The 1,103,084-nt window shown below is 36.7% G+C and overlaps 142 protein-coding genes, 6 long non-coding RNA genes, 6 other non-coding genes and 4 pseudogenes across 251 annotated transcripts in view; 75 read left to right on the plus strand and 83 right to left on the minus strand.

Moving 5' to 3' along the window:
• Positions 1-378: 378 nt before the first annotated feature.
• LOC111780075 (rho GTPase-activating protein 7) lies at positions 379-18,189 on the minus strand. The gene is made up of 22 exons (XM_023660352.2): positions 17,611-18,189; positions 14,474-14,510; positions 13,615-13,691; positions 12,055-12,125; positions 11,893-11,971; positions 11,650-11,794; positions 11,406-11,525; positions 10,261-10,338; positions 10,073-10,128; positions 9,920-9,989; positions 9,597-9,684; positions 8,371-8,614; positions 7,737-7,958; positions 6,563-6,892; positions 5,502-5,551; positions 4,453-4,513; positions 4,291-4,374; positions 3,841-3,954; positions 3,583-3,752; positions 1,410-1,479; positions 1,003-1,206; positions 379-915 (listed from the first exon to the last, which is right to left on the minus strand). The coding sequence occupies exons 1-22, from the start codon at positions 17,662-17,664 to the stop codon at positions 727-729; spliced, it is 2,613 nt and encodes an 870-aa protein (XP_023516120.2). The 5' UTR covers positions 17,665-18,189; the 3' UTR covers positions 379-726.
• A 2,469-nt stretch (positions 18,190-20,658) lies between these two features.
• Positions 20,659-24,907, minus strand: LOC111780689 (uncharacterized). Of its 3 annotated transcripts, XM_087119410.1 has the most exons (3): positions 22,493-24,906; positions 20,943-21,527; positions 20,659-20,870 (listed from the first exon to the last, which is right to left on the minus strand). In XM_087119410.1, the coding sequence occupies exon 1, from the start codon at positions 24,760-24,762 to the stop codon at positions 22,567-22,569; it is 2,196 nt and encodes a 731-aa protein (XP_086975536.1). In that variant the 5' UTR covers positions 24,763-24,906; the 3' UTR covers positions 20,659-20,870; positions 20,943-21,527; positions 22,493-22,566. The 3 variants fall into 3 exon arrangements, with proteins under 3 accessions (XP_086975536.1, XP_023516929.2, XP_023516928.2); XM_023661161.2 differs by having other exon boundaries at positions 20,659-21,519; positions 22,493-24,907; XM_023661160.2 differs by having other exon boundaries at positions 20,659-21,527.
• Positions 24,908-26,527: 1,620 nt separating this feature from the next.
• On the plus strand, positions 26,528-38,249 carry LOC111780214 (protein CASP). The gene is made up of 19 exons (XM_023660547.2): positions 26,528-26,841; positions 27,290-27,400; positions 27,504-27,682; positions 28,137-28,286; positions 29,645-29,733; positions 30,317-30,426; positions 30,682-30,776; positions 31,313-31,368; positions 32,908-33,073; positions 33,413-33,505; positions 34,398-34,526; positions 34,725-34,844; positions 35,190-35,267; positions 36,140-36,247; positions 36,364-36,507; positions 36,607-36,708; positions 37,042-37,121; positions 37,735-37,827; positions 37,924-38,249. The coding sequence occupies exons 1-19, from the start codon at positions 26,748-26,750 to the stop codon at positions 37,982-37,984; spliced, it is 2,058 nt and encodes a 685-aa protein (XP_023516315.2). The 5' UTR covers positions 26,528-26,747; the 3' UTR covers positions 37,985-38,249.
• Positions 38,250-40,671: 2,422 nt separating this feature from the next.
• Positions 40,672-42,768, minus strand: LOC111780216 (heat stress transcription factor B-4d-like). Its single transcript, XM_023660548.2, has 2 exons — positions 42,396-42,768; positions 40,672-41,317 (listed from the first exon to the last, which is right to left on the minus strand). The coding sequence occupies exons 1-2, from the start codon at positions 42,675-42,677 to the stop codon at positions 40,793-40,795; spliced, it is 807 nt and encodes a 268-aa protein (XP_023516316.2). The 5' UTR covers positions 42,678-42,768; the 3' UTR covers positions 40,672-40,792.
• A 3,592-nt stretch (positions 42,769-46,360) lies between these two features.
• LOC111780343 (tubulin beta-6 chain) lies at positions 46,361-49,998 on the minus strand. The gene is made up of 4 exons (XM_023660716.2): positions 49,814-49,998; positions 49,028-49,428; positions 48,017-48,286; positions 46,361-47,225 (listed from the first exon to the last, which is right to left on the minus strand). Exons 2-4 carry the CDS (start codon positions 49,419-49,421, stop codon positions 46,549-46,551), a joined length of 1,341 nt encoding a protein of 446 aa, XP_023516484.1. The 5' UTR covers positions 49,422-49,428; positions 49,814-49,998; the 3' UTR covers positions 46,361-46,548.
• Positions 49,999-53,710: 3,712 nt separating this feature from the next.
• LOC111780407 (E3 ubiquitin-protein ligase RHF2A) lies at positions 53,711-60,067 on the plus strand. Of its 5 annotated transcripts, none has more exons than XM_023660790.2 (8): positions 53,711-53,872; positions 54,459-54,599; positions 54,683-54,729; positions 58,431-58,493; positions 58,574-58,682; positions 58,769-59,151; positions 59,253-59,345; positions 59,447-60,067. In XM_023660790.2, exons 1-8 carry the CDS (start codon positions 53,867-53,869, stop codon positions 59,760-59,762), a joined length of 1,158 nt encoding a protein of 385 aa, XP_023516558.2. In that variant the 5' UTR covers positions 53,711-53,866; the 3' UTR covers positions 59,763-60,067. The 5 variants fall into 5 exon arrangements, with proteins under 5 accessions (XP_023516558.2, XP_023516560.2, XP_023516561.2 ...); XM_023660792.2 differs by having other exon boundaries at positions 53,712-53,872; positions 59,262-59,345; XM_023660793.2 differs by lacking the exon at positions 53,711-53,872 and adding an exon at positions 54,079-54,215.
• A 5,371-nt stretch (positions 60,068-65,438) lies between these two features.
• LOC111780523 (fasciclin-like arabinogalactan protein 17) lies at positions 65,439-69,448 on the plus strand. The gene is made up of 3 exons (XM_023660948.2): positions 65,439-66,856; positions 68,188-68,291; positions 69,053-69,448. Exons 1-2 carry the CDS (start codon positions 65,530-65,532, stop codon positions 68,259-68,261), a joined length of 1,401 nt encoding a protein of 466 aa, XP_023516716.2. The 5' UTR covers positions 65,439-65,529; the 3' UTR covers positions 68,262-68,291; positions 69,053-69,448.
• An 838-nt stretch (positions 69,449-70,286) lies between these two features.
• Positions 70,287-72,779, minus strand: LOC111779580 (succinate dehydrogenase subunit 6, mitochondrial). Its single transcript, XM_023659646.2, has 3 exons — positions 72,480-72,779; positions 71,407-71,509; positions 70,287-70,773 (listed from the first exon to the last, which is right to left on the minus strand). Exons 1-3 carry the CDS (start codon positions 72,663-72,665, stop codon positions 70,619-70,621), a joined length of 444 nt encoding a protein of 147 aa, XP_023515414.2. The 5' UTR covers positions 72,666-72,779; the 3' UTR covers positions 70,287-70,618.
• Positions 72,780-74,638: 1,859 nt separating this feature from the next.
• Positions 74,639-78,847, minus strand: LOC111780406 (IQ domain-containing protein IQM2). Of its 2 annotated transcripts, XM_023660789.2 has the most exons (9): positions 78,655-78,845; positions 77,204-77,690; positions 77,017-77,131; positions 76,861-76,926; positions 76,675-76,763; positions 76,502-76,592; positions 76,170-76,409; positions 75,483-75,584; positions 74,640-75,389 (listed from the first exon to the last, which is right to left on the minus strand). In XM_023660789.2, exons 2-9 carry the CDS (start codon positions 77,647-77,649, stop codon positions 74,763-74,765), a joined length of 1,776 nt encoding a protein of 591 aa, XP_023516557.2. In that variant the 5' UTR covers positions 77,650-77,690; positions 78,655-78,845; the 3' UTR covers positions 74,640-74,762. The 2 variants fall into 2 exon arrangements, with proteins under 2 accessions (XP_086975533.1, XP_023516557.2); XM_087119407.1 differs by having other exon boundaries at positions 74,639-75,389; positions 77,017-77,690; positions 78,655-78,847.
• A 9,214-nt stretch (positions 78,848-88,061) lies between these two features.
• Positions 88,062-97,672, minus strand: LOC111780605 (3-hydroxyisobutyryl-CoA hydrolase-like protein 1, mitochondrial). Of its 3 annotated transcripts, none has more exons than XR_002812864.2 (15): positions 97,256-97,672; positions 97,099-97,179; positions 96,914-96,982; positions 96,682-96,745; positions 95,858-95,937; positions 95,061-95,144; positions 93,554-93,638; positions 91,849-91,934; positions 91,643-91,764; positions 91,031-91,091; positions 90,758-90,856; positions 90,449-90,550; positions 90,331-90,372; positions 89,188-89,483; positions 88,062-88,080 (listed from the first exon to the last, which is right to left on the minus strand). XR_002812864.2 is itself a non-coding variant. In XM_023661045.2 (14 exons), exons 1-14 carry the CDS (start codon positions 97,382-97,384, stop codon positions 89,364-89,366), a joined length of 1,224 nt encoding a protein of 407 aa, XP_023516813.2. In that variant the 5' UTR covers positions 97,385-97,672; the 3' UTR covers positions 88,928-89,363. The 3 variants fall into 3 exon arrangements, 1 of the variants encoding a protein (XP_023516813.2); XR_002812863.2 differs by lacking the exon at positions 88,062-88,080 and adding an exon at positions 88,134-88,641; XM_023661045.2 differs by lacking the exon at positions 88,062-88,080 and having other exon boundaries at positions 88,928-89,483.
• Positions 97,673-99,615: 1,943 nt separating this feature from the next.
• Positions 99,616-103,286, plus strand: SCL33 (SC35-like splicing factor 33). Of its 2 annotated transcripts, none has more exons than XM_087119801.1 (6): positions 99,616-99,776; positions 100,042-100,237; positions 101,545-101,622; positions 102,336-102,500; positions 102,572-102,763; positions 102,848-103,286. In XM_087119801.1, exons 2-6 carry the CDS (start codon positions 100,092-100,094, stop codon positions 103,011-103,013), a joined length of 747 nt encoding a protein of 248 aa, XP_086975927.1. In that variant the 5' UTR covers positions 99,616-99,776; positions 100,042-100,091; the 3' UTR covers positions 103,014-103,286. The 2 variants fall into 2 exon arrangements, with proteins under 2 accessions (XP_086975927.1, XP_023516498.1); XM_023660730.2 differs by having other exon boundaries at positions 102,584-102,763.
• Positions 103,287-104,278: 992 nt separating this feature from the next.
• LOC111780620 (glucan endo-1,3-beta-glucosidase 4) lies at positions 104,279-109,082 on the plus strand. Of its 5 annotated transcripts, XM_023661061.2 has the most exons (6): positions 104,279-104,626; positions 104,778-104,827; positions 105,786-105,948; positions 106,056-107,300; positions 108,620-108,647; positions 108,735-109,082. In XM_023661061.2, the coding sequence occupies exons 3-6, from the start codon at positions 105,885-105,887 to the stop codon at positions 108,877-108,879; spliced, it is 1,482 nt and encodes a 493-aa protein (XP_023516829.2). In that variant the 5' UTR covers positions 104,279-104,626; positions 104,778-104,827; positions 105,786-105,884; the 3' UTR covers positions 108,880-109,082. The 5 variants fall into 5 exon arrangements, with proteins under 5 accessions (XP_023516829.2, XP_023516832.2, XP_086975504.1 ...); XM_023661064.2 differs by lacking the exon at positions 104,778-104,827 and having other exon boundaries at positions 104,279-104,621; XM_087119378.1 differs by lacking the exon at positions 104,778-104,827 and having other exon boundaries at positions 104,279-104,530.
• Positions 109,083-111,996: 2,914 nt separating this feature from the next.
• On the plus strand, positions 111,997-113,446 carry LOC111780524 (putative polyamine transporter At3g13620 pseudogene; annotated as a pseudogene).
• Positions 113,447-114,294: 848 nt separating this feature from the next.
• Positions 114,295-116,759, plus strand: LOC111780609 (Lipase/lipooxygenase, PLAT/LH2 family protein). The gene is made up of 4 exons (XM_023661050.2): positions 114,295-114,445; positions 114,688-114,900; positions 115,367-115,756; positions 115,853-116,759. The coding sequence occupies exons 2-4, from the start codon at positions 114,699-114,701 to the stop codon at positions 116,533-116,535; spliced, it is 1,275 nt and encodes a 424-aa protein (XP_023516818.2). The 5' UTR covers positions 114,295-114,445; positions 114,688-114,698; the 3' UTR covers positions 116,536-116,759.
• Positions 116,760-117,237: 478 nt separating this feature from the next.
• Positions 117,238-118,648, minus strand: LOC111780610 (uncharacterized). Its single transcript, XM_087119395.1, has 2 exons — positions 118,108-118,648; positions 117,238-117,373 (listed from the first exon to the last, which is right to left on the minus strand). Exon 1 carries the CDS (start codon positions 118,601-118,603, stop codon positions 118,109-118,111), a length of 495 nt encoding a protein of 164 aa, XP_086975521.1. The 5' UTR covers positions 118,604-118,648; the 3' UTR covers positions 117,238-117,373; position 118,108.
• Positions 118,649-120,314: 1,666 nt separating this feature from the next.
• On the minus strand, positions 120,315-121,642 carry LOC111779738 (photosystem I chlorophyll a/b-binding protein 3-1, chloroplastic). Its single transcript, XM_023659859.2, has 3 exons — positions 121,414-121,642; positions 121,125-121,186; positions 120,315-121,035 (listed from the first exon to the last, which is right to left on the minus strand). The coding sequence occupies exons 1-3, from the start codon at positions 121,555-121,557 to the stop codon at positions 120,420-120,422; spliced, it is 822 nt and encodes a 273-aa protein (XP_023515627.2). The 5' UTR covers positions 121,558-121,642; the 3' UTR covers positions 120,315-120,419.
• Positions 121,643-122,999: 1,357 nt separating this feature from the next.
• LOC111780688 (aluminum-activated malate transporter 2-like) lies at positions 123,000-126,261 on the minus strand. Its single transcript, XM_023661159.2, has 6 exons — positions 125,953-126,261; positions 125,731-125,871; positions 124,979-125,251; positions 124,779-124,888; positions 124,529-124,675; positions 123,000-123,577 (listed from the first exon to the last, which is right to left on the minus strand). The coding sequence occupies exons 1-6, from the start codon at positions 126,236-126,238 to the stop codon at positions 123,113-123,115; spliced, it is 1,422 nt and encodes a 473-aa protein (XP_023516927.2). The 5' UTR covers positions 126,239-126,261; the 3' UTR covers positions 123,000-123,112.
• A 5,040-nt stretch (positions 126,262-131,301) lies between these two features.
• Positions 131,302-134,869, minus strand: LOC111779739 (aluminum-activated malate transporter 2). The gene is made up of 5 exons (XM_023659860.2): positions 134,488-134,869; positions 134,264-134,404; positions 132,527-132,799; positions 132,061-132,299; positions 131,302-131,945 (listed from the first exon to the last, which is right to left on the minus strand). The coding sequence occupies exons 1-5, from the start codon at positions 134,759-134,761 to the stop codon at positions 131,520-131,522; spliced, it is 1,353 nt and encodes a 450-aa protein (XP_023515628.2). The 5' UTR covers positions 134,762-134,869; the 3' UTR covers positions 131,302-131,519.
• Positions 134,870-138,732: 3,863 nt separating this feature from the next.
• Positions 138,733-142,405, minus strand: LOC111780735 (aluminum-activated malate transporter 2-like). The gene is made up of 6 exons (XM_087119750.1): positions 142,107-142,405; positions 141,003-141,143; positions 140,579-140,851; positions 139,631-139,743; positions 139,397-139,543; positions 138,733-139,300 (listed from the first exon to the last, which is right to left on the minus strand). Exons 1-6 carry the CDS (start codon positions 142,372-142,374, stop codon positions 138,884-138,886), a joined length of 1,359 nt encoding a protein of 452 aa, XP_086975876.1. The 5' UTR covers positions 142,375-142,405; the 3' UTR covers positions 138,733-138,883.
• Positions 142,406-148,861: 6,456 nt separating this feature from the next.
• On the minus strand, positions 148,862-156,499 carry LOC111780090 (transcription factor LHW). The gene is made up of 10 exons (XM_023660368.2): positions 155,761-156,499; positions 153,654-153,866; positions 153,480-153,561; positions 152,342-152,383; positions 152,192-152,251; positions 150,172-151,950; positions 149,978-150,079; positions 149,680-149,820; positions 149,482-149,607; positions 148,862-149,380 (listed from the first exon to the last, which is right to left on the minus strand). Exons 1-10 carry the CDS (start codon positions 155,853-155,855, stop codon positions 149,198-149,200), a joined length of 2,823 nt encoding a protein of 940 aa, XP_023516136.2. The 5' UTR covers positions 155,856-156,499; the 3' UTR covers positions 148,862-149,197.
• Positions 156,500-173,245: 16,746 nt separating this feature from the next.
• Positions 173,246-178,786, plus strand: LOC111780573 (uncharacterized). The gene is given in 8 exon segments (XM_023661003.2): positions 173,246-173,632; positions 173,831-173,922; positions 174,169-174,225; positions 176,010-176,282; positions 176,729-176,890; positions 177,602-177,691; positions 178,275-178,465; positions 178,467-178,786. Coding segments are annotated over 8 exon segments (1,161 nt in total). The 5' UTR covers positions 173,246-173,351; the 3' UTR covers positions 178,482-178,786.
• A 7,769-nt stretch (positions 178,787-186,555) lies between these two features.
• On the plus strand, positions 186,556-187,984 carry LOC111780617 (E3 ubiquitin-protein ligase PUB24 pseudogene; annotated as a pseudogene).
• Positions 187,985-190,630: 2,646 nt separating this feature from the next.
• Positions 190,631-192,703, minus strand: LOC111780661 (E3 ubiquitin-protein ligase PUB22-like). The gene is made up of 2 exons (XM_023661128.2): positions 192,208-192,703; positions 190,631-191,591 (listed from the first exon to the last, which is right to left on the minus strand). Exons 1-2 carry the CDS (start codon positions 192,601-192,603, stop codon positions 190,785-190,787), a joined length of 1,203 nt encoding a protein of 400 aa, XP_023516896.2. The 5' UTR covers positions 192,604-192,703; the 3' UTR covers positions 190,631-190,784.
• Positions 192,704-197,337: 4,634 nt separating this feature from the next.
• On the plus strand, positions 197,338-203,895 carry LOC111780733 (uncharacterized). Its single transcript, XM_023661220.2, has 9 exons — positions 197,338-197,655; positions 200,636-200,726; positions 200,831-200,891; positions 201,016-201,093; positions 201,861-201,934; positions 202,596-202,709; positions 202,791-202,898; positions 203,463-203,501; positions 203,594-203,895. The coding sequence occupies exons 1-9, from the start codon at positions 197,552-197,554 to the stop codon at positions 203,678-203,680; spliced, it is 756 nt and encodes a 251-aa protein (XP_023516988.1). The 5' UTR covers positions 197,338-197,551; the 3' UTR covers positions 203,681-203,895.
• Positions 203,896-206,829: 2,934 nt separating this feature from the next.
• LOC111779740 (serine/threonine-protein phosphatase BSL3) lies at positions 206,830-220,487 on the plus strand. The gene is made up of 23 exons (XM_023659861.2): positions 206,830-206,992; positions 207,074-207,906; positions 208,929-208,989; positions 209,079-209,157; positions 209,267-209,346; positions 209,428-209,522; positions 211,226-211,325; positions 212,395-212,464; positions 213,222-213,323; positions 213,405-213,486; positions 213,907-214,086; positions 214,349-214,622; positions 214,712-214,955; positions 215,064-215,234; positions 215,747-215,985; positions 217,332-217,416; positions 217,524-217,622; positions 217,722-217,921; positions 218,017-218,092; positions 219,114-219,249; positions 219,318-219,457; positions 219,538-219,804; positions 220,268-220,487. Exons 2-22 carry the CDS (start codon positions 207,471-207,473, stop codon positions 219,619-219,621), a joined length of 3,033 nt encoding a protein of 1,010 aa, XP_023515629.2. The 5' UTR covers positions 206,830-206,992; positions 207,074-207,470; the 3' UTR covers positions 219,622-219,804; positions 220,268-220,487.
• Positions 220,488-224,257: 3,770 nt separating this feature from the next.
• LOC111779742 (Core-2/I-branching beta-1,6-N-acetylglucosaminyltransferase family protein) lies at positions 224,258-227,160 on the minus strand. The gene is made up of 2 exons (XM_023659862.2): positions 225,638-227,160; positions 224,258-224,692 (listed from the first exon to the last, which is right to left on the minus strand). The coding sequence occupies exon 1, from the start codon at positions 226,733-226,735 to the stop codon at positions 225,650-225,652; it is 1,086 nt and encodes a 361-aa protein (XP_023515630.1). The 5' UTR covers positions 226,736-227,160; the 3' UTR covers positions 224,258-224,692; positions 225,638-225,649.
• Positions 227,161-229,498: 2,338 nt separating this feature from the next.
• Positions 229,499-237,999, minus strand: LOC111780431 (protein IQ-DOMAIN 5). Of its 9 annotated transcripts, none has more exons than XM_087119387.1 (8): positions 237,794-237,998; positions 237,125-237,214; positions 236,119-236,250; positions 234,745-234,990; positions 233,518-233,745; positions 232,151-232,264; positions 230,626-231,118; positions 229,499-229,894 (listed from the first exon to the last, which is right to left on the minus strand). In XM_087119387.1, exons 3-8 carry the CDS (start codon positions 236,203-236,205, stop codon positions 229,782-229,784), a joined length of 1,281 nt encoding a protein of 426 aa, XP_086975513.1. In that variant the 5' UTR covers positions 236,206-236,250; positions 237,125-237,214; positions 237,794-237,998; the 3' UTR covers positions 229,499-229,781. The 9 variants fall into 9 exon arrangements, with proteins under 9 accessions (XP_086975513.1, XP_086975514.1, XP_086975512.1 ...); XM_087119388.1 differs by having other exon boundaries at positions 236,119-236,298; XM_087119386.1 differs by having other exon boundaries at positions 236,119-236,298; positions 237,102-237,214.
• Positions 238,000-239,625: 1,626 nt separating this feature from the next.
• Positions 239,626-242,908, minus strand: LOC111779647 (dnaJ protein homolog). Its single transcript, XM_023659740.2, has 6 exons — positions 242,590-242,908; positions 241,899-242,061; positions 241,488-241,626; positions 241,128-241,404; positions 240,847-241,045; positions 239,626-240,187 (listed from the first exon to the last, which is right to left on the minus strand). The coding sequence occupies exons 1-6, from the start codon at positions 242,737-242,739 to the stop codon at positions 239,865-239,867; spliced, it is 1,251 nt and encodes a 416-aa protein (XP_023515508.2). The 5' UTR covers positions 242,740-242,908; the 3' UTR covers positions 239,626-239,864.
• Positions 242,909-243,981: 1,073 nt separating this feature from the next.
• On the minus strand, positions 243,982-247,119 carry LOC111779648 (thaumatin-like protein 1b). 3 transcript variants are annotated; one of them, XM_023659743.2, is made up of 3 exons: positions 246,831-247,119; positions 246,615-246,746; positions 243,982-245,392 (listed from the first exon to the last, which is right to left on the minus strand). In XM_023659743.2, exons 1-3 carry the CDS (start codon positions 246,919-246,921, stop codon positions 244,716-244,718), a joined length of 900 nt encoding a protein of 299 aa, XP_023515511.2. In that variant the 5' UTR covers positions 246,922-247,119; the 3' UTR covers positions 243,982-244,715. The 3 variants fall into 3 exon arrangements, with proteins under 3 accessions (XP_023515511.2, XP_086975520.1, XP_086975519.1); XM_087119394.1 differs by having other exon boundaries at positions 246,615-246,743; positions 246,849-247,118; XM_087119393.1 differs by having other exon boundaries at positions 246,615-246,743; positions 246,831-247,114.
• A 963-nt stretch (positions 247,120-248,082) lies between these two features.
• LOC111779620 (TORTIFOLIA1-like protein 2) lies at positions 248,083-255,515 on the plus strand. Its single transcript, XM_023659705.2, has 8 exons — positions 248,083-248,555; positions 249,211-249,874; positions 250,644-250,838; positions 250,943-251,045; positions 251,124-251,776; positions 252,732-253,418; positions 254,287-254,452; positions 255,060-255,515. Exons 2-8 carry the CDS (start codon positions 249,221-249,223, stop codon positions 255,071-255,073), a joined length of 2,472 nt encoding a protein of 823 aa, XP_023515473.2. The 5' UTR covers positions 248,083-248,555; positions 249,211-249,220; the 3' UTR covers positions 255,074-255,515.
• A 742-nt stretch (positions 255,516-256,257) lies between these two features.
• Positions 256,258-260,422, plus strand: CYP716A1 (cytochrome P450, family 716, subfamily A, polypeptide 1). The gene is made up of 4 exons (XM_023661080.2): positions 256,258-256,864; positions 256,982-257,400; positions 258,638-258,825; positions 260,007-260,422. The coding sequence occupies exons 1-4, from the start codon at positions 256,329-256,331 to the stop codon at positions 260,313-260,315; spliced, it is 1,452 nt and encodes a 483-aa protein (XP_023516848.2). The 5' UTR covers positions 256,258-256,328; the 3' UTR covers positions 260,316-260,422.
• A 1,534-nt stretch (positions 260,423-261,956) lies between these two features.
• LOC111779777 (uncharacterized) lies at positions 261,957-281,196 on the minus strand. The gene is made up of 27 exons (XM_023659917.2): positions 281,037-281,196; positions 280,669-280,953; positions 280,425-280,484; positions 280,249-280,341; positions 278,965-279,193; positions 278,013-278,116; positions 275,776-275,838; positions 274,193-274,293; positions 273,099-273,193; positions 272,946-272,966; positions 271,949-272,044; positions 271,744-271,864; positions 271,438-271,578; positions 271,118-271,314; positions 270,134-270,405; positions 269,797-269,898; positions 268,043-268,219; positions 267,740-267,928; positions 266,983-267,224; positions 266,735-266,881; positions 265,487-265,703; positions 264,793-264,921; positions 264,549-264,689; positions 264,089-264,148; positions 263,835-264,008; positions 262,981-263,040; positions 261,957-262,566 (listed from the first exon to the last, which is right to left on the minus strand). Exons 1-27 carry the CDS (start codon positions 281,040-281,042, stop codon positions 262,492-262,494), a joined length of 3,597 nt encoding a protein of 1,198 aa, XP_023515685.2. The 5' UTR covers positions 281,043-281,196; the 3' UTR covers positions 261,957-262,491.
• Positions 276,542-278,006, minus strand: LOC147787335 (uncharacterized). Its single transcript, XR_015413660.1, has 2 exons — positions 276,755-278,006; positions 276,542-276,663 (listed from the first exon to the last, which is right to left on the minus strand). It is a non-coding gene; the product is annotated as an uncharacterized LOC147787335 (long non-coding RNA).
• A 4,299-nt stretch (positions 281,197-285,495) lies between the features above and the next one.
• Positions 285,496-294,792, minus strand: LOC111780169 (YTH domain-containing protein ECT4). 5 transcript variants are annotated; one of them, XR_015413793.1, is made up of 9 exons: positions 294,568-294,791; positions 293,862-293,899; positions 293,579-293,750; positions 291,187-291,266; positions 290,692-291,096; positions 288,743-289,276; positions 287,929-288,141; positions 286,663-287,127; positions 285,496-285,882 (listed from the first exon to the last, which is right to left on the minus strand). XR_015413793.1 is itself a non-coding variant. In XM_023660493.2 (8 exons), exons 1-8 carry the CDS (start codon positions 294,605-294,607, stop codon positions 286,819-286,821), a joined length of 1,791 nt encoding a protein of 596 aa, XP_023516261.2. In that variant the 5' UTR covers positions 294,608-294,791; the 3' UTR covers positions 286,214-286,818. The 5 variants fall into 5 exon arrangements, 4 of the variants coding, with proteins under 4 accessions (XP_023516261.2, XP_023516262.2, XP_086975847.1 ...); XM_023660493.2 differs by lacking the exon at positions 285,496-285,882 and having other exon boundaries at positions 286,214-287,127; XM_023660494.2 differs by lacking the exon at positions 285,496-285,882 and having other exon boundaries at positions 286,214-287,127; positions 293,862-293,928.
• A 4,131-nt stretch (positions 294,793-298,923) lies between these two features.
• LOC111780163 (glucan endo-1,3-beta-glucosidase 6) lies at positions 298,924-303,319 on the plus strand. The gene is made up of 2 exons (XM_023660487.2): positions 298,924-299,667; positions 302,078-303,319. The coding sequence occupies exons 1-2, from the start codon at positions 299,315-299,317 to the stop codon at positions 303,195-303,197; spliced, it is 1,473 nt and encodes a 490-aa protein (XP_023516255.1). The 5' UTR covers positions 298,924-299,314; the 3' UTR covers positions 303,198-303,319.
• A 2,037-nt stretch (positions 303,320-305,356) lies between these two features.
• On the plus strand, positions 305,357-313,032 carry LOC111780164 (aspartic proteinase 39). Its single transcript, XM_087119507.1, has 10 exons — positions 305,357-305,733; positions 307,566-307,695; positions 307,804-308,051; positions 308,865-309,089; positions 310,265-310,427; positions 310,521-310,594; positions 311,455-311,545; positions 311,671-311,746; positions 311,838-311,909; positions 312,637-313,032. Exons 1-10 carry the CDS (start codon positions 305,522-305,524, stop codon positions 312,780-312,782), a joined length of 1,437 nt encoding a protein of 478 aa, XP_086975633.1. The 5' UTR covers positions 305,357-305,521; the 3' UTR covers positions 312,783-313,032.
• Positions 313,033-313,832: 800 nt separating this feature from the next.
• Positions 313,833-315,601, plus strand: LOC111780166 (thioredoxin F-type, chloroplastic). Its single transcript, XM_023660489.2, has 3 exons — positions 313,833-314,168; positions 315,001-315,100; positions 315,173-315,601. Exons 1-3 carry the CDS (start codon positions 313,861-313,863, stop codon positions 315,305-315,307), a joined length of 543 nt encoding a protein of 180 aa, XP_023516257.2. The 5' UTR covers positions 313,833-313,860; the 3' UTR covers positions 315,308-315,601.
• A 1,573-nt stretch (positions 315,602-317,174) lies between these two features.
• Positions 317,175-320,320, minus strand: LOC111780167 (acyl carrier protein 2, mitochondrial). Its single transcript, XM_023660490.2, has 2 exons — positions 320,054-320,320; positions 317,175-317,617 (listed from the first exon to the last, which is right to left on the minus strand). Exons 1-2 carry the CDS (start codon positions 320,264-320,266, stop codon positions 317,441-317,443), a joined length of 390 nt encoding a protein of 129 aa, XP_023516258.1. The 5' UTR covers positions 320,267-320,320; the 3' UTR covers positions 317,175-317,440.
• An 839-nt stretch (positions 320,321-321,159) lies between these two features.
• Positions 321,160-347,065, plus strand: LOC111780168 (uncharacterized). The gene is made up of 25 exons (XM_023660491.2): positions 321,160-321,349; positions 324,671-324,794; positions 324,921-324,983; positions 325,929-326,030; positions 326,131-326,299; positions 326,482-326,580; positions 326,720-326,869; positions 329,502-329,541; positions 332,954-333,011; positions 333,108-333,190; positions 333,305-333,403; positions 333,502-333,617; positions 333,693-333,811; positions 335,598-335,668; positions 337,968-338,073; positions 338,509-338,648; positions 338,787-338,945; positions 339,021-339,124; positions 340,315-340,484; positions 342,570-342,759; positions 343,960-344,059; positions 345,185-345,353; positions 345,541-345,623; positions 345,708-345,784; positions 346,406-347,065. Exons 1-25 carry the CDS (start codon positions 321,266-321,268, stop codon positions 346,575-346,577), a joined length of 2,847 nt encoding a protein of 948 aa, XP_023516259.2. The 5' UTR covers positions 321,160-321,265; the 3' UTR covers positions 346,578-347,065.
• Positions 347,066-348,547: 1,482 nt separating this feature from the next.
• LOC111779547 (uncharacterized) lies at positions 348,548-352,385 on the minus strand. The gene is made up of 6 exons (XM_023659608.2): positions 351,849-352,385; positions 351,148-351,201; positions 350,951-351,031; positions 350,313-350,382; positions 350,067-350,155; positions 348,548-349,007 (listed from the first exon to the last, which is right to left on the minus strand). The coding sequence occupies exons 1-6, from the start codon at positions 352,020-352,022 to the stop codon at positions 348,873-348,875; spliced, it is 603 nt and encodes a 200-aa protein (XP_023515376.2). The 5' UTR covers positions 352,023-352,385; the 3' UTR covers positions 348,548-348,872.
• A 2,936-nt stretch (positions 352,386-355,321) lies between these two features.
• LOC111780491 (protein HEADING DATE 3A) lies at positions 355,322-358,848 on the minus strand. Its single transcript, XM_023660912.2, has 4 exons — positions 358,427-358,848; positions 358,283-358,344; positions 355,925-355,965; positions 355,322-355,755 (listed from the first exon to the last, which is right to left on the minus strand). Exons 1-4 carry the CDS (start codon positions 358,622-358,624, stop codon positions 355,514-355,516), a joined length of 543 nt encoding a protein of 180 aa, XP_023516680.2. The 5' UTR covers positions 358,625-358,848; the 3' UTR covers positions 355,322-355,513.
• Positions 358,849-360,493: 1,645 nt separating this feature from the next.
• On the minus strand, positions 360,494-363,941 carry LOC111779574 (polygalacturonase-like). The gene is made up of 4 exons (XM_023659637.2): positions 363,429-363,941; positions 362,375-362,664; positions 362,035-362,263; positions 360,494-360,990 (listed from the first exon to the last, which is right to left on the minus strand). Exons 1-4 carry the CDS (start codon positions 363,924-363,926, stop codon positions 360,769-360,771), a joined length of 1,239 nt encoding a protein of 412 aa, XP_023515405.2. The 5' UTR covers positions 363,927-363,941; the 3' UTR covers positions 360,494-360,768.
• Positions 363,942-367,060: 3,119 nt separating this feature from the next.
• LOC111779695 (acetolactate synthase small subunit 1, chloroplastic) lies at positions 367,061-382,970 on the minus strand. Of its 3 annotated transcripts, XR_015413647.1 has the most exons (13): positions 382,694-382,970; positions 381,168-381,381; positions 379,246-379,329; positions 378,865-378,933; positions 378,369-378,452; positions 377,280-377,429; positions 372,493-372,579; positions 372,212-372,316; positions 371,999-372,121; positions 368,783-368,935; positions 367,812-367,878; positions 367,394-367,511; positions 367,061-367,309 (listed from the first exon to the last, which is right to left on the minus strand). XR_015413647.1 is itself a non-coding variant. In XM_023659812.2 (12 exons), the coding sequence occupies exons 1-12, from the start codon at positions 382,918-382,920 to the stop codon at positions 367,226-367,228; spliced, it is 1,446 nt and encodes a 481-aa protein (XP_023515580.2). In that variant the 5' UTR covers positions 382,921-382,970; the 3' UTR covers positions 367,061-367,225. The 3 variants fall into 3 exon arrangements, 2 of the variants coding, with proteins under 2 accessions (XP_023515580.2, XP_086975645.1); XM_023659812.2 differs by lacking the exon at positions 367,394-367,511 and having other exon boundaries at positions 367,813-367,878; XM_087119519.1 differs by lacking the exons at positions 367,394-367,511; positions 372,493-372,579 and having other exon boundaries at positions 367,813-367,878.
• Positions 382,971-384,464: 1,494 nt separating this feature from the next.
• LOC111780179 (ER membrane protein complex subunit-like protein) lies at positions 384,465-391,471 on the minus strand. Its single transcript, XM_023660508.2, has 8 exons — positions 391,121-391,471; positions 390,061-390,123; positions 389,841-389,942; positions 388,563-388,610; positions 387,614-387,685; positions 386,311-386,369; positions 384,995-385,085; positions 384,465-384,911 (listed from the first exon to the last, which is right to left on the minus strand). Exons 1-8 carry the CDS (start codon positions 391,421-391,423, stop codon positions 384,738-384,740), a joined length of 912 nt encoding a protein of 303 aa, XP_023516276.1. The 5' UTR covers positions 391,424-391,471; the 3' UTR covers positions 384,465-384,737.
• Positions 391,472-392,447: 976 nt separating this feature from the next.
• LOC111780033 (type II inositol polyphosphate 5-phosphatase 15) lies at positions 392,448-402,092 on the minus strand. Of its 2 annotated transcripts, none has more exons than XM_023660289.2 (11): positions 400,890-402,092; positions 400,549-400,798; positions 399,125-399,917; positions 398,359-398,483; positions 396,292-396,376; positions 395,214-395,379; positions 395,080-395,120; positions 394,701-394,968; positions 394,202-394,325; positions 393,104-393,467; positions 392,448-393,021 (listed from the first exon to the last, which is right to left on the minus strand). In XM_023660289.2, exons 1-11 carry the CDS (start codon positions 401,719-401,721, stop codon positions 392,665-392,667), a joined length of 3,405 nt encoding a protein of 1,134 aa, XP_023516057.2. In that variant the 5' UTR covers positions 401,722-402,092; the 3' UTR covers positions 392,448-392,664. The 2 variants fall into 2 exon arrangements, with proteins under 2 accessions (XP_023516057.2, XP_023516058.2); XM_023660290.2 differs by having other exon boundaries at positions 400,549-400,783; positions 400,857-400,996.
• Positions 402,093-405,286: 3,194 nt separating this feature from the next.
• On the minus strand, positions 405,287-461,019 carry LOC111780422 (vacuolar protein sorting-associated protein, putative (DUF1162)). 2 transcript variants are annotated; one of them, XM_087119671.1, is made up of 47 exons: positions 460,614-461,019; positions 458,167-458,244; positions 455,301-455,413; positions 452,860-452,953; positions 449,210-449,253; positions 448,707-448,775; positions 447,339-447,400; positions 443,563-443,755; positions 441,236-441,304; positions 441,069-441,148; positions 439,308-439,457; positions 438,469-438,532; positions 435,797-435,898; positions 433,206-433,400; positions 433,013-433,140; positions 431,208-431,358; positions 429,137-429,229; positions 428,928-429,029; positions 428,211-428,269; positions 427,988-428,087; positions 425,497-425,682; positions 425,293-425,409; positions 423,896-424,179; positions 422,014-423,566; positions 420,709-421,916; positions 418,344-418,472; positions 416,919-417,074; positions 415,719-416,330; positions 415,574-415,645; positions 415,015-415,464; positions 414,244-414,415; positions 413,407-414,166; positions 413,196-413,312; positions 412,258-412,528; positions 411,348-411,461; positions 411,175-411,258; positions 410,578-410,628; positions 410,082-410,243; positions 409,679-409,995; positions 409,260-409,601; positions 409,116-409,179; positions 408,428-408,574; positions 407,311-407,415; positions 407,110-407,220; positions 406,928-407,032; positions 406,280-406,349; positions 405,287-406,206 (listed from the first exon to the last, which is right to left on the minus strand). In XM_087119671.1, exons 1-47 carry the CDS (start codon positions 460,708-460,710, stop codon positions 405,497-405,499), a joined length of 10,512 nt encoding a protein of 3,503 aa, XP_086975797.1. In that variant the 5' UTR covers positions 460,711-461,019; the 3' UTR covers positions 405,287-405,496. The 2 variants fall into 2 exon arrangements, with proteins under 2 accessions (XP_086975797.1, XP_023516590.2); XM_023660822.2 differs by lacking the exons at positions 438,469-438,532; positions 439,308-439,457; positions 441,069-441,148; ... (7 more) ...; positions 458,167-458,244; positions 460,614-461,019 and having other exon boundaries at positions 433,206-433,386.
• Positions 461,020-465,262: 4,243 nt separating this feature from the next.
• Positions 465,263-466,323, plus strand: LOC111780721 (metalloendoproteinase 1-like). The gene has a single exon (XM_023661202.2). It carries the CDS (start codon positions 465,263-465,265, stop codon positions 466,220-466,222), a length of 960 nt encoding a protein of 319 aa, XP_023516970.2. The 3' UTR covers positions 466,223-466,323.
• Positions 466,324-467,321: 998 nt separating this feature from the next.
• Positions 467,322-480,012, plus strand: DCL2 (dicer-like 2). Of its 5 annotated transcripts, none has more exons than XM_023660311.2 (22): positions 467,322-467,565; positions 467,864-467,949; positions 468,100-468,277; positions 468,768-468,881; positions 468,987-469,121; positions 470,412-470,496; positions 470,651-470,715; positions 471,166-471,306; positions 472,657-472,785; positions 472,855-472,984; positions 473,086-473,188; positions 473,538-473,733; positions 473,817-473,977; positions 474,133-474,348; positions 474,443-474,657; positions 474,763-475,456; positions 475,658-475,761; positions 475,869-476,062; positions 476,994-477,203; positions 477,301-477,711; positions 477,798-478,076; positions 479,441-480,012. In XM_023660311.2, the coding sequence occupies exons 2-22, from the start codon at positions 467,885-467,887 to the stop codon at positions 479,792-479,794; spliced, it is 4,179 nt and encodes a 1,392-aa protein (XP_023516079.2). In that variant the 5' UTR covers positions 467,322-467,565; positions 467,864-467,884; the 3' UTR covers positions 479,795-480,012. The 5 variants fall into 5 exon arrangements, with proteins under 5 accessions (XP_023516079.2, XP_023516080.2, XP_023516078.2 ...); XM_023660312.2 differs by lacking the exon at positions 467,322-467,565 and adding an exon at positions 467,625-467,645; XM_023660310.2 differs by lacking the exon at positions 467,322-467,565 and adding an exon at positions 467,644-467,759.
• Positions 480,013-481,123: 1,111 nt separating this feature from the next.
• On the plus strand, positions 481,124-481,997 carry LOC111780050 (protein TIC 20-II, chloroplastic). Its single transcript, XM_023660314.2, has one exon. It carries the CDS (start codon positions 481,179-481,181, stop codon positions 481,809-481,811), a length of 633 nt encoding a protein of 210 aa, XP_023516082.2. The 5' UTR covers positions 481,124-481,178; the 3' UTR covers positions 481,812-481,997.
• Positions 481,998-483,110: 1,113 nt separating this feature from the next.
• On the plus strand, positions 483,111-489,763 carry LOC111779683 (phosphoglycolate phosphatase 1A, chloroplastic). 2 transcript variants are annotated; one of them, XM_023659792.2, is made up of 11 exons: positions 483,129-483,695; positions 485,121-485,188; positions 485,365-485,457; positions 485,524-485,595; positions 486,315-486,386; positions 486,566-486,625; positions 487,690-487,742; positions 487,874-487,971; positions 488,049-488,148; positions 488,952-489,055; positions 489,428-489,763. In XM_023659792.2, the coding sequence occupies exons 1-11, from the start codon at positions 483,392-483,394 to the stop codon at positions 489,532-489,534; spliced, it is 1,131 nt and encodes a 376-aa protein (XP_023515560.1). In that variant the 5' UTR covers positions 483,129-483,391; the 3' UTR covers positions 489,535-489,763. The 2 variants fall into 2 exon arrangements, with proteins under 2 accessions (XP_086975799.1, XP_023515560.1); XM_087119673.1 differs by lacking the exon at positions 488,952-489,055 and having other exon boundaries at positions 483,111-483,695.
• A 423-nt stretch (positions 489,764-490,186) lies between these two features.
• On the minus strand, positions 490,187-496,172 carry LOC111779681 (riboflavin biosynthesis protein PYRR, chloroplastic). The gene is made up of 9 exons (XM_023659791.2): positions 495,703-496,172; positions 494,213-494,347; positions 494,033-494,132; positions 492,870-492,995; positions 492,450-492,793; positions 492,261-492,380; positions 491,582-491,827; positions 490,742-490,867; positions 490,187-490,617 (listed from the first exon to the last, which is right to left on the minus strand). The coding sequence occupies exons 1-9, from the start codon at positions 496,096-496,098 to the stop codon at positions 490,390-490,392; spliced, it is 1,821 nt and encodes a 606-aa protein (XP_023515559.2). The 5' UTR covers positions 496,099-496,172; the 3' UTR covers positions 490,187-490,389.
• A 2,919-nt stretch (positions 496,173-499,091) lies between these two features.
• LOC111780326 (basic leucine zipper/W2 domain protein) lies at positions 499,092-502,580 on the minus strand. Its single transcript, XM_023660699.2, has 2 exons — positions 502,288-502,580; positions 499,092-499,248 (listed from the first exon to the last, which is right to left on the minus strand). Exon 1 carries the CDS (start codon positions 502,526-502,528, stop codon positions 502,322-502,324), a length of 207 nt encoding a protein of 68 aa, XP_023516467.2. The 5' UTR covers positions 502,529-502,580; the 3' UTR covers positions 499,092-499,248; positions 502,288-502,321.
• On the minus strand, positions 501,167-501,238 carry TRNAQ-UUG (transfer RNA glutamine (anticodon UUG)). Its single transcript has one exon. It is a non-coding gene; the product is annotated as a tRNA-Gln (tRNA).
• Positions 502,581-505,155: 2,575 nt separating the features above from the next.
• Positions 505,156-508,349, plus strand: LOC111780067 (isopentenyl-diphosphate Delta-isomerase I). Its single transcript, XM_023660340.2, has 6 exons — positions 505,156-505,384; positions 506,994-507,049; positions 507,168-507,259; positions 507,504-507,606; positions 507,694-507,831; positions 507,900-508,349. The coding sequence occupies exons 1-6, from the start codon at positions 505,320-505,322 to the stop codon at positions 508,151-508,153; spliced, it is 708 nt and encodes a 235-aa protein (XP_023516108.1). The 5' UTR covers positions 505,156-505,319; the 3' UTR covers positions 508,154-508,349.
• An 812-nt stretch (positions 508,350-509,161) lies between these two features.
• On the plus strand, positions 509,162-511,795 carry LOC111779697 (putative 4-hydroxy-4-methyl-2-oxoglutarate aldolase 2). Of its 2 annotated transcripts, none has more exons than XM_023659814.2 (2): positions 509,162-509,319; positions 511,013-511,795. In XM_023659814.2, the coding sequence occupies exon 2, from the start codon at positions 511,026-511,028 to the stop codon at positions 511,524-511,526; it is 501 nt and encodes a 166-aa protein (XP_023515582.1). In that variant the 5' UTR covers positions 509,162-509,319; positions 511,013-511,025; the 3' UTR covers positions 511,527-511,795. The 2 variants fall into 2 exon arrangements, with proteins under 2 accessions (XP_023515582.1, XP_023515583.1); XM_023659815.2 differs by having other exon boundaries at positions 509,190-509,319; positions 510,983-511,795.
• Positions 511,796-514,329: 2,534 nt separating this feature from the next.
• On the plus strand, positions 514,330-522,219 carry LOC111780196 (WRKY transcription factor SUSIBA2). Of its 4 annotated transcripts, none has more exons than XM_087119483.1 (8): positions 514,330-514,422; positions 514,494-514,897; positions 515,906-516,085; positions 518,210-519,096; positions 519,582-519,740; positions 520,068-520,972; positions 521,097-521,210; positions 521,393-522,219. In XM_087119483.1, exons 2-6 carry the CDS (start codon positions 514,613-514,615, stop codon positions 520,789-520,791), a joined length of 2,235 nt encoding a protein of 744 aa, XP_086975609.1. In that variant the 5' UTR covers positions 514,330-514,422; positions 514,494-514,612; the 3' UTR covers positions 520,792-520,972; positions 521,097-521,210; positions 521,393-522,219. The 4 variants fall into 4 exon arrangements, with proteins under 4 accessions (XP_086975609.1, XP_023516297.2, XP_086975610.1 ...); XM_087119484.1 differs by having other exon boundaries at positions 514,336-514,493; positions 514,566-514,897; XM_023660529.2 differs by having other exon boundaries at positions 514,333-514,897.
• Positions 522,220-522,643: 424 nt separating this feature from the next.
• On the minus strand, positions 522,644-525,275 carry LOC111780149 (protein METHYLENE BLUE SENSITIVITY 1-like). Of its 7 annotated transcripts, none has more exons than XR_002812808.2 (3): positions 524,729-525,275; positions 524,236-524,332; positions 522,644-523,055 (listed from the first exon to the last, which is right to left on the minus strand). XR_002812808.2 is itself a non-coding variant. In XM_023660465.2 (2 exons), exon 1 carries the CDS (start codon positions 525,081-525,083, stop codon positions 524,766-524,768), a length of 318 nt encoding a protein of 105 aa, XP_023516233.1. In that variant the 5' UTR covers positions 525,084-525,275; the 3' UTR covers positions 522,644-524,332; positions 524,729-524,765. The 7 variants fall into 7 exon arrangements, 1 of the variants encoding a protein (XP_023516233.1); XR_002812807.2 differs by having other exon boundaries at positions 522,644-523,697; XR_015413618.1 differs by having other exon boundaries at positions 524,708-525,275.
• Positions 525,276-527,774: 2,499 nt separating this feature from the next.
• LOC111780322 (inositol diphosphatase DSP3) lies at positions 527,775-530,548 on the minus strand. Its single transcript, XM_087119592.1, has 6 exons — positions 530,428-530,548; positions 530,171-530,382; positions 529,605-529,698; positions 529,454-529,511; positions 529,289-529,332; positions 527,775-528,363 (listed from the first exon to the last, which is right to left on the minus strand). The coding sequence occupies exons 2-6, from the start codon at positions 530,317-530,319 to the stop codon at positions 528,106-528,108; spliced, it is 603 nt and encodes a 200-aa protein (XP_086975718.1). The 5' UTR covers positions 530,320-530,382; positions 530,428-530,548; the 3' UTR covers positions 527,775-528,105.
• Positions 530,549-539,587: 9,039 nt separating this feature from the next.
• On the plus strand, positions 539,588-545,638 carry LOC111779989 (zinc finger CCCH domain-containing protein ZFN-like). Its single transcript, XM_023660215.2, has 8 exons — positions 539,588-540,181; positions 542,232-542,389; positions 542,814-542,876; positions 543,656-543,775; positions 543,886-544,173; positions 544,467-544,511; positions 544,603-544,767; positions 544,901-545,638. Exons 1-8 carry the CDS (start codon positions 540,088-540,090, stop codon positions 545,198-545,200), a joined length of 1,233 nt encoding a protein of 410 aa, XP_023515983.2. The 5' UTR covers positions 539,588-540,087; the 3' UTR covers positions 545,201-545,638.
• A 3,931-nt stretch (positions 545,639-549,569) lies between these two features.
• Positions 549,570-550,455, plus strand: LOC111780251 (uncharacterized). Its single transcript, XM_087119658.1, has 2 exons — positions 549,570-549,946; positions 550,041-550,455. Exons 1-2 carry the CDS (start codon positions 549,854-549,856, stop codon positions 550,290-550,292), a joined length of 345 nt encoding a protein of 114 aa, XP_086975784.1. The 5' UTR covers positions 549,570-549,853; the 3' UTR covers positions 550,293-550,455.
• A 3,031-nt stretch (positions 550,456-553,486) lies between these two features.
• LOC111780008 (uncharacterized) lies at positions 553,487-559,010 on the minus strand. The gene is made up of 14 exons (XM_023660246.2): positions 558,783-559,010; positions 558,382-558,504; positions 557,679-557,735; positions 557,453-557,560; positions 557,139-557,222; positions 556,929-557,047; positions 556,734-556,835; positions 555,512-555,628; positions 555,255-555,323; positions 555,071-555,137; positions 554,919-554,972; positions 554,746-554,835; positions 554,595-554,633; positions 553,487-553,930 (listed from the first exon to the last, which is right to left on the minus strand). Exons 1-14 carry the CDS (start codon positions 558,798-558,800, stop codon positions 553,808-553,810), a joined length of 1,170 nt encoding a protein of 389 aa, XP_023516014.2. The 5' UTR covers positions 558,801-559,010; the 3' UTR covers positions 553,487-553,807.
• A 4,057-nt stretch (positions 559,011-563,067) lies between these two features.
• Positions 563,068-569,571, plus strand: PRORP1 (proteinaceous RNase P 1). The gene is made up of 7 exons (XM_023660247.2): positions 563,068-563,354; positions 564,845-566,109; positions 567,266-567,355; positions 567,432-567,613; positions 568,120-568,240; positions 569,000-569,068; positions 569,155-569,571. The coding sequence occupies exons 2-7, from the start codon at positions 564,916-564,918 to the stop codon at positions 569,260-569,262; spliced, it is 1,764 nt and encodes a 587-aa protein (XP_023516015.2). The 5' UTR covers positions 563,068-563,354; positions 564,845-564,915; the 3' UTR covers positions 569,263-569,571.
• A 382-nt stretch (positions 569,572-569,953) lies between these two features.
• Positions 569,954-572,786, plus strand: CLV2 (Leucine-rich repeat (LRR) family protein). Of its 2 annotated transcripts, none has more exons than XM_023660248.2 (2): positions 569,954-570,249; positions 570,317-572,786. In XM_023660248.2, exon 2 carries the CDS (start codon positions 570,395-570,397, stop codon positions 572,657-572,659), a length of 2,265 nt encoding a protein of 754 aa, XP_023516016.2. In that variant the 5' UTR covers positions 569,954-570,249; positions 570,317-570,394; the 3' UTR covers positions 572,660-572,786. The 2 variants fall into 2 exon arrangements, with proteins under 2 accessions (XP_023516016.2, XP_023516017.2); XM_023660249.2 differs by having other exon boundaries at positions 570,372-572,786.
• Positions 572,787-573,370: 584 nt separating this feature from the next.
• Positions 573,371-578,972, minus strand: LOC111780011 (protein TRIGALACTOSYLDIACYLGLYCEROL 3, chloroplastic). 3 transcript variants are annotated; one of them, XM_023660252.2, is made up of 10 exons: positions 578,425-578,972; positions 577,957-578,085; positions 577,135-577,230; positions 576,950-577,027; positions 576,151-576,212; positions 575,941-576,016; positions 575,620-575,727; positions 574,390-574,565; positions 574,203-574,287; positions 573,371-573,653 (listed from the first exon to the last, which is right to left on the minus strand). In XM_023660252.2, exons 1-10 carry the CDS (start codon positions 578,608-578,610, stop codon positions 573,615-573,617), a joined length of 1,035 nt encoding a protein of 344 aa, XP_023516020.2. In that variant the 5' UTR covers positions 578,611-578,972; the 3' UTR covers positions 573,371-573,614. The 3 variants fall into 3 exon arrangements, with proteins under 3 accessions (XP_023516020.2, XP_023516019.2, XP_023516021.2); XM_023660251.2 differs by having other exon boundaries at positions 578,413-578,972; XM_023660253.2 differs by lacking the exon at positions 577,957-578,085 and having other exon boundaries at positions 578,413-578,972.
• A 1,336-nt stretch (positions 578,973-580,308) lies between these two features.
• On the minus strand, positions 580,309-583,054 carry LOC111780012 (S-adenosyl-L-methionine-dependent methyltransferases superfamily protein). Of its 2 annotated transcripts, none has more exons than XM_023660255.2 (3): positions 582,544-583,054; positions 582,008-582,461; positions 580,309-581,344 (listed from the first exon to the last, which is right to left on the minus strand). In XM_023660255.2, exons 2-3 carry the CDS (start codon positions 582,352-582,354, stop codon positions 580,690-580,692), a joined length of 1,002 nt encoding a protein of 333 aa, XP_023516023.2. In that variant the 5' UTR covers positions 582,355-582,461; positions 582,544-583,054; the 3' UTR covers positions 580,309-580,689. The 2 variants fall into 2 exon arrangements, with proteins under 2 accessions (XP_023516023.2, XP_023516022.2); XM_023660254.2 differs by having other exon boundaries at positions 582,540-583,054.
• A 985-nt stretch (positions 583,055-584,039) lies between these two features.
• LOC111780013 (putative glucan endo-1,3-beta-glucosidase BG1) lies at positions 584,040-585,787 on the plus strand. The gene is made up of 2 exons (XM_023660256.2): positions 584,040-584,168; positions 584,765-585,787. Exons 1-2 carry the CDS (start codon positions 584,081-584,083, stop codon positions 585,712-585,714), a joined length of 1,038 nt encoding a protein of 345 aa, XP_023516024.2. The 5' UTR covers positions 584,040-584,080; the 3' UTR covers positions 585,715-585,787.
• Positions 585,788-589,316: 3,529 nt separating this feature from the next.
• Positions 589,317-591,027, plus strand: LOC111780014 (glucan endo-1,3-beta-glucosidase, basic isoform-like). The gene is made up of 2 exons (XM_023660257.2): positions 589,317-589,400; positions 590,007-591,027. The coding sequence occupies exons 1-2, from the start codon at positions 589,331-589,333 to the stop codon at positions 590,948-590,950; spliced, it is 1,014 nt and encodes a 337-aa protein (XP_023516025.2). The 5' UTR covers positions 589,317-589,330; the 3' UTR covers positions 590,951-591,027.
• Positions 591,028-591,532: 505 nt separating this feature from the next.
• Positions 591,533-592,591, plus strand: LOC147787337 (uncharacterized). Its single transcript, XR_015413861.1, has 2 exons — positions 591,533-591,759; positions 591,939-592,591. It is a non-coding gene; the product is annotated as an uncharacterized LOC147787337 (long non-coding RNA).
• Positions 592,592-592,934: 343 nt separating this feature from the next.
• On the minus strand, positions 592,935-596,970 carry LOC111780017 (S-adenosyl-L-methionine-dependent methyltransferases superfamily protein). 3 transcript variants are annotated; one of them, XM_087119767.1, is made up of 5 exons: positions 596,816-596,970; positions 595,984-596,439; positions 595,648-595,892; positions 595,327-595,549; positions 592,935-593,081 (listed from the first exon to the last, which is right to left on the minus strand). In XM_087119767.1, exons 2-5 carry the CDS (start codon positions 596,430-596,432, stop codon positions 593,033-593,035), a joined length of 966 nt encoding a protein of 321 aa, XP_086975893.1. In that variant the 5' UTR covers positions 596,433-596,439; positions 596,816-596,970; the 3' UTR covers positions 592,935-593,032. The 3 variants fall into 3 exon arrangements, with proteins under 3 accessions (XP_086975893.1, XP_023516030.2, XP_023516031.2); XM_023660262.2 differs by having other exon boundaries at positions 592,936-593,081; positions 595,984-596,475; XM_023660263.2 differs by lacking the exon at positions 592,935-593,081 and having other exon boundaries at positions 595,216-595,549; positions 595,984-596,475.
• Positions 593,177-595,082, plus strand: LOC111780015 (uncharacterized). 2 transcript variants are annotated; one of them, XM_023660259.2, is made up of 4 exons: positions 593,177-593,364; positions 593,448-594,199; positions 594,312-594,523; positions 594,744-594,839. In XM_023660259.2, the coding sequence occupies exons 1-4, from the start codon at positions 593,336-593,338 to the stop codon at positions 594,750-594,752; spliced, it is 1,002 nt and encodes a 333-aa protein (XP_023516027.2). In that variant the 5' UTR covers positions 593,177-593,335; the 3' UTR covers positions 594,753-594,839. The 2 variants fall into 2 exon arrangements, with proteins under 2 accessions (XP_023516027.2, XP_023516026.2); XM_023660258.2 differs by having other exon boundaries at positions 593,181-593,364; positions 594,734-595,082.
• Positions 596,971-611,441: 14,471 nt separating the features above from the next.
• Positions 611,442-613,757, plus strand: LOC147787338 (uncharacterized). Its single transcript, XR_015413849.1, has 4 exons — positions 611,442-611,661; positions 611,740-611,821; positions 612,310-612,389; positions 613,427-613,757. It is a non-coding gene; the product is annotated as an uncharacterized LOC147787338 (long non-coding RNA).
• A 6,482-nt stretch (positions 613,758-620,239) lies between these two features.
• Positions 620,240-621,530, plus strand: LOC111780527 (aluminum-activated malate transporter 2 pseudogene; annotated as a pseudogene).
• A 3,149-nt stretch (positions 621,531-624,679) lies between these two features.
• Positions 624,680-626,313, plus strand: LOC111779640 (xyloglucan endotransglucosylase/hydrolase protein 2-like). Its single transcript, XM_023659733.2, has 4 exons — positions 624,680-624,896; positions 625,235-625,299; positions 625,638-625,840; positions 625,947-626,313. Exons 1-4 carry the CDS (start codon positions 624,680-624,682, stop codon positions 626,311-626,313), a joined length of 852 nt encoding a protein of 283 aa, XP_023515501.2.
• Positions 626,314-627,347: 1,034 nt separating this feature from the next.
• Positions 627,348-632,945, minus strand: LOC111780301 (pumilio homolog 12). 6 transcript variants are annotated; one of them, XM_023660674.2, is made up of 7 exons: positions 632,521-632,776; positions 631,499-632,154; positions 630,525-631,411; positions 630,291-630,453; positions 629,679-629,842; positions 628,973-629,231; positions 627,348-627,930 (listed from the first exon to the last, which is right to left on the minus strand). In XM_023660674.2, the coding sequence occupies exons 2-7, from the start codon at positions 632,009-632,011 to the stop codon at positions 627,823-627,825; spliced, it is 2,094 nt and encodes a 697-aa protein (XP_023516442.2). In that variant the 5' UTR covers positions 632,012-632,154; positions 632,521-632,776; the 3' UTR covers positions 627,348-627,822. The 6 variants fall into 6 exon arrangements, with proteins under 6 accessions (XP_023516442.2, XP_023516440.2, XP_023516436.2 ...); XM_023660672.2 differs by lacking the exon at positions 632,521-632,776 and adding an exon at positions 632,811-632,945 and having other exon boundaries at positions 630,525-632,083; XM_023660668.2 differs by lacking the exon at positions 632,521-632,776 and adding an exon at positions 632,811-632,937 and having other exon boundaries at positions 630,525-632,154.
• A 1,631-nt stretch (positions 632,946-634,576) lies between these two features.
• Positions 634,577-638,280, minus strand: LOC111779775 (putative pumilio homolog 8, chloroplastic). Its single transcript, XM_023659913.2, has 6 exons — positions 637,966-638,280; positions 636,059-637,536; positions 635,829-635,991; positions 635,593-635,756; positions 635,244-635,523; positions 634,577-635,145 (listed from the first exon to the last, which is right to left on the minus strand). The coding sequence occupies exons 2-6, from the start codon at positions 637,507-637,509 to the stop codon at positions 635,038-635,040; spliced, it is 2,166 nt and encodes a 721-aa protein (XP_023515681.2). The 5' UTR covers positions 637,510-637,536; positions 637,966-638,280; the 3' UTR covers positions 634,577-635,037.
• A 2,002-nt stretch (positions 638,281-640,282) lies between these two features.
• LOC111779776 (ruBisCO large subunit-binding protein subunit beta, chloroplastic) lies at positions 640,283-645,723 on the minus strand. Its single transcript, XM_023659915.2, has 14 exons — positions 645,530-645,723; positions 644,528-644,772; positions 644,304-644,429; positions 643,860-643,997; positions 643,688-643,783; positions 643,359-643,601; positions 643,035-643,269; positions 642,769-642,938; positions 642,586-642,663; positions 642,430-642,501; positions 642,182-642,286; positions 641,958-642,050; positions 641,771-641,863; positions 640,283-640,637 (listed from the first exon to the last, which is right to left on the minus strand). The coding sequence occupies exons 2-14, from the start codon at positions 644,765-644,767 to the stop codon at positions 640,500-640,502; spliced, it is 1,827 nt and encodes a 608-aa protein (XP_023515683.2). The 5' UTR covers positions 644,768-644,772; positions 645,530-645,723; the 3' UTR covers positions 640,283-640,499.
• Positions 645,724-646,212: 489 nt separating this feature from the next.
• On the minus strand, positions 646,213-649,116 carry LOC111779617 (putative serine/threonine-protein kinase PBL16). 2 transcript variants are annotated; one of them, XM_023659701.2, is made up of 6 exons: positions 648,448-649,116; positions 647,676-647,983; positions 647,447-647,594; positions 647,082-647,218; positions 646,845-646,968; positions 646,213-646,742 (listed from the first exon to the last, which is right to left on the minus strand). In XM_023659701.2, the coding sequence occupies exons 1-6, from the start codon at positions 648,509-648,511 to the stop codon at positions 646,375-646,377; spliced, it is 1,149 nt and encodes a 382-aa protein (XP_023515469.1). In that variant the 5' UTR covers positions 648,512-649,116; the 3' UTR covers positions 646,213-646,374. The 2 variants fall into 2 exon arrangements, with proteins under 2 accessions (XP_023515469.1, XP_023515470.1); XM_023659702.2 differs by having other exon boundaries at positions 647,459-647,594; positions 648,448-649,107.
• Positions 649,117-653,628: 4,512 nt separating this feature from the next.
• Positions 653,629-657,779, plus strand: LOC111779643 (YTH domain-containing protein ECT4). Its single transcript, XM_023659735.2, has 9 exons — positions 653,629-653,958; positions 654,515-654,588; positions 654,763-654,913; positions 655,019-655,092; positions 655,178-655,777; positions 655,863-656,453; positions 656,543-656,755; positions 656,833-656,979; positions 657,057-657,779. Exons 1-9 carry the CDS (start codon positions 653,925-653,927, stop codon positions 657,264-657,266), a joined length of 2,094 nt encoding a protein of 697 aa, XP_023515503.2. The 5' UTR covers positions 653,629-653,924; the 3' UTR covers positions 657,267-657,779.
• A 2,034-nt stretch (positions 657,780-659,813) lies between these two features.
• On the plus strand, positions 659,814-665,193 carry LOC111779935 (2-oxoisovalerate dehydrogenase subunit beta 1, mitochondrial). 2 transcript variants are annotated; one of them, XM_023660137.2, is made up of 13 exons: positions 659,814-660,174; positions 660,846-660,957; positions 661,096-661,131; positions 661,230-661,289; positions 661,370-661,427; positions 661,525-661,622; positions 662,352-662,441; positions 662,521-662,589; positions 662,688-662,774; positions 663,438-663,533; positions 663,635-663,712; positions 664,790-664,876; positions 664,966-665,193. In XM_023660137.2, exons 1-13 carry the CDS (start codon positions 660,011-660,013, stop codon positions 664,999-665,001), a joined length of 1,071 nt encoding a protein of 356 aa, XP_023515905.2. In that variant the 5' UTR covers positions 659,814-660,010; the 3' UTR covers positions 665,002-665,193. The 2 variants fall into 2 exon arrangements, with proteins under 2 accessions (XP_023515905.2, XP_023515907.2); XM_023660139.2 differs by having other exon boundaries at positions 660,033-660,174; positions 661,238-661,289.
• A 692-nt stretch (positions 665,194-665,885) lies between these two features.
• Positions 665,886-672,176, minus strand: LOC111779936 (TATA-box-binding protein). The gene is made up of 10 exons (XM_023660140.2): positions 671,929-672,176; positions 671,351-671,443; positions 669,872-669,959; positions 669,619-669,690; positions 668,863-668,913; positions 668,183-668,227; positions 667,736-667,828; positions 667,298-667,399; positions 666,527-666,600; positions 665,886-666,355 (listed from the first exon to the last, which is right to left on the minus strand). Coding segments are annotated over exons 2-10 (603 nt in total). The 5' UTR covers positions 671,428-671,443; positions 671,929-672,176; the 3' UTR covers positions 665,886-666,354.
• Positions 672,177-672,962: 786 nt separating this feature from the next.
• Positions 672,963-680,229, plus strand: LOC111780615 (chromosome-associated kinesin). The gene is made up of 8 exons (XM_023661056.2): positions 672,963-673,299; positions 674,466-674,532; positions 675,381-675,458; positions 677,032-677,084; positions 677,278-677,414; positions 677,494-677,558; positions 679,504-679,562; positions 679,868-680,229. Exons 1-8 carry the CDS (start codon positions 673,123-673,125, stop codon positions 679,955-679,957), a joined length of 726 nt encoding a protein of 241 aa, XP_023516824.2. The 5' UTR covers positions 672,963-673,122; the 3' UTR covers positions 679,958-680,229.
• Positions 680,230-681,849: 1,620 nt separating this feature from the next.
• LOC111780750 (small nucleolar RNA SNORD24) lies at positions 681,850-681,934 on the minus strand. The gene has a single exon (XR_002812892.1). It is a non-coding gene; the product is annotated as a small nucleolar RNA SNORD24 (small nucleolar RNA).
• A 105-nt stretch (positions 681,935-682,039) lies between these two features.
• LOC111780751 (small nucleolar RNA R12) lies at positions 682,040-682,114 on the minus strand. Its single transcript, XR_002812893.1, has one exon. It is a non-coding gene; the product is annotated as a small nucleolar RNA R12 (small nucleolar RNA).
• A 1,491-nt stretch (positions 682,115-683,605) lies between these two features.
• On the minus strand, positions 683,606-685,847 carry LOC111779727 (Pentatricopeptide repeat (PPR) superfamily protein). The gene has a single exon (XM_023659848.2). The coding sequence runs from the start codon at positions 685,799-685,801 to the stop codon at positions 684,155-684,157; it is 1,647 nt and encodes a 548-aa protein (XP_023515616.2). The 5' UTR covers positions 685,802-685,847; the 3' UTR covers positions 683,606-684,154.
• A 1,171-nt stretch (positions 685,848-687,018) lies between these two features.
• Positions 687,019-691,262, plus strand: LOC111780198 (transcription factor Pur-alpha 1). The gene is made up of 5 exons (XM_023660532.2): positions 687,019-687,783; positions 687,885-687,932; positions 690,181-690,321; positions 690,426-690,668; positions 690,802-691,262. Exons 1-5 carry the CDS (start codon positions 687,448-687,450, stop codon positions 690,952-690,954), a joined length of 921 nt encoding a protein of 306 aa, XP_023516300.1. The 5' UTR covers positions 687,019-687,447; the 3' UTR covers positions 690,955-691,262.
• A 1,354-nt stretch (positions 691,263-692,616) lies between these two features.
• Positions 692,617-696,882, plus strand: LOC111779608 (protein FATTY ACID EXPORT 2, chloroplastic). Its single transcript, XM_023659687.2, has 4 exons — positions 692,617-692,809; positions 692,960-693,229; positions 693,384-693,518; positions 696,532-696,882. Exons 1-4 carry the CDS (start codon positions 692,686-692,688, stop codon positions 696,669-696,671), a joined length of 669 nt encoding a protein of 222 aa, XP_023515455.1. The 5' UTR covers positions 692,617-692,685; the 3' UTR covers positions 696,672-696,882.
• An 810-nt stretch (positions 696,883-697,692) lies between these two features.
• LOC111780717 (uncharacterized) lies at positions 697,693-701,492 on the plus strand. Of its 2 annotated transcripts, none has more exons than XM_023661194.2 (10): positions 697,693-698,067; positions 698,217-698,273; positions 698,370-698,437; positions 699,408-699,624; positions 699,702-699,796; positions 700,033-700,081; positions 700,172-700,231; positions 700,763-700,813; positions 700,912-700,990; positions 701,199-701,492. In XM_023661194.2, the coding sequence occupies exons 1-10, from the start codon at positions 697,987-697,989 to the stop codon at positions 701,267-701,269; spliced, it is 828 nt and encodes a 275-aa protein (XP_023516962.2). In that variant the 5' UTR covers positions 697,693-697,986; the 3' UTR covers positions 701,270-701,492. The 2 variants fall into 2 exon arrangements, with proteins under 2 accessions (XP_023516962.2, XP_023516961.2); XM_023661193.2 differs by having other exon boundaries at positions 697,703-698,067; positions 699,699-699,796.
• Positions 701,493-703,939: 2,447 nt separating this feature from the next.
• Positions 703,940-708,859, plus strand: LOC111780197 (uncharacterized). The gene is made up of 7 exons (XM_023660531.2): positions 703,940-704,397; positions 704,674-705,124; positions 705,525-705,622; positions 705,735-705,759; positions 708,015-708,135; positions 708,220-708,354; positions 708,434-708,859. The coding sequence occupies exons 2-7, from the start codon at positions 704,758-704,760 to the stop codon at positions 708,639-708,641; spliced, it is 954 nt and encodes a 317-aa protein (XP_023516299.2). The 5' UTR covers positions 703,940-704,397; positions 704,674-704,757; the 3' UTR covers positions 708,642-708,859.
• Positions 708,860-710,273: 1,414 nt separating this feature from the next.
• LOC111780162 (alpha-aminoadipic semialdehyde synthase) lies at positions 710,274-725,820 on the minus strand. 3 transcript variants are annotated; one of them, XM_023660485.2, is made up of 26 exons: positions 725,661-725,820; positions 725,488-725,558; positions 724,765-725,021; positions 724,577-724,663; positions 724,365-724,494; positions 723,744-723,917; positions 722,734-722,816; positions 721,721-721,837; positions 721,073-721,148; positions 719,880-720,051; positions 719,541-719,637; positions 719,139-719,305; positions 718,711-718,765; positions 718,469-718,609; positions 717,500-717,844; positions 717,217-717,297; positions 716,994-717,059; positions 715,312-715,429; positions 714,860-714,989; positions 713,610-713,689; positions 713,177-713,335; positions 712,639-712,870; positions 712,430-712,538; positions 711,228-711,389; positions 711,061-711,130; positions 710,274-710,668 (listed from the first exon to the last, which is right to left on the minus strand). In XM_023660485.2, the coding sequence occupies exons 3-26, from the start codon at positions 725,011-725,013 to the stop codon at positions 710,613-710,615; spliced, it is 3,156 nt and encodes a 1,051-aa protein (XP_023516253.2). In that variant the 5' UTR covers positions 725,014-725,021; positions 725,488-725,558; positions 725,661-725,820; the 3' UTR covers positions 710,274-710,612. The 3 variants fall into 3 exon arrangements, with proteins under 3 accessions (XP_023516253.2, XP_086975658.1, XP_086975657.1); XM_087119532.1 differs by lacking the exons at positions 724,365-724,494; positions 724,765-725,021; positions 725,488-725,558; positions 725,661-725,820 and having other exon boundaries at positions 724,577-724,654; XM_087119531.1 differs by lacking the exons at positions 710,274-710,668; positions 711,061-711,130; positions 711,228-711,389; positions 712,430-712,538 and having other exon boundaries at positions 712,802-713,071.
• Positions 725,821-727,890: 2,070 nt separating this feature from the next.
• RAD51 (RAS associated with diabetes protein 51) lies at positions 727,891-730,838 on the plus strand. Its single transcript, XM_023659781.2, has 9 exons — positions 727,891-728,165; positions 728,421-728,565; positions 728,648-728,758; positions 728,858-728,949; positions 729,047-729,141; positions 729,224-729,337; positions 730,021-730,150; positions 730,236-730,357; positions 730,468-730,838. The coding sequence occupies exons 1-9, from the start codon at positions 728,076-728,078 to the stop codon at positions 730,589-730,591; spliced, it is 1,023 nt and encodes a 340-aa protein (XP_023515549.1). The 5' UTR covers positions 727,891-728,075; the 3' UTR covers positions 730,592-730,838.
• Positions 730,839-731,433: 595 nt separating this feature from the next.
• On the minus strand, positions 731,434-734,406 carry LOC111780712 (uncharacterized). The gene is made up of 5 exons (XM_023661189.2): positions 734,246-734,406; positions 733,133-734,014; positions 732,775-732,975; positions 732,362-732,557; positions 731,434-731,884 (listed from the first exon to the last, which is right to left on the minus strand). Exons 2-5 carry the CDS (start codon positions 733,964-733,966, stop codon positions 731,703-731,705), a joined length of 1,413 nt encoding a protein of 470 aa, XP_023516957.2. The 5' UTR covers positions 733,967-734,014; positions 734,246-734,406; the 3' UTR covers positions 731,434-731,702.
• A 2,178-nt stretch (positions 734,407-736,584) lies between these two features.
• LOC111780742 (eukaryotic translation initiation factor 3 subunit K) lies at positions 736,585-739,469 on the minus strand. The gene is made up of 8 exons (XM_023661231.2): positions 739,224-739,469; positions 739,018-739,074; positions 738,605-738,655; positions 738,435-738,497; positions 738,061-738,111; positions 737,889-737,955; positions 737,648-737,730; positions 736,585-737,019 (listed from the first exon to the last, which is right to left on the minus strand). The coding sequence occupies exons 1-8, from the start codon at positions 739,344-739,346 to the stop codon at positions 736,816-736,818; spliced, it is 699 nt and encodes a 232-aa protein (XP_023516999.1). The 5' UTR covers positions 739,347-739,469; the 3' UTR covers positions 736,585-736,815.
• A 6,048-nt stretch (positions 739,470-745,517) lies between these two features.
• Positions 745,518-749,149, plus strand: LOC111779778 (sucrose synthase). Its single transcript, XM_023659918.2, has 12 exons — positions 745,518-745,659; positions 745,751-745,877; positions 745,959-746,110; positions 746,202-746,394; positions 746,463-746,798; positions 746,883-746,978; positions 747,088-747,261; positions 747,358-747,474; positions 747,569-747,735; positions 747,811-748,599; positions 748,677-748,815; positions 748,896-749,149. The coding sequence occupies exons 1-12, from the start codon at positions 745,562-745,564 to the stop codon at positions 748,926-748,928; spliced, it is 2,421 nt and encodes an 806-aa protein (XP_023515686.2). The 5' UTR covers positions 745,518-745,561; the 3' UTR covers positions 748,929-749,149.
• On the minus strand, positions 749,049-749,490 carry LOC111779781 (uncharacterized). The gene is made up of 2 exons (XR_002812735.2): positions 749,356-749,490; positions 749,049-749,171 (listed from the first exon to the last, which is right to left on the minus strand). It is a non-coding gene; the product is annotated as an uncharacterized LOC111779781 (long non-coding RNA).
• Positions 749,491-749,583: 93 nt separating this feature from the next.
• LOC111779779 (pentatricopeptide repeat-containing protein At5g66520 pseudogene) lies at positions 749,584-752,422 on the plus strand (annotated as a pseudogene). Its single transcript, XR_015413614.1, has 2 exons — positions 749,584-749,802; positions 750,283-752,422. The product of XR_015413614.1 is annotated as a pentatricopeptide repeat-containing protein At5g66520 pseudogene (transcript).
• Positions 752,423-757,136: 4,714 nt separating this feature from the next.
• LOC111780199 (putative flavin-containing monooxygenase 1) lies at positions 757,137-760,057 on the plus strand. The gene is made up of 5 exons (XM_023660533.2): positions 757,137-757,619; positions 757,749-757,989; positions 758,059-758,240; positions 758,695-759,044; positions 759,618-760,057. Exons 1-5 carry the CDS (start codon positions 757,188-757,190, stop codon positions 759,973-759,975), a joined length of 1,563 nt encoding a protein of 520 aa, XP_023516301.2. The 5' UTR covers positions 757,137-757,187; the 3' UTR covers positions 759,976-760,057.
• Positions 760,058-761,626: 1,569 nt separating this feature from the next.
• On the minus strand, positions 761,627-765,225 carry LOC111779751 (putative pectinesterase 63). Its single transcript, XM_023659874.2, has 4 exons — positions 764,626-765,225; positions 763,364-763,570; positions 762,151-762,389; positions 761,627-762,053 (listed from the first exon to the last, which is right to left on the minus strand). The coding sequence occupies exons 1-4, from the start codon at positions 765,163-765,165 to the stop codon at positions 761,861-761,863; spliced, it is 1,179 nt and encodes a 392-aa protein (XP_023515642.2). The 5' UTR covers positions 765,166-765,225; the 3' UTR covers positions 761,627-761,860.
• Positions 765,226-769,157: 3,932 nt separating this feature from the next.
• LOC111780359 (Plant invertase/pectin methylesterase inhibitor superfamily protein) lies at positions 769,158-770,048 on the plus strand. The gene has a single exon (XM_023660735.2). It carries the CDS (start codon positions 769,241-769,243, stop codon positions 769,844-769,846), a length of 606 nt encoding a protein of 201 aa, XP_023516503.1. The 5' UTR covers positions 769,158-769,240; the 3' UTR covers positions 769,847-770,048.
• Positions 770,049-772,094: 2,046 nt separating this feature from the next.
• Positions 772,095-781,490, plus strand: LOC111779931 (ARM repeat superfamily protein). Its single transcript, XM_023660134.2, has 18 exons — positions 772,095-772,803; positions 772,964-773,483; positions 773,587-773,847; positions 773,984-774,075; positions 774,938-775,147; positions 775,229-775,630; positions 775,872-776,047; positions 776,191-776,290; positions 776,431-776,487; positions 776,760-776,894; positions 777,005-777,076; positions 778,716-778,829; positions 778,984-779,145; positions 779,224-779,352; positions 779,439-779,540; positions 779,652-779,722; positions 780,393-780,557; positions 780,653-781,490. Exons 1-18 carry the CDS (start codon positions 772,303-772,305, stop codon positions 781,245-781,247), a joined length of 3,864 nt encoding a protein of 1,287 aa, XP_023515902.2. The 5' UTR covers positions 772,095-772,302; the 3' UTR covers positions 781,248-781,490.
• A 652-nt stretch (positions 781,491-782,142) lies between these two features.
• LOC111779985 (3-oxoacyl-[acyl-carrier-protein] synthase II, chloroplastic) lies at positions 782,143-791,947 on the minus strand. 4 transcript variants are annotated; one of them, XM_087119567.1, is made up of 15 exons: positions 791,724-791,947; positions 791,292-791,479; positions 790,053-790,258; positions 789,771-789,974; positions 789,367-789,477; positions 789,152-789,247; positions 788,243-788,288; positions 788,075-788,154; positions 787,597-787,665; positions 787,250-787,334; positions 783,508-783,662; positions 783,348-783,428; positions 783,068-783,127; positions 782,769-782,931; positions 782,143-782,678 (listed from the first exon to the last, which is right to left on the minus strand). In XM_087119567.1, exons 1-14 carry the CDS (start codon positions 791,786-791,788, stop codon positions 782,815-782,817), a joined length of 1,563 nt encoding a protein of 520 aa, XP_086975693.1. In that variant the 5' UTR covers positions 791,789-791,947; the 3' UTR covers positions 782,143-782,678; positions 782,769-782,814. The 4 variants fall into 4 exon arrangements, with proteins under 4 accessions (XP_086975693.1, XP_023515973.1, XP_023515974.1 ...); XM_023660205.2 differs by having other exon boundaries at positions 782,143-782,494; positions 791,292-791,947; XM_023660206.2 differs by having other exon boundaries at positions 791,292-791,947.
• A 2,443-nt stretch (positions 791,948-794,390) lies between these two features.
• On the minus strand, positions 794,391-799,483 carry LOC111780744 (uncharacterized). 2 transcript variants are annotated; one of them, XM_023661234.2, is made up of 8 exons: positions 799,148-799,483; positions 798,144-798,454; positions 797,755-797,848; positions 795,560-795,678; positions 795,429-795,491; positions 795,259-795,354; positions 795,113-795,170; positions 794,391-794,684 (listed from the first exon to the last, which is right to left on the minus strand). In XM_023661234.2, exons 2-7 carry the CDS (start codon positions 798,447-798,449, stop codon positions 795,114-795,116), a joined length of 735 nt encoding a protein of 244 aa, XP_023517002.1. In that variant the 5' UTR covers positions 798,450-798,454; positions 799,148-799,483; the 3' UTR covers positions 794,391-794,684; position 795,113. The 2 variants fall into 2 exon arrangements, with proteins under 2 accessions (XP_023517002.1, XP_023517001.1); XM_023661233.2 differs by having other exon boundaries at positions 798,144-798,449; positions 799,148-799,470.
• Positions 799,484-800,525: 1,042 nt separating this feature from the next.
• LOC111780628 (20 kDa chaperonin, chloroplastic) lies at positions 800,526-802,785 on the minus strand. Of its 2 annotated transcripts, none has more exons than XM_023661076.1 (6): positions 802,646-802,785; positions 802,265-802,452; positions 801,541-801,720; positions 801,301-801,456; positions 800,939-801,016; positions 800,526-800,848 (listed from the first exon to the last, which is right to left on the minus strand). In XM_023661076.1, the coding sequence occupies exons 2-6, from the start codon at positions 802,442-802,444 to the stop codon at positions 800,675-800,677; spliced, it is 768 nt and encodes a 255-aa protein (XP_023516844.1). In that variant the 5' UTR covers positions 802,445-802,452; positions 802,646-802,785; the 3' UTR covers positions 800,526-800,674. The 2 variants fall into 2 exon arrangements, with proteins under 2 accessions (XP_023516844.1, XP_023516845.1); XM_023661077.2 differs by having other exon boundaries at positions 802,265-802,457; positions 802,646-802,783.
• Positions 802,786-805,816: 3,031 nt separating this feature from the next.
• On the plus strand, positions 805,817-806,628 carry LOC111780565 (ethylene-responsive transcription factor ERF017). The gene has a single exon (XM_023660992.2). It carries the CDS (start codon positions 805,880-805,882, stop codon positions 806,489-806,491), a length of 612 nt encoding a protein of 203 aa, XP_023516760.2. The 5' UTR covers positions 805,817-805,879; the 3' UTR covers positions 806,492-806,628.
• A 5,108-nt stretch (positions 806,629-811,736) lies between these two features.
• Positions 811,737-812,813, plus strand: LOC111780208 (FCS-Like Zinc finger 13-like). The gene is made up of 2 exons (XM_023660543.2): positions 811,737-812,406; positions 812,494-812,813. The coding sequence occupies exons 1-2, from the start codon at positions 811,829-811,831 to the stop codon at positions 812,651-812,653; spliced, it is 738 nt and encodes a 245-aa protein (XP_023516311.2). The 5' UTR covers positions 811,737-811,828; the 3' UTR covers positions 812,654-812,813.
• A 1,293-nt stretch (positions 812,814-814,106) lies between these two features.
• LOC111780210 (uncharacterized) lies at positions 814,107-815,003 on the minus strand. Its single transcript, XR_002812817.2, has 2 exons — positions 814,862-815,003; positions 814,107-814,458 (listed from the first exon to the last, which is right to left on the minus strand). It is a non-coding gene; the product is annotated as an uncharacterized LOC111780210 (long non-coding RNA).
• LOC111780209 (olee1-like protein) lies at positions 814,394-815,227 on the plus strand. The gene is made up of 2 exons (XM_023660544.2): positions 814,394-814,550; positions 814,773-815,227. The coding sequence occupies exons 1-2, from the start codon at positions 814,394-814,396 to the stop codon at positions 815,114-815,116; spliced, it is 501 nt and encodes a 166-aa protein (XP_023516312.1). The 3' UTR covers positions 815,117-815,227.
• A 1,834-nt stretch (positions 815,228-817,061) lies between these two features.
• LOC111780267 (protein TIFY 10a) lies at positions 817,062-818,450 on the minus strand. The gene is made up of 5 exons (XM_023660621.2): positions 818,170-818,450; positions 817,971-818,079; positions 817,610-817,890; positions 817,435-817,492; positions 817,062-817,363 (listed from the first exon to the last, which is right to left on the minus strand). The coding sequence occupies exons 1-5, from the start codon at positions 818,306-818,308 to the stop codon at positions 817,273-817,275; spliced, it is 678 nt and encodes a 225-aa protein (XP_023516389.2). The 5' UTR covers positions 818,309-818,450; the 3' UTR covers positions 817,062-817,272.
• A 2,031-nt stretch (positions 818,451-820,481) lies between these two features.
• Positions 820,482-825,464, minus strand: LOC111779549 (putative polygalacturonase). Its single transcript, XM_087119375.1, has 5 exons — positions 824,703-825,464; positions 822,977-823,097; positions 822,427-822,675; positions 821,302-821,455; positions 820,482-821,192 (listed from the first exon to the last, which is right to left on the minus strand). Exons 1-5 carry the CDS (start codon positions 825,132-825,134, stop codon positions 820,667-820,669), a joined length of 1,482 nt encoding a protein of 493 aa, XP_086975501.1. The 5' UTR covers positions 825,135-825,464; the 3' UTR covers positions 820,482-820,666.
• Positions 825,465-828,275: 2,811 nt separating this feature from the next.
• LOC111791925 (U2 spliceosomal RNA) lies at positions 828,276-828,471 on the minus strand. The gene has a single exon (XR_002814713.2). It is a non-coding gene; the product is annotated as a U2 spliceosomal RNA (small nuclear RNA).
• A 978-nt stretch (positions 828,472-829,449) lies between these two features.
• On the minus strand, positions 829,450-829,646 carry LOC147787339 (U2 spliceosomal RNA). The gene has a single exon (XR_015414087.1). It is a non-coding gene; the product is annotated as a U2 spliceosomal RNA (small nuclear RNA).
• Positions 829,647-830,713: 1,067 nt separating this feature from the next.
• On the plus strand, positions 830,714-833,417 carry LOC111780099 (ubiquinone biosynthesis COQ9-like protein). Its single transcript, XM_023660384.2, has 6 exons — positions 830,714-831,110; positions 831,412-831,519; positions 832,228-832,389; positions 832,487-832,658; positions 832,893-832,966; positions 833,071-833,417. Exons 1-6 carry the CDS (start codon positions 830,778-830,780, stop codon positions 833,149-833,151), a joined length of 930 nt encoding a protein of 309 aa, XP_023516152.2. The 5' UTR covers positions 830,714-830,777; the 3' UTR covers positions 833,152-833,417.
• An 835-nt stretch (positions 833,418-834,252) lies between these two features.
• LOC111780100 (protein NEGATIVE GRAVITROPIC RESPONSE OF ROOTS) lies at positions 834,253-836,646 on the minus strand. The gene is made up of 4 exons (XR_015413675.1): positions 836,149-836,646; positions 835,980-836,055; positions 835,043-835,862; positions 834,253-834,955 (listed from the first exon to the last, which is right to left on the minus strand). It is a non-coding gene; the product is annotated as a protein NEGATIVE GRAVITROPIC RESPONSE OF ROOTS (transcript).
• Positions 836,647-837,672: 1,026 nt separating this feature from the next.
• Positions 837,673-843,413, minus strand: LOC111780098 (uncharacterized). The gene is made up of 13 exons (XM_023660383.2): positions 842,784-843,413; positions 842,347-842,502; positions 842,030-842,242; positions 841,864-841,953; positions 841,630-841,743; positions 841,286-841,555; positions 840,027-840,189; positions 839,778-839,855; positions 839,150-839,250; positions 838,854-839,024; positions 838,689-838,763; positions 838,424-838,525; positions 837,673-838,331 (listed from the first exon to the last, which is right to left on the minus strand). The coding sequence occupies exons 1-13, from the start codon at positions 843,171-843,173 to the stop codon at positions 837,987-837,989; spliced, it is 2,268 nt and encodes a 755-aa protein (XP_023516151.2). The 5' UTR covers positions 843,174-843,413; the 3' UTR covers positions 837,673-837,986.
• Positions 843,414-845,212: 1,799 nt separating this feature from the next.
• Positions 845,213-847,992, plus strand: LOC111780101 (uncharacterized). The gene is made up of 5 exons (XM_087119506.1): positions 845,213-845,274; positions 845,393-845,492; positions 845,612-845,671; positions 847,320-847,520; positions 847,661-847,992. Exons 1-4 carry the CDS (start codon positions 845,228-845,230, stop codon positions 847,482-847,484), a joined length of 372 nt encoding a protein of 123 aa, XP_086975632.1. The 5' UTR covers positions 845,213-845,227; the 3' UTR covers positions 847,485-847,520; positions 847,661-847,992.
• Positions 847,993-849,100: 1,108 nt separating this feature from the next.
• On the plus strand, positions 849,101-851,086 carry LOC111780103 (uncharacterized). Its single transcript, XM_023660388.2, has one exon. It carries the CDS (start codon positions 850,322-850,324, stop codon positions 850,784-850,786), a length of 465 nt encoding a protein of 154 aa, XP_023516156.1. The 5' UTR covers positions 849,101-850,321; the 3' UTR covers positions 850,787-851,086.
• A 1,114-nt stretch (positions 851,087-852,200) lies between these two features.
• LOC111780104 (cation/calcium exchanger 3) lies at positions 852,201-854,922 on the plus strand. 2 transcript variants are annotated; one of them, XM_023660389.2, is made up of 2 exons: positions 852,201-852,342; positions 852,473-854,922. In XM_023660389.2, the coding sequence occupies exon 2, from the start codon at positions 852,724-852,726 to the stop codon at positions 854,668-854,670; it is 1,947 nt and encodes a 648-aa protein (XP_023516157.2). In that variant the 5' UTR covers positions 852,201-852,342; positions 852,473-852,723; the 3' UTR covers positions 854,671-854,922. The 2 variants fall into 2 exon arrangements, with proteins under 2 accessions (XP_023516157.2, XP_023516158.2); XM_023660390.2 differs by having other exon boundaries at positions 852,530-854,922.
• A 600-nt stretch (positions 854,923-855,522) lies between these two features.
• LOC111780107 (protein LURP-one-related 6-like) lies at positions 855,523-857,429 on the minus strand. The gene is made up of 3 exons (XM_023660397.2): positions 857,214-857,429; positions 856,837-857,085; positions 855,523-855,857 (listed from the first exon to the last, which is right to left on the minus strand). Exons 1-3 carry the CDS (start codon positions 857,427-857,429, stop codon positions 855,717-855,719), a joined length of 606 nt encoding a protein of 201 aa, XP_023516165.1. The 3' UTR covers positions 855,523-855,716.
• Positions 855,854-866,977, plus strand: LOC111780106 (guanine nucleotide-binding protein subunit gamma 3). Of its 4 annotated transcripts, XM_087119726.1 has the most exons (9): positions 855,854-856,052; positions 859,961-860,151; positions 860,259-860,303; positions 861,024-861,194; positions 861,481-861,533; positions 861,673-861,717; positions 861,806-861,850; positions 861,943-862,252; positions 866,439-866,977. In XM_087119726.1, exons 4-9 carry the CDS (start codon positions 861,048-861,050, stop codon positions 866,448-866,450), a joined length of 612 nt encoding a protein of 203 aa, XP_086975852.1. In that variant the 5' UTR covers positions 855,854-856,052; positions 859,961-860,151; positions 860,259-860,303; positions 861,024-861,047; the 3' UTR covers positions 866,451-866,977. The 4 variants fall into 4 exon arrangements, with proteins under 4 accessions (XP_086975852.1, XP_023516161.2, XP_023516163.2 ...); XM_023660393.2 differs by lacking the exon at positions 866,439-866,977 and having other exon boundaries at positions 861,943-862,408; XM_023660395.2 differs by lacking the exons at positions 860,259-860,303; positions 866,439-866,977 and having other exon boundaries at positions 861,943-862,408.
• LOC111780105 (Subtilase family protein) lies at positions 862,563-865,453 on the minus strand. Its single transcript, XM_023660391.2, has 2 exons — positions 863,629-865,453; positions 862,563-863,545 (listed from the first exon to the last, which is right to left on the minus strand). The coding sequence occupies exons 1-2, from the start codon at positions 865,253-865,255 to the stop codon at positions 862,881-862,883; spliced, it is 2,292 nt and encodes a 763-aa protein (XP_023516159.2). The 5' UTR covers positions 865,256-865,453; the 3' UTR covers positions 862,563-862,880.
• A 5,892-nt stretch (positions 866,978-872,869) lies between the features above and the next one.
• Positions 872,870-874,286, plus strand: LOC111779645 (RING-box protein 1a). The gene is made up of 5 exons (XM_023659736.2): positions 872,870-873,103; positions 873,219-873,269; positions 873,393-873,452; positions 873,842-873,913; positions 874,002-874,286. Exons 1-5 carry the CDS (start codon positions 872,971-872,973, stop codon positions 874,037-874,039), a joined length of 354 nt encoding a protein of 117 aa, XP_023515504.1. The 5' UTR covers positions 872,870-872,970; the 3' UTR covers positions 874,040-874,286.
• A 2,090-nt stretch (positions 874,287-876,376) lies between these two features.
• On the minus strand, positions 876,377-879,019 carry LOC111780469 (serine/threonine-protein kinase RIPK). The gene is made up of 4 exons (XM_023660889.2): positions 878,606-879,019; positions 877,553-877,688; positions 877,169-877,429; positions 876,377-877,087 (listed from the first exon to the last, which is right to left on the minus strand). Exons 1-4 carry the CDS (start codon positions 878,981-878,983, stop codon positions 876,519-876,521), a joined length of 1,344 nt encoding a protein of 447 aa, XP_023516657.2. The 5' UTR covers positions 878,984-879,019; the 3' UTR covers positions 876,377-876,518.
• A 6,626-nt stretch (positions 879,020-885,645) lies between these two features.
• Positions 885,646-888,758, plus strand: LOC111780306 (thiol protease aleurain-like). Its single transcript, XM_023660677.2, has 8 exons — positions 885,646-885,919; positions 886,035-886,156; positions 886,406-886,521; positions 887,000-887,073; positions 887,156-887,420; positions 887,516-887,647; positions 887,771-887,906; positions 888,471-888,758. Exons 1-8 carry the CDS (start codon positions 885,732-885,734, stop codon positions 888,506-888,508), a joined length of 1,071 nt encoding a protein of 356 aa, XP_023516445.1. The 5' UTR covers positions 885,646-885,731; the 3' UTR covers positions 888,509-888,758.
• A 1,709-nt stretch (positions 888,759-890,467) lies between these two features.
• LOC111780659 (protein FIP1) lies at positions 890,468-897,524 on the plus strand. Its single transcript, XM_087119746.1, has 14 exons — positions 890,468-890,731; positions 890,960-891,051; positions 891,194-891,298; positions 891,604-891,653; positions 892,032-892,098; positions 892,235-892,307; positions 892,752-892,807; positions 893,207-893,303; positions 894,237-894,321; positions 894,438-894,500; positions 895,382-895,441; positions 896,771-896,863; positions 896,945-897,007; positions 897,097-897,524. Exons 1-14 carry the CDS (start codon positions 890,487-890,489, stop codon positions 897,208-897,210), a joined length of 1,263 nt encoding a protein of 420 aa, XP_086975872.1. The 5' UTR covers positions 890,468-890,486; the 3' UTR covers positions 897,211-897,524.
• A 2,248-nt stretch (positions 897,525-899,772) lies between these two features.
• On the plus strand, positions 899,773-901,002 carry LOC111780404 (uncharacterized). Its single transcript, XM_023660787.2, has 2 exons — positions 899,773-900,397; positions 900,491-901,002. The coding sequence occupies exons 1-2, from the start codon at positions 899,822-899,824 to the stop codon at positions 900,836-900,838; spliced, it is 924 nt and encodes a 307-aa protein (XP_023516555.2). The 5' UTR covers positions 899,773-899,821; the 3' UTR covers positions 900,839-901,002.
• Positions 901,003-902,777: 1,775 nt separating this feature from the next.
• ORG4 (OBP3-responsive protein 4 (ORG4)) lies at positions 902,778-905,104 on the plus strand. The gene is made up of 5 exons (XM_023659801.2): positions 902,778-902,922; positions 903,089-903,236; positions 904,272-904,424; positions 904,504-904,679; positions 904,758-905,104. The coding sequence occupies exons 2-5, from the start codon at positions 903,105-903,107 to the stop codon at positions 904,867-904,869; spliced, it is 573 nt and encodes a 190-aa protein (XP_023515569.1). The 5' UTR covers positions 902,778-902,922; positions 903,089-903,104; the 3' UTR covers positions 904,870-905,104.
• Positions 905,105-905,344: 240 nt separating this feature from the next.
• On the minus strand, positions 905,345-910,102 carry LOC111780530 (F-box/LRR protein). The gene is made up of 6 exons (XM_023660955.2): positions 908,102-910,102; positions 907,260-907,693; positions 907,020-907,181; positions 906,373-906,448; positions 905,942-906,097; positions 905,345-905,808 (listed from the first exon to the last, which is right to left on the minus strand). The coding sequence occupies exons 1-6, from the start codon at positions 909,905-909,907 to the stop codon at positions 905,692-905,694; spliced, it is 2,751 nt and encodes a 916-aa protein (XP_023516723.2). The 5' UTR covers positions 909,908-910,102; the 3' UTR covers positions 905,345-905,691.
• Positions 910,103-910,759: 657 nt separating this feature from the next.
• On the minus strand, positions 910,760-913,654 carry LOC111780745 (12-oxophytodienoate reductase 3). Its single transcript, XM_023661235.2, has 5 exons — positions 913,465-913,654; positions 913,149-913,289; positions 912,566-912,696; positions 911,729-911,911; positions 910,760-911,609 (listed from the first exon to the last, which is right to left on the minus strand). Exons 1-5 carry the CDS (start codon positions 913,542-913,544, stop codon positions 910,948-910,950), a joined length of 1,197 nt encoding a protein of 398 aa, XP_023517003.2. The 5' UTR covers positions 913,545-913,654; the 3' UTR covers positions 910,760-910,947.
• A 1,818-nt stretch (positions 913,655-915,472) lies between these two features.
• LOC111780094 (uncharacterized) lies at positions 915,473-916,749 on the minus strand. Its single transcript, XR_002812795.2, has 2 exons — positions 915,914-916,749; positions 915,473-915,843 (listed from the first exon to the last, which is right to left on the minus strand). It is a non-coding gene; the product is annotated as an uncharacterized LOC111780094 (long non-coding RNA).
• Positions 916,750-916,876: 127 nt separating this feature from the next.
• LOC111780092 (growth-regulating factor 1) lies at positions 916,877-918,587 on the plus strand. The gene is made up of 3 exons (XM_023660372.2): positions 916,877-917,396; positions 917,461-917,845; positions 917,929-918,587. The coding sequence occupies exons 1-3, from the start codon at positions 917,213-917,215 to the stop codon at positions 918,350-918,352; spliced, it is 993 nt and encodes a 330-aa protein (XP_023516140.2). The 5' UTR covers positions 916,877-917,212; the 3' UTR covers positions 918,353-918,587.
• Positions 918,588-919,234: 647 nt separating this feature from the next.
• LOC111780091 (protein CTR9 homolog) lies at positions 919,235-930,397 on the minus strand. 2 transcript variants are annotated; one of them, XM_023660369.2, is made up of 24 exons: positions 930,117-930,397; positions 928,345-928,411; positions 927,987-928,181; positions 927,710-927,810; positions 927,125-927,178; positions 926,832-926,948; positions 926,669-926,732; positions 926,346-926,560; positions 926,184-926,268; positions 925,906-926,006; positions 925,689-925,781; positions 924,781-924,849; positions 924,565-924,657; positions 924,187-924,453; positions 924,026-924,106; positions 923,784-923,942; positions 923,434-923,529; positions 922,840-922,941; positions 922,632-922,739; positions 922,300-922,524; positions 920,997-921,263; positions 920,810-920,881; positions 920,123-920,440; positions 919,235-919,811 (listed from the first exon to the last, which is right to left on the minus strand). In XM_023660369.2, exons 1-24 carry the CDS (start codon positions 930,255-930,257, stop codon positions 919,668-919,670), a joined length of 3,234 nt encoding a protein of 1,077 aa, XP_023516137.2. In that variant the 5' UTR covers positions 930,258-930,397; the 3' UTR covers positions 919,235-919,667. The 2 variants fall into 2 exon arrangements, with proteins under 2 accessions (XP_023516137.2, XP_023516138.2); XM_023660370.2 differs by lacking the exons at positions 928,345-928,411; positions 930,117-930,397 and having other exon boundaries at positions 927,710-927,845; positions 927,987-928,126.
• A 1,406-nt stretch (positions 930,398-931,803) lies between these two features.
• LOC111780093 (protein PLASTID MOVEMENT IMPAIRED 1-RELATED 1) lies at positions 931,804-942,434 on the minus strand. Of its 2 annotated transcripts, XM_087119589.1 has the most exons (18): positions 942,136-942,434; positions 940,510-940,576; positions 940,154-940,348; positions 939,873-939,973; positions 939,261-939,314; positions 938,967-939,083; positions 938,804-938,867; positions 938,481-938,695; positions 938,318-938,402; positions 937,986-938,086; positions 937,771-937,863; positions 936,825-936,893; positions 936,564-936,656; positions 936,187-936,453; positions 936,037-936,117; positions 935,793-935,951; positions 933,260-935,571; positions 931,804-933,162 (listed from the first exon to the last, which is right to left on the minus strand). In XM_087119589.1, exons 1-18 carry the CDS (start codon positions 942,274-942,276, stop codon positions 931,983-931,985), a joined length of 5,394 nt encoding a protein of 1,797 aa, XP_086975715.1. In that variant the 5' UTR covers positions 942,277-942,434; the 3' UTR covers positions 931,804-931,982. The 2 variants fall into 2 exon arrangements, with proteins under 2 accessions (XP_086975715.1, XP_086975716.1); XM_087119590.1 differs by lacking the exons at positions 940,154-940,348; positions 940,510-940,576; positions 942,136-942,434 and having other exon boundaries at positions 939,878-939,973.
• A 4,452-nt stretch (positions 942,435-946,886) lies between these two features.
• LOC111779607 (RNA polymerase III RPC4) lies at positions 946,887-951,404 on the plus strand. Of its 2 annotated transcripts, XR_002812708.2 has the most exons (13): positions 946,887-946,980; positions 947,942-948,016; positions 948,099-948,154; positions 948,240-948,297; positions 948,414-948,453; positions 949,234-949,329; positions 949,435-949,481; positions 949,589-949,649; positions 949,873-949,964; positions 950,042-950,266; positions 950,533-950,807; positions 951,195-951,275; positions 951,359-951,404. XR_002812708.2 is itself a non-coding variant. In XM_023659686.2 (11 exons), the coding sequence occupies exons 2-11, from the start codon at positions 947,972-947,974 to the stop codon at positions 950,680-950,682; spliced, it is 870 nt and encodes a 289-aa protein (XP_023515454.1). In that variant the 5' UTR covers positions 946,887-946,980; positions 947,942-947,971; the 3' UTR covers positions 950,683-950,956. The 2 variants fall into 2 exon arrangements, 1 of the variants encoding a protein (XP_023515454.1); XM_023659686.2 differs by lacking the exons at positions 951,195-951,275; positions 951,359-951,404 and having other exon boundaries at positions 950,533-950,956.
• On the minus strand, positions 950,974-954,219 carry LOC111779606 (cytochrome P450 CYP72A616). The gene is made up of 5 exons (XM_023659684.2): positions 953,814-954,219; positions 953,041-953,261; positions 952,707-952,951; positions 951,736-952,111; positions 950,974-951,621 (listed from the first exon to the last, which is right to left on the minus strand). Exons 1-5 carry the CDS (start codon positions 954,145-954,147, stop codon positions 951,196-951,198), a joined length of 1,602 nt encoding a protein of 533 aa, XP_023515452.2. The 5' UTR covers positions 954,148-954,219; the 3' UTR covers positions 950,974-951,195.
• A 4,648-nt stretch (positions 954,220-958,867) lies between these two features.
• On the plus strand, positions 958,868-960,775 carry LOC111780667 (protein ELF4-LIKE 4). Of its 3 annotated transcripts, none has more exons than XM_023661134.2 (2): positions 958,868-959,146; positions 960,101-960,775. In XM_023661134.2, exon 2 carries the CDS (start codon positions 960,135-960,137, stop codon positions 960,477-960,479), a length of 345 nt encoding a protein of 114 aa, XP_023516902.1. In that variant the 5' UTR covers positions 958,868-959,146; positions 960,101-960,134; the 3' UTR covers positions 960,480-960,775. The 3 variants fall into 3 exon arrangements, with proteins under 3 accessions (XP_023516902.1, XP_023516903.1, XP_023516901.1); XM_023661135.2 differs by having other exon boundaries at positions 960,116-960,775; XM_023661133.2 differs by having other exon boundaries at positions 958,869-959,146; positions 960,096-960,775.
• Positions 960,776-965,692: 4,917 nt separating this feature from the next.
• LOC111780616 (uncharacterized) lies at positions 965,693-966,401 on the minus strand. Its single transcript, XM_087119433.1, has one exon. The coding sequence runs from the start codon at positions 966,216-966,218 to the stop codon at positions 965,838-965,840; it is 381 nt and encodes a 126-aa protein (XP_086975559.1). The 5' UTR covers positions 966,219-966,401; the 3' UTR covers positions 965,693-965,837.
• Positions 966,402-967,063: 662 nt separating this feature from the next.
• On the minus strand, positions 967,064-970,576 carry LOC111779746 (mechanosensitive ion channel protein 10). 3 transcript variants are annotated; one of them, XM_087119445.1, is made up of 6 exons: positions 968,691-970,576; positions 968,473-968,596; positions 968,278-968,376; positions 968,061-968,180; positions 967,787-967,989; positions 967,064-967,620 (listed from the first exon to the last, which is right to left on the minus strand). In XM_087119445.1, the coding sequence occupies exons 1-6, from the start codon at positions 970,100-970,102 to the stop codon at positions 967,344-967,346; spliced, it is 2,235 nt and encodes a 744-aa protein (XP_086975571.1). In that variant the 5' UTR covers positions 970,103-970,576; the 3' UTR covers positions 967,064-967,343. The 3 variants fall into 3 exon arrangements, with proteins under 3 accessions (XP_086975571.1, XP_086975572.1, XP_086975570.1); XM_087119446.1 differs by having other exon boundaries at positions 967,065-967,620; positions 968,262-968,354; XM_087119444.1 differs by having other exon boundaries at positions 967,065-967,620; positions 968,061-968,354.
• A 2,237-nt stretch (positions 970,577-972,813) lies between these two features.
• LOC111780535 (RING-H2 finger protein ATL52) lies at positions 972,814-973,863 on the plus strand. The gene has a single exon (XM_023660960.2). It carries the CDS (start codon positions 973,053-973,055, stop codon positions 973,608-973,610), a length of 558 nt encoding a protein of 185 aa, XP_023516728.2. The 5' UTR covers positions 972,814-973,052; the 3' UTR covers positions 973,611-973,863.
• Positions 973,864-974,769: 906 nt separating this feature from the next.
• Positions 974,770-977,754, minus strand: LOC111780738 (vacuolar protein sorting-associated protein 2 homolog 1). The gene is made up of 5 exons (XM_023661224.2): positions 977,512-977,754; positions 976,562-976,692; positions 975,682-975,786; positions 975,242-975,502; positions 974,770-975,140 (listed from the first exon to the last, which is right to left on the minus strand). The coding sequence occupies exons 1-5, from the start codon at positions 977,546-977,548 to the stop codon at positions 975,003-975,005; spliced, it is 672 nt and encodes a 223-aa protein (XP_023516992.1). The 5' UTR covers positions 977,549-977,754; the 3' UTR covers positions 974,770-975,002.
• A 1,129-nt stretch (positions 977,755-978,883) lies between these two features.
• Positions 978,884-986,043, plus strand: LOC111779584 (alpha/beta hydrolase domain-containing protein WAV2). Of its 3 annotated transcripts, XM_023659651.2 has the most exons (8): positions 978,888-979,407; positions 981,036-981,071; positions 981,981-982,059; positions 982,153-982,207; positions 982,291-982,407; positions 982,665-982,829; positions 984,022-984,265; positions 985,775-986,043. In XM_023659651.2, exons 1-8 carry the CDS (start codon positions 979,170-979,172, stop codon positions 985,789-985,791), a joined length of 951 nt encoding a protein of 316 aa, XP_023515419.1. In that variant the 5' UTR covers positions 978,888-979,169; the 3' UTR covers positions 985,792-986,043. The 3 variants fall into 3 exon arrangements, with proteins under 3 accessions (XP_086975924.1, XP_086975925.1, XP_023515419.1); XM_087119798.1 differs by lacking the exon at positions 982,665-982,829 and having other exon boundaries at positions 978,884-979,407; XM_087119799.1 differs by lacking the exon at positions 985,775-986,043 and having other exon boundaries at positions 978,884-979,407; positions 982,665-982,824; positions 984,022-984,162.
• A 2,968-nt stretch (positions 986,044-989,011) lies between these two features.
• LOC111780357 (phenylalanine ammonia-lyase) lies at positions 989,012-991,379 on the plus strand. Its single transcript, XM_023660733.2, has one exon. It carries the CDS (start codon positions 989,079-989,081, stop codon positions 991,212-991,214), a length of 2,136 nt encoding a protein of 711 aa, XP_023516501.2. The 5' UTR covers positions 989,012-989,078; the 3' UTR covers positions 991,215-991,379.
• A 2,655-nt stretch (positions 991,380-994,034) lies between these two features.
• LOC111780572 (glycerophosphocholine acyltransferase 1) lies at positions 994,035-998,072 on the plus strand. Its single transcript, XM_023661002.2, has 8 exons — positions 994,035-994,429; positions 994,546-994,665; positions 994,824-994,881; positions 994,977-995,077; positions 996,151-996,246; positions 996,327-996,420; positions 997,034-997,271; positions 997,368-998,072. The coding sequence occupies exons 1-8, from the start codon at positions 994,334-994,336 to the stop codon at positions 997,732-997,734; spliced, it is 1,170 nt and encodes a 389-aa protein (XP_023516770.2). The 5' UTR covers positions 994,035-994,333; the 3' UTR covers positions 997,735-998,072.
• A 127-nt stretch (positions 998,073-998,199) lies between these two features.
• On the minus strand, positions 998,200-1,014,090 carry LOC111780287 (myosin-17). Its single transcript, XM_023660645.2, has 39 exons — positions 1,013,585-1,014,090; positions 1,011,207-1,011,335; positions 1,010,986-1,011,129; positions 1,010,748-1,010,893; positions 1,010,341-1,010,497; positions 1,010,178-1,010,236; positions 1,009,617-1,009,776; positions 1,009,356-1,009,505; positions 1,009,139-1,009,275; positions 1,008,908-1,009,054; positions 1,008,623-1,008,724; positions 1,008,490-1,008,547; positions 1,008,305-1,008,406; positions 1,008,039-1,008,076; positions 1,007,810-1,007,936; positions 1,007,547-1,007,717; positions 1,007,325-1,007,456; positions 1,007,126-1,007,229; positions 1,006,931-1,006,991; positions 1,005,608-1,005,785; positions 1,004,502-1,004,707; positions 1,004,287-1,004,406; positions 1,004,101-1,004,199; positions 1,003,639-1,003,860; positions 1,003,375-1,003,514; positions 1,003,160-1,003,277; positions 1,003,021-1,003,071; positions 1,002,853-1,002,933; positions 1,001,759-1,001,929; positions 1,001,506-1,001,661; positions 1,001,211-1,001,417; positions 999,794-999,931; positions 999,638-999,708; positions 999,450-999,549; positions 999,314-999,370; positions 999,175-999,231; positions 998,997-999,077; positions 998,797-998,876; positions 998,200-998,727 (listed from the first exon to the last, which is right to left on the minus strand). Exons 1-39 carry the CDS (start codon positions 1,013,585-1,013,587, stop codon positions 998,604-998,606), a joined length of 4,584 nt encoding a protein of 1,527 aa, XP_023516413.2. The 5' UTR covers positions 1,013,588-1,014,090; the 3' UTR covers positions 998,200-998,603.
• A 2,942-nt stretch (positions 1,014,091-1,017,032) lies between these two features.
• On the plus strand, positions 1,017,033-1,018,759 carry MTO2 (Pyridoxal-5'-phosphate-dependent enzyme family protein). The gene has a single exon (XM_023660108.2). It carries the CDS (start codon positions 1,017,064-1,017,066, stop codon positions 1,018,666-1,018,668), a length of 1,605 nt encoding a protein of 534 aa, XP_023515876.1. The 5' UTR covers positions 1,017,033-1,017,063; the 3' UTR covers positions 1,018,669-1,018,759.
• A 19-nt stretch (positions 1,018,760-1,018,778) lies between these two features.
• On the minus strand, positions 1,018,779-1,021,370 carry VIP3 (Transducin/WD40 repeat-like superfamily protein). Its single transcript, XM_023660109.2, has 2 exons — positions 1,020,925-1,021,370; positions 1,018,779-1,019,591 (listed from the first exon to the last, which is right to left on the minus strand). The coding sequence occupies exons 1-2, from the start codon at positions 1,021,261-1,021,263 to the stop codon at positions 1,018,968-1,018,970; spliced, it is 963 nt and encodes a 320-aa protein (XP_023515877.2). The 5' UTR covers positions 1,021,264-1,021,370; the 3' UTR covers positions 1,018,779-1,018,967.
• A 2,105-nt stretch (positions 1,021,371-1,023,475) lies between these two features.
• Positions 1,023,476-1,025,497, minus strand: LOC111780536 (uncharacterized). Its single transcript, XM_023660961.2, has one exon. It carries the CDS (start codon positions 1,025,329-1,025,331, stop codon positions 1,023,676-1,023,678), a length of 1,656 nt encoding a protein of 551 aa, XP_023516729.2. The 5' UTR covers positions 1,025,332-1,025,497; the 3' UTR covers positions 1,023,476-1,023,675.
• Positions 1,025,498-1,027,097: 1,600 nt separating this feature from the next.
• LOC111780358 (mitogen-activated protein kinase kinase SIPKK) lies at positions 1,027,098-1,031,549 on the plus strand. Its single transcript, XM_023660734.2, has 9 exons — positions 1,027,098-1,027,446; positions 1,027,540-1,027,624; positions 1,028,292-1,028,426; positions 1,029,133-1,029,357; positions 1,029,455-1,029,637; positions 1,029,796-1,030,019; positions 1,030,191-1,030,236; positions 1,030,334-1,030,433; positions 1,031,163-1,031,549. The coding sequence occupies exons 1-8, from the start codon at positions 1,027,367-1,027,369 to the stop codon at positions 1,030,421-1,030,423; spliced, it is 1,068 nt and encodes a 355-aa protein (XP_023516502.2). The 5' UTR covers positions 1,027,098-1,027,366; the 3' UTR covers positions 1,030,424-1,030,433; positions 1,031,163-1,031,549.
• A 2,374-nt stretch (positions 1,031,550-1,033,923) lies between these two features.
• LOC111779925 (uncharacterized) lies at positions 1,033,924-1,043,783 on the minus strand. Of its 6 annotated transcripts, none has more exons than XM_087119464.1 (15): positions 1,043,525-1,043,781; positions 1,041,051-1,041,562; positions 1,040,685-1,040,958; positions 1,040,020-1,040,318; positions 1,039,531-1,039,713; positions 1,038,525-1,039,274; positions 1,038,326-1,038,420; positions 1,038,169-1,038,219; positions 1,037,984-1,038,072; positions 1,036,943-1,037,509; positions 1,036,329-1,036,403; positions 1,036,096-1,036,166; positions 1,035,939-1,035,996; positions 1,035,160-1,035,424; positions 1,033,924-1,034,991 (listed from the first exon to the last, which is right to left on the minus strand). In XM_087119464.1, the coding sequence occupies exons 2-15, from the start codon at positions 1,041,479-1,041,481 to the stop codon at positions 1,034,288-1,034,290; spliced, it is 3,912 nt and encodes a 1,303-aa protein (XP_086975590.1). In that variant the 5' UTR covers positions 1,041,482-1,041,562; positions 1,043,525-1,043,781; the 3' UTR covers positions 1,033,924-1,034,287. The 6 variants fall into 6 exon arrangements, with proteins under 6 accessions (XP_086975590.1, XP_023515891.2, XP_086975587.1 ...); XM_023660123.2 differs by having other exon boundaries at positions 1,038,169-1,038,228; XM_087119461.1 differs by having other exon boundaries at positions 1,037,984-1,038,228; positions 1,043,525-1,043,610; positions 1,043,681-1,043,748.
• Positions 1,043,784-1,045,467: 1,684 nt separating this feature from the next.
• Positions 1,045,468-1,055,974, minus strand: LOC111779994 (uncharacterized). Its single transcript, XM_023660223.2, has 13 exons — positions 1,055,217-1,055,974; positions 1,054,247-1,054,421; positions 1,052,732-1,052,815; positions 1,052,308-1,052,549; positions 1,051,020-1,051,263; positions 1,050,836-1,050,915; positions 1,049,500-1,049,584; positions 1,048,175-1,048,306; positions 1,047,975-1,048,088; positions 1,047,792-1,047,836; positions 1,047,607-1,047,691; positions 1,045,969-1,046,022; positions 1,045,468-1,045,889 (listed from the first exon to the last, which is right to left on the minus strand). Exons 1-13 carry the CDS (start codon positions 1,055,420-1,055,422, stop codon positions 1,045,810-1,045,812), a joined length of 1,626 nt encoding a protein of 541 aa, XP_023515991.2. The 5' UTR covers positions 1,055,423-1,055,974; the 3' UTR covers positions 1,045,468-1,045,809.
• Positions 1,055,975-1,056,185: 211 nt separating this feature from the next.
• LOC111779995 (protein ALP1-like) lies at positions 1,056,186-1,057,842 on the minus strand. The gene has a single exon (XM_023660224.2). The coding sequence runs from the start codon at positions 1,057,732-1,057,734 to the stop codon at positions 1,056,352-1,056,354; it is 1,383 nt and encodes a 460-aa protein (XP_023515992.2). The 5' UTR covers positions 1,057,735-1,057,842; the 3' UTR covers positions 1,056,186-1,056,351.
• Positions 1,057,843-1,062,353: 4,511 nt separating this feature from the next.
• On the plus strand, positions 1,062,354-1,065,450 carry LOC111779996 (uncharacterized). Of its 4 annotated transcripts, none has more exons than XR_002812784.2 (6): positions 1,062,354-1,062,633; positions 1,063,015-1,063,189; positions 1,063,252-1,063,335; positions 1,063,414-1,063,617; positions 1,063,768-1,063,928; positions 1,065,095-1,065,450. XR_002812784.2 is itself a non-coding variant. In XM_023660225.2 (5 exons), the coding sequence occupies exons 1-5, from the start codon at positions 1,062,577-1,062,579 to the stop codon at positions 1,063,860-1,063,862; spliced, it is 615 nt and encodes a 204-aa protein (XP_023515993.2). In that variant the 5' UTR covers positions 1,062,355-1,062,576; the 3' UTR covers positions 1,063,863-1,064,165. The 4 variants fall into 4 exon arrangements, 1 of the variants encoding a protein (XP_023515993.2); XR_002812783.2 differs by having other exon boundaries at positions 1,065,166-1,065,450; XR_002812785.2 differs by having other exon boundaries at positions 1,065,173-1,065,450.
• Positions 1,065,451-1,067,149: 1,699 nt separating this feature from the next.
• LOC111780262 (glycylpeptide N-tetradecanoyltransferase 1) lies at positions 1,067,150-1,069,256 on the minus strand. The gene is made up of 2 exons (XM_023660614.2): positions 1,069,099-1,069,256; positions 1,067,150-1,068,802 (listed from the first exon to the last, which is right to left on the minus strand). The coding sequence occupies exon 2, from the start codon at positions 1,068,738-1,068,740 to the stop codon at positions 1,067,433-1,067,435; it is 1,308 nt and encodes a 435-aa protein (XP_023516382.2). The 5' UTR covers positions 1,068,741-1,068,802; positions 1,069,099-1,069,256; the 3' UTR covers positions 1,067,150-1,067,432.
• Positions 1,069,257-1,070,304: 1,048 nt separating this feature from the next.
• Positions 1,070,305-1,071,040, plus strand: LOC111780266 (uncharacterized). The gene has a single exon (XM_023660620.2). The coding sequence runs from the start codon at positions 1,070,491-1,070,493 to the stop codon at positions 1,070,848-1,070,850; it is 360 nt and encodes a 119-aa protein (XP_023516388.1). The 5' UTR covers positions 1,070,305-1,070,490; the 3' UTR covers positions 1,070,851-1,071,040.
• Positions 1,071,041-1,072,073: 1,033 nt separating this feature from the next.
• Positions 1,072,074-1,074,660, minus strand: LOC111780261 (IQ domain-containing protein IQM1). Its single transcript, XM_023660613.2, has 6 exons — positions 1,073,750-1,074,660; positions 1,073,581-1,073,669; positions 1,073,351-1,073,438; positions 1,073,029-1,073,259; positions 1,072,840-1,072,941; positions 1,072,074-1,072,748 (listed from the first exon to the last, which is right to left on the minus strand). Exons 1-6 carry the CDS (start codon positions 1,074,380-1,074,382, stop codon positions 1,072,293-1,072,295), a joined length of 1,599 nt encoding a protein of 532 aa, XP_023516381.2. The 5' UTR covers positions 1,074,383-1,074,660; the 3' UTR covers positions 1,072,074-1,072,292.
• A 6,171-nt stretch (positions 1,074,661-1,080,831) lies between these two features.
• LOC111780265 (small ribosomal subunit protein bS16m/bS16c) lies at positions 1,080,832-1,083,275 on the plus strand. Its single transcript, XM_023660619.2, has 3 exons — positions 1,080,832-1,081,070; positions 1,081,231-1,081,276; positions 1,082,843-1,083,275. Exons 1-3 carry the CDS (start codon positions 1,080,938-1,080,940, stop codon positions 1,083,051-1,083,053), a joined length of 390 nt encoding a protein of 129 aa, XP_023516387.1. The 5' UTR covers positions 1,080,832-1,080,937; the 3' UTR covers positions 1,083,054-1,083,275.
• Positions 1,083,276-1,083,799: 524 nt separating this feature from the next.
• LOC111780263 (DNA repair protein recA homolog 3, mitochondrial) lies at positions 1,083,800-1,092,427 on the plus strand. Of its 3 annotated transcripts, none has more exons than XR_015413592.1 (9): positions 1,083,800-1,084,082; positions 1,084,316-1,084,373; positions 1,084,641-1,084,852; positions 1,089,183-1,089,270; positions 1,089,563-1,089,735; positions 1,090,158-1,090,304; positions 1,090,737-1,090,871; positions 1,091,160-1,091,220; positions 1,091,857-1,091,995. XR_015413592.1 is itself a non-coding variant. In XM_023660615.2 (8 exons), exons 1-8 carry the CDS (start codon positions 1,084,026-1,084,028, stop codon positions 1,092,184-1,092,186), a joined length of 1,200 nt encoding a protein of 399 aa, XP_023516383.2. In that variant the 5' UTR covers positions 1,083,801-1,084,025; the 3' UTR covers positions 1,092,187-1,092,427. The 3 variants fall into 3 exon arrangements, 1 of the variants encoding a protein (XP_023516383.2); XR_015413593.1 differs by lacking the exon at positions 1,091,857-1,091,995 and adding an exon at positions 1,091,598-1,091,793; XM_023660615.2 differs by lacking the exon at positions 1,091,160-1,091,220 and having other exon boundaries at positions 1,083,801-1,084,082; positions 1,091,857-1,092,427.
• A 222-nt stretch (positions 1,092,428-1,092,649) lies between these two features.
• Positions 1,092,650-1,098,383, minus strand: LOC111780260 (putative transcription factor bHLH041). The gene is made up of 7 exons (XM_023660611.2): positions 1,097,439-1,098,383; positions 1,097,238-1,097,343; positions 1,097,134-1,097,148; positions 1,096,979-1,097,041; positions 1,096,157-1,096,909; positions 1,095,666-1,096,043; positions 1,092,650-1,095,229 (listed from the first exon to the last, which is right to left on the minus strand). Exons 1-7 carry the CDS (start codon positions 1,097,783-1,097,785, stop codon positions 1,095,161-1,095,163), a joined length of 1,731 nt encoding a protein of 576 aa, XP_023516379.1. The 5' UTR covers positions 1,097,786-1,098,383; the 3' UTR covers positions 1,092,650-1,095,160.
• LOC111780264 (uncharacterized) overlaps positions 1,096,753-1,103,084 on the plus strand; it is a 7,069-nt gene continuing 737 nt past the window's right edge. Inside the window, exons 1-9 of one of the 3 annotated variants that reach the window (XM_087119405.1) lie at positions 1,096,753-1,096,875; positions 1,099,811-1,099,941; positions 1,100,191-1,100,324; positions 1,101,365-1,101,447; positions 1,101,540-1,101,661; positions 1,101,742-1,101,906; positions 1,102,022-1,102,112; positions 1,102,724-1,102,928; positions 1,102,989-1,103,084. The exon at positions 1,102,989-1,103,084 is cut by the window's right edge and continues 69 nt beyond it. In XM_087119405.1, the coding sequence (XP_086975531.1) occupies positions 1,099,920-1,099,941; positions 1,100,191-1,100,324; positions 1,101,365-1,101,447; positions 1,101,540-1,101,661; positions 1,101,742-1,101,906; positions 1,102,022-1,102,112; positions 1,102,724-1,102,928; positions 1,102,989-1,103,042 (876 nt within the window). In that variant the 5' untranslated portion in view covers positions 1,096,753-1,096,875; positions 1,099,811-1,099,919 and the 3' untranslated portion in view covers positions 1,103,043-1,103,084. Of the gene's footprint in view, positions 1,096,876-1,099,810; positions 1,099,942-1,100,190; positions 1,100,325-1,101,364; positions 1,101,448-1,101,539; positions 1,101,662-1,101,741; positions 1,101,907-1,102,021; positions 1,102,113-1,102,723 lie in introns of all 3 variants that reach the window. The other 2 variants (XM_087119406.1, XM_023660616.2) reach the window with 2 other exon arrangements.
• LOC111780259 (CRS1 / YhbY (CRM) domain-containing protein) overlaps positions 1,102,673-1,103,084 on the minus strand; it is a 5,496-nt gene continuing 5,084 nt past the window's right edge. For 2 of the 3 annotated variants that reach the window (XM_087119404.1, XM_087119403.1), the window contains 2 exons: positions 1,102,902-1,102,982; positions 1,102,673-1,102,797 (listed from right to left, as the gene is read on the minus strand). The gene's annotated coding sequence lies outside the window, so the exon portion shown is untranslated. Of the gene's footprint in view, positions 1,102,798-1,102,901; positions 1,103,069-1,103,084 lie in introns of all 3 variants that reach the window. The other variant, XM_087119402.1, reaches the window with a different exon arrangement.

Genomic DNA, 1,103,084 nt, shown 5'->3' on the forward strand with positions numbered 1-1,103,084 from the left:
CAACTTAATTAGTCAAAACATAAATAACTTCTAAATCATTAAGAGAAACAAGTTCAAATCTCTATCGAAGTTTGAAGTTATAATTAAATAAAAAATAAAAATTAAAGAATGTTCGTCATTTTCTATCTAAAGTGTACTCTTGCTGACGTTTCAAGCAAAACAAGATAAATTTGAGGCCATACTGTAGGACTTTTTTCTTCGGTGGAGGTAAGGGATCGAACTATCAACCTTATCAAATCATTATTACCTTGTCTACTAAACTATACTTGAACTGACACCCATAACTAAAATATAAAACGTTTACAAGAACAATAAAAAAAGTCCGAACACTCATCAATATTATGGAAAATGGAAGATTTTCCTTAAACACTCAAAAAAGGATAAAATTTCCAATCTCTGGAACTAAATATATATTGTGTATGATCAATGACAAGGCCTTAAACTACTATTGTTACAACACGAGCCACCTTTGCTTCGTCTAATCCTCAATAAAATCAAAACAAAATAAGTGAAGTAGGATACAAAACCAACTAAAGTCCTCGTGGAGAAGGGAAAAAAAGGAGGAAGAAAGGAAATTAAAGATGACATTCCCATGAAAGACCAAACTTAAATATTAGAAAGGCACACACAATAATAAACTTGCTTAATATACGTGTAAGAGAAGGATATACAAGAAATGGATGATTGGAACTAATTATGGATATAGACTTGCCTGCTCAGTGTTTGTTATTTCCATGGCGGAGATGGTGGTTGCTTATAGATGAAGTCTTGTGAGGATGATGCACCATAATTTAAATCAAGATTATGGAGCTGCTCCATCAACTGAGAACGTCTCTCCTTGAAGAAATCGAGCCGTGTCGTTAATTCTACCAATGTTGAGGAAGGCACGGTCGCGTGTCTCGTGTAATCCAAAACCTGGGAACAAATTTTTAAATTTCAATGTAAAAGATGTTCTAGACCTCAGACATTCAGATTTAAGTTTTCAGAAATGGGTGTATTCACCTCTCCTGCTTTTGAAGTAGAAGGCAAAGAAGCAGAATCAACAGCGAGTTCATCCACCGACATGCTAGTTGAAACCTCGGTACTTTTCGAGTCACTTGGACTTATTGAATCCATAAATAGTTTCCGTGGAGTTGGCTTATTACTGTTCGCAGATCCTAATACTTGTCCTTTGATATTTCTCCAATCACTTCCCATGGAACCCTCCTGAACCAAAAATAGAAACAGATTTCAGTTTAATTTACAAGACGAGGAAGGTCAAAATAAAATGAAAAATGAATTGTTAAGTTGCAGATAAATTAGAGCATCCTACTCCAAGTAGAAGTCAGAAATGGAAATATTATATATCTTATCTATTACGTATCTGCCTAGTGATAAAGCTATACAACCAGCCACCAAAGTTAGCATACCTCATTCCTTTGTTTTCTTTCATGATTAACAAAAGCAAGGGTCGAATCAAAATCTTGCTGAAGAAATCTCCTGAAAGAAGTAAGAATATTGAGGAGAAAAGTAGAACTTTCACAGTGTAAAAGCAACACTATTTATCAAAGCACTCAATGTCATACACACAAATACATATATGGTAAGACCATAGCTTTCATTGAAAATTCATTGAAAAAAATGACAGAATATATAAGCGCATACAAAAAACAAGCACACAAAGGGAGTTTTCAACTACCTACAACTTTGGCTCATTACGTATCGTCGTCAAGCTCACAATTTTAAAACGCGTCTACTAGAGAGAGATTTCCACACCCTTATAAGGAATACTTCATTCTCCTCTCCAACCGAGGTGGGATCTCACACATCTCCTATTCGTTGATGATACTATTTTTTTTTTTCTCGAGGAGTCATTTCTCAATCTAAATCAAATATTATTATTTTTTAAGGAAATCTTGTGTCATAAGATTAATAGAGGCATCAGTTAGGTTTTAGGTTTGAATAGTGATCCTATCAAGCTGAGCAGGTGGGCAGCTGTAGTAGGCTGTGAGGTGGGAGCCTTCTCTTCCTATTTAGGTTTACCTCGTGGACATAATTTAGGAGCCTAGCATTTTGGGACTCTATCATAAGAGAAATTCGAAAGAGGCCTGCTTCTTGGAAGAAAAGTTTCTTCTTGACATGCCAATCTATTTATGTCCCTGTTTATAGTTCTTAGTGCGATTAGCAAGCCATAGAGAAGCTTGTGGGGAGTCTCCTTGTGAGGTGGGAGTGGCATCTAAGCCATCATGAATCTGACAACTTATGTTTGAGTGAACTCTAAAGGGGTTAAAGGCACTTCCAAAAACCCATGGAAAGATATTTCTGTTGAACTCCCTGTTCTTTCTCAATTCGTTCACTGTGTGGAAGGGGATGGAAGGGATATTTACTTTTGGGAGGATATGTGATTGGACAACAATTCTCTTTGCTCCGAGTTTCCTCACTATATCAATTATCCTCTTTGAGAAATCATTTAATGGCTACAATCTTTTCTTATTTTGAGAACTCGATGTCTCTCTTCTTCGTTAGGGATACACCATCCATTGCCCAAAAAAAATACAACAGATGTCATGGCTCTTTTAACTTTGATGGGAGAGGTTTACTTTAGCCCCCAGAGTCAAACGGCTTTCCTACACCTTCTTTTTGGTATATGGTTAGTCCTTCCCTGCAACGGTTTGTATCTTATCATTAGAGTGGAAGGTGAAATTTTAAATAAGGTTAAGATCTTTGTGTGGCAGGTAATGCACAGAAGAGCGAACACCTTGGATCGGGTTTCAAGTAGGGTGTCCAATTTGGTAAACTGCTTTATTGTTTGCAGGAGTGTGGCAGAGAATTTCAATCATATTCATTAGAGATGTGGTTTTACAAGAAAACTGTGAAATTTCTTTGAGGTGTTTAACTGTTGCTTTACTAGTTCTCACCGTTGTAGAGAGACAATCAAGGAGTTTCTTTTCCAACTGCCCTTTCGTGAGAATGAGCTTTTTTGTGGAAGGCTGTATGTTATTTTGTGGGGTTTTTGGACTCAAAGAAATAATTGGATCTTTAGATAGTTGGAGAGCTCTCCAAGTGATGTTAGGTCCCTTGTTACATTCCATATTCCTCTTTGGGCTTTGGTTATGAAGTTATTTTGTAAATAACCATAAGGTCTTATCTCATAATTTGAGCCGCTCCGTGTACGCTTTTCTTTTGTACTCCTCTGCATTCTTTCATTTTTTTTTTCCCTCAATCTGATTTATCATTTAAAAAATTAAAAATTAAAAAAAAAAATCCTCCAAGATGCCAAAAACCAACCAGAGATTTAACCATAGTCTAATAACCTTAGGACCTTCAAACTAACAAACCAACAAGGTAACTGTTGAAGGAATGACCTTAATTATATTGGTGTAAACTCTAACCTTAATTAAGGGATGATATGACCTCCCTATTTTCCTGTATTGTTAGCTAATATCGAGGAATTTAGTTAGATTTATTTTTTCTGTATTGGTACCTAGAGATTTAGTTAAATTAAGTTTTTTTGTATTGTCACCTAATAGGTATTTAAAGACACATATACTCTTCTAAAAAGTTAATAAGAAATGTGAGCAAAACATAATATCAGGAACTCACAGTTGAGAACCATGATTCTGAACATGTTGATATCGGTCACATGCCTCAGATAGAGAACCATAGTTGTGTTGTCGTTGCTGATTCAACTGGTGGTGGAGTTCAGCAACTTTCTGCTTTAACCGAGCCACATCTGCTTCAGCAAGAGCAATCTCCTCAAGCTCGGCCCTCGTCTTCACACCAGCAAAATCATGCCTCATAAGAATGAATAAAACTAATGGAGGTGAAAGAAAAAGTAAATGCCAAAACATGCAGACAAACCTTTGAATCCATGCCACGCGAATTATTAAGTTGTCCAGAAGACATGCTTAGGCCAACTTCCAAAGCAGCTCTAAGATCTCTTTCTGCTTGCAATTGCTCTTGCAATCTTAAAACCTACATGATCATTCACATGCTAAGAAACGTATTTAAGAAAACGAATATGCATTTAAATGCACAAAGCATCTTAGATGAAAAGTTTCACTGCTTGTTGGAAAAAAAAAAAATAAGAAGAAGAGAATGAGGAACAAAATGAGAAAACTATACTATATCTACATAAATAACTTCCAAGGCCACTCCCGTCATCAAACCAAATCTCAGAAACTAATAGTTATGAACATTTTTTTATTAAAATTGAAAGACCGGTGTTATAGTATTAAATTTTGCGGCTTAATTATCCCAAAAATTTACTAGAAAAATAAACTACAAGCATTCACCATCCCAGAAACGTACATCTTGTTCAAGTGCCAACCGCCGCTCATGCAAAGCTTGTTTCCTTCTTTCCAAGCTGGCTTGTAAAATTGCATTTCCTCTAGCCTACACAATATGGTTATTCCGTAAATACTATAATCACATACCAGTTCTTCGAATAGCAAAGTTGGAAAGGTTGACTACCTCCTTGGCAATCCTCTGTTGCAAGTCATTTTTTGTCATCTCAAGCCTCTGAATAGCAAGTCTACAAAATAATTGAAATTTGCCTTTAGGGAAAAGACCAGTTCATGGTGAAGCAGCATTGGGAGGGGAGGAAAAGACCCATGGAACCAACAAAAAGTATACGATGTTTCTCGATAAGAACCCCAACAAGTATAGAAGAAATTTTGATCCAGTAACTTCAACTGTACAATTGTCTTCCTTCAAAGATTTTTTTGTATAACTATAGGAAGTAAAAATATTAGACCGTTTACACCAAGATATAACTTGGTAAACAACAGTGTCGAAAAGTTTTGTGTAGGTATGTGTCTTTTCTGCAAATATTCTCTGATTTCTTTCTTACCACATATTCCAAAAGAGAGTCATGATAAGGTTTTTTCATAATAGGGCTTTTGCGTTCTTGATTCCTTCACAGATTTATATATATCATTTAGTTCTTGAGTTGTACATTGGTCCTTCAAAGATTTATATATATCATTTAATAAGTGTCCAAAACTGACCAATGTACAACTCAAGAACTACCCTAATAGGAAAAGGTATACAAACAAAAAGATTTTTTTTTTTTTTTTTTGTTTGATAAGGAAATGATCAATGTATCTCATTCAAGAAAGAAGCCAACCTACACAACAACCTAGGGAACGATTGGACAAGACATCCCTTTTCCCAACGAAGGGTCATACATCCAAAAAAATAAAATTAGAACGTTATTATTCTATTCCAGTTACTCTGTGCGTGAAATTTTGTCCACTAATGATTTTTTCTGTTTCATTTCAATCAAATGTCCAAAACGTGGAAATTGCAAAACAAGTCCTAAGCACCTTTGCCATGCCAATCCTCATGTCTTCCATAACTATAACAGAATTTGAACCTTTTCTGAATATATTTTTTTCCCTCTTTTTGACAAGAAACATGAAGGAGCTAATTAAGCACGTCTGTGTTCAAATTGAGCTTATAAAAATCACAACATGCAGACAGATTTCGTATATTAAGCAAAAAACCAATGAACATCTTACTCTTCTTCTCCAGAAGAATCTACTGACTCAATAGAGGGTGTCTTTCTTGCCTGCAACAAATAAAATCAAGATGAAGTTTTAATTTAATGAACCAAGCAAACATTTTAAGGTCCAGACTACTGCACAAGAGTGCCTGTATTAATATCACTTGTCAGTATCAGTGATCATTTTTTATAAGATTGTCTGTATCAGTGATCATTTTTTATAAGATTGTCTGTATCAGTGATAAAAAGAAAGCATAACAAATAATCTTGTTGTAGCAGTAAAATTGATTGGTTTGCTTCTATTTTTCTTTCTTTCTTTTTTGATGAGAAATCAAGCTTTTATCAAGAAAACTGAAGGAATAACACCTGTTTATTTGTTTTGTTAAAAGAGTAACTCTAGGTGCTCAGCAGCACCTCAACTAATCCTAATCGTCTAAGGATACCCCACATGTCTACTCATTAGATCTCAAGAAACACAAAGAGAGATTCTAACCTAAGACCTCAGCATTTGTATGCCAAATTCCCGAAATCCTCAACTCCACAGGTGATGAGGAAGTGGCTATCACTGCTAGTCAATTATCACGTTCCATATGGCTGTTAGTTTTTATTGTGTCCTGACCTCCTTGAGCATTTCGGACTCTAATTGTACTTCCTCAAAGAAGTGGATAAGGTCATCCAGAAGCATAATTTGACCAAAAAAGTTGTCTTTTTTTTCTTTCGACAACAATTAAAGACAGTTCAAACACATATATCATGCGGTATTGTTATGGCGCATGCTCGAAGGGTCAGATGGTTTGTGCTTCATTAAAAGACTAAGATATTAGCACCACCTTTTCATGAGCTACCCTTCATTCAAGCCAGTGGAAGACCTTTGCAATTTTTATGCTTCTTGTGTTTCCTATTAGTGTTGACTTAACAATATGGGATCGTTTTATGAGAGATGTGGTCGGAAAGGAAAAGGAGGCTTTTACAGTATTTACGCACATGTTCTTGCAAAAAGTTTAAGACAGTAAAAGGAGAGAATAATTTCACTTCTTCTACTCTAATATTCTTCAACTAAAAAAAATGAAAACTTACATTGCTCCTTCCCCAGAAAGTTGTTCTCTTAGCATTAATATTAGAGCTTGAAACTTTACCAACTTGCTTCCCAGAACTTGACTCATTTCCTGGATCCATTGAATTTAAGATCTCTCCCATTGATCGGTAAGATTCACCAGCAGGCGAGATATTTGGAGTTTCCATCTCAGTCAGAGTGCTCACATTTCCTTTCTTTTGTTTGCTTTGGTCCCCAATCGGTTGAACATTGGTGTCGGAGTTCTTATGATGATCAAGACATGAATTTGAACTCTGAGCTAAGTCATGATTTTCTCGTGGGGATCCAACATCCGAGTCATCACCTCCAAAAGGCTGTTCATATACAGAAATTTGTGCATGTTCATTAACATTTCATTGGTTAACAAGGAAATTATTCAAGGAAGAGAAACAAATAGTCCTGATGAGGAACAGCACAAAGTTCTATCGATTTTATGTCTGTGTTGACTCAACTTAATATTAATAGATGATAAGCACCATGACTTATCCAGGTCTTTCACTAGAGAAGGTAACATGCATTTCTGGATGGAACCGAAGCAGAAAATTAACTTGAGAATATGCAACATTATCAAGATCTTACATTATTCAAGGCCATAGAGCTACTAATAAATCATCGACAAAAAGAGTTCAATAAGAATCCCTCTACACAAGAAAACTATTCTTCAAATTACGCTTTGGGAGATTCACCAATAAGCTTGTTGATTATAGTAAGAGTTTAGTTCTCTTCTGCTGCATGTATTTTCCATCGTTCTTTTATAGGAAACAAAAAGAACATTAACTTCCAAAACAGATTTAAAAAACAATTTAGTAAAAAAAGGGGAAAAGAAAAAACAAAACGAAGAATTTGAAGGTCAGAAATCCAACCATGAAAAAATTAGAAATTACAATAGTTGATTGCAACTGTAATAGCAAATGCTTTTAATTTCAAGTAAACATTTTTTTTTTTTTTTTAATCAATTTAGCATATGGTCCTTCCTATGAATCCCTGCCTCCAGACCAAGGAGATTTTGTATTTCCCTTGGTTCTATTTTTATAACCCTTTATAAGATCAATGATATGCCTCTGTTTTTAATAAAGAAGATAAAGACAGAAAAATTAAGGAAAAGTTAACCAACAAAAATGCAGTGTTTCAAAAATTAAGAATCAGGAGACAGAGAACCTTATAGTCATAAAGATCACTTCCAGCATAGCCACTACTTTCACTCAATTTTCCACTGAGTACACGCTCAGGATCATCATCTGTGTCTGGATCAACCCCGTTTTCCACATTGTGATAGCCATTTCCTTTCACATCAAGATTTTCATCATCAGTGGAATCATCACTTCCACTATTTTCAATCTGAGAATCTGCTGAAATTGAGCATCTGTGTAGATTCTCATCCTGGAAGATATCACAAAAAACAAAAGAGAATCATAATGATAGAAAAGAATTGAAATGCAATTAATAAGTAATTAGACTGTGTTTGTCAATATTGTTACCCAACCACTACTATGTTTGTTTTTCCTCAAGCATAACAAAAAGATTCTGTGTTGAAGATTTTCTTTTAATGAGAAAATTTATATGAAAGGAGATACAATCGGGGAATACAGCCCTACCCTGAAACAAAAAAAGGAGGATGCAAAAAGGGAAAGCAAAAAAACAAAGGTGGATATCATCTTCCAACTTGGTTGAAATCATTTTATATGAAGAGCTTGAAGCTCGTTAAGGGACCAAGTTACCATTTAATCTTTCAAAAACCAAACTGCAGCCTTCTAGCAAACACTAAGAAAATGCTTAAAAGGCAAGTACTTACATCAAAAATATTCTCAAACTCCTCCATAAGAGTTGTAACAATTGCTTGAGCATTATTAGCTGCATTGGCAGCGGCAAGCAGCTGTGCAGAGTTATCACCACTTACATCAAACTCATCTTCCAACTCACATTCACCAGCTAATAAAGGTCGTAACAGCAAAGGTGCCATGCAAGCGGCAACAGCAGATGGAGTCATCCGATTCTCGTGAGCATGAGAAGAGATGGTATGCATCATCTTTAAAACTCTAGAAAGAGAATGAAAAATCAAATTGACATATTGGGAAATGCAAGAATGATATGTTTATTATTAAAAAAATGCAACGATGATAGAAAGTTCCGAAATTTGCGACAGTATTTAAAGACAGAAAATTCAAGCTAGCCTACCAAAGTACCAAGAATACAGAAAGCTTACAGCTATAAAAGTAAATAACTAAATTTTAATGGAAAAATAAGCTTTGATTAAGAAAAGAATGAAATTAAAAAATTACTTAATTAGGACACGTATGTAAACTGATGTCAAATTAAAGGGAACGGGATGACAACTACCAAATGGCAAACCGTAAGTGAAATATCATTCTTACAAAGGCAAGTTCCTCTGCAAGTGCAACAGAGCTATCATAAAATGCAATAATGTTATACATTTTAGAATGCACAACATAAGATCAACTGTTTACAAGTACTGTGATCTTTAAGTTCTCTTATTTAAAGGATGAGGATGTAGTGATCTTTAACAGAACCAAGTGAAAATGAAAAATAAATATTCAAATTACAGATGTTAATGAGGATGATGAGCGCCAGAAAAATGTAAGAAAGGCATTGAAGACATTTTGAGTTGAGGCATGAGAGAGATCACTTACTAAATAATATATTTACTGGAGTACTTAAATATTTAGACAATACCTATTAGCTAAAAATTCGTACCAACCTGAAACATAAATTTACTTCAGGTCTTAGAAACTGAATACATGAATGTCTTTTAAAGCAACTATTCTATTCTATTCTTAAACTGCCAATTTTCATCACTACATACCAAATTCCCCGTAAGAGACGTACTATAAATTAAGATTAACATAACCAAAGAGAAAAAGACAATCGGCCAATTGATAGACCTTGCAATGAAAGCCTTCTCTTCACAAGTACTTTTTTGCAATATGATTAAATGAATATGATAAACAAAAGATCCAAAAATTTACTTTGAAGGAAATGCAACTATAGATTATCACTAACCTTTGTAACAAACGCCGGTTTGGTTCAGGAAAAGTCTCCAATATAGATGATCGCATGGCATTAATCCGCACCTCTTTTCGATCAATTTCTTAAACAGTGGAACAATAATTCAAATGATCAATGCCAATCCATTTACATTTTATTAAACAAAACAAGCCAAAAAGTGATCATCCCTGATTCTAAGATGATTTGTTAGATTATCCTCAACTTTAAATGACGAATTCTCTCACATTCTATCCACAACCTATGATTTGTGCCACAATATTTTCTTTTCCACACATGTAAGGGGTTTCAAAAAATTATAATGGGGTTAGCGAACTTACTATAAGCCTCAAGCAATGCAGTGCAGCACGAAGCTGGAACTGGTGATGAGGGAAGCTCTCTTAGAATGTGCTACATTCCAAGTTACTCATTAAGAAGCAGAACTTGAACATATAAATAAAATATCAAGGTAACCATCAAGTAAAGGGAAGTACCTTAATACAATCACCAATGACATGAGCATCCTCATCAGAACCAAACTCTGTCTTGCCTAGAAGAAATAAATCAAATTAAGGCATGTGTTCCAACTTGGGATGCTTCTATTTGATAGCAAATGGATCATCCACATAATTTTTAGTTTACTTATTTGTTCCCTCACTAATTAGAAAATTTTAAATAATACCTTGTTCATATTCCTGAACTCTACGTTCTACCTCTTCAACATCTGCAGACTGCCGCAAAATCCCTTCTACCTTGGTGCCTAAAGAGAAGTTCAAAGAAATAAAGTTGATTTAACAATATAAAAAGTGAATACCAAGTTTGCATATCATTTGCATCAGAATCAGCCAAGAATATCTCTTTACATGAAGGGAAGTTTTTTAAGCTTCAATTTAAGGACATGATCTCTGTGTTTCTCATTCCCTAACTCTCATACTATTAATTATTGCATTGACTCTCTTCTCATATTTCTTCCCGGGGGGTTGCCACCTCTGATTTTTTCATAGGTTCTTTGGTGCTCAGCCCTCATTGGCGTGTTCTGCACAAATAGGCCACAAGGGATCCCATTCAGATTTTCTCAGATGTTCATTTGCAGCGAATGCTTCGTTGAGCTATCAGAGTTCCCATGGAATGATTTGGGAGTTTTTGCGGAGTTCCCTTGGAATGATTTGGGTTCCTCATGTAGTACTACGATTGAAGAGTTTCTACACTACCATTTATGTAAGATTGGGAAGCTTTTGCGACAGGCCAATTTCTTTACCATTTTTTGGAGTCTCAGCTCAACAACACAGGAAGATATTCCAGGGTGCAAAGGGTGGGTGCATGGGAGATGGTTCAGAGTACTATTTAATATAATGCTTCCTATAAGGTAAGATGAGAAAAGATAAAATTAAAAGTGAAATAGCTTTTCAGGATGATATGTTCAGCACTTTCACCGTTGGTGTCGAATAGAATACAAAATTTTGGTTGGAGACAATGATTTTGGAGTTAATTCTGAATTTTTTCATTCGGGGTTGGGGTATTTTTCTAGTCCCATTCGCCAAAAGCAATAAAATTGTCCAAATAGCTGTATAGCTCAATCTCAATATTAGATGGGCACAAAATTATAGCACCAAAGCACGCTTTCTTGAAGCATTTGAGATGAAAGAGTATTAAAAATCAAACCATCACTGTTAATAATCAGAAAAAAGAACAACTAAAACATGGATAAAAGAAAGTGTGAATTAGTAATGACCTGATATAACAGATCTACAAAATAAGAAACAGAAATTCAAAGGCACGAAGTGAGAATAGCACTAATTTCATCATAATTTCAAAATAACCTCTTACCGAATGTTTCAAGAAACCGAAGTGCTTTCTCAAGGAAGGATGGACCTCCGTCAATATCTTCCAGTGCAAGTAAAATAGGTCTTCCCACCACCAAAGATTTAACAGGACGCTTATCTCTCCCTGGATATAATTAGTGGAACATTGATGGATTAAGCAAGCGAGTAGGCCAGCATAATCCAAGCATTCAAAAGGGAATAAAACGCGTAATGAACAAGTCATTGCAAAATGATAGCAGAATACGAACATGGATGGAAAGAGCTGTCAATTTTTTCATTAGTGTCACTCCGAAAAATCCCATTATGTCCCATGACAAGGGCAGCACTTGGTGCCTGTGAAAGGGCTTGTTCGAGGGCCGTTTTCCATTCAAACAGATCATCTGAGGTCTCGGCCTTTTTATCATGAGGCACAGGAACAGAAGGATCAGATTAATAAAAACTTAAAGAAACAAAATATTATTTACACATATGATATGGCCTAATTAGAGTACCTTAAGAGTGAAAGCTCGTCCATCACGACCATCAGGAAACAATACAGTCAAGAGCTTCTTATCCTCTCTAACAACCACACTACATGAATAAAGTTGCATGCTTAGGTTCAATAATAGGAAAAAAGAAATTAAAAATTCACATTCATATTAAGAACAACTTACCTCCCTGAATTATTCAAGTCTATGCCCCCCAAAGTAAGATTTACTTCACCCCCTCTTTGAGGAAGTGCACTCTAAATACAAGACAAGAAAGATATCTCAGTTGATATAAATCAATCATGCTACATCCCATCCAAATTAGAATTGTTCATCAGGGAAAGACAAGATAAGAAAAGAAAAAAGAGCTACAAGAAAAGCATTTGGGTGAAGAAGGGCTCCAAAGACGAGTATCCCCTTATTGGGGCCGAAAACAAAAATCGCCAATCATAGCTAACAATGCCAAGACATTTGTTGTTTCCTTATTAGTCAACAGACGACAGAAGCCCACAAAAGGAGACAGTTGAGACTCCGACACGGAAAGGATAGACGAAATCAAACGGGAAAGAAGACAATTGAAATAAACGGTGAAGCAAAGAGCATAGGGGTCTATCCCCCAACCCCGTATCCTCTCAAAAACAAGTATCTTCTCATCCCCCACCACCAAATGAACAAATTGGGAAAACAAAGGAAACTCAGACGAAATATCTTTTCACGAATTCCTAGAGGTCTCATGACCCCACCATCAGTCCATCCCAGAGAAAAGGTCCATACTTACAAACGATAACCTTTTGTCATAAGGTGCCAGTTTCATGATAGAATCGTCAGAGCCATTTTTCCAACAAAGTCGTGATTCATCAGTCCATCCCTGAACACCTTCTGAGAGTCATCTTTCACCCGCTTCCAGTTGTCTTGAAAAGATGTCATCGAAAACCCATTGAGACCCTAGGCCAAATTTTTATCGAAATGAAGAACAGCCCTTTTGATCTCCTCCATCAAGAAAGGGGTTTCCAGAAAAACTTTGTCCTCTAAGGAGATAGGGAACTAGTCCACACCTTCCACAAAAGGTTGGGGTCCTACCAAAGGGCTAAAAAAACGAAGAGAAGAACAATAGAATCTCCCCCCCCCCCCCCCCCCCCCAATATCCTTATCCTTTTTCAGCACAATCCCAGCCTCATACTCAATAGAACTAATGAAATTCTTACTCCTCTCACTGTGAAAAAAATATATATCATGTTACAGGCTCCTTCCCTAGCCCAATCCACCCTAGCCTTTTGTCTCCAACCGACTGTTTCCTTTTTGACAATATAAGCGAATTCAGCTTTAAACCTAAACACTCCACCTAACCAGACTTGCCCAACTCCCCCTCCATCGCTTGAATTTAAAGATTTGCAACACGTCAACCACATTGCCCTTTCAATCATCCAGCTCAGGAGAATAACTACCAACACAAAGAGAAATCTCTAGCTTAAGGAACTGGCCATCTAAATTCTCTAGCCCAACCAAACTGATCGAACAAAAATCTCTACTTTACAAACTGGCATACAAACTTTATGAAATTATTATGTGATCATCCAAAATAATTCATAACGTTTCTCTAATCCAAAATATGTCATACCAAGATCATCCAAAATGGATTGGATGGAAAGGAAACAAGTCATAACAGGATCATCCAAATACCAAAACAATAAATAAAACTAAAAACAAGGAAGAAAGAAAGAACGAGGATATTTTAACTATACTAACAGGATCATTTTTAAAGAAAACTAGGGAAGTGCGTGTAAGGATGAACCAGCGCTTCTTCCAAGATTTCCAGCCAAGTCCTGCACAAATTTTGTAGCGATGGAACATTAGCAAAAACACTGAGATTGATGTAAAACCCTTTCCAAGAGAAATAAATAAGCAAGTTAAGTTTAGCATCATAGGTACTGGAGGAAAATTGAAAAAAAAAAAAAAAAAAAAAAAAAAAAAATCAAAGAACAAGTGAAGGACTGCATAGATTATTTCACCGAGGAGGTCCATAATAGCTAAATATTACAACCCTTTTGTTTACTACAGCTGGGAGGAAACTCGAGTCAACTAAGAATAAGATATTGAGAACTATAACACATCCAGAGGTCTTCATATGAAATATGCAAAAATAAGTTCATATTTTTCCCAATTGGGAAGTCTTTTTGTAATCCCCTCGGCTTGATGCGGACCACTCATCTACCCTTTTGTATTCCTTTCTTTGATAATGAAATTCATGTTTCTTATCAAAAAAAAAAAAAAAAGGGTATAGCCAATACTAATAAAGGATAGTCATAGTTAACAGCCTAACAAATTAATCCTAACGTCTGACTATATGTTTAACAAAAAAAAAGTTCTACATGAAACATGAAACATATGTATTACTTAGAAAGACTCCATTAGCCTTCTGAACTAAAATTTTAATTCATGATATAACTTCGTTTACAATGTTGCACAAAGAAAAAATGTCTTAAGTAGTCACTTGCTTAAATGTATACTTGACAAACAAGTCCTGTACATAATTATAATAAACTCTCGAGAAGCCCTACTGAAGCTAAAAATTTAAAGTGACAAAGAGGAGGGAAAGGAGCCCAACCTTTGGATGATATGAAAAGCGGGCCACTCTTGAAAACCTGAAGAAATCAAACTGAATAATGAGTGCTAAATTACACCAAATGCAGGGCACTGAATCAATAAATCGAAAGAAAAATATTCCTCAAGCATGAAGCTGCATCTTTCACATGATTACATGATTTTTTATCAGGTGTTTCACAAGTACAATGCTATCAGTTATTGTGCATTGAAAAGCTCAAAGGTCATCTGGCAGTACCAAAAGGCTGTATTTCTTTCCAAAAAGCTCAACCTAGATGAAAGTGAAAAAAAAGTCTACACAACAGCTTGTAAGCGAAGCCTTAGGAAAGAAGCCAATGGTTATTAACTTATTGCCTCATTGCAAGCTTTCTATCTCTTCTTTTTAATTATCAATTAGGTCACATTCTCCTCGATTGAAGTTGTTTTCTTAGTAAATATTAGGACTCCTTTTTGTGGGGCAGTTTTTTGCATGCACTTGTATATTCTTTCATTTTTCCTAATGATGAAGGCTTGGTTTCTCAATTAATTTTTTTTTAAAATGACCATTAGTTCACTGCTTCTTACGAGTTTGAAAGAGGTTGTTCCAATTTCCAATAGGTCAAATCATATTGAAAGTGGACTCAAATAGATGTGATATAGGTTTGGCTATTCTTGTGTCCAGCTCATTCTTCTCTTCTTTTTAATTAGAAATATCACCTATTGTCGAGACACCTTTTATAGGCTAGTTCTTTAGTATGCCCTTATACATTCTCTCATTTTACTCGATGGAAGCTCAATTTCTTACCCCCCCAAAAAAAAAAAAAATGTGACCTATTGCTAAGACGAGTTCAAAGGACGTAGGACATGAAAAGTTACCAACCCACTTTAAAGCAGGGAAGTTTGATATGAACCAAGACATCTTAATCATGCAACATGAAATTGAAAGAAGATGCAAAAAAATGTTGTTCAAATTACCACAAGATAAATCAAATTGTAATTCATGTCAAAGAATCAAGTTTTATTTTTTATTTTTGGATGGTTACGAATTTTGGGTTGGTGGTAATCTAGAGTTATGGTATTTCATTAATGTATTTTAAGACTTTCTTTTACTTTAAGGTTACATTTACATAGTGGCTAATTATGGTCATAAAGTATGAAAGTTACAACTCTTGAAATGCTTTGTGGAGTGTCAAAGGTTTTCTTTTGAGGATAGATAAAGCCAGTTATGTTATTTTTGTAAGGGAGACATGGAAAATATAGTAAAAAGAGCCTTCCTACTATTTTTTAGCCAAATGCAAATGTCTTTGTAATTCTAGGCAGTTTAGGTCGCGGGCTTAGAATCACTGAAGCTTGACTTGACCAATCTTACTTGTGGAGTGATTCAAATCTCAAACAAGTGCTCTTGCCTTGGGACAGTGACTGCAGGTTCCGATCTCCAATCCCCAATCCCCACTTTTAAATATATTGCTTTTTATTTTTTATTATCATACATATTAGGTGGCAGCCTATCCTTTATCCTGTACTAGAAAAAGAAAAGGCATGATTCTTCATTTTATCTAATCCTTGGGGGAAATAATTTGAATTCAGTTCGAATTGAAGAATGTTGTGCAAGATTCTTAACCTCCTCTATGTATAGAAAATTTCTTTTTCATCTTTTGACCCTTCACCAAAAAATGAAAAAAAAAAACAAAAAAACAAAAAAACAAATCTTCCAGAGAGACCATCACCACATTATACGAAAATGCAAGATTTCCCCCCACTTATGAGGGTGAGGAAAACCCCAAAAATCTTTGTATCCCAATAACCTAAAACGAGGCTGCAACAATTCTCACCCATAAACTTGTAGGATTTCTTTTGGAGTTATGGGCATGATCGATGAGCATTCAAGACAAAAAAAATCTCCAACTTTCTCTGGAACAAACCATCTCACGTGAAAGGCAGCCAGAAATACAATATATAATTCCTACAAAAGTTTCATGACGAAATACTTCAGGTACCTGCCACCCTAATATAGAGCAAAATAGTTTGCTGGAAGAGTCATAAAAGACTCTAAAGATAGTTCAAAGGAAAGTTCTCACTTCAATTGGCATAATGAACTTCGAAACTTGGTATATCACAAGTATGTGCCTTGTCTTTCAAAGCAGGATAAACGATTGGAGAACTTCGTTTTAGTTTAGCTCCTTGTGCAAGGCTGTAGTTTTGTATGTCCACTGTATCCATTCATTTTTCTCAATGAAACCTCAGTTCATGTCCAAATAAATAACCTTACTCCCGCTGCCAACTCTCTGCACTCTGCAATCTGGTCAAAGGCTTTAAAGAAACCCTCAAACGGATTAGATAGAGAAGCTCACTCCTGGATCTCCCAATCATAAATTCCTTTTCTAATGTGAAACCAGGGGCAGCTGGAGCTTGAGATGTGAAATCTCAGACCATCAGAAGCCAAAACATACTTGCTCAGATAATACTATGCAAAATGAATGTCAACTATGGGAGGAAAGTCCGTAGCCACTTGGATATGAGAGTAGAATCATGTTTATGAGGCCATGTATAGGGCTGAAGAAGCCATAGCCAACTCGTTCAAAGGAAATAAAGGGGGAAAGGAGACAAATACATCTTCAAAATTATGAATTGAGGATGGAAACTTCAATCGGTTAAGTGAATAGTCAGTTCCAAGCAAATGGGTGTCGTTTGAACTCCTTACTCAAACCCAACTATTGATCAAGTTACTGTTGATGGTTTCTTTTTGTGTGTATCAAGATTTGTACGATACGTTGAATAGAAACACAATATCAAACTGTGGAGATGTATTGATCAAAGAGTTGAAGGCATTTTTTGAAAGCCTACAACTATTAGGCAAAGAAACAAAAGAAATTTAGTTCAAATTTCACTACAGTAATCCTAATTCGATCTAAGTATTCGTACTACGATCACTTAGTTTAGAAACTAAATGGTTGAGTTCCTACACTTGCTACGATTCCGGACTTAATATAGTATGCGCCGAAAACCATTAATTCTACATGATTGGACCTAAAATCCTCCTCGTACGTTTTTCCGAAACTAACAAAAGCATTTCCAAACATAGAGAGTAAATAATTTTTTGTATAAAAACAAAAGCATTTCTAAATCAACTCTCGGCATACTTCAAATCCAAAACAAACTTACCGTATTCGAAGCCCCAGCTCTGGGACGCTCAAAAGCCGCCAAGGAAGCAGACATTCTCACCGATTCACTCTGAAGCTACGGCATCAAGAGCACATCCAATGCGAGTAACACAGCCACTCAAACCGGTCAACATTCACCCAAAAACCAGTCCGATAGCTAACCTCACACCTCCAATCAACTTCCTGAACACGGCAGCATCGATTGCCGCAGACACGACGACAATGCCAGATCAAAGAGCAGCTCTGACAATGAATCAGTAAGATCCAACAACAAGAGTGAAGGAAAACTGATTCCTAGGGCTGAGATTTGAATACAAACACGAAAGAAGAGCACCGCAAACCCAAACCCAATCACCACCTCATTTCATCTTCAAATTCCCTCCATTTCGCCTCCTCCGATTGGATTGACGAAAAGTCTGATGAACTGTCACCAATCGACAACAATTCACCAATCTTGTTCGCTTAAAACAATTTTTTCGCACAAATTTTTCCTTTAAGATTTTGTATTGGATTAGGTAGATAGAACAACAACAGTGGTTGTGAAAGTAATATGGCAATAGAGAGAGAGAGAGTTACTTCGCTTTTCACCTAATTTCGGCCGTGAGGAGAGAGAGAGAGAGAGGAGCGAGGGGATTTGGACATGGTAGTGGCGGTAATGATAAGCTGCGATCGTGTGTAGTCAAGTTCTGGTCAAAGTAAACTAAAAATCCAATCAAAACGAGCCACGTTGGAATGTGGATTAACCCTTAATTATGGAGGTAATTTAGATTTATAAATTTGTCAACGTGATTTGACTCATAAAGCTAATGAAAATAAACAAAAATATTTTTTGGTTATTTTATTTTTACTTTTTTTTTTCAACTCTCAAGAAATATTATTGGTAATTTTTTTCAAAATTTTTTTTACTCTTCTTTCATCAAATTAATAATTCAATCAATATATTTTATTTAAATTAAATTTTATATTTAAATTATTATAAATTAGAACTCGTGCTTTTTCTTTGTGGGCACTGGTACTCCCAAGTCATTCTCGAAGTGGACCGACAGCTACCCGTCACTAAAAATCTTGAATATTTACTTCATGTCGTCGAATACCATTCACTTTCCCGTCATTCTTGTAGCTGTCACCTGTAATCCGTACTGGAGAGGCCGAGATTGCATTCACTTATTTACCGCTCGGCTCTAGTACCAAAGTGGAAAGCTTTTGTTATTTTTATAAAAGTCCAGTAACTAAAATGGTTTAATCACAAGACTATAACTTTTGACGTGGCAGCATATTACTGGCTGCACATCCAAGAAACTGCTGTATTGAAAAGCAGAGGATTATCACCGCACTAAATAAAAAGAGTTAATTATTAGAAAAAAGAAAATAGAAATAATTACAAAATAAAGTAAGCATAATTACCACGCGCGAGATTTCTGCGCGTGAGAGCCACAACAAATAAAAATCTGCGTGGGGCCCACAAGCCAATGAAAATTTAAGAACGAAAAACGATGCCTTGGGGCGCATGAGCGTGAAGGAGAAGCATCCCACACGAAGAGGGAGCAATTTTATTGTGTGGGGGTAACTGGCTTGGACGGTAGCCGGTCAGATGCAGCTCTGGACTTCTTGTCCATTTCAGTTACAACGCAATAAAGTTACGCTTCACGTTTTGTCTTTTACGGTTCTTATTACCGGCCGTACCTGTCACCTGGGCTCATTTTAAGTAATAATTATTATTATAATACAGCAGTTAAAAAAAAAATTAACCCGCAGTTAATAAATTTTAAGTATGATGCCACGTGGCAGCTAAGAATATTCAAATTTACCTTTTCTTAGGATACAATTATTTTTTAATTATTTAAAATTTACCTAATTAATCTTAAAATTAGTCTTATAAAGTTAATTTCATTAATAATCATAATTTCCATGTCATCAACATTAATAACTATTTCAAAATTTATAGACTAATAATAAGAATTTTTAAGATTTATAATTAAATGTGAACGTGAGTAAAATATAACAAATTTTTACGAACAAAAACAAAATATTAATTAATATATACTTAAAAAATAAATTAATATAAAATATTTTAACATTTTAATTAAATAAATTATATTTAAGTCAAATAAAATAAACCTAAATTAGCATTATTCGAGCATATTGAAATTTATATTATATAGTATGCTAAGAAAATGAAATTTGCGAACTATATTTTATAATTTAAATAGTGAGAGGGCTCAATAGTGTGGGCCAGGGCCGAACTTTTGAGGCATTTATTTGAGAATTATATATAAGGCTCCTTAAATGCAGATGAAATTATTATTATTTTTCAGGACACAAATTATTGAAATTATTGTTATTATATATTTAATATTTAGTCGGGGGTTTCTTATTGTGCACGATACAGCTGTATATTATTATTGCAATAATATTGATTTCTTTATTAATGTCACCGCCGTATAAATTTATAAATATATATATATATATATATTATAATTTTTATCTCTAAATTCTTTACTTTTTTTCGAAAAATAATCAAAATTTAATTTTGTAATGTACTATTCAATTATTAAAAAATATATTTATTTACTATGCTAACGTGTAATTTTCATTTCTAGACCATAGGTTTAAATTTATATTCCTCATTTTTCAATCATAGAAGAAAATAACTATAATTATTTAGGAATAAATATGAATATAATTCGTCAAATAATTAATATATACTTATAATTTCGAGATTATAAGTTTTAAACAATCAAAATTAACATATGAGGATTATACTATAGTCTCACGTGAATATAATTAATTTGTTTGTTGTGGTCAATTAATAAGGTTTTTCAGGATCATATGATATCTTATTTTGATTTTTTTTTTTTTTATTTGACGATTCATCATTTAATTGAGTCGTGATCCAAGCTTTTGAATTTGGGACGTTATGGGCGTTTATACTTGAAAGTATCTATATAAAAAAGGAAAGATATTTGTTCAGAGACGGGTTATTTTCCAACTCGAGATAATTTCAAAGAAGTGATGAGGTACAAATAAAGGGTTCACGCCAACGTACCAATGACATTAACATGTTTTTTATATACTTTAAAAATGTACGATAGATACTAAAAAATAAATATAACGTAAACATTCGAGAAACAAAAATATTATCAAACGGACCTCGAGTTCATTCCCTCGATGCAACACGAAAGGTTAAAACAAGTCGATCAAAATCTCTATCAACCTGTGGCTTGTCAAGCTGCTTCCTCCCAGACAATCAAGCCAATTTTCCTGCTTGAGCAATTCATGTAAAAGTAATTATATAAGCAACTCCGAGTTTCATAGGTGGAAAGCATTGATTACCTTAAACAGTTTCTCTTCCGGGCTTCCTCTTAAGATTTTAAAACACGTGTACTAAGTAGAGACTTTGATACCATTTGTAATAACCCAAGCTCACCGCTAACAAATATTGTCCTCTTTGGACTCTCCGTTCAAGGGCTTACTCTCAAGGTTTTAAATGGTACCAGAGCGAGTCACTAGATGGTGCGAGACACTGGTCAGAGTTGTGTAGATCCTCTCCGTAGTAGACATGTTTTAAATTTTGAGAGGAAACCCGAAAGGAAAAGTTTAAAGAGAACAATATGTACTAGCGGTGGGCTTGAGCTATTACGAATATACTCAACAGAACGGGAACATAGATGGGACTTTTCCACGATATAGCCTATCTCATGAGATGCTCATATAAGGCAAGCAACAGAACTCTCCCCAGAAGAGTGCTGATAGAAGTAGAACTGAATATATTCTTCCATTCCTATAGATATATGGAAGGCTCCACACTGTAGGTCATCTCCGTCAATGTCAAAGCAATCCACCGTTGAACCACACTCACTCCAATCAGTCCACCATGCTTTAGTAGCACCATGAGCACATCCCCGCCGAACTGCAAGTCTAATATAATAAAGTCACTTGAAAATTAAAAGAATACATCACCAAAGCAATTTTATCTGTCATACATCTCCAAACAGTTGATGTCAACCAGAGGTAAGCGCAGCCATGTATACGATATTTTTAGGAAACTTTACACGATTAATCATAAACAAAAGTAACCGAAGTCATATATTGGAGCCAAAACTCCCTGGAGATCTATTTTCTACCACTTTGAATATTGAAATACTTCAATCAACTATTGGAATTTTGGAATTTTATTTTGACCGAGGAAAATCTAATACTACATCATTGTCAAGCCCACCGCTAGTAGATATTGTCCTTTTTGAGCTTTCCTTTCTGGGCTTCCCCTCAAAGTTTTAAAACATGTCTACTAAAGAAAGGTTTCCACACCCTTATAAGGAATGCTTCGTTCCCCTCTCCAATCGATGTGGGATCCCACAATCCACCCCCCTTCGGGCCCCATCATCCTCGCTGGCACACCGCCCGGTGTCTGGCTCTGATACCATTTGTAACAGCCCAAGCTCACCGTTTGCTGATATTGTCCTCTTTGGACTTTCTCTTTTGGACTTCCCCTTGAAGTTTTAAAACGCGTCTACTAAGGAGTGGTTTCCACACCCTTATAAGGAATGTTTCATTTCCCTCTCCAACAGACATGGGATCTTACAATAATTGAGCATCATCCCGGGAAAAGAGTCACTTAGTTACATCCTTGGGATCTTTATCCTTATTTTCCTCAATGTTTTTATCATCCCTGGCATGAAAACTACAAATCTATTCCTTTATTTCTTTCCTGAACTCGATGTTTACATGCTGAGATGGAAGGAGGGGAAAAGTGAAAAGGACGAGAAAGAGAGAGATTCTGCTTCCTTCTATTTTTATTTCAACTAGCCATGTGAGACTAACAGAAAACTGATGTACATACATGACAATAAGGGAAATCAGTATTAAAATGGGAAATGACTTACTTGAAAAAGAAACCTGGGAGGTGAACCTTGAGAACAAGGAATAGCAAGAAGAAATAACTCGCTTAGAACAGGAATTATCTCTGGCCGTTACTGCAATTTTCGACTGCTATCTTAAGCTCTGGATAAGATTTCTCGAGTCTCATTAACAATTCACGGCATGTCATTTGGTTTCCATCCGACGTTGGATGGGAAAATTTTTGCAGAGACTCCAAGATATCAGGAAGATCTGAACTCTGGCAAAGGCATGTTAAGATGGTGCAAGTTAATTCTTGGTCAAGAATGACACCCTTTTCTGCCATTTGGTGGAGCACGTCAATAATTTCCTTAGTTTCACCATTCAAACTAAATCCCTTTAGTAAGGAGTCATATACGAACGCGTCCGGAGTCAAACCACAAGCAATCATTTTCTCAAAAACAATCTTAGCTTCACACATCTGACCAATTTTCGATAATCGGTTGATTAACGTTGAAAACGTCAAAGCATCTGGAGCTAAACCTTTTCCAATCATGTCCATTAGTCGTTCTTTGGAATACGACAAATCCCCGGCTTTTAGAGACCCATTGATTATGGTATTGAATGTAATAATATCCGGTTCTAGATTTACATTACTCATCTCTTGAAACAAACTCTTAGCTTGGCCTAAACTCCCTTCCTTGCACATGGATGAAATCAATGTATTGTAATCAATCACGGTTGGACTAGGCCCGTGTGTACTCATTCTCCCGAACAGTCCTTTAGCCATGCTAGTCATACCCAAGCCACAAAGTCCCTTAATCATTATGCTGTAGGTAATTGAATTCGGAACAAACCCCGAGTTTATTACACACTTCCACGTTTCCATAGCCTTGTCGATCATTCCCGCTTCGAGATAACCTCCGATTAAAAAATTGAAAGTCATCAAGTTCCCAGCTATTCCATGTTCACTCATTGTATTATAGACCTCCATGGCCTCCTCAACACGACCTTCATTACAGAGCCCTTGAATCAGCATATTAAACGTCACAACATTAGGGCTAACAAAGCGTTTATCCTTCAATGTCAAATTAAAAAGTTTAATTCCTTCATCAACCTTCCCATCCTTGCAAAGTCCTAGGAGCAAAGTATTATAAGTAACAATATCAGGCTTCTTCCCCTTCTCTATCATCATATCCAAGATTTTACAAGACTCCTCTATTAGTCCCCCTTTGCACAAACCATCTATCAAAACATTATAAGTGATAGTATTAGGTTCTTCACCTTTCTCGAGCATCAGATTTAATATGTTCAACGCTTGCTTAGCTCTCCCGTTTTTGCAAAGCCCGTCAATCAAGCATGTATAAGTGACAACATCGGGACAAATATCACGGTCCGTCATATGATTCAACATTGCTTTTGCTTCTTCCCATTGCCCTTCCTTACATAAACCATGCATCAAACAACTATATGTAACTACATTAGGACAAATTCCCATCTCTAGCATCTCATTGAAGAGTTCTTTTCCCCTAGAGAAATTCCCATTGTTAGAAAAACCACTTATAACAGCACTATACATAACAACATCCCCCTGCAATCCCTTCTTCTTCATTCTATCCAATATACCCTCAGCTATGTCTAATCTTCCACCCTTACAAAGCCCATCCACCATGGTTGTATATGTCACCATATTTGGCTGGCATATCGCCTCCATTTCTTCGAGAAATCGAAGCGCTTCTTCGAATTTCTCAGTCTTGCAGAGTCCATTCACGAGTACATTATAACTAATCACATCTGGTAATACACTAAACCTTTTCATTTCATGAAACAACTCCGTTGCTCTCTTCACATCACCAATTCGACACAATCCCGTCAGCATAACATTGAAAACAAATGTACTAACTATATAACCCTGCTTGATAATCAATCCCACAACCCCAAAGGCAAATTTCACCCCACGAGTATAAACAAAGCATTCGATTAAACAACAAAGTGATCTGAAACCTACGAACACATTTGCAAAACTCATCTTACCATAAACAGATAAAGCCATTTCGTAATTCCTCGTCCTCGTGAGAGCAGCCATGAGTGAGTTGCAGGTTAATCCAGAAGGAAGAGAATTAGAAGCGATGGCACTGTTAAAGACAGAAAACGCCTCGTTGGCGTTTCGTGGAGTCAGATTTTTGCAGAGGGAAACTAAGTGGGAATCGATATCGGAAACGGAATTTGGCAAAGGGATCGAAGAAAATGGCTGAATGTAGTGGATGCGAAGAACTCGAACAGGGCAGCGTTTGAGGAGATGAGCTTGAGCATTCATGATTCTTTGAACGAAATCCAATTCGTTTCGAAATGATATCTTCAGTGTTCATGAATCATGATGAACCCAAACGGAAAAGCTGCGCCAAGAATTAACAAAATTTAAACTTTGATCAAATGTGTAATGCCCTTGACCTATTTTCAGTTTCTCCATATCACTCTGCTTTTTCCTCAATTTACAAATTCTTAAAGGATTTAATAATTTTTTAAAACTTTTAATAATGGAATGTCTAGACACCCCAAATCCACGGTAGCAAACATTGTCATCTTTAGGTTTTCCCTCAGAGCAACGTGTTTGCTAGGGGAAGGTTTTCACACTCTTTGTAAAGGGTGATTTGTTCTCCTCCCCAACCAATGTGGGACATCACAATCTACCCCCTTCGGGATCCAGCATTCTCGCTGGCACTCATTCCTTTCTCCAATCGATGTGGGGCGACCACCAAACTCACCCTCCTTTGGGGCCCAACGTCCTTACTAGCACACCGCCTCGTGTCTACCCCCTTCAGGGAATAGCGAGGAGGCTGGCACATCGTCCGGTGTCTGACTCTGATACCATTTGTAACGCCCAAGATCCACCGCTAGCATATATTATCCTCTTTAAGCTTTTCTTTTCGGGGTTTCCCTTAAGGCTTTAAAACGCGTCTACTAGGGAAAGGTTTCCACACCCTTTATAAAATGGCTCGAAACCTTCCCCTAGCATACGCATTTTAAAGCCTTAAGAAAAAGCCCAAATAAGACAATATCTACTAGCAGTGGATCTGGGTCATTACAGAATGAACATACACTTAGTAATCAAATGACGTGAATGTGTTTTAAGTTTTAAACTTATGGATATTTTTGAAATATAGTTGTGGTGTTTTTGAGTCAAGAATATTTTCTTAAATTTTAAGTTTATTAATGAAAAAAATATTTTTTTTTTATTTTTTCAATAGTTTAAAGGTATAATAAATTTGGTAAAAATTTAAATATATTTTTGAATCACCTTTAAAAGTTTAAATATATGTTTAAATAAATTATTGGTCATTTAGATAAAAAAAAATTAACAATAATAGTATTTTAAAAAATTTTAAGATAATTTAAAAGTATAATTGAAATTTTTAAAAAGTTCAAAAATAAATTTGAAGAGAATATTTTTATTAATTTAGTTATGTTGGTAAAAAAATATACAAATTTCTCAAAAAGTTTAAATAATATTCTTAAATTTATTAAATAAAAAATACCCCTTAATTTTAAATAAATACGGTTAATACCTTGTTTTATTTAAAAATGTCATTTTAACTTTTAAAGTATTTTTTAAAAAATACTCTTTAATTTTTTAAAAGTTTAATTAATAATTGTTTAAAAAAATTTAAAACTAAAAATTACTTTAAAATAACTTAAAAAAAATATACATTTAAAAATATATTTACTATTAATATTAAAAAATATTATTAAAACGTTAGTAGAAAAATTATGAAGGTTGATAGAGAGTTTTCGTCTATATATTTCTTTTATAAAGATATGTTAATACTATTTTTAAAATTTTATGAATATTTTTTAAACATAATATTAAATATAAATAAAATTTTATTTTTATTTGATAAAAAAATAAAGTTAGGGTTATTTTTATTAATTTAGTTTTTTTAATAGAAAAAATGAGATTTTTTTTTTTCTCTCAATTTATTGCGGTGATATTATGGTCCAATCGGCCCAAAATTTTGGCCCAGTAGATATCCGTCGGTCTTGCCGAACCGATTCACCTTCAACGAACTGGACCGTTTTTCCCTTGTTTTGCAAATTTACAGATCATTTCTCCAGATTTACACAGAACAAACGATGTCGAATTTTCTATACCCGAAGTGCTGAAGCTCCCCGGAATCTGCACCATTTGTTTGATCTCCAAATCACTCGCTGAATTTGTGTAATAGCTTTGCGTTTCCAGTATTGGAAAGTGATTGCAGTCTTGAACTCGTTCAGCGGTCGTCTCCGAGTTGCGCATTCCCAAACATGGAGTCTCCGAAAGGTGGATCCGAGAGGGACAAACCGCCGAACTCCTCATCGTCAGCTTCCCCCGTCTCCGTCGTTTCTAGTTTCTGGCAAGGTAATAGTTTAATTGTAAATCGGACTATCTTTCAATTCGATGCGTTTATTGGTCGGTTTGGATTTTATTATTAATTAGCTCAAGATGATCATGTAGTCTATGAAATGTTCTGATTCATAGCTTCGTAATTCATTTTTAACTGCAAATCTTCTGCTGGATTTCTACGCGTTAGTTTCCAATTTGGGCTCTGCTTGTAGAGGCCATTTTTATACTGAGAAGACTAGTATTTTTATACTGATCGGTTCTTGTTGACGGCTCACGTTTCCATTGGGGAAAGGTATGTCGCATTGTGAAGCGTTGAGTTAAATAGTGCTCACGAATACGCGAAGACATTTTGTATTTTTGGATATGAAGTTCCGGTAGTACTATCAGTTGTTGTTTAATTTGAAACTGCAAGGAAAATTTACCCTCTGCTAACACAATATGGTCATTTATTTCCTATTTACAGAGTTTGATTTAGAGAAGGAGAAAAGTGCATTGGATGAGCAAGGACTTAGGATAGCTGAAAATCAAGAAAATAGCCAGAAAAATCGTCGGAAGCTTGCAGAAAGTACAAGAGGTTGTTGCTCATGCCACCTTCTGTTTTTTTATAAGCTTTCCTCTGAAAAGGTCTCTGGTAAGGTTTTTCGTTTTTAAAATTATTGAACTGTGCATTCTCACAGATTTCAAGAAGGCTCAACCAGAGGAAAAATTGAACTTGTTTAGTTCTCTACTCAAAAGTTACCAAGAAGAAGTTGATAATCTCACGAAGAGGGCAAAATTTGGAGAGAATGCTTTTCTTAACATCTATCAGAAACTTTATGAGGCTCCAGATCCTTATCCTGCTCTTGCTTCAATTGGTGTAAGTGCCGAAAGCTTTTGTATGGGTGTTGCATTTGAGCAGCATCAATGATTGAACTTGTGAACAAGTTTTTTTTCCCATTCTACTTTAAATCTACTTAATAGTATGGAGTCTCGCTTAGAATATTACTGTTGTTCAATCAGATGTGAGCCTTTAGATTTGGTTATGACTTTTGGTAGACTATGAACGATCTTATGACAAATGAACAAAAGGAAGAAATGTTCAAGTACTAATGTTGATAACGTGGAATATCTGAGTGTCTCCATGTTCCATATTCCATATGTAAATATATACCGATCTCATGAATGATCATGTGTAGTCTGAATTCACTCTCTTCTCTCCACTCAATGGGGGAAAAGGAAATGAAGAAACATAGCTATTTTGTATCAAAACCCGCTGCTTTATACTGTTTTTCATCTCTTAATGATTTTGCTGCATAATGTTCTCTTTGCAGGAACAAGATTTGAAGTTGTCTGAATTAGAATCTGAGAACAGGAAGATGAAAGTTGAGCTTGAGGAGTTTAGAACTGAAGCAACTCATTTAAAGAATCAGCAGGCCACTATTAGACGACTCGAAGAGCGCAATCGGCAATTGGAGCAACAGGTTACAATATCTTTGTATGTTGTGATGAATGATGATAATATACTAGTACCTTGACATTCTTCCATATAACTAAATGATATGTCAACACTATGGAACTGAAGAATTTCCTGCTAATTCCCAAACCATAACACCTTTAAATCCATTTAGATCAACCCTAACGTTTAGGTTAGACATGAATTGCTAATGTTTGATGCTTTGAGCTTGATGGAGGTCTTTTGGTTTATATCACCAATACTTCTAGTCATTTTTAGTAGAGCAATATCCTGGTAGTGAACCTCCTGCCTGGGATTCTTCATATTGGAATTAATGACATGGAATTAGCAGAACAACTAAGCCGGTTCATGCAGTCAAAAATATATTTTAAAAATTGAAGAGGACTAATACATTCAAGTGGTGAAAAAAATCTTGATTGTAGAAAATTAAAATTGTCCGAGAAGAGGTGGTGTTCAGTTGCCTCTATGTTGTTTTCCCATGAATTCTCCCTCTCACTTTCTTTGGGCGTTTGTTGTCTTCTTATTGATCACGAGTCTCTTGAGGGGGTGGCCGTTTTTTTTTTTTTTTTTTTTTTGGTTTTTGACCAAAGGGTTTATTTAGGAATGAGGGTTTTTTGGGTTTGAGAGCCTAACCTTTCAAAGGATTTCTCCTTTCGCGTGTTCTTTTACATTCTTTGTTCTCCTTCACCCATTGAGGGAGCCTCAATTTTTTCCTCTCTTTAGAAGGTTAAACTCTCTAAGATAGTGAAATTGTTTGTCTGACATGCTTGACACGGCAGGGTGAACACTTGGATCATATCCACCGCATTCTTCCTTGATTTTGCATTTAAAGTGGCGTGTTCTTTGTGGATAGCTAGAGTAGGATCTTGATCATCTTGTGGGTGGAGGGTGCTAGTTTTCTTACTCCCTCTGGCAACTTTTACATTGTGGAATGAGGAGATCCTTAGAGCTCTCATTTTAAGGACAAAGGGAGTCTTTGTGTGGGTTTTTCTCGAGAGCAATTGTAAGATTTTTAGAGGGGTTGAGAGGTCTTTGGAGGAGGTATGTGAGGTGTGAGGCTTAATGCATCTTTATGGGTATCCATTAATTGCTTTTTTTTTTTTTTTTCTTTTTTATAATTGAGGACTCCTTTTGTGGACTTGTTTTTGTATGTCATTGTACATTCTTTCATTTTTCTCCACGGAAGCTTGGTTTCTTACCAAAAAGTTCTATTTAATCACTTTTGTTGTGTTGTTATTTTTTAACTATTCTAAATAATGTTTGGACGTGTTTTTCCTATTAGATTCCAATTTGAATGAAAAAGTTATGTAGTTAGTCATTACCCTCTTCCTCGTTTCATCTGCTAATCTTCGTTTAATTGTCCAGATGGAGGAGAAAATAAAGGAAATTGTGGAAATCAAGCAACGCAGTTTGGCAGAAGAAAACCAGAAGGCATTAGATGCAATAAAAGAAAGGTACCGTCTCTTTTAGGGCAATGGGTTCATTCAGATTTACATATGGGGTATTTAGAATGTAAATGCCAATATCAATACTTGATAAGCCTGCAGGGATATGAAACATAAATATGTATGTGTGTGTGTGTGTGTATATATATAGACACACACACATACACGTATGTAATCGATACTTTATATGATGAAAGATATTGATAAATTTTTTTGTAATTCAAATTAAAATGTTCTTTAATCTATTGAAGGAGAAAGTTTCTATGATTGTTCTTGTTGATTAAATTTTGTATCTGTTGTCTCTTATAAAAAAAAAAAAAGAAAAAAAAAATTTGTATCTGAACCAATATCCAACTAAACTTTCTTCAATGTTGATATTGATGTTGAAAATTGAAGCGAAGAATATTACCAAGGATAGATTGTGAATATTATGGATACTTTCATCTTTTATGGGTTATGTAGGGAAACATAATCACAAGTTGCATTTCTTTTGTTGATGTTAGTGCCTTGTTCTTGTTCGTTGATGGTAAACTTTTTTTTAGCTTAACTTGTATCCAACTGTGATTATTATTATTTTTATTTAAATGTTCAGGGAGAGGTTGTTGCAAGATCAACTAAGACGAGAACAAGAAAGTGTTTCAAACATGAAAAAGCTACATGAGCGTGCCCAGAGTCAATTGTTTGAACTTCGTGCTCAATCAGGTTAACTTGCCTATTTCTAGTATGTAGTTTAGATTGCTAACCAAAAAACACGAACAATTTCTTAAATAGAGTTCTTATCTATGTTTACTTTTCTTCATCTCTGTTTTGTAATATTAAATCTTTGTTACATCAATTTATTATGTCTTATTTATTCTATGTCTTACGGTGCTGAAGTTGTACTTAAGCTCTAGAAAGCTATTGCACTAGGCGTGCATCAACTCTAGATGTTGCTTATTACTCGATTGATATTTTTAGACGAAGAGAGGGCTGCAAAACAATCAGAGGTCACCCTTCTGATGGATGAAGTTGAGAGGGCTCAGACACGGCTTCTTAGTCTTGAACGGGAAAAGGTTTTCTTTCACTACATTCTCCCTCTAAAGGATTCATTATCAGTAATTCTATTGGAGAAAAATGTTCTCTTATTAGTTATCAACGTATCAACAAGTCTTTCCATTGGAGTCCGCATTTCTCATAAAACAAGAAGGACAAAAAAAAGAACTTAAAGTTTTAGTAACTTGATTTCACATTAGTGTATGAAGGAACTATGTATAAAAATATGCCTGAATTCCTGCAAGGATTTGCACATGGATGATTTTTTTTTTCTTGTTCTCTCTCTTTTGTGATGGTGGTGGGGATACACAGCATGTACAGATTAAGGTTCATGATTGAACCATCAAACAACCTGCTGTCAACTGCACAGACTAATATATATCTCCTACTTGCTGATTTGTTTTTTTTTTTTTTTTTTTTTTGGGGGGGGGACTATGTGAGAGGATGGATGTGGGAGGAGAGTTATCATGAGGGTTCAATTCATACTGATTGTTGATATTTAGGTGTCACATGCTGCCTATGTTTTTTATACTCTTTTCTCGTATGGAATATCCAGGGACTTCTGCGCTCCCAGTTACAGTCAGCAAATGATGACACTGACAATAAGAAAAGGTGAGATGCTACTTCCATATCATCTTCACATTAGTATGTTGATGAATGGCCTTTCTTGTTTTAATATTTTTTTGACACACAGGAACCACTTTGTGTAATCAATCTTCTGTTTTGATATTCAATATCGGGATTTGGATTAAATTAGTTTACTTTCCCTTGTTGAATCCAAATCCTCCAAAATCTGTCGGAGCTGCTTTTTGCCAGCTTTTTTGTAATAGTATTTTCATCCTACTTAGTAAGTATGGCCATTAATCCAAATCCTCAAATGAAACCAAATATATATATATATATATATACTTGTATGGTAATTAATGAATATTTTTCTTTAATTTTTAATATTATAGGAGGGTATAAATGCAGTGCATCAAGGTCGAATGTTTTGACATCTCTGCAGTAATTGTAATGATAGTTAGAAGTGGATTGTATCTTTTCAGTGATTCACTGTTCTTTCATTCATAGGTCCAATTCTTTCTTTTTTTTTTTCTTTTTTTTTTTTTGTAAAATTGAGGCTCCAGATTATCACTTGGAAGAGAAAATTATTCAAAGTCTTTAGATGAGCTTTTACTATTACGCATATAGGAAATGAAAATGGCTAGAATAAAAGGAAGTATAGTGAGATGAGAGATCAACTTGTACAGAGTCAAAGCTTACCTGAGAGTACTCCACTTCGCATTGGTAAAAAGAACATTACAATTGTAAAAGACCTTATTTCGATACACCAAGAAGAGCTGAGAAGTATGGTAAAATCTTAAGCTTCCTCGGAGCCTCTGCAATTATTTCAAAGATCCTGTGAGTTCTCTCTATCCAAAAGAGCCAAAGAAGTGACTGCTAATTTTAGCAATTAGATTTGAAGGGGTGATGGCACCCAACCTTTGCATTAAAAACTGCTTGATCAACTCGCTTGAGACTAAACAAATAAAGCATTCTATTCCCTATAGCACTAAAGGAGCCATAAGTCAAGGAATGCTTCTGAAATTCAATGCTTTTGATGCACGGATGACACTATTTTAAGTTTTTTGTAAAGATTTTCTTGGCCTCTTTTTGGCGTATCTTTTATGGTAAAACTTATCTTTAGTGCCTACTGTATAAACAGATGCAGAAAAGAATGATGTGCTTTCCCTTTCTGCTAATACATTTTTTAAGGGAAATATGGTGCTGATCCAATTTAATAATATCTATGCTTTGATGAAGGCAGTATTTCTTAGTCTGAAAAGTTACTCTCCTCTCTGATTCATGTTGACTGGATAATATCCTGTGATCTCTTCTGGCATGAGATTATTTGGAATACTCTTGTACATGTATTCTTTGTTTCGTACATCGTTTCTTTTCTTTCCAAGATGCATGTTGACCAAATATAATGTATTAGAGATCGTGTAAACAGTCTGTCTGATTGTTGGACTGGTTATGATTTTCCTAAAAAGAACAGTCATTCCTTGGTTTTCATGTTTCCTTATGCAATGAAGTGTATATATTATCTTATTATCTTTCTCAAGTTTATGTGATATATTCTGCTGATAGGTTCTTATTCTTTCCCTGCAGTGATAATGTAGATTTAAATAGCGTCCTCGAAAATTCTTTGAGTGCCAAAGAAAAGATTATCTCAGAATTAAACATGGAACTTCACAAAATTGAGACGACTTTATCAAGTGAGCGAGAACAACATCTTATTGAGATCAAGAATCTGAATGCGTCAATAAATGAAAAGGTAACCACCAATCTCAGTTCTACATCGAAAATAGGCAGTTAAACTCTGATGGCTTAAGATGAGACATTCTCTTTTCCTTCATTCAAAGCAAAGGTGCTTACTTAAAATTGTCATCAGAACTATGTTATCAATTACCAGGTCTGATGCACTAATTTACTTTGAATGTGCCAATCTAAATCAATTAGCATCACTCTTACAAGTTTAAGTTCATTTTCATTGCATTTGGAAGTAACTGGTACATATTTGTATTGTTTGTAACATCTGTTCTTAATCAACAAGATGCCTACTGTTTGATGTTGAATTTTGTTTGACTACTTTCTACCTTTTATGATAAACCAGGAAGCTGCTATTGATGAGATGAAGAGAGAGCTTCAAGCAAGACCAACTGAAAAAATGGTTGATGATCTGCGTAAAAAAGTGAAGATTTTGCAAGTAATTAATCTACCTTTGTTATGAAAGAAATTTTTTCTACTTTTTACTCACTCGAAATTCTGAAGTTGCTAGTGAAGTATAATATATCATTATATACACATTTATTCACTATGTACACACATATATAAGTGTGACCCCAACGTGTTTGTGTTACTTTTTTCGAAATTTACGTATCGTATTCGTGTTGTGTCCATCAAAGAGTTGAACAATGAAAATAGATGATGAGTGCCTAATCGAATTGATCAGACCGTGTTTGTGTTTCTTAGCATGTGACATGTAGTTTAGGTATGAATGATATTTTGATTAGGTAGTGTAGTGAGGGTCCTCTGCATTTTGATTCTTTGGCCCCTCAAAGACTTGTTCATTACGCAGTTAAAGTGATTGTTTGGATGGCTGTTTGTCCAGCTCTACGATTTATTCAACTATTGTTTTGTGAATTATGTACTATAGTTTTTGAACGATTTGTTCTCCCTCTCTCTCTATGGAAGACTTCACAATTAATCTTTCTCCCTCTCGTTGTGATGACTTTGATGCTGAATCTCAAGTTAGCCTAAGCAATGTGGAATTTCTTGTGCAACCAATGGTTAATCACTTTGAAGATATGGAGATTGAAGACTCCCTTTCTGATGCTTTTGGGTTTCTATTTCAGGAAAACGACAAGGAGATTCTCCCTCCTCCCTCTTTAGTGCCTAGCAAATTTGCATCTCTTATTGGAGCTTGTGGTCTTGAATTATGAGAATTTGTTCTTCAACTTCTTAAAAATTAGTTTTTTTATCAAGTTTTTAGAGATCTTTGTTTTTTGCAACCAAAGTCTTCCTCTGATTAATTTTCTTGGCATTGTACATGAATAATGTATTCCTTCATCTGTGATTTACTTGACTTGCATGCTCAGGCTGTAGGTTATAATTCAATTGAGGCTGAAGATTGGGAAGTTGCCACCAGTGGGGAAGAGATGAGCAAAATGGAATCTCTTCTTCTTGATAAGAACCGAAAAATGGAACATGAACTTACACAGTTTAAGGTATGATGCCTATGCTTCATGGCTATTATAATTCTGTTATCTCTTTTGCATGCTTAAATGAACGTGGACGTATGACGTTACCTATATGTTGGCAGGACCATACTTGAAAGATGGTGCTGTATTTTTGTTTTGTCAGTGGGTGGAAGGAAATGATTTCTCTCATAATTTTTTTTCATGTGATTCTTATGGCATCTTCAGGTTAAACTTTCAGAAAAATCATCTTTGCTGGATACAGCCGAAAGCAAGATTGCTGAACTCACAGAAAAGGTTGCTGAACAACAGAAGTTGATTCAGAAGTTGGAAGAAGACATACTAAAGGTTTGGATCTTTAGCCAGCAGAAATTCCTTTTATGGTTCATTTTATATTTTTTGATACATTCTGGTTTTCAAATGATTCATGTGGAAGCATCGACTGAGCAGTGGTCTTCTTTTCAAAACAATAAATAATCCCTTGTTTAATTTTTTTTCTTACCTCGAAAGAGAGTGTTCTTTCTTTGGTTCAAGAAAGTTGAATTTGATTTATCTGGAATAAATTCAAGTTTGTCAAATGTTTAAATGCTTATTTACACATACTGTTGGCATTCAGTTCATGTATTGCTTTGAAATTTGAAAATCTTTCAGAGCTATGATTGTCAACTTTTAGTGTTGTTTCTTTTAAACCAGGGGTATAACTCCAAGGACCAAAAGGGCAATTTATTTGATGACTGGGATCTTTCAGAGCCAAGGGGCGAACTTTCTGAGGTATTCTCTCTGTCTATCTTCAGCCTCTTGCGGTTGTTTGTTATTCCCCCAATAATGTAACTAGTGCTCTTATTTACTTTTTTTTACAAGTTGCAATAATGACCTTGACTTTTGGAGACAGCAAAACGATCTTTAGCAAAACTGGCTTTTTTTCTTATAAAAAATAAAGAATAAGAAACCAGATCCGATTCGCAACATGTTTTTGGTTTTTCTTTCTCAAGAAAAAGGAGGAAAGAAAAAAAGAAGCCAGAAATGAAAAATGAAAAACAAGCACAAAGCAAACAAAAATGGAAAAATGAAAAACAAGAACGAAATTGTTATTAAACAGGGCTGAAGCTTCCCAGATGTTTTCAAAATTGAAGGCGTAGATGAATCTCAGTCCTCTTCTTTGTCCTTAATGCTTAAGAGCCTAGTTACCGTTGGAGGATGGCTAAAACTTACTCCTTAACCCTCATGTACGCATTCTCTGCGGCGAAGCAAGTAAAGACCTTGATCACATTTTTACTCGTTGCATTGAAGATCATTATTGTCCTAGTAAAGCAGTTTGCACTGTTGTTGATAACTAAATTCCACTTATTACTTTTCCATGTAAGAAGTCTATCCCCGAAAAACACCTTATTTTGAGCTTTATAGAACTCTGACATCTAGGTTAGTGTTAGGCCAACAGAGAAGAAAGAAGAAAAGTGAAAACAAAAGAGTGCTTGATCTGGTATATTATATTACTCTGCACATCCATATTTTCTGTGTGTATTGACGAATTCATGATGCTGGAAATTATCGTTAATATCTTATCTTCATTATATTTTTCCATGTTATATAATTCTCTCTTCTTCAATTTGTAGTCCTAATATATGTGGTCACTTGTATGTCAGAATGTCGATCGAAAACATTTCCCCTTGGATCAAGATCAAAGCTCAATGCTAAAAGTAATTTGTAGTCAGAGGGACCGTTTTAGAGCTCGCTTGCGGGAGGCCGAAGAGGTGTGCTTCGTTCGTATTTATCCACATTGTATAATTTATTTTTTATTAGGATGAGGCCTTTCTTTTCTTTTGAGATGACAGATTCAACAGTATAATATTTTCTTCTGAAACATTAGGAAATAAGAGAATTGAAGGAGAAGATTGGACAACTTTCAGTTGAGCTAGAAAAGACAAAAGCTGATAACGTCAAATTGTATGGAAAGATTCGTTATGTGCAGGATTACAATCTTGAAAAAGTAGTGTCCAGGGGATCAAAGAAGGTACTCATGTTTATGTCATTGTTTAGAAAAGAGCATCATTCGCTCCTAACCCATCAACTTTTATTTGTTTGCTTCAATAACTTCAACTATCTATTTCAGCATCCAGCGGATCTCGAAAGTGGTTCTATGTCTGACGTTGAATCGAAGTATAAAAAAATATATGAGGACGATATAAATCCATTTGCTGCTTTCTCCAGAAAGGTTTTTTGCCCCTCAAATTCTTATTGTGTTGTTGAAATTTAGATAATATCTTAGTTCACTAGGTCATACGTACATTATATTTGGACAATTCTCTCCATCTCTCAAAAAAGAAAGTATAGAGAAACATACCGTTTCACTTTTTTAATTAGATCGAGCACACTATTGCCCAAAGACCAACAAATTTCCTACTTACATTCTTTCCCTCTTTGACCACGTGTATGAGTCAAGGAAAAACCAAGCCTGTTGTTAATTACTACCTTCTTTTTTTTTTTGCTTGTACGTTACAAATCACATAACCATCACACTGCATTTTCTTGATTTTGTTTATTTTAGGAAAAGGATCAGAGATACAAAGAGTTGGGCTTCAGGGACAGGATCACGCTCAGCAGTGGGCGATTTCTTCTGGGGAACAAGTATGACTCCACAGTCTCCCTTTGATTTTTATAATTCATTCACTTGCAAGGAGCTTAAATAGTTCTATATTATCTTCTTAGACCACTTTATCTTTCATGCTCTATAACTTGAACCCATGACACTTCCCTCTGAACCACAATTGCTTGAAGAGAGATATCAAGATTCTTAAATCACTATCCCCCAAGTCTGATCTTCTGAGTATTTGTTGGAGAATTTTAGAGTATGTTTGCCATCACTTTTTAAGCTATTTTGGATGGTTAAAAGTGTGTTTTTTTTTTTTTTTTTTAAAATCTAAACTATTTGGTAACAAATAAAACTTAACTTGGGAAGTTATCAAAAAGTGATGTATTGAATCACTGATCACCTTTTGATAGTTTGAAATTTGTAGAATTGTTGTCCAATGTGGTGCAACTCAACAAACTTAGTATTAAAATCATTTCAATCATTTTTGTGCATTATTATTCACTTATGAACATCTGTGTTCATACTTCTCCATCTACCACCATTTCTGGCTTCCAAACGCCATCATCAACTCCTTTTGCCTTGTTTCTTTTTATTTTCTTACACTTTTTGGTAGAAACATTTGATTTCTAAGTTCATTGCTTCTTTCAGGTATGCCCGAACTTTTGCATTTTTTTATACGATTGGGTTGCATGTTTTGGTATTTACATGTCTCTACAGGATGTCAGCACTGAGTCATCTAAGGTAACCCATCTTTCATTTCATCTTTTGGGCAGATTGATTTTTTTTTCTCCCTATTATGATTTTCTTATTTCAATCTTCCTTTTTCATTTTCTGCAGTAATGGGCCTGACGAATTTCTTGCTGGAGATAAACATGTAAACCTCCCACACGCACTTTAATCTCCTTGAATTTTGGTTTTATCAAGCTACTGATAAGGTCAGGGATACAAATACAAACCATCTTTTCATCACTGTATGTACATGAAGAATTCAAAAAGTAAAAAAAGGAAAAATCTTCTTTGATTACTGTATATTTAGGCCATTGAATGTTAATAGTGGCTTTTCTATTTCTGTCTGCTCGTTTTTAAGTGATTTTTATCTTTGTGGTACAGAGTTGTTCGTACAGTCTAATTTTATTTCAATTCAGCAAATTTTGGATTGGAAAGTTGCAGCCTTGTACTTTCAACTGGTTTGGATCCAATTACCTGCCTGTTTCCTTATCATATAATCCTTCAAAAAATGAAAGATGTATAATTTTTATATGATTTGATCGGTGCGAGTAGAGGTTGCATAATTAATTTACTCGAGGTTGCAAATGTCAGGCGATTTTCAACAATTGTACGAATCGTTACGATGCATACAAATTAATCCAACCACTCACGATTCGATAAAATTTTACCGTGTTTGGATTAATTTGTGTGCATTGCAAGTACAATTGTTGGAAATTGCCTAACATTTGCACCCTAGAGTAAATTATCATGGAATCATCTACTCGCAACAATCGAATCATATAAAAAATTTGAGGGATGGATCTCAAGGTCGTTTTGTAGCTCCTCCAAGCTTTATCATAACCGTACCGACTATATTTTCTCTTCATATAGTTAATAGCGTCGCTTGGATGATAGTGTATCCTATCATATATTGATAAGATGCATTCATGGATGATAAGATGCATTCATTTACAAGTTTACAAACGAACTGCATAATATCATTCTTCACAATGTCAATATAGCATTCAACCTGTCCTTGTACAAATTCATTCAAACGAGTAATAATTTGATTCAAGCCAATGAAAGCAGTGAGGTGCTGTATCCAGCAATCGGTGCAACAACCATCTTGTAGTCGTGGCAATATTTATTTCGTCTCACCTTCTATTTTTTTATCAAACAATATATATGTTGCACTTCCATACCGATTGAAAATAAAATGATTATGTTTGCAAAATTCAAAAGTAGGGTTAGCAACAACGGTTCATTACGAATAGATTAATTGGTGTACCTGTTTCGTGCATAGATACAAATCTTAAAAGATCGAGTAAATCAATAATGATGTAGGTTAGCGACAACAGTTCATTACGAGTAGATTAATTGGTGTACCTGTTTCGAGCGAGGAAATCAATAATGATCGTGACTTCGCATGCAAATCAGAAAATAGTGTATTTAAAATTTTAAATTGAAAAAAGAAATATTACATTTTTCATTGGAATAAGTATATTATTTTAATAAAATAAAATCCTAAACTTCGATGTGTGAATCCTTAGCTTAGTTTGTATTTTGTTTTTAAAACAAATTTCTCTCTAACATCAAAAAGTCGTTGTAGTATAGTGGTAAGTATTCCCGCCTGTCACGCGGGTGACCCGGGTTCGATCCCCGGCAACGGCGACGTCATTTTGTTTCTTTATATTTTCTTACTAATAATTTCATAATTCATTTTATATCAAAAAGTCGTTGTAGTATAGTGGTAAGTATTCCCGCCTGTCACGCGGGTGACCCGGGTTCGATCCCCGGCAACGGCGATTTCATTTATATATATTTACCTCCTTTCTTCTCACCAATTAAATAAATATCATTTTCTTTCTAAACCACAAACAAATACTGTTTTAATCCTTTATTATTTCAGCTTTAAGAATTAAAATAGAATTCTATAAATTTTGTTATTCACTATTTAACTTCTTTTAAATTTATATTTAATAAATCCTTTAATTTAATTAATATTTAATAAATTAATAAAATTTTAATTCTATATCAAATAAATTATTGAGAATAAGTCATTGAATTATTAAAAAAATTAAAAGACAAATTTAGTGGATATAAAAATTGAAAATTTAGTATTCCGTGTAAACTTGAATTTTATGTTTAATAGATTAATTAATTTTAACAAATATTTAGTTAATTACGGCCCGATTGAAATTTTATTGACTCGTTCGATATTATTGTAGTTTGCCCAACGTCATTATGGTTGGTCGTCGGGAGTAGTTGTAGTTGTCACCGACTCAAATTTTTTAATACAATATTTTTTAAATTAAAAGATAATATAATCGACACTATATTTCATTCTAGATAAATCATTGAATAATAAATTAATAATGTAACTAATATAATTGATTAACAAAATATTTACGCAGCAACTATGAGTAGAAAAACGATACATGTCATCTATATTTCTTTCATCGTCAGTAGAGACTGTCTCGAAGTCTAATATCTGGAGAGTCGAATTTTCTTGTATTGATAGCAAAACTTATATAAAGTATGTATCGTGCATATTGACTATAAAAATTAAATTGTTTGGGACTCAAGTTCGTTTTCAAGTTATTGTTTCACGTTCTAATTTACCTCCAAAATTTCAATAAATTTTTTTAAATTAATTTTGAAACACTTACGAAAAGTCAAGAATAATATTGCAACTTTTGAAAGACGAAAATTTGTTCTTTAATATATATTTTTAATTTTATTTATTTTAGTTCCCTCACGTTACTGTTCACTATCGGCCACCCACGAGTATTTAGCCTTGCAAGGTGGTCCTTGCTGATTCACACGGGATTCCACGTGGCCCATGCTACTCGGGTTAGAGCGAGGTAAAATTTAAAGTTTATTTATTTTGAATAATCATGATTGCCATTTCCAATCAAAATATCACGATGATTCCATCAATATCTATGTACAATAATAATTAAAAAAAAATATAATAAATAATAATAATTAGTGTATATCATCCGCCATGGGAGCTCATCTGAAGCTCACCCTCTTCATGGTGCATTCTCTTCTTCCCTCTAATCGGAACCCCAAAAAGCTTCACAGACCCACTTCCCTCTTCTACTCCGGCCTCCGTCTGCGGCGGCGGAGGCTTCAAGTCTACCAACTTGGGAACCGATCTGCCATATTTGTGATCTAGTGGTTTGACGTGGTTTTGGATGAAGTAGATGATGTCGGAGTAGAGATTCTTCATCTGGGTCAGCTCCGACAGCAACATGTAGTTTCTCCGCCGTAGACGGCGGTTGTCTTGCGTCAGCGCCGCCAGGATGTCGGGATCTGAGGAGGAGGAGGAGGTGGTGGTGGTGGTGGCGGCGGCGGCGGCGGTGTAACAGAATTGGAATGGGATTTGTTGATGTTGGTGGAGATTGTTGTTGTGATTATGGGATTTTCTTCTTTGAATCCCTAATAGTAATTGCTTCTCTCCTTTCTTGAAGTTTTCGTTCCCAAATTCCCATCTTTCTGCGACTATTTTCTTGAATCCCTGCGGAAAAAAAAACTCGAGAATAGCTCAATGAGTTCGATGAACGATCTATTCCTCATCTCTTACCGATTGTAGCGTACGATCGTAAAAAGTCATATTGTTTCATCCAAACATATAACATAGTGTTTATACTATCAATACAATCCTAATACTTCTACCTCTGCCTTCATTAACCAATTTGAGTATAGCTCAAAAGTAGTTGAACGTTAGTGTCTACTTTTTCCTAGAGTCGTAGGGTTTAAATTTCACATATAGAGAGTCGGGATTTCATAACTCAAGTATAGTTCGAGATGATTTAGCCCTAATTCTTATCTACCTTCGTCAAAAGAAAAAACGAACTAACCATGTAGCTGAAGTGGTCGATTCTGGTATCTTTCCCTTTAAAATTAGTGGATTCAAATCGGGTCAAGAAATTAAAAGCCAATTCAAGCATAACTCAACTAGAAAACATATCTTCCTTCATAGCTCGTAGGTTATAGGAATTCCTAGATGACTATGAAAGTGTCGATGATGTAACTATCCGATCAGTGGTTCTACACCAGTATTGCTATTCTACCTAACCCAAAAGTTTGAATTCTCCCCGATGATTAGAAAAGGAATCCCAAGACGGCCAAGAGAACATTGACGACTATTCTACATAACCCAGAAGTTCAAATTCTCTCCGACGATCAGGAAAGGAATCCCAAGACGGCCAGGAAAACATCGACAATATAACTATCCAATCAGTGATTCTACACCAATATAACTATTCTACATAACCCAGAAGTTCGAATTCTCTCTGACGATCAGGAAAGGAATCCCAAGATGCTCGGGAGAGCGTCGACAATTAACTATCCGATCAGTGATTCTGCACCAGTATAACTATTCTACATAACCCAGAAGTTTGAATTCTCTCCGACGATCAGGAAAGGAATCCCAAGACGCTCGGGAGAGCGTCGACGATATAACTATCCAATCAGTGATTCTACACCAGTATGACTATTCCACATAACCCAGAAGTTCAAATTCTCCCCGACATCAACATAACAACAAAGAGATGAAAAAAAAGGAGAACGAGAGAGAGAAGAGAGATTCATACGTAAGTGTTGAGTTGTCGAACGAAACTCGAGAAGTTATTGTGTTTGAAGTAGTTGGGAAGAATATGAGTAGCAAACTCAGGTGGCCTCCAAACAACAAAGGTAGTGTGAGAATGGCCCCAAGAAACAATGTGATCAGTGGCAGCATCCTCCACCAACTCATAAGTTTTTGCCAAAAACGGCGCCGGATTGGCCTTCTCAGACTCAGCTGAACAAAATCCCACACTGTAATTCTCAATCATTTCCTCCATTTTTGCACACCCACTTTCTTCCATTTTCTTCATCACTTCTTTCTTCTATATACACCCACTTTCTATTTTTTTTATTTATATAATATATTATATAAAATAATCGAACGTATTTTTTAGCATATGTGATCGAGAATCTATGTCGTGGGTAATGGAACGAGCTTGTGATGATATTTGTTTTTTTTAAGTACAACAGCATGTGAGAGTGATAGATCTGGATAAAGTAAAATACGTGCGTCTTCTAATGTTTTGGAAGCGATTCATCGTTCTCGAACATAATATACAACTCTCTATTGTATTACGCTCTTCAAGCTGAGTGTGTTTGTTCGTCCGTTCTTCCTTACAATGAGTAGACCTTGATGAGTTAGAAAGAGTATCGATGTGGTACTTGTCACACTAGATTTGATGCTTAAGCCGAAATGGTGTAGTAAATTAGGGTTTCGAGGATGGTGCCTGACTCGATAGAACTTACCTCCATTGGAGTTATTATGATTTGAGGTTGACCTATAATTTTTAGTTTTACTGTTCAACTGAACTCCATTAGGGTTTCTCCCGAGTCACCTCAACCATTGATCCTAAACCCTAATCTCGCAGTCTCTCATTCTTCGACGTACTTCGTTAGATCTAAACTCACCTGCAATGTTCCTTAATATTTTCACTAACACAAACATTAATTCTCCGTAATGGTATAGCAAATTAGGGTTTCGAGGATGACGCCTGATTCGATAGAACATACCTCCATTTGAGCTATTATGATTTGAGGTTGATCTATAGTTTCCAATTTTATGTTTCAACCGAACTCCATAAGGGCTTGTCTCGAGCCACCTCAGCCACTGATTCTAAACCCTAATTTCGCCCGTTAGATCTAAACTCACCTGTAACATTCTCCATTAGTCTTCCTAATCATCGATTTTTTTATAGCTGTGAAGCGAATCACAGAAAGGGACACTTCAAAAGATCATGTTTTCTCGAAAATCCAACAAACGAGACGAACCGAAAAGAGAGGGGTCGGGGAAGTTTGAATGGTAAGGGAAAGGGAGAGATAGGAACATTCCAAAAGGCATTATTTCATTTAATTGTTGTTTTGTACATCCCAATGCATGCCCGTGACACATTTGAGCATAGAAAATCATATTCTATTTGCTTCTTTTTTCCTACGTCTTCTGCCAAAACTGGCTAAAGGGAACACTCAATAATCACTGTCTTCAAAAGAATATTGGTTTTTCTTTAGCCCTTTTGAGGCCCTTTCTCTAGTTTCTAGGACAACTCCACCCATCTCATTCCTACCCCTACGACTACCCTAACCGTTCGATACAAAATATTCTCTAAAAGTTCTCGTAAACAGGTTTATTGGGCTGAGTCAAAAAAATATTTCGTATTTCCTTTAAGAGATTGGAGATTTTCTTTTAAGACACTCCCACAAACTTTGACCTTGTGTTCGAGTCATAACAAGGATTCAACTGTTGGAGGAGTTAGAGCTAGAAGTGTTCGTGGGTTGGGTTAGGTTGGGTCAAGTCGAGTAAGTATGTTTTAGATATAATCCAATTGTTCAGGACTGAAATAACCCTTATTAAAGAATGGACCCAACACCACCTTAAATTTTATGGGATGGGTTGGTTCGAGTTGTTTGGATCGTAATAAAAGTAAAATGTTAGTTCTTAACACATATAATTATATGGGTTCAATTGGTTCGGGTTGGTTGGATTAAATTCGATCTAGTTTTTGGGAGTCCATGAACTAACCAAATCCATAAAATTTTCATTTATTAGAACATAAGTTCATAATTCAACCCAAACCAAACGGATTGAGTTGGGTTGATTTGGTTTGTCAAGCTATCGGGTTTTTTCTGGGTCCTATAAGCTTTAACCTTGTGCTCGAGTCACGACAAGAAAATTTTATGGAGAAGTTAGAGCAAGAAGAGTACAGACCCACCGTAACTTTCTCCATATTTGTTCAATATAAGTTTAGTTAACGTTTAGCTTTCGATTTACGTATTTTAAATTAATAATTTGAGGGAATGATTTGATATAAATTTTTGGAGATGAGATTGGTATTACATCACCATGTGATTGTGACCCACAAGAGACCCTTCCTCTTCTTCAAACCCTAATATCTAATCATCTAAACCTTTGTCTTTACTAACTCTTTTACTTTTGGATCCAACATCTTAGGCCCAATTTCATTTTTAATTATTCACATTATATATTTCGGTTTAAAATGACTTAGAGAGTCGAAACATATAAATCCCGAGCTAATAGCATTAAAATAAATTAGATGATTTGCTATGAAACTTTTAACTAACATCTGTTAAAATGGGTATTGTCGTCCCTGACTCACTCGGAGTGTTTTCAAAATCCTAGCTAAAATTTTAACTCTAAGACCCCGTTGGATAGCAATTTCGTTTTTTATTTTCGGGTTTTGAAATTTATGCTTGTTTCTTCTCAATTTTTCATTTTTTGTTCGTCAACTTTTTATACTCAAAACATGAGGAGAAAGTGGATAATGAAACGAGTATAACTTGAAAGACCTCGTAACCAATAAAATAACATATCATGTATCTATCATATATCTATGAATAATGTGCATGCAGTCGCGTGTTAAATTTAAGTTATATTTTTTTTCATACGTGCTAATATGAACAATAAAGTTCAATTGGTCCGAGGCATTTGTTTACCTCTTAAAATGTCATTAGTTCACATCTTCTCATTCTTGTTAGATTAAAACGAAAACACGCATATATACACGTATGGTATAAGTGTCACCTAAGTTATATGGACGACGACAACAACAAGGAGACACGATGAAGGTTGATGTAGATGGTTGATATAATATCGATATACCCATAGAAACGTGTGAAAGTGAAAAGGGAGCAAAGTATAATGATGAAGGTTTCTAAGATTCTTGAAAAAACAAAAGGCAAAGGGAAAATGAGTTAAATTCATCCATCCTTGTTGGATTCTTTTTTTAATCATTGCTTCTCATGGAAACAGCTCTCTCTTTCTTTCCAAACATGGGAAAGAAAATGGCTTCAAAAGTAGAGAAAACCAAAAAGAATACCAATAATTTAGGATTTTTGCGAGATCTCACGGAGAACGAAGCATTTCTAATAGACGCGTTTTAAAACCGTGAAGCTGACGGCGATGAATTAAAGCTAGACATCGAACGATATGCCATTGAGAACATTGAACTCCCAAAAGGGTGGGTGGATTGTGAGATCCCACATCCGTTGAAGCAGGGAACAAAGTATTCCTTAGTGTCGTATCCCCTACCCGATAGTTATATGCAGTAAGCTGTTGTTGTTGCCTTTTTGTTTACATTCCCACCTTTTTGCTTACATTCCCATATAACACAAATCTTCTCTTGAAATCGAGACCTGAGGTTTGTATTCACGTTGCCCGACCGCAGGCAACGTAACTCGAAGTAAGCTTGACCCACTCAGTGCTAAGAGTGGGTGCCGCACAATTGCCAAATCCACTGCCTAGAAACCGCGATAGTGACAGTTGGAGGGTGTGAAACCTCTCTCTAACAAACGTATTTTAAAATCAGACCATTATATTGGTATTATTTGTTAGAAGCTATTCCATTATTCTCCCACTACCATATCTTAAAAAAAGAAGCAAGCTGAGAGCATAATCTTCAAATATGAAGCAGGTAATGGAGGAACTGATTCACTAAGTTCATATTAAACCATCAATTGATAGTAATCCTGAGGTGAAAACTCGTAGAAACACAGATACTCCTCATTTAATTACTCAACAGCTTAACTCATAACGTTACAAAATAACATACTCAAACAACAGATGAGAAGAAGAAATGAAACACCCATCACAGGAAGCATAGAACTTGTTCTCAACACGAATAGCATATGTATACGAAACAGAAAGAGATTACTCACAGAGAAGTGAAGTTACTCGTGTTCAGCCTCCTCGTCTTCCTCGTCGTAATACTCCTCCTCATCAGCTGTGGCGTCCTGGTACTGTTGATACTCGGAAACGAGATCGTTCATGTTGCTTTCTGCCTCAGTGAACTCCATTTCATCCATTCCTTCTCCAGTGTACCAGTGCAAGAAAGCCTTCCTCCTGAACATGGCAGTGAACTGCTCGCTCACACGCCTGAACATTTCCTGAATCGAGGTTGAGTTTCCGATGAAGGTCGATGCCATGGAAAGTCCTTTAGGAGCAATGTCACAAACGCTGGATTTAACATTGTTTGGAATCCATTCCACAAAGTATGAGGAGTTCTTGTTTTGAACATTGATCATCTGTTCATCAACTTCTTTAGTACTCATTTTCCCCCTGAACATGGCAGAGGCCGTGAGGTATCGGCCATGGCGTGGGTCTGCAGCGCACATCATGTTTTTAGAATCCCACATTTGCTGTGTCAACTCGGGGACGGTCAGCGCCCGATATAGCTGCGACCCACGTGAGGTAAGAGGAGCAAATCCCACCATGAAGAAGTGTAGACGAGGGAAGGGAATTAGATTCACAGCAAGTTTTCTCAGGTCAGAGTTAAGCTGGCCAGGAAATCTCAGACAGCATGTCACCCCACTCATTGTAGCAGAAATTAAATGGTTGAGATCCCCAACTGTTTCAAGAACAAAGAAATAAAAAACAAAACAAATTAAAATGACAGTCAAATTTACATGTTACAATCAGTTCTTGTAATTTATGTTTATGGGCGCTTCTACATGTGTATTTGTAATATCCCAAGCCCACCGTTAGTAGATATTATCCTCGTTGAGCTTTCCTTTTCAGCCTTCCCCTTAAGGTGTTTAAAAGGCGTCTGCTAGGGAGAGGTTTCTACACTCTTATAAAGAATGTTTCGTTCCCCTCTCCAACCGGTGTGAGATCTCACAATCCACTCCCTTGGGGACTAGCGTCCTCATTGGCACACCGCACGGTGTTTGGCTCTGATACCATTTATAACAGCTCAAGCATATTGTCCTCTTTGGGCTTTCCCTTTTGGGCTTCCCCTCATAAACACATCTGCTAGGAAGGTTTCCACACCCTTATAAGGAATGTTTCGTTCCCCTCTCCAACCGATGTGAGATCGCAAATATTAGCTACTGTTTTTAAAATATAAGGTGCAGCTCTAATCTTTGGAAACGGAACACAAAAGTTTCAGGTAAGATAATAGGACATTAATATACTGACAGTTAAATTTAGAGGTCAGGAGATTAGAATTTCACAGGGGAACCTAAAAACACTGGAGATGCTTTCATCATCTTAGAATGCTCATTAAAATGACCGGCCTCCATGTCTTGATTAGATTAACTTTAATGCCAATTTAGATTAGAATTGCTTGAAATACTGAATCAAATCCTTCCACCATCATGTTCTTCTTGTTTATCAACAAATGATTGATATTATACTTACAGCTAGGAGTAGTTAACTTGAGAGTCCTGAAGCAAATATCATATAATGCTTCATTGTCCAGCACCATGCACTCATCCGCATTCTCGACGAGCTGATGAACGGAAAGTGTGGCATTGTATGGCTCGACGACTGTATCAGACACTTTCGGCGAAGGGAAAACGGAGAAAGTAAGCAACATCCTGTCTGGATATTCTTCTCTGATTTTCGAAATCAGAAGAGTCCCCATTCCAGAACCGGTGCCTCCACCAAGTGAATGGCACACTTGGAAACCTGTGAGGACACAGAAAAATGACGAGCAAACATACCGAGTTAAAAACAGCAGATGAATCAGAAATCCGAATATCGGAAACTGTAATATTTTCTATGGAACAGAAAAGACTTTCTAAAGTATGAATGGTGCAAGCTGACATCTCAATAAAGTTGAGACAAAAACAAACGACATAACGAAAAGGGGGTATTGGCGACTTCTACTCATCAATTAATAAGAACAAAATTTCAGATCTTGTGTGTAAGAACATGAAGAAAATTTGTCTTCTTGTGTACAAAATTAATTAATAACTACGGATCTCATTGACTTTAGCATGGCCTTTCCTTACAGCAAGCAAGGCCATGAAGAAGATGCTATCAGGAGTGCTTAACCATTGGACACATGCTCAAGAACACTCTTTTAAAAACAGTATTAAAAGCAAAAAGTAAAGTAGCAAAAGAAGACATTAACATACTTTTTGGCACTTTTCGACACTTTTCGACGTCATTTAATAGAACTTGAACGAGTTTAATAACGTTATATGATATAACTCAAACAAAGATGCAAAGCACGTGGGTCGATATTGGATCCATTATTTGACACTCTCAATCATGTCTTAAAATCACATCCAAAACTAAAAATAAAGGGTACATTAGCAAAACAACTAATTGTAAATCTAAAGGCCACAACTTAAACAATTCTCACTAGATCCAAGCAATCGCATCTAATCAAGCACAAGATGATCTGAGACATATAGATTATACCTTGAAGGCAATCACAATTCTCGGCTTCCTTTCTCACGACGTCGAGCACAGCATCAATGAGTTCTGCTCCTTCTGTGTAATGCCCCTTGGCCCAGTTATTACCAGCCCCAGATTGCCCAAAAACGAAATTATCCGGCCTGAAGATTTGTCCATAAGGACCTGTCCTCACACTGTCCATGGTACCAGGCTCCAGATCCATGAGCACAGCACGAGGGACATAACGCCCACAAGAAGCCTCATTGTAATACACATTTACACGTTCAAGCTGCAAATCGGAGGTTCCAGTGTATCGGCCAGTAGGATCTATGCCATGTTCATCACACAACACTTCCCAAAACTTGGATCCGATCTGGTTACCACACTGACCTCCTTGAACGTGAAGAATCTCCCTCATCTTCTTGCTGTCCACAAGAACACTCTGAAGTTAAGCACATAATTCGATTGACACCAAAATCAAAGAACACAGAATAGAAGATCAGCAAGATGAGATCAATAAGACATCGAAACTCAAAATCCTCTGCATTGAATGCAGACATTTCAATATCATCGTAGACATTGGATCGGAAGCTTTCCAAACAAGGAAGTGAAATTCCATACAATGCAGTGAAATTCAACCAAATCACCCAGCACAAATCACAACCGAGTTCGAAAAAAAACCCGATCAAATTACAGATTCATGACATTTCGATGTGAGAATAAGACAATACCAGATCACTCTTAGTTTTCCAAATCTAGAACACGGAAGGAATCAAATGCAGCAATCAGATCTGAGAAATTGAAACTTACCGAGGAGGTTCCGGCGAAAGAGGACAAAATGGGGTCGGTTCCGACGGGAGACGGCGGAAACCGGCGGTGGAGTACGAGGCACGTCAAGCGATTGGGAGCAGCGAGGAGAGTGAATTGAGAAGTGAATGTGATGGTGGATTATATAGGAATTTATGGAAGATGAAGTGGGTAAGGATTTGAAATCAAAGGGTGGATGGTCAATTCTTAGGCCTCCACAAGATGGTTGAATTTCAACTAGCAAAGTTTGAGTGAACTTTTTAGTGTCCATAATATAGTTACATCGTCACCCTCATGCTCGAAATCGACTATGAATGAGTGCTCGTACTAATATTATATATTCTATTGCCATGGGCAATACGCCCAACCCTTTATGTCTTTTCATATTCTACCGTTTTACTTTTATATTTGTAGGGAGTATGACGTTTCATAAATATCATGTCTAGGCCGGTCATACATGAAATGCCTCAGAATCTACTATAGGGGGATACGACTCGTTGTCAACTTCTCCCTACCCAAGGTTATATACTCTAAACCGTTGTTATTTCTCTCTTGCTTGCTTATATAACGTCTCTTTCAAAAATCTCTCTCTGCCTCGATTTCTAAAACCTTCTCTTAAAACCGAGGCCAGAGGCTCGAGCATACGTCGCTTGACCGTAGGCGACACAAAACGAATTGGCTTAGCTCACTTGTCGTTGGAAAGTGAGTCCCGCACAATCGCAAGTCCGCTGCCATTAAAAGTGAGATTGTGACAAGCGTCTAAATTTTTAATTAGGACTGAGAGACGTATTGATAAAAAAAAAACTAAATTAATGAAAATAGTCGTGAATTTTGCTCTAAAAAAATACCCATAAACTTTCAAAAGTTTTAATAATACCTTTGATAAACATAAAATAGATCATATCTATACAGATAATCTAATGATTTACTTGTTTATTACCATAAATCAAAGAGAATCTATAATTTCTTATCAAATATATGATTTTCTGTTTGTTACCAAATACATAATTTCATGGTTTGTTGTAATGTAATTCTCGTTATATACATCTATAAATACATGAGGTCCTAACCCATATAGGTTACCGTGTCATTCAACATGTAACTTTCAAAATTAAATTAGTTTGAAACTAAAAAAAAGTTAAAAATTTTTTTTTAAAATATATTTAGATTTGGACGAACACAGTTAATATTTTATTTCAAAAATAACTTTTAATTAATTTAAATATATTTTTTAAAAAAAATTTAGAGGGTTAATACTAGTTTTAAAATTTAATTAGTATTTATTAAATAAATTAGGAATAAAAGTATTTTTTTTAAGTAATGATATTAATTAAACTTTTTAAAATTGTATTTCTCAAATTTCTTAAAATAACTTAATGGTATTAATTAAACTTCTTTAGATTCCATGGTATTTTAAAACACGGTCGAAAATTAAAAATATTTTTAAAATAAATATTATTGTTTTTCATCCAAAGGGAAAAGGTAAAAGTATCTCTATCGCTAATGGGGGAACTAACGATTTCGTATGAACAGTCGAGAAGATCTGTGTTTTTGCTACCAATCAATCGAATTCAAGATTCATGGAGTTTCGTCGTAATTGCCTGTGAGTCTGTGTGAGAATGCATGTAAGAACAACAGAGTGGAGCCACCATCATCTATTAGCGGACGATGTGCCAACTAGGATGCTAGGCTCCAAGGGGGTGGATTGTGAGATCCCACATCAGTTGGAGAGGAAAACAAAGTATTTCTCATGAGGGTGTGGAAACTCTCCCTAGTATACACGTTTTAGAATCTTGAGGGAAAGCCGAGGACAATATCTGCTAACGATGGGTTTGGACTATTACAAAATATTAGCTACAGAATAACTATTTGTTATTGTCTTGTTTGCACATAGATCAACCGAGGCCGAAAGCTTTCATGACATAGTATTTGATTGTCAGACAGCAGAACTACAGCATGCTTAGATCAAGTGTTTGATGTTGTTCAAACCATGTCTGGGTTGGACGATGATCTCATCCTTGACACGTGAGTTTCTCTCGCTCGATGAGAAAAGGGTAGCCATGTTTATGAAATTAGATGAGCGGTTGATATATTATTCTATATGATAAATTAGTTCAATATTCTTTTTTGTCCCGATAAATCAGATTCTCGTAAGCCTTATCACTACTTCTCAATCTCGATTGCTCACGTGAAGATGACGAAGAACAAGATGTTTCGGAGTACTGATCGAGGTAGCATCACCCAGGTTGAGTTTTTTCGACGATGGTTCGTTTTCTCGTTAAAAAAACCTATGATTTTATCGGGAAATGTACCTGTGGTAATTTGGTAATTTGAGAGAGATTAATTATGGAAAATTTTTAAAATATATATATTTTTAAATTTGTTTAAATTGGTATTAGATTTACCAGGGAGTGTAGGGTAATTTAAGACATGGATGACCTAGATTGACTAAATGTTGACTTTTTGTTGACTTTAAATATGGATGGGTTGATTCCCATTCTTGCCCCTGATAAATAATCAATAGTCCTTGTGCTTACCGTCATTTCTTATCGCAGGGATAAAGTCAATGGTCAAATATAAAAGATATTGAATAATCAAATTCTACTTTTAAAATAATTTTAAAAAATAAATTAGTAATTTAATATATATTGAAATTTTCAAAATGTTTGAAAAAGTATTATTTAGACAGTGGAAATATTTATTTCGATGTTACATTAATAATTAAAATTTTATAAATAAAATATTTATAAATTATGTAATTAACCTCGGTTTTAAATGTCAAATATTCTTAATTTTGATAATAATTATAAAAGTAGAAAAAAAGAAATAAGAGAAATTAGGTCATCATTTTCGAGAGAGGCCGTCTTTTCAATAGTCTGATACTTCTAGTTGACCGCTCTATAACGGGCTTCCTTGTTGCTCGCTTGTATACACTTCGAGCCCTCTTCTCAATAGTCTGATACTTCTAGTCGACTGCTCTATAACAGGCTTCTTCGTTCTTTGGGCTATGCTCGCTTGTATACACTCCGAGCCCTCTTCTCAACAGTCTGATACTTCTAGTCGACTGCTCTATAACGGGCTTCCTCATTGCTCGCTTGTATACACTCTGAGCCCTCTTCTCAACAGTTCGATACTTCTAGTCGACTACTCTATAACGGACTTCCTCGTTCTTTGGGCTAGCTCGCTTGTATACACTCCGAGCCCTCTTCTCAACAATCTGATACTTCTAGTCGACTACTCTACAACAGGCTTCTTCGTTCTTTGGGCTATGCTCGCTTGTATACACTCGAGCCCTCTTCTCAACAGTCTGATACTTCTAATCGACTACTCTATAACGAACTTCCTCGTTCTTTGGGCTAGCTCGCTTGTATACACTCCAAGCCCTCTTCTCAACAGTCTGATACTTCTAGTCGACTACTCTACAACAGGCTTCTTCGTTCTTCGGGCTATGGTCGCTTGTATACACTCGAGGCCTCTTCTCAACAGTCTGATACTTCTAGTCGACTACTCTATAACGGACTTCCTCATTCTTTGGGCTATGCTAGCTTGTATACACTCCGATCCTGCAGGCAATAATAGACTAGGTGAGATTGGATTGTAACCTTATTTTTGAGACCAGGAAAAAGAGAATATCAACTAAGGAACGGATCCAAATTTTTTATTTTCTAAAAATTCAACATAACACAAATAAAAAAAAATTGAGCTAATTTGGTAATCTAAATTGGTCGGATTCTCAAATTATTTAAGTGTGTTATTTATTTATTTATTTATTCTAATATAAAAATTGAAGAAAGAGAGAGAGAATGACGTAATTACCACAAAAATTGTCCACGCGTTGAGAAAATGAACCCATCAGATTCATACAACAAATACATTCATTACTGAGCCGACGACCGACCAGACCCAAGCACAGCACCCAGCACTCAGCAGCAGCCTTTTCCAAGTCAAGACCGGAGCCTCCACCGCCACCTCCGCCTCAATTCTCCTCCTCCTCCTTCCCCTAGGGTTTCTCTGATTCCAATCCATTCAACATCGTCCTGCGTATGCTCGATTCTCATGGAGGTACTTCCATCCCCCAATTTTCTCTCGTCTTCACGTCTTTTGCTTCTTTCTTGTTTTTGTTGCTTTGACGTTTCTATTTTTTAAATTCTCTCTCTCTTCGATGAAGATTGTTCTTTCTTGGATTACTTTTTGTATTCTACCTACTTTTCATCATGTTTTTGGATTCCATTTTTCTCGACTGTTATTCGGATGATAAAGTGGATGTGGATGGATATATTCTGTTACTGGATGCTTTTTCTTTTCTTATCTTGTTGTTTTCATGGAGTAACAGATGTGGAGATGAGCAACTTATCTGTCTCTTTCTAGTGTGTTTGCCTCTTGAATCTGCTTTCTAGCTGTTTCTGTATGTAGTTCTTCCGATCTCTGTTTCTCTTCTCTTTGGTGCCGGATTATTGCTTTTAGCTCTGCAAATTTGTGTGTTTAAGCTATTTTGTTCTCGTTTGGATTGACTGTATGTGCGTGATGTAATTCACTGGAAATGTATGCCGTATCTCCAAATTATACTTGATGGTAGTGTATATCATTTCCTTGTTTAGTTGTTTATAAGTCACGCACTAGATCATGTTTTTTTGTTTTGTTCATACAGTCTCCAACTATGGACGAAACAAAAAAATCTGAAGCTCATTTGACATCAGCTGCGGCTTTTGTCGAAGGTGGAATCCAGGATGCTTGTGATGATGCTTGCAGTATATGTCTAGAAAACTTCTGTGACAGTGATCCTTCAACGGTATTACTTATATTGTGATTTGATACTTAATGGGACGTCAGATGGTTTCTGTTCAACTTAGTCAGTTTCTATATTTTGTGCAGATGACCAGTTGCAAACATGAGTTTCATCTGCAGTGCGTTCTTGAATGGTATTTATTTATTTTTTTGCAATATCTGTTTGAGATATCAGATAAACTCGTGAGCACCTTGTGTTACTATTGATATGATAACAAAGACAGTGGAAGGATGTTTGGAGACTACCAAATACCTTCCTCTAATTGTGGCTTCTTTTTGTTATTAAACAACACTTTTTGCTACTCTAAGTCCAATTGATACACCATTTTGCAACTACTGGGTATACTTGGGTATTCCATTTTTTATTTTGTATTTTTACGTCAATCAACAAAAAGTATCTTCTTTCCTTTTTCCTTTGAAAAGGAAAAAAGAATGATAGTGAGATTCTTGGATTTTGGAAGGTTTATTTAAACATCTTGCAAGTGGAATCTTACATATTTGATTTTTTAAACAGTGCTATAGAGAGGAATGCAATTTTGAAGGATTATGCTAGGTTTTGAGGGGTTTAATCCTCAATAATGAATCTGGGTTTTTTGAATTCTTCCACTGATTAGTGTGCCAGACTTCCAGTGCATGATGGTGGTGATGGTAGTGTTCATAAGCTGTAAACTAGTTAGTAGTGTGGCTTACTTCTCTCATTGTTAGGACTCACATGTATTTAACATCCAGGTGATCACTTACAATGGATAGGATGGTGGAATTAGGAATTATGACATCTGTTTCATTTTGAGAATGATGTGTCGAGTTTTCTTATATCATCTCCAAAATATTGAGACAAGAGAGAAAAAGGTCCTTAGATCTCTTGCCTTGTGGGCGTTTTTCTTGGATGAGTTAAGATGTATCGACCCATGCCCAGGAATTGGAATCCTTATTCAGCACTTGATGGCCTCGACATTCCGCTGCATCCCCTATAACATAGTCATGTTTCTTACTTATTGCTTCTAAGAGTGAAGACTATCCCACAAACTAACATGAGTCTTTTCAGCATGCTTTGTTCTCACTTACGTGCTCCCTAGGAATCAGGAGGTCACCCCAACATAGAATTGTTCCAAGTAAAGTACACTTAATTTTAGAATTTCTATGATTGAGTCACCGAAAAAGGAAGGTGCACCGTTGGTATAGGTAGTTTAATTCTTTCCAGCCTTTTTTAGGCATCCTATCCTTAAGCTTGCTCTCATTTGGATGTGATCTCGGTTCATTCATAAACCCCTTGTTTACTCGGCTATCACATAAGAAAAGTTGAAAGCTAACTTTAAGAGATGCATATTGTAGTAAAGATTCTTGGATTTAACCATTTGCATGTGGTATTAATAATAATCATTCTTGGATATTAGTTTCTCATTAAAAAAGAAAAAGAAAAAAAAGAAACTTGGATTTAACCAAATGCTTATGGGATTTTAACCCTTGGAATGGTACAGAATTGACAAACATTTGGCAGCTAGAAGATTTTGGGTACAAAAGTATTGTAGTTTATATGAGGATTAAAGCATATATGAATACGTTATATGTTGTTTTTTTCCATTCTCTTGCTAACTCTAGTTGATAAAAGACAGGCTCCCTGATGATCATTCCCGTAAATACCATCCTGGTGCTTTGAAGCTCATCTTGACATTCCTTTTGATGTGACCATATTAGGAAATTAAGTGCTAAATATCTTAGAAGACCCATTCAGCAAATATTTCTCTGCCTTTCGTTTTAAGTTATTAGCTTTGTCAATGTTTTTTTTTTTTTTTTCTTTGCAGTTGCCCAAGTCTTTTGAATGTTTATCTGTTTTCTTTTATGTGTGTTTGCATTTTTTTGCTGATTAGAGTTTGTTGCGTCTAATTTATTACAAGTTTGGACTGCAATTGATCTCTAATATGTGTAAGTGATTTCAACATCTTGAGTCTCAAATAAGGATTTATCTTCTAACGAAGAAAAGAAAAAGAGATTGTGGATAGTTGCCTTAGTTGTTTGTGGATAGTGGAAGTCCAGATTTCGCTGCTCATTATTTAATTATACATGCTCTCCGCTGATTACTAATAATTACTAAAAAATAGTTCTCATCTTCTGACTGCCTTGTACCGTATCCTTTAAGCTTGATCATTGGAAAAAGCTTCCTTCCTCGAGGATTGTTGGATCCTCATAACCATTTTTGTGACATTTCTTTTTGAAAAAAGTTATCTGATAAGGACTTTCAACCATGGGACAATTACTCAATCTCATGGAACTCATCACAACCGCCACTGTTCTAATAGAGAAAACCTACTCTTGGATGTGTGATAATCAGGGTCTTATAACCAAATCTCTATTGATTGGTTTACATGAGCGTCCTATATTTGGGTGAAATTTTTTTGCTTCCGCTTCTGATTCTCTCATTTCTTAATAAAAAAAAAAAGTTGGGCTTTTTGATAGCTTTCTCATGAAGCATTAGTACTTGGGACAAGATTCAGACGAGGCACCCCTGTGTTGTTGTTGTTCTTCTTCTTCTTTTTTTTTTTTTTTAATCTGGGCATGGTCATACATGGAAGTGGAACAAAATAAATTGGTTTTGAGTTTGGTTGAGTTAACAAGAACTTGGAAAACCCAGGGACTCCTACCACACTTTTTTCGACAAGATATACTGATTATTCATATCATTTTGAATGGGTCATACACTTCCACTTGTGTTTTCAGTGGACCAAAGTAATCGACTGAATTGAATAACTTCCTAGACTTGCATCCAGACTTCTGACAGTCAACATTGGATTTAAACATCATCTTTTCAGTAAGCTTTGTCTTGCTCATATTTACATAAAAATACAGTAAACCAATTATCATTAGATAAAAGATCATTTAAACATGTTTCCTATTAGAATACCAAGCTATATTTAATCTCTTGGATTACATACTAATAACAGGTTTGCTTGGCTAGTTCATTATCTGTTTCTTGGGCTGCTTGGGTTGTGAGTTTGTTCCTATGGATCATATACTTTGTTACTGTTAGACTGAGGGGTTTTTCTTGTTTATTTATTTCTCTCATTCATTGTCCCATGATGCTTTATGATGATAGGTCTCAATTGGGGTTGATTTTCATTCGGTTCTATAGTTTGTAAGACATGAGAGTTTTCAGGGAGGTTTAAAATGTCAAGTTCTTAGACTAGAGTTGAGGTGGTAATTTTTTCAAGTAGAAATGAATTGTTTTTCTCTGTAGGGTGGATGCTTTCTATAGCTTAGGTGATACGTATCCTTGACTAAAAGTTGCTTGATGAAACAATTGTTCTTTATTCCGTATAGTCAAAAATAATTTTCTCTTAAAATGTGATCAAATACTTCAATTAATGAGCTAAAATACCATTGGGATACATGAAAATATACTGATTTTTTTAAAAAAAATGTCTCAACTGGTTTATGTCCCAACACTTAAATGAAGCACGGTTTAAAAATCATTTCGTTTTTTGTTTTTGAAAAATGTGATTGTTTTCTCCTATTTTCTTTACAATGATTTTCTCCTTTGTTAAGTAGCTAAATTTAAGAAACAAAAAAATTTCTAAAAACTACTTTTTTTTTTTTTAGTTTTCAAAATAATAATACTAATACTAATACTAATACTAATAATAAAACATTTCTCTAAGAATTGTAAAAAACATAAAGAATTTGTAGTTGTATGACTACTTGTCGGATCTCAGTTGCACAATAAACCTTGCAATAAAGTTGTGTATTATTTCTACATTAAAAGGAAGTTTGCTCTGTTGAGGTTATGACCGGAATTTGAATTGGAATGGTTCAAACATGTTTATTTTGTTCATTTAAATAGGTGTCAGAGAAGCTCCCAATGCCCCATGTGTTGGCAACCTATTAGTCTGAAGGATCCAACCAGGTTTATACAGATTTTATATTTTGTTTCAATTTTCATTTAATTTTACAAGTAGATGAAGGTAATATGAGGTGGTTCTGCAGCCAGGAGTTGCTCGAAGGTGTAGAACAAGAGAGAAGTTTTAGACTTAATCCAGCTAGAAACTCAACAATATTTCGCCATCCCACTCTTGGTGACTTCGAGTTACAGCATGTATGTAGCCAGTATGCTATTTAGCCTGATATCAGTGAATCATGGGCACTATAATCTAAGTTGGGGCACATTTTTTCTCAATGCAGCTACCAGCTGGTGCTAATGATGCTGATCTTGAAGAGCGTATACTCCAACACCTAGCTGCAGCAGCTGCCATGGGACGAGCACGCCATGGTGCTAGAAGGGAAGGCCACAGAAATCGGTCAGGAGTTCATGGCCGTCCCCAGTTCTTGGTGTTCTCTTCCCATCCCAATTCTTCGTCGACCTCTCCACCTCATGGTGACAATCGAGAGGGTGAAACAGCCCCAAGAATCATGGTAGCTGCTGTATCCCCACCTCCACCTGCAGGAGAAGAGTCCCCACAACTCAACACATCAGTATCTCCCATACAAACTGACCAGTCTTCTCCTTCCGTGCCTCAATCCAGTTTACATTCTTCTAGTCAACTCGGATCTCCTTCGAGGGATAGGTATTCGTCTATCATTGGATTTATAGAACATGCCATTGTATGCAGCCCTTAGAATTTATTAGTCATGAATTAATATTGTTTCCCCCCACCTTTCTTTGGAGATCTTCCAGTCAATGTCAAGATAGAGCTGGACCATCAGAATTACAATCATTCTCGGATTCGCTGAAGTCTCGATTTAATGCAATGTCAATGAGGTTTGTAATATGTCTTAATGGCCTTTATTTTCCAAGTGTAATTTCTGATTATTTCATTCTTTCATGGCTTACAACATCTCTATCTTTCCTTCTATTTTTAGGTACAAAGATTCAATCACAAAGAGCACAAAAGGTTGGAGGGAAAAATTGTTCTCCCGCAACACTTCAATGTCAGATATTGGCTCTGAAGTTAAAAGAGAGGTCAATGCAGGGATAGAAACGGTATCGCGCATGATGGAACGTCTCGAAACAAGAGATGCTAGAAAAAGTAGCAGTCCTGAGTCCAGTAATGCAGGTAATAATAGCTCAGTTTCAGAATCAAATAACAGACAGATACCAGAGAATGGAGGAAACAATCGTTTGAATGACACAAATGAAGAAGGGCCACGCCGACCTGCAGAATCCAGTTCAAGTTGAACAGTCGCAGAATTGGCTTCACTCAAAGGCTCACATCTTATAAAAGGTGACTACTGCAATTAATTGTTTTACCTCTTCCATATGTACAAGAAATGCATGGAGTTGACGGATGTTTTAAAATTTGAAGGGAAAAAAAGAAAAAAAAAAAGAGAAACTTCAAAATATTTACAAAAGTGTCTCAAGTTTTAGTTTATTTTATGATTAGTTAGAGTATATTTATATATTAGTCAGTATATCATTTAAACTTGTAATAAAATAGCTTATTTACTCGTAAGTTAAAAGGCCATATTCTGCTTTTTCCCATCTATCAAGTTGTGGTAGGCTTCTTCACCTTTACTACCATCCTAATTTGGTAGTCTTATGTGAGATCCCACGTCGGTTGGAGAGGAGAATGAAACATTCAAGTGTGTGGAAACCTCTTCCTAACATGCTCGTTTTAAAAGTAGTTTTGAGGGGGAGCTCTTTAGAAACCTTGAGGGGAAGCCTTTGAAGGGAGAGCCTAAAGAAGAAAATATCTGCTAGCGGTAGGCTTGGGTTCTTACAAATGGTATCAGAGCTAGACACCGGGCGGTGTGCCAGCGAGAATGTTGGGCTCCCAAGGGGGTGGATTGTGAGATCCCACATCGGTTGAAGAGGGGAATGAAACATTCCTTATAAGAGTGTGAAAACTTTTATATTGTACGTATTTATAGGTTAGGTTAGGCCATTGTTGGAGACGAGTCGGAGAGATTCGGGTCCGGTCTTGAATGATTGTTGAGACTTGGAAGGAATAGTATATGCAGGTTTCTTCTTACTGAAGTGAAATTGTGGCAACTACCAGTGAGTTGAATCATTGCTGTCATTAGGTTTCACAGTAGAGAAGGTCTTTTGCTTGTGGGATGGATGATTGTGAAAAAGACAGTAGGAGACAATGAATGCCGGACTTCGATCCAAATAAACCGTTCCCTTTTACTATTTATATTAGGATGTGTTCGAGAGTGTCTAGTGTTCGACGTTGAAAACATGTTTTTTAGTCATTCAAAATTAATTTTTAACATTAAATTGATTTTAATTTTGAATGATTAAAAACATGTTTCCGATGACTCGAGAAGGTTGGCTCATGTTTTGAGCAAATACAAATAGATTCTAAAAAAATGGGCTCTCGTATTCAACCTTCGTTGAACATCGGGAAGTTTGAGATTCATCCTAGCTGCTTTTTATGTATGGTTGAAACATACTTTCTGTCTCGTCAAAAGATTACAAACATGAGAAAAGTGATTTTAAAAAATTAAAATTTCGATAAATTTTTATTCTTGGGTTATTATTTTTTTTTTTTTTCATTTTAGGATTACTTAGATTCTATTTAAAATTATCTCAAAATTTTCTTGACGAATATAAATTTAACGGTTTTGGTTGATATAAATATTAATTTTGAAATTTACTTATTCAATTTTCGACCTATAATTCGTTTTTTGTACTAATAATTTCTAAAATCGAGTTTTAGGCCGTTAAATTAAACATAATTTAACAATAATTGACCTCTTTTTTTGTTCGGTCGAAAGTTTATATTCTCATGCTTTTACGTGTAATAATAATAATAATAAATTAGACAATTTTGCAAATAATTATATATATATATATATATATATATATATATATATATATATATATATATATAATTTTCCAAATAATTGTTTTGAATTGAAATAAGACATGGTGGAAATTTAAATAAAACATCAATGATTGACAAAAAAGCAAAACAAAAACAAAAAAGAATTCATTTAATTGGGCATCCAAAGTTTGAAGATTTATTATCATATTTATTCATGTCATTTCTAAACGGTCAAATCTACCCTTGCATTAATGGCAATCTACTTCTTTGTCGAGGGCTATTTCGGTCATTTTGATTGGCTGGTTGGTGAAGTCAAGCAACCTATGAGCTTCAACAGAAACAGAGCCACCGACAAAAACCGGCCAACCACAGCCTCACAAACTCCCTATTTCCAATTAATTATTTTTGGCAAAAAAAAAAAATCTTAATTTATATTTTAGAATTTGCATGTGTTAGCCCCTACAACTTTGTAAAATTTCTAATTGGTTCTTCAATTCTTATGTAATTATTAATTGGCTTACTCGACGTGTTCAAAAATTTATGGATCCTATCTTTTTATTCGTAGGTCATTTATGTCAAGTGCATCTATCCTGTGATTTGAAATCGAAATTAATCATAATTTTGAACCCGTTCTTCTCATTACTGCTCTTAGCTGAGATAAGCGATCTAATGCTTTAAGTTAAAATCAACTCGACTCCATCATACATATTTTGGTTGGAAAGTGGAACGGAACATTCATTATTAAGATGTGGAAACTTCTCCCTAGTAGACGCTTTCTAAAACTGTAAGATTGACGACGATATGTAACGGGTCAAAATGGATGATATCTATTGGCAGTGAGCTTGAGCTATTACAAATGACATTAGAGCTAAATATTAGGTGGTGTGTCAACGAGGATGCTGGCCCCAAAAGGGGTGGATTGTGAGATTCCATATTAGTGGGAGAGGAGAACGAAACATTCTTTAATAGGGTGAGCTTGAGCTATTACAAATGATATCAGAACTAGACATCAGGTGATATGCCAACGAGTATGCTGGACCCCAAAAGGGGTGGATTGTGAGATCTCGTATTAGTGGGAGAGAGGAACGAAACATTCATTATTAAGGTGTGGAAAACTCTTCCTAAGATGCGTTCTAAGACGGTAAGACTGACGACGATATGTAACAGGTCAAAGTAGACAATATCTACTGGCGGTGAGCTTAAGCTATTACAAATGACACCAGAGCTAGACACCAGGTCGTGTGCCAGCGGCGAGGATGCTTGTTTCATGTCACATTCTTACCTAAAGAGAGATTGAATATTATTTTCGTGCTTGAACTTTCATTCATTAATTAAGTTTTTTAACGGATTAAAATTTTGAATAACCTCGATTATATTATATCCCATTTTGAAGGTCGGGATGATCAGCTACTGAGGTTGAGACACGAATTCAAAACTTATTATATGGCACACTGATCAATCGAGAATGTTACTTATAATTCAAGTAGGGCTCGAGTGCTCATCTTGAAAGATCGAAATTAGACGAACAACCTAGAGTTAGTGAAGCAAAATGCTTATTTTGAAAAGAACCAGATATAAGAAATGTGCACGGGTTGGGTTGGAAAAACCTTTTGAACCAACTTGAAATTTTGAATTTGTTGAGTTGGTGATCCGAATAACCAGAATAGAGTTCATCACCCAATTCTCTATTTTCGAGTTGGGTTAAGTCGTCGGGTTATTTTCTTTTATTTAAAAAAAAATCATATTTATCTACCGTACATGTTATATTAATAATTAAAATTTCATAAAATTCAAATATCAAACGTCCACCAGTTACAATACATCATTAACATCGATTGTAAAAGTAAAATATTATTAATTTTCGTAATAATCTTAAAAGTAGGATAAGGTTGAGTTGGGTTGAATTTTATCTTAAAATTGGTCGAGTTGACCCAACAAAAAAAAAATAACAACCTATGAACCGACCCAAAATTTTTATTTTTCAAAAAAATAAATATATATTTTCAAAATCTTTTCTTGATTATTTATAGAATGACACGTGTCCTTCCCTAAAATAATTATTTATGTTCAATAATATATTAGAATAACTTCTAGAAGAAATATTTTTTAAGAAATAAAATCACTTTTTATATATCCTATTTAAAATGTTAATATATTTTTTTTACTGATCATAGTGGATCAAAAATATTTTTTAATCTTAATAAATACAAATCTTTTAAAATGCGCTCATATTATTTTTTGTCGGGGCGAAGGTTATTTAATTTATATAAAAATAATAGAAAAAGACGATTCTATCGAAGAAAATAAGGCACTTCGATGATATTTTTCGTTCAAATTGTCAAACCCAACCGATATGATGAAACTGAAACATTATTTAATATGTCGACATAAATATTAAAAAAAATATATCTTCTAAATTTTATTAAAATTACTATATTGTGTCGGTATCTAAAGAGCATTATATTAAATTTTTGACGTTACTTAAAAGTCAACCGATAATTTTTACTATATTGTAAATATATATATATATATATGAAACATAATTTATTTAACGTGAATATAATATAAATAATAATCATTTTATCGGGTTGAAAAATATAAAATGTTTAATTATTATTTTAAATATATTATTTCGAATTTTTGACTTTTTTTTTTTTTAATAACTTTTCTAGAATTTATAATTGAAGTCGATATTTCATATATATATATATATATATATTATAAATAATGGAAGATATTGATAGATATTTGATTTGAGCACTCACTAAAATAAAAGAAAAAATATGGTCAAATGAGGAAAGAGGAGTGCCCCACTGTGAGCTGTCGGAAGCTTCTAGGATCGCCTACACCCAGTTCTACTTCTTACCATTTTTACATCCAATAAACACTTGCCACGTGTACCAAATCTATTTGCCCATTGCCGACATTTCCTTTGGCCACTCCACCACGTTTTCCGACACACAAACTATTTTTGCGTGTTTTTTTTTGTTTCGCCCGCCAAAAAAAAAAAAATAAATAAATAAATAAATACCATTAAAAAAATAGCTAAAATTAAATTAAATTATGATAAACAAAGCTTTTTTAGCCTGCATTTTGTATTAATAATATCATTATAATATTAATTCCGACCTCAAATTTATTCAACATTAATATAATATAAAATAGTCTATTTCAATATTAAGATGAGATATTTTAATTCTGTGAAAGTCTTTTAAGCGTTTGTTGCACTGAAGCGAAGGAGTCCCGACGTCGTGTTGGAGGGCTTGCGTCTACGCTTCGCTCGCTCGCTCTAACGCTCGTTTATTTCTATTTTTTAACCCCTCTTTTTATCGAGCCTTTTAATTATCATTCTTTTTTAAAATATTGCATTATAAATAAAATAAAAGGTATATGTCGCTCCCTATTTAATTACTTATTTTTATATTGACCAACGCCTCATATGGAGATAGTATTTCTCATTTATAAACCCATGATCTTCCACTAAATTAACCAATAGTCAAGAACCTATGATTTTCCACTAAATTAACCAATAGTCAAGAGCACCTGATTGGTATATGTAGTAGTAACATTCAGTTCTTTTAAGTCTCTCTTAATCATTTTATTTTCAAGATCTCTCTCATTTGAACATGACAACGGTATTTTCATGTATATTTCATGTACTCGGGTGTCAGTTTTTTTTTTTTTTTTTTTTGTAATATTTGATTTTTTCGGGTAGGGAGTCGTTAAACTTTGGACCTAGAAAAAACAAAAATATTTTAATTTAGGGGAGAATAATTTAACAAAATAAATTTGGTGGATGAAATTGATTTAATGACTTTCCACCTTATTTATTTATTTATTTATTTATTTTGCATTTAATATAAATTAGGATTTTAGGTAATTGCGTAATTCAACTAAAAATTTCACTCTTAATTTGTACGATAAAAAAATAAATGGTACTTTTAATTAATACGGAATATATATATATATATATATATATATATATATATATATATTATAAAATTATAAAATAAGCTCTGAAAAATAAATAAATAAATAAATAAAAAGGAATAAAGAACCCACGAAAAAGAATTGCTCTCACAAGCTATCACACTGGCTTTACCTTCTCCCTCTAGAAGGAAGCTTTTCCCTCTTTTGTTCGCCGGAGCCCGCCGCATTCTCCGGCCGCAATCCGCCATGGGTTCGACCGTCTCCGATGCGTTTCAGTTCTACTTCATATTCGTTTCTCTCCTTCTTTTCTTTGGAATTTCCTCTGCGTTGCCGGAATATTCGAAGCCTCGCCTGTCGTCTCCTTCTGCGAATTCCTCTGGCCAGATTAACTCCAACTCGGTTCTCGTCGCTTTACTGGACTCGCATTATACCGAGCTTGCAGAGCTGATTGAGAAAGCTTTGCTGTTGCAGAATCTAGAAGATGCTGTTGGAAATCATAATTTGACTATTTTTGCGCCGCTAAATGAAGCTTTGGAGCGCGATCTTGACCCTGAGTTCAAGCGGTTTCTTCTCGAGCCGCGGAATTTGAAGTCGCTTCAGACGCTGTTGAAGTTTCATGTCATTCCGTCTCGGATTGGATCGGGCGAGTGGCCGAGGAATGCGGAGTCGATTCGTCACCAGACGCTTTCCAATCATGTCCTCCGATTGACTCACCACCGCACGGGAGAACGAACCGTCGATCTCGCTAAGGTTATTCAAGCCGACGCCATTACTCGGCCCGACGGCGTCATCCACGGGATCGAGAGGCTGCTCATTCCTCAGTCCGTACAGGATGATTTCAACCGCCGACGGAATCTTCAGGCAATAACCGCCGTGAAACCGGAAGGAGCACCAGAAGTCGATCCGAGGACTCACCGTTTGAAGAAGCCGGCTCCACCAGCCGAACCGGGCTCTCCCCCGTCCCTACCGATATACGACGCATTGGCTCCAGGTCCGTCGCTGGCTCCGGCTCCCGCGCCGGGACCAGGCGGTCCTCACCACCACTTCAACGGGGAGCGGCAAGTGAAAGATTTCATTCACACTCTTCTACACTACGGCGGATACAACGAAATGGCGGACATATTAGTGAATCTAACGTCCTTAGCCACGGAAATGGGGCGGTTAGTTTCAGAGGGCTATGTGTTGACCGTTTTGGCACCGAACGACGAGGCGATGGCGAAACTGACGACGGACCAACTGAGCGAGCCTGGGGCACCGGAACAAATTATGTACTACCATTTGATTCCAGAGTATCAGACGGAGGAGAGTATGTACAATGCGGTTCGCCGATTTGGAAAAGTCCGATACGACACTTTAAGACTGCCGCATAAAGTGGTTGCGCAAGAGGCCGATGGTTCAGTCAAGTTTGGGCAGGGAGATGGCTCGGCGTACTTGTTCGACCCTGACATTTACACCGACGGCCGTATCTCAGTGCAGGGGATTGACGGAGTTCTGTTCCCGCTGGAGGAAACGGAAGCGAAACTGTCGGCAAAAACAGTTCAACACGTGAAGGTAGTGGCCAAGCCAAGGAGAGGTACGTGAAAAGTTAAATTTCAGCATCTTTTCGTTTTACAATACATTTTCCTTGCATCAATTGTTAGATTTGTTAGTGTAGCGTCGGTTTCCATGGCGGTTCCTAGGTCTAATTGTCTGATTCCGGTGACCGGTTTAGACGCCGGATTGATTAGGGATTCTACTGATAAATTGGGGCAATTTTTTCGGTGTTGAGAAGGTGTATAGTGAAATTCACTCATTGGAATTGCTTGGGAAGTGGGGATTTGATGGCAAAGTTTGATCCGTTGAGATGGGCCTTTTCTGAAACGGATTTTCTGGTTCAACTTTACTTTTGATGAAAGATATCGAGTTTCTTCAATGGGTTTGCTTGGAATCTGTCTGGATAATCTTATGAAAACAAAAATTCAAATTAAGATCTTCCTTAGGGTTTTTTGCAAGGGGAAAAGGAAAGATTAGCTCGACTTAAAGACATTATGAACAAAAATTTTCACTAAGATCATCTTCTATTTTGTATTATTCTTTGAATTCTTGTGATAATTATATGCATGTGGGTTTTGTTTGTTTTTATGTACATTAGATTGGAATTATCATGGCGTGGCTGTTGAGTTATCAAAATCACCAAATGACTAGAAAATTAATTAAGAAGTTCTTTTCCTCTCTTAATTGTTTTTAATATAAGGTAAAAAAGTGATTAGGAGAAAAGAAGTATGAGGACAACAGAAATAATTAATTGGGTTGGTGAACTCAGAATATCTTATGGGTTTTCTAAGGAATGGGGCCCTTTGAAGAGAAAAACATTTAAAACAACAGCTGGTGGAGGAAAGAAAATGCTCGTCCTTTGCCCATTAAGCTTCCTTTTACATATTATTCCTCTTGACCTAAAATATTGTTGGCGTCTTCATAAGTTTTAGATTTAATTATTCTTATTTTATTTTGATCTCTTAGCATTCATTGAATTTTATATAAAAGTTCTTTCTACTAAATCATTTAGCATAAACTTAGCATCGCATTCATCTGTTTTGTTTTGTTTTTTCTGCAGTTTGTAATTAAACAAACATTTAAAATTTGAGGCCTTATTTTAGTTTTGATTTTCATATTTCATACAGAAATTAGAATTCATAGTCAATTTTTTAAAACAAAAACAAGCTTTTCTTTTCAAAACTCAACTTGATTATGAATCTAAGTTCAGAAAGTAGATAATAAACCAAAGGAACTCATATTTTTGTAATGTTTATAAATTTAATTGTGAAAAACTAAAAAAATAAATGGTTATTAAACAGGCATGTAAAAATTTGGAGGCTGTAAATAGGATTTAAAATTGTTCTTCTGTTTCTATTGTTACAATGGCAGGGAAATTGCTTGAAGTGGCATGTCGGATGCTAGGAGCCTTTGGCCAGGATTCGCATTTCACAACTTGCCAATGAACAGTTTTCCCCCCCTCCTCCAAGAGACAGGTTTTTTTTTTTTTTTTTTTTCTCTCTTTTACTCATTTCTTGCTGGTCTTCTATAAGTTAAAGGGATATTAAATTGGGATCTGCATTAAAAGGATTACTTATTAAAGAATATAAGGCTCAATACATTGAAGAAGACAGCTATAGTTTAGGCATGTGCTTTCAATGTGCTTTCAATATGAATTCAAGTTCCTTAACCCTAAAGTTGAACTAAAAAAAAGAATACCTAAAACCTAAACCACTTCGTATTGTTATTTATTTATTCTGAAAATGTAATGGTCCAAGCTCACCGCTAGTAGATATTGTCCGCTTTGGCCCGTTACATTTGCTGTTAGCCTCACGATTTTAAAACGTGTTTATTAGGGAGAAGTTTCTACACCTTTGTAAGGAATGTTTTGTTCCCTTCTCCAAGCGATGTGGGATCTCACAATCTCACAATCTACTAGCATAGCAGACATAGTGTTACAAATGGTATCAGATTCAGATACCAGGCAATGGGCCAGCAAGGACGCTGGACCCCCAAAGGCGTGGATTGGGAGATTGTGAGATCTCACATCGGTTGGAGAGGGAAATGAACCATTCCTTATAAAAATGTGAAAACTTCTCTCTAGTAGATGCGTTTTAAAACTGTGATACGTAATGGGCCAAAAAGGACAATATTTGTGATCAGTAGGTTTGGGCTATAACTGGAAATTGGTTTTGTGAGACGAATAGGAGGTGGAATGCAATTTCATTAATATAGATATTCTTGTTTGTTGACACAGATGCAGAAATGTTGTTCATGAAGATGTAGCCCTCCTTTAATGGGTAAACTTGGGATGATCTCCATCCCCTTTTTTCTCTCTCCTTTTTTTTTTTTTTTTTTTTTTTCATTATTTTCATGTGAGCTTCAGTAAAGAAAAGAAAATCCACTGTGAATTTCAATCCTCAGCTATACTATTCAGTACATAACTGTATTTTTTTCCTTAGATTTTTTCTTCTTTTTTTTTTTTTTTTCCTCTTTATAATTTAGTGTTCTTATGTTGATGAGTGCTTAAGGTGGTTGAAATGGGCAAACATAGATGGGGTGGAACGTCTTGTTGTGTATTATTCCCCCACTGCATAATAAATTTGAAAGCTGAAATTTGTGCAACACAATAAAGCTGTATTTTTCCCTCTTCTATCACTCTTATCATCACATTAATCTTTACTTTGCGTACACGTTCCCTTTTTAACTTTATTATTTACTTCAAAATTACATGTTTTTTATTTTTCACTTTTTTTTTTTTTTTTGGAAAACATCTTCAGCTTTGTAGCGATAGTTAATTGAATTATGAAGTAAAAGTTATATTGTTCGACGTGTTTTCTGTACTTTGTACATTCAACTTTTGTTCATTTGAGTTGTTATACTATTAAAAAACGATTATTTTGGTTTTTAAAAATACAAGATCGAAGTGAACTAAAGTATATGAATGGTTTTTTTTTTTTTTAAGAGTTGGGTCAAAAGAATATTGTAATGTTATTCTTACTAATCTTTTGAGGACCTTTATACTTTTTTATTTTGTTTTGGTAAATCCCACTTAAAAAAGATGCTATAATATGAGATTCCAGATCGGGAACGAAATATTCTGTGTAGAAATCGAGAAAAAAGCAAGTCAATATTTGTTAGTGGTAGGCTTGAACTTCTACACTACATGTCTCTCTAAAATGTTTGCCTCGTTTTGTCACACTCTCCTTGTGCTCGTCATGTTGATTGCTCACCTCCCTCGCAGCAACGTTATATGTTGTACCTCCACCTCGCTCCTCACCTTCACACAACAATGTCATCACAACGAACAACCTATCGCACGCCATCCTTTCGTCTTCTCTTTCTCTTTTTGGTTTTAATCCCAAGGTTCTTCCTCTTAGGTTCATGAACCCAATAAGACAAGTAGAACTAAACTGGTTGGTTGTGTCCAAGTAGTCATTTGTTCGATTCTTCTTTTGCAAAAACTTAAATTGATTTGGTTCAATTCTTGATTGAGCACAACATTGACACACAAATAATTCTTTCCAACAGGACAGATGTATGTATCCATTATGGACCAATAATGGATGCTTTAGACCTTAACACCCAAGATTCAAGGTACTCGGTAAAGATGGCTACATTCCTAACCAGCTTGCAAATGAATCAATCATTTCCAGAAGATATTGGGGGTAAAAAAACAAGGGATACAGTCCTTTTCTCAACTTGGGTTGGAAGAGTTCAGCACAAAACAAACCAATCAACCATTGAATTTCAACAAAGTTGCACATTCATTTTTATTTTAAATGGGAGCGGCGTGGTACCTGCTTCAACTGCAACTCGGAGTTTAAAAATGTCCCTCATTCTTGTTTCTCCACCACTCCATAAACTTAACTTGTGCCCCCATGGTGTCCACCCTGTAAAGTTGATACCAATGATTTGCGATCTCATGGCCAAAAGTCCAACCGAATACACCTCCCGCCAGTAACGACAGCCCAGCGCCTGTCATAACACATCTATGGCATAAGCATGCCAGTATATTACGAGCAATTTATGCATCTTTATACATAGAACAACAAATGCTCATGCTCAACATTTAAACAAGCTAAGCTAGTTAGCCTTACACTTATTATGCCTTTTGGTTTTCCTTGACACAGATTTAAACATAGAAAAAGATTCCTGAGGTCTTGATATATAAAGCCAGCTCCTCAACTCTTTTAGATTGGAATCAAGAATTTGAGCCTTGAGGTTGTCAGGATTCTACCACAGGACATTACACGTTTCAACTTTAGACGCTAATCAAAATATCACCCTATTAAGTAAATCAGGAATTATTTTAGGCCAGTATATGTTCATGTCAACCAAACCCATGACCTATTTGAGTTGTCTGCATAGTATAGTATTGTGAAGGTTCTAGCCAATGGCATAAAAATGTATAAAAATGGAAATAATGAAAAGGAATGTGAACTGATGAGAAGCGACGCAGAGATCGTTGAACCACGTGATACTTAAAAATTCTAAGAGAAGAAACAACCGCCACAACATCGGTAGTAAAGTAAACTAATAGTTTGCATGCTACAGATATTCATTTATTTATAAGAAGCAGTTAAGTAGAAAGACAAGGCAGTTGAATACCATGTAAACTTCTCGAGTATTTCCATGCAACACCGGCAGTTGATACAGCTCCAATAACAGTTCCTGTAAGACCAAAGTTCACAGCTTCTCTGGCAGTCTTCAACTGAAAAAGAACAGTAAGCAGCTAATGAATGAGGAAGAATCTAAAAGCATGTACAAGAACTCTCAATCACAGAAAGTTGAGGTATCTGCCTTCGCCATCCTGCTATGTTGGAAAAATGTGAAACAAAATGACAACCATTCTTAACCCGCCAGTCTTAAGGACATATGCTGCTTAAGCAATTATTGATATTTCATCCCGAAGAACGTGTAACAGGCCAAGTAGTAGAACTTAAGAAGGCAAGGGAGATCATATAATGAATCCATGATCGAATTATTAAACATTACAGGCAGTATCATAATGTAGATACTAACTGACAATAAACTGGAGATTACAATATGATAGTAGAAATAAAATGCATCAATTTGATAGTAGAAATGATAACATTCCAATAACGATTAATGGAAAACAAAAGAAAGATGAATTTCCTTCAAGTAATTTCAGAGCAATACAGCACGAGAAGGGTAGGGAGACGAGGCACACAACATTGTAACTTAAGCCATTGTGCATCAACAATCCTCGGGCCAGGAAGCGTCAGATTATCCCAAATTCAGAAGGAAAAACAACTCTATTACCTAATATCCAGAGAAGAAAGTGTAAACGAACACATCTAATTTCAGATATAGCAATCTAATAATAAATCTCAAGTTGGAAATGTTCGCCCTCAAAGCTGCAGGATCAAGATATAGAAAAATCCAGAGAGATCATCCGAAACACAAACTGGCATGCATCGATCAAGAAAACAAAGTAATAAAACAAACGATAGATATGTGCATACTACCAGAGAACAAAAGGAATGAAGCAAAGAACACAGTGAAAGAAGACGAACAAATACGAAACAAACGGAAAGAAATTGATCCGCGGCTCCAGGGAGCTCCATCTCCAAGCAGAAACGCGCAATGGCAGAACAGAACAGAACTCACAAGCACCAAGTAAAAGGAGTAAAACAAAAGAAAAGTGAAGGATGAATTACAGCGGGGCCATGGACGGGGTTGAAATCAATAAATTCCTCGACATCGGAGCTAGACCATGGAGGAAGTGGCTTGTCGCGCTGGACGAATGGAGAATAGTTGTCGAGGATCGAAAATCTCTCCGACCAAAATTCCTTGTAATCTTCCCAGTGCTTCCTGAAGAAGGATTGAGACGACGAATCTTCCATAACTTTTCCGGCAAAAAACAGATTAGGAATGAGATTTCAGGAACCAAATCCGATTGAAACCAGAATCCTTTAGCTGTTCTAGCTCTGCAATCTCGTTCTTCAGAGCTCATTTTGTTTTGTGTTCGTGACGAAAATGAAGATCGTTTAATGGCTGCAATGGTTTTGGGCCAACGCAAGGCCCAATAGAAAAGCCTACCATTTCGGCCCATATAATACCCATTACAAAATTTTAAAAATTACTCCCAATAAATTGGAAAAGGAAATCCAAAAACATATATTTTTTTATCTATTATTAAGTTTTTTATCTATTATTAAGATTCTAATCTCTAACCTGTCTATCGATAACTGAAAAAATTAAAAATTACGAGATTAATCAATTGAATTTTGGTCGGGTTGAGACATTTTTTAGACTCAACCTAATTGTTCTTAAATATTTTCAACTCAAACTGTAACCGCTCAAGTCCACAAGCTAGTAGATATTGTTCGACTCAAACGGTAACAGCTTAAGCCCACAACTAGTAGATATTGTCCGACTCAAACTATAATAGCTCAAGCCCAAAGCTAGTAGATATTGTCCGACTCAAACGTAACAACTCAAGCCCACAGCGAGTAGATATTGTCCTCTTTGGGCAGCTCAAGCCCACACCTAGTAGATATTGTCTAACAACTCAAGCCCACAGCGAGTAGATATTGTCCTCTTTGGGCAGCTCAAGCCCACATCTAGTAGATATTGTCCGACTCAAACTGTAACAACTCGAGCCCACACCTAGTAGATATTGTCCTCTTTGGGCAGCTCAAGCCCACAACTAGTAGATATTGTCCAACACAAACTATAACAGCTCAAGCCTACAGCTAGTAGATATTGTCAAACTCAAATGGTAACAACTCAAGCCCACAGCTAGTAGATATTGTCCAACTCAAACGGTAACAGATCAAGCCCACAGTTAGTAGATATTGTCCTCTTTGGGCAGCTCAAGCCCACAACTAGTAGATATTGTCCAACTCAAACTATAACAGCTCAAGCCTACTGCTAGTAGATATTGTCAAACTCAAAATGTAACAACTTAAGCCCACAGCTCATAGATATTGTCCTCTTTGGGCAGCTCAAGCCCACAACTAGTAGATATTGTCCAACACAAACTATAATAGCTCAAGCCTACAGCTAGTAGATATTGTCAAACTCAAATGGTAACAACTCAAGCCCACAGCTAGTAGATATTGTCCGACTCAAACGGTAACAGATCAAGCCCACAGTTAGTAGATATTGTCTTCTTTGGGCAGCTCAAGCCCACAACTAGTAGATATTGTCCAACACAAACTATAACAACTCAAGCCTACAGCTAGTAGATATTGTCAAACTCAAATGGTAACAACTCAAGCCCACAGCTAGTAGATATTGTCCGACTCAAACGGTAACAGATCAAGCCCACAGTTAGTAGATATTGTCCTCTTTGGGCAGCTCAAGCCCACAACTAGTAGATATTGTCCAACTCAAACTATAACAGCTCAAGCCTACTACTAGTAGATATTGTCAAACTCAAACTGTAACAACTTAAGCCCACAGCTAGTAGATATTGTCCTCTTTGGACAGCTCAAGCCCACAACTAGTAGATATATATTTTGTCCTCTTCGGGCTTCTAGGGAGAGATTTCCAACCCTTGTAAAGAGATGTGGGATCTCACAATCCACCCTTAGGCCCCAGCGCCCAACGTCCTTTCCAACCCTTATAAAGAGATGTGAGATCTCACAATCCACCCCCTTCGGGGCCAGCGTCTTCAATGGCACACCACCCGGTGTCTAGCTCTAATACCATTTGTAACCTTGTAATGTATTTGTAAGTAAAAATATATATATTTTTTTTTAATTTATAATAAATTCATATTGATTCGGTTCATCTTCCCAATCTAGTTTTAACCGAACCCATAAACTTACTAAACGGGTTGAGTTGATCTAATTTTTCAAGTCATCGTATATCGAAGATCTCTTAATTTCTCACAAGAAACATTGATATCATTAGAACAAAGATTTTATGTACATTTTAGAGGGAAAGAATAACAAATATTTGTATCATATTTTCTCAACAAATGAATAGAATAATTAGGAATCAACTGTGGAACAAGTCTGTGTATTTCTTTGGTGCATCATGTCAACTGCCCTACACACCCTTGGGCTCAGCATACTCGCGATCCGAGGCGAGCATTGAATTTCGGACCGAGCAGCCACCATTCTTGGCGACAAGCTCACCTGCTCCATTGCTCGGAGCTGAAGCTCGACGGGATAGTCTCGAACGCACCCGATTCGGGGACCTGCACCTGTTGTCCATTTGCAGGATAGCTGCCTTCCCAGTTGGTATGATTTGGTTTCTTTGTGTGAGTTTATTCTTTTCAGTATTGATTCATCTGGGATGATCTCTACTTCACAACTTCTATTCTCCTCTTCTAACTTATTTTCCATCTCGAGTTTCTCGATCAGGTTACCTCGATCTGGTATGTGAAGATTGGTTAGTTTTCTACTCAGGTTGATCGACCTCTTTGGCTCGAACAGCTTGGCAGTCGACGTGATCGAGTTCTTGCCAGTCGTTTCTTCAGCAATGAGCTCTGCTATGTCGTCGTCTCGACCACCACTCAACTTTTGAACCCAATCTTCCTCGGTTGAGCCGAATCGAACATGGTGACTGTTCTTTGGCATTTGTTGTCCATTGTCTTCTTCATCATCTGGACTCATCTGAGTTTAACCAAACAAACAAAAACCATGTCAATCTATGCATTGATTTCATTAGAAAAAGAACATCTTAGAGGTTTATTTTCCAATTCTTACCTTTACATCAGTGAGGTTGACATTGTTTTCTGTAAGGAAAGAGATGAATTCTTGAAAGTTTTCTTCCGTGGGACGGTAATGTCCGCTATGAGGCCAAACTGCCTGTTCAAAAGACGGTGAATCTTCGTTAAATGAACGTTTTTAAGGTTGAAGATAAGTAATATACACGGTAGAACTCACGAGAGGAAACGAAGAACGAAAATCCTATAAGCTCTATGACTTGTACCTTTAGGGAAACGAAGAACGAAGAACAAAGAACGAAGAATGAAGAACGAAGAACGAAGATAAGCTATTTACATGGTAGGAACTCACGAGGGAAACAAAGAACGAATATTCTACGAGTTCTATGACTTGTACCTTTAGGGAACCGAAGCACGAAGAACGAAGATAAGCTATTTAGGAGCTCACGAGGGAAACGAAGAACAAAAACTCTACAAGCTCTATGACTTGTACCTTCAGGGAAACGAAGAACGAAGAACGAAGAACGAAGATAAGCTATTTACAAGGTAGGAACTCACGAGGGAAACAAAGAACAAACATTCTACGAGCTCTATGACTTGTACCTTTAGGGAAACTAAGAATGAAGAACGAAGAACGAAGAACGAAGAACGAAGACAAGCTATTTACATGGTAGGAACTCACGAGGGAAACGAAGAACGAAAATTCTACAAGCTCTATGACCTATACCTTTAGGATCCCATTTTCGACAACCAATCTTCCAGCAGCGGACGTGGCTCCTCCGGCCAAGAAACTCGAATGCTGAAACATACCCTTCTGTTTCTTGCCAACGTACAACGCTTTAGAGGTGCTGAGAACAAATATCCACTTCACGTGCTTATCGACTCCGGTCGTGTCGAGGAGCTCCCTCGATAGCTTATACATGAACTTCCCATCTTCCACAACAACTTCATAAGCCATTCTTTCCAGCTGAAAGAAAAACATATGGATGATTCAACATTCCATATATAACACAAATTACGCAAATAAATAACGTTTCGACTCGGGTTTTAAGGACTCACCGGACCCAAGTACTTGATACACTGCTGTTGAAGTTTCGATCTCGGGCACTGTTCAACAAGATTCACTTCCTTTCCTTCTCCTATATCCAACCTGTTTAACTCGAAACTTTTAGTTTCTCGAAAACCCGAGTTCTAGTAATGATGCTTCAAGATTTAGATCAAAGAATGTTTACCAATAGAAAAAGGGTTGTCCACTCTGACAATGAAGCCATTTAGCATAATAGAATTGTAAGTTATGGCCATATCGATGTCGTGGATCGATCTGTCGAAAGAAATAGACATAACAATTAGCGATGCCGAGTTGGGGACCGAAAACAGGAACTATGTAACAATCTATGTCTCGAATTCGATATACTTACAGCTTCAAGCCAGTGCTGTAAAGCAAGCTTTTGACCTTTGTCGTTTTTGGACAAGCCTTTTCCGACCTGTAATGATGTTTTATGACATATGGTTAGAAACTTTCGAGGTGTTCGTAGGTTCATGACAAGAGCTGATAAAAACATGTCGAAGTTTACCTTGGCAGCTTTGGTTCTAGCTCGAGCCCACCGCGAAATGGCAGTCTCGTGTTTCTCTATGTCGAAAAACGATATCGAGCTCCTCTTGAGCTCAGCAAAATCCAAGAGTTTCCACCTGAAACAAAGACAACAATTGTGAACAAGCTCAATATAGATCAAGAACAAAGACACAAGCAAGAACACATACCAACTCTGCTCTACAAGAACAGCACAATCTGCTAGCTTCCTCCTGGTTCTGAAACTTTTATAAACTTTCTGCAATTTCATTGCAGCCATGTGCTTCGAATTCGTCGTCGTTTTGATCTCATCACGATCACGACACTCCGATCTAGGAGATTGAATCTCCATCTCTTTGCTCTTTGGACTATCAGCTACAACAAGCAAGTTTTCCTCTAGTGATACCATCTTCTCCAACTCTCTACGTTTGAAGCTAACGGATATTTCTAATGTCATCTTCCCCGAACCGACCGATTTCATTACCATAGGCTCCAAATCTCTACTATTGAAACTGATGGATCGAACCGGAGTTTTTACTTCGTCGTCTCCGAAACTGATGGATTTCACAGTGATGGATTCTAAACCATTTTCCACATCAATGTATTTAGCCAAAGGGCAGGAAAAGAAAGCCCCCATTCCAGCAAAGTTCAGCAAGAACTAGATTATGAACACTATTCCTGTATCGACAAGAATCCACCCAGAAATGAGAATGAAAAACATAACACAATCAAAGGGTTTTCTCTTGATCTTCAAATCCAAGAACAATACACATGAACAGCAAACAAACAAGCATAGTTCCATTAAAACCAGAACAAATTGGCGGCTAGAACCATAGATCTATAGAATAAGTCAGGAACAGAAAAATACCCAATTCTTAATGATCCAAACAACCTTCAAAACCAAGAAAACAACCACAATCTAAGATCAAAGAGCAAAAAAAACAGGAAAACAGAGCAATATGAACAGACCCATTTCCAGAAATCAAAATCCATACAGAATCTAGCAGTACATTGCCACAAAGATCAGTGAAACAGAGAAATGGAAGTGCCAATTTCATCAGAGAAGCACAAAAATCGAAGAAGAGGCATTGAAGATCTACATAATAAGTCATGAACAGAACACCCATTTCGTTTAAAGAAAAACCCAGATTCTTAATGATCCAAACAACCATCAAAACCAAGAAAACAGCCAACATCTAAGATCAAAGAACAAAAAACACAGGAAAACAGAGCAATATGAACAGACCCATTTCCAGAAATCAAAATCCATACAGAATCTAGCAGTACATTGCCACAAAGATCAGTGAAACAGAGAAATGGAATTGCCCATTTCATCAGAAAAGCACAAAAATCGAAGAAGAAGCATTGAAGATCTACAGAATAAGTCATGAACAGAATACCCATTTCGTTTAAAGAAAAACCCAGATTCTTAATGATCCAAACAACCACAATCTAAGAACAAAGAACAAAAAAAAAACAAGAAAACAGAGCAATATGAACAAACCCATTTCCAGAAATCAAAATCCATATAGAATCTAGCATTACATTACCAAAAACATCAGCAAAACAGAGAAATGGAAGTGCCCATTTCATCAGAAAACCACAAAAAATCGAAGAAAAAGCCATTGAAGGAGGGATTTACCTGAATCAGTGACAAGTTTAGGGGTTTAGGTATTGGATTGGTGAAGAAAGTAAGCGAATGAGTAAGATTCGAAAAGGGAAATGGTAAGAGGATTTGAGAAAGGCGATGAGTTTGGGGTTATAAAGGGAAGTGAAAAGAGAAGGCGGAAGCAGGGAGTGAAAGAGACAATTCCACCGGGGCAGAGTAGAAAAGCGAGGACGGCGAGGACGCGACTTTCCAACCAAATTGTACTCTCACCAAAACCATATTTTAAATTCTTAAATTCTTGGAATAAAAGTCAATTCATATCTTGGTTTTTCCCTTTTTTTTCAATATTTCTTTTTATTTATTTATTTATTTATTTATTTATATATAATTCTCTCTCTTATTAATTTTTTTTTTTTTTTTTTTACTTTTTAAAATTAAAATTATTAAGCATTTTAGACGTAACAAAAATGATAAAATAATATTTCTATTTATGTTTTTTTGAAACTAATCTATTTTTGTCCATAAATTTATTTTAAAATATTTTTAATTCTTATAAATAATTTCTATTAATTATTTTAAAAATAAATTAAATATGTTTTATAACTAGATACATGTGAGTTAAATTATAATCAAACAATTTTATTTTCAATAAACATAGTAAATTTTGAAAATATAGTGAAAAATGAATAAATAAATAAATAAGTAATACATCTAGAAAAATCAATATATATATATATATAATTATAATTATAAATTTTATTAGTGACCATAATAATTTATTAATCTCATTTTTCATTAAAATATGATAAATGGGTATTTATTTGAAAATATTAGATAAAAAAATTATTTGCAACTTAAAAGAAAATTGTAAATTAAAATTGACTTTATAAGATTTTTTTTTTTTTTTTTTTTTTTTTTTTTTTTTTTTTTGTTACTCGTTGTTTGGTTGAGAGATAGGGACATTTCCAATGTTAGTCAAGGGAAAAACATGCATGGTTGACTCGTTCTTAGTTATTATAACTTGAATTACAAGTAAAGTCATGACTCTGAGATTCTCTCGCATCTACTACGATATGATCACGTTACCTACTTATCTTGAGCTACTTCTAAGAGTAAACATTATTCCTACAGACCAACACGAGTCATTTTAGCTTTTTTTTTTTTTTCTCACTTATATGCTTTTAAGGAAAATTTTCACCCGAACAGGTTAACGTTGGAGTTCTTATGATTAAACCACGAGAAAATGATATAAGTAGTACATTGTTTGATATCCTTAGTGTCACTCTCATTCGAACGAGGTCATAGTCAAATGACTCGGTGAGTTACGTTTAAGGTAGATACCTGATAGACTTAGAAAACGATGTTATCGGGATTATCTCGCTCGTTATCGATAAAGCAAACAAAATTGAATATTAATATAACATGGTTGATTTGAATAATGAATTAGTAGTTGTTTTTTCTTCGGAAGCTCGTAGGAAGCTTCCTTAGGTTGTTGTCGGACGACCCACAAGTTGACTGAAAACCAAAACCAGAGAAGTTGAAGGATTGTGATGTGTATAATTAAGAACCATAAAGGGTGAAGAGTCAAGAAAGTCTAAAGCGTTTAAATTCTCATGTTGACTAAGTAGTTGTCATTTGAGCCCTTTTTCCACAACTTTGTAAATCCACACGTCGAGATTTTAAAAACCCGAAACAATCCAAGTCCACCGCTAGTAGATAATGTCTACTTTGACCCGTTACGTATCGCCGCAGCCTCACGGTTTTAAAACATGTCTACTAGATAGATGTTTTCACACTATTATAAGAAATGTTTGTTTTCCCTCTCTAATCGATGTGGGTTCCCGCAATTGATATGTTAGCTTACTCGTGATCGTAAATTATGAATTTGTCCATCTTGTACGTTACGTAACGCTCAAACCCTTTTCGTAACGCATTCTAACTTACACTACAAGTTATACAAATTCACGTTTTTAAACGTGTCTACTAGACAGATGTTTTCACACTATTATAAGAAATGTTTGTTTTCCCTCTCTAATCGATGTGGGTTCCCGCAATTGATATGTTAGCTTACTCGTGATCGTAAATTATGAATTTGTCCATCTTGTACGTTACGTAACGCTCAAACCCTTTTCGTAACGCATTCTAGCTTACACTACAAGTTATACAAATTCATGTTTTATTTCTATGATTTATACAAATCCGTATTTTCCTAACCCTAATCTTAACAACCGATCACGAACTCACAACACAACTCTCTAAAACGTATGAGTTCAAAAAGTCACCAGTTGAAAACTCTCGAGAGTCTTATACATTTTTGTTCGAAACAAGGTTTGTATTAACTACGCTCGATTTGTGGACTTATATTATGTAAATGCCGGGAGTCTCACATTGGCTAATTCAGGGAATGATCATGGGTATGAAGCCTTTTAGGGAAACCAAAAGTAAAGTCACGATAGCTTATGTTCAAAGTGGAGAATATCGTGCCATTGTGGAGAGTCGTTATTCCTACTCGAGAGATCTAAAGGATCGTGGTAATTAAGAAAAGAAAAGGGGTTGGTTTGCAAATATATAAATTAAAAAGGGTTTGTTTGAAAATTTGTATTGATATTTCAAAATTGATGCATATTCTGTCTCTATATTTTTGTCATGGTCTATGGAGTGACCTGTACTCTGTCCCCCATTGGTCAAACATTTGCCAAACCAATTATTTTATTATTTATTATTAATTATTAATTATTATTATTATTATTATATTCTTGGACAAATCTAAATTGGTCTCCTAAATTATTAATTTTTTCAATTCATATTTATGCGTCACAAAATTAAATGTTGGAAAATTTAAATTCCCGAATTTTCATATTTATTGAGAATAATAATAAATACGTGTAGTTTGTATAATCATATAATATTAAATTTTACGTCGTTCAGTATGGTTTAGTAGATAAGATATAAAATAACATCTAAAAAATCGATGGTTCAATCTTTATCGCTTAAAATTGTTGAATTGAAAAAAAAAATCATTTAATCTCGTTAATTTTTTAACTTTTTTAAATCTAATAATTATTTTGAGCATGGAGTAACATTTACATATAATTAATAATTTACAATTTAACTTTATATATATATATATATATATATATATATACATATATATTTATTTATTTATTTATTTGAAGTAAACTAATTACATAAAAAAAAAATAATAAATAAACAATTTGACCCACCCTTCTCCTATCTTGCCACTTGGGTCACGGTCGATATTATCACTATCATCAATATCGCCACTATCATCACCAAACAAGAAATCCAAGAACACCTATACTGATCATGGCATAAACCATGCCTATATACTTGAAAAACTGGTTTTTCCGATGATGACTGATGATACCAGATCTAGGTCGAATGGGAATATACACCTCCGGATAACCAAAGAATCGAAAGAGATACTGGTATAATATGGGGTCTCCTCCTCGAGCGGGATCAGAAAAGGTTGTATTAAAGTTTCGACCGGTTAATAACATGGTAATAGCCCCGGTTAGTACTGGAAAAATGATATTTTTAAACAAGTTTATTAATAAATAAAAATGAAGAAAGTATATTATTTTTATTTTAAAATAGAATAATCTATAATAAAATTTTATTTTATACTAAAAAAATGTCACTTTAAGGGAGACTTAATGTCTTAAAAAACAAAAAATATAATTCATAAAAATATTTAAAATAAAATAAAATAATTAATGAATAAAGTTGTATTAATTAGTGTAACCGAAAGATAAAAGGCTGAATTATATATAATTTAATTTGTCGGAAAGTAGAGAAATATGCAACTCGCCCACATGAAACCATGCATTATAAAATTATTTATTCCAAAAATTCCAAGCAAAAATAATAAATAATAAATAATAAATATACAAAAATGCTTTCACACATATTTATGGAAAAAAAAAAAAAAAAAAAACAACTGTGTGTGATGATCTGTCGCGTGTGTGGATGAGCGCGTGGTTTTTGCTGGAGAACTGTCAGATGTTTCTATTCCTGTGGACTGTTTTGCTCCTCGAATTTCTTTTTCTTTATAAACGTGAAATTTATGTCCTCTTATGTATTGTTGTCAGTCTCATGATTTTTAAACCTGTCTATTAGGAAGAGTTTTTCACACATTCGTTGTTTCGTTCCTCTCTTCAACCAATGTGGGATCTCACATGGATGTTCATACAAGACTCGAATAATCCGGACTATTCAACCTAAACCATAAAGAGTCAGATTGGGTTAGATTATTTTTGTTTGGATTAAATTGAAATTTTTAAAAACCGTAGGTTCCGTTTGTAGGTTGAAATTTTTTTGATTGAGTCAACCGAAAATTAAGATTCACAACCCTATCCAACCCAAATTTTAATATAACATGTAGGATAAATAATTTTGAAAAAAAAATGCTAACGCCACAATCAGACCCAACTCAATCTAAAAATAGAAGGTTGAGTTGGATTTTGTTGTGAATTCTGTCAACCCGATTCAATTTTCACAGTTGTTATTGTTCGAACATCAACTTTGGTCCACTGAATATTCACCTAAGTTGGCTCGTGTGATAATTATTTGAATGTGGTATCGGTTCAACATATTTCTATGTTAAATTTTATAATTTTGCATAAACAACTTATATTTAAAAAAATATATATATATATTACTTTTTATCATTTATTTAAATTAAGAGTTTAATTGGATGAAATTGAAACTATATATTTTTTAAATTATTATTAATAAATGAAAGTTTAGTTTAATTTAATATTTTTTATTGACCACCGAATCCGATAATGGAGAGGGAGCTACAACTGTCACACGTGTATTTCCATGCAAAAAAAGTGATTTAAAAAATAAATAAATAAAAAATATATTTTTTAATTTATTTTATTTTTGTTTTTATTATTATTATTATTATTATTATTATTTTTGGTGTGAAATGAAGTATGGAAGTAGGGTACTTATGACCCGTACGAAACGGATGTGAAGGTGAAACGGATGTCCACGTGTCAAGATCTGATTGACCACGTGAATGGAGTTTTGAAATTACGGGATTGCCCAAAGAGGATATGGAGGTGCCGCCGCCGCCAGGAGGGATATGATAAAGGCATGTAGATGGTGGGTCACAGTCCAATGAGGAGGGTTGGTTGGGATAGGTCAACGACGTCGTATGGTTTCGCATGGGTTTGTCAGAGAGAGTAACCGTCAGAGAGAGACAGAAGAGTTATATAGTGACTGACAGCTAACACTCCCATTGTAGTAATCCTTAGAGAGAACGCGTTGTCTGTGACCTTTTCGCAGCGTCACCGACGCTTTGTTTCTCGTTTTTTCTATGGACGTGGTCGATTTTTTTTTTATTATTTTTTTCTTTTCATATCAGTGTCCATTGTCTCGACTCGCACGAATATTAATATTTCTTATTAGAAGCGTTCATATGACTCGAGAACTCGTCTAACCTGCATTATCTAACTACGTCATAAACTCGTGCAAACTTCCGTTTCTCGTGAGTTTACGTCATTGGTTGGGTTTAAGAGCTTGAACCAGATAACAATCCTCGATTAACGATTACCGAAACCAATCTTCTATCATTGACTCTTCCTATTTCAAAGCTTTGAAGCTCGGAAGGGAAAGCCCACATATGACAATATTTGTTAACAGTGGACTTGGGCTGTTACAAATGATATTAGATGTCAATCATTGGGCGGTGTGCCAGCGAGGACGTTGGGTCATAGTGGATTGTGAGATCCCACATCGATTGAAGAGAGAAACGAAACATTTCTAGTGTGAAAACCTGTCCCTAGTGTAAGCGTTTTAAAATCTTGAGGAGAGAAAAGGGCTAAGTTTGTTAGGTTCACCTAAAATGATTTGACCCGATTTCTTCAGAAGTGGAGTTAGTAGCTAAGATTATGTTCATATTTGGTGCGACATTCCAACCAATTCTCTTTTTAACGGAAAAGGGTAAATCCGTCACAATGTTTCAGTTTTTTGTGAATCCGTCACAATGTGGCTAACAATTTTTCACTATTGGGTGTCGGGAGAGTCAAATAAATTACCTCGAATTCATATTCGAGGGTCACTCAAGACCAAAATTACCATTTTACCCAAACTTATAATTTGTTTACTTCTCTTAACTCCATACAATAATAATGGATAAATCAGATATTTAGGCATTAATGCAAATATTATTATTATTATTTTATATTTTTATTTTTTAATATGATAATTTGAATATCCAAATTTAAAGAAAACAAGTATATATTAATAATATATATTAGTTTAATTAAAATAATAACATAGCTATTTTAAAAATGTATCATGTCATATCAACAACAACCATAATATAAATTTAATAATTTTTTAATTGAAAAATTGGAAATAATTTGTCCTTTAAAAATTATAATAACCCAATGATTAAGAGTGGGTTTATAATTATTATTTAATAAATGAAGCATTTTACAAGAAAAATATGTTCATTTTTTAAAAGAAAAATTAGAAAATTTTGTTTTTTTTTCAAATGTTGCTAAATTATTTTCCATATGCAATAAAATATTGTTTTTTAAAAAATTAATACGTATTCTTAATAATAATTAAAAAAAAAAGTTATTTAGTGCGATGCTCGAATATAGAAAAGTATATGAACGAATTGTAATGTGAGGTCATGGGCGCCCATATACCACTTCGAACGGTCTTTCTTTGGTTGTTGAATGATAAGTGGTATTGTACCACTATTCTGCCCATGGTAACCGACGTACCCATTCCCTTGGTCTATCGCTTGTAAAGCATCCCAGGTAGTTCTCTAAGTATCGGTTAACCACCTCGATTTGGGGTGGAAAGCTGTACTCATGTTAAATTCAAACCAAAGAGCTCGTGCCAGAAATAGCTTATGAAGACTGAGTCCCCTGTCGCTGCTGACAATTGAGTGTGGCATTCCATGCAATGAAGATATTATCGAAAAAGATCTGAGCGAGTTTTGCCCATTTAAGGAAAGACCATATCAGAACTAATAGTTGTCGGTGGATGAAAGTCCCACTCGACTAATTTAGGGAATGATCATGAGTTTATAATCAAAGAATACTATCTTCATTCGTATTAGGCATTTTGGGGGAGCAGCTCCAAAATTAAGGGTGGAGGTAAATATTGTGCATAAATAAGAATAAATATTAAAAATTTTAGGACGGTCAGATGAAAGTTTTAAGAGAATGTCGGGGCTATCAGATAAAAATTTCAGGGGATATAAGACAATGTCGAGTCATCATATGAAAATTTTAGGAGATGCAAGAGGATACTGGAGCTATCGCATAAACGTTTTTTCGAGATACAGAAGAATGTCGGAATCATCAGATGAAAATTTCGATGTTTATCCATTATATTTAAAAATTTATAATTGAGATATGATAGGGGACGATAATTATATGAGATTTGTTGAGCATAGACTAACCAATTTATGATTAAGAATTTGGTATGATCATGTTGGAATAAGAACAAGAAGAACATATATTAATTAAACTATTTATAAATAAAACTTGTAAATTATTATATTTTATAGTCCTATCATCAATAAATGATTGATTTAATTTACTATAATTTATTCAAAAATCATATATATGAAAAATAAAATTGGTGTATTAAAATAATTAAGCTTTAATTCTTATCCATTATTGTGATCTTAGTAGTGTATTTATAATTTATAAGTTTAGTTTTAAGAAATAAAAAATAAAATGGTTATACAATATTTATAATCGATGGTAAAATTGTAACTCTCATGTTCATTAATACCGTAATCACCACTAAATAATTTGTAGAATTGGTATAATCTTGTCATCTACGGCAGACATCTAAACTGTTGAATTTATTTCAGTTTTATTGAAACTTGTGATGTCCCAAAACTCCGATTCTCGACTCGATTTTTGGCCGAGTTTCAACACAAAACCTATGAGGATCTTTTCCTAGATTATTAGACTCAAATTTTAGAACTTATTACGAAGGATTTTCCCTCACATCTAAAGAGAAACCATGAACAAAAAATCGTAGATTTACCTCTTGGATATACCTCGTTTCTTGACAAAAAAGAACGATCCCAACGTCTAGATTACTCCTCCACAAGTTCCCATGAGGCATCTCGAGCATTTTTTTCCTTCTACAACTCTTTAAAATTCAACCTCCAAGATTCTCAATAAAATCCCAAAAACTTAAAAAACAAAGAGAAAATTAGGATAATCAGCATCGGTTGAGTTTGGGCTTGTTACAATAACTCTAAAAAAAAAAATAATCTCACGTTTTTGTCAACAAAATCGTTGAACTTTAATTTTATATGGTATATTCCATTAACTACACATTAAAAATCAATAAAGTATATCATTACAAGTTTTCATTTATCATAGTTTATGATCATAATTTTCTACCATGCTCACATTATTAGTCTAATATCTTTAACTAATTAAATATATAATTAAAAAAAAAATGAATTTTCTTTTTTGAACGACTCTAAAAAGCCCCATCAAAATAACATATATATATATATATATATATATATATATATATATATATATATATATATATAAATAAATAAAGAACAAAAGAACAAAGCTCACATGGCATATCTTTTTCCAACTCATTCCAAAACATGAAATATTCATAATTTTGTGTGTTAGTTTCCAAATATAACTTTTTGACCAGAAAAACAATACTCATTCAAATGGATGTCATGGAAAATTGAGTTCAACCATAAATGCTAAATAATCATAATAATAATAATAATAATAACAATAATAAAAGTTATATGAAAATAAAAGGGTGATAGCTTGCAAAAAAGTCATACAATTATTTCACCGACTACTATTTTCATAGACTTTCATTATATATATTCAAAGATTCCCATTGGATCTTAATGAACAAAAGGGTTAATGAAAATCAATATTTAAAAAACGTGACATTCGAAAAGTCATATGCAAAATAAATCATATGGTTTGCATTTCATTTTAATGCATATAAGATGTGAAATGAAAAATAAGTATTTGAAAATTAGAAGAAAACGAGATTTTATTGGATTAAAGACACTTGTTTTCAAATAATTTTTTATGGCTTAAAAAATCTTTTGAAAGATTTGAAAAGTTCTTAGTTGTTACATTAGACTTGTGACTTTCATGACATTCAAATTCACGTGAATTAACTAATTTAAAGAATTATTGGAGTGTATGAAAAAGTCTTACTTTGGAGAAAAGTAGACATTAAAAAAATGTGAATGTCTAATAAATCATTTGATCTATTTTATATCACAATTGGTCCTAAACTTTCATCTCGAAACGAAACATTCATTTTCCTTCACTCCTCTCTCTCTCTCTCGGTCCCGCAGCTTCACTCATTCGCCCATTATATGAGTCTCAGAGCTTCGCTCCTCTCCCTCTCGGTCAAGCAGCTTCGCTCCTATACCTATTTATTCTGGAACTGCTCTAGATAAACGGGAATTCATTCTAACTCCCACATGAGAAAAAATAGTAAAAAGTCTCGAGCAGAAAATGATCATATTTGACTGCTATACGTTGCTAACATTAGAAAATGGAATAATCGGGAATCTCGAGTAACTGGCCAAGCCGCTAAAGGAGCTAAGAAAAACATAAAATAAAGCAAAGGTCTAAAAGGGTGAGAACTTTCTTTATGGCCTGGCAAGGAAGTGTCTAAATTTTGTTGGATATTGGTTTATGAAGTGCTTAGGCTAAAGAAAGTTCATATAAATTGGGAATGTGACTTTGTTTAGAAAGGTGAAGACCATTACTAACTATAGTTGCAATCCACGCTCTAAAAAGTCTATGATAGGCTCAATGTATGGAGTGGGTCGACATATATATACATATATTTTTCAGAGAGATGAATTAGATCATATCTAAGTAAACTAAAATGCAGGCACTCTTGAAATCACTCAACAAAAATGTATGGAAGATGGTTAAAACACGACCAACGGTTCTTTTTTCAACATAACATCACAAACTATGGGACGAAGATTCAAACCTACAATTTCAAAAATGTATGATGGTTAAAACACAACGAACGGTTCTTTTTTCAACATAACATCACAAACTATGGAACGAAGATTCAAACCTACAATTTTTAAGAGCAAATAGAGACACCTCGAACACTGGGGGTGTTCATGTTAGCAAATGAACTTCTCTTACCACACGTATATATAGAGAAACTAAGTTGAAGATGATAAGTAAATGAATGAAGAAGGTATAATAATCATAACTATAATGCAAGAGGTCTCAACGTTACCCCATCTAAGAATTTAGGCACATACTTAAGAAAGGCCAAGAACATTCGAACATTCTTCAAGTAACCCTTGAAAGGTATGTTCGAAGCAAAAAAAGCTTCAAATTCCAAATTCTAATGGCTCATCTATGTAAGAAGATAAAACAGGAAGGCATTTTAATTTATTTAACATGAATGAATGTTGATCGAGATAACTCGAACATAAATTCACACATGTCAAGCAGAGATGCCAATATCAATAACACTAATGCAATGAAATTACACATTCTAGTCTAGTTTTTTGCATACCTTTAAATTGTGGCAATAAGCAGACGACAATGGATGAAACTTGCCTGAAGGATTGGGCAAGCAAATTTGGGTGAACCCTGTAAGAGTCTCCAATACCTGAATCCAAATGTTGAAAATTCAGGGACCTTAAAATACTTTGAGCATATCAATTGTTCCAAGAGGAAAATGTGGCAAAATCAAGGGAAGGCTTCTCGTAGTTTGGTGGGTAGATCAAGTTCAGGCTCAAAATCACTAAGTGGAGAGAAATACTGGTTCACCATATCTTCAGATACTTGCTCTAAGGTAGGGGGATTCCACTGGCATCATAACAAAAGGCAAACACAGTTTAAGAATCCACAAGAATCTGTTCCCATATTATCTACAAAAGCTTTTGTTATTAAGAATTAGGTCAAATTATATGCTTAGTTACTATACTTTGAATAGACAGAGTAAACTATATAGGGAAAATTGAAAATACCAACCCAAAGCTATATTGGTTGTTACAATTACACCTTCAAATTCTCAATTTGATGGTACAATTAAACTTTTAAATATTGCAGAATGCACAAACCACTCATAAACTATAAATATAGTCACAATCCAATTTAACTCAATTTTTGTTTTATTCTATAAAGTTTGAAAACTATATATTAACTATTAAGATTGATTTTCAGATGTTGAGCCACCATCTAAGTATAAGAAAACAGAAAAATGATGTAAAGAATTGGATTGAAGTATGAGAATTCATAGTTCAAGAGTTTGATTGAAACAATACTTACAGTTTAGGTGTGGTTTGTGCATTCCACAATAGTTAAAGGTAATTGTAATAATTTCATAAGCTTAGGGGTGGATAAATCAAAATGAAAATTGGAATGTGTGATTGCAACAACCCATAGTTTGAATGTGGTTTCTTGCAACTTGCAAAATAAAACCTTTTTTTTTTTTTTTTTTTTTTTTTTTTTTGCAATTTTTCCTGGTAATTGTAAACAATTAAAAAGAAAATGAGAACATAATTCAAGTTCAATAACATAATTGAAACTTCAAAATAGAATATAGACCTAATTAACTAAGATGAAAAGAACGATGTGACAGATACCAATTTCAAATTTAGGTTCTGAAGTTTGTTTGATATATGAGAAACTCAAGTATCATTTAATCTCTTACCTTTGGTAATGAGTCTTTGTCCACCATCCGTGCCCGAACACCCTGATGTTTTGCAAATAAGAACTGATCAGGAGAGTTTGCAGCTTTAGAGGTCTAGTAGTGATTATTAGACTTATACCTCACGAAAATCACCCGAGATCTGCATGGATGTCCCTTGTAGGGACATTCTATATTCACGAGTCAAGCACTGATCGAATGTTTGGTATCTTCCTTCTCGTATCTGAACAAGTTCAATAATTATGATAAGTCAAGTTGGAAACAAAAATTGGAAAAGATAAGATTTTCCTCTGCTAAGAAGAGTGGAGAGGAAGACAAAATGATTTGAACCTGTTATTATGGGAGAGGATTCTACTTTTGAACTCCAAATGGGAAATAAAACTAGAGTAGAGAAGGAAACAAGAGAGAGGGAGAGAGAGAAACGCCATACAGATTTCAAAGCGACCTTCATGCTCAACGGTGACGCTTCTTTCAATCGTTTTAGAGTGGTGGTATACCATGGATCATTTGTACCAGCTGACTCAGTTTCCTGAAAGTATGGTGGTTTTGAAAATAAGAGAATACATAATCTTACTTCTTTTCGGAAATTTATTGAGAAAAAAAGCATCTAACAAAAGTTCAAATATCACTTCATGAATTCTTTAACTTTCATCAATCAAAAGATAATCAAATATGGATCAAATATCTAGAAATATGAACTAACCAATGAATCAATGATTTCTTCAACAGTGTCATGGCTGAAACATTTATCAAGTGTTTCAATCCTACAAAACAAATAAATAGATAAACAAACGTATCAGATCAAAAGCATGTTCTTTATTTGTAAGCAGGCAAACTCTATTTTAAGCAGACTATCTTTCTTGAACACATGCACTAGCCATAAGCACGCTTGGACACTCCCTGAGCTTGTCAGTACCAAATTTTAAGTGTCCACAACTTTTTGTTTTAACTTTACCCTTAAACGCCATATTAATAGGGAAAATCTGAGGGGTGGGGGAAAGATAGCTATTGCCAAAGAGACAGACAAATGTAACTTCTAAAAGACAAACAAAAAGGGAGGCTCAACCCACAAATGCTTATATAGAAAGAAAAAAAGATAAAACACCTCATATTACATCAAATCCTTCAAACATGTTAAGAAATAGAAATGTGTTTAAAATTTAAATATACATTTTAATATTTTATTCTACAATGTCCTAGTCTAGCAAAATGGTGTCTCGTTGTCATATGTTCCAGGTCCATATAATAGCGGTTAGACATTTTCAAAAGGCTTTACAAAACAAAAACAAAGTTGAAAACAATCAATTTTGTGAACCTGTGAAGTACACTCGTTTTATCTGGATAAACAAGATCACCATATTTCTCTAATGAAGATTCAATAACGGAAGCATCATCCGTAACCAAACTCCCTAGGTGCTCTTCAATTAGCGAAAGCCTCTGAAATTAGAAAGTAACAAGTTTAATGACGCCAAAATCTAATAGATCCTCTAAAACTAGAACGCCAAAGATTTAAGAACTAACTGAACTATGACAATAGTGCGTTGCAACCCCACAAGCAACCATTTCTTCTCCTTTGAGCTTTTCTCCTGTTAGTGCTAAGTACTCTCCTGCAAATGCAATCAGATCAAACGTAAATGAAAGTCATTGATTTCTCAATTCAACTCAGAATCTAACTTCGAACTTATTTCGCTATGCTGAGAAAACAATAACCTATTCATTATCAGGATCCAACCAGCACACTGCCTCAAATATCTTATACTTCTTATTGATGCACGAAAAAATTCATCACTGTTGCAGTAAATTACATTGACAAAGCACAGGCGTTGTTTGGTTCCTTCATCACATATAGTAGTCCCTACCGAAATAGTTTCCCTCATTTATCTGTCAATCCCTAGTTTGGTTGCCAATCATTTGATTTCCCAAGGATTTCCCGCAGGTGAGATTTGTGTGAGCTATCTCTTGACAGTGCTCACGCCAAGGTTTACTTCAGAGAATTAAACTTTCAGTTCCATTGCAGAATCGGTGTGCATGGGAAATTCTACCGTCATTACCAGGGTTACGAGTATTTCAAGTTTCCCAAACTCATGGAAAATTAGGTGGAACTCGGAGCTTGTACTAGATAGCATATAATTATATCTCCTACAAAATTTGTCCCATAATGTAGTACAAGATCAAAACCGAAGGAGCTTGGTTTGAGATTGGAAGCATTTTAAAAAATCAACACACAAATCGTTAGACTAAAGTTCTAGGAAAATTTGACAAAAAGTGTTTTTTAGGAAAACAACAAAACGAAGGAATGAAATATACTCTAATGCAGACTGGGGAAGGTTAAAAAGCTGATAGAAAATCAGCGACTAACTATTACACCCTTTCTATTAGACAGCATCTGGTTGATGAGATATAGAAAACAGATGTAGAATCCTTCAGTTTTTTAAAGGCTAAGAGGTATCCTTTAATTTTTCTTTGCAAATCCAGAGCCCATGCCTTGGCCAGAACCCTTACTTCGCAATCATCCTTATAAAAGGGTGATGATTATATTCAGACCTCTTTCAACATAAGATTGTTTTTTTTTTTCCTCCAATTCTATATGCGCATACTAGTCACTAACTTATACCCACATATGGTACTCCAGATGCTTGGCACCCAAGTCACGAAACACAACACACCCCCATGCAATATTAACATGACCTATGTAATCAGAACACAACAATCACTATTTTAGTTGAAATGATGCTGAAAGCAAATGGGAATCCATTTCCAGCCTCAAAACAAAGTCTATTCTCTCATATATTCAAGACCAAAATCCAAAAGACATTCAGCATTCTTCACAAACGAAAAGGAGATCTCACTCACGCATACTAGCTTTATCCAACACAAAAATGAAGAAACACTTCCAGGAGAAGCAAACAAGGTAACACTTCAAATATATATTACTGTTATTCTGATTTTGCATTAGGAAAATAAAATGTCTATGCTTCACAGTTCAACACAACTAAAGCACAATAGTTTCATCCCTTGATCTAAAAGCAGTCACATGCACGTACAAACTCCATAAGCAAGTCAGAGGACACTGTTATCATAGACTGAAATGAACAAACGTTATGCAGCATTGGAAAATGAAATAATTATAACTAACACCACTACCTTCCCTAAAAATAACCTTAATTTGCTTCCACCGTGCAAGATTTTGAAACAATTCAAATATGATGGAAAGTATCGAAGTTACCCAAGCGACCAGGCAGATGAGAGAGGTGGAAGGATGCACCAGCATCAGGGTGGAAACCAATTAGCGCTTCAGGGAAAGCAAAAACCTGAAATTGGTTGAACAAATGTACTTGACGATCAAGACAAAAGCTTTTAAAATGAAATCATTCAATACTGATTATAATGAGAAACTATTGTATTGATTGTCTGTTAGCTTCAGTATCAAACCTCAGCAATCTGGAACAGAAATGTTAACAGAGACAGATGGATTTTTATCCTAGTAGGATCCAATAGCCTTAGATTGCATGGGTTTTCTCTCAAGTGGCAGTCTATTCCTTGAACTCTCTTTTTTTGGTTGATTGACTATTAAAGATCTTTTTCGTCGGGTATCATCAGCTCCAATTGGTTTTTCTTTTTTCTTCGTTCACTATAGTGTGGGTGAAGGATAGCTTGTAGTATCCTCTTTTGTCTAGCTCTCTGATTGCAAGATGGCTATGATCAAAGAGACATGGAAGCATATCTAACAAGCCACATGACTCTTTCCAAATGGGTGCTCTTTATGCAAGAGAGACAACGAATCACAAAACACCCTATTTATGCAGTATTAACTTATAATTTCTGGATAAAGATTTTCAATATCTTCAGATGATACCTCACTTTTCCTAGGAAGGTAAAGGAGTTATTAGACATGGTCTTAAAGTACCATCCCTTAAAAAATGAAAAAAGCGCTAATTGTACAAATCTCATTATGACATTCTTTCAAAATCCATACAAAGAAAGAAATTAAGAAGTATTCATGGAGAAGACACAAACTTATGCTAGGCTCTTCAACAATGTTGTTTACCATGTCATTTTTTGGTGTAAATTACTCCCTCATTGTAAATTGGGAAGGTCTTTTGTAAGCATTATCACATTCCTTTTGTAAATTACAAACATCAATAAAATTGTCTGAAAAAAATTATCAGATGCAACAAGCTTAGAAGGCTTTTGACAAGTCAACTAAAGAGCCCACCGCTGTACCTTCCTCCACCTCCAGGCAGATCCAGCGCCCAGTGAGTTCTTAACTACAACAAGCTTGCCTGACAGAAACTTCATTCTTTTGTTACATTAGAACAAGTAACTTCCACCTCAACAAGTAAGGTTGCCACTTCTGGATGGCCAAAACAATTGGCAAACGCTGTTTTATAATTTCTCCATCACGACTTCTCTCACTCACCCCCAAGCTAACTAACAATCTACACTCACTCTAAGTTCCCCCACTCCAAACATGTTTCCTTTGGTATACATTTATTATTTCTGGCCTATTAGAGATTCATATTTAGCACTTCATGAAAATCAGGGATACCAAGGGAATTTCACCCAGAAAGTTTAAATTAAGAGGCAAACAGAAAGTGAATAATGTCCTCCAGAAAACTATTACCTAACATACATGGCCAAGTGTATACAGTTACATGCCAATACTATTACTTTATCTTTTGACATTGAGTTTAACAAAAAAGGAAGGAGGGTATGGAGTGCCTATGACTTACAGTTTTATCAGTTGCAACTCGAAAAGTCCCAGGGAGTGAAACTCCAGCGCCACCACCCATGGTAATGCCATTTAGAATTGCCACCTGCATGGAAATTATCAACGCAATGTTGGAGAAGTTAGGTGTTTACATGTAATAAATGTGGAAGAAGACATACAATCAGCCGAAATGAATCCAAGTTAATGATTAAGGAGTGGATTTTCACATTTTTGTAATTTTTTCAGAGCCAAAAAAGTTCTTTTTTAAAAAGAAACGTATCTCCACTTAATGTAGATAGAAGTTACACTGATGAAGAATATATAGTCACATAACTCTGTCATCACACATATGCAAGACCTCCTCCAAAAAGTCAAGGTTAATTAAATAAAATCAAGAGGATGGTGTCAGCCTTGGCATAGTGGTAAACCTTCCCTAGACCCACCAGGAAAAATCAATCTAACTCCATCTCCATAAACTTCCAAATGTACCCTCAAAAGTCAGTTTTGTATATTAACTTTACATACACATCCTAAATTCCCTAAAAGTAACTTTATACAATAACTTTACATAGACATCCTATTTTTTTGATGAAAAGCTCCTGTAGACATTTCCAATGCTCACACACACACACACACACACACACACATGTATGAGTATATTGCATGCCACACAGACAATATTTGCTCAAGAAAATTTTGATCTAATATGAGTATATTAGACAAAACACCATAATTTTCATCTCAGTACCAAGAAGCGCCACATTGTCATGAAAATGGAGCCAAATGTTCTAGATACAAATCTGAGAACTAGGAACTCACATGGGGCTTCAGGTATGTACCAACTATGTACATAAAAGTATACAATGTGCTGAAAAACTTTTTACATTGTTCCATCTTCCCTGCAGTCACCCAAGACATGGATAGCAATTTTAATCAAAAGTGAGAGATGAGTTAACCATATGAGAGTCAATTCTATATTTTAATCTAATAAAAGAACCCTAATTCAATGATTAATTCTTAATATCATCCATTACCTTTATAACTGTCGAGTGTAAAAGGACACAGTAAACCGAAGAAAGCTACCAAAAATTTTAGAAGTTGTAAAAATAGTGACTAAGTAACATGATTAACATCTTTGGATGATATAGTGAAATAAATAGATCCATGAATCGATTTAAAAGTTATTTATATAAATAGATCCATTCTGTTGAAACCATTAAACATTATTTAATTAAACTACAAAACCGCACTTATCAAATTCTCTCTGAATGTTCAAAATATAGCTCGGTGAAACCCTCTACTCCTGGAGTTCGGTTCACTGATTTACTCCTAAAAATATTTATAAACATTAAAGACACAAACGTCCATCAATAAACTCTGACAGTTGAGTAGAAAAACATACAAGACAAGTGACCATTTAATGTACTGATCTTCACACAGGATGATATCGATATTTTGTGCTTCATCTTCACATTTATATTTTTGTTTGGTCCTCAACTTTCGCAGAAGCTAAGCTCATTAATACACATGGAAAGATCTTCTGTGCAAAATTGTTCTACTTTTGTTTTCTTACATGAGATTCCATTAATCTGAGCCATATAGTCAACTGAGTGTTAATACAACAGAGCACATCAGACTATTACCTTCGTTGATAAAACGATAAAGCGAAACAATATCTCCACCAGCACAAAATGCCCTGCCACTACCCTTTGATAATCCAAAATTTCAAAAATTAGATTAAGAAGTGTGAGCTGCAAATGAAAATGTACAAATACAGCAAAAATGAAAAATCATCTAAAACGAAACTATAAGAAAACTCAACAGATGCTGATAGGAAAAGAGAAAAGCCCATGATCACCAAGGGCAAGAAATTACCTTCATGACTACAAAACCAACATCGGGGTTTTCTTCCCAAGAATTGTACAATTTAAGCAGTCTAGCCCCCTAAGCACCAAGTACATTTAAGAGTAAGAAATTTTCATGCAACCATCTGAGTAATTTCATATTCTTTCCAAAATGAACTAACAAATACGCGAATTGGGATGAAAAAATATCTTCACCATATTGGTAGTGAGAGCATTGAGAGCCGAAGGTCTGTTGAGAATAGCGGTTCTGGACCAAGCGCTGCCTTCAACAAGCACCTGCGAGAGAGAATCATAAGCGAACGAGCTGAACTAAGGTCTTAAACAAAGGAAATTATGTAATTATAAAACTGACTTGTTGATCGAGATCATCGTCAGTGGAATGGACGGGAAGAGAGCATTGGCTTCTCTTTTGAGCGAGGAGACGAACACTATGAAGGCTTCGCCTAGTAAATAACGCAACCTTCAAGCTCTGAATCATCATCTTCAACAAATTCTTCTTCTTCTACCTACCTTCTGCTGCGAAAATTCCCCAAGTTACAAATGATTCTGCAAGAATAAGTTGGTTTCCGATCTTTTCTGCAAGTCGCAATCAACAATTTGTAGACGAAAAAGGCGGGAGATAAAGCTTGTGCAGAAGAATCTTGGACTCAACATAGTCGTATTGATCGGAAGCTACAGCACGAGGATTTGGTTATTCATTACTCGACGCCATTGCTGTTACCTCCTGCAACTTCATCGAGCAGAAACAGGCCAAAAATACCGCGGCTATTTTGCAGAATTTAAGGGGGAAACAGAAAATAAAAAAATTAATAATTACACAAATAAAATAAAATTATATATAAATATATTTATCAATTTTTTTTTTAGTTCCAACAATTTTGGAAACATTTTAATTTAATTATGCAAAATACAATATTTTTTTAATTATGGTTCCGTTTTCATTACGATAAATTCGATTCTTTATTTTTATTTTTTATTAAAATATCTTTTAAATATTCGAAATAATTTAAATAGAGTTCACAATTCAACTCTCTATTTTTTAATTTAGCTGTCAAATTATATTGTTTTTATTAAATCTATTTATTGTTTTTTTTTTTTTAATTTTCAATTAAATATATATAAATTGGATAAAGATGCATGATTTTTTTAATTAAAAAATAAATTAATTAAAAGGATTAATATTTTTAAAATTTTAAAATTAAACATATAGATAAATATCCATGATTTTTTTTTTAAATTATAAATAAATAAATAAATAAAGAGGACAAAACTTGTAGGACTCGTTTATGATTGGTTCGTGATAAGCTCACAATATTTTATGGGGTAACGTTAACGAATTTTCTAGAAAGAAATATAAAGCAATTAAAAATCAAAACGATTTTTTTTTATTTAAAAAATACATAATTCTATTTAATTTAAATTTACCATATTTTAGATTTTTAATATTATAGTATATTTTTTTTATGAAATATTATTGAATTTATTGAGATTATTTTAGTATTTTTCAACAAAAATTATTTTTTTTTAAGATATAAAAAAAAATTATCGTAGAAAATTTACCCCACTCTCACGAAAAATAAATAGAAATTTATTATTTATAGAGAATGAAATCAGATGCTAGGTTTATGTCCTGGTTCTCGTGGATATCTGAGTGAGATACCGAACGAAGAAAAAAAAAAGGTGAAGTTATACGTTATTATCGGCTCTTCATTGTCACCCATCACAGATGCCCGAAATTATTCCTCATAAAAAGTTTAATTAATTATTTCTCTTTTATTTTTTATTAGTTATTTTACTATTATTTTTTCTTTATTTATTTTCACTACCAATAAAAAGGATACCAAAATAATAAATTTTAGATTTATGTAATTGATATATTATATCATTAATATACCAAAATTTTTAATGTTATAGTATTAAAATTACGTGCTTAAACGGAATTAAACATATTTAGCTCGCTCCAAAGTCAACCCCAACTCCGTTTTATTAATATATATATATATATATATCACTGTCATCCATTGTGGGTGAATAGTTTATTATTGTAACGATCCGTGCCTAGGATTTGAAATCTAAATTCGGCATCTGATAGCCCCGACATTTCCCTACAACATGGTCGCATTACTTACTATTCGTTTGTAAAAGTGAAAACTATCCTCACTGACCAATACAAGTCATTTCACACATGTTTTATTTTCACTCATGTGTATCTTAAGAAATTTTTTCAAGATGTCACCCAACATAGAACTGCTCGAAGCAAAACATGAGCAAAAAAAATACACGTTGTTGTTGATATAAGTAGTAACTTTTAATTATTCGATTAGGAAAGATTACGGTTATTGGGTATCTAATCAATTAACCCTTAAACTATCCTCGTGAAATGATTGAACGATAACTACTTCGAGTATTCGATTAGCAAGCTTAGACCTGAAATAGTCACGTTTTATTGTACATTTATGTTTTTATGTATTTATCGAACACCATAAGAGTAAGACTATATAAAGATTGAGCTCGATCGGGTCAGGGGTATTTTTGGAATAACTCGATCCTTGTTCAATAAACACGAGTTGAAAAAAGGAAGGGTATTATGTAATTTTTTAAAATATTAGGGTATTATTGAAATATATTTATCTTTTTAAAAATAAAACTTTTCTCACTTAAACGACGACGTTGTGTTGTTCATCTACAGTGGAAATCTGATGCCCTAAACTTCCAAATCTGAAGCACCGTCGTCTGTTTCTCGATCGAAGATTTCAATTTCATCTTCAGACCCTAATTTCTTCTCTCTCTCTCTCTGTCGCCGATTCACTGTATCTTCAAGGTCTCTCTGTCTTCCAAGCGTTCGCACATTCACGCAACACTTTCAAATCTCGGTAAGCATATTTCTATAGTTACGTTGTATAGATCTATTCCCGCTTCGCTATTTTGAGGTAATTTTCACAATTTTTGACCTGTAATTTCATATGCCATGTGAGGTTCATCAAGTTGGAGTTTCTTGTTATGTGGTAGCTGAGTAGGTTGCTTACTGTTCTCGATTTCTGTACAAGGAAACAGTTTTGGATCAATTCAGTTGCTTTAAGAATTTGTAATTACATGTTAAAATAGTTTTGAGTGGTTCAATATTGTTCACTTTCACAGCTGCAGCGAGATTCTTAGACTGCGGGTCTTTGTCATTGGTTGCTGTGCAAATGAGGGGTAGGAGTTATACTCCATCACCGCCAAGGGGTTATGGAAGAAGGGGTCGGAGCCCTAGCCCTAGAGGGCGCTATGGGGGGGGACGTGGAAGAGACCTCCCCACTAGCCTTCTAGTTCGTAATCTTCGCCGTGACTGCAGGTTTGTTCTTGATGAGTTTGTTATGTAGTTATGCTTATGTTTGTTATTTGTTTCTTATTGCCATGTTTCTTATTGCCCCAAAAGGTCTTTCGACCAATTTTCCTTTTTCTAGAAAGTCTGTAGAAGGAGGGGGGTTGCTTTATTTTATTTTGTTTTGAGTCGATAGTACGTGGATCTTTCTGTTACAAAGGAGCTTAGATAGGGGGAATAAGACATCACATAGTCTATGGGAATTGAAAAGTTCTCATCACATAGTCCTCTTTGGCCTTTCCCTTTCGGGCTTCCTTCCCCTCAAGGTTTTTAAAACGCATCTGCTAGGGAGAGGTCACACCCTTATAAAGAATGCTTCGTTCTCCTCCCCAATCGATGTGGGATCTCTCTCTCTCTCTCAAAGTATTAGAATTCTACAATAATTATGAAATCTCTTATTCCAACAGCTATGAAAGAAACAAAATGAAATGGACCAAATAACTCTTTATAGTTCCTTTCATTGTCTTATAGGAGCCTAATATTTATTTGTAGCCTACGAAGTGTCTTAAGGCCGCTCCCTTCACTTGCGGCAAGGCACTCACCACTCAAAAAGGCTTGCTGTGTTGTGCCTCGGGTTAATTGACTTGTTTTTCCCGTCGTTTTATGCCCTCCTTTGGAAAGCTATTGTTATATCTTTCCAAGAATCTCGTGCAAATGCTCCCATATTTGTAAAAGTTTTTTTAAATGAAATTATGTTCATGATTCTGTTTGATTTTTGTATAAAATTGTGTGTTGTGCACTTTTGCGAACTTAGTTTTTCATAACTTCATTCTTAAGCATTGTAGAGTCGTTGCAGCCAAGCGTGCCTCACTTTAAAAACATTGTTCCACCCTAATACATAGGATGTATTCCACCACGTTAGGTAGCCTTTTTTTTTTTCCTTAGACAGAAGCCAAGTTATAGTAATTCAGTGGATCTTCTCCCTTGCGGTGCATCCATGATTCAGTTCTGACCTGCATCCATGAAATGAGATGAGTCTTTAGTGTCTGAATATAAGAATTTAATTTGGGTGCATTCTTGCATTGTCTTGTTCTGAATTGCAAGTTGCTTTGTGGAACTCTATGTAGTTTGAAATTAGTAATAGATTGATATATTACTGTTCGTGCTGCGGTACCAATTTTTTTACTACATATTGTTTTCTTAAAACACATTTACTGCATACTGCTATTCCTTCTTGCTTGCTGATCAAATATATTCAAGATGTTTAAAAAGCAATTTATAGTAAAAATATGATATAACCTGGTGTACCACTTATTAAAATTTATTTTTTGACACAGACCTGAGGATCTTCGTAGACCATTTGGACAGTTTGGTGCCATTAAGGACATATACCTACCAAAGGATTATCATACTGGGTGAGCATATCTGAGCTGTATGGTAGGATTTGCAGATTCGTGGGAAGTGTTAATTTTTTTAATTAGAAAAAAAATACAATTTTATACTTTGTGCATATGGTTTTTAAGTAATTCTGTAAATTTTATACAACGTTTTTAGTCTCTGTGATATAATATACTTAGTGGTATCGGAGAGAACATGTTTTCAATGATTTCCTTGCTTTCGAACAAAATGGTTTTAGCACAATCCTTGAGAAACGTTTTTAGTCTCTATTGTGTTTCATCTTTCAAATTGTGCATCTGATGATAGAGGCATTTCTTTCTGGTTCTTTTGTTTTTTTGTTTTTTTCTTAAATCAAATATTAGGTCTGTTTATTGAACGTTTGAAGATTTAACAGTGAAAAATGTTTTGAAGAAGACATCAAGTAATTAGAGTTCTATTGAAGATGATGTTAATGGTAGTGAAGATTGGAAGGAAGTTGGATTTGAGTACATAGAAGATGTTCCCAAGTCTTTGAAGAATTTCAAGTCATCTTAAATCTGACACATGCAAGGTCAGCAGCCAAGTGCTTGCTTTATTATCACAGGCCTTCAATATTCCAAGGGATATGGTGGACAGTTTTATTAGAGAAGGTTTCTAGCAGGCCAAGTTCCTGACCTGATTCTGTGGCTTTACATTAACTTTTCTTTTATAACTTTCCCGTTTTTGCTTCTTTTGTGCAACAATTTTGCAGAGAACCACGTGGCTTCGGCTTCGTGCAATATGTAGATCCCGCTGATGCTGCAGATGCTAAGCATCAGATGGATGGCTGTGTTCTTCTCGGTCGGGAGCTGACTGTGGTCTATGCTGAGGAAAACAGGAAGAAGCCATCTGATATGAGGACGAGGGAGAGAGGAAGGTATGAAGCTGGCCTTGTATCAATTGTTTACAGTTCGGTATAGCATTTGTTAAACAAAATTAATATTTCAGTTTTATAAACAGTGGACGATTTTATGATCGAAGAAGATCTCCTCCACGGTCTTCTCGTTCGCCACGATATTCTCGTTCCCCAGCTCCACGCCATGCAAGGTATTCTCGTTCACCTGCTCCGCGCCATGCAAGGTCTAGGTCCCGCAGTTATGACAATGCATCCCCGCCACCAAAACCAAGAGCTTACTCAAGGTATTCTTTCAATACATTGCTTGTTACATCCTAGTTCTTTATTCAGTCTGCTTGAGCCACAATTTTTTCTATATGTCAATGCAGATCCGCGTCCCCTCCTGACAGACGGAATAGTCGAGAGAGGTCTTTCCCACGACAGCCGAGCCGTGGTAGGTCATTCTCCCGATCTCCACGACTCGATGGTTCGAGAAGTAGAAGTCCGAGTCCAGCACGGGGCAGAAGTCGAAGTCCAAGCCCATTGAGAGGCTGAAGCCTGAGCGTACCTGGAGCCGAAGTCAACAGGAAAACAACTCGAAACTTGGTCGAGAACAACTACAATGTACTATTGCCATTGTTTAGTTTGATATTTCCGCTATAGACATCATTTCGTCGTTTATATTGTTGTTCGGTAGCGTTCGTTCGTACTTGGGAATCTATGCCTTATCAAGATTTTGAGTACTTTTCTTTTTTTTTTTTTTTTTTTTTTTGCTTCTTTCCTGTTGTGGTGATGCATTACAATATATTTCAAGCTTTTCTATCATCATATTATCGACTTATTTAGATAATAAATAACGTAGTAAAATTATTAAAAATATTTATCATTCTGATAATATTTTCTTTATGCTAGCTATATATTTTCCATGGATGAAAATAATAATAATAACAAAATATATAAATAATTTTCACAGATAATTGCTTCCAGCTAAGTAAGTTGGCCACGTCAACCATGTGTGAAGTGGGGTCCACCTTCGTCCACGAATATTTCTTGGATTCCATGATTAACCCTCCTTCGGGAGCCGTTATAATTTTCAAATAAATTATATAATAATAATAATAATAATATATATATATATTTTTTTTGTAGTGAAGCGACCACTTCATTTAAAATTATTTCTCATATTAATCTCCTTAAATTGCAAAATTTTAATTTTATCCACTTAGAATTTTGAAGCTTATTATAATTCAAATAAAAACCCATAAATTATTATAAATCACTAATTTAATTTTATTTATCAAAATTTATAATTAAAAATAATTTCACGACATTTATTAGTATAAAAAAAAATCATAGTTAATTATACATTAATTTTGTAAATATTTTTTTTAGTACTAAAAAATACATAAATTAACCCGGAGATCTTTTAATCAAAATTCATTCAAACTATTCTTTATCTTCCATTTATTTGAATATTGCTAATGAAAACCTGCCATTTATTTACTCATTAAGTATGCTTATAAAGTTGACAGGCAGAAGTCACTAATGAACGATTCACCTCGTTGGAGTACCATTTGCTCATCAAATCAAATTGGGTTCTTGGAATCCAGCTTCTAAAACTATTTTTTTTAAAACTAATTTGACAAAAGTTTCAAACTTTAACGATGAATAGTGTAAATTATTCAAAATTTGAAAAAAAAGTGAGATGCCACAAAAAAAAAGTGTTGTACATACCCAATTTTGTATTAAACGGCAAAATCATCTCATTCATCCCTCACGCCGCTACCCATCACTTTGTTCTTCCAAATCGAATCTTCTCATACGACTTTTGGGTTAAATTTAAACAAAATCGAACAATTTCCAGTCCCCACTTACCCATTCTCCCCTCTTCTCTTGCTCAAATTTTATCCTCTTTTCTGTTCAAACCAAACGAAAGAGAAAAAAAACCCCAATCCCCCCATCAAACCAAAATGAACGGCGACGATCACGATCCCTTCTGCACGAGAATCCATGCCCCTTTGCTTCCTCTAAAAGAGAAAAGAAAAAGGCATACAATAAAGTTTTTAAGTTTGGTATGCCATTTTCTTCGCATTTCTTGTCAGTGTTTACACCTTCAGTCGATATTCATTTCAATATCACAAGATCAGCCCTGTTTAGAACACGGTGGGGTAAGATTCTTGTTGTTTTCGGACTGATTTTAAGTTGAAACTGTTCATTTTCTGAAGCTTTTTCACTGTTCTGGGCTGCTGAGAATCTCTGTTTGTGCGTTTAGTGGTTTGGTTCTGTTCTGAAGCTGACTGAAATCTGTTGGAATTGCAGTGATCTTTCAGATTGGGTACTTGCCCACTTCTTGTTTTTAGTTTTCTTAGGTGGGTTCTTTGTTGTTTTGTAGTTTATGGCTGAGTTTTTGTGTTCTAGATTTATGAACTTTGGCTTTCCAGTAGTTCTTAGTCTGTAGAAGTAGAATGATAGAGAGGTTTCTGTTTATGATGTTCTTTGGAAGCTAAGCTACTAGTTTGAAATTCTCGGATCTTTCTGTGAGATCCGACGTTGGTTGGAGAGGGAACGAAGCATTACTTATAAGGGTGTGGAAACCTCTCTTTAGTATACGCATTTTAAAAACCGTGAGGCTGACGGCGGTACGTAAAGGGACAAAGCAGATAATGTCTACTAGCGGTGGGCTTGGACTGTTACAAATGGTATAAGAGCCAGACAGTAGATGGTGTGCTAGCGAGGACGTTGGGCACCCAAAGGGGGTGGATTGTGAGATCCCACATTGGTTGGAGAGGGGAACGAAGCATTACTTATAAGGGTGTGGAAACCTCTCCCTAGCATACGGGTTTTAGAAACCGCGAGGTTGACGGCGATACGTAACAGGTCAAAGCGGACATATCTACTAGTGATGGGTTTGAGCAGTTACAAATGGTATAAGAGCCAGACACCAGGTGGTGTGTCAGCGAGAATGCTGCCCTCAAGGGGGGTGGATTGTGAGATCCCACATTGGTTGGAGAGGGGAACGGAGCATTACTTATAAAGATGTGGAAACCCCTCCCTTGCATACACGTTTTAAAAACCGTGAGGTTGACGGTGATACGTAACAAGCCAAAATGGACAATATCTGCTAGCAGTGTGCTTGAGCGGTGAGGAGTGAGAGACAAGATTGAAAGACAGGATCTCATTTGTTAGCTCAGCTACAGTGTGTGTGTATGTGTGTTTGGTCTATATGTTTATGCCTGAGGATCTGCAGAAGCAACTTCTTTTGTAATGTTTTGAGTGTGGAATTGTTCTTCCCCCAAACTCTTGACATTTCACATGACTTGATTGCAGATTGTTCGTGCTTTCTCGATCGAGTTTCGGGAGTTTGATTCTTACGACGCAGAGTAAGTAGCAGGAAGCTGAAAAGTCGAAGTCTTGGTTGATTCGAAAATGCCCGAAAGGTGTCATGGAGCTGTGATCTTGCTTCTATTTGGCATGTGTGTCAATGCATTAGGTATAGTTCTTCAACATCCTTTCGTAGTTCCTGTTCTAAATTCAGATTGCTTGGAATATGATCTCAATTATCTATTTGTTACTGAGATGTGTTCTTGACATCAATAGGTGCCTTTGTGGGGGTTAACCTCGGAACCGACGTCTCGAATCTTCCATCAGCTTCAGGTATCGTTGCAATTCTTAAAACCCATCGGATTACTCATCTCCGACTCTATAATGCCGATTCCCAGCTGCTAAAGGCCCTAGCAAACAGTAGCATTGAAGTAATCGTTGGCGTCACGAATGAGGAAGTTCTCAGGATTGGTGAATCTCCAGCAGCTGCTGCAGCCTGGGTTAACAAAAACGTCGCTGCTTACTTTCCGGGAACGAATATTTCAGCCATTGCCGTCGGCAGTGAGGTTCTTACAGCAATTCCTCATGTTGGTCCAGTCTTGGTTCCAGCCATGTATTCACTACATAAAGCCTTGGTTGCTGCCAATCTAAACGATCTGATCAAAGTTTCCACTCCCCAATCGATGGACTTAATACCCCGGCCTTTTCCCCCGTCCACCGCTACCTTTAACGCTTCGTGGAACTCGACTATCTCTCAGCTCCTCCAGTTTTTAAAGAACACCAAGTCCTACTACATGTTGAATGCCTATCCTTATTATGGATACACTACTGAGAATGGAATTTTTCCGTTAGATTACACACTTTTCCGGTCACTTCCCGCAGTTAAGCAGATTGTTGACCCGAACACTCTTTTCCATTACAATAGTATGTTTGATGCTATGGTTGATGCAACGTACTACTCGATCGACGCATTCAAGTTTTCTGGGATTCCTATCGTGGTTACTGAGACGGGCTGGCCTTGGTTTGGTGGAGCAAATGAACCTGATGCTACAATTCAAAATGCTGGCACCTACATTAGCAATCTGATCAGGAGAGTTTCGAACGATTCAGGGCCACCTAGTAAGCCAACGACACCAATCAACACGTACCTTTACGAGCTGTTTAATGAAGACAAGAGGCCCGGTCCAATCTCGGAAAAGAATTGGGGTATACTTTTCCCCAATGGCTCGGCTGTTTATCCTTTGGGTCTGATCTCGGGTCGTTCGACAGGAAATTCTTCTGCAGTTTATTGTGTGGCTAAAGATGGTGCGGATGAAGATAAGCTGGAAGATGGCCTGAATTGGGCTTGTGGACAAGGAGGGGCTAACTGTGCTGCTATTCAGCGTGCGAGGCCATGCTTTCTCCCTAATAACATTACTAACCATGCTTCTTATGCATATAATGATTACTATCAGAAAAGTCGTAGTGCTGGTGGAACGTGCGACTTCGATGGCACTGCTATGCTTACGACGATCGATCCGAGTAAGTTCTTTTAACCGTTCTTCTCCTTGTTCCTTCGATTTAGTAAGTAGATGCTTACGACAGGTTCCTTGACGAGCACGAACTTACTAGACCTAGTTATTTATTTGTTATTACTTGGTGTTTAGTCAGAGTCCTTACTTCTCCTTGCACTAGTTGGACATCCTTTATCCTGGTGGACGTCCTAACATGAGTTATGTTGTGAGATCCCATATCGGTTGGAGAGGGGAACGAAACATTCTTTATAAGTATGTTGAAACCTCTCCCTAGTAGACACGTTGTAAAAACCTTGAGGGGAAACCCGAAAGGGAAAGCCCAAAGATGACAATATCTACTAGCGGTGGACTTGGGCTGTTACAAATGGTATAAGAGCCAGACACCAGGCGGTGTGTCAGCGAGGATGCTGGGCCCTGAAGGATGGTGGATTGTGAGATCCCACATCGGTTGGAGAGGGGAACGGAACATTCTTTATAAGGGTGTGGAAACCTCTCCCTAGTAAATGCGTTTAAAATCCTTGAGGGAAGCCCAAAAGGGAAAGTCCAAAGAGGATAACATCTGCTAGCGGTGGGCTTGGGTTGGTATAAATGGTATCAGAGCTAGACACCGTGCGGTGTGCCAACGAGGACACTTGGCCCTGAAGGAGGGTGGATTGTGAGATCCCACATCGGTTGGAGAGGGGAACTAAACATTCTTTATATGGGTGTGGAAACCTCTTCCTAGTAGATGCGTTTTAAAAACCTTGAGGGAAAGTTCGAAAGGGAAAATCCAAAGAGGACGATCTGCTAGCGGTGAGCTTGGGCTGTTACAAATGGTATCAGAGGCAGACATCGGGTGTTGTGCTAGTGTGGACATTGGGCCCCGAAGAGGTGTGGATTGTGAGATTCCACATTGGTTAGAGAAGATAACAAAACATTCTTTATAAGGGTGTGGAAGCCTCTCCCTACTAGACGTGTTTTAAAATCCTTGAGGGGAAGCCCGAAAGGAAAAGTCCAAAAAGGACAATATCGGCTAGCAGTGAGCTTAGGCTGTTACATAATATACAACCCGTGGTCCCGTATTCATGTTAGATTGCTTGTATATATCATACATAAGTTTCTTCTATCGTTCTATTTTGCTTAACATTGTTCGTAAAGGTGTGCCACACAGTGTTTGTGCACGCACCTGCCATCCTCAACTAGCCGGGTTTCGATTCTCACACGAATATCTAGCAGTTTTATCCTATACTGTTTGTAATGCTCGTTCGAACGACTCGATCTGATATCGACTGTTCGGGTTTCTCCTTCAATCCAATCTCTCTCACTTTCTTCCCCCATCTTTTGCAGGTCATGGATCCTGCATATTCACAGGAAGGTAAGTGGGAAAATTACACCAAAATGAAATCATCTGTTTATATATCAATTACTTGAGTTCTAAACTGTTTCAAATATTGAAAAACAGTGCCAATTCACGCGGGGGAGGCGGATTTTCTCCTGAAGCAGCCATGGGGCCTTCAGGTCTGCTTCCTGGTGCAAGTTCTAAGCTGCAGGTCTCTTCATTTCAGCTCTTGATTTTGTTCATCTTTTCGTGGGCTTTAATGTTTTGATATGAACGATTCTTCTTCAAGTTCTTACCATTCTTCAGATTGCTAATTTATTGAGCACATAAATCCTTCAAGTTCTTACATTTCTGGTAGTTTGTAGGTGCTCTGTTTATTATTAGTTCATTGTTCATTGTAATTTACTCTTATGAGGTGGGGGGAGTAACTGTGTTTAGTTTATGATCAATTTATATTATTTTTGGAGTTAATTGATGTATATTGTGAGATTTCATGTCGGTTTAGAAACGGGAACGAAACATTTCTTATAAGAGTGTGGAAACCTCTCCCTAGTAGACGTGTTTTAAGATCGTGAAGCTGAGGGGGATATGTAACGGGTAAAAACGGACAATGGGCTTGGACTGTTGCAAATGGTATCAGAGCTAGACACCGAGCGGTGTGTCAATAGGATATTGGGCCTCCAAGGGGGTGGATTGTGAGATCCCACAGCGGTTGGAGAGGGGAACGAATCATTTCTTACAAGGGTGTGAAAACCTCTTCTTAAGATGCGTTTTAAAAAACAGTGAGATTGATGGTGATACATAACGGGCCAAAGTGGGTCATATCGGATAACGGTGGGAAGCATCGTGGATTTTAAGATCCCACATTCTTATAAGAGTGCGGAAACCTCTTCCTAGTAAACGCAAAATAGTAAAGTTGACGACGATACGTAATGGGCTAAAGTGGACCATATCTTACAACGGTGAGAAGCATGGTGGATTGTGAGATCCCACCTCAATTGGAGAGGGAAACGACCCATTCTCATATGAGTGTGGAACCATTCTCATAAGAGTGTGGAAACCTCTATTGGCACGTTTTAAAAGAGTGACAACCATAAGCATTGGGCTCAATAAAGTGCTAACTATAAGCATGGGCTCAATAAAGCATTTGGGGCTATAAGCATTTGGGCTAAAGTGCTAGTGCTTAGCATTTAAAGTGCTAGTGCTAACTATAAGCAGCATTTGGGCTAAAGTGCTAGTGCTAACTATAAGCATTTAATTTAAAGTGCTAGTGCTAACTATAAGCAGCATTTGGGCTAAAAGTGCTAGTGCTAACTATAAGCATTTAATTTAAAGTGCTAGTGCTAACTATAAGCAGCATTTGGGCTAAAGTGCTAGTGCTAACTATAAGCATTTAGGCTAGTGCTAACTATAAGCATTTGGGCTAAAGTGTACTATTTTAAAAAATATAAAGTGTACCATTTTTAAATATGCAACTAATAAGCATTGTATTTTAAAAAATAGTGCAACTATAAGCTTAAAAAATATAAAGTGTACCATTTTTAAATATGCAACTAATAAGCATTGTGTTACACCATTTTAAAAAATAGTGCAACTATAAGCTTGGACAACTAGAGTGTACCATTTTAGTGAAGTTGACTAATCATTGGGCTAAAGTGTACCATTTTATTTTAAAAAATAGTACCATTTTATTTAAAGAAATAGTACCATTTTATTTAAAAAATAGCATTGCTAACGCGGACCATTTTAAAAAATAGTGAAGATTAAAAAAGATTAAACGCGGACCATTTTAAAAAATAGTGAAGATTAAAAAAGATTAAAAAAGAGTGAAGTTCACAGTTGGCTAAAATGGACCATATCTTAGAGACTTATGTGAAGATTAAAAAAGAGTGAAGTTGACGGCTAAAATGGACCATATCTTATAGGCTTATGTGAATGGACCATGTCTAAGTGAAGATTAAAAAAGAGTGAAGTTGACGGCTAAAATGGACCATATCTTATAAGGTTATGTGAATGGACCATATCTATCTTAGACACTTATGTGAGTGTGAAGTGAAATTAAAAAAGAGTATCTTATAGGCTTATGTGAATGGACCATATCTTAGACACTGAGTGTGAAGTGAAATTAAAAAAGAGTGAAGTTGACAGTTGGCTAAAATGGACCATATCTTATAGGCTTATGTGAGTGTGAAAACCTCTGGTTCATATCTTATAGGCTTATGTGAGTGTGAAAACCTCTGGTTCATATCTTATAGGCTTATGTGAGTGTGAAAACCTCTGGTTCATATCTTATAGGCTTATGTGAGTGTGAAAACCTCTCGTTCATTAAAAAATAGTGAAGTTGACAGTTGGCTAAAATGGACAGTGTGAAAACCTCTCCCCGCATTTTAAAAAATAGTGAAGTTGACAGCTATCAGCATTGGACTAAGGTGGATCATATCTTACAGACATATGTGAGTGTGAAAACCTCTCTCCCCATTTTAAAAATAGTGAAATTGACAGGTATAAGCACTGAACTAGGGTGGACCGTGTGAAAACTTCTCTCGACATTTTAAAAAATAGTGAAGTTGACAGCTATAACAATTGAACTAGAGTGAACCATATCTTACACGCATTTTTTAAATAGTGGAGTGGACAGGGATCTAAAAAAATAGTGAGGTTGACAGGTTGGGCTAAAGTGGACCATATCTTACGTCATTTTAAAATTAAAAAAAAAAATCCCACTTGGGTTGGAGAGTGAAATCCCACCTGGGTTGGAGAGGGAAACAAATCTTTGTTAGAGGGTAGAAATCTCTCCTTACGACGCATTTTAAAAACAGTGAAATCGACGACGATAGCAAAAGTGAACCATATCTGATAGTAGTGAGAAACATAATTACTTACGAGGGTACGAATGTCTCTCCTATCAATGCGTTTTAAAAATCGTGAGTCCTACGATGATCGTAACGGGCTAAGCCATACAATATCTACTTGTGGTTAACAGTGGTGGGCTTGGATTTGGACTCATATTAAATCGTGAATCCTACTATTATCGGGCTAGGCCAGACAATATCTACTTGCGGTTACTAGTGGTGGGCTAGGCCAGACAATATCTACTCGCTGTTAGTAGGGTGGGCTTCGGTTTTGACTCAAATTAAATCGTGAATCCTATAACGGGCTAGGCCAGACAATATCTACCGGTGGTTACTAGTGGTGGACTTCGGTTTAGACTCGGACATATATATTATAAAAAAAATGTAAAACTAAATCAAACCCGAATCAAATCAAAGATTCTAAATGGATTCAATCATATTAATTCAAATCCTAACCAAATTGGATCATAATTCATCTATTTAAAGTCCCCTTTCTTTAAGAAAATTCTTTATCTTCTCATAATTCATCATTCATGGATCATCAAATTGGTGTCCCAAATCCACACTCCCATCAAAAACCCACCTCAAATTCAGGCTTACCTCCCCCAATCCTCCCCACAACCACCCCAAATTCCCCCATTGCCGCCGCAAAAAAGCTCACATTAATCCCCCTCATCTTCCTCATCTACTTCGAGGTCGCCGGCGGACCCTATGGCGAGGAGCCAGCCGTCCAAGCCGCCGGACCACTCCTCGCCATCATAGGCTTCATCGTCTTCCCTTTCATATGGAGCGTCCCGGAGGCACTGATCACGGCGGAGCTCTCCACCGCCTTCCCCGGCAACGGCGGCTTCGTCATCTGGGCCCAAACAGCCTTCGGACCCTTCTGGGGCTCTCTCATGGGCACCTGGAAAATCCTCAGCGGCGTTATAAACATCGCCGCTTACCCTGTTCTCTGCATCAATTACATTCAGAAAATCGCCCCCCAGCTCCAATCCGGCTGGCCCCGCCGCACCGCCCTCCTCGCCTCCTCCGTCGTCCTCGCCGCCCTCAACTACATCGGCCTCACCATCGTCGGATATGTCGCCGTCGTTCTAGCTCTGTTATCCATCTTACCCTTCATCTTAATGACATTAATCGCCATCCCCAAAATCAAACCCCACCGGTGGGGAAATTCCGGCGATAAATCGATAAAAACAGATTGGAATCTGTACCTCAACACTCTGTTTTGGAACCTGAATTTCTGGGATAACGTCAGCACACTCGCCGGAGAAGTAGAAAAACCCAAAAAAACCTTCCCAATTGCTCTGTTCATATCAGTAATTATCACTTGTCTTTCTTACTTAATCCCACTTCTCGCCGTCACCGGCGCCGTCGACATTCAACAATCCGCTTGGGAATCCGGATTCCACGCCCAAGCGGCAGAGATACTCGCCGGAAAATGGCTCAAAATCCTCCTGGAAATCGGAGCCTGCTTGTCGGCGATTGGACTATTCGAAGCTCAATTAAGTAGCAGTGCATATCAAATTCTGGGTATGGCGGAAATTGGGATTTTACCCAAATTCTTCGCGGCGAGAGCGAAATGGTTCAACACTCCATGGATTGGGATTGTGATTTGCACGGCGATCTCTGTTGGGGTTTCGTATTTGGACTTCACGGACATTGTTGCGTCGGCGAATTTCATGTATAGCTTGGGGATGCTGCTGGAATTCTCGTCGTTCATATGGCTGAGATGGAAGCATTCCGCCATGGAAAGGCCGTTCAAGGTTCCGTTGGAGCTGCCGGGGTTGATCGTGATGTGTTTGGTCCCGTCGGCGTTTTTGGTGGTTTTGATGGTTTTTACGCATACCACCGTGTTCTTGGTCAGTGCTTCCATGACCGCCGCCGGGATTGTCTGGTTCGGGTTGATGAAGATTTGTAGGAAGAAGAAGATCTTCATCTTCAATCCAAGACCTGAAGATTAGGAACAATTATCCTTTTTTTTTTTTTTTTTTTTTAATTTTTAATTTTTTTAATTTTTTAATTTTTTTTTTTAAAATTTGTAATTAGTTATTATTATTTTTTTATTTTTTTATTTTTTAGATTTGAACTTATATTTATTTTTTTCTTAAAAATATTATATCAATCAATTAATTTTAAAGTTTTTAATTATATCAATCTAATTTGTTAAAAAAGAATTTTAGGCATTTAGTTGTATTTTCTATTTTTCTATATTAAAAAATAACTTATATATATATATATATATATATTATTTAAAAAAAAAATTATATCACTCAAATTTTGTTAATTTTAATTTTTTTTAATTATATCACTCTAAATTTTTTTAAAAAGAATTTAGGCATTTAGTTGTATTTTTTATGTATATATTTTTTATATGATTTTAAATTAATTGAAAATAATTATGAATAAATGAATTGATATAAATAGTTGTATATATTAATTTTTTTAAAAATAATAATTTAATAGATTGACCTAACAAGATGATATTTGACTTTTAAGGTTTAATGACCATTTTCGAACTTATTTAATATTTCATTTTTTTAATTTTTTTCTTAATTCTCGATCTCTTTCACTCTCTAAGTATTTTTTCTTATTTTCTTCCTAATCCAGCGACAATCGTAACGACAACGAGTGAAGCTGTTTTTTTTCCAGCAATGACTAGGAAGCACGTTGAACCACTGAAAGGTCTTGGTAGCGCTTACTTCTCTTTGGCATGTCACTCTTTGTCGAGGGGTTGTCACGGATTGACGGGCCAACAAAACAAGGGCTAGAGTTGGAGCGGGGTGGAGAGCGAGAGTGAATTAAATAAAAAACAAAAAATAGTAATTTAAAAAAAAAAAAAAAAAAAAAACCAAATTTTTAGGTCATGGTACAAAAATCCCTTGGGCTCCGTGTGACATACGCTTTCTTTTTTCTTTCTTCCGATTTTCCCGTCGTCGATGGCTGCTTTTCTATGCTAATTTCGTCGTGCGATCTCAGTTTCCGGTGAGTTTCTGTATTCTTTCTTTTTCTTTGAGCAATTTCCGATTAAGATTATTTTTATATCCAAGAACAAAATATTACCGCCATTCGATTAGATAATCTGTGGATTCAAATAGATTGGAGGTTTTTCATTTTCGCATCATGATGTTGTTGTTAATTATGAATTCCCTGTGGAAAGTTGAAATGGTTATAGGAACGTTTTCAATTCTGCGAATGATGAACGAAACTTGTTTTTCGATTTATAGGGTTTGTTGAGATGGATTGTGTCTCTCCCATGCTTCTCTGGTGTTCTGGAGTAGTGGATATGGATGTATTTTCTTCGAGGCATCTAATTTTTGCATCTCAGATAAGTTTTACTTCTGGGAGGAAATCGTTGAACTCTGTATTTTCAAGGTCGATTTGTTCTCGGTTCTCGGTTTCTCGATTTCGAATTCGTGCAAAGCGTTCGCGTTTTCAAGGTACTTTTCTTCATTTAATGAATATGGATGATTTATTTGATCATTTTCATGGTTTCTATGATAATAATCAATGGAAATGACACAAGAATTCCAATGCTATATCATTAGAAAAGTCAAGATTTATTTATTTTTTTTTCTTTCTAACCTGCCTCTAAAAGTTCAGAATCGAAAGATTATATATAAAAGAACTCAAATTTCGTCCTTGTGAAAAGAGTTAGGCCCCCAATGGTATAAACCACATGATTTGGTTGTGAACTTTCAATTTCAATTCTATGTCTAGTAGATCTATTAATTTTAAAATATTTGAAAGTTCAAGTAATTTTCAAAGTTTAGGTACTGAATCGACACAAATCTCAGATTTTAGGAACTAAAATTATGTAACCCTTTGGTGTTGGATTGAGTTACGTTTTTTTTTCTTTTTACTTTGATATTAAAGTTCTTGCAAGTTCGTGTAACCTGGTCGCAGATTTTCAGGATTATGCCAAACCTTCACATCTTTTACAAGCCTCGGAAGTGGAGGTCTGCACGAAAACGTCAATTGAGAAAATCCTATCATCTATGAAGGGAGATGAATCTCATGCCTTGTTCAAGGTTGATATAAGCACTAGCAAGCTCTATGGATCTAGTCTAAGTGACATGAATGCTGGAATTCTCCTGTGCTTGATAGATGAAAAGGGTAATTCTATATTACAAAGGATACCTGCAAGTTTGACGACAGATCATTATCTTTCAAAAGAAAAGGATGTTTTGGATGGTCCTGAAATTCTCTTATTCCAAAGAGGTTCTTCGGATGAGTTCGTCCTCAAGGGACCTAAATTGGGTAGATTAGAATCTGTCTGGCTCAGCGTTGATTCAGGTTAAGTTTTAAAAACTTTTCGGTCTCTTTGCAGAACTTAAAATGATTTTGGCTAGAAATTTAACAAAACGTTTCTTCTTTCCTCATCTTATCCAGGCCAGTGGAGACTTGGAAGTCTAAGCTTGTATGTCATATCTCAGTTGAAATCTGAAGGGCATGAGCTTCAATACATGTGTCTCAAGTATGAATTCCCAGCCGAGGATATATTGCTCGGGGAGGGCGGCGACAAATCAATGGTAGAACTTAGGCCTTGCCTGGTATCAGAAGTACGTGGAATTGAGCCCTTGTTCTTCCTGAATGGAAGCTCCAACCTTTCAAATTTAGCCACTATTGACAGTATTTCCAATGAGGAAAGCATGAAAGAATATGCAGACTTGAAGCTCTCTTTGCTTACTTATGATGCCTTATTGATTCTTGCTGGCACATCTGTTTCATCCTTCTCAGCTGGTGAAAATGCCGGTCTTGCATTCTTAGCTGGTGGCATTCTTGGTTTCTTGTATCTGTTGCTCTTGCAAAGATCTGTGGACGAGTTACCTGCCCCGACTTCAAATTCTGAAACAACGGGGAATGAAGATCGACGATATAGAGGCCCTTTATCGGTCTTGGCACTGGCAGTTGGACTTTCCATTCTTACAGTTAAGTTCAACTTGGGAGATTCAACCATGATGCTGTCACCTAAAGAAGTGGTGATAGGAATGCTGGGATTTCTTGCGTGTAAAGTTGCTGTCGTTTTGGCTGCAGTGAAGCCAATGGCGCTGGGTCGTAAGGTAAATGAATGAACATGAATATTCTTGATTGGAATAGCAAGATAGTATAGTATACGAACCATACAAATTGGCTAGTAAATAGGGGAAAGAAGGAAATAAAAGAAGAAAAAAGAAAGAAAGTGACGAACATATCATGTAGGTGAAGAATACTTGTAAAGAATGTAGGAAGTATATGTATATATCATCATGCTTTTGCATCAATCCAAAGCTCCATAGTGTCCCTTATTTGGGTTTTATCTGCTTTTGCCCTTTCTGCCCTCCATTTTGATTTGTGCATCTTCTCCTGGATTGGAATACTTAAGGATGAAGGTTGGTTTGATTAACTTGTACTGACAAATATTATGCTGTCGAATAAAGAAGTCCTGAAAGATTAGACTGGCAACGTGTTTCAAAGGAATCATCTAGATAGTATTAAGCGGATAGATATGACTATTTAAAGAAAAACTTAGTGTACTTTACTTGATGGTTAGATAAGGAAAGTCTGAATAATGTAGTTTATTCGAGAGCTCTAAAGGAGTTGTTAGGGAAGACTTAATGGTACATTCAGAGGCATTTTAGGTCTACGAGGTGTAGACATGATTTTGTTTAAACGTCGCACACTAAAAAATACAATAAGGAAACTGTACATCATGAAAACGTTAAAAGAAGGCAATAAAGTGATACAATGCAAAAGGTTTGACATTTAATGGGCATGTAGCCGTAGGCAATACATCATAAACAAACATAATACACATAAATTTTCATTTGATAATGAAATCTGATATAGTAGAAGGATAATGTTATTAAAAGAAACATTTTGTTAACAGTGTGGAAACAAAGATGAACATGCTTGGAAAGCTATCATTTCCATCTGCAAGAGACAGTCAAAGAGATTAATGTCAGCTCTGGAAAAAAAAAAAAAAGAAAAAACATGATTATCAGACAAGACACAACAGTATCTAGAAGACATCGAAGATTATAATCCTTTAGTGACAAGAAATTCATGCTATGTTGCTATCATCCAACAACTTTCCAATCATAATCATTGTAGCGTAAAGGGACCTAATGAGATGATTGAAGAAGAACAGCGCTTGGTGGCTTTACTTCAAAGGAGGATGGTCGCTAAACGGTGTGCCAACGAGAACACTAGGCCCCGAAAAGGAGTAGAGTTGGGGGTTCCACATCAATTGGAAAGGAGAACGAATGCGAACGAAGACGCTTGACCCCAAAGGAGGGGTGCACATCGGTTGGAGAGGGGAACAAAACATTTTTCATGAGGGTGTGTAAATCTCTCCCTACCAGACACGTTTTAAAAACGTTGAAGAGAATCCCGAAAAGAAAAAACCCAAATAAAACAATCTCTGGTAGCGGTGGGCCGTTATAAAAGTTCACATTTTCTTTTCGATCTTCATTTTAACCACATAGATAGATCATACGAACAAGAATCTCAGTCAACAAAATCCAAAATCACAGCAAACAACCCAAATTTCAGAACACAAATTCCAGACCCATGATTCACAAGAACATTCATAAGCAGAAATCAAACTCAACAAACAATCAATCACTCAAGAACATCAAATCCAATCCAACCCATATCAAAATTACCTCACATGGCTTCTGTTCTTCCTCCTAGGCAAGCCTTCCTTCTACAACCAGGAATCGTCCGGAACATTTCTGCCGGAAAAGTTTCAGACAAGGGTCCGACAAAGAACACGATGGTTCCAGATCCTTGATTAGACTTGAACCCAGAAACAGAGACCCACAAGAACAGCTTCTTAACTTGAATCCCAGAAACATCGGTCACAGACCCATAGCTCAATTTCCCCGTGATTTTCTTTTCGTAGTAAACCAGCTCACTGAGCATCACATAGCAATCGGTTTCGAGTTCGATTTCGAAGGCGCCGTCGTCTGAGAGAGTGTAGGACTTGACATTGTTGGGTAAGAGACCAGCGGGAAAACCGTAACGGAGTAGAAGTTCGTGGATGTCTGTTGGGTTGAGGGGTTTGTCTATTGATGAAAAGGAGAGATGGGTTTGGGTGGAAATGGCGAGAATTAGAAGGAATAGTGAAAATGGGGAGAGGTTTCTTGAGAAGGAAGCCATTGATGATGGAGGGTTTGAGGTGTGGGGAAGGGATCGTTGAAGAGGGTTTAAATAATTCGTTAAATAAGTGATGATTTCGTCGTTTTCTTAATAATTCATTACAATAATTCATTTCGAGACCGACGACTATATATATATATATATATATATATATGTCACGGTCATGCTCGTCTAAGGTATGTTGCCCATGGCCGCATGCCCATGACAAGTCCGTTCATGTCTTTTCATATTCTAGTATTTTACTTTTGTATTTCTAGGAAGTATGATGTTTCAGAAATATCATGTCTGAGCATGTCAGACATGAAATGCTTCAGAATGTACGGTAGGGGAATACGACTAGTTGTCAACTTCTCCCTACTACCTAAGGTTATATACTGTGAGCCGTTGTTATTTCTCTATTGCTTGCTTATATAACGTCTCTTTCAAAAATCTCTCTTTCGAAAATCTCTCTCTGCCCTCGTTTTCTAAAACCTGGCTCGGATACCACTTGTCACAATCGCATTTTTGATGGCAGTGCGACACTCACTTTTCAACGACAAGTGAGCTAAGCCAATTCATTCTTGCATTGCCTACGGCCAAGCGGTATATGCTCGTATATATATATATATATATAATCGATTAAACCGGATAATATTTGTTAGTAATGAGTTTGGATTATTACAAATAGTATCAGAGTCCGTCACTAAGTAGTGTGACAAACAAAGAGTGATCATATAACTGGATCAATTCAGACTACTAAATTTTTGGAAAACTGAACAAGTTTGGGTTGATTCACACACTTTTTAGTTGGGTCAACTTGACCCACTCCACCAACTCGAAAATATTGTTACGACCCAACTTAGCCTTACCGTAACAGCCCAAGAAGCTATTATGAGATCTCACATCGGTTGGAGAGGAGAATGAGACATTCCTTATAAGGGTGTGGAAACCTCTCTTTAGTAGACGCGTTTTAAAACTGTGAGGCTGACGACGATACATAACGAGCAAAAGCAGACAATATCTATTAGTAGTGAGCTTGAACTGTTATATTTACTCTACTTTAAGATTATTATATGAAGATTAAGAATTTTTTTTACATTTGTGACTGATATTGATGCATTGTGTCTGGTGAATGTTTGATATTTGAATTAGATGAGATTTTGGACCTTAATATAACATGTATAGTAGATAAATATAATTTTTTTTTAAATAATTAAAAAAAGACAACTCGAAAACCGAATCCAATCTAACTAAAAAATATAGGGTTGAATTGGGTTTTTGGATGTCAACTCTTTTCACGTTACTTCAGTCACCAACCTAATTCGAGTTGGTTCAAAAGATTTTTCCAACTCAACCAAACTCGTGTACATTCCTAGATAATAACAGTTGTTTAACTTGAGATTGTTTAGCTCGAGAAATATATTTTTTTGTAGTAAAATAGCCTTAAATTGTGTAAACAACTAGCGAAATAAGAACCACACCCACACGACTCCCGATTCGACTCTATCCTACTGACCTCCCACCTTGACGGCACACAATTCAAGATACTTGTCAACATTCCCATAATCTTTTGTATATATCCATAACTTTTTTCTGATCAGGCCCATCGTTCCATTCGTACAAGTATTTTTCAACGATTAGTTCATTATCTACTAACAAAACAAGAAGCATCGACCGATATATATAAGTGGTTGAGTTATTCTGATCAGACCCATCGTTCCATTCGTACAAGTATTTTTCAATGATTAGTTCATTATCTACTAACAAAACAAGAAGCATCGACCGATATATAAGTGATTGTTCAACCAAAACGTAACGATCGAGACCCGTTACAAATCTAGTGAAATTTAAGGCTTGTCAAGAGGTTATTGTTAATAGGGTCAGACAAATGATCCAAAAGGTTTTGGTAAGGGCCAACGCCAGTGACAAGTCCTTGTATAAACAAACCCAATATGGCCAACATTGCAAGCCTTCCATTCTTCACTTCTTTTAGCTTCAAATCCTTCATTGACTTCTCATCTTTACCAAACCCTAGAGGGTTGAACAAGGGCCCACCTGGGTAAGCTGGGTCCCCTGACCCACCCAAGAACCCCTCTAGACCCAAGAAGTACTGCTTCCCCATGGACCCTGGCTTAGCCCAATCTTGAAATCTTCTATGTTCAGCGAACCCCATTAGAGCCATTTCAAGTACAAATAGTGTGTAGGGGTCTGCCCAATAGTTGTAGGTCCCTGCTGGTGGGATCACCCCAGTTTTGAACCATGGGAGGGCTGTTTCTTGTGGGATTAGCCCTAGTGACCCTAATATCTCTGGGGCTATGGCTCCTACTACTCCCAACATTGCGAACCGCCCGTTGATTACCTCCCCGTATGCTAACCATCTCGGCTCGATGAACCCTCCCGTGCCTTCAGGGTCCGATAGCCCTAGTGGGTCGAACCCGTAATCGCCTGGGAGACTGTCAATCAAACCAGAGGTTTATTTTAGATCTGTTTGATAACATTCTCGTTTCTTACGTCAACTTTTTTATTGAAGATATATATATACCTTCCATCCAAGTAAGAAAGACTTTGTTTTGAAGCAAACCATAATGCCCGGTTGGCTCCTTGCTGTATTAGAACACAATATTAAATCTCACGATCAATACTATTTAGAAAAGATAACAGATGTCTTACTCAATTGAGCAACATTCAAATTCGAGAGCTAAAGTCAATAGATTATGTCGATACGGAAAATTTAGGGTTTTATGCATATTCGTAACACTCTTGGAGCTCGAAAACTAGCACAATGTTCAACAAACGATTACGAACATCGATTAAAAAGGGGCGAGAATAACCTTAACGGGAGGAGTGGCTTCAGCTCTAACAACAAAAGAAGCTGGTTTTGTGGAGGATCCAAGACAGGGTTTGGGACCAAATCTTTGTCTGGCGGCGCCCACCGAGGAGGTTAAGGAAGATGAAACAAGTGCCTGAGTGGCCATGGCTTTGTTTGAGAGGGAAGAGGAGAAGGGGTTGGTGGGGAGTGATGTGAGAGGAAGAATAGGAAAGATAAAATGGAAATGGGAAAGAATGAGATAAGCCACAGATTTTAGAATCCAAATTCTGGTTGAGATTCGAGGAGTCCTAGGTTTTTGGATTGGGTTGGGATCTATGAGTCCAACTGCAACTGTCCACGTGGACCTCAAGCTATCTTTGTCATCCACTTCTTTACTTGTTTTGACTTGTCACCTATCCCCATTTCCCACGTGGCACTTATTTTATGTAATATGGATGATCTAACGTTTAATTTGAGATTTCTATGATCAATCATCATTTTACAAGTCGATTGGTTTAAACTCTCATTTTGCAATTGTTGAGCTCATATACGCATATGTTCGTATGATTACATGTACCATTGAAGTTTTAGTTTTAGGATATAAATCGGATCCTTATATGACCACTGTTGAAGAAAAACTTTGTCCGATTTGTATTTTTGCTTTATTTGTTTAAAAATAAAAGTTGGGTCGAAATCTTAGGATATTGAGAGTTAAAAATATCAACGGTCCATACGTATATATAACCTTGATTAAGAAGTCGTATGTTCGAACGTCTCTACTTTCCATATTGTTTACCTAAAGTGCGTATCATCGACCAAGAAATAAGATGTTTGAATCTCCAATCTACGTATTGTTGAACATAAAATAATGAAGATCTCCATGTCGTCACATGCACGAGGTAACAATAGGTAAGTGATTCGACACGTAAATAAACGATTTAAACGATTAGGATTCGAGCATAATTGCTTTTGATCTTGGTAAAATCAATCTCAAATGAACATTAAGCAAAGGCATGAATTAGACTTTTATCAATTTATAGTATGGATGATAAGGAATCAACCCATAGGAAAGCTCTGATACCAAATGATAAGGAATCAACTCAAGGGAAAACTCTGATACCACATGATAAGAAATCACTACAAGAGAACTAAGATTTAGATTGCCTTGTTGATCGAATATCTCAAGATAAGAACACTTGTTTGAGATTCAAATCACTCTACAAACAAGATTAATCATCTCAAGCTTGAATGATTCTACAAGCAACCTAAATTACATAGAATTGCAAAGAAACTTAGCCATTGGCTAAAGGAAAACACATCCTCATTTTACTAAATTTTCCAAGTCTATTTTAGAAAGATAACATACATGTCTTTCTATAGTCTCAAAATGAAAACCATCTCGCACCAGCCATTTCAAGAGTTGTAATTTCTATACTTTATTACCATAATTAGCCGCTGTGTAAATAAGCCTTAAAATACATTCAACAAACACAGTAACTCTAAATTACCATCCACCCAAAATTTGTAGCCATCCAAGAATAAATGGAGCTTGATTCTTCTTTAATGTGACATGAATTGCAACATCTTATTGATTAAGATGAAAAAAAAAAAAAAAAAAAAGTGGGACATAATTCATCCATTTTAAACAAAGATCTATATGCTCTCTTTAAGGAAACAAAATGTATAAATCCTCTTATGGCTTTGAGAATGTTTCCAAAGCATTAACAAGGAGCTTCTTCATCAATCATAATGACATGATGAGCTACAAGAACAGCTCCATGGCATGGCTGCATTGAACCCTTGTCTTGCAAATCATTTTGTTGCACTGGTGCTACACTAGATGGCACTTCCACAGCCTTGAAGCCTGCAATTGAAGCCAACTTTTGGACTGAATCCACAATCTTCACTATGCAGCCAATGGTGTCAAGTAGAAGTGGTGACAAAGAAGCAACATGAACAATCTCCAAAGCATTATTGTTATTATTCATTTCTTCAAATCTCCATTCTTCCAAATGGGACTTGAGATTCTCAGCTGCAATCTTTGCTTTCTCTATGTGGGCTTTGGCTGTTAGTGGTGGAACCATTTTCCTTAATCCCATTGCTAATTCTCTTAATCCATTACTTAATTCACTACAAATCTTCATACATTCCTCTTGAAATGGACCATGGATTTGTTGAGATGGCATCTGCATAAAAGAAAAGATCATGAGAATAGGGTTTTTATCGTTTATTAATAAGACCCGTTTCATAACTAAATAGATAGTTGTTTATTTTCTAAAATGGTATTAGTATTCTCGTTCTTTTTTGTGAGATCCCACATCGGTTGGGGAGGAGAACGAAGTGGAACCCTCTCCCTAACATACGCGTTTTAAAAACCTTGAGGGAAATCTCGAAAGGAAAGTCCAAAGAGAATAATATCTGCCCGTGGTGGGCTTGGATCGTTATAAATAGTATCAGAGCCAGACACTGGGCGATGTGCCAACGAGGAGGCTGAGCCCTGAAGGGGGGTGAACACGAGGCGGTGTGCCAACAAGGACGCTGGGCCCTGAAAGGGGGTAGATTGTGAGATCCCACATCGGTTGGGGAGGAGAGCGAAGAACCCTTTATAAGGGTGTGGAAACCTCTCCCAAGAAGATGCGTTTTAAAAACCTTGAGGAAAATTTCGAAAGGGAAAGCCCAAAGATGACAATATAGGCTAGTGGTAGGCTTGAGTCATTACAAATAGTATTAGAACTAGACAATAGGAGATGTGCGAGCGAGGAGGTTGAGCCCCGAAGGGGGGTGGACACTAGGCGGTGTGTCAGCAAGGACGTTGGACCCCGAAGGGGGGTAGATTGGGGGGTCCCACATTAATTGGAGAAGAGAATGAGTGCCAGCGAGGACGCTGGCCCCGGAGGAGGGTGGATTGTGGGATCCCACATCGGTTGGGGAGGAGAATGAAGCATCATTTGTAAGGGTGTGGAAACCTCTCCGTAGCAGACACATTTTAAAAACTTTGAGACAAAATCTGAAAGGAAAACTCCAAAAAGGACCATATCTACTAGCTGTGGCTTGGATTGGATGGCTTGGACGATTACAATTCTAATGTTAGGCTCACATTCTAAAAGTCAACGAGCAAAACATGCATCGAATCTTACTTGAGTTCGTTTCGTTTGAAGGTAGCCATTAAGAACTTCAAGGCGACATGCACACTCTCTATTCAAGCTTCCAATTTCCAAGTATACCTTCCAAGGGTGGCGATATCTGAACTTGCCATGGCGAGGCTCCCATCTTGCAAGATTAGTCTATCCAAACACATCACCCCATTAACCACAAAACAAGAAACAAGAAACAAGAAACAAGAAACGAACAAACCCTAAGAGCGTCGAGCTAGCTTAGCACACTCACCAACGATTCCTCGTTCGATTTCGAGTTTAGAATGGTTCTATATTTTTGCATGTCAACCTTGCCAACCTCTCCTTGCTCTTGTAGTAATCCAAAATACTCAGCTCCAAACCCTGCCAAAGATTCACTTACAAATCCATCAACCAAATCAAAGAGCCAATAGATTCTCTCATGAAAACGACCAAACATAATTTGATTTGTACCATGAAAGAAAGTGGCAAGAGATTCAATGTTGTTGGCGACCAAATGGTGAAGATCAGTGCCAGCCCAAACAGGACAGACAAAAACACAAACAAAGACAGTGAAACAGCATCCGATGAGAATGGTTAGCATCCTACTATATGCAAGCTTTGCAATTTCATCGTCTCTATATCCGGACAATGATACCATGCAGAATGTCAAGATGAATATCAGCAGCCCATAGTCGTATCTCGCCTTCATCTTTGGGAAGAATCTTATGAAAGTTGATATAGCAGCTGCATGCCATCCATTTCAAATCAAAAGTTAAATCGCTATCAAATTTGAACTTCAAACTATCTATTTTACGAGCCTCATTAGAGATGTTTACGAGGCGAAAACGGGAAAACCTTCTCTATCTCTGTCCCCGCCCTATTTCATTTTCCATCCCCACGAAAATTTCTATTTATTTTTATGGGAATTGGAGTGGAGATTCTCCGTGGGGATGAATGGGGATCGGGTTTTCCATGAAAAAATGACCCATTTCTTAAATTTTGTTTAAAATGGTTATTTTTTAATGCATAATTTATATGTTACTAAAAATATAATAGTGACTGGGTGAGTAAGGGGAATACAATCCCCGTCTCCGACCCTGTTTATCTAACAGAGATTCTTCCTACTCCCTTTTCTATTTCCTATTTTGTTCGTAGATCTCGTGAACTAAATGAATGTTTCTAAATTTCATGAACTAAAAGAGTTGTCATAACTAGAAATTTACCTAGTACGAACACGAACAAGCCAAGCATTATTGGTCGGCCAGTATCTCCACCCAAGCTTGCCAAATAGTGAGCTCCGAACCCAAGAGCTCCAGCTAAAAGAGTTGCCATAACTCGATTCAAACCTCGTCCTAGTGTCCCTCCTGTTCAAAAAATGTCATGAGTTATCATAACTTACCAACTTACAACATCGAGCATTGCTTACTATCAAATACTACACGTACCAACGGAGAACTCAAAGACGACAATGACGGTGACAACAGCCCACATTGTGGAGGTTCCAAACCCGTCATACAAAGGCTTGAAATAGTAGAACAAAGACACCAAAGTTATAGCTAATCCCACTTTCAAAGCATGAACTACCCTTCTCGTGTCGTCCTTCGCGAGCTTCGTCGTCATTGTCGCTAGCTCAACCGCCATGGCTGGGAGCTTCGCGAATATCGGCTTCACCCACCTCAAGCAAAAAGGTAGCAACCCTTCATACTCATTGGAGCTCTTCTCAGTTGCCATTGTTAGAGTAAAGCTTGTCTGTTGTTTGGATTATAAAAAGAGTTGCACTGATCACTACTTAATATAGTGTAAGTATTGCGCGTAGAGAACAACACATTTGCATGTGAATACATCATTTGGCATTCATTGATTTAGTGTAAGTACTTAATATAGTGTAAGTATTGCGCGTAGAGAACAACACATTTGCATGTGAATACATCATTTGGCATTCATTGATTGTACTCTTCTTTGACTGTTCTTGGTTAACGTACAATCCAATAAATAATAAAAAATGTTTTCACACTTTATTATTGAATAATAAATGTTTTCAATTGCAGATTTAAAACATGTCTCAATTCAACGAGTCCGTACAACATCATATGTAACCAGATATTCTATTTGAGCTTTCTCAAACCAATGTAGGACTCTCACAATCTACGGCCCAGATCCCCTGCTAGCAGATATTGTCTTCTTTGGACTTTTCCGAACCGAACCGAACCAATGTGGGACTTATTGGCACACCGTCTCGTGTCTACCCTCTTTGTGGAACAACCTTCTCACTGGCACATAGTCTGGTGTCTGGCTCTGATACCATTTGTAACCGCCCAGATCCACTGCTGTTAGATATTGTCCTCTGGAACTTTCCCTTTCGGGCTTCCCCTCAAGGCTTTAAAACGCGTTTGCTAGGGGAAGACTTCACACTCTTATAAAGGGTGTTTCGTTCTCCTCCCGAACCAATGTAGGACTCTCACATCATATTAGAGATATCTATTTAATCTGTGAGGTCGGGCATTGCGTACACCTGTTTTGAACAAATATCTATTTAAACGAAGAATACAGAGAGAGTGAAGAGATATTTTTACCTATTAGCTAAACAAGCTCGAAACAGAGCTTATATTTCTGATCCCACCTCAACCTTGTTGAAATCTCCAAATCCTACGTTATATTATTGAAATTTGAATTTTTAGAAATTACGTTGAATATTATATTATATTTTTTAATAAAAATTATAATGAAGAATTTCGTAGAAATACCTTTTCCAATTTTTTATTTTTATTTAATAATTATTTTTCTAGAAATTGGTGCTGACTGACACTCTGACAATATATTAATATTACATATATAGAAAGATTTGGTTGTCACATGTATGCACCTTAGCTGTGAAATTAAAAAAATATTCATAATGCATATCATATGTTTCTTGGCTCTCTCTATACGAATATGAATTATTTTGAGAAAATATGGAGGTTGGGATATAATCCAAAATATATGAAATGTTTATTTAAATTCCTTCGATAAAATATGTTAGAATGAATGATGTAATCCCCGAATTAAGATGGAAATTGAAATTTAAATTTGAAATAAATAAAGGGATAATCGGTGGCTGCCTCACCGACAATGATATTAGTAGAGATTCACTGTTCGAAATCGATTTTGAGCGTACCATTCTTGCTCGGGTGCATTTTTGAGTTTTTGCGCTGTTCATTATTGAGTTACCGAGGATGACTAAAGGCTACACGATAATATTGTGATCATTGATAGACAGACCAAATCGACATACTCCCTGCTAGGAAAGTCTATGAACTCGGTTAATAGTTGGGAGCAAATGTATACAAAGGAAATAACTAGGTTGTTGAAGTTAAGATTGAATTTTCATCCATAGATAGATGACCGAACTGAACCTCTAAACTAGACTTTGCAGAACGACAAACAGTTTGGTCTTTCTATTACACTTTATGAAGTTTACTTATAACGACAGTTACCAAGCAGCCATCCTTACGAGAGATGTTGTAGATCTCCAATGTTTTGGGATGATGTCGAAGAACGAAGCTGGTAGGCTCGAAGCTGGTCCAAGCTATAAATTAGGTCACTCAGACGATCAAGATGAAGGTGTGTACGACTCAGAGTAGATAAAACAGTTACGTTGATGTGAGACATAAAAACTATGAATTTGAAGTGAGTAATTTGTTGAAATCTTTAATATATGATTTTTTTTCCGCACACTAACCCTGAAGGCAGGTGAGATTCAGTTGGTGTCTTAACCTCTAAACTATATTCGAATTGATCGAAGAACGAATATTTAACTCACAGGTCTTTTAGCTGAACAAGATTTGCAGTAGAAGATTCAAATATTTTATATTGGTCGAGAGTATAAACGTCTTAATTTTATATTAAAGATTCCAACCAATTACCCATTTTTAGTATTATATTAAAGTTATTAGATTAAGGTTTTGACTGACATGAGTTAGTAAATTTCAAACGTTGTCCAAATTTAGGAGTGTCATTAAAGTTTGAGCTTTGTCGTTGACTGTTGTCTGGTTTTATGTTTAAGATGTTCAGCTGCAATATTTTGACCAAAGTCAACACCAAGAAATTATTTCAATAATTTATCAAGAAATTATTTCAATAATTTATCAAGAAATTATTGCACCTTTTAATGGCATGAAATATATATTTTTTAAAATTAATACTTATTTTATTTTATAGTATAAAACCTTTTAAAAAAAAAAAAAAACATAATTATTTCTACAGCAAAATAATTCTTAGAGAAATTCATCCTCTTCACATGAAACATTTAATATATTTAGTTGTCAAACTGTTCGTAGACTTTATGAAATTTCATAATTGAGGTTACCAATTTGAGAGAGTTTGTTTGAGTCACTTTCAGAATTTAGATTAGAGTTTCGTTTTAACATTTTATGTCAGCTTTGGCCGGTTAGGTATTCCAGTCAGTTTTGCAGTTTTAAAACATGACTATTAGGGAGAGGTTTCCACACCTTTGTAAAGAATACTTCGTTTCCTCTCCAACCGATATAGAATATCACAGTCCACTTTATTGGGGTAAACATCCTCGTTCAGCCCCTTCTCCAACCGATGTGGGATATCACAATCTACCCTCATTGGGGGCTAGTGTCCTCGCTCATTTCCCTCTCCAACTGATGTGGGATATCACAATCTGCTCCCTTGAGGGCTAGCGTACTCGCTTGTAAGGAATGCTTCGTTCTCTTCTCTAGTCGATGTGGGATGTCACAATCCACCCCTTGGAGACCAGCATCCTCGCTGGCACATCGCCTGGTGTCCGGTGTCTGACTTTGACTTCATTCCCCTTCGTTCTTGCTGACATATTGTCAGCTTTGGCTCATTACGTATTGCTGCAAGTCTCAGTTTTTAAAATATTTCTGTTAGTGAGAGGTTTTCATACCCTATAAAAACGTCTCGTTCTTCTCTTCAATTGATGTAGGATCTAAAAATTTGACGAACTGAAGTCTTATTTAATAACGATTGTGGTCATGTTTTCTTCTAGTTTCTTTGCTTTGGTTTATAATTTTCTTATTTGTTGGTCTCAATTTTCCTCCGAAATAAACATTGATAGCTCATTTTAGTGTCACAACCAAAATGTCCAAATATTTCAAAGACTTTTGTTATCAGGTTTCTTCATAAACGTTGTCCCAAAAATGTCTATGATTGAACAAAATAGTGCATTCATAGCTCATTTCTTTGTAAACGTGTCTTGCATTTAATGAATTTGTGGTCTAGTTTGATCTTGAATTCACTAAAAACATCTGTCAATCACTTTTTCGATAGTCAGTTTAACCTGCATTTTTTATACCTTTTTTCTCGTTCTTGTTTCCCATTTCAAGTTTTTTAATCTTTCAGGATATTACGTGATATAGAAATCAATGTACCATCCACGGACTACGTCAATTCACTAAACTAAAGTTCATTTCGTGTAGTGATCGTAAATTTATAACCTAACAACCCTTATCTCTCTTTACGTGTTGGTGCATTCATTGAAACAACCGGAGAAGAGAGTAAGAATAAAGTGCGTCGAGCCAGGTTTCCTAGATCGATGTATTTCTCGTCGGATCTAAATGGATGAATGAGCAATTTTCTTTTTTTTTTTTGGGTGGAAGGACTTAGGTACTCAACTTTTTATAGATTCGGGGCACGAACTTGTTCGTTGGTTCCAACAATTTGACTGTTTGAAATGAGCGGAGCTCTGTATTTACTTACAATGCCGATTGTTCTTGTTTTATTTCTTTCTTTCTTTCTTTGGTTCTTTGGTAGGTTGCCATTGATCAATAACTCCCATGTGGAGACTCCAAATGGATCGATACAATTCTTCGCGGTCCCTTGTAATTTAATTGACTCGATCAAGAAAATTCTGAGTAATTCAAACTTGAGACTAAGTAGTTGATCATGACCCGTTTGAGTTCACCTAATTCAAATGTGCTCAACGAGATATACGTGAAGAAAAGAAAGAAATTACACAAGAGTGTGGTGGTTGATACACTTATTTTGATGTCTAAATAAGAACACGTTGATTGGTGCAACGAGATTATGATTTGAGAATGAGGTTGGACTTATGTGAGATCGCACATCGATTGAAGAGAAGAACGAGTGCCGGCGAAGACACTGGGCCTCGAAGGGGAGTAGATTGTGAGATCGCACATCGGTTAGAGATGGGAACAAATCATTCTTTGTAAGATGTGGAAAGCTTTTTCTAGCAAACGCGTTTTAAAAACTTTGAGAAAAAGCTAGAAAAAAAAAGCCCAAAGAGGACAATATCTGCTAGTGTCACGACCCGATTTTCAAGGCTTCGAGAATCAAATCAAGACTAAAAAAGACAGAAGCGAAAACAAATAAAATTAAAAAAAATAGAAGATGAAAATTCAAAATTAAAGTCAAATATTACCCGAAATACAGTTATGAAAGAAAATACAAAAGACTCCAAATGTGAAAACGGACTAACGCTCCGGAATGACACCCCTATGTGACATTGCAGCTCTCGACCAGTACCGAAAAAAAAAGGGAAAACAGGGCCCGTTTATTATAAGGTTGAAATTAAATAAAAGTAAATACAAGCTAAAACAAATATAAAAATAAAAAGACGAAAGTGATTAAAATGTCAGATCGTGACACTGCAACTTAACACTAAGATGAAAATTTGGGATCGTGATTAAAAAGACAAAGGTGAAATCAAATAAAAATTAAACATAAGATGAAAATTTCATAAAATTTAAACCTAGATAAAGACAACACCAAAATTAAATACAAGATAAAATCTAATTATGAGATAAAAATAGAGAACAAGACATTTATTATAACAGCGTGAAAACCTCTCCTTAACAAAAGCGTTTTAAAATCTTGAGACTGACGATGATACGTAACAGACCAACGTGAACAAGATTTGTTAGTAGTAGGCTTGGACTCAAGCTGTTATATCATTGAGGTCACCTAGTCGCTATCCGTAGGCATTTGGTATAAAATATGGATTACTATGAGTAACAATTTCAATGAACTAATCTACAATAACAACATGACAATGATCATTAACAATGGCTGAAGTTGGCAACTTTTGGTGCTCTTGTTCCAATTCCAAGCCACTTGATTTCCCAGCTTCCACACACTTGAAATTTGCAAGTGAACCCAATTCACAAACTGACTCTGCAATCTTCTCAATGCAAGAAATGGTATCAATGAGCAACGAAGCCACGGTCGCTATCGGTACTATCTCTAGGAGATCAATGTCCCCGTCCCCCGGCCCGATCTTAAGCGCTGCCTTCAAGTCCTTCATTGCTGCCTTCGACTTCTCTATGTGGGGATTTGGAAATGTAGGTTGAGTCATCGTTCTTAGGTCGGATGCTATGTCTTCTAGAGCGTTGCTTGATTCAATGCTCATTTTAGAACAGGACTTCATGAGTCGGTCTTGGATGTGTAATGGAGTCTACATGAAATACATTTGAATTCTAAGTCAAATTTCATCTGTAAACTTATCAAATCGGATCTAGCACAGTCAGGTAAAGTTAACCAAATCGTTTGGTGTGATTAAAGTTTCTTACTTGAGTTTCAGTGATAAGGTAGCTGTTGAGAGATTCGAGTCGATAAGCACATTGTCTCGTTAAGCTTCCAATCTTCCGATATTGCTTCCATGGATGACGAAACTTGAAGGGCCCATGGCGTGGTTCCCACCTTGCAAAGTTAACCAGTGACTCTTCAGTTTGCCTCGACGTCAAAACGCTCTTACATCCTTCAAGAAGCTCATCTTCTTTCAATTCATTTGAATATTGAACCCCAAAACCTGCAAACCAAAACACATAGGAATCAAAACTAAGTTATCTTTCCTACATCAAACAGTGCGAACTTCATAATAATTTTAAAAAAATAGTCGACACTCGATTTAAAAATTATATTTCAAACGTGTATGATTAAGAACATATTCGAATTTTCATGAAACAATTATTAGAGACAAGGAAGCAAAATTATGAGCAATAATACGATGATGATGAGCTAATGAGTGAGAGACACCTTGGAGGAAGTTGGCGAGAAGTTGGATGTTGTTGGAGACAAGAGAATGGAGATCATCACCAGCCCAAACAGGGCATATGAATAAGCATATGAGAATGGCAATGAAGGTGCCTAGTAGAATGGTGAGAGCTCTCCTATAAGCGACTTGAAGAATCTCGTCATCTCGGTAACCGGAGACCGACACTAAACAAAAGGTCAGGATGAAGATGAGGAAGCCATAGTCATATCTTGCCTTTATTCGAGGGAAGAATCGTATGAACGTTGTTATTGCAGCTGTATTCATAGTGTCAAATTCAATCAGTGTATACACACGAATGTCAACTTAAGTATAGCTCAATCGATTAAAAAACATATTCTTTTGACCAAAAAATTAGAGATTGGAATCTATCATCTGTTCGAGCTTCAAAAAAGAAAAAAGAGGATGCACAATTTTCCCTTAAAGAGTATCTTTTTATATAGGTAATATTTACGTAACTAAATTGTAAGTTCAAGCCCTTAAAGGCGATGCTTTGTTTCCCTCTCTAACCGATGTGAGATTTCACAATCCACCCCGTTAAGGGCGATGCTCCGTTCCCTTCTCTAACCGATGTGGGACCTCACAATTCACCCCTTAAGGGCCAACTTCGTTCCCCTCTCCAACCGATGTGAGACCTCACAATCCACCCTAAGGGCCAGCTTCATTCCCCTTTCCAATTGATGTGGGATCTCACAACCCACCTCCTCAAGGGCGATGCTTCGTTCCCCTAAACCACTGATATGGGACCTCACAATCCACCCCTTAAGGGCCAGCTTCATTCCCCTCTTCAACCGATGTGAGATCTCACAACCTACCCTCTTAAGTGCGATGCTCCGTTCCCTTCTACAACCAATGTGGGACCCCATAATCCACCCCTTAAGGGCCAGCTTCATTCCAACCGATGTAGGATCTCACAATCCACCCCCTTAAGGGCCAGCTTTGTTCCCCATTTCAATCGATGTGGGATCTCACAACCCACCCCTTCAAGGGCGATGCTTCGTTCCCCTCTACCACCGATGTGGGACCTCACAATCCACCCCCTTAAGGACCAGCTTCGTTCTCCTCTCCAACCAACGTGGGATCTCACAATCCACCTCCATAAAGGTCAGCTTCGTTCCCCTTTCCAATTAATGTGGGATCTCACAACCCACCCCCTCAAGGGCGATGCTTCGTTCTCCTCTCCAACCGATATGGGGCCTCACAATCCACCCTCTTAAGGGCGATGTTTCGTTCACAATCCACCCTCTTAAGAGGGTGGGATCTCACAACCCACCCCCTCAAGGGCGATGCTTCGTTTTCCTCTCTAACCGATATGGGGCCTCACAATCCACTCTCTTAAGGGCCTGCTGGCACGCTCTGAGTGCCTGATTTGATACCATTTGTAATGGCACAAACCCACTGCTAGCAAATATTGTACACTTTGGCCCGTTACGTATTGTCGTCAGCCTCACAGTTTTAAAACGAGTTTATTAGGGAGAGATTTCCACACTCTCATCTATCTAATATGAAATCTCAAGAAATTGTTCATCTATCTAATATGAAATCTCAAGAAATTGTTCAAAATCTCTGTAATGGCCAGTATCAAAGTAATAATTACTATCATGACTAAGAATTAAAATACAAACTTGTATCCCATGATATTTATGTATTTTTTTAAAAAAAATTAAAAAATAATATTAGAAACTATATATTTTGAAGAATTTTGAAGTAGAATTACATACCAAAAAAGAAAACAGAGAGCGATAGAATAACAGGTTGAGCTTTATCTCCAGCCAAATCCGCCAAAAAATGAGCTCCAAATCCCAAACTCGCAGCCAAGGACGTTGCCAAAACCCTATTCAATCCCCGTCCGAGCGTCGCTCCTATTTCAACCGAACCAATGAATATGGCTCAATGATTAAGATATTTACCGCTAAACATACAACAAAAATGAGAATATATTCACCTACGGAGAACTCGAAGACGACAACGACAGTCAAGACAGCCCACATAGCCGAGGCGCCGAGGCCATCATAGAGAGGCTCGAAGTAGTAGAACAATGACACCAAAGTGATGGCTAGGCCGACTTTGAAAGAATGAACAATTCTCCTTGGATCATCCTTGGCTAGTTTCTTCGTCTTTCTCAATAACTCGACCACCTTCGCCTTTAGGCTCGAAGATTTGGCTTTGAGCCCCTCGCCGCAACGAGCCAAAACTCCCTCGTTCTTCTCATCGGCCATCTCCACGGCCAAAGCGCCTCAAACTTGGTTTTTCTTCGCAATTGAGTGAGAGCGAGATGGGAAAAGTTTCTCTCTTGTAATGAGATTTGGTAATGAAGCCTAGATTGCCATATATATGTATATATATAGGAAGGACCCAAGATGGTAGCTTGAGAGTGTGTGGCCAACAAAAAGTGTCACCTTTATTGGTATGTAATTTTTTAAAAAACTCAAACCCTTTTAAATTAAGAGGGTAAATCTTTAATGGTACCTATAACGACCCAAGTCCACCGTGTTAGTAGATATTGTCCTCTTTGAGCTTTTCTTTTCAAGCTCCCCCTCAAGGGTCGTTCTCATCTTCAACCAATGTGGGATCTCACAATCCACTCTCTTCAGGGCCTAGCGTCCTTGTGGTCAGACTTCGTCGTGTCCACCGTCCTTTGGGGCTCAACCTCCTCATTGACATATCGCCTAGTGTCTGGTTCTAATACCATTTGTAACGGCCCAAAACCACAACTAGCCGATATTGTCTTTTTTGGGCTTTCATTTCCAGACTTCCTCTCAAGATTTTAAAACGCTTCTGTTAGTGAGAGGTTTTCACACCCTTGTTTGATGTGGGATCTCATAGTACCACTGATGACGTTTTTTATTTTTCAAACGAGTGTCATTTGAGTGTTTAGAAAAACTTTTTTCTGGTTTCAGTCTCTTACTATATCTACTAGAGATTATAGTAAGACTAAAATGATGAAAAGAAAAAAAAAAAAAAAAAAACTTGTGGCCATATACACAAGACCTTACAACCAAACCGGAACGCGAAAGCCCCATTCAAGAACTTTGATGCATTAAGTAAAAAATAAGAAATGAAAAAGTTAACCATAGCTCTAGATATATATAAATCACGACAAAATTATCAATAGTCATTCATACGATCTCTTGTGCATCGAGATGTCTTTCACAAGCTATAGAAAATTTGAGCCTTCGATCTCTAGTGAAAAGCGCCGATATCTCTAATACAACTATTCGAGCTATGAACAGATTGGTCGTGCTCTTTTGGAAGTATAGTCACGTAATGAAGGTGAGAAAGGTTAGGAAGGGACACGAGGTTAGAGATGTTTAGAAACCGTGTGAAGGAAATTTCATTGTCGTTTGTCGTTTTCCAGACAGTTCCAGAACCTACCAAAGTTACCATTGACAGCCACTGACCCACCTGGAAAGACAAACCAACCAAAGCACCTTTTTTTAAAAAAAGAAAATGGCCAATTAAATTAATTAGTTTAAAATAGATAAATTAATTTATTTTATCTCAATATATTTCATTTTAAAAACATATAGTAATTTATTTAAAAAATATTCTCAATATATATCATTAGTGTATGAACGGAACTACCAGTATTAAGTACTCGTAAATTTTTAATAGTATCGATAAAATACCCATAAACTTTTAGAAACTAAAAAAAGAAGGGTATTATTGATGCTTTTAAAAGTTTATGCAACGACCCAAGTTCACCGTTAACATATATTCGTTTTGGCCTATTACGTATCGTCGTTCGTCTCACGATTTTGAAACGTGTCTGCTAGAGAGAAGTTTTTACACCCTTATAAGAAATGTTCCATTCCCCTCTCCAACCAATGTGCGATCTCATAATCCACTCACCTTGAGGGCCCAACGTCCTCACTAACACACTGATGTCTAGCTTTAATATCATTTGTAACGAGTCAAAACGGACAATATCTAGTACCAGTGGACTTGAGTTGTTACAGTTCAAATTTGTTTTTTAACTATAGTACTAAGAGTTGCGTTCTTATACTAATGATAAGAATACTTTTGAACTTGTTAAACGGTATTAATGCAACTTTTGACATAAAGCTAAAGTTTCGATATATATATATTATATATATATATTAGAGAAAAAGACAAATTTGAACTTGTGTGCTTGATTAAATAATATATATGTTGATTACCTAACATTTTAGTCATGTGGTTCCAACTATTTGTGTCACAATACATTATTCACAATGCCATCTGTATCGCATTTTATTATTATTATTATTATTGTTATTATTATTTGAGTATATTTGTCCGCCCGAGAATGACTCCATTGGTTAAAAGATCATTGTGACATTAGAGTAAATAAGAGATACATGAATGAATCGAGATCATATTCGAATGAGAGTGATCGTAAGGATATTATAGTTAAGAAAGATTTAAAAGAATGGAAAGTTATTACCTATATCAATTCTTTTCGAGACTCAATCATAAAAATTTTAAATTTTAAGTCAAATTCATCGACACGACGTTTATTGTCGACCGTCGAAAAAACTATATATAATTTTATTAAGCGATATACAAATCTCTATCAAATATAAAAACGATAGTATAAGATAAATCTATAAATTATTGGAAGTATGAAGAAAAAGACATTTAGCAAAATAAAATAGTACATTTATATCATATTTGGGATAGTGATAGCAATGAGTAGGCAATGTGTTTGGTTTTAGATTGGACCATTTGTGCAATAAACTTAAAATAAGAATCCAATGGTTGCACAAAACATGGCTTTGATCTTGACATCGTTACAAAATAATGTTGGTTGTACCCAATTTAAATGATAAATTTCTTTGATCGTCCAAAATGTTGATGATTTTGATTCAAATGTTCGATAGGAAATACCGAAAAATTGTTTCGTTCTTGGCCAATTTTTTGGTCATTTTTGATCGTGGTACCATACTCAACTATTTTAGGAGCTCAACTAGTTAGTACTACGCTAAACCAACTAAATTACATATGTGGGTCAATCATAAATGATCCGTTGCAGTTAAAGATAGTTGGTAACGCTCTAAAATCCCATCATACATATGAGAGGAGTAGTTCGGTGCTTGTCAACTACGATACATATGTGAATTGGTCATAAATGACTCATCGTTACTAACATCTGAAAATAAATGAATAGTACTAGTGGGTATAAAAATATTTAGTAAGTAGCTGTGAGATCCCGTATCGGTTGGGGAAGAGAACGAAACACCCTCTATAAGGGTGTGAAAACTTTTCCCTAGCAGACACGTTTTAAAAATCTTGAGGGAAAGCCCGAAAGGAAAAGCTCAAAGAGGACAAGATCTACTAGTAGTGGGCTTGGGTCGTAGCTAACTTGTAAAACCGTAATATTTAAGATGAAAAAATCGTGTGCCTCCCTACTTAGGACTTAGTGGGCTATAATGTCTATTCATATTGATATTGAAACATGAAAGTCAAAGTTCTAGTCTTAACCAATTTAGGCTTATAGCAAGCCACTACTCTAATAAATCAGCTAAGCCACGTGGGTCAATCATAAATAATGTCTCGCTGCAAGAGGTAGTTTGGACCGAAGTACTCTAATAATTCAGCTAAGCTACAACATGGGTCAATCATTAGCAAGTTTGGACCGAAGTACTCTAATAATTCAGCTAAGCTACAACATGGGTCAATCATAAATGATGTCTCGCTGTTAGAGGTAGTTTGAAACGAAGTACTCTAATAAATCAGCTAAGCTACAACATGGGTCAATCATAAATTATGTCTCGCTGCTAGAGGTAGTTTGGAACGAAGTACTCTAATAAATCAGCTAAGCTACAACGTGGGTCAATCATAAATCATGTCTCGTTGTTTGAGATAGTTTAGAACGAAGTAGGTCGTGCATTATTAGTTGGATTGAAGTAAGAATTTTGTATACTGGACAATATCTTGTTACTAATTATATTAGAGTCAGACACCAGGCAGTATGTCAGCCACATAAGGATGTGGGAATCTCTCCCTAGTAGACGCGTTTTAAAACTATGAGACTGACAGTGATACTTAACGGGCCAAAGCGAACAATATCTACTAGTGGTAGGCTTGGGGCTGTTACATTTTATGCTTCCACTTCTGGTGTTTGACAAATACATCATTATATTCTCAAAATTACTCTTATTCACACCTGATATTTCGGAATCTCTATTGTTTTATAAATAATATAATGTTATTTTGGATCACAATCATGAAACAATCCAAAATAAATTCTTTGAAGATCAACCAACACCATCAACTTCAGCTTATTACAATGGTAAAAAGTAAAAAAAACCAAAGCTAATTGATGTTAGTTTCATTTCCATCTAATTACACTCTCAATTTCACCCACTACCAATGGGTATTGTAACAAAAGAAACACCAATGTTGGGTTCCACTTTTTCCTTTTCACTTTGTATTGCTGCCTCTGCAGGCTTGGCTGCCTTGAAATGGGCCAAAGAGGCAAGTTCTTGAACAGCCTCTGCAATTTTTTCGGTGATATCGACGACGTCGACCAGCAGCGTACCGACGTTGGCTGCCGGGATGAGTGTCAAGAGATCACAATTTTCCCACAAACGTGATGATTTGAGTGAGGCTTTGAGCTTTTTGGCGGCTGCTTTTGAGTTGTTTGTGTGGATTTCAGCTAGAGTTGGTTGAGTCATTTCCCTTATGGATGAAACAAGCTGCCTTAGTGCTTTCCCTGTTTCCATGCTCATCTCCATGCATGGTTCTTGGATTTGTGTTTGAATCTCTTGTGAAACCTACACGAATCGCGATTCGTGGACAAACCCTTTTGGTTTAAATCCGTTTTAAACAACAAAAATGATATTTGAACGAGAATGAACATCGAATATTACTTGGAAACTAGAAGAAGAGAGATTGCGATGAAGGGCGTCGATTCTAAAGGCACATTGATAAGTTAGGGCTCCGATTTTCAGGTACTGCTTCCATGGATGACGGAATTGGAAACATCCGTGGCCAGGCTCCCACCTTGCGAAATTATACTGTACGAATATCAATTATCATTTTAAAGGTCAATCGTCTGATCGTTTGATCTTTACTCGCACGGAAAAAGAGAGAGAGGCACGTACCAATGTATCTTCGATGCCACTTGATTTGAGAATACTTTTATATGCTTGAATACTTTTGTCATCTTTAGCCTCTTTATCTTGTAAAGTTTTAAAGTATTCAACTGATCCATATCCTATGAAATATGGCAAAAATCTTCTTGAGTGGTTTCTACACAAAAAAAAATTAAACCAAAAAGAAAAAAATTCTTGAACTTTATAATCTCACAATTCTATGTTAAACAACCCTGCAATTCAAATATAGACGTTGTAAACTCGTAGACAACTTAGCATCTTAGGCACATATTATTTATTGTAGTCGAACTTGTTGCAAGAAAAGGTAGTTGAATGTGTTAGACGAAGAGAATATAGTATGTAGAAGCCACTAGAGTCGGTAGGAGTAAAAAAGAGGGTGGAGCCCTCATAAATGTAATAGCCCAAATCAAACGCTAACAAATATTGTTCACTTTAGTCCGTTATGTATCACCATCAACCTCACGGTTTTAAAATTCATTTACTATGAGGAGGGTCTAGCCCTAATCCAACCAGCGTCTCACACCGGACGGTGACTGACTTTGATACCATTTGTAATAACTCAAATCCACCGTTAGCAGATATTGTCCACTCTAGGCTTTCCCTTTCGAGTTTTCCCTCAAGGTTTTTAAAACACGTCTATCAGGGAGAAATTTCCACACCTTATAAGGAATGTTTTATTCCCCTCTCCAACCGATGTGGGATCTCACAATCCACCCCCGTACGACCCAACGATCTTCCAACGGGCACATTAAGAGTAACAGTGAGGGTGGAGTCTGTTGAGGACTGTTGGGAGAGGAGTCCCACATCGACTAATTAAGAGGTTGATCATGAGTAAGTAGACAATATCATACTATCGCAGAGATTCGTGATTTCTAACCGAACCCTCGTAAACATCTGATCCCCCACAAAAGCGGTAAAGCTTAAAGAATTTGTTACCTTGGAAGAAGAGGGCCAACTTTTCAATGTTGAGAGCAATGCGATTGTGGAGATCTTGGCCAGCCCAAAATGGGGAAATAGAAATGGATATGACAACACAAACACACACACCAAGGAAGATCGTTGAAACCCTCTTTTGGAGAAGCAAAAGTATTTCATCATCTCCAACCCCAGATATTGATACAAATGAGAATGTTAAAATGCCTATCATCATTCCATAATCATATTTCGCTTTGATGCTCGGAAAGAACCTCATAAACGTCAATATGCATGCTGTTTAAACACGTACGAGACTTTTTATCAAATCATATGGATTGAATTTTAATGAAGGACCGAACATGAAATTTAATCGCTTTTTAAATAACGTGTTCGGTCAACTCGTACAAAGACATAAAAACTATAAATTAGAAAGAGAATGTTTTACCTAGTAGAAAGACAAAGATACTGGTAATGATTGGCTGACCAACATGGCCAGACAAGGCAGCTAAGTGATGAGCTCCAGCTCCTAAAGCACCAGCAAACAGGGTTGCAAATGCCCTATTCAGCCCTTTTCCCAGCGTTGCTCCTGTGGATTTTGTACCATAATATGCAAAGGCCTCATTAGAAGAAAGCTCAAAAGGTTGAAAATTTTCGAACACATTCAACGTTGACTCTACTAATTCTATCGAATTTGTGTTTGGATAACGGATTTGAAAAGGCATGTTCGAGAATAATTTTAAAATAGATCATTCTTTTTAGGTTTTGTGTCGTTTAAAATTATTTTTTGAAAAGCCTGACCATCTGGCTAAATTTTATGTTTATGACGGTTTTTACAACTCAAGCATATCATTAGCAAATATTGTCTGCTTTAGCTCGTTACGTATCAACGTCGGTCTCACAATTTTAAAATGTGTCTACTAGCGAGAGGTTTTCACACTCTTATAAGAAATGTTTCGTTTCCCTCTCCAACCAATATGGAATCTCACAATCCACCCCCCTAGAAACCCAGCGAGTCACACTGCCCGATATCCGGCTCTGATACCATTTGTAACTGCTCAAGCCCATCGCTAACAAACATTGTCCACTTTGGCCCATTACATATCGCAATGAGCCTCACAATTTTAAAACACATCTACAAGGGAGAGGTTTTCACACCCTTATAAAAATGTTTCGTTCCCCTCTCCAACCAACGTGGGATCTCACAATCCACCTCCCTTGGGAGCCCAATGTCCTCGCTGGCACACCGCCCAATATCTGGCTCTGATACTATTTGTAACAGCCAAAGCCCACAGCTAGCTAATATTGTCCGTTTTGGCCCATTACATATCGCAATCAATCTAACGATTTTAAAACACATCTACTAAGAAGAGGTTATCACACCCTTGTAAAAATGTTTCGTTTCGTTCCCTTCTCTAACCAACACGGGATCTCACACTAGTACATAAAAAAAAAAAGTATAAAAAGTGATGAACTCATTGAAAATTCAAAGAAAACAACGAGAAGAGAGACAAAAAAAGAGGCAAAAGGAAGCTAAATAAAGCAATCATACCTACTGAGAATTCAAAAACAACAACGACAGTCATGACAGCCCACATTGCAGAAACTCCAAAGTTTGCAAAAAGTGGTTTGTAATAATAAAGCATTGAGACAATTGTGAGTGTAAGCCCTAATTTGAGTGAATGGATAACCCTTCTTGGATCATCCTTCCCCAAAGCTCTTGTCTTGCTTGCAACTTCCACCAATTTTGCAAATAAACCCTTCACCCATACAAACCCTCCACTCATTAGCCCTACTTTTTCATGGGACACCATTTCCATTGCTTAGAGAGACGAAGAACAAAGAACAAAGAACAAAAAGGACAAAGGAGCTAGCTAGAGAGACAAGAACTCAATGGTTTGTAGGAAATGTGTTGGAGCCTATCTATTATTTATAATGCCACTTAAAAAAATTGTATTGTAAAAGAAAAGATTTGAAAAGTTGTTGAAAGTTCTTTGAAAATGTATTCCATCCATTAAAGGGTTTCTTTGAAGGGTTGAATTTGGTTAAAGTTTGTCCGAGTAAGTCATGACGCTCGAGTGAATAAATTGAGATTATATCTGAATGAGAGTAGTCTTAAAGATATGAAGTCGTGGTTAAAAAAGTCTTAAAAAAATTGAAAGTTACTACCACAATGTGGGATCTTTAAAACATGTATGCCCTCAAGATTTTTAAAACACACCTGCTAGGGAGAGGTTTCCACACCCTTATAAAAAATGTTTCGTTCCACTCTCCAACCGATGTCAGATCTCATAATCCACCCCCCTTCAGGGTCCAGCGTCCTCGTTGACATACCACGCGGTGTCTAGCTCTGATACCATTTGTACCAGCCCAAGCCCACCGCTAGCAGATGTTGTCCTCTTTGGACTTTCCCTTTCGGGCTTCCCTTCAAGGATTTTAAAACGCGTTTACTAGGGAGGGGTTTCCATACCCTTATAAAGAATGTTTCATTCCCCTCTCCAACCGATATGGGATCTCACAATCCACCCCCTTTAATGGTCCAGTGTCCTCGCTAGCACTCGTTCTTTTCTCCAATCAATGTGGGATCTCACATGTTTTCTTAGAAAATTTTCTATAAAATGACGTGACGATTTGCAGGAATAGTCTTCATCTTTAGAAATCGTTCAAGTCAAGTAAGCAACAAGGTCATGTCACAGTGGATACAAGGGAATACAGGGACCATCAAATTCTGAATCGAAATATTAAAACCTAGTCCAAACCCTAAACACGGAGTGTTCGAACTTTAGATTTTATTCTTAATTTTTCCAAAAAACGAAATTAGTTTGTGTTAGTATTCACAATTGGAGCTCAAAGTAAGTATGGAGAGGGCACATGTTAAGAGTTGTTCACTACTCCATTAAAGGTAAAGTTAAAGTTAAGATTTTTGCATCCAATAGTGTAAGAGGGCCTTCAACTTGGATATCAGGTTATGTGCCATTGCATATATTCCTAAACCATATGGTATCAATTTCAGCCATTGAAACCCAACTTTTATAAAGCTCATCATATCTATTTTAGTCACACAATGGACCAATCAAACTCATTAATCAAGTGACACTCATCGAGTCATTCCCAAACAACATTGAGCATTTACAAAATGCTTCAAGAATTAGAACCTTTCATCAACTATTATAGCGGTCAATATTTGATATTGTTCGCTTTAACATGTTACGTATCGACGTCAGCCTCACAATTTTAAAACACGTCTACTAGGGAGAATTTTTCACACTCTTATAAGAAATACTTCATTCTCCTCTCTAACCAATGTGAGATCTCACAATCCACCCCTCTTGAGAACCCAACGTCCTCACTGGCACACTGCCCTGTGTCTAGCTCTGATATCATTTGCAACAGTCTAAGGTCACCGCTAGTGGGTGTTGTCAAGCATCTATTAGGGAGAGGTTTTCACATCCTTATAAGAAATGTTTCGTTCCTCTCTCCAAACAATGTTGAATCTCACCGTCTCAATGCTACAACATTAGTCATCAGGTTTAAAGTATCTATCTAATAGTATTTTCTCGACGTTTTTACATAACCCATGAACTTATGCTTGATATCATAGCAGAACGTCGCCCGATAACGTCGAAAATTATGTGAAATTGTCGTTTACCACTTGTTCGATTAACCCTTTTCTTTATTTACTTTTTGAAATCAAATGAATCCCTAACATGAAAAAGGAAAAAAAAGGAACAAAAATCATTACAAGTATGCAAGCAAGAATCAAACATGAGGCATATTCTGATTCCAATAAACTTGGTGATCGTAGACTTCTCTGCAAAATCTAGTGAGGCATCAAAAACTTAGCTTCTTTGCCAACGAGGCTTGCCTACATAGCCATTAATGACATCTTTTTGCTAACACAATTTCTAGATGCCTTTTCTTTTTTCCTTCTTAGTTTTATTTTTGGCCATCCATCTTCTATAGCAATGTTCTTCATGTTCTATTTCATTCATTTAACTTGTTTTTTAAAACGAATTACAAAAGAATTTTCACATATATTCATTTAAATTGTTTTTTAAAGGTAGGTATGTGTACCAGCTCAAGCCCGTCGTTTACTAGGGAGAGGTTTCCACATAAGAAATGTTTCGTTCCCCTTTTTAACCGATGTGGGATCTCACAATCTATCCCCTCTGGGGGTTTAGCGTCTTCGTTGGCACATTGTCTGGTGTATGGCTCTGATATCATTTGTAAGAATTTAAGTCAACTATTAGTAGATATTGTGTACTTTGGCTAGGAGCGATCCGTAAGGATGAGCTTAGAAGCACCAAGTTGAGCCTGAAACGATAAGTGAACTTACTATTGGAATACGCTTAGATTGGATGCAATTGTTTGATGCATGAATAACACGTACTCTATGACCCCATTAGTGTGTTATTATTTATGTAATGATATCTGAAATAATGAAAGGGGTGGGGAGCGTGTACTTCCTTTTTCTGTTTGATTATGATTGCTATGTTGGTATGACATGTTTATGTCCTCCAAGACATCAAGATGTACTATGTATGATATATGTAAATGAAATATCACGAATATGTATGTATGTCTCATAAGCGTCATGATAAGTTTTATATGCATCCTCTCATCGACCCATGATTTTAGTGCAGGATCTCTACATCTGGTATGTCATATGATCATGGATTTTTTTCTAGTGTTATGTACAGATGCACTCATTTCTTTTCCCTTGGGTTTCAATAGTGTGAGTGTGTGTTAGTCCATAGTTAGGCTTAGGGGGTACGTTAACTAGTCCACCTAGTGGGCTCATGTAGGCATATATGGTCCGTGTGTAGAGAAGTACTATACATCCAGTGTCCCTACCAAAAAAAAAAAAAAAAGAGCCCAAGGAATAGTCATGAAAATTAGGTTTCACCAATCATGATACAATATGTGAATGCATTTTTCAACCCCAACAATGAGGTTACTTACTGAATGCTTTTAAATACTCATAACATATTTAACCTTTGCAGGTAAAAGCAAATGACTCACCAACAATATCACGAAAGATAACAATAAAGTACTATCTTACTAAGGCGTTAAATAGATACTCTGACCTTACCGACAATATCACTAACCCATCGTAGTCTAGTGTCTAGGTAGGACTACAAGTCTAGAGCTCTTTATAGAATGTAAAAAAGTAGGTCTCTAACCTATCACACTAAGATTTGGCTTTAATTACTCTACAAAAGGGAATTTCCTAGCCAATATATTCCTTTAGGCATCACGAATAACCTCAAATATTATCAAAATGATCTTGAGATGTCACCTAGGTTGGAGAGAAGAACGAAACATTCCTTATAAAATGTGTAAACATCCCTTTAGCATACGTGTTTTAAAATCTTGAGGAAAAGCCTAGAAGGGAAAGCCCAAAGAAGACAATATCTATTAGCGGTGGGTTTAAACTGTTACAAATGGTATTAGAGCCAGACACCGAGCGGTGTGCCAGCAAAGACGTTAGCCCCCAAGAGAGTGAACTGTTTAATGTATATATATATAATATAGTTTGAATATGTTCGTCTCGACTGACAGATGATTTGTGCTCCTTCCCTTGTAACTTTTTGAGATCATAGTCTCATTTTGTTTACTTGTAGGGTTGTCATGCTTATCAAAGGTTGATATGTTTATTCTTTGCTTTTTTTCATTGCATAATGCAATGTCTACCCTTAATTTATTGGCAGACATTCCTAATTTCTACCACACATAAAATATTGACAGAGATCCCTTTATTCTCATTTGACTGCCACAAAACATGTCTTGCTACTTGTTTGTTACAAGACATGTCGATTTAAGGGTAGAGCCAAAGACGGAAAGATGGAGAAATGCTCGGTTCTTAGTTTCTAAGGCTTGTTTTCATGCTAACGTTTTTGTATCTATTCTGTTACAAGAGCATTTGATGGTTCCTGTACTACTGCTTGATGTAAGTTAACAAATATGACTGGTTCAAAGTCGAATATTGAGCATCACGTTAGAATCATGAGATGTTGTGGTTGTGCATTGTTGATACACGATTTAGTCTTTACACGAGTTGTAGAACATTTTAAAGAGAAGTTATAAATCGTGGAGCCATTTCTTGGTGAAGTTATTAATCGTGTAGTGTTTTTTTTTTTTTTTTTTTCCTTCTTCTTCTTCTTGAAATCGTCATCCATTGTACGTTTATTTTGAAGCTAGGAATCATTGTGATTAAAAGTATTTTAGTACAAAGTGCGTGTTGTGAGTGTTTAATTCTGCTTTGATTATTTACTTCGATGTGCTTCAATCGAGCATCAGTCAGCCCTACGATCGAATTCTTCCTAAACAGAAGGGCTGATCTATAACATCAATTACAGAAAAATGAGGTTCGAGTTGATCGAACAGAGTGACCAAAAGATCGTCATTGCAAATGCAAATATAATCTTAATATTGATTGAAGCGAAGAAAATTTCAGGTATCTTGTATACACCTAAAGTAGACAAATTGTGAGATCTCTTATCAGTTGTAGAGGGGAACGAACATTCCTTATAAGGGTATGGAAACCTCTCCCTAGTCGACACGTTTTAAAACTTTGAGTGGAACCTCGAAAGGAAAAGTTCAAAGACGACAATATCTGTTAGCGATGGACTTAGGTTGTTACACAGGTCAAGACAATATCAAAACTTAGATACATTTAATTTGATAGGAGGTGAACGTTAGCGATGGATAGAGCATTGGAGGTAGAATATGTCTTAATATGTACCTCTAGTTTGAGCTGATGGTTAGCTCATTACTTTATGTCATATCTTGCTTTTGGAGTGCATGCCCTTAAAAAGAAGACGTGCATAATCCAAGACTAAGTACAATATTGAATGATGTTGGTGCCTATGCAAACTTTGCATGTTCGTATGTCTTATTGTGAGAATCTCTTTTTACGTTGGATTGTAGAGTCTAACCATCATCGAATGAAGTTCGAGTTGAAGCTCGAAAGAGAACTCAAATGTGTTAGGAGTTAAACGTAACCTCTATCGAACTAGAGCGGTCCAACCAAACCTAAATAATTCCTCCTTTTTTGCATTCGAACCAAATCAAAGTTAAACAATAACTACGTAACGACACTAGAATTTATACTGGTTCACCTCAAGCTTGGGTTTACGTTCAATCGTTTCCAACTCCAAGTTCTACTGTAGGTGAAGATTACAATGACTCCCTTTTTCATGCTACAAATCTCTCTCTCGAGTTAGCTTCTATAGTTGGTACTTGTTCCCTTCTCCAATCGATGTGGGACCCTCCAATCTACCCTCCTTCGGGGCGCACTCTCCAATCCTCATTGGCATATCGTCTGATGTTTGGATTTGATACCATTTGTAACAGCCTAAGCCCACCGCTAGCAAATATCGTCCTCTTAGGTTTTCCCTTTCAGACTTACCCTCAAGATTTATAAAACGCATCTGCTAGGGAGAGGTTTCCACACCCTTATAAAGAATGTTTCGTTCTCCTCCCCAACCGATGTGGGATCTCACAATCTACCCCCTTTGGGGCCCAGCATCTTCACTAGCACTCATTCTCTTCTCCAAACGACATGGGACACCCTCAATCCATCCCCTTCGTGGCCCTGTGTCCTTGCTAGCACACTGCCTCGTGTCCACCCCCTTCAAGGCTTAGTCTCGCTAGCACATTCTCCGATGTTTGGCTCTGATACCATTTGTAACAGCTCAAGCCCACCGTTAACACATATTGTCCTCTTTGGACTTTCCCTTTCGAGTTTCCCCTCAAGATTTTTTAAACGTGTCTGCTAAGAAGAGGTTTCCACATCCTTATTTCATTCTCCTCCCCAACCGATGTGGAATCTCACAATCCACCCCCCTTTAAAGCTCAACATCCTCACTCACACTCGTTCCCTTCTCCAATCGACATGGGACACACCCAATCCATCCCCTTCGTGACCCTGCATCCTTGCTGGCACACCGCCTCATGTCCACACCCTTTCAGGGCTTAGTTTCCTCGCTGACACATCGCCCAGCATTTGGCTCTGATACCATTTATAACAGCCCAAGCCTGCCGCTAACAAATATTGTCCTTATTGAACTTCCCCTCAAGATTTTAAAACGCGTCTACTAGCGAGAAGTTTTCACACTCTTATAAACAATACTTCGTTCTCCTCCCTAACCGATGTGAGATCTCATAATTCAATTCAAACACAACGACTACTACGAATACATAACAATAGAGAACAATACATGTTCTAGCTCTCATTACACAGTTGGTGGAAAGATTTCACAAAAGGTTGGGCAAGCATGTTAGAATAGACATGGAACTAAGCAATTGTTCTTTGAAACTCCGTGTAGATTTCAACTAATGGATGACTTCTAAGCATCACTCATATTACAATCACACCATAATTTATGACCTTTTACAGTTAACATTTCAGTGGATAAATGGTTTGGAATGAAGAACAGCACGAAAACAACACTCCTAAGATGAACTAAATACTGAGTTCAGATGCAAATTACACCTCTCAATATAACAACAGTTTAGAAAGAAATCAGCCAAAAGGTTAGAGCAACCACAGACCTTAGGACTGGAAACATGTTAGTCATAGCGAGCGTACCCGGGCTCGCTCTCAACATCCCCATGAGCGTTTGTAGAGCAAGCAGCTTTTCACTGCAAGCTACCAGGCCTGCCAGTTGCAGAGATCGGTGTCGACTGAGGGAACGAGTTGTGAACAATCATATGGCTGTTATCTATAGCATTTACCATCGATACATTGTTGCCTTTCAGTGTCTGCTCCAACAGGTGAACGAGCGACATGAATATTTCCATTCGAGTTACGTCCCTGTTGGCCTGTAAATGTAAAGCAAAATCGATTCAGTAACATATATAAAGCCCTCATGCTACCTCACTCGAGAGCTAACTACTACACCGAGACCATGTTCGTTAGTTACCTCAACGGCAAATCGTGCCCATATCTTGTCGTCTCGTGCCTCCATCACACCTTTCAGTATGGTCAAGCCCATACCACGGATCAAATCGGCTATTTCCAAAAAGAACCCCCTCTCTTCACAAAGCATCTGCCACAAAATGGACATGAAAATGTCAATAGATTATACAAAACGGAAGACGAGTTTAAATGGAAGGCCTACCTCCACGAGCATTTGACGTGGCGGATTCAAATCTTCAACTATGATTGGGCAGACCATAGTTTGTGAACCAACCTCGAACGCCCACGTTGCCCCACCTTCGAAGTTATCTTTTAAAAAGTGTCCGCCTTCTTTACGGATGATCTGCAATAAACCAAGGAAACAGAGCTCTCATATCTCTTCATATTCTATAAAATACGAACGATATATATAACGAACCATGATTACGAGCTCTCAACAGCGTGGAGAAAACCGAACAATAGTTAACAAAGAAAAACAGGACAGTTAGTAATTCTGATACCTTAGACTCTCCTGTCTGTTTTAACTTGTCAGCATGCTTTGTGACACTTTGCAGGAAAAGCATATGCTTGATGGTTTTTTCGAGTAATGCATCTATGCTACACTGTTAAGAAATCGACACAAAATAGTTAGTTCATGAGAATCATAGATATGAAAGTGTTCGAAAGTTCGATGTATATTTGTAAAAAGAATTACTTTTGCTCCATTTGGCACGATCTCCCGCAGTTCCTTTACGCGATCCTGTATCATCTGGCGATCTTTGGGCCTTGGTCTTGGGTTCTCTCCCGGTTTCAGCCTTTTACGACTCGATTTGTTCACTTCATCAGGCCTCTTAGAATAGGCTGTCGACACGCTACTGTCACGCTTCAAATTATCTCCCTGTTCAACCCATGAACTGATTTGAGATCCATATACTGAAGAACTTTGAGAACAATTTGCCAAATCATTTTGTCTACAACCAGATCTGAAAGAGCTATTATCTAACGTCCCTACTTCACCCCGAGACTTAGGGACGCCGAAAACTCCCCTCTGCGCACTTGGCTGTCCATAAATCAAGCTACTCGGACCCGAGGAGCTACAGATTTTAGTCAATGTCGTCCTACAAGAAGTGCTATCATCTGAACTCTGCTTGATGGCAGAGTGACCTCTGGAAACTATAGCATCTAAAAGTTGGTCAGAGGCTGTCAATGAATTGGTTCCCGATTCAGGTATCGTTCTACATGTAGAAGAGATGTTTGAGCTCAAGCCAGCCTCGAGCGCGTTCATTATCTGAGATGCATCGGAATTTTGCCTGTCCTCGTTGTGCAGACTCTCAGATAAACTATTCCAGTTGTCACTGAGAAGTTTATTCTTATACTCCACACCGAGAATATCGAACAAGTCATCACCTGAAGAGGGTAGAGCACAAATTTGTTCGTTTTTAATATGCGGGAGTCTCGAGCTCTCAAATCCGTTAAAATGGTTCGAGTAATCATTAGCAAGACCAGACATGTAGTCATCCAAGGACACGACATTCTCCAGTTGAGTCCATGTAGTATTAAGAGCTTCAAATAAATCACTATCTGCTGATGGGGCTGCTTCCAAAATTGCTTTTCCACAGTTCTCTAGTGACCGTTGACTAGATGTAACCGAACAACCTAGCCCACCAGATAAAGAAACCTCATCGGCCTTCGAATCGAGAGCATTTTGCACCTCGATTCCACCCTGCTCGCCCCCATAAACACCTTTTTCAGTTGCTCGACGGTCATCAGAAACAGAGACTGGAACTGAAAATGGCTTTGAACCAATAGTTTTCGTTTCCTTTGACTGCTTGCTTTCAACTAATGGATGATTGGTTGTAACGGAACTATTTTCGTTATCGATCGTTATGCCACCAGGTGCCACCAGTTGAGACGGGTTACAAGTATTTGATGAATTCAAGCCAGCTGAAAGATTCTGATTTCCCACTAATTTCAGGCTGCTATGCGCAACAGTCGATAGAAAGACACCAGATTGGGAGTTGTACAAAGAACTCGAAGAACCGTGCTGGTGAAACCGTGCCTCAGTATTTGGAAGAATGACTTCAGCTCTGACACGTCCATACTCCAAATCGTCTCTTGAAGGGAGACTCGGCTTCATCGCTAGAGTATCGTTTGATAGACCAAGATTTTGATGAGGAATTGCCAGAGCTCGGGTCATGTAAGGATTTTGCGACGTTGAAGAAGCAGCAAGATGATTATTAGACCAGATCTCTTGAAACAGCAAATTAGAAGGCTGATTGGACCTAGAAGCTAGCAATGAGTTGTCTTGTGGGTTGCAATTGCCATCCATGAATAAGGGATCCATCACGTCGCAACTTCGAGAAGGGTCCGTAAGTCCAGCCATTCGAGAAGGGTCTTTTCCATCATACGTCTCAGAAAGAAGAGCACCAGGCACAGATCCTAAATGTAGTATCAAACTCTTTACGTCGTTTACAAACATCAAGTTCTCCATGATCTGAAGAAGCAATTCGAGAACATCATTAAGGGAACTCGGAAGTCTGATGAGGTAAAGCTAATACTCGATGTAATCGAACGATTTCTATAGTTCTCGGACTAATTGAAAATAGCTGATATGATAGTCAACCACTAGCATATTTACAGGGCAACTAATGGTATCATCCTCCAGATGTATGTTATAAGACAATTATTCAAAAGCCACAGGTACGAACAGAACTAACGCTTTAATGGGTACTCACCGAGAAGGACGAGCCCAGCTGTACGACTCCATGAGGAAGCACCGGAATAACTGCGACAGTCTGCAAATGAGATACAAAAGCTTTTCACGAAACTGTTTGAGGAAACAATTTTGTTACGGGGGATAGAAGATGTAGGAAAATCTATCAAACCTGCATTCCAGCTAAAAATTGTTGATGCAACTCATTAAGAACCTGAAAGCACATCCCAAAAGAATTAATGGTCAATGCAAAAAATTTGATCTATTTTCATCATGAACCTTTCACATCAACCATGTAAATTTAAGAGGTTAGAACATGATCAAAGAATGTAGCGAGATCCCACGTTGGTTGGAAAGGGGAACGAAGCATTCTTTATAAGGGTATGGAAACCTCTCCCTAACAGACGCGTTTAAAAAATCTTGAGAGAAAGCCCAAACAGGACAATATCTACTTAGCGGTGGGCTTGGGCTAGTACAAATGGTATCAGAGTTAGACACCGGGCGACGTGCTAGTGAGAAGGCTGAGCCTCTAAGGGGGTGGACATGAGGCAGTGTGCCAGCAAGGATGTTGGGTTCCGAAAGGGGGTGGATTGGGGGTCCCATATCAATTGGAGAAGGGAACGAGTGCCAACGAGGACGCTGGGCCTCGAAGGGGGGTGGATTGTGAGATCCTACATCGATTGGAGAGGGGAACGAAGCATTCTTTATAAGGGTGTGGAAAACTCTCCCTAACATACACGTTTTAAAAACCTTGAGGGAAAGCCCAAAGAGGCAATATCTGATAGAGGTGGGCTTGAGTTGTTACAAATGGTATCAGAGTCAGACACCGGGGGATGTGTCAGCAAGGAGGCTGAGTCCCTAAGGGGGTGGACACGAGGCGGTATGCTAGCAAGAACGTTGGACCCAGAAGGGGGTGGATTGGGGGGGGGGGGGGGGTCCACATCGATTGGAGAAGGAAACGAGTGCCAGCGAGGACGCTAGCCCCGAAAGGGGTGTGGATTTTGAGATCCCACATAGGTTGGAGAGGGGAACGAAGCATTCTTTATAAGGGTGTAGAAACCTCTCCCTAGCAGACGCGTTTTAAAAACCTTGAGGGGAAGTCCAAAAGGTAAAGCTTAAAGAGGACAATATCTGCTAGCGGTAGGCTTAGGCTGTTACAAAATGAGTCCAGGACAAGCAAGTTGGTTTCCGAAGGATGGAACCATTAAAACGTGGAATTACTCATAATCCCATTTCCATTGGACCATACATTCGTCGAGAATACTCGTGATTCCAACGACTTTATGAGCAGTAAAACATTTGATGCATACCTCTGGTGGATAAGCATCTCTGGTATAATTGCTTGACAGAATCCACTGATGGTTTCCTGTAAACGCAGCTCGCCCAACAATCCTGAAAACGACAAACGTGCATAGCATGTTCGGTTAAAACGAGTACCGAAAAGAAGAACAATAGAGGATAATCGAGCTCTGGAAGGTGCTTACCCTTCACCTACTAAACTAATCTGTTTATTCAACATCATCTTGTTAATTAAGGAATAAAGTTTGTCGTCCACACGATTCGCCTGTTGTGAGGAGGAACTTTGGGAATACCCCCAACATCCTTCCCATTCCCCAAGGGGTAATTTGGAGTTCCCACTTCCAGATGACTCAAAGCTGGGTAAGAGCTGGTAATGGCATTCTTCCCAAATCAGGAGCCTGCAAGTCCAAAATGCCTCACATTTATGCTCAAAGATAACAACTGCCACATTAAACTAAAGATTTCAAATCGAAACGAAGCACTACGATATCTTCATTGCCTCAGTACATTGAGAAAAGAAAACTGTAACGACACAAGCCCACCGCTAGCAGATATTGTTCTCTTTGGATTTTCCCTGTCGAGCTTCCCTTCATAAACGCGTCTGCTAGGGAGAGGCTTCCACACCCTTATAAGGAATGTTTTGTTCCCCTCTCCAACCGACGTGGGATCTCATAATCCACCCCCCTTGGGAGCCCAACATCCTCGGTAGCACACCGCCCAGTGTCTAGCTCTAATACCATTCGTAACAGCCCAAGCTCACCGCTAGCATATATTGTCCTCTTTGGTCTTTCCCTTTAAGACTTCTCCTCATAAACGTGTCTGTTAGGGAGAGGTTTCCACACCTTTATAAGGAATGTTTTGTTCCCCCTCTCCAACTAATGTGGGATCTCATAATCCACCCCCTTTGGAAGCCCAGCATCCTTGCTGGCACACCTCCCCGTGTTTGGCTCTGATACCATTTGTAACAACCCAAGATCACCACAAGCATATATTGTCCTTTTTCGACTTTTCCTTCCGGACTTCCCCTCATAAACGCGTCTCTATGGAGAGATTTCCACACCCTTATACCGACTGCTTCGTTCCCCTCTCCAACCGATGTGGGATCTCATAATCCACCCCCCTTGGAAGCCCAGCGTCCTCGCTGGCACACTACCCGATGTCTAACTCTGATACCATTTGTAACAGCCCAAGCCCACCGCTAGCATATATTGTCCTCTTTGGGCTTTCCCTTTCAAGCTTCCCCTCGTAAACGCATCTACTAGGGAGAGATTTCCACACCCTTATAAGGAATGCTTCGTTCCCCTCTCCAACCGATGTGGGATCTCATAATCCACCCCCCTTGGAACCCCAGCGTCCTCGCTAGCACACCGCCCGATGTCAAGCTCTAATACCATTTGTAACAACCCAAGCCCACCGCTAACATATATTGTCCTCTTTCAGCTTTCCCTTTCAGCTTTCCCTTTCGAACTTCCCCTCATAAACACGTCTACTAGGGAGAGATTTCCACACCCTTATAAGAACTGCTTTGTTCCCCTCTCCAACCGATATGAGATCTCATAATCCACCCCCCTTGGAACCCCAGCATCCTCGCTAGCACACCGCCCGATGTCTGGTTACGCTACCCTTTGTAACAGACCAAGCCCACCGCTAGCATATATTGTCCTCTTTCAGCTTTCCCTTTTGAGCTTCCCCTCCTAAACACGTCAGCTAGGGAGAGATTTCCACACCCTTATAAGGAATGCTTCGATCCCCTCTCCAACCGATGCAGAATCTCACAAAAACAAATCAGTCAAAGGATCTAAAAAGTATGAACATCTAACTCTATTCCCTCGCCCAAGCAAAGACAAACATATTACTCAAAGACCAGCTGGTCTTAAAAAGCAAACGCCACTCCACAAAACATGATATCAGAAAAGCCAAAGCCAAAGCCAAAGGCCATTAATCTTCAGAACAAAGCAGAATCCATCCAAAAAATCAGCTAAAAAGGGATAAAGAAGCAAGTAAAAGGCCACATATCAAACAATCTGCTTTAACCAATCATGTGAACTACTCAACACAACACAAGCTACCAAAACAACATGAATCCAAACCTAATTAATGAACTTCCCACTTTAAAGGATTCAAAGACAGTAATCTCTAGGCCACTTTTTAACTTTTCTTCCCCTTTTCCTTTCTAGATTGAACTAAACTCCAACAAAGCAATCAAACCCAGATCCCATTAAGGATATTCCTATGCTCCAAACAAAAATCAAAAACATGGGATTTCATGGGGTTTTGGAGAACAAATCTTACTTGGAATTTTGGCAACCGATCTTCCAGAACACAGCATAACACCACTGATTCGAACCACAAAGAGCCTTGAGCGTTTCTTTAAGCGAAAACCTCATAGCTACCGAAGCAATTTTATACAATACCCAATACAAAACATGCACGAAACAGTAGAGAACAAGAACATAAAATGCTCAAGCGCTGATGAGACCGTATATTTCTCAAGCTATTTCAAATTTCCCATTCTAATTTCTAACTTCCACGACACGATCCTCTCCCTGCCTGCTTCGTTCTCAAACCACCGCTTCTCTTCCTAACTGGGTCAATATTTCCCACAATTCTTCTCCGGAAAGCCATGCTCCGGCGAGCCGAAAGCTTGAAAAACAGAGAGGAAAAGGTGGAGTGGGAGAGAAACAGAGCAGGAATAGCGACAAGCGGTTTCTCCCAAAGCGCCTACACTATTCCACAGGTCTGAATCTTGTAGACTGCCATGATCTGCTCCATTTCTGAGCTCAGGGAAGAATTAAAAAAGGGTGGGAATCAAAATCCGTGAAGAGAAGGGAATTTGAGCTCAAGATGAAGAACTGGGTCGATTCAGAGTGGAAATGGGTGTTGATTCTTCCAGTTAATTGCGATGAAAATGGGTTTCTCTGAGATTCGAACCTGGGTCTGTTCAGTTCTTCCTTCTTCTTCCTCCTTCCTCCTCTTTCACTTTGGCTCTGCAAATTTCTCTCGTAATCACTCTGTGAGAAAAGCTCTGCAACTGCGGTGAAGTCCACCATAAAAAGAACACAAGGAGAAAAGGTGAGCTTCCCAAAAAAGGCTCGGATTTCCTATTATTTACAAAAGTGCCACTCTACCTTTTATTATATTTTATTAGTACGAAATTACCATTTTAACCTTCCAAGAAAAACATTTCTATATAACCGGAATTCTTAGAGCTAAATTATTAAAAAAGTAAAAAAATAAAAAATAAAAAATAAACTTTGAAATATTATGAATTAACTGAGACCGATTGCTCGTCTTGTTTCTTACATCGCTCGAACTACTTCATAAAGACAAAATTTTAGTTGAAACTGCACTTCGTCTATCTGTTCACTTCTTGAAATTACATTTTTGTCCTTTTTTGTGTAATAAATACTATTTTTTGTCATTCTCGTTTTATTAATCTATTTTTCTCGATCTAACCATCAAAAGAGAGCTAACAATTTTTATAAGAACGAAATTTCAATAAAAGGGTGATTATATATATAGTTAAAAATGTATTTCGTCCATCTATCTATTTCTTAAAATTACATTTTTGTCCTTTTTCCGTGTAAATATATACTTTTATCTTCCGTCCTCCATATATTTATCTAATATATTTATACGTGTCATTTCAAATTATCACATAATATTTTAAGTCAATAATAATAATTATTATAATCAAAATTTAAATATCAAATTTGTAATTTAGGTAAATTTGAATTTTATATAAATTTGTGAGTGGAGGGGTAATTATATTTGGGGAGGCTGCAGGAGGTTCAGAGTGTGGACACGTGTTGGGATGTGGTTGGGCAGTGATGCAGTGCGGATCGCTGTTGCGGTGACGTCAGATACTAGATTGCCCTTACCTTTTTGTTTAATTACCCTTATGTCCCCTCCATAAAAAAAAACTATTTTCTTTTTTTCTTTTTATTTTATTTTATTTTATTTTATTTTATTTTATTTTATAATGCAACCTTACTTTTTAATGCTTTCGAGAAAAAAAAAACGGGGCGCAAAAAAATATATATAATAAATAAATAAAAGAGCACGTGTCACCTACCATCTTCCTTCTTTGTGCAATATTTAAAAAATATTCATAATTTCATTATTTTATTCACCATTTCGATCAGTATTCCAAATTCGGATTCGACACCTGATGATCCCGACATTCTCCAATGATATAGTCTGTGTTACTTACGTTAGGATCGCACAACAACACACACTCGATCTAAATGAACACAAGGAACAGAAGAGAATCGTACAACAACAAAGAGGATCACATCTGACGTCACGTGCGAGGTGTTGTGGACTTATCGAACTCGGTTCAATTGGATTGATTGGGACCAATTTGACTGTTTCATTCATTCGGCACGTGCAAGGTGTAGGTGTGGTTGCTCAATAGAGGATTACAACTCTAATTTTTTCGAGACTCCAAGAGGTGCAGAAAAAATTATTAGTCGAAAAATCATTTAAAATTAAATGATTTTAAAAATATTTAAAAGTAAATAACTGTTTTTTAAAGGACTTTTTAGCAATAATGGTGAGGGTATATTCTAGCAAGTTCAAAGTACATTCACCTTTGCCGTATTATAACTTTTTCTAATTTTGTTTAAATTAATTTATTGAATTATTGCATGTGACTTACTCGACATTTCTTAAAATTCATAAATTTATTAGACACAAAATTAAAAATTTAACGTCGTACTAGAAATAAAATTATTGAATATATTGGTCAATTTAAAAAAGATTAAACTTATAATTTAAAGAAAGAACGTATTATAACAGCTCAAGCCCGCTAGTAAATATTTAACGTCGTACTAGGCTCAGCGTCACGGGCATTCTTGTACAAGGCATGTGGCCCATTGTCGCATGCCCGTGACACGCCAAAACCCTTTCATTGTACTACTTTATTGTTTTCTTTTACTGTTTTCATGTTGTATTATTTCTTTCTTGTTTTCTTTAAGAGTATGACGTTTCAGCGAGATCATGTCTACGCCTGGTAGACATGAAATGCCTCAAAATGTACCAAAGGGAGATGTGACTAGTTGTCAAATTCATCCTACCTAAAAAGCTATATACTGTTTAAACCGTTGTTGTTGCCTTTTTGTTTGCATGTTATATAACACCACTCTCGATCTCTCTCTCAATCTTGCTTTCAACCAATGTTGGCTTAACACCACTCGAGGTTTGAATACATGTTGTCCAACCATAGGCAACATGGTCAGAAGTTGGCTTGACTCACTCAGTACTGAAAGTGAGTGCCACCAATCGCCAAATCCGCTACCAATCAAAATTGTGAGACCCAGCGTTCTTGTTGGCACATCACCCGGTGTTTGGCTCTGATACCATCTGTAATAGCCCAAGTCCACCACTGACAAATATTATTCGTTTTAACTCGCTACGTATCCCCGTCAACCTCACGGTCTACTAGGGAGAGGTTTGCACATTTCTATAAGGAATATTTCGTTTTCTTTCCAACCAACGTGAGATCTAGCACGTACCGATCATTAAACAAACCAAAAAAAAACATAATCGAACAAAGATATTTTAATAAAGAAATCTTAGGTTGTGGTCGAAAACAATTTGGATTCTTCTCTTTCTCTCTCTAATATATTAAAAATGGTCCATTGAGTGTAATCAAGTATGTGCATGTTGCACCTATTTTTTAACCTAATCTTTAGCTATCTCTTCTTTTTATATTTTATATTTTCACCAACATATATTATATCACATTCCTTTCTACTCTTTTTTTATTTTATTTTTTAAATTAGGTCATAATCATTTTTTATTTCCAAATTATCAATTTATTTATATCATAATATCCCAATATTTTTCTTTAATCGCTTTAATTCTAAGTTTTAATAAATGGTGTTGCTGATACTTTTCTCGAGTTTCGGGTTTCTAGCTACCTCACAGCCAATGGCATTTGTTCCATCACTATCGTGGATCGTGGTTGAAGGTTATGTGGCTCGTCTCGTGTTCTAACGTTGTAGCCTTGAAGGAAAAACCCTAGAGGAAAGATGCACGAGGAAGAAAAGGGTATGAACCGGTCTATTTTGAACTGGGAATTGACCTATCTAGTTTAATATGATCGACTGGTTCAGTCTAGTTGAACTCATCTGATTTGCTCTACGATGAAAGAGTCACTCCCTGTATGTTTATGTTCTGATCTATAGAATCATGTCTACATGTTTGGAACATACATGACAAGGTCACTCCCTGAATATACACGATATGATCTATAGGGTCGTATTCTCTCACTATGCCATTTGTTCCATCACTATCGTGGATCGCGGTTGGAGGTTATGTGGCTCGTCTCGTATTCTAACGTTGTAGCCTTGAAGGGAAAACCCTAGAGGAAAGATGCACAGGAAGAAAATGGTATGAAATGGTCTAGTTTTAATCGATTGGTACGGTCTGGTTGGAATTGACCTGTCTAGTTCAATGTGATTGGTTGGTTCAGTCTAGTTGAACTCGTCTGATTAAATTGTTATGATTTGATCTACGTATGACAAAGTCACTCCCAGTATGTTTATGTTCTGATCTATAGAATCATGTCTATATGTTTGGAACATACATGACAAGATCACTCCCTGAATATACAGAATATGATCTATAGGGTCGTGTTCTATATGTTTATGATACACACGATGATGTCACAACACGTTGCATGTTTTATTCTTTGGTACCAACCACGAGTCGTTACAGTTTGTATCATAGCTCGTAGATTCGTTTTACATTATAAGCATCAACTCTCTCTATAGCTCGACTCAAAGAAAACGTCCTGCCACAACTCTCTCTATATCTGGTTACCAAACGAGTAGCTGAAAATATAGAATCAAACGTAAACACGTAAGATACTTTTAAACGTAATTAAATTAATATAAAAAAGTTGTACGATGAAGAGATATTCATAAAATTAGTTGAATAAAAACAAACAAATAACTCCAATTTGTGAATCTAATGAAGAAAATAATTATTTAATATTTTTCAATCATATTTTAAAAATCCAAATATATTATTTATTATTATTATTATTATTATTATTAAAAATAGAATGATTCTGGACTCTACACTGACATTGTCAGTATGCTGTCCCCCTTTAATTAATTAATTTTTAATTACAATATTTTTAAATTATTATTTATCAAATTAATTAAAAAAAAAATCTCGAAATTTTAACCATTAATTTTGAAAATAATTACCCAATGCCCAAAAAATCCCCTTTGCCAACGCAGCATTATTTATTTATTTATTTAAATAATTTTAAGTTTTAAACTCCGCATGCCGGTGAAAAGTGAAAAGTGAAGGTAAGTTTAGACCGTTGATTGGTTACGTACTTTGAGAATCAATGGCTGAGATGGCGTATGGGAGATTTGCAAACTCCCAAAATACTGGTCAGAATTGCACTGATTGTTTTTTATTGGGTTGGTGAGTGACTGACGGGTCAGTTTAATTTTATTTGTTTTTTTAATAGATAATATATGGTTAAGGCGCATAAAAAGGAGGAGCCAACATTAGTTGGGAGACACATGAAAGAGTGATTCTTAAAAAAAAAAAAAAAAAAAAAAAAAAAAAAAAAAAAAAAAAAAAAAAATTAGTACACGGTCCGATTGAGTTTGTGACGAGGAGCTCAAACATTCATGACTCGTAATGTATCACTTGGGTTGGTTGAGTTGACCCGATCAGAAAAATGTCAACCTCAAACCAAACAGAATTTTTAGTTTTATGAAAAATTCAACGTAATTGAACCGAGAAAAATCTAACTCAACCTGACTTTTATCGAATCATATGAACACCGCTCGTGTCTTTTAAAACTAATGTAATTTTGTTAAAGATTACTCTTATTCAAATACGATCTCGGTTTAGTCATATATCTGTATATATATTTTTTTTTTTATCAAATTTCAATTTTAAAAAATTCCTTAATGATATTAATATTTTTTTTTTTAATTTTTCTATGCAATCATACCTTTTTTAATTATAAAAGAGTATAATTTACTCCATCAGAACTATCATTTCAATATAAATAAATAAATGGATGTAGAAATATAAAATAATTATGATAATAATAACTTTAAAATAATAATAATAATAATAATAATAATAATAATAATAATATATTTACCTCGTACTCGTATAATATCTAATAAAGTTATCAATTTTTACCTTCATTCTCAGACGTTTCGTGTGATACTCGAGTAAATGAGGAGTAGATAAATGAACCTAAACTACATTCGAATCAGAGAGATCTTAACCGTTAAAAATGTACAATAGAATTGATAGTTACTATTTATATCAATAAGGTACGTTTTTTCAGCGACTTAATCACAGAAACTATAAAATTAAGTGTATTTGACTCGGACCAGTTCCATTTTAGGTAGCCTCCTAAGAATTGTCACGGGAAATAAACGTATTCAAGCTCTCGTTCATATGTGATCTTGATTCATTCATATATCTCAAGTTTACTCGGGTGTCACAGCCACAATCACAACTTATGTCATTTTCGGGAATTAAATCACAAATCCATAACACATACACATTCGTGCAAGCAATATAATGATCAAATATATCATCATGAGCGAACAATGTTCTAGCATAGGCAAGCAATAAGAAAAGGCGGAAACGTTTTCATATTATTGTAGTAGCTTAACTTGAGTATAATTTAACTGATTAAGACATATATAATCGATCAATTGGTCAGAAGTTTGAATCTTTATGTTGTTAAATTTAAATGATTAAGACATATATAATCGATTAAGAAAACACGTTGGCTGATAGCAATGCGTAACGAGCCAAAGCGGACAACATTTACTAGTAGTGGATTTTGGTTGTTACAAATGGTATTAGAGCTAGAAGTCGAGCGGTGTACTAGTAAGGATGTTCGGGCCCTAAATGGGGTGGATTGTGAGATCCCACGTCGCTTGGAGATGGGAACTATGCATTTCTCGCAAGGGTGTAGAAACCTCTCCCAAACAGATGCATGTTAAAACCGTGAGACTGACGACGATATGTAACGAGCCAAAACGAACGATATTTGCTAGCAGTGGGTTACTTAATCTCAATTTAAACGTTACTTAAAACTTTATTAAATTGATTTTCATCATCATTCTTCTAGAACATCATACGTCACTCTTAACCGACCATTTGAACTGTTTCGACGAAAAGGAGATTCTTAAGGATTACAGACAATCTTATTACAGATACTTCAAAAAAGCCATAAATGTTCGTCGAAAGTCAAGCTTATTAGTCAACAAAAGTTTCGAAAAAGTTCCATACAACATTTGAAAATCTTACGAGATCATATAAAATCCATAATTAAACATTGGTAGGGCAAGAAAATTACTTTATTTTTTATTTTTTTTTAAAATTCTTTTTCTTATTTATTATAGCTCAAATCTTTGACTAAATGGTAAATGAAAATTATAATCGAAAAAGCGCGTTCAAATATTTATAAAAAAGTTGGATCTTTGACCCCACAAGATTTTCAAACGTCAATTTCTCACTCGGTTCGTTTGAGTTTATCCACAGCGTTCAGCTGACTTACACTGATTGATCCAGTTGACCATCGTGGTCGGTATGGACCTCAAAACAACCTCTAGCCTCTTAATTTTTATGGTCACTAGAGGAACAATTATCTCTACAAACCAACACGAGTTCTTTCAGCATGTTTTGTTCTCGGTCGTTATATAATTTTACAAAAAAAAAAAAAAAAATTTAAAGTGTGTGGAGACATATAGAGCGGCACACGGTGGGCCCCACCAAATAATGATTGAAGATTATAGGACGGAAAGTTTATGAGAATCTTGACCTTTTGAAATATTTTGCTTATTAGTGTGAAATTTAATTTTTTAAAAATAAATATATTATTTTTTAAAGATTTTTCGTTCACTTAAAAGTCATATAAACTTAAATGTTAGGTAAGCTCGGGAGAACACGGTAAAACTGTTCAATTGAGAAGAGCTGGAAAAGATAATACCGATCAGCCAATCCAAATGATATATAGGTCATCGAAAAAAATTAAATGATCAAAGGAGCTTTACTGTTCCTTGAACGGTTGACAATTCTTCTTTCTGTAAAACGTTGTTCGATTGGGATGCTAGTATTGACTTGATGTCTCTAGTTATCTACACAAAGCTAGCTGACTGATCCATCACACATCTCAAAGGAATTACGACGAGCGTCTTAGTTAAATTCATGAAATACTTTGATAAGGCGAGTTTATATGTGGACGTGATGAATTTGAGAAGTTTGTTGGTCACTGTGATCCAACTTAGTCTGAAAATAGAGGATTGGGTTAGGTCGTTCAAGTCACCAACTCGATCAACTTAAAATTTTGGATTGGTTTATAAAATTTTTCGAACTCAACCTAATCTCTCTGGTTTTGATTCCTCGTGCTCGGGCGAGCTTTCAGTGATGCCTATATCAGGTGTTTCTCTCGTTGTTTCTAATATAACTGTTTTGAATGTATCAGTTTCTTATGTACTTATTCCTAGTGTAACGAGTTTGAGTGTAACAGAGGTTTTCGGGAGGTCGTTTTCCCCCAGGGCTTCTATCGTCTTCCTCTTAAAAGAAATAGCGTTTCGTCGAACCTCTCTATACTCGTATTTGTTAATTTTTAAAATTTTAAATTAAAAAAAATAGAAGGTTCTTATACACAAATAAATAATTTATTTTTCCTTTAAAAAAATAAATAAATAATAGATTTATCAAAATAAAGTCATATCTGACACGTGTTTGTTAGCACCACGTCATGTGACAGGTGTCATATCTTTGATTGGTTAGGTCCCCTCAGTACGGAACTTGGATTTTCCAGGTGGATTTTTTTCTCTGACAATCTTTTGTTTTGGGTCCGTCTGTATTTCGATTAATTTTTATTCCTTCAAAAATAATAATAAATAAAATAAAAATAAATTTCACACGTGTATAAAAATATTTTTTAAAATATAAATAGTAGGGTGTTCAAATTTATTTTATTATTTATTCTCCGACCACTCTTAAAAATTATTTAAAATATTAAAATAAATAAATAAATGTTTTATGAACTAAAATTTTATTTTAAATAAAATAAAATTTTGAATAAATGATCTGAACCGTCGTTTAATTTGAAAGAATTTACAACTCGAGCAATCATTTTGAGACTCATTCCGACCCATTTCAACGTACGAACATCGTCGATAACTAAGAATTTTGTAAAAATAAAAATAAAAATTATTGTAATATAATTTATTTATTTTATTATAGAGAGGTCCCATTGAATGGGAGTAATGTAACGGTGAATGATTGTTATGGTGGGCCTTGAAAAGACATGTTGGGCTTAATCATTAAATTTCCTAAAAGTACCACTCCCACAAGTAACCTCCTTTTTCCTTTTTCATATTTTCCATATTTTCCATATTTTTAATATTATAATTACGTTCGTTCGGCTAAACCCGATCGTCATTCGAATAGTTAAACTTCCGTTAATAAACTCGCTTTGGAGATATAGATTCAAAATCTTTTAATGTTTTTCACGTCTGTCACGTAAATTCATGTTATATAAATTTATCGTTACCCCGATAAGGGTAAATTTGGAATTATGTTAAAATATAAGGAGTAAATATAAAGTTTTCGTTCTAAATTAAAGTGAAGAAAACAAAATAATTGCCCTTTTAACGATCGAAGTAATTATAAATTTTAGAGGCATCTAGAATCTTGATTAAATTTGTTGAAAAAAGAATAGTTAGACACAATGATTGAAAGAAAATTCATTATATTTGGTCGATAATTTTGTAGAGATGTTGATTCGGATGAAAGTCGGTCTGTTACGTATTCTCGACAGTCTCATGATTTTTTACTAGAGATAGTTTTTCACACCCTTATAAGGAATGCTTCGTTCATTTCCTTAGAGACCCAGATGATTGTGACACTAGGCTCTGATACCATTTACAATACTAGGGAGAGGTTTTCATACCATTATAAAAAATATTTCGTATGAGATTTTCACACTCTTGTAAAGAATGGTTTGTCTACCCCCTTTGGAGACCCAGCGCCCTCGCTGACACATTACCTGTTGTTTAGCACTTGTATCATGTTTATTAAGTCCACCGCCAGTAGATATTGTCCGCTTTGTTTTGTTACATATCGTTGTTAGTCTCACGGTTTTAAAACACTTCTACTGAGGAAAGGCCCTTTGGAGACCCAGCGCCCTCGCTGACACATTACCTGTTGTTTAGCACTTGTATCATGTTTATTAAGTCCACCGCCAGTAGATATTGTCCGCTTTGTTTTGTTACATATCGTTGTTAGTCTCACGGTTTTAAAACACTTCTACTGAGGAAAGGTTTCTATACTCTTATAAACTGAAACAACGTTGATTGATTTTATAACTGAAACAACGTTTGAATCCTTCTATCACAAACCTCGTTGGCTATTTATTTATTTGTTGAGTAATTTGTAACGGCCCAAATCTACCGTTAGCATATATTGTCCTTTGGTCTTTTCCTTTCAGGCTTCCCTCAAGGTTTTAAAACACACTCCTATAAATGGTGGTTTGTTCTCCTCCCCAACCAATGTGGGACATCACAATCCACTCCCTTCGGGGCCCAGCGTCCTCACTGGCACTCTTTCCTTCCTCCAATCGATGTGGGACCTCCCCCAAATCCACCCCCCTTCTGGGGCCAGCGTCCTTACTAGCACACCGCCTCGTGTCTACCCCCCTTCGGGGGACAGCGAGAAGGCTGACACATCGTCCGGTGTCTAACTCTGATATCATTTGTAATGGCCCAGATCCACCACTAGCAGATATTGTCCTCTTTGGGCTTTCCCTCTCGGACTTCCCCTCACAGCTTTAAAATGCTTAGGGGAAGGTTTCCACACCCCTATAGAGAGTGGTTTGTTCTCCAACCAACCAATGTGGGACATCGCATAGTTATTATATATATATTTTTTAATATTATTAGAAATTACGTACGTTTAAGTGAGAAATTTAAATATATAACCTCTTAATTGAAACGAGATAGTAAAACTTTATTACTCGGCTTCTTTAAATTTTTTTAGTAGACCCATCATTATAATTAGTTCATGGTAGAAGATTCAAACCTTTGATCATATAGTCGATAATATATTTCTTAACTAGTTGTATGTTCAAATTGGTAGTTATAATTTCGTTAATCACAACTTAAAAAATGTATCAATCGTGCATGTAATACTTCAAACCCATCGCTAGTAGATATTGTCTACGTTAGCCCGTTATGTATCGCCGTCAGCTTCACAGTTTTAAAACGTGTCTGTTAGGGAGAGGTTTTCACACACTTATAAAGAATGTTTCGTTCCCCTCTCCAATCGACGTGGGATCTACAGTGCATGAACTATAAAGGACATTAGAGATAAATCATGAACTTTAAACCCTAAATTATGAACTTTTTAGTCAATTATAGCATCAAACATGTTTTCAATACAAAAAATATGAACGTAGGAATCTGGACCTCGAAACGGATAAAGTAAATGCATTAACCATCGAGCTATGCTCGAGCAATTAGACCGACCCAGACACTTCTTTCCCTCACTTTATGTCTCCTATGTAATTATATAAACCAAAAGCTAAAAGACATAGAAAAAGAGGTGTGGATTTGATTAATTATGGTCACCAAACACCCTAATTTGTAGATCAATAATCGCACGACACGATCGTGACTGATTCAGTTCGAGCCGTTCAACAGATGGGTTGTGATTGATAGCATTTACCGACTTACATAGTTCGATAAATAAGTTAAATTCTCTAACTTTCGTATCCAATTTATTTCATAATCCTCTTAATTTATTACGTTTGAACCATGCATGAATCTGAGAAAGATCTTGAGACTATATATTTCTCGACTGATATGATTAAGAAATGCTTCAAAAATATGTGGGTAACGTTTCGTTTCTTAGAAACTCGTTCGATCAAGAACTTCTAGGTCAAGGTTACAGTTCTATGTTGGCTGATCTCGTAAATAACTTTCTAACGAAAATAACCCAAACATTTTTATATGAAAATAAAATCGAAACTTATTTCAAGTGTATGATAGAGATTGGAAATTAGTGAATTTGTTAGGAAGAAGACATGCTCTAAGCGTCCCCGGGACCCCCGAACACCCAATACCATGCTCTCTACTGTTCGTTATTTTTTTCTTTACCTGTTTGATTTTAGGGTTACGATCAACTCGATTTTGATGATTTTGACGAAATTTATTAATCAAAGTTTATAAATGTGAAAATTCAAAACTTTAACGTAAACACGAGATTACGTCAACTTAACTGATCAAACTATGTTCAAACTAACTCGTTAGGACATTTAAACACGATTAGCGTGTAAATTGAGTAATATTATAAGTGAAAAAAAAAGGATTTGATATCATTATATTTAATGAAATAATAGCATTGGATTCCAAAAAATAATAAAAATTGAAAATAAAATAGAAAGTATAATTAGATAGAAAGAATGAAAGGAAAGTGTTGTCGTTTTGGTTTTGATTACATTGCACGCGCCTAAAGTTTTTTTTTATTTTTTTATTTTTTTATTTTTATAATTTTTATTTTATTTTTTTATTTTAATAAATGTAATAATAATAAATAAAAAAACTCCCAACTCTTTTAACGGGCATGTTTTAATTTTCACGTGTATTTTTTTTTATATTTATTGTTCATTTTGTCGCTTAATTAATATATCGACCTATCTTATATATATCTTCATCAATTTATGGATAATTCGTAGTAGGGATGTACATGGTCGGGTTGGATTGGGTTGAGAGATTTTTTTGACCCAACCAAAAAGTTCGGGTTAGTTGGATTGGTAACCCAATTTTCAGGTTGGGTTTGGGTTGGTTTGTTGAGTTGTCGATAAAGACAGCTAAATACCGACATTTCTTGAGAATGATCTGTAATTATTCACATAAAAAAATCAATAAAAAACATCTAGCGAAAATTGTAACATATTAACATAGTTCAACATTGTCATAAAATTAAAGACAGCTAAATACCGACATTTGTCATAAAAAGTTCACGAACAAATACAAATTGATCTATAATTATTCACATAAAAAACAATAAAAAACAACAAGCGAAAATTATAACATATTAACATAGTTCAACATTGTCATAAAACTAGAGAGAGCTAAATACCAACATTTTTTTTTAGAATGGTCTATAATTATTCACATAAAAAAATCAATAAAAGACAACAAGTGAAAATTGTAACATATTAACATAGTTTAACATTATCATAAAATTAAAGACAGCTAAATATCGACATTGACAGCAAATACGGACATTTCTTGAGAATTTATAGTAAGAAAGATATAAGGATAGATCATCAAATTAAATAAACAATAAAAATAAAAATAATAAAAATGTATATCCTTGGCGTCAAACTCAGACATGGGTGTCCTTAGAGAGGCCAAAGGTACCACACCGACAAACCTATCAATACAAAAAAATTCTTAATATAATTTATATATTTTTATTTGGCTCGGGTCAATCCGAAGGTTTTATCCATGAATCCGAAACTGAACCGATTCAGTTTGGGTTCAGAAAAATGAACCTAACCTTACTCGAAATGCTAATCTAACCCAACTCAACCCTTATAGTTCGGGTTAGGTTGGTCCGGGTTGTCGAGTTGTTGGGTTGAATGTACACCCCTCAAAATAAAGTTTAAATTTTTTTTTGATAGATTTTAAAAATTTATACATTTTAATAAAAATAAATTTTAAATTTTAAATTTTAAAAATTAAAATATAAATTATAAAATTTTAGGGATCAATAAGTGGGGCTCAAACCTAATTATAACAAAGAAGAGATATAGTTTGCTATTAGAGTAATTTCATGGGTTAAATTTTAAAATAAAGAAATAAATTTATATTAAAAGCCATCACTTGTAACAACTCAAACTAACTACTACTAGATATTGTATGCTAGCTTGTTAGGTATTACGGTCAACCTCACGGTTTTAAAACGCGTTTGGTTGGGAGAGATTTCCACACCCTTATTAAGAATGCTTCGTTCTTCTCTCTAACCGATGTGGGATCTCACAATCCATCCCTTGTACGGGCCCAGAGTACTTGCTGGCACATTGTTTGGTGTCTGTCTCTAATACCATTATGTTACATTCCAATCTTTCGATGCCACGAAATTCACGGTGTGACATAACTGGTCGGATGTCTCTTTTTCTTTTTTGTCGAGTTGGACTATCCAACCTACCTGCGAAGAATAAGTTTACGAGGCTCGATTAGGAGCTCAAATCGAGATTCTACGTTGTGAATTAAACTAAGGTGGATTGATTTGACTGGTTGACACCCGACATACAACTCGACGTGTGGTGAGCGTGATTAGCAACCGAAAGAAAATTTATCAATCAAATCCTATAGTTTTGAAGGACTTATTTGTCAATAATGAGGTTTAGTTTTCAAAATGATTTGGGACCAATGTTGTGAATAAAGGAAAATTGAGGGGTTTGTATGCAAATTTTTGGTTTTGCTCCAAACAAAATCCATCCCATCCCATCATTTTGTCTATCTCTCGTAGTAGCCAATCGATGGCTTCAAAACCGTTGGATGAAAAATGGCCAACAGATCTAAACCGTTGATTTGGATAAGACCAAATAAGTGTGTTCGTGAATTAGGTTAAGTAGCGTTCTACTCAAAAAAATTTTTTTTGTCTCAAACAATGTAAACGACTCTAATGATCTAATAGAATTTACTCAGCCCGACCGTAAAAATATTTTGGTTAAAATTCGTTTTGACTAATTGTTCGGAGTGTTCAGAAAATTCAATGATTTTAAAAACCTGATTAACTCAATCTAATTCGTACGGTCTGATTTGGGTAAAAATTTAAGGTTGGATTAGGCGGAGTCCGTTATTCAATGAAAACAGTTTACATGGACACTGTACTAATTGTTTAAAATTTTAGATTATATCACAGCTCAAGTCCACTGCTAGTAGATATTATTCATTTTGGTTCGTTACATATCGTTCAGCTTCATGACTTTAAAACGCGTCTCTTAGGGAGAGGTTGTCACACCCTTACAAGGAATGTTTCGTTCCCCTCTCTAACCGATGTAGGATCTCACAATCCACCCCCTTGAAGACCAACGTTCTCACTGGCACACCGTCCCGTGTCTAGTTTTGATACCATTTATAACAGCCCAAGTCCACCGCTAGCAAGTATTGTCCGCTTTGACCCGTTACGCATATGCTAGGGACAAGTCTCAACCCTAAATGACTTTACAATGTGGCATTGACCGACAACGATTCAAAGTTTTCTCTTGTATGGCTCTAAATGTTTGCATTCACTTTCAACAGTCAACTCTTAGTTATAATCCAATGAAATTTGGATGCGATGTATGTGATATAGTTGTTCGCTGGATATATTTAGAGCGAACGTTTTTTAAAAATATAGCTTGTTTTTATAATCGTCATTGATTCTAGACAGTAAGTAACGAATAGTAAAGATCGAACATAAGAGTTCATTTACAGATATAACACTGAGATTTATAACAGTCTTATATTTTGATGACGTGAGAGCCAGAAAGGTTACATCCGTTAAAAAAAACAAGTATTTATACGAATTAGCACTCGACCAATATGACTAAAGATTGAGTTAGGTTAGATTTTTATTCCCTGGGTTGGTTGAATTTTTGAAAAACTGAAAAATTCGAATCGTGGGTTAACCATTTTTTGTTGAGTCAACCCAATCAGTAAAAAATAGAGTTACAATCCAACCCGGGTCCCCCCGGTAAACACGATACATGCAAAATACCAGCGGGGGAGGAGACCCTTCTCACTTAAGCTCAAGCATACCCGACTCTTAAAAGATTATTATGAAAATTAAGAATATTTGACGTTTGCAACTGATGGTAGTGATGCATTGTAACGTATGAATGTTTGATATTTGAATTCAATCAGATTTTAGTTATTAACGTAACATGTATTGTAGATCATTAATAATTTTTTAATAGTTAAAAAAAAAAAAAACAATCGGACAACCCGATCCAACAGTTAGGTTGGGTTAAGTTGTGAACTCTGTTCGGGTCGGTCCAGACAAATCGAACTTTCGAGTTGGTCCGAATTAAATAAAGTTGGAAGGCAAAAATAGAAAGAAATAAAAGTGAATAATTGTTGTTAGGAGGGTAAAATAGGAAAGAATATTTAATGATGGGAGTTGATAATTAGTTGCCTACTTTTTCACCTACATTTTCTATCATTCATAATCATCAATCTTTATCTATTTCCATTCATGCCCCCCTCACAATTATGCAACCAAAAAGGCTTTATTTATTTATTATTTAACAAACATCATTGCATTAGTTTTCAAACCCAATTTTAGGCATACCTTTAAATATGGTATAATTATATAATATTATATATATAAAAAAGGTTAAAACCCAAACCTCAATGAACTGGTTCGGATATTAGCTAGGGGTGTACATCCAACCACTAACCCGAGAAACGAACCCGAACTACAAGGATTGGGTTGGGTATAAAATTTTTTCGAGCTTGAGCTGGTTCGGGTTGGATTTGGATTCAAAATTTAAATTATTGGGTCAACCGACCCAACCTGAAAACCTTAAAAAAAAAAATAATAAAATAGGCTCAAGCCCACGCAACTCAAGCTCATGAGTCGCGTGTGCATCTGCCCTTGCACCTAGGGCGTTTGCACTAGATTGAATTAATAATTGTAATGATGAAGTACGTTTGTTAAATTTTTCGTCTCATTGTCTCTCTGCTCTTTGTCCTCATCGTTCTCATCTCACAATGTTTGTCTTCATTGTTCGCCTCTTTATTTCTCTTGTTGATGTCGTTCTCATCTCATAGAGGACATCCACTTTGCTCGTTAGTTGCCTCTTTATTTCTTGACTTTCTCCCTGTGTTTCTTGTTGGACTTCTCCACTTGGCGCTCCATTGTTTCTCCGCTCGATTTCTTGTCTCTTCTCGATTTGGAACAACTCGAACCCAATCTAAAAATAGAGGGTTAAGTTGGGTTTTGAAAATTTTCGAGTTGAGTTGTGTTACCCATCCAACCAATCCATTCAACGGTCTAAAAAAATCTCTATTTATTTTTATATAATTCAAGGCCCGAACCAAGTTCAATAAAGTAGGTCTGCTACACTTGGAGGCCCATTTGCTCAAGTTCAATAAAGTGGGCCTGCTACACTTAGAGGCCCATTTGCTATTTACTCTCGGTCTCGACAATGGTATGATATTGTTCACTTTGAGCACAAGCTCACGTGACTTTGCTTTAGGCTTCCCAAAAGGTCTCACACCAATGGAGAGAGTATTCCTTAATTATAAACCATGATCATTTCCTAAATTAGCCGAGGTGGGACTTTCATCCAACATGGTCAACTCGACGAACTCGAAAATAATATTACAATCCAATTCAACCCTACCTTACTTTAAAAAAAAATTAAAAGTATTTAATGTTTGTAATCCATGTTAGTGAATTGTTGTAACTCGTAAATGTTTGATATTTGAATTTTACAAGATTTTAATTATTAACATAACTTAGATAAATATATTTTTTTAAATAATTGAAAAAAAAAAAACAACCCATCCCAAAAAATACAAGGTTGGGTTTTGAACTCTGTTCGAGTTGCTCGGGTTACCAACCTAATCAACTAAAAATTTTGGGAGTTAGTCTACATGAGTGGCTCGGGTCACTAACCTAACCAACTAAAAAAATTAAAATAAATAAATAAATTGGTTAATTAGAAAAGCTATATATATATATATATATAATCAAAGGGGTAGAGAACACAGAGGTTAGTTCATGGTGTACGGATACGACTGAGATATTTATAATCTTTCTGCACGACTTCCTCATCTTCCTCTGTTGCTTGATTATCAACCGGAGCGATGGACAAAGAAGAAGGACGGCAACAGCGGCGATCGAACTGGAGCGAGACAGTGGAGGATCTCGTCACTGCCGGTGACACTGATGCTGCAATTTCTCTTCTCGAATCGGTGATTTCCGACCTCCAAACTTCAGAAAACTCTAATCCAGATCCTCAATTGGCCGCCGCTCTCACCGACTTGTCTGCTCTTTACTCTTCTAAAGGTTTCTCTCTTAAAGCCGACGACATTGCGGCTAAAGCTTTGGTTCTTAAACAGCAAGACCAAGTGTCTTCTCCGGCTGGGTAAACTTCTTGTTCGAAATGTTAGCATTCAAGTTATCTTAGGTCAAATTCTTGAAGTTAATTAGACTGTTAGGTATTGGTTTTACTTTGGTCTGAATTTCTTGATTAGAGTGGATATCCTAGTATGGATTCGCGGTTATCGATGATTTGGTTGGTTCGACTTCGATTTTCGCTTCTAATTTCTATTTCATCTTTTAGTTTCGCGAAGATTGTGAAAGAGGATCGAACTTCATCCGCAACTGTTTCGCTATCTTCTCATAATTCAGTCGATGAAGCTTCCGTTGGAACTGGTGAATTTTTCTTGTCTTTTTCATTTAAAATCAATGGAGATGAATTTTTGGCTCACTGGATAAACTTGGTGGGGGTGGTTTTTGTTATCTCTAAAGAACTATTTTGGTCTTACAAGTTTAAAATATTGGTGAGATTAGTTGGATCATGCAGAGAAACTCCAGAAAATGCATATATATTTTGGTTTCTGATAGAAATCTGGTTTGCTGTTATATCTAATAGCAATGATGTATAATTTTCTTGTGAAGGTACTTTGGATCATACGAGAGATTGTCCAGACAATGCTGTACCCTGTGATGATGATGGTACATTTACATTGCCTTCAATTTATATTTATCCTAGTTGGAATAAAATCAAAAGTTTCATTTGATGGAAATCATTCTATATCTCATTGTTATTAGTGCCTCCCTTGCCCCGATTTCCTCAATTTTATGGGAAAAAACCATAAATTAATACAAGTAAAGCTCTGTCTCCTGAAGTTTCATGTCTACTAGGGTGCGTTAACTAGTAGCTTATTTTATCCTTAGATGCTCTCGTTGCCTACCTGTGTTGACCCTATGAATAGAGTAGACTTTAGCTCAACAATTATATGTTGATATACATGATAACTATAAATGTGAAGTTTTTTAGGTTTCTGAATTCAACCTTCTTTGTTCTCGAACCTTGATTTGTTTTTTCTATGTATTAGATAACTTGTTCATTGTTTCAATAATGTAAGTTGCTATTGATATGTTAGTTTATAGGTTAAATTACAATTATAGTTTGAACTTTTAAGTGTGTGTCAAATAGGTTGTTGAACTTTAAAAGGTTTCTAATTGGTCACTGAACTTTCAGTTTTATATCCAATAGGTTGTTGGATTTATATAAGTGTTTAATAAATTTATAAACTCTTACTTCTGTATCTAATTAGCTCTTAAACTTTTAATTTTGTGTCTAATAGTTAATCAATTCCGAAGGACACAAAATTGAAGTTTAATGTCCTATTAAACACTATATTCAAGATTTGTTAGTTTTAAAAAATGTTGAATATATTTGGAACCTATTAGACACAAAATTGAAATTTGAGGGACTTATTTGATATTTTTAAATTTCAGGGACCTTTTGTATTAGAAAAATAATTTCGTTGATGGTATGAACTTACAAAAGGAAGGGGGCCAATAGGGGGATAAGATTCTCCAATTAGGTAGGAGGAAAGAAAAGCTAAAGTAATGAAAAAGAGGAGAGCATTTACTCCAAGTCACAACCAAGCTAACTATAGCCTCAAAAAATCTAGTGTAGGTAAGTTTTTTATCTTGAAAGATTCTTCTATTTTGCTCTTGCCAAACGGTCCATCAGAAAGCTCTCATAAAATGTTCCCACATTAGCTTCTTTTTCTTTTTGAAAAAATGGCCATCCAAAGCCTAAGCAAGGAGGATCTTTGGATCCCCCAGAAGGACCATATGCCAATGGAAGGAATTCTGTAGGTGATTCCAAAAATTTCTTGCAACCATACGTGTCGTGAAGAGATGATTTTGGGATCCAAGCCATTCGTGCTAATAATGCATCATTGTGGAGATAAATTCCAGTGAGGAAGTCTTCTATGAAGTTTGTCATTTGGTACCCAGAAAAAGAAAATTTTCCAAATCATGAAATTCTTCGCTTTCTCTACGTTTTTAAATGTAATAGTTTCTTTCAACGAGAAAATTAGGAAATTATCTTTTCTGTTTAATTTGTAATATTTTAGACCTAAAGCTTATCGGATTTGACTAGGTTAGATGAGTCTTACCTTTTTTTAATGAGTTTTTCTTTTTGTTTTATCTTTATGTATCGTAAGTTGTAAAATAAGGAAGAAATATAAGAAATCTTCAATACTCAAGCCTAACTCACTCTCCTTTGGCTTCCAAATGTTGGTTACAATTATGAAGTTGTGTCACACATTTCAGTCAAACATTGTACCGATTATTTTTGTTTTTTGTTTTTTGTATAGCCGCTTATGCTTCTCCGGCAAAGAATTTTCTTGCTTTTTATGATGCTTGTGATAGAAAATAGGTGCAATATAATTATAACAATAATGATGTTGTTTAACACAAGTGGTGGTTACAATTTACAGATTGGGAAGCTATTGCAGATCGCCCTCCAAATGAATTACTCTCCTTGCAATGTGAACCTGATAAACCTGAATTTTTAATCAGAGAGACAACAGACCAAACCACAATCAGAGAGACAACAGACAAAACCACTAGACGGCGTGGGAGGGGAACATTTTCATATAAGAAACATGAATTATATAGTGATAGGCTATCTGATTCTTCAACTACCAATGATACAAAGGACGAAGATGCTTCTCATGAGTTGGAGGTGGGACGTAAGGAGCTAAAAAGTGGTAAGCTTCACATAATTTCCAAATATGATAGATGAAAATTCTTTGATTGTTTTCTAGATCACTGGTGAAATTCGAAGTTATGTAGTCATTGTATGAGAGCTCTGGTAGGCCTTCAGTTTATGGAAGAATAGAGGAACAAGGTATTTACCTAAAAAGGATAAATACTTTCTCAGTCCCTGAATTTCATCAATATTTTCCTTTGGTCTTTTAAGTTTCAGAACCTTAGAATTTAAATCCTAAGTTCTTTGGAACAATTCAAATTGGCCATTAGATTTTTTTTTCTTTGTAATATTTGTTCAAGTTTGACAGTTGACATAATAATACTGCCATTATTTTGGGCTTCTAATCTGTTATTTGTTGATGTTTGTGCACATTAAGTCATAATTTTCACCCAAGAGCTAAGCATTTTTTTTTTTTTTTTTTTAAATTTCATTGTGTGAATCCAGCACAATATGGTACTCAACATGTTCTTGTCCTAGCTGACTTTCCACCGAGTACCAAAACAATAGATCTTGAAAGGCTACTTGGAAATTTCAAGAATTCTGGAGTTGTCATTCGCTGGGTCAATGATACGGTCGCACTTGCAGTATTTCCGACACCGTCAACTGGTAAGTCACGTAAAACTAGATTTTCATTTTTGGGAAATCTTGTAGGATTTTCGGCAGTTTTTCTCATTTGGTATTGGACTTCTTATCTCATCTTGTCAAACCTTATGTTACATAAAAATTTCTATTTTCTATCTCGTTTCATGTCCTGTAATTGGCGACTCAAGAAGTGGCTAAGTCAGTAGATATTTGATCCTGTACTTCTTTTGTTATGTCGGTTACTAGTTACTACCATCCTGTTTTCTGTATATTACTTTCTTATTTGGCCTAAGGCAGTTCAGGATAACTTTCGAAAAAAAAGTGCTTTTAAGTGGAAACACTCTGAACACTTTTGGAAGAGCCGAGAATCAAGTGCTGCTTCTAAAAACACTTGAAATGCTTTTAAAATTCTAAAATCACTTTTGATTAGCTAATCAAACACTATGGACATTTTTGAGAAGTTCTTTTAATGCCCTAAAAACACTTTTTACCCTTACAAAAGTTACCCTAAATTAATCGTTGATTATAGTCCTAGTTGTTTGGGTTCTTTTGTGGAGATTACTAAACTTCCTCCATGTGATGTCTCCCATCAAATGCCGAAATATTCATATTTATGTTGAATCATTATCTTGCATCGTACCATTATTTCTCACTCGTTGACATTATAATGTTGATGAAGTAGTTTCATGTATTAAAATTCAGTTCTTTTCATAACTACCTTATTTTCCAATGCAGCACTTGAAGTTCTCAATCATGTTAGATGCCCTTTCACTATACGCCTACTTGATGAAAATGATACTCTATTGAGCTCAATTCCACCGAGAGGTATGAGCTTCTTCTTGAGTTTGTTAGTATTGATAAGACCTTTCTCTGTCTCTTTAATGACATCATTTCGTTTTTTGATAATAGCGTTGTGTTTTGTCATCGAGTATTTTTGTGGCTTGTTAAGGCACAACGTAGGAAAAAAGAAGATTTCTTTGGATAGAAAACTATTTTCTCATTAAAACTGGGGATGTCAAGTTAACACTGCTAAAGAAAGAAGCCAAAAAGCTTATGAAATCCCAAAAATCCTTATCATTCATCCCTACGATTGCAAAAAGTTCTATGTAACACCTAAGCTCACTGTTAGCAGAAATTGTCCTTTTTGGGCTTTCCTTTCCAGGCTTTCCCTCCAGGTTTTTAAATTGTGTCGGCTTGGGATTGGTTTCCACACCCTTATAAAGAATACTTCTTTTTCCTCTCAACCGATGTGGGATCCCACGATCCACTCCCTTCGGGGCCTAGCGTCCAAGCCCCAACCAATGTGGGATCTCACCTTCTATTTCTTTCCAGAAATCTCCACTAAAAGTTATTTGATGAAGATTGAATGAGCTGCCTTTTCCCTTTTGGTTTATTTTGTTAATGTCAGATCTGGAGCCTCCAAAGCAGAGGCCAAAGACATCGACTAGAACTGCCCAACGGCTGATTGCTCAAGGAATGGGATTGAAGCTGCCGGCTTCCACCACTGGCTTCGGGTCCAAAGAACTAAGAAAACAGGAAGAAGACAGGAGGAATCGCATTGTGTCAAGACAAAAATTGAGAGATGAAGCTTGGGGAGAATGATGATCCAAGTTAGTATCTTCTTACTTTTTCTTGAACAAACGGATTCTGTCTATGTCCCCATAATAACCATATGAAAACAAATCAACCACGGCCGCACTGTTAAATGATCAACCTCCTTGTTTTCCTTAATTTTTTGCTCCCTTTGCCTTACTCCATTACCCATCTATTGTGTGTGATTAAAGAAACATCAAACCTCATTCTTGTGGCTGCAACTATTCTGTTTTTGGATTCATTGGTCTGTACAACTTGATTACTTGACTTTGTACATTTGCCTGTCAGACCAGATCCAATGAAAATGAGTGATATATTTACTAGTTATTCCTCACGACATTTTTTCGTCATAATGTTAGTTAGTTTCATATGATTGAAAATAATTAACTTGACTTACATACCATGAATTGTCTCGCATTTAGTTAATATGATACTTTGGTTATTATTCTATTACTTCAATACTTTGGTTATTATTCTATTACTTCTCAATGAAGCTTACTGTTTGTTTGATAAGCTCAACCACAGATTCACTATGACTAACTATGGTTGTGTCATTACGACTTACCGCTTCTTTGTTTCAAACTCTAGGGTATTTATCCGACCTTGGCTATGTCAAAAGTATGACTCTGATACCAATTGTTAAGAACGACCTTCAAAATATCTTCACAATGGTATGACATTGTTCACTTTGGACAATAAACCCTTGAGAAAAGGTTTTATGTTGTTGGAGATATACGTGTCTTTACTTAGATACCGTGAATCTTCGTATCTTGTCAACGTGAGATTTGGTCACATTCCTAAAAAAAATGTTTTTTTTTCCCCTTAAAATAAAGGGTAAATAGGTTATTACTCATGTCCTTGATGAAGTTTCACATCATAGAAGCTTAAGTTTTCTTTCAGCATAGAAGGAAGCTTAAGGGTGTGAAAGAATTCATTTATTCTTCAAGGAGTGAGACTCTAAGCTATTTGGTAACAATAGTGCAAGTTGTTTAAATTTTCAAATTAAGTACTATAATGACATGTCAATAATTATTATTTCTAATTTCTAGTATAATAAGTGGGATATTGGCATGAGGACTTTATCGTCTTTTGACATTGCTTCTCTTTCGGTCGTAAGTCATTAATGGTTTTGTAAATGTAATGTTTAGTAAAGGAGGATACATAATAAACTGAGACCACATTCGAACTAGAGTAATTTTGAGGACATGAAAGGTGCTATGAAATAGTTAATAGAATTGATAGTTATATACCAATAAGGAGTCCTATTCAATGGGTTACTTATAAGAACTTCATTTCTTATCTATGAAGACAGGTTGTAAGGCCTCACAATGATTGGAGAGGAGAATTAAACATCTCTTATAAGAGTGGGAAATTAGACGTGTTTTAAAACTGTGAGGCTAACGGCAATACGTGACAAGATAAAGCAGATATTTTCTAGTGGTGGGCTTAGACTATTACAAATGGTATTAGAGCTAGACACAGGGTGGTGTTCTAGCGAAGTCAATGGGCCCCAAGGGGTGGATTGTGAGGTCTCTAGCGAAGACAATGGGCCCCAAGGGGTGGATTGTGAGGTCTCACATCGATTGGAGAGGGGAACGAGGAAACCTTTACCTAACATGCACATTTTAAAACCATGTGACTAATGATGATACATAACAGGCTAAAGTGGACAATATCTGCTAGCGGTATGTAATTCTTTTGATAATGTGTGATCCATTATTGAGATTATAGAAGATCTATTACTTTTCATAGTGAGCATGTTAGATCAACTTTAACCATTTCTTTGAATACTTAGATAGGAAGACATAAATAGCTAGACCTAAGATTTGATTTTATGATATGAAAAATGGAAAGGCACGATTAAGTTAATTTTTCAAGTAGGTCGTTTCAATCTGAACGAGCTTCCACTTATGTGTCACACTTTCCCTATGTGGGAGAATATATCTAACGAAAAATTTTGAACATTATCGAAACACATTTTGTACATTTGTCTTTCCATGACATTCGTCCTACATCCAAAGATAAAACGTTAAAATGCTTGTTTCCTTTTACGTTTTGGACTATAGTTATGTAGAAGAGGATTGAGATTGGGAGGAATGTTTTGCTTGTTACTTTTGACCATTAAAATCCTAATACTTTCATCCATTTCTTTGTAGGTAAGTGTGAGATCCCACTTCGATTGGAGAGGGGAACAAGCATTCCTTATAAGAGTGTGAAAAGTTCTCTACAGTAAATGCGATTTAAAATCGTGAGGCTGACGGCGATACATAACGAGCTAAAACAGGTAAATATCTGCTAGCGGTTGACTTGAATTGTTACAGTAAGCCTCTCTCATTAATGAATAACTTGAACTTTTCTTTCCTGGCGAAGAAAATGCTTACGAATCGTCGTTCCTTTTCCTCTCATATTGACCAAAATTCTTTTGGTTAAAAGACTTTTGAAAAAGATAGTGTGAATGCAATGAAGCCAAGGAAAATTTGGTTCATAGGTAATGAAGTGTCCTTTTTTTGGTATAAAAACAAGTAGTTTCAAGCTATATTTTGATTAAGCATTGATGGAGAAAACCCTTGGTTTTCAAGAACAGGTCTAAAATGGTATTGAATGTTGTGGTTAAGACTAAATGTATGATTTCAATACCTTCTTTGGGAAGGAAAGAAACAACTTTTAGGACATACCCATAATGATGGATAGCACTATGCTTTCTAAGTTGTATGCCTCGTTGTGTCGGGAAACAAGAAAAGGCATTTACTTCGAAATTTCGTGAGCGACTACGACAAGGTAGTTAGACATTTACTTACTCTGTAAAGTCATGGTTGTGAAATATCACATCCGTTGAAGAGGGGAATGAAACATTCTTTCTAAGGGTGTGCAAACTTCTCCTTAGTCGATGCATTTTAAAACCTTGAGGGAAAACTCGTAAGATGAAGTCCAAATATGATAATATTTGTTAACAATAGACTTGGGTTGTCTAAATAGCGTTAAGGACTTATTTCTCACCCCGACCTTGCCAAATTTTCGTCCTGCTCGCTCACTTTATATTATATATATATTTTTTATTTTTTTTATTTAGTTCCAAAATATGAAATTAGATTGAAAGTTATAAATGGAGTTGAAAAGGTTGAAAAATATATTCAAAACTCTTTTTTTTTTTGAACAATTCATGATATTGGTTGTACCTCTTATAAAACATTTGAAAAGACAAATTCTTTAAAAAAAAATTGTTTGAAAAAAATCATTAGAATCATTCAAATCCGTTAAATAAAAGTATTCGAGATTTGAAAATGAAATTTAGATTTGATATTTGAAATCATAATTAATCATGAAGTTTCAACAATAATTTTCATATTCTTTAAACTTTTTCTAGTCTTCCTGTTCTTCGCTCTTATTCAGATATGATTTTGATTCATTCATGTATTGATCCTTTATTCGTGTGTCACAAAAATGAACTAACAAATATCGAACATAACTCAATTAAAAATACTACTGAGATTTATATTACACGTTAGCACGTATTAAAAATACTACTGAGATTTATATTACACGTTAGCACGTATTAAAAATACTACTGAGATTTATATTACACGTTAGCACGTGTTTCGTAAACGTTTTAATTTTATACGAAGGGTAAATTTGAATTTTGACCGAGGAAGTTAAAATGGATAATGAGTGGAATGAAAGTGATTTGAGGAAGGTGGGACAGAATTTGTTTAGCTTTGAATATTTGGGTCTTCATTTAATCAGCTGAAACAAAGTCAGCATTTGGCACTCTCTTTTTTCAAAATAAAATAGCGGCCGCCTTCATTTATCCGCTGTTGCTTTTTTGGTTTGGTACACCTTTCAAATTAAGAATTTGTAACCGTCCATTACTACGACTAATAGATATTGTCTACTTTAATCGTCGTCGTCAACTTCACAGTTTTAAAACACGTTTGTTAAGGAGAGAGTTTGTAATAGCTCAAGCCCACCGCTAACAAATATTGTTCGGTTTGGCCCGTTACGTGTCTATTAGCATAGGCTTGAGCTATGGTATCAGAGCTAGATACCGAGCTGTTTGTCAGTGAGGACGCTCGGTTCCAAGAGGGGTGGATTGTGAGATCTCACATCGATTGCAGAGAGGAACAAAATATTCTTTATAAAGGTGTGGAAACCTCTCCCTAATAAGGAAACCTCTCCCTAATAGACGTGTGCATAGGCTTAGGCTTTGGTATCAGAGCTAGATACCGAGCTGTTTGTCAGTGAGGACGCTCGGTTCCAAAGGGGGTGGATTGTGAAATCTCACATCTATTATAGAGAGGAACAAAATATTCCTTATAAGGGTGTGCAACTTCTCCCTAGTAGACGTGTTTTAAAACCATGAAGTTGACAACGATACATAATGGGCTAAAACGGACAATATCTCCTAGAGGTAAGCTTAGGCTGTTACAGGTTTTCACACTCTTATAAGGAATGTTTCGTTCCCCTCTCTCTAATCAATATGAGATCTCTCTAAGTCGTAGTTTTGAGGACAACTAGTAGGAGAGAAAAGAAATAAAACACGTGCATAGCCCGTTATAAAGATTAAATCCGTAAATGGTAAAATACTCAACGTTCACGAGCTACGTTATTAACTTAACTTTAAAAAGTTATTCTTTCTTCCACTAAATATCTTCTTACTTGACTTTTTTACATCACACGTTATTTTCTACTAGTTTCGTCTCAGTTAATCTCATTTTTCTTCGCACGTAGCTTCGGTTCGGGATAACCATAATTTTCTTTTCGTATATTATAAAAAAATATTGATATATTCAAATTTGTAGACTTATGAAAAAGTAGTGTGACATTCCTTAATATTCCATTCAAAACCTAATTAGAAACAAAACAAACCCTCCAAATACAAAACTTCAAAACCTTAAAAGTGGTTGACTTGACCAAAGACTTGTATTTGAGTTTCTAGAAATTATATTACAAAATTTACGAGAATAATTATTTCCGTCAAATTTACTTTTACCTTAAGTTTCTGATGACGTAATCCGTTTTATCGGAATTTTGATATCTTTGTTTCTAACATGATTTTTAAAACTTTGAACGAGATGGTAAAAAAAATATGCTTCGATAGCTGTGTATATTATTTTATACGGATAAAGCTAAAAGTAAGACGGAAATATTATGTTTCATGGGGTGTTCAAAAAACTCGATGACCCAAAAAATTTGATCAATTCAATCTAACTCGTACCGTTTTTGTTGAGTTATTGTTATCTTATTGGATTACTGTTAATTTTAAAAATACATTTTTTTTCTTACGATATAATTATATATACATATATTTATTTAGTTTTTATTTTTATACTCCCACCGCTCTTAAAAATAATTTCCAACCGTAATTTGAAATTGGGGAGAAAATTTTAATTAAATGCTTGGAAATAAATAATATATTACTTTTTCTAAAAACAAAAATTTAAATAAATGATTTGAATAATCGAACCAATTCCACCGAATTTTTTTTAATATATGTATTATTTCAAACAAAATAATATTTGCAATCGAACGAGTCGTTAAGGTAATTGACTGTGGAATGGACTATAGACCCGATTTTCTAAAATAATATTTATTTTTTTAATTAATACAATAATTATTTTACCAAATACATATTAACATTGAATTAATATATATAGCCCTCCATCACTCTGGGTATTCTGGTCTAAGCGACCTATTATATGACACATGCGTGTATCACAGTGAAAACAAGCGTTTCGAGATGAGGGTCTCGAGAGACTTTCTTTAAAATGCATTTTTCGAAGACAATACTAGACGACACGAGTGTGTTGGTATTGCGCCCTTACCCGTGTGTCGTAGATTGGATTTTACTCTTGCTATCCAGTACGGTATTCGTAAATAACATGACATGAGCACAAGAGGGTCAATGCCTGAATAAGAGGATGAATGACGGGAAGTCCCGATGTTATGAACGACACGTGAGCCCATTCTCAATGACATGATTAAGTAAGCTACGATAGCCGACAACACCCAATGACTTGAGATGGTGTCAAGACATGAGTGTCATGTTCATTGGGAACTAAGATGATAAGATGAAATGCGACATTACATTGATAGACCTTAATCCCAAGTATAGGCAACGTCGAGTCGAATGACTTGGTTAAACGTATATATATATACCTATCAATGAAAATTATTTATATTTTATTTTACAAATGCTATTAAACTTTAAAAACTATCATTAATATCTATCAATTTTTTTCAAAAAAATTTAAATAAAAACATATTCACTCGCTATTATGTTTAAAAAATATCCATGAAATTTCAAAATAGCATTAACCCCTCTATTTTATAATTTACAAACTCGCCACATATATATATATATATATATATATATATATATATATATATATATATTATAATTTAACCTAAAATTTATTTTATATTTAGGTTTAAATACAACTTTAATTTATGCATTTTTAAAATGTTCATTTTGGTTGCATTTTAATTCTTAAGCTAATTTTTTAATTAAAATTTTAGAATTACAATTCACTCACTAAATTTCATAAAAATATAACCATAAATTAAATTAATGGGTTTTTATTAGGAATAAAATTTATGTTTAAATTTTATAAATATAAATAAAATAAAATAAAAACTAGTTTTTAATTACTAAACATTTTGAAAGTACAAAACGACCAAAATAAATAAAATTTAAAAATATAGGAATAAAAATGAATGTTTTGAAAGTACAAAAACGACCAAAATAAATAAATTTTAAAAGTACAGAGACCAAAATGAACCTTTTGAAAGTACAAAAACGATCCAATGAATAAAAATTGGAAGTATAAGGATTAAAATAGTATTTTATTTTAAAAAAAAAAGATGAATTTTATTTAAAAATATATTCACACGTTTATGATATTGTTTTTTAAATAAGGATACTAATGGGAATGGGAAACTTGGAATCTTGTGTATGAAATTTGAGCGCACACAAAAAAAAAAACACGAGGTGGAAGTAGCGTTTATAAGTTTGATCTATAATCTATGAGACGATGATGGAAGAGCTTTTATTTCCTCTTTTACCCTTATACTTTTTAGTAAATTCCTATTTTACCCTTTTCCTACTGGAACGTAACTCTTCGACTTTTTAAGTGTGTGTGTTTGTTGAGTTACATAGATGCAATTGATGTCAACAAGACGAATGGATGTGCTTACACATTAAAGTGGTGTATCGTTTTGTTACTGATCAAAATCTAAAGAAAATAACCGAAAAAATCACTGCAGAGAAACATGTCTACTAGGGATAGGTTTTCACACCCGTATAAGAAATGCTTCGTTCCTCTCTCCAACTGATGTCAGATCTCACAGTAATCCACCATCCACTTTTCTTGGGACCCAACGTCTCCGTTATCACACCGCTTGGTACCTAACCCTGATATCATTTGTAACAGTTCAACCCCACCACTAACAGATATTGTCTACTTCAACCCATTACGTATCGCCATTAGCCTCATAATTTTAAAACACGTCTACTAGGGAGAGATTTTCACACTCTTACAAGGAATGCTCCGTTCCTCTCTCCAACCAACGTGAGATCTCATATAAAACCCAGAAGGGAAATCCCAAATAGAACAACATATCGTTACTAGTCGTTTAAAATGATCAAAAAAATCAATAATCAAATGGTTATCACACGGGACAGTAATTTCTCTACCTTCGCAGAATTACCCCATCGTAAAAAATTCAATTCCCGAAACCCGAAATCTCGTAAACCAAGAATTTGGCCAAGGTGGGCCAAACCCATTGACTTGAAAGTTTTGCACCCATTTCATACCATTCATACTACAAAATAAGGTACATTTTACATATGCCACTAAACCCCATTATTGGGAATTTCCCCAATATAAAGTTAGGCCATATTACTCTCAAAATTAATGTAAAATAACACAAACCCATCACATAAAAATCACATTTTTTTCTGTTCTTCAACCAATAATATCATTCCAAGTGGCAGTCAAAAATGGATCTTTTCTTATGAGTTGACCGTGGAATAACATTAATCATCAGTGTTGACTGGTAAAACCCTCTTTTGAAGCCTATAAACTTCATTCAATTTCTCTCTCCTTTGCATCAAAATCATTGCTTTTTCTCTCTCCTCCATGGATGAACTTGCAGTTCCTCCATATTTTATTTGCCCAATTTCCTTACAGATCATGAAAGATCCTGTTACTGCCACCACTGGTATTACTTATGATCGTGAGAGTATTGAGAATTGGTTTATGACGTCTAAAGATGCAATCTTTTGCCCTCTAACCAAGCAGCCATTGACGAAAGCTTCCGACTTGACGCCAAACCACACGCTCCACCGCTTGATCAAGTGTTGGCTAGTTGAGAACGCTACCCCGGGTAGCGGGTTCGATGGAATTCTAAGTCCTAGACCACTTTTAGACAAAACCCATCTCCGAAAACTCTTGCGGGATCTCGCCGCCTCCGATGATGGGCTTCGTCACGACGCCGTGAGGAAGCTTTATGCTTTGGCTATTGAGGGCGACACGGCGTGTCGAGGTCGTATGGTGGAAGTCGGTGTCGCAAAAGGGATGGTTTTGTTTGTTATGAGATGTTTTAAGGAAGGGAAAGTTGGTGGGCTTGAGGAAGGTTTGAAGATTCTTAGTGTTCTTGAGAGTTATTCAATTTGTGAAACTAGGGTTCTTGATGTTATTGATTCTTTGAATTGGGTTTTGGGATTGGAGATGGAAAATCACATAATTATCAAAAGCTATGCCATTGAAGTATTGAAGAAAGCAATTGATGTAGCTCCCTCCACCGTTATCAGCGGCTACGAACCACTGTGTCGGGGATTCGAATCTCTCCAGTTCTTCAAAAACGTCACGAATTTCTTGAGACAAAAGATCTCAAATTCAGCTCACAAAACAACACTCACAATTCTAACAAAGTTATGTCATTGGGGAAGAAATCGAATCAAGCTCGTTGAAGTTGGGGCGATTTTCGATTTGATCGCACTCGAGCTCGAGAAGCCAGAAAAGAATATAACCGAGCTCATCTTCAACCTCTTGGCTCATCTATGCACCACGGCGGACGGGAGAGCAGAGCTCGTCCGTCATGCCGGAGGCATCGCGGTGGTTTCGAAGAGAATACTTAGGGTATCTATTGCAACGACCGACCGTGCAATCCAAATTCTGTCGTTGATATCGAAACACTCGGCGAGGAAGGATGTTCTTGTGGAGATGTTGAGGGTTGGGGCAGTGTCAAAGCTTTGCATGGTGATGCAATCTGATTGTGAGGGATACTTGAAGGAGAAGGCTAGAGAGATATTGAGGATGCATTCAAATGTGTGGAGTAATTCTCCATGTATTGGGGTTTATTTGATGACTAGAGACCCTAGATGATAGCTTTAAAACTATGAGTATTCTAAGTATAATCTTGTAATGTTCTTCAAACTTTCCAACTTTTTATGAACAACTGTGAGATTTGGGCAGTTGGGTATAAAAAGTTTACGAAGTTTTAATCGAATTATACGAAATTTTGTTACGACTTCTTTTCCCGACCTCTAGCTCGTTCAAGAACTTGATCTCGAAATTGTAGAGATATCATCTTCGTTAGAAATGATATCAGAGCGGTAACTCTTCCAGTAATGTAAGAGTCCAAGCCCACCGCTACCAGATATTGTCCTATTTGGTCTTTCTCTTTCATGTTAACGCGTCTGCTAGGGAGAGTTTTCTACATCCTTATAAAGAATGTTCAGGGCCCAACGTCCTCGCTGGCACTCGTTCCGTTCTCCAATTGATGTGGGACTCCCCAATCCACCCCTTTTCGGGGCCCAACTTCCTCGTTGGCACACCGCCTCTTGTCCACCCCTCTTCCGAGCTCAGCCTTCTCGCTGACACACCACCTCGTGTCCACGGGCTCAACCTCCTCGCTAACACACCGCCTTGTGTCCACCCCTTTTTGGGCTCAGCCTCCTCGTTGGCACATCGCCTAGTGTCTAGCTCTTATACCATTTCTAACAGCCCAAACTCACCACTAGCAGATATTGTCTTCTTTGTGATTTCCCTTTCGAGTTTTCCCTCAAGGTTTTTAACACGCATCTACTAAGGAGAGGTTTCCGCACCCTTATAAAGAATGTTTCATTCTCCTCCTCGACCGACGTGGGATCTCACAAGTAAGATGTGGTTCGGGGACGAATTACGACAAAAATTAGTGGACATATAACACTCGAGTAAAGGAATGATACATAATTGAACCAAACTCACATTCAAATAAGAGCGATCCTAAGAATAGAATGACTAAGAAAGTTTTTTAAAAATCAAAAGTGCTTACCCATACCAACAATGTGCATCTTTTTCCCCGACTCAATCATAAAAACTCTAAAGTTAAGCACGTGAGTGAAGAAAAAACATGTTGAAATGACCCGTATTGGTTTGTGAGGATAGAACTTTCATTCTTAGAAATCAACCGTAAGTAACATTACTATGTTACACAACAATGTCCAATCTGAATTTTGAATCCTAAACATAGGACATTACCGATCCAATCGACATGTCGTGATTTTTAAAAGTGGTCAAAGCAATTTTAATTTTTTAATTCACAACTATATATATATATATATAACTTCCAACGTTTTAATCCATTGTATAAAATTATAATATTATTACAACTTTGTATTGGATGATTGTGACAATCCATTTTGGTTGGAACTATATGGATATTTAATTATAATCAAATGACTTTGTGGATCACGATGAGATTAATAATCATTGGTTAATCAATAATTAAGCTTCATTTAATCATTTAAGTTGCCTAAGTCCAACTTCAATGTGTTGATTTTCCTTTTTTTTAAATATCGATTATAGTGTTCAAAGATTTTGATCGGTCAAAACTGATCTGTACGGGTTGGGAGGGTGTATCCGGATTGAGCTCGAGAAATTTTTTGGACCGATCAGATATTTCGACATGGTCGGATTGGTGACTCGAACAACCTGAAAAAGAATTTAAAATCCAACCCAACCCTCTATTTTCGAGTTGGGTTGGATTGTCGGGTTGTCCTTTTTATATATATATATATTATTTTAAGAAACCTACCTGTCCACAATATATGTTATGTTAATGGCTAAAATCTCATAAAAGTCAGATATCAAACGTTCACAAGTTACGACGCATCACTAATATCGATGACAAAAGTCAAATATTCTTAAAATTTTCATAATAGTCTTAAAAGTAAGGTTGGGTTGTAACCCTATTTTTTAGTTGATCGGGTTGGACCGACCAAATAAAAAAGTCAACCGACAAATACATCCGAATGTTCGATTTTCCAAAAATTATAACCTAACTCAAACCAGAAAAAAAAAAAAAAAATCTAACACAACTCAATTTTTATAATTTTAGTTAAGTAGTCCAAGTTGATCCAGTAATCCGGCTAACTCGGACTACCTAATCTAAAAGTTGAATTTTTTTGAAAATCGAAAACTGGGTTGGTTCGTGAGTTCACATTTTTTTTATTGGGTCAATCTGACCGGGTTATTTTCCATTTAGACCATGGGCCTATGTTGAATGACAAACTTCTTTTTCCGTTTTGGGCCTATTTTCCTTTGAAGCCCAATTTTAATTCTATTTGTACGAGTCACGCCCGGTTTGAAATGATTTTTAAGTACAAAAAATATATATATATTTTTAAGCACTCGGACAATCATTTCAAATAAACTCTCAAGAACAAGAACGAGATACCTTTAATTGTTACATTTCTACTATACAAGAACGAGTATGGTTCATTTGAGACCAAAAGATTATAGATTCAAATCTCTTAACTTTGAATGTTGCTAAAAATTGTTACTAGAATTTGCATAATTTGGTGTTAGAGTGTTCTAGAAGATACGTTAATTTAATATTTTTAACGATATGTCCTTCATCCTCTCATTTTACCACCCTCTTCCGACGATCATAGTTGACATAGTTGGGTCACCTTTCTCGATACCTTCTATCATCACTTCCTCCATTCACGTAAACCATCGTAGTTACCGTCGCACGTCGTCAAGTGAAAATTTGTTCTATCTTCGACACAAGAGTCTCTCTCGATTTGCTCCTTCGTTTTCGAGACAAAGACTATCTACGACCACGACCACACTAAAGCAAGGAGAATAACGAGAGAAGAACAAATCATTTTTGTTTTTAATAAGAATAACGATAATCATTGACGTAGAAGATTTTCGAATCTATAGTCAACGATTATCGAAAAACAATCACATTACTTAACAGATTCAGTGAATAATTTCGTTTTAGACGCTTCATCGTGTACATACAATCAACAAATTCAATCGATTAACGAGTGTATTAACTAAAATCGATCAAACCCGGACGGAAGAACAAGAACACACTTCGTACCCTTGAAAATACATCGAAGAAAATGAAGAATTTCCTTGATTCTTTCATTAGTTTTCAAACTTCCACCAATTTGAAGCATCAAACAAAGCTTCCCAACAGCCCCAACCTCCACCATCTCCTCAGCAACTCCGAAATTCCCAACGTTGTTCTTACAAACATGGTACAAAATCCTAACCGCCTTCTCGTTACTAAAATTCGATACTCGAAGAATCTTCCTCGCCACGACAGCCATCCCGCCTCCGTGTCGGAGCAGCTCAGCCCGACCTTCGGCACATTCACAAAGCTGGTTCATGGCCATAATTGCCAACTCGCATTCTCTTCCGACGGTGGAGTTCAAAAGCAGCTCGACGAGGTCAAAAACGACACCGTGTTTCACGGCTTTGATACGGTTCCGACCAAATGGGGTCAAGTGGAGGAGGATTTTGAGGGTGGGTTTTATGGCAATTTGGTCGTTTAAGGCTCTTGAGAGTTGGATGAAGAGGTTGTCTTTTGTGAACGTTTTGTGGGTTTGGTCGGAAATGGAGTAGAGGGAGCTTAGGAAGGCTATGGCGGCCGCTCGAGATCTCGAGGTTTTGGTTACGGCAACGATGGAGATTACGGCATCGATGAGGTTAGCGTTTTGGATTAAGAGATGTTCGAGGAGAGTAGTGGGTGAATTGATGTTCGAAATGATTTCTATAGCTTTTTCTACAATGACTTTCTCATTCTCATCCTCGGGATTGTTCAACATTGAAGCTAAGAACTCCATGGATCGAGCATCCTAAACATATTATCGATCATAATGTTTCATTACCGAGTCGATAGTAGATGATTGTTATGTAAACAGTAATTGTGCGTTAAACGTACAAGAAGACAGAGACCATTTATAGCTCAAACTTGATAAACAAACGAATACCATTCAAGTAGATAGCACGAGCCAAGTTATACAATTAGTAATAAATCTTAATTATTATCCTCAAATAAATTATTTTAATAAAATTATATAAACTTTTATTTAATGCAATAAAATAATTATACCCGTTATATTTCAAAAATAAAATATATGGTCGGAAAATAAGCTTTTTTGAAATCTAGGGTTGTTTTTATTTTTGAAATCGGGCTGACTATGACAACTCAAGCGCACAGCTAACAAATATTGTCCACTTTGACACGTTATGTATCATCGTCAGCTTCACGATTTTAAAAACAGAAAGGTTTGCACACCGATGTTTTGTTTTCCTCTCCAATCCCGTGGATCTAACCCTAATCCCGTTTTCCTCTCCAATCCCGTAGATCTAACCCTAATCCTTTAAATATTATCGGAGAAAAATAAGATTTTAAAAAAAAAAAAAAAAAAAAAAAAAAAAAAAGAAAATTAAATAGTATGAATGTCTTGCCTGCAAGTAGATTTTGTTCCTCTCAGTCTCAGCCAAGAAAGCTTCCAATTTGTTCAGGCATTCAAGCCTTGAGCTTCTACCTCTCATTGCCTCCTTAAGGATCACCTTAACAACATGCCCTCCATCACCCTCACCCTTAGGGCTTCGGACCCGCTCCGCCCCGTGCTCGGCGTTGACGCAGCACCACCCTTGAATCACCCGACGCAGTGTATGGTTCGGCGTCAAATCTGTACCGATCAGTGGCTGCTTTGTCACCGGGCAGTTCTTGCAAAACAAGAGCCATTTCTCTATGCTCTCTCTATCGTATGTGATCCCGGTCGATATCGTCACTGGGTCGCTCATGATTTGTAGAGAAATCGGGCACAGAAAGTCGGAAGGAACCTCGATTTTGGCCATGGCTTGGTTGTGGCTTTATGGCTTGTTTGTGGCTTTTATATGGGTGAGGGAAGGAGAATAGAGATCGGGTAGATAGCGTCTTAAATTCGGAAAAATTATTCATTCAATCGGGTCGTCGTCCAATAATCGTTTTTCATTCAAAACCTATCGAATCTAATAAATGTTATGATAAAAATTAATTAAAATATTGTTTTTAAACATTTGACGGTATTCCAACTCTTCAAATATGCTTAGTTTTGAGATATTCTATGTTTAGTGACCTCCGTGAAATTTTTTAGAATATATGTGAGTGCGGACAAAATAGGCTAAAAAACTCGTGTTGATTTGTGGGGATAGTTTTCACTCGTATAAGCAATTCTAGACAAATATTGTAACGACCCAGATCCACCGCTACCAGATATTGTCCTCTTTGACCTTTCTCTTTCATGCTTCTCCTCAAGGCTTTAAAACCCGTCTCCTAGGGTAAAGTTTCCACACCCTTATAAACAGTGTTTTGTTCTCCTCTTCAACCAATGTGAGACATCATAAATATGTAACGTGGTCATGTTGCAAGGGAATGTTGGGGACATCAGGTGTCGAGTTCAGGTTTTAAATTCTGGGCATGAGATGTTACAAAAAAAAAAAAAAATATATATATATATATATATATATATATATATAATTAATCAAACAACACGTGTAACAGCTCAAACTCACAGCTAAGAAACAACACTTCTAACAGACCAAGTCCACCGCTTGTCGGTTTTGGTCCGTTACCTATTATCGTCAGCTCATGATTTTAAAATGCATATACAACAGAGAGAGAGATTTAAACTTTTTTTTTTTTTTTAAGGAATATTTCGTTTCTCTCTCCAACAAACAGTGGATCTCACAGCATGTCCGGTTGGAAGCATATTACTTTATACATTCAACGATATAAAATTGTCAGTAACATTGTTTCAGCTCTCTCGAATAATTTCTCGACCAATAAAGTCGGTCAAAATTATTTAGAGAGAGAGAGAATTGGGAAGACTTTTTAAAGGGTTTGAAAAGGATAGAGAGAGAAAGAGAAAAATTTAATGGAAAGTCCAAAACTTTGACTTTTTTTTTTTTTTTTGAGAAAATTATTGTAATGAATAAGGTGGAAAAGTTAAGTGTTTGTAGGGTATGTCGGCGTTGGAATTATTATTTTTTTTTGTCAATAAACATGTTTATTTATTTATCTATTATATATATATATATTGTTGACTTTTTATCAAACTTTTATTTCTTATTATTTCTAATTAATAAATGACATTTATGACTTTATTAAATTTAATTCAATTCTTGGAATTATAAAATTTTCAAACTTAAAAAAAAAAATTGATTATTACGAAATTTTTCGTTAAAATTAGTTATGAACATTGTACGATAAACTGATAGCTCGAGAATGTAACGTCTTGGTTTATCAAAATAAATAAATAAAATATTCAGTCGCTGAAAATTCTACGAGGGTCGGGGAATTATGTTCCCCACGTTACACCGAGTCGTCAACCAACGAAGCCCTTGACGCTTAGCTAATGCCAGACGCCCTCGAACCACCTGCAAAGAAGACGAAGGAAAACCCCGAACCTACCTGCAACCTGTTGTTGTCATACAAAACACTATAAAAGGTTTATTATAGTGTTTTTCTTTAACAATGTATGAAATTATTGACGTAGCTAGTTGTGGGAGAACAAATAAATAAAATCAATTTAAATAAACAAAATGTGAAAAATTAGACTGATATAAACGAGAAATTTAGTAAATAGTTTATCACTCATCTCGGTTGAAGAGAGAAACAAAACATTCTTTGTAAGGGTGTAGAAACCTCTCCCTAGTAGACACGTTTTAAGACCATGAGATTGATGACAATATTTGTTAATAGTGGGCTTGGATTGTTACAAATGGTATCAGAGCCAGACATCGAACGATGTGCCAACGAGAATACTGGGCCCCAAGAGGGGTAGATTGTGAGATTCCATGTTGGTTGGAGACGAAACATTTCTTATAAAGGTGTGGAAACATCTCCCTAACATACTCATTTTTTAAAAATAAATAAATAAATACTTTTTTTTGTTTTTCCTTTATTATTTTTCTTTTTAAAAAAAGAAAAGAAAATTGAAGGTAAAGTATTTTTAATTATTATTTTAAAAATATTTTAAAAAGTATTCTTCTTCTTTCCTTTGGGTCCCTTTTGACTCACAATTAATAACCATTGTGCTTTTAAGAATTAGGTTCCCGACCTGCCTGACATAACTTCGTTTTAAGCCACTAAAGTTGACGATCTCGTTCTATTATTGTCTTCGAAATTGAAGGTCAACTTGAATTAGTTTTCTAAATACTTAAAAAGTCGATTCAAATAGGTCGTTCTCTAACTCAACGGCCTAAAAACATTGGTTAGGGTTTGAATATTTTACACGTTCAACGAAAGATGATCCGAAAATTGGTGGGATTGCGAAAGACCAAAAACTTGTGGTTCCTAATGAAATAGGTCACCGAGCAACTTGGTGGTAATATAACTTCACCTCACTAATTGTCTTCAATAGCGTTAACTATTTAAGTCTCGTAAAACACTTTAATGTTCATTATTGAAGTCTGCACGTTTATCAAGAAACTTCATCTTCTCAATCACTCTCGCTCATGCTAATTTTCGAAATTTTGACACATTAAAAACTGTAAAATGATTATTTATGTAAGATACTACATCGGTGGGAGAGGAGAACAAAAGTGTTTTAAAAACGTTGAGAGTAAATCCGAAAGGTAAAGCCTAAAGACGACAATATCTACTAGCTGAAGCTATAATAAAAACAAAATTTAACTATAAAAATTTTAACAGTGGACAATATATAGACGGAAACCGTTTATCATCAATAAAAAAACGTTAAAAATGTTCTTACCATCGATGTGTGGACAGGATTTTGAGTCCTCTGTTCTACTAACTGATAACTTAGCGATACCGGCCATTTCCTTTCCTACACATTATCCTTATTGTCAATAGCAGATTTGAACCGGTAATACGAGGATTTTTAGTCCTCTGCTGTAACTAACTGAGCTATACCGGCCATTTCCTCCCTACACATTATCTTTATTGTCAATAGCAGATTTGAACCGGTAATACGTGGATTTTCAGTCCTCTGCTGTACTAACTGAGCTATACCAGCCATTTCGGAAAACTTTTACCTACGTCTCATAAATCATCTTCATTTTCCATTTTTTTAAGAGTACTAAACGGTACCGTAAAAGTTTTTTAGTTACGGAACTTTAGAAAATTCAAAAATATTTTTTTAATACTTTTGGTAATAATAATTTTTAAAATTTTTTAATTTAAAAATATTATTAAAATTTTAAAAAATATTTTATTTATTTTTATTAATTTAGCTTTAAAATTAAAATAAAATATTTTCTTGCCCATTTAATTTTTTAACTAACTATACATGTGAACTCATTTGTAATAAATACTCTTCTTAGGCCTATAATGCACGTGATTAAAATTAAATTTTTATAGTATAATATAAATTATGAACAAATAAGATTTTACGAGATTAAATAGTAAATATTTAATACAAAATTAAAAATAAATGAAAGAGACTCTAACTAAAAAAATCACAAAATTTCAATTTTTATATTTGCGAAATTCTTTATTTATTTTTAATAAAGGTCGAATTACACGGATAATTTTTTAATAAATATAATTTATATTAATATAAAATTATCGTAATAAATTCAATAATATTTCATAAATGAAATATAATATAACATTTAATAAATATTCAACTTAATTACAAAACCTCAAAAATATAAATTTATTTATTTACTAATACATTAATTTTGGTATCTTATTTTATATTTTATATTTTAAATATATTTATATTTTAGGCGAGACGAAAAATCTTTCTCAGCTCCCTCTCGTGTTCCCATATAAATGAGGATTCCCCACAGATAAAAAAAAAAAAATATATATTATAATAGCAATTCCAGTACTCAAGAATAATTTTCTAGTATTTCTCATGTTATAAAATTTGGGTGAATTACCATTCACTGTTATTGTATTTCATCAATGTATTTACTTTAAAGTTATATTTACATACTCGTTAATTATAGTCGTAAAGTATACCTAGTGAATAATTATGGTCATAAAATATGAATGTTTCAAACTCTTTAAATGTATAGGTAAGGTCAAGAGTTTCATTTTAAAGCTATATAAAGTCATGTATGTTCTATTTGTAGGGAAACTTAAAAAATATAGTAAAAGGAGTATTTGTGCTTTTTTTTCAGCCAAATGATTAAGTCTATATGCAATTCTAAGCCGTTTACGTTACATGTAGAAACATCAATCTTGCTTGTAGGGTGATTCGAATCTCAAACAAGTGTTTTTGCCTTAAGATATTTGATCTAGAAGAATCATTCAAGATAGACATGATCAATCTTAATTGTGGAGTGATTCGAATCTCAAACAAGTGTTCTTGCATTAAGATATTAAATCAAGAAGAATCATTCAAACTAGACATAATCGATTTTGCTTGTGGAGTGATTAAAATCTCAAATAAGTGTTCTTACCTTGAGATATTCGATTAACAAAGTAATCTCAATCTTACTCCCCTTGTAGTGATTTCTTATTATTTGGTGTAAGTGTCTGGCTTTATATATATATATATATGTATATGTATATGTATATGTATATGTATATGTATATGTATATGTATATGTATATGTATATGTATATGTATATGTAACCTGAGTTGCTCGAATTGGATGGATTGTGGCTTTCAGGTGTCGGATTTTCCGAGTTTCTCACAATCCATCCCTTCCCGTCATCGTCTTCAACGATACAGCTTCTTCTCAGGTACTCCCAACCGAGTTTGATCCGATACCTTCACAATTGGGCAGAAGGAGGTTAAATTTCGGCTCACCGATTCAACTGCAAACTCAAACACAACGCAGCTTTTTTATGGGTGAGGCCAATAAATCCACCTCCACCGCCGAGGAGGACTTGTTGCTCAAGACCTTCTTCGCCGAAGTTAGCGAAGTTGAAAGAGATAACGAAGTTATCAGGTCTCTCTCCTCTCTTTCGCTCAATTTTGTTATCCCCAAGCATCGTTTTCTTCTCATGTTTTGGTGGTGTATGGCATTGATTTTAGTTAAGAGGCATTAGGGTTTGTGGGGGTTTTCACACGGTCTATCATCGGTATGCTAGTGATTTTTAGTTCCTTATCTAGGAGTGTGCGAATTTGTTGTTTGTTGTATGCGTTTACTTGGATCTTGTAATGCTTGATGATTAGAATTGAGTTCACTTGGTTAACGTGAGGATTTATTTTTGGGAATTATATCTCTTGATCGTATTCGTTGGAAATTAGAATCTGTATTAGTATGGCTATGGGATGCTTTGTAAACAATTGGATTAGATTGGATTTTTTGTTCTGAAAAAATTGCACTCCTCGCCCAAGGCCCTATACGTTGGAGATATCAAGGGACCCTGGGCCTTAGCCAATGGGATTGCCCGTTGGGTGGATTTTTGATTGTATGGAATCCTTTTGGAGACAGAAATGCCAACTTAGATAGTTAATATTAGGTTGGTGTCGTGTAGACGAAGAAACTCCATTGCAAAAGTTTCGTCCGTGGATGGAATAAGTTCCTTTTTTTTAATCTCCTGATGATGAAGCTAATAGGAGAAATTTATGGATTTCTTTAAGAAGCTTATGGGGCCATTCTTGGGATTCAATCTCATATTTTAATCTGGCATAACTATTCATTGAAGAGGAAGTTAGAAGCAATTTTAGACATAGGATTGTATAAATTACTTGGCCCCGATGAATTTATGATGGAATTTAGTACGAAAGGGTGGAACATTCGATAGAGATTCCATCTGTGTAAAATGGTCGTGGAGTAGAGAGTCTTTGTGGCGCAAATTTGGTGTAACTTATAAGCATATACAATCTAAAGTAAAATGGCTGGTACATGCAAAGTTGTAGATACCATACAGATTCCTCTGTTACGCCGTCCGAGATAAAAGAAAAATTAAATCCATGACTTAAAATAGCTAGATTGTTGTATTCTGGTGTTAAGTTTGCATCAATCCACACTATTAATGTACTCTAGACAGGCATATCTTTTGTAATTTCTATTATCTCTATCGCTATGCTAGAGGATTTCTCATCTGCTTTTATATCTTTCCTAACCATGAAATATAGATCGACCCCTTCTTGGATCTTAGAATAAGAATCTATGGTTTGTCCCTGCTTTAAATACCTCCTGTTAGTCACTCTTTAGTTAGAAGATATTTAGCGGGGAACTTCTCTTATATTGCAGTTTCTATTAAGTTATAGATTTTCTGTTATCATGATTCATCCCCTGCCTTGTTACATTTACCACAATATTTGAAAATTTTCCTAGGAGAATGTCAAAGACTTTGAATTTGAGATTATGTAGTTTGTGTTTTGTTTGTCTTCTGGAAAGTCTAATTTTGTCTCGACATGTGTCTAAGTGTGTTTGGAGTCACGTCCATTTGTGGTATTTTTGGGAGATTGGCAAACAGAATATCATCATCCAATGAAGAATGGAGACTCCGGGACAGGGAATATGAGAAAAAGGAATTCTATCACAAGCAGACTAAACTAACAAGAAAATGAGGATTCTGGTTTTATTTCTTATTCTCGTTCTTGCAAGCCAACCATTACCTAAATGTATTGCTCTCATGACCCCTTCAAATCTTTCAACTGGAAGCATTTTCTCCAAATGTTTAGCGGTTTTGCTTGGAATTTTGAACAAAAAAGAGTTGGTAAGTGAGAATCTAAGCTAGGATTGATGGAGGATAAAGTTGATCTTTCCCCTTTGAATGAATGTGGTTACTTATATTTTTTTTCAAGTATGGAGTTAAACAACAATAGTGCTATGATAAGTTGAGTTCAGCCATTTTTTACATGAAAATACTGGAAAGATTATTTTTCTTCAATGTCATTGACAACATTTCAGCCTACTGAAAGGAAGTAACATGACATGCCATCAGCTTAATATTGAATATTAAGGCCTCATAATTTTGTTTGTTTCTTATACTTGCATTTTCTTAATGAAAGCTGGTTTCTCATGGGCAAAAAAAAATCATTTGGGAAATGTTTTGCTCATTTGTAACAGTCTATTTGGTTTCACGAAACTGTGGTATAATTTATGTGGAACCTGCCTCCATAACATCTTTCTGCCACTTTTTAGGGTGGGATAAGGAAGCATGGAGAATAAGATAGAATTAAAATTTTAAGATCAATTATCAAAGTGAGCCCAACTCAGCAATAATTGACATGTATTCCTTCATTTGAGAGCACAACTCAAATTCCCATCCCCCACTTGTTGTACTCAGGAAAACTTAGAGATCGGTTACGTATTCTTGTAATTATCATTTAGATTTCATTATTTTGGATTGGAGTAACTTTTGTAGTTTGAAGGGCTCCTTTTGTTGGGTTGGTTTTTGTATGCCATTCTATATTCTTTCTTTTCTCAATGAAAGCTTGATCTAAAAAAATGGTATCATGTATTGGACTCAGATAAGGGAAACATAGAAATCAACGTCCATCCGAGGAGGGAAAGTGTTGTGGGACCCAAGATCATAACAATTAATTATAAATAGCTTGTACATCGAGTGATTAGAGAGGAAAATATAAATTAAGGTAGGAGAAGATATGGTTGGGAAGTTGGGGACTGATGTTTCAATGTTTCTACTTGATAGACTCGTTAAATTTTCTTATAATCATCTTTGTCTATTTAATTTATTTTCCTTTAAAATTAATCCAATTGAATAGCTTTTTTCTGGGAATCTTCTTTTGCCTCTATGTCCAACAAGGGTACCTCGTTCCTGCTTTTGTACTTAATTCTGTTGATACTATGTTGAATGTTGATTATTTGAATTAGAAGTTCTGGTTTAAGTTTAATTTATATCAAAATTCTCTGTCTTGCTTGTAATATAATCAAATCTTTTTTCATGTACTATCCACAATTATGGTGTTGGTATTATCTTTTGTAACGTTTGGGAGACTTATCTCTCTAGGATCTTGTCCTGCTTCAAATTGAATCCCTTCGAGTATCTGAAGTTACCATTTGATGCAACTCCAGAAGAGGTGAAAAGACAATATCGTAAGGTAATTGCTTTGCATGAAATCTGGTCTTGAACAGGACTGTTTCTATAAGTACATGTGCCCTTGAGATTCGGCGAATTCACTTTAAAATGCCTAATTATTTGTAGTTATCATTGCTGGTTCACCCTGATAAATGTAAGCATCCACAGTCGAAAGAAGCATTTGCAGGTATATTGACTTATGATATTACTTTTGTCTAGTTTAATGTTTTGCATTCAAGGCGATATAGATTTTATTTTAACTGTCCGTGCATGTTATATCCAACTAATATCAGTTTGTTGATGCTTGGCAGCATTGGCAAAAGCACAGCAGCTATTACTTGATGAGCAGGAAAGGGGTTATATTCTTAGCCAAGTCAATGCAGCAAAAGGCAAGTGATCTAATGCTTTTAGTGAGATAACAAAAAGAATGGGGCTACATGCACTATAGGCGGGGAATAAAATTTGTGCCTACCCATATCTATATCTTACCATTGCATTGCACTTTAGTTGACAAAGTTTCTTGATTGCATTGCCTCCATATGAGTTAGGGAAATTGATGTTTTTGCGTATTTAGATTACACCATATCAAATAAAGCCTCAAACTACTCGGCGAAGAAAATTTTAACCTTCTCAAAATGCAGTTTTTTTTTAATTTTTTGTGAGGAATGAATTTGATTGATAAACGAAATACAGAAAAGACCATAGCCACAAAGTGAAGTAGTTACATAAGCATCATAAAATCCAGCTTTGTTTAGTTTTTTATCCATTATATCATGGAAACTAATCATTTATATCTTACAATCTTAGAGCCTTTACAAAATTATGGCTGAAGAGTTTGAATTGAATCTACCGTGATTATTCTTCTTAAACACTAACCCTAGTCTATGTCTAAGTGTAAGTCCACTAATTTAAAAGACTTTGGTTTTGACTCATTTCAGTATCTTGCCTAGTGCCTGCCTTAGCAACCTTACTCATATATGGTGCAGTAATATCCACATCCATTTGTGCTTATATGTTGAAGGTTCTCCTAATTACAAGGGTTCATTTACATGACCTAGATCCTTAAATTTCTGGATACGCTGACTTCACGGCCCGTAGATATTCTTTCTATGGAGTTGAGAGAAATTTTCTCACTTGTGCTTATTTTGAACTTCAGAAGAACTTCTAGCAAAGAGGAAGAAACATTTGAAGAAAGATACAGCTTCGAAAATAAAATCATTGGTTGAAGAGGTTAGCTGAATTCCTTTATTTTCCACATTTCATATGCTCTTATTACCTTTATGTTCTAATTGCAATATCAATGGAGTCCATTTATGGTTCAAATCTAGAGTTGGATCATGAGGCTTCCATCTGTGAATTAACAGAGGTCTTTCTCTTATCATGTTGTGAATGAAAAAAAAAATTGTGGAAAAGTTGATGAATGTTATTTTGTTCACTAAAGTCACGTTTGTCGCAATGAAAGTATCGTTTTGCGTTAAAAAAAGAATAATAATAAATAAAGGTAAGGTACGGCAAGGGAAAAGTAATTAATCAAGGGAAAAGTAATTAATCGGCTTCTTTAACTAAGACTTATATTTATATACAATAATTTGCATCTAACATGTTGTAAAAATCTTCCTCCAACTGGCCTGATTGATTTGTTACAAGGGCAGCTTAACCATCCTCTATGTAATGTCTTATGAGAAACCATGCAACTGCTCTTCATTCCCTATCTGTAATGCATTTAGCTTGCTGACGAAATACTGGATTTGAATTTATATAAAGGTTCAATTGATTGTCACACTCGAAATTACGATACTATCCGTTGATGTATTCACATGATTTATGTATAGTATATGTCATAGTTCTGTATTTTGATTTCCACGACCTTTTATGCCATGGTTTGACACAGGGAAAATACGAGCAGCAGTATGAGCGTACAGAAGAATTCAAGCAAGAGTTAAAATTGAAAGTTCGAGAAATATTAACAGATCAAGAATGGAGGAGAAGAAAGATGCAGATGAGGGTATGCAGGATGCTCAGATAATTTCATATTCCTCTGGATTCTTGGATTGTTCATTATCTATATTGCTTTTCTTTCATATAGATTTCTGAGGAAGAAGGAAGATTGAAAAAAGATGAAGAAGAAACAAAAGAAATGTGGAAGAAAAAGCGTGAGCATGAAGAGCAGTGGGAAGGAACAAGAGAACAAAGGGTTAGTATTTAACACAACGTCTCATAGGCATGCTGTGCTGTTGGTTCTGTAACACTGTAGAACTTTCAACTTTTGCCTGTTGGTATGCTTCTGGAGGCAAGGAAAAAATGACCATTCCGACTTTTCACTTCGGGAAATGCCATCTTAATGAAATGAGGCATATCCTGGTTAAGATATATTGAATTTGTTTATATGATAATGGGGGGATTACTAGGTTAGAACGGAAAAGATCTTGAATTCATGCTTTCGGTTTTCTGGTTCTATTATCTGATTTGACACCTTCAAGTTTTCTGTTGACCATTGAGCGATCGACATGAACGTTTAATGCGACAAGCACATGGAAGAATTGTTCCAGATGCTAATTCTTCCATGTGCTTGTCGCATTAAACGTTCATGTCGATCGCTCAATGGTCAACAGAAAACTTGAAGGTGTCTTTATGCTAAATGTTCAACTTCGAATTAGAACATGGAGTTTCGAGTCTTTGATTTCTTCACCGAACTTTTAATAGAACAAATAGTTGAATTTGCACTTACGCTTTTCGTTTTTTTCGATGTCGTCATCAGGTTTCAAGCTGGAGAGATTTTATGAAGGGTGGAAAGAAGGTAAGATGATATGTATTTGGTTTGCGGTGTTATACAGACGGATGTCTGTGATTATTAATGGCCATAATTTGAGTAACTTGTGTGTGGTACAGGCTAAGAAAGGAGAAACTCGACCACCAAAGCTGAAGACTGAGGACCCCAACAAATCATACGTGCAGCGGCCAGTAAAGCGAGGTTAATTGGTTCTATTTCATATAAAATTTGCACTGCATCCACTTCTAGGCTCCGGCGAATTCTAGGGAGACTGTGGTTGTAGGCTGACTCTAGTTTCAGATCTTATTATTACTCGCTTGTAAACTACGCAGTTAGAATGCCAAGTCTTATTCATACAATATCATTGTAGCACTAATGCTTTGTAGTTTGGTTTTGTGATATAAATAGAGCATTTTAAGAATTGACTGTCAGCTCGGGGAGATGATGCGTCGGTTTGAGGGTAACATGTTTGATAGTTGAGTTTTATGCTGTCAGTTTGATGGATGCGTCAGTTTGAGGACATGCTTAATAGTTGAGTTTTATGCCCTTGATTTGAGGGATGCGACGGTTTGAGGATAATATGTTTGACAGTTGAGTTCTATGCAGTCGGTTTGAGGGTAACATGTATGATAGTTGAGTTTTATGCCGTCGGTTTGAGGGTAACATGTTTGATAGTTGAGTTTTATGCCATCAGTTTGATGGATGCGTCAGTTTAAGGACATGCTTAATAGTTGAGTTTTATGCCCTCGATTTGAGGGATTCATCGGTTTGAGGGTAATATGTTTGATAGTTGAGTTCTATGCAGTCGGTTTGAGGGTAACATGTATGATAGTTGAGTTTTATGCCGTCGGTTCGAGAGATACGTTAGTTTGAGGGTAACATGTATGATAGTCGAGTTTTATGCCGTCGGTTCGAGGGATGCGTTAGTTTGAGGGTAACATGTTTGATAGTTGAGTTTTATGCCATCAGTTTGATGGATGCGTCGGTTTGAGGACATGCTTAATAGTTGAGTTTTATGCCCTCGATTTGAGGGATTCGTCGGTTTGAGGGTAATATGTTTGATAGTTGAGTTCTATGCAGTCGGTTTGAGGGTAACATGTATGATAGTTGAGTTTTATGCCGTCGGTTCGAGGGATACGTTAGTTTGAGGGTAACATGTATGATAGTTGAGTTTTATGCCATCGGTTCGAAGGATGCGTTGGTTTGAGGGTAACATGTTTGATAGTTGAGTTTTATGCTGTTGATTTGAGAGATGCGTCGGTTTGAAAGTAACATATTTGATAGTACGGAGCTTGCTTTCCACGTGATTATATGTTAGCGAACACCTTCGTAGGATAATCAAGGTTTGGATTGCATTTTCAAATGTTTAATTTTGAAAAGAAAATTAAAAAAAAAAACATTTTCATGATGAAACACTTGAATCTGAATTCTTAAAATATTGTTTTTTTAAATGTTAAATGGAAACTTTTTCAAAAAGACTCTTGCACCATCTTTTACTCTTTCCTTTCTTTTTCTCATGACCGTTGTTGTTGACCACTGCCACCTCATCATCTCATCGACTGTGTGATTTTAAATACAAATTTGAAAGTATTTTAATTAGAGATGTTTATTTAACTTGAGTTAAAAATTCATCCTAAATGAGGACGAGGGAGGGAGGAGAGATTTCCCTCTATCAGCTAAACAAGGTCGGAGACGAGGGTTTGGTTCTATTCAAGATAACCGTGCTCTTAAGGCGATGGAGGGAGGAGAGATTTCCCTCTATCAGCTAAACAAGGTCGGAGACGAGGGTTTGGTTCTATTCAAGATAACCGTGCTCTTAAGGCGATGGAGGGAGGAGAGATTTCCCTCTATCAGCTAAACAAGGTCGGAGACGAGGGTTTGGTTCTATTCAAGATAACCGTGCTCTTAAGGCGATGGAGGGAGGAGAGATTTCCCTCTATCAGCTAAACAAGGTCGGAGACGAGGGTTTGGTTCTATTCAAGATAACCGTGCTCTTAAGGCGATGGAGGGAGGAGAGATTTCCCTCTATCAGCTAAACAAGGTCGGAGACGAGGGTTTGGTTCTATTCAAGATAACCGTGCTCTTAAGGCGATGGAGGGAGGAGAGATTTCCCTCTATCAGCTAAACAAGGTCGGAGACGAGGGTTTGGTTCTATTCAAGATAACCGTGCTCTTAAGACGATGGAGGGAGGAGAGATTTTCCTCTATCAGCTAAACAAGGTCGGAGACGAGGGTTTGGTTCTATTCAAGATAACCGTGCTCTTAAGACGATGGAGGGAGGAGAGATTTCCCTCTATCAGCTAAACAAGGTCGGAGACGAGGGTTTAGTTCTATTCAAGATAACCGTGCCCTTAATTGAGAGATTTCCCTCTATTAGCTAAACAAGGCCGGAGACGAGGGTTTGATTCTATTCAAGATAACTGTACCCTTAATCAAATTATTGTAAATTGTATTAAAATGAATTACAATACGCAGAATTATAACATCATCCGGATTAAAATAGACATTTTTATGTTAATAATAAACAACTAAAGCAAATAATTAATTAGCTCTTAAAAAGAAAAAAAAAATTAATTACTAGAATTTACTAGAACTAAATATCGGAATTAACATAAATTATTTAACATCATATAAAAATTCATTTACTAATCCAAATGGATTTATCATTGTAAATATTAATTAGTTTGTTAATTAAGCTTAATCACGAAATTTATTACTAACCTTTATCAAACTAATTGATTGATGTTATATTATCTCGTACTTTTCATGATACACATAGATTTAGTTGAATAACATCTATTAATATATTTTTTTATTTAAATTTTATTTTTATTCCATTTTGAGTGAAGCTATTTTACTTTATAATAATAATTTATTTTAAATTATTCAGTAACAGTTATTTATTTACTCGTGAATATATGTCGTATAAATACAGAGTTTAAATTTTCTAATTATTAAAAATAATAATAGTCTTTAAATGAAATTTATAATGGATCGATCCGAGTATTTATTTAATTTATACTGACTAGTTAAACTGTCGTAAAAAAAATTAATAACTAGGAAATTCAAATAAATTATATAAAAAAATTGAATAACTAAAATATGATTAAATTAAATTAAAAAAAAGTATTTAGATTGGGGAATTTAAAACAAAAAATATATAAAAAAAAAAAAAACTATTTTTATCATCCATTTTTAATTGAAGAAAGAGGACAACAAGTGTGGAGGGCGTGACACGCGCCAGAAAGAGCGCGTGGGAGAGGTAAGAATATAGTTGTCCCGGCCCCATCGGATTTTGAGGCAAAAAAAAAAAAAAAAAAAAAAAAACACCTAGGAAGTAGGAGGTGAAATTTTCTGTTAAAGGAAAGAAAAAAAGGCTTGGACCCGTCTTCGGTAATTCCGGTGACCATAGTCCTCCATTTCCCCCCTCTCCGCCGCCGTACCGCCACGGCTGCTGTTCATCCACCGTACGCTAATTCCTCACGTTCCTACGATCTCAATTCTATCCTAAAAGCACAGGTATTCGTCCATGGAAGACGCGTTGTTGTTGTTGTTGTTATTGTTATGTACATTATTGTGATACCGGGTAAATTTTGGCAGATTTTGGGCTTATTGGGAGAGAGAAAACATCGTATTCGTTTCTCATCTCTCTCTCTCTCACTTTTGTATTGTACGTATGTCTTTGAAGGGGCCGCTGAGATTGTCATCGGAGTTTTGATTTTTGTGTGTGTGTTTTTTTTTTTGTCTGAGCTTCATCACGTGGGGGGAATTACGGGTGAAGAGGTAGAGAAGGTTGCGGGGATTGTATTTTTATTGTAGCGCTACTTTTGGGATTGATTGAAACAGAGGATTCGAGCTCTAGGGTTCCGGCGATGGGAGTTGGATGATTTCATGTGGATGGATGGTTGGGTTAGGAATTTGAATGTTGATGGAGATTGGTGTTTGTTGTGAATTTTAGTTCGGATCTCTACGAGTAGGGGTTTGAATCAAAGGGTTGATGGGGATGGAAGTCGATTCGTCTATGTTGTCCGAGGTCGATCACGATCTGGCGCAGGACCAGAACACAGCGTCGCCGCCTGCGGAAATGGAGGGAGACCAGGATGGGGAGCAAACTTCTGAGGGAAATGGATCTTCAATACAGTCGCCGGCCGCATCCCAACAGCAGCAGTCGTCTACGCCGCAGGTTCAGCAAATCCCAGTTTTGGGGCCGAGACATGCGCCAACGTACTCGGTGGTGAATGCGTTAATGGATAAGAAGGAAGATGGCCCTGGGCCGCGCTGCGGCCACACATTGACTGCGGTGTGTGCTGTTGGTGAGGATGGGACTCCGGGATACATAGGGCCGAGGCTTATCTTGTTTGGCGGTGCCACTGCTCTCGAGGGCAACTCTGCAGCCTCAGGGACTCCTACATCCGCCGGAAGTGCTGGCATCCGTATGTTTCTCTTTTCATTTTACTTTTAGGTTGCTCCTCCCTCTTTTTGGGATTCTGCCTGAAGCTTACTGCTTCTTTGCTGGAATTTCTTGGTGGTAATATCAGCTGAAAACTGTACATGGAGTTTGCACGCAGCCTTTTGGGTCTCTATTCAATTTTCATTTTATATGATTGTTCTTCTGCTTGCTATTTGATCGAATTACTTCTCTGCTCTTAGCTTATATCAATGCGGTTAAGCAATTTTCCAGTTCTATAGAATGTGCTGATTATTTAGTGTCATCAACTGACGTTGGGCTAAGGTGTGCATGATATCTTTAATATGAGATCCCAAGAAACATTTGAGGCACAAATTGATTGATTGTATGGCTAGGAACCATTATGATTTGTAATGGTTCTCTTGCTCAGGCGTAGGATAGATTTCTTATCCTTTCCACTTTTTACCCCCCCCCCCCGGCCAAAAGAATATATTGCTCTTAATCAGTTATGGCTATGAATACCTATTGGTATCGACAAAAATCACCACAAGTTTTTGCAGATTATCTTAAATAATCGATGGTGTCAGGTCCCTACCCTCTGTCTATTGATTTTAATATTGAGGTTTCTACCCTATTTGTATGATGTTTATTCCGCTAGCTTACTAGCTTCTCTGAAATATAAATGTTCCGAGTCGTCTACTCTTATTCTTTTATTCTAGTCTGCAGATAATTTTGGAGAGATGGCTGGTATCTCCCTGTCAGGGTGGGGAACAGCCTTCGGGCTTCCCTGTTAACACATATGGTTAAGGCTTGTGTTGAGTGCAGGGAACATGAAATTTGACCTATAGAAAGTGTTTTTTTTTCCTTCTTATAATTTGATTTGAATTGTTAAACCAAAGGATCATCTATCGTTGATACCTTAATTTTATCTGTAAGTTTACTCAGGATTTCTTTATGGGGTTCTATAGTGATGATTTTTAATAGCATTTTTCTCTTTTATTTTATTCGACCTTTATGCTTGACAATTTTGTGCCACTAATTGAGCAGGATTAGCTGGTGCCACTGCTGATGTGCATTGTTATGATGTTTTAACAAATAAATGGTCCAGGTAAGCTTTAGAGAATGCTATTTTCTTGCCAACTTGTTTTCTTTTTTACTTCTCAATGCATTACTTTAGTCGATGGATTATTTTTTTAGGGTAACTCCACTTGGAGAACCACCCACCCCAAGGGCTGCTCATGTAGCTACTGCTGTGGGCACAATGGTAGTTATTCAGGTATCTGTCTGTCAAATAATCCCACTTAAGTTCTCATCACATGCGGAATCACGTTTTAGATTTATTGATCAATATTATAATTTATTTAGGCCCCTTTATTTCAATGTAGGGTGGAATTGGTCCCGCTGGTTTATCATCTGAGGATCTTCATGTCCTTGACCTCACGCAGCATCGTCCAAGATGGCACAGGTTAGAATTTTGTAGTTGTTCTTTCTTGTTGTTTGTTTTTTTATGTTTGATCTTAATAATAGATCGTTCCAAATCCTGTAGGGTTGCTGTGCATGGTCGTGGCCCAGGGGCACGTTATGGACATGTAATGGCTTTGGTTGGACAAAGATACCTCATGGTAGTTGGCGGCAATGATGGCAAGTCACTTTGTCTCACCTTAAATGAATGTAGTTTATTATTTATTGTTTCTTGAGAAGCCCATTGCTTTCCTTTTTTTTTTTCTTTTTTTTTCTGCTATTACTTTTTGAGATTCCATGTAAGCCTTTGAGTCAAGATGCCATATGCCGTATCATGTGTTACTAGGTTATAATCTGACTTCCTTGTTCATATGTGTTTGGTAAAGGTTGAGACAGAGAAGAATACTTTTATTTTAGTTTGTGGAGGTGTATGCTTGACATGCTTTATCGGACAATGGGGTTATGAGAACCCTTGAGTGGGCTGTTGAGAGTCGTGTACCAACAAGAGGTGTGGTGTGCGATATTTCTGTATTGCTTAAGCTTTGTGAAGAACCTTGATAGTGTTAGAGGTCGACTAAGAGGTTCTTGAGTTACATATCATTGAGCTTTAATTTAGAAGGGATATGAAGTGCAAGATGTTTGGTCCTTATAGTGCCTAGATAACAAGTTCAGAATGTTCTTTTTATTTATTTTTTAAATAAGAACATGCATAGAGGGTTCTTTTCTATTTTTCATTTTATAAGCAAATATAAGGACCACAAGTTTCTCAATCCACTCCTTCATTCTTGTTGCTACAATAAATTCTTCAAATTTCACACACTGTCCAATTTATATTTAATATTTTGAAAATGTATACAAGGAACTATACTTTGAACCTGTTCAAATGGGCTGCATCGCTTTAGATGGAGTACAAACAAAAGAAACCATATTATTGGCATTAAAAGAGGTACAGAATAAATGCAAAGAAACTCCCTTAAATTTCTTTAGGAATAGTATAAGGAAGCACCTCAATGAGTCAACAAGAAGAAATTACTTTGGGAGTTCTTTGGCATGTTTGATGTTTTGCAGTATTCTGGGGTAGTAACTGCTAAACTCTTACAAATAAAAGCATACCAAGAACCTATATGGTTTTTGATTTGTTCAAATCTTTCCTCTCTATTTACTTGTTTGCCTCAAAAATGTGTTGACGCCTTTCTGACCAAGTAGGGTCACCTCCTTTGAAATCTTTTAGTCACATTTAGACCTTCCATGAGGGCTAGTCATTTAAATACTCTTGTCGGATGTCTTCACATTGCAAATACATGATACTTAGATGTGGGTGGAGAATCAACAAATTCTTTAAAAAGGGACTTTATGGAAACTATTCTAACAGCATCTTTTGAGACCAACACCTTTTTATCTTCTTATCTCGTAATTGGAACACCCTCAAATCTGTGTAAAAGCTCAGAAATTCACTTATTTCTTCATCTCTGAGATTTCTTCTCTTGAATTATGATAAATTTCCATGATTTACAATCTTCTTGATATGCTTACAAAATCAACATATCTTTCTCCCTGGAACTTAAAAAAAACTTTGTAAACCTTAGGGCTAAAGAACAATTTTCCACCCATATATCTATCACTCCAAAGGGCGTATTCCTGCCATTGCCTACCCTAATAGAAAAGAATCTGTCAAAGGGATCTTTAAGCTTTATAATGTTCCATCAAAAGTTTTTTGGACATTCTTTTCACTTTGTAAACCACCCAATATTCTTTTTTCCATGTATGTCATAGCCACCGCTTACGCCATAATTCACTTGGTTGGTTCATATGGAAACTTTCGTAACTTAGCTATTATCTTATTTTAGATGAATCTTGTTTAACTATTTGATTGCACTACTCAGGAAAACGGCCACTGACTGATGTATGGGCACTGGATACAGCTGCCAAGCCTTATGAATGGCGTAAGTTAGAACCTGAAGGCGAGGGTCCACCTCCTTGCATGTAAGTTTACCCATTCTCTCTTGTTTCAATCACCTTCCCCCCGTGGTAAATTGTCTTATAGTTTTGCTACCTCCCTCATTGTAAATTGGGAAGGTCTTTTGTAAGCATCATGGTCATGTCCTTTTTGTAAATTTCAAACATCAATGAAGTTGTCTCTTATATATATATATATATATATATATATATATATATATATATATATATATATATATATATATATATATAAAGGAAACAATTCGTTCGTGTATGAAATTTACAAAAGAGTGAGAAGAATGCACCAATCCCAAGGAATTACAATAAAATTGTCAATCTGAGCTTAACTCAATTGGTTAAGGTATATATTCTTTAAGCTTAACTCAATTGAATAAGGTATATATCCTTTGACCAGGAGGTTAGATGTTCAAATCCCCATCCCCACATATTTTTTAACTTAAAATAAATGTCTCTGCATCTCATTTACACTTGTATGCATGTCTGCCTATAATTATTTGTGACAAGGTGTACCAGGGTTGAAATAAAAAAAGAAAAGGAAAAAACAAGCTCTGAAAAGATTTGCAAATCTTTCAAACCAAGGCCTTGAAGATAAGGGTCGAGTTTGGTGATGGTGAATTGCCTAATAAATATATAATAATTATTAAAAAAAATTTGGGGTTAAGATTGGGATTTGGATAAGGTAGGTACGTTTGGGGTAAGATGTTCAAATGGGGTTCTTTGAAACTAAGTAAAAATAACTGCGATGTAGAGTTTAAGGTCATTAATGATTAGGTCTAATGTTAGCACTTTGCTAAGTTTGAATGGTTAATGGATCAATTAGAATAAGTGAGGGCGAAAATGTTATCTATAGTTGGAGGGTGTAATTGTCTCCTAGCTTAAGCTGGCTTGTGCAAAGTTCCATTTTTTTTTTTTAAATTTATTTATTTTGAGGTTGTGCTTGAACCATGGATTTAATTTTGATCATTTTATTGTTGGAAAGTATGAACTTCCTTTTACTATTTACCCTTTGGCTCTGTATGATTTTCTGTGGATGCTATCAGATTATCCCTAATCTAGCCTTTAATACCTTAATTAGGTATGCAACTGCAAGTGCCCGCTCTGATGGTCTTCTTCTGCTATGTGGAGGAAGGGATGCAAACAGTGTGGTGAGTTAAAAAGTGTCAATCCTTCTATAGTATTTATTATTTGTGGGTGGTTGCTTCCGTTTTTTTTTTTTTTTTTTTTTTTTTTTTTTTGTGCGGATTGATGTCTAATCTTAGGAGTTATTAACTCGAATATCTTATTTCTTTCCATCTATCAATGAAAATTTGTTTCCTTTTTGAAAAGAAAAGAAAAAGTACGATGCCTACTTAGTCGTGAGTCTCTAATACGTAATTTGTGCTTACTAGTGTCAACAAGTGGTGTCCAACAAGTATTCAACTGGTATTCAGTTCGACATATATCTATTGTGGCAACATCGTAATTTGTGCTTACTAGTGTCAACATGTGGTGTCCTACAAGTATTCAGCTTGTATTCAGTTCAACATATATCTGTTGTGGCAACATGTGTTTGAGGCGTATCCAGCAAGTCTTAGAGTGTTCTGTTTGTGTCAACTCACAGACATATTCTCTATTCTCAAGTGCATAGCTTGGTGCAATAACGTCCATTAATTCCTTTTTATTCTATTTCAGTTTTGTTCTATCATTGTATGTTAATTCAAACAAAGAAAAGAAAAGGAAAAACGAAGAAACGAAAAAACATAAGGGAGGATTGAATTAATCCCGTTAACTATTTTTTCTTAGGTTTTATTCTGTCATGAATGTTCCATGTGTTATGTTTATATTATTGGAGTATGCTACCCATGTTGCATTATATATGTTAATTTTATATTATACTTTGTTCATTTTCTGATCTTTTTTTAGCCATTGGCAAGTGCCTATGGGCTAGCTAAACACAGAGATGGTCGTTGGGAATGGGCAATTGCTCCTGGTGTCTCACCATCTGCAAGATATCAACATGCTGCTGTAAGATTTATTTTGTCCTTTTTGATTTTGGCCTCTATGTACACTATGGGAAGTCTGGACATGCGTTTGTAATTCTTTCAGATCTTTGTAAATGCACGACTCCATGTTTCTGGAGGAGCACTTGGTGGGGGCCGTATGGTGGAAGATTCATCAAGTATTGCAGGTTCTTGTTTTTCCCTACTCATGCTCCAATTTTTATTAGATATTATTTTTAACAAGAAACAAACTTTTCATTAATTGATAAAAAGGAAGAGAATTGTTCAGAGATACAATCCCCCAGAGGGAGAGAAAAGAAAAACAAAAACAGAACTTAAAAAAAAAAGAAGAGAACATTAAAAGGAAGAAATACTTATGACTTAGTTTATAAAGGAGGTGGGCCCTGAGGTCGCTGGGTGTAAAAAAAAAAAGGATTGTGAGACTAGCTACGTATTAAATTATACTTCATGGTTTTACACTCATTAGAAATATGGCCAATATGGCTCTACTTTTTAGCTTTTATGTTTTTGAAATTGTTATATTTAATTTATATGGATTTTCTCAACTTGAACAATAAAAACTTTACTGTTTTCTACTGTTTTTTTAGTGTTGGATACCGCAGCAGGCATCTGGTGTGATACAAAATCAGTTGTAACCAGTCCTAGGACAGGAAGATACAGTGCAGATGCTGCCGGTGGGGATGCTGCAGTTGAGTTAACAAGGCGTTGTAGGCATGCAGCTGCTGCTGTGGGTGACTTGATCTTCATTTATGGTGGTTTGCGGGGTGGTAAGTAATGAAAGTATCCACATTTGGCTTTGAGATGTCCATTATTAATTTTTCTGTGATGATTTATTGGGCAAGTGATAACTTCATTTCTTCTACGACTTATTTAGAACTTCGTAGGTAGTGCAAGTGCGTTTTAATCAAATTTGGTTATGGAACCTCCATTGGCTTCTGATGTCAAATTTTGGATGATGTGATTTTTCTATTATGCAACTCTTCTCTTGTTTGGCGAGGTTGCAGTATAACATGTTATATTATTGTTTAGGGGTGTTGCTTGATGACCTTCTTGTTGCTGAAGATCTAGCAGCTGCTGAAACTACAAGTGCAGCTTCACATGCTGCAGCTTCAGCTGCTACATCCGGCATTCAGTCTGGGCGGCTGTCAGGAAAATATGCATTTAACGATGAAAGGAGTAGACAGGCCATTCATGTTGTAGCTCCTGATGGTGCTGTAGTGCTGGGAAACCCTGTAGCTCCTTCTATAAGTGGTGACATGTATACTGATATAAGCACTGAAAATGCTATGCTTCAGGGCCCTCGGTAAAACAAAAGTTTCTTGATCTGATTTTTGTTTAATACTTAGTTGTTGCTTGCCACATGCTTTACCAATGCATCCTGTCTCTCTTCAGGAGACTAAATAAAGGTGTTGAGTATTTGGTTGAAGCATCAGCTGCAGAAGCTGAGGCCATTAGTGCAACATTGGCTGCTGCCAAGGCCCGACGAGTACAAGACAATGGGGAAGTTGAACTGCCTGACAGAGATCGAGGAGCAGAGGCTACTCCTAGTGGGACACAAATATCTAGCTTGATAAAGCCCGATTCAGATGCATTGACTAACATTGCTCCATCTGGAGTTCGATTGCATCATAGAGCTGTCAGTCTTTGATTTTGGTTACCTTTTTGAATGTGATCTCAATTACTACGTAACTAAGCCTCAATTAGATCAAACTTGATGGCTAATATTTTGTCCCATTTGTTTCAGGTGGTTGTAGCCGCTGAAACTAGTGGGGCTTTAGGCGGTCTGGTTAGGCAACTTTCAATTGATCAGTTTGAAAATGAAGGTCGTCGTGTGAGCTATGGTACCCCAGAGAGTGCAACTGCAGCAAGGAAGCTTCTGGATCGACAGATGTCCATTAACAGTGTTCCAAAAACGGTATTAACTATTATTAAGTATATTAAAACTGAAATATTAGTTTTTTTTTTTTTTTTTTTGAACTAGAAACAATTGATATAATGAAAAAAGAGTAACTGTTCAGGAGAACCAAACTCCCAAAGGGAGTGAAAATAAAGTAAAGAGAGAAAAAAAAAAATCAAGAGATACAAACCAAAAGTGAAAGCAATCAATTCAGAACAAACGGTATAACCAAAAACCAATACTAGAGACACTAATCAAAACATAATGAAACCATCCTGAAAGATCTAAAAAAGTGTGAAGAATAAGGGAAGAAACGCCAACATTGGAACCAAATGAGCTTGAAATTATGCTACAAGAACTTGCCTAACAGCAAATGGGATGGCATTCAACATCCAAAATAAAGCTGGTTTCCCATGGCCCCTTATTTCCCTGAGAAACATTTTATTTTGTTTGCATATAACTTTTTTTTTTTTTTTTTTTTTTTTTTTTTTTTATGTAGTTCTTTTCTCTTTTCCCCCAATTTTTTGCAGGTCATAGCCCATCTCTTAAAACCTCGTGGATGGAAGCCTCCTGTTCGGCGTCAATTTTTTTTAGATTCTAATGAAATAGCTGACCTTTGTGAGAGTGCTGAAAAAATATTTTCATCTGAACCAAGTGTTCTAGAACTCAAGGCTCCAATCAAGATATTTGGTGATCTACACGGTCAGTTTGGGGATCTCATGCGCCTTTTTGATGAGTATGGTGCACCTTCTACAGCAGGGGACATTTCGTAAGTTTTCGGCTTGTATTTACTTTGTAATATTTTTATAGTTAAGCTATAAGTTTGGTTTTTAAGCTTTAAGGTTTGTGTCTATTTGGTCCCTAAACTTTCAAAAGTGCCTAACAAGTCCCAAATTTTTCAATTTTGTCTAACAGGTCTCTAAATTTTAAATTTGGTGTCTAATGGGACATTGACTTATTCAACATGTTTTTTATATTCACATATCAACTAAACATAAAATTGAAATTTTAGGGTTCCATTAGATTCCTGAAAGAAACACCATAACCACATGGCCAAGAAAGTCTCGTTTTGAAGTCTCAGGTTGCCAATACCAACTCACCTAACATCTAAGCCCACGGAATCACCTCCCAACTGAGAAGGTGCAACTCGTCCTCAACCCCATCCACAAAAAATGCCCTTCATCACAACTTTTCCAAACTTTTAGTCATCGACACTGGAGTCTTAAAAGGAGAGGGGTAGCAAATAGGAATTCCTGTTTAAACAACTTGGATAAGGGCAAGCCATTCTTGATCGGAGAACAAGACTCTTTTAAAAGTGGAAAGGCTCTTTTGACACTTCTCCAAGGTCAGATATCAAACGGAAACACATCTCAAATTATGCCTCAAAGGAAGCTGTAGGTATGTGGGAAGAAGATTCACCTCGCACCTGACAAAAGACGCCCAAGAGGACCAGCTAGAAGGGTTGCAATTAATACCCATAGCTGAGCTTTTTCCTATATTTATACTCAAGCCTGACATGAATTCAAAGACGGAGAACGAACTATTTCTAGTTAACTAAGGAACTGGTATCTTCTGAATATATGAATAGGGTATCATCCGTGAATTGTTGATGAGACAAACTAATATTCTCCCTTCCAGTCAATCGGTATGGTGTTCATTTCTTTGGGCAATGACAAGAATTACCACTCTTTGAAAGGGAGAATATTAGTTTGTCATTGCCCAAATATTCTGGAAGGGAAATCAAAAACTAAGATTCTTGTCATGGTTATCAAAAAAAAAATGTGGAATAGTTCAATGACCTATTGGACACAAAATTGAAAGTGTGAGAACCTATTCAATACTTCTAAAATTTAAGGAATTTATTGGACACAAAATTGAAAATTCAGCAATCTATTAGACACTTATTAAAGTTCATGGACTGAATAGACACCAAAATCTGATAGTTTCGGGACTAGACTTATTAAAGTCTCTTGGTATGGCTTTGGACAACTGTTAGGTTAACCCGTGGGATGGTTAACCGTTTCCAGTAGAAATACTTTGAAGTGGATGCATTAATCAGTCTTTTTCTTTATTGTGCTTTATAATACTTCCTAATTTTCAATAACTTTTTATTAGGTACATTGATTATCTATTTTTGGGAGATTATGTCGATCGAGGCCAACACAGCCTGGAAACCATCACTCTTCTGCTAGCTTTAAAGGTTTTTTTTCTGGCATCATATATTTGTGTTTATTATAATTTAATTGTCAATAGCACGTCACTTCAATTTTTTCATGGGACAATATGCTTTTATTATAAATTTTGCAGGTTGAGTATCCAAATAATGTGCATTTGATTCGTGGGAACCATGAAGCAGCAGATATTAATGCCCTTTTTGGCTTTCGGATTGAGTGCATTGAACGAATGGTATAAAATAGTCGTTTCCCATGGCTGTATTTTTTTTTTCCTCATGGATGCATTTTTGTGCTGGTTCATTTCAACTCAACTTTACAACTCAATGACCAGGGTGAAAGAGATGGAATCTGGACATGGCATCGGATAAATCGTTTGTTTAACTGGCTCCCTTTGGCAGCTTTGATTGAAAAAAAGATTATTTGCATGCATGGGGGTATTGGTCGGTCAATTAACCATCTGGAGCAGATTGAAAGTCTTCAGCGTCCTATTACTATGGAAGCAGGCTCAATAGTGCTAATGGATTTGTTGTGGTCGGTGCAAATCCGTGATGGTTTCCTACTACTTTTTCATGATAGCCATGTATATAACTTATATTTTTATACTGATATATTTTTATTTTCCTTAGGTCTGACCCCACAGAGAACGACAGCGTTGAAGGGTTACGACCAAATGCTAGAGGCCCTGGTTTAGTTACTTTTGGGGTTAGTAGCGTGTACTTCCTCCTCTTTTAAAATGGGTTTTAAGTTTTAGTCTAAATAGGATAGGGACTCTATCCAAGATGATCTCTATTTTCTTATTAAAAAAAAAAAAAAAAAAAATCTAGGTACTCTATTCAAGAACTCTATTGTTCATAAAGTCCACGATGAAACCAAACTTGTGTACTTTATGTGTGTTCTCAAACACTGGGATGTAATTCATGTAGAGGCAAGGACAATAATTCTTTTCATTTTTAAAGTTAAGACTATTCTCAATTTGTGTGTCGTACTTAAACAGAGGGATGCACCATTTCAAATTGGATTTGATTTAAAAAGAAATTACGTATATTTGAGACTACCTTACAAGTTACATCTGTTTTCTTTCTAGTCTAAATGTCTTGTATTGGAGTTATAACTCGCTTTAGTATGGATTTAAACAAAGGGAGTTTTAGGAACGCTGGGTGACGTTTGCATGTCGTTTCATGAAAATTTTGATTGGTAGTTGAAACATCACCTTAATATTAGTGAAACCTTTATTGGAAGTTGAAACCTTCTCATATGAATATTTCATCTCTGGATCATGTCAATTGTGCAATTTATGTTGTCTTCCTTCTTCTCACAAGGGTGGTAGGTTGCATAATTTTGCAACTAATTAGACGGTAAATTAAACATGTCCTTGTAAGATGAAATGTTTCGTTGTAGAGAGCATTAAGGTTCAGGATCTAGAGTACATTAAGGTGATGTTTAGTTTAGGAAAAATGACTCAGTTATTCCACGGTATAGGTATCTAGTAACGTAAAGTACATCAATTGATTTGCTAAATTAGGAAGGAGTGTGCAGAGAGATTCGTTCTTTTCCCAACATACCTAATCGAAGGCGTGATATTTATGCACCATTTGTTGTATGCCTCAAACTTGATGTGCTCAGTTTGGAAATCAAAGTTTGATGATCACCTTGCTTCAGTAATAGAATTTTGGATGTTTCTATGAAGTTGAAATTATTTTATAGTTGTCTTGTTTGGTTGCAGCCTGATCGTGTTATGGAATTTTGCAACAATAATGATCTTCAGTTGATAGTTCGTGCTCATGAATGTGTAATGGATGGCTTTGAACGTTTTGCTCAGGGGCATCTGATTACACTTTTCTCAGCTACCAATTACTGTGGTACGTGTGCCTCAACTCTACGTCTTACACGTCCTAGTCATATCATTAAAACATGTTCTTCTGTACAGGAACTGCAAATAATGCTGGAGCGATCTTAGTTTTGGGTAGAGATCTTGTGGTGGTTCCAAAACTTATACATCCCATACCACCAGCAATAACATCACCCGAGATGTCTCTAGAACGCCATACGGAGGATACATGGATGCAGGTGACTTTACTTCTATGGCTGCCTCTTACTCTAATGTCAGTTGTTTTGTCTATTAATTCTTTTGGTTTTATTGAGAACAGGAGCTGAATGCTAATCGGCCACCAACACCGACAAGAGGTCGCCCACAAGTTGCCAGTGATCGGGGTTCTCTTGCATGGATGTAGTTGATGATTTCTCTGTTGAACAACGTCTGCAGCCTGGTCCTTCTGATGCTCTCTGTATATAGCACTATGCCTCATACAGAAATATCCAATTGGATCTTTAACACAAAATAGCAGATGAAATTCTGATTTTTCAACACAAATTATAGGCCTTACAAGATGTTCTCAAGAGCCAAGTTGCAAGCGGTGAGTTAGTTAGATTTTGTTTCTCTTCTCTTGTGCTACAAGTTGATGCTGAGTTTTGATCGTCCCTTGTTTATTGAGCCACGAGCACGTGGAAGTTAGCGATATATCGTCCCACACAGTTCTTTTTCATCTCTAAATATCTTTTAGAATCCTTGCTATGACCCCATTATTATCATTATTTCTTTTTCATGGGGAATGAAACTTTCCTTCACGGCGAGATGTAATTTCTTAGAATCTTTGAGGGTGTCCTGTGGTGTATCATAGAAACTGGTTGCTTTCTGTAATTTTTGCTCGTTTGCTTTGTACATTATAATTCATGTAAAGATATAAGAACCTCTTTTCCCTCGGTTTCTTAATCGAGGTCGATCATACATGAAGTTTCTGTCTTTTTTGTTCGAGGTTAGTCCGAGGACCGAGTCTTTTGTGGTATCACTTGAATTATTGTTTTTAAATTTTGGTTCAGGTTTGCTTCCCAAGTTGGCCTTGATCTTGTTGCTTGAAACTCAAAACGATGCTGGGCTGTGTTCGGGTATATTACCAGCTAATGCCAGATGAGTTGAGGAGTTTCTTTGGTTCTCTTTTCAAAATAAATGCTTTGTTGTTTAATAGTTTCTTAATTTTGTTTTGATTTTTCTCTGTAAAACTATTCTTATTATTTTATGAAAGTATATATATTTGTATTATTGAATTACCTTTTTTCTTAGTTTACAAAATTCAGTTTTGATTCAAAAGTAGTAGTATATTCGGATTGTCGTATTTAAACCTTTTTAAGTTTTATTGAAAGTACAAAAACTAGATTTAGATATCGAAAGGTGGAATGAGACCGAAGGTACAATGATTCTTCTCATGCTGGATCGACTTGTTCTACTTGTTGGTTCGTTGATTTTCTTGAAGTGACTTGCTAGTTTGTTGATTTTTGTATTGACTTGCTACTTGTTGTTCTTGAAGAAATTCGAAATCTTGTAGTGTCATATACTTCGAGAATCTTCAATTTCTCTTCGAAGTTTTCGAAGTGACTTTATGTAAATAGATTGTTCTCGATCTTCAAAGTCTTCGGGTCTTAGAAAATAAAATTTTCAAAGAGTGTTTGGTCTTCAGAAGATCAAATTTAGAGTTTTCCATGGTCGCAGTGAACATCATTGACTAATTCTTAATCGGGAGGGAGAAGTTTATTCATTCAATGGAGCTTTATGAAAAATATTCTCAAATTTTAAATTTTTTTTGTAATACTTTTAAACTTTATAAAACAAAAAGTTTCTTTTTAAAAAAATATTTGTATCGATAATTTTGGATGGAAATTGTTAATAAACAGTTTCCATCCAAAATTAATGATAAGTGTGATTTTGAAATTTTTTTGTTTAAAGTTTAAAAATATTATTGAAACGGTTGAGAGAGAATGAATATTTTTTATATGGAATCAATGAAATTAATGAAGAATTAGAATTCAGGATTTGAAATGTACACGTGTATTTGATGGCTCTAACATTCCTCTACAAATTAATACACGTCCTTTAGGATGTTTTGTCTTTCACTCACGTGTTTCCTACAAAAATTCATAGAGATTGCACAACGTAAAACTGCTTTAAGCAGTACACACTTAACTTTAAAATTTCTATGATTGCCCACCAAAAAATAAAATGTTACTCGTTAGTATAAATAACAACTTTAAGTTCTGTTAAATCTTTGAAATTACATAAAATCTATAACATTTAAAATTTAACATATTTTTTTTCAATAATAATTAAACAACAAACCCATATCTATTTTGAAATCTCACACTCAAACTACCATATATAGTTTCAATTAATGCTTAGATATGGTAGATAAATAAACAAAAACAAGAATCTATTGATGTCAAGAAATTATTAAGGTAGTTAAACTTGTACAAACAAAGAACAGTTATGGTAACAACATTTAATGATTTTTGTCTATACTAAGTCTTTATTAAATAACTCTTTATTAAATAACTCACTAAAGAAATTAACAAAATGATTATGTTAGGTTTAAAAACTAATATATTTATAAACTATGTAAAATTGGTTAATATTACCTTAGTTTATGAACATGTGTCGTTTCATGCTGTAAATTCTATAGAATTATTATGTCACAATATCATATATTATAATATGAATTACTATATACTTATCATGTATTAAGATCATGTGGGCATTGACTCTAATCCTTGTCCATAGAGAAGGCCATAAGTTTGTCTAAGGTAATACAAGAATCGGATGATGAACTTGAAGTCGATATCGATACCGAGATTGAAGAAGAGGAAGAAGTCCTATATCTCGAATGTGATAGAAGGAGAGCAATTGACAAGTAGACTTCAATAGTAGTTAACCCCAAAGGCGGGAACATTTCTCAGTTTCTAAGATAATTTTCGAACAAGGAGAGGTCTACGACGAAAGTGCTAGAGACATAAAGACAATCGATATATATTTGTTCAAGGGATTTCAGCTATGTGTTCAACAAACTTGTAAGGAATTTCTCCACTGTCGATTTCGAATGGTGTCTTGAGAGAAGTTTCTTGTCTTCTAAACATGCGAAGGGGTCGGGATTCCGTGTTCGTCCTTGTTGATTCGACTAAGCACAATGACAAACTTCTTGAAATACAAAAAGACATGTCTCCATCCCCAAACTAAAGTTTAATACAACCTTGTACCTTGGGTAATCCCTGTGAGATCTCACATCGATTAGAGAAGGGAACGAAACATTTCTTAAAAACATGTGAAAACCTCTCCCTAGTAGACGTGTTTTAAAATCATGAGGCTGACGGCTATATGTAACGTGCTAAAACGGATATCTACTAGTAGTGGGCTTGAGCTGTTACAAATAGTATCAAGGGCAGACACCAAGCGGTGTTCCAGCGAGGAGGCTGGCCCCCAAAGGGGTGGATTGTGAGATCCCACATCTATTAGAGAGAGGAACGAGTGCTAGCGAGGACGCTGGGCTCAAAGGGGGTGGGTGGATTGTGAAATCCCACATCGGTTGGAAAGAGGAACGAAGCATTCTTTATAAAGGTGTGGAAACTTCTACCTAGCGGACACATTTCAAAAACCTTAAGGGGAATCCCAAAAGGAAAAAGCTCAAAGAAGACAATATCTACTGGCGGTGAGCTTGGGCTATTACAATTATCCTCCTAAATAATTCTCATAAGCTACTTAAAACTCGAGTCAAGACTAGTCAGTAGGAGGATTTTATACATGTACTTACTGCTAACTCGTCTCGAGTTCGAGACTGGTTTACCAGGTAGCCAACTGAGAGCCAAAGCCTTTACAAAACCTTACTTTTCTATCCAAACTAAGGATGTTTCAACTAATTCACCCACTATCCTGAAAATGATGGTTAGCTAAATCTTGAATTCAGACATCAGCAAACTTAATTTAGCAGTGAATTCTAAGAAGCATAGAACACAAAACGTGTTAGGTGGAACACGTTAGATATCAATAGTGACAATCCTTAGCAATTTAAGGCAACATGGCTACACATCCCAAGTAATGAGTATCAAAATTAAGAACAACATATCAGTTACACCATTCATCAAGCTTACTAGCTAACTAAACCACAGAGAAAAGGTTCTGAATGAATATCGTTCGAGATTTCGAAACTAATCGAGCACAGAATTTTCACAAGAGTGCGAATCTTTCTACTGACTTGTATACTTAATTAAGAACACACCCTACTTATGATTCCCATAACAGAGGAGGCATTCTTCCTCAAATCATCAAGATTCAAAAAAATAAAATTAAACAGTTGTAAACTACATGTTACACAAACTCAAGTTTCTATAACCTATTCCTTCTCACAATTCAGATTATACAAGAGTTTATTAGAATTACTTGCAACAAGAGTTTATTAGAATTACTTGCAACATAGTATTAGAGTCATGCCCCTAACTAACCCATGTCGGAGAATCCTTGGGTGCCGAACAAAGAAGTAGTGAGTTTCGAAGGTGAACTCATAGTGAAGATCTATAGTAGTTAGCTTGGATAGCACTAGACGGACACGTATAGATGACTATTTAAAGGGAGGTTTAGTGGTACTTGTTTGAGGAGAGGATTGTTGGAGTCTCACATTAGCCAAGTAATGGAAAGATCATGGGTACATAAGTGAGGACACTATCTCCATTGATATTGAGGCCTTTTGAGAGAACAAAAAATAAAGCCACGAGAGTCTATATTCAAAGTAGGCAATGTCGTACCACTGTAAAGACGTGAAGAGTCGTTATCCCTAACACTCAAACTTACAATTGAAACTGATCGACTTTTTATCAAAGCTAAGCTTATTAAAACCGTGAGTGAAACATTTTCCTCGTAGCTCCATCCTCACAAAAATATTAGGAACTTAAAAGCTAAAATCACAAGGATTAGGAAGAGTAAAGGAAAACTAAGGTTTCAAGGGCGAAAGAGACCAAAAATGAAAGAGCATAGAAGCATGACAACCTTCATAATTCCTAGTGACCCAATAATCCTTTTCCATTCTTCAAACCTTCAATGATGTTACATATGTACAAGAAAGAAACCTTAGAAATGACAGGAGAATGATTCTATTTCTTTTTTTTTTTTTCTCAGTTCTTCCGCCAGTAACTACTGTTACATAATCAAAATACAAGGAACAAAAAGTGGAAGAAATTATTAATATAATACAGCTTTCGACGAGAGTACCTTGCATTTTGTTTCACTCGTACCTCTTCCCGAATTATGCTTTGTCCGAAGCTTTGTCTGGACTGGCACTTCTCTGGATGATTGTGGGCTTACAGGCAGGCTGTGGGCACTTTGGCGCCTCTTCATAGCCATATTCCCACACAGAACCTTTTCTTTTTCTTCTTCCTTATCAAGAAGTAAAGCTACAGCACTGGCCCGACATCATTTCTTTTGTCTTTAACCTGTAATAATGCAGCACACAGGACATGAGCTACCCTTTTCACTAGTGAGCCAAAAGGGTACAAAACCCCTACAGTAAACTGGACTTGTGATATAAACTGAGATAGTAAAAAACATATTGCTCATGTTCTTCAAGTCTCAAAATCTAGAGAATGAAGTGCATCCAAAACTTCAAATTTTCCAAAGGAGGATGAGGGTCTTTCTAGTACGGCAATGAAAGTAATGTGGGTCTCTCTACTTTTACAAAATAATAGACAAACAACATGTGAAACCTCTGGTCTACTCAACTGTGAGACATCGATTGGAGAGGGAAACGAGTGTCGGACCTCGAAGGAGGGTGGATTGTGAGATCCCACGTTGGTGGGAGAGGGGAACGAAACATTATTTATAAGGGTGTGTAAACCTCTCCCTACCAGACGCGTTTTAAAACTTTAAGGGGAAGCACCGAATGAAAAGTCCAAAGAGAACAATATTTGCTAGTAGTGAGTTTGGGCTATTACAAATCGTATCAGATATTGGGCGGTGTACCAGCGAACACGCTGAGCCCAGAAGGGGAGTAGACACCGAGCGGTGTGCCAGCGAGGACGCTGGCCCCAAATGGGGTGGATTGTGAGATCCCACATCGATGAACGAGTACCAGCAAGGACGCTAAGCCTCGAAGGGGTGGATTGTGAGACTCCACATCGGTTGGAGAGGAAAACAAAGCATTGTGTAGAAACCTCTCTCTAGAAGACACGTTTTGAAACCTTGAGGGAAAACCGAGAAAGGAAAGCCCAAAGAGAACAATATCGACTTACATCAACCCACCATTCACAAGTCAGGAAAAACTATGTCAGACTCATCAGCAAAGATACAAACTCACAACTAGAATTCTATAACCAAAGGGAACATGGAAAGCGAGCTGCAAATCAAGTAAACAAACAACTTCTAAAGCACATTCAACTTACCAGTAACAGATCTCAGTCTCTGAAAATCACAGACTTCGCCATACCCATCAGCGGTCTCAAGCAATCCGGTGTGAATTTCCGGGCAAACAAGTAAGATTCTGAATAATTCGATTTCCGTAGCTGATGAATAAGCTTCGGAGAAACTTCTGAACTCCGATAAGTATAAGGATGCCCATTAGCAGTTCCAGTCCAATTAACCCGAGTTAGCGTGTACTGTGTGCAGCCACTCAGATCCTTCATCGAAAGAAGAGTTGGAAAATAGTGTTCTTCAGGGTAACAATCATCAGAACTTCGGCAAGGAATCCTAAATTTCTTCCACAACGTCCGATCATTAACAACCACCAATGCGTGTTTTCTAGTCAACACGAAGAACTGAGATCCAACACGAAATTTTTCAAACGGGACCTCAGGCATCATCGTGAATCGACCCCTGGCATTATACCTCTTCCAGAGATGCCGTTCTTTCGAGACAATCTCCACAAAACTCTTGAATCGAATCCGCACACCCATCCGGGTAAGCTCGGATTCAGTGGAGGTTGAATCAAAAGTCGTCGAAGAAAACAGAGAATTATAGACATAAGAAAACGAATGAAGAGGAATACAATACTGAGACAAGAGAGCGAAGTACGCATTAGCCGGATCATCAATCATCGCCGTCGCGATAAGGCGGCGCGTGGCAGAGATGAGCGTTGGAGAACCACGATAAGTCCGCTTCGAAACAATAAAACGCCCTAGAAAAGGGCCGCCAGGGCGCGAAATATTAACGGAAGGATCGGCATGAACATAAACATTGTAGAGATCAGAGTTATTAGGGAAGAAACGACTCCAAAGAGGAGCGAAATGGAGGTCGGAATTAGTAAGAAACAGAAAGGCAATCTTCAATTTCGGATTGGTGGAAGAGAGATGAGAGAAGGTTGATGGATTGTTAGCATTAGATCCGGCGGAGGCGCGACTGAAGAGGAACAGATCGTCGTGTTCATCAGGCGGCTGGATTGGAATGGATTGCGGCCTTGAAGGGATGAATCGAGGCGCGAGAAGGAAGAGGATTGGGAGAGAAAGGATGAGGGAGAAAGAGAGAACGAATGGGGTTGAGAACATGGAAGGAAGTGGGAGAGGAATTACGATTCTCAAGGCGGGAAAGTGCGATGAATTGAAGGAAAATCTGGTGGAAAAATGGTGATTATGGTCTGGAATTGTGACAGAAATCGAAGAACAAGAAGAAGCGGCGGCTATTTTGGATTTCTGGGAGAGCTTTGATTCATGAAACTCAGCCACTGTGAGCTCCGGCGAGCGAGAGCGAGAGAGAGAGAGAGAGACGTCGGAGAGATTGCGATGGCGAGAGAGGACTGAGAATGGGCGACGAGGGAGGAGGGAGGCGGAAGGAGAGGAAGGAGGAGAACCCAACCTTTGACTCCGACAAGCTTCCGTGAATTAACGGCGTCTTAAAACTATATACTTATTATTTTTAAATTATTTCCAATATTTTGTATCAGCTGTAATAAATTTTTAAAAATATATTTATATTGTGTGTAAAATGATAAATATTATTATTAAATTTATTGAGTATTATTAAAATATAAGATTAAGCTGAATAAATATAAATTATTATACTAAAATTTTATAATTTAATTATCCAAACAAATAAATCTAATTAAATAAAATATTGAAAAATAGGACATAAAAAATAATTGTGAGTATACAAAAAAAAAAATTAATTAATTAATTAATAATGTAAATTATTATAATAAGTTAATTTATATATATATATATATATATATATATATATATATGTAGTTTGTTATATTATGGATTTTATTTTTTAAAAAATAAGTTTTAAACGTAGTAAATATCTTATTTAAAATATATGTTGCATTAATAATTAAAAATTTTAAAATTTAAAATATTATATCATGTTAAATATTTTTAATTTTTGTAATAATCTTAAAAGTTGGATTTGTTGAAATCCTATTTTTGGGTTGGTCGGGTTAATCCGACCAAAAAATGTCAACTCGTGAATTGACTCGAGTTTTTAGTTTTCTAAAAAATTCAGCATAACTCAAACTGAAAAGAAATCTAACTTTACCCGATATTTATACTCTAAGTTTAATATTCTGATATAGTTGAGTTCTCGAGTCATATGAACACTTTTAAGAAACATACAACAATAATAATAATAATAATAAATCTCGAGAGAAGAGATGGAATGGTCATGTCATTAATACCTACCTCATTTTCATTGTCAACAACATGGTCTTTATTTTTTATTTTTTCTAAAGGAAAAATAAATTATATAATGTTAGGTGTGACATCGACCTCATCACTAATTGACATGTATGTTAACGTCCATACAATATATTGACAAGCATTAAGGAATGTAGGACCTCTATTTCGGCTCGATTTATATTTAGTTAGCTCAATAACTCGTATCCTAAGCTTGACTTACACTTAGTTAGCTCGATAAGTCGTATCCTTGACTTGATTTATGCTTAGTTAGCTCGATAAGTCGTATTCTCGTCTAGACTTTGCCCTAAACCTAATTAACAATTCACATAATCAATTTTTATACATGAATTATCATGTCAATTTCTGTAAACGAGGTTGTAAATTAGGGGTGTTCATATCACTCGAGAATCCGACCAACTCAAACTATCCATCACAAACCATAAACGTTGGGTTCTGTTAGATCTTTTTTCAATTTGGGTCGGGTTGAATTTTTTAAAATAAAAAATTGGGGTCGGTTCACAAATTGACTTTTTCTTATCGGGTCAACCTGACCATCCCGAAAATAGGGTAACAATTCAACTCAACCCTTAAGATTAGTACAAAGATTAAGAATATTTAGTATCAGTGGTGCGCAACGTAAATATTATAAAGGATGTCATGTATGTCTTATAATTTTATACCTTAGTCATCCCGTCAATTTCGATAATTTTTACGGAGGTATTTATTTGAAATAAATTAAGTTTTATATAATTTATTTATTTAATTATGTTGGAAGTCAATGATTTTGACTTTGTCCAACAAATAATAGTTGGTCAAAGAAAATTTTCGTAGTCATTTGCTAATTAATGATAATATTTAAATTATAGAAAAGGCATATTTAAAGGACGAAAATAAAAATAAAATAAATAAATAAATAATAAATAAAAAAACCGACACCGACAAACTTGGGAGAATCAACTTGAATTATATTTGTCGGTTTTGCTTTTTTATTTTTATTTTTAAAATTATTTATTAAATTCAAATTAATTTTGGTATTTATTATTATTATTTTTTAAAAAATATATTTATGTTTAGCCTTTGTTTTGGTCAACAACTGACCCAATTAGTCAACAAAAAGTAGCATTCACTAGAAAAAATTTCTCGATTGAACGGGTAACAGAGAAAGGAGTGGGAGATTTCTTCCTATGAGCTAAGCGGGGTTGGAGATTATATCCCTCGTCCCAATCTCCGTCTCGATCCCATCTCCGGGTTGTCATCGCTCAATCACTTCCTTTTCTACTAAATGGTTGCTTAGGGAACGATCTAGATTGTTTCCCTCTCGACTGTATTCGAAATTTTCTTAGGGTTGGTAAGGTGAAATGGGGTCACCCTAGCTCATTGAGCACTCTACCTCGAGCCATTGACATCATCTATTAAGTGTGAAAGTTATGTTATAATATTGAAATAGGAGGTAGGTTTTCCTATCCCTATCCCGCCTCGTGGACACCTCTATCGACTTTTCTCTCACACGTCCTATGCTTACCAATAAATCAATTCACGCTCGTGAATGACTAGTTTTTTCTCGATCGTTTTAACATTTTCTTCTTTGAAATCAAACATTGAACAAAAAAAATTACAAGGGAGTAAAAAATGAACAAGTGACCAAATATCCACATGGTTGAAGACCATAAACAATGATGAATAATTACAGACTCCCCCAATGATACTCACCAAACCAACCTTATTCCCTCATACATTTGCCAACCATTGCAACAACTCACTGTAAATAAACTCATAAATTCAAAGGAATACAAGTTTGCTAGCGACCGACCCGATCATAACATGACGTTGCCATATTTACACATGATCCTGCAGCACATCCCCGAAAACTATACGTCTCGAGCTGTTTTCCTCGCCGTTTGGAATGTGTTTAGTTCACTTATCAGTTTTGTGATCTGGGTTTTGCAGCTTTTGAGTCACCTCTTGATATCGGCTTCGGTTCAACGGTCGCTTTGCCAGTCGAGTTTCTCACCGTTCGGTTTTGACTACCAGGATCTGCAATTGTTCGATCAAATGTAGATCAAGAAGTTGCTCGAGTCATATAGGATTCTTTGGTTCATTCAGAAAGGTTTAACGCTAACTACAACCAATTGAAAAGACTTTGGAGGACCTAATGATAACGTCAAATATCACACAACAGACATAAGCATGCATTTAGAATGTGAGACTATTGTCCTCTTTGGGGTTTCCCTTTAAGAAACGCGTCTGCAAGGGAGAAGTTTTCACACCCTTATAAAGAATGCTTCGTTCTCCTCCCTGATCGATGTAGGATTTCATAATCTACCCCTCTTCAGGATCCAACGTCCTCGTTGGCACTCATTCCCCTCTCCAATCGATGTGGGATCTCACAATCCACCCTTTTTCAGGGCCCAGCATACTAACTAGCACTCGTTCCTCTCTCCAATCAACGTGGGATCTCACAATCCACTCCCTTTGAGGTCCAATGTCCTTGTTGGCTGTCTGGCTCTGATACCATTTGTAACAGCCCAAGCCCACCACTAGCAGATATTATCCTCTTTGGGCTTTCCCTTTCAAGCTTCCCCTCAAAGTTTTTAAAATGCATCTCCTAGATAGAGGTTTCCACACCCTTATAAAGAATGTTTCGTTCCCCCTTTCAACCGATGTGCGATCTCACAATCCACCCCTCTTCGGAGCCCAGCATCCTCGCTAGCACTCGTTCCCCTCTCCAATAAATGTAGGATCTCACGAAGAGTAAGTAAACTCACCATTATTAGGCAGGGATAATCGCTTCTTTGCATTTTTTACCAATGGTGCGGATCTCTCTTTCGGGTTGCTACGTGATCTTAAACCGGTATCTACTTTAGGTTTGACTTGTTCAAGTGGCCTCTCAGGTGCAAGTTTATGCTTGAGCTTTTGAACCTGTGCACTGGATACCTCTACAATGCCAGCTGACTTAGTCGGGGACGACGAACCACATCCATCAGAATGCGAGGCAGCGGTTCTTTGGCTCGAGAGGTTTGGTTGATCAGTCACTAAGTTTGTTTTCTTGCCAGTAGTTTGTATATGAGATTTAGTGTTACTTTTGCCCTCAGCTGATCCGTTCTCACGAATCATCACTCCGTCTTTGAGATTGATGTCGAGAAAGCGGTTTTCCCACGGACGAACAGCCATCCATCTTTCCAACCAGTTCCAACCCCAGCTGTTTTTATCTGGCTCAAACTGGAACAGGGCAGCCTGTTGTCTTGTTCCTGCTTGCCACTGAAGATGAGAGAAAATTCATCAGAGCTATACATCGAACATAAATTTTGAAGTAAAATCAGAAAAAACAGGTTAAAATGAATATTGGCACGTGCTTGAGTTTTGTTATAATTAGGCTTCCAATGTATTGTGAACAAAGAAAACAAAGGATGAATTATCTTGTTGTGAGATCCCACAACCGACGGGGAGGAGAACGAAACATTCTTTATAAGCTAACATATGCATTTTAAAAACTGAGGGGAAGCCCGAAAGGGAAAGCCTAAAGAGGATACTATCTGCTAGTGGTGGACTTGGGCGGTTACAAATGGTATCAGAGCCAGACACTGGACGGTGTGCCAACGAGGACACTGGTCCCCAAAGGAGGTGTGGATTTTGAGATCCCATGTGGATTGGAGAAAGGAACAAGTGCTAGCGAGAACGTTGAGCCCCGAAGGGAGTGGATTGTGAGATCCCACATCATTCAGGGAGTTGAACGGAGCATTCTTTATAAAGTATGAAAACCTCTCCCTAACAGACGTGTTTTAAAAACCTTGAGGGAAAGCCCAAAAAGGACAACATCATCTGCTAGTGGTGGGCCTGGGCTGTTACCAATTGGTATCAGAGACAAACACCAGGTGGTGTGCCAGCGAGAACGCTGGCCCCCAAAGGAGGGTGGATTGTGAGATCCCACATCGATCGGAGAGAGAAACAAGTGTCAGCGAGAACGCTGGGCCCGAAAGGAGGTGGATTGTGAGATCCCACATCGATTGGAGAGGGGAACGAGTGCTAACGAAGACGCTGGACCTTGAAGGGGGTGCATTGTGAGATCCCACATCGGTCGGGGAGGAGAACGAAACATTCTTTATAAGAGTGTGGAAACCTCTCCTAGCAGACACGTTTTAAAAACCTTGAGGGAAAACTCAAAAGAGAAAGCCCAAAAAAGACAATATCGGCTAGCGGTGGGCCTGGACTATTACAACCTAAGTCTTTTGCGAAGAAACCCGTCTTTTAACTCAATGAGACAAGAGATTTAAAAGAACAAAATTGTTCTACCTGATGAGCCAGAGCATATGCCATGGCTCTCTCACGCTTAGCAGCAGCCTCCTGCCTTTTTAACAATTTTGCTTGAATTTCTTCAACAGATCCAACAGTGTCGCACCAACCATCCTGTACAATAGGCACAATCATTAAGAGTCTCACAGAAAGCATTTGGCGATCAATTGTGCAATATTGTGAGTTATTAAAAAGGGGAGACATAGTAGATGCATCTAAAAGTGGTCGGTGGTCGTCCCAAATCCACCACTAGCAGGTATTGTCCGCTTTGGCCCGTTACGTATCGCCGTCAGTCTCACGGTTTTAAAATGCGTCTACTAGGGAGAGGTTTCCATACTCTTATACGGAATGTTTCGTTCCCCTCTCCAACTGATGTGGGATCTCACAATCCACCCCTTTTAAGGGTCCAACATCCTCACTAGCACATCTGATATCATTTGTAACAGCCCAAACCACCACTAACAGATACGGTCTGTTTTGGCCCGTTACGTATCGCCATCAGCCTCACAGTTTTAAAACACGTCTGCTAGGAGAGGTTTACACACCCTTATAAGGAATGTTGCGTTCCCCTCTCCAACCGATGTGGGATCTCACAATCCACCCCTTTTAAGGGTCCAACACCCTCACTAGCACATCGCCCGGTGTCTAACTCTGATACCATTTGTAACAGCCCAAGCCCACCACTAACAGATACTGTCTGTTTTGGCCCGTTACGTATCGTCGTCAACCTCACAGTTTTAAAACGCGTCTGCTAGGAGAGATTTACACACCCTTATAAGGAATGTTGCTTTTCCCTCTCCAACCAATGTGGGATCTCACAATCCACCCCTTTTGGAGACCCAGCATCCTCGCTGACACATCGTCCGGTATTTGGCTTTGATACCATTTGTAACAGCCCAAGCCTACCACTAACGGATACTGTCCGTTTTGGCCTGTTACGTATCGCCGTCAGTCTCACAGTTTTAAAATGTGTTTGCTAGGAAGAGGTTTACACACCCGTATAAGGAATGTTGTGTTCCACTCTCCAACCGATGTGGGATCTCACAATCTACCCCTTTTGAAAGCCCAGCGTCCTCGCTGGCATATCGCCCGGTGTCTGGCTTTGATACCGTTTCTAATAACTCAAACCCACCGCTAACAAATGTTGTCTGCTTAACCCCATTATGTATCACTGTCAGCCTCACGATTTTAAAACGCGTTTGCTAGGGAGAGGTTTCCACATCCTTACAAGGAATGCTTCGTTCCGCTCTCCAGCCAATGAGGTATCTCACATAGTCTAACTTCAAAGTGGAAACAGTTAGAAGTGCACATACAAGTATAAATGTTATATACTTTGAAATCTTACAAAAACATTGCTTATTTCTTACTTCAATTTCTCGAACTCGAGCTTGGTTTTCAATTTGTTGTTGAAGTTTTTGTTGTGCGGTCTCACTTTCCAATGCAATACGTACATGCCTTGCTCGAACACGAGCCTGAACTCTCACTAAAGCTTGCATACAGCGTAGAGTTATTGCAGCTTGTTTCCTGACAGCATGACCTCTGACAAGAGCTTGAAGTCTAACCAATCCCTTGAGAGCTCGGAGAGCTCTTCTAGCCTGAAAGATAATGAGAAGAATATTCACATGAAAGAGTAGATTTATAAACTACAAAATCAAGAATAAGAAAAGGCATGCATCTACAAATTATAAGGTGTACGGGGCAGCAAGAGTCCCTTGCTCAAAACATTGACCACAACCTATTTCAAAAGCCCACCGCTAACAGATATTGTCCGCTTCGGCCCGTTACGTATCGTCGTCAGCCTCACGGTTTTAAAAACGAGTCTATTAAGGGGCTCAACGTCCTCGCTAACACACCGCCCGGTGCCTAGCTCTAATACCATTTGTAATAGCCCAAGCCCACCACTAGCAGATATTGTACGTTTTAGCCCGTTACGTATCACCATCAGCCTCACAGTTTTAAAATGCGTCTATTAGGGAGAGATTTCCACACTCTTATAAGGAATGTTTTGTTTCCCAACGGGCCAAAGTGGACAATATCTGTTAGTGGTGGGCTTGGACTGTTACAAATGGTATCAAAGCCAGGTTACCGAGTGGTGTGCCAGTGAGGACACTAGCCCCCCAAGGGCACTAGAATGTGAGATCCCACGTCGGTTGGAGAGGGGAACAAAGCATTCCTTATAAGGGTGTGGAAACCTCTCCCTAGCAGACGCGTTTTAAAACGGTGAGGTTGATAGTGATACATAATGGGGTAAAGCAGACAATATCTGTTAGCGGTGGGCTTGGACTGTTACAAATGATATCAAAGCCAGGTTACCGGGCGGTGTGCCAGTGAGGACGCTAGCCCCTCAAGGGGAGCGAAATGTGAGATCCCACATCGGTTGGAGAGGGGAATTTTAAAACCATAAGGTTGACAGCAAAACGTAAAAGGCTAAAGCGTACAATATCTACTAGCGGTAAGCTTGGGATGTTATCCTTTAGTTTAACTTGACCTCCCTCTTCAACAACTATGCTTTAAAAAACTTTACATAAAATGAATTGAAGAAAAGTAACGCGAAAAATAGGCGAAAAACACGAATAAATTAGTACTAGCAATACCAGAAATCCTCGAAACATGGTTTGGATGCATATCGCGGCCTGTTCTTCTATATCGTTGTGTTGATTATGCAATGCATCATATGTTTGAAGTGAATCAGAAGGAATAGAAGCTGTTCCTGGATCTGAAAGAGCATTGGACTCTTCAACAAATGGTGTAAAATTCGAGTTAAACTCGTGCTGAAGTTTATCTGCATCGATATCAACAGAATGCTTTCTCCGATGCCAAAACTTGTTGGTAGCTGTCCTCTGTATGATCAAAGGAAAGACATAAAGAGGATATTCGAACGTCGAAGTATCGTGAATAGCACCGTTCCATGCACGACATAGAGAGAAGATATAGAATATTTCAATCCGTTCGCAAGAAGAAGAAAAAGTCATGAAACTAATTGAAGACTCAGCCATTTGCCTTCAAAAAGAAAGATTAAGGTTCAATTACTGTAATGGTCCAAGCTCACCACTAGTAGATATTGTCCTCTTTGTACTTTTCCTTTCGGACTTTCCCTCAAAGTTTTTAAAATGCGTTTGCTTGGGAGAGGTTTCCACACCCTTATAAAAAGTGTATCGTTCTCCTCCCCAATCGATGTGGGATCAAGATCCACCCCTTCGAGGCCCAACGTCCTTGTTGGCACACCACCTCGTGTCCACCCCCCTTCGGGGCCTAGCCTTCTCGCGGGCACATTGCCTAATGTCTGGCTCTGATACCATTTGTAATAGCCCAAGCCACCGCTAACAGATATTGTCCTCTTTGGGCTTTCCCTCTTTTCCTCTGGGGCTTCCCCTCAAGGTTTTTAAAACGCGTCTGCTAGGGAGAGGTTTCCACACCCTTATAAAGAGTGTTTCGTTCTCCTCCCCAATCGATGTGGGATCTCACAATCCACCTCCCTTCGGGGCCTAGCCTCCTCGCTGGCACATTGCCAGATGTCTGGCTCTGATACCATTTGTAATAGCCCAAGCCCACCGCTAACGAATATTGTCCTCTTTCGGTTTTCCATTTCGAGCTTCCCCTCAAGGTTTTTAAAACGCATCTGCTAGGGAGAGGTTTCCACACCCTTATAAAGGAGTATTTCGTTCTCCTCCCCAACCGATGTAGGATCTCACAATCCACCCCCCTTCAGGGCCCAGCATCCTCACTGACACTCGTTCCTTTCTCCAGTCGATCGATGTGGGATCTCAAGGGAACTTGCTATCAAAAAGAAATTATCTTTTCGAAGTAATTGTTCATGTGTCTAACAAAAGTTGAAGGTCTAAAGTTTAGGTATCAATTAGCTTCATTTCACACAAGGAATCATTAAATTCAAAGTTATTGCAACCAAAAGATAAAGCCATAGAAACTCGAATCGAACATCAATGAGAAGGGTATAGAATTATAGATACCGTGTTTTCATCGTGTTCTGATGACTGAGATTTTTCTGACTTCTTCGAACCAACTAACGCTTTGAACCATTTTCCTGAAACTCCCATGGTGCATTCAACAGCGTCGAACAAGAACAGAACAACAGCTAGAAACTGTCGTTCAAAGAGAATGTGTCAGGAAAGACAACCAGAGAGTAAATACTGCAGAACGAAAAATAGATCGTTACAAATATGAATAAAGTTTCGTCGAGGAACGATATTTTGCAAAGAAATTCCAACACAAAGACTAAAAAAATAGGTGCATAGGCCGATCTATGACCGTCAATGTAACAACTCAAGCCCACCACTAGCAGATATTGTCCTCTTTGGGGTTTTCCTTTCAGGTTTCCGCTCAAGGTTTTTAAAATGCATCTACTAGGGAGAGGTTTCCACACCCTTATAAAGAATGTTTCGTTCTCCTCCCCAACCGATGTGGGATCTCACAATCCACCCCCCTTCTGGGCTCAGCTTCCTTGCTAGCACTCGTGCCCTTCTTCAATCGATGTGGAACCCCCAGTGTCCTTACTGGCACACTACCTCGTGTCCACCCTTTTCGGGGCTCAACCTTCTCGATTGCATATCACCCAATGTCTGACTTTGATACCATTTGTAATGGCCCAAGCCCACCACCAGTAGATATTGTTCTCTTTCGGCTTTCCCTTCCAAGCTTCCCCCTAAGGTTTTTAAAACACGTCTGCTAGGGAGAGGTTTCCACACCCTTATAAAGAATGTTTCGTTCTCCTCTCCAACCGATGTGAGATCTCACATACATCGACCGATCTGTGATCGTCAAACTTCTAGATTGAATCCAAGAAGTGATTTTGTGCCAAATGAACAAATGGAAACAGCAGCAAGCCAATAACAAGCATGATATTCAATATCTTGGACAATTATATGTGAACTTCTCACCACATGGACCAAATGTTCTTTAAAAAAAATTGAAGTTACTATGAAAGGACACTAACCTCAACAATCCAGGTTCACCCACCTTTCGACTTCGATATCAAATCGCTATTCCACAGAGTTATTTAACTTCATTTCAGTCACACAACAAGCAAATTCCCAGATTTCTTGCAACCTACAGAGAGCAAAAAAAGATGAAAATCACCATTAAAAACATTCCCACCACGATGCAGATCAAGAAGCCAAAGATCCAGCTAACTGCCAACATAAGAACATAAGAACACTACCAACATCAAGAAAAACACAAACAAGAACACATCACTTACAGAAACATAAGCCTCCAGCTCTTAGAGATAAAAACTCACGACATTATGAATTTAAATGCAAATGGACAACAGTCAAGAACATGACACAAGACATCTATGTCCTCCAAACACTTACAAATGGAAAACTTCATAGACATATATCAATGGTAGCTCCAGTTCTGAAAGGATAATACAGAGGCGTGGATTGTTCTTAAGCACATTCATAAGGAATCAGAACAAATAAAGAAACCCCCAGTAGACTTAAGAACACCTAGAACTCTAAAACACAACCCATATTAAAACCCTAAATGCAACTTATAGCAGCAGATCAGCACAAATTAGAGTCCAAATAAGGCAAATTCATCGAAGAACTCAGCTTATAGTGAGTGGAAGGGAGTGAAAGAACAAGAAAGTCAATGAGGGAAGTGGAGGGGGAAGGGGGAAGATACCTTAGGAGCCGTCTGATCCATCAATCAGTCAAAATGAGTCAAACCCAACTCAGTTCAATCATTTGGGTCACCAAAAAATTTCAATTTGGATGAAGATATCTATCCACCAGCCATCATCTGTTACAGCAAAACAAGGACCGTCATCTTAAACCTGATAAAAAGGAGTGAACCAGTGAGAAGGACAACGTGAGAAGAAATTAAAGAACAAAACAAAAAACCGCTCGAGGAAATTTGAGAACTGCAATTGAACGACGTCGTTCGAGGGGGAGTGGAGGATCGAGGATGTCCCATCGTAATGAATTGGGGTGAGGGCCCACGCCACCCTTCATGATTGGACGCGCGTTTGAACAAAGTGTTGTCCTTTTTGTTTTTTTATTATCTCAACCAATTTGTTCTTATTATTATTTTTTTTTTTGTATCACAAAAAGAAATTATTTTAAAAATGATTAGTTACGTGTCTTGAATTGGGTTAGGTGAGTTGATTCTAACGGTGTAAAGTTTTTAATTTATTTAATTGAATTCTATGCCGTCAATGAATAAATAATCCTCAACAAATAGGTCGGACTTCTTATAATCCTCAACAAACCATTTGTTACTCGAGAAATTTGACTCACTTTCAAAATTATTGTGTTTGAGCTTAACTTTGTGTACACAAATGGTTCTATCGCCCATTATCTTTGTCTCACAAGCTTTTCTTCACTTGTTACTACTACCATCACCTCTATGCACGCTAACTAAGTATAGTTACAACCACGCTAAGAAAAAAGTTGATTGTAACCTTCACATATAGTTAGACAAGACGGTTAAGAAAAGAGTATGATTGTTTCACATATAGTTAGACAAAGCGACTAAGAAAAGAGTAGATTGTAATCTAGTTAAACAAAGCGGCTAAGAAAACCGTAGATTGTAACTGATTGTAACCTTCGGACAAGACAGCAAGAAAAGAGTAGATTGCAACATTCACATATAATTAGACAAGACGGCTAAGAAAAGAGTAGATTGTAACCTTCACATATAGTTAAACAAGACGGTTAAGAAAAGAGTAGATTGTAACCTTCACATATAATTAGACAAGGCGGAGACTCTCAACTCACATCTATCCGACCATGTGAAGGCAAAGATAGACCAAGTATTATAATGCAAGCAACAAAGAAAGACAAGATTATCTAACACACAAAGAAAGATGTATATTGAAACCAAGATGAAACATATAAGATTGTTAAAGAAACATGATAAGATAAAAGTCAAAATTCTAAAAGTTCACGAGGTAAACTCAATCAGATTGAACTCTTTTACTCTCGAGAACGAGGTAAACTCAATCACTACTTCTTCACGAACCTGATTGAACTCTTTTACTCTCCTGTAACACAAGACGAAAGCAAGACAAGAAAGCTCCTGTAACACAAGACGAAAGCAAGACAAGAAAGAAGACTAAAGGAAGAGAGCCTCACGTTTGAAAAACCATACCAAATATGTCTCAAGAAAAAACATGAGGTTAAGACTCTCCAGACTCTCCAACACCCATCACCAACACCCACCACCCATGGGTTGTATGACCTAAATACAACCACCCTTCAACTTAGATGACAAGCTATGCACTCCACCCTTCAGAGTAAACGTTTAGTTCTTGGGCAAACAAAAGCTCTGTCTACATCATTGGCTGACATGCCAACCAATTAAGCATTAAGAAGGGGTCTACCACGAGGAAGAATGAAGCTTGGCATGAACCCAAGCACGGGAGTGAGCGCGAACATTAACAAGAAATTGATCCGAGACATCTATGTGTGTGTGTCCCTTTTCGTGGTCAAATATAAGAAAGCCTAGCAAGAAGGTAGGAATTACAAGAGCACTTGTAATTATATAATAAAATAGAAGTTCACATATATCAGACCCCGTTGATTTATGTATTGTATCAGTAACGGCATCCGGAATATGAGAAATTCCAAACAAAAAACTGCCATTAACAAGGTGGAGTTCATCAACCATCAATCCCCAAACAACCCTAACATTTAGTGATCTCTGGTTTGGTTAAATTTCAGCTCAAAAGAGGATCGGATCCGATCCAATCCGATCACTGCTGGGCACACTGCACGCGCTGTGCGCCACCAGGCATGTCATCATCGTCCTCATAGGCCTCCGCCTGTGCTTGCTGCTGCTTCCGCCGCATCTCCTCTTCGATGTTGACATCATACATTGTTGTCTCCTCGCACTCGTCCAGCTCCATGTCGGTCAGTTGGGATGATGGCTTTGGTGGCAAGACAGCTACCAAAGCTTTAATCTGTTCTGGGCTCAAGGAATCAGGGAAATCTACACTGAAATGGATGTAGAGCTTCCCCTTCATGAATGGCCTCTGGTACATCGGCATTCCCTCGTCGTTGATGGCCTTGAATGAATCTGGTGTTCCATACACAAAAGGGGTTCCCAAAACTCAGTAGGGGAAAGTAGAAACAAAACTTTAAAGACACCTCAAGGATTATCTTATTAAGCCCATCCAAGAATTCGAACCCACGATCGTTTAACAAGTGTTACTGACACGTGGATCGCAAGCCTTGGACAACCCGCGATCGTTGAACACGTGTTGGCAACGTGTTGCTCAATCGCAAGCCTTAGCCAACACAGTTCGAATTCGAACCACCTTGGAGAACAGGGCTCAAATCCAAACCCCCTGGGACAACAGAGTTAGAATCCAAACAGCCCCCCTTGGACAACAGGGCTCAAATTCAAACCACCTTAGCCAACAGGGTTAGAATCCGAACCCCCGATCATTGAACACGTGTTGCTGGATCGCAAGCCTTAACCAACAGGGTTAGAATTCAAACCCAGGATCGTTGAACACGTGTTGCTGGATCGCAAGCCTTAGCCAACAGGGTTGTTCCTAGGGGTCGAGGGTGTTAAACTAGTACTAAATCACATCAGCTAATGGGCAAAACTAAACACAGAAATATATTGCCAATGATTCAAACTCAGAATCTTCTTCTATAATATTAAGTTTAAATAACACTAAACTAAAAGTTCAAGCGTGTAAATTAGAACAGATTCGATGCTCTGCTTACCAGGCTTTACAACTTCTCCAGGATTTGTTTTGATGAGAAGCTGTCTGCCATCCAAGTGAGTGAGAGCAAACTGGAAGCCACAGAGAGCTTCAGTGAGCGACAACGTGTGCTCCACAAACAAGTCCTCTCCCTTTCTCTTGAATCTTGGGTGCTCCTTTTGCTGAAGAACAAAGACTATATCTCCAGTGACAGTATCGGGCTGTTCAAACACAGAAACACAACCAATAAGTACCAACACAAAACCATTTCAACAGCTGAAGAATGATTAATTCGCAACATACAGCTTCATCTGCTTCTCCAGGGAATGTAATTTTCTGTCCATTCTGCATACCCTTCTCCACAATAACTTCAAGAACCTTCTTCTCTTGAACAACTTTCTCTCCCTTGCATTGCGAACACCGGTCCTTGTCGCTGATCGTTTCTCCAGTGCCCTTGCATTCATTGCAAGGGTGCTGCATTTGCTGGATCATCGACGGGCCAAGGTGCCGAATCGTGACCTTCATTCCAGTTCCTTGGCAGCTAGAACAGCTCATTGAAGCACCTGATTTTGATCCCTTGCTGGAACACCACCATCAACAAACATCAGCACCCAAGGCATGAATCTAAAAAATAATACTGAAAGGGATAGAAACAGGGCTAACCCATTGCATTTTGAGCAGATAACATTCCGCGACAGAGAGAGTTTCTTGGAAGTTCCAAGGTAAAGATCCTCAAGGGAGACCTTAAGGGGATGGACAACATCCTCTCCCCTTCTCTGGCGTCGGCCTCTGCTGCTACCACCTGCATACGAACAATGGCACTTAAGATTTTTCTTCTATAATACGGAATAACAGAAATGCTTCACTCCTTGCATAATGTTCATGGTCCTCTCCATCAATTCTCGCCCACCAGATCCAATTTCGAAAGAACAGTAAGAAATCATTAAAACCCCTATTTGGTTTATGCATGTTTTGGGAGTAAACTGAAGTGATTAAAACCATTTCAAAATCACTCTCAATCGTGTCTTCAATGATGATACAACCAAAACATTAGATATTGTTCATAATACTCACCACCAAATGGACTTCCACCAAAGAAGGATTGGAAGATATCGAAGGGGTCATGACCACCTCCACCACCCATTCCTTCTTTAAGTGCGTCCTCACCATACTGATCATAGATCTCTCGCTTCTCAGGATCGCTAAGAACCTCATAAGCCTGAGCCAACTCTTTAAACTGCAATAAAAAACAACCTATTCCATCAGCATATGCGCAACGCATCACATCAAAAGTAGCTCAGACAATATAATGATCACTGTAAGAATCAACGGAAATCCAGGCTTAAGAGAAAATCAAATCACCGTAAACAAGAACCTCAAAAGTGGAAATTAGATTAAGAAAACACGGAAATATCAGTAGATTCCGAGCTCTGCTCACTTCACAGCCTCACAGCCACCACAGGAAATGGCGCTAGAGGAAGAAAAAAAACCTTACGAAAATGGCAATTACAAAATCCATTGAGATTCGTATATTTCCAGATTATGGAGTTTCAGTATCAACACTAGAATCATGATCGACGAAGAAAGGCACAAACAAAAACCATGAACATACAACAACATAACGAAAACACAGATTAATTGAAGGAGAAACTCCAAAAGAAGCAAAATCTTAACCTCATTAATCACTACCATTCCAACAAAATTCACAGTCAGATTCAATAGAAACGAAAAGAAAACAGACAATTCAAAACAAAATTCCCGTTACCTTCTCCGGATCACCACCCTTGTCAGGATGATTCTTGATAGCGGCCTTTTTGTAAGCCTTCTTCAAATCATCCTGCGACGCGTTCTTGGAGACTCCAAGGATCTCATAGTACCGCGTGTTGTCACTTTTCTTCGGAGCTCTTCCGAACATCCTCGCTTTCACTTCAGATGATTAAAAGCTTTTCCTTCAAATCGATTGAAACCCGATCGAAACTCAACTCCCCAATTTCGTGGAATCAAAGTTTGAGCGATGAAACGAAGGTTCTGAACACGTAAAGCTAATTTCTTCGTACTTTTACGTTCATTTGCTAGAGAATTCTGGTACAGACTAGGAGTTTATATAGAACAAAAGAGGCTATCAAATGGACGGCCGAGATTTAACGGGATCGTGCGCGTTCTACAAAGAAGCGTCTAGAATTCTCTACGCCTTTCTTTGTTCATCGCCAAATGTTGATCGTTGGATTGCTTCACTGCCACGTAGGTACTCTAGATGCTTCTTTTCTTTTGTGAACACCAATTTTGCTCTCTAAAATAAAAGTCATATTCAATTGTCTATATACATATGTATGTATATATATGTGTATATGTATGTATATATATGTGTATGTATATATACATTTATATGACTTGGAAATGTCTTGAATTATGGCTTGGTTGGGTTAGATTTTTTTCGTTTGGATCGGATTGAATTTTTTGAAAGAAAAAAAGTGTCAATTCGCAGATTAGACATGTTTTTTGTCGAGTCAACCCGACCAGCTCGATATTAAGTCAACCCAATTCAATTCTACTCTACCTTTAAAATAATGAAGGTAAAGAATATTTGACCTTCGATAATAAATGTACTCTACTCTACCTTTAATATAATGAAGATCAAGAATTTTTTACATTCGATAATAAATAAATTATGTGTAAGTATTTAATATTTGAGTTTAATGAGGTTTTAGTTATTAATATAACATGTATTATAGACTGGTATTATTTTTTAAAATAATTAAAATAAAAATCCGACAATCCAATCCAACCAAAAAGTAGAGGGTTAGGTTAGGTTGGATTGTGTACTGATACTCGAGTCACCAATTCAATTAACCTAAAATTTCAAGTTTGTCCCAAAAATGTATCTAACCCAACAAGTATACCAGATAAATATACCGAAAAAAGAAAAAAAATTAGAAAAAAACTATATCTAAAATAACATGTTTTTTTTTATATATAAAAATCTATTAGACACAAAATTAAAAATTATAAAATTTATTAAATATTTTTTAATATCAGGTTTTGTTTTTTTTTTTTTTTTTGAAGGATACATTATTTTCAAAATTATTAACTTTTAACTATATACAAAATTTTATATTAGTTAAACAAATACATATAAAAATATTAACCTTTCGGACAGTTCTACCGAATTTGTGGAGTAATATTCAAATTAACAAATCTCGAACAAATTTGATGGTTTTTCATTTTTTCGTACAACTTAATGCACATCTTAAAGTTTGTACTAAAGTTCGTCGAAGCTTTGACTTGTTAGAGCTCTATTGTGCTAGAAAATGAAAGTTCGCCCTTTCTAAAGTCCGTCTTGGTGTTTGGACCAAAGTTCGTCCAAACTTTGACCGATTGAAGCTACAGGGAGTTAGAAACTTAAAGTTCGTCTTTTCCTCACGCTATCTCAACGTTCGGTCCAATGTTCGTCCAAATTTTGAGGCTTAGAAACTTGGAGTTCGTCCTTTGAATAGTCCATCTCGACGTTTCAATCGAAGTTTGTCCGAACTTTGACCTGATGTTATAACATAACACTTCATAATCCTATACCCTCGGGACCCTACAATGTTGCCTTATTCTAAAGTAGTTTTCCCATGGCTACAGAGAATTAGAAACTTAAAGTTCGTCTTTTTGTCACTCTATCTCGACGTTCAGTCCAATGTTCGTCCAAATTTTGAGGCTTAGAAACTTGAAGTTCGTCCATTGAATAGTCCGTCTCGACGTTTCATTCGAAGTTTGTCCGAACTTTGACCTGATGTTATAACATAACACTTCATAATCCTATACCCACAGCACCGTACAATGTTGCCTTATTCTAAAGTAGTTTTCCCACGCTACCAAGTCATTGTCTTCATCTCCAACTTCATTAGTTCATCCCCAAAATGTAATGAAATAATTTGGCCCATTACTGCAACTAAAAGTAGAGTTCATATCATCATACGCGTAACTGTAAGCATCTGGGCACTGGTTCTTGAAAACTTGTGAATAGCTTGTTGGCTCGCAATTGTTGGGGCCACTAAACTCTCCAGTGCAGCAATAGCGGGGCTGCTTAAATGCAGAGCAAGCGCTCAAGCAGCCAATGACTTCATTGTTAGATTTCACCTGCAACTCTACAGGGCAAACTTTGTTCACGTCAACACGACACTTCGGAGATTTGCACGACTCTCCGCTCTCTAAACTGTCTTCGGTCGTGATTGAGGCCAGGATGTTGAAGCCATCGACAAGGCTGATATCATAAAAATCTTGGGTGCCTTTTGTGCCCATTGCAAGGCTGAACTCCACTAGAGTGACTGGCGAAACTCCTGAAGTACCATTGCACTGAAGGCCTCCACTGCAATCTCCGGTTAGGCAGGTGTGTCGTACATCATCGTTGGTGCATAAGGTTCGTGCCCATACTTGACCGGACCATGGCGTTGGGACGTTGAGTGACCTTGAAGCTCCAAAAGCTAACTCGAACCCGGTTGTTGATAGTTGGGGTTGCCCATTTGTTGCTGGCCAGATGGTATTCTTACAATTGTTTTTCACTGTAATCACTGCAATTCCATCCCCTGGAACAATAAAATTGTTAAGAACAATAAATGATTGAATATACTATATGCTATTCGATTAAACTTTTATGCTAGGTGCATATCAAGGTGAGAGATCATGTATTCTAACTTTTGGATATCATTTTCACCCGAATTACTACTGATAATCTTTCTATCGATTCGAATGCTAATTTTCAAATTAAAGAGAATGAGAAATGTTAAACTTATAAATAGAAAAATTAAGAACTCAAAATCAAAAAGCCAAAATCTAAAAAGAAGAAATGATGCACCAAAATGGAGAGGAGGAAGAAGAATGGCGATACAAGGACTACTTAGTTTGCCATTTTCTTTCGATTGGCTCTGCAAAGGATCAAATGCATATTTATTCGCTAAAACCGTCTCCACTTGTACGGGGCCTTTTGGGGGAAACTTGAAGTAAAGTCACGAGAACTTATACTCAAAGTGGACAATATCATATCATTGTGAAGAGTACGTGATTCCTAACATGATATCAGAGTCATGCCCTTTATTTTGTTATGTCAATAGAATTCTCAAATGTCGAACAAAGAAGTTGCGAGTCTTGAAAGTGTAGTCAAAAGTGGCTCAAGTGTCGAACAAAGAGTGTACTTTGTTCGAAGGTTCTAGAGAAGGGAGTCGAGCCTCGATTAAGGGGAGGGAGGTTGTTCGAGGGCTCCATAGGCTAAAAAGGAGGCTTTATGGTGTACTTTGTTCGAGGAGAGGATTGTTGATTGAGAGTCCCATATTGGCTAATTAAGAGGATGATCACAGGTGTACAAGTAAATAATACTATCTCCATTAGTATAAGACCTTGTGGGAAAAACTAAAAGCAAAGTCACGAGAGCTTGTGCTAAAAGTGGACAATATCATATCATTGTAGAAGGTCCGTAATTCCTAACCATAACGATTGATATAGCCAATAAATGTAAGAAGCAGTGTTTGTCAAGGCACAATACTCAGCCTCAGTGAACGAATGAGACATAGTTGATCGTTTCATAGCCAGCAGACCAGGAGATAAGAGGCATCTTCTTCCCAATCAACGTCACAGAAAAAGCTTGAATAAATAATGGGGAACGAGATTGCAGATATTAGTGAGGAGATAATGGGGAGTAGAAGCACAGGTAGAAGCATCAAGCTCAACAAATTGAACAGTGAAGTCGCAGAAATGCATTAACAAGAACAGAAAAACAAAGTAAAAACCAAACAAGCGACAGGAATAGTGTACTTGTTCGGCTAGGGCCACCGCATTGAGGAGATCGAATGAATCTGCCAATGCCAGAGCGAGATCCAAATGGTAAAAGAGCCATGGAATCCTCATCTTCAATCGCCATCGCCCTATTTCCCGATTCTGAACCTACTTCACCATAACCATTGAGAATCGTTACAATACGATTATAAACCCTAACTTCGATCGAAAATAGAGAAATTCAAGTAAATTTACCAATTATTTGATTGAAACCTGGAGAAATCAGAGCTTCAAGGAGGATAAGTACAGAAATGGAGTAGAACATGAGGAAGAATGATGAATCCATGACGGCTCAATGGATTCTCTGTTCTCCATTGCTGATCCTTTACCATAGATCCGTGTTGACATAGATTGACCATTGTTGCTTATCTCTAGTCGTCGGGGAGTCGTGGAAGACTTGTTGTTCGTTGTTGGAGCACTTGGAAATTAATAGGACAAAGGAAAACTATATTTATTTATGAGTTAAATTTAAAAGTTGAATAATTTGAAGAAAAAAAAAAAAAAAATGTAATATTTATATTTATATTCTTAATTTATAGGCTGTATTTTTAAGTTTCATAGAAGCATATTTCTATCCCGTTAGCATCTCCAACTCGAGATAAGGAATTATTCCGTTAGGTCTGATTGAAGATCACTACAAAAAATCGACCTAACCTACCCCAACCTACTTAAACAACCTAAAAGGCTTGATCTAGTTCGGTTAAAGATCACTACAAAAGATCGACCTAACATAGCCCAACCTACTTAAACAACCTAAAGGTTTGGCCCGGTTCAGATTGAAGATCACTGCAAAAGATTGACCTAACTTAGCCCAACCTACTTAAACAACCTAAAGGTTTGGCCCGGTTCAGATTGAAGATCACTGCAAAAGATTGACCTAACTTAGCCCAACCTACTTAAACAACCTAAAGGCTTGATCTGGTTCGGTTGAAGATCACTACAAAAGATCGACCTAACCTAGCCCAACCTACTTAAACAACCTAAAGGCTTGGCCGGGTTCAGATTGAAGATCACTACAAAAGATCGACTTAACCTAGCCCAACCTACTTAAACAACCTAAAGGCTTGACCTGGTTTGAAGAAAGAAGAAAGTCGACCTTGCCATAGTGTTTTTGTAATAGCCAAGCCCACTGCTAGCTTTGTACTTTCCTAGCTTTCCCTCAAAGTTTTTAAAACGCGTATGTTAAAGAGAGGTTTCCACACCTTTGTAAAGAATGTTTCGTTCCCCTCTCAGACAACATACGATCTCACAATCCACCTCTTTGAGGGCTAGTGTCCTTTCTGGCACACTGTCTGGTGTCCAGCTCTCGTACCATTTGTAACAATCCAAACCCACTACTTTGGTTTTTATCGAAAAAATAATAGTATTTTTTAAAGTTGGGTCAAATTTTGAGATTTTTTTATATAGTTTGAAAAGGGAGGGCTATTATAATATAGGCTATTGGAAATCCGCCAAGTGGGATCCGCCTCTCTGATCCTTTCTCTGACTGCAATTCAAAATGGAAGCGCGAAACTCTCCTCTTAGCTGCGTGCTTTTCTCTTGGTGAGCCCAACGAGAAACCCACATCCCCAAATTGTCTAAACCCTTCCCCTTTCCTCCATTTTTTTTACTAACCCCTTTTCGTTTTTTCAAATTTTGAATTTCATCTCGATTGTTTCTAAATCCGCCATTGCCATTGATTTCTGTGCTCTTCTCTACAACCCCATCTTACTCTTCTTTGTTTCCCCAAATTCCATTTCCACATTCTTCGATCTGTTCGTGTTCTTGTTCTTGAAAAATGAAGCAAATCAAAGATGGGTATGCTACCCATTCATTCAAGAACAGTTCGTGTGTTTATTGGGGTTTCTGCTGATGCTTCTTTGATCCAGTTGGGGGAAGTGGAAGCTTTTGGAGGACGAAGAAATTTGAGAACATTACGAGGTTAGAAGTGCCATTTTTCTCAGTTTATATTGTTTTTTTCAATGTTGGAGATATCTGTGTGTTGAGCATTGAGGAGTCATCTCCATTGGTATGAGGTCGGGGAAGCCCAAAGCAAAGCCGTGAGAGCTTATGCTTAAAGTGAGCCATATCATATCATTGTGGAGAGTCGTGATTCCTAACATGGTATCAGAGTCATGCCCTTAATTTAGCCATGTCAATAGAATCCTCAAATGTCGAACAATGAAGTTGTGAGTCTAAAAGGTGTAGTCAAAAGTGACTCAAGTGTCGAACAAATGGTGTACTTTGTTCGAGGACTCCAGATAAGGAGTCGAGCCTCGATTAAGGGAAGGCTGTTCGAGGACTCCATAGGTCTATAGTGTACTTTGTTCAATGGGAGAATTGTTGAGAGGGAGTCCATCTCCATTGGTATGAGGCCTTTTGGAGAAGCCCAAAGCAAAACCATGAGAGCTTATGCTCAAAGTGGACAATATCATACCATTGTGGAGAGTCGTGCTTCCTAACCATACACATGATATACACTTTTTGAGTTTGAGTCATTAGGATTGTAGTGGCATTTCTTAGATTTTGTTTGTCTTTTAAGGTTTCGTGTTGAAAACTGTCTAATTAGTAGCATGTTTTTTTTGAAAAAAATAAGGTAATATAACATGATGAAGACACAAGGATATGTTAAAGGAAGAACAACAACGAAGGTTACTGCACAACAGTTAGTTTTTGAGTTGAAACAGAAGGTGGTTCTTGCACTAAACAAGCTTGCAGATCGAGACACTTACCAAATTGGGTTTGATGAGCTTGAAAAAACAGCTGAATGCATATCTCCTGACATGATTCCCCCTTTCTTGTCCTGTATTTTGGACACGGATTCGGAGCAAAAGAGCTCAGTTCGACAGGAGTGCGTTCGGCTAATGAGTACACTAGCCAAATTCCATGAAGGTCTTATTAGGCCTCACCTTCGTAGAATGGTTAGCAGCATTGTGAAACGGCTAAAGGATCCTGATTCTGGTGTGAGGGATGCGTGTGTAGAGACATGTGGAGTTTTAGCTTCAAAATTGATTAATGTTGGGGATGAGAGTGATGATGTTTTTGTTACTTTGGTTAAACCAATCTTTGAAGCGTTGGGGGAACAACATAAGCAAATGCAATCAGGTTCAGCTTTTTGCTTGGCAAGGATTATTGACAACACTCGGGATCCGCCCGTTTCGATTTTGCAGCGGATGTTGGCAAGAACCACAAAGCTACTTAAGAATCCTCACTTCATGGCAAAGCCAGGTGTGATTGATTTGAACAGAAGTATTATCCAGGTTAGTAGCTTTCTGATGCTTGTTGTTGCATGTTTGTTGGTTCTTACTCTAATGTTCACTATGAATGTGTCGTGTACAATAATGTTCAAACAAAAACAATCTTTTATTACCTCAACCTTCTATTTATGATAGTATGGAGTAATGAAATAAGTGGCAATTGTTTATAAACTGGTCTTATGGTGTGTGAGATCCTACATCGGTTGGGGAGGAGAACGAAGCATTCTTTATAAGGGTGTAGAAACCTCTCCCTAGTAGATGCGTTTTAAAAACCTTGAGGGGAAGTCTGAAAGGGAAAGCCCAAAGAGGACAATGTCTGCTAGCGGTGGGCTTGGGCTGTTACAGATGATATCAAAGCTAGACATCAGGCGATGTGCCAGCGAGGAGACTAAGCTCCAAAGGGGGGTGGACACGAGGCGGTGTGCTAGCAAGGACGCTGAGCTTCGAAGGGGGTGGATCGGGGGTCCCACATTGATTGGAGAAGGGAACGAGTGCCAGCAAGGACGCTGGGCCCCGAAGGGGGGTGGATTGTGAGATCCCACATCGGTTGGGGAGGAGAACGAAGCATTCTTTATAAGGGTGTAGAAACCTCTCCCTAGCAGACACGTTTTAAAAACCTTGAGGGAAAGCCCAAAGAGGACAATATCTGCTAGCGGTGAGCTTGGAAGGTTACACAATGCTTATGCTTCAAAGATTGTTTCATTTGGGAAATTTTTGTAAAGCTTTATAAGAAAGTTCACAAAATATGATTCCATTTCACTATGTATTACAGGCTGGGGGTGCTTCAAATCAAAATGTTCTCTCTGCTGCAATGCTTGGCATCCAAGAAGCTCTCAAGAACAGTGATTGGACGACTCGAAAAGCTGCTTCCATTGCATTAGGTGAAATTGCAGCAAGCTGTGCGTCCTTCGTCGGGTCTTTTAAGGCATCCTGCATTCGCTCCCTCGAATCATGTCGATTTGACAAGGTTTATGTCCACACCATACATAAATACATCGAAAAAATGAACTGACAACCACAGTTCCACATAATTAGGAAACTAAAATTTCATAATTGTCATGTTTCTGATAGGTGAAGCCAGTTAGGGACATTGTACTCCAGACCCTTCAGTATTGGAACAACATTCAAGGGCCAGACACTCCTGAACCCTCAGAAGCTGGTTCATCCATTAAAGGTCTATTGCTCAATTCTTGATACCACTATTTCCATACCTTTTTACCTTGTATTTACTTCTGTTTCACGCTTTGCACAGAAAACCTTTGTGGGGGTGACTTCAGTGATGTTACTAGTTCAATGGAACATGGAAAGAAGGATGCTGCCATTAGGAAAGTAGGCGTGGGCTCTACAAGAGGGAGGATTCCACTAAACATGAGAAAAACCTGTCCAAGTTATTTGGAGAACACACAGCATTTCAAAGCAAATGATTGTCATATTGAAATAGCTGTTCCACAAAAGCGCAACCAGTCATTATCAGGATTTCACACAGAGGAATCTGAAGGGAGTACTGTCACAAAGACATTTCAAGGAGTGAGCACTGATGTTACAGACATTCAAGATGTTGAATATGATTATGTCAGAATGGATGACAGACAAGAATGTTCTTCTGTGTCCAGTTTTTTACCTGGTCGGGAATTCGGAACGGTTTGTTGTGAGAGTCTTGAAGACAGCAGTGTGCATAAGTCAACTGATAGAAGTAAGCGATTTGTCAATGAAGGGGTTTGTAGTGAGGAACAAATGTACTCGACACCGGTGACGGATCGTAGAAGTCTTGAGTCCGTGGTCACAGAGTCTAGTTGTCGAATTGTACAAGAATGTGACTCGGAAGTTGCAAATGATATGGTCTGCATTCGAAAGCATCTCCTGGAAATTGAAAACAAGCAGTCCAACTTGATGGATTTATTCAAGGTAAGACTTCAAGGAAGCACTTAATACTTTGTTGCTTTGCCTGCGGATAGACTATATGGAGTTCCATGATGTACCTAGAACGCATTATATTAGATAAACTTTTTGAAGTACTAATTTAATGGATAGGTTGATGTGGTTGTGAGGTAGGCATGTCTATCCTGTAAGTTGTTCTGTGAGATCCCACATTGGTTGGAGAGGGGAACGAAGCATTCCTTATAAAGGTGTGGAAACCTCTCCCTAGTAGACACGTTTTAAAACCGTGGGGTTGACGGTGATACGTAACGGGTCAAAGTGGATAATATTTGTTATCTGTGGGCTTGGGTTGTTACTAATGGTATCAAAGGCAGACACTGGTGTGATAGTGAGGACGCTAGCCGCCCCCAAGTGGGGTGGATTGTGAGATCCCACATTGGTTGGAGAGGAGAACGAAACATTCCTTATAAGGGTGTGGAAACCTCTCCCTAGTAGACATGTTTTAAAACCGTGGGGTTGACGGTGATACTTAACGGACCAAAGTGGACAATATCTATTAGCAGTGGGCTTGGGCTGGTACAAATGGTATCAAAGCTAGACACCGAACGGTGTGCTAGCGAGGATGTGGGCTCCCAAGGGAGGTGGATTTTGAGATCCCACATTGGTTGGAGTAGGGAACGAAACATTCCTTGTAAGGGTGTGAAAATCTCTCCCTCGTAGACGCGTTTTAAAACCGTGAGGCTGACGGTGATACGTAACAGACCAAAGCGAACAATATTTGCTAGCGGTGGGGTTCGGCTGGTTTGTTTCTACATGGTTTGTTAACGTGCCTGACAATGATTCACAGGCACATACTTGTCCTCACAAATGGGCACAAAGGAAGTTTTCTGCTGTATCCTATGTATGAAATATCTTTTGTTCTTCTCCTGTTCTTCCTAATAAAGATCAATCTGCTGCTTCTTCTCTGTGAAACTGATTCCAGGAGTTCACATCGGGCGTAATGGACAGCTTATCAATGATACAATCAAGGGTCGTGGGACTAGAACACGTCGTTTACGGATTATCTCAGGATCTTTTGAATGGTAATAGGCCTGCTGATCATTCAAACTCAAAGTTCATGAAGCAGAACCAAAGCTTGAATTCTCCTAGGCTTTCGACGTGCACTCCGAGGTCATCGGTTGATATTCCAAGCAGACAGTCTTCGTTATCGTCGCTTAAACATTCTAGCATATGGGATGAAAACGTTGCTGTTAGGAGCCGGTCGAGTAATGCAACTAAACATGGACCTGATATTTGGAGAAGGGCTAATCCAGTCAAGAAGCCTCCTGAGAAGGATCTTCAGGGAATACAAAACAGTAGCAGCCGTCACTTGGGAAAGACCAATACAGTGTTTTCTTCATTCCCCAGTGCTAATGTTAGACAAGTTTCAGATGGAAAGAACAGCATTTCGAGACGTGTGTCGGGTTTCCTATGTCAAGGTGATGTTGATGCAGCATACATGGAAGCCTTGCGTTCGGGTGATGAAGTTGTTCTGTTTGAGCTTCTTGATCAAACAGGGCCTGTTCTTGAATGTTTGTCAACTAAAACTATCAGCAATATCCTTCGTATATTGGCATCATTCCTTCCTGAACAAAGATTTATTCGCTGTATAATACCATGGTTGCAGCAGGTAAATTTTCAAACTTTTCCGTGATTATGATCTGTTCCATATTAGGGATCACGACCCTCCACAGTGGTATGATGTTGTCCACTTTGAGTATAAGCTCTCGTAGCTTTACTTTTAGTTTCCCCAGAACGCGTTATACCAATGGAGATAGTGTTCCTTACTTATAAACTCATGATCATTCCCTTAATCACCCAATGGTGGGACTCAGTCTTCCTTGAGGCCTATAGTGCTCTCGAGCAACCTCCCCTTAATTGTGGCTCGACTCCTTTCTCTAGAGCCCTCTAACAAAGTACACTCTTTGTTCGACACTTGAGTCATTTTTTTACTACACCTTCGTGATACCATGTTAGGAATTATGACCCTCGAACAAATTACACCATAGGACCTTCCCTGAGACCTATGGAGCTCTCGAACAACCTCCCCTTAATTGAGGCTCGACTCCTTTCTCTGGAGCCCTTTAACAAAGTATACCATTTGTTTGACACTTGAGTCACTTTTTTACTACACCTTCGAGGCTCACAACTTCTTTATTCGACATTTGAGGATTCTGTTGACATGGTTAAGGGCATGACTCTCATACCATGTTGGGAATCACGACCCTCCACAACGGTATAATATTGTCCACTTTGAGCATAAACTCTCATGACTTTACTTTTGGTTTCTCCAACAGGCCTCGTACCAATAGAGATAGTGTTCTTTACTTATAAATCCATAACCATCCTTTTAATTAGCCGACGTGGGACTCCCTCTCAACCATCCTCGACATTCCAATTATCTCGGAAAATTTTGCTACTTCGAATTATTGGAGAGGTTCGTGTTTGTTGTGGACTAAATTCTGATTCACTGGTCTGTTTGTCATGTAATGCTACAGGTAGTTGATTTGAGCACAATCCATGGGGCAAATTCTCTCGGACTCTCAGCCAAAGAAAGACACGAATTTGCACTTGCCATCCAGGAGGCTTCAAAAAGTGAACTTTCTAATCCTGCAGAAACAAGACTTGTCACTCGGCTAGCAACAAAACTGTGCTATATATGGGGTAAATTTATTCATAGTATACACTGTCTTTTGTTTTGTTGATCTTCATTGGTTCTATGAGATCCCACGTCGGTTGGGGAGGAGAACAAAACATTCTTTACAAGGGTGTAGAAACTTCTCTCTAACCGACGCATTTTAAAAAATCTTGAGGGAAAACCTGAGAGGAAAAGCCAAAGAGGACAATATCTGATAGGGGTGGGCTTGGGCCATTACAAATGGTATCAGAGCCAGACACCGGGTAATGTGTCAGCGAGGAGGTTGAGCCCTGAAGGGGGTGGATACAAGGCGGTGTGGATTAGGAAAGGGAACGAGTATCAGTGAGGACACTGGGCCCCAAAGGAAGGGGGGAGAGTGGATTGTGAGATCCCACATCGGTTGGGGAGGAGAACGAAACATTTTTTATAAGAGTGTGGAAACCTCTCCCTAGCATACGCGTTTTAAAAACCTTGAGGGAAAGCCCAAAAAAGATAATATCTGCTAGCGGTGGGCTTGGATGGGCTATTACAAGTTCATTGAGATCGTATCTAGTTTGTGCTAATGTGATAAAGAACTGTTTGTAGTGAAGATCAAGAACTGTTTTATGAACAATGTCATCTCTGTTTGAATAGGGCAATGCTCGTGATGGCAGGCGGCAAGTCTCAGTGGCAAGTCCATGTTTCCAAAGATTTCGACACTGGATTTCAGGTAAGTGTTTATTCAATGGAGATAGGAAGCTTGGACTTCAAGAAACAGTACATTTGTAGTTTAGAGCGTTTCTTCTTTCTGTAAGTTGATTCTTAGGCTGCAGCTGAATTCGAATGGAATTTCATCATTTGTCTCCGATCTTCGTAAGAGTTTTCGTGTATAAATTAGTGTTTCGAATGAGCGGTTTCGTATAGGTTGACTTATGTATGTCTGCTTTTGTTCGCATTATGAGATGCTAAGGTGTATCATGTATGAAATACTACGAATAGGTAAGAACGTGTCATAGAGAATTCATGTCCTACTATGTGCACATACAGTAAACCATGATTTTAAATGTCAGACTTCATGTATGTTGTATGTTACACGACATGAATTACTTCTCCCGTATGTTAAGTACAGTACAACGCACTTTTTTGTTTTTCGTTGATTTTCGACAGTGTGAACGTGTACAAGCTCATAGTTAGGCCGAGGGGTATGTAATACGAACTCACCTATAGGATTTATGCGTGAACCGTGTCTAGAGAAGCATTAAGTCTCTAACCTTACCTAAAAAAGAACCGTCCTAAAAAGTAGGTCCCACTGGTCCTGAAGCAGCATTTTTATATAGTCAAATTTTTAAATAGCAAAAATTTAAATAGCTTTTTAAATTTATGAATTTTTAAATTTAGAAACTAAATCCCAATTTATATTAAATTATATTATAAACTAACTTCTATCAATTAAATATTAAATTGAATACCAAATATTATTAATTAATTAATTTATGACTATGAACACCTTTTTATATTTATTTTATATAATATCATATCATTTATAATATATTGTATTAATTTAAAAAATAGGTTGAGTTTTATATTTATTATTATTATTATTATTCTACGTTTTAAAATTTTAAATTCATGAAATTGAATGCAATATATTGTTTTCACATAAATTCATTTTTCATTGAAAAACATAAAATTATTTTTTTAGAAATAAAAATCATCCAAATAACCAAATAAAATATTTTCAGGCAAAAAATAATAATAATAATAATAATAATGATAATAATAAAATAATAATAAATAATATATATATATATAGAACAGTATAAAACGCCTTTATTTCGGCCTTTATATTTCCCACGAAAATATACCGATCTCCTTGTTTAGTTCAAAACCAGTGGAAGCTCAGAAAAGCTCCACAACGTAACAATGGCGGATTTCCTCATCTCTCTCTTAATCCTCTTCCTCTCCTTCATCTCTCTCACTCTCTTCGTCCTCTTTTACAAGCACAAATCCTTATTCTCATATCCCAACACTCCTCCCGGCGCCATTGGCCTTCCGATCATTGGCGAGAGCCTCGAGTTCTTATCCACCGGCTGGAAAGGCGAGCCTGAGAAGTTCATCTTTGATCGTTTGAATAAGTACAAGTCTGATATCTTCAAAACCTCCATCGTCGGCGTTCCGGCCGCCATTTTCTGCGGCCCTGCCTGCAACAAGTTCCTCTTCTCCAATGAGAATAAACTCGTTACTTCCTGGTGGCCGGATTCCGTCAACAAGATCTTCCCCGCTTCTACTGAGATCAACTCAAAAGAGTCAGCTATACGACTTAAGAAGCTCCTCCCGCGGTTCCTTAAACCGGAAGCGCTCCAGCGTTATATTGGAGTCATGGACGAACTTGCTCAACGCCATTTCGCTTCCTCCTGGGAGAACAGAGAACAAGTCCTCGTGTTTCCTCTAGCGAAAAGGTTAAAATCAAGCAATTACTAATCAATCGGATTTCGATTTCGATTTTGATTTCGTCTGTCGTTTTCTGTTTGATCGATTTCGTTTTCCGTCCTGATTTTCTTTTTCAACCGCTTTAGTTTCACATTCTCGCTCGCGTGCCGATTGTTCGTGAGCCTAGAGGATCGTATCCACGTCGAAAGATTGTCGGAACCATTCCAGAACATTGCGGCAGGAATCATATCGATGCCGATCGATTTGCCAGGAACGCCGTTCAACCGAGCGATTAAGGCGTCAAACTTCGTCAGAAAGGAACTACTCTCGATCGTGAGGCAGAGGAAATCGGATCTGGCTGAAGGAAAGGCGTCGCCGACGCAGGACATTCTGTCTCACATGCTTCTCACCTGCGATGAAATCGGACAGTACATGAACGAATCTGCTATCGCCGATAACATCCTCGGCTTGTTGATAGGCGGCCATGACACTACCAGTGCTGCATGCACCTTCATCGTTAAGTACCTCGCTGAGCTTCCTCAAATCTACGATGGCGTCTACAGAGGTAAGTTACCTATACTGAGCATTCATTTTACAAAATTTTAAAATCTCATGATTTTCTTCTTAGAATCAACAAAATGTGGAAGAGAATCTCTAACCGTTTTCTGAAATTTCTATCCGTAATGATTGTAATCGCCTAATCGGTATGGCGAATTTGCAATTTAACAGCGGATTGAAACTGTCCTAATCTTTTCTTTTGTTTCCTCTTAATTTATTTATTTATTTAAATTATACATAGTTTTTTCTCTCTTTTTAAAATGCTTTGGGGAGCTATACCATGTCCGTTTGGATCTAGCTTCTAGGGCAGTTACACATGCAAGCGTGAGCAATTGCCCACTCATTTGTAGAAATTTATATATTAAAATTAAGATTTTATTTTCCCCCTTTCTCCTCTTCGTTCAATATCAAAAAATTACTCATAAGAAATTTATTCTCTAAAACTTTTGGATTTATTTGTTTCTGTTTAAAACTTTAGAATATATCTAATTAATAGGTTATGAACTTGATCCATGTTAAATAAATGTAACGGTCTAGATCCATCGCTAGCAGATATTGTTCTTTTTCACACCGGTTTGTTCTCCTCTCCAACTAATATGGAACATCACAATCTATCTTCCTTCAGGCCCATCGTCCTCGTTGGCACTCTTTCTTTCCTCCCTCTATTCGATGTGGGATCGCCCCAAATCTACCCCCTTTGGGGCCAGCGTCCTTATTGGCGCACTGCCTCGTGTCTACCCCTTCAGAGAATAGCGAGTAGGCTGACACATTGTCCAGTGTCTGGCTCTAATACCACTTGTAACAGCCCAGATCCACCGCTGGCACTATCCAGTGTCGGGCTCTGATACCACTTGTAACGGCCCAAATCCACTGCTAGCAGATGTTGTCCTCTTTGGCTTTCCCTTCCGGGCTTCCCCTCAAAGCTTTAAAACACGTCTGCTAGGATAAGGTTTCCACACCCATATAAATGGTGGTTTGTTCCCCTCCCCAACCAACCTGAGACATCACATAAAACCCATTTTTTAGCCCGTGTGTTTGGTTGTTGTAAGATAACCTATTTATTTTTATTATAATTCAGTTATGTAATTTAGCCTTTTTTTTACTTTTTTCAATTTTAGATTATGGGAATTTTATTCACTGAATCCATATTTCATGAAAAATGGTCTGTTTTTGGATCAAAATTGTTCCACCAAATAAAAATATTATTGTTATTATTACTAATTTCAAATTTTGAATTTGAACAGAGCAAATGGAAATAGCAAAAGCAAAAGGCGCAGGGGAGTTATTGAAGTGGGAAGACATTCAGAAGATGAAGTATTCGTGGAACGTCGCCTGTGAGGTTCTAAGACTTGCTTCCCCACTTCAAGGTGCCTTTAGGGAAGCCATTAATGACTTCGTTTTCAGTGGCTTCTACATTCCCAAGGGCTGGAAGGTAATTTCCCCTCTTTCCTCCTCTACCTTAATATTATATATTTTTATTTTTTAAAAAATAGGTAATGTTTATTAAGCCAACAACAAAAAAAAAAAATAATAATAATAATAATAACCTAACCGTCTGAGGTCAAAACTTTAAACTTCTTTCTTTTCATTTATATCTAGTTGAAGTAAAAAAAAAAACTCACATGTAAATATGTTTTTTAAATTGGTCAGTTACAAATTTTACCAACTTTAAAAGAAAATCTTATGCTAAAGCCTATAGTCTACCCTACAATTTTAATTATCTGAGTTTTGAGTTTTGAGTTTAGGGTTTGTTGTAAGTTGGAATAAATATGTCATTGAATTAGTTCGTTGAATTTTTTAATTTTATGTTTTGTAAAAGCTCATATCCACCGCCAGCTATTGTTCTTCTTGGGCTTTCTTTCAAGGCTTTAAAACGTCTACTAGGAGAAAGTTTTCACACAGTTGTAAAGGGTGTTTTGTTGTCCTCCCAACCAATGTGTGACATCAGCCCAAATAGGACAATATTTGCTAGCGGTGGATTTGGACTGTTACAAATGGTATCAGAGGCAGACACTGAACGATGTACCAGCCTTCTCGCTATTTTTTGAAGGGGGATAGACATGAGGCGGTGTGCCAGTAAGGACGCTGGCCCCAAAGGGGGTGGATTTGGAGGGAGTCCCACATCGATTGGAGAAAGGAACGAGTACCAGCGAGGACGCTGGGCTCCGAAGGGAGATGGGTTGTGATGTCTCACATTGGTTGGGGAGGAGAACAAAACACAGGGTGTGGAAATTCTCCTAATAGACGCGTTTTAAAGTCCCCTCAAGGGAAAGCTCAATGAGGACAATATCTGTTAGCGGGCTGTTAAAAAGCATTTAATAACAAAATTCTTAAGCTTTCATTTTTGTATCAAATACGTTTTAGAACAACCCTATTGACACAACTTTAAAAACTCGTGAAATCATTGAATTAAGAAAACAATGCAACTATATTGCATCTTTTCAGTCACAATGTGGATAATGCTTTTGTACTATTGAATGCATTAGAGAAAAATGGTAAAAATGTCTAGAATTCGAATATGTATTTATTAGATATTAGAAGACGAACAGGGCGAAATCACGTTGTTATTATTATTTAGTATCCTTACTGAATAACCTTATTGTTTGGTTTCAGCTATATTGGAGTTCAAACTCAACACACAAAAACCATGCGTACTTCCCAGAGCCCTACAAATTTGATCCATCGAGATTTGAGGGCAATGGCCCTGCGCCCTACACCTTTGTGCCCTTCGGCGGAGGGCCAAGGATGTGCCCTGGAAAAGAGTACGCCAAGCTCGAGATTCTCGTCTTCATGCACAATTTGGTGAAGAGATTCAAATGGACAAAGCTCATGGACAAGGAGAAGATCATTGTTGACCCATTGCCAATCCCTGAGAAAGGTCTGCCCGTTCGCCTTTTTCCTCATAAATATCTCTCTCTTTAGCTATTACCTTCCATTTGCTTTATTTTCTGTGCCATCATCTTTTTTTTTTTTTTTTTTTTTCAACTTGCTTTCGTGAGATTATGAATAAATCGTCATAATATATATATATATATATATATATATATATATATATATATATATATATATTTCCCTTTTTCCTTAAATAATTCTCTTTTCTACTTTTCTATCTCTTTGATTGTGTGGGTGGGTCATTTGTATTAATTATATTAGTGCGAGATTCTAGGTTGGTTGAAGTATGAAACAAAACATGTTTTATAAGAGCGTAGAAATCTCTCTCTGCATACACGTTTTAAAAACTAAAACCTTGAAGGTAAATTCGAAAGGAAAAGTTGGACAATATTTGCTAGCGGTGGGTTTAGGTCGTTACAAATAGTATCAAAGCTAGACACTAGGCGGTGTGACAGTGAGGACGATGGACCCCGAAGGAGAGTGGATTGTGAGATCCCACGTCGATTGGAGAGAGAAACGAATGGCACCGAGAATGTTGGACTCCAAAGGGAGTGGATTATAAGATCTCACATCAGTTGAAGAGGGGAACAAAACATTCTTTACAAGGATATGAAAAGCTTTCCCCAGCCGACGCGTTTAAAAACCTCGAGAGGAAGCTCGAAAGGGAAAGCCCAAAGAGAACAATATTTGCTAGTGGTGAGCTTGGGGCCGTTACAATAAACTGTTTATCAAATGCAATATAATTTACATTACACGTTTTTTCTTTTCTGACTGTCATGTTCTATTCAAAATTCTATTGAGTAATTTTCTTTTTTTTTTTTTTTTTTTTCTTTCTATTGAAGCAACTTTTCTTTAGAACAACGAAACAAGCATACTCTTTAAAGTTTTACGTATAAGAAACCAGTTTTATTTTATCAAAGTACTTGAATTGCAAGACGTTTACAATATACATGTTCTAATCATAAAATATCAAATTAGAAGAAAACTCATAAAACGTAGTTAACATGTCCAAAGAGGTCTATGAGATTGTATGGACTCTTTTAGTTCATTGGTTTGACATGAGTAGTTTATTGTTAGACTAACAACTTGAAAATATCACACGGTCATCGTGTAACATACCATTATATTTTGAGTTTCGTGTCTGTTGTGGGAAGAAAAACAGGTCCTAACCATATTTCTACACAACTCATGTTCGAGTGGGAGTACTATGATGGCCTCTACTTTATTTGAGCTTTGAGTGAAAAGTGTTTTAATCCTAAAATTGATATGAATATTAAGAGTTGTATTACGTGAGGATCTCGCCCCTCCATCTCCGACGCCTCCTCCCTGTTGGCATCACGACCATCTCTTGTTCTCCATTTTCTACTCTCATTCTCTTCCTCTTAAAATATATCTAGACTAAAAGGTCTAAAGTTTGAATCGCTCATGTCGAAACCTCAACTCCACACACTTATAACATAACAGCATTTAGTGACATCATACCTTCCTCAACTTGACTCGGATCAAACTCAGAATAGTACACAACCAACAAAAAAAATTTCTTCTCTATTATGATTTTTCAAATGGGTAATCTCATAATTCTACAAAGAACTCAAATTTAAACAACTTTAAAAAAAAAAAAAAAAAAAAAAAAAATTGATTAAAGAAAAACTGAACACAAAAACCATGAACTTCTCCCAAAATCAATCTAAACAGAGTTCTTATTAGAACAAATGTAATGGCTATAATAAAATACATACACTACACTGCATCCATCTAAGCCAAAAAGTAGTTTCTCACTGTTTCAAAAACATGATCATGGTTGGCCAAGCATGAGCTCTAAATAAAGATCATACTAAAATCTAACTCATTAAGAAACAGTTACATAACACCTTCGTTGCCAGGAGTACCATACTACAACACCTTCGTTCGTTGCCACGAGTATCATACCAAAAAACGACGAACAACAAAGCATACATCATATATATGGATGCAACAACAAAGTTAATGAACAAACCAATTGCAGTAGTCAGCTACAGAACCAGTTGATACATCATGGAGGCTCCGCTGAAGAAAATGGGGGATGTGGACGAGTCGATGGAGGAGACAGATAAACAACGGAGAGGGAGAAGACTTCGCAAGGCATGTCATGATGTCGGGATGTATCGATGGAGTCACATGAGCAGGAGACAAATGAACTTTCTGGTCAGATTTCACACCATTGGAATCAAGATTGATTAACATAAAGGACAGGGACCAGCCCTGCCATTTTCCCATCCCTCCCAGGGCGTTTCTTTTTCACCTGCAACAGTAATGACAGTACATCAGTTCTAATAGCATTATTGCCTTCAGGTAGACAATTTATCAACCAAAGATGATTTCTTTAGTCTTCGTTGGGAGATAAATCACGTTCACTCGTCATCTTTAATCAACCAAACGTAAACTATCACGCGTTAAGAATATTAGTCCAGTTTTCATGGTTTGAAGAATGATATGTGCACTATATAGTAACTAAGATTATGCTTAATACGTTACATTCTTCGTGTGATTTCATGACAACTTGTGCTGTTGTGAGCACGATTACGAGCTCGTTGGTGAACTCCTAACCGTGCCCGCACAGTTCAAGTCCTCACGGAATCATACGCGATGCATAGAAGCTGCAAAGATTTGAGAAGTATTTCTTAAAAAAGAAAGTGTCTGCTTTCATTATACTCACATAAAACCAGCCATCTACTTCGTACTCAATTTCAACTTCTTCACCAGCTGTTAAACTTAGCTGCAAGGTAAGAAACAACAGTCAATATAAAAACGTCAGTTAAGGAAATGAACAGATTTAAGAATAGATGACAGAAGACATCTAAACGAGGTGATCAACTTTCAACAATAAAATATAAAGCCAATAAATGGAAAACAAAAAAGTAAAACCAATAAAATCCTATATAAGTGATCCGAAATCTAGATTTTGTTTTATGTTTTTGAATTCACTGAATCAAATAGACTTATTAACAAATATTTGTTTGGAGACTTATAGTTCAAAACCAATTTTAGATTGTGATCCAAACAATAAAATTTTTGAAAACTCAATATTTTATATATTTAAAGTTATTATGGAACTGTAAAATAATAACTATACTAATATTTATGACATATAACACTTATGAATAGTTGAGATTCAAAGCTTTATAAATAATGGCTAGTTAGACTAGTTTATGGCAGACGACTCACAGTTGGCTAGTTAGACTAGCCAAAGCTTTATAAATAATGGGAAATCTTTAGTTTTTCGATTTTGACAGATCTTATGTAACTTGTGTTTTACATTCAACTTGTCTGGACAAAAATAAAACCAGATTCACCTTGAAAAGGTTTAGATGTACCTTCTGTATCATGGAAAGCACATTTTTAACAGTGATATTATTAAGGTTGTTTGTATTATAGCATCAAAGCTTAGTGCTTGGGTATCGCTTGGGGTTTCTCCCAGCTCTTGGCACCCCTTGCACCTTCTCTATCCTTTCCTTGAGAAAAGGGAAAAGCAAAAGGGAACTACAAAATGATCGTAATAGAGCAGGTTACCTCATCATCACCACCAGCAGTGAAGTCGTAGAGAGCAGATCCATGTTGTGGATTTCCAGAGGGACGCTCTTCTTGAGATCCAAAGCTCTGTGAACCGCGCCCTGCTAATGGGTTCTCAAATGATTCGTACCGTTGCGTATGTGGAGGTGAGTAAGGAGGGGGATCTTCCCTGATCTGAGAAGCATGAAAAGTTCAACTCTAAGTAGAAACTATTTGACAAAAAACTACAAAAAGACAAGGAACAAATTTCTAACCGGAGAATTTAAACCCTCGTGTATTGTTGGATTGCTAAACCTGCTCGCTCCTGATCTTTCCTGGAGATTATTAATATGGATCACAAATGAAAAAAGTAAGTAGCAGCAATGCAACAAGTTATAATTGAATCCTAAAGCAAAATGCAGAAACATGCCAGTCAAATTCAGGAATGTAAAATTAAGTTCATACATGTTAGGCTCTGCCAGACAGTTGAAAAAAGCTAGTCACAATTTATATCTCACGTTGAATATTGTAGTCATTAACAATCAGGTTTTTTTTTATGAGAAAACCTGCTTTCCTATCATAATAATCAGATAACAAAATACTCATCCTAGACACTGCAAATTGAAAAGGAACTAATTGTGATATGATCCACTTAATATTAGTTCTTTTTTCATTAGAAACATAACTTCCATTTCCAATTTTTCTATATTGAAAGAAACTTTTAGTCTGTCATACCGAGGTTTGGGTACCACCATAGGAAGGTCGGGAACTAAACAGTGAAGGATAGCTCATTCCACCAAAGTGAGAAGATATGGAAGTTTCAACTGAGCCTGTTGACTCAGGAGAGGATGTCCCAGATGACCGTGCATCATCTTCCTGAAATTCAAAAGAATACACAGTCAAACATAGCCACAAACTCAGTCCAACACTCACCATACTGCAAACTCTACCTACTACATGGAGAAGTAAAGTATACTACCTCTAGTTCATTAGTCTCTAAAAGAGTCTTTGCCCACATGTCATCATAACTAACAGATGGCCTCGAGATCATATTCTCTTCATCAACATCAGGTGCATCAGTTCCAGCTCCAGCAAGAAATTCATTAACCTAATGGAAAGTAAAAATGAGATGAATCTCTGTTAATGGAGACAGAAGGCCAATTAGAACAAAAACATTTGGGCAGACTTGAAAAAGTACCTTCAAACTCATCCTTTAAAAAAAATTAGGAGAAAAAAACCCTAGTCTTGATTAGCAACTCAAAGTATAATACATCTTACAGCTTCAATAAAGCATTTAATTTCATGAAATCATTATTAGTAGACGTTCAATGCTAGAGATCTGGACGTTAATTATTACTAGAGGTCTGTGGAGTATGCAATGTTTTTTATTATCAATATTTTTTTTAGAAGAAACTAGATGAATTTAACCTTGACTCATTCCTAAATAAAAAATGTTCAGCCACTGATTCAAGAAAAACGTAAATGGAGCACCACCCAAAAGCATTTATGGATGGGTAAACGATGAAGATAAGAATAACTTGAAAATTAAGTTAAAAGCACTCCAACCCCTCAACTCAGGATTTAACAGAACTCAGAGAAACAAACCAAGACACATTGAAATCTGTTGGTATATGTAGTAGACAATAATTTCACTAGCACTATAAAAGACATACTCTGCTCATTGCTGGTGCACTGCTTCCCAAGAGTCCATCATCACCAAGATTTGCTGCCCAAGCATTCACTAGGTCGTCATCAAGAGAATCTGGCTCATTGGTTGCAGGTTTTGATTCATAAATAAGGTCAGAAATGCCAGTAGCAACAGCTGGATCACTCAAACCAGTTGATGCGCTGATATTGTGTCGTGTCCGATAGATGTCAATCAGCTTTGCACTGAAAATTTGAAAAACAAATCAAGTTTAAAAATAATAAAATTGATGTGCGTAATAAACATGACAAACGGTGCTCCTTTATTTCCCTATGTACTAAAAAAAGTCAACTTTGACATGTTTATTCATTTAAATGAATAGGAAAACAAGCCAAAATTAGCCTTGGACATAAATAGAGTAACTAGATATCTTTTGCTTATTCCATTCTGAGTAGAAAATTAGTCTTCAACAAACAGAATTCTCATAAAATTATTAGATCATTTTGTTGCATGTTTTAGATTAATGTTGCAGGTTATTTTCTTAAGTGCATAATCAGCTGATCTTCCAGGATGTTTTATCATATTTCATAAGTTATGCCGACGCTAGGGCAAGACCTGATGTTCATAAAATGTATCATCCTTTGATATAAGTAATTGGAAAAGAATAACAATGAGAAGGAATATTTTCCAACTTCCCTACCTAAACCACTTGGCTATCAAAGCAAAACCATAAAATCCCAATTGAAACAATCAAAAAATTCTTTGAAATCTATTTTCCTAAATCCCCATCTCTTTCACTTTCTCATTGATTTTTTCCTAAATCCATTGGCCATCCAAATAAAACCACACAATCCCTCCGTCCATGTACACAGCCAACCAAAAAAAGTCTACTCAGTTATTGATTATTGTGCATAGATTGAATGACACCTAGACAGAATCCTGATAAAAAAAAACTGATATCAGGAAATAAGACAAACACAAAAAAAAAAAGATTGTATTAATCAATTGGAAAAGAATAACATAAAGGTAAACTGGTCCAAATGAAGAAAAAAAAATGTTTTCTGTCTGCAGATGTTATGGTCTAAGATTCTAAGTGGTGTAAATAGAGAGCAGTCTAATGTTACGGTGTAAAAGAATGCTAAGAAAAATGGAAATGTTCTTATCAACACAAAAACCTCACTCCAAAAGAAACTTTAAGACATTATCAGTATATGATATTGGTTCATTTTAAATAAAAGGAGGATATTGGAAATACAAAACAAAAGAAAAGAATTACCTTATTGGCCCCAGAGGTAGGTACTTTGCTCTAGGAACGTAACAAAATAGTGAGACAAGATCCAACAATTTTTCATGAGTCTCGTATAGCTTCTTCAGTTCCTCTTCCGTCCATTCCTTTTTAGCATTGTCATGGTAGCGAATATCTCTGTTTGTGCAGGAACATTTCATCAATGCTCGTGATAGAAATGGGAAATTTGAAAGAAAAAAGCATGAGAAAAGACAGGAGGGAAGAATTTGAGCTTATACTTGATCAATTCATCTTGAGCTCGATACATTTCATCAAGAACTTTTATCATTGGACTTATTAGAACTCCAAGGCCAGTACCACTGGCCCCCTGATCTTCACCATTGCTAAGATGCATCTCTGAAAATTGAGACAGTATACCACCTTGTGCTAAAGAATGTAAGAAGTCATATATCTGAAGCCTATATGGCTCACCGGACCTGATTGCCACTGTTGTAAGAGCTTGGGCAGCAATTAGACGAATCTGAATCATCCAAAGAAGTTTAATATAAAAAACAAAGAATTTTAGTAAAGGCCTAATATTAATAGATTGAATAAATTCAATATACTAAGCAATTCCAGGCTATTTTAAAATGAAGCATAAATTTGGAGCAGTATACATTCTGAATTTAATAATCTTCCTAAAACTTCAGCCGCCATTGCAGGCATACATGTAGAGTTCTGTAGAGGTTCTTTTCATTGGCATTTTTGTTTTTCTACTCCCGAGCCAAATCACATCCTTCTTGTACTTCTTGATTAATAATAGCTTTTTTGTACTAAAAACTTTCATAGCCATATGAAGCACAATAGATTTAATAAGATATTAATTCTGTGCAGCAAAAATGTTCAACTTATTTCCGACGTACACCCTCAACATAGTTGTGCAGTAACGTTCCATTTTGAGATGGACAGAATAAAGTCACATTTACTAAATCTGCCAAAATCATAGTAACATTGATGAAAGACTTGGCTCGATTAACCAATAGAGTGGAGCAATACCTCCCAGCTTCCACTGAAGGCACTCCTCTGAAGACGAGTCAATGCACCAGCCAGTGTAGGATTGCGAGAGCCAGCAGCAGCAACCATTTTGTCTGCATCTAACATCATCAATGCTGTACCAGGAGGGGTTGCTGATTCCCAAGCATACTCTGATGCTGCATAATTTGCATTCTCTCCAAGAAACCACACCTGAAGGAATTAATCTAAAATCATCAACATAAAAGGAACAAATTCATAGCATGTTTATTAACAAAAACCAAGTGCAATACAAAAACAAATGGGAATATTAAAAAAGATGCTTACTGCAGCTTGCACCAATCTCTGTAAAGCCAGTGCTGACTTGGGATCAGAAGCTGCAACACAGTCTACCGAAGTAACGGAGGTCATAGAGTCAGGTTGTGGTGGAGGAAGATCTAGAACTAGGGTTACTGCTTCCAGCGCTGTGTGCTTCCAGTCAGGACCAGCTCCAACAAGGCACGTCTGTTAATGGAATAAAAAAATGCCTCATTTTTTTCTGATGCAATCTATTATTGAAAAGCAACAAAATAAAAGAGGAAGATAGAACCACACCCGTAGCAGCCAATCAGAAAAAGGTGTCCCGTTTAGTGAGAATAGGAAAACACTAGTTACAAATTTCTTTGGACAGCATGCACCAACATAGAAGCAAAGAAACATTGCAACTACAAACCAAAACCCCAACTACAAACCAAAACTAGAATTGAAAAGCCAGCTGGTGATCCCATCTAAAACGGATTTCAAACCAATTTAAGGAAACCATTCCAGGGCCTAGGAAATTATGCCAACAGCTGCACAGAATTGAAACTTCAACATCCCACCTACCCCAAATTCCGGTCGGCAGAAATCCCCATGTCTAAGTTTATCACAACCGACTTGAATTGCTGCTTCAATAGTTCCTTAATAAGAGAACAGCAAGCTTTCTCCCAGATTTGATATTACATTAGCAAATCCATAATATATTTCTATCAATTCCTGCATGCTCATTTTACTTACACTACACAAGATTATGAGTAATGCGGTAGCTTTGTTATCACAAATTTACAATGTTATCTCACTGGATTGCTGCTCTTAATGTTAAAATCCTGCAAACTAGATTTATCCAGACTAATTCACAAATTCCAAGAACGACATCAATTTATGCCTCCACACTAGAATCAGCAACCATATAAGTTTTTTGTTTCTCAATATTACCAATATTACCAACATCTAGAAATGGATATCCTATTATCAAAAGAACCTATCCGTAGGCATTAGTATATGCCTTTGCATTGATATTTCAACCACAAACATAAGATCCCTATTCCCAAGGCCTCCTTTTGAAGCATCTAAAACATCTTTAATAATGTGATCCCCATTAGGCTAACGCATGAACTTCCACCAATCCAAGTACAAAATGTAAGAATCAGCACAACAATAAAGTTGCCTTCCCATTCATCAGTGCTATTTTCTATCCACAAGGACCACCAACTTCCAAGGACGAGAGGAGGCTTTTTGGCTCAATTTCATACAAGCCTTCTATGGTCTTTATGGCTTTTCTTAGATACACAACAGAACTTCAAAATTTTTACATCTTTTGTTACTTTTACCACTCTTGCTTGGTGTAAATTGGTCTCCCCCTTTTAGTAATTATGGGTTAAGCTCTCTTACAGCCCATTGGATTTTTTTATTTTTGTAATCATATCAACACAAATTTCATTTCGTAATCAATGAAATTATTTGCTTCCTATCAAAAGAAAAGAAAAAAAAAAAAAAAAGCACCATCAAAGAGCTCTAGCCACCTATTGTCAGTTCAACATATTTTACTTTTAACAAAAAAAACCCATAATGATAAAGAGCATTAGTATTTTTTGCAATAATAGTTCTACTCTCTGTTTACAAGCTAGAAGCTTAGTTTTACCATTCAGTTCCTTGACAATCATACCAGCAGTGTTGTCTAACAGAACTACAATTTTTTCCTAAATAAGCTAAAAAATTCATTGGAAAACTCAAAACACAATAAATTTCAAACATGAAACTCAGAAAGGTGAATGATCACTTACTTTCCATAGTAGTTGCAAGACATCCGCATCAATCTTCCCAGGAACTTTAGTGGCAAAAACTCGAGCGATTTGAAGAAGAGTGACAGCCATATCAGGGGTTGCCTAAAAACATACATAAGTGCATATACATTACTGGAAATATTATAAATACACAAATTATAAGTAGTACTCAAAGACTGCCTTCACTCTTCTTCACATTGCAAAGTTAAAAATAGATTAAACTAAATTTACAAGTGTTACCCCAAAGATAAGAATAAAAGCAAGAACGTCATTAAAAGTGAAAAATAAAAAGTCAAAGCCCAAACACAAAAGAGAATGTTTTATATACAAAACATACCTTAAACCGAGCATGCAAAGTAAGCAAAATATCATTTAAGAGTGCTGCTGGCCAGGCTGGGTCAGAAAGCTCTGATGCAATAATGGATTCAAGTTCATCAAATGAATCATAGGGGCTTTGCATCCATATCAAGGCCTTAATTACCATGGCTCGAACAAAGACACATTCACATGCTACTGTTGTTCGCACTACTTCCATCAATGAAGCCAGCAAACTAGCAATTGTATCTTTCTCACCCCTTCCATTTGCTACTGAAGCAGTTCTCCGTATACCTAAAAGAAGAGGATGACAATAAATAAAATAAAATAAATCAACAAAGGATCTAGCAATCCAAAGAGAACTATACTTGGCAAGATTCAAAATGGACTCATGGAGCAATTTGGTAATTTCACACAGTTGAATGGATTAAAAAAGTTACCATGGCAAATGAAAAGAAAAAGAAAAAGTAATGCACACACACAAATGTTTCCGTTTCTTCAATGACTTTGTTCGCTAAAGTAGGGTTCTAAATCCTTTTATTTATACCAACAGGAATGCATTTATCCAAATAATCGTTACTATGTTCTTTTATTAGAAACCAAAGAGGAACAGTCAATCAAGAAGACCCCATGCCATCCTAGGTATACAGCCTTCTTGATTTCGCAGAGAATTTTATTCTTTAAAACAAGAAACAACATGAAATGAAAAGAGACTAATGCTCAAAGGATATGAGTTACACAAAGGAGATTTCACACGGACTTGTTTCTCTTACGTTCTTTAAGTAACCAAAAACAAAAGGGGAAAAAATCACGACTGTTGAGTGAAAGTATCTTAATCATGCAATTCCTCAAGTTAAATATTCTCACCAAGCTGCTTTGCTTCATGAGACATCTAAAATTTAGCAACTTTGGGTCAACTGGCAGATTTTTTTTATACTGTTTTCTTTTATTAAAAATAGATAAAATACAGAGATGTAGTAAAAGGTGTGAACAAAGAGACAATTACTCTCAGGTTGTGAGTTTTCGTTAGCATCTGAATCCTGAGAATCAGCAGCCTCGGAAAATGTATTAACAAAAGCCCCTTCATCGATATCCTGTAGGCCTAAGGAAAATGCAGCAGCTCGACTTCTTCCCATCTCTTGCACAACTCTTGCTGCCGCATGAAGAACAGGCCTTGAGAAACTACGAAATGAACTTTCTAACCTGCATCCAAAGCACATTCCAGATAAAAGAATTACAGTTTTTCCCCCTTGAAAGGCAGGCACATGTACATCTGATGAGCAAAATATTAAATCCATTCAAGCCATAATGAAAGTGGACTACGACCTTCTCATTACAAGTTTGATGAGAGGTTGAGGACGTCTAATCTTCTGAGATTTATCTTTGGAAGTTTCCTTTGATGGCGCTTCTGGTAGTTTGAGAAACTCCCTTGTCAGACGATACCAACCAGCAGCTCGCTCTTCAGTCCTAAAATAAACAAAAATAAGTATGCATGTGGTAAATAGAAAAAAACACAAGACAACAGCAAAGAAGAGAAAATTGACTGCTAGGGAAGTATCTATTTCGCAATTTTAAAAAATTAAATTAAATTTAAAAAAAAAAAAAAAAAAAAAAAAAAAATCTTCTACTTACCTATCCATGTTGTCTGATTTGCCAAGTACGCATAAGATTGCCTCAAAACATACCCTTTCACTGGGATCGAGAAGAAGCTGATAAAGCACTGTGTTGAACTGTGACTTAATATCTGGCCGCTCTATACAAATCAATTTCACAAAAATTACTATGATATTGAAAAGCTAAAAATATAATGTCCACGGACTTCAATTTCAGCTTTTACCGTCCAATGCCCGAGCTCTGGATATTGAGTGGCAAAGCCGTGCTAGTGAAACCCTAGCCATAACATCATGTAAATGGAGAACATCCAGCAATGCTCCTAAATGTGAAGATAAAGTAAATTTTAACAAATGACACACTTCTTGACAATGTTATTGAACCAACCCATAAAGCTGCAGAAAGTGGACTGAAAAAGTGTACAAGAGCCGATTCATCAATAAAATGAGTGTTACTCCATGTTTATGGAACATTTTTTCAATTGACTCTGTCCTTCTCATCAAAGGCAAGACGTAAACTTTATGTATAAGTTTATATATATGCAAACATCTCAGTAAAGAATGACTTATAATATTGCTTCAAAGGCACATAGCTTTTTTTTTTTATTATAAAATATAAGCCTTGAAAAAAAATAATTTATACACCTCAATTTGGAAGTTGTATCAATTAAAATCTCAATCTCAAACTAATAATTGTATCAATTTCGGACTCTCACAAATGAATCAATTTAGATTACCCACTAAAATTTTGTTTTAAACCGTTGATGCATAACTTTCACACATGCATATAAAATTTGTTTTAAATGTAAGAGTTAATGTAAATTAGAGAGAAATCCGATAATCAAAAAGATAGTATTAATTTTTCATCATTTCATCTTCCACTATTTTTCTTTACTTATTTAGAAATAATTATGTGATAATTTTTCTTACTACTTTTGTGAGATTTTGGGAGAACAATAATTTTATTTTGATGATTTTGAGCTGATTTTAACCGAATTTAGTGAATGGCTAATCATTGGGTCTAACTAAACTAATTCACGAAAATTTTAGTGTTTAAACTGATACAATTACAAGTTTTGAGTTTTGATTGATACAACCCTTAAACTTTTAGGAATATAAATCAAAAAGGCATGGTAAAACTTTTAGGAATACAACCCTTAAACTTTTTTTAAACAAGAATTTCATTTTCTGTAATTAAAACAAGAAGGCATGGTAAAAGCATACCTCCAGGTTGTACAAGTTTTCCTGCAAAAAGGCATGGTAAAGTCATTAGATGCATAAACTAGGATCTAATCAAACGTTAGCTAATTTTTAGATGACACGTTCTAACAATATCAAGTCCGAAAGAAATGTTAAAAGTAATCAACATAAAATAACCTAGTGACATTGCAACTGCATAAGGATCTCTTGCAGCTAGCTCAGAAAGCATTTCCAATGCATGCCTCACAGCAACTGGATCAGCAAACGACACTCTGCATTTAAATTCAGAAAAAAAAAAAAAAAAATTATAGTGTAACGAAAGACATCTTGAAAAGATCAATATAAGGTGATCTTAAACATCAAGCACTTTATATAACAAGAGACTACAAGCAAAGTAGCAAAATTAAAACTCTTTCAAATGTAACACTATAGACGATAATAATAATAAAACTTCAAAATAATCAATGCCCAAAATAACAACACTATCATGCTTACACTTTTTTATTTCTTTCTTTTTTATGTGTGATGCCAAAGCATGCTTTCACTGGAAAGAAAAATCAAAGAATAAAAAAGAACAAACAAAAAACCAACCCAACAGAATGAAATGCCCCAAACCCAGAAAAGCCACCAAAAAGGGGATCCAACCAAAAATGCTGACTTGTTGACCCCAAGTAATTAAAGTCAACCCTCACACCACTGCTTCTACAATATTTACAATCATCTCAAAAATTCTGTCCCACCCGAAGACAAGCAGGTCTTTCCACCATCTCCACACATCTCTCATTCCCACCCCCCCCCCCCCCCCCCACCCCCTCATCTATTTCTTCGTCTCTTTCAATTCCACTTTCTTCCTCAGTCACCTCATTTATTCCCCCAATCTCGATTCTGATTGCAATAAAAATGATGTGGATGACAAGAATCCTCAAGTATAAGCCAACAAAATAAGCCAATGCTATACATTATGAACCTGACGACATGATAACATCAATAGTCAATGTTATGAGTTATGAATCTGATGACATGATAGTAAATTTCCAGATATAATCTTTTGTACATCAGGTAGAATCTGAAATGGGCTAGAAGTATTAAAAATAGTAATAATAATAGTAAACATATATTTGGTATATGTATGTAAATGGAAGATCTTATTTAAATGGAAGATAGAAACAAAAGCTAGCTAGGTTCATATTAATTTTTGTCTGTGTCAAAAAAACAAGTAAATGGTAAGTTAAAAGTTCTTTAGGCATTCAGATTTCAAATGAGGTTCATACCCCTGGACTGCACGATGCAGAAATGCAGGATTTCCTGGATCAAGGGGAAGTCTTCTCAATGTGCTTAGTGCAGCTTGTTGCAAATTGCTCCTTATGACAGACTACTGAATTGCAAGATGTAAGCAAATAAGTAGACATTATGGACACATGACACAAAAATGACGTGATCTTAGCAATATAACCATGGCAAATATATTATAGCGATGGGAGAAAGAAATGGACAAAGCCCAAATAATTGAAGTGTAGTAAGCTTTATATTTGAAACATTGCATCATATCAAGGGTATTTTGTGCGTTCAATAATTGCCCCATACTTGGATCCTATCATTACAAACGTCTCCAGTTGCAAGTGAACTAATGGAATGCTATAAAATTTATCCATCAAGACGAATCCCAATTCACATCTAACCTTTCTAAAGAGTTGTAGAATGGCAGCAATAGGAATTGTTATAAAAATTAAAAAAAAATTAAAAAAATTAAAATAAAAAAAAAAAGGAGAGAGAACTAGACCAGGTCATCTACCAAGGAGCATAAACAAATTTAATGAGCCAAAAATTTGATTGTGTTTTTTTTAATAGGAAGCAAAAACCATTCACTGATCTGATGAAGTGGAATGCAAAAGAAGTTTGTATCGATTAATAATTACAAAAAACACTTCCATTGATTAGCGAGGGTAGATAAGCTATAATTACAAAAGGGAAAAAACAATTTGCTCCAAGTAGTAGCTAAAAGGGATAGGATTCTATAAAATAGTTGATATTTTGGCTCTCTTCTGTGAAGATGTGGGTATTGCATTCCAACCCAAGATTCCATAAGAAAACTCGAACATGATTAAGCTAAAAGATTTGCTAGTCCTTTTTAAATGGACAACCAATAAGTAATAAAGAAATGAGACTAAAGACATCCCCACGCCTTGGAAACTTGCCAGGCCTTTGATCATTGGTGTTTAATTAGGTTGGACTATAAACAAGCTTCAATTAGTTTGAGTTTCAAAAATATTGAACTCAAATAGGTTGGGTTGGTCCAAGGTTTCCTGAATTACAGTTGAGAATCAACAATGGAAATAGAAATTGTATTGATTACTTGCTGGATAAGAAAATATAGGAAATACTTAAACCAAGGTAAGTCTTTGGAAAAGAAGAAAAAACAAGGATAAAGTTCTTTGGAGTGGGTACAATTTATAGGAAAACGGCTTCAAATAAATTAAAGAAAACAATGTAGACTTAAAATATTTAAGATTAAGAGATATCTATAAGTCCCATGTAAAGACATTTTACGAGGATAACACGGCAGTTAAATGGAATGAATTTGTAACATTATTTCTTAAACTGAAGCTTCAGGATCTAACTGTAATATTTGGACTTCAAGAACCCAACTCTTAATTCAACCTATCAAATCAAAAAATGCAAATATAATGAAAATTTGGAGATATTAAATTCTGAAGTTTAAAAGTGACAGGAACGAGCCTCCTTTTTTTTTTTTTTTTTTTTTTGGGGGGGGTGGGGGAGTGAACATAAAACACTGTTATATGAAGACAGAAGCAACAAGGATCAGAAACTAGAACAGTTTTTTGTCAGAAATTACCTCCTTATCGCCACCTTTATTCCCAAGTACACCTTTCTTGCGTTTTTGAGGGGCATCAGCAACCTGGAAATGGAATTAAAAAGGGAAATATTTAGTGTGTTTCTACTAGAATCTAAGAAAAACAACATAAACACCATTTTAAAAGAAGAAGATAGTATCACAAAGGAAAAGCCTTTTGGTGTCTAAGTGCCCAATGTCCAAAAGAAAAACTAAACTTTAATTGAGATAACCTACTGGTTATGTGGATTTTTCTTGAAATATAGATTTTTTTTCAAAAGAAAAAGGTTCAAGGATGAGTTTTAAAAACATTAGAAAGAAAGTAAGGAAGAACAGACCAAGCTTGCAAAAACAAAAAGCAAAATCACAAGAAACAGATTTATTGTTGAGAGAAAAAAAATAAAGGATAATTATAAAAAAAAAATGAAATTTCATTGAGAACGCCCATAAAGAAGCATCATAAGTGACCATACTCCAAAAACATTTTTTTTTTTTTTCTTTTGAGAAACAGAGAATTTAGCGATAAACGAAATATACAAAAGGGGAGGAAATTCTCCCAAACCACCTAACAAAAAGTATCTCCACCTTGTAACAAGAGTTATAAGACTAGAATCTTTAAAGGTATGCAAACGTTTACACCCATATAAAAGCTGTAAAAAGAACCAGTACTAGAAAACTGTTGAAGCATGTAGTGGAGTTGTTGAAAACCCAACTGTTGCAGTGACACCAAAGGGCCCAAAATAATCCCTGTTGGTAGCCAACCAGAGGGTTTTTGTTCTTTTCTTCTTTTTTTTTTTTTTTTTTCCCTATGGAAGGATCCAAGGAGACAGGGGCCCAAGAAGTCAGGGATGCTTTCCAAGGGGAGGGGGGGATCAAGGACCAACCAAAAGCCTTCATCATGAAAATCCAGCAGCCATAAGCAAAAGGTCATGAAATAAAAGAGTGGCTTTGAAATTCAGAGTTCTTCTAGAACATGACTCACCAATTAGGAGACAAAAAATCAAAAAGACGTCAGCTTTTGGGGCAGCCAACCACATGGATTCACAAATGGCCAAGTTCCCATAGGAAAAGTTCTCCAATTTCTTTGCAGCAATAAGTTTCATATACTCACAAAGAACGTTGCTGGCCAAATAATTAAACCACTAGTACGAAATGAAGGATTAACAAGCACCTCCTCCATAATGTCCCTTATGACTTCTAGAGGAGCCAAACGCATCCAAAACTATTTTCATATTTTCACAGCATATTCACACGTGCAAATACATGGTTTAGATCTTCCACCTCCTTGCAGAGCACACAGCATTAGGAGCACACAACCATAATGAAGATGTTTTGGATGAAGTAAAAGTAAATGGCATCAACCTCCCCAAAATAACCAACCAAGAGAAAAATACAATCTTCTTCAAGGTTTTAGCCTCCCAAGGCAAGGTGAAGGAAAGGGAACTAGGATTACTAGGATGGATCAACCACGGGCAAAGAGAGACCGACAAGATAATATTAGTTGAGAATTTTGTGAAAGATTAAACTACAAGTTTGGTCCCTCAACCTTTAAGTTTGTGATATGTCTTTGAATTTTAAAAGATTATTAATAAATCCCTTAACTTTCAATTTTGTCTGATACAACCCTAAACTTTCAAAAATTGTTCAACAAGACATAGACTTATTACAAAAAAGAATCACTTTTTTACAAGAGACAGAACTTTCTACACACTTCCTAAAGTTGACCAACTCAAAGACTTCTTCAACACTGAAGTTTCAAAGACCAATTTGACACGACAATGACAGTTCAAAAACTTATTAGAATGACCTATAAGACAAAATCTCAGATGTTCGAAGACCAAAATTATAATTTAACCCAATACACACACATATGTATGTATGTATGTATTATTTATTCAAAGTCATCACATATTTCTTTCATTTTTTTTTTAGACCAAGGTTTATGGAAACCCTAGGTAGATTCTTTTTTTGGATAAGAGAAAGCCTAGGTAGATTCTCAAGGTGCTAAGTGGATTCTCTTACACTATTCTAGTTTTCCAATTGTCAATGTGAACAGCACCCGAGAATCTGATTGGTTTTCAATCATTAACCTGCATCACTAAACTATTCACTTTTGGTACAATAATTCTTTGAAGTAAATACTTTACCATCAACCAAGTACAGAAAATAATTCACATGATAGATTTCAATCTAGCAGAAAACAAAAACAAAAACTGTGCATATAGCCAGAAAAGACTAACCTTATCGAGAATTGCAAAAACAATTTCATATAGTTGGGACAAAATCTCAGAGCTGCTTGAAGCATAGGTAAGAGCCTTTAGTGCTTGTAGTCTTCTAGCATGAACTTCAAAAGAAAATATAGTGTCAAGAGAAGCTGCAAACATTTTATTTGAGGAATCTCATTTGCTTCAATCAACAGTAAGATAATTCATTCAAGTTCAACAAGATGGACCAACAAAAGAAACAAATAAGAAGCCATAACCCTGAGTAACACAAAAACTGTAGAAAAAAGATTTCTGCAAACCAATTGTCAGTTATGGAAAACCAAATCAGCTATAATGGTGGCCTAACCAAAGGTTGAACTATTCTCTGCTTCCTATAATAAATGAATTACACAAAGGATGAAACAAAAGGTAGTACAAATTGTTAGGAATCACGACTCTCCACAATGGTATGATATTGTCCACTTTGAGCATAAGCTCTCATGGCTTTGCTTTGGGCTTCCCCAAAAGGCCTCATACCAATGGAGATAGTATTCCTCACTTATAAACCCATGATCTTCCACTAAATTAACCAATGTGGGACACTCCCAATCCCAATAATCCTCAACACAAATCACATAAGAATAAGATTTTTCAATGCACTGATAGAGCCACAGCCTAAAAAATTATTGAGAAAGTCCCGAAGTTAATAGGGAATCCAATAAATCACGAACCAGAAACTAGGACCCCATTGTATTTTATTTTGATAAAGAATGGTTTTCAGAGAAGTCACAAATGTATATCTACTAGAGATATTTAAGACAATTATCCTGACTCGCCACTGGATCAGGATGTAAAGAATAGCTGGCAAACACACTATTTTAATCTAACATCGAAATCAAAGAATCGGGAAAAACATGCAAAGGAAGAGGGGGGGAAATTGTCACCGCAGACTACAATAAAAGAAACAAAGCAAAAGAAACCAGCTTACATTCAACATCAGGATTAGAGGCCTCTTTTACAAGCTGATCAACTATTCTTGGTACGACATCAGCTCGAGTCACCCCCCCAACAGCATCAATATCAGCAAGAGCATCCCAATTAGGGGTCGGGATGCCACCACCTGTACTTACACCTTGTGCACCAGTATCTGATAAAATTCTGGCTAAATAATAGTACACATAACGGAGGACACTCCTATCTTCACACTGCTGATTCAACTGTCAAATATACCCGGGGATAAACATCAGCTTTTGCTTTTTCTTAGTTTAAAATTAGATAATAATGAAAAATTATTAATGGAATAAGAGACTCCAACGAGGTATCAAATTCAGAGTCAAATCTTCTGATTCGCTGCCAGTGCAATATTCACCCAACCAAGATAAAGATTTATCATTTGTGCCAGTGCAATATTCCATTGCTACTACGACTTCAGTCTTCTCCTCTTTGTGAAAGGTAAAAATTCCAAAAAAGGTCAAGAATTTTGCACAGCATATTTTACTAGGGAGACTCAATACCTTGGATTGTGTCCAAAAACATTCTTCCTTCTTCTTGCTCCTGCGTTGGTGCATGAATTGTAGGAGGCATAAAGAGGATGTGAATCATTTGATGTGAGAGTGCCAATTCACGAACTACCTCTGGAATCCTTGCCAGAGGTATTTTGGTGTTAGTGAGGCTTGTAATAGAGATGGGTGGTCTTTGTTAGAGGAGGTGCTCCTGCATCTTCCCTTTAGGGAGAGGGGAAAGTGTTGTGGCATGCAAGTTTCTTTATTATTGTGTGGAGTATTTGGCTTGAGTGAATTGTAGGATCTTTAAGGGTGTTGAGAAATTTAGGGAGAAGGTTCAGGAGTTGCTGAGGTCTAATGCTTCTTTTTGGGCGTTGATCACTAGATCGTTCTATAAACATGACATTGGTCTTGTACGTTTGGACTCTAGAGTCCTTTTCTGTTGTTAGTGTCGACGTCTTCTTTTTCAGGGGCTTGTATTTAGTACGTCCTTGTATTCTTTCATTTTTCTCAAAGAAACTTTGGTTTCTTACCCAAAAAATATCATCTTCCAGCAAATTATTTTGACAGATTTAGGATTCAAACAGTTGGTTATGAATGCAAGAAAAAAGAAATGTTTGGGATACCATCAGTGTCTTCACGGAAAAAGGTAACAACTAGACCAGTACGAACAAAAAACAAACAGAACTTATCTTACCAATAAACATATACTAGACAAATATGAAGTCATAAAGATTGCTGAATCAAAAAAAAAAAAAAGTTTATCGTACCATGAGAAGAGAAGGTGCCAGCGAAGGATCAACTGAATTGTAGACTGCAAGTTTTGGGAATACATGATGCACTAACTGCTTCTGGGAGCTTTTCTATAAAATTCACATAAACATAACTAAGTATAAAATGTTATCCTTCCAAATCACAACAGTAAGAATTATCACATACTGCTCACCTGATCAGACGCAGCAGCTAGTTCATGGATACTCCTAGCCAATTGGGAATAAGAAACAGGCTGCAAAACGTATCAAGTTGAACAAAACATAAATCAATACAAGTACCAGTACTAACAGTTCAAAGAGTTTCCCTTTTGAAATCAAAATCCTACTTCCAGGTTCCGTCCCATTTCTAAATAAACAGAACCTCAGCAACAACGCAAAGAGGAAAGAGAAAAAGCCGTGAAAAATGTAGCAGCTGACCTTCTTCTTGCTCTGCCTCTGCGGCATAATGTTGGTCCTCACAGGATTCAAAGCTGCTTTAGCTGCAGAAATCGTATCATTCTGGATCTGCATCAGTGCCGCCCTCTTAGACCTCTTCTCTCCAGTTGGCTTCCCCAATGAACTAGGCATAACACTTGAGGAGGAACTTGAAGATGAACTCATCGTTGATGAAGGGACCGATGAAGCAGCTGTGGAGATCGATCCCGCCGAAGCCGTTGACGGGTCGGCAGTTATCAGATCCATTAGCGTCGTCCCCGACGAATCCTGACAGCACACCCAAAAAGCGAATGTTTACAAAGGAAATGACGAAAAGGAATTGTCCAGAAAGGGAAGATCTAGTAAATTACCGCCATGATCGATGGACGAAGCTCTTCCCCCAATTCGATTGATCTTGTTCGACTCTGCTTGCTTGCTATGCTACCTGTTCTTCCACCGCTCCAATTTTCACTGATGTTCGCCGGACATCGCAAGAACAGCAGTTGACAGTTCTAATACCCTTTTCTTTTTCTCTTCTTTTCTTTTCTTTTCTTTTTCTTTTTTTTTTTTTTTTTTTTTTTTCTTTTTTCGACATATAATAAAACCAATTAGTTGTTTTAATTTTTAAAAAAATATTGAATAAATTATACATTAAATACTTCTTTTTTTTTTAATTCATGAACCTATTAAATTAAAATTTTAAATATCATATATCAATACCAAATAGACACAAATTAAAAAGACGTTTTTGGTAGCTTACTAATTTAAAAAAAAATAATAATAATTCTTTGCAAATCAATGGGTTTTTCGAGAAAATAAAAACAATCGAATAACTAAAGCACCATCGGGTTAACGAGTAAAATAAGTGATTATTTTGATAGTTTAAAATTCGTAAAAAGCATGAATGAAAAAGGAGATTTGTAACGGCCCAGATCCACCGCCTCTTTGGGCTTCCCCTCGAAGCTTTAAAACCCGTCTGCTAGGGAAAGGTTTTCTCACTCTTATAGGTGATTTGTTCTCCTCTCCAACTAATGTGGGACATCACAATCCAGCCCCTTTCGGGGCCCAGCGGCCTCCCAGGCACTCTTTCCTTCCTCCAATTGATGTGGGGTGGAACCGCCCCCAAATCTACCCCTCTTTGGGGCCAGTGTTCTTACTGGCACACCGCCTCGAGTCTACCCCCTTCGGGGAACAGCGAGAAGGCTGACACATCGTCCGATGTCTGGCTCTGATACCATTTGTAACAGCCCAGATCCACCGCTGGCAGATATTGTCCTTTTTGGGTGATCACCGCTAGCACATCGTCCAATGTCTGCTAGCGGTGGATCTGGGCCGTTACAAGATTCATATGTATTTATGTCTTTGGAACAAGAAAATTGTCAATGTAGACACCCGTTTGTCACATAAGAACTTATGGAATGAACTAGATTATTCTCCGACTAAACACGAAACAACCTATTAAAGGGAGAGGAGCACTAAGTTGCTTAGCGTTACAGCACTTTCAGGCATCATTAACTCACGAGCTCTTCTAAATTTTAATTTCTTTCTTCATGGGACGGGACTTGGATCATGTCTCCCGAGCAATCTTAAAATTATTTTTAATGAGAGGGATGTAATGTTTAAGAAAGAGTCGCACAATCGAGTTTACGACCGTACCCCACACTCAATTGCACACGAGCAATCATGCAAACCTTCATATACGATCGCACTGTAACAGTCCAAGCTCACCGCTAGCTGATATTGTCCAATTTAGTCTGTTACGATCGTACCCCACACTCAATTGCACACGAACAATCATGCAAACCTTCATATACGATTGCACTGTAACAGTTCAAGCTCACCGCTAGCTGATATTGTCCAGTTTAGTCTGTTACGATCGCACCCCACACTTAATTGCACACGAGCAATCATGCAAACCTTCATATACAATTGCACTGTAACAGTCCAAATCCACTGCTAGCTGATATTGTTCAGCTTAGTCTGTTACGTATAGCCGTCATTCTCACAATTTTAGAACAGGTTTTGCTTTGTTCCTTCTACAACCGACGTGAGATCTCGCAATCTAAAGGGCTAAATTGTCAATAATACCCTTCAACATTCCTAAAAGCAAGCCCTAATGTTTTATAAATTAGGATTGAACTGGAACAGAGGACTCAAAACCCAAACCCGCGGCTGAAAAATGGGGAAGAAATCTTGAGAGTGAAGAGTTCATGAGATGCGTGCGAAGCAAGGCGTTCACAATGATTCAACTTCCGTGGCAATGATTCGCTCCACCATCACCTCATTTCAATAATCAACGATTCAACAATCATTTTCGCAGCTTTTTCTCTCGAATTCTTCCTTTATATTCAACGCAGAGGCTTCGTCGTCTCCTCCGATTCCACTGTTCATCGTCGAGTTCCATTTCCATGGAGGTCTGATCTGAAGAACACCTTACATTTCCTCCATTTTCTTATCTGAAACTAATCGCTTATTCTCTTAATTACTCCGTCCATTTATTCCATCGTTTTGGTGTTGAATTGATCACACAGGTCGTTGATTTAAAGGTCTGCTTGCATTGCAAATCCTGCGAAAATTCTGTTCGCAAAACGCTTTGCAAAATCAAAGGTACGGTTCTTTCGCCTTATTTTTCATTCGATTATAATTCATAAGTTCATGACATTGTTTTTGAATCATTTATAAAAGTTAAAAAATCGAGACAATTATTAGTTTGAATTTTTAACTCATCGAACTTTCAAAAGCTTAAAAGATTTTCCTAACAAAGTAAACATAAAAGTTGTAATCATTCAAAGAGATTGATTTGATTATAAACATTACAAACAGGAGTGAAATGTGTGGAAACAAATAGAGCTTTGAACAAGATCACCGTGTTGGGTTACATGGATCGTAAAATGATCATCAAGGAGGTACGAAAAACAGGACGAAAGGCCGAGGTATTGCCATCTTCGTCCCTCCGCCCCTCGACTCCACGTCGGAGAAGTCGAAGAGCAACCTCTGCATTCAAATGTATATTGCCATCTTGTTTTCGCTAAAATTTGAATATGTCTTTAATGTTTGTGTCATTTTTTTCAATTAAACTTTGCAATTTCATCGTGTATTCATTTTGTCTAATATGAGTTTTTTGAGTCGAAAGAGTTTTGAAACTTTGATTTCTCGATCGAATATATATGTTTTAACTAGTTGAATTATGTTCATGATAGAATTTAACAACAACAACAAAAAAAACGTTACAATGCATAAAGTACGTAAGAGTTCTTACTTAATATGTTATTATTATACTTGTTATTTCTGGTTTTCAAAAAACTAATATACAAGTATAGCTTTCAAGTCAATTCGAGCATAGTTTAATGGATAAAGTACTTTTACAATCGTAAAGCTGGGAGAGATTCTATCTTTCCAACATTCGTTGAACTAAACGAAAAAGTATAATTTTCCACCCCTTTGCAATTTCCGTATGTGTATTCATTTTTTCTAATACTTTTCTGAGTCGAGAGAGTTTTAAAGCTTTGACTTCTCGATCGAAGATACATGTTTTAACTAGTTGAATTATGTTCATGATAAAATAACAACAAAAAAAAAAAGTTACAATGCATAAAGTGCATAGAAGTTCTTACTTACCCGTAGCTTCATTCAACTAAAATTAGTTTAGATTAAATTATAATATTGTATGAACACATTTACTTCTCAATTAATATGTTATGATATTTGTTATTTCTAGTTTTCAAAAAAATAATATACAAATATAGCTTTCAAGTCAATTCGAGCATAGTTTAATGGATAAAGTACTTTTGCAATCGTAAAGTTGAGAGATTCTATCTTTCCAATAATTGTTGAACTAAACGAAAAAGTATAATTTTCCACCCAATCAACTATAATCATGGTTTCTAGGCAGCGGATTTGGCAATTGTACAGCACCTACTCTTAGCACTGAATGGGTCAAGCCTACTTTGAGTTACGTTGCCTACGATCGAGTAACAAGAATACAAACCTCGGGTCTCAATTTCAAAAGAAGGTTTTAGAAAGCGAGGAAGAGAAGTTTTAGAAAAAAGAGTTTTGAAAGCAAAAGAGAGAAGTTGAGATTGGTATTATATGGAAATGTAAGTAAAAGACAACGACAAGAGCCCATTAGATATAACTATTAGGCAAGTAGAAATTGAAATTGGTGTTTTATATATATAAAATAAGCGTTTTAAAAGTTAAAACAGATAATGATTATTTATTAAAAATATTATAAACTAAAATAGAGATTAAATTTTTTTAGAACCAAAATAAAATCAAAACTCAGAATTAAAAATGAAACAATTAACCTACTAAATTAATCAAACGTATAAACTAATTACATTCTCAAAACACTTAATTGCCCCAAGCCACACAAAAAATTATTTTCTCTAATTTATATATTATATTTTCATCTTATCCAAATTCAAAAAATAAAAAAACAAAATATAATATATATATATATATATATATTTTTTTTTTTTTCTTTTTTCTTTCAGTCTTTAAAAACATGACTTGAATTTTAAAGTAAATAACCAAACTAGCCTTAAAAAGCTTAATTTTCAAAATTTCAAAGCCCAAAAATAAATAATAAAAAAGTAAAATCAGCAAATGACTGAAATTTACCACCAAAGTTTCAGCCAACTCTGTTTGTAATGTCTCGCGTTGGTTGAGGAGGAAAACAAACCACCATTTATAAGGGTGTGGAGACATTCCCCTAACAGACACATTTTAAAGCATTGAGGGAAAGCCCAAAAACAAACCACCATTTATAAAGGTGTGGAGACATTCCCCTAACAGACACATTTTAAAGCATTGAGGGAAAGCCCAAAGAAAACAATAGGTGGATCTAGGATATTACATAAATACTATCAAGCGAAGCATTTTCAAAGTTCTAAGGAATCTCATCAACTTCATCAAGAGCAACGAGAGAAACACAAGTGATAGTTGTACAACCATTCGAAAATACTTCAAAAGCAGACCTTTTAAACGTCATTTTCAAACGTCTGCACGATGATATATCGGTAGAAAAACCTGAAAATTTCAAATGCAGTGTTCTATGGAAAAAAGAAGAAAAGAAAAGCAGACGAAAAATTAGTTACTATGGTGAAAACCTGGCCTGAAGGCTTCGAGGAGTGTTCCTGTAGATTGGATATATCCCGTCTCGAAGCAACGACATGCTACGGTCTTGCTGGAGAATTCGACTTTACTTCGAAGAACCTGTTCAAAAGCAGAATAATAGGAAGGTATGCACAAAGAAACTAACTTAAACAGCAAAATACAATTTCAGAGTCATCTCATCAAATCTATCTCCTCAAGCCCCTTCAGAAGTTCCTTGTGGTCTAGACATTAGAGAGACATATAGAATAGCATAGCAGACATTAAAAAAAACACAAAGGCGAAAAAAACAGAAGGATTGAACATGAAGTAGCCCCCGCCCTCACGCTAAATAATCCTGTCGTGTGTCGTAAAATTCACAGCAGTTGCCCTCGGATAGCACCCCCATACGAAAATATCAAATAAAACAAGTAAACTCCCTAAAACAAAGAAATTTATAAAACTCCTTTACTGATCTGCTTCACCAAATGGGTAACTCTATAGATACCCCAGCAGCACTTGGACTATCGATGAGAAATGCAAACATAATCTATTGCACACTAGCAACGTAAAATCCCACCTAACTAACCCACCCCCATCAGCAAAATCCTCCCATTCGAGAAATGCCATCAAAACCCTCCAAGGGAAAGGGAAAGGGAAAGGGAAAGGGAAAGGGAAAGGGAAAATTCAGTGCAAATTAAGCAATATTTGATCAGGAAAGCTTCTTGCCAAGCGCAACAATTTTCCTCCAGCTGCTTTGTGAGCAATTGAACATGAAAAAATGGTAAAAAAGCGTCAGATATCATCTTCACTGCTATAGATTTTCAAACTACTGCCTCAGATGTTATCAGCTATTGGAGAACAGAAAATCAGTCATAAAGGGTGTCTCAGGATGCCAAATACCTATCAAACTCGTTCATCTAAGGCTCAAGGAATCAAAGGAGTCCAATCATACGGAAAAAAACTCAATTCTGCTAGCCGTATCCACCTTTAAATGCTTGGACTCCCTTAATACTTAGTCTGTCTCTCAGCTGCATGACTGAAATAAGTCTCAGAACTTTATTTTACCGAATCATCAAGCGAAACTGAGGCATCTATTCTAGATGTTGCACCCTTTTCCATTTCTGGTTTTTCTTTCTTATTATCATCGAGTCGTAAGGCTTGAGCAAACTGATCAGAAATTGGGTTAATGGAACCATCACCTAGTGGATTTAGAGAATTTGCAGTTGCAAATAGCTGTTGTCTTGTTTTCCTTTCTTTCAAAATCCTCTCCCGCTCATCATAGAAATCAAAATCATCTATAATAGATGTTCGTGGATCATGGTCCTTGAAAATTTTCAACATCTCAATACCTTGTTTCAGCGGCACCTGTCAATGTATGGCAAAAATAAATAAATAACATCAGGAAGCATGATGGAAGGACTAACAAAATTTACTTGTACAAATACGATAATGCAAAGCGCTCGTCGACTAAGTACCCCAAGCGCAAGTACAAATTGAGGATAAAAGGTAACATAAATAAAGCTCTACAGAAGTTCACGTATCACAGTTAGATAGCAGGTCAATAACTTTCTTTTCAATGGACAAAATGGTCCCGATAATTTTAGTTTCTATTCTATCTCTATAGTTTCAAAACTAACTCCTTAGTCATTCAATCTCAATAGTTCGAAGAACACTCATTTTATTATTTATTTTTTTTATTGAAATGTCATACCTTCAATGAGAAAAAATAGAAAAAGAGACTCTAACCAAGAAGAATAAGACCTGTCCAATAATAACAGAAACACTTCGCCACCTATACCCAAAAAGAAGCATAAAACCTAATGAGAGACCAAACGACACTAGGACCTCTCTCACATTTAATCCTCTTTTTGACAAGGGTACGCGTAGGTCAAGGAATTTGAGTGGGTAGGTCAAATATTATACCAAACCTAAGAACAACTTGATTTGCAGGACAAAGATTAAATAAATAAATAAATAAAAAAGAACATGACCCTCCGTGACATGAGTTTTTGAAGCTTCTTGCCAAATATTACTCGGTTATAATCTAAACATAGTAATAGCCTAGTAGTACAGGCTCTACCTAACAACAAATAACGGTATATATTTTTGCTTCATCCACATAGATGAGGATGCAGTTATTAAAGAATTATTGATATGAAATGATACCTCCTGAGAATCCCTGCTGTGTGTAACAGGTTTGCTGTCATTATTTTCAAGTAAAACATGCCGAAATCTAATATTAGGAACATCTTTGATGATATGCCACTTAACAGGAAATTGTCCACTCCACCTATCTTGCTGCCAGTAATCTACATTTTCCTCAAAGTCAACAGGTCCAGCCATTTCAGCTACACCACAAAATTGACCACTGGCATTAACCTGCAAGAAAACACGACAAAATTGCTCATACAATATAATCCACTAAGAACTGTGGTCCATAAAAATAATGAGCGATTGAAAGTATGCAACAAGATGCAAGACGATAGAACCCACAAATATGAGGATGGAGAATCAATTCCACTAATTCGCAAACAGTTGATGTTAAAGAAGCTACCTAACGTGGCCACAAGATTTTAATAAATGCCATAACTTGAATATTATAAATAATTTCATTCTCCATTCTGACCCAAAAACTAAAGTCCTGCCCTTGATGATGCATAGTACATACACAATGTGCAAAATTCTTGATAACTTTAAGAAGAAGCATTTAGTTCTTTTGTTTAACAATTTTCATCAAAACTATTCCAGGAAAAGATAAGTTGGTTTTAGTGGCCACATAAATTGACACTTCCCCAAAGGAGAATATGCAACGCCAAAAGGCACGTCTATGGTTTCTTATTTTCCTCCTGCAAGCTCCTTGACTACCTCTCAATACATATGACTAAGGCAGGAATGAGCTCTCCCCAAACCCCAAAGAAGGAACAAGATTTCCGTCAGGCAAAAAAGGAAGTTTTTAATGAGATAAGTCTCCAGAACTTACGGAGAAAAAGAGAAAAACTGGACAATTTCCTTGCATCTCTTTTGCCTCACGGTAAGCAGCATCCAGTTTCTTGTTACCATGTGGAGTACTAGCCCAAACTTTGTACTTGATACTTCTGTGAACATTATCTTCACTAAATGACTTAATAACGAAAAACTTGGCAGTCTCATAATCTGTAGCAAAGTTTGGTCGATTGTAGGAATCAGGACTAATTAATGAAGTTGATAAATCGTTTTTGCTTGCACCAGATGCAGCACTTAGTTCCCCTTTTCCCTTGACCTTCAAAGCTCTTGGCCCCCGATTACGGTCACTAAAGATACCGTACGGATCATTAAAAACTGAAATTGAGTCCCGGTCCCTGTCTCTTCCTCTGTCCTTCCCAAGGACAGGTCGGCTTCGGTCACTTACAACTGGATAAGAAATTGATGCACCGCCGAAGTTAGAACCCTGATAAGAATTGCTTAATGGGTACCGAGCATCAAAGGCATTTGAAACCAATCCAAATCCATGCATATGTCCCTGTTGTAAGGAAACCTAAAATGAAAACAAGTTAATGACGAGATAAAAGTATAAAAATCTATAATTAGAACCAAAATAATAGTCTTTCCAAAAGGACAAGAATGTACAAGTATAACATAAATAAAGGTTTTGACAGTAGACACAACACCATAGTTTCCCTCAACTACATGATAATGTGATGGATGGCCATGGAAATAAAGCAAAAAAAGAACGCTAACTAGTTAGCTCAAGCTCATTAACAATAAATCTTCTCTCGACCTAACTAAAACAGAAACTAGGTAACTAATGCCAATGTTTTAAAAGGTTTTCCAGTCTCATGCCCTCATGCTAGCTCCAAGCTTTAACCTCAAAACTACGACACAAATCTGCCTGAAAGTATAATGATTTTTCAGAAACAAGATAATCAATAGATCCCTAGCTTGTCGACCTATGTAAAACTCACACTAAAAGAAAGCAATCAAAACAAACTTACTTATATAGGATTTGTTCTATAGGTCATAGAATTGTCCTTGAATTCTAAGAAATTAATCCAAAAATGATCACAAGTGTCCTCCCAAAATGAGGATATATTAGCCCTTGATAGGCACCCATGATAACAGGGAATCAAATATGAAATACCACCTTACATTTCAAACTCTTACAAATTGGCCCCAATTTATTTACTTGTCCTTGCAACATTTGAAGTCAATATATCAGTAAAATATCAGCTTCTTAACCAAATACCATCGAAAACTTGAATTTATAAAATCAAATGTATTTATACAACTTGCCCTCTTGCTTACACAAACCTTGAATATTTGATGTCAAGAAACTAGTTCGACTGACATGGATTCATCCCTAGTTTCTACCTGATTTTTTCTCTCTTGAATGGATTGAGTACTTTCACTAAGCAAGCTCAAGCACATAAGATAAAATTAAACGCATTTGATATCGTTAATAGGTCTCTTCATCAATTTGACTTCTTACATAATTTTAGAGAGTAAAGAAAATTATTTGGTCTTTTATACTAAGGAATTCTGTATTTGAAGTTTCATCAAGACGTAGCCACATGATTTACATTTTACATTACAAAAGCAAAAGCAGAACAAGAACGAAGAGAACATGAAAACCAACGTTGTTCTCTGGGTAATACGAGTATTAAGTAACAACATATTCTATTATCAAGGATAATATTTAGATGGGCATTTAATTTATCGTTCGTTATTAATATAATATTTCTTCCTTATCTAATTTCTTTTAAGGACATAATACGATATTTCTTATCAGTAAATATTAAGATGACAATAAGATATTCTGGGGATAAAATGTGATACAAAACAGCTCAATGTAGGTCAATACAAGCAATACCAAACAGCGATTTTAGGTTGTAGAAGCATCTATAATAACCTTTCCTAACTATCACCATATTGTGATTAAGTAAACAAACAAACCTGCCCGACATTCTGATCATTTGAGCCAAGCATTCCCATTGGTTGTGGATAAGCTGCCGGAGATGTTAAAGAACCTGAACCCAGATTTCCACCACCAAAGGACCCAAAATTTAGCAAAAAACCTGTTCCTGGCCCATAAAGCATGTTGTCAAATGTACTACTCTCAGGTGATATCATCTCTGTTGGTGAAACGGGAACTGCAGAAGATCCATGAGGTAAACATGGTGCAGCTTGTTGTGTGTAGTATGATGGGGAGAATGGGACTTGTTGAGGAGGATATACTTGTCCATCTAACATAACAGAAGGCATAGGGGTAGCAACCGGTGAATATTGTCCATATGCCATATCTGGATTAAAGCCATAACCAGAATGGAAGACAATAGATGGATTGTCATTGTACATAACCTGATCCATGTGCAAATCAAAGAGTGAAGTAGGCATATATAATCTATTTTTAAATGGATATAAGATCATGTTTTCAAAAGTAAAACTCACTGGTGATACAACAGGAAAACTGTCAGCATTTACATATTGTGAATAAGCATCCCAAGAACCAGCACTGCTTCCACCATACCCTGAAGTCGACACAAAGACACGACATGTTGGAAGATAATTTGTCAGACATAGGAGTGAAAAAATTTGTAACAATCTGTGAAAACTAATATATAACATATTAGTAACCAGAATTCTTATCAAAAGGTGTCAAAAGCACACGAGAAGAACAAGATTTCTTGTCCCCTATATGTCAGTTAGAGCTGTGTTCAACTCAGTCGGGAATTCCCTATGATGCACAAAAGCAACCTACTAATAGCCAGGATCCTGTAAAGACTGATATATGAACAAACAGTATTACAAAAGGTGTTCAGAAGCAACCCAAATGAGAAGCTAGACTTCTTATCCCATATATACAAGAGGTGTTCTCAACTGAAGGGGCAATACTCAGCGATTTTTACCATGTGATTTGGAATCAATGCTATTCCAAGAAACTCGAGCTTTTGTGTCCCAGCTTGGTATCTTATGTTTTGTTTAAAAATGGTGAAATTTGTTGTGGCGCTCCTCTTCTCCTGGTTTTGAGCAAAAAGTTTGGAGGGATTAGTTTGACTTTTATGGCTCCAGGGAGAGTTTATAAATTTTTTTTGTAAGGCTTTATGCAGGCACCCCTTCAAAAAGAAAGCAAATGTATTGTGGCTCAATTTAGTTCTTTTAGAGTTTTCTATTGGATAACTTAACAAGAAAGGAATGAGAATCTTCCAATGGCTGAGAGATCTTTAATTGAGATAGGAAATATTGTGTTTTCTTTGAACAATTTCTTTTAACAAAATATTGTTGCGTTTGTTTAATCCTCTTGGAGTGGAACTTATTGCATTATTTCCTTCAAGTGTTCTCTTTCAGTGATTTATGCCAATTGGAAAATTCTCAGCAATACCTTTGGCTTATAAGGGTTATCCCCCTGCGTTTATTCCATCTATTGAATGAACTACTTGTGTTTCTCATAAAAATCAGTGAATGAACATCTTACATATTTCACAATTCTTAAAATCGTGGAGGTACAAGAAACAGCCAACTTAAAATCGTCAGAAATGCAGTAAAAAGATGTAGTAGCATTTCAAATCAGGAGTAAAGATGACAATGGTCCTCTCTCTCTCACTCGATCTTTAATTGACTATGATCCTATCATAAAGCATAAACACACAAATGGCATTATCACTCTAAAGGTCCAAGGAAAGAAGCTCTCTTTATTTTCTTTTTTCCTTTTTTTTTATCTTCATCACTAGAGATGGTATGATATGAACCAAGACATCTCAATCATGCAATATGAACTTCAAGGAGGATCGATTCATTTATTCTCATATGGTTACAAATTTTCGGTGGATGGTAATTTAGAGTTATGGTATTTCATTAATATATTTTAAGACTTTTTATTTACTTTAAGGTTACATTTACATAATGGCTAATTATGGTCATAAAGCATACAAAGTGGCTAATTATGATCATAAAATATGAAATTTACTCTTGGAATCTAAGAGTTTTCATTTTGAGGTTGTATAAAGTCATGTATGTTATCTTTGTAAAGGGGGAGACTTGGAAAATGTAGTAAAAAGAGCCTTTGTGCTTTCTTTTAGCCAATGGCTAAATTTCTTTGTAATTCTATGTAGTTTAGATTGCATGTATATAATCATTCAAGCTTGACATGATCAATCTTGCTTGTGAAGTGAGTAAAATCTCAAACGAGTGTTCTTGCCTTGAAATATTTGATCACAAGGTAATCCGAATCTTACCTTCCCTTGGGGTGATTCCTTATTTCTCCATAATTATCTCCAACTATAAGCTGAAAATATCCTTTTCTCATCCTATAATTTGTCTAAGATTTCCTATCAAAAAAAATAATTTGTTTAAGAAGAGAAAATATTTGAAGGGACTTTCTTTGAAGAGGCTGGCTTTAGGCTTGAAAGTGATGCCAACATTCTTGGTTATGGATATATATTGGGCCAGGGAAAATGTCAATAGGGAGCTGTCAGATACCATTATAGAATCAATGAACCACCCCTTTCTAATATTGGTCTCCCTCCTAGAGGAAACTGGACGTCTGAGGAGGGGTTTTAGCACCTGAGCTTTAAAAGTTCTGTGTCCAAGCTGAAAACACTAGAACAGTCTAATATTGCTATGGATAGAAGGCTTGCTACAGTAATGATCTTTTCCGGCTTCCTTTCCAAGGATATCAAAGAAAGATCTCAGGCCCCGAGAGGTAGTGTAGAGGGCTTAGGATGTTCTGAGATTCTCTCCAAAATCTCAGCTTCAAGCCTCTTGATACTTATCCTTGCGAAAAGAAGAATACAATATGTCTCAAACCTAAATGGATACCAGAAGTGAGGGTTGGAGAACTAACCACCATATTGTACATTTGGTTCATGTGAAGCATGTACATTCAACGGGTGAACACTGCTAATACTTGTTCCTGCATCCATAGTCTTTTCTATGGCATCCCTTGAAGGTCCAATAATTACTGCATTTGGAGAAGGATTTGTTGAAGCAATTCTTCCACCTTTAGGTGAGAGTTGCTGGCAATGAATCGGGAAAAAAATACCAGAAGTAAACATCAATTGTCAAAACCTATAAACATGCAAAGCAAATACAAGGGAGAACATTCTAAAGGAATTCAGCAGCCTTACCAGCTCTTTCAGGTTATCTTGCCTAAGAGATCTTTCTCCTGCATAAATAATCGATCGTTCAGTGCCCCTATAGAGGATAAAAGTACTTAGAAAATACCCATTTGTAGAATTAATTTTTTCCTCATTAAGATCCCAGTAAGTCCATACACACACTCGGCTTATATTTCTGCACCCTAGAAGATGGTCACATAACCGGAAATATCTTCCCCTTCAACAAATTAAGACCAAGAATAAGAAGGTGGATTACTGAGTACTTTGACCTGTTAAACCTTATTGGAGTAATAATCAAGGTACTTTCTCAGTCTATGAAGATCTTAGACAGATCAATGATGATTGACTGTCAGCTGGTCCGTGTCAATTCAAAGACCGGAAGAAAAAAGAGTAGAAAAAACAAAAACTACAATGATTTAGCTCTCTGTCGGTGCTTTTTTTTTTTTTCTTTTTTCTTTGGCAGAACAGCATATAAACGGGTAAATCAAAATGTTCTTCAGCAAATTCCCAATTCACAAACCCAATAATCCAAAACCAATCGCTCCCGTAATCACTCATGTTCAATTTCGCAAATCAAAAACAGACAAAATCTCATCATACAGAAGTTAACATAGCACAATTCCGCAAAAGAACTGGCAATTTGACAAGGAACACAATTCAAAACCAGAAAGAAGACGGAATTAATCAGTAGTCAAACAAGATGCAGCTAACATACCAATAGGAGCGATTCGATGCTCCTCGTCGGAACGTTCCATAAAAACAGAGATCCAGGAACAGAAGTGAGCTAGAAAAACTCAAACGCAAGCAGATTGGGAGGGAAAATGAGGTGGGAGATAATCAAACGGGAAATTTGAGAGGGATTTTGGGATTTGAATGCAAGATAATAAAAAGGGTTTTAGGTTTTACGAGCCAATATTTTTACCAAAATAAAAAATAAATTAAAGAATTTAATTGAATTCAATCGGAATTTGCTGGCGAAGACCTTACACTATAATTTTAAATCCTAAAAGTAAACATTTAATTTTTTTTTTAATTTTAAAAATAAATAATAAATAAATAAATAAAAGATATTCATATTCTCCTAAAATAAAAATTTAAGAAAGAAGAGAATAATTGAGCTTTCTAATATGTTTTCCATTTTAGTCCGTTAGAAAATAGTTAGGTCTTCTGTCTTTCTGATCCTTCACCTTTCTGAATATTTACGGTAGTCTTAATACGTCATACTCATAGAGGAATACCCATCGTGGGTTTCAACTTCTAATCTCTCCAACGGTGCTAGCGTATAACATCGACGGACACTTGAATCCCATCTGCAAAACAATCGGTTCTATTTGAGAGTTTCAAAAGTGATATGAACCAAGAGACATCAATCATACAATATGCTTCAATGAAGATATGAAAAAAATATTGTTGAAGAAAAATGAAGTTTCATGTTATAAATTTTGGGTGGATTATAATATTTCATTAATATATTTTAAGACTTTTTATTTACTTTAGGTTACAATTACATCGGGGTTAATTATGGCTATGAATGTTACAATTATTGGAATGTCTTTAATAGTTTCATTTGTAAGCAGACTTGTAAAACATAGTAAAAGAAACCTTTGTGCTTTTCTTTGGCTAATGGCTAAGTTTCTTTGCAATTCTATGTAATTTATGTTGCATGTAGAATCATTCAAGCTCGACATGATCGATCTTGCTTGTGGAGTGGTTCGAATCTCAAACAATATTCTTGCATTGAGATATTCAAACAACAAGTTAATCCGAATCTTATTCCCCTTATATTGATTCCTTATCTTATAAAAAAGGATCGATGGGTCGGTCTCCGTCCATAGTGGATACATTCCAGCTTCATCCATAGAGGAAATATCGTCATGAAGTGATATCTACATAGTACATGAAGGTTCGACCATGTAGGCGCGTTGGCATAAAAGGGCATGCTCGATTTTTCACATATGTTGTGATTGGCTAGGTTATCGTGGGTGGATTGTTTCAAGACACACTCATCGAACGAAATTCACTGTGGAATGTGTGATAGATTTTTATATTTAATGCACGATAAATACTTTGGTTATATATATAAAAGAAATTAAATACTATATTTTATCACAAAAAAAAAAAAAAAAAAAAAACATATAAGGTTGATATAAACTATATTTTATAAAATTAAATTTAAACTATTTTATTAATTTTATATTTATTCACTTCAAATTAACATTAAAAGAATTCCACATATTATACGGATTTATAATAAAAACAATTTTGTTATTAAATCCAATTTTTAATTATATTTTATGTCCACCTCATTAATGATTAAAACAGACAAAATTAAATCACGTGATTTTGATACCATTTCACATAAAACCATGCACGCGCCACGTCAGCGCTACTAAGAAAACTAAAATATTATATGAAATTAAAAGGCTTAGAAATTAGAAAAAAAAAATTAAATTATTACAAATTACGAAATTGCCCTTCTCATTTCCGGACTTAAAAAAAAAAAAAAGAGCGGAATAGTTGTCTCGTGAAATTAGTTAAGATGTTCTAATATAAAAACGGTAACCAATTGGATCTAAGGTGCAGCTAAAAATCTCTAATCGAGATAAAATCATCTTTAATATTGTGTAACTCCCGAGAATTCAATCCAATAACAGAACAATTAAACCCTTAAATCTAAAATATCAGCCTAAATGAGAGTACAGAGTAAACAATTTTAAATTACGCAATATCAATCCACAACTTAGAATAAGACAGTTGTCCCGTGAGATTAGACAAAGCGTTTAAATTTATTAAATATTTTAATAATTTAAAATTTTAGAGACAGTTTTAACTAGATACCGTGCTAATTAGCTGCTGAAAAGCACAATCTAGAAAACACAATATGTGCTCTGGCTGCACTTTCGTAACTTTAAATACCGGATTCGCTATAGTCCTTCTTGTGATACTCCGACCCCCCATGAATTGGTTATTCCTAAACGAGTCATGGAGGGTATAACGAACATACTTTGTCTCCACATTGAATCAGAACAGGATCAAATGGATAAAAAAATGCTAATATACGCCCATTGAACCGGCCCAACCAGCAACTAGAGTTGTATGCACTATATGAACAGAAAGCGAACGGTCGGGATCATTCAATACAACCGTACGAACATGATATCAAGGCAAACCCATGAAAATACCTCTAGCTATCGGGATGAAAATAATAATTCAAAGAGTCGATAAAATAAAATTTTAAACACATTTAACATTTATTATTATTTAATAAATGCTTAACCAAACAAAATAATAAAGTGCAATAATTACTTGATTTAATAAAACATACTTTAATTATGAGGGCCACTATATTAGTATATTGTAATAAATTAGTCATCCCCATTTATTAAAATCTAACAAAAATATCCCTAGTGGTTAGTTATAGCCTATTTATTAATTCAATAAATCTTAGAAATAATAGAAAAATGTAGAGAATAAATTAATAAATATGCTCTTTTAAACTTTATATTTAAAATATCTTTAATTAAAAAAATAAAAAACATTCATGAAAATATGTATTACTTTGTTTTAAAATGCATTTAAAAAATACTCGGTCATTAATGTATTTAAAAATAATAAATTTTAGGAGTAATATTAACACACTTAGTTTCCCATTTATTAAAAAAAAAAAAAATAGTTTAGAGATGTTTTTTAAAATAATAAAAAAAATTAACATATTAACCATTTTGTTAATTTATTAATATTGTTTTGTAAATGATGATTTGGAGGTGAGAAGAGTGGAGCTGAAGATAATCTATCGACTCTGCCTACGTCAGTCATGGCAACTGCCCTTACGACGTTAAAGCGAACGGTGGTGAGGAAGAAGATGAGTAGAGGATTTATAGCCAATAATTTATTAATATTGTCTTGTAAAGAATGATTTGGAGGTCGGAAGGTGGAGCAGAAGATAATCAATCGGCTTTGCCTATGGTAGTCATGGCAACTGCCCATGTGGCGTTAAAGCCGATAGTGGTGGTGGGGAAGAAGATGAGTAGAGGATTCATAACCATTGAAAATAAAGAACCGGGATTGCTAAACTGAGAGGACTCTAATACCATGAGAGTATTTGTTAAAACCACTAAATAGTGTGAAAATCAAGGATATGAAAAAAAAAAAAAAAAAGTAATAGATGAATACAAGATATAAACAGATATAATATCTATGCAAGGATAATGGAAGACAAATATCTGGATATCAGACCGAATAAACAGTTATATCTGTTAGGAATCAGGGACCTCCACAACGGTATGATATTGTCCACTTTGAGCATAAGCTCTCATGGCTTTGCTCTGGGTTGGTCATTCCCTAAATTAGCCGATGTGGGACTTTCATCATCCAACACCTCCCCTCGAACAAAGTGCACCTCCCCTCAATCGAGGCTCGACTCGTCCTTTGGAGTCTTAGTCATTTTTTACAGCCTTCAAGGAGGCTTGCTCCTTTTCGTTTGGAGTTTTTTGTTCGATATTTGAGAATTTACCAAACTAAGTTTAGGGCATGACTCTGATACCATGTTAGGAATCACGGACCTCCACAACGGTATGATATAGTCCACTTTGAGTGTAAGCTCTCATGGCTTTGCTCTGGGCTTCTCGAGAAGGCCTCATACCAATGGAGTTAGTATTCATCACTTATAACCCCATGATTATTCCCTAAAGTAGCTGATGCGGGACTTTCATCATCCAACAATACTGAAGAAACGAGTGTATAATAAAATGACAGATATAATATCCATAATAAAAGACAAATATCTAAATATTATACCGAAGAAACGAGTGGTCTGAAACTTTTTATCCAGAAACTGGAAAATCTCTGAAACAAGACAAGCTTGAAACTTTTTAGGATTATACAAAGGAAAAGCAAATGAAGCTGATACGATATTGATAAACTTCGATGGCTCAAATGGTTGTCTGAAAAAAGCAGCTGCCACTGCCACTAATGCAATGCCAGCGATGGCTGACCTATCAAAGATGCTGCACTGTCCGACATCCCCAGTTTATTATTAATAATTGTCACTTCATCAATTTCAATGCTTTTCCCAAATTCTCCCTCGTTTTGTTTTTTAACTTTTCCCTCTCTTTTACCCTCCCAAAATCATTCCTCAAACCCCCAAATATTCTCCACTTCGGGCTCGCGTCTTATCCGGGTCGACCCGTGTTCGATTTCGGGTCTAAACTCGGCATTTTGAAGCTTAATCTTGCCTTTACTTCACTTTTTTGAGGTGGGTTTTCTCTTTTCTCATCTGGGGTTTTCTTATTTTGGCAAGTTTTTGAGCTTTCTTGCCTCTTTAATGGCGGATTCTTCCGGATCTTCTTGCTGAGATCACTGTGTAGTGTTGTTACTGATGAGCTGAAAAGGGTGTTTAACCATTTCCCTTTCTGATTCGAAGGTTCCTTTTCTTGTTCTTTTCTTGTTTGGGTCATTTGAAGATGTTGAACAGCAAAATGGGTTGCTGTTTGTTGTCAGGCTCCGTTGGTTTGGTGTCGTTGTTATCAGTGATTTGTTCTGTGGCGGCCATAGGTGTTAACTGGGGTACTCAGTCGACTCATCCGCTGCCGCCGGAGACCATTGTTAGGATGGTGAGGGACAATCAGATTCAGAAAGTGAAGCTATTCGATGCTGATTATGGAACTCTTAGAGCTCTGGGGAAGACTGGGATTGAAGTCATGGTTGGGATTCCTAATGATATGCTCTACACTTTTGCTAACAGTGAGAAAGCAGCTGAGAAATGGGTTTCAAAGAATGTCTCTGTTCATATTAATGAACACCATGTTAACATTAGGTGAGTTTTTTTTGTTGTTGTTGTTCTTGTTTTGTGTTGTTTTGGGTCACTTTTTGAGTTGTGTTGCTTTTTTGTGAGTTCATTATGGTGTCTTAATCAGCTATGTATCTATGAGCTTAACGTTTTGATTCTTTTCTCTTGTTAGTTAATTCTAGTAAGGTTAGATGTGATATCTGAATGATTGAGATGTGATATCGGTTGGGGAGGAAAATAAAGCATTCTATATAAGCGTGTGGAAACCTCTCCCATGAGTTCTAAAACCTTGAGAGGAAGACCGAAAAGGAAAGCCCAAAGAGGATAATATCTGCTAGTGGTGGGCTAGGGTCGTTACAGTTGGTATTAGAGCCAGACACTGTGTCAGTGAGGAGGTTGAGTCTTGAAGGGGGTGGACACGAGGCGGTGGACTAGTAAGGATGCTGGGCCCGAAAGGGGATGGGAACGAGTGTTTGTGAGGATGCTGGGTCTCGAAGGGGGTGGATTGTAAGATCCCACATTAGTTGGGAGGAGAACAAAACATTATTTATAAGGGTGTGAAAACTTCTCCTTAGTAGAAGCATTTTAAAGGAAACCCAAAAGGAAAAGCCTAAAAAGGACAATATTTGCTAGTGGTGGGCTAGGGTCGTTAAAGTTGATATCGGAGATGGACACTGGGTGATGTGTCAACAAGGAGGCTGAGCTTTGAATGGGGTGGACACAAGATGGTGTGCCAGTAAGGACGCTAGGCCTCGAAGGGGAGTGGATTGGGGGGTTGCACATCGATTGGAGAAGGGAATGAGGGTTTGCGTGGATGCTGGGTCCTGAAGGGGGTTGATTAAGAGATCCCACATCGGTTGGGGAGGAGAACGAAACATTCTTTATAAGGGTGTGGAAACCTCTCCCTAGTCGACACGTTTTAAAACTTTGAGGGGAAACTCGAAAGGAAAAGCCTAAAAAGGACAATATTTGCTAGTGGTGGGCTAGGGTCGTTAAAGTTGATATCGGAGACGGACACTGGGTGATGTGTCAACAAGGAGGCCGAGCTTTGAATGGGGTGGACACAAGATGGTGTGCCAGTAAGGACGCTAGGCCTCGAAGGGGAGTGGATTGGGGGGTCGCACATCGATTGGAGAAGGGAATGAGGGTTAGCGTGGACGCTAGGTCCTGAAGGGGGTTGATTAAGAGACCCACATCGGTTGGGGAGGAGAACGAAACATTCTTTATAAGGGTGTGGAAACCTCTCCCTAGTCGACACGTTTTAAAACTTTGAGGGGAAGCTCGAAAGGAAAAGCCTAAAAAGAACAATATCTGCTAGCGGTGGGCTAGGATCGTTAAAGTTGGTATCAGAGCTGGACGCTGGGTGATGTGTCAGCAAGGAGGCTGAGCCCTGAAGGGCTGTGTGCCAGTAAGGACGTTGAACCCTGAAGGGTATGGATTGTGGGGTCCCACTTCGATTGGAGAAGGGAACGAGTGCGAGCGAGGACGCTGGGCCCTAAAGGACAGTGGATTGCGAGAACCCACGTCGATTGGGGAGAACGAAGCAATCTTTATAAAGGGTGTAGAAACTTCTCCCTAGCAGACACGTTTTAAAACCTTGAGGGGAAAAACCAAAAGGAAAAGTCTAAAGAGAACAATATTTACTAGCGGTAGGGAGTTTTACTCCCTGATTTTATGCCATCTATCCTCATTAAAGCCACTTCAGGGCAAGCAGAGTAACAATTCTGAGCTACCCTTTTCACTAGAGTTGGAGGGACCTGGTTTTCGGTCATAGTCATGTCCCTGTAAGTCTGAAAGATCCTAAAAGACTCGAGAAAATAGAGGTTGGACTAAATTCTTGCAGTTGGACACGGTTGAGGTGAAATGACGGCATGGCACGGCACGACACGACATGACACGACTTAAGATGGTAGAACTCTTCCTTTTCATACACGAACCATTAAACTAATAGCTCCCTCGTTTTAAAATTTTTGATCCAAGTAACCCCGTCATCCTAGTCCTTATAGGTTGCCCCGTTGGCTAAAGCTTGCAGTCTTTCAGTAACGCCTACTTAGAGGTTACATGTTCGAATCTTCACGTGAGTTTAATAAGGATAATCCTTGTTATATTCAAAGTTTACACCTTGGGGTAGGCACGAGCTTAGAAGAACACGTTACCGACCTGCTTTAGCAGCTGTGCGTGTTCGACGCCGCTTGTTCATATGTGATTTTCGTGTATTGTCCTGTACTTTTATTAAGCTGACATGTTGTCATCTTATCATGTATGAATATGCAAGGCCGAACACATTACCGACCTGCTTTAGCAGCTGTGCGTGTTCGACGCCGCATGTTCGTGTGATTTTCGTGTATTGTCCTATACTTTTATTAAGCTGACAACGCGGGAAAATACCCGTTCAGATTGTCGTGCATCGGTTGATCGGTTAATTATGCGTTTTCAGATATGTTGCTGTAGGGAATGAGCCTTTCTTGGCAACTTACAATGGAAGCTTTCTCAGCACAACCTATCCAGCTCTGCGGAATGTTCAGAATGCTCTAATAAAGGCTAATCTAGGCAACCAAGTAAAGGTAACCGTCCCGCTGAATGCCGATGTCTATGCATCGTCAACCGACTATCCATCGGGCGGCGACTTCCGAACTGATATACATGATTACATGCTTGCTATCGTCAAGTTCTTGAGCGATTCCGGTTCTCCGTTCACCGTCAACATTTACCCCTTCATCAGTCTCTATAGCAACCCGAACTTCCCGGTCGAATATGCTTTCTTTGATGGCAATGCAACACCCCTAGTCGATGGCGGGACAACATATTTCAACATGTTCGATGCAAATTACGATACTCTTGTGTGGGCGCTTCAGAAGAATGGCTATGGAAACTTACCAATCATAGTCGGGGAGATCGGTTGGCCAACAGACGGTGATCGTAACGCCAATCCCATCTATGCTCAACGCTTCAATCAAGGCTATATGTCACACATATTAGGCGGGAAAGGAACACCAATGAGACCAGGTCCAATCGACACGTACTTATTTAGTCTAATCGACGAAGACTCAAAGAGCATCGATCCAGGGAACTTCGAACGCCATTGGGGCATATTCTACTACGATGGCCGACCGAAGTACCAACTCAGCCTCGGAAATTCAAACAACGGGTCCTTAGTCGGAGCCAAAAATGTGCGTTATTTGGAACGAAAATGGTGTGTGATGAAGCCATCTGCTCACCTTGAAGACTCGCAGGTTGCACCGAGCGTCAGCTATGCATGTTACCATGCTGATTGCACCAGTCTCGGGTACGGGACGTCTTGTTCGGGGCTAGATGCGAGGTCGAACATTTCTTATGCATTTAACAGTTACTATCAGATAAGCAATCAAGCAGAGGATGCTTGCAAGTTTTCAGGGCTATCAACAGTGACCAATAGTGATCCAAGCTTTGGGAATTGCAGGTTTGATATAACGATCGAGCCAGATTATGGCGGCTCTGAAGGAAGAACAGGGCGTTGTTTCAGAAGGCTTTTGGTGTTGTTTTCTGGGCTTCTTCTTATTTTATTGACAATTCTATGAATGCTTGAGGATTTATGGCTTCTAATTTATGTCTTTAAGGGAATGTTTACCCAATGAAAGGAATGGAATGAAAATGTAAAAATTGGGGAATTTCTTCATAAAAGCCATTTTTTTTGTCTTTATTTTCTTACTCGGGTCCGGTTCGTATTGTTTCTGTTTCTTTGGATCGTTGATCGCTTTCTTTATACTCTCGGATGTCGACTAGGTTGACTGTTCTTATAGTAGATGGTCTACTTCTGCATATTTCTCGAGAAAAAATCTACTGATTAGGGTTTTGGAAAAGCAATCGACTCTTTCTAGATCTAATGTTAAAAATCTACTGATTAGGGTCTTTTTTTTTTTTTTTACTCGGGGCGGTTGGTAATGTTTTTGTTTCTTCGGACTGTTGACCGCTTTCTTTGTACTCTTCGACGTTGACTAGATTGTTTGTTCTGGTAGTAGACGGTCTATTACTAGGTTCTGCATATTTCTCGGAAAAAACCTACTAATTAGAGTTTCCAAAAAGCAATAGACTCTTTCTAGATCTACAGTTAAAAATCTACTGATTGGGGTTTTCAAAAAGCTTTCCTTTTGTCTTTATTTTCTTACTCGGGTTGGTTTGTAATGTTTCTGTTTCTTTGGATCGTTGATCACTTTCTTTGTACTCTCCGATGTCGACTAGGTTGTTTGTTCTGGTAGTAGACAGTCTACTATTAGGTTCTGCATATTTCTCGAGAAAAACCTACTGGTTAGGGTTTTCAAAAAGCAACTGACTTTTCTTGGATCTAATGTCGAAGCAGAGTACTGAGTATCCAGTATGACATTTAATTCTGATATGTTTATTTAAACTAAAATGGGACGGAGCATTCAAGTTTAACGGGGGAATAGGGGGAGAGAGCAAAGAAAGATTATTTTTATATATAGTATATTATATTTTTTCAAATGAAATATTATTGAATTTATTAGTTATTAGAATGTTTTATATTTATTAATAGAATTTATTTTAAAAAAGAAAACCGTCCATTAAAAGTTTTTTTTTTTCGAGAATGAATATTGTAACGGCACATATAGACTAGATATTGTTCTATTTGGGCTTTCCTTTCTTAGGCTTCCCCTCGAGGCTTTAAAACGTGTCTGTTAAGTGAAGGTTTCCACCCTCTTATAAATGGTGATTTGTTATCCTCCCCAACCAACATGAGACATCACAATCCACCTCTGTACCCAGCGTCCTCGCCAACACTCTTTCCTTCCTCCAATCGAGGTGGGACCGCCCCTAAATTCACCCCTCTTTGGGGTCCAACGTCCTTACTGGCACACCGTCCCGTGTCTACCCTATTCGGGAAACAACGAGAAAGCTGGCACATCGTTTGATGTCTACCCCTTACTGGCACAGCGTCCTTAAGAGGGCAATATCTGCTGTCGGTGGATCTGGACGGTTACAAATATACTTTTTAAAAAATATATAAAAATTAGGAAAAAAAAAAGATTGCCAATGGTCTAAATAAATAAGGAACAAGAATAAGAACGAAAATAGGTGGCATTCCCGTTCTTATCCCGCGGAATGAATATATTTTTTTAAAAAAAATATAAAAATAAGAAAAAAAATTACCAATCACAAAAAAAAAAAAAAAGAACGAGAATAAGAACCGAAATAGGTGGCATTCCCGTTCTTGTCTCGACCCTGTGTTCATGGCTCGTTAGGTAAACCCAAAAATCATATCGACACAAATTTGATAATTAAATGTCGTGAATTTGTTTAATGTTCGTCATATAAATAACAATTTTAAAATGATGTATTAAAAAAAAAAAAAAAAAAACGTTGAAAAATGGATGAATTTTTAAAATTTTCCCGACATTGATATGCATAAATTCCGTTTTCAAAGAGACTAGAAATGGATAAATTTGTCATATGAACTGTAGTCGTTCTTCCACTTCGATTTCTTCCATTTGTCAGCGAAGAATCATTTCAGAGTTTGGGGCATTCCATTCCTTATAGCCCTAAATTGAGATTGCGCAATTCCCATTAACCATTTTTGGAGCAATGGTGAGATGTAAAGTTCAATGGCGTCCAATGGAGGAAATCTCAGAGCCGAAGAATTCTTTGTGTGGGAGAAAGAGAGGCTTAAACCAACAATTTCTCTCTTCAAAAGCGACAGAGAGAGGGATCGAGAGAGGTAGGGAGAACCAACTGAAAACTCGATCGATTCTTTCTCGTTCTTCCTCTAAACTTGCTCTCTTTCTCTATTTCGTTTTCTTTTCTTTTCTTTTGCGCTGCCATTTGATTATCCATTGCTGTTATTGAAACCTGGTTTTGCTTCAAATCGTCGCGAAAAGTTGCCCTAATCATGGATCTTAGGCGAGAGGCTTTACTGGGTTTGTTTTTGTTCTCGTTTTGCTTATCTGTGTCCTGCAATTTGGTGTTTGATGTGCAGCATAAGTTTAAGGGTCGAGAGAGGTCGCTGAATGCCTTGAGGTCTCATGATCTTCGTCGCCATGGTAGGCTTCTCTCTGTCATTGATCTCCAACTGGGTGGCAATGGACACCCTGCAGAAACAGGGTTAGCTCTTTCTCTCATGATGTTCATATCATTAACGTATAGTTTGTGTGTTTTGGTCTCTGATTAGATGTTTTTGGTGTTGCATTTTGTTTGTCGGATGTGATGATCCTTTAGTCTCTGAGGTTTATATCTTGGTTTCAAATGGTTCTTGAGATGAATTTTTTAGCTGGCTTCCTCATTACATTAGAAATCTAGTGTAACGGTCTAAGCCCACGGCTGGTAGATATTGTCCTCTTTGAGCTTCCCCTTTTGGGCTTCTCCTCAAGGTTTTTAAAACGCGTATGTTAATGAGAGGTTTTCACAAAGAATGTTTCGTTCTCCTCCCCAACCGATGTGGGATCTCACAATCCCACCCCATTCGGGGCCCAACGTCCTCGCTGGATCTCGTACCCTTCTCCAATTGATGTGGGACCCCCCAATCCACCCCCCTTTGGGTCCTAACGTCGTTGCTGGGACACTGCCTCGTGTCCACCTCCCTTCGTGGTTCAGCCTCCTTGCTGGCACATCGCCCGGTGTTTGACTCTTATACCATTTGTAACGGCCAAACCCACCGCTAGTAGATATTGTCCTCTTTTGCCTTTCCCTTCGGGCTTCCTCTCAAGGTTTTTAAAACACGTTTGCTAGGGAGAGGTTTCCACATCTTTATAAAGAATGTTTCGTTCTCTTCCCCAACCGACGTGGGATCTCACAATCCACCCCCCTTCGGGGCCCAGCGTCCTCGCTGGATCTCGTACCCTTCTCCAATCGATGTGGGACCCTCCAATCCACCCTCCTTTGGGTCCTAGCATCGTTGATGGGACACTGCCTCGTGTCCACCCCCCTTCGTGGTTCAGCCTCCTTGCTGGCACATCGCTCGGTGTTTGGCTCTTATACCATTTGTAATGGCCAAACCCATCGCTAGCAGATATTATTCTCTTTGGGGTTTCCCTTCGGGCTTCCTCTCAAGGTTTTTAAAACACGTCTTCTAGGGAGAAGTTTCCATATCTTTATAAAGAATGTTTCATTCTCCTCCCCAACTGACGTGGGATCTCACAATCCACCCCCCTTCGGGGCCCAGCTTCCTCGCTGGGACTCATACCCTTCTCCAATCGATGTGGGACCCTCCAACCCATCCCCCTTTGGGGCCCAGCGTTCTTGCTGGCACACCGCCTCGTGTCCACCCCCCCCTTTGGGGACCAACCTCCTCGCCGGCACATCGCCCGGTGTTTGGCTCTGATACCATTTGTAACGGCCCAAACCCACTACTAGCAGATATTGTCCTCTTTGGGCTTCCCCTCAAGGTTTTTAAAACGCATATGCTAGGGAGAGGTTTCCACGTCCTTATAAAGAATGTTTCGTTCTCCTCCCCAACCGATTTGGGATCTCACATCTAGCCTATGGTTTAATGCATAAATTATGTTTTTCATTCTTGAAGCTTGGGTCAGGATGATACAGTCTAATGCTACACCACTCTTTTAATATTAATATGAACTTTTAAGAAACTAATGACTATGTTACCTAGGATGATACAATTGTCACATCATTTTTCCTTAAACTCATCAAAGGAAATTTGTTTTTGGCCACCATGAGTGTAACTCAGAGGTTAAGGCTTCGTTTAGGGTCAGAGGTTCAAATTCCACCCCATGTTCGTTACGAGTTAAAGTGTTAGTTCTCGAACCGAAAGGTCAGATAGAAGCCAAATCCAAACTTTGGGAACTACATGATAAAATGAAAAAGAAGTAGAGTATATGATAATTCTGAAAGAATTTACGTTTACCCCACCCCTTATCTTTTCCTGTTAATTCCTTTATGCAATTGGGATGTTAGATTGATTCTGTTTGTGATCCATAAAGGTTATACTTCGCCAAGATCGGCCTTGGAACGCCTCCAGTCGATTTCCACGTGCAAGTGGACACAGGGAGTGACATTTTATGGGTGAACTGTATGGGCTGCAGCAATTGTCCGAAGGAAAGTGATATTGGTGTATGATTCTTCAACATTGAAACTTTGTGTAAATTATTTAGATGTGATTGAATTTGTCAACCTCTTATGAATCATGATGAAAAATAACCATTGATTCTTCACTTACAGGTAGAGTTGCAACTGTATGATCCGAAGGGCTCGAGCACTGCAGGCTTGATTACTTGTGATAAACCATTTTGCTTGTCCATGCACAAAAGTGTGACCGAAGGTTGCAGGCCGGATATACCCTGCGAATATAAAATTATCTATGGGGATGGAAGTGCAACGTCTGGATATTTTGTGAAGGATCATGTTCAACTCCAAGGAGTAGTTGGAAAACATAAAACTACTGCAACTAATGGCAGTATAATATTTGGGTACTCCCTTTCCTTTTCCTTTGTGTGATCCTCTACTTTAATCACAAAAACAACCTGAACTGTCCACAATCTTACTTGAAAGTATCTTATATTTATGTAGATAAAGGTATAGTGATACCTGAACTGTATATCATGGGCTAGTACAATCACTACATTCTGCATTTTGTGTTATTCTTTGAGTAGATTTGAGCTTGAAACGAGAATAAAGCGATACCTGAAGAGTTTCGTCTTACTCCGAAAAATTCATTTATATGGTTGTTTTTTAAAGATCGTGCAATAGTTTAGCTATCGTCATGTTTCCACATTTCTTTATACAAATGCTTGCCGGACTCGAGATATATTATGTCTCTAGTTTCACTTGGACTTGGCTTTGTTTTTTTGTGCGGGGAGTTTCAAGATATGGTTTCTTATTTAATCCAATGCTTAAATGTACTTTTATTGTGAGATCCCACATCAATTGGAGAGGAGAACGAAACATTCTTTATAAGGGTGTGGAAACCTTTCCCTAGCAGACGCGTTTTAAAAACCTTGAGGGAAAGTCTGAAAGGGAAAAAGCCCAAAGAGGACAATATCTGCTAGCGGTGGGCTTGAATTTACATTTATTCTCTTTAATTGGTCACTTGTTGCTCATTAAATAACTTTGTGTGTGTGTGCGTGTGCGTGTGTCGGGTGGGGGTGCCCCTAAGTGTCGGGGGCAAAGCTCCGATCCCCGCTTATTAGGGAAAAAAAGTGCACTTTTCTTTTAAATCATAGAAGTTCAAATATCTAATGCTGCTTCTACTTCTTTATCTCAAGTTTACTTGTGTGGTTCAGGTGTGGAGCTAAACAATCTGGGGAGCTCGGCACATCATCCGAAGCACTCGATGGAATACTTGGTTTTGGACAGGCAAATTCATCTATGATTTCTCAGTTGGCTGCATCTGGGAAGGTGAAAAAGATTTTTGCACATTGCTTGGATAATGTAAACGGGGGTGGGATTTTTGCCATTGGAGACATGGTGGCGCCAAGAGTGAAAACCACACCAGTGGTACCTGATCAGTATGTGTATTGACTCCAAATCTTATTTGTTATAATCTTCATATCTTTTCAAACTGCTTACCTTACCTCATTATCAGCCATATTTTTGCCCTGTTCTTTGAACAGTCACTTTATAGAAGGAAGATGTTTTGTCTGAAGCACTTAATCTCGTATGAGTCGCTTTATTTTGTCACGCTACGTCTCCCCATTCCCCTTTTCCCCTTTTCCCATATGCCTGCTACATCATGCCATGCCAGCTAAAAATTTTCCGATAAGCATTTCATGTGTAATAACCCAAGTCCACCGCTAGCAGATGTTGTCTTCTTTAGGCTTTCCTTTCAAGGGCTTACCCTCAAGGTCTTAAAATGCGTCTACTAGGGAGAGGTTTCCACACCCTTATAAGGAATGCTTTTTTCTTCTCTCCAACCGATTTGGGATCTCACAATCCACCCCCCTTGAGGGCCCAACGTCCTCGCTGACATATCGTTCAGTGTTTGGTTATGATACCATTTGTAACAGCCCAAGCCCACTGCTAGCAGATATTATTCTCTTTAGGTTTTCCCTTCAAGGGCTTCCTCTCAAGGTTTTTTTAAAACGCGTCTACTGGGGAGAGGTTTCCACACCCTTATAAGAAATGCTTCGTTCTCCTCTCCAACCAATTTGGAATCTCACAATCCATCCCCCTTGAGGGCCCAACGTTCTCACTGGCACACCACCTGATGTTTGGCTCTAATACCATTTGTTAAAACCAAAGTCCACTGCTAGCAGATATTGTCTTCTTTAGGCTTTCCCTTCAAGGGCTTCCCCTCAAGGTCTTAAAACGCGTCTACTGGGGAGCGGTTTCCACACCCTTATAAGAAATGCTTCATTCCCCTCTCCAACCGATGTGAGATGTCACACCATGCCACTGTTAAGTTGGTGTTTTCTATTTCGAAGTTGAAGAATCCTAATCTTTCGAAATTTTCTCAACTCGTGAAGGTCTTATCAAGCTTGTTGTATGCTCTTCTACTTTACGCTTTTAACGTTTAGGGACTAAACTAAAGAGGTACAACCACCGAACTTGACGTTCTAAGTTTACATTAACAAAGTTTTTTCCCACTCTTCTAAGTTCGCTTCCATGTCAAGAATTTAGCGAGTTTTATATTCATCAAAAGGAAGTACTTACACACACACACACACATATATTTATATTTCAGGGCTCACTACAATGTTGTTCTGATTGGAGTTAAGGTAGGAAGCACCGCTCTTGATCTTCCTCTCGGACTATTTGAATTTTCATATAGAAGGGACGCAATAATTGACAGTGGCACAACACTTGCTTATCTTCCTGAGGACATTTTCCAGCCCTTAGTGAAGAAGGTATTAAGATAAAGTCTTGGCCCTTCTTTATGTAAGCTTTTTTGCAGCTAAACTATGTCTCATTTTCCTAAAAAGATATAACATATGCTGTAGATATTGGTTGCCCAACCCGATCTGAAACTACATACAGTTGATAAGGACTTTACTTGTTTTCACTTTGAGGAAAGGTTAGATGCTTACTCTTATCATTTGATCTTCGAAGCGTACATCATTCTTTGGCAGTTTCGGTTTGTTGATGTTTAAATATTATTCAGTGACAGTGTTGAGAAACATAATGACAGAATATGACTTGATGTATAGAGAATATTGTGTTGTATGAATGAATAGTTTTGGTATGTTTTTTATCTTTTTTGGACTGGAAATGTGAGATCTCACGTCGTTTGAAGAAGGGAATGAAACATTTATTAGGGTGTGGAAATCTCTCCCTAGCAGACGCGTTTTAAAACCGTGAGGCTGTTGACGATACGTAATGGGCTAAAACAGACAATATTTGTTAGTGGTGAGCTTTGGCTGTTACAAATGGTATCAGAGCTAAACACCGAGTGGAGTGCCAGTAGGACGTTTGGCCCCCATGGGAGGTGGATTGTGAGATCCCACATCGGTTAGAGAGGGGAATGAAACATTCATTATAAGGGTGAGAAATTTCTCCCTAGCAGATCGTGAGGTCGACTGCGATACGTAACAAGCCAAAGCGAACAATATCTGCTAACGATGAGCTTGAGCTGTTACTGAAAGATAAAAGGGTGGTGATTTTCATTACATCATTTGGAGGTTTGACAACTTTTTTTAGAACATGAAATATGAAGTCACCATTTTGTTCTTCAATTTCAACATTGTCAAACAAGTATTTGATTGAAATTTTTTGAGAGTTCGGGGATGAAATTTGACATGTATGCTTTATGGACCAAATGTTATATCTGGGAACCTCCTTTCAGTCTCTTGAAGTGAAAATGTTGTCATTCTTGATACCGTTCGACTGTTCTAACGAGACCTCGGTTTCTTTTCTCTTTTGTTTGTACTATTTCAGTGTGGACGAGGCATTTCCATCAGTGACATTTGATTTTGAGGAGTCCCTAAACTTGACTATTTATCCTCATGAATATCTCTTTCAGATTCGTGTAAGTAATGTGTTCAAAAACGTTATCAGTTACGAAGCTTCTATGTAACGCTTACCGATTGAAACCGAAAACTAAAAACAAAAACGTTATCAGTTACGAAGCTTCTATGTTTCCATGGTATGCAGGATGATATATGGTGCATTGGGTGGCAGAGTAGTGCGGGTAATTCCAAAAATGGAAAGGAAATCTTTCTCTTTGGAGGTATCATTTACTTATATTCATGTTTTAAAATCTAAGCTTTTTAGAACTTTTTAGCTTTAATTCATTCATTTTCATGGCTTTTGAATTGCAGACTTGGTTCTTCAAAACAGGCTGGTTTACTATAATCTTGAGAATCAGACCATTGGTTGGACTGACTTCAACTGTGAGCTTCTTTCTTTCAATCTCCTTTATTGCTTTAGTTCAATCGTTTTCTTATACGAACCAATCTAACTTAAACCCTAATAGAGTCATTTAAAGCATGAGTTACGGTCAATATTTTTCGACGCTATTGTAAAGAAGGCTCAAATTTGATGATCTTAACACATATGATTAGTAGTCAACACCCAAGAGTAGTTTGACTCTCGGCCAGTTTTTGGTTCATTTTCTGTTAGGGCACCATGAGAAGCTCTTTGCTCGTGTTTTAGGACAGTTTCGAAAAGCTACTTTCCTTTCTTAATATCATGATATTTCCATGGAAAACAATACTATGGGTTTTTTTGCTCGTGTTTTAGGGCTAGTTTTTTGTCAGTGTGAGAAAACGATAACTTTCGAACTCTAGAAAAAGAGAACGTGATTAGTAGTCCACACGTATGCTTTTTGCTCATGTTTTTAGGACAGTTCCGAAAAACTACTTTCCCTTCTTAATATCATAATATTTCCACAGGAAACAGTACTATAACTTTTTGCTCGGTTTTTCACTCGTGTTTTAGTGCTAGTTTCTTTTTCTTTTTATGTAACAACATACTTGGGGTGAGAGAACTTAAACTTTCGAACTCTAGGAAAAGAGAATATGTTTTAGCGGTTGAGCTATCGTTCATGTCGGCTTATCGACTTTTTTCAACCCCGAGTTAAAGTCAATCCTTATATTATATATCATTGGTAACTCACAGGTTCTAAAGGCATAAATTTGAAAGATGAGAAGTCCGGGAAAGTGTACACAGTGGGAGCCCACCGGCTGACTTCTGCTGCACCCATTGCACTGATTGGCAGCCTACTTCCATGGCTATTACCCTTCACCCTCCTTTTAATTCAATAGATTCTTTCCATTTTTTTTTATTATTTTTTTTTACCATAATTTAATTTAATTTTTCTTTTTTTTTTGCTCTCCCAAAGAAAAAAAAAAAAAAAAAAAAAAAAATCTCTTTTGGTTGTAAATTTTTTTTAATTCTATAATATTGAAATTCATTTATTAATTTTTTTTGGGTGATTTTAACGGCTAAATGACAGACATGTAGACAAACAGTGGAAGATAATGAATTACTAATTTTGTTGGTCGAGTAAATACTAATTCACGTTCATAGTTCAGTATGCTTGAAACTAACATTGATGCTAGTTTCGATGACGAGATTCATTCATTACTATAAATTTGATACTAGTTTCGACCATTCACTTGTTGACATCAATAAGAATCGTGTAAGTATTGATGTTGACTGTGTAGATATTAGGATACATCCAACTCGACAATCAGAACCGACCCAATTCGAATTATAAGGGTTGGTTGGGTTGACATTTCAAATATAGATATTAGGGTACATCCAACTCGACAATCGGAACCGACCCAATTCGAATTATAAGGGTTGGTTGGGTTGACATTTCGAATATAGATATTAGGGTAGGGTTGACATTTCGAGTTGTGTTGGGTTAATTTTTTTGAACTCGAATATATTCAAAATAAATATAAATTATTCAAATTTAAGAGAAAAAATATATATATTCAAATTTTAGGAGGAATATTCTTTTTTTTTTATCCTGTCCTCAAATAGCCCTTTGTTTCACATTTCGAAGCCAGGTTCTGAAGGGCATTAATGTACTTTCACACGTCCAAAAGAATGATGATTCATTCACGTACATTTACAATCCTACCCTTGAAACTTTCACTCAGTCTTCAACCAAAAAAGTGCATTTAAGTCTTTTCAGGTCCACCCATTCTCCACCACAATCCACAATTCTAAATGACCAAAACACCCCTAACACTTGCGGCAGCTCTCCCAAACCTTAAGGGTATATTCGTAATTCTGTTAACTCGTCCCTCTTGACGTCTTGTCCGGCAGCTTCAGTTCAGTTTCTCCTCCGCCATTCCTGAACCATTTTCGCAATCTCTCTCTCTCTCTTCCATGGCTTTGCGTATTTCTCTCTCTCCGCCGTCGATTAGATCCTCGCCGTCGCTGCCCTGCAGCGGAAGGCAGCCGACTGCCGCAGTTTCCGATGCGAAGAGCGGCTGCTTTAGTTCAAAGAGGTTGAGTGTCGCTAGTAGCAGGAGCATTGGTGTTTCCAGTGGAAATCGGTCCTTCAAGGTCAATTCCAGCTTGGAGACTGCTGGCGCTACTGTCGGCACGGTCACCGAGGTCAACAAAGACACGTTTTGGCCCATTGTCAATGCCGCTGGTGATAAAACTGTTGTGCTCGATATGTACACCCAATGGTTCGTGTTTCCGTGCATCCATATGTCTCCGCTTCTTAATTTTGTGATTTCTGTAGGTTACTGCATGAGATTGTTCAGGAATATGGCTCTGGATATGAATGTTATTATAATTGTAGGTCATTTCTGGTTTGCTACTTTCTTTTTACGGACTAGTCGAGCTAGGCGATGCGTAGAGTAGAGTATAGATCTCGTTGTTTATGAAATTGGAAAGAAACTTCGGTGCTAGTTAGTCGCCTGATTGTCAAATGATTCTGAAATGTATATGAGTTTTGATGTATATTATTTTGAATTCACATCTTGCACTGGACTAACTTAAGTTCAATAGCTGAAATTTCTGCGACAGTATTAGGAGAAATTGTTTGACGAGGCTGGAACAATGTGGCTGCCACATTGAATAATTTTTATTTTATATTAGATCATTGAGTAATTCTTGGACTGTGTCGTTTGAAATTGTTTGAACAGCTTGTTTGAAGAAGCATCATTGAACTCTGTGTTAAAGGATCTCTAACTTGTTTGAATAATATAGATTTAACCAACTTCATACCACGATTTGGATGCAGAGTAAACTTAATTCAAATCACATCTATATGTTATGACCTTTTGGATCTTTCTGATCTTTCCTTTAGCTTTAATTACACAATGCATGAACTTTTCGCTAATTTTCGGGCAGAATCTTCTCTTTGGCCTTGTTTTGATCTGCTATTTCAGACTCCTTGCGACATTGATCATTTGTGAAAACTGTATATTCATTAATTATTGTCTGTGTTTATGAACTTCCAAGCTTATGATCTTAATTGCCTTTCTTTTTTCATCTTTACATATTACACTAAAGGTGTGGACCATGCAAAGTGATGGCCCCAAAATTTCAAGAATTGTCCGAGAAATATCTCGACGTTGTCTTTCTAAAGCTCGACTGCAACCAAGACAATAAGGTTCGTTTCATGATCCGTACTTTCTTGCAAGAACACTTGAGTTCTGTCTCTCATGGTGATTTTACTTGGCAGCCATTAGCAAAGGAACTCGGGATAAAAGTCGTGCCAACCTTCAAAATTCTGAAGGACAAAAAGGTCGTTAAAGTAGTAACTGGGGCAAAATTTGATGATTTGGTTCTCGCCATTGATGCTGTAAGATCCAGCTGAAAGCTCTCTTCTCTTCTCTTCTTTAGAAATTCAAAGAATATAATGGAAGGAAGAGTATATCTACTCGATTAGATCAATGGTTTTGTGTACTGTTATGTTTTAAGGAAGAAGCAATTCAACAGCGTTCTTCTTCTTGCTAAGATAGTTGGAAATCATTCTGTATATAGATGTTTGGGACAGGAACATTTGAATATAGACAATGACAGTTCCTACATGATCCGAACATTATTTTTCTATGAACATTTGATGTTGGTTGATTTTGTAGTAATGTTCCAAAGTCTTTATGTTTGGTTTTGGGTTGGATTTTTTATGATCTTTTTTATTAGGTTTTAGTTAGAGATGGCACTTTTTTATTAAGCATTTTTTTTAGAGAATTACCAATTTTGAAAAATGTCTATGGTTGGGCGTAAGGTTTACACTTTATCTTGGTTCATGAACTTTTAAGTTTGTGCAACTATTAAAAGGTTTATTTTGGTATTAGACACAAATATACGTGTAGTTTCAACGGGATTTTTTTAGATTTTGCACTTGTGATACATGTTCCCGGATTTTTTTAGATTTTGCACTTGTGATACATGTTCCCGGATTTTTTTAGATTTTGCACTTGTGATACATCACTTGTGATACATGTTCCCGGATTTTTTTAGATTTTGCACTTGTGATACATGTTCCCTTTATTTCTCCAAGCAAAGCTTTTCGCATTGCAATAGCTATGGTATGATAAAGCGTCCATAAAGACGCTTACTGTCTGCTCTTGATTCAACAGACGCTTACTGTCTGCTCTTGATTCAACACATTTCCACTTTAGTGTCCGAGTTGATACTCTTATTTTCTCTTGAACCATAGTAATACTTTTGGATCAAATTATTGAATTATTTATTTATCTGGAAATTTCTCTTCAATGTTTATTTTTACATACGTCGTTTTTTCGGGGGCAGGAATACCATGTCGTAAGATTAACAATGACATCCATATTTGATTTTGGTCTAACAATTGGTTAGGAATATAATTTTGAGCATAGGGGTTACTAGTGAATGAAGATATAATGATTCGTTTGGAAAAAACTTGTCTACCGAAATACCATGCGTAAGATTAGCAATAATATTAATATTCGGTTTTGGTCTAACAATTGGTTAGGAATATACTTTTGAGTAGGGAAATTCGACTCGTATCATTTACGCCCTCTCTATTTCCCCATACCCGTAAAATTCTTCATGAGTGAAAATTTTCAGACTATTACGAATTTTTTCTTATTTTTCATTTTGTGTTGTAAAGTTCTCTTTTTTCCATACTTTTGGGAAATTTTGAGTCCTAAGAAGGATTCGAGTTTGATATTTGATTAAATCATCACAAGTCAAGTCAAGTTAAGATCATATCAGGTCAAATTACTTTTAAGAAAACTCAACCCAACCCGAGTTAAGTTAAGGTATAAATTGTTATCACCCTTTAAGCTCTCTTATAGGCTACCCTATTGAAAATGTTTGTGTTAATCCTTTTGGATTGGACTCATTTTGTGATTTCATTTAATCAATGAAACTCTAGTTTTCCTTTAAAAAAGAAATGTCCTCTTCTTAGAATGCCTAAACCACATCTAACAAAAACAACCAATCTACCAGAACAAATAAGTACTCATCGAACCCAAAAACGCCTTGGATATCCACGAATCATCGTAATAATAATAAGCTTAACAAATCGAACGGATTCATTCATCTCAGCACCTACTCAAACATGGAATTCTCCACGTTTTTGCAAAGTTAAAAAAACAAGGAGAGAATTTGGACGTATGACCTCTAGATCGAAGGCACGACTTACCTAGTTGGGTTATGTTCAACTAGTTCACAAGTTCGTGGAAAAGCTCATAAAATCATTATTGAAACATAAACTCAGTTGATTCATTAAACCCAATAACAGTCTGCATCAACTCATGCAGGTTTGGTATAGCCAATAACAGTCTGCCTCAACTCATGCAGCTTGAAGCTGGCTCAACCAAGTATCATTCTCTTCAATAAGAATTAGAATAACAAATGGAAAACCACCAACAAAATACAGAGAGACAAATAAGAGACATCTAACAGTATCTAATTTTATCATCGAAATAGGAGGAACCTGAGTGAAAGCATGTATGGCTTTCGTCTATTTTGCTTGAGGGTGAGAGGCAATAAAATCAACTGCAAGGTTGATAGCATTGATTTTGTCTGCTTCGTTGTCGGGAATTTCAAACCGGAACTCTTCTTCAAGAGCCATCACAACCTCCACAGTATCTAAGCTATCCAAGCCTAGATCATTTTGGAAATGGGCTGTTGGAGTAACCTGCCGGATAATTAATAATACCAATTATCAATCAGTGAAAGAAAGATGGCAAAAAAATGGATCGATCGCACGAGTTAAGATACCATAAAACTTCCATTCATTCACTGGGGGGTGTTGGTTCACCAAGGAGTCAAGGACCATGAAGATTAAAGGGAAAATTCAACAGGAGAGATCTTGTCTTAATAGGTAGTGAGGTCACTAACTAGTTATGTAAAAAAAAAAAAGCTTGTAAAAGATGGCAAAAAAATGGATCGATCGCACGAGTCAAGATACCATAAAACTTCCATTCATTCACTGGGGGGTGTTGGTTCACCAAGGAGTCAAGGACCATGAAGATTAAAGGGAAAATTCAACAGGAGAGATCTTGTCTTAATAGGTAGTGAGGTCACTAACTAGTTATGTAAAAAAAAAAAGCTTGTAAAAGATGGCAAAAAAATGGATCGATCGCACGAGTCAAGATACCATAAAACTTCCATTCATTCACTGGGGGGTGTTGGTTCACCAAGGAGTCAAGGACCATGAAGATTAAAGGGAAAATTCAACAGGAGAGATCTTGTCTTAATAGGTAGTGAGGTCACTTACTAGTTATGTAAAAAAAAAAAAAAGCTTGTAAAAGAGTCTCAATCTGAGCCTTCCCGAAACAAGAACAACATATTACAGTTCGATATTAGGAACAAAAGCATCCTTCAAAGAAATGGAATTAGGCAAAGGCAAGGGCCTATAGCTCTAATGTGACAACAGCTTAATATGATTTGCAGTCCCCCCCGCAAAGGCAAGGGCCTATCTCAAAAGAAACAGGCAAAACACTCTCTAAGGTGACAATGGCACACTTAAATACATAAACCAATATTTAAAATTACATAGGAAGAAGAACACTTATCCATAGAATATCTAAGCTTTAGACACTATTTATTGAATCAAAATGTAAATTTAAAGTTACAAATTAAAAGAAAATCTGAAAAGAACCAAAAAAAAAAAAAAAAAAAAAAAAAAAAAAAAATCAATTTTGAAAAAGCAAATTAGAGTGATGAGTTTTATAATAACATAAGAACATTAGTAATCTTAAGAGATGCCAAAAACATGAGTTCGAGCAAAAGATGGAACAAATTAAGGGGGAAAGACAAATCAATTTTGAAAAAACAAATTAGAGTGATGAGTTTTATAATAACATAAGAACATTAGTAATCTTACGAGATACCAAAAGCATGAGTTTGAGCAAAAGATGGAACAAATTAAGGGGGAAAAACAAATCAATTTTGAAAAAACAAATTAGAGTGATGAGTTTTATAATAACATAAGAACATTAGTAATCTTAAGAGATGCCAAAAGCATGAGTTCGAGCAAAAGATGGAACAAATTAAGGGGGAAAAACATAGTGAGTGTACATTTCAGTCTAGAAAAGTAGAGGGGGAAAATTCAATAGGAGGAAAAACCTTTTCTGATCTATAAAAGAGAGGCCAATAACTAGAAAAGTATATAATAGAGGACACAAATTGTATATACTGAAAGTATGATCCAAATAATTGCTATACTGTTTGGTCCCCAAGAATGCAATTGTGGAATGATTTTTTTTCCTAGTACCTGGAAGTAGAAGATGTTTTTTGAAGGATTCAAGAAGATTTCTATTGAATTATGTATCCTATCCTAAACTTTTTCTTAGTACATTAATAAAACATAGATATACGATACATTTCTAATTCGCTACCGATCAAATTTGCAAATACATCACTCTCTCTCCAAATTGGTGTCCACTTTGCAAGAAAGCAAACGAATCACAAAGTCACTTGTTTATGCAATGCACATACACTCAAAATTTCTGGACAACGATTCTTAATATATTCGGATGACATCTCACATTTCCTAGGGAGGTAAAGGATTTTTTGGATACGGCCTTAACGTACGACCACCCTTTCAAGAACGCAAAAGCCCTATTATGGAAAAACCTCATCATGGCTTTCTTTTGGAATCTGTGAAAAGAAAGAAATCAGAGAATATTTGCAGAAACGACACAGACCTACACAAAACTTTTCGACAATGTTGTTTACCAAGCTATATCTTGGTGTGAACTGTCTAATATTTTTACTTCCTATAGTTATACCTCCCTCATTGCAAATTGGGAAGGTCTTTTGTAAACATCATGGATTATACATCCATCTTGTAAATTTCACTCATCAATGAAATTATCTCTTATCAAAAAAAAAAAAAAAAAAAAAAAAAAAAATGCAAATACAATAAAATCACAAAATGTAACCACTATGTTTTCACATCTTGTCTTAATATTTCCAGCCAAATCAACCCTAAATTTCTTAGCTAATAACATAATTGGAACCACTGCAAACACAAAACCAAGCTCGCAGAAACTCAATAAATTATTTAATTTGCAATCAGACACAATAAATTAGAGAAATCCTAAAAGGAATAGAACATTTCTCGTACCTTAGAAGGATCGACTTTCTGAAACTTCTTGACAACGGAAATGACGCGGTCGGTGACTTCTGATTTGTCGAGAAAAGAACCCCTAACCTCCTCGGAAAAGAGACGGCGTCGAATCGCATTGAAAGGGTTGACGTAGAAAATGGGGCTGTTGGTTTTAGGCAGGGCCTGAACATGAACCCTAAGATGCTTCAGCAGAGAGTTTCTGGCCGCCATGGGAAGTGAAAGAAATGAACTTTCCAGAGTTCTGAGAAATGGATGCTCGTTGGAAAAAAAAAAACCTATTTGTATTTGGGAATTAAAAAAAAAAAAAAAAAAAAAAAAAAAAAAAAAAAAACCTTGAATAGAAAATTAAAATACATTCATCTTTTTAAACATTATATATATTTTTAAATTTCAATATTATAAAAAAATTAAAATATTTAAAAAATAATTTATAATAAAAATTATAAACTTTCAAAAAATAAAATATATCATTTTGAATTTCACTAATATTTTATTTTTTTAAATATTAAAAAAATACATTTATCATTAATTTATAATAAAAATTATAAACTTTAAATATTGGTATTAAAATTAATATATATACTTTTAAATTTAAATATTTAGACAAAATTAAAATATTTAAAAAATAATTTATAATAGAAATTATAAACTTTCAAAAATTAAAATATATCATTTAAAATTTCAATAATATTTAATTTTCTTTTAAATATTAAAAAATACATTTATCATTAATTTATAATAAAAATTATAAACTTTAAACATTGGTATTAAAATTAATATATATACTTTTAAATTTCAATATTTAAAAAAATTAAAATATTTTAAAAATAATTTATAATACAAATTATAAACTTTCAAAAATTAAAATATATAATTTTCAGTTTCAATAATATTTTAAAAATTTTAAAATATTAAAAAACCACATTTATCATTAATTTATAATAAAAATGATAAACTTTTATATGTTTTTAAATTTTAATAATATTTTAAAAGTTTTTTTTAAATATTAAAAATACATTTTTCTTTAATTTTAATGTTTAGGTATTTTTTGAAAATAATGAAAATAATAATAATTTTTAGGTTCTTATTATTAATTTATTCATTTTCCCCCATTTTGCGTCGCCTGAACAGGTTAGTACAGGGCAAACGCAAACAATAAAGCGATTCGGAGCTTTCTGAGCGGCAATTTCTGAATTCCTTTTGCGATCAATGATGGGTCATCATCGTCGTGGATCTTCTACTGGGAGATTCTGGATTCCAATGCGGTTGCAGCTACTCTGTATTGTTTTCCTGGTAACATTCTGTTGCAATTTGTTTCTTTTATGTTTTCAACGAATTGGAGAATTTATGGTCGATAATCTCGTTTGTCATATACTTCATTCGAGATCCGCTCAGCAGTTTTTTGTATTTATTGCTTTCGTTTGTTGTTTTAAGCTGTTTTGTTCATGAAGTTGAATTGACCTGTGATTGGAGTTTATTCGCGTCTCTGAGGAGGAATTTGGTGAAGTAAATGGAAAGACTGAGATACTCGAATTTGATTCACCCGTACGTCATTTCTGACGTTCAAGCTTCTTCTACGGGGAAGGTCTATCGAAAAAAAGTATCTATTGTGAAAGATTATCATATAATTAGTCTAACTATTTTGGTCATGTCTCTACTGTTGTTCTTTAGTAAATAACGAATCTCCCTGGACCAGGAGACTAACTGGTCCCTAATAAATTCACAGCTTGATAAACCTGCTATTCGGAAAAAGCAGCTTCCGAATCCCCAATTGAACTTCACTGATTGAACTCCTGTCTTCATTTTCTTTTGATGAATAACCACGTTTTCATCAAGAAAAATGAAAGAATACAAAAGCGAACAACAAGAAACACCCACAAAAAAGAGGACAGCTATTGTAACAAGGGCATCCAATCAAAGATCACTCGGAGAATGCTCAATCCCTCTGAAAACTCTATTGTTTCTCTCGGTTCAGAGATCGCATACAATAGCACAGCTTGACATGCCACAAAAAATGACCATTCTTGCAAAAAGGGGTGGAGAATGAACTTATCAATTATTTCTCTACAACCCTTATGCCTAGCCAACACGAGGCCAAACTCTTCAAAAAACCTACTCCAAATTGAATAAGTAAGATCATAGTTCCAAGAAATACAGTCAAGGTCCTCCGCTTCCCTCCTACAAAAAATGCAATGCCTAAGACCAAACAGTTTGGACAACATTTGTGACACCCAATCTAACATGTTTTCTTTTGTGGATAACATGCCAAGAACTTAACCTTCTTGAAAATTTCAACTTCCACAACAATACAAAAACCGAAACCTCACAGGGAGAAGGATTTACGGAGAAAAAGGAAAAGAACTTCTACGAAAAACAATCTGTTGGGCTAGGACTCCGACAACAAACATCTCTTATCACTAGATTACGACAAATCTCCCCAATTACGGAAAAAAGTGCTATACAAAAGCCTAAGCAAGAGGAATGGACGGTCGAAGAAAGGGAAATGACAACCATAGGCAACCGATTCCTCATTGAGGATAATTGATGAAGACATGGACAAACAAAGCAGAGAGGGCTTCCCCAATCCACTTATCTTCCCAAAAAAAAGTTTCTCTCACGTTCCATATGGAACACTGGACAAAAGGAGAAAATGATGGACAAAAGGAGAAAAGAGATACAACCTAGGGACCCCTATTTAAAAGGCTACCAACTACCCAAGTAAAAGATTAAACTAAACATTCAAATCACTTTGTAAGAAGCCATGATAAACAAGGGGGTAAAACAATTGTGACTAAACAGAAAATAATAAAAGAAAGCCACACAAACAGAAAATACAAAACTGTACTACGTCAGATTCCTCTCCCTAAATAAAACTCGTCCTTGAGTTACTTAGCCATTGGGTAAATGGGCAACCATCTCCTCAACCTCTTGTTGAACAACCAAAGAAGCGGGTAAATAGGCAAGATCATCAAACAAGGAAGTTTAGTGTAAACGGTCTCAAATGGCGACTTTCCTTGATTCTTCAAGTGTTTAAAGGCAAACTCTGCTTGGGGCAAGGCTTGGCCGCATTGGTGGGGCTTATCTCCACAAAGGCAACAGATTAAGTTACCAAGGGTTTGATTAGTCATCTGTATTTGACAATCGGTTTGAGGGTGACTTGTAGTACTGAAATTCAATGCTGAATCAAACTTTTGCCATAGTGTTCTCCATAAACGACTAAAGAATTTAACACCACGAATGGAAACTATAGATGTTTGGATTCCTTGCAAACAAACACTTCTTTGAAAAACAAGTTAGCAATTGGGATAACATGAAATATTTTCTTACAAGCCAAAAAACGAGTCATGTTGCTATAGCTATCCACAACCACAAGTGCAAAATCAACCCCTCTTTGAGTTTTAGGTAACCCAAAACCCATAGAAAGATTCTCCCAAATAGAATTAGGACCTCCTTGAGGAAAATTTTACTCAATTATTGGATCCTTCAATCAAAGATCTATAATTCTTTATTTGAGGAGTCTCTCGAGCCTAACTTTCTCCCTATGGCCATCATTTCCTCTCCCTCTTTTGAGGATTCTTGTCTTTCCAAGGGAGTTTCTTATTCAACAAATGGGACTTCCAACAAGGCAATATTATTAGGAGAACCGAGTGGAGATGTACATAGATTCTATGGTGAGTATCAGTAGTTCTGACATGGAGTTCAACTTTCAATCGTCTTGCGGCATGATAAGTTGAAGAGGCTATTGAGGAGGTCCTTAGCAATCTTTTACAAGAAGATTCTAACTCCTTCAAAGTGCTTAAAGACAAACTATTTATCTTCCTTCATAAATGATTGTGGCATTGAGGTTTACAGGATTAAGGCCTAGGATTCCGTGGCTTTCTCTAGAGGCTTGTTGAGTTCTGTAGATTCTTTTACGACCAAAATTTTCCTGGCTGTCGTTTCTTGCTTTGGCACTTTTTGGTTCAAAGCGTTTTCTGTCGTGGGGCAGCTCCCTTTGTCTTTTTTGTTTGCTAGAGGTGAAAGCTTTTGGAGTGGCTGGAGTGTTGTTTTTGTCTGGTTGGCTTCAGCTTCTTGAGAGTTGTTTGCTGTTGGTTTCAGTGTTTTTCTAGTTCCCTTTGGTCCTTCATTTTTTGGTCATGGTTTTGGTTCTCTTTTGGTTTTTCTTTTTGTTTCGTTGTGTTCTTTAATGTGTTCGTCTTTCCTGGGTTTCTGTTTGGCCTTTATGGTTAGTTGATTTTTTGTTTGTTACTTGTTAATTTTTGCTCATAGGAAGGTTGTTTGTATCTTTCATCTGTCCATGAAAGGTTATTTCTTGTTAAAAAAAATTCTTTTTTTATTCGGCAAGAAAAGTACTTAATCACTCCCTCTAAAAGTGTGATGAATCTTTATGTTAGAGCACACATTTCACATATTTCATTGGATAAATCTGGTCTGCCTGGGATATAGTTGCGCACAGCCTTGAATGAGTTTCCTATACCTTGTTCTACTTCACCTGGAGCAATGATGATCCAGTTAGTTCTTTCCATAATAGAATAGATAATGACCTCTGAGGAATGGTTAGCATGTTAACTTACAAATGCATTTGTATTAACTTCTTTCGTGTGCTCTCATCAGCTATTAGCAGCAAGATCGTTTGCATCTTCCTCTGGAAATCGTAAAAGTGTAAAGTCATCTGTATTCTCCTTGTTCAACCTTAAAGATAAGAGTAGGTTTTGGAGTGAGACAGTCATACGTGCTGGTATGTCTAACTTTCTTATCTTTATCACTTCAAAGCTTGTATACGTTTCTAATCTATTGCTAATGAGTTTTTTTGTTTTATTTTAATTTATTTATTTGTTTTACTCTTTTTTGACATATTGTTTAGATTTTGATGATCTGGAATCATCCAGCCCTGAGAAAATGAGTGTGGTTAACTACACAAAGGCAGGTAATTGCATCAGTCTAACCAGTGTAAGAGTTTCTGTTTTATTAATAATATAAGTGTCGTGAGAGTTGGAGTCTTTTGGTACTTTGTTTGGTTTATCTTACGTTAAAGCATGGGAGTTGGTTAGATGTCATCTAAGTGAAGAGTAGTTCGTGGAGTGCAGTAAGAAAATTTAGATTTATACTGTGATTAAACTCTTGTTGGGAGAGCTCTAAGCCTCTAAAAATCTCGGTGCAAAAATCTTTAGCCATGCCTATTTACCTCATTCATTCATTCAATCAATCCTGAACCGTAACAAAAACAGGAGACAACTCTGCAACACCGATGGATTCATGCCAGATACGGAGCCATCTGAAATGTCTCTTAACCTTCATTTAGGAAGTAGCTCACTCTGCTCATTCTTATCCATATTCTTGAAAATGTTACATTCATTTCCTTTCGTGTTTCTTCTTGTAAATGAACATGTAAAAAGTTTTGTAAGTCTCCACTTATTGATGTATGTTTTCGCAGGGGATATCTTTTAGCTTGGTTGGTGTTGGTGGGTTTACAGAGTTTATTATTTTATCTTAAAATCTTCCTTTAGAAAGTCTCCCGTACCTGTTAAAGATAGTCTGAAATAAATGTGTATTTCAATGCAAATATTTAGATCTAGAGTTGGTTTGGTGTAAAATAGTGTTTGTATTGTCATTTTGAGTGTCAGTGACAAGGGAGTTGTATTATCTTTGCCCATTTCATATAATTATTATTTAAATTCTGTATTCTTTTTGGCAATTTCCTAATCCTCCCTGGGTCTATGTCAAACCTGATTCTTTTCTACATCTCTTTCTTCAATAAATTCTTTAGTGAAATTTCTTGATGTCTCTACTGTAATATGACGTGGAACCAATACAATGAAAAAGCAAGTGCACCATTCAAAGTCTCTTTTTTCACGTTCATCTTCCATCGCAGGTAATATAGCAAATTACTTGAAGCTTCTTGAAGTTGAATCCTTGTACCTTCCAGTCCCTGTGAATTTCATTTTTATAGGATTTGAAGGGAAAGGAAACCATGGTATGTAATGTTCCTGATTGTGAATTTGGTTAACGGTTGGACTTTTAGCTTTGGTTGTGAATTGTTATGTGGATGATCTAAGAGTCCTCTTTCTTGTTAGAATTCAAGCTGCATCCGGAAGAGCTTGAACGTTGGTTCACAAAACTTGATCATATCTTTGAACACACACGGATTCCACAAGTCAGGGAGGTGCTAACCCCTTTTTATAAGATCAGCGTGGATAAAGTTTTGAAGCACCAACTTCCCCTCGTCAGTCACATAAATTACAAGTAATGCTGTACTGGTACTTTGTATATTATGGGAACCGAAGTTGATAAGCTTCTTTGAGGAAGTTAAATATCTTATTTTATGGTTGTGATAAGTTAGTAATGACTATTTAGCTCATGCTTGCAAGGTTTGAAATGATATCCTTAATTTTCTCATGAAAAATGTTCTTGTTGAAATTTTGCAGTTTCTCTGTTCATGCAATTCAAACGGGTGAGAAGGTTACTTCAATCTTTGAGCTTGCAAGAAATGTCTTATCTCGCAAAGAAGATGTATCCAATAATGGGTAATTTTGATAGTATTGTTAGTTTTATTATTTATTGTTTCATTATATTCTCATTGTTGAAGCTGTTTGAGGAATGTTGGCTTTGGCTTTATTTTTTAGATCGACACTTCTGGCTGTTAAATGTATCTCCTGGTTGCAGGGATGGGAATGATACTCTCTGGCAAGTAGACGTGGACCTGATGGATGTACTCTTCACTAGCTTTGTGGAGTACCTTCAACTTGAAAATGCTTATAACATTTTTATTCTAAATCTCAAGCGTGACCCAAAAAGGGCCAGATATGGATACCGGTATGTAAATTTCTTAGCAAATCCTTACTGCAAATTTGTTTGTTTGATTTGTTTCTTTTCTGAACTTTATTACTAGAGATTAACCAGACAGTTGAACAATCAGTGATGGAAACAATTTTTTTTTTCTGATCCATCTTGAATAGTCTTAGAATTGGCTAAATATTGCAATCTGACCTGTATGTTATCAAGAAAATCAAATCCATCAAAAGTTTACGACCATGTTCATGGGAAGCATTTATCGTATTGTCAGCAAATCCTTCTTTGTTAGTTTTGAGAAAGGAAATTACTTATTTTGAATAAACTGGATCACCCTCTATTAATTAAGTCTGAAGGTTTGCATGGTTTTTGTTGTGGATTCTCATGATGCTCTCTCCTTTTTTTTTTTTTTTTTTTTTGCTTTCGTGGTGTTTGGAAGTGGGCATTGTCATTTGATACTTGTATTAGGCTGATTTTTGCAAGGTAGGGATTTTTTTGGTTGTTTATTTCATTGCTAATTTTTTTTTTTTTTTTTTTGGAAAATTGTCTGTTTTAGTCTCTAGGTTTTTGAAAACTTACTCTTTCATCTCTAAGGCTTAGAATGATTCCATTTTAGTTTTTTGATGGTAAGTTAACGTAATCACTCACACTCCCCTTATCAACTCCCACCCCCTTTCCTTCCCCCTTCCCTCCTTCATCGGTCCCTCCCTTGCTGGTCCCATCCTTTCGACTCTCTCATCTTCATTGAGCAACAATTGATAGGGGTGAGATCCGCAACCTTGCCTTCACAAATCCTTTTCTTTGAACCACTCTATCTCTCTCATGTCTTTCCCTCTCCCCACCCTCCATCTTTCTTGAGAAGAACCCTTTACCAACATGTCAGTCCACGTGGTTCTCTCTCCACAACATCTTCGTTATGCTGAAAATTGCCTCGGACTGCTGGGTCAGGCTTAGGCGAACCGGTTTGGACTGGTTCACTTGAATCGGGTCGTCACTCTCACGAGCATGCATACGCTTACCAACAATGTTGCTTCTTCCTTTGTTGCTGTCGACTTCCATTGCTCGTATCTTCTCCTACTGCCCTTGATCACGCCTGAAATCTTCACAAGACTTGTAGATCTCGTCACTCTGAATCCAAAGACCATATTCAACAAGTTCCATTCAAAATTGAGCAAGATAGGGTTGATTGGAACTCACAGTAAACCCAGAAAACGTACTCAAATCTCAACTCGTTCTCCCCCCTCTCGGCGTTTCAGCACTCGGGCTCTTCACGAGGATCGTTCTTCTTGCCCCCACGATGGTATCCCTTCAGAATTGTGCTTCAACTCCAAGTATGACCGCTCAGATTTTTGTTCATTTTCTTCACCGACGCTACAACTTGGGTCTCGGGTTACTCCTCCAAATCTTGGCCTTCATCTTTTGTTTTCGCCCTCAACGTCGTCCCCTCTCTCTTTAAATTGTTCCAGCACCCTTTATGCTAAAAAATCCAGCCAAAAATTGGTCTGAAGCTCGCTTCTCCCTTGTGTGCACGCCATTGCCACTGTACGCTGTCGTTGTCGGCTATAGTGTACGGTGGTGGCTGAAAAACTCGTTTTTTCTGCATTTTTTCTGCGTTTTTTTTATAAATATTTATTTATTCCATCATTAACTCACTAAATACCAAAAGTTACCATATAATATTTGTTTCACAAATTGGGTGTTACAGAATAGTTGGATTTTGTGGCTCCATTGAAGAAGATAAGAAGAAGATTGAGCTACAGAAACAAGGGATTTTGATTCTTAGTGTTTGGTTCTGCTATGGATTGGTTGCTTTGGAATCATATTTATTTATTTCTTATTATTTTATAATATTTAGATATGAAGAGAGTGAGAGAGTAGTCAGGGTGGGGCCACTGGCTGGGGTAGGGGCCATTGGGGTGGGTGGTGGTGAGGGGAGTACGGGGCCAGCAAGAGGGGAAGGGGAAAGAGAGGGAGGGGGAAGGGATGACTTGTCAGAAATTAAAGGACCAATGGGGTGGGGATGCCTTAGGTTTGGTTATTTGTTTTTTTTTTTCAACGAGTAGGTCTCCTTGAAATTTTTGTTCTTTTTGAACAAGAAGCAATATTTTTTTATTTCTTTCATATCAATGAAATCAATTTTTATTCTCAATGTTAATTGTAATCTACTTCCTTCCTTGAGGTTGGAGGTTCAAATCTCCATACCCCACATTTGTTGTACTAAAAAGGAGAATTGGATATAGTTATGGTACCCCACATTTGTTGTACTAAAAAAAGAGAATTAGATATCATTATGGTTGTTTCTGATAATGCAAGAGTCTGTGTTATAAATCTTCTAATTATTTTGAGCATCATGGTGAGCTGAATCTTTCAACTTTTGCTTGATCATGGTATCCTCTTGGTTTTGTTTACTGATTGCTGTTATTCCACATGTATTAATCATGCAAGCAGCATAAATAATTTATGTCTTGCACCATTATGATCATGCGATGCAAAAGTCTAAATGATTTGAATATAGATCTCTTTGACTGGAGTAATTTGAATATAAGAAAGGTTTGTGAGTGAGCCTTGTCAGATGTTGACATGTTGAATCATGAGAGACATTGTGGTATTTCCTTGTTCTTCTGTTTCATTAAAGATTATTCTATTACTATTGCAGGAAAGGTTTATCTGAATCGGAGATGGACTTTCTTAAAGAGGTATTCACTTCTTTTCTTTCTTTTTTTCGATTTGGTTGGCTGAAGTGGAAAATCGGAAAATCTTTTTATAATCTACTTCTGGGATTTGAGGCTATTTTACCTCTTTTGTCATTTACATATTTTATTTATCAATAAAATATCTGTTTTTTTTTTAAACAACTTTTTTTAGAGCAATGAAAACTTACAAAACTTCTTCATCTATAAGAAGTGTGGGTATGTTCTTTTCAAAGAAACATGATTTATGCACACTACCGGAGCACAAAAATTAAAGTTTCTTTTTTTTCCTTTTCCCTGTTTGTTTGTTGAATGTGCACGTAAGATTTATATTCTTGTTTGAGTTAGAATCCTTTTCTTAGTCTTGCTTTCCTCGTGTAGGGGGGAATCTCTCTATCGATCTGTCTAGTTTAAAATGATGGATAAGAAAACTATTCATTCCATAAAGGTTGAGTACACAGAAAGATTAGGTATCAACCGAGTCCATGACAAACTAAAAAGGCATTCCAATTGGCATTAGTGTATCATTTCTTATAACTACATAAGCAAGTGGCCATGGTTGACAAGAAGCAACTTAAAAATTCTTTTGCATCCCTAAGTTTCAATATCACTTGTTGAATCATAAAAAATTGTGATGATTTTTCTTCAACTAGATGTGCCATATACTAGCGTTAACCACGCTGGTCCAGATAACTTATGGCCTTAGTGCTTGAAAGGGTGCCCATTCATAATTTTGAATGAAGGTTTTATTGATTAGAGGAGAATCCTTTTAAAACTGTGAAGTTACGTCCTTTAAAGCTTGTTCATGGGATTTTTCATGTCAGAAAAGGTGCGGCTGTTCCTTTTGAGACAGAAGCATTTCTGATCTGAAAGGGGTTATTTAAAGAAGTTCTGAAAATGATTAGTTGCATTAAAAGAAAGGGTGTCCATAACTTAGTTGCACAAAAAGATCATCTTGGGAGCTTGGGACTGCCCAAGAAACACATGATATGATCTATTTCCAACCTGAGATATAAAGTCGCCATGAATATAAAGGTGTTTCTGCATTGGCGCTCTGTCTACAAAGGATTCAACTACTAGAGGCGAGACAAAATTTGGGGTTTTATCTCTGGATCCTTTGCAATGTGTTTTAGTTGGCTGAGGACATAGTTCAGATGAAAGAATTTAATCATTTTCTGGAGTCTTGGGCGTCCATACTGCTTTAGTTATTAGTTTTTTTACCATTGCTTCTTTGGAAACAATGTACAAACATGATTTACGTGAAAATGACCCTGTATTTGCCTCTTGAAAATTTGGTTGAGCATCAGGGAGCGTATTAGAAAGATTAGCAAATTCTTCAAGTTTAGCTTCCAACAGGTATCTTAGGGGACTAATATTCCAATTTCTCGAGGAAGCACTTCAACAATTTTTTACCATCACTTATTTGGAGCGAATAGCGAAGTAGATAAGGAAGTAACAATTTTTAGGACTCTTCCACAACAATAGTTGGACCTAGGATTTAAGATGTTTCCTTCCACCATGATGTTTTGTGTGATTTTGTGGTTCATTTGTGTAATGTTTTTAAAATCGGTTGAGGTGCAAGCCTTGGCCTCAAGGTGAGGCAGTTAAGAGGTGCCTCAAAGCTTATTCTATCTTTAATATAAAGAGGCTTACAACTTTGATGTTTGAGGCTACACCTCCATGCTTAAATAGTGGGTTTGTGTCTAGTGAGTGAGTGCCTAAATAACATTAATTATCTAATGGCAAATTAACGCACTCAAGATTAGGTGAAGATGAGCTTCAACCTTTGTTAGACAGATTCCTTATTTCTAAATAGTGGAATGTTTTTTTTGATAGCCCAAGGGCTTCAAAACAAGGACATACCTTTTCTGACCATTTCCCTATACTTTTGAAGTCGGTAGTTTTATTTGGGGCCCTTCTTTCCGGTTTTGCAATTCAAGGCTAAATGTGCAAGATTGTATGAAGCTTATTGAGAAGTCATTATGTGAAGATGGATCATACGGTTGGGCTGGTTTATTATTTCCTCAAAGCTCATAAATTTGAATCCATTTTTAAAGATTGGTTTGCTGTATATGAAGTTAAAAGGAAAGTTAAGGAGAAGAATTTGCTTGCTGACATTTCAATGTTTTGATGCTAAATCAGAAATAGGCTCTGGTCTATGCAAGATTAAGATCTTTATTCTTCGGTGATAGGCGAGTTCATGGATTTTTACTTGGTTGAAGAAAGGAATTTGTATAGAAGTGGAAACTTCAATGGCTTCAAGAAGGGGATGAGCATACAAGTTAGTTCTTAGCTTAAAAAATGAGGAAGCTTCTAATTTTTGAATTAAGATCTGGACATATGCTATTGTATTACAAAGAAATTGAAGCTGAAATTTTACCGAAGAAATTGAAGCTGGAATTTTACCGTTCTTTCCATCTTTATATACAAAGATTCCAGGCAAGAGAATTATTCCTCTCAACTTCCCGGGGAATGTGGCTTCTAGATCTGAAGACAATATTCTAATTACTCCCTCTTCCCACAATGAAATTTGGTTTGCCATTAAAGTATGGGTAAAACCAAGGCTCATTTCAGTTTTTTATGAAATTTTGACAGCATTTGATAGAGGATTTCTTTTGGTTGTTTCAAGAATTTCACCACAATGGGCATGTAAATTTGGTTTTGAGGGAGAACTTTATTTGTGTAACTCGGAAGTAAGAACTAGCTGCTTCTGTTGAGGATTTCTGGTCAATCAGTTTAACATCCTCAATTTATAAAGTCCTTGAAAAGGTTCTATCCGAAGGATGGAAGGCCGGTAAACTCTTGATCCAATTTTAATTGCTAATGAGATGGTAGAAGAGTACTGATAAAAATAGAAGGGTTAGATTTTGAAGCTTGATATTGAAAAAGCTTTTGATAATGTAGAGATTAGGATTTCCTTGATGACTTGTTAAAGCTTAAGGAGCTTAATTTGCAGATACAATAGATTCGAGGCTGTGTATGGTTTTTTCTGCTATTGGGATTTTCTTTCATGGAGGGGTGCCTTTTTTACGTGCTATGGTTTTTCCTGTTATTTGGTCTTCTGTCCAAGTGTATGAAGACTTTCTAGTATAGAGCTTTTGAGAATTCCGTGGTGTTGAGCTTAATGCATTCATTATATAAAGAACAATTTACTACTCCCCCATGTGGCTAAGTATGATCAACACATGCAAACTTTGAAACTTCGAGGAACTATGTTAGCAACTTAGAATAGTACTTAGTATTTGTTAACGTGAATGTTCTTATATCATGCAATTTTTTTGTGTGCTTTTGTATCGGTTCATTATACTAGTGTCTGGGTATTTATAAACGACTTTTTTTTAATGAGAACATTTACTTTTTTTTATTTTTTATTTTTTATTTTTTATGAGATAAACAATGATTGATCGTTTTCTAATAGGACACAAACTTGCAATCAAGAATTCTTCAATCTGAAAGCACACCAGAAACTATTCTTGGTATGATCAGTTCTTCTGGGTTTTTTTTCAAATTTTCCTTTTCTCTTTATTAGCTATAAGAGCTTACAAAATTCTATGATATTTAATGATTGGCAGCTCTTGAGAAGGTTAAGAGACCCTTATATGAAAAGCATCCGATGAGTAAGTTTGCATGGACCACAGCTGAAGACACTGATACTGTAAGTATCCTTGTTAACCAGTCTGTTGAGATAAAATTCCATTAACTCCCTTGACTGACATTTTAAAATTTTATATTATTTCAAAAAAAAAAAAAAATTGGTTTTTATTTGAAGATGGAATGGTACAACATCTGCCAAGATGCCCTAAGAAAAGTCAATGAATTGTATCAAGGAAAAGAAACTGCTGATATCATTCAAATCAAAGTTAAGCAGGTACACAGACCTCTCACATGTTTTTCTGGTTAAAACATCTTATATAATATTTTTTTATGGTTATTTCCTTCTGGTACGTGCTTGTGTTTATTGATCAGATGTTGAAGGGGAAGGATAGAGAGATGAGGCTTCCTCTTGATAAGGGATTGAAATCTTTTGATTTCAGTGGTTTGCATGCTGAATGTCTCACAGACACATGGATTGGCAATGATAGGTAGCGTCTATGTCCGCATGCACCGCAGGATATTATGCTAAGAGTATTGCATCAATGATATCTGCTTTGCATCAGGTGGGCATTTATTGATTTAAACGCAGGCCCTTTTTCATGGGGGCCCGCTGTTGGTGGTGAAGGTGTACGAACTGAGATAAGCCTACCAAATGTTGAAAAGACGGTTGGTGCTGTTCAAGGTGATGATGACTTTAATTTGGCCAAAGCTTATTATTACTTTTATTTGTTTTAAATTATTGGATTTTTTTCCCGTTTTCTTTCTTCCTCCTTTCTCCCCATCTTCCCCTATATATATATATATATATATATATATATATTAAATAAAATTTCTGGAAACCAAAGGGAGAAAGATCTGAAAATGAAGGACCCCTTTGATTTCAAACCTGGAATCGACAAAAAAATCAATTTTTTTTTAATGAAAATTTGAGGAAGAAGAGGAGAAAGGAGGGGGAAGGGGAAGATGGAAGACGAAAAGAGGGGGGAAGATTGGCGATGACAGACAATGGCGGTGATGGGCAGTGGATGGTGTGACCTTGGATGGGGGAAGAAAGAAAATCATAAAATACTACAACGTTTTTCATTAAAATCATTTTTTAAAATTAAAATTTATATATTTGAATTACCATTGAAAAGCAACTCAATATTTTGTGCCCACAACTTAGTTAGAAATTATTACTATTACATAAGTAAGAAAATTAATCCTTAAATTTTTTTTTCAAATATTAGGCTATGTTTAAAATTTTATTTTAATTCACTATATGTGAAAAATAAAGTTCCTAATTTTTTTATAATACATGATAATTGACGTACACATTTGTTTTAATTCTAATTTTTAATGTGACGTGATATCCTTCAAGATTGGACCCTTATTTAAATAGAAAGCTATGTCTGTATTTTTTTTGATACAAACATACATTTCTATGAACGACCTTTGAAAAATCTATTTTCTATATTAGGAGTAACCCTCTTATTTCTAAACTCTGCTTCAATAATTTTTGTTCGACCCTTGTGATGACGACTTTATGTGGATATTGATTGTCATGCTATTTTTCGTTATGTTTGTTCATGTTTTTATATCCTACTTCTAGACTTTTTATCTTAATGTTTGAACATTGCCATGTTTGATGTTATGTTTTTCTTTTTGTCAATGGTAAAAAATGCTCTGTTCGTTGGAATTTTTTTTCTTATTCTTAAACTATAATGTAAATTAAATGTTTCATTCAAAAGTCCGCCCCCCCCCCCCCCCCCCCCCCAAAAAAAAAAAATTGCCCCGTGTTACCCAAGGGGTTCTACAATTTGCAAAACATCCACAAAAAAGAAAAAGAGAACAAAGTAGCAAAATGAAAAAAGAAAAAAAACTGTCCAACCCCGGTTTCAAAACACTGCACCTCAAACACAAGTTTCTGAACACAGATTTCTGATTTCTAGGCTTTACAACTCCGCATCCCAAATATAGTTTTCTTGTTCCTTGACTTTTAAGCCTTCCAGATAAATGCCCCACGGTTCTGATTTCTAGGGTTCTAATTTAAAAAAAGTGGCCAAACGCCGCTTAAATTTTTTTACAGAAAGTTGACTTTAAATGGTTTCTAAAGCCTAGAAAGGTTCTCTGTTTTTTGAGTTAAGCATCATCCTATATTTTTTTACTGGTTTACCTGTTTTATAGGTCTTTACTTTGTTTCTGGCAGCTAGTAATTACCGATCATTTTATCTTGTGAGACAATATTTAAGCACCTTGTAGTTCATGCCATTTAAAATTCTCAATAATTACCGGGTGCCAGAAATAAAGTTCAAATTTATTTATCATTGTTTTTGTTAGCATCTTATGAGAAAGCATTTAAAATTTCTTTGCCTTTCTATATTTTTCTTACCCAAACAGATGTTACTCTATTTTTGAGTTATAAACATCATTCTGACTTCGTACTGGTCTACATTCACAAAAGTGTATACTTTATTTCCGGCATGCAGAAATCTCAGAAGATGAAGCTGAAGATCGCCTGCAAGATGCTATTCAGGAGAAATTTGCTGTTTTTGGTGATGTATGAACTTTCTTTAGAAACCAATAAGCAATTGATATGGGAAAGATACAGAGGACAATTATAAAAATATCCTTTTGACAATTTGTAAATTTTTTATAACTTAGAAGTAGGATATAGTTCCTATTCAACCAGCTTATTCAGATGCTTTATTGGATGACTCTGTTTAATTTAAAAGTTAAACACAGGCATGTATCAAGTCCATCGATAGCTTGCATTTCATATTTGATTGAGAGTCTCCTAATTATGGTATTAACGATTGATAATAAAGAGCAAGTGATAGGATATTAATTAATGAATCAAAAGCAATGTATATTGATGAAATTAATTACTTGGTCAAACCATATATTTTAATTTGCAAGGGATAAAATCATGTTTATCCAATGCTTATGCTTAACTGAGTTAGTGAATTTTAACTTCAAACTTTCCAGTGAATGAATTGAACCCTAAACTTGAATCGGTGTTGAGATTAATGCCTTAAATTAGTTACCTTTTCATTTATTTATGAGGATTTGGCCCTAGTTTTGGCTGGACATTCTTACAGTTGGTCAATGCTATTTTTGTAGTTGTTGGTTCTTTGGTCATTTGAGTGTAATATATTGTCTTTTTGGTCCCTTAAATGTTCTATTATTTGCCTTACTCTTTTAGGTTAGTTGGTTGCCTTTGTTATTGTAATTATCTTTTTTTACATTCTATCACCACAGAATGAAAAGCTGTGTTTGTGATAGGTATTGGTCAATTGGTGGAAATTGTTTCTCAACTGTATTAGAGTGCTAGTTTTAAATTTTTTGAATCATAGAAGGGTTTGGTACATAACTTCGGGAAAATGATTGTCTGCTCCTAACCCAAGTTTCTCCAGAAGCCATGGCCACCTCCGCCCCTTCCACCATGAAACCACTCCACCTGCTCTGTGTCAATTGATAGAAAAACCTTCTCCATAGCCTTTGATGAGTTTTCTAGTGGTAGTCGCACAGAAATTACAGAATGAAATAGATCATCTTTCCACTCATCCACCCTGAACTGGAAATCCTTCAATTGATTTGCCTACTCCTTGCCAACACTATTAAAAGAGCCCAACTCGTTTGTATCTCTAGTGTTAAGTATTCAATTATCATTGATGGAAAGCTTAGAGGTAAAATCATTCCATCTAGAGGCATTTGTCAAGACAATCCAATTTTACCTTTTCTGTTCATACTAGTCTCTGATTGCCTGAGTCATTTGTCAACACATAGTGCTTGAAGATAAATTGATCAATGGAGATGGGTGTCTCTTTCTACAGGGGGGCGCCTAACCCTGGCCCATGAAGTGTTAAATAGCCTCCCATGCTTCTTCTTTTTACTCTTGAGAGCCCCCAGCAAAGTGGTCAATTATCTTGAGAAATTTGTCTTAGACTTCATTTGGTACGGTGCCACCTTCAAACCGGCTTCGCACTTGGTTTCCTAGAAATGCACTGCTTTACCGACGATGTATGCTTTTGAAATTTGTTCTCTTCATCAAAAAAGTTAATCTCTCCTTATGAAATGGGTTTGGAGATTGACCCAAGAGGAAAATGATTTGTGGAGATGGGTCATTTGTGCTATTCATGGAGTGGAGCATTGGGGTTGGGCAACAAAAGATAAGAGCCACTAGAAGGGAAGACAGCAGCAGTGGAGTACTATTATGAAGGATAAGAGCCACTAGAAGCTGCAAAACTATTATGGTCGCTTGCCTAAAGATTTTTTAATACCCACTAGAAGCTGCAATGGAAGTGTCAAATTTTGATAATCTCTCCTATTTTCTGTTTGTGTCTGTAAGAGGAGTCCGTCGACCACTTGTTTCTACATTTTCCTCTTGCAGCCAAAGGATGGCCAAATATTCTTAATGAGTTTGGGGTGGAGTTTTGTTTACCAAAAAAATTGGTGATCGGCTTATGGAGGCGCTACTTTGGAGATGTGCTACTTTCCCTCCTTTAGGGCCTTCGGAGGCAAGAAATAGGGGTGTTCGAAGATGTGTCTTCTTCTTTTGCCTCCTTTTAACTTTTAGTGCAACACAATGCCTCTTGGTGGTGTCCAAATCGTACTGAATTCTTTTACAATTACAGCCTTTTGATGATTATTAAGTATTGGGAGGCTCTTCTTTGTTAGTTTTGTGGGGAAGGGCGATCTCTACCCCTTGCCCTTAGGCTGCTCTTTGCTTCTCTTGAGAAATATGTCTCCGTTTCTTATAAAAAAAACCTTTTAATTGGATAATATCTTTTTTGTCGAACTGTTTATTAGGTTTTGCAGCTCCTGTTTTGAATTGTCCTGTGTTTTGGAATTTGCAGAAAGACCATCAAGCCATTGATATTCTTTTAGCAGAGATTGACATATATGAGCTCTTTGCTTTCAAACATTGTAAGGGAAGGAAAGTCAAACTTGCTCTTTGTGAAGGTTATTTCTTTCTTCCTTTGGAATGCAAGCTTCATTTTCTATATTACTTCAATTGACCTTGTTGCTTGATAAAATTTTGTTTCAAAAGGATGCATGCTGTATATTCTTGGTCCTTGGTTCCTTGGTTCCTTGTTGCTGCTTCGAAGTTCGATTGCTGTCACTTTTTATTTTTGGTTTTCAGTGCGGTTTTATTTGGCTATTTCTAGCATTGTGTTTTGTTTTCTGTTGCTTTCTTTAGTTTCTTTTGGGACTTCTGGTTTGCTTTGTTTTGCTCTCTAGATTTTTTTTTCTCTCTCTCTCTTCTTTGTGGAGTTTGTTTCCTTGTGCAATAGTCTCTTTTCATTTTATCAATGAAAAGTTTCATTTCTTGTTAAAACAAAGCATGCTGTATAGTTGTTTGATTTCAAAATGTACAATTGGTGTTTTTTGGCACAGAACTTGATGAGAGGATGCGGGACTTAAAAAATGAGCTTCAATCGTTTGATGGTGAAGAATATGATGAAAATCATAAGAGGAAGGCCATAGATGCATTGAAACGGATGGAGAATTGGAATTTATTTAGCGATACGTATGAGGTAAGTGCCAGACTCTTAGAGGTCGTGTTATTTTCTACTTTTGTGGAACATTTAATGCATTCTTTACTATGATTTGATGAAGCGTTTTGACTCTCAACATGAATGATTCTTTTTTCTCTAATTTCTTGTATCAAGCAGGAGTTCCAAAACTACACTGTAGCACGTGATACTTTTCTGGCTCACCTAGGTGCTACTCTCTGGGGGTCAATGAGACATATTATATCACCTTCACTTTCTGACGGGTCGTTCCATTATTTTGAGAAAATATCATTTCAATTATTTTTCATCACACAAGAGGTATGGTTGATAATACTAAATTTATGGAAGGACGAATGGTATGTATATCTTAATCTTCTCCTAACTCTGATGCAGAAAGTTAGACATATTAAACAATTGCCCGTGGATCTTAAAGCTCTAATGGATGGGCTTTCGTCTTTGTTGTTACCTTCACAGAAAGCTCTCTTTAGTCAGACCATGTATGTCGTTTATCATGTAGTCTTATAATTTATGTTCTTTATTTATATCTTAAATGTATAAGATGGGCTTTAGACAATAGATTTTATTTTTAAATCTCTAATAGCAGTTTAAAATTATAAAATGAAATTATTTAGGAACCTTTCAGTGCTTTTTTTTTTAAATTTTTTATTTCATAATATATTATGTAATTTTAAATTTATTTATTTATATATAATTTCGTTAGCATAAGAGATTTATGAAAAAAAAAAAAAGGATCAAGGAAGTTGGTGAGCAACTGCAGAAAGTGTGAATTGAAAACACTAAGAAGGCTAGAACAAAATAACATCTCGAATATGGTTCAAATTTCTATGTGATATTGAACATTCTTCTACTCTGTCCAAATTATTTAAAGGAGAACACAAAAAAACATTTACAATGAGAGGTTTACATGAAAGATTCATCATAGTATTTCAGAACAGAAGCCAAGGACAGAACATAAAGGGATGGTTTGCATATTCTGCTGTCTTTTTTCATTAGGTTTCAAGTTCAAGTTAAGATTGTGATTTGGGTATCTCTTCTGGATGCTATCATTTTTATTAAGAACACCCCGAGAATTAATCCATTAAAAATACCTCGAATTTCTTGGAGAAATTAAATACCACAATTCCTTTCTAAAAAGCTTACCAGAGCACTAACTCCTATTTCACCCGGATGTTTAAGAGGAACTTAACCAAGAATATCCCAACTACATCCAACTTCCAACTCCTAAGATCGAGTTCTCAACTAATTTTTTCCAGACCAGTTAAAGCATTAAAGTTTACCGTTCTTCCATCTCCTTTTCCTAACATGGCCTTATATAGATGGTTGCCCGTTGCCAGGGATAGATGTCAAGTACACCTAGTGCTTCCTGCCATGGAAATTCCTCTCTCTCATTGCCATGGGCATTTTCTGGGCTAACCTTAAAAGTATTGGTTCATACGTCACTTTTCATTTGAACACATTCCATTCATGTGTCTTACACAAGTGTTATAACTGAGACTCTCCACTATTTGAAAACTTCAGTCTTGTTATTTAGTTTATTTTATTTATTAAAAAAATCTATCCATGTATTCAATATCCTGCCATGAGATTTTTGGTATTGGAATTTGATGGTTAATTTCTCTATTGGAATTATAGTTCCTGCGTTGTTTATAAATATGTATTATTGTAGGTTGCCATTGTCGGAGGATCCTGCTTTGGCAATGGCCTTCTCAGTGGCACGACGTGCAGCAGCTGTTCCATTGTTGCTTGTTAATGGAACTTATCGGAAAACAATTCGTACCTATCTTGATTCATCCATACTCCAGTATCAGTTGCAAAGATTGGATCATTCCCCTAAAGGTTTGGGGCCGCATTAATTTTATAAATATATATATTGGATTGTAAGCTTTCATGGTTATTCTATATCTTTGTATTAACTCCTAAAGTGAATTTTTCTGTTTGCCACAAAAAATGATCTGTTATGGTGGTTAAAAACGTTTTGGAGAGAAGAAGACATCATATTAACTGAGTAATTACAATCATCTCACGAATATGATGTTAATGTAACCCAGACAAGTTTAGAAAACTAACATTCTTATTCTATATAATAAGTTCAGGAGGTATGGGTGGACTTGAGGTAAGGCGTAGTTGAGAAAAAAGTATATATTCGGAAGATATCAGCCTTGAAAAGGATATAATTGTACAATGCAAGTTGAAAGTTTTACCTTCTCCGAGAGATTACTTAGGCCTTAGTTGTTCAAACTTGTCTTTGAAGCCTCCACTTCACCTTTTTTTATTTATCTTTAGATGAGGGTTTGCAGTTTCATAAGGTATAGATTAGATGATGATTCCAAAATTTCCATCAATGCCGCTTGAAATGTTTAATTGCCTTATGTGAAAAGAATGTTATGATAAACTTCAGATAACTAGTGTACCAAAGGAAGGGAGAAAGAAAAACTGCATTGAGAACGGAGTTCTCTGAGTGATTTCGTGGAATTCTTGAAACATTGGGAAGATGGGCGCGATATATCCAAAAATAGTGGATTGGATAATTATAAAACTAGTTTGAATTTAGAACCCAAAGCGATGCATTCAACACTTGAATTTCTACACTAACATTGAAAAAATACATGATGAATATCTTCTCAAGCCTTGAAGCGGCTAGAGATTGATGCCCAATTTGGAAATTTTCTATAAATTTGTTCCTCGGAAGTTTTCAGACCAATTTGGTTAGAAAATTTTCCTTTTTTGGGGCTTTTAGTCTCCTACAAGGCTGAAATATAGTATTTTGTATTTCTTCCCCCTTTGGGCCTCCTCCTCAAGGATTAGCAATTATCTTTTATCTCTCATTCATGTTGAACTAGAGCCCTTTTGATAGCTATGTACTGTGTTAGCGTTCTGTTATTTTTTTCTTATTTTACGTACATTCTTTTATTTTTTTCTCAATGTAAGTCGGTTTGTTCTTAAGAAAGTAGTTTTGTGGGGCATTAATACCAGCCATAGAATTTCTAGTATGATTCACTCAAAATAAAGCTGCTTGAAAGCTTGAATATTAGAGGCATTCTTTATTATCTGTGCAGAAGAAATAAATCAAGTTTGTAGTCTGCAAATTGAGACTGGGTGAAGTTTCTTGACGTGTTGAAGAGGAAACTCTCAGAGAAGTTAGTATCCTTCCCCATCTAAATTAGGCTATTGAAAATGGTTAGTAGGATAAACAACCAAAGAGATGAGGGTCCCTTGTGCAAGTTTATTGATTGTTGAAATTACCAATGGGTTTTTCCATTATTCCCTCTATTAATTAATATAAGTGAAAAAATGGTAAGTCTAGATAAAGAAGACTGAATCTGAGAACTCTTATTAATTAATGTCAAACGTAGGCATTTTGGAAGTCAACTTTAAGGATCACCCCACACTAATTTATAATTCTCTCCTAATTGAATCCTTTTACAATGACGATCACATCCAATATATGTGTATGTATAGCAAGTGTAACTTGACTATCAACACTATTAAGGAGGAGTTATGTCATCGCAACACTTCAATGAAGTGAATGCACGTCATGTAGCCACCTACCTAGGATTTAATATCTTACGAGTTTCCTTGGAAGCCAAATATAATAAGGTCATGAGAATAATCCGACGTTATAAATAACAAAAAGGGAAAAAAAAAATGATGTAGAGTGACAGTTGTTATTTTGATACTTGATTCAATTTGATGCATCAGTGCTTTGTTAAGTTTTTAAGGTTATCATTTGTTATGAGTTGCAGTTTCTTTGTATTTCTCTTTGCTTTTTCACTCCTTTTAAAGTTTGCACCCTTTGAGTAATAATCTCTCTTTTCACATTTTCAATGAAAAGTTGTCTCTTGTGAAAAAAAAAATGTTGAAAAGTTCCTTCTTTTATTTTTTTTCTTTCCAGTACTGATTTGCTGATTATGGATATTGCAGGGACAAATGGTCCAAGTAGTTCTACACTGGAAGTTCCAATATTTTGGTTCATTCATTCAGAACCTTTATTAGTTGACAAACATTATCAGGCAAAGGCACTCTCCGACATGGTTATTGTAGCACAGTCAGAGGTTTCATCCTGGGAAAGCCATTTGCAGTGCAATGGAAAATCACTTATATGGGATATGAGGTTCGTTCAAGCATCTTTAGTTTTTTTGTGACCTATGATGTTTGGACTGTGAAAATACGATGGAAATGTATGACTTCCAAAGTTTGCTAGTTTCCCATCTTTCTAGGTGCTGGGCTCATTTAAATGAATGATTGATCACATGCCTTGGGTTGAGCATCAAGTGCACGACTTTTTACTCCCTTATTTTTCTATCTTCTCCCCTTTTTTATAGAATCTCTATTTCTCTCCCTCATTCTATATTTATTTACTTTTATGAATAACCGAACTTTCATTGAGAAAAGATGAAAGAATACATGGACATAGGAGTGAGCATCCGTTGGTTGGCATCAGTTTTTGATCTAGGAGTATGCATATCATAAGGGCTTTTAGATTCCATTGGCTAGAATTTTCATATTATTCACATTCAAGAACAAGAGGAGGACTAAATTGAATTTTTTTTTTTTAAACATTAGGGATTACATGAGGAAAATACTCGAACATTAGAGACTAAACATATACTTATATATTGTTTTTATTGGTCAAGTGAACCATTAGTAAGGTTTAAAAGGGATGGAGAGTATAGTTAGAAAAGGGGAGCAAAATGTAATTTGTGTTTTATTCTATTTTAAAACAAAAAAGTAAATATTATAACTCTTTGTGAAGTTGTGCATATCTCAATCGACCAAGTGGTCAGAGGTTTGAATTCGCCACAAGTGGTTGAACTAAAATAAAAATAATATAATCCCTTACTTTCTATTAGAATCAATATGTATGACAATACAAAATGCTTTCTCTTTCACTTCTGTCACTTAAGTCTATATTCACCAAGTGTACCTCTGAGCAGACAATAGAAACATTTTTCTGTAGATGGCATTCTGTTGATTACCATATGGTTTATTTAGTTGGTGAGGTAAATATGTAGAACCAAAATTTCTTGGTAATAATTAGTGAACCTATAACTTTGTAAGTGCTGACTTGTGGAATATATTTGAATACAATTATCTTCAGAATTCAAAAGTGTTGCTTGCTTCATAGTTTTCTTTTCTTTTCTTTTTAACCATTTGTTAAAAAATCAATTGAGATAAAATTAGTATGAACTGCCTCATTTTCGGAATAAGCGGTTTACAACTTGTTTTAGTAGTTAACCTTTAAGGCTGCTATAATCTGTAATTATCTTAGAAAATTAATTGTTTGTTTCTTCTTATACCTTTGAATATGTAGGAAGCCAATCAAAGCTGCTCTGTCTGCTACTTCAGAACATCTTTCCGGTCTGCTCCCTCTCCATCTTGCATACAGTCCATCTCATGATACAGCAGTTGAGGTACTATAATGAAATCCATTGGGTTGGAGCAACCATTCTTTTTGTGTTGTTTCTTTTTTTTTTTTATAAAAAGACTGAATTCCATAATTTTGGGTGCACAAAATCTCTAATTGAATTTTACAGTTTTCTGGAGTAGTCTATGTTCTTTACTTTCCATACGCAAATCTACACCTTGCATCTGTAAAACATCTTTAGAGAACCCATGCATGCTTGTTCGGAGTTTCAATTGGATTAATAATGTGTATAGTTTTTCTTTTATTTATTTTATTGTTGTTTTGTTTTAATTTGGATTAGGTAGGTTTAGTTCGGGAATGTGAGTTGGTTTATCGTTTTATTACTCTTCCCGTAGGTGGAAGGTTAAATAGTCATTATAAACTACTCCCATATATCCCATTACTTATACGCTACATCCCCTGAATGTACAATTAACTTTGGGATTAATAAACGAACATTTTCCTTCCAAACTTCACCAAGAAGGGAAAAAAAAAGTACCCACATCTAGAAAATTCTCTCTACTTTGAAGCATTGAATAACCAGCTCCATTTACTAAAGTGAAAAGGAAAAAAAGAAATTGCTGGATCTCAAAAGCAATTATTTCAATGAAGTCATTGTTTGGCTTTCTTGTTGCCAGTCTTCCTACTCCTAGTGACCTCCTTTCTGTTTTCCTTCCCACCAATGAAGGTAAATACGTTGGGGATTTTTTAAAAAAATTTAAGCCAAAAGCTAACTTTGTTGAAGAAATAAAAAGAGACTGTTGCTCTAGAGATAAAAACTCCAAAAAGAGTGAAAAAGACGAGAAAAATCAGGGATATAAAGTAAGTAAAAATGAAGGTAAGTAAATTTCAAATCTGATTCCAATTGGTATGGGAAATGGGTACGGATTGGGTATTTCTAGAGCATTTTGTTTTGGTTCTATATTAGGTAATGCCTAGAAATGGTTGCTTTCCGATGTTTACTGTCATGTTCTTATATGTTTCTTATTAAAGGATTCATGAGTTCGAGTCCTTGTACTCCCTGTGGTTTTTTTTAAATATAATTACAGCATCTTAATGCTAACATTTTGTTTTCGTACATTACTAACAAGGTGTATATCATTTCTATTGCAATCACTCTTTAACATTATAGGATTGGATATGGTCAGTAGGCTGCAACCCGTTTTCCATTACTTCCCGTGGATGGCATGTTTCACAGTTTCAGTCTGATACTATTGCTCGGAGTTATATCATCACAGCCCTTGAAGAATCAATACAGCGAATCAATTCTGCTATTCATCTTTTACTGGTGGAGCGTACAAGTATCCTTGCCTATAAACACAGTTCGGCTATTGGCATACAAATATTAAAATGTCTTATCACTACTTTACTATGTTTTTTTTTATTGCTCACTTGTTTGGTTAAATTTGCATCAATATTGTGTTTGATATGCACTGTTATTGTTTTCAAACAAAAGTTCTGTGGGTGTAAAGCCTTTACAAAAATTAGCTGAAAAGTCCTTCAAGCTCTTCCTGTCACAGGAGCGTGACCTTGTAAAAAAGCATCAATATGTTGTTAGCCTTTGGAGAAGAGTAAGTTCCTTAAACTTCTTCAAAAGTTGTAGTGGCTCTAACATCAACTGAGTTGATGATTATGTATAATCTCTATATTCTCAGATATCAACCTTATCTGGAGAGCTGCGTTATGTTGATGCAGTAAGACTGTTGCACGTCCTAAATGAGGCATCCAAAGGGTTAGGCTCTTCAAATCATTGCCTTTATTTTTGCAAACATTTATTATATAAATGTTTTTTTATACCTTCAAAGCTACGTTTCTTTATGGTTGAAAAGTATATTATGAATAGTTATGTACATTGTTTCCATAATCACCAGTGCATGACGTGAAATATTATGCTAACACAGAAATTTTGGTGTCATTTACTGAACATTTGCCTCATCTTGCAAGCACGAAAAAACGCACACAGCACTTCCTATGCAACTCACTATTTCTCAATGTTCAGAAGTCTCTCTTAATGTCCTTGATTTAGAATGCAACAAAAGTGTAGGATACTCGATTGATCAGCTTCTGCTTTATTTATGGCTCTGTTAAGGTTTTTTCAAGCAAATTCTTTTCGGATAATATTAGGAAGGAAAAACAGAGATGTGGTCATTATTTTGAATCTTTTGGGACCTAAACTTGCGGATGTTGTATCCACCATGATTTCCTCACCTTTTGTATTATTCTTTCAGTCATTCATAACTTGCATTGATGTTGAGTAAAAAATAACTAGTAGATATCTCACCGACCTTTTTCGGTCATTATGTACGGCGGTTGATTGAAATTTAATATAGATTACATTTCATATGTTTTGTAGATTTTCTGATCGAGTAAACACAACATTAGCTCTTCTTCACCCCATTCACTGCTCACGAGAGAGAAAGGTAGACGTTGTGTTTGATGGAACAACCATTCCTGCCTTCATGGTCGTTCTGGTTCTTCTCTACGTTCTTCTAAGACCAAGGCGTCCAAAGCCGAAGATTAACTGAGAATATACGGTGGTAGTTAACATGTATCATTCATGGAGGAGGCTTTTATGGAGTATTGCAGAAAAGTAGAGGTTCACCAGCTTTTTTCCGGTTAAAATCCATTTGGGAAATTGAAAATGTGTTGTTACAAAGAGGGTAAATCAGGACGAGATGAGGATGAGAAATAGGTATAGATTCTGGGGTTAACAAACCTTAAGGAGGGGCATCATATATAGCATAGACAGAGGAGATACAATGCTTGCCAAAGCCATTTATGTTGGAAATCATGTACTGAGTCCTTAATGCCTATCTGAACTTTTACTGTTCTCAGAAAATCCAAATATGTGATAAAGTTTATATCTTCAGTCTGTTATAGAAGAGCTTAACCTTGTGGATGGCATTTGTAATAACTTTCATCCTCCTGTATGTGATCTGATTACAAATTTTGCTGTGAATTTCAAAGAGTGATTCCAGGTTATTTTCATAATAAAGCTTTTCTTATTACTAAACATTCTTTGTATTATTGAATCTAACATATGATTCTTCTTTTGTTGTTTGTGTGGCCGTAAGTCACTGCTCCCACTGAGGCTAGGAAGTAGGCCATTGCTAGAAAACTACTCCCTGCAGTGGAGCTTGAGAGCTGAATTCTTTTCGAGCTAATTTGGTTGTTAGGAAGATCCTCTTGATTTCATAGAACTAATCCATCAAATAGACGGGAATCTAGAAGTGAATGAGGTTGACAATTCACATCGTCACTCATTCCTTCGGACTTAACGAGAGGATAGTTGTTGTAGGTATTAGAAGCTTGTTCAGGCTGTCTACTTCTTCATTCAGAGCGTTCTGCCAGTAAAGTCAAGTGTAACGACCCGATTTTTCTTCTACTGCTAGTACATGTCATGACACTTCAAATTGGTTTTAGCCGAAATCTTTTTAGATTTGGAAACTCTAAGAGAACTTAAATTTTCAACAACCTCCTTCGACCTTTGGTTGGGAGACCTCATTCCTCTACAAATTGTCACTTCATACCAAGGTTTTTGAATTTCTCAGTCTGAATGGTCTTGGAGTTGATCATCTAGCTCTTGAGAGCTGGTTGGTCTCTTGGGGCAAGTACATTAAGTGATGACAGATATCGATAGAGAGGATCATTTGTCATGACTTGCTAGGCAGAATAGATAACAAGTATGTGATCATATTAAGTATTAGTATTTGATTATCTCTATGACCAAGTTATTTGAGAGTTATGCTCGTGGGGGCTAAGTCATTTGAGAGATATGCTCTTGTGGGGACTAAGTTATTTGAGAGATATGTGTGTGGTGATACTATCTCTCAATGGGACAGATGTTTGATTGAATTTGTTAAAACTCTAGAGTAACTTGGTGTGTTGTTATCTCTCATCTAGGGTAAATTGTTGTAAAATTGAAAATAGGAACAAAAATTTTCACAAATTAAGTTACAAAATTAAGCCACTACTTTAATAACAATAAGTAAATTGTACTCTTTTTCTTTTCAAAATTTCTACAACAAAATGATATTTTGTTATGTCATTTTGATAGTTTGTAATGGATGTTTTGCGTTACATTTTGTACTAATGTTGGTCTAATACCCTACATATTTATTGAGCAAAACATGTTTATAAACTCATCAAGGGTCCGCTAAAAAAAAAAAAAAAAAAAAAAAAAAAAAAAAAAAAAAAAACCCTAAACTCTAAATAAAAAAAATAAAAATAAAAATAAAATCACAATATTTTTTCAAAATTTTGCAATATCCATGATTTTTCTTGTATATCTATAAATTTGAGTTCAACTGTTCTAAATCAAACTATAAATTTGTTACAATCAAACAATAATACAAAAAAAAAAAAAAAAAAAAAAAAAAAAAAACTAAATGATTAAATTGGCAATTTCATGAGGTTTAAAAAGCAATGGATGAAAGGTTGAGAGCCTAATTGCAAAAACCCTGATGTGGTTTTTGTAAAGAAAAATGTATTTAAATGAATTCAAAATATCATCCACTACACATACAAGGAAACAGAGCAGCAGTCCCATCATATCCTCAAAGACCTCATCAAAGTACCTTGAACATTGAAGAATCTAGGAAGGAAGGAAGGAAGTTCCCACAACGAATTAAGTTATTACAATTTGATCATCTCAAAGGCCCTTATAGATTATAGATCTGCGGTGTTTGTTCACAAATTATGATCCTTGAAAGGGTATCATCCAATAAGATATTCTAGCCAAGCCAAGCCAATCAATCGTTGAAGTACAGTAATAAATGACACATATAAGCTGTTGAGAATGATTAACCTTTTGTTTGCTTTTATCTTTCTTTGAGTTCCTGTTCGAATTGATGCAACTTTTCACGAACAGGCTGCAAAAATCGCTTCAAATCTTGGCAAATCTGCAACTTATCCTCTCCCACAAGATCTTTCTCTTCGCCAAGTCTCACTTCCATCTGCAGCGTTTCATAAGTAAAATTTCTATTTTTTTAATGAAAGAAATATTTTGTTTATCGCTACTAGCTATCGTTACAAAGTCGTTCTACCCGAACATATGTATAAGTAAACAGCCCAAAAAGAAAGAGGAGCTTACAAAAAGAGGGCATAATCTAAAACAAGCAAGCTTAGAGGATAGTTATAAAAGTCTTAGTCAGTAAATCACCAGCAAATCACCCATTAATTATTGAACTAACTCACTGCATATCCACAAAAGGTGCACTTGATTATGGGTGCCTAAGACTCTCCGGAGGAATCCTTCCTGTTCATTCAACCTTTCCATGATATTGAGCCCCAATTTTTCTTTTGATGAATAAAATTTCTATGATGTTGAGCCCAAGTGGGCAGACACTAATGATCAGCAGGAAGTTCGAAGAGAAGCTGTTGCTAACCTCTAAATCTACTATCTTAATCATGAGCTCTGCGCCACCTAAGGTGGTGGGTGCATAGGAAGGTGTTGGCAGAAACAAAAGAACCGCTCCACCTTCCTCGAAGAACAGAACCCAGTTATAGCCTTATTTCCTCTGGACAATTCAATTACCAATTTGTTGGAATAATCAGAGTTCAAGACATAGAAACTGAATTCATAACAATGGTATTAGCCTTGTTGATCCCCACACTAGCTCACAACTCCCTAGGTTCATTTGATTTTAGAGTCCATCAAGGTTAAACTGAAAGGTAGGTTCTTCAAGGGTTACCTAATCGAGAAAGCCTCGTCGTGACACAATGAGAGGGGTTAGTAAGCATACATGTAGGACTTATCTGGAAGAGCAGATTCAGATATCTATATGCACAGACAAGAACTAATTTACTATATGAGCATAAAAGCATGGAAAAGCAAGTAAATTGTATACATCTGTCCATAACAAGGCAGCCTAACGTTTGGAAAGATGAGTCTCTGTTTATGCTTATTATTCTTTGTTTTCTTCTCCAACGAGTCTGTTTATGATTACTACCCTAGACCATTCAAGAAATTGGCAGCCCCCAAAATGTAATAATGAAATCGAAGTACAATGTACCTGCAACTCATCTAGCTCCCCGAACGAGAATTCTGGGATATCTATATGCCCCTTCACCATCTTTTTCTCCTGTCTTATAGTCCACTCACCTGATATCATGTACAAATTGTGATAATTCAGCGAACACATAGTCAAAAGGAAAGTGATACCAAATAAATACAATTTTCTTTCTTCTTTCTTTCTTTTTTTTTTTTTTTTTTTTTTTTTTTTGAAAATCAAAGTAAAAGTAATTAATATAATCACTACCTTTAATTTTCAATGTCAATTCGTATGTATAACCAACACGCTTCTTGTTACGGACAGTCACTAAAACAGCCTGCACACAAGAATGTAGAATATAGCAAATGGCATATTTCAAATGCTAATATTGACGTTAATTAATATCTACGGCGAACATGAACATAGCTCAACTATTTAAGACATTATTAAGGTCAAAAGTTCAAATTTCTCCACCCCAAATTTTGGGCTAAAATATATATATATATTAGTTCAGGTGTTGAAAGGAGGACATCTCAAGGAGTGCAAGTTCTCAATTTTCAATAACTACCATAGTCTCACTCACTTTACATAATAGACACAAACTAATTCATTAAAGTCAGAAAAGGTTACAGAGAAATGCAGGGTAAAAAGACATCTTGCTTACCATAAAGAGATTTTATAACTTATAAGAAACATTGTACAAACGGTAGATGCACCCAATTACATTAAAAATGAAATATCCTAAGCAAATTGCAATTGGATTCTAGTAATGTTTAAGGAAGCAACAAATCTCTGTCTCATCAATGCTATATCGATGATTCTATATCAAATCCCACTAAAAGCATGCACTTGACAAGCATTATTTGTATGGACCTATTACAATAGAAGGACTGCTGAAAACTTACATCCCCAACACATTTTGATACATCCATTATTTCTGCTTTACCACTGGAGAACTCCAAGGAGGCAACTGACATTAGCAACTCCTACAATAAAGTAAAAAAAAGAGAAAAAAATCTGTTAAAAAGAGGCAACAGCAGATAAACTAAAAAGCATGGCATAAAAAAGTTCAATTATATTGCAGCCTGTTGAAGTCACAAACCTTCATTCTATCATTTGCCCATTTATTCACGTTCTTCTCCTCCCAAGTTCCAGCCTAAATGAATAGTACAAACCACAAACAACGCATCAAACCCCACTAGAAACGAAGATCATCTCAAAAGCCAATCATCGTAGTGGCATTCCATGCATGAGAATCTAAGTTGTCCACCAACAGATTTTCACTTCTAATAAATTATGAGCAGTATGCCTCGAAATCCTTGACACAATTGAGGTCACCCATTTCCATAGAAAAAGACACATTTAATTTTGAATTTTTTGGGTCGTGTCTCAAAGTTAGGCAAATTAATCACAAACAAATACAGACTTCCTTAATCATTTCAAGTTTCAACTTTCTTCATAATATCGACATTACCCAATCGAATGGGTCGAAGATATTTAACAAAGTCTACATTGTCTCAAACTAAAAGACATTAGAAGATTTAAATTCTCATTATTTAAACTATTCTCAATATTTAAAATCATTTCTCAAACTTTTGTTGGTAAATTCGAGCCTCCTTTCGTATCGGAGTGCACTTCAATTTCCAATTTCAAATATCGTTACAAACGCTACATTTCCCCCGGCGACACGGCATACCATAAACATTAATCCTCCAGTAAATCAGATTATCTATACTTTAGCAAGAACGACTACGACAACAACAACAAAAGCAGAAATGACGCAATTCAAAAACCAAATAATACCCGATTCCAGACGGAGCCAAGGGTAGGAGGCTGAGACGCTTGAGAAGCGAGTATGTCGTCAGCAGAGAGCTTCCGAGGTACAGGAAGAGGAGCTGCATCCTTCCGCGTTTCCCTGACCCAATAGGTGTAAGAAGCCCCCTGTTGGGTCTCCGACGAAACTGCTCCATTCTCCATTGCAAACCCAATAAAGAAAAACTTCTTCCAATCTTCCCGATCACCGAGATTACAATCCCTGATTCGAACAAGCACACGCCAAATTTGAATGCCAAAAACAAAAGGGGATCAATCTGTGGCGACGCCTCTCTCTCTCTCTCTCTCTCCCTCTGGTTCGAACGAAGCTTCCCGAAGATTTTGAATTACGGGGGAAGCAGCAGGTTTTTGGTTCTGTTGTTCGTATAAATTGCAGTGGGAGCAGCCACAAGGCCTCGCACGAGAATTCAACCAGGCCGATCTCGAACGTTCTCCTTGCTTTCGCCCTCTCTCTCAGCCCGCGGATCGGGCCCTCTCAGGGACCCTTTTGTTCGGTTCTACAAACTGACCTTATTAGGGTTTTAAGCCTCTTTTAAGGGCCCAAATTTAAGGGTTATATATATATATATATATATTATTTATTTATTTCTAAAATTTAAAATTTTAATAAATTCTTATTAATTGGTTCACTCTTAAAAAGTATTAAAATTTAGGGACTAATATGATATCAGAGTCATGCCCTAAACTTAGTCATGTCAATAAAGAATCCTCAAATGTCAAACAAGAGTCGTGTTCATCTAACATGGTATCAGAGTCATGCCCTAAACTTAGTCATGTCAATAGAATCCTCAAATGTCAAACAAGAGTCGTGTTCATCTAACATGGTATCAGAGCCATGCCCTAAACTTCAGTCATGTCAATAGAATCCTCAAATGTCAAATAAAGTATTGTGAGTCTCGAAGGCATAGTAAAAAATGACTAAGGCTCTAAAAGAAAAGGAGTCGAGCATCGATTAAGGGGAGACGTATTTTGTTCTATTGGAGATGTTGGATGAAAGTCCCACGTCGGCTAATTTAGGAAATGATCATGGATTTATAATCAAGGAAGGCATCGGGCGTTTTGGGAAGCTCAAAGTGGACAATGTCATATAATTGTGGAGAGTCGTGTTCATCTAGCAAATATAATCTAAAAGCATGTTAAAAATCCGTTAATTTTTAATTTATCTTTTAATGACGTGATCTTAATATTCTTTCGTTTATAATTTGATTTACAGTATATTTTATATTATAATATTCTTTATTCTCAGTATCTTAATATTCTTTCATTTATGATTTGATTTACCGTATATTTTATATTATAATATTCTTCATTCTCAGTATTTAATTATAAATCTAACAATTTTTTTATCTTTTTAATAATCTTAATATTCTTTCCTTTATGATTTGATTTACAGTATATTTTATTTTATTCTCAATATTTAATTATTTTATATTTTCCGTCTTATTTTGTAATGGCCCAAAATATATATATATATATATATATATATATATATATATATATATATATATATATATATATATATATATATATATATTAAAATAATAATAAATAAAAAAACTGTCTACCTCTCCTTCAATCTCTCATCCTCTCCCCTAAAATACACCTCTTATCCAGTATCAATAATTCATCACACAAAACAAAAACCAAAGAAAATATTTTCTGGAGGAAAAAAATGTATATGATGGAGAGATGGTTAGGACTGAGAGATGGTTAGACAATAATGGAAAGATCAAAAGAAGGCATGGAGGAGAGACGGTAGGCAGAGAGATGTCATTTGAAAAGGTTAGTGGTTAGATTTACCTTTAGAGAGAGAGGAAGATTGGAAAACAGATCAAATAATAATAATTAAAAAAAAACAATACGAAAGAGAAGAAGATAAAAACAAAACAGATCAAATAATAATAATAATAATTAAAAAAAAAACAATACATGGGAAAGAGAAAAGATAAAAACAATACATGAAAAAGAGGAGAAGATTAGATTTGAAAATAGTAAAGCAAAACAAATATCTGGGAATAGAATAAACTGCTTAGATTTGAAAATAGTAAAACAAAACAAATATCTGGGAATAGAATAAACTGCTGAACAAAATTAAACGATTTAGACATGGGAGTAGATGATTTAGATATGGGAGTAGAATTAAACTCCTGGGAAGAAACTACTTAAAAGAATTACTTTAATTCAGACATGGGAGTAGATGATTTAGATATGGGAGTAAAATTAAACTTCTGGAAAGAAACTACTTAAAAAAATTATAGAATTAAACTTGAAGAAACTGATTAAATTGCTTAAAATTGAACCGCTTAAAAGAAGTAGAGTTAAAAGAAAAAAAACAAAAAAAAAACAAAAACAAAAGAGAAATTAAAAGAATTAGAGCTAAAAGAGAAAAAAAAAAAATTAGAATCGTTTGAAAATAGCAAGTACGGTTCAAGTGGCACGTACTGTAAACATAATTAAAATATAACATAAAGTTAGAGAATGAGAATGAAAGATATGAGAAATTATTATATTTGTATCTATAGGATATAATATTAAATGTTGAACTATCAAACCCGCTTGAAATATTAATAATATTGACATATCTTTAACTTAAAACTGTATTTCACACTGTTAGTTGAATTATTAATTAAAATGTGTGACGAACGATGCGATAGGAATCAAACCTTAGCAACCTTTTGGAGCAGCTTTCGAGAAACGGGAGCTTACGTTAATTAAATTAGGGAATACTTCGGCTAAGGGCAACCAGGTAAGTGGCCTTACTATAGGATACACTAAAAATTGTATGAGTTACGATGATGTATGAACTATGTCGTACGATGCAGTATATGAGTTATGATGATGTATGAGTTATGATGATGTGTGAGTTACGATACTTGATGATGTGCTTAGTATATATATATTTTGATGAATGTTGTACTTGATATGTTTGATGCACTTTGTGACAATATGGTGAGTATGATGATTGTGTGACGTTTACCTTAATATGATGATGTTTTCCATATTGAGCATGATATATGATGATGAGTGTCATATTGCATCATGTCGTTAGATCGACATAGGACACAACCCTAAGAGCGTGAAAATGATATTAATATAAATATCCACGAGTATGTGTTACCTAGAGTAACAAAGAGATGAGACTAGAGGGTTGTGTCAGAAGAGACATTACGATGGATCTAGAGGGACCTCATGCATATTGTATGTTCATAAGCATAGGGCTACTTCCCCTAGAGATGATGAGTGCGGACGTGCACCATATGATGAGCGCGAATGTGCACAGGTGCGAACGCACACAGATGAGGGTGTTCATGAGGCCCATGACACTATGGGGTTTCGCTGACCTCCGGACGTCGCTACAGATTAGCTTGACCAGAGGGTCTAGGGGGTGTGCGAGCACCCTGGGGTTATTTGAATATGTTATTAACCTAATCGACCAGAAAACGAAAGTTCATAGGTTATTTGACATTACAAAGATATAAAACTGAAAATTCACGACTTATTATTACATAAAACGAAAAAGATAATGATGTATTAAAAACCCTTTTGATTATAACCGCTAATTATTAGACACAAACATGAAAGTTTGTTATTACAATATAATATTGTTTGATAATTTAATGTGAAGTGGAGTGGTTTTATGAACATTCATCGCGGGCTCTTCTCCTTCCACCGGAGCCATTTTCCCTTTGGCAATTGAAGTAAACGGCGGCAACCGGCGAACCAAGATTGTAAAGCTCTGCAAAGTGTCTGGTGTTGAAGTTCTGGCGCCACCCAGGAGCGTACACCGTTTGCCTTCCGAGCTGCCGGAACAAGACCAGCACAAAACGGTGGATACCCGCCGTTGGTCTTGGATTCTCGTAGCACACTATCTCTTGTCCTACCATTCACCGGTCGACCCGTCAACCTCAACATAGTTCAATTGGTTTAAGTTTGTCGGTTTTTGATTAACATGTCTAGGGTTTGATTTCTTGCTTTACAATGATTTGTTTTTCGTGTCGGGGTTTTTTAGGAATTTAGTTTATGTGTTAACTAAAAGAACAACGTACCAAAGGTTGCCTCGGTTGTAGCTGGAATATCGGTCACTAACCTGTCGAATGAACCAAAATATGAAAGAGAATTAAAGAGAATGATTGAGGTTAGAAGGTTGAGTCTAATATGTCGTAAATTTATGTAGCAAAAAGCGAGGACGAGGAGGAGGGTCCACCCATGTCATCGACTGGTTCGTGTTGAAAAAGTAGGGTTTGTCCATCTTCTCGACTAGTTCATTTTGAAGAAGAAGAAGGGTCGAGTAGGAGGAGGAGGGTTCACCCATCTCATCGATTAGTTCGTGGTGGAGGAGGAGGAGGGTCGGGAGGGTCTACTCATCTCATCGACTGACTCGTGTTGAAAAAGTAGGGTTTGCCCATCTTCTTGACTAGTTCATGCGGAAGAAGAAGAAGGGTGAGGACGAGGACGAGGAGGAGGGTCCACCCATCTCATTGACCGGTTCGTGTGGAAAAATTAGGGTTTGTCCATCTTTTCGACTAGTTCATGTTGAAGAAGAAGAAGGGTCGAGGACGAGGACGAGGAGGAGGGTCCACCCATCTCGTTGACTAGTTCATGGTGGAGGAGGAGGAGGGTCGAGAGGGTCTACCCATCTCATCGACTGACTCGGGTTGAAAAAGTAGGGTTTGCCCATCTTCTCGACTAGTTCATGTTGAAGAAGAAGAAGGGTCGAGGACAAGGACGAGGAGGAGGGTCCACCCATCTCATTGACCAGTTCGTATGGAAAAAGTAGGGTATGCCCATCTTGTCGACTAGTTCATGTTGAAGAAGAAGAAGGGTCGAGGATGAGGACGAGGACGAGGACGAGGGTCCACCCATCTCATTGACTGATTCGTGTTGAAAAAGCAAAATTTGCCCATCTTATCGACTAGTTCATGTTGAAGAAGAAGGTTACACCCATTTCATCGATCGATTCGTGTATAAGAAGTACAAGAAGAAGAAAGGTCCACCCATCTCATCAATTGATTTATGTAGAAGGACAAGAAGAAAATTGTTGAATTTTTTTTTTTTTTCAAATTGATCCCTACAAATTAGCTTAATTTCAATTTCATCCTTATAGTTCAAAAAAATTTCAATTTGATCCCTACAATTTACTGAAATTACACAAAACTTAATTTTGTCCCCTCGAAAACTCAATCATTTTGTCCATTTCTTGCTCGACTATATCAAAATATCTTTGACCAACATAGTCAATCACCAGCTCACTACACGTAAACAAAGATATTTGACCAAACTACAAGAACTAAATTAAAAATATTTAAAACTATAAAAACCAAATCGACCTAGTAGTAATAATAATAATATAATTGTTCTTTTTGGACTTTCCCTTTCGCGCTTCCCCTCAAGGCTTTAAAACGTGTTTGTTAGGGAAAGGTTTCCACACCCTTATAAATGGTGATTTGTTCTCCTCCCCAACCAATGTGGGACATCATAATCCACCCCCCTCCCCCTTCCGGGGCCCAGCGTCCTCACTGGCACTCTTTCCTTTCTCCAATCGATGTGGGACCGCCCTAAATCCACCTCCTTTGGAGCCCAGCGTCCTTACTGGCACACCGCCTCGTGTCTACTCCCTTTGGGGAACAAATATAATATGTAACGGCCCAGATCCACTAGGAGCAGATATTGTTCTTTTTGAACTTTTAAGCTTCGTAGTAACATTTTAAAACGCGTCTGCTAGGGGAAGATTATTATTATTATTATTATTATTATTATTATTATTATTATAATAAAGAAGACAATTAAAAATAAAAATAAGAAATAAGAAAAATAAAACAAAAATTCTTTAATTTACGGACTGAGTTCGATCCATCAATCAGACCAGTTTCAGCTTTATTCCTTTTCTGTCCTAACAGTGAAAGTCCATTTCTTTTCTATTTATTTATTTATTTATTATTATTTTTTAAAAGTTTTTTATGATCCGTACACCTTTTTCTACAACATAACCATCAAATTCATAATCATTTTCTAATCCTAAAAATAATTTTTTTTTCACTTTAAAACAATAATAAATATAAAGAATTAATACTCGTAAAGCTAAGAGTCGATTCTCGAGCTAACCCGACCAACTTTTGTTAGGTATTTTATGCTTTTAGTACATTTTCATTCCAAGACACGTAAAGTAGTTTTGACCACAATTTTCAACTACTTTTTCGATATTTCTAAAAAAAAGCATGGTGAGTCTTGTCTCATCGGTTAGAAGCTTTGATACCCAGAAGTCATGAACATGTAACCATGTTGAAAAAACGTTGACACGACAACAGAAACGTAATACTCGGTTTCTGAGATTAGGGTAGACTGTCCCAACTGTAAGTATAAAATGCATGTTTACAGTGGAAAAGAACGAGAACGAGAGGACGTACCAATGCAAGTATTCTCTTAGATTGGGATCGCTAGGGCTAGGAGCGTCGGGATCCACCATAACCTAACGAAAAGAAGCGAAAGGTGAAAAAGAAGAAGAAAATGGAATTAAAAAAAAAAAAAAAAAGGTAAAACAAAGCTTCTACCAAAGTGAAGAAGGTGCGAAGGTCAGTGCCACCAATCTCAACTCTTGGCTTGTTGATAGCTTGACAGGGTTTGATCTCACAGCCATTCTTAACTTCCCTCGAGCCGTAAACAACCCTAATCGAGATGGACCTCGAGAACGAGTCGATGACGTCGCCGATCACTCTCCCGACGACTAGAGGGTCACGATCTCTCGGCATCGCGTGTCAAAACCGAGCTGGAAGGTGACCTAATTCTCTTTTGAAGAAGGTCTTGAAGGGCAATGCCCTATTTATATCTCCTCTTAGGGTACCCTACCCTTCTTGCTTTCTGCCATCTACAAAATTATTCTTCTATTGTCTCAATCGTGTCTACTCGTCTCCATCGATGTACTTTTTTGCTATGATCGTTCAACTATGTGATGCATGCACGATATCTAGTACTAAGTAATCGACGTGTAAAAATTTCCATCAATACTTTTATTTATTTATGAGTAAATCGATGTTTTCAGCATTTTGTAAATAATTGACGGGACATAAAGAACAAAACAACAAATTGTCATTAACGTAAATATATTTGTGTCAATTTGATCCTTGAATTTTTAAAATTACAAATTAGCCCCTAAATTTTCAAAATTACAAATTAGTCCCTAAACTTTAATGTTTTTTTAAATTTATGGGTCTACCTACAAAATAAAAATCTATGGTTCTCTTAGACATAAAATTCAATTTTTATCAAATAGATAAATTTTTATAAATTTTAAATTTATCAAAGATATTTTAAATACAAAATTAAAAATCTGAAACCGTTGAAAGTTTAGAGATTTATTAGACATTATTGAAAATTGATGAACGAAACTGAACAAATCTCAAAGTTTAGGGATTAAACTTGTAATTTAACCTAAAAAGAACAATGAAAGAAGGACTAGATAGCAATTATCGTTAAATTAAATTTACGTGAATTATGTAAATAACTAAGAATTTAAGGACTAAATTGAAAAATTTGATTTTCTTTAATTTAAAAAAAAAAAAAACCAAAATGGTAATTTCATCTATTTGTTGTGCATTTATCACTTTCAAAACGAATATTTATACATTAATGGGGTTCTTGTCAAACTTTTGTGAATTATACATTTACTAAGGTCCATATAATTTGCAAGCTAAGATCATTCAAAATTAGGTTTTTGAAAGCGAGTTGATCTCGATTCTACGTGACAGCACTATCTCACTTAAAGTCGGAGGTTCGATCATCTGACACGACAACGTTCAATAGAATATGAACATAATTCATCGACTAAAAGATCAGAAGTTCAAATCTCCATATCTACACGTTCTTGAGCTAAAAATCTGTATAATTATATTACAAAGTCTTAACAAATTACGTCTCGTTCGATAACTAAAATTGAATTTTATAAACTCTGCTTAAAAATATTTTTGAAGTCGAAGCAAAGTTTTTTAAAAATTAAAGTCTCGTTTGATAACTATTTAATTTTTATTTTTTAATATTAATCTATGAATTTTTTTAGTATCATTGTCTACTTAATAGGTTTTACCAACTTATTTTTGTTTTAAAAAAATTAATTTATTATTAAACGAGATCTATAAAACTAAACAAATTTAGGTTGAATAGCTTCACTCCATTCCCGAACACTCCCGATATCAGCTTAGGCAAAGTTACCTTTATCTACCAGGGTTGCCGTGGTATTCCCGAACGCTCCTGATATCAGCTTAGGCAGTTACCTTTGTCTACCAGGGTTGCCCTGGTGGTCTGGTAGGTCTCTAGGGCAGTTTGACAGTATTAACATGGATTCACGTCTCCAGGTTTCTCGGTTTTATACGTCTGTTATTATATCTTTAATTTTACCTAAAAGAAACTCGTATACGTCGATAAAAATATCTCCTTCACTTACATAAAATTCTCGTTTCACTTTCAATCATTAAAAAAAAAAGCAACTCAATTGTTTCACTTTTATTAGTCTTTTCCAAAACGGAATATTAAAAAGCCTTACAAACTTTTGTGAGATGACATTATTTTTTTATTATTTAATACATATAATTATTTATAAAAAAAATGTAAGAAACTCGACCCCGACCCATCGAGATTGTATTGAGATTATTACGTCCCTCCCTTGAACAGTTCTTACAAAGCTGATTGTAGATGCAGAAACCAATTACTATAAAATAAGACGTGGCTGATTACTGAAAAAACGTTGACTAATAATTGTATCAATTTAAACCCTAAACTTTCATATAACTGAATCGGTTTAGATTCATCTATTAGATACTCGTTTTAAAACTGCTGAGGCATAACTTTCACACATATATACCCGACGTCGGGAACCGGGAAACTAGGGCAACGAAGATCGTTAAGAAAAGCAACCATTTGGTTGAACCAAACCCAAAGCTTTACCAATGGCATATTCACATGAAGACTTGGCTTCTTCATTTTGGTAAGTTAAGCGAACATCCTCGAGCCTTATGCCATTGCAAGGGTTTCTCGAACTACAATCAAACTTTATGGCGATTGGTGTGGCTGAAGTTCCTACGATGTCTTTATATATTATATTGCTGATCTTGATTCCTGACTCCTGTTCGAAAAAAAAAATAATAAACAATGAGTAAATACGAACACTAAGCTTTGTTTCATAATCAGTCGTTATCAAACAGATCGGAACGTGTGAGATGTTGTTCATAATAACTAAGAGAAATGAAAGTCGTTCTTCCTTCAAAATTATTGTAACAGCCCAAGCTACTGCTAACAGATATTGTTTGCTTTAGTTATGTATCGTCGTTAGCCTCACGATTTTAAAACGTGTATGCTAGGGAGAGGTTTTCACACCCTTATAAGGAATGTTTCGTTCTTTTCTCCAACCGATGTGAGATCTCACAATCCACTCCCCTTGTGGGCTTAATGTCCTTGTTGGCACATGATCGGGTGTTTGGCTCTGTTACCATTTGTAACAGCTCTAGCCCACCGCGAGCAGATATTGTCCGCTTTAGCCTGTTACGTATTACTGCCAGTCTCACTGTTTTTAAAACGTGTCTACTAAGGAGAGGTTTCCACACCCATATGAGGAATGTTTCGTTCCCCTCTCCAACTAATGTGGGATCTCACAATCCACTCCCCTTGGAAGCTCAGTGTCCTTGCTGGCACACGATCGGGTGTCTGGCTCTGTTACCATTTGTAACAGCTCTAGTCCACCACGAGCAGATATTGTCCGCTTTAGCCCGTTACGTATCACCGCCAGTTTCACTGTTTTTAAAACATATCTACTAAGGAGAAGTTTCCATACCCATATGAGGAATGTTTCGTTCCCCTCTCCAACCGACGTAGGATCTCACAATTATAAATGTTCATGGAAGAACTGGATTCAAGGCCACTATGTTGAAATACGAAAGTAAAATAACTAATAGAAAACTCGTTCATAATTAGGGATGTTCTGTTTTCCTCTCGGGACTTCATGAGGACCTGTTCGTAATGAGGCTTATTTAGGTTGAAAATAGGAGAGGGAGTGGAGAGAAATTTTTCTCCATTGACCGAACAAGAACAGGGACGGGAATGCTTTCCTCGTCCCGTTCCTCGTTCCCGTCTCGAATATTAATATAAATAAAAAAGGGTATATATGTCATACCTGACCGGGGCAGTTTAGGTTGTGCGGGCAGTAGTGTTGGTCAATGAGAATAGGGTTTTGGACATTATGCATGGTGGCACCAAGGAATTGGACTCCGTACACAAATCCAGAACTGGGCCTGGCCCATGATTTTATTCTCAGCCCATTTTGCGTTCCTGAGAAAATTGCATTCGAAACGGTGACGTTTCGCACCCCAGGCTCGTTCTTGTTGTGTGCCAAGCTTCCTATACTGCAGCCATTGATTTTTTTTTTAATTAAAAGTATTATCAATAATTTAAATATAAATTAATTAATAATAAAATTATATATTAAATAATTAATACGATATAAACCGATGTACCTAATGCCATGACCAGGTCCACATTGGATACGTTGAATCCACAAATTGCGTGACCCAGGGCCGATGGAAATACAATCGTCTCCCGTTTGGATGATAGAGTTAACGATAGTCACGTGCGTGGATGTTTCTACGTGTATGCCATCTGTGTTAGGGCTATGACTCGGGGCCACGATATTCACTCCTTCCACCAACACGTTCTTGCATCCATCGATCAATATATGGAATAATTGGCTGTTTTTGGACATCATCCCTCTAATCCTTATATTGTTCGAGTTCCTAAAATTCAGTGTCTTTTGTTTTCCAAACAAGAAAACAAAACCTGTTTAATACAAAACTATGACAAAATTTAAAATAATTTATATTTACGGTACGGTATGATTTTAGCTAAAATCGTGATCTAGAAAGACTAAAAAGAAAAAGATTAAAAAAAGTTGGCTTTGCCAACACAACATTAGGGTCGTCCCCTTCATTCTATGCTGACTCCGGCCCTGAGCTGGCTTTTTGGGAAGCCCATTCCCACCGCGCTCACGGCTCGGCTGGCTTGCTAGCAGTACTGGGAATTCTTCCAGTTGACTTTGAAAACTCTCCAAAACAACAAACAAAGCAACAAGGATACCAACTCCGCTCACACCTCGGGGAGCGTCTGCTCCCCATGCAACATGCAACCGTCACTTTTGAAAACTTGTTCGCACGGTATATTATTTAAAAATATATATTTCTAATTATTTTTTCAAGTTTGATAAAAAAAAAAAAAGTTAAATATTATTAATGTTATTTTATTCTATTTTAATTCGTACTTAGATAAATCTTAAATTTAGTCCTTTGAAATTTTTTAATATAAAATTATTAATAATAATTTTCATTGAAAATGTAGTTAATAAAAATAAATATTTTTTCTTTATAAAAAAATTAACAATAAATTTAAAACATATTTAAATTTTATTTAAATATACTAAAATTAAAATTTTATTAATTATCAGAAAATAAAAATAAATATATTTGAAAGTATTTAAATGTTATATTTAAGAATAAAACTAGAATTAGAGATAGGCACCATGGCTCCGACGGGGCAGTGGGCGGCGGAGGCTTTGCAGTCCCACAAGGCGGCGCCGTTGGCATCAAGAACTCCACCACTCAAAGTAACGCCATCAACGCCATCAAAGCTCAGCCAGCTTCCGACGTCGCCAAGGATACGGTAATCGGACGGTGCAACCAGAGCCCCGTCGATATGGAAACTAATATCATTGTTGCCACACCCGCCGTGGAACTCGATCGGCCGAACCAAAAACCTCCCCTTTGGAACGTAAACAATTGTGGATTCCGACGACGTGCAAGCCTTTGCCCATGCACGGCGAAAGGCCGGGCTCGAATCCCGTCCCCCGCCGCGTATGGCACCAAAATCCAAAACGTTCAATAAAGTCGCAGAGTATGACGTTGTGATCGTATGGAAAAGGAAGAAGATGATGATGAGTATGACGATAAATGGTTGAAATGGTGAGGGAAGTGATGAATGGTTGGAAAATTTGGCCATTGGAAGATGGAATTGGATCATTTGGCCAAAAGGATTACTACTTATAGAGACGTCGGTATTGTTAGAATACGTCTCAAACCTAATTTCGTTCATGAATTTCGTGTCGTTCTTGTTTGGTCTCTAAACGCTCATATATTTGTCGTAGACTCGAACTTACAAACGTTTTATTTTATTGTATCTATGTACTTGACCTAATGCTCGATAATCATTTTACAAGAATTTAAATATATTTGAAAAGCCGATACTTGACATATATGCTCGATAATTTTTCTTTGATTTTCATTTTTTTTAAAAGATCGCTTTGGTCTCGGGCTCCGACCCAAGTTCACCGCTAACAAATATTGTCCATTTTAGTCTATTACGTATCACCATCAGCCTCACGATTGTAAAATGCGTCTATTAGGGAAAGGTTTCCACACCCTTATAAGTAATGTTTTGTTCTCTATAAATTTTATAAACATATTCACACCGTGTTTTTTCTCGAACATAAACCATCATTATTATTTATTACGATAACTAAAAAAATATATATTTTCAAAGTAGACCCGACAAAGATTAAAACAGACGAGTTTCAAAGTACAGACACCAAAATGATATTCTAACCTAAATTTACAATTTAACTATGAAAAAAATTATATATTCTCGACATTTACATAGGACGATCATCATTTTCTCCGTCTTTTTTATTATATAAAAATAACTAAATAGAACCTTCAATGCTCGTGAAAATAATAAGTACTTATCTACTTAGCTGTGTCGAGATCAGTTGATCGTGATCGTGATCGTAATTTTCAACGGGTCAGTTCGAATATTGATAATTTAATATCGGGAGAGTTAGGTGATGGTAGGTAATGAAAGACTTTGACAAAAATTTTGTACTCAACACTTTAAATTTTATTGGTCTTTTCAATTGCTTACTTTAGTTTTTCCATTTCTAAATATTATCAAAATAATACCAACAATTTCTCTATTATTGGTATTATTTTAGGTTCAAATTTTATTTTTTATTTTTTATTTTTCTAAATAATATATATATTATATATTTTTTATTTTATTTTCTATATTTTGATGTATTTTTAGCTCTAAAACATTATACTAAAAATTATTTTTAGTTTTGTTATAAATTTTTTTTTATTGATTATTTAAATAACCCAATTTTATTTAAAAAATTAAAAACCTGTTGGAAAAATCCGATCAATCCAACTCAACCATCCGAATTGGTTCATAGGTTCTCCTAGAACAAAATTGGGTTGAACCGAACCAATCCGAATTTGTTAACGATACAACTATATATACATATATTTATTTAATTTTATAATTATTTATTATTATTATTATTTATCCTTTCACACCTCTTTAAAATAAAATAAAATTAACATTTTATTTTTATTAAAAATAAAATTTTTAATAAATGACCCGAAAAATTCGAACCTAACCAACATCTCTTCGACCAATTTTTGTCTTAACCAAACATGAATGGAATTTATTAATATCATAAATGAATCGAGATTTTAATATAATTTTAAAATATCAACAAAATATAAAATTTCTCACTAATATTAAAAAAGATTAAAAAAAAACATATTTATTAATTTTAAAAGTAATTATTATTATTATTATGATTTTTTATTTATGGATAAAAAAAAAATATTGGTAGGTTAAATGAGTGTTAGGTAATTCCGGTGTTTGCGCCATATGTCCGTTGTCATGAAGTAATTTGGTTCACCAATTTCAACACTATAATCCACTTTGAGTAGTTTGGTAGGTTGAATTTGGAATTTCACATTTTTTATTATTTATTTATTTTTGTGATATTTTGGTTTTTTTAATCGAGGAAAGTCGAAAGACTACTGACTTTTGACCTCTTGATTCTCGGGTTTTTTTTCCTTTGTTTGGTTTATCTAATTCCCGAGCTTGTTTTAGCTACATTTTTCAACTTTTGCAAGTCCCACTTGATTTTTCGGTATAGCTATACACTATAAAAGAAAGAAATATAGAGCTTTATGCACGATTAAAATGAGACGTGCGTAACTTGCTCTCTTTAAGGAGATTTAAGGGTACGATATTTTTGTTGATAACGTTGTTGTAGGGCTTCTATCAATCTGCCTCGTTGTGGATATACCAATATGGTTGAAACCCTGTAAATTTGAACGATTGAGCACAAAGCTTGAAAAAACGATAAACTTGTCGTTGATGATATTGAATAATGTTGCCTACCAAAATGTTAGTTTATTTATCACGTTTTTAGAAGTATAGACCAAATAAACTATTGTGTAAAATACACTTTTAGTCATTGAAACCGTTATTACATGAATGTTAGTAGAACATCTCAAATATGAGAAAAGTGTTGGCATCGACTTCAATGGAATCATCGAGATGACCGTGGCGACTAGATTTGGTAGAACGATGATGGAGTGTTTGAGGGGAAGAGTAAGAGAATTAAGACAAGAGGGTGAGTCGAGAGAGAGGGAGAGAGAGCGATGGAGAGGAGAACGAAACTTTCCTTATAAAAATGTGGAAACCTCTCCTTAACAAACCATTTTAAAATCATGAGATTGACGACAATACTAACGGACCAAAGTAGACAATATCAGCTAGCGATCACCTTGGGCTGTCACACTCGATCAACCGAGTCAAGCTTCACCCATCAAAGAGTCCCAATCTATGGAGCTACAGATATCCACAAGGTAGAAACGACGACATATATGAGCTTATCTAGAAAGGTAAGACGTTTATCGCTCCAACCTCTAAAAAAGTGCATTTTACGCTTAAGAAATAAAGCTTCATTTACAGTCCAACTTCAAACCAAGTTCATCCAGCCGATCAATCAAATATACTAAGAGATCGATAAAATGATCAAACAAGTTACGAACAAGTAACTCGAGCTACTTCAAAGTTAAACTGCTACGACATTCCTTACAGACATCCCGTCCTACTCCTATTCTAACAGACATCGAAGTATCGATATTGTAGCAACCCAAGCCCACCACTAGTAGATATTGTCCTCTTTGGGCTTTCCCTTTCGGACTTCCCTCAAGGTTTTTAAAACGCGTATGCTAGGGAGAGGTTTCCAAACCCTTATAAAGAATGTTTCGTTTTCCTCCTCAACCGATGTGGGATCTCACAGATATCGATGGAGATTTCATCGATGGATATCGATAAAATATTTGATAGCAACAAAAAGTTTTGTACAAACTATTTTAGTGAACGAGTTGCTTAAACATTCATGGTGGAAAACAGGAAGACAGCCTAATGCAAACAGTAAGGAAGAGAAACTTACTGAATTAAATTACCTAAAAGAAACAAAGAGCTTCTGGGACTTAGATTGGAAGGGGATAACCACGAAGATATGTCGAGTCGACGCCCGACTCCCTTCCTAACGCCACCCTTCCGGTCCTTGCCACCTACCGATACAGAAAGAAGGATCCAGCATTTAGAATTGTACATATATGCACAAACACACACAAGGCAGTGTCAAAAATGTATACAAATTAATGTTTAGCTGATATAAGCACCCTTAGAATGCTAAATAAACCGTCTCGATCGCCTCATCAAACAACGGAAAGCCTAGCTTCGACTAATTGTGCTAGATATCAGATCTCGAAGCTTACAGAGAACGAAATAGTTCGTAGATATCAATTTTTGCGACCACGTGCATCTTTCCCTAGATTCAACGTCGATGGTCGACGCGTTTAGCAACAACGATAACTAGCATTTATCATCATGATACATATACGTGCTGCTACAGAATCGATACTCATTCTCATGTAAATATATACACAGTAAATTTTCATTTTATTTGGAACGTCTATGCTTAAGTTAAAGTACATAATAATGAAAAAAAATCAGAAAAAGAATTCGTTTTCCAACAGCTAGTCTATAAGATATAGAAACCAAGAATACGAACCTCACATATCCCGAATGGCTCTAGCAACCTCTGCAACGCGACCATCTTGTTTAAATCGCCCGTGAGCTAGAGTAAATACGGAAAATTATAGCATAAGAATAGCCAGATCAAAGCACTCTATGCATGTAACAATCCAAACGCACCGCTAGCAAATATTGTCCGTTTTGGCCCGGTATGTATCCCCGTCAGCCTCACGATTTTAAAACGCGTTTACTAGGGAGAGATTTTTACACCTTTATAAGGAATGTTTTGTTCCTCTCTCCAACCGATGTGGGATCTCACAATCCACCCCCTTTGGGGCCCAGTGTCCTTGCTGGCACACCCGCCCGTGTTTGGCTCTAATACCATTTGTAACAACCCAAACTCACCGCTAGCAAATATTGTCCATTTTGGCCCGGTACGTATCCCCGTCAGCCTCACGGTTTTAAAACGCGTTTACTAAGGAGAGGTTTCCACACTTTTATAAGGAATGTTTCGTTCCTCTCTCCAACCGATGTGGGATCTCACAATCCACCCACCTTGGGGCCCAGTGTCCTCGCTGGCACACCGGCCGATGTTTGGCTCTGATACCATTTGTAACCGCCCAAACCCACCGCTAGCAAATATTGTTAGTTTTGACCTGTTATGTATTGCCGTCAGCCTCAAGGTTTTAAAACACGTCTACTAGGGAGAGGTTTCCACACCCTTATGAGGAATGTTTCGTTCCCCTCTCCAACCGATGTGAGATCTCACAATGCATCGGAAAAGAATACTCTAGTATATCCTTTTATCCCTTTACAGATTTCTTTCATTGTTTCAGAAGAATTTGTATCAAATGTTCCTATCAGTAGCACAAACATCATTAATTGAGCAAAACATATCTATATATCTATATTATATGTTTGCAGATGCATATAATAGTCTTAACCACACAGATATGTATATGTATTCATGTACAACTCTCTATATGATATCAAGGACAAGAGCGGACCTGAAGAGTAATTGTATGTCCAGACATATCAACAGCTTTTGCACGGAAGATCTGAGCAATATCAAGGACATCTCTTCTTGCAGTAGCATTTACAGCAACTTTTATCAACATTAATTCTCTCTCAGCAAATGGCAAGTGAGTTAGATCGCGCACCTGAAGAAGCCGTTACCCCCTATTTAATCAACCATGAACGTGTACGTGTCGCAAGCCCGTAATACTATAAGCTAAGCACTCTAAGATTCTCAACATAAAAGAGATGAAAACATCATTTATAGGAGTATAGTAAATAAAATCAAAATATTTCAACTTGTAATTTGGGTCAACTCCCTTGTTTGTGTGGCTAGAAAAATGTAGCTTCATTTAGTTCTTGGGCAAACTTCATAGTCAAATAACGGGTAACAGTTAGGCTTGTCTCATTATACTTTTTAAGCCCACTGCTAGCAGATATTGTCCTCTTTGGGCTTCCCTCAAGGCTTTAAAACGCGTTTGCTAGGAGAAGGTTTCCACACCCTAATAAATGGTGCTTTGTTCTCCTCCCCAACCAATGTGGGACATTACAATCCACCCCCTTTGGGGCCGATCGTCCTTACTGGCACACCGCCTCGTGTCTACTCCCTTCGGGGAACAGTGAGAAGGCTAACACATAGTCCGGTACCTGGCTCTGATACCATTTGTAACGGCCCAGATCTACTCCCTTCGGGGAACAGTGAGAAGGTTAACACATAGTCCGGTACCTGGCTCTGATACCATTTGTAACGGTATTACATCCACTGCTAGCAGATATTGTCCTCTGCTCTGATACTATTTGTAACGGTATTACATCCACTGCTAGCAGATATTTCCCTCAAGGTTTTTAAAGGGCTCTCCTTTTGGCTTTGCCTGAAGCACATATTGTCCTCTTTGGGATTTCCATCAAGGTTTTTAAAGGGCTCTCCTTTTGCTTTCCCTTTCAGGCTTCCCCTCAAGGCCTTTTTAAAGGGCTCTAGCAGATATTGTACTCTTTGGGCTTTCAGGCTTCCCCTCAAGGCCTCAAGGCCTTTTTAAAGGGCTCTAGCAGATATTGTACTCTTTGGGCTTTCCCTCAAGGTTTTTAAAGGGCTCTCCTTTTGGCTTTCTTCCCCTCAAGGCTCTCCTTTGTTTTTAAAGGGCTCTCCTTTGGGCTCTAGCAGATATTGTCCTCCTTGGGCTTTCCCTCAAGGTTTTTAAAGGGCTCTCCTTTTGGCTTTCCCTTTCAGGCTTCCCCTCAAGGGCTCTCCTTTGTTTTTAAAGGGCTCTCTTTTTGGCTTTCCTTTTCAGGCTTCCCCTCAAGGGCTCTCCTTTTGGCTTTCCCTTTCAGGCTTTCCCTCAAGGGCTCTCCTTTTGACTTTCCCTTTCAGGCTTCCCCTCAAGGCCTTTTTAAAGGGCTCTAGCAGATATTGTCCTCTTTGGGCTTTCGGTTTTTAAAGGGCTCTCCTTTTGGCTTTCCCTTTCGGTTTTTAAAGGGCTCTCCTTTTGGCTTTCCCTTTCAGGCTTCCCCTCAAGGCCTTGTTAAAGAGCTCTCCTTTTGGCTTTCCCTTTCAGGCTTCCCCCCAAGATTTTTAAAGGGCTTTCCCTTTCAGGCTTCCCCTCAAGGTGCTTCCCCTCAAGGCCTTTTTAAGGGCTCTCCTTTTGGCTTTCCCTTTCAGGCTTCCCCTCAAGGTTTTTAAAGGTGCTTCCCCTCAAGGTGCTTCCCCTCAAGGCCTTTTTAAAGGGCTCTCCTTTTGGCTTTCAGGCTTCCCCTCAAGGTGCTTCCCCTCAAGGCCTTTTTAAAGGGCTCTCCTTTTGGCTTTCCCTTTCAGACTTCCCCTCAAGGTTTTTAAAGGTGCTTCCCCTCAAGGTGCTTCCCCTCAAGGCCTTTTTAAAGGGCTCTCCGTGCTTCCCCTCAAGGCCTTTTTAAAGGGCTCTCCTTTTGGCTTTCCCTTTCAGGCTTCCCCTCAAGGTTTTTAAAGGTGCTTCCCCTCAAGGCCTTTTTAAAGGGCTCTCCTTTTGGCGCTTTCCCTTTCAGGCTTCCCCTCAAGGTTTTTAAAGGTGCTTCCCCTCAAGGCCTTTTTAAAGGGCTCTCCTTTTGGCTTTCCGTTTTTAAAGGTGCTTCCCCTCAAGGTGCTTCCCCTCAAGGCCTTTTTAAAGGGCTCTCCTTTTGGCTTTCCCTTTCAGGCTTCCCCTCAAGATTTTTAAAGGTGCTTCCCCTCAAGGCCTTTTTAAAGGGCTCTCCTTTTGGCTTTCCCTTTCAGGCTTCCCCTCAAGGTTTTTAAAGGTGCTTCCCCTCAAGGCCTTTTTAAAGGGCTCTCCTTTTGGCTTTCCCTTTCAGGCTTCTCCTCAAGGCCTTTTTAAAGGGCTCTCCTTTCGGCTTTCCCTTTCAGGCTTCTCCTCAAGGCCTTTTTAAAGGGCTCTCCTTTTGGCTTTCCCTTTCAGGCTTCCCCTCAACGCTAGGTTTAATGCGATCTCACAATTTCTAGATATGTAACGACCCAGATCCACCGCTAGCAGATATTGTCCTCTTTGGGCTTTCACTTTCGGGCTTCCCCTCAAGGCTTTATAAAATGTGTACGCTAGGGAAACATTTTCACACCCTTATAAAGGGTGTTTCATTCTCCTCCCCAACCAATGTGGGATTTCACAATCCACCCCCATTCAGGGCCCAACGTCCTCGCCGGCACTCATTCCTTTATCCAATTGATGTGGGCCCACCACCAAATCCACCCCCCTTTAGAGCCCAGTGTCCTTACTGGCACACCGCCTCGTGCCTACCCCCCTCGAGGAACAGCGAAAAGGTTGGCACATCGTCCAGTGTCTGGCTCTAATACCATTTGTAACGATCCAGACCCACCACTAGCAGATGTTGTCCTCTTTGGGCTTTCCCTTTCGAGCTTCCCCTCAAGGCTTTGAAGCGTGTCTACTAGAGGAAGGTTTCCACACCTCAATAAAGAGTGCTTTGTTCTCCTCCCCAACTAACATGGGACATCACAAGATATCCTCGTGAATCCTCCAAAGTGAAAAATATTTCGATTAGTTTGGCATTAGATGATGATTGACCGTTGACACGATACCAAATTATATTCAACGTTCGAATATGAAGTTAAAACCATTCAAAGGAGCATAAAGTAAGTAAACTAGAGGTTTGCCTACAATAGTTAAAACAAGAAACTCAGTCACACTATCATTAAACTTAATCACTAAAAAAATTACTGAACATGCTACCTCATGAAGATCTATTAATTTCTGAAGCTGCTGAACCAACTTTTCAATGGACTCATCGGTTCCAGGAATGACCGTCGTGATACGAGATAATCCCCGTCTTTCTGCACGTCCTACAGCAAGACTCTGGCAATTTTCCAAATAGAAAATCATGATGAAGAAACTGATGAAAATAAGAAAAAGTTAAACGATGTCAGTAGTAAAATTAGAACCCACCTGAATGTTATAACCTCTTCGAGAAATAATGCCAGTAACAACATTAAGAACTCCAGGATAGTCGTTTACTAGCATAGACAATGTATGTGATAGAAGACCACTTGACTGAAAGTTAGCAGAACACAAAAGGTCAAAGAACATTGTAGAAGAGATAATATAAAAACCATACATGGTAGCTACTACTATACTAAAGGATATAAAACAATTCCACACAATTTTTTTTTTTTTTTTTTTTTTTAAGAACTATAATGGAAATATTTGAAAATTATATCGGTACGTACATCGTCATCATAGAGAGCACCCCAGTGAGCGTCAAGAATTTGATTTGAATGAAAATTTTCGTATGGCTCCAATGGATATACATCTCCCTGCAATATTCACATTTCGGTTTCTTCAGTGAAAAGCAAGAACAATTCCCGACATGAACGAATATAAATCGGGGAAACAAGCACCCTAAACTAATAGGGATAGGGGAAGACACTGTTAGTTGAACACGACTCTCCACAATGATATGATATTGTCCACTTTGAGCATAAGCTTTCATGACTTTGCTTTGGGCTTCCTCATAAGACCTCACTCACACCAAACTCATGATCATTCCCTAAATTAGTGGATGTGGGACTTTCATCCTTTCATCCAACACCTCCCCTCGAACAAAGTACGCCTCCAATTAATCAAGGCTCGACTCCTTTTTCTTTTGGAGTCTTAGTCATTTTTTACTATGTCTTCGAGGCTCACAATACTTTTGTTCGACATTTGAGGATTCTATTGACATGGCTAAATTTAGGGCATAACTCTAATACCACAATGGTTTGTTGGTTTGTTTCTTAGAGATTCTCATTTAAGGTTTTTCCTTGGCATTTCAGAGGGTTTTGGATTCTAACCCATGATTAGAATGCACTATTTACTTACTCTATCATACTAAGTTTTCATCCAAAGAATTAACAACTTAACAATCTAAGACCTTTCGAAAGCAAGGAGGAAGGGTAGCAATGGTTGGTAGTCAACATGGCCACGAATGGGGAGGGAGCATGATAGTAAGCATCCGTGAAGGTGGAGAATGTAGCACCCAAAAAAAAAAAATGAAGGAAAGTCACCCATGCGAGACGCAAAGGATCCAAAGAAGGAAATTAATCCTCAAAGGATCCAAAGAAGGAAATTAAGAGGATTAAGCAAGGACAAGGGTCTTAAGCAAGTCATTTCCACACACTAAGAAGTAATTTTAAGGACTTAAAGAACTTTTAAAGAGGATTGGAAAGGAAAAAGTAAGCAAGAAGGACGAAAATGTCATTTTTCCAATTATCAAGGATCGTTTTGGATTTTTAATTCCTTATCTAGAAGGAATTTCAAGATACTCAAGAAGGAAAAATGACCAAAAAAGATAAGAATGTTTGAGAAAATTATAATAAAACATTCTGAAAGTGGCAAATTACCAAAATACCCCTGAAGTTAAGGATAATTACGGATTTTCCATTCTACACAAAAATCAGAACCTTCACCGTGCCTTCTGCACAAAATCCTTCGAATCTCGACTCTCAGCCGTTGGATCTCCTCCAAACTTGGATATATTCTAGATCACTCACGGATCATCACATCCAACGGCTAAGATTCAAAACCAAAGTTAGTGAAGCTCTGATCGCAGTAGATATTTCCGACGGATTTTCCAAAAAATCCAATTGCCAATTCACGGCGATTCTGGAGCTCTCACTGTTGGTTTAAGTTTCCCCTATAAATTCTGAGGTTGGCGCAATAGTTTGGAACAAGAATCGAGCAAGGTCGAGCTCCCAGTCATTGGCAATAAGCATTTAGATTTTGGGTCTCCTACTCTCGGGTTTCTTCTAAATTCAAGAGCAATTCTCCACCATTCCTCTTCAAACTTGTTCCTATAGCTTCTAAACAAGATTACACACAAGTAAAACCATTCCTCTAATCCAATCCGCCATTGAAGAACTTCAAGGAAAACTCAAAATTTCAATCCAAGGATACACGAGAATTCGTCGAGCAAGGACGACCCCAATAGGTTTCTGCACCTCTAAGGAATGTTTCCACAGAAGACCACGAAGAGAAATAACCTAAGGAACGTTCCCAATTGAAGAAAATCCGTTTCGGGCTCAAATTGGGGGTAAATGTCGAATTCCTATCTACGGCCTCTTTTCCTTCAAATTAAGGATTCCTTTAGCTTCAGAGGAAGAATTTGAGTAACTTCGATGAAGGAATCAAGAACTGAAATGTCGTAGAATAAGATACCCAAGAGATCGAAAATCGGAGGTGTCGGGTAACTTGTTGACCGAGAGTGGTTTCTCAAAATTAAGATCCGACACTCAAATTTGTTCCTCCAAACCAATTCCTTTAGCCTGAGGGAAGAATAAGAGAGAGGTTTGGTGAAGAAATCGAGCCTCGAAAACCCCTAGAATCGGCTACCAATAAGAAATCCTTTGTTTTTACTCCGGCGAGAAATCATATTTTGGACGAACTTTGGAAGCAAATATCTTAGACTAAGATCCGTGAAAAGGTATGAAATCCCTAGCTCTTCCTTGTAACATCCTCTTTAAGTTTCATGAAGAAATTGAGGGAAGAAATGGCGTGAACGGAGCTGGGGAGGGCGAGTTTCAGACCGCGACGCGAACAGTTGCGCATGTCTTCTTACCGTCTGAAGGAAGAAGAGGATGACGTGGCCGGTTCAGTTGAATCGGCCATGTCAACCCAAAACTCGACGTTCCCTCAGTCTCCATTTTAACCCCCTTCCAGACCGGTTCTCATGAACAACTTTATGGTTCCAGAAACTAGACACATCAAGGAGTCTATGGAAGAAAATTTGAGGTAATTCGGGTACCGGAAGCTCAAGAACAGAGGTCCTAAATGTCGACAACGAGGTAAGTAGCCACCTTCGACTTTTTGTTAAGAAATACCGGTAGGAATTGCTTGGATTTTCATATGAACCTTAAACCAAGTATGAACTAAGGATACATGAAAGAAAAACCCTAGGAACCGTGAGTTAAGGCCTTGAACCGAACAAATTGCTCGGAATTTAGGTAATGTTAAAATAACCCACTAGATGAACCCTAGCATGTTGAGGTTATATATGAAATTTGGTGGTCATTGGATAAGGATAAGTAGGTAAACCAAGAAATGGTGCAAAATGACCATAATGCCCCTAAGGAAGACTACCTACGGTTCATGACCTAGATGACCTCCAAATGCTATGAAACTCTGTAGTAGATCTTATTTTATGATGTTTGATTATATGGTGAAGTTTGAAAGTCATTGGAATACGTTAAGTAGCAAAACCAAGAATTAGGGGTAAAATGACCAAAATGCTCCTAGGACTACTTATGGAAATTCAAGGTCTATACGTGCTCCAAATGATTTGCTACTTCTTATAAGGTCTATTATGAAGAACATGAAGATATGTTTGAGGTTTCAAGTTGATTGGAGCAAGTTTGGAACCTAAACCAAGTTAGGACCCAAGAAACACCACAAGAATCAAGACTCTTCTAGAACCATCTAAAGAACTCCTTAGGAATCTATGGCCTTCTAGAACAACTCATGCTAAGATGGGTTCATATGGTTACAAATGCAAGTTACAACTTATGCCTCAAAGAATTATGCACCTTAGGAACTTACAAGATTGAGAACAAAGAACAACACCACACAAGCTTTACAACTACCCAAGTTATGGGTACCCAAAAGATTTGTAGGATGCCATGCTTAAGTATGCATCGAGCAAGTGACCTTTATGGTCTATCATGGGGAGTAGTCTAGGGCCACAGAGGAACAAGAAGAGAGTAAGTTACCTTAGCCAAGAATCAAGAACCTCTTAAGACCTCCCACGGTACAGCATGCTCATGACTTAGACTACGCTGCTTGGAACGCATGAAGCCTTGAACAAAAGTTAAGCAGACTGTATTATAGGGCAAGCCCTTGATGTAGTATTAGACTATATCGCTTGGAACGTAAGAAGCCTTGGATGTAGGTTTTCAGACTATACCACTTGGAACGCATGAAGCCTTGGGCATAGGTTAAGTAGACCGTATCGAAGGGCAAGCCCTAAGATGCGGTAAGACTACGTCGCTTGGAACGCATGAAGCCTTGGACGTAGGTTAAGGCTGTGTTGCTTGGAACGCATGAAACCTTGGACACAGGATTGTCAGGTGCATGTCTAGTGCTGTAAATCCTAGGGAGAGTGTCTTGAAGAACGAATCAAGAACAGAACAAGAACCTAGAAAGTACCAAGAACAAGAGAAAGATCGAGGACTAGAACATGGATCAAGATCCTAGTTCTAAGGACAAGAACCAAGAACCATAGTACTAAGGCCCTTAAAGGAAAACCAAGGTCTTCAGGATACATTAAGATAAGAACCCCAAGTCAAGAACAATTACTAGGGGGCTTAAGTACTTACAACAAGAACAAAGAAAGTGGTACCCTAGCATATTAAGGACACGATTAAGAGCCTACAAGTAGGCTACTTACTGAGTCTTGTACTCATTCCTTATTCTCCATTCTTTTTCAGGTGATAAGGAGCTGGTCGAGGTCGGGAGCGGACTCTGAAGCAGGTGCCATAGACAAACCTCACCCGTCGTCTTCAACCCTTTTGTTTTAAAACGTTTTGTGTCTGTTCCTTATTTTGTGTTTTAACCATTATGTCGTATTTTAAATTAGTAACATGCGTGCACTATTTTGGTATAATATAAATTATGTAGTAAATTTTAATTGTTTTATTTTGCAAAAAATTTACCCGTCTTTTAGAGCCATCGCGTCAGCCCCGATCCTTACAGAGAATGAGGAAGGAAGAAAAAGGGAGAGAAATGCAATAATAAGAAATAAATTAGTAAAATTTACGACCTATTTTTTGAAATCTGAGTCAGCAAAGTCTAGTCACTCTGTTGCTTTATAGAGCCTTCTTTTTCCCTTCTAATTGTAAAATCGAATCTCCCCATTGACTAGTATTCTTGTAGTCCTCGTGACTCGTACTTCAATACATGTTCTAAATACGTACTTCTACTTCAGCAACATTGTAAAAAAAAGAGTTCTATCAAAGCTTTCATGGAAAAGAACAAAAGAACATACGGTGGAGGTAGGGATGTTGCCATTGAGTGATTGACTTGCATCTCCTACAAAGGCATCAACCGGCCTCGAATCTTTGAGATCAGGATAAGAAGCTGCTGAGAACCTCCAAAAGGGAGCTGTTTCCCCCATTTTCTCCCTTCTCAATGCTATCTATACACCGTCAAACAGATTCAATGTACATCAGATATCAAAATTTTATAATCCATTTATTAATAAATAGCACATGATAAACTTAAGCAATGATATCCAAGTTCTAATCCACCTTGGTAATCACCTTGGTAAGATACACTGATATGAACCAAGAGACATCCATCCTACAATATACTTCAATGAAGATGTGAAGAAAATATTGTTGAAATTATAAAAAGATATTTCAATTCATGCCACATTGAAGAAAAATGAAGTTTCATGTTATAAATTTTGGGTAGATTACAATTATTGTATTTCATTAATATATTTTAAGACTTTTTATATACTTCAGGTTACAATTACTTATTACCTAATCATACAATTACTTATTACCTAATCATGGCCATTAAGCAGGAATGTTACACCTCATGTAATGCTTTCATTTTAAGCCTATATAAATCCATGTATGTTTTATTTGTAAATATACTTAAAATATAGTAAAAGGAGTATTTGTTTTTTTTTTTTTTTAGCCAATGACTAAGTTTTTGCATGTAGAATCATTCAAGCTCAACATGATCAATCTTGCTTGTGGAGTGATTCGAATCTCAGACAAGTGTTCTTGTCTTGAGATATTTGATCAACAAGAATCATTCAAGCTAGACATGATCGATCTTTCTTGTGGAGTGATTCGAATCTCAAACAAGTGTTCTTGCCTTGAGATATTCGCTCAACAAGATAATCCGAATCTTACTCCCCTTGTAGTGATTTCCACATATCAAGACAGATCGAAACAAAATGTATCAACTTGAGTATAGCTCTCAACTCATAATAACTTTCAGCTCTACTCATGATAACTTTCAGCTCAGACCATACCTTGTGCCTTTCAGAAGTGCAAATTCTTATACCCATGAATTGTTGAACTCAGAAGAAAAAAACATGGAACAAATGTATTATCTCTACCTTTCCAGTTCTGGCAAGTTCTCTAATTCCAAACTTCCTGAAGTTTCTTTCAACGGCGACCAGTTTTCCAGGATCTCCGGTCACCTTATGACATTAAGAAAAAACAAACCTTTCGTTAATCTACGACTAATAAATCGAACGTAGGCCATGCAAAACAATGACTTCAATTGTACGATGTACATACTTTAATCATTTTATGGATAATACGGTAGATAAAGTGAACAGAATATTTACTAAGTTTCTTTCAGTTAAATCTCTTGCAAGACAACTTTTAGCATCCATGGTAAGTAACTATTCTCAACTTTTTGCTACTAACTAAGAATATTCCATCTCTCAGACTTGCAAATATAAATTTTTTACTTAAGAAAACAATAATTTTACATTAAAAAAGACGGTAAAATTGATATAAATAACAAGAGAAAAAAATACTTCAGAGATATTGGCATGCGTTTCTCAATGATAAGTGAATGTTCTGAAAGGATCTGAAAGTAGTCACCTCAATAGTCAATGAATGTTCTGAAATATCCACAATTGTTCCTCTAAAGATGTCTACCAACAACATTATCTGAGAAACAAAAAAAGATATAGAGGCATAAGACAATAAAAAATTAGAGCTTATTACGTAACGAAAATCGGAAGTTTTCAACATCTTCAACTAAAGATATTAGGTGTTTTTTTTATGAGAAACCATGCCGCCTTCTAAGACTAAGGAAAGGAGAATCAGAGGTCCTATCAAGGGGGAATATAATCCTTTAAAAAGATTTCCCAAACAGAAACAAGAATTAGAATTTAAAACCCTGTATCTTATTCATACAAAAATGGTTCTTTCCACAAAGCATGTAAAATGACCATTAAAAAATGTAATGCAAGTCGTCACCTCAGCACGAGTACTTGGATCAGCATTGAGTTTCATAAGCACCAACTCGCGCTCCACTTGGGGCTTTCTTGAGATATCTTCCACCTGATAATTGAAATATCTAAAGAGTTCTTCACTAACCTTTTATTCTTTGGTTCAAGGTAAAAAAATATCTACGATGTTATAGGGCTTTGTGCAGATTGCTGGTGTAGTGGGGGAGACTTTAACATGGTTAGATGGGTCTACGAGAAATCTTACAACAATAAGATGACTAAGGGGAGGAGGTCCTTTAACAATCTTATTGATAACCTGTAGCTGTTTGAACCTCCTATGAAGGGAGACCAATTCTCTTTGTTTAGATCAGGGATTCGACCCAGGAGTTCCAGAATTGAAATATTTCTGCTTTGGGAGGTTGGGAGGAGATTTTCAAGGAGATTTGGATGTATAGGCAGGTGCGCATCACTTCAGACCATTTCCCTCTTCTTTTGTTTTTTGGTTTCCAAAAATGGGGCCTCAGCCCCTTCATTTTGGGAATATGTGGTAAGATCACCCTGATCTTCTTGACAAGGTGAATGGCTGGTGGAAGGAGATTGCTTTGGTTGTATTTGGTTGGTTGGCTGGGTTACACGAACAAACCTTTGATGCAGCGACGGTTTGTTTTAGTTTTCTTTCTAATTTGATGTAGTAACTTTGTGATGCTTCTTGGCTAGTTCTTGGTTATTCTTAAAGGCTCTTTAAATAGTAGCCCTGTTTCTTGTTTAGTCTGTTAGGAATCACGACTCTCCACAATGGTATGGTATGAATATTGTCCACTGAGATAGTATTCCTCACTTATAAACCCATGATCTTCCATGAAATTAACCAATGTGGGACTCACTCCCAATAATCCTCAATCCTCAACAATCCTCCCCTCGAACAAAGTACACTATAAGCCTCCCCTGAGGCTTATGGAGCTCTCGAATAGCCTCCCCTTAATCGAGGCTCGACTCCTTTCTCTGGAGCCCTCGAACAAAGTACACTCTTTGTTCGACACTTTAGTCACTCTTGACTACACCTTCGAGGCTCACAATTCTTTGTTCGATATTTGAGGATTCTATTGACATGGCTAAGTTTAGGGCATGACTCTGATACCATGTTAGGAATCACAACTCTCCACAATGGTATGATATTGTCCACTTTGAGCATAAGCTCTCATGGCTTTGCTTTGGGCTTCCCCCCAAAAGGCCTCATACCAATGAACATAGTATTCCTCACTTATAAACCCATGATCTTCCACTAAATTAACCAAGGTGGGACTCACTCCCAATAATCCTCGATCCTCAACAATATAGTCTTTTATAATTGTCCTTTTTTTTTTTTTTTGTGGGACAAAGTTAATGAAGTCTTTTACTTTCAAGTAGCTTCCATAAAAACTATTACCGTAGGATAGTTAGGTCTTTTATTTGGATAACCTATTTGTTACAGTCCATTGTTGGTGACAGGCTATATATATGGCTGTCCTTTTTGCCTTAAAAGCCAATAAAACTAACTTGAGTGCATCAGCTCTCCTTAACTAGCTTTTAGGAGGGAAAATCATAGCTCGACGACACTGAATCAAAACCTAACAAAATTCTGTCAACCAGCGTTGATCGACTATGTTTACTAACGGAACCAAAACGTAACTATGATTATCGTCTTTCAAGTACGAACTTCTACAGTCCTCTACACCCCTAGATCAGACTTTAAATTCGTAAATGAATGATCTCTTTCTCTTGGCAGCAAACTCCCTTACTTCAACATCCTCAAATTTCTTCTAGTAATGCTCTTACAAGACCAACAACTACTACACCAGCTATCACACACCAATCCCCTTTGTCGACACGGAAATTGAATGCAAAAAGCTTGCCCACCCGCCCATACGTCTTCCCAAACTAAAGAAAGATGGTATGAAAAATCAACAAAACCTTGATAACATTGGCAAGTTTGTTTAGCTGCTCCACAACTTGTCTCAAGACATTTTCTGTTCCAGTGACCACAATGGTAAAGAGAGCCTTATCCTTGTTCAATCCAACAGCAAGGGACTCAATGTTGTAACCTCTCCTTGCAAAGACACCCGCAATTCGGTTTATTATTCCACTTTCATCACCAACAAACACCGATATAGCATGTCGCATCACCCTGAAAGCAAAAAGAATACAGTGCCACTTTGGACATTGTTACAAGCTCCAACTATGATCTAAAAGTTTTGATTTTGATTGAACAAGTCATTGACACTGTTGCTTTGATATTGGTGTGGCGTGCAGATTGCATTAACAAGCAATGATTTGTCATGATATGAAACAAATGAAGAGGCTAGCCAGAGAAAATAAAGGTAGATGGACAAAACTATATATGTGATGATCCGTCAAAATACATTTTGAAACAAAACTTTGGCCTGCTAAAACAAGAGTTAGATGAAAAGGATTTCCAATAAAATACTTAAAAATTTGAGAAATAGATGGGTGAAAATGAACTCGATGCTCATCAAACCGCTTTGTACACAAACAGCTACGTCAAGAGTGACATTCGTTTCTCTTCTCAAAAGAAAAAACACAAACAACTATGTAATGACTTTATTTCAGTCAATTGGAGATCTTTTCTCTAAACCCATTAGCCCTCTCTTTTGTAAATTCCACATATCAACAAATAGCTGTTTCTTAGAGGGGGAAAGAACGAAGTGTTAGGAATAGTGTTAGGAATAACGATTCTCCACATTATGATATTTTCCACTTTGAGCATAAGCTCTTATGGTTTTTCTTTGGGCTTCCCCAACAGGTCTCGTACCAATAGAGATGTATTCCTGTGGGACTCCCTCCAACAATCCTCAACAATCCTCCCATCGAACAAAGAAGTACAGCATAGATCCTCCCTTGAGGCCTATGGAGCCCTCGAATAGCCTCTCCTTAATCGAGGCTCGACTCCTTCTTAGGAGCCCTCAAACAAAGTACAGTCATTTTTTTACTACACCTTTGAGGCTCACAACTTTTTTGTTCGACATTTGAGGATTCTATTGTCATGACTAAGTTAAGGGCATGACTCTGATACCATGTTAGGAATAACTAATCTCCACAATGGTATGATATTGTCGACTTTGAGCATAAACTCTCATGGTTTTGCTTACGGCTTTCCCAAAAGGCCTCATACCAATGGAGATGTATTCCTTACTTAAAAACTCATGACCATTCCTTAAATTAGCCCATGTGCGACTCCCTCCCAATAATCTTCAACACAAAGAAAGGTGATTGAAACTAATGAACATTTCTCGCCACTAAATTAAGTAACATCTTTAAATAAACGTCAAAAATCAAAATGATCAGTGAAGCAACCAAGCGGCCAATACTTGTTTCAATAAACGAATAACCAATGGAATAAAAAAGACACTGATGAAAAGCATGAACAAGAAATAACCAAATCGAAGGAAAGTAGAACTGGACTTTTCCCGAGCACTTACGAAGAACGAATGGCGGAACGTGAAAAGTCGCTTACAGTCACTGCATCATCATTAGCAGCAGCAGAAGAGACCTGCGACCTCTGGAGCTCGAAACGGTTCCATTTCTGCACTTTCCGGTACTCGCCGATCAAAGTTTCAGAGAAGACATTTCTAGAGGCAACTGCTGGATAGCGAGGCTTGAAAGCGTTAACGGAAGTCGGGCAAAGCGGTACGGCGGCGGCCGCCATGCTGAATGAATACCGGTTTGAAGAGGGAAGAGGGAGAGTGACAGAGTTGAAAAGGAAACCGCCACACAGTTATATAACTCGCAGAGCATGCTGCCCGAAAAGGACATTTGGCTTTCCTCACGTTCTTTTTTTGGTTACCGTTTTTGTCCCGTGGTAGGTACGCAGAATTTGGATTTTTTTTAAATAAATAAATAATTATATATATATATATATATCATTTCTTTATTAAATTAATTTTTAGCATAAATATTTCCAATCTATTTGAATTATTTTCATTTTTACTTTTCAGGATATTTTGAGTGTTTTATTCAAAATTATTTCTTTTTTATTCGATACTATTTATTCGAAATAATTTTTATTTACGCATATCATAATTATTTATTGTTAATTTGAGTTATTTTTTTTATATATATTTGTAAACTTTATAGTTACGATTAAATTTTCAATAATTATATATATATTTGTAGACTTTATAGTTACGATTAAATTTTCAATAATTATTTTTCATTATAATCAATAGGATGATCCAGACTTCTCTATGTGAATTATAAAACTATTGGAGTGGTTGTATGACTTTTAGGCATAATGATAGACATTATAATGCATAAAATACAATATGCCAATATATATATATGTATAGGGATTGGCTTTGGGTCTTTCTTGCGCAGCTTAGGTGGAGGGCGAAGAAGGTCTTCTTTCGGGGGGCCCGAGCCATTAGTGAGATACCACTCTGGAAGAGCTAGAATTCTAACATTGTGTCAGGACCTACGGGCCAAGGGACAGTCTCAAGTAGACAGTTCCTCTCGAACCTTGTGTCAGGACCTACGGGCCAAGGGATAGTCTCAGGTAGACACTTCCTATGGGGTGTAGGCCTCCCAAAAGACAACGGAGGCATGCAAAGGTTTCCTTGGGCCAGACGGAGATTAGCCCTCGAGTGCAAAGGCATAAGGGAGCTTGACTGCAAGACCCACCCGTCGAACAGGGATGAAAGTCGGCCTTAGTGATCCGACGATGCCGAGTGGAAGGGTCGTTGCTCAACGGATAAAAGTTACTCTAGAGATAACATACTGATCTTCCCTCTCTCTCTCTCTATATATATCACATTACTTGTATTAGAAGTAGATACCGAGTGGAAGGGTCGTTGCTCAACGGATAAAAGTTACTCTAGAGATAACAGACTGATTTTCCCTCTCTCTCTATATATATCACATTACTTGTATTAGAAGTAGATACTTAGCCAGGTATAGTATTGATGTACGCCCATTTGCTTATATACATAAATTAGATGAGAAACTCGAGAAAGATAAAAGAGACCAAGAATTCAGAACCATCGCCTTATTGTTAATAACATTTAGCCTCTCCCCATCTCGAGGACAAGGATGAAGAAGCCATCCCGTCTCCGCTCGTATCCAACGGTTATGGAAAGATCCAACGATAATAACCTTACTCGGAAAAATTATGAAAAACTCTTCTATTGGCTACAACTATTATCTAGCATTTCTAACATTATGCATATCATGGGGTATATCATGTTTGCCTCATGGTAATGGTAATCAGTATCATTCTCAATTCCATAATAAAACATAAATACTTCAATGAACAAATTCCAACGGGAGTCTCAAATGGAAGTTGAACATCAGTCAAACAAATAAATGGGATTTACAGTATTCTGCACTTTGACAAAGTTTCTAATGCTAATAAAGTTAGAAATACATGGCCAAAAAATTCTCCAAGTCCAATCATTATGTTGAAAACTAGAAGGAAAACGAACCATTTCACGTCGGTGCATGCTTTCCTGTCGATTTTTCTAACAGTTTCTATCGTCGTCTTACCGTAGACGAGCCTGGTCCACGTTGTATTGCAGCAGCTGACTGCTGTGGCTGTGCTTGTCCTTGTCCTGCTGCTTGGCCACCAACCTGTTCTTCAGCCATGTTCATTGCTTGTGTTATGGCATTCATAACAATCAGTCCTAGTGGTATCAGGTACATCCACTGCCATAATAGAGATACAAATCCGGTAAGAATATGTCAAAATTTAAGGTTATGGAATAATTTCTCTTTTCATTGAAACTCACATATTTGGCCCAAAATGACTTTTCTGGTGGCTTTACACCTTCCCCTTCTCCAGTTTCACCAACAAGAATGTCATCAGCAAATATAGGAGTTCTGTGAAAACCATTGAATCTATAAACTTTGAGTATAGGATGTACTGAGAAAATAATAGTTATCGTATTTATCAAATTCAAGACGACATTAGATAAGCAACCGAGACCCCGATTTAAAACCAGAAGTTTATGGTTTTTATTTTTTAAAACTAATCTTATAAACACTACACCCACTTAGGTCTCTTTGTTTTGTTGTCTTTATAACCATTTTCAAAATACAAGTTAAGTTTTAAAATTATAACACCATTTAACAACCCTTCTGTTTTTTTTTTAAATTATACTTTCAAATTACAAAAACAAAACCATGTTTATAAGAGTTATTCTTGTTTTGGCTTGATTTTAAAAATCGTTTAAACAAAGTAGGTAATGCAAAAAGAAAACTACAAGTAGAAATAGTGTTTATAAGCTTAGTTTTCGAAGACCGAAAACCAAAATAAAATGATCATCAAGAAACCTAAAATAGGTAGTTTTAGAAGACTTGTTTTGGTTTTTAAATTTGGCTAAGAATTCAAATGTTTCTTAGACATGGTGAGAAAACATGCCCAACTCTAAAAAACTAACTAAACCAAAAATCAAATTGTGAAATGTATAGACAAATTTAAATTTCAGACTGCACTTGACAGCAAACCAACACAACCTATCGTCTCAATCTAGAACACACAAATCCATAAAGATGATGCGAAGGGAGAGCTCATTTCGTTGCTTCATCTAAGCAACGTAAAAGTAAAGAAATGAGGATTTCTAAGGCCAAAATTAATTCATCTCCAGATTTTGAACATTTGGATGATGTTTTGTATGTAAAAGCGAAGTTAGGGAATGAGGGTGCTGGTTCTCTGAAAAAAATCCGGAATAATTTTGGTGCCAATCTGAGACGGAAAGGATAATGCATAAAAGAAGAGCTCGTTGCAGTATAAAAAAGCCTTAAAGAAGCAGTAGTTGTGAAGATTTTGTTTTGTTTTTGGTGGTCCAAGGTTTGAAAGGCTGGTGACTAGAAAAGGTATTTAAGCTTTCAATACAGAGCCATGGTGTTTGGAACGTTTTTGGAGGTTTTGAAGATGTAGCTTTTTCTCCAATTCATGGGAAGTTAATTATGTCATTTCATGTATAACCTCTTCTTCACTTTTCAAGAACACATTCATATTACAGCATCATAAACGCAGTCGGGCAAGCTAATAAAATTAGGCTCAACGAGAGAAACGAAAGGATAAATGTAAAAACGGACTTACCTAGGAGCCTGCTCGCCGCTCTTCAAAAATGTGAGGGAGTTAAAAGACCATTTTGAAGGCTGAAGGAGAGACCATCCACATGAATGTTAGTGATCGAAAGTATAAACCAAATAAAAAACACAGTTCAAGAACATTAATTATATATCATAATCATGTCTATTATTGTCTATAATTTTTTTGATAAGAAACGTGGGACTATATTCCAAAAAAGGCAAGGTACAAACCGAATTTTGGACAAGATTACAAAACCCATCAAAACGTAAAGTCTTATCTTCAATGGTTCTAGCGTTCCTTCCTTCCAAAGACGCCATGAGAGGGCTCTAACGGCACAACTCCCCACAACCTTGGCTTTTCCATTCAAATTCCACCCATTTATTCCTTCCCAAAGTCATTCATCCACCTTCTTAGGGAGGCAAAAAGAAATCCTTATGATCCCCGCCACAAAAGCCAGCAAAATAACAATGAAGAAACATGGTCAATTGATTCACTTCCTCTTAAGCACGATCTACACTCTGATGGAGAAAGAGAATGACTGACAAAAGAAAACCTAATGAGGTTTAAATCTTTGATAGAGCTAATTCGTCCTTTGCTGTTTTAGCTTCTCAAACTCTCGGAGGACTATAGATAGATGTAAGGTCTTATACGGTTCTTATCGTCTGTTGTTCCTCTCTATCCTAGTGCTTCTATTTTCCCTAGCATTCCTTTGCTGGTAGTTGAATCAGACCAGGCCAATATGAGCTGAGCAGCTATTAGCTATCTTAGTCATCCTTTGCGACTATCCCAGTAGGAGTAGTAAGCTAGGGCCAAGTAAGTAAGATTTTAATCATACCTTTTCACCCAGACGTTAATCAACTGCATCTCACTTCAGTCAAGCAACGCCACTGATTGCATCTCATCTTGAAAGCTATAAAGAGACGATCGTCCTATAGTATTTTTTGCTAGTACTTCTATTAATCTAATGGATTCCTTGATGAACTTGTAGACATTAAAAGGTTTAATTACTTCTGTCTAGAACACTTGATCATTAACAATGATCGTACTAGTTGTCCAGTTAACCCCTCATCTAATGTAGGGTTGTTACATATGTGCTTAAGAGAACTTTGATAAAGAAACCGTTGAGGAAATGAAATACATTTGTAAACAAGAAGATGATTTCATAAGCTCAAATGAATTGGCGACTCTAATTCTGGTTCAGCAACTATTAATTCAAACCATCACCTTGATTCTCCATATACGGTAAGATGCTTGTAGTTATCATGAGGAAACAAAACCAATGATAAGCCAAGGGCAAAAGAATACTTACAAGTCTCAGTTGCCGGGGAAAAGGGCATGCTCCAGGGGTGCCATAATTAACAGCCAAAATATTAACACCATCCTGGAAGCAAAACAGCAGAAGATGTGCTTTAGATACGAGAACCTTTTAGATATGATGCATTTACAAGAGTGTTCAGACACATGAAAGTGAATATCTTTACTTGAGATTTGTTCAGTAGTATTAAAGTTATTCTCACCGCTCCCATTTATTTGACCATTGTTATTGATACATAATTCCGTAAATTGGTGCACAGCTTCCAAAACTTAAGATCATACAGACAAAATTACGTTTAACAAAAATCCATCCCACCAATTTTTGTGTGTCAAGCATGATGAGGTATAACATGCAAACCTAGTTTTAATTATGAAAATCTACTGCATTCAACACTTGAGTTAGCAATCTAATTTACTAGCAGTGTTATAAAAATGCAGAAGCAGGGTAATGTCGGGATGTTTCCAGTCTCATTCCTCATTCCAAATAGGTAATATAACATGAAAGTTGAACAATTTGCCTGATCTAAACCTAATATCTTAATATGAGTATTGCAAGAAACTAAGCTATATGGATTCAAACTCACTAGGACAATATACTTTGAAGCAACAGAAAACGTTTTCTATATTGTCATTAAACCAATTCACCCTAGATTCTATTTTTGGTAACCATCAGAGTCCAAGCCAATTTACACACTTCTCAACTAATTTCATAGAACAATTGTTAAACTTAATTGGATATTGAGAAATTTGTAAGATATTTGTTATTTAAAAAAAAATGTATAAAAAAATTATGTACATTTACATAACCAATTTGTAAAGGAAGATAACCAATTTGTAAAGGAAGCATAGCCATAGAATGTTAAAACTTTAAAGTTCATGTCGTGAAAGGGTCAGTGAAAAGTAATAACAATAATGTTTGAAAGAAACAAAAGGTGGAGATTTACCATGTGAATCACAAAATGCTCATCCAATTCTCCTCGCGGAAGACATCTCTGAAATCATAAAATGAAAAGTCAGGGTTAAAAAAGAACTTCCATCAACAACTAAGCACATGAAATCAAAAGATAAAGAGCAGGGAATAGGCTACGAGTTGCAAGAAATGACAAGACTTGTACATTTAATGGATCAAATATAAATTTGATATTCATTTAGTAGAAATTAGGGAACTTATCCTTACATATCAAATAGTGACATTTAACCTTGAAGATTCAAAGTATGTCCAAAAGCATCAGTTTTTCATCAGCTAAAGTTACAGAAAACAAAAATGACATTTCTTAATTACTTTTATAGTATTTTTAAGCTAACGTGATAAAAAATAATTAAATTTACATTTTTTTTTTTTTTTTTTGTGAGGCAAAATTATTAATTATAATAAATTCATAATTAACAAAGATTATCAAACAAAATTGAAAACAAAATCAAAATAACACCAATATAAACCAACAAAATATAATATGATAAATCAAAAATAAAAAACAAAAAAATCTCCTACACTAAACAAACTACAACAATAGACACAAAAACCTCTTCATATTATTTTTTCTTTAATAAAATCAGCCCCACCATTCAACAAACCAATCCCCATGGTCTCTCTTATCCTTTTTTTCTTCCAGATTCTCTCTCAATAATTATCCTATATTTACCTCCGAATGTCCTATAGGTTAGCTAGGATTCAGCTCTCACCCCTCTCTACCTCTTCTAGAAGAAGAATCATCAACAGCTGATACAGAGAAATTCACAACCTTAATTCCTCTAACGATTATTCTGAAGAATTCAAAAATATCACTTTCCTTATCACTTTTCCTATTATTTATATATAAGAAGAAAAAAAAAATAACAACTCTTTCCAATTTATCTCATGACTCATGAGGGCCCACTTCAAATACGTATCTGAAGAATAATGCATGGAAAAATAATGTAAACAAAACTACAGATAAGTGAATGAGCTATAAAACGCTATAAAATTAAATACAAATGCAATAAGCAGCAACATAACTAAATATATCAAAATCATTTTTTTAAATGCCCATCCCGAAATGCTAGGTTAAAAGGTAGATACCATGATGTATCCCTACAAATTTGTTTCCAGAAAACTCGTGTGACCCAAATAAGTAGTCCCAGGAACCTATGACATCTTGGATTGTGATTGATCATTGCCACCATACTCACCCCTTGGATAGAGACCATGATGAGCTATAATTAATAATCTGCAATTAACTTACTGCTTTCACTGATGAGTAAACATAGCTCTCTCCCGGTTCCGGTGACTTCAAAACATTGGTTGTCAATCTTACACTATAGAAACCATCTTCTTGCAACAAGGCCTACAAAAATAAATTAATGATAATCATTAAAAAAATTAAAAGGAACTTCAATCTAGATTTTGGGAATTTTACGAGCAATACACAAAATGAAATAACCAAGACATAAGGGAGTTGTTACCGTGAACTTCTTCCTATCCTCTTCAGTAAAAACATTTCTTGAAAACCGCAGCTTTGTAAGTGACTATCAAAAGAAATAGAGCATGTCATTGGCAATGAAAATGTGAAATAGCTGACAATTTTGGATGCTTAGGATAAGAGAAACAGAAAAGTCTGCAATTACCGAATTACTGAACATAAGAGTTTCAAAATATAAAAAGAAGTGAATTACTGAATTGTAACATAAAATAGAGAAACTACAGGACAATTAAACTTATTGGTTCCATTGATCCCAGAAGAAGAATGAGTATTGAATTTGCATATCATTAAAAGCATAAACAACAAACCATGTCAGAAAAGACAACACTTGAAAACAGAAAATATACAATTCATACTATACCCTTCCATGAACTAATCATCAATAAAGGATATTTCGGTGGAAAATCATCAAATTTGCAGCCCAGAATGAAGTTGACAGATTTAACATAGCCCCTAACTGGGCCTCCCCTTTGAATTTGGCTTCCAATATCCTTTCCCTTCTAGTTGAAGATGCAAGGAAACCAGAGCACAACACAAAACCCTGACGTCTTTCTCATTTTGAACAACATCCAACCGAAAATAATCCGATTGAAATCAGAAACGAAATCGTTCAAAAGCACCTGGCTTACCCCAAGCTCCCCTAATCCTGAACCACTAAAACACATGACCACACAGTAAAACAAGTGTTTAATTGTTTCACTACTCTATACGGCTAATACAGAAAAATCACCATGAAGGAGACAACCATGATAGTAGCCTCGATTTTTTTTACTAATTCTTAGAGGATGCAAGGAGCATCTAGATGAGGTGTGAGCGACACTCTTTTATGGAAGCTCGTTGATTATTCAATACCAAAGATTTTCATTGCAAATCTTACGAACAATAAATTTAACTAGAAGGAACGACAAACGGTCAACCAATCAAGGCATGTGCAAATTCTTCCAAAATCTACATAAACCAACATTTCAATTTAACATCCAAAATTCTCAAAGTCTAAACAGCACAACAAAACAAGTAAACGGAGATCAAACAAACAGATTCACCTGACCACCATGGCTCGAAGTCTTCAGACGTGCAGTAAATAAGCCAGCAGGAGCGAAATCAGAGTCCCCAAATGAGTGCTCTAGCTGAAACTGGACCTTAGAATCCAAATCAGGATCAGAAAATCGCCTCCTCGTCGATGTCGTACGGCTTGGGGGAGGCGTGGATCGGGTTTGAGCGGCATCTGTATACTGAATCTGCTGCGTCCCTTCAAACTCGTCATCATCAACGAGAAGCTCGTCGGATTGAAAAGCCACAGACGAACAAATCAAGAGACAGAAAATGAAGCCACAACGGAATCCCATGGCTGAACTTTCGAAGAGCGAGAATCGAAGTGACCTTCGACTGAGTACTCAATATTATATATGTAATTGAAATCGTGATGTTACAGAAAATACACTAAATTTTACAAAAAATGGAATATTTAATTTTTTTTATTTTTTTATTTTTAACCCTCGAGATTTGTAAAAAATAATAATAATAATAATAAATAAATAAATTTCCCAATTTTTTTAATGCCATGGACTTTGTAAAATATCGAATATCCATGGTTGGTAGAGCGGTTCAAATTTTCTATTAAAACAAGTCTAATGTGTTGAAAATGACCGATATAGCTCAATTTGTAGAGTAGAGGATTGAAAATCCTCATGTTACTAGTTCAAATCTGTCGTGTCGAAAATGGTCGGGATAGCTCAGTTATTAAAATAAGTCTAATTGTAGAGCAGAAGTCTGAAATGATTAAAAGAAACAAAACCGGTCGAATTATTCTATTTAAGAGATTATGTTATTTTGTGTGTTTGTGTGGGAGGGGGAAATAAAAGAGAGTACTTTTATATATGAAAAATAGGTTCTATTACGATATATATATATATATATATATATACGATGTGATATTAAAGAAGAAGAAAACAGGTTCTCTCTCGAGTCTATTTTCTTTCATGGATCTTGCCACATAGAACTCGTAGGTAGGTCTACCCATCCCAACCAGGGGTATGCTGAGAGGTCTACCCATCCCAACCAAGGGTATGCTGAGATTTGCGATGAGTAGCACCTTACGATGTTCATGACCAATTGGATCCTGACGTACCTATAGGTACCAGAGGAGATTGCTATGATCGTTACTATATCCGTAGCCCTACCGTCCACCCTATCATCATAATGGAAAAAGGTATTTTGAGCTGATGTGTAACGAATCAAAGCAACCATTAGTCAGACTGACGAGTAATTGGTCAAGGCGATCGAGAAAGACACATACCTCCACGAAGAAGAAAAGTCATCTTCACCCGAACCAACCTGAACCCAAGAGTTCTCTAGACATTCATATTCTCATTATCTGAACAAAACCATTTTATTCCCAACACAGACAAGAGATACAGAAATGGACATCGTTGTTGAATGAACATTATTGACACAAATCAAAGCAGCAAGAGTTCTGATACAAAATGGTAAGAGACCCCTCCTCAGGTAATGTACATCAAGATTCTGGTAGAATTGAACTCTCTCAAAAAGACCAAAAGCATGCTTTTACATACCATCTTGGCTGTAGTTAAGGGGAATGCATATTTGGTAGATGGTCGACGACATCGCTCGGGATGCCGAGACGATGAATATCAGATCGATGAAGAACGCTTCCATGAAGTTTGGAAGAGTTCTTTGTTTTGGTAATGGTTCCTTTGCTCTTGAGAGGAACACGATGGCGTACTCGGATACGATGATTCTTCGACTGGCTAGAAAAGGTTCCATACACCTTAACAAGCAAAATAACCTCTTTATCTTTGGCAACTTCACACCATGCGTTTTGTGGGCGACCATCAACAAATCCTTCTAACATGTGGGATTCCTCGAGACGAATCGAGACCTCAACAATTTGATTCGGTTTGATAATTCCAGTTGCAGGAGAGACCTAATATGATAGCAAGAAACAACCCATTGTTCGTTATAGTCGAAACCGTTGTCCCGTAAATAATGACAATAAATAAAGTTACCTCAAGCCAGCATGGAAAGCCAAAAGAACCTCTTAGACTATAACGATCCGAGGCTTTCCCGTTCACTCGGACTGTAGATTGACCTTCACAAATTATTTTAAATATGGCGTCGCTTTTCTCACATTTATTTGTGATGCGTAGAAGAGATATATCCTCATGTTGAAGAAGTATGTTGCTTGTACTGACAATAACTTCAGGAACCTTGCACAGTGCCTCGAGCATATGCTTAATCTTCTCGTTTGAATGAAGAATTTCTCCAAGCTCTTGTCTTCTTATAGCCTCGTCGACTCGAGCAATGTTGACGTCAAATATGCAACGAACAGGCTTATGATCGCTATCGACCACATCCATGCAAGCCTCATACCTGTATGGAAAGGAAAAGGGGTTGAATCAATTTCCACATCCAAATCATTGTACTCCCATAAATCAAAGCATTCCATTTAAAGGGCCATGACGGGAGAAGAACCTGATAAGAAACATACTAAATCTTTTTCTCATTTTCTCGCTTTCTATAAGATGTACAACTAAGAGAATTGTGGGAACGATTGGAGAGGGGAACGAGTGCCAGGCAGGATGCTGGGCCCTGAAGGAGGGGTGAATTGTGAGATCCCACATCGGTTAGAGAAAGAGAACGAAACATTTTTTATAAGGGTGTGGAAACCACTCCCTAACAGACGCGTTTTAAAACCTTGAGAGAAAGCCTAGAAGGAAAAGTCCAAAGAGGACAATATCGGCTCGCGGTGGGCTTAGGTTGTTACACAACTACAGCATACCAGACAAGAAAAGCATACGGAAACAGACACCAACGGATGTAATCATGCTAGCAGCAGCTACCCTATTCGCTAAACTCAAACAGCCTAAAAAACATAGAACAGAATCCAGATTGCCTACCAGTCGATCTGGACTCTACAAGTCCTTTAAGGGAGGGAATCTGGAAAGGAAAAAAAAGGGGAGGGTCGGGGCACCTGCAACCCGTACCACGAAATGTTGCAACCCGTACCACGAAATGTAAACAAATGGCATCAGATTTTCGTTGGGGGGTGCGGGTGTCTAATTCAATACCTTACATTGAAAGATAATTAAAATCGGACAACATACTGTGATATAGAAGTGACTACAGGACAGTCTAGGCTGCAATCGGACGCCAAAGATGATCGGCTATCACGATATAGTATCCTGTCACACCAAGCCGGGACACGCTTCTTTTCCCCAGAATCATACCCTATTAGACAGGCAAAATTTATTTGATATCAGACCATCAGAAGATGCAAGTAACCTATATTGCAGGATAGAAACATACAACCTTCTATGAGCATAATTTCCCTTCTTATTTTCTTTCTTTTTATATCAAGGAATCAACTCTTTTAAACCAAGCTAGGTTTCGATAATAGAACCTGTGGGTCCTCTCATTTTCGACTACTCGTTATTAAGGACGTTTCAAGATGGTATGCATCCAAGCACTAAAAGAAGGGGGCACAAGGCAATGAAGAGCTGCAACCGACACATTTTTAACTCAAATAGCAGAAATTAATATTCGAGCAGCTTGTAACGAGCCCTAAACTCAACTAGACACCACTGAACAGCATCGAAAAGCTACCTGATAATCCTTGTAGTTGCCTCTCAAATTTATATGTGGGAGGAAATGTAATCACTGCTTCCCGCATCCCTTGGAAGACGTTTCCCGATTCCATCTCTGAACGGAGTTGATCCCTTTCTTTGAGCCAATCGAAGCATCTTTGGGAAATAAAATCCCTAGCTTCATCGTATGATACCCCGTTGAGCCGATAATTGAAATCACCAAGAAAAATGATCAGATCTGCCTCGGATAATTCGGGTGTCATTTCTACAGAGGATCCAACAAAAGCCTGTGAAAGACAACTCCATCATTTGCACACCAAATAAAAAGAAGGAACATGGACTGTAGGAAGTGATTTAAACAACTGGGTGGACCATGCAACAACTAATTATACACATACATTTGGACTGCGAATGGTCTGAACAGTGGGTGAAGAACAAGCTGCACAAGAAAGGAGCAATGGCAAACCAGGTCTTTAATAAGACAAATGCATCAAGAAGTCAAGTGCAAATAAGAACAGCCACTACACTGTACCAGCTGCGGTACCAAAAGGATTGGATGGCCGTTGGAAGCACATAGTCCGATATACACGATCAAAATCTGCATTGCGACGGTTGACTGCTTCTAAATGTGCAGCAAAATGACAGTTAACAAAGCATAACACCCGGTCGAACACTCTTATCCTTAAACCAACTGCCCCCTGGTCAGACAACCTTTGATCATGTCAAAATTTACAACAATGAGATATTACAGACCGCAAAACATATGGTAAAAAGGAACCTTTTATACAAATATCGGAATCTCCAGCAATGACCATACATTTAACATTAATCCACACAATAATCTATGTGCTCCTGCCCAAGATATTCAGCTTATATAATCTGCAAGATAATTCCATAAAATGTCTTTTTTTTAACTATCATCTCAAAGATCTTGAAGGAGAACAAGAAGATAAGGAGATGATATAGAACACCTGTTAGAAATTAGCTTATTTCCCACCGTTACAGAAGATAAAACTCCAACTATCCCATGGCAATCCCGAGCTCACACTCCAATGACAGACATAATATGGGCTGAGAAGGAAATAAATGAAGCAACTACTTGCACTAGCACACTATCGATGTTTTCATGAAGAATCAATGTCAAGTATGCTCATCTCTCCCCACCTTTGTTCAATCTCCCTCCCTCTAACTCCGCTAGATTTCGCCACTCGTTGCCTCTGTCAATGCCATCGTCCTGTTGCAATCGCTTGAACGGTTTGAGTTTCTGATTGGTGTGTCCATGGCATGTCCACCCAGTATCCGAAATTATAAATAAAAGGGAAAAAAAAAAAAAAAAAAGCAAAAACAAAGGAGCACACAATTTCACGTGTTGGACATGCAGTCACAGCGCGCGCACACACACACATATATAGTTTGGTTCAGTTTTGGGTTTGGCATTTGAACCCCAAATCAAACTGAACTTCATTTTTCAGCTTTCTGAACATTTAAATCGAACTAAACCGTATAAGCTATAACAACGGAAATTTTGTCTGGTTTGGTTTGGTTGTGTACAACATACAAAATGTGGAAAAAAGCAAAGCAATAGTATTATTGGAACAAACAAGATATACCTTATTACCAATTGCACGCCCAAAGCCACACGGAACTGCTGCAGCATCAACATCCCCCACATGAGCTCTGATGTTACTTCTAACCCTAAACAAACAAGAAATTACAATGGAAGATATAAACTTCCCAACAATAGAACAGAAAAAGCCCAACTAAAAACCAAAAATACAATGCGCGCTCAAAGCTCAACAACTAGGCATGGAGGACCACATAACTTCCACAAAACCAAAGCACACTAAACCCAAACTAAACAACAAAAGAAGAGCCTACAAAACACCCTAACGTTTTTTTATACCAAGAAATGAAATTTTTCATAGATGAAATGAAAATAGACTATTACTCAAGGATACAAACTCCACAAGTGAGAGAAAGAAAGAAAACAAAGAAAACTAGTGAACAAAAGAAAGAAAACAAGTGATCCCAAAAGAAACTAAAGAAAGCCAAAGAAATCCGAACACAATGCTAGAAACACGGCCAAACAAAACAGCACTGAAAACCAAATAATAAAAAGCGACAGCAATCGAACTTCGAGGCAGGAACGAGGAACCAGAGACAAAAAGTATCAGGAAGCCAAACTCCAACATCGAGAACAACTAGGAGGCAAACAAAGAGCGTGAAGCCGAGAGACAAAAAATCCCAAGCATAAAAGCCCTGATCCAAAAACCTTGAGAAAGAAACAACTTCGCCACGTACCGATTACAGGAAACAGCAATAACTAATATTAAGCCTGACCATGGATGCCATCAACAAAGGTAGAAATTTCACGTAACTCAAGGCCACAAACTTCAATGAGAGGATCAAATTTGATTGGAACTGAGAAAAAATGCTGGGAAGACCCGTTATCACAATCCTAAAATAAAGAAACTAAAGTTCTAAAAAGCAATCGTCGACAAAGTCATTCGAGATCTTATTAATGGCGGTCAAGATGGACTCCACACTACTCACGTTGTCCTTTGAATTGGCATCGAAAACATCAATACCAAAAGGAAAACCAAGAGAAACTGAAGGATCTTTGTAGAATGAAGGACTCATTTGGTGAATAAAGGGTCAGACAAATCCATAAAGATGACTTGAAGGTTGTAAAAGTTGGGACTGGAGACCCTAGGAGGAGAAGATTGTTTACCGGGGGAAACCACAAGACCTGGTAATCCTTTCTTAAAAAACATGAGATGTCGTCATGGAACATGACTGGCTTTTTTTGAGAATAGAACTTAGGAAAATCTTCAATATAACTCTTCTTCACTTCACTTGTTAGCAATATAATGCAAAAAGAGCTTGATGGGCACTCAAAAGGATCACAAGTTACAAACTTTTCATTTGTAAGTGAAAAGCTACAAGGATGTTCAAGCACACAAACTCTCTTCTCCTAGAGAGTAAAAAAAAAAAAAAAAAAAAAAAAGAAAAGAAAAAAAACATCAAAATTCCAAAATCTTCTGTCTAAAAGCATCAACTTAGTATAAACGGTTAGATTTAAGACATCGACAAGCGGAATGAAACGTTACTTACATACATCCTAAATTTGATCTCCAGCATTTGGTGGCCTTGAGTGACTTTGTCTCCTTTGATTTTTTTTAAGCAGGAGAAGACCAACCCCATTTTGTTTTCATCGTTGCTACAATAGGTAGCCTCTGAAAGATTTTGAATATTTATTCGATCTTTGATAGAAGATCAAAGGAAAACATTCTCCAACTACTAAGTGGTATGAGGCTGAAAAGTAAAGCTAGGTTGCTGTGAGTGTTGCAGTAAAGGAACCCTATTTAGTTCGAAAGAAACCAATGATTAAAATGGTTAGATTGGTGAGAAGATGGGATATTCAAAAGAATCATGCCTCGCTTTGGCATTCTTTATCAAGCTTGAGTATGATTTGTTCTCGTAATGAACTTCATAAGAAGAGCTTTCTATAGTCATTTGGTAATTTATCTATGTATTTTTTGTTTATTGTTACTCCATGCTTTCCAGTCCAACCAGATATTAAAAAAAAAATTCCCAAGCACTAAAATAGTAACTATTAGAAAAGAAAAAAAGCCAGAGACGTTATTAAATAAGTTTGGGGTTGATCAACTACAAACCATGTTCCTATTAGCAAGCCTGCCAATTGCCTAGAACCAACACGTTGAAAAGTTAATCCTTCACCCAGTGTTCTTCCTATCACATCCAGCCACCATTGGCCAAGTGAACTACCCTCGAGTCCGACCTGCATTTAGAAGGAAACATCAAAGAAGTTTAGAAAAAAAGAAATGCAATTAAATGACATGACATTTTTTAATCAAATAAACAAACGATTGAGATCTTCAAATTTTCAATTTGAATGAAAATGATGTATGTTTAAGTCAACGTGGTAAGTATTCTACTCATTGATTTCTTATATAATGCATAGGACTTACAGTGCAAGTAAATCTCATTGCTCAATGTGAAACCAGAGACAAGCCAATACATTTTTTCCCCACCATATGTCAAAGTTATTATATGTATTAGTTTTTTTTTTTAACAAGAAACGAACTTTTCATTGATAGATGAAAAAGAAGATAACAGTTTTTTTTGAATTTTTGAATTTTTTTGTTTTTTTTTTTTTTTTTTTTTAATGAGAAACCAAGATTTCATTTGTTTGAAATGACTTCAAGATCTTGTTCTATTTTTTTGTTCAAAATTACTTTTCCACTCTCCTTGGGAGTTTGTGTATCATTTGAATATTTTCCCTTTCACTAAATTAAATGAGAAGTTTTCTTTTTTTTTTTTTTTTTTTTTTTTTTTTTTTTTTTAAGATAAGAATCGAAATAATAGTATTAAACCAAAGGAAATGTTATGGTTTGTACGTTTTAAAATGAAGGAACTTACAGTTTCTTTAGCTGCTGACATTGCTAGAAAACCAGCTCCCATTTCAACTTCCTGCAGCCCCACAATGACAATGCCAACATCTGAGACAACAGAACCCAACCAGGAGATGAGAGATTCATGAGATGCTTTTTCCTGTCCAACATTCCATGTACCAGTGAATATTTTGAAATTTTCCATTCTCGTATACATGAATTCCTTCGAAGCCAACTCCGAGCGTAGTATGCCATCAAGAGGTCCTGGAGAAGTAACATTCCATCCACGGATACCACCGTGATTTGCCAGGGTGAATATGTAACCAGATCCAACACACATTTCAATCACAGGGCAGCTATGAGCCACCCATCCTCCAAGAAGTCTACCTTTGAGGTCCAATACCTGTACAGTACCACTGGCATAACCCACCCATATTCGTGATCCAAACGTACACAAGCATTGGACAGCGTGAGCATGACGATGGAAATCTTGCAAACGATTTCCATATTTATCCCACTGCACAAGTAAACCGCTTGTACATCCAGACCAGATCATACCATCTACTGTCATCAGTAATGCTTCGGTTCTCCGATTATCATCTCCAAAGGCCCCCTTCACAGCAGCTCGACGAACAGCATCAGCTGCTCCCATTATAACACTACGTGACCGCTGAAAGAAACCAAAGGCACTTTGTGTCTTCTCTTTCTTCGAAAAAGAAACAGATTCCAATGTAAAATCTTGGACAGATATCACATCAACTCGGTTCTCCATCTGACCATCAGTATTGAACACTTTCAATAGCTCCCTTGTGCGAGCATCCCTTGAAAAAATGGAAACAATATATAACTAAAATCCTCATAGAAGGTAACGACACTTGAAAGCACCCTCTTAGCTACTTGGAAGCAAGTTACAATCAGCACACGAATAAAACAGGACATTGTCAAAGGTTATCACCCATAAACATGCAGAGACTTGTGCTTAGGATGAAGTTTGTACTGTATTAATGAATGATTGGAGGACACTCCTCGCTCGACACCTAGCCTTTTCTTCTGTACCTTACCCCTAGAATATATTTCTCCTGGTTTCATATAAATAAAATAAAAAACTATACGAATTGTAAACCAGTTTTTGCATATAACCAAAGAATTTAAGTCTATAAGTTCCTAATCACTACATGTAAGATCCCACGTCAGTTAGAGAGGAGAACGAAGCATTACTTATATGGGTGTGGAAACCTCTCCCTAGCAGACGCGTTTTAAAACCGTGAGGCTGACGACGATACATAAGGGGCCTAAGCTGACAATATCTACTAGCAGTGGGCTCGAGCTGTTACACTACACCTTCTAAACTTTTTAAGGAAAGGTTCATCAACTAAACAAAATCAGTACACCAAATTCAACTGCAAAAACAGCAAGTAACCTAATGTAACAATCCCATAAGAACTAACATACCAGATTGCAAAAGAGAGATCACTGCCACTCCAAACTTTGGCAGTAGATTCATCAGATAATAAGAACTTAACATCCCAAGTAAATGTGTTGCTGAAGCCTACACAGACTTGAGTCCTAAGATCAATATAAGATCTTTCCACCAACAAAGTAGCCATCTGGCTTTCGCCCAGTGTCATGGAGAGAGCCTTCTCAATAGCTTCCCATGGCCACACCTTCAAAGCCCCACCATCCGAACCTGACCAAAGATCTCCTAAAAGAGAGAAACAAAGGAAAACCAAAACAGTCAACAAGAAAGAAGAAAAACCCACCTCGCTTTGACAATCATATGAGACCATATATACCATAAGATGTCATTATAAGCGAAGAAACAGGGCCACGATGAGCCTGCCATGACATAGCTTCTGTAAAACGATCATTTGAGCTCAAATTATGAATATCCATCCTCCAGCTTCTAATGCGGCCATCCTTGTGGCCACTCCAAACTAAACGATTTCCCTCATCAGCAACCAAACAAAGCGTAGGCGACGTCCAAACTGACTCACGAAATGGTGCTGTCTCTTCATCACCACTCCTCGGAGATGTGCCTTCTGCCGCCGCATACAAATCCTTGAAATTCCAAAAACGGACACCAAATTCACTACCAGCCCACAATTGGGACTCGCTGCTAGCAACAGTCCTCAAAAAGCACCCAATCTGCGTCTCTCTCAAAGGATGTGGCCTCACTTCAAGACTAGGCGGACGATCAGGGTGAACAGCAGCTCGCACCGGCAGCTTGAAAATCCCAGTTTCTCCGCCCCGCCCAATGAATTCAGGAAGAGAAGAACGATTCGCGTCACATTGAGCAGCATCACCGTCGTGACTACTAAACGAACCAGATTTAGACGAAGGCTTACAGTCCAGAAATTGCAGCATATGGTCAAGTCGTTTGGCGGTGGACTCAACGCAATTAGAGGAGACACCGCCATTTTCATTATCAGAGGAAGATAAACTGGAGTCTAACAATCTGGGGGAGTAAGTATACGTCGTATCCTCACGAGTCGAGTGATTAAACTCATGATTTAGATGGTTAAGGTTTTGAGTACACAAATTAGTAAAATGAGATGAAGAAGCATCACTGTTGCCACTTCCGTCGCCATCGCCGTCGCCAAGGTCGATAAACGGTGGCGGCTCCATCAAAATCCGGCAAGAAAATTGAAAATCAAACACACAGAAAGAGATCCAAAAGGACAAAAGCGAAATCTAAGCACCAAAGAACGGAAACAAGAAATCTTGGAAGATGAAATGAGGAATTAATGATTCATGAGAAGCAAAAGCTTGTTGGCGACCCAATTTTGACTTCCATGACGAAATGGAATTGGACAACTGTTACTCTTTTGCTTTGACTTCAAATTCTTCAGTTTCTTCTTGAAGAACAACAAATTATTGTCACTTCGATTGGAAAAGTTTCCTCTGATCATGTTCTTCTCAGTTGGTGCCAACAGAGAAAAATCCAAAAGGAAATCCACTTCCTCCAAGTCTCTTTCATGGTATACAAATTATTTTTCATGAAACTTCTCATTTCTCTATTTCTCTTCTTCTCATTGTTCGATTTGGATTTATCGAGGGTCGAACGCGTATGAATAAACCTCGGACGTTCAAATAGGTTACACGATGAACGTACGGTAAGGCTAGACAATTTGAATTGTCCTATAATGAAATAGAGTCACCTTGAGGTTCTTATGAAATGATGCATGGAACGGAATCCGAAGAAGTTCTAGAAGTTACGAACGAAACTTCGAGCTCATATTGATCAGGTACAAAATATTAACTATATTCACTCCAAAACTAACAAAACTTTTACAAAATATTAACTATATGCACTCCGAAATTAACAGTAAAATACAAAATATTAACTATATGCACTCTAAAACTAACTAACAGTAAAAGTACAAAATATTAACTATATTCACTCAAAAACTAACTATATTAACTGTATTCACTCCAAAACTAGTCGTACAAGTACAAAATATTAACTATATTCAACTATATTTACTCCAAAACTAACCGTAAAAGTACAAAATATTTACTATATGCCCTCTAAAGCTAACCGTAAAAGTACAAAATATTAACTATATTCACTCGTAAAAGTACAAAATATTAACTACATGCACTCTAAAACTAACGGTGAAAGTATAAAATATTAACTACATTCACTCCAAAATTAACCGTAAAAGTATTATTTTTAAATTTTTTTAAAAAATTTAAAAGAAACGGTTAAAACTTTTAAAAATTTGAGTATTTTTAAACAAATTATAAAAGTTTAAAGATATTTTTATTAATTTCATCCAAATAATATTATTTAAAAAAGTAAAAAAAAAAAAAATTGTGTTTGTTATTATATTCTTGGAGTCAACAAAGAAAAACAAAAGGAAAAAGCATTTCTCTCGAGTGTCATTTTTAGAGTCTCTTTCATGTTTTTTTTCCCTTATAGGAATCTCTATCTCTTTCTTGATGTTTAGGACGTTGAACATGGACGAGTAAATTTTTATATCACAAATGTTAAAACCTTTAAATTAAAATGATTTCATCTTAACGAAGAACATCGAGCAAAAGTAATTTGTAATGATGATCAAGAATAAATAAAATTTGTTTCTAAATAGATTTAAAGTAGTTTAATCAAAATTACTTGAATGATTTTAACGTGCAAATCTAACTTTTTTAAATCTATCATTATCACGTTCATTCTACGTGACTTTATATAACTCAAACCGAAACCCTGGACCTTCGATGAAGTATCAATGAGTTATAACCTTCGAGCTAAACGATCACAATAACCATTAACAAATGTAACATAAAAAGTAAATCCAAACTCTGAAAACTGAAAAAATAAGCATAAAACTAAGAATGGGAGTTTTCAATTAGTGACTCGAGAACTTTTGTAACCATCCAAAAATTAACGAATCTTCACTTAAAGTAGCACGAAACGTTCATTTCTGTAATAGCCTAAGCTCACTGTTAGTCGATATTGTCCTCTTTGAGCTTTCTCTTTTGGGTCTCCCTTCAAGGTTTTTAAAATACAGGAGAGATTTCTACACCTTTATATATAAAAAAAAATGTTTCGTTCCTGTCTCCAACCGATGTGGGATCTCACAATTTCATATACTAAAATGGATTCTTCTCTAATAAACCAGGTAGCCCTTGAGTTTATTACATGCAACTTTTGTAACCATAAAAAAAATAAACGAAACTTCACTTAAAGTAGCACAAAACGTTTATTTCTGTAATAGCCTAAGCTCACCGTTAGTCGATATTGTCCTCTATGGGCTTTCTCTTTCGGACTTCCCCTTAAGGTTTTTAAAATGCGTTTGTTAAGGAGAGATTTTTACACCCTTTTAAAAAAAAAATGTTTCGTTCTCTTCTTCAACCGACATGAGATCTCACAATTTCATATACGCAACTCGATACTTCTCTAATAAACCAGGTAGCCCTTGAGTTTATTACATGCAACTCCATGATTAAGTTGCCTCCGTGGTTCATATCAGGTCATATAACCGATCTTCGACACGTAGAATCATGACCAAAGTAAACTCGACACCGTGAAGCTTAAGCAAAGTAGGACGTCTAAGTCTACCGTATGGGTAGAATTGTAGGTAGGCCAAGTGGCTGGACAGCCTATGCTTTCAATCGCTATATGAAGGTGATGCAAGGAAAAAATGATAATGATTTCAAAGATAAGGCCATATAGAGCACTATGTTTTGATAAGGGCTCACCACTATCTCCCTCTGATCTCTCAAACTGATTACAGCTCTTAGGTCAAGTAAGCCATGTCTTTTTTATGTCCCTAAAATCATTCCCCACCGTCCTTTAAATTAGGGTCAAACACACTCCACATCTATGCCCTCTCTCCAATAACCTACACTTAATGAATGTCCCAATCCAAGTGCTTTTGGAATAAGTGAATTTACCGGGAAGTATTCGAGTTTACGAGACGTTCGATTAAGCATGTAGGTGTTTCTTTTACCTGATTCAATTCTTAAAATGAGTTGATTATGATCAAATGCACGCTCTAACGAGCATATCTATATTGAATCCTGATAAATCTCTCACGTTCAATGTTCATGGGAGGAATATTTTAGTTTTTGGGTCAGATCAACTCACTACTAGTAACATATATTGTCCTCTTTGGACTTTCCCTTTTGAATTTTTCCTTAAGGGTTTTAAAACGTTGGACTGGAGAGGTTTCCACACTCTTATAAGAATGTTTCGTTCCCCTCTCCAACTGATGTGAGATCTTACAATATACTCCCTTGGGCTTAACGTCCTCACTGGCACACTACTTAGTGTCGTCTGGCTCTAATACAATTTGTAAAAGATCAAGCCCACTGCTAGCAAATATTATCCGTTTTGACCCACTATGAACAAATTTTAAAAATGCATTATAAAAAATGTTTCGTTCCCCTCTCCAACTGATGTGAGATCTAAAAATCTATTCCCTTGGGCCCAACGTCCTCATTGGCACACCGCTTGATGTCTGACTCTAATACAATTTGTAACAGGTCAAACCCACCCCTAGCAAATATTTTTTGTTTTGACCCATTATGTACAGATTTTAAAAACGCATATGTTAGGAAGAGGTTTTGACACCCTTATAAAGAATGTTTCGTCCCACGAGGAAAAGAATTAGAAGACCTTGTTGGGCTTTGTTAATGAAGGAAGCATGCAAATTCAGAAGAACAGAGCACATCCAAGCACACCCACTAAAAGGATCATTTTTCTTTCAACTTTTATTCAAACAATAAAATGAATTGGTAGATATGTAATCACAGAACAAACCATTTACAATGTGGCTGCAAATTTATCTCCCCTTTAGAGAGAATGAACGCCTATACATCATTTACATAGACTTGGTCATAAACTAATTCATTGGCCTGCCAAGCTTGGTCATAAGGGTTAGACTGAGGCGTTGGCCTATTTTACGTCATATCGATGAAGAACATGACCACGGTGCCAGCCCCGCTCTTTTGCTAATTCGATTGTAGACAACAAGATCTTTAACAGATTTTCAGCATCTTCTTTGAGTTCGAGTTCGAGGTTTGTCTCAAAAATAGGAAGAGGAGTTGGACCAGTCCATCTTACTGTCCTACTACTATTCCCAATCACTCTTTTCTGGTGAGATTTATTTGACGTTGATAATAAGTCAGAGCTGCTTCCGACGATGTGCACGACAGCTCCATCAGTGTTGGTATCGGCGTAAATGACAGTGTCCAGACCGATGGTTGATTCGATCACCCATTTGGAATCAGCAGCAACGCCCCGAAATTCAGGCTTGCCCAAGTCGACTAAGCTTGCACAGCTAACAATTAAGATTAAACTCTGAGTGATGACAACAAATTTTCCAGCTAGTTTAAGAGCTTTGCAGGCAACTAAAACTTCATCGTTGAGTTTCATGTCATCTCCTCCAGCCTCGAGAAGTACCGATGTTCCGATTGCTTCTTCCCAGGAGAAAGGCCGCAGCGGAAGTACGCTGCTTAAAGGACGAGGAAGACGTACTCTAAGGTGCTGTGGTCTCATTTGATATAACCTACTTCGGTTTCGTATGCTCTGGGCTGTTTTTCCAGTAAGTTCTAGAACACTGGCAGCTGGTTTTGCCACAAGTCCTGTGATTCCTAATGCAATGCCTGCAGCCAAAGAGTACTTAGCAATCACAGTAAGATCAGAGAAAAAGAATACCATAATATTGAAGTGGGTTACCTGAGAAGACCCCTGGAAGACCATGTCTCTCAGCTCCTTTGATTGGTGATTGAAGAAGACCAGTGAGCCCCTGAAAACAAAGTTAAATAACTGGCACTTAGTTTATGAATTTAAAAACTCTCTCTTTGTGCAAGCTTCTGAGCATGTGAAGGATTAACAGCAATATACAACGATTTGTTGGCAGATAAAAATAAGATGAAACTGCAACCTTCTAGCAAAATATCAATACCGTTTATGCTATTTAAACAGTATACAATGATGAGTTCCTACCCTGAGTTATATGCTATTTAAGCCGTTGTATTTCTTTATTTGCTTATAGTCATATAACGTTGTTTTTTTTTCAATTCTTCAAAATCGTTTTCAAATGTATTTCCTCGCTCACGTTTTCTAAATCTTTTCTCGCAACGTGACTCGAGGCCTGAACATACGCCGACGTTGTCCGCAATGTACAAATCTCTCGGAAATTAGTTATATTCTTGCAACGTTGCGAGAAAAGGTTTAGAAAACGTGTCTAGAGAATCAAATTCTTGACTGGATTGTATCTAAAGCAGCGTTCTCAATTAGTTCAAACCAGGATGCAGTCCAATGCAGTGCTTAGTTTACATAAAGATCACCCATCTGCTACTAATACACATAATAATGCTGTACCTCTAAAACTTCACCAATAACACCTCCACCGTGTGAAGAAACGCCTGTCTGCTGCTGTCCGATTCTTGAAAAAGCTTGATCGTCAAACGTGAATGCAACGATACCCTGCAGAAATAGACGCATACAATAAAAATTGATACATCAAAGCCACTTGTTTAGAAATTAATCATGCAGAGAAATACCTTCCTCGCCGCTTTACTGAACTGAGTGGTAGCATCACTAAATGCATAGACGGTATTACTTAAAAGACTTGTAGTTCCTTGTACCATGCCAGTGATAAGCCCAGTTGGACTCTTCAAAAAAAAAAAAAAAAAAAAAAAAACAGGCTTTCAGTGTACCAACAAGAGAGGCAAACTAGAGAGAGAGAGAGAGAGAGAAGAAACCTGCAAAACGCTCTTGGCGGGCACCGACAAGAAATCTCTTATGCCAATCCCCAATCTCCTAGCAAATCCCATGGGATTACCAATGACACCAGCAGAACCAAAAACCTGTAGATCAAGGTAAATTGGTAAAAGAATTAGCTAATCAACTTAGTTTTATTTTGGTATTGGAAACAAAAATTTATGACTTGTTGAAAGTAACCCATCCAAGAAGCCCATTCAAAGAGTGTAACTTGGCTCATATCTTCATGGACCAAGATCCCTTATCCTGTATCCCGTACTTTTCACTTCATTCCTCCGGTGTGAATTCGTATCTGTTTTACATTGTTTTCTCGTCTTATAATGTTCCTGTTTTTTGGTTTACCTCGGTTACTGTTAGTTGTATTTCAATATTTGTTCATTCTTCTCCCTATAAGTCTAAGGTTGTAGCCATGCATTGTTAGTATGAACGAGAAGATCTTTCATTGTAAAACAAGATGACTAGATGAAAACCAACATAAAAAATTGTTATATGAGCAATATGGATCAAGCAAACCATCATTAGACATAAAATAAAAATGAATTGAAAGAGATATCTTGTCAACTAATTCATTCAGGAAAGTGATAACAAGGAGCTAAAAGAGAGTTTCAAGGATAGAGTAAGAGCTAAAGAAATAAGTTAAGTACACACAATTAACCAGTAAATCACAGTATAGCATACGCAACCTCTAGGGAATCCTCGTTCCAAATTTGATCTAATATTCAATTGGCCCGAGGTATCCAGACAACTCCTGAAACGATCTTTTAGTACAACTAACTACTAAAGCTCATAATGTTGGTTGTGAACATGTTAACTAAGTGCAACCATTTAATTCTATTCTTATTCTTCTTTCTTTTCATGTATTGAGCCTTTCTCCTACATAAGAAAGCTACTGAATCATTGGAATACAAATATATTTTTGTTACATCTGAATTAAGAAATAAGTATTTAATATTTTATAGAGTCTCCTTGCCCATTGATTTTATAGTTAGTTGGAGATTTTGTTTCTAATCTTGCAACCACCAATTTGATCACAGTAGTTCATGTGACCAGCTTTCTTAGGCTTTCTCACAATAGGTATACAGCCAATAAAAAACTTACCTTATATATCTCATGAAAAAGTTGCCTCGAGTAATGCCTAATCAGGATCTCTTGAATGGATTCCCAACTGGCCATTTGATGTGCAATACTCAAGCGCTTGAGATGAATCTGAGCTCCTTCAATGTCCCCGAGAGCCAAAAGACCTCGCTGTAATTTGGTGTTGATCAAGTATGACAGATTACAACCACTGGAAGCTAAGAAATATCTAATCTCTTTCCCATATAGAGTTATGAATGAAGTACAGCATATTTATAGTTATAAAACCAAAAAGGAAACAATCAAAGGGCTTAAATATAATAAAACAATCAGTGGTGTTCAAGTTGGGTAGAGCTGGAAAAAATGCAGAAAACTATGTAGGATTGCATGAATAGAAAACTTGTCTTCATGTTTCATACATTTTTTAAATTCAGGACACAAAGGCCATTCACATTTTTTATATCCATTTGTCCCTTTGTCCCTCAAAACAAATGTCAGAATTTGATATGCTTCCACAAATTCCCCAAAGGACAAGCCAATACAGAGATTGAACTCGCAAGCATACAGCTTTTGTTTTGTTGTTATCTTTTAGAAGTTATTATTTAGCTCATGGCATCAACCTATTGTTCCTTCAAATGATAAATTACCTACTTTAGATAGTCGAGTTTTGTTACAACAATCTTCGATAAAAGAAGAGAACACAAATACTTACATGCATCAGTAATTCACCAGATGTAAGGATAGGGTTCCTGAGCACCCATGGAATGGTGGAAAAGCTAAGGCCAAGAAAAACTTTCGTTAGGATAGATAGCAGAGGAGAGTAAAATACAAAATAATTTTCGTATGATGACTATACCTTACTGTCAACTTAATAGGCGCCAAATCAAACAACTCAACATAAACTTTCTTTTGCTGTCTTGCTAAGCGATAAACCTGCTGCCACGGAGCTCCAATAGGAGCTACTGAAGGTAATAATGTGCTGCCTCTAACAAGTCCATCAAAAACAGGATATTCTGAAAAATGAGGAGGTTCAGTCCTGGGACTGAAGTAGTCATGAGCTGGATCCTTTGCAGGAGGATGCATTATGGCATCTGAAAATTGAGACACTTCACCCTTTAAATTTGATGAGACATTTTTGAAAAACTCAAACAAGCTTAACATCACTTGCTGCTCAATCTCAAGTCGAAAATCTGATATTCTGCAAGAATTGAAGAGGAAAGGATCAGTTCTATGCATTTTATACTAACAAAAGATGTTAGATGCCAGAATGGGGACCTTAAGCATATATGTTCAAATGAAACCAGTAAACTATCCGTCTTTCGCCACTTTGATGCATAAAGATAGATTACAGGTTCAAGAGAGCCATCAGCTTGCAAAAATCTTTCACTTCTTGTTACTGCACCAATATCCTTGTTCAAGCTTCCAATTGGGTTGCTTCTGTATTCTTGATCAAAAGACAAGATAACAGGATATGGACTATTCCGAAATTGATTATCTATCTGAAGAGAGAGCAATTTTACAGAGAACTTCTGTTGATCCAAACTTTGCAGCAAATCGATAGTAACGTTTTTAGCACAGGCATACACCATTTCCTACATAGAAATAATATGAAGGATTGGCGTACGTAAAAGTAGGAGAAAAAATTTTGAAAGCTAAGTTCAAATATATATATACAAACCTCGGGCCCGGAATTGATCAATGAAATACCAATATAAGATATAAAAACCGAAAATTTCTCCTTGTAATCAAGGAACTTTTCCTGTTTCTGAACCACTTTTTTCTTTTCTCCAAAATGAGGGACACTTGGAATATGATAAGTTGAATCAACAATGCTCAACACCTGCAACCAAAGTAATACCATTGAAAAATAGTTCAAGATAAATCACGTGTAATACATCGACTGTATCCGAGAGTTCTTCTAGCATAGTCCAAATCACTTTTGCAATGGCTAAAAAGCAGTTTCCACTAAAAAACATCATCATCATTCTTTAAGGTAACATAAAATATACTTTTGCAAATAGTCAAAAGGCTATGATGACTTCAAAAGTACTATTGAAAAGGTGTAGAACTAAACATCAAATTGATTATGAATAACAAACTTTTCAATGAAGTAAATGCAATTAAGTACTTTTGCTAAAAGCACTCTAAAATACATGAAGATAATAAGAAAATACCTTTGTGGCTCCTTCGGCATTAACTGATAAATGAAACATCCTCTCATTTTTCTGAGACAAAAGTTAGTGATAAGTTAAAAGCTAGCTGATATTTTGCAATTGCTAAGGTCAAGTAATAAGCATATCTATGCATAGCTACAGTCAACACTGAAATTAAGACTTCATTACCATTGATGAGGCATTTGATCTTAGAAATGTACAAACACCAACAAAAAAAAAAAAAAAAAAAAAGAATACCAATAGTTTGAACTCGTACCATAATTACTCTTCACGATCAAATTTTTTTTCACGTGTCTTCCTCATTTTTAGTTAACAGACCACAAGAAAAAAAATTCATCACACCCAATTACTTGTTCAACAATATTCAAACTTCTGTTTCATATATAACCACTTCCCAATTTATGATAAAAGGTTTATTAGTTGCCATAGAATTGTGATATTTATCTTATATTGGCCATATTTCTCCAGCTCGTCATTTTCACTATCTCTTGCTGGGCAGCTTCAGCAGAAATTTCGTAGATACCTTTTTTTTTTCTGTATAAAATATAAAAATTCTAAATATAGGGCACTAAAACAGCGAAAGTCCAAAGAAAATACCCCAGTGGTTGATGGCAAGCACACAGGAACAAAATCCTGTACATCATCAAGAGCAAAAGATCCTAGTATGCGCTCCCCAGGAACCTAATATAATTTTCAGAAGGCATTTGTTAGCAGACAAAACTAGCAGACGTAGGAAGCATTAATTGTTTAATTCAAAACATAAAACACACCTCAATAGTTAGACGGCGTGGATAGCAAGGTTCATCCCAAGAATAAGGGCAAGATGTATAGGGGTGAACGATAGTTTCAAAATTTTCACATCTTTGTTGGTAAATTCGTAATCTCTGTCAAAGAAGCAATCAACACCAACACAAAAGTAATGAAACTAAAGCATTAGATTCTTGAAGCTATAACATCTGTATATATAGTTATGCTAAACTTCATATAGAATATCGTTTGAATCCAGTAGCAAGCTTAGAATTTTATGTTAGAGGCACACAATTTGTATATCTATACATTTATATATAGTTTAAAATTCATTGGTGGAAACGAAAAACATATATTAATATACAAAGTTCAAATCAAGTAATACTAGTTGCTGTTATGTTTGACATTTGAACACCCATGATAAGTACAGCAGATATTAAACCTCTGTGTGTGAACAATAAACTTATAAAACATTGAAAGAAATTCATAATTTTATTTAATACAAGGAAAATAGTGAAAATACAAGAGTGAGAGAGAGGAAGGGATAAAAATAAAAATAAATTTACAAAAATCTACATGAATGATAATATAATATTCATATCCATATTTAAATAAATACCTACATTATTTAAAAGAAAAAAGGGTTTGATATTAACGAAGTTTTTTAATTATTTATTTGAAAGTAAGAAAAATAAATGGTAAAATCGTATTGTCAATCATTTTACATACCATTGACAATCCAATTATACCATTTGGTATCTTCCCCTTCCCTTCAGTTTAAATATAGGACCGTAGATATCTCTCCAGCAAGAGAATAAAACAGACCTTTTTCATATCTGAAATTTCCTAAAAAAACATTGAAACTACTAAAAACATAACAATTAAAACCTGATAACATATTCTTTCCAACTGAAAAGAAAAAATGTCACCTACCTCCTTTGAAAAGTTATCGATTCTGTAAGGTACGTATCCTGTGTCATCATCTGACAGCAGAATCAAATTCGTCCCCGAATTTCCATGACCATTTCCAACAATCTTATTGTCAGTTGATACATCAACATTCTGAACTTCAATTCTAAGAACGTATGAGGAACCAGTGATATAATTTCGCATTTTCACTAGAGTATCACCAAGTTGATCAGGTATGAAGCTGCCGGACCATTGCCACCCAGGTTCATTATAACGAACAGAAACCAGTAATTCCCTAATCATAAGTCGATAATCAGGCAAGCAAATGAGTAGAAAAGCGACGTCAAGCAAGTGTTGTGTTGTTAATGAACAGGGAAAACAAGCTAACAGGCCATCTACAAGCTAAAAGGATATGGGAATATAACAGAAACCAATCAAATAAATATTGCATCAAAACTATTGGATGAGAGCACAAAGTAAGCACCATTTGCCAGTTAGGAAATGACTAAAAGAAGATCTTGATCAAGAATCAAAGAGGGAAGGCGTGAAGAAATGAGTAAAGAGAGACAACAAAGAATATCAATCCAATTTGGTCCAAGTTGTCAATTTCTTGTTTGGTCTTTCACTGAAGTACAAAAATAGAATGATAGCTGTTGGGACATCAACTTATTTCTTTTATGGAAGTACAAAAATATATTTTAATATGGAGAAGTTATTGAACAAAATATATTTTAATGTGTACCATTTTTCTTTCATATTGATTTTTAATCTTTTCTAGTAATCTTAACAACAAAAGAAGTCTATTCTAAAAGAAAGAAATAAATATCTCAACCGTTATCATTGTCTCTCCATCATGTGCTCAAAGTTTATCTATCACACATTTTGATTGATATAGATAAAGCAATTCAAGTTGATTCCTAAATGTAGTAATGGGAATACTGCAACCACACAAGCCAGTATACCTAGTTGTATCAGTCCACTGAAGGTGGAAATGTTCTCCAACTGCCAAAGGGATGACACAATCAGTTCCCTTCTGTTTATAGCATAAATCCTTGGAACATGCATTACTTATGACAAATCTGCAATGTCAACACTATAAGAAGATGAAGACAGAAAAAAAAAAATGAAAGACGTGAAAAAATATAATTGGCTGGTTGAAGCAAACAATATTACCGAGGCTGGAACATAATTATGCTTGTTATCTCAGGAGAAGATCCAGATATTGCACTAGACGTAACAGAGATCACATTGGCAGCATTTGGTGATGATTGTGGTATAAGAACAGTAGCTGAACCATTTCTAGGAACAAGATAGAATGGGCTTGACCAAGAAGCACTTGGAATATTTTCTACACCACATTCTGGCAGGGACCTGCTCGCCCTAACCATAACTTCATCTGCAGATGAGGGTTTACAGGGAGAAAACATATGTGCTCTAACTTTCACTTGCTTAAAACCTAAAGAATTAGGGTCCCTTGCAGATGTACGGCTACTTGGACTTGAACTTACTTTAGAAGTATTTTCAGAGGATTTTGAGTTAAAGTCCTTTTTGTTTGACAGGACACAAGACTTTTGAAGATGATTGCGTGAAATAAAAGTTCTTCCATTTAAATTGTCCAACTGCATATTTGAATTTTCCATAGTTGAGACAGGTTTCTTCACTAAAGAATTGCGCCAACTTGGAGATATTGCATGAGAGTCACTGCACCCAGTAATTGAGCTAAGACCATTTCTCTCGCCTGCAGAATGTTCATGTTCAACTGTATCGTAATATGATGGTACAAAGATGCTCACACCTTTTTGTTCATATGCTGATTCTGAAATCCAGAGGGGAATGGCAGTACAGTTATATAATAGGAAGGGAACAAAAAAATTGAGTTCTCTGCTACCAGAAAATGCATCCACCGATTTATCAAGTGTTATGTGTATTTGACCTATAAGAAGAAAAGGGCATTAATAAATAATTTTGCTGTTATATATAAAAATAATAATAATAATAACATCAAGATACCAGGACTCAATGTGATGGTCTCAGAAAGTGAGAACTTGATTCCATCGAACTTTGCTATTGAGCAAAATGTTTCTGCTCTAGGGAACTTCACATATGAAGGTCTATATCCATGGATTTGGATTTCAAGTTCTAGATCATGTGAAGGATCGATATGATGAAAGAAAGTCTTGACCTAGAAACAATCCAAGGGGCGTTCTTCAGCTCAAGTAACAATAACTTCAACAATATAAAAAAGGGCTAAATATATCAAATGATACTTATGTTTTAGGTGATTCTCAAGTTGGCCATTAATCTTTTTAAATTCTAAATTTTACCCACAATGTATTAACAATTCCCAATTAGGATCTATTATTATAAAAAGTTAATTTATCATTACTTTTATCAACATATATGAGCATGTCAATTTAAATATAGCTCAACTAATTAAGGTATTATATTATTGATTAAACTTCCAAAAGTTTAAATCTCCAACATTTATTGTTGAACCCAAACATATTTGAACATGTAGATAGACTATTCAGATGCTACTTGACACAGAACCAAGCTTTCCTATCATTAAAACTTGACCCACCCATGAACAATTTTTTATGGAAGGACTTAGTTGAGAATTTTTAATACAATAGAGGTAAATTGTGAATTTTAAATGACTATGACCAAATTGAAAATCACTAAAGAATAACGACCATTCGATATATTTAGCCAATAAATAAATGCAGCCAACCTTGCAGCTCAACTTCAAAGATATGATAAGTAGGAAAATATCACACAAACCTCTGAAAGAATTGCAGAATGTATCATTCCACCAGTATCTACAATTAGTTTAGCTTCTTCAGGAAGAAAGCTCCTCACTGCCAGTGGAGTGCTAAGGGTCAAGTGGTGAATACACCGTTCCTGTGATTCAGCTGGACTGTGGATTTTCAGATCAGAGCCAACTGCTGATTGCATTAAATCATTACCGATCTTCCTGGGCTTCTCATGGGCAGGCAGTACAATATTTCTTGTTGACATGCAACAGCGAAATGGATCACTACTGGGATGAGATGGATAAGAAACAAAGGACCTAAATAATCCTACTTTACTCTCCTGAGAAAGAAGATTTGAGAGGTTATAAGTTTCACTCCACAAGTAAGAGTTTCCCCTAGGACGCCACCTCACACAACCAGCTTCAGCCAAATGCAGAGGCAGCGGCATTGCTTGACCAGGGTTCAAGGGATCCAAGATCTGTAAAAAGAAATCGAGAGCGAAGGAGAGGAGAAAGAGGAATTGATCACAAATAATTTAATTCAAAGAAACTGAAATTAGGTTCTCTAACATATTTATGAGTCCATACTTTTGGCGCCACACCAAATGGAATGTCAAAGCGGAACTCCAGTGGCCTTGATGTTTGATTGAAAAGTATAACCTGAATATAGGAATGTTAAAAGAATGTCCCTCTAGATCATAGAAAATGAAAACAAAGCAGAATGTCTGCATACCGTGGAGTACAGTTGAATAAGCTTCCCATAACGCTGAACAGAAACATCAAAAACAACTGGAACTACGAAGCCTCCGCTCATATGTTTTCTATACTTTTCCACGCTATCAACATCTTTTGACATGTTATCAGGCATATTCAGTTCCTCATTTGATGACTTGGAAAAGTCAACCTCAAAGTATGTCTGCCCAACAAGATCCATGGAAATGGGAATAGATGGAACAGATGTACCATCAAGTTGGATGGAAATAAAATGATGACCTACGCCATATGTGTGCTGCTCGCCTAGTTTTTCCAATGAATGAAAGGATCTGTGACGAAAGAATTGTTTTTCAGCAGATTCACTAATATAAATTGGAACAGAACAGCCTGGTTGCACATATCTTCTTTCTTTGAACTCTGAGATGTCAAACTCAACAGAATCAAAGGGTCCTTCATAAACATGATATTCAAGAGGCAACGAAGTTAAATTCTGTAGTACATAAGGAGCATGTTTTCCAGCAATTATATCTTCAACATGGGGAGAGTTCAGAGATAGTTGGCTTTGAGGAGTATCATCTTTTCCAATCAGATCCCAAGCGTCCTTGATCATGTCAATTGTCCTAGAAAGACACTACAAAACCAAAATAAATTGAAAAAAAACGCTTATTCTTCCATTGGTATGGGTGGACAAATAAAATGACAATAAAATCGAACTTTAATTAAAGAAAATACTCAAATCTCAATAGCAAGGATGCACAAAATAACAAAATCTACTTGGGGGAGAGTGTTCTGAACTGTCTTGAGAAAGAGGCAGATTTATTTCATGATTACTGGACATGAAATCTTGCATATTTATATCTTTGATTAATTTCCTTGTATTTTTCCATATCTATCCAGTGCATAATTATTTTCCGATAAATCATTGTGCTAGCTAGAATTTATTTTCCATATGTCTTTGAGGTTGGATTATTCATGCAAGTTAACAAAAAAAAGTAGTACAAAGGTTTCTCCTCACATGACTTCTGTCTGAGACGGTGAATAAAAAAAAAAAAAGAACTACAGTTACTTCGTTTGAAGATTGAAATGTTTCAATATTATTTACAATGTCAAGAGGTGCCAATGCATTATTTATACATGCAGGGCTTGGGAAAACCTCGATAAGTCGATAAAAGAGACAACCATAAAAGAAAAGCAAGGGCACATAGATATGAAACTTTACCTCAGTAAAGGGTTCTGTGAGGTTTAAATTGAGATGTGAGGAAGACACGAGATGCACATCAGTCAAAACAGAACTGTTCAACAGAGAACTACTCTCTTGTTTCCGAGTCACATTTATTGTAAAGTTCCAAGGCTCGATAAAAGGTTCCCAAAACACCTTCAAACACACAATAAGGAAGTATTGAAACGGTTAAAATTAATCATAGTCAAGTACTCTTGAGAGTAGATCTGTGAGTCATACACCAATATGTAAAGTATGACGTATATAAATATGTATACGTGCAGATCACTACTCTGAGCCATACACCAATATGTAAAGTATGATGTATATAAATATGGATACGTGCATTTGTGATCACTACTTGCATGAGGCATGCTTGAGAGAGTAGTTGACATGAATATTTGTTTTCTTTAAGAACAATGTAAATGATTTTTATATGTTAATATTACCACTAAACTCAAAAGCTTAAGGAGTTATGATAAATTTAAATATATCAATATTTTAATGTTTCTCCTCACTTGTGAGATTAAAATTTGTAGAAGGCCCAACTAGTAGAAATCAATAATAGTTGGAGAGAAAATGGCATTACTAAGAATGAACATCATAGACCAACTAATCGACTTTGAACAGTTGGTTCAAGGTATATGTTGGTCGGGATCAGCAAAACCAACCTGTTGGTCGATCGATGAGCCCAAGAAGGGCTCAAACCAACCAAACTGACTGACCATACTAGGAACTAAGTCTGTCGATCGACGAGCCCAGTAAGGGCTCAAATTAACCAAACGGACTGACCATACTAGGAACTACAAAAAGGAGAAAAAAAAAGCCAAAAAGTTTTGTTCACGGCACCACGTTGATGCTGCTGCATCAGCAGCTCCATTGAGTAGACCAGAAGGTTAAATTTGTTAGAACTTTTTTCCTTTTACTTCTCACGGTTTTTTCTTTCTATTTACCCTTCTCCATTTCTCTCTCTCCACCTCTCCCTTCTCTTCGTTTTTCTTCTCTTTTCTTCTTTTCTTCTTTTCTTCTTTCTTCTTCTGTTCTTCTCTTTCCCTTTCTTGTTTTCTTTCCTTTTCACCCTTTTTTTGTTCAATTCATTAGATTCACAAAACTGACAACAACCGAGCGACTGCCAGTGTGGTACGTCAGAACCCAACCTCTCCAAAACTGATGGCCGAAAACTAACATGTCAATGGTCGACATTGGTTTGAGACCAAAACCAATGCCAACCGATGCCAACTGACCAATGATCACCCCTTGACATTATAAGTGTTTGAACACATGACCTACTCTCATATTAGGTTAAATCACTACTAAACCTAAAAGCTTAAGCTGATGAGTCAGAATCAATATAATTATATCAATACCTTAACATCGTATCATCATGTTTTTAAAACTTATACACATGCTTAAACAGTCGGATACCTTTTGAATGTTATTGTAATTCATGCTCAGTTCACCAGTGATAAAGTCCTCCATGGTGCTTTTGGTCATGCTAATACGCAAGATAACGTTCCTCATAAGAATTTCCAGCAGCGGTCTGCAACAACTCCACTACAAGATAACAATAAAACTACGATCTTTAAAAGGAGAGGGAAAAGTAGAATTCAAGATGCAATCCATCCAACAAATTTTTGGGAAAAAAAAAAGGTGAAAAAACAAAGGAGCCTGCCAGATACACAACGAGAATCACATCCATCTAACAAATGTTATGACCCATGTTTACACCCAAGCTATTTATTTTCCTCATTAACCAATAACATTCCTCAAATATTAAATAGTTTACTGTCCAAAACTTCCACAAAACGGCAAGGTAATAATGAAAGATCTGCATAATTTCACACAGACAGCACATCAATTTCAAAAGAAAAAACACTGTACTGCTGCACACTGAGAAATGATGTTAGTATTGAAAGGGTTGTATTGGAGATGTTACTAGGATAATAGTAGTGGCATAGTTGTCATTATATAGGAAGCTAGTTAGAGTTGATGGTTATAAAAAGAGTTAAAGGTTTAAGAGCTGAGCATAATGTTGGGAATTGGTTCATTGCTCAACTTGGGTGAGAGATTGCCCTCTCAAGAAGTTATTCCAACTGTAATTTACTCTTTGAAGTTGCAATATAATGTCAGTGTTGTTATCTTCTAATCAGGATCCAAATAAAATACTTGAACCTTCTTAAAAATCATGAACTCTAATTTTACCCACTGTTTAACAAAAGAAAAATGATTGATTACTTGTAAAGAGTCACCCTAAACCTTCAATTAAAGGACTATTTGAAGAAAAGAAAAGCCGGCTGAGAAAAAATAAAATACCTACAATGAAAGGATGAAACAGGATATGAAAGAGGAAACAAAATGTCCGGAGCATATTCAATTGAGCAGCAATTTTCCCAAAATAAAACAACCGTCCTTGGTCAAGCCAGCATCAAACAAATTAAAGATGAGTATAATCGTGAAAAAAGAACATCCAAAGATTCCTATCGGACTTGAGAAAAAAACTTTCGGAATTCAACCACAACCATTAAGCAAGGAACAATGAATGGGAAAAATTATCTGCTCCTGAATGGATTCCCAAAACTATTCCCTAGTTAGAACTGTATTCCTGCTAAAGTACCAACACCCAAAACCACCTTTGACCTTAACTTATAGGATGCATTACCATCTTGTCAACCAATTAGTGTAAATCTATACCCGTGAAACAAGGACTACAAAAATAATAATTTAAATGTATCAGTATAACTGTAAAATGAGGTAAAAAAAAACTAATAATAATACAACAATACAAACATTTTAATTATAAGTTTTATAACATGTATTAATCAACTAGACACATGACATTGTCATTTAAAAAGATATATTTTCATCTAAACTTTACACAGAATTAAGATTTACTGTTAGAATTTGGCATGACTGTCACTACTCTATTATACATCAACCATTTTAGAAGTCAAAGATAAAACTAACAATTCTGAGTTTCTGGTTTAATTATGATAACTAACACTAAAATAAAATCTTCAAAACTAGTACACAGTTATAAAATGTGCCAAGACCAAAATGTTTTAATTTTAATGTTTGATTAGGTCATGAACCTAGCCACTTGGCCTCTTTTTTATTAGCAATGTTTCTCCTTGTTTCTATCGGACATAATTTAGATGGATACGATGAATTAACATTTTTAAAAAATTTACCCATGAGAATGCAAAATAAAATCAGAAAATTCTATTGCACACCATGTTGAGGACTCGCATGAAACCTTTCTTGTTTTTGTTTTTTTGTTTTTGTCGGGACAGCTGCTTGATCATATATCTTCGTTCACAACCAAGCATATTAGGATGCTGTTCCAAGGGGAATCAAACTCATTTCTCTTACCATTGGATTACAAGTTTATATCAGTGGAATAGATAAAATGTATTACTTCAAAGAATAACCAGTTTGTTGTGACCAATGGTCTAGCTAGTTAGCATAGCACATCAACACACTCGAACCTTTTACGGTTAGTGATACATCTTTCTTTCTTTATTTTCTTTTTCCCAAAACATATGTTTTTTTGTTCTGTTTTTTCCACCCTATTTGAGTGCTTAGAAACAGAGACACACTATATATTCAGGAACGTACCTCATACAAACACCCCAAACTTTTTTCTAGTAACATAAGCACTAAAAATATATTCAAGATGTTGAGAATCAGATGCTCAATGTCAAATCATAAATATCGTAATTAATAGAAAGAAAGCCGCTGTAGTTTTCCATATAAACCAATGTGAAATACTTTTAAGTTACCAGAAACATACCCGTCCATCACTCAGTAGAAATGAAACTTTCTTCAGTTGTACTTCGAACTCAATAGGACAAGATGTAGACATGGATGAGTTTGTCTCAGAGATATTGGATTCAATATGCTTCCAGAAATAGAATACGTGATAAGAAAACCAAATATTGAAACATTCACACTGAATCTTCAGTTGGATTAAACTAGGCTTCAATTGATTGCTGCTTACATCAACCTCCAAATTGACTCCAAAAATTTCAAAAAGAGGACAAGATTGGACACCTTTTTCCTCGCACTTAGATAACATGCTACACACTTTTTCCATGCCAGACTTTAAAGATGTTTTTTTACTGTTAATAAGTAACTCAGTTCTTTTACTGTGAAAAGAAACCATAAGGAATCTGCAGTACTTTTCTTCCACGACATCAGAAGAAACATTCTGATCTGCATTCTCGTCAACTTCTGCAATCTGAATTTCCCTCAAGGATTCCGTAACATACACAGGAAAGTGAAACGTAATTACCATGTCCTTTACTCTAGCAATAAGTATAGTATCATCACTCTCTATATCCTCTGATGCTGATTCAATTGACATGGACGAAGAACACACACCATTAGGAGAAGTGATTGATGAATCTCCTAATGCAGTATTATACGGGACAACATCCTTAAACGATGTACTCGTGCTCACAAAATTAGTCATTTTTCCAACATAAGAATTCAATAGATCAACAATCTCTATCCATTCTGAACAATATAACCAAACATCGATAGATGGAAGGGAAACACAAATTTCAACTGGACCTTGACTTGACCTTGAAATGGAGATGTCAGGTACAGGTGACAATTTCTCCGAGCTGGATTTAGCCATGATAACAGATTTGGGCACTGAGTATAAGACCATCGAAGAGAAACAAAAATTCATCTCTTCGACGAAATCATTTCTCGATGATCCAGAGCATGTAAACTGCATTTCTACCCTGTAATTCATTTCCAACAATTCATTTCTCTGCCGTTTTAATTTCAAAAAAAGTGAATCAATGCAACATTCAAATTCAGTGAGTTTTGTGTCTGACACAGGAAATAAAACTGCAGTGCCCTCCTTCAGACACCTCGTTAACTGAAGAAACTGAAGAACATCAGACTTGAAACATCTAGATTGGTCTTCAACGGATGCAAATTGATTTATGTTCTCCAGTAGGGCCATAAATCCATCAAGTGCATGATTATCTATTTAAACAATAAAACAAAATTTATTTACTATGAACACAATTATGACCACCAAAAAAGGGAATAACAAGAAGCTATCTAGAAATATCATACATACCATCAACAATTACTTCACAATTTCTTATCCTCGTCATACATGTTGCTTGCAAGCTATTGTTGATAAACTCACTTTCACAAGGTATTCTGACCCAGATATCTGCGTTTAGCTGTTCAACTAGACTAATGTTTTGACACTCAGTACTTTGACAGAAAAATGATGAACTATGTCTCTCCTTGAAAAGCAGTAACGAGAGAAGCAACTCTCGTCCAAAAAGATTTAAACAGTTATTTGTCTCAGCAAGCTTGTGAATTGGAATAGAACATTCAGGAGGAATGTCCTTCAATGCATCTTCCAAACTGCTTCCAAAGAAGAACGTAAAATATAACTGTTTAATCTCAAACCTCAGAAACTGAAGCTCATAGTTTTCGACAGGCATAATCAAAGCTGAATCCAGAATTTCAAATTTATAAAGAACGGAAGTTTCTTCTTCTAAACCAGCATGCCCATTCCTCCCAGTGAAACATTGTTCATTTGACTGCAAACTCCAATCAGGCAACTTAAAATAACCAATAATCATGGCCAAATATTCAGGTGGCAAGAAACAACAAACATGTTGAATACCAACACTGATTTCAATTTTGGCACTCGATGACACACTTTTTCCTTGTCTAACGCGGAAATTTAAAATAGGACACAAATATGGAAATGAAGGGCCCCATACTAACTCAAGATAATTTTTTGTCCATGAGGACGTGATGGTCAATCCCTCTACTGAGCATAATACGTCAGAATAATCTTCACAAATAAACAAAGAAGATTTACAATTTGGAAGCGTGAGAGATCCAACAATGCAAGAAGAATCATGGAAATGGATTTTGATTCCACATAAAGCCAAATAAATATCATGGAGACTATGGTTGCAGGAACTCCCTGAAGTAACAGATGAATCCATACCAAATTTAGGTTTTGATGGTTGGGTGTGGAAGATAGTAGGTTCCTTCTCCAGACCAAAGACTGGAATTTTTATTTCTCTATCCCTTACTTTGTAATGTTTTCTCCACTCGGAACTCTCAAGGCTGCCAAGAAAGCCAGAATTCTGTACTGTAATGAAAGGAAAACAATCGAATGGAATGCTGTCATGTCCAATTGAATCAATTTCCATAAAGTTTGTGAAACCAAATCTTTGGTTTGGTGGCGAAGGCATGGGTTTTACACATTCATCATTCATTTCAGGTCCAATGTCGCTTTCACCACTGAAAGTTGCATTGCAGGCAGATAGTCTCTCATAAAACCCAGTGAGCAATCCATACACATATGGATAGCAGTGGATTTCAGCATCGTTCAAATGTATGGCAATATTAGCTCCATCATTTCTGCCAGAGTTGAAGTGTAAGGTGCAGCATTTTCCAGCATTAATATTCATACCATTCAAACCATCATCATTCTTGGTATGTCGACTATGAATGCCATGCAGATGAGACGATGTATCATGGGATTTATTGCCACCAGAATACAAAATTTGCCTATCTCCATCACCATTCATGGGAAGAATTGCAATATTCATTGCCTTCATGCCGATCCATAGCTCCTCCGAAACTAAAATATCATACCTGAAATACAATAGGATTGACATTTACACAAAACAATTTGATATATTTCAATAATCGAATAGTTAGAAAAAATGTGGAGGAAAAAATAAAGAGAAAAACTTGAGAAACCTTTGTTTCCATTAATAACTTTCCCGAACTGGGAGGCACATCCTTCCCAGTTGATCAAGGATAGGAGAACAGAGTGGGTGTATCTTTCAAAGCTAAAGTACTTGAACTTGTGTTTAATTTTATGCATTTTGATAAATAGTAAGAAAACGCTAGCAACAGTACTAAGTGTGTGAAGAATTAGGAAAAGAAAATGCACACATCTTGATAAATTGTAAGTATACCATATCTCTATATCGTCTAGGGCAAGCATGACGACAGAAGCATTTTTTTCATCGTTCTCTAGATCAATGTCAAATCTGACAGAATGGAGAAGTACAGACATGGAGTAACCAAAAAAATGATTGTCATGTCCATTTGAAATCATGTTAAGTGGTCCACAATCTTCAGATTCTTCAAAGCCAGGGTGGTTTGCTATCAAATTACGTAAATACACAGCCAGCTCCAAAGCTGCACCATATATTGATGGAGAGAAATGTACATGAAGTGATGACATTTGAAAAAGAACCTGAAAGAAAATGAATGATGAAGGTTTCATTATGGCAAGATGATGCATGCGAAAGACAAATATCCCAAATATAAAGCAAAGTTATGATAAATAAAAAATGAAAAAACTGATCCACGTTTGCCATGTGTTCAAAACGCTACTGACAAACCTGAAAATTAAATTTAACCACTAATTGTCGGAATCAATGTTATTTAAACTCATTTATCCAATCCCCATTATATTTACCCATGGGTTGCCTTTTTTCGCACATCCTGTATTTCCAAATTCGAAATTTAATCAACTTGCAAGAGAACCTTAACTACTCGAACTTCAAATGGTCGTGAATTAGAGTTTAGATGTGTCTCTCTTCAAAGTTGAAACGCACACAATATCCATTTTTTAGGTTTTCTATTTCTGTTGATCTGAATCAAGTTTTTTAATGAAGTTCAATGATCATACAAAGCTTTTTTTAGTTCGTTCTTTGATGCACACAAGGGCTGGTGTTTTATTCAATTTAATAAATATGTTCAAAGTGCAATAAGGCACCATATTTAAAGCTACAGCAAGGCTGGACGAAAAATACAAGAAAGATTTGGTTGGTCTCACATTAACAAGGAAGACTACGAAATACGTCCAAACGAGATTTGACATTGGATCAACTCTTTCATATTGTTAAAAGTAAACTTGTGGACAAATATTGAGGGCTTTGAACTAGTTTGCATGCACCTCAACTAATTTCGTAGTACAACTTTTTTTTTTATAAGAATTTCGTACGACAATTTACTAACCCTTCAATATTTGGTTTCCAATAAAACTTGTAAGATGTTTTAGATTCTAGAATTCTAGATAGGTAGTCAATTTGGATTGAACCCATGTTCTTTACGTATTTATCACAATTGGAGACCATTCACATAAAGCCCATGCATGCTTCACCTATCAATGAAATTACTTTCTTATGAAAAGAAAAACATATGGGTATCGACATGTTTATTACACATAATAAATTCATTGGTCAAGTATAATTACACATCGTTTCATATTATGAAACAAAAATACATTTGCCATACATGAATGGCAGGCTAGGACAAAAAGGGATAAGTGGCGTTCAGGAAACTAAATAAGCAGGAAAATTACCTCCAGCTGTTTCAATGACGATTCATTAGGGATCAGACAGGAACGTAAGGCGAGAGTAGCACTGAACTTCTCAAAAATAGGAATACTCTGAGAATAAGAAGGCTTTTGGATCTCCATCTACAGGAAATTGGTTCTCATCTCAAATTATATTCTTATGACAACAATGAAATAAGTGCAAAGAACATAAAAATGAAGAATAGTAACCTCCAAATCCCGTAGCTGGATATCAAAATAATCGTACAAACTTTGAGGCTGAATTGTAAAAGCAATATCAGCTGCCAAAATTGGATCACTTAAACGTTGTACCATAACAGATTGTTCCTTAAATCTTGAAGTTAGTAAGCTCCAGTCATATCTCGATGTTACACAGAGAGCCCCCAGTTGAAGTACCTGCCAGGAACAGGATGGAAAGATGAACTTAGCTGAGAAATCTGTATATGCATATAGAAGTATGGTAGCAATACAATATTGATTCTAGCTAAATCCAATTCTACCTCTTTGTCTATGCATTTACAAAAGTAAATGTTACAAGTGTAAGTAAATTATCTTGATCACATTCTTATTAATTTTAAGATATGTACATGTGTCTTCATAATACAAGCTAACTAAATACCTAGATACTAGATAACAACATACAAAACTAAGTTGTTTATTTAATCGGATTACACACGTATTACTTAAATTAAGGCTAGGGTTTACACATACATAATTAAGATGATTCCTTCAACAGTGAAAATAATAAATCTCTAATTACCATTGTGCCTAATTTGACCATTTTACTATGTATTCTAAAAACAAATGCGTAAATATAGGAACGCAAGACAGATAGGTATTTTACTACTTATTCTGAAGACCGATAGGTAATTACCATTGTGCCAAATCTGACAATTTTGATAAGGAGGATAAGGCGATTGCAGGTGGTGGCTAGTGGGTATAAGGCTTAGTTGGAAAGCTTCCATGTTCAAGAAATCTCTTATAACAAACCTTGGTTTGACATTGCTGAGTCAGTTCTTTTGTTTGAAAAGTTCAGCAGCTTCGAAGTAAGGAATAGGGAATGAGCAACGTATAAGGTTCTCAAATGATGCTTGGATCGGTTCCTCCCCCTTAAAGATGAGTTTCCAGACATCCGTAGTCTCTCTAAAACAGATTCCTACAGTGGCAGATTCTTGGGGAAATGACCAAGGAATGTGGAACTTAAGCAGAATAAGAGGAATTTTCGATAGGGAAGTTTAGAGCTAAGTAGGGTTAATGACCAAACTGGGGGGCATCCGGTAAGGGGTGGCTAAAGACAATCTTCGCTGGTCTCTTGGTCCCTCGGGCTCTTTTTCAATCAAATGCCTATTCTTTAGATTAAAAACTGTGAGACCAGCATTAAAGTACTCTTTGTCAAAGTTAGTTTAGATTTTGAAAATTCCCAAGAAGGTGAAGGTCTTTTTTTTTTTTTTTTTTTTTTTGTTGGTACATAAAAGTCTGAATACGCACGAAAGGACCCAAAGAATGAATCCTTCTCTTGTTCTTGGTCCTTCCGTTTGAACCCTGGCAGTGAGGAACCTATAGACCATGTTTTTCTGCTTTGCCCTTTGCTAGACGTGGCTGCTTTAAGCTGCTGGCTTTTTATAATTGCACTTGCGTTTTCTGGATAAGGTGGATGGTTGATTGTTAGAATCTTTGGGTGGTTGGAGGCTGAAAGACAAAGGTGGGATCCTTTAAAGGTTTGATTCTAGAGCTCTTTTGTGGAGCTTGTGGCGGGTGAGAAACAGATGGCTTTTTGAAGATATGTCTTCATCTTTTGAGTTTTTGGGATGGTGTACAGTTATAAATACCTCTTGGTGGTGTCATAGCTATAACAAAAAGTTTTTGTAATACATTTGGATTGGCAAGCTATTTGTAAGGAGTTCCTTCGGAGAGGACTCCCTCATCCCCTAGCCCTTAGGTTGTTGTCTTTACCCTTTTGGTGAACTGTTACTTGATGTTTCTTATAAAAAAAAAGTACTTATTCCAGGTTTCATAGAGGCATCTTTTGCCAGAAAATAGTAATCTTGGGATTCACAAAGAGACGCACCAAGTACATCATAGGCAAACTGCAGAGACCTTTTGTGTATATTTTCTTTATCTTTTTTCCAACCAACTAAATTATTTGTTAACTTATAATTCAGAAAGTACTTATTCCAGGTTTCATAGAGGCATCTTTTGCCAGAGAATAGTAATCTCGGGATTCACAAAGAATGCACCAAGTACATCATAGGCAAACCGCAGAGTCCTTCTGTGTATATTTTCTTAATCTTTTCTTTCCAAACAAATAAATTATTTGTTAACTTATAATTCTTCACCAATCCATTATTTGTTAACTTTCCAGATTTGGTGACTCAAGGGAAACACTTTTTAACAATTGGCTGTTTCCAAAAAATATTTACTTCCAGTATCAAATGTTATCAATTTTGAGAGGAAAAATAAGGCCACCTCAGGTGAGGTGAGATCCATTACAAAAAGGAAACTATCACAATAATTTAATAATTACAGGTAATAAGAAAAGAATATAAACCAAAAGTTCTTCTTTATGATTATCTTAATGAAAATTAAGGACAAAAATAATCATTTCACTCAACACAGTAAACTTCAGGTGTGTTTAATGGAAACGCCTAAAAGTGCATTCCCACAAAAGTGTACATATTCTTGGAGCAAAAAGGACATTTACCAAGTTATTTTGTTCTGAAGGTGTATTCCAAGGAACATGGACTGTAATTCCATTGACAGTAATGTCCCACATCACTTTCTTATACTCCGACATTATGCATCTGGAGGATTAGAAACAACAAAACATGACAGTGCACAAATGGAATAAATAAGATGAAATGGATATAGGCTACAATAATTGCTGAATTGCCAAGTCATGCAACAATTATATGAGTTAAACTTACTGAGCTTTGGATAGCAATCGAGCTTTGGCATTTTCAATTCCATTTAGAGTTAAAAGAGCCTGTAGGCAAAAATGGCCTTTAATCAATTACAAGCCTACTAAAGCATATACACGATCAATGGGTTGGAGGTAAATATATGGAAATCATCATCCAAAATGACCTTTGAGGCCGTTCAAATGACTGAAGTTACAACTACCTTGACATTCATCTTATGCCCAATGACTTAAAAAAAACTACAAGAAGGCTACCCTACCCAAGGAAATAACCAACAACTTCAACTAGAGAGACTGCTCCAACTCTTATCAAAGCCACTAAAAAAACTCTACTCATACAGAAGGCCAACTGCAAGCTACGGAAATGGGAAAGGGCATCAAAAATATCTAAAAAAAGATTTGGAGCTTCCATATTGCTGAAATCATCAATTAACGGTAAATAAATTTCCTTTTGAAATACTTAAACACTAAAACAATTGGATCTTCGGAAAGGTCATCTCATTTTTTTTTGAATATTTGATCGAAGCTACTGATACTACCAATCGGACAGTCACTAACATCTGAAAAGTTCACCACAGTATTTAACACAAAATGGAATCATAGGTAGGTCTAGGTCACATATTCCTACTAACATTTCTAAACAAACTTGTGCACAGAAATAGAAAACAGCTGAAGGAATTGATTGAGGTTAATACATATTTAACCAAGAAGCAAACAACCTTACCCTTGTGTGAAGAGATTCGAAGGACTTGAATCCATCAAAAAACTCGAACAAATAAAGAAAAAACTTGGCATCGTAAGTAACATCTAATGGATTCAGCGTCACCTGCAAGTAGTATACAGGAAATATCACTGAATAGTAACAAACTTCAAAGATAACGAAAAAGATGGTTCTTTATTTCAGCGTCAAATAAGCATATCAAGTAATAGCACCTTTACAGACAGGTTAACCTCATGTTTGGGTGAAACGTCAACTTGGAAACTACAGGAAGGAGCACCAGTCTCAACATATTTCTCACATTGAGGCTGCATAGAAGAAACAAAAGCAAAGCACAAGTAAACCAAAAAGTATTTATTAGATATTCCATTTATACTATTCTCTTAGGTTTCTGTATGTTAAGTTATAACTTGTATAGCCAATTCTATCATTCTAGCTATATATGAGAAGTAATTCAAGTTAGAGAAGCAACCAGTTTGTTAAGATTTAACATCTATCTTCTAATATGTTTAACTGATATTGCTATAAAATTGAGATTTGATTCTCTTTTAAATACAAATTAAAATATTATATTAATGAGTTTTAGATTATTGCAAATGCAATATAGAACTAGAATCAGAATAGTAGAATTAGTAATGTAGTAAAGATAGTCTCATTTCGACCGGGAGTTTTCTTGATTCATTAATTCAATGAAAAATTTAGTCTCTTCTATCAAAAAAAAAAAAACATGAATTTGTTTGGGATATAACGTACTTATTTCAAAAAACAAAAATTTGTTTGGGCTATAACATACTTCTAACTCAATGATTTCGAAAGAAATGCAAAATAATCAAAAGAAAACTGCATAGTCCAATGAAAATCTCCATATATCAGACTCTAAAAATTAGAACCACATCTTCAAGCATTCTATTCACGTCAACCATAAAACTACACTAATGTTGCAATCACACTTCACTAACTATTATCCAAGAATCAAGACATTCTTATTTGGATTATTCTTATCAGTAGCCTAAATTAATGCACTTGGTTTACTCTCTTTGTTAGGAGGATGGGAATGATTAATCATTTGTTTTTATGGTTGTCCCTTTTCTTTGGCCTGCTGGAACAGTGCCTTCAAAAAAAATTTATATCCTGCGAGTGTTTTCAAATAACACCACATGTGATGTTCTTGAGTTCATTATTGGGCCTTCAATGTCTTTGCAAGCATACATATTATGGGTCAATACTGTCAAAGACCAAATTTCAGAAATTTGGATGGAACATAATCCAAGGAACTTTGAGAACAAGCAATTTCACATGTTCTCCTCAAAGACAATTTCTCATCTTTCATAAAGATGTGTGGCCTTGAGATGTATGAAACTAAAGCTTATGTATTGGAAATCCATGTATTTTGTGCAATATTCTTAAGTGGCCCTGTATTGTTTGTTGGTTTTGCAGGCTTTGTGATGATTGATGGCCACTCAATTTTTTGTTATTTCTTTATAGTGGAACTTTGGCTGCTCCTATGGTTTATCGGTGTTTTGTTGGTCTTTCTTGTTGATTGGAAGGATTTTGTATCAGTCAAAGGTTCTACCTGGTAGTTCTGTTTGGTGATTCAAATTTTTCTCTGCTGTCTCAGACGATCCATAATTGTTGTCTCAGCTTGGTCTACAGTCTTTGTTTGAAGCTCTTAGTGTTGATCAGTATCTTTGACTTGCTTTTAAGCCATTGTTCTCTTCCAAGTATTCTGTTTGTTGCAGCTATTATTTTTGGTCAATGTTTCTAGTTCCCAAGAGTTCTAGATTTTGGTCCTGTTGGTTCTCTTCTTGTTTTTCTTTCTCTCCCTTTGGGAGATTTTATCTCTCAACATTTTCTTCCTTTTCATCAGTAAATGAAAATTTTGTCTCTGATCAAGAAATAAAAAAAGAATCCGCTAGGTTCAAGGCTTCTTCATGTTCTCTTTCTAATCTCTTTTCTAGATTTTCTTAACAAGATATTTGTTTGAATTGGGAAGCATTTTTATTTCCTATGTACTGTTGTGTTTTCATTTTCTATCACTCCCTTTGTCAAGGATCTTTGGAATTCGTACCTTTAAACATTAGTCACGTTTCATTTCTTCAATGAATAGTCTAGTTTCTTGTAAAAATATATGCATATTCTCAAACGTACTACCAATCACCTAACTAATGAACATATAGACATCTTCTAATGAACTTATATACTAAAGGTACAAAAAATCGCCGTTTAATTTTAATCAGAAGATAGAAAAAGAAAGCTAATCTTGACAAAGAAGAAATGAGACACAACCATTCTTAGAAAAATTAGAACTCTCTGGTTCAGTGGATTGACCATCTGGATCGAATTGACCAATAAATTGATGGTTGCAGATTCTACCCAAATGTTACACTCCACCATTGTCTTGATGAATATCATCTTTGCAACTTCTTGACCGTATTTCCTAAGCAAAAAAGATTACATTATAGACAGTATGGTAGATGGAAAAAGGATCAGCATATCCTATCAAATCAAAATAATAATAGCCATTTGCATTTATCAGTCAACAAAACTTAGTAACAGGGGCATGACTTTTCATGAAGAGATCAATTAATCCATTGCATCAATAGGAAGATGCCATTCATGAAGAGATCGATCCAACTTATTCAATCATATACCTGAAGATTTTTTTTTTTTTTAGTTCAACATCATGTGAAGTGGGGATTCGAACTTTACCTCTTGGTCAAGAGTATATGTTTTATGACAGTTGAATTATGCTCATGTTGGCAACAATTAATTATTTTGTTATCTTATTTACTACCAAAGAAATAACAATTGGAGGATCTACGAAATATAACAATGTTAAACCATAAGACCTACTTTGAGGTTGTCACTCTGATTCTAGCATAGCAGCAGCAGAAGAGGTAGTTCCAATTGATATGCCACTTGATGGACTCATGCCACCACCTTAAATAGGCTATAACATTTAAGGTCAAGTTTCCTATTTCACTAGGCAGCTAAGAACTATGGTAGTATTTTGAAACGTCAAAAGAAAAATAACATCTTTAGACAACATAATGTTAGTATTAATTATTGGTTTCAAATGCTTTCAGTCTAGATCGTTCTTTGAAGGTGGTTCAATATCAATGTTCAACAAGGTTGAAGATCATGTTTTGATCAGAAGTTCTTTTTGCGTCTTTATCCTCAATGAAGATGGTTCTATTGAAGGGTTACCCAACTGATGATCGAACATCCTCAGTTCTTTTCATCTTAAAGACCGAAATCAATCGGATTATTTTGATAGAGTTGGCATTCCTCTTGCTTCTATTGAGCATAAAGAAAAAATTGTGGCTTCCGAGACCAAGAGGGTAAGGTGTGCTTAGATAAGATTCATTTCTTTTAGGGATTTTGGTCTGCTGGTCTGCCGTTTGGTTTTTGATAGTTAGGCAGGAGTCTTTTAGTTCCTCTTTTTGAATTTCTAGTTAGTTTGATGGTGCTAGGTTTCGTGTTTTTCAATGATTACATTAGGGGCTATTTTCTCTGGCTAGTAGTTGCCTTTTTCTCCTTTTGGAGGTAGTTTCCCTAAATATTTTGTATATCTTCATCAATCAATGAAAAGGTCTGTTTTGTTTTAAAAATTTTATTAAAAAAGGAAAGAACAAAGAATTGCAGCTCTGCCTTCAAAATTTGACAATTTCATAGGAAACATGTTTTAGTTATTAATTGACTTAAAGAAACAAGGCTACTTCTGAATAAGAATTCTAATTTTGGTTTCAGAGGAAAGCAATGAAAAAAAGAAAAATATTTTTACAAATTTACCAAAGATAGCCTAGAAATTCAGCAATGAGAGAGTTTCAAATGCAAATCGATTGCATATGCCAAAAGATATTTACAACTTCTCTCTGTATTTTTCTTTTTCACATCACAGAGGGAGATTTACGTTTAAAATATATATATCTCATTCTTGCTTCTCTTTTTCTACCAATAAAATAAGAATAAAAAGACCATAAAGTTACAAATGAATGCTCTCATTTTGTTCAGGTCCAATGCAACAGTCTTGCGCTTATGACACAATTAAGTCTATTATTACTGAGATTCAAGAAGGTTGGAAATCATACATGCTCAGCAAGGTTGCTGAGATCTGATGAATGTCAATTTTGATGGAACAAAAACAGATCCTTTCTTCATCAGCCGCACTGACAGTAGATGAAGCCAGAGGGTGGAATTTGGTAGCCTCATATATGTCCTAGAAATAAAAGCGGAAGTAAGTATGTTGTCTGCCACAGACAAAGAAAAAACAAAGACAAATACCTTTACAACATCATCTGAAATAACACCGGCAAATTGACTTGAATCTTCAGTACCACCAGCACCTAACATACCAAGGGATAGCCAGTTAAGCCATCCTCGAGGTTTTCCCATGGCACGGTCATCAACTTGAGACTTCTCAGCAGCTGTTTGTGTACCAGTCATTACCATTTCTGGCCCCAAACTGCCAAATAGATGCTAGTTGATCCATTTACAATAAGTTTAAATAAGATAGAAAATGAGATTAATAAAGAACAGCAATAAAAATTAATTTGCTACAACAGTAAAATTCTTCCACAAAATTTTAGAGAAATGAATTCATTCAGAACAGGTAAAAGAGATGGTCAACCATTAAAATTCCAAGAAAAAACTACAAAATAAATTTTAAAATAAAATAAAATAAAATCATCGCTCATCAGAGTGGTGAGTGGAGCAGCAAATATGGCTGAAGAAGATGAAGTTTATATGGCTAAGAGAAAGTGATGTAAACTCCAATTCCTTTATGTTAATGAACAGCTTAAGGAATCTCTCATTATAGAACTTGTGTTATTTTCAATCATCTATTCGTTTGCAGGAAAAAAAAAAATTAAGATATTCTGATTTTCTTTCCAAGTGTTACTGCGTTTTGGGATCCCAGACTTAAAATTTCAGTTATGTTTTAAACTTTAATAAAATTTGAAAGAATATATCTATGGCTTTCTTTATTATTTTCAAGCATTATTTAACATGCCGGTAGAAAAGTCCCTAGGAAGCCACGAGTAAATTGGAAAACATTTCCATAAAATCAAGCCCGTGATAGTTCGAACCTTGGTCCTGGCTAGCATTCCTTCCAATTTCTGGTCTATTTTCAGAATTCCTGTAAGGTTTGGAAAAATATGGAGAAAGTTTTCAGAAACATTTTGTGGAAAGGGAACTAGGATACGAAAGGAAGCCACGAGTAAATTGGAAAACAGTTACCACCCCTCGCTTTTTGGAATATCTAAAATAGCAAACCTTACAGCAACAACTTTTTTTTTCACTAAATGAACGTGGACATTTGAAACAGAAGAAGCCCTTTGGAGGGTGGTGATTAAACGCAAGTATGGGGCACAGTTTGTGAGAGACCATCTTTAACAAATTGAGACAACAAGTCATTTCTTTTGGCAGAAGGTGAAATTCAAGTTGGGCAATGGTAATAGAATTTCCTTTTGGAGAGACCACTGGATCAGTAATCAACCGCTGAATTTGAGGTTCCACTCAATCTTAAGTATTTCAAGTGCAAAGGAGATTAAAAAGGAGCTGTGGAATCCCGTTGACCGTTAATTAGGATCACAAGCTTAGAAGGAGGCTGTTTGATAGAGAATTAGAGTGGGAAACAGTTAGGTCACGGCAACTGATCATCCTTGGCAATTTCGAAGGCAGTGGCCTATTTTCAGTGAAGTCAGCTCTGTTAGCTTTGCCATAAAAAAATAAAAAATAATAAAATAATAAAAAAAAAAAGAAGAAGAGGATTTCGAACATGGAGCTGCGTTATCTAATTTGGGAAGGTATAGTCCCAGGAAAAATTCAGTTATTCCTCTAGGCAGTAGTGCAACATATATCCTGTGGATAGGGTGCAGAAAAGGAACCCTTATGATCAATTATCACCTCAGATGTGTGTTTTATGTAAAAGAAACGAAGAGTCTCCCTCCCACCTACTACTTCATTGGAAGTTGGCGTCCAAAGTATGATATCTGAAACACAGGAGTGCATAACCAAAGGCATTAGAGGATTGGTCGGTTGATGCTCTTTCTGCATGGTGGCTTAAGGATAAAGCTAAGGTGCTTTGGTCAAATGTCTCAAAGGCGATACTTTGGTTGACAGGGAAGGAAAGTTAGCTTGAGTCTTTACAAATGAGTCCATCTTTGATTTTGGAAAAAGTTACATTTGTGGTCCCTGAAGTTTGAGTTTGTTAGCATTTTGGTCATCGAATTTCAAAACTCAATATATTAACCCCGATTGTTTGAGAAAATGGTTTTTATGGTCCCTATCGTTAACACTTTAGGTCCTTTTGTTAATTTTCTGTCATACAAGGCTGGCTGGACATCTTTTTTATTTATATTTGGAGTATTGTGGCATAAAAATATTAATTGTGTATTTGTGAAGCGGAGATAGGTCAAAAACATAACTTTTTTAAATATTCAAAAAAAATTAATTTTAGAACTTCATTTTCCTCTCTCCCCTCCCCACCTTTATCTCATCGAACACCATCTGCTGCAAGCCACCGATTTTTCCTTCTTTTTTTTCACTTCTTCCAACGGTCAGGAGTGAAGATGGGGTTGTGGTGGAGAAGAAGCTAGGGAGGGGAGAGATGTAACGACCCAGATCCACCGCTAGCAGATATTGTCCTCTTTGGGCTTTCCCTTTCGGGCTTCCCCTCAAGGCTTTAAAACGCGTCTGCTAGGGGAAGGTTTCCACACCCTTATATAGGGTGATTTGTTCTCCTCCCCAACCAAGGGGACATCACAGGAGAAGAAGTCCACAGGAACTAATTGATATGGCCAAGTAAAATAGAAGACATGAAGATGATTTAAGTATCAGTATTATTTCTTACTTAATCCATCATTTCATCTTACCTGTAACTCACATTCAGCAGCAGATCTATAACTTAAAATATCTTCTATATCTGATTCCTTCTCCATCGCCTCCAATTCTTTGAGAATGTAGTCATCAACTGACTGAGAAATAGAAAAAATGGACGTATCAGAGTATAAACAAAATAGCTAACACACAGAAGTTGTAAGAATCGATGATAAATCCCAATATCCGATTAAATATATAAATGAGATCCCCCATTTCTATTTCTACTACAATGAAATAAGCAGAGTCTGAATAATCAAGAAGTGAATAAAAATCAATTCTCCGAATAAAAATCAATTCTCCCAACATTGCCTTTTTTAATAAGAAGTTGAGCTTTCATTGATAAATATGAAAGAATACACAAAGACATACAAAAAAAACAAGCCCTTAACTACCTACCAGAAGGGGCTCCAATATAAGAGGATGATAACCACTTTGTCCTTCTAATTCTATAGTTTCTCTCAATCCACAATCCCAACGATATAGCAAACTAACAAGCCTGCCACAAGATCCTTCCCTTGTCACGAAACGGCAAGTTCATCACCATCTCTTCGTAAAAGAACCATATTACGAACCACAGCAACCTCAACAAAATAAAGCATCGACTCCAAAGAGAGTAAATAAGCTAGCAAGCCCCAAAATAATCAAGATCCACTCTTGCTGCCAAAGAACACACCACTATTGGGCCAAAAGTAAGGTAGTGTGTTGCTACATTTAGGTTAGGTTCTCCTCCGACTCAAGGTCACAGGATTCAGGCAAAAAAAGACCTATGGCCTCCATCTTTGATCGTGTCTTGTTTGCTTGATTCGCCTTCACCATCACATGATTTGAAAGCTCCTTCTTCAATCGTGTCTTCTTTGCTTAGCGTTTCAAATCACATTGAGTGTTGCACTTCCCGCCTGTCCAAAAATCTCATGACTGCACTTCGCTTATGTTTGTGTTTTCATTGTCAGATCTTTCTTGTTCTTCACACAACTAGTCCTCATCCTTGCACGACTTATCTTCTTTCCCTTCGCACACTTTTCTGTGGGGTTTTGAACATAAGGGTTGTTGAGAACTATGTGGGTTTCCTGTGCAATTTCGCATTCATGGGTGAATTCTATATTTTCTTGAACCTTTTCTACATAACCCATGATTCTTCCATTTATTGAATTCTTGCCCGTTTATTAAAAACTGTTTTACATTCTTTACGATTTCTCCCAAGTTAGATTGGACCTCAATAATCCCTTGAAATGTTAATAATGAAACCCAAGGAAAAAAACAAGTTGTAGTGAAACTTTGAGTTATAACTGATTCTGCTAATCTCTCTCCACTGGGTTTTTGGATCAGATTCTTCCTCTAATTTGTCTCAGTTTCTTTCTTGTTAGTCCTATCTTGACCCTCAAGCTTATTTCAATTTGGTTAACACAATCAAAACATCATTTTAGAATGGCTAAATTAATAAAAATACCCCTAAACTTTGCACTATTTCAAAAATAACCTTGAACTTTCAAAAGTTTCAAAAATACTCTTAAACTTTCTGAAAAAAAAAATACTTTTAAACTTTCCGAAAGAAAAAGTTCAAAAATACTCTTACGGTTAGTTTTGAGTGGAAACCATTAATGTTTTATTTTTAAAAAAAAACCCTTGAACTTCCAAAAGGGTTTCAAAAATACCCTTTGACTTTCAAAAGTGTTCCAAAAATACTCTTGAATGTTCAAAAGTTTCATTAATACTCTTATACTTTTCTAAAAACTTCAAAAACACTCTTAAACTCTTTTAAAAACTTCAAAAACACCCTTACCCTTAGTATATGGGCAAAACCGTTAGTACCGCGGTTCAAAAATACCCAAGATCTTTCAAAAGTAATTTTAACACCCTTAAACTTTTAGGAAAAAAATTAAAAAGTTTGTAGATGATCTATGAGCTGTAGATAGACGTTTCATCCATATATTGATAGTAAAAACTTTTTTTATAAGGCTTAAGGGTGCTAATGCTACTTTTAAATTTCATGGTTATTTTTTAAACATGGTATTAATGGTAAGGGTATTTTTGAACTTTTTAAAAAAGTTAACGGGTATTAATGAAACTTTTTAAAGTTCAAGGATATTTTTGAAACACTCAAAGGTATTTTTGAATCAAAGTACTAATCGTTGACATCCAAAACGGTATTTTTTAAACTTTTTGAAAGTTTAAGGATATTATTGAAACATTTGAAAGTTTAGAGGTATTTTTTAGACAAAGCACAAAGCTTATGGGTATATTTATTAGTTTAGCCATTTAGAATTATGGTTGAAACGTAATTTAAATATTTTTTGGAAGATAAGCTCTTCGCTTGGAGCGAACAATTTGATTTGACGAAGATTAAATCTTTTAATCGCTGATCTTTACCTTCATTGTTTAATAACTATGCCTTAACGACATTTTTCTTAATTGGGATGTATTACCCTTGTTAGTTAACCATTCCCTTAGGCCTTCTAGAGGATAGTATCCTTGAACACATCGATGAGAAGTTTGAACCTCATTAAAAAAAAAAAAAAAAAAACAACTAGAATAGCAGCGGTTTCCTATTTCAACGCATAGGTGGAATTTTTTGGGTTAGTTGTTAAGCAGAAACAATTACAGTCTGCCTTTTCTGCTCAATTTCCACAGTATTCTAAGAAAAGGAAAAGGAAAAGGATCTAATTACCTGGTCATTGTGAAGAAACTCTAACTTTTTCTTGTAAAACTTGACATACCTCCGACGATAGGTTCTGTAGTTGAGAAATAAATATTAATAACAATCAAATAGAAAGACTTGGGAATGTAAAATATAAAACGAGAAAGATAGTCGGACATAACTCCATGGAGAGGCATTGACAACGACATGGGGCAGGAATACTACATGACACAGACACGAGAACATAACAATTTCTCAATGAGTAGGAGGACACAGACACAGACACGGGATACTTTCTTCCCCTAATTTAGAGTATGTCTAAGTATTTATTTATACAGAATTTGTAAAAAAGTAAAAATTTAACATATGAAATGTACATGTAGCAGAGCAAGACGCAGCATCATGATTCCTTTCAATCCTTCAGATGGGTTTTTAGGACTGGGTTGAACTTTAGAGTTGAGATTTTAAGGTGGGTCAAAATGATATAAGTAATATGCTGGGTTATTTACTAATTTGTTTATAATTTTCCCATCAGCTTTTTTTTTTTTTTTTTTTTTTTTCCAAATCGACAAATCTGGATGTCACTTTTATCATTGAAAAAATAAAAATGTACAAAACATCATATTTCACAGGCTTACAGCTTATTTGCATTCGACTGTGTGAACAACATGCAAAAAACAACAAACAATTTCTACACTACACATACATAAAATAAATGTATGTACATTTAAAAGTATTAAATGCAAATGCATACACAAATAATAAATAAAAACTTACCATCTCAACGGAAAGTTTGCATGTTGAACATTTTATTCTAATCAATGAAAAGTTTGATTCTTGTTGAAAAATAATGATAATTATAAACTTACAGTCTCTGTCCAAAATATCTCCATGAACATTTCTTTAATTTCTTTCGTACATCTAACAAGACAGATTGTTGTGCATAATGCCACCATAATATTTGCCAACCCTTAACTTTCCTTGACAAGGGGTAGCACCAGGGGCGAAATCTTCCATACCTGCAGAATAAGAGGTTAGGTGGACTGTGATACATGGCCATTATATGAATAAGGTGTAACTGCAGTTAAGAACAACTAAAAAATATCAGTCAGAGCAAACCACAGCACCATGATAAAAACGAGTAAAAAGATTGACAATAAAAGGACGGCATGATCAGTTGGTCACCTAGCACACCAAATTCAAACTTAATTGCAACATTTAAATTTTAGAAGGAAATGGCGTCTCATATTCCCTCCCATCCTTTTTTGCATGTTGACTATTTCAACCTGCCTACATCCCTTTGCTCTCCTGCTGATTAGTTTTCCCAGAGACAGTGAAGTTTAAAATAATCCGAAGTCATTCTAAAGAAACATTTGTAGTGGTTTTTGTCGAAAGATTAGCCTTTAAGTTAGGAGATATTTGTGTAATTCATGAGTTAGTATCCAAATTGCGAATAAATAATATCTATTATTTGGGGAGTGTGAAGGATATTTGTGTAATTCCATTAAATAAGGCAAGTAGCTGAACTCCCTAATTTATCACCCACAATCTAGGGTATTTAGATTATTTAGATTATCTAATGATTAAAAAAGTGTTAGGTTATTCTCTCAAAATAAATAAAAAAAAACAGCAAGCTAATTTAGACTTGCAACATGGTATTAGAGTTTTTCAATTCTGGAAAATCTGATTAGAACCAAAGCCCAAACTCAATCAGTGAAACCTTTGTAACTGCCGATATTCCATCGTGATAAGTTCAATTTGGAGCCTTCATAGTTGCTGTTACCGTGACCAATTTTCATTCAGATGTGATAACAAACTAAAACGAAAAAAAGGAACTGCCTCTGCTTCTGCAAACTGCCTCAAATCCACCAGCATTTTACAGTTCAACAATTTTTTTTTTTTTTTCTTTCTTGGAAAGAATAGACTAGCCAGCCCAGCTCATATTCATTGTAGCAGAAGCGCACTGCCTCTGCTTCTGCGTTCCCAACTTTAGAAAGTTTTTCTCATCCATTCCGCAAGCCATCCATTAGCAAGTTCTTTTTTCTTACCACTCATCCATCCATTCCGCAAGCCAGAAGCCACCGCAACCACCATCACTGTTAGCTGCAACTACTACTTCCGAAACTAGTGTCTAACGATCACCACAAGCTCAATATCCACAACTTCACATCCATACTGCCGCAGAGTTACCAACTAAACCATACACTCCAAGAGGAGAGAACATGAGAGAAACGAGCAATGCTCGTGGAAGATCTCCAAGAGAAGTGAGCACGAGAGAGCAAGCAACGCCTAAGGAAGTGCTCCAAGGGGATAGAGTATGCATAAGTTATGTGCTCTCACGGCCTCAACTGACAGAAGTGATAACAAAAAGACCTCACTACAATCATGCAATCTCATATCAAAAGAAAAAAAATTATGGCCACTTGATTTCTTTTTAACAAACTAAACAAAACAATAACAAAAAAAAAAAAAAAAAAAAAAAAAAAAAAAAAAAAAAACGTAAAGTAATTACAAAAGGACAAGAAAAAAATAACAAAAAAGACCTAAGTTGGCGAATATAACAGCTTCAAAGCCATAGGTAAATCTTCAAGCAATAGATACGCTACATCTAACAAAAACACTTGACTTACTTATCTCTTAATCGGCATATGGAAAGATAATCCCACAAATTCAATATTTGCTGCAATTGAACGTCATTCAACGTGAAGACCTAAAAGGAAAAACAAGCAATTATTTCCACAAGTATAATCGAAACTTTTTCTAAAACAATGGGAAAATTAGAGGACAATGCACCAACCAGGCTGCTTAAGTCAGCATTCACAGAATATTGTGGAGTGCTATTATCGATCTTTCCTGATCTGTTAACCTATAAAATGACATAAGAACTTCATGACAATTTTAATCAATAGTCAACAAAATCATTAAAAAAAACAACGGTAAGCATTAAAAAAAATGAGAAATTGCTAACGAACTATTTATCTCCCTCTCTCAATGGACTTAGAAATCCTAGCCACGGGACCTAACTCTTCCTGACCGTCCCTTTTCCTTCACCTTCAGTATACGTTCTCCCATGCGTTAGGTTCCCGAGCCCAAGCTTTAGAAGTCATCCACCATCGCTACTTTTGATATCGACACCTCCTTCCTCAGTTGTCATTTTCTTCCCCATCTATCTGTATCTTTGCCAATTTCTTCGTCATTTGTCCCATTGCCACCTGAATGAATCCCACTCGATTTTTATGTCTCTTTTTTTTTTTTTTTTTTTTGGTTCTTATTTTGGAAGAAAGGAGTTGTGTTGAAAATAAGTACTTGACTATTTGATTTGAAGATGATATATTTATTTCCTGAGGATGTTAAGAAACAGTTTATTATTCCTCTCTTTTGTGTGCCTGTTATGGAAGAAAGAAATTGATCTTTCGTTTCTTCTAGTGCAAACTTCTTCAAGCAAGTTAGAGATGAAAGTGGTACAAGGATTTTGGTTTAGCTTTCGGAGTGCGATCTTTTGTGTTGAGTTTGGTCCTCCGAGCTCTGGCTTTGCTAGTTAATTTTTGTCCAATTCACTTCGTGTTTCCCATTATGGAGGTCCTTTTTTGCATCTTGTTTTTTCTTTTTTTCTTTTTCTGTTCCATTTTCAGTTTTTTTTTTTTTCCCCCCGTTGGGTACTATTTTTCACTCCCATATGAAGTTTGTATCATTGAGCGTCTCTTTCCACCTATTCAATGAAAAGCTTTGTCTCTGGTTCAAAAAAACTTGACTTTGGCTCATTTAAATTTGCATACCCTAACTCATTTAAATCAAACTCCCTGTCCTCTCATAATAAATCGGGTAGCTGGATAGACTCAGTATCAAAGGGCAAAAGGGGTCAAATCCAAGGATAATTTTCGTCTTCAATAACCATTTTTACACCTTAAACATCCAATGGATTCAAAAGATCACTAGGAAAAAGATTCAAATTGTTAGAATACCCAACCAATATATTTTATATCACCCAATCAAAGATATGAGTATTGACAGGAGCAAGAATTAATCCACGGGAGTTCTTCTTCACCCCTATGCGGGCAAAACTATCGTCCCGAATTCCAATTGTAGCCTGTATGAATCCACAAGAGTTCTTATTCACCTCTATACTGGCACAACTACAATCCTGAATTTTGATTGTAGCCGGTATGAATCCACAAGTGTTCTTGTCCATTTTTTTAAAAGAAAAAAGAAGTTAACCTCCTCCTTTTGATGTTCATGGTCTTCAAGTTTATGAAATCTATCCACCCCTTCAACTTTGAGTATTAGTTCAAGGACCTAGTAGGGAGGTTTTCTTACTCCTAGGTTCTCATGAAGATTATATCAATGGAAGACAAGAGGTTAGGAGATCAATGTAAAAGATAGCTATTGAAGAAGTTTAAAATGCAGCCTTGCCCTGACATAGTCCTTATTCACAAGACGAAGATGGCTAATTTTGATTAGAGATTAATTAAATATCTACAAAGCTCTAAAGATGTTTGGGTTTGTGTGGAATCATATGGAAGATCAGTAGTTTTGTTTTAAACAAGAGACATTCATTACTCTAAGGGTGAGAGCAAGTCAGAACTGCTTGATCTTTTTTTTTTTTTGGGGGGGGGGGGGGGGGGGGGAGGAACTTAATTTCTGTGGAGATAAATCAATGAATATGCAAAGGCATACAAAAAACAAGCCTCCAAAAGAAGCCCTCGACTACCTACAAGAATGGACTCCAATCCAAAAGAATATTACTTAGTTGAAAACTACGAAAAGTTGGACAATTACCGACGCCCATAAAGAAGCATTAAATCTCACCTCTCTCAAACCTCTTCTAAAATCCACTGCACCCCACTAAGAATTCTACTATTTCTCTCAATCCACAACATGTCTTCCACAAGAACCTCCCCTTATCGCAAAACAGCAGATAATCGCAATATCCTCAAACAAAGACCAACATTCCTTATTACGCACCATAGCAACCCCGAACAAACTAAAGCCCCAACTCCAAAGTTAGTAAGAAAACTAGCGATCTCATAGGAAAGAAAGGTGCATATTTTCTAACTTAAAAATCCCTAGTCGTGCAGGGGAAGCAAATCCTGTTCGGCAATAAGGCTATTTATGTTTGAATCTTACCATAAGTGACAAGACCGCATCACATGGAGCTAATATGAAGTCATTTTTTTCTTCCAATGGGCTTATTTTAGCCCTCCCTGCTTCTTGGAATCCCTCCACATCAACCGCACTTTGACATGAACAATAAATTTCCAAGCCTACAATCTCCATTAGTTTATTGACTTGGCTTCCTCTTGTCCTTCCAGCCAATGCCCTTGACAATGAGATCATCAAAATTTACATAAGTTAAAGTTCAACGTTTAATATAATATCATAGCATGTCTATCCAAGCTGCAAAATTTTACCTGTCATGATAAGAGAACTACTAAACATTCAAAAACCCTAAACAAACAAATAACAAATTTACCATATGGAAAGAACAAAACCTTTTCTTCTCAGAACAAAGAACAAGTTATTGTTGAAAAGATACAAATAAATAAATGTTTCGGAAAAAAAATAATAATAAAATAAAATTAAAAAAAAAAAAATAATAACTCTTCAGGAGTAAATAGTGGAGGAAAACAAAGGTTTTCCGAAAGAAAAAAAAATCAAATTATACCACACAACTTTGGGGCTCAATCAATTAAACTCCAAACAAAAATTGTATCAATTTTAATCTATATAAAAAATTTAGACCCTCCATTAAGATTTTATTTTTCAACCCTTAAATGCATAATTCTAACACATATATAAGACTTCTTTGGGGCTCAATCAATTAAACTCCAAACTTAAATGCATAATTCTAGCACATACATAATTCTAGTAAAATTATTGGAAAATACAAGTATCAAATAGATGTAGTAATTTCCATTAATAAGAGTATTTGTAAAACCGATAATGCGTAATTGTTCTAGCAACTTTGGTATAATTTTGGGAGAGTAATTTTATTTAGGCGATTAAAATTGATTTTGAATGGAGTCAAAAGTAAAAATAGTCGTGCATGGGAATCTACATTGATTCTAGAATTTTTATTGACATTATTATTAGCTTAGAGTTTTCATTCATTCAACTAGCAAAGTTTAGAAAAATAAATCATGAGAATGCTCAATTTCTTCAACAAAGGGGGGTGGCTTCTCTTGCCCGATGTCTCGTGCTAGTATTGAAATTCAGTGCCCACAAAGGAAGTAGTGAGCAAATGAATACCGAATAAGTTAGGGGTTGGAAGGAAACATGATGAAGTGATAGATGTCACAACCATTCTATGAAGAGTTGTAACCCTCACATGCAGTCATGACAAGGTGGCGACACAAAGTAGCGCCCAACCGGTCACGCGAGGGCCGAGAAAAGACAGAGTCACGATGCGACCAAGGAGGATGGGGCATCATCCAACATACCATATACGGTGTACATTGAAGCCAAGTCGAAGCATAGGCAAGAAGGAGGAACGAGTAAACAAGAGTGTCAAATATATGCTTGTTGAAGGGCCAAGTAGGGCCCTAGGCCTAAACTTCAAAAGTCGGGGTTCTTGAGGGAATTTCCACATGCGTTCTAAACTCAAGTCCGTCCATATAAAATATGAAAACTCGCCAAATTGGGTGTCAATCGAGCACCGAATGGACGCTCCACAACACCGTATTACCGTTCGTCAATCTCATGTCTACATCTGCCAGATTGAAAATGCCACATAATGTACCTTAGGAGGAGACGTGGTGTCAGTTCTCCACCACCCCTAGGCCCTATGGCCTAAGCGAACTACCCTGTGGCACATACGCGCGTCACAGTTAGGGCGAGCATTGTGAGACAAGTGTGTCAAGTGACTTCCTTTAAAATGAATTTTCAAGAACAGTGTCGGACGACACGAGTGTGTCGACATTGTGCCCCAGCCAATGTGTCAAAGGTTGGATCATACACCTATTATCCGATACGGAATTCGTAAACGATATAGCATGGATACGGGAAGGTCCAATGCCTCGATAAAACCCGGATGGATGGATGGATGGATGGATGGATGTTTGGATGTCCCAATATTATGAAAGACATGTGGGTCCATTCTTGATGGCATGACCGAGTCGGCTGTGATAGTGTAGAGGCAAGGTCGAACCGGATTACTCGGCCTATTGTAGAGGCAAGTCGATTGGGTCGCAGACCACTGAACATACGCATGTAGGCAACATGTGTGGCCGAACAAGCTTGGATTCCGCACAAGTTGTGTTCGGTAGGCGAAGACAAACCTCGCCTAAGGTCTGATGAAGCCACAAATATGGGAGAAAAATGAACATGGGGCTTGAGTTTCCCTCAAGGCTGGTCATGAGCGTGTCAAGATCACGACACTGCATGGTTGAAAAAGTTGACTGTGACACTAGGTTCTGATGTTACTACGAACATGGTTCTTTTTTGCATCCCTTGCTTCCTTCAAGACCTGAACGTTCTCAAGGTTGGATGAGGCAAGATACAATGATCAGTAAGTGGCATGGCCTTATCTTAAGAGTCATTTGAGGGGCTTCTACTTCAAGGGCTACTCTTGCCCGATGTCTCACGCCAGTATCGAAACCCACAGAGGAAGTAGTGGGCAAATGAATACGGAGTAAGTTAAGGGTTAGAAGGAAACATGATGAAGTGCTAGGTACTGATGTTACTACGACATGTTTATTTTTTGCATCCCTTGTTTCCTTCAAGAGCTGAACGTTCAGGGTTGGATGAGGCAGGATACAATGATCGGTAAGTGACATGGCCTTATCTTAGGAGTCAGCTGAGGGGCTTCTACTTTATCCATTAAAGCATCTTCTTTGAACATTTTCTAAAACGTAGTTCATCATAAAATGCTTATTCTATTTAGTAACAGTCAGATGTACAAATGTGCATTACAAAAATTGTTAATGGAGTTGGGATAGGAGCATTATTCTGGTGCTGTCTTTAACTTGTGGCTGAAAAGTCAAGACCAAATACAGATCGGCAGTCAATTCTAAAAATTTCAGCAGTCTTCTCTCTTCCAAACTAATTTTTCAATCTGAAGCTGTATGTCGAGCCAAGGGAGGGAAAAAAAAGAGTCGTGATGAGGGAAGGTCAAAACAATTAACCCAAACATAGAAAGATTTCTTTAGTAGCATTACTCCAAAGAATATTTTATTTTGTGGGAAGATATGGACCATAAACGATGCTGAAATTTGGAGCTGGAAACCTTTGAAAATGGAGAGTGAAAAAAAGAATGATTCTGATCTTAATTCAGCATGCACGAAGGACAAACTGACAAACTGAAGCAGAAATTGCTGCCGAAGGAAGATCTTCTTTGCACCGTCAAAGGAAGATATCATTCGGTCTTCCTTACCTAAAGTTTTGTTAGCTATTTTCTTGATGATATTTGTAATAATGTGGGACTTTTTGCATAGGGGCTATCTTTAGCTTTCCCTCTTTCTTTTTTGCTTTTATTGAGTCTACTTTGAATAATTGTACTAACCTGTTCAATCATAATAAAAAAGAAGAAAAATCTCTCCCATCCAAAAGAATTGTAAACAGCATTTCAATTAGGAAGTGAGAAAGGAGAGGCCGCCATAATTGTGCAAGTAAGGGTAATCTTTGCACCAAGACAAAGCCAAAAACGATAACAGTTGCACGGATAGCATTGAACATGAGGGTAATTTCAAGCATTTAGTCTAAAGCCAAACAGTAATAGTCAAAGAAATATATGACACCAATAGCAATAGCAAAAGAACAAATTATCTTACTAAAATGAATATCAGCTTCAACTGGAAAATAATGCACCATAAGAGAGTAAACGTACTTGCGTACCATCCACATAACATAATTACTCACAGGAACTAACATGAGAAGAAAATAAAATAAACGAGGGAAATAATTACCCCAACAAAATTTGCTTCATTATCTTCAGGCTGGAAAACTTCAAACCGAGCTTTATATGTCCCTGCAGCCTCGCAGCAACATGGAATACAATGAGATCATCATGACACTGGAGTATAAGCAACTAAGAGAAAATCTCAGATACACCTTGGTATTTCATTTTTTCCCCTCGAGAGACAAATTCCAAAAGATAAATAAAGTAGAGAAATATCAATAACATCAAAAGAAAATTATCAAACATTAGTTTTCGAGAAACAATATCATACCTTCTATTACAGAGAAAAGGTGTAAGAAATGCCTTATGGAGAAATGAGCAGTGTTAAAGGTGCAAAATTTTCCTTCAATATTCACATACTCATATCAGTGTATTGAATATGGGATGACATGTTGCTATGTGGGAATTCCATTGTCCCCCATATAGAAGACAAGTTAAGATAAATTTGGATCTTAAAGAATCTTTCAACTTCAAAGGGCACGAATCAGAGACTTGAAGGACCAATATCAAAAGTCCAGTACATTGGATAAACTGGCTGAGAAGGAAGGTGGTATACTTGTAGGGTTCTTATAGGGTTCCCACCTCTCCTATCATCATCTGGCCAACGTAGGATATCCCCCTCACATCTAACCCTCAAGTTTCAACAACTCTTCTTCCTTTCACTCTCTCTCCCTACTGGGATGCTCGTTTTCTCCGCTGAGAAGGGAGCTGGGAATGGAAGAGTGAAGGGAAAAAATTCCCATGAGCTCAACGGAATCCCCTCCCCCACGCCCAATTCTCCATCTCCACCCAGTTTTGCCTTTTTTTTTTAATTATTATTATTGTTTATTCTTATTAATTTTTTAACAAGAAAAAATATATATTAAATAAATGAAAAGAGGCTAATCGTTCTAGTTTTTAGTTTTTCTAAGAGGTTTCTTTTTTTTTTTTTTTTTTTTTTTTTTTTTTTGTAGAGACCTCAACATATTTATAAAATATATTTTCTTTACAATAGAAACAATAAAAACATATATTGAAGATTTAGTATCCAGGCTGGGAATGGATAATATCTATTCGTCAACTTGAGGGGAGTGTAAAAAAAAAAGGTTTGATTTAAGGAATATTTGTGCAATCTCATTAAATAAGGAAAGTAATTAATCTTATCTATATTGTTAGCTAGTATCTACAAAATTTATTTATATTTATCTTATCTTGTTACGTGATATCTAAGATTTATTTTATCATTTGTGTATGGCAAAAATCAAATGTACCTCTCTCAAATAAAATAAGAAAAACGGCAAGCTAATTTAGACTTGCAACAATAACCAATAAAGACCAAACATACTGATAATTGAAAAACATATGACGAGAAATGAGGATAATAGGTAAGACTTACCAGGTCACCAGTCATATCATGGAACATGACGTGAAAATTTCTAATGGATATTTGAATGTTGTCAAGAATCTAAGAAGAAAGAAAGAGATCATATTATGAATACTAAAATCCAAAACATATATAAACACACGAGAACCACATATGACAACAAACGAATAATAAGAAATCTACCAAATCAAATATATACAAATTAAAAAAAAAAAACGTGATAATACTTATTCTAGAATAAAAATTTTGGTATTGCAAGTTCCATGCCTGATAATGGACACCAACAATTCAGCCCGTAGGCCCAATAATTCTCACTCGTACAACAAAACAGTCCCTAAATTTACTCGTCTCAAGAGCATATACATATGAATGAGCACATAGCACAGAGCACATAGCACATGCACAATATGACCAAATCCAAATTCAACATGAATAAAAACATCATATAAACATTTAAAAAACACTGCATATAAAATGACACTAAGATATGTTACAAGGCAAGAAATTAGCATCACCTTTGCAGTAATGTAAGAGATAAATGATTGCCCAGCCTGATTATCTGCAGAAAAGGAGCATGAAAGAAGTTATTTTTTTTAGTAACAAGAGAACTTCCCGACAAACATTTTAACCTACTTTTGGGACACGATTTAAACAAAATGTATCAGGGCAAACAATACTGAAAAAAAAAGAACGCAGTAAATCAGAACTCAATTTGTTTAAATCAAAATGGTACAAAAATAATACATGAAGTAGTGCAATGTGATCTCATTTGATGATTCAAAGCAATCTTTAGTCACACAAGCAGGATGCTATTTATAAGTAAGCTGAGTTCATCAACAAATCACCTGCAGAAAACCGAGTTAATGGAAATAAACTAGAAACAATTGTATTTTACAAAGCATGGAATTGGTTGGCTTCTGCTAGTGCCAAATATCTTAGAAGCCTCAGATCATATGAAACATGTTGCTACAAGAAGGGACAAGTGGCACAATGCATCATATCATTGGGCAAACATATGCAAGGTATAGGGACTCGTTGCGAGTGCTAAAAGAGCACAGTGAAGTGCATGAATGAGTAGCAAGCATGGAGAGCACATGCATGCAACAAAGATACATGGCCTCAAGCCACATCAAGGAGATCCAAGGATGATGTGGCATATGCTCGATCTCAACACTCCAAAAGCCTAGGAAGCATGGACCCTCTGTTTTTTAACAAGAGTTTGTGTCATACACGAGTCAGACACGGATATGTTCAAACACGCTCAGACAAGTGTCCAACACGTAAATTCCATGTCTTTTTTTTTAAATTTGAACGGGGTGGACACGCCACAAACAAGCAAGGGACACACCTACAAAATAAAAGCTCAAAACATAAAAGTAGAGGCAACACCATTTGTCAAAGGCAGTCGAAAACGGCACCAAGGAGGGGAGGGAAATCACAAAAACAAAAGGTGAAGAAAAAGGAAGAAGAAATAATTCGGGTCTTAAAAAAAAATACAGCTTTTTGAAACTTTTTATTTGGAGTTTGGCAAGTTGGGCATTTGCTCTTTATTGGGTTTCTTTAAATGGACTTATATGATTTAACTTATTGGTAAATTTAATTTTCATGCACTAATTAAATTTTTAACCTCACTTCTCTGGGTATAGTATAATGGACAAGCAGTAGGATAACAATTTTTAACGTCACTAGCAGTCAAGAGCTTTGAGGACTCGAAAATTTAATAGATTCCTCAAAAAGGACTCAAGAATCTCAGAGCATGCTGCAACGGGAGAAAGGTTGTAAATGATAGCCAAGCATCACATAAAAAAAAAAAAAAATGTTAGCTGATCATGAACAGTAAACCCGTTAAAAACACTCATCACTAACTCAGCGACTACAATCTCCCTATTCTCTGAAACTAAAGTTGGTAGAAGATCAATACATCATCATTCACGTTAAAAAGTCCTGTGATTTGATGTAAACGATGTAAATCCAGAGAATTGGAGAAGTAATTCAAGGAGCTCTTAATGATATTTGGAGGATCTAACATCACCAAATCTTATACACATTCCCTTTTTTTTATCATTGATTTCAATTGTAGCTGGAAGAAAACTACACAAAGTCCTTTTTTCTATACAGGCATCAGTGCAATCTCATATATAAAGAGTGTGAGAAGAAACTCCCAAGACCACCAAAGTAATGGTCAGACAACTTTGACTAGGCTAGATCCCAATTGGCTATTGGCAAGTTCTTGATGGAGATTCATCCACCATAACCTTCAACAAAATTTGGATGATTGTTCACGAGCCCACTTTTCAATAAGCAAATAAAACTCATCATCGAGTCTCCATTTACCTTCAACCTTCAAATTCAAGATCATTAATGAATTTCCACACTTAAAATTTAGTAAAGTCTGGTTTGCCATGAAGGGATTAATTGAAACAAAATCCTTAAAATAATCTTTGAAAACATTTTAAATCTCCTTCCAATTCTTGTAAGCAAACAACCTAGAACAACCATTAGCTCGCTGAAATTCATTTTCACCATATCTTGGTCTTTAATCCAAGGAGGATTAGAAAAAGGCAACATTTCATCAAGACTTAAAAGAATCTTTTGAGATCTCATTGAAGTTGTGGAACTGTGAATCATGAAGGTTGAGACGGTTGCAGCTAAGTATCAAGAGAGCTTTGGCCTAGCTTAAAGACAAGAATAAGCTATAGAGCTTGGAATAGAGTAGAGACAAGTTAGATTGAAGTACCAAATCCTACCAACGCCAAAATCAGCTTGGTCCTTAAAGTGTTTACCAAATTCTACCTAATTTGCAGAAAGTTGCCATCTCTAAGAGTCCCCACACGATATGTCTTATATACATTTCTTCATTTTATTTTTAATGGAATTAATAATTGGAGTGATATCTTCCTTGGCTTGATCGTCTTGAATCAGCAAATTGAAAGCTTTTTTCATCGTGTTCTCTCAACAAGTCTTTTGTTGGATTCTTGTTTGCTAGATATTAATTTGAATCGGGATGCATTTATATTTTCTTTATTTTCTGTTTCAATTCACTCCCTGAGTTTGTATCTTTTGAGCCGCTTCTTTTCATTTCTTCAATAACAAGTTGCGTACCTTATCCAAACAATAACCATAACAATAAAAACAAATATATAGGTTGGAAGACTGAAGACCAGAGATTAAATTGAAGTTAATCAGCCACCTTTTGGAAATATGACCTTTATTCCATTTATTACTCATGAGTTCAATCTTCTCAATAAGAAGGCTCTAGAAGAAGATATAGTTCAAGTATTGATACCATGGGACATTGCTAAATGCAAAAGGGAAAAGACAACCAGCTTGCAACCTCAAACTAATCCGAGGCCATGGACTTGGAGAGATTAATTTTCAAGCCTAAAGCTTCCTTGAATATTACGACAATGAGAACTGGTTTATAACTCTGTTGCATCCAAATCCAAGAATTTTTATGAACTTTTATTTATTCTTCTACAATCAAGGAAAAACTTGCAACTTATGGTTTTGAGTCTCAAATGAAATCAAGCTGCAACGAAGACAACTCCATTTTGATAAAGAAAAGCAAGAGAAAAACCAAAACCCAGAGACTCAATGTGCAAGTAGCTTATATCTGCCGCAAGAAGATGCAATATCTTCACCTTTATTCTTGAAATCCTTCTATTCCTTCGTTCTAACTGATAGCATACCTCATTAATATTTACAAATTGAATTTCATGAGTAAAACTGCTGACTAAGGAAATTCCAAACGGTTTCATTGATGTGATAAAATTACAAAAGATGGGACAAGAGAATCCACAATCCAATGGGTGCTAAAAGAACTCCGATTGAATATAAAATATATCAAGCTATAACTATGAAAAAGCACGGAATTTTTACACTGTGAAAGCCAAAAAAGATGAGGATTCAAAAAAACTATCAAATACTTTTCTCAATCCTTGAACACTTTGTTGTTCCTTACCATTCAGAAAGACCACAAAAAAGCCCTAATAAATTGGACCCATATAACTTTCTTCTCATTCTGGACCCCATCAAGGAAACTCCAAACCAATAAAAATAAATGGACTTTGAATTCATAAATTGGACATAAATGAAAAATGTTTATAAAAAAGACAAAAAAAAAAAGGACATTGACAATGCAATGAATGGAAGCCAAGTAGCTCACCACTTACACGCCGTGATAATTTTGCCAGCTCAGCAGCAGCAATTTTGGCCTTCTTCCCAGCAAATTCTCTTTTTTCAACCACATCTGAGCTCCACTGGAACAAAGAAAAAGATATCCAGCAATTTCACAATGGGATATTAAGTTTAAAATTATCCTATCTCCTTCTGGAAGGCTGCACGTTAACTCAATGGTTTTACCAAGTAAATTATGTTTATTGAGCCCTCCAATAAAGAAATCCCAAAGAACAATTAGTTATTGAGATATGAAATATCCAAAGGGCCAAACGAGTTTCAAAAAGAGTCTACAACTGGCGGATATAGTAGAAAAACTAGAAAAAAAAAAGTAATTAAAAAAAACACAATTTAGACTTAGCTTATCAAAGATAAGACAGAACACGAGCAAAACTTAAAGTTGATTCTGATTATTATTAAAAAAAATTGTTTTTTCTGCCCAAATCACCCAAAGAAATGCACAAAAGCCACTAAACCAAGTTGTTTTTCGAATTCTTCAATTATGTGCCAAAAAACCAGAGTGCTTTTTTGAATGCTATATATGTGTGTGCCAGCAGGAACCCTAAATAACCAATACTGGGAGATGAACCAATCTAATGTAAATAATAGAAGCTAGTACAGAAAACCCATAAATAAGTAGAGTAAACGTGAGAACACGGCCCAGTTGACTAAATAGCTTCTGGCATTGTATCATGAAGCCGACACTTCATGGCACAAGGTTATTGTTAGTAAGTATGGGTCTCATCCCTTTGATTGGACTGATGGTGGGGCTAAAGGCACCTCCAAAAACCCTTGAAAAGATATTTTGATGAAGTTTCCTTTGCTTCCCAGTTTATTCATAATGTGGTGGGGGATGGGAGGAATACCAATTTTTTGGAGGATAAGTGGTTGTGGAGATCGAGCACTCTACGCCTTGTTTCTATTGATATACCCCTTTGTGTTTTGTATTCTCAAGATCCAAACGTCCCCCAACTTAACGTCAATATTGTGGAAGAGTCTTGTACAAAGTTAGTGGTTCATAAAGTGATACATTCAACCCAAAGAAAGAAGATCTTCCAAAGGATTTATCACACAACGTAGTTGTGGAACGCTGTAATATTGGGCTCAATGGTACACATTTTGATAAGGTTTTACTATCTTCTTCTAAAACAAATTCCCACACAATGATCACTCTCCCCCCTACATTGAGGTCTCAGATTGTGATTCTGATATTAGTTAGTAACGTGGAGGTTGATTTTCAGAAGCATAGCCATCTAGGTGAAGAAGATATAATCAAGTACTCTGTTTCTGATGACTTCAAAACTCTTTTCCAGATATCCATCAAGTCTATTCAATCATCATGTAGTGATTTTACAGAATTATCCTTGTTTGTGAATATTATTAATTTGAAAATCTTCTTCTAAAATTAATACCGTTCCTCCCTGCTATGGCCTCTAGTCCTTGGTGCAGAAGGTGAAGTTCTTTGGGTAGGTTTTGCAAGGAAGGGTCAATACCTTGGATCAGGTCTTGACAGAGGGTCCTCTTCGGTTGGGCTTCATTAATTGTATTATCAACGCACTTCTTTAATCTCTTCATCCCCAAGGCCAGCTCCCCAAGATCAATATCCAAGGAAAATTGGATAAAAAGTTCTTACTTCATCCACCACTAGAAACTCTATGGGAATAAGCGAAATTGGAATTCCCTTCCTTAGCCAAATTCACCTTAGATCTTTGTCTCCAACTCACCGCCCTCTCTTCTAACCACCTCCACATACACGCCCTTATTGGGAGGTCCTCTCCTCTGGAGTTGTGTTTTTACCCATGACCTCTTGATTTTTTATACTTAGATCTTCGATCACCTCCCTATTCCACACTTCCAAAGCTTCTTTTTGAGCCCTCAACTTACCAATGAAACAATACCTTTCCCATTTCCGGGCACTCTCACCTACCACCACGAAGGGAGAAAGGATTTCAAAGAGGGATAATCCAACCACATATTTACAAATCTAAAAGGACAAAACCCCAACTGGAACATCCAAAATCAAGGAATGAAGGCCAACGATAAGATGCAAGTCTAGGTCCCAAGGATTGACGCACCTTGAGGAAAATATCCATCCACCATTTTGAAAAAAAGAATTTGACAATCCTAATTTGAGAACTACGATTGGACCAAGTAAATCTCCCATTAAATAAGGGAGACCAAAGGGCTCACAATCCTCAATGAACCAATGAAACTATCTCATCAATCTCGTCTCGTTCCCCCTTGCATCTTTTCTTGGGACTCCTAATCACATTAAAATTCCCAACCAAGCACCAACATGAACCACACAGACCAAAAAGTTCACCCATCTCCTCCTAAAAAGCCCTCCTGCCTCTAGAGGGAGGAGGGCCTCCCCTTCACTACATCCAAAGAACCTGTTACCTAAGAAAAATATATAAAGTTGATAATTACCTCTTCATCATCCCGTTGAGATGCAGAAATATATATATCCTCCAAAATGATAATGATCGGATCCCATCCAAGCTTTTTCCATGGAATCTTGATGCTTAACCTCCCCACACGACCTACAATAGCAAAAAAAGAAAATGAAGCTTAAGAATATTAATTTAAAATTTTATTTAAACTATTAAAATTAACCAAAAAACATATCAAGCATGAAATGGCTGAATTTTTAGTCTATATCTAGAAGAGTTGAAAGATTGTTTCATTGCACATATAGGAGTGGGGGGAAGGTAACAATTTGAAAGATAATGGTTTTTGTGCAAATGATTTGACTACTGCTAGAAAGAAATGGAAGAATTTTCATTGATAGAAATCTATACTGGCCCACCAGTTTTACATTAAAAAAAAGCTTGATTTTGACCCCCAAAAAAATGATTGTATCATCGAAATATTGGAGGTAGGAAAATTCAATACCGTTCCTACCAACTAAATAAGAATCCTTCTTGCAGTTCTCACATCCTCTAAAAGACACTAGCCAATATACCTCGAGCTCTAGAGAGAGTTAATAATCTTCCTGTCTAACTCCTCTAATTTGGATTCTTGGAGAATCCCAACATACAGGCTAACTCTAATTAACAAAGGTTTAACATGTTTAAGGGGAGCATCGAGCCCTCTAATATTCCAAGAGATAATCTTTATAAGGAAACGTCATGGCCAGTGACTACTAAACTACACGACATCAATTTCCATCTCCAAACCCTTTACGTAATTCGTGATTTCCCTCGATTTCTTTTATGCTACCACACTGCCTTTACACGAAATCAGCCTAATGCATTACTTCCATTATTCAGAGATTTAATCATCTTTAATGTAAAAAGGGACGTCATTGTCCTCTACCTCTGCATTTGAATCCTTGTCTTTTTCCTGCAAACCTTCTTTGTGCGAATTTGAAATTGGCATCTACGAGTGAGGGGTTACTAGCAATACCTCATTGTCTTAGAAAAGAAAATTATCTCCCACGAGCCTCACCTCTCTACAGCAATGATGGAATCGCATTGGAAGGTCATCATTGTCTTCTCTCCTAGAAATTTTGATGACCAAGTCTTCCTCCTTTCTACCATTCAGACTAGCCAAGGAGATATCATATGAAGTTTCGTTTTAAATTTGTTTCCCTTTATCTCGAGGACTAGAGCTTTAGCCTTTAAATTCTTTTTCTCCATTTGTGGAAAAGATTTGGCCTTTCAACTAAAATAATCAAGCTTGATTATCCTTAGAAAAAAGAAACCGCTTTAGAATTATCTTTTTTTTTCTGTCTGATTTAAAGGGAGTTGGATGTTTAAAGGCCCAACGGGATCTAGGATGCTCAAATGATTTTGGGGGATGGGGGGCATTTAATCTGATCATTGTTTCTCATGGAACCCATTAAATCCATATTCTCAGCATCACATGATCTATCCATTGGAAGTGGTTTATGAAATTGTCCTTTGAGAAATAGTTTCTAAGGTGCCAAAATACCAAATTTTAACCTCCGGACAATTGATGTCATCCTAAAGCTTTCCATTCATCTAGATTTGTCGAGGACCCATTTCATACCCCTATAAATATTTTCAGATGCCTCCGACGAAAAGCCTCCATGTCCTTCGACTTTTTTTTTTCCAACCAATCAGATACCATCTTATACAGTCAGCCAAGAAAGGGATCCTCCTATTGAATAATTTAATTTTAGAAGCAAGAAAGCCACAGTAGTGACCTTTAACCTTTATTGCAACCTCCAAGCAATCAATGAGACAAGAATTCAGGTCAGAATAATCCAAAATACCTCCAAAGACATTCCCACAGCTTTAAATCTTTAAATGTTTTTAGGCACCAGAGGTGCAAGGGGATGTTTCTCAATTTAACCCAATTCCCAAGAAAGGACAACATTGATTTGACCATGAATGGGGTTCCAAACCTCAATTAAATGTAATAGGCCCAAAAGTAACCCACCATTATTTGTAACAAGAATACAAGCACACTCCGCTTAAGGGCATGTAAGGAGGGTTTTGTCAGGTCGAAAGGATTTAATAATGAAGGGAAATTTAGTCTATTCTTGGAGGGTTTCAAGAACCTTACCCTAGTCGTCATGGAAGTCCCTTCGTAATCACTATGGTTTCTTCCCAATTTAGACGTCATGCATCTCTTCTATCTGCTTTTTTTTGTTGTGAGACACGAGCATCCCATACCTTCAACTAAGAGTTTTCCTCTTGTTTACCTTTAGAGCCTCAGCAAACGACACCTTCTAAGAGGTATAGGGAGCCCTTTTCCTAACGGAGAAATATTGTGGTCCGTTTTCTTTTCCTTTTAAAAAGTCATGCAAAACCCCATAATGAAATAGGTATTGGGAGTACAGCAATAAAGACATATTTTCTTCTTTATAGGGATGTTTTTGGAAGTAAAACCACCCAAAAAAAAAAGGTTTTTTTTTTTCTATAAGAAACAATGGGGAATGAAATATACAAAGAAAAAAAAAAGGTAAACCGAGCCACCATACATGAATTATAAAAATGACCAACAAGTGACTAAGGAAACTGTAATCTTTGAAGGGGAGAGCGTTTACCCCAATAAAGAGTGCATAGGTTCAAATCTAAAGTATCCTGACAACCAATTGTTAATCAAGCAAAAGCAATTTGTTCCAAAACTAGAGGAAGAAAAATGTTGCAACATCCCAATGCTAATTTGCGCCAAATGATTGAAGATGAATAAAAAAGATAGAAACAAGGTGTAGAAAACATGATATACATATTCCAAATATGTGTATGAAAGGACAAAAACATGTTATGGATACCGATACCAAACATGTTCAGTTTTTCCATTTTGCTTATGAACTTAAAAGTACCTTGCTTTAGGGCAAATGGCAATTGAAGATAATCAAAGGCCTCTAGAATGAGCTCAACATTCTCCAATAATATTTCCTCTGCATTAGGAAGTGTGGCTCTTAGAACTGATTGATATAGAAAATTGAAAATAATAGCAATAACATAGAATGTGCAACCATTTTGAGCTATTGTTCATATCAAGGAAATTTCATTTCTAAGAGCAAAAGTTACAGGCGTTGCATAAAAGTTCAATTATGAACAAAACACCTAAAACAAACAAATATTCCTAACCAGAACCAAAGAAACTGCAATGCTTAAATGAAAACCAATACCAATTCTTTTGTTAGCCATTGTTGCACTTCAACACTTCATAATTAAACTTCATTTAATAAAATTGAAAGAAAGAAGAAGAGGAAGGAAGAAAGAAACAAGAACTTCTTATTGGCAGTAGAAAAGTCACAATGGAAAATCCTACCACATAATTAACATCATAAAATCGATTAGAACAGTACAACAACACCTACCAACTCCGTCTTAACTCAAACTTCTACTATCTATCCAAAAATAAAAAAATAAAAACATGGCCATCAACAAGATATCTCATTAATATAGCACAAGGGATATATCAAAGAAGTTGGGAGACCTTCCTTTTCTTCACTCTCTACTCATTTTGTCTCTCTCCGCTTTACAGTTGTTTCATGGATCTATTACTCTCCAAGAGGCACGAGATCATTTTTTGAGTAAATGTGCAAGGACTATATACTTTGGCTTGAGAGAATTTCTTTTTTTTTTATAAGAGACAATTTCATTGATGAGTGAAATTTACAAGAGGGATGTATAATCCATGATGTTTACAAAAGACCTTCCCAAATTGCAATGAGGGAGGTATAACTATAGGAAGTAAAAATATTAGACAGTTTACACCAAGATATAGCTTGGTAAACAACATTGTCGAAAAGTTTTGTGTAGGTCTGTTCGTTTCTACAAATATTCTCTGATTTCTTTCTTTCCACAGATTCCGAAAGAAGGCCATGATGAGGTTTTTCCATAATAGGGCTTTTGCGGTCTTGAAAGGGTGGTACGTTAAGGCCATATCCAAAAAATCCTTTACCTTCCTAGGAAATGTGAGATGCCATCCGAATATATTAAGAATCGTTGTCCAGAAATTTTGAGTGTATGTGCATTGCATAAACAAGTGACTTTGTGATTCGTTTGCTTTCTTGCATAGTGGACACCAATTTGGAGAGAGAGTGATGTAAGGCATTCTTTTTTGAAGATTTTCACTTGTGCTGATGGCTTTATGCGCTATTTCCCAAAGGAAGAACTTCACCTTTATAGGTTGATGTCCTTTCCATATTGTCTTTGCTAGCGTGGGATTCATTGCTTCTACTTTTTCCCTCATGTCCATCATCAAGGATTTTGTAGAAAAGACCCCGTCAGCGCTAGGGAGCCAAGTTAGTGAGTCTTCTTTGTTTGACAATACCACAGGGGCAAGGTCAAAGCTTAATTCGGCCCACTCCGTTGCTTCATTATCCTTTAGATTCCTACCAAGTTTCAAGTCCCAAAATTTGTTGACAACATTCCACGTTTCTTTAATCGTGGCTTTTTTGTTGTGAGAAAGCCTGTACAAAAGTGGATACTTCAAAGCTAGCGTGGTATCAGATCCTAAAAATACTTTGGCTTGAGAGAATTTCAAAGAATAGATTATTTGTACCATACCAAAAAATATTCAACCAATAGAGTGTTTGACTAAGATTCGTGAGGTTTAATGTTTTCATTTGGGCATCAGATCCTAGACTTCTTTGTAAATATGATATTGGTCTTGTTCTTTTGGATTTGAGTCCTTTTTGTAGTTATGTTGGACTCCTATTCTTTTTTTGGAGCTTGTTTTTTTGTACACCTTCTTTGTTTTCGATAAAAGTTCGATTTCTTATCTAAAAAAGAATGTAGAATTGAAACTCACAAAGGAGATCAACTCTAGAGAGTAGCGCTGCAGTATTGGGTAAGAGCAATTCAGACTTTCTAATGAAACAGGGGGATTCTGAGCAGACAATGCCGGAGTCACTTACTAAAGAGAAAGTGTGTAGTTGAAGCAACCGGGTTATCCTATGTAGACTTTCCTCTGTTTGATATTATTTAGGATCAACCCTGATGAAAAATATTTCAGACAGAACTCCATTTTCCAATCAAAAAGATAAGTGAAACGGAGATAAGGAAGATGGTGGCTTCCGCATGGCGGGTTATACTTTGGATTAGTTCAATATAATAGAAAAGCAGCGACCCATTTGTCCAAGGAGCGCATTCCAGATAGCCATGGATCATACATTCCGAGAATCATTTTATAAGAGCATAAGGAAGTATTAGCATCAATTCGAGACGATGGCAACTCCACCGCCGAAGCTACTTAACTAAGATTAAGACAACCAAAAGCTAACATTGTTCATACAGTAAAATAAGAAGAACGAACCGTTCCAAAACGTAATCTTCAGCTTCTCCTTCTGAATATCCTTGACATATCTGCCCAAATAACCCACGAGTAACTGTCCAACAAGTCTTTCAAACATTCTCGCACTTTCCTCCCTAAAAACGCTGCCGCCAACAAGTAAACCCGCCTAAGTTCATCTGATATTTGCTCTCTCTGATTCTCTCCCTGAATCTCACCGTCAATTACACTTAGTCTCTATCTCCCTCGGAAAATCACGCTCTCGCCGATTCATTCAATCACTCTCCGTCCTGGAAATCTCTCTCAACCTTCGTCTCAATCTCGCCGGCTCCCTCTCTCTCTCTCTCTGCAATTTTGCCGCTACTTCCTCCTGTAAGTTTCTCCGGTGAGTTTTGTACCTTTCGTGTCCAATGCAAAGGGCACAATTAGGGATGTAAAAATTCTTTTAAATTATTATTTTATTTTATTTAAGATTTCTATAAATATAATATATAAATAAATGTTTATGAGTTCATATGTTAATTTATTTATCAATTTATCTTAATAATTATCTCTAATAAATAAATTTAATAAAATTATATAATCATATTAAATAATTAATTATATATTTATATTTCAAAAATCTAATATTATCGTATTAAATGAAAATTAATTACAGATAAAATGAACTATTATATTATATCTAACAATTTTTTGTTCTTAGTTTAATGTTTTTAATAGTTCATACAATTACAAAATATTATATTTTATAAATTTTATATAATAATAATATATTGTTAATAAAAATTGTAACGGGCCTAGATCTACCGCTAGCGAATATTGTCCTCTTTGGGCTTTTCCTCTCGGGCTCCCTCTTTAAAATGGGTCTGCTAGAGTAAGGTTTTCACACCGGTTTGTTCTCCTCCTCAACTAATTTGGGACATCACAATCCACCCCCCTTCAGGGCCCAATGTCCTCGCTAACACTCTCTCTTTCCTCCAATCAATGTGGGACCGCCCCCCAAATCCACCCCTTTGGGGCCAGCGTCCTTACTGGCACACCGCCTCGTGTCTACCCCCGCCCCCCCTTTGGAGAACAGCGAGAAGGCTAGCACAATTGAATTACAATTGTTATACTACTTCTTCGGTAATAAAAAATCCTCAAAGAGCTTAATATCAAATAGGCACAATTGAGGAATAACTATGCACTCAAAAGAACGTGTAATCGAAGAGTTCCCAACATTCATTCTCAAGCTCGAGCAAGTTCAAAACTAAAGACAGCCAGAACATCTCTTCCTTTTGCGTTGCTTCGAGAGCTCACAGGCTCATTGACGTAGTTGAACAAGACTCATTTTCATATATGACCAATGGCCTAATATTATGCATGCTCATCAAACAGCGTTTTTTTTTTTTTTTTTATCTTGATTCAGGGTTTCACCCAAATTGTTCAATAGATTCCCACGCATCATGCACCCGTCAACTGTTCCCACCTCCTTTGAAAGGTGATATAAGCTACCTTTAGTTAGGAGCCTCTTTTCCTTCTGCCTAGCTCCCCCGAAAACAACGTTCAACTTGCATGTTAGGCACATAGCTAGCGTTCTTTATGAATCAGGATTAAACTCATATTTTGAGTATAATTGAACCCTGCTTGCTGTGGTTGAACATGGTGAATCGGGTTTTAAAACTTTTATCCAACGTGTCTTTAAACTTTTATTTATCAACATTGTCGATCTAATCTGAAACGTTAAATTATATTAAATACAAACCTTCAAACACAATTTATCAATAAAATGCAAGAATATATAAATTTGCTATAGTATTTGAATTCCTCTTCATTTTTTTCTTCAACCTAGTCGCACAACATTAAATTATAATCAATTAAAAATATTTAAATACATAGATTGAATATAAAGCTACCTTTTAAAATTATTAGAGTATTTTAATATTTCAGTTTAATCACAAAATTTAACTCATCCACGCATCTCATCTTGTCATCTCGATCCTTGTCGACATAGTTCATATGTCTTGACGTCACCCCAGGTCTCGAGATGTCATCGGCCATTACAACTCGTTCGGTCATGCCATCGAGAACGGGCCCGCGTGTCGCTCATCTCATCCACCCATTTAGGTTCTATCGAGGCCTTGGGCCTCCTGTGCCCATATCGTGTCATTTACGGATACCGTGGCGGATAGCAAGTGTATGTAACAACCTCCAACACGCAGGTTGGGGAGCAATACTGGCACACCTGTGCCGCCTGGTACTGTCCTTGAAAACCCCATTTCAAAGGAAGTCGCCCGAGACACTCGTCTCGGCACGCTCGCACACGCTATGACACACGTATGTACCACAGGGTGGCTCACTTAAACCATAAGGCCTATGAGCTATTTGCTAATATAATCAGCGTTTTATGTAAAAATAATAATATCTCTAACAATTTAATAAATATATAATTCCAAATTTAAAATGTAATTTAGTCTATATTATTTTTTAAAAAAAATTGACTTAGCTCATAGTATTTTAATGTTTTTAATACCGTATGTTACGAATGAATTATAAAATTAATTGACGATAATATTTAATAATCTTTTTTTTTTCTTTATCCAACAAACTTTATCATTATACAAACTTTCATCGTCCCATCTTCTTTCTTCCTTGCTCGTCGCATCAATCTACATTGTGATAGAATCAATTTAAAATGAAAGGAAAGCTCTCACAATTCGGTATATGATTTAAGATAAAGACAGATTTGAAACGTTTGGAATCTGATCTATAACGTCAGTCAGCAACAACAATAACGAATACATTCATGGAGGAGTAGAGAGACAACATAAAAAAAAATTGTGATAAACGTGCGCACATGTTATTCGCCACAAAAAATAGCTAGAAGCCAAAAAAAAAAAAAAAAAAAAAAAGAAATTAAGAGAATAAAAAAGAAATATATCTAATTGCTCCTAATCATATTATTATTATTATTATTATTTTGACTAAATTAATAAAAATATTCTCAAATTTTTTATCTCGTCTAAAAAATATCCATAAATTTGTAAAATAAAAAAAAAATACCCTTACTATTAATTTGGAATATAAACGGTTAGTTTTTTTATATTTTAAAATACCCTTAAACGCTATTTTCCAACTTAAAAATTTTAATTAATATATTTTAATTTTTTTTTAAATACACTTATAAAATTGTAAGAATAGTATTAACGTTCTTGACAAAATAATAATAATAATAATAATAATAAATAAATAAATAAATAAACTATCACCATTAATATATGAACGGAAAATCGTTTATCCACACTTTATAGATTATCTCGAAACTTTTTATTATTACTTTTGAAAGTTCGCGAGTATTTTTAACTTTTTGTAAGAGTAATTTTTTAATTTTTTTTAATTTAAGGATATTATTAAAAATTTTGAACGGTATTTTTAGTAATTTAATTTTTTTAAAATGTTGGAAAGTTCTAATTTAATACCAATTATTGACAATTGACTTAAAGACATTGTTTTTCTTGTTATTATTATTATTTTTTAAATAAGATTGAATATATCCGTTCATTTGGAGTGTACCTTTTTCTTACTTCAAATTTAATATTTTAAAATTAAATTGTACTTATCAGATTTTTTTTTTTTTTTTCAATAAAATTGTTCATACTAAATATTGTATTGGAGATATTTAAGAAACCTTTTTTTAAATAAAAAAAAAACGACATTTTTAAATTTTAAATAAACAAATAAAACAAGCAATCTTTTCTTTACAATTAACTAAAATTTCTGAATTTATTGTCATTTTAATGTAATTATTAAAAAAATTAATTGATCAATTATACCGTTTATCTTAATTTTTACAATAAGACAGTTGAGAATTATATATATATATATAATATTTAATATATTTAATATATGTTGAAAATATATTTATACTAAGTGGGCGGGGACGAAAAATATGATCTCATCTCCGACCCCATTTATCCAAGAGAAAAAAAAAAAAATTCTCCACATCCTCCACCATTCCCCGGTCTGATTGAGGAATTTCCTCACTGTTCGTAGTAAAATGGGCATCTTTAATTAGAATTGGATGAAAGATTCAAACTCGAAACAAGTAATGCAACAATCAAAAATTGTGTGGTGATGGGTCTCGATTTTTATTTTTGGTCACTGTCACACCGTTCTTGATTCTAGTTTACGCCCGTTGTTTTGATGAAATTCTACTTTTATAGTAGTATTTAAACGTATAGTAACAATGTATAAGGGTATTTTCGTAATTTTGCATCGTATAATTAAAGAAATAGAATGACCCTTCACTCTTCAGATAAGATATTTTTAAAAAATATTTTACCTGATTAGGTTGTGTTCAGTTGTGAACTCTGTTCGGGTAAGGTTTAGGTTGAGTTCGGTTGTGAACTCGTAATGGGTCAATAAAACATGCTTCCCATTTCTTCCTTTTTCTTCTTATTCATTATAATTTTATTAATTAAAATATGTTATGTTATTTAATATATAATAAGACTATGCTTATAATTCAGCGGTCAACAAAACATGCTTACCATTTCTTCTTCCCTTTTTATAATTAACATTATGATTAATTCCAACTGTTATTTAATAATTAAAAATGTGTCACATTATTTAATATTAATAAGACTATGCTTATAAATATGCTCTCCTTAGTTCTATACGTATATCACCCATCTATGGCGAATAAGCCTTTGATTCTTGCCTTCTTCATCTTCCTTCCTCTTTGCCTTTCACTTCCATTGCCCGAACTGCCCGAACACCCCGAACTGCCCCGAGTTTCTCCCTTTGCATTTCTCAATGACCTCCAAGGGTGCAAGAAAGGTGACAATGTCAAAGGCATATCCAAGCTCAAGAACTTCTTCCACTATTACGGTTACTTAAATCACAGAACGAACGTTACTAGTTATATGAACGATGACAACGATGTCTTTGATGATCACCTCGAATTTGCCATCAAAACCTACCAACAGTACTTCCATCTTAACCCCACTGGAACCTTGAATCCCGAGACGATATCCCAACTTGCAACTCCTCGGTGCGGCGTTCCAGATATTGTTAATGGAACTACAGGTCGACTGTTGTTTGAACATGATGATGATGATGATGATCGTGTCCATCACTATCACCTTCCTCATGTCGTGTCTCATTACGCTTTCTTCCCTGGAAAGCGTAGGTGGCCATCTTCGAAATATCGTCTCACGTACGCATTTCTTCCTGGTACTCGTAAAGATGCTAAAGCACCGGTGACTCGAGCGTTCGCTACGTGGGCTCGATACACTCATTTCAAGTTTTCTTTGACTACAAACTACAAAAGAGCTAACTTGAAGATTGGGTTCTATAAAGGCAACCATGGAGATGGGTATCCATTTGATGGGCCCGGTGGGACATTGGCTCATGCTTTTGCACCAACTGATGGGAGGTTCCATTATGATTCAACTGAAAAATGGGCTGTTGGGGCTGTGAAAGGGCGATATGACTTACAAACGGTGGCATTGCATGAAATTGGACACCTTCTTGGGCTCGGACATAGCACGGTTAAAAACGCTATAATGTATCCTTATATCAAGTCCGGGACGACCAAGGGCTTGAACGCCGATGATATTAAAGGAATCAAGGTTCTATACAACAGACGTTAAACAAGTATCTCCTATAATGGTATGATATTGTGCACTTTGAGTATAAACTCTCATGACTTTCTCAAAAGGCCTCGTACCAATAGAGATGTATTCCCTCACTTGTAAACCCACCATCATTCCTTAAATTAGCCAATGTGGGACATCTGCATCTATTTTACTCTGAGATAATCTATTGTATCTTGGTATTATTTTAAATATTCTTGGTTGTTTTTCGTCGTTTATGTAAACGTGTCTACTAATGTAATAAGTATTCAAATGTAACATCAGGGTATTAAATTTCGTCGTTATATATTTCCATATTTTCGTGGGTTCGTCAACGATTTAATGATTAAATTTATATGTTTTTATTGTATTGCCAAATATAAAATAAATAATAAGAAATTAAAAATAAAATAAAATATATTTATGTTATTTGAAATTTGAATAAATAACTAATTTAAAAATTAACACCATTCCTCTTATTTGAATAAATTTAAAATAAAACAACAATTGTTTTCTGTACCCTAAATGTTATTAATTTAAAATCTTTAAATTTTAATGTTTTAACTTAAAAAAAATATTAATTTTCTACAATTATAATTAATTACTTGTAATTTAATTTTGAATACAAGTAATTGATTAAAATTAAGGTTATCAAATTATTATTAATAAAAATGAATTAAGATTCTATTGTAATAATTGTATAAATCTATTAATAAATTATTACAATGACATAATATTTATATACTTATCTCATTTAATATAATTTACTATACCTTTGATTTTAAAATATAAATTCCCTTCGAACACTTATAATTAATTTTTTTTTATTAAAATCATTTTAAAATATAAATTACGTTCGAATACTTATAATTAAAATATTTTTTATTAGATAATTATCAAGTATTACAAAATAAACTCAAAATTCTAAAATTTAAGGTACATTAATCACTTATTATTTTTTTTTTTTTTAATAATATGATATAATAAAAATATAATAGTTAATTATTTAAAATCAATTAGGGTAATAATTTTTTTTTGAAAATACAGTGAGGTCACGGAGTCTTGTTGATTTCAAGAGAAAATCGAGTGAAAAGGGATATCATAAAATAGCGAGAAAAGGTGGGAAGAAAAACAGTGAGGTCACCCAGTTTTGTTGATTTCAAGAGAGTTATTAATTAGTTTGGTGGAAGTTTGATCCTTCCCAATAATGGGTTTAAACTAAAACTAAGAATCAGAGGGGTTTCAAGCATATCCCAAATATAACTGTGACAGGCAGTGAAGCAGAACTGCTTTGATCAACCAGTGGGTCCAGGAATCGGGAAAAAGACGAACTCATGATGCCTTTTTGATTTATTTTGATTGTAAGTTCCCTTCTCTCATTGGTTATTTGTTCAACTTTTGATTTAGTGACTACCTTTTTACTTTCATTCGCTTTAGTTAAGAATGAACTTTACTTGAATGCCCATTTGAATTTCTTTGGTTCTTATTCTCTTTGATTTTTTTGTTCTGTTTGATTCTCGTTGGGTCCTTTTTTTCAGTTCGTATCCTATTCTGGGTCAGTGGGTTGAGTTTTAATCGGCATTGTGCATTGATTTTTTTGGTTTTTTTGTTTTGGGTATCTGCATTGGATCTTCTTAGTGATAAACAATGTGTTTGTAGATGTGGAGTTAAGAGCAGGGGATGGCGTCGTATATGGAGTTAGAGAGCGAGCAGCTAGTGGCTGATCCAATACCATTTGCTAGAAGGTTTGGTTTGTGCAATGGTTTCTTTTTGGCTTCATTATGCTTAAACTTTACCTTTATGTTATTAGAAGATTTTGAAGGTTTCTTTGTTTGGTATGTTGGATTGTTGAAGTTTGATTGTTCCTTGTATCTTGTGATGGGTGATTATTGCAGTTATCAGTTGGAAGGATTGGAAAAAGCACTTAAACAGAACACGATAGTGTTTTTGGAAACTGGATCTGGCAAGACTTTGATAGCCATCATGCTTTTGAGAAGCTTTGCTCATCAGCTGCGCAAACCTTCACCTTTCTTTGCTGTTTTCTTAGTTCCACAAGTTGTTTTGGTCACTCAAGTATGTACCAATTCTCTCTCTCTCTAGATCACAAATGGAATGGCCGAGAGGAGGGGGGTGGACACGAGGCGGTGTGCCAGTAAGGACGTTGGGTCCCGAAGTGGGTGGATTGGAGGGTCCCACGTCAATTGGAGAAGGGAATGAGTGCCAGCGAAGATGTTGGGCCCTGAAGGGGGGTGGATTGTGAGATTCCACATCGGTTGGGGAGGAGAACAAAACATTCTTTATAAAGGTGTGGAAACCTCTTCCTAGCAGACGCGTTTTAAAAACCTTGAGGGGAAGCCCAAAAGGGAAAACCCAAAGAGAGGACAATATCGGCTAATGGTGCGCTTGGGCTGTTACAAGTATTATGTTCATTTTCAATAAATAAGTAGAGCTTCCGGAAATTTAAGGATTGAAGGGAACCATAAGCAAACATTATGATTGATGTTTCTTGGAGTTTCATTTTCCCACCATTCACAGTTTTATCCATTCTTTTTGATAATTGTAGCAAGCTGAAGCTCTGAAGATGCATACCAACTTGAGCGTTGGCTTGTATTATGGAGATATGGGTGTAGACTTTTGGGATGGTGAAGTTTGGAAGCAAGAAATAGATAAACATGAGGTACTGAGTCTTCTTATTTGGGTATTGTTTATTTTTTTCTTACTCAATGTCAAGTTTTGGCATGGTACTGCTACCCTTTTTCCTAATGTATTTTCTACATCTTAGGTGCTTGTGATGACTCCTGCAATTTTGCTAAATTGCTTGAGGCATAGCTTCATTCAGCTAAGCATGATAAAGGTCTTAATAATAGATGAATGCCATCATGCCAGAGGCAAACACCCTTATGCTTGTATTATGTCGGTAAGTTGCACATATTGTTATCATGCTGTCTAATTTTGTGGATACTTGGATAAAATAGTTATGCGTTTATGCGTTTATGCGTTTTTTTAGGTTGATTTGTTAAAAGTCAAGTCTTTTATGCCAAGCCGTCGATATTTATATAGCATGCCAATCTTATAGATATGTGCGTTAGTGTGAGATCTCACATTGGTTGGGGAGGATAATGAAGCATTCTTTTTAAGGGTGTGCAAACCTCTCCCTAACAGTCGCGTTTTAAAAACCTTGAGAGGAGGCTTGAAAGGGAAAGTTTGAAAAAGACAATCTCTGCTAGCGGTAAGATTGGACTGTTACAAATGATATCAGTGCCAAACACCGAGCGGTGTGCCAGCGAGGACGCTGGCTCCCAAGGGGTGGATTGTGAGATCCCACACTGGTTGAAGCGGAAAACGAAGTATTCCTTATAAAGGTGTGGTAACCTCTCCCTAACATATACGTTTTAAAACCTTGGGGGGAAGTCGAGAAAGGAAAGCCCAACGAGAACAATATTTGCTAGCGGTGGGCTTGGGCTGTTACATTCAGCTTGACTGATTATTAATGGTTAGCTTAACAGAACACAACATTAATTACACCAGCACTAAACGTTTCGACCTAAATTAATATCCTAATAGTTTAGAGGAGAGCACACTTTCTTATTCCTTCTCTTCACAATTAATTATAACTAAAGCACCTTGTTTTTTCTTTTTGAATTTTTTCATAATGTTGATTTATATCTCGATCATCTACGCCTCCAGTTTTGAAAATGCATTAATAAAAATCATAAAAATGAGTAATTAGGTATTACTAAACATAATGGTTACCTGATGTACAAACAATTTGACATCTATCAATTATCACTTTCTTAATTAACGATTCTAACAAGTCTTTAAATTCGATCATCAATGTTTTTTAGTCTTTAGTGTTAAAACTAGAAACTTGATTTGCCACAACTCATTATGTATTGGCATTACATGCATAATACTTCCATAATTGTTTAGAATAAGATGAGGCATAAATACCCCAGACCTTAGTGGTCTCATAGAGGTGCAAGCCTCATCTATAAGACAAGTAAGCCGCTTATGATTCAAAGAAGAGGTCATGTTACAAATTAGTGTCAAATGATTCAAAGAAGGCGTAAGCATCAAGGCTAAAAATTTGAGCCTCTCAACGGGAGGGGTTTCAAGGTGTCAGCCTTAAAAACTTTAGCTAGTTACTTTACACATTTTTTTTCCCTTTATGCACATATTTTTAATTTGAAGTATATTCCCTTTTCAGGAGTTCTATCACCAGCAGCTACCTCTTGATAAATCTAATCTTCCTAGAGTATTTGGAATGACTGCTTCTCCAATAAAGTCAAAGGGTATTTCAAATTCATTCATTTTTTTTTTACTTATACATTATCCAATTCTATTTCCGTTTTTTTCGGGGGTTACGGCTTCCGAGGTTGTTATAATGAAAATTTGAACGAGATGCTTTGCCCTTTTCTGATTTTTTGCGGGGTGGGGCATTGGTAGGTGGCAACTCGGAGTTAATGTGTTGGCAACATATACAAGACCTTGAGTCCTTATTGAACTCGAAGGTTAGTACTAAAGTTTGCATGAGTTTACTAAGTAGTTTTGCTATTTTAATATTGATTGCTCATTGGTGATTTAGTAATGTGATAGACATGCTTCAAAACCCTTTAGAGATTAATCTTTAAATTTTCTTACGTATTATGTGCCTCAGTTCACAGAGGCTTGTATCCGTTTTTGGGGCATTAATTGTGTAGGTTCCATAGGACTATAGTGTCTCAGGCTTTGGCATATTTAGTTTCTCGTACTCAACTCCGCGACTCTGCTAGGAAAGTTTCATTTGTGTTTCAGTTTGGGGGATTTCTCTTTATACTCTTGTTATTTTAGAATGCGTTGTACCCTTTCTCAAAGAGTTCGTTTCTTCAAGTGCTTGTGAATTGTTCACTTCTTCCCCTCTTCTTTTTTGAGAATTATTTTCTTATTGAGCAGTAATTTGATCATATCTTTTTATCATGCAGGTGTATACTTGTTCTGGTGAATCCGAGCTGGCCAAGTTTGTACCTATTTCAACTCCGAAGTTCAAATTTTATATGCACAAGGACATCCCATATGCATTATATGAACAATTAGCAGAGGGTTTGAAGGTTTTGAAATTCAAGGTGCATATTTCATGTCCATAATTTTCTTTTGTATCATTAAAATCGATTCTATGACCTAGTATGATATTTGTGGTATGTGATTCTTTAACATTGTTGCTCTATAATGTATGAAAACATCTCTACTTTTCATTCGAAGTTGTCAGTATCATGCTGTCTTATGGAACTATTAAATGGGAAGTGTAATTGATTTAATATTTCATCTGCAAAAATATCTTGGCAGAGGATGCAACAGAGCGGCCCCCTCAAATTGGGCATTCTTCTTGAACCTTTTTTCAGGGTGTTAAGCCGTTTGTGGAGGATTGTATCTCCTTATAGTATACTGGTCTTGAGAGGAAGAAATTGCCCTAAAATAGTGCAAAACTAGGACAACATATTTGATAAACTCTCCTTCCTCACCATAACTTTCTACCAAAGATCGAACATGAAAATATCTGTTAAACCTAAAATAGATCATAACTGTATATACTAAAATAGTCTAAGATTTACTAGTTTATGATTTGAAGGGTTTGTTACCAAATCTATGATTTTATGGTTTGTTACCAAATCATAGATTTGGAATGTAATCTTCATTATACGCATCTATAAATACATGAGGTCGTGACCCATATAGGTCATCGTGCCATTCAATCTAACATGGTATCAGAGCCATGCCCTAAACTTAGTCGTGCCAATAAATTGGTAAATCCTCAAATCCTCAAATATCGAACAAAGAACTCCTAAAGAAAAGGAGTCAAGCCCCTCCTCGAAGGCAGTCAAAAATGACTAAGACTCCAAAGGAGTCGAGCCTCGATTAAGGGGAGGCGCACTTTGTTCGAGGGGAGGTGTTGGATGATGGAAGTCCCACATCGACTAATTTAGGGAATGATCATGGGTTTATAAGTGAGGAATGCTAACTCCATTGGTATGAGGCCTTTTGGGAAGCCCAAAGCAAAGCCATGAGAGCTTATGCTCAAAGTGGACAATATCATACCATTGTGGAGAGTCGTGTTCGTCTAACAATATCCACGCCTTCCGACAAAGTATATTTGCTACATTCTACCCCAACATTCCATTACAGTGAGCCACCGGTTCCCCCACCATTTCTAACTAAATCTCACTTGTTTGTTTCCTTTCTTGCCCTTTATTGCATATGTGAACGTAGTCGAAGGCCTCCCAAGGACATGCCATACGAAAAACTTACATTCTTGTGCATTTTCACATTCCACAACGGGGCATATTCTGAACTGCTCAAGGGAAAGAATTAACCGAACAAAGGAAAAAGGATTTACAAGAGAATTAACCAAACAAAGGAAAAAGGAAAAAGTTCTTGTTGTACTTGTGGCGCTTATGGCAGTGTACTTTTATTTGCAGCATGAACGCTCTCTGGAGAATCCAGATCTCAATCCTTCCAAGGTAGAGCCGACTAGAAAACGGATATCAAAAGCTTTCTTGGCTTTGATGTATTGCTTAGATGAACTTGGTCTTTGGTTAGCCTGGAAGGTAGGCGTTTCGATTATTTTGGTTTGTTACTTAGCATTTCTGGCATTACCTGACATGCACTTCTAACAGGCTGCTGAGTCTTTATCATGGATGGAAGATGATTTTTCTCCATGGGAAACGTTGGATATATTTGGTGAGGCAATAGTGAAAAGTTTCTTTTCTGATGCCTTAACGCTACTCGCTAGTCCATTTAAATCAGGTACGTATGTTCCATTGTAAGATGAATTGGTATGTATATTAGATTGTTTTCATTCCCCTCTTATTTATTTATTTTTTAATTATCTAAATTTCGACATGCAGGATATTCCTATCAGCCTATAGGTGATAATGTTGAGGCTGATATGGCTGTAGGTCTTATGACTGCAAAAGTTGTTTGTCTCATTGAATCGCTACTTGAATACAGGTACCGGTTTTGTGCATGGTTGTTTCCCTATTCACTGTCAGTCTCTTGTGATCTTTTTTATCAATTTTATGAATTCGATTGTTGTTTCCGATCCGTTGCCAATTTTCTCTGCTGCATTAGGATTTTTGTAGGTAATTTGAGGCATGAATAAATCTTAGATGCGAAATTTTGCTTTCAACTTCTTTTGCTTCACCCCTGGTGATCTATCTCATCAATGAGTCTAATCATGTTCTAAATGTTCTGAACCAATTTTGTTCAAGCCACTTTCTAGGGGCGTTCCCTCGGTGTATTCATTTTTGTTTTCTTATTGAAAGATTTGATTATTGATTAAGGCGGCACTATCCTGTAGGTCTGTCGAGGATATAAGATGTCTAGTATTTGTAGAAAGAATCGTTACTGCTGTGGCCCTTCAAACACTATTGAGCGTATTGCTCCCAAAACACACTTGCTGGAAGGCCAAATATATAGCTGGAAGGAACTCGGGATTGCAAACCCAGACAAAGAAGAAACAAAATGAAATTGTGGAAGAATTTCGTTGCGGCAAGGTATGCTTTTCTTGGTCTTTCACTCCCTCTACTACTCAAAGCTGCATAATGCTTAATTTGATTGGTGAATAACATTTTCTCAGGTCAACATCATTGTTGCAACCTCGATTCTAGAAGAGGGTTTGGATGTCCAAAGTTGCAATTTAGTAATTAGATTCGACCCGTCATCCACAGTATGTAGCTTCATACAATCTAGAGGACGTGCTAGGATGCAAAACTCAGATTACATCTTGATGGTAAAGAGGTAAAGTAAATCCTTTTGTACATGTGTTTGTTCTTGTGGTTTTCTTTTTATCTTTGCTATGAGGGATAATTGCTCTTTTAACATTTTTAGTTGAATTACTTGCTAAAGAATGATCTATTTTTCTCTTATACTCTCATTGGTTTACCTTTATGCAGTGGGGATTCTGCCACTCTCTCTCGACTTCAAAGATATCTTGATAGTGGTGAAATTATGAGAAACGAATCTCTACGCCATGCCTCTCATCCGTGCTTACCTTTTAGAAGTGATTACAATGAGGAATCCTATCGTGTTGAAAGCACGGGTGCGGTTGTGACTTTAAGTTCCAGTGTTGGTTTGATATACTTCTATTGCTCTCGCCTTCCTTCTGATTGGTCGGTTATTTTATATTGTAGTTCATTGTTTGAGAATAACGACACCGCATTCTTGTTTTGTAAATTAGAATGGAAAATTTTCCTTATTTTGTAGTTATTTTAAGCCAACACCACGATGGAATACAGAAACTCGCACCTTGCAACTTCCTAAGAGCTCTCCTTGTCAGACCTTTTCCAGTAAAGATGACGCTAAATATCCCAAGCAAAGTGCCTGTTTAGAAGCATGCAAACAACTTCATAAGTATGGTGCTTTGACAGATAATCTTGTCCCTGATATGGTTGCTGAAGAAGCTGTGGCACAAGGAGTTGGTATTTATTTCTAATCTTGTCCCGGTTATGACTGCTTTCGTTTCAGACACGTGGTGGCCATTATAATTCACGAATTTGAACTCGAATTTTACCCAAATTTTTCAGGGAATAAACCACTTGATGAAGAACAACCAATTTATGTTCCACCAGAATTTGTGCATTGTTGTCCCAATAATTCTAGTGGAGTGTATCATTGCTACCTGATTGAATTAAAGCAGAACTTCAATTATGATATATCAGTTCATAACATCGTGCTAGCCATGAGAACCGAGCTTGAGTTCGAAGTCCAAAGCATGTGTCATGACATGGACGTTGACAGAGGAAGCTTGGATGTTAATTTTAAATATATAGGCATTATTAAGCTTAGCCCAGAGCAGGTTCTTTTATGCAGAAGGTTCCAAGCTACAATTTTCAGAGTCTTGTTGAAGCATAAATGGGATATCGAGTTGAGTAAAAATGACGAGATTTGCTTGGGAGATAGTCCTACGGTCGATTATCTTCTGCTCCCTTCAACTGGTGTAGGACTGATTAGCTGGGAGACCGTTCTGTCTGTATTAGATTCATCCATAAAATATTGTGTACATCGTGGTATTTCCTCATTCAAGGGCTTCGCTTACGACGTTCAAACCCAAAACGGACTTGATTGCATTTGCAGACTCGAGAATTCTTTGGTGTATACTCCTCACAACGGTCACGTATATTGCATAATGGGTGTTTTGAGTGCACTCGATGGAAACTCATTACTCAAGCTTCGAAAAAACGAAACGATGCTGACTTACAAGGAGTATTATAAAATGCAGTAAGTTCTTAAAAGTCGTTTAAATTATTAAGTTAGTGCTCGCAGTTCGATTATTGTGTCTGTTTAATCTCTAAGCTTTAAAATTTCAATTCTATTCTTGTACTTTGAACTGTAAGCTTTTGTAGTTCTTATTGTAAAGTTTTGAGTGAACTATTCTTGATGCTTCATTTCACTGATAATCTTGATTTGTTTACTTTGCAGTCATGGCATTGACTTACAGTATGAGAAACAACCATTACTGCGTGGGAAAAAAATATTTACAGTGCATAATCACCTTAAGAAATGTAGAAAACGCGAGGAGGGAGGTAACTTTTATTTCTTCGACTTGCAAAAACCCCACCGTCTATAATATTTTCACGTGTTTCAGATTCTTCTACTCGAACAATATTGATTATCTGTTTTCCTTTTGCAGTATCAAGTAATTCGCTAGTTGAACTACCTCCTGAACTTTGTTCTATAATAATGTCTCCCATATCCATCAACACCTTATATTCGTATTCATTTCTTCCTTCTATTATGCATCGACTCGAATCGATGCTCATTGCCAGCAACTTGAAAAAGTTGAATTCGGATCATTGCATGCAAAATGATATTCCAACCATGAAGGTAATTTTTATTTATTTATTAGTGAAGTACTACACACTCATAAATTAGCAGAGACAATTTATAATAGTGGTATTGAGATTTCGTAGTAGTGGTATCAATATGTTCTTGTGACATTTGATGTCACCCAGACTGTTAGCTCATGCATTCTAATCGGATACCTATTTCTATTTAGGTTGGACTGGTCGCTGAATAGAGTTTTGTATTTACTAGTTACCCATTTGTTCTTATTCTTAGACATGTTTGGATTTTGAAATAGTTAAAATGACCTGTGTTGTTCAAAATCACCCCGAAACATGTATTAATATGTGAGATCCCACATCGGTGGGAGAGGAGAACGAAACATTCTTTATAAGGGTGTGGAATCCTCTCTCTAGCAGACGTGTTTTAAAAACATTGAGGGAAAGCCCGAAAGGGAAAGCTCAAAGAGGACAATATCTGCTAGTGGTGGGCTTGGGCTGTTAGAAATGGTATTAGAGCCAAACACCGGGCGATGTGCTAGCGAGGAGGTTGAGCCTCGAAGGGGGGTGGACACGAGACGGCGTGCCAACAAGGACGTTGGGCCTTGAAGGAGGGTGGATTGTGAGATCCCACATCAGTTGGAGAGCAAAACGAAAGATTTTTTATAAGGTTGTGGAAACCTCTCCCTAGCAGACGCGTTTTAAAAACCTTGAGAGAAAATCCGAAGAGGACAATATTTGCTAGCGGTGTACTTGGGCTGCACTATTTCTAAACCACTCCCGAACATGCTCTTTAATAATTGAGCCCTTTAGTTATCTTGTTGGCTCCTTTTGTTCTGGGCAGCCTTTTTATTTTATTTTTACTCTCTCTGTATTGCCATGTTGTGTATCTTTGCATTTTCTGTATGGAACTATGGTTCTTCACTAATATATAAAGTATGCTTATTTATGTCAACAATATTTCTTTGTCACAGGTCTTGGAAGCAATAACAACAAAAAGCTGCCAAGAGAAATTTCATCTAGAATCCCTCGAGACTCTTGGCGATTCGTTTCTTAAATACGCGACTGGTCAACATCTTTTTAAAGCTTTTCAGAAAGATCATGAGGGCCTTCTTAGTCTAAAGAAGGATAGAATAGTTTGTAATGCTGCTCTCTGTAAGCTTGGATGTGAACACAAAATTTCGGTAGTTTCATCATGAACCATAGTTAACTGCTTTACTTATTTGTGACAGTATGAAGTGTATTGATTTTAGTTCTCGTATTCTTTTGTCGATGTTTCAGGGCTTTATTCGAGACGAGGCTTTCGATCCTCAAAAGTGGGCTATTCCTGGTGATACACATGAAGTTCACCAATTAACAGAGGAAGTGCTTTCTAATGGAAGAAAAGTTTATGTTCGGAGAAAAAGAAAGGTAAAAGGTAAGAGGATAGCTGATGTCGTTGAGGCGCTAATCGGTGCATATCTTAGCACTGGTGGGGAAAGGGCAGCGATTCAGTTTCTAAATCGGATCGGTATAGAAGTGTATTTTGATATTGTACCTTACGAGAGACCTTTTAGCGTCGATGCGCACAAGCTCATTAATGTCAGACATTTAGAGTCCCTGCTGAATTACACATTCAATGATCCCTCATTGTTGTTAGAAGCAATGACTCATGGTTCATATATGCTTCCAGAAATTCCAAGATGTTATCAGGTAACATAATGACATCAAATATGTGTCTTGGAAAACTGGCTTTCTTCCCTCTATTAAATGTAAGTAATGAACTCATTTGCATGCAGCGACTGGAATTTCTTGGAGACTCGGTATTAGATTACGTCATTACTGAGCATTTGTACAACAAATATCCCGGAATGTCACCGGGAATGTTGACTGACATGAGGTCAGCGTCCGTGAGCAACGATTGTTATGCACGAACTGCAGTAAAGGCTCAGCTGTACAAAAGTATACTACATTTGTCTCATGACCTCCACAAGCATATTAGTTCGACCCTTAGAAACTTCGAGATGTCGTCTTCTGAAGCAACGTACGGATGGGAATCTGAGACTTCTTTACCCAAGGTTAGTTCTTATAGCCGTTTTTTTTTACACATACTAAATAAAGTTAATGTTGGATGACTGCTTGTTCATATTTTTACAAGAAATAGTTTATGAATCGAATTATATGGGAGAGAGACAAGCTACTTGATGCAAATCAGTACTGAAATTTTATTTAAATGATCAAAAGTCCTCCCACAATTACAGCAGCTTCCATTCTATAGAAGGAAGCTTAACCCACAGAACGACTCGACCTCCTAAACCGATAAGTGAACTTACGTAACCGGTTACATCCCTTCTAAAAGAACTGCCCAGCCTCCCAACAACGTTGAAGTAGGTTGCTGTAAAAAGACTTGATTCCCAAAGGTAAAAAGACTTTAACCACAATGACAAGAAACACAAAGATTCGACAAGAAAACTCGAGATATATGTAAATGTAACAGCCCAACCTTATCGCTAGTAGATATTGTCCTCTTTGGTCTGTTGTGTATTGCTGAGCCTCATGGTTTTAAAATGCATTTGCTAGGAAGAGGTTTCCACACCCTTATAAAGAATGCGTCTACTAGATATTATTCGCTTTGACCCATCACTTTGGCCCATTACATATCACCGTTAGCCTCACAGTTTTAAAATGCATCTGCCTGAGGGAGGTTTCCACACCCTTATAAGGAATGCTCCGTTCCCTTTTCCAACCGATGTGGGAACTGACAATCCACCCCCCTTGGGAGCCCAGTGTCCTCATAGGGTAGGGCTCTGATACCATTTGTAACTGCCCAAGTTCATCATGAGTAGATATTGTCCATTTTGGTCCATTACGTATCACCGTCAGCCTCACAGTTTTAAAACACGTTTGTTAGGGAGAGGTTTCCACACCCTTATAGGAATGCGTCTGCTAGATATTATTCACTTTGACCCATCACTTTGGCCCATTACATTATCACCGTTAGCCTCACAGTTTTAAAATGCATCTGCTAGAGGGAGGTTTCCACACCCTTATAAGGAATGCTCCGTTCCCTTCTCCAACTAATGTGGGAACTAACAATCCACCCCCATGGGAGCCCAACATCCTCATTGGCACGATACCATTTGTAACAGCCCAAGCTCATCATGAGTAGATATTGTCCATTTTGGCCCGTTACGTATCACCGTCAGCCTCAGGTTTTAAAACACGTTTGCTAGGGAGAGGTTTCCACACTCTTATAAGGAATATTCCGTTCCCCTCTCCAACCGATTTGAAATCTCACAGTAAAACCGGTGGATAGATACACCTCTACCTCACCATGAACCTAAGGATAGCTAAAGAGTTGTTGCAGAAGAATTTGATATTCTTACAAAGAAAATACAGATCATGAGAATTACATTGAAGATGCATTTGAATTTTCATACAGGTTTTTGGAGATGTCATTGAATCTTTAGCTGGAGCAATATACGTAGACTCGGGATACAATAAAGATAAGATGTTCGAGAGTATACGTCCACTTTTAGAACCGTTAATATCGCCCGAAACGGTGAAGATGCATCCAAGAAGAGAGTTAAATGAGGTATGCCAAAAGAAGAACTACAACTTAAAAAAAACTGCTACTTCTCGTGTGAATGGAAAATCACACGTTACAGTTGAGGTTGAAGCCAATGGGAGGATATTCAAACATACAGCAATCTCTTTGGATAAGGAGACTGGAAAGAAGGTCGCTTCCAGAGAAGTTCTCAAATCTCTAAAGGACTCCTATGGTCCTCTCCTATAGTGCATTTACAGGTGCTGTTTTTCCTTCTTCATTATTGTATTAAATATATCGATATTTATATCGGGTGTATTGTCGATAAATTATGTATTGTCATTCATATCAAGGTGTATTGTCGATAAATTATGTATTGTCATTCATATCAGGTGTATTGTCGATAAATTATGTATTGTCTTGCTCTATGTTTGTTAAGACAATATTGGTATTGGACTTTTGTTTTAGGAGTATCTTCTTGCTATTTTTAGGTCATTTAATGCTCAAATTACATACTAGAGTGCACTCGGTTATCTTTCTTTGTAATGGCCTAAGCCTACCTTTAACGGCCTAAGCCTACCTTTAACAGATATTGTCTTCTTTGGACTTTTCCTTTTGGGTTTCCCTCCAAGATTTTAAAACGTGTCAATTAGGGAGAGGTTTCCACCCTCTCCAACCGATGCGAGATCTCACAATCCACCCCAATCCAAGCCCACTGCCAGCAGATATTGTCTTCTTTCGACTCTTCCTCCTGAGCTTTCCTATAAGGTTTTAAAACATGTCTACTAGGGAGAGATTTTCACACCCTTAGAAATAATGTTTTGTTCCCCTCTCCAATTAGTATGGGGTCTCACAATCTACCTCAATCCACTCCCTTTGGAGCCTAGCGTTCTCACTGATACTCATTTCTTTCTCTAATTGATGTGAGATCTCATAGTCCACCCCCCTTTGGGGCTCAGCCTCCTCGTTTGCACACCGTCCAATGTCCATCTCCTTCGGGGCTCAGCTCCCTCAATGTGAAATCTCACATTCTTCTTCACTTGGCTCCTACACGATTAGAAACAACATATCTCTCTCAGTGCAAATTCTCCAACCTATGTGGGATCTCATAATTCACTCCAATCCACACAATCAAAGTCCACTGCTAGTAGATATTGTCTTCTTTCGACTTTTTCTTCTAGGCTTTCCCTCAAGGTTTTAAAACATGTCTACTAGGAAGAGATTTTGACACCCTTATAAACAATGTTTCGTTCCCCCTCCAACTGATATAGGGTCTCACAATCCACCTCAATCCACCCCTTTAAGGCGTAGCGTCCTCACGGACACTGTTCATTTTTCCAATTGATGTGGGATTTCACAATCTACCCCCTTTAGGGCTCAGCCTCCTCGTTTGCACGGGCTATCCCTTTCGGGGCTCAGCTTTGCACTTTTAATTTTGCCCTTTTAGACTATAGCAACTAAATTCTAAAATTCAATTTAATTAAAATGTTGGAAATGGAAAAATAAAATGATATTTTGATCTAAAAATATTTATCCAATTAATTTTTTTATTCCTATTTATATAACATTTTACCAAAATTCTCAGCGTCATCTTCTTCGTCCTCTCACTCTCAACGCCTCTGCTACAAGAACAATGACAATGGCTTCCTGTTCCATCCCTCTTCTCAATCTGTCCACCAAACCCGCCATTAAAGCCGCACTAATCCCTCACTACTCCGCCATCAAATCTCGCCACTGTTTTTCTCTCCCCCTTCTTCCCTCCAAACCCGCAAAATCTCCCGTCATTCGCATGTCCTACAACCCTACTCCGGCCACCGACCGCCTCATCTCCGCCGTCGCCTACACTCTCCCCTTCTTCAACTCCCTCCAGTATGGTCGCTTCCTCTTCGCTCAGTACCCGGTTCTCGGCCTCGCCTTCGAGCCGCTGCTCCCGATTCTAGGGCTTTATCGCTCGATCCCGCACTCGAGCTTCATCGCCTTCTTCGCCTTCTACTTGGGCGTGGTCCGTAACCCTAGCTTCAGTCGCTACGCGAGGTTCAATTCGATGCAGGCATTGACTCTGGACGTACTACTGGTGGTGCCGTTGTTGGTACAGAGGATTCTGAGTCCCGGTCAAAGCGGATTAGGGTTCCATATCATGGCTTGGAGCCATAATGGATTGTTTGTTTTCAGCGTTTTGTGCTTTCTTTATAGTGTGGTTTCCTGCATTCTGGGTCGAACCCCTCACCTACCCATTGTTGCTGATGCTGCTGGCAGGCAGGTTTAGCTTCAGGTTTGTTCATCAACCTTTTCTCTCTCTTGTTTTGGGGAATTTTTGGATTGAGGAGTTCGTAATGTAGGGTTTTGATTTTTCTCCAAAATTAATGAAGTTCTGAAAGTTTTGGGAGAAATCTGAATCCAATCAATGGAAGATTTATAAGAAACGAATTGAAAAGTTTATTTTGATTGTGCATTTCTGATTACAAGAGATTTTTGCAGCCTGTACCTGTAAGTTTGTAAAGCATTTGTGTGAGGGGAAGCTTTAGATAATGAAGATCATTCATACATAGCCTTAAATACAACTTGGTCAGCGTGATTCATTTAGGTCCCCATTTCATTCGGGTTACCATTACTTTTGAGAATGGCCCTCTTGAACTCTGTTCAACTCTTAGCATGACATTCATTCAACCATAAAAAAGTGTCTCGTAAGGTTAAATTTTGCAAATAGGGATCAAAATGAACAAGGATGAAAGCTAAATTCAAAAGTGCGATGATCGAAATAGAAAATGAGGGAGGAGGATGATACGGTAGAGAGCGATGATGATATGGTAAAGATTGACACACACTCTTATCGAAGAAGTTAGTGACAATGGGGTAATCTAATCTTGATTATTAGTATGCTTGTTCATGAATTGATCCTCATACTTTGTCATTGACTACACATTGAAAATTCTCACCCATCATGTTGAGGATTTGAACATGTTCCTCAATTTCTAAAAGTAAGGAACTTTGGATGATGAAAAAAGTCCACATCGGGTAATTTAGGGAAATGATCATGAGTTTATAATCAAGGAATATTCTCTCCATTGGTACGAGATTTTTTAGGGAAACCCAAAGCAAAGCCATGAGAGCTTATGCTCAAAGTGGACTATATGTACTATTGTGGAGAGTCGTGTTCGTCTAACATGGTATCAGAGCCATGCCCTAAACTTAGTCGTGCCAATAGATTGGTAAATCCTCAAATGTCGAACAAAGGACTCTAAAAGAAAAGGAGTCGAGCCGCGATTAAGGGATGACGTACTTTGTTCGAGGGGAGGTGTTGGATGATGAAAGTCTCACATTGGCTAATTTAGGGAATGATTATGGGAGAGTCGTGTTCATCTAACAAGGAAGATGATGAATATAAGAATGAGGTCAATGTATTCATAACACGTATGAAGATACTAAGATATTTGTCGAGTTTGACAACTTTGTATTAGGGTCGTGTTCGAGATTTTAACGATATAAAATGAAATTCTTATAAAATAGTGTGAATATTGAGAACGAGGCGAGGTAGGTGAAAAATTGAAATCCGTTAATACAAATTTATAATTTTATTTTAAGAAATCCACGATTTTTATACAACAGCTACATAACCAAAAAGAAAAAAGAAAAAAAAAAAGCAATTTGTTATTGCATGGAAGATCAAATGGCCCATAGCGATTCAACTCCAATGATTTTGCAAAATGAAAAGAGCGAGAGAGTTTTCAGTGCCTTACAATCCCAAGCAAACGAACGAACGCCACTCATCCCACGCCACCGCGAGCACCTTTGGGCCTCAAACTGCCAACACAGTGTCCAAGCCCGCAGAAAAGAAAGGCAGCAGAGATGCTGAGCAGAGCAGGGACAGCGGCTTCTCATTCCCTCATTGTTGCTTCTTCCAGAAATGCCTCCAAATCCTTCGCCAATTTGAACCGCAACATCCTCAGATTCTTCGGTTTCAAGCAGCTTTCCCGCAGTCTATACGGTTGTTCCTGTTCTGGGTCTCTGAGTTTTGGATGGAATAGTAGCAGTAAGAGGAAGTTCAACAGATCTAGAATGGAGGGCTTCGCTGTTCGTGCTTCAGCTCAGCCACTCAACAACGCCGATGAACTCATTGATTCTGTTGAGACATTTATTTTCGACTGCGATGGTGAGTTATTCTCCCATTTCTCCCACGAGATCGTTTGATTTTTGTAAATTTTTAGAGATGATATGAAATTTCAAGAGACGGAGAGGATATCTAAGCCCCAAATCATGGAAGAAGATCACAAGAAACTCTTCCAATGGGTGCAACTTTCAATCAAACTGTAGCAGCTATTAAACGGAGGGAATAAATGGCACCATGTGACAGTTACAGGGTTCTTTATTTTTTGTTTCTATATGGGTTTCTTTGTTATAAAAAGTTCAATGGTTTCTTTACAACCAAAGATTCCAAAGGAACAATCTAGAGAGCTGGAGAGTTGAAGCAGAATCTTCTTGCATCGTTGAAAGGATTGCCATTAAGTTATAAGTTTGATTCAGCTCCTGTTTGCTTATGATTGTAAGAGATTCATTTTAGAACTCGTCTTTTGTATATTGTCTATGAGCATTAATTATAGTAGGACTCAACTCCTATAAGAAATCCAATTTCCGCTCAAATTCCAATTGAGCTTGGAGAAAAGGGACTCCTACCACCAAGAATTGACCCTGTGGTCAATAAGAGTCGATATATGTAACAGTCTAAATCCACTCCTAGGAGATATTGTCCTCTTTGGGCTTTCCCTTTCGGGTTTCCCTTCAAGGTTTTTAAAACGTGTCTGCTAGGTAGACGTTTCCACACCCTTACAAATAATGTTTTATTCGCCTCTCCATCAACCGATATAGGATCTCACAATCTACCCCCTTCAGGGCCCAACGTCCTCGCTAGTATTCGTTTCTCTCTCCCATCGATGTGGGATCTCACAATCCACACCCTGCACACTGCCCAATGTCTGGCTCTGATACCATTTGTACTAGTCCAAGCCCACCACTAGTAGATATTGTCCTTTTTGTGCTTTTCCTTTCGGGTTTCTCTTCAAGATTTTTAAAACACGTGGTAGGGAGAGGTTTCCACACCCTTATAAAGAATACTTCATTCCCCTCTCCAACCAACACGGAATCTCACAATACATATAATAAAGAGCTTAGAGGGAATGGACCCAAGCCATGGTAGCTTTAGATTACCTATTTAGGATTTAGTACTCTACAAAGTTCCTTAGCAACTAAATGGTAAGGTGGCAAGGACACTCACGGATGTTCTGGCTTGTTTAGAAGGCTGATTGTGAGTAGAAGATGCAATAGGGAAGCCCATTCCCAAATCCATGAATTTCTATTAATTTTGCAGGCATCCTTGACAGAAGTAAGTTCTTGTGAGGAGAGGCTATAAACAACATTTTCATTAAAATTATTTTGTTTTTCGCATCATGAAAAGAACCAAGAATCTCATGGCTTCACTTGAATTTTTACTTGATGAAAGTTAACATTCCTGTAACTAATGTTCTTCTTTTCCTCCATTTTGTAGACAATATTTTTAACCTTTCCAATGATTTAACTGCAGGGGTTATTTGGAAAGGAGACAAACTCATAGATGGCGTTCCAGAAACGCTTGATATGCTTCGATCGAAGGTATAAATATACATTTTCTAACCCACTTTTGGTAACTTATGGCCTAAGAGCAGTGGTGATGGGGACAAATTAATAGAGAATTTGATATATGAGTGAAAACTATGCAAGAATCTGTAGTTTCCTTCAGTTCATGGATTGTTTTGCGATTTTTTTTCTCTCTTTTTAAACAATTTCAGGGGAAGCGATTAGTTTTCGTTACCAACAATTCGACGAAGTCGAGGAAGCAGTATGGCAAAAAGTTTGAGACACTTGGTCTTAGTGTCACTGAGGTCAGTGACTTAAAGCTCTCAAGCTCTGTCTGAAATTGTAATGTTAAGAGAATTCGAATATTTCAGGAAGAAATTTTTGCATCATCTTTTGCTGCCGCTGCATACTTGAAGTCGATCGATTTTCCAAAAGAGAAGAAGGTACTCGCTTGCTTCGGCTATCTTTTATACTTCGGTTGGAGAGGGGAACGAAACATTCCTTATAAGAGTGTGGAAACATCTCCCCTAGTGAACACGTTTTAAAATCTTGAGGGGAAGCCTAGAATGGAAAGTCCAAAGAGGTCGGGCTCCCAGGGGGATGGATTGTGAGATCCCTCATCGGTTAAAGAGGGAAACGAAACATTCCTTATAAAGGTGTGGAAACCTCTCCCCTAGTGAACGCGTTTTAAAATCTTGAGGGGAAGCCTAGAATGGAAAGTCCAAAGAGGTCGGGCTCCCAGGGGGGATGGTTTGTGAGATCCCACATCAGTTAAAGAGGGAAACGAAACATTCCTTATAAGAGTGTGGAAACCTCTCCCCTAGTGAACGCATTTTAAGATCTTAAGGGGAAGCCTAGAATGGAAAGTCCAAAGAGGTCGGGCTCCCAGGGGGATGGTTTGTGAGATCCCACATCAGTTAAAGAGGGAAACGAAACATTCCTTATAAGGGTGTGGAAACCTCTCCTTAGCAGACGCGTTCTAAAACCTTGAGGGGAAGCCCGTGAAGGGAAAGCCCAAAGAAGACAATATCTACTAGCGGTGGACTTGAGCTGTTACGTGATCTGAACCTATGACTTTTTACTAACATAGAAATGCCTTAACCATTGAACTTAGCTCATTTTGACATTATTTCATCCTGGACTTGTGACTTTGTGATGTCAGGTTTATGTGATTGGTGAGGATGGCATCTTGAAAGAGCTTGAACTCGCTGGATATCGGTACCTCGGTGGACCGGTATGTCCTGCCACCTCTATGTGACCTGTTCTTATTTTGCAAGTCTGTGATGCTACTTTGGCAGTGATTGGCTAGCATGATAAACGATGTTTCTTATATCATATAAACTTAAAGATTACTATAATTTGTCAGGATGGTTAGGTGTGATGTTATAGAGTAAATATGTTATGTTCTTACAGGATGATGGTGGGAAGAAGATAGAGCTAAAGCCAGGCTTTCTGATGGAGCATGATAAGGATGTACGTTTCTAATCTTTCATGCTTTATATACAAATTTCTTGTTTCAACCTATTGAGAAGGCCTTTTAGAGACTCTCTAAACTCTTACCGTATGTAATAGTCCAAGCCTACCGCTAACAGATATTGTCTTCTTTTGGCTTTCCCTTAAGGTTTTAAAACGTGTCTACTAGGGAGAGGTTTCCACACCCATATAAGGAATGTTTCGTTCCCCTCTCCAATCGATGTGGGATCTCACAATCCACCCCTCTTGAGGGCCCAACGTCCTCGCTGGTATACCGTCCGGTTGGCTTTGATACCATTTGTAATAGCTCAAGCCCACCGCCACCGCTAGCAGATATTGTCCTCTTTGAGCTTTTCCTTTTGAGCTTTCCCTCAAAGTTTTAAAACGCGTCTACTAGGGAGAGGTTTCCACACCCATATAAGGAATGTTTTATTCCCCTCTCCAACCGATATGGGATCTCACTATCCACCCCTCTTAGGGGCTCAACGTCTTCTCTAGCACAACGTTCGGTGTCTTGCTCTGATATCATTTGTAACAGTCCAAGCCCACCGCTAATAGATATTGTCCTCTTTGGACTTCACCTCAAGGTTTTAAGACGTGTCTACTAGGGAGAGGTTTCTACACCCATATAAGGAATGTTTCGTTCCCCTCTCCAACCGATGTGGGATCTCACACCGCCCCACCTGAACATTACATATTGTTATCCCTTGTAATACCATTCTTCGTCACATTTCTTATTCGTTTCTGATATAAACCAAATAGCTAAAATATATTGGAAGATACAAAGATAGAAGAGCTAGAGTAACTCCCAAGTGATTCGAGATGTTTCGTCCCTCCGTCTTGAGATCACTCGAGCCTAAACCAACTGAACCAATGCTTTACCTTCCACTCCTCCCATTCACTCTATATATAACAGATCCCTACTAACCCTATTGATATTCCTAACTATCCGAATGTCGTTCCTATCAGTTTCATACCCTAATCTAACTCGGGCTAACTTTATTCAATCGTGAATCACCTATTCGCCCTCATTTCTCCCCCACAAATTCTTATTTTTCATGTAGGTAGGAGCCGTAGTGGTCGGATTTGATCGATACTTCAACTACTACAAAGTTCAGTAAGTCCTGCACTTCATCAAACATTATTTATTAACTTGGGTCTCAGTAAGTTTGATCTCTCATATGGAAGTGTTTGAATACAACAAATGTGAGAGTAAGAATTTGAACCTCGAACCCCATGGAATCTCAGGTATGGAACACTCTGCATACGGGAAAACCCGGGCTGCCTCTTCATTGCAACTAACCGTGATGCTGTCACGCATCTAACAGATGCACAGGAGTGGGCAGGTTCAGTTCTCTCCCAGTTTCTCTGTTTTCTAGTACTTGGTTGGGTTTCAATTTGTTTCCTTGTGTGCATAAATCAGGTGGTGGTTCAATGGTTGGTGCTCTTTGCGGATCAACCCAACGTGAGCCATTGGTTGTTGGGAAGCCCTCAACTTTCATGATGGACTACTTAGCAAACAAGTAATGTTTATATGTTGCTAATCTGTTCAAAATTATGCATGATGTTTGATAAAATGTGCCTTATGGTCATTTCTGGTCTATGGAGAAAGCTGTTGACTGTTGTTCAATTTGATGTCATGTCGGGTATCGAGTATGCACATGCAAAGCATGCTAGGAACGAAGAATAGAAGCGTCATTTGGTCTAGTCTAGGTGGAAGCATAGCTAGCAAGAATTTTCGTGTGAGGCTGACGGCGATACATAACGTCAAAGTGGACAATATCTGCTAGCGGTGGGTTTGAGTTGTTACAAATGGTATTAGAGCTAGACACTAGGTGGTGTGCTAGCGAGGACGCTGGGTCCTGAAGGGAGGTGGATTGTGAGATCTCACATCAATTGGAGAGAGGAATGAGTACCAGCGAGGACGCTGGCCTCAAAAGTGATGGATTGTGAGATCCTACATCGATTGGAGAGAGGAACAAGTGCAAGCGAGAATGTTGGGCCCCGAAGGGGGGCGGATTGTGAGATCCCACATCGGTTGGAGAAACATCTCCCTAGCGGACACGTTTTAAAATCGTGAGACTGACGATGATACGTAATGGGCAAAAGTGGACAATATCTGTTAGCGATGAGTTTGGGTTGTTACATTTCGGGTTGAACCAACACAGTTAGGTGTAAGATACATGTGTCATAGGATGATTATGGAAAGTCTCGTGGGAGGGAGGGGTGCTCTCGAACAAGCCTCATCTATACTGTTAACTTACGTACCGATATCACTTCGGGTTCTATCGTCGTTCTTGACAAATAATGTTGGTGGCAATGATAGGTTTGGGATTGAGAAGTCACAAATATGCATGGTTGGAGATAGATTAGATACTGATATTCTGTTTGGACAGAATGGTGGTTGCAAGACTCTTCTTGTTTTATCAGGTAATAAATTTACCCCTTTAGTCCCTAAATTCTTCTAAATTTCTATATTAGTCCCTAAATTCTTCTAAATTTCTATATTAGTTCCTAAATTCTTCTAAATTTCTATATTAGTCCCTAAATTCTTCTAAATTTCTATATTAGTCCCTGAGCGCCACGAAAACTATTCGATATGACACGTTCATCCTTTAAGGTTACATACAGAAGGTTTAGTGTTGAATTTTCGATCGAACATAGGTTCTAATAAAACGATTCATAAACGTTAATGGCAAAGTTTAGAGATTAAACTATAACGTCGGCAGTAGAAAGTTTAGAAATAAGAACGGAATGAACACGTAACTTCGATTCGATTCATTATGGGTCTTTTTTTCACAGGTGTTACAAGCTTGTCAACACTTCAAAGTCCCAAGAACACAATACAACCAGATTTCTACACCAACAAGATTTCAGATTTCCTCTCCCTCAAAGCTGCCACTGTATGAGTTCTTCAAAAAGACCCGACCCGAACGTCGAACGTTGAAAAGACCCGAGTTTAAACTTTGAGCTCTATAGCCAAATTGAATGAATTTGTTCTTTTTATTTCGTGTAACTTCTTGAGATATACGTGTTGGAAGGTAACTCATTTTTAAGAAACGTCTTTTTTGTATAAAGTTTTTTTCACGTTCATACATTCAAATGAAACTGAAAAGACGAAAATAATCAGTTTTTTAACCGAACTAATATAAACCGAAAATAAAGTAATATTTTGTGTCTAATTTTTTAATAATTGAATGTATCTCCACAAAAATAAATTTACAAAACTTTCTAACAAATTATCAATCAAGGGCTAGTTATAGCAATCTCATCCATACTTCAACCGTGTAAATATTCACTTTCGAAGCTCCAAACGGTCTTTCCTTAGTCGAATCAAGTTGTAACACATGAAATGATCGAAGCTCCAAACGGTCAATGAAGGTTGAACCAAGAATATCTTATTTTGGAGATAAAGAATGAAGGCTTATTGAATCTTTTTGACCTTGTACCGTGTAATACATCCAGTTGGAACATTTGGAACACCGTGATTCTTATCACACACTTTGAATGAAAGATTGGAATACAGAACTTTCTCGGTCCATATTCAAGAATTTCTTGCAATTATTCATAAAAAATATACCTCTTTGTATCTTTATTTGCATACGATATCAATACTTTTTTCGACATAACACAAGCATAGCTCGACTTATTGAACACGATTTATTTAAAAGCACAAAGAGGAAATTGCTCCTAAAGTGATTATTGATTCTATTTTATGTTCTTTTCTCTCATTTGAATTTCGGGTCGTCCCGGTTCGGTTTCGACTATTGAGAAAGGAACTCCGCACGTAGTTTCATCAACAACCTCCCCAAGTAATTTAGACCATCTCCAAATCGACCTCCACCCCAAATAAGATCATGTGGTGATGCTTCAACTAGAACAGATCCAGCAGTTGATAGTAGCATGGATTTCAAGCCAGGATTGCTTGAAAATTTGCATTTCAATGCTCTGTACATAACATCAAGCTTGGCAGTATCCCAATCAGGTCTCACCTGCAAAGGAAATCGGGAGTTTTGGACGAAGATTCTCGGTATGATCAAGAAGTTTATATCGGTACGACACCCGTTCGAAACGAACTACGTCGACGAAAACTTAATCTAGATAGAGGAACCATACCAAATCAGGCCGCTGCTTCTGCAATAGCCTTGCAATCCTTGTTGCTTCCTCGGGACTTCGTGCTGATTTGATCTTCTCCACGTATTCTTGAGCGACAGGATCATCGACCCCAATAAACTTGTGAGCCTACATAGACAATACCAATTTGAGCATATCTCAACTAGTTAAGACATATATGGTTAGGAATCACAGATCTCCACAATGGTATAATATTGCCCACTTTGAGCATAAGCTCTCGTGGCTTTACTTTAGGCTTCCCCAAGAACTCGTGCCAATGGAGAAGTATTTCTTACTTGTAAACTCATAATCATTCCATAAATTAGCCAACGTGGGACTCCCTCCTAACAATCCTCCTCTCGAACAAAGTACACTATAGAGCCTCCCCTGAGGCCTATGAAGCACTCGAACAACCTCCCTTTAATCAAGGCTCGACTCCTTCTCTACAGTCCTCGAACAAAGGGTGTCCTCAAACAAAGTACACCATTTGTTCGACACTTGAGTCACTTTTTGTCTACACCTTCGAGACTCACAACTTCACTGTTCGACATTTGAGGATTCTATTGACATGGCTAAGTTAAGGGCATGACTCTGATACCATGTTAGGAATCACAGATCTCCACAATGGTGTGATATTGTCCACTTTGAGCATAAACTCTCGTGCGTTTGCTTTAGGCTTCCCTAAAAGGCCTCATACCAATAGAGATGTATTCCTTACTTGTAAACCCATGATCATTCCTTAAATTAGCCAACGTAGGACTCCATCCCAACAATCCTCAACACATATATCATCGAAAAAAGGAAAAAGAACATCGATGAGACAATACAAGCAAGAACGGGTACCTGATAATAGTGCTCGACCGTCATCCAAGTACTAATATCACCATTCTCATCAGCCATATGAACAGAGTGAGGTGAAAAGTTAGAAAGTGAGCCATAATGATCCCATGAATTATAGAACGATATGATATTTGGTTCACAAGGAGCAACAGCTGGGTCAGCTGCTAAGGTTGCATCCCGTGATGGTATAACAGGAGCAACATCTGATATAGGTTGAAGATATCCACTGATCAACATATCCTCCTCAACCTGCAAGAGCCATATACTCATAAACAACTTAGAAATCTTTTGGTGACCGATATGGAATCAACTCAAGAACAAGTTTTGAAACGGATTACCTTAATGATCTAGATCAAAAGTAAAGAAAACTCGTTTCTAAACTTGTGATTCGAATCACTCCACAAGAGGTTTAATCAATACCACTTGAACGACTTTAACATGCAAGTTCTAAACACAAGAATCTGCAAAGTAAAAGCTTAGCTCTCAACAAAGCTAAAGAATAGAATTTGAGCTAAGCTTTTACTTTGCAAATTCTTGTGTCTATCGATCAAACCTTTTGTGGAGTGATTTGAATCACGACTTTTCTTTACTCTTGATCATGATCATCAAGGTATCCGTTCTAAAAATTTCCCTTGGGTTGATTCCATATCAGTGACGGTGAACAAGATCAATGAAAAGTAACCTTCTCGTAATGAACATCGACAAGTTTCAAAGCTTGAGACATCTCAATCATCCCAAGCTCACCAACAGGAGATGGAGCATTACTCCCTCCAATGATCTTAGGAGCAACCACTGCACACACCTGCGTTGAAAAATGGCTGCAGAGTTAGTGTTGCAAAGGCAAATGAGCCCCTTGGAATCAGGACCTTACCTTATGGACTATCCCACAGGCAATGGCTGAAGCTGCAAGTGTTCCTCCACACTCCCATAGAACCGAAAGGTACCCTCGATCGTGAAAATACTCCATTACATCTCGAGGGTTGAGGATATCGAACTCGACCACTTCGACGCCTTTCGATGCAAGAAATTTTTGGAAACTCCTTCTAGCACCCCTTTGTGTTACAACCATGGTTGGTATACCACTTGTTGTATCCCAAACCTTTGCTTCTTCAGGAAGATTAAGTGTTCTTGACATTACAACACGCAGGGGAGTGTGTCCTCCACTTTGTCTTGCAGTTAGTCTTGGATCTAATGCAGAGGACAGCTCAAGATTGGCTGATGAAGATTGAAGAACATTAAGAACTTGTGCCACTTAACAACAAGAGAGTAATAGAGAAATGGTGAAACTCACTATCACTGCGTATGGTATTGCCTCCTACTATAATAGCATCGCTTCTTCCTCGTAGTTCCGAGAGCCGGTGTCGGGCTGTAACGCCGCTGATCCAGGTTGCATCACCGGTAGTTGCAGCGATTTTCCCTGATAGTTAAAGTAAAGTCACTTCGATTCACCATTTTCATCTTCATATACGTTAGAACTAGAACTAGTTGGAAAACTATCAGAAGAGAGAAAATGTGAGATCCTACGTTGGTTGGAAGGAGAACGAAACATTCTTTATAAGGGTGTGGAAACCTCTCCCTAACAGACGAGTTTTAGAACCCTTGAGGGGAAGCCCGAAAGGGAAAGCCCAAAGAGACAATATCTGTTAGTGGTGGGCTTGGGCTGTTACAAATTGTATCAGAGCCAGACATCGGGCAATGTGCTAGCGAGGAGGCTAAGCCTCAAAGAGGGGTTGACACGAGGTGGTGTGCCAGTAAGGATGCTAGGCCCGGAAGGGAGGTGGAACGGGGGGTCCCACATCGATTGGAGAAGGGAACGAGTGCCAGCGAGGACCCGAAAAGGATGAATTGTGAGATCCCATGTTGGTTGCGGAGGAAAATGAAACATTATTTATAAGGGTGTGGAAACCTCTATCTACCAGACGCGAGGAGGCTGAGCCTCGAAGGGGGTAGGACACGAGGCAGTGTGCCAACAAGGACTCTAGGTCCCAAAGGGGGTGGAACGAGGGGTCCCACATCAATTGGAGAAGTGAACGAGTGCTAGCGAGGACTCGAAGGGGATGGATTGTGAGATCCCATGTCGATTGGGGAGGAGAACAAAACATTTTTCATAAGGGTGTGGAAACCTCTATCTACCAGATGCGAGGAGGCTAAGTCTCGAAGGAGGATGGACACGAGGCGGTGTGCCAGCAAGGACGCTAGGCTCCAAAGGGGGTGGAACGGGAGGTCCCACATCAATTGGAGAAGGGAACGAGTGCAAGCAAGGACTCAAAAGGAGGTGGATTGTGAGATCACATGTCAGTTGGGGATGAGAACGAAGTATTCTTTATAAAGGTGCAGAAACCTCTCCCTAGCAAACGTGTTTTAAAACCTTGAGGGGAAGCCCGAAAGGAAAAGCCGAAAGAGGACAATATCATATTCGAGAAATGAAAGAGGGTATGAAAGTATAATACTAACCATCAAGCGTCATGGCATATTTAAGAACAGAGAAAGGAAGTTGAGAAGCAGCTTTACAGATCAATGGAGCATTGACAAGAAGGCAAGCTTTTCGAGCTTCCTATAACACAAACCAACACTGCATCATGAAGAACAGATATCTAACAATCATAACTCAATGTATCTTGATATTGATTTTACCTCAATGGCTATACTCTGAAGATCCTCTCCAAGAACATCAACTTCAACCCCTTGACTTCTTAAAGCCCTCACAGCATTTCCTCTTAGATGTTGCAAGGGATGCCGGATCCCAACCACTACCCTTTTAATCCCTGCCTAATTGTACACTCTCCATTAACAATTTTTAAATAGTACAATCATCTTCAAGAAATAACTTAAAAAGTTTATAATATATAAATAACGTTCGGTGTCTTATCTTAGTAACACTATTGATACAATCTACTGTTAATTGTTACAAATGAACGAGAATATCTAATCTCTCCTTATAAATCTGTGAGTTATGAACTCTTGTGAGTGTTAGACGAACACGACTCTCCACAATGGTATGATATTGTCCACTTTGAGCATAAGCTCTCATGGCTTTGCTTTGGGCTTCCCCAAAAGGCCTCATTCCAATGGAGTTAGTATTCCTCACTTTCCCTAAATTAGTCGACGTGGGACTTCCATCATCCAACAGTGAGGATTTGTTCTTTGATTTTCGTAGATGACAGTGATCTTTTAACTGATTTAGTCTAACATTTTACAGACTTGACCAAATAGAGGGTCAATCTTTTTTTTGAAGTGTTGATTTCGAGATTTAAACAATCAGGTCCCACCCTCTTACTCGTTTAAGACGAATTTTGCTTATGATTGAATCATAAACTAATTGTTTATTAGATGACCAGTGATACTTGTATATGAAGTAACTATAGGGGCAAAATAGACTTTTAACCTAGCTATAATCACGAATAACTCTTGAATAATAACATATATGTAATAATTATATTCATAGAGATAACATATCTTACCGTATATACTACACCTCTAATCTATAGTAGAGTGATCTATAATTAATAAAGAAAATTGAGTAATTAAAAAATTTAATTAATTATTTTTATATTATTTCATCCCTTTTAACTCGCTCAAAAAATCTTTCTTGAAAAGTTTAAATCAATAATTTATATTTAATATATTAAATATATTAAACGTAAAAAAATATACTTAATTTAAAAATTTTAAATTACTATCAATATATTAGATAAATTAATATATGTATTAATATATATATGATTCAAATAAGTTATATATATATATATATAAATATATATGAAAAGATTTTATAATATTTTAATAAAATAAATAAATAATTATATTTTTTAATATATTATTTAATTTAGAAAAAAACTTGGATATTAAAACGTTCTCATAAATTAAATAATATTTTATAAATAAAAATATAATATAATCTTGAATATAATTTTTATTTTTCGAAAATTATATTTTTTATATAAAAAAATTAAAAAAAGATTCTCTAATTTTTTTTTTTTTTTAAATGAAATGAATAATTTTAAATATATATATATATATATATATATACACACGTGGTAAGAGAAAAATAAACAGATTATTATTATTTTTTAAAAAAAAAAGTGAATTAAGAAACGAACAGATCGATTACATTATTGGCAAACCTGGACGAAAGCAGAAACCGCAACGTCGTCGCCGGGACATTCATTGGACTCCAAATTAAGGAACGCCGTCGCTCCACGGCAGTGCTCGCCGGCGGCTTCCACGGCCTGAACCTCCGCCGATTTGGTACCCTGGCCGAAGAGGAAGCCCTGTCCAGCAAGAGCGCCGGACGGAGTAGCCACGATGCACCCATGGTTCGGATGAGGAGCTGTCAATCCAGCGGATTTGTCGGCGATCTCGGCGGCGCGTTGGATGAATGTGGCTTCTAAGGAATGGGAGGTGGAAGTCGTGACGGCGGCGGTGTTTACACTTGTAGGAGCGGAGACTGCCGCCGTCGCCGCCGCCGCCGGCCTTGAGGGACAGATTATAGGTAGAGAAGGAACTAAAGAGAAGATCATCGGAGATTTGGCGGTGGTGCAGTCTTCTTCTTCTTCTTCTTCTTCGTCGACTTCCGGCGGCCTCCGTTGGACGAACGGTTTTGTAAAACGAAGGCCCTCAAAAGGTTCCTTTATATAGAAAAGGCCCCTTGCATTTTGGAGCCTAGGTTAAATTACGATTTTACCCTTGGTTTTATTTTTTATTCTTTATATGGTTCGAGTTGAGTTTAGTTGATAAAAATTGAAAGCTCGTGTCGTTAAATTCAAAATCGAAGCTTTTTTCTTCTAGAAATGAAGCTCCTAAACGGGATGCATAATGGGAGCAGTAGGAAGGACAATAGATCAGTGGATATAACACAATTCTCGAGTTGGAATTGAGCAAAACGACATGAGTTGAATGCTTGTTCCACGTATCGAGGTGCTCTGGCTCAAATAAATCAACATGTAGTTGAATGCTTGGTCTATCTATTTTAAAAATTATCACTCGTTTTTCTATCACTGTTTCGATCGAGAATCATCATGTTTCAACCAGCAAAATAAATATTGGGTCAGAATTTCTTAAATTTTGATTAAAACGGTCAATTTTCTATCAAAATTTAAAAAATTGATTTCAAAAAAAATTATTCAAATAAATTGTATTTTAATGGAGGGCTTAAAGGTAATTTTAAAATTGCCAAAAAAAAACATGCCAAAAAAAAAAAAAATGGGGCCATTCCTAAAAAACAACTTTTTGGAGGGTAGTTTTTGCAATTATCCAAATAATGTTGGGAAGTTCAAGAAAAACCATTTTTATTTCCATTTCTAACCAAAAAAAAAAAAAAAAAAAAAAAAAAAAAAAATTTGACATTTGTGGATGATTATGACGTGAGCTTGAGAGTGAAATTACTTTTATGCCCTCAGTTCGTTAAGAGAAATGGTACGACAGTGCAAACGAGCGTCGACTCCTCCAAATCAGCGTCTGATATCAATGCCATTAAGGAATCCATCGAGATCAACTCACCTGCCTAATGGTCAACACACTACAACACCGGTGCTCTCTTCTTAGGTTCTTCAATGGCATGTCCACTGTTATTAATCGAGATGAACACCATTGGAACGTCGAACTTCGCCCTTAACTTATTTGATGATGGTCGAGAACCTACTTCAGTAGAACATATCGAATGTTAAATCACTACAAACGAATTTTCCTTAGTTGTCACCTCGTCTTAAAAACTCCGAAAAAAATGAACTCATCATCGTAACTATTAAGATCGACCATGCTTTAACCACTATATGTCCACATGGCATGACTAAGCCCGAAATTTAATACATTATTGGCATGGAAAACGCGGTCGTTTACCTTCAAATATTACATAGAAATTAGAATCACAACAATATTTTATAGAAATAAATAATTTAATATATTTATAGCATGAAGAACGCTGTCGTTTACCAATAATTTCCCCATTTTCAACAAATTATATAAATAATTTGTCCATTTTAAATAAAAGAAAAAAAGGCAGAAAATACAAAATAATTAAATAACTAAAAAAAAAAGACAATGATGGATTGTGGAGGAGGAGCCACGTGTACCCACGTATTTTATTTTTCATTTCCTCCAAGAAAAAAAAATCTATTTATTTATTATTATTATTATTATTATTTTGTGGAAATGATTTTACTGATAACATTTTTCCTAATAATTATTTTAAATTTTTTATTTTTCAATACAATATCTATTAAAAAATTATAAAAAAAAATATCATTTCTTAAGCAAATATATAATATATAAAAATAATTATTTTATAAAAAATTAAAATTTTAATATTTCACCATAGTCTTGTCAATTTTTCTTTTATTATAAAACGAAATTCGGGGTTCGTTAAAACAAATCCCAAATAATTTAATATTCCTACGATTTTGCGAATAAATTTTATTTTAAATATTTATATATTTGTATGTTTATATATATATATATATACATACACATTAGCCATACACACGTACATTTTTTAGCCATTCACTTCCAATCTGATAGCAAAAGATTTGGAATCTAAAATTGTATGGAAATAATTAAAACAAATTTAAAAAAATATACATTAATTAATACAAATCATGGAATATGCTCGAAGAATAAAAAATAAATAAATTACTAAAAATAATCCAAAAGATATCCCAATAATGACAACTTTTATTATTATTATAATTATTTTTTATAATTTTTTGTTTTAAAATGTTTAGATTATTTCAAGGCATGTGGCACGTTGCCAAAAGCAATATTCCTTTATTAAATAATATTAAGATGATTTATTTTATTACAATTCAAATTTGCCAACCAAATCGGTACCTCGTATCCAACCATTTCATTGACTCGAACATGGGTGAATTAGTTGTATCGACTCGACTGTATGATTATAATGTAAACTATCATATATGAAATAAAAGTTATGAATTTAGTTAATTGTTTTTATGTTTAATAGATCTCTAAACTTTAAAAATATTTATAGACTAAAATAGATAATTTAATTAATTTTTTTTTTAATTATTTAAGAAAAAGACAAAAAGACAAAAATAGAAAAATGGAATGAAGGGCAAAAATAGATATAGATTCGTTCTTATCCCAATTTATTTGCCATTCCACGTGAATGAACACAAAACGACCAATTTCTCCCACACCCAAAATTCAGCCTCACACTCTCCTAAACTTGTAATATATATATATATATTCATTAAAATATCGAATTTTGTACTCGAACAATCGTAATGAGGTAGGTCCCACAATTTTACGAACAGGATCTAAACTCGAACCTCGAACATCAAAACATAACGAGGTAGGTCCCACAATTTTACGAACAGGATCTAAACTCGAACCTCGAACATCAAAATGGTAGTTTAACTTTATTTATATCCTATGGATTCTTGAATTCGACCTATTGAATATTCTTTAAAAATTAAAAGAAGTTCTATTAACGTAAAATTTAGATATATATCTAATAAATCAATTAATTTTTAAAAATCCGGAGATACTAGACAAAGATTTAAAAATAGACTCATTAGACTCAAAATTCAAATTAATTCTTAAAAGAGACTTACCTTTCGTTACCGCTCCAATGGGTTCCCTTAACCACCCTAAATGCTTTTTTGGATATTCTTCGATGTCCCAGAAAGTGAGAGGTAGATGCCTAGCATCCGCTACAATAAGATCAGAAATTATATAAACACAAACTTCAAGATTAAAAGACTAAACTTGTAATTTAATTTATCGCTTAAAGACAAACTTTTTTTTTTTTTTATAAATTAAATGTTGCTGAGAGGGCAAGACATACATATTTATTATAACAATAGCATCATAATTTTGATCGGGAGATCTTTTTCGATCTTCAAAGAGATTTGAGATTCAAACATTTAAATTGATGATATATGTTTCAATCAGTTGAACATATGGAGGTGGAGATACGAACATCTAAGTTTTTGGTCGACGACATAAGTAAGTAGGTTTAGGTTAGCTTTCAAAATCTTAGTTCGTCTAAGCCCGAGATGTTATGACTCACTTGCTAATTATAGGAATTTAAGACAAAAATTCCATGCATCTCCTTTTGTTCCTCTTACCACTCCAACTTCTATACAATCAAATCCCTAAACTGATTGTCCAAGTTTCTTAAGCCAGCATAGCTAACATATGTGTTCCCAACTCTGCCCATCATCTCTTAAATTTAAAAGCAGAAAGTAGGATTGACAATAGAGTGTTTTAACCCCTACAACATATTTCTACATGTTTCTACAGGGGTGGAATGGTAAACGAGATAATATTCGGAAAATCCATCCCAGAGCAATGAGACATAAGTCATGTAACAGCCCAAGCCCACCGATATTTTCCTCATTGAACTTTTCCTTCAAGGGTTTTTCCCTCAAAGTTTTAAACGTGTCTGATAGGGACAGGTTTCCACACTCTTATAAGGAATGCTTCGTTCCCCTCTCCAACCGATGTGGAATCTCGCAATCCACCCCCCTTGCAGGACTAGTGTTCTTGCTGGCATACCGTCCAGAGACTGTCTCTAATACCATTTGTAACAACCCAAACCTACTACCGCTAACAGATATTGTCCTCTTTGGGTTTTTCCTTCAAGGGCTTCTCCTCAAAGTTTTAAAACGGGAGATGTTTCCGCACCCTTATAAGGAATGTTTCGTAAACCTTTCCAACCGATGTGGGATCTCACAAGTGATAACTACTCATTTTGTCTCACATCATAGGAATATATAAGCATTGATTGTCACTCCTAAATATTGTCTTTCCGACTTATGCATACTCATGGATGATATAACTCTTACATGTACGCCAAAGGCATAAACGCATTTCAAACATGCTATCATTTGCAGTAATGAAAGTAAAAGACTATTGAGCTTGACATCCAAAAGAACGGAGGCAAACGTTAAACCCAGGTCGTTGAATTCAAAGTCCAAAGTGCTAACCACTACACCATAGAACCACACGTTAAATATCAATCTTATAATGAAATCACTTAAGGACACACCTTTACCATTGAGTAGCTCTAAAAGGTGAAGGTCTATCGAGAGTTAAGCCCAAGTCGTTTGTTTCAAAGTGAATTTTGATTGAGTAACCTAAAAGGAGAATTGATTGAGTGAAGGTCTATCAAGAGTTAAACCCATATCGCTTGTTTCAAAGTGACTTTTGATTGAGTAACCTAAAAGGTGAATTCATCGAGTGAAGGTCTATCGAGAGTTAAACCCAGGTCGCTTGAACCTAAAAGGTGAATTAATTGGCGTTTGTTTCAAAGTGACTTTTGATTGAGTAACCTAAAAGGTGAATTGATTGAGTACCTCTAAAAGAGTGGAGGTCCTTACGAAGAGTCGATCCAAGGTCGTTAGATTCAAAGTCCAAAGTGCTAACCACTACTACACCATAAAATCAAATGTTTAATATCAATCTTATAATAAAATCACCTTAAGGGCACAACTTTATCATTGAGTAACTCTAAAAGGTGAAAGTCTTATCGATAGGTCGCTTGTTTCAAAAGGTGAAGGTCCAAGTTGAACCCAAGTCACGTCGCTAGATTCAAAGTGACTTTTGGTTGAATAACCTAAAAGGTGAAGGTCCTACCAGGAGTTGAACCCAGGTCACTCGATTCAAAGTCCAGAGTGCTCACCACTACACCATAGAACCAAATATTTAATATCAATTTTATAATGAAATCACCTTAAGCGCACACTGTCCTATCTATCTAAAACCTGTTCTAATGTATGAAAACGACTACCCCACTTAGTGAATTTGAAAACCATACACCACTATTTGACCAACAAGAGTTTCTATGAGAATTGGAAGGAAAGGAGCACCGGGTCGTTAAAAAAACAAAAAAACCACTTTGAAAAAGATCCACATGAAAATTTAGAAAGAGGGTACTAAAAACAAAGTGCAGTTGAAAAATGAAAAAATGAACATCATCCAAAATCAAAGATTTCGTATGTCTAATTTGAATCGATCTTAATGGATTACTCATTACTACCCAGAGGAAAAGTAATAGGTCGGAATGACAGGACTGAAACCGATGACATTTTGTACCCAAAACTAAAGGAGCTACCAAGCTGAGTTACATCCCTTATAGTTGGTCTGCGGTGTTCATCGTAAAGAATCTATCCCTGCCCTGTTTTCAAAATTGGTATTTCCTCCCAGCAAAAAAAAAAAAAAAAAAAGGTTATAAAATGGAATCCGCCCTTTCAATAAGCAAGGTAAAACTGTCTGAAAACCTCATTCAGCACACCAAATTGTAATTTGCAACTAAGAGGCAGACCTAGTAATCACCCTAGCTAATATATTAGCAGCATCTATTTCTCTCAAATTGATGCATCAAAGCAATTGCAAGCTAATTAAGAATGAAAAATTGATAGTTCCATCCGGAAATTTCGACAAATACTTATTGTATAAAGCCTCATTCGTCACACCAAGTTCAACTAAGAGGCAGACCTTCTAATCCTTACATCCAGGCAAATGTGGCAGCAATCATCAAACACTTAATTGAAACTAACCAATCAAAGATCCAAAACAATTGAAACTAACCAATCAAAGATCCAAAACAATTGCAAGCTCATTACGAGTGAAAATTTGACACTTCCTTACATTCAGGACTTTCATCAAACACCTTATGTACACCCACCGAAAATGGCATTTGACGAAAACCCAGATCCCCAAATGCTAAATTCGAAAAGAGAAAATACCACTTTGAGCCGAATTCCAAAGGCGCGAAAGCTTCTAAGCCTGTGATGCGTCTCCTTCGTCGACGGAAAACGAATCGGTGGAAGACATTTGTTGGTGGTGCAGCGATGGTTGTTGATCGGAGTTGATCATGTTCTCCATATCCCTCATCCTCCTCCGCACTACGCTTGTAACGAGAATGGCGGCGGTGCCAAGAGTCCAAACCCAGAGGATCTTTACGCCGGGGCTCTTCTGTCTCGCCATATCGGAACTTCACTTAGACCGCCGAAACTCAAAAGCCTATGTTTATAATTTGTTTTTATTGGAGGATGAAAGTCTCACACGTCAACTAATTTAAGGAACGATCTTCTGCTTATAAACAAAGAATATTCTCTCCAATAGTATGAAAATTTTTGGGAAGCCCAAAGCAAAGTCACTACAGATTATATTCAAAGCTGACAATATCATGTAGAGAGTCGTGTTTGTCTAACATGGTATCAGAGCCATGCCCTAAACTACCATTGTGAAGAGTCGTGTTCGTCTAACATGGTATTAGAGTCATACCCTAAACTTAGTCACGTGGATGTAAATCCTCAAACATCGAACAAAGGATTCCAAAAGGAAAAAGAGAAAAGGAGTCAAGCCTCGTCGAAAGCACAAAGGCAGTAAAAAAATGACTAAGACTCCAAAGGAGTCGAGCATCGATTAAGGAGAGGTCCACCATTTTTTAGACACAATTCAATTAATCTAGTCACTAAATTTTTTCAACTCAAATAAATAAAAGTAAATTTTTTAAAAATTACATACTAAATAGTTAAAAATTATTTTAAATAGTTCGTTAGATAATAAATAATAAAATAAATTAAAATAAAATAAAATAAATATATGTAATATAATTATATTAAAAGTACAAATTTAAATTAATAAATTTGAGTTATATAATATGAATTGATATATTTATAAATAATAAAAAAAAGATTTAAATTAATAAAAATAACTAATTCACACATTGAATTAATTTTCTCCAAATTATAATATGATTGAATTGGTGGAAAAGCATATAAAATATAATCACGTGCATCACATTTTTTCAAAAGGTAAGTCCACGTGTCTCACGTGTGGGAACAAAACTCCAAATTAAATTTTAAGCTCACATTTGGGCTTAAATTCTATTTTTAAATCGTATAATTAGAAAATTAACATTTTTATATAGCGAAAAAAAAAATGTAATATCTATTTAACTTATTTTAAAAAATACAAACGTTAATTTATTAATTTTAAATAAATATATTTTTATAGCTTTTTTAAAAATATCCGACCACATCGACATCTTATTTTAAATTATATTCCGATCCAATAACATTTTATAGCTGTTTAATTAGGGCCTCATCAAGGGGCTTTCGTTCCCCTTAATCAGTCACCAACCGATAGTGGAAAGAACGTACATACCTATTTCGTACTCTGATAGTTCTGGATGATCTTTTCAACACCTGTTCAAGTGTCACTTTGGTCTGCTTCTGGTTTTCTCAGTAACAGTCTCAGGGGTTTTTTGAGTATCCGCTACAACATCAACTTAACCACAACTCCTATTTGCTTCTAGTTCTTTAGCAACCGTCTTAATAGTTTATTGAGTATCTGCTAGAACATTATTAAAATATTTTTAAATTAAAATTAAAATATAAAAAAATTATTTGATTTTTTTCCACAAAAAAATGGATAAAATAAGGATTTTGTTGACTTTCTTGATTTTAAATCATGATCAAAAAGTCAATTGTTTTGGTAATATAATAAATTTTCTTTCATATTCAAAGAACCAAAATTAAAATACTATTAAAATATTATTATTTAATACATTAAATTAATTTGATATTGATTTTACGATATTTTTTAATTTGTTAAATTTAATTTAAAAAATATTTTTTAGGTCGAAAATTTTCAATATTGGATAGTAACTTAGTTAATTAAGTTTTATTAGATAATTAATTTTTATTTTTATTTTGGAATTTAGAATTTAATTAATCTTTTAAGTAATTAGATGAAATATAATAAAGAAGGAAAAAAAAATTAAAAAAATGGAAAAATATTTAAAACAATTTGAAAATAAAAAATAAAAAAAGTCAACATTAACATTTTTTTTAATTTAATAATTACGAGATGGGTACCAAGTCCCATTTATTTTCTTGACTTTAATATTTTCACATGCATAATATTTAAAACACGTGTGACTTACAACCGAGCTTAATGAATATTAAAAGAATCTTCGGTCTTTTAATAGTAAATATTGTTCGTTTTGGTCCATTACTTCTCCCGTTAGACGAACACGACTCTCCACAATGGTATGATAATAGTAAATATTGTTCATTTTGGTCCATGACGAATCCCCGTTAGACGAACACGACTCTACACAATGGTATGATATTGTCCACTTTAAGCATAAGCTCTCGTGTCATTGCTTTGGGCTTCCCCAAAAGGTCTCATACCAACGGAGAGAGTATTGTTTGTTTATAAACACATGATCATTCCCTAAATTAGTCGGACTTTCATCATCCAACACCTCTCCTTAATCATCGAGGCTGGACTCCTTTGGAGTCTTAGTCATTTTTTACTGCCTTGGAGAAGGCTCGACTCTTTTTTTTTAGAGTCATTTGTTGGCCATTTGAGGATTTACCAATCTATTGGCACGATTAAGTTCAGGGCATGGCTAACAGAATAATATTATTATTACCTGACTCTAAATGTTATTTTAATATTTATTTTAATTTATTTTGTTATTATTATTTTTTTTCCTCTTCCCCATATGAAGGAACACTCTCGGTCATACTATCGTGTATAACACGCGCGAAAAGTTGCAATAATGGCATCTCTGGAAGCAGATCAAGTGATTTCCACTCAACGCAACAATGGCGGACGCTTCATTTCAATTCTTTAACAATGGCTTTGACCCTTCTTTAAATACTGATTCTTCTCTTTCTTTCTCTTTTCACATCTTCCTCTTCTTGCTTTCCCTTCAGATTCTTCTCTCGCTTCTTCCTTCCAATCCCACCGCTGCTTCGCCATGGCAGATGCCCTTCCTGATGCTGCCATGGACGCCGTCCAGAAGCGCCTCATGTTCGACGACGAGTGCGTCTTCTATTTCTCGTTTTATGTTTTTGTTGTTTGTCTTTTGATTTTTCGTTCCGCTTCTTCTTGTCGCTTTTGACTTTGATTTGTGCGTGGTCATGTTGTTGATTGATTCGTTGATTGATTGGTTTCTGTGTGTTAATGTTGATCTGATTTGGATTCTTTTGTGTTTATTGCTGGAGCATTGTTGTGTTATGGGAAAACGGTGAAGTGTGTATTGATTTGGATGCTTAAGGTTTTTGTGGAACTTCGAGTGTTTGTGGATCAATTATAGGATCTGTTCTCGTTTAAAATCGGATGATCATCATATCCGAAAGTTTAATTGTCCTTTCTCTCTCTTTCTGATGTTATTTTTCAGCTAATTTCACTTTCTTCTTCTTTCTTTACAGTTTTTGTGTAGTTTCGCTTCTTTTGACTGGTTATTTTACGTGATTGTGTTGTTGATTGATCCTATGTTTCTCTCCATTGCTCTGATTTGCTTCATTTGTGGGGAAGAACTAAACTCGAAGCCTGATTTTTGTGTTTATGATTTGCTGAACCAGTTGAATTGGGTCTCAATTGAGGTTCCTGATGAAATAATTTGCTCAATTTGTACAATACCATGTTTGAATTTGGATAACTATCATGTCCCCGACTTTAATGGTCTTCTCACATCCTTGTCTCTCTCTCTCTCTTGCTGATATTATCTTTCATCAATTCATTTCACCTTTTTTACGGGTTTTATGCATTGTTCTTGCTTTTGACTTTGATTTTTACATCATCATATAGTTAATAGACCCCCTCTTTTCTCTACTTTGTCTTATTGACATGTTCTCTGTATTTGAATGGGGAAGGAATCAAATCAAAGCCTCTTTTTCTCCGTCAACGGGGTGAAAATTGTTGATTAGGCATTTCAAACCAGTCGAATTGGGTTTCATTCATTTGAGGTTCCTGCTGATGATTTGATGCTTAAAATTTTCTGGAATGATGAACATCTGTGGCACAATAATAAGGATGGAAAATGATTTGATGCTTAAAATTCCATACCGTTTGATCTGTAAGTAATGATGGAAAATGTACTTTGTCATGTTAAATCATCACTAAACTCAAAAAGCTGAAATCTGTGATGAATCTAATTCTCTTCTAGTTCAACAACCAGTGGGGTTAAGGGATTCGAATCTCTAAACTGTGCTCGTGTTGGCTGTGAGTAATCCAACTGTTTAATATATTTTCCGAGCTTCTACGTCTTTGTTTGGGTGAACTCAGGGAGTGGTATGTGTCAAACCTTAATGCTAGTAACTTGTTCATCGTTTTATTCTTCAACATCGTTTTTTTTCTCCTTGTTTTTATGTGAATTTTAATGCGTCATCCTTTATCGTTTCTCTCTCGTGACCCTTTACCTTGGCTTCACTGGATTACTGTGGTTATTACTCGAAAATATCTTGTATTCTCATCTGCTCAATGATGTCTTGATCATAATTCAAGGGAATTGATGGTTTTGTGTGCATATATCAGGCCTTCATTTCTTGTTGATGCCTTCGTTTCTGTTAGAAACCTTTAAAATAAATCATGCTTGCTCAATCATTTTTGGCTCACACGTTCCTCGTATTGGTCTCGAATTCATGGTCAGGTGCATTTTAGTGGACGAGAACGACCGAGTCGTTGGTCATGAATCCAAGTACAACTGTAAGTCAAATCTTATATCCAGTATTGATTTCTTAGAAGCTAGTTTCCTTGTTATTGGCTATAGTTTTGTGCTTGGATAGTGGATTAATGCTGCACAATTTGTTCTTCTAACCTGCAGGTCACTTGATGGAAAATATTGAATCTAAGAACTGGCTGCATCGCGCGTTCAGCGTCTTTTTATTCAACTCGAAATATGAATTGCTTCTTCAGGTATGTTATTTGGGTCGGGTTTTGATTTGCACTGCCTATGCATAGTTTGCTCTATTAAAAGATGTTTTTGACAGATTAGAACGTTTGTTTTCATGGCATGGATGGTTTCTTGAGCTTTCTTGTTTCTTGTTAAGTAATACTTTTCAATCAGTTAGTTGAGTATGCTAACTCGTTGGGAGAAATCGATTTCTGTATTCTGATTGCGGAAGCTGTTAACTCACTTGATTCTGTATTACTTCTGAAGCAACGATCTGCGACGAAAGTGACGTTTCCGCTCGTCTGGACGAACACTTGCTGCAGCCATCCATTGTATAGAGAATCTGAACTAATTGAGGAGGATGCTCTTGGTATGTCTGTAACAACACAATCAGAGCTGACCCCTACACGTTTTGAACCTCCTAATATGGATCTTCCTTTTCATGTACAATAACCAGGTGCAAGGAATGCTGCCCAGAGGAAGCTTTTGGATGAACTCGGTATTCCTGCAGAAGACGTCCCAGTCGACCAGTTCACTCCCCTGGGTCGCATGCTATACAAGGCGCCCTCGGATGGCATATGGGGGGAACATGAATGTACTTTCCTTAGCTCATCTGTTTAAAAACGCCGTACTGCATTTGTTCTGATGATTGTCAATGTGCAGTGGACTATCTCCTCTTTATCGTTCGAGATGTGAAAGTGAACCCGAACCCGGACGAAGTGGCGGACGTGAAATACGTAAACAAGGAGCAGCTGAAGGAGCTTCTGAGAAAAGCAGATGCAGGAGAAGAGGGGTTGAAGCTCTCGCCTTGGTTCAGGCTTGTTGTGGACAATTTCCTGTTCAAATGGTGGGATCATGTGGAGAAGGGGACCCTCAAGGAAGCTGCCGACATGAAAACCATTCACAAGTTGACTTGAGAAGAGAGAAGACATTGTCAATCTTCTTGTTTGTTTGTTTCTAATAAGATCTGAACCTTATCTATGCTTAATTTTTCCCGTCTACGTGCATGTTTCATAATTTTCGACACAACGTCGCATCTCATTGTCATCTTAGTTCTCAACAACACGATCTATACATTGTGATGCTATCTCATGTCTTAGGCCAGCTCAGTCATCTTGGCTTGTTTGGACACATTTATGGAGAATTGATCCATGTGTCAATCATCTCACCGGGACATTCCGAACAATCATCTACCTGGGTTCTCTCAAGCATAAGACTCTCTCGTATCCATGTTAAACCATTTACGATATATGTTTCAGTTATATATATAGAATTAGGGCAACAATAAACCATTATCAAATACTTTCAACATTTTTCAACATTTAGTTTCAAAAATTTTGCACCAATTTGGTCTATTTAACTTTTCTTTTTTTTTAATATCTTGATATTTGATGTACTATCTGAATGTTTTTATTTCCCTATTTTCTTAAAAATAAAATCTTTTTGATGAATTTTTTTCTTTATTATTATTTAGTCAATCAACAAGAGATTTGAATATTTAATCTAATAGTGTTGATAAGATTCTGATATGATCTGAGAATCGCACTATGAATTTTTTTTAAAATAATTAAAAAAAAAACAACTGGATAACTCAACCGAATTCAACCTCGTTTGAAAATACATAATTTAATTATGAATTTTGTTCGAGTTATTTAGTCATCAATCCAACCAACCCAATTCAAAAGATTTTTTTAACCTGATCTTGTACACACCCCTAATTTAAATCTCATCCATTACTCCCTTAGCTACATTTACTTAATCATCGACTCAAACTAAAAAAAACATAGGAAAAAAAAAAGGAAAAATCAAAGCTAAGGCCAAAATGAAAAAAAAGGAAAAATCAAAGCTAAGGCCAATTTTGAAGTTAGACAAAAAGAAGAAAAAGTGAAGATTTTGTTAATTTTTAGAACAATTGAATGCCATAATTGGGTTTGGCACAACAAACTAATTTCTTCATAATTTCTTCCCTTTTCACGCAATCGTCTTCCTCGTTTTCCTCTGGTCTTCCTATTTATTCTTCCATCCCCCCATTTCCCTCTTCTTCAACGCCTTGGACTCTCCCTTTCACCCCAACTTCATAAAGGTAATTCCACTTCCCTTCCCAATTCTCGATTCGATTTGGGTCTTTTTGCTTCTCTTTGAATTTGAATCTGATCTTGTTTTGTGGGAATCAGTCGCTTGAAGTTCACACCGTCTGTTCTGCCCAAAAATGAATGTTGTATTCTTATTGTTCCATTTTTTGGGTTTGTTTATGTCAATTTCATCGGATTTCAGATGGGTCTTTGTTGAGATCGGTGAATTTCATTGTGAATATTGTTTTGTTCGTTTGTTTACTCTAAACGTGGAGGTTTATTGATTTGCAATTGGATCAGTTACTTTTGCGGTGATTTATTGACTATTGTTGATCTTGTTCTGTTCGTCAATGACTTTTGTGTTGATTTAATGACTATTGTTGTTCTTGTTCTGTTCGTCGATTACTTTTGTGTTGATTCAATGACTATTGTTGATCTTGTTCTGTTCGTCAATTAGTGACATTCTACGTACCGACACTTTTCTGATTTGGATTTGATGTTACTTTTTTTGGTATAAAATTTCTGCATTACAATGAATTTTGTGGAGCTATCTTGTTTGATAAGCTTATTTGTTTCTTGTCACGGAGTTTCTATGGTTATCATTGAAGGCAAAAGATGAAAAAATACATGGATAATCAAGAGCTGGGATCTCATTTTTTTCCTTCTTTTACTTTTTAAATGGGATCTCTAAGTGTTAGAACAAATGTTCTTCTTTGTTTGAGGGCTCTAGAGGAAAGGAGTCAAGCCTCGATTAAAGGTGTGATGTCCCACATTGGTTGGGGAGGAGAACAAAACACCCTTTATAAGGGTATGGAAACCTTCCCCTAGGAGATGGCTTTTAAAGCCTTGAGGGGAAGCCCGAAAGGAAAAGTCCAAAGAGGACAATATCTGCTAGCGGTGGATCTGGGCCGTTACAAATGGTATAAGAGCCAGACACCGGACTATGTGCCAGCGAGGAGGCTGTTCCCCAAAAGGGGTAGGCACGAGACGGTGTGCCAGTAAGGACGCTGGGCCCCGAAGAGGGGTGGATTGTGATGTCCCACATTGGTTGGGGAAGAGAACAAAACTCCCTTTATAAGGGTATGAAAACCTTCCCCTACCAGACACGTTTTAAAGCCTTGAGGGGAAGGTGTGATGTCCCACATGAGGAGAACAAAACACCCTTTGTAAGGGTATGGAAACCTTCCCCTACGCGTTTTAAAGCTTTGAGGGGAAGCTCGAAAGAGAAAGCCCAAAAAGGACAATATCTGCTAGCGGTGGATCTGGGTCGTTACAAATGGTATAAGAGCCAAACACCAGACTATGTGCCAGCAAGGAGGCTGTTCCCCAAAAGGGGTAGGCACGAGACGGTGTGCCAGTAAGGACGTTGGGCCCCGAAGGGGGTGGATTGTGATGTCCCACGTTGGTTGGGGAGGAGAACAAAATACTCTTTATAAGGGTATGGAAACCTTCCCCTAGCAGACGCGTTTAAAGCCTTGAGGGAAAGCCCAAAGAGGACAATATTTGCTAGTGGTGGATTTCTAGTTCCGTGTTAACTCATTGCATATGGATTTTGAATGAAATCCATTACAAAAACACAAAATCTGTTAATTTTCCAACATGTTTGTGATTGTGTTTTATCTGCAAAATTGTTTTCTTTCAAGAAATGACCAAATGGAACAATTTCTGCTTTAGCTGAATTCAATGTTTGTCTACAAACTCAAGGTGCTTGAAGCAAATGGCCTTGGTTACCACTGCAGAAGTTTGTGATGCTAATCCACAGCTCATTGTGAGTGGCGAACTTCGAGCCCTCGAACCAGTTTTCCAGATATATGGTCGACGCCAAGTCTTTTCAGGACCAGTAGTCACACTGAAGGTATTTGAAGATAACGTCTTGATTCGTGAGTTCCTTGAGGAGAAGGGTAACGGCAGAGTTCTTGTCGTGGACGGGGGCGGTAGTAAGAGATGTGCAATATTGGGTGGCAATCCTGTTGTCCAAGCTCAAAACAATGGATGGTCTGGTATAGTTGTGAATGGATGTGTTAGAGATGTGGATGAAATTAACGGTTGCGATATCGGGGTAAGGGCTCTCGCTTCACACCCAATGAAAGCCTACAAAAAACGGGTCGGAGAAAAGCACGTTCCGATAACTATAGCTGGGACAAGGATCATGGATGGAGAATGGCTGTATGCAGATACTGATGGGATTCTGGTTTCACGAACCGAGTTGTCCGTTTAGAGAACTGTTGATTAGTTCCCTTCCAAAGATTTTGATGGTAGGATGATATTGTTATACGAGGACGAGCACGAGGGCAAGCGCGAGGGCCAGAGCTCGTCAGTAACGCTCTTAATGTCTACTTGTGGACCCTATAATTCAACTCCTTGTTATATTTATCACTAAAATGATGTATTATTACTTGAGCTTAATACGATGTTGTGTGCTGTGAAAGATGAACTGCTGCATTATTGTTGTAAAAGAAGTTTATGAAGTGCTGCATTATTGTTGCATTGCTGTGTGCCGTGAAAGATGAACTGTGAAGGATGAACTACTTGATTGAAGGAAGATCCATATTTCTATGTAAACTATTTTGAATGTGTTCTAATTATGTTCAATATAATACAGACAGGTTTCTGTAGGCACCAGCTCATGACAGATAAACAGAGCTTTTGGGTTGCAGCTATGCAAGTGCAAGGACAATGGTTAGCTGATTCCCAGGTTAGAAACTCCATATACTTTCTTCCATTGTATTGTTTTTGTGGGCTGCGATCTTCTGGCTGTCTTGTGAAAGTTTGAAAAAGTGTTTAAAAAACCGTTTTTAAACACTTAGAAAGTCGGTCGAAATAGATTCTCGTAGACTAGGTTGGAAGGACTATCTCAAGAGATACTATGATAGTAAGAGTCGGATGTTTGGAGATACCTTCCGAGCTCGATGATTGCATAGTGCACAGTGCCTGTATAGCTTTAGTACAATGATATGTGTCGGGACACCAAGTATATTATGTTGAAGTTAGTCGGATGTTTGGAGATACCTTCTAAGCTCGATGATTGCATAGTGCACAGTGCATGTATAGTTTTGGTACAATGATATGTGTCGGGACACTAAATATACTATGTTGAAGTTAGTCGGATGTTAAGTATAGTATCTCAAGACTATGTGTTGGGACACTAAGTATACATAGACTATGTGTCGGGATACTATATAGTATCTCAAGAGATACTATGATAGTAAGGGTCGGATGTTTGGAGATACCTTCCAGGCTCGATGATTGCATAGTGCACAGTGCCCGTATAGCTTTGGTACAATAATATGTGTCGGGACACTAAGTAAACTACGTTGAAGTTAGTCGGATGTTTGGAGATACCTTCCAAACTCGATGATGGATCCTAATAATGAAATAGGCTTCATTGCATGTACAGTGCACGTATAGCTTTGGTACAATGCTATGCATTGGGATACTAAATAAGCTACACTGAAATTATGCGTACTTTACATAAGACTAACCTCAGTTTAATTAAATTATCGATATAAGTGAATATGAATGAAAGTTTGACGATAATACTCTTTATTTTTTACTTAATACTTAAAATATTATTCGTGAATAATTTAATTTAAAACCGTCACACTAGACTAATCTAATTTAACCTTTGTCATTTTTTGTTTTAAAAAATATAAATAATCATAAATTAAATTAAAAGAGTTTCAAATACAAGCATATATATTTTTTTCTAAATAATTAAAATATTTTTATGTAATATATAATATGAAATTATAAATTAAAATTATAGGCTGAAAAGTTTGCGGATTTTATTAATAAATAAATAAATAAATTTTGTGGACGAAAATTAGCACGTGTGTAATACTGTATCACGTGTCAAATTTAATGTGCGACTTCCTTTATTTTTATTTTTATTCTTAAATTTATTTTAATTAAAATTTCCCATAAATGTCCAAAAAGTTTATTTTAATTTAAAGAAAAAGAATACATTAATTATTGAATTATGTAATAATAAAACCTTAAATACGAAACTCTAATCTTTTCATCGTTTAAATATATTTTTTTTAACTAAATAATATGTGGGGTTTAAATTTAAGCTATTAATTTGTTTTTATAATTATTTTTACGTTTTGAACCGTGTCTGTTGGAGTAAATAGGAAGATCGGGTTGAGGAGAACTCCGTCTTTTCCTCACTCTCCTTTCTCTAATATGAACCTTAAGTTGAATTATTTTCTGCTTTCAGTCAATCCACACAGATGTAATCGGGTCCTAAAAGTTCCTCAAAATGATCCCGTCTTTCCCTCACTTTCCTTTCTCTAATATGAACCTTAGGTCGAAAAGTTTTCTACGTTCAGTCAATCCACAGAGCTAATCAGTCCTAAGAAACCCTCGAAAGGGCCCCATCTTCCCCTCACGAGCCTTTCTCTAATATGAAGCTTAGGTCGAAAGGTTTTCTACGTCCAGTCAATCCACAGAGTAATCAGTCCTAAGAAACTCTCAAAAGGGCCCCGTCTTCTCTTCCCGAGCCATTCTCTCTCTAATATGAACCTTGAATTGAACAGTTTTGTACGTTGAGTCAAACCACACAGAGTTAACCAATCCTAAGAAACTCTCAAAAGGGCCCCGTCTTCTCTTCCCGAGCCATTCTCTCTCTAATATGAACCTTGAATTGAACAGTTTTGTACGTTGAGTCAAACCACACAGAGTTAACCAATCCTAAGAAACTCTCAAAAGGGCCCCGTCTTCTCTTCCCGAGCCATTCTCTCTCTAATATGAACCTTGAATTGAACAGTTTTGTACGTTGAGGTAATGGAACGTAAAAGAAACCCACGAAAGGGATGGGGTCGGGTGTGAGTAAAGAATTAAGGTTGTAGTAGTAGTAGTAGGCATATAAATTATGAAATATACTTTGAGTGGATGGACTAAATATAGAGAATATGAATGAAAGTTAAAAAGGAAGATCTAAAAATAAACAGTTTTTAAGACAAAAAGAAGGTAATCTAATTTTGATGTAATAGAAAAAAAGAAGAAAAAGAAGAGAAGAAGAAGATCTTGAAGGACTATTTTAAGGAAAAAACAAATTGCAGCTAACAGAATTTACGCTTCTTTCTACCTTCCTCCCGATTTCTTCTTTTTTGGTAATTTTTCTGTTTCGATTTCCAAGTATTTCATTCATTGTTCTTCAGATTACTCCCTCATCCACTTCCAGGTATAGATCTTCGTTGTCACTGCAACTCAAGCTCCATTTCGCATCGCTTCATCGATTCTTTTGTGTTATCAGCTGACGGTGACTTTTAGATTATGTGAAGTATTAGTACTGTGTAATGAATGCGATTCATGGACGACAATGGGGAGAACAGCAGATCCCCAACTTCTTCAACGCCTAAGTTTTCGGATGATGAAGTTCTTGTGGATGCCAATGCTGGAAGCTTACGAGCTTCCAAGAGAGGGAGAAATGGATTCAATGTATCTAAGAACAATTTGGCGTTGCCTAGGTTTCGTACTGCGACTCCTTTGGGATCGCCTATGGTTCGATCTCCTTGCCTCACTATTCCGCCGGGGATTAGCCCTACTCTGTTGCTTGATTCTCCGATTACGCTGCTCAATACACAGGTGAGGTTTGGGATTGTATTTTGGATGCTGGAATTTTCATGCGTTTCTGTTCTCTGTTTCTTTTTTGTGCGTACATGAAATGGAATCCTTTTTCAGATGCTGCTGTTGTAATTACTTCGCCTTCCACGAATGTAACTGTGGTTAAGAAAAACTTCAAATAATTAATAGTTAACTTTAGAACAACAATCTAGATTCAAATCCTGTGGTTGTAACTGTGGTTGTAGGATTCAGGAGAAGAATGATGGGGCTGTGTACGAAATCTGAATTTCAAATCCTAGGTTTGAGGCATAATTAATTTAGTTTTTCGGTGTAATAGCTTCATTATCACTGATTTTCTGTTCTTCACAGTTCTACAAACCTTTTCATTATTATCTTCTAGTTTTTTTTTTTTTTTTTTTTTTTCAAATCACCATGAAGGTTTGAGGTGGGGGTTTCAATTTTCTTGCATTTCTTTTCTCTGTTCTTTCTTGTGTCTACGTGGAAAGAATGGAATCCCTTCGGTTGTTGCTATTGTAATTACTTTGCCTTCCACGTTTGGATGCCGCAGGATATGCAAGTGTGACTAAGAAATGCTTAAAAGAATGGATAGTCATTATTTATACCAACAAGGCGCACTTTCCTTTTCGGTGACCTAATCATAAGATCTCCAAAATTAAATGTGCTTGACTTGGAGCTATCCTATGTTGGGTGACCTCATAGGAATTTGACAAAAAACCTTGACTCGTGTTGGTTTGTAGGGAAAAGTAACATAGCCATGTCACGGTAGATGCAGGGAAATGTCAGGCTGTGTGTGCCAAATCTGCATTCTAAATCCTGGTCTGCACCCTGATCCTGAGCTTGAAGCATTACAAAATTGATTTAGTTTTTTTTTTTTCTTTTGGTACTAACAGCGATAGTATCTTTAGTACCGATTTTATATTCTTGACAGATTTTACTAGTTTTACAAACCTTTTTATTGTTACTTTTTAGTTATTCTCAAAAAACCATTTTAATGGGATGTTATGTCAGGATTTGCCATCTCCAACCACGGGCACTTTTCCCATACATCAAATAAAAGATGAGCATTCATTGTTGAATCCTGTAATGCCTGAAGATGGAAGTAGCCACGGCAGTGAGGATTCCTACTTCAGGTTCGCACCTCATGGGGAGCTTAATACTCTTCAAAGTCTTTTCAGGCTTGAAAATCAGGTAATTGATTCTATTTCTTTTACTTTTTGCATAGCAAGTAGTAACTTTGCCCACAATCTTTGTGAATGTGTGAGTGAGAAGGCATGCTTTAACTAGGATACAATATTGCACCCATGCATCATTCTCCATTATTATAGAAAGCTTTAGCTTGAGTTTGTAGTGCATAGAGCACAACACCCTAAGACTTGATTGAGATGAATCAAAAGACGGAAATTTGAATCCTAAGAAAACTTAATCCTATGTGAGTACTGAGATTGGTTTTCTCCTTTTCAACTTTGTTAGTAGTTAGGAAGTACAAGCTCATTGAGACGAAACATATTTAACTCTAAATTTTCTCAAGGTGTTTATCCTTAGCTTATGCATCTTTTGCTTGCTATTCAACCTTATCATGTGAATTTCATGTTATGGAAATCCCTAAACCCAAATCAAATGCTGATGTTTGAACTGTGTTATGAAGATCATCATTGTCTCGTGATAATAGTTATTTCCCCAATTGAAGTTAGCATCTGATTTATCGGCCTTATCAAATGTTAAATGTTGAAAATCAGTAAACCAATATTCCTATCACTATCTTTATGAAATGATCAAATGTATTTCTACAATTTGGTCTTGTAACTCGTAACAATTTAAAACTAGAGAAGTCATTTTGTTGCAGAAACATTTTATAATTCATATAGAATATCTGAATTTTCAATTTAATAGTTATCTCGAGCTAAGCGGGTTTCAATAGAGGGTGGATTGCAGGTTCGTCAAACCTGCTACCTTTGAACGTCAGAGATGCTTGAGAACAATGAAGTAGGAAGTTTAAATCTAGGGTGATCATGGTACAGTAGAAACGATGACTGTAGTTGGTGGAAGTGGAAAGGCAATGATACAAGTATTAGTGCACGTGTAAAGAGCATTTTGATTTCTAAGAGTATGCCTTCTTGTTTTTAAGGTTAGCAAAATCCAGAACGTAAATGGTTTGGCAGCGTGATGAAATTCAATATTGTTGGAAAAAAGCGTAGTTGTTGGTGGGTTTTCTGTTGACTCAAGCGAAAGGGCCGTGTGGAATGGTGGATCAAAATTCTCTTGCATTAATTATGGTTTTGAGACACAGATTGTAGTGGAAGATAGTTTCAAATTGTGTTTTTTTTTTTTTTTTTTTTTTTAATTTCTCCATGACACGTATTTAGCTTTAAGCTTAAACCAGGAACTGTATCAACGCTGAGGCACTGAAAAAGAATATATTTGGAGAAGAGGGAAGGAAAAAGAGAAGGAAATAAAATAAAAGGACTGGTACCGGAAGTTCTTAAGTTCAATTAATTTCAAACTATTGTTCCTTTCAGATTTTATTAGGCTTCATACTGGTGTGTTGAGAACTATCGGCCAAAACAATTCCAAAACTCGAGATGAATACTGTTAAAATCCCGATGGATCTTATATGCTGAAGTGTACTCGTTATTCAATATGGTTTCTGATTAAAAGAATTCAAGTTTGAAAAAATATGAATGCACTTGCTTTAACAGCTTCTACTATGTTTTTTCTTCTTCTGCCTCCTTAATATTACACATGCAGAGATATACAATGTCAATTGGAGAGCCTGTCTGTAACTGTTTTGCACCTTTTCTTTAATTTCATTTATTTCAATTAAAGTGTTTTCTTATACTCAAAAAAGACATGAAAACTGTCACCTCAAACCCTCCATTGCTCCGTCATAATATGGCAGCTCCACAAAGCCCCGACTGCGTCAGGTTTGGAGCAATATCTGAAACTTATCATCAGCTTTATCGACTTTAATATTTGTTTTGGAGCAGTGTTATTATCTCATTCTTATGGAAAATTTTCTGGTTCTAAATGGGTATCAAGAAGTTATGAAAAAATAATTTCTGACTCCAGAATGCAGAAACATAATGGAATCTTAACGAGGTAACGGGTGAGTATTAGGTAAGGCCATATGTTGAACAATATATTCTCATGTGTGAATTTTACCATATGTTAGTTAGTTTAGAGTCTTGCAGAATGGGCCAGATTATCTCGCATATTCTTCAAATAAACTGATCCTTGTAGACACTAGTCTGTTTAACGTTGAGAAAAATGGTCGTTATCATTTTGTTTCATTTTGTTGCAATTTTTTTTTCTCAGGAAGCTGACATTGATCGTCAAGCCTTTGAATCGGAGAAAGCACTGATGGATTTTGAATTCCTAACTGATTTTTCAAAAGAAGGTTCTGTATTGAAATATGACATCGCTTCATCCACTGGTAATAACCATTTTGATGGAAAGAGTGTTAATGGCAACTGTGACAATATGGAAAGTTGTCTTTCTGCTATAGCTAATAATCAACCATCTACACCTGAAGAATCGGCAAAAAGAGATGACAGTGAGACGCAGCATCCTTTAGAAGGTGAACAGAAAGGGTCTTGCATTCCTATGGGAATGTTAAGGACATCAGAAGATGGATACAACTGGAGGAAATATGGACAGAAACAGGTTAAAGGTAGTGAATATCCAAGAAGCTACTATAAATGTACACATCCAAATTGTCAGGTAAAGAAGAAGGTGGAGCGATCTCTTGATGGTCAAATAACAGAAATCATCTATAAGGGTGCTCATATTCATGCGAAACCTGATCCCAATCGTCGAGCCATGCTTGGATCCATGCTAATGCCAGATGATACTCCAGAAATTGGTGAAGGTGGTGGAAACCGTGCCAAAGTTGAAGCTGGGCTGACATGGAGAAACACTCAATATGGGGTGAAGGATACCAAACCCATCTCAGATTGGAGTGTTGATGGTCTAGAAAGGACATCCTCGATATCAGTTGTGACTGAGCTTTCTGATCCATTGTTAAATCCCCAAGGAAAAAATGTTGGGGTATTTGAATCTGTGGGAACTCCAGAGCTTTCATCCACACTGGCTAGTCATGATGATGATGGCGGCGGTGGTGGAGATGATGATGATCTTACAACTCAGGGAAGTATTTCAGTTTGCATTGAAGCTGATGATGCTGAGCCTGAATTGAAAAGAAGGTATTGATCTTACTATTAACTGGATATTATTATAAAATAGAAAGCCTTTAATATGTTCATTGTGGACTACAAACTGGCTAGAAGAGGGGATTTAATAAAAGATTTGACTGTAAATGTATGGAACTGATGAAGTCGGCATCTACAGCCTTATTTTCATATTCTTTTCTGGTGAGCAGTATCTTCAGTTTTTGACGCTATAGTGTGGTTGACTTTCTTAACCTCCACGGCTCCTACCACTTTAATTGAGCGCATTTTTGTGGACCTACTTAGATCTAAAATATTATGAATTACTGAGCTTAAACTTCACAAAACGTATTGGTAAGTTACCGATCTAACCCTCATTAATTTGATCATTTACATCTTTTCAATTGATGCCCTTTCGGCTGTAAGATTACCTCAAGTAGCTCGAGTTTGTTAAAAACATCCTGAAAAAGTGCATAATGAGTTGCAAAGATTGCTCATCTTCTGTGTGACTATTGTTGCAGGCGAAAAGAGGGTGGTTCAATTGAGACAAACTTGGCTTCTAGATCCTTACGTGAACCAAGAGTAGTTGTCCAAATTGAAACTGACGTCGACATACTTGAAGATGGGTATCGTTGGCGGAAGTATGGGCAAAAAGTTGTCAAAGGAAATCCAAATCCAAGGTACTAACATTTAAATCCGTGCTAGTGCGTGTGTGAATGGGTTTTTGTTGCATGCTACGTTGTGTTTCTGAGGGCCAAAGGGACGATGAATGAGTTTACTGTAAAATTGATAGCTCTTACTCCATTAACATTCTTATTTTGCTCGTACTTCAAAAAAAATTTCTCGAGTTAAAATAGTCTCTATTCTCGAACGTTTGATATGATCTTGATTTGTGAATTTGAAGATCGAAAGGATGTGGTGTAGGCATCAACATGGTATTGTTACTGCTTTGTCATAGTCTATTGATTATGTCTCCTATCATTTAAGAATTACTGTTTCGTCTACAGGAGCTACTACAAATGCACAAGTGCAGGCTGTGCAGTAAGGAAACACGTTGAGAGAGCATCACATGATCTGAAATGTGTTATAACAACATACGAAGGAAAACACAATCATGAAGTGCCTGCAGCAAGAAACGGCAGTCAAGTAAACTCGAGTAATGGCAATAGCCAACCTTCTACTTCTCATGTGCAACCGAACATGGATTTGTCCAGAAACTCGAATGTCGCAAATTCCGAAACACAAATTCAAGATCTTGCCGCCCAGTTTTATCCAAAACCTGAATTTAACTATGACTATCAGAGATCTGGTTGTTTTGACACTTTTAGGAACGATATAAAACTTGGAGCACCTTCATTCTGTCAAATGAAGTTCCCTCAACTGCGGCACACCTTGCCTTATAGCTCCTTTGGTTTAAATTCAAAGCATACTTCAACAAGCATCTGTGGTTCTTTGGCATCTGTGGTTCCAGACTTCCCAATTTCCTTGCCATTGAACCAAAACTTCTCAGCTGCTGGTTTTGATTTTACCAATGGAAGACCAATACCACCATTTCAGGTTTTCCTCTCTGGTCAGCAGCTTAGTGAAACTGATAGATTCCTCACGCCCAAACAGGAGCACGATGACGATAACATCCGTGCTTCTTTCCAACCAATTGTTGATAGTTCAAGTGCATCTTCATCATCATTGGTCTCATCAGTTTATCAACATATGATGGGAAATTTTCCGTAGCTTATTCGTTCTTCACACAAGTGTATAGGTGTAGTAAAGCTCCATATAGTTTCCACAGTAACTCTGCCTCAAATCTCTTCAAGCTATTTCCAAAGTGGCAGAAAACGTTTAAATACAAGTACTAGTGTTAAGTTAACTGAGAACAGCAGTAGCCGAGGTCGAAGCTTTGATCATCTCTTGTGTAAGCTCTAAAATAAGTTTCTCAGAGGCATTTTACCATCACCCACATGTCTATAACTCTGTAGAGCTCAATTTTGATTGTTTATTACCCAAGTTAAAAACACTTACCTTCTGCATTGTTTCAGTTACTGATGTCCATTCCAGAACAGACAACTTCAGGCTATGAAGAATGGGGTATGGGAGATCATGCCACTCACTCCTCAGATGGCTATCTTGCTCAATGCTGCCTTCCACATCAGGTTAGATTCTTGAACTGACTAATTAAAGAGGCATTTTGTGAAGTAATTGAAGAATATTTGAGCTGTGAGTTGATATCCACTAAAACTACCTCTACAAAGTTTACTAGAACAGAGTAGCTAAACATGGGTTGGGTGAGGCTCTTGATCTCACGAACAAACTGCCTTTAATTGAACTCTTGCAGGTGAATAACTATGGCCCAGGTCCCTCATTTCCAGTGTTGTAGGTAAGTCGGAGGTTCAGGGGTCATTTGATAATGTTTTTGTTTCCAATTTTTAAGAGAAAAAAAAACGTTTGGTAATTGTTCTCCTTACTTGTTTCTCATTTTTTCAGAAACGTTTTCGAAATTGAGTAGAAATTTTGAAATAACAAAATCAATTTTGTTGTTATTTGTTTTTGTTTTGAGTTTTTTTTTTTTTTTTTTTCAACACATAGATAGAACATTGTCGTTTTTACTTTATAATAAGTATCTTAAGATAAATGTAACATAGAGATTTTAGCATTTCAATTTCAAAAATTAGTTTTCATATAAAATTTTGAAGATCAAGAAATAAAGAACGATTGCCAAACATGTTCTTCACCTTTTTTTCAACAAAAAAATAATTGAAGAACGGGAAATAAGAAGTGGTTTGTTTGTGTTTTCGAAAAAGAAACCAGAAATGAGAAACAAGAAACGGGAACGACAACCAAATGAGTCTCTGTATATGGCAGGGAAATCTTCCATGTTGAGTTTTATAGATTGATTAATTTTGAGCTGACTACCTTAATTTGATTTAAATTATTTTTAGAGAGATATGTGAGTGATGTTATCAAATGCAAATTTGTTCTTTCTTTGTAAATCAAATAAAAGATAATCTTATATGATCCGGTCTTGATCTAATCTTATATGATCCGGTCTTGTTCCGGTCTTTATTTTGAGTGAACTATGAACTTCTATATGGGAGACTTCATTCTTTGATTGACACAAACAACAGCGATGATTTGTTCAATAAATTTATTGTTTTGTAGATATGGCTAAATTGAGAACGAGTATAAGCGTAGTATTGTAAGATGACTGTTGGCTTGTTTGTATATTTAGATAGTTAAGTGAGTATTTTACTCCCATCAAGATCATCCTTTTTCGATTATTGAACTCTTAATTAACTTAAAAACCACTATTTCGATTATTGAACTCTTAATTAGCTAAAAAACCCCTAGGATGGGCAGACATAAACTTTTGAGAATGTATATAAATGTCATTATAAAATTATTCTAAATCCCGTGTCTATACTAGAGCACCCTTTCAATATCGTCTTCCACTTGTATACCCTCTCGAATGACCAGCCATACCCATTCAATATCGTCTTCCACTTGTATACCCTCTCGAATGACCATTTGAAATGAGAATTCAAACAACAAGGAACAATTAGAATGAATGGTGCAAGAACCTTAGTAAAAGAAAATTGTCAAAAGCAAAGTTACAAGTTAAGAAGAACAAAGTTCATCTTCCAGCTCTCAGTCCAAATCATGAGTTTAGCCCATTGATGGGTTTAGAAACAAGTTACAAACAGTAGGGGGAAGTCATGTTCATGTTACAATATAGCAAGAAATGGATCAAAGCAACTACAAGACCAAGTAAAGCTGAGCTACAACACTTCATAACTTACATTTTTGTAAGTGTTATTATAACATTTTTGCAAGGCTTTGTACAACATTACTGATTTAGACGATTTATCCATCGGTTGATATCAATTTTAAGCTCGAACTAACACCAACTGTCGAAGGAGCTCTGCTGCAGCATATATTTGGTTGATTCGGTCCGTTTGAGCCATTCTTGAGCTTGCTCGCCAACCGACCTGAAAGTTTTGCTACCGACCCAACAGAAAAAACATATAAACCAACCGATCAAACTCGTTTCAACTGATTTCAAAACAGTTCAGTTTGTCAGAATACTTTAAACATCCCTAGCAAACAACAAACATCCATCCTTCAAACAAATAATGCTCAAATAATGACAGTGACCAAACTTGAAACAACTTGAACTTTCAATAGCCAAAACCTAAAAACTTCAACAAAGGTAAAAGGAGAACCCAGAACATAAGAACGCAAACAGTGAAGCAACATGTCCCAATTGAACGCACCACCGAGTTCGAGAAAACTACAACGTTTTCTCCCAAATAAACCAGCATAATCGACCTTACTGGTTGCCAACTAAAAACCTAACCTGATATTAAAGCTCTACCATCAGAATATGCCATTGCTTGATATCAATGTGATCTTTTAATACAAAAACCAAGTTTAGAGAATATAAAAGAACGTACAAGTGCATATGAAAAAGAATCCAAACACTAACTACAAAAAAGGACTCCAATCCACAAGAATCAAAACCAAGCTCATAAATTGAGTCTGATACCGAGGGGATTGAAATTAACCACTAAAGATTATTGCTTTTACAAGAAAATTGTGGGACAGTAGCTCCTTGGAGCCCAAGTGCAAGGTAAGATTGGAGCCTGAGTGAAAAGAACAACAAAAATGTAAATATAAATACACAGATATTGATAGATTGCTGTGAAAGATCTCATTCATAAAGCTTCTTCAAAGAAAAAACAAAGGCCAACCCCAAACAAGAACTCAAAGGCACTCAAAGAGATGAGACATTAACTTTATACGAAGAATTGGTCAAATAAAGAAGAACATGATACTTGGGCTGTCATATGATTGAAAACTTCAGCTATCTTATACCAAAGGGTTCAGCTCTTTTAACAGCTAAATATAACTACCACAAAAAGGTAAAGCTATAAAAACTTAAACAAAATGGATTATAGTGATCAGTTACATCTACTCATTCCGTGATTCCGAATCAACAGACCCTTTTGAGATTTTAGAACGAACAATGACCAAGTAACACTTTGACTTGACTTTAACTCATTTCCCGGAATCTGAGATGTCCTGCCAAAAGACTACTTTTTCTCCCAAAACATAGTTGTTTTAACAACTTAAGCAAGCCTCTAACATATAAATATCATAGAATATAAGAGTTGAACTTACATAAGTGAAGCCATGACGACCACAGAGACGATTGGATTTACGAAATTCCTCCTTCAGAGCTGGGTCAACTCTTAATCATTCCCCAGTAATCTACTTTCTAAATATCAAAATAACAATAAAAATCACACAACATATTCTCAAGTCATAAACAGCTTAAGCCTGCAACATTCCAGCAACACCTTAAGCTCACTCTAATCTAACTAAAATTAAACATATGACATGATAAGCACGAAAATAAGAACATGAAACACCTCCATCATTACCATAACAACCATGATCATGTTTTTATGACATATACATAATTGCAAGAAGCTCAAGAAGGGAGACTGCAGCTCCAAGGACATCAAATATGTTTTACTCAAACACCTTACAAGTTAAAAACCACTTTCCATCAGCACCAGAGTGAAGACATAGAGAGACCCAGATTAAGAACACAAAAAAAAAAAAAAAAAAAAACATAAGTACCCAATACCATAGAATTGAGCCCACCCACCCTAATCATCATCATCATCATGAAATCCGGATTTATTTCACTTCTTGAAGCTGCCTCTCACACCCGGTTTGGGCTTAGACGCCTCAGCAGCAACACGAACAGCGTGGAGATTCACAACCTTGTCTTCCTCATAAGGGATTTTGGGATGCTTCGACTCGTGATGAATCTGCATAGTTTTAACATCAGGCGCTGTAACCTTACAGTGTGGGCACTCGAACTTCGCGTGACCACCTTTTTCTTGGCCGGACCGGTCTGCAAGCCCGGCCTTTCCGCCGCCTCTGTTGGTGGTAGCTGCGTCGATCTTCGCCTGGATCTCTTTTGCTGTGTGCTTCTTCGGCTTCGCCTTACCCGTCATGGCTGATCGATTGTTGCTGTTTTTTCCCTTTTTTCCTCCCTTTCTGGGTAAAGCAAATCAAATCAAAGCCAAATCGACGCTTTTTAAAATCTGTTGATTGAGAGAATACGTGCCGATTTGTGAGGAGAAACCTTCGATCAAGAAGAGGAGAGAATTGGGGGGAGAAACCCTAGCTCCGGTGAACCCATCAATGGCGTTTGCTTTATTTATACTGGCTATTTTTGTATTATTGACGATCTGCTACGGACGGATTTATTTGCTCTCGAGTACGTGGGCGTTTATGATTGGATGAAAGAAGATGAGAACAATGTTGCGGAAGTAGGTGATTCTAATCTGCTGTCGTAGAGAAGTCCAAACGGATAAGTGATCCTATAATGAATTTATTAAAAACGTGCAAAAAAAAAAAAAAAAAAAAAAAGGAAAATATTGAATTTATAAATTCATAAATATAAATTTATGAAATATAAATTCCATTTAATTTTATTTAAAATCAGCTCAAATTATCTAAATAAAATTATTAAGTCATTTTTTTTCTAAATTAGATGAAAAAAGAAAAAACATCTAATTCTCCATTAATTGAATGAGGATAAAAACACGTTTTAAGACGGTCAGACTAACGATGAAATGTAACGGGTTAAAACGGATAATATCTGTTAATATTGAGTTTGGGCTGTTACAACTATAATCTATGGAAAATGATATATGTTCCGTTAAGAGATTAGAGCCTCGAGAGATCGAGAAAAAAATATTTTTTAAACCTATAAAATATTTAAGGGAAAAAATATTTAATTATGCTATTTAAAAATTGACAATTTTCGTTTTATTATTTTTAGAAATAGCAAAACACAATATTCTAATATTAAATTAAATTTACTAAATGACTCAAATACCCAAAATATATATATATATATATACTGAAAATGGGGCTTGATTTGCTTGTTCGTCATGCCAAGGGACTGGATAACTGGAGGGAGCTTGCTTCTTGAAAGAGGATAGGGCGGTCAAACAAAAACAAGGCAAATTCATTCAATTTTTGTAATGATGAATCAAATTCAATTGCAAGACAAAAAGAACTATGCTTCTATGCGGTATTAAGCTGCTATACATGCTTCATGTCACAACCTAATTATGAAGAGAGTAGATTGTGATTCTCACGTTGCGACAATAGAAGCGGCGACCCTCAAGTGGCGCTCATCTAGCCACGCGAGGGCCTAGATGAGTGTCATGATGTGACCGAGGAGAACGGTGCATCATTTAACACACCACACGAAGTGGGCACTGAAGACAAGTTGTGACATAAACAAGATAGAGACACGATTAGACATGAGGGGCAAAGATAGGCTTGTTGAAGGGCTAGGTAGGGTCTCGAGCCTTAACCTCGAAAGTCGGGGTTCTGGAAGGAATTTGGGCATGCGGTTTGGGAGTTAAGTCTGTCCATATGAAATATGAATGCTCACCAAGTTTTATGTCAATCGGACACCGGACGGACAATGCACGACACAGTATGACCGTTCACCAAAATCATGTCTATGCCTGAAAGATTGAAAATTGCTCAAAATGTAGTACAGGTGTACCATGGTGTTACTCCACCCCTGGGCCCTGCCCGGAAGATTGAAAAGGGTTACCACCCCAGGGCCCTGTGGCCTAGAGGTACCATGGTGTTAGCTCTCCACCACACTAGGCCTGTGGCCTACAAGGCCTACCATGGTGTTACCTCTCTACCAACCCTAGGCCTTCAACGGCCTACCATGGTGTTAGCTCTCTACCACCCCTAGGCCTGTGGCCTACAAGGGCCTACCCCACCCTTGGGCCCTGTGACTTAAGTGAGCTATGTGGCACATACGTGTGTCACAGTGTGGGCGAGCGTGCCGAGACGAGTGTCTCAAGCGACTTCCTTTGAAATGGATTTTTGAAGGACAGTACCGGACGACACGGGTGTGCCAGTATTGCGCCCCAACCCGCATGTTGGAGGTTGCTACATACACCCGCTATCTGATACGGTATCCTTAAATGACTCGGCATGGGCACGGGAGGGCCAATGCCTCAATAGAACCCGGATGGATGGATGTTCGAGAAGTCCCGATGAGATGAACAACACTCGGGTCCATTCTCGATGGCGTGACCGAACGAGTTATGATGGCTGGCGACATCCGGAAACTCGAGATGACAAGATGAGATGCAACATTGCATTGAGAGACATTGGCCCAGACAAAGGACAAAGTTGAGGGCGCAGGCGACGTGTGTGGTCAAGTAAGCAGCAGTGTGTGTGGTCAAGTAAGCTTGAATTACGCGTTCAATTGGCGAAGACAAACCTCGCTTAAGGCCCAACGAAGCCACAAACCCAGGGCAAAAAATATATATGAGACTAATTCCCCTTAAAGCTGATCGTGAGCATGTCAAGATAATGTAGGATCGTGACACTCCACCTCTCAAGTTAGACACAATTATGCCATTAAGGTTCTAAATGGTCTGATGTTGTGCTCCCACTTCTCAATCCTTCCTTTTATATTCCGGTACTCGAGTTTTATTTAAGAGATAAACCGCTTAGACCTAGGACGACCATTCAAAACGCACACTTAGGCCCCAATAAGACATTCTAGCTGCCTGAATAATGATAAAACTGTTCACGATGACAAAAGAATAATAATAACAATAAAGATTAAAAAAAAAAAAAAAAAAAAAAAAAAAAAAAAAAAAAAAATCTTAATCTATAAATAATTAATAATAATAAGTGGATTCAAAACACCAATGAAACTATACATAAAAAAAAAAACAATAAGACTCAAGCTATTCTATGACTCATGAAATAATAGTGTTTCCATAAAGTTTCTTTTTCTTTCTTTTCATATGATTTTTTGTTGAAAAAAAAAAAAAGAAAAAAAAAAGTAAGGATTTGAGCTTCTTCTTCAATGGAGCCCTAAAAATGGGGAACCAAAGACTTTGATGGGGTTTGGACAAGAACTTCATATTATGTGCAATAAGGAAGGTTGTGTTCTTGTATGATGCCTTCAATTTGTTGTCTCTAAACTGGTGTTGTTTGGGGCTTCTGCAACTTCTCTTCTCTGTACAACAGCCTTCTCTTGTTTGAGCTATACCCTTGGTACTGGTATATGATGCTGTAAACACATTGCCTCAAAGGCTCTATGTCGAATGCCTCGATGAATTGTAGATCCGTCGCCCTTGATTTCACGCCTGCATATCGCTGGTACTCCTCGAACACTGATGTCAAGCACCAGTTCTGGAACTTCCTCAGGCAACCCACGAGCGAGCCTGTTCGATGCTGCAATCAGGACATGTCAAAGCTTTATTAATATCCCTTTTGATGACGTTCGGGTTTGCTATTTTCAAAAACTATATTCAAAATCGTTGTTCAAGCTAAAGAAGGTAATTTCTAATATGGAGAGGTTTCCATATTGAATGCTTCGTTCCCCTCTCCAACCGATGTGGGATTTCACAATCCAACCCTTTAGGAGACCAGCATCATCGCTGGTACACCATCCAGTGTTTAGCTTTGATACCAATGGTAACAGCCTAAGCACACCGCTAGCAGCATCTACTAAGGAGAGGTTTCTACATAGGAATGGTTTGTTCCCTCTCCAACCAATGTGGAATCTCAAGGCTTCCCCTTAAGGTTTTGAAAGGCATCTAATAGGAAAAGGTTTCCACACTGAATGCTTCATTCCCCTCTCCAACCGATGTAGGATCTCGCAATCCATCCCACTTAGGGGACCAAGGTCCTCGTAGGCACACTGCCCAGTGTTTGGCTCTGATACCAATGGTAACAGCCCAAGCACACCGTTAGCAGCATCTACTAGGGAGAGGTTTCTACATAGGAATGGTTTGTTCCCTCTCCAACCAATGTGGGATCTCAAGGCTTCCCCTTAAGGTTTTGAAAGGCATCTAATAAGAAAAGGTTTCCACACTGAATGCTTCATTCCCCTCTTCAACCAAAGTCCTCGCTAGCACACCGCTCGGTGTCTAGCTCAATACCAATAGTAACAGCCCAAGCCCACCGCTAGCAGCGTCTACTAAGAAGAGGTTTCTACACCCTTATAAGGAATGTTTCATCCCCCTCTCCAACCGATGTGGGATCTCACACAAGAAAATGTCGTTATCAAACAACAGGGCTAACAAGGAATCACAATTGTTCCAACATGTGTAGATTTTCATACCAATAAATAGCATGGATAGGATTAGGATGGTACCTTTCCACGCTTGCAGTGGATCAAAATGGGGTGATTCCTAACATCTGAAAACCAGAGATAGAATTACAAACAAATTAAAAGATGTTCTAAAATCTGAAAAGATCATGATAAACAAGAACAAGGAATCATACGTATAAACTGAAATCCAATGAAAATTCTCAGTACCAATTAGGATTTTTAGGGCGTCCAGAATAGCATCCTTCGGTATCGAAACGAAAGGCTCCTGAAATCCAAGTGATTACTGATGATTATAACCAGCAAATACATATGTAACACACAAATAAGCAATTTGAAGGAAAAGGAAAGATCAAACTACCTTTGTCCCTTCAATTTTGAATTGAAAAAGCTTGATGTTATTAGCTCTAAGAAACTCCAAATTCTCCTCTGGGTAGGGTTCAGGACACAAATATCTGATTCAAGAAGGCAATCAAAATCAGAATCAAGATAGAAAACGATAATCCAAATCATCTCATTCTGTTAAAAGAAACCAATCCAAATTTCTTGTTAACAATTACAACCCTGCAACCAAATTCATCCCCAAAATTCAATACAAATCTTCTTATCCTCTTAATCAATCTAAATTTCTTATGAACAATTCCAACCTCCGTAATTCCATCCCCAATCTTAACTGAACCCATAGAGAATCGCTCAAGAACAAATTCAACCTACCCCCACAATTGACGCCCAATCTTAATCAAACCAAACGGGGAAAAAAGAAAGAAACAGAGCCAAAAATCACAAAACAAGAAACATCCAGAAGCCAGCCAGAACATTAACGAAACAGAAATCACAAAATCACGCAGAGGAACAACAAAATCAATAATCAGAATCAAGAACACCAGAAGAAAAAGAAAACCCAAATAGGGGATTAAGAATACAAACATGATGGAGCGGAGATTTAGATTCTTGAGGAAGGGAAAATTGGAAGGCTGAGGGAAGCCGGATCGGAAAATACCATCCTCAACACTGGAGAAGTTGGGGGGAGGAACAAGATCGTCGTCGACATCGCCGTCGTTCACTTGAAGCCTCATTCTGCGATGAATTATGGATTGAAGAACAGAAAAAATTGCAGAGAATCGAAAATCTAATGCAACCTGCGAAAACTTGGCGATCAGTAGGAATCGAAAATCTAATGCAACCTGCGAAAACTTGGCGATCAGTAGGAATCGAAAATCTAATGCATATAAAGGAAAATCTCTGGCATTCGAGACGAGCGCAGGTTGAATGGAACGGAAAACGGAGGCGATAGCGGTTTTTAAGAGAGAAAGATGCTGGCAAATCAAAACGGTGTCGTTTTGCAGATTTGGATTTTTTTTTTTTTTTTTAAATTCAAATTCCGCTTTTTTCAGTTATTGAATTTATTTGGAATTGGATATTTTAATTATGCAAATTAATTATTTTTAAACATAATTTAAAAGATATCTTTCTAAATAAAAAAATTTACACAAAATAATAATAATAATTTAAATCTCAAAATTTAGTTAATGTAAATTAAATATTATTAGTTCTATTTATTAAAATACATTTAAATTTCAAAATTTGGATATGTTTTTGAATTATTTGGAAAAAAAAAAAAGAAATTTAAGATTAAGTTGTATTTAATTTGAATTTATTTTCTAAATTAATATCCAATAATGATTTTTATCATTTGATTATTTTCCAAAATTAGAATTTAAATTTATCTTTTTATTTTGTTATCAAAACAAAATTCCGGATTTTTTTAAAAAGAAAAAATCGTATTTTACTAAATTATTTTATTAAAATATGGTATTGACACATTTGTTTTATTTAAAGATTTTTTTTTATTTATTGACAAATATTTAAGTTTTTTCAAATTAATTTAAGTTAAATATTAATAAAATAAATTATTAAATACCCAATTTTATGGATTAAAATGAAATAAATAAAAATTCGGTATTTATAAATTATTTATTTATTATTTTAAAAGAAAAGTTGATGGAATTTTTTAAAACTTTAATAATTAAAATTGACGAGGGAAAAATGTGGAGAAGTCGTAAAAAAAAAAAAAAAAAAAAAAAAAAAAAAAAAAAAAAAAAAAGTGAAAACGACGTGGAATTTATGTCGTTTTGCCCTTTTTTATATTATTAATTAATTAAAAATACAATTTCATTGGACCAATTCCTCTAGTGGTCGTAAGGACAAAATAGTGATTTATGAAACTTTAAAGGGCAAAAAGGTCCGTTCAAACATATTTTCGTTATTAGATCAAAAGCATACACCATTTGGACTCGAATAGTTGTGATAGTGTAAACGATGTGACTGTCTTTTCAAACATATCTCTACTGTTGGATCATAAACGTTTCATATTTTATGGTCTCGATCTGTGAGATCTCACATTGGTTAAAGAGGAGGACGAAACATTTCTTATAAGAGTGTGGAAATCTCTCCCTAGTAGACGCTTTTTTAAAACTGTGAGGCTGATAAATCATACCTAATGGGCCAAAGCGGACAATATCCACTAGCAGTGGGTTTGGACTGTTACAAATGGTATCAGAGCCAACACGTTGAGCTGTGTGCCAGTGAAGACATTGAGCTCCCAAGGGGGTGGATTATGAGATCTCACATTCCTTATAAGAGTGTGGAAATCGTGAGACTAACGGGGATACGCAAGCGGACAATATCTGCTATCAGTGAGTTCGGACGGTTACACGATCACACCCTTACATGAAATGATAATCCAATTCGTTGAGTAACGACTTTGACCCGAATAGTTGTAACAAAACAAAAATGAAATAACAAAAATTCAGGCAAAGATTCAAATCTACGAGCTCTTTAGTGTTATATTCAGATCGATAAGTAATTCTAAGTTTCCCGAAATTTTCTTATCGACGATGGAAGAAGAAAAAAAAGGAAAATTACTAAAATGGGTTTTAAATATTTTATTAATATTTAAATTTGGAGTCAAATATTGAGTAGAAAAAAACATAAATTTGTTAGGAGGTTTAGTTTGAAAGAGTCCAAATCCAAAAGCTGCCATACGATGTTGACTGTCCCTTTGTCTTGTCAGGAAGCTTCCATGAAGCATTTAACTTTTTGTTGTAACCGTTCAAGCACACTGCTAATAGATATTGTCTGTTTTGACTTATTACGTATCGTCGTCAACCTCACGGTTTTAAAATGCGTCTATTAGGGAGAGGCTTCCACACCCTTATAAAGAACGTTTCGTTCCCCTCTCCAATCGATGTAAGATCTCACAATCCACTCCGTTTAAGGGCCTAGCATCTTCGTTGGCACACCGCCTAGAGTCAAGCTCTAATACCATTTGAAACAACTGAAGCCCACCGCTAACAGATATTGTCTGCTTTGGCACGTTACATATCGTTGTCAGTCTCACGGTTTTAAAATGCATCTATTGGAGAGAAGTTTTCACACCCTTATAAAGAATGTTTTGTTCCCCTCTCTAGTCGATATGAGATCTCACAGTCCACTCCTCAAAGGTCCAACGTCCTCACTCGCACACCGCCCAATGTCTAATTCTGATACAATTTGAAACATTCCAAGCCCACCACTAACAGATATCGCAGTCAATTTAACAGTTTTAAAATGCATTTATTAGGGAGAGGTTTCCACACTCTTACAAGGAATATTTCGTTCCCCGCTCCAACCGATGTGAGATCATCATTCAAATATAGTCTCGATTCATTAATATATTCTTTCTTTACTCGAACGTCATAAATTATCAATTATCATTAAGAAATTTTTCATCGTTCTTTTGTCAATAACATATTAGAATCTAAATGTAGGCTATTATTTCTTTATTTAGTTTCAATGATGATATTATTATTTACAACAACGTTCATAATATATTCCTATCTTGTAAACAAAAATATATTCTTATCTTGATTCGTTCTTATCCGATTGTTTTAAAATTTAAGAACGAATCAGACACAAATTTAAAAATTTAAGAACTAAACTTATAATTTAACATCACGTTTGATACAGTTCCGTTCTCAATTGCGTTAGTTCCAAACAAAGAATTTTAAAAGTTTTCGACGTAAATTTTTGTGTGTACAACGTAAAAAAAATTGAGACCAACTAGGTCATATGTAACAGCCCAAACCCACCGCTAGTAGATATAATCCTTTTTGAATTTTTCCTTCCGAGCTTCCTCTCAAAGTTTTAAAACACGTCTGCTAGTGAGAGATTTTCACACCCTTATAAGGAATTCTTCGTTCTTCTCTCCAACTAACGTGGGATCTCACATTATATCTTTACAGTTTTTTTTCCCGATAAGTTTAATAATGTGAGGCTAAAGCTCGGAGCATATAATTTAGGACATATATACCCTTAATTAATGACTTGGTCGTCTAACTAAGTACCACGCTCGGTCGTATCCGACGTGGATGGAACCTTTTGGACCATAAAAGGTAAGAAAAGTCCTAAAGAACGGTCAAAAGAAGTGGCTTAGTTTTTGGTCAACTAGTCATGGGCTGCTTCCAAGCACCCACGAGGGGTCTAATCTTTGTCTTATTACTTAAGTTAGTGACAAATGACTAATTGAGCTCCTTTAGACATTATTTGTCTTGTTTTCTTTTGAGTCGGTTTATGGTAAGCATGCACGTGTGCTATCGATATAGGCAGGCATGAGCGTTCATATGACCCGATAATCTAACCAACTCAAACTATTCAACACAAACCATAAAAGTTGGGTTAGGTTCGATTTTTTTTTTCCAGTCTCGGTTAGAGCTGAATTTTTGAAAATTTGAAAACTTGATTTGGGTTTGACCTTTTTTGGTCGGGTCAACTTGACCAACGTGAAAATATGGGTACAACTCAACCCAACCTTACCCTACTTTTAAAAGATTAAGAATATTTAACATTTGTAACCGATTAGTGATGCGATATGACTTGTGAATGTTTGATATTTGAACTCTACGAGATTTTAGTTATTAATATAATATGTATCGTGGATCAGTATACTTTTTTTAAATAATTAGAAAAAAAAAAAAAACAACCCAAAAAACCCAACTAGAAATTAGGGGATCGGTTGGGTTGTGAACTCTATTCGGGTTGCTCGGATGTTCAACCTAGCCTTAACCTAACCCGTGTACAGCCTTGTTTGGAATACTATAAATTAAGTATACTTTCCCTTCTGGCCCATGAATTTGCAAAAATAGATTATTCTAATACAACCTATAATAACGACCCGAACGTATGATTACCCAGTTCTAGAATTTTGATCAAGATGTATGATCTAAATTTTCTCGTCTAATTAAATTGTCGTAAAACTGGTCCAACATTCTCGAACAACAATCGTGCATGAACTATATTATCTTAAATGTGTTGTAGAAACATTATATTATACATAAATATAAACCCATATGAACACAATCATCAAACAAGCATTAAAAACAACATGGAGAGTTATTTTTTCAAATGGATTAGGGTTTTCATTTTATGTTCATCGGCTTTTTCTTTGCTCGGGTGAGAACGAGAGCTTCATTTTGGTAAAATTTTATATTTCGATTCTTATTTTCGAAGCTTTGAGAGTTCTTCAAGCTTTTCTCTAATGGGGTTTTCCGACCAACTTCCTCTTCCTCGTCTTCCTCTTTTTCACGTTCTTCCAAAAACAAAACAAAAACTACGTAAGTTCGAACGGAAAACAAAGCTCGATTTGTCGTAAATATGAATCGAATTTCATTCCATGTTTGTTGTTACTCGCTAAGAAAATTTCGAACACGAACAAAGAAAGAGAAAAAAGAGAGAGATTTGATCTAGGAGAAGAGATGGACTCGGGCTCGGGCTCGGGTCTTGCATTGTGATGAATGCCCACAGCCACACTCGACTCGGAGATGCATCCGAGAAAGGAAGAAGAACAAATCTCTCCATTTTACGTCTCGTCGTCGTTGTTCACGTTCAAAAGAGAAAGAGAGGGAGAGAAGAAATAATGGGTTTACTTTATGATTTTAGCAAATATTCTCATTTTCCATGCACAATCCACACTTCTCGGAGACTTAGCGTCCTCGCTGGCACACCACCCGGTGACTAGCTCTAATACCACTGTAACAGCCCAAGTCCACTGTTAACCAATTTTGTCAGCTATCAACTATAATATTCAACATAATTTCTAAAAAACTCAAATTTCAATATTGCGAATAAATTAGTTACGTTGATGTACCGAAGATGAGGACAAGAAATATAACCCTCGTTCTCGACCTCATGTAGCTAACACGAAATTTTTTTTCTCTACTCTTTGTTTCATTCCTTGTTTAACCGAATTCTCGTCCGAACGGAGTCCTAGTCTTGTAAACATGGGAGTTCTCACTTACCCTTTCTTATGAAACAAGTCCATTTCATAACCTTGTAGCTTTGGTGTTCCATTTTCCTTTTTTTAAGGTTACCCCTTGTCTCTTTACTTAATTTGGACTCTAACTTGGAAAGTAGTGTCTCCCAAGCAATGTCTTGTTCAAAGAATCTAAACCCTTCTCGGGGTGGGAGATTGAATATCTTTAACACACTTCGGTAAAAGATAATACCGATCCAGGCATATTGAGCTTAAGACAATACGAATCGAAATGCAATATACGTGTGAGACTTCAGAACAAATCGTGTGCTAAACTTGAATGCAATATACGTGTTAGACTTTAGAGCACCTACTCTAGGGCAATCTCCCGTTGGCCATTTATGTGCAACCTCAAGCGACATGACCACTCTTACGGTACCTATGACAAAAGTGGTGACACCCTTGTACCAAATGTTATGCAGTAGTGATTACTTCTTCGAAGAAACTCCACCATAGACAACAGTGCAATAGTAGATAGTGGTATTGTATCTAACCGTGACACATGGGAATAGCTCTATGATAGTGAAATTGGAAACGAAAAGGATCGAATGAAACCAACCATAACAAAAACGAAATTGAGCCAAGATTAAAATAGAAGTGCACTTCATCGATCTGTAACGAAATAGTCAGGGGCGAAGAAAGTGAGCTACTATGTGATGATCGAAGACGAGAATTGACGAGATGGCCTGATGAAATTGGGCGAGTGAGAATATCACTGCACGGTGAAATCGAAACGCGACGAACCCTATGAATGGCGGATTGGAAATTTAGGGGTAGATTTTGAATGAATGAGATCATTTTTAAATTTCCAAATATGTTTCTTTTCTTAATTGATTGTCAATTGATGAGAAGTGGAGGGCATTTTGGTAATTACAAGTTCTTACTACAAAAAAAAAAAAATGTAATATTTAATCCATTTTATTTTAGCTAGCCCAAGAAAATTACCCGAGATCCAGCCCAATAACAAATGGGCCAGGCCCAATTACCCATAAATGGGCTAGGCCCAATTATCCACAAATGGGCCGGGCCCAATTATCCACAAATTAAATGCAAATGGGTCCATGTCAATTGAAACTAAGAATATATATATATATATATATATATATATATATATATATATATATATATATATATATATATATATATATTTTTTTTTAATTATCAATTTCAATTTGAAGAAGAGGAAAAATATAAATAAAGATTAGACTAAATATATAATACGCTCGTACTACGAATTCTACACATACGTCTGCAACCCGACACTCTTCAATGCTAACCTTTTGTTCGTAGCGTCTCGATGCTACATTGAAATACGAGGGAAAATTGGAAAATTGAACCAATGTCTAGACTTACAATTAGGGCTTCGGCCCGAACATTTGAAAGAATTGTGGGCTTTTGGCTTCTATTTCGATTTTTCACTTTGATGCAATTTCGGTTTGATTAGTCAAAAGCTAGAGGATACGCTTAAAAGCTAAGAAAAAATTCAAAGTTCCAGGTCACGAAACATGATATTGAAAGCGAGTTTGGTACGTGTCGAAAACTTCTCTCTCTCTCTTTTACTTTATAGTTTCCTATTTTAGACTTGTTCACGTTTTTTTTATTGCACCAATTATTCGCGTATGGTTACACGATTTTCTAATCTGTGGGTTACAGATTCTTTTCGTGTGGTCTAAGTTAGTTTCATCCGGACCCTGAAATTCTGGCATGAACGGGAAGAATTTTCGTGTAAATCACGCTAGTTTTCTAATATGGTAAGAGAGTTAATTGAATTTGGAAAATAAATTAACTAAACGTTCAGACATTTACCCTCGATTAAGAGGTAAAAAATTCGAGTTCATCTCTCGGTAAATGACATCAGACATCGTGCCAATGAACTACGATACTAAGAACGTGAATATTCGTTTACCCAGTAAAGTAATTAACTCAATATAGCATGATTCTATTCGGTAATCTAAATGAAAATTATATATGATATAAGGATCCCACCAACCACTAGAATAGGTAGTAGTGCTAGGGAGGTCCTAGCAACTTTTTCGATGATTAAGACCTCTCGTCAACGTCAAGATCCTTGTGCTACCAACTTAACTATATTTAACTTTAGGTTAAAATCATTTTTTTCGAGCCAAACAGTTGGACAGTGTGACAACAACGACGCTGGCTCCCAATGGGGTAGATTATGAGATCCCTAGTAGACGTGTTTTAAAACCATAAGACTAACAACGATACGTAATGGGGTCAAAGCAGACAATGTCTACTAACAGTGAGTTTGAGCTATTACAAATGGTATCAGAGCCAAACACTAGGTAGTGTGCTAGCGAGGACATTAGGCCCTCAACAGGGGTGAATTGTGAGATCCCTAGTAGACGCGTTTTAAAACCATAAGACTGACAACGATACGTAATGGGTCAAAACAGACAATGTCTACTAACAGTGAGTTTGAGCTGTTACAAATGGTATCAGAGCCAAACACCAGGCAGTGTGCCAACGATAACGTTAAGCCCTCAACAGGGGTGAATTGTGAGATCCCTAGTAGACGCGTTTTAAAACCATAAGACTGACAACGATACGTAATGGGGTCAAAACATACAATGTTTACTAACAGTGAGTTTGAGCTGTTACAAATGGTATCAGAGCCAAATACGAGCAGTATGCCAACGAGGACATTAAGCCCTGAAGAGGGGACAGAGCCAACAACGAGGACATCAGGCCCTCGAGAGAGGTGGATTGTGAGATCCTTAATAAACGCGTTTTAAAATCACGTCATTTTCCCCTTTTTATAATCTCACTTTTTTGCATAGTTGGGCTTCATATACTATTTTATTATAACAAAGCAAAGCATCAAACAAAAAAAAAAAAAAAACCCATTAAAACAAATAATTTATTTAATCAATGCAATGAATTAGACATTAATATTAATAATAATAAATAATCCCCATCAAATCAAAATATATATATATATATATATATATATAACACATTATCAGTTTGACACCACAATACAATTTAATCAATTAAATTACTAAAACTGGAAACGTCTTGATTAAGAAAAATACAAAAATTTCAAAGTTGCCGTTAGAGCCGACTTTTTTACCCCCACTCGTTACTCTCGTGCCACAAACTTTCCTTATTTGAAAATCATTTTAAAAAATAGGGTGAGTATTAAAAATACTCCGTAAGACACTTCCCTGTTTAAGTCAGATATACGATCTTTTATATATCTAATGAAACATAATCGAGGAACCCTAATGGTTAATTACCCAAAATACACAGTGTAATCGTCCTACTAGAAAATGTGATCGTTTAGTTTATATTTACAAAAACTTTAACACGACATCAATAATTATACGACATGGTATTATAAAATAATGACATTTTAACCTATAGTAACACTGATGAAACTTTACCATTGGGTAACGTTTTTTGTGATGTCACACATTGATAGGGGAGGAGAACAAACCACCATTTATAAGGATGTGGAAACCTTCCTCTTGCAGACGCGTTTTAAAGCTTTGAGGGGAAGCCCAAGAAGGACAATATCTACTAGCGGTGGATCTCGGGCGTTACATTACCATTGTATCTAAAAAGTCTTTGCGGGTAACCTTTTTACTCGAAGGTTGACGTGATACACTGAATAGATACTCGATACTCGATACTCGATACTGGAATAATGATATGCATTTTAAACCAATTTTTCTTGCTTATTTAACTTTATTTTATGCCTACTTCTTTACGTCGTGTTACATCGTATCATATTAATTGAGAATTATTTATATAAATAAATAAATAAATAAATAGAGTAAAAAGAAATAATTGGAGAATTAATATAATAAAGAAGGAAGCTGAAAAATGGTATAACTGTTGGAAGAAGCGGTCCGAAGGTGAGGGTGAAGGGTTTAGACCACGCGCAAGGAGTCGCGTGAGAGGCAGACGCTTGGGTGATCCACCCACTTTGTTGTTACTGATTCACTTCTCATTGCACTACCACCACTGAAAAAGAAAAAGGCTAAAATGTTAGCAGGAATCTGATGAACGTGGCGTAACCAAAGCGAGAGTTAAATCTAAATCTCCTAATCGCGAGAGTCTTCAAATCTTCGTCGTCCGTTTTTCGTCTCTAAAGATCGTCAGCAACAATGGAGGGACGGATGTTTTGGTTGGTTTCGTTACTCTATTCTCTCTCTTTTTAGTTTTTTTGTGTGGAGAGGAGAAGACAACGCCCTTTCCTTTCTTTCTCTCTCCCTCTCTCTCTCTAAAAAAACCCACTTACTGAAATCGTCAATCAATCCCCATATACATAACTTTTCGTTTCGATTCTCTGTTTCCCCCCCTTTTTTTGGTTTTGGGAAGGAAATTGGATGGTGGGTTTTTGATTTTTGTCGAAATTGGTGCTCTGGTGGTGGTGGGTTGTGGTGGAAATGGGGATTTGGGTGGTGGGTTTTGATGGGATGAGTTCTTCGCCGGCGATGAGGCGGTGATTTCAGGACCATGTTCCTCTGCGATGGAGTACGATTCTGGAATTCCGATGTCTGTGACGGAGGGACACTCCTCTGCTCTCACACCATCCTTGCGCGAAGGTTCTCTTGCTAATTTCGGTATCGTTTATTCGTTTCTTTTTCCCCCTTTTCCCTTTTGCAGATTGCAATTTCTTCTTACTCTCTGTCTTTTTGTTGTTTGCTTATCTGGGTTTTTGTGATGTGTTTGAGTCATCCATTTCGATGTGCACATACTCTTATCTGATTGTTTTGTACGTTAATCCTCTGCTTTGCCCATGTCTTGCATCGAGTTTTCGTTTCGATCTGTGGTGTATGCCTCTGTTTTGCTGGATTTTTGTTCGTGGTTGTTGTTTTTTTGGTCTCGAATGATCCCGAGGAAGAGATTTAATTAAATTCCTGATACATTTCCGGTTCATATCTTTGTCTCAATCTCCATTGGAGGCACGATGGTTGCTCTGATGATGGTATGATCCATATAAAATGTTGTTTCGTAAATCTTTACCCATTATACGTTTGTAATGTTTACAAAATTTCTGTGGAATAGAAAGTGGTTGATCCATCTTATACTCAGCTGCTTCCAGCCTCTTCTGCTTTTTATGGCAAAACTTTTGGATTCTAGACTTGGAAAGTTGAGATGCTCCCTTGAAGTTATGAGGTTCATTTTATAATGAATGTAATCGAGAATCACAAGAAAACAAAACAAAACAAAACAAAAAAACAATGATCCTTCTAGATTGGAAGGTGTTTTTGTAAGTAGTTCTTGTTGGGAGGGAGAGCCCTCTTCCCCGGCCTCTAAGTTGTCTTTCGTGTAATGCATCTTTTAAGTTTCGTTTCAAAAAAGTGCAAGTAAAAGTCCTTGATTGAAAAAGTTGTATTCGTTTAATGGGTTCATCGACAAAGGTCCCAATTCGGTTGCATTATGAGACAGCTTAAGATGTTCTAAATGATAAAGCATTTGAAGAGGTTTTATCTATTTTTGGTTTAGCTTTTTGCTGTTTGGTTTGGTCTTAATGGGTCGTCATTTTAGTTTTTCGTTCAGACTCTTGTATTTTCGTCTTTGTTGTTGGACGTTTTAATCTATTTCCCTTTGGGTGGTTGTATCCTTGAATACTGTTCTTCCTTTTCGTCCATCGCTGAGAAGTTTGTACTTGATCCGTTCTCTCTTTCACAAGGTAATCCAAAAGAGAGTCATTATTTGTGTCACATCTCAAGAGAAAGCTTTCCGGTTATCTCTCAAATTATAGGCATTGAAGCGATTGAGAGGGAGAAAGAAAGAAAACTTTGCACACACCTCTCATTCTCCCTTTATTGATATAATAGAAAGCTTAAGCCCTTTCGATTGATCACGTGAGAAGCCCTCAATGAACTGCCTATAGTATAATATATACTAATCCGAGGAAGAATTGTAGTTTCTGCACCTTGCGTGATGTCTCCCAGTCCATCACGACTTGCATGCACCTTCTCTTGTTCCAACCAACTCATGTTGTCGCCCATCCAGTGCCCAAGGAACTAGACCTTATGCAAAGAACTAGTTAATCACCTTCTCAACCTGGTTCTAAGTGATAAGGAATTAAGAATTAACTATAGTTATGGAATCAAGAAATGAATTTCGGAGGATCATAACGTGACTTATCGAAGTGCTTTACTTCGAAGAACAAAAAAAAAAAGGCTCTTTTAGTGTTGTGTGTTTCCTATCAGCTATGTTGAAGCTTTTTTTAACATTCTTTTGTGCGTTCTTCTCTCCGATCATAATCAAAATGGACTGTGTTCTGACTAAGGAAGCGTATTAGCTAGGGGAAGGCGGGAAGTCTTTTTAGGCATTGTAAAAATGGTTTTGTATATTACTTTGTACCATTGCCTCAAGGATGCAATGGTACTCATATTACTATTCTATTCTTGGGCGTTCTATGCATTTATTCCGTTCACGCACCGCAAACTTCTATCTATTCATCATTTTCAATTCCACTTTGAATTGTGAATTTTCTCCATTGCTTCCCCGAACCATATATTCGAGCATATCTAACTATATTTTAGTTTTTGTTCGTACGTGAGCTTCATATATTTAGAATAGTATAGGTATCAAGTTTTGTGTCTTCAATATATTTTTCTTCTTTATAATGGGAGACTTACTTATCTAATGTCATACCAGATGCACTGTGGCAAATGAACTTAGGATCAGGTGAAATAATGGGATCTGGATCTTATCCCGTGCGACCCGGAGAGCCAGACTGTTCTTATTACATCAGAACTGGCCTATGCAGATTTGGAGCTACATGTAGATTTAATCATCCACCTAATAGGGAGCTGGTAATAAGCCGAAATGTGAATCTTTTAGTTTCTTAATTTATCGTCATTTTATGTTCTAAACATGCTAACTGAACGAACTGAACGGCTTTGGAGCTTCCCTAAAGTTGTTTATACTTAGTGGATAGAGCTATGAGTAGGAAATTAAAAGTGGTAAAACTTGTTTGTAACCTTAACTCGATGAACCTACTCGTCTCTCCGTTCATTCATTCACCTCACACTGTATAAGCCTGAAGCTAAAGATTTGAAATCATTTTATTCGCACAACAGGTTTGTCCTTGCACACACCGACCTTTTTTTTTAACTCGATTATGTGCTGAACTAAAAATAACAGATTATTCATCTACAGTATTTGAGAGTCGTTCTTGAAAATTTACAATTCATCTTGTGATGGAGTCATCCGTGATTTACTACACTTTACGTTCAGGCTATTGCCACTGCAAGAATGAAGGGGGAGTTCCCGGAAAGAATTGGACAACCAGAATGCCAGGCACGTACTTTTTTAATTAACGTATTACATCATGCGACATTTTATTCATTATAAATCTGCATATCAACATTTGGTTTCAGAGGTTTCGGTTTTGGTTTGGATTCAGGTCGTTTGTGTGACTTCGTAATACGATAGGTTTCTGTTGTTTTTTCAAGTTTTGGGGACTTCTTTTGCAACCTTTGTACTGTATAAATGAAATGTCCTTTTAAAAGAAAACACGGAAAGGAAAACCTGCACGTCATCATTAAGCTCCTAGCTACGTCGATGAGTAAACTATAACATGTTCAAGTTAATATGATGATTACATACTTCGACGGGACGAAGAAAAGAGAATTTAGGTGATCTTGTTTACCTCTAGATGGTTTCTTGTAATTTTATGGTGTACAAAGTTAAGGAGATCAATGACGAGAATGATGTGATCGTTCACATAACATAGCAAGCTAATACCGGTTAAAGCACCTTAGAACTTCCTCCGAGAGACAGCCGAGAGTATTTCCATTCGATAATTACTTGGTCGAAGAATATAATCAGTTCATTAGCTAATGGGATGTACTTATTTATCTCATATGTATATCAGGAATATTATTTTTTATGGTTCGGTTTGGTTTAGAATAACAAGGTCTTGGATATTATATTGTTTCGCTGGGTCTTGATTGACTCTTGACTTTTGTGGATGCTTAGCTTTATAAGAACTTAAATGGGCTCTAAACGGTCGAAGTATAGAACGTTTCCTTTATTTTTTACTATGATAATGACGTTTTCATTTGCACGTAATCCAGTACTACCTGAAGACAGGAACTTGCAAGTTCGGGGCTACGTGCAAGTTTCATCATCCTAGAGACAAGGCTGGGATTGCTGGAAGAGTTGCCTTAAATATTATTGGCTATCCACTTCGCCCGGTTAGGATACAACTTCTCCCTTTTAAAGATCTTCGATTGTCGAGCTACCTATGCTTTTATGCTAAAAATATTCATTGTTCATCCTCTCCTCCTCACTTCCAATTGTGCAGAGTGAACCTGAATGTGCTTATTATATAAGAACTGGACAATGTAAGTTCGGAAATACATGTAAATTCCACCATCCTCAACCGACTAATATGATGGTCTCACTGCGCGGTTCTCCTATTTATCCAACCGTACAATCGCCAACTCCTGGTCAGCAATCATATCCAGGAGGAAGTACAAATTGGTCGAGGGCGTCGTTCATTCCTAGTCCACGATGGGAAGGCCCTTCCAGTTATGCATCTTTAATATTACCTCAGGGAGTTCTTTCTGTTCCAGGTTGGAATGCATTCAATGTAAGTCTTATTCCTTACCCATGTTTGGCATAAGTCTGGTGTATATATTGTTATGTTTGTTTACTTGAAAGTCGATGGTTCGATCTCCTCCTCGCAATTGTTGAACTCAAAAATATATATGTTATATGTGTGTGTATACGTTCAGCAGCTTTCGGGGGGGTTTTTTTCCTTTGTCTTCTGCCAATTACGTTTCGAAGAAGGTTCAATGGTGGCTGCTACACCCTCTAGTGGATAAATGTTCAGTCTATCGCTTCGTTTTACCCTTAAGTAACATAAGATGGTGATTTTTACAGGATCAGCTCGGATCGGTTTCATCTTCAGAAAGTCCACAACAAACGGTAGGACGAGTGACTGAGTTAATGCAGGATCTGTAGCAGTCTCTTCTCCGATACGTTCTAACCGTCCTATTTGGGTTTTTTGACATTGCAGAGGGAGAATGTATTCCCTGAGAGACCTGGCCAGCCTGAATGTCAGTTTTATATGAAGACTGGAGATTGCAAGTTCGGTGCCGTTTGTCGATTTCATCATCCCAGAGAAAGAGTACTTCCTGCCCCAGATTGTGTCTTGAGTCCTATAGGCCTGCCGTTACGTCCGGTGAGTTAGTCGTGATGAAATAGCTAACTTTGATGTTCTAATTTACGCGGCGATATGTGGATCTGTAGATTAGAGACCCTTTTCCTGGTTTGATTCAATTCAAGTATGTTCTAACTAATATTAACACGAACAGGGAGAACCTTTGTGCATCTTCTATTCTCGTTACGGGATCTGTAAGTTCGGTCCAAGCTGCAAGTTCGATCACCCTATGGGAATCTTCACATACAATCTCTCAGCAGCAGCAGCAGCAGCAGCAGCAGCATCAGCCAACGCCCCAGTTCAGCATTTGTTTGGGACGTCTTCAGGATCAACTGCACTGAACTTGTCATCTGAAGGGCTAGTCGAAGCAGGATCTGCAAAACCGAGACGACTATCAATCTCGGAGACGCGAGAGATGCCATCTGACGACGAAAATATCGACACAGAAGGCTGAACACCGCCTTTTTACTCCTTTTACAATCTTTTGGAAGATAAAAAGAAGAAGAAGAAGAAGAGGTATTTGTAAATTCATTATGCCTTGCCTTGCAGGAAGGAAAAAAGATGTACAGGAGGGAGGGTTCATGTAAAGTTGATCCTGTTTTTTATGTCTGAAAACGCATGTTTCAGATGGCAGCAGAGATTAATTCCTCTGAGTTTTACTTTTTTTTTTCTTTTTTTAAATTTTATTTTATGTTTCTGCATTGTTGTATAAAAGGATCTGCAGATTATGTCGGGTTTTTTGTTCATCTTTGGTAAAAACAACAATTCATCATGAACTGCTTTCTCTTTGGGCTTTGGGAGTTTAAATTCTTGTAAAGAAACGCTTTGCTATTTCTCCCCAAATTTTGATGGCCTCTTTGGCTCTTCAATCAATCAATAATCTTGTTCTTCATGCTTTCAAATGTGTTTCTTACAGCACAGAGCTTGTGGATGAACTTCCTGTGGTTTGTTTCTATGTTTTGTTGTCTCAGGGTTTGAGTCTTCTTTATCAGTTCTGAAGCAAAATGGGCATGTCTTGGCTTCTCTCGAGCAGTTCGAAGAGTCGAAATCATGACAAATTGGGTTCTAGAACTCGACCCTGAATCAACATATCTGAAATTTCTAGTGATGGTAAGTTGTAGGGTTCGAAGAGTCGAAATCACGACAAATTGGGTTCTAGAACTCGACCCTGAATCAACATATCTGAAATTTCTAGTGATGGTAAGTTGTAGGGTTCGAAGAGTCGAAATCACGACAAATTGGGTTATAGAACTCGACCCTGAATCAACATATCTGAAATTTCTAGTGATGGTAAGTTGTAGGGTTCGAAGAGTCGAAATCACGACAAATTGGGTTCTAGAACTCGACCCTGAATCAACATATCTGAAATTTCTAGTGATGGTAAGTTGTAGGGTTCGAAGAGTCGAAATCACGACAAATTGGGTTCTAGAACTCGACCCTGAATCAACATATCTGAAATTTCTAGTTATGGTAAGTTGTAGGGTTCGGAGAGTCGAAATCACGACAAATTGGGTTCTAGAACTCGACCCTGAATCAACATATCTGAAATTTCTAGTTATGGTAAGTTGTAGGGTTCGAAGAGTCGAAATCACGACAAATTGGGTTCTAGAACTCGACCCTGAATCAACATATCTGAAATTTCTAGTGATGGTAAGTTGTAGGGTTCGAAGAGTTGAAATCACGACAAATTGGGTTCTAGAACTCGACCCTGAATCAACATATCTGAAATTTCTAGTGATGGTAAGTTGTAGGGTTCGAAGAGTTGAAATCACGACAAATTGGGTTCTAGAACTCGACCCTGAATCAACATATCTGAAATTTCTAGTGATGGTAAGTTGTAGGGTTCGAAGAGTCGAAATCACGACAAATTGGGTTCTAGAACTCGACCCTGAATCAACATATCTGAAATTTCTAGTGATGGTAAGTTGTAGGGTTCGAAGAGTCGAAATCACGACAAATTGGGTTATAGAACTCGACCCTGAATCAACATATCTGAAATTTCTAGTGATGGTAAGTTGTAGGGTTCGAAGAGTCGAAATCACGACAAATTGGGTTCTAGAACTCGACCCTGAATCAACATATCTGAAATTTCTAGTGATGGTAAGTTGTAGGGTTCGAAGAGTCGAAATCACGACAAATTGGGTTCTAGAACTCGACCCTGAATCAACATATCTGAAATTTCTAGTTATGGTAAGTTGTAGGGTTCGGAGAGTCGAAATCACGACAAATTGGGTTCTAGAACTCGACCCTGAATCAACATATCTGAAATTTCTAGTTATGGTAAGTTGTAGGGTTCGAAGAGTCGAAATCACGACAAATTGGGTTCTAGAACTCGACCCTGAATCAACATATCTGAAATTTCTAGTGATGGTAAGTTGTAGGGTTCGAAGAGTTGAAATCACGACAAATTGGGTTCTAGAACTCGACCCTGAATCAACATATCTGAAATTTCTAGTGATGGTAAGTTGTAGGGTTCGAAGAGTTGAAATCACGACAAATTGGGTTCTAGAACTCGACCCTGAATCAACATATCTGAAATTTCTAGTTATGGTAAGTTGTAGGGTTCGGAGAGTCGAAATCACGACAAATTGGGTTCTAGAACTCGACCCTGAATCAACATATCTGAAGTTTCTAGTGATGGTAAGTTGTAGGGTTCGAAGAGTCGAAATCACGACAAATTGGGTTCTAGAACTCGACCCTGAATCAACATATCTGAAGTTTCTAGTGATGGTAAGTTGTAGGGTTCGAAGAGTCGAAATCACGACAAATTGGGTTCTAGAACTCGACCCTGAATCAACATATCTGAAATTTCTAGTGATGGTAAGTTGTAGGGTTTTGTGAGATCCCACAACATTCCTTACTTCTTCCTACTAGACGCATTTTAAATAGGTTGATGGAGATACATAATGGGTCAAAACGAATAATATATGTTAGCGGTGGGCTTGGACTGTTATAAATAGTATTAGAGCCAAACACCGAAAGGTGTGCTCGCGAGAACGCTGGTCCCCAAGGGGTGGTTACAAATAGTTTAGAGCTTAGAACCCGACACCAAGCAATGTGGGGCTTGGACTTGGACTGTTACAAAGGTAGCCAAACACCGAAAGGTGTGCTAGCTAGAACGCTAGTCTCCAAGGGGTGGTTACAAATGGTATTAGAACTCAGAGCCAGACACCAGACAATGTGGAGGCTTAGGCTTGGACTGTTACAAATGGTATTAGAGCCAAACACCGAAAGGTGTGCTAATGAGAACACTGGTTCCTAAGGAGTGGTACAAATGGTATTAGAGCCCAGGGCCAAACACGAGTCAATGTGTAAACGAAGATGCTGGCCTTTAAGGGGGTGGATTGTGAGATCCCACATCGGTTAAAGAGGGAAATGTAACATTCCTTACCTCTCCATAGCATACGCATTTTAAAACCATAAGGCTGACGACAATAAACAACGGGCAAAAGCAGACAATATCGGTTAGAAATGAGGACGTTAGCCCCAAAGGAAATGATGTACTAGTGAGGACGTTGGCCTCCAAAGAGGACGGATTATGAGATAAACATTCTTTACCTCTTTATAGTAGACGTATTTTAAAACCGTGAAGTTAACGAACATGCAAACTCATTAAATCTAAAGCCATCATGTAATATTGTGATTCGAGTTCGTAAAACGAGAGGGAAAAGGTTGTTTTTTAATCTTATTATTAAGAATAGAATACTATTATTCTTCAACTTGTTTCAAAAACTATGGACGTTTTGGATGCTCTCATGCGTACTCATTATGGCATGCATACTTTTTTTCATGCCCATCAAATCATCGTTCTTATACAATCATATCGTATTGTCGGTTCGAGTATTAGTTCAATAGATAAGATCTCGTTCGATAACTATTTTATTTTTTATTTTTGATAATCTCAATTTATTCACAATAATCTTAATTTTATTAAGAAAACATTTGAATTTTTAGTTAATTTCTAAAAACAAAATACCTCGATGGAAGCAGTGTTTATAAGATTCATTATTAAAAATAAAAAATCAAATGATCATCAATATTTGCCCGTGTTTTAAAAATCATGAGGTTGATAGTAATACATAACGGGCTAAAATGACCAATATTTGCCTGTGGCAAGCTTGGATGGTTACAAACAAAATTAGAGCCAAGAAAAGTGTGTCAACAAAGATGCTGGCCCCATAGATTGTGATATCTAGATTGGTATAACGGGCTAAAGTGAACAATATTTATCAGTGGCAAGCTTGGACGGTTACAAACAAGATTAGAGCCAAGAACAGTGTGCCAACAAAGATGCTGGCCCCATAGATTGTGATATCTTGATTGGTATAACAGACTAAAGTGGACAATATTTGTCAGTGGCAAGCTTGGACGGTTACAAACAAGATTAGAGCCAAGAACAGTGTGCCAGCAAAGATGCTGGCCCCATAAATTGTGATATCTAGATTGGTATAACGGGCTAAAGTGAACATATTTGTCAGTGGCAAGCTTGGACGGTTACAAACAAGATTAGAGCAAAGAACAGTGTGTCAGCAAAGATGCTGGCCCCATAGATTTTGATATCTAGATTGGTTGGAGAGAGAAATGAAACATTCCTTACAAACGTGTGAAAACAGACGTGTCTTAGAGACTGTGAGAGTGACGATGATATAGACGAGATACATAACTCTCGAGTAAAAAATGGTTTTTTGTTCCGAATATCTAATTAGTGTTGGGATTTAGGAAGAGGGTCACAGTAGCAGCTGATTAATGATGTCGGAATGACATTATTTTAAAGCGAAGAAATCTACTTAATCAGATTTTTAACATAATCACATCTCACATTCATTCTTAGCCGAAAGCCCGTTACGAAGATCGCCATAGTATTTCCTTTCTTTAAACAATAAAAATCGAAAGACATTCCGCCAATCGCACCAATTCCACCACTGGGCTTCGCGCTCCGCTCACCATCACCACAAAATCTCGCCTCTAAACCCTTAATTTCCATGATTTTTCTCCCAAATTCGAAAACCCCATCTCAAATTTCTCCATCTTCTGAATCCTTCTCCCCTCACAAGTTCTTAAAACCCACCATTTCAGCGTTGTTATCGATTTCCTGTGTTGTTCTTGCATGATGTTGTCTAGATATGGCGCTGGATTCTCCCTCGTTTTTCTGCTTTTTCTCGCCGATTTGGCGACTGGAAACGAACTAAGTTTCACTCAAGTGAGTTCCCTTTTCGCCATTTCCTGTAATTCATCGATCCTATTTTCGTTTTCATGAGTTTTATATAATGGGTTTCTTATAATTTGTTTCTCAGTCAAATGGGTCTGTGGCAGCGATGGTGCCACTGATCGAGGAGGGGGAAATGACGATGATGGAGATGAATGAAACTAGAAGAAAACTGGGTAGCTTCCAAGTATGTGCTCCTTGTACTTGCTGTGGTGGGGCTAAGGGCCTGTGCTTGCCATCTCCTTGTTGTTATGCTATCAATTGCAACATCCCCAACAGACCATTTGGGTTTTGCTCTTTCACTCCTAAATCCTGTAATTGCTTTGGATGCAATCTCTAGCTTATACATTCATATATCTCTCTGAAATTTCCTTGCATATATATATATGATGATGATGATGATCTTGGTCATTTGTTATCTCTGTTGCTCTGTTCTGGAAATGATTGATTTGAAGAACTCTAGAGTTATGAAACTAGCCGTTCCTAGAGGCCTTGATGTTGTATAGATTCTCTGTAAGTGGCCTGTGTTTGTTCTTGTTCTAAAACTTGTTAGCTTATTCAAGTTGTTTGATGATTGCTTTGAGGCTCTTTGCTGCTAGGTGTTTACTTTGATTGATACCTCTAGTGTCTTAGAGTCATGGTTTGATAAGACACCAATCAACTTCTCTCCATTTCTTTATGAACTGAATAAGAATATGCTTCCTTTGTTGTGTACATCCATATCTTTTGTTTGGTGGGGGCTGAGTTGAGGGGATGGAGGAGTGAGAGTAGTGTAAACTTTGTTTATAGTTCCTGATGTGTAGCTTTGTTAACGTTTGTGAGACTAATCTATACCCATCGTAAAAGCTTGTAACAGCCCAAACCCATCTCTAGTAGATATTGTCTGTTTTGCCTCGTTATGTATCGTCGTTAGCCTCATGGTTTGCTAGGGAGAGGTTTCCACACCTTTAGAAGAAATGCTTTGTTCCCCTCTCTAACTGATGTGGGACCTCACAATCCACCCTCTTTCAGAGCTCAGTGTCCTCTGCACACCGCCCGGTGTCTGGCTTTGATACCATTTGTAACAGTCCAAATCCATTGCTAGTAGATATTGTCTACTTTCGCCCTCTCACGGTTTTAAAATGCGTCTACTAGGGAGAGGTTTCCACACCCTTATAAGGAATGCTTTATTCCCCTCTCCAACTGACGTGGGACGTCACAATCCACCCCCTTTGGTGGCTTAGTGTCCTCGTTGGCACCCCGCCCAATGTCTGGCTTTGATACCATTTGTAACAACCCAAACCCACCACTTGCAAATATTGTCCGCTTTGGCTCGTTACATACCGTTGTTAGCCTCACGGTCTTAAAACAAGGCTACTATACCCTTATAAGGAATGCTTTGTTTCCCCTCTCCAACCGATGTGGGACTTCACAAAGCTATTGCATTCTTCTTCGTTTTTAACTCGGTGTCTTCTTCAAGACTCCGAGCATGAAATATTCATAATGTGATGAAGTTTTTAGCTTCGTTTTCGGGTAGGCAAAAGAACGGAAAATGCTCGAGTTTCCTGCACATTTGTGGAGTGATGTAGGAAAGAGACAAGGGTGTACAACTTAGAAGTTATATCAACATTAAGTGCATTGAGAGAAGTGTGAAGAATCTAATTCTCCTCTTTCTTTGATGGAACACCCCATGTGATGCCTTGAGGACAAATAACTATTAACTTGTTGTCTTGTTTTCTTCTTTGCTTGATTTATGCGTTTCATACCCTTTAAACTACTACTCCAATATGCCTAATTTATGTATCATTCATCCATACGTACTTGTACGGTATTTGGTATCGACCCGGTACAGTATGTGTTTCTCTTTACAAATTCTACTTTTGTTTCTCTTTTTCTAGTCATTGAATTTGGTTGACCCGAGCCTCGAGTATCGTTATTGTTTTTCTATATGGTGCTTATTTTATGCTTGTGAAGCCTTGTATGTGAATACGTGACTGTGTCTTATCACTAAACTATAGCCACTTTGTCGAGTCTTTGACTATTTGAAGTGAAGGATTAACACGACTTTTTCTTCTTCTTACACTGTTATGTCTATTCCATTACGTATCGTTGTCAGTCTCACGGTTTTAAAATGCGTCTTTCAGAGTTATGCAGCGGAATTGATACTCATCTAGACACTGTCCTTTTTGTGTTTTATCTTTTGGACTTTCCCTCGAGGTTTTTGGGCTTTTTCTTCTGGGCTTTCTTATTACACCTCTACTAGAGAGACGTTTTTACACCCTAAGAAATGAGAAATGCTATGTTTCCCTCTCCAACTGATGTGGGACCTCATAGAATACATGTCGAGAACTTTTGTATCCGACAAATGTCTAACACAAGTCTATTTTGATGAACAAATATTTGATACTTATCAAGTCTGAGTCTAAGTTAACGCGTCGGTGCTTCATAGATATACTTACCTGACACGAATATGCCAATGCAGCTAGCACGCCCGTGCTTCATAGGTATACTTTTGAAAACGGGAAAGAATCTAGGGAGTGACTTTTGTTGTCTTCTTTCTTGCTCAGTTAAAAATAGCTGCTGAAGAACAAAAGTGGCAGTCTTAAAGCTCCTGTTCTTCACCCAAAGTTGCTTCTGTTGGAAGTGGACAGAAAAATCCTTTTTTCTTTTATTTTTTTATTTGGAGGCTTCAAAATATTATATTTCGTTAAATTAATAAAAATATCCGTGAACTTTATATTTTGTCTAAAAAATTTATATTTTATTTCAAAAATACCCTCGAACTTTTAATAATGTTTCAAAAATACCCTTACAACTTTAAAAAGTTCAAGTCATACCGACCACCTACTTAGACTTCAATGTCAAACAGTAAAATATAACTAAATGTAGTAAGGAAAAGAATTCAGATGGTGCCATATAATATTTTCATAACAGATCAATCATCGAAGTGGATATTAAAACAAAGTTTGCAAGACGTCCAGGAGGTCATCTTGTACTCTCCTCCTCGTTTCTAACAACCAAGTTTGTGTAAGGTATTCGGTTGTAACAGTCCAAGCTTACCACTAATAGATATTGTCCTCTTTAGACTTTCCCTTCAAGGGCTTCCCCTTAAGGTGAAACTTTTCTACACTCTTATAAGAAATGATTTGTTCCTCTCCAATTAATGTGGGATCTCACAATCCACCCCTCGAGGGCCCAACGTCCTCACTGGCACACCGCTTAGTGCTCTGATATCATTTGTAACAGCCCAAGCCCACTGCTGGCATATATTGTCCTTTTTAAGTTTTTCCTTCAAGATTTTAAAACGTGTATGTTATGGAGAGTTTTCCTCACCCTTATTAGAAATGCTTCATTCCCTTCTCCAACCAATGTAGGAGGATCTCACATCAGTTTACCCTATGAGTCGAGGTCAAGTATGTTAACAAGACGTCGGAGGAGGTCATCTTATACTCTCCTTTAAGGCGAAAGAAGGGTCGGGTTCTCTAGCAGCCTAGTTCTTTTACATAAGGTGTTCGGAACTCAATCCACTTCACAGTGCATAAACTCTCTTCAATATTCATAAACAAAGGGTCTCTTTCTATTCTTGTTTCCAGTTTCTTTCCAATACAACTCTAAATGGTATACCTCAGTAATACTTAAAAACATATTTCAACAAAAGAAGTTGAAATTTACAGCATTTTAAATACAGAACACCACGAGATCAGAAGCTCATACCCGAGGTTTCGTGTTAAGATATCCGCTGCATATATTTCTGATAAACAATCATTGTTTCCTCCTTGTCCTTCCAATACCAATGGCCATGAAAGTTTCTATATTCTAAACTTCAATGACGATCTACATTGTTACAAGAACGTACCAGTTCGTCGTATGATCGTCTTATAAAGTGGTGTTGCTATCCATTGTCTCTGGGTATGGATCTTCCCAGCACTCATCTTGCTCAGCAGCCTTCTGCCATCTTTTTCTAAATACAGCTAGTTCAATATAGGATTGCCTTCTTACCTGCATGAATCAAAATCGAATTCAAAGATAATAAATAGACAAGAAACGAAACAAATGTAGACTCGACGTGCCAATAAGCCTAAGAGGATTGTTTCATCAGATTCCTCCGAGTTATCACAGCCATACACACCCACCACCCACCCCAAAAATATCTGTGAGATTCCACATCAGTTGGGGAGGAGAATGAAGCATTTTTTATCACCACCCACCCCAAAAATATCTGTGAGATTCCACATCAGTTGGGGAGGAGAATGAAGCATTTTTTATAAGGGTGTGGAAACCTCTCTCTAGCAGTCGTGTTTTAAAAACTTTGAGGAGAAGCCCAAAGAGGACAATATATGCTAGCGGTGGGGTTGGGTTGTTACAAGTGATATTAGAGCCAAATATCGAGCGGTGTGCCAGCGAGAACACTGGCTCCCAAGAGGGTGGATTGTAAGATCCCACACCGGTTGAAGTGGAAAAAGAAACATTCCTTATAAAGGTATGGAAACCTCTCCTTAGTAGACGCGTTTTAAAAACATTGAGGGGAAGCTTGAAAAGAACAACCTAAAGAGGATAATATCTACTAGCGGTGGACTTGGGCCGTAGTATCAAAACCAGAATAGTTCATCAGAGGCACTAGGCAAAAGAAAAATGAAAGTGAATTGCGTGTGCAAGAACTTACATCAGCTCTATGATCCTTTACAGGAGACTTTGAAGATGTCTGCAATTGTAGAGAACTTCTGTTATTTGATGATCATGAGGCTTAACAAATCATAATGAAAGCAATAACTACATTGCTACAAGTAAAATTATAAAACAATCATATTTTCAACCTCATTTTCTTCCGGACCACCGAGCGTTGGTCGTCCATGATGGATTACATACTCGGAGTCAACGACACCGACGTTCTTTGTTCGATCACCCTGTTGGGAAACGACCCAATATTTCAAATAACAGCAGTAGAACATTAAAGGAAAACAAGATGACTGCTAGTAGAAACTCTTGCCTGTGCACAATATCCCAGTTGCATATCTAAGCCCCAAGCATGGATCAAATCATTCTGTTCAGCAAAAGAAACGTGTTTCGATTAAAACGATACATTTCGACTTTCGTTTAGTTGAATAATATACGATAGGCCAAGAAAAGGGTAGCACCCACCTGGATCATATACCAAACACAACGCCATGACGTTCGGGAAAAAACCGGGGCCATCATTTCGATCCATCTGCAACAGATCTAACTTTTCAGGCAGATACACTTTGCACTCAAGCACAGGTCTATAAAAGCTATCTATCTTGAGACGTTCAAACGAAAGCATAGAGCTTCGGGTAGCTGCGCTTACCCAGTGCATGGAGGGGCTGTACTGTTGATATCACAACCTTTTCCACCATTACTTGGTTTGTAAGTTCTCCTGCAGGAGTGACAGACCAAAGATAGAACCACACAGTAGTAAACAACTGATGAAAGCATATAAACAATGTATCAAAAATGTATCAAAATGTCAATGATTAATGACTTCAAAAGGTGAAAGATGAACATGTAATGACTTGAAAGTTAATACAAATCAGTTCATACGAAATCAGGGAACAGGGAGAAGACCTGTGCACTTTCGATCGCCTCCCACGTGCAGTAATTTGATGGTGCACCTCTGATTTGAGTGGATCAAGAGCTGGTTGTGATATCTCTAGCCCTTCACTTTCAATAATATGTACATACCTTATAACGGGGAGACAAACATTGAAACAGTTCAGCATCTTTGATCTCTTGGAAGTTAGTAGTTACTAAGAGAATATTGAAAGAGCAAAACAAGCTTTTGTAACAGCCCCGGCTCACTGCTAACAGATATTGTCCACTTTGTCCGTTACGTATCGCCGTCAGCCTCACGGTTTAAAACATGTCTGTTAGAGAGAGGTTTTCACACCTTTATAAGGAATGCTTCGTTCCTCTCTCCAACCGATGTGGGATCTCAAAATCCACCCCCTTGGGGGCCCAGTGTCCTCGTTGGCACATCGTCTAGTGTCTAGCTCTGATAGCCCAAGCCCACCGTTAACAGATATTGTCCGCTTTGACCCGTTACGTATCGCCGTCAGTCTCAAGGTTTAAAAAACGTCTGCTAGGGAGAGGTTTCCACACCCTTATAAGGAATGCTTCGTTCCTCTCTCCAATCAATGTGAGATCTCACAATCCACCTCCCTTGAAAGCCCAACGTCCTCGCTGGCATACCGCCCGGTGTCTGGCTCTGATACCATTTGTAACAGCCCAAGCCCACCGTTAACAGATATTGTCTGCTTTAGCTCGTTACGTATCGCCGTCAGCCTCACGGTTTAAAACGCGTATGTTAGAGAAAAGTTTCTACACCCTTATAAAGAATACTTCGTTCCTCTCTCCAACCGATATGAAATCTCACGATCCACCCTCCTTGAGGGCTCGGCATCCTCACTAGCACACCACCTGGTGTTTGGCTCGATACCATTTGTAACAGCCCAAGCCCACCACTAACAGATATTATCCGCTTTTGCCCATTACGTATCGCCGTCAGGCTCACGGTTTTAGAACGCGTTTATTAGGGAGAGACTTCCACACCTTTATAAGGAATGTTTCGTTCCTCTCCAACCAATGTGGGATCTCACAATCCACCCTCCTTGGGGGCCCAGTGTCCTCGTTGGCACATCGCCTAGTGTTTGGCTCTGATAGCCCAAGCCCACCGCTAACAGATATTATCCGCTTTGGCCCGTTACGTATCACCGTCAGCCTCACAGTTTAAAAAGCGTCTGTTAGGGAGATGTTTCCACATTGTTATAAGAAATTGAACCCAACTTACTTATTAGGATTGAAATTGTCAACTCCAAGGTCCTCATCCCAAAGAAAGATGTAATTATATGCTGCTACAATATCAGGATGTAAGAAGCGCTTGGCAAACCACCTAGACATCACCAGATCAAGAACCAATGAAACAGAGTGAAACTCAGCAACTTTCATAAATAGAATGAACAAAACATATGTAATAAGAACCTACCACTTAGTTTGATTGATCGCAGTTACATGTACTACACGATTACTCCACTCAAATTCCTTCCATTTGTCCACGATACCATCATAATGGAAAAGCATCACAGCAAAGTCGCTAGCTAGAAACTGTTGAATGGTAGTGAAAAATTACATATAAATGGCCACAAATTAACAGGATAGCTTTGAATTTAGCATATGTTTATACCTCTCTTCATACCTTTGCTACCATCGTATTCACAAGATCTTTTTGTTTAATCCCGACGGCCACAGCGAATAAATTACTCGATACGTTAACGGGTTTCTGTTTCAAGTTATGCACAATCAGTACAAGAATCAAGATGAGAGAATCAACAAGCACAAGTATGAACTTTAAGTGTTCATTATGAGCATAAAGTGTTGTTACATGAAGCCCTTGTTGATCTCCTAAACTCACTCTAATTACATTCCCTCTTGGATAAGTAACATTGATCACATTTCCTCACACTAGCAGAAGGAATAAGGAATTTGAAGAAGATTATCTTGATCCATGACCTGATAAGAATGCTTCGACGCACCCCATAGCGGACGCATTTCCAAGTTAGATGCAGTGACAACAATGTCTTTAGGTAGTGGGTCGCTTCCATTTGGCCTACATTGATTCTAATGAAACAAAAAACATGAGCATCAAAGGTATAAATCACTAATGTCATATAAATATGAGAAGATTGATACAAAATGTTGTTCGTTCTTGTAACGATGGTCGAAATAGCAAACGAACCTCACATTTACTGAACTTTGATCTGACAAAACCATCTATTCCCCATTTAGAGATTTTCTGAAGAAGAAGAAGAACCATGTCATTCTAGAGTTCAATGAGCTAAAATCCTTTCAAACACTGATAGAGTGGCATGAAATATGTTGTACTAATAATGAAATCTATGCAAATGCCACCAGAAGTTGACAAGTCCTATCATTGTAAAGGCCCCCCAACGAGAAAAAGATACTATTCCTTCTTTTCTATCGGACCAATCGTAACGGCTACATAATTCCACAAAATTGTGCACCACAAATAGGAGCTAGCTAATAAAGAGACGTGCAATTCCATAGAAAGACATTACGATCCCCTGTAGAAAAAAAGAGCACATCTAGCCTATTTTATCACTATAACTAACTCCATTGAGTTCACCACCATAGAACTAACAGTTACACCGACTTATTCAACGCTATACTTCGATTCTACTCTTCGAAAAGGAACATCACCCACCATCCTAAAGCCAACTAAACTTCTAAGTTATTAATTTTTCGACAACATCTCGAGCTTCGACCACGAAGACAACCCTTGGTGCTTGCTACAACGATGAGCTTCAATGATAAAGTGAAAAGAAACAACACAGGATTCATAGAGAGAGCAACCACAACACATGAAAATCAGCAAGAGCAAGAGCAAGAGCAAGAGCAAGAGCAAGAGCAAGAAAGCATACCTGTCTATAATCTGGTGCTATATATGCACTCCCCACAAACAATACAAGACAAAGCAAAGTAGTGACTGGAAGAAGGGTACAAAAACAAGAATGCCTACTTTTTTGCTCTGCAAGTAAGGGCAACTGCAAAGAAAACAACTCAAAATAAGCAATGAAACAAAATCATGCCCACAGGAACAGATACACAAGAAGCATCTTAAACCCCACAAAACAAAAGGGTATGATTAATTTTCAGTAACGATGGAAATCATTGAAGAACACCCATTCTTTCTCGATTGGTTTACATTAAACTGTTGGATTCAAAAACACCCAAAAGAACCCCAAATCAAATCAAACCCAATTGAATCGGTTAAAAAACAAAAGTTCATCCAAGAAGAAAAGGGGTAGGGTAGGGTGCTTACACAACCGGAGAACTTCATGTTTCCATGAAATTCGAGATAGATTGGTATGAAAAGAGACAGAAAAGAGGCGAAAACTGCACAAATTTCAATACCCAACAACGTTCACCGGAAAACACTCGGCCACAACATCCACAATGTTGCCCTCGTCGGGAAATGAATTTAAAAGGAGACGTGGAAGAGAAGGAAAGTCATTAGGGAGCTTTTTTTTTTTTTTTTTTTTTTTGGAAGAGAAATGATAATTATGGAAAAATTGAGGCAACCCGTTTTACAAGGAGTAACGTTAATTACACTAAAGAACTTTTTTTAAAAAAGAAAAAGAAAAAATCACCAAAAAATCTGATTATTCTTCATTACTGTTTCTTCTTTGCGAGGACGAAGCAGCAGCAAAAAAAAAAAAAAAAAAAAGGAACACGTGTTTCGGTATGATTGGTTGAATTTTGCTTCTTTTTTTTAATAATTCAAGATCTTCAAAAATGTTTTTATTATTTATTATTTCTTATCGAATTTAATTAAATATTTGAAAATAAACACACATCTTATTTATCTTATTTAAATATTTGTAGGTTTTATTTTCGTAATTAATTTATAATTCTACGTTACCGAATTTGATTTTTTTTTCTTTTTTCGGTTTAAAGAACAAGAGCGGTTGATCACTGAAGTATCTATTTCATTAAATATGTTCGGATTGGCTGGAGCAAGAGATTGAACTTTTAATACACAAAAAAAACGTGAAACAATACTTAAATTAACTAATATTCAAGTTTTTATTCCGTAAATTTAAGGTTTAGAACTTAAAATTATTCTTTTACATATCAAATATTTTTTAAAAATATTACAATCTGTTTTTTTAATTCAGTGTCGAGTTTTGAAATGATAGTTAGTGTCTTATCTATTGAGTTGTGCTTAAATTTGTTCGGAAGTTGAAAAACTCAAACTTTTATTTTAATACGTTAAATAATAATACATGCACAAACCGACAAAAAAAAAAAAAAAAAACACGAACATCTAACTACTTAAACTATGTTCGTATAAATAAATATTAAAAAGACACTTTTTTTTTAGTGTAAGTAGATATTAAATTCGTAAACGGGAATCTGACTCTAAATCTAAAGATACAAACCCATCCACTCTTGAATGGCCTAAAGCTTTACAATAGGTTGAATTTATATGAGTCGACGGCATAAACATTAAGAGATATATATAAAATATATATATATATATATATATTTAGTGAATTAAGTGAAAATTCAAATTTCAAAAAAATAATAATAATTTTTTGTGTGATAATATAATATTTTAATTAATTGAATTATGTTTTAAAATAAATAAATAATTAATTAATTACCACGTATGACGCTGTCGAAAATGTAGGTAATGCTCAGTAGTAGTTGGACCAAATCATCATATAATTATTTATATTATTAATTTAATAATACTCCACCGTCAAAAATATTAATATTTTATTTTATCTTTCAAATTTTCAAATCTTTTATTTTAATATTTATTTATTTAAAATAACAGACAGGTTAAATAAACATCTCTATTAGGAATAATATATTAAAAAATAAAATAATAATAGTGATGTCATAAATATAATTAAATATTCACATTATTTTTGCTTGAATAATATATTTTCCATTTTCTACGCAAATGAAATAAATTATATAATTTAAAAAAAAGTGAGTAAAAATTAATGGGACCCCACCACTCAAAAATAAACAAGAAAACTATATATTATACGAATTAATTAATGTATTGTATGTTTCAAAACATTATCTTTTATTTATTTATTTACTCAATAAATTGGTTTGTGTACGTGTCGGCTGCAGTCGTGTCAAATAATTACCGTTAAATATATATTTACTTTCATTTATTCCATTTTTTTTTAATTTTAAACGTTCAGTAAATCTTTAAATTATTTTCTATTTGTTTTTTTTTTAGTTTTTAATTTTTTTCCATTACCCGTTGCATACGTATCATATATATATATATATATATATATACTCCGACATAACATAAAATTATTCCAAACAAAACAAAATATGTTTGAATTTGGAGTTCTTATGATTGAGCTACTGAAAATAAATATGTACCTTATTGATATTGACAGTGACTTTCAATTTCTTTTAGTTTTTCTTAGTATCTTATCTTTAAGATCACTCTCATTCGAATGTGGTCCCGATTAATTCGTGTACTCTTCCTTTATTCGGGCTTTTCGGTCTATTACACTATTGTGACAGCTTCATGTATTCATGATTAAATCTATATTTTAAATTTAACGTTATAATCAATAGATATAATTTAGAGCATTCGATGTTAATACTATTTAATTTTTTTTTATAATATGTTGATTAAACCATGTGCCGAGCACGGTTTGGAGGGTGACATTTGTAAAAAGGTTGACTTTGACTTTTCATGATAACATGGGAACGTTTTTTTCGTTAAAAAAAATTAAATACAACTTGGGAAGGTTTATATGGCTTGAAATTTTGAAAAATTATTCAAACTATATTTATTTTAAATTATAATAATATTATTTAATTAATATGAATATTAGACATTTACTTATATTTTATTTTATAAGAGTTGAATTATAAGTTTTAATATATTTTATCTCAGATGGTATCTAAATAATTATAAATTATAGATAAATAAATTTTTTTAAAAAAATTGACAACCCTAGGTTGGATTGGATTGTGAAAAGTTTCGGGTTGGGTTGAGTTGGATTGTGAAAAGTTTCGGGTTGGGTTGAGTTGGATTGTGAAAAGTTTCAGGTTGGGTTGGGTTGGATTGTAAAAAGTTTCGGGTTGGGTTGGGTTGTGAAAAGTTTCAGGCTGGGTTGGTTACCAATCCAGCAAACCTGAACTTTTGGGTTGGGTCAAAAAAATCCCTCAACCCAACTCAACTCAACCCAACCTACCCAACCTGAACCATGTACACCCCTAATGATGGGCCCAATGATATATTCCACTTGGGACCGGCCCATATGAGATGGGCTCTCCAAATCTACTTCTACAAACAACCAATCCTTAAAAAAAATTGACAATTGGGTTGAATTGTGAAAAGTTTCAAGTTGGGTTGGGTTGTGAAAAGTTTCGAGTTGGGTTGGGTTGGATTGTGAAAAGTTTCAGGTTGGGTTGATTACCAATCCAACCAACCTGAACTTTTGGGTTGGGTCAAAAAAATCTTTCAACCCAACCCAACTCAACCTAACCTGAACCATGTACACCCCTAATGATGGGCCCGAGGATATATTCCACTTGGGACCAGCCCATATGAGATGGGCCCTCCAAATCTACTTCTAAAAACAACCAATCCTTAAAAAAAAAAAAATTGACGAAGGTTAGGTTGGGTTGGATTGTGAAAAGTTTCGAGTTGGGTTGGGTTGGGTTGGATTGTGAAAAGTTTCGGGTTGGGTTGGTTACCAATCCAACCTGAACTTTTGGGTTGGATCAAAAAAATTCCTCAACCCAACCCAACCTGAACCATGTAGACCCCTAATGATGGGCCCGATGATATATTCCACTTGGGACCGACCCGCTCTCCCAATCTACTTCTAAAAACTTTTTTGGACTATAGTATCCCTGTATTAGGTTAAAAATTTACAAAATATGCCACTTGCAATTAATTACCAATATTAAATTTTAATTATAAATATCTATAATCCTTAGTTTTCAAATATAAAAATTATCCTTTATTAAATTATATATTTTTAATTATAAAACAAATGGTAATAAACCATATGACACGTCATATCTCCGCTGTAACTCATTATTCACTTATTATTTATTAAATTAATGTAAGAGTTAATTGTTCGTAAATCTAATTTTATTGCTTCTAAAGACAACCCTGATAGTAGAACAGTATTAAGTATCGTCGTTTAGGTCATCTGAATTTTATGTATTTAAATGTTTTCAGATATTGTCCGTAAAATAAAGGTCTCAATAGTTACTTGGGTAAACAAAACGCTGCGATAAATGAGGGAAAGGTACTAAAGACCTCTTGGAAGACTCATTTGCCTAACTCGCACTATGTGAGATCCCACGTCGGTTGGAGAGGGAACGAAACATTCCTTATAAGGGTGTGGAAATCTCTCTCTAGTAGACGCGTTTTAAAACCGTAAAGTTGAGGACGATACGTAACGAATTAACGGTTGAACGAGTGTTGATTAAGTTACTCAAGTATCGACTGTTCCTATTCAAAACTGACTGTATAAATATTTTTGAATTTTTATTTTAAAATTTTAAGAGTATTTTTGAGATTTTTTAAAAATTATTATCTAAACTTTTGAAATTCGTTTACCCTAAAAGAACAAAAAAATCTCTGCAATTCCAACCCAAGCAAAGAGACTGTGCTAATCTTCTCCTTACTTCGATCTTCAACACTTCAATCACTGCCTCTCCAAAGTCGTCGGAGTTCGCCTTCGTGGAGTTGCTGCTATCAGTTCTTGTCGTCTGAGCTTGTCGGAGCAAGCCGTCGAGTTCGCTGCTTACCGTCTGAGGTTGATTGATTGGCTCATTGTTGAAGGTTCTCGTCAGGGGATTCTACGGTTGAAAGCGCTACCCAATTCGTGTGAGTTCAGAAACTGGGTTTGCTTAATGAATGAGTTTTGAATGATTTTCTATCTCTATCTCTCTTCACCTTCCCGACAATGGGTTATGGGTGAATCGAATTTGGAACAGGGTTCAGTATTGACATAATGGGTTGGGTTAATCGAATCTAAAAATATGGACCAAGTATAGATAATGTCTGAATGTATTTGTGAATTTTGGTTCTTTAGAAATATCCATTGGCATGGACGTTCTGGGGAAATTTCTATTGCTATTTCCCTTGAGTTGTTTTTGATGGTTCTATTGATATAGGTATTTAAAACCTTGCTTTTGGAACTTTGGTATGATACCTTTGAATGAAATGCTAATCTGATGCTATGCTTATGAGATACACATCGGTTGGAGAGGAGAACGAAGCATTTTTTATAAGGGTGTGGAAACCTCTCCCTAGCATATGCGTTTTAAAAACTTTGAGGGGAAACCCAAAGAGGATAATATCTGCTAGCGGTGTGCTTGGACTGATACAAATGTTATCAGAGCTAGACACTAGGCGATGTGCCAGCGAGGACGCTGGACTCGAAGGGAGGTGGATTGTGAGATCCCACATCTGTTGGGGAGGAGAACGGAACATTTTTTATAAAGATGTGGAAATCTCTCCCTAACAGACGCGTTTTAAAAACCTTGAGGGGAAGCTTGAAAGGGAAAGCCAAAGAGGACAATATCTTCTAGCGGTGTGCTTGGACTGTTACAAATGATATTACAACCAAACACCGAGCGATGTGCTAGCGAGGACGCTGGGCCCCATGGATTGTGAGATCCCACATCGGTTGGGGAGGAGAACAAAGCATTCTTTATAAGGGTAGAAAACCTCTCCCTAGTATACGCGTTTTAAAAACCTTGAGGGGAAGCTTGACAGGAAAAGTCCAAAGAGGACAATATTTGCTAGCGGTGTGCTTGGGCTATTACAAATGGTATCAGAGCCAGACTCTGGGTGATGGGCTAGTGAGGATGCTGGGCCCTGAAGCGGGGTGGATTGTGAGATCCCATATCGGTTGGGGAGGAGAATGATGCATTCTTTATAAGGGTGTGGAAATCTCTCCCTAACAGACGCGTTTTAAAAACCTTGAAGGGAAACCCCAAAGAGGACAATATCTGCTAGCGGTATGCTCGGGCTGTGACAATGCTACTGAATTGGCACTGCTTTTAAGCTTTTATATTATCTCGTGCGTGGAATTAGAGGATCCTTAATGCAAAGGAGGCTATAAATACATATAACTTGGCTGTTTCTTGTAAACAAGATTAAGTTTTCATCATTAGTTTTGCAATTTCTTCTTTCATTTGTTTATGCTTTGCTATAGTTTTTCATCACCTGCATTGCAATGTTCTGAGTTTTGTTTCCAATTTTTTGTATAAGTCAACTGAAAGTGGTACAAATTCATTTGTATTTGTAGTGTTCTATGTAAGATATTGGTAGACTATGCTTACCATATTTCTATTTCATTAATTTTTCAGATGAACGTGGGTTGTTCATCTGTTCTTGCTGATTCTAGTGCAATGAAAATCTTCTGGATTACTGTATAGGAATGACAACCTTAAGAAGTTCACTTATGCCTTCACTTGTAAAGACTTCTCCTTTCTTTTCATACTTCACTAAAATTCCATGGATATTTTCCGGCCAGAATACTTTTCGAGCTAGCCTCCAAGTCCATAGCCATCGGTCGACTGTATTTTCAAAAACTATACTGAAATGTAGTTGCAACAGTTACTTCTCTATACACGCAGCTAGATATTTATGTACTGTTGCTTTAGCTTCCACTTCGTCTGTTCACGAATCCTCAGCATCTTCTACCGATAAAATCTCGAACAGATCAAGGAAAAAAGCCCTCAAGGAATCACCTGAGAGAGTGCTTAAACATAAATTAGATATGTGCTCAAAGAATGGACAAGTTGTTGAAGCACTGAAGCTTTACGACGAGGCACGGAGTAATGGCATCCAACTTCAACAACATCATTATAATGTATTGCTGTATTTGTGTTCTTCGTCGGGCTCGCTTGAAACAAGTGAGGATATCGATGTATTAAGCGTGGGCTTGAGTAGGGGTTTTGAGATTTTTCAGCAAATGATGACTGATAAAGTATCCCCAAATGAGGCGACATTTACTAGTGTTGCAAGATTGGCAACTGCAAGGGATGATCCAGAAATGGCTTTTTCTTTGGTGAAGCAGATGAAGGATTATGATATTGCACCAAGATTGAGGTCATATGGACCAGCCCTTTTTGGTTTCTGTAGGAAGCTAATGCCTCAAGAAGCTTATGAAGTCGATTCCCACATGGCTGCATCCGAGGTGCAACCCGAAGAACCCGAGCTTTCTGCTCTTCTAAAACTCAGTTCTGATGTGAAGAAGGCCGATAAGGTCTATGAGTTGCTGCTTCGGTTAAGAAGAACAGTGAGGCAGGTCTCTGAACCTACTGCTAAAGTTATTGAAGATTGGTTTAATTCTGCATGTGCAGCAGAAGTTGGTGTTAAACGTTGGGATATGAACGACGTTAGGGAAGGAATCGTTAAACGAGGTGGAGGGTGGCATGGACAAGGTTGGCTCGGTAGCGGGAAGTGGAGGCTCGTGAGAACTGTGATGGACGATAGTGGCGTTTGTCAGTCGTGTGGTCAGAAACTTGTTTGCATCGATATTGATCCGAAAGAAACTGAAAACTTTGCTGCCTCGTTGACCAAGTTGGCTTGCGAACGAGAAGTTAAAGCTGAATTTAATAGATTCCAGGTATGATAGTTCTTCGTTCATCCCCAGATTCTATGATTTGAAGTCTTAATTGTTCGTGGAGTGATAAGCTCACAACGTAAGTTTCCCATATTGCATCTCCTCTTGTTTGTTGTTGCTGCATACCCCTTTGTAGGGGCTTTTGTTATGATGGTCTCTCTCTTTTTTTCCCTTCATTCGTGACTATCCAAGCTGACTTGTGCACATCTCGACTATTCTCACGGGACAATCTTATGACCTTACTACATTTGGTTGCCAATGAAATCCATAAGATATTAAATCCTAGATAGGTTGTGTGAGATCCCACATTTGTTGGGGAGGAGAACCAAGTATTATTTATAAGGGTGTGGAAACCTCTCCTTAGCGTTTTAAAAACCTTGAGGGGAAGCACGAAAGGGTAAGCCGAAAGAGGACAATATCTGCTAGCGGTGGGCTTGGGTTGTTACAAATGGTATTAGAGCCAAATATCAGGCGACGTGCCAGCGAGGAGGCTGAGCCCCGAAGGGGGGTGCCAACAAGAACGCTGGGCCTCGAAGGGGGGTGGATTGTGAGATCCCACATCGGTTGGGGAGGAGAACTAAACATTCTTTATAAATGTGTGGAAAATCTCTCCCTAACAGATGCATTTCAAAAACCTTAAGGGGAAGTCTACAAGGGAAAGCCGAAAGAGAATAATATCTGCTAGCGGTGGGCTTGGGCTGTTATAAATGGTATCAAAACCAGACACCAAGCAATGTGCTAGCGAGGAGGCTGAGCCCTGAAGGGGGGTGGACATGTGGCGGTGTGCCAGTAAGGATGCTGGGACCCAAAGGGGAGTGGATTGTGAGATCTCACATTGGTTGGGGAGGAGAACGAAACATTCTTTATAAGGGTGTGGAAACCTCTCCCTAGCATACGCGTTTTAAAAACCTTGAGGGAAAGCCCGAAAGGGAAAACCCAAAAATGACAATATCGGCTAGTGGTGGGCTTGGGCCGTTACAGGTGGCCACCACGGCTTAAACCTATTCCATCCTAAGCCCTTTATTATTTCCATGGCTCTTATGGTTCACTTGGTCAATCCACAGTGGTTCTCTATCTGTTTTACATCTTTTCTTTAGAAAAGTAACATGTTAATTTATGTTGGCAAAAATCTGACTAGTTTGAAGGTGAAATACTTCAGGAGTGGCTTGAAAGGCATGGTCCTTTTGATGCTGTAATTGATGGTGCCAACGTTGGTCTTATTAATCAACATCATTTCAGCTTTATCCAGGTGATATATCTTTAGGTCTTTACTTTTTCTGTGTTTATTGTGATTGGTACTGAAATATACTATCTTCTAATTGCAGCTCAAAAGGATTGTATATCAAATGCGTCAACTGAGCCCTACAAAGAGAATGCCACTCATAATTTTGCATAGAAGTCGTGTTACTGGAGGTCCTGCACTGAATCCTAATAACAAGAGATTAATAGAATCATGGAAAGATTGTGGTGCGCTCTATGCTACCCCTCATGGGTCCAATGATGACTGGTATTCATCTTTCTAGTTATTTACTTGAATATTTGAAAACATCTCTGTGAGATCTCACATCGGTAGGAGAGGGAAATGAAACATTTCTTATAAGGATGTGGAAACCTCTCCATAATAGACGCGTTTTAAAACTGTGAGTCTGACGGTGATATGTAACGAGAAAAGCAGACAATATTTGCTAGTGGTGGGCTTGGGTTGTTACAAACGGTATTAGAGTCGGATACTGGGCGGTGTGCTGGCGAGGATGTTGGGCCCTTAAGGGGGTGGATTGTGAGATCCCATATCGGTTGGAGCGGAAAACGAAACATTCCTTATAAGGGTGTGGAAGCCTCTTTCTAGTAGACGCGTTTTAACACCGTGAGTCTGATGACGATATGTAATGGGACAAAGCGGACAATATCTGTTAGCGTTAGGCTTGGGCTGTTACATTTGACTAGCAGTACGAGCTCAAGTTTTTTTTTTTTTTTTGTTGGAATTCAAACCAGTCTATTCTGTGTGTGCTACAGGTACTGGCTATATGCTGCTGTACGCTTTAAATGTTTTCTGCTGACGAACGATGAAATGAGAGACCACTTGTTCCAATTGCTTGGCAACAACTTTTTCCCACAATGGAAGGAAAAGCATCAGGTATTTTTCATTATTTCTCTCCCCCTCTTTTGGCAAATATTGTTCCTTTGAGCAAAGGTGTTTGTGACTTTACTTTTAGAATGTGAAATCCGACATCGGTTGGGGAGAAGAACGAAACATTCTTTATAAAAGTGTAGAAAACTTTTCGTAACAGACGTGCTTTAAAAACCTTGAGAAGAAGCCCGAAAGGGAATGCCCAAATGGGACAATATCTCCTAGCAGTGGGCTTGGGCCGTTACAAATGGTATCAAAGTCAAATACTGGGTAATGTGCTAGCGAGGAGCAGCCCCGAAGGGGGAGTGGACACGAGGCGGTGTGTCAGCAAGGACGCTGGATCCCGAATGGGGTGGATTGGGAGGTCCCACATCGATTGGAGAAGGAAACAAGTGTCAGCGAGGACGCTAGCTCTCAAAGGGGGGTGGATTGTGAAATCCCACATTGGTTGGTGAGGAGAACAAAACATTCTTTATAAGGGTGTGGAAACCTCTCACTAGCAGATGTGTTTTTAAAAACTTTGAGGGGAATCCCGAAAGAGAAAGCTTAAAGAGAATAATATATGCTAGCGGTGGATTTAGGCTGTTACATTTTTATTAAGAAATTTCATAAAATACTTAATAACTCGTGATATCCGTGATTTTTCTCTCAATTAGCGGTTCACGTCTAAATATCAATCCATATATTGGTAAGTTCAAACCCATATTTTCTTCATTGATTATATCAAAGCGGTGTCGTTTTAATACTTCGTCCAATGATTGGCAGATTCGAATGTCGGTATCACGAGATGGACTAAAACTCCACATGCCTCCGCCTTATTCAGTTGTCATTCAGGTGCGACTATTAACGTGCTAAATCATAAAATATGAACATTCATCGTTCGTATTTTAGATATTTGATGAATGTTGAATCTATTCCAGGAGTGTGAAAATGGAAGTTGGCACATTCCAACAGCCACAGGTGATGATCTAGAGACCCCAAAGCAATGGCTATGTGCCACCAGAGCCACTGATACTTCTTCGAACTGATATTTGAATTTGATAGCATTTTGGTGTCTCGTAAGTCTTGTATTACTGTAGCTAGCCTCCACCAACACACGACTCCGTAAGTGTCACTGTCGCCATTACCTCGTTTCATATATGAGACGAGGGAGGAGCTTCCCTTTGTCTCATTTCTGAGAGGGGAGAGAACGACAAGGGAGAAAGATGAGAGATAGAGCTCGACGCCATTTTTGTCTAGAACTTCTTTTGTTTAACGACATTGTAACTAAGTATTCTTAATCATTGTCATTATCTTCATTCGTTTCATAATCATGACAATCTTTTCATTCAATTCAATTCACTGATGAGCTAAAATTCTTTTGAGATTCAGTAATAATATTTGTGTTCGTATGTTTCGATCACGAATCTTTTGATGGTTTAGTCCGAAAAAATAGTTACAAATTCGAAAATGTAAGGACTAAATTATTACTGATTTCTGCATTTCTCGAAAACTACCTTATAGACTACCACAAATACTTCTAACATGTTTTGTCCTCACTCATATGCATCGTAAGAAAATTAACGGGAGGTCACCCAACATAAATTAATGTAAAGCACACTTAACTATGAAGTTTTTATGATTGAGCAACAAAAAAAAGATGCACCTTATCTTAAAATCACTTTCATTTAAATGTAGTTTCAGTTCATTCATATGTCTCTGAATATGTCTCTAATCGTGTCTAACGGGACAGAATTAGCCATTTGAGGGTCCAAAACTTGGGTCATGAAGGAAAAGGAGCGAGTGGACACACAGACCAACAAGCTCGCTCACTTTTTCACTTTAAATCTCTACCGTCCCTAGTCGAAGTTACGCTTTTCCCCCTTTAATGGCTCTGCTTTTTTCTCTCCATAAACAAGACGAAGAAGACATGTAATGAGAGAATCTCTGTTCTACTGCGACCTCCGATAACCCACAATCCCATAAAAACAAAACCCCCATCTGCCGCTACTTCCTATCTCGCTTCATTTCCACTCGTAAGTCTCTATTTCTCATTCTATGTTCTGTGTTATGTAGCATTATCTCATCGATGATCTTGTTTAGGCAAATGGGGTTTTACTATTATCATTGATTCTTCTGGCTGTTTTTGGAGTTCTAGTGAAATTGGTTCGTTTCTCAGTGATGAACAAGAACTGGGTTTTTGGTAAATCGATTCCGTTTCCCTGTATGAGGGTTTTCTGGGTTTGTTCTTCATTAGCAGCCCAGAAATGGGTTTCTTCTTTCTCTCCTTCTAAGTCGCTTGATTGGCATGCTCTGTTGTTCTTATTCTTGGTGATTCTTTGCTTAAACCCTTCCCACTCAGTGGACCTTAACCCTCAAGATGGGGCCTCTCTTTTAGCGTTCAAATCATCGATTCAAGACCCTAATAAGAATTTATCAAGCTGGATGGGTTCTAACTGTTCAGATTGGACTGGAATTGCTTGTGAAAACAAGACTGGTAGAGTGGTTTCCATTAAACTCTCTGATATGAACTTGTCTGGCCAAATTAACCCTGGATTCTGTAACCTTTCATTTCTTGAGCATCTGATTTTATCCCAGAACAACTTTTCTTGCTCGATACCGACGTGTTTCGGTAATTTGATCCGTCTTCGAACTGTTGATTTGAGTGGTAATCGGTTTCAAGGTGTTGTGCCTGAGACATTGATGAAACTAGAGAACTTGGAAGAGCTTGTTTTGGTTGGGAACCAATACTTAAAGGGTCCAATTCCTTCTTGGATTGGGAACTTTTCAACAAAGCTGCAGAAACTTGATCTGGGTTTCAATTCTTTTAGTGGTGAACTGCCTGAGAGTTTGTCGAACACAACGTCCCTTAAGTATTTGGATCTTCGAAATAACTATTTGAAAGGAAATGTGTTCGATTTCCAGCAGCCTTTGGTTTTGCTCAATCTCATGTCGAATCGATTTTCTGGAACGCTACCTTGTTTTTCAGCTTGCAAGCAGTCACTCACAGTTTTGAATTTGGCTAACAATTCTATTTTTGGAGGCGTGCCAACGTGTATCGCATCGCTTCGTGCTTTGGTTCAGTTGAATCTATCGTCGAATCATTTAACTTACAAGATGTCACCTAGACTCCTGTTTTCGGAGCAGCTACTCGTGTTGGACTTGAGTAACAATGATATATATGGCCCTCTTCCGAGCAGGATTGTGGAGACGATAGAGAAATCAGGGCTTGTTCTTCTTGACTTGTCTCACAATCGATTTTCAGGTGGAATTCCATCGAAGATCACGGAACTGAGAAGTTTGCAGGCGTTGTTTCTTTCGCACAATCTCCTTGTCGGGGAAATTCCTGCAAGGATTGGGAATCTGACATATCTCCAAGTCATTGATCTCTCGTATAACTTCTTATCGGGGTCGATTCCGTTGAACATTGTTGGATGCTTTCAATTACTTGCTTTGATACTCAACAACAATAATCTTTCTGGTGAGATTCAACCCGAGCTTGATGCATTGGATAGTCTGAAGATATTAGACATTAGCAACAACATGATTTCTGGTGAAGTACCACTGACTTTGGCAGGATGTAAATCGTTGGAGATCGTTGATTTCAGCTCCAACAATCTCTCGGGAAATTTGAACGATGCGATAACGAAATGGTCGAACCTGAGATATCTCTCCCTCGCTCGGAACAAGTTCATAGGTAACCTTCCCAGTTGGTTGTTTGCATTTGAAGTAATTCAGCTGATGGACTTCTCAAGCAACAAATTCTCTGGCTCCATACCTGATGTCAACTTCAACATATGCTCGAATTTTAACAGCGGCGACATTAGTAGGCCATCGAAAGATCCATTCGCAGCGAAGAAAGTTGTGAATTTTAAAGTCTCTACCGTTGTAGATGTCGGTAGCGAATTACGATTCAATTATGATCTGTCTTCAGCTGTTGGAATCGATTTGTCGAATAATCTGTTACACGGGTCGATCCCGGAAGGTCTATTTTCACTAGAGGGTCTGCAATACTTGAACTTATCATATAACTCTCTAGAAGGACAGCTTCCTGGGTTAGAGAAAATGCAGAGTGTAAGAGCCTTAGATTTGTCCCACAATTATCTGTCTGGTGAAATCCCAGGAAATATATCCATACTCGAGGATTTGACTCTTCTCGATCTGTCGTATAACTGCTTCTCGGGTTTGGTTTCGGAGAAGCAGGGATTCAAGCGGTTCCCAGGTGCATTTGCTGGGAATCCAGAACTGTGTGTGGAGTCTTCGGGCGAAGGGTGTCGTTCCACTGGGTATCCAACTGTTCCGGGGAAGATATCAGATTCGGAATCGGAGGGGCCGATATCGGTTTGGGTTTTCTGTTTGAGTGCATTTGTTAGTTTCTACTTAGGTACTGTTTCCCTGTTGTGTTCTGCTAGAGCAAGAAACTACTTTCTCCACACAAAAGCTTAATCAAGTGTAGGAATTGCTCTCTTGTATATTCCTTTTACCTTTGAGGCCTTTGAGCTATCAGCTTTGTATGACATATTTCAGAGTTAGCATCATCCTAGGTTAATGAACATATTGTCTATCTTTTTTACTTTTCTTGTCTTGACACAATTCTTCTTTCTTATGTTCTTTTTAGTTTTTAGTACGATCCTTATGTGTCATCTTGCATCAGTTGGAGAGAAGAACGAAGCATTCATTATAACGGTGTGAAAATCTCTTCTTGATAGACGCATTTCAAAATCTCGAGGAAGACTGAAAGGGAAAGTCCAAAGAGGATAATATCAGCTAGTGGTAGTTTTGGGCCGTGACAAATGGTATCAGAGCTAGACACCGGGCGATATGTCAGCGAGAAAGCTGAGTCTCGAAGATGGGTGAACATGAGGCGATGTGCCAACAAAGGCGTTGGGTACTGAAGGAGGAGGGTGTATTAGAGGGTTCTACATTGATTAGAGAAAGGAACAAGTGCCAACGAGGATGCTGGTGGATTGTGAGATTCCATATCGGTTGAGAAAGAGAGCGAAACATTCTTTATAAGGGTATGAAAACCTCTCTCTAGCATACGTGTTTTAACAATCTTGAGGGAAAGCTCGAAAGAGGAAGTCCAAAGAGGATGATATCAACTAGTGGTGGTCTAGGGCCGTTACAACTTACGAGATATTTGAACCTCTGACCCCATTCTTGGAAGTGTCAACTAAATTTTTGAACGTTTAATTTTATTGCTTAATATCGATTCATCCCTGCAAAACAATCTCTACATGATATCCCGTGATTTAAACTTGTAGCATTTGCTGCTACACAAACACTAGATGACAATTCTAAGAGGAGTATGCAGACATACATATATCTGTCTTCCCTGTAACTAAGCTCTGTTACCTCCTGAGAATTAGGAATGGTGAGTGCATGATCATTAGTGTATCTCCTAGTACTTAATCGGACCGTCCAAGCTTCCCGATGCAAACTGAAAACAAGAACATAGTGCGAATTAAAATAGACTCAAATATTCGTCTTTCTCAATATGGTCCTATTATCGCTATCACATCGATTGGAGAGGGGAACGGAGCATTCCTTTTAAGGGTGTGGAAACCTCTTCCTAGTAGACACGTTTTAATATCTGCTAGCAATGGGCTTGGACTGTTACAACTGGTATCAGAGCCAGACATCAGACAGCGTGAGCGAGGACGCTAAGCCCTCAAAGGAGGTGGATTGTAAGATCCCACATCAGCTGGAGAGAGGAACAAAGTATTCTTTACAAGGGTGTGGAAACCTTTCCCTAGTAGACGCGTTTTAAAACCGTAAGGCTAACAACGATACGTAACGGGCCAAAACGGACAATATCTCGTCTTCACTGGCACTTGTTCCTCTCTTCAATCGATGTGGGATCTCAAAATCCACCCCCCTTTGGGACTCAACATCCTTGTTGGCACACCGACCAATGTCTAGCTCTGATACCAACTGTAGCGGTGGATATGGGCTGTTACACATACAACGTGAAAGCATGAGTCATTACCTGCTGAACGATTGGATTAGTAGAAGTTGTAAATTCACGAGTCATTCCTTGCCAGACAACCTTTCCGTCATGTAAAAATATTAACCTACACAACATCAAATTGTGTTCTTTTAAGGATTCGCCAGCAAAATCATTTACATTTATAAGCAGAAGCAAGAGGTCGTAAAACAGGAGCTAAAACTGTAACCTGTCAACAGCTCTCCTAATGGTACTATGTTGGTGGGTGACAACAATATAGGACGCAATGTTCCCAGGCTTCCCACTAGCATCCTCACCCTTAATATGAACAGAACGTATAAGATCTTCAACAACAGTTGATGCAATTGGGTCAAGTCCAGCAGTTGGTTCATCATACAACACCACCTGATTACGTTTGATTGTAATCACAGTCAAGTTTGTTGCCATTTACTTCAAACAGAATAATATGATTACAACTTCACTATCTAAGTTTGAACCAACCATAGACATAATATAGGAACCACATTTGAAAATGCTTCGAGATTTATGAAACCGGTCGGATTAACAATAATTCTTCCTTCCTAGTTTGCATCTCCCGTTAAAAAGCCCAAGCCTATCGCTAGCAGATATCGTCCTCTTTGGGCTTTCCTGTCTAGACGTATGTTAGGGAGAGGTTTCCATACCCTTATAAAGAATGTTTTGTTTCCCTCTTCAACCGATGTGGGATCTCATAATCCCCCCTCTTTCGAGGTCTAACGTCCTCGCTGACACTCGTTCTTCTTCTCCAATCGATGTAGAATCTCACAATCCACCCCCTTCGAGGCCCATTGTGAGATCCCACATCGGTTGGAGAGGAGAACAAAGCATTCTTTATAAGGGAGTGAAATCTCTGCCTAGGAGACGCATTTTATAAGGGTGAGAAAACCTCATTGGCACTTGTTCTAGGGATCTCACAATCCACCCCCTTCGAGCCCATTGTGAGATCCCACATCGGTTGAAGAGGAGAACAAAACATTCTTTATAAGAGAGTGAAAGCTCTGCCTAGGAGACGCATTTTATAAGGGTGTGAAAAACCTCACCGGCACTCGTTCTTCTCTCCAATCAATATGGGATTTCACAATCCACCCCCCTCCCCCTCCAGAGCCCATTGTGAGATCCCACATCGGTTGGAGAGGGGAACAAAACATTCTTTACACGGGTGTGGAAACCTCTCCTTAGTAGACGCGTTTTAAAACCTCGAGGGACGGTCCCAAAGGAAAAGCCCAAAGAAGACAATATCTGTTACCAGTGGGCTTGAACTGTTACAAAATACATCAAGTCTAACGTCACCAGGAACTTAAAATGCCAGAAGATGTTCGTTTTCATCTTAACCCAAAGTTCGACCTAGCCCTATGACGAGTAACAGAGAAAACATTGAAATAAGCCAATAACTTAATAATCAAACCAATAAAGGAGATACCTCTGGCTCGACTTCTTTCCTCGTGTTATCAAATATTATAGACCTAGCTAAAGCAACTCGTTTCTTCATTCCACCTGATAATTCAGAAGGTAACCGATCCTCAACTCCCTAACAAAACGAAAGGTTAAAATATGAAATACCAGAAAATTTCGAAGCACTTCCTACAACGAAACATACTACATATTCGAGGATGTGTAAGCAAGAAACGTCAGCTCGTTCCATCGATAGATAGACGTAGTTATATCTTAGTAGGAAATTTAACACCAAGGGAACTTGGAAGCTATAAGTATGCATCATCTTATAAATAAATGACAGTCAAACCTTTAGCCCAACAGCAGCTAAGTTCTCAGTTACCAATGCTGAAATTTGTTCTTCAGACAAGCTTGAATTTTCATATCTAAGCAGTAAACAAGAACACAATTGAGACGAACCCTTCAGCACTGAAAAACTTAATCCAGGCTAAGCTCAAAACATATATGTAATGAAAATTGTGGCAAGACTTGTTTTTTTCCTAAGAAATAAGTTCCTTACAAAAGGAAGCCAACGTTTTGCCGAACAGTTAACGAGTCAAAGAGTGCCGCGCTCTGAAAAACCTACAGGTAGAGAAGAACGAACGAACATGTTAAGAATTGAATAAAATCAAATTACAATGGAACCCGAAAGCTTAAGTTGATGGGCTACAATAAATATATTTTAGTTCTTCACTTACATATTTAAATACGAAAGTTTACGTGTGTAACGACCCAGATCCACCGCTAGCAAATATTGTCCTCTTTGGGCTTTCCCTTTCGGGCTTCCCCTCAAGACTTTAAAACGCATCTGGCTTCCCCTCAAGACTTTAAAACGCATCTGCTAGGGGAAGGTTTCCACACCCTTATAAATGGTGGTTTGTTCTCCTCCCCAACCAATGTGGGACATCACAATCCACCCCTCTTCAGGGCCCAGCGTCCTCATTGGCACTCTTTCCTTCCTCCAATCGATGTGGGACCGCCCCCAAATCCACCCCCCCTTTGGGGCCCAGCGTCCTTACTGGCACACCGCCTTGTGTCTACCCCCCTTCGGGGAACAGCGAGAAGGCTGGCACATAGTCCGGTACCTGGCTCTGATACCATTTGTAACGGCCCAGATCCACTGCTAGCAGATATTGTCCTCATTGGGCTTTCCCTTTCGGACTTCCCCTCAAGGCTTTAAAACGCGTGTGCTAGGGGAAGGTTTCCACACACTTATAAATGGTGGTTTGTTCTCCTCCCCAACCAATGTGGGACATCACAACGTGTCTGCCTAACTCAAATATAGTTTAAATATATACTAAGTTAGAGAAAATTCTAACCAATCCAATTCGAATACCAGATAGCTCCTCGTCATCGATCAAACCAACTCGCTTTCTACCTCGAATGTATACCTCTCCCTGTTCACGGTACCAGAAATCGAATGAGGAGAGCTGTATAAACCTGGAAATCTGGAAAATGTATAGTCCAACATCAGGAAAATGTTCAAAGACAGTCATTAATGTACCTTGTCTGGAGAAAGAAGACCTGCAATGATCTTCAGTATTGTAGACTTCCCAGTACCAGAAGGCCCAATTACTCCCACAGCTTCTCCATGTCTAATCTATACACATAAAAATGGGAGAGGAAGTAAAGGTTTTTTAAAGAACAAAGATGAATAAATATAAAACAAAGAGATTAGCTGATAGAAGAGCTGTGAGAATCTTGACGTAGAGGTAAGGAGACTGAATGGAAAATTTCTCATTTGTAGCGATAATGGAAGATACAACATAGCCGAGCATAATCACCATAACCTCATGGAAGCGGGACACGAAGAGAATAAGCCTTTCGGTTTACTCCCGACCCTTGTTGTCTTCCTTAACGTCCTATCTATACACATACTTGTCTTGTTACGAGTGGGTCAGCACCTTTGAAAGAAACGGAGGACTTCCCTCCCCCTAGAAGGAATGTTTTGTTCTCCTCTCCAACCTATATGAGATCTTACAATCCACCCTCCTTGGAGGCCCAACGTCCTCACTAGCACACCGCTCAATGTCTGGCTCTTATACCATTTGTAACAGCCCATGCCTACCGCTAACAGATATTGTCCTCTTTAGGCTTTTCCTCTCGGGCTTCCCTTCAAGGTTTTTAAAACACGTCTTCTAGGGAGAGGTTTCTACACCCTTATAAGGAATGTGTTGTTCTCCTCTCCAACCGACGTGGGATCTCACATAAGCACAAAATGTAAATGGTAATGGAAGTGTACATAGAACACTTGCCCTTAGAAATCCCAAGAAATTGCATAAAACTGAAAAAGGAAATGAACTAAATAAGCAGAAATGTGAATCACCTTGAAGTTCACACCTCTCAATATATGCTTTTCTCCAAAGGATTTGTAGACATTTCTACACTCAATAAGAACATCAGACTCATCCTTGTTCTCATTTTCTGGGCTTATATGTTCTGATCTAAACGAGTCCTGATAATATAATCCTTGTTAAATATGAACCACAATACACAAATGAAGATACTCACTGAAAGCAAGTGCACAGTGAAAGTAAACAAAGCTAGAAAGTATATACGCCTTGTCGCTAATTATGGATGCTTAAATTGATAGCTAAAATGGCAATAAAATGAAGAAACATTATGAACAATCAGATATCTACGACCAAGACGATTAGGGGCACAGCAGAAGCAATCAAACAGGAAAATCATAGAGTTTACAGACATACGAACAATTCTCAAATGCACAGGACGCAGCAAATAGAAGAACACAGAGAAATAAATCAAGAAGTGAAAGATGTACAATGGAATTTACGGCGGCAGGTGACCCATTATTCTTTAAGTACGTCGGAGGCGCAATGCAATTACGAACAACCCTTCTCCGAACCTTTTTCTTTGAACAAAACGAATTGTGCGCATCAAGAACAGTTACTTTACGCGATCGAGAGGAACAATCGGGTACTGTTAATGGGAAGAACACCGAACCCGATAAAGAAACCATGTTATCGGGATTGACCAGTTAAAGGGTCGATGAATTTGGAGATTTTGAAGCTGACCCACGATTCAACTAATCCAAAATCGACCTCCTACTGACTTATTAAAAGAAACCCATATAGGATTATGAGAACCCCCTCCTGAAAACTCGATTTAATCTTGCAACTCAAGCAAAGGATGGTATAACGAATTGTGCTTTAGAATGAACTCGAAATGCGGCAGTGATTGCCCAGAAGAAGATCTGGGAAGATGAAGAAAAGAGATGGGAATGTGAAGAAACTTTGAAGATTGAAAGGAACCCACGGAGTTATTGGCCTTCGTAGACTTGCCGCGGTGACGTGATGAACTGGGTTTGCGATGAGACGTGGGCTTGTGCGTCCTTTCAGTTCTTTTTTGGCAGTTTTTCTTCATGGGTTCGTCTTATTTGTAATGAGCTTAGCAAGCTGATAGCAATGTAGGTAAGTTTGATCATATTGCTTCCTATCCAAGCCTTGGTGGATTCTTGGTCCCTGCCCACGGATGCTTCACCTTAAAGAAGGCTGCTATCTCTTAACCCCAAGCTCATGCCTATGAAGACTTTATCAAGGTTTCTAGGATTTCTGGCAGTTCATTTAATTGGAGTGTACAAATATGTTCAATCAAAGGTGCAAGAGGAAAGCATATCATTAGATGGTTTAATAGAGTTCACTCACAATCAATCATATATAAGTAAATGATGAGGCTTTATTTGCACGGTACAACTTTATTCCCTCTGTATAATACTTCGAGTCTATGACTAGTAGACTCCTCTTTGGGCTTTCTCTTTCGACTTCCGCTCAAGGTTTTTAAAACGCTTTGGCTAAAAAGAAATTTCTCACCAACCAAGGTGGGCTTTCACAATCCCCTTTCAGGGCCCAGCCTTCTTGCATACACTCGTTCTCTTCTCTAATCGATGTGGGACCCCCTAATCCACCTTCCCTAACGTCATTTCTGACACACTGTCTTGTGTCCACCCCCCTTTAGGGTTCTACCTCCTCACTGACATATCGCTCGGTGTCTGACTTTGATACCATTTGTAACCGCATAAGCCCACTGTTTTCAGATATTGTCCTCTTTGAGCTTTTCCTTTCAAGATTCCCCTCAAGATTTTTAAAACGCAGCTAAGGAGAGGTTTCACACTATTATAAAATACGTTTCATTTTTTCTCTCCAACCGTTGTAAGATCTCACTGATCATGTCTCAAAGTTAATCTTTATTATAGAGGCAATGAAAAGTATAAAAACTCATAATCTAACGTTCACTAAAACTGTTGCAATTAAGACAAATAGATGAAGCTCCAACACATGATGGAAGGGGAGCTTGATTACTTTTTCAATTCATTCGGTTTTATTGAAGTAATTGACTATTACTTGTTGAAACTAATCATTTAGATTTGCATATAAGTTATAACACAATATCGAAAGATCTGGATAGAAATATAGGAAAAGATTTTAGATAGAACATTGTTAATCAACCCGAGCTTAAAAATTTAGAGACCTATTAAACATCTAGACACAAAAGTAAGAGTACAAGAACTCATTAGTCGTTGTTTAATGTTCAAGGACCTAATAAACACAATCCTAACCGTTCAAGAACTAAACACCGTGTATAATCTGAGTAGGCAATTCGTGTATGAAATGGTTTGGAAGATGAAAATAATGAATTGGACATGATTAAAGCTTGTAGATCAAAAAAAGAAGCTCCAAGCTATTGAATAGAGATTACAAAGAGTACATACAACAAAAAGGCACACAGGAGAAGAGAGAAGGCACCCTTTCCTTTTTCAAGCTAATCACCATACAAAGGAAAAGCCATTTTCTTCTTTCTAGTGACCAATGAAATGATATGTGTTGCCACTCAAACATGCTCAAGGGTTGGCCAATTTCTCCTGGATTCTCCATAAAACCAGTCAAGGAGCTGAAAGTGTCAATGGCATTCTCATCCACCAAGACTAGCAAGCAATACGAACGATATGAACGGTTGATAGCTTAGCTTCCTATATTCATCTTTCACATATTGGGAACTTGGTCCGGACAATACAAAGAGAATGCTAGTACTACTACTACTACTAAGGCTTCGATCGTCTGAACTCGAACCAGATCTCATAGTGATTGAAAAGCAAGCTATCGTGTGTGCGCTTTCCTAGATACTCAAGTCCTAAGTTCATTAGACGCTTTGTACATTCCTCCCCGCCCAACCGTGAACAGAACTTTATGTTATGGGACACAAAGATTCGTCCATCGTATGGCTTTAATTTGTTAGCAAGCCTCTCTAGTCCAACCCAGACAAGCTTATCAGGCATATGAAGGAACACAGCACTAGCATATATCAAATCATAAAGAACTTCAGGGCCAAACTTATTGAAGTCCATGTCCTCCCCTTTCACAATTAATGGGCGCTTGCTTAAGAGACCTTGAGATGGAAGCTCATACCTAAAGGCAGCCATCATGGAGAGCTCGTCCCTCTCAAGACAATGGTAATGTCCACGCTTAAGGTATCGTATGAAATGCAAGCCAACTCGTAGAGTGCCACACCCAATCTCCAAAACGTGTGCATCCGGCGTTATATGAGAGAACTCAGCTAGGTACTCAAACACATCTCGCCCGCCTGCCCAAGGTTCACCATAGTTACTATGGTGTTCTTCTACCAGGAGCTCACCAGGGCATGGCAGTGCTGTTCGGTTCTGTTCGTTGGATCCCTCATAATGTGATATACCCTTGAACCTATCACGAGTTTTACGAATTACATCAATAATGGATAAAGTATTCATATTACACATACAAAGAGGAACAATATTACTTGAATAATGAACACACAGCGACGCAAATGTACCAAAGTTTCAATAGATCAATGAATAAGTAAACTGGTCGACATAAATCATAAGAAATTATTCAAGGATTATAGACATTCTAGGCAGAACATTCAAGCATGTTTGAATTACTATCATAAAAATTGTTCAGATTTTCCATTCATATTCCATAAGGGTATGAACAATGAACAAGTAAAAACAAAGATACCAAAGTTATAATAGATCAAAGAAGAAATAATTTGACCAATAAATCCATAAACATCAATCAACAAAGCTTTGAAGGATTTCTATGCAGCGCATACAAGAAAGTTGATATATTATCATGAAAACTATCCATTTTTTGTTCATATTTCAAAATGATGTGAAGTAAAATTCTAGCTCTTATCGATTCGATAACAATCTTAGGATGGCCCAAGAACAATTCTTATCAAGAATCGAGGCTCAATTCTAGATATTCAACACAAATGACAATAAACAACCACAAATTAGTGCACAGTGCAAGACTAAGTTTGTTTTTCAATTCATCTAATCTCGTTTGACTAAGAAGAGAGGAAGAGCCATTAGTTATATTACTCACTGTCTGAGATCTTCAAGCTGTTGAGCCCTAGTGCGAGGGTTGATGCCTTTTCGGAGCACATTATCATGCATCTGCAACCCATTAGCTTTGATCTGATCCTTCACCCAGTCAACATCCTCTTTGTTTGTCAGAACCCCATCACCAAGCTGGGCTCCATCTCCGGCACCGGCGCCGGCGCCGGCAGCAATACTGGAGACAACAATGTGGGGAGAAACAGGGCATGGACAAGAGGAGAAATTGGATATGAAGAAGAAGCAAAAGAGAATCACAGCAAAGGCACTGAGTAAGAGCACCGGAAATGTCACGACAATCCCTTTCGGAGACGATGATGAGGACCACAGCGCCATTAACAAAACTCAATTGAAAGAAAAGATGTGTGGTTTCAGGCTAATGAGAAATTGCCGACGAGTTCTTACCCAAAATCGGCCTTAAACTTAATTCCAATCGTCCGAACCTAAATGCCAAGAGATCCATAATTAGAAACAGATTTCGAACACTTAATCGAATTCAAAAAGTTTAGATTAACTGATACCTACTAATCCTCGCCACAAAAAACTTGGATCTCGGCTCAAACTCACAGATCCACAGGCAATGGTTGTTCAGATTCAAGGTCCATCAGGTTGTGAGTCACAAATCCAAACACACAACTAGATTGAGTTTACAGATCTGGATTGCAGGAGCGTTTGCAAAACCGCCACACCGCAGCTGAAAGAGTCGTCGCCGGTGGTCGAGCGTCAGGGTACTCGTCGTTGCAACAGAAAGCAAGCCGCACCGTCAATGCTCGTGGTTCGCCGGAGAAGGTGGCTCAAGCCGGTCGGCACGTGGGTTTTGAGCGGTGCAGGACGCGACGTGGGCGTTCGCAGGGTGGATTTGCACAGAAGCCTGAGGCGGCAGCGAGAGGGTAACGTTCCCGGAGAAGCCGGTGGGTGGCCGGAGACGCTGCAGAGAGGGGTGGCTGAAGCTCCAGGAGCTAACAATTCGTGAGGTTACGGTTTCTTTAACCTCTCCGCTTTCTTCTTTCCTCTGTAATTTTTCCTACAAAATAGGGTCTGAAAAATCATAGTAAAAGTTTGAGATTTGATGGATTGGCCCAACAAATTCCATATATGCAAATCTAACCCAAAAATAATTATGAATGTAGCCCAATTTAAAATTATTTACAATTCCACCACAATTTTAGAAACGTTCACTCGACCCGCGACGCTCGTGTGGGTTAGGCTTTTAAGTAAGGACATAACATGTTTAAAAGGGCTTATCTGGGTTCGTGAGAATAGACTTCAATCTTAAAACTAACTAGAAAAAGTCGAATAAGTAACATAGTCATGTTGCATGGGACGTTGAGAATGTCGGGGCCATTAGATGCAGAATCTATATTCCATATCTCGAGCAACGACATCGAGCAAATAATTATTGGATCGAGACACGATTGTTTGTTTTTTAGAACCGAGTCAAGAAAAACAATAGGGTTAGTGATGGAACGACGATAAGAAATATCATCTGTCCAATCACGATCGAACCTATTAAGTGGGTATTGAATTTATGACTAATATTTAATGGGTTATTACTCTATTTCGAAGTCTTTCTAATGAGGGAAGTCTCAGAACCAAAATACAAACCAATATTTTATATTAAACATTTACGAGCCGTAACACGTATTAATTTAAAATACATATTCACCTGCTCAATTTTAAAGTCGTTGAGATCACTGAATTAAACGCTGTTTTTGCATGTTCAAGTCATTAAAAGCAGAGTGATTTCAATGATTTCAAAATCACTCTCAAACCATGCTCGAATTCAAATCAGACTTATCGAGAAATGTTTTCGATCAATCTATCGATACGAATTTAGGGTTCTTCCCTCTCTCTCTCTCTCGGCGTTCCTCTTTTTCTCTCTCTAGACCATTCAAAGTCTTGAAGAATTGGAAATTATGAACAAAAATAGACTTTGGAAGCTATGAACCAAAAGTTAAGGCAAAAATTTCACTATAAAATGAGGTAACCTAAGAGTATATGAGCATAAGAAAGGCATATTTTTCTTGTATTCCTATAGTTTTCTTTGTGTTTTGCTCTATCCATGGCTATCTTCTTCTCCAATGCTAATGGCCTCTCTACTTTCTTCTTATCTCTTCTTTGGCTACTATTTGCAAGCATGCGTCTAACAAGTTAGTATCTCTCCCGTTCTTTCGTAAATGTTTGAACTTTATCGATTACGTGCATACCCATCTGACAATCGAGTAGGGTTTGAACTTTAAAACGTTGTTTGATTTGATTTTAAGCTTCAGATCAATAGGTATATGAAACAGTGTAAAACGTTTAATTGTGGCATTGTTGCAGTTTCCTTGGCTCTCTCTCTCTCTCTCTCTCTCTCGTAAATGTTTGAACTTTATCCATTACGTGCATACCCATGTGACAATTGAGTCATTTTTGAACTTTGAAACGTTATATTCGATTTGATTTTAAACTTCAGATCAATAGGTATATGAAACAGTGTAAGACGTTTAACTGTGACATTGTTGTAGTTTCCTTGGCTCTCTCTCTCTCTCTCGTAAATGTTTGAACTTTATCCATTACGTGCATACCCATGTGACAATTGAGTCATGTTTGAACTTTAAAACGTTATTCGATTTAATTTTAAACTTCAGATCAATAGGTATGTAGAATAGTGTAAAACGTTTAACTGTGGGATTGTAGCAGTTTCATTGAATAATTGATATCTTATCTATCTGCTGAGCTAACCCTTTTACTCAATTTCATGTAGGTGCTCAAATCGGTGTGTGTTATGGACAACTCGGGAACGACCTACCATCTCCTGTGGAAGTTATCGAGCTTTACAAACAAAACAACATCCAAAGAATGCGACTTTACGCTCCAAACCATCCTACTTTCGACGCTCTACGAGGCTCCAACATCGAGCTCATGCTTGGAATTCCGAACAACGAGCTCGAAGATCTAGCCAACTTCCAAGAAAAAGCTGATTCATGGGTTCAAGACAACCTCGTAAGCTTTGGCGACGTAAAATTCAAGTACATTGTGGTTGGAAACGAAATAAAAACATACGACCAAGCAGCTAGTTTCCTCGTACCAGCCATGCAAAACATCCAAAATGCCATTTCAGCTGTGGGTTTAGGAGGCCAAATCAAGGTATCAACCGCATTCGACACTGGAATTCTTGCAGAATCCTACCCTCCTTCAAAGGGTTCCTTCAAAACCGACTATCTTCCGATACTCAACCCGACCATTCGCTTCCTTCTCGACAATAACGCCCCGTTGCTCGTAAACGTGTACCCGTACTTCAGTTACGTTGCAAACACGGTCGATATTTCTATGGATTATGCACTTTTTAGAGGAACATCTCCATCGGTTGTAGATGGCCAATTTGTTTACCATAATTTGTTTGATGCCATTTTGGATGCTGTTTATTCTGCTTTGGAGACGTCGGGCGGCGACGGGGTGGAAATTGTTGTATCGGAGACCGGTTGGCCGACGGAGGGCGGCGAGGCGGCGACGGTGGAGAATGCGAACACGTACAACAACAATTTGATTCAACATGTGAAAGAAGGGACACCCAAGAGAAGTGGAAAGCCTGTGGAAACCTATGTGTTTGCTATGTTTGATGAGAATGAGAAGACAACGCCACCGGAGGTTGAGAAACATTGGGGTTTGTTCTCTCCAAGCAAGCTACCCAAGTACGAGGTTAACTTCAACTAAATTCATACAGATCTATGCCATATCTTTGTCGGAATCTTTTTATTTAATAATTCAAATATTAAAATCTTCGGGTTATGTATCGTTATTCAATTTTAGAATAAATTTGTCATGACCCAATTTTTTAATTTGTCCGTTTGAAGCATAGATCATGATCGTGGCTGACTTGACGGTGTAAAAGTGAGAAGTAATCACAACATAACAATTAAGACATTCTAACCCTGGTTCACGTGTTCAAGCCAAGATAAGGAATGAAAAGTAATATCGAAAGTTATAATGGTTCACTCCAGACTCGAGATTATGTTCAAATTTTTGCACGTTCTATTATGATAAAGATTACAAATGGGTCTTGAATTCATATTACAAATCGACCATCAAATATCACAACCTGTTAGCTTGAGATAAATAACGAACGAAAACATTCTAACTCTATGCGTGAAACGCAAGATATTCACTCCCAAATCTCTTACCGGACTGGCACAAATCACATATACAAAAAAAACCAACTCTTGGTAATACAAATATATATGTATTGCCTAACGAGACCTAGCCCAAAGATAGACCCCAAAGAAACATTTCCATGCTCACGTATCTTTGGGTTGCTCGGTGTTCAACGTCTCAATGCTAACGACCCAAATCTATCGCTAGTAGATATTGTTCTCTTTGAGTTTTCCCTTTCGGGCTTCCCCTTAAGGCTTTAAAATGCGTCTGCTAGGGAAAAGTTTCCAAACCCTTATAAACGGTGGTTTGTTCTCCTCCCCAACCAATGTGGGACATCACAATCCACCCCCCTTCCGGGCCCAACGTCCCTGCTGGCACTCTTTCCTTCCTCCAATTGATGTGGGACCGCTCCCAAATCCACTTCCCTTTGGGGCCCAGCGTCCTTACTGACACACCGCCTCATGTCTACCCCCATTCGGGGAATAGCAAGAAGGCTGACACATCGTCCGGTGTCTGGCTCTGAAATCATTTGTAACGACCCAGATCCACCGCTAGCAGATATTGTTCTCTTTGGGCTTTCCCTTTTGGGCTTCCCCTCAAAGCTTTAAAACGCGTCTGCTAGAGGAAGGTTTCCTCACCCTTATAAAGAGCGTTTTGTTCTCCTTCCCAACTAATGTGGAACATCACACTATCCTTCGAATTTTAAGGGCGTCTTGATGCTATTCTAGTGTCTCGAGTGCTATGCTTTTGGATCCTCTGAGTTTTGCAACAGTTTTAACTACACAAAATGTAAATCTCCATGCCAAGAATTCAGAATCCGGATTCGGTACCTGTTGGCCCCGACATTCCCTTACAACATGGCCACGTATTCCTCATTTCTTAAGAGTAAAAGCTATCCCCACAGATCAACACGAGTCTTTCTAGCATGTTTTATTCACACTCACATGCATCCAAAAAAAATTCCTAAGAAGTCACTCCGTACAAAATTCCAAGTAAAACACACTAGATCATGGAGATCTTGTACTTGAGCTACCGAAAAGAAAGGTACACATTATTAGTATAGTTAGTGACTTTCCATTAATTTTTTTTTTTAAGAAACTTTTAAAACTTTTAATAGTATTTTTTAAACAGAATTGGAGATTGTTTTTATTAATTTAATTTTTTTCTGTTATTGTTTTCAAATAATCTGATTTATTTGACTTTTATTTATTTATTATTATTTTATTACTATTCTAATTGAAGGTTGGAGCGCCATAAATGGCGTCTAATTTTATTTTAAAAATAAATTTCTTAATTTTATTTTTACACGTTGCCTTTTTTTTTTCCTTCTTCAAATATTATATAATTAAAATAATTATTTAATCACGACTTATATTTTTAATATTTTAATTACGATTACGTGTCAACTCGGGTGTGTTTGTCTTATTTGCGTAACTCGCGCTTGTGAGTGAGTCAAGCCGCCGAGCCAAGCCGCCGTGTCAAATCATTCATTCTTTTAAATAAATAGATTTTATTTATTAGCTACCAAATGCAATCCCTATTTTTTAATTCAAGAAACAAATTAAAAATTAATAAATTTAAATAATAAAATAAATAAATAAATAAAGCTAATAGAAGAAAAATTATAAGAAAAAAGAAAATCTATATGCTTTAAACTATTAGAGACGTATTCGAGATTTGACATGTTCGGAAGAAACATGACTAGAAAACAGATAGAACGTTGGCCAAAGTTTCACCCGAGGACCCAAATAGGCTCAGACCCACATGCTCGATTTTAGCTATAGTTCTTATCTAAACAGGGCATGCCAAATGCATGTCTCGACACGAGAGATTTGAGGGTTAGCTTAATCTAGTCCAAAACCTAGATTCATATGTCTTGAGTCAACTCGTCCAAAGGTTTGAAAAGTAATGGCTTGAAAATCAGCGTTGAAATTTCAAAGGTTTAACTCCGTTTAAATTCTATAATAATTTTCATTCAAAATTATTTATTTATTTTTTTTTTTAAAATTAAGTTTATTTCTTCCTATATATACATATATATATATATATATATATATATATATATATATATATATATATAAATTGAATAAGAAAAAGGGCAAATAAATACAATATTAATGGTGGCTGTTGACTAAAAATAGTTTTCCAATCTTATCTATAAAAAAAATCATATATTAATTTATCAAAATAAATGTATAAGTTGAATTTTCATAACAAAATCTCGTTATATCTCTTTCTAGACGTTTAGATTCATTAAAAAAAAAAATGAAAATAAATAAATAAATAAATTATAAATTTAGGAGAGCTAGACGTAGCGGTGGGACTACCGACCTAAAGATATTAAAAGCTTATGAATTTACATCCACATATTATACGGTCGTTTAAATAGTTACAATTGTCACAGAAAAAAAATTATAAATTCTATGTATCAACCAATTTAACCATAGATCAGCTTGTTGAAAAGTATGATGTTCGAGAAATCTCGAACGTAATTAAGACAATCTTGATATATCCAAATGAAAATATTTATAAAAAAAACATGATTTACTTAATTAATTAATTATTTTCATTGAAAAATATTAGAGGCTAAATAAATACTTAAAAGTTTCAAAAATACATTTGAATTTTTAAGAAATTTCGTTTATACCCTAAAATTGTAACACCCGAGTAAATGAGAGATACATAAATGAATCGAGGCCATATCTGAACGAGAGAGGTCCTAAGGATAAGATAACTAAGAAAAGGTTAAAGGAAATTGAAAGTTACTATCTATACTAATAAGGTGTATTTTCCTTTTCGATAGCTTAATCATAGGAACTCCATAGTTAAGCGTGTTTTGCTTTGAGAACATATCATGATGTTAGAAGGACTCGTGTTGGTCTGTAGGGGTAGTATCTTCACGCTTAAGAAGCTACGAGTAGTAAGCTGACTATGTCACAGGGAATGTCGAGACCATAAGATATCAAATCTGAATTTCATACCCATGAACCGATTGTCGATTCCTGATATGATTTCAATTTGAATCATTAAGGGAGGTGGGCAAGTAGCCATTTAAGATTAGAATCATTAGTTTTATTGACTATTCCAAGTCTCCCATGAATGGAAGTCTTTAGTTTTGGGTATAAAAAGGGAAGCTTATAACCAAATATTAATATCAACAATACAATACTCATCTCCAATGGCCAACTCCTATTCCATCATTTCCTTATGCATTCTTGGCCTCCTTATGTCAAGCCTTCATCTAACAAGTATCTCTCTCTCTCTCTCTCGTCATAATTTTTCGTCATTATTAAGTTTCGGTAACATCCCGAGCCTACCGCTAGCAAATATTATTTTACTTTCAGGCTTCTCTCAAGGTTTTAAAACGCGTTCGTTAGGGAGAGGTTTGCATATCGTTACAAAAAAAAATGTTTCGACCCATGTACAATCTCACAATTCACTCCCTTGGGGCTCTCGTTTGACACCATTTGTAACCGACCAAGCCCATAACAAATATTATTCTCTTTGGGTTTTCCCTTCTAGGCGAAAAACGAGTCTGTTAGGAGGAGGAGGTTTCCACACTTTTATAAGGAATGATTCGTTCTCCTCTTCAATCGATGTGGGATTTCATAGTTTGGGTTGGAAAAAAAAAAAAAAAAAAAATTCTCTCGATTTATTTCTGGTGATGGGTATGAGGAAGGAATTCCTCGCTCTAGCCCTTACGTAAAATATACTTGTCTTAGCGTAATTCCAAATCTGATATCAAGATTTGTCTTAATGTTTTTGCTATTCATATTATCATAGTACTGTAAATTTTCTTCGTGATACTCGTGAGAGTTACGAGTGACCTCCTAACTATGTCGGGTTTGTTTTAGGTGCTCAAATTGGAGTTTGCTATGGACAAATGGGAAACAACCTACCAGCTTCAAGAGAAGTGGTGGCTCTCTACAACCAAAACAACATTAGAAGAATGAGGCTGTATGGTCCCAATAGAGATTCCCTCAACGCGCTTTCAGGATCCAACATTGAGCTCATTCTCGACGTCCCGAACCCCGACCTACAAAGAATTGCTTCAAGCCAAGCGGAAGCCAATACATGGGTTCAAAACAACATAAGAAGCTTACCCAATGTTAGATTCAAGTACATCGCTGTTGGCAATGAAGTCCAATCCTCTAGCTCTAACGCTCAGTTTGTTGTCCCGGCCATGCGCAACATCCAAGCTGCGCTTGCCAATGTTGGCTTGAGTAGTCGGATCAAAGTTTCCACCTCCATTGACACGGGTGTCCTCGGCACATCATTCCCTCCTTCCAATGGCGCATTCAAAAGCGAAGCCATGCCACTACTCAACCCCATCATTCGTTTCCTAAATGAAAACGGCTCTCCGTTGCTTGTCAACTTGTACCCTTACTTCAGCTACATTGGCAACATGAGGGACATCCGTTTGGACTATGCCCTCTTCACGGCGCCCTCGACAGTCGTCACCGACGGCCAGTTTCGTTACCAGAACTTGTTCGATGCAATTCTCGACGCAACTTATGCAGCATTGGAGAAGGCCGGGGGAAGAAATGTGGAGATTGTGGTGTCGGAGAGCGGGTGGCCGACAGCCGGGGGAACAGCGACGTCGATTGATAATGCAAGGACTTACATTAACAATTTGATTCAACACGTTAAGAGAGGGACTCCGAGGCGCCCTGGAAAACCGATTGAGACATATATTTTCGCCATGTTCGATGAAAACCAAAAGAATCCCGAGTTTGAGAAGCATTTTGGGCTCTTCCGTCCAAACAAACAGATCAAATATCCAATCAACTTCAATTGAGAGATGGAAGCAAGCAATAATATTGCTATACAAAGAAATAAAAGCTTTTGAATAATCTCATGGAGAACCTTTTATTAGTGCACTCGTTATAATTAGTTCTGAGGTATGAATCTTAAATATCGAGCATTCACAAGTCACAACAGATCAAAACATGAACTAACTTCATTCATATGTGTATATAAAATACTGGCAGATTGTTTGAATTGAATTGGATTTATCAACTTGAGCATAGTTTAAATGATTAAGATATATATTTTTGATCGAGAGATCACAAGTTCAAATCATTCCCATAAAAAAAAATTCAATTAGATCGAATGAAAATTCATAACCTAAACTTAATTCAAATCAAATATAGTATGGTGGATGGTAGAGATGTATGTTTTATCTGCAGGGTAGGGACCCGCCTCGAACAAGGAGGGGATTCTCCGTTTAGACGGAGAATGAGGGAGAAAGTGAGGAAAAAAGAATTTTACGGAGATGAAGAACGAAGTAGGTTGTGGAGATGGGGAGGGGAAGGCTTCCCCGTCCCTACCCGTGGACATCTCTAATAGCCTTCCCCGTCCCCACCCGTTGACAGCTCTAATGGTTAGTAATGCAAGTCTTTGAACCAAAAGACAAGGCAATTTTTAACTTATAAAAGGAAAGATAGAGACATTATTGTCCTAAGCCTTTATTTTCCTTTGGTTTTTGTTATCAACAATTTGCTCTATGATCTATGGCCAACTTCTATTATTCAAAACCCAAACTCCATTCATCCACCACCTTTTTATTTCTTCTTTGCCTTCTACTTGCAGGCCTACAACTCTCAAGTAAGTCTTTCTCTCTCTCTCTCTCTCTCTCTCTCTCTCTCTCTCGAGATTTGATCTCTTAAAATTATCGAGTTTGATACATAGAATCGAAAAATACATCTAAATTTTAAGTTTTGGTTAAACAATTCTTGAATATCGAATGGTTAGAGTTATAACGAGACTTACCGAATTTGATTCAGGTGCTAATCAGACATTCCCAACAGAAATGAACCATAGTTATAGTCAAAGCAACATCCAAAGAATTCGACTTGACAATCCGACCCTTGGCTTTCTCGTGGAAAAGAACTTGTCATTGCTACTCAATTTGTACCCTTACTTGAGTTATATCAACACCCATAACATGCCTCTCAATTATGCACTTTTACAAGGACGTCGGCTATTGTTCATGGCAAATTTGTTTACCAAAATATGTTCCACGACTTTTTGGATGCTGTTTATTCTGTGTTGGACAAGTCCAATGGCAAAGAGGACTTTGTATCGGATAGTCGTTAGTTGACCGACGTTGCGGTAGACCTGTTTCAGGCAAATTTTCAAGAAGTTACTCGACGTAGAACTATTCCAAGCAAAACACGCTTAACTATGAAGTTTTTGTATCGGATAGTCGTTGGCTGACTGACATTGCGGTAGAACTGTTTCAAGCAAATTTTTAAAAAGTTACTCAACTATTCCAAGCAAAACACGCTTCATTATGAAGTTTTTATGATTGAGCTACCAAAAAGAAGGTACATCTTATCTTATTAATGCATGTAATAACTTTCAATTCTTGCAAGTCTTTTTTAGTCATTCTATCCTCAAGATCTTTATCATTTGAAAATAGTATCGATTTACTCATGTATTCCGAGTGTCACAACTTGGTATTTGGACAATAGTTTGCAACAATCACATGATGAAAATACAATTTACTTTGTTAAGCTTGATCATAGTTTAAGCTCTCAAGTAAAGTTCACGTAACAAGATTTAGAAAGCTGAAGGAAAACGTGAGATCCTACATCGATTGGAGAGAAGAACGAGTGCCAGCAATGACGATGTACCCTAAACAGAGGTGGATTATGAGATCCCACATCAGTTAGGAGAAAGATGATGCATTTTTTACAAGGACGTGAAAACTTCTCCCTAGTAGACGCATTTTTAAAACTTTGAAAAAATCTATAAAAAAAAAAGCTCAGAGAACAACATGCAATGAGCTTGTGTTAGATAGGTGAGCATACCTCTCGCCTAGCTCACTAACCCATCATTTCAAGAATCTTCTCAAACGAATGCATAATATTAGGAGTTATGTGGGCTTATCCTTTAATAATCTCTCGACATAGACCACGAGACATCTGTCAAGAGAGAATACGTGAGTTAGAAAGCAAGTGTTTTTGATATGTAGAAGAAGTAAGGAATGGGAAGAAAAGTGCCAAATTTAAAGAGAAGCGGTGGAGTAGAAACCCGCCACGTTTAACTTGGTGGCAGGCTTCTGCAGGCATTCCTTTTCCTCTGCACAATCCACCACCGCCTTCCCTTGCATTCTCTTCAACCGCCTATTCTCTCTCCCTCTCTCTCTATCCGCCATGGAAGAAGAGCTTGTTTGATTATGGCCGATGAACCACCTGAGTTCATCAGGTTTTGTTTATTTTTCTTCCTGTCTTAGCTTTAAGGATCTTTGATGTCAAGATTATGGATAAAAGTTTTCTTTGATTTGTCAGGATGGAGGGCTATCGCAGCATAGACTGGAATATGGAAGAACAACTGTCCTCCGGTGATGGCCTGAGCAGTGAAAAGATATGCTCCGCCGTGCAAAAGGGTTGCAGTCTGGGGAAGAAGCTTCTCCTCACTGGTTTAGCCATATCCTCTGTTCCTGTGGTTCTTCCTCCATTGGTTATCATGTCAGCCTTTGGAATTGCAGCCTCAATTCCCTATGGGGTTTTCCTCGCCTCTTATGCTTGTACTGAGACGATCATGAGTGTTTGGCTTCCGATTCCCCCGGCCTTGAAGCTCGACCGCGCTGACGAAGAGATTGTGGAGGAAGACATCTATGAAGATGAAGAAAAACATATGATGGAAACAGCTAAGAGAGGTGGGAATTTGGATGATTTCGATATCGATGTGGTAGTCATTCAGGGGGATGAAGAGGGCGAAACCGACATTGGAAGCAAAGGTCTGGCAGCAATTGAAGTGACCAATGTGGAATTTGAAGGAAATGGAGATATTGGAGATGAGGAAGAAGAGGAAGAAGAGTTGAAGGAAACTAGAGGTTTACTCGAAAGAATCAGGGATGAGGGGCGAAGAGACAATGGTTTTGTTGATGAAAATGGAGGTGTTGATGATGTTCGAGAGCTCGAGATTTCAATGGAGGACGAGAAACCAAGTGATTCTGTCGAAAAAAGTGTTCTAGGTTTGTTGAATGAAGTTGACTCTGCTGCTGTTTATCCTCATGCAGACTATAGAACTTCTGAAGGTAATTCATTTCTTTTGTTTATTTATTCCAAGTTACGAATTTGCAAATAATGTACGATATCTCTTTTCGGGTTGAGGATTTGAATATCTAACCTTTGTCATCGGAACTAAAGGGGTCGGGTCGGCGAAATCTAGTGATGAAACAAATGCAATAACGACATTGACAAACAAGGCAACCAAGTCTGAAGAAGCTGAGCAACTTCCTAAAGTAACAATGATTGATGTGATAGAATCTGATGAGGGTTTGTCTATATCAGCTATGACTATTGAACACAAAGTTGAGGCAAATTCTCCACATAAAGATCATAGGATGTCTTCCAATGAGGTCAGTACATAATATAAAGACATCGATTCAATCCGAATACCATGGCCTTGTTTCCTTCGTTCTTCGTTTACCGATCGAGCTAATGAATATGACTAACAAGTACTGAGTTTTAATTGATATCTGTTCTTGCCATCAACTTTGGCATACTCACTTTCTTGGGTTTGGATTGAATGTTTGAAATTCCTGAGTTTTCCCTTTTCTTTCTGCAAGGAACTATCAGGAGAGGTAAAGATAAGAGAAAAGATTGCTTCAATGAAGAAGATCGTAGGATACAAGGCTACCCCCCTCGGAACATACTTAGACGAAGTGAACGCTCTATATGCCTTCATCGGAGTCGAGCCACCTTCCCCGATGAAAGATTCTGCTAATGATGATGATATCAATCTACTTAACCAGAAGTTGCAGTTTCTCATGTCCATAGTAGGGGTCAAGTAGAGGTGTTAAAAGTTTGGCATTGAATAAGTTGCCATCGGTGCACTTTTGTTTGCCAATGGAAATATTTCCTTATGTTTGAGCTATGCACAGTTTGGTTTTGAAATTATGTACCAAATTTTGAACAGTTTTGTCTACTTTTTTCCCTCTTTCTGTTCAGTTCTTTTCATCCACAAGGGTTCTTGAATCACTCATGGGTGTTAGGAAGTGAAAAATCCAAGAGATCTATGAAATTTAAGCTTAAACGATGAAGAGTGATCAGATAAAATTATAGAACATTCAATAATTGAAATGAATATCGAAGATTCAGAGTGATGAAAAAGAACACAAAACTTCAAATCATGAACTATTATTAGTGTTATGAGAGGCACCTGAGTCTTGCAAATGTTAGATAACCAGTGTGACCTCTGGCCTCACTACATGGCCTAACCATGACCGTACTCGAATCACCATTCGTGTTGTTAGCTTCCTTTGATCTCACCCGCTTCTTGCACGGTGGAAGCTCGACAGAACCACCTCCTTCAACCTGGCTGCTCTCTGTTTTACCTTCTCGAACCTCGTAAGTCCGAAGCAATACCTCAAATGTTCTTATATCTACACAAAAGGGACGACAACAACGACGACAATAGTGAATAATACATATCAACATATCTATAGGAATGAAGGTATATAAATGGGTCATTCAGAACAACCTGTAAACTTAGATCGTAGAGTTTCGGCCGACCGTTGAACTTGCTCGATACATGGAGAGAACGAGCATAATACGCCATCTTGTTTCAGCATTCTTTCAGCTGAAGGAATGGCCAACCAAGGCTGAGGTAGATCCAAGAAAACTGAATCTGCCAATCCAACAAACTCTTCAGGAAAGCCCTGACCTTGAACATCTCTAACTCCCACGGTGACTAAGCTGGTCAAGCCAGTCTTCTCAAAATCCTCTCTGAAAAAAGAGGGAGACAAGCAAATCATCATAGAACACAATTACTCTGCAGGGTATAACTTGACAACATACAACAGATCCCAGTTCCTACCTCGCCGAGGCAGCTCTCTGTTCATGAAAATCAAACGTATAGACGTGTCCTGTAGGCGCTACAGCCCTAGCTAAAGACGTCGTCAAAGATCCACTGCCAGTCCCTGATTCTAGAATCAAACAACCAGGAACTATCTCTAAGAACATAATTACAAAACTAATGTCCGCAATGTATAGAATCTGTGTCCTGTGGCTTAGAACCAAAGTCCATAATTCAGGAGTTGGGGCTAACAAGTAAACAAAGCCACCTTTGTTACTCAACACCTTGGACCCAAATGGCTTTCCAATCCAATCAGAATGTTTAAACATACCAAACCTATTCTGAAATGTTGAATTTTCACATACTTTCACAGCCTTCATGACATCATGTCTCTCATAAACAATGACTAAATCTCCATCCCTTATAGAACGAGTGAAAGATATCTTCTTCAAGTCATCAGTTGGCAACATCCTTGATCTTCAAAAGTTCATAAAGAATCAAGAATACCAGATTCTGTCAAAATTTAGTGGAAAAACAGCAACCAAATAAAAAAATAGATCCATAGTGATCACATATCATTGAAAAATCGAAACAGTTTCAAGTTCTCTCTCGCTCTGTACACTCATTCGAAGAATCATTGAAGAATCCCATAAAGATTTTGCAAGAACTATCATATAATTCAAGTAAAAGGTGAAACCGCTAGAAACTATATCAAATCGATGCAGAAAATAACAGAGCGTTGCAAGTGTAAAATGAACCAGGGCCAATCGAAACACTAAGGAATCAATCGGCAGATAAATTAAACAATTACTGGGAAATTCTAGTGAGCTCGAACATGGAAATAAAGGAATACCTAAAGATTGAAAGTTTGGAGGAGCGGTTTGGCGTTTAGCTGCTACAGAGGGAATGCAATCGTCGGAGGGGAGGAAGTCGGAAGCTGGCGGCGGCGGTTTACTGGTACTGGAAGAAAATAAAGCGGAGGAAGACCTAAGCGAAGATTTTTTTAAAAAAAAAAAAAAAATAGAAATTTGGTAATAAGTTTCTAAAATTTTAATTTTGATAATTTAAAAAATGTTTAAATTTAAATTTTGATGGGCTAAATTTTAGCAACCGTCTATTAAAATAATTTATGGATCAGTCTCTAATTTATTTATCATGATTGGATTAATGTGTCAGCTATACTATAACTCACAATTATTCCCAATATGGTTAAATTCACATATTTTAATTATTTATATTATTTATGATACAACTCACTTACCATGTTCATTAAAATTTCAAATTGAATTTCACACCCAATTTACCAAAATTTGAATACGAAAGGATTCGAACGATTATATGATTTAATCGGTCGGGTTATATCGATGTAAAAGACACCGATTAATCATTTTTAAGAAAAATAAAATCATGCAATTTATGTCCGATGTTTTAAAATATTACTAGAGGTGTCTATTTAATCCGTGGAGTCAGATGAGAATCCCCATTTAAACAGAGAATATAAAGAGCGGGAGAGATTTTTTTCTCGTTAGCTAAACGGAATCGGAGATAAAGATTATATTTCCTATCACTGTCTTAACCTCATTTTATATCTCTGTCACGTGAATATCTTTAGACATTACATTTCAAAATTTTGACACGAGATAATATGTATTGAACTTTTGAATAATTAATGATTAATGTATCGTGGAACATCCGTTTGATGTTTGAATGACACCAAGTTTGGCGAGCTTTCATATTTTATAATGGAAGAACTTGAAACAAGTATACCCAAATTCCCTTAGGAACCCCAACTTTCGAGGTTAAGACTCGGGGTCCTACCCGACCCTTCAACAAACCTATCTTTAACTCTCTTGTCTACCCGTTACCCGTATCTTGCTTATACCTCTTCTTGGCTTTCATGCACACATTATTTTTGTTGGATGATGCATTCGGTCGTATCATGACATTCATCTATCTTAGTCTTCAAGTGATCGAATGGGCACCATTTGAGGGTCACCGCTTTACCTGTCTCTACATGAGAGTCACAACCTACCCTCTCCATAGTATGGTTTGATTTTTTTTTTTTTCGAAAATGAAACTACACGTATAAAATTAATTACCGTTCAAGATTTTGGTAATTTTTGAATGTATATATATATTGATATATATTAAAATTAATAAAATAATTTTGGGATTGATTGATCTAACGGCGGACAATCCATTACAGATTTAGAATTATTAAAGAAGTCAAATATTTAACAGAAATAATAAATTTTATAATATTTATTAAATTAAATACATTGTATTATTGGATAAACTAAAACTAATTCACATCCATATTAATTACCAACCAAATATTAATGAAAATAAAATAATTATCTTGCTGTCCTAACCCAACTTCATCCTTTGCTGGAAATTTAATTTTTTATTATTTAAAAAAATAAAATAAAATATATTTCTTATATATTCTCATTTTCCTTTCAAGTTTTAAAAAATAATTGGAGAAAAAAAAAAAAAAAGCTTCAGAAACTGGTACGAATTTCTCTCTTCTTCTTTTTATTATTATTATTATTATTATTATTATTTTATTATTATTTTTAAAAAAGTTTATCCCTTAGGTTAAACATGATTAATTACTAATTACTATTTACTAATCATTCACTTTGCTCTATTTATTTATTTATTTTTAATAATAATTTAGGTATTATTCGTTATATTTGATAGAAGAAAAGTTGGATATTGTTTAAATAAATATTTTAAGTTATTATTATTTTTTTATTTTTTTATTTTTAGTATTTTTAATACCGGATGGCTCTGGCATTCTCCTGTGTCGTGGTTACGTTACGGAATTTGAATTTGGCCTCACAGACCAATACGAGTCTTTCCAGCATGTTTTGCTCTCACTCACATGAATTCTAGGAAAAATTTTATAATTGAGCCAACCGAGAAAGGAAGTGTATTTTGTTGATATAAACAGTTATCATATTCGTAGAGTCACTCCCGTTCAGATATAGTCTTAACTTCTTTTACTCGGGTGTCACATTAACACTCCATAAATACGAAGTAATTAAAAAGAATGGAAAATTCAAAATAGATCTAGAAAGAAATATAGACTAAATTAATAAAAATACCCGTCTAAAAAATATCCTTAAAGTTTCAATTAAAAATACATTTAATTTTTTTTTAAATATTTTTATTTAAATTTTAAAAATACTATATATGGTATTAAAGTAGTTACCTATTATAGTTAATAAATAAATATTAAAATTTATTATTATTATTATTGGAAAATATTTCAGAAAATTAATTCCAAATTAAGAGCTGACATGGCAAATGAAGAAGGTGATCCTATGGTGAGATTCACTAGGGAGACTATGCAACATGAAGTGGTAATTATCTCTACACCCTTTATTTTTATTTTTTTTTATATTCTAAACGAGCCCGTCACGTTCATTATCACTTTCGACTCGTGCAAATTAATTATTATCGGTATTAATTAATGATATTGTTGTTTGAATTTGGAGGAGCATTTGGAGGAAGGAGAATCGTCTTCTACATCAGCTACTAATTTAGTTATCGATACGGTAAAATCGAACGCATTTGAAACTGACCAGGCTGAAGCTCAATCGACAACTTTAGTACTTCCCTCGTAAGTGTATTTCTATCCCTACCTATCTCCAACTTAAAAACGCTATCAAATGAAATGATGAGTTACTGTTCATGCATGCAACTAATACTTCATCTTTAATACACCATTATCAAAACGCTATCAAATGAAATGGTGAGTATCATTTATGCATGTAATTAATACTCAATCATTTAACACATTGTTATTAGAACGCTATCTAATGAAATGGTGAGTATCATTTATGCATGTAACTAATACTCCATTGTTAACACACTGTTATCAAAATGCTATCTATGAAACAGTGAGTATCATTTATGCATGTAACTAATACTCAATTGTTAACACACTGTTATAAAAACGCTATCTAATGAAATGGTGAGTATCATTTATGCATGTAACTAATACTCCATCATTGACACACTGTTATCAAAACGCTATCTAATGAAATAGTATCATTTATGAATGTAACTAATACTCAATTGTTAACACACTATTATAAAAATGCTATCTAATGAAATGGTGAATATCATTTATGCATGTAACTAATATTCAATCGTTAACACACTGTTATCAAATGAAATGGTGAGTATCATTTATGCATGTAACTAATACTCAATCGTTAACACACTATTATCAAATGAAATGGTGAGTATCATTTATGCACGGTTATCAAAACACTATCTAATGAAATGGTGAGTATCATTTATGCATATAACCAATATTCAATCGTTAACACACTGTTATCAAATGAAATGGTGAGTATCATTTATGCATGTAACTAATACTCAATCGTTAACACACTATTGTCAAATGAAATGGTGAGTATCATTTATGCTTGTAACTAATACTCAATCGTTAACACACTGTTATCAAATGAAATGGTGAGTATCATTTGAGTATCATTTATGCATATAACCAATATTCAATCATTAACACACTGTTATCTAAATGCTATCTAATGAAATGGTGAGTATCATTTATGCATGCAACTAATACTCATCGTTAACACACTATTATCAAAACGCTACCACATGCATGATATGTGTATCTCGATAGTGTGCATGAAATGTAAGGTTAATTAGGTTTATAGGTCTGAAGCAGGAAGGGGGAGTTTGATGAGTGAGGATAATGCATACAATAATGGGGGCCAACAGGCAGGACTGGGTGCTGGGAGTTCATATTGGGGTATCAATGGGTATCAGTTTGCAGCAACCAATATGGGCTCTGAGCACTTCCCTTTGGCTGTGGCTGCTACTACTCCCACTGCCATCCACCTCTCCAACGCTCAGGTTAGTCCATGTTCCTTGTTAACTCCTTTGTGTTCTTGATCTCTAGACTAAATGGATGTATGAACTCTGCAGGAGGGTATGGGTGGTGGGAACAATCAATACCCATCAGAGTTCTTACAAACGCCATCGAGTGAACAATGGTATCCACTCAACAAGATTGATATCCAACAACAACCTTCCTCTAATCCATTTAGGTAGGTTTCAATTTGAAAATGTATTTAGGATAAAACAATACTGTGAGATCCCGCATCGGTTGGAAGGAGGAATGAAGCATTTCTTATAAGGGTGTGGAAACCTCTCCCTAGTAGATGTGTTTTTAAAAAACTTGAGGGGAAGTTCGAGAGGAAAAGTTCAAAGAGGACAATTAGTGGTGGGTAGTGTGCCACCGAGAACGTTGGCCCCCCAAGGGGGTGGATTGTGAGATCTCACATTGGTTGAAAAAGAGAACCAAACCTTATAAGGGTGTGGAAACCTCTCCTTTGTAGATGAGTTTTAAAAACATTGAGGGGAAGCTCGAAAGGGAAAGTTCAAAGAGGACAATATCTCCTAGCGGTGAGCTTGAGTTGTTACAAATAGTATCAGAGCCAGACATCGGGCGGTGTGCCAGCGAGAACGCTAGCCCCCAAGGGGTGGATTGTGAGATCTCACATCGGTTGGAAAGGAGAATTAAACATTTCTTATAAGAATGTGGAAACCTTTCCTGAGTAGATGCGTGTTAAAAACCTTGAGAGGAAACTCGAAAGGGAAAGTTCAAAGAGGACAATATCTTCTAGTGGTGGGCTAGGGTTGTTACAAATAGTATCAGAGCCAGACAGCGGGCGGTGTGCCAGCATTCGTTGGCCCCCAAGAGGGTGGATTGTGAGATCTCACATAAGTTAGAAAGCAGAACGAAACATTCCTTATAAGGGTGTGGAAACCTCTACTTAAAAGATGCGTTTTAAAAACCTTGAGAGGAGAACAATATCTGTGTTAGCAGTAGGCTTGGGCTGTTACAAATGGTATCAGAGCCAGAAACCGAGCGGTGTACCAGTGAAGACGCAGGCCCCCAAAGGGGTGGATTGTGTGATCTCACATCGGTTGGAAAGAGGAACGTAACATTCCTTATAAGGACGTGGAGATCTCTCTCTAGCAGACACGTTTTAAAAACTTCGAAGAAAATCTCGAAATGAAAATTCTTAAAAGGACAATATTTAGGTAAGTACAAATACTCTAATTTTATCATCTTTTTATCTTATCAATTGTTTCAGGTCGGAAGAAATACAATTTCAAGGACTACTAAACCAAGGACCATCAAATGGCACCTTTTACTCAAATGGTCTCTCAACCATCCAATTTCCTCAGGTTCGTCTCTCGATTAGCTTCATCGTTCAAGTCACGGACCAACACTTACTCATAGAATTCTACGAAACATTTTAGCTATGATTACTAGCTATGGTTCATGACCTTCAATTTTACTCGAAATCAAGTCATTCTCATAATAAAAGCTTCTTCGACAACGTAAAACAACTAATCGAATAAATCGAGATCGCTCGAACCACAACTTTCAAAAGGGTTTCTTAATTTTCTCTAGAAGATAACATTTTCTTTGATATATATATCTATCTTCATTGCAGACAAGATTGAATTTGCAAGATGGGCTGCCATCACCTTCCAATCTTCACCTCTCAAGGAATTGGATTTCTGAAGGCAATGGCTTGAGCAATGCTACCACCCCTCCAACTTCAAGGTGCTTCCTATCTTAATTTTAGTTCCGATTTATTAAACGTAAGTTTAAAGATCTATTAGACACAATATCACTAAGAGCCGAAATATATTGTCCGCTTTAGCTCGTTACCTATAGCCGTTCAGCTTCATGGTTTTAAAATGCTTCAATTACAGGGAGGTTTCTAGACCCTTATACAAGGAATGATTTGTTTCCCTCTCGAACCAACGTGGAATCTCATACTTAGAGACTAAATTTGTAATTTATCTATTTTGATAGTCTTAGTTTGATAAAATTGAAGTTTCGAAACAGATCACCACAGAATAGAAATGCAGTTTATGACCCAACATATGAGTCGATGGGACTACCTGTAGATCCTCATTTACGCATGTTTCTGGCGAGACGTGATCCAACAGGTAATATCAATTTACCTGTTATTTTCTTACTACTTGGAATGTTTCGATTCGGTTTTATCTTTTATGTATCGAACGCCTTTTTATTCAAATTTAATGTGGATGCATTCTCCTTTCTTAAATTTGATTTTCAGGCGATGAGATATGAGAAGTGAGAAGCATCAACCCGCCACATTTTCCTTCATAAGTTGAGTCCGTCATTGGTATGAGTCAATAAGCTCGACTAATTTAGAGCGGAACATTAAGCATTAGAAATAATTACATGTGTATACTATAAGTGCATTGTTAACACATGATTTAGTCTTTGCACAATTTATTAATCATGGAGCATTTGTAGTAGAAGTTATTAATCGTTAAGCATTTCTAAGAGAAATTATTGACGGTTAAGCATTTTTAGAAGAAGAATTGTTAGTATTTTTCTCTTCACACAGCTATCAGTTGTACGTTTCGTTTCGAAGTCATTGTGATCAAAGTATTTTTTTTAATACAAAGTGTTTTTTTGTAAGTGAATATGTGAGATCTCATATTTATTGAAGAGGGGAATGAAGTATTTCTTATAAGGTTGTGGAAACATCTTCCTAATAGACGGGTTTTAAAACCGTAAGGCTGACAACAATATGTAACGAGCTAAAGTAGACAATATCTATTAGCAGTAGGCTCGGGCTGTTACAGTTGATATCAGAGTCTGACACCAAGTAGTGGGATAGTGAAGACGCTGGCCTCAAAGAGAGGTGAATTGTGAGGTCCCATATGAGTTGGAGAGAGGAACGAAACATTCCTTATAAGAGGGGTGAAACATCTCCCTAATATATGCATTTTAAAACTGTGAGGATAACACTGATACGTCGAAGAATACATTTCACCTTTGGTTTGATGGTCGAAGTGTGGCACCCACTTGTCGACAAAGAAAGTAGCTTGTTCTTGATTTGGACACCACAAAAACAAACACCAATATATCAAGATCGATCGCGCTCACACATTCACAAACAGAAATTACACAGAGACAGATTTACGTGGTTCGAAGAGAAGAAATTTTCCTACATCCACGAGTGGTGGCCAATCACTATAACCAAAGTGTTTACAAGTGTATTTCTCACACTCTCATACTACAAAGTCTCTCTTACAAAGTCGTCTCAATTGCCTCTAAACAAATACAAAATAATAATGACTTCACATGACTTACTACATACCTCAAAACAATGCTAGACAAGTCTTTATAGAGGCATAACAATACTAATTCTTATAAATGAACTAAATGACTAAAGACAATTTAGAGATCACGACACATATGAACATAAAATCCAAGAGGTTTCTATCACTAGGACCCATAGAGCTGAATGAATATAGAAAGACCACACAGACATCCGGGTGCTCTATCAATGATACCAATTCAACACCAAATGGATATTATTCATGTAAGCATTTTTCTGCTGGCTCGTGTTCTTCCTATTTGATTGCAAAATCCAAGTCTCACAATCATGACTTGGGTTTCTACGATACATCATTTGGGAACACTAATTTGGTGATGAAGGCAGTTGGTTGTAGCTGTGGTGGGGGTCATTTGTATGGGAATATCACGGAATATAATACTACGAGTGGTGATAGTTATGAAACAATAGCCAATCATGTTTTTTATGGCTTCACCAGCTGTTCTATGTTGAGAAGCTTTAACCCCAACCATTCTATTGATATCAATGCTTCCTCAACAGAAGGAATTAGTGTTGAAGTTCCGTTGAGATGCGCTTGTCCTACCCAGGATCAGAAGAATGTTGGGATTCACTCATTGGCTGTGTATATGGTACAACCAAATGAGAGCATTACATCAATAGCCAGGGATTTGTTGGTTGACAAAGACACCATTTTGGATGCAAACATGCTTTCCAATACAACCCAACTCTACCCATTTACGCCTCTCTTGGTTCCGTTGAACACATACGAGACTTGCAAAATCGACCCATCTAACTCAGACGCCTGTGTATCTCAGTATTTGGAGTGGTATCTCAAATATGCTGCTACTATTGGTGGCATCATCTTCATTGCAATTGGTCCGTCTCTTTCTCTTGCCTTGTTTACAATTTTTGTATGATTATTACTATTTTGTTTTTTTATCATCTTTTATCATCCATCAAGTATTCCTTATCCAAATCGTCTTTGGAGTGCTAGCCCTCCACAATGTTATAATATTGTCCATGTGGGACTACTCCTTAGCTCGAACCAAAGTTTGTTCGACACTTCAGAATTCTATTGACATGACTAAACTAAGGGCATGACTCATGAGAGTGAGAAAAGAAGCTGCAATTTTGTTTGTTTGTTTTTTTTTTTTTTTTTTTAAGAGGGAGCTCAAAGAGATTTAAGATATAGTAGCTAAAACCAATATCGTTCAACTCTCAATTCCTAAGTTTGATGGCCATTATGATCATTGGTCTATACTTCCGGAAAATTTTCTTCGCTCAAAGGAGTATTGGTCTTTGGTGGAGACCGAAAGTCCTACCGCAGCAGAAGGAGTGTAGAGTACCGAAGCACAACAAAGACAATATCATACTAGAAGCTGAAAGATTTGAAGGTTAAGAATTATTTATTCAAAGTCATTGATCGAACTATTATGGAAACGATCCTTAGTATAGATACTGTCAAACAACTTTGGGACTCTATGATGAAGCAAAAGTACTAGGGTTCACAAGAGTCAAAAGAGCACAACTCGAAGCTCTTAGGAAAGAGTTTGAAGTCTTACAAATGAAGGAGGGTGAGAGTGTTGGTGCATATTTTGCTCGAAATCTCACCATTACAAACAAGATGAAAATTCATAGCGAAAACATGAAACAAGTGGTGATTATTGAAAAAATCTTGAGATCAATGACGTCAAGATTTGACTATGATATATATTCGATTGAAGAGTTGAATAACTTAGACACTTTAACCATCAATGAATTACAAAGCAGCTTGTTGGTACATGAGCAAAGACTTAATGGACGTGTAGGTAATGAACAAGCATTAAAGGTGACATACAATACTAGACTCGGTGGAAGAGGAGGTGATCGAGCTCGTGAAGCTTTTCGAGGTAGAGGTAGAGAAAGAGGAAGAGGAAGAGGTAGACATTCATTCAACAAAACTACAGTTGAGTGTTATAAGTGTCATCAATTAGGACACTCTAGATATGAGTGTCCTCAGCGGGAGAAGGGAGCAAATTATGCTGAGCTTGAGGAGGAAGAAGAAATGTTGTTGATGTCATATGCGGGGCTCAATCAATCAAGGAGGGAAGATGTTTGGTTCCTTGATTCGGGGTGTACTAATCATATGTGTGCAAATAAGAAATGGTTCTCAGATCTTGATGAGGAATTTCGACAATTTGTGAAGCTTAGAAATAATTTCAAGATGGCGGTGCTGGGGAAAGGTAACATTAGATTGCAAGTTGCTAGAGTCACTCAGGTAATCACTAATGTTTTCTATATACCTAAGTTGAAAAACAACCTATTAAGTCTTGGAAAATTGTAAGAAAGAAGTGTATCAATCTTGATACAACATGGAGAATGCAAAATTTATCATCCCAAGAAGGGGCTCATTATGCAAACAACAATATCTGCAAATAGGATGTTCATATTACTTGCAAGAATCATGCCACAAACCGCCATTTGTTTCCAAAAAATTACAGAAGATAACACTCATCTTTGGCACCGCAGATATGGACATCTAAGCTTCAAAGATTTGAGAACATTGCAACATAAGCAAATGGTGAGAGGGTTACTCCAATTGAAAGCATCGGCTAAAATATGCACTGATTGCATAGTGGGAAAGCAACATAAGGATGTATTTCCTAAGAGAAGTTTATGGAGAGCAACACAAAGGATGCAACTGGTACATATGTCTTCTGTGAACCCATCAAACCTCTTTCCAACATTAAGAAGAGATATTTTATAAGCTTTATTAATGGTTACAGCCGCAAGGTATAGATATATTTTCTGCTGAAAAATCTGAAGCCTTTACTATCTTCAAGAATTTCAAAAATCTTGTTGAGAAAGAGACTGAAGATTTTATTTGTTGTCTAAGCACAGATAGGGGTGGACAGTTCAACTCTCACGAGTTCAATATTTTTTGCAAAACTAATGGCATTAGTAGACAACTTAGCAGCCTACACTCCCCAACAAAATGGTGTAGCTGAGCGCAAAAACAAAACAATCATGAACATGGTTATAAGTGTATTGTCAGAGAAGCAAGTTCCAAAGAATTTCTGGCCAGATCCAGTAAATTGGACAGTGCACATGTTCAACAGAAGTCCTTTCGAGTTTTTGGATGCATTGGCCATGTTCATGCATCAGACAGTAAGAGAAAGAAGTTAGATGATAAAAAATTTGAGTGTATCCTGCTAGAGATGAGTAAAGAGTCTAAAGCATATAGACTTTGTGACCTAGTGTCCAACAATATAGTTGTAAGTAGAGATGTGATTTTTGAAAAAAATAAGTGTTGGAATTGGGGGACAAGTAATGAAGAAGCTAAACTTGATACTCTTGAATGGGAAGATAGTGATATAGAAGGAAGCAAACATGACCAAAGTGAGGAAGAATATGAAGAGGAGGTGGTACAGAAGAAGAAGGGGAAGTTAGTATATCGTTCAGTGAGTCATCTGAATCAAATTCTTCAACATCTGAAGAAAGCACATCCGAAGTGAGGAACAAGATAGCATCGTTATGGATGGAAGATTATGTGAGCGGGGAAGAATTTTTTGAAGTAGTTGAGCACAACAATTCAGTGCTATTAACATCAACTACAGATCCGACTATCTTTAAAGAAGCTGTACAAAGTTCAAAATGGAGAGTTGTAATGGACTTGGAGATAGCAACCATCCAACAAAATGAGACTTGGGAGTTGATAAATTTGCCTAAAGGGAATAAGGAAGATTGGAGTAAAGTGAGTTTTCAAAACCAAACTCAACGAAAATGGCGACGTTGACAAGTATAAGGCTTGGTTGGTAGTAAATGGTTATGCACAACAACATATAGACTATACCGAGGTGTTTGCACCTGTGGCTAGGTGGGATACTATTCGAATAATAATTGCTTTAGCAGCTCGGAATAGTTGGAACGTGTATCAACTTGATGTGAAAAGTGCTTTCTTATATGGAGAATCAAAAGCAGTGTTTGTTGAGCAACCACAAGGTTATGAGAAAAAAGATCAAGAATACAAGGTATACAAACGAGAGAAGGCATTATATGGCCTTAAACAAGCCCCACGTGCATGATACAGTCAAATTGAAGCACATTTTGTCAAAAAAGGATTTGAGAGGTGCAACTGTGACCATACTTTATTCATACAAATAGGAGATGGAGGTAAAATTTTGATGGTTAGTCTATATGTTGATGATCTAATTTTTACGAGAGCATGTTTGTTAAGTTCAAGAATTCTATGAAACTTGAATTTGAAATGACTAATTTGGGAAAAATGAAGTATTTTCTCGTGTAGAGATTTTACAAAACCCTGAAAGGCATTTATATTAGTCAAAGAAAGCAAGCAAAAGAAGTTTCGGAGAAGTTTAGGATGGAAAAAAATAATGGTGTGAAAAGTCCTATTGTTCCTCGGGTTGGATTGACAAAGGATGAAGAAGAAGCCAAGGTTAATGCTACCATGTATAAACAATTGATTGGAAGTTTTATGTATCTAACTGTAACAAGGCTGAATTTAATGTATGTAGTGTCTCTCATTAGCAGATTTATGGCAGGTCCAACTAAGTTGCATTTGCAAGCTGCAAAAAGGGTGTTGAGATACTTAAAAGGTACGGTAGATTTTGGAGTTCTTTATCGAAAAAGGGTAATAGAGAGTTGATAGCATATAATGACAGTGATTATGCAGGAGATATAGAGGATAGGAAAAACACTTCTGGTTATGTGTTTTTACTAATTAATGGAGTCTTGGTCCTCCAAAAAAACACTACTGGCTTCGACGCCGTAGGGGTAGACTCCATGGCTGCTGCAGGTTCGGCTTCATCCTTTTGGCCTCAAAATCATCCTTCACAGGCTCCTTTGCCATACTTTGTACATACAACCTCACCTTCTCCAACACAATCAGTTTTCCCTTAGCCAACATAGTCTCTTTCATTTTCTTCCCAATCAACCCTTCATCCTTCACAGATTCCCTAACCTCAGGATCCTCATCAACGTTCTCATTGGAAATATTTAGAATCTCGACAAGCCCATTGACCTTCTGCAGAGATTTACCTTCAGAATTCGGACGCCGCATTGGCCTCTTCTCCAACCAAGTCGCCACTGGCTTCCTTGCCAAAATCGGCTCCTTAGCCCACTATGGTGACTCTTCCGGCAGACGTGGCTTCCTCTCTGTTCATTGGAACTTCACCACCTATTATGGCGCCGACTACTTCTCCACCGGCTCCGCCTACTGCTCCTTCGAAGTCACCAGCGCAAACTCTAATTACAAAATATGCTCAAAATATTCTCACTCGTGCTCATTTCTCGATAGCAAACCAGTCCACAAGGCTCATAACTCATTCCGTCTCCGCCCCTCTCTTCATTTCTTCGTCAAAAATACACCCAAAGTCCGCATTCTCAGTTTCTGCCCTCTTCTTCCTCTCTTCTTTATAGCCACCATTGAACCTGTTCTCTTTGCCTCTTGCCATTTTCTCATAATAGGGTCATTGCCCTAATTCTGAGCCTCTACCTTGCCTCTCTATAGTCCACACCGTATGGTTGTTTCTCAACACCCGATTGCCGATGGTTCTTCTTTCTCCGTTTCCATACTCTCTCTCTCTCGTTTCATTCCCATTCCATTTTTAACAGCAATTTTTATACCTTCCAATGTTGGATTTGCACGAATTCTTATGGGAATTTTCCATTCTCTGTCTGCCTTTTTGTTCCATTCGCGGCTCGACCAAGGCCCTTCCAATGGTTCTCTCTCTATTCTCCTTCTTCCTCTTGGTTTCCCTACCTACTTGCCTACTTCGTGGGTTAGACATATTCTCGTCAGAGCCAAGACAGCATCACCGCTACCTGATGATCCCTCTAAAGTGATGGCCAAGAAAATACTATGTCGCTCAACCAGACGTCTCCTCCGAACTAGGTTGCTGACATCTTCACAAGAAGTGTTTCTCAACCTCTCTTTGAATTACCAAATCCAAGTTTCACGTTGTTTAAATCTGACGCTTAGCTTGGGGGTGTTAGAGAATATTTAATCCTGAATTACATTTTACCATATATATCATATTTGACTTTTTATTACCTGCAAATGCCTTATATGATTAAACAAAATTTAGCCTCCCATTGATAGATTTTTGGGTTCCATTACCACTTACCACTTATCACATATATCATAATTCCCTTTTATTATAGACAAATATCTTTGTGTCCACCCAAGCTAGTGGAATTGGAATGTGTTTTTGCTGTTGCGGCTGCGTCGGACAACGACTATTCATCAATAGAAGAAGTCGCAAACTTCATAAGAAGAAGTTTTTTAGGCAAAAGGGAGGCCTTGTATTGCAGCAAAAGCTACTAGAAGATAATGAGAGGGTCAAAATATTCTTACAGGAAGAACTTGAAGAAGCAACTCATAATTACAGCCAAACTAGATTTCTTGGTCAAGGAGGGTTTGGTGCAGTTTACAAAGGGATACTCCATGATAACACTATTGTTGCAGTCAAAACATCCTACCATATTTGCAAGAAATGAGGATCGAAATCTATTAGAGGACTTCATTGCATTGGAAAATGGTAAGGAGGTTGTTGGAATTGTGGATAGTGCAATAGCCAAAGATGAAGAAACGATGGAGGGTGTTAACTTGGTGGCAAAACTCACGGCCAAATGTTTAAGAGAAAATGGGAAAGAGAGGCCTACAATGAAACAAGTGTATTTACAACTAGAGGGATTGAGGAAGGCTCAAACTCAACGTTGTTCAACAATTGTTGAAGAAAGCCAATCAATTGGAAGCTATTCATTTTGCTCTATGGCTCCTAGTACTGACCATCTTCCAAGATGACAACTTCGACATATTAGATCTCTTCGATTTTATGTTTCATTGTGTCGTGGTTTAATGATATTTAGTTTTGAATTATAGTTTATTATATGTGTGATATTTAGGTTTATGTTAGTACTGACTTTTTAATATGTTGTATCTATTATTGCTCTTTCCATATCATTTGTAACTTAGTTGATCCTATCACAAGATATTTCCCTATAATAAACCGTCAAATATGATACATATGATAAACCATAATTTAAGTTTAAATATCACTTTAAATTATCTTTTTTATTATTATTATTATTTTTTTTTTGTGGGTTCTTTGTGTATTGAAACGTTATGGAAAGTGATGGATCTTAATTTCCAACTTTGAATGGTTCAAATTATGAAACAAGTCTCTCCAAACTAATTGACTTGACTAGTTGCTCATTAATTGTAATACTCCAAAAAAAAAAAAAAAGTCAAGAGAGGGGGTAAGTTTGCCCCTCCAACCACGAAAGGGGTCCAAATGAAACTCGTCCAGAGTCTTGCAGAAAAAGAAATAGTGAGAGAAACAGGTAGAGAGAACCTAGAGAGAGGAGAAAGAATGAACCGCCGGAAGACTCACCGAAAACTACCATCGGAGCCTACTCCGGTCGAGATCATGATGCAAGGATCCTTTCTTGGAAGGAAAAAGAGAATGTGGGTGGTCGGAGTTCCCATTTTTCATTAAGAAATCGGAAAACCTACAAGGTAAGATCTTGAACGCTTTCTCAGATCTACGGTTTTCCTTTGTGAATCAAGATCTGAAATCTTGATATATTCATCTAGGAACAACTCTACGCACGATCTGTGAAGAAGTTTGGCCGAGATCTCAACTCGAAGGCGGAGATCCGAGAGTCGTCCGAGAACGGTGAGCGAACTTCCGACGTTCTGAACTCGTCTAGTAGTCAAGCAAAAAAATTACAAAAAAAATATTAGGAGAAGGAAGAAGAAAATCGGAAAAGGGGATTGTGTTTCGGTTTTCAGAGGACAGAGAAGAAAGAAGAAAGAAAAAAAAAAGAAAAAAAAAAGAAGGGCGGCCAACGAGCGGCGGAGGGCGGCGACAGGCGCCGGACACGTGTCGACCATCGGCTGGAGCAACGCAGCTCCAGCGAGGCGTCGACACGTGTCGCCTGCAAGCCAGGCCGAACCGCAAACGCGAGCCGAGCCGATCGGACCGGACCGGACCGACCGACCCGCGACTACGCGGAAGTGGGCGCGCGTGCAGCCTGCGACTGGCGCCTTCCCGCGCGCTGCTGGCGCGTGAGCGCGCGTGGAACAGCCAATTTGGCCCGGTTGTTTTCTGTTTGCCTGATTTTTGTCTCGGTTCCATTTCTAATACTGTTCTTATGTGAATAGGGATCTAATTTAAAGAAATCAGTATTTTTGGACACCTCACGGGCAAAGAAACGCTAGCAAAAAGGGCACTCGTCAACCAGGTAAGTAACCACCCGGTATTTAGGAAGAAATACTTGTAGGGTTCGCTTGGATTGTATATATGCATGTTAGTAATTTTGCCTTAAATTAGCTCTCCATGAATGAGATTAGTCAGATTGATTGTTATGATGTGTTGGGTGAATTATCTGAGTGTTGCTTGTACGCCTCAAGCTTCCGTTGTACGTTTGCATGCGTTTAATTTATGTTGGAATTGTGTATTCCGTGTTCCGGGTGCTCGATGGATGAATTTGCCCCATTGAGCGCGAACTTCGTGTTCTAGGTGCTGGATGGAGGCCATTGCCCCATTGAGCCGGCGTGCCTAGTTTGCATGAATATTAGGATGTTAGAAGACGGTTGCATGCACACTCCGTTATTTCCTAGTACCCATTTCTATGATAAGCCTAGGGGTTACTGTTAGGAGCGATATGTCGCTCTAGCCAGACTTAACTTTCCCCTAAGAACTTAGTTGATTACCATGGCAACAAGGTACCTCAACTTTCCCCTAAGAACTTAGCTGATTACCATGGCAACAAGGTACCTCAGAAGTGTTCATAAATTGCTAGTCTGAGAACGGTATCTATAGCTTCGTGGGAGGACCAAGTGTCCCTGATCAGTCCTTACTGCTCTTAGCCATTTCGCATGGGAAATGTGTCCCCACGTCGTACAGCCCATTAGCTGCATGGGAACGGGTTTGGTCGCGCCCCCCATAGGAGGACTATATGGGCGTAGGGGTATTCAGCACACCCCTAGGCTAGATACCATGTAGTCCTAGATAGCCATATAGAGGTAGCGCCTCATAGAGAGATACTGACCATATTAGCTTAGCATAAGGAACCTCTAGACGTCTAATAAAAGGACAATGAACCGGTGTAACCCAAAGGGCAAGCTCCAAGGGACTAAAATTAGAACCAGATGTCCTAGAACCGAATTAGAAAACCGTGGCAACCTATTAAATTAAGATGCGAAGAGAGCCTACAAGTAGGTGGCTTACTAAGTATAATTTTTATACTCATCCCGTTCTCCTTTATTTCTTTCTCAGGTGTTCGCTAGCTGTTGGTCGAGGTAGAGGAGCGTTCGAGAGTTGTGCGGTCACAGAGGGGGTTGTTCCGGAGCGTCAGTCCCTTTACGGTCTTTTGGAGTCTTTTGTATTTCATTTTATATTTGCAATTTCTTTTGTAATAATTTCGAAACAAAATTTCTCTCTTTTGTTTTAATTCATTAGTATTTTTATCTTGTTACCTTACTTTTCTTTTCTTTTCTTTTATTTTCTTTTTGTTTGTTTTCGATTTCGTCTCTTTAGTCACGATTTGGTTTTTCGAAGCCTCGAAAATCGGGTCGTGACATTAATATTTTTTTTTGTAGTTAAATTCTTTTTTTCCGTAAGAATTTAGTTTGTGTACTTCCAAATTCGATACAATTTGGTTATTAAAGTATAGAAAGTAAAATATCATTTACTTGTCCTTCAAAACCTCAAAATTCTAATGGGTTTTCCTCCTTATGCTACAATCAAATATGAGTATCGGACCCATTGCTAGGGATTTTAGGGTCGAGGAAGATATAAAGTAAAGAAAGATTCATGACAAAAGAAAGAGGATCTTTGTAATACAAGACAATTCAACAAAGATAAAACATTGACCTATTTATTGTTCCTATTATTTTAGGTCTCTATACTACTAAAACAACTCACTTTCTTCCAACAAAGATAAAACATTGAAGTATTGATTCTGAAAAGTATTACTTATAGGGATCGTCTGGATATGTATGCATGCTAGTATGACGAAACTCTAGGTTGATAGATTTGATATAACATTAACCTAGGACGATTGGATAAGCATGAGATTAGTCTCACTAGTTGTTGGCATAACTTAATTTTTCTATGTGTGTTGTGATGGACTGTTTTTCTACTACTTGTACATAATTATGTTGAAACGGTGAATGAGAAATTGTGTATCTACTCTCTGGGCGTTTGATGGATGTTATCGCCCCGTTGAGCATGTGTGACTGTATATTAGTTCCAGGTGATTGAATGTGTGACTTCTCCCTAAAGAGAATAAGTAGTAGAAACAATTTAAAACTAGGGTGAAAGCGTTAGTTGGGCTAGATTGTGAACTAGGATGGGACGCCTTCAATAGTCCGAGCGCAATGGAATCGTGAGAGACAATCAAAGGGTGTGACTCTATTGCTCCTAATCGATCCAGACTTGGAAAGTCGAAATTGAGAAACCTAGAGATGTGAATCCATGCCAAGACTGTCAAACCATCCTAGAGATCTAGAAGACCACCACGACAACCTTGGATAACAAAAGTAGTCTCCTAGGCTTATAGCATCTAGTACAATGTCTATAAAGCTTTCACTTTCCTTTCCACTCCAGTACGTCACCGTTGAGCTAGGCCCGAGGTTGGTTAAAGACGTATGACTTGATAGTTTGTAGGTTTACTCTATATAAAAGATTCGTCTTGTGGGAGGGTGTTGATCATGCAGGTAGTTAGTGGTTATCCTACACGATGGATTCGTCTTGTGGGAGAGCGTTGATCATGCGAGTAGCCAATCAATAAAAGAAGATTTTTCATACCTGTTGGGCACAGGTGTTACGGTCCCACTAAACAACATTGAATTCTCACTAACAATGCGTCAAAGTTGTAGCCTCATTGTGTGTAGCTTATTTTTGGTGGGGTTTTCGTAGAATCTTCAAAGGAAGAAAGGAGAAATGACCATGCTAAATCTAAGAAGCTTTTTGAGTTGGATGGAACTTCAAATATAACTTTTTGGTTATGCTTCTCACTTCTCAGAATGCAACCATGTTAGATTTGAATATAAGAGCGTTCGATACATAAAAAATAAAACTGAAAGCTCTTCAAAGATCAAAGATGTGAAAGGGGTGTGGAGGCTCCTTGACACCGCATCGTCTGCTATCGGCATACATATTACCTTAATTTTTTTCGGAGTTGCCATGGTGATCGTCTATGTCTCTAGGGCTATTTGGCAGTCTTGATGATGGTTTACATCTTCAGATAACGTGATTATGATATTCAAGTCTGGTTCGGTCAGGAGCATGGGGTCTCACTCTCTGTTCGTCTCTCACGAATCCATAGTGCTCGTCCTCTAGAAGCTTATTTTTGGTGGGGTCTTCATAGAATCTTCAAAAGGAGAAAGGAGAAATGAATTGTAATATGTCAAATTGATTGGAAGAATGTGAGAAGTTGTTTTAGTAGAATAAAGACTTAAGATGATAAAAAAAATAAATACATCGATGTTTTATCTTTGTTGAATTGTCTTGCTCTTACGAAGGTACTCTAGCTTTCCTTTGATCGTGGCACTATCTATCCATCTTTCTTCGGTCATGACCCTTTCTTTTCTTTAAAAAAGTACATGTAGCTCCTCGACCCCAAAATCCCTGGCAATGGGTCCGATGCTCATATTTGATTGTAGCATATACTAAACCAAAGAGGAAAACCCATTAGAATTTTGAGGTTTCTGAGGGACAAGTACGTTGAAATATCATCACTAGCCCAATAATTGTACCAGCACAATATATTTATTTTAGTAGAGATTTGAGGAGAAAGAGAGGTAGATATGTTAGGGGAGAGATCTAGATATTTTAGGAAAATACTGAGATTTGTTAGGTCTAGATTTAGATTTGTTATATCTAGCGTAGGCTCTAGTATAAATACCCCTCCACTCGTATGGTTATGTATGCATGCTAGTATGACCAAACCCTAGGTGGATAGATTGGATATGACATAAGCCTAAAAAGATTCGATAAGCATGAGATTAGTCTCACTAGTTGTGGGCAAACTAAATTATTCCATGCGTTGAGATTGACTACTTTTTTACTATTTATACATAATTATGTTGAAATAGTGGATGAAAAATTGTGTATTTGCACTCTAAGAGCTTGATGGATTTTATCACCACGTTGAAACAATGGATGAAAAATTGTGTATCTGCACATACTCTAGGTGGTTGATGGATATCATCACCATGTTAAGCATGTGTTAATGTACATTAGTTCTAGGTGATCGAATGTGTGACTTCTCCTTGTAAAGAATAAGTAGTAGAAACACTTTAAAACTAGGGTGAAAGCGTCAATTTGGCTAGATATTGACCTAGGATAGGACGCATCCAGTGGTCCAATCAAAGGGTGTGGCCCCTAGTGCTCCTAATTGATCTAGACTAGGAGAGTCAGAACTGCGAAACATAGAGAGGTGAATCTATGCCAAGATTGTCAAACCATTCTAGAGACCTAGAAGACCACCACCACCACCCTGAATGACAAAGGTAGCCTCTGAGGCCTATAGCAGCCTGTCTATAAAGCTTTCACTTTCCTTTCCACTCTGGTACATTACTATTGAGTTAGGCGTGAGGCTGGTTAGGAATGTGTGACTTGATAATTTATATGATTACTTTGTACGGAAGATCCTTCTTGTGGGAGGGAGTTGATCATCCAAGTAGTCAGTGGTTACCTTACACAGTGTATTCGTCTTGTGGGAGAGAGTTGATCACGTGGATAGTTAGTAGAGATGGCACCTATCTGGGGATCACTCCCCCAACATTGGACAACTACATGGCCTATGAGATGAGCTTTCCAGCTAACGTCTCATGGATGAAGAGAAGGCTAATACTTACTATGTTGTCCCTACTTGATACAAGACTTTGTTAAGGTAACAACGGATAGCAGTTACCATTACATGGGCTAAACTAGCTACCCAAGTTTGTGACCCGCCAGAGTCTATCCACCTAGAGCCTAGAGTAATGTTTGTGGTCTTCTCCTTGGTTAAGGAAATGATGAGAGCTTACAAGTAAGTTACTTATTAAGTATTTTTATACTCACCCATTTCACTTTTTCTTTTTCAAGTGTTTGCAGGTTGCTGGTCGAGATGGAGGAGCGTTCGACAGCCGTGTGGTCTTCTCCTTAGTATTTTTTTTTTCTCTCTCTCTTTACACAGCTATCAGATGTACGTTTTATTTCGAAGTCAAAAACGTTGTGATTAAAGTTTTTTTTATAGTACAAAGTGTGTTTTGTAAGTGTTCGTGTGAGATCTCAATCTGGCGGAGAGGGAAACAAAACATTTTTTACATGGGTGTTGAAACCTCTTCGCAGTAGACTGGTTTTAAAACTGTGAGACTGATAGCGATATGTAACGAGCTAAAGCAGACAATATCTGCTAGCGGTGGGTTTAGGCTGTTACAGTTGATATCAGAGCCAGGCACCGAGCGATGTGCCAATGAGGACGTTGAGCTTCCAAAGAGGTGTCTTCTGAGATCACAGATCAATTTGAGGGTGGAATGAAACATTTTTTATAAGGGTGTGGAAACTTTTCTCCCATAATCGCATTATAAAACTGTGAGGCTGACAATGATGCATCTTGAACTGTTACAATTTCATTTGGCTTCAATTATTCGCTTCGGTGTGCTTCGATCACGTCGTGGCCTTCGAATCCAAGCAAGAGTGCAGAGATAGATGACAAGAGGCAGGAGTAGTATGAGGAAGCCAAGAATACATTTCACCTTTGGTTTGATGGTCAAATGTGGCACCCACTTGTCTATAAAGAAAGCAGCTTGGAATTGATTTGGACACCACAAAACAAACACCAACATCCAGAAAGTTCAACGTATAGATAATTTAAAACATGTTGGAATAAGTTAGGTTTTATTTTCGTTTTAAATTTTGATATGAAAGGGTTTGTACGGTCGAGGACAACCATTCTTGGTCGTTTACCCAATCTGGTCGTGTTGATTCGTTTGGTTTTTCTCTCATTTAATAAAACAAAAAACATGCAAAACACGAACTTGAAATTAATTGCATTCATACTAGATTTAAATCGTCTTTTAAGGAAAATGAGATACGTTTTATAATAGGAAAGTCTTATATCTTGAAATTAATTCATCGAGTTGATAATAAAATAAACAGACGTTTCAGTGAACATCATGCACCTGTTACACAACCTTTTAGAGGAAGGCCAAGCAAAATGGACAACGGGTGAGAGAAATGAAGGTTTGAGCTCTAGAATGATTTAGTATTGCTCATAATTTTTTTTCTATGATCGATCATATAAACATCAACAACTTCAAATTGGATTAGTTTTGTAACGGCTCAAGCCCACCGCTAGTAGATATTATCTACTTCGACTCGTTATGTATTGTCGTCAGCCTCACAATTTTTAAAATGCATCCATTAGGGAGATGTTTTCATACTCTTGTAAGAAATGTTTCGTTCCTCTCTCCAACCGATGTGGAATCTCACAAGTTTCTCCTCAACAGATAAGTGATTGGACCAATAAAACCTTACCTATTAGCGATATAGTTAGAGAGGTAACAAAACTAAGCTAAAAGTCGTCACATTTTCTAAAAGATACGATCCGAAGAAGCTAAAGCTCCATCTCTTTAATGTTCGATCCCGAAAATTTTGACGACGAACATAAGCTATAGTAACATAAAATTTAGGTAGAATGACAATAGTGGAAGTAATGGCGGCTGATGGAATTGACACTCTCCTTAAATTATGCTAAAAATCTACACCAACCAAGTCTTGGTTTGGTCGTTGATTGTTAATAGTGGACGAAAAAATTGAAAATAGAATTAAATTTCCCTATGATTCCATAAATATTATATTATAAATTTAGTCTATAAATTTTGATTATTATATTTCTTTAGAGAATTAAGTTCGGGATTCTACGAAATAAGTACTTTTTAAATCATATTTATGTTTCGATGATTAATAATTCATTTAGTTAAGTCTCAGATAATAAAAAATGGTTCTTTCGAGAATTTAATGTGTTTGGTCTTTTTCTCAAGTACTTTCGAGAATTTAATGTGTAAGTACTTTCGATGATTAATAATTCATAGCCCAATCTAAGTCTACCGCTGGCATCCCTTTTTGGTTTCTTCAAGGTTTAAAACGCGTTCTCTAAGGACAGGGTTTCATACTCTTATAAGAAATGTTTCGTTTTCCTCTCCAACCGATGTGAGATCTCACTTTCCACCTCTCTTGGGGACTCAACTTCCTCGCTGGCTCAAACCCATATGAGATCTTACATTCCACCTCCTTTAGGGACCCAACGTCCTCGTTGGCTTTAACCAATGTGGGATCTCACATTCCACTTCCCTTGAGAACCTAACGTTCTTGCCAGCATACTGCCCAATGCCCGCCTTTTGGGAGCCCAACGTCCTCGCTGGCACACTACCTAATGCCTGATTCTTGGAGGCTCAACGTCCTCGTTGACACATTGTCCCGTGCATGCTCTTGGGAGCCCAATGTCCTCACTGTCACACTGCCCAGTGGTCCTTGCTGGCTCCAACCAATGTGGGATCTCACATTCCACTTCCCTTGGGAGACCAACATCCTCGCTAGCACATTGCTCTATGTCGGTCTCCAAAACTCTCATTTATATCATTAATTACATCATTAAACTTAAATTAATGATTATTTTTCAAATTTCGAGGGCAACTAACTCTTTGTTTCTTCTATGATCTGCTTTCAGCTCAACCGATAATACATCATTTGAAGGGAGAAATCTCACCCACATTTTATAGAAACGGAATTTCTCATTTTCATTTTAGAACGGATGATTGATCTTAATTTTTTCCGTCTCAAACATGTGCATGCATACACGTTTTAAATTCTAATGAAACAAACAAGTCTTCTAGAATTGCTTTTTAAGTTTTCACATTCAAATCTTTAGCATTGTGGGTCAGAACTCAAGAAACACAACCCCACCACTGAAAATGAAAATCTTCTCGATGGTCTTATAATTTCTTCATGAAACTTTTTCCTATAAAAACAAAAACAAAGAACTCGTTTTCGTAACCCGAAAATTACAGCCTCTCCCGCTCGATCTTTGTTTGTGTGGTTATGGCGGCTGAGGGATACGAAGGAGTATTGGTTTATTTTGGGTGGGCAGGGTGGCTGAAGAGGGTTTATAAGAAGGGTGAACATGAAGCGATGGAAACGGTGAAAATGACGAAGAGCATTGGGCGAGATTCGAGACGAATTATTCACTCGATCAAAGTTGCTTCGGCCATCACTTTGGCTTCTTTTTTCTACTACTTTAAGCCTCTTTATGATAGCTTTGGTGCCTCGGCAATTTGGGCTATTATTACCGTTATTGTCGTCTTTGAATTCTCAGTCGGTGCGTTTTATATCTATTTGATCACTAAACTTAATTTATCGATCAAGATGATTTTATGAATTTAGCTTCAACTATATACTTTTCTTCAAAAATGTTATATCACGTGGAGTCGGGAATTTAACATAAAACCCGTCAAAAAAAGTAGAGATTATCATGACCGAGCTACACGTATATTGACCTAAAAAACAAATATTATATCGCCCTATATTAGGAGGAGCCCTAGGGTTTGGAACTCATTACTTAGCAAACCTATGTGGAGATAAGGGCCAGCCTCTCATTCTTGGTGCCCTCATCTTTGTAGTAGGTACACGAAATATACATTTAGCCTTGAATTACGGCTTACCATAAGTATCATATTTGCTCTTGTATTATAGTCAAATATCTTGTATCCATTTATTACTCTTTCCATGATTATAAATAGACAACTTTCACCACCTAGGTGGGTGGTTTCAGTAAATATTCTCATGATATCAAAGCCCGTTCGGTTTAGCAACCTCGATCCTTTTTTCTCTATGGCTTCCGAATCCTGGTCTCATCTTCTTCCTTTCAACACTCGAATCCATATGATTACTAGCAAACTTTTTTTCCTACAGTTTCTCATCGTCCAAATCTAAACGTTCTTGAGCTAAACTTAGTTAAGTACATAAACCCGTTGCGGTTCAGATCGATACAATTCTTTAGTTATAAGTTCTAAAGTGATTGTTTTTTATGATCTTGATTAAAACAGCTGCAATAGCAACTTTCATGAGGTTCTTCCCAAGTATGAAGGCAAGATATGACTATGGGCTTTTGATATTCATCTTGACGTTTTCAATGGTGGCTGTGTCAAGTTATAGAGATGATGAAGTTCTAAAGCTTGCTTCTGATAGGTTTCTAACCATTGTCATTGGGAGCTTCATTGCTGTCTCCATTTGCATTTTTGTTTGCCCTATTTGGATTGGTAATGATCTTCATGACCAGCTTGTTAACAACGTTGAAAACCTTGCCACCTTCTTACAAGGTACAATTGTTTAAGCTTAGCTACTTTGTTTGATAATCTTCTTACAAAATATTTGCACAAACGTATGATTGTAGGATAGTAATCGAAAATATGGATTTTAACTAGTGTAGTAGCTCGATCGTTAGGATGTTTTGTAACAGTCTAAGCTCATTGCTAGTAAATATTGTCCACTTTTTAAAATCGTGAGTCTGACGGCGATATGTAATGGGTCAAAGTAGACAATATCTGCTAACGGTAGACTTGAGCTGTTATAAATGGTATTAGAGCCATGTTATTGTGAGGAACAAAATCTTTCTTATAAGTGTGTGGAAACCTCTCCGTAACAGATATGTTTTAAAATTGTGAGGCTGACGGCGATATGTAACGAGCCAAAACGGACAATATCTGTTAGTGATGGGTTTAGGCTGTTATAAATAGTATCAAAGCCAGACACCGGGCAGTGTGCCAGAGAGGATGCTGGCCTCCAAGGGGATGGATTGTGAGATCTCACATCGATTGGAGAGTGGAACGAAAAATTCCTTATAATGGTATGAAAACTTCTCCTTAGCAAACGCGTTTTAAAACTGTGAGACTGACGAGAACGAAACATTTCTTATAAGGGTGTGGAAACTTCTCCCTAGCAGTTTCGTTTTAAAACCGTGAGACTGACGGGAACGAAGCATTCCTTATAAGAGTGTGGAAACCTCTCCCTAGCAGTATCGTTTTAAAACCGTGAGGTTGACGGCGATACGTAACGGGTCAAAGCGGACAATATCCACTATCGATGGGCTTGGGCTATTACAAATAGTATCAAAGCCAGACACCAGGCAATGTGCCAGCGAGAACGATGGCCTCCAAGGGGGGTGAATTGTGAGATCTCACATCAGATGGAGAGAGAAACGAAGCATTCTTTATAAGAGTGTGGAAACCCTTGTGGGTGGATTGTGAGATCCTATATTGATTGGAGAGGGGAACGAAGCATTCCTTAGAAAAGTGTGGAAACCTCTCCCTAGCAGACGTGTTGTAGAACCATGGGGCTAACGGCGTAAGTAACGGACCAAAAACGGACAATATTTGCTAGCCATGTTTGGGCTGTTACACGTTTATTCATTCTAACACTATAACCTGGGCTTGGGTTGTTGCACGTTTATTCATTCTAACACGATAACCAACCTTTACACACCTTTCGAACCCTAGGGTTTAACTAAAAACATGATGACATGCAGAGTTTGGAGCTCAATATTTTAGATCATCACAAGGAGTTGAGCAAGTGAACAAAGCAAGCATGCATGCACAAATACAAAACCATTCTAACTTCAAAACAAAGTGAAGAATCCATGGTGAGTTAAACAAACACATGAAATCAACTCAAACTCTCTTGCCTTTTCTCCCCTCCAAACCTCAACTAAATACAATCATCTACTTAGGCTAACCTAGCAAGATGGGAGCCAGGGCCTCGCAAGTTCGGATTTCGCCATCCATGGAAACAGTACCTAAACATCAGTAGCTCGACTCGAGAGTGCGCATATCGCGTTCGAGTGCTCGATGTCTACCTCGAAAATAACGATCAAATTCAAATTGAGAGCCAATTCAAAGAGGAGTTTCTAAGAATGTGCAATGAATCAGCAAAGGCTCTAAAAGAAGTAGCAATGGCAATCAAGAAAATGGCACCACCAGCCTTGGCAAGTGCTCATATTGAAAGGGCAAAGGCCACAACGGAGCATCTGAGCTCCCTTTTGGCGAACCATCGGTTTGAGGGTTTGGAGATGATCCCAACAGCCACATTGGTTTCATTGCTAATTGATTTGCTTTGTTGCATTGAAAAGGTGGCAGATTGTACTCGAGAATTGGGTTGTGTAGCCAATCTTAGAAGGGGTGAGTCGTTGGGTGCGGTGGTGCCAGCGGCTGATCAAGATTTGATTAATGTATGAACAATGTTTTGTTGCCATACTAGATAGTTTAAGCTTTCTTGTAAGGGAAGGCTTCCATTTTCGATGATCGACAACTTTAGGTTTCGCTCGTTCGGTAAGGAAGGAAGGGATCCCGATATTGGGATAAACACTATTTTCTAAAGATCATTTTTGGGTATGAACCTAATGGTGAATATAGCAAGTAGAACGGTGAAAAACAAGCACACCGTCAATTTTTACGTGAAAAAACTTCCTCACAATTAGAGATGTTCATGGGGCGGGGCTGGGATGGGAAGCATTTTCCGTCCCTATCCCTACCACCTATTTCATTATTCATCCTCGCGAAATTCACCATTTATTTTTTTGTCCAGATCGAGGCGGGGATTAACTTGTGGGGATTTGTGATGTCCTACATTGGTTGGGGAGGAGAACAAAACACCCTTTATAAGGGTGTGGAAACCTTTCACTAGCGTGTTTTAAGCCTTAAGGGGAAACCCAAAAGAGAGAGGACAACATCGGCTAGCGATGGATCTGGGTTGTTACAAGATCAAATTCTTAACAGGTAATTTTTATCGGTTTATTATTTTATATAGTCTTTAACCATAACTATTACCATCAAAGTTTCGAAATTAACTCTTTTGTAATTTTTTTTAATATTATTGAAAATATATTTATATTAGATGAAATGGGACGGGAAATTGGGTGGGAATGAGGACGGGAAATATAATCCCGTCCCCAGCCTCATTTATCTAAAGGAGAAAAAATGTTCCTCGCTTCCTCATCTAAATGGGGAATCTCCTCCTCTTTCAAGGGGGATAAAATAAACATCTCTACTCACGATAAGAGGAAAAACTATGGATCGAAGCCACAATTTATGATCAAGAATGGGTTATAATGGGTTCTCTGAAGTCACAAACTAAGGCATACAACAACTAATATCTCGAGATAATAAATTTTGGTAAGAAATGTGTAAAGACAAGGACATACAATACGAGTAGCTAGAGATGTTCGTCGAACATGTCGTAAGATCAAGTCAATATAGTTTTCGCGTTCATGTTATTTTATGCTCTTAAACAATATGTTACCAATTAATTTAAAGATCTTTTGATATGTTGTTTGGAATCCAAATTTTTATACTCATGCATCTAAATTTATGGTGAACAATGAAAATAAATTGAGTCATAAATATGTTCTATGTTATAAATAGCTGCAAGGGAAGATTTGTATTTTGTATATCAATTTCTTTAACTTTGATATCAGCTGAGACAAGAATTATGGGACTGTTGGGTATCATCACCTTCTTCCCTCCACTTCTTCTTGTTCTTATGATTATGAGCGGTGTGAAGAATCGTGTGGTTGGCGAAGAACTTACATTTGATGAGAACTACTTTGTCACCTATAGTCAAGATCATTTCGTACGGTTACGAGGTGGATCAGAAGTTCAACTCTCTCTTGATCAGGCTTCAGGTCTCTATCGAAAGAAAATCTTTCGTTTTTCTTATTATTTAGTTTAATCTCTCACAAAATATGTCAATAATGGATAATAGTGAACACGATTTTGTTGGATATTGACATCGGTTTTAAAAGTTTCGATTAGGTTAACTTTGATTTGTGTACATATAATGATGCCCGAGTATATAAGTGATACATGAGTTAACCTAGATCTATCCTACAGATATGAAATTACGGTTAAAATATACTTTAAAATTTGATCGTTACTACGACAAAAAATAACTTTTTCTATAAATATGTTATAAGAGAATAACGTGTAATTTTGATTGAACAAAATAAAGGAACTTGTTTCAAGTCAAAGCTCGAGTACGGTTCAGGATATTTTCAGATGAAATTAAAGCTGCCATCAAGAGCCTCTCCAGGAGTAGTCACAACTTTTTACGTAAGATATTAGTTTTTTTAGTCCATTCATTATCTTCTTAATCTATGGAACTTGTTTCGAAAGAGTTCATTTTGTGTTGTATTTTTCGAGATAATGTTATTAGTGGGGCCCCGAGGGTACCTGCCTCAAACGGGGTGAAAAATAAGGGAGTGGATAGAGAATTCTTCCCGTAAGCAAAACGGGGTCAGGGATGGAGATTATATTCCTCGTTCTCATCCCGACCTGTCTCACTTTCTCTATATAAATATATCTATATCTATTCAAAAGCTTCCCTACTTCCATGTTTCCACCTTGCTAGTGAACATCTATGTAAATAATTATGATACGATGAAATACAGCTACATTCAAATCTAGACAACGATTCAGGAACTCACGATGAGCTTGATTTCGAGTTCTTGGGCACGGAAGGACCCGAACATATCCTACAAACTAACATTTTTGCCAACGACACTGGAGGAAGAGAGCAAAGACTTCGTTTATGGTTCGATCCAACCTTAACTTTTCATAGCTATTCAATCCTTTGGAACTCCCATCAAATTGTGTAAGTTCCCTCAAAACCCATCAAATATGAACACAAATTTAACAAAACCAATCATTAATTATGCAAAAACCCTCCAACTATTGAGTATTTATGATGAAAATTTCAGGTTCTTTGTAGATGAAATCCCCATAAGAGTGTTTAGAAACCACACATCCATTGGGGGCAGATACCCATCGCAAGCAATGGTTGTGATGGGAAGCATTTGGAATGGCGAGGCGTGGGCATCAGGAGGCAAGAAAGTGGATTGGTCTCAGGCACCTTTTCAAGCAAATTATAAAGGCTTTGTCATTCTTGGCTGCCCATTTGGAAACCGCTGTGATTCGGAGGCCTTGGAATGGAACAGTGGTCGACAATGGCAGCTAAATCCTAGACAACAAGAACTGTACGAGGATGTGAAGAGAACATATGTGTATTATGATTATTGTTCTAATCCGACAGGACGTGAGCTGTATAAAGAGTGCCAGTTTGAATGATATAAGCTGGAAGAATGAAACTACTCTGTAGTTTATAAGATAAAAATCATGGAAGAATGTTGTTTGATTTGTGTTTTGATGTTTAAGGGGTCGGTTTGTGAGTTTTTCTAGTTCAAGATGAACGTTCTGGTGAGTTACGTATGTTTTCATCTTTGGAAGGATCGACGTATTCTTTTCAAATGTTTCTACAAAAAAACACGAACCCTTTTATCGGCTTTGGTTGTACAATGAAGATAACAACTTACAAGTGGATAAGAAATTGAAAGAGGCTGAATTTGGCACGTTTTCTTGCTCGTTTCAACTTGTGGATAAGGATTGGATGATTTTATATAGGAGAAAATTTTTAAGGATTATCTAAGATATTGAAGGTATAGATACGACTATGGAGGATTTGAACGACTGAACTTAGTCAGCATCAGATTAAGAAAAACCAACTTGGATTACCAAACCCGACTCCTGAGACTCTGCGCTCAACGAAGTTCAAAGATGGGTCGAGTAACATCAAGCTTCTAATGCTGAAAAGTGGCATCAATGCCTGCAAGGGATCCTAAAAGCAAGAGAGTAAAGATCGAGACAGACAACCATCCTCGAGCGAGAATCAGGAGAAGAGTGGACAACTCTTTCCCAATGGCAGCAATCCAAAGTCGAGTTCTAAGAGTCTAAAGAGGAGAATAGAGGGATGGAGCTATTCGAAAAAGTTATAGTACAGAGAAGGGAGGCTTTGAAGACGAGCCGTATCCGCTAATAGCTAGCTTATTCACTCAACCCTCTTTAAAGAGCTTTCCTTTTTTCGTTTCCTTGAACGGTAGTCGTCCTAGAGACCGTCTTAGTGAATAGTGTGGATGTTCCTTATGCAGCTAGTTACTTAGTGGTTTGTTGATCGTACACAACAAAATACGAGGGAGGAAGAAGAACACTACGAAACGGGCAGGGACAGCAGAAATTCAATCCCTAAACTCCGCTAAATGTATCTATTTGGTCCTCAAACTTTTAAATACGTCTAATAGATCTCTAAACGTTCGAAAAAAGCAAGAGACAGAACAATAAACAGAGCCCAAATTGCAATAAATTCACAGGAGAGATAATTACACAGCCCAACCAAAAAAGATAGCAGCAGAAGCAGCAGTAGCATGATACAAAGCAAGCCCCTCTCATATCTCACACATATACTCTTCTTCTACATGCAATGAGCTTCAGAAACAGAATCCCAACAAATGTACAACACTGCATATACCCTCTTCTATACCTTCACCGATTTATTTACTATGCCGAATAAACGAGAGAAAAAATCAAGAAAAACAACACGGCCAATGAACGAGCCAAACGACCAACCTAAACTCTTATCCAAAACGACGATTAGGGAAGATATGGATATGTCTTCACCCATGATAAGTTTGTTTCCAGATAGACCTGGCCTAAATTCTTTACTAAAAGAAAGTACTGAAGGAAAATAATTGTTATGCTTTCTTACCAAGATGATACGATGACTAGAAGCGCTCGAGTAAACGGTTAGTTGCATTTTCCAAATACTGCAAGGACTTTCTTTCCGTATGGACTCGTCCTGAGTACGGGAATATGTGGCCTTATCGCTTCGACCAATTTAGTATGGAGATTACCCTGCATGGCAGACAAACAGACATTCATCTAATTACATTACAAATCAGTTTTCCAAAAGCCTTCCTTTGCATTAGAAAAGTGCGAAAACAGTTGGACGATATAATATAAAAGAAATTTCGACATTTTATGTTCGAGTTTCCATAGCACCGAAGCGTTAGGATCTTTGACTAGAAAGGTTGTTCAGGGTCAATGAGTCAGTCAGTAAAAGAAAGCGTATCTTCTAAGAAAATTTTGCTAGTGTGATTCGAAAATGGGACAACGCAAAGAGTAATCCTTCCATGGTCTCCAACCATTTTAAGTTAAACGACACGTGGGGTTAGGAGAATTGAATCTTTAACCTCTTCAGTGAAGGTATAGATCCCCTCACACCATTTTAAACTAAATAACACGTGGGGTCAGGAGAATTGAATCTTTAACCTCTTCACTGAAGGTATAGACCCCCTCATACCATTTTAAACTAAACGACACGTGGGGTTAGGAGAATTGAATCTTTAACCTCTTCACTGAAGGTATGGACCCTCTCACACCATTTTAAGCTAAACGACACGTGGGGTTAGGAGAATTGAATCTTTAACCTCTTCACTGAAGGTATAGACGCCCTCACACCATTTTAAGCTAAACGACACGTGGGGTTAGGAGAATTGAATCTTTAACCTCTTCACTGAAGGTATAGACGCCCTCACACCATTTTAAGCTAAACGACACGTGGGGTTAGGAGAATTGAATCTTTAACCACTTCACCGAAGGTATAGGTCCCCTCACACCATTTTAAGCTAAACTACACGTGGGGTTAGGAGAATTGAATCTTTAACCTCTTCACTGAAGGCATATGCTTGAACCAATTGAACTATGCTAACCTAATCAGCAAAATTGTCATGACGTTGAAACGAGGGATGCATAGTTTTTATTTCATTAAGATGACTTTTATAGTAACGTTTCCAAATTTGAAAAGTTACGAGCACCGTTTGACAATAGAAGGCGTCACACATTCTTCATATATGAACACAATTACCAAAAAGAAAAGGGAAATCTTGGCCCTAACCTCTGTATTACCCAATGCCGTTTGAATTACATAATTGCCATATGGGTCCTGCATGATTTTACCAAATTGTGGATCATTGATCAACTCATGCATAATCTTAGGGAGTTGTCCTCCATATGCAAATAGCAGGCACTTTTCGACGACGTTGCTACTATATTTCTGCATGGACAAGTCCCCATAATTACCCTCTAGCTGTTTGTGTATAGCTTCCATAGCCCATCGCTGATTAAGCTTGAGGATGAATTGCACAACATAGTTCCTGCATATAATTTAATTTAGTCAGTTCATGTTCATAGTTCCAAATCAACTCCAACATTCGTACTGAAGTTGAATATGAGTCAGAAAACAAAGCTAACATGATCCTATGGCTACAAAGAGAATAATTCTTAATATTCATACTTATTTTAGACCAATCCAAAACTTTTTCTTGATCTGTTTCCAAAATAAATAAAAGACACACTACTTTGATCCTCCTAGTTTCAGTTTCGGTTCACTTAGCCTCTATACTTGCAAAATGTTCGTTCTTATCTCATCCATGTATGTTCGATTTTGGTTAATTGTGGTCCTAAAATGATCACTATTTAAGCGTTTTGAAAGTATAGAGACCATAATGAACCAAAACCGAAAGTACGGGACCAAAGTAGTACTTAAACCAAAGAACATAAGATAGAGAGAGAAAAAGGAAAGGGGGAGAGCATAGAATTACCCATATTGATCTTGGGAAATAATCAGCGCATTTTGAGTAATCTCGCTTATTAAATTATCTCGTTCTAAGCTATTGGAACAACTGAGGCATTTTTGAAGAACACAACAACCGTGGCGATCAGTTGCAAGATCAACACAACTATTTCTTGCAGCATCAAATAGTAACTGCAGCGAAAGCAGTAACAGATGAGAACACAAGCAACAACAACATTAACATTGAAATCTACGAAAAGAATAGAAAGAAAGAAATTCCCGTCCCGCGTGCGATCGTTTGTTCTTATTACCACAAATTTTCTAGAATAGATTGTAGTTCAGATCATAAATTAGGTTCTAACCCATCAGTTCAAAGAGATATCGAAGACTACTACTTGAAGACTATGCTTTTTCTTGAGTGGGAAATAACCAAAGGAACAATTTGAATGAAAATAGCAAAAATCTCAAGAAAGATGCAAATAAAAACGATTACTCCTTTGCATCACGTATGGAATTTATTTTATAGTTTCCTATGATCAAACAGATACTGATGGCCTTCGTGTTGTTCTAAACGACGAAACTACAGATGAAAAGGTGAGTATCTTCACACTTGAAACAGATCGGGAAATATAATCCTCACCTCGCGGCAACTAGGCATTAAATAATCAAGGCAATGTTGTGCCACATGGTTGCCGTTTATGTTCTTCATCAGAGTAACTATACCAGGCTTTAAAGCCGAGATAATCATGTCGACTTGCTCTTGTGTTTTAAGAGTCTCAATAACCTTCTGAATGGCACGAGTCCTGTGGTAAAGATAGAAGAATTTAGGATATACGACCCGTGAGGTATCAAAAAGGACAGGAAAAGAGCGTACCCATGCATGTCACATGAAATTATAACAAGTTCGCCGTGGTTCTGTGTAATTCTATGTAGAATTTGCATCCGTTGATTTTCGTTACAAACTTCAAGCAGCTTCTGTACTAGATAATTTCCAAATGCATCTAGCATGAGGTCAACAACATGATCGATGATTTCGTCGAAAATCTTCTCAATATCCTCATCTGTACCCTCCACAAATTTTCGTTGCAAGAAACGACAACCATGTTGGTCTTTAGCCATGAGAAATATTCTACCCCTGACTTCATCAACAGAGTTAAATCTTTCAGGAAACAACTTAAGACTTGCTGATTTCGAGTACATGGCAGATGAGTGATCACGATAAATGCATTCAGTCAAATTGTTGCGTCGAACACAGCTATTTGAGCGAATTATTCTACTTTGGTTGACATGATTGGCTGATTTATCAGCACCAATAGACATAAACCTCAAAGAATCAACTGTGTTCAATCTAGGACTCCTTGCAAGGATCTTTCTAGGAAAGGAAAATTTCTCCATACCTTGAATTGTGTCCATATAGTGTGATGGAAATACAGGACTAAACTGATTTGAACCCCTATGAAACGCATACGTCTTCCAAGATGGTTCATAATTAGACTGTTCGAGATGGTGAGCTATTGGAACCTCGTAATATGGCTGCTTACGATTCTGACATGAAATCCTACTTGCAATGTTCTCATGTGATTGAATTTGCTGCTTATGAAGATGCTGCAGGTATGGGTACTGCTCATGCATCCTATACAACTTATCCTCCTCGGCGTAATTCCAACCAATTTGACAGTGATTTATCTGTTGCGGATGTATGTAACGAACCGGAGGCCGCCCGTTATGGAAAATTTGCTGCATTTGAGGTGTAATAGGGAACTGAAAATTTGGAGAAGACGCATTAGCCATCTCATGGTTTAACGGCATCGCAGTGGAGGACGTCTCGAAAGACTGTAGCTGACCAACCTGCCACTTATTGTACTGTTCAGGTATGTGTCTAGAAGGAGAGTTTTGATGGCTAAATTTTGTCATATGAGGGCTATGAACACCATTACTCAAGTGATTAGAAGAACCCCAAGAAGCTAACACTGATGGATCCATAATGTGTAATTGTGTGTTCAAATTCTCTGAGTAATGATCTTCCAACAGAACGGCATGACCCTGCTGCAACGACTTCCAAGCACGCCCCTTCGCCTCATCGCCAAAGTTCAACTTCTCAAACGCAAGCGTCAAGGACGAGTCCCCTGGCATGGAATTTTGCCTAGATAATTGCTGGAGTTTACTCATAGAGATATTTCCATCCATAAAATTCCCATTGCTATCGAAATTTCGAACCGAAGGCCCTTCATAGGAGCTCACCGGTACCGAAAACAAGCCTTGTTCTTCATTATGTGCATTACCAGATGCAACATTTGGAAACTCATCACCAATAAGCCTCGCTAGATCAGCAAATTCCAGTTCATTACCCATCTCCTCCATTGTTGTATCTCACAAGCAAACCCCTCACCTAAAGAACAAATGAAACAGTACCACAAACGTTCCTACTTCAGCCTATAAAGCAGCAAAAGGCAAACAGTTCTTCAGTTTCAACGATCAGTTCATAATTCGAACAAATTCCCAATCTACATTGCAAAGAACAGCAATCAAATCACTATAATCCCACAACCCAGATAAGAACAACAAATTTAGAACAAAACCCAATAATCAGAATCCAATCAAAAATCACCAAACCCATAAAACTTATCACGATCGATCACTAATAGAGTGTACCCTTCTTCATTACAATGAAAAAACAACATTCATGTAGATCAAAAACCCAAAAGTCTTCTAAGAACACACACACAAATAGACAAAGAAAACTCCCAAAAACATGGTCGATCATCAAAATCAAAAACAGGGTCATAAACTCACAGAACTCGATCAAACAAAATCAGAATCGCAAGAGCTCCAAGAACACAAAAAATGCAAAAGGATCAATCAAGACTAACCCAGTAAACGATGAGCAAAAAGGCGAAAAGGGGGAATGTGGAGGAAAAAGGGAAAGTTTTTTATGAAAGAAGTTGGAAAAGAAAATGTGGGTTTTCCATGAATGATCGAATGGAATAGAAGGGGGATCGAAAGGGAAGGCAAAGCGGTGTAGGAGAAGAAGAAGAAGAAGCAGAAGAGGAAGAAGAGAGGCGGCGTGAAGAAGAAGAGAAGGATTAAAGGAGGAGAAATTATAGGAAAAATAAAGAGAGATTTGTAAATATCAATCAAAAGGAGATAGAAATCAAGTAACCTGCATGGATTTGGAGTGTTACGTTTTCCATTGTTTCTTCCCCTTTTTTTTTTTTTTTTTTTTTTCTTTTCTTTCACTCTGTGTGTGTGAGGCTTACACTGATGGGTTTTGTTTGTTTTGGGGGAATTGTTGGAGATATCAAAATCAAAACAAATTCTTTATTTATTTATTTATTTATTTTTAATTTTTAATTTCTCTCTCTCTCTCTCTACCTTTCCTTAAAATAATGTCTTTTTCAAATATTTTATATGAACAAAGATTTCATATTATTCTAATGTTTGACCAAACTTTATAACAATATATATTTGTACTTTTTTGTGTTATAATATGGTTTGTTTGGATGTCCATTTTTCAATTTTTTTTTTTTTCTTCAAATTGAGAATTTGCTATATTACTTGATAATAATTTGATTTATGATATTTTTGAATGCTCGTATGGAAATTTGTTGATGAAATTGGAGTTATTTTGTTGTTCATGATGCTTTAAATGGTAAATTTCTAGTTAAGTCAGTATATCTGTTATTTTATGGCAAAATCTTTATTTTAAGTGAAATCAGGGATGAGAACAAAGAATCAAATGAAATTAGGTGTGGTGAACGATAGCGGATCTTTTTTTATTTTTGAAGAAAGAAAGTTTCGATAGCTATTTTTTTCAATTCATTCTTCTTGGTTTTACAATTAAAGAGATGGTTAAAGAGATGGTTTTACAATTAAAGAGATGGTGAAGAAAGAATCGTCCTATTTTCCAAATGTTAACAGATCATATTCAGTGGAGATAGGGGGTGGGGCCTATAGCTCAGAGGATTAGAGCACGTGGCTACGAACCACGATGTCAGGGGTTCGAATCCCTCCTTGCCCACAACCGGCCAAAAAGGGAAGGACCATTGTGATGTCTTGGGGAGAAGTGTGATATCTTGGGGAGAAGTGTGATATCTTGGGGAGAAGAACAAACCACCATTTATAAGGGTATGAAAACCTTCCCGTAGCACGCGTTTTAATAGAGCCTGAAGGTAAGTCCAAAGAGAATAATATCTGCTCATGGTGGATCTGGGTCGTTACAAATGGTATCACCACGATGTCAAGGGTTCAAATGTCCAAAGAGAATAATATCTGCTCATGGTGGATCTGGGTCGTTACAAATGGTATCACCACCATGTCAAGGGTTCAAATCCCTCCTTGTCCCACAACCGGCCAAAAAGGGAAAAGAAAAAGGGAAAGACTTTTCCCTCTGAGTAGGAAAATCATGATCGGGATAACAGGAATAATCTTTTAAAATTGGCCAACAAAATAATCTTTTAAATTCTTTTTTATATAAAAAATAAATTTAAAAAAAAAAAAACAAATTTTTCGCGTCTTTCAAAAATGATCCTTGTTTCACATTCTTCGTTTTATTATTATTATTATTTTTTCTTTTTTTTTTTTTTCTTTTTTTTTTTTTTGCTGAGTTATTGTTATTTTTTAAATACCCTTTCCGACATGTCGTATTCCTAGACTGACAACGGCTAAAAAAACGACGTCGCTTAGACCTCCAACTTCACCTTTCTTATTCATTATTAAAGCGAACAACAAATTAGCCATTTATTTCTTAGACAAAAACACACTCCATTAAAGTTACCATTTTGACCTCCAACACCATCATTACTACCTTTCATCTCCTCCTTTTTCTCTGCCCTTTATAGGAAACATAGACTTTATTTCGTTTTCATGCATATTCGAGGAGAAGAACAAATCACGAGCTTTCTAAACAACTCAATCGAGCTAGTTAAGTAGATAAAGATTGATGGTTCGATTCTCCAACTACACATTTATTGAACTAAAAAGCAAAAAAAGCTCTCGAACAAAGACGAGTAGTAGCAGATGACTCCTCCTCCACAGACCCGATGATTTCAATCATATTTTGCGGTCTATACATTACCCTCAAAAAGAGCCGAAGCTTACCATCGTCATCTCGGTCGCCAGTACAACAGCGAATCTACAAAGGAAAATACAGACATGTTACCATTTGTTGGAACGGATTGAGATGGATGATCGTCTTCAACTCCGGTTGGTTTTCTTTCGAGATATGGAGACGAACCATGTTGCACAGTTGCAGCCATGGTTAATGGCCTAAGCTCCCTTAACAAACAAAAGAACAAAGAGAAAGACAAAACTAGTCATGTCCTTTTAACAAACAACAAGAAATGCAGGTTAGAAGGCAGGCAATCTTCGTCGATGATAGCAGCAGCCGTTTAGCTCGCTTTTGTTAGCACGGCGAGGACTTTCTTCCCATACATGTTCGTCCTGAGCAACGGGACGTGCGGTCTGATAGCAGCCACAAGTTTAGCATGAACAGGACTCTGTTCATAGTTCAATGCAGTAGAGATTGTATAAATCAAACAGTTCAACAACCAGTGAGTACTAACTTCATAGGAGCCAAAGGGGGAGTGATACTCACTTTGAAATTCCAAGAACGAGCAAGAACAGCTTGAACTGCATAGTTTCCATATGGGTTCAGCATAATTTGACTGAATCGTTCGTCGTTGATCAACTCGTCGATAATCTTAAAGAGATAATCTTCTCCAGTATAAGCACATTTTTCAACAACATTACTGCTATATTTCTGGATAGACAAGTCTGCAAAATGGCCCTCTAGTCGTTTGAAGATACCAGGCGTCACCCAAGGAATGCTCGTAGGACAGCGCCCAAGCTCGAGGGAGAATTGCACGACATAGTTCCTGCATCATTGCAACGTAAAGTCGAGCACTTATGGACAATGTAGAGTGCAGAGAACAAAAGTAAATTACCCGTACTGATCTTGGGAAAGGACCAAAGCATTACGTACGACCTCGCTTAGCAAACGGTCTCGGTATCGAGCATCAGAAACAGAAAGGCACTTTTGAAGCACGCAACAACCGTGGCGATCGGTTGCAACCTCGACACAAGATTTTATTGCAGCATCAAAAAGAAACTGCAGAAGAATCCATTTTATTGCAAGATGGCAAGCTAAATTGAGAGCAAAGTTTCAAGAAACAAATCTTACACCAATATAATCAGGCATCAAATACTGCAGGCAATGCTGTGCTACATGGTTACCATTAACATTCTTCATGAGTATCACTATACCAGTCTTCAATAAAGAGACAACCATGGAAAACTGCTCCGGCGTTTTGAGAGTCTCGATGAGCTTCTGAACGGCACGAGTCCTGTAGTTTGGAAACATGAATATTAAAGAAGAGAACTAGATCAAAGACAGACAGAGATAGAGCATACCCATGCATATTACACGAGATTCGAATCAGTTCACCGGGTCGGTTAATCTTATAAAGAATTTGAAGGCGTTGATCCTCGTCACAAACTCCAAGGAGTTTCTGTATCAAATAGTTTCCAAAAGGGTCAATCATGAGCTCAGAAACATGATGAATGATCTCACCGAAAATCATCTCGATATCTTCTTTAGTACCCTCAGTGAACATCCGTTGTAAGAAGCGACAACCATGTTGATCTTTAGCCATGAGATATATTTTACCCGTGGCTTCGTCAAGAGAGTTACATTTTGAAGGCGGTATCTCTATCGAATGATTTTCGTAACTCGATAACGTAGAAGATGCCCTTAAGTTGTCATGACAGATGCAATCTTTAGTTGTTGAAGGTAAACCATTCTGCCTAACAATACAACTTGGACAACCAAATCCATTGCTGATATAATACTTAAGTTTCTCAGCATCAACTCCGATCGGAGCCTTCATACAATCAACTCCGATCGGTCCATGTGTCCTCATGGGGACCTTCCTAGGAGAACATTGATTGAAACTCTTTTCCTGGGAATCTAACGTATCTACGTTCGGTTTTGTAAATACAAGATTTGGTACGCCCGAACCCGCATAATGTGCAGTCCTATTGCAGAATCCTTCATGTTTAAACTGCCCAAGATAGGGAGAAAATGGAACCTCAATAAAACATTCCTGATTCGGACTCCGAAACCGCAACGACCCAAATGGTTTACCACAAGATTCAAATAGATTCGAATATTCCCGTTGCTGATTATGAAGATCATACAGGTATTGGTGCTGTCCTTGCATCCTGCAGCTCAGGAGCTGCTGTTCTTTTGTACAATTTGAACCTATTTCACCATGATTCATTTGTTGTGGGCGCATAAAATGAATTGGGGATAACCCACTGTGCAACATTTGTTCATGATGAGTGAATGGCATAGCAGAAGGAGTCTTCAATGGCGGAACGTGACCCGCCTCCCCATTCTTGTGGACATCAGAAACAGGTCTCGCTTCGACCGAGATCTGAGGGGGAAGACCCGGCATACGAATCTCATAATAGCCATTGTTCACACAATGTGAAGGTCTCAAAGGGGGATCACTCACCATTGATGGTTCAGTTTTGAGTGAATGTTTATTCAAATAGCTTTCAAATTGATCATCCATCAAATTGGGGTGATTCATCCAAGTCTTCCCTGTCCCCTCCCCGCCCAAACTTAGCTTCTCGACTGCAGATGTCAACGATCGGTCTCCAAATTGACCGATCGAGACCTTTCCATTCTCCAAACTCCCATTATTGTGGAGTTCATCCAAGGACAACCCATTACAAGAATCTGCAACCATCGAAGACATTCCTTTATGAACAGATTCTTCAGCATGTTCATTGTCACAAGCAACTATCAGATCCTCACTGAAGAGCTTCTCAAGTTCAAGCTTCAGTTTACTGCCCATTTTTCTATTCTGTAAGCCTTAGATGACCTATATCAGAACACTAACAAGTCTTAGATGAAGAACACAAATAGAAACAAGCCATTCTAAACCTTAAATTCTACAAAAAAGAAACCAACAAGAACTATATGGCAACACCCTTTAATCAACAATGACAAACCCATCAAGAACAATCTCATCATTGAGACGATTTCCCAGTAAACAAGCAATTCTATAAACGAAACATTCAAACCCAAGAACACGAAAAACAGAAAATAGATCAACAACATCATTAGATTTCCAGCTCGAGAATAAATCATCAAAAGAAAGCCTAAATCCAAGAACCCAACATAAGAAATCCCCCAAAAACATGGGTCATAAAAGATTACATAAACATAAGCAAACAAAATCCAAGAATCACACAGATTCCCAACGCCGGATGATGAAAAAGAAAATGAAAAACAGAGGATCGAGACTAACCCAGTTGATGATATGAAAAGAAAACGACACCCACGTGAGAAAAACGAGGAATCAAAGGAAGAAACGACAATATACACGAAAATGAATGAAGAACAGTACGTTTGAGTGAGAAGAAGAGAATGTGGGGAATTGGGTTTATGATACAACAAAGAACAATGCAAAAGAAGAGTGACAGAGCGCTGTAGGTAAGGTGAGAAAGAGAGGCGGCGTGAAGAAGAAGAAGAAGAAGAAGAAGAAGATGGAGATATAGAAATAGAAACAGAAATAGAGAGAGAGAGAGAGAGAGAGAGATTACAGGAAAGATCAAGAACCGAAAAATAATCAAAATCAAAATCAAAATCAAAATCAAAAAGTGGTTTAAAAATTTAAACAAGAAAATCAAAATCAAAAATGAAAAAAAAAAAAAAAAAGAATTAGCCATTTAGTAACATGCATGGATTTGGAGTGTTACGTTTTTCATTCATTCTTCCTCTTTTTCACACTCTTTCTGTATGCTTACTTTTTTCCATTTTTTTTCTTTAATATATATTTTTGGGTTTTATTTGTTCTTTAGGCATTCAATTCACCTACTTCCAATCCTATAATATATCAATTTAATCAAATCATATAATAATATAAACCCGTTCAACCCGTTCAACGTTTTAGACCCTAAAAGATCATAGGCATCACGAGCTCAAATTCTTTAAAGACAGTATATATTTTTTTTTATTAAGAAGCCTCACGTTTTCTAAACTATATAAATTTTAAAAATCTATAATATTTATAAAAAAAAAAATTAAAAAAAAACGGTTAAAGAAAATGGAAAATAAAAAATAAAAATAGAGAAAAGAGGGACGCGCTTTTCGCAACGATCGAAACTGATGGTTGTTTGGTTATTCCGTGTACCTTTTCTTCTGCTGCTGTTTTTTTTTTTTTTTTTTAAATAAATAAATCTTATTTATTTATTTATTTATTTATTTCTCATATATAATTTTTATTCTTACAATTTTTTTTTTTTTTTTAAACAAATTTTAATGTTGAGAAACATTTATAATTTAAACAAATATTTATCGTAGACAAAATGTAAATTTTAGTTTTTATTGAAGGTGTTCTATTAATTTTTATTTTAAATTTTAATGTTCTTAAATTATTCTTAGAACGAAAGATGCAATAGCATACCTTCGTAATTAACTTTTTTAACTCAATCGTAAGAACTTCATGATTAATCGTAACTATGTTGCATGAGATGTAAAAAAATATCGGAGTTATTAGGGGTCTGAATCCAAATTTTGAATTCTGAGCACATATATGCACGTGACGTTGATAGATCTATTACATGTAACTTTATATATAAAGTCCAGTGTCTGGCTCTGATACCAACTTTATATACATAAGGTCCTGGTTCTGATACCAACTGTAACAACTTTATATATATAAGATTCAGTGTTTGGCTCTGATACCCACTGTAACAACTTTATATATAAGGTCCAATGTTTGTCTGATACCAACTGTAACAACTTTATATATATAAGGTCCAATGTTTGGCTCTGATACCAACTGCATGTATATATATATATATATATATATATATATATATATAAAAGGTCTAGTGTCTAGCTCTGATACCAACTATATATATATATATATAGATAGATATAAGGTCTAGTGTCTGGATACCAACTATATATATATATAAGGTCTAGTGTCTGACTCTAACTCCATTTACTAGCCTCATGGATAATTTCATTACCTCACGAGCAAGATCACGTCCCTCATTACGAGCTTGTACACATGCTTCTAGAGCTACTCGGTTAGCTACGGCACCTGATGCATTACCCCAAGGGTGCCCCAAAGTTTCTCCGCTGAATTGTAGTACAGAATCATCTCCAAAAATCTCGGTTAGAGCAGGCATATGCCAACTTTATATATCTGTAACAACTTTATATATATATATAAGGCCCAATGTTTGTCTGATACCATGTAACAACTTTATTTATATATATATATATATATATATAAAAGGGCCGTTGTCCAACTATATATATATATATATAAGGTCCAACAGGTCCAATGTCTAACTCTGATATCAACTATAACGGCCCGGTAGATATTCTCTTTGGACTTTCATTTAAAACGAGGTTTCAGGTTTTTAAAATGCATACGGGTTTCCGAACCCTTGTAAAAAGAAAATGTTTCGTCGTTTCCCTCCTTAACCAATGTGAGATATCACAATCCATCCCGAGACCAACATTCTCGGTGATCGATGTTGTACGAAAAGTCACCATTTTTTGAAAGCAAATGATAGTTTTGAACATGGGAGAAAAGAGAGAGAAAGAAGTTAAAGAGAAGAATATGCTCTGAATCATTAAAATTCCACAAAAGAAGATCTCTGTCTCCATCATTCTAATGTTCTTTCAATGCTTTCATATTTTCTTCTAAGGACTCTCTCTTTAGGGCAAAGAAATGGCTGAATCTACAAAAATAAACATGAAAAATGGCCTCTTTTTAACACCATTCATCGCTGCCTCCCTTCATTCTTTTGACTGCTACTCTCATCAGTACCCATATCCTGAATTGTCCATGGGATTGCCGGCAGCAACTGGCTCAGGCTCCTTGATCTCCACCACCACACAGTCCGACATCAAGAATGTCTTCGCCACTGAAGCTGCATGTTCTAAGCAGCATCTAACCACCTGAACAAACATAAACACACATCCCCCACTTCACACATACACCATACTACTCTATTAATAAGATTTTTAAAGACGTGATGCAGTCCGATGAGGTTTGGGAGGTGAGAAATGGTAACCGCCCAAGCCCACCGCTAACAAATGTTGTCCGCTTTGGCCCATTTCCCTCTCCAACCGATGTGGGATCTCACAATCCACACTCCCCAGTGTCTGGCCCTGATACCATTTGTAACAGCCAGTGTCTGGCCCTGATACCATTTGTAACAGCCAGTGTCTGGCCCTGATACCATTTGTAACAGCCAGTGTCTGGCCCTGATACCATTTGTAACAGCCAGTGTCTGGCCCTGATACCATTTGTAACAGCCAGTGTCTGGCCTTGATACCATTTGTAACAGCCAGTGTCTGGCCCTGATACCATTTGTAACAGCCAGTGTCTGGCCCTGATACCATTTGTAACAGCCAGTGTCTGGCCCTGATACCATTTGTAACAGCCCAAGCCCACTACTAACAGATATTATCTGCTTTGGCCCCTTGCTATCAACCTCACGGTTTTAAAATACTTCCACTGGGGAGAGGTTTTCACAATCCACACCGCCCGGTGTCTGGCTCTGATACTATTTGAAACAGCCCAAGCCCACTACTAACAGAAGTTATCTGCTTCGCCCATCGCCATCAACCTCACGGTTTTAAAACACTCCTACTAGAGAGAGGTTTTCACACCCTTACCCTTATAAGGATGTTTCATTCCCCTCTCCAACCGATGTGGGATTTTACAATTCACCTCTTTCAAGGCTCAGCAAAGATGCTGGCAAACCGTCCGGTATTCGGCTCTGATACCATTTGTAACAGTTCAAGCTAACCACTAATAAATATTGTCCGCTTTAACCTGTTACGTATCAGCATCAGCATCACGATTTTAAAACGCATATACTAGGGAGAGGTTTTCACACCCTTATAAGGAATGCTCGTGGGATCTCACAACAAGGCATTGTTGCAACTATAAGCTTAGTTTGCTTTGTTGGATTGAGGTCCCCTTTCTGTAGCTAGCCTCGGTCTCGGGCTCGTTTTTTTACTCGAGAAAAACAAACATTATCGTATTTTAACGTGTCCAATGAAAAGGATCGGCCGATGCTCACCTTGGTTGGATCGATGATTCCAGCAGCCATAAGGTCTTCATAATTCCCAGTTGCTGCATTGTATCCATATCTAAAGTTGTCACTGGACAACACCTGATAAAGAAACAAAAACCTCAACAATTTCGTACAGCCACGACAACGAACGACAGAGAGATAGAACGAACAGTTGCACTGTAATCATATATACCTTCTCGCTAACAACGCTACCATTGACACCGGCGTTCTTCGCTATCAGCTTGAGGGGATAAGCTAATGCTCTCTTGACAATGTCGGCTCCGACCTGCCATCGAACCAGACATTTAAAAAGAACCAACAGTACATGGTAAAGAACAGACATGACAAACTTATCAAGTACCACCCATTATATAGTGTGGCCTAGTTAATGGAACACAATTTCACTAGACAGGTTACCTTCTCTTCATCATTTTCAAAGGATTCCTTGATCGCGTCGACCTTCGATGCGAGTCTAAGGAGGGTGCAACCACCGCCAACAACAATACCTTCCTCAACAGCTGCCTGCAAATCGTTTCAAATTTTCGACATTAACCCAAATCCATTCAACCATGAAAAGTAATAATCGTTCCATGGTCGAAGCCGTTACTTCGTCGATTCTTAGCTAATACAGCCATTTTAGAAAGACGCAGCATATTAAACAGTACCTTCGTAGCGTTAAGAGCGTCTTCAACTCTCAGTTTCTTTTCCTTGAGTTCGGTCTCGGTTTGTGCTCCAACCTTCATGAATTGGCAAAACGTCACAAACATGTATAGACGCCTAGTTCGTAGAACAAGCTGATACACTACGGAAACTAAATTTACCTGTATAACTGCTACACCACCAGAAAGTTTGGCAATTCTCTCGTTAAGTTTCTCTTTCTCGTAGTCTTGGTCTGCAGCCTACATAATTACGACCAAATCAGTATCCAGTCAGTCGGCTCGAGCATGACGTGAAAAACTTCGAGCAAAAACAATAAAATAAACTTAAAATATCACTATGTCTACCTCAATCAGAGTTTTAATCTGTGCAACACGCTTAGAAACTGCGTCTTGGGTGCTACCGTCGCCAACAATTGTCGTGGTATCTTTGGTAAGCACGACCTTGGATGCAGTTCCAAGTACCTCCTTTCCAGCTTTGTCTAAGGAAAGCCCGACCTCCTCTCTGATAACCGTGGCTGTATAACCCGAAAAAGAAAATCAATAACAACCCAGAAAAACATCGATAACTTACGCTTCCTTCATTAAGGGAATGAATGAAGAAGAGAGAAGACCTCCAGTAAGAATAGCAATGTCGTCAAGGTACTGGCTCTTGCGCTCGCCAAACCCTGGAGCTTTAAGTGCAGCGATCTTCAAAGATCCTCTCAGTTTGTTTACTACAAGAGTTGCCAGAGCTTCTTGCTCGATATCCTCGGCCATTATCAAAACGGGATAGCCACCTCTGATGGCCTCTTCCAGTATGTTAATAAGATCCCTTGCATTAGTGATCTTTTTGTCAACAAGAAGCAGCTGTTCACATAGTACAGAAGGTTAGAAGACACGAAAACACGAAGACTTACGGCCAATCATGAAATGATTCAATGGAATATCGCATATACCTTGCAATTATCGAATTCCACGGCCATTTTCTCGCTATCGGTGACAAAATAAGGAGAGATATAACCCCTGTCAAACTGCATTCCTTCGACGACATAGAGACTGTTATCGGCACTCCTTCCCTCTTCAAGAGTCACCACACCCTTTCGTCCTACCTTGCTCATGGCTTCGGCTATCATGTTACCTACTTCGTAGTTATTTCCAGCACTAACTGCAGCCACATCGGCCAATTCGCTGTCTTCAACCTAACCATTCACGAATATAATTGCTTGTTAAGAAACATTTCATCCAACCGTCAAATGATGGGAGTCGTTAAACCATGCACTTTTACCTCTTTCGACATTTTTTTGAGTTCAGAGACCAGCGCTTTGGCCGTTTTTTCAATGCCTCTTGTGATAAGAACAGGGTTTGCTCCAGCTGCCACGACCTAAAATATGTTCAGATGAGTTAGTAAAAATCCATGAGGGAATGCTTAAACATAACACTACTCTGAATCTGAATACCTTGACACCTTCAGCGATAAGACCCTGAGCCAAAACAACTGAAGTTGTCGTTCCATCTCCGGCTAAGTCGTTGGTCTTTGCAGCAGCTTGTCTAACTAGCTTAGCACCAATGTTCTCAACTGGATCCTCCAACTCAACCTAGCCGGCACAAGTAAATACCCGTGAGGTCAAGTTTTCTATCGGTAGCAACAAAAAATGTTTAAAAGTCGCAGTGAAACAAACATAAATTTGAAAGTATTTCAGTATAGAGAAATAAAGGGGAAGAGTTGGAGTGTAACGACCCAAGCCCACCGCTAGCAGATATTGTCCTCTCTCGGGCTTTCCCTCAAGGTTTTTAAAACGCGTCTGCTAGAGAGAGGTTTCCACACCCTTATAAAAAGTGCTTTGTTCTCCTCCCCAACCGATGTGAGATCTCATAAGGAGTCTAAATGCATAGTTGGATACCTCTTTTGCAACGGTTACACCATCATTGACAATTTTTGGGGAGCCATACTTGCTCTCAAGAACCACATTTCTTCCTTTAGGACCAAGAGTAACTCCGACCAAGTCTGCAAGTTTGTTCACACCATTCTGAAACAACGAGGCGTCTCGTTACAAGAACGATAAAAGAAACTCAAATAGCTTCATTGCAAGTAGATTTGAATAAACGAGCAACAACTAGAGCTCACCTGTAATTTCTTAATAGCCGAACCATCCTGGTTGAAGTGCAACTCCTTCGCCATGGCAGAGATCTTGGAAGAACGGTTTCTTCTAAGAACTACGCTCTGTCTTTTCGGGAGTGCAAATGAAGAAATGGACGTGCGAGAAGTCAACTTATCAGAAGACGATAGAAGCTTTTTATCCACAACACGGCTTCCAGGTGCAGCAAGGGTACCAACGGAAGACATGGCTGTGAAAGTAGAAGCCATCTCCCCTATTTAAAACCGAAAACAGAAAGTAATCGGTATCGTTAACTAGTTCAAATCGAAACAACTTCATAACATCAATTGCAAACAAATAGAACAAGGGTTGAAAACCCGAGTAGACAAATTACAAAACAAAATCATCAACACAGGAATTGACACACAATTCTCAAACAGCATTTAGAAACCAAAAAAAGTACGAAAATCACAGAGATAATGCAGAATTAAATCAGCAAGCATGAACGAAGAACAGCTTTAATTACACACAATTCTCAAACAGCATTCAAAAACCAAAGAAAGTACGAAAATCACAGAGATAATGCAGAATTAAATCAGCAAGCATGAACAAAGAACAGCCTTAATTACACACAGGAGAGTGAAGCAAACCCAAAACCCATGTAGGGAAGATTGGATAGATTAACACCCAGAAACAAAATGACATGAACAAACACAAGAACATCAAAATTCTTAAACAATCATGAAACCCAAAAGAAATTAGAAGATGAAACAAAATAGAAATGAATCAGCAAGCATACACAAAAACAAGCTCTAAAGATGCATGCAACAAAGGGGAAGAACATCCAAAACCCAGAAATGAAATGAAAAATACAAATGAATTGAACAATTGGCACACAAATCTGTAAGAACAATTGAAACCCAGAAAGCTCAAGACACATCAAAAACAAAATCCAGCTAGAAATGCAGGCATGAACTAACGTGTAAAGGGTAAGAAAATCCAAGAGAATGAAAAGAGATAAGGAAGCTTACAAGAAAACGGCGGAGGCGAAAAGGGGTTTTAGGGTTTAGAGGGAGAAGGGATTGGTTTGGATAAGAGGGTGAGAGGCGAGCGCTGTGAGTGAGGCGAAACTGCGTTAATACACACAGTAAGTGGATTTCGAGGCAACAAGAGAAGTAGGTTTCTTTATAGCAAATTCCAAAAGGATGGATAGGAAAATGAGAGCAAAACGAACCCAACAATCTTGTAGCCTCCTGAACTTTCCACCCATTGTTAGCCGTTGGATTTGGCTTCCTCCATTGTCCTATTTTGGAACACTCTAGAACCTTTCTTTTTTTTCTAAAATTATCAACGTTTGAGATGCGAACAGACGTTTTTATCTACTAAATTATGTGATATAATGAGAATCTCGAATGGGGCATCTAAAACTCTCGAGATACCGACCCTCTCTCGTAGGGATATACTATGATTTCCCGACATCTCCAACTGGTTGTATCCTTCAGTGCTCCTCTTTGCACGTTTTTGTAGCCAAGCCAATCAAGGAATGTTCATTGATAAAACCGACGCTTTAACTTGGTGGTTGTGTCCATTAATGTTCTCCTTCTTATAAAAGCAAGGTTTCGAAGAAAGTAGCAAAGACGTAAGACGAGCATTGGACTTAGACTCGAACTCGAGAGGTTCAAACTTGAGCTCGAGGTGTGTTAAACGAGGGAAGAGCGGTTTGAACTCGGGGCTCGAGCGACGTAACATTTACAAATACATTTTGTATTACAAGCAGTGAGAATGTATTAGCAAGGTTAAAAGTTAAAACATAATTTGATCATAAAACAAAACTTCCACATCTAAAGGTAGCTGAAGCTCCCATGTCTTGTCTTAGTCAAGTAGTCTCATTGGCAACAGGTAAGGAGGTTGTTTCAGATGATATTACTGCCTCATCACTTACTTCCTGTAACGGCTCCAACGAGTCGACGATGTCTCGCATCAACGGCCTTGCTTTCGGGTTCTTGTTCAGGCAATGGTAAGCCAGCATTGCTGCCTTCTGAAATCCTTTGACGGGATATTCTCCTCCGAGCCTCGGATCGACGATGGTCATCAGCTTTTTCTTCTCTTTTAGGAGAGGAAGAGCCCAATCTGTAAGGTTTTGCTCTCGAGCTGGTCGTAGTTTGTCCAGTGACTTTCTTCCCGTGAGTAGTTCGAGAAGAACAACTCCATAGCTATAAACATCGCTTCGAGGGGTCAAGTGTCCTGAGCAGAAAAGAGAAATGCATAATACGTTGCCACCAGAGTAACTCGACCATTCGACAAAACATTCGACCAGAAAACAAAATAAAGGCCAAGAACTCGTACCTGTCAATATGTATTCCGGTGCAGCATATCCATACGTTCCCATTATACGAGTAGAGACATGAGATTTGTCGCCCACTGGTCCATCTTTTGCGAGACCAAAGTCCGAAAGCTTCGGATTATAGTCCTGTCGTTGAACTAAACCAATCAGAACCAAACCATTGATGTACACGTGAACGACTACTCGAAAAATCTATATGTTTCGACTTCAGTAAACAGAGAAACAAGAACAAAACGAACCGAATCAAGCAGAATATTCGACGTCTTAAAATCACGATAGATAACAGGCTTTTCTGCGTCGTGAAGAAATGCTAGTCCTTTTGCAGCACCAAAGGCAATTTTCATTCTAATGGACCAAGGCAAAGGAAGCAACACTCCTGCAGTCATGGAATGTCAACATAGCATACCACGACGATTCTTCGAAAGATAGAACGAGTTCAGACAGTACAAAATTCTATAATAGTAAAACCGAGTTCTTATGACGAATCGAAAGGGTTTGAAACCGATACATGAAGTGTTTGTTCGATAATATGCAACGTTCGAAACTAAAAACCACAATCCTAACAAAGAAGCTAAGAGTCGACAAAGAAAAACTCGGAGTTTACTTGGCTGCTTACTTGAAAACAAATTGTTCTCGACGCTCCCCCGAGCCATGTACTCGTAAATAAGTACTCGATGCTCGTCTTCGCAGCAATATCCGATCAACTTAACCAAATTTGGATGAGAAAGCTGCCCCAGAAATATGACTTCTGCCTAGAAAACAATAGCTATCTTGATTAGAGATAGCACATGGAATCAAATATGAGCAACAAAATAGGAAGAACAGATAGCTACCAGCCATTCCCTGTGGCCTTGATAGCTATTAAACCCATCATGAACCTTAACAGCCACTGGAAGTGGAACAATTCCTTCTCTCAAATCCTCAGTAATGAACCCTTTATAAACACTTCCGAACCCGCCTCCGCCCAGCACACGGTCTTGTCGAAAATTTTCGGTGATTAACTTCAGCTCATCGAATGTAAATGCAATGAGCGGATTAGTGGCCGAGTCACGACGTAAATCTTCTACTTCTTTCGGGTTAGAAGGCAAATTGTGTTCATTGTTCCTTTGATAAGGTGATGTGATATCAACTTTTGGAGACTCTGAAGAACATGATATCATTTCTCAGAAACCAAACACCAAAAGTATGATTTGAATGAACAAAAGGTGATATTACAAAGCAAAAGCCAATAGAAACTAAGATTAAGAGACAATAGGTTAAGAAATTCTAACATAAAAGTGAAATTTGACTATGAACCATTAAGCAGTGATAAGAACAAACCCACTATGTCCACTCCCACTGTTGCACAACATTATCTCCACTTTCTGAGTGGATAAACAGATTTTTCCTCTCATTACATCTTTTTTTCAGATCAAAGCAAATAAACGAGCAGATTTCTTCACAAATCTCTTGAGATTTTGCTAAGAACAAATGGTTTTCATGGTAAATGAAGAACAGAGAGCACAAAAACCAGAAGAACCATGGATAATCAAAAGAACAAAACAGAGTTTCATCATTATAACCAAAAAGAGTATCAAAATCCATAAGTTCATATCAGAGTGTTACCTGATTTAGCATTAGACGATACCCTATTAACCGTGGGTACCCATCGATACCAGCAGTTCCCCATTGAAGCAGCTCAAAAAGAGGAAAAAAAAAAAAGGGCTAACGCGCTCACAACCTCAGCGACCCACCATCGCCAAAACAAGAACCAACCCAAATCATCAAACAAAGAGAGGAAATCAGAAACCAATAAACCAAAAGGGTAAAGAAGAAAATGACAGAAATGGCTTGAAAAGGAAGAAATGGCGGATTGTTGTTGTTGTTGTTGTTGTTGTTCTTGATGCGGGGTTGTTGGGTTTTTGGCTATGGCGGAAAATGGAAAGAACCCATCAAAATTTCAAAGGAATTCTTCCATTTTGTACTGTTATTGATTCAGAAAAGCTTTATTGTTAGTGCGCATGAACATAGTGTTCCCACCATTCTTCCTCTCCCCATCGCTGTCTCTTTCGCTTATGCTTCCTCCATTTGATTATTAAATATATTTCTGGATTGAAGTACTACCTTACCAACTATCCAAGTGTTGAATTGGTTGAAAATTGATATCAATTACAAGAACATTCAAAATTTAATCCAAACAAAGGGAGAAAAACACTAAAAACGTTGGAATTAGAATCAAATCATTGGAGAAAGAAGAAAATAAATGTTGAGTTCTTGAAAATATGAATAGAAATAAAGAGAACATTAGAGATGAATGAAGAGAAGATGAATGTGCAAGGTTAGAGCTAAAGAATATGGGTTTTCATTGTTGTTTTGTTGGATTTTTGTACATTAATGAAAGGAGGCTAAGCGGTGTAATTTTAATATTTTTTTTTAATTATTATTAAACAAAAGGTTCGAGTCTCGTCTCCATCTCAACTTTAAGTTGTTATTAGTTTTTAGTTTCGTAATTTTTATCGAGTTTGTTTATTTTGTTATCGCAGGTTTTGTCTTGGTCTCGATCTCGATTAGGGGTGTACATTCAACCCGACAACCCGAACCAACTCAACCCGAACTATAAGGGTTGGGTTGGATTCGCTTTTTGGGTTGGTTTGGGTTCATTTTTCTGAACTCGAACTGACTCGGTTCAGTTTCGAGTTCATGGGACAAAACTCTCGGGTTGACTCAAGCCAAATAAAAATATATAAAATATACTAAGAAGTTTACATTAATGATTAAAAAAATTATTTTTTAAAAAAACTATTGGGAGTCAAACTCGAGTGTGAGCACTACGAGTTAGGATAAGTACCACTTTGACAAACCCACATTAATATAAATTTCTTAATATATTTTATATATTTTTATTTTGTCCGGGTCAACCAGAGAGTTTTGTCCTATGAACCCGAAATCGCGAGTCAGTTCGGGTGAAGAAAAATGAACCCAAACCAACCCGAAAAGTTAATCCAACCCAACCTAATAGTTCAGGTTATTGGATTGAATGTACATCCCTACTCTCACAGTTGAAATAGACACGAGGGCTTTAAATATAGTGTCTATTTAGTTTTTTTTTTTTTTTTTTTTTAAATATTTAATAAGTTTCAAAAATTTTAATTTTGTGTCTAATAAATTTATTAAAAGTTGAATAAAGTTATTTTATAATAAATAAATAAAAAAGTAAAATAGGAATACATCTTTAATTCGTAAAATTAAAAGAATTTAATATTCAAACAATATATTTTAGACATTAAAAAATGTGACATTTTTAATTAAACTCAATTTAAAATTTTTTATTAACTAAATCTTTAAAATATTCATTAAATTTGTTCTTAATTTTAATAAATTTTAAAAAATTTAATGTCTCTATAAAATATTATTTCATTAATACTTATCTAGAAAAACAATAACTTAATTATACATTAAATCAAGCCAAAAATCAATAAATTTATTATAATTTTGTTTAAATAATTAAATAATTAAAAAATATATATTTATTCAGCCCTACATAATAAAAATTATTATTTACATTTTTATTATTTACCTAAAACCATGCTATTAAAGTTATATTAGATACCAAATTTTTAAATTTAAATAATAAAAAATTATAAAAATGAATTAATTATAGATTTTTAATTTTGTGTGTGAATTTAAAAAATTGAAAAGAAAAGTAGAGGTGGGTCAATGGTATGAGTAGTTGTATTCATTTTGCAACGTTGTTTGTTTCTTGAGAAAATACAAGAGAGTGAGAGTGGGAATGACCACATCTTTGACTTTGACCTTTAACCATCATTTTATTATTATTATTTTTTTTAAGCGTCCGGATTGTTGGATGATGAAAGTCCCACATCGACTAATTTAGGGAATGATCATGAGTTTATAAACAAAGAATACTCTTTTCATTGGGTGAGGCTTGTGGAAGCCCAAAGCATAGCCATGAAAGAGAGTCATGCCCGAAGGCTCCTCAGCCATGAGAGAGAGTCATGCCCAAAGGAGTCTAGCCTTGATTAAGGGGAGGCGAGGAGTCTCCCCTCAATTAAAGGGAGGCGTACTTTGTTCGAGGGGAGGTGTTGGATGATAGAAGTCCTACACCGACTAATTTATGGAATGATCATATGGGGTTTATAAATAAAGAATATTCTCTCGGGGTGAGGCCTTTTGAGAAGCCCAAAGCAAAGCCATGAGAGCTATTGCTCAAAGTGGACAATATCATACCATTGTGGATAGTTGTGTTCGTCTAACAGGGATAAAAACAATGAAACACAAAAAGAAAGAGAGCTTATGCTCAAAGTGGAGGATAGTCGTGTCCGTCTAATAGGGATAAATAAAAATAAACGCCAACGAAAACAATGGAACACAAAAAGTAAAGACTATGTTGACTGAACAATATGTCGATTATAAGTTACACAAACACTAGTAGTGTGCATATGACTCGAGAATTTGACTGAAAAAATCGAGTAAGTTTTAGTTTTTTTAGAACTTGAAAATGGGATTTCAACCAATTCTGCTCTATTTTTAATATTATGAAAATTAATAATAGTTTGATATTTGTTTTCTATCAGTGAAACGTTGTAATTTGTGGACGTGACTCTGCCACGTAATGTCGATATAATTAAAAGTTATGACAACATAAGGAGTGTTTATATGATTCGAGAATTTGACTGATTTGGACAACCCGGTCCAACTATTAATTTTTTTTATTTTTTTTTTGTTCTGAGGATTCGAAAATAGCGTTACGATTCAATTTTGCTCTATTTTTAAGATTATTATGAAAATTAATAGTAGTTTGACGTTTGTTACCTATCACTGAATGTTTGATATAAACAAAACAAAACAAAACAACACTCCAACCCAAACGGGTCACCCATTCAACCTACTGAAAATTTTAGGTTGGTCCAATAGATTTCACGACCCAAACACTCCATTCCACACGAGCTAGCATTATATATACAGACTAATTTATCGTTGTTTGAATAGTTACGTTTATTTTCCACAAATTGATTCAGATCACGAATAAACTTAATCGTAACGACTTTTTGAATTAATTTGTTAATATGTGACGTGGAATATAATTACGGTCTATTTAATGTATATATTTTTTTTAATTTTAATAAATTAATGTTTTTTTAGTTCAATTTTAATAACTCGAAAATTGAAAATATAGGAATTAAAATAAATAAAATATAATATTTATAAAAAAATAGATTAAAACATAATTATGATATAACATATGAAAAAGAAAATCCAGCTACAGACAGTCAAACACTTGCGAAAAAAAAAAGTCAAATTTAAAGACATATTTTATTTTGTCAATTTGTTTAAAAAAAAAAAACAGTTGTAAAATTAGAGTTTGCTTCTAAAAATATCTGTCTTTTTTAATAAATAAATAATTGCAAATGTGGGAATTATTTTTATTATTATCTTAAATAGAAATCTCCGAGCTTTTTCGTTATGAAATATTAAAAAGTTAAATTATACATTTGGACGGAGATGAACTGTCGTGCTATTTCAATGTTATTTGTTTAGAAATATTTGTCGTGCTCGGATTCTTAGGCAGAGACACAGACTTCTCTAAGAGAGTGATAAGTTTTCAATACAAGAAAACACGAACCGTGCAAAACCCTACTAACGAAAGACTATTTCACAAGTGAATTGCTCCAAACGCAACACGAAAGTGTACTGTTCCGCACGATTTTGAAAATTCAAATCTCTATCTCCCTTCTTGAGTACGAACAAGTTTTACATTAAATTGAAATAAGTGTTGTACGAAGACTTCGAGATCAAATAGAGTATATTTCTTTCAGGTCCTTACGGGCTTCTTTCAATGTTATTTGAGTAGAAACATTTGTCGTACCCGGGTTTTTAAGAGAACGATAAGGTTTCAACACGAGAAAACACGAACCGTGAAGAACCCTGTTGATGAAAAACTATTTTACAGATAAGTTGCTCTAAACGCAACACGAAAGTGTACTGTTCCACACGATTTGGGAAATTCAAATCTCTATCTCCCTTCTTGAGTACGAACAAGTTTTACATTAAATTGAAATAAGTGTTGTACGAAGACTTCGAGATCAAATAGAGTATATTTCTTTCAGGTCCTTACGAGCTTCTTTCAATGTTATTTGTTTACAAACATTTGTCGTACTCGGATTTTTAGGTATGGACGTAAGCTTTTTTAAGAGAAGGATAAGGTTTCAACACGAAAAAACACGAACCGTGCAGAACCCAGTTGATGAAAAACTATTTTACAAGTGAATTGCTCTAAACGCAACACGAAAGTGTAATGTTCACCACGGGTTTGAAAATTCAACTCGGACTTCACTTAGGTAAGGTAGAGGTGGATTGGAGAGGCTTAATGGCTAAGGTTCGAAATCCAGGATAGGGAAAACCCTATCCGGGATAAGGACAGCCTGTCCTTTATTGGAACACGTTTTTGGCTTCCAGAATTGGGATTAGTGGGAGATCCTATCCCAGACAGGGACATCCCTGTCCTTTCCCAATTAGGTTTTCCTCCGCTAAGTGGCAACAACTCCACCACGTTCTCCTTTTCCATCCCGACCCTTATTCTCACCCGTTCTCACATCACCCACCAATCAAACCCTCGATTGACTTCCTCTAGTCTTCCACTTTGTATCCCTTTACCACTAAGAACCCGCCACGTGGGGAATCCATCCAATGGAAAGCCAAGAGAAATCACCCGCGGGTGAGGGTTTAGGTTCGGAAGAACTGAAGCAATGGTGTGTGCTATTTGAATCACCGTTTTGGACATTCAAAACCCTCTTTTTTTCTTCCCGAAACCCAGAAGAAACCCTCTGGCGGCTGCGAGACCCGTTGGTTCCTCTTCGCCCCCATCTCTATCCTTTTTACTCATCTTTCTTCTCTTTATTTAGGGTTTTTTTCCCCCTTTGATTTTCATCTCTTTAAACCCTTAAATCCCTTCCATACCCAGTTCTTCGTTCTGGGATTTTAGGGTTGTTTTCTGTTCATTTTTATATCAGTTCGTCACCCACTTTCGTTTGCTCTATATCCCCTTCGTTTGCTTTTGTCTCAGCTCACCGAGATCTACTTCTATGGCTACCGTTGTTTCACCTCCTTCTACGGATCGTATCCTTACTCTCGTATTTCATATGGGTTTTCTGTTTTGTAACTTTTTGTGACTACCCTTTTTCTTCTTTACTCGAATTGGATCTCTGTTTTTGGTTCTTGTTGGTTTTGATTTGTAGATCTGTGGTGGGATTTTGTTCTTCTGTTGATTATGGATGTGCTTGTGTGGATTTGCAGTTGTGGTGGTTTTCTTTTACTGGGTTTGTGTTATTTTGTCTGTTGGGATTAGAGATTATTGGGGAGTTAATTTTTGTTAGGAAGGTTTTGTATTTGGGTCTGTTTGATCTATTCTGTATTTGCTGAAAGTATGCTATGCGTTTGCTTTTTTGTTGATTCAATCTTCGTTTACGCTTGAATGATGGAGGTTTTTGTGTTGTTTTATGATTGGATCTGATAGCTTTTCGTATATTTCTCGATGATTTCTTTCTCGCGTGTTAGTATCGAATTTAATATCGGATTTGAACGTTAAAATTATGTTTTTCTTGAGATTCTGGACTGTGTATTGATTTTGTGGCGACAAAGTTTGTGTATCCTTTACTCTTGATTTCTACAAAAGCTGCAGATTTGCTGCAGAAGTTATCATTGGATGCTCAGGCCAAGCCTGTTGAGATTCCAGAGCCAACGAAAAAGGTACTTCTTCCTAGATTTGGAGCTGAAGTTCTGTGTTCTTGTAGATGTCTTGCAAGAAAATTGTAGTGTTCATAGAAATTTCCTGTTTCAAATTGTTTTTCGTGTCAAATCTATCAACATAGGTGGAGTTGGTGAGATTTAATGAGCTAATTCTTGAAAACTTTGTTTGTGCAGCAATCCGCTAATCAATATGGCTCCATTGATTCTGGCAATTCTGCTATTAGTCAGATTCCAAATGAACGGTCTGTGACTCCATTTTTACAGGACTTCATGGATCCAAGCATGTGCTATCTTCCTAATGGATATCCATCTTATTACTATGGAGGTATGTTGATATGTATGCTAGAATTTGAGTACTCGAGCGGGTTTCGAATGATATCCATCTGTTTTTTGCTTTGTGATATCTAACTTTTTGAAGGTTGTATTGTAGGTTTTGATGGGACTGGTAATGACTGGGATGATTATTCAAGATATACGAATTCAGATGGGGTTGAAATGACTTCTGTAAGTTTTTTGCTGCTACTACGACAATGAATTTCCTCGACAACGTCTTTTGTTATCAAATTGTGACTTCTGCTATGTTCTTCAGGGAGTTTATGGGGATAATGGATCTCTTATGTATCACCACGGGTATGGATATGGACCCTACGGTCCTTATTCACCTGCGGCATCTCCGGTTCCCTCTATGGGGAATGACGGTCAGCTGTATGGACCTCAGCACTATCAATATCCTCCATATTTTCAGCCTCTTACTCCAACCAGTGGGCCTTATAATCCTAGTCCTACAGTTCCTCCAACCCAGGGAGACATTTCTACCTCTGCAGCCACTGAGCAGAAGCCGGTTCCAGTTGAAACGGCTAATCCGAATGGTAATGGCTTGACAAATGGTGGGGGAACAAAGGGAAACAATGTTGCAGCTCCCTTAAAATCTACTTATCAAAATTCAACATTTGGTTCGAATGCGTATGCAAGGAGTGCTATGCCAGGACATATTCCTACTTCGGGTTATCAGGATCCCAGATATGGTTTTGACGGGTTGAGGTCTCCTTTCCCATGGTCGGACGGTCCACTGTACTCAGATGGACAATCCAGGCTTGTCAACAACTCTAATATCACCTCTTCTATCTCAAATGCGAACAACATACCGTCTTCAAGGAATCCAAGTTTCCGTCCTGGCTCTCACTATGTAGTAAGCATTCCGAGCATTATATTTATACTTTTATATCGCTTTTTCATTATTAAATGCTCATCATATGATATATTTCTTTCTTCAGGGTTATCCTGATCCTAGACCCATGTCAGGAATGAATACCACCCAGGGTTACTTGAATAGGATGTACCCGAATAAGTTGTACGGTCAATTTGGGAACACGGTCAGATCTGGTGTTGGGTTCGCCTCACATGGTTATGATTCTCGATCTAATGGACGTGTGTGGCTTGCAGTGGATAACAAATACAAGCCCAGGGGACGAAATGGTGGTTATTATGGATATGGAAATGAGAACATGGATGGTTTGAATGAGCTGAATAGGGGACCCAGAGCCAAGGGTAGCAAGAACCAGAAGGGATTCGTGCCTGTTCTAGCGGTGAAGGGACAGCTTTTACCGCCTATGAATGCTACAGAAGAGGAAGAAAAAGATAAGGTGTCGACTCCAGACCGAGACCAATACAACAAAACAGATTTTCCCGAGGAATATGTTGAGGCCAAATTCTTTGTTATTAAGTCGTACAGCGAAGATGACGTGCATAAAAGCATCAAGTATAATGTTTGGGCTAGCACACCTAATGGAAACAAGAAACTCGATGCTGCATACCAGGAAGCTCAAGAGAAGGCTGGCGGTTGCCCCGTTTTTCTTTTCTTTTCGGTGTGTATTTGTCCGAGATAGTCAATTGTTACTTCCTTTTCGGGTTTTTTTTTTCCCTTGCATTTGATATCGTGTTCGTCTTTTGATAGGTGAATACCAGTGGGCAATTTGTTGGCCTTGCTGAGATGGTAGGACCGGTCGACTTTCAGAAGAACTTGGAGTACTGGCAACAAGACAAATGGAACGGCTGCTTCCCTGTTAAGTGGCATATAGTGAAGGATGTTCCCAACAGTCTATTAAAACACATTATTCTTGAGAACAATGAGAACAAGCCTGTTACCAACAGCAGGGACACACAGGAGGTAGCTATTCTCATGAACTCAATTTGATTCGTTGTTAGTCTTATTCGTACGGTACTGAAAAACACGTTTCTTTGTAGATCAAGCTGGAGCCTGGACTTAAGATGGTAAAAATCTTCAAGGAGCACGCGAGCAAAACATGTATTTTGGACGATTTCGGTTTCTACGAAACCCGACAAAAGACAATCCAAGAGAAGAAAGCCAAGCAACAGCAGTTCAAGAAACAGGTAAGAACATGTCCCAACTGGGTATCGAGAAACCCTTTCGCTTCTCTTCATGGCGTTTAACAGTTCTAGCAATGCAGGTTTGGGAAGGAAAGCCTATCGATGAGAAGGAAGTTTCCGACGTAGTAGTGGACGTGAAAACACCAAAGCCAGTTGAAGCCTCAGACGATTTAGTAAAGGAGGAGACAAAGATCTCTGAGAATGGATCAGTTACGACGACAACAAAACCAATGACGACGACAACAACAACAGCATCAGAGAAGAGAAGTGGTGTAGCAAATGGATACTAAGTGCACGGGGTCAGTCGAGCCGAGCCAAGCCGAGCCTTCTTCTTCTTCCTTCCTCCTCCCTGCAGTTTATAATCGAGCTTCTTGTCGTCGGAACAAGGAGCTTTGTCAGAAGTTTTGCTGCTTTGGATATATAAAAAAAAAAAAAAAAAAAAAGGAACAAGCTACTGGCTAGTTCTTCTCTCCATACTTATTTTGGCTACAATTAAGGAATATGTGTTCTTGCTTTGCTAGTCTCCAGAATGAATCCACAATACTACTGATGATGATGATGATGATGATGCTTTTTAGATTTTTTGAAAAATCCATGGTGGTGAGAGCTGAGTTATTATGATGATGATGACGACGACGATGACGATGAACGATGCTGTCTCGTTTCGTTACACATCTGGTCTTCTTTTTCGAGTCTGTTGTGGCGTTTTAACAGGGTTTTGGTTTCTAGAGGGTCTTAGCTTTTTTCTTCCCTTCTTTAGTCTTTTTTTTCCCCATATCTATTAAGATCTATCAAGTTCTTCTTCCCTTCCCTTCCTCCTTTGTTCTAAGCTGGTTTTTGTTCTTCACTGTTCTTAGTTTTTTACTTCTGGGTTTGTCAATTTCCTGTCTTGTAAATCTCTAGATCTGACAAAGTTGTTTGGTTTGCTGCTGCTGCTGTTTGCTGCTGTTGCGGCGGCTGCCTTCTGTATCAGTAAAAGAGCTAGATGGAAGCAAGTTTGGAAATAGTTCCATATAAATCCTTCCTTTCTTCAATCAAATCAGATCAAATCCCTTTTTCTTGATGTTTATTTTCATGTTCTTTCTCCTTTTCTGTCTGGTTTGGCTTTGATCTATGAGCATGGCTGCCGCTGCTGCGCTCGACTTCAACAATGTAGCAGCTAACTAGTACTCGTATTTTATGTAGTTGAATTACGAATTTTAAAGAACTCAAAATTACTGTACTTCGAAGTTTCAATTAGATCAATTTGAACTACTTCAAACACGACTATCTATTTTGATTTTAAGCTTTTAAAACTCAAATTTAAGTTAGTGTAAGTTTACGATCTCGATTATGTTGTCATTTCGATCTTGTTCCCTTTTGTTCCATCTATGCAAGCGAACGGTTTATAGTGTAATTGGATCCTCTAGCCAAAAATGTAAAAATCGAATCAATAATCACCCGTCATTTTTTTCTTTTTAATTTTTGAAACTTCGATAAATTTTGAATATACTTAGAAAATTGATTTATAAATAAATATTGAACAATGGAAAGTTATGAAATAAATAAACATAAAAAATATTCAATTCTTTTTATAATTAAATATTTTTTTTTAGTCTCTTCAAACTTTTTAATTAAAATATATATTTTAACGAGTTGAATTATATTTATATTTATTATTGAATATTGATTTATAAATATTTATGTACTTTATTACTTACTAAAGATTATTTAAAGTAGTTTCATTTTAATTGAATATACCTAATACGATTTTAAATGCTAGGTTAGTTATAATAAATTTTAATTATTTAATTGTATTAAATAATTTATGATTTTTTTTAATATTTTGTATAGTTTAAAGAAAAGGACCGATGAAAGGAGGGGTGTACATTCACTCGACAACTTGAACCAACCCAACCCAAACTAGAAGAGTTGGGTTGCGTTGGATTGGCCTCTCGGATTGGGTTGGGTTCATTTTTTTTGAATTCGAACTGACTCGGTTCGGTTTCGAGTTCATGAAATAAAACCCTCAGGTCGAGCCAACTAAAAATATATAAAATCTATTAAGAAGTTAACCGTAATGGTAGGTTAACTGTAATAGTATCTTTAAACTAATATTTTTTTATTAAGAAGTTAACATAATGGTAAGTTAACCGTACTAGTATCTTTAAACTAATAATTTTTTTTTTATTGTTTTTTTAATTTCACCATCTATCCTTTTATTTTTCTTACTTTAACCCGTTCTCAACAAATGTCGATATTTTAATTGTTTTTAGTTTTATGATAATGTTTAATAATATGTTATCCCTCTTTATTTTTTATTGATTTTTTTAAAAATGACAACCCAACCCGAACCCAATCGAAAATTTTCGGGTTGGGTTGTGAAAATTGTCGGGTTGGGTTGAGTTACCAATTCAACCAATTCGATCTTTTGTATTGAGTCAAACAAATCCCTCGACCCAACCCAACTCCGAACATGTACACCACAGAAAGAGAAAAAGGGATATTTTGGGCATTTATGTGTAATAAGCACATTTTACCACTAATTTATTTTTAAATATTTTGTATTTTTGTATTAGTTTCAACAAATTTCTAATTTATTCATACCATTAATGAAAAGGACAAAATAGACATTTGACTATGTGGGACCCACAATAATAATAATAATAATAATAATAATAATAATAATAATAATAATAATGAGTGAATTTTGGAAATTAAGAGAGTAAAAAAAAAAAAAAAAAAATAATAATAATAATAAATTATTATTACATTTTTAATTTTTTTAGTAATTTGTTCATCTTTTTATTGATTATTTAATCTTCAACGGCTTTTCTAAGTTAATAATTATGAATTTCAAAGACGCAAGTGACAGAGTTTCGTCGTGTCAGCAGCTGTTTCATTGGATAATCTCGTGATTTTTTTTTTTAATTTTTTCTTATAATTTTTTTTGGTTGAGTGTTCGATTCGGTATTATCTGTTTGAAGCTTTTCCAGTTCTTTGTTAGGCATAAAAACGTGTGAAATCAAGTCACAATTCGTTCATCTCTTACGAAATGGTATCGATTTTGAGGAGATCGCCGAAACTGTTGAACTCCATTTGTAGGAGCCGATTTTCTGCTTCCTCTGATGGAAATCTTACGAGCCATGGAGGAAAATCTATGAATCTGTATTCTGCTATCAATCAAGCGCTTCATATTGCCCTTGAAACTGATCCTCGGTGTGTTTCTTTATTACGCTTTTTTGTTTTTTGGTTTGTGATCCCTGTGGTTTTGATAAAATCTTCTTTGATTCTGTGTTGTTTTTTTTCGCAAATGGTTGTGGTTTTTCTGTAATGAGTTTGCTGTGTTTTTCGACTTTCTGCTGTTTGGTTGCTGTTTTGCTTGAAATTTTTGAGTTGTTAGCTAGTGAGAGCTTGCATGGAAATGAAAGTGAAGGAAATTTGATGAAATCTTAAGAGCTTTATTTGGATTTGATCGGACGATTCCTCCACAGATTGATGAATCTTGTGGAACTGTTAATTTCTGAGCGTGTTCTTTCTGTTCTTCATGTGATTAAATCTTGGGGCAACAGTGACCTATCAGTTTTTTGGGCTAATTAAACTTGTTAGAGTCATCCTTTCAAGCACAAAGCTAAAGAGTTCTAGGAATAAGCTACCGAAGGCTTTGTTTTGGTAAGTTTTTGGTAGGAAGAAACCAAAGATATTTCATAGGAGATCGAGAGGTTTCAGATATTGTTCTTCATTCTAGGGCGTCCTGTTCGAGTTCTTCTATATAAACATATATCTTTTTGATGAATGGGAATTGAGCTGTTTTCTTATCACCCTTTGTTAACTGTTTAATGTTCTGGTAGCAATTTTGTTGTTTAAGAACAATATACTTCCACATTCAGTTCTTATGTGTTTGGAGAAGACGTGGGCTTCGGTGGGGTCTTCCGTTGCACAACTGGATTGGCGGATCGATATGGAAAAGACCGAGTTTTCAATACCCCTCTTTGTGAGCAGGTAGCTTACTCGTCGACTTTGAGATTTTGGAGGTCGATATGAGAGTACAGCCATTGTTCTTCCTAGTAATATCATGTGATCAATATTCTATTATCGAGTATATGTGAAAAGCTTCATTTTAACTCATTTTTAATACAGGGAATTGTTGGCTTTGGCATTGGTCTTGCAGCAATGGTAATTTTGAGGAATTTGCATACTTAGCCATGTGATGGAATTGCTTTGTTTCTCACATGTTTTCCCTTTTCTAACACATAAGTCGTTTCACGTGGTAGGGAAATAGGGCCATAGCAGAAATTCAGTTTGCAGATTACATTTATCCAGCTTTTGATCAGGTAAGCTTTCGTCTTCGTTGAAATTCTTCCTCCTGCCTTCTTGTTTGGCATTATCTTGAGAAAATTTTTGCCCTTCGTAGATAGTTAATGAAGCTGCAAAGTTCAGATATCGTAGCGGAAATCAGTTCAATTGTGGTGGTAGATTTCCTCCTCTCTTTGCATACAGCCAACTTCTTTCATGTTTACTTCCTCGTTATTGGCCCTTCATGTCACGCTTATTTACGAATCCTCTCAGGTTTAACAATCAGAGCCCCATATGGAGCTGTTGGTCATGGTGGTCATTATCACTCACAATCACCTGAAGCTTTCTTCTGTCATGTTCCTGGTATCAAAGTATGTTTCCGTCTTCTGCTAATTTGTCTTGACAAGTTTTAGGTCTTTTCAGTACTTTGTGACAAATATGTAACAATCCAAGCTCACCGCTAGCAGATATTGTCCTCTTTGACCTGTTATGTATCGCTGTCAACCTCACGGTTTTAAAATGCATCTACTAGGGAGAGGTTTCCACACCTTTATAAGGAATGTTTCGTTCCCCTTTCCAATTGATGTGGGATCTCACGATCCACCCCCTTGGAGGCTCAGTGTCCTTGCTGGCACAGTGCCCGGTGTCTGGTTCTGATACCATTTGTAACAGTTCAAGCTCATAGGTTGCAGATATCGTCTGTTTTGGCCCGTTATGTATCGGCGTTAGAGTTATTTATAGATTAAGGAGCCTTCATTTATGACCCATATGTTGGCAGCCAATGTATTGGCAGAGGGTCTTCTGACGAGCAAAGGATAGAGTTTTTATGATCCAAAAGTTAGCATCCCTATCTGACCGTAAAACCAGCAGTCATTTTGAAGAAGTTCAGAACTGGAGGAAAGGGGGACAGAATTTCACCTCTCTTACCTCTAGTTTGTAGACCATGCCATCTTTTCTTGCTGCCGTGTAGTCTCAATCATTTCTTGTAGAATAAACTTAACTTAGGACGTGTCTCAGTTATTTTGCTATTATATTAACTTCATTGCATGAATTATTACTTCTTTGGAAAACCATAATTTTATCGTTTTCATGCTAAACAGGTTGTCATCCCTCGAAGTCCATACCAAGCCAAGGGATTGCTACTTTCTTGCATCCGTGATCAAAACCCTGTTGTATTTTTTGAGCCCAAGGTATGAAAACTTTTCTAAGTTGTTTGCATCCATGTTTGTCCAGAAGTTGGGATGAAATATTTTGCGTGTTCGTCTTCAGTGGCTTTACCGTTTGGCAGTTGAAGAAGTTCCTGAGGATGACTTCATGTTGCCTCTATCAGAAGCAGAGGTTTGATCTTATCTCTTTGCATTTTCTAGTTATTTATGAATAATTCCATAGTGCATTAATAACGCAATGTTTGATAAACCTGAAAACGAGATATTCAGGTGATCCGAGAAGGCAGTGATATTACATTGGTTGGTTGGGGAGCGCAGCTTTCTGTTATGGAACAGGCCTGTATTGATGCTGAAAAAGTAAATCTCTTTACTTATTTTCTGGTATCTGTATTGTATGACAATGGAATTTTATATGCATCTGAATGGCAGGCTGAATTTCTTTCACTATTTTACTTACCGGTGGAAAGGGAAACCTTTCCATCTTGCTCTCCTTGGCTTTCAACTTACGTTCTCCCATCCGTTCAAGGGTTGGGTCTCTATCCCTTGCATTATGTACCCTTGGCCCACTCTACTAATTTCTCGGAAGGCTTCATGTAACAGCCTAAGTCCACCGCTAGCAGATATTGTCCTCTTTAGGCTTTCCTTTTTGGGCTTTCCCTCAAGGTTTTTAAAACGAGGGAGAGGCTTACACACCCTTATAAAGAATGTTTCGTTCTCCTCTCTAACCGATGTGAGATCTCACAATTCACCCCTCTTCGGGACATGGCGTCCTCGTTGGCACTCGTTTCCCTCTCCAATCGATCCCGATGTGGGATCTCACACTATAAGTTCATTATATATAATTAAAATGATATTAAAATGGTGAAGCTTAATTACTGTAGGCTGAAAGCTTTTCAACCTTCAATCTGAAACTTTGAAGAATGTGTGTAAACTGTTTACTTTTTAGATTTCAGTCTGCGAAGTCTCGGATCCGAGAACATAATCAACTAATGATCTCGTATTGCTCGATATATATTGCAGGATGGAATCTCCTGTGAACTGATAGACCTGAGAACTCTAATACCATGGGATAAGGAAACGGTGGAGGCCTCAGTTAAGAAGACTGGGCGACTTCTTGTAAGTTATATTTTCGTTTCTTTATAACATGTTTCCTGAGAAGTAAGAACTTTAACTGAAACAGATATAGAGTTATTACTAATCTCCATTTCTCTCTGTAGATTAGCCATGAAGCTCCGGTTACTGGAGGCTTTGGTGCTGAAATATCCGCTTCCATTGTTGAACGCTGCTTCTTACGGGTGAGCGCGGATTTTCAGCATATTTCTATTGGTAAAAGTACATTTTTAAAAAGATTAGGAATCACAAACAGAGAGATGAATTTACTCCCTCGCTGATTAGAGAGGGGCAGGTAAACTCTCCCTTCCCCTTCAACTTTCCTGAACAGACAAAGCATGGAATATACTCTCTCCTTCCCCTATGTAAATACTCCAACATTCCCTTGGTGGCCCTCCCGTTGTTTATTCCCCCTCGGTAAGTGTAACAGTCCAAGCCCACTGCTAGCAGATATTATCCTCTTTGGACTTTTTCTTTTGGGCTTCCCCTTAAGGTTTTTAAAATGCCTTTATTAGAGAGAGGTTTCCACACCCTTATAAAGAATGCTTCGTTTCCTTCTCTAACTGATGTGGGATCTCACAATTCACCCTCTTCACGGATCAGCGTCCTCACTGGCACTCGTTCCTCTCTTCGATGTGGGATCTCACTATCCACCCCCTTCGGGGCCTAGCGTACTCGTTGGCACACCGCTCGGTGTCCACCCCCTTTGGGGCTAGCAATGTCTGCTTTGGTACCATTTGTAACACAGTTCAAGCCTACCGCTCGCAGATATGGTTATCTTTGGGGTTTTCCTTTCAGGCTTTCCCTCAAAGGTTTATAACGCATCTGCTGGGGAGAGGTTTTCACACCCTTATAAAAAATGCTTCGTTCTCCTCTCCAACCGATGTGGAATCTCACAATCCACCCCTCTTCGGGACCCAGCGTCTTCACTAGCACTCATTCATCTCTCTAATCGATGTGGGATCTCACAGTAACTAACCTGTTGAGGGTGAATTTCCCTTCGTACTCGTCCTAGCGGTTGTAATCGGTGGCCTAACATCACATTTCTCTTTTTAGTAGGCTAAGACCTTTTATCTCACACCCCCAATCCAAGGAACCTTAAACTCTAGTTTGAAATTTGGAAGGTGGAGGCTTGTCCAAAGAACATGAACAATGGCTTGTAGAAAGCAACTAGTTTTATGGATATACTTCGATGTTCTTACTTTTGTTTGAGTACCCAATACAAGTAGAGTAGATAAAATGAGTATCTCTTTCTCTTGTAGTTGGAGGCCCCTGTTTCCAGAGTTTGTGGATTGGACACTCCATTCCCTCTTGTGTTTGAACCTTTCTACATGCCTACTAAGAACAAAGTAAGAGACTACCTTCCATCTTCTTGTAAAAGATTTGGCAAAATGTTCATTCCTAACCAATATAATACCTTTCTCTCTGGCTGGTGTAGATATTGGACGCCATCAAAGCAACTGTAAAGTATTAGATCCAAAAATGGCTGCTTTCAAGCAGACAACAAGAAATGTTCTTCATTCCATCAGTCTCTATCGATGAACTAGATGATGTCCCATTGTTGGTGGCTGTAAGGGCCTTCTCATGTTGAATAAGATAGTTTGAGTCAATGATGTCTGGATATCAAGATCCTTGGCAATAAAAAGTTATTATATTTATGAGAGTATATATTTACCTTTAGAAATAAATAAATGCTTCAAGAGAATGCTGACTTACTCGTTTTTTTTTTTAACCTTTCCATGTACCCATCTGTTACTTATTCATTGAAATGATTAATTAATTAACTAACAATTAGAATCAGTTAAATTTAGTGCCAAAAAAATTCATTTATCATTTGTTAATCCATTTTTAATCCAATAAAAATATTTTTCCACCTCCTCTTTATAATTTTAATCCATTTAATTCACTAGTCGGGAACGTAATTAACCCTAAATAGACTAGTCATGAACACGTGGATCCATTTAGGCCCGACTAGGAACACGTGGATCTAGAAAGAAAACCACGTGGATCCATTTAGGCCCGACTAGGAACACGTGGATCTAGAAAGAAAACCACGTGGATCCATTTAGGCCCGACTAGGAACACGTGGATCTAGAAAGAAAACCTGGCTCGGAAACAATTTCTTAATAGTAGGGAAAGAGAGTCCAATCTCTAAAATAGAGCTTAGTCTCTCCATACTTAAATATACTAGACTTAGGCGTAGGTTGGCTTGATCCAATAGAGTCGGAACACTCTGAGAGAGAAGAAAATGATGCTCGATATGTTGTGTGGGCTGGAGAGAGAAGCTCTGCAAAGCTGGGCACGACATCAACAATTACAAACAAACTAATCTTCGTTGTAATGGACGAGGACAACCCATCTCGAATCGTTTCTAATAACTTCTTATAATTTATAATTTATGAAGTAGAACTAGTTTACAGTTTACATGACCTTGTGTAAAGCATATTATAAATTGCATAATTGTCTGGTGTGAGTTAATGGAGAAAAACATTCTTCTATACACAATCCCCCACTATGATCACACAATATCAAAACTTTAAGGAAAAAAAATGAGGAAAAAAAAAGAAAGTTCAACAACTTCCCTCCACTTTTTATCACACAGATGAACAGGACACTAAAAGAAAAGACATGCATGTAATGCTCATCACTAGACCCTTCCATTTTATGCCAAAAACCAAAGGTCTTCTTCCATATCCTCAAACAGGAAGCAATCTCACCATAAATACACTTTTTTCCGGCTAGCTAGCTAATGTCTGTGTGCCAGTCCGTTTGTTCTCTAAGCATGAAGGAAAATTGACTTCCCGGATGGCTAGTCCAAAGCCAAGAATCTGCAAGTAGATGTTCGGTAAGACGAAATGACAACCAGAAAAGCTGCAAACATATGTTCGTAAAGACGAAACGACGAGCAATAAGCTTGCTTGTTTTATTTTAGAGTGAGTTCAGGTTATTCAGGCTCAGATCCAAATGTGAAGAAATTCAGTCCAAGAGAAGCATCTTACCATTGCTGGTTTTTCCTGAACTCTGTAAGCACTGGGTATATGTTCTCAAATGCTGTGTATGTCTCCTCTCTCACCTGAAGGAATCAAAATATAGATATTCACAGATCAAAGATGACTGGTCGAGTGACAGTCACTATCCACAGAGGGTAATGCTGTTCATCTAATCCTTGTCTCAAGATTGGTCAAAAGTGACCATAAGTCGTAATAAAATCATTTTGACTGCTAATTGAATCTTTGATAATTGATGCATATAATAAAGCACTTTATTGAAATCAGAGGACCAGTAACATATCCGAGTCAAGGAACTTGGAGACCTCCCTACTGAATAACTCATGCCCGAACTCAAATAACTAAACCATCACGTGTTCACCCTCCATTACTCCTCTATTCATGACCATCTCCGGCTAACAAACTCCTTAGCTGATTACTAATATATCATCTGTAATCTAATAGTATTTCTGACATCTACGTTGACATAAATTTCCATACAATCGACGATTTTTTATCATCTTACCAAGAATTTAATTATTGGTACGCTTCAATCTATTTGGAAGTACATTTTTGCTGAATTTAGTGTTCAGACTAGAAAATACGAATATAAGATAACAGGGGCCGATCGAAGAGTTTCTCCGTAAGATGGGGCTTGAGCTATTTTGTGGAGTCTTTGAGGGGGGAAACAATGGAACTTGGTTCTTTGTTATAAAATTATATTTAAAAAAAAAATACAACACTGATTTTAATAAGAACGGGAAATGGCAGTTGAGTTTTTACCTTAGCCCCAGTGAGAACTATTTTTCCAGAAACGAAAATGAGAAGCACAATCTTTGGTTGTTTCATCCGATAAATCAATCCAGGAAATAACTCTGGTTCGTACTGAAAAGAAACGGAGGGCGAAGTTTTAATAACGAAGTTACATCTCACATATCTAAGAAGTTCAACATCAAAATATAATGGTTAACCTGATAAAACATATAGTACAATTTCAACATTGTTGATACATGAAAAATCATAATGGACTAGTTCCCCACAAAAAGTCCATATCACAGAATCACTCAAAATATTGGACAAACCATAGTCAAGCACAAAAATATACATACATTCAGGTCATGCCCCCAAAAGAATATATCAGAAGAGGTAAAGATTTCTAGCAGAAAAATGCTTGCAAACTGTGGACCTTAGGAATCTGACAGATAAAGATCCAAAGCTTACACTTGAAAAGGCACCGTGTGAATATGCAAGACCCTCGAGTCTTATGGGGAACTTAACATCACATGAGCCAACAATATTCTGAATCTTAAAATCCTGCACCAGATAAAAAAAGCATAAGCATATATTACAGCAAGAACAAACACTAAATAAATGAGAGAAGCAATAGAAAAGGCCATCAGCTAAAAGTATCATGAGGTAAAGCTAATTCATTGTTCAATTTGAACGCGAATGAGATCATGGATCTAAGAGTCTGCCTGACGGCATTTGCAATTCCATGCACGCAAAAAAAATTGGTCAGATGAAGAATTTGTATGAAAATGTGATACATAATTTTAGTTTCCTTCTCTAATTGTGCATATCTTATTTTCCCTCTCTTTTGTCTTCTTTCGTTCTTACTGAAAGAGTTTCCGGTGGACCATACACATGAGGGGAAGAGAAGCACGTTACCTTAAACTTGGCAGGAAATCCAAGTTTTTGGATTATACGGGCGTACTGGAAAGAGGAAACAAGGTCCAATATCAGATAAAGAATAGCTTCATATTAAACAGAAGGGCGTTGTTTCATGAGATGGAAAGATCTTAGATTAATAAGAAAATCAATAAACTGAACATCAACTGATCGTGATTAGTGGTTCCCTATGATGATTTAATCTCAGATAACATATCAACGCCTAAATATGTAAATATTCACACATATTTCTTGTTACAATAAGATGTAAACTAAAAATTACTTTTAACTATCAACTATTCTCCACACCTAAAACCTAACAACTAACCATATCTCAGCTCATATCTCTAATTTTTTGCCCATATTTTGAGGTTTTCGGTGAAAATATTTCCTAAATTAAAAACATTATTTCTGGAGTACTTATAAAATGAAATCTGTGAGATTTAAACTTCAAAATTCAATTTAAATCACTGAATCAGGGGAGGGGGACTGATGAGTGATGTTAAACAACTAGTCAGACCTTTGAAAAATCAATGAACGAAATGATAATATTTTAACATAAAAATCGAGTAGACCTTCTCAAGCAGTGTGATTCTATCATCGATATCCCAACAGCCAATGAGTAGAGAGGTGATTTCACAACCTCTACACACTAAGAATACTGGAAAGAAATTAAGTACCTTTCTTGCAGCTAATTTTGATTGTTGTTCGCTCTTAGCTCCAGTACAGACCTACACCACATCATACATCCAAATAGCTAAAACAAGATACTCTTCAAGTGCAACAGCCAAGTTACAAGAAAAAACATTCATCCTTATAACTATACTGGCACTTTAAGTACACGAGAACTCTCACTCAACCTAAATTCAATTCAAACAAATTTCATCAAGTTTCAAAACAAATTATTTGAACAATGAACCTGTTTAATAGGGATTCAAGCAAAGAATATCGACAGGATAAATTATAAATATTGGTTTGGGGCTTTTTTTTTTGAGTCGGGTTGAGGTTCGAATTTTTGACCTTTTGATCAAGGTCATAATGCCTTAATAGTATGTGGGTTTGAGGTTACCATTATATTATGTAATAAAATATTGATCATGATATGGATCTCCCCCTATGATTTCTTTCAGATGGGTTTTTACAATTATTTCTTAATAAGACAAGTAATGGGTTGTACATGAGTAATGTTAACTTTTTTTTCTTTTTTATTTTCTCGTCAACATTTTATGAGGTCAACTTGTCTTTCGGATGTGACCCAACATGCCTATCTTTTTTATATAAAAAATAAGAAAATAGGATACCATTTTTGTGTGTTTGACACAAACAAGGTCAAACGTTTCTTCATGACAAACATAGAAATAAAGTAAATCACTGGAAGCTACTGAATATGGCAGGCAAGCTCCCGCTGTTTGTAAATTAGATAGACAATAACTTACCATCTTTCCAGATGCAAATATCAGTGCTGTGGTTTTTGGCTCCCTTATTCTCATGATAACAGCAGCAAAACGCTGTTTCATAGAAACAACAATTGAAAATCTTAAAAATTCAGATTCAAATGTAAGAGGAAACAACAAAGCTCCACCCTGAAAATGGGATTCTTGATGTCCATGATGAATTGCGAAATATCTGCGATGGTATATTTTTTTTCTTTTACGAAGTCTGCATAGGCTTACAATAAACATCACTTGCCTTGGGATTGTATTCAGCATTGCGAGCTTGCAGAGCAATGGCCTTCAGATCCAACTTGCAGTCCAGATTGACTGTTGACACAATGTTCCTAGAAACAGTATAATACAATATACGTGCATTAAGAAACATAAACTATATATACATACCTGGAGTTCCTAAACATGTAAAGCCAGAACAAATAGACACTGATGCCTACATCTTACTTCACAAAAGGCAGTATGAACCAGCAAATAAAGAACCCAGAGTTGTTTCTGTTAAAATCTTCTTCAAGAGGTTGTCTACTTCAGTTTAAGTTTCATTTTAAAACTGATTTCTATTCGGTAGAAGTTTCAGTTCGAAACTAGAAAGAATGGCTGAGAAGGGAATGAAACTCGAGCAATAGTCCTTCAAAATATTTCCAATTTTTAAAACGTTTTGTACATTGAGAATAAATCTCAAGGTATCTTAGGAAAAAGTGAGAATATGCATACACAATACACACACATATTTATGATACAATAACAATACTTTATGTAAAATTATTATCCAATCCAACTTATCAATGTCCTAAATGATTTTACATATTAATATAGAAAATGAAAACAAACTTAAAGTTAATAATGCATATGCAAAGCATTTACAATGTATTTCACTCTCAAAGTATTCAAATTGTACCAAGCATGTTTATAACTTTAAACTGATACGTGACATATTTCAACTATGATTAACAAGTGCACAAATGTCAGAATGTCTAACAGGGACACATTGCCCAAACCAAAATGTTAACGCACCCTAGCTTACACGAGTCTTTACCAAAATAATTTATTCAGCAAGAATAATGCTTTTACTTGGTTATCAGTCATCACATCTTAGAGTTATATATGAATTTTTTGTCAAGAAAGGAGAAGCTTATCCGAATAATTCTATGCAAGATGACCAAGACCATGCAAAGACCATTTTAGACCATAAATCTTGACAAATCCTTAGCTGTCAGTCTATATATATATCAGAATTGACTTTCTCTGTTTATGTATAGACGAAATTTTGATGTTCCGGAGTCTCAATAAATTTTTGGTGGATGTAACTGATCCTTAGAACTTCTATTCAACTCTCTTATTACCAAATCTACAGCTGTGTTCCCTGTGTGTGTGTGTGTGTGTGTGTGCACGCAAGAGAAAGAAGGAGACATGGGGGGAGAAGGAGATTGGGTGTATTTTCGTCCCATTCAATATTGATTATTTCAAAGCTCGAGAGTTGAAAAAATCACACCTACGTAAAAATTAAAGGCTCATTTGTAGCTTAGGCCGAAAAGTAAACTATTCTCTTTTCCAGAGTAACCCAATTTCTGGATGTGAATCACTAAACTCGTCCATGATACCAAGTTATCGTAAAGGAAAAAACCCAACACTTAATACTAATGAAGCGCTTTAATTTAGCCTACAAAAAAGAGCTATCATACAAAATCAGAAGGCACAAGTGGTTGGAAAAGTTAGAACTCACTGAAGAGTAGGTACAATCCCAGAAGGATGCTTTTTAAGATCAACGGGTTGGGCTCCTTCCAAGCCTTGATCTGCCATTCCTTATAAGAAATCTCTGCACAATGAAACTCTACTCTTTAAATTCTTGCTCCAAAATAATTATTCGAAAAAAAAATTACGAAACCACCGCTCTTCACACTTCTTCAATGCCCCAAGCCCAAAATCAGGAGAAGATACCCATGAATTATAAATAAAACCAAGACTCCATGCCCATTAATGAACTGAAAATAGTAATCCATACATCATGTACAGAAATCACGGACCCACTTCTCAAATTGACGATAAATGTCAAACGAAATACGGGGATCATAGAAAACCACTCCATTCTGATCAATCATTAAGGGGTATACACAAACCCTCCTCTCGCAAGCAAATCTAAGAAAAACATGCCCTAGGTGCCAGCTGAGGAAGGCAAGACACAAACCCAACAAAAAGCTAAATCAAAACCCAAAAGCTAACCCATCAACACACCCGATCTGTTGATCACAAGACCAAACAAACAAACAAACAAATTAAAAAGAACACAAACAAAAACCAGACCTCTTGCAAATGGGAAACCCTAGAATTGAGCAAAGAATTTCCAGTCGATCGGACCAGAAATTTAGTGGGAAAATTGCGAATTGATTGAGGAAGCGGGAAGAGTTTGAAAGGCGAGGTGTTTTATATCTGGGTATGTATGTGAGAGAGACGATGGAGAAAGCTTTATAAATGGAGAGAGTTTTTGAGTTTTGGTTTCCAAAGAAGAGAACGAGAGGAGAGGGAATGCGTTTATGCGATGGGAATCGGAGCTTTGTGCGCTTCTGGGATTTATCTCTTGAGGCGCCTTTTTTATCTCCTTCCGCTTTTGCCCTTTGGAGTTTGCGAGATTGTGACCTGGACTTGGGGGTGGTTTTGGAATTTCGATGGTTCGATTGCTGCTCTCACCGGACGGTTCTGTTTGGCGCGTCAATGCCCAATAGCACTTCCCCACGTGTCCCTCCATATTTTTTATTTAACATATAATTTATAATTGGATCCAGTTATATATTTATATATAATATTCTCTTTCTTTTTTTCTTTTTTTCAAAATGCAAAACACAAATAATAATAATAATAATAAATAATATATATATAGCATAAAAGTAATCGGTAATTCACACACGTTTAGTGTGGTCAGCTAACCGAACCGAGGTGAATCTTTATCTTCGAGCACGGAATGTACGAAGGACTCGAGCTAGTTGGCATTATGAGTAGGTCCAACGAAGAGATGCCAAAAGATATTTGAATCTATCTCGACTCAAAGTAGAAATTTAGATAAACTAAGTCTAAACTATATAAAACATCTTTTTTTTACTTAAAAAAATTTACCATAAAAAAATTATAAATATTAATGAATTTTTTAAAGGCGGGATAATATTTTTTAGATCGTTTTAAAAATTTAAAAGTATTTTTAAAACAAAATATAATTGGGTTTCATTTAAAATTAATGAAAAAATATCATTTATTTATTTAAAAAAAATTAAAAAAATTATTGATTTTTTTTTTTTTTTTTTATAACACAATTTCATAATTTAACCTAGATTTAATTTTTATAGAATAATGTATTTGATCAGATTTACTTGGGGGAGAAAAATAGGCCAAGCAACGAACTGAGAACCCTTTCAATCGCAATTCATAAACTGGTCGGAGTTTCCACGGCGGTGCTGGTGGAGGAGAGAGTTGAAGGCGAAACACCGTTCGTCGAGATCGGAGAAAATGGGCGCCGGAGACGAGAAGCAACCGGAGCCATCGCTCGAGAATGTAAGCGCAGTATCTTCCATATCGGCGATTGCAGAGGACCTGCAGCGTTCGGTTGTTCAATCGAAGGATTCTGCTATTCGCTCTGCTCGTTCTCTCCAAGAGGCCTCTTCGTCACATATCCGTTCGTTTCAGGTTGCGTCCTTAGTCAACTTTTATAATCCGTTGTCATTTCGTATACTGACATTTATTTCTGTTATTTACTTTCATTAGATATCTGTAGCGTTTAGAGTTTATGTTCTGCCTGGCTTGAGATGGATAGAAATCAATTCTGTTGTGAAATGTTCGTCCTACTGAAAACCCGTTATCTTTCGTAAGAAGACTTTATTTCAGCTGGCATTAATGGAAGTTTCAGGAGAATATCTCGTTTGATCATAATTCTGTGGAAGTTTACACTTTATGTGGGAGTTGTGAGAAAGGGACGTTTGATTAATCTATTAGAGAGACTGATCGATAACTACATGGAATTGGATAAATCGTTGAAACAAAATTAAGATGGAATGGAGAAGCAAATTATTGTACTAATTGATTGGTTGTGTAATGAGAGCTGAAAGGCTTTGAGATTATAAATTAGCTTAGACGTTTTTTCCCCTAAACTTCAACAGTCCCGCTTACTTTCTCACCGAATTTATGGTAAGTGATAAGGGGACAATGAAAAACATTGAAGTGCTGTTTTGAAATATGGACTCTGAAGATACCTATTTATTTCTGAGGCTATTGTTAAATCAAAATTTAGTAGGGAAAAAAACATTCCTCGCTTTTCTGTGCTTCTGATCCTGATCTTAGTCCTACCCTTTTTGTTTCTGCTGAAATCTGATTATAGTTGCATTAGTTTGCTGCTTTCTCTGCAATGCGCGTGATATTCACCCTACAACACACTCCCCGTCACTTTGATCGAAGAATTTTGGTGCTTACAATTGGAAGGTCGAAAATTCCTAGTGGAAAATATTGGTTGATGCAATTATGAGATCAAATGAATTATTGCATTTTTGAAGACCAACGAGAACCAAGATGTCCATCAAATTAAATAATTTTTACAGATTCAATTTGAGGAATGAAGTTGATGTCCTATCAAGATAAGAAGTGCACCGGTGAATGAAGGAGTAACAAAAATCTAACGGTTAATTCATGGTGTTTTGGTACTTTTATGAGTTTGGATGATCAATTTTTTACTCAGTTCTGTATTTTGCAATTAACGTTATCAGTACTGATTGTGCAAATGTTAAATTTATATTTTTCGTATTTGTTCGTTTCTTCTCATCGTATAATACATTTTTGAGGTGAATATAATCATCTTTCAGGATTTTGTACCCCAAGCAGCATCACAGTTTAAAACTCACGAGGATGCTTTTTTCCGCAAAGTTAAAGGTCTCTTTTTATGTTTCTTGTTCTACCATTATCTGCATGCTTTAGAACTTCAGCTAAGTCAATATTAGCTTGACAGGAGTAATGCCCTCGTCCTTCTTGTTAAAATTACTTAGGAAGTGAATTAGAACCGTGTACTATAACAATAAGATCCTTAGAGGAGTGGAGCAATTTGCGAGTGAGGTGTGGTCCTTTATTAGCTTTTATACCTCGTTTTGGGTTTCCATCTGTAAAGAGTTTTGCGATTATCGCTTAGGTCTCATTTTGTTTAACTGGAGCCCTTTCATGAGGCAGTTGCGCTTTTCTTGGGCTTTTCTTTATTCCCCGTGTATTCTTTAATTTATTCTCAATGAAAGCTTGGTTTTTATAATTTAAAAAAAAAAAAAAATTGTGTGATGTTTATAACTTTGTGACCTAGCTAGGTTTTGATTTTCTTCACTGTGTTCTTTATCTGATTCTTTTTGTAATTATTTTATCTCTGAGATTAATACGAATAGGTGCAACTTGTTGTAAGACTAATATAGTTGGTGGATTATTTTGTAAACTTTTCATGAAACTGATAAAATTTTTGTTTCCTTTATCCTCCAAAAGTTTTCTGAGATAATGTCGAGGCATGGATATCCCGAGAAGATAAATTTATTCTTATTCTTCCAGTGTCACAGTAGGAATTTTTATTTTGGTTTTTGTAATTAACTCAGCTTGCGTTCATCTTTCATTATCTCCTAATGGGAGGGCCTTTTTTATATTATTTTACTTTTAATAAGAAAATAAATCTTTTCATAGAAAGTAAGGAGAAGTTTTTATTTTACTTTCACAATCCTATTTATTTATGTTATGTTATCACTGTGTAGATGAGTTTATGATAGCAAGGGAACACCCAGCTGCTTCTATTGGAGTTGCTCTTACAGCTGCCCTTCTCGTTATGCGAGGTATGGAGTAATATTTCCCTCAACACCAAAGCTGGTTATTAGTTTATTTTAAGTCAGATTTCAATGATCTCACTTCTGATCCTCCGGTTCTAATTTGTCTAGTTTTAGTAGGTAGTATTAGGCCTTGACCCTGTTGTGTTTTGGGATTTTTCTATTCTTTGGAGACGTGCAAGCTTCTTCCACATCAATTCTTATTTATCTATCAAGGAAGTTCTTTAGTCTCATGTCATTTTTTTCATGTTTCAAACTGCGTAGATTATTCTATTCAGCATCAATTGGATAAATACGTTTAGATGAGTTTGTTGAAATTAACTCATCAAAATGATATCAGATTGAACTTGTTTGTTTGCATAATCAGAAGAGAGTTACGTAATATAGGCTTGAACAGGGGAATATGGTGATAAAAAAGAACCACGGGAACTTAGCTTACTTGCTAAGCTTGTGGTGTCCCATATGGTTTGGGATCAAGTTCTCAAGAATTTTGTGCATGTGTGACAACGTGGTCAAGAGCTTCCCTATTACCAACAGGACTCAGAGATCATTCAGGATGGTGTAGTGCTGTTTGTTGTTTTAGTTCATTTAGAAGCCCATGGTTCTTCATTGCTACCTAAACGCTGTTTTTTCTCTCTCTTTTTCCTCCTCTAAAATCAAATTTGTTATTGGTGAATGATCTATTCTCTTTGGGAAGATGCATGAGCTACTACAATGAGGGGGTATTTCCTTCTTCCCTAATCTTTACACCTGTCTCTCACTAAAATGCCCACTGTTGGAATATTGGAATATTAAGAATTCTTGGATCTGAATTTTGGAAGGAATTTAATGATTCTCCATATGGTTACACATCCATGCGTGAAGGTTGCCTCCCCCTTATATTTGAAAAATCGGATCTTGGAAAGGCCAGGGTTGTCCACTTGGAAACGCCTCCTCTTGGAGAGCACTGACTTGAACCAAACTTTTTCAGGGGTTCACTATGGTGTTTTACTTGTCCAAACTTTCTCCTTTTTTGTAATTTTTCTCTCTTCTATCAATGCCGAATGATCAAATCAAACACATACACCACCACTATTATTGCCAATTGAAGAGCCTTCATGTAATTTTCTTGGTTTTGTTTGAGAGCTAGCTGTTTTATTCTCCCTTCTATTATTTTCATCATAACCAATTAATTTGGTTTTTTTGAAATGAAAACAAAAATTTCCCTTTTGGGTGTGAAAAGTTTGAACTGCGGAACTCCCTTTAGAAGTATCCAAAGATCTCCCATACGATCAAGAAAATCTAGAATTATAAAGTCTTTTGGAAAATACAAGGAAGCACCCCACTTAGAAAAAAAAGACTTACCATCTATCTCATTCTCCACAAACAAGGAAAGAAAGAAAGAAAGAAAGAAAGTGTAATCAAGTTTTTCTTTTTACTAGTATCTGCCTTGGGGAGAATTTTCCTAGATATTATTGTTAGTTGCCTGCCTGGAATTGCGTTGATTATCCTTATGTTCTACCCTCTCCTTTGTTTTGTTTTTCCTTCTTTTTTTGTGTATGTAAAGTTAGCCTTGATTTTTAAGGATTGCTCTTTTCTGTAGGGCCAAGAAGATTTATGTTTCGTCATACGTTGGGTCGATTTCAAACTGAGGAGGTTCTTACCTTATTTATTTTCTTAACTATTCCATCTTGGTTTATGATTGAATTGTTGATGAATCCATTCTCATTGTATGTATGCTAATTGGAATTTGGAACAACCGGAGTTTTGACGTTACTCTGGATTAGTTCATTATTTTCCTTCGTTGATTATTGCTGATTGTTTTATTATTTTTTCCCCCTTTGAGCAGGCAATTTTTTCAAAGGCTGAGAAGCACGTGAAGGAGTTGAACCTTTCAGTGGACTTGATGAAGAAGGAGAGCAAAAAACTACTTGAGAGGGCTGCTCTAGCTGAAAAGGATATGAAATACGGCTACAACGAGCTGATGTATAAGCATTGTAGTAGTCAAAACATAAAAAAGTTTAGAACTACTAGATTCTCTCCATCTGACTATTTTAATATACAGGAATGCTGGAAGTCAAATTCAACATCTTTCAAGGTCAATTTACAAGGCTGAAGCCCAAGCTGCACGTATGTTTATTGATTTATGAAACTCTATAGTTGTCTTAGTTTCTACGTTATAGTGATGCTTAAGAGACTTTATTTGGTTATGAACATTTTCTTTCTTATTACGTTTTTGTTAATTTGATAGTCTGACCATCTTACATTGTAGACATAAGTCACATAACATTGAATTAGATATTGAGATACTTCCCTATCGTTATAAATATCTTGACGGATTTGAGCAGAGGGGGCAATGGAATTATAGTTCTTCTGAGATAATATTCTAGATCTCATGATGCTGCAGCTTATTGATATACCATTGGTATTGATTTTTGGAACTAAATAGCATCTTTCTTATATATTCATCTATAGCACGAAAAGTCTCTTTTGCAGTAGTTGTACTGTTCATGGGGTGGACAGCAACCGCATCAATCACTCCTTCATCACTAGGGTTTGGAATGTAAAAGTTCTGGAGAATGGGAGGTTTGTTGGCTTGTTGTTTTTGGAGGTTCATTGGCTTGTCTTTAGGAGAACAAGTAGGCATTGATTTCAGCCAAAGGTCCTATATTCTCGTGAATGACCTTCAAAGGTGTTTCCCTTGGGGAGGAAAGCATATTTCGATTTCCATTTCTGGAGTGTGTTTGTAATGCGCTCAATAATAGGTGCCAACAAAGGAAGCCTTCTTGGCTTGCCATCAAGAGGTAGCCCAAGGCAAGAGCTTGGCCAAGTACCCTTGTGACACTCAAGATCTGGCAGTACTGCAAGGAACTTCCTTTTCCCTATCTGTGAGCTTTGTCTCCAGTTATCCAAAATTAGGGAAAGGCTATGCCTCTCTGAGGTTTTCAAATCCCTCACCAGTGAGATCTCAGAAATCCCTTTTATCCATATGTGAGCTTGGCCATTAAACACAAAGTCACAACAACAAAGAATATGATCTAGATCTTTAGTCACACTCTCACAAAGAATGCAAAAATGTGGCCTGACCACGAAGGTTGAAAACCTCAAGATGTGATCTAGAGTTCCAAGTAGAAACTGTCAAACAAAGATCTCAATCTTCTTTAAAATTTTAACCTTCTACGACGAGGAGAAAGAAGATATCAACAGCATACCCATGAGAGATATTCCCTAAAACTATGAGAAAGCCCAGTTCTACATCAGATTCATATCCCATTTTGCTTTCAATTGTTTATCCTTCTCGAGAACAATGACTTTTAAATTTCAAAATTACTGGTTGCAGCACCCTTTCATCATACTTGATTCTAAAGCTTGATGGAATAAGTTTTTGGGCTATTAACTTCTTTTAAAGAAGAGTCTAAGGAAGACTTGTAGATCCTTGTGATAAATAAGTGTGTTTAGGGATGTTTTCTCGAGAAAAAGATTGAAGGAAACCTTTGAAATTCAAGCTTGCAACCTACGAGAAAGAGGAGTTATTCAAGCTTTTTTTGTTATTTGGAGAGCTTCGTATTGATAAACATAGTTTCTTTTTTCAGTTTTTGACCACCTTAAATTGATCTTCAATTCAAAAGGAGGGTTCTTAACCAAAACCTTCAATGGGACTGAGAGCAATGATGTACTGTTGTATGATACCAAAATCTGTACTCTACTTAATTCATCAATCTTCAACAGCAATATTTTGTTCTTAATACTATAACTTGTACTGTTGGGGCATCTGCTTGGTAGCTGCATGACTAGTTCCAGTTATTTTGTTCCTGATTACTCTGTTTAGTTAGTTCTGTCAAGTGGAAAAGAATAATATAAATATTATCAAATAGTATTTAATTGTAAATTATTTCTAACATTGTATGATGACATTCACAACTAATAGTATCATGTGGACGAAAATAAATATTTATATTTCCATTCTGTTTCCGTATGGCATCTGTAATGGTTGAGACTTGAGAATAAGAGTACACGTTAAACATCATGATTGCATATAATTTCTGAAGTCTTTATATTTTTTTGATTTCTGCAGATTTGATGGATGGGCTGCGGGAAATTTCTGGGAGGGACGCATTAAAACTTCGAGCAGAGGTCAGCCTGCCATACTATTCATTCCCCTTCAATTGATAATTGAATTTTATGTTTCGTTTTAAGTTAAATTACAAGTTTAGTTGGGACGTGCCATTAGGTTGCTAACCAATTTAACATTATCTGATGAGTTCTATAGATTTGAATTTTTTGAACTTGTCTAAATTTTGTAAATTTGATAACCAATACATTCCTTAATGAACTTATTTGACACAAAATAAAAATTTAGTAACATATTTGACACAAGCTTAGGTAGGTACTTATAATATGCACAATCACGAAATTTTGGAGTCTATCTGTACTTGTAGGTGGCTTCGATGGCAACTTTTTTGAAGCGCCATAGGAGTTCGCTCGAAAACAGGGCGATGAAGGTCTCTGAATTGGGTATTCCTCTGTGATTGACTGGAGATTGAGGTATGAATTATGTTTAGTTGTCTAATGTCTACGACAATTTTGATATTGAATAATTTCCAAAATTGGGGGCGTTACTTCCATCTGGACTAAGTTTTATTAGTGAAAATAGAGTGATGAAATCTTGTTGGAATTTTTCACTCGGAAAAATTTAACATTGACATTTTTCATTTTATCTGAGTATGAACTTGTACTGAATATGATTTGGTCATGTAACCAAACACACCCTTTGCTATGGTTAATCATTCATTTTTACCTATTATTAGCTTTTCTTTATAAAATTTTGACCATATGTTACCCATCTTTGTCTTTTAGTAACAATAAAGAGTACTTAGTATTTTGTAAGTACTTCAAAAGGCATTTTTCTTAATTCAAAAAATCGTTTTTTCACTAAATTCTTCTAGATTTTTCACTCTATCGCCTTTCATACAGCAAACAAATACTTAAAAAAGAGGGTTAGGTTTAGTAGCTAAATTTTGGTTGTTAATTTTCATAGATTTGGTATTGAATATGATGAATTACACCTAAAATTTTAATGGTGTCAAATAGATCCAAAAAAAATATATATATATATATGGCAAGTGATAGTTCAATAGTTCTTCATATAAAATTATTGACTTTAGAGATATTGATGGTCAGAGGCATGTTGAAAGCCAAACAGTGGTAATTCTAAGGATTTTCGAAGGGAAAAATAGAGATGTCTCATAAATGGAAGTATCGGACGTAATTTTATAGTCATTCGGTCTGAAGGTTACATGAAAAACGTAAGCCAAATGAAGGAACAGAAAGACCTAAGACGTAGAAGATCGTGGGAATCAAACAAACACTATTCAATACAAAATTGAAAAATGAAAGTTTTAGCCAAATTTTTTGTTAAAAAAATTACAGAGTGGATTAGAAACAGCCTACCTACTCATGCTAATAAGGTTGAAAGAAAGGATGAGTCGAGCAAGCGACGGTTCTACTTAACTAAGCCCCGATCTTGTACAAGGAGGAAGCCAATCTCACCAACTTGAATGTGCTTCTGTAAAGTCATACCATTTCTCCTTTAGAACTTCCAATTACAAATTTAAAGAATTAGATGAATGCCATAGTCAAATCCATGGCACTGATAAATTTAGTTTATTGTTCGAGTTAGTTATATTCATAACTTGAACAGTAGAGAAATTTTGTTTGTTTTTTTATACAATTATCATGGGCTATATATTTTCAAGAACAAAGGGAATGAATCAACATTTAGTTTATAAAATGGTTACTGGCTGAATGTTGTACACGATTGATATCTGCTATATACCCCATCCATGGCACGTAACTTAATTTAAATCATCAAATAAACACCATCCTTTCGTTGACATGGGTTAAATCTTTTAGTGTATTAATTTAGAAAGGGTCCTCTTCTACAGTTCGTACATGTTCAGTTTTACTAAAAAAATAAAAATTCGATCAATTTCTCAAGATTTTGTTGTTTCTCTTCTCTGCACCCTCAAAACTTTCTATTCAGTTTGTTCATATTTAGTTTGTTCAAAACTTTATTTTCAGTTTGTTTATATTTATCCACAATTTCTGATAAAAATTATGAATTTTTAATCATGTTTGATTTTTATTAGTTAAAAAGTGGTATTTTGGTATTAGTGAAATGGGGTAAAGGCAAATCCATATGTTCATTTGATTATTAATTATCGTGTTTATGTTTTTAAACTAATGAATTATTTGTTTTTTTGTAGATGATTTGTTTTTTACATCTAATTTTGGACGGAAAAAGGAGAAAACTAAAAGAATTGAAGAAACATAAGATTAAAATAATAATAATAATAATAAGATCAGTTCTTCAAATTTTTTAAAAAGTTTGTAGTTGGTGATAGCTTGAGTCTGCAAAAATGGCCTCAGAGATCTTGGTGGTTAGTATCATCAAATGGGATAATATCCCATCAAGAGTAGCAAATATTATAATCACATCACCGGCCCCGTTAATTGAAAAAACATACAAAGCAGAAAAAGAAATTTAAAAAAAGTTGGTGATTCGTACGTTTAAATGATAATCAGGAGAAAAAGGAAGTAGGCAGTTTTGATGTGATCAGAAGTAGCTGGTTGTAATATCATGTATTATCATTGGGAATCCGAATGATTTTTTTCATCCCTTCACATCAAAAACCTCCGGTTTAAAATTAACGTCAATAGGAAGAAAGAAACATCGAGATTTGAACGCAGATTTCAGAAGCAATAGTCGAAAACATCTACCTCATCAACGAGATCAGTTTTAAAAATCCTCAGAAAATGAGCAAAATCAGAATTCGTACGAAGAAATCAGAAGGATTACTAGAATGTATCTACCTTGTCACCGAAAAATCCTATCGTTCCAATAACAGGAACGAGGAAACTCGGAGATAAAGGGAGAAATACGCATAATTATCTATGCATACCGATCTTCCGTATTGCCTAACGATAGATTTTGACTGATTACGATTTTTCCAAATGCAATAGTTGAAAACACCAAACTCATCAACGAAATCAGTTATAAAAATCCTCAGAAAATGAGCAAAATCAGAATTCAAACGAAGAAATCAGAAGGATTACTAGAATGTATCTACCTTGTCACCGAAAAATCCTATCGTTCCAAGAACAGGAACGAGGAAACTCGGAGCTAAAGGGAGAAATACGCATAATTATCTATGCATACCGACCTTCCGTATTGCCTAACGATAGATTCTCTGACTGATTACGATTTCTCCATATGAAGATAAGGCAGATCAGAGAATTTGCAATATCAGGCTTCTTCTTTCTCCGTTGCTAATTCAACTAACAAGAAATCAAACTTATGAACACATTTCAAAGAAGATTCAGAGATCTATTCTAACAGAGATTGAAAAATGGAGACGATGAACGAGAGGCGCTCGGTAGAGTCTGCGGAAGTTTGCTCTGAAGAACAATAGGTGCAGCTATTTATAGAGCGATGAGATGAAACCCTAACCCTAAAAAGAGGAAGAAAGAGACGGAGCAGGCCCATTAAGAAATAACAAATGTTTTTCGAAAAATAAAAAATAAAAATAAAAATATAATTATAAGTTGAGAAATTTATATTTTTATCATTAATTTATATTTTATTTTATTTAAAATGTTTAATTTTATTTTTATTTAACACGGACCCTTTTTGCCCACCTCTTTAATCTTAAAGAATGTTGGTTTTAATAACGAGTGATTGCACTCATCTAACTCTTATTGTCCAATCATAACAGCTAATGCGTTCTACTTATTGAATGAGGTTCTACGGTGATCCACGACCCCTAGTTATTGAAGGCGTCCTTTGGATAATCTTGTAGTTCCTACAAGGTGGAGACGATGGGGTCGATCCATGGATCTTCCTTCATTTTGCCGTTCTCCACTTCTCCATGTATTCGTATCTTACTTCAATATATGATTTAACATTTTTCTATTTTTCCTCTCATTCAATAATACATTTGCATAAAAATGTAGTTTAATACAAACTTCATCGATCACTCCAAGTTTAATACAAAGATCAAATAAATATAAAGTGAAAACCAACCCTCGTGCCTAAAAATGTAGTTTCCCAATATCTCAACACTCGAGTTTAATATGAACTTCAACAATCAAATAGATACAAAGTGAAAATTCTCGTCTTCGCCTAAAAATGTAGTTTTCCAATATCTCAACACTCAAGTTTAATACAAACTTCAACGATCACAAAGATACACGATCAAAACTCATCTTCACCTAAGAATGTAGTTTTTCAATATCTTAACACTCAAGTTTAATACAAACTTCAACGATCAAATAGATACAGAATCAAAACTCTCGTATTCGCCTAAAAATGTAGTTTTTCAAGATCTCTAACACTCAAGTTTAATACAAACTTCAACGATCAAATAGATACAAACTCAAAACTCTCGTCTTCGCCTAAAAATGTAGTTTTTCAATATCTCAACACTCAAGTTTAATACCAACTCCAACGATCAAATAGATACAGAATCAAAACTCTCGTCTTCGCCTAAAAATATAGTTTTCCAATATCTCAACACTCAAGTTTAATTCCAACTTCAACGATCAAATAGATATAGAATCAAAACTCTCGTCTTCACCTAAACATGTAGTTTTTTAATACCTTAACACTCGAGTTTAATACGAACTTCAACAATCAAATAGATAACTCTTGTCGAAGCCTATTCATATCACTCATCGTAGTTAAGAAACTTACTCCATTCCTCTGGGTATGACCCGGCCATTTTGAGCTGCACAATTATGTTGCACAAAACTGGATAAATCCCATGTAACTGAGACTCTGACCGATCTCCAGCCAGGAACTCGTGCACTCTGTTATTAATTTCAATAAAGCTTCCACCAGGAGCCTTCTTTACCCCTGCATTTCTCATCACCTTCCTCACCATCCCAGATTCATTCCACCTGCCAAGAGCAGCATATGTGTTGGATAAAAGCGTATAATTCCCACTGTTTTCAGGCTCTAGCTTAGCTAGATGCCTCAAAGCCTGCTCTGCGAGTTCGGCATCCCTATGTGTATTGGAAGCAGCAAGAAGCGACCCCCATATCGCTGCATTTGCTTCATATGGCATGTCCTGAAACAGCTCCTGTGCCTCTTGAAGATAGCCAGCACGAGCCAGCAGATCGATCATGCAGCCATAGTGCTCAATTCTTGGCTGAATTTTGTATACTGACTGCATTCTGTTGAAATAATAACGACCCACATCCACCATTCCAACATGGCTGCAAGCAGATAGGATTGCTATGAATGTTACTTCATTTGGCCTGACTCTTGCCTTCTCCATTCGAAGGAACATGTCGATAGCTTGTCCTCCGAGGCCGTGAAGAGCCATGGCAGCAATCATGGTGGACCAGGTTATGACACTCTTATGCTTCATGTTCTCAAAAACTTCCAGTGCTCTTCCTATGTTGCCTGATTTTGCATACATGTCTATAAGGGCGTTGTACAATGGAACAATCCTGCACAAACTATGCTTTTCAATGTAGTTATGGATCCACTCCCCAAGTTCAAGAGCACCCAGATCAGCACAAGCGGAGAGCACAGCCAACATTGCAATTTCATCAGGCTCCACTTTCTCAAGCTGCATCTTCCTGAAGAGCTCAATCGCTGCATCAGGGCTATTGGTTTGGGCATACCCAGCAATCAAGGCAGTCCATGATATCACATTTCTTTGAGGCATTTTGTCGAACACCTTACGCGCACTGTTAAGCTCTGCAACTTTAACATACCCAGCAACCATGGCGTTCCACAAAGCTACATCCTTAAAATCAACTAAATCAAACAGCTTGCGAGCGTCAGAAACACACCCACAAGAGGAATACATTTGAATCAACGAAGTAGCAACATTCACATCCGTATCCAAACCCGAAGAAACCGTCTGGGTATGAATCTGCCGCCCCACTTCAACGGCGGACAACTGAACGACGGCCTTCAAAACAAAGGGAATAGTGTACGAATCAGGCCGCAACCCCTCAATCAAAATCCTGGAGTAAAGCGAAATGGCGTTAATGGGTGAGGAGGTCTGCGATAGCGCTTTAACGGCGGTGTTGTAGAGACGAAGATCAGGGTGGGTTTTGTTTGAGAAGACGGAAAAAGCATATAAATAGAGACCAAGAGATGAACAAGCATCGATGAATCGGCTGAGGAGGAGATTGTCCTGATCGAGAGCTCTGTGCAACATGAAGCCATGGATTTGATAAATGTGGCGAGAGTCGCGGCAGTTGCTGAGAAGGGAAGTTAACGCAAAAGGGGCTGTGAAAATGGTGGATTCAACGAAGGAAGAAGACGATTTGCAGAGGCGGGAGAGGGACCAACGCATTTCAAAGCCTTCATTGGAGAATCGACGCCATTAGAGTGTTAAAAAGCATGCTCCCAGCTTACACTCAAACGGGACAATATCATAATGAACAGTCGTGTTAGTCTAACATAGTATCAGAGTCATGCCCTAAACTTAGTCGTCTAACACTTACGTCTTTTCATATTTTCGGTATTTGTCTTGTTGCGGGCAATACGACTTGCAAGTGTGAGGCCTCGTTAGGCCACAACTTGTCAAGGTGAACGAGCAACGTTGAGGTCACTTCTGACCTTATCCAAAATCTTTGACAAATATAACCCGCCACACTTCAACAACATTACAGATGCAGGATCGGCTAATAACAGAACCTGATTATTGAGTGTGCTGGAGAATTTTGACATATTTAATAAAATAAGAGCGTGACTTCTCGAGCATACAAAATATATGGTTGAGCTCTTACTATGGAAACGTGACATTTGAGTCTCACTCTTTAATGTGAGCTAAAAGTAAGAGAATTCACATTCCCTCAGTCGAGAGGAAATTAAATGTGTCAGCAAGTAGGTAAGAGGCTCCTCGAGCGTACGAAACCTCTGGTTGAGCTCTTATTATGGAAACGTGACATTTAAACCTGACACGTTCAACCAATTAATCCGACAAATTAACGTGAGCTAAAAGTAGGAGAATATTCCTTTCTTCGAGAAGTCGATATGAAATTAAATATACCTTCGAGCAGCTAGGACGATCATCAAGCATATGAAATATTTAGACAATTTGCAACGATATCTAAATGTCAAATTCTAACGTGTAACAAAATAAATTTATATATTTGATTAACCATTTGAAAGTCAGAGATTGAATTATTAAAATTTTAGAATAAAAGCTTAATTATAACAAAATAAATCATAAATGAAATCTTAAATTATAACTATATTAACGAACTTCCATGGTGTTCTTGACGCTCAAATTCCATGAAAGAAAGGTAAAAATATAAATCATAAATAAATAAATAAAAATTATTGTGGTTCTTCTTCTTTCTGGCGGGTGGAGAGATTTGAGTATCAATCCATTCATAGGATGCTGCCATTGGCCACTGTAATCAGAAGAGAAGAGCTCAGTCTTTGACCGAAGTTGACTTCGAAGATTGTCAATATCATTGAACAGTGGAATCACGGGTATACGGCTCTGTGAAAAATCATCTTCGAAATTTGTTGTTCTTGTTGTTGTTGTTCTTCATCTTCGTTTAATTTCATCACTTAAAAGCCCAAAAATCCCATCACAAATTTTTGATGTAACGTTTTTTTTTTTTTAAATTTTTTTACCTAACCCTAATTTTGCAGAACCCTTTTGCCGAAATTTTCATTCTCTCTCTATCTTTATCTAATGGGGCTCACTTCATAGATTTATCATTTCTAGGTTTCTGAGGTATTTTATGGTATCTTGTTGTATTGAAGCCATTTGGGGGGGTTTTTGCATCGATTTCTGTTGGAATCGGGGCTCGTTCGTTTGAATCTCTGTGTATTGAATCGAAATTGTGGTATAATTTTTTGATAATTACCTGCAAATATTTACGATTTTGGATGAGTTTGTATATCTACATTTGTCGTGTTTTTACACACTCGCAGTCGCGGGGAATTATTAGTAGAAATTGAGTCGGAGCTGGGGGGTGGGAGATGGAGGGGAATTCCGGCGGAGGGGGAGCGGGAATTGGGGGAACGACAGCCGGCGGCGTGGCGGCGGGAGGAGTATCGGGCGGCGGTGGCGGCGGCGGAGGGAACGACGTGGAGCTGATGTGCAAAACGCTGCAGGTGGAACACAAGCTTTTCTACTTCGATCTGAAGGAGAATCCCAGAGGCCGATATTTGAAGATATCAGAGAAAACATCGGCTACAAGGTCAACGATCATTGTTCCCTTCTCTGGGATTCCATGGTTCTTAGATCTCTTCAATTACTATATCAATTCCGATGATCCAGAGGTTTTTAGCAAGGAATTGCAGCTCGACACAAAGGCAATCTTTGTTTCTCTTCTTCATTTCTTCTGCTTTTTGATTCATCTCTCTGTTCTAGTGGTCGATTTTTACCTTTTTTGTGTACTCATCCTGCCTTTTAGGTGTTTTATTTCGACATCGGCGAGAATCGGAGGGGTCGTTTCTTGAAGGTAAATTGCTTTTCTTGCTGTTTGATTCTGTCAAATCATTGTTGGATGAATCTGCATAGATTGGAGAATAGGATTAGTCTTGTTGGTCTGGAATTTCCCTTAAAATTTGCAACTGTTCTTCAGAAAAATCTGACATTGCTGCATATCTTTTCTCCTGATGATATTGTCCTGATGTTTTTGTTTGGTTGAAGTTCTACTTCTGCCCTGTTCTTCAGCTTACAGCTTTTGTATTTACGGTTTTTAGCGCCCGAGAAATGAACACTGACGAGAGAAGGAAAAGAATGAAATTAATTGAACTATGTGTTCATTAAGCGGTCACATTGAACATAACTCTTGGTAGGAAACACTCGCACTTTTTATTAACACCAATCAAGAAGAGTTTACATGACACTATGGCAACTATTGTACTCTATGTTTTGTATTTCTTTTGTCTGTGCTTTGTATTTTTTTTGGGATAAAAACATTGGTAGGGTGGAAGAGTATTATAGCCGAGGCTATACAATTTATTCCTAAAATATCTAAATAATTTTCCTGAAATAATTAGGTATCTTTATTCCTAAAATACTTAAGTCATTTTCCTAAAATGCATAGACAATTAGCTCATACGATTATTGGGTTTGACCTTACTGGTATCATCATATTCCATGTTCTGTTTCCTTTTTAAAAAATCGTTCTTTGTTTTCCTGATTACACTTATAGCTTCCATTTGACAAAATTTCCAAATGCGTTTTTCCAAATATGAACTGTACAATGATTAATAGAGATTCCTGAACAGTTTGATTTCACTTTTTCTTTTTCTTTCTTTGGTTCTTCTTCCTTTTTTCAAATTTTTTTTTTCGTTTATCTGTTTCGATTACTTATTCATCTGTTTCGGTCATTGGCGTAGTTACGAGAAGCCAAAGGTTATTAGCAAAATGTTTAGGCTTATGAAAGTCTAGGAAACAAAAAGGCATGAGCATGTTGGCGCCTGACTGTTCAAATCATTGGCATGGCCATGTTAAGGACATGGAATATAGAAAATGTTTTCTTAGTATATATAATTTTATGTAACATATAATGATATTAATGCAGTTGTGCATTTTGTTTTATTTTTTTTGAAGAAAGTTTTATGGAAATTGATAACGAAGACACTTTCTCAGCAACATGAGTACATAATCGAGGTTCATGTTAAACGTGAAACTCGAGTACTTACATGCAATTATATGCTTGTATAATGAGTTCGCACAAACTAGAAAGTTCCTTTTCGAACATTATTTACTGAAATCTCCAGATTTTACGTCTGCGACGAATTTAAAAAAGGTTCTCCATTCATTAGTTTTACTTCACTTCAATCACAGCCTTGTCTAATTTTATTATTTCTTGTACATGTGTGATTCCCATCTTGATGTTGGATGTATAAAAGGTTATAACATGTAAATGTGCAATATTACCCAAGAAGTGTGTCATCAATGCTTCATATGCTTCCACTAGAGCCAACTCCGTGAGATTCCATATCGGTTGGGGAGGAGAACGAAACATTCTTTAATAGGGTGTGAAAACCTCTCTCTAACAGATCCGTTTCAAAAACGTTGAGGTGAAGTCCGAAAGGGAAAACCCAAAGAAGACAATATCTACTAGCGGTGGGCTTGGGTCGTTACAAACTCTGTGCCACTAATACATTATAACTGATTCATACAGTCGTGTGTGGCTTGATTTAATTTATTTTTGAAGCATGGTTTGTAAGTAGTGTCTACACCCTGATTACTTGGGAACTTGCCAACTAGGAGATTTCATAAATGGAGGAGGAAGCCATCATGTTTAGCTTTTCATTCTGAATCTGCTGATAAATCTATTTTCCATTCCTGTCTTAAATTATATTTTGTATAGAGCTGCAAGCATTTCCTGCACACTTTAAGTTCCCTCTTGCACATAACTCCTTAATTTTTGTTTTTGATTATTGTTCTCGGAATGGATTACTTGACCACAGTAATGTGATCAGGCACCGAAACTAATGACGTGGCTGACATTTTATTTGGCCCTTGTTATCAAAATTAGGATTTAGATTGTAAAGCTTAAGATGAGGATTTTAAGAATTGGGGAACTTCTCCAGTTACTCTTATTGTTATCCTTGTTTAACAGATAATTGGTGTTTTGGCTGAACTCCTTTCCCTTCTTCTTTTGGTGCCTAAAAAAGAGATTTTTCAAATCTGGTTTGTGGGGTTGTAAATAGAGGTGGCTATTGGAATTTCAAATTGTGTCAACTGGGCAGGTATCTGAAGCTTCTGTTAGTCGAAACCGCAGCACCATTATCGTTCCTGCTGGAAGCAACCGGGACGAGGGATGGTCTGCATTTAGGAACATTTTGGCAGAAATTAATGAAGCATCTAGGCTTTTCATGCTGCCCAATCAGGTTTCTGCTGCTCATGGCTAGCTTCTCATCGTGCCATTCATGGGCTTACTTCCTTCGTTTCTCGGTTAACGTAATTTCGTGCTGTTTTCTTTTGCCTAAACCAGGAAAATTCTGAACATTCAGAACATCTTGTCGGACTTTCAGACGATGTTGGTGCAGGCTTCATATCAGGTCATAGTAGTCAACCTGCTCCAACCTCTGACTTGAATGTAGATAGACAAGTAGACTTGTCAGCTCAAGATGACATGGGCAATCTGGGTGTTTCAAAAGTTATCCGAGCTGATCAGAAAAGATTCTTTTTCGATCTCGGAAGTAACAACCGGGGTCATTTCTTGAGGATATCTGAGGTAATGATCTACAAAACTGAGCTCAACAGCCTGAATTTGATGTCTAGTTAATCTGTTTCTGTCTGTTTTGAACCCCATGGTTCATTTCTTCGTTTTCTTGGTATGTAATTCATCGAACTGATATCGGTTACAGGTTGCAGGGGCGGATCGTTCTTCGATCATTCTCCCATTGTCAGGTCTTAAACAGTTCTATGAAATTGTGGGACATTTTGTGGAGATCACCAAGGATAGGATTGAAGGAATGACAGGCGTGAACGTTAGGACCGTGGATCCGCCTCACAGGTAAAAGTATATACACGGCCCCCGGGGCTCGTGGTGAACTATTCGTTTTAGTGTTTGTGTAGATCTACACGCACGCATGTGTTCAAGTAGAGTTCAAATTATGGTCGGTGTGGTTTGGTATGTTCCTGTCTTGATTTTCTGGTTCAAGTCTGAATAATCCATCCTGCTAGATTAGCAGAGGCTATGGAAAATGCTTGAGAAGCTTAATTCTTCTTCTTCTTCTTCCATGAATAACATAAGGCAGAGAGGGGAAAGAGATATGTTTGTAATTGTCACTCTATAATAATGGTGAGTTCAGGTGTGTTTTGTTCATTTCAGTTGCAATTACCATTCTCTCCTTTATTAGATTGTTTGCTCACGGGCCGTTACTGCCCACACTGTTAGTAGATATTGTCCTAGACACCAAACGAGTGTCAGTGAGGACGCTGAGCCCGAAGAAGGATGGATTGTAGGATCCCACGAACAAAGCATTCTTTACAAGGATGTAGAAACCTCTCCCTAGCTAACACGTTTTAAAAACCTTGAGGGAAAGCAGAGGGAAAGCTGAAAGGAAAAGCCCAAAAAAAGACAATATCTGCTAGCGGTGGGCTTGAGCTGTTACACTGGTTGTTAGTATAACTTTTGGAGAAAGTTATTCAATATCAGTTGAGTTTTAAGTAAGAGTATCAATAATGATTTGAACCTCTAACTTTTTGCTTAATGATATACGTCTTGACCAGTTAAGCTAGTTTTAAATTGATATACCTGTCTCGGGATATTTGTAACTAGGGTGTTTTTTTTATATACTTCTTTTTAAGGATTTTCAAGTGTTTTTTGATTGATGGAGTGAGCTTCAAAAGTTATTGATTGCATGTTGACGAGCGTTTTCAAATTCTCACTCTCAAATGTTAATGAACTAAACAAAAATGATACTATCCTCGTGATTAAATTATGAATATACTAAGAACGATGAAGAAAAATAAAATGAATCTACGGAAAATGCTATAAAAAAAAATCTATACCAGATTTTTTAATTTTAAAAGAGTATATCAAACACATTATTAAATTTTTAATTTTGTGTTTAATATGTTATTTATTCGTTCATAAATTCATTAATTAATAACTTATTAAACACAAAATTGAAATATTAGATTGAGTTTTGCCAACGAATTTTCTTTTTTAATATTTCATAAATTTATTACATAAAATTAAAAATTAAAAAAATTGCTATATATCTCTAAATTTAGAAATATATTAAATATTTCTTAAAAGTTAAATACAAAATTACTAGGATATTATAAATTATTATTTTAAAATTCATTTATTGCGTTTTTTCCCTATACTTTTAATATTTAGTGTTAATAAATTATGAGATTGAAACCAAGGAAAATTGGCGCTAATATTTATTTATTTATTTTATAGTAAAAAATTAATTTAAATTCGATGACTTAAAATTCTAAATTAATGATCGTTTCAATTTACACCATTCATTAAATAAAAATTATTAAATAAAATTCAAAAGAAAGGTTGAAATAAATAAATAAATAAATAAATAATTTTTTTTCTAATTTAATAATAGGTGGAATTGGGAGAATTCAATAATCTACAACTGCTCGAAATGATTCAGACAAAATTATATATATATATATGTATGTATGTATGTATGTATGTATATATATATATTTGACTTCCACAGTCTTCGCTCGAAAATCAAAACCCATTTGGAGGTTTACGGGATTCTGGAGGAAGAAGGAAAATGGCGGAGGTTTTAGCCGGAGTGTCTCAGGCGTCATTAGTTTTCCGGCCGCGAGTCGGTGGAGCTCTGAGGAGCAACAATTTTTCAATTAGACGCCTGCAATTTCAATCTACAATCGGTAGAGGTAAGCAATCGTGTTTTTACGGCATCATTTGATACTCTTCGTAGATTTGCGCTGTTTATCCGTTTCGGATCGTCATCTAGATTTAATGTTAGTTAATTACTTAATTAATGCGATGATTGAAACACATTCTGAATTTCATGTTTTCCGTAGGGATTTCCTTTGATTGTAAGAAAGTAGTATCTGCTATCCGTGCGACCGACTCTGAAAATGACATCGAGATTTATCCAGACGCCACTGGCGGTGATTCTTCTGATAAAGGGATTCACGGCGATGGAGGAGGTGGTAGCGGCGGAGGTAAAGGTGGTAGAGGCGATAATGATGGCAATAGCGGGGAGGGAGAGGAATCTAATGACAGCAGCCGGAAGAAAGCTTTGTCAATGTCGCAGAAATTAACTCTTGGATATGCAGCACTAGTAGGAGGTTCTATTTTCCATTACTTATTTCCTTTTTTTTTTTTTTTTTGTTGTTGTTGTTGTAAATTTGAAGCGAAGGTGTCAATTATGTTCATACGGAATGTATTATAATTGTTCTTGGTTGCAATATTAATTCAGTCCTTCTCCTTTTCACTTCGCAGTTGGCGGCTTAATGGGATATTTGAAAAGTGGCAGCCAAAAGTCGCTCATGGCAGGGGGAGTCTCAGCCTCACTGTTACTTGTCGTTTATAAACTGCTCCCCAGCAACCCTGTTCTTGCATCGTCTCTGGGTCTTGGTAAGGATTGGTTATATCTCTTAACTAGCTCCCGTTTGATTACTTGTTTGGCTTTTGAAAATTAAGTTTATAAATACTGTTTTCACTTATGAGTCCTATTGTTTTGTTAGCAATGTTTTCAAGATCCATGACAAGTTTTAGAAACTAAAAAATAAGTACCTTTTAGAAATTTGTGTTTATTTTTTAAACCTGGCTAGAAACTCAATTGTTAGATGAAGACCAATGCAAAGAGGTTGCAAGAAAACAAGCACAAGTTTCAAAAACAAAAAAAAACTAACAATCAAATGATTATTAAATGGACCTCGATTGTCATACGTTTTTCCTTATCACATAGCTGATATAAACTGTCCTATTGGGAACTTCCAGTTCTTGAATCCTTATTAGAAACAATGAGCAGATACACTTCGTTTTGGGATGTATATGCAATTTCTAGCTATGAATAACAAGTTCTCCCCTCTTCTTTACATTAAATTTGGTTTAATGGAAAGGAACGAACTCGAGTGTGTCCATAATTAAGTTTTCTACGCCAAAGTAGATTGGTTGCTAGTCTTTCATAGGAAACGACGAAATTAGTTATGGAAACACTATTAAGCGTCCCGGTTAATTCGTTCAAAGACTAGTTATATGGATTTGCCAGAGTTTTCAGAGTGTTTGTTGTGGAGTTTGTTAGTGGCAGTGGCAGTTGAATACAAAGGAAAGCGTGGTAAGTGAAACATGAGGAGAATATTGAGAGTTCTATGTTAATCTTCCCTTAGGTCGTGGTCCAGTTTCCTTGAGTCGCCTCTGATCTTATTGACAATTTGTATCTTCTTATTTTGGTCATTCTATATAAGGCCTGGTTTCTTGAAAACTAGTAGCGGAGCATTCATTCTTTAAAATGGAGTCAGAATTTAGAAAAGAATTCTTGAGCGGAAATGATAGTGTTTTGGCATCAATTTGTTGCCAAGTGGGATTGGGATGCAATCAAAGCTGGATATGAGTCTACATTACAGATACGTGGTCCAAATTATTTCTAGATTATGAGATTTTGAGTATAACCTTCGATGTTGGTCGTGTTCTCAGTTCATCTCAGTTCACCTTTCTTATCTGTAGTTTTATAGCAAAAGTTGTGCTGTCGGGATTCTTTGTTGGGGAAACTCAATTGCTTAGCTCTCACATTGGGAATACCAAAAAGAAAGAAAACACAAGTATCAGAAAGATAGAAGGAAATGTATTGCAATATCAAGAGAAATCACAATATCAATAGCCTTTTGAGAGGACTATATCTCTCCATCGCGTCCCATAGTCGGACAATTCACCACAATGATCCTTTTTTTCCCTTAGATCCTGAACTCTCCCTATTTAGAATCAAGTTACCCTGCAATAATGTTCTGTTGGTCAAATGGTTGTGGTGGTTTCATCTAGAATCCAATTCCTTGTGGCAAAAGGTTATAGTGAGTAAATATGGGTCTCCTTTTGAGTGGAGCTCAAGTCAAAGGCACATCCAGAAATCCTTGAAAAAGTATTGTTGAGGATCTTCCGTTCTGTTCTCTTGCTGTTTGTAACTTAGTTGGAGATGGCAGAAACGTTTTTTTTGGGAGGATAGATGGTTGGAGGATAAACATTGCTGCTATTTATTCTCTCGGTTATTTCATTTGTCCTTGATGAGAAATAGTTTGGTGGCAGCTGTTTTGGCTCAGTCCACATCCTCTCCTTCGTTGGGGTCTAGTTGAGCTTTGTTCAATAGCGAAACACAAGATATTATTGATTGTCTATTGATATTTGGTGTAACAGTTCAAGCCCACCGCTAGCAGATATATGCTTCGTTCTCCTCTCCAATCGATGTGGGATCTCACAATCCACCCCCCTTCGAGGCCCAGCATCCTCGTTGGCACTCGTTCCCCTCTCCAATCAATGTGAGACCCCCCAATCCACCCCCTTCGGGCCTAGTGTCCTCGCTGACACATCGCCCGGTGTCTGGCTTTGATACCATTTGTAATAGCTAAAGCCTACCACTATCAGATATTGTCCTCTTTGGGCTTTTCCTTCCGGGCTCCCCCTCAAAGTTTTAAACGGGTCTGCTTGGGAGAAGTTTTCACACTCTTATAAATAATGTTACGTTCCCCTCTCCACTCTACTGATACACATCGCCCGGTGTCTGGCTTTGATACCATTTGTAATAGCTAAAGCCTACCACTATCAAATATTGTCCTCTTTGGGCTTTTCCTTCCGGGCTCCCCCTCAAAGTTTTAAACGGGTCTGCTTGGGAGAAGTTTCCACACTCTTATAAATAATGTTACGTTCCCCTCTCCACTCTACTGATACACATCGCCCGGTGTCTGGCTTTGATACCATTTGTAATAGCTAAAGCCTACCACTATCAAATATTGTCCTCTTTGGGCTTTTCCTTCCGGGCTCCACCTCAAAGTTTTAAACGGGTCTGCTTGGGAGAAGTTTCCACACTCTTATAAATAATGTTTCGTTCCCCTCTCCACTCTATTGATACTGTACGTTGTGTTGAGATGACCTTCCATACTGAGGACAAAAATCAGCCTTGATAAAGAATGGGGATGGACCACGTTCATCATCTCGAGGACAAGGCGATACTTTATTTATGAGTAGTGTAGGCATCTAGGATAGTTGGTTCATTAGCTATATGGGTATCTGGAGTTTCCTTCCGTGTTAGTTGTGGGACTCGATAGTGCTTAGCGGTTTTAAACTAGGGAATAGGATAGCGAATGAAATGTAAGGTGAAGATTGAGAATCTTGTAATGAGCTTGGCCCATGGAAGGCTTTCAGATTCTTAAGTTACCTGCAGCTATCCCGTTTGCTTGCTTTTCGGCTTTTAGCCATTTTATACGAGTTTGGACTGTTTCGATTCAGTCGAAACTTTGCAAAATAGTGCTTAGTTTCATTTCAATATTTCCTCTTCCACACGAGTAGCTTAGAATGATTATACATAAGGTCATTGTTTTAACTTAATCTCCTCGTTTCATCAAACCCGTCTCAACTTGCTTTTATTCTTAATCTACAGGCCTGTCTGCTTCGCTACTGGTAGTAATGGGATCTCGTTTCAAGAATTCGGGGAAGATATTTCCAGCCGGTATCGTATCTCTCGTGTCGTTTGTAATGACTGGAGGTTACATGCATGGAATTTTACGTAGCGCGCATTGAATGTATGGCGTTTGATGAAAAACTGGTGAGGATAGTCATAAACTGTAATCGGCAGATGTGGTTGTTGCTGTAGAATCCTTTTTTTCTGTGGATTGGAGTCTTAGATCTGTGGAATTGATTTTGATGTGCCTTCAACTTTGTTCTTCAAGTACCTTTATGCAACCATATGAACAATGGTAATAATACTAGACTTTCAATGTTCAAAGGTTAATGAACAGGCTTGTTCTTGTTCTTGTTCTTTCCAGATTTGGAAGCTGCTTTTGAATGGAATGGTGTAAAAATTTGTCTGTTCAACCGTTTTAGCACAAATTTTATTTTTCAATGGAAGATTTCACAATCTTTTAAGCTTATAAACACTATTTTGACTTTTTTTTTTTTGTTTTTTTTTTATGGTTGAGTGCTCTCCCCTCGTCAGAAACTAATCGAACTTAGATTATGTGTGGGATGCAATCCTTAATAGTCCATGGTTGGTGAAAGTCCGTCAATGTCGCAGGGACTCATTCTGATTGAAACAAGAGATGGATCTTAACCAACTTTCAGATATTCGTGATTTGAGGGAAGCCAAAAGATGGGAGCGCAAGGAGCGAGCCTTATTAAAGAAAAAAAAGCCCCTCTCGAACAAAGTAAGGGATTGAGTAGCGTGAAAGCCACGACTTCTGTTCGATGTACCATTTGAACTCTCCTTTGTTGCATGATTTCTTCCTTCCACCTCTCTTCTACAAATGGGTGGAGACTAAGGGATATGGACGTTAGAGCTGTCTAAAGCATTATTTTTTACGCATAATCCATTTGCTCAACATCATACGTCGTTTGTCGTAATTTCATTTTTATTTATGATAGATTTGATATTTATTATTCATACCTATCTCTTGGAAATCAACTATAGGATCTAAATTAATGACATCTAGCTAAACAAAAATGGTAAAATTATAATAATGAAAAGAATGATTTTAAGAGGAAGAAAATCACATTTTGAAAAACCTTCATAATCAAAATTCAAGGAATTGATGATTTTAGTCTAAAAAAAAGAAGAAGAAAATTGATGATTTTATTATTTATTTGGAATAATTGTTAATTTGGATAAGACATTTGATTTATTTATTGTAATAAGTTGCGAGGAATTCAGAGGCGATCCGCTACCAGTTTCTTTCTGAGCTCTGCAAAACGGAGCATTTGACTGAGTTCTGAGGTCGGAGGATCACTACACTCCGGCGGACATGACGGTGGTTGCTCACCGTCAAATTTGATCGAAAGCATCAATACAAGAATCGGAGAATCGAGCAATTGAGAGGATCGATCGGCGGAGATCCTAAAAATGTCGGTGGAGCCTCCTCCTTTCCAGGAAGCAGCGCGCTGCGATGTCTGCAAATGCAGTTTCAACACCTTCCGGCGAAGGGTACCAAATTCTATTTCCCCTATAATTTAATCGACTTTGATGACATCGTTCAGATTGAGCTATTGCATAGATGACTGATTCCGATTCTTTTTCGAGCTGAGATTAAACGATTGTTCTGTGTTTTTTTCTCTTCAAATCATTATTTGCAGCATCATTGCCGATGCTGTGGAAGGACGTTGTGCCACGAACATTCTTCTTTTCAAATGGTATTATTCGTTCCTCCTCCTAGTTGATGGCTTGCTAATAGGGAACTTATTGCGATCTGATTGGTATATTTACGTTCTTGTTTGTGGGAAATTCAGGCCTTGCCGCAGTTCGGTATTCAATCCTCTGTTAGAGTTTGTGGTGACTGTTTCAATGTCTCCTCTCAGTAAGTCATGTATAAATTTGATCATACGCTTTGTCATACTTTCTTTTCCTTGAGCATTTATTCAAGAAAGGATGTATTTCTTAACGTCTGCTTGATAATTCATTTCATCCTGCATAAATAATAAGCTCAGAATTAAAGTGCGCTTAGTACAAACTGAAATGGAATGATTCCATGCGTTATTAACTGTTTCTTGCAGCTTCTTGAACTTGAAATTTCTTGTTAGAGGATTCGAGTTCTATATTATTTTTTCCTATAAATATACTTGAAAACTGAAGATTAGAAGCTTAAAAATCCCAACTGGAATCAGGCGTTCTTGTACCAAGGACTTTGGTTTGTACGAGAATCCCGAAATTTTGAACTTTTCGAACCTGTTTATGGATGATATTCAGGACGTAGAATCTCTGGTCATTGTTTCTGTTGAAGACGGTGCCTACATCAATGCATGTTGTTCATGGAGTTTGCACTTTTACTATATTCTATTTCTTATTTTTTAGCTTTCATGTGAAGGCACCATTGAAATTTTCAGTGGGTTTCCAATTTCATCGACGATGAAATTTTCCGCTCCTGATCATCTTATCCTCTACGAATGAGTGAAATTGAAACCTACGTTCTAAAACATTCTTTGAACGCTCTTTAAAGGCTCAAAGTAATTCAAAACCACCAATGATGAGGTAGTTGGATATTTGTGTGATATGAAGGCTGTTGCTTGTGGGATGAAGCATAAAAGCTCTTAGATCAGTCATCAGCTCGTTCCTCTTGGATTTAGATATAAAAAATTGTATACAGATTTGGAAAGTCCTTGTCTTCCCTCGTTTCCCCTTAAATTCTTGTTCTCGTCTCAGAGGTATCCTTTGAGCGCTCAATTTTATGCAGTGATTGAACCTAGCATTTAGCACCGGTCAGTCCTTCTATGATTCAATGTATAGATTGAACCTAGCGTACTGAATTTATCGAGTCTGCCATATTACAGATGCAGAGAAGTTGGTCAACCACCATCGTTAGCTGTAGTCGATCAAGTTGCAGACACAGTTTCCAAACTAAACCTTGATGGGGATGTAAATTCTGAGCCTAAACCAGCTGTGGAGCATCAACCTGCGTTCGGCATTTCAGATTGCAAGTGTGGAATGCCATTATGTATTTGTGAAACACCAGTCGAGTCTATGGAAACAGAAGCAGTTCCTTCGCAGGTTTTAATATTAGTAATTTCTAGTTCTCATGTATGAGCTGTGCCCCTCATGGAATTTGATAATTCTTGTGGCAGAAGAAAACAGCTTCCACCTCTACTCAGTACAATTCAAAACCAAAGAAGAGTGATTCCAATCTAAGGAATAGAGGATCCACCTCCAACAGCAAGCTTCGGTATGTTAGCAATCTGTTTTATTCTAATAGGTTTGTGTCTGTCTTCTCTTTCATGCCCTGTACATGGGAAAAGTTAAGTTTATCACACTCCTTGATGAGTTCGTATGACTTGGGTCAAGTGGCATATTTTCTCATTGCTATCATTCTTTGGTATATACTCGCTTTATCGCTCGTATTATTGATTTTGAGGATAAGTCCGATCTTAATCTGCAGTTGTAATTTATATTATTAAACAGGAATCTTGCAGCAGATGAATCGAGGATTAATTATGAAGCAAGTGGCGAGGTATATAGTCTGTATCGTCTTAATATTCCTTTCGTGTCTGTGAAAGGGTTTAAAGTTCTGCTTCATCTATAGAATTTCACTTTCTTACAGGGGTTAAGGGAAGCTATCAAGAATGGTGATACTATTGCTGTCAAGAAACTTTTGAGCGAGGTACCAAATGCCTTCATAAAAAATCAAAGTATGTAATTGTGATGTCCCCTTGCAGACGCGTTTTAAAGCCTTGAGGGGAAGCCCGAAAGGGAAAGCCCAAAGAGGACAATATCTGCTAACGGTAGATCTGGGTCGTTACAAATGGTATCAGAGCCAGACACCAGACGATGTGCCAGCCTTCTTGGTGTTTCCCGAATGGGGGTAGACACGAGGCAATGTGCCAGTAAGGACGCTAGCTCCAAAGGGGAGTGGATTTGGAGGGGGTCCCACATCGATTGGAGAAAGGAATGAGTGCTGGGCACCGAAGAGAGGTGGATTATGATATCCCACATTCGTTGGGGAGGAGAACAAAACACCCTTTATAAGGGTGTGGAAACCTTCTCCTAGCAGACGCGTTTTAAAGCCTTGAGGGGAAGCCCGAAAGGGAAAGCCCAAAGAGGACAATATCTGCTAGCGGTGGATCTGGGTCGTTACAATAATAGAATTGGGTCGTTACAATAATAGAATTATTTACTCTTCTCATGTTGGCAGGGCGTAGATGCAAATTACCATGACAAACAAGGACTGTCTTTGCTGCATGTGGTATAAAATCTCTCTTTCTTCCCCCCCACCCCAGCAGAACATAGCATTCATGCTGGTTTAGAGGTATAATATTCCGATCAATTTTCATTTGGATGTAGGCGGCGGTCTTTAATCAGACTGATATTGTTTTTGCCCTCATTGAAAGCGGGGCTAGCCTGGACTACAAAAATGCTCAAGGTAACTAACTACTTGTCAACGTTTCTTAAGAAGGGATACGAAAAGAAAAGGTCACTGGATCTTGCGAGATGAATGGCTCTTTTTTAGCGCGTTATGGTTTGTCGGTGTATAGTACAAGATAGGACCGAATAACATGTTACACTATTTGATAATTACCTAAGAGAAAGCTGAGATATTGCATAATGATTCATTGTTGCCACTGCCACAGGAGAAACGCCATTGGATTGTGCTCCAGCTTCTTTGCAATATAAGATACGAGAGAAGATGGGAGGGCAGTGAAGAAGGAGGAAGCAACTATCCACATATCCAGGGAGATGACATCCCATATTTTTCTAGTAAATACTTCTATAATCTCTGCACCAGAGTGCTTTACTTTTCTTTTTTTTGTTCCCTTCTTTTTGATGTCTCATACTCTGGTAATGGCAGATTATTGGGCTGTCTCTGTAGAATCTCTCTTTCAACATAACTTTTCAGCAATTATAGACCATAAATCGTTACATTAGATTATCCTTTTAGATATCCTCCGTAGTTAGTGTTGTTCCTAACTCGGATAGTCTTTGGTGTTTAATTTAGAGGCAGTTCGGGAGCTTAGTCGAAAAACTGGAAAAACTGTCGAAATAGGTAGAAGTAAATTTAGGTATCTCTCTCTTTCTCCACAGTAAGATCTTAGTTTGTTCTTATGCTTCATTTGAGAACCCACATTAGTTCGAGAGAAGAACGAAACATTCTTTATAAGAGTGTAGAAACCTCTCCCTATAGACGCGTTTTAAAAACCTTGAGGGGAAGCCCGTAAGAGAAAGCCCAAAAGAGGATAATCTCTTTCTCCACAGTAAGATCTTAGTTTGTTCTTATGCTTCATTTGAGAACCCACATTAGTTCGAGAGAAGAACGAAACATTCTTTATAAGAGTGTAGAAACCTCTCCCTATAGACGCGTTTTAAAAACCTTGAGGGGAATCCCGAAAGAGAAAGCCCAAAAGAGGATAATACCTGCTAGCGATGGGCTTGAACTGTTACATTAAGTGCAGTATCTCAATTTTTACCTCAATTTTTACTTTGGCTGGTGTAGGGGAGGATCGAGTTACAAAATTTTATTTGTGGGTCTGTGGTTTGTAAAGGGTGTTGGGGGTGGGAGCTGAGTTAGTGGTCATTGGAGCAAGTGAAAATTTGAAAGGACTTTGAGAATCAGTTAGACCCAAGGATATTAAAATTTTACGAGTTTTCTTATAACTACCGAGTATTATAGGCTAGACTCAAGGATATTAAGATTTTACGAGTTTTCGTACAACTATCGAGTATTATAGGCTTAGACCCAAGGATATTAAGATTTTACGAGTTTTCTTACGACTGAGTATTATAGGCTTAGACCCAAGGATATTAAGATTTTATGAGTTTTCTTACAACTACCGAGTATTATAGGCTTAGGCAATTGTTGCATAAAACTAGTCGAAGTATTGCCCCGAGTTGATCAGATCTCAGGAATTAAAGCAAAAATTTTGGTCCATGCCCCCATGACTTTGGGATATTAACTCTATCTGACACAGAATTTGCCAATTGGGTTTATTGGGATGCTCCTAAGCTTTTTGATTCTATAGGAAGATGCTGGTTGGTATGACCCTTTTTCAAATATTTGTCAATTTGACAAGATGCTCGATTTTTCTATCTATCGAAATACTTTGATGAGAAGTTATTTGTATATTGAAGTATTCGTTAGGTAGAAAAAGGAAAATGGATTTGAAGTTAAAGTTTATCGAGTTCTTCAAGTCACGAAATCTTTTAAAAACTCCTAATTTGAATACTGTCGAAGATGAAAGTTGCTCCTAGTTTGAATGGTGTCGAGGATCGAGCATGAAAGTCGATTGAAATGACTCGGTCAAATTGTTATATTTATTTGTCCTCTACTTTTTATCTTCCCCTCACTACTTTTTCTCTCATCCATCATCATTCATCCATTATCATAGAATAAAGTTGGAAACAAAAGCATTTGTAAATGGTTGGTGCTAAATTATATGGTATATATTTATCTCTTAGGTTTAAAAGTTTTCAAGTTTATTTTATTTTTCATATTTTGTTAAATCTTGTTAAAAACTTCCTAATTTAAAAACTTTTCTAATTTATTTTTAGCGATAAGAAATTAGACCTCCGACATTTAAGAAATTTATGTTGATTACTGTCAAGTTATGTTCATTCTCACATTATATTGCATGACTCGTGTCACAATTGCACTTAATTAAGACTTACTCTTATTCTTGAGTACAGTAGAGTTTGTGTTGCCGTTGTCACGAACGATGTGTGCTCAAACCCACAGGCCATGTTCCTCAAAAAAATATTTAAGAAACGGGGAAAGAGTAAGTTTTAGAAAATGTTGGAAAATCGATTTTAAGAAAGTGATGTTGTAGGCTAAAAGTGAATAAGTAACAATCATGACTTTGATTATTTATAACCTCGATAGAAAAAATTGACAACTAGTCATTTTCTTCAATAGGAAATCTTGAAGCATTTTAACCTGAGCGGATGTATATATGGCTTTGACGAACGGTCATAAACTTGTATTTACAACACATATCCGATACTCGACACGTGGTTAAAGGCAATATATCTTGAACAAGCATGACAGTAAGAACTAGCATATCAATATGTCTATATCTTGCTAACTAACTTAAACAAAGTTCAACCAAGTAAAACAAACATATATCATCGATCAATGAATTGAAAGTTCAAATCTCGAGCTCTACAAGTTGTCGATCGGGAAAAGATAACACGAATATTATGAAGTAGTTTAGACGCAAACGGAAATTAGAGCAACATTGAGAGGGGGAGTTTTATACCAATAAGTTTCTCACTACACACAAAAATTCCCTTTCTGTTTTTGGTAAAATCAATGTTTAATTATTTTGTTTCTTTCTTTCAAAGTTGAAGCTCCAATTTTCATTTTTGGTTGCTGTTCTTGTCACGAAACAAAAATAAAATAAAATCCGGAGCCAAGATTGAGCAATTTGCAGGAAAATTGATATATTTATGCCCTTTTTCACCATTTCTTGATGAAGATGGGATTCCTAAAAAGTTGAAGAAAGCACTTAGGATCAAAATCTCTCACTTTGCGAATGGAAAATTCAACAAATTCATCTACTTTTTGGTTGTGGGGACTGCACCGACGCCTCGATTTTGAATTTCAACAAACTCCATTCATTTTATTCTTCTTCTTCTTCTTCTTCTTCTTCTTCAATTTGTTCATTTCTGTTCACGAAAGATGTTTATATAAGGGAAGAATCAACTGCTTCAGCATAAGAACGAGACGCGCGGTTTTTCCCAATTTGAGTTGAGCGAATCTTCGTTATGCATTTACAACATTGCGAAATTAGGGTTACGAGTTTTGATTTTCTTTCTCGAGGTTGATACTCGATTCAGGTTCGCTTTTGGCTTTTGCATGGATTTTTTCACGAATCATTGTTTAGTTGAGATATTCTTTTTTCCTTGCTTTATATTATCAAATTTGATTGAAATGTGTTTGGATTTGTGTGCGTGATTTCCAGGCTGAGTGATCGAACTATTTCTTTCCGTCGTTTTGTTTCATTAGGGATTTGTCGTTTTTTTTCTCGATGTCTTTTTAATTCCGCCGCGTTTATCCGTTGTTTTAGGGTTTAAATACGCGACTAATTGTTTATTGTTGTTGTGGCGGTGGAGGAATGTGAGTGCTCTTCGAAGAAATTTATGTTACATCGTCGAGGCTCCTTCCACAGAGTACTGTACTATGCTTGATTTCCATTAATGGCTGCTCATTCCTTGACGCGGAATCTTCGATCGTCTGATCTTCATATGCAATCCCTCCGTCCTTCTCAGCCACCGCTGTTCGATCGAAGCTTTCGAGGAAACAAATGCACTCGATTTGATCTCAAAGCTTGCGGTCAATCCCCCAAAGATAATTGCAGTAGCAGCTCGTTAGGGATCAATGCTAAGGGCCCGACACTTGTTCGTCGTCCACTGGTGCTTAACAACGTCGAGGTTGATTTAGTAGATGGAATTGATCGCAGATATTCTACCACTGTTCATGGGGAGACCCAATGGAGAAATCCTTTAACGTTCCATGACCTCTCTTCCAGGGACAAACTTGTTGTTGCTGTTGACATCGATGAGGGTTTGTATTTTCTTTCATCTCCTTCCCTGGATTTTAATTTTGTTTCTCGGACTTTCTCTTGTTCTTGTTCTTATTCTTCTTCTGAATTCTCTGTTTACTAGTGGGTTTGGTGTCAAATGACTGTGACAGGAAAACTCCAATTGAGATATTGTATGTTCATATAATCTAAAGGACTAAATCTATGGAGTTGTTGACTTAGATTAATTAATTAATTTACTTGTTGACGACTTGCATAATTAAATTTGATCTACACTGCATTAGCTAATGATTTTGCATGATCATGGCTACTTATTCTAGCCTGTTCTTGATTTGAGCTGAGAATTTGGGTATGCTAATCAATTATTGCACATGATTATTCTCGTACTTCTCTGTCGAATACTTGTTTCTTTTTGTTGTGTAGTTTTGGGAAACTTTGTCTCAGCTCTTAACAAGTTCGTTGCTGATCGTTATTCTTCTAATCATTCGGTTTCGGAGTATCACGTCTATGAATTCTTCAGGGTATGACTATTTGTTGGGGTTTCCTTATGATTATTAGTATAATAGTCCTGAAGCTGTCCTGGGGAATGTCTAATATGAACCAGTCTGATTTAGGCTTTCGTTTCTGTTTCAGATATGGAATTGCTCTCGTGATGAAGGTACAGCTTTCTGGGATTGACTTTTAGTGACTTGTCTTCTGTATCAAGATGGCTTTATTAATTATATATTGCTTATTGTTTTTCCTGATTGGAATCATACATTTGACTGATTGATGGTTGCATGTGGTTCTGAGATCTTGATTTATTTAATCTCTTTAAAAATATTCTTGACTATTTCCAAGCTTTCCATGTTGAATGAGTCCGAAATTGTAGGTTCGCTGACACCATGTTATGTATTAGGCAGCATAAACATCAATTGGTTGGTTTCATGACCTTTTCTTAGTTGAATAGATGGACCTTCCAGCATTATGTCCTTTAATATTTGTGAGTATTCGGGCCGATTTGCGCACACTTCAACTATTCTATTCTGATTGGGAAACCCCCTAATTTTACCTTCGTGTTAGAGCATACGTGATACAAAATAGTATATCTGTGATGTCCCACATTGGTTGGGGAGGAGAACAAACCACCATTTATAAGGGTGTGGAAACCTTCCCCTAGCAGACGCGTTTTAAAGCCTTGAGGGGAAGCCCGAAAGGGAAAGCCCAAAGAGGACAATATCTGCTAGCGGTGGATCTGGGCCGTTACAAATGGTATCAGAGCCAGACACTGGACGATGTGCTAGCCTTCTCGCTGTTCCCCAAAGGGGGGTAGACACAGGCGGTGTGCCAGTAAGGATGCTGGACCCCGAAGGGGGGTGGATTTGGGGGCGGTCCCACATCGATTGGAGGAAGGAAAGAGTGCCAGCGAGGACGCTGGGCCTCGAAGGGGGGTGGATTGTGATGTCCCACATTGGTTGGGGAGGAGAACAAACCACCATTTATAAGGGTGTGGAAACCTTCCCCTAGCAGACGCGTTTTAAAGCCTTAAGGGGAAGCCCGAAAGGGAAAGCCCAAAAAGGACAATATCTGCTAGCGGTGGATCTGAGTCGTTACAAATGGTATCAGAGCCAGACACTGGACGATGTGCTAGCCTTCTCGCTGTTCCCCAAAGGGGGGTAGACACGGGCGGTGTGCCAGTAAGGATGCTGGGCCCCGAAGGGGGGTGGATTTGGGGGCAGTCCCACATCGATTGGAGGAAGGAAAGAGTGCCAGCGAGGACGCTGGGCCTCGAAGGGGGGTGGATTGTGATGTCCCACATTGGTTGGGGAGGAGAACAAACCACCATTTATAAGAGTGTGGAAACCTTCCCCTAGCAGACGCGTTTTAAAGCCTTGAGGGGAAGCCCGAAAGGGAAGGCCCAAAGAGGACAATATCTGCTAGCGGTGGATCTGAGCCGTTACAAATGGTATCAGAGCCAGACACTGGACGATGTGCTAGCCTTCTCGCTGTTCCCCAAAGGGGGGTAGACACGGGCGGTGTGCCAGTAAGGATGCTGGGCCCCGAAGGGGGGTGGATTTGGGGGCGGTCCCACATCGATTGGAGGAAGGAAAGAGTGCCAGCGAGGACGCTGGGCCTCGAAGGGGGGTGGATTGTGATGTCCCACATTGGTTGGGGAGGAGAACAAACCACCATTTATAAGGGTGTGGAAACCTTCCCCTAGCAGACGCGTTTTAAAGCCTTGAGGGGAAGCCCGAAAGAGAAAGCCCAAATAGGACAATATCTGCTAGCGGTGGATCTAGGTCATTACACTATCCTAATTTGTTTATCTTGAAAATTGTTAGGATCCTTAAGTATGATCCTCTTTTGGGTTACATAATTGGCTTTGATATAAAGGTTTAAATTTTAGCATTGAAAAGGTATTTGTATACCAATGGCTTTAAGAAGGTATTTTTTGAATTCATTCTTTGCTTTAACACTTTTTTGTCTAATCTTTGATATTGAATTTGGTCTTCGCACCTTGTGCTTTTAGAAGACAGTTCAGTTTACTGGTTTGAGAGATTTCTTTGTAACAGTCATAAAACTTCTTTACAATTGCAATTGTGGAAACTGTCGAACGGAACCTGAAACTAGTTAATCGTACGCTTTCGAAGGTTCGTGGAAACGTGTTTTATTTGCTCTGGGGAGTATAAGACTGTCGTATGGCACTTCTTCTGTTAATATTTACCAGTTTGTACTTCCTTTGTAGATTTGCACTTCTTTGAGAGAACTTTGCAGTCTTTAATGGAATTCGATGTGATTTTTACGCATGGAGAACTCTGGATCGATTTTTTCTTTACGCTCTTGAATCTGTTCATGAGATATTTCTGTCCATGGAAATATGTTTCTTAACTTGGTTGGTTGATTGGTTCTGACACTTGTTTCCCTGCTTTACAGCTAATATTCGAGTTCACGAGTTCTTCAAGACACCATATTTCCAGTCTGGAATCTGGCCTATTCCCGGTGCACAGAGTACGCTTCTCAAGTTATCGACATTCTGTCATCTTTCAGTCGTAACGTATGTATAGCTACATTGGATCATTTCGATACGGTATTGATTCCTAAATCGACGATGAACTGATCTCATTTGAACCAAGTTTAGGTCTCGGCAAAACGCAATCAAAGAGCACACGCTTAAGTGGATCGATCGGCACTATCCGGGACTGTTTCAGGAGATTCACTTCGGAAACCACTTTGCTCTGGATGGAGAGTCAAGATCAAAGGCGGAAATATGCAAGTATGTCAACAAATCTTCACTCTCTTTTATCATTTATTTTCCCATCCCTGGTAGAACAACATTCCCTATGGTGCAATAGGTCTTTGGGAGCAAGCGTGCTAATTGACGATAACCCAAGATACGCAATCGAATGCGCTGAAGCGGGGATTCGAGTTCTACTTTTCGACTACGAGAACTCATATCCATGGTGCAAGACTGGGTATGAGGATCTGCCTGCCTTGGTCACCAAAGTTCACAACTGGGAGGACGTGGAGAAGCAGTTAACCTCATGGGTTCTTTCTTCTTAGGCTTTTAGAACATATTGTTATTTAACAACACTAGTGTGAGTGATTGAGTTGGTAACCAAATAGGAGAGGAATATGCTGTTTTATTTGCTCGATTCTGGCAAATATGAGTCCAGTAGTAAGTAGTAGGAACCTTAACCCCAACTTCCATTATCCCATAATTTCATTTCTTTTTAAATGTTAATCTTCTCTTTCAATGAACAATTATTTTATTTTGTTAAGGATGGTACACCCATTAATAGATCCATTTGAATATATAGATGAATCTACAATATATGTGTTTCTATTTCTATAGAGATATCATATCAATTACATATATATGTAATGTTAATCAATCATAATATAATATACATCGTGGCCCAATTCCCTTTCTTTGCTTCATAATGCATGTTGATTCCAATGAATCTGAAATGAAATAATCGAAAGGTCCTTTTTCTTAGCATTCAAAAGAAGTAATTGATTGAGCAATTGACAGATGATCTAGGGGGTTCGGTTCCATAGGAATTTTTTATCTTCAGATTTCGAAAAGAATTAGTAAACCCTATCTTTAACGTTTGAATCATGATATGAAATGAGTTCGATGAAACAAGTAGAAATCCTATTTTGAAAATAACTAAAATACTAAGGATAATAGTAATAGAACTCTGCGCAAAGTTTCCTCCCGTAATATGAGTTACTACCCCTTGATCACTCACACTACCCCTATGTTTTCAACGAAAAATTTTAGAAAATGATCGTACATTTTTTTTTTTTTTAATATCTTTAAAAGATTTTTTTGGAGATTCTAATATATCACTTATTTTGTTAGGTAAACATCTGACTATATTTAGGTAAACATCTGCATTTTCTGGAATATTACTTCCAACGGTAAACATCTGCTTCATAATGTATAATGTTTAAATATTACTACTCCAAACATCCGACTGCATTTTCTAGAATATTACTACAGAAATTGAATTGTACATCCAAAATAGCCAAAATAGCCTAAGAAGACATGACTACAGATTTCCATCTGAAATGGAATATTTTGTCTAAGAAGACATGATAATTGAATTGTACCTCCAAAGTAGCCCTAAGAAGACATGATAATTGAATTGTACATCCAAAATAGCCCTAAGAAGACATGATCCCAAGCGGATACTTGACCTGTACCTCCTCTTCCCGGTCCATCACAAGGGAAACGAAAACCAAGATTTGCTTTATCCAGTATCAACACGACCTACTGGAAAACAAGGTTTAGAGTTAAATTGTCAATAAAATAGTTACAAATTTAAAAGTATACCGATTAAATTGTCAATAAAATAAATATATGGTAATAGCTCGTCTTCAATTTGAATATTAGAAATATATCTAAAGAAATATATCTAAAGGATCAATCGGAACTAGTTCACAATTTGATTCTCCCTCTTGTAATTGTTAAATTATTTGTTGTATCATCAAGCTGTTCAACCTCTCAAATAATTTATCCAAAATTATAGACTATGCTCCTCTGCCATATACTATTTTTATGTAAAAATTGATAACCCACATCATAATTTCATCTATAGATATGTTGATTGCAACCTTAATGAAGTTGAACCTTTATAGGTGTATTTATATATCAAAATAAAATAGGAAATAAGAATCAAATCTTCATGATTGAAAGAAATAATAATAACAATAATGATATTACAGGATAGGTATTCATATGAACTTCAACCACGAAGGATCATTACAGGATATCATATCACGATATATTACAATATAGCTGGACATCAAAATTTACCCATGAAGTTTGGATGTGGTTTTGTTCATACTGTTCATGAGACTTTTATCTTAACCCCACATATAATTTTTCTTTTGACGTGTTGTTGAGATTTAGATCAAGATGTTTTTATATTAACAGGTTGCCATAACAAATCTTTAAACTATATATATATATATATTACTTCCCCAGTGCATTATCCCTTTTCTCTAGTAGTGTTAGAAGCCAAGCTAGGATTCAATCTTCTCTGTTAGTTTGAAACCATAAGCTTGTAAGAGATCCAAGGCTGCAACATGAAAAAAAAAAACAATATGTTAGCAAGTTTGATGATTGTATGGATAGTAGGTTGTTAAAGTAATTGTTAAGGGAAACTTGACTTGAGCAAATAGACACAGTTCCACAGAGGTCGAGTCCGCTCGATCTACAAAATGTCAATTTCTACCCTACCTCATTGACTGATTGGTCGATTTGTTCTATCGGCCTTTTTATTTCAATGGTTTTACTTATCTTTAAATCGCAGCATGTCTGTTGAGTTATGTTCGAGTCAGATGATGAATAACCAAACCGAACTTTTTTTATCGTTAAAGACTCAATCGGTTTGTTCTCCAGGCATTTCATGGTAACGATTTAAGAAATGTAAACTGAAACTAGAAGGAAATGGTTCGGGTTTGAACTTACCTGGAATATAAACTTCAGATTCAATGGGCCTTAAAACACCTCGTGTCTTGATTTTGTTTGTCAGTAAAAGCTGCATTGACATATATATATATATATTGTTGTAACATTAAACCAAAGCTTGAAGCTTTAAGCAGGATTATGGTAAGAAAACATGTATAGGTCGTTACCAAAGCTCCAATAGCTATTGGAATACCAACAGTACGAGCCATTGCACTCGTGATCTTTCCATTCTCGATCCTCCCAAATTCTAGAAACGTGGCCTTGCGACACTCTTTACGTTGACCGTCTGGCGATTCTACTTGTATTTCATGATGTAGAAGTACCATATCCTGATCATCATAAGAAATGAACTTGTTATAAAGTATTGACAAACAGTTGAAGTATGATAAATATACAGCTTTTTGTAGATGAAATTTTAAGAACATATGGATGATTTAGAGTTTAAGAAAAAAAAGGCCTCTGATCGAAATTCTCCTATGTCTTTTAAACCAAATATCTACCACAGCCTCACGAGTAACCTTGACAATACAAACTTCTATCTCGCACTAGAAGATCATTCATTCTTTTAATCCTAGACCAATTTAATTGAAAGCTATCATAAACTTAACCCCAAGCTTTCAAGTAGATATCATTTATTTTCAAAATCTTTCGAACAAAGGCTACATCAGTTGAGAGTGATCATCAAAGATGGGAATGGGGAAATCTTCTCTTTATGCGATCAGAGTTGACGAAAAGAGAACAAGAACAGAAAGAGGCTAGATTGCATTCTCTATAAACAGAAAGGTGAATTGCAAAGAGTTCCAGAGTTTCAGAGCTCTACCTACGCTCCCATAAAAGCAATCAGTTGAGAGTAGACCAATAATTTAACCAACTAGATTGTCACTCACACTCTTTATGTAACTTGTCCTAGTCTCTCACTCGATAAATGGAACTCACCCTTATTAATTTCTTATCCTTATTCCTTCTTACATATGATTAAGCTTGAGAAGGCTTAAGCTTAACGATATCCTCTCTAAGACTGGTCATCCTCCAAGCCCATTGTGTGTATATGTGAGGTTTCAATATCCTATTTACAGCCACAATGCGATCTTATAGTATTTTTTTTAATAAGATTGAATAAAATAATTTAATAAATGGTAAAACTTTATTACATCTCACAATTTTGAAACTAGATTATCAAAGATTTTTTTTTCTCCACTCTCTTTCCTTAATTGTAACCTGAAATCTGACAAAAAAAAAAGAACCGAAACCCCTTTGCCTTTTTTGACATCAAGATACAGAAGACAAACCATGTAGCGCTAATAAAAAATTTACATGGTAAAGCATTCTAGAATATGAATGAACATTAACAGGGGAAACGAAAGAGTACCTGCTCATTTTTTAAGTAGGCTAACCGTTCTTCCATTCTGTGACAGGTAACGTCAAATGCACTTTGGCAAGATGAAGGAATCTCTGTTGGCTCATGAAATCCTAAAAATCTGATTCATGAAAAGTGTAGATCCATTGTCATTGTTAGCCTCTCAAGCAGAATATAGAATTAATCTTTTGAACAGAAAAGGAATGGGAAGAGCTGCATACACAATTGTTTTGGCTACTCTTACAGCAGTTTCTTGCTCCTTACAGAGTCCACTAGAAATAATGCTCTCCCTGATGTCCTTCTCTCTAATCGTGGAGTCATTCGATTCTACATTAATTTTGAGAAGCTCAAGCAAGAAATCTCGAAATAGTGGCTTCTTATTCCTAAGAAAGGAATGAACTTCAGTGTCTAGGAATCCAATTCTTGCCAGGGTTCCCATCACTTTGCTAAATCCTATACATGTTAACAGTAAATGAGTTACAAAAACACAATTTCTTAAGTTGAAATCAGAAAACCTAGGTGCCACTTGCTGATAAAGAGCTTATAATACAAAACTAAGCAAAGGCTGCTGACTGCAACTTTCTCCAAACGAATGGAAAATGTAACAGTTACTTTTTTCATATAGACCTGTTGTCTTGTCTTCAGTTACAAGATCTATGTATCAAGAAAGAGAAGAAAAAAAAAAACCATAATATTTAAGTTTATACTCATCTTAGAACTCATAATTAAAACATGTTTAAAAGCCAAAAGAGAACATGCCTTCATATCGTAGGGTTCCACGAAATATGGTCGATGCCTCGTGCCCAATGCCGTATACATCTCCATAAATTAAGGAATTGCGATTTGGAATACATTCCAAAGCAAAAGCTGGAAGGTCAGGTAAGCGTAGTCTCACAGCAGAGTCGTAAAGATCCTTTCCTGCAAGTTGCACTGCTTGAGTAAATTTTCTCATCAAGAAGTATTAATAAAAAAAAATTTAAAAAATAGGTTTAATGTCTAATATATCATAACATCATAACTTTGAAACAAAATAAAATAAATGGTAATTATCTAAACTAAAGACTTATAAGCTCTATAAGTTTTGTACTCAATAAGCATAAGGCATATCTTGTGTGCAAGAAATAATAAATTAAGTGCAGAGTGCAACACATTCTTGTCATCTGAACCTTTTCCCATAGTGTTAACAGGTTACCTTCAACTTTCACCGTTTCTCCTTCATATCTATATGTAGCCGGATTGCTTCCAGCTCGAATAGCTCCAGCAGGATTCCAACTAATATATTTCATAAAATAAGAAATGTTATTGAATCTCTATAAAACTAGAAGATGCATTTAGTAAGTATAAAATATTTAACATTGACAAATGGTACATCTTCGCAAGGTTTAGTAATGGAATGGTACAGGGGAACTTGGATATTTTCGTGCATAACTCAACGTTTTCAAGAGAATCTGACTTAAAACAGTATAAATCAAAGCAACAGAAGTTTGCCAGGATTATCTTTGAAACTTCCACTGCGAACAGCAATATTATGAACACTGAATGCACGTTTGCATTTTTTTTATAAACAGAGCCTTCTTGGCCTCGTTGAAAATAAATCTATGGAAAATAGGCCGGACATGTAAGTGGCTTAATATGATTACAGGGTCCAAACATTTATTTACACAGAAGACATTTCTTTCATTCTAAATTTTTGGTATACTCATCTATCCACTCACTCATGTTTCGTTCATTCAAGTGAATCCAATCTTCCATCAATGTATATGGCACAGGATGACTTTCTTGCCCCATCATGTCTGTAAGCATGCCCGCTCACGTACGACATGAAATTAATCCTGAGCGTTAAACTTACAGCCTCCTCACCAAAAATGACTAAAAACCTATCATTAAATTTCCCTACTTCCAAGTATCACTTTCTATTTTATCAAGCTTGAAGCACAAGTCAACGTACTGTTCCTCTCCAGACAATTTTGACTACTGTATTTATATCTTGAAGTTCTCTCTATGCATGTATTGTAAGATTTTACCTGTTTTATAATTAGATAATTAAATATTATTTTCAATCAATTGCTATTTTAAAAATTTTACTTTTGTACATAAACTCATTGACATCTTATTTCAGTTTCCCAATCCCAACACAATTTTATTTTGTTAGATATCTGAAAATTGTAAATACTAGATTTTGTTTCTGTTTCTTAAAAATATCATCAACGTTGTTCAAAATTTACCAAGGAAAAATGTAGGTACAAACTTCAAATTTTTTTTGGGTATTGAGTGAGAGTATACAAGTTTCTGTACTATTACCATTACATGCTTAAGGTGATGTCATTTATCCATCCTCCAAGCATTTTTGTTCATGATTCGCCTTATACTTTTTTATTAAAAAAAAAAACAAAAGTAGTCGGAAGTTCATAAATCATTAGGAAAAGTCGTTCTAACGAGTACCTGAATTTATATGCTAATGGATTGTTTGCTGAATCTGGAGACGGAATTCCCCCACAATATGATACAAAGGATTTCACTATCCTCTTTTGAAGATGTGACTCATTGATCATCCTCATTGCTAACATATGATCTGAAGCACGGTCCATCAAAGCACAAATTGTGAGGGAAATATAAATAAATAAATAAAGATCCATAAAATTATGATAAGAATGCAGTTAGGGATAGTATAAGGGTAAGGGTATATTAGTAATTAGTTAGGGGAGGTGGTTATGTAGTTTTCAAAATGGACGAAATTATATCAGAATTCTCTCTACAAGCACTAACCTTTCTAAAACCTTAGAGGTACGTAATTTTCAACTCTAGACTAGTCAGCAAAACTTAGTTTGGATTAAAAGAATTCAATAGAATACATGACGAGCCATTAACAAACTAGAAAAAAAGGTTGAGAATACCTATGCCAGGATCCAGACCCATTTCCCCAAGAATTGTTATACCAGCATTCCTTGCCTGTTCATCTAGCAATGTCATGGAATCATCAATGTAGCTAGCAGTGACTAGATGCTTTTTAAGCTGCAATCAAAAGAAATGATGTCTGAATGAGAAGAGAGCGGAAGAAAAAATCTACACTGCACGGTTTCGTCATTTTTAAATATTTAGTTTCTCCAATACTTTGATGTCTAAGGATTGGAAAGAAAAAAAAAAAGCACAATTCTACCATACAAGACAAGATCAAAATTTTCAAATAAGAAAAAAAAAAAAGAAACAACAACAACTAGCAACTATCCTCTCAAATAAAACTCTCTTGACTGCAATACCCCATTAGATCCTTTGATTCTAAAGCACGAGAAAACAACAGACTGCCAATTATGATTAGTGTGAAATCTCTCCCTCCTTCCTTACCCAAAAGCCTATATCCATCTCCATAAAAATAAGTCTAGTAAAGACGCCAATCAATACAAAATTAAACGGATTGAAGAGAGGGATTGTTTGCCTGACCAACACTACTCATCGTAAAAAATTTCCCCTCAGGCTTCCCATTGAATAAAATGGAGAAGTTTGCAAATCCCGGACAATTCCTCAACCATGTTCCCCACTTATAACTAGAGCATTCAATTCATGACACTTATTCCAATAAACCCAAATTCCACATGATTATGCCTCTTTCAAAACTTTTACCCTATGCAAATGAATCCACGCATGCTCTCAACTACACTCACCCAAGGCTAGGAATAGAAAGGATTGCCAGAAGGTCGCATACCATCTCACTCTCACATTCATCAAAACTTCCTCTTTTTTTCTTTTTTCTTTCTTCTATCTAAAAACCGAACTTTCATGGAGAAAAAATGAAATGCAAGGGCATACATAAAAGAGGACCTATAAAAGGAGACAAGCTAACAAATAATTACCAAAAAAAAACTCTCTGAAACCACCAAAGCCCACAAAACTTCCTCTTTTAGAGGCCACTTCTTGTTCTCTTTCACCAGTCGCTCCTTAGTAAATTGTTGTTGCATGTATTACACTTTCAGGTAGTTTCTTATCACATAAACTCTCCATTCTTCGGGTTCAACTTCTTACTGCCAGATCCTCATAAAGGATATATTCTTTCCTTACTGAGGTCTTGCAGATACATCTTTAACTAACTTTTTGTTTTTATTTTTCTTAATCCGCTTGGTGCAAACTTCAAAGGTACATAGATTTAAACTTATTATCCACAAAAATAGATGAAACATCTTCTACCACAAGTTTCTTGATTTAATTGGGAACCAAAATAATAAGATAAATATTCAAAAAGAATTTTTCTAGGTTCATTTACATAATGTAACTCTATAACTCCTTAACTTCTGTAGCATAGCTCAGCATATTAAAACATATACTCTTGATCAAGAGGTGAGAGGTTCGAATCCCTCATCTCACATGATCTCACATGATATTGTTGAACTCAAACTTCTTCTTCCCATGCTATCAGTTTTAATAAATTGTTGAACTCAAACTTCTTTCCATGCCATCAGATATAATAAATTCCAAGATATCAGGTGAAAATTATATTGTTTAACACTAGATGGTAAAAAGGTTCCTGGATGATAAGGATGAGGAACCTTATATAAAAAGTATACTATTTAACACTACACATTACCTCAATGCATGCTTTTGCTACAGTAAGATGGCAACTAGGTGGCAGCAGACTTATAACAACTTCAACCTGAAAACAAGTAAGACAACACAAACTGATAAATGACTCGTTGCTGCAACTCAATGCCGTACAAAAGCATAAAGCAACGTGTATGTAACTTCTCTTGTTGCAAATATTATTTAGTCACAGTAAACTGGCTTTTAAGAGAAAATGTCAAATTATGTACCTGTGAGATATACATAAAAAGTTTCTCAGAATCCGTAATATCGAGCTGCACAGCTGTCGCATTAGCAATGTCTTCCGTTATCTAGAATGGCATACAAAGACAAAAAAATGCCCGTAAGCGAAACAGTACTATATGCACAAACCGTCAACCTTATCAAAGTAGGGAACGCACACACTTTTCACAAAGTGCATTCAAGTCCTATCCTCTTGCTATTACCAAGCAGTGTCAAACAATAATATTCTAGCAGCATTTTTTTGGCATATGCAATCATAGAAGTTTTTACCTCTTCTGCATCCTTCAGGTAGAGTGAAGCAACGATAACTTCAACATCATTCCAGTCTTCAGCATAGTTCTCAAGAAAAGTTTTCCAGAACTGACGATGTGAACTCCCTCCGCTTGATGCTAGGAGGTCAGCAGCTGGATAACAAACCCGACCTGCTCCAAGAAGCAGAACAGCAGTATTCCTTTTTGTATCTTCCCTTTTAGAGCTACTCTCTTGAATCTTACCAACCTTAAGAAAAATCTTATTTGTCTCTTTATTTACGAGATCAAGATTTTCTTCTGGATTAGCCATCAGATTTAGAGAGTAAATTATTTTATCCAAAATCACTGTATCATCAGCACCAATCTGCCAAAAGTAGGATAGTCACTTAAGGAAAACATGAATCTAATTAATGTCTGCTTAGGCATGGAGGAAACTTGTCTGACTGATTACAATATCAAAGGGAAAAAAATGGTTTATCAGACTGGAAGAATCACACAAAATAATGAATTTGAATGGTAAACGAGGGCTCTAAAAGCAAGCAAGCATAATTGGTAGATGAAATGCAATAGTATACTTTCAAAACAGTTTTCTGCCCATTGGGCCTGAGAAAATTATTTTTAAACTAACGGATAGACCAATTTAAATAAAATGTAAGCAGCAACTAGTAATCATTAGAATTCTAGTAAAATTTTATTTATGAGACATCTAACAAGAACCATCAATTAGTTCGCATATGTATAATATGTTGGATCTATAATCAATACATTCTTTACGAGAATTTGATTCCATTAAGTATATGCATCTTTTTATCTAAATAAAGGGGAAAAAACATCCAGTCAATTCAATCTATGAATTATAAGAAAAGAGATACAGACATCGGTACTGCATTACCTCAAATAGATATTGAAGGAAAGTAATTAGATAAGATAAGTTTTTACAATACATCAATTAACTCTTGTATATAAACTGGATTGGGAGTATGCTTACTTCAAGGTCTGAGTGTGACATAGCATTTGCATTCTGGCCCACTTGACAGTTAACCAAGTGAAATGAGCCACCAGCTGCTTCAATAATATCTAAGGCCTCATTTATTAGAAATTGATCGAACAAATGGCCACTCAAAGACACCTGGCAGAGGAAATATAGTTAGAATCTACTTCAACCATAAAATTTGTGGATTATGGACAAACCGAAGAAACGATATCTAACATACGCCTTCAGCAACCTACCTGTATATTGAACTTTTTGTTGGTGTGGCCATTAGCAATATCCACAGATAATTCTCTGAAAGTTAAGAATAATAGTTTAAATTATTCAAGGAAAAGATAAAGCAAAGCATAAGCCATTAAAACATTACTTTAGAAAAAAGTAGTTTTACTTTTAATAGCAAAATATAATGTTTAAATATTGATTATAAATAACAAAAAAAACACAAGTGCTCAACGACGCACTATTATACATCAAAAGCATTCTCGGGTTCTTAGACAAGTTTTTGGGAGAAATTTAAGGTCAAGTTTATTAAATTTTGAGTTTTGACATCAACTTCCAGAAACTCCACTTGCATTCATCTGAGAACCACACAATCATAGAATGGACTGAAGATGAGCACACACTAAAATCAAAATGAAATGCCAAGGTGGTGAATACAGAAGCTTACTCAGTTTCTGACTTCCGCATACGTGGAATATATTCATACAAAGAGGTTAGTGCCCCTCTATGGGCTATGCAGGCTCTCCTCAAATGCATGGGCAACTCTAAAATGTCGACTACAGAGGCCAGACTGCCAACAAGTGTCGATAGGATGTCTCCAAAATGCTGGGAGGCCTTCAAAAAAATAAAAGGATAATGTTAAGCAGAGAGACTAAAATGTATATAAAAATAAATGTCATCTAGACTGAAAAAAATCTAAAAGAGAAATGCATATAGAAAAAACTTTAAAGGTGGAGTAAAATGGAACGAATACAAAGGGGGACAAAAGGTGGGGTTACTTTTTGACAGAGAAACAGAACAGCACGCCTAGTTAACAGAAATCCCAGCAAAAGAGAAATATTCCAATCACCTCTTTGGCAAACTCTGTTGGAAGAATGTCCACAGCGGAACATATCACTCCACTGCCTTCCAAATCACCGTGGTATGAATCATTAAAAGGATCATATCTGAAAAGTGCACATTGCTTTACTCATTCAATAACTTAAAAAAATTCTAATCAATAATGATAGTATCCACAGACAATTCCACACAAAACCAATCAAATTTCTAAGACCCTCAAGAAATGAGGCAAGTTGATTGGTTTTGTGTGGAATTTCTAAGACCCTCACGAAACCAATCATAGTAAGAGGGGATAGAGAGGGAGTGACTGTAAACAGATTCTACACCCATGAACATTAATCTTATGTACCGGAAGAAAGGAGAGTCAATTGACGTTGTCTGGTTAATGAATTCTATTGAACCCCCTACATCACAAGTTATATCTGAAATACCAACAAGAGGGCATCCACTTCTCATTAGATCTTGAAACTGCATGGTGTTCAGCAACCGTGGAAATCTTCTCTCCCAATACATGCAATTTACTACAAAACAGCAAGGAAATTGTCAACATGTAGCAGATAAGTATCCAGTTGTTGTATCCAACCAAAATAATCCTCCGTCTCATTCTTGAATGAGTATCCAGTTAAATAGCTAACAATTAAATCCCATTGCACCTCTGCCCAAGATGTAGCGTTCATCTTTAATTAAACACATGACAATATTTTTCACAGATATGTACTAAAAAGAGTTGGATGTCAAGCACTGACTCATATAGATTGCATTCCTTGCTATGAAGAATGAAATCATTAAGAGCCAGACCATAGACAGCTATTACAATGCATGTGTCGTAGTTACTAGATTTCTATTTATTGTTTTTCCCGGACCAAAAGCTCCCTTTGAAATGGAAAACGCTCTGGGTGTGCTATCCTAAATAAAGGTTTTTAACTTTGTGCTAAGAATATAAAATATGATTTTTTTAGCATTATGTTCGTATAGATATTAGAAGTGCATTGAATATATGCACTGATAGCTGTATTCTCCAAAACATTATCAACAACGAAACAACGTTATTGGCTTTTGCTCTTTAACCCTCAATTGGGTATAATTGTTGACTGAAAGTCTATTTTCATCAATATATGTGAGAATATTTCCATCATTTATATGCCGTCAAGTTTCTTACCTAGGGCTGCACAGTGAATGAACGATCTACACTTAACATGGGAATAAAAACATGGACGCATACATGTCTGCGCATGTACACATATCCAAAAAAACACCACACCACATGAGGACTAGAAATATTATAGAACAAAATAAATGGAGATCTTGTCCACAAATTCAAATGCAAAATGCGCCCCTTTCAATTAAGCTTGCAGCTACGGTGAACCAATTGTCTCCGTAACAAAGATTGATAGTGAATGGGGTATGTATTCGTATAAGATCGAGAAAGTGGAAAATGAGAACGTAAAGAAATCTGACATTCACTATGCTAGTTAAAACAAACAATGTGAGTAAATGTGTCCCAGACAAAGTTAACAAGGAACCAAGCAAAAGAAAGCATACCAATAACAGAAGCATATGGAGCTATCTTTTCATGGAAAATAGGTTGATATTGGTCTGGATGAGCATAGTAATCAACCTGCAAAACAAGATAAGAACTGGTAATTTAGGTTCTTTTTTTCTCCCAGAAATTACATACCAAGCCAAAAGCATATATAGACATTGAAACACTTAATTGCAGATAAAGAAAAGTGAAGAACTTTATGGAAGATCTGAACATTCACAAATGAACTTAGATACAGGAATAAAATGAGGTCGGAAATTAAAGCAATGTAGTCGTCTGGCGAAAGGACATTCCAAAAGGCTGTTTAAGAGGAAAAATATCATGGGACTACCAAACACACATAAAAAATATGGGTCATATCATGACTGATTTACATAAACTTATTTTGTGTTTTCCTTATTAATACCACATTTATGTTCTAATGTTCAAAATAATGATGTGTATGTATCCGAGTGGTGTCTATGCACATGATTTTCGTGCTGCAACTTTATCAGGAAACTACAAAACAAGAAACCCTTCCTTGATCAATTCATCCACTCTCTAATCAATTGATATTGCCATGCAAAGCAACTGGCAGTTTTGTATACATAACCAGAATCCCAATCAAAATTTGACTCAAGGGAAAGAAAAGGTGAATAAAAACTTACTCGATCAAATTTTTTTGTTGAATCTTTGTGTTCAACCATGTGTTGGCAACCCACAACACAACCATATATTTGGAAGACCCTCTTTCTTGTTGTTCCATGTTGGCGAAGTTCCACATTCTAAAAACAGTTGGAGGAAAACTGCTCAGCATAATAAAGCATCTAAAAGTAGCTCAAAAAACTAAATCCTCCTGCAGACTGAACAAGAAAATGCTAAAGCTCTCGTATGGAATACAATGCAAGAAAATGCTAAATAACTAAAAAATCAATTAATCTATCCATTCTTAATTATTTGATGTTTGGTTCTTGAAGACACTAAAAATGAGGTAGCATCGTCCCAAGAAAATTCATATTCACATTTTTCTAATGATTTTTTAACTTCTATTTTAGGTAGCTTGTGGTTTCTAAAACTTACAAATATGTATCAAACAAGAAGACCATAAAGTCATTGTTATTTTTACAATAAATAAAACTATTCTCTACTTTATTTGAGAATTTATTCATTAAATCCATTTCTCATTATCGTAAGGTGTTGCACAGGTTATATCGAAGACAAGTAGAGAAAGGAAGGAATTGTGAGCTATCAATGTTTTAGGAAATTTTTTTAATTTATCGACAATCACAGCATTTCACAATTCCACTAAAGAAAAGTCAACATGTTGGTTAACCAATGTCTCTAACATGAACGTGACAGAGGAGGAGAGTCCACCTTTCCCAATATCAGACATTCATAATACTGCCAACACCATCACTTAATGATGCATACCCATCATCAACTTTGAACTTTCAACTAGCTTGACACCAGTCAATTGGTTCATTATTGAAATGGGCAACTACGTTAATCAGATTATAGTATTGGAGTCCAAGAGTGAATTATGTTAACAGTGGAGTGAATTGTGTTAACAGTATTGGAGTCCAAAAGTGAATTATGTTAACAGTATTGGAGTCCAAGAGTGAATTATGCGCCAAAGTAATAATTTGTGAATAGGACATATGAAGGGGTACCTTGAACCCACCTTCCCACATATTTCTGGAAGTTTACTTGGGTCCACAAAAGTGTGAGGAAGAAGCTTGAAGATTTCTTGCGCTCCATGAGAAACTGCACAATAAATCAAAGGGATATCCAATTTGTTGAGGATGTAGGCAAGCCAATGTAACGTTCACTTTCTTTAACAGAATTACATGAGGAACTTGAAAGTTAATCTGTCAGTAACTCAATAGTTCAAATACAAATTCATTTGCATATCGGGATATATTTCCTTTTATTTTTTCAGTTTAATAACATATGGGTAAGGGAGAATCGAATTCTAAACTCTTGGGTCGATGGTATATGCCTAAACTAGTTGAATTATGCCCAATTTGACCAGATCGGGATATCTTTTTGGGATCTGTCTTTATTCAATCTGTTGCTCCTCTTAATCGTTTTGGCATGTAAAGTCACAAGATTATTCTTACAAAGTCAATCAAGCATAGCTCAATGGATGAGATACCAATTATCATTCTAAAGGTCAATTATTTGATTCTCCAGCAAACAATCTAACTATATATATTCTTACAAAAATTCTATACAAAAAAAAAATTATTCTTGGATTCTAACATTTCACCAAGATTAGCTTCTTTGACTGGTTCTAGCATGGGTAAATGCCTTTAAAATATTGCGCTGACCACCATTGATATATATAAATCAATTTTTCAAAAAGAATCTCGAAACAAATTCATAATGGAAAATGATCTAGAAACGAATTTTATTTATCACTTTTTGTTGATCCAAACTGTAAACATTTAAATTTTGGAACCATTCTTACATCTCAGTATTCTAGATGCTTGATTTTTCTAATATTTCTTCCTTGCATTTTTTAATTAATACAATTTCACTTTCTATAACCAAAAATTCAATAAATATGATTAATCATGCATATATAAGATTAGATCGTGATTGTAGGGAGAAAACAATCGCGAGCTTGTGGATTTGTAGCTCTAAATACTATGAATTATAAAAAAGACAATCAATTAAAAGATGAAATACCATTTCCCGAGCCAGTAAACACAATGACCAAAGGACAAATATCTGGTGGTAAGCCCTGTGTTGCAATCTCTTCACCCACAGATATTACTGCAGCCTTAGCAGCAGCCAGGGATGGATACATGTATGACAAACCCAGCGAGAGGAAAGGAGTGGAAATTCCAAGGCTCAAATATCCTGCACAGTAACATTTGTGGGAATATTATCATTATTTATTATACCAGAGCATCCAACCGTCTCCATGTTTTGAGTATAAAAGGAAAAAAAACATCGAGCTTAAGAATTCTGAATGTTTTGAATGTCAGATTTAAAAGATTTGTAAGAGGGCAATAAGAAGGCAGAAACTGCAGAAACAAGTTGAATTTTAGTTGATAACCACTCTAATGCAGAACCAAATTAATAAAGTGAATTTGAAGCATAGATAGATTCTTTTGGTTTCTAGAAGACAAACTTCATAGATAACAAAGCCTAGCCAGACAAATTAAGATCAAGTTATTATCCCAAACTACTCAAAAACACTAACCCCCTCCTATCTTCACCTCTAAACATATTTTGATAGAATTGACAAGACAGGAAAACATCATAAATAAAAAGTTAGAAGTATATTCCAGGAATTTAGCATACTCTGTCCTAATCCATGCAAAATGTCAATAAATCCAGCTCTGCCAGCATAGTTTCCAAATGCAAGTAGCCTTTTTCCGTGAGTTCCAACTATAAGCTCGTAATCATATAATGATGCCCTTACTGATAAGATCTGAATTCCAAATAGAAGATTAGAAGAATATTTGTCGAAAGGAATTTATAGTTGTGGAGTAAAGATGCAACAGTTGTGTTACTTTGTCTAGTAAAGGCATGTTTTCCTTTTGCGCTTTGTGCGTGTGGGAGAAGAAGGCATAAGCTCTATCGGGAAGAATCATCTCCAGCTGCAAAAAAAAAAAAAAAAAAAAAAAACTGAATTAATTATCTGTGTTTTCAATATGAACAAACAAACTAGGCAAAGGTAATTACAAAGAACTTTTCTCACCTTGGGTTGTTTGATACCAAGAATTAGACCGCATTCTGACAAATCATCAGAAATTTCACAGCCTACATCCTCGTATTGTGCATCGTGATAAATTCGTTTGGTCGATGGCTGAATAATTATACGAGATATTCCAGTTTTCTGCCTTCCTCCGTGCAGAAGTCGAGCGCAGTGTGCTGGGGCTAGAGGCACCCTTCTTTCCCACTTGTTAGAAGACTCGGACAGAATCCCAACCACTCCGTTCCCGAGCATGGTATCAACTGCAGTGGGCATAATCAAACAATGAACATCGCTTTCGAAGGCATAAGCCACTGAATAGCTACAAAACTCTACACGTACAGAACATAACAATCTATAAAACAGCAGTTGATTAGAAACCTCGTAAAATTGATGCTATTGCAGGTTTTTATTTTCTTCGCCAACAATGCAGAACGTTACTAAAATAAAATTTCGTTCAGATTCAAATGTACACGCAACATTCAATCCACTTGCATTCGCGTCATTTAAACTCATACAAATGCAGAGAAATCGCGCCACATTTTGCCACAATCAAGCAAACGAACAAAAAACAAACACCTCCTGAAAAATTAAGAAACGCTTTGCCTCCTACTCTAGCTTTATGCAAAACCAGCTTCCATATCAAACCAAATGCACGTACAAAAATACGAAAGCGAGAAACACACACATACACAACGCACGTTACCAACAAATCAATCGTATCCTCACCGTAAAACACGAAACACCGCAGAGAAATCCACCGAAATCAACAAATCCAGAGCAGTTCCGCGTTCGATTCTCTACAATGCAACATAATCAGACTCGCATTGAGATAACCACAGGAAATGAAATCAACATTCAATAATCGCGAGTGAAGAGACGATTGCAGAAACCGCCATTACCTTCCCTAAGAACAACGAGAGAGATCGTCTTCTTGACGAAACAAATACGTTGCGAGAAGATTTCTTGCAGTGCACGGATATTTCATCGCTCGAAAATGATCGCAACCGCCATGGATGAGCTCAGGGACTTCGTTTTTCTTTTCGTCTATTAACAGAAAGTGGAGAAGAAGATTAATACGACGAAAATTAGAATGAGGACAAGTGGATCAACGTCATCAGCGTTGTACACGTGGAGGTTGGTGGGTGGACCCCACCAGCTTTATTAATGATTTTCGATATTTAATAATTTTTTTCACTTTTAATTTACTTTTAAATTCTAATAAAATATTTTTTAAAATATTAAAGTTGTAATTTGACTGAATCTATTATTAAAATATTAAAAGTACGTTTTTTTTTTTCTTTTTGGATTAGGATTTTGCTGACACGTCATTTAGTTGCTTGCGTGACCCATTTAACCACGTAACTATATTATTATAATAAATGACGTGTTTTGTAACCAATTGTATCACGTGTTTTGTCCAGCTCGTTTCCCTATACAGTTGTCCGTTGGATTGTGCTAATCCCAATCCACGTGGAAATTATCCTTTTTAAGTTTTTTTTTTTTTTATAAGCATATTTTCTAAAAGGATAATTGAATTTTCTATTTGATTTTATATATATATATATATATATATATATATATATATATATATATATATATATATATTTATCTGTCCCAAAAGAAGAGGAATATCGGACCGGGTTGAATGAACCAATATACATTATGTTTCCTTCTAGATGAATCCAGTTCTGGTTCGGGAGTCAAAGCTCGATTAATAAGGATTACTCGCATGAATGGACAATAATCTTGAAATATACGTTTCAGTTTTATAAAGAGGTGAATGGATTCGGGAGTCAAAGCTCGATTAATAAGGATTACTCACATGAATGGACAATAATCTTGAATATACGTTTCAGTTTTATAAAGAGGTGAATAGCCAGGTTTTATAGCTCAGTGTATACCTGTTTCCCTTAATAAATGGAGTATACGCACTTTGATCGAGTTTGTGTGTTTTTCTACTGATTTAGTGTTCCAGCTCAATCCCACTTCTAGCAGATATTGTCATCTTTAAACTTTCCCTTCTGGGTTTCCCTCGAGGTTTTTAAAACGCCTCTATTAGGGAGAGGTTTCTACACCCTTATAAAGAATGTTTTCATTCTCCTCCTCAACCGATGTGGGATCTCACAATCCACCCCTTTCAAGGCCCAGTGTCCTTGCTGGCACACCACCTCGTGTCCACCCCCTTTTAGGGCTCAACCTCCTCGCTAGCACACCGCCCAATGTCTAGATCTGATACATTTGTAATAATCCAAAGCCCACCCACCACAAGCAGATATTGTCCTATTTGAGCTTTTCCTTTTGGGCTTTCCTTAAGGTTTTAAAAATGAGTTTGTTAAGAAGAGGTTCCCAAAGATGGCGGTGGAAAAAGCAGGGACACGACACAAGAGAACGTGACCATGTTGCAGGACTGGATAGGATCCTCATGTACCAAATTCGAATTTTGATTCAAATATTGGACATGAAGCATTGCACTATTAAAAAATAATATCAATTTGAGCATAACTTAATTGATTAAAATGAACCGTACGTAAGGGCTAGAAGTCGAGCACCGCTACAGTGATCCATTTGCAACCTTCCTTAGGTAAAGATGATACGTAAAAACCCCCCTTATTACGAATTAGATAATAGATCTCCTCATCTACGGCTCCATGCCATGTATTACATAGCATTAAGCAAAGCCCATGTTTACTCCACGGAGTTTCATCTGGTGCAACTCCATGTGCTATATAAGTCAAATAGTAGGGTCTTAGGATGACTCGAGTAGACCTCCTAATTCCAAGAAGCCCTGGCTCCTGAACATCTCCCACGGGAGGGCTCATCATCGTGCTCTCCTCTAGCTCATCTGGTTTAACATAAGCTCCTGAAAGTCCTGTTCACTGGTCGTCCTGACCTGAGCTCCCACTAACAAAGAAACGTTCTCTATCTCTATAAAGTGAACATCTCGGCTCTCTAAGATTTGCTCGGTGATGGAAGGATGAACTATGAAGAAAATAATTAGAAAAAAGAAAAACTAAAACTAAATTGAAAGTGTAGCATTTGGGCTTTTCAGTGTTATAAGAGATCAATAGTTCATTGGATTATAGTCCAAATCTCGGCCCAAATTTGATCATAGACTTCCCGGGTAAGCTACTTCCGTACCCTCCACTCCTTTTGGCGCCCCTCAAATCTTCTTAAAATTCACAGATTCCCTCCACCATTTTCGCTTCCAATCGCTTGCTCTGTGCAATCCGCAGAGCTCTTCTGGTTCTGGGTAGTGGCTGGCAATTGCATCGAGCGATTCTTCCATTTGCGTGTCGGTGGTTTAGTATTTGACAATGGAGCGGCAAAGAAACCAGAAGCCCTCTGAAGAACACGAAGAGGTCGAGGAGATACAGCACGGCCCGTTTCCCGTAGAGCAGCTACAGGTATCACCGAGAATTAGGGTTTTTAAACCTCTTTTTGTCGATCGATCGATTACTAAATTCCTAACGAATCTCGAATTCGAGATTAAACTTCTTCTTTTCCACTTCGTCTGTAATCGTGGGATTAAGTTATTTGCCTTCGAATTTATTTACATTGCTTTATCGGAATCGCGATGGGTTTTAGGTTGCGGAATTATCATTTCCGAGTGACGATTTTTAGTAATGTTGTTATTTTCATTCATGAATGTTGTACTTAAGGCATCGGGAATTGCTGCAATTGACATAAAGAAGCTTAAAGATGCTGGTTTGTGCACGGTAGAGTCTGTTGCTTACTCTCCCAGGAAAGAACTGCTTCAAATCAAGGGCATAAGCGAGGCTAAAGTTGATAAAATTATTGAAGCAGGCATGCAATTTGATTACAATTTTTCATTTCCCATTTGCTTGTTATGTTTGTCTCTCTGTCTGAATGGCCTCACTGTCAATAGCTTCCAAGATTGTGCCATTGGGTTTCACAAGTGCTGGCCAACTCCATGCTCAGAGGCTAGAGATCATTCAATTAACATCTGGGTCAAGGGAACTTGACAAGATTCTTGAAGGTTGCTTTCTTGAAGAGCTTTCAAGTTCAATTGGCCTGTTTTTCCATTTTTATTATGAACTATCGTTTGCTTACTTTAGATTTTACACACTCCTTTCAGGGGGAATTGAGACAGGATCCATTACTGAAATCTATGGGGAGTTTCGTTCTGGGAAAACTCAGCTTTGTCACACACTCTGTGTTACCTGCCAAGTGAGTTCAGCTTAAAATTGTATTATTAGGACTGTTTTTGGGTATGGAATCTGTTGATTCATTTCAATCATCTGAGGTGTTTTGAATTATTGATCAGCTCCCACTGGATCAAGGCGGTGGAGAGGGGAAGGCGATGTACATTGATGCCGAGGGCACATTTAGACCCCAGAGGCTACTACAGATTGCAGACAGGTTTGATTAGAAGGCATGGTTGTTGTTATCTGTGTGTGTGTGTGTAATGAAATAGCTTAATGGTTGATATTGGTTGTTGCAGATTTGGACTCAATGGTGCTGATGTGTTGGAGAATGTGGCCTATGCTAGAGCGTATAACACTGATCATCAGTCAAGGCTTTTGCTGGAAGCTGCTTCAATGATGGTGGAAACAAGGTACCTATCATAGTTTGTATGAGCTAGATATGTATTGTGAGATCTCACTATCGGTTGGAGAGGAGAATGAAGATTCTTTATAAGGGTATGGAAACCTCTTATTAGCAGATGTGTTGTAAAAACCTTGAAGGAAACCCAAAGAGGACAATATCTGCTAGGAGTGGGCTTGAGCTATTACAAATGGTATTAGAACTAGACACCGGGCGATTTGTCTGCGAGGAGGCTGAGCCTTGAAGGGGGTGGACACGAGGTGGTGTGCAAGTAAGGACGCTAAGCCCCGAAGGGAAGGATTGGAGGGTCGCACATCGATTGGAGAAGGGAACGAATGCCAGTGAGGATGTTGGGTCTCGAAGAAGGGTGGATCATAAGATCCCACATCGGTTGGAGAGAAGAATAAAACATTCTTTATAAGGGTGTAGAAACCTCTCCTAGCAGACATGTTTTAAAAACTTTGAGGGGAAGCCCGAAAGAGAGCCCAAAGAAGACAATATCTACTAGTGGTGGGCTTGAGTTGTTACATGTATACTAATAGATATTAATACTAATACAGTGTTTTTTTACACATTTCAGTTTTCATTACATTGTCACTAATATGATGCATCCGATGACATCTGGAATGATAGAAGTTTTATTGATCATCTCGATTGAAATAAATTATTGAGATCCATTCACATTATATGTAGGTTTGCTCTCATGATAGTCGATAGCGCTACTGCCCTCTACAGAACGGATTTCTCAGGTAGGGGAGAACTTTCGGCTCGGCAAATGCATCTAGCAAAGTTCTTAAGGAGTCTCCAGAAAATGGCAGATGAGGTAAAGGCACTCATCCCTTAAAGGGTTTAGTTTGCATTTTTCTTACCATTGACAAGAGCAATATCTTCTTATGATCTGGTTGTAGTTTGGTGTGGCTGTGGTCATCACGAATCAAGTGGTGGCACAGGTTGATGGTTCAGCAATCTTTGCAGGCCCTCAAATTAAGCCAATTGGTGGAAACATTATGGCTCATGCTTCTACGACAAGGTTTGTCACGATTACAACTCAACTCGTTAAAACGTTGTACCTTTGACCTTAAGGTTAGAGGTTCGAATCCTCACGTTCATAAATGAAACCAATTATATTTTCTACTACAGGCTTGCTCTACGGAAAGGAAGAGGGGAGGAACGCATTTGTAAGGTGATAAGTTCACCATGTTTAGCCGAGGCCGAAGCACGGTTTCAAATTTCAGCTGAAGGGGTTACGGACGTCAAAGATTGACGAGTAATTCCCTACAAACATAGCTTCCATGTGTATAAGCGAGCTCATTGGGGGCTTTGTTCATTGCAATCATGTTTTCCCCAAGCAATTAATATTTGCTTGCACGAGATGGCTTTTGTTTCCCTTTCTCGTCACACCATTGTGTTCATTGCAATGTATGCTGGCGAAGGCAAATCTCTTGATAAATCGTTGGCCCAGGTGTTTAAAATTTAGTTGTTATTTATGTCATTATATTCTTAAACCTATAGTTTTATCATCTTTCCAAGTTATATATATGGTAAAAGAATTGGCAAATATAAAATGCAGGCATGTATGCTTAAATGTATTATCACCAAGCTCATGTAGTAACTATAGCACAAATTGTCTTATAGACATACACTATCATATTATAACATAACAAATTGAGTGGTTTAATCATTTGTTGATAGAAAATAATTCCACAAGCAATGAACCTCTAGTACAGAGATTTAGATTCAACCTCAATGAAAAAAATAAAAACTGTGAGGTTGATGACGATTTTGTAATAGGCCAAAGTGGACAATATCTGCTAGCGGTGAACTTTGGCTATTATAAATGATAGCAAATAGACACGGGACGATGTACCAACGAGGATGCTGGCTCCTTAAAAGGAGTAGTAGATTGTGTGAAATCGCACCTTGATTGGAGAAACGAAACATTCCTTATACGAGCAGTATCTAACTTTGATATCATTTATAATCGTCCTAACTCAGCATACTATTCTTATAGCATGTTAGAGAGTGATTTTAAAATTGTTCAAATCATTTTTGTCCTATTGAAAACCACCACAAACATAATTTTAACCTTTCAAACGTGCCCTTAACTGAGTATGCTAATAAATATATATTTATACAATGAATAAACATTCCAATTCTAAACATTACAATGCTTATGGGGTGGGTTGCAAATAAATGTATATTTACACAAGAATAAACCAGCCAAACTTTGAGACAAGGCAATAACTATATGCTTCTAGTTGTGGATGCATGTATATTTACAATCTAGGAAATATAAACTTTGGATCAGAGCTTACACGGCAGTTCATAGCACAGCACAGCCATGGAGACGTCTGCTATACAACGAGGAGAGTTGGTCATTGCAGAATGGAATGGAAGTCATCAAGCGCAGAGTACAACGGTTCGGCAGCTCTCGGCCTCTCTACCGTCCCCAACAGAATATCAGAGGTGGTTAGATAGGGATCACCATAAAAGCATAGATTTGTGTCCATCCTTGTTGCTACAACGTTTCCTTCCAATGATACTCCAACAAATGCGCCTGTCAAGAAGTAAACTAATGCATCAGTTACCATCTCTAGCTTATGAAATACTGTAATCCAGACAGAATTTGGCTTCTAAATATGGAAAACTTAAGCATATGTTGGTGCAAAATAACTACTAAAAGCGAACATATCTCCGTTCTTTGGAACTTAAGGAACCGATTGTACAACCGATAGAACAGATCCAGTTCAAGTAAGGCCTACTCTAATGAAGTCGACTACCGCGACCAAAATCAATAGTCGTATGAAATGCCGTAAAAGAAAAAATTTAATAAGCTATCTTCCTGCATGATTCACAAAACTGCTGAAGGCTGGAAAAAGTTAAATGTTCAATCTGCAGCTATTTCAATGATCTAATACGCTATCTTAATGAAAGTCTATTTAGGCTCTGGCATAACTGTCAAAAACCTCAGATTTTGAACAAAAATTACATGTGATTCAAGTAAACAGAATATGGACAATCTGATCAGGGATACCTTTGCTACAACTGTACGTATAGCACATGCCAGAACCCCGATCTCCAGCACGGATATCTGCCTCCAAGACTCTACCAACAGGACCAGCAGCAACACTACACCCAGCACCAAGTGAGAAGTGCATTCGGCTACAGAATGTTTTAACAGCTTTTGAATCATGAAGCACGATTATGAAATCCATGAGCTCGCCACCAATCTAAGGCAAACAAGGATACAAGTAATTCAGAACTCAAAGCATACAAGAATCTTGTGATTTGTGCCAAAAGTCCTAGTTCCACGTCTCATAGAAGAGACGAGAAACCAAAAAGTACACCGGCAAACTATCCTACAATCAAACTTAACCATTTCTAAAGATTGAAAACTCGTCCAGATATTATAGATGTAGAAGATCTTTGAACTAAAAGACTTTTTACCTGGGCACCCCATCCTAATCCAACAGATAATATAGCTGAAGGGGCAGACCACGAACCATCTGACCTTCGGGCAATTACCAAACCAGTGCCAAATTTGTAAGCAACCAACACTCCACCTTTGGCAACTGTCAAAATCGCAAGACCTCTGGCCCTCTTTAGTACAGCCGAGGGTATAGACTTTTCAGGATTTAGCCTAGAGACCTGTACAATTCAACAGCCAAGAAATAGAATGTCACAAAAGAACATTCACAACTTCGTTTCATATATCACGAATTATAGATGTCAGAGTACGATGATATCTATGTCAATTCAAGTTATACTGACTTCCTTTGATTACTAAGTTGCTTGGTAAGCACACCTGGAAGTATCCTCTTAGCGTTTTGGATGCTTTGTATATCTCATGTTCCATGGATAGACCAATAGGGAGATTCAACCACCCTCTTGAACACGTCCAGTCCATCACATCATGTTTCGCCCTTTGCACAGCATTGCTAATGCTGTTAATAAGTACACCCTGTAAAGGATCAAGCCTGTCATAACAGGCATCACATACCCTCTGTGGATTTCTCTCTCTGAACTTAATAGGCATCAAACACCTCCCATTTGTACAGGCTCGACAGAAAATCCCTCCACAAAATCGACAATGATGCCTACCACGAGTGATTGCAGTAAAAGGGGCAGTACACTGCATACAAATCGAAGAAGAACTATCTGGAAGCCACTCTGGAGGCTCAGCCTCCAAAACATCTTTATAAGCATTATAATTAATCGTATTTGGCTCGAAAAGAGGTGGGGCACTGGGAATGTAGACCGAGGAATGCAAATAAGTATCTCCATTCTTTTCAGAACCAAGGAATGAAATGTTTGAACTGGGAACTTGTTGATCGGAGGAAACATCTGAAGATTTATTCACACCAGTCAATATAGCAAACATCCCATTTAAAACATTTTTTAAATTCACCTCTGGACGCATACTATTTTGCTTTGGAATATCGAATTCATCACTTGAATCGTATCCTTCCTCAATGAAGTCTTCAGATTCAAAAGAAAACTTAGAGTTCGAATGGAAGGGCGCACTATCATTAGGCATGGCCCATAGGGAATCACATTCGTCATCATCATTGTGGCCTCTGTTCACCTTTCCAACATTAGAAAGGGAAGAATATGTAACTTTTTCGTTTAAGGTAGCCATGACTACAATAGTCGCGTTCAATAACTAAAACCAAGGAGATTTAGCGCACTGCACGGAAAGACGAACATCAACTGTCAGTATACAAATTACAAGATCAATTCAACTTAACAAGGAATCGCTGCATTAGAATTTCAAAAACCATATACATACAAGGGGTCTGTGTAGGCTAAATTATTCAAAATCTAGGTTTTTCCTCGTCTGTATATGATTGAGCAAGAAACGGCATACAAAGTTAAATTCGGAGGAAATCGAAACGGAAATCAAACCGAATTTCCCTACCTTGATCATAAGAAGATTTCGGCTGAACGAAATGATTTGCTACGTCGGGTCTGAGCTGGGGAAACCGATGAGAACGACGATGGCGGATGAAATGGGAAAGAACCGACGAACCTGAACCTCTTTCGAGAATTCAACAAATCTTTTATTTCTTTTATTTCTTTTTCTCGGGCTCTTTTTTATATTTATCCGTCCAACTTTTATTTATTTATTTATTTGATTAAATTAATAAAAATACTCTAATCTTATAATTTGTTTTTAAATATTTTTAATTAATAAAAAAATACATTGTATTTCTTTAATTTTTTTAATTTAAAAATAGAAATGTATTAATTTTTAAGGATATTTAATACTAAATTATAATTTATCTTACATAATTCTATTTATTACTATTTTCCTGTCATCTTTCTATTTATTACTATTTTTCTGTCGTTGTAATTTATTAAATAATGAACCTTTACGCATAATAACCATTTTTCATGCTCTTTCTCGTATTAAAACTTTGGAAAGTTTTAAGGTATCTTTTAAACCATATATAAAATTTAAACATATCTAAACTTCTTGTTTAGTAGAAAGATGGACATTCCTTACTCGTTATCAAACAATTACTTATTAACAAAGCTCGCGTGGGGCTAATAGTTTAAATTTTCCATCTCATGGAAAACCCGTTCTATAGGAACTGAACGATCCTATTTGGTCAAATACCTAGCGACAAACTCCTATCTTGTTCTATAGGAATTGGACTATCCTAGTCCAGTTCCTATTTGGTCAAATACAAACTCCCATCTTCCTTTCATTACAGTATTTTTGAACAAGCTCCCGGGTAACAACCCTACAAACTCTTATCTTGTTCTATAGGAACTGGACTATCCTAGTCCAGTTACTATTTGGTCAAATACCTAGCGACAAACTCCTATCTCTGGACTATCCTAGTCCAGTTACTATTTGATCAAATACCTAGCGACAAACTCCTATCTTCATTTCATTACAGTATTTCTGAACAAGTTCCCGGATAACAACTCTACAAACTCCTATCTTGTTCTATAGGAATTGGACTATCCTAGTCCGTTTATTTGGTCAAATACCTAGCGACAAACTCCTATCTTCCTTTCATTACAGTATTTCTGAACAAGTTCCCAGATAACAACCTATCTTACTATTTGGTCAAATACCTAGCGACAAACTCCTATCTTCCTTTCATTACAGTATTTCTGAACAAGTTCCCAGATAACAACCTTCAGTATAGTATTTCTGAACAAGTTTATTTCTGAACAAGTTCCCAGTATCAAGTTTATTTCTGAACAAGTTCCCAGTATAGTATTTCTGAAAAGTTTATTTCTGAACAAGTTCGTTTATTTCTGAACAAGTTCCCAGATAACAACCTTCAGTATAGTATTTCTGAACAAGTTTAGTTCCCGGATAACTGAACAAGTTCCCAGATAACAACCTTCAGTATAGTATTTCTGAACAAGTTTAGTTCCCGGATAACAACCTTCAGTATAGTATTTCTGAACAAATTTATTTCTGAAAAGTTCCCAGTATAGTATTTCCGAACAAGTTTATTTCTGAACAAGTTCCCAGTATAGTATTTCCGAACAAGTTTATTTCTGAACAAGTTCCCAGATTTCCTTTCATTACAGTCCCAGATAACAACCTTTAGTATTTCCGAACAAGTTCCCAGATTTCCTTTCATTACAGTCCCAGATAACAACCTTTAGTATTTCTGAACAAGTTCCCAGATTTCCTTTCATTACAGTCCCAGATAACAACCTTTAGTATTTCTGAACAAGTTCCCAGATTTCCTTTCATTACAGTATTTCTGAACAAGTTCCCGGATAACAACCTTCAGTATTTCTGAACAAGTTCCCGGATAACAACCTAACCTTCCTTTCAGATAACAACCCTAAGGGTTTTCACCGTGACCTACTTCTAACTATGATAAATACACCGCTAACTATGGATATGATGTCAAAACTAGACCGAGAGAAAAAGTTTAAAAATAATACTTAAGTATAGTTTATTATTTAATATTAGTCCTTAGATTTACAATATTTCAAGATTAGACTCTATTAATGGTTTGAGTTAATGGTTTGAGTTAATAGATGTAGAAGCTACTTGCCCGCTTCTTCTGACAACTTCACAATAGCTCCCCTATCTCGAATAAGAAATGAGTCTTTTTCCCCTCTACGAGAAGAAATTCGAAAGGCATTTTCAATTCCTCGGGCTTTTTTGTTTAAGCAGGGGGCTCGAGTCTTGTGTTGACAAAGATCAGGTTGTGATAGCAAACCATTCAAATCGATCAAAATTTAAACAAAAAATTTTAAAAAAAAAAAAAAAAAAAATCAAGCAAAACACTTATCATGACCTTATGGCCATTATGAAATGGCATGATTGAAGTGTACAAATATAAACATCACTCTTAACTGCCTTAAAGAGGTAATAATCTCTTCTTTCTACGGCATAGTTGGAAAATTGGACAATACTTCACAGTAGTCCCAAAAAATAAACGTCGGGAACAGATACGAACTGAATAGAAGTAACGACATTAGTTACCGGTGAGCCGAGCGGGTTAGTTAGCCAAGAATTGGGAAGATGCGAGTGATGTGTTCCAAGGGAATGCTGTCGGAGGATTTCTTCTTCAGTTCAGGATGGTTGAATTCGTTTGGTGGTATAACAATAAGTTGGCCCTTTCCATGACCTTTCTCAAGAATCCAACCAGAGTTTGCAACTTGGTGCTCAAGAAATTTGTCCAAAGACAGTCCCTCAATGTTGATTGCCTGTAATAACATGCCACATGAGATTTAAAATACACACAGAGTATTAACATAGAGCATCGAAAAGTATTGATTGAAGCCAAGAACTCCAAAACGACATGAATTCGGGTTGACAGGTTCGCATCCTTGATAACATGTCAGACAGAAAATAAACAAGGTTGTTTGGAGTAGATACACACAGAGTATTAAACATAGAGCATTAAAAAGTATTGATCGAAGCAAAGAACTCCAAGACGACATGAATTCGGGTTGACGGGTTCGCATCCTTGATAACATGTCAGACAGAGAATAAACAAGGTTGTTTGGAGTAGATACACACAGAGTATTAAACATAGAGCATTAAAAAGTATTGATCGAAGCCAAGAACTCCAAAACAACATGAATTCGGGTTGACGGGTTCGCATCCTTGACAGCATGTCAGACAGAAACTAAACAAGGTTGTTTGGAGTAGGATTTACGTTATAGCCAATGGCAGAAAAGATAAATCACGACGTAAATTGTCAACCAGAACATTAGCAGGATATCATTGTCAAGTCGCATAGACACTGAAACGCGATTGAAAAAAGACAGCGATGATGTTAAAGTACCGACTCCAAGATTATTAAAACGGCAGACATTTTATAAACCATACCTCCGCAAGCACAGATCTAGGAACCTTTTGATAAGTTAAGGAAAGAACATGGACTGCATAAGCTTGAATTGCTTTCTCGAAACCTGTATCGTATTTTCATATCAGGAACAGCTAAACAGGGCTTGGTCTAGAAACAAAGCAAGCAAGTTGAAAACCCATCTCAATTCTTCTTCAGGTCAGTCAAATGCATTCTATAGAGTCGCTCAAACAAACAAGTTTCTGCCTTATAGTTCCTACGTACCTGGCACGGCTTCAACTATGTGACGGTTCTTGGAAGCTTCATCCCAGAATTGACGAAACTTTCCAGTCTACACGTAAATAAGATCAAAATAGTCACAACTTTTGCATGAGCATGCTTCTAAAGATTAAAATTAAGGGATTCAAAGAAGAAAAACGTAAAGAAACTTGCATACCTCCAAATAGTGGGAAAGTATAATCAAAGTCTTGAATTGATCCTCCATTTGCTGATAATAATATGTATAAAATGTGTCATTAAGGAGCAGGCTTGGAAAGCACAAGAAATGACAGCAAATAACGTGAAAATACTCAGCAGCCATGTTAGTAATCAAACTTAAGGGATCTCTAAACAAGAAATGACACCCCAATTGTTTACTCTACAGATCAATCAAATTTACAAGGACATAGAGATCTCTAAATAAAATTAGTAATGAAACTTAAGGGATGGTGAACTACAGTAGAGTAAACACATACCACTAGTTCTGGAATTAAAATGGCATAGGCATCTTAAAATAAAGCGTTGGTGAAATACGAAAGAGTTAACGCATACCACTCGTTCTGGAATTAAAAAGAGACAAAGGCTGAAATCCGGAGCTGGCATTGCCATCAAAGCCTATTCACAAATCACACAGAAACTTCAAAATTAAGCTGAATGAAGAACGTATTGAATTTAATTCTTCACAATATGTGAGATCAAAGAAATTTAGAAGGAAAACACACCTTGACCAGGATGCGAGCCACAATTTGGGTACTCATTCTCTCTGGCTCAAACTGTAAATCAAGCAACAATTAATTTGCTAGAATATAAACCATATGAATCGATGGAAAAACACAGAGGCTAAACAATCAAAAGTTTAAGTTACAAGGCCATCAGCACCAGAATGCATTCTAATTTTTCTTAAAGTAAATGACGGTGAACCAAAAATAAATAAATAAAACATCAATGGAAACTTAAGGGATTAAATGGCAAACCTATCCCTAAACAAGAACCACGATCAATTTAGAGCCTAACTTTTTTTTCTGAAAATTTGACTAATACAAGTTTCTCAGATGACACTTTCAAACAAGACGAACAATATAAGAAGTAAAAGAAGTAAATCCACTTGCAGCTAGTAGATTAGTAGTATAGTTACCTGGTAGAGGCGAAGAAGGCATAGATTAGCATCTAAGCTGTACGTTTCTGACGAGACCTGTAACACAAACGTTCAATCAATCTAACTAAAATAAGATCAGAGTTCTCTCAGTTCTGACGTACGATTACAAATGTAAACACGATCGAGGAGATAATTTCATTTTACACAAATTGAACTGACAACAAATGATACAGATGGAAAGAAACCTGCTCGTTTACGTAGTTTTCGAGATCGGGAAGGATGTCGGGATTGTAAGGATTCACAGCGAGCAACTGCTCCACCGCGGACGCCATCTCTTGCTGTGGCTGCTTCTGCAATTCTCTCCCCATGCCACCGAATTCCACCGCCGATAAGATACCTGAACTCAAAACCCTCAATTAGGGATGACGATGAATCCTCTGTTTTAGGGTTTCCGTCCGCTCTATTGCTTCATTAAACCAAGTGGTTTCAAATTTGATACTCGTTCTAGTCTAAACGGTTAGTTCTCTTTCGGTTCGAAGTGGGATCTCACAATTCACTGTCCCGCTCATCATTCTCCCGGCAACATTACTGGGCATGGGATCTCACAATCCACCCTCTTAGATGTCAGCGTACTCGCTGGCACACCGCTCGATGTCTAATTCAGAGACTGTTTATAACTGTCTGAGTCTGCCACTAGCAGATATTGTCCGTTTTGACATATCAGGTAGCCTCATGATTTTAAAACGCAGTCTACTAGTGAGAGGTTTCCACGCCCTTATAAAAAAAATATTTCGTTTCCTATCCAACTGATATGGAATATCACGTGTTGAGCTATTCGACTTAGATTCGGTTGAATTTTGAGAATCCCAAAACACCAAAAAATCTATTCGATCTTTTTTGTTATGAGTATTATAATTATTTTACGTTTGCGACCCATGTCAATGTTTCGTGACCTGTGAATACTTAATATTTAAAATTAATGAGATTTTAATTATAAATACTAACGTGGATAAACATAATTTTTAAATAATTAAAAAAAGCGAAGAACAACCTGACAAACCAACCAATCAGGTTGGATCATAAACATTATTCGAATTATTCGAATTATTCATGTCATCACCTCAACAAACACAAAATTTCGAATTAGTCCAAAAAAAAATCTCGAACTTAAATAGGCTCATAAACTTTTAATTATGTGTTTATCGGACATATTTAACATTTTATTACGTAAATTAATATATAAAATTTTACAATAAAAAATAAGTAAATTATTTATTAGACAAAAAAAAAAATTAAATTTGAAAAAAAATATATAAATTTTAAAGTTAAAAAGTCAATAAGCTTTTAATTTTAATATATATATATCAAAGTGGGTTGGGCCCAATTATGACATAACAAAACAAAGAAAGACGAAAGCCCAGGCCCATTAACTGAACATAGGGTATTTACATATTTATTTTTCTTTTATTTATTTATTCTTTTAAGAAAAATGTCCACATTTAATCTATACTCTAATATTTAAAGGATTTATTTAATAAATTGTTTTATATTAAATAACAGTGAATAAAAATGCACATTAAAATCTCATATGGTTGATGAACAAAAATAAACAACAGCATTGAATATTTGATGGGAATCTTAGTTTCTTGGTAGGAAAAAAATTATTATAAGCTGACACGTGTCAGTTGCATGCCACCTGGCAGACAGTCCAACAACTTCTCCTAGTACCAAATCCGCCACGTTTCATCACGTGCCTAATTAATTATTTTCATTAAAGTCAATATTTAGGTTTGTCGGAATTACTTTAGTACCCAAAAATTTATCGATTTTTTAAAAAAATTGAATTATTAATTAAATTTAAAACACATAAATAATTTTAAAAAAACTATATATTACCTTTAATTTTGAGAACATTAAGTTTACAAAAATAAACATCAAATTAAAAAATAAATATTTATCAAACTAAGTTTTAGATATAAATTTAAATATCTTCAATATATAATATTTATCTATTTTTTAAATTTTAATACACATTTTTTAAACCTGTGACTACAAACTTATTAAGATTTATTTATTTATTTAGTGTATCAAATAAATAAAATATTAATTATTAATGAGGAATTGAATTATTTGTTTTAAAATAAATTGACTATTGGCAATTACTTACAAACTAGAGGACAGATAAATTTTACCAACCAAAATTTAACCTAGTCTATATTTACCCAACTTTAACTAGAGTTAGAAAATCAAGTAATTATTTTAATGCTTTTGCTTGCACATATTTACCCAACTTCAACTAGAGTTAGAAAATCAAGTAATTATTTTATTGCCTTTGCTTGCACATCAAGTTAAAATTTAATTGGACCGATAAATTTTTATCTACCAAACTTTTACCAAGTTTTGAGGTCCAAAATTTGACTAGTTACTGTGGTTAGTTTAATAGATAATTATTATTATTATATTATCGTCATTCATTCAATGAAATTAAAATAATAATCATAAAATTATTGATGCCTGATAACATCACATCATAGAAAATTTATTAATATATATATATATATTATATATGTATATATTTATTTATTTATAATATAAAAACATACTCTTAAATAAATAAAAATCCAAAAATACTTTTAAAATTTTTTAAAAACTTAAAAAACTCCTATAAATATTAAAAAAAAACGTACCCACTTAAAAAAATATATTTATAAAATTTATAAGATAAAGTTAAAATATTTATAGATAATTTATGAGATATTCATAGACAGTTTTCGTCCGTATTTTAATAGTAATAAATTTTTCGAACTTATTTTTATAACGGTAAAGGATGTTCATTTTGAAAATATTTTTATTAATTTAATATAAATGAAAAAAATAATAGTAATAAAAAGTTAGGTCAACTACCCTTGTTTATTAATTACTTTCTATCCTTATCCTTTCATTTTCACCCACTTTTATTTTAATTATTAAAAAAAACATATTTATTTAACATTTAATCCTTTTAAAAAAACATTTAATCTAATAAAAATAATTTATTAACTATTTGGTTGTAATAAAATATTTGTACAAGGAACAAATACAAATTAGGCGATCTCCACAGAAGATTTTTTTTGAGTGACGTAATTTTATTTTAAGTTGTTATTTTTAATATATATTAAATAAAATAGCAATATTGTTTAAAAAAACCCTATTATAAAAAAATAGCAATAAATTAAATTTAAAAATATTTTTAATTACAATTTACCTAAAATTTTCAATATTTGATATTTTTACTCCTTAATTTGTTCGGTCTTTCACGTTAATTTCCATTTCATTAATTAAAAATAAATAAATTCGATAATTTTTAATTTATTTTAACCATAATAAAAATGATATCTTATTTATCGAGCTGTATTAGCCACGTCACCAGTACACGTTAAAATATTTCATAATAATTACTCATAGCCATTCCATTCTCCCGCCACGTGGCAGTAGCCGGTTGAAACATGTCTATTAATAGAGAGCCACGTGAGCAGGTATTTTTCTTACGTGTAACACTAATAAACCTAAAATTAGAATAAAATAAAATTCCAACCCCTCACTAAAAAGAAAGGGTAGAATGGTCCAAGCGCCGGCAAGGAAGTGGATAAAATGCAGCCCACAGCATTTGGACAGGTGGCATTAGAGAAAAATCAAACGTGTTGCACAAGAAAAGTTATTATTATTATTATTATTTTTTTAATTAGTTAATATTGTTGACTTTAATTATTATTATTTTTAATTAAAATACACGTCATCAATCTTAGATCTGCTTCTCTCAAAATATTTTCATTTCTTTAATCATTAACTCACTGATAAAATAAAATAAAATAATTTAAATTATGAATTTAGAAGAAAAGTAAAAAAAAAAAATACCTTTAAACTATTGAATTTACTCGATCATTTTTAATATTTATTTATTTATTGTTTACAAATTTAAAATTATTGAACTTTTAACCTCATTTAAATTAATTTAGTTATAATTTAATATAAAAAATATAGATATTTGTTTATTTATTAAAGGATTTATTTTTTTCTCTGGTCCCCGCGTCTCAACTCAGGGGTTTTTATTTATTTATTTATTTATTTTGCTTGGATATTAATTACGTGGTTATCTATTTAAAGAACTATTAATAATGGTGACACGTGTAATCAATCACGGAAATGATAATTGTTTGGATAATATGAATATATATATAAATTCGAGGAAAAATCGGAATAATTTATTGAATGGGCCTATTTATGAAAAGAAAATAAAATAAAATAAATATTTGGGGCCCACAGATGCTGAGTTTGCAAACAAAACGGGGGAGCATGATTCATCAATTTCATTAGTTTTCTAAATGTAGGACGCCACGTCATTAACCAGAAAATCGAGCAGTTTGATTGGCTCAGTGTCCCGTCAAATGACCGTGACGGACGGTGCGATAATTCCGGCATTCTTTTTCACATTTTAACTTCGGTAAAAGTAAAAAGAAAAAAGATTTTCATTTTTACCATTTAAATTTTCAAAATTGTTTATATATATATATATATATATATATATATATATATATATTAAAGAGAGAGTGAAAATTAATATTGTAGTTGATATTTAAAAGTCAAAAGATATACGTGGTGGTATTTTAATATCTCGATCATAATTCGAGTCAAATCCACACTCTTGCCCATCCAAGATCTTCAAGACTGTGTTTGAATAAGCAATGACTTCCTCGGTGGCTCCGAAGTGTTCTCGAGTCCTGGCTTCACTCATGAAATTCGTCAAAAAATCCAGAGGTCATAGTAGTCATTTGCTCTGGTAATGTCATTGTGTATTGAACTTACGAAACAAATGTTTAATACTTGTTGCAACATTTGAGAAATAAGGGTTTTTTTTGCATACTAGGTTCCCCATAGACGAATATTTGATTCGTCTTGTGTAGTATAATTGGCCCGCTACTTATTTTTGGTAATGAGAAAAAGACTTCAAAAGTGAAAGTTTCGGATTCTCTAGTAATCTCCGCTCGAATACAACAAAGGGTTGCACATTCTCCTCGTATCAGAGGACGAGTAAAAGAAAGACGGCAAAAAAATGCTTAAAGGGTACTAGAGAATTAAAAGTAAAAATGTAATATTTTCGAATCTACTTAAGATTAAAATATATATATATATATATATATATATATATAATATTGATAATAAAGCAACAAACCTAGGGAGCTAGCTTGTTACTAGTGAAAGGAAAAAAGGGCAACTAACATAGGTGGCTAGCTTGCTTCCACCGGTGGTGTGACGTGACGAGATCATCCATCCACTACAAGAGTAGAATTCTACTTAGTCAAGTAGAAGGGTTAACCTGAGAGCGAATCAAGTTAGGAACGACTCGAGATCTCAGTTCCAACGACGATTTCATCCGATATTTTACAACTAAAATTCCTCTTTTTCCGATAAACCAATATAGTGCTCGAGAAAGGTAACTTTTGACACGAGAAGCCAAAATGAACGAAAATTTACTAAAATTCAATAATGGAAATAAAAAAGAAAAAAAACCCAAAAATTAAATGCAATATTTTGAAATCTAAGTGTAATTAAAATACAAAAAACTGAAAAAGAAAATTAATCTTCTTGATAATACCACAGATGCTAAAGTTTAATTAGAAATCATTATAAAAAGGAAGAACAGAGAAAAGTGGAGCAAGTCACGAGTGAAGTGACAGCCAAAGGCGGTTTTAGGAAGGCAACGTGGCGGGCGCTAACAGGTTTCGTGGTTGACGAAAACCGCGCCCAAAAACCACCCACTACACTTTGGACGCCGAGACCCACCGAGCTCGAACAACGCCCATTTTCAAATATTCAATTCAAACAAGGATTAATAATATTTGTAATTTAAGCAAAACCCAGATCAAGTTGAGCAAGAACAGTCAAACCCATGATTTTAATGGCAACAAAATCGAAAAGGGAAGGAAAAAATGGGCCCAGCGAGGAGGAAGAAGAAGAAGAAGAAGAAGCGGTTTTGTGGAAGGAAGAAGAAAACCACAGAAATGGTAATGACAGTAATAATGGCAATCGAGCTGCTGGATAAGAACTGCTATCCATTCCGTATATAAAAACCCTTTCGCCTCTTCCAATCTTCACACCATTCCATTTCACATTCCCCCTCTTTATTTCCCGAGGTTCGTCGATTCTCATTCCCTTTGCTCTGTTTCTCTCTGTTTTCTTTGTTGTTCTTCGTTCATTGCTCATTGTTGTTCTGATCTGAGGGCTTATTTGTGGACGAACCCAGTTTTGATTTTCTTTTGATTTTCTGTATCTTGTAATCTCTGTGTGTTTCTCTTGTTCTTCCATGTTCTTCTTTGTGTTCTTCTGAGGTTTCTCTGCTCTGTTCTAAGACTTTTGAGTTTCTTCACTGGAGAAGAGAGTTCATAATGGTCAAACAGCTTGAAATCTTGATCTTCTTCATCGCTTGAAATCAAAACAGTTTGATTTGGGATTAAATGGATGATTCACATACTTTGATGTTTCCTTTTGCAGCTGAAACAAACCAAGATTGTTCTAAGATATCTGTTCATCCTCCAAGAACATAGCCATGGCTGAACGAGTCCTCAACCGTGTTCATAGCCTCCGCGAGCGCTTGGATGAAACTCTAGTCACTCAACGAAATGAAATCCTAAGCCTCCTCTCGAAGTACTTTGTTTAGATCATCTTGCATTTTTGCTGGATCATGATCTTCCAAGCGTTAAAATGACAGCTAAATCAAACTTTGACTTGTTTGTAGGATTGAAGCCAAGGGAAAAGGCATCCTGCAACATCATCAACTGATTGCTGAGTTTGAAACAATTCCTGAAGAGAATCGAAAGAAACTTGCTGATGGGGCATTTGGCGAAGTCCTGAGATCCACTCAGGTTTGTAAATTTGATCTCTTTTGAAACCTGTAGCGTTGTGATATGCAGTTTCTCAAATTTGAAGTTACTTTCATGGTGCAGGAATCCATAGTTTTGCCACCATGGGTGGCTCTTGCTGTTCGTCCTAGGCCCGGTGTGTGGGAATATATTCGAGTTAACGTCCACGCCCTGGTCGTTGAACAGCTTCAAGTTGCTGAATATCTGCACTTCAAAGAAGAACTTGTAGATGAAAGGTAAAGCTTTTAAAAGTTTCTGATCCTTCAAGTTGAAATAAAGCTGGTTTGGTTGTGAAATCTTAATACCTTTTGGCCATTGTATTTCCAGTCTGAACGGAAACTTCGTTCTCGAGCTCGATTTTGAGCCATTTACTGCTTCCTTCCCTCGCCCCACGCTCTCCAAGTCCATCGGCAATGGTGTCGAGTTCCTCAACCGTCACCTCTCTGCCAAGCTCTTCCATGGTAAAGAGAGCTTGCAGCCATTGCTGGACTTCCTCAGAGTTCATTGCCACAAGGGAAAGGTAATTCATTCACATCACATTCTTTATCTCTTGATTCAGCATTGAATAGGTACTTGTTTTTATTGCAGAAAATGATGTTGAATGATAGAATTCAGACCTTGAATGCCTTCCAACATGTGCTGAGGAAGGCAGAGGAGTATCTAGTAACACTTGCACCTGCAACACCCTACTCCGAGTTTGCGCTGAAGTTCCAGGAGATTGGCCTCGAGAGAGGGTGGGGAGACACCGCCGAGCGTGTACTTGAAATGATCCAACTTCTTTTGGATCTCCTCGAGGCCCCTGATCCTTGCACCCTCGAGAAGTTCCTTGGTAGAATCCCCATGGTCTTTAACGTTGTCATCCTTTCGCCCCACGGTTACTTTGCACAAGATAACGTCTTGGGTTACCCCGACACCGGTGGCCAGGTTAGTTTTGTCGAGACAAAGAACAAACATTGTGTGTTCTTTTGTTCTTCTAAACTGACATGTTCATTGATTTCTTTGATGTAGGTGGTTTACATCTTGGACCAAGTTCGTGCTTTGGAGCATGAAATGCTTCAACGTATAAAGCTCCAAGGATTGGACATAACTCCTCGTATTCTCATTGTAATGTCAAGATCTTGGCCACTTCTCCTTTAAATTTAGATGCTCATGCTAACCTTCTCCACACTTGGTTTGATGTTTGATGTCCTGTTCTTGTTTTTATTGATATCAGATCACCAGACTCCTCCCAGATGCAGTAGGAACGACCTGCACACAACGTCTCGAAAAAGTATACGGAACTGATTACGCCCACATTCTTCGAGTCCCCTTCAGAAATGAGAAAGGCATCGTCCGAAAGTGGATCTCAAGATTCGAAGTCTGGCCTTACCTAGAGACTTACACCGAGGTGATTCTATCGCCCCTATCGTGATGATTCCGTCGCACCTGTCCTTTGTGCCTGCTTTGATTATATACTGAACCAAACCATCCTTGTGTTTGTCAGGATGTTGCACAGGAACTTGCCAAAGAATTGCAGGGAAAGCCCGATCTGATCATCGGAAACTACAGCGATGGCAATATCGTTGCGTCGTTGCTGGCACATAAACTTGGAGTTACACAGGTTTGTGACATGTCCAAAAACTTTTCTTCTTGTTTCTTCTTGTTGTTGGCAAATGCTCATGAGCTTGCATTTTCTGTTCTTGTTTCTTCTGCAGTGTACTATTGCTCACGCCTTGGAGAAAACCAAATACCCTGATTCAGATATCTATTGGAAGAAATTTGAGGACAAGTATCACTTCTCATGCCAATTCACAGCTGATCTTATTGCCATGAACCATACCGATTTCATCATCACGAGTACGTTCCAAGAGATTGCTGGCAGGTAAGAGTTTGATTCTTGTTGATGGTCTCTGGTTATATGTGTTTGATCTTACACATGAATTCTTTTGGATCTCAGCAAAGATACTGTTGGACAATATGAGAGTCACACTGCCTTCACTCTTCCGGGTCTCTACTGGGTCGTCCACGGAATCGACGTGTTCGATCCCAAGTTCAACATAGTTTCACCTGGAGCAGATATGAGCATCTACTTCCCTTACACAGAGACAGAGAAGAGGCTGACTTCCTTCCAGCCTGAAATTGAAGAGCTTCTTTATAGCCAAGTTGAGAATGAAGAACACTTGTGTGTATTGAAAGATCGTTCCAAGCCGATCATATTCACAATGGCGAGATTGGATCGTGTCAAGAACATAACCGGACTCGTCGAGTGGTATGGGAAGAACAAGCGCCTTAGGGAGCTGGTTAACCTTGTGGTTGTGGCTGGTGACCGGAGGAAGGAATCTAAGGACAATGAAGAGAAGGCTGAAATGAAGAAGATGTATAGCTTAATAGAGACCTACAACTTGAACGGCCAATTTAGATGGATTTCTGCACAGATGAACCGAGTACGAAATGGCGAGCTCTATCGATGCATCGCAGACACGAAGGGAGCTTTCGTGCAGCCTGCCGTGTACGAAGCTTTCGGTTTGACAGTTGTGGAGGCCATGACCTGTGGATTACCTACATTTGCCACTTGCAATGGAGGCCCTGCTGAGATCATTGTCAATGGTAAATCTGGCTTCCATATCGATCCATACCACGGTGATCAGGCTGCTGAAATCCTTGTTAACTTCTTCGAGAAGAGCAAGGAAGATCCAACACACTGGGACAAAATCTCCCAAGCAGGCCTCCAACGCATCTACGAAAAGTAAGTAAATCACTTTAAACTTCACTCGAATTGTTCTTCAGCTACTCGAGCTTATGAATCCTTGCATTGTTCATCAGGTACACATGGCAGATCTACTCGGAGAGGCTTCTAACACTGACCGGAGTTTATGGATTCTGGAAGCACGTATCCAACCTCGACCGCCTTGAGAGCCGCCGTTATTTGGAAATGTTTTACGCCCTCAAGTACCGCAAGCTGGTAAGAAATCACACGCAACAAGATCTTTAGCTAAAAATGTAGTATTAGCAGATATGTACTGATTCGTGGAAATTTTGCAGGCTGATTCTGTGCCACTGGCTGTGGATGAGTGAAGATCTTGTAAGGAAGGGGAGCATCGTAATAGAGAAAAGAGTTGCTTCTGCTTTACACAAGAATCGTTGATAAAAGAGCTATGTGGATGCTTCCTGCAAATGTGAATAATTCAACGAGGAGTTTCTTGTTTCTTGTTTCTGTCATTGATTTCTTCGTGTTCCTTGTACTAATTCGTTGTTCTGAACCAGTCATCAATTCGAGTATTATTGTCTTTTCGATTTGTTTTCCTCCATTCAACATCTCTGCAATAATCAAACAGAATCCATGAACAGATCAGCGCATAAACCCTAAAAGACAATCAATCAGAGCGTATTTTTATCCAGGAAAACAAAAAAGTCTCTGGTGATCAACAGTTCGATCTCTGAGACTCGAATTTAATCGAACAGGATGAATGTCGTGTGCAAGTTTTAAGGCGATATTTCCAACCGGCTTCCGATTCGTGGTCTGGAGCTGTATCACCGGCCGGCGCCGCCTGACGGAGTCAGAACAGAGAATGATCGACATTGAAGAAGATCTCGTAGCTCTCTTTTCTCTCGCTCGCTTTTACTGTCTCAGATAAAAAAAAGAAAAAAAAAAGAAAAAGGTGGCGGGTAAGTTTAGTCCAATCCACTATAAAAGGGCCCTCTGTTGTTCTCTGTGTCTGTTTCTGAAATTCTCTCATCCGCTAATTTCCTCTCTGCTTCTTCTTCTTCTTCTTCTTCGCTTCTATCTTCCGACTCCCATTAGGGTTCCTTCGGATTTCCCCTCTCCAATTATTCCTCTACTTGGATTCCATCAACTGTCCGGATCGTTCACACTTCCGGCGAAATGGCCGACGAGTCCTCAGTCAGAGCAAACCTGTGGTGAAATTCGCGCCAATTTTCGTGCGCTCTGGTATGTTTTTTTCGCCTTACTCTTGATTTTTGTTGTTATTACCTGTGCTTGTGCTTTCCGTTTTTCTTATCTATAGCTGCTTTTGCTTTGTGTAAAACTCGCAACCAATTCGTAGTAGATATTGTCATATTCAATTATCAAATCTGTTGGTTTAGGGGACTTACAAGTCTTTAGGTTTCTGACTCGAACTAAATACGACTTCGATTTGATATGACTGGTTTTGGTGGGCTGAAATACTCTCTTGGGCTGGAAATCGTTTGTGTTCTTGCTGGAAATCTAGTTGTTCATGATCAAAGAAAACACGAGGAAATTGATTTTCATTTCATCTGGTTGAAGGCTTTCATAAATTGCATTCCTCCTGTTTTTGTTTTCAATGGCATCTCAAGGTTTACAGAATCCTATCAAAAGTATGTATGTATGCATATTCTACGGCCTTTATACTGAATTAGACAATACTGTTCAAATGAAATGATGCCCCAGCTCGACTCGAGAGATTCAAGTGGCATTTCGCTTCACTAGAGAGAGATGTGGTCGACAATCATTCGGACTGGGTAAAGGTTGTCACTGCTAATTCATTTAAAGACTCAAGATCTTAGGATCTTAGCAGGAATGATCGCCGTACCGATGAAAGAAAGATATTGATTCACCGCTCCACATCACCCGGATTACTAAAGTATATCCCGAGGTGTTAAACAATTAGTTTAAATCCTCGAGAGTTTGAGGGAATTTGTAAAAATGTCATCACTTCTTGCCCTTCAGCCCAGTGCATCCCCGATCAACTCCCCAAAAGTTCACACATCACCTATCCATGGCCTTAAGTCATGCTCATCCATGTCTGAGCTCAAGCAATATCACTCCCAGATTATCCGTCTTGGTCTTTCTACTGACAATGATGCCATGGGTCGTCTTGTCAAATTCTGTGCTGTATCCAAGAATGGAGACCTTGACTATGCACTTCTTTTATTCAAGACAATCCCCAACCCAGATGCATACATCTACAATACCTTAATAAGAGGCTACTTACAACTCCAATTCCCTAGAGCTTGCTTACTGTGGTATTTGGAAATGCTGCATAAGTGTGTCCTTCCCAATAAATTTACATTTCCTTCTCTAATTCGTGCTTGCTGCATCGACAATGCTATCGAGGAAGGGAAGCAAATTCATGGACATGTTCTTAAATTTGGCTTCGGAACAGATAGATTTTCTCAGAACAATTTGATTCATATGTATGCTAATTGTCAATCCTTGGAAGAAGCCAGAAGGGTCTTCGATGGTATTGAGCTACCCGATGCTGTGTCATGGACCACTCTGCTTACTGGGTATGCTCAGTGTGGATTTCTAGATGAAGCCTTAGAAGTCTTCGAGTCGATGCCCGAGCGCAGCTCTGCTTCTTGGAATGCCATGATTTCTTCTTGTGTCCAAAACAATCGATTTCATGAAGCATTTGCTTTGTTTAATCGGATGAGGTCAGAGAAGATTGTGTTGGACAAATACATGGCTGCTAGCATGTTATCAGCTTGCACAGGATTGGGATCACTTGAACAAGGAATGTGGATACACAGATACATCAAGAAAAGTGAGATTAAATTAGACTCGAAACTTGCAACAACGCTCATCGACATGTATTGTAAATGCGGTTGCCTGGATCGTGCTTTTGAAGTGTTCACTCAGTTGCCTGAAAAGGGCATTTCTTCATGGAATTGCATGATCGGAGGGATGGCTATGCACGGGAAAGGAGAGGCAGCCATTGAGCTTTTCAAAGACATGGAGACCAAAATGGTGACACCAGACAACATAACTTTCCTTAATGTTCTCAATGCTTGTGCTCACTCCGGGTTAGTTGAAAAGGGACGCTACTATTTCAATCATTTCACTCAAGTTTACGATATTAAACCCAGAACCGAGCATTATGGATGCATGGTTGATTTATATGGACGAGCCGGGATGCTAGACGAAGCGATGAACCTCATACGTGAGATGCCAATGAGTCCCGACGCCGGAGTGTTAGGCGCCTTCGTTGGAGCATGTAAAATCCATGGGAACATAGATATGGGGGAGGAAATAGGCAAGAGAGTAATAGAACTAGATCCAAGCAATAGCGGGCGCTACGTTCTACTCGGAAATCTGTACGCCGAGGCTGGTAGATGGGACGGTGTAGCAGAAGTAAGAAAGCTAATGAATGATAGAGAAGTGAAGAAGGCTGCTGGGTTTTCCATGATTGAATTGGAGGGTGTGGTGCATGAATTCATTGCAGGAGGAAGGGGTCACCCAGAAGCCAAGGAAATATATGGCAAAGTTAATGAGATGGTAGAATGTATACGATGTGTAGGATATGTAACTGAGGAGGAGGAGGAGGTGGTGGAGAAGGACAACCCTGTTTACTACCATAGTGAGAAACTGGCAGTTGCTTATGGGTTGCTGAAGACTAAAGCAGGGGAAACGCTTCGAATCACTAAGAATCTACGGGTCTGTAAGGACTGTCACCAAGCTCTTAAGCTTGTTTCTAAGGTGTTTGAACGGAAGATCATTGTGAGAGATAGAAATCGTTTCCATCATTTTGATGATGGAGAGTGTTCTTGTAATGATTATTGGTAAAGCTAATTTCAAGTTACCTCTCCTCCTCGTGTTGCTTCGGCTCTAAACTTAGCTCTTGATCTTTTATACACGTTTCAAAATGAGATCCTTAAAAAGTTCAAAATACAATTCGGGACTTGAAATGGTGTAGTTGAGACCGAAAGCAATGTAGCCATCCAAATTTTGGTTATAGATCACTGTTCTAACAACTCAAGCTCGTTGCTAGCCAATATTGTTATTGTCTTTTTTGGGCTTTCTCTTTCAGGGTTTTATTCTAAAACACGTCGATTAGGGAGAGGTTTCCACGCATTTGTTAAGAATGTTTTGTTCCCCTCTCCAACTGATGTGGGATCTCATAATCTACCCCTTTCGGGGCTCAACGTCCTCGTTGGCACTCGTTCCTCTCTCCAATCGACGCAGGATCTCACAATCCACCACCTTTCGGTTGGAAGATTGTGAAATCCCACATGGGTTGGAGAACGAAACGAAGCATTCTTTATAAGGGTGTGAATAGCAATACGTTTTAAATACCTTGGGGGAAGCCTTAAAGGAAAAGTCAAAAGAGGGGAAAGAGCCTTTTTTTTTACAACGGCGTGTAAACCTCTTTTAACCGACTCATTTTAAAAACCCTAGGGTAAGTCCAAAAGCAAAAGTCCCATAGTTTTTAATTTATGTTTTCTAAAGGTTAATGTATTAATGGTTACTTCTAGAACGTGTTTCTAATAGTTTCGTAAATATACTCGCGGTAAATATGTATGTACGTACGTATATATATATATATATATGAAAGAATTATTGAGAATAGGAAGTGAATTCAAAACACGTGTGATCTAGAGTTCAATAAAATGTAGGTGCCGCCATGAATTGAATTCAAAAACCCTATCAACTAAAATTCAAATAAAACCTCCATGAAAATCTTTTCTAGAGCATGGACTCTTTTTCATACTATCATCAATATTCCTCATTTCAATTTTATTTTCAACAATCACAAAATTATTTATATATATATATATATATAGAATAATAATGATCGAAGTACATGATAATTACCGTTGAGTTATATATTTCACTTTAGCATGCGTCATATATACAACCGACAATTAATAATTTCAATATAGTCGACATCATCGACCCACCAAGACTCGTATCTATCATACTTTTATTTTGAAAATATAAAAAGAAAATTAGCCGTCACAAATTTCTTTTAATTTAGCTAGACAAGTCACACCATGTGTTATTTTTGTGAAAATATGAAACGTTAATGTATTTAATATATATATTTTTTTTTTCATCTTTCACAAAAACATATATATAAATAAAATAAAACAATAAATAGTATCACAACTTTTACATTAATAACAAGCTAAATTAATAAATAAATAAAACTCTTACAAGTGCAAGATTAGTTTTTTTTTACATTTATTAATTTATTTTTTTTAGAATTTCTTAAAAAGTACTATTCAATTTTTTTTTTTTTTTTTTAGAGTGAAAGGAACTTTTATTAATTTAGAAAATTAAAAAAAAAAAAAAAAAAAAAAGGATTCAACAGACAAATTTGAACTGAAGTACACGATGGTTTGATCACCCTTTTTGGAAATTGGCTGAATTCTTTTTTGGAAAATTTTAAAAATAATAAAGAAAATAATAATTATTGTTATTATTTATTTTTGTGATTGTGTTTTTTGGTAATTTCACGTCTCCCTTTATTTAATGTCATATTTGACTAAGTTAAACAAAAATTCCAATTAATTTATAGGTTTGCTTAAATGTGGAGCTTACAATTTATACATAAAAAGCATGAATTACTTAGAAAGTCACTAATTCTTCAAGAAAAAGTCCTCATTTGGACAATTAAAACCTTATATATTCTTCAACCTTACCCCATTTTCACATTTTTATTATTTTATAAAATTTAAAAATCATTTTTATTTTTAAATCTTCTCGTTCAAATAATCAATTTTGAAAAAATGTTCGAACGTCCACAAAATAAAGTCAAAACCCAAAAGTTGAGAGACTAAACGTGTAATCTAACTCAAATTAAAATTTTACTTTTAAGCTTCAAAATAGAACAAAAAATTCGATGACCCGAATACCCTAATCTGTATGGTTCGGGTTGGATTACGAACTTATTAGGATTGGGTATCAACCCGAATCGACCCAACCCAAAAACATTCATGGTTAGACTGGGTTGAGTTCATTATTTAATAAAAGTCGTTTGAGTTGAAAAAATTTACAACTCGATCCAACTTAACCCATGAAAATTTATACTTTAATTTCTTATAAGCTTCGTATTTTCGAAGTTTTCCACGAGACATAACATATTGATATTTTTTATAAATTTTGAAAATGTCAATATAAACACAAAATTGTTATGTTAAAAGATTCTTAACATAAAATTATATTCATGAATTTGGAATAATAATAATAATGTAGTTAGCCTAAGTTATTATTTGTATTATATGTCAGCTTGTCGCATCAAATATTATTCTAATATTTATTATATGATATTGAAATTTAAAAAATAACTCTCAATACCAAACCCAAAGTTTTACAAAATTAAAAAAATTGGAATAATTTACATTTAAAAATAATCATAGATTATGGGTATTATAATATGAAATTATATTATTATTAATTAATTAATTAATTAATTAATTAAGTCAAATGGAATTTGAATAATTCATTAACCAGGGAAATTGGAAATTGTCAAAATTCTATTAAAAAAATTAAATCAACTCACAAATTCCACGACCGTACGAGCTTACAACGTAATTAAGCGTTGATTCAATGCTATTTTTTAATATAAAAAATCCACCAAAAAATAATAATAATAATAATATATATTTTTTAATTGCAACTTATTCCCGACCAATAAGTTAGAAGCACGTGTATGTTTTCGAGTTGATGACTTGAGCCACCCGAGTAGAGTTCACAACCCAACGCTCTGTTTTCAAGTTGGACTCGATTAGGTTGTTGGGATTTTTTTTTTTTTTTTTTTAATAAAAAATCTTATCCACAAGTTGGGGTTGGTTGGGTTGACTTAAAAAATGTCAACTCATGAATCAACCCGAATTTTCGATTTTCTTAACGTTCAACCTAACCCATATCGAAAAAAAAAAAAAAACTAACCCAAACTAGGTAATCCGAGTTGGTCAAGTTAAAAGTTTGTGTACTTTGATTAGACGGAGAATCGAGAGGGAACGAGGAGAAAATTTTATTCACTGACTAAACAAGAATTGAGACGGGAAAACATGCAATGTTACCGTATTAAACCATAATCTAAGACGGTTCCATAATTTAGGTAATGTTTGACTTTTTTAGTTCGGTTTTGATATCGAGTCTTTTCTCACCTACTTAAATTTGATTAAGATACTTAATCATTTTTAAAGCATTTTTTAAGTTGAATTTGTGATTTATTGCCCATAAACATTTTTAAATTCAGTTTTGAAAAAGTACTAACTATACAAACTCCCTTTAATTTAATGAAATTAAGTCTAAGTCAAAAGTCAAGTCTACATCGAGTAAAATAAATTGAAATTTTCAATTTTTTTAATTAATTATTTTCTAAACAAAAAAAAAAAAAAAAAAAGCAAATTTTAAGGTTAATCTTGAAGTCCTCTTAATCAAATATTTTATTAAAATATTTAAATTATTTCAACTTAATATAGCTCAATTAATTAAAATAATAATATTTTATTTTGAAAAATCATTTTATTTATTATCCTTTATTTTTCCTTCAATTAAAATAATTCATATACTTATAAATAAAAAATTTCCCTCTTGAATGCAATTTTGACTATTTCTCATTCATATATATATTATTATTATTTATTTATTTATTTATTTATTTATTTATTTATTTATATACCCATTTGTTAAGTATACTCCAAACTATTTCCAAAATGTTAATAAATATTAAATAGGTTGCTTTAATCAATTTAAAGAGCCATTTTTAGAAACAAAATTTGGTTAATATAGTAATTAATTTTAAACAAGGGAAGGATAGAACAAAAAGATTCTTGCTATTAAATTATAATGTTTCTATCACGTTTTCGAGCTTTTAGTTACGGGAAGAGTCATAATTCATATAACAATTAGATTTCGTAGACGAGGTAGCAAACAAGACGATAGCGTCTTCCCACGACTATTCAAATATTGAACGAAAGTACGGGTGTTTTGATAGAAGGCTATTCAGGAGGGATTTATTTGACCTAATTTTAAAATTTTAAAGACTAAACTCGTAGTTTAACTGTAATAACTCAAGCCCACTGCTAATAGATATTGTTCACTTTGACCCATTACGTATTGTCGTTAGCCTTACGGTTAGGGAGAGGTTTCCACACCCTTATAAGAAATGTTTCGTTCTTCTCTCCAAACGACGTGGGATTTTACTGTTTGAGTTGTTATATTAACTCAACTACCGATGTGTACGTATAGATACAGTGTATGATTGAATATAAAACTGCAATTAATTCCCGAGCTGTGAATTAGTATGCGTTCACACGTGTACACACACGCATATATATATATATATATATATATATATATATATATATATATATATATATATATATATATTGAAAAATATTGGTGTGTGAATATGGAAAGGAATTCAATAGAGACATGAAATCATACATAGACTATAGATTGAATAAAATTTAAGGAAAATTCTTCAAGGTTGAATCTTATTTAAATTATATATAAAGGCATATCACGTGCCCGTCACGTGCCTTCAACTGCCTATATAAACGCCCCTTCGTCCTTTCCATTTCCCAAGTCACATCAAATTTCATACAGAATTCAAATCCCTAATGGCTCCTATTCTCTCCAAAATCGCCATCGTCGGCGCCGGCGTAAGCGGCATCGCCGCCGCCAAGCAACTAGCTCACCACCAGCCGGTCGTCTTCGAGGCTACTGATTGCATCGGCGGAGTTTGGAAGCATTGTTCTTATCACTCCACGAAGCTTCAGTCGCCTCGCTGCGATTACGAGTTCGCCGATTTCCCCTGGCCGAACAGAGAAAACGCCGATTTTCCTTCTCATCTCGAGATTTTGGAGTATTTAGATTCCTACGCTAGTCATTTCGATCTCCGCCGCTTCATTCGATTCAATTCGAAAGTCGTCGCCGTTCGATTCATTAGCGATGTTTCCGCTAATGGAGACTCCGGCGAGTACGGAGTGTTGCTCCCTGGTCGTCCTGTTTGGGAGATTTCTGTTATGGATACTGAATCTGGAACTATTCAGGTTGCGAATAGCTTGATTTCTTGATTCACTCTGTTAATTTCGTTAGGGCTTTTTTTCGAAGTTTTGATTGTAGAAATTAGTTCTTCTTCGACTACTCTTCTTTTAATTTAATCTTCAAATCCAACGCAGTTGTACAAAGTAGAGATGGTTGTGATATGCATCGGAAAGTATGGCGATATCGCAAGGCTTCCGGAGTTTCCGAGCGGCAGAGGACCAGAGAAATTCGCCGGTAAGGTGATGCACTCTCTGGATTATTGCAAGCTTGGAAAGGAAGAAGCAAGGGAGTTGGTGAAGGGCAAGAGAGTTGCAGTCATTGGCTACAAGAAATCGGCCATCGATTTGGCTGTTGAATGCGCCCAAACAAATGAAGGTAATTAATGAATTAATATCATATTATTATTATTAATTAATCAATTACTTAATTTATTATTAAATGAAGGCGAAGAAGAAGGACAAGCGTGTACGATGGTGGTGCGAGGGTTACACTGGACAGTGCCACATTATTGGGTTTGGGGTTTGCCATTCTTCTTCTTCTTCTCCACCAGATCTTCTCAGTTCCTCCATGAAAGACCTAACCAGACCTTCCTCAAGACTCTCATCTGCCTCCTCTTGTCTCCCATCGTAATTTTAACTCTCTATCTCTTAACTCGTAGTTATTATTACCTTTTTACCCTCGATCGATTGTTAAACTAGTGCGTGTCAATTACACTAACTACTCCAACCCTAACTTGCAACACTCTCGAACTAATTATGTTATCTGTGTGTTAATACACGAAATTATATTATCTATTTATTAAAAAAATAATATAATGACACCCGAATGATTATCTTTTAACTTCTAGGACCTCGAGATTAAATATAAATTATTTTTAAATAAATTTTAGTGTATAATAATTTAATTAATTTTTAAAATTATTAAATATAAAAATTGAAATATTTTTAAAGTTTAGGATAAAAAAGAAATTAGAATTTTATGTATAATAAATAGAACTATTTTTAAAATATTGATTATATTTTTAGAAGAAAAAGAAAAGTAGAGTGATGGGGGGTAAGTGGGTAAATTTGTATGGAACAGAAGCAGGGAGTTTCGAAGTTCATAGAATCATATCTGACGTGGAAGATGCCACTGGTGAAGTACGGGTTGAAGCCGGAGCATCCATTTCTGGAGGACTACGCCTCCTGCCAGATGGCAATCATGCCGGAAACCTTTTTCCGCCACGCCGACGAGGGTAAAATCGTCATTAAAAAAGCCTCCAAATGGTGGTTCTGGAACGGCGGTATCGAGTTTGACGACGGCTCTAGGTCGGAGTTCGACGTCGTCATTATGGCCACCGGCTTCGACGGCAAGAAAAAGCTCAACGACATTTTTCCGCCGCAGTTTCGAACCTTTCTTCACTATCCTTCCGGCATGATGCCTTTATACCGGTGGGTCACTTTTTTTTATTAGTGAAATTAAAAGTTACCATTTTAATTTTTTTTAAAAAAATACTGAATATATTTTTTAATTTTATGACAAATTTAAAAAAAAAAAATTATGGAATTCTTATAAATATCATAAAATCAAAAACCCAATTATCATGAGTTATTTATTTATTTATTTATTACCATTTTATGATACCCTAAACCTTAAATACCTTGTTAATAATCATAATTGATTTATTTCAAATAATTATCATTAAATTTAAATCTCTAACTAATGTTATATTTACTAACCACCGTAAGAGCTTAAATTTTAATTATAGTTTAATTTAGCTTAAATTTTAATTATAATTCAATTTCTATACTTCAATTTTAATTTGGGGTTTTTTTTTTCTTCCTGATTTTGCTTTAAATTTTTCGTTAATAAATAATTAAAATAACGTCACTTTGATTTAATTAAAACTAATAAATCATAACATAAATTTATAATTTAACCTGAAACCCTAAACATTTATAAATTTAACGGAAGAACACTCAAACACGAATCCTAGTTCAATGAATAAAATATCTATCATTTAGGGGTACGATCAATCCAATGATACCAAACATGGCGTTCGTGGGATATTTGGAGAGCGTAGCCAACCTGCACACGTCGGAGATACGGAGCATATGGCTAGCCCGACTGGTGGACGAGAAGTTCAAGCTGCCGGAGACCCTAAAAATGGTGGAGCAAATAAACGAAGAAATGGAGGTGATGAGGAGGACGACAAGGTTCTACAAAAGGCATTGCATTTCAACTTATAGTATCAATCACAGTGACCAAATGTGTGAGGAAATGGGATGGAAGCCTTGGAGGAAGAACACTTGGTTCTCTGAAGCTTTCTCTCCTTATGGCAGTCAAGACTACAACAAAACCACCACCACCACCACCAAATAATTTAAACTATCCTCTATATATATACATATACACATTATTTACACTAAATATGTTATTCCATAAAGTTTTCGTGTCGTGTCGTGTCGTGTCGTGTCGTGTTTTAAGGTCTTGTTATTTCGTAACGTTTTTGTGTGTTTTAATGTCTTTTTATCATACCCTTTTTGTAGTTGAATATAAAAATTGGTTGATGTTATATAAATTTATGTTGTATAATCCAAACTTGACCGATTGACATAAGGTCAAATGAGCAAATGAGATTTCAGTTTATCTTCTTTACGTGACCGTTTTCTTCATTTATTTATTTATTTTTTTTTTTTTTTTTTTTGTCAATTCTACCGTGATACGTAAGTTTATTATAAAAATGATATAAAACAAAAGAATGATATAATATAAGGGACTTAATTACAAAAATAAAAAAATATAAAAAATATATATTTATTTTAATGCAGTCATATGACACAGTATATACCAAATTATCGAAAAGATTAATGATTTTAATTAATAACTTACCTGAGATGGTTGGAGAGAAGAATAAAACATTATATCCAAATTATACGAAAATCTATAGAGGCCCAAGTTTCTTTTGGATCCCAATTCCAATACGATCTCCATGTCTCATTAGCCCATACGACCCCGGAAAGAATACCTATGCTTAAAAAGACAAACCCTTGACTAATAATACGACAGCTCCAATGATCTAATGGCTCCAATGATCTAATGGTTGAATCAGTTGAGATTTATAATAATTATTCGAAGAAAAAAAATAAGTGTTTCTTAAAACATTGTTCTTATAAGGATGTAGAAATCTCTCTCTACTATAACTTTCTCGACCACGATTTCTTTTTTGTTCTAGTCACTCCAAAATACGAAATTGTATTGATACTTGGTATATAAAAAAAAACGAGTAAATAAAAATTAATCAAAATGGATAAAGAAATAGTGGGTTCCTTCGTTTCTATGGTTACTTCTTAAACGGTGAGTTGGTTACTTCTTAAACGGTGAGTTCCTCTCTATACACCGGAGCTCCTTGGTGAGGTCCTCTCTATACACCGGAGCTTCTTTTATTTCATCAATGTTATTGTTAACTTGTCACCCTCTTTGGCTCTACCCATGAATTAGCAACCCGAAGTGTTTTAAAAACCATGAGTGTAAAACTTGTCACCCTCTTTGACTCTACCCATGAATTAGCAACTGAAGTGTTTTAAAAACCTTGAGTGTAAACTCAAAAGGAAAAATTCAAAAGACAATATTAAAAACCTTGAGAGAAAGCCTAAATAAGACAATATTTAGTGGTGAGAGGTGGTGAGAGAAATCAAACAAGTTTCTTAAAAACGAGACCTTGAGAGAAAGCCTAAAGAAGACAATATTAGCGGTGGTGAGGGAAATCAAACAAGTTTTCTAAAAAACGAGAAACCCGAAAAACAAGAAGACAATATTTAGCGGCGGTGAGGGAAATCAAACAAGTTTTCTTAAAAACGAAAAACCCAAAAAACTAAAGAGGACAATATCTGCTAGCGGTGAGAAGAAGCATAAGGAAAAGTCCAAAAAAAATAATATATGTTAGCGGTGGACTTAAATCGTTACAAGTTATGTTCAAGTTAGAGTCAGTTCATCACGCTACTCGTTAAACACTTTGGAAGAAGAAAAAAAATGGTACACAAATGCGTGGGCAAAGGCCCATTCATGATCATATTTTTGCCTAGACTTGCAAAACTGCGCGCAGCATTGTTTGTAAATGTAAGAACATATAAATGATTAAAAGAAGAGATCAACTGAGAGAGAGGAGAGGCTTCCTGGAAAGCTCAAGAAATTGATCGGTTTGGTACAACAACAACAACAAGAATCAACCAAAACTTTATCCAAAAAGAAACACGAGACAACATAATCAGCCATGGCATTGAGATGACACCGGGAGAAGGGACAGCCTTGGAGGTGGTAGAACCCATTTGTTTCCATGGATATAAGTCATACTCAAAAACGCCTTCGCTTCGTCGTCCGTGAGTATTCTCGTGTAGTGTGCTCGTCCCGTGCTGTCCGCCCCGGGTCCTTTGCACTTGTACTCACCGTAGTACATACTCCTGTCAACACGGTCGATAATCAAAATGAATCAATCAACTAGCAATAAGATGATGATGACGACGATGATGATATTATTATGTGCGTGATTTTGCTCACTTTCGAGGTTCGGTTCCCTGCATTTTATCGGACCATCCTTGGGTGTTAATGAGTGTTCCCATGTAAGTGTAAGCAAAAACCACACGAGTTCTCTCCTTCCATGCTCTTCCCAAATAGGTGTTTCCAGTTCCTGTGATGTTGCAATATGCAAATGTGAAGCCGCTGTCGTCTGTGGAATTCTCCCTTGCTTGAGCTGTGATCACTCCTGTCCCTTCTGCCACTGAGTTTATTACTGTTTTCTGTCACAAATACACACACATATGGATGAAATGGTTGATGACAACAAATGGATATAAATTTGGAATTTTTTTTTTGCATAGTACCTCAACAACATCTAAGAGAGGAACAATTGTAGACCACATTGTAACAGACTCATTGAATAATTTGTTCGTGAGTAAAAATAGATACCTACTCATTAGCTCGATGATCATGATGGCTTATACATTGATAGAAATTTCCACCCACTTACCAGATCGATCATAGTGAAAAAACAGATACCCACCCACTTACCAGATCGATCATAGTGAAAAAACAGATACCCACCCACTTACCAGATCGATCATAGTGAAAAAACAGATACCCACCCACTTACCAGATCGATCATAGTGAAAAAACAGATACCCACCCACTTACCAGATCGATCATAGTGAAAAAACAGATACCCACCCACTTACCAGATCGATCATAGTAAAAAAATAGATACCCACCCACTTACCAGATCGATCATAGTGAAAAAATAGATACCCACTTACCAGATCGATCATAGTGAAAAAAATAGATACCCACTTACCAGATCGATCATAGTGAAAAAAATAGATACCCACTTACCAGATCGATCATAGTGAAAAAACAGATACCCACTTACCAGATCGATCATAGTGAAAAAAAAATAGATACCCACTTACCAGATCGATCATAGTGAAAAAAAATAGATACCCACTTACCAGATCGATCATAGTAAAAAAATAGATACCCACTTATCAGATCGATCATAGTAAAAAAATAGATACCCACTTACCAGATCGATCATAGTAAAAAAATAGATACCCACTTACCAAATGGATCATAGTAAAAAAATAGATACCCACTTACCAGCTCGATCGTCATACAAAGAATTGGGTAATGTAAGAAGAGAAAATATTGATAATTAATTTGTAAGTGTAGGAAGATTTGAGGAGATTTTGATATGAAAGTATAAGAAGGGCGTAGGTACCAAGTAGAGGGATTTGCCATTTCCAAAGATGAAGTCCACCGTGCCTTCGATGTAACAATCCTTGAAAAAATGTCTGCCTCTGTCATCGCAAAGAGTGTCCTGAAACCCTATGAATTGGCAGTGGTGGAATGCTGCCTTATCCCCTGATATCCTCATTGCCACTGCTTGTCCTCCTGTTCTTCCTGCATCCGGCATTGGAGCTGAATTCTGCAGCAACAAATTCATCATACCCAATCTTCATTTCTTGTTAATCACTACAATTTCATTTTCATTCATTCAAAACACGTTAGGAGATCGTACAATTTTGAACTAAAAAGGTTAGTTTGATCGTACAATTTTGAACTAGAAATGTTAGTTTGAAACCACACTAACGGAATTGAACTAATGTGGAATCTCACAATCCACTCCCTCGGGGGCTTAGCGTCCTTGCTAGCACACAGCTTAGCGTTCTTGTAACGGTCAAGCCCACCGCTAACAGATATTGTCCTGTTTGAGCTTTCCCATTCGGGGTTCCCTCAAAGTTTTTAAAACATTGTCGGCTGGGGAGAGATTTCCACACCTTTGTAAGGAATGTTTCGTTCTCCTGTTCTCCTCTCCGACAGATATGACACATCTACGACACATCTACTGGGAAGAGGATTCCACACCCTTTATAAGGAATATAAGGAATATGGCACATCTATCTAATATGACACATCAGAGGTTTCAACACCCTTTATAAGGAATATGACACATCTATTAAGAAGAGATTTCCACACTCTTACAATAAATGTTTCGTTCTCCTCTCCAACCGATGTGGTTGTAATTGCATGTGTATTAAATTTCTTACCAATTCATGCATGTCCTATTGATCCTGACAACCAAATCATGACAGATAGATATCTAAAATGAAACTACAGATTTTCGGATCTTCGGATCTACACCGAACAAGATTCCCGAGCAAGAATCTCATTGCAATCAACACGAGTGATTAAAAACCTACAAATTTTTTATCCAACAAGGTATAGTCATCTCAAAAGGGAACTTTTCTAACAGAAATAACCAATTGTGCAAGAAAATGTCAAGATTTCAACGTGAAAACTCATGCTTAATTTTGATGGCGAATAAATGCATGAATTTTTTCAGGAAAAAAATATAAATAAATAAATAAATAATTAGTAGTCACGCAATAATAAGTTACTAAAATTTTTTTGCGCCCCATAACTTTCACTATTTACAAAACTTACCCCACAAAAATGAGGAGAAGAAGAAGAGAAACTCACCACAAACGCAACATTGACGGCGACGAAATAATCCGATTCCACCGCCACCGTCGCGCTCTCGGCTGTACCAAATTCCGACGCCGTTCCGTCGTACGATATGACCGGCATTTTTCCTGTCTGACCGTACAGCGTCACGAAAGGCTTCGAAGAATCGATCGTGATCTTCTCGCGGTAAGTTCCACCGCCGATCCACACCACCACTCGCTCACGATTTCCGGACGGAATGCTCTCGATCGCTTGAGTGATCGTTGAGAAATTTCCTTGTCCGTCTTGTTTAACGGTGATCATTCGAGCGCAATCCTCGGCCTTAGCAAGCCGCGGATCCAGCGTCTTGGCTCCTGTCTCGTTCGCCTTCCGTTGACGGTACTCTCTCATGTTGTGTGCGATCCATTCGTCGAGCTGCGATGGCTCTGCCGGAATCGTCTTCGTGCGAGCTTCGACGACAATGGCTGCAGGAATAAGTATGGTGATGAGTTCGACCACCGCCAGTACGAGCACCACCGTCGCCGGAAAAGATGAAGCAACGGCTGGCCGAGACATTTCTCGCGAAACTCTCCTTGGTGGGGGTGGTTTTTGGCCTTGAATGAATTCTAGGTGGGAGGCTGTGGTGGTAGATATTTATAAACGCGAGGGGTAAAATGGGAATTTTGGATTATTATCCAAAGTCAATACGTGTTTGGTAATATTGGTGTTTTTATAGGATGGGTAGTTCTTTTTTTGGGGAGTGGGAATGTTCGGAGGGAATTGGTATAAAACAAAAATAAATAAATAAATAAATAAATAATTCAACAGCTAAATTATACAAAATACTAAGTGTTCGAAAACTTCAATGGTCAGAAAAACCCGATCAACTCATTCTAACCCGGACAGTTTGAAAAACTCGATCAATCCATTCTAACCCAACAGGTTGAAAAACTCGATCAATTCATAACTCGATCAACTCATCCTAATCAGAATAATTTGAATAACCAATCAGCTTATCATAACCTGGACAGTTTGAGTTCAACTTATTCTAACCCACACTGCTTGAAAAACTCGATTAACTCAACTTAACTAGTACAGTTGGAAAACCCTGATCAACTCATCCTAATTAGAACAGTTTGAATAATCAATCAACTTATCATAGCCCGAACAGTTTGAGTTGGGTTATAAATTTATTGTTAAACTAAATTCAAATGAATCACAATCTTATGGATTGAGCTGTTTCATCTACCCGGTAATAAAGTTGACTTGAACCAACCAAAGTTTATATATCTATGATACAATTAATTTTATATGTATATTAAATAATAATAAATTCAACTCAATCGTAAATAATTAAAAATAAAAAAAATTTAAAAATTATTTAAAATTGAGTTGGGTTTTTATTTAATAAAAATTGTTTAGGTTAAAGTAATTATAATATGAACTATTTTGGATTTATTTTTCAAACCTTAAAAAAAAAATTAAAAATCTCAAGAGCACGTATGGACTGTCCCAGAGGTCAAAAGTTTGTTTTTCCCTAAAATATATTGTGTATTATTAATACACTAAATTTGTATCATATAATAAAATTATCGATCATTTATACAATAATATATATCGTTAATACTATAATAATTGATATAAAATTAAAGTAATTTGTGGATTTTATAACTGACTTATTTTAATTTTTTTTAAAAGATAATTGATTTAAATTAAAACTTTTAAATAAATTTCCATTTATTTAATTTTATTCTTTGAAAAAAAAAATGGACACCAACCGTTTGTAGCAGTTAGGATTACGTTGAAATCTCAAACATTGCAACAACAACCCATTAACTAACCCATATGGGCCCTCTCGCCCAATTTACTTCTTTTACATATTTTATTTAAACCAATTCAATAATTTTTTTTTTTAAATTTTAATTCATCCAATTAAATATTAAAAATATATAATAATGCACTTATTTCTAAAATTAGATCGAGCAAATTATATTTACAGTGTTCATATGACTTAAAAATGTGACAAATCCCGACTAATGCATCTAAATTATAAAAGTCGGGTTATGTTATAAGTTTTTCAATTTGGGTTAGGTTGAATTTAAAAATAAATAAATAATCGGGTCGTGGGTTGATTTTTTTTTTTATCAACTAACCAGACTAACCAGGGTTACAATTCAACCTAACCCTACCCTGTTTTAAAGATTATTACGAAAATTAAGAATATTTGACATTTATAACTAATATTAGTGATACGTTATACCTTATGAATATTAGATATCTGAGTTTTATGAAATTTTAGTTATTAATATAATATATATATTATACACGTGCGAATGATTAGAAAAAATAGAAACTAGCTTATCTCTCAAAACCCTCAAAATTTTTAAAAAATTAAATAATTATCAAACTGAACCTAAAATATAAAAACCCTCGATTTAAAAAAAAAAATTAAATATTTATCTAAATGGACCTAAAATTTACAAATTTTCACGGGTGAAAATTAATATCTCACAAACCCTCGATTTAAAAAAATTAAATAATTATGACCTAAAATTTACAAATTTGCACGTTTTTGCGTGAAAATTAGCTTTAGGTATCTCGTAAAACACTCGATTTAAAAAAAATAATTATCAAATTGGACTTAAAATTTACAATATTTCACGTTTTGACACGTGAAAATTAGCTTTTAAGTATCTCACAAAACCCTCGATTTAAAAAAAATAAATAATTATCAAATTGGACCTAAAATTTACAAATTTTCACATTTTTGCTTGAAAATTAGCTTTAAGTATCTCGTAAAACCCTCGATTTAAAAAAATCAAATAATTATCAAACTGAACCTAAAATTTACACTTCGTCATGTTCTCGAGTGAAAATTAGGTTTAAATTATGTCTCGAGAGCCGAGAAAGACACCCTATCTCTCCTATCCCTCGACGAAATGACCAAAAATGGAAGGTTTTTTTTGTTTACTTTTGACCATTCATACAAGTAAAGGCTTAGAAAATGAGTGCTTGGAACTATTGGTTCACATGTATTTTGGGTCCATATGAATTAAAAATAAAAATATATATTTTTGTAGAGCTCACAATATTAGTAAATGATGCAATAATTGACCACATGGGATTTAAACCATATTTGTGAGGAATCTTTTGTACTTAATTATCATCCATCCATACTTGTAATTTTTATTTTAAAAAAATAAATTAATTTCAATTTCATTATTAAGTGTTTCTTCTATTTCTTTCGTTTAATAATTTTACGCGAATATAACGAAAAATTCTTCATAAATTCGCTAATTAAATTCGATCAGTACGTAATTAATTGAAATAATTTCATTAAAAAAATTCATAAATTTTAATTAGATTTTACTGTAACGTAACCATTATTAAACATACGTGAAAATTGATACAATTTGACAAATTTAACTCTAAATAATTATTTTATTTTTCATTATAAAGGTTTTTATTCCATACAATTTAGTCTAATGTATATTTATTTTATTTTTGCTTATATATCTTTTAAATGGTAAATTAAAGGCTAAAAATGTAATTACCCAATAAAATGTAATCTCGTAAGCGATAGGAGAATAATAATAAAAAAAAGTTAATCGAATATAGATATATACTTTTGATCAAAAGACTCGAGGTTATAAAACTCGAACCCGAATCACATATTTGAAAAAAAAAAATAAATAAATAAAGTGAAGAGGATGGGGCATATTGCATATGGAAGCATATGCAGTAATTTAATGTGGTGGGAGCAGAGGGAGTTATGGGTCCGTCAGAGATTGCCGCCCCCATGTCCCTTTCCTTCTTTCTTTCACACCCTAAACGTCTCGAGACGTGTACGTGAGCTAGATTTGATTGATGACTCGAGCCATCTAAATAAAATTTATAATCCAACTCGTCTTTTAAACTGGATCGTATGGCTGTTACAGCCCTAGGTCACCGCTAGCACATAGTCCTTGTGTTTTTTCTTCCGGGCTTCTGCTCAGAGGTTTTAAAACGCGTCTGTTAGTAAGAGATATTCACATATTTGTAGAGAATGTTTCGTTCACATTTCTAACCGATGTTCGATTGTACGGCTACTACAACCCTAGGCCACCGCTAGTAGATACTCCTTGTGTTTTTCTCTCTGGGCTTCTCCTCAAGGGTTTTAAAACGCGTCTGTTAGGAAAAGATATTCACACATTTTGTAGAGAATGTTTCGTTCATCTTTCCAACCGAGGTACGATTTCATGTACATTAATAGCTAAAATTTTGTTCCCTGTCCAGTCATTTGAACTTTCTTAATTTTAAATTAAAAAAATTCCCGAATTTATCTTTTTTAAAAAAAAAAAATTACGAATATTTTATTAGACATGGGTCAATTTTAGCATAATTTAAAAATTTTAATAAAGTTTTGAGCAAAAATTCAATAAAAATATAAAAATAATACAAAACTCATCAAATATTAATATCATAGGTTAAAAATTAAATAATTTTTATATAATATTAAACTTTATGTTATTTATTATTCATTAAATAATAATATATAAAAAATTCAAATGATTATTGGAAGCAACTAATTCATTAATGTTTCCATAACCATTGTCCTAGAAATCCTCCCCATTCCCCATTGTTCCCACGCTCCCACTTTTCTTCCTCCGCCATGACTTCCCTTTCTCTCCTCCTCTTCCTCCTCCTCTCTCTCTCCCTCTCCGCCGCAGCCCACGACGGCCCTCCGCCGTCCCAAGATCTGATCCACTCCTCCTGCCTTCAAGCCAGCTACCCAAGTCTCTGCATCAGAACCCTATCCTCCTACTCTGGCGCTGTCAACACCCCACAAGATCTCGCCCAAGCCACCCTCTCCGTCAGCCTCTCCCTCGCCCGCGACCTCTCCCGGTATCTCTCCAATTCCTCCGCCAACCTCCGGCAGGCCTCGAAGCGGCAACGCGCGGCGGTCGACGACTGCGTGGAACAGATTGGAGACTCTGTTGAGGAGCTGAGCAACACTCTGGGTCTCCTCCGCCACCTCCCCTACGGCGACCGCCGGTCTTTCCGATTGCAAATGAGCAATGCCCAGACGTGGGTCAGCGCCGCCTTGACCAATGAAGACACGTGTCTCGATGGGTTTAAGGAAGTGGATGGGGAGGTGAAATTTGATGTGAAGAAGAGGATTTCTAAGGTCGCTAAAGCTACTAGTAATGCTCTGTATATGATTAATCGCCTCGACGTCGGAACCCCCGCCGGGAGGAAGAAATTGGCCGCTCCTTGAGCTTGATCGCGGCGGCGATGGCGGATTCCGGTTAAGTAGAGTTTGTTGCTCTGTTTTTTCTTGTTAATGTATTATTGGCTAAATATACAAAATCGTTCTTGCGAGGTAATGCTCTGTTTTTTTCTTCATCGAGGCTTTAAAATATATCTATTTAACTTTTAGTCCCTCCAACATCAAATAAAATAACTATTTAGTCCCCAAATTTTATGTTTTAGTCCCTTAATTATCTCAAATTTTGTCTTTTAGTCCTCCACTACAAAAGAGATAGCTAATGTGAGCTGTAATTTTTGGTGAGCATATGACACAAAAATGACAATAATTGTCATGGATTCAAATCACGATTTAGAATTCAGATTCGGTGCTTGAGAGTCGAGTCGTTTAATTCTGTAACGACCCAGGTCCACCGCTAGTAGATATTGTATTTTTTGGGCTTTCCCTTTTGGGCTTCTCCTCGTGGCTTTAAAACGCGTTATCTGGGAGAAGGCTTTCACACCCTTATAAAATGACAGTTTGTTATTCTCCCCAACCAATGTGGGACATAGAAGACAGTATCTGCTAGCAGTGGATCTGGGTCGGTATATATTCCTTTAGCATGTTCTGTTCTCACTTACGGGCCCACACATAGAATTGTTATAAGACACACTTAACTATGGTGAAATCACCGAGAAGAAGATGCACTTTGTTGATATAAGTGGTGACTTACATTTATTTTAAATACTTCTTAGTCATCTTATTCTAATAATTACTCCGACCTGCTCTCAATAAAAAAATTATTAAAAAAATATTAAATTTTTTTAAATGGTCTATTTTTATTTCAAAATGCTATATTTTTAAGTATTAATTACTAGTTTAGTTTAATAAATAATTTAAAATTAATGTGATTTTTAAATTAATTGAATAGCAATCAAAATTAGTGAACCACTTTAATTATGATCATTTAAAACTAATTATTAAATCAACAAGCATTGAACACAATTAAAGATAATAATATAAATTTTAAAACATAATAACCAAATAAAATAAAACTCGATAACCATTTATTTTTTATTAATTATTTTTTATTTCCTAGATTATGTTCCTATTTTCACAATTTCTTTTATTTTTTATTTTCAAAATAAATAATTGAATTATCTGCAAAATTTTAAAATAAAAAATAAAATAGACAATATATTTAATATTTATTTATCCAATATATATGTATATTTATTAATAGCAAAAATAAAATATTGAATGAGTGAACCCGAACCTAATTTAAATATTTATATATTTTCAACTAAAATATCGATTTATATTAGAATGTCTACTTACACGTACATTAAAAAAAAAAAAAAAATTAGTCAATAATCTCAAATTTATTATTATTATTTTTTATTTTAAATTTTTCAATTAAGTTTTCATTATTTATTTTTATTTTAGTTTATAAATATATTTTTATCTATCAATCATTTTTAAATGATTTATAAATGAGTTGTCAAATCATTGAAATGATAATAAATTGAAATGAATGTATTTTATTTTGGACAAATAAATTATATTTGATTTTTAAAAAATATAATATGTATAATTAATTTTCAGTTTGATTATGTATAATTTTATTAAATAATAATTATTAATATGGATTATTGAATAAACTAAGAAACTTAAATTTTAAGCCTATTACATAATATACTTTTTAATGAATAAAAATTTAATCGGTTATATTTAGGGGTGTACATTCAACCCAACAACTCGACAACCCGGACCAACTCAACCCGAACTATAAGGCTTGGGTTGGGTTGGATAAACATTTCGGGTAGGGTTGGGTTCATTTTTCTGAACCGGGTTTGTGAGCAAAACCTTCAAGTTGAATCGAGCCAAATAAAAATATATAAAATATATTAAGAATTTTTTTGGTATTAATGGCTTTGTTGAGGACAATCGATTTCTTTCTAATTTATTTGTTTAATTTGTTTTAATATATATACCTGTTTTTTTTTTTTAATAAATAAAACTAAAAAAAATTTGACAACGGACCCAACCCGAAAATAGAGGGTTGGGTTGTGAAAAGTTTCAGGTTGGTTGGGTCAACAAAAAATCTCCCGACCCAACTGGGACCATGTACATCCCTAGTTCTATTTATTTATTTATTTATTTTGTTTAATTTATAGAAATTGGGCCATATAACTTAGCAAAATAGTTGGGCTAATGGGCTAACAAGCCCATGGGCCAAAAGACTATATCCAAGTAATAGACCTAGACCGCATTGAGTTTTTTCGGGTTCTCAATCGAAAAAACCGGAAAAAATCACAAACTCCGGTCCGGTTGAGAAATTCGATTCGGTTCGTCGGTTCTTTTGATTTCGTAATTGCTTATAAGCTCTGAAACACGAAACTAACGGTATCAGAGTAAAACCCTGGCACTGCTTGGTTTCCTTGCGCGCTGCCTAGGGTTTATTCTTCACTTTCAGACCACCGATTATGGCCATGGAAGGCCTTGAGATGGAGGCATCCTTCGAATTTGAATCCAACGATGACTTCTGTGACTTGATTCTCTCACGTTTCAGCAATTCCAGCAATGAAAATCATCAGCATGTTTGCGCCGTCATTGGCGCCATGGCTCAGGAGCTCAGAGACCAGAGTCTTCCTTCCACTCCAGTTGCCTACTTCGGCGCCTCTTGTTCGTCTTTAGACCGTATCTCCTCTGAGCCTGACCCGCCGCCTCATCTTCTTGACGCGCTTCTTACCATTCTGTCTCTGCTTCTCCCGCGAATTTCCCCTCCGATTTTGAATAAGAAGAAGGAGTTTTTGTCGGGCCTTCTTATTCGCGTTCTTCGTATACCGTCGTTGACACCCGGTGCGGTTACATTCGGACTTAATTGTGTTTCGCATTTGGTGGTTGTTAGGAATGCTGTTAACTGGTCGGATGTGTCTAATTTGTTCGGGTTTATTCTTGGGTTCGCTATTGATTCGCGCCCTAAGGTGATTTCTTACAACCCTTATCCGATTCATTGCTTACGATCATTTGGATTTGTTTTTTAAAAAAATGCGTGTACTTGAAATCCTGGTGTTTTGACCTCATTGTGTATTGGGCAATTTGAATGTTTGGTAGCTGAATGAAGTACTAATTGTGGCTGAACAGGTTAGAAGGCAATCGCACATTTGTCTTCGGGATGTCTTGTTAAAAGTTCAGGGAACGTCACTCCTCCCTTCTGCTAGCGAAGGGATCACCAATGTTCTTGAAAAATCTCTTTTACTCGCGGGTGGCTCAAACCCGACGGCTACTGAAAGACCTAAAGGAGCTCAGGAGGTTCTATTTATTTTGGAGGCTTTGCGGGAGTGTCTACCTCTCTTGTCAATGAAGTATATTACTAACATACTTAAATACTACAAAACTCTTTTGGAGCTGCACCAACCTGTTGTTACTAAGCGCATTACGGATAGTTTGAACTCACTTTGTCTCCACCCAACAGTTGATGTTTCTGCGGAAGTATTGCTTGATCTTTTATGTTCCATGGCATTATCTTTTTCTACGAGTGAAACATCTGCAGATGGCCTGGCTTTCACAGCTCGCCTGCTTAATGTTGGGATGCAAAAAGTTTATAATGTTAATAGGCAGATATGTGTAGTTAAGCTCCCTGTTGCTTTCAATGCACTCAAAGGTTTAATGCTTGCTTTAAAACTTATAGTTAAGTTCACACTCGTTTCTTCATTGTTTGTGGAAAAGGATGCAATTAATTTGTAATGTTCATGTTGGATTGACAGATATTATGCTATCTGATCATGAGGAGGCAATCCGTGCTGCCCAGGATGCTATGAAAAATCTGATTAGTGCTTGCATTGATGAAGACTTGATCAGAAAGGGTGTGGATCAGATTAGGACGACTGAAAACGTGGAACCAAGGAGGTCTGGGCCGACCGTAGTAGAAAAACTATGTGCTATTATAGAAAGTTTACTTGATTATCATTACACTGCTGTTTTCGACTTGGCTTTTCCAGTTGTTTCAGCCATGTTTGATAAATTAGGTATTCTTGAACTACTTGATCTTATTGAATTTCCTCTTCACTCATCTTTTGAACATGTTACTAAAATTATCATTTCCTTTTTATGGTTTGTCGTCCATTTTTCAATGTGAAAAGGTCTTGGTTCATTATTGTGCAGGGAAATATTCTTCTTACTTCCTGAAAGGAGCCCTTAATAGCCTGGCAAACATGCAGAAATTGCCAGATGAAGACTTCCCCTTCCGGAAAGAGGTATTCTTCCCTGAGTTAAGGACGCCAAATAATTTATACATTGGTTATTAATTTTTTTCACAGTTTCTCTTAGCTTTTATTGTTTAGCATCCGTAGTTCAGAATCCAAATGGGAAGTATTTGCCCGGTCTTTTCATTTTGTTTCCCATATTATTTTCTGGTCCTTTTGGTGTGGGTATGGGTTTGATGGCCACAAGGATTTACTTCTCTCGTATTGTTTTGATACATGCTTTCTTCCTCAATCTGTGTGTCACTTGTGTTGAAAAAGGGGAATGTATCTCTTTTTTTCTGCTTTTATTTGCTACATTCTACACTGGTTATCACTAATTGGCTCAATCTTGTAAGTTCATTATTTGCTACATCATGTCCAAGAAATATTTAAAATTTATTATTGGGTCTGATGATGGAGTGTTTGAGAATTATGTCCTAGATATGTTCTTCTCTTTCCCTGAGACTAATAAACAAATATTCACGTATGTTATTTATTTTATCTTTGTAATGAGATCAAACTTTCATTATGTACTTTCATAAAAAGAGGCCGAGCCAAATATAGAAAACAAGAAACTTGCATAGAAGAACAAGTAAGCTTAAAAAGGATATACCAGTTGGTATGACAATGATGTAGTTCAGACACTGTGTGCCATTTATTCTGTAATCCTAGTTTTGTCAATGGGATCTTTCAAAGCAATCAGAGGTAAAAAGTCAGGAATGGGATTATGTTGTCTGCGGCTTTTGTTGGAATGTAACTTACTGGGTGTCTAGCTGTTTGTTTCGGCCTCCTTGTGAATGGATTTCTTTTGTGCATTTTATTATCTATTCATTCTCTTGTGTTACTCTTAACCAATGCTTGTTCCACAACTCAGTTGCATGAATGCCTTGGATCAGCTCTTGGTGCGATGGGACCTCAAAGTTTCTTGGATCTTGTACCTTTTAATTTGGACACAGAAAACCTATCACAGATTAATATTTGGCTCCTTCCAATATTGAAGCAATACACTGTTGGTGCTCATTTGAGCTATTTCACGAAGACCATTTTGGGTATGATAGGAGAAATCAAGCGGAAGTCACAAAGGGTATGAAATTTTCTTGTCAAAGGCATGAGCCTTTTAGTTTTTTTTTTTGAAATATAGTCTCATCTTTTTCATCGCTTGCAGCTTGAGCAACAGGGCATGGTCTTTTCATTGAGGAGTATGGATTCGCTTGTTTACTCTTTCTGGTCCTTGCTGCCTTCATTTTGCAACTATCCTTTGGATACTGCTGAAAGCTTTAAGGATCTTCAAAAAGCTTTATGCATTGCTCTTAAAGAGGAACCTGATGTTCGAGGTATAATATGTTCAAGTCTGCAGATTCTCATCCAACAGAATAAGAGAGTGCTGGAAGGAAAGAATGATGAGTCTGATATTGAAGTGGGTATGGCCAGCAAGCTTGCTATGTCTCATTATACCCGAAAGGTGGCAGAAAGTAACATATCTGTACTGAAGTCCTCTTCGCCCGAGTTACTGTCTGCTTTGTCAGACATCTTTCTAACATCTTCAAAAGATGGTGGTTATTTGCAGGTATCCTTCTGTTGTTTGAAAAATGAAAATAACTTGTGATTTGTGATGGCTTGTCTGGGTGATGCATAGGCTTACTTCAGTTGCATCATATTTGAGATAGTTACTGATAATTATTTTGTATTTGCCATGTCTTTTAGTGACTTTCATTTCTTCTTGTCTTGGAGTTCTATTGTTTCCTAATGGCCAGGATATTGTGTATATTCTATTATTTCAATACCACTTCTGTTTGAAATATGTGCAGTCCACAATTGGAGAAATTTCTTCAATATCAGATAAAGGTGTTGTGTCAAATCTCTTCGGAAGGACAATGAGGAAGCTTTTGAAGCTGACCCAGGAAGCTAAAAAAGTAGAGCCAGAAGTTTCCAATTCCATGCAGATTGATGATCCCACAAATGCAAGTTCACCCTCTCTCATGAGGTATGCTACCTTCAATATTTGCATTGGCTAGCTCCTTGTCTTCGCTAGATGAGCGTGTAGATTCAGTTACTTATTTTGTATGCCCTATATATTGGAGGTTTGTGGCCCTTAACTTCCTAACAAGTCTTTCACCTTGACTGCAGGGCCCAAATGTATGACTTTGCTGTATCTTTTTTGCCTGGACTGAATTCCAAAGAGATTGATGTTTTATTCGTTGCAGTAAAATCTGCATTAAAAGAACAGGTATTGGCTCTGTACTGTTTCAATATGTTTTTGGTGAGAGAGTATATTTCTATGGAAAAATCGAACATCCTGTCAAAAGTCTCATAGAATTCTTTGATATTATTTAGTTTCATACATAGTTACGCATCCCTGAATTGTAGGATTGTGAAGGTTTGATACAGAAGAAGGCATATAAGGTTCTCTCAGCTATTCTCAAGGTATTTCTTGTGTTCACAATGCCTACTATCGTAATGTTCTCAGTAATTATTTGAATAAAGAATCGTTTTCAGAGTTTTTATACTAGATTGTCATAAAAAGCTTAGCATTTTATTGGAATTTGTTTGGTTAGTTTAAACTACCTGGAGAAGGTTTTGGTTACCGAATATGGTGTCTCATGTAACATTCAATGATTTTTGAATGTATGTGCTCTTACTCTATATTTTAGGATTGGTAATTGATGTACTTCTATTGTTTTAATTTGTATTATCAGAATTCTGATGAGTTCCTTTCCTCAAAGTTCGATGAATTGCTTACACTTATGATTGAAGTGTTGCCTTTATGCCATTTTTCTGCCAAACGTCACAGACTCGATTGTCTATACTTTCTGATTGTCCAAGTTACAAAGGTAAGTATGGTTGATATTTTATTTTTGGAGAAGTGCGTGCATTCTGCTAGCCTGCTAAAATATTTCCCAACCTGTTGTGATTTCAAATTTGGTACTTTTGATTACCTCAGGAGGATTCAGGGTTGAGACGGCATGACATCATTAGTTCATTTTTGACTGAAATAATACTTGCGCTCAAAGAGGTATTCTATTTTTTTTTTTTTTTTTTTTTCATGTTATAATATTTCCTTCCTCTAATTGAATTATATGGCTTTTTATGTGTCAGTCTACCTTCTTCTAGGATTTTTAGTATTTGATGACGATGGAATAATTTCAGTTGGTACTTTATCATGACTAAGATTTTCTAAATTATTTAAGTACGTGCATTTGCCACGTGAAGAGGAAATTTGTGTCTGTGGTGCACTTCAGTTTTCTCTTTTTCTTTGACCAAGTCTAGTCAATGTTTGATTACTGTAATTTTTTTTTTTTTGTTTTTTTTTTTTGCAAATACTTCTCAGTTATCTTTAAAATATAATTTTTGTAATTATTTATTTTCCTTTAGACTGCTTTTGATTGTATGATGATCTAAGTCTAAAATTTGTTGAATGTTTGGAGTGTTACACATAGAAAAATAACTTGAATGATATGCTGCAGAGAAGATCTTCTAAATTGTTTGATTCTGTTATGGATGTTTTAGTTGTGGAGTCATTAATAATGATATTGCTTGTCTTCTCATGTTTTCTTCATTGTTTTGCTTACTTCTGGAGCAGATTTATAATGTTTCGATGTTAATGAGGGCAACCTCTTCTAAAATTTACTTACGTAGGGATTCTGTAGGGGCATTGGTAGAAGCTAGAGAAGTAATAGTTTGTTAATCGTGAAATTTGGCAATACTTATATTAAGGCATTGGTGGCAAGAGCCATCTTTTTGAAAGAGAATGAAGACATTATTTTAGACTCAGTTACATCCTTTTTTCCTTTACTTATTTGCTTCTCTGAATACTTCTGTGATTAATCATTTTAGTGATATTCCTTCATCCTTTTTTCAAAAAAGATTTAATTCGACAAAATTCATACTTGTATTAAGAAAATTTTCATTTTCATTTTTAATTTGAAAGGCTTATTCCTGCCCTATCATAAAATTTGCAAATGACCTTTTTATTGAAGAATTGTAGTTCTTTTCTTGAAATGATCGTCATAAGGTTGTAGGACGTTTCATTTGTCGTCATAACAAACTAAAAAGTAAAAAATGTTCAATGCATTTTTATTCTTATTTCCAATTGTTTACCTGCTTTTTTAATTTTTATCTCTACTCAGTTTATTTTCCAGAAGGAAATAAGATTCATGATTTCTGTACTTGGGGTAAATTCTGTATTATCTATGTTGTGATCAGAAGATTTCTATTTACTAATGTGATAACCAAAACTTGCATGTAATACTTTTTTATTAATTTCTCGGTGGCACAGATTACCATGGAAGGTTTGCTTGCCTTCAGATTGTTACATTGTACCATATGGTGTCTGAACTTTTTTTTTTACAAGAAAACTTGACTTCCGTTGAGAATAAAGTGAAAGATTACATGGGAAAACAAAAGGCCACGAAAAGGAGCGAAACTTATATGGTGTTTGAAATTAGTTAATATTTTTAGTACAGCTTGTGACTGACCTCATATAAGTTGAAACTACTATGAGCTTTTGGGATTTCTCTTACTGAATTGTACGTTTTCTACATAATGACATTCAGCTTGTTTCAACATTTACTTGTGTTGTTCTTAACTCGTGTATTGTTGTTTCATGAATGTCTCGTTATAAGTGCTAATTGTCTCGTGCATTTATCTTTCAGGCTAATAAGAAAACAAGAAACAGAGCTTATGATATTCTTGTTCAGATTGGTCATGCATGTATGGACGATAACAAAGGGGGAAAGATAGACTATCTGTATCAGCTTTTCAATATGGTAAATTGTTTCCAAGTCTTCTTTTAGTTACTTCTCATGTGAACAACCTTAATGGTTTATCCTCCCCACCACAACCCCTCCCCCTGTCCATCTAGTTAAATTGACTCAATATCAATTGCTATAATGCCAGCAAGAATAAATATTAATATCTCAGGTAGCTGGAGGTCTTGCTGGTGAAACTCCACATATGATCAGTGCTGCAATAAAAGGATTAGCTCGCTTGGCTTATGAATTCTCTGATCTAGTTTCAGCAGCTTGCAATTTGCTGCCATCTACCTTTTTGCTTCTCCAAAGAAAGAACAGGGAAATAATCAAAGTCAGCATTCCTTCCTCCCTTTTGTTTGTATCTGTTTTGATATCTCTTTAGTTTTATTTATACTCTCATTTTCTGCAGGCCAATTTGGGATTTTTAAAGGTTTTGGTGGCCAAATCAAACGGTGAAGTGTTGCAGATGCACTTATCGAGTTTGGTGGAAGGCTTGCTTAAGTGGCAAGATGGCCCAAAAAATCACTTCAAAGCTAAAGTTGGTATTTTTATAAGTTCATTCTGGAATCGTTCTTTTGCATTCTGATGGTCCGAATTTACATTTTTCATCTGTTAATTTTCCAGGTTAAGCAGTTACTTGAAATGCTTGTCAGAAAATGTGGCTTGGATGCGGTCAAGGTTGTGATGCCTGAAGAACACATGAAACTTCTTACCAACATTAGGAAGGTTAGTTGTAAACTTAGTAATGGATTGATAAACATAGAGGCTTATGTAGAATCACGGAATAAAAAGATAGTGTATGGCTTATTCTTACTACGGGATGGTTTTGGCATGCAGATCAGAGAACGGAAAGAAAAGAAGGTTAAATCTGAGGGTGCTAGGTCTATGGTGTCGAAAGCAACATCCAGGTATCTCCCACAGTTCATCTAATGGTTACGTACTTCAATGCGTGCATAGCTATTTTGTGCATAGTGCTTGTTGATAAATGAATAGTTTTCACTAACGAAAAGGTTTGTTGGGACTCTAGTCTATGCACTTAACATGAAGAAATATATTTGTTCTTTTCTTCAATAACCGGGAGTCGGAGCATTCCTGCTCTATACCATGGGTCGGTCACCCACGCCCACCCAAGGCTGGATTTAGGAGAATCAATGGGTTTTGGTATTAAGCTCACCCAAATGTTAGAACCTGGAACTTTTTAAGTTAGTATGACCAAGAGGACCCAAGTCATTGCCAAAGTTTCTGCCCCTTGGGGCCAATCAAGAAATATATCAGTTGTCACTAGAAATTACTAGCCATACTGGTAACCAGCGGACCAGCGGACTTTTATCAGATCAGATCTTTTTCCTCCTATAACCAATAATTTCTTTTAACCTTTATTTTTTTGGTGGTGGTGTTGGTGGGTAGGGAGATGAACGAGTGGAGGAAAGAACCTTCTGAGCGTTACAAGATATGATTGATTGCTTTTAAGTGCTGCATTTCGTTTGGAATTTCTGCGCCAATACTCACTGTTTTTAAGGCACTCTAAATTTCTGCATTTTACAACTTCTCATCTTGTGACTATTGGTTTGCTTTCAGGATGAGTAGATGGAATCATTCAAGAATTTTTTCGGAAGTCGGTGATGATGAGACTGAAGACAGTGGTGCTGAATACTTGGGGGAAAGTGATTCAGAATTTGGGGATGCTAGAAAAAGTCGACCATCAAAGGCTTCCTCACACCTCAAATCCAAGACCTCTAAACGGTCCGTTTGCATTTTCATTCCTAGTTTAATTTTAGAGTAATGCATTCCCATTTGCCTAGATCGGTGATTGCAATCTTTATTTTTAAACACTTCAGTCCCAAGAACCGGTCAACCATGAGTTTACTTGAACGCTTGCCCGACCAATTGGAAGATGAGCCTCTTGACTTGCTTGATCAACAAAGAACAAGATATGCTCTTCAATCATCAGCGCATCTAAAGCGGAAGACAGATTTGTCAGATGGTGAGATGAAGATCGACGACGAGGGACGTTTAATAATTGCCGATGATGATGATGAAACAAAGAACAAGAGAAAAGCTTCCAACCGTGATTTAGATGAAAGGAGTGAAGTTGGGAGTCACTTTTCAAATGGTTCCTCCAAGAAAATTCAAAAGCGCAGAAGAACATCAGACTCTGGGTGGGCTTACACTGGTACCGAGTATGCTAGCAAGAAGGCTGGAGGGGATGTTAAGAGGAAGGACAAGCTTGAACCTTATGCATATTGGCCCCTTGATCGGAAGATGATGAGCCGTCGACCGGAGCATCGAGCCGCTGCTCGGAAAGGAATGGTTAGTGTGGTAAATATGACAAAGAAACTTGAAGGCAAGAGTGCCTCAAGTATTCTGTCAAGCAAAGGTTCCAAGATTAGGAAGAGTCACAACAAAGGTGGCAAGAAGAAGGGCAAGAAGTAGAAAGAAAACCCTAAAACCTCAAATGAGTCTATAGGTTAAGGTTACATATAATTCTTTTTCCTTCAGAAAAATCTCAAATGAGTTGCTGTATATTTTTCCCCCGTTTCACTTTTGCTTGAAGAAGGGTTCCATTGTTTTGTCACAGTTTTGTTTGGAGCTTGTGTACTTAATAATGATATATTGTGGAATAATTTATTTATTCAATGTGACATTCGAATATTTAGTTATAGATTTTAAGTTTTATTGGTTGCAATAGTATTTAATTATCTTTGGGGTATAAATTCTATTCTTTGCTGTAATAATATCTCGGGGTGGGTCTATAAGCAGTGACAATTGCCCCATGAAGACTTGCTTTCGCTACAGCTCTGGTGGGTTCTCTTAATCAAGCCACTGCTTATGAGTCGCCGGCTTATTCTTCAACAGGCACACGGTTGTAATAGTATTTAATTATCTTTGGAATATACATTCTGAGATGAAAATTGAGATCTAATGTTGTGGCCATGATTTAGAACATTATGATGATCTAAATTTTCGTTTAATAAACGTCATTCTTAAATGGCAGTTCTATGGATGGATTCGAAATGTTTATGGGATATTCTAAGTTCAAGGATTTTTTTTTTATTTTTTTTTTATTTTTTATTTTTTATGGAAAGGACCTAAATCTTGAAAATAAAGATATATAACATTTTGCTAGTATTAGCAACACGTCAAAAAAATACTGAGATTAAAAATATGGGGATCTTATTCACATCGACACAAGAAGTGTTGTGCAATCTAGCACCATGCATTGTTACGAACAATATATGGACACTTTTTAATCTCCAAATTCTTTAGTTTGATGAACACCCAGTTGAACCCATACAAAATATGCACCTCTTTTAGTACAAGAAATCAATGAGGAAAAATATTGCTATATAAAAGCATATGATAAGGATAATGAAAACACCTCTTCAATTAGGGGTTCCATCTACATGGAAAATATTGCAGCAGAGTAAAAGGGCCTGGTTTTGTTTTGTTTTTTTTTTTTTGGGTATTGTTTATCAACGGTGTAGAAGCCAACTTAATTCGTCAAAATCAACATAGTACTACACAACTGTTTGGATAATGTTCTACTGTTTAACCAGACGATCATTGGCCTGTATCCTGCTCGATCACGAGCGATTGAACGGCCTACCGATTTGCGTTGCTGTATGTCTTATGAAACAATCATAACAGACCATTGCGAATATCCCCACATTAGTCAGTAACTGCAAGACATAACTGAATTTAGACTGTCTATACGAACTTCGATTGAAGAGGAAAAGAACAAAAAAGAAAAAACGTTGAATCTGTCAATTTTAAACACAATAACATTCCTATATTCTTTCGCGAACATAAGCATAGCTCAACTGAGGTTTGAGGTTTAAATCTTTCAATCTATCGTGTTAGAACCTAAGAAAAAAAACACTCACATAATTCTTACCTCCAAAGAGTGAGATGAAAATAGGGAGAGAAGGAAAAAAAAAAAAAAAAAAAACTTACCTTGTACACGTTAGGCTGGACGACTCCCATTTCAGTTTTCATTGTTTCACTTGTAGGGGGCAAATAGGATGGATGAATTGTGGCCGCCAAAGCCAAAGGAGTTGGACAGAGCCACCTTGATTTCCAATCTTTCTTTCTTTGGGCCCACAAGTATATTTGTGTCCTGTAGTTAGTCATTTGTTGGCATTGGAGTATGTTACGAAAGAGATTAAACAATTTCCATAATCATGCAATAGATTGATCAGATCATATGCAATCATGAAAATGTGAAAAAGCGATCCTCATAACAAGCAACATACCACGCCTTTATCTGGGTTTTCTAAGTTAATATTTGGATGGATCCATCCTGTTCTTATGGCCTGTACCAGGAAGTAGTCTGACATCAGCAACTTAAATGTAATTGGAAACTATATATTTTAATAATCATGATGACAAGGTAAAATCGTATATAAAATCAGAAATGTATCATGGGCAAGCTTTTCAGCAGCCTTGTTCACGATATGAATAATCAGACAGTTGAAAAGAAATTTGAGAAGCTTCCATTATTCAATTCTAATCATCACGTTTGATAAATCTCACCTGTATGGTAGCAACAGCCTCAACAGCACCAGCGGCCCCTAGTAGATGGCCAACCATAGACTTTGTGGAGTTCACTCTTAACTGCAAAATCATAGCAATGTTAAGCATGCAGAAACTTATATTTTAGACCGAAGTAAAAATTGTATTTGCATGGTTTAACCTCACGGTTCTTGCCAAAGCAATGTACAAGAGCTTGATATTCTTTGACGTCTTCGGCCAGTGAAGATGTCGCATGCGCATTTACATAATTCACATCTTCCTTAGATATTCCAGACTGAGCTAATGCCTTCTCTATGCATAGAATAACTCCAGCCCCTGTTTAAGTTGTCATATAAAGCATAACACAAGATGTCAACACTCTGAATCGTGATTTTAATAAATTTTATTAAATTTGGGATTGGAATGCTTGGTGTTGGAATATGTGAAGGAATATGTACTAAAAACTTAGGTTTGTATAATTTGCATTTGATGTAAAAGGTGGTTTATATTTATGGAGCAAAACCTCAAACTTAGGCTACACAAACTGATTCTACGAGCTAGACATCTCCAAAAATGGAAAACACTAGTGAAAGTTATCCTCTTAAAAATGTCTCTCTTCAAAATCTGACCAGCACTCCCTCTAGTAAACAATGGAAGTAGAACTTTCTCTTGGGAAGGTCATGGTGCCACACCAAGGGATCAATCTAGAGTGTGGTTACCTTCGATCTCATTTCTGTTCAAGAGGTGTATCTTAGGCCAGAAAGGATTGTAAAGAAGATTTTGTGCCCTCTTAACCAACCATGTGGGCAGCCAACTGTCTGGATTTTCCCCATTGAAGATACACATTTCCATACCTTGAACTTCTAATCCATCCCTCTCTCTAAACACCCAAAGATGTAGGCTCCCATCACACTCTCTTTGACCGACACGACTTCGCAAAGTTACTTATCAACTCTGCCACTCCCCTAATCCTTCTGACTCTTTCCATTGCACTCCCTATGTTCTTCTCCATGAATTGTTGCATCCCCTCTCTCGATTGACTCAACTCCGACTCCAGCATGTTTTATATACCTAAAATCTTCTTTGTAATGACAGAGCCTCTAATAGACTTGCCATTTTCTTATTAGCTACCATCCTCTAGTGATCCAGCTCCAATAGAATTATCATAAAGGAAAAAAAATAAACATCCATTTATCCACACCAAAAGTAATCTTATACCCTACCATTTTCCCATTCAAACCCAGCATTGTATACAAAATTCTTGGACCTGACAATTAAAAGAACGAATCAAGAAAGACTCCTCCCCCATTAATCATCACTTTGTAAATGATCCCTGGTAAAAATATCCCTTTAAAAAATCTACACCAAGGAGCAATGAAAAAAATTTATAGATAAATCCATAGAGAAGCTACCCAATCCTTTTAAAGATCATCTTACAGACCCAGTCAAAACTGAGACCAAAGGAGAAGGAAACTGATTAAGACACCCCAGGAAGCAAGAAAAGTAAACGCAAGTCACTAATTTGTGAGATAAACAGCCAACCTTTGGACCCACAGGCAAAGTGTCCACACTCGCTGCAACTGTAGCAGTATCCACTACTGCAAGCATACCTATCTCCACCACCTTGCAGGTAGCAATCCTGGACTATCTGCCCGTCACCCTGCACTTAAAGCAAACAGTCCACCATCACCACATCTTCCTCCTCCACCACCTCTTCCTCTTGTTACTTCCACCTTTGTACCTACCTCTCCTCTGCCTTAGAACAACCATCACATTTTGCCTAAATCACAAATTCCACATCTTCAACCCCAATATCACAAAATGCCTTGAATCTGAAGGAAGATCGGTGGGAAAAAGACTCCACAACTCTTAGTCTCAAAGAAGGAAACAATATCCCTTTTGGTCACTGGATCACTTCGTCTTCCCACTCACCCTCCTTCATTTCCAATCTCTTGCCACACAACAATGACAGAACCCTAAGACTTCGCTCTCTATTCCCTCCCTTTAGTCTCACTCTCTCGAGAAAGGCTCTCTCCTTTCGAAGAAATATTAATATTTGATCTCAGGAAATTGGCATGCTAGCTTAAATGGTTTTAATGATTTACAGACTCTATTAATCCATAACCAGTTCTACTAGAATAAGTAGTCTGTTAAGATTCTGCACACTTCTAAACTCAGTAGCTCCTTAACAGAGAAGAATGCATTCATAACTATGAAATATCGAGAAAAACATATTATACATCAGTTGAGATATGGTGTTGGAAAGATCTATGGCATTGCTGTTTCAAAGTAAAACCTTAATCTGCATACTACGGAGCGCATGTATTACAAACCCTAATGATCTTTGAACAGTTTATTTTTTCTGTTTTTAGATGTAAAATTTGAGAGTACTCTAGGAGAGGCGAAATGGAATCAGTCAATTAAACATTACACAGTTAAAAAGTTGTACAATAAAGTGTAATATCAGTATTAATTTAAAGTTGTATAATGACCTAAATTGATGAACATCATTCTAGTAATATTTTTTAAAAGGTTATGACAAAGGTAGGAGTGGGGATTTGAATCTAGAGAGTAGGGATGCCTTAACCTAAGTTATATGCTAACGTTCGCATATCATTCTCATAAAAGAATACAACTTTGAAAATTTAATTATGAAATTACCATTGTAGAGATTTATTAATTTATTTATCCAAAACCCCATGATTTCAAGGGGAATAGAATAGCAGAGAATCAAGGGTTTCTAAGCATCCTTCAAAATCCAGTCACAATTTCTCATACCCAAAAGAAGGACAGAAACATCCTACCCATAACTATAACCGTTCTTATGTTTAAACCTCCAAATAAACAGGACCAAAGGGGAATAATCTGATTTATTTGACTTAATGTTGTATGACCGTTCTCCTTTCATGTCAAAGTATCTTACACCGGGATATATCTCACTCTGATTTTCAAATTATATAATAATTTTTCGTCCAACTTAAAAGTAAGTATAGTTGTTTGCACGCTACAAGTTATGTACCATGTGTTTTGCATATGTTGTGAAGATTTATGGTGTTGTTACACATGTATTTTGATCTTAATGTTAAACTTCTTCGAATAGCTGGAGTAATTCTTTAAATTATGGAAAATAAAAATCTCCTGGAAAAGCTCATGGCACAGTAAATTCATTCATTTAACTGTAACATAAAAATTCAGAAGAAAAGAAGATGAAGAAGAAGGGAGAGAGAGAGAGAGAGAGAGGAAATAGGAAGAAAAAGAAAAAAAGACTTACATTCTCACTCATAGTGGAAGTAACCTTCCATGATTTGATTTTCGTTTGAGAGAAAGTAAAGCAATTTTCTAAGGAAATTCGATCATATTAGTAAAAAAAAAACCTCAAATCCAGTTATATTGATATTTGAATGGATAAATTACTTGACAGAAAAAAATGATACAAATACAATGGAAAAGATGGACACTCAATGATTAACAATGGAGTTAAGAAATCTACTTTAAAATCAAATCCTTAATGATTGATCGACTATTTTCTCCACCTATATTAATAATCGATTTGAAAGTTACCTCCAATTAGAAATTATAAAAGAATCCTTTGCGTGCTTCTGCATAGATTCTAACAATTCTTTTTAGAAGTTCATGAAGCCCAGTAAAAATCATACCATACCATAGAAAAGTGAACCACCTAGAGAAAATAATCAAGACCCTTTAACTGGTGGAATTCCATAATTTGAAATTGTAAAAATAATCCTATTAATCTTACCAACTTGAGAATAACTCAAGTAGATAAAGTCCGTCATATATTTTTATCCACACCCCATAAGTTATTGAACTAATAAGACAAAATAACAAGCATAATTAACAAATCAAGAATTTGTTTTGAAACAGAAGAAAATCCATCAATTTCTTGGTTAATGATAGAGGATTACCGTCAGGGTGTGGTTCGGTCATGTGATAAGCATCACAAGTGAAACTTCCACCAAGAAATTCTGCATAGATTTGGGCACCGCGTTGCTGCAATTGTGGAATCAGGAAATAGCAAATTATCTCAGATACTTTACAACAAATAGATGCACAGCCTTCAGCAACATTATGAAAAATTGTGAATAAGATGACGTTGGAAAAACTATAATGAGGCAAGGATGAGAAATGCTGTAAAGCTTTGGACAGGAGGATGCTCCAACGAAACAGGTGGAAGTTGCCCTTCATTGAACTAGAGGATGAGGGGAAAAGATTCATTTGAAATGGTCATTAAAAATAATTGCACTGACCATACCTTCGCGTGCTCTAATTCTTCTAAAAGCAAAACTCCAGATCCCTCCCCCATAACAAATCCATCACGATTCTGTATGAAACAAAAATGCTAAGCATCAAAATGGAGATAACAAGCACATCAGGTTTATGATTTAAAGATTACCTATTGGTGACTTTTGCCGCATTTTTTTTAAAGTAAGAAAGTTCCAGTGTTGCTTAAAAGTATGTTCACCATTGTACTTCCTATTTGTTCAGAGAAACGACACAGAACCACAACAAACAAAAATTAAATATTTTCCTATCAAGAAAAACTAAATCCTGCAACGACTTATTCCACCTCTTTGCAAGTTAAGATTAAGTTTATTAGATAAGAAAGTTAACCCAGGTTTAAGAGACCGTCTTGGTTGTTGATATTTTATTTATTCATGAGCAATGTTTTTGTTTACTGAAAAACTATGATTCAGACAATCAAAAGGAAACAAAAATGAAGCTGACATTACAATATCCCAAGGCCTTGAAGCTTTGGTAGGATCACTGTTTCTTTGTGAAAGTGTATTGCAAGCAACAAACCCTCCCAAACCTAGAAGCAGTAAAATAAAATAGATTCACTTCGAATATCTTGGCAAAAAGAGTTAAAAACTTTATTTACATGATAAATAGACAAATACCAATTGGTATGATTGCTGCATCTGAACCTCCACAGAGCATTAGATCCTGCACACAAGAAAACAGAAACTATAGCAACAATTCTGACATTTAAATTGTTGCTTTTCTAAGTTACTTTTTTTTTCCCCTTCTAAAACTAAGCTTACGCCTCCATTTAAACTTCATTTAACAGCATAACTATCACAATATTATTCTTACATGCAACAAGAACAGAGTAAAACACATGGAAACATTTCAGTTGACTTGAGAATCGATGTCAGGAAAACATAGGATTTGGTTATGATACTTATATGAAACACTTCTCTAGTAAGAACTTCCGAGAAAAAAAACAGTAGTTAAGTACTCGTTTGCTTATGAATGCCAACACTTGTTTGCTTTGTTTATGGAGGAGAGCGAATAATAGCAAAGAAGAAGTGCAGATTCTGCTGAGTATGGACTGTAATGGATACAAGGGAATGATAGTCTATGTGTAGAGACAGTTAGAAAAGGAAAAACACGAGGTTTTCAGTATGTTGCTAGAGAAAGAGTTAAGGAAGGGAGGAAAAGTGTGTGCTGTGAACTTGGTGGAACTAGAATGTCTCTACTCTAGAATCTTGTAGAGTTTCTAACCCTCTCAAGCGCGCAGTACTTGAACCACCCTATTTTCCAAAATATTCTTCGGAGCCTATCATCTAGCTTCCTCCAAGGCACTTGTTGTTGAAATTTGCAAATATGCTTTCTGACATGTAGTCAAACTTCACAAGAGAATGCATATATTGAAAAGTACTTTAGTCAGTTAATAGCCTTGTTGGGATATTGGAAAAACTATGGCCAAAACACAAGTAATCAAGTAAGTCGCATACCAAGAGAAAGAGAAAAGGTTGGAAACTAGATTAATCCAGTCTTTAGTTCCTGAGCAATTGATAACTTACAGCTTCGCCTCTAATTATGTGATTAGCTGCATTTAGTATACAAAAGTTGCTCGTAGCACAAGCAGTAGAAATTGAATAGTTTGGGCCCATCCATCCCTACAATTTCAAAATAAGTATTTCACAATAATGTTAAGAAATCAATAGCTCCAATACCTTAAGAGTTTCTTTTTCTTTTTTCTTTTTAATTTACTATATCCACAAAAGCATTCACTGACCAGATCCATAGCTAGCATGGCAGAACCCATGTTTGTAGTTGCAAATGGAACACAGAAAGGATTCATCTTCTTGTATGAAATTCGCAATGCTTCAATTGCATCATTAAAGACCTATTCAATATAAGTTAATAGGAAGAAGTTTTGATAAATAATAAGAATAACAATAAACGGAAAAAAAATCCACAGTAGCACATTTGAAATTAAGAAAACGATAAATTAACATTAAAGAAAATAAAGCTGCATTTTTTGTCCCAACTTAGTAAAAGTCAAATGGCTATCCTATAGTATCTTTGAGTAGAAAATCTTAGTCTTTTTCAGATGCAAAGGAAGTAGGTAAAATCACAGATTGGTAATATTACCCTCTAAATCACTCCCCTTGCATCAAGCATAGAATTAGGGATTACCTTCATGCCTCCCATTGCTGAACCAATCAGTACTCCACATTTAGTTTTATCCAACTCTTCTGTAAGCTCTTTCGTAAATCCACCATCCTCTAGGGCTTTTTTGCCAGCAATAAGCATGTAAAGCATGAATTTATCCATCCGCTTAGAGAATTTTGGTGCGACCCATCCATCAGTAGAGAAAGTTTTAATCTCTCCAGCAATTCTCTGAAAAAATAATCAGAATTCAAACAGACAAACAGATAACGCTGGTTTCAGGAATATTTTAGAGGAAGGTATATTTACGGTGGGGAACTGGGAACAATCAAATGCCTCAATCTCGCTAATTCCACTGACACCCTCCAGCAAATTTTTGTAGAAGATGTCAAGATCATGGCCCAAAGGCGTCACCACACCCATTCCAGTGACAACTACTCTTCTTTGTTTTGTATGGTGTTTCTTTTTCCTTCCCACATCTTCAGCTGGCTGAACAGCTATAGCGACAGTCTCACCTGAAGTTTAAACAAAATGACAACACAACAATCGGATTCAGTGTTCTTTTCATTCTTTCACAGAATATTTCACATTGCCCTGTTTCTACTAAATAAAGTTTTTCAGGTCCAGTGACATTAGAATCCAACAGAACAGATCTAAACTATATACAGAACTCAATACCAACTTTTTAGGATCATGGAAACTTCATACTTGCAGGAGGACTAAGAAACAACCAGCTTCAGTGTATTGAAGACATATACAGGACAAGACTACTTATGTTGCGGACAGATAGTAATGTATACTGGTCAGAGAACCCACAAGAATATAGGTTTTGGGTTGAGGCAACTTAGCAGTATATTAGTCGGGTTTGGGAAGTGCAGACCAGAATGGTGAGAGCCAATTAAAGGCAATGACGAATGACATTTGACATAAACTACGATTGTAAGTGGTAGAGAGAAACATGACAATGGGCGAAATGAAACACTGCAAAAAACAACATTCGTGAACTCCAAAAAATAATAAATAAATAACAAACAAGAAGCGGTATGGGCATGACGAGTTGGGTCAGTGACAAATAACAAAGATTACAGCGTTGCAACGTAAATACTGGACTCAGCGGCGGTGGAAAAACATATAAATTCGATACACTCGTTGTCCGATGAAGTTGAAATTTAGAAAAGAAAAAGAGATGAATCTGAATCGAGTGGAAAAAAAATATAAAGAACTCGATAACGGCAGATTCTTGCCAAGAAGTGCCTATATTAATCTAATTGCTCCTTCCTTTAACAGGTCTATTTGAGAAATCAGCAAGAAAAATTAGGTAAACAAAAACCAAAGGTTCCAGTCAAGTGTAGCGAAAAGCCTGAAGCAGCAAGCCAAACAAGCAGATTCGAGTCAGTCCATGTAAGAGCAAAACAGACATGTAAGGTACTAATTCCAACCGCAATACAAATTCCAGAAACCACCAAAGAACCAGCACAGAACAGGTGAAAAGAAAAATACATCGCAAAAAATAACCGAGAACGGGAAAAGAAAAAAAAACTCAATCACCTGAACGTGAAGCCCGATTTGCACGCCTCTGCCGACGGTTAGCGGGGAGAGTCTTAGGTCCAAAAAGTAAGGAGAAGCCATTATTACCTACGGAGGCGAGAGAAGAAAGGGCATAACTACTGCTACAGTACTCATCGCAGGGCTCAAAAGCGAGGCATGAGTTCATGAGGCCATGAATATTGAATCCACTGAAAGAAGAAACCAATCCAGTATTGAATTGGGAGGTGAAACTACAACATTTAGATTGCAGCTTCCTCCTTGAGATGGATGTCAATCTTTTGGAAGAATGACGGATGGAGGCATTAACAGAATGGTCCTTAAAGCAAGTGGCGGACATGCAAGCGGCAACAAGCCAAGTACAGAAAGGAGATTCAACAGCAAAGGAAGCCATGGAAGTAAACAAGAACAACAACAAGAAGCAGAGATAATTACAGAGGTGGTGGTGGTGGTGGTGGTGGTTGTGGCGTCGTGAGTAAGAGATTGATTGATTGTTGCATTTGAATCGTTGATGGTTCACAAACAAGTGTTGAAAGCGTTGAAGAAGAAACAAGCAATCTCAACGACAACTGTTCTTCTCTGCACACACTCTTTCTCTCTCTTCCGTCTCGGAGTTTCTCTCTCTACAATTGGTGGAAATGGAGACGAAGAAGCGTCTGAGCTACAACAAAAATTACGAGGATCTGTGACCATAAATATTTTTCCCTTTTTTTTTTTTTTTTTTTTTTTTTATATTTTACTGATAATTTTCTTAATTTTTTTAACTTTTTTAATTAAAAAAAATTAAATATTATGAATATTCTAATTTCTATTATGAATATTCTATTTAGATGCTTATATTATTTGTATTTATCCATCTTTTGAAACTAACTTAATTACTATAATATAAATTTTTATTTAATAATTAAATGTTGACTTTTTTAACCCTATAAAATTGAATGATAATTAGCCGGATGACACTACGATCAGTCAGCTAGGGTCGCAGTGTGCGCGCATGTTCAATTCTCTACGACCCTAGTGGCTGAATAAGCTTAGATTCAGCATGAGCTGTGTTTGGTTGACGAACAAAAATCTCGCCTAAAGTTCATAGAGACCACGACCAAGGGAACAAGCTTGATAGAATCAGCGAGAAAAAAAAATACCCTATTAAGTTTGACTCTAGCCCGACTTTGTGAAATGGCTTGAGAGATGTATGTTAAGTGAGAGCCGAAAGGCGAAATTGAAATACAGTAGTCTATGTATCCTGACGTAAATATCATGATAAAAAAACAATTTAGTATACTAAACTAAAGTTTCGATCAATATCTTACGATCAATTATTATTAATTAAAAATATATATTTTATGAATAATTTCAATAATATAAATATAGAGGACTCATTAAATCACATACAAAATGCGTGAGTGATAAAGTCAAAACAAACGAATTTAATTATTAACGGTAATACTGCATTAAATAAATATTATAAATTTTAAATTCTATAAATTAATGACATAGTGGATACTAGCTTTCGACCACCCGTACTCTAAATCCCGTGACCTAAGCGACTATACCTGCAGTGTAGAGCGAACTTTGTAAGACTTTTAGAAGTGTGGATCGAGCTAAGTTTTATATTATATTTAAATTTTTTAATAGTCCTAAATTTAAAAATAAAAAAGAAATCCTATTAAAAATTCAAGAAAGTAATAAATAATTTTTTAAAAAATTAAGAGTCTAGATAATCATAAATTTCAATTTTCGATTAAATTTATTTAAAAAGTATATTATATATTAAAAAATGGAAAAAAAAATATATCAGGAAATTATTAGCCAAGCAATTCCTATCTAATTGGGTCCCTCGGTTCGGCCGGTGGTCCACCAACTTCCAACCGGCGGTGGTTTACCTAATTACTTCGAACCGTTAGATTTTTTTAATATTTATTTTCATTTTTTTTTAATTTAATAATTAGATGGGATCACTAATTTTTAATTTTAAATTGATAATGTTAATATAGCTTTTACCATAAATAATTAATATCATTTATTTGCTTGTAGTCCCTAGTCTGATGTTCATCAATGATGCTAAGTTGGGGGTTGAGTACTAATTTAAACGGTCAATTTTCGTATGATAGTTTGACAAAATCGTGTTGATTATACGACCGGAATTATAGAGTTATCTTGTATATCGCATACGTTTAGTTTTTACCTATTATTTGTAACAATTTAATTGATAGCTATATACGATTTAACAAAATGAAAAATTAATAATTTAACTGTAAATTGTAAATTTTGTTCCTAGTAAGAAAGAACGATGAGCGTTTATATGATCCAGCAGCGATGAACAACTTAAACCACCCAACTCAAATCATAAGAGTTAGTTCGATTAAATATATATATATATATATATATATCAGTTCGGATTTGGTTGATTTTTTGAAAATTCAAAAGTTCAGTTCACGAGTTGAAATTTTTTTGGTCAGGTCAACCCGACTAACTTAAAACTAAATGTTTTATATTTGAATTTCAAGAGATTTTAGTTATTAATTTAATAGCTATTATAAATAAAAAAAATAAACCTAACGACTCAATCCAACCCAAGAATAGAGGGTCGGGTTGTGAACCCTATTTGGGTCACTAATCTGACCAACCCAAAATTTCGGGTTGGTCCAAAAAAAATTCCAACCCACCCTCATGCACCCCTAAGAACGAGCCTATTAATTTCAAACCGAACGCAAAAGAATATGATAAAGTTCATTAATTAGCTAAACCATACCATACCAAGCATTAGTAGTTAAATTTTTATTGTTCTAAAAGAAAAACTATAATAATCATTTTAATGCCTCCAGTGTCATTAGGAGTATATCCAACCACTCCCAATAATGTAAAATCACATGGCATGCAATAAATGAAAAAGTTGTTTGATTATTCGAAATAGAAACCGAAACAATAACACGAACACGAAAAGCAAAAAAATCTACTCTATTAAGCACAACATCGAAAGTTTACGGGATCTATCAGCACATTTGGAATGTCAAGGACTTGTAAGATATTCGTTAAAGATTAGAAGCTCGATGAACACGATCTTAAAGTTTAAGAACTAAACGTTTGATTTAAGCTATAAAAAATCAAAACCATATGTATATCATATATACTTTAAGGGTGGTTTTCAAGGGTACAAATACATCTATCTATACAAGCAAGAATAAAAACTTGAACCTTTCTTGCAGAAAACTTCAGCCTCAATCAGTTCATTAATGGTAATTGATACTCATCAACTCATCAGCCATAGAGGAGAGTTTAGAACAAACCTTAGTCATTAGAAGTACATTTTCTTCAGCTTATTCGGCTCCAATCCTCGTAAAACTGGGACTGCTTCTACCGTTTCGGTGCTCGGATAGTAGCATCTGAAAGAAACATCTAGACGTGGAAGAACGATATGCAGGGTGACGTTAGAACCGATCTACTCACTAGAATACTTTTTGGTTGATCTAATCAAATAGCAAATAGTAATAGTAATAGAGGTGTTGTATAAGGCCCAGAAACATAGCCAAGTTCACCGCTAGCAGATATTGTCTTCTTTGGATTTTTCCACTAAAGGTTTTTAAAATGAGTATGCTAGGGAGAGGTTTCACACCCTTATAAGGAATGTTTCGTTCTCCTCTCCAACCGATGTGGGATCTCACATTGTTCGAGCCACCTCGAAAATAAATTAGTAAACCAGTGAAAGCTTTATTTTCTCGAGCAAAGTAAACTCGATACTCATCACAAAAGTTGGGTAAGGCAAGCATAAAGTTCTTAACTGAGCTCAGTGTTTAAAGTTTCCCAGATGTTTATAATCAACTTACTTCATTCTAAAGGGTTAGATGCTTGAGACCGTTGTTCTTCAATCAAAGCTTGAATTCTCTGTAGCAGACACAACCAACCAATCAGTAATACAAAAGGAAAAACAATGGCGTGTATATAAAAACGGATAGCGATAATTAGTTGATACCTTCACAGAGCTTCCAACCTCATCTACTTTCTGAAGTACTCGTTCCCCCGAATAGAAGTACGGGTCATACTTTAGAGATTTCGATGGAGATGCCGCCTATGATTTAGAAAAAATATATGTATTTTTAGTCAATGTCATCATTTGACAGGTAGGATTATGCAATGACCTACCCTTGTATTTGGAACTTCTTCATTGCCATCATTCCTCATATCAGAGAGACGCATTAGAACAGCCTGAGAAATGCAGAACGAGGGTGACCTCTAAGATCATTGGAAACCTATTCATTGATACCAAAAAGTACCTTTTTAAATGCAATTGGGTCTGTAACTCCTTGAATTTGAACGTCATCACCAGGTGGTCTTCTCAGGCCAGCATTCTCTATCCTAAGAGAGTAAACTCCATAGAGAGACTGTAGATATCCTGTAAACATGGGATCGAGATCTTAAAAGTTATATGTCGTAGTAAATAGATTTTTTTTTAGGTAAGAAATTGAGAAAATTGAAGGAAAGCAAGGGCAAACACAACAGATTCTACGAGAAAAAGAGAGTGTAACACCCAAGCCCAAGCCCATTACGTATCGCCGTTAGTATCACGATTTTAAAACGTGTCTACTAAAGAGAGATTTTTACATCCGGAGTGTTTCGTTTCATTCTCCAATCGATGTGGAATCTCACAATCTACCCCCTTAGGGGCCTAGCATCCTCGCTGGCACACCGCCCCATGTCTGGCCCTGATACCATTTGTAATACCCCAAGCCCAGTGTTAACAGATATTGTCCGCTTTGGCCTATTACGTATTGTCATCAGCCTCACGGTTTTAAAACACGTTTACTAGAGAGAGATTTTCACACCCTTATAAGGAGTGTTTCGTTTCACTCTTCAATCCATACAGGATCTCACAATCCACCCCTCTTGGGGCCAGCGTCCTCACTGGCACACCACCCGGTGTCTAGCTCTGATATCATTCGTAACACCCCAAGTCCACCGTTAGTAGATATTGTCCGTTTTGGCCCATTACCTATAGCCGTCAACCTCACAATTTTAAAACGCATTTACTAGAGAGAGATTTTCACCCTTAGAAGGAGTGTTTCGTTCCACACTCCAATCGATGTGGGATCTCACAGAGAGAGTCGACCCTACCAGAACTCTAATCCAAAAGAACAATACCAAAGTTATAATCACAACAACAACAACAAAAAATAATAATAATAAATAAATAAATAAAAAGCTTGGTACTGAAGTTCACAAAGAGACATTAAACATAGCTACCTTCCAGTCTTCCTCAATCTCTCAACCTCTCCAAAGTTTCAATTGCTACACTCAATCCAAATACCCCACAAACTAGAAAGAAATTAGCTTGCCACAACCACTTTGGCCTTCTCCCTAAAAGGAGGATTTAGAAGCACCTCATCAATAGCGTGCTCCACAAACCTGAAACAAATTCCTCCAACGACCCAAAAGAAAAGCAAACTGACATTCCCACAAAAAATGATCAAGACTCTCCTCGTACTTCCTGCAAAGAATGCACCATGCAAGTGCAACACATAGGAAGAATGCCTTTTGGACACTATCCATGGCAATAACTCTCCATGTAATACTGGGCAAGCAAAAACCTTAACCGTTGTTGAAATTTTAACTTTCAAGAACGAGGATAAAGCAGAAGAAACTGAGGTAGCAAACGAAGGAGAAAAATTAGATAATACATGAAAAACAAATGGCACGAGAAGCCCCTAGAAGGATGCGTCCAGATTCTACTATCCCTCCTCGCAAGGGTCACACGCTAATCGCGAAAAAGATAAAAGTAGACTCACCACATTAACCTCCTCTCTATTAGACAAAAGGCACTAGGAGTTTAAGGAGAATGAAGAGCAAGAGAGGCCACCAGGTACATCAATAAAAACAGTCATACAGAGTAAGAGTATTTTCCTAAGAAGCATGGATACAACACGTCACAAACAAGATGATATATTATTTTCTATGAATTTAGGACACAAATACGACAAGGAAATGTTTATTAAACTATGAATTTTTAACAATATTTACAATTTTAATGCAATATAGAAATTCAAGTCAATATGGTCCTTAATAAAATGTTTGTCAACCTCAGCATGTTTTGTTCTATCGCATAGAACTGGATGATGAACAATAAAGATGGCAGCTTCATTGTCAAAATAAATTTAGTTATCTAAGAAACAATGATTCCAAGATCTTCACAACAAATTTTATGGGCTAAAGTTCTAACTCTTCTTTTTATTCTTTTGCAAACTCCCATCTGTCCATTTTCTTATTGGCTAATTGCTAACATCCCCAGAAAACTTATTTATAATTCGATATCCTTTCGATGTTGACTATGAAAATTAAATGCATAAACTTTTTCTTCTCCTCCTCAATTATAACAACTAATTGTTTTGCTGCATTACGAAATCGAAGGTTAATATGGAGCTTAGATTTAGTAAACCATTATTAAAAAAAGGAACAACAAGAACAACAACTTAACCTTGTTCAACTATAATGTCTGCCACTGAAGGCAACAAAACATGCTTCTCTTTCTTCAGTACTCCAAAACATGGAAAAGGTACAGGTCTTGTAACCTGTGATGGAAAATACAATACTCCTTAAGGTACACGAGCAAATAGTTTTATTCGTATTCATAGAACCGTCTTTCAGAGATCAACGATAAGAGTGAACAATGGAAGCATATTACTGGTTTAGACTAAAATGAAAAAGATATAGTTCCACTGTAGAGTGGCTAATACGACAGCGTGCAACGACATTCAACTACAAATCATGATAATCCTTAGGCATTCAATTAGTGGGAGAACTTACAATAATTTAACAGAAACACCAAAGTTTGTAGATTAAAATAGATTGAACTTCACAAATTACCTTGTAGATTATAGAATTTGGTGTAAGATAAAGCTTTTTCGATTGAATATCTTTCCGCAAAACGTATCGTCTTATTGGTAGATAAAGCAGCATCAACAACCCAATCCCCCACGCTAAAATCAAAAGCAAGGAGTAAAGGACCCATTGTGCTGTATGATACTTAACAAAGCTGTCTTCCATCTCTTGGAAGGAAGCTGCAAACAACACGGGCTCATCGTCGATTTCAGGTTCCAAATCAGAATTGCATTCAGACAATAGACCCCTTTCCAAGTTACTAATTTCCACAGCCTCCACGTCTGAACCCATCTAAGCTGACACAAAACAAAGTCAAATTTAATTATACAATTCCGTAAATCGAATTAACCATACAAATTCTTACTAAGAGGAGTCGCATTTGTTAGACGAACACGACTCTCCACAATGGTATGATATTGTCCACTTTGAGCATAAGCTCTCATGGCTTTGCTTTGGGTTTTCCCAAAAGGCCTCATACCAATGAAGTTAGTATTCCTCACTTATAAACCCATGATCATTCCCTAAATTAGCCGATGTGGGACTTCCATCATCCAACAACATTCAAGTACTTCGAATCATCTAGTTTTAATTGTTTGGGGGCTTCAACAATTTTGTATGATAGGATGCTCGGGATTCACAAGTACAAAAGTAATCGTACTGAATTTGGTTGAATGTATAGAAAGACTACACATCCTTAGATGACAGAAATTAATCCGACTAAGCAGCAATAATCCAAGTTCCCCAGCATAATTCCGCGAGAAATAAACCCAAATTCATAAATGATTCATAAAGTTATCAAAGACAAATAAAAAAATTGAGCCGAAAGCTCATCAGGATCGCAATGAGACGAGCGATATTGCACTCGAATTGCGGTTGTCTCATTGCTTGCCTGAGGGCAGCGGAAGGGAAAAGAGAACCAACAAATAATCAAAGAGCCAACATAAGAACAGTAGATGACATTGAGACGAATAGAAACGCATGAAATTTACCGATAATAATAAGCAAATCCTGTTTCAATTGGAAACTGGAAAGCCCCGCGACTTTGAAATCGATCAAACGAGAGAAAAATCGTTGGAGAAATTGGACAGTTCGGCAATCGGGAGCAGAGAAAGCAAAGGGAGGGAAGGCGCTGGCTCGATGTGGCCGTCGGAGGAAGAAAACGGCGAACGGCGATCCTAACTCAGAGAGGACAGTGGAAAAGAAAGTTCGATCAGAGAGTAATGGCCGTAAAATTTGGAGTACGATTTTATTTTTCCGAATCAATAAAAAAATTAATTTTTTATTTTATATCCAATAAATTATTTCATTTTTTTAATATATCATTCTTTTTATATATTAAAAAACTATTATTACTTTCGTCATCCAATACTTCCCCTCCTCCTTTTTCACTCATTTTTTTTTACTAAGTTTAGGGTATGGCTCTGATACCAACTAACAGTGAACACGACTCTCAACAATGCTATGATATTATCCACTTGCTCTGATACCAACTAACAGTGAACACGACTCTCAACAATGCTATGATATTATCCACTTTGAGTTGAAGCTCTCGTGGCTTTGCTTTGGCTTCTCCAAAAGGTCTCATACCAATGAAGAGAGTATTATTTTATTATAAACCCATGATCATTCCCTAAATTAGCCGATGTGGAACTTTCATCATCCACACTCTTCACTAAACAATTCATCCATAGAATATTCATTAGATAAGAACTCTCTCTGTCTTTTTTTCTAAGCTTTTCACGACTCAACCTAGCTTACTCAGATAAAGACATATTTTCACGACTCAATCTAGCTTACTCAGATAAAGACATATTTTCACGACTCAACCTAGCTTACTCAGATAAAGACATATTTCAACTTGTATCTTTGATGATCTCTTCACTACGCAGCTTTCCCGTAAGACATCATTAGATAAAGGATCCCCATATCCTTTTTCAAGCTTTTTACCGACTCAACTGACTCGCTTATCTATGCAAGGACCGACTCAACCAACTCCAACTAGCTTACCAATGCAAGAACCGACTCAACCAACTAGCTTTCTTATGCAAGCCATATTTCATATTTCACTCTAGTTAGTCGAGTCCAACATAAACTAAACTCACCTCACCTCTGAAGAAGACAGGCTACCTTTAACTCCACACGTTATACGTGCACAAATTTGACCATTGAAAGTTAAAATTACTCGTGATATTGGACCAACTAGTTCAAGCACAGTCAAATTAAAGTTAATTATGGCCAACATTTAAAATTACTCTTCCTAGTTCCATGTTTTCTCCCTATTTGGCCAAACACCGTGTGACAATGGTCAATAGAAGCTTCAAGCTTCGCATTTCCAAGCAACAACATTCAAAAAGTGGCCACACCGTATTGATCTAACAAACAAATTCTCTGTTATTACCGAAATTTCCATCAAAGTTGCCTTTGTTTCAAGCCTCTATGACCCCCAGAATCCATCTCAATTCCCATTTTTGGGGCAAAGCAAACCTCACTAAGATGTTTTACATTGCCAATCGCAACTACGATAGAACTGCAATAACGTCCGAAGCCCTCAATGCGATGTAATCAGAGCCATCTTTGCCCTTGAACTCGTTCCCGGCGTACTTCGAGTACATCGCGTTATCTCCCACGGCGATGGATAGCGGTTTCCTCTTGCCATCCTCCTCCAGATGACCAGGGCCAACTGCTATCACCTGTGTGAACCAAATGTTTTATGTCAATCATACGGGCATTGGTATCTATAATGAAACTAGGAGGGTGTGCTTTTGTATGCTTATACTGACCGTTCCGATGGACGGTTTCTCTTTACTTGCTTCTGTCAGCAACAAACCTCCGGCTGTTTTCTCCTCGGCCTCGGCCACCTGTGATCAAATTTTTTAGAACAAGTATTACATTTCTGTCATTTGAACCAAATAATGGAAGACTAGACCATATAGAACTCTTTCCTACTTCTAAGGGAAAGGATGGAAGACAATTGCAAGGAGTTAAAACCATATGTCAGTGACTCAAAATGTAAATCAGAAAGATTCTCGACACACGCCACCCCCAAAGATATCGGGCAAGCACATCGGAAGATTCGGACAATTTGGTCTTATGGGTTACGCCAAAAAGGAACATTGAAGTAGTATGCAAAATGGAGACAGACCTTGATCAAGACCCTGTCATTTAGGGGCTGAAGATCTTTCGCGTCATCTGTTTCTAGTATACCGACAATATCGTCTTCCTTCAGGATAAGATGCTTTGAACCGTTGAACTCTAGCTCAGTTCCAGCATACTTGGAGTACACTACTTGAGCACCAGTCTATTGAATCAAAAAACTCAATGGATATAAAACAAAACAAAACACATTGAATGAATTAAGAGCGTAAACAGATTAAATGCATACCTTTACACTAGCTTCCACTTTGGTGTTTCCGATTGTCTTGCCTTCTCCAACTGCAACAACCTCTCCTCCTTGGGGCTTAGACTGAGCGGTTGTTGGAAGTAAAATCCCTCCATCAGTCTTCTCTTCAGCTTCCTTTATCTTCACCAACACTCTGTCGCCCAATGGCTTGATTGAAGTGTACTGAAACATTGCAATCAATTCACACGCGTAAGTAAATTTTTATATACACTCACAGATCAAGCTCCAACATAAAATGCACCCTGCTAGAAACTTTTAGCAGTTTACTTATATAAACTCAAATTGTTTCTGGAATCTCGACACACCAAAATTAAAGTTTCCATAGTTGCAGATGCACACAGTAATTGGAGGAAAACTTATCCATCACAACAGATACACGCAGATTGCAGCTATGATTGTAATTAAGTAACCATACAGGACAGTCAAAAACGTAATATCAACAAATGAGAAACTTGGCAACTAAATAGACAACAAGTTGCAAAATGGAAACAGGAAGAAAATTGGAAGGAAAAGGACGAACAGAGATTAAAGAAACCAAATTATAGACCTGAAGATGAGGCATATTTCACAGACATACAACTCAGAACAAAGAACTTAAAATTGGTTAATGAATAGCAAATTCACAACTATATTTCGCAAATCCTCGTCTCAAACCACAAACTAAAGCCAAAAATGACAGGCACTAGCAGAATGGATAGTGTGGAACCTTTGGAGCAACCACAGTAGCAGCTCTGACGACCAAGCCAGTGTAAGATCTCTTAGCCCGACCCCCGACTCTCACATGAGCAACAGAAGGAGAGAATTTCACCGCAGAAGGTCGAAGCCCACTGAAAGAAGGCAAGTTCCTAGCAGAAATTAAAGACCCAGCGAGTTGAGCTGTCGCCATTTCACGTTCTAACCTCAAAAAACACCCAAAATCCAGAAACCAAATATGAAAAAGATTAGAAAAGGAACAATTTCAAACGAGTTTAAGTCAATTTCAATTCAAGCTCCAAAACGCTAAAATTGTCCGCCAAACACAATGCAAGGACACAGAAATGAAATTTCCCGGAAGAATCGAGAGAGAAAAGAAGAAAGAGATGAGTACCTGAAGATAAAGATGGAGAAGCGGCTCCAATTGGATAGAAGATTATAGAAGAACGATGAAGATAAACCCTAGAAACTGGAAAGCAGCTGCAGCAGTGGAAATGGGTTTTATCGGAGAAATTAGACCCTTCTAGATATTGCTCCGATAATGCGACAAATATATATATATGCGTATTTCTCATTTTTTATTTATTTTTTAAATAAATATTTTGACAATTCTTCCTATTTTTCGCTTAAAAACATTTAAAACTAATTTATTAGACACGATAAAAATTAGAAATTAAACCTAATCTAATTTCTTTATATAATAATAATAATAATAATAATAACCCTATTTAATTTCTATTTTTTTATTTAAAGTATGGGCTTAGTCTCGGTCACATACGCGCTCTTTTTAACTGACTAAAGTCAAATCCACTACACGACTACAACTAGGAAAAGATTGAGAAAGAAACCTCAACCCGCTTGATTTCCTTCCTATCCGAAAAAATTAGTTTTTCAAGGCCGGATGGATTGAAGGAGGGAACGTATCTCTTTTTTATCCCTGCCCTTCACAAAGACAGGTGCAGGTGCGTCTCGCTCGACCACATGATGAACGTGTTTTGAGCTAACTCCATGTCAAGCACTTAAGCGGAGCTTATAGTCACTCGTAAAGAGTCTTAAATCCGATTCTACACTACATATGATATTCAATTCCAGCCCTTACTAGCTCTTGTCACGAGGAATATATATATATATATATATATATATATATATATATAAATAGATATAAAATTAAATTTTATGTTAAATTATCTATAAAATTGTAAGTAAAGTTTAAAAAAAAGTGCTTGAAATAAATATTTTTTTAAATACACAAAAAAAAAAGTTTTAAATAGAGATTTTGTACGTAATATAATTTATATTCCAAAACAAATTTATAAATTATAAATTATAATAATTAATGATACATGAATATTTTAAATTAAATTATAAATTTAATCCTTAATTTTGTGCTTAATGCACATAAATCACGTGCCTATTTTTATTATAATCAATTTTCCAAAATATATTTATTTATTATGTTCCTATCGTTAATTCCCTTTCTGTCCCCTTGTTTTGTTTTTTTTTTTTTTTTTCAATTATTAATTTCAAAAACAAAAGCAACCGAAAGTGCCGGCCCATCCCTCTCCGTTTCTTTTCTGCTATAATTATTATTCCCATTTATTAATTTAATTAATTAACATAATTTTTAAAATGTATATTTAAAAAAAAATATTACCATATATAATTTTTTTTTAATTAAAGTGCGACTGTGACAAGAAAGTAATAATATATATATATATATATATATACACGACACAAAAAGTTGAAAATTTTATTTAATATAATCTCAAAAGTTTAAGATTTTATTAGACATTTTTTAAAAGATCAACAAATTATTAGAAATAAAATGACATCGAAGATGAACGATACCACGTAATTAATCGAAACTAGGGAACGTAAGAATGCATCGTAAGGGAGCACTCACGCGAGAAGTAATGGAGGAAACAGAAGTGAAGCTATCACCACGAGTAATGACGCCCTAAAAACTTAAAAGAGTTCTTCCACAAGGTTCGTCTCGGAGTCTTAGGAGCACCCATGTGAGTTAGGGTTTAGGGTCACCCAATTCGTTCACAAACAGTGAGTCGGAGCCTAAAATTAGACCAAAAAGCATAACCGATAGGCAACATGAGAATATTCTAGACTACTCTTGGTTGGTCGGGAGGGACGGAGTAAAACACTTATAATTTAAGCATAAAAATAGAAAAGAAATAAAATTTTAATTGAAATTGAGTTCACGTGGTCAAACTTTGTGGTGGGACCGTTTGACTTTGGGTTGAATTTTGGTTAGAAAGCAATCCACTCGACGCAAGCCCATCTTCTTCGAGCGTTCATAGGATTAACAAATATTATTTGTATAATATATAGTTTCAAAATGTTTAATTTAATTTATAAATCACATCTTAGGCATGTGATTAAATTCGCTCCAAAACCCTTTTAAATATTATTATTATATATATATATATATATATATATATATATATATATATATATATATATATATATATATAATATTAAATTTGTTATATGGTACGAGATCAATTAGATATGATTTATAGTCTAACTAATATCGATTTATGATGATTATTTTATTGTATCACTAAAATTGGGACGACCCATGACTTGACATTTGGTCTTGAGAGAGTTTAACCACCTTGCTCGAAGGTCGAGGGAATGACTCAACAATTTGAAGACTTTTATCAGCAGTATTTATATGGTCCGAGAACTCGACCAACATGGACTGTTCAACTTAAGTTGGGTTGGGTTTGTTGTGATTTATGTTGGGTTGAATTTTAGGAAAATCATGAGTCCGTTTGCGAGTTGACATTTTTCAGTCAGGTCAACCCCACCAATTCAATATTTGTCATACTTTTAAAATTATTATAAAAATTAAGAATATTGGATATTTGTAACAGATGTTAGTGATGCGTTGTGACTCGGGAATTTTTTATATTTGAGTTTTATGAGATTTTAGTTATTAATATATAATTCAACTCGAAAATACAGTGTTCGGTTATGAACTCTATTCGGATTACTCGGATCACCAACCAAGCCACTGAAAATTTCAGTTTGATCTAAAAAATTTCTCCAACCCAACTCGTACACACCTCTAGCCTTTCCCGTTGACGAAAAAAAGTCTATATTTGCTAATTATTGCTAATCGAACAAATTTAAACGTACCCGAAACCTAATTTAGGGATTAAAGAGTGTGAAAATGGATTAAAGCACGAGTAAATCATAGAAATTCACATGAAGAACGATTTAAAGCACGAGTAAATGACTAGCCCATGTCATACATGACGTGGCTATATTTACATTATAAATTAAATTTAAATAATAATAAAAAAAAGACACATAATCATGAATGGCCAAACCCCAAAGCCAATCTCACGCGTCATCCCCCTTTTCCCTCTGACTGTCCCCACGCGTTCCGCTACTTCCAGCCACCTTCGACGCGCCTCCCTGCTCCGGTCCAAGATGGACTCTTTCCCCCCATATTTATACCCCTTCTCCTCCCACTCTCAGCCGCAATATCCTCCAAATTCCTTACACGCTCACACACTGCCGCCACTAAAAAAAACAAAAAGGAAAAGGAAAAAAAAAAAAAAAAAATTTAAAATTTTAATTTTTTCCCACCAATTTTATCCCTTGTATGACGAAGCCGCCGTCCCCATCCACCGCCTCCGCCGCTTCCGCCGCCGCCGACAGTCCCGATTCACGGTACAAGGGTGTACGCCGCCGCAAGTGGGGCAAGTGGGTCTCCGAAATCCGCCTCCCCAACAGCCGCGAACGTATCTGGTTAGGCTCATATGATTCAGCAGAGAAAGCCGCGCGTGCATTCGACGCTGCGCTTTTTTGCCTACGTGGCCGCACCGCTCGCTTCAATTTCCCTAATAACCCACCGGAGATCGCCGGTGCCAGTTTACTCTCAAGAGCAGAGATTCAATCCGTGGCAGCTCAGTTCGCTAACTCCAACCCCCCGCCGCCGCCTTCGTCGGAATGCACCCAACCCACCATTGGTTCTCCGTCGCCGTCGCCGTCGGTAGTTTCAGAAACGACCACCGCCGTGATCGAAGAAAGATCGACATTTTTGGATCTTTCGACAGCGATGGGATCCGGGAATTACGGGTCGGAATTCGGGTTGTTTCCGGAGTATAACCCGTTTTTCAACGAATTGATGAACACTACAAATTCTGGAGCTCCTTTTTTTTATTATGGAGATGAGAATTTGGACGATCAGGATTCGTTCCTCTGGAACTTCTGATCAAGAACAGAGTTCTGACGGTTTTTTTTGTCAGAACTTTAATTCTTTGAAATTTTGTTTCAGAAATTTAAATATTTTTCCAATCTGTGAAGATTGATGGATCCAACGAATTTTTAGCTCGGCCGTCGATTCTTCCACCGTGTTCTTCCCAAACAAATTGTAGGGCTTGGATCATTTTTATTTAAACTAAATTATCAATCTAATTATTTAAATGCTACTATAATATTTTAAAACATAATCTTTAATAATATATATATATTTTTTCTTAAAATCCCTAATTTTAAATTTTGGAATTAATTATTTAAAACTATTTTTTGGTAAATAAAATTAGTGTTTATAAGATTAAATTTTTTAAAACATAAAATAAATCTCCCAATAAAGTTGTAAAAGATTTTATCCGGTTCGGGTCGGGTCGGGTGTTGTAGACCCGAACCGCTGAAAATAGAGTGGAATGCACAAAAATGGAACCGGGGCATTCCGATAACCGACGGTTTACTCGGTTCGGTCTGGCGGTTAGTTTAGCCCAATAAGGCACGTGCATATGTTGGGCCTTGGGCTTGAATGTTTCAAATGGGCTATTTGGGCCTGGCATTGAATGGGCTCGAGATAAATAATCAAACCCGTGGGCCCAAGGCCCATTTTTATTTTCAGTCCTTTTTTGCAATTCTCGTATGTTTTAAAAATATTAATAATTTTTAAATCTTAATTTTCAAAAATTAAAACTCAAATAATTATCAAACGGGTTCTAAAATTTTATAATTATTTATAATTAACTCCCTCAAAATCATTAAAATTAAAATACTTTACCAAACTCGAGAATAAATTGGTCCCAAATAACCCTTTTCCTACCGTGTTAAATAAATAAACGAATCCAAATCGTACAATTTAGCTCTTAAAATTAAGAGGACTCATCGAGTTATTCCTAGCTGTTCATTGGAAGGTTTTTTTCCAACCTGACTCTCGGGCCAACCTATCCACATTTTGGGTTTATTCAAATTATTGGAATAATCTAAAAATATTGTTCAATGAGTCTGTCGTCATACCGTATATATCTCTTAATAATCGTTAAATATGTTGGGTCATTTTCTGTTTGTTTGATTAATGGTTAAAAAGACTGAAAATTGAATATTTCTTTAACATAGGGTAAGAGTGTACGGTTTTGAAATGTAAGGGCGAAATTGTCATTTAATCCGTCTTGTCTTGCTCGAAAACCCTAATTCATCATAGATATGGTTGTGGCGGGTAAAATAGTTGAAGTTTTGGGTGAAGGAAAGACATGTATGGATAAGTCCAAAGAACACAATTCAATGCTCTTTTGACTTATATCTCATGTCAACCAATCAAACAAGGTACCTTAATTCTAGGGAGTCTACAAAAGTCCACTTAACAAAAATACCCTATTTTACTAACTTACAAATTCCATAACCTAAGGAGGTTGTCCCAATGTGACTGATAGTTTTGAACCCTCGAACGTGTGAGAAACTTATAAGCTGGATAACCTTCTCGTAAATCATTTGAGGAGGTTACGACGATGTAGCTGGTAGTTTTAAACCCTTGAACGTATGAGATGAGATGAACAATAATAGTGTTTCGAATGTAGATTCCGAAGTTATAAATAGATGACATGCAGATTCTCGAATTTACGTAGTGACACTTTAACTTATAAATATTGTTTGTTTCAAAAGTCTGGAGTTTTTTGTTTTTTGTTTTTGTCTTACATGCATGACACATGTGTTTTACATCTTGTCAGTGAGATCCCACGTCAGTTGAAGAGATGAACAAAACATTCTTTGCAAGAGTATAGATGCGTTTTAAACAATATCTACTAACAGTAGACTTTGACTGTTACAAATGGTATCAGGGCTAGACACGGGACGCTATGCCGGTGAGGACGTTGGGCTTTAAGGGGGTGAATTGTGAGATTTTATATCGGTTGTAGAGAGAAACGAAACATTCATTATAAGGGTGTGGAAACCTTCTCTAGTAGACGCGTTTTAAAACTGTGAGGCTGACGACTAATGATGATCAATAATGTGCGAGTGAGTGAGATTTAGACCTCTTACCTCACGAACGAAGATCAGTCGAAGATATATAATTTAATTAATTGAGTTATCTTACTTTGCTTATAATTAAATTACATTAATGACATTTTTCAATTTATCCATAAAAGAATTTGGATAAAATTGTTAAAAAATAATTCTCCAATATTCAATATTCTAATATAAAAAATAATAATTATAAAATTTTAATCATTTTTCTCGTGATTTTTTCCGCAACCACAATTTACAATAAAAGATATTTTTATTTTGAGAATATTAAAAAAAAAAAAAGTTAAATCAAGACCATGAAATTAATTAATTCTTTATTTTTTGAATTTTCTTTAATAATTTTAACCGTCATTATCGCCAAATAATTAATATTCCAAATCATAAGACAATTTAAAAAATTATTTATATAAGTTTCATTTATTATTATAATTATTATTTGCTAATAAGTCCTCGTCTTTTAATTTTATATTTAATAAATTCATGATATATCCAATAATTATTATTATTTTTATATAAATTTATATCCTATTTTTAAAACTCTATTAACTAGATTAGATAGGTACTTGAATATTATTTATTTATTTATTAATAATTATTATTCAACACCATATTTTCCTCATTATTATTGAAAAAAAAAGTCATTTATTAAAAACTACCAAGAAAAAATAATAACCAAGAGAATAAGTCAAAGGACAATATCGTAATTAGCTAGATTAAAGAGGGGTAAAATAGTCATTAACGTTAAAAAGTAGCGAAAACGAACGAAGCAAGCTGTCCCGTGTGGGGGTTTATAGATAGTGGAGGGTATTAAAGTAAATTCAATCATAATAAGGACATAACGGGAATTAGAAACCAGGGGACTACAGTTCCGACCTGTCGTTTTCGATGCCTAAGAATGTGGGGCCTCCCTTTTAATAGCAGTGGGCTCTAGACGATGTGTCGCTTAGCCCATTCATAGTGGTCTGAGTAATCGCCTTCAATTATTGTCGTCGGGTCTTGAAGTGAGACGGTTCCACTACAGACCGCTCCACTGAACTACACCTGTACTCATACCTCCGATTCACGACACGTGTCATAAACTGATTGAAACAAAATGGAATCTCTTGTGCGTGAAGCTGGTCCCACTGTGGGACCCACTTCCTTTAAATTAAAACGTTGTCATAATCATTGGACAATGACATCATCTAAAATAATTAGCATTTTGAAAACTACTTTATTTTATTTTATTTTTTATTTTTTATTTTTCTTTTTTCCTTTTAATATTAATATTTATTTTTATAATGTAATTTCTACATAATTTGTTGGGAATTGCTTAAATTGTTTTACCAAATGCATTTATTATTTCATTATAAATGAATAAATACTATTTAAGTGGTTATATTTATTTTATTATAAGATCATTTTAATTAATTTATACATAAAAATTAAATTTTTTTCATGATTTTTACGAATTTTTAAATGAAATAAATAATAATGATGTCAATTTTAACTAATTATACGTATCAAACACAAAAAGTAAACTATGGTCGACTCAATTGTTAAATTAAAAAATATATATATATATATATACCCAAGGTTATATATGGTGAGCCGTTGTTGTTACTCTCTTGCTTGCTTATATAACGTCTCTTTCTAAAACCTTCTCTTAAACCGAGGCCAAACGCTCGAGCATACGTCGCTTGGTCGTAAGCGACGCAAGAATGAATTGGCTTAGCTCACTTGTCGTTGAAAAGTGAGTGCCGCACAATTGCAAGTCTGCTGTCATAAAGAATGCGACTGTCACAATATATATATTATATATATATATATAATGAAATTTTGAATTAAAAAAAAAAAAAAAAAAGGCATAAATTGGGACCATTTCTTTTGAAGAGAATTTATTATAAAATGGTTAAAATATTCTTTAAAATATTCCCAAATCAAATATGCTATTTTAAAAAAAAAAATAAAAATCTCAGCCCAAAATGGCCAATCTTCAATTACAATATTGAGATTTGGGATTATTATCATTAATTAAATAAAACAAACTTTAATTATCATCTAATCCCTGTAATTTCCAAATTAGTCTTTAGTTTTTTAAATTAAATTTTTATTTTTATTGGCTATTTTAGTTAACTATATTAATTAATGATATTAAATATTATCACTAGAAATTAAATTTTAAGTGACATGGATTTAATTAATTTATTTTGAATTTTATGAATTAAATTTAATTTATTTTTTTATTAATTTCTAATTCAAATCTGGACTACCGTTATAATTGAGATAAGCTATAACTCTCCAATAAGTACTATATATTCGAAATTGTCATTTCTTGAAAATTTGAGTCAAAATCATGGAATTTGAACATTCCACGTATACGTTAACATTTCTCAAAAGAATGTCGAAAAATATCAACAATGAACCGAATTTTTTACTATACAAAATTAACGATAAGAGTATTTTTTTTAAAAATTTAGTTATATTTTTTTAAATTAAATGATATATACGTATAGGTGCGTATATATATATATATATATATATATATATTAGTCGGAATACTCAAATATTAACATTTCTCAAAAGAATGTCGAAAAATATCAACAGTGAACCGAATTTTTTACTATCCAAAATTAACGATTTTTATACTAAATGATATATATTATACGTGTCTATATATATTATTATTATTTTTGTTTGAGTCAGAAATACTCAAATGTTAACATTTATCGCAAGAATGTTGAAAAATATCAACAGTTAATCGATTTTTTAAAACTAAATGATATATACGTCTACGTACGTGTTTGTGTATATATATATATATATTTATATTTATATTTGAGTCGAAATATTCAAATATTAACATTTCTCGTAAGAACGTAGAAAAATATAAGCCGAGAGCATCTTATTTTTAAAAATAAAGATATATATGTATACGTGTGTATATATATATATATATATTTATTTATTTATTTAATGGAATAAAAAACCCTAAATAATTCCAAAACCAAAACCAGGGGCTAAGGTAAGTGGAGCCCACCTACTCCCCCATTTTATGTGCAAAAAGCAACCTTTGATGCAATTATTATTATTATTATTATTATTATAAATATTATTATTATTATAAATATTATTATTATTATTATTTAATTTACCTTTATTTCATATAATTTCATTCCCTACTTTTATAAGTACAATCCCCATTTCCCCTTCATCTCTCCACTCTCTCTGTTTCCGCCTCTGCCGTCCGATCCCCTCTCTCTCTCTCTCTCTCTCTCTCTCTCTCTCTCTCTCTCTCTCTCTCTCAATCATGTTGGCCAAAGGGCAACGTCCGATCATCGGAAGGTTATCGGAGCTTCTCGTCTCCCGTTGCCGGCCAGCCTTCCTCGACACCACCACCACCACCACCGCCTCCGCCTCCGCCAGCCCCACTTCCCATTTCGACCTCTCCCCTTCTCCCAGAGGCAATCTAAAAAATTACAACGCCGCCGTTGGACTTGGCATCGTCGCCGCCCTCGATACCTCCACCTCCGCCGTCCGTGGATGTGATATTTTGGTTAAACACGCCGTTTTCAGCCCGAAATTTAACTCCGCTCGCTGCCCTGCTCCGATCCCGATCGCGTTGGCTGGTGGGTCGTTTCCGACGGAGGAAGACGACGAACTCGACGGCGTGGAAGAGAATTACACTTATGTTACCACGCGTGGACCTCACGAATCTTCCACACGTGTCTATTACGACGGTGGTCTGGTCGCTAGTAGGTGTTGTGAGAAATCGCCTCCGATTATGGCTCCCGCCGATGAAACTCCGCCGCGCCGGACGGCGGATTTCCTCCGATCGTGCCATTTGTGTGGGAAAAATTTAGAGGGGAAAGATATTTACATATACAAGTAAAGAAACAATACCCAAAAATTTATTTGGCTCAGAATTTAATTTATTCCGATCAAAATTTCTGATGGGTTGTGAAAATTTTGCAGAGGGGAATTGGCGTTTTGTAGCCCGGAGTGCCGGTCGAGCCAAATAACGAAGGAGGAGACGAAGGAGCGGTGTCGGTCGGAGACGAGAACGGCAGTGGAGACGGGGTCGAATTCGCCTTATAACAGAGGGATTTTCTCGACTGGGATTCTTGCAATTTAGGTGAAGAATTAGAAGAAGAAGAGGTGAAAGTATATACAAATTTAGATACGGCTAATAGTTTGGTTTTTGAGTATTGTATACATGAAGAACAAGTGGGGTGACAATTATTTACCCACTTCTTGTTTTATGAGCAATAAAATAGAGAAAGGCAATTTTTTTATGGGTGAATTCTCAGATAGACTGTACATGGAATGTTTCGATTTGGCCATGATACCATTTGTAAGTTTAGGGGGTCTGTGTCCTTGCTGGCACACAGTCTCGTGTGAGCTCTGATACTATGTGTAACAGCAAAAAAATGTCCATTAGGGGAGGTTTCCATGCCCTTACAAGGAATGTTTCGTTCCCCTCTCTTCTATAACTTGGATATCACAATCCACCACTTTGGAGGCCAGAGTTCTAGCGGGCAAATCTCACGATGGTTTGGCCATGATACCATTTGCAAGCTCAGGGGGCCAATGTCCTTGTTGGCACATCGCCCCGTGTTTTGCTCTAATACCATTTGTCAATTTTGGCCTGTTACATATCGCTCGATTTTAAAAAACGTCCACTAGGGAGAGGTTTCTACACCTTTATAAGGAATGTTTCGTTCTCCTCTCTTATCAACGTGGTATTTCATATTTCGAGTCATGCTTGAAAAAATATGCTAAACAAGTTGAATTGGGTGAAATTTTTTGAATTAGACTGCTTTCATGAAATCAAAAGGAGTTTCTGGTAGCAGTCGAAAGGATTAATTTACAAGGGCATGCTTCGTCTGTTTTGCTCTTCTTCTTCAGACACATTTGACATGATGCTAGAACCTTCTCGGGTTTGCATTAAATTAACATTTATATATATATAATTTTTTTTTTTTGAAGAAATAAGGTAAATAATAATAAATATCAAAATTGATCCACTAATGTCAGTTCAACCAGAAAAGGAGAGACACAAACATATTCTTCCAGCATCACAAAAACACAACAAAAATCATGTCAAAAGCTGATTTTAGCTCCATTTTTATTCTCCATTATCACAAACACATTAATACTTTTTTCATTTTATTTTACAAAAAGCTGATAACTTTTATTCTTCCCTACAACTTTTAGCTCCATTTTTGCCTTCACATATTCCCTTACAGAAGTACCCACAACCCCTTTTCCTCGAACCGAGCCACCGTGTTGTCACCATCGTCGATGAAGGATCTCACGACATGGTACCATTGTTGAGTCAGGTGATCATAGTTGGATACAACGTTTGTTATTGATGTAGAAGCTACAGTAGTCGTATGGATAGAGGCTCGACCAGTGAGTATCGACCCAAGCCTTGCAAGTCCAATGCCACTACTTAGTCCATCAGACTTTTGGTCGAAACAAAGCTTATCAAATAGATACTCTCGTTCTTGATTCCGTCATCGACATTGTCTTGATCATATGTAATAGGGTCGATAAGGTCGATTGCAACTAGTTCATTGACACAATTATAAGAAATTATCTGACACAATCCAATGAGATTAGAGTAAAGAAATGATTGTTTTTTTCCAAACATTTTTACAATTTGACTCGATCAAAGAGGGAGCCTGAGTTTCTGGCAACAAATTAATAACAAGAAACCATTGCTAAGCTCCTAAGAATAGCAATCAAGTAACGGATTGAACCCCAAAATAGAGCTATAAAATCAGCAGTTCATTCTCCATCTTCATCCACACCTCTCAATCAAAAGCGAAAAAGAGCGAACGAGCAAAGAAGAAGAAGAACAACAAAAACAATGGCAAAATCCGCAATCATGCTTGTTTCAGCCCTTTGCTTCATGACGCTTCTTAACCTGGCAGCCTGCAAGAAGGATCAGTTCTTCGTGGAAGGGAAGGTGTATTGCGACACATGCCGTGTCCAATTCTTCACCAAAGTCAGCAAATTCATGGAAGGTAAGTAATTACTCAAACAAAAGCCCTAACAATCGCAATCCAAGCCCTAAGAAACCGAAACCGAATTCGAAATCGAAATTAAAATTGAAATTGCCCTAACTATCGCAATCGAAGCCCTAAGAAACCGAAATTGCCCTAACTATCGCAATCGAAGCCCTAAGAAACCGAAATCGACATTGAAATTGAAATTGAAATTGAAATTGAAAATGAAATTGAATGCAGGTGCGAAAGTGAAACTGGAATGCAGAGAAATCGAAGGAGAAAAGGTGACGTTGAACAAGGAGGCGGTGACGGATAAGACGGGATCTTACAAGATCGAGGCGGACGGCGACCACGAGGAAGATGTGTGCGAGGTGTCGCTGGAGAAGAGCAGCGATTCAGACTGCGATGAGGTGACGGAGGGAGGGTATGCGCACAAGTCTCGAGTGAGCATCACCAGCAACAGTGGAATCACCAATGCCGTCCGCCAAGCCAATCCTCTGTCATTCATGAAGAAGGAAAGGGTTCCTGAGTGCAAGGAAGTTATGAGAGAGCTCGGATTCGATGAATTTGGCTTACCCGTCTAAATATCTTCTCTTTCTTTTCGCATTCTTTTTTTTCCTTCTTATTAATTATACCTCAAATCATGTTCTCCCCGTTTTATATATCAAAATAAATAAAATTCCATTCTTCTATTATTTTATTATTATTATTATTTTTTTTGGTTAATTTGGATAGTCCAAATTGGTCGGATTACAATGTTTTTGCACTGATCACTGCACCTTCTACTCATTGGGGCCTAACATTTGCCCCAACAGCTGGGTATAGGTTGCTTGCTTCAGAGCCATCTAAACCTCGTGTGGGGCACAAAAACACGAATCACTTCACAAACTTCGTGTGGGGCTAGCCCTTTTTGCTCCGCTTAGTCCTATCAAAGGGTATTTTAGTGATAGGTTCTATAGATCGATTTTATATTGCCCTTCAATTCGAATTAGCAAAAGCAATGTCTCCTTGCATAATATGAATTCCAAACATTCATGAACGGGTTGATTTCTCTAGATTGGATTAACATAATTGGTTGGATTTTGTGTTGTTTTTGTAACTCAGTTTCAAGATATAAAAACTAAAAAATTTAAACATAAATAATTGAAAAATAATGATGAAATTAAATAGAAATTAAAAAAAATATATGTGTAAATTGAGTGGTAAGCAAATAATAATAATAATAATAATTAATAAAATGAATTTGTTTAGTTAAAATTTTCATTTATTTAAATTAGTTGAGTTAATTGGACCAGCGGGTTTTATAAACATGGGCTTTAAAAGGGCCAGGTTTGGGCCCGATTGAAACTTACGGCCCAAACTGATATTTGGGTGTGGGCCGATAATTCGGTTGAAAATAATGGACAATTTTGAAATAAATAAATAAATTATAGTATAAAAATTAAAAATTTTAAAACACTATAAATTTATATAAATAAAAATAGAGAATTTAAATTAATTGAAAATAATTTTGTTGAGTGGCGAAATTGATATTAATTTAAATAAATGGATTAAAAATTTAAATGCCATACGAAACGGTAAATGAAAGCAACAAATAACTTTTAAAAGAAAAATGAAAAAGGATTGAATTCAAATGCGCGTGACCTTTTTCTTTATTTTTATTATTCAAAAAAAGAAAATAAAATAAAAGTAAATTAATTTGTTGACTTTATTAAAATTAAATGTGGTGGGGTGCCCCTTTGAATCCTTCACAAAAAAAAAAAAAATAATAATAATAATAATAATAATAATAAAAAAAAAAAAAAAAAAAAAAAATATATATATATATATATATATATATATATATATATATATATATATATATGTATGGGATTCGAAACCGACCCCTAACATTTCCCATGGTCATGGTACTTATTACATGAGGTCACCAAAAGTAAAAATTGCTCCAACCAAACAACACTTAACTTTGGAGTTCCAATGATCGAGACACTGAAAAAGAAAGGTGCACCTTATTGGTACACGGAGTAACTTTGGGTTTGCATACATTCATATATGGTCTTGGTTCATTCCTATGTCCCTCGTTTACTCGGGTGTTACATGTCACATGTCACATGTCTTAATAGACAGATACCACTATAATATCGTTGTAACATTCCATGTTTATGTCGTTGACTTATTCATTACTTTTTAAGATTCACACGTTTTCTCAAAAACTTTGTAATTTTATTAAATAAAATTTTATAATTTATAACAAATAATTTAATTTACAATTTAGTCCATCATCATATTTAGTGAATTAAAAAAAGCATTATATATATATATATTTGGTGATTTACCAAATTGGGGAGTACACGGGTTAGATTTATGAAATCTTTTCGATCAGTCCATAATTTCGAGTCGGTTGCGTTCGTGACTTGAACAACCCTACTAAAATTCAAAACCCGACCCTCTATTTCGATTGAATTGTCTACTTTTTTTTTATTATTTAATATAAGCTACATTAATAACTAAATCTAGTAAAAAATCAAATATTAAAATATTTGTCATTTTCATAATAATATTAAAAAATAAGATAAAAGAAATATTAGTGTTACAAGCTATCGACTAGAGGAAGAGCAACTACGGCCTCTGCAAAACAGAGCATCGTCACCGGAGGAAGCAATAAAAAACAGAGGCCTAAGCAAAAATGGCTTCAAGTCTTCTAAAATCTAAAACAAATCTGAATTTTACAGTGGTTGATCTACGGCTGCACGGCCAAACCCAGCCAGGAGTTGTCGCCGGCGAGTTTGCTCGGCGCCGGGTAGTTCTGGTACGGCGCTCTCAGAGTTAGCCTGTTTGAAAAACAGAGTAAGTTTAAAGTTGAAGAAATTGTGAGTTTTGGATCAAAAGAAACAAACCCCACCTGTCTCTTCTCTTCTCTAGGAAACGTTGAATCGAAGCTTTACGAGCCATTGGAAGAGCTGCAGAAATGGAAGCTTAAATCATCAGAAACAAGAACGGGAATTTCAACTTCCGGCGACGGAAGGTTAAAGGATTTCAGAAAGGGGTTTTTTTTTTTTGTTGTGGGAGGTAATTACCGCCGGTGACGGACTGCGGCTGAGGAGGCGGTGGCGGGGTTGGGGTCCGAGTGGAAACAGGGGAACTGGAGCTTAAAGCATCCGCCGGAGTTCCGACCAAGATAGGCTGGCCGGAAGCGACAGTGGCGGCTGGGATGTTCAGTTTGGAGCTCTCTCGGCCTGCTAGAAACATAACTTCGCCGACTCTTTCCTCCGGGAAATTGTTGAACACAAAAACTTGGCCGGCGTAAAAGATCGTCATTTGGGAAGCTTGAGGCGCCGCCGTAGCAGATTTATAGACGCTAAAATAAAATTTTACTTCATCAAACAAGAAATTCCTCAAAAAAACAAGATGGTGGAGAGATGTCGGGTTAATCCATACCTTGAAACGACGTCGTTTGAGATACCAAATCCAGCTTCTTGAGGAAACAAATCCAAGGACTTGAGATTCGCCATTTTTTCCGGCCGGTGGAACAGTTCCGGCGCCGACCCTGAAATTCCAATTTCAATTTCAACTTCTCCCAATCAAAAAAATAAATCCAACCCACAAAATGTAAGAAAAAAAAAACATAAATCCTCACCGTTTCTTCTCCGGAGATTCGCCGAGAAACCCAGATTCAGATCCTCGCCGGAAACCAGCATCGCACCGGCGGGAAGAAACCCGAGGTTCTCCGGCGATTTTAGAGACGAAACCTGAGAGAATCCCGAAGAAGTCGACATGGGGTTCGAAGAAAAAGAGGAGGATTTAGAGAAAGTTCCGATCTTGAAGATTCCGGTGAAGATTCCGATGAAGATGAGAGATTCCGATGAAGGCTTAAGTTCTTAATTTCTGTCTGCCTTTATAAACCAGCTGCCGAGGTGGGTCTAATTTATGGTCGAACAAACCTAATAAATAAATAAATAAATAACAGAAAATAAATTAAATTAAGAATTTAATATAATTTAATAATAAAGGCACGAGGAATTTGTGGGGGTTTTACTCGGCGGTTTCCTGCAAATGGAGAGAAGAGGAATAAATCGTTTGGTGTATAGCATTTCCAACACGTGTTCTTTGAGTCCTTTCAATACCTTTCTCTTTTTGCCCTCAAAGGACACTTTATTTACGGTTCTTGCCATTTGGTGGGCCCACGCGTAATAACGCTGTTCAATATTTGAGCCACCCAATCCACTTAGTTGTTGATAAGTGTAAGTTGTTCCAAGGTCAAATGCGTCATTTTGCTTTCAATATGTTAAATAATTATAATTTAAATATAATATGTTTTTTAAAATATTTACTTATTATTATTATTATTATTATTATTATTATTCATTTTCTTTTAATTAAAAAAATTGTTCATAAGTAGTTTGGGTTTTTAAGTGATGATTGAAGCTTAGAAGGAACGTGTGGCTTACACTTTCAACCAATATGATTGGATGCCATTTAAAATAATTTAATAATAACCTTAAATTTTAAAAAAAAAATATAAAAATATATATTTACGGTTAGTTTTGGATGGAAACGTTCACATTTTATTTAAAAGAATATCGTTGAACTTTCAAAGGTTTCAAAAATACCCTTCAATTTTTAAAAGTTTTATTATCGGGGGATCCATTCTCTGACCCCATACGAGTTTATGTGGGTTTTAGTGTAATGGGTTTGTCTGGAAATATATGTACCTATATTTTTTTTCGCTGTGTTGTGCATTACTGCATTTCGTGTCATTGTCCTTCGTCTCGCTTCGATTTGGCTAGATGTGATCCAAACGGGTTCAAGTGCTTGAATAGTGTATCTATTGAAGCAAATACGATTGCCTCAATAAGATATTCCTTTCATTCTTCCTCTATGGTGTTTACAAAATCGGGTTCTTTTCGAGTTATAGTTGATAGTTATTTCTAAAAAATACGGCGACACCAAAGACCTCTGCCCTCCCATCTCTAGGATAGATAGAGAGGGAGGGCATAACTTTGTTTGATTTTTTAATGTTGTCAAACAGTTGAACAATGGTTTTTTCGTGTGGTCAAATAGTTGAACAATGAAAATAGATGGCGAACAATGCTTTTTTCGTGTGGTCAAATAGTTGAACAATGAAAATAGATGGCGAGTGCCTAATCGAATTGATCGGGTCATGTAGGAAGAAGTCTCAAGTCTACAAGTCAGTTAGGATGCCTCAACTGCATACATCACTGCACTTCCATTTGACACCTATCGTGATGATAAACGGCTCATCTCGCCATGACCTTCTCTTGAATTCTCAAAACTTATGTCGCTCCATCCCCGTAGGGGCAGAGAACCCATACTTATGTCGCTCTATCCCCGCAGGGGTAGAGAACCCATCGTTGTCTCGGCTGTGCTACCAGAGGCTCTGGGGAAGTCGGAATAGGAGAGCACCCATCGTAACTTTCAGAAGTAATATTAAAATTTTTGGATATAATCTAAGTGTCTATAAACGGTTTTTTTTTTTTTTTTTTTTGTATAGTTTTTAAAAGTATTTATTTGATAACATAATAATTATTATGTTGTAGATCTAGAAAGTTGATTTTAATTGAAAAAAAAAAAAGTGAAAATTGCCTTAGAAATGCATCCAACTTGGGGCATCACTATCTTTTGTTAGCCCTACCACCACCGCACCCAAGTCTGCTACCTGCAAGTGGAAGAGCAGGGCCACCGACTACGTGACATCTTACACTTCCACGTTAGTTGAGGAGGAGAACGAAACACCTTTATAAGGAAGTAAAAACCTTTCTCGAGCAAACGCGCGTTTAAATGGGGAGGAAAACAAAAAACCCTTTATAAGCACAAGACGTGTTTTAAAGCCTTGAGGGGAAGCCCGAAAAAGACAATATCTGCTAGCGGTGGACACGACCATCAGAAAGATCATCGAGAGAGAGAGAGAGAGAGAAAAAACAACTCAGAAATTCAAACCTTTCTCGTTTGCTCTCTCTAATAAAAGGGTTTTTGTTTTTGTTTATGTACAAACTCCAGCAAACAAAATTGTAATCAAAGCCATAAAAATAGACATTGTAGAGAGGTGTTTAACTGGTAGAAACAGGAGTAAAAAAGCAGCAGTGTTCAGTGATTTCATCAAATGATCTACCTATTCAAAAGTCGTAATCGATGTCGGTTGCATTCTGGGCAGCAGAGCGTTTAACTAGTCGTTCTTGCTCGTCGTATCGGTCGAGATTGTCACAAGGAGCTGGGAAGATGGTTCCTATAACTCGTCCGTAAACAAATGCACATTGGAATATATGTTTCTTCTTGTATGTTATCCCGACTGACATATCCCTGAACGTCACGTTTCTCACTGGAATTTCTTCGCTACCGTGCATTCGGACGGGTACTCGAACTCCCTGTCCATGGATGCTTGTGAAGCTTATGTCCTTCAGCACTGGAACTGCTTTTGGATCGTATCCTTCGTCTGGGTGTTCATTGTAGTCTGTCTTTATGACAATCCCAACACGAACGACGTCGAGGGTCAGATTATGATAACTAATGTCTTGCACGTATCCTCCTCTTCCTGGAGCAGTTTTGATTCGAACACCACGCCTGGAGTTCCACACCACGACGTTCTCTACCGTGACGCCCGATACACCACCTGACATCTCGCTCCCAATCGATATACCCGCGCTGAAGAATTTTCACCAAAAACAATTCAGATACTATCTAGAATGGAAAAACAACACATGAATGCATTCGATACGTATTTTTTTCCCACGAACACGTGCAAGATATTTACCTAACCATAGATTGAAGAACAACGTTTCGAATCCGTATGTTTTTCGAGGGCTGCCTGTAAGCAATGCCATATTGATCCCAACCACTCTTAATCGCAATACCGTCGTCTCCCACGCTTATATAACAATCCTCGATCAGCATATCTTCACATGAATCTGTTACCAAATGTACAGTAGACTATTAAAGTTGATCTTTTAAAACAGGACTTAATAATACAAGTGTGAGATCCTACATCGGTTGGGGAAGAGAACGAAATATTCTTCGTAAGGATATGGAAACCTCTCCCTAGTAGACGCGTTTTAAAAACTGAGGGAAAGCCCAAAGAGGACAATAACTGCTAGCGGTGGGCTTGGGCGGTTACAAATGGTATCAGAGCCAGACACTAAGCCATGTGCCAACGAGGAGGCTGAGCCTCAAAGGGGGGTGGACACGAGGCGGTGTGCCAACAAGGACGTTAGGCTCCAAAGAGGGGTGGATTGGGGGGTCCTGCATTGATTGGAAAAGGGAACGAGTGCCAATGAGAACGCTTGGCCCCGAAGGGAGGTGGATTGTGAGATCCCACATTGATTGGGGAGGATAACGAAATATGTGTGGAAACCTCTCCCTAGCAGACGCGTTTTAAAAACTTTGAGGGAAAGCCCAAAGAAGACAATATCTGCTAGCGGTGGGCTAGGGCTTTTACAATAAGCACTCATTAAAACCAGTGCACATCCGGCTCAGAATCCAATGAACCGACGGGCCCTTTCCCCTTTGAAGAATAAGAAGGTCAGCGCGCCCCTAATACCGGGGGTAGCTCTGCCTCGTGGGGACACCAGGAAGAGGAAGGTTAAGCTGAAAATCAGAACAAATTACACTCGACCCGGACTTGTCAATCATCCGACCCCCTAAAACTCGATAAAACTCAAGAGTTTCAGCTTCATCTTCTACATGCAAAGTTTATACTATGGGGAAAGCTGGAATGGTCTTATCTTTCTTAATATCCATCTCGTACAAAAACCGATGCAATTTATCGATACGAGATCGAGGAACAGCTTAGCCTACTCTACGTATATTATAAAGCAGCATGTCATCACAATAAACCAAGCATCCAATTGGACAATTATATAAACAAAGCATTAAAGTTTACCGGGATCGATTCCATCCGTATTTGGTGCATCGTGTACAGGGGCCAAGATCGTTACATTCCGTATAGTAACGTTCTTACAGTCGTATGGATGAAGCGTCCAAAACGGAGAGTCACGCAAAGTTATATTGCTAATCACAATATCCCTTGACCACATGATCTGAACTAGGGGGCCCCTAGTGTGGTTAAGAAGCTTCTGCCGATATTTCTTCCACCATGTTTGCCCCTGTCCGTTAATCGTACCATTATGCCCTGTAAGTCACGACGTATACACGATCAGAAGTCACAAACTAAACATTACGCCTTTTCGAGGTATCGGTTGTTGTTTTGTCTTATAGTTCATATTACACTTTAGTTTGGCTAGCATGTCCGTGTCCAACGAGTATCATACACTAGGACACTCCGATGGACACATATGGAACACTTGTTTGTACAAAGATTACTTTAAAAATGTATGTTTTAATAAACGTGTCCACGTTCTAGATTTTTGGAAAACGATGTGTCATTGTGTTTCACGTCGTGTCGTAAATAACGAAATGCTGATCAATCTGACCTGTTATTACAACATCTCTGAGATTTTGACCATGAATCAAACTCCCATAACGAGGTCCAATGTGCTCTCTTCCATACCCATAGGAAGGCAAAGGAGGCATCAGAGGCCAATATTTTTCATCCTGTAATATAAATAAGATTAGCCAACATTCAGCCATTAGCTAGAAGCTCATTCTACAACTAAATAAAACGTCGAAGTCAATCAACCGTAAAAGATAACACGTTCAAAATGCTGTGTGAAACCCTTTAATGTACTCGAGCAAAGTAACAAGGCCGAAGATCGATTTAACATTTCGATTACTGTTTTTCAATGGAAAAATAGGTGAACGGGTATGTGGATACAACAATAGTGACATTCGCAAGGAGTCGATGCAAGAAGATAATTGAAAAGTAAGAACAAAGAGTAAATATGTGTAACGGCTCAAACCCACTGCTAGCAGATATTGTCCTCTTTGGGTTTTCCCTTTCGAGCTTCCCCTCAAGGTTTTTAAAACACGTCTGCTAGAGAGAGGTTTCTACATCCTTGTAAAGAATGTTTTGTTCTCCTCCCCAACTGATGTGGGATCTCACAATCCACCCCCTTCGAGCCCAGCGTCCTCGCTGGCACTCGTTCCCTTCTCCAATCGATGTAGGACCCCCCTAATCCACCCCCCTTTGCGGCCCAGCGTCCTTGCTGGCACACCACCTCGTGTCCACCCCTCTTCAGGGTTCAACCTCCTCGTTGGCACATCGCACGGTGTCTTGCTCTGATACCATTTGTAATAGCCCAAGCCCACCGATAGCAGATATTGTTCTCTATGGGCTTTCCCTTTCGGGCTTCCCCTCAAGGTTTTTAAAACGCATCTGCTAGGGAGAGGTTTTTACACCCTTATAAAGAATGCTTTGTTCTCCTCCCCAACCGATGTGGGATCTCACAATCCACCCCCCCCCCCCCCCCTTCGGGACTCAGCATCCTCGCTTGCACTCGTTCCCTTCTCCAATCGATGTGGGACCCCCAATCCACACCCCTTCAGGGCCCGACGTCCTTCCTGGCACACTGCCTCGTGTCCACCCCCTTCGAGATTCAGCCTCCTCGCTGGCACATCGCCTGGTAATGGCCCAAACCCACTGCTAGCAGATATTATCCTCTTTCGAGCTTCCCCTCAAGGTTTTTAAAACGCGTCTGCTAGGGAGAGGTTTCCACATCCTTACAAAGAATGTTTCGTTCTCCTCCCTAACCAATGTGGGATCTCACAATACGGTTGCACTTGTACGCCTAATCTGATTGTCGGAAACAACCCTCTCGACGCCTCTTGTAAGATGAACACTTTCTAATCATTCATTGTTTCGAAATGGAAAATGTTCAGGCTCTCAGTAACTAATCATAGACTCATGATTTCTAAATACACAAATATCTGTACCTAAACCATGTCTTAAAATGTATTTATACAGCATCAATACTAATAGCAGTTGCCAATATGTCACGGTGAAGCTAACAATCAACATACTATTCCATTGGATTGAACACACACAAAGGGGTATTATATCTATCTATCCATCCATCCATCCATGAGACCTCAAGAACAGCAAGTACAAACAGGCTGAATAGCATCCTAAGAGCAACAAGCATGCAAGTTTAAACAGAAGAAATCAACTAATTTCATCAAGTTCATCTCAGCATCAAGGATCTAAGAACAAAATTCAACCAAATTCAAGCTGAAACAGAGCATTCAGAACGAAAAACACACCTGAATCCCTAAAATAACAGCATCTTCATCCAAAAACAAAGTCATATGACTAGTAAGATTAAACGGAGCCGTAAGCCACCGCCCTGAAGGCACATTAAGCTGCCCTCCACCTTTGCTCCTCAACTTCGAAATAGCCAAAATAGCCCTTTCAAAGGCATCAGTATTCAAAGTCACCCCATCACCAACAGCTCCAAAATCCGTCAAATTAAACGCAACAGGCCGCAGCCTCGGCAACGGCCTGCTCGAGACTGGCCGCAGAAAAAAGAACCCATCACGAATAGTACTCATCCAGAGAAAAATCGTGGCAACCGCCGCGATCCACAGCACTGTAAACAGCGTCCTGTACGTCGAGAAGAACGCCGGAACGCATCGCTTGAAATCAATCCTCTGGTTATTGAACCGCCCACCAAGAATCGAGGTCTCCACCATCATGAACACAATGCCAAACTGATTTTCACTCGAAACTAGTGATCGATGAGCAAAATTAAGAATCTGGGTTCGATTGAGTTGATCCTAGGCATGTGGGTTTCTGTAGAAATCGATGGGGGGAGAGATCTAGAAAGGGGATTTTGGGTTCAGAGCGAGAAGTAAGAGGGATTGTGACGGAATTGGGTGGGCTGTTAGTGATCAAAATCAGGTAGAGATTTTTGAAGATTAGTGAAATGCAAGATTTTGCAACATAGATTGCATTCCAAGCGAAGATTTTCAAGTTTAATCTATGGAAAATTGAACTCGATAGGGTTCGTAATCACAGCAACCATTTAAGATCTAGCTCAATAATAATAAATCATTATTTTTTTTAGTTCAAGATGGAATTATCCATATTTTAAATATTATTTTATTTTATTTTATATATTTATTAAACCTAAAATTTATAAACATTTCAATCATCTATTTTTGTTTTGTTTATTCATTCAATAAATTATAAAACATATACAAAATTGATAAAAATTAGATAAAAAATGGTATTAAAGCTATTTTTTAATTTAAAATTTAATAAATTTACGATGATTTTGAGTTAGCTTACGCTTAAAGTTTTTTTTTTCCGACAGGATAATATATATATATGTTTGAAGCGGGACGTTTGCTACCATTTAATAATTCGATTTGGACCATATTTGTGACGTAGTTTCCAAGTGGAGAAGGTCGAGAAAAGAAAGTAGGTGAGTAGTTAGAACGGGACCAAATTAGTGGATGAGCTTCACCAATATCACCTTCTTCTTTCTAACCTAATCACTTTCGCAAATTCAAATTTTTGTTCGTTTTATAGTGAGTTTCTTTTATTATAAGGGTCGTTTGATTGAAAGTTTTATTTAAAATGTACGAGAATACGATGCTTGACAATAAAAAAAAATAATTTCGTTTCGTGTTCTTAAAAGGAATATTTACATTTGTCATCTTCGAAACGGATGTAAGAGCTTAAATCCACGGGTAGCAAATATTATTTTCTTTGGGTTTTTCCTTCTTCGCTCAAAGTTTTTAAACCGCGTCTGCTAGTGAGATGTTTTCACACCCTTATAAAAAAATGTTTTATTTTCCCTTCTCCAACTTACGTGGAATCTCACAATCCACCCCGTTTTGGAGCCCAGTGTCACGGTCATGCTCGTCCAAGACGTGTTGCCCATGGCCGCATGCCCATAACAAGCCCAACCCTTTATGTCTTTTCATATTCTAGTGTTTTACTTTTGTATTTCTAGGAAGTATGACGTTTCAGAAATATCATGTCTAAGTCTGTTAGACATGGAATGCCTCATAATGTACTATAGGGGATATAACTAGTTGTCAACTTCTCCCTACCCAAGGTTATATACTATGAGTCGTTGTTATTTCTCTCTTGCTTGTTATATAACGTCTCTTTAAAAAATCTCTCTCTGCTCTCATTTTCTAAAACCTTCTCTTAAAATTGAGGCCAGAGGCTCGAGCATACATCGCTTGGCCGTAGGCGATGCAAGAACGAATTGGCATAGCTCACTTGTCGTTGGAAAGTGAGTACCGCACAATCGCGAGTCCGCTGCCATCAAAAGTGTGATAGGGACACCCAGCGTCCTCTCCAATCAACGGGAATCTCACAATGAAGTACACACTATAAAGTGTATCCGCAGCTCAACCTGATTGCTTACGTGTTTATTTTTTTAATATCCACTCTAATTTTTATAATTTTCTCGTGATTGATTAAGTTAATGACGGTGAAATACATCAACTTCAGATATATTATAATTAAATAAAGATAGAAACATGAGAGCTACCATATGGTAGGTAAGACCAAAGAGTGTATTCTAAACTACTTTATTTGGCAGTGTTTTGTAAATTAGAAGTGCTTATAATTCAAACACTTGAGAACCATTGGGGTTATAAGCCAAATTCACCAAATGGCTTTGACAATCTCCATTTTATGGTTACAATATCAGCCTCAACAAGAACCAATACATTTAGGGGTTGAGCGATTGGCACATCCTTGAAAACACTTCCTAACTTGTGTATTGTAATCTTTCTATCGATTTTATCGTACCATTTCAGTGGGTCAACTAGGAACTAATCTTTCTATTGATTTTATCGTACCATTTCAATGGGTCAACTAGGAAATAATTTTTTGATCAATCTCTCTATTAGATTCTATAGTCTTTCTATTGACGTCATTGAACTATTCCAATGGCTCAGAGCTTATGCTCAAAGTGGACAATATCATACCATTGTGGAAAGTCGTGTTCGTCTAACATGGTATCAGAGTTATGCCCTAAACTTAGTCGTGCCAATAGATTGGCAAATCCTCGAATGTCGAACAAAAGACTCCAAAAAGAAAAAGGAGTCAAGCCTCCTCGAAGGCAGTAAAAAACGACTAAGACTCCAAAGGAGTCGAGCCTCGATTAAGGGGAGGCGTACTTTGTTCGAGAGGAGGTGTTGGATGAAAGTGTCCTAATTTAGGGAATGTCATGGGTTTATAATATAAGAATACACTCTCCAACCATGGATTTATAATATAAGAATACACTCTCTATTAGTAAGAATACACTCTCTATTGGTATGATTTATAATATAAGAATACACTCTCTATTGATATGAGACACTCTCTATTGGTATGAGGCATGACTCTTATACCCTCTCTATTGGTATGTAGACTGAGGAAGTCTCTAGGCTGAGGAAGTCTCTTATACACTCTTGAGGAAGTCTCTTATACACTCTTGAGAGTCCTGAGGAAGTCTCTTATACACTCTCTATTGGTATGAGCCTTGAGAGTCCTGAGGAAGTCTCTTATACACTCTCTATTGGTATGAGCGGAAGGTATGAGCGGAAGCCTCAAAAGACTGGCTCGATTTAATCTAATTAGTCTAAAAAATTGAGCCCTTAAAAGTAGCAAAATTGTAACATCAAACATTATATTATGGTAAAGGATTGGAAAATGAAGCACTAATTTAATCTAAAAGATGCGGTTTGCTTGGCTGAAAAATTAATTGGCTCAAAAAAGATAAAATGTATATTTCGTACTCACAAAAGGACTTAAAAGTGATATTACATTAGGAGTGTCAAAATTCAAATACACAATAATAAATACAAATCTTTAATAATTCAATACAAGAGGGGCGCGCCAGGCCCAAGCTGTAGTGCAACGCATGGGCGACGCTCGAGAGCCCCAATAGCAAGCTACTGTGATGGGCTCTCCCCCTTGAAAAATTAATTTAATATCATGTGGGCCGATGGCCCACGTATCAGATATTAAACTGATAAGAACAGATACTACACTTGATCTTAGCCAAAAGGCCGAGAAAGGTATGCTTTTCCATGGGATATGCACGCCTCTTTTATACCCTGCGTCTTCCTCTAGCTTCTGACTTTAACCGATGTGGGAGAAATTTCTCACGGCAAATTCTATTCATTTTCTAAATCCCTATCTTTGGTTGGCAAAATTTAACATTTATTTAAATTCCTCTTTTTTTTTTTTCATTTATTATTAAATTCCAATTTAAATCCTACTGTTGTTCATAATTTTTTTGAAATATTGAGTTTAGTAGTTAAAGTGGAAAAAAAAAAAATTGAACTTTTTTATTGTTGCCATTATGCGACGAAATAATTGAAAGAGGAACCGTATGAGGTGAAAATTAAGTGAGTGAAGCTTAAGGTCGCGTGAATCGTGTGCTCAACCGTAAGGGTTTAGAAGATCGGAGAGAGAGATTTTGAGAAAATCAGAAAATCGGAGAGAGAGATTTTGAAATAGACTTTGAAAGCATAATTGAGAGATTGAAAACACATGATATACAAGCAAAAAGACAACACAACAGTTTAAATATAACTTCTCGGATAAGGAGAATTGGAGAATTTGACAACTAGTCGCATCCCCGTACATTTTGAGGCGATTTAAAGCCTAACAAGCCTAAACGTAATTTCGTCGAACTATCATACAAAATCTAAATGAAATCTAAATGTGAAACTATCTATCATACAAAATCTAAATGAAATCAATGTTGAGTTATGTTGAGTTTCTGACATGCCGAAATGTCAACATATATGACCCCTCTCTGACATCCAATTTATAAATATAATACGGTAAATTATAAATGAGCAAATATTTTGAATTAGGTTAACTAATGAAAGTAAATATAAATTTATATTAGGTTTGACGTAAATATGAAATAATCAAAATTTCAACGTCAGTATAAATTTATAATCACAGTAGTCAAAACGTTTATTGAAAATTTCAATGGTTAAGGCCCGCCATTCATAACGTTAAGTACAACAATTGAACTAAAGATTCGAGAGGTGCGCCTGGCCCAAACTGTAATGCAACGCATGGGCGACGCGCGAGAGCCCCAGTAGCAAGCTTACTGCGGTGGGCCCTCCCCCTTGAATAATTAATTTAATATCATGTGGGCCGATGGCCCACGTATCAGATATTAAACTGATAAGAACAGATACTACACTTGATCTTAGCCAAAAGGCCGAGAAAGGTATGATTTTCCAAGGGCTATGCACGCCTTTTTTATACTCAGTCTCCTGCTCTTGCTTCTAAGTTTAGTCGATGTGGGACAAATTGCTTCCCTCATTCTCACGCTAAGGACTATTCTTTTCAAACCCCTACAAATTTGCATCGCTTAATTTCTTTTATTTAATTTAAATAGTGAAAATTTAATTATTAATGTACCATATAATTGAAAAAAATGACAATAAAGAATTGAGTTGGAACGTGAATTCTATTCGGATTCTTTGACAACTTTAACTTCAAGAATTAGGTGAGACCGGGTGAGGTGCACATCCTTAAGATGAATCACGATTCTTGGTTGTTTGAAACAAAAAGTTAGTACAAGTTTAGTACAAGCGCCCAAAACTAGTTGGCACATCGCCTCATGTCCGGCTCTGATACCACTTCAGGCTTCCCCTCGAGATTTTAAAAGGGTCCAACGTTCTCGTTAGCACGCTGTTTCGTGTTTAGCTCTAATCCACCTTCTCCATCCCCAGCTTCCCCTTGAGGTTTTAAAAGGACAGTGTCCTTGTTGGCACAACGTCTTGTGTCTGACTCTTATACCACCCCATTGGGGGCCCAATGTTCTTGTTGGCACATTGTCTCGTGTTTGGCTTTGATACCACCATTTTTCTCGGAGACCCAATGTCCTCGTTGGCATACCGCCCCGTATTTAGCTTTGATACCATTTGTAATACTGAAGTCACTACGAATAGATATTGTCCTTCTTGGGCTTTCCATTCCGGGATTTCGCTCAAGATTTTAAAACGCTTCTCCAACCACGGTCGAATCTCACATACCTGATTGATCGATAATTTTTCATTCATCATCCCTCCATTTTCTTTCTGCCAAGCATTACAATTTAAGGAACGAAAGTAAAACTGTAAATTTCCAAAATTTAAACTCGGTAAGTATTAAAGATGAAAAGTTTTTATCAATGACGTGGTAAAAATGCTTTGGTAAAAGAGTAGACACAGATATTGGCTGTCAAAACGCCACGTGGCGTCAAAGTAAGCCGCTACGTGGAACCTATTATTATTTGGACTTTCTTCTCTCTGTGGAAACTTTAACTAACAAATCAGAGACTCACTGCATCATTTCCAGAGCGGCGGACCGGCGGAGACATGTTTCGAACGGCGGCGAAGCGTCTGATAGTCGGCGTGACCTCCGGCAGAAATGGCATTCCCCGTATCAGATTGCCATCGCCTTCCACCTTCCTCGACCACTGTCCCTTCTCCACAGCTACCGATTCACAAGAACTTCCTAATTCTCAAATCCCCAATCAACACCATATTCGTCAAGAAACGCTTTCTTCTTCCGATTCTGCATCTTCTTCATCTTCGACTTGGTCCTCATCAACCTCGGGCGAAGAAAGCCGAAGCCATGAGAATCGGCGGCCGAGAGTTGAGTATCAAGAGGAGCAGGCTCGCGTCCTCCAGGCCGCTCTTTCCCACGTGGTCTGTTATCTAGTCTTTTTCTCTTTACACTCATATTTTTAATTATAACTGAAAGTTCTGCACAGCCAAATGGACCGCCTGTTTTCGATTCTGTCAGAAATTTTGTTGAGGGTTCCTAATGATTATGTATTGTGCTATAACATTTTGGACGGTGATTCCATATTTCTCCGTTGGTTACTATAACTAGCATCTAGGGGTGGCATTGTGGAATGAATTGGGGTTTTCCTTGTCTGCTTCGATCTTTAGGTCTTTCAAGGTTTAGAGATCTCAAGTCTAATTTTGCGTTTGTGAAATATTACAGGTGAAGCTAGGATGGACTGAGGCCGCAATGATAGCTGGTGCAAGGGATATTGGCATGTCACCTTCCATTGTTGGATCATTTTCCAGGAAGGAAGCCGAACTAGTTGAGGTATTCTCCCGTTTCTTGATTTTTTTCACTTTCCCCATTTACATCTTGGACGACCCGTTTAATTCAGTCATGTATATTACTAAGCTACTGGGCACTGCGGTTAATATGCATGAAGTTCTTACCCTTGACTATTAGTTACTTCAAATTATGTAGGTTTCATATCTTCTGATCCTAGTTCATTAAATCTATAAAATTATGAAAAAAAAAAGCTCTAGTCAGTGTTGGAAGAAGCTCCCTGTGCTGTGTTTTTGCTTGGGGTTGTGGCACTATGTTCATCTCTTACACATACGTGGGCTAAAAGCTCCTGTAAAATATGCTTGTTGCTACATTTCACCTTCATTGCCGAAGATACATTGTTATTTATAATTTGTTCTTATTAGTTCCTATAACTTTTAAGTTTAAACAGCCCGATCACATGCTCGTCTTATTTGCTATTGGAAGTTTTAAATTGTCTTTTAAGATGTCACAAACAACTATAGCCGATGGTTTAGTCTAATTGACTTTCTATCACTAGTAGCTAGCATTCCATTTTATGTTGTTCTGTTTTGGAAATTAGCTCCAAGTTCCTATTTAAGGTTCAATTGTTTGATTATGTGCTGAGTGATCATTTGCAAGTTGTAACATGGTTTAACTGAGTTTAAGTTGCTTCTCTCTTCTACTAGTCTGCCAAATCGGGTCAAGGGATTTACATTCTTTTTCCACTTTCAGTTTTTCATGGACGATTGCTTACAGAGGCTTGTAGATCTAATTGAGACGGACGAAAGCCTTAAGAATTTGATACTTCGTGAACGTGTTTACAAACTTGTTAGGGCTCGCCTAGAAATGCAAGCTCCCTTCATATCAAAATGGCCTCAGGCTCTCAGTATCCAGGTATCATTCTCAGTACTGTATGCCTTTTGACATCTTTGACATGAAATATCTGATCAGGGTCTTGAAAAGTAGTAGTAATTATGAGCTGGTCCAACAGGCACAGCCAGCAAATCTAGCAACTAGCTTTAAACAACGGGCAACGCTTGTTGATGAGATATGGCATGCTGCTGGCGGTGACACCTCTGACATTGATTGGTACGTCAAGCGCGCTATTTTGGGAGGAATATACTCAACAACTGAGATATACATGCTCACTGATAGTTCTCCAGGTGCATTTTCTCAAGTTCCTCCACATTGAGTTTGAATTTGCATTAATTCTAATTTTTTTCCCTTTGCATCGTATTCCTTGATGGACGAATTGTTGCGTACTGTACATAGGATTTTTTAAAACCTCTTTGCCTTCGGTTCTATTCTTTAATGTCGTTGATCATTGATAGACATAGCTTGCAAACTTCTCTATAATGTGTCCAATTGATAGCCTGCCCTTTTTCCCTTCCCTGCAGATTTTCTGGATACATGGGCTTTCTTGGACAATCGTTTGAAAGATGCTTTTGATATAAAGAAAACCGTTCAAGAGGTATCGCTCGTGCACTTTCAATTCGGAATTTTTAATATTTCCTTAATGAGGAAATTTCTCTGAAGTTCTAATTTTTTTTGCCGCACATTTAACTGACCATGCAGGCAAAGTATCTGGCAGAAGCTGTTGGTGCTGGAATGGGGAACTCCTTTCAGGGATTTGTTGGAAAACTTTTCCAGCGATAGATATATGACAACAACCTTTTAAGTTCGACTTTTTTAGTTCCTAGAGTGAGGAGTCGCTTGTTTTGTGTTCTTAGTCTTGCATACTTTGCCCATTCATCTCAATATGGAGATATCCAGAGAGGTGAATTTGAACTTAGAATTCCATGGAATTGTGAGAAACATAAATGAGTCCTGGTATTCTTTGTTTAAAGCATAAGAACTTTGGTTTCACAGTGCTGTGTTCAGCAGTTATCTTGAAATTAGTATTACCACTTTTATTTATGTTACATGCACGGTTCTTACATTAACTCTACATAAGAAATATGAATTTTTTAAAGAAGTTCTGTGCAGATCAAGGTTTAGGAAGGCGGCTTCGATAGGATTTTTATTCTACTGAAGATTGAAGTGATGTTCGTTGTTCCAAGTTTCTTCTTGAATGAAAGATATCAAGATTTGGCACCACTTCATTTCCATGAAATTATGGTAACAACTTGTAGTTCATTTTCAGTACTAAAGATCAAATCCTCTCTAGCTTTCTTCTAGTGAACTAAGTTGCAGCATTTTCAGTTCTTTTTTTAGAATTTGGAGGTTTGAATGATTTTAAAGTAGTTCTAATTTCTCTCGTTTCAGCAACCTATGTGTTGGAACCTGGTTTACTTGCCTCCGCAAATTCTTGGTCATGAAATAGAAATAAGTGATATTGCTTCTAATTGGGCTACCACCCCCAGCATAGTAATTTTTTTTATTTACTCAAAATCATGATATAATGCTCTAGTAAATCACACGGATTCGACTTATTGTATTTAATCTGTAGTTGGTCAGCATCAGTTTTGGACTCGAATCTAGGAAGAGTTTGGATGTGTTGATCGTCGATTGATTGACCATTAGTAATTTATTTTTTTAGGTTTAATAATCATAACCTTGGAAAGACGAGTTAAATGAAGTTGTGACAATGCAATACGTGCACCCAACTCGTAATATATTGTAAACTTCTATTGGGTTCAAGGATTGATTGATGGAGCAAAACTAACCTTGACTAGTTATATCTTTAAGTCTTAAGTCGATCGATTAAAGTCATTGCATGGTCGTTATTTCACAAACAATCAAAGTCGTTATAGTCAGTCGGTTCAATATTTCGATCTTTGATGTTCATCTAATTTTTTAGGGTGAAAGCTATACGTAAATTCGAGCAAATATCCGAGTTTGCTCTTTAATTTCAATTTCGAACCATGTAAACAACAAACACAAAACAAAAATGAGATACACAGTAATTAAATGCTTTGCAGTTAATTATTTTATTTCGATTTCTCTGGTGTTTTCACAAAAACACAGAGGAACTCACCGATCATGTCATCGATATCCCGATGATAAACTTAAATGGAGCCAAATGTTCGCAAACTTCACATCTCGAAAAAATATGATCGAGTAACAGAAAGAAACGTGTCCAGTCTAAAACGAACTAGTGAAAATGACCCTACCTCTCTTTTTGTGAGCTGAAGTGTAAGAATATTGGTCATTTCCACAGTTCTTGTGGGCTTCTCTGGTCTTGATTTCATGCTACAAGACAATGATTCAGCTCTGTAAGACAAAGCTTTTGCTTTTCTGAGTGAGTTTATATAACAGACGCTGTAATTGTGACGAACATCCCAGCTATTCGAGAGTGTTTCTTAAAGTATAAATTTGAGCTCAGTTTCAATTCCTCCAAGCTGTTAGATAAGAACAATAGCTAAACATTTGAACAAACAATCAAGCAACCAAGCAAGAAAGTAATGTCTTGTGATCTTTCCTTTGGCAGTGGTAGCTTCTCAGATTTCTAAAACAATATCTGCACAAGAAATGGAAACAAACAGTCAGAATTTTGTGTATCTGATGGAACTAGAAAGTTGATACTGATTATATTGTTCATACTGACATTCAGAATCAGTCTGGACCCATTTACTTCCATCGCACTTCTTGTCGTTCTTTTCGTTTTCGTTCTCGTTTTCATCTTTTTGCTTGTTTTTCCTCTTCAGGTACTTTTTCATAGATGATGTTCTGACATTGGAGTTTTGAGGGTATATCTTCTTTTGGAGTATTGTCCTCAACATCTGATTCAGAAACAGTTTTATCAATATTTGACAACAAAAGTCATCAACACTGATCCCACCAGAACAGTAATCAGAGAATTTGAGCATTTATGTATGTTCTTGATTTTACCTTCTCCATTTTTGACTCCAGAGTTATGATTCTCGGAGGAGGAGCAACCGTAGCGGGTGCGATACCGCCTCCACAGACGAAAATCTTCTTGAGAAGGAAGGATAAATTTCTCTTGCCAATGACTGTAGTGTCGTGAGCTCCCGGACCTGCATCTTTGCTTTTGCTGAGTATGACATGCTGGAAACTATCGCTTTTCTTTATCAGCTTGTCGTAAAATAGTTCGTTCTTTGATGTTTCGGATTCGAAGCTTCTGGTAAGAAATATGTTTGATGGACAATGCTGGCTGACTTCAAATTCCAAGGATGGACCCGATTGCTTAAGATGTTCGTCCAATAACAGATTGAACTCTTTGTGAAGTATGTTTAGTTCTTCAGGTGTAAGATCTTGAAGATGTTGTTGCAGGGAAGATGATGGATTCTCTTGAGAGCTTTTTGGGCGTGCTTGATTCAGATTATCGTCTCCGAACGTTCCAATCGCCAGCAACACATGAGGCCAGTTGCTGAATTCTTCAGGGAGAGTTCTGTGCACCATCTCATCTGTTTGAGCAAGAATTTCAAGCTATTTGCACTCAAATCGTCTAAAAGATCATCATTGAAACGAGTTCACTCTGTAAATAAAAACGAAAAATAAAAGAAGAATATAGTCTTGCTCACCCTTGGTTGAATTTGATGTTGTTCTTTTGCTCCCCTTTCTGCCATTAGTCTTCTTCCCTTGCATCCAACTCAATATCTGCACACAAAAACGAGTCGTAATTAATCACGGAGAGTAGAACACCAACTTTCGAATACAAAATCATAACAAAACACTCTTGCATTAACTTACCCTCATCTGTCAAACGTCGAGTTTGCAACAGCGATACACCCTCTTCTTTGTCCCCTTCGACGCCTCTAGTTCGAGTTTGAATTCTTATCGATAAGGCCAGATAGAGCAAGGTCTAGAGAACTATACCTCACCAAGGCAAGATGAGAGTGCAAAACACTTTATATAGTGAAGAGAAATGTGAGAAATTCCACAACCAAACTACTAGCTGCCACTGTTTCAAGTTCCAAAAAGTCGACTCTCTTTTTCTCTCTCTCGGGTTGGTCACATCTTTGTCTCCCTATTACAACGTCTTTTCCCCTCATATAAGTATTCGATCTCTCGTCTTTTCGATCAACTTTGATCAAAAAGAACGAGCCTATAGACCCTTCTCCTTGTCTGTACACCACCTCATCATTTAAAGAACCCATATAGCCTTGCCCAACAAATCAGTTCATCACATGTGAAAAGGCCTAACTTTATACCAATATCTTTACACAGACAGATATATAAAAACTACAACACAGCTCAAAAAACCACACCATAAACAGGATATAATGCAGTTTAACAACACATCAAAGAGCTGGCTATCTTCTTTAGATCGCTCGTCTTCGAAGATAAAGATTTCATTCTGCATCCATTATTACTTGACATGTTTCTTATGATAAAGATTATCATACTGATACAGAAAATCCGTGCAGGACGATGGACAACGAAGAAAAGGACACGAGAGACTGAGCTATCAAGCACGAAGAAGATTTGAGGAAGAACATCTCTTTTATCAGAGATATTAAATAATATATATATATATATATATATGGGTGGCCAATGGAAAAAGGTAGGCTTTGAGGGCATATCAGATACGTAATGTATATTATATTATATCATATAGCCCACATTCTCGTGGGGATGTCTCTCACTGACCGAACCACCAGGGTGCATATCCTAAATCTCACTAACTTGAACCATTTTCCCATTTATACTTCCTTCCCTGTTGCTAATACAGAGCTTATAATTGTTTCAGAATCCTCCAAAACTAGCAGTCTGGTTTCCCTTTCTCTCTCTAATAAAGCAGGGGAATCGCCACCATGGAAAGAAATATGCAGGACAACTTTTGAGCACGTGAAGCTGTCCATGGCTTGCACTCAAATGGGCGGTGGACATCTAACCAACCCATATCAGACCATGGAATGAGGCTTTTTACAGGAGGAGCAGGTGAGAGTTCTAAACAAAATAATGCTTGTTCTATGAGGACCCTACACTTTGATGTCATTCATCCCTTCAAATAGTGTCTAAGGAATTGTTTTGTTGGTGTCATTTAATGAACAGTGCATTGCAGGGAAGGTGAATTCTCGACGAATATGTCCTTGTTTCGACCATTTGTGAATAACTTGTCAATACTAGGGAAGCTAGAAATAAAATAAAAACTGCCTCATTTGCAGGCAGAGGATCATACATTGTCATGGGCTAATATTAGCTAATCAGAAACAGAGAAGACTTTAAAGCTCAGAAGCTACAATATATAACAAGTTTGAACACTTCTAAAGGTGGGGGAACTGAAGTTTGTTACATGAACTTCGTTTTTATTCTTTTCGATTTCATGTGTGGTTCGGTTCACATAAAAAGGTTACATACAATTCTGGGACTTTCAGAAGAGAGAACCAAAGAAAGCACTTGTTGTATACAAACTAGTTTACATATGTGGTTTACAGCAGAATAATCAGGTATATGGGCTGTTCTAATCCTAATATGAACTTTGGGTTTTAATAAACAACATACATTTTCTTGAATGAACTGTGTAAAAGACACACTGCTAATGCAGCTAAGAATGACGAACCTTGTACAAATTTTGAATCAGGTACCTACGAGCCAGTCTGATTGTTGCAGCACATATCTAAACAACAGTCGAAACAACCGAAGCAGGCAAAAGCAGTGCAGAGTTGCGTCAACACGATCGCGCATTGATTATTGATTTTGAGGCAGACTTGGATGCAGCAGGGACAACAGCAGAGACTACACAAATTGCCACAACAATTAGAAGCTGCTTTGACAATTATTTCCGCTGCCTCGGGCTTTCTTTCACCGGTTCCAAGAGAAGTGTTATCAGAAGTTGCTTCCAGGTTTCCAAAGCCGACACCACAGAATGGTAACAATGCCATTTTGTCACCTTTAGGTGCTACCATTTTCTCGTAAGCGTTCTTCTTCGACTGTAAAGTTATTATAATAGGCAATTGAATAGTTAATAACCAAGTGCCTGCAACTCGAGTTTGAGGTCATGAGGGTGTAAAGCTGCGCTCACCTGTTGCACTTTTATAGATTCGTTGACTTTGTCTACGCTCTGAAATATGACCATCCGAGTATACTCGCTCATTACACCCGTTTTTGTGCTCATCTTTTTGATCTAGAAGGTATGGAATAAAGCATCAGATATCCAATATCTCTATCATAGCAAATTCGAAACTCGAAAGAACTTCAGTGCTAAGAAAATAAAAATCTTCTTGGTTGTGTCTGATGTAAACGAAAACGAGACAAACGTTCAAAAGTTGAGGGTAAAAATCACAAACCATTTCCACCAGTTGTTTATTCTCTGAAGACCATGCCTCAGCTGTGAATTGTTCAATCTGATCTTTAGCAAACAACTGTAAAACAAGAAAAGATGACTTCACCCATTTAGTTTCTACAACTAGTAAGAAATTCAGGCACTTTGATCATATATGCTGATTCCCTACCTTTTCAAGAGGTATATCCTTTGCCTGATGTACCTTCAGTTCTAAGACAGTGTTATCCGAATTGGCTAAGAGGCCTCTTGCCTTAACAGTCTCTGGAAAATCTCCACGGTATCGGCCAGATACGGTCAATATACTCTCAGAAGAAAGGTCGGGAATTGAGGAAGGATAAACCTAAAAGAAAGCTTGAAATTAGAAAATGAACGTGTTGACTGGAAGAACGATTTACATTTCATGCTGCAGGAAAGCGCATGCCTAAATGCAAGATGACAATGTATCAAACAAAAGAATATGCATACCTTGACTTCCTCTAGATCATCGAATGCGTTGACGGCAATATTAACCAAAATAGTGGATGTAGCTCTTTTGTACAACTTCTGCATTCGGGGTTCGATCGAATCTGAAAAACGAAATGGTTACAAATGTATTGAGTCTGAGTTCACCGAAGAACAACAAATAGAGAAGAAAGAGTTCAATAATTAAATCAATAATATACAGTTTTAAGGACTGGGAATGTCAATGTGTGCATTATCAGATCTATGATACAAAGATTTATGGTTCAACTTTATGTCGAAACCACCCGTCAAGCATCTAAACTATTCAGTCATTTCCACGGAGCTGGACAAAAGATGAATTTGTGTCTGAAATACGTCAATCGAGTTCGGTGATAGCTAAACAGCATGATCGCAGCCGATATAATTCATTACTAGTACTTCGAATACTGGTTTTTGATGTTTAGTCCATAAATTAATGAAGAAGGTTGGAAAGAATTTAAAATCGTAAATCTATAGTGAACGGTTAATAGAGGGCATACAGATTTTGGATATCGATCCAACCGTCATTAGGATGTAGACACATTATGGTGGTTCGATCGAGTAATTTTCCTCTTAAACGAGAGAAGAAACAGAGTGAAGTACAAAAACTCACCTAAATCATAAGCAGCATCATATTGGCCCCTGCCAATCATTGCAAGCATCCTTAGAAAATAGTGGTTGCAAAATGTACCTGGTAGATGTGTGAAATCTCAAAAACAAGTATAGATACCCGCATGAACGTTGAAACAACCGTAAGTGCAACTTAATCTCGACAAGGACGAATTTCTCAATCCACAAGTTATAGAATGGTCAAAGCTCAATAAAACTTTCAGGCAGTTCTAGATTAAGACCAGAAACATACCTATACCGAACGTATATATACGTGGATGAACGGATTGCTTTTCTGTTTGATTTTTTCGCATCACATCACAAATATGTCTCTCATTTTCGACGGACCCATCAGTAACAAGAAAGATTATTGGAACTGAACCACCAGTACCCCCATCATTCAGCATCTCACTGGCCTGGATAATAGAAAAACAAAAAATTTATGTGACTGAAGTTGAGATATTTAAGTAGAAAAGAACATAAAGAAAAAGGTTGATTGACCGAGTTAAAGAACAAATATAGACATGATATAGAATGAAGAGATTTCAGTTCTTCAAAAAGATGACAACTCCCACCATCTTTTCTTTTAAGATCTAGGGTGGTATCAGGGGCTGAATCTTGCGTTATGCTCACGGTCCACCTCCCTGATCTTTTGAAGGTTGTCTGTAATAGCCCAAGCCCACCGCTAGCAGTTATTGTCCTCTTTGGGCTTTCCCTTTCGGGCTTCCCCTTAAGGTTTTTAAAACGCATCTGTTAGGAAGAGGTTTTCATACCCTTATAAAGAATGTTTCGTTCCTCTCTCCAACCGAGATGGGATCTCACAATCCACCCCCCATAGGGACCCAACGTCCTCGCTGGCACACCACTCGGTGTCTAGATCTGATACCATTTAGCTCTGATACCATTTGTAATAGCTCAAGCCCACCGCTAGGCGATATTGTCCTCTTTGGGCTTCCTCTTTTGGGCTTCCCCTCAAGGTTTTTAAAACATGTCTATTAGGGAGAGGTTTCCACACCCTTATAAGGAATATTTCGTTCCCCTCTCCAACCAAGGTGAGATCTCCCAATCCCCCCCCCCCCCCCCACACCGGGGGCCTAGCATCCTTGCTGGCACACCGCTCAGTGCCTGGCTCTGATATTATTTATAACAGCCCAAGCCCACCGCTAGGCGATATTATCCTCTTCGGGCTTTCCCTCAAGATTTTTAAAACGGGTCTATTGGAGAGAAGTTTCCACACCCTTATAAGGAATGTTTCATTCCCCTCTCCAACCGATGTGGGATCTCACACTGTCCATCCTAAGGCCACCATCTTACATTCATATTACCTAAACTTTTTTTCCACAAGTAGAAATACTCGATCAAACAGTACTTATACGTATTGTACACCTATGCGTTTTCAGTGTTGAGAACAAAAATTCATTTGAAAGCATAGTTGTCTAACAGCATCTGAGAATTGAAGACAATAAAAAGATCCACGAGAATAATAAATGAAAAAGATGTAAGATGGTATACCTTTGTTAATGGAAGTAGAATATCAGTGCCACCCCCAGCAATAAGGTTCAAATTTATCCACTGAAGGGCCCTTTCAACAGCATCCTCGGTGGCCAACTCCATGGATTCTGAGAACTGAAAAGCTTCCGTGTTGAAAGCAATAACATTAAACATGTCTTCTGGAGGAAGCTTACTCACGGCTATGGATAGCACGTTTTTCACATCGTTTAGTGCCTTGCCTTGCATACTCTCACTTATATCGACAACAAATATTATCTTCCTTCTGGCGACCTGTAAAATTCGTTAAGATGAGTATTCATATGACTTTCTGGATAGTAAGAACAGATTAAGAAACTCCATACAACCTTTCCCTGTTCCTTTCCTGGATATAAGTACATGCAGAACATCTCTCTTTGATCATCATCATCCACAGGAGGAGACTGTAGGAGAATACCACCGAATATTTGACTCGAAGAAACCTACAAAATACAAGAAGGACGAGACGCGAAAGATTTAAATGCTGAGCATATATGAATAAGCTTGTCACAAGCCTGTACATTCTTCTCCAGAATACCAATATCGATGAATGTGAGACGTACACTGTATGAGAAGTTAAGATTGGTTTTCGACCATGAAAGAACTTCCGATTCGTATATAAAGCTCAGTTTTCCAGGCTTTCTCATTGATTCCTGGATCCAAGGAACAACATTACAGACTGAAACAACAAGCAAAACCATCGATTACTCGAAACATTAGCGTACAAACCTTTAAAGGATGACTCATCGTCTTGCATAAAACCTCAGCTGCAGAACCAACGTTCACATTTAACTCTATCTTCTCCTTTTTCGACATCTTCTTCCCTGCAGGGATGACATATTCAGGAAAAGTAAACGGAACGTTCAAGGTGAGATTGCCTGCGCTGCATCGTAGTTTCTGAGACCAAGTCATGGAAATAGACAAGGTGGTGCCCCCATCAACCTTGAAAAGAAACAGGAAAACACAGACTTCCATAAGTTCAAATGATCAAAATCATTAGCACTTACAAACAAAACAAACATTCATGAGTTAAACACGTTTATCACCTGTGGAATTGTGAGGGTAAAGATATTAGAAGTCAAGAAACCTCCATCTAATTGTTCTTGTTTTTCTGCACCATTTTTAGTTTTTTCTTCAACTGTAATAAGCGAAGTACGATATGACTTTCTAGGATCATCGACCTCACAGCCTAGAACTGAGCCCTGTTAGCCAAATAATATCATTCCCTGAGAATCCAGTACAAAAAAGAAGAACAAAAGACCAAAAACTCAGGCACGCTGTAAGAACAGAACACCTTATGTTCTAAGAATCAAAAACCAAACAATCCAACAAAATCAAACCCAGCAGGAAAGGGGTCATAAGGATCATAATTACCTCGACATGATTCTTCGTGTAAACTATAGATTCTAATTAAGCCCTAAAAACACCCAACGAGGCATTCAATTCAGAATCCCCACGAAAAAAAGCGTTTCCAGAGAAATACCTGTTCCCCCATGGGAATCGCAATGCGGCAATCACAGCTCCGGCTACCCATAACGCAGTGAACCCTCCAAGACCCAGTGATCCGAATAATCGCTGTATCCAAATAACAATCAGCCTGCAGTTCAATTCCATTCATCTGAAGCGGAATCAGAGCCGGTGGGTCGCAGCGGCCATGAACGTGGGGCTGGTAGCTCGGAATATCAGGGTTATCAACAATTGCAGGATCACGAATTACAGCATAAACCATCGGAGCCGCAGGGAGAAATGAGTGACCCATCCTATCCATCGAAGGGAACGACCTAGGAGGCGCGACGGCTCGGTCTTTGCCGAAGTACAGTCTCTTGGAGAGCCGGAGCCCATCATCGACGGCTTTAGCGAAATCTTCCGCCATCGAAAGACAGAGATTCTTAAGGAGAAGAAGAAATTTGAAATGGCTCTGAAAATGAGACGATCGAAAGATGAAGAACACGTTATCGTAAAAGGGGGACTTCAAAACACGATTCGAAACGTTTTCTTCTCTACAATTTCATTGAAATTTCTGGTTCCATGAATGAATTAGGATTGAAGATAAGGAATCCGCTTTTTTGTGAAATAAAATTTGGACCTTATAGATGATTTTATTAACACTAATCACAATTTACATGCTGCAAACTTATCATCTTTCTTTAATGAATTTGTCTTTATGATGAACGATTGAATCATTGGGACCCATTTTCTAACGGTTGGATTGCATTTTCAAACTTTCCCATATTCAAATATTTATATCTTTTTTAATACAGCTTTAAATTTTAAAAATATAATAAAAATAATTTTAAAAAGCAAACATAATAAAATTGGCATAAATTTATTATTATTAATTTCTATATTAAATTATAATTTCGTTATCTAATTTGTTTCTAATAATGGATATTTCAACGTATAATAATTTTTTATTTTTAATAAATAAATTTATGATATATTCTTATTTTCTCCATATAAAATTTAATTTTATATATAATATATTAGTTAATTTAAAAAATAAATAAATATAGAATTTTATCCATATTTTTAACGCTAAAATAATTATTAAAAAAATAAATGTCAATTATTGATGAATTATGTCGTGTCTAACTTTTAGTTATTTATTTTTTTGTCTGTTAAATTATATTAAAGTAATTAAAAAAAATTAGTTAAAAAGAATTATTATAATATAAATCAAAACTTTACGAATTTTCCATAAAAGAAAATATAAAGCTTATCCGTTTATAAAAAGTTATATTTAATTTTTTATTAAAAAAAAAAGAAAATTATTATTAATAAAAAATTTGAAAATAAATATGTAATAATTTTCAGACAAGACAATTAATTAAAACAACGGTGGTGGTCGGGGGAAAATTATTGAACCTAGTGGGCTTCTTTTTGTTTTTTTTTTTTTTTTTATTATTATTAAAAATATCATTTTTTTTGTTATAATATTTGTACTTTTAATAAATTTTAAATTATTTTAATTGAAAAATAGGAATGTATTTTTAAAAATTATGACGATTTTTTTTTCAGACTATAAATATATATTAGTGGATAATTATTGATTTTAAGCGAATTTTTTTTATTTTTTTAGAATAATAATAATTATTTTTTTTTTTTTTTTTGGAGACAAAAAGGCATGATGTGACTTAAAAGCTATGAAAAGAAAATATTAAAAATAAGGCAATTATTGAAAGGCTATTTTTTTTTTTTTTTTTTACCGATATATAATTAATAGAATTATTGATATGGATCGAGTTATGACAAAATTACAATGGCATGAAATCTCATCTTCGTTACAATGCAATGATCTAAATTTTGTAGTTTAGGAATATTCTTAAAATTGTTCATTTAGTATACTATCTAAATAGGGTGAGAAATCTCGGTTTAAATTGGGATGAAGTGAAGAGAGATTTCTCATCGTTATTTAGATAGAGTTAGAAATGGAAATTACACTCCTCATCTATATCTGTATGTATGTCGACCAAGTCTTCTCCCACTAGATATTGTTGGGAGTTAGTCCCACATTGACTAATTTAAGGAATAATATGAGTTTATAAGTTAAGAATAAGGTTTTTTTTGGATAAGTTCAGAACAAAACCATAAGAACTTATGCTTAAATTGGACAATATCATACTATTACGGAGATCCGTGATTCTTAACATTCTCGTCCCATTTTTGACCGATTAAATAATATAATATTTTACTATAATATTTTACATTTAAAAAAATAAAAAGGAATACTCTCTCTATATTGGTGTGAATACTCTCTGTGAGATGTTTTGGGAAGCCCAAAGCAAACCTAATCACCAAGCCTCGATTAAGGAGGTGTTGGATGGATGATGAAAGTCCAACGACCCATAATTTAAAGAATGATAATGGATTTATAATCAATGAATACTCATGTCATTGCCCACATCCCCTAATTTAGAGGATGAATCCATGAATACTCATACATTGAGGAGAGGAGAAGGGTGTTCGTCTAACAGGTTCTCATTTTTTCTGTTCCATTTTCGATCTCTTATCTGAAGCATCCAATTAGGCGAGCCCTCTCTTGAATCGTTTTGTTTGTCTGGGTTTCTTTTTGTCGGTTTAATTTCTTGTAAGCATAATGGGTTTGGATTCGAAAAATGGCGGCGAAGTCGGAGCGAATAACTCTCTTCAGTCCATCTGTTACAAGAAGGGCTCCTTGCGGCTGCTCGATCAGGTAGTGTTCGGTTTTTAGTGGCGAAGAAATCGAGTTCTTGATTGATGCTTTGTATGGAGCGCTATGCATGTTTTTTGTTCTTCAAGACTCTTTAATTAACAGTGGTTGTTCTTGAACAGAGGAAGCTCCCTCCCTTTGGAATCTGTTTACCTGGACATCAAGGATGCAACAGATGGATGGTAATCTATTGCAATCTTTGTCTAATCTGGCATTATTCAGGGTGTTTTTATCTAATTCACATGCTCTTTAGAACAATCCCCTTGAACATCACGTTCTTTTGAACTTTGAACTTTGAAGATTTGTGAAATGTTAATGCATACCTGAATTGGTCTAGTGTTGGACTTATGTGTTTAACTCGTATTTGATGAATTTCTTAGAAGTTTATAACTGTTGAATCAAATGATGGTCTAGTAGATTACTTTAGGGAGACACTCACGTAAGCTTGTAAGTCCACCGTTAGTAGATGTTGTCTTCTTTGGGCTTTTCCTTGTGAGATTCTCCTCAAAAGGCATATGCTAAAAAGAGGTTTCCACACCCTTATAAAGAATGCTTCGTTCCCCTCTCCAACGGATGTGGGATCTCACAAGTCACCCTGACTCAGCGTCCTCGCTGGCACTTGCTCCCTTCTCCAACCGATGTAGGACGCCCAATTTCACCTCCCTTTGGGGCCTAGCGTTCTCATTGGCACATCGCTTGGTGTCCGCCCCCTTCGGGGTTCAGCCTCCTCACTAAAACATCGTCCGGTTTGGCTCTGATACCATTTGTGACAGTCCAAGCTCACCACTAGCAGATATTATCTTCTTTGGGTTTTTCCTTATGAGATTCCCTTCAAGGTTTTAAAACATGTATGCTAAAAAGAGGTTTCCACACCCTTATAAAGAATGCTTCGTTCCCCTCTCTAACGGATGTGGGATCTCACAAGTCACCCCCCTTTGGGGCTCAACGTCCTCGCTGGCACTTGCTCCCTTCTCCAACCGATGTAGGACCCCCAATTTTACCTCCCTTTGGGGCCCAACGTTCTCACTGGCACACCGCTTGGTGTCCAACCCCTTCGGGGTTTAGCCTCCTCACTGAAACATTGCCCGGTCTGGCTCTGATACCATTTCTGACAGCCCAAGCCTACCACTAGCAGATATTGTCTTCTTTGGGGTTTTCCTTATAAGATTCCCCTCAAAGTTTTAAAACGTGTCTGTTAAAAAGAGGTAGGACCCCGAATTTCACCCCCCTTTGGGGCCTAGTGTTCTCACTAGCACACCGCCTGGTGTCCACCCCTTTGGGGTTCAACTTCCTCACTGAAACATCGCCCGGTCTGGCTCTGATACTATTTGTGACAGCCCAAGCCCACCACTAGCAGTTATTGTCTTCTTTGAGTTTTTCTTTATGAGATTCCCCTCAAGGTTTTAAAACGCGTATGCTAAAAAGAGGTTTCCACACGCTTATAAAGAATGCTTTGTTCCCCTCTCCAACCGATGTGAGATCTAAAAAGAGGTTTCCACACCCTTATAAAGAATGCTTCGTTCCCCTCTCCAACCGATGTGGGATCTCACACCGAAACACGACCCTTTAATCAAGTGAGTTTCTTTTTAGAATTCTTTCGTTTTCAACTGTGAGAACGTTCGAGTGTCTATATAAGTTCTAGTTAACTTCTCTGTCAATATCAGTGGTGTTTATATTAGATAGATATCTCATTTTTCGAACGTGTCATGGCCATTTTCCTGATTTTGCTAACTTCAAACCTGTGTTTGTACGGTTTTGTGGACTATTTTAGCCGTAACTCACTCGGCATGTTGTATAGTAACTTGACCTTACCTTTTGCAATTATTGTAGGGATCTCGACTCACAGCCTATGAGTTGGTCCATGAAAAGATACCTTCTACTCTGATAGCCGATTCCGCTGCTGCTGCCTTGATGACATTTGGAAGAGTGAATGCTGTTGTAGCCGGGGCAGATCGGCGCTGCGTCTGGCATCCCTGTCTGGAACCCCGCTTTTGACGTTACTCCTGTTAGAAATCAGGACTCTCCACAATGGTATGATATTGTCCACTTTGAGCATAAGCTCTCATGGCTTTGTTTTTCTCACCTATAATCTTCCACTAAATTAACCAATGTGGGACTCACTCCCAATAATCCTCAACAACTCCTGCTCATTTGATTCTTTCGACGTAAAGGAGTTTGTTCGAAAGACAGCGGAGACATCTACGTAGAGAACCGGCCTCCCTTGTGGACGACATGCTATTCTGCAGGTACGCTTGAAAGAAAAATGAACCATATATCTTGAATTTTGAGGCAAGCTGCATTATTGTTCTTGTTTATCAGAATTTATTGATACAAGAATGTAGTTGATCATATCTTTGGCAATTCATGGCTCTCTTTCTTAAGGTCTAATAACAGACCAATCTGTATATACAACATGCTGATATTCTGGCTTAGTTTCCATTGCTTTGTGCACCGGTAAGTAATATTGTCCTCTTTAGGCTTTCCCTTTCGGGCTTTTACTCAAGGTTTTTAAAACGTCACTACTAGGGTGAGTTTCCACACCCTTATAAGGAATGCTATGTTCCCCACAATCCACTCCCTTTGGGCTTTCGGCATACCGCCCAGTGTGGGTGGCCCCCAGCGTCCTCTCTGGCACACCGCCCTAGTATCTGGCTTTGATACCATTTGTAACAACCCAAGCACACCGCTAGTAGATATTGTCCTCTTTGGACTTTCCCCTCACAGTTTTTAAAACGCGTCTGTTAGGGAGAGGTTTCCACACCCATAAGAATGTTTCGTTCCTCTCTCCAACAAATGTGGAATCTCACATGAAAGGTTTCTATGCATGCAATTCTTACCTTGAGTTATGAGTTATGGTTCTTCTCTGTTCTCTATGCATGCGTTATACATATGGGAAACTGATGATGTTCTAACTAGTATAATCACGTAAGAAAATAGTGATGAATCCATCAACAAAATTGTAGAGAGATAGGTTTGATCGAGCCCCAATCAACACGCTAAATGAATGGCGATGGGGTGCGAGAAAATCGAAGGGGGAATGAGATTGTTATTCAATTGAATTGAGGTCAGACTAGAGAGGGAATCTCAAGTTGAAATTCAAAAAACCTATTAAATCGATCTAGGTGAAAAAAAAAAAAAGTACATAAGTTGTAACATCTCAAGCTCATCGCTAGCAGATATTGTCCGATTTGGCGTAGCCATCAGTCTCACAGTTTTAAAACGCGTCTACTAAAGAGGTTTCTACACCCTTATAAGGAATGTTTCGTTCCCCTCTCCAACTCATGTGAGATCTCACAATCCACCCTCTTTGAGGGTCAGCGTCTTCGTTGGCACACTGACTGATGTCTGGCTCTGATACCATTTGTAATAGCCCAAGCCCATCGCTCGCATATATTGTTCGTTTTGGCCCGTTACGTATCACCGTCAGCCTTACGATTTTAGAACACATCTATTAGGAAGAGGTTTCCACACCCTTATAAAAAATGTTTCTTTCCTCTATGAGTTTACTTGTTTTATTCTCTACTTTCTAACCGGTTTACAAATAACAAAACTCGGTTTTGTTAGAATTTAGCCAAGAATTCAATTCTTTACGATGAAGGAATAATAAGAAAACAAGTACAACTTTTAAAAACAAGAAACGAAAAATTGAATAGTTATCGAATGAAACGTAAGAAAGAACTCATTTGAGTTATATGGTTATGCTCTTGAGTTTAACGGTGGCCTACAAACCTAAAAAATTGAATAGTTTTCGAAGCAGCGATTATGTGGTACTCACTCTCAGTATTTCTGGTACTCATTCTAGCACTGACAAGCATGACCGTGACACTTAGCCTAGCACTGACAAGCATGACCGTGACATTTAGCCTAGTACTGACAAACATGACCGTGACACTTGGCCTACGAGAAAATGTGAAAATGTCTTGGGTTCGGGCAAAAGAGAACAAAGAAAGGAGCTGGTGCAGAGAGAAGAGGACTTGAATCTCTGTCTCGAAACACTCAAAAACAGAAAAAACAGACCGCCATGCACATCAATTTGTAACCATTCATCGATTCCAACACCAAAAAAGATTCCTTTTTATGAACATGGATTAGACGACATGTGTCCCCCGACCGACGAGGAGGTCGGCAGACACAGACAGCAGCTCCCAATCGGATACTATGACTCTGTTTTTGTTGCTTGTCGCATCAAAACAGAGTCGCATGGCTTTCCTTTTCTGATTGATACCCAATTTTCAATCTTGCAGGCAAAAATGAAATGGCTTCCTCCACCCCATCATCATCAGCCCACCCCCACTTCCATGTCTGCCCTTTTCTGACTCGTTTCATCTCCTTTTTGCTGTCGGTTTTTAAAGACAAAACCAAAACGAACCAGACATTGTTGTGTTTAATAATGCTTTTAATAACAGTCTCGTGTCTGTAAACGTTTCGGTAATCCAAACGTTGTTGGAAAAGTTCAATGGCTAAGAAGCATAAATAAAGCTCACCAGATTGAAAACAGAGTCTATGTGAGATCAGAGCAGAACAGAGTCTAATTCTAATGGGGTTTCTTATTCTCATCCAATGACCTTAAAAACTCCGAATTTTTTTTTTTTTTTGGTTCTTTTTTTTCTCTTAAGTTGGGGAAATATAATTACCAATTATTTGGGCTAGTTTAATGGCAATAAATCTATTGCTTAAACCCTTATTATAGCAATGCATTTACTCCAAATTGGAAAGTGCCAACAGCCCAATTGCCAATAAATGATAAATCCTTTTGCTTGTCCTCTGGTTTTCTCTCCCTCTTCCCTAACTGAACACACAAGAGCAGAGGAAGCAGATAAGACTTCGTTGTCATGCTGCTGGCGATGGCGTTGCCAAACTCCGACTCTCAGGCGGCGGCGGCGGTGGAGTGTACGGCGGAGGTCAAGTGTGTGAAATGCTATTCCTGCGGATTTACAGAGGATTGCACCCCTGCTTACATTTCTCGAGTTCGTGATCGCTTCCATGGGCGGTGGATCTGTGGGCTCTGCATCGAGGCGGTGAAAGACGAAGTTGTGAGGTCGGGGACGCTTATCTCCACCGAAGAAGCGTTGATCCGACATGCGAGTTTCTGCAGAGAGTTCAGATCGACGAACCCTCTGGATGAAACAGAGCACCCCATCTCCGCCATGGGGCGACTACTACGGCGGAGGTTGGATTCTCCCAGAGTGCTCCGGTCGAATTCTAGCCGTGTAATCAAACTCAAACCGATTGTCGACATCGGTGGTCCGGCCAGACTCCAACGTTCCGGGAGTTGCTTTCCTTCCTTGTCTAGTTAAAAAAACAACAAAAAACAGAGTAACATGTTCAAGCTTCTAACTTGTTTTAATGGGTGGTTTCAATTCGACTTCTCCCATGATTTTCAACTCATTTAAACAAATGGGTGTCGGAATCTGAGGAGTAAACTGACAATTTCTAGCGTTCTGATTCATAAATTTCACTTAGTTTTCGTGTTTGTAAATCGTAACGAAACAGAGTATGTTTGTGTTTGCTTTAAAAGTTGAAAGGGAAATGAATCGAAGTGTGTAGATTGATCATTGAATGAAAACGCGTTGAAACGAATGGAAAAAATTCGAGAAGGTTGAAGAATGTTGCGTTGGCGATCGTGTAAGCACTGCGCTGTTGCCATTGTCTGAGGTATGAAGCTCTGTTTTGGGTAATTCAGTTATGGAAGTGGCTGGCAATGGTTATGCTTTCTTGTCTGTTTTGGAGAGGGAGTCAGGTGTGCCAGCTCGCATGGAATTTATGATAATTAATTGGCTAGGTTACATTTTTTTTAATCCCAGTAAAAAAAAAAAAAAAATTAATCCTAGTAAAAAAGATTTTTATCGACTTACTCGAGCATAGATCAACCTGTTATGGTTTAAACAAGTAGTAAGGATTCAAACATGTGGGTAAAATTATTTGATCATACGAGGTGTAGTTATGTTTGAGTTTGAACTTTCGACTTCACAGAAGTCCGTGTACAAAGTTTTTTTTTTTTAAAAAAAAAATTTGCAGCGAGTCCCATGGAGATCCACCCTAAATAGGGCATGGAACGGGAGAACCTAGACAGGGCATGGAACGGGGGAAGGAATGGTGAGAGATATCTTTCCGTTAACTAAACGGAGTCGGGACCAAGATTATATTCTCCATCGCCCTCCTGTTTCTGATATTTATATTATATTATATTAGAAATGTTTTAAGGTTTAAAAATTATATTGTAAAATTTTTTAACATTAGATTTTATTTTGTTGCTTATAAAATATTATCAAAATAAATTATTTTTAAAAATTAAAAAATGGAAAAAAATCCTAGAATTTTGCAGGATATAGATTGAAATTAATGGCAAAAATGGGCATCTCGGCCCGTCAATATCGGTAAGAGTATATGTTAGTTATCACTTGATAGTGCTCGGTTTAACCTATCATTATCTTCCACGTCATGCCAAATCAATAAATATTAGCTAACGTTATTAACGATAATGTCCAGATGCAACACATTTAAATTTTAAAGGACGAATTAAAATATTTTGAAATTTAAGATGTAAATCTTAATTTATATTATAGATTTTGTAACGTTCTCATCAACTATAAGATTTAATTATCCGGAATCTTCTAGACATTCTATTTTTAGACCTAATTAAAAATAAGTTTCAAAATTAATATAATTAAAAAAAATAAACCATTTGAAAAATAAATAAACCAATGCAAAGGGTATAAAGATTCCGCCTTTTCTTTGAAGAATCGTTTGATCGGGTCGGGCGAGTTCGGTTGCGCCGTCGTACTCCGCCACGCGTGTCGGCTACTCGTACCCCGCCAATCTTCTTCTCCCGCGTTCATGTCGTGGATCACTGGTAATAACTTGATTTGACCTTTTCAATTTCTTTCCATTCTAATCCAACGATTTTCTTCAAAGTTCTTGGGGATTTCCTCCGATTTTTCCTTTTGCATCCTCCTCTTGACCTTTCTCTTTTACTCCGGCAGCTATCGTCGTAAAACCCTAATGTTTGTGCTCTCAATTGTTCTACGTTCATCTTTCAGCTCAAACATCATCTCTATGCGTTGATTCAATCCTATCTTCCGATTGTTTTGCTGCAATTATTGTTTGAATTTTGTCATCATCTAGTCGTGAATAGGGTTTCGAACCTTTGTTTGTGATTTGGGTTCCAGTTTTCTGTTATTGACGACCTCTGAAGCAAGTATTGGCTTTATTAATCGGTTGCGGGTGGAAGATTATGACTAGAACGTATGCAATTTCTGGAGCGAGAAACTTTCGATCTCGAGGGATTTTTCATGGAATTTGCTCCATTGTGTTGCTTTGTTTCTACCTTAATCAGGGGAAGTTCTTGAGAAATCCGTTTGATCAGAATTCGCATTCGGTTCTTCCCCATAAATGGACCATTGGTGATAAGCAGGCTGGGGTGATTCATAGGCGAATAACTGAAGTATCTGCTTCTTCTCTAAACAATACCATCGGTGTTGATGGACTTGTTACAAATAATAATAACACCGGGAGTCGTCCCCTATTATGCGTTGGCTTATCCGAACACAAAGGTTATCAGAGCCGATGTGAGTACTTGATTGCCCATCCCGATTGCAATTCAGGGGGATTTTTCAATTATATCGCATTCTTCTACTGTGACTGTGAAGGTTTTAGACTTTTGGGTTATGTGGCTTTGATAATTTGGCTTGCTGCGTTGTTCTATCTATTGGGTAATACCGCAGCTGACTTTTTTTGTTGCTCCTTGGAGAAACTGTCAAATCTTTTGAAGTTGCCAGCGACTGTGGCCGGAGTGTCGTTGCTTCCTCTTGGTAATGGAGCTCCTGATGTCTTTGCCAGCATTGCTGCTTTTATGGGAAAGGATGCTGGTGATGTTGGTCTTAACAGTGTCTTGGGTGGAGCTGTCTTTGTAACTTGTATTGTTGTTGGCGCTGTTTCTCTTTGTGTTGCCGAGAGGGACATCAGGATTGATAGGAAATGCTTTATCAGAGACATATGTTTCTTCATGTTTGTCATCATCTCACTTGCTATAATTTTGGCGTTTGGTCGGGTTACTGTCATCAGTGCCATTGCGTTTGTTTCGATTTATTTAGTCTATGGATTTGTAGTTGCTGCAAATGAGATTTTGGAGAATGACCCAGTAAAAGTGACACTGAACTCCTTGACACCTTTGCTTCCTGTAACTGGAAGCATTTTCTCTGTTGGGAGTGACGACGAAGAATCAGTCTATACAACTCTGCTTGATTCCGAGGGTGATGGTGATGTACCACATCTCCAAAATAAACTGCCACAATGGATGTGGTCTTCACATGTTGCAATCTATTCAAATCAGGCTATGAAGGGCAGTGCTGATAGTCCAAAATTTCTGTGGGGTTGGAATGATGAGAATACAGCAACTGACCACTCATTGTTTTCTTGGTCCAAATTATTTTCACTTCTCGAACTTCCATTGATACTCCCAAGACGTTTGACTATTCCCATTGTCGAGGAGGAACGGTGGTCCAAAGTCTATGCTGTTGCCAGTGCTACGCTAGCACCCATTCTTCTGGCATATTTATGGAACACCCAAGATGCTCTAGGACCTCTGAGTGGAAAACTTGCCTACTTTTTTGGGTTTTCCCTTGGCGGTGTGCTTGGTGTCCTTGCATATTTGTATACAAGCTCTGTTCATCCACCTCGCAGGGCTTTGTTTCCATGGGTCTTTGGAGGATTTTTTATGAGCATTGTCTGGTTTTACATCGTTGCAAATGAGCTAGTTGCTTTGTTGATGACATTAGGTTTAATTTTTGGAGTCAACCCATCAATTCTTGGATTAACAGTGCTGGCCTGGGGGAACTCAATGGGGGATTTGATGTCCAATTTAGCACTGGCAATGAATGGTGGAGACAGTGTACAGATTGCTATGTCTGGGTGCTACGCTGGGCCTATGTTCAATACTCTTGCGGGGCTGGGTACCTCCATGCTTCTTGGAGCCATTTCCCGTAGACCTGCAGCTTACATGCTTCCTAGAGATAGTAGCTTGTTTTACACATTGAGTTTTTTAATGTTAGGACTCATTTGGTCAGTTGTTGTGTTACCTAGGAACGGTATGCGCCCGAACAAAAATCTAGGAGTTGGCTTGATTGTTATATATTTGTCGTTTCTCATCCTCAGGGTGAGCACGTCAATGGTGAATCACTGATGCTGGCAATAAATGTTTGTTTAAACTAATCATAGGCGTCTCAACTAAAAGCTGGCCAATGTAACTGCGTTTCGATTAAATGGTAGCCAAAAGTCAAGGACGTTCTCTGGACCCTGAACAGTTATTATGACAATAGATGATGTTATAGGAGATCATGATGCCTTGACTTTGCATCATCAGCCTGTTAATATCATGATTTGTATATCATAGCATTGTTTAGTGAAATGAAGTTGTATATTTTTTCCTTTTAAACTCTCTTTATCTGAAGTTTGCATAAAATATGATTCTTGAGCTAGGAGATTGTGGTAGGACACTCTCATTTCGGTTCAACAGTGCAACCCAAACAACCATTTTTAGTTTTAGTCCGTAAAGTCTGTCAAAATCGGATTCAGTTTATGAAGGGCTCATATTCTTGAATGCAAATGCTTTCCATAATTTTCTGTGATATTTCCTCTGTGAACTGTAATGGAGGTTTTTATTTCAATAAACATATGCTTACCTTCAGTGACAAAGTCACTGGACGTTCAAAAAATTGGGTACTATCGGGTCGGGTGAATTCAATAATAGACGGCTGTTGGTATTCCAGCCTTCCTTCTTGTTTTCGGGCCTACCCGAAAGAGAATCCAGTGTTTCTTGGTCGTGAATATCTGAATAGGACGAACCGCTCCATGGTTTACAAGTAGGACTATACTGCTAAAATGCTGATATGAACAAGCTCCTGATTCTTTGATTCTGTTGTTTATATTATTAAAAGTTGATATGATATATTCAGCTACTGTTGCCTTTGCCCTGCTTCATCTACTCTTATATGACAGCAACGATAAGCAAGGCAAATGAGAGATCAGAAGGCAGTGGAGAAGGTAAATAGTTCAATTACATTTACAGGACAAATGCTATAAAAGCTAAAAGAATACATTGCTGTTAACAAAATATGCAGATCCAGTTCATGGTGACGAACGAAATGGAGTCCCGCCACAAATCTACAGTTCAATCACAATTCGATGGAAGGGCGACGAGCAATTGCCATCGTCCCCTTTCTTAAAAATTCAGCAGCTGGTTGATTCACCATAGATGTTGTCGAGAATGGCAACAACTCCAACAATAAAGGCCTGATCGACTCCAGGTTTTATTGAAACATAATAGATATCCTTGCTCAACTGCTCTCCAGTCTTTTTAATCGTTCCGATCTGCAGTTATTCGAAGCATGATTAATATACATCTCTAACATGTAACTCTAGCTTTACTGAGGGAACAGGACCAAAATCAAGTACAGCTACTCTCTTCATTTATATTTAGGCTGTATGGGACAGTATTAAGCCATATGTGGGCTGTTGCAGTGAAGGTTCATTTGGTAGATAGCAAGCTACAACTTCGACAAACAGGTACCTGTTCCTATTTTTCAGTAACCATGTGAGGTCCTACATCGGTTGGAGAGGGGAACGAAACATTCCTTATAAGAGTGTAGAAACCTCTCCCTGGTGGACGCATTTTAAAACCTTGAGGGGGAAGTCCTTGGAGGGAAAGTCCAAAGAGGACAATATCTGCTTGTGGTAGGCTTGGGCTATTACAAATGATATCAGATCCAGACATTGTGCTAGCGAGGACGCTGGGCACCAAGAGGGGTGGATTTTGAGGTCCCACATTGGTTGGAAAGAGGAACGAAACGTTCCTTCTAAGAGTGTGGAAACCTCTCCCTAGTGGACACGTTTTAAAACCGTGAGGGAAAGCCCTTGAAGGAAAAAACCCAAAGAGAACAATATCTTCTAGCGGTAGGATTGGGTTGTTACAAATGGTGTCAGTGTCAGACACTAGATGGTGTGTTAGAGAGGACGTTGGTCCCCAAGGGAGGTGGATCAGGAGGTCCCACATTGGTTGGAGAAGGGAACAAAGCACTCATTATAAGGGTGTGGAAACCTCTCCCTAGTGACGCGTTTTAAAACTTTCAGGGGAAGCCCTTGAAGTGAAAGTCCAAAGAGGACAATATCTACTAGCGGTGGGCTTGGGCTTGGGCTATTACAACCCACCTACCATCCCCATAACGAAGGCTAACTTTTTGCTTCTTTAGAATAAAATTTTCAGCCAATGCATGCTTAGTATATGGTTTGTAAATAGTAATCTGTAGTTTATAGTATATTTTCTATTCCATAGTAGAGAATATAATCTCACCTGAGCTACTGCATTGCCTTGAGAATCAATGATGCTGCATCTTCTATCTGGGAAATATCCACTGACCTCGAAGTCCCAATCTTTTCTGCTAACCTTTGGTTTTGTTGTTATTCTGATTCCAACATCGTTTTTCACAGGAAGACATGACTTGGGTCTTCTCAAGCTGAAAACCAGCTTTTTAGATCCTTGGAAGTCATATTTGTAAGCTTTCCATATCTTATGAAAGCTTAGAGCCTCAAAAATCCCTCCCTGAAACACAATAAGATGAAGATTTTCAACACATACTCACAGTATAACATCCACATTCCACTTAGAACACTGTTCTGAATCGTCCAAAAAGACTTGTTTAGGGAATGAGTAGAGTAATTGGATATTACCTTCCCACGGAGTAAAAGCAAAGCATCCCTCTTCTCATCCCTCACAACCAGCTCCTCTTCTTTTCCCAGAATCCCACACCCATCAACACTGAAAACAACTTTCTGATTACAATCTGTCACAACAAAACCTCCTCCATTAATGACGTGTGGTCTCGTCCTAACGACAAACACAACCTCGGAAGACGAACAGTAGAATTTGCTAACTAGGGGAATCATCTTCTTTCCAATTGTAGCAAAACGATGATTATTCGTTCGTCTTCCTGCAATTTATGAGGCTCTAAACAGCCAGCCTGGCTATGTTTTCAACAGGGTTTGGCAAATGATTGACTGCTTCTCATATTCAAGGTTTGAAAAAGAATACTAATTGCTTTAAGTTGTGGTTGCTTGTTTCAAATCACAACAAATAGTTCACGCACTGTTAGTTTAGTTTAGCCAATAGAAAGAGAGAGGGCTCTGGGAGTTATTCCACTTGCACTTTGTCTTCCATTGCTAGATGCTAGAAAAATTTCAGCCAAAGAAAAGTCATAAAGAAAGATTCTTTCTAAAGCTTATCTTGAGAAAACAAGCAATAGTTTTTCAGAAGTTTGTGCTAAGAATCCTTCTGGTAAAAGTCATAAAGGCATCGACTTTGACAATCTGTGAGTTCTAGTTCAAAATGAGCTCTAATGAAGGGATTTGATTGGAGTAAGAAGATCCCATATGTAACGGTTCAAGCCCATCGCTATAAGATATTGTCTTCTTTGGGTTTTTTCTTTCGAGTTTCCCCTCAAAGTTCTTAAAATGCGTATGCTAGAGAGAGGTTTCCATACCCTTGTAAAGAATGTTTGGTTCTCCTCCCCAACCGATGTGAGATCTCACAATTCACCCACTTCCCTCGTGTGCAGCGTCCTCGCTGACACTCGTTCCTTTCTCCAATCGATGTGAAACCCCCCAATCCACCCCTTTCGGGGCTAAGTGTTCTCGCTAGCACACCACCCGGTGTCTGGCTATGATACCATTTGTAACGGCCCAAGTTCACCTTAGTATATATTGTCCTCTTTGGGCTTTCTCTCTCGGATTTCTCCAATCGATGTGGGACCCCCTAATCCACCCCTTCAGGGCTCAGTGTCCTTGCTGACACACTGCGTCGTATCCACCTCCCTTCGGGGCTCAGCCTCCTCGCTGGTACACAACTTGGCGTCTAGCTCTAATACCATTTGTAATTATCCAAGCCCACTGTTAGCAGATACTGTTCTCTTTGGGCTTTTTCTTTCGGGTTTTCCCTCAAGGTTTTTAAAACGCATCTGCTACAGAGAAGTTTTACACACCCTTATAAAGAATGTTTCGTTCTTTTCCCCAATCGAAATGAGATCTCACACTATGTCTATAGTTTCCGAAGGAAAACGTTTGAGTAAAGTAATGAAAGCACTATCAGAGAATATTGCCAGCTTAAAAAACTTTTGACTGGTTTACAGAGAGAACAGTGGTTCCATTTCTAACCATTGAATACTATCCTTGAATGCCATTTGAAAATGAAGCTTCCTTTCAATCTTCTTTGGATTTCTTACTTTTGACTTCATGGGTGTTGCTTCCCTTCCCTACCAAGAAACAATGTCTCCACATCATCCGGTGCAAAGTACACAAATTCAACTTAGCTTAAAGAAAAACTTTTAACTATTCCTACTATCCATCTGTCAATTTAAATGATAGTGATTTGATCCATGCACAAACATATTTAGGTTCGGGTCGATTAAGTTTCTACGTTTCTCTTTGTAATTTTATAACCTCTCTTATTCTTAGTTCACATCCAACACGTGGTGGGTTCAAATATAACGTAACCCGTTGAGCTAGGATCATGTTGACATCTATCCCGTTGATTGTAAGTTTGAATACCCACTTTCTCGTTTTGGATTGTAACACCTATCTTTTAAAATTACTTTTAAATAAGACTTAGAATTGATAATCTATACAAAGAGACCGCTAGACGATATTGTTCGTTTTGGCCTGTTACGTATTGTCGTCAGTCTCACAATATTAAAATGCATCTACTAGGAAGAGCTTTCCACACCCCTCTTGGGGGTCACTGTCTTTTCTAGCACACCACCCAGTATCTGACTCCGATACCATTTGTAACAGCTCAAGCCCACCGCTAACAAATATTGTCCGACACCGTCAGCCTCACAGTATTAAAATGCGTCTACTAGAAAGCTTTCTACACCATTATAAAAAATGTTTCGTTCCTCTCTCCTCGTTCCTCTCTCCCAACCGACGTAGGATCTCACTTTATGATTTGAGTTATTATAATAACGAGCTTGTAACATAATATGAAATCAATTTGATGGATGAAATATGTAACATATATCAACATTCTTCTAGTAAAATATGTATTAAAAAAATAATTTATAAGGCGTTTCATAGACGGTTTTTGTTCATGTATAAAGGTAATTTTTTTTTTTTTTAATTTTCTTTGTATAAAGGTAAAAATTTAATGAAAGCATAAAGGCCTCTTTTATTTACTCTAGTAACTTTTGTTCTAATGAAAAAAGGGAGGGAAAAAAAAAAAAAAAAGAACAAAAAAAAAAAAGAACGCAACAGAATCGAGCAGACATCCGGAACTTGAAGCTTTAGCGAAAGCGTAAGGGGAATTGAATTTGATCTCGAGTTTCGAATCTATACTTGAATCTGCAATTTTTTGCCATGGTTACCCAGTCGGATACGCCGCTGCCCCACTTCCTTTTTGTCTTGATCATCTCTTTCTATTCCGCCAGACCCCCTCCGTCACCGTCAGTTCCAAATTCTCAGAGCCCCATAATCGTTCTGTTCATGTGATTTTCCATGCCCTGATAATGGGCCAGACATTGGGTGCTTTCAACGCAATTTGATTTGATATCAGGCCCGGGAACGCTCTTAAGCCCGTCGCCGCGCTCACACGCACACCAACTGTTTGTAGAAATGTCAGGTATATTTCTTTTCCCCGTTTGTTCAGGTAGCTTGGAGCTTTTTGGTTTTCGATGTGTATTATTCAGTGTTTGCATTACATTAATCTGTAGTTTCCTCTTTGTCTAGCTCGAGATGCTGATTCGCATCCGAAGCAACAGCCTTCTCCCCTTTGTAAGCATTTCTCCTCCACGTGCGTTCTGAGCTACCTACTTTCCATTTTGCTTCTTTGCTAGAAACCATCTTTCAACGCCCAAAACAGCTAAAGAAACAAAGGCATAGCAACTTAGTTAGTTGGGGTCATTTCTTTTTACTTCATTACTGCTAAAGAATGAGCAAACTCCAAAATCTCACTTACCCAGATGCCTATACTTAGCAAACTAGTCTTATACCGGCTTAGGCACGCCAGGCATAGGCTTTTCTCATAGCCATCTTTACATCTTAATGGAAAACTGAGTTTTTTTCAAGAATATTTTAACCTCTTTTCTCAATTTCTCTCATGAAAGAATGCTACTGCCTCGAGTCGTGAAAAGGCTCGTATTTTCACTTAAGTCTGTGACAATAATGACTCTCTTTCTGTCCTTATTATCACTTGCATCGTTAAGAACCCTGCAGCCCGGAACTTGGTACATACATTATGTGCTGTGTTTTACTTGCAGAGAGGCTTTCTTTTTGTGGGCTGTAACTATCTTTGTCAGCCTTTCTTATTACTTCTCTGTCACTACCCATGTAAGATCATTCATACCTAACATCAATTGCCGCTTTAGTTTGTCACTTGCTTTTACAGTTTCTGCTTTCTTATTACTTATATTTCTGCTGCTATTGCAATTCTCTGCTGTTTTCTTTCTCATCTGTGCTCTGTCTTTCGGTGATTGGAAACTTGGTTTCTATCAGGGTCAGGTGCCCTGAGATCAAGCAATGGCTGCTCGGTCGGTTTACTCTTCATCAGTGTCTTCGCTACCACCCCCAAGTCCGAAATCTCCGCCTGACTACCCGGATTTGTATGGGAAGCGTCGAGAGATAGCCAAGATACAGAAGCTTGAAGGAGAAATTGGTTTCCTTGAGGTGAGTTCGAATTGAAATGATTATCTCTGTTCTCATCAACTCACAATGACATAGTGACATCGGAAAGCTGATGTACAATTGCAAGCATTTCTCTTTTTTGTTATTAGCATTGCTAATTAGACTCAAAATCTGATCTTTTGGTTTGATTTAGAGAGCTAGTGTCCCTTAGAGTTTTAGAACAGATTCGATAATCTTAGAACTTCCATTTCGTGGTATAAAGCTTCTCCGAGACCTTCATAGAAAAGTACTGTCGATGCGTTATACATTTCTTGTTTTCTTGAATCAGGACGAACTAAAATCCATTCAAAGTCTTCAACCTGTCTCAATCAGCTGCAAAGAGTATGTTTCTCTTAAATTTCATCATCTTTTAATTTATTGAAGTTCTAATGTTTTCTTTCAGTTGACTGAACACAATCAATTAGGTATCGATCCATCCACTCTTTCGTTTCCACTGTTGATTAACATTACACTTTTGCAGGATTAGTGACTTTGTAACGGCCAACTCAGATCCATTGATGCCTACGTAAGAGTTCATTTTTCAGTAAACAAATCTGCATAAATTTAAGACTGCATTGATCATGATCCACGTCGATGTTTCTTTTTTCAAGCAGATATAGGACAAAACATCGGCGATATCGCATCTGGAAATGGTTATGGTTAGAACTTTCAACATACGAATTCTGATTCCAGCTTATTATCACTTAGAAAACATTTTTGTATATAACATTTTGTTACGATTGTCATGCAGCGGACTTCCTTGCTTTAATTTGTCATGGCTGTGCTGCTGCTCTTGCACTGGGTGCTCTGTCTACCTAGAGATGTCTCGCAGCAGTCATTGCAAACCATGCAAGTTTCCATCATATTTAAGCTGTTGTAGCATGCCGAAGTGTAGTTTCTTCTCTTGTCCCTCTTTGTCCTGCTGTAGAAACATCTCGTGCCGTAGGTTGTGTTGTTTTATATCATTACCTTCACTTTCATGCCCCCCTTGTTGCAGCTGCTGCGAATGCAAATGCAACTGCAAATGCAGCTGTAAGTGCTCTTTTCCAAAATGTTCCCAGGTATCTTCTTGTCGCCTCTGCACAAAGTCCTGTTGCAACCCCTGCTCTTTATGCTGTTGCTTTTAGTTCAGCAACACTATTCCATATAGTTTATCTTGATCTTCTACATGATATAATCAGCGTACATTATGATGAATATCTTACTCTCCTGGATTATTGATGCAAATATTCTGAGTTGTTTAATCCTACTCGGCTGGATTATTTATGCAAATCATTTAAACTGGCTGGCCTCGTTATATAAAACATGTTCATCATTGCTGTTTTTGTCTAGTTTTTAGTGAGGGAGAGGGAAATTTGGGAGTTATAGGCATTTGTAAGTAAAAGCACACACTTCACTGGCCTTCATGTTTTTGAATTTTCCTAACAGGACCGACGGTAACAGTAATTCTTAGATAACTAGGAAAAGAAGTGCCAAATTTTATGCATTACATTAGTTTTGACTCTCCCCAGGCCTTCCTAAAGCATCTCAATGGCAAACCAAACGCTGAATTTTCCCATGCAATGATATGATCATTCTCTCTGGCTGATTGCTGATCATCATCTTCTTGCTGTTTTCTTTCTGAAATTGGAGAAAGTTGGAGGAATGGAAAAACCTACAAATGGAAAACGCCCTATACAAAAACAACAATCACAACTTGGTCCAGGCGAATGCCACCGGGCTTCTAACTTGGTGTTGGTCATTGCTCCAAGCAATCGATCCAAACCCATATCTCGTGGTTCGAGCAGCGTCCCTGCTCGCCACGAATGTAACAGTGTACCTCTTCCTCTCCCCAACTTTAGAGAACACAAGCTTTGAAGGTTTCACCGTCACCTTCACAACCGACGGTGCAGTAGTAGCCACTTCATAAACTGACCCTGCAGCCCCAACATTGGTAACTATACGAGTGTACCGAACAACCCTCTTGCTCCCAAACACAACTGAAAATGAAGGGTAGTTTAGTTGCCCTGGGTCAGCAAACTTTTTCGAGCAGGTTATGTTCGATCGCTTCGCGATTGCCTGAACATGATCAATCCCATAGTCCAAGGAGCACAAAAAAGTAATATAATCATTGGTCGAGATGTCGTATACAAGACCGGGGGAGAGGGCTTTGTGAGGATCGACATGGCCAGCTCCATGAGCCCATGGATTGGAAAACATGCCTCCGGCGGCATCCCGGAGAGATGAGTTGGTGTTGTCCTGCGTGTAGGCAGTGGTCATTAATGCAGATTTGATTGCGCTTGGACTCCATGATGGATGAGCTGCCTTCAGCAACGCCGCCAGCCCACTTATGTGCGGGCAAGACATGGATGTTCCTACATACATAGCAGAAGATTTATCAGGCCAGTGTGGACCAGAGAAGTTGGGATAGAGCCAGCCATTCAGAATCGGGACATACCTGACATGATATTGAACTGAGTTTTCCTCTTATCGTTGTCCAATCCAGTAGGCCCGATGGACTCAGACCAGGCGGCCAGGATGTTAACGCCAGGCCCTATAACGTCCGGCTTAAGGATTTGTGGCGTTACCAAGTTGGGTCCTCTGGAACTAAAGGCCGCCACCACTGGAGATGGGCGCACGTTCAGAACTGTCCCACCAAAGCTCAGCACGGCCGTCGGCTTCGCTACTGACCGTACATACTGCCGGATCAAGTCGCCGGTTTTCGCCCCAACCGCCACGGCCGGCAGTAAGTGACTGTCAGCCACCAGTTCTTCCCCACTGGCTGCCGTGTTTGCCAGAATCATCCCAATACCACCTGCATCTCGCACCACCCCTCCCTTCTCTACTCTGGCGTTGATTCCCCTGTCGCAGATTACCACCTTCCCCCGAACAAACGCCGGCTCAAGAGATCCGGGTAAGCACATGTTGCTGGAGCTGTTGCTTCCTTTGTTGTACACCAAAGCCACCGGTTTATTTCCCATTCCTTGGCCACTGTAGAGTGACACTCCAGTGAACCGCTTGCCATTTCCGAGTTGGACATAAGCTGGGAAGTCTCGGTCCAGAGTTCCGGCTCCGACTGTCATGATCCAGGGGGCCACATTAGCCAGAGATGCCTTGTTTGGCCCACTGTTTCCAGCTGAGCACGAAACGAAAACCCCCTTCTCCATGGCCGCAAATGCTCCGATTGCTATTGTATCCCTGTAATACGGTGCAGAGCCACCACCCAAAGAGAGTGATAGCACATCGACGCCGTCAGATATTGCCCGATCCATACCGGCAAGAATGTCAGATCCAAAGCAACCAGTGGGCCAACAGGTCTTGTAAGCGGCAACTCTTGCTTGAGGAGCCATTCCCCTAGCTATGCCTCTAGCATACCCAAGTAAGCTCGCGTTAGCCACATGCGACCCAGCAGCCGTGCTCGCAGTGTGCGTGCCGTGCCCATCCTGGTCACGAGGCGACTCATTCTCTCTGGATTTTCTGAAGTACCCACCACCGGAAGCCATTTGATAACCCTTCGAGAAGCTGCGTGCTCCGATTAGTTTCTTGTTACAGAGAGAAGGGCTGAAATCGGGTCCCGATTCACATTCTCCACGCCACCGTGATGGGATCTCCGGCATCCCGGTGTCATCAAAGCTCTTCGACTCCGGCCAAATCCCGGTATCGAGAACCCCAATGATGACATCATGAGAAGCCTGGTCGAGATCCTGAGTGTTGTGACCTTCCCACAAGCCGAAATCGGAGTCGAGGCCGAGGAAACCCGGAGTGCGAGTTGTGTGAAGATTGTAAACAGTGTCTTCATAGACACCCAGAACTGAATCGGATTGGCGGAGCAATTCGGCTTCATCTGGGTCAAGAGAAGCAGCGAAGCCATGGTAGGCGGAGGTGTAGGTGTAGAGAAGGGAATCGGAGGTAGCAGAGGAGGACAGAGATTGGAGATGGGCAGAGTACCAGTCATGGTGGGTGAGATAATCAGATGGCAGAGCATGATGTTTCATGCGAACAATGTAGGTTCTCTTGGCATTGACAAAGACACAAGGAAGAAGAAGAAGAAAGTAAGCAACGAGTAATCTAGCCATGGACCCCATGGGAAGGAAGGAAGGAAGGAAGAGTGAAGAAATCTCACTTAAAGCTAAGCATATAAGCAAGCAGAGAGAGCTGAGAAGGAGAGGAATGGCCAAACACAACTCCCTAAACAAAGGTGACTGTCAAACCAAGAAGGGGTAGAGAAGGACAGTGCAAGGACCAGTGTCTGGTTTATATAGCAAGGTAAAGTTCCAAACAAGGCTGCCATTTCCCTTTTATTACATAAACACCACCCATGATTTCTCCTCCAAAATGGCCCTACTTTTTAGGCTTTCGGTTCCCATGCTCATGAGTAAAGGAAATTGTGACATCCCAAACGGTCTGCTGTGGAGTAGAACGAAAGAGCATGGAAACTTTTCCTTAGTAAACTCATTTTAAAAACTTTGAGGAGAAGTTAAAAAAGAAAAACTCAAAAACGACAATATCTAACGGTAATAAGCTTAGGCCAAAAAATCGGGCAATGTTCTAGCGAAAAGGGCTAGCTTCAAAGGAGAGTGGACACAAGACAGTGTACCAGCAAGGACGTTGAGACCCTAAATAGGTGGATTGTGAGATCCAATCAGGCAATGTTCTAGCGAAAAGGCCGAACCTTAAAAGGGAGTGGACATAGACAGCGTACCAGCAAGGACGCTATGCCCCTAAAAATGTGGATTGTGAGATCTCACATCGATTGGAGAGTAAAACGAAAATTCTCCTTTTAAGATATGTCAACTTCTCTCTAGTATTTTAAAATTTTGATAGGATGTTACCAAAAAAGAGGTCATTTTTGGAAGAAGACAGCCTACTCCAGGAGGAAAAAAGCCCAGAAAATGTGCTCTTCCTCACGGGTTTAGCTTGTTTTGAAGTAACCCGTGAATGAGAATTTTGTATTGTACCTCAGATGACAGATTTTGGAAACACTGAGACTGTGAGGTTTATATGTGCAATTTTGTCTTTCCTTTCATATGAATGAATGGCTACTAAATCACATCTCTGAATCATTTATTTACCAACATGAAAATAATACTTCAAAGGTAAGAATTGAGATTTGAGTAAGCATTAAATCTCCTCCTCCTCCTCCTCCTCCTATTCCTTTTCTTCTCTCTGTTCTTATTTCCCACACCATGACAAACCCACCTCCCCAGCTGGAAAACGCGTTAAGTTTTGTCATTGCTCATTTTTTCTTCTTTTTTTTTTTTTTTCCAGGTATTGCAGTGAAAATACTTTGAAGGGTTGTGTTCACATGGAAGTGGGAGTGGCTGAAATTGCTGACTATGAAAATTGCACACTAAGTGTTCGACAAAATGCCAATGAGACCGAGAAGAGGACAATTTGGTGGCATTTTGGGGGAAGTGACGAGAGGAGGGAGGGAGGGAGGGAGGGAGGGGCTGTTTGGGGAAAGTAAAAAAGGGGTGGACACGGCAGTCAATAAGGAAAAGGGCAGATACCAAGATTGATAAATGCATGGGAGAAAGAGCCAAAATGGGTCTCTTTTTTAAAACAAAATTGAGATAAGAGGGCAGCACAACACACACACCATTTGCGTAAGGTAACGGCTACATATCGTGCTTTTTTGACTGAAACCATGCGCTGGTGGCCGTTGTGGGAATGCGATGGGACTTGCGTAGTATTCAACATAGCCAGCCCAACAAAAGGTAAAAGGAAGTAGTGTTTATGTTATCTTAGTATTAGAAATTTGAGCATTTGAATCAGCCAAATTGAATGAAAAGAGTATATGTTGCTTATAGTACTAGAAATTTGAGCGGGTCGAACTGAATGAAAGGAGTATATCTTGCTTGTAGTACTAGAAATTTGAATGAGTTGGACTCGATTGAAGTAGTATATGCTACTTGTAGTACTAGAAATTTGAACTGGTAGGACTGAATGGAAGGAGTATATACAACTTGTAGTACTAGAATTTGAACCGATCAAACTAAATGGAATGAGCATATACTACTTGTAGTACTAGAAATTTGAACGGGTAGGACTAAATGGAAGGAGTATACACGACCTGTAGTACTAGAAATTTGAATAGGTCAAACTGAATGGAAGGAGTATGTACTACCATAGTTCTGTAACAGTTCAAGTCCACCGCTAGCAGATATTGTCCTCATTCGGCTTTCCCTTCTAGGCTTTCCCTTAAAGTTGTAAAACACGTCTACTAGGAAGAGGATTCCGCACCTTCATAAGAAATATTTCGTTTCCTTAGGTTTTTCCTTCTAGGCTTTCCCTCAAAGTTGTAAAACGCGTCTATTAGAGAGAGGATTCTACACCTTCCTAAGAAATATTTCGTTTCCCTCTCGAACCGACGTGAGATCTCACAAATTCTAAAAATTCTACTCGGTTTAGATGGACAGGCACGCCTTTCAAAAACCCATGCTTCTAATCTTGTAGTTACCCAACTCTTAATGATTCACCTAAAAACATAATTAAGTTTGAACAACTTCCCTTGTTGGTGATAGTAGAATTGAATTGGGTAGGCATTATGGGCGTGGAGAGTGGGGTGGCTCCACCACTCAATCCCACCGTAGATGGTGGCGCGGATTGAGGTGTGGGAAAAGGCCAGGAAAAAGCGCACGCTTAGGGAATGGAATCATGGGTGGTGGTTCTCTTAAAAGAGGATATGGACACACACACAGGTAAAACAGTGCCTGTATTTTATTTCAGAGCCCACGCCTTCCACCCCCTCTTCTCATTCTTTGTTTATTGTTTGTTCTGTCACCGACTCCAAATTGGGATCTGTGGGAACCAACCTTTCTTTAATTGTTTCTATAGATCTCAATTCCCAATGCATCATATATTATTAAAATTCCTTTTCTTCTCCTTCAATCTTCTTCATCCCTTGTATTTTAATGTAAATTTGGTCTCTTTCTTCTATTATTTCATTACAAATTTGCATCAAAAGTGTAGGAAAAGTTTTAAAAAGAGCCTCGTGGAAAGTAAGTTCGGGTATAGCTGCTTTTGAAGCCTATAAAGTAGAGGTCTAACTATGAGTTTAGTAGGGGTCTCTATGTAATTCTTGATCTACGGCTAAGGTTAGAAAGGTGGTAGACTTTCATTTTATGACTTTTGTGCGGTGCAAAGTAAGTTTCTTTTGTAGAGGTAGATAGGTGAGTTGAAAATAAGCGTAGATCTTGAGATTTTCGAATAGGTCAACCTTTCAAACTACTACTGGATTCCTCTTTTCTTAATTCTTACCCAGATAAAAATGTTTCTGGATTTGTCAAGAAAAGTTTTAAAAAGAGTCTCGTGGAAAGTAAGTTCGGGTATAGCTGCTTTTGAAGCCTATAAAGTGGAGGTCTAACTATGAGCTTAGTTGGGGTCTCTATGTAATTCTTAATCTGGTAGACTTTCGTTTTATTGCTTCGGACTCTGATCTATATGACTTATGTGTGGTACAAAGTAAGTTTCTTTCGTAGAGGCAGACAGGTGAGTTGAAAATAAGCATAGATCTAGAGATCTTCGAATAAGTCAACCTTTGAAACTACTATTGGATTCCTCTTTTCTTAATCTTTACCCCGATGAAAATTGGGCTGACTACCAAAAGTGTGACTTGAATCTGAACCTACTTAGCTTAGAGAAGATCATTTGGAAGTTAACCACAAGGAAATCGTTACTCATGAATGACTTAAATTCACTGTCTCCGAGAAACTCTACAATAATTTGTTTGTTCGATTAGTCTGAGATTTGTGTCTTGTCCACAAAATCCTTTAATAAGATAGATCGATCTCTTAAATATGTCATACTTGTTATATCCACTATCTTAAATGTCAAATTAGTTTAAATTAATTTATCTCTTGATACCATTATTTCTAGTAAATTTTTAGAGATACGACGAAGAATTAACAACCAATTAACAACCGGGAACGAAATATTTAAACAATATGGGTTTGTCATTAATGTGGGAGCCTAAGATCTTTGACTTCCAAGCTTCATTTGTTTGCTGTCATTTTTGACACTTTTCTGTATCATATCATTTATATTGCTATTTTGATGTGCTTTATTAATACATGTGCCATTATGTTGTATACTTCATATTCAAGTAATCATCATGTTGGGATCATTATTAAACCCTTCTTTTCTTTTGCTATTCTTTATTTAAATTAATAATTATTTAGTTTTTAATTATAGATCTCGATTTTAGTATCTCTATTCTTTTTTTTTGTATTAATTATAAATTTAATCCATGAATTTTGAGAAATATCTCTATTTAGTCCTTCAACTTTTAAAATTACGAAATTAGCCTCTGAATAATTCAGAATTTTGGGGTTATGTGTCATTTTCAGATATTAGTATTTACCCAATCTAAGCAAAAATGAGCTCAAGCTTACCGCAAGCAGAAATTGTCATATTTGAGCTTACCCTCAATGTCTTACTCGGGAGAGGTTTCCACACTCTTATAATGAATGTTTCATTCTCCACTCCAACCGATGTGGGATCTCACAATATTACTGTTAACAAATCACATAACGAACTAATCGAATTCAGTTGTAGATACTACAAAACTCAAACGTCTCAACCTCCAAGCTTAAATCATTCCTTAATAAGCGATACAAATCCTTTACCATCCAAGAAAATGGGGTATGATTTGGAGGGCCTACAACTATAATTTATAAAAAAAAAATATTGGATTGTAGCTCAAATTATTGAAGAGATTGGGATCATTGGGGGCAATAAAAGGAAGTAGTTTCTAAGGTGGGTTTAGAAGAATGGTCCATAATTTGCTGAAAGGGATGAACTGTCAATCACTTTTTAAATCCATCTTTTATTTATATTGAAAAAAAGTAAGGCAAGAAGAAGAAGAAGAAGAAGAAGAAGCATGATTAGTACCCAAAAGTGAGATCCTTTTTCCACTCTTTTTTGGGGCAAAAACAAAAAAAAAAAAACAAAAAGTGGGGTTATTTGAAAATATGAAAAGATGTAAGCCCTTTTTGGCAAATTGAGTGAAATGGGTCTTAGTGGACCTTTTTGATTGTGAGATGAAGATGAAGCCAGCTGAAAAGGCACCCAAAGGGAGGGTTGGTTTTGCCCTAATAATTAGTTTAATTATAGTGTTATTGGGATGATGCTGCTCTAAGTGGAGCCTTACCTACCATTGGTACACTTTTACGAGCATAGTTCAGTTGATAACAGGATTAGTTGTCATTTTAATGGTCGATGATTCAACCCTTGTTCTCTCGTTAGAGGGATTGTAAATTTGAACGTGGTTCAGTGGGTTAAGGTACTAGTTATCATCTCGACGATCCGATAGTTGGTGATTCAAATTCTAAATCCTTGTCTGTGAGATCACACATTGGTCGGAGAGGGAAAGGAAGCATTTTTTATAAGGGTGTGGAAACCTCTCCCTAGTAGACGTGTTTTAAAAATCGTGAGGCTGATGACGATACGTAACGGGCCAAAACGGATAATATCTGCTAATGGTGGGCTTGGACTGTTATATTGTCCTTGGATTAATAAGCACTCTCTGAAGAAGGGATGTGAATCCAAGTATAGTTTAGCGGTTAAAAGCACAGGTTATAATTGAGGATTCAATTAGTACTCTCCCAAGAGGGGTTGCAAGTCCAAGCCTCGTTCAGTGGATAAAGTTACTAGTTATCATTTGACCTATTAATGATTCAAACCCCGAACCCGTGTTCTTGGGTTAATTAGTACTTGCACGAGAGGGTCGTGAATCCAAGCATAGTTTAATGAAAAAAAAGCGATCGAAAATTCAAACCTTAAACCTTTGTCTTTGAATTAATCAACACTCTCACAGAAGTCTGAGTCCAAACATAGTTAGTGGATAAAAGCACTAGTTTTGATTCCAGCGGTGGATGATTCAAACTCGAACCTTAGCTGTATTTTGAAATGGGATGAAGATGAATCCTGAAACTCTATGTTGCAGATTACAAGCTCTCCATCCAAAAGCAAGTACGGTCGTAAACTTAGTCGAACTTGAACGAGATCTTTCTAATATACCTAGAAAGCCCTCGTTGAATAGTGAATAACTTGATTATGACATGAAATATAATGAGATGAAAAGGTAAAGTCTTTATGGGGTGGTTGGGGAGGGTAGCACTATGGATGAATAGTTGTATCCAACAATGGAGAGAGGAAAAGGAAGCAGAAGCAGCCATAATCTGCCACCTTTTTTTCTTCTCAATCAAAGATGCTTCAATTCCCATTAATTTACCAAAAACGTCTCTCAAACCGAGTGTTAGAGCTCGAGTTTCAAAATCCCGAGTGATGTAACAATTCAAGTCCACCGTTAGTAGATATTATCCGCTTTAGCCTGTCAGGTATCGTCGTCACCTCACGATTTTAAAACGCATCTACTAGAGAAAGGTTTCTACACTTTTATAAGAAATGTTTCATTCCCTTCTCCAACCTATGTAAGATCTCACAATCCACCCCCATGGGGCCAACGTCCTTGCTAGCACACCACTTAGTATCTGGTTCTGATATCATTTGTAACAGGCTAAGTCCACTATTAGCAGATATTGTCTGGTTTGGCCCGTTACGTATTACTGTTAGGCTCACGATTTTTAAAACGTGTCTGGTAGAAAGAGATTTCTACACGCTTATAAGGAATGTTTCGCTCTCCTCTCTAACTGATGTGAAATCTCACAAATGGTTAGATTTATATAACTTAAATTATAGTTTATGAAGCTATATTATAGTGTTTATTGGTTCAAAAATTTTAAAAATATGTAGTTAAAAAGACGTTTTCTTTAAAGGTATTTCCTCGGAAGAAGAAGTTCAAACAAATGGTCTAAAGAACGCGATCACATAAACAGAATTTGTGCAAACACGATATATCAGAGCCAGACACCAGACTATGTGCTGGCAAGGAGGCTGTTCCCCGACGGAGGTAAACACGAGGCGGTGTGCCAGTAAGGCTGCTAGTCCCAGAAGGGGGTGGATTGTAATGTCCCACATTGGTTGGGGAAGAGAACAAAAACACTATGTATAAAGGTGTGGAAACCTTCCATTAGTAGACGCATTTTAAAGTCTTGAGGAAAAACCAAGAAGAAGAAGCTCAAAGAGGACAATTCTAGTAGCTGTGGATCTGGGCCGTTACACGACATGAACACAACTTACTAATTGGATATTGATACATTGAGAACACATTATTTTCTTTTTAATTATTTTTAGATAATATTAAAGAAAAATACAAAATACATTTTTTTCACTAATTATCAAAAATAATTTAGAAAACCCTAAATAAAAATTTAATTGGTCATGGAATTTACCCAATTTTATTTTAAATTTAAATTACATAAAATCCAATAAACCATTGGGCCCACTTAAGCCCAATAAAGACAAAGCCCAACATGTAATGGGTAAAGTACCATTTGAAGCCCATATTTCAAAAAATAATGGCCCAATCTTTTGAAGCCCAACTAATTCATCCATTTACCAATTCCATAATTTTTTTAGAAAAAAATAAATTCATATATTATATATAAATATAATTTTTTTAAACTCTTAATATTCTATTGTGATAAATTAGTAAATTTTTTAAATATAAAATTAAATATTAAATATTTGTTAAACAGTTTTTAAGTTTCAAATTTAACTTTTTTTTTTTTTGGAAAAAATAGGATATATATGTAAAATTACCCTTTTGGCCCAAATAAATATAAGGCCCAAGCACCTTTTCCAGTCATTCTTCTGCTGCGATATTCTTCTTTCGCTTGCCGGATTGCTTCTCAGCCGCTGACCGGAGAACCGACGCTTTGCAATTGAGGTTTCAGCCATGGCTACGTTGGATTCCGATGTGCCTATGGTTCCCGCGGGTGAGGCTTCGAGTAGTGCTGGCCCTTCGTCTTCCAAAAAACCTAAGCGATTTGAGATCAAAAAGTGGAATGCTGTCGCTCTCTGGGCTTGGGGTACTTTCAAACCCTAATTTCAACTTCTCCGATTTCTGATTGATTCCTTTCGCGTTTGGATGTTTCTGACTGATTCTTGTTGGTGTCGTAACGCAATTGTGATTTACTTGTGCAGATATTGTTGTTGATAACTGTGCAATTTGTAGGAATCACATCATGGATCTCTGTAAGTTGAAACAATTTTTAGGGTTTTCAATGTTCGTTTTTTAATCTTTAATTCTAGATTCTGTTTTGGATGGTAATTTGATGTTTCTGACTATTGTTTACATACGATTTGTTTGGTGTTTAGGCATTGAATGTCAAGCGAATCAGGCGAGTGCCACTAGTGAGGAATGTACCGTCGCCTGGGGTATGCTATTACGCCTCTTTTCTAAAACCTTAATATTGATTTTAGTTTCCTTGTTTGAGATGGTTTGGGAGCTCTGCGTGCTATATGTTCTTTCCTTTTCTGTGAAATATGACCGATGTTCGTGCATTTTGCAATAGATATTAATCTCATTGACTGGAAAATCATCCTGAGCTACTAATTTTTCTTAATTAAACTGCTAAACAATTCCAATTGTCTTGTTGAATGGACCTTTCTTTAAACTTCCAAAGTTTCATATCAATCTAGAATTTGCGGTGGTTATTTGTCTTTGTCATTTGATCTCGTGTTATTGTGGCATTTTCTTTTGGGGATTTGGCCTTTATCTGCCTCTGTGTTATGGGCTTGCTCTTGATTAAGATTCTTGTTTGCAGGGGTATGCAACCATGCTTTTCACTTCCACTGCATTAGTCGTTGGCTGAAGACTCGCCAAGTTTGTCCATTGGGTATACTTTATAAGCTTTAATGGGTCTAATTCATAAAACTGTATGAAATTCTGCTTCTTCTTGATTAAGCTTTTGTTATGTTCTTCAGATAACAGCGAATGGGAGTTCCAGAAGTATGGACATTAGGACACCTTCATACCGCTGCAATGCCAAAGGTCAGACAAAATACTCTACTTGAAATGTCTAATTGTTGCAAATCTGAACCAATGTCCAATCCCCAAATCCTGTTGTGTTCAATTGTGTGCCTTTTCATATCCGAAGCAGATTAAGATGAGTACTTTATTCACAATGTGAACCTTAGACATTACACTACAAGTATTGAGTTAAATGTTTACATTCCTTATTAAATATCTTGATGAAAGTTCTTTCTTCCTGTGAGCTTCTACTATGGCTTTATTGAATTAGTTATTTGAAATGGGATTGTGGATACTTGTATCATAGGGGAGCAATGTCCTAAGGTCAATCATTATATTTTTATAAAGTTATTCGTCGACAGTCAATAAGCGACAAATTGACAATGCTAGATATGGTGTTTTAGCTTGTTTGGTGTCTTTTTGTAACGACTCAAGCCCACTGCTAGTTGATAGTCCTTTTTGGGCTTTTCCTTTCTAGCTTTCCTTCAAGATTTTTAAAACCTGGATGCTAGGGAGAGGTTTCCAGACCCTTATATATAATTTTTTTGGTTTTTCCTTTCTAGCTTTCCCTCAATGTTTTTAAAACGGGTATGCTAGGGAGAGGTTTCCACGCTCTTATAAATAATTTTTTGGGCTTTTCCTTTCTAGCTTTCTCTCAAGGTCTTTAAAACGTGTATGCTAAGGGGAGGTTTCCACACCCTTAATGTTACGTTCTGATGTGGGACCTCACACTTTTCAATATAGTTTTCATTGGTTAAAAGTTTCAATCTAGTCTATACGTTCTATCTTTTTTCAATCATATTCTTCCGTTGATGTGCATGTTAGGATTGATGGATTGGTTGATTAATCTTAAGGAGAAAAGTATCTAATTTGCTCCATTTTCTTAAGGAATTGGATCATCTCAAGGAGGAAAGTATCTAATTCTTCTGTTTTCTCAAGGAATTGGCCAAGGCTTATAGCGACAAGCCCCCAAAGACGTATTCTCAAAACGTAGTCGTTTGTGTATTCGTTGTTCTACATCGCTAAAATAGTGATTGCAAATGTAAAAAGGGCATTTTTGGTATTTTAAAAATAAAATGTTCCCACTAATTTGTCAAAAAAGACAAAATTTGACTTCGACATAATAGAGTTGAATAATTCAACCTGTTTGATATTACCTCAAAGTTTCAAAACAAGTTTAAGAATTAAAATAGAATGAAATTGAAAATGCATAAATCAAAATAATGTTCCTTTGTTGGTACAACCCATCTAAGATTAAAATATATTATTATTAATTTATTTTAAATATCAATTAGTTGGTGGGGCCCACTCCACATATTTTCAAACTTATATATAAAGACATGACATGTTGGACTTATCCTAAAGTAATATGTTTTTCTTTTTTGTGTTTTATTTGTAAAGTTGTATTGCTCTAATAATTCATTCTTTTTTTTCTCAACATAATTATCTAAAATTGCAAATGATTTTATTAATATATATATATATATATATATTTATGTGTATATATAATATATAAGCTAAGAGCACTAAGAACACTAGTATAATGATTTAGAATGAAAGCGTGACGAAACGCACTTCAAAAATACTTTTAAAAAGCAGAACAAACATTAAAATATATATACTTTTTGATAAAGCACTTATTATTAAAATATTTTTACTAGACTCAACATTCTTAAATTTCATCTAAACGTGCTAAAGTGAGCATTCAGTAATAGTTTACATGTATTTTTTTGTTTGAGAACGAAAAATTTTGGACTGGAAAAATCACTATCTCGACAAAATTAAAGGGTTAAAGCCATAAAAAAAAGTCTTCCGCTTGAATCAAAGAACAAACGTCTATGTTATTCAAAAAAACCCGAACCAACCCAACTTTATACAGTTGAGTTCATTATTTAATCATGATGGCTCGAGTTGGAAAAAACCTACCATTCGGACAATTATATTAAATTTAAAAAAATGTTTCAACTCGATAACCTAAAGACATCATATTTAAAAAATATATGACGTTAGAAGGGTACAATAGTAATTTCACAAAGTTTACTTATTCGTACTTCTAAAATTGAGGGTTAAAAATATTAATAGGGTTGGTGAGTTGTCTCATTTGAATTGGTCCTTTTCTCCCCTAAACTTCAAATATTTATATTATAATAGTCATCTAAATTTTTTATTTTTTATTTAATAAAATTTTTAATTAGTTTAAATTAATAAAAAATTAACGGGGTCTAATAATATAAAATTGATGAGGACTCTAAAGTTATAATTTTGTCATCAATAAATTAGTAAATTTTAAATAATTTATTATACACAAAATTAAAATTTTGAGAATCTATTGAATATATGATTGAAAGTATATTGAGATATCAAATCTTTTTTAGATAAAAAAGGAAAAAATTATAACAAATGAAATTCCGCGCACAGTATTTCTAACTACATATCTGATCATTTACACGAGTGTTCCAAATCCAACGACCTTAAGGTCTTCGGTCGCCGTTGCCACCTCTAGGGTGCAACACTGAGCTCGTCGGCCGTCGGTTGGCGTTCCTCACCCCATTTTCAGGTAATGAATTCGGCGATCTGAGCTGTCGGAGATGATGATTTTGTCCTCTATGATGACCATTTTCCTGATGCCCTCCGTCGTTCACTTTCTTCTTCTCTTCTTTCGGAGTTTCGCTTCCCTTCGATGTTGGAGTCTTCTCCGACATCTCGAAAACAAAAGTTCCAATAGGCATGTCTTGATAATCCTTTAATGGCTCCAAGATTTTCACCACTTCGTTGATCGTCGGCCGTTGCTTCGGGCGTTGACTCAAACATTGGTATGCCAATGCCGCTGCCTTTCTTGCTCCAATCTCCGAGTACTGTCCTTCTAGTCTCGAGTCCATGATTCGGCCCAACTTTCTGGGATCATTCAACATTGACCTAGCAAACTCAACCAAATTCTGCTCTCGATGTGGCCGATTCTTCTCTAACGACCGTCGTCCCGTCAACAACTCCAAAAGAACCACACCAAAACTATAGACATCACTCATAGCCGTCAAATGACCTAAAAAAACAAACAACATTAAACAATGTTTCTACAACTAAACAGTTACCAACCAAGAACTAATAGATCGATCAAACTCACCTGTCATAACGTACTCGGGAGCAGCATAGCCTTCAGTGCCCATGACTCGGGTCGAGACATGGGTGTCGTCTCCATCGGGGCCATCTTTAGCGAGCCCGAAATCGGAAAGCTTTGCGTTGTAATCGGAATCCAACAAGATGTTGGAAGCTTTGAAATCTCTGTAAATTACTGGTTTTGCTGCTCCATGAAGGAAGGCCAGTCCCTTGGCAGCTCCTAAAGCTATTTTCATTCTAGTTGACCATGGCAGTGACACTGAAAATCCTGTAAAAATAATTAAAATAATAATAACTAATCAATTATCCATTAATAAATTTTTTTAAAAAAAAAACCCCATTTATTTTAAAATTATTTTTTAAAAAAATAAAAAATTTAAGAATTACTTACTTCTAAAGAGCTGGTTCTCTAAGCTGCCCCTTGGCATGTACTCATAAACCAACACCCTGTGTTCATCTTCACAGCAATATCCAATCAATTTCACTAGATGTGGATCTCGCAATTGTCCCAAAAAAATCACCTCCGTCTACAAAAACCGAAAAGAAAGTGAGATTGTATCGTGTACGATAAGATAACTACAAATGTTCGTTTAATCTATAGGAGCCCATTTCAAACGGAGTGGAGAATCTATGTTTAAACCGAAAATATGAGATGGGTCGGGAGAGATTTCTCCCTATTAGCTAAATAGGGTTTGAGATGAAAATTACATTTCATGTCCCTATCCCTGCCCCGACCCTGCTCAAATTTTCGTTCAAATGTGAGAGAGGTTAGGGAGAGATTTCTCCTCGTTAGTTAAAACGGGTTGGAGACGAAAATTACATTTCATGCCCCTACCCTTGCCCCGACCTTGCTCAAATCTTCATTCAGTTGCGAGAGGGGTCGGGGAGAGATTTCTCCCTGTTAACTAAACAGGGTTGGAGACAAGAATTACATTTCATATCTCCATCCTTGCTCAAGGTCGGGGTGAGATTTCTTCCAATTAGCTAAACAGGATTGGAGACGAGAATTACATGTCCTTATCCCTATTCGACCCTACTCAAATGTCTGTTCAAATGCAAGAGGGGTCAGGGAGAGATTTCTCCCGATTAGCTAAACAGAGTTGGAGACGAGAATTACATGTCCCTATCCCTATTCGACCCTGCTCAAATCTCCGTCCAAATGCAAGAGGGGTCAGGAAGAGATTTCTCCCGATTAGCTAAACAGGGTTGGAGACGAAAATTACATTTCATATCCTCATCCCTTCTCCGACCCTGCTCAAATCTCCACTCAGTTACCAAAGAGGTAAGGGAAAGCTTTCTCCCTTAGCTAAACTGGGTTGGAGACAAGAATTACATTTCATATCTCCATCCCTACCTCGATCCTCCTCAAATCTCCGTTCCACCTATATATACACACACATACATACATATCGAGATTAGCTCAAGTTTTTTCAAAACGACTTACCAACCACTCGCGGTGGCCTTGAGATCCATCCAAGTCCAAGAGCTTGACAGCAACAGGCTGAGCCTTGAGACCGAACCGAAGCTTGTCGTCAATGAACCCCTTATAGACCGGTCCGAAGCCACCTTCTCCGAGGAAGTTACCGGTTGAGAAGCTCTGAGTCATAACCTTAATCTCTCCCAAAGTGAACATGTGAATATTGCAGCCAGCCAGAGATACAGACAGATCCTCCGAAAGAACAGAATTTGGATTGCTCAAATCCACCATAGAAAGCCTAGTGAAAGAACTCTGCTTCGCCGCCACCCTCTTCGCGGCCTTCGCCGGCAACCCGCCGCAGCAGAACGACGGCACAAACGACCTCCATGATACCTTCTTCTTCATCGATCCGAATTTGAGATGAAATTAAATGAAATTAAATGAAATTAGATGAGAGAATTTGAAGAAAATTTGAATTTATAGAGAAAATACAGAGAGAAGAAACAAGCATGCAGCTTCTTCAATGGCGTCTCCATTAAATAAATTAATTAATAATTTTTTAATTTTTTAATTTTGAATAATTCCGCAATACCGTGTATATATTATTATTTATAAATATTATGTGAATTGTGTCGGATGAAATGGAATGAAAGGTCAAAAGTCAAAATACGGTTTGAAAGCAAAATGACGTGGCTACCCCTTTGACTTTTTTTATTTTATTTTTATTTTGGAAGAAAAAGGGATTAAATTATTGGTTGATTTTGTCTACTTTGAAAATCTAGATGATCAAAAGAACTTTCCTATTTATTTTCTTTTTTTTTTTAAGACCTTATTTAATATTTTATGAAGCTTCGTTCATATTCAAAAAAAATATCGAAGAAAATAAAAACAAAATCATGTTAAATCTAAAAAAAGTAATCGAGCTAAACTTGTCCCCGAGATTAGATCCAAATGAAACTAACTCGGTTTGTCTTTAAAAAGTAAAGGCACAAACTCGATCCAAGTTCAAGTTCAGTGACCTTAAGACATTGTTTTAGTCTGAATTGAATTAGGTTGACACGACTCCTAATGGCCAAGCCATTAGCTCATTAAATCAAAATTTGGGTCAAGATCGTCAGACTTGAACTAACCTATTGGATTAAATTATTGACTCGTTTGATACAGTTATTTTAATTTATTATTTAATTTCTTAACTTTTTAACACGTAAAATTCACAGAAGTTTACGAATAATTATATATATATATATTATTTAGGTTGACTGAGTGGTAAGATATTAGATAAGTCCAAGAACAACTTTGTCCAATCCAATAAATAAACGAACCAAATTAGTCAAACTTTGACTTTAAACCGAGCTAAAATTGAGTGTACGCTAACTTAGGGTAACCTTTAGACTTTAGGGAAGGCTAATATGCAGCCATTTTTTCGTTAGTGATTTGGTCAGAAATTACTGTCAGAATGTAACCAAAGTTGGTGATATTCCAATATTTTTTCTCTCTTCTAGAAACTCCTACCCCTCCAATATATTATCATCAACCCCATTCTATGATTTGGATAATACACCCACAATCCTGACCGTCCGATGTGCGTACTTTTAAGAAAACAGCAGATTTGCAAGATGATCAGGATCCTTGCTTCTATCCAAAGTTGACCTTTCCGATCTTATGTGGGTCCCACGTTTCAAGTTGTTGAGATGTGGTCGTGTGTACAGGCTTTCTTGACTTCAATTATATATATATATATATATATATATAAAATAATTACATTTTCCATTTTAATATAAAATAAATATAAAATATATATTTTCTTCGATTGTTGTACATACGAATAAAACTTTTAGCCAATATTTCTCTTTGTATTTTCTCTCTCATGTTCTTTGTGTTCATCTTGATCGAGTGTGTGCATTGTTGAGCGATTCTAACAACACTTCGTATTTCAATTTCATTTCTTCAAAATTCTCGATTTACTTAAAAAATTTAATGGGTAATTTTCATTTAATATATTTTCTTTTTGTTAAGAGTTAATAAATTCAATAATATTTAATAAAATAAAATATAATATAATATTCAACTTAATTTCTAAAAATTCAAAAAATTTAACGGACGTGAAAAGGGAGCTACTAACAAAGTCAAGTGAAAGTGCAGTGATGCATGCAGCTGAGGCATCCTAACAGACCGGTAGACTTGAACCTTGTTCCTACATGACCCGATCAATTCGATTTGGAATACAATCATAAAGTTGAAAGTACCATAGATTCCTAGAGGCATACCGTTAGAAAAGCTTCCTTGACCAATTGGGTAGATCAAGAAAACAGAGTAGCAGCTGCAAATGGAGCTGAATATGCAACAGCAATCCAAGAACGCATGCCCAGACGGAAATTAAGTTCCCACTCTCGACCCATGTAACATGCTACACCAAGTAAGGAGTGGTCCCGTTTATTTCATCCTTTTGAATTAAAATTTAAAATAAAAGTCTGTTTGACCGAACAGAAAAAAGGGTTACAAAAATGATGGGCTGGTCGCCTTGTGGTTGATTAATACATTTCACATGAAAAAAAAAAAAAAAATCTAATTGGAGGGTAGTTTCGTCAAATCAAATGAGGGGAGTAGGTGCGTGGGGACCACGCGTCGAACTATTGCCCCCAGCTATAAACTAAGTCAATGGACATTTTTGTCATTTACTATTACAACCTTGTCAATCAGGCTCATTCCTCGCTTTTATTTTTCTTAATAAAAATTCATGTATTAATTTGAAATAATGCTTTTAATGTAAATAAGGACTATATTATATAAAGTTGGGGATAAGCTTTAAAAGTGGTATTGTGACAATAATAATGGCTTTTGGGCTATCTTAGTTCGTCATCATTGCAAATATTATTCTTTATTAATGGTGGATTGCATTTTCCATTCGCTTTTTGGGAATATATATAATAATATTTTTTTAAAAAAAACTCTCCACAATAGTATGATATTGCAGACTTCAAGCATAAACTCTCATGGTTTTGTTTTGGGCTTCCCCAAATGTCTCATACCAATGGAGAGAGTATTATTTGATTATAAACCTATGATCATTTTCTAAATTAACCGATGTGGGACTTTCATCATGCAATAGAAACAACCTAAAATCTGAAGCCTACTACTAAATACGCTAAACGCTTAGAATAGATTTATTAATTATAATAATAATAATAAGATAAGAATAGTATTTATGGGTCTACACGAGTTGGATTGAGTTTTGATTGGGTTAGATTACAACTCTATATTGTCAGGGGATTGAGTTGACCCAATAGAAAAATGTCAACTCTCGAATTGGACCCAAATTTTAAATTTTTAAAAAATTCAACTCAACCCAACTTTTACAATTTTTTATATGGACACCGTTAATAATATTTATAAACTATTATCGACGAAACTTTAGAAACACAAAAATATATTAATTTTTTTTTTATATAATTTTGCACATTATTTAATGTAAACAACGCAAGAGTTATTAAAATAATTTATAAAAAAAAAAATAACATTTATTGGTCTAAAATATATAATTTAGTATTTAAATAAATATTTAATTGATGGGGATTGGTCAATATATTGTGATGAAAAAAAAAATAATATCGCAACTACTTCAACCCTCTCTTCGTGGATTTTCACGAAACAAGGGAAGTTTTTCAAATATTTGAAAATTTAACACGTTATTATTATTCTTTTTTGACCTTAAATTTTAATAATATTATTATCTTAGAAACCCTTGCAATTTTTTTTTATTAAAATATTATAAAACATTTACATATTGTCGTCGTATTTACTTATTTATTATTACTTTTTTCAACTTTTTAGTCAACGTTTATTTTATTTTAATCTTTAAATTTTTAAATTTTTTTATTGTATTATTATTTTTATCTAACATCCAATATGTCTATATTGTCTCGAATCTACCGTTCATTTATAAATAATAAAATAAAAATATTATCCAATCTTAAATTTTAAATATTTTAAAAATTTAGAGACTAAAATATAATAAAATTTAAGATTATAAAATCTATCTGTATCCATGTAATGTCATACGTTAGTTGGGAGGAGAACAAAATACCCTTTATAATAAGGGTGTGGAAACCTTCCCCTACCACACGGGTTTTAAACCGGGAAGCCTAAATTCATGATAAGCTACTAGAAGAGAGCTATTTTGCATTTCAGCCCTCGAGCATTCAATTATCTTTTCTTCTCTTTCACCGGCGAGCGGTGAGTTTCCCGTTTCTTTAGGTACCTCTTAAATTTCGAGCTTGTAAACCAGAGGTTAGAATAGAATTTCAGTCGAGTTGCCATATTTATTTGGAAACCTATCTGATGTCCTTTTGAAAGGAAACCGAACCGTATCATATCAAGCCCACAAGAATGAACGTTTCTCTTTTGGCGCAAACTTATTAAAATAAAAAGAAAGAAAAAAAAAGTACAAAAATTGGAACGTGAAATATGAAAATTCCATTTTTGAAAAATAAAAAAGTGACCGAAAAGCGTTTTTTGGATCGTATGAATATTCTTTTGAGTTTGGATACCAAAGTTGAGTCAAAAGTGATTAGGAAAGAAAATAGAAATGAGTGGATAAAAAGGTAAATGGATGGCATATTTAGGAAGCTTCTTAATAAAATAAAATAAAATAAAATAAAATAAAATAAAAACGCCAATTATTTAATTTAATATTAGAGATAAAATAAAAACGTGGGTCAAATCTTTTGTGTTGTATATTTAATTAAGCACTTAATATAAAAACAACATAAAATATATTTCGGAGTAATTAATAAAATTTGTTCAAAAGTGGTTTATTTAAAAAAAAAATATTCTTAATTTTATTTAAATAAAATCGCTAGTATTAAATTAATACTTTTAACTTATTATTTTTTATTATACGCTTTAATTTTATATCTAATAGATAATTTATTTTAAAATTTTAAAATTTTAAAATTTTTTAAAGACGGGTTAGATACAAAATAAAAAATTTAAAAAGATATCGAATAAATTAAAAGTTTAATATTTAAGTATATTAATTAGGTATAATGTGGGGGTTCTAATAATTGGGCTTTGGGCTTTGGGCATGGACCTTTTAATGGGCTGATCACCTTAGCCCGGCCCAAAGTTCAAATTTACCCACCTCGACCGAAGAAGATTTCCCGTTTATACGAAAAATAGGAAAGAAAGAAATATTTTACGGGCACGGGAGGTCTCGCTTAATACAAATATATTTTCAACACACGCGTGTATATATATATATATATAATATTAAAAATATATTATATGTTTGCTTTATCAAATATATTTTAATAAAAATTATATTGAATAGAGACTTCTACGTCTTCGTGACTCAAATAGGGAGAGCCATCCAACAACGACCATACTCCTACAAAAATATGTGTCATTTTTTAACCGGGGAACATGAACTTCTAAATCCTCACTGTTCATATAGGTAGACTCGTTCGACAAGGACCACACTTCTAAACCACTTAAAACTCATTTGAAACCAAAAGGCCAAGAAGAGGCTCGTATGACATCGATTACACTCGAATCGTTTATATTATGCTCGTTTGAAGTTAGAAGGCCTAGACGGGACCACAACGTAGGTGAAAAATGTTCGAATCAACTCAAAAACCAATATAAATATGGTTCTCTTTTAGAAATATGTATTTTCTTAAATAGTTTTTTTTTGTAAAGTGTAAAATTATATTTTTACGTTAAAAAAACAACATTAAATTTTCATAAATTTTTTGTCCATCTCTATCTCGTGTTCTTCTCTTTCTCCTCTCTCTCCTTCCCGTGTTTTTTCTTCGGTTACCTTTTATATTTGGGTTGGATTGAGTTATCGGGTTATTTAAAAAAATTTAACTTATTCACAACGCATGAACGAACGAACCATGAACGAACACGAACACGAACGAACCAAAAGAAATATCAACTCACTAACGAACCAGTATTTTTAATTTTTTTAAAAATTCAACTCAACCCAAACTAATAAACAGTCAAGGTTAATCCGACTCTCGTTTCATATATTATAAATAAATTAGTTTTTTTTTTTTTATAAAAATAATTAAAAAAAAATGAAAATGCAAACCCTAGATATTTTCACACAAAAATCTTTATTCCAAAAAAGAAATAGACATAACGTTCACGTTTATTTATCGTCAAAAATCCCAAAAATCGGAAGGAGAATATCGTAAAATATGTCCACACTCAACATGAAAACAATTCGTCCACGTCATCAAGCTCGCCAGCTTGAAACAGACTCTTGGGGACCAACCAACGCTCTAACACGTGGCATGACATTATTGGTAGATTCTTCACCAGTAGCTCACGCCTTTGACGCATTTACCCCTTCTCAATTATTTATGTCTTTAATTAGTTTTTTTTTTTTTAACTAAAAATAATAATTAAATAATTTTCAAATTTATTCCATATAGACCTTGCTTGTCCCAAACATATTTTATTCCCCTTAGAATTAGTTTTAATTTTGTAGTATTTATAGTTATATTTACTTCTAATTTAATTATTATAGTTTTAAAATTTTCAATTAAATCTCTATTTTTTATATCTAAAATATAGATTACTTTAAAAAAAAAAAATTAAATTACAATTCTAAAATATAGATGTTTTTCAATTTATTTTATTTTTATTTAATTTCATAATCATTTTTTATTATTTATTCTCTAATTACTTTTTTAAAAAAATTTGGTTATTTAAAAAATAATTTTTAAAAATATATAGTCATAATTAAATGTTTGAAAATAATTAAATATTCTATAAACTAATATTTTTTTTGAATAAATAACTATTTATGATATAATAATGATTTAAAATTTACCGTCGAAACAATTAAATTGGTCTTAAAAAATGTCATAATTGGACCAAATTCAATCCACGAACACTTCTAATATTTAGGTTTAGAATAAAATGAAATAATTTAAATATTAAAAATAAAACATGAATTATGCTCTGAATTTTATTTATTTAATTTTTAAAAAAATTGGAATGTAATAATAAAAATAATAAAATATATATGAAAAGCTTTGAGATTTCCGATCACATTTCCACTGTATAAATATCCGATTGGGTTTGGTCTTCTTTCCCAACTCTCTGGAGAGAAGAAGAGTGAGAGCAAGAATCTGCAACAGCGATGGCTTCACGTCTGTTCTTCGTTTCCTCTGTTCTTCTACTGCTCTCCTGTGCTGTTTCCGGATCCGTCTTCGATGATTTGAATCCAATTCAGATGGTCTCTGACCGTCTTCGTGAGTTGGAGTTGGAGGTCGTTCGAGTCATCGGCCAAGCTCCTCACGCTCTCCGATTTGCTCGATTCGCTCACAGGTTCGTCCGATTGTATCCGTGATTGATTGATTATCGTTTCGCTTTCTTTACTCTCGCTATCTGGTTGTTTTGGTGGATTTTTTTGTACTGAGGAGATTGTAGTGGATTGTTTCAGGTATGGGAAGAGCTACGAGACGGCGGAGGAGATGAAACTCCGATTCGGAGTTTTCTTGGAGAGTTTGGAACTGATAAAATCGACTAATAGAAAAGGCCTTTCTTACAAGCTTGGTGTTAATCGTAAGTTATATGATTGACTTCTGATTTTAAGTAGTTCGCTTGATTTGTACGCTTATGAGAACTTTTCTATTTGTTCTGTGAAAAATTAGATGATCGTTTGCACTTTTGATTTGGATGACTATCTGATTCTACTGATTAATCAAGTCATCGAGAAGAATCTCGATTTGCATAACTAGTTTAGGAAGGCAAAAAAAAAAAAAAAAAAAAAAAAAAGATGATGCTGAGTGCTTGTATTCCCAATCGTTGCAGAATTTGCGGATTGGACGTGGGAGGAGTTCAAGAAATACAGGCTAGGAGCTCCTCAAGAGTGCTCTGCTACCACAAAGGGCAGCCACAAACTTACTGATGTTGTTCTTCCTGAATCGGTACATCCTTACATATACTCTCGACAACTTGAATCCAAAGTGTTAACAGTAGTAGAATTCTGACTCAAAGGTTTGAACATTAGTCTGACTGATCTATACCGTGTTAAAAACATCAATATAATTAAATTTACCAGAATCTTTGAGCTTTTGAAGTCTTTTTTTTTTTTTTTTGTGATTTATTAACATGATGGAAGAGCATGAAGTCCTGTATCCTATATTGTTATTCTCTTCATCTGAGGGCACAAAAGAGGGGCAAATCTTTATATACAAGTTTATTATATATACAAATTTCCCATTCTTTGTAAATTAGAGGAACACTCTAATTTCACGTCATACAAATTTCCCTTTTGTCGAATTATGAGATACTATGAAACACTCTAATTTCACGTCATACAATTGATCATATGAAACTGTGATCATTCAAACAAATTTGTGATGTCAAGACTTTGTTAACAACCTGTCTACGCCCTTTATGCAGAAAGACTGGAGAAAAAATGGCATAGTCAGCCCTGTTAAAGATCAAGGCCAATGTGGTTCTTGCTGGACATTCAGGTTAGCTTTATCTTCTAGGAATAAGGTTGCTCAATGCTACTCAGTAATTATGCATACAATTTATTTTTTCTTGCTTTTGCAGTACTACTGGAGCGCTAGAAGCGGCCTATGCACAAGCATTTGGAAAGGGAATCTCCCTGTCCGAGCAGCAGCTGGTGGATTGTGCAGGTGCTTTTAACAACTTCGGCTGCAATGGTGGACTGCCTTCCCAAGCTTTTGAGTACATCAAGTACAATGGTGGCCTTGAAACTGAAGAAGCATATCCTTACACTGGAAAAGACGGCAAATGCGAATTCGTAGCCGGGAATGCTGCAGTACAAGTCATTGATTCTGTGAACATCACTCAAGTAAGAGCCAAGGACCAATTCCTTTAACCCCCGGCTGTGATGAAGCATCCAAATCTGTTTCACGATCATTTTCTAATTGTTGGGGTGATATGCAGGGCGCTGAAGATGAATTGAAGGAAGCAGTTGGTCTTGTTCGACCAGTAAGCGTAGCGTTTGAGGTGGCTAGCGATTTTCGCTTGTATACAAAGGGAGTTTACACCAGTGAATTATGCGGCAATACTCCTCAGGTTGACATGAATTAATTTGTTGGCTCTGTGAAAATGTCTGACATGAATGTTCATCATCTTCAGCCTGCAGTGGCATGGTAACATGATAAGATAATGTCTGATAGTTTCTGGTTTTACTGGCAGGATGTAAACCACGCCGTGCTTGCGGTCGGTTATGGGGTCGAAGATGGTGTCCCATACTGGCTTATAAAGAACTCCTGGGGAGACAAATGGGGTGAACATGGCTACTTCAAGATGGAGCTGGGCAAGAACATGTGTGGTAAGTTTTCTTCCTACACTACTGAGTACAAAATTTGTTCAATTGGAATAATATAATAGTCAGATATAGATCTGTAATAGTACAAGTTAGTTCAAACCCTCTGCTAATAGATATTGTCTTCTTTGGCCTATTACGTATGGCCGTTAGCCTTATGGTTTTAAAATACGTTTACCATGGTGAGAGTCTAGTCCTATTCCAACTAGTGCCTGGCTCTGATACCATATGTGACAGCCCAAGCCCACCGCTAGCAGAAATAGTATCAAACTAAGACACCGGGCGGTGTGCCAGCAAGGACGTTGGCCCCCCAGAAAGAGTGGAACTTGAGATCCCACGATGGTTGGAGAGGAGAACGAGCATATAAAGATGTGGAAACCTCTCCCTAAGAGACGCTTTTTAAAATCTTGAGGGGAAGTCCATAAGAGAAAGTCCAAGCAGAACAATATGTATTTAGCTGTCAGCTTGGACGGATACAAATTCATTTCTCTCTTTAAGCTCAACAAGTATAAAACTATCATCGAAGTGTTCTTCATGGCTTCCTACTGATAAAGATGGTTGAGGTTTCAGGTATTGCAACTTGTGCTTCATACCCCATTGTTGCATAGAGTGCGGAAATGGCAAAGCTTGTGGCAGGGAAAGCAAGGTAGTGCGGTATTAAGGTACGGCTATGGTGGGCAGGACGTGCAAGTTAAAGCTTCCAATTCTTGTAGTTTATATCATTAAATGCAGACTGTAAAGTGATGTTGTTGTTGTTGTAAATTTGCATAGCCAGAGATGGTGGGACAAGTTTGATCTTTGTGTACCATTCTCTAGATATTAGAACCTTCCAATAAAATTATAATTATAATTAAATTATTTTCGGTATTTAGGGTATGAGATTGCAATGGACTTTGGTTTGGGAGCATTGGATTGGAGCTATTGGTATGAATAGTCTTTTTTTTTTTTTTTTTTTTTTTTTTTTTTTTTTTTTTTTTTTTTGAAATAAATAGTTTCAATTATTCTAGATCAATTAGTTCCATCCTAATTGAGAAAAAAAGATATTTATTTTTTTGTTGGTACAAGTTTAGTTTTTGAAATATTTTTGTATTAGGGGTGTACATAAGTAGGTTGGGTTGAGAGTATGAGTAGGATTGGTAACCCAACCTTAAAAATTTCATAACCGCGTCAAGTTGGTTGTGTCGCAGACGATTGAACATGCACTTGCAGGCGGTGTGTGTGATCGAACAAGCTTGAATTCCGCACGAGCGATGGTTCGATTGGTGAAGACAAACCTTGCTTAAGGTCTGACAAAGCCACGAGGTGAAAACCTTGTTTAAGTTCTGACAAAGCCACAAAGCTAGGTGAAAAATATATATGGGGATTACGGGCCTTAATTCCCCTCAAGGCTGGTCATGAGCGTGTTAAGATCACGATGTCGGGGCTTAATTCTCCTTTAAAGACATCACTAAGAGATGGGGGTGAAAAATATATATGGGTTTAATTCCGGGCTCCCCTAACATGGTAAAAAATGGGGGTGAAAAATATATACAGGGTTTAATTCCCTTTAAGGCTCCCTAAGGCGACGTGTCAAGATCAGGATGTCACATGGGTGAAAAATATATATGGGGTGTAATTCCCTTTTAAGGCTCCCTAAGGCGACGTGTCAAAATCAGGATGTCACACAGTAAGAAATGGGGGTGAAAAATATATATGCGTCAAGATCACGTAGGATGTCACACGGTAAAAAATGGGGTGAAAAATATATATGGGTCAAGATCACGTTGCCGCACGTTAAAAATGGGGTGAAAAATATATATGGGGCTTAATTCCCCTAAGCTGGTTGAGCGCATCAAGATCACGAGCTCGACCGTTAATTTTCAGGTTGGGTTGATAAAAATTAATTTTTATTTATCTACGCTTCATAATTATTCGATATAATCTTATATAAAATATATTAAAATATCATAAACACAAAAATCAATTTATAATCATTAAAAAAAATCTTCATAAAAAATGGTAACACGTTAAACGGTTTTATTCATCTATAATAATTCATAATTATTCGATATAATTTTAGATAAAAAATATTAAAGATTAAAAAGTTTTATTAATAATTTTAATTAAACGTTTTATTTTAAATCAGATGGCACAAATTCAATATAATATTATTTAAAAATATCATAAATCAAATGGTCTCTAAATTCAACCATCTCTCATTTTGGTTTTTAAATATTTTAAAATTCTAAATTTTTCTCTAATAAATTAAAACTTCTAAATTAGACCATTTTCCATAACAAGGATTTGTTTAGTGCAAAATTGAATTTTAGATTGAATTTATTTATTCAAATATATTAATAGAGAAATAATTTAATACCACTTTAATTTTTTTTTTTAATAAAATTTAACCATTATTGATTATTATCGCTAATTACCTAAAAACAATAGAACCATTTCAATTAATCATTATTTGAAATATTTTTAGTAGTATTTAAATAATTAAATTCGAAGAAAAATAATAATTTTATTTATTTATTTATTTAAATTAAGTTAAAGCGATTATATATAATTAAGTTATGGAATTCAAAAAAAAAAAAAAAAAAAAAAATGTTATTACTCATCATTCAAAACTCGTATGCTGAAATTAGTTGCAGAAGAATCAGTCTCTCTCTCTCCGGAGAAATCACCGATCGTCGGAATTGGAAAAGCCTAACTGACGGTTTCGAAAGCCTTCAGCACCGCAATTCAGCCTCCAAATTCTTGTTTCATCTCCGTTTAATCCTCTACATTCCAAACATGGCAGCGGAGAGGCACGCCTCTTCGCGCGCAACATCATCTGAAGACAACGCGATGTAAGATTTTACACATATTTCATATGTTTGATTCCATTCATTCTGTTTGTTTCAAGTGTCCGATTGTTTGATTTCTTTGTTTTTGGAATTTTCAATTCTAGTTATTCCTCTGTAATCTTCGTGATTTCAGTACGAATCCGACTGTCGAATGTTGAATTCACTTGCTTATATGTTTCGTACTGTCTATCCTGCTTGGTTGTTGATAGTTCCTTCGTTGGAATACTACAGGTTTCTTGATATACTGCATGAGGCCCCGTTATTTGGTCATCGGAAGCCTGCAAGAACAGTTGGGAGCATAATTTATTGTTTCGTTTTGGCAAGTATACTCTCCATCTAAAATGAACCATAATCCAATTGTAATGCTAGTTAGGCAAACTTTGATAGTTCTTGAATTGGCTGGCTTACTGTATAACTTTGTTTCGAAAGGTTGAAACTATTGAACTTCTCCCCAAATTTAGGTAGGATATGCTGCTCTGGCTATTGGAGCGCCATGGATTTTTCGTCCTATAATGCACTTGGTTGAACCATTGCTCTGCAGTTGCGATGTTGTTCTCTTGATGCTCACAGGTATTCTAATAACGTCCAGAGTTATGCTTATTGTGATAAATTAGACCAACTACTTTCTGACCAGCAAGGTACTGGAGAATTTTATTTTCTGCTATTCGTGTAGCCAGTGTACTTTTTGTCATTGCAGGATTAGAAATTCAATTCAGTTCATTCTTAGGAATCAAGCTATTGAAATCGATCATTTAAGCACATCTTTAATCGTCTTGACATATCAAAAGGTTTTGATGAATAATTCAACCAAGAGGTATGATTATGAAATGATCTTTATACTTTTTTAGAAGTTGAACCACTGTTTATTATTTCAGGTATATTTCAGCAATATCTAGTATACCAAGTCCAGAAAATTCGATTGCAGGTACTTATATGTAGTTGGACTTAGTTTCTAAATAGTTTCTAAGTGAAAGGATTTTTTTGCTTCCTCTTTCCCTTGCAAGTTTGAAGAGGTTGAAGATCTTAGAGACTAAAGTTGCAATATGAACTAAAAGTATTGGTTAATGGTGATGAAAAGAAAACGTTTTCATGAGCCATGACTCTTTGTTTTCTTTTGACAGGATCTGTTCTATAGGTTGTACAACTTTGTCCTTGAGTTCTAGATTTTTCTGCAAATGAATTCTGTCATGAAATGAATTCACAAATCAATTTTTTTTTTTTTTTTTTTCAGTCTGGTGCTTGCATTTCATGTTCTGTAGTTTACAATGCAATTAAACGGATTATGTTCCTTTTTTATCTGTAGGGTTATTATAGCTTTAGCCAGAAGTTAAAGCATATTGTTCGTCTACCTTTTGCAGTTACTGCATATGGTATGTTAGATAGTTGTGCTGACTCAGTCTATAAATCTTCACACTTTAGTTGTGTTGCTATATGCCAGTTGGCAATGAAGCATTTTTACCCTTTTCTGCAATTGTGGCCCAATTTTAAATAATTGTTCACTATCAGGAACTGCTGCCCTTTTACTTGTCATGGTATGGGAACCTCAGATCAGTGCACTCTCGATCCCCATAATTTTAAGGTAGTGAGCTTATACAACATGTGAATGCCGAGTCTAATAGTTTCTCCAATTAACTATTTTTGCTTTGTTTCATTCTTCCCTAGTTCCCTTCATCTTCAGCATCCAGTAGTGATCTCTTCTTACTAAGATTATTTTTCTGATCACCTAAAGACGTTCTAGTTATATTTTCTGTATTTTATTACATCCATGGAAGTTCCATTGTTATCATATTCTGACTGTAATTGTCAAATGTCCTACCATAATGTCCCCCTTTTGTTGATTGCATTAGGAACTATAGATACCAAATGTGCATATCATTTTATTCCTTATTTTCATTTTGTTGCATATGGATAGTATCGTTAAAAGCTTCCTCCTTGATGTGCATGCTTAATCCATATCCTCATGTTTACCTAGTTGTACATTACTAACATAATATGGTGTTTGATGCACCTTTTATATCTGCAGGATGATTATGTTAATTGAAGCGGTATGTGCTGGATCATTTATGATTATATATATCAGTAAGTTTTTTTGTATTAATGGGATGGGGTCTCTTCAGGTGTCAATTGATACCAATAGTGCTTTAGTTTATTGATTTGGATTGATTTGTTCTTTTAAATATTGGACTCTGTTGTTGAATTATTTATTATGTTTTACTCAATTACTTGCCCGTATGTTCTTTTTATTGTGATTCTAGAAACTGCTGTTTTGTAATCGGTAGGGTAGCATGGCATTGGATATAATGGCTGACGGTATTGTTTTTCTCACCAGTCTTCCAGTTGACTGAAGCATAACTGATTCCTAAAGCTTTTCTGAATCGCATATCTCCAGTCTTTAAATAGTATTTCATTGTATTTATTCATCTTTTTATTATGTGCCCCCAAAACATTTGGATTAATATTGTCATGCGTGCAATGCAGGTTATGTTCAAAAGTACAATTCATTAAATTCTCAGCCTGATGTTTTGAAGTCATTGTATTCTCCACTTCAGCAATCAAGTTCTTTGGAAGATCTAAGGTCAAATTATTAAGCTTATCATAATACGCTGCTCTTTAGTTTGTAGCTAGAGGCTAGGTGGTCACTGCGTCTAAGAATTTTTTTTTGTTCAAATATATTTTCACAATATTTATTTGATTTTCATCCAATTAATATAAAACTGATATCTACAACTTTTCCACACTTTTTTTTTTTTAATAATCTTGGTAATAGAACAGCACTTCTCCATCTGTTCGTTTGTCTTTCTTTTTCCTAAGAGAGAACTCTAATCCAAAAAAATATCACCGAGTTAGGCAATTACAAAAGTCTGATTAAGAAGCATTAAACCTCACAACCTCTCCTACCTCCTCCAAAGACTTCTCCATCCCTCAAATTCTACCATTTCTCTCAAGCCACCCTCCCCACATAATAGCACAAAGGGAAGCTTTGCCTCAAGACTTTTCTTTTATCTTGAAGGGGAGAATTCAACAGGACCTCCATCAAAGAACGACACGCACCACAGTGACACCAAACAACCTGAAAAACTGGCTCCGAAGAGAATGAGTAAATTGGCAACCCCCCACAAAAGATGATCCAAATCCTCCTCCTACTGACAACAAAAGACACGCCATTCTGGACATAAAATAAATGTGGAATTTCGTTGAATAGGATCTTTGATGTTCACTCAAACATCTAAAATTGCATGTGATTACACTAGGAGATTCGGTTTTTGATGTTCATGAACCATTTGATGGCAAGCCAAAGAGTTCTGTATAAGTTTACTGTTTGAGTGACTAAACTTTAGTTCTGCCTAGATCTTTTCATATGCTGCTAAAGATTGGTTGAATTTCAATATCCGAATCTCCTAGTGTAATCACATGCAGTGTTTCTCTCCTATAAAAATAGTGGTGCCTTCAGATGGACACATTGTTTTATTCGCACGATTTAAGATTTAAGAATTCTTTGGTGTAACAGGTATCATGATGTTGGTCGACTTTCTGATCAGCAAATGGCTTTGTTGCAATATCAGCGAGAGAACCTTCATTTTCTGAATGAGGAGGTATATAATAACCTTATCACATACTTGGTTTGGCACACAGCAGCTTTACTTAGTCATGCTCTTTTCTCAATTCCTATTGGAATGAGCTAAATCACCTTCGTTCTTGTTCATCTCAGATTCTTCGGTTGCAAGAGTGTTTGAGTAAATATGAACGGTCCAGTGATGGAAGCACGCCTCAGGTGATCATATTAATTTGATGTACGGTGTTCTTTTAGATTTTATATGTATAACCAAAGTTTGTACTGATTTTTAGATTTTATTCATGCGTGTGAGCTTAAAAGCACAGACACATCGGATACATCACTTTCTTAAAAAAAGCATGACGGGGACTTTTGGGAACATCTTTATTTATAGAATATATTTGTATACATTGACATATTTAGTACTTCATAATACATAAAACGTGTATACTAAACATAAAATATAAAATATACTTTAGGCTAGAAGACTCTTCTGGGAGTGAAGTAATAATTTAGTTTTTGAACTTTCAAATTTGTAACAATTTAGTATTTATTGGAAAAATCTCGTCAAAATGGAGTGTCAATTTTTTGTTACAGAAGGATATAGTCGTTTATAAAGATATTTGGTACACAGTAAGATGGACATACTTAAAAAAACCTCATAAATCTTAACAATATTTTTTTTCAAAGCTCTAAATTGTTACTTCAATGAAAGTGTGTATTTTTATCGAGTCAAGTCAATTAACAATATTTGAAGAGTTTGAAATAGATATAGAAGGATTTGGTTGGCTCTCGCTTGAGGAAGAAGTTGTCATCTCTTAGCTTAAGATTGATCAATATATAAGGATTGGAATATGTTATATATATTTATATATTTTGCATGCTTTACTTTTTAGGGTTGGGTTTTAATTTTTTCAAGAGCGGTGTTCAAATTGTGTATAGTTCTGTCCGAAATTAGAAGTATATTCAATAGTAGACTCCGAAATTAGAGTATATGAACATGAAAATTCTCTCTCGTGATAGATAGTCAAAGATGAAGGAATAGGTCAAGGAGTGTAATATGAATGAAAATGGCTGTAGTTACAGTGACTCCTTTTCAGGTTGATCTTGCCCATATGCTAGCTGCTCGTGATCAGGAATTGAGGACACTTTCAGCTGAGGTATGTCTTACATACGTACTGCTTGTATGTTTTGATTGGATTTTTAATAACATCCAACTTATGTGCATCTCAGTTAATGTCACAAGATGTTGGTCCCTACTTATATTAGTTAATATCGTAGGAAAGCCACCACAATGATGTGAATTCATGTTTTCAATTTTTTTTTGTTTTGGTTTTACTGTGTGGATATGCTTTTATGACGTTGAGATATCTTGTCAGGTTATTTTTTTTTTTTTTCAACAAGGAAATCAAGCTTTCATTGTGAAAAATGAAAAAACCATACAAGTGCATAAAAAAAAACCAAGCCAACAAAAGGGAATCCCTTAAAATAGCCTAGATAATGTACTGTAGTCCAACACTGACTCCAAAACTTCGTCACACGACGTTTCTACTTCTCTAAAAATTCTATTGTTTTTCTCGAGCACGCGTCTTAAAAAAAAAAAAAAAAAAAAAAAAGCAAGCGTGCTATGAAATTTTTCCCTTCTCTTGAAAAACTGTACTTAGGAGTACCTCCTCAATCATAGCCCATCAGTCACAATTCCACACCAAACATAACAACCCCACAACAAAGAATACGAGTCCTCTGACGCGTACCAAGGATACCCCATTGCAGGAGCAACACTAAGGAAGAATGCCTTTGAAAATGGTCCATAGTGTTGACTTTCTCATGTAAAACTTGCCACACAAAAAAAATTACCTTAGGAGGAATTTTAAGCTTCCAAATCGAGGAGAAAGCAGAGGCGGTTTGTCTGTAACAGGAAAGGGATAGACAACAAACGAGAGAAAGAATTGCAAGAGAAGAATCTCCTAGAAGAATTCAGGGTCCAAAACCTGAAGTCTCATCTCCCTTGGAACAAATGCTGATTGTGGAGAATATAGCCCATTGCTAGTAAATATTATACTATTTGGGCTTTCTCTTTCAGGTTTCCCCTCAAAGTTTTTAAAACTCTTTTGCTAGGGAGAGGCTTCCACACCCTTATAAAGAATGTTTTGTTCTCCTCCCCAACCGATGTGAGATTTCACAATCTACTCCCCTTTGAGGCCCAGCGTCCTCACTGACACTCGTTCCTCTCTCCAATCGATGTGGGATCTCACAATCCACCCTCCTTTGAGGTCCAGCGTCCTCACTGGCACTTGTACCCCTCTCCAATCGATGTCCGTTCCCCTCTCCAATCAATGTAGGATCTTACAATAAAGGGAGACCCATCATAGCTAATGCCTCTCTATTGGAAAGATGGCACTTGAAGCCCGATATCTTGTCAGCTCATGAAATCACCTTGATGCACATGCAATCAAAACTTCCATAACAATATGAATTATATGTTGCAGATGAATCAGGTGACATCAGAACTTAGGCTTGCTCGATCTGTGATAGCCGAGAGGGATACCGAGATTCAGAAATTACTCACCACCAACAAGCAGGTAAGTTTTAACTTTATCCAATCCAACGTCCTCACACATCTGATCGTCAACTTTTCTTTGACATTGACTATCCCTGAATAGTATGTAGAAGAAAATGAAAGACTGAGAGCTATTCTAGGAGAATGGAGTACACGGGCTGCAAAGGTATCACTGCTTATTCTTATCTTCAAATGAAATGGAAGCACTCCGACTCTTTCACTAAAATTATGACCTTTTATCGTTGCGTGATAAAGCTCGAGAGGGCGCTTGAAGCCGAGCGTATATCAAATCTTGAATTGCAAAAGAGGATTGCAACACTAAAAAAGCTATCACATGCATCTGAAACATCAGAGCAGCAGGGGAGTTGAGTTGATGCCTGTAGTAAACCATACATAAAGCATCATCAGTTTAATCTCAAGGTTGGAACGGAAGTGCCGCCCTCAGCATAGGCTACATTTATATTCTCTTGAATATGAGCAGCCGCAGATGAGACCCGTTTTCTCTCGTGCATTCTGGCCTCCAGTATCGACCAAATACCGGCAGTAGCTGTGTAAACAAATGAAGGTTCGTTTCTTTTTTTCCTTTTTGATCTTGGGACTAAAATTTGAATTTCTTTGATTGTACATCTACTTTTTTTCTTTTGAGGTTCTCTTTTCTTTTAATGCATTTTGATTTTAGTGCACTTCGGAGGGAGATGATAATACACTCCTAAATGACACCAAAAATTTCATTAGGGGCCTCATCTTTGAGGCATGGTGCATTTAGGTCTCTGAAGTCGACACACACTCATAGTTGTCTGTTTTCTTGCGTACTAGCACAATGAGAACCAACATTTGCGATTCTCATATGATAGAGGGGTTGAAGTACACATAAATGGTCGTCAATTTTTATCAAAATATGCATTAGCTCTTGGTTTGATTACCATCCCGTTAAGGACAGGTTTTTTTTATCTCCACGGCTGAGTTTTACCAATTCTAGTATCTTGGGAAGGGGTCATTTCTTGGATTTCGCCTTTTCTTTGACTGACCTTTTAACTAATTAGATGATGGATTTTACTTCTCCCTTCAGACTCAACCTTTTTCTAATTAATTAGGGGACGAATTTCACCTCTCCTTCGACTCGACCTTTTTCCAACTAATTAATTGATCTATTTCTCCCATGATTTGATATAAGAACTAAAATGCTTTAAATAATGAAAATAAATAAATTTTATTAATAGATGGTGAAAAACATTCCAAATAATGAAAATAGATGGCATTAATTTCTTGAGAATTTAGTAGGAAAGCAATTAAAACTTCTCTCTTGATATTTTTACTTAAATTTTTAATATATATTTTAAATATTATAGTGAGTAAGTTCATCATTATTAATTTATAATCGTCTAATAAAAAACAAAATTGAATGTTATTAAAAACTAACCAAAGTTTATTCTTTTACTTTATTAATAATGAACTCTAAAATTGATAATTTGTATTTAATGATTTAGTTTATCATACATATCACAAGTCTCACCTCCGAAAAAGAATCAACTTAATAATTGTTTTTAGATCAATATATATATTTTTTTAAAAGAATAAATTTAATAATTAATTTTTAGATCAATATTTTAAATATACCATAATATAAGTTTTTTTTTTTTTTTTTTTTTTTTTTTTTTTTTTTTTTTTTTTTTTTGTTGACATTTTTAGATATTTTGCTAGCTTGCGAACAACTTTACTAATTTTATATTTACTAGGGAATACCTATTCTAGCTCTAACCAATTAATTGCACAAATTCTATAATATTTAAGTGTTAAAAAAAATTATTAGATATAAATACTTAATAGTAGCACGTCATGTATCGAACTCATTTTTAAATATTTATCCCTCATAATTACTGGACGTACTTGATACTAACTAGTGTTATATAATTCTCAAAAAAAGATTTATTTTACAAATAAAGTTATATTATTATTGAATCTCAATCATTACTAAACAATAAAAAATATAAGCATAGTTTAAAAAAATATTTAGAAATTTAGAAATAATTGATATTAAGTCATTTAATTTTAAAATTTGAATTTATTCCATAATTTAATTTCTATTTCATGTTTAAGATTTAAAATTATCCTATTTAATCCTTAATATTTAAATTTGATTTAAACAATTGACTCTTTTTTTTTTTTTTTTTTTTTTCTGGTGAAAATTGATATATATATATATATTAGAATATTTGAGTGTTATATTTATTTGGATAAGTTTGGAAAATTGTGAAAGCCCTTTAATATTAATATCTCAACTATACTTACCATATAATTGTTTTTGGACATTTTTCAAACATTCCCAATAAAACTCCAACTTACTTAAAATGGCATTAAATGTCACCATACTTTACCATTAAAATCATATTCCCAATTCACAACAAAACAAAATTCCATATTTTCATGTCTCTTTTAATTTATATGTCCATATTTCCATATTCATTTATTATCTTTTTGTGGCTAATTATATGAATTTGCTTTTTTAACATTCCTATCAAATTAATTTTAAAAATTAGTCTCATTCATACGTGATCTTAGTTCATTCATGTACCTTTCCTTCACTCGGACACCGTTTTTGCCTTTCTTCATAACCACTTCGATCGATATGTGTATAAAAAACTGGGTCGTTACAATTTGGTTCGTGTCATTAAGCCAAGGTGGCATAGGTAATAACTTCGATGTAATCTCAGTTCATTCATGTACCCCTCATTCACTCGTTTTTCGCCTTTGTTCATTACAATTTGGTTCGTAAAAATTGAATTTTTTAATCTATGATCGATTTTAGAATAATATATATGTTTTATCTTCTGGGTCGTTTTTTGATTTACGAGATAATTAAGTTTTGAGTCGGAATCGATATAAATGGTAAGGTTATTAATCATTAAATTGTTTTATAAGAATGTAGAAATACAAAGGCAAACATGAACTCAAAATTGAGCTTAAATGGTTGGCGATTTAAATGGCTTCCTCTCCTTCTTCTTCTTCTTCTCTTTCAATTTCATTGTGTTCTTCCACGTTTGTTTCTCAACAAGAATTCAACTTATTCCACAAAATTGACAGACAACTCTACACCATATTAGTCATTAACATAGGCCGAGACCCCATGGAAGCTCTCCAAATCATGGCCTTTTGGCTTTGGCTCGAACGTGTCGGTTTTCGATACGTCGTTTATCGAATGCTCCAATTGCCCGTCCTCCTCATCAACGAGCTCGCCGACGAAGCCCTCACCGCCCTCACCTGCATCGTCTCCGACAACCCACCGCCCTCCTCCGACGACTACAACAATAGCATCCCTCTCACTCAAAATTTCATGAAGAAAGAAATCTCTCTCCAGTTCCTCTACGCCAACCGTCAAACCGCTATTGAAGGAATAGCTAAAATCCGTAACGAGGTTTGTTTTAGAGCCATGAGAGATATCATGCTCAATGCCATTAGTCACCCGAAAATCCCCTCCTCCGTCTCCGTCCCGCTCCCGCCACCACCACCACCGCTTTCCTTTAGATCGTTTGATATCATGATGGATGAAGGAGATCAAGTGTGTTCGACATAATTTATTTATTTATTTTTAATAATTTATAAAAAAATGTCTAAATAACGATTTAATGTATTGCTCGTGTTCTTCGTTAAGGTACCGCCAGAAGAACGAGCGATGTTCGTAACGTTTTCAAAGGGTTATCCCGTGCAAGAATGGGAAGTTCGAGATTTTTTCACTATAAACTACGGTGATTGCATAGAACATTTTCAAATGCAGGAAGTAGAGCCGAACGAACAATCATTATTTGCTCGTATAGTTTTCAGATCCGCTTCAACGATCGGCTTGATCTTAAGAGGACAGCCAAGAATGAAGTTTACTATCAATGGGAAACATATATGGGCTCGAAAGTTCATTCCAAAGCATCCGCCGTCGCCACAGCCGCCCGCGACGACGGCAGCTGTGGCAGCAGTTCAGCTACAGTCTCCACCGTTTTACCCTTAACAATGGAAGAAGGGCGGCGGCAGCGGCGGCGGAGGAGACGGCGGCGGCGGAGATGCTGTTTTGAATTGTATTTTCAAATATGGAAAGTGATCAGGATTAACCTCCTATTTGTCTTATTTGAAAAAAAGTTAGAAATAAAATAATATTTTCACGGAAATTGTTTATTGATAACTTTTATGTATTTTAAAAAATATTCTTGCCTTATATTGCTCTATTTATTATTATTATTATTATTATTATTTAATATATAATTATTTGATTATATATATAATAGAATAAAAATTTTATTTTATTTTATTTTTCTCTAAATTCAAATTGATTTATGTTTCCTTAAATATTTTTAAGGTTAAAATTTTAAAATAATATAAATATTTTAAAGATATTAAGATATTAATTTTAAATATAAAATATAGTTGAAAAAAGAATAAATTTTAAAAAATTTAGTTTAAACTTTTATAATATTTGTTTTATAATATTTTAACCCTTAATTTAGGATTAAAAATCTCTTTAGGAGTTAATTTTTTTTGTCATTAATTTTGGTTTAAAAAAAATAGTAATTTTAGAAATTTTATTTAGTTGTGAAATTTGACTAAAATTTTTTTTTAAAAATTATATAACGTTAAAAAAAATTATCGGTAATAAAATAGGAAGGAAACGAACATAAATTCAAATTGTTATCAAACGAGATCTTAGTCTTTCGGTTTCTCTATTGCATTAGTGTTCTCGTTAAATTTTGAATCAGTGTTTAGGTATTCAAAAGTAACGGGTTTTCTAACTTCTCCTATCGTTGATCTAAGTGAATTGTTAGTGTTTGTGTAGGAAGGTTGTCCACGCTGCTAAGGGATTCTCGAGTTAATTCACATTAAAGAACGTTTTTAGAGATTTTTTTTTAAAGACGTCCAAAGTCTCCAAAACAAAGGGTACGTTCCCGGTGTCATCGACGCCTAAACAAGAAATGCATAACATTGATTGTTGACATGTTGGATAATTAGCATACTGAAATTGAGCTCTAATCAGCGTTTGGTTTTGCTGTATTAAACATTAATTTTCGATTAAAATGTCGGAATTATCATTCATACTTAAAGGAAGACTTGTTTGGAACGACTCTTGAACTCTTGGACTCCCATCGACTAAGTCTGTGGACTTCAAGCGGTTACTAAAGAAATCTTGAACCCAGTAGAGAACGTCTCCTCCATCTCTTTCGTTCGCTCAGAAAAGATTAAAAATTCGTAGACAATCTTAAAACCTATTTATAAATAGTATTCGATCACGTTAACACGAGTTATTTCAAGATATTTCTTACAAAAGCTCTCAAGTACCCCGACACAGGGTGACTCCACATTAAACATACTTAAACTTTTGAGTTTTTATGATCGAGCTACCGAAAAGGAAGATGCACCTTATTAATATAAGTAAGCATTTTTTAACCATCATGTTCAATGAGATCACTCTCTTTGGATGCAGTCTCGGTTTATTCATAAACTCATTCTTTACTCAAACGTTACAAAACGTCATTATCAATTTTAAAAAAAGAAATTAATGAAAAAGTTGAAAATGAATTAATACAATTATTAGTTTAGAGTAGGGGTGTACATCAAACCCGGCAATCCGATAACCCGGACCAACCCAACCCGAACTATAAGGTTGGGTTGAGTTGGGTTCATTTTTCTGAACCCGAACTGACTCGGTTCGGTTTCGGGTTCATGGGATAAAACCCTCGGGTTGACAATTCGACAACCCAACCCGAACCCAACTTTTTTTAAAAAAATAATTTTTTTTTAACAATTCGACGACCCAACCCGAACTATGTACACCCTTAGGTTTAAATTTATACCCTCAAAAAAAAAAAAAAAAAAAAAAAATTATTTTTTTAAAAAAGAAATTGATTTAAAACTTTAAAAAAGTTTTAATTCTAACAATTGTGGAGGGGATAGTCCTCGAACTTTGAATCAATCACAAAAAAATTTCTAATCCTGAAAGTACAAAAACCCCTGAAATTTCTCATCCACCATATCTGAACCAGAACTCAAGAATTAGCCCCTAAATTCTCTCACGGTCCATTTGGTTCGAGCTTTTGCGTCTCGGTACACTTCTTCTATAAGCGCTGAATTACCATTTTATGTTCATCTCAAGGCGCCCAATTCTGTTTTACGTTCAAAATCAAAGCATTTTTCTGGGTTTGATGCATGATTTCTCCGAGTTCAAGGGTTAAAATGGTTCGAGTTTCGTTGATTTATGTTTATTTTGCAGTACCGATTGCTTCGCTATGGATTCCGGATCAAGTGGCGAGGAACCTACTTCTTGGGAAGATCTTTGCAGTATCAATTTGATGCCCTCGGAATTGTTTTTGAAGTTTCGTAAAGAGTTGCGCGGCTTTCGAGTCGGTATAAATTTGGAGGTACGTTCATAAACTATGGATTCTTGCAATTTTGTTTACTGCTAATTATGGCTTTGGAGGATATAGTTCTTAGCCTAAGTGCTACTTATGATAGGAATTGACAATTATCAATATCAGGCATGTTAATTTGTAGTTTGGAGAGGCTTCGAGATAACTTAGACGCCTAGTGTCACAACCTAACTATGAAGAGAGTAGGATGTGGATTCTGTATAGTGTGTTAGATGATGCACTGTCCTTCTTGGTTGCGTGAGCGTGTGAAGGTCATGACGTTGCACGGTTGAAAAAGTGGGACCGTGAGACCTAGGATGAACTTAGAGAGTTCCAATTTCCTTAGTAAAGCAAAAGAAAAATTAAAGAAGTAACTAATGAGTTCAGTGCTGCTGACTGATACCATGTTGAATTTGTAAGGGCTTGCTTGTCTTCACATCTTGTAGTTTTCTGAGGCTAAGGTGTGTGTGTACTGTGTAATATCATGCTTGGAACGCACATGTTTGAAAGTGACGTCGTTGCTAACAAGTAAAGGCGTGTCGACATTTAACCAAGGGGTTGGTTTTGGAGTCGAGTGACGTTATTGAGGGATAAATATTAGTTTTTTGTAAGTTTAACCATTGCAAGGGGGAGATTGTCGACATTTAAGATGATAATTCTTGTCTTATCTACTGAGCTATGTACGTGTGATTAGATAAAGTTTCAAGTTGTATTGTAAGTAAAGGTGCGTCGAGATTTAACCAAGGGGTTGGTTGGTTTTGGAGCCGAGTGACGTTATTGAGTGATAAATATTAGTTTTTTGTAAGTTCAACCATTGCACGGGTGGAGGGTCGTCAACCTTTAAGATGATAATTGTTTTGTGGCTCTCGGGACATCCTCGCAAGAGAGGATCATTGGTTAACTAGGTCTATGAAAGAATAGATTGTATTGTACGAAAGAGAGTATTACGCTCCTGATTTTCGCCTTCTTTGAAGCTCTTATTAGCACGGTTCGGGTCAGTTTGTGTACTCTTAGATTGAATGAATTTGGATTTACTGTGTGGCTCAGTTCTATAATGCTCCATGTAATGAATATGAAGCCAAGCTTGTGGTGAAGCCATTATATCCCGAGCAGCGATGGAAGTTTATCTATGAGCCAATCCGTCAAGATATACGTCTTCTATCCAAGAAGATTCCTGTTACCAGATTTCTAAATCTTCAGGTACAAACCTTCTAACCAACAGATTTTATATCATCACCCTATACTGTGGATGACATCCAATTGTGTCTTACGAGCACAGGTCGGTATCGGACATAATTTTCAGATGCACGCTACAGGTTGGAAATGGAAGCTAACGACATGTTTGGGTGGAGACGGTGTATCTCGCATACGGAACAAGTCATCGATTAGCCCATTCCGGGGATTGGATTTTCGCTTCGGATGGAGGGCAGATTACGTGCTTCCTGAAATTACAGGGTAGGGAAATATTCATCATCTATGGTTTTTATAGAAATTGTGGGGCGGTGTCTGTAATAGTGACGTTGTGTTCGACAGGTCTCTAGGCACCGGCGAAGCGTTGTTTAACATGAACTCGGGAAAGCTGGAAGCGTCACTGGATAGAATTGAGGCCATTGTCACTCACAGTGATGAAGGTTGTGATGGATAATACAACCCAAGAATCTGTGAGCTCCAACATCACTCATTGTGAACTTAGAAAGGATGGCAAAATTGTTCTGTCATTAACCCTCTTCAATATGCTTTTACAAGTAGCTTTAGATTTGGAGCTCTCTCTCTCCCTCTCTCTCTCTCTCTCCCTCTCTCCAATTTTGTTTTTTTAGTTCACTTTATTTGTACATTTGAAAATCAATCAAGGCTGGAAATTTTGTTGGCCTTTCAAAGGAGATTTGATTTCATTTTTTAAATTTGAAGAAATTATAGATACAAAATCGAAAGTTTAAAGAGGTTTATGAGACCGGGTTCAGAGTTCGAAGTACCAAATAGATATAAATTAAAGAATTTAGAGTACATGGAAACAACACACTCCCACCAAGCATTTTACCAAAAGAAAGTAACGTCTACTTCTCGATTCAAGGCTCTACGTATGTTGCGATTTTCAGGTGGTCGAAACAGCAAGCTCACAGTTGATGGAAGAACTTACCTATACTATCAATAGTATTAACACACTGAACCTTAACTAACAATGCACATTCATGTCGATCGAGTGCAATGAAATTTGTTGTGTAAAAGTAAAAGTATGGAGTAATGTTCTACCATTCTTGTGTAATGCCTATATACAAAGTTTCTACAAAAAGAAAAAAGAGACATTTACAGTTCCTACACAAGCATTTAGTAGGAAGCTACTGAGGTTTTGAACAAAAAGAAGCTCACGCAGAGATGATGACTATCAGATTTTGGCATGGAGAGCAGCAAAATGATTCTAGCTAAAACCGATTCATCGAAATTAACACGAGGATGGCACAGATGAATATTAACTTGAACCTTGGTAACGTTTGTGAGGCTCGACGTGCTGCCAAACTGGAGACAGCTTCAGTCCAATGATCTCTACCTCTCGATTCGAGTGTCCGTCCAGAAATACGTCTGTTACCTATTATTATTACACCAAGTCATGTCTAAAATGTTAAGTTCCCATTAAAAAAAGTTGGGAGAAAACCAGTCCCTTTGTTCTTAATTTTGTAAAACCTTGCACAAGAGGAGGGGGTTCAGACTGACAAACACACCTGAGAACATCCAAAGAGTTTGAGCACTCTTAGAGATGGGCAGTTATCAACAATCAAGCCTAGAGCTTCGTTGGTAAGTTTTCGACACCAAGATACGTCGAGAATAACCAAATTCCTAGAAAAACAGGCGAGCGAAATTGCTGTGCAGCGGCTAACCTGTACAAACCCATAATTGATCCCATCAATAAGGCAAACCAACATCTTTCATGACTCAAAATCATTAGTAACTAGTCTTAATTGATCGCAAAGCAAGGGGAATCATGGTAAAATTATGGACTTGCCATTTGCAAATACATTTATGAAGCACACGGCATAAAATTTATTGCTAAGTCCCATCCCAGAAGCTTTCTAGACAACAATAGTACAGTCTATATCTGTTCGTTCATGGAAAAAGAAAGAGGGGAATTAGGGAAAAGGAGGTAAATACGTACCCTCCTGACATTGTTCAGTGAAAGTTCTTTTAAATTCTCTCTTGATATCTCCACAAATGCAGCAACAGCTTCATCACTTACAAGAACAAACAATATTGAATCGATCAGCCAAATAATGCAGATGTTAAGTACTAACACTTCATGCACATTCATTTTTATTTTCAATTGAATTGATTCAGATAATGCTAGCTTTCTGATACGTGGCTTGATTATACTCAAACTGAAACAAACATTAGAAAGTTAATATCTATGCAAATAATCACTTACTGTTTGTAAATAAGCACAAATAAACTATTTCTAATCTTTTCTATACGCTTTAAAAATGCGATAGAGAAAAAACCTTTTATATATACAATACAGCCCGTCAATAGCTATCTTATAGAATAAGGACCATAAGAATATTAAAGGTATTATTTAGTTCCAAGGCTTAATTTTAAATGACAGTCTCGTTAGAAATAAAAAGTATCAGATCGAGAAGATAATATGGTTCGACAACTATAACAAATTGCTAGAAGGGCAACAATGGTAGGATTGATTCAGTCTAACAAATTATTGAAGCATCAAAATTAGATATATGAATATGGTGAGGTTAGAAATGAAAGTAAGCATTGAAGAACTAAATATCTTAAGAGAACTCTGGTTAGAACCTGAATAGATTTCGGCAAAGCTTTAACTTTTGAAGACCCTTGCAACCACTTGCAAGACAGCATAAAGCATAATCCGTCAGCTTTGACAGATTCACAAGGTCTATAGCCCGTAGAGAAGAGCAAGTTTCCGAGATGGCTTTTATGGATTTATTCGTCAATTTCCTGCACCCAAGAAAGAAAGCACGGTTCAACAATGGTACTGATAACAGTAATCCATAGAGATATGTCCAAGGAACATACACACAATTGGTTAAAATGAGTTCCTTCAGATTATGGCCCCCAGCTGGGAGGAATTCTTGGATGAACTCGTCACAAACATCTCCAATTCCAGCTAATGAGAGCACTTCCAAATGTTGAAGCTTCTTCATTGCAGAAATCATTAGCATTGGATTGATTTTTAGGCAATCATCCAGATACAGTTCCCTCAGAGTTGATCCCAGAGAATTGGCAATAGAGTCTATACTTGAGGAGGTGAGGAAGGAGCACTGGCTCAGATTTAAGGATTGCAATACAGGAGCAGAACATACAAGTGCAGCGATACCAATGTCAGAAAGACGACATGCACCAGTTAGGGACAATGACTTCAGGGCAGGTAAGCTATTTGATGACCGAGCCAATGTAGATAATACGACAAAATCTAAAATACTACGTCCACATTGGTTAAGCTCGAGTATCTGGTTCAAAGAAACAGAAAATCTTGTTGACATATAATAGAATGCTAGAACAAGAATTATGCAATAAAGTGCAAGTCAAATCCATGCATGATACAGCCAAAAAAGACGATAATATAAAAAAAAAAAAAAAAAAAAAACATGATATTCCAATCCTTCATAACACAGTTTCCAAGTCAAAAGGACTGACATGAAGAAGAACACCATATATAAGAATCAAATGTTTTAGTTTATTTTTTAAAAAACTTACATATTGCTGAAGAGAGAATTTTTCTTCCAAGATTTAAGATTTTAATAAGAAAAAATTGCCCAATGCAGCAGTATCTACATCAAATCTTCTATGTCATATTCCCTTTATTAGAATTTTAACGGTGTGTCACCAATAAACTTATTGCTGGAAAGTATATGTACCATTAATTTGCTAGTGTCACACCCTTGAAAAGATTTCACAAACTCCTCTTCACTCAGCCAAGAGCACTCCCCTATACAAACTTCAGTTGGGGAACCACAGAGAAGAAGATTCAGAACATGACTGTTCATTTTCCGAGAATCACAAAGTAGTCGACTAAGCTGGTGTCTGAAAGCATCTGGGACAAATTCCAGTGAAGAAATTGCATCCGCATTTTCAGCAAGAACCCGTAAGCACAAATCTCTCAAGGATGGAGGCAAAGACTGGGAGCGTTTACTAGACTTATTCTTTCTAGGGGTCCATTCAACTGGTGCAGGATCATTCTCCTTGTCTAAAGATTTTGAAACTCGTACTCTTCGACCTGAAGCTCGGTCACTAGCAATCTTCATTGCAGTAGAGAAGGGCCCAGGCCAATCTTTAATATCTTCTTCACCTTCAGCCTGAACATTCTGCAAATTATCACCGCCCTCTTTACATCGAGCAAACTCAGCAGCAGTTCTTCTTATGAACGAATCATCTGACATCCACACCCTATGTGCAGCAGGAATATCATATCGAACTTCCTCTTCCGAACTAGACTCCATCTCTTGACCCTCATTGCTATGAGGGCCATCATCTGCCATATGTGCAGTGCCTGAAACCTGACCTTCTGTAGAACAGTATGTATATCTCAATTCTGAATCGATTATAAATTTTTCGGATAGAGACAAAAGAGCTTCTACAATCAATTTCCCTACACCATTATGTTCTAGAGCATCTCCTTGATTGGCAGTATAGCCATTAGCATCCATATCCCCTCCATCACTGCAACTTGCACCAGTCAACTTTGTTGTACCTTCATCAATTACTATTCCCTTCGGTCTTTCATGAACCAACCCATAATCCTGATCATCAATTAGATTATCACTTAACACCTCATCGTTTGGCTCAAAATGTAATACCACCGTATGATTTCCATTTGAACTTTGGCCATCGACAATCCATTTGCCCTTTTCTCTTCGGCTGAATCTATTCCTACTCTTGGTACAATCATTCTCATCAATTCTTATGCACTCCTCCTTTAGCTCTTTCATCACAATTCCTCTAATTCCATTCAGATCAATTCCATCTTTATCACTATCCTTTAAACCCCTCCTCTCTTCTACTAACCCATCAACGTTATGGGGTGTAGTAATGTCCACACCAATCGCTTGTTTCAACGTCTTCAAAACTCTCTTCCCCGAACGTAAACTAAGACACTCTTTACTCTCAGAACTTCCATCAACCATATCCCCAGCAGGTGAATCCATAGTGGGGTTCAATTTTCTCTTCCCATTTACATTAACCTCGTCGCTCTTCGATCCTGTACATTCAAAATCAATACTCCGCCTAAGTTCACTTAAGCCATCGGCCTCTTCATTAACCTTCAAACCCTCAAGTTCAGTACGAACTGAATGAACCTCCAACTTCCCATCCGAGGCCAGGCCCAAATCCCGATTACCAATCGTCTCCTCTTTCATCTCCGTTCGGGGGGAGTTACCAAGAACGCAGTCAACATCAGAATGCTCAGCGTCAAGCCCTTTCCCAGCGAGTCGGGAACTCCGCCTACGATAAACTCCGGAACCGGAGGCGCCATCGGAGGGCAACGCAGTGGAATCAATAACAGAACCGGTAGATGAAAAAGGGGAAGGATGGGAAGGAGAGTGAGGGGGTTGAATTTCGTGATGTTGAGAGGGTGTAGAGGGCTGGTGGAGAGTGTTGGAAGGGGATTTTAGGGATTTGGAATTAGGCGGCGGAGGGACAACTTTACGAGACCTGAGAACCGTCATAACAATGAAGCGTGCGGCGGAGACAGAAGGAATAGTGGTCGGAAAACTGGAGGCAGCGTCGCCAGAGAGAATCGGAGGCGATGGAGAAGTGGGTTTGATGGTTAGGTTTTTACCATTGGGGGAGCGACCAGAAGCTTCTTCTTCACGCTGTTTACGGGACGGTTGCGCTTTCCCGCCAAACGCCTCACCGGTGCGTCACTTATAAATATTTTTCTTAAATTTACAAATTTAATTTTGAATTTTAAAATATGTTTAATATATTCGTGTTTATTTTGCGTTTAATTATTGATTTTTTAAATTTATTTCTTAAAATTTAAAAATATTTTATAATTTTTAAATTTTTTATTCTATAATCTAAATAATGAAAATTCTAAAAAAAAAACTATTTTTATGAATTTAGTGAATTCAAATTTTAAGATATAAATATATTATTTTATGATATAATCTTGCATTTTATTTTTGTTAAAATTATTTAATTTTAACATAATAATATTATAAAATAAAAAAATTTATACCATTGACAGATTATGTTATGAATCATGTTCACATTATGTTATTTGAAACACGGGATCATGAATTATTGTACAAATTGGATTTTATGCACGTGTTCTTTTATAAGTTGAATTAGAAACGTTATCGGTTCTAAACTATCATCAAGTGTCTTTTGGCTAAGAAGATCTGTTAGTTTACTATCGTCATCCACTAGCATACAATATCGTATAGTAATTGATATCGTTTTAATTTGTTGTCGTACATGTATGATGACACTGGGTAGATATCAATTCTAAACTGACATCATAGTAAATCGTCATTGTATGCTTACGATGACACTGAATTTGAGATCATACAACATTGTGAACTGTCATCGTATTGGTACGATGATGAGTTTTATTATGGCAAGTTTAAACTATCGTCATTGTACAACCTTCATCGTACCGTTATGATAACACTCGAGACATCATACGTCATAATTTTTTTAATATTAATACTAAATCACTAATGAAAACAAATAAGAACTTAAAAGACTCAAAAGAGTCCAATCAAAGGCGAGAAAGAGGCTCCTTTTCACCACTTGTAGAGTTCAGAAATGGATAGTCTGTGTAACCAACGACAGGATCTTGTGTATAGAAAGTCTTCCTAACGTATTTGTTCAATGGTGCATTGAGTTTAAACCTTAAAGCCAAGTCAGGGTTGGCAATGAAAAGCCTACCGTACGACACCAAGTCGGCGTCTCCGTTCTCGATTGCTTGCATTCCTAGTTTTCGGGTGAACCCGCCGCTGCAAATGAAGGTTCCTTCATAAGCTCCTCTCAAAGTCCTCATAAACTCGGCTTCCTCGTCTTCGCTTCCCAGCTTACCCGACTCGGTTTGGCCAAAGGCTGTGTACCGTGGCTGAGTTACATGGAGATAACTGAGCTTCCCACCAACTTCTTGTTGGAGTTTGTTAAGTTGATCGACGACGTGTAGTCCTAGCTTGAGAGGATTAGAATCCATAGCGTCGAGGTGGTCGATGGCAGGAGAAATTCTAACACCGACTCTAGACGATCCAATGGCGGATACTACCTCTCGAACTACCTTCAATAAGAATCGAGATCTGTTCGTGAGAGATCCTCCATATTCGTCGGTTCTATCATTTATACCATCCTTTAAGAATTGGTCGAGGAGGTAGCCATGAGCTGAATGGATCTCGATCCCATCAAAGCCTATTCGTCGTAACACGAATGTTCAAAATTTATATCAAGATTGTTAATGGTAAGACATTTAAATCACCATTACAAGGCTCTAAATTAGCTGATAAGTTAGAGGAGATCAAGCTAATTACCTGCTTGAATGGCGTTCACTGCAGCCTGTCGATAATGCTCGACCACGGCCTCGATCTCGTACGTACCAAGTGGTCGTGGGGTTGGATATACGCCATGGGAGCCATCCGGAAGTAGGATTCTCCACCTTTTCGATACGGCCTTGCTTGTGGATGAAATTGGTGACATCCCACCAGGTTGATAAACTATTAAGTTCATTCAGAATCATCAAAATTAGAGAAGACGATCCGAGATGAATGCATATGAATGAGTTAAGCACTTACCGAAGACTTCACTAAATTCTTAAAAGATGACATGTAACCGTGTCTGTGTTCGTGTCCTGTGGAGTATCCTAAATTCTTAAAAGATGACATGTAACCGTGTCTGTGTTAGTGTCAGTGTCGTGTGGAGTATCCTAAATTCTTAAAAGATGACATGTAACCGTGTCTGTGTCTGTGTCCATGTCGTGTAGTATCCTAAATTTTTAAAAGATGACATGTAACCATGTACGTGTCTTGTGTCATGCGGAGTATCCTAAATTCTAAAAAGATGACATATAACCGTGTCTGTGTCGTGTAGAGTATCCTATATTCTTAAAAGATGACATTTAACCGTGTCTGTGTTTGTGTCCATGTCATGTGGAGTATCCTAAATTCTTAAAAGATGACATATAACCGTGTCTATATCCGTGTCGTGTGGAGTATCCTAAATTCTTAAAAGATGACATGTAACCGTGTCAGTGTCAGTGTCAGTGGTCGTATGGAGTATCCTAAATTCTTAAAAGATGACATGTAACCGTGTCTGCGTCCGTGTCGTATCTATATTCGTGTTCGTGGTTGTTAATTAATCATACGTCGTACCTTGGTGTGAAGCTCGGCCTACGTGCCAGAGTTGACAGAAAATGATACTGCCTTGGGCATGAACAGCATCCACCACTGGTTTCCATGCTTGCACCTGTTCTTCCGTGTAAATTCCAGGAACATGTGGAAACCTACCCAGTTCAGTTTATTAAAGACTCGTTAGAACAAGTAATCTAATTATTATTATAAGTAATTTTGTTTAAAATGTTTTTTTTTTTTTTTTAATTAACAATAGTTCAAATATATTCTAATTTATACCTACTAATATTAATATTTTAAAAATAAAGTAATATTTTAAATAAATTAATAAGACGATCAAATTACCAAAATAACCCTCCTCCTGATCCCACTTATATATATTTGAAAATTCACAACACTCAAAAGTAATTTATTTTTAATTTAGTAAATAAAATTAATAAGACGATCGAATTACCAAAATAACCCTCCTCCTGTTCACACTAATCAGTAGCAGCGAAACTGTGGGACCCAAAGAAGACTAAGTCAACCAACCCCACCATAGCCATTACTCCCATATGCATTTACGAAAATATCCCTGAGAGTGATCAAAATTTTCGAAAATTACCCAGCGGCGGTGGCGGAGATCGAAGTCCCTTCGGTGATCAGAAATCCGCCTTTAGTGGACCTCTGAGTGTAATATTTGGCCAGCGCCGCCCCCGGAATCCCATTCAAAGCCCTACACCTCGTCATCGGCGCTAGAACCACCCTGCAAATCGTTCACCAGATCGCCAAACACACAAGAACAACGATCAATCAATTCCAAGCTATTCAAATTTACCCTAAACAAACAACCAAACTCCGGCGAGATCTCTCTCTCTCTCTCTCTCTCTCTCTCTCTCGCTTCGAAATTAGACCAAAATAAGGGCTAAAACAGAACAAACCTGTGAGAGAGATCGAACTTCCCCATCCTGAACGGAGAGAACAGAGTAGCGCTTCCATTTCCTGCCGGAGATTCAGCCATTTGCGATGAGTTCCGATCAGATTCCGCCGACGGTAACGAGATGCAGGAGGCTTCCTAGAGTCCCCTTTTGTAGGAGGCGTTTTGAGTGGGAGAGGAGATTTTGATCAAGGAAATGCTTGAGCGTAGCGAGTGGTCGGCGAAGGAGATAATTGTACGCTGCATCCGGATCTAGAGTTAGACGCGCGTGTACCACCACTCGCCAACTGATGGACGGTGATGGAGTAGGATGGTGGGCCCTAGTCAAACTTAGGCTTTGAAAATATTTGACTGTGAATATGGCACGTGTATATTGCGCTGTTAAATGGACGGCGTGATGGCGTGGCGGCTTGGCGGCTTGCCTTTTGCATAATTTAATTCACGTGCATTTCATTATTTTTCATTTTCTAATAATTTTTTTTCATTTTGACAAATTAAATGGTTAATTTTAATAAAAATATCAAATTTTCTCAATTTTTTTTTAATAGTGAAATTTAATAAATTATGACATGGTCGAAGAAAAACGTGAGTCCTGGATTTTAATAAACAAGAGAGAGGTCAATTCATCGCACTTGTTTAGTGTACCCGTTTTTGTCAATTGTCCCGCTCGGTTCATTGGACTATTGTCCGACCAAGCACTTGTCCTACTTATACCGCTCGCTTGACGGACTCAGTTTAGTATACATTGAATATAGCATAAAAGTTGCAATACATTTTAATGTTCATAGTTTTTAGTAAAAATTCAAACAACTTGCTAAATTTAAGGAAGAAGCCTTAATTTTATTACTTAATTAAGAAATAATAAAATAAATAAACTTTCGAATTTATAGTGTAATTTTTTATTTTTTATTTTTTTATTTTTTATTTTTTAGATTTAACTTTATAAAAAGCATGGGGAAGGTCTATTTTTTAATCCCAAAAATGCCCCTGGCTCTGAATATAAATGCTACAGGTTCAGTGGGCCATTTGGGCTTCACAAGAGCTTCCTAAACAACATATATTAATATATCTAGATATTTATACATTTTTAAAATAAATTATATAATTACTAAAATTTTGGTTTAATTTATTTATTTATTATTTATTTATTGGGTTGTGTGAAATTCAAAAGAAAAAGGAGTTAAGTGATAAATATTTTGTTATTTTTTTTTAATTATGTTTGTATATCTCTTAAAAAAATAATTTAATTGAATTCTACAAATTACATTTCTTTTTAGTTTTAAGACAAAAAGGAAATTTTAAAAATTATTTACAAGCTTAATTTTAAAAAAAAATAATAAACGAAAAGTTAAATAGTTATGAAATGAGACCTTAGCTCTTCTCGAAACAGATGAACAAACTAGAGACCTTAGCTCTTCTCGAAACAGATGAACAAACTAACCCGTAACAAGATAACATCTCAATGTTTATTTATTGATATTGATATATGTGGAGAAATTCATCCGAGTCTACTCCAACGAGAAGGTTAAACTAGACAAGAGACTTAGATTACAATGAGCTCGATTTCTTCTCTTTAAAGGTAAAGTAGGTTAGGAGCAAAGAAGCCTTTAACATATTTGAGATTATCTTAAAAAATTTCGACTATATTAAACACAAAATTAAAAGGTTAGGAATTTGTTCACTTAAAACTCAATCTTTTCTTAGAACGTCTAGCTATCAGAAACTCATTTGACACAAACTTGAAAACCCAACCACTTATAAAATATTGTTTAAAGTTAAAAAGCACCGATTCTGTTAACTCTTCCCCCCAGATCCTCATCCTCAAATGTTTGAACTTTGTCGACATCATCTGGTGTCGGTTGACATCTCTTTTAATTCGTCGATACGAGCTGATTTAGTCTTCATCTAACAATTACTAAACCCGAGAAATAGCAAGAGAGTCGATTTCTCATATTGATGAATTGGATTGTTTCTTTGTAGATTTTGATGCGAATAAGATTCAGAGGAGCCCGAACCAAACCAAGAACGAAAGTTGTAATTTAAAAAATTAATGAGGAAGATCAGATGGTGAGGTGGAAAGGGAAAGGAAATAAAATAGAAAAAGGGGAATTGTTTTTAAGAGGAAAAGAAAGACTGGCAAAGCTCAGGGGCAGCAGAGGGTGAAGAAGAGTGGAGGGAGGGGTCCCTTCTTTGTACCCTGAAAAGCCCTATGCATGTGCTTCAATCTGCCATTCATTCAGATTCACATACCAACACTGTGCTGCTCTCTACAACTCCCAAACTTGCAACACAAGCATCCAAATTCATTCCAACTCTCTTCAAACAAAACCAGCAACTGATTCAAGTCGCCTTAATCCATCAGCTTAGGCTACGTTTTCGGAACCTGCATTCATTTAACACGATATTAGACCATAAGAGAGAAAGTAAGAGTTGAGTTGGTGCGTTATCCTAACCGTCTCCTCTGCTCCACCAGGAGCCTAGCCCCTTCTTCAATCCTATCTTTAGCTCTATAGCTTGCTACTCGAGTGGCTCACACTCCGAGTGGTGCGGCTGATAGCCTAGATCTGTGGAACCGAGCCAAGCCTATCTTTGATATGTGTGTTTCTTTATTATAAGTGAAGACTATTTGACGAACAACACAAGACGACTTTAAAACTCGTCGTCTTCAACCTAGCTTTTACAAATCTAAACCCACAAAACTAGAACACAAGTAACACACATACAAGTGTGTATACTCTTAATTCTTCATCCATACAATCCAAAACTACACAAAAAGGTAAACAAAACATCTCCAAGTGAATGGCAACGTAAGAGAAAGTGTGAAAATAAGGAAGAGAATCCTTAATGAGCTAATAGAAAATTAAAGAGAGCAGAGAGCAGAGAGCAGCAAGCCAAAAGTAATAGATAGTTCAGGAGAGTAAACTGTAAAGTGGAAGCACAGAACAGTAAAGCAAGCACTTGGGAAATAAAACAAAGAAATTTCAGTAACAGTCTGAAACTGGGAAGGAAAAGGATAAAAAGAGAAGGGAGTGTTTCTGTTTTTATCAGAACTTAAAAGAGCCTTCCTGAGCAGCTGAATCACTCATTTTTATAAATTTCCAAAATAGCAAAAAGGTCAAATAGTAAGTGGGGGTTGCTGGGAGGGAGAAGTCTGCCAAATCCTGACCAAAAAAGTAAAAGAAGAGATGGAAGCAGACAGTAAAAGCTCATACCGTACATACAATATATTTATTTTTTTCTCTCTTCTTCGCAGGCATTGCCTTCTGACACCAACTCTTTTGTGTCACATTTTATAATAAATTCTCTTAAATCTGTATTTACACTCTTATTTATTTCCCTCCTGCTTTAGTTTGTGGATTTCTGTAGAGATGTCAGAGACAAGACCTGCAACAACAAAAAAAAAAAAAAAAAAAAAAAAAAAAAAAAAGAAAGAAGGCAGTTTCCCACCACAACCTGAAGTTACAGAGAGATGCAGTCATAATATGTACAATGAACAGACAAGAAGAGAGAGAGAAACAGAGAAAAAGAGAGAGAGAGAAACAGAGGTGGGCATGCAGCTCTCTAATCAGAACCATTAGTTTATCCATTGCTGAAGATTCTGCAACCCAATATACAATATCAGACTTACTTGATACTCAGACGGCTCTAGTAATAACCTCAACAGGGGAGCCTTCCATTCCTTAGTGCTCTGTCTTGCTTGCGCGCTTTGAGGTTCTTCTTTGCTGTTTCTCAACTGATAATCTATTTCAAGTATGAGTGCTAGAAGTATGTTTCCCTTCACCTCAGCTCAGTGGCAGGAGCTTGAAAATCAAGCTCTCGTCTTCAAATACATGGTTTCTGGTGTTCCTATACCTCCTGATCTCCTTTTCAGTATTAAAAGAAGTACCTTGGAGTCTCCTTTCACTTCTAAGCTCTTCCCACACCATTCTCAACATGGTATATCAACATCTCTCTCTCTTACTTTCTCTTTCTCTCTCTGAAATGTTTGTGTTTCATGCAGTTGGATGGAACTGTTTGCAGATGAGTTTGGGGAGGAAGATAGACCCAGAACCAGGGAGGTGCAGGAGAACTGATGGGAAAAAGTGGAGATGCTCAAAAGAGGCGTACCCAGATTCGAAATACTGTGAGAGGCACATGCATAGAGGCAAGAATCGGTCAAGAAAGCCTGTGGATGTTCTGAAAACAACAGCAACAAACGAGTTAAACCACCTCTCAAATCAAGCATTTTCTTCCTTAAATAAGAACTCATCCTTACACTCCTATCGGCCCTTCCCCGCTCCTCAAATGTCTCCAAATCCTAATGGGAATGGCATATCAACCAAAGACACCAATACCCTCTTGCTTCTGGATCCTGGTTCTTACTCGGACAGAAGCCCAGATTACAGGTTTGAAGAATATTATCCCTCTCTTCGGAGGTGGGGTTCTAATATTTCATAGTCAGATTCTGACATTTGTCCATCTTCTGTAGGTACACTTATGGGCTAAAAGAGGAAGTGGATGAACATGTTTTCTTCTCGCAAGAACCATCTGAAGCTACTGCGAGAGCTGATTTCTCTGCTTCTTCCACCGTTGATTCTCTGCAATTGACACCACTAACGATGAGTTGTTCTTCTCTATACCCAAAACAAAACAGCTTCTCCTCTTTGCAGAGTGGTCAATCATGTTATCAGCTTCATCAGAGCCTCACAGACCCTTTAAAGCAACAAAAGAGAGAGGAATCGCAGAAGAAAGTTCATCGATTCTTCGATGAATGGCCTCAAAAAGAAGGAGGATCATGGCTTGATTTTAACGATAAATCGTCAAATATTGGCTCAGTCTCCACCACTCGGCTCTCAATTTCCATTCCCACCGCTTCCAACGAACTCCCCATTTTCAGATCCAAAAACCCATAATGATACCTATCCCCAAACTCCCAATTTTTTTTCTTTAATCTTGTTCTTTCTCTGAAGTCAGTTTGTTCCTGTGCTTGATCTCCAGGGTGACCCTAGCTGTTCCTTATTGAATTTTGTTTTGTTCCTAAGGATGTCCTTCCTGCTGAGTTTCACCCCTTCTTTTTTCTTAGGTAGGGTGTGGTTGAATTGGGCCATGGGTTGTTTATTAAACGAATGTTCCATCTTTTTTCCTGTACTTGTCGACTTTTCTACATCACTCATACATAGGAGGTTTTTGATCACCTGAACAGTGCTACTAGGCATGGGAATCAAATCTAGTCCCATTTCTTTGGACTGAATGGATCAATAAGCACATTCAAAGAATGCTAATCCAACTTTTTGTTTACCCAAAAAAAATTCTAGGGAACAAAATGGGAATACTCTGCCTAAACTGATTAAATCGATTGAAGGGAAGATGATATTAAGATCAACTTCCCCCAAATCCATTTTGTTACACTTCTCCCAGCAACTACTAAATTGAATAAAGTTCGGAAAAAAAAAGGCAATCTGCAGGCTAGAATGAGGAAAAATGAACACAAAATGATAACAGTTGCAACTTTCAATGTCAGTAGTTTCACTGTGCATCATCAGTTGTTAACATACAAATAGGAACGTTACCATATTTAAACAAAATATAATTGTAAAACATTGCAAGGAAAAGTAAACAATGCATATCAATTCTTCCACTAACCTGACGTCGATGTAATGAAAATTCAGAGTGGCAGCAGAGTTGGTGTTGTCGGCAAATAAAACAACGCTTCCCCGAAGGCTTCAGTTGCATTTATTAGCAATAAATAAAGACCAAGTGGGGAGGCAAGGCAAGGCAAGTTTCGAAACAAACTGTTGCAGAAAAACAAAATCGATCTTTCCTTCTACCAATTAATCCAACGCTAAAAGTTACATAATAAACAAGAAATACAATATCATTACTCTACTCCTGTGTTAGTCCCGAATGCAATTCATCTGTCCATCTCACTAATTTTCAGTTCTTATAAAAACCACTTACCATATAAATACAGAACAAATTTCACTACGTTGAGAAAGAGAAAGATATGTCGAAATTTACTTTATTTTGGCCGTAATATCACAAAAAGTTCAATCAAGACATTGATGCCTTCGGACGCTGGGCAGCAGATGCGGTCAATGTAGTTGTAATAATTCATCAATCTGCTGCCTTTCACCTCGACTTTAAGGGCAGATGGTAGGACCCCATTGGGATATCTATTAAACTCTGAACCAAGTTTGAGAGTCAAGGAAGGCATCTTGTTGGGATCAATCATCTGATTTCTCCATCACTACCCTCTAGTCCTGCAGAGTTTTCTCTTTGAAGTCGGGATTCTCGTTGCATATTCATAGGCTCATCGTCTTCAGATTCCGACCATGTGGCCCTTCGTCGGGCTGCATTGGATGAAGGTACACCCTGCAATTTCAAAACCCAAAAAATAACCAAAGTTACACAAACCAACTAATCAGGACCAATAGGAGTTTTAGAAAGGACGGGCAAATGAAGCAAATTGAATCTAAACATGATTACGAAGAAACAAGAAAAGATATATAAAAACTTTTTTATTTATAAGAACAATATTGTTGCTCAAACCTAGATGCAATAATTTATAGCAAATTAGGTGCAATAGCAAGAGGCAGTATCAAAAGAATCAAATTGAGTTCAGATTCGAGATGCCAATATTTTCTCAAAAGCTAAAAAATCAAGGGGTAGTAAATAGGTATTACCGCTTCATCCTCGGCATCAGAATCTTCAAGCCCAGCTTCTGCAAGGGCATCCTGATCATTCCCTTCCAAATCATCGTCCTGATAATTCATTTGGCTCCGGGACTCCCTATAACTTATGTTATTATCTTCATTGTCTAGTTCTTGGTCATCCATCATATCATTGTCGGCCTCTTCTGTCTCATAATGTGATTTCCCCTTCCGGTCTTTCTTTCTCCTCTTTCCACCCTTCCTTCTCCTCTTCTCACTATCACCAGCTTCATCTTCATCAATCTCTGACCTTTCTCTCCGTTTAGCAGGTGTGGTGCTCTTCCATTGCTCCTGGAGAAAGTTTAGATGAGCTACTTTTAAGCTGTGAATCTCCAGTTAAATATCTTAATCGTCCAAGAAGGAAAAACATCATTTGAAATAAAAGCACTGGAGATTAAAATAGCCATCTAAATAACATGCAACAGAATATCCCATCTACTTGTTTTGACAGAAACCGTACATTACCGAATACTACTGAAGTGCATATATGCAAACTCAACCATATATCCCTACTCTAAAAGGAATTTATCTAAAATATTAGTCCATAGAAAATGTCAAACGCTTCAACTTTCCCTTTCTGTTTCTCTTCACATACGTTCTGAAGTCCTGTAACAATAAAAATCAAATACTCAAAGAAACAATATAATTCAAAATAATTACCTTCACACGTTTAAAATGCTGCTCCTGTTGCATCATCCGTCTTTCCTCATCTTCCAGCTTTCTCCTCTCCAACTGTTTTAGCAAATAATATCAGACAAGAACTCATCATTCACAATAAATAAATGTTTTTTTTTTTTTCCCTTCAAAAAAGGGATAGGTACAACTAATGAAATAAAACAACTCGTACTTGAAATTTCCTCTGCTCATCTGCCTTACGACGGGCATCCTCCGCCAATGCAACTTGACGTGCTAGTTCTTGTCTTTGACGGACCTGCTGCTCTTCATGTTCTGCTGCCTTGAGGTGAACTCCTGCAGCCTCTAGTAAGTGCTTGCAGTAACCAACATGAGTATCAATCTTCTTCTCATCAAAGCCATGAAAGTGGAGGTTGGAAGCAGCAGACAACTGACTAAAAACACGAACAGCATTTTCCAGCTCCGCTACTGTTGAACGCACCTAATACATTATTCCAATTGAGGCAAAAAATAAGAATTAATACAACAGCTAATCAAAAGGGGAGGAGATGTGGGGTCAAAGATTGAGGCAGATATTGGAGGAACATAAGTTGTAACTTATATAAGTTTTTTTTTTTTTTTTTTTTTTTTTTTTTTGTAAAAAACAATTTCATTTTGTAGATAGTTGGTTGAGCTCCCATTTTGCATCCAAATTTCAATAGTGGCTGGTTCCACCTTTATGCCAATTATCACTAATTGTGTAGGCTTATATTGGGCTCAGAAATCAACTCAAAAGAACCAACAAAATGGAGAAGATACTGGATGGATCGGTCATCACAAAACTCGGTGAATAATATGGCATCATTTGAGATTGATATTTCACTAAAAAATGAAATTAAAAGCCCGCCGATGGTGGTTTACAAGAATTCTTATCACAGCTCTGTCAGGTCACAGCCGATAACCCATTACAGGCCGAAACCCCATAAAAAAAACCACGGCATAATTCTAAACGAATCACAGGTTTTCTCATGAAAACCAAAAATGGTCCACTTATTCATATATAGTTTTGTTAAGTGTTCATGTTTAGTTCAGTTATTAACATTTTTAAATATTGTTTTATTACTTCCAGTTACTCGGTGGTGCTTCTTTCTCTCATAAGTCTTCTAATAAAGCTAGTAAGATATCTTGACCCCCGTGTTAACCTTTCTTGGCATTGATGAAATATTTTCTCATCTCGTATAAAAGAAAATGTTTCTGGACTGTCCTTTCCAGGTCCAAAAAAGGGAAAAAGAAGAGAAGAATCATTAATAAAAATAATAAGGGACTAACTCCATTAGATCATCTTGGAACATATGTTTTTTTTTTTTTTTTCATCACAACGGTATTAATTTACTAATGATGCAAAAACTTGAGGAAATGATGAGCATATTTCCAGGCTAACTTATTAACGAATTCAGACTATCTTATCGAGATGAAGAAATTTATCCACAGATACACAACAGCAATAAATATATAAGCCAAAAGTATAGAGAAACCACCTCATCTGCAGTCCTTTTCGTCTTTTGTAGTGTTGAAGCTGAAAACTTCTGCATTGCTACACCAGCATCAAATCTTAAAGTGTAATTTGAAGGTGCCAAGTGGATAGCTCTCAGTAGGGTCTTTTTGCAGTCTTGCCACTGTTCAGCTTCATAATATGTACGAGATAGATATAGAAGAATTTGATAATCTGTATTGTAATAAAACTTCCGCAAGCAATTTTGATACTGCAAGATAACATTTGGCATTAATTCATGGATGCAATAACGGCAATAACTTTTTGTTAATAAGAGGAGACCTACAATTCAACTGTGAACAAGATATAAATATGTACCATTTTAACAGCCAATGAAAAATTTCCTTGAGCAAAATAGACGTGTGCCAAATTGATCCACACATCTGGCATCTGGACAAAAATGTTCCCACTTGCAGCTTCTTGAACCTACAACAACTGAAAAGTTAGCAAAACGTCTAATGGCCTTAAGTTTACAACAAAGAGGTTCTAAAAGGTTCTAGATTGAAGTAATAATACAAGCTCTCACTTGTGTAAAAATATCCTTTGAAACATCAAATTGACCTTTCTCAGCCAAGATTACCGCAGCTCCATTAGCAGCATACAAATTAGCAGGATGTTGTACCAGAACCTGCTCAATTAAAGAATGAATAAAAACCATTAAAACTGCAAGATTAAAGAAAGTAATCACAATTAACAATTAGGAGAAACAGAATATTGAGGAAATACAAGATGCCTATTGAATATTCAACATTAGTTCAAAATATTTGCACTTCTTTATCCGTTCAAACTAAGGCATTAAAAAACTCATGTACGGTAAAGAACATGCTTAAAAAACTTTGTTACATACTGTCGCACATACTCTTTTAACAAAAAGTAATACATTCATCGTCATCCATTTAAACAAGTGCAATAAATGTGTCTTTTAATCAGAAAATTTGTAGTATATGAAATAAGATGCGTGAACTTCACTCTATCAACTTTGAGAGATCAAAGTTGTTTAAATGTAACAGAATGCCATCGTAAACATTTGACAATGTGCGGATATTGAAGAATCTCAGGACCTCATTGACAAAAGAGCCAGACAGAGGAGAAAAGAGAAGATACAAAACTGAAAACATACCCTTGTATATAGTTCCTTGGATTTTTCCAAATGAGTAGCTTCCAACTTGGGATTTCTTTTCTCATTTCGAAGTGCAGCAAAGTAGTTCCAGTTCCCCTGGCCAACGTTAAAATAAAAAATAAAGAAAATAAAAAAGATGTGTCAATGGGAAATAAAGATGACAATGGTGAAAAGTAATTTGAAAACACCAACTATATTCCAGATGCTTTAGGTAACCAATACAAGGTGTGATGCAAATATGATTTCTAGAAACACGGCACATTGGAAATTTTGGAAGCAATACATTCTTTAGAATCAGGATCGTGATATTTGACAACTAAAATTAATGTGCACAATGAAAAGTAGCCCACCAGAGAAAGAGTCGCATAAGAATCCTTTCCATCGGTGGCTTCACCTGCAGCCCGGAAAGTTTCTTTTGCCCTGACCCAGTCATCATTTTTTAACTCAAGCTCGCCTAGCATAGAAAGGGCATTTGAGCACTTGTCATTCACCTTCAGAGCATCATTAACCTATGAAAGGAACACGTTATTGACAATACAAGATTAATTTCCAGTCAGAAATAGAAGCAGATGTGCCAGAAGAGTTGACGGACCAATTCAATGCTTAATTGAACATAATTTCTAGCTTTTGCAATGGATGCAAGCCTCAGGTAAGCATCTACATAGTCTGGATACTGTAGCAAAGAAAGGAGGTGTTAAAAGAAAAGTGCAATAATGAACCCCAAAGAGCTACTAACAAAGTACTAACACATACCTTAAACAAAATCAAGCGGTAAAGTACACTTGCAACTTCAATTTTATGCAATTGCTCTAACAATCGAGCCAGGTTAAATAGACTTGTGACTTTTTTCCATGGTAGTACGACTGAACGTCCTTCCCTCTCCAGTTGATAAAAGAATTCCATGTCCTTGTATTGAAGAACAGACGCACTTGCTTCAATAGCAGGCCATCTCAATTTACCGTCAATAAAATCTAGCCAAATTCCATCACCTAAAGCCTCCTTGAAAATTCGCTCAGCAAGCTGACAAGAATAGGAAGAAAGAAATTAAATCGAAGAGGAAGCATTTGATAACTTGACATAGAATAATTTTCAATGTAATCAACTATAAAATCAACATCAAACCAAACAAACCTCAAACTCTTCTCTTTCAAAGTGAAGAACCCCCAGATTGTTGAGCACTTCAGTAGGTACTTCTTGACCTTCCTTTCTTAATAGAATGCTAGCCTGTTATAACACTCAACACCAAAACAAATTATTAGATTAGGGCAATTAACAAGTTAAGAAGTAAATGCCGATCATATAGAGAATCTAATTGCAAAATAAAAAATTATAAAAAAAAGTCCCTACAGTTTTGAAGGCATCCAAAGCAGCACCTTCATCAGTTGAAATCAACAATTCTCCCAGATCTAAAAAAGCCTGCATTTCAATTTAATTCTGCTTTACATTACATGTAGTGATAACTAAACGGTAGCATGTCCATATACGTGGCAATAACAAAAACGTAATAGTACTTGCTTCGACAGAAAAAGCACAAGATCTAGATGTTTGCCGGATAGCCTCCAATAAAAAGTAGAACAATATGTAGAAATTTGCAAGAACATCATCTTAAGGAAAATGGAGAGCTAATCGTTCTAGCACAATTGGATTCTCGCTGATATAATCAAAATTTAAAATCAAGAATATCCCAGTTCCAATTTTGGAGAAGAAAGTGAACAGAAAAAAAAAAAAACGGAAAATGTGTGTGGTGTGACACCCCCCCCCCCCCCCCCCCCCCCCCCCGGGAAATTAATATATATATATATATATATATAGAAGTATAAAAAATATAGTAAAATCTTCAGGAAGTTCAAATTTTAATCTTGAACGTGCACCAGGCTTAATGTCATTTGGAGCCAATTGTTTTATTGCCACAATTTTTCTGCTGATAGCTTATAGAACACTCATTAGTTACAAAGGCAATTCTTACTAATGCTTTCAAGAAGACGGATTCTCATGTCCATTAGTCAAATAATATGATCAACTACGAAACTCCACAGAAGCTTATGAAAGAAACAATTCGTCGATGCCAAAGCACTGAAGGTATGTGTTGAGGGAACAATTAGCGTCTTATGGTTTGCAGCTATGCAGATTAATATTGATATATTAGGCTTTAGTACCCAAGCACAATCCATAACACATCCAACATTAAGAGTTGGAGATGCCAACTTGCAACATCAAGACACTATAAAGCCTCCTAATTCCCCCAACCGGTCTACCTGTGCATCACGTGGATCAATTTTTGTAGCTTTCCTTAAATACTCCTGGGCCTTCTCAGCCTGTCCAAGCTGAACATAAATATGACCAAGTACCTATATCAAAACCAGAAACTCAACTAATGAGACAAAAAATAATGAAGGCTAGAAATACAAAAACCCAAGGCATACAAGTAACTGAAACAGGAATCTAAATATCTTTTAGTTTCAATTCGCTCACTTTCAATGTCTCACAGTTGTCGGGATAAACCTCCAAAACCTTCTCAAAGTTTGATAGAGCACTTCTAAAATCTCCCATCTTCAGTTGAACCTGACCCAAACCTATACCAAATAAACAAAGTTTAATAAATATAAAATTTAACCCAAATCACCATGGTAACATCAATAAACAGAATAGGGAATTTGTTAACCAAACTCGAACTATCCTAACATATCCATAAAGAAAATAAATCATAAACAGGGTAAAACCAGAAAGAAAAAATGGGGAAACAAACTTACCATGATAAGGAAATACAAACTCACGGGGTTTATTAGCTTCCTTTGCAGATGCCATGTAGTACAAGCCAGCTTTCTCGTAGTCTCCCTATAGACATTCTACCATCAGTACAATAATCTTCTCCTCCACTTCTTAACGTTATGGGATCAAAAAGGCTACCATACCTTGCTATGGTAAGACCGAGCAAGATTATAAAAAGAATGAGACTTTGTAGGTCCATGGTTAGTAATGGCAAGTGCAGTTTCAGTCAATTGCTCCACCAAAAAGTGTTGACCGGTAAAGAAAAAGTGATTTGCCAAGTAATTCAGAGCCATTGCACAAAAAGGGTATATTTCAAATGCCTTCTGCATCTTTTCCATCCCATTTCTAATTCGACCAGCTGCCATGGTGAATAGGCACCACAATTGAATTACTCGAATGTACGGTAAAATATGAACTAGAAAAAATAATTGCCCGGAGAAGGAAAGGAAGCCATAATGAAATCTACCTTCATTCGTGTTCAGATCAATGATTGCTAGAGCAACAAGTGCCTCGACATTTTCTGGATCCAACTAGAAGTATAAAATTAAGAAATATTAAGCGAACGTCATCATGAAACTGGGAAGTTCACACGAGGTTAATGAATAATTGAAAAAATTAATAACACTAGCCTGCAAAACTCTCTCAAATGCTTGCTGAGCCTTTCCGTATTGTTTCAATTGATAGCGGCAGAGGCCTATGCCAAGTCTTACAGCAGCAGGGCAATCAGGATAAACTTGCAAGGCCCTCTGTTTGCAAATTCATGTTACAACACCAAAGGCATCACCAAATTAGCTTGAGATAATTGTATCTTCCAATGAACTTAAGTAATCAAGGAAGAGGGCAAGTTGGCCCCCACTCAGCATAAAAGATTACAAGGCGGGATTCAAATCACTTATTGTGCATGGATGTGAAGCCAACTAACCTTATACAGCTCTAATGATTCAGAATAATGCCCACGGTTGAATTCAACACATGCCTGCATATATGCCAAAGATGTTAAGGCGGCCAGAGTGGATCAACCAACACATACTCCTTCAGTCTAGTTGTAAGAATTGGATCAGACCTCAAATAAGTAACAAGTTAAATATGAAGTAACAATAATAATTCTACATCTCATTGCTAAGACCAGGGTGAGGCACATAGTCCATCAGGTACATCAGACAGAATAGATAAATTCAATGAGAACTTTGAAACTGTGCAAAAGATCTAGTACAGCATATTTTCAGGCAATCAACCTTTTTTTTATAAGAAAGTATCAGACAGATGCCTTCCGTATTCAATTAACATTCAACTGTTATATATCCTCATGCAGATGTATATAAAAGTACATTGAAATAAAATAAAATAATCATTGAGAAAAAGGCACTCCAAAATCGAGTACCAAAGAATAAATTGATAACGAAGGATCAAAAAGGTTATCATCTTCTAGATGGCACCATATTTTCCATGATCTAGAGTTACCAAAAATCAGTTAACTGATGAGTCAGGTGAAAGATTTTGCTCATACCTGACCTAGAAGAGCAGGAACATTGTCACGATCTCCATCTAAAACAATCTTGAATGCAGCAAACGCCTGTTCTACTTCCCCTTTGGTCAATAAAAGCTGACCTGTGAACATTTGAGGCGTTTCAGTTCCAAGCAAGCTTCAAAGAATAATCGAGAAGACGTAATCAAACGAAGTTCATAAGCAGTTTAAAACAAATAGCAAAAAATCAACACGTGTTATGTTAATGCCATAAGATAAAATTAAACTTAAAATAAAAGTTTTGACTAGAAAATTTAACCTTTTCCAACCCAAGTTGAAGGCTCATGCATGTCAATTCTTGATGCTTTGTTGTAATATTGTGTAGCCAAAATGAAATGTTCTTCTTTTTCTCGTTGTTTTGTCTCAATTTTTCCCAGATAGCTGTAGTATGCACCCAAGGCATTTAAGATTGCGATTCTTTCATATCTAACATCAGCATAGTACTCATCAATTTCTGCAACAATAAAAAATTTACAAAAGGTGAGTTAAGATTAGAAGATTATATCGGTTGTGAGCTTGCACATTCTGTCAAGTAGCATCAACTGATTAAGGTACTATATTTATGCAAAGTAAAAAAAAAATAACCAAAATTCCAACATTTGAAAAGAAGCCAATACCTGGGCTAGACCCTTCTTCCAGAATTTGACGGAATTGTTCCAATTTTCCTTGCTTGAAGTATTCCCTCTGGAAAGTGTCAACGAAATATTACATCAAAACTCAGACACGGATGTAATACATGATGAGAGCAACCTCAAGAAATATATACTCAGATAATAGCACGATCAAAACGAATAGTTTGTCACAAAAGGGATGAACTTCTAAGTTTGATAGTCAAGTTATAATTGATCTCGAAGTAGCAATTTGCTCATTATAGCCCATCATCATCGGGACAGCACACAATATAGATAGAAGAAAATGATGGAAATTAGCTTTAAGCTAAAATTAAATGTATTTAAAATCCAAGATATTGACAGCAATTTAATATATTAAACGGGGAAAAAGAATCCAATCCTAAATAAATATGAGATTGAAGCCAATAAGTAATCTCAAGAGAAGAAGAAATTGGTAGTTGGTGGAATGAAAAAGAAAACTGAAAATATACAATGTATAATGTCGTTTAGGCTGTAGGTTCAAGTAATCTTCTTTTTTTTCTTTTTTTCTTTTTTTCTTCTTTTCTTTTTTGTAAGGAACCAAGCTTTCATGGAAAGAAATGAAAGAATGTACAAGGGCACAAAAAAAACAGCCCAAAAAAAGGAGACCTCAGCAAACTACCTAAAGGGTTTTTGATCCAATAAAATCAAACTAGGATCACGTTTACAAAAAGGCCTAGTGACAGACGCCCATAAGGAGGCATTAAATCTCACCACCTCCGAAACCTCGACACATGACCTCTCCACCTCTCTAAGAATCTTATTGTTTCTCTTGAGCCAAACTCCTCAAAAAATACATAAAAAAAACTAGCTTACCACAAAGAAATTCCTTCCTCCCGAAAAGGCGACCTAAGAAGCACCTCCTCAATAATAGCGCAACCATCATTATTCCAAGCCAAGGATAAGCCAAAGGTAAAACCAATGAAGCCAGAGAGACTGGACAAACTGACAGCCCCAGAATATGAATACTGGATTCAAGTGATCCTAAAAACCTAGTGACATGAAGTTTTAGTAAACCCTCTAATATATTAACCAAGGACATTGGAATAGGAAATACTTCTACACATTTCTACCACCAAGAGCTAAGCTCGTCTCCAAGTTCGCACAGTCACCATTTTTTTTTTTTTTTTTTTTTTTTGTATATATTTGTGAGTGTTCCGACCAGCTTGCACACACCTCACCTAACCACACGGGACATCCCACTAACCTTTCAACATTAGGATGCCAAAAAAACCTGTAGGAAACTAAATGCTAGAAAGGTGGCCACCATGGATTGAACTTATTTCCGCTAAGCCCTCTATTATACAATCACAAGCTAGTTTGCACAGGAGGTATGTGAAGTAAACTTATGACAATCTAATTTGCAGATACTCAAATGTAAATCCAAAGCACTCATCAATCAATCTTTTTCATCCTTAACCAAATTGAAGTTAAAAACAAGATGGTTTCAGTTCCACTCTCATAATCAACAGCCTAAAAAGAGCTCGCTACATTAAAATCTCCACAAAAAAAGAAAAACAACACGCACGCACGCCAGGTAATAATTAGCAATATACAAGCACAACACTGCATCAACTTTACGCATTAAGCATATCACTCAAAAAGTTCGAAATTGGATATTCCGAACAGAAAAAAGCCAATTCATACAACAGGATTAGGCGTCACAAGATGAGCGATGGAAGTGAGCTGAAATCGAGCAAGAAAGCATATCGCATTTCAATATAGCTAGTAGAACGAACCGCGATGATTAGCCAGAGATCCAACGGAGCTTGCTCGGCCTTGAGTATGTCGAGAATGTCGGAAGCGTCCCTAGGGAGTTGATCGAGAACTACCCTGACCTCCTCCTCCGAGTTCTGCACCGGTATGTACACACAAGCCATGCTTTTCCCTGGAAGCGCCAAAGCAGGGCGAGCGGAGGAGGGGAAGAATACCTAACAATTGTTCGCCGGAAAAGTCGAGTCTCTGTTTCGAACTCTGTTCTCTTTACTGAAAATTGATTCACAGGGCACGTCGGTATTTTGGTGTTTTATTATTATTATTATTCCGAAAAATAGGCAAAATAAAAATTTTTAAAAAAAATCCTGAAAAATAAAATAAATGCTTTCATGTAAATAAATATTTTTTTTTTTTTTTACTCTCATTATATTACTTAATTTTATATTCAATTATTTTGTCTTTATTAAATAAAATTATTAAAATAATTAAATTAGTTTAATTTTTTTTAATTGGTAAGTATATTGGGAATAATGTGCTTCAAATTTTAGATTTTTAAATTTATTTACCATCCTCTTTTATTTACGCCTAAATTTTGGTAAAAATAATCTCACTTAACCCATGAATTAAATTATTATTAATTTATTGCTGAATAAATAATTATGTTAATTTAATATTTATTAACCATTAATTTTATTTTTACAAATGTTAATAATTTTATTAAAAAATAATTAACATTTTCACTTATTTTGTATAATTAATTCAAAGAATTTATATAAATTAAATGGGTTTAATTATCATTTTTTATTAAAAGTTTTAACTATAATAATTTATAAAAAATAAAAAATAAAAAAACTAAATACACTTACAATTTTACTATATTATTTAATTGAATAAATTTAACTTATTATTATTATGTAATTAATTAATAAATGATTTTAGCAAATACAACATATTTATTTGTACTGATTTTTAATAATAGAATAATTTAATTTAAAAATTCAATTCCACCCACTCAACCCACTTATTTATTCCCAAAAAAAAAGGATAATTATTATAGACAATTTTTCCTTCGGATAGGAAAGTATCTCTTTTGGAAGATTCTACCCCGTAAAAACGCTCTTTAATGGAACTTTAACTTTAGCTGGTCGTGACTAAGAAACCACCGGTTTCGCTTGGTAGACCAAGAATGTCCGACTTATCAATTTATCGAATAAACTACTTGAGGCTCCATGTAGCCCATGTATTAATGATATTCTCGAAATATTTTTAGACTTCTTGTAAAACCTAGATCCACCGCTAACCGATATTGTCCTTTTGGGCTTTCCCTTTCGGGTTTCCCACCACCACTAACAGATATATTGTCCTTTCCCTTTCGTACTTCCCTCCGCTAACAGATATTATCATATTTGAGCTTGCCCAAGAAGGTTTCCACACCTCTATAAATGGTGTTTTGTTCTCCTCCCCCAACAAAGTCGGGACATCAACTTCTCGGAGACCGCAAAAAGATTAATTTAAAAAAATGATTAAAATGTTTCAGAATAAATGTTTTGATGGGGATTTTTTTACCCTTTTAAATTCTTATACTCATATATCAAACTTGGAGGGGCGAACCTAACAAGAGAACTACAGATTTAAGTGATAATCAACCTATACAATGAATGGTAGCTTATATAATTTACATTCAAATGCGAATATATCCAAAAAAAAATGTAAGATCATAAAAGAAAATCACTCAACCTTGTAATTTGTGTATATATTTATACAATACAGATTCTTCTTTTAATTCCTTTAGAACTGATGGGTTACCTCAAAAAACATGGAGGGTGTGCCTAATATTTGTACATTGAACAGCCCAATTGCAAGCAAAGCAATAATACGTCCACCACCACTCACCTTAACCTCGAATCTTCTTTAGGGAATATCACATTTGGGTTCCGTGCGTGTGGATTCAGTGCCGAGAAGGCCTTCCACATAGCCCCAGATGAGATGCTCCATAACGATTCTTTACCTTTGTCCCCTGCAGGCTGCTGCACCTTCTTTGGTTCTGGAGCAGCCAATGGCTTGGAAGCAGCAGCAGCAGCAGCAGCAGCAGCAGCAGCCTTTGTCTTCAGAGATGGATGGTTCTTGCTCTTTCCCATGCCATTGGCGATCAGCCAGCGTGAACCAGATTTTTGTTGGCTGGAGGTAGAGCTGCCCCATAGTCTCTTATTCGGCTCACTTTTGATACCTACAACGTGAACTTCTGTGATTCTGAACTGAGGAATGTCTTTCTCCTCTTGTTCTTCTTCCTTTTTCTCTACTCTTGTAACCGACTCGAGATCGTCCTCGTCGTAGTTGATTCGTATCTCTGAAACTGTGCTGTATATCTTTGGTTTTGGTGGGATGAACACTCTCTCCACTTGGATAAGAGAAAGCATTGGAGCACCAACTGGTTCGTAGTTTCTCGATGGATCCCGGAGTTGCACCATGAGTGCCACGGTGAAGTTGTTGCCTAGTAAACCACACTTTCGGCTCGAACTCTTTCCTCGCCTTCTGTCTCCTTTCGTGCCACCACGAATGAAGTCCAAGGAATTTGCGTGATGAGCAGCGAGTATTTTGGAAGTATGTTCACTGATGATTTCTTCATCATCAAGTTCACCAGAATCCAATCTCATCCATTCATCAAGAGAGAGAGAGAGACCCATTAATCCGTCAACATCATCACCATTGTCTTTTATGTCCAACAACTGCAATCCAGCAGTTCCCTCCAGTCCAAGCAATCCACTAATGTCGATTCCCTTGCCACGGAGAGCTGAAAATTCTCCTATCGGTTGTGCACTGATGTTCGAAGGTGCCTCGTCCTCTGACATTCCTGACTGTATCCTCAGCCCTTCAAGTGAAAGAGCTTCAATCTTGTCCAAGGCTAGTGGAGCAACATCTTCTAAGGATACATATTCCGACTCCGACTCACCATGCATAGAGTTTGGACTGAACTTCTCGTGCCTAGAACTGGATGAAATACCCATGGAACCTTTTCTTCTACCAAATGAATCTTGCTCAAAAACTGGTTTGCTCTGCGGCATACATTGCCTGTTCCATTGTAGAGATAACATACAGCAAAAACAAGATAAGATAAGAAAGAATCTCCGAAAGGGGGGGGCAAGTTATTGAAAATGAGACCACAAACCTGTTAGAACCCTCCAAAGCGGGACAAGCTTCCCATGCTACTTGTTGCATTGTTTTCCCAGTTATATCTTCCAAAGGCATTAACTTATTTGCTTGCATAGAAAGCTTTTCGATTCCAACCGAGGCCAGACGCTGTAGTATTTCCATTATCCCAGAACCCATTTCTGCAGGCACTACCACTGGAGAAGAAACTTGCATAATCAGGTTCCCACCGCTCTTAGCATTCTGGAAAATTGAAGGATTCATAGTTCGCAAAAAACCTCCATTCTTTGTCTGGATAAATGGACCCAATCCTTCTCCGAGAGGAGGTAGGTCGAACGGGTCTTCACAAGGAAAATCAGATGGACTTCCAAACCCATGAGAGCTGCTGGATGGAGACTGCTGAAAGACTTCCTCATTCAATCCCCATTTGTGCATCAAAGCCTCAGTCTCCAAATCTTCCAACATCTTTGCCTTCGTCTTACTCCATACTGCTGTATCTTCTGTGAAGTCAATGGCTTCATTAGCATTGCCAATTGACGGAAGATCAAAAAATGTATCAGAACTTCCATTAAAATTGTGACCACATGCTGGATAATTATCATCTTCAATATCAAAATCGAATAAGGAATAACCACCAGCTACGGCTTCATCCTCAAATTGCCGTAACAGCCGCTCTCTTGGAGACTCTGGCTCGTTATCAGAACTCGAGCCAAATGGACTTTGCTCAATCCCCAACATACGTAAGAAATCACTTTCCAAACATTCGTCTTCCAAAAACTCATCGTCGAAATCAAGGGGTAGACACGTTCCAGTTGGTTCATCACTTGACATGAACTCTGAGTTATGCTCTTCTTCGGGAGACTCCAATGCTACTGTCTCCAGTTCAGACACGCAACTTAAAGCTGACTCCAACTCCTTCAGGATCGATTCTTTGGTATAAATATCATAATCATTTGAAGAACTATTACACGCAACAAGCTCCTCGGTGTAGTTATCATGCTTCTCCTTCTGTTGGTCAACCCTGCTACCCTCGTCATGAACCATCAATAATTCATTGTCTATTTCAGGGCGTCCAACTGAAGAGGAATCGACAACTTTTACATTAATTTTCTCCACCTGTTCCTCAGCTAACACTTCAATCTGTGCATCAATTTTCTCCCCCTGTTCCATGGATGACAATTCAATCCCTTGTTCTACAAATGAAAACTCAGTTCCACAATCAACATCGGTATTTTCATCCTCAGATTTCATTAGATGAGAATATTCAGTGCATACATCCAGCTTGGGGTTACTGTCCGCTGAAGTATCAAATTCACCATCATCAAATTTACCATCATCAAATTTTTTGTATAATACATCTACCGACTTGGCAAGTTCTAACTGCGGTACTGGTAAAACCTCATGAAGATCCTTTATATCATCTTCTGGTCGGGATGAAACAAGAGAATCATTATACGTCTTTCCAGGAGAACTCTTGTTATTCTGGATTCTGCTTCTACCACCAGATTCACCGAACACCATCTCGGATTTCCCAATACCATATTTATTCTGCTTCGACTTTAAGGAATCGCCAATATGATTTCCAGAGGCAGTTAAATTATCACCCACCACTGTGTATCCAAAACTGACATTCATTGTGGCCCCTTTAGCCTTACCAGATAATTTAAAAATGGTAGCCCACTTACCAGAGCTCTTTTCTTCTTCTAACTCCTCCAATGTAAGGGGAAGAAACCTTGTTAAGTCAACCCGATGTTTCCCCAAATCAACCTCAGAAGCACCATATACAGAAGCATAGACTAAAGAATGTTTGGCCTCGTACTTTGCAGAATGGTGGGGTCCATTCCCCCTACCATGTACTGTACAAGTGCAGTACAACTCCTCTTCGAATTCTACCTTGCCCTGGACGACCTTCTTAGGGCGAGTTACCAATAAGCCATCCCGCCTCTTCCAGAACACACTTAGACTAAAATCATCCAGGTCCGAAGGTAACCCCTTGATTGATTGAACTAGGAGAGAGAAACAACAATTAAACTTGCGGTTTCGAACATGGGAGAACGCCTTCAAAGTCTTCCAACTCCAGATAGATTTCTTATCCTTACGTGTTGGATCTTCATTGCCGCTTTTTGGCTGCGATTTGGGATCAGGCAAATTGGTTTTCCCAATAGATCTTTGCCGAGCATTAGCACCAGAACTAGAATTCCTCAACGGATTTTTGGTCAGATAAAGAGCGTTGCTTATGGTTTCTATCTCATTCAACAACTTCTCACCACCCGCACGACCACCAATCTTCTTTGAATCAACTTTTGACAGCAACTTATCCGACCATGAGCTCTGAAATTAAATTAAACCAACATAAACAAGAAATTTGAAGTAATTTGAAAACACCATCTACATGCTAGATGCTTTTATATAACCAATACAAGGTGTGAAGCAAATATGATTTCGAGAAAGACGGCACATTGGAAATTTACGTAAGTAAAACAATTTTTAGCATCAGGACAGTGATATTTAAAAAGAACTAAAATGAATGTGCACAATAAAAAGTAGCCCACCGGAGAAAGAGTCGCAGACGAATCCTTTCCATTGGTTGCTTCACCTGCAGCCCGGAAAGTTTCTTTTGCGCTAACACTGTCATCATTTTTTAGCTCAAGCTCAGCTAGCATAGATAAGGCATTTGAGCACTTGTCATCTACCTTCAAAGCATCATTAACCTACGGAAGGGACACATTATTGACTATACAAGATTAATTTCCAGACAGAAATATAGAAGCAGATGTGCCAGAAGAGTTAACGGACCAATTCAATGCTTAATTGAACATAATTTCTAGCTTTTGCAATGGATGCAAGCCTCAGGTAAGCATCGATAAAGTCTGGATACTGTAACAAATAAAAGAGGTGTTAAAAGCAAAGTGCAATAATGAACCCCAAAGAGCTACTAATACATACCTTAAATAAAATCAAGCGGTAGAGTGCACTTGCAACTTCAATGTTATGCAATTGCTCAAATAATCGAGCCAGGTTAAACAGACTTGTGACTTTCTTCCATGGCAGTACAATTGAACGACCTTCCCTCTCCAGTTGATAAAAGAGTTCCATGTCCTTGTATTGAAGAACAGACGCACTTGCTTCAATAGCAGTGCATCTCAATTTACCGTCAAAAAAATCTAGCCAAATTCCATCACCTAAAGCCTCCTTGAAATTTCTCTCAGCAAGCTGACAAGAATAGGAAGTAAGAAAGTATCTTGAAGAGGAAGCATTTAATAACTTTGACATAGAATAATTTTCTGTGTAATCAATTATAACCAACATCAAACCAAACAAACCTCAAACTCTTCTCTTTCAAAGTGAAGAACCCCAAGATTGTTGAGCACTTCAGTAGGTACCTCTTGACCTCCCTTTCTTAAGAGAATGCTAGCCTGTTGTAACACTCAACACCAAAAGAAATTATTAGATTAGAGCAGTAATAAATAACAAGTTAGGAAGTAAATACCGATCATATAGAAATTCTGATTGCAAAATAAAATAAAATTTAAATTTAAAAAAAAAAAAAAAAAAAAAAAAAAAAAAAAAAAAAAAGTCCCTACAGTTTTGAAGGCATCCAAAGCAGCATCTTCATCGGTTGAAATCAACAATTCTCCCAGGTCTAAAAAGGACTGCAATGCAATTTTATTCTGCGTTATATTACATGTAGTGAAAACTAAACGGTAGCATGTTCATATATGTGGCAATAACAATGACATGATAGTACTTGCTTTGACAAAAAAACAGAAAATCTGGACATTTGTAGGAAAGCCTCCAATAAAAAAGTAAAAAAAATGTAGAAATGTGCAAGAACGTCGTCTTAAGGAAAAATGGAATGGCTGAACGTTCTAGCACAATTGGATTCTCTCTGATTTAATCATAAAACTAAAATCATGAATTCACAATATTCCAGTTCCAATTTGGGTGAAGGAACAGAAGATGTGGTGTGATGCGACATACAGCCTTACACCCTCCTCTGCCCCCCCACCCCCCCCACCCCCCACCCCCCCCCCCCCCCCCACCCCCACCACCCGAAATTTAAAAAAAGTAAAGAAGTATAACGAACAAAATAAAATCTTTAGGAAGTTCAAATTTTAATCTTGACCGTGCACCAGGCCTAATGTCACTTGGAGCCAATTGTTTTGTTGCCACCATTTTTCTGCTGATAGATTATAGTTACAAAGGCAATTCTTGCTAGCGCTTACAAAGAAGAGAAGTATTCTCATGATCATTAGAGTAAAATAATACGATCAACCACGAAAACTCCACAGAAGCTTATGAAAGAAATGATCTGTCAGTGCCAAAGCGCTAAAGGTAAGTGTTGAGGGAACAATTAGCATCTTAAGTTTTGCAGCTATGCAAATTAATAATGATATATTGTGCTTTAGTATCCAGGCATGATCAATGATCGGGTGTCAAATAAAGACATCAAACATTAAGACTTGGAGATGGCAACTTGCAACATCAAGACATTATAAAGCCTCCCAACTCCCCCAACTTGAGGTCTACCTGTGCATCACGTGGATCAATTTTTGTAGCTTTCCTTAAAGCCTCCTGGGCCTTCTCAGACCGACCAAGCTGAACATAAATATGACCAAGTACCTATATCAAAACCAGTAACAACTAATGAGACAAAAAAAAATGAAGGCTAGGAATACAAAAATCAAGGGCATACAAGTAACTGAAACACGAATCTAAATATCTTTTAGTTTCAACTCACTCACTTTCAATGTCCCACAATTGTTGGGATAAACCTTCAAAACCTTCTCCATGTTTGATAATGCACTTCCAAGATCTCCCATCTTCAGTTGAACCTGACCCAAACCTGTACCAAATAGACAACCAGAAATGTAGAAATTAACCACAAAGCACCATGGGAACATCAATAAACAGAATTATAAACAGAATAGGCAAATTGTTGAGGCTGTTATCACTTGAATAAAACTCCCTTTTATCAAACCATTCTCATGCCATTTGAACCCTAATTATAAATACGTATGAGACCCCCAATAGTCAATATTCATGCTAGGAAGGGGAAAGAAGGAAACGAACTTACCATGACAAGGAAATACAAATTCACGGGGTTTATTAGCTTCCTTTGCGGATGCCATGTAGTACAAGCCAGGTTTCTCATAGTCTCCCTACAGACATTCTACCATCGGTTCAGTAAGTCTTCTCCTCCACTTCTTAACGTTATGAGATCAAGATGGCTATCATACCTTGCTATGGTAAGACTGAGCTAGATTATAAAAAGAATGAGACTTAGTGGGTCCATGGTCAGCAATGGCAAATGCAGTTTCAGTCAATTGCTCCACCAAAAAGCGTTGACCAGTAAAGAAAAAGTGATTTGCCAAGTAATTCGGAGCCATTGCACAAGAAGGGTATATTTCAAATGCCTTCTGCATCTTTTCCATCCCGTTTCTAATTCGACTAGCTGCCATGGTGGATATACACCGCAATTGAATTACTCGAATGTATGGAAAAATATGACAGAGAAAAAATAACTTCCATGCGAAGGAAAGGAACCCATAATGAAACCTACCTTCATTTGTGTTCATATCAATGATTGCTAGAGCAACAAGAGCCTCAACATTTTTTGGATCCAACTGCAAGTATAAAATTAAGAAATACTAAGCCAACATCAACTTCAAGTTGGTAAGTTCGCATGAGTTTAATGAATGACTGAAAAAACTAATATCACTAGCCTGCAAAACTCTCTCAAATGCTCGCTGAGCCTTTCCATATTGTTTCAATTTGTAGCAGCAGAGGCCTATGCCAAGTCTTACAGCAGCAGGGCAATCAGGATACACTTGCAAGGCCCTCTGTTTGCAAATTCATGTTACAAGACCAAAGGCGTCATCAAATTGGCTTGAGATAATTGTATCTTCCAATGAACTTAAGTAATCGTGGAAGAGAGCAAGTTGGCCCCCACTGAGCATAAAAGATTACAAAGCGGATTAAAAAATCACTTATTGCGCAGACATGTAAAGCCAACTAACCTTATACAGCTCTAATGATTCAGAATAATGTCCACGGTTGAATTCAACACATGCCTGCATATATGCCGAAGATGTTAAGGGAAGCAGAATAGATCAACCAACACATACTCCTTCAGTCTTATTGTAAGAATTGGATCAGACCTCAATCAAGTTACCGGCAAAGTCAAATATGAAGTAACAACAATAATTCTACATCACATTGATGAGACCAGGGAAAGGCTCATAACCCATCAGGTACATCAGAGAGAAATAAATCAATTCAATGAGAACTTTGAAATAGTGCATAAGAACTAGTACAGCACTCCTAAGCAATTGACTTTTTAAAAAGATAAGTATCAAACAAGATGCATTCCACTGCAATTAACATTCAACTATTTCCAAATGTCAGATAAAATCGATGAGCAGATGCATTCCATCTGCAAGAGAATGTATAGAATAGTAGCGTTGAAATAAAATAAAATAATCTTTGGGAGAAAGCCACTCCAAAATCAAGTACTACTAAAGAATAAATTTATAATCAAGGGACCAAAAAGGTTATCATCTTCTAGATGGCACCTTCTTTTCCATGATCTAGAGTTACCAAATGAGTCAGGTGAAAGATTTTGGTCGTACTTGACCTAGAAGGGCAGGAACATTGTCACGATCTCCATCTAAAACAATCTTGAATGCAGCAAATGCCTGTTCAACTTCCCCTTTGGTCAATAAAAGCTGACCTGTGAACATTTCAAGTGTTTTAGTTCCAAGCATGCTTCAAAGACTAATTGAAAAGACATAAACAAAGGATGTTCATGAGCAGTTTAAAACAGATAGCAAAAGATCATCATTTGTGTTTAATTTTAATGTCATAACATAAAATTAAGCTTAAAACAAAAAAATTTACTAGAAAATTTAACCTTTTCCAACCCAAGTTGAAGGCTCGTGAATGTCAACTCTTGACGCTTTGTTGTAATATTGTGTAGCCAAAGTGAAATGTTCTTCTTTTTCTCGTTGTTTTGTCTCAATTTTTCCAAGATAGTGGTAGTAAGCACCCAAGGCATTTAAGATTGCGATTCTTTCATATCTAACATTAGCATAGAACTCATCAATATCTGCAACAATAACAAAATTACAAAAGGTGAGTTAAGATTGGAAAACTATGTAGGCTATGAGCCTGAATACTATCAAGTAGCATTCAACTGATTAAGGTATTACATTTAGCAAAATAAAAATAAAAATAACTAAATTCCAACATTTGAAAAGAAGCCAATACCTGGACTAGACCCTTCCTCCAGAATTTGACGGAATTGTTCCAGTTTTCCTTGCTTGAAGTATTCCCTCTGGGACGTGTCAACGAAATGGTACATGGAAACTCAGACACTAATGTAATACATGATAAAAGCAACCTCAAGAAATATATACTCAGATCATAGCAAGGTCAAAACGAATAGTTTTTCATAAAAAGCATGAACTTCTAAGTTTGATAGGTAAGTTATAATTGATCTTGAAGTAGCAATTTTCTCATTATAGCCCATCATCATTGGGACAGCACAAAACATAGGTAAAGAAAATTATGGAAATTATATTTAAACTAAAATTAAATGTATATGAAATGCAAGATATTTGCAGCAATTCAATATATTAAACGAGTAAAAAAAAATCCCATACTAAATAAATATAGCATTGAACCAATAAGTAATGTCAAGAGAAGAAAAAATTGGTAGTTGGTGGAATGAACAAACTGAAAGTACAAAAGGAAACTACAAAAGGGGACTTCGATCCAATAAATCAAACTAAGTTCATATTTATGAGAAAAAAAAGAAAGAAAAAAAAAAAACCTAAGGACAAATGCCCACAGAGATGCATTAAACCTCACCACCTCCTAAACTTCAACACATGACCTCTCCTCCTCTCTAAAAATCTCATCGTTTCTCAAGTCAAGCTTCTCACAAAATAACAAACAAACAAACAAACAAACAAAAAAAAAAAACTAGCTTGCCACAAAGAAATTCCGTCCTCCCAAAAAGGCGAACTCAGGAGCAACTCCTCAATAATACCATATAAGGCAAAGGTAAAACCAATGAACCAAGGAGACTGGACAGATTGACAGCCCCATAATAGGTATAAAAGATTTAAGTGGTCATAAAAAACCTAGTGACATGAAGTTTTAGTAAACCCTCTAATATATTGGGAAGGACGTTCGAATAGGAAATACTTATACACATCTGTACCAACAAGAGCTAAGCTCGTCTCCAAGCTTTCACAGTCACCAAGATTTTTTGCATATCTCTAAGTGTTCCAACAACCTTGCACACATCTCGACTAATCTCACAGGATATCTCATTAACCCTTCAACATTTGGGTGCCAAAAATACCTATAAGATATTAAATCCTAAATAGGTGGCCACCATGGATTGAATTTATTTCCTCTAAGCTCTTTATTATACAATCACCAACTAGTTTGCACAGTAGGTATGAGAAGTTCTAACTTATGACAATCTAGTTTGCACAGTTACTCAAATGTAAATCCAAAGCACTCATCAATCAAAATTTTCATCCCTGACCAAATTGAAGTTAGAAACAAGATGGTTTGGTTCCACTCCCTTAATCAACAGCTTAAAAAGAGCTCGTTACATTAAAATCTCCACAAAAAGAAGAAAAAAACACGCACGCACGCACAGAGAATTCGGTCACCCTGGGTAATTATTAGTAATATACAAGCACAATACTGCATCAACTTCACCCATTACGCATATTACACACAAAAATTCGTAATTAGGTATTCCGAACAGAAAACAATTCTTGCGACAGGATTCAACGTCACGAGATGTGCAAGGGAATGGAGCTGAAATCGAGCATAAAGATATATCTCATTTCATGTTTAGCGAGTAAAACGAACCGCGATGATTAGCCAGAGATCCAACGGAGCTTGCTCGGCCTTGAGTATTTCGAGAATCTCGGAAGCATCCCTAGGGAGTTGATCAAGAGCTACCCTGACCTCCTCCTCCGAGTTCCGCACCGGTATGTGCACACAAGCCATGGTTTTCCTTGGAAACGCCAAAGCAGGGCGAGCGGAGGAGGGGAAGAAAAGCCCAGAATTGCTCGCCGGAAAAACTCGCGTCTCTGTTTCTCTCTGTTCTCTCTGCTGAATTTTGGTTCATAGGGCACATCGGTATTTTGGTGTTTTTTTTTTTTTTTTTCGGATTATTCTGATTTGAAATATGCGCCAAATCTAGAAAATAGAAACCAAATTCGAAAACGTGTGGGTGTGAAAATTACCTAAATGCCTACCAATTTTTACCCCCTTGTATAAGAGTTTTCATGATCGAGCTACCGAAAATAAAAGTACATATTATTGATATATATATATAACACGTGGGTGTGAAAATTACCTAAATGCCTACCAATTTTTACCGCTGTATATGAGAGTTTTTATGATCGAACTTTCGAAAATGAAAGTATATATATATATATATATAAAATGGGTGGGTGTGAAAATTACTTAAATGCCTTCCAATTTTTATCGCTTTATATGAGAGTTTTTATGATCGAGCTATCGAAAATGAAAGTACATACTGTTGATATATATATATATATATATATATAAAACGTGTGGGTGTGAAAATTACTTAAATGCCTTCCAATTTTTACTGCCTTATACGATAGTTTTATAATCGAGCTACCGAAAATAAAAGTACATAGTATTGATATATATATATATATATATATATATATATATAACTATTCATTTTTTAAAATATTTATTAATCATCACATTTTTAAATATAATTCTCATTCAGATGTGATATCGGTTCATTCATATATCATTTGTTTATTCGAGCATCACGTGCCTACCAATTTTTATAAACCGCACATTTTATTGGGAGATTTTACGATGTGATAACAATTATAATGATTCACGTTTTTTAACGTTTGCATTTTTTTGTCCAGTAACTCAATCATATGAACTTCAAAGTTAAACAGTTTTATTTTAAGTGACTATCTATAATTTTTTATTAGAAGCCCGTGAGTCATAACAAACCATGCTAAAATAACTTATGTTGGTTGGTAATGATAATTTTTCATTCTTATAAGTAATTCGAAACAAGCAGACAACGTGTTCATGCAATAAAAATGTCAAGATTTTCACGTCTATTTATCAATTGAATATATAAATTATCCACGTGTCACGTCAATTTAACACCGCATAATATAAATTACTAAAAAATATTTTTAACCTCTCCCAATTTGTTTATAGAATGAGAGTTTTATCTAAAATAAATAACATTATATATTTATATATACACACGTGGAATTTTGTTTATAAAAAAAAAGGTGATAAAATGTAATAAATAAAATTAGAAATTTTCATTATTAAAAAAATGGTCTTGTCGTTTGAAAAAAAATATGTTGATGGGAATAAATGCCTTAAAAAGTTGGAATATACTTTTTTTGTATGGTTGGTCTAAGAACATGTGATATATATATATATATATATATATAATTAACACTTTAAATGACGGTGAATAATTAAGACAAAAAGAAAAAGAAAAAGAAAAAGAAAGAGAAATATTGTTTTAATTTGTAACGATTTAATATAATATAAGTTTAAACGGGCAACGATCTAATAATAATAATTTAATTTTTATAATTTATAAATAAAATTGATATACAATAGAAAGTTTCAGGTTCGGGTTGGGATTAAGATTAACATTATTAGCCGATCGTAACTTTTAATTATTATTATTATTGTTTACAATTATATTCTTAGAATAAATTTTATTAAATTTTAATAATATTTGTAACAATCCATATCCACTTGCAGATATTATCCTCTGCTAGGGGAAAGTTTTCACACCCTTATAAATGGTGATTTGTTCTCCTCCCCCGACCAATGTGGGACATCACAATCCACCCTTGACCCAGCGTCCTTACTGACACATCGCTTCGTGATTTGTTCTCCTCCCCAACTAATGTGGGACATCAAAATCCACCCCCATTCGAGACCCGTCGTCCTTACAAGCACACCGCCTCGTGTCTACCTCTATGGGCAACAGCGAGAAGGCTGACACATCGTCCGGTGACTGACTTTGATACCATTTGTAACGACCTAGATCTAGCAGATATTGTCCTCTTTTGGCTTCCCCTCGAAGCTTTAAAAGTAACGTGGGCATCACAATATTTTTTAATAATGATTAAATTATACCAATTAAAAAATAGGTGAACTACATTGTTATTATAGTAATAAATTGAATTTTCAATAAAAATATAAATATTTTAAATAATGTTTTAAACAATAAATTAAATATTATGTAAAGATTAAAGAAAAATGCATAAATTAAAATTATATTTTGAACCCTTACTTTTTTCGCACGTGGCTTGTGAGTTGGGCGGTTGATTCTCCACGTGGCTATGTTTATATTTTAATCTTATTTTTTTATTTGGAGTATTTGGAAAACGCACAAGGCAAGAAACCGCTAATGCGAAGTGGACAAGACGTGGCGCGGGTTTTAAATATTTAAAATCCTGCGGGTCAATGACTAGGCTCCACCCTGGCACACCTTTAATTTAAAACCCGCGCCAACTTTATGCTCATAAATATTAAATATTAAAAAAAAAAAAAAAAAACAAATTCATACTAATTTCGCGGTGTATAATTAAAATAATAATTGTTATATTATCTTGTCGATTTTTTTTTTAATAAAATAAGATTATTTAAGTAAGAAACTAATTTAAATATAATTAAATTAAAATAATTATAAAATGTGGTTCTCTTTTGTAGCTTATCATTACACTACATTTTAATTATTTTATTGGAATATGTTGTAATAATTATAAGATTTTTTAATTTAATTTAATCTCTCGTCGATTTAATTATATTTATTTCCACAATTTTTATTTTTATTAAAATGGGAAAATTTCTTGTCGTTTATGTAATTTATTTTGCTTCCAGAATTAATTGATAAATATTATATTAAGTTATCAGATAAAATCATATTATTAAGGTTATGAAAACATATCGAATGTCGTGAATGTTTTAGTTATATATACACAAATATATTGTCGTAGTACATTATTATAACGTTGTTTATGTCAAACGTTAGCATTTAATATGCGTCGTGTATATATGCTATTATATTTTGCACTTATACTCGTGTATAGATAAATGTTTGTTTTTTATGCACTGTTATGTGATTACGTTTTAGTGTTAGAATAAACCGACAATTATTAACGTGTTGAATTAGATTCGTGGACTCAAGAACTTTTGTGATAAAAAACATAACCAACGTATATTTATGTAAATCTATGTAGTTATCTCGATAACCAAATTGGACCAAGGTTGGAGTCAACGTCAAATTCTACTTTTTATTTATTTATTTTGAATTTAAATATTTATCACGTCAAAGAAAAATGATCGGAAAAAAGTGCAGGAGATAAAATATATATTTATGAAATTACCTTTCTAATTTTTTATTTTTTGGTATGACTTCTATTTGGTTGTTTATTTTTAAAATACTATAGTAACATAAAATTACTTGGATGTGATATCGGTTAATTTATGTACCTCTTCTTTACTCGAGTGTTACCGTAACAATATCTATAAAAAGAGTATAGAAAAAAAAATCGAGAATGTTGTAACGTGGATTAAGACATTTATCTCTTATATTTGCAGACAAAAAACTATAGCCACGTTATGTCGGATTCATCAGAGGATTCATTGCTTCTATTTTATTTTATTTTATTTGTGTTTTAACAAAGCAAATAATTATTTTTTAAATTTAAGATGAAAATCTATAATTTTTGTTAGTGGAATATTTATGTCTTAATAATTGTGATGTCCCACCTTAGTGTCAACTTCTCCCTACTCAAGGTTATATATGCTAAGTCGTTGTTATCTCTCTCTTGTTGGCTTATATAACATCTCTTTAAAAAATCTCTCTTTCTAAAATCTCTCTCTACCCTCGCTTTCTAAAACCTTCTTTTAAAATCGAGGCTAGAGGCTCGATCATACGTCGCTTGGTCGTAGGCGACGCAAGAATAAATTGGCTTAGCTCACTTGTCGTTGGAAAGTGAGTGCTACACAATCGCTAGTTCGTTGCCTTCAAAAGTGCGAGTTGTGTCAAGTGGGGGAGAACAAACCACCATTTATAAGCGTGTGAAAACCTTATAGCAGACGCGTTTTGAAGCCTTGAGGGAAGCCTAAAAGGGAAAGTCTAAAGAGGACAATATCTGCTAGCGGTGAATCTGGGTCGTTACAAATGGTATTAGAGTCAGACATCAGACAATGTGCCAGCCTTCTCGTTGTTCCCTAAAGGGGGTAGGCACAAGGCGGTGTGCCCGTAAGGACGCTGGGACTCGAAGGGGGTGGATTGTGATGTCCCAGATTGGTTGGGGAGGAGAACAAACCACCATTTATAAGGGTATGGAAACCTTCCACTAATAGACGCGTTTTAAAGCCTTAAGGGGAAGCTCGAAAGGGAAAGTACAAAGAAAAGCCTTGAGGGGAAGCTCAAAAAAGAAAGTCAAAAGAGGACAATATCTGCTAGCGGTGGATCTGAGTCGTTAGAATAATATTTTTATAAAAGGAAATAATAACGTTTGAATATTATTCAAATACTAGAAAATAAAATTAATTTTTGTCTAGGTTTCTTAACACCAAGGCATATAAGTTATTATTTCCTAAGCAGCCACCTCCGTCACGTTAAGCTGCAGCCGTGGTGCGTCTCTTTCACTCTCGGAACAGGTGAAAGCTTCTGCCGCCATTTTTTTCTCCGTTCTTCTCGCTTCCCTGTATCTCTGCCTGTATATTTGCGTCAACTCACGCTATGAATAATTGCTTTTGCTTTCTCTTTTGTATTGGATTTGCATTTGATCGTTGAAGTTCAATGACTGATTCAATATCTCTCTCACTCTCTACTTGTGTGCTTGTCGGGATTGCATTTGTTCCATGCATAACGATTGCGTTGCTCAATCATGCGTGCAAATTGTGTTTTCCATGAATCTGGCCTCTTATTCGTGATTTGATTATATCCGTATTCACCAATTAGCATTTGATTCGTCCAAGATAATATGGCTAAGATAAGTTGACAGTTTTTGATCCGGTGGAGTATCTTCTTCTGTAGTTAGAATGGGATACTGTTTAACTCTTGTTGATTCGTTTGAAGCATGTCGGCATCGTGGATTATGAGAATGTTCGTTGTTTGATCCAAATCGATTGATGTGTATATAACTAGACTATGGTTTTTGGTTCAACATCCCAAGTACTGATTTAAGAAAACATTATGGACTTATTGCAGTTGCCAGTAGCAGATTTTTTGGATGGCCTTTTCTGCCTGGCTATTGTTCTCGTTGCTTTTATGAAGTGAATTTTAATATTCTAGCTCAAAAATGTCGTGTAGTGTTTTTTCCTAGCATGCTCGAAGCTTCTGATTGAAGCGAAATGATCCCTAAATGAAAACTTCGTCCACATAAAAGTTCACGGCTGAAGTAGTGAAGTTTATGGATCGAATTTCAAGTGGCATTTGAGAATGGAAACCATATCCTTCATTCTTCCTCATGGACGATATTATTCTAATTACAGTGTTATCCTAGTTGCATTCACTGTGCAATTTAATTAGGTCGATAAAGCCATTTTAAGATAAAGACGTGATAAGACTTGGGAATTTGACAACTAATTGTAAGTGATCATTATTTTTCCTTTTCAGTTTTGGACGAAGATTTGACTACTAATAGCCATGGAGAATGATCTGCTCAAAAACAGTACAGCTGGTCAAAGGAAGGTTTGTTCTGGCTTTCCAATCTATATTTCTGTTTGAAGAGTTTTAAATTTTTATTTTGAACTGATGAAATGGTCTGCTGCAGATGAAATTTGCTCCAAAAGCACCTCCTCGTCGTATACCAAAACCTGAAGTCAAAGAGTAAGCACACCGCTTTCAAGTATAGCATCGCCCCTAATTATTCCAAATTTCTGCTGCAGTCAAAATGTATGTTTGTTTTATGTAGAGAAATAGCAGAGGACGCTGATGCTGCTCAAGCCAGGGATTTACTTAAACGCTTCAATGTATGCCTGCTTTCATTTATTTTCTGTTGCCTGCACTCTTGAGCTTTTAGAATATCTAGTTGTTATACATTCTTACTCTCTGTTTATCACTTTAATTTCTTGATGTCTTATTGCAGGAAACCACCCTAAGGGCAAGGCAAAGAATTGGGAAAAAAGGTGCGTTCCATATACTAGTCATTGTTCATGATTAATTTTTGTTCTGGTTTGGAGCTTTCATTATTTAGTACATAATTTTAAATTTTAATCTATTAATCTTAATATTGTTTTAGATTGGATCTGAAAGGTTATTCATATAGTGCTAGTTCTTGAACATTCTTCTTTTAATCCCCGAAGATTGTAGTTGGCTATCAAAAAAAAAATTATTTATTTTTTCATCTATTAGTCATGATATACGAATTTGTTACTAGTATCTATCTATCTATAGATAGATAGATAGATATATTTATATGTAACTATGTGTTTATCTATTTGTACGTGCATGATTGAAATTATGTCTAAAGATTTGAATATCTTAGGCAATTTTACATAGGATCTTTCTTCCTAACACGAATGTCTTAGAAACACTTTGAGGTTGTGAAAAATGGTAATATGCCTTACTTTTCTTGACATTAGAACCATGTGCGTGGAGCAAAGCAGTTCTATATTAGAAATTTCTACCATTTGCGAAGCCAAAAGAGACCCCATATTAAGTTAATTAAACATATCATGAGTGTATAAGTTGTAGAATGATCTGTGGAGTTCTGATAATATGATTTGACATATCAATTATGCATCATGCAGCTTGTTCCAACTCTTCTACCTCAGGGGAAATGTGGTGAACTTCTGTCTGTTAATGAACCCTACATCCAATTGAAATTTACTAGTACTATGATTAAAGATTTTTAGTTCTTTTAACACGTCTCGGTTTCATTTGCATTTCGTTATATTAATATGCAGCGGCACCTACACAAGTTGCATTTGGTTCTGGAGGTACATCAAGCACCATAAGATCATTTGGTATTTCAAAAGCTGGAAATAGACTCGGAAATGAAGGTTGGCTACTAAATTACTAAAATCTACGCTAGTCAAAATGTACTTTCTTGATTTACTGCACGTGAGAGGCTTTCAATGCACTAAACTGAAAAAGTGATTATGCAGATGGATCGCTTCCGTCTACTACGAGTAAGGAGTATGTAGAACCATGGGTCAGTAAAACGTACAAACATACAAATCATCAATTATTTTTCTTTTGCGATTCCCATTTGCATCTGTAGTACGTCAATTTAGTACTTCAACTTTCATTTTTCTACAGGATTATTACAGTTATTATCCTGTAACTCTTCCTTTGCGGAGTCCATATTCAGGAAATCCAGGTATCTTTGTAAGTTCATCTTATTTACAAAAACTAGAAGGAAAGTATTGCAGTGGACAACGGGATTATTCTGAAATGCACTTTATCTTCTACGTGTGTGGTTTCCATACTTATCACTTCTGGAGTACAGTTTTCATGGTGAAAACTACACCTGCATCCATGAAAACTGTCCCTGCGTCTTCTGCATCAACTATCTGCTCTAAGTTTTATGCATTACTTCATAGATTCTCTTAACGAGGAAGAATTTGGAGAGGGTTCAGAAACCTTAAGCTATGATGAAAGAACAACGACTCCAGCAGTGGATCTTGGTCTATTGGTTAGTCACTGGATTCAGTAGGTGGCATATCTTGAGCCTCTTCGTTTCCACTTTTACAATTAATGGTTGATTGGCAGGAGGAAAATCCAGAAACAGACATATTTTTTCTGCAATTACCACCTATGGTGCCTGTGATAAAGCAATCCTCTACTGTAGAAGGGATTGGGGCAGCCAACAGCTCGGAATCACAACCTAGACAGAAAACCTGCTCTATGAATGAGTTACCTTCTGGCTCCATGGGTAAATTGCTCGTGTATAGGAGCGGTGCTGTCAAGTTAAAGCTTGGTGATATTATATATGATGTGAGTACATTTTTTAATCATAAACATGAGCATGCCAAGTCTGTTGTATCTACTCATTTCAACTTGAATGATCTCTTGAGATGAAATATTTTTTATTAGAATCATGGACTCTCTGCCTCAGTTTTCTGAAATTCTTCACTTGATGAAAGTACTTCACTACTTCTGTTGTAGGAAGTTCTTAATTCTTATTGATTGAAGGTTTATTCTTAGATGAAATCTTTTGGAATTTTGTGTTCCTTCTCACACCAATTTTGAAATACGGGCAGGTTTCTTCTGGAATGCATTGTGGCTTTGCACAAGATGTTGCAGCTATCAATGTGGAAGGAAAGTATTGCTGCATCATTGGGGAGCTTAGCAAGCGTGCCATTTTAACACCAGACGTGGAGTCAATGTTAAAGAATATGGAGGATTTATAATTATTTTCTCTGAAGGCGGGATTTTTCCCTAGACATCAATGTAGAGATATTGACGAGAGTGATATTCTTCATCAAAGCCCCAAGTGGATATACATCAAACGATATCAGCAGAAAAAAATGCACTGGTTCGTGAAAAGCAGAAGAGTGACTATTTTCTCTCTTGTTTAGTCCCGAGTGCCTAGATTTTTAATTACGAACAATTTTCATACGATCAAGTAGATCGATTGTATTAATTACAATTTTGACAAGAACAATAAATCTCATTCTACTTAAATAGCTTGTTGGTTCTCCTTTCTTAATGCATCTTAACATTATAACATGAACGTCATACATCATCATTACCTTAGTAAGCATCCATTGCCAATATAGGTTACATTCTTATTTTTCTAGGTTGACATAGTCACATAGGTGAGATGCTATCAAACATTAGGCTAAGTAATATGCTGAGTTACTTATGCTTATGAAATTTCAAAACATTCATCACTCGAATGTAGTACTTCATTTGCATGCAGCCTATAGTTGGTGAAGTTTCAGCTGGGCTCCATGCTGTGGTTGAAGAGTCATAACAGTATGAGGAGCATGTGCGTAAGAAGGTGAGAGCTCAAAAGAGAAATTCTGTAGAATCATAGCCAATGCGATCTTAGCTTCTAACATAGCAAAATTTTGTCCAACGCAGGTCCTAGGTCCCCAGCCAAAGGGAAAGAAGGCCAACTGATCTTTGCTTGCCTTCGAAACTCCTGCGGAGAATCTCTCAGGTTTGAACTCTTCTGCATCGTCTCCCCAGTACTCGGGATCGTGGTGAATAAGCAGCGTAGCTAAGGTAACATCAACCCCGGCAGGTATTAAGACTTCACCTATCTTTGTTTCTGCATAAGTATGTTGATATTGAGCAATAACTGGTGGGTATAACCTCAGGACTTCATTAAGTATCATGGTAACCTGCAGAGTATTGTTTATTGAATCAAAACCTTTTTTATCTGTTAGATTTTTGTAAAATTATAGAAAACTTGTACCAATAGATGAAGATAGCTAAGTGTTGTAATGAAAACTCACAATCTTTAAGTGGTTTAAATTTTGAAAAGTTGGTTCATTCTTCCCACAAATTTGCAAGACTTCTTGCCTAGCTTTTTCTTGCCATTCCGAGTGCATGGCCAAAACGATGACTGTCCATGTTATCAAGCTTGATGTTGTTTCCTGCCCTGCAAGGTAGAACTGCTTGCACTCCTCCATTACTTCATCAGTTGTCAGTCCATCACCTTCATGTTGATTTTCTTTCTTCCTCGACTGCAAGAGCATGCATAACAAGTCATCAACATTGTCTTCCTGGTTGCTCATGGAATTTTCTTTTCTTAGAATTATACTCTCTATTATGGTCTTGATCTCCTTGTTCAGCTTCTCTCTCCTCCTGTTCTTAGCTGTTGGAATAAATCTGCATATACATACACAAAGCCACAATTCAATCATGAAGGTTGGATTTCACAACAATTTTAGCTTCAGATTTTTTTGTTGTTATAAAACTTGGGTGGGACTGAACTCTACTTTTCTTATCTTCTGCTTATACAAAATGTTCACTTACGGCTGGGACAACTTCTATTCCATTATGGTTTTTGACTTCTCTTGGCTATATAGTTTATTTGGGGAGAGATTGAGCTTCAATAAAATAGTAAATATTCTCAAGACGTGTATATCGGGACCATATTGATCATGGAAGGAATTGAGTTCAAGGTTTTCCTAGTCCTACATCTATCTCTAGAATGTTTGGATGCTAAGAGATACACTATCCAGGGATTACCAAACAAACTTGTAAGCACTCGACCATATTGATCACGGAAGGAATCGAGTTCAAGGTTTTCCTAGTCCTACCTCCATCTATCTCTAGAATGTTCGGATGCTAAGAGATACACTATCCATGGATTACCAAACAAACTTGTAAGCACTCACAATTATGTTCATTTACTGATCATACGTACCCCAGCCATACAAAAGACAGGAATTATGGATGGTAAGGGGAAGCGAAATTTAACCTGAAACCAGGAAGATACAAGGTCTGCATGGCTTCAACAGTAAAAAGAGTGAGTTGTTTGAGAAGTTCAAAAAGTTTCTTCCCTTCTTCAAAGTTGGAGCCAAAGGCTGCCCTGGATATAACATCTGCTGTTAGTCTTTGAATTTCAGGCCACACATCCACTTCAACACTCTCTTGATTTCCAGCCATCTCCTTCCAGCGCTCTATCATGTTGCTACAGCTTATGGTGAAGGCTGGCATCATTCCCTTCATCAACCAAACATTATCATTATGTTCTTAACTTCCACCACTCTCGTTTAGAACTTAGCCAAGGAATTCTTAAACTGTGTATGTACCTTGAGCCTTTCCAGATGAAAAGCAGGATTGATAATCCTCCTGTGTTTAGCCCATTCCTCCCCTTTAAGAGTAGTTAATCCCTTGGTCAGCTTCAGAATAAGTGGGTTCATCGGTGGCTTCTCAAAGCTACCCTCCTTGTTTGATAGTACTTCTTTCATCATCTCGGGGTCCTTCACCATCAATCTCGGACTTGTCCCAAACCAGCACAACGACAACTTTCCTACACATAAATGACAGAAGAATTAAGATCCATTCTAATACTAGACACAACACGACACGGTACAACATACCATATGTTTTAGCATACACTGACATGAATGGATCGACAGATTCATTCTAATACTAGACACAACACAATATGACATGATACAACATACCATATTTTTTAGCATACACTGATGTGAATTGATCGATAGATTCATTCTAATACTAGACACGACACAACATACCATACTTTTTAGCATACACTATTGTGAACGGATCCACAGATTCATTCTAATACTAGACACGACACGACACAACGTACCATACTTTTTAGCATACACTGACGTGAATGGATCGACAAATTCATTCTAATACTAGACACAACACGACACAACATACCATACTTTTTAGCATACACTGACGTGAATGGATCGACAGATTCATTCTAATACCAGACACGACACGACACAACATACCATAGTTTTTAGCATACACTAACGTGAATGGATCAATAGATTCATTCTAATACTAGACACAGCACGACACGACACGGTACAGTACAACATACCATATTTTTTAGCATACACTGCAGTGAACGGATCAACACGTTGAATGATCTGATGGTCTAGATTCATGGGGGTCGACCAAGCTTCAGTGATCATGCTCACATACTCTTTGGCATCACCAACCAAAGGCTTGTAGGCACTGCCCCTAACTCCTTGTCTTTTCAACTGTCTCTCCACCAATTTGGGTTTCCACCAAATGGAGTAGAAAGCTTTTGCCGCTCCAAAAACAACCAAGCAAAGTGCCAATGAATAGAACACAAAGTACTCCATTTTTGTGCTTTTACAGGCAAAAAAAAGGCCTTGATCTCCTACAGGATTTTGTTGTTGTTCCATCATTTCTGTTGGACTTTATATTTCCAGCTGGTCAAACTTCTTATCTTCAAGAGCTAAAGTTTGTCATAAAAAAATAAAAAATAAAAAATTATGAGAATTGTTGACAATTTGCTCTTGCGTGTGGACCAAGATGTTAAAGGCCCACCTTTGTGATTAAAATATTGGGCCGTTATTTCTGTTGGGCTGGGCCCGCTGTTGGGTCGGTTATGCGTGTCGGGCAAGATATTGAAATTTGCACACTTTTTTAATAAAATACTCAAGAGTAATTATTAAAATAGTTTGAAATTTACCTTTCATATAAGAATTTTTATTTTTATTTTTTAATTTAATCATGAAGCTAAAAAAAATTATATTAACTATTTTCTCCCACTTTTTAAATTAATAAATTTTATATTTTATTTTTACATAAACCCTTAATACGAGAGAAATTAATTTTCATTTCTGCCTCTTTGGAAACCCAAAAGTCAATTACATTTATTTTCCCAATATTAATTACGCATAAAATTAGTCTATTATTCTTCAAGAAAAAAAAAAAAATAGACCCTTAAATGTGTCCCGGTTGTATCAATTTTAATCTTAAACTTTCTATTTCGTTAAATTATATTAATCTTAAACCTAAACTTAAAAAAGTATTGCATTTTTAATGTTCTAATAAGATTTTTTTTTTTTTTTTTTTTTTTACACTTCTTTTGATTTTTCAAATGGTTGACAAAAGTGGTCGTGTTGACTTTATAATTGATTAAAAAACATTAAACGTCGTCATTAAACGTAATCTTGATTACCCTAAGAAACATTATCGTGGTAACATCAAAAGTAGTAACAAGTCAATGTAAAATTGATAATTCTATGCAGAGTTTAAAGTACTCATATCAATCTCGTGAGATGCATTTGAGAACCATCCTTTAAATTATATTAAAAAATGTTCGTGAAATCGAAAGAAGAAGAAATAGGGTTCGGGTTGAGAAATTGGCATGGAATTATTAGAATTAATTTCCAAGGTGTCTTTATTATTGGCCTCTTTTATTAAGTATTTATCTAAGTTTTATTTGTTTTAAAAAATATATACTAAATTTCATACAAAATAAAAAATACACAATCAAATCATTTTTTAAGTATGAATTTAACTGATTTAAAATTATATAAATATTGATTTAAGAATTAAAACTACTATTTACACAATTAAAATTTATATAACTTCGTTCATTAAATAAATTAATTAATTAATTAATCAATATATCATTGTCATGGAAACTCGTTAATATTATGTTAATTGACTCTTTGTTTTAGCATTTAATGTATAAATTAATACATTTTATCTAAACAAACTCAATAATATTAATTATTATTTATTAATTAATAAGTTCATGCATTATTCATGAAATTTAATACTTTACTTAAATTTATAAATTTAGTAATCCAACTTTCAAATATTTTAAAATTTATAGGTTTATTAGATATAAATATAACATTCAAGTTTATATATATAATTTTAAAAATAATTTAATTCATAATGAATTTAATAGAAACAAAATTGAAATATTGAAGTTTTTTTTTTTTTTTTTTTTTTTTTTTAATTTAAAAATGGATTTGAAGAATTGAAATTGAAATTTAATTTATTAACGAATTTTATTTTTTTTAAGAAATACCCATTAAAACTGTGATGTACCACATTGATTGGGAGGAGAACAAACCACCATTTATAAGAGTGTGGAAACCTTTCCCTAACACGCGTTTTAATGCGTTGAGGAAAAGTCCAAATAGGACAATATCTGCTAGCGATGGATTTCGGTCGTTACAAAAATTAAATCTATAAACTAAACCAATATTATATATATATATATAAACTGTTAATCATGCCAATAACTTATGATTAATACGAGATTTATCTAAGTAAAATCAAGGGTATTTACGAAAATTCATCTCAATGGCTCCAAAACTCCCATGGATAAGTCAAAAAAACGAATAATAATAATAATAATATATAATGTTTAAAAAAAAAAAGAAAAAAAAAAAGGAAAAATGCTTGGCGTGATGCAATTAAATTTCTCATATTTATATTCCGATTCTTTTTTTGCTGATTTTCTCTGGTTTTTTTATTTTTTAATTCTTGCTTTGCATCAAGAAGATTCCAGAATAATTTATCTTTGAACGAATATATAATTTAATTTATTCTCATTTTTATTCTCTATATATTTTTTTCTCACCAACTTTAAATAATTAAATAATTATGAATTTAAGATATTGGTTGGATCAGTTTTTTTTTTCCTTCCATTTTTACAATTTTTTAATTAATGTATATTTCTTTATTGGTCTTAATTAGATTTTTTTTTTCTATTTGAGTTTGGTTGAATTTTTTAGAAATAAAAAAATTGTAGTCAGTTTATGGGTTGACATTATTTTGTCGGGTCAACCCAACCAACCAAAAAACAGGGTTATCTTATCTTACCCGACTTTTAAGATTGTTATGAACATAAAAATATATGACATTTGTAAAATATATTAATAATGTGTCGTAACTTATAAATGTTTGATATATAACATATACCGTGGATAAAAAAAAAAATAATAATAAAATAACAACTGACAACCAAATCTGAAAAACAGATGTTTATCTAAATTAGTTGAACTATGTTCGTACAGGTAAGTTCATTAATGCTAATATGTACTAATTAATAAAAATGACATCGTTGACCCGAGACATTGAATCTTCAACAACCATTATATATATATATATATATATATATTATTTATTTAATTTCCAGGAAATTTCGCATGGGTAGATGATAAACATGATTAGCGTCGTTAAAATCTAAGTCTAATCCACATGATTATTGATAAAACATTAGTTTATTTCCTAATGGATTTAATTGGTCAAACAAATTAATTAATTAGTTTAAAATTAAATATATTTTTAAATTATTATAAAATAATATTTTTTAACGATAATTTTTACATCCTAAAAAAAAATTAAAATGAAAAAGATATTATAATTTGTGAGTTTTTATTTAATTTTTTAAATATGATTTTATTTTCATAATTTTTTTATATATAATTTTTTAGTCAAATTAAGAAAATTTTAAAAGAATAATAATAATAACATATAAATTATTTTTATTTTAAAGTAAATAATAATAATTGATTAAAGATGAAAAAGTAAAGCACCAACCAAGCCATTGCTCATATAAATTTAGACAAAATAATAATAATAATAGTAATAATAAATAAATAAATAAATAAATAAAAAGACAATAACTCGATACGTCCCATCGAATAATTAATATCCGCCTCCCTTCCAATTAAATTCATGAAAATTATTTAAATAATAATAATAATAAATAAATAAATAAATATATATATATATATATTCAATAATTCAGAATACAAATTCCAAGGAATTACATGGGAGCATTTTAAAGTGCTTTCCAAACTCTTTTTACCGTGGGCCCCACGTTCTGCTTTGTCAGATATTTTAATATTATACCCTCGTCCATATTAATTTCCACGTGGACACACCCAGATTTGCATCTAAGCGATACACACTGGATTGTAGCTCCAACCCCCCGAATCAAACTGCAATAAATAAATAAATAATTAAATAAATAAATAAACACGTGGATACGTTTTTCTTTTTATTTTCCCTTCTTGAGTTCTAAATCTCACTATTTTTTTTTTGGAATAAATAAGATATTGTATGAAATTGTCAAAATGATTTTAATTTACCATTTTAATTGTAATTTTCTTATTATTAAAAATACTTTGTCAACTATGTGTCGGGGTGATCTTGATACACTCACGATTCTACATTTTTTACCATGCGGCGTCGTGAATCTAGACACGCTCACGACTAGCGTTGAGGGGAATTACGCCCCATATATATTTTTCGCTCCGTGGCTTCGTCAGACCTTAGGCGAGATTTGTCTTCGCCAATTTAACATCGCTTGTGCGGAATCCAAGCTTGTTCAACCACACACGGCGCCTGCGTGTGCATGTTCAATCGTCTGCGACACATCCGACTTGCATCTACACTAGGCCAAGTCATTTGGCTCGACCTTGGCTTTGCTCGAGCCAATGTCTCTTAATGCAACGTCGCATCTCATCTTGCCATCTTGATCCCCATCGACAGGGTCCATATGTCTTGACGACATTCCAAGTCTCAAGGGAACTCAAACCCATATTTATTTTTCACCCAATTTTGTGGCTTGGACTACCAGCAAGGTTTGCTTTCGCCAATAGAACATCGCATATGCAAAATCCAAACTTGTTAAAGTCACACATCCTGTCTGTACATGCATGTTCAAATGTTGCCACACAACAACGTTGCATCTCATGGTCATCTCGTTTCCCAACAACACGACTCGTGCATTGTGATATCGTCCCCTGTCTCGGGATGCATTGACCATTTTGACTTGCTCGGATGCATCTATTGGGAACTGACCCATGTCGTTCGTTCCCTGTCTCGAACATATGTCGTAAATAGTTTAACATGGACACGTGAGAGGTTAATGCTGGAGCAGTGACTATCAATTCTTTTAAACTTTTTTTTTTCTCCAACACCGTGGAAGTTTCAATTATTTATGAGGATGGATCTATATTTATAAAAAAAAGAAATTAGTTTTTTTTTTTTTTTTTTTTTTTTTTTTTTTTTTTGGGTTGGAGCGTGACTGTCAAATCCTATATATTCCTCTCTCTTTCTGTTTCTCTCACTTTCCCTCTTTCAGTTTCTCTCTCTAAAGCCTTTTTTTTTTTCTTTTTTTTTTCTATTGTAATTCTCAAGGATTCAGAAGGGGGCCTGTTCGGGAGATTCGATTGAAGCGGCGATCCCTTTTTTTTTGTTTGTTCTTTCCATTGTTCTTTGGATTTCTGTGTATTTTGATTTTGTTTTCCCCCTTTTTCTTCATCTTTATACTGCTCCTCGTCCTTGGGACCTTCTTCTTTTGTGAGGTCTTCTCATTTCAATCCGTGTGTCTTCTTCTCTCCGAATATAATGCTCCAGATTTTCAAGGTACTAACTATTTTTATCTTTTCTGAATCTCTTTTGCTAACTGCTGCTTCGTGTACGATTACAAAAGCAATTCATAATTAATCTGTTTAGTTCTTTCTGTTTTCGATTTTTACTTGTGGATTTGGGAGTTTCCTTTTTGAGTTTGATGCGTCGGTTGCGTTTCTGTTAGATAATGATCTTGATTTTATCTATCTGCCTTGTGTTGGAGGTTTTTGATTCTGTATACTCTCTGATAGGAACTGATTTGGTTAGATTTTATGGAATTCGTGGTTCAATTTGAAGTTTCTGGCTTCTGGATTACGGATTTGTGATGGTTGGGGAAGGATTCTGGAATTCGGAGACGAGAATCCTTCCTAATCTCAAGATGTTTGTTGTGCGAATTGAGATTTTGTATTATTTTAATGCGTAGATGAGTTTATAGGTTGAGTAGTAAGCATTTGAGAGGATTAATAATGCTGTCTCTATTGAGGTGCCCTCATGGGCTCATATTTCTGCATCATTGACTGGTTTTTTTGGGTCTTTGGGATGCCTGTTTGGAACTCTGAGCCTTAGGTGGGTGTCCTCTGAGCACATTAAAAAAGGTTCCCTTTTATGGAAATGCTTCTGCTTTTCCCCAATCTCATCATACATCAATTAAAAAAATTATACTTAAAAACCTCCTTCTTTGTTATCTGATTCTTCTGTTTCAAAACTGGAACGTGGAGGTCATGATTCCTTTCTACAGTTCTTGTCTCATGTGCTTAAATTAACTGCAAAAAAGAAAGGAAAAATTACCAAATGTTTCTTCACATTTATGGGTTCTCAGTTAGGCAGAGATTTATGAATTACCAAGAACAGTCGTTTTCTTTTCCTCATGGTTTTCTTCTTCTGCTTCTTCTTCTTCTTCTTCTTCTTCTTCTTCTTCTTCTTCTTCTTCTTCTTCCCATTGTTCTTCCATGTTCTGATGCAGAGAAGGTTCTGATTTGATAGAATCCTGATCTGTAAAAGCATGGAGGGCGACACATTTTCAGGGCTTGGGAGTAGTGCACAGATTGATACCAAGATTTTACAGACATTTCAGAAGAATTTTGTTCAAGTTCAAAACATCTTGGATCAAAACAAGCTGCTCATCAGCGAGATAAACCAGAATCATGAATCAAAGATCCCTGATAATCTTAACAGAAATGTGGGTCTGATCCGAGAATTAAACAACAATATCAGGAGGGTTGTGGACTTATATGCTGATCTTTCATGTTCCTTCACTAGATCCATGGAAGTTTCTTCAGAAGGTGATTCCAGTGGAGCTTTGAAATCAGATGGAAAAGCAGGCCAAAAGAGAAACAGGGCTGCCTAACCCACAAAATTCATCTTCTCCATTCTTTGGCGTGTGGGAGAGGAGAAAAGGCTTTTCTCGTCTCTGTCAAAAAAACAAAGGAAATCAAGAAAAAAAAAAAAAAAAAAAAGGGCTAGTATATCCATAGATTCTCTGTAACTTTCTTGTATGATTTAACTATCTAGCTTTACTTAGTTCTTGATCATCACTCTTCTGGGTTGCTTAGAGAAAATAATTGTCCTGATTCTGTATTCAATTTCTATTCTGCCCTAACTATGAATCTTCTTGACGAAATTAAGCATCAAATTCTCATCTGATTCCATGCCTTGTTCCTGAAAGAATCTTATTTCCTGTTTTAGTTTTTCACTCACCCTTTAACATGAAACAAGAAATAAGGATCATTTGGGCCATAATCTCATCTTCCTTTTACCTTTCTGCTTCAAATTTCCCTTCCATGAAAGCTATGAACTCTCATAGGTTACTGTTTTGGGTCTTCTTCTATGAAAGCTATGAACTCATATCTCTTCTGTTGCTTTTCTCTTCAGAAAGTTTACTGTAAATGATCTTTACTGTCCATGATTGAGCTTATTACAGAGGCTTTCTGTTTGATTCTCCATCACAATGAAGAGGATCATTTGCTTTTTTGTTTTTGGGGTTTGCTTTGCAAATTATAGCATTCTTTGGGGACTTCAAACAAAACACTGAGATTTAAAGAGACAGAGAGATGTGAAAACATCCAAAGCCATTCTGAACTAGAAGACAAAGTGCCTTAAGAGAAGGGGGCCTGTTTTGTGGGTTAGGAATGAGCTCAAATTCCTCAGCCACTCTTTTTTCTCTCTTAGCTTACAAAACTTGCTTGATAATGATTTGATTCCTCAACCTTCTCATTTCCTCCTTTATCTTTTTCATTGGTCTTTTTCTTCCTTTTTCTGGTGGACCCTTTTCATATGAACTTGATTTTATTGTTTCAAATAGTATAAACTGTTCTCATGATGTTTGTTGTGTAGTTGAGAGATCTAACTATACCTTTCTTACTTTAGTCGAAGAAGTTGGATGCTTTTCAATGTTTTGAACTCAACGATTCGTGAGGTGATGACTGAATTATTGACTTTTGAGATAGTAATTAGTGTCTTATCTATTGAGCTATGCTCGAATTGACGATTATCAATGAGTTTAGATTTGTGCAAGTTGTAACAGCTAGTAGATATTGTCTGCTTTGACTCGTTAGGTATTGTTGTTAGGCCCGTAGTTTTAAATGTATCTACTATGGTGAAAAAATGACTCTAATTTGAACTTCTCAAGAATCGTTCTCATCGATGTTCAACAAAAAAAACCAATAAATTTTTTTAGTTTAGTTATTGTGGATGTGAGGAACGAATACTCGACGTTTGAGATAGTAATTAGTGTCTTATCTATTGAGCTATGCTTGAATGGACGAATGTCAATAAGTTTAGATTTGTACAAGTTGTAGCAGCTAGTAGATATTGTTTGTTTTACTTATTAGGTGTCGTTGTTTGCCTTATGGTTTTAAACGTGTCTACTAGGGAGATAACTAATTTAAGGGGTGAAAAAACGACTCTGAATTGAACTTCTCAAGAGTTGTTCTCATTGATGTTCAACAAAAAACAAAAACCAATAAATTTTTTAGTTTAGTTATTGTGGAAGTGAGGCACGAATACTCGACGCTTGAGATAGTAATTAATGTCTTATCTATTGAGCTATGCTTGAATTGTCGAATGTCAATAAGTTTAGATTTGTACCAGTTGTAACAACTATTAGATATTGTTTGCTTTGACTCGTTAGGCATCGTTGTTAGCCTCATGATTTTAAATGTGTCTACTATGAAAAAACGACTCTGATTTGAACTTTTCAAGAATCGTTCTCATCCGATGTTCAACAAAAAAAAACCATAGTAATTGTGGAGACGAGGATCGATTACTCGACGTTTGAGATAGTAATTAGTGTCTTATCTATTGAACTATGCTCTGATTGACAAACGTCGATAAGTTAAAATTCTGCAACTTTATTTATCTGACGGAAAATCAGGGATGAACCCAATAATCAAACTTAAGATAGGTTAAAATCGAACCGAACGATTAGAACTGTGCTTTATACTTAAAACGACAAGACCAATGGAAGTAACCCAATTGGATCGAACTTTTCGGTTTCTACATAGTTCCCTTACTTGAACATTTATTGGCATTGATGTTTGGTTCTAAAATAGAATGGTAAAGAAAGGGTTACAAAAATATTCCCAGGAAAGTGGTTGGGAAAGAGATTGAAAAAAAGGGGTATTTGTTTGAATTATTTGAGTTCTACTATGCCTATGGCTGTTGGAATATTTTAATCATAACAATAATAATCCACCCACGTGCCTTTCAAATGACCTATTATGGGTCCGATATCATATTAATTAATTAATAATAATTCGAAGTTAGGTCTAACGGAACTAGGTTTACGAGACAACCATATAATTTTACGGTACTTGCTTGTCAAAATTTTATAGAACATCGTCACGAATGAAGCTATTCTCCTTATTTATTTATTTATTTATTTTTTTTTTACGTGTCTCGATATCAGTAGGTCATTGTATTGTGTTACTTTCCTCACCCGCTTAAGATTTTATTTGTTTTTATTCGTGGGTTGAGATGGGTCAACTTCTCCCTACCAAAAGTTATATACTGTGAGTCGTTGTTGTTACTCTCTTGCTTGCTTATATAACGTCTCTTTCAAAATCTCTCTCTGCCCTCGTTTTCTAAAACCGAGGCCAGAGACTCGAGCATATGTCGCTTGGCAGTAGGCAACGGAAGAACAAATTGGCTTAGCTCACTTGTCGTTGGATTGTGACAAGTGGTGACATTTTTTAAACCTAACCCAACCATACTTTTTCTAGGTTCGATTGGTCCACGTTGTTCAGATCATTTATTCAAAATATTGCTATTAATAAAAGTAAAATGTGAGTTCGTGAAAATATATTTATTTATTTTTAAATATTTAATTAAAATTTCGCGTAATAAAAGTGTTAATTTTTTAAATAAAAAAATTCAGAATAAAAAATTAATTTCAAGATTTTAGGAGATCGTATATTTAGTTACATTTAAAAAAATTTTAAGGTTTGTTGATAGGGGTAAAACGGGAAGGAATTAGGCTATTTTTCGATACAAATGGTATCTTTTTGGCGCCTAAGTCTAAATAGAACTTCAGAACATTAAAGAGCGCCAAAAGGATTTATAATTAGATTTGAATTGGGCTATTTTTCAAATAAAATAATGTGAAAACCCTAAAACGCCCCTGAGACGTTGTTCCCTTATTCCTATAAAAACCCAATTTGCGCCACAATCCTCCACCGAAATTAGGGTTTCTGTAATTCCAAAACCCTCCTTCTCCATCTTGACAATGGCGGCCATCTTCTCATTTCTGCAATAATTTTTCTAATCCCCGTCCTTTTCTCTAATGTCGCGAAACCACGGCGACGCGAGGAAGAACAAAGCGACCACTCAGTTCTCGTTCACTGTTCTGCTCTCTCGCTCTCTTAACTTTTATCAATCTTTATTCATAGATGAATTGTTGATTCTTAATTTATTGTTTTTGAGTTACCACGATGATTTTTAGAGTTTCTACAGAGTTTGGATATTATCGTGTGAACCAAATTAACTTAGTATAATGTTTGTGAAGACGAGAGCGTTGTTTCTTCCCCAACGTCCCAAGGCTATTTCGATTTCTTTGTTCTGTTTTAGAAGGATAAAGAACAGTCAGGATCGTATATTATAATGTTTAGGAATTGGATTACGAGGGAGAGGTTTAATGTCTCTTGCGTGATCTTTTTGCATACGTTCATGTTATTATCACTCTGAAGAGGTAGCTATTTTTTTACTATGCATTGAGATTTTATTTTACACAGTTTTCCACTCGAATTGCTGCTGCAAGTAATCATGAAGACTTCTTAATCTCATTGAAGTTGATTAGGTAAATCTACCAAATTAGCTAATATATGCTATGGTTGATCACTGCTTGCAATCGATTGCCTTGACGTCTTACATATATGTATCGTTTTCGTGCACTGAATGTTCTTGTAACTATTTTTCTTCAATGATTGTTCTGTTCTTGTAAACAAGATGCTTTGGTGTTAAAATGGAGCATGGCCGAAGGTTTGTTTGTTATTATTTTTGGTTCAATATTGTCATCTTTACAGCAGGTTGGTTATATTATATCAACTCTGTGTCTGAGGATGACGAAATGGAGTTCCTCCGTACTATTATCCTTTGTGAAACTATTTTGTTTTCACTGCGTAACACATGGGGGATACATGTCCACGGTTTGGAATCCCAAAATTTCTTGATCCTTTACAGACTATTTAATGTTCTATGTAATCAATCATGAGGCAATATACTTTTGTCATTTATAAAGCAAATAGGATACTTCTATGCCAAATTTGTGTCGGAAGATGACAACATGAATTGTGCATCCTCTATTCATTTTGAAAGACTGGAAATCCCTTCCATTTTTCAAGTAGAGGTTGCACGAACACATTTCTAATGTATCTGCCCTTGAACTGGAAATCCTTCTTAGAGTTTTTTTTTCTTTCAAACGAGCGATGTCATTATTGAGTAGGTAATATATTTCAGTCATCCATAAAGCAAATTGGTTATTTCTAAAACCAATTTTGTGTCGGAAGATGACAACATGAACTTTGCATCCTCTACAGTTTGGAAGGTTGGAAAATCACTTTCTTCTTTCTTGTAGAAGTTGTCACACACATTTCTTCAAATGCCTCTGTCTGCACTTTTGATGTTCTTACAATGTTGTAGAGATCAGTTTCTTCCAAGTTGATATCAAACTCAAAAACGTTTTGAATAGTTGGCCCTCTCTTGATGCAACTTAGTAAATCACTTCAATTTTCTTCTACTCTTGGATGTACTTTAATCTCGTTTCATTTATTCAAAGAAAATCGTTTTGCTTTTGTTTGAATATAATTTATGAAGTGGGTTGATTCTTCATCTCTCTACATACCAGAATTCAAATTTTTGATTGATGGTATTTGTTAATGTTTGTAGCCCTTTTCCTTCAAAACATCGCGTTCTTCCCTAGTAGCTTTCTGATTTAAATTTAATGTTATTTCAGTTGCTTGTCTTCTAATCTTGACTTCTTCTCATCTGAACTTTTATCCGAAGTTAAATTTCGTTGTCCCGTTGAATAATAGTATTAATTTCCTTCTCATTTTGAACATCAAACACTTATATTGTATCTATATATATATATCTATATATTATGAATGTATGTATGATGAAAGCGCCATGGATGAATGGAATATCAAACAGGTGAGAGAGAGGAGAGGTAGCGAAATGAAGAAAATTATAGGTGAAAGATGAGAATTACAACTCAACCACGCTTGACCGGATCGAAGTTGGAGACGCCTATCACAGCCCCCAATATGGCCACCACCACTGTTCCACCGGCAGCAATGCCGAGCAAGAAGTTCTTCAGCGACGGGGAGACTCCAGGTCCTGCAGCCTCTGCAACCTCCGGAATCACCATCGACGCCGTCAGAGCGGCAGCGGTAAGTCCAGTGATGGCCTTCTCCTTCAAGGACGACCGGACTTCGACGAGCCTCCCGTTAGATGTTGTCACGCCGGCGATGGCCTTGCGAGACCTTGAAGAAGAAGAAGCTGGCAATGAATTGAAGAAGGCGTGGTTGGAAAGTCTCTTGTGGGTGGCGGAAGTCAATGGCAGGGCCAGTGACACTGTAGAAGTGGAAGCCATTGATATGATTCGAAAGCTCTGCGAATTTCCAGAATTGGGGATTTTGGTTTGGTAAGTGGGCCAAGGAAGTGAAAAGCGGTGGAGAGGCGGAAATTGGGGAGATTTTGGGAGAGCTCGAAATCTTCATCTCTATCCGACGTGGCAACTTCTTTATGCCTTATTGGCGGATAGCCTTATCCTATTCGTCGTTTTTTTGTTTTATCTTTGTCTTTAAAGTGGAAGCCATTGATTAGATATTACTTTTTTCTCTCTTTTTTTTTTTTTTTTTAGTTTTATTTTAGATTAAATTACCAATTTAGTTTCTTAAATTTGAACTGTGTACCTACCAAATCTCTGAAATTCTAAAACTAGTATCCTAAAAATAGAAAAAATAAAAAATGTAAATAATAAACTGTAATTTAAACTATTATTTTTGTTGGATATGAAAGTTTCACATCGGCTAATTTAGGGAATGATCATGCATTCATAATCAAGAATACTCTTTCTGTTGGAATGAGCCATTTTGAGGTCAAGAATACTCTGAGTCATTTTGAGGAAGCTCAAAGCAAAGCCGTGAGAGCTTAGGGCCATTATTTTGAGGTCAAGAATACTCTGAGTCATTTTGAGGAAGCTCAAAGCAAAGCCGTGAGAGCTTAGGGCCATTTTGAGGTCAAGAATACTCCGAGTCATTTTGAGAAAGCTCAAAGCAAAGCCGTGAGAGCTTAGGTTCAAAGTGGACAATATCATACCATTGTAGAGAATTGTGTTATTCTAACAATTTTTAAGTTTTAGTTCATTTTTGGAGTAGGAAAAATGATATTTGTGTGTAATGTAAATCTAACATTCTGCAGCTTCAACCACAAAAGTCCCCAATGGGTTGAAGATGAAGAAAGAAAGTGCAATTCATTTAGTAATCCATCCTCTTGATGTCCATAAATAATATTCAAAATTTGTTTAGAACAACTAACTAACGTTTTACAATTCCTTTTCCTTACTGAGATGCAGCAGCTCAAATCAGAAACTACATCTTCTCTACCCCTCTTGTTCTCATGAAAGCCATTGAATCAACAGGACATGATATAGTCAGCCACTGTATTTGAGAGTTTTTCGTAAGAAAGTGAACAACTGAGCGGAAAGAACGAACCTTCATCTCCGCAAGGTTGTCGAAACCATGGGAGCTATTGAACTCACATAGTTGAGCTGGACTTCTTGAGGTAGCAGATGATACTTGATGCCCAGATCTTCGAAAATTTTCTTTAGCTCCAAAACTAGATCTGATCTGCGACTGCTCCGGTCACCATAGTTCTGAAAGTTTATGGTGTGATTGATGTATAGACTCAGTTTCATCTTGTTGACATTCTCGATCTCCTTCACGATCACGCTGTGGTTCGGCCGCCAGAACTGAGGTTTGCTTTCAAGATATCTGAGAAACAATTCTGTTATGTCAAGCAAATGGGTGCTTTGAAATGATAAGGAACTAAAAATGGCATTGAAAAAAGAATCAGCCATTTGAAATCTTGTTTCAATCACAAGGCTTGGTTCTTTCTTGCAGTTGACCAACTAGCATAGAGAAACTGAATGAAACTTACGATTTTATTCTTGCTTTTAGGGCTCCAATGCTTTCAATTGATGTGGAAAAGTCAACCGAAAAGTCGATCGAATCACTCATTTCAGGGCTCCTGTAGAAGTTACTGATGGGTTTGGTGGCCAGAACAGAATTTGGATAGAAGATCTTCTCATTGTCATATCTCAAGAAAATTGTGGTTAAAATGTTCATTTCTTCAACAATCATCTGCAAGTTAGTATTAAACCAGGTGAGGTTGCTTCAATGGAATCCAAGAAATTCTGAGTTGAGAAAGTTACCTGCACACCATCTACAACACACCGATCCCCCACGTCAAATGGATGCATCACGAATACGAATATGATTGCTTCGAATATAGTTTTGGCAGTGTTACCAAACATGAAAACCACCAGTAGAAGCTGTGATGAAATGAAGACGAGTACTTGTGTGGTCAAGAAACCCATCAGAAGTAGCCATACAATGACAATAACAATCAGTACAAATGCAGAAGCAAGCCTGTTTAGCTCCTCTATGGCAGTTTTGGTGTCGTTCAATGAGTGGGCTAGCGACTTCCGTTCGATATAAACGTTCACCTACAACATCAAAAATACATTTCTAAGGACCAGGTTTGTTAGTGGTTTGCTTAGAATTGTGCATTTGAATACAGGACCTCAGTTATTCTGAACAAAAAGATAAATGCTAAAGATTTACCAGCCAATTCTTAAGGGTTTTTCGCTTTATCTTCCCAGTCTCAACCCCTCCTTCAAACAATGGCAGCACATTATCAATTTCCTCCTTGTTCATAAAACGAAAGAGGTCCTCTTCATCAATATACCTAACCAGGCACGAATTAAAAGCATTAGTTAACAAAATTCTTTGAATACCACGGAGAGGGAAACTCGAGATCGTTCAGAAGATAAAATTCTCACTTGCTACCAGGTTTCGCAACGTTCCTGAAAATCTGGTAAGCTGCAGCACTTGCTTCCCATTCACTGTTAATCTCCTTGTCTTTTTGCTCACCCTCTTCCTCTTTAAAATTCTCTATTGTATTAGAGATGGTGGACAGCCCTGAACTCCTTATAACATTGATCAGCCCTCTCATGGTCCAAGCAGACACTTTTTCTTGCTTCATCTTTTTGAGTTTATCCACATCAATCACTTCTTCCTTCCCCTCATTCCCACCATCTCTTTCTTTCTTCAAATGCCTGAAGCTCAATTGCCCTGAGCTTGCCACTCTCCCAACCCTCTCGGCCATCTCCATCAGTGGAGGTCCTGATAGAGTGCGCAAGATATATTGATGGAAGATTGATTCTTGAATTCGATCGAAGAATCGAGTGCATTGAAAAGAAGCAGCTAGTATCTTCACCAACAAAGTTTTCACCAGCCATAACCCTGCTCCAATTAGCGAAGCAGCAAGAGCTCGTGTAACATAATTCAGAATCTCATTGACTTTCTTAGATCTTTTGATGCTTTGATCAAATAATAGACCCCACGCTAGAAGAACCAAAGCCAGCCAAATAAGAACTATAACACTCTTCCTCAGCCCATAGACAAAATAAAGAACCTTTCTCTTAAGTAGAAAGTTTCTTTCAATCAAGAAAACCAGACAATTGATAAACCATTGTGAAAATAAACGACCACAGAAAATAACTAATACCAAAACACACCATTTCCACAGTTCTAATCCCCAGATCTCTTTAGTCAGCAACTTGTCTATTGTTAAGCTGGAAATTAAACACGCTGTTATGCACAAAAATGCAATCCATTCAATTAAAACTGCTCTTTTCAATTTCTTCCTTGATTTTTCTTTCACTTTCAGTTCTGCAGTTTTGTAGACTTCTTCATCATCTTCCTCCTCACTTCCAGTAGATCCAACCAATGGTGTTCTAGGAGTTATCGGAGCAGACTTCAAAGATTCTTTAGGACTAGTCGCAGTGGCTATATTAGCTGGCGAGTCCCTCTTCGGAGAGCTAGAGAATGGTGAACCAGATGCTGATTTTGCTTGAGCATTTTCTTCCGCCAAACTTGCACCATCAGGACAAGGCGGCTCTATTAGCCTTGATTTCGGTTTCGAAAATGAAGATCGAGCAAATGATGGGCGCCGAACTGCCGATACAGGAATTTTTGGAGGTTTCAATGAACTCATTCTGGAAATCTCGTGTGAAGGAGAGCTCTCAACCACGGATTGCGGGATTGCGCACCTAACACTACGAGTTTCTTTTGGCTCAAAATCAGGAACAGAAGCAACAGAGCCATTAGTGAGATCATTCCTTGCATCGACTCCTTCTTCGCCATCCAAAATCCGTAAAACAACTTGTTCCGTTCCTTTCTTATCCGCCATTTTCTTCTTTCACACCTCTAAGTTAACCTCTTACTAAAATAACACTCTAGGTTCAACTTCAGGCCATAACAAAATTGCAGCAAAATCAAAACCTTAAATGCAACAGAAGCAGTACCAACGTTCAAATCAAACAGATAAACATGGCTAGACGCCACATAAAAAGCAAGAGGAATATTCAAAACCTGGCAACAAAAACCTCTAGGATTCTGACTTCACACCGCTTGTCGCGCCTCGAAAATACCTTCAGAAAACCCAAGGAAAGTCAATAAGAGTGGCCACTTTCCATTGCTTTCAGACACGAAACTTAAACGAAAGAGAAACAAGAACAAATACGACTCTAGGAAGAAGAAGAAGAAGAAGATGCAGTGGTTGGAAACCGGTGAGAAAAACGGGGAACAGAGGGCGCCGCAAGTTCTTGACAAAGACGAACATGGAAGATGCCAGGAGCTGAGCACTGGACTGTTCCATTCTTGTTTCGCGGGTTTAATTATTTTTTTAAATAAGCTAAAACTAAATTACGAATTTGCCCCTATAATTTTAAAAAAATTATAATTAAAAATCGCTCCACCTAACTAATTTATTTAATTATCAGTCCCTATACTTTTATATTTTATAATTTAGACCCCAAAATATTAATATTAAGTTAAAAGTTTCGAAATAAAATTAATAATTTTATTTACAAGTTTAATTTCTGAATTTTTATCTATTAAATTTGTCAATTTTTATTAAATAATTATAATAATTTTATGGGAAAAAAGCACACATATTTCCAAAATCAACCATAATTAAAATAACGGCAATAACTATTTTTAAAATTTTATTGAAAATAAAAAATAATTAATTCTAAATAACTATTTCACTTTATTTATTTATTTATTTATTATTATTTTTTATTATAGCTTTATGAAAAAGAAAAGGTCTGCCATTGGACCTATAGCCACGCCACCTGGCAAAACATCAATTTAAAAAAAACATTTATTTTATTTAAAAGAAAAAGAAAAAACACACGTGTGCCCTAATAATAATGTCGTGGATTAATTTATTCATATAATTTTATTTTTTCAAATAAAAAATTATTCTCCTCTTCGGAAATAAAATAAAATAAAATTTATAGGCCATAATTTAAAAAACGGTAATATTATTTTTTTTGTAGGTAAATATTATGATACATTTAAGAGGGCAAAAAGGTAACTGCGTCATGACTTTTTAGTAAATTTCAGGCCAATTTCGACATTTTTTAAATATGGACCTAATCTTCAGGATTTGGGCCCATCTGGCCCAAACCCGTTTATCACAGGCCCAACCATGAGAACCCAACATTGGATTAAAGGTATATACCAAAAATTAATCGAGCTATACTTTTGTTATTTCTCGTAACCCTCTATTGGACTTTTTGAACGAGGGTCCTCGGAGCGTTGTGTTATCTAGAGAGTCGGAGCTCCCACCTAAATAAGTCATGCTTACTGGTATCCGAGTAATTCTTCCGTTGCTTTTACTGCTCCCCTTCTTACTTAATGTGGGAGCCGGTCTGCCATCCACTAGAAAAGATATAATCAACCAAACCCCTGAAGTTTGGTTTGACAGTGCTTCTAAAAAGAAGCTGAGTTACATATGAGTTAAACTCGGAGATAGAAGTCTTATTTCGTTACTCGACAGTGAAGTAAACCTAAGTTAATGAGTTTATTATCTCACGTCTGATTTTTAGACTAATTGGTTATAACGACTGATTCTAGAAACGATGTATTCTCGAAACTCACAAAGAAAGAAGGTCGACAATTGGGATCATTGATATATTTACCAATATACCCTTTTAATTTATTTATTGGTAGAGACTCTAACTAACTAAGATTATGCTCCATACAAAAACGTGACTTAAAATATTATAGATAAACCGAGGATTGTCTTATAGGGGTGTACATGATCTGGGTTGGGTTGGGTTGACGGATTTTTTTTGACTTAACTCAAAACTTCGGGTTGTTGGATTGGTAACTCAACCCAACCCTTCTTTTTCGAGTTATGGTTAAAAGCAATGAAGATTTCATGCATATTTGTGTGTCATGTGCTTCTCTGTTATACATCAAATATTTTAAAAATTATTTGAATTTTTTAAACAAAATTTAAATTAAATAAAATAAAATAAAGTTTATTTCTGATTATTTTTGGAAGGTGGTAAGTAGATTAGGACAAATTTTGTCAACCTTTCGCAATTATAAATTAATAATACCACCAAATTAAACTAAAGCCGGTTGGTCCTGTCGTCTTCGACCAAACGACACCTCATTTTAGCGTGGGTTCAACGTCACGTTGACCTTTCTTCTTCCTACTAGAGTGGACACAAAATACGACATGTCGTAGTTCCATTAAATTAAATTGAACCAAATATCCACTTAATAAATGGAAATTTTCAGCCTAACGCCTCTGTTTTTCTTTTCCGCCATTAAAACGACAACCTTCCTCTGCTTCCCAAGCCTTCTCTAGCCCCTATTCCTTGTCGTTTTGAGACCAAAAAAGTTGGAATAAATCAATTCAATTATTAAAAAAAAAAAAGAAATAATTGGAGAAAAAAATATGGTGTTAACTCTCTCGACATTGTCCACTTTCAGCATAAACTCTATTAATTTTGCTTTGGGTTTCCCCAAAAAGTCTCGTACCAATGAAGAGAGTATTATTTAATTATAAACTCATGAAGATTCCATAAATTAGTCGATGTGGGACTTTCATCATCCATCAACTGGTTTCTTCCTTCCTTCTTATCAACAATTTTGTTTCTCTGTCCTCTGATTGTACTCTGTTTTGTCTTCATTCTTTGGAAGCTTACAGTTTATCTCATTCAATGAATTAAAAACCTTCTTAATATTAATTCAATCCGCCATGATTGTTGTTCTTCTTGTTCTTCCCAAAAAAACCCACAAAACAAATCTCTGTGATTTCTTCTTTTTCGGATCCAAAAATGAGTGATTCTGCTTCCAATTATTTTGCTCAACCAACGAATCATCCAGCAAAATCAAGCCTACCCATGTTGTATTACGGCCTTGTGGTCATCGGAACGGCGGCGATTGTGTTAGTTCTTTACAATTTCATCGTTATCATGTGGTGTTCCGACAACCGTCGTGGCCGAGCTTCGCCGGCGCTGGCTGGAAGTTATGCGGAGATGGTGAATTCAAGCCGTAGCTTGCAGAGGTCGAATAGGAATTTGTTGTGCAGCTTTAAGTTCAAGAAGGGGTCTGCAGCTGCGGCGGCGGCGGCGGCGGTGGTGGAAGAAGAAGGGAATGGGAATGAATGTGTGGTTTGTTTGTCGGCGTTTGAGGAGGGGGAAGAGGTTAAGAAACTGCCGAGATGTATGCATATGTTTCATGCTCGTTGTATAGATATGTGGCTTTTTTCTCACTGTGATTGTCCCCTCTGCCGTGCTCCGGTGGCGGTGCCGGGGTTGAGCAAACGCCAAACCGTGGCGGAGCAACAGGGGAATTCAGGGCATGGGTTGCCGGAATCCGGTGGCTTGGTTTGAAACTTTCTTTGGGAAAGAAAAGATGTTCATAATCTTGAAATGGGTGGTTGGATTTGGAAAATTCTGATTCTCATATGTGATGTTGTTTGTGTGTCCAATGGATGAGGATAAAGAAGAATTGGAGTTTTAGTTGGGGGTGTATTCATTAGGTAGGTCCTCTAATTAGTGAGCCATTTTTTTCAATACCGATTTCGACTTCTCGATAAAGAGTACACGACACGTGTATAATTATTGTTGTTGATAATTGTCACAATGATTTGGTTCATAAATATTTTTGATACATTTCCTACTTCGATTCATGAATCCATTAGATTCATCTCTCATATTTGATTAATGTACGAGAATTAGTATTGTTAAGCTTGTAAAGATTTGTCTAACGTTGTTCTGAGATGTGAAGTCATTGATCTAACATTGTTTTGAGACGTGAAGTCGTCCACATTTTGTGTTTCCTTTGTAAGAAAGATTTTATAGTGTGAAAGCATTTTGTGTTTCCTTTGTAAGAAAGATTTTATAGTGTGAAAGCATTTTGTGTTTCCTTTGTAAGAAAGATTTTATAGTGTGAAAGACTTTCTAGTGTGGGAGTGTATAAACATTTTTTTTTTCAGCGATTGTTTACCACCTGTGATGTACGAGAATTTCTTCTCTTCAAATCACGTAAATTTTTGTGTTGTGTTTAATTTAGATTGGTGGGTGTACGAAAACCATTGATCTTGCTCCCACTTTTACTACGACAATTGATATCAGTACTACAACAATTGATATCAGAGCAGTGTAATTGTGACATTCAACGACTGATATCAGAGCATTGTAATTACGACATTCAACGACTGATATCAGACCATTTTGGTTGCTCTTGGATGTGACATTTGGGTATAACCATTATTGAGCTATGTTGATGATATCTTCTCCAACTAAAGATAACCACCTACTTCCATTAATTATTTAAGTCTTGATAATTGTATTTAGGTTCAAATCAAGTCCGTAATTAACTTTCAACTTTTCGTTAGTTCTACAATTGGGTTAAATCTTCCAAAAACATCTTAAGGGTCTAATATAAACCATAGAGACGTATTGAAACCTCTAAAATTATAGGGACTAAATTAAAACCGAACACGAGCTAATATAACATAGTATTTTCCATGTTATGAACCCGTAGAAAGAAACCAATATATGTATATATACACACAATATGTAAGACATTCGTAAGCTATATTTGAAGATGGTACATAAGGATCTCATGGTAACTGTAAAAAAGCTTAAATTCCTATGTCTTTCATATAGCCAAAACAAGGACTCATGGCATAAATTTAACTAAGTATTATATGGCAGTGGAATAAATGGTCCCTAATAAGGTCAGGTTGGAAAGGAACACAAGAAATGAAGATCTTACATTTACATTCTCCTTAAATTGTCGAGTCGGGCTTGAAGATCGTTGTCTATTCCACCGTCGTCGTTGCCTGTTGCTTCTGCTTGTGCAACCTTTGTCTTCGTCGCGGGTGCAGCAACAGCAGTCGATGGTGCGTTCACGAGCTGTTTAAATTGAAAAATGGTTAAATCAGTTACTCATTTAGAGTGAGGTTGATCCAATGCACCAGCAAAAGAAATGAGGTTTGCTAAAGATAATATGTTACCTCTTGGTTCATGTTAATTCCTATCTCATCAAGAACCTGGCTGACCAATTCTTCTGTCTCTTCCTCTTCCTCGTCCCCTTCCAAAGCGTCATCGATGGCATCTTCCATCACTTCAGTCATCAGTTCCATTTTTTCATTCTGTTTCATAAATTCTTGCATAATCTTCTGCAGGGATGGCAGGTTCATCTGCCGATTCATTTGTCCCATTGCCTTTGTCACACCTTTCATCGCTTCTCCCATTGCTTGAGTCGACTTCAAAGTCTAAAAAGGGGGAGTTTAACAAAAATATCACGTTATCAAAAACAGGCCACCACTCATAATATGTAAAATGCTGTACAAAATATGAGATGTCAATACTGCAGCACATACGATCAGCATGATCGGCATGATCGGCATGCTCTTGCGCAAATGGAATGAATAAGTCATGAAACAAACTGTACCTGAATTCTAAGAGATACGCCCTGAAGTTGTGATTTAAGCTTGTAGAATTTTTCAATCTGGTGCCTGGTCCTAACGAGATCTTTTGCCATCACTTTAACAGCTCCCTGCAATAGTAACATAATCATACCCGAGTGAGATGTAATTCTAAAAAAAACAATCGTGAAGCATATGACGCGTGTTATTATGTTTTCCTCTTCTTTGTTTGATCTTCAACATTTCCATGTATGATATGCATCACCAAAGGAAACTTGTTGTCGAATAAGGAGAAGACGAGCGAAGAAAATGTGTTGAATGCATCCAACAACAATAAGATGATATAATGTAATAGCCCAAGCCTACTGCTAAGAGATATGGTCCGCTTTGGCCCTAGCCTCACGGTTTTAAAACACATCCACTAAGGATAGATTTCCACATCCTTATAAGGAATGCTTTGTTCCCCTCTCCAACCGATGTGAGATCTCACAATCCAGCCCCCTTGAGGCCTAGCGTCCTCGTTGACAGACTGCTTAGTGCCCTGCTTAGTGCCGGGCTCTGATATCATTTGTAACAGCCCAAGCTCATCGCTAGCAGATATTGTCCGTTTCGGTCCGTTACATATCGCCGTCAGCCTCACGGGTTTAAAACGCGATCACTAGGGATAGGTTTTGAATGATTTGTTCCCCTCTACAATCGATGTGGGATCTCACATTTAAGCACATCTAAGATAAATACTTCCAAATATTTTAATGATTCGTAAAAGACTTCTCCTTCCGACCGTGATGGACAAACTGTCGCAGCTTCAGAAGATCACAATGATTAAAAGTAAGGAATCACAATAAGAATGGTATTTCACAAAAATAAATTGTGAAGTACAGATAGGACCAATTAAAGATTACACACCATTTGCCCTTGCTTGGCACTTTTCTTAATCTCTGCAATTAGTTTCTTCTCTTGTGTTTGAAGACCTTGTCTCTCCCTTTCAATTTCTCTGATCGATTTGTCCAGCATCCTCTTATTTTCCCGGAGGAGTTCTGGATTGACAATAATGTACACAATATCAGAAGCTATAAGATTGGCAATGAATAGTTTAATGGCAGCAAGCATATGCTATGTTAACCATTCCTTGTGTTGAATTAATACCAAACAGAGAGTAGTTAACTATCAGACTACGGCGTTTCTATATTAATTCTTAGAACTCCTAACAATATTGAGATATGAACTCAATATCTCTAGCTTTATATATGATAGTAATTTGTTGCTAATTCTACGAGTCCAAACAGTGAAGCTAAAATGATTTATAGCTTTTAATGCTTTGGCATCAAAGCCGTGATGCTGGACGCTTGATGCAGTTAAAAGATCAGTGGAAGACAAACGAACACGGAAGAATTATAAATCGAACATAATAAATAATGCAGTTTGCTTATTGATCACAAGGAAACGGTGTAAACACCTTTCAACCAAAGTACACAGGGAAAAATGAAGCTCAAATTCCAATCACTAAACATTAACAAAGCATCTCTTCAAAGACTATCGAGTTAGGTCCAGTGTCTAGAAATCAAAACACGAAAAAAGAGGAATCAAAACCATATCGACACTGAATCAGCATCTACATGCAATTAACATATTGGAAAACGAACTTCCCAAAGTAGGCGAAACGAAGACCTCTAACACCGTAGACATCATGATCAACTAAATTAAACCATAAACTCAAGAAATCAAAACTAATTACCTCGCTACTAAATGCAACAACACAAAAAAATTCCGCCAGAAAGAAGGAAAAATTAAAAAATTGAAAGCAGAGCGGAAAAATCATCGGCAGAGAAAACAAAAATCCTGATCGGAGAGCATACCTGCCGGAGTTTTCCGCTTGCCAAAGAATAAACTCATCGCGGCCGATCGGATCGTACAAAGAAAATCTGAACTGAAACGGTGGAAACGAATATATCAAAATCTCAATAAAGACGATCCGATCAATGGTCTTGGCTGTCGATGAAATGCCTGACTTCAATGGTGGGTTGAAGAAGGATTCTGCTTCCAAATCCTTTTTCTCTGGTCTCCTCAGAAACTTCCTTCACGCGGTATTGCAATGAAGAATTCTTCCACAGTAAGCAAAATATCCAAAAGTTACACGTCAGCAGAAGGGAGTAGGAATGGTAGACCCCACTTTTACCTTAATTCTCGTCTACTTTTTGGGCTTTAAGGCTTTCTCTTGGCCCAATGGGCCATGAAAATCAATTGGGCCCAAAGCTTGTTGGAATTCCGGCCCAAAATGGTGAACCAATATTTTCGGCTCATCAAAGTCATTTTAAATTTTAAATTTATTTTTTAAGAAAATTATTCAATATGATAGAGACCCCATTTAAACACTTATTAAAAAAATTTATAATTCCACCTCCGATAAACGCGATAAATTCGAATCTCTAATTTTATGGTAAAAAATATAAAAAATATATATGTCTTAATCAGATGAGTTATGTTCACATTGATATATTATTTGAACATCCAATATTCTACTGTATTTTATTAAACTACAAATTTATAAATGGACAACGATCCGTTGCCAACATAACTTATTGATACTTTTATCGACTGAGCTGAAAAATAAAACCTACATTTATTTATTCTATCATTGTTGAATTTTATAGTACTAATTAATAACTCTCGGAAGCATAGATCTAAGAATATTATAATTAGAATATGAATTAATTGACGCTTAAATTGACATTATCCAGATATTACTCGGTGAATTAAAATATTATACGTTTTAAAATCTTGTAATTAAATTTAAAAAATTAATTTATAAGTATTTTTATTTTTTACGGCCTTCAATATTATATTTGGGCAATATCGTAATTTTACAATACCATGATCACCAATTACTTTATCCACGTGTTTTTTATTTTTTATTTTTTTGAAAATGTTGGGATCCTCATAAATTTCTACATTTTATTAAAATAATTAAATACTTTTATTAGTTTATTTATTATTTATTTGTATTTAGATTTATTAGGTATAAAATAAAAAATTTAATGACTAAATTGGTAATTTTTTAGTACACAAAGAACAATAATATGGTAATGTTTGCTCATTTTTTTGCCATTTTGTGGAACCCATTGATGTTCTAAGGAACAACTTTTTCTTGTTCATTGTCGGATTTTCCCGCTAAAATTAAAAGTTGGAAATAAAATACATTTTTTTTTGTTAAATTACTGAAGGAGCCTTGGCCACGCAACCAAAGCTTCATTAAACCCTTTTTTGTTTGGTAGAGTGTGGTTCAAAGCTCGCGCAGAGCGGCGCCATAGCCATAAGCATTGCCTGCCAATGTCACTGCGCGAGGGGCGCGAACGAGCACACACTGTGTAACCCTTCATTGGCAAATTAAGTATCAACCCAAGTTTAGTTTTACTCCGAATTTCAAACCCAAATCCCCAAAATCTCTTGAATTTCCCCATTTCAACTTTCAAATCGAGGGAAAACGACAAAACCCAACGGCAACGGGAGATCGAGTATGGTTTCTTATGTGAATGTGTTACTCTATGGCGTCGGAGGCTTGGTGGTCGCTGGAATGGCGTTACTGGTTGCTTTCCAGGAGAGATTGGTTTATGTGCCGGTTCTTCCGGGGCTTACTAAATCGTACGCGATTAACCCATCTCGGCTTCGGCTTGTTTATGAAGATGTGTGGCTTCGATCTTCAGATGGTGTCCGCCTTCACTCATGGTTCATCAAACTCTTCCCCGATTGCCGAGGTTTGATCCTTCGCTTTTTGTTTCTCATTCGGTTTTTGTCGATTTTCGTGATTGAATTTTGATGGGTTTTGCCGTTAAGGTTTAGGTGATGTGGGTTTGTTCTGTTTTTTCTGATTCTGAGCTGCTTTCTGGACCTGGGGCTGTCGGATCTTGTTTTTGTTTTGTCGTTGGGTTATTTGATTAGTGCTCGAGATGGCTTTGTTTTATGTTTATCTTCTGTAGATAGTGGTTTGAAATGCAGGGTGTTGATTAGATTTGTTGGGATGCTCTGTTGTTCAATTATTGACGAGTAAGTTTGGATGCTTAAGTTAATCAAATCTGTGGTAGATAAGTTTAGCTCAAAATTTGTGGAGGATCCATTTGCGTTGGAGGAATTGAGGATGATTAAGAAGATTGATGTCTCGTGTATTTGTAACAACCTAGTTCAAGCCCACCACTAGTAAATATTGTCTGTTTTGGCCCGTTATGTAACGCCGTTAGCCTCACGATTTTAAATTGCATCTACTAGGGAGAGATTTCTACACCCTTATAAGAAATGCTTGGTTCCCGATGTGGGATCTCACAATTCACTCCACTTAGGGGGCCAACGTCCTTGTCGGCACATCACCTAGTGTCTGGCTCTGATACCATTTGTAACAACCAGCCCAAGCCCACCGCTAGTAGATATTGTCCGGTCCGTTATACTTGTGGCATGCAAGACTGCATTTAAATGTTTGTATAGCGGCATCCAGACGGGGAGTCGCCTACTTTTTAAAGAACTTTTAGGAGGATTGGGGCTTATTTTGAATTAAGAAATAGATATTTTTCCCTTGCAGGTTCTACCATCTTGTAGAATTTCCATCTGCCATAGTGATTACTGACTCATGCAGGCTTTAACATGTGACTGATATAAGGCTCTAAGTGGTTGTCTGTTCTTTAGCACTACTTGTGTAGTGTAGTGTGAGATCCCACATTGGTTGGAGAGGGGAGCTAAGCATTCTTTATAAGGGTGTAGAAACCTCTCCTTAGCAGACACGTTTTAAAAACTTTGAGGGGATCCCGAAAGGGAAAACTCAAAGAGGAAATATCTGCTAGTAGTGGGCTTGAGCTATTACAAATGGTATCAGAGCTAGACATTGGGCGGTATGCCAACGAGAACGCCGAGTCCCGAAAGGGGTGAACACTTAGCAGTGTGCCAGCGATGATGCTGAGCCCTGAAGAGGGGTGGACACCAGGCAATGTGCCAGTGAGAATGCTGGATCCCGAAGGGGGGTGGATTGTGAGATCCCACGTTGGAGATGAGAACTAAGCATTCTTTATAAGGGTGTAAAAACCTCTTCCTAGTAGACGCATTTTAAAAACTTTGAGAGGAAGCCCGAAAGGGAAAGCCCAAAGAGGACAATATATGCTAGCGGTGATTTTGGCTATTACATGTAGTGATCTGAAGGACAATTGATTTATTCGTTATGGGGATATTCATCTTTCATTTATCTTTTTTACTGGTTATTTTAACCGTATATCTGTCTGTTTTTCCCCTTCAACAGCATAATTTATGCTTCTTATTTTTCTTTTCCCTCTTTGGGCTTACATATTTACCTTAATGTGGGGTAACTTTTCAAGGCTTACATTGTAGTGCTGATGTTTTGCAGGTCCTACCATCCTTTTTTTCCAAGAGAATGCTGGAAGTATCCTGATTGTCATGGCCATCTTTATGGAATGAGATATGAGAAAATTATTGTTTAATTACATTTTCTAGCTTGTTTAAATATACATACTTCTCAGATCAGAATTTTGTTCCTGATGCACGTGTGAAATTTCGAAGGTGTAGTCAATAGTGACTCAAGTGTCGGACAAAGGGAGTACTTTGTTCGATGGCTGCACAGAAATGAGTCGAGTCTCGATTAAGGGGAGGTTGTTTGAGGGCTCCGTAGGCCTCAGGGGAGGCTCTATGGTAAACTTTGTTCGAGGAGAGGATTGTTGAGGATTATTAAAAAGAGTAGTCCCACATTGACTACTTAGAGGAAGAACATGAGTAGTCCCACGTTGACTACCTCCATTGGCATGAGTCCTGTTTGGGAAACCAAAAGCTAAGCTATGAGAGCTTATGCTTAAAGTGGACAATATCATACCATTGTGGAGGTTTGTCATTCTTAACATGGTAACGGAGCCATGCCCTTAACTTAGCCATGTCAATAAATCCTCAAATGTCGAACAAAAAAGTCGTGAGCCTCGAAAGTATAGTCAGAAAGTGACTCAAGTGTCAAACAAAGGGCGTACTTTGTTCGAGGGCTCTAGAAAAAGGAATTGAGTCTTAAGTAAGGGGAGGCTGTTCGAGAGCTTCATAGGCCTCAAGGGAGGCTCTATAGTGTACTTTGTTCGATGGGAGAATTGTTGAGGATTGTTGGGAGAGAGTCCACATTGGCTTATAAGTAAGGATTACTATCTGACTTTAGGGGAAACTAAAAGCAAAGTCACGAGAGCTTATGCTCAAAGTGGACAATATCATACCAATATGGAGAGTCGTGATTTCTAACAATATGTTAATGGTTTTTTTGGGTTCGATAACTATTTTTGACCTTGACTTCTGGCTCTAGACATTGCCCATCGTCTCGAAATGGTCCACATCATGATACAAAAGTTACAGTGCAATGTGTTCATGCTTTCTTATAGAGGGTATGTTAATGTATTTCAGTAGCAATATGTTAGTTGATATATATTGCTGCTACTTTAATGGAATGGTCACTGATGCCATATGTCCTCAAGCAGTTATGGAGCAAGTGATGGCTATCCATCTCAGCTTGGAATTACTAGAGATGCTCAGGTGTGCTTTGTTCTTAATTTGTTCTATTATGTTTTTTCAACAAGTGTACTTAAAAACATTATGCTTTTATTTTACTTGAGCAGGCTGCATTGGATCATCTTTCTCAAAGGACTGATATCGACACGTCTAGAATAATAGTGTTCGGAAGATCACTCGGGGGTGCTGTTGGATCAGTTCTTACCAAAAACAACCCCGATAAGGTATTGCTAGGAGGGCTATGGTTAGCTGCGTATAGCCTCTTGTATATCTCTTTACTTGTATGACTTAGATGTCTTGTATTTTTCATAAAAGCGATTCGATTGATGGCTTTTTCGAACGTATTGATTTGACCCCATAAACGGGTAATTCATTGTGGATCATGATAATGTCACGTAGGGCTTTACGTTGTTCTTCGTCGAGCTTTTTTGTGCGTTTTATTCTGCATTTTGTAGGTTGTTTACCAGATTCTGAATTGCAGGTTGCTGCATTGATATTAGAAAATACTTTTACATCAATTTTGGATATGGCTGGAGTTTTGCTACCCTTTCTGAAATGGTTTATTGGAGGCCCTGGTTCAAAAGGTCCCAAGGTTCTCAATTTTCTTGTGCGTTCTCCATGGATCACCATTGACGTAGTTGGTAAGGTGGGGCTTAACAATTTAAAGTATTAATCCGAAAAATAGTGATTTAAATCAACTTCTAAAGCACACACGTGTGAGATTCCATGTCGGTTGGAGAGGGGAACGAAGCATTCCTTATAAGGATGTGGAAACCTCTCCCTCGTAGAGGTGTTTTGAAATCGTGAGGTTGACGACGATACATAACGGGTCAAAGCGGACAATATCTACTAGTGGTGGGCTTGAGTTGTTATAAATGGTATTAGAGCCAGACACCTCGCGGTGTGCCAGTGAGGACGCTGGCCCCCAAGGGGGTGGACTGTGAGATCCCATATCGGTTGAAGAGAGGAACGAAGCATTCCTTACAAGGATGTGGAAACCTCTCCCTAGTAGACGGGTTTTAAAATCGTGAGGCTGATGGCGATACTTATCGGGCCAAAGTAGACAATATCTACTGGGGGTGAGTTTGAGCTGTTACAAATGGTATCAGAGCAAGACATTGAGCAGTGTGCCAGCGAGGACGCTAGGCCCCCAAGGGGGGTGGATTGTGAAATCCCACATCGGTTGGAGAGAGGAATAAAACATTCCGTATAAGGGTGTGGAAACCTCTCCCTAGTAGACGCGTTTTAAAATCGTGAGGCTGACGGTGATACATAACAGGCCAAAGCGGACAAGATCTACTAGCGGTGGGCTTGGGCTGTTACTAATGGTATCAGAGCCAGACACCGAGCGGTGTGCCAGCGAGGACGCTGGGCCCCCAAGAGGAGTGGATTGTGATATCCCACATCAGTTGGAGAGAGGAACGAAACATTTCTTATAAGAGTGTGGAAACCTCTCTCTAGTAGATGCGTTTTAAAACCGTGAGGTTGATGGCGATACGTAACGGTTCAAAGCGAACAATATCTACTAGCGGTGGGCTTGGGCTGTTACAAATGGTATCAGAGCCAGACACCAAGCGGTGTGCCAATGAAGACGCTGACCCCTAAGAGGGGGGTGGATTGTGATATCCCACATGGACAAAACATTCCAAAGTGTGGAAACCTCTCCCTAGTAGACGCGTTTTAAAACCGTGAGACTGACGGCGATACGTAACGGGCCAAAGCGGACAATATCTACCAGCAGTGGGCTTGAGTTGTTACAACGCTTTCGTTATATTTTTTACATTATTTACTTGCTTTGGTGGTAAGTAACTCTCTTTGAAATGAAATCATCTCTGCAGATTAAGCAGCCAATTCTTTTCTTATCTGGATTACAAGATGAGATGGTTCCCCCAGTCCACATGCAGAGGCTGTATGCCAAAGCAGCTGCACATAATAACCGTTGTCTCTTTGTCGATTTTCTCTCCGGTATGCATATGGACACTTGGGTAGCTGGTGGCGATCATTACTGGAGAACAATACAGCAGTTCCTTGATCAAAACGTACCGGAGAACGGAGAACGTGAACCATCAGGCGACGACAAAGGTTCGATTATTTCTTAATATAACTAACGATCAAACTCTTTTCTCCCCGGTTCTTATTTCGGGTCGATAGGTCATTCAAATGAAAGTAATAGAAAGTCTTTGCATGGATTGCATGAATTAGATTAGTTAAAGATTAAAGCATGATGATGAAACACTCTGTGTGGACTAAATGCAGCTAGCTTGACTTGTCCTGTTTTATTTAGATTCATCCACATTTCTGAATCTGGGAAACACTTTACAATTCATTTATGTTTTTTGGAATGTTCATCCATATTACTGAACCTTGGACTACCTGTTACATTTCATTTTCATCATTTCTTCGTTTCATCGTTTCGTGTTTCTGGAAGTAGCGATCGGTGCATGTGAGATCCCGCATTGGTTGGAGAGGGGAACAAAGCATTTTTTATAATGGTGTGGAAACCTCTCCCTCACATACACGTTTTAAAAACCTGGGGGAAGTTTGAAAAGGGAAAACCCAAAGAGAACAATATTTACTAGTAGTGGGCTTGGACTAATACAAATGATCCCAGAGCCAGTCATCGAGCGGTGTGCCGGCGAGGACGCTGACCCCCGAGGGGGGTGGATTGTGAGATCCCACATTGGTTGGGAAAGGGAAAGAAGCATTCCTTATAAGGGTGTGAAAACCTCCCCCTAACAGACACGTTTTAAAACTTTAAGGGGAAGCCAAAAGGGAAAGCCCAAATAGGACAATATCTGCTAGCGGTGGGCTTGGGCTATTAGAAATGGTATCAGAGCCAGACACCGGACGGTATGCTAGCGAGGACGCTGGCCCTCAAGGGGGGTGGATTGTGAGATCCCACATCGGTTGGAGAGGGGAACGAAACATTCCTTATAAGGGTGTGGAAACCAATTCCTAACATATGCGTTTTAAAAACCTTGGGAAAGCCGAAAGGGAAAACCCAAATAGGACAATATTTGCTAGTGATGGGCTTGGACTGTTACAAATGGTATTAGAGCCAGACATCGGACGGTGTACCAGCGAGGACGCTGGTCTCTAAGGGGAGTGGATTGTGAGCTCCCACATCGGTTGGAGAGGGGAACAAAACATTCCTTATAAGGGTGTGGAAACCTCTCAACAACAGACACATTTTAAAACCTTGAGAAGAAGCCCAAAGAGAATAATATATGTAGTGGTAGGCTTGGACGGTTACAAATGGTATTAGAGTCAAGCATCGAGCGGTGTCCCAGCGAGGACACTGGCCCCCAAGGGGAGTGGATTGTGAAATCCCACATCAGTTGGAGAGGATAAACGAAACATTCCTTAAACGGGTGTGGAAACCTCTCAATAACAGACGCCTTTTAAAACCTTGAGAGGAAGCCGAAAGAGAAAGCCCAAAGAAGACAATATCGGCTAGTAGTGTGTTTGAGCTCTTACTGTGCATCTCTTTAACCGTTATGTAATAAACACTAGCCTCCATTTTGTTCGACGAAACCGAGAATATTTTGCCTTCGATTGTTGATGGTTTGTGTTGTTATACTGGTTTCACAGCCTTTGGCACCAGATGAGTCGCTGGCAAATGGGGCTTAGAACCACATTGATTTGTTCTTCTCCAAATTGATCGTAAGAAGTTGGCTGCAGTTCAGGCTTCTCAGAGCAAACGGAATGTGCTGTAGTAGTAATGAAACATTAACTCGGAGGCTCCTTCTTCTTTCCACCCTCTCTCTCTCTCTATATATATATATATATCTCTCTCTATATATATATATGCATGCATGCATGTATGTATGGCAGAGAGTCAGAGTGCCATTTGATATGAACCATTTGGATTCCAACTAATTTTAGTTGTATGATAATTTGAAATGCAAAAAGAAAGAAAAGAAAGCCAAGGCAGAGATGCTATTTATATATATATATATATATATATATATATATATATATATATATATATATATATATATATATATATATATAATCAGCTGCAATTATTCTTGATTTTGCAATTAAATTTAGTTAATTAAAAAACAAATAACTAATTGTTTTAATTTAATTTTAAATTAATTATTATTTTTTTTTTTTTGTATTTTCTAATATTTATGGAAACTAATATATTGAAAATTTAAATTAAATTTATTAGTTATTAAGTAGATATCAAGAGCTGTAATTAATAAATAAAAATAAATGTTTAGATATTTATTAATTATACACAAAATTCAAAAGTTATGAATTTGTATTTAAATATCAATATGTCATATTATTTCATATTAAAATATAAATAAATTAATTTTTTTTAAAAAAAAACTACTTCAAATAAACACAAATTTACACGTGGATAATACAAAGCCATGTTTTCCATTCTATAGAAAATTTCAAGACTTCTTATAAATTACAAATAATAATAATCTTATAAATTACAAATAATAATAATAATAATAATAATAATAAATAAATAATAATTGTGTTCTTTATTAAAAAAATATTTTAAATTGTGGTGGAGAACGACCAATTTGTACCTACTTTTAATTAACAATAATTTTTAAAAATAAAAATGATGTTTTAGTGGTCCCCACAATGAACGAAAAGGATTTATACTAGGTTTGAAATTAATAAATATGTTTTTATTAATATCCTTACTTTTTTTTAATAACTTCTCAAATTATTTTTATTTTTTTTAAAAATTAAAAAATATGTTTACCAATAATATTTTAAAAATACCCACCAACTTTTTATTATTTTTATTTTTATAAACATTAAGAGTGTTACTTTTAAAAATTCATGAATATTTTTTTTAACGTAACGCGTTAAAAAATATTAATAAAATATTTTAAATTTTAAAAATATTTTTGAAATAAATACTAATAACTTTTATTCGTAAATATATTTTTTTAAACATATTTAAAAGCGGAAGAGTATTATTAAAATTAAAATATAGAATATATATATATATATATATATATTTTTATAATCTATATTTTATTTAATTCTTATCCACATATTTTCTACCTAACAATGATTTATGATAGGCTTGAAATTGCAAAGAAATTGTGGGGAACTTTACATGGAATTTACCCTTTTATTTTTCTTTTTTAGGAAGAAAAATAATGGAAATTTCTAATATATATATTATTTAATTCATATCCACGTATTTTCTATCTAGCTAGGACTTGATTTTCCATGGGGTGGGTTCCACAAAGACTTGGAAAATTGTTTTTTTTTAATATTTATTTTATTTTTTATTATTATCGAGTATCACAGATTTATGCCTTTTTCAAAATGTAATTAATAATGAGATAATTACCATAATTTTAATTTACATAATTATTTTAATTTTTATGGAATAAGATTTTTAATGAAAAAAATGATGTATATTTGTATATATATGCGGATTGACTTATTTATATATATGTGTGATGTCCCACATTGGTTGGGGAAGAGAACAAACCACCGTTTAAAAATGTGTGGAAACCTTCTCCTGGCAGATGTGTTTTAAAGCTTTGAGGGAAACCCAAAAGAGAAAACTCAAAGAGGACAATATTTACTAGGGGTGGATTTGGGTCGTTACAATAAGCTTCGAATTTATGCAAATTTTTTTATTTACTCTGTGAACAAGGGAAGATTCCACTTAAAAAAGGGAGAGAAACTCCCTAACAATTTCCTTTTTTTTAATAATATATGTTGACTAAAAAATTAAATAATTTAAATCCAAAATATTTAATAAAAAAATAATTAACTTAAAGCTAATCCCTTGTTCAAATTAATTAATTAAAAAAAATCTAATATATTCTTCTTTTTACTCCCATAAAAAAAACTTCAATGATATATAATTGTTATAAACGGGTCCGAATACTCATGTATTTTTTTCACACTTAAATATTGCAGGGTATTGTAGTTGACTCGTGAAGTTAGTTGAGGTGCACACGACCTGATCTATATGCTTATGGATTTTTTTTTTAAAAAAAATATTTATCAAATGTTATTTATTTGTTCGAAGTCTAATTTAATATTATTTGTGGGGTGAAAAATGAAAATCACATTTAAAAATTGGCATTGAATTTGAAAAGAAAAAACATTATAAAAATCATGGAATTTCAAAAAAAGAAAACAGAAAAAAGATGGTAAATGTGAAGGCAAAATTCATATATAACTAAAACATGGAAATGTCATGTCACATGTACTATTATTTTAAAAGTATATATTCTCGACCCTACTCCAATCCCCGACCCTATCCCTATCCCCGCTAAATAAATAAATAATTTTTAAAATATTAATATTATATTATATGTTTTTTAAAATATTATTAGATTTATTACGACGTTTTATATTTTTCATATAAATTATATTAGAAAATTGAAAATTAAAAGTTCACTTTTTGCAATAGTTTTTATAACATACTTTATAAATAATAAAATAATAGGTTAGAATAACATTTTAGATCTTATAATTTAAAACTTATAATAAATTTTAAATTTAATCTATAGCATGAAAATTATTAATATTACTATATAACAAATTTTAATAAAAAATTAATTTTGGAAGACTAAATTTAAGATTTATTAAAAGTATAATGACTCATTTCATGGTGAATTTCTTAATAAAATAAAAAAGAAATAAAAAAAATTAATAGGGTTTTTCTTTTCTCATGCAAGGGAAGGTTCTGTGATTTGCAACTTTTCTAAGAAGTTCATCTTCAACTTCGACAAGAAGTTAGAAACCAACGGTCAAAATTTGCTATAAATTCGTGTCCATTTCTTCCTCCAAAGGCCACAACTCATCCAAGAATCTGTACTCTTAGTGCACTCACTCACCCTTTCTTCTTTGCTAGTTTCTTCTTCTTCTTCTTCTTCTTCTTCTTCTAATGGCCAACTCTGAATTCTTCTGCTACTCGCCTCTCTCCCAACCCGATTCCGTTCCTCAATCGAAATCATTTTCCTTCGTTTCGCCCTCCGACTACTGGAACAAGGCTGCGAACGCTCTCAGCCACACCCATCTTGAGGAGGTTTGTCGTATGCTATCGGAGTTTCAAGATGCTCGAGCTGTTGACATTGAAGGTGCCACCCTTACTGTTGCTCAGGTCACTGCCATTGCTCGTCGTAGCGAAGTCAAAGTCAACTTGAATGAAGCTGTGGCTCATGATCGTGTGGCCAAAAGTGCAACATGGGTTGCTGAGAAAATCTCTAGTGGAACTGATATCTATGGAGTTACCACTGGTTTTGGTTCGACTTCCCACCGGCGTACGACCAAAGCGGCCGACCTCCAAACAGAACTCATTAGGTTCCTCAATGCTGGAGTTATTGGAAAGGATAATCTTCCATCTGGATACTCAAAGGCAGCCATGCTTGTTAGAACTAACACATTGATGCAAGGCTACTCGGGCATTCGTTGGGAAATTCTTGAAGCTGTGGTGAAGCTCATGAATGAGAATTTGGTACCTAAATTGCCTTTGAGAGGGACAATCACAGCTTCTGGAGATCTTGTTCCATTGTCTTATATTGCTGGTGTTATCACTGGAAGGCATAATTCCAAGGTTACCACCATTGAAGGGGATGAGATCACTGCCATGGAAGCTCTCAAGAGAGCTGGAATTGCAGGCCCATTTGAGCTTCAAGCAAAGGAAGGCTTAGCTCTTGTCAACGGAACCGCTGTTGGGTCGGCCGTGGCCGCCACTGTTTGCTACGACGCCAATATTTTAGCTCTTTTAGCCGTCGTTCTCTCTGCTTTGTTCTGTGAAGCCATGCTCGGGAAGCCAGAATTTGCAGACCCATTGACTCATAAGCTCAAGCATCACCCTGGCCAGATTGAGTCCGCAGCAGCCATGGAGTTTCTCTTGAACCAAAGCGATTTCATGAAAGAAGCAAAAATCCGCCATGAAAACAACCCATTAACTAAGCCAAAACAAGATCGCTATGCACTTCGAACTTCCCCACAATGGCTTGGACCTCAAATCGAAGTCATTCGAATGGCAACCCATTCGATTGAAAGGGAAATCAACTCTGTGAATGATAATCCATTGATCGATGTCAGCCGGAATCTGGCTCTGCACGGAGGAAACTTTCAAGGGACCCCAATCGGAGTTTCCATGGATAATCTCCGAATCGCCATCGCTGCAATTGGTAAGCTAATGTTCGCCCAATTCTCCGAACTCGTCTGTGATCATTTCAACAATGGATTGCCGTCCAATTTGAGCGGTGGGCCAAACCCTAGCTTGGATTACGGCTTCAAAGGTGCGGAAATCGCCATGGCTGCTTATTGCTCTGAGCTCCAATACTTAGCAAACCCTGTCACAACTCATGTCCAGAGTGCAGAACAACACAATCAAGATGTAAACTCTCTAGGTCTAATCTCAGCCAGAAAATCCGCCGAAGCCATCGAGATTCTCAAGCTCATGTCCGCTACATACATGGTGGCGCTCTGCCAAGCAATCGATTTAAGACAACAAGAAGAAAATATGAGGGAAGTTGTGAGAAATGCAGTTCTCCAAACAATCAGAAGAACACTATACGTTACAGACTACGGATCTCTCACCGAATCGCGATTCTGCGAGAAAGACCTATTACAAGTAATCGATCGCGAACCAGTTTTCTCCTACATCGACGATCCTACGAACACCTCATACGCCCTAATCCCAAAATTACTGGAAGTTCTAGTCCAAAGAGCGTTGAAAGGGATTGCAACAGCCAAAAACGAGAACGGAAACGAAACAGGCATTGCAATTTTCAAGCAAATCCCGGGGTTTCTTGAGGAATTAAAGGAGAAATTGGAAAACGATGTGGAAAATGCGAGAGGGAGATTTGAGAATGGTGAATTCTTAGTGGAAAATAGAATCAAGAAATGCAGTACTTACCCGATCTATCGCTTTGTGAGGACTGAAGTTGGTACTCAGCTGCTCAGTGGAGCGAAGAAGGTGAGCCCTGGAGAAGATATTGAGAAAGTGGTGGACGCCATTAATGAAGGGAAGCTTGGAAGCGTTGTGCTTGAGTGCTTGAAGAATTAGGGCAATTGTGATTTGGTTTGTTCCCAATTTTATGTTTAGTTCTTATGGCTTTCATTTTGATATTTGTAATAAGGTAGTTGTAACATAGAGGTTCTAGGTCAACAAGTTACGGGTCAATTCGAACAGATAAAAGACCGTTAATTTATTGGTCGTAGGTTATATCAACTAGGGTGTATATTGAATCTAAAAATTCAACCTTATCAACTGAACTCGAATCACTAGTGTTGAGTTGAGTTATCTTTTCTAAAATCGAATCGATTCAATTCGGTTTTTAAGTTCAAAAGAAAAGTTTCGGGTCAAATCGAATCGAACCGAGTATTATAAAAAGATACAATCATATATATATACTCTTAGCTTCAACCTTCCATTTTAGGGTTTACTTCTGATTCTTTTCGCAATGCTGTCACCGCTCCCATATTGTCGAGCCTGCACCACCGCATTGCAGGCCCATGCCACACCATTGGCACGATTGTATTGCTCACAGCTGCACATTGTTTGTGTGATGTCCCACATTGGTTGGGGAGGAGAACAAAACACCATTTATAAGGGTGTAGAAACCTTCCCCTAGTAGACGCGTTTTAAAGTCTTGAGGGGAAGCCCGAAAGAGAAAATCCAAAGAGGATAATATTTGCTAGCGGTGAATCTGGGCCATTAGAAATGGTATTAGAGCTGAACACCGGACGATGTGCCAGCTTTCTCACTGTTCCCCAAAGGGGGGTAGACACGAGGCGGTGTGCCAGTAAAGACGCTGAGGCCCGAAGGGGATGGATTTGGTGGCGGTCCCACATCGATTGGAGGAAGGAAAGAGTGCCAGCGAGGACGGAAACCTTCCCCTAGCAGACAAGGACGCTGGGCCCCGAAGGGGGTGGATTTGGTGGCAGTCCCACATCGATTGGAGGAAGGAAAGAGTGCCAACGAGAACGTTGGGCTGGGGAGGAGAACAAAACACAATTTATAAGGGTGTGAAAACCGAAAGGGAAAGCCCAAAGAAGACAATATATGCTAACAGTGGATCTGGGTCGTTACAGTTGGCTCCCAATCCCACTTATTTGCACGCTTCTCGTCACTCATTGTTGCACACTGCTCTTGGTGGCACTCTCAACCAATCAGAGTAGCTAATCTAAACTTATTTTTTTTAACTTGACAACCCAACCCAACTCAACCCGTAAATAGAAGATTAGTGAGTTGTGTCATAATTTTGAGTTGCTCGATCACCCGCCTAACCAATCCGAAATTTGAGATTCATCTAAAAGAATTTACTAATTTAACTCATGTCACCCTTAAATTCCACGTGGAGAGTTTTGATTGATTGTGTAGTAAAGAATTTAGAATGAAAATTTATAAAGTTTTTGGAAGTATTTATATATTTTGCATAATAAGATTCAATATTTTAATTAAAATATTAACAATATCGGTTTAGTTTTAGTTAATAATTATATATATATATGTCACAAACGGTTGAAATATATTTAAGGCAAAAAAAAAACAAATATATTTAAATAGAGCTCTAGCTTTTGTTCTCCTACTGCCACGTAACAGCTACGTGGCATGCAATGAGTGCATGAATCTATATCTAAATCTGACACGTGTCCCTTAGTACACAGTCATTGACCAATCAGAAAACACTTACGTCATCAATGAAGCCACTTGGAGCTCATTCGTGAAACGTCACATCAAGCTGACCTTTATTATCAAATATTTTATTTTATAATATCAATATTTTAATCTATGTTATAAAAACGGGTAACAAAATATAATATAAATAATAAACATATTAACTTATTAATAAAATGTAAAATAAATAAGTTTACATTTTTTTTAATAAGGATTTTCATGTGAGATGACCTCAAGACTATTTAATTTAAATTATAAATGTTGAATTATTAGATTTTTTCGAGTTAGATTAAGATTAATTCTTTTAAAAATTGAAAATTCGAACCGGTTCGCAGTTGACATTTTTTAGTTAGGTCAACCCGACTAACTCGAAAATAGAATTCCACCCAACTCTACTTTTAAATTTAAAATATTTTATATTATTTTATATTTTAATTTTATGAGATTTTAGTTATTCTGAATTCTTTTTTAAGAATATATATATATATATATAAAACAACCGGATCACTCAACCCAATTAAGGTTGGGTTGGGTTAAATTAGATTGTGAACTCTATTCGAGTTGCTCGAATCACCCAACCCAATTAACCCAATCAGTGAACCCAATCAAGGTTGGGTTGGGTTAAATTAGATTATGAACTCTATTCGGGTTGCTCGAATCACCAACCCAATTAATCCGATCACTCAACCCAATCAAGGTTGGGTTGGGTTAAATTAGATTCGGAACTCTATTCGGGTTGCTCGAATCACCAACCCAATTAACCCGATCACTCAACCCAATCAAGATTGGGTTGGGTTAAATTAGATTATGGACTCTATTCGGGTTGCTCGAATCACCAACCCAATTAACCTTAAAGTTCAGGCTTAAGATGGTCTGGAGTCAACCCAACCCAACCAAACCGGTATACTTATTATTATTATTTTTTTAATTAGGATCCAAAGTTATATATTTTAATTATTAGTAAAAAATTATTACTTATTAGTTGCTTTTATAATGGATTGAAAACCATACTTTAATATATAATTTTGTTGAACACATAAATCATATTAAATTCATAAATTTTGAACTTGTATTTAAATCAGGTGTTCATTTAGGTTGCATTGTTATTTATTGTTATAAGTTTTATTTTTATTTATTTTATCATTTCATTTAATAGATGCATAAATTAGTTCATGAGGCAAGGTATAAAATCTTGTATGATTTTAATTGTGTTCCAATTGATTGCCGATTGGTAGGTTCTAGAAATGTGAAAAATAGGATTCACGGGTTCTTCAATCTATAACGCAATGTATATATTCTTTTTAATTCGGAATTCAGGGATATTAATTTAACAAATCACACGAAGATCTTTGTCGAAGTAGTTTTTCTTTTGGATTGCATTTGAAATCTGAGCAAATTAGTTTCGACAGCAATCGAGGGCCGGCCTTCTTCCTGTTAGAGATTGTATTCCTTCTATACCATTCTGCAAATTCGTTTTTCCGATTCTTTGTTTCTGAAATCTCTGTATGGTAGAAAAAATGGCGCAAAACGAACATATCTTGGAGTATACAGATGGAGACTCGTATCAACAGGTTAGGCAGGCGCTGAAGGAACGATCCAAGGTCTGCTGATTTGTTTTTGTTTCTGTTTTCACTTTTTACAATTTGTCGATGCTGTTTTCTGATGATTTACTTTCGGTTTTTTTGCGTTTTTGGTTTTGGAACGATTCGATTCGCAGAAAATGGCGCAAACGAAGGAGATGCTATCGAAACAAGCTGTTCAGACGAAAGAGATCATATCCAAACAGGCGGTTAAGATCGCTAAGCAGGCTGAAGAACACGAAAGATTCATTAACAAGGTTTGACTCGCACTGTATTGCCGAAACGATTCAATAGTACTGTTTTGATGTTATTGGATTTCGATTTACCGCCATCGCGAGAATGATTCGTTTCTAATCGTTTCGATTCCGTTTCTTCTAGAATCTTACTTTGCGCGCGTTTTTCTACTTATTTTTAGGTCACGCACCTGGTCGGAGTTCTTGGTTTCGGAGGATTTTGCTTCCTGTTAGGAGCGAGTGAGTAAAATTATATGAATCAATCGATTGCGATGCCTTTATCTATTGCAAGATTAATGTTTTTCCTTCAATTTTGTGGCTATTTTTCTGATCAGGACCTCAGGATATTCCATATGTATATTGTTTTTTTTATGTCACCTTTGTCCCTCTTCGTTGGATATACTATCGGTTCAAGAAATGGCACTACTACCTTTTGGTAAGCATTGAATCTTTTTTTTTTTTTTTCCCTTCATTTCCCCTCTTTTTCTCTTCCATTGAAGTTGTAAACGTTCTTTTAGACCCTATGAAATCATGGTCTAGTTGACACTTTAGATACTTTTAATCGTATAGTCGCTGGATTTGGATAAATGGTATTTTCTTGGATATAGTTTAGAAGCTTGGGTTCTAGCAACCATAGAAGGAGATAGATCATTTAGTTGGCTTTCAAACATGTGCCTGATTCAGACAGTTATGACCCCCATCCAGAAGATGTCATCGACTTGAATCAACTTGAATCAACGTGTGGATGGAGAGGTGATGTGTGAGATTACACATCAGTTGGAGAGGAAAACGAAGCATTCTTTATAAAGGTGTGGAAACCTCTACCTAGTAGACGCGTTTTAAAACTGTGAGATTGATAGTGATACTTAATGGGCCAAAGCGCACAAGCTAGTGGTGGGCTTTGGATATCAAAGCTAAACATCAGGCAGTGTACTAGCGAAGATGCTGGGCCCCTAAGGAGGTGGATTGTGAGATCCCACATCAGTTGGAGAGGGGAACGAAGTATTCTTTATAAGGGTGTGAAACCTCTCCCTAGCAACACGTTTTAAAACCGTGAGGCTGACGGCGATACGTAACGGGCCAAAGCGGATAATATCTGCTAGCGGTGGGCTTGGTCTGTTACAAGATGTTTAAAAGTTCAGTGTATTAGGATGTTTAAATGTGATTTGGGTAAAGTAACTACAGCAGCATGTTTGGTGGAGTTATGAAGAAGCATGCCTACGTGGTTGGGTCTAATGGAGGAAACGGGTTGGTGATTTCCGAGCTCGAGAATTGGAGTTGGTCAATTTTCAAATCTCTAGGTTATATTGTTTGCTAATAGATGAATGTCAATTGGAAACTCTTCTTTGGCTTTTCACTTCTGATAGGATGTTTCTTTTGATCATACCCTTTAATAGGATTCCAATGTACCTAAAATTCATTTGCTTGAATGGCTACTATCATTTTGATTGTATATCATCAAGAAGCCTCTCATGTCAAGGAGCTAACATATTGATGTTCCTGATTCAGGATTTTTGCTATTATGCAAACACGATTTTCATTGTTGATCTTCTTCTGTATCCAAAAAATGAAAAACTTTTCATGATTTGCTTCGCATTTGCAGAGGTTAGTATTACCCTGTTCTGTAACCTGACTGGACATTTAATTCACTTACCTCCATTTTGACATTTTAACTATTGCTGTAGGGACCATTAGCATGGGCGATCATTGTTTGGCGTTGTAGCTTGGTTTTTAGTTCTTTTGATAAAATAGTTAGTGTTCTTATACATCTAATTCCTGGTGAGTATGTTCTTCCTTTCTTCTAACATTTCTAGCAGAAGTTACCTGGAAAGAAAAACTAATTAAAGGGTTCCTTTTGATTACCAAAGAAATTGCTTATAAACGAAGTAATTTGCTTCAAGGTGCTCTGTATATGAACAGATACCAACGAAAATAATTATGTCGGTCTTCAAAGCTCTGTTTTGTCTATCTTTTGCTCACTCTGATATGCCTGCTTCTGTCAGCTTTTGAAAAAAAAAAAATTCGATTGATGAAACAAATGTAATTTACATTCATGATTTAATTTCTTTTCAGACTTTAGAACATAGTTTCATGAATTAGGCAATAATTGAGCATCAGCCTTGGTACTTGATAGTTGAAAGTTATGTTTCCAATGCTGTGAAGGATCCATTTATTGCACGAATATTCGAGAATTTCAAAGTTATAATCACCAACAACAGAGATTGTGCTCTGTTTGTAGTATCATTTAATGATGTAGCCCTTGTTTAATAACAATTCTTTTTTTTTTTAGTTTGGTGTAGGATGCTGTAATTGACCATTGAACTCGCAAGTCAATATTTCTGGTGCCTTATGGTATTATTACTTAATGATATTGTCGACGTTGCTCTTCCAGGTTTGGTTTTCTTCACCATTAGATGGTGGAACGAAGCTACATTTGAAGCCATGCATCCTGAAAAAACTTCCCGCAGAGCTTCATGGCCCTATGTAGAGGACAAGTCATATTTATGGACATGGCTGTTTGTAGTTCCTTTGGTTGCTTACACTCTCTGGCAGATTCTTTACTTTCTGATTGTCAACGTGTTGCGTCGTCAAAGGTTCTTACGAGATCCAGAAGTCATGACTTCATACAGGTCCTCCCTGTGTGACCAAAAATCAATTAAACTGCTAGCCAAAGCATTTGCATTTGTGTTGAGTCATGCTGATACCCTCTTTCTATGGTTTTTCAGGGAACTGTCCAAAAGGGCACAGAAAACAAACAATTTATGGTGGAAATTAAGTGGTTTGCTTGGAGATCAGAATCGTCTGTTCATGTACATTTTGTTCCAGGGAATATTTACAGTATTGACGATGGCATTGGCTGTTCCAATCTTCTTGTCCTATCGGTTGCACGTTGTTTTCCAGCTGCTAAAGGTTTCAGCCGCCGTCTGGAATGGAGGAAGCTTTTTGTTAGAGGTCATGCCAAGGCAGGTGATTCTGAAGGAGAAGAAGAAAACAGAAACACAGCCACTTCAAGACGATCAAAATCATCCCCCAGTTCCTGCAGCAGACGAAATCGTCACCGACACTGCTTCAAGGGAAACCTTGCAGTCTTAGTTGCCGTTATGCTCACACGGGTTTTCGCTTACTGGTACGAGTTCGATCTCTCTCTCAAACACACATATACACATATATATCAATGTTGATCCAAGACTGTTGTAAGTTCTGTATTTACAAGCTTTCATAATCAGCTGCTATATCAGTGATCAAGTAGTTGTTTTTCATTTGTGTTTCCATCTCATAGACATTGGAGAATGGCTGTGAAGAATAGATACTTCAAACGTTTAAGATTTTTGCATTTACTTCATTTGTTTAATCCACACGCATCACAAACAGTCATAAGGTTTGGACATGTTATACCTTTTGATTAATGAGAATATTACTGCTTCCTTTTCTTTGGCTCATAGTTCTTAGATTTACCTTGCCAGCCTTTTTGTTCTAGGTGCCTTTAAGTACTTAGCCATATGGGCAACAAGATCACAAAAAACTGTACCAAAAGCCCCAAAAAAGAGAAAAAAAAAATGCAATCAAGAGGATATATTAACGTTTTTGTTCCTATTTCTTGAAAGAATGAAAAATTACATCGAGTTAAATACAAATTGCTTCCACAAACTAACCCAAAAAAGAGGCCTAAAAACCAGCCCTACACCCAAAACCAAATGAATCAAGGACCACTGCAGTGGAGATCATTTTCTGGACTTATGTTCGCTTCATGGCTTCTCAATGAAGACCCTCTCAGCGTTGAAATAACACGAGAGGCAAAATAAATTCAACCTATACGACCATCTGAACTCGGTCGCTAGGTGGATGGAATTTAATAGAACTATACACATGGAATGGTGACAAACAATGAGTATATGCACAGAGAGTTGCTAGTGCAGACAAGATTTTCACCCTGATAAACCATGATCATGAACACAAAGGCGTCACTCTGCACGTTGAAGCAAAAACCCGAACCCGGAGTTTTCTCGTATCAGCGGTGGAGGATCAATGTCTGTTACGTCTACTTGGTTCATTGATTTGGAAATATCATCCACAGAAAATGGGATACTGCACCAACAAGAAACAGATCAGACCATACAGATTGAATAGCAATAGCAATTTGAATGAAGATTGTACCTAGAATCATCATCTAACAGGAATGAGCTAATAGCATTGTTGGAGTTTTCAGTCATCAAAATTCGCATACTCAAAATAACCTGCACTACAAAGAGCGGTATCAGAATAAGGAGAATTCGAGGTACAGCGACCCGAGAATCGACTAAACAGAACAATAATTTCAAAGCTAAGAGAAACCCGATTCCATCGAGTTAACGTACTTCCGAAGATACACTATGTGTGCCATATTTGTCATCCCAGTACATTGTACTAATCCTATATAACTGTTGTATGCTAAGCACCTGAAGAACAGTGTATAAAAACATGAAAATATGTAAGAACACTAAATCAAAGGCTGAAATCATTTGAAAAACAAGAGATTAAGAAGGAATCACTAACAGGACAGAGATCTTTTGTTATCTCATTCAAGGTCTTTTTGGGTTTTTGATGAATAACCTAAGGAAAAGAGTCCAAATCATAAACAAGTTAGCCAAAATCATAGATTACTGAAGAACTGAGCTAATTTAAATGATCTTACAAGGAATCCAACAGCCTGCCTAATATGCTTTAGTTCATCCCAGGCAGACCCAGCATACTGCACAGGAGAAGATCATTAGAAAGAACACATAAACAATATCAATGGAATCGATTCACTTTGTGTATACGGATCGTACTTCCTCGGTTGCTTCCGAGCACCACTGTTCTAATTCAGACAACCCAGCTTTCACATACTCTCCGTTGCTGAACGAACAACACTCACGCCGCAAAAGAAGACTGCAAAACAAATCAAATCGACACCTTAAAGTGAAAAAAGGAAAATTTTGACGTCGGCCCAGCAAGATACTCAATGCAATTACATTACCTGTTAAATAGTTGAACGTTAATGAACGCAAATATCTGAGTGAAAACTTTGCGGACGAGGAACGGAGGTACCTGTCAAAACCGGGCATAAGATCGTGGTTGTAGTTGCTATAAAGATGATGAATTGTTAGTATATGATGCTAAACTCGAGACTCACGTAGTTTGCTTTCATGATCTTCAAGTAATTGTTTAAACTTTTCACAATGCTTTGCCAATGTGCAATTAAGGCCTGTTGAGCCATAGAGTTAGCTTGGGAACGTCCTTTCACTAAGCTTGCCCTTGATGTCCTTGGAGCCTGCATTGAATTGAATGTAGCTACTAAATTCTCACTATTTTAGGAAGAAAATCTCATCATTGAAGCATATAACATCGCGTTAAATAATGATTACAATAATAAACGGAGCGATGCTCGTTAACAAAATGATCTGAGAGTAGTTTTGTAATAGTTCAAGCCTACCACTAGCAGATATTGTCCACTTTGGCCCGTTACGTACTGCCGTCAGCCTCACAGTTTTAAAACGCGTCTACTAGGGAGAGGTTTCCACACCCTTATAAGGAATGTTTCGTTCTCTCTCCAATCGATGTGGGATCTCACAACTCACCCTCCCTTAGAGGCCCAGCGTCCTCGCTGGCACACCGCCCGGAACCGCGACCGAAGCCCCGGTGAACGGCGGCCGTAACTATAACGGTCCTAAGGTAGCGAAATTCCTTGTCGGGTAAGTTCCGACCCGCACGAAAGGCGTAACGATCTGGGCACTGTCTCGGAGAGAGGCTCGGTGAAATAGACATGTCTGTGAAGATGCGGACTACCTGCACCTGGACAGAAAGACCCTATGAAGCTTCACTGTTCCCTGGGATTGGCTTTGATACCATTTGTAATAACCCAAGCCCACAGCTAGCAAATATAGTCCGTTTTGGCCCGTTATGTATCGTCATCAACCTCATGGTTTTAAAACACGCTTACTGTGGAGAGATCTAGCCCTACTCCGACCAGTGTCTCGCACCGTCCAGTTAATAGCTCTGATATCATTTGTAACAACTCAAGCCCACCGCTAGTAGATATTGTCTACTTTGGCCCGTTACGCATCACCGTCTACTAGGGAGAGGTTTCCACACTTTTATAAGGAATGTTCCCTCTCCAATCGATGTGGTATCTCACAATCCACTCCCCCCCCCCCCCCTCGGGAGCCCACCGTCCTTGCTGGCACACTACTCGATACCCAGCTCTAATACCATTTGTAACAATCCAAGCCCACCGCCAGCAGATATTGTCCATTATGACCCGTTACGTACTGTCGTCAGCCTCACGGTTTTAAAACGTAACTACTATGGAGAGGATCTAGTCCTGCTTTGATACCATTTGTAACAGCTCAAACTCACCGCTAGCCGATATTGTTCACTTTGGCTCGTTATGTATCTCTATCAACCTCACGGTTTTAAAACGCGTCTATTAGGGAGAGGTTTCCACACCCTTATAAGGAACGTTTTGTTCTCCTCTCCAACCGACGTGAGATCTCACAAGTTTCTTTATCATTCTATAAACAGTTAAAAGGATGGTAGGATTTGAAAACTACCTGAATACATAATCCAAGTAAAGGCGAGATCTCTTTCTTTATGTTATCTCTTATCATTCCATATATTTTCTCCAAAAACGCCGTAAGCTGCTGCTTAAACAACAGTGCTGGATACTTCGCCTCAACCTGTCGAAAATCGTCCACTCGACCCAGCCCCCGACCGTTAAGAAACGATAGTCCACCACTTTGCGGAGATCCCCTTAATCCCTGCAATATAAAGAGCGGAAACGAGCAGCGATTAAGAAGAAATAACAAAAAATATAAAAGCCTGAAAGAACGTCGAGACGTGTCGTACTTGAGACATCCTTCCGAAAAGAGAAGCTGTAGAAGTTCTCCTCCTTTGAGGAGTCAAGCTAGCAGCTCCACTAGCTTTCAGAGTGTGTTGAAGGAGCAACAGTAATGTGGATGTATTAGATAACCAATAAGTTAATACATCATTGTTATCCTGGACCTTCAGTAGAGTTAAAGCCACAAGTGTTAATAATATGTAGATGAATTCACCAGACAAGCACTACAGAATTGTTTCAGAAGCAAACGTTGCATATAACCTCTATCGACGAAGCTATTGTTTGAATGAGTCGATCGAATATGCTCGTTCTTTCGACTTCGAACGACCTCCAGTGAAGAAGACATTTGTATATGACACAAGCAGCTACTGGTTTGCCTCCAGAAAAGCCCAAGTCTTTTGATATGCACTTTACTAGAAGGTCCTGGTTCTCCTGAACATCATAATGCATAGAAGAAATGAACTAATTACTCTCGAACACGAAGGAGAATCAACTTTTGCATAAATGTAACAGTCCAAGCCCACCGCTAGCAGATATTGTTTTCTTTGGACTTTTAAAATGCGTCTATTAGGGAGAGGTTTTCACACCCTTATAAGGAATTTTTCGTTTTCCTCTCCAATCGATGTGGGACGATCTCACAATCCACCCCCCCCCCCCCCTTGGGGTCCCAACGTCCTCGCTGGCACACCGCTTAGTGTCTAGCTTTAATACCATTTGTAAATAGTCCTTTTTGGCCTTTCCCTTTCAGGCTTCCCTTCAAGGTTTTCAAAACGCGTCTGCTAGGGAGAGGTTTTCACAGTTTTATAAAGAATGTATCGTTCTCCTCTCCAACCGATGTGGGATCTCACAATCCACCCCCCTTAAGGGTCCAGAATCCTTGCTGGCACACCACTCGGTGTCTGGCTCTAATACCATTCATAACAGCCCAAGCCCACCACTAGCAGATACTGTCCTCTTTGGGCTTTTCCTTTCGAGCTTCCCCTCAAGGTTTTTAAAACGCATCTGCTAAGGAGAGGTTTCCACACTCTTATAAAAGAAATGTTTCGTTCTCCTCTCCAACCGATGTGGGATCTCACAATCCACCCCCCTTAGGTGTCCAGCATCCTTGCTAGCACGCCATTCGGTGTCTGGCTCTGATACCATTTGTAACAGCCCAAGCCCACCGCTAGCAAATATTGTCCTCTTTGGGCTTTCCCTTTCGGGTTTTCCCTCAAGATTTTTAAAACGCGTCTGCTAGGGAGAGGTTTCCACACCCATATAAGGAATGTTTCGTTCTTCTCTCCAACCGATATGGGATCTCACAGTAAACCCTTCCCATTCTCCCTCTTTTTAATAATGCTAAGAACCCTTCTTACCTGCTGCTTTTCATTAAGCGATTTCTGTGGTTTTTCTTCCGATTCAAGCTCGCGTAGATTCGATAATGCAAGAGCTGTATCCTGATATACATAGTATATAATTTAAGATACAAAATTTCTATATACTAAAATTGTTCTTTTGTTGTCATAAAAATTAGTTTCCCTTACCGACGATACTTTGACCTCTCCGTGCAAAATATTTCCGTTCTCTGGTGTCCTCTGAAGTTTCAACCAAACAATGGTGGTACGTATCAAAGATAATATCTTAGTTAAAAGACCAGAGGATCATACGAACACCATAATATACCTGAATAATCATCGACTTCGGTCTTGCAGATAAAGCTTTTCCCGTTGGCGACATAGTCAAGGCTTGTTGACGAAGTACCTGGTTCTCTGATTCCGAATTTGAAAGCTTCTCTTCAAGCCTGATGCATAGAATATAGTTTCATTATTGACTTTAAAGACATAACCAGTTTGATGTAAATAAACAATAGATGCAAAGATTTAATCACTCCTACGAACCGCTGCAACGACTCCTGAAGCTGATCCGCTTTCTTGTCTGAATCTTGAAGTCTTTTGGTCAGCTCCATACTTTTAGCTTCGGCTTCAGTACAAGCTTTTCTTGCTTCTTCAGCTGTCGTTTTCTCCGACAGCAATGAAGCCTGTAAATCTCTGGGTTAGATTATCCTTAACTTTCCTCTAGAATCACTCTTAGCTGAAGGTTAGAGCTCCTTTGTGGCATTGTGGTTGATTATACTTAAAATGGTACAAAAAGTACAAACCTACCTTCAAACTCTCCACCTCAGCCATTAAGGAATTGATTTTTTCGGTATCCTCGACGAAAACGGGAGTTTCCTTGACGACTGGAGGTGCTTCTTCAATAGCTTTCTGAATCGCCTCTCGTTCTTTGATAACTCGAGCATTTGCTTCTTCAACTTGTAATTGCATATTGTGTAAAGCATCTTGTAATTTAGCAATTTCTTGAGCTTTCTCCTCTTCCAGATCAGTCTACAATTCAGTGGGGGAAAAACATACATATCAGCTGCTGAACAATGTATGGCTGTTTTGTTTCACGCTAACGCCCACACCGGATATGAACCGAACTGTCTCACAACGTTCTGAACCCAGCTCACGTACCGCTTTGCCCTCCCTCTCTATCTATACAAGGGATGGAAGGGCAGAAGTCTTTGGTGTCCCCACCTAGATCCACACGTTACAATAAACAAAAGAAAGTAATCAAGAAATTACCCTCATCCGCTTCTCGAGTTGTAAGCGCCATGTAAGTTCTTCGACACGTTTTTCTAATTTGTCTTTTGCTTCTTTGAGTGCACCGGTTTCCTTTGCAGCCTTCATGCATACATAAAATATATGAGTGTCTTCATTCAACAGTCATCCTAAATACAAAATATACAAAGTCAAGTGATGTGTTTGAACCATTTTCAGTTTTCTTAGCTCCTTTCGGGCGACTCGTCGCCTCCAACTACACTGTGTGGTTAATGCAGCCTTTTGGAGTCTCGTATAGTAAGAATATGCCATGTGACACCGCAAACGTGCCTGTAAGACTCACCCGAAAGGAATCAGAATCTCCAGATCGAGTTCTAAATTTCATATATTCATATAACCACCCTAAAACGGAAAAGAAACAGGACCTGAACGATAATTGCTGCCTTAGTACGCCTTCTAAATCTGAATTCGTCACGAGCCTTCATTGCCCGTAACCCTGTTTGCAATGTGATTGCTGATGAAAGCAAATCTAAGTATGACTTTCGAGCAGTATATCGCTTGAAACACTTCTGGATCTTTAAAGCTGCCGCTTCCCGTTGTAGCTGCTCAAATAGATTTCGAGCCAATACACCTAATTATAATTGGAAACGAACGTGCGTTAGAATTTTGATAGGAAAGGACAAGTATGACAATAGGAGAGAATACAAAGAAGGATTACTAGACACCCTCGGTTGGGAGGGAGTCCCACGTTGGCTAATTAAGGAGATGATCGTGGGTTTATAAGTAAGGAATATATCTCCATTGGTATAAGGCCTTCTGAAGAAACCAAAAGCAAAGCCACGAGAGCTTATTGCTCAAAGTGGACATATCATACAATTGTAGAGAGTCGTGATTCCTAACATGGTATCAGAGTCATGCCCTTAACTTAGTCATACTAATAGAATCCTCAAATGTCGAACAAAGAAGTTGCTAGCCTCGAAGGTATAGTCAAAAAGTGACTCAAGTGTCAAACAAAGGGTGTTCTTTGTTCGAGGGCTCCAAAGAAAAGAGTCGAGCCTCAATTAAGGAGAGGTTGTTCGAGGGCTACATAGGTCTCAGGGGAGGCTCTATGGTGTACTTTGTTCGAGGGGAGGATTTTTGGGAGGGAGTCCCACGTTGGCTAATTAAGGGATCTAATCATGAGTTTATAAGTAAGGAATACATCCCCATTGGTATAAGGCCTTTTGGGGAAACGAGAAGCAAAGCCACGAGAGCTTATGCTCAAAGTGGACAATATCATACCATTGTAGAGAGTCATGATTCCTAACACACCCTGCCTACCAAAAGGAGTAGTAAGTGTTCAAAGAATTTATAAAAACGAGAACATGGGATTCCGTGACTGTCATCGATGTAAGCCACTGAAGTTTCTTCTATCTCTAAGGACTCCGAACAATTTCATGATTTCTTGCCGTGCTAAAGAATATTTTACAATGAAAAAAAAGACTAATAAGAAACGAGCAAGCGGTATTTCTAAGACCGTCCAAGAAAGTACCTCGAGTAAATGATTGCACTTGTATAGCAGCTTTACGTAACGCAACGAACTCCTTGCGTGCAATAAACGTTCTAATTTGCATTTGAATAGTTCTGGCAGCATTGCTAAGCACCTCTGTTCTCTTTGCATCCAGAGAAGCCATCTGGCCAGCCCTCAGGAAGATTTTTGTCTTACCAATCTGCCCAACCACAGTGATAACACATAAATAAGTCTTGGAAATGCTCAACACCCTCAAACAAGTATTATTATGGATGCCAAAAGAATTGAGTTACTTGGATATCCAACACCATCAAGGCACATAGGGCCTTGGACACTAGACTCAAAGTTCGAGTAAATGTGTGCACTTAACACAATACTCGAGTAAATGTGTGCAGTTAACACAATACAAGGATGAGGTTTCCCATACTGCACGTCAACTAAAGACTTAAAATGTAACAGCCCAAGCCCACCGCTAGCAATTATTGTCCTCTTTAGGCTTTCACTTCCGGATTTCCCCTCAAGGTTTTTAAAACGCGTCTGCGAGGGAAAGGTCTTCACACCCTTATAAAGAATGTTTCGTTCCTCCTCTCCAACCAATGTGGGATCTCACAATCCACCCCCCTTCGGAAGCACACCGCCCGGTGTCTAACTCTGATACTATTTGTAACCGTCCAAGCTCACCACCAGCAGATATTGTCCTCTTTGGACTTTCCCTTTCGAACTCTCTCAAGGTGTATAAACGTGTCTACTAGGGAGAGGACTTCACACCCTTATAAAGAATGCTTCGTTCTCCTCTCCAACCGATGTGGGATCTCACAATCCACCCCCTTCGAGGCCCAGCGTCTTCGCTGGCACACCGCCCGGTGTCTGGCTTTGATACCATTTGTAACAGTCCAAGCCCACCGGTAGCATATATTGTTCTCTTTGGGCTTTCCCTTTCGAACTTCCTCTCAAGGTTTATAAACGTGTCTGCTAGGGAGAGGTCTTCACACCCTTATAAAGAACGCTTTGTTCTCCTCTCCAACCAATGTGAGATCTCACATAAAATTAGCATAGATCCCTGCTCTGGCAGTTACGCAACCAAAATTCATCACAGCTGAAATTATCAGCAAGAGGGATTGATTGATGAAGCATGGATTTGAATAAGCAAAAGAAATTATGACCATTCATAGTGTTTAAAATATCATTCGAGCCAACGGCTTCGATATATCAGTCCTGCTCGATTGCAAGAAGCTAATCTCATAAAAGACATGAGGGTGTTGGAGACATGAGCTTCAAATCCAACCAAAGAAATGGCCAAGGACATCCATAAAAAATAAAAGTTTACAGCAATAATGAAATCACCTGATAACCTTTCAAACCCATTTTATCCAGGATCATCTGGCATGCTACCTTGTCATCATGGCTGCACGGATCGTAGTAATATAAGACCGTCAGTGCACAAAGCGTACTGGACACGTATTTCTCGTCTCTTATTTTTTCGGTTTCTTTAATTTTGTTAAGAGATAGCTATGTTCAAAGAGTGGTAAGTTAACTTACTCCAAAACTTCTGGTGCAAGAACCCCAAAACGTAGGAGGAACTCGTAAAACGTTCTTCTCGTAGGATATCCAGCACAGCTGATCCTAATCGCTTCAAGGACACCCTAAATCGTTTAAAAAGCCACATAAAATTAACAAAAAAACCAGATAAAACACAGTTGCATAACAAAACTAATGCAACACCGTAAACTGTACTCACACCACAACGTAATTGTTGGATAACATTCGAATTCTCGAAAATGGCAGGCTTGAGCGTATTATTTGGCTTTACACATCTGATGTAGTGAGGTTCGGTCGAATTTAACGTCTCCATTAACGATTGAAGTTGTAACTGCAAAATCAAGAATGTGAAAACATCACTGTTTTGTCGAATTATACCGCGCCCACAACATAACATGAATTTCAAGTTAGCCAGCCATACTTTAAAACGCGAACCAATGGAAGAAAATTTTGAGGATTTTGATGTTTCCTCGGGTTGAGGTGGAAATAAAGCTCTTGCAAAGGAGCATTTCGAGGATGTCAATAGCGCCTGATGTTCGGCTACCACGTAGTCTTTGTTTTTGTCCAAGAATAGATCTGCCAAATAAGTCACCTGAAGCATTTTTTTTGTCTCTTTAATTTTGAGAAGGGATGCATCTAAGCTTGGAGCATAAGAAACTAAGAAACGAGCTTAATATACTTTACCTCGCCCGCATAATGAGATATTGTAAAACTCGTACGAGATAGCTTCGGCTTGATGAAGCGCTTGTTGTTCTTGAATGTTTGGTATAACTTTTGAGCGAACGTTTCGTGTGTAGATTTAGGAAACATGCTGTATGGAGCAAAAAGAAATGAGAATGGAAGGAAGAATCGAAAATATTTTCGTATAATCAAGATGAAACAGTTAATACTGATTAAATATTAGCTGACATACCAGGCCTCGTCCAGAAGTGCGATAATTCCCCCCGGTTTCTGTGAACGAAGAACTGCATTTTAATTACTTAAATCTTGTGTTGAGAAAATAAAAGAAATGCATGGTTTATTAAAAACAAATCCCTTGTTCATATCGAAACACGAGTTAGCAGAACTATTAAGATCTGAATATCAGCAAAATGGTAAATAACAGTGAGGTAAGTGTGCGGTGGCAGCGTTGGACGGAGCCAAACGGGCGTATGGCCTTGCCATTTGAGAGGTGCGCACCTTTTCAATCAGATCCAAGACATCCTGGTTATCGACAAACTCGATATAACTCCAATTGATTTGCTCTTTGGTATATTCCTCCTGCTCCATTTTGAAAACATGCTGCATATACACAATCGACCAGAACTCGATCAAGAACGTAAGAAGTGTCTTACGGTGAAGTTTACAGATCCAAGTTAACCAACCTGATTAAAATGTTGCTGAAGTTTTTCATTTGTGAAATTGATGCAGAACTGTTCGAAACTATTAGAAACAAACACGATTCAATAGCTAGTAAATATATTACGTTTAACTCATGAATTCACGTACGACCATTACCTGTTGAATTTAAAACTCTCGAATCCATATATATCCAGAACTCCGATCAATGATTTAGAGTTCGGGTCTTGCCCAATCGAATTGTTAATCTTCTCCACGAGCCTACGGGAAAAGTTTAAAAAAGGATGATGAACAGAATCAAGAAGCATTTAATACATTGATAAATCATCTTTATGGAGTAAAAATAGACCGAGATGAAGAAACAAGCGTTTGCAGAAAGAAAACGTGTTAAGAGAAAGGATGTCCCTAGAGATCCCGACCCGACCTTGGGACTAGAGAGATTACCAGTCAAAGAGTCGTGAATAAATCGTTTTAGCCAAGGCATCCCTACTACCCAAAGCAGCCACAGGATCAAGCGTTCGAGTTATAACTTCTTCTGGCGTTACCATAACACGTTGAATCAGTGCAACTTCCAAACTCTTTGCATCACACCTAAATTAAACATTTAGAAAACGATAGCTTTTGAAGTATTAATAACGACTAAGACATCGTATGTCGAAATTTTAGATAACGTACTTAAGCAGTTCGGCAGTCGTATTAAGATGAAATCTTGATTTTTCATCCTTAATGACTGAAGAATCAATCTCCTCTCCCTTTGAGAATTCAATATTTCCAAGATGCAAAATTGCAGCCACGACCCTAAAAATCGCGTCCTGAAATGAATTATTTATTATCAAACTTTCGATGCAACAAGAAACAGCACGATTACACGAAAAGAACACTGAAAACTAACCTGCTCCTCCTCGCTGATTCCAACTACATCCATAGCCCTTCTGGTTGCGAGATACTCATGAGCGTCGTTCACGCCATCCAATTCAAAGCAGCTAGATTGATTTAAGTAGTGAAACGATTTCGGGTTTTCTAATTTATACTTCACTCGTTCCTGGTTTTTGTCAATGCATTGATTAGAATCACGTCTACAAGCTATCGTCACTACTAAGAAATCGGTCCATTATATGTGAATGATTTACAGTTTAAAAGTTGAGAATTGTACCTCAAGAGGAGCTGCACAGAGAAGGTAAAAGCAATGATAGTTTCGTTCAGGATCCGAGATCTGACATACTCGAGACCTTTCAAGCAAATAAGTTCGGACAGCTGCGCCAGAGATTCTCCCGCTCTTATCAAATTGAATCTCAACAAATTTACCAAAGCGACTGCATTTCGAACCAAAATTAAGTTAGTAGTTCGCATTTAAGAATGTTTTGTCCCTTGCACGAACATTCCGTGATAATGAAGCGTGAAGATATATCGAGTTTGAAGGCTTGGATAAGCCAACCACCAATAATCATTGGAGCTCAACAATTACCAAAGTGACTGCATTTCGAACCAAAATTACTAACGGTTGCATAAACCTTTCGAGCAAGTTAAACGAGTCGTTAGCATTTAAGAATGTTCCATCCCTTGCACAAGAACATGCAGTGATAATGAAGCGTGAAGATATATCGAGTTTCAAGGCTTGAATAAACCTACTGCCCATAACCATTGATCATACAAGTGATCATTTCAACTCAATAGTAGATAATCTAAACAAAATTTTCCGTGTAGAACCGCTCACCTTGAGTTATTGTTCCGAACAGTTTTCGCATTTCCGAACGCTTCAAGAACAGGATTGGACTGGGAGGAAATAGAAAGGAATAATCAAGGAGTTTGCTATATAATACATAGTAAATATAAACTTTGACATACTTAAAACTATAATTAAAAGATCCTTATCATACTTCTAGGACTTGTTGTTCAACGGTTCGCCCTTCCACTCCAGATCGACCTCCAAGGTACGCAAGATACCGCATGAGCATCTTCGTGGTCTCGGTCTTACCCGCACCACTTTCTCCACTGACTAGGATTGAATTGCTTTTTCCTTCATTAATCATAGCCCTGTAATGGATAGAAGAAGCTAGTCAAGCCAAAATGAAGAAAAAATTTCGTTAAAATTCGTTCTTTCGGTCTTTTTTTCATCCCCCTTAGGTAGTGTCGTGCTTTATAAAGAACGACGGTTTGAAATGCCTACATGGCAACACTAGTAGTTTACTGCTAAAGTAATTTAAGTTTACAACTAGACCAAGAAATCATTGGCTGTTCGACAACTAAACGATACGAAATTTATCGAAGAAAAGGAGAAGCTTACCGGTATGCCACTTCCGCAACTGCAAAGACATGAGGACTTAGTTCTCCGAAACCAGCTCCTTTGTATTGTTCCATCATGTGAATATCATACAGATGGGGTAATCTTTGGAATGGATTTATTGCAATAAGTATATTTCCAGTGTATGTCTGTGCAGATGTTAAAGATTTGATATTCAAATATCTGTTATCTGGAAAGATTCTTACTGCATGAACAGAAAGAAAAGATAATAGTTTCCTACATAGATTTCATTGAGTTCATATCTGGTCGCCAAGTTGCTCAAAACTCCCGGTTCGTGCAAGTATGACAGCTTCGTCATGTCATCTACACCTGCAGCAGGTGCTTCGGTATCCTTGGGGTATATCTTCGATATATTCGCGACAACCTGCAATTAATAGTCGAGTATCAGTTCAATGGTCCCAGGTTGGATGTTAATTCATGCACACTGAGTGCCTGACTCACTGTTTTCCCGTTGGTAGCCCGGACATGAACTTCCTCGCCATTGATTCGAAAAACTTCCCCGTCAATCCAAGCTAGTTTTGGATCTTCAATCCAGATATGAGAACCTACAATGATGTTAACTGGTCCACTCTATTTGCAGAATAGAGGTAAAAAGAAGTGTTAGTGTTCAAAAAGTAGTAAAACGCAGTTCAATAAACAACAGAATTATATAGAGCGTGAATCTGAAATACAAAAAGAATAGACAAAAAAGGATAGTATTCATAAATTCTACATGATTGTTGAAAATTTTCTAGCACTTGATTGTGGAAGCTTTTCGAGTTCTAGTATGAGAGTTAGATCTCAGATTTGTGTTGATCAAATTTTTAGAACAAAGTTAGGAATGTTTTTAAAACGTGTCTGCTAGGGAAAGGTTTTCACACCCTTACAAGAAATGTTTCGTTCTCCTCTCCAACCGATGTGGGATCTCATAATCCACCCCCCTTGAGGGCCCAGCGTCCTCGCTGGCACACCGCCCCATGTCTGGCTCTGATACCATTTGTAATAGTCCAAATCCACCGCTAGCAAATATTGTCCTTTTTGGGCTTTCCCTTCCGGGCTTCCCCTCAAAGTTTTAAAACGCGTCCACTAAGGAGAGGTTTCCACACAGTGCTTTGTTCTTTTTACAACCGATGTGGATCTCAAAATCCACCCCCCTTGGGGGCCCAGTGTCCTCACTAGCACACCGCCCGGTGTCTGGCTCTAATACCATTTGTAATAGCTCAAACCCACCACTAGCAGATATTGTCTTCTTTGGACTTTCCCTTCCGAGCTTCCCCTCAATGTTTTAAAATGCGCCTACTAGGGAGAGGTTTCCACACAATGCTTTGTTCTCCTCTCCAATCGATGTGCTTCTACAGAATTTGGCATTGACTAGCTCCTTTCCATCAAGTCTAAAGTTGCAATCTTATGGTCTTCGACAGTCAATCTCTGTGTGAAAGTTGGAGAACGAGGAACCTGAGATTTTTTTTTTTTTTTTTTTAAATGGCCGAGAGAGATTGGTCGAAATTGTGGGGTCGTTCATTTGATCAATTGTACTCTTTTTTGTAACTATACTACTTCTTTGATAGATACAAACTGAAGTGTCTTTGTGTAGGCTCTCTTTGCTATTTTCTCCTCTTTTCAACTCTTCACTTTTTCAATGCTTCTTATTAACTTTAAAATGAACACATTTCAGCATATGCGCCTTCTAATATATAAACTAAAGGGTAAAGTTCATAGTTCCATGTACTTGTCATCCACCAACAAACGCCTAAATAGGGAAACTCCATTTGTACATAAAATTAGAGGGGGAAACTACAGCCCTATGTGATGTACAATATCGAAATAGGTAGTTAATTTATTTGCACTCGACCAAAGATGTAACGGCCTAAGTCCGTAGTAGATATTGTCCTCTTTGGGCTTTCCCTTTCAAGCTTCCTCTCAAGGTTTTTGAAAAACGTTTGCTAGGGAGAGGGTTCCATGCCCTTATAAAGAATGTTCCGTTCATTCATCCCCCTTTGGGGTCCAACGTCCTTGTTGGCACTCGTTCCCTTCTCCAATCGATGTGGGACCCCAAATCCACCCCCTTCGAGGCTCAGCCTCTTCGCTGGCACTCATTCCCTACTCCAATCGATGTGGGACCCCCAAATCCACCCCCTTTAGGGCCAACATCCTCGCTGACACTCGTTCTCTTCTCCAATCGATGTGGGACCCCCCCAAATCCACCCCCTTCAGGGCTTAGCCTCGCTGACACTAGTTCTCTTCTCTAATCGATGTGGGACCCCCCAAATCCACCTCTTCAAGGCTCAGTCTCCTCGTTGGCACATCGTCCGGTGTCAAGCTCTAATACCATTTGTAACGGCCCAAGCCCACCGCTAGCGATATTGTCCTCTTTGGGTTTTCCTTTTTGAGCTTTCCCTCCAAGGGTTTTAAACACATCTACTAGGGAGAGGTTTCCACACCCTTATAAAGAATGTTTCGTTCTCCTCCCAACCAATATGGGATCTCACCAAAGATCTCCTCGGTCGAATTGGAACAACTTGGATGTGCTTTCATCCCCCAGTTCAGTTCATTTCCAGAGGTGTTCCATATTCCAATTCAGCCTACACAACTTACAATATTAAACTCACAACTACAACTATTCCTGATGGCAATCCACAATCTGAAGGAGTATAAATAAGACCAACATGAACTGGCAACATAGTTTAAGCTCAGAAAATGGCAATAAAATCACACTCCATTGAAAACTCTACCCAATAGCACAAGTTCAAATTCAAAATTCAACCGAAAGTAGCAAGCATTCCATCAAACAAATTACAATGTATAAACAAAACGAATATCAAGCATTCCATCGAAGTTACCATGTTGATTGTAAACAGAGATCTCCCGTGTTAACTCATCCAATACAGAAAAATGAGTCAAAAGGAACCAAAGACTCGGCGAGCCAGATCGGAGCAAACAAACAAGTACCCACAAAGCTTCAACACCTGAGATAGCCAAAAACAAAGCTATCAAAGCTGGAGTTCGCAAATGGGTATCAATAAAAACCCCTCAAAAGATCTTCCCCAGCCGCCGCTAACTCGAAAAGTTAGATCGGATTGAAGCTGATACTAATATAGAAGGTTGAATAAGAGGATAAACAGGAAGAACAGAGAACAAAGCTGCCTCTAAGTTGGTTTTTTCTTTCAAATTTTTTGTGGGTTACCCCCCTTTTTCAAAGCTTCTTCCGATTGTTTGTTTATAAACGGAAGCAAAAAGTTTGAAGCAGCATTTCCGGTTTGAAGGGGTTTCTCTCTCTAAATTGTGCTGCGAGATTTCTCTCTCTAAAAGTTTAAAAAATTTAGTTCTTACGATTTTGGGGAATAAATTGCTTTGGTTTTGTGAAAATGGTGAGAGGTCAGTTGGCGTTGGTATAACAGTCGTGGCCTCCACATACTATCTGTCTCAATTACTCATAATTATGCTCTAAAACCAACATTAGAGCGCTAATTAAGGCCCCTTCGCTCTTTGCCCATGTTTTTTGCTTTATTTACACAATCTGCCATCCCAGCGTGTCCCACATTGATGGGGAGCCGAACAAACTACCCTTGCAAGCCTTTATAAACCTTTCCCTATCATACGCCTTTTAAACCTTTGAGCGCAAGTCTGAAAGGAAAAATCCAAAAAGAACAATATATACTAACGGTGGATCTGGGGTGTTACAGTATTATAATTGATTTTAAGATTATTATAAAAATAAAAAATATTTGACGTGATGATAATGATAGGTCGTGACTTGTGAATATTTGATATTTAAGTTTTATAATATTTTAATTATTAATGTAACATGTATTCTCGTGTGATTTTTTTTTTTAATAATAAAAAAAAACATCCCAATCCATGTACACCCCTAATTTTAATGACCTCCATTGCTAAAATTCAATGTCTTGTTTAGACTGTTACGTTTGGGATCGTAAAAATGAGCATAATTCAACTGACATAAAATATACATTTTCGACAAATAATTAGTATTGTTGAACTCGTAAAAAAAACTTTTAAATAATCAGTTTTTAATTTTTTTTTTCATATACCGTTGCTGATGTAGATACGAGAATGTCGGGAATACAACAAAAATTTAACATTATTGGTACAGAAAAACATCGTGAGTACATAACTGAGAACAACTATCTTTCTTAATACTTTACATCGGAAGTGAAGCCATCAAACTATGTTTTGTTTATCACTTTTACTCGTAAATGATGATTATAGTACACGATCCATTTATCATACTCGCCCATGAGACACACGTCGTTAAGTCTGTCACGTGGACTAGTAGGATCCAAAACTTAACTGTACAATGTAGAATGAACACATTGGACTCACGAGTTTCGATTTAGCATCACATGGACAAATGGAATTCAAAACCTAAGTTTACAGTGTAGAACGAGCATAGTAAGTTTCGAGTTTCGATTCTCATTTAGTCGACTAAAATTTTCGTGTCGGGTCAGGTCAACGTGTGGTGAATTTGGAGGTAAATCAAATCATTTAAAATGGAGGGAATATATGACGTCACTGCCAATCTGATGCCTGCTAATTATTGGTTGGCGCCTTGATACTCGGGGGGCGGGAAGAAGATACGGTGAGTATTTAATTTAGTCACACATTTTCCCTAAAAAAGTCATTTTTTTTCTTTATATTTCAAATAAATGATATTATGTTTCATATTCTTTTAAGGTAATTATCTCCACAATCTTCGTCATATATTCAACTCCAATTGGACTTTTTCCTTTTATTTTTAATTAGGTTCTTAATATTTTTTAATTAACTACGTTCTCATCTATAATTCGATGTACTTTTTATTATCGTTCATATTTTTTTTTTTTTAAGTTATTGACGTTGGATGAAAGTCTCACATCGGCTAATTTAGAGAATGATCATGTCCATTGGTTTGAGGCATTCTCGAGAAGCCCAAAGCAAAGCTTATGCTCAAAGTGGACAATATCATGTCATTGTGGAGAGTTATGTCCATCTAACAATTGATTAATATAGTCTAAATGTTAACTTTGTTACGAGTATCATGGAAACGTCCTGGATCGAAATATGGGTGTGGAGAGTCGTGTTCATCTAACAATTGATTAATATAGTCTAAATGTTGACTTTGTTACGAGTATCATGGAAATGTCCCGAATCGAATTGTTATGAGTATCATAGAAACATCTTGGATCGAAATATGGGTTTCAAATTACGCTTGATTTAGTTGAAGAAATTTTTTAGATAACTCAAAATTGTTTATTTCTAAACCTTTAATTTATGCAAAATAAAATTGTAAATTTGATAAATTAATGGCGTTTTTAAATTGATTACTAACAATTTTGCAATGTGACGTGTATGTGCAATTACGTATTTTACCCTTATACAACCAAACAATTCATTTGACACGTATTGCAATACATTAGTCAAGTTTCTTCCACATTGTATTTACTCCGAGACTAAAATATTTACCAACGTGGCACTTAGAGATATTCATGAGACAGAGTATGGTACGGATAGGAAAGTCTTCCTCAGACCCGCTCCCATCTCAATCTTCATTGTTGCAAAATTCTCCACTTATTTTTACGGAATCAAGACATAGAGATATCCACGAAGTAGAGTGAGGACGAGAAAACTTTCACATACCCATTCCCATCTCAGATTTTAACACATATAAAGTGAAGTGGGACAAGGACAGGAATGAGAAATATAACCCCAGCCCCAATTCCGTTTAGATAACTCGAGAGATCTCTCCACTCTCTCCCCCGTCACCCTTTAAAACGATAATTTTTAGAGCATGTCCTCGACTCCAACCACAGCCTGCGCAAAAAAAAAAAAAAAAAACAAAACGAAAGTTTTTCAACTTCAAAGGTAGAAGTTAAGCTATCAACTTTGTTCAAGGAAATCAAGGATCAAGATAAGAGTAATGATTACGCGTTGCCATGATGATCGACACAAGGTCACCCATCATCTGTCTCATAGCCAACACATTGGCCGGCCTCGAGCCCATGATGAGCCATGTATCCCAAAACCTTGCCACCATCCAGCCAATGGTGGCGAGGTCTCAGCTTGGGCTCGAACACAGTCGACTGGTTCGTTGGAGAGCAAAGCTCATGGACACAAGGTTCACTAATTTGATAACCATGGACGTTGTACGGTTCGAACGCGGACGGTGGAGGGATGTTGGGAGTGGGCCTTCAGCGGGCCTTTTTTTTCTTTGTAATCGTGCTCGTTTTGCTAGGTTAAAAGGAAGGTCTGGAAGTGGAGTTATAATCAAAGCAGCCCTGTTTTAAGACATTATCGCCGCCGCCGCTGCCGCCGCCGCCTCAGAATGGCTGCCTCTTCGCTGTTAAACCCCGCCATTTCTTTCCCCTCTTACAAGCCCAAGCTCCAAGCCAACCCAAATTTCCGCAATCCCATTCTCAGAATCCGACGACCATCCGCTTCTTCCGATTCGTCTTCCTCCACGCCGACTAATGGCTCTCCGTCATTGTCGACCACCAAGAACCGCCGCTCTGCCGACGAGAACATCAAAGACGAAGCACGGCGCCATCGTGCAGCCTCCGGAGAAGACCGTAGCAACTTCTCGGCCAAGTACGTGCCATTTAATGCCGGCGCCGACTCGTCTGAGTGGTACTCGCTTGACGAGGTCGTTTACCGGAGCCGATCTGGTGGATTGCTCGACGTTCAGCACGACATGGAAGCTTTGAAGAAATTCGACGGCGCGTACTGGCGCAACCTCTTCGATTCACGCGTGGGGAAAACCACATGGCCTTATGGGTCCGGTGTGTGGAGCAAGAAGGAGTGGGTGTTGCCGGAGATTGACCCCGATGATATCGTCAGCGCCTTCGAAGGTAACTCGAACCTATTTTGGGCTGAGAGATTTGGCAAACAGTTTCTGGGTATGAATGATTTATGGGTAAAACACTGTGGGATTAGCCACACTGGGAGTTTCAAGGATTTGGGCATGACTGTTTTGGTCAGCCAAGTGAACCGGCTGAGGAAATTGAAACGCCCCGTCGTCGGAGTCGGTTGTGCATCGACCGGAGACACATCGGCCGCACTCTCGGCCTACTGCGCATCTGCAGGGATCCCTTCAATCGTCTTCCTCCCTGCAAACAAGATTTCCATGGCACAGTTAGTTCAGCCCATTGCAAATGGAGCCTTTGTGTTGAGTATAGACACTGATTTTGATGGTTGCATGAAGCTAATTAGGGAAGTTACAGCAGAATTGCCCATTTACTTGGCCAATTCCTTGAATAGTTTGAGGCTCGAAGGGCAAAAGACTGCTGCCATTGAAATTCTACAGCAATTTGATTGGGCAGTACCTGAATGGGTGATCATTCCAGGAGGCAATCTTGGGAACATATATGCATTTTACAAAGGATTCAAGATGTGCCAAGAGCTTGGCCTTGTTGACAGGATTCCTAGGCTTGTTTGTGCACAAGCAGCCAATGCTAACCCTCTGTATTTACACTACAAATCCGGGTGGAAAGATTTCAAGGCTGTGAAAGCAAGTTCGACGTTCGCCTCGGCCATTCAGATTGGGGATCCTGTTTCCATAGATAGAGCTGTTTGTGCTCTACAGAATTCGAATGGCATCGTCGAGGAAGCAACAGAGGAGGAACTAATGGATGCAATGGCACAAGCTGACTCTACTGGGATGTTCATTTGCCCTCACACAGGGGTGGCACTAACGGCTTTGATCAAGCTGAGAAACCAAGGGGTCATCAGCCCGACCGATAGGACGGTGGTGGTGAGCACTGCTCATGGCCTGAAGTTTACACAGTCGAAAATCGACTATCACTCCAAGGAAATCCCAGACATGGCTTGCCAATTTGCTAACCCACCTGTTCAAGTGAAGGCTGATTATGGGAGTGTCATGGATGTACTTAAAGATTATTTACTACAAAAGGCTCCAATGTCTAAAGTGTAGTACCTTGTAGATTATCGCTTTCGACTCGGCTGGCTTTTAGTTTCTGTTGCTCTACTTTACCTAGTAATAAAATTTGGCCCTTGATTCCAAATCTGGCAAATGAACGCAGGTTAAACGAAGTTCACAACAGAATACTATCATTGAATATAATAACACCATGTTATAATGTTATAATAACTAAAAGACAAGCAACTTAATTTAGAAATAAAACGATTAGTTTGGGCAACAGCTAAAGATGAAGCAGCGGACAGCAATTGCTTTCTAACAAAACTACTAACAGCCCTTGCCTGTCTGCTGCTTCAAGAATAATCATAAAGGGAGATGCTCTTGTCATCAGACACACTAGCAAGTCGACCAGACCGAACGCCAGCACCAGGTGGTCGAAACGCAACCCCCCAGACCTGATCACTATGGTTAGTCATTGTCTGAACGGCGGTCCTCATGTTGAGATCCCAAAGCCTAACAGTTCTGTCGCTAGAGCCTGTTGCAACAGCAGCGCCATCAGGGCTTGCATCAACACTCAATACCCAGCTTGAATGGCCGGACATGGCTCCAATCAGAGTTTTCCCTTCCGCATCATACATGTGCACATGAGCATCGTCCGAGGCTGAGAAGAGTAGCCGTGGCTCAACAGGCGAATACACAAGGGATCTCACCGGCATGAAGTGGCCTTCCAAGTGGTGTAGGAACTTTGCGCGAGCTACATCAAAGACTGAAATGGTTCCATCCATTGAACCGCATGCAAGTCTCCTCCCATCAACGTTCCATGCTACTGAAAGTACAAACTTCTTGCTAGCAGTTTTATCAGTGGGCTTAGGTCCTTCTGGGCGAGGAATTGATAGAGTTGCAGCCAGCTTCCATGTGCTTGTGTCCCAAATCTTAATTGATGCGCTACCTCCACCAGCAACTGCTAACATGGTACCCTGATGCAAAGGTTACTGTTAAGTTTGGGCATGAACTGTGAAACAGATCAACTGATTTTTGTGGTTTTTCTTTTCTGGTCAGAGTGAACAAAACTGAAACATTGCTCTCCTTGATTTAGCTAAGTTTATGAACATAAAGAACAAAGTTGCTATTTTGGAAGAAACAACAGGTTTTCATAAAGCTAAAACAATGCAAGGTTTCATATATGATAACAAACAATGTTCTGATAAATTGATAAGCCCACTGGAACCACGAGTTCGAGCATATAAAAAAGAATTGAGTTAGGAATGTTCACAGCTATTGACATATGTCCTAATGTGAAGAGAACCATTAGAATTACCTATGTGCACAACAAGCAGAAAATGCAAACGTTTCGAACAACACAACACTAAAGGCATGATATTTTTTCTCTGTTTTTGTCGACTATAAACTACGATAGTAATCGTGATGAAATATTTGTTAACAATCAACATCTATCAAGGGTCACCGTCACAAATGGCATTCCAATTCCTGCATTTAAAGGGCTAATTTGCATATGAAAATAATTGATAGACAACCTTCGTTTCAGTAAAATTTCAATAAAAGCGAACCGTTGATCCGAGTTAAATGAATAAAGATATACTGGTGAAAAAAATGACCAATGAGCAGCTATACTTCACCATACCACAGTCATCGACAGACATTTCATTCATTTAAGAATCAAGTCAATTTACCAACTTTTTTGAGAAGAAAGTCGGTGATCAAACTGAAATTCAATAAATCAGGCATCTTGTAAGTTGCACAAAGAAAGAACCATAACAAATGAAGAAGCTACTATCTAGATTCGCATTTCTAACAGAGAGATATGAACACTAAGGATAATAACTTGTTTTTTTAGATATCTGTGAGTCTCCGTTCTTGATTATTCTCACTAGACAATGTAACTTATTTAGTTGTTAAATTTGGCTGGGAAGGTAACTTGTAAAGATAATTGAATCCAGGGAGCTTTCTTCCTCATGAAAATTTATAAGATCTAAGTAACTACACAGCACTAAATGACACAAGCAAATGCAAAAGCTATTGGAAGATTATTGCAATAGAGAACTTTCATGTCCAAATCAGGTTACGTGAACGGAAAAATAGTTTTAAATTCTTAGCAAAATCCTCTAATAAAAAGTAGACGATCTGAATCACAAAAATCACAGCCAAACAAGTTGAGTTCTATCCGTAAACGGCAAAACAATCCCAAATTCTTAACTTCATCCTCAAATAAGTGAGCAGCAAAAGAAAATTCAGAAAAGAACAAAAATCAAAACACCGAGAATTCAAAGCAAAAAAGTCGCAAGAAACTACCTCGGGATTGAAGCGCATTTGCCAGACCTCAGAAGGCGGTGCCTCAAGAGTGGCGATTGTGGAGTTGGAATCGACCTCAAATATGCGAACAAAGCTGTCGAGGGAAGCAGAGGCAGCAATGTAACCGGAAGGATGAGCAGCAACAGAAACAACGCCGAGGCAGTGGCCAGTGTTGGTGCGGTCCAAGTCGAGTTCGTCAGACTTCCAGAGCTTGACGGTCTCGTCGAGGGAGCCAGTGACGAGGAGGGAAGGGCGATTGTCGGTGGCCGGAATCCAAGTCGCCGCCCATACAGACTCTTCGTGAGCGTTCTCAACGGATTTGAGACCGGCGAGTTTCATCGGGTCACAGTCGGTGTGTCGTCTCAGTGAATTGGGGGTGACGCTTAGAGTAGAGCCCTAGCACGTCGGATCATTATTTCTCAGTTCTCAATGCGGGAAAGAAGAGGGAAATTAAAGTAAACTAAAACGACGACGTCGCTGTACGGATTCAATCCCCAAACTATCCGTATAGCGTATTAACGAAGCCGTCTGAGTTCACATAAAAATCTATTTTTTATTTTTATTTATTTTTTCTCTTTTTAATTATTATTATTTTCAGTTTTTTTTTTTATTTTTTTATTTTATTTTTATAAAGTTTAAAGAATCTATTACTTGTTATATAATAATAATAAACATTTATAATTAAATACCTTTTTAATAAAATAAAATTATAATATTATGTTATGAACGTTTCGAGCACAAGTACAACCAACTTAATATGCACGCTTCTAATGAATAATGGAAGAATTTAATACCTCCAAAATTTTAATATGCACATCGGTATGTGTTAACACGATATTTTACTAATTTGTCACCTATGTGTCTTGACATTCTACTATATACCTTAGGGCATATTTTAATATGTTTTGTCTTCACTCACATGCATCATAGAAAAAAAAAAATCAATTAAATCACCAGACATAATTGTTCCAAGTAAAACACACTGTGAAGGAATGAACTCTTCAGCGGAAGCATTGAAACCGTCTTGATTTTATTAAAAATTAAAAGAAAACAATAAATACGAGAGTAAGAATTCTACCTGTAGAAACCGTATCTTACCAGGCTTCTTGCAACTAGAAATTCTTCCACATTATACTGAGATTATCCAAAGATTGTGGGAGCCTCTTGAAACAAAATAAAGATTGAAGAGTGAAAATTTCAAAAAAATTATCGGGAGAGAGAATTTTATTCTCGAGAAAAAATGTGGGAGAATAGTATATGGTTAGAAACAAGGATTCTATTAATAGGACTCGAAGAATCTTTATCAAATAATATATTTAAATATCTCATATTATTCCAATCATATTATTCGAATTTTTAAAAAATATATTTTTATTTGATAGATCAATATAAATTAAATATTATTTATTTAATTGATCAATATAAATTAAATATTTTAATATTTAAAGTATAAAAAACAATAAATATATTTTCCTATTTTAATAGGTATTTTTTCTCTATTCATATTTAACTTATCTAATATATAAATATTAATTCGAAGATTTTAAATTAAATATATTTTTTCTTTCATAAATATATAATATATTAAATATGAATTTTAAAACTTTAAGATTTTCTTTCAATTAAATTGAACTTTTATTGCTCTAATTAGGGCGGACCAAAAAATTATAAACGAGAAGGATACAAAATTAATTAATTAAACTATTTAATTATCCAATTTCCATTCATTAATTATAGGTTAGACTAAAGTTGAACTTTTATGCATGGTAGGATATGTTATGTCCATCGATATAACCATTAATCATTCTCGAGTTGTTTATAATTACAGTTAAATCAGAAGTCTGTTTTATCCCTATAATTACATGGTTGATTTAAGTACCACTCATTTTTTAGGAATAATTTGCTTGATCCAATATAAGTCTCTCGTGGGACAACTTTAGTTCGAATTCCAAAATTAGTACTTTGAGAACAAATCATCTACTATCTTTTGGTACGAACTGATATTCCACATCTCATGCTATTTTGTTCCCAATCCCGTGTTTGGTTAAGTTCTCAAAATGGTAGACATATTGAATCGTCTACTTAAGTCATTCTCACCCATGCAAATTAAAGGACAGACCTTCAAAGTTCATAACTCACTCAAGATTAAGATTGAGTCGTCTATGTATCATGTGAAATATTAATCTTCTCAATTAATGAATTTATAAAAAAAAAAAAATTAAATATTTATTGGTCCAGTCTTATACAAATTCTATTGGATAGGATACCGTTATTCATATTTGAACTACTTGGATCAAATCATTTGTAACGATTACAAATTGGACTGTATGAATAGAGTTGTTACTATGATAAGGCACCAAACCTTATCCATATACTATAGACCATTTAGGTTATTACTTGAACGTAATCTTCTTACATGTCAACCATGCACCGTTCAAAATTACATTAATAATCTTAGATTTTAATTAAATGGATAATATTAAATTGTAAATAAAATAATAAAAGTTAAATAATTAATTACGAAGCTTTAGTGCATAAATTTCAACCCACTAAACTTATGATCGCCCTCGTTTTAATATGGTATCGATTCATTCATATGAAACCCGAAAATAGGGTATATAGGTAAGAGTGCATCTAGCCAAGCACCTAAACTTACCCAACTATACACACAGCTTTGAGAGATTTTTAAAAAAAAAAAAAAAAAAAAAAACGTAATTTCTTCGGATATTCTTCGGTTAGCGATGCAGATTCTTAAACATTTGGGCCTAGGCCCGCCCCCCTTAGTTCGTAATTTGGGCCTTGGCCCAATAGTTCTTTCTCCCTTACCGAATTCATCTTCTCCAGTCTCCACTCGCCCCTTAGCCTGGCAATGAAATTTGCTGCTTTGATGTTAACGTCCGGGCTGGGACAGAACACCGGCCCCACTCCGCCCACTCCGTTTACTTCGACGGCTGGCTCCGACGTCCCGTTAGTCGACGACGACGAACCGACGTTATCTGGTTCAGGAGATCCGCAATGAAACGTTTCGGAGCTCCGTGACCCGACGGTATCGCTTCGAACCCCGGATTTCACGTCCGTCGTCGTTTTGTACGGCGGTGGAATGGTTTCTGAGGGATTCCGTACCGCGCTGTTTATGACTTGGTTTTCGACTGTGGAATTTTGAACCCTGGGTGGTAGAGGCGGTCGGGGGCTAGCGGTCGAATTTTGCTGCCGTGATGATGGTGGCGGTGGCGGTGGCGGTAAAGGCGGAAGGGGGATCTGATTTCTCTTCTTTGTTGAACGGGATGACGATGAGACAGACGGCTGCGGCGGAAGCGGTGCAGATTCCGACTGAGCTTTCTTGTTCTTGTTCTGTTTTTTGAATATGCGGAAGAAAGAAGGAGGCGGAGGAGGAGGTGGAGGCGGCGGCGGCGGCGGTGGCCGTTGATCGGTTGGAGAGTGTCGATCGCCGTCGTAGATATCTCTAGCTTTCTGCTTCGTCTTTCTCTTCCTATACAGTGAAGCCAACGCTATTGCTATCTCTTTCTTAACATTTGTCTTCTTCCGTTCACTCTTTCGAAATTTCTCCTCCAGCCGAACTCGAATCGGCGACGGAGGAATAACTGTTCGCGGCGGTAGCGGCGGCGGGGGCGGCGGCGATTGTGACTTCGCGATTTCAGCATTATTCGTACTGACCTCGCGAACTTCCTCCTTTTTCTGGATAGTCTGCCTCGATTTCCTTCGAGTAACTGGCGGCGGCGGCGGAGGCGGCGGAGGCTGGTGATTGGGAGACTTCATCCTGTGAGACGCCGGAGACGAATTAGCCACAAACGTATCAACCGGAATAACCTTAATCTCCGCCGGCGATTCTTCTATTTCACATCCTCGCGCTCTGTACACGAAGGACCGCGAACGAAACTTGTTTGTTTCAAAATCATCAAAGAAGAGGAACTTATTCCCATCATTTCCATTTCCCCGCGGCGATTCCTGCCTCAGGTCCATCGCCACCGCCGCCGTTCCCGGCCTTCTCATCACCGAATCATAAAATCTCCTCTCTGCAAATTCAAACCCCCGCTGCGATAACTCCGAGTCCCCGTTCACATCAACCATTCTCCGACCAGAACCACCGCTTTCTCCGACGTCAACGGCGGTCGATTCGTCGTCCTTTCGTCTACCATAAATGCCGCAGATAATCGCAAACAGAACAACGAAAACATTGAACGAATCCCAGCTTTTCTTCACCGAATTAGGCCAAAAAACTTGATTAGTGAGCGAAAGAAGCAGACGGATTGCGAAGAACAAGAGAATCAAAGCCAGCGTCGGCAAGAGAATAATCAAAACCGGCAAAGAAATCAAAGGCGGAGACGAGGACCTACGGCGGCGCATCGGCGGCGCCCAGGACAGTGGTGCGCTGCTGTTTGGCTCCATGAAATGGCGTGGTTGAGCTCTGATTTTGAAGAACAATGTCTCTCTTTCCTTTTCAATTTGTTTAAAATGGAATTAATAATAAAATAAAAATATATTTATAATATAAAAATCGATTAGGACAAAATTTTGGTTAGGTAAGATTAGGGAAATGTAATGCCACTATTTGGCCCAATAACTCATAAGCTTTCTAATTTAATATATTTATGAGATTAATTAATTTTAAGTGAATAATTTAATTTTCATTTCATCTCTAATTTCAAATTATTTAACATTGCTTTATAGGATAATAATATGCATGTTATGTTAGTGAGCGTGACACAAATTTTATGTCTATGATTAAATATCTTTGATTAATATTGAATTATTTTAGGGGTACGTGTGAATTTTAATGATCGTTTCTTTGGTTATTATTTTAACAGTCTAATAAAAGTTTAGGGATAAGGTTCGTAAATTGTTCCTTCTCGATTATGTTCTTAAGCCAATCAGTAAACTCCACCTCCTTTCTACACCATTTATTTTTCTCATAAACGCCCATCAATTATTTTCTTGTTTCGTGTCTCGATTTGGAGATGAGATGTTAGATCTCACATTGGTTGAAGTGACAAACGAAACATTTCTTAGAAGGGTGTGAAAACCTTTCTCTAGTAGATACGTTTTAAAATTGTAAGGGGTGACGGTGATATGTAATAGACAAAAACGGATAATATCTGTAAGTGGTGGGCTTGAATTGTTGTAAATGGTATCAGAGCCAGTCATGGGGCGGTGTGCTAGTGAGGATGTTGGGCTCCTATGGAGTGTGGATTGTGAGATCTCACATTGATTGGAGAGGGGAACAAAGTGTTCTTTATAAGGGTGCAAAAACCTCTCCAGTTTTAAAACCGTAAGACTGACAGCGATATGTAACGAGCTAAAGTGGACAATATCTGTTAGCAGTGGACTTGAGTTGTTACAGATGGTATCACAATTAGTCATCGGTTGGTGTGTTAGCAAGGACGTTATGTGTCACAAACGCACTCTTGATGGTAGTGGACTTGCGATTGTGCGGCACTCACTTTTCAACGACAAGTGAGCTAAGCCAATTTGTTCTTACGTCGTCTATGGCCAAGCGACGTATGCTCGAGCCTCTGGCCTCAGTTTAAGAAGAAGAGGGCAGAGAGAGATTTTCGAAAGAGATATAGGAACGAAAAGAAGAGATGGGTTTGTTTCCAAAATCAAATCAGAAACTGAAAAGGGACTTGACTCAAAGCTCTCGAATGTCTTGTGCAGATGGATTGTGACATCTCGAATAGATATATAGAGTTAGAAGACGTTATATATGCAAGCAAGAGAGTAACAACAACGACTCACAGTATATAACTATTTGTAGGGAGAAGTTGACAACTAGTCATATCCCCCTATAGTACATCCCGAGGCATTTCATGTCTGGCAAGCCTAGACATGATTTTTCCAAAACGTCATACTTCCTAGAAAGACATAAAGGGTTTGGCTTGTCATGTGCATGCGCCCATGAACAACACGCCTTGGACGAGCATGATTGTGACTTTGTGCTCTCAAAGTGGTGGATTGTGAAATCCCATGTCGAGAAGAGAACAAAACATTTATTACAAAGGTGTGGAGACCTGTAAACAGTTGAACCATGGTTAAACGGATAAATGGACGAACATAGTTGGTAAAATTCAAACAAAGAGAAAAGTCAAAGATTAAGGGAAAGGGAGAAGAAAAGTAAACGGCCACGCATCCTCCAATCAAGCGCAAGCGTGTTTTTCGAAAATTAAATCAGCTGTGACTGACAAAAATGGCGAACATTAGGGTTTTGTGTTAGAATTTTATATGATAATTGTCGTTAATTTTCGCAAATCTATCCATTTCAACTGCTACTAGACACTTCTCCAATAATCGTTTTACTTCATAAATTCATCTTGTTCTTGATGTCTCTGTGAATTATATCTCTCTCCCAATCATCGATTCATCACTCAAAAGCTTCAATTCCAGTATCAATTCTACACGGTTGCTGCCTGGAAGAGATCTGCCATCAATGAGGAAGGGAGGCTTCAGCAACAACCTCAAGCTCAAGCTCAATCTCCCTCAAGAAGACCAATCCATAGCGAAGTTCCTGTAATCTCTCTCTCTCTCTCTGTCGCTGTTTGTGTTTGCGTAAGTGGAAAGTTCTGATGAATCTGGAATTTTGGTTTTCTTTTTCTTGTATAGAACGCAGAGCGGCACGTTTAAGGATGGCGATCTGCTCGTAAACAGAGATGGGGTTCGGATTGTTTCCAAGAGTGAAGTTGAAGCAGTAAGAAATCTCAGTTTTGCAGCACAGTGTATTTTTAGAGGATAATAATGTGCTCTAGTTTTCAATTACGCGATTTCTTGCTACATAGGATAAAGATGTTCTGCAACGAAGTATGGATTTATGAACCATGGATTGCATTTGTGATTGGACTTAGATTTAGTTCTAACTCTTAGTTAACTAAGACTCTTTGATATCGATTTGGTTTTTCGTTTAAGTTCTTAAAAAATGTTATTGTTTCCTTACTGAAAATGTTATTGTTTCCTTACTAGAAATGTTCTTGTTTCCTTACTATTTCTTTACTATGCTCTTTTAACTTTCTGAAAGAAATATTTAGATTCTTATCTAAGTTCCAAAAGCAGAAACATAATAAGTTTTTGAAAATTACTCTTTTTTTTTTCGGTTTTCAAAACTTGGTTCGGATTTAAAAAAAAAAACAAAACAACTCGTAATGAAGTAGTATTTATAAGCTTATCTTTAGAAAACAAAACTAGATGATTATCGAATACAATCGATTGAAGTATATAACATGTCGGATTCCTATGCTAAACTTGTTTGTTTTTAGACACACAGGGATCAAAGGGGAAAAAGTGGTTGACTATGTTGCCTTGAGAACTATGTGTGTATATATTAGGATACTAACTTGTTTTCTGTCTACCCATGTGTTCAGCCACCTCCGATTAAGCCTACAGATGATCAGCTGAGTTTAGCAGACATAGACATAATTAAAGTCATTGGAAAAGGAAATGGTGGAACCGTGCAATTAGTTCAGCACAAATGGACTGCTCAGTTTTTTGCATTGAAGGTACTGCACGGCTTAAACGTTATCTTCTTCCTAGAAATTGTCTGCCTTTGACTTCTGTGCTTTATATACTTTATAGTTGATGCTTCAAATAGTGGCTTGAACATCTTAATCGTCATTATTTCGAAGGTCTATAATCTCTGAACGACTAGCCCCCCTTCATCTGTCTTTGCAGTTTTCTGAAACTAACATATTCAATAGTTATTTGCTTTGAAATCGTCCTTTCTAATCTAGCTGGACTCTTTTAAAAAAGTTGACAGTGTTTGGATATTTCATGAGAATTTAAGTTTTTTTTTTTCTTTTTTTCTTTAAATTCCAAGTATTTTGATGCTATTTTCTGTAAGGTCCTTAATTTCTTGACGACTATGTCATTAGTTGATTTCTTTATTGGAATGAGAGGATTTTAGTTGATGGAATTTCTGAGCTTATTTGCTTGTGAGCGAAAAACTGGTTAATAAAAGAAGATATGTTTTTCTTTCGCAGTTTGAACCATAACTAGTTAAATCTACTCTACCATATGAACATTAATGGATAGCTTTTTGTTGTACTAAGTCTGTCAGTGAGCGTTTAAGACAAGCTGTTTCACATTCCTGCTTGTAATCTTCCCATTAGAAATTTTAGAATCAACAAAGAAAGTAATAACTATCCGCGTTAATTAGCAAAAAGAAAAAATCATAACATATCATATATCAAATGAATACACTTTCAGGTAATTCAGATGAAACTTGAGGAGTCTCACCGCAAGCAGATTGCACAAGAATTGAAAATCAATCAATCAGCGCAGTGCCCTTATATTGTTGTCTGTTACCAATCTTTCTATGATAATGGCTCTATATATATCATCCTAGAGTACATGGATGGAGGTTCTTTGGCAGATTTTTTGAAAAAGGTTAAACAAGTTCAAGAACCATATCTTGCTGCCCTTTGTAAGCAGGTAGGTAGACCTGCTTGGATATAGAGAATTTGTTCTTTTTAAATTTAGGAAATAATTGTAGACTTCCTTTTTAACTCCTTTTCTCCTTCCAATACAGGTGCTGAAGGGGTTGTCATACCTTCACCATGAACGACACATCATTCATCGGGACTTAAAGCCTTCTAATTTATTAATAAATCATAGAGGGGAAGTCAAGATTACTGACTTTGGTGTCAGTGCGATTATGGCAAGCACATATGGAGAGGCTAATACTTTTGTTGGCACGTATAACTATATGTCTGTGAGTATCATTTCTCAATATATTCACATAAATACAATTTTCTAGCTGTCTGTCTTCCCTTCATTTTTTTTTTCTGGAAAGAGCTATACGTTTTTCCTTCTAAACATGTGTAAAACTGACTGGTGTCTGTCTCTATGCATTTGCATTGTTATTTATAGCCAGAGAGAATTATTGGAGAAAAATATGATAATAAAAGTGACATTTGGAGCTTGGGCCTGATATTTCTCGAGTGTGCAACCGGAAAATTTCCTTATTCCCCACCAGAGCAAGAGGGAGGATGGGTTAATTTTTATGAGCTTATGGAAGCCATTGTTGAGGGCGAACCTCCTTCTGCTCCGGCTGACCAATTTACTCCCAACTTCTGTTCATTCATTTCTGCATGGTAAGAATCCAACTTTTCCTCGGATCCTTTGTGCTGAGAATTTGTCGATCATTATATGAACTTCAATTAGGAATTTGTATCTGTAAGTAGGTATTTTCTTTTACTCTAGCTTATTTCAAGTGTTTCACATTACATATGCTAACTCAGAAACTGGTTATTTTTATGTAATAGTGTGCAAAAGGACCCAAGGGATAGACTGTCAGCACGTGAACTTTTGGTATATAGTTCTTCCTCCCACATGTTGATAAGCAAGATGTCAGCACAATAGAGAAAATAAATCTGAAATTTTTGTTCACCTCTTGTGTGATTTTCAGGAACATCCTTTCATCAAGATGTATGAAGATACAGATATTGACCTGTCATCTTACTTCAATGATGCAGGGTCTCCACTTGCGACTTTCTAAATTTTATCTGGTATGTTATGGAACTACGTTCCCTTTAAAAACTTTTGATATCTTTCTATATACTGTTGAGAATCACGTGACGCAATCTCGACTTAGCAACGAAATCTATCATTTGGTGCGATGGAGTGGAAATTTCGGACTTCATGTTTGCATGCTAAAACATGTAATGTAAGCCATGTTTTCCCTTCAGCCCAGATATGATTTTTTTTTAAAGCAACTGTTTAGCTTTGCTAGTTCGCAATGTTGGGCATCTAGAACATCCGTCTCTGGTTCCCCAGCATAGTTGTGTACGACTGCGTGCATATCTAATATGAGTAAATCAAGGATACCTGCTTTCTTCTAGACAAGACTTAAGGGAAAGTATCCGTGTATATAGCAAGATTGAACCCGTGACTTATAGGAAATATAAGAACACGCAGCACAAGAAGCTTAAGAGCCTACATGAAACCTGTTTAACTTATGCGATATGTTAATTTCTAAAATCAGATCTAAAAAAGTAGTCACTAGAAATTGAAATCTATCTGGTTTGGTGATTGGTTTATCATTTTACTTTAGATTACAATATCATGCATGGGCGATGACGCCTTATTCATGGCCAATTGAGATCTCTAGAAGTAATGAAAGTTGGAAGTGTGATATTGTCCAGGATAACCCAGACATGCTCCTCTGTCTCTATCTTAACCAAGCTTAGTCATTTACTGGTGTTTGAGCTGATAATGCATCATTTTCTTTTTTATAGTTGATCATTCTGGCTCATACACGGGAATCTCAATTGTTTGCTGATTTCAAGGCTTGCAAGGATGAACAAGGAATCCGCCCCCATCTCACTTTCTCATGAATGCTGTTTGTTTTACTTCAGTTTGCTTCTTAATGAAAGAGGTGTTTCAATCTAAACGGGATGATAGTTGCTCCTTTGCTGGTCACAATTTAGATGGTTCTGATCCTTCTTGTGGATGGTTCAGAATGATACCGTGATATTATGTCGTATCGAGAGATTTCAAATCGTGGCCCCTTGTTGTAACATTTTGTAATCCAATTCTACCACTCCCATGTAAAATTTGAAGCATAAAAGAAAATAAATACTTGTTATGACAGCAGAGGCAGTGTGAATGATTTTTAGTCCTCATGTTTCTGTTTTATATTGTCAACTGAAGTTAAATTTGTGCATGAAGATTCTAAAGATTATGAGGATGGCCATAATCTAATCATCGATAAGTTTCTAAAATGGAAAAAGAAACATCAAAGCTTGCCTGCTGAGGCCGCCCAACTCTTGTATCATTCGAGTTCGTCTAGCATGGCTTGGATGCGCCGCTTGGCTACATCTTTGGTTTGTTAGGGTATCATTCAAGTTCGTCTAGCTAAACTCTAAACCCTTTGAGGCTAACATTGTCTCCTCCCTGTGAGAGTTTCTCACAATGGCGGGAGTTTCTCACAATGGCTAAGTGCAGGAATCCACAACGTCTCAGCTTCATTATGGAGAGACACCATTTGTTTGTTGCTAGCCTATCTTCCTCCTTCGAATTCAGATCATCCACATCGAGACACGTCGCAATCTGATATTAATTTTCAATTTGTTGCTGTAATCTGACATTAAATTTCGATCTAAGTGATCATTCAAGGAAAAAATAATGCATTTATGGTAAGGAATGTTATGGTAAGGGATGCCTAATGTCCCTTGAATATCCGTAGTATACAAATGGCCGTCATGGTAAGAAACTGGCCTTAGGGAGATGGGGGTTGATTGATAGAAAGAAGTACAGAGCCAAGAACAATCTAAGAAAATACTCCCTAGGTTACTACTACATATCAGAGGAACCAACATCGAGCCTTCCTGGGAGGTTGAACGGGCGTGGATCATGTATAACACCATCGGTTTCGAGTCCGAACATCTTCTTAGCCTAGAATTTGATGGCCAAATAGTATTTTCAGATCTTATTTCCTGCATGTAGTCAAACTGAAACTTTCAGTGTGCCTATATTTCCTCTAAAAGATAACAATGATCAGTATTGACAGAGCTTAAAACTGTTAACAATAAATGGTTCCTATTTCCTATACATAAAGAGCGTAAACTGTTATTTCTTAAAGGGGCTGGATGACCATGATAAACTAACATCCTACTTTTTCAATTTTATTTATCACAACCTATTGTATTGACTAGGAAAATGTATTCCGTTTGGAATTACCTCAATATTCTAAAGGGGATAAATTGGAGACCTGCAGCAAGAGAAATAAGCATATCAATAATAATAATAACAATAAAAAGAGCCTATCCGGGAGATCTCCCATCGGTTGGGGAGGAGAACGGAGCATTCTTTATAAGGGCATGGAAACCTCTCTCTAACACGCGTTTTAAAAACCTTGAGGGAAAACCCAAAAGGGAAAGCCCAAAGAGGATAATATGTTCTAGTGGTGGGCTTGGGCGGTTACAAATAGTATCAGAACCACGTTACTGGACGGTGCGAGGCACTAGTCAGAGTAGGACTAGACTCTCTCCATAATAGACACATTTTAAAAACCTTGAGGGAAAGCCCGAAGAGAACAATATCTGCTAGTAGTGGGCTCGGGTCTTTACACTATCACTATCCCTTTGGCATCATTTTTCTTTTGCTCTACAATTTTATCAGTATGAATATGATACATCCAATCAGTATCCTAGCTTCAATCTTGAAGGGGCTGGATGAAAAATGAGAAACTGAAACTTTCATTACCTCAAGTTTTTGTAGCGACCAGGCAAATGCACTCTTTGGTAACATCAAAGTTACGGAAACTGTAACCCACTTCCCTAAGTGAATGGATTGAAGACCTGCACAAGACACGCCAGCAGATCTATCAAGAAGGCTATAGTATCAATATCCCATATACAGATGCAACTAAAACTCTATTCCTAGTACAAACAAGGTTCTTCAGAAAACTCAAGTAATGTATTACAACTTAGAAACTCTCTGAATACAAATTTGAAAATAAAAAAGTAAAGGAAGTACAGAGATATCATGTATCAAGATTAATTAACTGGCTTCTTCATGGTCCTCTTGGAAGCATAAACTTCATATGGATAGTAAATACAACATCATGAATTTGACAAGCAAATCTTTATCAACATAAATTGGGAAATGAAATTTCATTGATACTTTTTTACCAAAGAAAGCTCTCTAGAAGCCTGCGATTTGTTACTCCTTCTCGATCTTATACTGGAATCCTCCACACCATGATGTCTTCGCTCCCTAAGTTCTGAATACATCGTTAACGATGATCATACACTTGCAAAACCCGAGTACTTTAAGATCGTTAATGATGATCAAAGCACAAGTAATAATATCAGGAGTATATAATTTATAAATTGAAGACTTACCTTGCGTTCCCAAGCAGATTTTGATGACAATTTCCTCTCTGTATTGATCTAGTATAACATCTGCTGCAGCAGTTCGACAGATTAACTATACTAAAAGAATTATGTACCATAAGAAATTAAGAAATAGAGTTGACAAACAATTTACAGACCCTTGTGGAATAAAAGGCTGATTTATTTCAAATATAAGCTTATGTACAAGAGGTATCATTCTCTGATCAAAAAGCTACATGAAGGATACTGTGTACCCTAGATATCACTATGGCTATACTAACTTGTAGCTTGAACAAGGCTATCTTTACAGTCAAAGTCACCAACTAGATACAGGAGCAAAATTCCAAACATCCGAAACATTTACTTGAAATAACTTGAAGAGGAGCCTCAAAAAGAATCTAATAACCTAATTTGGATTGGTAGCCAATAACTATGCAACTACCAGTCACCCTTAACGTAGGATTTCCCTTTAGTTTGTAAAGTATTAATAAACAAGACTTGAAGACTATACAAGGGGAGCAACTTCAAACCATCATATTTAAATCTGAGAGGTCATCCATTGGAATCTCAAGGCCCATGAAGTCTTGATCTTGTAAACCATCATCCTCAATATTTAACCATGAACCCAGATCCTGACCCTGGCCATCAAGATCATCAGGAACACCTAATACATCCATTCCTGGCAATTGAAAGTTAGATAAATCCATGGACTCGGGGTCATCAAGTCCATCCAAGCCAAACTGATCCTTTTCTTTTGAACCACCAGTTGAAGTACTTGATTTTAGTACAGGAGACAATGCTGGTTTTGGTTGCTCTGGCATCTTGCCTAGAAGGCCATTAACAGAAATTGACAATTGGGCAGTTTTCTGCTTAGGCTTTGTCTTAGTTTTCCTTTCCCCTTTAGTATTGGATAGTGTTGGCCTACCGATTTTAGTTCCATTTCTAGATGACACCTCTCTGTTATGCCCTTTACCGTCTCTATCCCTTTCACTCCTCTTCCCTTTTGCACTGCTTGAAATACAACTCCCAATGACAGACGGGCCACCTGCATTACCAACATCATCAAGCAACAGTTCTCTCTTTTTCACCCTGTTTGACCATATTTCTTCTCTTCCAGTTGTTCGCTCAGCTTGGTGATTAGCAGGTGGGCGCACATTGCCGGAGGTAACATCGTGGTTATCCACATTCTGACTAAAGTATGAAGGGCTATTCTGTGAACCTGCCAAAGCTGCAGAAGTATATCAATTACATACACGATATACATGAAAATAATGGAGAAAATATCAAATGGAAAAGTTCAAAATGACACCAATAGCAATATTGAGGTTCATGTTGAAGATATCGCAGGATTATTGGAAGAATTTCACAAATTTCTACAAGGCATCTTAAGACACACCTGAGACTCTGGCATCCAGAGATTGAATGGAGGCATATGATTTCTCCGATTCACCCTCCACAGGATCTGATTGTCTTTCACTATTGGGATTGACAGACCAGGAAGAATATATCTCTCGAAATGAAGGCTCACTGAAGAAGCTCTTTCCTGTATCCTCAAATTTATGACATCGGTTCAATGTTCTTTTAACAAATGCCAAGGCAGCTTGCTTTGCCATTTTGTTACTGGAACTCTTTCCACTGGAGGCATTAGAAACTTTGCAAGCCTGTTGACCAAGAATTTTGTAACTTATATTTCCATAAGAGGATAGCAATATACAACAACATTTCAGACCATAATGGGCTTGAGTATAAGTGGAGATGAAAAAAATCACTCATTCTCAACAAACGGAACTAGAATTAAAAAGATGACGAGAAAGAAAAAGGAAAAATGTCTCACTAGTTTTGTTTTACTAAAATGAATCTCCCAACAAAAATTAAATCATTCATTCCATACTTGTGCTACAAAAAAAAAAAAATTAAAATCATTTAATAGTTCTCATTCTAGAGGGAAAAGAAAACAGAATGCGGAAGCAAAAATTTCCTTTATCCATTTCCTATTACGTCTTCATCAGTTATCTGAAACTATTGTCCAACTTCAAAACATTCATGCATATCACACAGGGATTGCAGCGGTCACTAGGAGTTCATGTGCTAAGGACAACGGAACCAAAGTGAAACATATAGGAAAAGCCAACAAGTTGGACGAAGCTAACATATAAAGCTGAGGGGGGAGATTACCATATACTTCCCGTAAGCCATTGCCACAAGTTTATCCATGGCAAGCCTTTCAAACTCTCTGCAGAGATTTAAAAGATGTTAACACCTTGAATATGGAGAAGATTTATGGATGCTAAAATGCTATAATGCATGAAATAGTCCAAAGAGGAAACTATACTTTTCTTGAAGCTGCTTTGTGGCCAAGGCAGATTGTAACAGTTTGTCGAGCAAAGAGTTCTTTCTTGAAACCTATTTGCATCAATGAATAAAACCAGAAAATTGCTTAGGAAATAATATATTGTACGAGTGAGTCTTACCACAATGAGCAGGTACCAAGCCATGACAAGTATATAGATATAAGTATAGCAAGAATTGATACAATTTGCTAGTTTTAACTTATAAAAGGTGTACCAGCTCATTCTTCTTCTCTTCCAACAGACGGATGTCGTTAGTGATCTCTTCCTCATCTAACTGCAACATTTCAGGCTGAAAAAAACAAAGAGCATTATTTCAATTGATTTATAATTACAAAGGAATAAAACAGAAAGAATGGAATTAGCAGAAAGTATGTGTAGGAGACAACTTAATGCATGGCTTACAATGGAATAAAAAAAGCGCAATATCCATACCAAGAGCCACATCCACTTATGTGCATTAGCACTTCTTAGACATTTAGCAGTTCCATAACTTTTATTAAATAAGAAAACCATGTTTTCATAATTTCACTTTAGAATTAAAGGATTGCAGGGATCTATGGGAATAGTCACTACTTATGATACATACAAGTTAAAAATAGAAACAGTGAGTTGTTTATACGACGACACATGATTTTAATATTTAAAAAAGAACTCGCAAGTTCAATTTTAACACTTGAGCTAGAAAATTTCAGCAAGCAGTTGAATGTTTATTGTTTATTCACATATAAAACCACTTCAGGTATTGAGCAAGATACATAAGTAGCCATCAGAGAAATGTCGTACTCTCTTTCCTCTATTGAAGAATTAACTAGTTGAATGTAAACATACCACTGAATCTGGGAAAATTCCAATACTTTGAATCTCCAAGAGAAGTTTCTCATTCAACGGCATGTCATCATACTGAAACTCTGAACAGACCATTCCAGGCATCAAGGTTTGATTGGAGACCGAACCGTTCAGGGAATTTGAGAAATTTAACATCATCACAGAGTTTGGGATGCTCTGTCTATCTGTTTCAGGCATATGTTGATCTGAACCTGATCCTCCTCTCATGTTATAATCATCATTAGCAGAATGCACAGAAAGCTGAGAACTAGGTAAAATTTCGTGACTCAATTTGTTTGGTTTAAAATCATCATCTAAGTCAGACATTCCGTAATTATCATACTTGGTGTCCTCACTTTTGTTGTCAGCAACCTCCTCTGGAATTAACGAGGCTAAGAGTCTCTGGTATAAAGGAACCACGGTATGATCTTTAGACTCGTGAATTAAATGTCCTAAAGGAACTTCTCCTCTTGCTTCATTTTCAAGGTGCTCAAAATCATCGAGACTAATATTGGAAGTGTCCTTGTCTGAAACAACTTTTGGCCCTGATGCAGTAACTTCAAGATCTCCCTGAAAGAGAAACCAAGTAGGAACGTAGAAAAATTAGGAAGTTTTGACATAAAAGTACACCAGCTTTATACCATAACTAATTCAGATGGCAGTCCAAGAGATGATTTGTTCAAATAAACCAAGGATGAAGGGCAAGAAAGTCAAAAGGAGCGCAGATGAAACAGAACACTACTGCTGGATGACTAGAAACAGAGAAAATTTCAAAAGAAAGTTTCATATTTTAGGAAGCTTATGCAATCCACTAATAAGAAAGTTCTCCTTATTAGTCTCCGCTCAATAACCTCGAATAAAGCCAAACTGTGAGCACGTCTCTCCCACTATACTTTACTTAATTCAAGATGCTGAAATATAACATATACATATTCGTAGCACTACAAGGAGAAAATAACCATCTGGCCATACCTGCGGGATTAAAATAAAGAGGTAGAAAGAAAGAAGAAAACTAATGGTAGATAGAAAAAAAATAGGCCATACTTGTTTTCTTAAGTGTGTAATATCTGCTTCAGATATAAAACGAAAGAATGGCTCCATCTGTCTCCAAAATGGGCTGAAAAAAGTGTGACCTGTTGTAGCAGTGTGATTAACATATGCAGCATGAGAGAGATAATAGCATTTCACATCCGTAGAGAAACATGTATGCATGAAACCTAAGAACAAACCAGGATTTATAACAGCATTAGCAGCAGCCATTAGCTCCTCACGCCCGTGATCTGATCCAACTAAAGTCAACCAAACATGATTAGACAAAGGGTGATATGAGGGAGGAATTCTCACGCTAACAAAGAAGCTGAAGTATAAAGCTGAAGTACAATTTACCAAGAAAATCTGTCCCCACATTCATTGCTGAATGCTTATGACGTTTATATGCCTTGCGGTCAGTAAATTTCCTAGTAGGTGGACGACCTGCCTTGCTGAATGGAATTTGAAAAATAATGAGAATTTTGGAACTAAATGAAATACCGCAATGACATTTCACAGATAAGCTAGAAACTTTATATGTGAAAATTTGTCTAACCTTTCAACTTTATCATATCCATGTCTGGTACTTCTAAGCTGTTTTGCAGTTCCGACAGTATCAATCTTCTCAACTGTCATTGGCATGAGAGACCTAGTGGAAGTGAAAGCACGACCAGTCCTCCCTTGTCTCCGAATCCCATCTCCAATGTCTTCATCAATCAATTTAGTCTTCCTATTCGGCAGAACTAAAGTAGGTACCTTCTGAACACCGTGTTCAGATTTATCATCTAAATTGTCCGATTTTCGGGTATTCTCTCTAGATTTGATCTCAGCAGCCCCAGATTCCTCACTTTCAGATAGGGCAGCTGAGGATAATGGTTCACCTTTTATTTTCACTTGCTGGGGAGAACTACCAGACATGCGTCTACCAAATCCCGAGCCAGTATCATTGCCCCCAACATCAGATGTGTTATCCAAAGGAGTATCATCATTGCTTGAAGCAATAGGAACCAGATTGGTCCTCCTTGCAATGCGGGAGATCTTCTGTGGCCTCTGGCCTGCCCATTGGGAAACTGGAGGGGATGAGGACCGCATTGATGTCATGCGTTTACGATTGTTCACACCAACAGCAGCAGTAGGCTTATTTGTGCAATTTGACATATCCCAATCATTAGAAGGAACTGCTCTATGAACAACCGGGGAAAATTTTGGAGCAATGCCTGAACTGGACCGTGGAGCACGAACAGATGGATTCACTTTAGCATTTGATGTAGGGCTGTTTAAAACAATATCGTCGCGAACATTTGACCTAACCAATTGAAAGATGAAAAACTCATAAGCATATGGTCAAAACAGAGGGAACAGATGTGAAGGACATTTCAAATCTCAAATTTGTAATAATGCTTGGAGAAGAGTTTAAACCAACTAAGATCCAAAAATTAAACGGAAGGAAAGTACATGTGAAAGGGGGGAAATGCAGCAAAAAGATTCAAAAGACTATGCAGTAGGCGGCTTTGATCATTTAAAAAATGAAAATATTTTATTGTAGTAAGGAAGAGTTATACTTATTAACACCCCGGAGGTTCACTCTTTCTTTGTCCGAAACAATAGAATTCTCTCTCCTGTCACTGACAAGGGAATTGCCGTCCAAATCAGTCCTGGACATGGATGAACGAATACCCAAGCCATTCTGTTGAGCAACACCTTCAGATTTTCCAACACCAGAAGCTCCATTAGCCACCCCTGGCCTATAAAACCACATTATAATTATCACTCTCCAAGGGGCAATTCTAGACTATGCAAGCTTCAAGCATAAAACCATAGAATGAAGTAAAATATAAGTGATAAGGATTTGCATGCATATTCCAGCATCATTTTCATCAGAAATATCACAGATATTTATCTGAGTATATGACTAAATGTAGCATGGACCATAACTAATTCAATCATTACAAAAAATTTAGTCGTCAAGTTGATACACAAATACATGTCATTAAGCCATATGGTCAAATGGTGGACATAGGAGGATGTTTACAATAATCAATAAGTCATACCTAAACCCATGGCTATCTTTATTCATTCGTGATCGAGCATCAGAAACCGGTCTTTGCTGCAATTGCTGCTTAACTTCATCATAACTATCAACTGGCTTGGTTGACTGACTGCTTGAAGAGACATCTGACTTTATTCCAGATCGCCTTTTCTTCATTTTTGACTTCTCCCAACCATCAACGCCAATTGATAAACTCCTGTCTTCACCTGGAACACCACAACTATTTGCAAGTCTTAGTGCATCTCTTTCTCTATCAGCAGCTCCAGATGGTCTCACAGGAGCATTACCACGAACATCCATCTATAGAATTTGAAATCCATGAAAAATGTCAAGGAACAGAAGAGGAACTGAATTTCATATAAATCTCAGCATAAATTCAAGGAAAACTGCAACAGCTTAATAACATTGTGGCAACAGAATAATAACATTGTGAAAATCTACTAGTAAAAATGAGAAATTTAAGTATGACATAAGATTTAAGCAAGACATATATGGGTATCAAAGTTTTGTCAAACATAAAAAAGGAAAGACAATTTGGACAACTACAAAGAAACTATCGTAATGAGTTACCATATAAAACATACATATACAAAATGAAACAGGTTCAAAATATAGAATAAAAAGCAATAATTGCACATAAATATGTAAGAGGTATAAGGTACAAACCCCCCTTGAATCCACCAAAGAAGTTCTTGTGCGTTTATTGGGCATAGCGTTTTTAATTCGTTCTTCAGATTTCTGCATCTCATGTTCAAAAACACCAGTGTTACTCTGATTTCCAAACTTACCTACTTGCCCCCTAGCTGACCGCTCACCGGATACAATGAAATTGGACCGCTCATTGTTATAACCTTCTAACCGGGACCTCTTTTTTGATGGTACACTTGGGAAAAACTTGTTAAATACAGATAAGGCTTCATTGAAAATTTTTAAGTGTTCCCTGTTCCGAAGAAAATAATAAAAAAAAATCAAAGGATCTGACAAATAACTTGGACAAATTCAGATTCAAAATACAAGTTTATGAAGAACTACCTGGCTTTGACAGAGCACTCCCGTAGACTACCCTTCATCCGCTTGATTTCTTCTCGCATCACAGATGATGGCAATTTACCTTTTGAAGAACTAGATGGAGAATCATCAGGTGACATACTAAGAGCAAGTTGTAACTGTCTGCTGAAGTCCCCTTGACGATTAGACTTTTCATCTGTGGCAACCAACTTTCGACCAAAATGCAAGCATTGCAAGAAATTTAAAACGTCCCCTTGTGATACAGCAGAAGCACTTCTCGACATATTTGGAAGAGTAGATAAATTTGGATTCTCCAAACTCTCACGAAAGCTACCAGATCTGTCTAGTGGAACGGCCATGTGGGCTCCACGTTGCCCACTAGATTGTAACGGTCTATCCGGGCTCCCTGAAGTGAATTCAAACTTGCTAGACATCACCATCAGGTTAGAGTCCATGCATCATCCATGCCTTAGCAAGCAAAGTAACACACAGGAAGGAGATTTGGACTCTTACTTTGAAACAATAAGATTGTTTACCTATCCAAGATTGTTAAAAGTAAAATTAATAGGAGTCCAAACAGGGAAGAATTTCACACCCTAATATTCAGAGGCAAAAAAAAGTAGCACTTCAGTATATAAATACAGGAAAAGCTGTTTAACTAAGAAACACGTCTCTGGAATCCTATTGAGTGAATATTCCACTTTAGGGAACACAAACTTTGGGTCAGAAACTAAAGATTGTCTCTTCTGTTTACTCCCTAGTCCCTACCACTCAATTCCTTGTCCTCTTAAGACCAAGAGTTCTAACTAGTATAGAATAATAAGATAAAACTATCTCAACAAAACAAAAGACCACTTTTCTAATTAAATGGTGTATAATACTTTCATCAAAAGGAAATTTCACTGAAAAGATATTTACATGCAAAAGGAGACGGGTGAAAAGGCGATGATTGTATAATTGATCCACTAAGTAGATAACCTGTGCCCAAGTGTCAGAAATATTTTCCTGGTCCAAGACAATCTTGTATTCCAACATTATATGAACCAAGGTACCTGTAGATACTTTCATAACCTTGCATCTGTGGAGTTCAATACATTCTCCTTCACTTCCATAGGTATAACTTACTACATTACATTGTCTACTAGCTATTGGTTCTTGACAATCTCTCTCCACTCCTATGTTTATGCTCTAAATCTTCCAACATAATAGTCAACTATTCATACTTAACCAAACCACCTCCTCATCCTCCTCCTTAAAGTGAGGATACTCGCATTGAAGTGAGAATCCCTTTTTTTTTTTTTTTTCCAAAAGGGAAACTATCTGTTAAATAAAACCAAATACAAGGACCCAAGCATGATCAAATTGCAAACCATGTAAGACACAGCATTTTTATCTCACGCTGGAGCTCTTTAGAGTCATAATCCCACCTACATTTCGCTCATGTACACAGGCACACAAGTTCCAGTCAGGTATTACATCTATGAGGGTCTTAATTATGCATAAGATGAAAAAATATGTAAGAAACTCAACTTTTCTAAGGATAAAGATGCAAAAATTCAATGTGCTCAAGCTATGGCAATTGACCATGTGCATATACCTCTACCCTCCAATGAACACAAATAACCTCGTAGGAGTGAGGTTCAAACCTCTTAACATTCTTATCGAGATTCTAACACCTTAACCATTTGAGCTTACTTCAGTTGGTCATAGACACTCCTCTTTAAAAATCCTAAAGCGAACAGTATAGACATAGTTGCAGTTTCATTATACCAGAATTGTATGGTTAAACCGACAAACGGACAGAAAGAAACCAGAGAAGATTGACTCTTAAAGTTAGTATCATAGTTTATGAAAAATAGCACGCAGCTGGATCAACTAATGCATTTCAACTCACATATGGCTGGCCTAATGATTAATACCACCGTAATATAGTTCATAAACGTTCCAATCACTTGGAGAGTCCAAGATCCAAAATTCACAAATAGTAATAAAAATGGACAAAAATCCATATCCAAAGAAACCAAGTAAACAACAAATTTCAAGTGTAAAATATGTCAAACTTAAGGAGATTTCTACATTTCATTTCTGGAAAGAATCAAGTTTCATCATACAGTACTCCACTCCGTATCTGCAGCTTTGATATCTTTTCCATGACCTTTCCATTCATAAACTTGACTCCAATAACCAACTGACATGCCCATCTAAATTCTGCTATAAAAGTATTTCCAGCTCAAAGCTTCAAAAATAATTACAGAATGTTTCCATTCTACTTCGTTGACCTTATGTTAATTACACTTCCATCAATAACTACCCAACCAAAATCTAAACAGAAAACCGCACATTTGAAAGAAGGAACCCTAGAAGCTAAATTCTCGAGATACGTAAAACACCTCCAATCCAACTCCAAACAACCAGAAATACTAAGAAACAACAGCAAAAATGCAACAATTCAATTCGATTAAAACTCATAATTAAACTAAAAAATAAAATGAATCTACCTCAACTTTCAATCCGAAACAAATCGTCGTTATTCGTGCTCAACTCGAGCTACTACGATCCAGGACATCCGAGGTTTGGAAAATTCCTACAGAATCGGATAGTAGTAAAGAAAAAAAAAATAATGATAAAAAATAACAATTTTTTTTTTCATGTACGAGTTGAAGCTCCAGATTGAAGGTTGTTCATGCGAAGCCATGGAGGAGGAAGCTCATTGCTTTGGTCGTCAATGAAAATTGTCAGGGCTAAATTACGATTATGCCCATGTTACTATCTGGCCTATAAATCAAAACTGGTGTTGGGAATCGGAGTATTTTGGGAAGATAGTAGTTGGACCCGGTCGAACCCGCTTCCTGGCTTGGTTCCGGTTATCGTTTGCGATTGCGAACCGGCACCTCGACTTTCAACCGGATGAAAATTGATTTTGCTTTACAGTCGTTTGGTTTAAGGTTTTGTTTACGACCCGAACAAAAATACCTAATAATCAAATAATTGGTTATCAGAATTTCATTTAAATAATGTATTTTTTTTATTAATTTTATTATATTATTTAATTTTAGATAATTAACTATGGTTCGAATTTATTTGATAATAAATTTAGATAATTCCGTAACAAAATTTAATTATAAATATAAATTATATTTATATTCGTCTTTTTTTTTTTTAATTCATATCAAACCGAACTTGTTACATTAATTAGTTACTTTATATAGTTCACTTTAGGCACATTTTCATTTATATGTTTGGATAGTTTTAATTATATTTTTAAAATTTAGGATTAATTTATGCTTTAAATAGAATCTAATAATTAAGTTATAATCTGTACCGTTGTATCAAATATATCTATGAATATACGTGTGGTCATAGAGTACGAGACTTTACACAATTTACGAGACAAATAATCTAATGTGTGACACTTACCTTACCTGAGTTCGGTTTATCAATCTCAATTTCTACAAAAATAAATAAATAAATAAATAAATAACTGACTAACTAACTTATAACTGAATAACTAGATCTTAGTTTACCAAAAAAATAATATAATTAATTAGAATAAATTAATAATGATTTATTTAAATATATATTTAATTCATGTTTACAAAAAAAAATAAAGTTTATTAAATGAATGAATTACTTATTTAATAAAGTTTTCAATTAATTCGCCTATAATGAATAGTAAAAAGTTGATTTATAATAATTATAACTAATCACTCCCGTTAATATATTATAATTTTAAAATATAATTAATTGATTCACGTACATTTTATCTCTCGTCTAATTGGTCCTTTTAACATTTGAGTTATATTTACGTTATATACGTGCAAGAGGAAAAAATTGTGAACTCATAGTATAGATGAGAGACATCAATGTCTTATTGATTGAGTTATGTTCGAGCTGAAATATAATGAATGTGACTATTACGTCATTATTCTACCGATATATCGTTAATATGTGAGATTCCATATCCGTTGGGAAGGAGAACTATACATTCTTTATAAGGGTGAGGAAACATCTCTCTAACAAACGCATTTCGTTGTGTAACGGGCCAAAGCGAACAATATCTATTAGCAGTAGGCTTGGACTATTATAAATGGTATCAGTGCCAGACACCAGGCAATGTGTTAGCAAGGGCGTTGGGCCCCCCAAGAGGTAGATTGTGAGATCTCATACCGGTTGGAAAAGGGAACGAAATATTCCTTATAAGGGTGTGGAAACTTCTCCCTACCAGACGCATTTTAAAACCGTGAGGCTGACAGTGATATGTAATAGGCCAAAACGAACAATATCTATTAGTGATGGATTTGTGCTATTACAAATGATGATATAGCCAAACACCGGGCGGTGAGCCAGCAAGGATGTTGGGCCCCCCAAGGGGAGTGGATCGTGAGATCCTATATCAGTTGGAGAGAGGAACGAAACAGTTTTTACAAGGGTGTGGAACCTCTCCCTAACAGTCGCATTTTAAAACCGTGAGGCTGACGACGATAGGTAACGGGTTAAAACGGACAATATCTACTAGTAGTGAGCTTGGACTGTCACAGAATCTCTTTGTATCGTCTTTTCTCTAACGCTCACGAACGTTGAAATACATTAGGAACAAAATTATTACACATTCAAGTTTCTCACTTCATTTTGCGAACAACTTGTGACAAATGAAAATGATGTTTGAGACAACAAAAGTATGTGTCTCATTTCCACATAGAAGCGTAGCTTTATGGATTGGCAATGCAGCAATACACCAAATTCCTTTGCCCACAGGCACCACCACTAGGCCTCTTTGACATTGTTACTGTGACAAAGCATCCCCTGATGGTGCCAACATGGCTTCCCTGTCCTCTGTTGAGTAGTTGATCAATGCCGAGTCACCTGTACAAGATGTCCGTGTTGGTAAGAAGCTCGTTATAAAACTCGAAACCGATAAGTATAGTTCCCTTGAATCTCTTACTTTTAGTCGAGTCAACTGACGAAGTCCGAGTCGGGGTGATGCTCGATTTCAAATCTGAGATGTGAGGAATTGGACAGACAAGAATGTCAGAAAGGTCATGGCATGTTTTGTTCGACACAAACCATCATCATAGGAAACATCAAATTATACAGATAAGCACGTGCATACTTATATTTTAAGCTCCATTTTTGGTGAGCATAAAAACATTTAAGCTCTAGTCTCTTGAAACATAAATGACTGAATAATATGTCTACGAGAGGTTATGACGCAGCAATAACAATAAAAGCCAGCGGCATATGTTCTTCATCACATAGAACGGTTGTTACATGTAACAGCTCAATCCTGTTAGACGAACAGGACTCTCCACAATGGTATGATATTGTCCACTTTGAGCATAAGCTCTCATGGCTTTGCTTTGGGCTTCCCCAAAAGGCCTCATACCAATGGAGAGAGTATTCTTTGTTTATAAACCCATGATCATTCCCTAAATTAGCCGAGGTGGGACTTCCATCATCCAACAAATCCCACCATGGATAGATATTGTCCTTTTTGGACTTTCCCTTAAAGGGCTTCTCTCAAGGTTCTAAAACGCGTCTATTTGGGTGAAGTTTCCACACCCTTATAAGGAATAATTCGTTACCCTCTCCAACCAATATGGAATCTCACAATCCATCCCCAATGGGGGCCAGCATCCTCGTTAGCATACTACCCAGTGTCTGGCTCTGATACCATTTGTAGCCCACCACTAGTAGATATTGCCCTCTTTGGACTTTCCCTTAAAAGGCTTTCCCCTCAAGGTTTCAAAACGAGTCTATGAGGGAGAAGTTTTCACACCTTATAAGGAATGCTTCGTTTCCCTCTCCAACCGATGTGGGATCTCACAGTTCACCCTCATTGGGGACCAACGTCTTTGCTGGCATACTGCCCAGTGTCTGGCTCTGATACCATTTGTAACTGCTCAAGCCCACCACTAGTAGATATTGTCCTCATTGGATTTGGATTTTCCCTTAAAGGGCTTTCCTCTCAAGGTTTTAAAATGCGTCAATTAGGGAGAAGTTTCCATACCCTTATAAGGAATGCTTCGTTCCCCTCTCCAACCGATGTGGGATCTCACAATCCACCCTCCTTGGGGGTCCAGCATCCTCGCCGGCATACCACCCGGTGTCTAGCTTTGATACCATTTACAACAGCCCAAGCACAAGCCCACCATAGCAGATATTGTCTTCTTTGGGTTTTCCCTTAAAGAGTTTCCCCTCAAGATTTTAACACGCGTTTACCAGGGGGAGATTTTCCACACCCTTATAAGAAATGTTTCGTTCCCCTCTCCAACCGATGTGGGATCTGACAATCCACCCACCTTGGAGGCCCAGCATTCTTTTTGACATACCACCCGGTGTCTAGCTTTGATACCATTTACAACAGCTCAAGCACAAGCCCACCACTAGCAAATATTGTCCTCTTTGGGTTTTCCATTAAGGAGCTTCCCCTCAAGGTTTTAAAACGCGTCTACTAGGGAGAGATTTTCCACACCCTTATAAGGAGTGCTTCGTTCATCTCTCCAACCGATGTAGAATCTCACATTACACGTGTTATCTACGAGGATGGGGGAGAAAATCGAGAAAGATATAAAACTCTTACCAAATGAATGGTGTAGTCCTTTGACAGCTTCAAAATTTTTGTATGTATAACCAACAAAACTGAGATCTTTGGGAGTCAACAACATCTAATAACAAGTCAGTGGAGACAATAAGATACCAAATAGTTTTTATGATTTTACCAAAACACCTAACATAAACCACAGCAATTGAAAATGAACTATCTACCTTCCTTATTGGTCCAGATCCGGTTCTCGTTGGCGGTGGATCGACCTACGACACAGCAGCACCCTTGTCAGGATCCAGAAAACTTGGTGAGGAATATTCATACAGTTAAAAGTCAGTCACCATGAAACGATAATGGATTCGTGTCGAGAGGCTTAAAGAAATAGAAGATTATCTTGACCTCACCTCATCAAACTGCATAAAATTCTGCGTATCGAGTTCGTCGTTGACCTCGGGCTTAAATGCTGCATCGATGTCGTAGAGTTTGTCCCACTTGGTATGTTTAAACCAAGGATGAGCCTAAATGGTTTGTTTGTCAATACATAAAACATTAAGAATAGAGCATCAGCATATATCTTGTTTGAGGAAAAGTACTATAGACTGGCCTTGATTTGTTCTGCGCCTCCAGTACCAAGCCTATGCTCAGCATTGCAAAGTAGCCTACTGATCATGTCTTTTGCTTCAGGTGATAATCTTGACTCATCAGGGAATTTTAAGTGATTTTTCCAATGCACAATCTGGTGTTATGGAATTCGGCAGCAAGCGTTAATGTGATTTGAACCACGAAGAAGGAAAAGGACGTGTAAAGAATAGACCACTTAGCATAATGGCTATAAACTATTGTGAGACCCCGCGTCAGTTAAAGAGGGGAACAAAGCATTCCTTATAAGGGTGTGGAAACCTCTACCTAACAGATGGGTTTTAAAACTGTGAGGCTAACGGCAATACGTAACGGGCTAAAGTAGACAATATTTGTTAGCAGTGGGTTTGGGCTGTTGCAAATGGTATTAGAGCTAGGCATCAGGCGGTGTGCTAGTGAGAATGATGGGTCCCCAAAGGGGTGGATTGTGATATCCCACATCGGTTGGAGAGAAGAACGAAACATTCCCTATACGGGTGTGGAAACTTCTCTCTAGTAGACGTGTTTTAAAACCTTGAGGGGAACCTTTTAAGGGAAAGCCCAGAGAAGACAATATCGCATTTTAAAACCTTGAGGGGAGGCCCTTTAAGGGAAAGTCGAGAGAAGACAATATCTATTAGTGGTGGACTTGGGCTGTTACAAATGGCATCAAGCCAGACACCGGGCGGTGTGCTAACAAGGACGTTGGATCTCCAATGGGGGTGGATTTTGAGTCTCCACATCAGTTGGAGAGGGGAACGAAACATTTCTTATAAGGTTGTGGAAACTTCTCCATAGTAGACACATTTTAAAACCTTGAGGGGAAGCCTTTTAAGGGAAAACTCAAAGAAGATAATATCTACTAGTGGTGGGCTTGGGCTGTTACAAATGGTATCAGAGTAAGACACCAAGCGGTGTGCCAGCGAGGACGCTAGGTCCCCAATGGGAGTGGATTGTGAGATCCCACATCAGTTGAAGAGAAGAACGAAGCATTCCTTATAAGGGTGCGGAAACCTCTCCTTAGCATTCGTGTTTTAAAACCGTGAAACTGACAGTATTACGTAATGGATCAAAACGGACAATATCTACTGGCGGTGGACCTGAGCTGTTACAACTGTACTCCTTAAAAAAGAATGTTAACAAAGGAATACTCATAAAGTTCCCTTGATAATGACTTCTTTGTGACAGCATTCAATGCAAATTATCTGATTGAAATATGAGGCTGCTTGTTCATTTCATGTGCTATTTGATTTCTAATATTTGTACTAAACGAATAGAACCGAAAATGAAAGCTCGAACCGTTGATTGTACCTTTCGGCATGTTGTTATTGGATCATCAGAATAAAATGGCGGATAACCGACGAGCATTTCGTACGTTATTGCACCAAGAGACCACCTGCAACCAGGATTTGTGTAAGAATTTGTTCTCATGAAGACATTGAAGCAATTACAATTTGTTCATAGGCAAAATGGAAGATACATAGTAAGGTATAGATATGGAGACCAATGAAGCAAACAAAACCTCATTGAATGACAAGATTATTATAAGTGAGAATGTGATATCCCACCTCGGTTGGAGAGAGGAACGATGCATTCTTTATAAGGGTGTGGAAACTTCTCCCTAGCAGACGCGTTTTAAAAACCTTGAGAGGAAACACAAAAAGGAAGGCCTAAAAAGGACAAGATTTGCTAGCGTGAGCTTAGACCGTTACAAATGGTATTAGAGCCAGACACTGAGCGGTGTGCCAGCGAGGATGCTGAGCCTTGAAGGGGGGTGGATTGTGAGATCCCACATCGGTTTGAGAGGGGAATGAAGCATGCTTTATAAGGGTGTGGAAACCTCTCCCTAGCATACGCGGTTTAAAAACCTTGAGGGGAAACCCGAAAGGAAAAGCCCAAAGAGGACAATATTTGCTAGCGGTGGGCTTGGACCGTTATAAATAGTATTAGAGCCAAACACCAGGCGGTGTGCCAGCGAGGATGCTGAGCCCTAAAGGGAGGTGGATTGTGAGATCCCACATTACTTGGAGAGGGGAACGAAACATTCTTTATAAGGGTGTGAAAGTCTCTCCCTAACAGACGCGTTTTAAAAACCGTGCAGGAAAACTCGAAAGGAAAAGCCCAAAGAGGACAATATTTACTAGCGGTGGGCTTGGATCGTTATAAATAGTATTAGAGCCAAACACCAGGCGGTGTGCCAGCGAGGATGCTGAGCCCTAAAGGGAAGTGGATTGTGAGATCCCACATTACTTGGAGAGGGGAACGAAACATTCTTTATAAGGGTGTGAAAGTCTCTCCCTAACAGACGCGTTTTAAAAACCTTGTAGGAAAACCCGAAAGGAAAAGCCTAAAGAGGACAATATTTGCTAGCGGTGGGCTTTGACCGTTACAAATGATATCAGAGCCAGACACCAGGTGGTGTGCCAATGAGGATGTTGAGCCCTGAAGGAGGGTGGATTGTGAAATCCCACATCGATTAGAGAAGGAACGAAGCATTCTTTATAAGGGTGTGGAGACCTCTCCCTAAGCAGACGCATTTTAAAAACCTTGAGGAAAAGCCCAAAGAGGACAATATCTGCTAGCGGTAGGTTTTGGCCGTTCTCTCCAATGGGCTAACCATATTGCAAGTTAAATTGGATTAACTTACCAGTCACATTCCACACCGTATCCTTTCTTTAGCAACACTTCCGGAGCTATGTAATCTGGAGTGCCAACCGTGGAAAACGCCTAACATTAATAGACAACAATATAGAACTGTAAAATGATAGCAAAGGTGCTGAATATCTATGGAACTCCACAGTTCAAGAACATGAAGAGAGCTTGTGTTATACCAGTTTCCTTCTGTTAATCTGCCAGTGCTGAAGTTGTTCGAGGGGGCTCTTCCAACGCCTCCCGCTTTTCTTATCTGGAAAGCTCTCGTCCACATCCACCGTGTCAGGCAAGTTTTCGTCGTCAAGGACTTCATTTTCATTTATAGAAGATAGATTTGTGCAGTCAAGAGGCTTGCAAAGACCAAAATCAGAGAGTTTCATATGACCCCTTTTGTCCAATAGAAGGTTATCAGGTTTTATATCTCTGAAAATTAGATGAACAGAAATGCATAAAGCACATTATAAAGTTGTGTGAAAACACTAACCCACACACACATGTATGTATGTTTATATGTGTGGTATATGCAGAAACACGTAACGAACTTGAAGATATAATGATGCATTCTAGTTTGCAATGACCCAAGCTCACCGCTAGCAGATATTGTTTGTTTTGGCCCGTTACGATCACCGTCAGCCTCACGGTTTTAATACGCGTCTACTAGGGAGAGGTTTCCACACCCTTATAAGGAAGATTCTGTTCCCCTCTCCAACCAATGTGGGATCTCAAGAGGGGCTCAACGTCGTTGCTGGCACACCGCTCGATGTTTGGCTCTGATACCATTTGTAACGGCCCGAGTAGACGCGTATTAAAACCGTGAGGCTGACGGCTATACGTAATGGGCCAAAGCGGACAATATATACTAGCGGTGGACTTAGGCTGTTATAAATGGTATCAGAGCTAGACATCGGGCAGTGTACCAACGAGGACGTTGGGCCCACAAGGGGGGTGGATTGTGAGATCCCACATTGGTTGGAGAGGGAAATGAAGCACTTTTTATAAGGGTGTGGAAACCTCTCCCTAACAGATGCGTTTTAAATCGTGAGGTTGACGACGATACATAACGGGCCGAAGTGGACAATATCTACTAGCGGTAGGCTTAGGCTGTTACAAATGGTTTTAGAGCCAGACACGGGCCAATGTGCCAACGAGAACGCTGGGCCCTCAAGGGGAGTAGATTGTGAGATCCCACATTGGTTGGAGAGGGGAATAAAGCACGTTACAAATGGTTTCAGAGCCAGACACGGGCAGTGTGCCAGCGAGGACGCTGGGCCGTCAAGGGGGGTGGATTGTGAGATCCCACATTGGTTGGAGAAGGGAACAAAGCACCGTTATAGGGTGTGGAAACCTCTCCCTAATAGACGCGTTTTAAAACCGTGAGACTGACAACGATACATAACGAACCAAAGCAAACAATATCTGTTAGCAGTGGGTTTGGACTGTTACACTCCACCAACGTAATGAACCAACCTGTGGATGTAGTTATGTTTATGAATCGACTCTATAGCCAAAACAGTTTGGGCGACGTAAAATCTAGCCACGGTTTCTGTCAAAGTTTCCTCCCTTATCAGTAAAGTCATCATGTCACCTCCTGGAAGATACTCCATGATAAGATACAAGTATTCAGCATCTTGGAAGGAATAATAGAGTTTCACAATGCAGTGACTTGCAACTTCTGCAAGTAAATTCCTTTCAGCTCTGACATGTTCAACCTATGTTCAAGCGAGAGAACGTAAATCGAACGTGTTCGTGGCACACAAGCTATAATGTTGCACAGTTGAATAGATTCAGCAATGTTAAGTGTTGATAAAGCTAGTGGCTAGACATGTTTTCAAAACCAAGTGAAAAGGAGTTCAAAACATAATGAAATTAGCATATACAAGTCAAGCCTTACCTGTCCTCTGCTGAGCATTTCTGATTTCTTCAGCTTCTTCATGGCATAGATGTTGCCTGTTTTCTTCTCCCGACAAAGCCTGACCTGTAAAATAATGCTGAGAATACATTAAACCACGTTATTCTCCCGGAAGGAAAGTACCCAAGCCCACCGCTAACAGATATTGTTTGCTTTGGCCCATTACAAATGGGATCAGAGCTAGACGTCGGGTGGTGTGCTAGTGAGGACACTGGGCTCCCAAAAGGGGTGGATTGTGAGATCCCACATCGGTTGGAGAGGAGAACGAAACATTCCTTATAAGGGTGTGGAAACCTCTCCCTAGTAGACGCGTTTTAAAACCGTGAGGTTGACAGCAATACGTAACGGGCCAAAGTGGACAACCGACGTGGGATCTCACAATCCACCCTCCTTGGGGACCCAGCGTCCTCATTGGCACACCTCCCGAACCTGGCTCTCATACCATTTGTAACAGTCCAAGCCCACCACTAGTAAATATTGTCCGTTTTGGCCCATTTCAAATGGTATCAGAGCTAGATACTGAGTGTTATGCCCAGCGAGGACACTCAACCCCCAATGGGGGTGGATTGTGAGATCTTACGTCAGTTGGAGAGGGAAACGAAACATTCCTTATAAGGGTAAGGGTGTAAAAACAAAACATTCCTTATAAGGGTGTAGAAACCTCTCCCCTCGCAGACGCGTTTTAAAACCATGAGGCTAACAGCAATATGTAACGGGCCAAAGTGGACAACCGATGTGGGATCTCACGGTTTTAAAACGCGTCTACTAAGGAGAGGTTTCCACACCGAATGCTTTGTTCCCCTCTCCAACCGATGTGGGATCTCACAATCCACCCTCCTTGGGGACCCAACATCTTTGTTGGTACACCGCCCGAACCTGGCTCTGATATCATTTGTAACAGCCCACGCCTACCGCTAGCAAATATTGTCCGCTTTGGCCCATTACAAATAGTATCAGAGCTAGACGTCGGATGGTGTGCTAGTGAGAACACTGGGCTTCCAAAGGGGGTGGATTGTGAGATCCCACATCGGTTGGAGAGGGGAACAAAACATTCCTTATAAGGGTATGAAAACCTCTCCCTAGCTAACACGTTTTAAAACCGTGAGACTGACGGCAATACGTAACGGAACAAAGCGGACAACCGATGTGGGATCTCACAGTTTTAAAACGCGTCTACTAGGGAGAGGTTTCCACACCCTTATAAGGAATTGGGATCTCACAATCCACCCTCCTTGGGGACCCAACGTCCTCGCTGGCACACCACCCGACCTGGCTCTAATACCATTTCTAACAACCCAACCCCACCGCTAACAAATATAAAACGCGTCTACAAGAGAGAAGTTTCCACACCCTTATAAGAAATGCTTCATTCTCCTCTCCAACCCGACGTGGGATCTCACGTAATACTGTTTATCCATCTCTAAAATTGTATAGAGAAAGCATTACAATAAACTATCCTAATTATATGCCACAAAATGAATCATTTCTATTTCCAACCTCCCCGAAAGCACCTCGACCAATAATCGTCAAAAGGTCGAAATCCTCGACACAAATTTTATGCCTTTTCAGCCTCATGTATTGAGTCTCCTTGAGCTCCAAATCTTTCAATAGATTAATTTGTTCTTCTTCTGAGACATCTGAAGATGCCAACTTCTTTTCGAGCACGGAACGCCTACAGATATCAAAATAAGTTAAGAGAAACCTGCCTCATTCATTACAGAATCCATAACTTAGTCCCCAATGTAATCAACAATCCTACATGGTTATAAGTGCAAATTCCAAAATCATTTTAGCAGTGTAACAGTTCATGCCCACCGCTAGCAGATATTATCCGTTTTAGCCTGTTACGTATCACCGTCAGCCTCACGGTTTTAAAACGCGTCTTCGAGAGGAGAGGTTTCCACACCCTTATAAAGGGTGCTCCATTCCCCTCTCCAACCAATGTGGGATTTCAAAATCCACCCTTTGGAGGCCAGAGTCCTCGTTGGCACACTGCCAGGTGTCTAGCACTTATACCATTTGTAACAACTCAAACCCATGTCCGCTTTGGCCCATTACGTATCACCGTCAGCCTCACAGTTTTAGAACGTGTCTACTAGGGAGAGGTTTCCACACCCTTCTAAAGAATGTTTCGTTCCCCTCTCCAACCGACGTGGGATCTCACATGAAAAATAAAAGGCATGCAAAATACTATACATTGTATCGAGTTCATGCCACAAAGATCAGAAACATGTTAGATTCAAAACACTCCCAAACTCAGCTCAGCTACAAACTTTTCATGTCTTAAGATTAACCTCAAATCTTAACATTAAAACGCATCAAATGTAAGGAAAACACAACAAAGTCTGTCTAAGAATCATGTCATAAAACCATTGCATGTGTTAAGATTAACCTAAATCCACTGTGTTCTAATCCTAATAAAGAAAGCGATCATGGAAGAATAAGAAAATGATGGGATGTTTAGAACCTCTCTTTGCGTTCTTGAATGTGCTTTTTTTGAGCCTTGTAATGATTCTCAATGAACTGTTTGGCTGCAGCGACCTTCTCCAGAGTCAAGCTCGAACCCACAACTCCGATTTCTTCCTCCTCCTCCTCCTCCTCCTCCTCCTCCTCCACGGCGGCGGTTCCCACTTCGTCTTCTTCCTCGGCTTCAACCTTCCGATGATCCTCCATTTATGCCCCTTTTTCTTTTCAATTTCTCCTACAAAAACCAGAACATTCCTCTGTTTCGTGTTGATTGTCGGAGAATGGCGCCTCAAAAAATTAACAAAGCGGACGACATTTCTTTGTCTGTTGGAATCCATTTGTCGTCCTGAAATGTGAGAAATGGAGATTCGTTCGTTCGTTCGTTTCTTCCTTCCCCTGTTTTTGCAAAGCGGACGACATTTCCGCGCGCTCTCTCTCTCTGTTTCTACGAGATGTATCCTTCATTGCCATTGCGACCAAAAATTGAGACAGCCGACAGAATTTATGTCTATTCTTTTATAATGTTCTTATATTCTTGTTCTTTTTGTGAAAGAACATGTTCTTGTTTATTGTTATTTAATGTTTTTATACGAAATAATACTTAGCTGAACTTCATTCCGTTAAATATTTAACGTATGGTCCTTAAACTAAGTATAAATCGAGAACAATGTTGGGGTAACTCATTGAGACCGAGATAGGAGACCAACCCCATAAGAGGTCGGTCAAAAGCCATACAACAAAATGTCCAGTGGGTCGACCAAAACCATAGCCGAAACCGGTTTTGGACCAAGCTATGGCCACTTTAGTCTAGACCTTAGGCTTTATGCCAACCTTCTTAGAGTCGATCATAACTCTACGATCCATCACCTTAGAACAATGGCACAGTGGTTCAATCACAACCAATTTTGTAAGAGAATGTTTGCAAGTTCAATCTTCATAATTTCTTTAATGTGACAATTCAAAACGTCCCTTTCTGTGTAGTAACGCTATCACTAACCACTGATGGAAAAAGCTCCACCAAATTACAAGTATACTTTCAAAATCACAAAATTTTAAACATGTTTATAGTCTATAGACAAAAGAAGAATGTAAATATTTTAAAAAAATTATAGGTTCTTCATCAATGTTCAAACTCCCTAAAGAAACCCAGTTCCGGCGAGCCCATGGTGCAGAAGATTATGAGCAATATGGTCTCTACCCTGAATGGCACTCACAGACCTGACCCCATTACTCTCCGGCACCATTTCATCATCAAAAACCTCAAATTTCAGCTCAGAATCGAACCTTTCTTTCCTCATCTCGCATATATTATGAAGAACACAACAAGCTCCCAGCACCACCGGCAGCTCCTGCAGCTTCACCTCAGTCCTCTTCTGCAGGCAAGTCCACCGCCCCTTCAGCCGTCCAAACGCCGCCTTCGCCGCCGCCTGAATCTCGCCGACCTTCTCGTTAAAAGCGTGCTGTGTCCATGTCAAATTCTGTAACGTATAAGGCACCAAAAGCCAATCCATTAATGGGTACCCTGAATTTCCGACGATGAAAACGTCGTTCAAAAGCCCCATGTTTGCCCTTTCGAAAAGGGCTGATTTTTCAAGAACTTGATCGTCCGGCATCGATCCCGGCCACCCGATACAGACGTCGGTGAACACGCCGGCGGGATCCACGACGCCTTGAACGGTGATGGAATATGAAGTTTTTTGGTTGCGTTCTGTGTGGCGTTTGTTGAAATAAGCGGCGACGCTGTTTTTGGGTGCGATTATTGGGATATGGGTTGTGTAAATTGCGCCACCCACTTTGGGAATCCCTGAAATTGACTCGAATTCTTGCTTGATCTTCGTTAATTTTGACTCCTCCGGCCACTGCAAGAACTTCGGCATTAAAACCTTACGAATTGCAGAACAAACCTCCAGGACTAATTTATGGCACGTCGAGATTCCTAGCCCAAACCGTTTCGACACCAATCGGAGCGGCTCGCCGGTGGCCAACCGCCATATACACACGGCGACCCGCTGCCGGACGGGAATCGCCACCCGAAGCATCGTGTCCTTTTTCATAACAGTTGAGTCTAATTCCCTACAGATCATATCGAATGTCGCTTTGCTCATTCTGAACGCCCGTCGGAATTCCTCATCGGGAAAATCCGGGTGGTTGCATTGGTCCCACCAATCCTTCGATCGGTTCTTCACCCATAGCCTCCGCTGATGAGCTCCGGCGCCGCCTTTAGCCGGTGAAGAATTAGCATTTTGCGGCGTTCCACGGCGGGGTTTTTTCGAAAGTAGTTGGAATTCGTCGGAATCCATAACCCAATGTTCTCTCTGTTCGTCTCTGTTTTCAACCCAGAAGGGAAGGTTTAGTAAATCATTGCCGCCATTGCCGCTGCTGCCGTCGTCGCCATTGTCGGTGGGTCTCCGCCGCTTTTTGGGGCTCTGATTCACACTGAAATTATCCATTTCTGAGAAGAAATTGGAGATGGGTAAGAACTCGTCTTGATTAAGAAATGGAAACGAAGTAATTTCCATTAAATGGAACTCAAAAAGATCAAATCTTTCGATGTGGGTATGAACGGAAGAACAATTATAGAGAGAATTTGATGATCCAAATGTGAAATGGAACTTGGAATTGAAAAGAAATGAAGAAAAGAATGATATTTATATGAACATACAGAGTGATTGCAGAAACGTGTGGGTAAGTGGGAACGCGTAGAGGATTGTTTGACGGTGACTTGGACTGGGAGGTGGGACCCACTTCCTTTTTTTATTTTTTTATTTTTTTTTTATAAAATTAAAAATGAGTATTGGATAAGGGACCTACGCGGTCAATGATTAGGGTTCTTAGGGGGAGGAAGATGGAGCCGAAGGTTCCAGTTGGTTCACGCGGACCGGCAGGCGCGTCGGGGTGGAGATGGGTTAGGATCTAGGAAGGTTCTTGATTGTTTTTGTTTTAAATTAAATGATTTTCAATTTTTTTTTCTAAAAATGATTGCTAATTTTGAAATGTGGAATTCAAATGGGTTTTTGATTTCTTGTAAGAAATAGATGTGATTAGACATCCGTGTTCGGATGGAATAGAAGTACTCGAAAAAACTCGATCGACCCAATCTAGCTTGTACTGTTTAGGTCGGACTGGAGTCGTTCATAAATTACTTTAAAACTAAATTGAGTTAAAACGAATCATCGTGAGTATATTGTTAATTTTTAAAATATATTTTTGTTTATTATATAAGTTGTAGCTTCTTTTGAATCATGTCTTTACTCAGACGTTTAGGTCGAAGGTTTAGTGTTTTACCACAGTGTCTTATGTGTTTGGTCAGAACGTGGTGTCATATGATAAGAGAGTAGTCAGAAGCATCAACTCGAACTTGTTCCCAAGTTGACGGAAGGCGTCAGTGAGATAAGCATCATGACGAAAGTTAATCAGGTGCTTAATAATTTAATGCTTTTCTGAAACACAACCAATTCCAGTGGGTCAAGTCAGCAATAGTCGAAGAGTTCAGATCGTCATCGGACGATGCCGAGATGGAGTGGAAAAATTTTCACAATCAGTGGGCCGATTGCGCCCCGAGAAAGTCATCGAGTACGATGACTAAATTAAGTGGGGGAGAATGTCACAATCCGGTGATTGTACCCCAAGTGACTTTTTATGCTGCAATTTGAAATTAATTGATATTTTGATGATAAGAAATATATTCTTAATTATTAATAATTTTAGTATTTTGAAATGTCGATCGTGTAGAGTTTAGACTAACCATTCCAAAGCTCTTTCAATCACTCAAATCCCAAGTAAAACTAAAAAAATTAGGGCGATGATGACGACCTAACAATTGAGTTGGCACGTGGACAAATAAAATCTTGACACTTGGAGTTGGATGAGTAGCTATTTAACCCATTGTTTTAAAAATAAAATTAATTATATATAATATAATTTTAAAATAAATTATGCCAGCATGGCTACAAGTAATCACAACACTCAACACTTTCTATATTTATTTTTTCTATTTTTTCGACTTTTGAAAAATATTTAAAAGTGACAATAATTTTCTAATATTTTTCCAATTATTATTTTTTTAGAATATATTTTAAAATGGAAAAGGTTCAAAAGTGCATGCCAATCGTATCTTAGTTTGAAATTAAATTTTTTTAAATATAAACTTAAATTTTTCATTGGATGGTTAGTATTTAATCAAATATTAATTAAATAAAATTTTGACTGGAATTAATCAAAAGGTTATAGTTGGTAAGACTCTTTTGAACTTTCAACTAAAGGTCTATTAATTTATAAAAGTATCTAATAATTAAAGGAATTATATTTAAATTAGTATTATTAAGTTAATTAAGCTTTAAATAATTAAATAATAGTAACTACTATTATTTTGTCTCATTCAAAACTGTCTCAATTGATATACGTTGACCGTCAAATAAGGATGAAAACTAAATAATTAGTTTTATAATTTAAATTTAAATTTATTTTAAAATTTTTAAATAATGTATTAGAATCACATGTTTTAAAAAAATAATCATTTTAATTATTAAATATTTAGAATATTTAATTTAGACTTAAAACGTGATAATTTTAGTTATTAAATATTTAGAATATTTAATTTAGACTTAAAACTTTTAAATAATAGATGTGTCTAATAAATAGATAATTATATTAATTTAAACTCAGGGAAAAAAAAGACAAATACATATTTAACATCGAACATTTTAAGAATGTATTCTAACACCAAATTTATTAGATATTTTTAATTTATAATTTTTTTACCCAAAATAAAAAATAAAAAATAAAGATTTGTTAAGTTTTTACGATTTAAAAACGTATTAAATACATATTTAAAATTAATAAAATAAATTTACAATTAAAAAATAAAGAAGAAGCACGTGCAGCGTGGGAATCCCACGTGAAGCACACAATTTCGGCCGCAATTGGCAACACTGGAATCATAGAGAAGTCATGCTTACGTCATAAATACATATCTTTATTTTATCTTACTTTCTTTTTTCTTAAATTAAAATAGTTAAATTAATAAAAATATTTTTAAATTTTATAAAAAATGCATATAAACGTTCAAAATATATATATATATATATATATATATATATATATATATATATATATATATATATATATATATATATTTTTTTTTTTTTTTTTTTTTTTTTTTTTAATTCAAAAATATTATTACTATTAGTACTTTTTTAAAAAATACTCATACCGTTTTAAAAGTAGAATGGATGCTCTTTAAAATTTTTAAAGTATTTTAAAAATAAATTATAAAATTTAAAGATATTTTTATTAATTAAGTTGACCGGAGCTGATAATAGTCAAATGTCGCAGACAGGTTTTTTTATAATTTTATATTTTATATTACTATTATTTTATCAAACAGCGGGGAATCAGTGAAATTAATTATTATTATTTGAATCGTAATCCACCAGTGCCAAGGATCGTTGATTTTATTTTATTTTTATATAAAAAATTAACTAAATATAAAAAAACACGTGTTGAATTTGCAAGGTATTTGATTTTGATTATTGGATAATCTTTTTTTTTTTTTAATTTTGAAAAGCGCGTGAAAATTATTAAAATGTTATGATCAAATTTATTTAAAAATAAAAAATCAGAGGAATATGCTCGTTTGATTAAAAAAACAAAATAATATAGTTTTTTAAATTTATATATATATATATATTAATATTTATCTACAAAGACATGGTGGGACCCACACGTCCAAATATTCAGTTTTTTCTTTCTAATAAATTAATATGAGCTTAATTCAACTTTTTAAAATATATTATTTTAAATTGTAGTTTGAATGGTTTATTATAGTGCACGAGAAAAAAAAATATAATTCTAAATTTAAAATTTTTAATTTTATTAATTTAAATTTAAACCTAAATAAGTATATTAATAACCATAATCAACTAAGCTTTCATTTTCGTTCCATTAAAATTGTTTTTTGCTCGTAATATGTAATTTTATTTTTAATTTATATATTGACTTTAATTTATAATTTTATTTTAGTTACCTTGTTTTTTTTTTTCGAACTAATTACTATTTTTCTGCAACAATAAAAGTTGAATTGATTTATTTATTTATTTATGATTATTAGAGTTCAACGGGACGTGAAGATAGAGATTCAAACTTCTAACATTTTGATCGAGATTTGAATGTATTAACCAATTGAGTTGTGTTTGAGTCAGACACTAGCCTACTGCACAAATTCATGGTCGTTTAGCAGTTTAACGAGTTGAGACATTGTGCTAATCTCATAATCGATGCATGACTTTTCCCTTCTGAGACAAAGTGGATTTTTTTTCGTATGAAAGTTATTCTTCAAATGAGACCATTATGGTAGTGAGACACAATTGATTACCGATGAGATCCTACACTCATTTTTTTTATTTTTTTAAAAAGGTTATGCTCCTACTTTTACGTTCACACTGCATGTCAGTAACAAGAAAAGACAACTCACGATTTTGCTTCGTATTTTTCTAGATGACCAACGCTTATATATATAATTTTAAATCCTAATAATTTAGCTGAAAATACTAATTTATCAACAACTTGGGTTCGTTCTATGACCAAATGAAGATTTTGATATGCAGTGCCGAGTGGTTAGAGACTCAAAAGTGTGATGTCCCACATTGGTTGGGGAGGAGAACAAAACACCTTTTTATAAGGGTATGGAAACCTTCTCTTAGCCGATGCATTTTAAAGCCGGGAGGGGAAGCTCGAAACGAAAAGCCCAAAGAGGATAATATCTGCAAGCGGTGGATATGGGTCCTTACAGAAAGTAAGGACAATCTCGAATGGGCCGCTACAGAAAGTAAGGACAGTCAGTCACAAGGAAGAATTTTAGGTTGACTTCCGAGCTCGATGTCAAATACGAGGATAACTGGGAGTCTCGATTAGGCCGTTACAGAAAGTAAGGGCAGTCGGTCACAAGGAAGAATTTTAGATTGGCTTCCGAGCTCCATGTCAAATACGAGGATAACTGGGAGTCTCGATTAGGTTAAGTTATATTCACGTTATTATAATCATTTAAAAATATTTTATTTTCTCTAAATAAAATTTCATTTAAATTTGATAATGGTTTTATGCTCCACCACACAAAATAGTTTTCCATATTTGCAGGTTAGAAATATATTAATCATATTTACAGAAGTGCCCAGAAAAGTGTGGCGTTCATCGTTCTTCTTCTTGAACGCACAACAATAAATGGAATTGCAGAAATTTTCTTCGAGATCGGAGTTGGAGCAGAATCGAGCAGTGGCTTAAATTGATCTGTGAACCAGGCGCAAGGTACTGCGGATTTGAACCTTTGAAGGCCTAGTACATCACGGCGAAATTTCTGCTCTGAAATGGCGTCCCTTCTCAGCTCATCAACGCCGCCATCCGCCATTCATCTGAGACGAAAGGTTTTCTTTTCTACTACAGTTTCTCCGGTTGTATTGAAGCGGAAATATTCAACTAGAGTCTTTTTTATCGTATATTCTTTTGTCGAATCAATTTGATTATGTCTATGTTACTTACTACTACAGTTTCTCCGGTTGAAATTGAGTTGTAGATTGTTGAGTATTTGTAGACCGTAATGAAAATGGATGCGGCTTTGGTAGTTGAAGTTTTCCTAGAGATAGGATGTGCTCCATTCGGTAGAAATTTAGTGAAAACCATTACGATTTCTTCATTTTCAGAGTCGGTAGTTGTCTAAAAAGAAATTGCAATGGAGTTTTTTAGACAAATCATCTCGGTTTGCTACGTTAAATGAGTGTTTGCCTTTCTCTTCTTCTGAAGAACAGGTGAATCTTCTCGATTTCAGTTCTTTATCTACAAATCATTCATTAAAAGTTTATGGGAAAATTGGAAGGACTGATGGCTATCATGGAATTTGCCTTACAACAAGGGCCAAGGGGGGTATTGAACAAGACGTTCTTGAGAAAGATAAAGAGCCAATTGAAATTGACGTTGACAATGGTAAGCTTTCATAATCTAAATTACTCTTGCTTTATCATTTGCATCACACATGAGTTCTACAGATTATGGAGCGGTTGGCGTTCACCACGTTGGAGTGCTTTGTGAGAATCTCGAGAGGTCACTTCACTTCTATCTAAATATTCTAGGTAAGTCTGTTCTTCGTGCATCACTATACGCATGCTGAATATTCATAGGAGATGTAAAATTTTGCAACTGGAAAATAGGTCTTAAAATAAACGAAGCAAGGCCACACGATAAGCTTCCTTATAGAGGTGCTTGGTTGTGGGTGGGTGCTGAGATGATTCATTTAATGGAGCTTCCAAATCCTGATCCTTTATCTGGACGACCTGAACATGGAGGCCGTGATCGTCATACTTGTATTGGAATTAGGGATGTATCGAAGTTGAAAGTGATCCTTGATAAAGCTGGTATGAATCTTTCCTTAACAAAGCTGAATAATTCATCATTTTTCATGTTACAAGTCATAAATGGTAGCCCGTATTAAGATTTTGGTTTTCCTTTTTTCAATTAAAGTTCATGTTTACACAGAAAAAATACTAAAAATTATGGTCATGCAGGTATTCCCTATACGCTTAGCAAGTCAGGAAGGCCAGCAATCTTTACAAGAGATCCAGATGCAAATGCTTTAGAATTTACTCAACTCGATGGGTAATTCTATCAACACCTATGAGCTTTCATTGCTTATGAAGAACCTCAGGATCTTCAGATCACTGAAAAGGTCAGTTGCAATATACTATGGTTTCGGATGAACAAACATGATATCGTTTTATCGCAAGGAAACAACAATATGATTATATGTATGCATTTCATGTCCTAATAAACCAGTAATATGCTATAAATTTACAAACTGAGCATCTTCTCTCTGTACTTTTCTCTTTTTTCTGTAAGCCATAATATTAATGTTGTCTAAAAGGTTTACTGGTTTAATCCTTGAAGCTTCCCTTGAAGGATATAAGTTGTCCGTAATTGTTTTTAACCTTCAAAAGATAATTAAGAAACAGAAGGCCAGAAATGAAACTACTCCGCCAACATGACTTCTAATATAGAAAAGGAAGTTGGTAAAGATTTTGTTGAAGGGTTCAATTTGAATCGGATAATAACTTTTAGTTTTTAAATTCATTTGACATTGAATTCAAACTTTCAAGAACTGGAAAGAAAACAATGTGTTACTGAAACAGAAACAATGATATAGTTAGTCTTCAAGCAGCATGTAGGAAAATGAAAGAAGAAGCTGAGAGAGAGAGAGAGAGAGAGAGAGAGAAACTAAAATTGGTATTAAGATACTCAGGTAAAGACTGGTGACGGAGAGAGAGAGAGCACACAGAATTTCTAGCATGACCATGCAAGAAAAGAACTATGTGTGCTCCCTCTCTTCTGTCACCTTCCTTGACACTTCAGATAAAGATTACCTTCTGTTTGTTGAGCAATTTTTCCTCCAACCTTAATTCCACCGGAAAAGGAGGATAAGTGGCCACAGAAACACAAATTTGGAAGGTTGATCTGATTTCATACTAATTACTGATATTTATAAGAAGGTTACTTGTGCTCTGATTAAAGAAAACATAAACCTCTGCTTTAAACTCTTATTGGTCACTCTATCCTAAAGTTCTGATTGGAAGCATTTTTACCACTAGGTTGGGGAATGGGAATTGTTAGATGTCAAGGAACTGGATTATTCTTAGCCAATTAGAGCCGATGTGATATTTTCGTTTCTTATGCATTAATCACATGTGTAATAAAATTGTTGGTCCACTACAGAGTGATAATTTGCAATAATATTCTTTAATCCATTACAGATACTAATAACGTTTTTCTGTTAAGAAAGAAAGAAAGAATAGGTAATACTGTTTTCTAATTCAGGATTATACCCTCTACTTATCTCAGGGTATTTTTTCGATTTCATAGAATTTAGTCAAGAACTCTTGTGTACTCTTAATTTTCAAAAAATACTGAAGCTTACAGGACGTGGATTGTAGAGACCCAATCGTCAGACTGGCAGTGGAAAGGTATTTGTAGATTGTGTTGATATAGATTTGATGTATTATTTACCTAATGTTGTCATTGAATTAAACAAAGAATTTGGGGAGTTCTGTATGGTCAATATTGTGATTGTCCTATTCCTTTGCGGAGAGAGAGTTTTGTATGACCTATTGTGATTGCCCTATTGAATAATCTCTTATAGCTATCTCTTTGAACTGGAAGAATAGTGATGAAAGAAATTATAGTTAATGTTATTATAAGTGACCAATGCGATGTCGATACGTAGCAAGCTAAGAACTAGAATTTAAAAAGATAATAATGAACTTTGGATGTCACTTAAGACAACTTTGACAGAAAGAGGGAGACAGCATCTATGCTTTAGGATATAAAGCAGGTTAAATTGTGCCAATTACCATTTCCTATTCTCTTAGTAATCACCTTTCAGATTGCCTTCTGATTTCTGAAGTATACACGTCTATCTTCTCCACACATCAAAAAGGAAACATGTGCGTGCTATTTTTTTAACTAAACAAATCTGAAGAAAAGGTTTTGAATGGAATATTTGGGAGCACATTGAAAAACCATTATTACTCGTTGTATTAACTGTGCTTGAGGTGATTGGCTTCGGACATGAATCTGGTGAGGTATGATAGCTAGTTGTTACAGAAATTCTTAGTTGTTGGTGACATGTTACGACCCTTGATTGGTAGAGTTGGATTCTGAGTGCTTGTGCTTGTTTTTGTGTGTGCCTTGGTCAAGGATTGGCTTGTATAATTGCTTAGCTGAGCTCATAAAAGAATCTATTAAACCCCACCGAACATTGAAGAAAGCACCAACAGACCAATATGGAACTGTTAATGGCAAAGTTTAGGAGGGAGGTGGTTTACTCAATTGAGTCGCTTTATGTGCTTTATTCTTGCTCAGCCAGGTTGCTTGGATGAACTCCTACCCTCTGAAGAGACTAGAAGCTATGACGAGGCTCGGTCATAAGCTCATGTGGTTTGAGGCTCTTGAGCCAAGGAACCATGTATTTTCTTTTAAATAGCATTGAAATAAACTAATTGGATTTATGTGAATGAAATGAGTGAGATGGTGTGGACGAAGCAACCAATTACCATGTTTGGTCAACCAGGTGATGAGCTCACTCGCATTCCTGATTGTTTGATCTTAAATGCTCCAAAACTACGTTTTTTATGCTCTTTAAGGAGTGTCGAAACTCATTATTATACTAAGTTGGTGGTTGAGCTCGCCCACAGGCGGCTGATCTTACCTCCTTCACTTATGGGTTTGGTCTCATCACATATTATCCTTCTCCGATTCCTTCGGTCTTTCTCTCCTTCACCTCGTAAACAGAGTTCAGTCTCATGAATCTGAATTTTGTCTTGCTTTCGTCTTGACTTCCTATTCAGGTTCCGGTTTTCGGTTCAGTCTTTAAAAGCAGCTAGGTTCCGGTTTTCGGTTGAGTCTTTCAAAGCAGCTAATTCATTGATTCTAGAACAGTAAAGTCTCATTCATCTTTCTTTTGTCTCCTCATAGATGAGCACATGTTCTTGAAAGAATCTCAAAGCTCGGTTCAAGTACAGGTTAGTTGATGTTTTAGTCAATTCTGAATGGTCACTTCAAATTGGATGTCTTGCATAAGTTATTATAAGTGTACAAACATTTCTATCCAAATCTAGGACCAAATGCTTCTAAATTTGTATTATTTGAGTTCTTACCAAGCAAAAACAAACATGATATGTTTGAGTCAATGCGTCTTAAAGGATGTAATCGATGAAATGAATAAGAACCTTCAAGCTAAATCTAATAGTTGGAAGATAATCAAGTAAAAATGATTCACTTAAATAATTAATCCTCTCCATTCTAAAGGAAAGTTCCCTTATTCATCAATGGAGTACATGGAATGGACATCTGATCATAGCAATGAACAAGCAATAAGCAAATGCTGGGCCATGCAAGTATAAAAAAGTGTATGCAATTCATAATACAAACAGGCTGCACCTGCAAATCCTGCGAGGATGGGCCAAAAAAAAAAAGGATAATTCAGTGAAAAACCTGCAAAACATTTTACATTATCCGGCAAAGTTCCCTCTCATACTCCTGACGTTTAGTGTTTAGTGCTCTTTGCTGTTGACACAAGACGAACAAAACAAAGCTAAAATGCATCAGCAAACCAAGCCACCATTAAAAAATGACCAATATTTTCTGTTCACAATTCAAACCAAACCAGTAACAAATCCAACTATAGCAGTACAAGCCCAAGTTCACTTGGTTTCAACGCGTGCCGAATCCGATAATTATACAGGTAATAGTGAAGTTGCCCGTCGCCCGGACCGAATTTTAGTTCCTTCAGGACGGATTCATTCTCCATGACATCCAATGCATTGAAGACATCAAAATCTTTATGTTTTGCAACAATAAGAGCATCATTCATCAACTGCAACAATGGAGTTTTGGTGGAGACATTATAATAGGAATAGGCGGCCTTCAAGGTTGAGTATGTTTGGTTCCCAAGAATGGATGAAGGAAGAGTGTAGAAGCTGCAGAAGTCAGTGATCACATGGCTGTCCGGACTCTCAACCAAGAAACTATCTACTACGCTCTCCTTAGGAAGAAGCCAATGTTCTACATCAGATTCATCAAAATCTGGAGCAACATCAAACTGCCTCAAATACATTCTAAGCAACCGAGTAACGGCAGGGACATCTCGACGTTCCATTTTTCGAAACCCGGGGGTAGCTGGTGAATCAGGTAACTTGTAAAGCTTTATGGTCCGGCTCATCGTCATCCTTGCTCCCAGCCTTGAAAACCCAACATCAATTAGCTTCTTTGGGTTTAAGGATCTATGCCAGTATTGGCAAGTTGTAATTGGGGTTGGAAGAACAACTCCAGCGGTATAAGCCGCTTGCCATATATTTTCCAGGTGAACCCTCCTTGTGACCTCTTTGATCATAACAGGTGCAAGTCTCTTTGATCTAAGCTTCTTGTGAACACATAAGAAATTGATCTCTGCCATCTTAACGACTTCGTCGCGCACCCGAATCCTGGCAGGGATGCCACTGATGAAAGCAACCAATTTCTTAGAAGCTTTAGCACGAACACCAATATGCCAGCTTGTGAAGTACCCCGGAGGTCTCAAAGCCCATCCAAGAAATTCCTTGGAATAGTTGAATCTAAACAAATTTTCATCATCTTCAACATAATTGTTCTTCAAGAGATTGTAAACCTCAATACAAATCTCTTCAGAGCTCATGTCACAAGTGGTCCATTCATATGAATTAGGAAGATTATAAGGCTCTTGTTTGACCTCAGATAATGGAGTTGGTGGTTCAATTGGACCATCAGGCAAACTAGAATCCCCGATGTCCTTGAATTGTCCAACAGGTTGAGTTTCCCAGAATTTGTGCCTTTTGCTAGTGGACAAAGAATCTTGAACCCTCTGAGCCATGTTCTCCAATGAGCTGCTATCATCCTTGGTAATTTGGCCTGCTTGATTTCCATGATCTGGATTATCCTTCGGAGGTCCTGAAGAACGATTGTTATCGTCCATCTCAACAAAATATCAACTGTGACAATCAATCAATCAAAATCGTCGCACTTGATCCGAATTACCTGAGAAACCACACTCTTTAAAATCCGTCCAAAAAAAAACCCCGATGGCATGGAAACAGCATATATTTCAAATCCAGAAAACATTCATAAACAATAACAACACACTAGACAATCAGCAGATCGTCAAATACTGCATAATCATAAAGCCTAAAACAATCAATTCCTTACAATCCAATGCGAAACGTAACTCAAAAACCAAATAAAGGAAACGAAGAAGGATCTAAGACAGATTAGGAAATCAAAAAATGCGCTGAATTGGAATGAGATGAGAGAAGGAGGAGGAAGAAAGGAAGCACCTGAATGAGAGAATGAGTTGGAGAAGAAACTTGTGGGACGAGAGAATCAGATCCTAAGTGGGTGCGAGTGGAAAGGAAATGGTTTATTAGGGTTCTCTGTTCAAAGTCCATTTCTCAATTTCTGGTCGCTCGACATAATTCGACATTGGACATGATGGGCTTTCGTGAATTTCGAGGAGGCCTTTTCTACTGCTTTGGGCCTCAGAAAATGGGCTTTCGTGAATTACGATGAGGCCTTTTCTACTGCTTTGGGCCTCAGAAAATGGGCTTTCGTGAATTGCGATGAGGCCTTTTCTACTGCTTTGGGCCTCAGAAAATGGGCTTTCGTGAATTGCGATGAGGCATTTTTTACTGCTTTGGGCCTCATAAATGGGCTTTTGTGAATTGCGATGAGGCCTTTTCTACTGGTTTGGGCCTCAGAAAATGGGCTTTCGTGAATTGCGAGGAGGCCTTTTCTACTGCTTTGGGCCTCAAAAATGGGCTTTCGTAAATTGCGAGGAGGCCTTTTCTACTGCTTTGGGCCTCATAAAATGGGCTTTTGTACTGGGTTGGGCCTCAGAAAATTTGCCCTTATTTCGGGTTTCTTTTTATTAATATAATTATATTTTTTTTCTTGAAATATTCATTAGAATTACTTCCAATCATTTATGCATTATGTTATAACAAGTTTTTTCCATTTTTAAAAATTTATTTTTGTATGAAGGACGGGAACGAGCCCACCGTGTCCACCAAAGTTTTAAAACAAGTCAAAATAAGGACTACAGCGTACTCGATTGCATACTCAAGGTTTTAAAACACGTAATCCTTATAAGGAATAAGGAATGTTTTGTTCCCGTCTAGGGTCCCCTAGCTCGCTCTAGTGTCTAGCTATGATATCATATGTAACAGTACAAGTCAGCACTATGAATATTGTTACAGAGAGGTTTTCACACCCAAATCAGCTCCTGAACTAGTCAAGATAACTCGAGATTTGAACTCTCAAGAGTGATTCTTCAGTAACTTTTACGACGTTGGTGAGTAATAAGTTAGAAGTACAACACCAGAGACTACAAGTTCCCGAAAATGACCTTTTCAATAGTTTGAAGTTATACCATATAAATTGAGTTGACTTGCTATAAAGTATTTAAATAAATTAGAGATCAACCTTTTGGTAAATGATAATAATAATAATTATTATTAATTAGAGACAACGAAACTGCCTAAATTCTGGGTTTTGAACAATGGTCAAAGAATTTGGTCGCTGTTCCAATTCGGCTCTTACCAAGATTATCAAAGGGCTTTCAATTCCACCTCCTATTTGCACAAGTCCATTCTCGTTGAATTTTTGGTGCGAGAAAGGGAGCGATCTCTTCGAGTGCATCGAACCTCAAAGTCTCGGATCTTCAATCTACCATGGCGGATTTCAAATCGAACTCATATACGGATGGGAGAATGCAGATTGAGAGCTACAATGGAAACGAAGCAAGAGGAGCTACTGTTTCCGGCGGAGATTTTCGTTGTTACAGTGCTTCGTATGCTTCGTCTGTAAACCCTAATCAAACGCAGACGGCTAACGATTTGAAGCTCAAGAAAGGGAAATCGACGAACGGATTTTCGTCGAAGAGTTGGAGTTTCAACGATCCGGAGATTCAGAGAAAGAAAAGAGTTGCTAGCTACAAGGTTTATTCTGTGGAAGGCAAAGTCAAAGGATCTCTAAGAAAGAGCTTCAGATGGTTCAAGGAACGATGCTCTCGTGTTGTGTTTGGATGGTAGCAAGCGGCTTAAATTGGTACCAGAATTTTCCTCCACACTCTTTGTTGCTTAATTATTAGCTTACAGTTCTGAAATCCATTAATTTGTTTCGCTATATTATGATTTATGAATCTCTCTGAATGTGTAATTACTGCTGGAAGTACAGAATTCTTTGTTCTTTATGATCTGATATCACTTGTTTGAGTGTTCCTGCTGAAATCCATTTTAGTTCTTAGAAATCAAACCAAACCAAACCAAACCAAACCACTGCTGCTTGTGTGCTTCCAGTATGACCTGTCTTCTCCATTGTTTCAATTTGAGGATGTCTGGTTTTCCAGCTTAAGAATTGGGATCTTGAATCTACCATGATGGGTCTGATGAGAATTGTCTTGAGTTCAACTGTTTTTTGTTCCATGAAACAGCTTATTGTAAGAACTTGTGTCTCATTTGTTCTAGTTGTAATGAATGAGTGGGGAAAGATTGGTTCATCCCTGCTGAGACTTTCAAGCATTGGCTATACATCATATGCTTTCAATTGCACAAAACCTTTGATCAACTATCTAAATGAAGCTTGTCTGTTGAAGAGAGTGATATCACTGCCCTTTTCCCTGAGCTTTGGATCCCTGCTGCTGCTGCTGCTCCTCCTCCTCATGAATCACTACACTAACTTGTGTATGATCTCTCCCTCCGTCCTTTAGATTCCACCCGTGTAAACCGTTCAAGCCCACCGATGTGGGATCTCACAATCCGCTTCCAAATCCCCGCTAGTAGATATTGTCCGCTCTAGACCGTTACGTATTGCCGTCAACCTTAGAGAGGTTTCCATACATTTATAAGAAATGATTTAGTTCCCATCTCCAATTGACGTAGGATCTCACAATCCACCCCATGTGGGCCAACATTCTGTTGGCACACCCCCAAGGTGTCTGGCTCTGATACCACTTGTAACGGCTAAAGCCCACCGCTGGTAAATATTGTCCGATTTTGCCCTTTACAAATCATCGTCAACCTCACGGTTTTTAAAATGCGTCTACACGGGAGAGGTTTCTACACCCTTATAAGGAATGCTTAGTTCCCCTCTCCAACCGACGTGGGATCTCTCACCTTCTCTCCTCTCTTCTGGGTTAGTCATACACTGTGATTCGTTAGTGTCCGTCATATTTCAAGGATAGGGGGTGTTCGGGCCAACTTTCGTGCAGGACATTTAGGATTCTTTTATGAGCTTGAAGCTTTTCGTCTAGTCATAATACAACCATGGGATTATTGATAACTCAACCTTATTCTTTTAACAGTAAAAATTGATGTAACAATAACCTCGAGCCAAATCAAATTACTCTTGGCTCTCAATTAGGCCCCCTAATAAAAATTGGAAGAATATTATTTTTTAAAAAAACAAAGAATGAAACAATTGGATCGACTATTTCCAGCTATTGTTGGGCCGAGCTAGCAAAACCATTTTGGGCCTAACTGGCTGTAGGGATTGGAGTTCTTGGGCTGGGAAGGCCCATATAAGCCAGCCTTGGTGAGAGCCTAATTTTTGGGCTTGGTCGTGGAGAAGGAATGGGCCCATAATTAACCAACGGCCCAGGGCCCACCCGAGGTGATAAGTTGACATGTTCCAGTGCTCTCGTTTGTAGCTCAGCTGGGTAGTCCCGAACACACCCAATCCTAGGTCCGGCTCCTGTCGACCATTTGCACGACAACCGTTTCGACATGTCGAATTGCTTCGCCGGCAATTCCTCCGATTTCTTCTGAGCCACCGGCGGCATGGTTGCTGTCATCTTTTTCTCTACTGAATCAATGGAAACCGTCGATTTGGCTTCATCCAACGGTGTAGATTTGAAGGAACCCTCGCGTGATTCTGGTTTCTGTTCCACATCGACGGCCTTATATTGACTGTCATCGTCAATCGAACACATCTGGGGGAGCATTAAAAAAAACCCAATATCAGCATCATTTTTTACCAATGTAAAAAGGGGTGGTAAAAAAGTAAAAATGTAAAAAAGTTACCTTCACGTTGGTGAGATCGACATGGTTTTCTCTAAGGAAGCTGAGGAATTCATTGAAATTGGCTTCTGTGGGATGATAATGACCACTGTATGGCCAAATTGCCTTCACCAAAAACAAACAAATGAATAAACTATTATTACCATCCAAAAATTTAACCTACGGTAAATGGTGGGGCTTCAGATTTGGTACCTGAATGACACCATCATGGGTAACTAATCTGCCGGCGGCGGTGGTGGCGGCGCCGGAGAGGAAACTGGAGTGTTGAAATTGGCCCTTCTTTTTCTGGCCAACATATAAGGATCTTGTAGTGCTAAGAACAAATATCCACTTAGAACCTTCCTGGGTTTCCACTATGGATCCGCTCTGCTTGTAAACCAGCTTCCCATTTTCGACGACTACTTCATAGGCTTCTCTTTCTTTCTGGTAAGAAACAAGCAAAAGCTTCTTGAGAAATATTCTTTCAACTGGGAATTTTAGTTCACGGCGGCGCTGATCGGAGAAGATGACTCACCGGACCCAAATATTTGATGCATTGCTTCTGAAGTGTTGCTCTTGGACACTTTTCCAGGCTTAATTCTTTGCCATCTCCGATATCCAGCCTGCATTTTAGCAAATCAAGGTGTTTTAGAAAATGGGTTTTGATCGGAATTGTGTTTGGTTACTGAGAAAATTCCGGTGGATGTATTTTCCCGGTGGATTTTCCGAGAAACCAAACAGAGTAAAGCTAAGAACTTGACTTACCAGTAAAAGAATGGCTGATTGCTTTCACTCACGAACCAGACGTCGTAGTATAAGTGTAAATTGTGGCCGTAGCGATGGCGTGGATCGATCTGTAGCCAAAAAAGTAAGCAAAAATGTAAGGTTTTTGGGTATGTTATGAACTTTGTGGTGTGAAATTTGAAGAACTTACAGCTTCTAGCCAGTGCTGAAGAGCCAATTTTTGAGCCTTTTCATCCTTACTCAAACCCTTTCCGACCTTAGCCGCTCTTGTTCTAGCTCTTGCCCACCGCGACACGGCGGTTTCCGGCTTCTCAATGTTAAAAAACGAAACAGAGCTCCGTTTCAAATTCGCAAAATCAATCGCCTTCCACCACAATTCTTCAACCACCACCGCACAATCCGCCAGGTTCCTTCGCGTTCTGTAACTTTTATAAACCTTCTGCAACTTCACCGCCGCCGCATCCAACTCACTCACCGGCCTCGGAGAGTACATAACCGCCGGACTCACCGGTTCAAAACTCTCCGATCCACCATTTTTGTCAGCAGAAACAGAGAAACTGAAACCCGTATCTTCAACCAGCGACTTAAACGAAAGATTCGTTTCAAGAATCACTCTCTCTGGCTTATTTCCTTTTAAGCTATTGGGTTTGGTTCTTGTTGGTCTGGTCGTGGTGGGTTGTTGCTCTGTAATTTTGAAGCTATTTGATCTCAAAATCAGAGCCGTTTCTCGAGCAGAGAAACTGCGATTTTTGCATATGATTAAAAGTCCTTGATCTAAAATTTCCTTCCAGGCAGAAACAAGGAGCGAGAGGGACAAACCCATGAGGAATGAATCAAAACCCAGAAACTAAATGGGTTCTTGATGTTCTTGAGATTTGATTACAGAGACTCTGTTTTTAAGCTCAACGAAAAACAGAGGAAGATGCGTTTCAGAGGGTAAAATCAAAATCAAAATCAAAGATCAGAGCGTTTGTTTGAATGATTCAAAGAACGCTTAAAGAAAAGGATTGATTTGTGAAGAATTGTGGAGAGATTAGGGTTTTATAAGGTGGAAGGTGAAGAGTGAAGAAGGAAAGAAGCGTGGTCAAACAAAGTATGCCTAAAAACTCAAACCCAGCTTCCATGAAAAAACACACATTCAATTACACTGACGTTTCTGCAAGTTCTGTCCCTCTTGTCCTTTTTTTTTTTTTTTTTTTTTTTTTTAAATAATAAATATAATCAATTTAAATATAATAATTATTGTATCATTTTTTAATGATTTTATTATAAAAGCGTCAATTCGCAACTTTTTATAAATATATTACTCTTTATTCTATTTTTAAAAAATTATGTGATGATTATTACTATTTTGGATTGGGTAAGTAAAATATTTGGAATTAGCTAAATTCAAATAAATAAAAAATTAATTTTAAAATATACAATTATATTTTGTTTTATTTTTATTTAATTTAATTTTTTTTTTTTTTTGTTATTTATTATCCTATAACTTTTTTATAACTGGTTAATTTTTTAAAATATATATTAAAATTGAGTAACAAAATTTAACTAAATATTTAAAAATAAATAATTTTTTTACGAATTTACATTTTCTTTTTATTAAAAGTAAAATTTTAAATAAATGACTCAAATAATTTTAATAGAAATATTTTTTTTTTTTTGTGAAGTTGATTTCACGGGTCAACTACTCGTGGCCGTGGATCAGGGTCTGGGTCAGGGTCAGGGCAGTCCATTTATTCTCTTTTTGTGCGTTTTACCTTTGGAAAATTTCTACCGTCACTGTTTATGCTATTTGACTTTTTGACTTTTTTTTTTCTTTTTTTCTTTTATAGATTCGACCATTTCTATAGATGACCTTCTACTTTAATACCGTGTTACATTTTTTTACTTAATCTAAGAATTTAGGCCGGTGATAAATTACGTCACACATAATAATATTTTACTACTATTCTTAAATAAATTTATAATTTAAATAAAATAAACTAAAGCGTCTAATATAGAGCTCAATTATGTAAATTTGGCTCGTGCAAAAGTCAACTATTCTCTCATTAGACAATCGAGGCTTCAAATATTATTATCTTCAATTCAACATTTGTAAGTGAACTTAAACGTCTTTATGATATATATCTAAATACACTGAGATACACTCAAATGGGATAAAGCATATATATTATAATATTATTTAATTATATATTTAAATTTATGCACTTTCCAATACTTTATTTAACAAATAAAAATAAAATAAATTTTTTTTGACGACATTTCGTCAAACTCGTGAATAGAAATCTTTTGGGATTAGGAATTTTAATCAACCACTAATTTGCCACCTGGAGTCAATTTATTTTTTATTATTATAATCATAAAAATAATTAATTAATTTTTTTTAAACATAATTTTGACAGTGAAATACAAGTTTTAGTTTGGATTAGATAACATAATTTTCAATGTTCATATTGGACACGCCTGTGCTGATCAAATAGCCATTTTTAATTAATTTTTAATTAAAAACATGTCAAAATACCATTTTGTCCTCAAACATTGCCTTTCTTTTTAGTGTTTGTACTCCTAATTTTCTAAATTCGGTAATTTTACTCTCCATGCAGATATTGTCATTTTTTGACTTATCTTAATACTTTAAAACGCGTCTTTTAGAATAAGATTTTCACACATTTATAAAGAGATTGTGTAATGCTTACTCTAAAACTATTTATTTATACAGTAGTAATATTCTTTGTTTCTCTCTTCATTTTCGGAATCCTATCTAATGACTCGAGACGTAATTCGAGGCTTGAAGAATATACTCTAAAACGATTTGTTTATGCAGTAGGAATATTCTTTGTTTCTCTCTGACAGAAATGTAAAGAGAGAGATTCAAACTCTCGGTACGTGTTTTGTTCTTCTTCCAACCAATATGAGACATCTCAGTTAAAAAATTAAGTTCCAGCAAAAGAACTAAAATATAATGAAATAAAATAAAAATTTAAACGTTAAAATAAAAACTCTTGAAAAAATAATTTAAAATGATACGATGATTTGAAGATTAGGTCGAGACATTACTCCGTACAGTGTAACACCATATGTGAGTAGCAGCCAATTTAATGTGAAGGGCATTAATTAATGTCTTATTGCTCCCAAGTCCTATAATTTTATCTATTTCCTATTTTTGCCATTAATATCAATGGGCATTAAATATGTTGTTCACTAAATCAAATTAATTTAAGATAAATTGAAAATTGCCATGTCAATTTTTTTTAATTAATGAAGATAAAAGGAGACAGGTCGACTATCCTATTGAGTTCCTTTGCGTTGGTATAAATTTCGGATCACGTGTTATCTTCATAACCAATTTTTTATTTTTCTTTAGTACGACTCTTATTCATAAAAAAACAGCAATGAATCCTGTTCTAATGCATCTTTTTGATGAAAATCGAGCGAAAATATGAGTTGACTTTTTTTATAGGTAATTTACTGATTGAGTATCATGAAAGGTATGTTTGAGGAATATAGTTAGTTGGTTGAATGAGACTGAAAAAATACTTGAGTTATTATTAATGGTATCAGATTCAATCATCGAGCGGTGTGCCAACTAGGACGTTGGGCCCCCAAGAGAAATTGCTTGTGAGATCCTACGTCAGTTGGAGAGAGAAACAAAACATTTTTTATAAGAGTGTGACAACTTCTCCTTAAATAGGTGTGTTTTAAAACGGTGAGGCTGATTACAATATGTAACAGTATAATAATAATAATAATAATAAATGATTTAATTATTAAATATTTGTTTATTTATTTATAATAATTCATAACCCATTTCTTATCTCAATGATTCGAATTTAAATCATAACTTTATAAAAGATCTCCTTTAATATTTCTTTTAAAAACGACCCCACTATATATTCATCGTGTGTTGAATGGTTCATAATATAATTTTTATGATAAGGACTCGATACAAAAAATAATGAAAGTCGGACAAAATACAACTCATTTAATAACGACAATTTTTATTACATTTTTCTTTATTTGTAATTAAACGAGAATTGAAATTTTAACCAATGTTTTAAAAACTTTATAATAAAAATTATAATTTAAATATACAATTTGACTAAAAACCCCAAGCATTAATGGGTATTATCACGAGACTAATTTTAAAAAATTATTATCAAAATCATATTAATTTTTTAAAAAAGTAATAATAATCATTATAATTGAGGTTAGCGGTTGGTTAATAAGTCCAAAGGTGTCAAGTTCGGGTCGTTATGGCTTAAATCAAAACTGACAAGATAGAAGCACTACGTTGCACAATTTCCAATGTCGTATTTATCTTTTTCCATTCAAAGAGTCGTCAGCTTTGTGACATTGACTTTTGAATCACACATTACTTAGAAAGCGACATATCGTCCCATTTCACCTAGTAGTAAAAACAATTTCCTCGGTAAATTTTTTTTTTTTGGTAATTCTCATGGTTAATTAATTAATTAATTTGCATCTTACGTATTTTAATTTATTTAGTATAATAAAAATATAATTTAAAATATATTAGATATCTAAACTAACTCAAAATTAATTTAAAATGTAAAATTATAATAATTTGAAATCTAATTTCCTTTATTAATTTTGGAAAATGAATTTAAAAATGGGTAGTTGGGTTGAGTCGTGCGTGCCTGCGGTGTTAAATTCCCCGTTATTTCCGAATCCCCGCCTCTGACCAACCATATCTCCCTTTTTTTTCCAAATTCTTCATATAATATTATATTTTAATTTCCGTTCTTAATATCTATAATTACCTTAAATTAACTAATATTTATTAATCTAGGTAACGATGTAGATCCACCCCTAACAGATAGATATTGTTCTCTTTTGGCTTTCCATTTTGGGCTTCCCCTCAAATACTTTAAAATGCGTATATAGGGGAAGGTTTCAAATATGGTTTCAACCAATATGGGTTATCACAGTCTCCCTCAATTTTAAACTCTTAAGTCATATTATAAATAAATAAATATATATTATTATTATTATTATTATTATTATTATTCCCCACGAAACAACGCGTGCATCGACGTTTTTAGTCAAACCTACCCAAACCCAAACTTTTACAAATTAAAATAATAACAATAATAAATAAATAAATAAAATCATTTTAAGAAATTTATAAATTTATTCCGACATTTTCCGACGATAGGGTCACATTTAACTAAAGTCTTTCCATAATCTTTTGTCCTCACTCATATGCATCTCAGTAAAATGATGTCATCCAACATAAAATTGTTTCAAGTAAAACACGTTTAACCATGAAATTCCTATGATTGATTTACCGAAAATGAAGATACAACTTATTGATATAGACAATATCTTTAATTTTTTTAAAGTATTTCTTAGTCATTTTATCCTCATGGATGTCACAAGATAGGTTTATATTTTCAAAATTTTAGATTTTTTTTATGAGTTTTATATGATAAATTATGTCTATGCATATAATGTATGTGCGAGTGACCATAAATGAAGTGGTCCTATAATAAAGATAAAGTTTAATGTCCCATTGTATAAGTAAGACTTTAGTACCTTATAGACTGTGACAATAACTATAGTCACGTTTGACTATATTACTACTTTTATTTAATTATTATTATTATTATAATACTGTTTTAAAATCCCACAAAAATTTATATTTTGTAATTAGTTAAATTCTTATACTATTTTTTTTTATTAAACCATATTATTTTGATGTCATTAATGTCAATTGACACGTTAAATGAGCTTTAACCAGAGTAAAATAAGGTACGAGGAATTTTAAAAGCACAATATCGTAATTAAAATTAAAATTAAGATTAAATCAATAAAATTAAAATTATATTTTAATTAAGGAAAAATAATAATTTATGCCCTACTTTGAATTCTCCGTTCAAAGTCTACGAGTTTTTCTTAGATGGCTATTGTTGTGGAACATTATGGGAGCTGGTTTCCACTTTGGAGTTTTTTTCTTTTTATTATTATTATTATATATTTTTTTAGGTGGGCTAATATGGAGCCTAATTTCCATATCTCGATATTATTTTTGTGCTTTTTAATTATTTTTCTTATTTTATTTTCTAATATATATATAAGTTTTGAATTTTATTTTTCCAACTTTATAAGGTCAATCCCAAATAAATAAATAAATAAATAAATAAATATTATAATAAGGATTGAACGATCCCCATATTTGAATTTTTTTCAACCTAATTAGCCATCTGGATTTGGCTGCCAAGCAAGCCCAATAATATTATCATAAAGTTATGGCGTTACTTGTGGAATAATCAATCGAGGTTATTGATATTTTTATTTAGCCTATGGTTTGTCAAATCTACTTCCTACGTGGCATTTGATTAATGCTCGAACAAGAAGATTGTTCAAACACATGTGTTTTATGGTTGGACTATGTTTATTCTAATAAATCTCTCGACTCTGTAATGACACGTTTTTATGTAATGACTAGATTTGAACTTTATAACACGTTCGTTGTTTCGTCTTATGTATTTGTTTATTTAAGCTTGAATTTAGAAGGCTTGTTTCACTTGTTATGTGTGAATACGTAGTTGATTCTTAATAAATCGTGGCTCATTAGTTATTGATAGTATGAAAAAATGGACTAATTGTAGTTCAACCCACGAGTTATTTTAAATTATTTTTGTTTTGGTTTTTAAAATTTAAAATGATTATTTTATATGAGATCCCACGTCGGCTGGAGAAGGGAATAAAACATTCATTATAATGGTGTATAAACTTATCCCTAAGAGACACCTTTTTAAAATTGTGAGGCTAACGACGATACGTAATGGACTTAGCCTGTTACGAATTGTATTAGAATCAGATACTAGACGGTGTGCAAGCGAGGATGCTGGGCTTCCAAGGAGTAGATTGTGAGATCCCACGTCGGTTGGAGAGGGAAATGAAACATTCTTTATAAAGGTTAACATACACGTTTTGATTTGTGAGGCTGACGATGATACGTAATGAATGTGTTTTTAAGTTGTTAAAAGACCAGAAAAAGTTATTTTTATATTTTGTAGGGATTGAAATTAAAAAAAAAAAAAAAAAAAAAACGAAAATGAGTTTTATATTTAAAAATAAATATTATTATTTCAACGACAAACTTTATGGGCTTGTTTAGGATGGGCGTACAAGATCGAAACGAAGTTCGGACGGCAACCTTGGTGTGATGGGCCTAATAACAGATTATTGGGCCTATACCGGGTTGGACCCATATGTGACCCGAATTGTAAAATGATAGAGAACCCGGAGCCCTAGCCAGTCCGGAGTGAAGGTGCCAGTTCTGTTCACGAATCAGTCGTCATTTCAGTTTGGCGAATTTGCAAGATTTTTGCAGGGTTTTACCAGCTCGAAAATGGTGGTTCGAATTCGATTGTCGAGATTTGGTTGTAAGAACAAGCCGTTTTACAGGGTGATGGCTGCCGATAGCCGATCTCCCCGGGACGGCAAGCATCTGGAGGTTCTAGGTTACTATAATCCCCTGCCAGGTTAATTCATTTGATATTTTTAACTTTCTATCTGTTTGTTTATCTGGAAAAAATGTGATTGATTACTCCTGCTAGCTTGCGTGTTAGAATTTAGATTCTTGATTTGAACGTTGTTTTGTTTTTCTCCCTTGGTTTGAGTTTTTCTTTTATCTTTTTGCAGGTCAAGATGGTGGTAAACGAATGGGACTTAATTTTGAAAGAGTGAAGTAAGTGATTGCTTTTGGATTGTAGCTAACTTCATTCTAAAGTCTGCTTGGTTCTTGAATTTAAACGCTGCGTTGCAATTGTTAATACTAGTTTTAATTAGGTAAGTTAACAAACAAATTAGCTGAAGCTGTAAGGTCTGGTGATGAAGCAAAGTGCTATTGAAACAAGAGGTCCTAATTCCAAATTCATGCTATACTGTTTTCTATACCATTTCTTATTAACAGTTCAAATCTTGCACCTTATGAATCAAAGTATGAAAAAAAGGTTTGGATGGTTGAGAAGTGATTATATTTTCTTGATAACCCAAGCTTTTGGATATTGTGGTGATTACGTTTGCTAATGGTGATGAAGAAAGAATGGAAAAGGGGATCTGGCTATCAAGTTGATGGAGCCGATGAGGAAATCCTTACTTTTTTAGAGCATCGAGTCATTTGATAAAGTAATTAGGTTGCTCCTTAATTGCATTGTAGCGGATATAGTTTAGTGGTAAAAGTGTGAGTAGGATCGCCTAGCCACGCTTCATAATTGGAAAAACAAGCACCGTGGAACCAAAGAAACTGTTTAATAACTATTTTGTTTTGCTTCTGTTGGTCTGCTACCTCTGCTACCTTTTGCATTTCTAATTCAAGTTCTGATTAATGATTAGTAGACAGAACAGAGGATAACACGTCTAAGACGAAGCATTATCTTGGAAGATAATTCGTATTGTACGGTCTCATGCTATGCATAAAAGCAAACCATCAGGTATAAATTTTAGGCATTTAGAGTTTCGTCTCTGGTCTCTTTGTGGCTTAGAGTCTATCAGGTTAATATTCCCCCAATTCCTTGATTGCTTTGAATTCTTGGGCAGCTCTTTTTGAGTAGATTAGTCTTCTATGGATATAGTAAAGAGCACTTTTTTGTGTAAGGTAGTTGTCAAACTGCTGTCTCGATTGACCATTGTAAGGAGTTCTAGTATGCAGTGTGAGATCCCACCTCGGTTGGAGAGGGGAGCGAAGCATTCCTCAAAAGAAAGTGGAAACCTCTCCCTAATAGACGCGTTTTAAAACTGTGAGGCTGACGGCTATACGTAACAGATCAAAGCAGACAAATATCTGCTAGCAGTGAGTTTGGGCTGTTATAAATGGTAACAGAGCCAGACACCGGGCGGTATGCGAGCAAGAACACTGGCCTCCGAGATGGGTGGATTATGAGATCCCACATCGGTTGGAGAAAGGAACGAAGCACTCCTTATAAGAGTGTGAAAACCTCCCTTAGCAGACGGGTTTTATAAACCGTGAGGCTGACGACGATATGTAACGCACTAAAGCGGACAATATATGCTAGCGGTTGTCTTAGGCTGCTTCATGGAGTATCATTTTATGCAACACCTACCACCTCTCTTCTTTTAAAGCTCCTATATTTCAAAAAGAGTTGCCATAACCTGAGATTGGATGATTTAGATTATTTTGCTGCATAAGCTTTTTTGCTGTTTCACTGTGGTAGTATTCATTTCGAACTCGTACACGCAATAACCTCGTCATTCATACTAATCATTCACTCATCACACTCTCCCTTCCTTCTAGGTATTGGCTTTCAGTTGGTGCTCAGCCTTCAGAACCCGTGCAACGTATTCTTTTTAGATCAGGGGTACTTCCACCCCCTCCAATGGTTGCAATGGCACGTAAAGGTGGACCACGTGATACTCGTGTTGTCGATCCTCTGAGCGGACGCATCGTGTCTCCAGAGAAGCCAACTGATGATTCCAGTAGCAAAGATGGCAATGCTGATTCGTAGTTTTCGTTTAGAAAAATCTCTAGAATTTGACACAAACGTCAAATGAACCTAGACCCGTTGGGGCACGGGTTCGGAATCATGAACCCTAGAGTTCTGAAATCCATGAAGTTGATGATCGGCTGGAAGTATAAACTCGAGTTTCTAAAGCGTATGTTTAGAAATGTAAGGTTGAGCTTGGTTAGATAATTTGTTTTTTTAATTGTATATCAATATTTTGACTCATTTTGTGTGAAGCAATTATCTCGACCATATTTAAAATTAAATTATATTATGTGTACCATTTAACAAAAAAAAAAAAAAAAAAAAAAACAAATATTTGAAAGTATATTTTACAAATTTCTTTGACAAAAAGTTTGCTATGTTTTTAAAATTTTGATAGAGGAATTTTGAAAGTAGATTTTTATTAAGTGTTTTAATAAAAAAAATTCAAATATTGTGAAAATAACTGTGTTTTATTTTTATTTTTATTAAGAATTGTTAAAAAAAAATTTAAAATTCAAGCATCTTGAAAAGGTTTCATGAAATAAATAAATAAATAAATAAATATTTATTTATTTAGTTGACTCGTTAGATATAAATTTACTGTTTGTGGCTATTAAAAACCTAAAATTTTAATTTTAAAAAAAATTAAAAATTTAGAGGTTAAATTTGTAATTTGACCAGGTTTTTAATGGGCCTTAAATGTCCCTTAAACCTGGCTTGGCCCATTATATTTCAGATGGGTCCTCGTTTTTTAACTCATCGTTTCATATCTCGATTTTCCCGCCAATTTCGATCCTCGCGGAGGGAAGAGCGAAGCCAGAAGCCTCACTTCAGCTACTTGCGTCTGCCGCAACTCCACCTGCTCATCTTCTTCCTTCCTCTCACTCTGCTACGTGCGCAACCATGAAAACCCTAGCATTTTAGTTGTGGAACTTCATTAAGCTGTTCTCCAAATTTTGTTCCGAGGAAACTTCTTTCCCTTGGTGTGATATGGCGAGGCTTCTTCGGAATGCGTCTCCGTTGAATTTCTCCTTTTTCAAACACAAGGTTTCTCTCTTTCTATGATTGTTATATTGATTTCTGCTTTACTTTATTTCGCTCATGCTCGCATTTACGGCCTCAGTATGATGTTTCTTATGATGTTACGATAGAAATGTGCACTGAAGATGTAGATTGTTGGTTTTGTAGTTTGTGCTTTTGAAATTTTAATTGTTCGATGTATTTCTTTCTCTCTTGTGAGGAGCATGCTGAGATTGAGCTGGTGTTTGTTACATGTGCAGGGATTCTGGAGCCTAATGCCCGGAATATCTAATCAAACTAACGGATTTTCTTCGAAAGGTTCTGAATGTTACTTTTGAATTTACATCATATTGAAAATGGAGCCTTATTTTCATGCTATAGTAAATTGGAATTGATCCTAAGTTTGATGGTGAATGCCGATCGCTTTTTCTTTCAATGATTCTGAATTCGGCTTTAAAATTCCTCTTGGGAATATAAATCCAACTTCTGATGGTTAATTTATTTTTAATCTGTTAAAGTTTCCTTCTTCAGGAGCTTTATTGGAGTCTATGTAGCTATCTCATTTTTTCTATTTTGGATTAGCAGGTAGAAGAAAGTTGAAGTCTGGTAGTGGCTTTGAAGAGAATGTGTCGAAGAAAGAGGTTGCTCTTCGAAAAGCCCTTGATCAGATCTCCTCATCTTTTGGCAAGGGCTCTATCATGTGGCTTGGTCAGTCTGTCTGTTCTAATCACGTCCCTGTGGTATCAACAGGTTCCTTTGCCCTGGATATAGCACTTGGAACTGGTGGACTTCCAAAGGTAATTTGCAAGTTTGTGCTTGAAATCCTGAACTCATTCACGGAATCTTTAACTGTCATATGTTTGGGGATTTTAGAACTATCTCACAATCGATTAGAAATCAACGAAAACATATTTTCCATGTTTATTTCATTCGACAATGTTTCGCGGATTTAATTTTCATTTTGTAAAATTAGTATATCTTAATCTTGGAAAACTAAAAATGTTTTTTATTTCATGATATCTAACTCTTAAGATTTTCAATTCTAGGTAGGAGTTGACCATCATTTTATGTTAAATCCTTTCTTTCAAGCCAATTTCTCTTTTCACTTTCCTCAACTGTGAGGCCTGTTGGAAAGAGGGATAGTGAAAGAGATAGGAATAGATGAGAATAGATAGAAGCTGCAGTGCTTTATTAATGTCTACTGACTTGATGCTTGGAGGGTTACACAATTCCAGTATTTATAGCTAATACACTGGACCATAAATAGTAAATCATGCAAATCTAGATAAATTCAAATCTACTAACAATCTCCTAAAATCTCCTAAAATCTTGGTAGTTTGAATATTTGAATCGTATCTCAACTACTTCAAATCATATTCATTTTGAATACTTTGAATCATATCTCAACACTCCCCCATGATTCAAAGTTGCAGATGTAAGTACAGAGTTTTTCTTCTGACAAGGCCTTCGTAAGTATGTCTGCTTTAACCCGTACAATGTCTGTCTCAACTTGTATACCTTTGTTTCTTTGTCTTCCTTTATGAATCCCTCTAGCGGTGTTACATAAACCTCTTCTTGTAAATCTCCATAAAACTTTTCGTTTGGTAGGTCAACCATATCCCATGTTCCATCTTTCTTAACGGACTGCATCTCTACTACCATGGCTTTCTTCCCGTCTTCTTTTTCAGTTGCTTCTTCATAATTCATAGGGTCTGAAATAGTAAGAGCAAACTGACATGATGCATATATGTCAGCTAAAGATTTATACTTCCTTGGAGGTGTCTCATCCGAAAGTTCTTCAAGAGAAGAATTGCTATTAAGTGATGCTGAAGATGATGAATTTGACACACTTTGTGTTGCAGTGGATCCACTGGGAGATGCACTAGAGTTGACCCTTGTCTCTTCATTTGGGGAAACTTCAACTGTAATCTTTTGCTGCTCCTGTTCTTTACTCCAATCCCAACTCACGTTTTCATTAAATATTACATCTCTTCTAACTAAAATCTTTTCACTAACGGGGTTGTATAGTTTATATGCCTTTGATTGAGTACAATAGCCAATGAAAATGCATTTTTCAGATTTTTCATCAAGCTTTTGACGAGTTTGAGGATGTTTCAAAGCATAAGCAACACAACCAAAGATTCGTAAATGACTTACAGATGGTTTCCTTCCATGCCATGCTTCATAAGGAGTTCGATTCATAACCGCCTTTGTTGGTGAGATGTTTAATAGATAAACAGATGTTGCTACGGCTTCGGCCCAAAATTGGTTTGGAAGTCTCCTTGCTTGTAACATACTTCTTGCCATCTCCACAATAGTTCGATTTTTTCGTTCAGCGATTCCATTCTGTTCTGGAGTGTAGGGAGCTGTTAATTCCCTTTGGATGCCCTCTTCTTCACAAAAGAGATTGAAATCTTTAGATATGAACTCGCCACCTCTGTCTGTGCGAAGAACTTTAATGTGACAGCCACTTTGGTTCTCTACCATAGCTTTAAAAATCTGGAACTTCTGAAAAGTTTCTGACTTATGTTGTAGGAAGTAAACCCAGCTCATGCGACTATAGTCATCAACGAATAGTAAAAAGTATATACTTCCACCCAAGGACTTCGTTTGCATTGGCCCACATAAATCAGCATGAATTAGTTCTAGATAATGTGAAGCTCTTTTAGCTTTTCCAACAGGAAAGGACTTCCTAGTCTGCTTGCCATAAATGCATCCTTCACATAAATTAGTTGAGTCAATTCTTGGTAATCCGAAAACCATACCTTTATCCCTAAGTATTTTCAGGCCGTTCATATGAAGATGTCCATATCTGAGATGCCATAATGTTGAATCATCTTTCATGCTAGCAGTAAGAGCAAAATCCTCCATGTTAGAAACATCAAGTGGAAACATCTTATTTGAAGTCATGGCAATTTCAACTTTATGGCCTGATTTTTTATCTGTGATGACACATGTGTTATCATCAAATAGAACTGAGTGTCCTCTAGTCATCAATTGTCCAACACTCAATAAATTGTACCCTAAATCAGGTACAAATTGAACATTATCTAATTGTTTTCTCTTACCGTGACTGGTTTCGACTTTCACTGTACCTTTTCCTTCAACTTGCATCTCTTTTGTATTTCCAAGTTGCACCTTAATCTTTTGCGTCTCATCAAGCTCTTTGAATAAGGATTTGGTGCCTGTCATATGGTTCGAGCATCCGCTATCAACAAACCATAAGCTACCTTTTTCCGGATTAGTATCCATGCACGCCACAAACAACTTTTCTTCTTCTTCTTCATTCTCTGCTGCAAAATTCATTTGTTGATTTTTATACCAACAATCAGATTTTGTGTGACCATACCTTCTACAATGGTAACATTGTATGACATTCCTTTGTTCATTGAATTGTCTCTGTCCATCACTTCTCCAACTGTTATCACGACCACCATGGAAGTTGCGAAATCCTCCTCTTCCACGACTTCTACCTGCTAAATGAATATTCTCTCTTTCGTTATTGGTTGTCTCCTTCACTTGTAGTGCCTTTTCTTCGTTTCTTTCTGATGCTCTATTGATTCTTGCCTCATGAGCCTGAAGCGAGCCCATCAGTTCATCAACGGAGAGTATGGATAGATCCTTAGCTTCTTCTATGGCGGCCACCACATGGTCAAACTTTGGAGTCAAGCTTCTCAACACCTTTGCAACAATTGTTTCGTTTGAAATTTTCTCTCCATAGGTACGCATCTGACTGACTATTGCCATTGATCTTGACAAAAAATCAGCAATTGATTCGCCATTCGTCATGAGTAGAGTTTCAAAATCACGTCTTAGAGATTGCAATTTCACTGTCATGACCTTTGAGTCTCCTAGAAACTCCTTATGTAGAATTGACCATGCCTGCTTTGATGTGGTTGCTGCTGCAATTCGTGAAAAAATAGTCTCATGAACTGCTTGCTGAATAATGAATAGAGCCTTGGCATCGTTTTTCTTGGTTTCTCTTAGTCTCTCCTTTTCTTCTATTGTGGGTTCTAATACATCAGCAAACCCGTGCTCCACCAAGTCCCATAGCTCCTGCGATCTGAGCAAGGTCTTCATCTTGATGCTCCACCACTCGTATTTCTCACCATTAAATATTGGTAACAACGGTGCAGAGGAAGAAAAACCAGCTACTGCCATTTTTGTTTTGTGAAAGAAAATAATCACTCGCCCTCGTGTCGAACGAACCTGGCTCTGATACCAAAATTGTTGGAAAAAGGGATAGTGAAAGAGATAGGAATAGATGAGAATAGATAGAAGCTGCAGTGCTTTATTAATGTCTACTGACTTGATGCTTGGAGGGTTACACAATTCCAGTATTTATAGCTAATACACTGGACCATAAATAGTAAATCATGCAAATCTAGATAAATTCAAATCTACTAACAATCTCCTAAAATCTCCTAAAATCTTGGTAGTTTGAATATTTGAATCGTATCTCAACTACTTCAAATCATATTCATTTTGAATACTTTGAATCATATCTCAACAAGGCCTATCGGGTATTACTTTTGAAGCACAATGTAAGCTTAAGTCTCAACATTCAGCCCCACTGTCTATGAAATGCTCAATAGAAAGTTCGGTTGTTTGATCCAATTATCACGGGTAAATATGTATTAGAAATAGATTAGACTGAGACCGACAGATAAAAACCGTCAAAGTCGTGTCCCTTCTTAGAAGATATGTTACTAGGAAAGTCATCCTTGTCCTCCCGTTTTTTTCTCTTGGCTTTACTCCTTGCCTGGCCACCATACAACATCCATTATTAATGCCTTTGAACCTCAACAATGTAGCGTCCTTTGAGATCAGTCTCACAAAGGCCATGAAGATTTATTTCCCATGTACCAAGCTTTCGGTTTATATGGTTTGGGAAGGATAGAAGTGGAAGTAAAAAGTAGGAAATCTCACTTGAATTTTCCTTTGGTCTGCGGATTTACATTTTATACCTTTAAATTTAGTTTAGTTGAAACAAGAAGTCAACTTTGTTTATGCTTTTTTTGGGCTATATTTATAGTCTTACGAGAAATGACATATAACTAACCTATTATTTTATATAATTTAAGGTGTGAACATCTCATATGTGATTTGACCTCGAGATCTCTTCAGGGACGCATTGTGGAAATATTTGGTCCAGAGGCTTCTGGGAAGACAACCCTTGCACTGCATGTAATTGCTGAATCACAGAAGGAAGGAGGTTTTCTTCATGCACTGTCTTGGGACTTTTTCACTCCCTCTAAGCATAAATAATTTGCCTATAACACATACTACTAAATGGCACCAAAGCTGCATCCTCAACCCTGTTGAATGTGTTTTGTCCCTTTAGCTTATGTTACAATTTGTGATCCAATCACTTCACGATAGAAGACAGAACAAGAACATAAGTGCTATGCTTGACATATGTAGATTTTCTTGTGTTATAATTTTTCTTCTCTGGGATTACGTATTTGCTCTTCTTCATTCTCTTAAACATTTTTTTTCTGCTGTAGGTTATTGTGCTTTCATTGATGCGGAGCATGCTCTTGATCCAGCACTGGCTAAGTCTATTGGGGTGGACACCAGTAAGCTGCTTCTTTCACAACCAGATTCTGGCGAACAGGCTCTAAGCCTTGTAGACACCCTAATTCGGCGTGGTTCCGTTGACGTTGTTATTGTTGACAGTGTATGTTATGTTTTTTATGTGGTTTGAATTTGAAATGCATATGGGTCTCGTAAGGATACCTTTATAGAGTTTGATATTATTTCTTTTCCCTGGTTTGAGAGAATAGAACTTTTTTGATTGCAGTAGTAGGAGAACTTTTGTTTTTGTGTTCTTAAAACATATCCATGGTGTCTATTTTCATCCTCAGATATAGTTTCTGAATAAATTCTACTAGCGCCATAAACCACAATTTATTTTCGTTTCTTTTTCCTTCTAGTTTCATTTCAGTCAGTATTAGGGATAAAGCTTTTGGTATGTGAAGCCCTAAACATAACTGCGATGCCCAGCACATAATTGTGATGCATATCAGTGGGAAGCATTTATGATCAGTTATTATCCATGTTCTAATTGCTATTTTGACAACGAAATTTGCATTATGATAGGTAGCTGCGCTTGTTCCGAAGAATGAATTTGATGGTGCAGTGGGTGATTCTCATATGGCAATGCATGCTAGACTGATGAGTCAGACACTTAGAAAACTGACTCACTCTTTATCATCATCACAAACACTTTTGGTATTTATTAATCAGGTAAGTTTCGTCTACTACTTTTCTTAATGGCACGGATTGAAGATATAATTAATTATTGTTATTGCTTCAATGAATATATGCGGTTTGTGAGCCTTTTCCTTTTAATATTTAGGTTATGCCATGCTACCCAATAATCGTTGTATTGATTGATTAACCTTATTAAAACGTCCATTAACTTTTATGTTTTTGAGAGTCATCATGTTTTGCTTCGTTGCTTGTTGGTCTGTTTTGACTAATTTATGACTCATCACCCATTCTAACATTCTTTTCCGAGGTTCATTACCCAACTGTATATATCCAGTGGTGCACGCATTGGTGTATATTATAATGCATCTGCACAGGGCATCGAAGTATCTTTTCCTACATTTTACTTCCATGAGATAAAAGATATTTGTTGAGAAATAATACATTCATGTTTGAGTCTATCTTCAGGTGAGGTCAAACATTTCAACTTTTGAAGGATTTGGTGGCCCGACGGAAGTTACTTGTGGTGGAAATGCATTAAAATCCTATGCTTCAGTGCGCCTAAACGTTAAAAGTATAGGACTTATCAAGAAGCTTGATGAGGTATAAATTTGATTTATAGTTTACAAATTTAAAAAAATCTCAATCGTGGCTTCACAATTTCGATGGGCTACTTTAACTGGTGGTTAAATTCAATTACATTCCGCGCGGTCTTGTTTGCATGAACTACTACAGGATGAGTATACATTAAACTGTACCATTTGTGTATCTTTCTAAGAGGTTACTGGTTTTCTAATAAAAATTATAAGGGTGTGTTTATTTGTGCTTTTCAAAGAAGTCCTTAATTAATTGGACGTGATCTTCTGACCTGTGGTTTTATTATCTCAACAGTTTTTATGAACCGCATGATCATCCTACTTTAGAACTGCCAAACTTTCACAAATGCATTGAGGTAGCCTATTTGCTTAGATTGTGTTTGAGTAACCTTCGTTCATTTATTTATATTTATATTTTTAATTTTAGTGTGATTGAGCAAGGAGTACGGAATTTTTTTTTGGAGAGACTTGGTGAGCGATGGAGAGAGGGAAAGACTTGGTCAGAGTGAGAGGGTAGAGAGAAAGAGCGAGATATATATGATATTTACTTAGGGGGAGTGGGAAATTTGTTGAAGAGGGAGAATCAAAGGAGAGAAAGAGAGTGTGTGCAAACGAGACGGAGCTTACTTGTGCTTATTTGTGCTTATTTGACTTTTTAAGTTCTTAAAAATATTTCTTTTTACACGTTCACTTAAAAAGTCATTTTAAATATGCTCTTTCCGTTTTGTTGTAGTAGCATATTCCAAAGCTAGATGACATTGGTGCACTTTTTGAGGGTTGGCACGGGTTGGAGGCTAAAAGATATGCTAACAGTTGATTTTGTATTCTGCATTTGTTTTATGAAGCAAAAAAGATATTGTACTCTTTGCATTCCTTAAATTACTCGGTCTAGTATTTGATGCAATCTTTGAACACTTCACTTTTACAATCCTTATTCAGAATTGTTCTCATTTTGTGGTCTCGATCTACTTCTGATCTGCTTTCACTTGTAGACGGTAGGTAGTCAAGTTCTTGTGAAGATTGTGAAGAATAAGCTGGCTCCTCCATTTAGAAGCGCTCAATTTGAGCTGGAATTGGGCAAGGGAATTTGTCGGGAAACAGAGATTATTGATTTGGGGTTGAAACACAAATTCATCTCGAAGGCTGGTTCGAACTACAGTTTCAATGGTCAGAGTTTCCGTGGAAAAGATGCCCTAAAAAGGTTTCTAAATGAGCATGAAAGTGCTAGGGAAGAATTTATTATTAAGCTCAGGGAGAAGCTACTTTGTGTGGAGAAAAGCGAGGAAGCTCATGCTGTGGAAGAAGATTTTGCGATTGTATGATGGGAAGATGAGCATGTTTGAAAGAACTTTCTAATGGCTTAAAAAGTATGCTTAAGTGAAAAATGTATTTTTAAGCCCTAAAAAAGTCATTCCAAATAGGTGAAAGAATCATTGATGATAGTTGCATTGCGACCGGATGCAAAATCGATTTCTTTGGGGTTGTTTTCCTGAGTTACTATGCAAATTGGAAAGGCTTTTGAAATGTTGTTATTGAACTTATTTGACACATATTAGTGATGGTGATCGGAGGTCCAATGTTTAACATCATATGCTTTATTTGGAGTCAAAAGAAACAGATTATCATATTACATGATAATCTCTTAAGGCAATTATGTAAGAAAACTAATCTCTCATGCTTTTGCTAGCAAGGCCGCCCGTTTTGTACAGTAAAGAGGTGACGTCTTGGCCTCTCGGGATGCAGCTGGGATGTTTCAAGGATGCTGGTTGAATTCAAAGGTAATGCTGCTAATCATTATTAGATAATTTTTAAATAGATTTATCTTCGTAATTAGATAATTTTTTTGCATTATATAATATATTTAGACCCAAACTTTTAACCTCAAAATAGAAAGCTTTGACTATTATCACAAAATGCTGTGCTGTGCTTCTATTTAGTTTCTACATTGCTAAAATGTTTGCGTGGCATGCTATTGAATTCATCTTTAAGTTTGAATTGGATAATCTAATGAACATGTCTGATTAATACTTTATTTACCATAGTGAGGTAAAAATGTAAATAAAGTTTAGAGATAATTATTTTTTTCCTAAAAAGTGGAGTAATTAGATGGATATTATAGATATGCTTCGTGATTAAATATAGAACTTAATTTTCCCCTTGACTTCTAATTTTGTGCTTGTTTGGAATGGATTTTCTTTCTTGCGCATATTGATTTGACTATACAACTCATGTTGTGTTTAAAAATAATTGGTAAAGATGTATTGTCATATTAAGAAGCAACTCGTGAATTAAAAAAATAGTTGATTTATGCTTTAAAACTCAAATTTGCATGATGTGAAAGTGGATAATGGGCTCTAGACTTGTTCATGTTAGTAGGCCTGCTAGCCCCGACACCATTCCAAAGCTCCTAAGAAATTCAGGAGGACCCATCTGGTCAATAAACCTAACAAATTTCATTCAAGTTGTGAATACAAGGGATAATAGTAAAGTAATCCCACTTCCATTAACCCAAATTTCTGACCAACTATCTTATTTGTCGCCTCAGTCAATTCAAAAACCCAAAACCTACTACTTGGTACAGTCGACCACATCACCGTTTCTTTAAACCAAGTTGATCCTTAGAATAAAATAATTGGAGCTGATCTCACCAAAACAGCGTCACAACCCCAATTCTCTAATCATGTTCAGGCCCCTTCTTGGTCCTGTCTACAATTAGATATCTATTATCTATACAATTCTAATGTTAAATCTAGGCTTCTTAGTCAAACGCTCCTTTAGTATTTTTAGATTTAATTTAAAATATAATTTTTTAAAATATAATTTTTCTTTGTTCTTTATTCATTATTTTTTGTATAAAGTTTGGGTAACGATTGTGCAGAAAATAGTTCATATCAAATATTATTTGGAAGGTTCATAGGAAGTTACGTTCATATTCAAGAGTATATATCTCATCGTATGATGACACTTATTGCAATTGATAAATCGACAGTCAATACTGCCGTCTCCAAGCCTTTTCTGACTCGCCCATGAGAAATAGTTAAAAGATTAAGATCAGAACTTGCAGCCAAGATGAAAGCACAACCCCATTAATTAAAAAGGCTGTTCAATAATGTTGTCCATTGAGTCTGTGGAAAGCCCAAAAAGCCGAACAGGTAAAAGATTCAGTCTTGCATTGGTAGGTGGATCTTGAAAGAGGAATATTGACGATGATACTCCCTTAAAAGTTGCAGTCAATTTGGGCGACGGCTACTTTTGGAAACTCAACTGTCTTGTAGCATCCAGAACCTTAGCTTTCTAAATACGTAAATATGCTAAGAAGTATATATACTTTAGTTTGGCGTGTTGGACACTTGGACTCTCCGACACATTTTGGATGTTGTGAGCCCAATAAATGTGTTGGACACTTGTTGTACATAACCAATATAGATACAACATCTGTTAGATTGGTATTTAACGCTAACACATAGTAATATAGGATAAAAAAAAGGAGGGGAGCGAAAAATGCATAAATTATTGACTCAGAATTTTCTTTTGGTGTAAAAATGATATATACTTTTACAAATTCAATTCTAATAAACATATTATCGTTATGTGACTCATGTCTGTGGCCTAGATTTTTTATAAAAGTAACGTGTCGTGTCATGTCATGTCGTCTTTGTGTGGTGTACTTGTATCCATGCTTCTTTGTAAATATGCAATTCATTGATCTACCTTAATTAGTTACAATTCGGGTCTTTATTTTGTGTTTTTTTTAGCACTTTGAACATATTGATTTAGTCTTTGATATTCATCTGAAAGTAAAGTGATTGTTGTGGATATGATATAGCCTCATATCGATTAGAAGACTCACAGATTTCTGTGATTGAATTTAGATAAATGATGTGCTTGAGAGAAGAGAAATAGACATAGGTATAAGGAGGCTTCAACGAGATGAGAGGTCTAATTGTCTCAAGAGGGCTGTTTGGAAGTTAGAGAAAATTGAAAGTATAGCGAAACTTATGTTTTCAAGAGGCTTTTTGGCTTATAGGAGTCAAGATCAAATATTAATACTGTTGTGAAGATACAATGAAGAAGTTTGCTGTCTTAACATCATGTAAATGGTTCTTGATATTGAGAACAAAACTTGCCAGACTATCCTAAGCAAGGAGATAGAAAAACAAAAGGAACAATAAAACCACTAATCTATATCTCATTAAAAAAATAATAATATAATACAATAAATATAGGGGGGGAAAAAACTAGTGGTGGAGATCAACTGAGCAGTTGACCAATTCGAGATAGTGATTGGTTCTGTTGTCACCGAGCCAGGTCAGATACAACCCTTTCCACTGCTTCCCGGAAGGCAGACTCGTCCCATTCATTCTCCTAATTCAATAAGGAAAAAGAAAAGTAAGAAAAGTAGAAATTTTAAGACAAAGTTTTTCGTTTTTCTCTTTATCTGACTTCATTTATCTACCTGCTCTTTTACCCCCACTTTCCTTCCCATTTCCTAATGGATATTATCTTTCTAAATGAAAAATGATTAGATAAATTAATTGCACTTTCCTACTCACTTTCTTAATTGACAACTTTGTTACAGGAAGCATCTCTGACTCTGAGGTTGTCCTACTTGTAATAATAGTATGAAGAATATGTTTTTTATTTGATGCTTTTTGATTAATGATAGAATGGATTATCATTCTGATGTGATGCAGGGGTTTGGATTATTGTGGATGTATTGATTGATTTTCTGTCACTTAGGATTTCATCAAGTTTGCTTATTTTTGTTGCAGAAACTAAGTATTAATTAATGCCTAATTACCTCAATGATTAATCTCAAATTTAGGTGGTTAGTAGAACTTGAAGGTGTTAACTGGGTGTTGCCTTCCATGGATACAACTCTCACATTGTTAAGCGGCTTCAAGAACTCAAGAACTCCAATGACCATGTCTGTCAATGGAGATTCTCCTCTAGTTGTTATATGCAAATCTATAATTTGGCCTTCTGATGTCGACTCTGAAACTTGTGAAATTCCAACTCTGAATCTTTCTTCTTGGGGAAAAACACTTGTTTCTTCTTCTTTTGCACTTTGCAAAAGCTGTGCTTCCAATTGTTGATTCCTTCGACTAAGCTCAGCCACTTGAGCTTTCAAAGAACTCATATACTCCCTTGTAGTTGTTAGCACTGATCCTTTGTCTTTCTGCATTATACAAATTCCATTATTCAAACTGAAATTGTCTAACAAATGTGAGGATGAGTGACTTTCTAAGCGTTTTTAAGTAATTGTAAAGATTTTCAGGCAAAAGATTGAACCTTAGTTCCTGGAGGGAGTAGAGATTTCAATGCTTGAAAGCTGTCATTGAGCTTCTCCCTCCGCCGCCGCTCTGATATCACATGGTGTAGTTGTGAGCTCGTTGGTCGACTTGTCGTTGGCATGCGCTCCCGAAGCCTCATGAGATTCAAGTTTCTCATGAAAGCTAATGATCTCTTGAGCAAGCTTTGCCTGGTGCTCATGTTTTGATTCAACCGTGCCGTAGTCGGGGTTAGTACTCTAGCATATTTCTTGAATGCACTGGCTTTTACATTCAAATGGTAGCTTGGAGTAATCATCCCCTCTAAAGTCTTATGCATAGAGGAGGAAGATGAACCGGCTGGCGAAGACAGAACAGCTAGAATGGTTCTTGTCATGGCTTCATCTAAGGCCTCTGGCGTGGGGAACTGAAGGTTTCTTGCTTGGGCAAAAATGGAGTCCATGGAGTGCTGATGCTGGCTTGGCAGAATGGGAATGTCAGCTGTGAAGGGCTCTGTAATATGGGGAGTGGTTTGAATTGCATTAAGCAGAAGAGAAGAGCACTCTGCAGGGCTGTCCATTGACTGTGATCTCAAGGAAGAAGTAGAAGATGAAAGCTGGTTCGGGTTCGGGTTCGGGTTCGGGTTTGGGATTGGGCTCAGACTCGGGCTCGGGATCAATTTTAGTTTTGTTGCTGGCTGAGGAAGCTCCAAAGGAATCTTGGGACCAACAACATCACCAGGTAACAAGTTGTTTATTATCATCTGCATGTCAACCTGAACTGATAATCATTAGTTTAAGCTTTTGAATATGGTAGAGATCTCAAAAGGCTTTATTCTTTTCACCTGAGAAACATTAGAGAAACCGAGCTCAATTTCTCCATTGATGCTCCCCAAAAAGATCGAAGCCTGTAATAATAATCATCTCCCAAATGTTAGGCTGAAAATTTAGACGTTAAAAGTAATCAATGAAATCATTCCCATAGGATGTAAGGACCAACCTGAATCCTTGCTGCCTGAACAAACAAAACCAGAAAAAAAGACATAAGATTTAACAATGTTTGAAGTAAACCAAAACACTAATCTCTTGAACTTATGAACTTACGAGATAAAACTGTCTCTGTATATCAGCAGAGGCATAAGTTTGAAGCTGGGAATCCTCCAACTTCAGACAAGGATCATTGTGCTTGTGTGCTAGTCCTGGAACAAGCCTATATATATATGCATAAAACAAAGCCACTTATATAACAAAACTAGCTCCATTTTACATAAAAAAAACCCAAACAAAAGAATGTAAATTAATTACCCATCTTCAACACTGAATTCTAGTTGCCTATATTCCTCAAAAAGCAGCTGAGCCAAACTCCCAGCAGATGAAGAACATGTCTGTACTTCAATCTCCTGTACGCATAAGCCATCCAAAAACCTCAAGCAGCTGCATGTCATGTCCATAAAACAACCAAAACGCATCAGCACAAAATGACCAAAACCCAGAAGAAAATACAAAAGGGAAAGAAGAGGTAGAGAGATCAGAGACTTGGATGGTTGAGGTAAATAAGACCAGAGGCAAATGTAAGTGCAGCCAAAAGAGTGCATTAGAGTTTGGAGAAAGCTATGGCGATGGCTTTCATGGAGGTGGAATGCGATCTCCATAATAAGAGGCTATGTTATGGAAAACTGATGAATGGACAGAGGGAGAGAGAGAGAGGGAGAGAAGAATGGGAATTCTAATTTAAACCAGCATGCTTGGTTTCTTCCCTTTGTTGCATAAAATCCCATTTGATCTTCATCTTCATAAGGTCTCTACACGTGAAACCAGACATTTCCAAGTCTGTATGTATGAAACTTTCTGGAAGGTTTGATGTGAAAAAGGAGAATAATATTAGAAGCTTGGGAGGAGGTATAGCTTTTGGTAGCCATAAATGGGAAGCCAGAATGGTGTGGCTTTAAAATAAGGGTTCAGAAGAGAGAGAGAGAGAGAGAGAGAGAGAGAAGGGGACCGGACCCAACAGATTTAATGGAGAGATGTGGGGGCTTTTGATTGAAAAGTAATAGAGGTTGAAGGCAAAGATTGAGAGAAATATAAACAGTGACCTTTTCAAGAATGGAATGCTAAGATTAAGATATGAGCTGAGAGAATATAGATTTGATTATTTCAAGCTCGGAAAAGTAGTAGGTCAAAGTCCTCCCTTTGAAGGGTTTTTAAATAATACTCTAACCATTTGTCCTTTTCATTAACTCATTATTTTTTTTTTCTTTATTTTAATTTTATGTCCAATTAATTTATGTATGAATTTTATATTCTTTTTATGTCTAAAACCCATTAAACAAAAAAAATTGAAAAATTAAAGACATATGAAATATTTTTAAAAAATTTAGAAATTTATTAGATACAAAATTAATAATTAATCGGGAGAAACTTATAATTAAATTTTTTTTTATAATTATTTTATTTTGACATCTAAAGTTTTCATTTTTTATGAAAAAAAAAAAGAGTAGATATTATAATAAATATTTATTAAAAATTTAACACCCAAATAGAATTCAAATTTATTTTGATTTAATTTTGTCACTTGCCTTATGTTTGACCAATTTATGATTAAGTATTCTTTTTCTTTTCCTTTTTTTTTAAATAATATATATATATATATATATATATATATATATATATATATATATATATATATATATTTTTTATTTTAGTCCTAGCAAGTATTGCCAGGATTTTTATTTTAGAACAAGCTAATTGTCATATTTTAAAGTAAAGTAATTAAATTTATATGAATAATTTTTTTAGTACAATAAAGTTAAAATTTCAATTTGAGAAAAAAAAGTGCATATCGTGCTCAATATAATGAAATGGAAGAACAATTTTATAATTGACTTTAAATTGTAAGTATTCAATTTTATTTATTTTTGTTTGGTTAAATCACTTAAATTTATTTCATATAGCAGAAATTAGATTTAAAAATGTAATTTTCTCAATATTAATTAGAAATTAAAAATAATCTGTCAAAAACTCAATCTCACTCTTAATTTTGGGGAAGGTCAATTTGGAGAAGACTAATTTGGCAGCTAATGAAGAAGAAATTATTCAACATTCAATATAGTGAGTATTTACTATATATTATTAAATGTTATTAAAAAATATATATTTCAACATAGAGCTTAAATCGATAACTACATCTTGAACCTTGAAGGTTTACCAATATATTTATTTTGTTATTATTATTTTTTTTAATAGAAAATTTGGCAAGCTTGTATTTTGTATTAAAAAAAATGGTTCAAAATATAAATATGTTAAATAAATAAATTTAAAAATATATTTTTAAGAATGACATAAATTAAATAATGTGAGGTGTAGACTAGTTGATTTGATCATGAACCCGAAGAAGGTTCACTAATTTGGTCAAAATGTGAACTAAGCCCACAAGTCCCACAATGCCCTTAAAAACTCTATAAACAATGGAGTTCTTCTCCATTTTAAATATTAATAAATTCAAACCTACTTTAACAACATTTCTCTTTTAAAGAAAGTTTTTAACAGAGTATCAAATTTGTTAAAATTATTCGATAAATTTAGTCTAAGTAAACAAAAGGTAAAAATTTAGCTTTCTTTATTCCTTTTATTTTTATTTTTATTTTTATTTTTATTTATCCAAAATTTCTCCGTTTCAGGATAGGCAAAGGGCAAAGGGAGAATCTCCAATGATAAAGGAGTATAAAAATAAGACCATTCCTTCCATTTCACATTGTAACTTTGTTCTTCAAGAAACTGGAAACTGCTATGGCTTCACAAGCTTCTTCAGGTATTTATAAACTGCCATCCTCTTTAATTTCCTAAATCCCATGCCATTGATAGGCTTTAGTCTAAGTTTCTTGTTGGATTTTGGAGTTCTTCAACGTTTAGGGTTTGAACTATTTGAAATGACTTTGTAAGTGTTCTGAAAAGCGTTTCAACGGCAAAAAGAGTGTTTCTAAGCACTTGAAAAGTATTAGAAAGAACCCTTTATCTTATTTTTTACTTATAGATTTTGTTAATTTTGGAAATTGCATAGATAAACAAGCCACAGTGCCTCGAGAAAAGAAGGTGATTGTAAACGGGAAGTCTGGTGGAAAGCTTGTGGGAATACTACATGAAGCTGGATCACTTCACATTGTTATCCTCTGTCATGGATATATGTCATCAAAGGTCTGGCTCTCTTGTGCATTCATGTCAAAATTGTTTTTCTATACTTTGTTTCGATTGTCCCTTTGATGTTGTTAAAACTCATTAATTGTTTATGTTATAAGTGCTTCCTTCTTGATCCTGTCAGCTAAACACATTCTACATGCGTTTTCTCACATAACACTTGTATGGTGTTTTGAACGTGAAAATCTTAGGTTGGAGTTGGGTTTTAATCCTAAATCACTCCCTAACGTAGCCTTATTTGGTGTGAGATCTCACATCGGTTGGAGAGGGGAAGGAGACATTGTTTATAAGGGTGAGATCGAAACATCTCCCTAATAGATGCGTTTTAAAACGTTGAGGGGAAACCCAGAAGGGAAAGCTTAAAGAAGACAATATCTGCTGGCGGTGGGTTTGGGGCTGTTACAGTTAGCGAGGACGCTGAGCCCCCAAGGGGGTGGATTGTGACATCCCACCTCAGTTGGAGAGGGGAACGAAACATTCTTTATAAGGGTGTGGAAACTTCTTCCTAGCAGACGCGTTTTAAAACCTTGAGGGGAAACCCAAAGAGGACAATATCTGCTAGTGGTGAGCTTGGGTTATTACAATTAGTGAGGACATTGGGTCCCCAAGGGGGGTGGATTTTGAGATCACACATCAGTTGGAGAAGAGAACGAAACATTCTTTATAAGAGTGTGGAAACCTCTTCTTTATAAGGGTGTAAAACCTCTTCCTAGCAGACGCGTTTTAAAACCTTGAGGAAAAACCCAGAAGGGAAAACCCAAATAGGACAATATATGCTAGCGGTGGGCTTGGCTATTACAGTCAGCGAGGACATTGAGCCTCCAGGGGGGTGGATTGGGAGATCCCACATCAGTTAGAGAGGGGAACGAAGCATTCTTTACAAGGGTGTGAAAACCTCTCCCTAGCAGACACATTTTAAAACCTTGAGAGGAACCTTAAAAGTATAAGTTCAAAGAGGACAATATCTCCTAGCAGTGGGTTTAGGGTCCAAGTTGGAGACAAACATTAATCATTAGAGTTTGTGGGTTTGTTGTTTTCAGGATGATGAAGTTGTGTTGAACCTTGCTGCAGCATTTGATAGAGAAGGAATCAGTTCCTTTCGTTTCGACTTTTCTGGCAATGGGTATGCTTTGTGGAAATGGGTTAGAAACTTGTGTAGATTTTGAACTTGTTTGGTTCCTAACTGGCTCAATCTTTGATTACTTAAACCATCAGAGAAAGTGATGGCTCATTTCAGCTTGGTAACTACGAGGGTGAGGCTGATGAACTGCATGCCATTGTACAATATTTCAACGAAGCAAATCGTTCAGTTTGTGCAATCATTGGGCATAGCAAAGGTCTCCCCTGACCTGACCCCTCACAAAGGCTCTTCTTTTTTCCATTTGAATATTACAGATATTTACTTTGTGAGTTTCAGGAGCTGATGACGTGCTGGTTTATGCTTCCAAGTATAAGGATGTCGATATCGTTGTCAATGTTTCTGGACGTTTTGATTTGACAACAGGCATCGAGAAAAGCTTGGGAGAAAATTATGAACAAGGGATGGATAAGGAAGGATTTGTTGATGTTAAGGATTCAACAGGTTTGTGTGTTAAAATGGTTGTTAGTTTGATTAGCTGCCACAAATGTTTTTAATTTGAAACATTGATATCATGTTTGTCTGTTGTAAATTTAAAAGATAACTTGTTTTTTCTTAGGTAAGTGTTATCGAGTGACAACGGAAAGTTTGATGGAGCGTCTAAATACTAATATGAGCCAACTGTGTCTTCAAATCGATAAAGAATGCAGGTAAGTTTAATCCATAAATTTTTAAGCTTATGTCTAAATGGACGGTGTAATTATAACGTATGTGTCTTCAAATCGATAAAGAATGCAGGTAAGTTTAATCCATAAATTTTTAAGCTTATGTCTAAATGGATGGTGTAATTATAACGTATTTAATTTAATTCTTGCTTGCCTTTTGTACTCTATTGAGTTTGATTCAACTAAAAATTCTTGGTACATGACTATTGGGTTCGTATAGTCATTTTTCAGGCCGCTATTGAAATAGCTTTTATGGCTATATGTTCGGCTACTCCACTCCTTTCATAAACATAGTTTCACAACAGCTACCAGGGATTTCTGTGGGTCTTAGTGTAATGGGTTTGTCTAAAAATATACATACCCATATTTTTTCGTATTTTTCCATGCATTCTTTTGTTTTGTAAAGAAATCTTATGATCATTATTTAACTTGAAATTCACTATAGAGATATATAGGATATATGTCTTTATGATCATCAGCCAATCATATTTGTTTTTCCTTGCCACCATATCAATTATATCATATAGAAATGTATAATTCTCAGGTTGAAGGAGAAAAATAGCTTAACTAGTGATGAACTTATGATGTTTGTACAGAGTGTTGACAGTCCATGGAACTGAAGATGCAGTAATTCCAGTCAACGACGCTCGAGAGTTCGATAAGATCATTCCTAATCATAAATTACACATTTTAGAAGGAGCTGATCACAACTACACAGCAGAATCACATCAAGTAGAGTTAGCCACGGTGATTTTGAACTTCATCAAGACTAACCTTCAGCAGGACAAAGAGATAGATAAGGTAAACTCTACCGATAAGCCATTGACTTGTAAAAGCTCATCAGCCTCTCATCTTCTGCAGACAGGTGAAGTGATAGATCATACTCAAGATCTTCCACACCCACATGACGGCTGATCTATGATGCTTTGGGTTTAATGATGCTGCTAGTTTTTTATG

This window comes from Cucurbita pepo, chromosome 18, assembly GCF_057944985.1.
Source record: "Cucurbita pepo subsp. pepo isolate OVF chromosome 18, ASM5794498v1, whole genome shotgun sequence".
Classification (NCBI taxonomy): Eukaryota; Viridiplantae; Streptophyta; class Magnoliopsida; order Cucurbitales; family Cucurbitaceae; genus Cucurbita; species Cucurbita pepo.

What these genes read in the sequence shown, in the direction of transcription:
- LOC111780075 (XM_023660352.2), bottom strand. Translation starts at nt 17,664, where the DNA reads ATGTCTGCTTCCTTGGCGGCTTTTGAGCGTCCCAGAGCTGGGGCTTCG. An exon ending in GTGATCTTTATGACTATAAG is followed by an intron (nt 6,893 to 7,736) that starts GTTCTCTGTCTC and finishes GTATATGAACAG; the next exon opens with CCTTTTGGAGGTGATGACTC. An exon ending in GGTTGGCACTTGAACAAGAT is followed by an intron (nt 3,955 to 4,290) that starts GTACGTTTCTGG and finishes ATGATCATGTAG; the next exon opens with GTTTTAAGATTGCAAGAGCA.
- LOC111780689 (XM_023661161.2), bottom strand. Translation starts at nt 24,762, where the DNA reads ATGAATGCTCAAGCTCATCTCCTCAAACGCTGCCCTGTTCGAGTTCTT.
- LOC111780214 (XM_023660547.2), top strand. Translation starts at nt 26,748, where the DNA reads ATGGAGTCTCCGAAAGGTGGATCCGAGAGGGACAAACCGCCGAACTCC. An exon ending in TGAACTTCGTGCTCAATCAG is followed by an intron (nt 30,427 to 30,681) that starts GTTAACTTGCCT and finishes TGATATTTTTAG; the next exon opens with ACGAAGAGAGGGCTGCAAAA. An exon ending in GCTTGCGGGAGGCCGAAGAG is followed by an intron (nt 36,248 to 36,363) that starts GTGTGCTTCGTT and finishes CTGAAACATTAG; the next exon opens with GAAATAAGAGAATTGAAGGA.
- LOC111780216 (XM_023660548.2), bottom strand. Translation starts at nt 42,677, where the DNA reads ATGAAGAAAATGGAAGAAAGTGGGTGTGCAAAAATGGAGGAAATGATT. An exon ending in TTCGACAACTCAACACTTAC is followed by an intron (nt 41,318 to 42,395) that starts GTATGAATCTCT and finishes TTTTTTCCGCAG; the next exon opens with GGATTCAAGAAAATAGTCGC.
- LOC111780343 (XM_023660716.2), bottom strand. Translation starts at nt 49,421, where the DNA reads ATGAGGGAGATTCTTCACGTTCAAGGAGGTCAGTGTGGTAACCAGATC. An exon ending in GAATTGTGATTGCCTTCAAG is followed by an intron (nt 48,287 to 49,027) that starts GTATAATCTATA and finishes GTGTCCTCACAG; the next exon opens with GTTTCCAAGTGTGCCATTCA. An exon ending in CAAGTTAACTACTCCTAGCT is followed by an intron (nt 47,226 to 48,016) that starts GTAAGTATAATA and finishes TTCTTGAAACAG; the next exon opens with TTGGGGATCTCAACCATTTA.
- LOC111780407 (XM_023660790.2), top strand. An exon ending in CTGCAGTGCGTTCTTGAATG is followed by an intron (nt 54,730 to 58,430) that starts GTATTTATTTAT and finishes TCATTTAAATAG; the next exon opens with GTGTCAGAGAAGCTCCCAAT. An exon ending in AGTCTGAAGGATCCAACCAG is followed by an intron (nt 58,494 to 58,573) that starts GTTTATACAGAT and finishes GTGGTTCTGCAG; the next exon opens with CCAGGAGTTGCTCGAAGGTG.
- LOC111780523 (XM_023660948.2), top strand. Translation starts at nt 65,530, where the DNA reads ATGGGTTCGACCGTCTCCGATGCGTTTCAGTTCTACTTCATATTCGTT. An exon ending in AGTGGCCAAGCCAAGGAGAG is followed by an intron (nt 66,857 to 68,187) that starts GTACGTGAAAAG and finishes TTACAATGGCAG; the next exon opens with GGAAATTGCTTGAAGTGGCA.
- LOC111779580 (XM_023659646.2), bottom strand. Translation starts at nt 72,665, where the DNA reads ATGGAAGATTCGTCGTCTCAATCCTTCTTCAGGAAGCACTGGGAAGAT. An exon ending in ACCCCGTCCATGGCCCCGCT is followed by an intron (nt 71,510 to 72,479) that starts GTAATTCATCCT and finishes GTTCTTTTTCAG; the next exon opens with TTGAAGACTGCCAGAGAAGC. An exon ending in ATACTCGAGAAGTTTACATG is followed by an intron (nt 70,774 to 71,406) that starts GTATTCAACTGC and finishes GTGTTATGACAG; the next exon opens with GCGCTGGGCTGTCGTTACTG.
- LOC111780406 (XM_087119407.1), bottom strand. Translation starts at nt 77,649, where the DNA reads ATGGGGGCTTTCTTTTCCTGCCCTTTGGCTAAATACATTGATGTGGAA. An exon ending in TACAGCACTGGCTTGAAGCT is followed by an intron (nt 76,764 to 76,860) that starts GTAAGTATATCG and finishes TTCTTTCGACAG; the next exon opens with ATCGATCCACGACATCGATA. An exon ending in TCAACCTCACTGATGTAAAG is followed by an intron (nt 75,390 to 75,482) that starts GTAAGAATTGGA and finishes GGTTAAACTCAG; the next exon opens with ATGAGTCCAGATGATGAAGA.
- LOC111780605 (XM_023661045.2), bottom strand. Translation starts at nt 97,384, where the DNA reads ATGATGATTCAGAGCTTGAAGGTTGCGTTATTTACTAGGCGAAGCCTT. An exon ending in TCATCTGCCTGGTCGCTTGG is followed by an intron (nt 91,935 to 93,553) that starts GTAACTTCGATA and finishes TTGCATTTGCAG; the next exon opens with GAGAGTACTTAGCACTAACA. An exon ending in AAGAAATCATTGATTCATTG is followed by an intron (nt 90,857 to 91,030) that starts GTTAGTTCATAT and finishes CCATACTTTCAG; the next exon opens with GAAACTGAGTCAGCTGGTAC.
- SCL33 (XM_087119801.1), top strand. Translation starts at nt 100,092, where the DNA reads ATGAGGGGTAGGAGTTATACTCCATCACCGCCAAGGGGTTATGGAAGA. An exon ending in AATCTTCGCCGTGACTGCAG is followed by an intron (nt 100,238 to 101,544) that starts GTTTGTTCTTGA and finishes TTTTTGACACAG; the next exon opens with ACCTGAGGATCTTCGTAGAC. An exon ending in AGGACGAGGGAGAGAGGAAG is followed by an intron (nt 102,501 to 102,571) that starts GTATGAAGCTGG and finishes TTAATATTTCAG; the next exon opens with TTTTATAAACAGTGGACGAT.
- LOC111780620 (XM_023661061.2), top strand. Translation starts at nt 105,885, where the DNA reads ATGCCCGAAAGGTGTCATGGAGCTGTGATCTTGCTTCTATTTGGCATG. An exon ending in CATGTGTGTCAATGCATTAG is followed by an intron (nt 105,949 to 106,055) that starts GTATAGTTCTTC and finishes TGACATCAATAG; the next exon opens with GTGCCTTTGTGGGGGTTAAC. An exon ending in TCCTGCATATTCACAGGAAG is followed by an intron (nt 108,648 to 108,734) that starts GTAAGTGGGAAA and finishes ATTGAAAAACAG; the next exon opens with TGCCAATTCACGCGGGGGAG.
- LOC111780609 (XM_023661050.2), top strand. Translation starts at nt 114,699, where the DNA reads ATGGATTGTGTCTCTCCCATGCTTCTCTGGTGTTCTGGAGTAGTGGAT. An exon ending in AAAGCGTTCGCGTTTTCAAG is followed by an intron (nt 114,901 to 115,366) that starts GTACTTTTCTTC and finishes ACCTGGTCGCAG; the next exon opens with ATTTTCAGGATTATGCCAAA. An exon ending in CTGGCTCAGCGTTGATTCAG is followed by an intron (nt 115,757 to 115,852) that starts GTTAAGTTTTAA and finishes CATCTTATCCAG; the next exon opens with GCCAGTGGAGACTTGGAAGT.
- LOC111780610 (XM_087119395.1), bottom strand. Translation starts at nt 118,603, where the DNA reads ATGGCTTCCTTCTCAAGAAACCTCTCCCCATTTTCACTATTCCTTCTA.
- LOC111779738 (XM_023659859.2), bottom strand. Translation starts at nt 121,557, where the DNA reads ATGGCCACTCAGGCACTTGTTTCATCTTCCTTAACCTCCTCGGTGGGC. An exon ending in AAGCCACTCCTCCCGTTAAG is followed by an intron (nt 121,187 to 121,413) that starts GTTATTCTCGCC and finishes GTTCTAATACAG; the next exon opens with CAAGGAGCCAACCGGGCATT. An exon ending in CTTTCTTACTTGGATGGAAG is followed by an intron (nt 121,036 to 121,124) that starts GTATATATATAT and finishes TTTGATTGACAG; the next exon opens with TCTCCCAGGCGATTACGGGT.
- LOC111780688 (XM_023661159.2), bottom strand. Translation starts at nt 126,238, where the DNA reads ATGGCAACTGAGAAGAGCTCCAATGAGTATGAAGGGTTGCTACCTTTT. An exon ending in CGTCTTTGAGTTCTCCGTTG is followed by an intron (nt 125,872 to 125,952) that starts GTACGTGTAGTA and finishes TTTTTTGAACAG; the next exon opens with GAGGGACACTAGGACGAGGT. An exon ending in AATCGAACGAGGAATCGTTG is followed by an intron (nt 124,676 to 124,778) that starts GTGAGTGTGCTA and finishes GTGTTTGGATAG; the next exon opens with ACTAATCTTGCAAGATGGGA.
- LOC111779739 (XM_023659860.2), bottom strand. Translation starts at nt 134,761, where the DNA reads ATGGCCGATGAGAAGAACGAGGGAGTTTTGGCTCGTTGCGGCGAGGGG. An exon ending in GCTCTCTGTTTTCTTTTTTG is followed by an intron (nt 132,800 to 134,263) that starts GTATGTAATTCT and finishes CTATGAATACAG; the next exon opens with CTGCAATAACAACGTTCATA. An exon ending in ACCTTATCACTGAAACTCAA is followed by an intron (nt 131,946 to 132,060) that starts GTAAGAAACTTT and finishes TATTTCATGTAG; the next exon opens with ACTCCATTACACATCCAAGA.
- LOC111780735 (XM_087119750.1), bottom strand. Translation starts at nt 142,374, where the DNA reads ATGGAAATGGTGTCCCATGAAAAAGTAGGGCTAATGAGTGGAGGGTTT. An exon ending in TATCTTTGTCTTTCTACTAG is followed by an intron (nt 140,852 to 141,002) that starts GTAAAACATTCT and finishes GTGTTTAAACAG; the next exon opens with CATGCATATTGACGTTTATG. An exon ending in TCTCTTCTTCTAGTTTCCAA is followed by an intron (nt 139,301 to 139,396) that starts GTAATATTCGAT and finishes CGATTCGTGTAG; the next exon opens with GTTTCACAAGAGATTCAAAC.
- LOC111780090 (XM_023660368.2), bottom strand. Translation starts at nt 155,855, where the DNA reads ATGAGGTTTTCGCTTAAAGAAACGCTCAAGGCTCTTTGTGGTTCGAAT. An exon ending in ATCGGTTGCCAAAATTCCAA is followed by an intron (nt 153,867 to 155,760) that starts GTAAGATTTGTT and finishes TTGGACTTGCAG; the next exon opens with GCTCCTGATTTGGGAAGAAT. An exon ending in AATTTTTAGCTGGAATGCAG is followed by an intron (nt 152,252 to 152,341) that starts GTTTGATAGATT and finishes TCTCATTTGCAG; the next exon opens with ACTGTCGCAGTTATTCCGGT.
- LOC111780661 (XM_023661128.2), bottom strand. Translation starts at nt 192,603, where the DNA reads ATGGCCAAAATCGAGGTTCCTTCCGACTTTCTGTGCCCGATTTCTCTA. An exon ending in GGAACAAAATCTACTTGCAG is followed by an intron (nt 191,592 to 192,207) that starts GCAAGACATTCA and finishes TAATATGTTTAG; the next exon opens with GATGCTCGATCCATGGAGTT.
- LOC111780733 (XM_023661220.2), top strand. Translation starts at nt 197,552, where the DNA reads ATGGGTGAGGCCAATAAATCCACCTCCACCGCCGAGGAGGACTTGTTG. An exon ending in AAGGAACAAGAGAACAAAGG is followed by an intron (nt 202,899 to 203,462) that starts GTTAGTATTTAA and finishes TGTCGTCATCAG; the next exon opens with GTTTCAAGCTGGAGAGATTT. An exon ending in TTATGAAGGGTGGAAAGAAG is followed by an intron (nt 203,502 to 203,593) that starts GTAAGATGATAT and finishes TGTGTGGTACAG; the next exon opens with GCTAAGAAAGGAGAAACTCG.
- LOC111779740 (XM_023659861.2), top strand. Translation starts at nt 207,471, where the DNA reads ATGGGGATGGAAGTCGATTCGTCTATGTTGTCCGAGGTCGATCACGAT. An exon ending in CGCCGGAAGTGCTGGCATCC is followed by an intron (nt 207,907 to 208,928) that starts GTATGTTTCTCT and finishes CTAATTGAGCAG; the next exon opens with GATTAGCTGGTGCCACTGCT. An exon ending in GCACAATGGTAGTTATTCAG is followed by an intron (nt 209,158 to 209,266) that starts GTATCTGTCTGT and finishes ATTTCAATGTAG; the next exon opens with GGTGGAATTGGTCCCGCTGG.
- LOC111779742 (XM_023659862.2), bottom strand. Translation starts at nt 226,735, where the DNA reads ATGTTCTCAACCCCATTCGTTCTCTCTTTCTCCCTCATCCTTTCTCTC.
- LOC111780431 (XM_087119387.1), bottom strand. Translation starts at nt 236,205, where the DNA reads ATGGGAGTTTCAGGAAAATGGTTCAAAGCGTTAGTTGGTTCGAAGAAG. An exon ending in CAGAACACGATGAAAACACG is followed by an intron (nt 234,991 to 236,118) that starts GTATCTATAATT and finishes TTGATCATACAG; the next exon opens with AGGACAGCTACCAACAAGTT. An exon ending in CCATGTTTCGAGGATTTCTG is followed by an intron (nt 233,746 to 234,744) that starts GTATTGCTAGTA and finishes ATTATCTTTCAG; the next exon opens with GCTAGAAGAGCTCTCCGAGC.
- LOC111779647 (XM_023659740.2), bottom strand. Translation starts at nt 242,739, where the DNA reads ATGTTCGGAAGAGCTCCGAAGAAAAGTGACAACACGCGGTACTATGAG. An exon ending in TGGTGGAAGTCCATTTGGTG is followed by an intron (nt 241,627 to 241,898) that starts GTGAGTATTATG and finishes GTTCGTATGCAG; the next exon opens with GTGGTAGCAGCAGAGGCCGA. An exon ending in ATCTGCTCAAAATGCAATGG is followed by an intron (nt 241,405 to 241,487) that starts GTTAGCCCTGTT and finishes GTGGTGTTCCAG; the next exon opens with CAAGGGATCAAAATCAGGTG.
- LOC111779648 (XM_023659743.2), bottom strand. Translation starts at nt 246,921, where the DNA reads ATGGATTCATCATTCTTCCTCATGTTCTACTCCATTTCTGTACTTATC. An exon ending in AGGTTTCAATCAAATAATTG is followed by an intron (nt 246,747 to 246,830) that starts GTAAATTTACTT and finishes GTTATGGTGAAG; the next exon opens with TAGGTTCAGAATCGGGAAAT. An exon ending in CGGTGGCCCTAGCCGAACAA is followed by an intron (nt 245,393 to 246,614) that starts GTACACTATTCC and finishes TTATTGTTCCAG; the next exon opens with GGGATGGAATTGCAGTGATT.
- LOC111779620 (XM_023659705.2), top strand. Translation starts at nt 249,221, where the DNA reads ATGATGAAGACACAAGGATATGTTAAAGGAAGAACAACAACGAAGGTT. An exon ending in ACTTGATGGATTTATTCAAG is followed by an intron (nt 251,777 to 252,731) that starts GTAAGACTTCAA and finishes AACTGATTCCAG; the next exon opens with GAGTTCACATCGGGCGTAAT. An exon ending in TAATACCATGGTTGCAGCAG is followed by an intron (nt 253,419 to 254,286) that starts GTAAATTTTCAA and finishes GTAATGCTACAG; the next exon opens with GTAGTTGATTTGAGCACAAT.
- CYP716A1 (XM_023661080.2), top strand. Translation starts at nt 256,329, where the DNA reads ATGGCGGATTTCCTCATCTCTCTCTTAATCCTCTTCCTCTCCTTCATC. An exon ending in GTGTTTCCTCTAGCGAAAAG is followed by an intron (nt 256,865 to 256,981) that starts GTTAAAATCAAG and finishes CAACCGCTTTAG; the next exon opens with TTTCACATTCTCGCTCGCGT. An exon ending in CTACGATGGCGTCTACAGAG is followed by an intron (nt 257,401 to 258,637) that starts GTAAGTTACCTA and finishes GAATTTGAACAG; the next exon opens with AGCAAATGGAAATAGCAAAA.
- LOC111779777 (XM_023659917.2), bottom strand. An exon ending in CTCTAATCCTGATGTTGAAT is followed by an intron (nt 278,117 to 278,964) that starts GTAAGCTGGTTT and finishes TTTCTTTTGAAG; the next exon opens with TTCATGCTAGAAGACTACAA. An exon ending in TCTTGCAACTACTATGGAAA is followed by an intron (nt 268,220 to 269,796) that starts GTAAGTGATCAT and finishes TTCCATTAACAG; the next exon opens with ACGTGCCTTGTTGGAGCTGG.
- LOC111780169 (XM_023660493.2), bottom strand. Translation starts at nt 294,607, where the DNA reads ATGGAACGTTCCGACGAGGAGCATCGAATCGCTCCTATTG. An exon ending in GTTTTCCTGTTGTATCACCA is followed by an intron (nt 291,097 to 291,186) that starts GTGAGTTTTACT and finishes CACATGGATCAG; the next exon opens with GTTATGTACAATGACAATCC. An exon ending in CAGTTTTTCTCTTTTTCTCC is followed by an intron (nt 288,142 to 288,742) that starts GTAAGTTCTGGA and finishes GTTTTCTTGCAG; the next exon opens with GTTAATGCCAGTGGTCAATT.
- LOC111780163 (XM_023660487.2), top strand. Translation starts at nt 299,315, where the DNA reads ATGTTGAACAGCAAAATGGGTTGCTGTTTGTTGTCAGGCTCCGTTGGT. An exon ending in GAACACCATGTTAACATTAG is followed by an intron (nt 299,668 to 302,077) that starts GTGAGTTTTTTT and finishes ATGCGTTTTCAG; the next exon opens with ATATGTTGCTGTAGGGAATG.
- LOC111780164 (XM_087119507.1), top strand. Translation starts at nt 305,522, where the DNA reads ATGGATCTTAGGCGAGAGGCTTTACTGGGTTTGTTTTTGTTCTCGTTT. An exon ending in GGACACCCTGCAGAAACAGG is followed by an intron (nt 305,734 to 307,565) that starts GTTAGCTCTTTC and finishes TGATCCATAAAG; the next exon opens with GTTATACTTCGCCAAGATCG. An exon ending in CGAAGGAAAGTGATATTGGT is followed by an intron (nt 307,696 to 307,803) that starts GTATGATTCTTC and finishes CTTCACTTACAG; the next exon opens with GTAGAGTTGCAACTGTATGA.
- LOC111780166 (XM_023660489.2), top strand. Translation starts at nt 313,861, where the DNA reads ATGGCTTTGCGTATTTCTCTCTCTCCGCCGTCGATTAGATCCTCGCCG. An exon ending in CTCGATATGTACACCCAATG is followed by an intron (nt 314,169 to 315,000) that starts GTTCGTGTTTCC and finishes ATTACACTAAAG; the next exon opens with GTGTGGACCATGCAAAGTGA. An exon ending in ACTGCAACCAAGACAATAAG is followed by an intron (nt 315,101 to 315,172) that starts GTTCGTTTCATG and finishes TTTACTTGGCAG; the next exon opens with CCATTAGCAAAGGAACTCGG.
- LOC111780167 (XM_023660490.2), bottom strand. Translation starts at nt 320,266, where the DNA reads ATGGCGGCCAGAAACTCTCTGCTGAAGCATCTTAGGGTTCATGTTCAG. An exon ending in AGAAAGTCGATCCTTCTAAG is followed by an intron (nt 317,618 to 320,053) that starts GTACGAGAAATG and finishes ATTATCCGGCAG; the next exon opens with GTTACTCCAACAGCCCATTT.
- LOC111780168 (XM_023660491.2), top strand. Translation starts at nt 321,266, where the DNA reads ATGATGGGTCATCATCGTCGTGGATCTTCTACTGGGAGATTCTGGATT. An exon ending in GCTCTCTTTAGTCAGACCAT is followed by an intron (nt 339,125 to 340,314) that starts GTATGTCGTTTA and finishes GTATTATTGTAG; the next exon opens with GTTGCCATTGTCGGAGGATC. An exon ending in TTTACTGGTGGAGCGTACAA is followed by an intron (nt 345,354 to 345,540) that starts GTATCCTTGCCT and finishes TACAAAAATTAG; the next exon opens with CTGAAAAGTCCTTCAAGCTC.
- LOC111779547 (XM_023659608.2), bottom strand. Translation starts at nt 352,022, where the DNA reads ATGGAGAATGGAGCAGTTTCGTCGGAGACCCAACAGGGGGCTTCTTAC. An exon ending in TTGGCTCCGTCTGGAATCGG is followed by an intron (nt 351,202 to 351,848) that starts GTATTATTTGGT and finishes CTATTCATTTAG; the next exon opens with GCTGGAACTTGGGAGGAGAA. An exon ending in ATTGACATTGAAAATTAAAG is followed by an intron (nt 350,156 to 350,312) that starts GTAGTGATTATA and finishes ACATGATATCAG; the next exon opens with GTGAGTGGACTATAAGACAG.
- LOC111780491 (XM_023660912.2), bottom strand. Translation starts at nt 358,624, where the DNA reads ATGCCGAGAGATCGTGACCCTCTAGTCGTCGGGAGAGTGATCGGCGAC. An exon ending in TTCGCACCTTCTTCACTTTG is followed by an intron (nt 358,345 to 358,426) that starts GTAGAAGCTTTG and finishes TCTTTTCGTTAG; the next exon opens with GTTATGGTGGATCCCGACGC. An exon ending in CTAAGAGAATACTTGCATTG is followed by an intron (nt 355,966 to 358,282) that starts GTACGTCCTCTC and finishes TTCATTCGACAG; the next exon opens with GTTAGTGACCGATATTCCAG.
- LOC111779574 (XM_023659637.2), bottom strand. Translation starts at nt 363,926, where the DNA reads ATGATCCAATTCCATCTTCCAATGGCCAAATTTTCCAACCATTCATCA. An exon ending in ACTGCCCCGTCGGAGCCATG is followed by an intron (nt 362,665 to 363,428) that starts GTGCCTATCTCT and finishes GGAAAACAAAAG; the next exon opens with ACACTGAATTTTAGGAACTC. An exon ending in ACCTAAACTGCCCCGGTCAG is followed by an intron (nt 360,991 to 362,034) that starts GTATGACATATA and finishes TTTTTCGAACAG; the next exon opens with GAGTCAGGAATCAAGATCAG.
- LOC111779695 (XM_023659812.2), bottom strand. Translation starts at nt 382,920, where the DNA reads ATGGCGGCCGCCGCCGTACCGCTTTGCCCGACTTCCGTTAACGCTTTC. An exon ending in GAAGAGGTTATAACATTCAG is followed by an intron (nt 372,122 to 372,211) that starts GTGGGTTCTAAT and finishes GAAAATTGCCAG; the next exon opens with AGTCTTGCTGTAGGACGTGC. An exon ending in AATTAATAGATCTTCATGAG is followed by an intron (nt 368,936 to 371,998) that starts GTAGCATGTTCA and finishes CGGCTTCTTCAG; the next exon opens with GTGCGCGATCTAACTCACTT.
- LOC111780179 (XM_023660508.2), bottom strand. Translation starts at nt 391,423, where the DNA reads ATGGGATTCCGTTGTGGCTTCATTTTCTGTCTCTTGATTTGTTCGTCT. An exon ending in TTTACTCATCAGTGAAAGCA is followed by an intron (nt 388,611 to 389,840) that starts GTAAGTTAATTG and finishes TTATGATTTCAG; the next exon opens with AGATGTCTTCCGCGAGGAGA. An exon ending in AGCGGCGAGCAGGCTCCTAG is followed by an intron (nt 385,086 to 386,310) that starts GTAAGTCCGTTT and finishes TGGTTTTCACAG; the next exon opens with AACTCCTATATTTGCTGATG.
- LOC111780033 (XM_023660289.2), bottom strand. Translation starts at nt 401,721, where the DNA reads ATGGAGCCGCCACCGTTTATCGACCTTGGCGACGGCGATGGCGACGGA. An exon ending in TCCTTTTGGTACCGCAGCTG is followed by an intron (nt 395,121 to 395,213) that starts GTACAGTGTAGT and finishes TTTCTTGTGCAG; the next exon opens with CTTGTTCTTCACCCACTGTT. An exon ending in GCTTTCCATGCTGGCTTGAG is followed by an intron (nt 393,022 to 393,103) that starts GTAACTTTATTT and finishes CTATCATATTAG; the next exon opens with GTCTCTCCTGCAACTGGAAT.
- LOC111780422 (XM_087119671.1), bottom strand. Translation starts at nt 460,710, where the DNA reads ATGTTTGAAAGACTTGTTGGACAGTTACTCGTGGGTTATTTGGGCAGA. An exon ending in TTTCAGATGATGTTGTAAAG is followed by an intron (nt 433,141 to 433,205) that starts GTATTTGTCTTT and finishes TTTTATTTCTAG; the next exon opens with GACATATATGAGGCTACCAA. An exon ending in ATTCTGCAATTCTTTCAGAG is followed by an intron (nt 414,416 to 415,014) that starts GTTTGTGTGATA and finishes GATTGTTTCTAG; the next exon opens with GTCAAGACTTTCTTTCATCA.
- LOC111780721 (XM_023661202.2), top strand. Translation starts at nt 465,263, where the DNA reads ATGGCGAATAAGCCTTTGATTCTTGCCTTCTTCATCTTCCTTCCTCTT.
- DCL2 (XM_023660311.2), top strand. Translation starts at nt 467,885, where the DNA reads ATGGCGTCGTATATGGAGTTAGAGAGCGAGCAGCTAGTGGCTGATCCA. An exon ending in AAGAAATAGATAAACATGAG is followed by an intron (nt 468,882 to 468,986) that starts GTACTGAGTCTT and finishes TCTACATCTTAG; the next exon opens with GTGCTTGTGATGACTCCTGC. An exon ending in AAGGAGTATTATAAAATGCA is followed by an intron (nt 475,457 to 475,657) that starts GTAAGTTCTTAA and finishes TTTACTTTGCAG; the next exon opens with TCATGGCATTGACTTACAGT.
- LOC111780050 (XM_023660314.2), top strand. Translation starts at nt 481,179, where the DNA reads ATGACAATGGCTTCCTGTTCCATCCCTCTTCTCAATCTGTCCACCAAA.
- LOC111779683 (XM_023659792.2), top strand. Translation starts at nt 483,392, where the DNA reads ATGCTGAGCAGAGCAGGGACAGCGGCTTCTCATTCCCTCATTGTTGCT. An exon ending in ATTTATTTTCGACTGCGATG is followed by an intron (nt 483,696 to 485,120) that starts GTGAGTTATTCT and finishes ATTTAACTGCAG; the next exon opens with GGGTTATTTGGAAAGGAGAC. An exon ending in ATTTTCCAAAAGAGAAGAAG is followed by an intron (nt 485,596 to 486,314) that starts GTACTCGCTTGC and finishes TTGTGATGTCAG; the next exon opens with GTTTATGTGATTGGTGAGGA.
- LOC111779681 (XM_023659791.2), bottom strand. Translation starts at nt 496,098, where the DNA reads ATGATCTTCTCTTTAGTTCCTTCTCTACCTATAATCTGTCCCTCAAGG. An exon ending in TTCAGAGTATAGCCATTGAG is followed by an intron (nt 494,133 to 494,212) that starts GTAAAATCAATA and finishes TTTGTGTTATAG; the next exon opens with GAAGCTCGAAAAGCTTGCCT. An exon ending in CCTGTGGGATAGTCCATAAG is followed by an intron (nt 492,381 to 492,449) that starts GTAAGGTCCTGA and finishes TTTTCAACGCAG; the next exon opens with GTGTGTGCAGTGGTTGCTCC.
- LOC111780326 (XM_023660699.2), bottom strand. Translation starts at nt 502,528, where the DNA reads ATGGCGAGACAGAAGAGCCCCGGCGTAAAGATCCTCTGGGTTTGGACT.
- LOC111780067 (XM_023660340.2), top strand. Translation starts at nt 505,320, where the DNA reads ATGGCAGATGCCCTTCCTGATGCTGCCATGGACGCCGTCCAGAAGCGC. An exon ending in TCATGAATCCAAGTACAACT is followed by an intron (nt 507,050 to 507,167) that starts GTAAGTCAAATC and finishes TCTAACCTGCAG; the next exon opens with GTCACTTGATGGAAAATATT. An exon ending in AATTGAGGAGGATGCTCTTG is followed by an intron (nt 507,607 to 507,693) that starts GTATGTCTGTAA and finishes TACAATAACCAG; the next exon opens with GTGCAAGGAATGCTGCCCAG.
- LOC111779697 (XM_023659814.2), top strand. Translation starts at nt 511,026, where the DNA reads ATGGCCTTGGTTACCACTGCAGAAGTTTGTGATGCTAATCCACAGCTC.
- LOC111780196 (XM_087119483.1), top strand. Translation starts at nt 514,613, where the DNA reads ATGCGATTCATGGACGACAATGGGGAGAACAGCAGATCCCCAACTTCT. An exon ending in TTACGCTGCTCAATACACAG is followed by an intron (nt 514,898 to 515,905) that starts GTGAGGTTTGGG and finishes ATGTTATGTCAG; the next exon opens with GATTTGCCATCTCCAACCAC. An exon ending in GAGCCTGAATTGAAAAGAAG is followed by an intron (nt 519,097 to 519,581) that starts GTATTGATCTTA and finishes CTATTGTTGCAG; the next exon opens with GCGAAAAGAGGGTGGTTCAA.
- LOC111780149 (XM_023660465.2), bottom strand. Translation starts at nt 525,083, where the DNA reads ATGACGGGTAAGGCGAAGCCGAAGAAGCACACAGCAAAAGAGATCCAG.
- LOC111780322 (XM_087119592.1), bottom strand. Translation starts at nt 530,319, where the DNA reads ATGAGGCTTCAAGTGAACGACGGCGATGTCGACGACGATCTTGTTCCT. An exon ending in CTAAATCTCCGCTCCATCAT is followed by an intron (nt 529,699 to 530,170) that starts GTTTGTATTCTT and finishes TTCTTGAATCAG; the next exon opens with ATATTTGTGTCCTGAACCCT. An exon ending in TCCACTGCAAGCGTGGAAAG is followed by an intron (nt 528,364 to 529,288) that starts GTACCATCCTAA and finishes TCCTGATTGCAG; the next exon opens with CATCGAACAGGCTCGCTCGT.
- LOC111779989 (XM_023660215.2), top strand. Translation starts at nt 540,088, where the DNA reads ATGGAGTACGATTCTGGAATTCCGATGTCTGTGACGGAGGGACACTCC. An exon ending in ATCCACCTAATAGGGAGCTG is followed by an intron (nt 542,390 to 542,813) that starts GTAATAAGCCGA and finishes CTTTACGTTCAG; the next exon opens with GCTATTGCCACTGCAAGAAT. An exon ending in CAGGTTGGAATGCATTCAAT is followed by an intron (nt 544,174 to 544,466) that starts GTAAGTCTTATT and finishes TGATTTTTACAG; the next exon opens with GATCAGCTCGGATCGGTTTC.
- LOC111780251 (XM_087119658.1), top strand. Translation starts at nt 549,854, where the DNA reads ATGATGTTGTCTAGATATGGCGCTGGATTCTCCCTCGTTTTTCTGCTT. An exon ending in ACGAACTAAGTTTCACTCAA is followed by an intron (nt 549,947 to 550,040) that starts GTGAGTTCCCTT and finishes TTTGTTTCTCAG; the next exon opens with TCAAATGGGTCTGTGGCAGC.
- LOC111780008 (XM_023660246.2), bottom strand. An exon ending in TAGCACCAGATTATAGACAG is followed by an intron (nt 557,736 to 558,381) that starts GTATGCTTTCTT and finishes CTTCTTCTTCAG; the next exon opens with AAAATCTCTAAATGGGGAAT. An exon ending in GTGTTTGGTATATGATCCAG is followed by an intron (nt 554,973 to 555,070) that starts GTGGGTGCTACC and finishes TTTGCTGAACAG; the next exon opens with AATGATTTGATCCATGCTTG.
- PRORP1 (XM_023660247.2), top strand. Translation starts at nt 564,916, where the DNA reads ATGACAACCTTAAGAAGTTCACTTATGCCTTCACTTGTAAAGACTTCT. An exon ending in ATCATTTCAGCTTTATCCAG is followed by an intron (nt 567,356 to 567,431) that starts GTGATATATCTT and finishes TTCTAATTGCAG; the next exon opens with CTCAAAAGGATTGTATATCA. An exon ending in CTTATTCAGTTGTCATTCAG is followed by an intron (nt 569,069 to 569,154) that starts GTGCGACTATTA and finishes AATCTATTCCAG; the next exon opens with GAGTGTGAAAATGGAAGTTG.
- CLV2 (XM_023660248.2), top strand. Translation starts at nt 570,395, where the DNA reads ATGAACAAGAACTGGGTTTTTGGTAAATCGATTCCGTTTCCCTGTATG.
- LOC111780011 (XM_023660251.2), bottom strand. Translation starts at nt 578,610, where the DNA reads ATGGTTTCTTTATCGGGTTCGGTGTTCTTCCCATTAACAGTACCCGAT. An exon ending in TGAGAGGTGTGAACTTCAAG is followed by an intron (nt 577,231 to 577,956) that starts GTGATTCACATT and finishes TTATGTGTATAG; the next exon opens with ATTAGACATGGAGAAGCTGT. An exon ending in CTAATCCAATCGTTCAGCAG is followed by an intron (nt 573,654 to 574,202) that starts GTAATGACTCAT and finishes TCTTGTTTTCAG; the next exon opens with TTTGCATCGGGAAGCTTGGA.
- LOC111780012 (XM_023660255.2), bottom strand. Translation starts at nt 582,354, where the DNA reads ATGGCGCTGTGGTCCTCATCATCGTCTCCGAAAGGGATTGTCGTGACA. An exon ending in CAGCTTGAAGATCTCAGACA is followed by an intron (nt 581,345 to 582,007) that starts GTGAGTAATATA and finishes AACTCGTGATAG; the next exon opens with GTTCAAGGGTATATCACATT.
- LOC111780013 (XM_023660256.2), top strand. Translation starts at nt 584,081, where the DNA reads ATGGCTATCTTCTTCTCCAATGCTAATGGCCTCTCTACTTTCTTCTTA. An exon ending in TGCAAGCATGCGTCTAACAA is followed by an intron (nt 584,169 to 584,764) that starts GTTAGTATCTCT and finishes AATTTCATGTAG; the next exon opens with GTGCTCAAATCGGTGTGTGT.
- LOC111780014 (XM_023660257.2), top strand. Translation starts at nt 589,331, where the DNA reads ATGGCCAACTCCTATTCCATCATTTCCTTATGCATTCTTGGCCTCCTT. An exon ending in GTCAAGCCTTCATCTAACAA is followed by an intron (nt 589,401 to 590,006) that starts GTATCTCTCTCT and finishes GGTTTGTTTTAG; the next exon opens with GTGCTCAAATTGGAGTTTGC.
- LOC111780015 (XM_023660258.2), top strand. Translation starts at nt 593,336, where the DNA reads ATGGCCGATGAACCACCTGAGTTCATCAG. An exon ending in GAACCACCTGAGTTCATCAG is followed by an intron (nt 593,365 to 593,447) that starts GTTTTGTTTATT and finishes TTGATTTGTCAG; the next exon opens with GATGGAGGGCTATCGCAGCA. An exon ending in AGACTATAGAACTTCTGAAG is followed by an intron (nt 594,200 to 594,311) that starts GTAATTCATTTC and finishes TCGGAACTAAAG; the next exon opens with GGGTCGGGTCGGCGAAATCT.
- LOC111780017 (XM_087119767.1), bottom strand. Translation starts at nt 596,432, where the DNA reads ATGTTGCCAACTGATGACTTGAAGAAGATATCTTTCACTCGTTCTATA. An exon ending in CAGAGAGCTGCCTCGGCGAG is followed by an intron (nt 595,893 to 595,983) that starts GTAGGAACTGGG and finishes CTCTTTTTTCAG; the next exon opens with AGAGGATTTTGAGAAGACTG. An exon ending in CTAACATTTGCAAGACTCAG is followed by an intron (nt 593,082 to 595,326) that starts GTGCCTCTCATA and finishes CTCTCTTGACAG; the next exon opens with ATGTCTCGTGGTCTATGTCG.
- LOC111779640 (XM_023659733.2), top strand. Translation starts at nt 624,680, where the DNA reads ATGGGACTGTTGGGTATCATCACCTTCTTCCCTCCACTTCTTCTTGTT. An exon ending in GAGTAGTCACAACTTTTTAC is followed by an intron (nt 625,300 to 625,637) that starts GTAAGATATTAG and finishes GATGAAATACAG; the next exon opens with CTACATTCAAATCTAGACAA. An exon ending in TGGAACTCCCATCAAATTGT is followed by an intron (nt 625,841 to 625,946) that starts GTAAGTTCCCTC and finishes TGAAAATTTCAG; the next exon opens with GTTCTTTGTAGATGAAATCC.
- LOC111780301 (XM_023660672.2), bottom strand. Translation starts at nt 632,011, where the DNA reads ATGGAGGAGATGGGTAATGAACTGGAATTTGCTGATCTAGCGAGGCTT. An exon ending in ATTTCATGTGACATGCATGG is followed by an intron (nt 630,454 to 630,524) that starts GTACGCTCTTTT and finishes TCTTTACCACAG; the next exon opens with GACTCGTGCCATTCAGAAGG. An exon ending in TAATGCCTAGTTGCCGCGAG is followed by an intron (nt 629,843 to 630,290) that starts GTGAGGATTATA and finishes CTTTCGCTGCAG; the next exon opens with TTACTATTTGATGCTGCAAG.
- LOC111779775 (XM_023659913.2), bottom strand. Translation starts at nt 637,509, where the DNA reads ATGGGCAGTAAACTGAAGCTTGAACTTGAGAAGCTCTTCAGTGAGGAT. An exon ending in TGATGCCTGATTATATTGGT is followed by an intron (nt 635,757 to 635,828) that starts GTAAGATTTGTT and finishes ATTCTTCTGCAG; the next exon opens with TTTCTTTTTGATGCTGCAAT. An exon ending in CTCGTTCTTGGAATTTCAAA is followed by an intron (nt 635,146 to 635,243) that starts GTGAGTATCACT and finishes AACTATGAACAG; the next exon opens with AGTCCTGTTCATGCTAAACT.
- LOC111779776 (XM_023659915.2), bottom strand. Translation starts at nt 644,767, where the DNA reads ATGGCTTCTACTTTCACAGCCATGTCTTCCGTTGGTACCCTTGCTGCA. An exon ending in CATTGCTATTCTTACTGGAG is followed by an intron (nt 642,939 to 643,034) that starts GTCTTCTCTCTT and finishes CGGGTTATACAG; the next exon opens with CCACGGTTATCAGAGAGGAG. An exon ending in GTAGCGTTGTTAGCGAGAAG is followed by an intron (nt 641,864 to 641,957) that starts GTATATATGATT and finishes TTTCTTTATCAG; the next exon opens with GTGTTGTCCAGTGACAACTT.
- LOC111779617 (XM_023659701.2), bottom strand. Translation starts at nt 648,511, where the DNA reads ATGGGGAACTGCTGGTATCGATGGGTACCCACGGTTAATAGGGTATCG. An exon ending in AAGGCCACAGGGAATGGCTG is followed by an intron (nt 647,595 to 647,675) that starts GTAGCTATCTGT and finishes ATTGTTTTCTAG; the next exon opens with GCAGAAGTCATATTTCTGGG. An exon ending in GTTTTCAAGTAAGCAGCCAA is followed by an intron (nt 647,219 to 647,446) that starts GTAAACTCCGAG and finishes CCATGACTGCAG; the next exon opens with GAGTGTTGCTTCCTTTGCCT.
- LOC111779643 (XM_023659735.2), top strand. Translation starts at nt 653,925, where the DNA reads ATGGCTACCGTTGTTTCACCTCCTTCTACGGATC. An exon ending in TCCATCTTATTACTATGGAG is followed by an intron (nt 654,914 to 655,018) that starts GTATGTTGATAT and finishes GTTGTATTGTAG; the next exon opens with GTTTTGATGGGACTGGTAAT. An exon ending in AACAGCAGTTCAAGAAACAG is followed by an intron (nt 656,980 to 657,056) that starts GTAAGAACATGT and finishes CTAGCAATGCAG; the next exon opens with GTTTGGGAAGGAAAGCCTAT.
- LOC111779935 (XM_023660137.2), top strand. Translation starts at nt 660,011, where the DNA reads ATGGTATCGATTTTGAGGAGATCGCCGAAACTGTTGAACTCCATTTGT. An exon ending in ATACCCCTCTTTGTGAGCAG is followed by an intron (nt 660,958 to 661,095) that starts GTAGCTTACTCG and finishes TTTTTAATACAG; the next exon opens with GGAATTGTTGGCTTTGGCAT. An exon ending in AGAAGACTGGGCGACTTCTT is followed by an intron (nt 663,534 to 663,634) that starts GTAAGTTATATT and finishes TTCTCTCTGTAG; the next exon opens with ATTAGCCATGAAGCTCCGGT.
- LOC111779936 (XM_023660140.2), bottom strand. Translation starts at nt 671,427, where the DNA reads ATGGCAGATCAAGGCTTGGAAGGAGCCCAACCCGTTGATCTTAAAAAG. An exon ending in GGGATTGTACCTACTCTTCA is followed by an intron (nt 669,960 to 671,350) that starts GTGAGTTCTAAC and finishes TACTGTTTCTAG; the next exon opens with GAACATTGTGTCAACAGTCA. An exon ending in TAGTTCTCACTGGGGCTAAG is followed by an intron (nt 666,601 to 667,297) that starts GTAAAAACTCAA and finishes TGATTCCTTCAG; the next exon opens with GTGAGAGAGGAGACATACAC.
- LOC111780615 (XM_023661056.2), top strand. Translation starts at nt 673,123, where the DNA reads ATGGGCGCCGGAGACGAGAAGCAACCGGAGCCATCGCTCGAGAATGTA. An exon ending in GTCGATTTCAAACTGAGGAG is followed by an intron (nt 677,085 to 677,277) that starts GTTCTTACCTTA and finishes CCCTTTGAGCAG; the next exon opens with GCAATTTTTTCAAAGGCTGA. An exon ending in CATTAAAACTTCGAGCAGAG is followed by an intron (nt 679,563 to 679,867) that starts GTCAGCCTGCCA and finishes CTGTACTTGTAG; the next exon opens with GTGGCTTCGATGGCAACTTT.
- LOC111779727 (XM_023659848.2), bottom strand. Translation starts at nt 685,801, where the DNA reads ATGCGTTGGTCCCTCTCCCGCCTCTGCAAATCGTCTTCTTCCTTCGTT.
- LOC111780198 (XM_023660532.2), top strand. Translation starts at nt 687,448, where the DNA reads ATGGAGGGGAATTCCGGCGGAGGGGGAGCGGGAATTGGGGGAACGACA. An exon ending in GGAGGGGTCGTTTCTTGAAG is followed by an intron (nt 687,933 to 690,180) that starts GTAAATTGCTTT and finishes TCAACTGGGCAG; the next exon opens with GTATCTGAAGCTTCTGTTAG. An exon ending in ATTTCTTGAGGATATCTGAG is followed by an intron (nt 690,669 to 690,801) that starts GTAATGATCTAC and finishes TATCGGTTACAG; the next exon opens with GTTGCAGGGGCGGATCGTTC.
- LOC111779608 (XM_023659687.2), top strand. Translation starts at nt 692,686, where the DNA reads ATGGCGGAGGTTTTAGCCGGAGTGTCTCAGGCGTCATTAGTTTTCCGG. An exon ending in TCAATCTACAATCGGTAGAG is followed by an intron (nt 692,810 to 692,959) that starts GTAAGCAATCGT and finishes TGTTTTCCGTAG; the next exon opens with GGATTTCCTTTGATTGTAAG. An exon ending in TGCATCGTCTCTGGGTCTTG is followed by an intron (nt 693,519 to 696,531) that starts GTAAGGATTGGT and finishes CTTAATCTACAG; the next exon opens with GCCTGTCTGCTTCGCTACTG.
- LOC111780717 (XM_023661193.2), top strand. Translation starts at nt 697,987, where the DNA reads ATGTCGGTGGAGCCTCCTCCTTTCCAGGAAGCAGCGCGCTGCGATGTC. An exon ending in TCAACACCTTCCGGCGAAGG is followed by an intron (nt 698,068 to 698,216) that starts GTACCAAATTCT and finishes CATTATTTGCAG; the next exon opens with CATCATTGCCGATGCTGTGG. An exon ending in GACTGTCTTTGCTGCATGTG is followed by an intron (nt 700,814 to 700,911) that starts GTATAAAATCTC and finishes ATTTGGATGTAG; the next exon opens with GCGGCGGTCTTTAATCAGAC.
- LOC111780197 (XM_023660531.2), top strand. Translation starts at nt 704,758, where the DNA reads ATGGCTGCTCATTCCTTGACGCGGAATCTTCGATCGTCTGATCTTCAT. An exon ending in ACGTCTATGAATTCTTCAGG is followed by an intron (nt 705,623 to 705,734) that starts GTATGACTATTT and finishes TTTCTGTTTCAG; the next exon opens with ATATGGAATTGCTCTCGTGA. An exon ending in TCAAAGGCGGAAATATGCAA is followed by an intron (nt 708,355 to 708,433) that starts GTATGTCAACAA and finishes ATGGTGCAATAG; the next exon opens with GTCTTTGGGAGCAAGCGTGC.
- LOC111780162 (XM_023660485.2), bottom strand. Translation starts at nt 725,013, where the DNA reads ATGCTCGGGAACGGAGTGGTTGGGATTCTGTCCGAGTCTTCTAACAAG. An exon ending in GTTTACTGGCTCGGGAAATG is followed by an intron (nt 722,817 to 723,743) that starts GTATTTCATCTT and finishes TTTATTGTGCAG; the next exon opens with TTTCTCATGGAGCGCAAGAA. An exon ending in AGAGTAGCCAAAACAATTGT is followed by an intron (nt 712,539 to 712,638) that starts GTATGCAGCTCT and finishes TTCATGAATCAG; the next exon opens with ATTTTTAGGATTTCATGAGC.
- RAD51 (XM_023659781.2), top strand. Translation starts at nt 728,076, where the DNA reads ATGGAGCGGCAAAGAAACCAGAAGCCCTCTGAAGAACACGAAGAGGTC. An exon ending in TTCCCGTAGAGCAGCTACAG is followed by an intron (nt 728,166 to 728,420) that starts GTATCACCGAGA and finishes GTTGTACTTAAG; the next exon opens with GCATCGGGAATTGCTGCAAT. An exon ending in CACTCTGTGTTACCTGCCAA is followed by an intron (nt 728,950 to 729,046) that starts GTGAGTTCAGCT and finishes ATTATTGATCAG; the next exon opens with CTCCCACTGGATCAAGGCGG.
- LOC111780712 (XM_023661189.2), bottom strand. Translation starts at nt 733,966, where the DNA reads ATGGCTACCTTAAACGAAAAAGTTACATATTCTTCCCTTTCTAATGTT. An exon ending in CGCTAAGAGGATACTTCCAG is followed by an intron (nt 732,976 to 733,132) that starts GTGTGCTTACCA and finishes TGAATTGTACAG; the next exon opens with GTCTCTAGGCTAAATCCTGA. An exon ending in TACGTACAGTTGTAGCAAAG is followed by an intron (nt 731,885 to 732,361) that starts GTATCCCTGATC and finishes ACTTCTTGACAG; the next exon opens with GCGCATTTGTTGGAGTATCA.
- LOC111780742 (XM_023661231.2), bottom strand. Translation starts at nt 739,346, where the DNA reads ATGGGGAGAGAATTGCAGAAGCAGCCACAGCAAGAGATGGCGTCCGCG. An exon ending in TACTTTCCCACTATTTGGAG is followed by an intron (nt 737,956 to 738,060) that starts GTATGCAAGTTT and finishes ATTTACGTGTAG; the next exon opens with ACTGGAAAGTTTCGTCAATT. An exon ending in CATAGTTGAAGCCGTGCCAG is followed by an intron (nt 737,731 to 737,888) that starts GTACGTAGGAAC and finishes AATACGATACAG; the next exon opens with GTTTCGAGAAAGCAATTCAA.
- LOC111779778 (XM_023659918.2), top strand. Translation starts at nt 745,562, where the DNA reads ATGGCTGAACGAGTCCTCAACCGTGTTCATAGCCTCCGCGAGCGCTTG. An exon ending in GAAGAACTTGTAGATGAAAG is followed by an intron (nt 746,111 to 746,201) that starts GTAAAGCTTTTA and finishes TTGTATTTCCAG; the next exon opens with TCTGAACGGAAACTTCGTTC. An exon ending in TTCCAAGAGATTGCTGGCAG is followed by an intron (nt 747,736 to 747,810) that starts GTAAGAGTTTGA and finishes TTTGGATCTCAG; the next exon opens with CAAAGATACTGTTGGACAAT.
- LOC111780199 (XM_023660533.2), top strand. Translation starts at nt 757,188, where the DNA reads ATGGCTCCTATTCTCTCCAAAATCGCCATCGTCGGCGCCGGCGTAAGC. An exon ending in CTGAATCTGGAACTATTCAG is followed by an intron (nt 757,620 to 757,748) that starts GTTGCGAATAGC and finishes AATCCAACGCAG; the next exon opens with TTGTACAAAGTAGAGATGGT. An exon ending in GCCTCCTCTTGTCTCCCATC is followed by an intron (nt 758,241 to 758,694) that starts GTAATTTTAACT and finishes TGTATGGAACAG; the next exon opens with AAGCAGGGAGTTTCGAAGTT.
- LOC111779751 (XM_023659874.2), bottom strand. Translation starts at nt 765,165, where the DNA reads ATGTCTCGGCCAGCCGTTGCTTCATCTTTTCCGGCGACGGTGGTGCTC. An exon ending in CCGTCAATGTTGCGTTTGTG is followed by an intron (nt 763,571 to 764,625) that starts GTGAGTTTCTCT and finishes TTGTTGCTGCAG; the next exon opens with AATTCAGCTCCAATGCCGGA. An exon ending in CAGGGAACCGAACCTCGAAA is followed by an intron (nt 762,054 to 762,150) that starts GTGAGCAAAATC and finishes CCGTGTTGACAG; the next exon opens with GAGTATGTACTACGGTGAGT.
- LOC111780359 (XM_023660735.2), top strand. Translation starts at nt 769,241, where the DNA reads ATGACTTCCCTTTCTCTCCTCCTCTTCCTCCTCCTCTCTCTCTCCCTC.
- LOC111779931 (XM_023660134.2), top strand. Translation starts at nt 772,303, where the DNA reads ATGGCCATGGAAGGCCTTGAGATGGAGGCATCCTTCGAATTTGAATCC. An exon ending in TGCTTTCAATGCACTCAAAG is followed by an intron (nt 773,484 to 773,586) that starts GTTTAATGCTTG and finishes TTGGATTGACAG; the next exon opens with ATATTATGCTATCTGATCAT. An exon ending in AGTTCACCCTCTCTCATGAG is followed by an intron (nt 776,048 to 776,190) that starts GTATGCTACCTT and finishes CCTTGACTGCAG; the next exon opens with GGCCCAAATGTATGACTTTG.
- LOC111779985 (XM_023660205.2), bottom strand. Translation starts at nt 791,682, where the DNA reads ATGGCTTCCTTTGCTGTTGAATCTCCTTTCTGTACTTGGCTTGTTGCC. An exon ending in AAGAATTAGAGCACGCGAAG is followed by an intron (nt 787,335 to 787,596) that starts GTATGGTCAGTG and finishes CCACAATTGCAG; the next exon opens with CAACGCGGTGCCCAAATCTA. An exon ending in AGGCTGTTGCTACCATACAG is followed by an intron (nt 783,128 to 783,347) that starts GTGAGATTTATC and finishes TTCCTGGTACAG; the next exon opens with GCCATAAGAACAGGATGGAT.
- LOC111780744 (XM_023661234.2), bottom strand. Translation starts at nt 798,449, where the DNA reads ATGGGTTCAGACGTGGAGGCTGTGGAAATTAGTAACTTGGAAAGGGGT. An exon ending in AGACATTATAGTTGAACAAG is followed by an intron (nt 795,679 to 797,754) that starts GTTAAGTTGTTG and finishes CCATGTTTACAG; the next exon opens with GATATCTACAGTCTCTCTAT. An exon ending in AGGTTGGAAGCTCTGTGAAG is followed by an intron (nt 795,171 to 795,258) that starts GTATCAACTAAT and finishes TGTCTGCTACAG; the next exon opens with AGAATTCAAGCTTTGATTGA.
- LOC111780628 (XM_023661076.1), bottom strand. Translation starts at nt 802,444, where the DNA reads ATGGCGACAGCTCAACTCGCTGGGTCTTTAATTTCTGCTAGGAACTTG. An exon ending in CTACTGTGGTTGCTCCAAAG is followed by an intron (nt 801,721 to 802,264) that starts GTTCCACACTAT and finishes GCAATGTTTCAG; the next exon opens with TACACTTCAATCAAGCCATT. An exon ending in AGAAACCGTCCATCGGAACG is followed by an intron (nt 800,849 to 800,938) that starts GTCAGTATAAGC and finishes TGGTTCACACAG; the next exon opens with GTGATAGCAGTTGGCCCTGG.
- LOC111780565 (XM_023660992.2), top strand. Translation starts at nt 805,880, where the DNA reads ATGACGAAGCCGCCGTCCCCATCCACCGCCTCCGCCGCTTCCGCCGCC.
- LOC111780208 (XM_023660543.2), top strand. Translation starts at nt 811,829, where the DNA reads ATGTTGGCCAAAGGGCAACGTCCGATCATCGGAAGGTTATCGGAGCTT. An exon ending in AAAGATATTTACATATACAA is followed by an intron (nt 812,407 to 812,493) that starts GTAAAGAAACAA and finishes AAAATTTTGCAG; the next exon opens with AGGGGAATTGGCGTTTTGTA.
- LOC111780209 (XM_023660544.2), top strand. Translation starts at nt 814,394, where the DNA reads ATGGCAAAATCCGCAATCATGCTTGTTTCAGCCCTTTGCTTCATGACG. An exon ending in AGTCAGCAAATTCATGGAAG is followed by an intron (nt 814,551 to 814,772) that starts GTAAGTAATTAC and finishes AATTGAATGCAG; the next exon opens with GTGCGAAAGTGAAACTGGAA.
- LOC111780267 (XM_023660621.2), bottom strand. Translation starts at nt 818,308, where the DNA reads ATGTCGACTTCTTCGGGATTCTCTCAGGTTTCGTCTCTAAAATCGCCG. An exon ending in GAATCTCCGGAGAAGAAACG is followed by an intron (nt 818,080 to 818,169) that starts GTGAGGATTTAT and finishes TTGGAATTTCAG; the next exon opens with GGTCGGCGCCGGAACTGTTC. An exon ending in TCAAACGACGTCGTTTCAAG is followed by an intron (nt 817,891 to 817,970) that starts GTATGGATTAAC and finishes ATTTTATTTTAG; the next exon opens with CGTCTATAAATCTGCTACGG.
- LOC111779549 (XM_087119375.1), bottom strand. Translation starts at nt 825,134, where the DNA reads ATGATGGTGGAGACCTCGATTCTTGGTGGGCGGTTCAATAACCAGAGG. An exon ending in TACGGATGGAATCGATCCCG is followed by an intron (nt 821,456 to 822,426) that starts GTAAACTTTAAT and finishes ATTTGGTAACAG; the next exon opens with ATTCATGTGAAGATATGCTG. An exon ending in GTTCTTCAATCTATGGTTAG is followed by an intron (nt 821,193 to 821,301) that starts GTAAATATCTTG and finishes AAAATTCTTCAG; the next exon opens with CGCGGGTATATCGATTGGGA.
- LOC111780099 (XM_023660384.2), top strand. Translation starts at nt 830,778, where the DNA reads ATGTTTCGAACGGCGGCGAAGCGTCTGATAGTCGGCGTGACCTCCGGC. An exon ending in AGGCCGCTCTTTCCCACGTG is followed by an intron (nt 831,111 to 831,411) that starts GTCTGTTATCTA and finishes GAAATATTACAG; the next exon opens with GTGAAGCTAGGATGGACTGA. An exon ending in TAAAGAAAACCGTTCAAGAG is followed by an intron (nt 832,967 to 833,070) that starts GTATCGCTCGTG and finishes CTGACCATGCAG; the next exon opens with GCAAAGTATCTGGCAGAAGC.
- LOC111780098 (XM_023660383.2), bottom strand. Translation starts at nt 843,173, where the DNA reads ATGGCGGAAGATTTCGCTAAAGCCGTCGATGATGGGCTCCGGCTCTCC. An exon ending in TTACCCTCACAATTCCACAG is followed by an intron (nt 842,243 to 842,346) that starts GTGATAAACGTG and finishes TTTCTTTTCAAG; the next exon opens with GTTGATGGGGGCACCACCTT. An exon ending in ATCTTAACTTCTCATACAGT is followed by an intron (nt 841,744 to 841,863) that starts GTACGTCTCACA and finishes TGTATTTTGTAG; the next exon opens with GTTTCTTCGAGTCAAATATT.
- LOC111780101 (XM_087119506.1), top strand. Translation starts at nt 845,228, where the DNA reads ATGAATACTCATACATTGAGGAGAGGAGAAGGGTGTTCGTCTAACAG. An exon ending in GAAGGGTGTTCGTCTAACAG is followed by an intron (nt 845,275 to 845,392) that starts GTTCTCATTTTT and finishes ATTTCTTGTAAG; the next exon opens with CATAATGGGTTTGGATTCGA. An exon ending in CCTTGCGGCTGCTCGATCAG is followed by an intron (nt 845,493 to 845,611) that starts GTAGTGTTCGGT and finishes GTTCTTGAACAG; the next exon opens with AGGAAGCTCCCTCCCTTTGG.
- LOC111780103 (XM_023660388.2), top strand. Translation starts at nt 850,322, where the DNA reads ATGCTGCTGGCGATGGCGTTGCCAAACTCCGACTCTCAGGCGGCGGCG.
- LOC111780104 (XM_023660389.2), top strand. Translation starts at nt 852,724, where the DNA reads ATGACTAGAACGTATGCAATTTCTGGAGCGAGAAACTTTCGATCTCGA.
- LOC111780107 (XM_023660397.2), bottom strand. Translation starts at nt 857,429, where the DNA reads ATGATTCCCCTAGTTAGCAAATTCTACTGTTCGTCTTCCGAGGTTGTG. An exon ending in TGCTTTTACTCCGTGGGAAG is followed by an intron (nt 857,086 to 857,213) that starts GTAATATCCAAT and finishes ATTGTGTTTCAG; the next exon opens with GGAGGGATTTTTGAGGCTCT. An exon ending in AAGGCAATGCAGTAGCTCAG is followed by an intron (nt 855,858 to 856,836) that starts GTGAGATTATAT and finishes GAATAACTGCAG; the next exon opens with ATCGGAACGATTAAAAAGAC.
- LOC111780106 (XM_023660393.2), top strand. Translation starts at nt 861,048, where the DNA reads ATGGCTGCTCGGTCGGTTTACTCTTCATCAGTGTCTTCGCTACCACCC. An exon ending in GTCTCAATCAGCTGCAAAGA is followed by an intron (nt 861,534 to 861,672) that starts GTATGTTTCTCT and finishes ACACTTTTGCAG; the next exon opens with GATTAGTGACTTTGTAACGG. An exon ending in CGCATCTGGAAATGGTTATG is followed by an intron (nt 861,851 to 861,942) that starts GTTAGAACTTTC and finishes ATTGTCATGCAG; the next exon opens with CGGACTTCCTTGCTTTAATT.
- LOC111780105 (XM_023660391.2), bottom strand. Translation starts at nt 865,255, where the DNA reads ATGGGGTCCATGGCTAGATTACTCGTTGCTTACTTTCTTCTTCTTCTT. An exon ending in TCAGTTCAATATCATGTCAG is followed by an intron (nt 863,546 to 863,628) that starts GTATGTCCCGAT and finishes CTATGTATGTAG; the next exon opens with GAACATCCATGTCTTGCCCG.
- LOC111779645 (XM_023659736.2), top strand. Translation starts at nt 872,971, where the DNA reads ATGGCTACGTTGGATTCCGATGTGCCTATGGTTCCCGCGGGTGAGGCT. An exon ending in TGTCGCTCTCTGGGCTTGGG is followed by an intron (nt 873,104 to 873,218) that starts GTACTTTCAAAC and finishes TTACTTGTGCAG; the next exon opens with ATATTGTTGTTGATAACTGT. An exon ending in GGAATGTACCGTCGCCTGGG is followed by an intron (nt 873,453 to 873,841) that starts GTATGCTATTAC and finishes TCTTGTTTGCAG; the next exon opens with GGGTATGCAACCATGCTTTT.
- LOC111780469 (XM_023660889.2), bottom strand. Translation starts at nt 878,983, where the DNA reads ATGAAGAAGAAGGTATCATGGAGGTCGTTTGTGCCGTCGTTCTGCTGC. An exon ending in AAGGCCACCGCGAGTGGTTG is followed by an intron (nt 877,689 to 878,605) that starts GTAAGTCGTTTT and finishes CGGTTTTTGTAG; the next exon opens with ACGGAGGTGATTTTTTTGGG. An exon ending in TCCCGAGTACGTTATGACAG is followed by an intron (nt 877,088 to 877,168) that starts GTGAGTTTGATC and finishes TTGTTTTTTTAG; the next exon opens with GTCATTTGACGGCTATGAGT.
- LOC111780306 (XM_023660677.2), top strand. Translation starts at nt 885,732, where the DNA reads ATGGCTTCACGTCTGTTCTTCGTTTCCTCTGTTCTTCTACTGCTCTCC. An exon ending in GGTTCTTGCTGGACATTCAG is followed by an intron (nt 887,074 to 887,155) that starts GTTAGCTTTATC and finishes TTGCTTTTGCAG; the next exon opens with TACTACTGGAGCGCTAGAAG. An exon ending in GCTGGGCAAGAACATGTGTG is followed by an intron (nt 887,907 to 888,470) that starts GTAAGTTTTCTT and finishes TTGAGGTTTCAG; the next exon opens with GTATTGCAACTTGTGCTTCA.
- LOC111780659 (XM_087119746.1), top strand. Translation starts at nt 890,487, where the DNA reads ATGTTATTACTCATCATTCAAAACTCGTATGCTGAAATTAGTTGCAGA. An exon ending in TTATTGTTTCGTTTTGGCAA is followed by an intron (nt 891,052 to 891,193) that starts GTATACTCTCCA and finishes AAATTTAGGTAG; the next exon opens with GATATGCTGCTCTGGCTATT. An exon ending in TGAGGACACTTTCAGCTGAG is followed by an intron (nt 895,442 to 896,770) that starts GTATGTCTTACA and finishes TATATGTTGCAG; the next exon opens with ATGAATCAGGTGACATCAGA.
- LOC111780404 (XM_023660787.2), top strand. Translation starts at nt 899,822, where the DNA reads ATGGCTTCCTCTCCTTCTTCTTCTTCTTCTCTTTCAATTTCATTGTGT. An exon ending in TGATGGATGAAGGAGATCAA is followed by an intron (nt 900,398 to 900,490) that starts GTGTGTTCGACA and finishes TTCTTCGTTAAG; the next exon opens with GTACCGCCAGAAGAACGAGC.
- ORG4 (XM_023659801.2), top strand. Translation starts at nt 903,105, where the DNA reads ATGGATTCCGGATCAAGTGGCGAGGAACCTACTTCTTGGGAAGATCTT. An exon ending in GAGTCGGTATAAATTTGGAG is followed by an intron (nt 903,237 to 904,271) that starts GTACGTTCATAA and finishes TGTGTGGCTCAG; the next exon opens with TTCTATAATGCTCCATGTAA. An exon ending in CCAGATTTCTAAATCTTCAG is followed by an intron (nt 904,425 to 904,503) that starts GTACAAACCTTC and finishes TTACGAGCACAG; the next exon opens with GTCGGTATCGGACATAATTT.
- LOC111780530 (XM_023660955.2), bottom strand. Translation starts at nt 909,907, where the DNA reads ATGACGGTTCTCAGGTCTCGTAAAGTTGTCCCTCCGCCGCCTAATTCC. An exon ending in GTGACACTAGCAAATTAATG is followed by an intron (nt 907,694 to 908,101) that starts GTACATATACTT and finishes TCTTTGAACCAG; the next exon opens with ATACTCGAGCTTAACCAATG. An exon ending in CTTTGCCGAAATCTATTCAG is followed by an intron (nt 906,449 to 907,019) that starts GTTCTAACCAGA and finishes TGTTCTTGTAAG; the next exon opens with TGATGAAGCTGTTGCTGCAT.
- LOC111780745 (XM_023661235.2), bottom strand. Translation starts at nt 913,544, where the DNA reads ATGGCTGAATCTCCGGCAGGAAATGGAAGCGCTACTCTGTTCTCTCCG. An exon ending in AAGTTCGATCTCTCTCACAG is followed by an intron (nt 913,290 to 913,464) that starts GTTTGTTCTGTT and finishes AACGATTTGCAG; the next exon opens with GGTGGTTCTAGCGCCGATGA. An exon ending in AGGCCGAGCTTCACACCAAG is followed by an intron (nt 911,912 to 912,565) that starts GTACGACGTATG and finishes TGAACTTAATAG; the next exon opens with TTTATCAACCTGGTGGGATG.
- LOC111780092 (XM_023660372.2), top strand. Translation starts at nt 917,213, where the DNA reads ATGAGTGCTAGAAGTATGTTTCCCTTCACCTCAGCTCAGTGGCAGGAG. An exon ending in CCCACACCATTCTCAACATG is followed by an intron (nt 917,397 to 917,460) that starts GTATATCAACAT and finishes TGTTTCATGCAG; the next exon opens with TTGGATGGAACTGTTTGCAG. An exon ending in GACAGAAGCCCAGATTACAG is followed by an intron (nt 917,846 to 917,928) that starts GTTTGAAGAATA and finishes CATCTTCTGTAG; the next exon opens with GTACACTTATGGGCTAAAAG.
- LOC111780091 (XM_023660369.2), bottom strand. Translation starts at nt 930,257, where the DNA reads ATGGCTTGTGTGTACATACCGGTGCAGAACTCGGAGGAGGAGGTCAGG. An exon ending in AATCATTAGAGCTGTATAAG is followed by an intron (nt 926,949 to 927,124) that starts GTTAGTTGGCTT and finishes ATTTGCAAACAG; the next exon opens with AGGGCCTTGCAAGTTTATCC. An exon ending in TGATCTGAACACGAATGAAG is followed by an intron (nt 926,561 to 926,668) that starts GTAGATTTCATT and finishes TCACCATGGCAG; the next exon opens with CTGGTCGAATTAGAAATGGG.
- LOC111780093 (XM_087119589.1), bottom strand. Translation starts at nt 942,276, where the DNA reads ATGGCTTGTGTGCACATACCGGTGCGGAACTCGGAGGAGGAGGTCAGG. An exon ending in TTCCTGCCCTTCTAGGTCAA is followed by an intron (nt 939,315 to 939,872) that starts GTACGACCAAAA and finishes GCATATATGCAG; the next exon opens with GCATGTGTTGAATTCAACCG. An exon ending in ACCGCTTGATTTTATTTAAG is followed by an intron (nt 936,118 to 936,186) that starts GTATGTATTAGT and finishes TATTTGTTACAG; the next exon opens with TATCCAGACTTTATCGATGC.
- LOC111779607 (XM_023659686.2), top strand. Translation starts at nt 947,972, where the DNA reads ATGGAGAATGATCTGCTCAAAAACAGTACAGCTGGTCAAAGGAAG. An exon ending in GTACAGCTGGTCAAAGGAAG is followed by an intron (nt 948,017 to 948,098) that starts GTTTGTTCTGGC and finishes GGTCTGCTGCAG; the next exon opens with ATGAAATTTGCTCCAAAAGC. An exon ending in CCAAAACCTGAAGTCAAAGA is followed by an intron (nt 948,155 to 948,239) that starts GTAAGCACACCG and finishes TGTTTTATGTAG; the next exon opens with AGAAATAGCAGAGGACGCTG.
- LOC111779606 (XM_023659684.2), bottom strand. Translation starts at nt 954,147, where the DNA reads ATGATGGAACAACAACAAAATCCTGTAGGAGATCAAGGCCTTTTTTTT. An exon ending in TTGTATCTTCCTGGTTTCAG is followed by an intron (nt 952,112 to 952,706) that starts GTTAAATTTCGC and finishes ATGTATATGCAG; the next exon opens with ATTTATTCCAACAGCTAAGA. An exon ending in ATTTAAACCACTTAAAGATT is followed by an intron (nt 951,622 to 951,735) that starts GTGAGTTTTCAT and finishes AATACTCTGCAG; the next exon opens with GTTACCATGATACTTAATGA.
- LOC111780667 (XM_023661134.2), top strand. Translation starts at nt 960,135, where the DNA reads ATGGAGGGCGACACATTTTCAGGGCTTGGGAGTAGTGCACAGATTGAT.
- LOC111780616 (XM_087119433.1), bottom strand. Translation starts at nt 966,218, where the DNA reads ATGGCTTCCACTTCTACAGTGTCACTGGCCCTGCCATTGACTTCCGCC.
- LOC111779746 (XM_087119444.1), bottom strand. Translation starts at nt 970,102, where the DNA reads ATGGCGGATAAGAAAGGAACGGAACAAGTTGTTTTACGGATTTTGGAT. An exon ending in GTGTTGTAGATGGTGTGCAG is followed by an intron (nt 967,990 to 968,060) that starts GTAACTTTCTCA and finishes ACTAACTTGCAG; the next exon opens with ATGATTGTTGAAGAAATGAA. An exon ending in CTAAAAGCAAGAATAAAATC is followed by an intron (nt 967,621 to 967,786) that starts GTAAGTTTCATT and finishes ATTGTTTCTCAG; the next exon opens with ATATCTTGAAAGCAAACCTC.
- LOC111780535 (XM_023660960.2), top strand. Translation starts at nt 973,053, where the DNA reads ATGAGTGATTCTGCTTCCAATTATTTTGCTCAACCAACGAATCATCCA.
- LOC111780738 (XM_023661224.2), bottom strand. Translation starts at nt 977,548, where the DNA reads ATGAGTTTATTCTTTGGCAAGCGGAAAACTCCGGCAG. An exon ending in CAAGCGGAAAACTCCGGCAG is followed by an intron (nt 976,693 to 977,511) that starts GTATGCTCTCCG and finishes TTGTCAATCCAG; the next exon opens with AACTCCTCCGGGAAAATAAG. An exon ending in GAATTAACATGAACCAAGAG is followed by an intron (nt 975,141 to 975,241) that starts GTAACATATTAT and finishes CAATTTAAACAG; the next exon opens with CTCGTGAACGCACCATCGAC.
- LOC111779584 (XM_023659651.2), top strand. Translation starts at nt 979,170, where the DNA reads ATGGTTTCTTATGTGAATGTGTTACTCTATGGCGTCGGAGGCTTGGTG. An exon ending in TTTCCAAGAGAATGCTGGAA is followed by an intron (nt 981,072 to 981,980) that starts GTATCCTGATTG and finishes TTCTGGCTCTAG; the next exon opens with ACATTGCCCATCGTCTCGAA. An exon ending in TTCATGCTTTCTTATAGAGG is followed by an intron (nt 982,060 to 982,152) that starts GTATGTTAATGT and finishes GTCCTCAAGCAG; the next exon opens with TTATGGAGCAAGTGATGGCT.
- LOC111780357 (XM_023660733.2), top strand. Translation starts at nt 989,079, where the DNA reads ATGGCCAACTCTGAATTCTTCTGCTACTCGCCTCTCTCCCAACCCGAT.
- LOC111780572 (XM_023661002.2), top strand. Translation starts at nt 994,334, where the DNA reads ATGGTAGAAAAAATGGCGCAAAACGAACATATCTTGGAGTATACAGAT. An exon ending in ACGAAAGATTCATTAACAAG is followed by an intron (nt 994,666 to 994,823) that starts GTTTGACTCGCA and finishes ACTTATTTTTAG; the next exon opens with GTCACGCACCTGGTCGGAGT. An exon ending in TCTTATACATCTAATTCCTG is followed by an intron (nt 996,421 to 997,033) that starts GTGAGTATGTTC and finishes TTGCTCTTCCAG; the next exon opens with GTTTGGTTTTCTTCACCATT.
- LOC111780287 (XM_023660645.2), bottom strand. An exon ending in CTTGCACCAGAAGTTTTGGA is followed by an intron (nt 1,006,992 to 1,007,125) that starts GTAAGTTAACTT and finishes CGATCCGTGCAG; the next exon opens with CCATGATGACAAGGTAGCAT. An exon ending in GCTCGGAAGCAACCGAGGAA is followed by an intron (nt 999,371 to 999,449) that starts GTACGATCCGTA and finishes TCTCCTGTGCAG; the next exon opens with TATGCTGGGTCTGCCTGGGA.
- MTO2 (XM_023660108.2), top strand. Translation starts at nt 1,017,064, where the DNA reads ATGGCTGCCTCTTCGCTGTTAAACCCCGCCATTTCTTTCCCCTCTTAC.
- VIP3 (XM_023660109.2), bottom strand. Translation starts at nt 1,021,263, where the DNA reads ATGAAACTCGCCGGTCTCAAATCCGTTGAGAACGCTCACGAAGAGTCT. An exon ending in AAATGCGCTTCAATCCCGAG is followed by an intron (nt 1,019,592 to 1,020,924) that starts GTAGTTTCTTGC and finishes CCTTTGCATCAG; the next exon opens with GGTACCATGTTAGCAGTTGC.
- LOC111780536 (XM_023660961.2), bottom strand. Translation starts at nt 1,025,331, where the DNA reads ATGGAGCCAAACAGCAGCGCACCACTGTCCTGGGCGCCGCCGATGCGC.
- LOC111780358 (XM_023660734.2), top strand. Translation starts at nt 1,027,367, where the DNA reads ATGAGGAAGGGAGGCTTCAGCAACAACCTCAAGCTCAAGCTCAATCTC. An exon ending in CAATCCATAGCGAAGTTCCT is followed by an intron (nt 1,027,447 to 1,027,539) that starts GTAATCTCTCTC and finishes TTTCTTGTATAG; the next exon opens with AACGCAGAGCGGCACGTTTA. An exon ending in TGTCAGCACGTGAACTTTTG is followed by an intron (nt 1,030,237 to 1,030,333) that starts GTATATAGTTCT and finishes TGTGATTTTCAG; the next exon opens with GAACATCCTTTCATCAAGAT.
- LOC111779925 (XM_087119460.1), bottom strand. Translation starts at nt 1,041,481, where the DNA reads ATGGACTCTAACCTGATGGTGATGTCTAGCAAGTTTGAATTCACTTCA. An exon ending in AAAGATAGCCATGGGTTTAG is followed by an intron (nt 1,039,714 to 1,040,019) that starts GTATGACTTATT and finishes GTGGTTTTATAG; the next exon opens with GCCAGGGGTGGCTAATGGAG. An exon ending in AAGAGAAGAAGAATGAGCTG is followed by an intron (nt 1,036,167 to 1,036,328) that starts GTACACCTTTTA and finishes TGATGCAAATAG; the next exon opens with GTTTCAAGAAAGAACTCTTT.
- LOC111779994 (XM_023660223.2), bottom strand. Translation starts at nt 1,055,422, where the DNA reads ATGGAGGATCATCGGAAGGTTGAAGCCGAGGAAGAAGACGAAGTGGGA. An exon ending in TACGGTGTGGAATGTGACTG is followed by an intron (nt 1,049,585 to 1,050,835) that starts GTAAGTTAATCC and finishes TCCTGGTTGCAG; the next exon opens with GTGGTCTCTTGGTGCAATAA. An exon ending in GTCAGTTGACTCGACTAAAA is followed by an intron (nt 1,045,890 to 1,045,968) that starts GTAAGAGATTCA and finishes CATCTTGTACAG; the next exon opens with GTGACTCGGCATTGATCAAC.
- LOC111779995 (XM_023660224.2), bottom strand. Translation starts at nt 1,057,734, where the DNA reads ATGGAAATTACTTCGTTTCCATTTCTTAATCAAGACGAGTTCTTACCC.
- LOC111779996 (XM_023660225.2), top strand. Translation starts at nt 1,062,577, where the DNA reads ATGGCGTCCCTTCTCAGCTCATCAACGCCGCCATCCGCCATTCATCTG. An exon ending in TGAAATTGACGTTGACAATG is followed by an intron (nt 1,063,190 to 1,063,251) that starts GTAAGCTTTCAT and finishes TGAGTTCTACAG; the next exon opens with ATTATGGAGCGGTTGGCGTT. An exon ending in CTTCTATCTAAATATTCTAG is followed by an intron (nt 1,063,336 to 1,063,413) that starts GTAAGTCTGTTC and finishes ACTGGAAAATAG; the next exon opens with GTCTTAAAATAAACGAAGCA.
- LOC111780262 (XM_023660614.2), bottom strand. Translation starts at nt 1,068,740, where the DNA reads ATGGACGATAACAATCGTTCTTCAGGACCTCCGAAGGATAATCCAGAT.
- LOC111780266 (XM_023660620.2), top strand. Translation starts at nt 1,070,491, where the DNA reads ATGGCGGATTTCAAATCGAACTCATATACGGATGGGAGAATGCAGATT.
- LOC111780261 (XM_023660613.2), bottom strand. Translation starts at nt 1,074,382, where the DNA reads ATGGGTTTGTCCCTCTCGCTCCTTGTTTCTGCCTGGAAGGAAATTTTA. An exon ending in AATCAGCCATTCTTTTACTG is followed by an intron (nt 1,073,439 to 1,073,580) that starts GTAAGTCAAGTT and finishes GCTAAAATGCAG; the next exon opens with GCTGGATATCGGAGATGGCA. An exon ending in TCGATCTCACCAACGTGAAG is followed by an intron (nt 1,072,749 to 1,072,839) that starts GTAACTTTTTTA and finishes ATGCTCCCCCAG; the next exon opens with ATGTGTTCGATTGACGATGA.
- LOC111780265 (XM_023660619.2), top strand. Translation starts at nt 1,080,938, where the DNA reads ATGGTGGTTCGAATTCGATTGTCGAGATTTGGTTGTAAGAACAAGCCG. An exon ending in TTACTATAATCCCCTGCCAG is followed by an intron (nt 1,081,071 to 1,081,230) that starts GTTAATTCATTT and finishes ATCTTTTTGCAG; the next exon opens with GTCAAGATGGTGGTAAACGA. An exon ending in CTTAATTTTGAAAGAGTGAA is followed by an intron (nt 1,081,277 to 1,082,842) that starts GTAAGTGATTGC and finishes CCTTCCTTCTAG; the next exon opens with GTATTGGCTTTCAGTTGGTG.
- LOC111780263 (XM_023660615.2), top strand. Translation starts at nt 1,084,026, where the DNA reads ATGGCGAGGCTTCTTCGGAATGCGTCTCCGTTGAATTTCTCCTTTTTC. An exon ending in TGAATCACAGAAGGAAGGAG is followed by an intron (nt 1,089,271 to 1,089,562) that starts GTTTTCTTCATG and finishes TTTCTGCTGTAG; the next exon opens with GTTATTGTGCTTTCATTGAT. An exon ending in TTTTGGTATTTATTAATCAG is followed by an intron (nt 1,090,305 to 1,090,736) that starts GTAAGTTTCGTC and finishes GTCTATCTTCAG; the next exon opens with GTGAGGTCAAACATTTCAAC.
- LOC111780260 (XM_023660611.2), bottom strand. Translation starts at nt 1,097,785, where the DNA reads ATGGAGATCGCATTCCACCTCCATGAAAGCCATCGCCATAGCTTTCTC. An exon ending in TACTCCCTCCAGGAACTAAG is followed by an intron (nt 1,096,044 to 1,096,156) that starts GTTCAATCTTTT and finishes TGTATAATGCAG; the next exon opens with AAAGACAAAGGATCAGTGCT. An exon ending in ATTTGAGATTAATCATTGAG is followed by an intron (nt 1,095,230 to 1,095,665) that starts GTAATTAGGCAT and finishes TTATTGAATTAG; the next exon opens with GAGAATGAATGGGACGAGTC.